Source organism: Pelodiscus sinensis, chromosome 9, assembly GCF_052426305.1.
Source record: "Pelodiscus sinensis isolate ZL-2025 chromosome 9, ASM5242630v1, whole genome shotgun sequence".
NCBI classification, from domain to species: domain Eukaryota; kingdom Metazoa; phylum Chordata; order Testudines; family Trionychidae; genus Pelodiscus; species Pelodiscus sinensis.
This window is the reverse complement of record NC_143060.1, coordinates 11,732,043-12,856,954: the sequence shown is the minus strand read 5'-3', so window position 1 is coordinate 12,856,954 and position 1,124,912 is coordinate 11,732,043. Positions and strand designations below refer to the sequence as shown.

The 1,124,912-nt window shown below is 44.5% G+C and overlaps 15 protein-coding genes, 4 long non-coding RNA genes and 1 pseudogene across 35 annotated transcripts; 10 read left to right on the top strand and 10 right to left on the bottom strand.

The window, feature by feature from the left end:
• Positions 1 to 54,269: 54,269 nt before the first annotated feature.
• LOC102444407 (uncharacterized) lies at positions 54,270 to 60,539 on the bottom strand. Its single transcript, XM_075937123.2, has 3 exons — positions 60,189 to 60,539; positions 57,833 to 57,938; positions 54,270 to 55,568 (listed from the first exon to the last, which is right to left on the bottom strand). The coding sequence occupies exons 1-3, from the start codon at positions 60,531 to 60,533 to the stop codon at positions 54,811 to 54,813; spliced, it is 1,209 nt and encodes a 402-aa protein (XP_075793238.2). The 5' UTR covers positions 60,534 to 60,539; the 3' UTR covers positions 54,270 to 54,810.
• An 8,493-nt stretch (positions 60,540 to 69,032) lies between these two features.
• DMRTB1 (DMRT like family B with proline rich C-terminal 1) lies at positions 69,033 to 86,628 on the bottom strand. 2 transcript variants are annotated; one of them, XM_025189863.3, is made up of 5 exons: positions 85,686 to 86,628; positions 83,306 to 83,538; positions 76,741 to 76,879; positions 73,485 to 73,530; positions 69,033 to 70,575 (listed from the first exon to the last, which is right to left on the bottom strand). In XM_025189863.3, exons 1-4 carry the CDS (start codon positions 86,107 to 86,109, stop codon positions 73,505 to 73,507), a joined length of 822 nt encoding a protein of 273 aa, XP_025045648.3. In that variant the 5' UTR covers positions 86,110 to 86,628; the 3' UTR covers positions 69,033 to 70,575; positions 73,485 to 73,504. The 2 variants fall into 2 exon arrangements, with proteins under 2 accessions (XP_025045648.3, XP_025045647.3); XM_025189862.3 differs by lacking the exon at positions 73,485 to 73,530 and having other exon boundaries at positions 85,686 to 86,627.
• An 18,001-nt stretch (positions 86,629 to 104,629) lies between these two features.
• On the top strand, positions 104,630 to 106,625 carry LOC112547504 (solute carrier family 25 member 3 pseudogene; annotated as a pseudogene).
• A 26,189-nt stretch (positions 106,626 to 132,814) lies between these two features.
• LOC142830545 (uncharacterized) lies at positions 132,815 to 134,820 on the bottom strand. The gene is made up of 4 exons (XR_012905861.2): positions 134,684 to 134,820; positions 134,099 to 134,152; positions 133,152 to 133,219; positions 132,815 to 132,949 (listed from the first exon to the last, which is right to left on the bottom strand). It is a non-coding gene; the product is annotated as an uncharacterized LOC142830545 (long non-coding RNA).
• Positions 134,821 to 225,120: 90,300 nt separating this feature from the next.
• On the top strand, positions 225,121 to 525,358 carry LRP8 (LDL receptor related protein 8). Of its 2 annotated transcripts, XM_075936002.2 has the most exons (19): positions 225,121 to 225,797; positions 226,733 to 226,852; positions 389,444 to 389,566; positions 440,923 to 441,051; positions 466,825 to 467,193; positions 477,579 to 477,701; positions 478,081 to 478,203; positions 482,533 to 482,652; positions 482,782 to 482,907; positions 486,868 to 487,039; positions 493,275 to 493,502; positions 494,191 to 494,309; positions 496,736 to 496,875; positions 503,127 to 503,268; positions 504,432 to 504,584; positions 506,347 to 506,586; positions 520,196 to 520,264; positions 520,468 to 520,640; positions 521,836 to 525,358. In XM_075936002.2, the coding sequence occupies exons 1-19, from the start codon at positions 225,728 to 225,730 to the stop codon at positions 521,872 to 521,874; spliced, it is 2,778 nt and encodes a 925-aa protein (XP_075792117.2). In that variant the 5' UTR covers positions 225,121 to 225,727; the 3' UTR covers positions 521,875 to 525,358. The 2 variants fall into 2 exon arrangements, with proteins under 2 accessions (XP_075792117.2, XP_089636553.1); XM_089780427.1 differs by lacking the exon at positions 478,081 to 478,203.
• Positions 525,359 to 532,324: 6,966 nt separating this feature from the next.
• On the bottom strand, positions 532,325 to 690,812 carry LOC102458989 (nardilysin-like). 7 transcript variants are annotated; one of them, XM_075935997.2, is made up of 32 exons: positions 689,078 to 690,812; positions 667,238 to 667,526; positions 666,370 to 666,451; positions 662,414 to 662,567; positions 659,269 to 659,342; positions 656,013 to 656,108; positions 652,330 to 652,452; positions 649,011 to 649,068; positions 639,177 to 639,250; positions 637,402 to 637,471; positions 627,754 to 627,831; positions 627,116 to 627,236; positions 626,970 to 627,028; positions 616,309 to 616,363; positions 607,535 to 607,639; positions 606,756 to 606,879; positions 604,001 to 604,087; positions 600,796 to 600,915; positions 593,436 to 593,487; positions 591,413 to 591,563; positions 586,925 to 587,052; positions 569,248 to 569,410; positions 567,067 to 567,098; positions 566,580 to 566,718; positions 565,627 to 565,674; positions 562,526 to 562,578; positions 556,476 to 556,559; positions 548,736 to 548,826; positions 547,147 to 547,263; positions 543,808 to 543,897; positions 541,741 to 541,783; positions 533,478 to 533,689 (listed from the first exon to the last, which is right to left on the bottom strand). In XM_075935997.2, the coding sequence occupies exons 1-32, from the start codon at positions 689,275 to 689,277 to the stop codon at positions 533,628 to 533,630; spliced, it is 3,222 nt and encodes a 1,073-aa protein (XP_075792112.2). In that variant the 5' UTR covers positions 689,278 to 690,812; the 3' UTR covers positions 533,478 to 533,627. The 7 variants fall into 7 exon arrangements, 4 of the variants coding, with proteins under 4 accessions (XP_075792112.2, XP_089636552.1, XP_075792115.2 ...); XM_075935996.2 differs by lacking the exon at positions 533,478 to 533,689 and having other exon boundaries at positions 541,045 to 541,783; positions 689,078 to 690,805; XR_012905859.2 differs by lacking the exons at positions 547,147 to 547,263; positions 548,736 to 548,826 and having other exon boundaries at positions 533,595 to 533,689; positions 689,078 to 690,810.
• LOC112546327 (uncharacterized) lies at positions 682,235 to 684,105 on the top strand. Its single transcript, XR_003090004.2, has 3 exons — positions 682,235 to 682,491; positions 683,060 to 683,164; positions 684,014 to 684,105. It is a non-coding gene; the product is annotated as an uncharacterized LOC112546327 (long non-coding RNA).
• Positions 690,813 to 691,101: 289 nt separating the features above from the next.
• MAGOH (mago homolog, exon junction complex subunit) lies at positions 691,102 to 699,301 on the top strand. Its single transcript, XM_075935995.2, has 5 exons — positions 691,102 to 691,288; positions 694,912 to 694,970; positions 695,873 to 695,983; positions 696,628 to 696,710; positions 699,059 to 699,301. Exons 1-5 carry the CDS (start codon positions 691,162 to 691,164, stop codon positions 699,156 to 699,158), a joined length of 480 nt encoding a protein of 159 aa, XP_075792110.1. The 5' UTR covers positions 691,102 to 691,161; the 3' UTR covers positions 699,159 to 699,301.
• A 2,374-nt stretch (positions 699,302 to 701,675) lies between these two features.
• LOC142830544 (uncharacterized) lies at positions 701,676 to 704,061 on the bottom strand. Its single transcript, XR_012905855.2, has 3 exons — positions 703,964 to 704,061; positions 702,517 to 702,616; positions 701,676 to 701,807 (listed from the first exon to the last, which is right to left on the bottom strand). It is a non-coding gene; the product is annotated as an uncharacterized LOC142830544 (long non-coding RNA).
• Positions 704,062 to 709,352: 5,291 nt separating this feature from the next.
• Positions 709,353 to 733,036, top strand: CZIB (CXXC motif containing zinc binding protein). Of its 4 annotated transcripts, none has more exons than XM_075935993.2 (8): positions 709,353 to 709,557; positions 709,645 to 709,728; positions 712,711 to 712,767; positions 713,971 to 714,052; positions 720,576 to 720,607; positions 722,271 to 722,348; positions 731,093 to 731,158; positions 732,901 to 733,036. In XM_075935993.2, the coding sequence occupies exons 1-8, from the start codon at positions 709,552 to 709,554 to the stop codon at positions 732,964 to 732,966; spliced, it is 471 nt and encodes a 156-aa protein (XP_075792108.1). In that variant the 5' UTR covers positions 709,353 to 709,551; the 3' UTR covers positions 732,967 to 733,036. The 4 variants fall into 4 exon arrangements, with proteins under 4 accessions (XP_075792108.1, XP_025042080.1, XP_006126439.1 ...); XM_006126377.5 differs by lacking the exon at positions 732,901 to 733,036 and adding an exon at positions 732,110 to 732,356 and having other exon boundaries at positions 709,368 to 709,557; XM_075935994.2 differs by lacking the exon at positions 732,901 to 733,036 and adding an exon at positions 732,110 to 732,356 and having other exon boundaries at positions 709,368 to 709,561.
• Positions 733,037 to 734,966: 1,930 nt separating this feature from the next.
• Positions 734,967 to 744,107, bottom strand: CPT2 (carnitine palmitoyltransferase 2). 2 transcript variants are annotated; one of them, XM_075935990.2, is made up of 5 exons: positions 743,843 to 744,107; positions 741,816 to 741,896; positions 741,580 to 741,686; positions 737,333 to 738,637; positions 734,967 to 735,966 (listed from the first exon to the last, which is right to left on the bottom strand). In XM_075935990.2, the coding sequence occupies exons 1-5, from the start codon at positions 744,010 to 744,012 to the stop codon at positions 735,635 to 735,637; spliced, it is 1,995 nt and encodes a 664-aa protein (XP_075792105.2). In that variant the 5' UTR covers positions 744,013 to 744,107; the 3' UTR covers positions 734,967 to 735,634. The 2 variants fall into 2 exon arrangements, with proteins under 2 accessions (XP_075792105.2, XP_075792106.2); XM_075935991.2 differs by lacking the exon at positions 741,580 to 741,686 and having other exon boundaries at positions 743,843 to 743,981.
• Positions 744,108 to 746,076: 1,969 nt separating this feature from the next.
• On the top strand, positions 746,077 to 851,393 carry SLC1A7 (solute carrier family 1 member 7). 2 transcript variants are annotated; one of them, XM_006126383.5, is made up of 11 exons: positions 746,077 to 749,076; positions 750,257 to 750,336; positions 785,241 to 785,456; positions 799,989 to 800,031; positions 805,134 to 805,353; positions 813,747 to 813,846; positions 818,047 to 818,280; positions 829,334 to 829,528; positions 835,778 to 835,912; positions 841,491 to 841,590; positions 850,007 to 851,393. In XM_006126383.5, exons 1-11 carry the CDS (start codon positions 748,936 to 748,938, stop codon positions 850,241 to 850,243), a joined length of 1,701 nt encoding a protein of 566 aa, XP_006126445.1. In that variant the 5' UTR covers positions 746,077 to 748,935; the 3' UTR covers positions 850,244 to 851,393. The 2 variants fall into 2 exon arrangements, with proteins under 2 accessions (XP_006126445.1, XP_089636550.1); XM_089780424.1 differs by lacking the exon at positions 746,077 to 749,076 and having other exon boundaries at positions 749,112 to 750,336.
• An 8,575-nt stretch (positions 851,394 to 859,968) lies between these two features.
• Positions 859,969 to 906,483, bottom strand: PODN (podocan). 2 transcript variants are annotated; one of them, XM_025186297.3, is made up of 11 exons: positions 906,336 to 906,483; positions 900,713 to 900,975; positions 899,447 to 899,540; positions 897,988 to 898,052; positions 886,073 to 886,182; positions 884,641 to 884,797; positions 882,588 to 882,703; positions 879,686 to 880,343; positions 874,968 to 875,116; positions 865,627 to 865,823; positions 859,969 to 863,976 (listed from the first exon to the last, which is right to left on the bottom strand). In XM_025186297.3, exons 1-10 carry the CDS (start codon positions 906,436 to 906,438, stop codon positions 865,655 to 865,657), a joined length of 1,884 nt encoding a protein of 627 aa, XP_025042082.1. In that variant the 5' UTR covers positions 906,439 to 906,483; the 3' UTR covers positions 859,969 to 863,976; positions 865,627 to 865,654. The 2 variants fall into 2 exon arrangements, with proteins under 2 accessions (XP_025042082.1, XP_075792104.1); XM_075935989.2 differs by lacking the exon at positions 906,336 to 906,483 and adding an exon at positions 905,324 to 905,637.
• A 9,096-nt stretch (positions 906,484 to 915,579) lies between these two features.
• Positions 915,580 to 921,299, top strand: LOC142830542 (uncharacterized). The gene is made up of 2 exons (XM_089780422.1): positions 915,580 to 920,764; positions 920,985 to 921,299. The coding sequence occupies exons 1-2, from the start codon at positions 920,294 to 920,296 to the stop codon at positions 921,183 to 921,185; spliced, it is 672 nt and encodes a 223-aa protein (XP_089636548.1). The 5' UTR covers positions 915,580 to 920,293; the 3' UTR covers positions 921,186 to 921,299.
• A 3,855-nt stretch (positions 921,300 to 925,154) lies between these two features.
• SCP2 (sterol carrier protein 2) lies at positions 925,155 to 982,532 on the bottom strand. The gene is made up of 16 exons (XM_006126385.4): positions 982,387 to 982,532; positions 976,465 to 976,522; positions 973,556 to 973,627; positions 971,484 to 971,615; positions 969,705 to 969,769; positions 962,834 to 962,960; positions 958,268 to 958,331; positions 957,919 to 958,005; positions 957,166 to 957,316; positions 955,392 to 955,539; positions 946,398 to 946,505; positions 940,722 to 940,875; positions 938,735 to 938,828; positions 933,922 to 934,051; positions 927,921 to 928,000; positions 925,155 to 926,028 (listed from the first exon to the last, which is right to left on the bottom strand). The coding sequence occupies exons 1-16, from the start codon at positions 982,435 to 982,437 to the stop codon at positions 925,933 to 925,935; spliced, it is 1,617 nt and encodes a 538-aa protein (XP_006126447.3). The 5' UTR covers positions 982,438 to 982,532; the 3' UTR covers positions 925,155 to 925,932.
• A 3,536-nt stretch (positions 982,533 to 986,068) lies between these two features.
• ECHDC2 (enoyl-CoA hydratase domain containing 2) lies at positions 986,069 to 1,001,346 on the top strand. Of its 2 annotated transcripts, XM_075935987.2 has the most exons (11): positions 986,256 to 986,396; positions 987,837 to 987,996; positions 989,170 to 989,237; positions 990,703 to 990,790; positions 991,442 to 991,528; positions 993,524 to 993,616; positions 996,536 to 996,592; positions 997,014 to 997,201; positions 999,142 to 999,192; positions 999,503 to 999,550; positions 1,001,174 to 1,001,346. In XM_075935987.2, exons 3-11 carry the CDS (start codon positions 989,187 to 989,189, stop codon positions 1,001,249 to 1,001,251), a joined length of 741 nt encoding a protein of 246 aa, XP_075792102.1. In that variant the 5' UTR covers positions 986,256 to 986,396; positions 987,837 to 987,996; positions 989,170 to 989,186; the 3' UTR covers positions 1,001,252 to 1,001,346. The 2 variants fall into 2 exon arrangements, with proteins under 2 accessions (XP_006126451.3, XP_075792102.1); XM_006126389.5 differs by lacking the exon at positions 987,837 to 987,996 and having other exon boundaries at positions 986,069 to 986,396.
• A 1,906-nt stretch (positions 1,001,347 to 1,003,252) lies between these two features.
• Positions 1,003,253 to 1,033,179, bottom strand: LOC102461896 (protein zyg-11 homolog B). Its single transcript, XM_075935984.2, has 14 exons — positions 1,032,999 to 1,033,179; positions 1,031,909 to 1,032,074; positions 1,019,449 to 1,020,203; positions 1,017,872 to 1,018,012; positions 1,016,801 to 1,016,977; positions 1,009,768 to 1,009,832; positions 1,009,177 to 1,009,276; positions 1,009,032 to 1,009,085; positions 1,008,649 to 1,008,810; positions 1,008,521 to 1,008,568; positions 1,007,737 to 1,007,934; positions 1,007,579 to 1,007,640; positions 1,006,679 to 1,006,776; positions 1,003,253 to 1,004,302 (listed from the first exon to the last, which is right to left on the bottom strand). Exons 1-14 carry the CDS (start codon positions 1,033,071 to 1,033,073, stop codon positions 1,004,112 to 1,004,114), a joined length of 2,292 nt encoding a protein of 763 aa, XP_075792099.1. The 5' UTR covers positions 1,033,074 to 1,033,179; the 3' UTR covers positions 1,003,253 to 1,004,111.
• A 69-nt stretch (positions 1,033,180 to 1,033,248) lies between these two features.
• On the top strand, positions 1,033,249 to 1,035,345 carry LOC112546328 (uncharacterized). Its single transcript, XR_003090005.3, has 2 exons — positions 1,033,249 to 1,033,583; positions 1,034,939 to 1,035,345. It is a non-coding gene; the product is annotated as an uncharacterized LOC112546328 (long non-coding RNA).
• A 6,472-nt stretch (positions 1,035,346 to 1,041,817) lies between these two features.
• Positions 1,041,818 to 1,091,310, bottom strand: ZYG11B (zyg-11 family member B, cell cycle regulator). Of its 2 annotated transcripts, XM_075935985.2 has the most exons (14): positions 1,091,153 to 1,091,310; positions 1,075,269 to 1,075,434; positions 1,071,184 to 1,071,938; positions 1,063,337 to 1,063,477; positions 1,061,328 to 1,061,504; positions 1,057,906 to 1,057,970; positions 1,056,453 to 1,056,552; positions 1,056,306 to 1,056,356; positions 1,051,685 to 1,051,846; positions 1,051,287 to 1,051,334; positions 1,050,843 to 1,051,040; positions 1,050,695 to 1,050,747; positions 1,049,694 to 1,049,791; positions 1,041,818 to 1,042,544 (listed from the first exon to the last, which is right to left on the bottom strand). In XM_075935985.2, the coding sequence occupies exons 1-14, from the start codon at positions 1,091,153 to 1,091,155 to the stop codon at positions 1,042,354 to 1,042,356; spliced, it is 2,208 nt and encodes a 735-aa protein (XP_075792100.1). In that variant the 5' UTR covers positions 1,091,156 to 1,091,310; the 3' UTR covers positions 1,041,818 to 1,042,353. The 2 variants fall into 2 exon arrangements, with proteins under 2 accessions (XP_075792100.1, XP_075792101.1); XM_075935986.2 differs by lacking the exon at positions 1,051,287 to 1,051,334.
• Positions 1,091,311 to 1,098,355: 7,045 nt separating this feature from the next.
• On the top strand, positions 1,098,356 to 1,102,814 carry COA7 (cytochrome c oxidase assembly factor 7). The gene is made up of 3 exons (XM_006126391.4): positions 1,098,356 to 1,098,565; positions 1,099,378 to 1,099,518; positions 1,100,469 to 1,102,814. The coding sequence occupies exons 1-3, from the start codon at positions 1,098,460 to 1,098,462 to the stop codon at positions 1,100,912 to 1,100,914; spliced, it is 693 nt and encodes a 230-aa protein (XP_006126453.2). The 5' UTR covers positions 1,098,356 to 1,098,459; the 3' UTR covers positions 1,100,915 to 1,102,814.
• Positions 1,102,815 to 1,124,912: the final 22,098 nt, after the last annotated feature.

The following is a 1,124,912-nucleotide window of genomic DNA, read 5'->3' as shown; positions in this document are numbered from 1 at the left end:
ACACAACATTGCCTGTGAGAGCCGTGCACTCCCTCTGCATCCAGTCAAAGCGCTGCTACGATTCAGTCCGCGCAGTGCAGTTAGCAATACCACCCTATCCCGGGAGACCATCTTGGTTCCAATCTTGCAGCCCACTGGAACGGAGGGCTACTCAGGCAGGCCACTCACTAGCACAGATGGCCCATTGCTGTCATAGACAGATAAAATCCTGCTCTTTTTACAGTGGTGGGGGTACTCCAGATTTACACTGGTAAGAATGAAAGCAGAAGTTGGCCTTAGTGGGAAATGTTGAAGGAAGGCAAGAAGTAAGAGTACAATCCAATTAAGTGCATTTGAAGACTTTTGCCTTCTCAAATATGCAGATTCCGGCAGAATATAAATTAGGGGTGGAAAATAATTTTCATGGGTGTGGTGGGGGCCCTTAATGAATTTTGGTACATGGTAACAGGCTGGCTCTAGGTGGCCTCAGGCGAATTGATGGGGCTGGAGGCTATAGTGTGTGTGTGTGTGTGTGTGTGTGTGTGTGTGTGTGTGTGTGTGTGTGTGTGTGTGTGTGTGTGTGAAAGAAACTGTGAGAGACACTTTGTGATACAGATTAAGTGTGTGTGGCACAGACTGGGAGAGTGTGTGTACTGGCTGCTGCTGGGTAAGTTTCTGAAAGAAGCCACGCTCTGTCTCTTTAAGACAGGGAAAGCTGTCCTGCTCCGTGTTCTCCAACTTCACCTGCTATGCAGAGATATGGGGGAGAAGTGAGTGTGTGAGAGAGCAAGCACGAGCATTGAAATTTTAAACAGCCTCTTTAAACAGCCTCTTTAAACAGGCTCTCTTCAAAGTCACTTGCCAGCCAGGCTTCAGAGTGAAGCAGTTCCACCATGTCTCTCCCTCTCCCCAATCCCTGCTCAGTAGACATGGGTACAGAGGCAGGGGAAACCCTGATTTCAGCTCTCTCCTCTCCCCTCCCCGCTGCAAGAGAATCCTGTGAGCAGCTCTGCTGCAGGATGGAGCAAGGTGGGGAAAGGGGCAGCTGAACACACTGCCGCTGCCGCCTGTAAGTATGCACCTCTGCCCATCAGCTGAGTGGGCTGGAGAGAAATGCTTGGCAGGCTGGATCTGCCTACCCCGGTATAAATATTAGGATTCTAGAATGGGTGTAGGCAAGGATAATATGGGACCAAGGTCAGAGGCAGCGAAGATGCAACAGTGGCCGTGAACCTTCAAGATGTTTCGTCCACAGGGATCCTACTTGTGGTGCACAAATGCTCCATGTTTGCCAGATCAGAATGTTTGACCAGCAGTATCAAACACTTGGACCTGTACCTTACATGCCACCTCCCCTCCCCATTTCATCCACAGGCATTTCAGGCACACCATCTCCAGCCACCTCTCAGTTCCCTGGTTAATTCAGATCCCATCAGAACTGGATTCTGCTAGAGTGAGTATGAAGGGCGCATCATGGGATTCACATGGACAAAACATCTTGAAGAACCACAGTTTATCTAAGGTAACTATTCTTTCATCTTCAAGTCTTCATCCATGGGCTTCCCACTTAGGGTGACTAGCTAGCAGCTTCCAGATTATTCGGGTGAAGCTCTGAGAAGTCCTCCAGCTAGATAAATGAAGTTGCAGAACTGCTTTGCCAAATCCAGCATCTCACCTAGTTGCCACATCCAGGGCCTAGTGATTGGTAACGTGCACCACAGATAAGGGGGTTGAATGCCTGAATGTCTCTGTCCTGTCTAAATGATGAAGGTCTCTGAGGAATTAAAGACAAGGTTGATGATCTGGGCTAAATTAAAGTCAGACGCCACCTTAAGAAAGTTAAGATGGCTTCTTGGCAGCATCTTATTTCTGTGGAGGACGAAAAGAGAGCGTGTGCTTCAGGCCTCGTCCTCACTAGAAGCACTTCATCGGTATGGCTGCACCACTGCAGTCACACTGCTAGAGTGCATCTGGTGAAGACACACTGTGCCCACAGGGGAGAGCACCCCCATTAGCATAAATCCACTTCTGCAAGAGGTGGTAGCTACCACTGGTGGTAACTATTGGAGGGTGGCTTATTCACACCAGGGAGTGACACAAGTCATATCAAAATATGTGAAGTGTAAACCTGGCCACAGTTAATGAAGAAGTCTGTCACTTGATGGGTTGGGTTTGAATATGGAGGAGAAATAGCCATTAGGGGAGTGGTACTCAGACCTCAATGATTCAGGAGACATCAACATTTGCCGAAAGAGCCACAGCAGAGTGAATCGTGATTTCATTTATCAGAGGGGTAGCCGTGTTAGTCTGAATCTGCAAAAGCGGCGAGGAGTCCTGTGGCACCTTATAGACTAACTGAAGTGTAGGAGCATGCTGAGCTACAGTTCATCTTCAAGTTTGACACAATCAACTCTGGATTAAACAAAGACTGTGAATGGCTCGCTAACTACAAAAGCATCTTCTCCTCTCTTGGAATTCACACCTCCAGATCAGCTACTAGAAGTGGGCCTCATCCTCCTTGATTGGATCCACCTTGTCATCTCCAGCCTGATTCTGGCCTGCATATTTATACCTGCCTCTGGAAATTTCCACTACATGCATCTGACGAAGTGGGTCTTTGCCCACGAAAGCTTATGCTCCAACACTTCAGTTAGTCTATAACAGGGGTCTCCAAACTACGGCCCGCGGGCCAGATGCGGCCCGCGAGGCCCTCTCATCCGGCCCGTGGAGACCTTTTTGTCTGGCCCCGCCTTCCGCATGCCGGTGTGACGAGGCGACCCCCGCCCGTCCCTGGGGCGCCGCCGAACGGGCCCTTCTTGCCGCGGGGGGGCCCTGTCAGGGGTGTGCGGCGTGTACTCACGCCGCGCCGGGGCAGGAGAAGCGGGCCGCTCCGCTGACAAGCGGCCGCGCGGCGGCAAACGGCGCAGGGGGCGGGGGTTAGCACGGGCGGCGTTCCCCCGCCCAGACTGACAGGGCAGCCGGCCAATCAGGGGGCAGGATGGGCGGTGGTGGTAACGCCCGCCCGGCGACGTGCGGGGGAATGTGAACCCCGGCGGGAACTTTAAAAAGGTGACCCCTTCCGCCCGGGGGGGGGGAAGGAGTGAGCGGTGGCAAGCAGGAGGGGAGGACAGCATGCAGAGGAAGGGGAGAGCAGGGGGAAAAGCCCCCCCCCCCCCCCTTCTCAGGAGTCCAGACCCGACGGCCACCCAGACGGCAGGACCAGCCCCGGCGGGAGGGGTGGGCGTCTGGATATACGACCGTCAGCCTGACGGACGAATCAAAGGTGACTGCCCCACGGTGGGGGGAGGTAGCGGGTCACACGAGGAGGGAAAGGAAGCAGCCCAGGGCAGAACTCGTTAGAGTTGGCGGGCTGACGAGTTACGGCAGGAGCCCCGTCAGCCGGACCGGAGCCAGCTGGTTCCGTGTCCTTAGGGCCCTGGGCTGGGGCCCGTGAGTGAGGGTGGGCCCGGGCCCCCCTTTCCCTCCCCTTCAGCACTGGAGGGAGTGCATGGTCAGAGTACCGGCCGCGCTGCGACAGAGGGCGCAATAGGCAACTGAAATTCCCCGTCGTGAAAGCGGCCCCTGAACTGCTGTTTGATAGTTAATGCGGCCCTCGGGCTGAAAAGTTTGGAGACCCCTGGTCTATAAGGTGCCACAGGACTCCTCGCCGTGATTTCATTTGTTATATATTGTATTCTCAAATGTGAACAGTATGATCGAGAAATTACTCAGCTTCTATATGTAATTTTCACAGCAAAATGATCAAACATTTTATCAGCTCCAATTGATTAATAATATAATACAAACATCTTGATTGGTTAATAACTGGTTAATAATTAAATCGCACAGTGATTTAATACCGTGTACTGCAAAGAGCAGCCAGAGACATTAAGGAGCCCCTTGCAGCTCATGAGCCAGAGTCTGAGTATCAATGTGGAGCCAACAAATAATTAGAGGGAAAGAATTTAAAGAAACAAAGCCAAGAGGGTAGAAAATGTCCCTTTGTTAATTTTACAACATTCACTCAATCCATAATTCTAACACACACGTGATAAAAGGGCACTGGTGGGATAGTGGGTGGACACTGCTGTGCGCCACTGTGTTCCTGCAGGCAGTATGAGGGAACGGAGAGGTGGTCAGGGGCACCATGACCTTGAGTGGAGAAGACACGTGGGCATACAAGGCTCAGGCTTGGCCCCTGTACGTGCTGACGCTGAGCTCAAGCCTATGATGAGCCATCACAAGTGGGATCCACACAGCCAGTGAGCCACTAAGAGCTGCTCATGTCCAGCCCATCTCCCCCACACAACCGTGGCACATAGTTGAAAATAGTCACTCAATGTAAAACAGGCCGATGACTAGTTCTGAGGCTGGGTTCCCCGCTCTCCCCCAGGATTCTTCAAGAGGGCTGGCTCCGCTCCACTGGCTCCTGCAGCATGGTCAGGGTGGTCTGGCTTGGAACCGCCTTCCTCACATATGTACCAGCAGAGATCTTGCAGAGCTGGGCTGCCAGCACGGACATCAGCCAGCATGTCTGGCTTCCCTGGCTGTTTATTAGGCCGCAGGGCCCCAACTGCCTGGAACAATGGAGGGAGGGAGCATGCACCATAAACTAATTAAGCCCCAGCTGTGGAGAAAGCTGGAGAAGAAAAGGAATCTGATGGTTGGTTCCCACGGAAGTGGGCACATTCTAGGCAAAATATCAGGCACCTGACTGCAGCAAATCAAAGTGACAGTAAAAAAAAATGCTGAATTTGGTGGCATTTTGGAAAAGTAGCATATTTTGGAGCTGCATAATCAGCACCCACAAGGCACTCATTTAGATGAATGGAGCAATTCATAGGCATGCATCCCTATACAGGTTTATATTCCCTTCATATTGCTGAGGTTTCCACTGCAGTCAGAAGGTTAAATAACCATCAGGCACATTTAAAAGAAAAAAAAAAAAAAAGCAGCACAGGGCCAGGGCCAGGAATGAATTCTGCAGCCACATTACTTTGGAATATACATGAGCAACCTAGTCCCCAAGGAAGTAGATGGGTACAATGAAACCAAGAGGTTTCAGTCACCGTGGCCACTTGATGTATGGCATGTTCAGTGGCTCCAGAATACAAGCATGGTGCAAAAAAAAAAAAAGTTTCTGGCCTTCCTGGTGGTGAAGACAGTGTTCCCAGTGTGTTCTGCATGTAAAGAAATGGCATCCCACATCTGCAATCAGCCTAACAATAGCTCTGAGGAGCATATATGCCACCCTATTGAGCTCAGTGTAACATTGCAATGGCCCATTGCTGAGACTTTCAGAAAATCCGCATTAACTATGTCATTGCTGAGCAGTTGAACAGCCGGAGCAACAAGGAGGGAGGGGCGCATACTTCAGGGAGGACAGAATTGGAAGGCACTGCAGGGAAAGAGCTACAAAGTAAGGAAACAGCCGTGAGGAAGGAACAGGGAAAGGTGACAGGTGAATGAAGTGCAGCAAAGGCCAACAATAACTGTGCTCCTAAAGGGGCGCAAAGTGGCTTTCCAAGAGCTGCTAAACGGGACGTCTTACGGGTGTAAAAGAGAACAGGCAACCTGGTGCAAAATGCTGTAGGAGCTGCCCTCCTATCTTGTGTACCAGCCCCGACCAGCAACACTGCCTGGTACAGCAGGCCTTGGGGACGAGCCGCAGCCACCAAGTATTCAACACGTGCTAGCAGCTGCCTCGCATTGTGCCATACGCCAGTTCTCGAAGCTCTATAGTTTCACATCTTTGTACAGTTGGGGAAACTGAATCCGCTTTGTGAGCCCATTCACAGTGTAGTGGTGTACACATCACATTAGTTATCTGTTCCGTAGTATTAGGCTATCCGTTCCACCCTTTTGTAAACTGACAGACAGCTAAGCACATCTGTACTTTATCATAAAGGCCATTAAGTAGTGCATTGACAATTTCCTTGATTATCTGACAATCACTGGAGAACATGACACTGGTTTGGCTAAGAGGACGGGCCTCATAATTGAGGCTGGACCACATTCCTGTGAAATAAAACCTACCCAACACCATGTCCCAAGATTTGTCTGCACTGTATTATTTTTAAAAGCTAAGAGCGCCTCATTCTAGGCAGGTGCTGCCACCGTTGTGAGCACCGCTAGACTATTGAGAGGCAGGGCTAAGGATTATACAGACAGTTGCTATTCCTACAGGCCCAGTTGGTTTGTATCGCATGCATTGTGGGCTGCAAAGTGCACTGTAAACATCCACCATGCCACTTTGCAGGCCTTGCCACTTACAGATCACTATGCAGTGGTTCACACCGCGAGAATTGACGGGCTCAGATGCCTGCCATTAATGTAAATGCAATTGTGATCCCTCTGATGCCCTTTAGAAGCCTGTTTCTGTACTACAGTGCATACAGAGTCATTGCTTGCATCACAGTGGCCATTCACTCAAGGAGACAGTAATATTTAATAAGTAGTTAAATAATAGCAGTGGTAGATAATAAATAGTTACATTATGTATATGCACAAAGGAAAGGATTCAAATAGTACTATGGTGAATGCAAGCTCTCAGCCTGGTGTGTGCTAAAAGAAATGCTCAATCTGCACCTCACTGCATAGACCCACATTAAAACCCTACCTCCTATGTACACCAGGCTCCATACATGGCATAGTATTTGATCAGGCTTTCTGAGCCATGCCCATCCAGGATAACACCAGTGCACAAAAGGCTTCTCCTACAGCATGGAATTCTTGGAGGTAGCTCCAAAAGCAGAGCTCTCACTAAGCTGCTGTCCAATCTTCCCAATTACATTTCTTATGGGTGTATTTCCCTGCATCCGTCTAGTGAATCTCAGGGCAGAAATAGCTAGGTATGATGGCAGAATACGTTTTTCAGCCAGGACACGGACGTTCACTGCACTTCCTCAAGCTATGAATGGTCTAAGATGATCTGGCACATACCATGGGGAAACATAATGAGTTTAAAAACTCTAAATATGCAGACGATCTAACAGTCTAACCTCTGTCCCACTATTTCAGATCTAATAACTTCTCTATGGCCAAACCACACAGTTTGCAGAACTTTTTGTATGTTTATAATCTTTACTGGCCTGGTGCCTGTAACTAAGTTCCCCCCTCTGCCTTCCAGGCCACAATCATGAACACAGCTGGCTTACATCCCATGCTACATATGCCAACATAAAAGCAACGTCCAAGAGATGGAGCTCATAGCAGGAGGTGCTAGATTTTTAAAGACGGCAGTGATATTCTCAGTCTACTGTTCTTGTCCGCAAACAATAGCCTCCTGGTTTAGCCCAATGAGAATAATGGTATTTTATATGCCATACTGAGCACTTTACCCAGTACTAGTGTACCCCAAACTTCCTGGGTGTGGTGCTCTGGCCTATATCATGGCACCCAGACCACTTACAGACTCATGAGTGTGCTACGGCCTTAAGTAATTGACTTGTAACTCATGCAACCATGCTTAAGCATTTAGCTCAAAAGCCCCAGGTTCAATCATTCCTACCAACAATTGGGTCAATTTTACAAGTGGGTACCTATCTGGTATATCATCTCTGCTACAGTCAATATGTCACCCACACACCTCTTGGGTGTGATGGTCTGGCCTCTCTAGTGGCACTGGGACCACTTATAGAGTAATGAGTCTTCTATTATCTTAGCTAATACTCACATGGATTTTTAGTTCATGCAACAGAGCAGGGGTGGGGAAGCTTTTTTGCATTAGGAGTCATAGACCCACACACAAATGAGAAGAAAAAAAAACCCTCACAGATGTGGCCTCCAACTGAAAAGCAGGCGGGGGGAAAGAAACCCTCACCTCACTTGTGCTCCAGCTCCATAGGTGAGAGGGAGCACCAAGGTTCGGGGCTGGATTAAGACTTCAGGGGCCCGGAACTAGTAAATTTTTGTGAGCACCTATAGGCTCTGGGGTGGGACCAAAGTGAGGAGTTCAGAGTGTGGGAGAGGGCTGCGGGGGAGTGGGCTGGCAGTGAGGGTGTAGGGGCTGGGCAGGAAATAGGGTGTAGGAGCAGGCTGGGGTGCAGCATCTGGGTAGGAGGTAGGGTGCAAGAGCAAGGTGCGTGTGGGGATGTGGGGGTCTGTACAAAAGGTAAGTGACAGGAGTGGTCTGAGAGTGGGGGTGCTGGGGCTGATAGCACGGGGGCAATAGGTGTGGGGTCTGGGTGGGCGGGTGCAGGAAGAAGCAGGGGTTGGGGGAATGGAGGCTGGGCAGGAGGTAGGATGCAGGAGCAGGCTGTAAGGTCTGTGTGGGAAGTAGAGTGCAAGGACAGGCTGAGGGTGGAGGTACAGAGTCGGATAGAGGGAGTGGGAGAGGATGGGGTGTAGGTGCATAGTCTTTGAGGGAAGTAAGGTGCAGGAGCTGTGTAGGGTCTGAGCAGGAGGGATGGTGCAGAAGGGAGCAGAGGATTGGGGTGCCCACCTGGCATAGCTCCCAGGGAGCATAGATGGCTCTGCACTGGCAGGCACCACCCCCTCCTGCTCCTATTGGCCTCAATTCCTGGGGCCTGCAAGTGAGTGCAGCAATAGAACTTCCCTGCAAATAGCTCCAGCCAGGGAGAAGGGGGAACAGCGACACAGGAGGGTGCACTGCTGCAGCAGGGGAGCCACAGGCAGGATCAAGGCAAACAGTGGGGCTCATACTGCCACTGGGCTGTAGCTGAAGCTCTTTTCTCAATGTCACTGTTCAGATGTAGGCCATCCCTGCCGTAGAGGCTCATGCACTCAACTGCAGCAGCCCCAGCTTCAATCCTGCCCACCAATGACGATGGGCTGTTGATGTTACACTAACACAAATAAAGATCCCGTTCCAGTCAGTGAGACTTGTTTCTGCAGGGGAATGTCCACCACACAGAAGACCTAAAGTGGCTGAGTTGGCCAATTAGCTACATGGGCTGCACCTGGAAGAGCAGCCAGGGAGCAAAGACCAATTAGGGATGAAGTTCAGCTGTCCAGGAACAGGAGGGGGCCCGTGTAAACCCCAGTAGCTGAGAATACAAGTGGGCTATAGACAGGCAAGAGTAAGACTGTGTAGCCTTTGACTGCTAGGCTAGTCTCCAATGTGGAGGGCAGGCCTGGCTTTCCCTAACAGGCACTAGAGAAGAGGCCCTGTTAAGGGGAAGTGGGTCCTGAGAAACTGATGTGTGTTATTTTCCTGGACAGGGAAAACCTCTGTGAGTGGGCCAGAGTTCCAACCCACAAAATGAGAGCGTGAGACATCGTGTATTTGCAGGACGGGCCATCAGCTTGGCAGAGCTAATCCCCAGACGCAGCTAGAAGAAGGTGCACCAATGGTGAGTAGAGTGTCCAGAGACAGGACCATAGATTCAATTAATAGCCAAGTGACCAGTCCCTACATCTTTAGTCCTATCTGTGAACAAGACCAGCAGTGGCTGCTTGCATGCTATCTCCAGAGTTCATCCTCTGAAAAACATAATTGCACTGTAACCAAATGCTATATAATCTCTGAACCAGCACCAAACTAGGATTAAGAAGTGATGAGACCAGCTAGCTGTTGTCTGGTCATCTTGGGTATGATCCTTGAAACCGTATGCCTGGATATCATTGTGTTAAATTATTTTCATGCCTAGATAACTATTAGGAATAAGGTCAAGGAATAGATTCTGTTGTCTCAGAGAGGTAGGTAGCTGTGTTCCAAAATATATATTATCCTGCGCGTTTATGGGCACAATCCACTTCTCATCTCTGAAAGCTCATGATCTCACTCTCCACACACACACACACACACACACACTCTCTCTCTCTCTTTGTTAATCTCTAAAGTGTCACAGGATCACTTGTTTTTTAAGAACTAGTCTGTTTGCCCGAACATAAAACAAACTAACTAACATGATTATCTGTCAATAAACATAGCAATTCAAGTTAAGTCAGCCAGGCTCTTTCTTATGCCCCTCATGTCATGGGGGTCTAGACCCAGATCCATGAAAATATTTAAGCACCTAATTCCCATTTATTCCAATGGGATTTAGGCACATAAATACATCTGAGGCACCAGGCCTTGGCATCACCCTAGAACACTGTGAACATACATACAGTGAAGCTCTGTTCTCAGTTTCACTCTTCAAATGTAGGCCATGCAGTACAAAACCGTACCCATTGGCTATCTAGTACACATCGTGTGCAGTAACACTTTAGGGCCAACATTTTGGAAAATGCTTAGGGGCAGATTTTTCAAACATAGGTAGGCCCTCATGAAAGTCCCTTTTGGGCACATGAGCAAATGAATCATCTTTCATTGGAATCAGTGCATCTCTCTCCATCTTTAGGCCGCTAAGTACCTTTGCAAGTATAGCCGTAGGTGATTTTGAGTCTCCAAATTCAGATCCCTCAAAGGGACCTGATCTTCCCATGCTAGGAAGCTGGTGCTTCATTAAAATCAGATCTCTTTAAGGTGATCTGTTGGCACCCATATTGAGGAACCCACAATCAATAGTCGCTTTTTAGGATCCTGACCTTAATGTATAAAGGAGTTGAGTCAGGCCCCACATGCACAGGGATTCTGTCATTCACCCCCAAAACATGAACAAGCAGGGGACCATATGCAATGTCTTTACCCACCACCCTCTTTCCCCAGAGCTCCTATAAAAGAAGCTTTAATGAGCAGCCAAGGCTGCTGGTGAGGCACCATAGGGCTCCCATATCAAGAAAAAAGTTTGTGGGTTTGGTTAAGGCTCATCATTTCTCAAGAACTGTATCCCAGGACAATGGCCATCCTAGGGCAGAAAAGCACAAGAATAGTGCTGATACAGGGCTAAGAACCAGTGTCATCACCCCATTCCTAATGTTGACTATCAATTGAACTGTCAAGCCATATCAGATCACCTCCCTCCCCCACCTCTCATTAATGTAGATTTATTGATTTCAAGGCCAGAATGGATCATTGTGATCACCTAGTCTGATCTCCTGTGTGATACGTGACATAGACCTTCCCCCAAATAATTCCTACTGCAGATCCAACCTTGATTTACACATGGTCAGTGGTGGAGAATCCATCCTCATGACCCTTGGTGAATAAGTCCAAGGGTTAATTACATTAAAAATGTACACCCGATCTCCATTCTGAATTTGTTTAGCTTCAACTTCAAGCCATTGGATCATATTTTACTTTTCTCTGCTAGATGGAAGAGCCGGTTTGTTGTTCAATGCAAAACGTGCATACCCAACACACACAATCTCACAGCAACTAGTTAGCCAATGAGGGGGACCCTACTAGTGACTATTGATTGGTGGTGCCTCAATATGGGTGCCAACTGATCATCTTAAAGAGCTGTGATTTTAATGAAGCTGCAGGAAGTGGAACAACCTGCTGGTGGGCCTGACCCTTGCTGCCAGCACCAGGTCCTCCAATAATCCTGTAGGATCCCCCAAAGCATTGGGCCCAAGGTGGCTGCCCCAAACCATCCTACAGACAGAACAGCTCTGGTGGAATACATCTGACTAGTGAAACTGCGACTTGAGCTTGACCTGTTGAGGGACGAAAGCCACTGGGATTGCCTCTTTGCTTTAGAAGAAGAAGCTTCCCATTTGCAAATTAACTGTTTGGGTAAGACGCTCAGACCTGTCTGCAGCACATGGTAACTATGGGTCACTGTGTCTCCTCACCATTCTCCATTAGCTATTCATCAAATCACTTCTTTTAAATGACCTATGAACCCTCCAAACTGTACACTGAGCTAATACATGCACCCTTGTTCGGTGTCACTGTCAACATTTTCTTCCCCTCCACCCCACTGCTCTACACTTGCATGTCGTATCTGATCATTGTTGAAATTGTAAGCTGTTCGGAATAGGAACTGCCTTAGGCTAGGTTTGTACAGAACAATGGCACCCCTGCGTTCTATAAATGTCAAACGTCGTATTACGTAGATGTTTACCAAGCGAACCAGAGCTAAATCTTAGATGAGAAATTGGTGAGACAAAATGCAAGGGATGAATGGATGGTTGTCTGTCTTTGCCAGTGTTTTGACATCTGCTTCAAAGCAGCAGGAACCTGCTTTATTGCTGGACTATTACTGACGAGAGACATAACTGAGAGGTGCTCTGGAGCATTCAGTCCAGAATGATGAATACAGGTAGATCTGGCACTGTTATTAATGCCTACCTGCTGGCATAATGGAAGAAAGAGGAAGCAAAGCAACCAATAGTTTAAATACAAGCAGTCACCTAAATGGCAAGAGACGTGGAGTCAACAGCCACATAGAACGATGTACTCATACGGAAACCAGGATAAAAACTTGAAGTCAAAATCAATAGAGACAAACCAGATCGAATTGATGGCAAGAGAGTAGTCAATGTCTCGGGCTACGTCTACACTGGCACTCTTTTCTGGAAATGCTTAAAACGGAACAGTTTTCCGTTATAAGTATTTCCGGAAAAAGCGCGTCTACATTGGCAGGATGCTTTTCCGGAATAGCACTTTTTCCGGAAAAGCGTCCGTGCCAATGTAGACACGCTTTTCCACAAAAAAGCCCCGATCGTCATTTTTGTGATCAGGGCTTTTTTGCGGAAAACTCTACTGTGCTGTCTACACTGGCCCCTTTCCAGAATACTTTTCCAGAAAAAGGACTTTTGCCCGAACGGGAGCAGCATAGTATTTCCGGAAAAGCGGCTGATTTCTTACAGTAGATCGTCAGTGCTTTTCCGGAAATTCAAGGGGCCAGTGTAGGCAGCTGGCAAGTTATTCCGGAAAAGCGGCTGATTTTCCGGAATAAGTGGCCATTGTAGACACAGCCTCAGTGTGCTGAAATATCTGGGTTTTCTTTTGCTATATTATTACATCACAATGAAGCAAGTGTGTAAACTCAACCCCCTGTTTGAGGTAAAATGCTCACAAGTTCTACAGCTTTCGAAATAAGAGCACAAGAGGATCTAAGAGTACTATATACAAAGTCTAACAAAGCTTTATTACTGGCAGAGACAAAGAACAAGGCAATTGGTATTACCTAATGACAGAGAGATTGAAGAGGGAAAACACTGCCAATTTTGGAATGATGGCTTATAAAAGCAGCTTGTTCTAATTTTTTGGGAGGGGGGGGGGAAGATTCCTTTTTAAAAGGATAGCTCTGTCAAAAATACAACTTGAGTGTAGCTAAACATATTTTAACAATTATTCAAGAAGTATATCACAACTATCAGCTTATGCAAAACCACACAATGATTCACGAAGGTCTGGAGTATTTAGGCTTAGCAGCTGTAGTGATTACTTAATTTAAGAATCTGTGTGATTCAGGTTTCCTGTAAGCTGAAGTAATAGATTCAAAGCAATACCCCAACTCCCTAGTTTGTGATGGTGTGGTTTGGGAGGTTATCCATAAGTGAATAACTAGGCAATAAAACAACATAGTTTCTTGTGTGCCTCATTATTCTCCTTTATCATATTTAAATAGTGAAGTGTCTAATATATGTCTTTTCCTAGAAACACTTACCACTTGGCAGATTTCTTTTGGTGGTACTGTAACCACTAACTACAAGTCTATAATGAGTGGAATTAGACTTTTTAACAGAAAACTATTACTCTGTGGAATTAAAGTGTAACGCGTGGTTTTGTAGACCCATCATGTTTTCAACCCAAGCACTACAATTTAAATAAATAAATATTTAAGGAGCAATGGTTTGGCCTCTAAAATTAAAACCTCAGTCGCTATCTTTATTTAGCGGTCTGTAAAATATACATTAGGAATGGGCCAAGACATGGCATTCACATCTAGATTACTTTGAGGATAGGAAATTAAATTCAGGTTTGAAGCTTAACCATCTTGAATGGTACAAATCATATGAGACCTACAGTTCTTGTGAAATTTCCACTGTCTTGGGCTGCATCCAAATCAGAACCATTAAATAGGTCCATTCCAATTTTTTTTATCTGAGCCAGATTTTTGTTGTGCAAAGCCAATTTTCACCTCATTTGTTAACTGTGGTAAGCCCTCTTAACAAATCGTGGAGATGCCCTTGCAAATTCAGATAAATGTGAAACTTTGCAAATGTATAGGTATATCACAGAATTCCAAACCAACAACTGTTTGTCATCATTGTAATGATGCAACATTACACAGTAGTTCAGGAGATCAATCAGGTATGACGTAGAAGGTATGAATGAAGAACTACATCACAAAAGTTATCAATATCATAGCCTTAAAATATATATTTAATAAATACAACTTCTAGATTTAGCTGTTGCCAATGGAATAGTATATCATTTCTCAGAGTCCTTATAACCATTTCAGCCATATGAGATTCAGTCCACTTCCTGCTGCCCAACAGGTCCAACAATCTCCATCCAAACTCTCCCAGATACAATCAGCTGCAGAATGAGACTTGAAATGGCATGCAGTTTTAGGGAAGAGAGCATGAAGGGGAGGCTCCAAGAATTCATGGCATTATAGCAATCCAGAAGAGAGCCATAGTCCAAAAATGTGTACAGAAGGAATCTTCAGCTACACACATGATGGAGACATTGGAGAAACCACTGAGCGGTTTAACCTCCATGTCTGATTCTAGCTTCTTTCATATTCCTCTTGAAGGTCCTCCCTTTCCCATTTACTGTCACATGTCTCCTGGGCTTCTTCAGTAATCTCTCTCTCAGTTTTAGCTCCTCAAACCAAAACATTCTGGAGATATCCTTCGAGCTCATATCCTGTCTGACTCTGGAAACATTCCCCTGCTTTATAGCTTCTCAGAAAGGAATAATAACTAACCCAGTTTCCGAGAATACACTTTGTATTCTGTACAATAACTTTAAGGTAACTTCCAAAAATAACCAGGAACTACAGCATGGGTTAAAGAGAATTTACACATTTTCAAGATATTAATAATGGTTGATGGCAGCTCTACAAGCAACATCATGGAAAAAAAGAACTATGACTAAGTTATTCTTAAAATGATGACTAACTACATGGAAATAATTAACCATCAATCTAGTATAAAATTTCATTGTTACTGTCTTAATAAAATCCATACAAGTAAAAATCAGATATAAAATGTTAACATTTCTATTAATAATTAAAAGAATTAGAGCAAGAAAAGAACACCCAGAGAGCCATCAGCTGTATTCCATTTAATTTCAGTGTTAGGAAAAAGCTATGGGCCAAATTCACCCCTTGTGTAAACTCTTCTGAAGTCAGTGGTATTATACCACAGATTACAATTTAAACACACAGGGCTAGCTTAAAGATGCCAAAACAGGGTGCAAACATTGTGGAATCATTCTGAAGTCAAAGGGCTCTAGTTTTCAGAAGAGACCTGCAGATTTCCCCTTACATGGGACCCTTAGATGGTAGCACAACTGTGCTTCATGGTCTGTCCAATTACTCAAGGCTGCAAAATTAGTCAAACCAAAGACAGACATTTTTCTTTAAATATATATCTAAAAAGCAGAAATCATTGGGGTAATTGGAGCCCTGATACAAGTGAGATTTCTGTCTGCTTTGCTTTGAGATTAACAGTGTGATGGGACCCCAGCCCTCCTCCATGCTTTATGAAATGGACTTGTGAACATAAATAAGCATAACTGAAAGATGCTTTGGACAAATTGCCTCATGTAACCTATTCGTCTTAATGTCTTAATCTGCTGGATCCGTTTATCTCATTTGGTGTATTTCTCATTTTTGTGTATAAAATTAGACATATGGGTTGTGTCTAGACTGGCAAGTTAACTTGCCGGCTGTCTACACTGGCTGCTTGAATTTCTGCAAGAACACTGACGATCTCATGTAAGATTGTCAGTGTTCTTGCAGAAATACTATGCCGCTCCTGTTCGGACAGAAGCCCTCTTGAGCAAATGCTTTTGCGCAAAAGGGCCAGTGTAGACAGCTCAGATTTGTTTTGCGCAAAAAAACCCCGATTACAAAAATGGCGATCGGGGCTTTATTGCAGAAAAGAGCATCTAGATTGGCACGGACTCTTTTCCGCAAAAAGTGCTTTTGCGGAAAAGCGTCTGTGCCAATCTAGATGCTCTTTTCCGCAAATGCTTTTAACGGAAAAACTTTTCCATTAAAAGCATTTGCGGAAAATCATGCCAGTCTAGACGTAGCCATGGAGTATGGAATGCTTTATGGTTTTAAATGTGTAGATGAAAGCCATCAAGGGTGATTCCGCTGCTGGGAGGCCTTAATGTCTGGGTAATCCTATGCAAACAGCCTTTTCTTCTAAAGTCTTAGTGGTTGATAGGGACTGGTCAGGTGACTTCCCATGCAAAAAGGGAATCTTCAAAAATAATAGGGAAGTAGGAGTGTTTTGTCTTTGGCTGGTACACCCTAGGGAAGGAACCAAAGACCCCAGGGAGAGAAACAGCTCTGGGTTGGAAGGCTTAGCTGGAAAAGGAACAGTTTTAGGGTGAGTTTGTAATAAGTTTGTCTACTACCCATTGTAAAAGTATTTTTATACTGGATGGCAAGTCAGGAAAAAATAGAACAATTCTTCTGTGCCTTGCTAGATTTTTAGCTGACGCAAATAGCTCTCCTTCAACAACTCACCCTGCCCACAGCCAGCCCACTCAAGCTGATCAACATAGCACTTCTGGCTTTCTGCAATTTAGAAATTCCTTCCTTGTTTACTGGAAAATGGCTCTTAATTTTCTAAATGTTTGTAAGTTTCCGGTTGTCAGAATTAACTGGCAAGCAGACTGAGGGCACAGCACCTAGGAAAACTCGCATCTTATAAAACACCCATCTTGTATACACACTCAGTACCCCTTTACATCCGAGGCATGGTACTAATCTATTTCTGGCCAGTTGTATATCTGAGAGCACTAGTGGAGAACTCTTCACTTGGGAGGTTTCCTTGGCACTGGAATTAGTGTAGTTGTCTACCACAGACAATTGCTTATAAGGAGGCTTGTGCAGGTATTAACTGAACTACTGTTCACAAGAAATGGGAAGAAACAGGGTATGGACTGGCTGAAAAAGCAATAAGGGCATGTCTTCGCTATGGAGAAAATCAGTCCTCCGGAGGTCATTCGTCTAGCGTTCATTTTAGTGGGTCTAGTATAGACCCCCCCAAATTGAATGCTGAGAGTTAGTGTAGACCAGGCCTGAGAGAGTTAAGCTTCAGAGTCTACTATGAGATCCTGCAGAGTTTACTGGAATCATTACGCCTGAGTAATCTCAGAAGAGCATCTCTCATTGCCTGGCAGGAGGATTTCTTCTCCCCATTCACTACTGCGTTTATTCTATGCTACTCAGTGGAAGCAAAGGACTCAGAGATTTGTCCTGTAAGTGCCTGCTAAAGCAAGATTAGTTTCTACTGGTACAAGAGCAGATTCCCCATGAACCCTAGACTCCAAAGTGACATCTTCAAATTCTGAAAACTTTAGGGCCAGATATGAAAGCTAGTGGAACCTAGAAGGATTTTCTGAAGTACCTAGATGTCTAACTCCCTTTGATTTCAGTAGGAGCAAGGTTTCCAGGTACCTCTGCAAATCCCAGAGGTGTCTATCTGCATCTTACATGCTTTTTAAAAGCTGGCCCTTATTGCATAATGCTCTTTCTTTCCTAGCTCTTTAGGAGATGAGCCACACTTTTTGCTAGAAATTCTCTATGGAACACAAATCTGTTAAAATTATAAACATAACACTAGTTGGGAACAGACATTGGAAACTGCCAAGAAGTGCATATATAGAAAACAGTGACTCTAGTCACTCACTCAAGATACCCGATATAGTTGGCAGAGGTGCAAAACTAAACAAATGCAGGTTTACATTTTACTATTTAAAGAATAAAATATTCAACATGAGTTACGTTAACACCTGTCAAGATTTTGGTACATGCTCAAATCCACATTCTAATTTTACTGCTAAGTAATCCCAAATTTGGCAGCTACTAGGTAAAGCAAAACACCCAAATGAAACATCTGAAGTAAATTGTAGAATTCTGGAAGAGCCATTTCGGGTGTATGAATGGAGGTCATATGTATAAATGATTAGAAGCTTAAGGAAATACAAATCTTCTGCTTTTCTAAATTGAAAACATACCCATTTCAGTTATATTCCCATAACAATTACTGGATATGTTCGCCCCATAAAAGTTTTTGATAGAATGTTCAATAACTTCTTGGAATAATGTTCTTATGTTAGCACAATTTAGAGAGAGAGCAAAGTACTTAATTTAGTAAATTACAGCCATGTTTATTATATGAAACTACGACCATTAGATTCCCCTGAATTGTCCTGTACCACTCCAGTAAAGTAGTAGTAAAGATCACAGCACACTAAAATTATGATAAATAAAAGACCCCTTCCCTTATCTTACAGGTTCCCTCAGTTCAGCATGCAGAGGCCAGTTGCACGCTCACTATAGTTTATTTGTTACTTAATTTTTTTAGAAACAAATTGGTTGCTTGAGAAACATTTAATTTTTAACTCCCTAATCTTGAATTGGACTATGAAGCTGGTAATTTTCTCTCAGTGAGTCCTGCTACAGCGAGCAAGCTATAGGACCAGCTGCTTACCAGTCTTGGGGAATCAGAGAACAGAAACTGACAGCACAGGCTTCACTAGCAAGCTGGAGAAAGACCTCCTAGCCAGAAGTCTTCACTTTATTAAGCTCTCCTTTCAACACACTATGATTCCTTTTCAAAACCAAAGGGCCAAGAACTTTGAATTTAACTAACTCCACAGCCACCAGTTCTCATACTGTGCACTCTGCCATATACCCCCCTTTGTTTCCTAGGAAGCCTGTGGAGGATACGGCAGAAATTACTGCAGGGGAACGATTTCTAAGCTAAGGATTAATGGGAGGTCTCATTCCTTGTGGGGAATGTGTTGCTGAGAGCTGTTATGTTATTACTGAAGACATGTCCTGTCTGGAAAGGACATCGCAACATGCAGCCTTGTGTGCCTGTACATGCTTTGCAGGCAGTGGCACAGTGACAAGAACTGCAAGTCTGCCATTGCAATGCTGCAGTTTGATCTCGAAAACAATGGATAGTTTTGAAAGTTTACAGTGCACAAAAACCCTTCTGCAATCAGTTTTATACAAAAGCCTGAGGTTAATTAAATCAATCTTGCCAATTCCAAATTTTTTTTGTAAAGGAATTGGGTTTGTTTAGTTTAGAAAAGAGAAGATTGAGGGGGGACAGGATAGCAGTTTTCAGATATCTAAAAGGGTGTCATAAGGAGGAGGGAGAAAACTTGTTCATCTAGGCCTCTGGGGATAGAACAAGAAGCAATGGGCTTAAACTGCAGCAAGGGAGGTTTAGGTTGGACATTAGGAAAAAGTTCCTAACTGTCAGGGTGGTCAATCACTGGAATAAATTGCCCAGGGAGGTTGTGGAATCCACATCTGTGGAGATATTTAAGAGTAGGTTAGATAAATGTCTATCAGGGATGGTCTAGACAGTATTTGGTCCTGCCATGAGGGCAGGAGACTGGACTCGATGACCTCTCGAGGTCCCTTCCAGTCCTAGTATTCTATGATTCTATGAATCATCCCCAAAAAATCAGATGATGTTGGTGAAAAATCATAAGATTTTTAAAAGATTAGATTAGATATTTAGTCCAACTTCTCATTTGAATTCCCTCTCCTTTCACCAGGATATGGGGATAACTGCAATGTTGGCATTCCCAACTCTTAAAGATTTATCATGAAAACAACAAGCAGTCCTGTGGCACCTTAGGATGTGTCTACACAGCAGGGCTTAATGTGAAATAAGCTACGTACATTGAGCTACGTCAATTACATAGCTTATTTTGAAATAGAGCACTCTAACTCCGACTTCCCTTACCCCTTGTACAATGAGGGTTACAGCTGTCAGAGTAAGAAGTCCTCCAGCTTGACAGTATTTTGACATCTGTGTAGATGCGGACTAAGTTATTTTGAAATAATGCTAGTTATTTTGAAATAATGTTGCTGTGTAGTCGTACCTCTAGAGACTAGCCAAAGTATATAGAATCATGAGCTTTCATGAGTAAAACCCACATTGGTGTCATAGGGTGGGTCTACACTGCCCCCTTAGCTTGAAATTTGCTATGCAAATTGCGTAACTTATTTTGAGTGTATTTCAAAATAGCTTATTTTGTAACTTGGCACTGTCTACACAGCATCAAATTTCAAATAACTCGCTATTCTAAAATGCCCCTTAACCCTCATGGAATGAAGGTTACCAGATGTCAGAATAAATTGCTCATTATTTCAAAATCTATTTTGAAATAACAGGCTGCTTCAATAGGAAAGGAATAGCTATTTCAAAATACTTCTGGTATCCCAAAATAGCTCCACAGTGTAGACATACCCATATACTGTGCTAACACTGGAACAATCTTCCCTGGGCCACTTAAAATGGTGTTGGACCCAGACTACACCAACAGTGGAGTTCAAAGCAGATGCACTGCACTGGGAAGTCTGGCCCAGTGTGTGAATTTTATGACAATGTATTTTCTGTTAAGAGCTGCTGAATGCAGTTAGTTCTGTGGCCAAGTGTATAAGCCGTTTTTTAATTTTATGTCTTCAAATGCCAAAGTGCACCAGGGATTTATAGTGAGAAATGTCTTTTTCAAAGAATTAGGATCAATTTTTGGCAATCACTGGTGCTCTTACTGAAAGCACTGCTACTCATGTGAGCTAAGTTTTCCATTGTCAAATAACTGGATTTGAGGCAGTCGAGCCAAGTGATAATATCATCCCAGAGGAGCAAACTTTAGGGCATTCCCAATCATAGGAATTATTTGTGTTGCAGTAGTATTTAAAGGTACCCATCAGGAATCCTTTGTGGCCTTTTAATGAAAAGACAGGCCCTATTCCCTTCTTCAGATGAAGGGACCTTTAATAACTCCATTCATCTGAAGAAGTGGGCTGTGCCCCCGAAAGCTCATGATACCATCTACATGTTTTCTTAGTCTTTAAGGTGCTGCTAGACTATTTGTTGTTTTTAACATTTTTCTAATCATAGAAGATTAGGGTTGGAAGAACCCTTAGGAGGTCATTTACTCCAACCCCCTGTTCAATGCAGGACCAACCCCAACTAAATCATTCCAAAAGCTTCAGAGGGGTAGCCGTGTTAGTCTGTAAATGGGAAAAACTTAAACAACGAATAGTTTAGCAGCACCTTAGAGACTAACAAAACATGTAGATGGTATCATGAGCTTTTGTGGGCATAACCCGCTTCTTCAGATGAAACTGATAAATCGTTCCAGCCAGGGCTTCGTCAAGGCTTCCCTTATAAACTTTTCAGGATGGAGAGTCCATCATCTCAGTAGACAACCCGTTCCAGTGTCCTAATATCCAAACTAGACCTCCTTCACTGCAAGTTGAGACCATTCCTTCTTGTTCTGCCATCTGCTGCCACTGAGAACAGCCTGGCTCCATCCTCTCTGGAACCCTCCTCCCACTCAGTAGTTAAAGGCTGTTAAATCCCCCCTTATTCTCCTCTTCTGCTAACTACATAAGCCCAGTTCCCTCAGCCTCTGCTCATAAATCATGTGCCCCAGTCCTCTAATCATTTTTGTTGCCCTCTGCTGGACTCTCTCCAATTTGTCCACGCCCTTTCTGTCACTGGGGCCCCAAAACTGAACGCAATCTATTCCACCTGGGATTTGCTGTCACACAGGGAGTTCCTTTCCTGGACCTGAAGCAGAGATCTGTATGCCTCAAAATCTCTCTCCCCAACAGATGTTGGTCCAATAAAAGATATGTCAACAGTATTGATTGCTTACAGATTTACTTTCTGCATTTCATCTTCATTGGCTACGTGATTCTACTGTTTGTGATCTAGACAGCTGAAAGAGAGGAAAAAAGTGTTTGCATCCAAAAACTTCTTTTCTTATTGTAAAATTCCATCATATATCAAGAATGTACTATGAGATTCGTGTATATACTGATACTACACTAACTATTTCAATTTTGCAAGAATATATCCACCAATCTTGTCTTTTACTTTCACCTCACCCAGAATCACCATTTTCAATAATTCAATAGATTTATTTATTCTTGGTTCTGGACTTCCAACACTCTGGTCATCTGAAGAAGCGGGCTGTGCCCATGAAAGCTCATGATACATCTACATGTTTCCTTAGTCTTCAAAGTGCTACCAGACCATTTGTTGTTTTTTAAGTTTTTTCAATAGATACTGGGAGAATTTTTAAGCTTCACATTTTCCACAAGAGGGAGCTCTGGTTCTGGAATAAAAGTTCTTTCTAAGCAGGCTGAGCAGCTGTCTTCCTATTAATATTTGCAAAAACATTACAGCTGTACTCTATACAAACCTATTAGTTATGCATGCTTTGGTTTGTTATCTACAACAATACAGGGATGACTGACTTGCTGATGATCAGAAAATGTGACTTTTGTCATAACCTTTCCCAGATGTTTGCAGGGTAGTTTGATGTCTATAACAGTTCTGGGGACAATCCTAAGTGTCAAACATTAGTTCTCAAGAAAAAAAACATAATGTTACTACCAAGAATCCATTACGTATGAGTCAAGAGAAAAGGAAAATATCAAGAAATTTGACCAGTGAGAACAAGGACAATAACAAATATAAGTGATTAATGTTTTGCTGACGTGAAGATGTCCAAAAAGATGCCAAAAAAAGTAATCATTACGCTCCTTCCTTATTTAAGCTTTCTCTAATGGCCTCGCATTTAAATCTTGCAATAGCCTCATGGGACCATAGGCTACAAACATCATCAGGCCTTTAAATATTTTAGATGAAGGGTCAAAAAAGCATCTGTGTCATGGAAGTTAAAATATTTGAGGTCTTACTGGAAAGACTGTCACAGTGACTCAGAAAATGGATCTGAAAGTGCTCTGTGTTTTGTACTTTTTGTGGTGATTCAAATTGCTGTAATGCAAAAGTCTTTGAGTGCCAATGTGAGCAATTACTGAGGGTTCAATGCCAACCCTTTATATGGGTGTAGCACTAAACCAGGGGTTCCTATCCTGGGGTACGCGTACCCACAAGGGGTACAAGAAGCTTGTCAAGGGATTACGGGGAACATTTGGTAAGTAACTAGATTATCCTAATTGAAATATTCCAAAAGTAGCAGTGTTAGTGAAAAAAGTTGTGGATTCTAGAGTCTAGAATTTATTTCTTTTCATATTGAATAGGGGGTACGGGAAGGTTTACTAAAAGTCAAGGAGGTACGGGGACTGAAAAAGGTTGGGAACTCCTGCACTAAACAGATAAACTAAAAGTCAGTCACAAAGCACAACTTCTGAGCATCAAACAGGAGCTGCTTATAGAAGACTTTGGAGAGGAAATTGATGAGTGGGAGGGTGCTTTCTTTCTAGTTCAGTCATTCTCAAAATTTTGGCCCATAGCCCATCCTGTTCAACTCATACCTTTCTGCAGATCATCAGCCAACCACCTATGATGATAAAATGGGTGCAGGAGGGGGTGGGAGTGTGGCATGTGGCTGAAGTTTGGGTGCAGGATTAGGGATGTAAGTGAATACTCAAGTAGTCAACTACCCGATAAGCCTAGGTTTATTGAGTAACCAAGCTGACTACTTGACTACTCGTATTTTCCCCTCCCTACTTGCTGCCTCTGATACAGCAATGCCGCCTGTCCCCCACTGCCCCACTGCCTCTGTTCATGGCCAGCCCGGGCTGCTGCAGACAGGGGCTGCTTCGTGGCAGTAGCCCATGCCTGTGGGGGATCCCATCAGTCCTTGTCCATGGTGGCCTAGGCTGGTCATGAACACAGACTGCTCCAGCAGCAGCCCCTTTCTGCGGGAGGTCCCAGCTCCCCACAGGGAGCCCCCACAGACAGGGGCTGCTGGACCTGGACTGAGAGAGCGTGGATCAGTCCTGGCTCACACCAGGTCCGGGACCACTGCAGCTCTGCATTTTAAATGTAGTAAGAGCAACTACCTTTAAAATGCAGAGCCACAGCAGGGGTAGCGCCTGAACCTGGCACAACCCGGACTAAGCTTGGCATTCTCAGTCCAACCTCATGCTAGGTCCAGGACCTACCCCTGCTGCAGCTCTGCAGTTTAAATGCAGTAGTGCCCGGCTCCTACTACATTTAAACTTATTGACTAATCATGTAGTTGAAACAAAGTGTATCAACTACACAATTAGCCAATTACCCGCCTCTTAACATCTGTGGTGCAGGCGCAGGTTGAGGGTGGGAGGGTATGGGCAGGAGGTTGGGTGCATGAGCAGGGTGGGGGTGGAGGATCTGGAGAGAAGGGAGAGTGTAAGAGCAGGCTAAGGATATGAGGTCTGGGTAGGAGGCCAAGTGCAGGAGCAGGCTGAGGGTGTGGGTTCTGGGAGGAAGGGTGAAGGTGTGGGGTGACGGTACGAGGACTTTGCATCCCTAGGCATACAAGATATACGCAGCTGCGTAGGGCATCTGAAAATTTGGGACATCAAAGTTTCAGGTGCCCTATGCAGCTGCATGTACTTGTGTACCTAAGTATGGCCCTATCAGCTCAGCTGCAGCTGATTTGGGTTCCTCTCTGCCCCCTCTGTCCACCTGCTGTCTCCCATGGGTAGTAGCAGGGCTGCTCTCTCCCTGCTCCTTTCCCCTTCCAAACATGCTCCTCTCAGCCAGCAGCTAGCCACTAGTGAGGGAGAGGAACTCTTTGCCTCTGCAGCTCCACTCCTGCCCCAGGGCAAGTCCTCAAGCACAGGCAGAATCCACTTTGGTGGTGGTGGGGGGGGGGGGGGGGAGAATCCCTGAGCCCCAAGCTCCCAGCCCCCAGGAGAAGCCGTGCTGGGGTGGAGGGAAGCCCTGAATCCCATGCCCCTGGCAGTAGCTGTGTGGGGTCAGGGAAGGAAACACCAGGTCACTGGCATGAGCTACACAGGACGGAAGCCTCAGCCCCAACACAAGCCACAGTGAGGGATGGGGTTCATTTTTGGTATATGAACAGGTTACTGGTTACTCGGTAAGCATCACCTGGGTAAACATTGCCAGGGGATGCTTACTGGGTATCAGTTAACTGGTACCCAGGAGCAACCCCCTGCCCACAGCTCACCATGAGTGGAGGGCTACTTCAGCCCCATGGGGGTTGGGGGTGGGGGCGGGGAGCAGGAGCCAGCAGCCCCAGAAGCTGAGGTCTGCTCCAGCCAGGCTGGAGTGATCCCCCCTGGGATCCCACTTAATAGGTTTACTGATTAACAGGGATTTTCTATCCCTAGTCCATTTGCATAGGGCCCCATAAAGTGTAAGTAAAGCCCAGTCTCCTGGTAGCATCAGAGTGCTAGGAGCTGACATGACAGGAGGATGCCAATTCAGTGCACAACAAATAATGCTGGTCCTACAAAATGTTTTAAAATGCATATTACTCAGTCAACTACAGAGACTATATTTAATTTTAAACATTTTTGGAAATATTAGCAATATATAAAATCTTTCTATCCATTATATGATAGAACTTCTACCAGTCCTACTAACCTTATTTTATTATTTCCAGAATCATTCTATTTACCACTGCACAATTATGTGTGTTAAGAAAACCATATTTTATCATGACTGTGCTAATAATTAGTGCAGTCAGTACATTTGCAGTGCATGAATATCTCTGAAATGTTTATACTGAAAACTATCAAATACCATAGTTAACATAAATATGCTTCAGTATGTTATGTCAGCGATAGATCAGCTTTAAAGACCAGCCAAAGTAACTTTTTCATTTTTCTCCTACAAAATTACTCCCTTGTTTCCTTCCTAAGATTCATATTCAGCAATGAACAGATTCCAGTTGTTACAATTTGCGTTAATTTTCTGTTAAAAGTATTTCTGCAAAATCATGCCAGTCTATATGCAGCCATGGTACTATTTGGCATCCAGGAGGTGGGCGGGCAATATGCAGCCATGGTGTAAATGTGATTGTGTGTACTTCTCACAAAAGCTGAATTTGGCCAAGTGGGCTCAATCAGCCAATTAGGCTGCAAAGTGGGGAGATTGAGGCTGGGTGGAGGGTGCTAATTAAAAGGAAGTTCACCTGTGAGGGAACTGGTGCAACTTCTATAAAGCCAGGAGTGAAGCTGGTGGGTGGGTGTGTTTGGTATGTGATCTAGGACTGGAACACAGAATAAGTGGTAGGCCTGGGTTACCCTAGCAACTAGTGAAGATGGGTAGTGCTACAGGCAGTGCTATAAAGACTGCTGGAGTAACATACTCGGTACAGCAAGCGTGAAGACTGTGTGATGCTTCTTGTGAAGAGATTTTGAAAGTCCTTCTCTTCCACTCTGTCCTCCCAGGGGAACCTGCTGAGTGACCTGGTTGGTGGGCTGAGTCTTAAAGAGGAAGCTGCAGTTCCTGGAGCAAAAGAGGGGCTGAACAATAAGAAATAGAGCACCCACATCCCCCCCCCCCCCAAAGGTGTTGGCCTGGCCGAATTAATCTCCAAAACAACTAAAAGATGGCGCTATCCTGTGGTGAGTAGAGCACCCTGTCTCACCAACCCACACAAGTGTTTTACGCCTTATATTTTAATCCAGTCACAGAGAATAATAGTTATATGACAGTACCCATAGATTTGAAACAGAGTCATTCAGCAATGTTAAATAGCATGTTCTCAGCAAGCATTATGCCAGACTGGAGCAGTTGGTATTTTTTACAAATGGCACTGCTATGGTACCTAGAAAACTCTGCCCCATAGTGCTAGGGGGTGAAACAAACATACAGATTTTGTCTTAAAGGCATATTACTGTGACTGACTTCTTGTGAAACCTGCATTAGTAAAAAGTCCTTAAATTGTACTCTTATATACCAAAGAAAATTCAGACTTTGGCTCTCTAGATGCATTTTAAATTATATCCTGTTTTGAAGAACAATAGGAAATGGATCACAATGTCATTACAAAAATACCTCAGATGAGTCAGCATTTGGCCTTCACTTCCTTCAAGGAGGACTCACTGAATAGCAGGCACCTGGGGCATTCTTGCCTTCAGTCAGCACTTGCCCAAAGCTGTAGGGTGGACAACCTGTCTTCCCTACTCTGTCACCCATTTAGCTGCATTCTTCAGCTCCTCCCTCAAAGCCTGACATCTTTCATAGGAGGGGACAGTCACCTAAATCCACTTTAACTCATTACTGTGTTGTCCAGTATGGAGTTCGTATACACTGTTGCTGATGGATATGAGAGCAAATTTTGGCCCAGAATGGTTTTGTGAAGGTACCTAATTCAAGGTACATGGTCCCTTTTTAGTGCCCCTAGATTTGTTCACTGTCACAACATTCGATAGGTAAGCAAGGATACACATTTTAAAAATATACATGTTGCATTACCTCTCCAAAAGATTACATGATGTCATTTTGTAAATAACTTTTATCCACTGAATATTTACTAGTCTTACTATGCTATTGTGTAGCGCTTACTGCTTTCCAACAAATGCTGACATTAGAGCTGTCATACAATTTTAAAAATGGAGATTATATCACACTGAACAATAATAAAATGTCACTTTTTTTACACTTTCAAATACATTGATTTCAATTGCAACACAATAAGTGTACAGTGTTCGCTTACGTATTTGACTAAAGGACCCAAGCAACATAGGTAAATCCTCAACTCAAGTAATTTCTGTTTCTTTTCATTTTGAGTCTTTGCTTTGGACTGGGGTTGGAGGATGAGGGTTTCAGTGTTCAGGCTGGCCCAGGGAGAAAGGACAGCCTTAGCCCTCTTCCCTCAGAAGTTAGGGGCCATAAGAGAAGTGTCTGTCTATGGCAACTACCGAGGACACAGCCAGAGGAGGGGTGCATGTCCCCTGGCTGAGGGACAGAGATACAGAAACAAATCCCCTCAAACATATAGTAGATAGCTATCTCAATCTCTACCCCCTGCTGCCTTAATTGGGTTATAGCTGTCCTGGTTCCCATCTCTGGCCCCTTGCTGCCTACCCCCATGGTCGTTATACAATATAACTTGTCCTTTCTACCAGAGCCCTCCCTTTTTAATTAATCAGAAATAATCCCATTCCTGGCACATCCTATTATCCTGGCACAACCAAACCCTACTTTGCTTCAAGTTAGGATAAGATACAAAATTTGGTGGTCCTAGCTCATAGCATTTAGGAGGAGTTTTCAAACAAATGGACAAACTCTCTTATATATAGTAGTCTACATGTATTTCCACTGTAAAAAAAAAAAAAAAAAAAAAAAACCAACAACAAAAAACTTCCAATTCACCCAGTGAAAGTATTGTAGTGCAGTTGCCTTATCATGAAAATTGAACTTACAGATGGCTGTGAATACTTAGACCATCTTACATTTTGAAAGAATTGCCTTGAAGAAATCATGGAGGGCCCTTCACTTAAGACAGTTAAAACTAGACTGAACAAAACACTTTATGGCTCTAGTATCCAAAACAAACAGGAATGTCTTAGCTATTTACCATAGTATTTTCAAATTGTTTTAGTTGCGTGAATGAGTGAAATATATAGAAAGCATATTTAGATTAGGTGTCTCAGTAATAAAGCACCATCTGTAACACATTTTCTTGTCAATATGAAATTATGTTGACAGTTTATTATTTCCACAAGAGGGAGCTCCAGTTTTGGAATCTAGGTAGAATTTTGCTTCAATGAGGTTGCTTGAACAATTGAACAAGTTGTTTGGGGAAAAACCTATGTCCAAAATGAAGAATCAATCATTCTGAAATTGTTTCTAAAGTCTCATGTTTCTCCATTATGAGAAGTCAGATTAAGGAAAAACTTGATAGTGCTTTAGAATACTGAGGGGTAACTGTTCATATTTCTTTAGCTTCCTATAAAATATATATGCTATTTTATTTTAGATGTATTGGCACTCTAACAGAGCACATCTGGGGCAGTGCCCACCTCTTCCTTGCAGGGAATGGGGGTTGAGATGGGCTAAGTGGAGGGGTTGGACTATATACCTACATGTATCCTCCTCAAAAAATAACTGGGAAACTGGGCTGTCAATTTTTTTTCTATATCGATTTGTTGTGAAAAAGTGTTGCAGCAGTAAGCAGCCAGAGAGAAAAAATATAAAGCAGCATGTAAAAAAACTTCTGGGAGGAAATACTGGTTACATACTCATACCTAATTGCTTTAAATCAGAATGTGCTGTATTATATTAAAATTACCATTTGCACTCAAGAAAATGAATCTAGATACGCTACTTAAAACAAAATAAACACACAACCAAAATCAAGTATACTCCTTTTCTCTAGCACGTGCTTAATGAGCCAATGTGAGAGTGCTCCACATCTCGCAGAATTAAGTCCTATAACATCTATCAAACTATGAGCTAGTAAATGACACAAATTGGGCCAGATATTAGCTCCTAGTTGTTTGCTTGTTTTGGTAAAAATAAACTGAACAAAATGTTTGGAACTCAGTGAGCCCCATCCCACAACCCAAACTCTTCATCCCCAGCTTTACCCCCCAAACCATGGCCTAGTACAGTGAAAATGAGCAGCAGAAAGAAGATGGAGTGAGCAGGCCAAGGGTATTCAGTTTTCTGGAATCAGAAATTTGGCAACACAAGCTATTCTCTGCTCTGCCTTCAGAGGTGTGTGACCAGAGAGCAGTGGCTGCTGGCTGGGCACCCAGATCTGAGGATACTGCCATTTGCCAGCAGCAGTGCAGAAGTAAGTGTGACAATTCCATACCATGCCACCCTTAATTCTGCATAATGTTTGACCTCTGTGCTGGGAGAAGTGACTCTGGGGGACTAAGGCAAATTTTGGGATGAGTATAGTGTCTTCAAGCCCCCCTAGTACCAGTTCTAAGGTCACCCATCCACTCTCCTTTGGCATGCCTAACAAACTTAAACAGTCACATAAAAAATTACATGGCAGTCTAACAGTACTATTCAAAACAATCCACTACAAGCAAAACAGACAAACTATCTCCAACAGTTCATTTCCTTTTTCAAATATAAATGTAGATTGTATATAACATCTTTCATCTCAAACTATACCATCACCAATTCTCTACAAAGGTTAGTTCTTGCTTCTTTCAAATGCCCTCCTTGAACCTCAGGAAGGGAATCTGACCCTACACCTTATACTACATCTTACACATCCCTACAAATTTTTTTTAAGTATTAATCCCATTTTAAATATAAGGAAAGCAAGGCCAGAGAAGGTTTTGCTGGATGTGACAGAGGGAAACAGTATAACATCTGAATTGGAACTCAGAAGTCCATAGTTCTTTTCTAACCAATATAACTTAAACATGAATTAGTAACAGCAACATATTTGATGTCAGCCTAGTAGTCGCTGCTGAGCACTTAAGTATTAATGACTTTAAGAAGAGAAAGAAGAAAAGTGCTTAGATTTCCAGAGAAGTTCCACAAATTTAAGCAAAAATAAAAACTTTCTGCTTTAAAAAAAAACAGGATTTAAAACAAACTACTTGATATTAGATTTTGGTTTAAAGTTGCTAAAGTATTATTAGTAAGAATGCTAAATTAAAAGGCAACATTGACGGTGTCCTTTTAACTTCTCACTACTTGGCCAACTAATAATAATAGACAGACATTTCTGGGTCAGCCTATGCTTCAAAAATGAAGCAAATAAGTCATAAAAATGAGGAGAAAAGTATCTGGGTGTTAGAACTACATAATTAACTTTGATAATCCCCATAATAGCTTCTTAAGCAAAATCAGATAAAAATATTTAGTCTGACCAGGGACTCAGAAATGTCAAACTGAAATGTATAGGAACACATTGAGTCTTTCAACACCAAAGAGCAATATGAGCTAAGATCCTCTAGGTAGAGTTTCCATGTATGCTGGCAAGACTTAACTTGAGTGAAAATATAGTCAAGGGTTTCATGTCTTGTTGTTTTAACTGAAGTTGTGTTGCACAGTCACATTTTTACTGAACACTAACTACTGTATAAAGCGGTCAATACCTAGACATGTGTTGCTCATGCTTGTTAAATATCTACAACTAAATAATAAGACCCAGTCGGGCAAAATCTGGCTAACATTGCTAGTTTCAAGGAGAATAACTATATGCAGAATTTCACTATTAGCTTTGTTTGTCTCAAGTATCTAGCTCCAAGGGTATCCATTATTAAAATATGGAAGAGATATGGCCCTATAGAAGAGAAATAAACTATACTGGAAGGGGAGATGGCCCAAAGAGAAGGGAAAACGTTGAGAAGAGCTACTCTAAACAGGATCTTCTCTTCATAGACTGTAAACAGCTGGAGGGAAAGCTTCAAACCAACCCTGGTTATGATATCTGCTCCAGAAAAATGTGTGAATCTCAAAAGTAGTAATGGGGGAAAAAAGACGATTGGAATCGATAACTTTGTCTTCTGAGAATATTGTGCTCATTAACAGGATAGATCCTAAGCAATGCTAACAACAAAATCCATACTGTGAATTCACATCAAGGAAGATGCTATTGAAAAGTGGTCATTCAAAGAGACACTGATATACTGAACCACTCGATCATGCTTCTTGGGAGGAGAGAGAACCGAGAGCAGCCAGCTATACAGCCTAGCTCTGTGATCTGGTTCTCTCATGAGTCAAGCATTATTAGGTGTGGCCAGTATTTGTGTGGAAAACATCCTTACGCAAAGCAAACCCAGGAACTCATTACAGAATACAGGAGACCCGTCTCTCTGTCAGTACTGAACTGATGACTACTTTGGTACTAGGGGAAACTGAGCTAATGGATGGTCCATTTTTAGGTAAGAAATGTAACCAAACACCTTACCACTCAGTAATAAAAGATTAATTCCTGGTGCTTTTAGAAAATGGATGTTAATCCAGGGGTTTGGCCAATTTACATATAACATTTTTCTTACTTAAAAGCTCTCCTGACAGCTTTAATGGGAGTGATTTCTTATTCATCCTCCCATAGATTGTTGTGTCTGGATAAAAAGGGAAAATGCATTGAAAGGTAGGTATTTTTACAGTATTTTACAAAAACAAAGAAGGATCAAGAATGAATTAGTAGAATCTTCAGAGAAGAGATGGAAGACTTAAGAAATATATTTATAATGGGAAGGTGTCAGAACAAACTTCATACTTGAAATGGCTAACAAACTATGCTGTGGATGCTGGCTGTAGTGGCCCTGTTTCCAAAAGATTTTTGGTAATAGGCACAGGGTATAAAGCAATCAATCTCTAAGCGCTATAACTACTCATCTCAAGGGCTGAGATGTGTCTATCAAAACACCTTATTTTAAAAACCAATCTCAATGGAGGAGTCACAAAAGGCTGAAACATGCAACCAAGTATCAGCATGGCACAAAGGAGTCTTGGCAACTATTTCTTTCCTCAGGCTGTGATTCCTTTTGTTTCAGCTACCATAGGATCACCTCTATATCCAGATGATCCTCATTGGGCCAATTTGTGTTAGTGATGCAAAAACAGCTCCTAAGTATTACTTTTTTGAGCCATCTACCACTCTTTCACCCCTTCAAGAAACTGAAGTGAAAAGCAAAATTCAGGACAATGTAGCACTTTAAAGACTAACAAGATGGTTTATTAGATGATGAGGTGAAAACACATTTGAAAAGTTAAAGAGGTTTCCAGTACAGGCTGCCTTGCATGATTCATATCCATGATCTCATCCAAGCCCCTATTCCCTTCCTTATTTCCTTTCTTTTAATGTTTTTAAACAGCTATGTTATAGTGCATTAACTAGAGATGTAAAGAAAAGTGAATAAACACAAAGATCTGTGTTTAGGGATTTGGGGGGGTATGCAAACCAGCAATCTTTGTAAAATGTAAATAGGTGGAAAAATTCCTATTTGACACTATATTCAACACCCTAAGTAAAAGCTTCAGTTCTGTAGCGTATCCTCTGTACATCTGACTTCAGGATCAGCATGCAGAATTAAGTTTGATGTGTTATTTTCTGTCAAGGCCATGCTTCAGTTGGCAGCAAACCACTGGCCTGCCGGAGCAATCCTGTCAATCTCTCATATCTCCTCAGCTTTCTTCTCAGCTGTAGGTCCTCCTCAGTAGACAAACTGGAGGTAATTTGTTTCATTTTAATTGCCCCTCTTCTCTACCGCAGATTACCTACTCTTGTTGGAGCCATGGTACTGACATGATTGAAGAAGGTAGTGAAATAAAGCCCTTTTGTCAAGGCTCACTGGTTTCTTGTTGTGAAGTCTGCCTGCACAAGGCAGTTGATGGAAAATACTTCACCTTCTGTTCCCTGTTCAGGTTATTCAACCTGTTCCTAGCTTCCTCCCCCACTCTACACTTAATATATATATACAAGGCGTTCAAACTCTACTACTTGTTGCATTAGAACATTCCTGTGAAAGTTATACATAGTCTTTTATCATTGAACAGTAAAAGGCTTAGCTTTCCAAGACAGGAGGGGTTACAGGAGATGGAGGGGAAATGGTGGAAATTTTCCAAAGGTTTTGCTAATGCATTCAAAAGCATTTGCATTTGCATCTGAGGTGTTTGTGGTAACACGCATACCTTATTTAAGAAATGTAATTAAAAGCATCTGGTCTTTCATAAAAATTAGTTTCTTCTATGGAAAATGAAATTTTCTGTATGATATGGGTGTAAACAAAGTTCCATATTGTCTGAACTCTTCATTCACTATAATTCACTCTGTCAGATCAAGTTTAAATACTACTTGGGGTGTGGGGAAAGCATAGGGATATACTTATGATATCTTAAAGACAGCTTTTATTACAATTAAGCAATAATTAAGCGGGTTGGGCTAGTGAATATGACATAATGAATGGTGCCCTTAGCATTATATGCTTTTGTTGTAAGATATAGAGAATTAAATCTCTGATTCAGCAAACCATTGAAGCATACACGTAATTGTAAGCACATGTGTTGTCTCATTGAGCTTCAGTGGTCCATGTAAGCCATCCAATAGGGTTACCCCCAATAAGTCATGGACCTGTGATTGATTTCAAAAGGAATCCTGCTCTGACATGCCTGAATCTTTGACATGAGTGGTTATAGCTCCTATAGACTGATTGTCCAAAGCTGAAAACACAGTCCTTCAACAGCCGGAAGATGGAAAGGTGAGTGGGGATGTCAATGCCCTAACCATGGGTCATGATTTCCTAGCATTCCTATCTAGGACTACCTACTAAGATCCAAATAAGAGCGCTGCTTCTTTGTCCTTCTGTCCATCATCCTTCTGGATCTCTCTGTGGCATTTTCCAATACAACCTTGCCTCAGTTCTGTGAGGAATAGCAATAAGAAAACAACATGTTCCATTCACTTTTGACTGGCCAAAAGGACATGCCCTTTTTTAATCAGTTGCAGACCTGATCACTGGATCTATGAATTCTAGTCTTGATGACCACAATGCACTGTGCATGGGAATGAAACTGGAGACACTAACAGAACTCCAACAAGTACAGAATGTTCATGAACACCTCATCAGCCCATTGTTCCAGTCACTCTATGGGTTACCAGTCAAATATTGAACCATGTTTAATATCTTTGTCTTGATATTCAGAGCTTTGTTGGGCTAAGCCTTCACTATCTATCTGAGAGACTACCTTCACCTTCCTGCCTATTGCTGATATGATCCTCGGAGACAAAGGTACCCTCAAAGGCAAGGGTGACTACTGAGACTAGGAGGGTTTTGTGTTTGTTTTTGTTTTGTTTTTTTTTCTTGGCTAAGGCTATGACTGGAAAGGAGTTCCATAGTCAAAATGAAAGATGACCACAACATTGACCACCTTCAGGACAAAATGTAAGTGCTGCCTCTTTTATATAGCATTCAGAGCTGTGTAGGGATATTTCAGAGGAGTGTTCCTGGAATGGGGAGAAAAGTTGTAAGAGAATTTTATAGGATACTAGCACATTTACCTGGCATTGCTTGGGACCTTAAATCAAGTTTGTGCACTTTTCCCTCACTCCCTGATAGTGACACGGGGACAGCAAGCAAATCTCTCCATACGAATCTGGGGGTTGTGGGAGCTTCAGCACGCTCCCCCCTCCTGCCCTCTCTAAAGGTTGCCTGGGGGGGCTGGGAGGCTTGGGACTGGGGCAGTCCTGGACAGTGTGCCTCCTGCCAGCCTCTTTTATCTGCTTGGTAATTGTCTTTCTTCTGTATAGTTTTATGAGAGGCAATCCCATTCCAGGCACATCCCATTTTCCTGGCACAACCAAACCCTTATGGTGATTTATCTTATAAGAGGAAGTCATATACTGAATTTGGTGGTCCTAGCTCTTACTGTTTAGGAGGCATTTTTCCTGGCACAACCAAACCCTTATGGTGATTTATCTTATAAGAGGAAGTCATATACTGAATTTGGTGGTCCTAGCTCTTACTGTTTAGGAGGCATTTTTGATCAAACTAACTCTCTAAACTATATATAGATTCTCTTCTTCAAGTTTCTGGAAAAGAAAGAACTTGGATGTATATAGACCACACATGAGGATTTCTATAGTTCTGTAAGGCTATAGAACACAATATAGATATATAGTTATATTAACTAGACAGGCTTTGATTGTTGTATATCTCTCATTAGAACTTTAGTATTAAATGTCTCACTACTTATATGGTCTTTTCAATGTGTAAGAAGGGCAGTTTACATTAGGGAATATTTAATTACGATGTTTTGATTGGGATATATTACCTCTCAGCTGCACCCCTCTCCCCAAATAATAGACTAATCTCTTTTTAAATGAAAACTCAGTAAGAATTCCATAAAGCAATAGGGAAAACTTATCCTTGGTATAACTGTCTTTGAGGTTATAAAAGGGATGAGTTTGAATGCTTGTAATAAGAGCAGATTTTTTAAAATGTAACAATGGAATATGAATGTTTTGATAGAAACAATAAGTGAAAACTATTTGAAGTGGACATGAAATAAACAGATTTTTAATTGCCCATAGGACTTGTTCTGTGGCTTCCAAAATTGTTTTATGCAAATAGACTTATTAGGCTTCAATGGAAATACTTGTCAATTAACTGAGTAGAGATGATAAAATCAAGACCTCTATCTTTATAACTGTATTTCTAAAGTTATGGACAAATTTTTGGAGACCAAACTTCATAGGAGCTATCGCTGGGTGTTTTAGTATGAAGACTTGTTGAATTACGCAGCAATGAAGAAAGCTTTAACAAGATCATGAAATGGGCTGAAAGGAAGTTTGAAAATTTTAATCTTTGTTATAAAATCTACCCACCATCACACAGATTAAGTTTAGTTATCAGAAGCCTCTTTCTGAAAGGAAGCTGGAGTTATGATGGCACAAGAAAAATAATTCTGCTGTCTCTGTAGATCAGTCGTTTACAAGACACAGAAAAGTCATTTTTAGTTTTTCAATCAAAGCATTTTTAAGGGTTTAGTTTAGGCTAGTGTTTATAGGAGTTTCTCGAATATTGCACAAGATAACTTTACAGACTAACCTATCCTACAGCACAAATGGGCTCTTCGCTCAATAAGCTGCGTAAGCACAATGCATTAAGAAGAGATTGCATGTCATATATTTCTGCTCCCCAGTGCAAAACATTGTTTTTATATTTTACTGCAATTGAAACAATTACATCTTCCTAAGGCAAAAAATTACAATACGTTTAACCAGGGACAATAGGTTCTGTTCTGTGTCCCATGATGTTGTAGCAGAGAGTAAATAGACCAGAAGTAAGTGGAGAGGGAGAGGGGATGCAAGGCAGAAAATTGTGAATGGAGCTGGAATCTAATCTTACATTTACAAGATTAAAGATTACTTGACATGAGTATGCAGGACCACTGAATTGATTGCCGTACTAGACAGAGACATAGTGGGCCTACGAGGTAGGCCACCACCTGGGAGTCCATAGAGCCAGCAGGAGACCTGAGTTCAGTCTCTGACATGCTGTGTAACCTTGCTCAAGTCCCTTCCACCCTTTTTTGCCTTGTCTGTTTAACTTGTAAGCTCTTTAAGGCAGGGATTGTTTTCATGGTGCCTGCATACAATGCCTAGTATAATGGTATCCTTTTAGCACCTTCAGGCACCAGCCATAATACTGTTACCTATTTGTATTAGCAACTATTAATATTAGTAACTCACTGCTTGGTCTGCCGGAGGACAAATCCTGCCCACCGCACACAGCTTAGTTAAAACTCAGCCAGTGCTGCCTCCTGTTGTGGCTCATTCCACAGGAGAGGACAAAGAAGACTTAAAGCAGAAAGGGCATTTAAGTAGTCTGCTGCCATTTGCCACAGCTGATGGAAATGCTGCGGGTGTGAGAACTGATTTGTCTTGCCACTTTTCACATGGCCAGTCTCTATTTTGTGATGCCTAGGGATAAATGTTCAAAAGCAGCTACATGATGGAGGAGTCTCAGTGCCTAGCCACCAACACTACAACCAGATACCTAATAGCTATTAGGGTGCCTACGTACAAAATTTAGATCCTCAGAATTCCCGCTCAGCTGCCACCCAACCCATAGATGCCTAAATTTCCTGGGTGCCTATGTTCAACCTCAGTCTGTAGCCCCACCAGGATCCTCAAATGAGGGATTCCCCTGTCTGAGCCCCACAGGTGAAATAATCTGGTAGGTGTTTCCAAGGCACCTCACCCACACACATCAGAACCAGGGAGGAGAAAGTTAGATCCTTCCCAGTCGGTCAGTGGTCAGAACACTCACATGGCATGGCAGAGATGTGTGCGCAAGTCCAGACTCCAAGTAAGGCAGAGAGGTCTCTGTCTCTGGGTCACTGAGCTAGAGGGCATGAGGGGACCCACAGCACCAGTTCCTCCTTGACTATGCTTAATGTGGTTTTAGCCACAGGTAATCATGCTCTGACACTGCCCACTAGATCAGGCCTTGCAGGCAAGGGAAGCAGATGATTCATAGCTCCTACTTTGAGGATCTCCCTCGGTCTTCGGTGTTGAACAGTTTGATGCCGTCAGGCCATAAATAGCTTTGTGGATGCCCTTTGTGGATTTAGCCTATAGTATCTGTATCAGCCTATTATACTGCAGAGCATAGTATTTCAGCTGTATGGCTTAGTCTAATAGAATTAATAGTTTCATCAGAGCAGGGAGTGGACTCTTGTTTAGTGCAATGTGGCTCCAGTCTCAAAACACAAATGTAGACTGTAGGTTCTTTAGTAATACAAATGAAGAATAATTCCAATATATGATTTTCGTAATCCAATATTGCAAACTCCTACTTTCATTAATGTACAAGGACCATTTATATGACTAATAGTCTACACTTCAATATTAAATGAGACCTTGATATATACATGCATACCTTCTGATTGGGCTAGAAATTGATTGAAGTCTATATATAGTGTGTATTCAAATACAGAATCAAATTAAATTGCTCCACGGTAACAGTAAAAGGATGTGAAATTTAAAACTCTGTTTTCAAAGCGAAATAGCACTTATGAATTAACACTGAAACTTCATTATGGTGAAACATCCTGTTCTTTAGATTCCCTTACTGTACAATAACAGAGGAATACTGACTTCCATTTTCTACACATTACTTTGGTTAAAAAACAAATGCACCAAAGTTCACTTTTAATCTCTAAAATTAATAAAGTTATGGATTAAGATCAAAAGTTGTTTCAATGATCAATATAAAGTATAGTAAAACTATTAATCTTTATGTTACTATAGAGAAAATCCCTTAATGTGCACTATTTATGTTTTTTAAAACATTTTTTTTTCTGCAGCCAATTCTTAAGCTTAGTACAAACTGACAGAACGTCACAGGCTTAAATGCTCAGCAACATGTTGTTAGGAACACACGGTATTAAAAAGGTGATGTGGTTTTCTTCATTCAAATTCCACCTTGGGGCCTACATACTCACAAAGTAAATATATTTTTGTTTAATAAAAAAAAGTTTTGCAAAGACTATCCTACCCCAAAGATATCCATACCCCTTAACCAGATAACTTTACTGCCGTCACCCTACCCTTCCTTCACCATCTCTCCTTTATATCCCATCCAAAATCAGACTGTAAATTCTTTGGCTCAGGTATTCTTTTTTTTTTATTTTTTTATTTTTTTTTTAAACCAAGACTAAATGGATTCACCCCTCCTGGAAACCCTGGCTTGCAGGCCCTCTGAAGTAGGCAGCATACCCTATATCCCACAATACCTCCATCCAGTGTTTCTTTATATCTATGCTTCAGGTACATAACATACTATATATTACATGGAACTGCCTTCCTGCTCCATGGCTCAGACTTGTATGCAGCTTGCTTGCTTCTCTGAGCAACCTAGCTGGATAGCTAATTGGTTCATCAGGCACCCTATAACTGTCAGTGAGAAATTGAAGAGAGTCCAGAGAAGAACAACAAAAATTATTAGAAGTCTAGAAAATACGACCAGTGAGGGAAGACTGAATGAACTGAGTGTGTTAGGAAAAGAGACAATGGAGAGGAGACATGATAGCAGTTTTCAAGGACCTAAAGGGGTATTACAAGGAGGAAGGAGAAACATCGTTCTCTTTGACCTCTGATAGGACAAGAAGCAATTGGTTTAAATTGCAGCAAGGGAAGTTTAGGTGGGACATTAGGAAAAACTTCCTAATTGTCAGGGTGGTTGAACACTGGAATAAGTTGCCTAGAGAGGTTATGGAATCTCCATCATTGGAGATATGTAAGGGTGTGTCTAGACTATAGGGTTTTGTCAACAAAAGTTCACTTTTGTCGACAAAACTATACCTGCATCTACACTACCGCTGAGTTCTTTCGACATAACGTCGACAACACTCAGCAGTTTTGTCGACGCTGGTAAACCTCATTTTACGAGGCATAACACCTTCTGTCGACAGAAAGCATTATTGCATCTAGGGTTGTGTCTAGACTACAAGGTTTTGTCGACAAAGCAAGCTGCTTTGTTGACAGAACTGAATGTAGTTTAGACGCTCTTTGTCAACAGAAGCTTTGTCGACAGTATCTGTCGACAAAAATTCTGTTGACAAAAGCCTGTAGTCTAGACGTACCCTAAGAGTAGGTTAGATAAACATCTTTCAGGGATGATCCAGATGGCGCTTGATCCTGTTGTGAGGGCGGGGGAATGGACTTGATGATTTCTCGAGATCCCTTCCAGTTCTGATTCTATGATCCTTTCTGAACCCTTTCCAAACCCAAATTGCTTAGAACCCTCCTACTCTAAATACACTCAGTGCCCTGAAAGTGCTAGGCAAGCAGGGAACTGCCTTCCAAAGGACTCAATTTATAGCTACGAATAGCACCCTGGCACAAATACATATGACATCCATGCTTTTGACCATTGAATGGTAATGCATAACTTCACTCTTTCAAACACCCAACCCTGTTCTTATTGATTTGAGCAAGAACAGGATTGGGCCCCACAACTGTGATTTACCCTTTCCAAAGCAAATGTGTATGATTCCGTAATTGAACTGGAGGAGTTTCAACAAAGACATTTAATTGATTTGTAAAAATAAAGCAAAAGCTTCAGAAATCAGAGTTAGTGAAGCTGTTCTGTTTCCAAATAGTGCCATTGTTAAGGGCTAAAAAGAAATAAGAAGGAAATTGGGGAAGACCCTAAAAATTCTGAAAAATGGGTGGGATTGTGCAATCTTATCCCATATTGTTGATCATCTCATCCATAAGGATAAATGATCACCAACATGAGTCAACATTGCGCTATGTAATCCTAAATTCCAAACAGCGCACATGAGTTTGTCTGGAGTATTTTCTGTTTAAGAATTTAGAGTTGTCATTCTGAAGTCTAGTGGCAGTTTCTGGGCAAAAATAAACATTTTCCCAAGCTGTTTGTGTATCATGTAAATTATGTCATGAGGATGAACAGGGATCATCCAGTATTCCCAATAATAATAATAATAATAAATTGCAGCATGGCTGCTTAAGGAGTATGAAGTGTAATTCACACTGCACTGATTTACGGCATACAGGCAGTCCCCGGGTTACGTACAAGATAGGGACTGTAGGTTTGTTCTTAAGTTGAATCTGTATGTAAGTCGGAACTGGCGTCCAGATTCGGCCGCTGCTGAAACTGATCAGTTTCAACAGCGGCTGAATCTGGACGCCAGTTCTGACTTACATACAGATTCAACTTAAGAACCCCAGGCATCCCCAAGTCAGCCGCTGCTGAAACTGATCAGCGGCTGATTCCAGGAAGCCCGGGGCAGGGGCTTCCTGTAGTCAGCCACTGGTCAGTTTCAGCAGCGGCTGACTTGGGGACGCCTGGGGCAGAGCAACCAACCGGCAGTGCCCCAGCTGCTGTACCACAGGCATCCGAAGCAAAGCCGCGGACCACGGGGGGCAGCGGGACGCGTCTGGGCTGTCCGCTGCCCGCGTGTTCCACTGCTTTGCTCCCCATCCCCCTGGTCTGCAGACCAGGGGGATGGGGAGCGAAGCAGAGCAAAGCCGCGGAGCACGCGGGCAGCGGACAGTCCAGACGCGTCTGGGCTGTCCGCTGCCCGCGTGCTCCGCCGCTTTGCTTCCTCTCCCTGGTCAGCTGGAGACCAGGGAGACGGCCCCGTTCGTAACTGCGGATCCGACATAAGTCAGATCCGCGTAACTCGGGGACTGCCTGTAGTAACAAAAAAGCGAGAGTGTGCTGTCATTTTAGAAGTAGCAGTAGATTTGCCCCGTCAAAGGGCAATCATTTAAAAATTACACCATCACATTAGATTCAGTTCACTTCACATTCTAGTTTGTTCTAAAAACCTCCTAAAGTCAAATCTCTCCCTAAGCTTTTTTTTTTTTTAGCCTGAGTGATGAATAAAGCAGGTCAGCTCATAAAGCCATCCACTCATTATCTCAAGTAAATATTATTTCAGTCAATACCCTCTCTGAAATAGACAGCTTTTTTATATCAGAGCTGGCTTCAACTACTACATGCTTTTAACAAAGTTAAATCCTGTCCTTAAGAGGGCTTAGCAAAGTAATGTATGTCAAAGTCCTCCTATCACAATGCACATTTCTACTATATTTAGAGAATTAACAATGAAAGCCCTCTTCAGTCTTCCGAATGGGATTTTGGGACATTTAACAAGCGTTGACTCAGGACTGACACTTCAAGAACTGTCAAATGCCAGAAATGTTGACATTGCATGATAAATTAGATATTCTTTAATATACTATGTCACTCCATTCAGTTTTCTAATTGGCACCTGAAATCTGAACCAAAGTATACAAGTTTAACTGGCTCCTCTTTTTGTCCTTACTATGATGTGGCTTCTCAGTTTTTCATAAATATTTATTCAACAGTGCAATAGATTAGTTCCCCCCCAATAAAAATACCTTTTACATTTTTAATCTTTTTTTTGTTTTTTTTCTTTGCTTTCTGGGTAGCAATGAACAGCCAGTTTAAACGATAATTGATTAAAAGCTATGTTACTTTATTGTCTAGCCAATTAACAAACACACGGGCATGTATTGTACATTCAGATTGTCTTACTCTTCAAAATCTGCTAGCCTCACTGAAACTATTGAAATTCTAGAGCTTATTAGAAATACTATATTCAGTACAAAGATTTTCAAAGACCTTTTTCATGGGAAAATATTGCTTTGGAGAGGTGGAATTTCAAGGTTCTAATTACTACCTTATTTTAACTCTGAAGAGCAGATGCACAATTAGCAAAACTTCTTGCAGAAATGTATTTTGATCATGATTCTGATCCATCACTACATTGATTTCAATGGAGTTGGTCCGGATTGTGTTCTTATCTAAACCAGTTTCATTCAGTGCTGTTTCTGTTTTGAACTTTACAACTAAATTGCAGCAGTGAAAGAAAGGTGGCTTTTTCATTTATTAATGCATAACTTTTGTAGCAAAAAGTGTGGTTTATTGAAAACTTATAATGATCAGCTATTACTTTAAGAGTAAGGGATTTCCTGGTGCTTCTTCTAGGCTAGGGGGTTCTCTAGGCACGGGAAGCACATGATGTGTATCTACCTCAGGAATCCGTCTCCAAAGAGCCAGCTTATAGTAAGATGGATTGAGTTGTGCCTCTGTTCTTTGGGGAGGTCAATAAGCATGTGTACAAGGGGGATCCAGTGGGTATAGTGTCCTTAGATTTCCAGAAAGCCTTTAACAAGGTCCCTTATCAAAAGTTCTTAAGTAAAATGAGCTGTCATGAGATAAGAAGGAAGAACATAAGAATGGCCATACTGGATCAGACCAAAGGTACATCTCACCCAGTATCCTGTCTTCCAACAGTGGCCAATGACAGATACCCCAGAGGGAGTGAAGAGAACAGATAATCATCACGTGATCCCTCTCCTGTCATCCATTTCCAGCCTCTGATAAACAGAAGCTAGGGTCCCTATTTCTACCCATCCTGGCTAATAGCCATTGATGGACCTAACCTCCACGAATTTATGTAGTTCTTTCCTGAACCCTGTTAAATTCCTAGTCTTCACAATATCCTCTGGCAAGGAGTTCCACAGGCTGACACTGCACTGCGTGAAGAAAAACTTCCTTTTGTTTGTTTTAAATCTGCTACCTATTAATTTCATTTGGTGGCCCCCTAGCTCTTATACTACAAGAACAAATACATAATTTTTCTTTACTAACTTTTTCCACATCAGTCAAGATTTTTTAGACCCCTCTGTCATATCCCTCCCCCCCCCTTAGTCTCCTCTTTTTCTAAGCTGAAAAAGTCCCAGTCTCTTTAATCTCTCTTCATATGGGACCCATTCCAAACCTCTAATCATTTTTGTTGCCCTTTTCTGAATCTTTTCCAATGCCAGTATAGCCTTTTTGTGATAAGGCGACCACATCTGTATGCAGTATTCAAAATGTGGGCATATCATGGTTTTATACAAAGGCAACAAGAACTTCTTTGTCTTACTCTCTATTCCTTTTTTAATAATTCCTAACATTCTATTTGCTTTTTTGTCTGCCACTGCACATTGAGGCTACGTCTACACTACAAGGTTTTTGTGCAAAAACAGTTGTTTTCGTGCAAGAACCCTCAGAGCGTCCCTGCCTCAAGAGTGCTTTTGTGCACGTAAATAGAAAGTAAAACGGCAGAATAGAGGGCTTTTTGTGGTGTAGGTAAAACTCCTTCTACAAGGCATAATTCCTTTTTGCACTACAGTTGTTGCGCAAAAAGGCATGTGTGGATGCTCCACAGGGGTTTCTTGCACAAATAGAGCCTATCAGAAAAAGCACAGATGCTCTGATGGCTATTCTATGAATGACCATCAGAGCTTTCTTGCACAAGAGTGTCCATGTGATGCTTTTTGAGGTGTCGATGCACTTTTGCACAAGAAGTTTTTGCTCAATAACTCTTCCTCAAAAGACTTCTTGCACAAAAACCCTGTAGTGTAGACATAGCCTGAGTGGATGTTTTCAGAGAACTATCCACAATCACTCCAAGATCTCCCTCTTGAGTAGTCTTGATTCTTTCTTGAGAAGGTCCTCTCATGGACTGATAACTAGATCCAACTTGTGCTTAAGTGACATACATGTAAAGCACGAGTACACGGAATGAGAGGGGTTTGCTGATTGCACAAGATATTGACTGTCAGAGCCATGCACTTCCTCTGCAGTCAATCAACGTGTTGCTAACTTTCAATTAGCATACCCTGCAAATTCTAGGTATGCAAGGTGCAATTAGCAAAACTACCCTATCCTGGCAGACCATTTTGGTTATGACAATCTTGTGGCCCATTAAGATGGAAAGCTACTCATGAGCACCACTCGCTAGCCTAGGTTGCCCATCACTGGATTATACCAATGTGAAAGGAGAATCAGGCCCTGTTGTTTCAAAACAGTTTTCAAGCAAACACTAGATATATCCTGCAAAATAAAATTGCATTACTTGCTTTACTTGTACATATAAAAGTCACTTAATTTTAAAGAGAAGCACTTACACCACAGTTATTTTTCTCCAAGGCTGATTGGAATCATTGTGGGAATTTTTTAACCTAATTAGGTGTGAAAAATTATGCCAAATTAGTGAAACCTGTAGTATCCAAGCTCTTAGCACAGGAACAGTTTGGGAGAATTTCTTAACCATGTCTTTAATTTATAAAGAACAAAACTGTTTTAGTTTCACTTTCTGAATTGAAGTTTTGTTCCATAACCCTAACTAAAATATAATGGGTATGATTTTTTTAAAAAATCAATATTTACCCAGACCTACCACCCCATAGGACCAGACATGCTGTATGCTTGGGCACTGACAAAATGGAAAACAATTATTTATCTTTTATAAGCATAACCTAGACTAATATATTGCAACTCCTAGATAGATTTAGCAACAGAAATAAAAGGGATCAGTAGTTTCAATTTCTTTGGTCTTATTGATTTGATTTACAACTATAATACTGCCTAACCATTATTTTCTGTGTGCATGCATGCTAATTTCCTCAAGTTCTTCTCATGAAAAGGTATGACATGAGAAGTAATGTTACCTAGAAGTTAGAGCTGGGTTTGGGCATGAGTTCTATTCACAGCTCAGTCATTGACTCATTGTATAGTCTTAAATGCATTACTTAACCATTCTTTTTTCAGATTATTTGTCTATACAGCTAGTGTGATAATGTTCATTTTACCTATCGAGTAGAAACTGTAAAGTATTTTGAGATCCACAAATAATATTTTGCACATTATTGCAACTTTCATCCTTTTTATTCAGATAGATCATGCAATTTTCTTCAAGGATATAAATGAACAAATTCACCAGTTTTTCATGTATACAAATAAATACTCCCTCAATTCATTTTCACTTTACTAAAGCTAACATTTAAACTTTCAAACTTTGACTATCGTCTAATTTCATTATTTTTTATCATAATAACTTGGGCTTCTGGGTAATTGGAACAATTAGGGTGATTAATTGCACATTTGCAATAAAAACAGAAGACTAGGAGGGTTGCATTACAGGCTAAATATTTTCAGAAAGCTCTATCAGCTGGTAGACATAACAAATGTGATCAGCCCAGTTTGCAATATGAAGCTGAGCGAGTTGGTGCTAACGGGTTTGCTCTGAAACTTAAATCTCCTTAAAAGACGCCAAAGTGTTTAAAAAAATAAATGAAGTCCAAGTGCATGGGGAGAAAAGAAATATTGACATGTGGGGCTACTATACTTCTAACATAAAGAAACATTGTTTTCCCGTTAGCCATTTTTTATTGTCTAAATAAAAAGTACAAAGCGTGCAAGAAACCACACGATAAGGCAAAGTACATAAGAGAAGGTCACTAGCTTTAGCTTGAAGTAATCATGCTGGAAGGAAAATCAATAAAGCACCAGTAGGATTCTCACCAATAGTTACATATTTCTTAGTGGCACCAAATAGTCAAATTCACCTGCATGTCCCAATAATCCAAGCCCAGGAGTGCAATTTGAGCAGCATGATTTAACATCAGGTCTATAGCCCCCTCTAAGGGTGCCCTAACCACTGAATTACAGGGTTATTCTCGCTTGGGTGCTCTCTGACCCAATCATACTTTCACTATTTATCTATAGTAGAACAAATTCAGGAAACCTCATATCAAGATATCCCATATCTCAGGGTATGTCTACACTACCCTCCTATTTCGAAATAGGAGGGTAATGTAGGCATACCGCAATTGCAAATGAAGCCCGGGATTTGAATTTCCCGGGCTTCATTTGCTTAAGCGGGGCGCCGCCATTTTTAAATCCCTGCTCGTTCGAACCCCGTGCCGCGCGGCTACACGCGGCACGAACTAGGTAGTTCGAACTAGGTTTCCTAGTTCGAACTACCGTTACTCCTCATTCCACGAGGAGTAACGGTAGTTCGAACTAGGAAGCCTAGTTCGAACTACCTAGTTCGTGCCGCGTGTAGCCGCGCGGCACGGGGTTCGAACGAGCGGGGATTTAAAAATGGGGGCACCCCGCTTATGCAAATGAAGCCCGGGAAATTCAAATCCCGGGCTTCATTTGCAATTGCGGTATGCCTACATTACCCTCCTATTTCGAAATAGGAGGGTAGTGTAGACATACCCTCCGTGATTACAGCTTGCCTATGAAGGTGGGAGTCCCTGTGTAAATTTTTTCTCCCTTTAGCAGAGGGCAGGGAAACGAACACAGGTCTCCAACATCCCAGGTGACTGCTTTCATTCCTGGGACACATGTTAGAAGGGAGGAGAAGTTACAGCTATTCCTTTAGCTGTTTTTGCGGGGAGCAAGGCAGGTGCCTAACTCATTACCAGTGCTGCTGTAGCACTGTATTAAAGACACTTCTGTGTCTACATTGGCATGATTTTGCACAAAAGCTTGCTGTCTGTCTAGACTGGTGGGGAGTTCTTGCGCAAGAACACTGACGTTCCAATGTGTGAAATCAGCGCTTCTTGCGCAAGAGCTATGATGCTCCCACTCAGGAATAAGCCCTCTTGTGCAACTGCTCTTGAATTTCTTGTGCAAGAAAGCCCAATGGTTAAAATGGCCATCGGAGCTTTCTTGCACAAGAGCACTGGCACAGATGCTCTTGCCGAAAAGCACATCTTTTGCGCAAAGGCACATGCCAGTGTAGATGCTCTCTTGTACAAATACTCCAACGCAAAAACTCTTGCGTTAAAGAGTATTTGTGCAAAATCTTGCCAATGTAGACATATCCTTCTATGCCCACAGAAGAGTCCCATTGGCACAGTTAATCCACCTCAGTGGTGGTAGCTATGTCAATAGGAGAAGCTCCCCCAGAGTATGACTACACATCACGCTTCTTTCAAAATAAGCTATTTTGGAAGAAATACTTTGTTATTTTGAAATACCACATCTACACTATAAGGAAACCTCAAAATTAGTCCGAGGTAGGCTTCCCTAATGTGGAGGTGCTACCTCGATTTACAGCCTCAGGAGGCACTGGGGATCAATTAGTTAGAATGGCCCTGGGGAGGTGGTATTTTGAAATAGCAGCAGTGAAGTGTCCACACTACTGTTATTCCGAAATAGCTATTTCAGAATAGGTGTTATTCCTCATGGAATGAGGTTTACAGAAGTCAGACTAAGCTATCCATTTTTTTGAAATTATTTCAAAATAATTAAATTGCTGTGTAGACACTTGCATTATTACTTCAAAACAGTGGCGGTTATTTCGAAATAACTGTGCTACGTAGTCACATCCCCACTGGCCAAGAGCTATTTAGGTGAGGGGTTAGGTTGGTATAACTACATTGTTCAAGAGTGAAAAATCCACGTGCCCTGAGCAATGAGTTTTAGCATAGACCTGCCTTAAGGGTTGCAGCACCTATGTCAGTCTGTGCAAGGACATCCCAAGACTAGCTGCCAGCAACTGGTGCCCTAGGCGAACCATGCAATTGGCACTCCCACCTCCAAACCCCTCAGTGATATTGTGCCTCCATTTGGTGCCCCATTTAACTTGGCGCCCTAGGCAACCGCCTAGTTTGCCTATATGGATGGGCCGCCCCTGAGTCTGTGGATTTCTTGCTAGGAATTTAAAACAGTAGAGGCAATCACTTCAGCCATGACCTGCTATATCCCTTATTCTAGACCTAGGAGAGCCCTGGCTAAGGGAAAAGTGTAGGAGACACAGTGTAGTATGTTCAAGGATCTGCAGCCAGGGCAGAGGGGAGAAAAGCTAGAAGATGCAAGTATCTTTGGGGAGAACAATCCCTTTGCTAGTTGTAGACTCAGATTGTTTTGAAACACAGCAATAAAGCCTTTTAAAAAGAAGAAATGTTCTTATAGGCTGACTAAAAAAATCATGCTAAGTTTGGCTACTATAGGAGACTGGACAGCTAGGCTACCAAAACTAATGTCTGACAAAGGCCTTGAACCACTTGTCACTTTTGTGTGTGTGTGTTTTCTCCAAGATGTGAACTAAAAGGTTAGTCCAGGAAAATGCAGAGTGCACCAGGAACTTGGGTGCAATTGGACATTTCAATAAGGCTTTATTCTTTGAGCATTTTTAGACTGAATTTTCTATATAGTATAACAAAATCCATATGTGGAAGGTACAAGTTTGACAGGCAGTAGTGTTTGGTGGATTAAGATTTTTTATTTATTTATTTTTTATGGCTATGAGATCTGAGCTGTGGTCTTTATTCTTCTGTTGATTTGCTCTATGCTTTCTGGTAACTCATTTAATCATTCCCTGCTTCAGTTTCTTCCATCTCAAAAATTTGGAATAGAAGCCATTTCATCTTATAGGAATGTTGCAAATGCTAATCTAGGTAATATTTGAATGTAATGAACTAAATTCCATTGTTTATGGTCCTGTAATTTGCATACCAATGAGTATGAAACTGATAGTGGCTTACCACTAAAACTGGTTCAAAAGCCCAGGGCAAAACCTCCTGTTGATTATGATGTCATAACTTGCACACTAAATGGGCTCATGCAAAAGATTTTCAAAGCTCTGCAGAGTACAAAGAGGGATGTGGAATGTGACAATATGAGAGCTGTAAAGTCAAACTGAATTACTTTCTGGACCATTATACATAGCTATTATTCCAAAACAGTGACCTCTTTTCATTTGCAGACCCCTACAAAATTTTGAGTGAAGATGTGGACCCCTTTTGAAATCATAGACCTAGTCTGTAAACCTCAGTGGTTTTCACCTTATGTTCCATTGACCTCTGTTCCAAAACAATAATTTACTGCACAAGTGGCTGCTACATTATTTTTGATGTATGTAGTAGCACCACACCCTCAGCAGAAATCTCATTCTTTGTACACAATAACATTACTGGTTTTTAGACTTTGATTCAGCAAAACATTTAAGCATACACATAATCTCATTCAAGTTAATTGGGACTGCTCATGTACCTCTGAGTTAAGGACTTGATTAACTGATTTGCTGGACTGAGGTCTCTGGTGATTTCTAAGCACACCTGTGCCATCTGCAAAGGGCAGGAGTGCATGAATTCCTTGTCAAAAAGAAAGGTTTAAAAAATAGTTCACTGCATATTTATAAATGCCTTTTCCCGTTTGATATATTGTTGTATGTAAAATACTGCCATTGTATGGATCTGTCCTAGCAAGGTATCTCTGTTTTTAGCAGCTCTACTGTCAGTTACTACATTCCACAGATATTCTCTCCTGCCTACATAGCATGTTATATGCATTAACATAGTTAATTCTTGTCATGGACTTCTACAGATCCATGATTACTGCAAAGCATATGGACCTTATCAATTGTGCTCTTAGTCTTCATCAAATTACTCATAGGCTGCGTCTAGATTGGCATGGTTTTCTGGAAATGCTTTTAACGGAAAAGTTTTCCGTTAAAAGCATTTTTGGAAAAGAGCGTCTAGATTGGCACGGACACTTTTGTGCAAAAGCACTTTTTGCGGAAAAGCGTCCGTGGCCAATCTAGATGCGCTTTTGCGCAAAAAAGCCCCGATCGCCATTTTCGTGATTGGGGCTTTTTTGCACAAAACAAATCTCAGCTGTTTACACTGGCCCTTTTGCGCAAAAGTAAAAGGGACTTTTGCCCGAACGGGAGCAGCATAGTATTTACGCAAAAAGCACTGATTTCTTACAGTAGGAAGTCAGTGCTTTTGCGGAAATTCAAGCGGCCAGTGTAGACAGCTGGCAAGTTTTTCCGGAAAAGCAGCTGATTTTCCAGAAAAACTGGCCAGTCTAGACACAGCCATACTGTGCTGATCTGTGTTCCCTGTAAACTGGGCTTGTGTGGCTGCTCAGGAGAGATTCAAATGCGGTCCAGATGATTAGCAGAAAACCCACAGCTAGGTTTGTGTTTCTACTGCTGGTGCACACATGCACATGCCTTGGTGCACAGCAAAAGCAAAAAAACAAAACAAAATCCCTCTCTTTCTCTCTTATATGGCCCACACTGACTGCATAAGCAAGGAAGAGATGAATTGTGAAAGGTTTTGTGCACCATTTCTATAATGGGGGACTTTGTATCAAAATATAAGCATGAAGGTTGTGGGTCACAAGAACAGTGTTTTATTGTCAGCCTGAAGCTGACACATTGATATTTTGTTCTATTTCTTTTAAGCTGATTAGCTTAGTTCAATGAGGTTTGAAAATTTGGCAAATCACTCCTGAGCTTGTAATCAACTTAAACTTTTAATGGATGAATACTTCAGTTTAAAAAAACCCTGAATGTATATCAACCAGAATGAACATAAAGCAACTTCTAAAACAGGCATCTATAGATCCCAGTCTATATTAAGTAATTGAATAATGAATCTGAGAATGGTGAGCTACAGTTTGTGATCATTAACTGAGAAAATGTCTGCTCCAAGTGAGAATTTTGTAAGATGAGGGCTTGAAAATTTACCCTTTATTCTTAATTTTACTCCAGTATTTTAGATGGATCATTCATGGTAAAGATCAGGACTTACTATTTCTTTATTGGGGAAAAAACATATTTATAAGGATACTGACAGTGGCATAACTATGAAAAGTTGTGAATACTTATTGGACACTGTTAATCTAAACTGTGCGTGTTAGGGAGCAGGGACTGTCCCTTAGTATACTTGCACGCTGCCCACTGCTATGCAGCCTGGATCCTGATCTGAGCCTCTTGACACTGACGTAATACAAATTATAATAAATGAGTACAAGGTCCAGACTGTATAATACTGTGGAGTCAAAAACGTATCTATCTGAAAACAAATGGAATTACCTTCAAATGCAGATCTGCTGAATGACATTACTAAGCCCTGGCGTGGCCTAACTTGTGGCCTAACTTTGAATTTCTTTTGGATTCACAATATTTCAGTGTATGCTGCTACTCACAGTAACTTTCTCCACTGCATTAGATCAGTGATTTTCACACTACTGGTCACAACCCAGTACTGGGTCTCAGCATGTCAGGCACTGGGTTCCTTGCTGCAGGGTGATCAGATGACCAGTGGGGGTGCGAAGACAGGCTACCAGAAACCCCCCCTGAGTTCTGTTAGCCATCCTGCTGAAAAAAGATATCCTTCTGATCTTTGAGTGAGATCTTGACAAAATAAACCTCTTAATGTTGCTGCTTTACTCAGGGTCTGGTTGCTTTTCAAATATGAGATTTCTTATTACATTTGTGGAGGCCTGTTCTAGAGAACCCTTGTTCTTGACACAATTAATCCACCACTGTATCGCAAAATGGGGTATAGAATTTGAGAAGGTCATGCCAGGGGTTTGCACAGAGGCCAGTGCCATCAGAATCCCCACTGAGCTTTTCCGTTTGGCTAGACTACCAGCCCTAGTCTACACTAGGGCTAGTCTAGATTGCATCCCTTTTTCGTAAAAGTGATGCAAATTAGACGTATCACAATTGTTAATGAAGCAGGGATTTAAATCTCCCCCGCTTCATTAGCATAAAAATGGCAGACGCTTTTTTTCGGCACGGAGCTTTGCCGGGAAAAAGCGCCAGTCTAGACGCGGATCTTTCGGAAAATAAAGCCTTTTCCGAAAGATCCCTTATCCCTCTTAAAACAAGGGATAAAAGATCTTTCGGAAAAGGCTTTATTTTCCGAAAGATCCGCGTCTAGACTGGCGCTTTTTTCCGGCAAAGCTCTGTGCCGAAAAAAGCGGCAGCCATTTTTATGCTAATGAAGCGGGGGAGATTTAAATCCCCGCTTCATTAGCAATTGCGATACGTCTAATTTGCATCCCTTTTACGAAAAAGGGATGCAAATTAGACGTAGGCTAGGGCTTTATAACCCCCAAAAGGTCAAATTTATAAGCATAGCATCCACTACCAAGCCCGTTATTTCAAAATACTAGGCCACAGAATTCTAACTCTGTACTTCTGCTTTTCATCAGGAATAATGCTAATTCCAAAATAGTTATTTTTTAAATAATAGTAGTGTGGATGCTCTGGTGCTGCTATCTCAAACTAATTACTCCCTAGTGCTTCCTGGGGCTCTAAGTCTGAGGTAGTGTGTCCACATTAATGGAACCTGCCTCAGATCAATTTTGAGGCTTCCCCTTAGCATGGACTAGGGATATCAGTGTGCAGTCAACTATATGATTAACCGCTAAACCTGGGCTTATTGGTTAATCTTCTCGACTACATGCATTCCCTCTCCCCTTGCTGCCTCTGTATCAGAGGCAGTGGGGTGGGGGGGGAGGGAGCTGGTGCTGGGGGGAGCCAGCTTAAAAATATATTCTCCCCCCCCCCAGCACTGGCTCCGCAGTGCTGCCTGCCTCTCACCCCCAAACCCGCACTGCTGCCTCTATCAGAGCATCCCACAGAGCAGCCTCTGTCTGCGGCGAGCCTGTCCCCCACCCCAGACTAGCTCGCCCTGCCACTCTGCGCTGCAGCTTCTGATTCAGAGGCAGCAGCACGGGATGGCAAGGGGCTCCCAGGGAGTGGGGCCGAAGCACACTGGCTGCCAGTCCCTAGGGGCGGGGACTCTCGAATAGCTGTGTAACCACAAAGATTTCATGCAGTTACATGACTACTCAATTACACTGCTCCCCCTCCTCCTGTCCTTTGGGCTTGCTTAGTAGAGTGAAGAGCAGATAGACTCCATTTTCTCTTTGTGGGTTAGGGAGAGGATTCCTTGGTGTCCAGACAAGCTTCACGCAGACACAGGGCAAGGAGAGCAGAGAAGAGGGGGAAATTCAGCCCTAAAGTTCTCATCAACACTAATACAATTTATTTTTATAGTTTAATTTAAAATTCATGTAAAACCTCACAGTCCTCGTGGCCCTTGTCTTTACTAGGAAAGACATGTCTGATTTATCACCAGCAGTGCAGCTCCCATGATTGGGGAGCAGGGGAACAATCAATTGTTATAGCATAGATGCACCTGACTGCATAGAACACAAAAGTCAATACGAGGGCAAGCTTCCCCCTCAAACTACCCTGTAAAGCCTCAAGTTTTCTTGTGTGATATACTGTAATCTCATTCCATGAACATGGAATGCTTGGATTCCCTACCCTGAAACTCCCTTTGGATACCAGTTTATATCATGCATTTTGTAAAGCAGAGCTCTTTATTACCTGCTAGCGAAAAGATCGAAATGATCAATGGAATTGTAGGATCCTATGTGAGGTTTGAGTAGGAATCTTTGAAGTGACTGGCAATTCTTTTTCTCCCCCCAAGGGCACATCAGCATACTCCCTCCAATTCTGGATCATATTCTGCCTATGAATATCTACTAGGCTGCTAATTAGGATTTTAGGGGTTTCCTCTGTATGCATACCAGGGTGTGAACCAGAGTCTGTCTTCTACAGTCTGATTTGACTGTACATATTAAATATCTGTATTACATTATTTTGTTTGCTTGACTATTCTATTAAATATACTGAAAAGAGAGCTAGTGCTGAGCTATTTTTGTAGGCATTTCAGGACTTTATTCAGTGGTCATTTAAGCTCACTAAAGGCAATGGGAGCCTTTTCAAGGCTTCAAGGGACTTTGGACCAGGCTTCATTGAAATTAGTCCTGGCTTATACTAATATGACAACTGAGGCCCTAATACATTGAACATTGGTGTAAAAATGTGCCCTGGTATATTGCATCAACAAACTAAGCCTTCATATCTGCTAAGCCCATTTTATTCAAACTGGTTTTCCATTTCCATAGAGTGACCCTCTTATCACTTTATTTAGTATGCAAACACATCCATTTATACATTGTCTTGCAAATTAATACATGCATTAAGTAATTAAAAAAAGTCAAAAATCACCTACTACCCACACATGTATTCAGTTTATTATAAATCTACAGTAGTTCTATTTTGTTAATACTTTAAAATAAAGAAATTTAAACTACAACTTTTATAGTCAAACATACATTAGAATAAGTCTCTTGAAATATTACAGAGTACTTGCAGTCAGCACTTTGAAAGTACAGAAAAAACACAGTATCTTCAACATGGAGAATGATTTTGTTACCCACATAAATATTCCTTATTCTCATAAGAAGTCCCATTTGGGGTCATGAACTCACTCGCACTAAAGACTGGCTGTTTTGCATTGATTTCATTGGGAGTTGGATAATCAAGTCAATGGGCCTACTCACATGAGAGAGAGTTACAGAATCAGACACACAGTTGATACATGGAGTCCGTTAAGATGTAATCACTGAATTCTAAAGGAGTAGAACTAGGCCCTAAATGCCTTTAGACTTTTAACAAGGATTCCACTGAAAATGACAATCTCTTATTTTTAACTTTCATTTCTGAACAGCATTCTTGGGATATTCTAGATAAGTGTCTGAGGTTTTCCTTTGCCACAGAACACTTATTTTTCACGTGTTGACTCACATGGTGCTTTTGTAGTAAGGAAGGATCATTTTGTAAGAGAAAACCTTCTGAGCCAAACTTCTGGTTGTGGTCGTATTCAAAATATTCTTTAACTTTTTCAAAACTTGCTTGTGTTTTTGTTGCCTTTGATCTCAAATCTCTCTGAAAGGAGCCAAGTTCTTTGGCTAAAATATTGGCCTGAGCCAGCTCCTTACACACTTGAACATATTTCTCTGCATCCTTAGTAAAGGTATATTTATATTTCTGTAAAAGGCTGCTTTTGATTTCACCTGATGTAAAAGTTACATTTGGTAGGAAAAAATCTCTAGTCTGATAAAGCATAGTGCTTGCATGTATCAAAGGAAACCAAAGATTTATCAAATTGTGATTAAAATATGTTGAGTCACAAAGCTGGCTGTGTCCAGTGCTAAATGGATTTGTTTCTGTGCCTGGTAAACAATCTTCATTTGATCTTTGTAAGCTTTGAGCTACAGCTAATTCCTTTAGTTCTCTCTGTCTAAGTTCCCTTTCCAGCATTATGCATTCCAGCTCTTTATCTGCAAATGTTCTTCGTTTCCTCATTCGCTCACTCAAGTTAGAAAAGTGGAGTTGGCTTTCCTGTGGAGGCTTATAACCTAGGAAAACAAATGAAAGGCTTCATTTAGTATTTTTATCATTATCATTGATTATTTGTATTTTCCTGTAGTGACTAGAGGTCCTAACTAAGATCAAGGTCCCTTTGTGCTGGATGCTGTGCAAACACGTAGTAGCAGACATCTCTGCCTTGAGGAGTTTACAGTGAACTAGACAAGTCAGACAAAGGATGAGAGGGAAAATGCAGAGAAGGAAAGTAGCTTGCCCAGGCACCTAACTTCAAGTCCAGAGGTTTGTCTGCTATACCATGCTGCCCATAGACTGATAACTTACCTTATTGGTATTATATTATTTCAGTGCCTCCTAGAAATATTTGTTGATAGGTTTTATTTTAAGAAATGTCATTTTATAATTTGACATCATTCTTATGTGGATCATGTAAGGGATAACCTGTCTAACCCTCTGAATAGCCTGGACTATCTAACAAAGATCAAAATTGGAAAGTAGAAGGCCATATTTTTGATCATTAGCAGTCATGATCCTTGTGCTATATATGCAAACAGGATACTATGAAGTCTAGAATTATGTTTAAGTGGAATTACACCTTTGCATTGTTAAAATTTAAATAACTACTCAGAGCTATAAAATGTACAAAACGCTTTACAAACATATGGCCTGAGCATTCTCACTCAAGCCAACGCAGGTAACATAGCTTCTTTGCCTGTGGCCCTACTACATCTATCATTGATGATACCTTAGGAACATAGGAACTGTGATAAAGGATCAGATCAGTGCTATGTATAATATGGTATCCTGTCTAGTACAATGCTCAGGCCAGCTGCTTCAGAAGACAGTTAAAGAATAATATGCCTAAAAAAGAAAATTTCTTCCCAAGTAAAAGATAAAATAATGGATCTTACAATTTAGAAATAAATCTCACAAAAATCCATTTCCATTCAAATCAAAATTATTTACTTTTTATTAAATCAAAACCTCATTGTTTTGAGCTGACAAACTCCATTCCCCCCCAAGTTTTGTCATTTCAATTCAAATATTTCAGGTGTCTTCCCTTTTTTGTTTTAATTTGGTGAAATTTGAATGGACACGCTATTACAAATCAGAGTTTAAATAAAGCATTTCTATTTTTCAAAGTAAAACGTCTAGATGAAACATTGGTTAAAAAAAAAAAGTCTCAATTTGATAGTTTTAGGTCCTGAACTTCCCCCCTTTCCCTTCCCTCATTTCTGTGGGGAAAAAAAATTGATTTTCACCTAGCTGTATTCCTAATCCTCATTCAATTTACATACTGTAAAACCAGAAGGGGTCATTATGATATTCTAATCTGATTTGCATAACAGAGGCCATAGAATTTCACCTAATAATAGTTCCTTCATCCAGCTCAAGTACAATGTGATTGAACTAGGGCATTTCTTTTTAGAGAAACATTCAGTCTTGTTTTAAACATTTCAAATGACTGGGATTCCATGACCAGCAGCGGATTTAGGGCAGGGCAAGCGGGGCGACTGCCCCGGGCCCCGCGCTTCCCGAGGCTCCGCGCATGCGCCGTGTCAAAGGAGGGGCCCCGCAAAATTTCGCTGCCCGGGGCCCCGCGGTGCTGCCCTGGGCCCCCCGGCACTCTCATCCACCCCTGTCCATGACACCCCCTAGTACAGGTAGAACCTCTGTGGTCCAGCACCCTTGGGACCTGCCTGGTCACAAACCACACTCCGGCTGCTAGCCCCGGGGCACTGACCCCTTCCCTCCCCAGAAGTGCTGGGGCTCTGCTGCCAGGCCCCGGGGCTCTGGGGTTCCATTCCCCAAGGATGCTCAGGCTCTCTTCTGCCCCATCATGGCTCTGCTCCTAGCCATTGACCCTCCCACTACTGGCCCCCAGTGCACAGAGGCTCCACTTTTGGCCCTGGGGCACAGAGCCTCTGCTACGCATCCCACCAGGCTCCGCTGTTCCCTTGTCCCACAACACTCCTGACTCCAGCCTGCTGGTTGTTGCCAAACTATGGAAGCCTTGATTAGGGAGCTTCAACCTGTAGTTCTAACGGTTAATCACCCATGCTGTCAAAAACTTGCATTTTTGTCTTCCTCTACACACACATGCACCAATTTGAACTGCAGATATTGGAAGGATTGTGCTGATGTGTATATGTTTAAAAAAATCCCAAATCAGCAACATGTTTAATTACATGTCTAACTTTAAACACAAGACTAGTCCTGTGGAATTCGATAGGACTACTCAGATGCTCCATATGAGGCATGAGTATCTTGTCAAATTGAGGCCACGTCTCCTTACCTGCCAGTATGCTTTTGGCCAAGATGCTAGTATTCTTGGGGTAGTGTTGATAGTTTAATCTGCAACTGACTGATAGAAGAGAATGTTCAGCTTCATCTTTCTTAACCTGTGCAGAGTCATGGAAAGAAGAAAATAAGATAAACCATGCATCCATTTTAGGCCATGTCTATATTATGGGCACCACAGGGACACCATTAAAGTTATACTGCACCTCCTAGTGCAGACACAGGCTACAGCAATGGAAGGGTTTTTTCCCCCATGGCTGTAGGAACTTCACAATCACTAGTGATTGTAGATAGGCTGCGGGAAACATTTTTCCATCAGCCTCACTGCATCTATACACAGGTTTGGTTGGGATAGTTAATTCAGTCAGCAGTGTGGATTTTTCACACAGCCAGGTTGAACTAAGGATTCTGCCAATAAAAAGCAAACTTGTTACTGCACCATGATTTCATCCAACAGGTTATTGTGATATTCGGAATAAACTACCTTTCCTTTTCACATAGAATAGCAGGTTTTTTAGGAAAACCCTTGTCAGGCTGACCTATTGGAACTTCCCTCAGTCATTTTAATACTAGGACAATTAAGAGGAACTGAGACTTCAAGCCTCAAGTGTTGGGGCTGCAGTCTAATTCTACAGAAATAATGCACTAACAGTAGTAGTATTTGTGTATACACATAGCGGCATTAAAGATCTTGATCCTACAGGTTATACTGAATGCTGAGATAAGGTGGGTGTTATCTTTTATTGGACCAGCTTCTGGTGGTAAGAGAGCCAAGCTCTCAAGTTTTACCAAGAGTTCCACTTTCTTGCAACCTAACGTAAAGCAATTACATTATCAGAAGTAAATAAGATGTTTAAGAACAAAAGCCTAAGGGACTGATAATTATACTTACGTCCTCTGTAAAGCTCTTTGTGATCTACAGATGAGAAGTGCTTGAACAGCAAAATATTTTATAAGAAAGTAAGGTTCTGACAACCATCTTTGGGTACCAAAGTATGGGGCTATATTAACTGTGCTGTGCAACCAGTGAAGTTGGGGAATGTTTAGCACTTGAAAACCTGGCTACTTATTTAAGTAACTAAATATGGCTTTATGGTCAGAGCCTTAGTCCTGATTTAGATGCTGAGCATTTATTGGGTTTTAAAATTTACATGAATATTTTTAACAAATATGATCAATGTGAATAACCTCTCCCATCATTCTAGCATGCCCTAAAACAAGGAGGGAACAGAGACAGCAGCGCCACTAATTATACACTGCTAGCTCTTGTCTAGTGCAGTAGTTCCCAACCTTTTGAATCATATGGACCCCTTTTCAATCTATTAAAATTTCATGGACCCCCCCAAATTATCCATTTTTGCTAGCCCAACTAAACCCTTCCCACCACTCTAATAACTTTTGAACTGTTAGAGCAGGGTGACATTCAAAATAAGAGGGGGGGGAGATAAAGAGCGACTGACACATTTATAAGCTGACTATAGTACAGCCACAGCTTGTCAGCTTCAGCATGGGCTGAGGGACAGGCAGACTGCAGAGCACAGAGCTTCTCAGGTCCTATTGGCTGCTACTTGCCTACTCTGCTTCCTCTGCTCCTGTCCCATCTGTCCCCTGCCAATTCACAGAGTGAAGGGGCTCTTGTGGTCAAACGGAGCTCTGGAGCAAACATCTCAAGGGTGGAATTTTGAGAGGGTAGGGAACAAAAGGGAAATTTTGGGAGCATGGGGGGACAGCAGCCATGCTGCTAGGATGCAGCTCGCTTTTGATCCTGTTCCCCAATGCTAAGGGAGAGAGGGGAAAGTGCTTGCATCCCATGCATGCCTCTCACACACCAGACAAGTGTGAGAAGCATGCACGGGATGCAAGCACTTTCCCCATGCTCCCTTAGGTTCCAGAAAACAGGATCAAATGCAAGCCACATCCTGGTGCACAGGGCTGTTGCCCCCCTGCCTTGTGCTTGGGGGGCAGGAGAGGGTGCAGGAGAAGAAAAGAAAAGTAAGGGTCAGGCTCACCATGGTGTTCCTGATCCTTACTTTTAAAAACTTTTTGTGGACCCCCTTGCAGTGCCCAGGGGCTCTGCGGACCGCAGGTTGGTAAACACTGCTCTAGGGCTCTTCATCCACAGAAGCACTTTACAAGGGGGTGGAGGCACAACTGTTACCCCCGTTTTACAGCTGGGGAAACTGAGGCACGCCCAAGAGAAGGGGCCAAAGCCAGGAAGAGAACCCAGCTTCCCCGAGTCTCTTAATGGAGCCGCTCCTGTAAGATTTATTCTCAGCAGACAGCAGGAGATGCTCCCTCCACCGCTCTCGGGCTCTGCCCCGCCCCCCCTTTGCAGCCCGCCCGGCGCTCACCTGGCCGGCGCGCTGCTGCCTCCGCAGCGCCACCTGCGCGGCCGTCACGCGCTGCCGCTCCAGCACCAGCAGGCAGGCGGCGCAGGCGCAGTCCCGCCACCGGCACAGCCGCTTGTGGCCCTTGAGCCCGGACACCACGCCGTGGTTCCTGCAGCGCGCGCACTTGGGCACCCGGCACGAGCGCCGCGCGCGGGAGGGCTCGGGCCGGCAGTCGCCCGGCCCCTCCTGCAGCTCCCCGCCCGCCATCCAGCTCCCCGCGGCGGCGCGCGCCCGGCCCGGCTCAGGCGCTGGCTTCAGCGGGCAGCGGCTGCTCCGCGGGCTCCCGTCGCCTGCGGCTCCTGCCATGCTCGCCGCTCCGTGCAGCCTTTAAAGACCGGCCGGGCCCGCGCTGGCCTTGACGTCAGCTGCACCCCCCGCTCCCTCCCCTTACAGCAAACAAGGGGCAGGCGGCACCAGTGCTCCCTGGGGCCCGGGAGCATTCAGCTCGGCCCCGCTTGGCTCACACCTGCATCCCTTCCCTGCCTCAGCCAGACGGGCTGGGCGAGCGCTCCAACTTGGACCCACTTCTGCACGGCAGCCAGACAAGCTAGGGACCCACCCTCCGCTCTGCTTCGGGTCTGGGAAGCGGGCAGTGCTGAATGCACGCTTGGAAAAAGCAAAAGTAGTTCGCACACATTTGGAGGGACCGGTCAAGGCGAGGTGGCCCATTTCCCGTCTTCTGGTCCTAGGGAGCAAAGGAAGAGGGATGGGGGAGCAGCTGTAAGGGAGGATTGCTCGTGGGTAACTGACTGTTGTAATAGAGGGGTAGCCTGTTAGTCTGAATCTGCAAAAGCGACGAGGACTCCTGTGGCACCTTATAGACTAACTGAAGTGTTGGAGCATAAGCTTTCATAGGCAAAGACCCACTTGTCAGATGCATGTAGTAGGTACCTGCCTCTGGAAATTTCCACTACATGCATCTGACGAAGTGGGTCTTTGCCCACGAAAGCTTATGCTCCTACACTTCAGTTAGTCTATAAGGTGCCACAGGACTCCTCGTCGCTTTGACTGTTGTAACAAGCCATATTTCCAGTGGTTCTATTGGGACCATGATTTAGAGAAAAGTTTTATTTAAACTCCCCGGCTCATCTTTTTAAAGTTTTGTGCCGGTTGCCTTTGAGAGTGAGGACTGATTGATCTGATAGAGAGGGATGGTTGTGGGAAAAGTCTTCACTCACAGGTGGCGATGTGTTTTTGTTGCGTTTCATTGTCTGTTCTAGCAGCTCCAGGGGTCAGTTTAGTCCTACTCTGCAAGAGGATAAGTTTTTAATGCTGTCTTCCAAAACCTAGGAATCCTCTCCGGGTGTTCGCTGCACAGACTTCCTACAGCCTCCATACAGTTTTTTTTAACCCTTGCTTGCCTGCTGTTACAGAATAAATCGGCAGTATTGGATGGAGTAGAATAGGCTGATTTGTTCCTTTCTTGTTTCTTTTCAAGAATGATCTATTTGTATAGTTTTATAGAAAATGGCATTGGAGAGTAATAGTGAACTCCCTACTGAATTAAAAACCTACAAGTTCAGAACAGTGTTTGAGGAGGAGGGAGGGCTTAAATCCAAAGAAAGTTAGCTACTTGGACAAAGCAGGAACATTCTAACCAACTTTTCCCCCCTTCTCTGACAAATATCTCCCTCATCTGAACACCTAAAAGAAAAATCTGTCTTAGAGCCCCGTTGACAGTCTGAAATGCAGTACATTCTGTGATGCCTACCAAGTTTGTGGAATCAAAGACATTTTGAGATTGCTCCAGCTGTGTATCTGAGTACAGATCTACACCACAGAGACAAAACAATTTAAGCTACACAAATTGAGTTATGTTAGTAGTGTAACTCAAATCGACATAGCTTAGAATCTACTTTACTGCAGGGTCCACACCATGCTGGGTCAACAGGAGAAACTCTTCTGTCCACTCCCCTTACTCTTCTCTTTCTGATGAATACTGGAGAGCAATCAGCCCTGGATTTATCAGATCTATATTAGACACTGCTGCTACGATCGCTGCCCTGCCATTTCTCTGATCCGTGCGGACCCTGCGGTAAGCAGAGCTAAGCCATGTTGATTTGAGTTACGCTACTAATGTAACACAAATTGTCTTGTTTAGAACAGCTTGGCCTCCTAGTGTAGACTTGCCCTTTGTCTTATGTCTGCAGTACTGAAGAGGAGATCTGCTTAGCTCAAAAGCTTGTCTCTTGTTTACCAACAGAAATTGGTTCTCTAAAGGATACCAGGGGGCAGTGCCTCCTGCTTGCTACGCTCACCAACCCTCCCTCTCTGTGGGCAGGCAGCCCCAGCTTCTCTCCCCTTCTCCCTCACCCCCCCGGCACGGAGGGCCAGGCCTTCCCTGGTGTGGCAGCCCTGGCCTTCCCCGGCTCTCTCCCCCACTCCCAGGAGGGTTGGGCCGGGCCAAGGCTTTGAGGATGTGTATGAGGGGGCTGGGGTGCAGGGTGAGGGTGCGGCTCCCATCTCTCCAGGCAGGGGCAGATGATCGTTTTGCAGGGCCCCAAGCAGCATAATTCTGCGGGGGCCCCCCTTTGCCACGGCACATGCGCAGTGACACCATGCGCATGCGCAGCTGCGCCACGGCGCATGCACGAGGCTTTCTGAAGCGCGGGGCCCGGGGCGGCCGCCCCGTTCGCCCTGCCCTATATCCGCCCCTGTCTCCAGGATCACCAGAGAGGGGAGACCTCAGAGAGGGGGAGGCTCCCTGGAGAGTAGGGCAGGGGAGAGGCCATGTGGCTCCCAGGGCCCCACAGCTTGCAGCTTCAGGCCTCCACCCTGAGCACAGGGGAAGGGAGAGGCTGCGCTGCTTTGGCCCCACCACTCCCAGAGCATCAGGGGGGAGGAGAAAGGCCTTGTGGCTTCACACACACACCATGCTCCAGGGCCCCCCATTGGCCCAGCATGACAGCAGAGCAGTGGGGAAAGGTGAGGGCAGGGGAAGAGGGAGGCAGGTGTGATACAGAGTGAGGTGACGACATCACTTTGTCATTCTGCAGGAAAAGGTTTTTTTTAGTAGATAGAGAGATTCTCTCACCCACCTTGTCATCTGGGAATTAGATCTTTTTCATTCCTCAGGCATGTTTCAACTGGCCAGGCCTAGCTGCACATACATTTTGACAACTTACATTTTGCTGGGTGTGAGAGAGGTGTGATATGAGCACAGAAGTGGGAGCCAGTTGCCCAGATTCTAAGCCCAGGTGTGACATGGTTTCCATTTGTGATGTGCAAATCATTTAATCTTCATATTTTTCTATCAGCAAATGGAGGTGGTGTGTTTTTCATCTTGGCACTGTCAGAATTAACTAGTAATTTTGAGTGCCTCCATTTTTTAGGGTTCCAATTTGAAACACTGTTTGAAGGAATCTGATTTTCAGAGGGTGGGTGCTCACCATTTTCTGTTTTATGGAGTGCTAACATTTCAGTCTGGATTTGCCCAGCTGTCTAATTACACAGAGGCTGCAGGCCAGCTCAGGACTGGGAATACATGAGGCTGGTTTAAAGCTGCCAGAGTGTCCCATCTCCATTCCCTGAACTCTGAGCTGCACCTCTTAGTAGACAAAGAAGAGTTATTTGCACCAATGTATATTAAACAGGTATAACTAGGAGCAGTGGGATAGAAGTAAGACAAGAAAAAATAGCTTGAGTATAACAGAAAAAAGATCTTGACTATGAGTTTATGGTAGGGAGTACAGGCAGTCCCCGGGTTACGTACAAGATAGGGACTGTAGGTTTGTTCTTAAGTTGAATTTGTATGTAAGTCGGAACTGGTACATATTGTAGGGGAAACTCTAGCCAAACATTTTTTTTAGTTTTGGATAGCATAGGGAAAGGTTAACTCCCCTCTAATGTTTGTTTTGCTGTCTGTTCCCCTGTTCAGAAGATTTCACATCTATTTCTGTCCCTGTGACAAACTCAGGACTAAAGGAGTAACTCATCAAAAACCAAACAGCTCTGCACCATGCTTTGAGCTAATAGCTTTATTTTCACACACCACCCAGGGTTCTAGGAGGAGGGTCCTTTTTTTGCTAACACAATGAGGCCAGCACTTTGTTTGTTTTGGTGGAGTCTTTGTTCGCCCAGGGAGCCCAGCATGTATAGGGGGAGGAGGGGCGGAGGGGCTGCTTTTGTCTGCTGTTCGGCAGCCTGTTGCTCAGGGGAGGGGGCAGCCTGTTGCTGGCAGGGGGGGAGGGAGGAGGCGTGCAGGATGCGAGGCCGCGGGGGGGGGGGGCAGCGGGCGTGGGGAGGCACTTTTCCTCTGCCCGGCAGCTCTGCGGGATCCCTGTCCCTGTGGCCAGCTGCTGCAGGCAGAGGCCAGTTGGAGCCGGCCGAAGAGGAGGAGGAGGTGGATTCTAGGACCCAGGTGAGCGAGCCCCGGGGACGCTGCTGCGCTCCGGGAGCCCGGCATGTATAGAGGGGAGGAGGGACAGAGAGGCTGCTTTTGTCTGTTCGGCAGCCTGTTGCTCAGGGGAGGGGGCAGCCTGTTGCTGGCAGAGGGGGGTGGGGGGGGAAGCGGGCGTGGGGGTGGCACTTTTCCTCTGCCCGGCAGCTCTGCGGGACCCCAGTCGGAGCCGGCCCGAGGAGAAGGAGGATCCTAGGACCCAGGTGAGCGAGCCCCGGGAATGCTGCTGCGCATGTGCGGGAGTTGCCTCACCCCGTTCGTATCTAGGGATCCGACGTAAGTCGGATCCACGTAAGTCGGGGACTGCCTGTATAGTTTTCTGAATTCCAACAAATGTGTTGGCAGTGCCAACATTTGGGATTTTTAAAACAATGCAGAACATAACACTACAAAATTTACTGCAGGAAACAAAGCTGAACTGGCAAGCAGATGGATTGGGTGTCCAATAAATCGGTCTTTTCCATCTCTAACTTTTATGACACTGCTGCATTATGACTTATGACTTCCCCCAAAATTAAACAAAATTGCCCTTGTTGCTCATTCTCTTACCCACTATGCTGTCTTTTACTAACATATCTGCTTTCAAGAACAGGCTGTGCCAAATGTTGCAATTTATTTACATCAGTGATTCTCAAACTTTTTGGCCCATGGCCCACTCTGCTTAATGTAGACCTTTCCATGGGCCATGAGCCAAGCACCCATGATGACAAAATGGGTGAGGAGAGGGTGGGGATGCGGGGTCTGGCTGATAAGTTGGGAGGAGGCTGAAGGTGGGAGAATCTGCCTGGGTCTAGGAGCAGGGTGGGGGTGGGTGGTCTGGGAAGGAGGGAGAGTGCAGGAGAGGGCTGAGGATGCAGAGTCTGGGTCAGAGGGAGGGTGCAGGAGCAGGCTGAGGGTGGGGTGGGGTCTGGGAGGAAGGGTGAAGGAACAGGGTGAGAGTGTGGAGACTGGGGGTGGGAGAGGAATGGGGGGTGCTTACCTGACTCTCTGCCTCCTGCCACTCCCAGGCACCGCTCCCTGCTGTTCCCGTTGGCCATGATTCCTGCCAATGGGAGCAGTGGGGAAGGCCTTGAGGCCAGCAGTGCCTTTCCCCCAGCTGAGGGGAGGGAGAGCAGCAGTGTGGTGGAGGTGCTTCCTTCCCACACAAGCTGGGTCTAGCCTGCGAGGGGGAAGCATGCGGCTGGAGTGTCACCGCAGTCTCTTTGCTGCAAGGGGGATAAGTCCTGAGCCCATGGCTCATCTGCGGACCACAGTTTGAGAACCACTGATTTACATACAAATCCACATAGCCCGTACGTCCAATCTTCATTATTAGGGTGCTAGCAACATACTAGTGGTTTCTTCAAAGAAACCTGTTAAAACATCTATAAAATAATGACTTACTGATACAAAAATATGTCAAAAGGTGCCTATTGAGTTGAACTCCGCCTACAGGCCAGTAAATGACAGCTTTGAATATTTTGCAGTGCTGCGGACATTTATGGTAAGCTCAAGCCTCAAACACCCACCCCTGGAATGTTCCTTAATCTATTGTTTATGAACATGAACTTCCCTCGTCTGGCAACATCTGTGGTCTGGCATCCCAAGGGTGTTCCCAAGGAAAAGGGGGGGGGCACGCTCAGCAACCCCTCACCCACTCTCTGAGAGTTTCCAAAGCACTACAAAGAACTCATCTGCAGCATTCAAGCTCGGGGAGGAGTGGAGTTGGGGGGGAGAGGACTCTTGGAAAGAAGCATAGCCCGTGGTTGGCGGGGGGAACTGAGAGCACAGCCCAATAGCAGCAGGACTTGGTGCACTTCTGCAGGGCTACACTCTTGGCCCCCATCTGTGGGGTTCTGCAGTCCTGTCCCCCCCGGCCTCTTCCCCAAGCAACCCTCACCCTTCCCAGTCCCTGCTAGGTTAATGCTAGCCCGTCTGCTGCTGCTAATGGCAGGGTCCACTCTGGCATTGACCTCCCCTGGTCTGGCAATAAGTGTAACTGGAATAAGTCCAGAGTTAGACTATCCAAGCATATTTAGTTCCATTGGGGTATCTAAGATAAAAGATGGCATGATTCCCCATTTGGTAAATTTTCAAAACAAGAACCTTAGTGTTTTCTCCCATGGTGCCCTTCAAGCCCCATACATATGTGTAAAACTACCTCCCTATCCTCCTTCAAAACTCTGCTATGTTACTCTGGTACCCGAACTAGTTAAATTAAAACTATAGTTTTATAGTTTGGGTATGTCATATTGCAGTCACCCCCTGGCTGTGTCTAGACTGGCAAGTTTTTCCGCAAAAGCACCTGCTTTTGCAGAAAAACTTGGCAGCTGTCTACACTGGCCGCTTGAATTTCCGCAAGAACACTGACTTCCTACTGTCTGAAATCAGTGCTTCTTGTGAAAATACTATGCTGCTCCCGTTCGGGCAAAAGTTCTTTTGCGCAAAGCTTTTGTGCAAAAGGGCCAGTATAGACAGCTCAGATTTGTTTTGCGCAAAAAAGCCCCGATCGCGAAAATGGCGATCGGGGCTTTTTTGTGCAAAAGCGCGTCTAGATTGGCATGGACGCTTTTCTGCAAAAAGTGCTTTTGCGGAAAAGCGTCCGTGCCAATCTAGATGCTCTTTTCCGCAAATGCTTTTAACGGAAACTTTGAGTTCAATGGAAATAGCACTCTGCTAACTGCCAGAAGAATTTACCGCATTTTATTGGAAAAAACATATCTACAATACACTTGACTCTTTCCAACTGTGACCATTTCTATGGACTTTCTTCCCCAGCCTCCTCTCTGGGGATGAGGTCATTGTGAGTTTGGCGAGGAACCATTCTAAGCAGTCCAGCCTGCATAGCTGTGACCTGGAATGAGCTACAGCAGATACTGTGGGGGGGAAATTAATAGAAATTTTTCTGTTCTTGGACTATCCAGAGGAAGCACTAATCAAAAGCTTCCCAAATCATGGTCAGCACTCATTTGCTGTTGGTCTACAGAAAGCTGGCTGGTTACACAGCTGACTTAGCTACTTCTTCCCATATGCTAAATTTCCATTAGAAAAAATTGAGCTTAGGGCCTGATTCAAAGTCTACTGAAATCAAATTAATGATTCAAGCTGACCTCAATGTGTTACAGATCAAGGAATAAGTTTTTTTTTCCTTCCAAGGCTTGCGTTTCAAAGGCCAGGATGGAGCCCTTATGAAAACACTGTGCTGCAATTAAGGCAAGAATTTGCCCATATTAAAGCCTCATTATACCTGTTCTATAGTAACCACAGGACGGGAGTAGGGTAAAGAATTCATTCTATAAATCTCCAGTGACAGTGCTTTGCAGTCACTGAAAATGTGTGCTGAAGTTCACTTTCCTTTGGTGTTTTAAAGAGTGAAATACAAATATTTTTTGTTATAATAATGCTTAAAATGTTATTCTACACAGTCTGTTGCTATTTTGTCACTTCCTTAATATGGCCTTTAATATAAAATCTAACAGATGACCTTGCTTTATGGATGTTGTTGGCAATTCTAATCAGATGGCCTGATTTTCAAAAGGGTTCAGTTCCCATGTAAATCCTTAAAAGTGCAGATTTTCAGAAGTCCTTAGCATGCAACAAGCAGTTCCTATTGTTTTTCATAAGAGATTCTGAATATTCAGATCTTTGAAAAGCTGTCCAATATTGTGCATTATGGGAAGTTGTTCACTATAGAAAAATAAGGGTATGTGTATACTGCATGGCTATTTTGGGATACTGGAAGTATCACAAAATAGCTGCCCCACATGTACACAAGCCGCCAGAAGAATTTACCCCATTTTCAAAATATTTTTTAAAATAATGTTATTTCAAAATATTTTTTAAAATAATGGGCGCGCTATTTCACCATCCTGGTAAACCTCGATGCATGAGGGATAAACGATGGCTCATAATAGTGCATTATTTTGAAATTTGGCACTGTGTAGATATGCCAAATTTCAAAATAAGCTATTTTGAAATAGATTTGAGATAAGATACACAATTTTCTTATTTCAAATTTAGGGTGCTGTGTAAGACTCACCCTAAGTGTTTACCTTTTCCTCTTGGCAGTTCAAAATAATGTTGTCTCCATTTGTAGTTCCCCAAACACTTTCCACCAGTGCTAAAAACTATTTGAACTGTTAGTTTACTGTATTTTTTAAAGTGAAGTGATTTTTGCAGTTGAATTTAGTTTTAATAAAAATCACATTTAGCAAAAGATTAACATACATGCCAAACAGAAGAAATAGAGGAATGTTTATCTAGCTTTCTTAATTTTCACTTCTGTAATAGCATGCAGAAACTGCAAAACCACATTTTCTAGCCTAAATAATATTCTAGGCTCATTTGTAATATAGAATTGTTCTGTGGAATCTTTGAAAGTTGCCTACAAGAACTATTTATAAATTAACAAGCTTCAAAACTTCAGTACAAACATTTTAATGCATCTTGTTTAATTTTGCAAAAACAATTCCAACACTAACAACTGATCTACTAACAAACCGCATTAATCTTAAAGTACAGAAAGAGGAATGCTCCATTCATTATTATTCAAACGTTATTGTCCATAGATGACGATATGTTCTGGTTTAGCTGATTATTATTAAATTGGCATTTTTGCCCTAGTTACTTTACAGCCAGCTGGCTAGCTAATCTCTCTACATTTTATGTAATTCACCATACAACTCCAACCCAATTATGTTGGACAGTCCACTCACACTCTTTAGAAATCAAATTTGGTGACCAGCTTCACTTTATGAGCTCCCAACATAGCATGTTTCCTTGGAACCGATGTGTAGAGTGTCCTGGGCACACAAAACCCTGGAGATTGAGCTACCTGATGTAACTACATGCCTTAGTGCTCACAATTTAAAGTGTAGGTGCCCTGTAAAGGCAGCAGGGCCCGGAGTTCATCTGGAAGGTGATGAGGGAGCACTGGATGCCAGTATAGAAGATCAGACCCTCCCAAAAACCTCTTCCACTGCCTCACTGGCAGGTGCCCCAAACCCATCACCCTTCTTACTTCTAAAGCCCACCTGAATGCCAGTGTATCAAGCCCCAACTCTGTTACATGTGTATGAGCTGCCAAAACCTTCCTTCCCCTTCCCCGTCACCCAATTTTCAGGTGTTTGAATCTCATCGCTTAACTGTTCCAAAATACTCAGAACCGGCTATTCCTGATAGCAAAAACGCCTACAAACAATATACTTTGTAACTATGCCTTAAACGTAAAAGAGCTAGATCAGTCTTTATGCTCAGCCTCCAACCATGGGCTGTCACCTGTGGTCTAGTCTCCACTAGAAGAGCTATAGCAGTACACCTGTGGCACATCTGGTAGAGACAGTCTACTGTCTGCAGAGAACTCTCCCATTAGTATAATAAAACCACCCCTCTGAGTGGCAGTAGCTAGGCTGGTAGGAGAAAAGTACTATCCACACCAGTGCTTATATAGGTGTAATTTACATTACTCAGGGTAGTGATACACACCCCTGAGTGACATATATAATCTATTGTGCAGACAAGCCTCAAAAGAAGCTTAGGCTCTGGAGTCATAATTCCTCCACTCATCTCCACTTGCTGCAGAATGGAGTAATTTACAGTAGCCCTGCAAAAGCTCTGCCAGATGGTACAGTGGAGCCGGTGGAGCAATGTCAGCCCTGGGGCTGTACAATGGAAGGGAGTCAAAACTATTTTTTATAGTAGCCCTAATGCAACTGTGAAGTGGGGTAGGAGGCTTACTCCCCTCTTCTGCCCTGCATGGTTGCATTAAGGCTAGTGTCAATCCAGCCCTAAATTAACTAATTATATTCTCTCTGAGAGAGCGCTGCATGTTCTGCATCTATTCCCTCCCTAATACACGTAAATACATTTAATGTTTAGAACATGTGGCATGGTCTCCACTGGCTTCTTCCTGAGGAGATGGCTGGCTGCATTCACAAATCACCCCAGAATTCAGTCTATTGGCAGCGGTAGCTAAAACACAAAAGCAGAATACAACACTGCAGCTTTTTTTTTTTTTTAAATTGCACTTAAATTTACATTGCCTCCAATAGAATTCATAACATTTTCAGCTGTGAATGCTCAATACAAAATGACTTGAGTTAATCCAAACCAGTTTTTTCCCCTCAAACAAGTAAAAGGCATTTGAGACCATGAGAACAATGTCAGTCCAGCTTCATATTTCAAACATCAGCTGAATCAGTTTTGTTGCAATATCTAAAGAAGTGCAGCAAGACTGTTTTAAAATGGAAAAGGGCATGATTTACCCTCTCGGCAGATATTTTGGGATTTAAGGTCACATTACACTAGGATTGTAATGCACGCTATTTTACAACCTTAACGACAGTGAGCCTTATCACATGCCCACTGTAATATACTTGTTCCAATTCTGAAGGTGCAAAAAGCCTTAAATGAATAAACAGGTCATAAAACTGAGGAAATAAGCAGGAGACCTCAGAACTTAATTCATAATGTTACTTGCTAGTTTGTATTTAAAGCTTCCTCCTTCTCCTACAATTCTTTCTTGGGTTACGACTACACTGGAGAGCTTATAGCAGCACAGCTATAAACTCCCTAATGTAGCTGCTCCAACCCCGCTGAGCAGCTCTCTTGCCAACACAGCATGATTCTTTAAACAAAAAAACCCCCAATAAAACCTGCTGATAGCTTCTGCCCGCTGATACTGCTTAGCACAAACATGAGTGGCTGAACTGGGAAAGCTAGGAAGAGTTACAGCGTAGTATCTGTTATGTCAAAAGTATTACTGTGATGATTAAATTTTATAACAACTTGGTATATATTACTAGCAATGTTAGGAAGCCTGTAATTCGTGACTTGTGTAGTAGACAAAAATTTTGTCGGTTACACAATTAACCACTGCGGCTCTGCACTGAAAGGAGCCGGCAGGCAGGCACGCTGGCTCAGTCCCAGCTTGAGGTACTCACACTGCAGCTCTACATTTAGGCTACGTCTACACTGGCACCCTTTTCCGGAAATGCTGAAAACAGAACAGTTTTCCGTTATAAGTATTTCCGGAAAAAGTGCGTCTACATTGGCAGGATGCTTTTCCGGAAAAGCACTTTTTCTGGAAAAGCATCCGTGTCCAATGTAGACACGCTTTTCCGGAAAAAAAGCCCCGATCGTCATTTTCGCGATCGGGGCTTTTTTGCTGAAAAGACTACTGTGCTGTCTATACTGGCCCTTTTCCGGAACAGTTTTTCCGGAAAAGGACTTTTGCCCAAACGGGAACAGCATAGTTTTTCCGGAAAAACACTGATAATTTTACAGTAGATCGTCATTGCTTTTCCGGAAAAGCAAGAGGCCAGTGTAGACAGCTGGCAAGTTATTCCGGAAAAGCAGCTGATTTTCCGGAATAAGTGGCCCAGTGTAGACACAGCCTTAAAGTATCTCCCAAAATATGCAGTAGAGGTAGCTCCTGGGACCTGGTATGAGCCGGAACTGAGCCAGCCTGACTGCGTGCCATCTCCCAATAACTTCAGAGCCCTGGGCATGGGGGTAGGTTGCATGTAGCCAGTAGTATTAACCAATAAGCATCTGCTTACCAGCTACTCGTTTAAGCAGTGACACTACACATCCCTATCTATTATGAGTCACTATTATAAAACCTGACTGAGAATTAATACAGACCTTGGTCATTTTAGCTGCAAGGCCTGTGGTTGATTCAAGACTCTTTCCAGGAACTGTTACTAGCTTAGGAGAAGCCTTTTCTGCTGTTTGTAGCTGCCTTTTGTCTCAGAATTGCCATCACTCCAAAGGCTCAGTGGGTGGCATAGTTTTTCTTGCAATACTTTTCTATATCGATTTTTCTCTTCATTACTTTGCTAAAGACTACACAAAGAGCCCTGTCACCATGACTGCCCCAATTTGACCTGAATCCAGTAGATCTCTTTGGACAAATGATCTAGCAAAGTTACGTTTGAATTTGATGGGATTTCTAGGGGTATGTCTAGACTGCATCCCTCTGTCGGCAGAGGGATGCAGATTAGGCAGGTTGACATTGCAAATGAGGCAGGTATTTAAATATCCCACGCTTGATTTGCATAAAAATGGCCACTACGTTTTGCCAACTCAGCACTTTGTTGGCAAAAAGCGGCAGTCTGGGGGGGATCTGTCGAGAAAGAAAACCTTTTTTGACAGATCCTGTAAACCTCCTTGCAGGAGGCATAAAGGATCTGTCGAGAAGGGCTTTCTTTCTTGACAGATCCCCCTCTAGACTGCTGCTTTTTGCCGACAAAGTGCTGAGTCGGCAAAATGCGGCGGCCATTTTATGCCAATTATGTATGGGATATTTAAATCCCTGCCTCATTTGCAATGTCGACCTGCCTAATCTGCATCCCTCTGCTGGTAGAGGGATGCCATCTAGACATACCCTAGGAGTCTGTTTGCACTGATTTTCAGTGGGTTTGTTTCCTCACTATTTATTAGTCTTTTACTAGATATGAAACGGGAACAAAATGCATCTTGAAAAATGGATTCCAATGCAACTAGTTTCACTGTAGCTCCTCTCATTACTTCTGTACTTTCTGCTGAAATGCTATTTTGTAACCTCTTAGATAAATAATAGCTCACTGAGTCGCAGCTGATATTCCTACTCCCCCCTGAAGCTGAAGTACAATATGGCTGAGTCAGTTTTCCCCCTCTGTGGGCATGTCTACACTAAGGAGAAGATGGACCCTCTGGAGGTTGATCGTCTAGCATTCAATTTAGCGGGTCTAATGTAGACATGTAAATCAAATGCTGAGGGCGAGGAGTAAGGGAAGCCAACAGAAGTGTGTGCTCCCATCAGTCTCCTGCTGTGTGGACACTGCCACAGCTCAGTTTAAGGTAAGCTGACTCCACTGCGGATAGCTGGAGCTACGTACCTTAAATCGACCCTGCTGGTCTATTGTAGACCAGGCCTCCCTGACCCTGAAAGAAAAAAAATATATACAAAAAGTTGTAAATCAGGTCACTGGCCCTGTAAGATTGATACTGGTAAGTCCTGCACTTAGAATCAAATTCTGCCATCAGGTAAATGTCGGTGTGTCTCATTGAGTTCAATGTGAGCTCCAGGCTGAATTCTGAATGCAGAATTTCTAACCATTTAGGCTGGCTTCTAACTAGCAATGGACCAGCAGTAGAAACTGAACTCTGATTCTTCATTAGAACTCCCAGTCCAGCCTTAGTATCCTGGAACTCTAGGAAAGTTTGATTCAAGAGCTGACCTTTACAGCTTAGACTACTCCTGAAAGCCCTGGTCTATCTTAGGGTATGTCTACACTACTACCCTAGTTCAAACTAGGGTGGTAATGTAGGCAACCGGAGTTGCAAATGAAGTCCGGGATTTGAATTTCCCGGGCTTCATTTGTATGTTGCTGGGCGCCGCCATTTTTAAATGTCCGCTAGTTCGGACTCCATGCCCGCGGCTACACGCAGCACGAACTAGGTAGTTCGGATTAGGCTTCCTATTCCGAACTACCTGTACTCCTCATGGAACTACCTAGTTCGTGCTGCATGTAGCCGCGGGCACAGAGTCCGAACTAGCGGACATTTAAAAATGGCGGCGCCCGGCAACATACAAATGAAGCCCGGGAAATTCAAATCCCGGGCTTCATTTGCAACTCCGGTTGCCTACCTTACCACCCTAGTTCGAACTAGGGTGGTAGTGTAGACATACCCTCAGGGATTTATTTCAAAATAACTCCCCTTGTTTTGAAATAACAAGCAGAGCATCCACACTATCAAGCCCATTATTTCAAAATAAGGGGCTATTTCAAAATAATAATGTCTGCTTTTCTTGGGGGATAAGCTTATTTCAAAATAGTTATTTTATGATCAGAGGGGTAGCCGTGTTAGTCTGAATCTGCATCTGAGGAAGTGGGTCTTTGCCCACCAAAGCTTATGCTCCTACACTTCAGTTAGTCTATAAGGTGCCACAGGACTCCTCGCCGCTTTTATTTTATGAGTTATTTCAAAATAATTTCCTAGTGTAGACATGCCCAAAATAGCCTGCACCAGAATGTCTAATCCAACAAATACCACAGTAGCAAAGAGGTGTGGCTTTCCTCAGAGGTGGACCACGCCCTGAATGCTGCAGGCAGGGGGTTGGGACAGAAAGAGGAAGTATAAAAGGCCTGCTCAGATGGTCAGTTGAGGGAGAGCTGCTCAGAGAGACAGATGTGTTCTCTCTGCTTCTGGAGCAGGACACTGAGGAGAAAGGTGGCTGCCTTCAGGGCCTGCATGAGCTTCTAGAGAGCTCTGCTACTCTTGACGCTGAGAAGCTGCGCCATTATCCTTGGTGGCATATCCCAGGTAGACTGACTAAGAACCCTGGATGCTCTGAGGGGGAGAGTATGAAGTAGCCCAGGGAAACCAGGGACTGGTCTGGTTGGGAGCAGGCTGGATACAAGGTCAGCATGTTACAGGCAGATCTCCATTGAGCCAGTGGCAAACCACTCTGCCACTGTTAAGCCCTGGGTAGGGACTTTTAGAGTTGCTTGTGGCCACATCTCGCCTGCTATTTGATCCCCAGGGTGGCTATACTCCTTGTTCTTAGGCCAAGAGGCCTCTGCTCCTCAGTCCCCCCTTCCTGAGCCTCACAAACTGGCCTGGAGCTTCAGTTCTGCCTGATTGCAGGCCAGAGCCTTGACTGTTTGCTATCCTGCCCTGCTTAAAGACCAGGGACCATTCAGAACTGCTAGCAGCTCCCCCCTTTCTGCTTCATGTAGAGGCATAGCCTCCCTCAGAAGTATACTCTACCTTACAGTCACCTAACCCAGGAAAATTTGAATCCAAACCTTGCTCCCTGGGCCCATCTCTGTCTCAAATGAAATAAATGTGATAATTACAGTATTGTCAGCTATCCCACATACTATAACTTGCCACAATCAGAATTATTTGATTAAATGAAGAAGCAGCACTCTTCTGTTTACTCCCCACTCCTACTCCAGACAGACTGGACTTTTATCGCTTGGCGGATATGTCTAGACTACATCCCTTTATCAAAAAAATTTGATATCTCGAAAGTGCAAATGAAGCCGGGATTTAAATATCCTGCACTTTATTTGCATAATGGCAGCCGCCACTTTTTTTCGAAATGGGGCTTTTTGAAAAAACCCGGCAGTTTAGATGCAGTTTCAACAGAAATGCCCCGTTTCGAAAGATCCTGTACTCAAAAAATGAGTACAGGATCTTTCTGTTGAAAATGCCCGGTCTAAACTGCTGGGTTTTTTTTCCAAAAAGCCCCGTTTTGAAAAAAAGCAGCGGCAACCATTATGCAAATGAAGTGCAGGATATTTAAATCCCGGCTTCATTTGCACTTTTGATATGTCTAATTTACATCCCTTTATCGAAAAACGGGTGTAGTATAGACATACCCTAGTAGGTGTCAGAGAGGGCTATCAAGTGTAAATGTCTGTCACAGGAAAATGGCCTTTAGTCAGATTCTTATTTTTCCCTAATAAGGCAAGTATAGAAATATAGAAGTACACACAGATATTCTGAACAAGAGGTTGGCATAACCCAGGCATTGCATTCTGTTGGTACTGGTGGTTGATTCTTTGAGCAGTTCTGCCCCCTTGTGGCCGCACATGGCAGTAGTTGAATGGAAAGTTTGTCAGAAACAAAAAAGTTATTAGACATATCTGCCATGCCTCAAATGTGAGACATGCAGCATGTGACAGACCCAAGCTGAGGAGGCTAAAAATTATCCAGGCAGAAAATTTTATATTGCTGTGGGACAATAGCCCTTTGGTGTTCACAGCTTTCTCTGACCTGTTTCTGAAGAAATGATTCTTTATTACTGATGTACATAATTTTCAACTACAAAAATGAGAGGCCATTATATTTATGTGGAATCTATGCAATTTGGGATGAAAATTAGGGCCATGTGAGAAGTTTTATTACAGATCAGAGTCAATCTGCTGTCCTTCCAGGCACATACATTCTGATGATTTCAGTGAGCCATGATATGGTCAGCAAGAGAGAATTTACCAACCAAAGTGAAAATAATATTGTTGAAAGCTTTTGTTGTATTTTACATGCCAATGCACAGCACACATCATATACTATACCATATAAAACAGCTCCTGAAATCTCATAAACTTCTTACATGAGATTGCTCACCTTGCACTTACTTACCAGAGGCTTCCTTGGGTGTTTCAGTCAGAAGTGGCAGGGGTGGCGGAATGTAGTGAATCCCTGGCAGGAAGCCAGAGGGTATAAACTGAGGAAGTGGAGGATGGTAGTAACCTTGGAAATCTCCACCAGCATCTTGCATCTGCACAAACACATAGAGCAAAGCATCTTCAGTCCAGATGCTATCTCAGCATCCTTATCAAACCACCACCCTCACTTCCAAATCAAGTGAAGTGAAAATCAGTGGCATTACATAGGCTGTATTAAAATGAAAGGCCATAATTTACTTTACTGGTTGTAGCATGTTAGATTTTTGATTGGCAAAATCCTGCTACGGGGGAAATCACAAAATTTGTACTCAGGCAAAACTTCATAGAAGTCAATGAGAGTTCAGCCTGCCAATCTAGCAATTGAATGTCAGTGTCTGAAATAAAGACTTAATGATTTGGCCTAAACACAGCTGCAGCAGAACACAACAAACACAGGAAGAACTTGTTTGTTACTGAGACGCACTGAATTAAAATATATTGGAATCCATATTTCCAGACATTATTAACCTTGGATCCGCCAGTGCAGCCAGATCCATAAGTATTTGCAATTCACATAAAGTCCTGCAAGTGGATTAAAAATGGCTCCTTCTCACGAGCAGTGATGAACAGCTTTTTCATGAGGCTTTGTGTGACTCAGATGATATTATGGATCCTTAATTTAAAAACAGCAGCTGTTGGTGACTTATTTCCTGGTTTTGTATTATGGCTCTTTAATGCCAAATGAGTTGTATGAAACTTTATGAAAAGTCAGTCACTACTGTGCACATGCAGCAGACACTTTTAATGTGCGGCTCAGTTGTTTTAAGTCCTCAAAAAAGCATCTGTTAGCAATAGCTGGAGCCTAGCACAATAACACCGGGAAGTAGATATTTTATATGCGTGCCTAATTGTATTCAAGAGAGATGAGTTGGATCTAATATTTTTGATTGGACCACTGTCTGTTGACTGAAGAGACTGAGGCCTGGCCTACACTAAAAAATTGTCAGTTTCACTCTGTGGTCAGGGGTGTGAAAAATCCCCCCCACTATAGGTTTAATTAAGATGACCTACATCCATGGCTAAACAGGTTAAAGTTAATGGAAAAATTCTTTTGTCAACCTAGCTACCACCTCTCAGGGAGATGGATTAGCTACACTGATAGATTACCTACCCTTCCTTTTGGTGTAGACCACTGATTCTTAAAAAGCAGTTTTGAGGAATGCCACCAACGACTGGGTTTCAGCTGCCTCAAGCTGAAGCCACTGCATCTCCTGGCCTTCGGCTTCAGCCTGGGGCTGCAGGGCTCAGACTTGAGGAGAGATTGCCACTGCCACTCCCGATTCCTCTCCGTGCACACCCAGCTTGTCAGTGTTGCGGTAGCGCACAACCAAAAAGTATATGTCTTTGTAGAAGACAGATATTTCCCCTGTCATCAGAAGGGTTTGCCTCACAACCACTAGCTCCGGGAACAAGCAGCAGCTAAAGGAAATATACCACTTCACTGCCCTGCTATATAAGCACTTCAGGGAACATGGCCATGGATGGACCCCTTTGGGGGAAGAGTAGCCTAGTGGCCCCACCCCTTCTGCACAAGGTCCTGTCCCCTGCAGTTGGTGCCTTGAGTGCCCCTTACACACACAGCCAGAGAAGTCCCTGGCCTGCCAGAACCAAAAGCTGCCCCTTCCCTCCCACCACCAGAGGAGCCCTGGGCTTGGCCAAGTGGGCCAATCAACAATCTGAATCCAGTGCCAGGGCTACCCCACCATGCAGGTCAGGGCAGCAGCTGTAGCCAGAAAAGGCAGAGCCCTCTCTGGCCTATTACACCTCCCACCTGTGTGCAGGGACAAATGGAAGGCAGAAATCTGGAGGTGCCTTTCTATGCATTGCCTCTGGTTAAGGATCTGCAAGTGTTTCTATAAAAGTCCGAGGTCCCTGGCTTAAAAAAAAAAAAAAAGGTTGTGAGCACTGTCATAGGCAGTGTCTACCCTGAAAACGCTATAGCAGTGCAGCTGTGCTGTTGTAGCATTTTAAGTGTAGACAAGCCCTCTAAGGACAAACTTTGGAGCTACAGAGCTCTTCTTCAGGTCTGGGAAAGGTAATCAGAGTGTTACAACTAAACACAAGATGGAACTGATTGTTAAGCATAGTTAACACCTTTTGCAAGGGAAGATTTAAAAGTAGGCCATTAACTCTGCAGTAACAGGACAATGGAGAGTTAGTAAAGTTACAGTAAGGAGACATAACACCAGTATCCCCCGGTTCCTAGGCTATGTCTACAATACCACGTATGTCATCAAAATTTGTTGTTGCCACCCACCCCACACCGAGCAACATAAATTATGCCAGCATAAATGGTAGTGTGACTAGTGCTATGTTTGCTGGGAGATTGTCTCTGAATGCCAGCGCTACCGCTGCGCATTGGCAGTGGTTTAATTATGCCAAGGGGAGACCTCTCTCCCGTTGGCACAGAGCGACTACCAGGGTCACCACTTCAGATTTTGGGGGGGACGACTTTAATCATGATTCTAGAGAGGCTACTTAGGTACCTGGAAACTTTAGTTTTATGACAGATAGTTTAGCAGTTAGCTGACAGCAGCCCTGTATCTAATTCCTATATGAAAGTGAGACAAATATTAGACTCACTCAGCTCTAATAACATGTTCTGACATCTTGTGGCAAGTTGCTTGGGGGACACTATTTAGGTTTAGAATTTTAATATATGTTCTTACTTTTTTACTAACTCTGTGAAAAGGGAAAGGCCCTATCAGAACTCTTGGGCTCTGTCTCCGCTCTGGGAGGGGTCTAATGGGTTACAGCAGGAAGCAGATACATCTGGTTCATGTAAGAATATCCGAATGGCCATACTGGGTCAGACCAAAGGTCCATCTAGCCCAGTATCTTATCTTCTGACAGTAGACAATGCCAGGTGCTTCGGAGGAAATGAACACAAACAGGCAATCAGAGTGATTCATCCTGTCACCCGTTCCCAGGGCCATTCTAATTTATTCCTCCCCAGTGCCTCCTGGGGCTCTAAATTGAAATAGCGCATCTACATTAGGGAAGCCTGCCTCAGACTAGTTTTGAGGCTTCCCTGCAGTATAGCTGTGCTATTTTGAAATAAGCTATTTCAGAATAACTATTCTGGAATAGCTTCTTCCAAAATAAACGTGCAGTGTAGACGTAGCCGACTCTTTTCCAAACTGAAAAATCCAAGTATTTTGAATTGCCCTTCATATGGAATGTGTTCAGTGCCACTGATCATTTCTGTTGCCTTTCTCTGAACCTTTTCCGAACCAATATTTTTTTTTTTGAGATGGGGTGATCAAATCTGCACACAGTACTCAATAGTAGAGTAGATGGCAGGGCAGGATGGAGTACGCTGCTGGGTTGTTCCAGCTCCCACTGCCGTGGTAAGTGCGAGGGCCTAGCCGAGCGACCCCTGCTGCTGCCCTGTGCAAGGCCCTTGGATAATCCTTTGGGTCCCTCCCATTCATAGGAGAGTTGAGACGGCCACCACAGGGTACCTCCAAAGCACAGGGTCTGGGATGCAGCCCCGAAACATCCTATGGATGGGACAGCTCTGACCATAGATTTATATAGAGGCAATATAATACAGGCAGTCCCCGGGTTACGTACAAGATAGGGACTGTAGGTTTGTTCTTAAGTTGAATTTGTATGTAAGTCGGAACTGGTACATATTGTAGGGGAAACTCTAGCCAAACATTTTTTTTAGTTTTGGATAGCATAGGGAAAGGTTAACTCCCCTCTAATGTTTGTTTTGCTGTCTGTTCCCCTGTTCAGAAGATTTCACATCTATTTCTGTCCCTGTGACAAACTCAGGACTAAAGGAGTAACTCATCAAATACCAAACAGCTCTGCACCATGCTTTGAGCTAATAGCTTTATTTCCACACACCACCCAGGGTTCTAGGAGGAGGGTCCTTTTTTTGCTAACACAATGAGGCCAGCACTTTGTTTGTTTTGGTGGAGTCTTTGTTTGCCCAGGGAGCGCAGCATGTATAGGGGGAGGAGGGGTGGAGAGGCTGCTTTTGTCTGCTGTTCGGCAGCCTGTTGCTCAGGGGAGGGGGCAGCCTGTTGCTGGCAGGGGGGTAGGAGGGAGGCGTGCAGGATGCGAGGCCGCGGGGGGGGGGGGCGGGGGGGGAGGCACTTTTCCTCTGCCCGGCAGCTCTGCGGGACCCCAGTCGGAGCCGGCCCGAGGAGGAGGAGGATCCTAGGACCCAGGTGAGCGAGCCCCGGGAATGCTGCTGCGCATGTGCGGGAGTTGCCTCACCCCGTTCGTATCTAGGGTTCCGACGTAAGTCGGATCCACGTAAGTCGGGGACTGCCTGTATTTTCTGTCTTATTATCTATCCCTTGCCTAATGGGTTCCAATATTCTGTTAGGTTTTTTTGATTGTCACTAGATAAGGAGCAGATATTTTTAGACAACTATAAACAATGACTCCAAGATCTCTTTATTGATGGGTTCAGCTAATTTAGAACCCATTCTTTTGTATGTATGTTTGGGATTATATTTTGCTGTGTGCATTACTTTGCATGTATCAACATTGAATTTTCTCTGTCATTATGTGGCGCAGTCACTCAATTTTGAGTCAGCTGACACAGACCAGCATCAAAAACTAACTTCCTTCCATTTCCGTTTGAAGTTTTCTGCAGGTTTTTTTTTTAACCTGACCTCTATACCCATCTTCCAGACCAGCAGAGGGAAGAGCAGGAGGGCTCACTATTTAGCATCACATTTCCTTCTGCTGCATCATAACTACTCTTTGAAGAATTTGGTGGTGGAATAAAATAAAAATGAAGGAGAGCCAAGGAGAGCTCCTTCCGCTCAGAAAAGGTATAATAATAATAATACAGAGAAATACTGAAGTACAGGTTTTTTATCATATGCTGGTATTTGTGGAAAGCTATTGACAATAATAGTTATCTCTTTTGTAAAGCATTTAGGGTATGTCTACACTAGCCACCCTAGTTTGAACTAGGGTGTCTAATGTAGTCATTCGAACTTGCAAATGAAGCTCGGGATTAAAATATCCCGGGCTTCATTTGCAAGTTTGAATGACTACATTAGCCACTCTCGTTCGAACTAGGGTGGCTAGTGTAGACATACCCTCAAAGCTCTACTAATGAAAAGCACCATATAAGAACCTTCTCACCACTGTTGGAGATGAGTCACATCCACTCTGATTTAGTATGCACTGATGTCACATCCCCATTTTTGTGTTACTGTACTTTTTTTTTTCTTTTTTCTTCAGCATCTGAGCAAGTGAGTTATATCTCACAAAAGCTTATGCCTTAATGCCTCAATAAATTCTTTAAATTGCGGCCAGATACACCTGGGAGTTTTTGCTGAAACAGACTAAAACAGCTACTCCTCTGAAACTGGTTTAAATATATTATTACTATTATTCTTACCTTTGTGATTAACAAAACATAGACTATTTTAGATAGGTGGGAAATCCATGTACTTTTCACCATTTCTGCTGCTGATTTAGCAATTCTCTCATTTTGAACAACCTAAATAGATTAGGTTGCTTCACTTTTCATGTTTCCTGTCAGTGCCACTTTCTGATTTCCATGCACTAGCATACTGCTATACAACTAACTTGAGAACATGCAGAGGGACAGTTTATTTAAATCCAAACAAAACATTGCTTTAACCAATTTTTTTAAAAACTTCCCAACCCATTTCTGTTAATGGTGAAATTGTTTTTTTCAAACAAAAAAACAACCAAAAAGACATCTCTGTAGTAGCTTGAATTGCAGGGTTTTGGCATCATTACCCAAGATACCATACATGTGGCGATAGTAAGGAATGTTCAAGCCCTGTCTGGTGATGGGACAGAAGAGAAATTATTCTTGCTGTTCCTGTTCTGATGTTGCTAGAGGCTAAGACACAGGCTAAGGCAGCCATTGAGCTCCCCGGAATTGTGCCTGATCTTGTCATAGCCTCATGGGTCTTGCAACAGATGGGTATCATTGTAGTATGTCCTTCTCCCACATTGGATTTGCCCCCTCCCCATTCTGTGCCCCAGTCTGGTTCTTTCCTGAGCCAGAACTTCCACGGTGCAGCCAGCTGTCATGGAAGGTCTGGGGATGGGGGGAGGGTAATGGGAAGCTCTGCTATACTAAGGGGATTTCACTGGGGACTTCAGGAGACAGTTTATGATACCTATGCTGACACAATCTGGCCATATTTTAGTGGTTAACTTTCCCTGAGAATCCCTATTCTTCAAGGCCTCTGCACACAGAACTGTCACCAAAGACAACAAGAGCTGTGAGCAGAGAGGGCTTGCGGTATCAGGCCCACAACTCCGAAGCCTTTTGATTTTTCTAGGTTCAGGTCAGACCTTCAAACTTATTATTCGTTCATGTTTTGATCATCTTACGTATCACGATGCCGTTGAAGTCATTCCTATCCATGCTAACTTTTCATGGCTACCCTGATAGCAAGATTGCATCCTACAGTACAAAGAGCAATGTATGCAGCCACAATTAAAAAACAAAGCCAACTACTTACTGACAGAGGAGTGGCACTCCCTGGTCCGTGGCTGCTAGGAACATGCCTGAAACCTCTCTGAAGGGGCATCCCTGGAGACACTGGTGTTCCTCTGCAGCTTGGCTGATTGATGGCAAAGCCCATGGGAAATGCGTGGTATGGGTACATACCAGAATACCCAGGATACAGTTTTGGAGGTTCTCTCTCCAGGTATTCTGGGCTGACAACACATTCTTGAGGCAAAGCAGAATGGGCTAGGAAACAGTGGGTAAAGAAAAATAAAAACAAACAAGCAAAAATATCATTGCAACCAGCTTGAAGGTTAATAGAAAGAGTCATGGTTCCATATTCTGTCCTCAGTTGTGTAAATTAAGGCAGAATCTGGCCCTTTGGGTTTATATTCAGTTCTTATTCAATTATTTTTTAATTGAAACATTAGGATTGAGGAGGAAAGGAGGGTGCTGTAAAGATGGGTTAATACAATTTTGGGAGAGCAAATATGATTCAAATTTATGCTGACAACTTGGTTCAGGATGCACAAAAAACTTCTGATTGCAGGATCTTTAATGCTTCTGTTGCAATCAAAAGTATGACAAACGGCTTGATTTCTAGTTTCCTGTGGTAGCAGCTTGACTTACAGATGAAGTGAAATTTAATACTGAAATCACTGAGAGGACATAAAAAGCTCTGTACCCTGTGACAGCTGGCATTTCTAGAGTTGTTTGCAGTATTTTTGTTGTGTTGGTCCCAAAATAAGAGAGACAAGGCAGGTGAGGAAGTATCTTTTATTGAACAACTTCTGTTGGTAGAAGGGACAAGTTTTGAGCTTCACAGAGTTCTTCCTCCGGTCACCTGTAGAGCTGTGATACACAAAGCTCCATCAACAGAAGTTAGTCCAATAAAAGATATTGACCTCAACCACCTGGTCTCTCTCATTTTTACAGTTCATTTTCAAAGAACCACTGTATTTTGCTATTAAAAAAGAATCGTGTTCACAAAGTGATCTTCCAAAGTAGTGTAGTTCCCACCATGTATGACTAGACTATATCTGTATCAAGGTCTCATCCATTCAAATCACTCCTAAAAACACTTCCGCTGTCAGGCCCATAAGCATAAAAATTAAATAACTGTTGGTAGACGAGGCTGTGCTGGAGCTATCTAAAGTGACTCCTTCCTCTCCATCTCTCAGATCATCTGGCCTGTATGTTCTAGAGCAGTGTTTCTCAAACTTTTTTTTTTATAAAGTACCCCCTTTAAAAAAAAAATTATAAGTACCCCCAGTACCTACTGTTTTCAGACACACACATTTTTTTTTCTACCATTGCAACACATTTGTTTAAACAACTTAATCGTAGTCGGGCGGGTGATGAAATTTTTGGGTGTAAAAAGTACAAAAATAATAAAGTGCTGTAAAACTTAAAACAAGAATTTTCTCCAAATTTCAGTTGTGTTGACGAACCCCCAGACTTCTCTCGAGTATCCGTAAGGGTACTTATACCACTGGTTGAGAAACACTGAGCTAGAGTGCTGGTTCTCCTGAGGCCAAATATAATGGCTACTGTGGTCAGTGGGAGTCTATAAATAATAAAAATGGATTAGACAAGGCACACCCAAGACTCTACGGTAGAGAACACTATCAGAAGTAATGGCCTAAATAACCATATGCATTTTCCATTTCTACATTCTATTTTCCATTCTTAAATACACAAAATTTTACACCAACTGGTTCTCGACAAATCTAGTCTGTGAAACATCAGTCCAATACAGGAGGTGTCCTCTTTATTTATGTTGCCACTATAAAATGCCTTCTCTAGACCACTCCAGCAGAAATCCCCCTATTAATCTGCATTTTCTGTTGTTCTGTGGGGTTTTTTCCTTTGTTTTTGCATGAGGGCATGTCTGTAAATTTAAAAATAATAGCACAGCTCAGAAGAAAGAGCTCAAGGTATTGTATTGAAATATCAAGATTCTGTTCCTGTCACTGATTCATTTCCCTCTTAAACAAGGACTAGTTGCATGAATCCATCTTTGCAACAAGGAAACAAGCTGAGAAGGTGCTGAGGGCAGTTCCTGTAGCTACAAAGTCCATAGGCACAACTTGGAAACTTTGCAAAACCAAAAATAAATGCAGCATTGCATTCCACACACACCCACCTGGAAACAGTGGAGTGAGAGCAACTCCAGCAATTCTGGGAAACAGTTTACCTGGGACCTAGCAGTTTCTGAGGCACTAGATCGGCCTGGAAGATGAATGAACAGACACCAACCAAACAATACCCACTAATAGATGGACAGACACTGAATGATGAACACAGATGGACAGAGAGACACAGAGATAGAAGTTAATCATCTTGAGTGAAGGCCTATAGGCCAGGCACCCCAATGCTGAGCTGGTCCCTACCAAAGTCCCCAAAGGGCGGGGAGCTGGAAGCAGGTACTGGCCTGCGGGTCCTGGTTCTGCTGCTGCTGCTGGCTACCGGGGTGGTTTTGGCTCCTTCACACCTGCCCCCGTGGCTGCTGTGGTCCGAGGCGCTGGGGCCAGCTGCAGGAACCTTCCGACCTTTACCATGAACCGGGGTGCAGGGCACAGGTGGTGACTTCTCCCTGGGTGGGGCATCTGGTTCCTGCCCCTGCATTGCCTTCTGAGCTGCCATGATCTTCTGGCGCTCTGTAATGAGTGCACACTTGTCGCAGGGGCAGAGCTTCCAGCGGCAGTGGCCTGTGTGGCCCTTCACCGGCACCACAAAGCCATGGTTCCGGCAGCGGGAGCACTTGGGGGTGCGCAGAGCAGTCTTCTCAGCCATCCCTGCTGCCTCCGCTTCCATGGCACTCCCAGCCAGGCACACACGTAAAGCACCCTGTGTACCCAGAATTTGAAGAAGCTCAGCTTAGAAGCAGGGCGGGGCAAAGCCGGGGTGTGCCCACCACCACTGGCGACAATGTAGCAACTAAGCCTGCTCAGCCTTTTGCAAGAGGAGAGGATGAGCTATGCTCCCTGGCACACTGCAGCAAAGTAGCTTTGTAAAGAAGACCTAGAGGGCCAAGTTTGCAAAAACATGCCCTCTGATTCTGCACAAGCAACCATTTGTGGGCACATCCCTGGGGCTTTCATGTGTAAGTTACAGAGTAACACACCTGATTTACATAGGCAAAGGCAGTGATTGCAAAAGGATATTTTACGCCCTCTAGAAGCGGAATCTGCTTGGGACCCTTTTAGGGTTGTCAGTTTTGGTAGGACATATTCCTGGACATGACATCACATGACACAGTCTTTAATTAAAAATCAATCTTTGTTCTAGTGTGCTCACGAATTAATGCTGGAGGCTGGGCAACCTGGCTCCTTTCTGCCTTTCATTAAAATCTTCCCTTTTTGGTACCACAGTTACCATCATATCTTGCATGCATCTTATTATACTGGAATTATTTCCGTTCCATTTTTTTTTTTCAAACTAACATGTATTTTTCTTGAACAGGAGGGGAGAGCCTCACTCCTTCAGTAGACAAACTTCTGATCACCATTCTGGTTTTTTACAATGTTCATCCAGTGTACCACGAGGGGAAAAAGCACACTCAGGGTATGTCTGCACTACACCCTAGTTTGAACTAGGGTGGTTAATGTAGTCAATCAAAGTTGCAAATGAAGCCCGGGATTTAAATATCCCGGGCTTCATTTGCATCTTGCCGGGCGCCGCCATTTTTAAATCCCCGGTAGTTCGGACTCCGTGCCCGCGGCTACACGCGGCACGGAGTAGGTAGTTCGAATTAGGCTTTCGAACGAGGTGTAATGGTAGTTCGAATTAGAAAGCCTAATTCGAACTACCTATTCCGTGCCGCGTGTAGCCGCGGGCACGGAGTCCGAACTACTGGGGATTTAAAAATGGCGGCGCCTGGCAAGATGCAAATGAAGCCCGGGATATTTAAATCCCAGGCTTCATTTGCAACTTCGATTGCCTACATTAACCACCCCAGTTCGAACTAGGATGGTAGTGTAGACATACCCTGAGTTCCTCCAATCATATATCTCCCTTTGCCACATCTTTACTAACTGTAAACATACATGCAGGGCCGGCCCACAACATTTTGGCACCTGAGGCGGGGAGCTCAAATGACACCCCCATGTCTCCTCGCTTTGGCCAAAACTTTGAAAGGTCTCGATTCTGCCTTGTTCCTCTTCTACTCCTCTCATGGTACTGCAGATGGAATACATATGCACCAGCAGCAGACACAATTTTCTACACTCTGTGTCCTAGTGGAGCCCCCCGCCCCCCACAATCTGGCACCTGAAGCGGCCACCTCAGTTTGCCTCATGGTAAGGCCAGTCCTGCATACATGGGTTTAAAATTAAAAATGTAATAATGCTCCTGTTTCATTATTGCTTGTAAAACTACCTGTGTTTTTATTCCACTAGGCTAGTACTTACAAAACTATAACTCTTATACAATAGCCCCTTTTCAGGGCAAACCTGAACAGTGGAAGGAAGCATACAGCAGGTCTTTCTCACATGAAAGGAGTTAAGTTTGTGACCGTGTGATCAATCAGGGTGTGTCCAGACTACAGAGTTTTTTTCAGAAAAAATGGCCTTTTTTTGAAAAAAACGTATCCTGAGTCTAGACTGCTGCCATGTTCTTGCGAAAGTAAATTGAAAGAATGCAGCAGTTTTTTAGATCACGGAAAACCTTGTTTCACGAGGCATAATGCCTTTTTTTTTAAAGTGCTCCTTTGAAAAAAAGATGCTATGTAATGCAAACTGTGCTTTTTTGAAAGAGAGCATCCAGACTGCATGGGTGCTCTCTTTTGAAAAAGAAGCTTGCTTTTTCAAAAGTACTGGGTGTAGTCTAGACACTCTTTTTTGAAAGAGGCTTTTTCAAAAGTATCTTTTGAAAAAGGCTTGCAGTCTAGATGTAGCCTCTGTGGCCTCAGTCCTTCATTTACTCATCAGCTTCAGGAGGAATTCGCAGGATGAAGGAGGTATTACTGCTGCTTTCTGACAGTTGCAACAGAATATGTTTCACAGTGCAGTTCAAGGTTACATAGATCCTTCCTTGCAGCACTGGCTTGCACCTTCCACCTCCTATGGGTGGAAATTGTAACAAAAACTGTTGACTTTTAAACTAGTCTCCTGCCAGATACTGAGGATGGCATGTTCAAAAGCTCCTAAGTGATTTTCAAGTGTGAGCCCTGTTGAGCCCGAGTGGGGCTTCTGACTTAGCATAGGGAAAATTTTCAAGAGTGCTCAAGTCCTCTTGACATTTATGCAAGTTTGGTGTCTAACTTGCTTAGGGTCTAGTGGGATTTTCCAAAGTGCTGATCTGAACCAATAGATGCCCATCTAGCTTTGAAAATCTGTCCTCAAAGAGTATGCCTACACTGCAATCAAACAGAGGGTTGCCGGGGTATCCGGTTTTCGACTGGAACACCAGCTTGAAAAGGGACCCTCGTGGCACCACTGACCAGGCCATTTAAAGTATGGTTGGCCACCTGCAGCAAGGCAGGTAGCATGCCTGCCCAACTCCTCATAGCTCCTGAGAAGTGCCGGCATCTCCCTCTGGCTCCTAGGCAGAGGGAAGACATAGGGGGCTCCCTCCATCCCGTGCATCAGCTCTGTAGCTCCCACTGGTTGGGAACCATGGCAAATAGAAGCTGAGACGGCAGCACCTGCAGGCAGGGGCAGTGTATGAGCCACCTGGCCACACTTCCTCCTAGGAGCCTGAGAGAGATGACACCAATTCCAGGAGCCACCTGAGATGAACACCGACCTGAGCCTTCTCTCTGAACCCTCTCCCTACCAGAGCCTGCGGCCCCTCCTGCACAGAGCACGCTCCCACACTCTGAACCTCTCAGCACCACACTGCAGTCCAGCTCAAAATCTTCATTTCTTGCCTCACCCCAGAGTATGCACACGCCCTTTTTGCACCCCAACCTCCTGTCCTGTCCTGGTGAAAGTGAGTGAGGGTGGGAGAGAGGGAGGGAGAGTAGACGGGAGTGAGCAGGGGGCAGAGCCTCAGAGAAGGGGAAGGCAGGGCCAGGTCCTCAGACAAGGAATGAGGCAAAGCTGTTTGGTACTCTGCAAATAAAACACCCACATCTTGCCCACATCAGTTGACTGGGGCTCACAGGGCTCAGGCTTTGGAGTTATGAAAGTAGACTGCAGAGTAGATATTCGGGCTTGGGCTGGAGCTAAGGGTCTGGGACCCCACGAGATGAAAGGGGCTCAGAGCCAGGCTCCTACCAGAGATCAGATGTCTACACTGCAACTGTATAGCCCTGAAACCCAAACCCCACAAATGGATGTCAGCTGATACAGACCTCAGGGCTACATCTACACTGGCCCCTTTTCCGGAAGGGGCATGTTCATTTCAGCGATCGTAATAGGGAAATCCGCGGGGGATTTAAATATCCCCCGCGGCATTTAAATAAAAATGTCCACTGCTTTTTTCCGGCTTTTAGAAAAGCCGGAAAAGAGCGTCTACACTGGCCCCGATCCTCCGGAAAAAGCGCCCTTTTCTGGAGGATCTTATTCCTACTTTGAAGTATTTAAATGCCGCGGGGGATATTTAAATCCCCCGCGGATTTCCCTATTACGATCACTGAAATTAACATGCCCCTTCTGGAAAAGGGGCCAGTGTAGACGTAGCCCAGGTGTCTTACTGCAGTGCAGGAATATCCAGAGTCACTGAGGGTACATCTACATTGCAGCAATAAGCCGTAGGTTAATAGAACTTGAGTTAGCAGACCCTGGATTTGTTAAACAAGGGTTTGAGTGTCTACATTCATTTGTAACCCCAAGTTAGGGATTCCTGAGCCCTCGGATCCAACCTGGGGCTGCAGTACCTACACTGATTATGAGGGCCCAAGTCCAACTATCCGTATGCCGTACTTCCTAGCACCTCCCCAAACTGTGACCACTCTAGCCCTTTGTTCATGGTCTGTGAGGGGAAATGTGATAGTCCAAAGCATAAAGAAAGTTGGCGTGTGGGTCTGTTGGTGGACTCCAAGGCTTTGTCTACACTGCAGGGTTCTGTGCAAGAAGCCTTTTGTGGAAGAGAGCTTCCGCAAAAACTTCTTGCGCAAAAGCGTGTCCAGATCTCAAAGCGCATTGCAAAAGCGATGTGCATTTGTGTAGGAGTGTCTACACTGCATGGTCACAGAATGGCCATCAGAGCACCTGTGCTTTTGCCAATAGGAGTTTCTTGTGCAAAAACCCCTCTGAAGTGTCCACACCTGCCTTTTTGCGCAAGAGCTGTAGCGCAAAAAGGAGTTATTTCTCGTGGGGAGAGGAATAATTCTACCAGCAAAAGCCCTCTGTTCTGCTGATTTACTTGTGTAAAAATACACTTGAGGTGTGGATGCTCCACCGGTTTTTGCGCCAAAACCAGCTCTTTTGTGCAAAAACCTTTCAGTGTAGACATAGCCCAAAAGCACAAATTCAGATAATTGTGCAGATAATTATTTTCAGGATAGATTGAAAGCAACATCAATACTGCAAAGCAATAGGGCTTGAACTAGCTTGACTCAGGCTTAGACCCTCCACACCTGAGAAGTCCTGTGACCCTGAGTCCAAGTCTTGGGTTGTCATGATTAGTGTTAAGACAGAAAAGGGGTTAGGCTTGAACCCAAGTTCAAACCCTGGGCTTATATAGCAGGGTAGATATATCCTTATGCATTTTTGGAAAATTTACCGTTAGGTCCCAGTTGAGGAACATATGGCTGAAGCATATGGTTAATTTGACTTAGGTAGAACTTAAGCACATGCACAAATGCTGTGCTGAAGTACTGCTTTTCTGAACCAGGGCCTTAGAAAGACGGAGGATATTTCTGTAATTATTCTTAACATTAATTCTACACTATGGCAATTTTTGGTAGATTCCATAGCATCTGTCTCAGTGCTGGCATCCTATGTTGTGTACATATGCATATTAACCTGTAATATATATATAAGGCTTGACAAACAGCGGAGAAAACTGCTCTCAAGAGCCGCATTGCGCATGCGCACGCCACCAGTAAACGGGGCGTGCAGCTGAAATCTACTCATCACGGGCGAGTAGATTCTATAGTTTGTCAAGCCCTGTGTGTGTGTGAGTGTATATATATATATATATATAGGGCTCCACAATTAATGTAATTTACTCGCCCATAGTGAGTAGATTACAAGCCAGCACAGCCGCACAGTGCGGTCAGTGCATGCGCAGCGTGCCGAACCGCACGGCTGGTGAGTGGGGCTCACCGCAGCTTAGCGAGCCCTGTATATATATATATATATATATATATATATATATGTATCTTGCCTTAGATACATAATACATCCAATTCCACTGAAATACTGAAAAAGTAGAGGGTATTGGTAGGTTATGTACATTTGCTATGGTAAATATTATCTTTCAGTCACATCATATTAATATTAAGATATTTAATCAAGCAGATTTATTTATTTCTCTTATCCCTCAAGACAAGCTGTGGACATTAATAGTTTCTACATAAATAAAACCAGATTTTTGAAAGCTTTGAACATTTTTCATCTAAGTTTAGAGGAATGATTATACATTGCATATCATTTGTTTCAAACATAATGAGACTCTGTAAAGAGGTGAGTTTTTATTTCCCTTGTGAGATGAATATTCACTTCTACATACAATTTGAGGAATCCTACTATTCCCAATTTTATATATATTAGATACCCTATCACACGTCATTAATAAAACTACCTGGCAGAGAAGTCACAGACACAATTTGTCACAAATCTTCTGACTATGGTGCAGAATTCTATGCAAATAAGGTGAGCTGGATTTGGTATAAAGTTTATTATATGTTTGTAAGAAAAACAGTGAAGCACAATTAAAAAAAAGAACTGGTTTTTCAATTTACTGCAATTTGAGGAGTAAAATATATAGGATCTATAGCATACAGTAGCTACAGGTAGCATTTTGTAATAAAATAGTTTGCAAGAATTATTATTTTGCCAAAATAAACAGAAAGCAATCTAGAGGTTTCATGATATTGAGATCAATAGCAATAAAATATCTGTATTTCCCTCAGACTTCTGTACTGTGGCTACAATATAAAGCATGATTTTGGTACACAGATAATTCTGTATAGAGATTTATGGGCAAAACAAAGAACAAAAACAATGCTCTTTCCAAAAGAAAGGAACAAATCTGGAAGTTGGTTGTTATCAAATTAAATGGCAAAAATTGTGGGGGAGGGGGGTTGCCCTCTCTGAATTTCTTACAAATATTATATGATGTATGTGGTTTTGTTTTGTTTTTTGGGGGGGGCGGGGGGCAAACTGTTGTTCTTAGCTTTGGGATTTTTGAATTCTGCAGCACTTCTCAGAGCTTTAGTAATGTTATAGCAAGCTACATAAACGTTTGTAGCACCTTCTTTCCTTAAAACTGGTTCAATAATATGTGACAGGGAAGGTTAAAAAGACTGTTAAAAGGGAAAAGGGGCAGCTGAGACAGGGCAGCTGAAAACTAATTAAGGGCCAGGTGAGCTGAATTAGGCTTCCACAGGGCCTCTTTAAAAGCCTTTCCTAGGGCAGATAGAGCAGCAGCAGCTGCAGCTGCATGGAGAGGTGTAAATAATCCAGTGATAAGGTGACTCAGAGATGCCCCACAGGAGGAACCTGCTAACGGCTGCTGGGGGTGGGGCTCGAGCAGGGACTGTTGAAGAGGGCTTCCTACTCAGCTGTGACTGGTCCAGAGCTTCAGCCCCATACACGAATCTTTATCCTGGGGGCCAGGAAGGCCCAGGGCTAAAAACTCTGCAAGTGAAGGTCCTGCTGCAGCCCTGGAAGGGTGAGAGAGTGGACAGAACAGGGGTCAGGGTCCCAGGAGGGGGACTGACACAGTCATGAATATTACAAACATGCAAAAACTCAGGTGAAAGCACAACTCTTGGTTCTCTACTGAAAATATTAGCAGACCTGTTTTGCTATAAATCAGCCCATTTTTCTGTCCATGCCAGGTAAGGAGATTTTCTTCATCTTCTTTGGTATGGCAAGAGAGGTGATTAGCAATATTCAAATAACCCAATACAGCTCAGTGAGCCAATGAGTAGCTTCAGAAGTGGTATGTTGTAACTCTGACATGATGCCAGCAATCAGTCAAAGCAGGCACTGATTTACAATGTGTTCCAGTTTGCAACTGGTACACAGAGTCACATTGTGTCTCATCTTTCAAAAGTGGAAGAAATGACAGCATCTGGCTTGTGATGTTCTGAAAAGATTCAGTGCAGATAATTATTTTCAGGATAGATTGAAGCTTGAAAGGTATTTTTTCTGTGTTGGGTTGGTTGTTTTGGTGGCATCATTAGTAATCGGGTGTTTCTTTGGAACATTAGAATTACCCTAGCTTTCCATTGTGCTTCAGGATTGAATTAAGGTGCTTTCAGAGCATTTGTCTGATCCTAAAAAGGCTTGTGATATTTCACATCTTTGGAAATCCTAATTTATTGGTAAATTTAGGTTGGCCATTGTTTGATTGTACTCATGTTTCTGTGTCTGTTCCTCCAGATTTTGGGTGGGTGTATGTGTGCCAGTGTGGGCAATCATTGACTGGGTGCTGATTATAATTTTCCAGTTATAATTTCCATTCTAGTATTGAGCTGCATGTCTAGAGAATTGGTTTGTGAGCTGCATACACAACTGCTGTGCACTATGTAGTGGCCGAGAATACCATTGCTCGAATCACTGTTCAAAGTGTGTGCACATATGTACTTCGTCTTATTCCTATGAGGTTCCAATGTGGCAGGTCACTGTTTATATCATTTCATGTAAAGGTCATCTGGAAAATACACCAGTCTGGTTTCTGCCCAAAGTCACACAGATATTTCAGATAAGGCTCATTTTGGATTAATTGATTGCAAAAGGTGATATTAGGCGGTTCTTTGGCAGCTCTATTGTTTAGCTGAAAGGCTATTACCAAAATCCTTGACTTTACCGAGGGTCAGTTGAGAGGATAGTAGTGATGGCGGTGAAGTCTTTGCGTATCTCTCACTATTCAACAACTACATTAGTAACTTACCTGATGGAATTTTGCATACATTAATATATGCAATATCACTTGCATATATTAATGTATGTAAAATTCCATCAGGTAAGTCACTAGTGTAGATGTTGAATAGTGAGGCAGACAATGTGGATACTTGAGGTATACAATCACTAGGATACATTGTTCTCCCCTTTACTCGAGATCTTGGAGTCATTGTGGATAGTTCTCTGAAAACATCCACTCAGTGTGCAGCGGCAATCAAGAAAGCAAATAGAATGTTAAGAATCATTAAAAAGGGATAGAAAATATCTTAATGTCTCTATATAAAACCATGGTATGCCCACATCTTGAATACTGCGTATAGTAGTGGTCGCCTCATCTAAAAAAGATATATTGGAATTGGAAAAGGTTCAGAAAATGTTTGGGGGTTTGAAACAGGTCCCATATGAAGAGAGATTAAAAAGAATTGGACTTCTCAGCTTAGAAAAGAGGAGACTAAGGGGGGATATGATAGAGGTCTATAAAATCATGACTGATGTGGAAAAAGTGAATAAGGAAAAGTTATTCACTTATTCCCGCAGTATAAGAACTAGGGGTCACCAAATGAAATTAACAGGCAGCAAGTTTAAAACAAACAAAAGGAAGTTTTTCTTCACTCAGTGCACAGTCAACCTGTGGAACTTCTTGCCAGAGGGTGTGGTGAAGGCTAGGACTTTAACAGGTTTCAAAAAAGAGCTAGATAGATTAATGGAAGTTAGGTCTGTCAATGACTATTAGCCAGGATGGGTAGGAATGCTGTCCCTAACCTCTGTTTCTCTGGAGGTGGGTAAGGAGAGGGATCATGTGAATATTACCTGTTGTGTTCCCTCCCTCTGGGGCATCTGGTATTGGTCACTGTTGGCAGACAGGATACTGAGCTGGATGGGCCTTTGGGCTGACCCAGTATGGCTGTTCTTATGTGTGGACAGAAGCTATAGTGCCTTCTTGGCACTATTAATAAAATAAGTCATCTGTCATGGAATCCCTAGTCTCAAGTTCCCAAGAACTTGATTGTTCAGTTACTATTTGACTGCACTGAAGGTTCTCCTTTCATAAGTGAAGTGGTATGAAATAGAGGGTGAGGGAGCAGAACATTTTAGAAGAGGAAAATATGATTATGCCAAGCAATAAGGCATTTTCAGCACAATATCGTTTAATCAAATTTTCATCAAATAGATATGTGCCACTAAATCAACTACTCATTTGAGTCACAATATTCAGGTTAACTGTGTGACTTCTTTGGTGGTTATCAGTACTCCCAATTCCTAAAGGAACTGATCAGATCTATGGGGTATTTTTCCAGCTGTTAACTACAGGCAGTCCTCGGGTTACGTACAAGATAGGGACTGTGGGTTTGTTCTTAAGTTGAATCTGTATGTAAGTTGGAACTGGCGTCAGCCGCTGCTGAAACGGATCAGTTTCAACCGCGGCTGAATCTGGACGCCAGTTCTGACTTACATACAGATTCAACTTAAGAAACCCAGGCGTCCCCAAGTCAGCTGCTGCTGAAACTGATCAGCGGCTGATTCCAGGAAGCCTGGGGCAGAGCAACTCTGCCTCGGGCTTCCTGTAGTCAGCCGCTGGTCAGTTTCAGCAGCGGCTGAATCGGGGACGCCTGGGGCAGAGCAGCTGTGGTGCTGCTGGGTTGCTCCAGTAGCGCGGCTCCTCGCTACAGGAGCAACCCAGCAGCACCCCAGCTGCTCTGCCCCAGGCGTCCTGATTCAGCCGCTGCTGGTCAGACGCCTGGGGCAGAGCAGCTGGGGTGCTGCTGGGTTGGTCCGGAGCGGCGTTGCGGGACCAACCCAGCAGCCCCCAGCTGCTCTACCCCAGGGGTAGGCAAGAAAAGCCTGGTCTGCTGGGGGGGGGGGGCACTAGCTGCACCCCCACCCCCCAGCAGACCAGGGAGACGGGGGTGGCGGGACCGCCCAAGTCCTCCACGGCTTTGCTCCATCTCCCTGGTCTGCTGACCTGGGAGACGCAGAGCAAAGCCGCAGAGCACGCGGGCAGCGGGACAGTCCAGGCGCGCCGCGGCTGTCCCACTGCCTGGGCTGTCCTGCTGCGGGCGTGCTCCAAGACTTTGCTTCCCGTCTCCCTGCAGACCAGGGAGACGGGGAGCAGCTTTTCTCCCCCGGAGGACGGGGGCGGCGGACCGCGGCGCATCTGGGCGTCCCGCCGCTCCCGTCCTCTGGGGCGAGAAAAGCCCCATTTGTAACTGCGGATCCAACATAAGTCGGATCTGCGTAACTCGGGGACTGCCTGTACATCCATACATTATCTCCCTTTTATGTTTTTACTGTCTACATTTGATACTGTTCAATTCACCACAAACACTATAGCATTGTATCAGAATAAATGCTAACATTACCATGACATTTACAATGAGTTCTGCTTTTATGGTTACATTAACTACTTCTCTACTCCAGATCTGTTGTCGTCTTTGCAACGTAAAATCTCAGTTGGTTTCTCTGATATATTCTTATGGATATCTAGCCATCAACTCAGCATAGCTAAAACTGAGCTCTTAATCTTTCTGCCAAACTCTCTCTGCTACCTCCTTTCTTGATCACTTTGGACAACACCACCATCCTGCCTGTCACTCAGGCATATAACCTGGGCATCAACTTTGATTCTGACCTTTCTAGGTCTCCACATCCAGGCTGTGTCTAAAACTTTGTTCTTTCTGCATTACATCTGAGATACTGTACTGCCTTTCCTGTCCATTTACACAGTGAAACCCTCTTCTCCAGGCTCTTGTCAATTCACATCACAATTATTGCAATAACCTTCTCTCTGGCCTTGACAAACGCAGTCTTGCTCCATTGACAGCCATTCAGAATCCTGCTACGAAGACCATTTTCCTAGCCCGTGGCTTTGACCATGTCACCTCTGTTTGCATCGCTCCACTGGCACCCCTTTCTCTAGCACAGGGCAAGAGCCTCTGTGGGTGAATTTGGCCTGCCAAGCTGGTTGATCTGACTTTTCACCACCCTGCTGCTCCCCCACCTCCAAGCCAACTGAGACCTGGGGATAGAGTTGCCAGGTGTCTGGTTTTTTTGGCTTTTCGTCTGGTTTTAAAAAAAACCTTGTATTTTCTGTTTTTCCTCAGATGGAAGGCGGCATCTGTGAAGGTGGGGGGGGGGGGGAGCGAGCAAGGAGTGTGGTAATTTAAAAGTACAGCAGCAACTTTTTTTTTTTTTTTTTTTTTTTTTGCTCAACCAATTTTTCTCTGCCTGTTCAGGATTTTGTGAAGGTATCTGGCAACCCTACCTGGGGACAGGGGGAGCACACGAAGTCTCCTTTCCCTGCCAGGGGTACATGGCACCAGAGGAAGCCGCCAACTGTTCTGAACAGCTGGCAGTTTACTCTAAGCACTGCACGCCTCTTGCAGGATAGGGGCACAGAGTGAGAGACTTTGCACTGATTGGCCTGGGGTGAGGGAGCACGCAAGGTCTCCTCACCTCGCCATAGGCATACAGCACCTAGAATGAACTGCCAGCTGTTTAAAACAGCTGGTGATTCTCTCTAGATGCCAGATGGCAAAGACTTCACTCACTCTCCCACCCCAGTCAGGGTCTGGGGGCAGGTCAGTATGGGAAGTGTCCTGGCCTTGCCCTGACCAAGGTGGCCTGGGGCCACTTCAGAAATTTGTGAAGTGGCCCCCTTTCAAAAATTACTTGCCCCTGCTCTTGCACATCAAACATAAACTACAGTCTTCACTTTCAGCCTTTTACAACCTATCTGGTACTCATCACCTCTCCATCATGACTGAGATCTCAGCTGCTGCCTCCAATTGGCCAATCATGCCATCTCCCTGGGTCTCTTGTTAAATTTTCAGAAAAGTAGCTTTGTGTTTGTTTTTTTTTTCCCCTGTTGTCCTTTGTGCTTTGGAAACACTCTCTGTAAACGTCTAAAAAGCTACCTCATTATTGTTTTTCAGATCTCTCCTTAACACTCTCCGTTTCCATAATGCCTACATACACATGACCATAGTCAGGCTGCTGGTGTGCTGAGATCAGTGCCTACCATGCTCACCAATGCTATCTCCTTGTTACCTTGTACCCGTCTTTCTCTATTTTAAGCTTTTTGGGGAAGGGTCCATCTTTTTGTGGAGCTTCTAGCACAGTGGGATCCTGGCCCATAATAGGGCTTATAAGCATCATGATAATACAAATAAATCAAACAGTATCTCTGCTCATTAGGGCTTTAGAGCATCTTCACGGTAAAGAATCTTACAGGTTCCTTGAGTGTGTGACCCAAATACCTACTGTTCATGCTACACCCCTTAATTAGGAAAAAGATACAAGAGAGAAACAATTCTGGGCCAGTTTCTCAGGGTGTATAGACTGGCATAACTCTATTGCCATACCTGGAGTTACTCTAATTTACACCAGCTGAGAGCCTTGCTCATGCATTGTAAAGACCACTTAGCAAGACACTGACATAAAGCGAAATTGCAAGTTTGGGGTGCATCACACTCTTAACTTCACACTACACACAGCAGTGACATCTGCTCAAAGCCATGCTCATTTGGATGGGTCAGAAATTTGGTGAGATTAAGGCCTGATTCTGAAACAGTGCCTGACAATCATTCTTCTGTCCTCAAAATAAACACACTTTTAATCCACAGTCCTCATTCACCTTCCTCTCAGCAATAGTTCTTGTCAACTTACATTAGATAAGAATAACACAAAATAAAATTTAAATACCTCTAAGCACCACAAAGGCACTTTATGCAGAAACAACAGCACTGGCAGCATTAAGCAGGCTGGACATCTAGATGTGTCTGCGCTTAGCACCTTCTAGGGAAATGGTCATATCACCTTGTCAGTAAGCAGCTAACAATGATTACTGATGGGTCAGTGGGTAGGCAGCTGAAAGACCACTATGAATGTCAATGTGTTTGAAGACAGGATTCCAAGCTGGGAAACTACTGTATGTCTAGTACTTCTGTACATAAGAATGGCTATCCTGGATCAGACAAATGGTGCATCTAGCCCGGTATCCGATTCTGACAGTGACCAATGCAAGGACCGCTGAGAATTAACGGAACAGGCAATCATCAAATGATTTGTTCTCTGTCCTCCACTTCCAGCTTCTGGCAAACCAAGGCTAGGGACACTCAGGCTGCATCTAGATTGGCATGATTTTCCGGAAATGCTTTTAACAGAAAAGTTTTCCGTTAAAAGCATTCTCGGAACAGAGCGTCTACATTGGCATGGATGCTTTTCCACAAAAGCACTTTTTGTGGAAAAGTGTCTGTGCCAATCTAGATGCGCTTTTCCGCAAAAAAGCCCCAATCGCCATTTTCGCGATCGGGGCTTTTTTGCGGAAAACAAATCTGAGCTGCCTACACCGGCCCTCTTGGCAAAAGCTTTGCACAAAAGAGACTTTTGCCTGAACGGGAGCAGAATAGTACTTCCGCAAGAAGCACTGATTTCTTACAGTAGGAAGTCTGTGCTTTTGCAGAAATTCAAGCGGCCAGTGTAGACAGCTGGCAAGTTTTTCCGGCAAAGCGGCTGATTTTCTGGAAAAACTGGCCAGTCTAGACACAGCCTCAGCGTATGGGGTTACATCCTACCCATCCTGGCAAATAGCCATTGATGGACCTATTCTCCATGAATTTACATAGTTCTTTTTTAACACACTTATGGCTTGTATGTTGGTATGTGATTATCTAGGAAGGAGCATGGCGGAAAGGAATCTAGGGGTCATAGTGGACCACAAGTTGAATATGAGTCAACAGTGTGATGCTGTTGCAAAAAAAGCAAATATGATTCTAGTTTGTATCAACAGGTGTGTTGTAAGCAAAACTCGTGAAGTCATTCTGCCGCTCTACTCTGCACTAGTTAGGCCTCAGCTGGAGTACTGTGTCCAGTTCTGGGCGCCACATTTCAAGAAAGATGTGGAGAAATTGGAAAGGGTACAGAGAAGAGCGACAAGAATGATTAAAGGTCTAGAGAACATGACCTATGAAGCCAGGCTTCATGAACTGGGCTTGTTTAGTTTGGAAAAAAGAAGATTAAGGGAGGACATGATAGCGGTTTTCAAATATCTAAAAGGGTGTCACAAGGAGGAAGGAGAAAATTTGTTCCTCTTGGTTTCTGAGGACAGGACAAGGAGTAATGGGCTTAAAGTGCAGCAGGGGAGGGTTAGATTGGACATTAGGAAAAAATTCCTAACTGTCAGGGTGGTCAAATATTGGAATAAATTGCCAAGGGAGGTGGTGGAATCTCCCTCTCTGGAGATATTTAAGAACAGGTTAGATAGACATCTGTCAGGGATGGTGTAGGTGGAGCTTGGTCCTGCCTTGAGGGCGGGGGGCTGGACTCGATGACCTCTTGAGGTCCCTTCCATTCCTATTATTCTATGATTCTATCTCTCCATCTCAGACGAATCTGTTCTGAAAATATCTGAAATAGCTAATACAGGAACTAGCCCCGATACCCCATTTCTGCAGAGCAGGGAAGAGGGGGAAAAACAACAGAGCAGAGAACTTTCACTGTTTTAAAGAGACAGAGCGTGGCTTCTCTCAGAATCTTACCCAACACAGCGCAGGCTCTGGCTATGTCTACACTGGTGGCTTCTTGTGCAAGAACAACTGTTCTTGCGCAAAAACTTGCCAGGTGTCTACATTGCACATGCGATCTTGCGCAAGTAAATTTACAGTACAGTGTCAGAAAACAGCGCTTCTTCTGGAAGAGTTATTCCTCTGCCCACGAGGATTAAGCCCTCTTGTGCAAGAGGGCAGTGTAGACAGGCAACATGAATTTCTTGCGCAAGAAACCCCTGTGGTTAAAATGGCCATCAGAGCTTTCTTGCACAAGAGAGCGTCCACACTGCTATAGACACTCTTGCGCAAAAGCACATGCCAGTATAGACGCACTCTTTTGCACAAGAATTCTTCTGTAAAACAGTTCTTGTGCAAGAAGCTGCCAGTGTAGACGTAGCCTGTGTCACTGTCATACACACCCAGTCTGTGCCCCCCCCACACACATTCACACACACTCTTGTCTATTTACCACACACACTACATCTAGGGATGTAAAATCCCATTTAATTGGTTAACCTCTTAAAGGTATTGTTTAACTGTTGAATTGATTAAAGTCTGGGTAGAGGGGCCACTCTAATTGGGCTGGGCTGGAGAGGCCCTCCTGCCACAGGCAGCTCCAGCCAGGCTGGAGCAACCCCTGCCTATGGCGTGCCCGGGCCTGCCATGGACCGTAGCTCCTTTCAGAGAAAGGTGCTACGCAGTGTAAGGGCCTCAGAATCAGGCCTTGGATGATTATTATTGTCTTAGAATCTGCTACAAAAAGTGGCTTTGAAACACAGAAGTTTAGTTTGACCATCTCAAAAAAATAAATACAAAAGATAGAAAAGCATGTCAGACTCACCCCCAGGAGCTATGGGTCCCAGCTGTCACAAAAGGTTACCTGTGGCTGCAGGACTGTGCTGTTAGAGAGCTTGATCTACACAGCACTGACTCCTCCAGGAAATCTCCTCTCTAGCTTTCTCCCCTCAGCAATGGAGCTGTCTCTCAGGGCAACCAATAAAACCACCAGCCCCTCTAGCTATGTAACCACTCTCTCCAGCAGCAGGAAGAAATGAAAGGGCAGCAAGCTGCCTAGCAGCAGTGCTCAGACTCTTCACATACCTCATACAGTTAAGTCACAAATGTAACCTATCTGTGTGAAAGGCTTGAATACTCATGCTCTATTTCCTCTCTATTTATATTCATTTTAAAAATCAGGACATGAATTACAAGGTCAGTAGTGATCAAGTTATTGTCTCCTGCTGGATGTTTGGCCATTTGTGGGTAATGGTCACCATTCAGTTTCTGGTGAACATCTGCCTACCTCACAAAAGAAACCAACGAAAACCCTTACCAGTTAGTTCTAATTTACATCTGCAGAAAGAACAAGAAACCAGTGGTTATAAGGAGTACATGATTTCAGTCCAGGAGTGATGCTTCCAGGGCAGGCATGAGACATTCTAACTCTACCCCAGTTCTCTTTGCATACGCAAACTGCCTGTAAAGTCAGGTGAAGTTATGGGTATATAAGGAATTCAAGATCAAGGCCATAAATAAAAAGCGCAGCAGAGAAGGTTACATTGAAGATAGTGTATTCTAAGATCTTGGCAGGTAGTGTCTCTTGTTCTGTGTTTGTACAGCACCTAGCACAATGGGTGCTTGATCATCTGGCCCTGCTGTAAAACAAATTAAAAACAAAAGCAATAAATATTGACTGCTGCTTAATATTAAGGGTCTGAATTGTTCTCAAAGTAAAGCAAAATCAAAGCTTATTCAGCAGGTCAGTTCTTTAGCTGCACCAGAGCTCAGAACCGAAAGATATGGGGAGCACAAGTGATCCAAGATAGTTCTGTGCTCCTTTGATCCTTGGGACCAGTTCTGCACCTTGTAAAGCTTAGGGCAGGTTCAGAACTGCTCTGCATTACACCTGGCTGCAAATTACAGTCAGGAACTGCTCAAATGCATCCATTAAATCCAGCCATCATGCCGTCCCTCTGCCATAGCTCTGACGTGCCCCACCCATTCCAGGGTAGCGAGAGGGTAGAGTAGAGTCAGTTACAGTAGTCTTATACAATTGTGGGTGGGGAGTTCCTCTAAACTATGGGAACCCTGACTGTTTTGAATTGCCACAGCTGTATTACCAAGAGCTGGGATCTGGCACTGTATCTTTATCCACCTGTTAGCAGCGGAGCACAATGCTCTGGAGAGTTTCTCTGTATATATTCATCCTTTTTATTAAAAAAAAAAAATTTAAGATGAAAATTTAATTAAAAGGTAGAAATGTTGTTGAATGAATTTCCATTGCATCTATACAGCTCATGATACTGTGGGCATATCTAGACTACACTAGACTTTCGAAAGAGGAAAAGTCTTTAAAAATTATGAGGCTTACATGGCTTGTCGACAAACGGGAGGGTTTGCCGACAAAACCGCATCTTAATTACTTTCACTTTCGAAAGTGAGCTCGAAAGAAGATATATGCAAATTCCTGTGGAATCTGCATATATCCTCTTTTGAAAGTCTAATGTAGTCTAGATACACCCTGACTAATCAAGGTGAAGTGAGGCTTTTCTGCTCATTCAGATGTACCAAAATTACAAATACAGTAACTCAGATGAGTTTTTGTATTTGATGGATGTTGTAAAATACACATGTAAAAGGCACAATATGCTGCATGGTAAACTATGGCCAAGAGATATAGTTGTCACAGTGATTGTTAAAAAATGGCTGTGATTGAAGACAGCTTGTGATTGATCGTGTAGTCCTGGTGAGGCCTATCATTCTGTAGGCTTGGGAGTCCACATCAGGATGGATTGCTACATATTGGGACATGCTGATTCCATGGGCGTAGATACCAGGATCTCAAATGGACCTGGCAGCTGGGAACTGTCTCACAGGCTACATCTACACTGCAGCGCTATTTCAGGATATCAGAGGTATCCCAAAATAGCTATCCCATGTCTTAACAGTAAGCCCATTATTTTGAAATATAACGGGCTCGCTATTCCAACTGTCCCTGTAAACCTCATTCCACCATGAGTAAGGAACGCTTCAGAATAGTGGGTTATTTTGAAATTTGGCGCTATGTAGACAGTGCCAAATTACAAAATTAGCTATTTTGAAATTGATTCTAAATAAGCTACACAATTTGCATAGCTCAAAATGTGTAGCTTATTTCAAGCTACGGGTGCAGTGTAGATGCAACCACATAGTGATACTGGGTTCCACAGTGTTATGGCTAGAACCCCAGAAATTTGCAGATTTTTTAAAATGGAGAACAATCGTTTGCATATTTGCAGGATATTCATCACTTTATTTCCATAAAAATCCCCCACCCTCACTCTGCCAACCACTTCTGCCTGCGCCTCCCCTTCCATTTTCCTTGCTGGGCCTGTGCCATTTGCCATTTCGATGACACCGACAGGCTCTCCTTCCCCCCACTCAACTCTCCCCCGCCTGCAGCTTCTGTCTAGCTCCCCGCATCTGCCCTCAGGCGTCCTTGTGTACTTCACATCTCCCCTGCCACACTGTGATGCAGGACCCCAGCTGGAGCATTAGTCCTCCACCCACCCCCTGCACCATAGAGAGATGGCCAGAGTGGCTGCTGACACAGTGTCTCTCCAGCACGCTGGCGCTCTACTCATGCTTGTGGCAGCTGGGCTGGGCTCCACTCTAGGCGGAGTCTCTATGGTTAGAATCCTGTGGTCTCCAAAGGGCACTGGCAGTTGGAAGGTGGCCATGGCAACAGACCCAGAGGAGACGGCAGCAGGGCCTCTCCCTATCCTAGAGATGGACCAGCCCTCGGGGGGCCCGATGGGGAGCAGGCCCCCGAGCAGCTGGGAGATGGGCAATGGCCTGGCATCCCCTCCTCAGCTTCCAGCCCGGCTGCAGGCAGCCGCCTCACTCACACACTGCGGCCTGGGCAGGAGCGACAGCAGCGCCGCCCTCCCTCCCTGCAGCAGCCCTGAGCAGGTGGCTCTAGGGGCCCCAGGGAGGAGCGACAGCAGCACTGCCCTTCGTCCCGAGCGCCGGTTCCGGCTGTGGGCGGCCGCCCTGCCTTGTTTATGGCAGGAGGAGGAATACAGCTGCGAGCATGGGTCTGCGAAGTACCTGGCCTTGTGCGGCCTCGGTGGGGTGGTGAGCTGCGGCCTGACCCACACGGCTGTGGTGCCTCTGGACCTGGTAAAGTGCCGCATGCAGGCAGACCCCAGTCGCTACCGGGGCCTGATGCAGGCTTTTAATCTCACCCTCCAAGAGGAGGGGGTGCGTGGGTTGGCCAAGGGATGGGCCCCCACCTGTGTGGGCTATTCTCTGCAGGGCCTCTGCAAGTTTGGCTTATATGAGGTCTTCAAGCTGCGTTATGCTGACATGTTGGGACCTGAACGAGCCTACCTGTGGCGGACCAGCCTCTACCTGGCTGCCTCAGCCAGTGCCGAGTTCTTCGCTGACATTGCTCTGTCCCCCATGGAGGCGGCCAAGGTGCGAATCCAGACACAGCCAGGCTACGCGAATACATTACGGGTGGCTCTCCCCAAGATGTATGTTGAGGAGGGGGTGTGGGCCTTCTACAAGGGAGTGGGTCCGCTCTGGATGCGCCAGATCCCCTATACCATGATGAAGTTTGCCTGTTTTGAGCGCACCTTAGAGGCCCTCTATGCCTATGTGGTGCCCAAGCCACGCAGTGAGTGCTCCATGCCCGAGCAGCTTGGCGTCACCTTTGTTGCTGGCTATATAGCTGGTATCTTTTGTGCTATAGTTTCCCACCCAGCTGACTCTGTGGTGTCTGTGCTCAACAAGCAAAGGGGCAGCGGCGCTATGGAAGTCCTCAAGAATCTGGGCTTCGTAGGTGTGTGGAAAGGCCTCTTTCCCCGCATCATCATGATTGGCACCCTCACAGCCCTGCAGTGGTTCATTTATGACTCAGTCAAGGTCTATTTCAGGCTCCCAAGACCACCACCACCAGAGATGCCTGCATCACTGAAAGAAGGGTTTTTAAGTAGATTCAGCTCATAGATGCTGCATTGTACTGTTTCATTCATGGCTCTGTGGATCTGTTTCAGGCTTCTGTACCCATTCCCATCTCAAAAAGCTACCTCTCCAGAGAGAGACTGAGTGGAGTGGTTAACCTTTTCCCACAACTTCCAGTTTCACAATTTCTTCACTGCATTCATTCTGTCAATTTCAGGTTCCAACCATCATTTTAGATGCCCTAATCTCTGGACTTTTGGATTTACATTTGACAGCTGTGTTAAAGGTCTGTTTTTGCAAACTTCAGTTTGTCAGCATGTGGCTCTTAATGCCTGTGTTTATTTTGTTTTCCATGGATAGTAACTCTGAAAATTTAAATGCAACAGTCATATTCCCTATTATAGACAAAATGTACATGTTTTTAGATTGATGTTTATTTTGCACTCGTATTTAGTGAAACCAAAACATTAAAAATGGCTATGAATACTATACATAAGTTAATATGTTCAGAATATAATAATTTACACCATACTCAGACTAAAGGGTTTATCCACATTGTTTATTGGAATTCCATATTTGCAGTTTTGTTTACAGAGTATTATATTTTAAAGGTTAGGATATTGAGGACAGTTATTTATGTGTGTTTGATATAAAACTTCTGAGATGTTAGAAGTATTTGTTAATAGTCAATTAAACAAAGGTGTCCTGCTCCCAAATTAGATAAATCTGGGCAAAAAATAGTTAATCCTTATTATCCCTTATTTACATACTTTATGTTGAATAAATAATTTGGAATAGAAGAATAAGTATAATATGCCCTAATTTGGTGCCATTTCTATCTGTGGCAAACACCTTCCTTTATTTAAGCACAGATCGAATTGATGTGTGCTGTGGAGTTTTTTTGATAAAAGGGATATGGGCATGATGTAACTTAAATGAGATATGGCCTGCAAGTTATTCAGCTATGCATGAATGCCAAACAAAGTACATCTGAACATAATTTTCCCTGGAATGTTGTTTATTAAATGTTTACAAATGTTATGTGGAAATTTAAAGAGTTAACAAAGCAAATAAAAATGCATTTTGTCCTGTGGGAAATCATTATTTATAAAAGTGTTTGTCACTGTGAAAATATAGAATCTCTATGGAATGCTGCTGTTATAGTAAGACAATAAGTAACTGTAGTACACTAGTCACGTGCAGTGGGCATTTACAATTGATTGAAAGGAAAACTAAGAAAATTCTGCAACACTTCTACATAAATGTAAAACTATACTGTTCTGGCCTAATCCAAAGCCCAGTGAAATTAGCTGAAAGATTCTGATCAACTTCCCTGGGCTTTGGATCAGTTTTCTGTGGAATTAAAATAGCCACAAGTCATAGCCAAGAAATGTGTGACCAGAAATGTACATAACTTCTACCCTTTTGAAATGCTTGCATTGTATATACATTAAATGGCCCACAACAAGCTGCTGTTCTACATCTTGCATTCACTGACATGCAAAAAAGGTTAAAATTGCAACATATATATTATGTGCCACCTTTCAGGTAAACTGTTGTAAAGAATAAACAATGACAAATATACCTTCTAATTTGAATACATATAATTTTGGAAGCACAGAGAAAGGTACATTAACTCCCATTTATATTTGAAACTGAAAAAGTATGAGTTTTACAATGATACTAAGCTTCATTAAACTTTATTGACATCTTAGCAATTATATTGAAATGAGCAGTTGTTTAAGAAGCCCTGTAATTGATGGACTAAACACTAATATCCCAGTCCCATGGAGCTGTGATGTAAGTACTCATTTAAAAGTAGTGAGAACTCTACCCTCATCAAATATGTAAGCAGCTATCGCTTTCCTTTCATCTTGTTCCTCTCAACATTGCTGCTATTATAATCTTTCCAAATATGGTATTAAAGCAAAAAAGGGAAAAGAAGGTGCATCTGATTTGTCGTCAGTGGGTCCTGTAATAGCATAATAAATTTTGGAATTCTTGAGTGTCATTTGCATCCTGTTACTGACCTTGGAGGCCAGCTATGTGCCAAATGATTTCAATCTTCTGTATAGTAATTCACTTTTAAATGACATAGCATCTATAATTAAGCAGTAATTCAAGCAAAACTGTACATCTTGGAGCCTAGTTCCTTATCCTGCACCACGTGTAGTCATTTACACCAGTGCAAGCTGGGTGAAGAATGGGTGTAAAATGCACCAGATCAGAATGGTAGTAATTTAAACCCACTTTGCATTGTCATTAATTGCACAAGGTAAAAGGCAATGATCTAGTCCAGAGTACTAGATGCATTTGGATACCACCTACTATTTGTACTGCTGCCAGCTGTTATGTGTATGACTGAAGGGAGTAACTGAAGTGAAAATAATCTAGCTGCCCAAGGCTACGTCTACACTGCAGTACTATTTTGGGATACCAGAGGTATCCCAAAATAGCTATTCCGTGTCTTTTGAGCACACCCATTATTTCAAAATATAACGGGCGCACTATTCTGATGTCTCTGTAAACCTTAATCCACGAGGAGTAAGGAACGTTTTGGAATAGTGATTTATTTTTAAATAAGTGCTGTGTAGACAGCGCCAAATTTCAAAATAAGCGATTTCAAAATGGACTCATAAGTGATGCAATTTGCATAGCGCAAATTGCATAGCTTATTTCGAGCTATGGGTGCAGTGTAGACGCATCCCAAGTAATTATTCATTTTTCTAGGCAGGTTTGTACAACCTGCAATGAAACTTATGCTGCTATGGCTTCACACTTCCAGTGCTCAAGCTGGCTAGGTTAATGTTAGCCCACATGTCTAATCTTAACTGCCATCGCATCTTATATCTAAACTACATTCATATCCTACTTACTGCCACTGTTCTCATTTTATTGTGTGAGGCGTGGCCACCTTCACTTTAATATATGAGCTCATTACATTACATGAGCACTCGTCTATACATTTCCTGGTTGCAGAAAATTCCACAAAGTCTCAATGCCAGAAACCATGACAACAAATTCTTACTCTTCCCTCCTGTGCAGATATTTTGGTAACTTGCTAGAAGGATTTATTGCCCCCCTTGCTGGGCCATCTGTCCAAATAGAAGATGCATTACCACATACATACTGCACAATCTGCAATTCTTCCACAACAAAACATAATTAACAACTGGAGAGAGTAATTATAAAGGCAAGAAGATATGTTCTCAATTGATCTGAATGAGGCTGCTTATGTGAGCAGCATGGGTAGGATTTTGTTTGTTCATTTCTCCACACTTCAAAACAATCAATAACAAAAAAAATCTATTTCTGCTAGAATTGGTTTTTAATATCACTCCAATATCTTGAGAAAAGTGGAGAAACTTTAGTATAAAGTACATACAAGTCATATTTTGTAGTAAAATATACTTTAAGGAATTATTATCTTGTAAAAAGGAAGAGAAAACTCACCTGGAAGTTTCAAGTTATTGAAATCAATAGCAATAAAGGCTGTCCTTCCTTTTGGCTTTTGTACAGTTTACAATGCTGTTGGCAAAAGAAGTCAACAAAGCAAGAGCTGTTTTTCTCTGACATTCCTTCTAACAGTTTAAGGTGTGACTATATTGTTAGCATGTAAATTGTTCTTTTACGATTTTGAATTATGATCAACATTTTCTTACAAACGCCTGCAACTAATTCTTGGTGCTATGTTACAATGCAATGCAGTTGTGGTGAGTATTTGCGAGATTTTGCATCCACCTTTTACAAAATGCTTGCATTCTGGTCATGAAATTTCAGTTGTTAACATCCTAAAACACAAGTGAAAAGTGCTAGCCCTTGCAAAAATCTTGTTCTATACCTATGCTCATCAGTGGTCTTGATTTTATAGAAACAAAACCCTCTTTCATTAATATCAATCAAAAATAAATATTTTATTATCTCTAAATACGAGCAGATTAAATCTGATGTTAAACCTGTCTTTAGAATTTGTAGTTATACGTAGGATGTCTATTCTAACATTGTCAGAAAATCAGCAACTCTATAATTGGTACTTTATTATTAGCTGTTCTCTGTATTCATTATATATTATTATACATGTTTCAGATCTAAAATACCTGAAGCAATAGATAGCACATGGCTGCCCAAAATGAAATTTTGAAGTGGGTTCTCCCTCCTATGCATATTTTGAAGTAATTCCCCCACTACCTAATACAAATCGCCTCCCCACCAGCTTCCTGCCACACAGCCAAAATGGTTATTCCCGTCTGGACTGTTTGATTTCCTATTGGACTGATTTCCTGTTTATATATAACATGCAAGGCCTTGCTATTTGCTGCACATATACTGAAAGCAAAGTAGTAATGAAAGCAAAGTAATATATCTTTGCAGTCTGGACAGGCAATCTTGAACTAAGTGGAAATGGATCAACTACCTCAAACAAAACTTAACAATGAAGTTGATAGCAGCACACCACTGACAGCACCCAAGCATTGAAGAAAAGGAAACCACAGTAACTGAGCTGGTCAATAATTAAAATATAGGGCCTGATTCTTATTTTATTTGCACCTGTTTTGCAATGTATCATTCTATTGGGCAAGATTCTGCCATGTTTTACACCAATGTAAGTCCAGAACAGTTCCACTGGACTTCCTGAAGTTACACTGATGTAAATCCAGTGTAACTGAGAGCAGAATCCATCCTACTAGAACTGTACTAGATATGCATCTTCCATGCATATATTTTTCCATTGAATAACTGATAGAAGCATAACTGCAGTCCCCATAAAATGGAAAGACAAGGTAATAGAAGAGCACAACTCTCAAACTTGGGTGTCTAAAACTAGTCATTTAACTCCATATTTAGATACCAAAATGACCTGATTTTAAAAGTGCTGTAGATCAAGCACTGTAGGGCTGTGTCTACATTGGCACGATCATGCGCCAAAGCAGCTGCTTTTGCGCAAAAACATGCTGCCTGTCTACACTGGTGTGGCGTTCTTGCGGAAGAACACTGATGTTCTAATGTATGAAATCAGTGCTGCTTGTGCAAGAACTATGATGCTCCCACTCGGGTATAAGCCCTCTCGTGCAACTGTTCTTGCGCGAGAGGCCAGTGTGGACAGGCAACATGAATTTCTTGCGCAAGAAAGCCCGATGGTTAAAATGGTCATCGGAGCTTTCTTGCGCAAGAGAGCGTCTACACTGGTATGGATGCTCTTGTGCAAAAGCACATCTCTTGCGCAAAGGCACATACCAGTGTAGACGCGCTCTTGCGCAAATACTTTAACACAAGAACTCTTGCGTTAAAGAGTATTTGCACAAGATCATGCCAATGTTGACATAGCCTAGGTGTTTTCTGGAAACCAGGCCTAAATTTAGGTACCTAAATATGTTTTTAGAGGCCTAAAGCTAGTTGCAAAAAAACCCCTACATGAACAGTTGATTCTTTCACATCTTAAAAACCTTTGTCACTTCCTTGTGCTGCCGCTCTTTCTCCTGGGCTGGCTGCGTGTGCATTGCAGTGCAGTGGATGGGAGTCCTAATCCCCTACAGTCTGGGTGGGGAACCTCAGGCCTGGGGGCTGGCTTGCCTGGATCGGGCCCCCCTAGGCTCAGTGCTCCCCCCAGCATTGGGGAGCCTGCACTGGCACTCCAGTCCCCCTGCTGTCCCACCATGGGGCTGGAGTACACAAAATCTACTAGCCTGGGCTCCCCTAGGCTCTGGTGTGTGAGGAGAATGTGAGGAGTGTCTTTCTACTTCTCAGGCAGGGGCCACGTCAGTGACGGTGTGTTTTGTTTTTCTGCTTCACACTTGTGTATAGCCCCTGATTCATTTTTCTGTGGGTCAGCAGCCCCCAATCCTAAAGTTTCCCCACCTCTGCTCTTCAGCCACCACTGTTGTGGTCTTTACCTCCATTTTCCTGTGCTTCTGTTTACATGAAAACTGAGAGCTTGGATTAATCCATATTTTTTTAAGATCAGAGAGCCATTGCAGAAACCACTGCCTTCTGCTTGCTCTGACCTTGCAGTCCAGGGCCCTGCCTTAGTTCCAGCAGGCAGGGTAAGTCTTCTGACCCCTACAGTCACCATCTACATCCGTTCAGCAGCTGCTCGCGTGCTGCCTGTGTAACCCACCCACCTTCAGGTTGCGGTGTATTGTCCCATCTAGTAGCATTGAGACCACTCACAGAGAGAACAGTCTGCTCTGTAGCCTTAGCTTATAGCTAGCTGGCTTTTAGCTCATGTGAGAGAGGGTTATGGTCTAAGTTCCAGAGGTCCCAGATTCAGTTCTGCCCTCAGATGACCAGTGTCTGTTTGCATTTCACCTTCTCTCAGGCCTCACAGAAGAGCAAATGAGGAACTGTAAGGTGAGGAGAGAGCCCTTCTCCCCCGCAACAACCCTTAACACCCCAGCCACCCTCCAGGTACTTCTGCAGCTTTCCTGGAGAATAGGCCTCTGTGTCTCCCCTACCACCTGCTTCCAGTGAATGTGTAGTGTGAGAAGGCGGAAAGCTCCTGCTTCCCTCTCACTCCCAGTACTCTGCAGGGGTTTGTGCCTCCCTACTGTGCCCCTTTCTTTGCCCCCGAGGGGGACAACCAGTGAACCCCCCCCCTTGTGAGGGGGGGTCACTGTTTATGCTGCACACGTTGCTGCTGCTTAAGGGGAACTGTGAGGTATGCAGGCACTGCCTTAACCAAGAGGCATGGTCCTTGCGTGGCAGGGGATTGGGGGAAGAGTTGGGATTTGTTTGGGGGGGACACTAAAATATTGGGGGAGCACTGAATTGATTGAGGGAGGGAAGCACATCATGGATAGCCTGGGGAAGGGGAGAATAATTGAATTGCGGATGGGGCTGTATGGAGGAGTATTTAACCCTGACAGTGCAGCAGCCACGAAGGAGTTAATAGAACACTTAGCTCCCCAGATGTGACTATATGGATGATCAGCAACATCTGAAAGCCCCTGCTGCTCCTAGAAAGAGGAGGGAGGGAGGAGCAGAGCCACTCTCAGTGAACCTTCCAGAAAAAAGGAACTTGAAGAGAGACCTGGCTAGATGGAAGAGGTGCAGATAGGAAGGGGCTCTGTGCTGCTGTGGAGCTGGAAGGGACTCTATAAACGTGAAGGTGGAAAGCAGCCCAGGAAAGCACAGTGAGTCTATAGGAGCGGACCCTAGCTGTTTAATATGGTGTCTCTGGCCTGGAATCCAGAGGAGAGGGCGGGTCTGGGTTCCCCTACTGAGCTCCTCCTTTCCTCAGGAAGGGCAGGTTTAAAAACCCCCACACAATCCCAGACACAAATCAGGACAAGAACTAGCACTGAAGAGTGGACAGAGAAATTAGATTTCTACTTTCCAGGACTCTGTATGACCTCAGAAGGGGTGGAACTACAAGTGACCAGGCCAGAGTGCTGAGTTGTGAAAAGGTGCAAAGTCTGTTAGGGACTGGAGTGGTGAGTCACAGCCTGGTTCATCTACTCACCCTCCCTGAGGCAGGGATCTTTTTGGTATCTTTTGCCCCACTTAAAGATTTGGAAGTTGTGGATACCATATCAGCCCCACTGAAAATACGGTAGCGGGGGCACTAGCCCCAGTAGTCCCAATGGGAAGCTGCCTAATCTGTGGGAAATAGCCATGCCCCCATGGATGTGCAGAGCCAGATTCTCCGGAGCAGCAGCCCACAAGTTTGTTCCAGATGACAATGCCCTTCTGTGCGCTAATAACTGTTTGCTGTGTTTGGTTTGGCAGCTAGAGTTTTACTCCTTTCTGTAGCTACTTCTTTGCAGGCCACCTTTTTCATTGTCCATTGATATGCCTTGCAAAACTTCACTATCATTATGGCAAAGTGAAACAAGAGTATTTTCAGTAGTGTAGTGCTAACACCGCTCTTTTAGAATTTCAAATCAACCTAGTTACCTGACATTGCATCATCTAGCAAGGTTGTGTTTAAGTCTAATTTCTTTATCTCTGCTTTTGTGCTTTTTTTCTCTCACACTTGGTGGCAGTAAATGATGGTAACATCCGAAAAGATTACGGATTAAGTAGCTGTTTCCTGTGCAGAGGCAGAGCTGTAGCAAAATTCAATAAAAAAAGAGCCCACACCGGTGAAGCTGTGTGGCTGATGCTTCTGTTCTTAGTGAGTTGTAAAATCAGTTCTTAATGTTTTGAAATGCATGATACTCATTAAAGAAAAGCATTAATAAAACAATTAAATGTACAATAAACGCAGGAAATGACCTCAAAAGCACTATGGCTCTTAACAGAATGAAGATCTGCATTCAGTTCCCAATGAGGAGGGGTGACAGGTGTGTGTGCATTCATGCATGCCTTATTATTTTCATTGTGGTATGCTAGAAGTGTGAAGCAGTTGTATATATTAGGCATTGTAGCTACACTGGCATTACTGTACCCAGGCAAGAAGCTTGTATCAACATACTACCCAGGTGTAAAAAGTGACTTATCTCAGTGTGTTAAAACAGAGCTAAATTACACTGGGGCAAGTTACTTTTTACCCTTAATGCAGACATGCTGCAGTGTATGTGTACACTAGATTTATGATCCAGTTTTAACTTGAGTTACTGACCGTTAATTCAAGTTAATAGGCACAATTGTAAATGCTAGTCTAGGCACTCAAAGGTTTGTGGTTTATCCTATGGTTCCGTTTATGATTGAAAGTGATTACTATTGATGTCATGGAGATACTGCCTATGAGACTTATATTTGGGATTAGTAGAAAGTTACCAGTTATGGACTTGCTCTAAAGTCCATTGAGGTCCGTGAGAGTTCATGTGAAATATTCTGGATGGCAAAGGCTTTCCAAAGAATAAACAGTGCACAAGTCATGATTCTTTGGTTCTAACAAGTTCTTTCACTCTTGTGTCAGTAGGTGGCACTCAGAGGTAAATAATTCTAGTTCTGGATCACTGTAATCAGTTGTACAGCTCTTTAGAGATGTTATGAATTAGAATAATAAATTGTATCCTTAAATAATCACTAGGGACTTATGTGCTTTATATTTAAAAACCATATTCCATAGGCATAAATGCTACATATAGTACTTAGTCCACCCCGTATGTATGTTCTGGTCAGTACATTTTTCTACTGTTTTAAATAACCTAAATGCTGTTGCTTTCACCACTTCCTTGGAGAAGCTATTAAACAACTTATTACATGTCACTATCAGAAAGCTGTTCCTAATAGTTTCCCCTTTCTTAATTTAATAAAACTCCTAGTTCTTATACTTTGTCCCACCATAAATGATTCCTCTCCATCCTTATTATTTCTGCCGTTAAGATGTTTGTACATTATCATGCCTGACCTTAATCCTCTTTTCCAGACCAAAGTATACAATATAGTTAGGTTTTAAATTTTTCTTCATAATTCAGTTCCTTCAGCATTATGCTTTTTGTTACTTTTCAGATTATGCCTTCCACTTCTTGTTTGCTATTATCCCAATTAACATATTTTAACCCATTATTTAAAATTTGGGAAGGAGGGAATACTGAGTTTGATAGAGGCAGAGGTTGGAATAAAAGCCATGTAACTCCAAAATTAGCACCAATAACTTTCCTCTGGGGGGTGTGGGTGTGTCTGGGGAATTGCAGCCTATCATGCAGAGGGTTTACAATGTCTCACATGACTGAATAGTCTAGTTCAAGACTTGCATGATCTTTGGCAGTTATTGCAAATGTATGCGTCTTGGTTAGGTTATGCACATCCAGTCTTAATGTAAGCTGCCAAAAAGAAGACTGATGGTAATGAATTTTTGTCTTCTGATAAGCTCACATAATGGTTCGCCATGACCATAGACAAGATGTCCAAGGAAGAATAAGTGTTTTTTGAAGTCACGAATAAAGTGGTAAATGTGGGAATAACAACTTGTTTTGGAAAATTATGTAGTTGAGCCTCAATTTACACAGGTGGTTTCGGGGGGCACAGTTTCAGTTATGCAGTCAATAAATTGCTACCCTTTATTTTTTCATTTGGCGGGTATTCACTGTCACACTGCAGTGTGGTCACCAAGATGTGCAGATGAGTGGTATAGCCATGACTGAACACTTGGGTGGGCCATGACTTTGAGTAGGTAGGTAATGAAGGAGGCAGGGGAGACAGAAGGGCTGGGGTACGAGGGATCAGGGCCACATCCCCTCATCCTCTTCAGCTGGCCTTGTGGGGATTAAGTTGGACAATTGGACCAGGGACCTTGCTGACCCAAGGAGCAGGGTCAGGGCATGGGGGCTCACCCAGAGCTCCAGCTGGAGAGTGGGGTGGGTGGGCAGAGCGGGGCAAGTGCTAGAGCTGGAGCAGAGCTGGGGGTGGAGGGTGGGCCTGGATGCTGAGTGGGTGGGCTTTGGTGTGAAGTTCATGTACTGCATGTCGGGGAGAGGGGTAGAACGGGTGATAGTCCAGTTGTTGGGCTTTCTTCTGCAGCTTGAATGCCGCCTCCAACCTCATCACTGTCTGTGTCTTTGTTGCTTGACTGAATCAGATCTTCCTCATTGAGCTCGGAGGTGTGGGCCTCCAGCAGCGCCTCTGTCTCAGTTGCCTGAAGATCATCAAATCCCTCTCCTCCAATACAATGACCCAGCTCTATAATTTCCTCTACCTCACCCGCATTGATGGTGAATCTTGCCAAGTATTGATGGTGAAACGTTCTATTTCTTCCAGAGCTTTTTTTTCTCTATAGATATTAAAAATTATCCTGTGGGGAGACAGATCGACATCATCATGTCACTCTGTCACCCTACCCCTCAGCCTAAACAGAGTACCCAGAAGGGGAAGAGGCAGCAACAGCTCATGGTTCTCCTGCCCCCCCCCTCGGGGCACCTTGGGCCCCCTGGTTCCCCTGAAGGAGGGCCAGGGGGCGGCTCCTTGCTGCACTGGGGGCCCTGACACTCCAGGACCCAGTGGGGAGCCACAGCCTCCAGCTGCTCATGCCAAGCACACTGGGGCCGCCACCTGCCTGGAACTCTAGCCTGGAACCCTGCCATCCCCTCACCCCACCGGTGTGGAGAGAAGAAAGCCCTGAGGCGCTCTCCCCTCCCCTCAGCAGCATGCGTGTGTCTCTGCAAGCCACCTCCGGTGTGGCGCCTCAGGGTTTTCTCTGCTCCCCCACAGGAAGCCGGCGCTGGCATTCTAGTCTTGCAGGGCTGGGAGGGTTCTAGGCTGGGGGAGAATGGTGGGGGATGAGAGGTTAGGGAAGGGCACGCGGGGAGAAGGCTGTGGCTAGCTTGGCGGGGGGGGGGGGACACGATTCCTGGGCTGCTGCCGGGGGTGGGGTGGGGGGAGCAGAGGCCAGAGATGGTGCAGTCCTCCCCTCTTCCCCCTATCCCCAGCAGCTGGATCTGGTGTGGCCCCTGCCTCTCCCCTACCTGGCGACCAGGGGGAGAGCTGTGCTTGCTTACCCCCAAAGACAAAGTGGTTGGCAAGGAGCAAGATGTTGGACGAGGGGGTTCTCTGCGACTGTGGGGCCTATTTCCATTCCTCCCTGGTTTCACGAATCCGGGCAGAGTTCCTCTGGGCGGCGTCCACTGGCTCCTTCGATAGCTTTGAGGAGCAGTGGGTGCTGTCCAGGGTTCTCTGCTCGGTGTCCCCATCCGGTTCCCTAGCTATAAACCTTTAGCCCGCACTCCTTGATCCTTTTTTCATTATTTGTCCCATGGAATTAGTTGAACTTGGGTCCAGTGTCCCTCCCGTAAGGCTGGGGAGGGGCTCTTAGAACGTGTTGCCCGCCCACATTCCCATAGTTTTCAAATAGACCCCCCCCTACACTGGAACATTGGAATAGCAGAATAGATGTAGTCTTGGAGCAAGCAAGGGGCGCTGCCCCCTAGTGTATTTTAATACGATCTGTTATGGTGTAATTTTTCCAGCACTGGGTCACTATTAAATCATTATCCATAGCATCTAGGATGCAGTGAAAGGTGTGACAAGTGTAATCAAGTTTAACAGTTGCAATAACCCATTGATCGAGGGGCTGGAAGAGTGATGTGGTGTTTGGCGTTAGAAAAACCATGTCCACACAGGAATGTGCAGCCTGGAGCAAGATCAAAGATCAGTAAGACCTTAAATGCCATGTTCTTTGATACCAGCTAGCATTCCACTTCATGCACAAGACAACTAAGAAATCGGTCCATAAAAAGCATTGAAGTGACCCATGCATGCCCACTAAGATTTCCAAAATATGTTAGCTGATATTTATATTTGCCTCTGAGCGCATGGGGATTCTGGGCTGGGTAAAGGGGCATTGGCTTTATCATAAAATCCCCTGTTGCATTTCTGCAGATGAGAAAGGATCAGTTGGTCTTTCACAGCCTTGAAACCTGGAGCAGATTTCTCATCTTTTGAAAGAAAGATTCTCTTTGGCATCTGTTTCCAAAATAAGCCAGTTCTATCTGTGTTAAAAACTTGCTCTGCTTTGTAACCTTTCTCCTCAATACGTATGGCCAGCTCACGTGGAAACCCTGGAAACCCTGCTGTTGCTTCATGGTCTGCAGATGCAAATTCACCAACCAGTTTAACATAATGCAGCCCATATCTTCTTTTGAACTTCTCAAACATGGGCAGTAGGTGAATGCCCAGCTGCGAAATGCAAGGCCCAGCCCTACCCCTTCTACCTAAGGCCCCTCTCCCACTCCTCCTTCCACTACCACCCCCCCCCCCCCATGGAGCCAAGCCCACAGAGCATCCCCAGATCCCTAAACCTCCTCCCTCCCAGTGGCTGCTGTGGCCCCAGCCTTCAGCATGATCAGTCGTGGGAAGGCAATCCCTTCTCTTGCTACTTTACTCTCTGCCCACATTCTCAAACCAACCCTTGCTGGCTATAAAAGTAGATTCCTTGCCTATGCTGCTCTCATTTCCTTCCCAGCTCTGAAGCTGTTGCAGCATCCTGTTGTAAGTGACGGTACAATCTCTTTGCTTTTTCTCCATTCACTGACCTGTCCAGTGGAACTCTCTCCTGTATTTAGTCCTTGACACACATGGACTTTCAGTATCTTTTCCATCTCTTGCATTGCTGTATCACAAGACCAGAACGATGCTTTAGTACCTTTGGTGCACTTGCCACAACATATGCTCTGATTTTTGCCTCTTGTCTCTTCAGCATACACGTTTGAGTCATTAAGGCCAGAAACCTTAGCCACCCTTAGCGAGCCTATCCAACCTTTCCACTTTTTGTACTAAAGTCGACAGTTCTTTCTGCCTCTTCACACAATGTATCACTTCTTGAGCCATTTTCTTTCACTCTCCTCTTTGAGCACATGGCGGAGGCCTACGGACAATAACTAACTTTTAATGGCAATCAGAAAATGTGAAGTTGGGAGGAAGTGACCAGCTGATTCGAGACACATCTGCACCAGTGCCACGCCTGAGTGGGCCGCATCTCATCAAGTAGCATCCAGGCTCATTCTCTCCCAGCTTGGTTCCACTCTGCTTGCTCCATGCTCCAGCCCGGCAGCGGGTCGAGGGTGCTCTTTGCTCCACCCACCTGCCTGCTCAGGGAGTAGGTCAGGGGCTCCCCTCGCTCCCCCCACTGCAGCTGGGGGCTGGAGTTGTGGCACAGAAGCATGTTCCCCAAGCTGGAGCACTGGGTGGGGGAGTGGGACAGGCACCCACACCCAGACCCCGCTCCCTGGCCATGTGCCTGGATTCAAGAGCAATGCACAATCTGGCCAGGAGGCCCTTCGCTATGCCAGCTAGACGGGGTGAAGGGAGGCAGTCCCAATCCCTGCCTCCATGCTGCCCAGACTTCCCCGATGAGTACTCTTGAGTTTGCCGTTTATAACATCAGTGTTATCATTGTGCCACATTCATCCTCAGGATCACTAAAGATTAGCAGCGACCATACAAAAGACTTGCATACAATGTTCCTTTTGGTATCATTAGCTATGAACCCACCCAATGGACTTGCCAGGGTATGTTAGTCAATGGTAAAACTCCCACTGGCTTCTCTCAAAATAAATTAATCCTCTGAAAAGCAGGTTGTCTGCCAGCAGTCCTCCAATGTGATTTGATTTGGAAACAGCCTTTCTCCATGTAACCGATCTCCAGGATCTCCTTAACTCTGACATGGATAGCAGAAACTCAAATGGGAATTGTAACTCGCTGTTCATGCTGCAGACATCCCTTGTTACAGCAGCACAGCATCATCACAAAAACTTGCTGCTCCTGGTACCCTGAAAGAGCGATGGGTCTGCTGGAAATAATGCAAAACATACTTGGGTTTTCTTTCATTTAAAAGGGGGTTAAAGTAGTAATAGTAACCTCAGCGCAGAGTCTTGGCTGGGGACAGAGTGACTGTCTGGAGCTAATGGTCCTCAGCTTTGCCTTCAACCAGACACTCTCCCAGTTGGTTGTCAGGCCCCAGAAAGTACTCTAGGTCTTGATTGCTGTTCCTCAGTCATCAAGGGTAGCATCTGAAACTCAGGCAAGATCTGAACTATGGGCTTTTCATTTAAAATACTAATTTAATAGCTGGACTACCCATCTGTCCAAGTCCTATGGTCTTTTGTTTAAAGAAGGAAAATGGATACATACAACTGATGAAGTTTGCACAGAGTAATTAATGATGCTTGGTAGGAAAGCCTCATGATATTCTGTCGGAAAAAAACCTGATTCATAGGCTAGTACCTAGAAATGAATTTATCTACTGAGCTGCCCATAATTGCCTCTACAATTAGAGAAAATTAATTCCACAGACAGTGACTTGGAGCCTGTTCTTGGTGGGGATAGAAGAGGGAAGAGTAAAATATTGTCTCTGTAAGGTGTTTCCTTGCATACTTGTGAGCTGATTAACTGCCTAGAATAAAGCAGTTGGAAGAGATTGATGTAAAAAAGTTTCACAACAAGGGAGGGAGGGAGGGAATCCAGTGGATAGATCAGGGATCGGTGACTTATCCTATCACTCCTGGCAAAACACCTGAGCAGTACATATTTATTATTATAACCTACAGTTATAGAGCCCTAAAAATCCATGGTCCATTTTGGTCATTTTCATGGTCAGTTCTGTAGGTATGTCAGGCAGGAAGCCTGCCTGAGTTCCACTGGGCTGCTGGCCAGGAGCCACCCAGGTAAGTGCCTCCCGGCCACAGCCTGCCTCTGGCACCCCACCCCCTGCTGTATGCCAACTCTGCCTCAGGTCACCATGCCCTCCTGCCCCAGATCACCACTCGTCCTCTTCACCCTCCTCCCACTCCGTCCCGGCTCAAAACTCCCTCTCAGATTCTCAACCCCCTCCTACACCCTTCTCCCAGGTCAGAATCCTCTCCTGCATCCATACTCCATCCCAGGTCCGTCACCCCTATTCCATGCCCCTGATTGCAAGCACTTCCTTCACCCAAACTCCCTCTCAGATCAAACACCTTCTCCTGTACCCCAGTCTCTTACCTCAAGCTCTCTTCTGCACCCAAGCTCCATCACAGACCCAGCACCCCTTCCATGTGGTTTAGACAGCATGCTAGAGTGGCCTTTCCCCACCCCTAGTTTAGATAGCATGCTAGAGTCTCAGCTGGTGGAAATCAGCATAACTCTAATGACTTCACATGAAGACATGGCCTGGGAGTGCATCCCTTTCAGCCCAGTGCCAGGCAAGGAAGTGCTCGCCCAACTCCATTGCTCAAAAACGGGAGAAGGAATGACTAGCCTTCTTCTGGGACCGTGGGGCTCTGTCAACAGATGCTGTTCTGAGAAGGAAGAGAAAGTTAACCGAGGGTATGTCTACACTTGCCCCCTAGTCTGGACCAGGGAGGCAAATGAAGCATACTGAAGTTGCTAATGAAGCACGGGATTTAAATATCCCGTGCTTGATTAGTATATTCACGGCCGATCGCCATTTTAAAATGCCAGTCACCCGATTTAACTTGCTGTGTGTAGATGCGATAGTCTGATCCAAAACCCTTCCCTTGAATTAACTGTTATTCCTCATGCAACAGTTAAGTTGAGGGAAGGGTTTTGAATCGGGCTACCGCGTCTACACACGGCAAGTTAAATCGGGCAACTGGCATTTTAAAATGGCTACCAGCCGTGAATATGCTAATCAAGCATGGGATATTTAAATCCCGTGCTTCATTAGCAACTTCGGTATGCTTCATTTGCCTCCCTAGTCTGAACTAGGGGGCAAGTGTAGACATACATTCTCTTATTGAACCAATTTCAAATACTCTTTCTGGGTATTATCTGCCTTACTTGCAAAATAATGATGAATGCTATATAGGGCAGCTGCCCCAGTTATGAATCTCCATTCCATTTGCAGGTGCAAAGAACTGAGTGCATTTTTGCAATTGTTCTGGCAAAAGAATTTTTGCCCAGATCTAGTTTGCTCCAGTAATGATTAAAAAACATTTTGTCAATAGCTTTGTTCCTTCAGGGCCCTGATAACACATAGAAGGACAAAGTCAGACAGACTCTGGGGCTACAAATCATTAATACGAAATCCATGATTAAGTAAACACCTCCTCGAATTGGCTCCCTAGGTAGGAATCTGGTTGTAAAGGCTGATTTGCTTATATTCATAATCTGAAAAATGTCACTCAAGCTGTGTCTGACTGCATGATATTTCACTTCACATGTACCAAAGTCCAATTAAGCATTTTGCATGCAGCTATGCTATAGATGATGAATAATCCATACAAAATGCTTGATGCAGTACTCAAATAAAAAAAGGCTTGTGTACTGTATATTCCTTTTGAAGAATCCAGCTGGATGATTTACAGGACTTCCCTAAACTGCAGCTCTACAAAGAAGAGAGTACAGCAATTGTAAATCTGGGTGGCAGAATTGCAGAAAAGACACTAAAAATGTGGTGTCTGGTTTAATTTTGTGGCATGTCAGTCACAGTGAACTTACTGCTTAGTGGGTTTCTACCTGAGGTGGAAGTGGTTGAATACTTTTATTTAAAAGCACTTGCTTGAGCAAACGTGCCGGAAAATTCAGAGGAGTAGCCATGTTCGTCTATAACTTAAACTGCAAATAGTCTCGCAGGTGCTGCAGAACTAACAAAAAATGTAGATGGTATCATGAGCTTTCATGGGCACGACCCACTTCTTCAGATGAAGAATGGAGTTAAGGATTCCAGGGTCCAAAAAAAAATCCCTCTGAAGGCTTCAATATCTGAGATATAGGTGAGAGGATTATTCTAAGAGGGGTGGGTGAGATTCTGTGGCCTGCACTGTGCAGGGGGGTCAGACTAAGGTCAGAAGGGACCATTATGATCATCTAAAGTCTATGAAGTGATAGAGAATACAACCAACCCCAAGGTCTGAATATGAGAATGGAGGCTCTGACACACTATTCATTTCATGGTTTAGTAGATATCTCCTAGGAAGCTTTGCGGCCAATCCCAAACCCTGCTGCATTTCTAGTGTTACCCCAAACACTCCCTTCAAGGGGGAGGGGGGCAACACCTCTCACCCAATAATGTGAAGAAAACTCATGGTTCATAATCCTAGCAACATATAATCTTAGCCCCAACCTTCCTATAAGATGACAAGAAATTGTGTTACTTTTAAGGATCCAGATTCCCGTTATGTATAAAATTCATTCCTTCTTTTTCTCTAGGGAAACCAGCCATGTGGGTCTTGCATGCAGACCATTCTACTTCTATCAGCATGCTTTTCCTTCCAGTATTGTAAGGCAACGATCGCTGCTGACATTAGCTCGACTATCCATCGAATATTCCACCATCAGTCCAACTGGGCTATATCTCTGTACTTTTAAGATTAAAAAAGAATGAGTGAGGAAAACCCTATGTTTGTCAAGAGAAGGCCCTTTCTTGCCAAGTATTTCAGAATATCTCACTTGTGAGATCTGTTGGCTTGAATTCTTCTGTGGAAGTCTGTATATTAGATCCATGGTTCTTGTTGACTTGACTTTATATATGGTGGGAGACACTGGGGGAAAACCAGGAAGATGAAATAATTCATATATGCTATGAAATGAGAGAACAGACATTCCCCCCTTTCCCCAGAACAACTTAAAAAATCCTAGAACTGCAAGGGACCTCGAGAGATCAAGTCCAGTCCCCTGCCCTCATGGCAGGACTAAGCACTGTCTAGATCATCCCTGACAGGTGTCTGTCTAACCTGTTCTTAAATATTTCCAGTGATGGAGAATCCGCAAGCCCCCCCCCCCCCCCCCCCCAGCAATTTATTCCAGGTTTAACAACCCTGATAGTTAGGAAGTTTTTCCTAATCCAGCCTAAACCTCCCATGCTGCAATTTAAGCCCATTGCTTCTTATCCTATCCTCAGAACCCAAAGAAAACAATTTTTCTCCCTTCTTCATGTAACACCCTTTTAGATACTTGAAAACCGCTATCATGTCCCCTCTCAGTCTTCTCTTTTCTAAACCGAACAAGCCCAATTCTTTCAGTCTTCCCTCATAGCTCATGTTTTCTAGACCTTTAATAATTTTTGTTGCTCTTCTCTGGACCTTCTCCGATTTCTCCACATCTTTCTTGAAATGCGGTGCCCAGAACTAGACACAATACTCCAATTGAGGCCTAATCAGCACAGAGTAGAGCGGACGAATGACTTCTTGTGTCTTACTCGCAACACTCCTACTAATGCATCCCAGAATCATATTTGTTTTTTTTGCAGCAGCATCGTATTGATTCATATTTAACTTGTGCACTATAACCCCTAAATCCTCTTTCAGTAGTACTCCTTCCTAGACAATCTCTTCCCATTTGATCTGAGGAAGTGAATCTGGCTCATGGAAGCTCATCACCTAATAAACCATCTTGTTAGACTTTAAAGTGCTACATAGTCCTGTTTTTTGTTTCAGCTACACCAGACTGACTCGGCTACGTTTCTATCACTATTCTTCCCATTCTCTGTATGTGAAATGGATTGTTCCTTCCTAAGTGGAATACCTTGCATTTCTCCTTATTAAACTTCATCCTCTTTACCTCAGTTCATTTCTCTAGTTTGTCCAGATCATTTTGAATTATGACCCTATCCTCCAAAGCACTGGTCATCCCTCCCAGCTTGATTTCATCTGCAAACTTAATTGCATTCTCTATGCTATCACTTAAATCATTGATGAAGATATTGAACAGAACTGGTCCCAAAACACTCCTGCAGAACCCCACTTGTTATGCCCTTCCAGCATGATTGTGAACCGTTAATAATTACTCTCTGAGATTGGTTATCCAGCCAGTTATGCACCCACCTTATAGTAACCCCATGTAGGTTGCATTTCGCTAGTTTGATAAGAAGATCATGTGAGAACGTGTCAAATGCCTTACTAAAGTCTAGGTATACCACATCCACCACTTCTCCTTTATCCACAAGGCTTGATATCCCATCCAAGTAAGCTATCAGATTGTTTTAACATGATTTGCTCTTTACAAATCCATGCTGGTGGTTGCCTATCATCTCATTATCTTCCAGATGGATTCCTTAATTGCTCCATTGCCTTCCCAGTGTATGACGTGTAGAAGAGTGCAGCAACAGTGTGCTCACTTATGCAAGCTTTTATCTTCTGCTGCTGCCAATTGACTCCAGTCCTGTACGGTGTAAGCAGTTGCAGATTCACAACTCTGTCAGCATCCACTTCATATGGTGCTGTGGAGCAGAGGACCACACAGAATGGAACAGGTGTCAGAACTGCAAATTGAGCCTCAAGGAAAAGGCAGATCACCCTCATCCAAGAAAAGGATGTTAGGGGAGTCATGGTACTGAGTAGAAAAGTACAGATTGCAGTGCCTTGATCAACCTGGTTGTCAAGGAAATGCCTGCAAACCTTGCTAGGTGATCATTGGTCTTTGCCTCCCTCTAGTGGTTGGCTCCGATATGTGGCTTGTGAATCTGCTATTGCTTAAACAGGAGATTTAAGGACCGATTTTTAAAAGGGCATTTAAGTGCCTAAAATTCTGGTAAACACTTAATGGAATTTAGTGGAATAAAGCAAGTTAGGTGCCAAACTCCCACTGAAATCAGTCAAGCCTATCTTGCTTAGGTGTGTATTTAAAAATTCCACTAGATGTTTAGCTGCCTCCTTCGGTGCGTAAATGCCTGTGAGAATAGGACTAACAAGATGGTTTATTAGATGATGAGCTTTCGTGGGCCAGACCCACTTCATCAGATCAAATAGTGTCTTCCACTATTTGATCTGAGGAAGTGGGTCTGGCCCACGAAAGCTCATCATCTAATAAACCATCTTGTTAGTCTTTAAAGTGCTACATAGTCCTGTATTTTGTTTCAGCTACACCAGACTAACACGGCTACATTTCTATCACTGTGAGAATAGGGTCTTTGGTCCTTTAGCTTAAGTGATAGAGGCTCTTGCTTAGGCCAGCTTAGAACTTGCAGTGCTTAAGCAAGATCACTTATACCAAGCTCATAAATGTAGTCATCAGGTGTACTTATATGGGGTGAGAATCACCACTGCTGATTTGGGCCAAGAAGCCTAAAACCAGCCTAAGTAACCACATAAATTCAGTTCATGGCTACTCTGTCACCAAAGCAGCACAAAGTAGCCTTTGTATTAGTGAATCTGGCCCATAAACTTGGCGTGCGTGTGTGTGTGCAAGCAGATGGATATTATTAGGTTAGCTGATGCTCTCCTGTGTGATTCTGAGGGAGAAAATCTCTCCCTGAGAGGTGGCCTTCAGCAAGTTTCCTATGGTTTATTCCAGTTGCCATCCCACAGAAATGGAAGAAAGCAATTCAGCTGCCAGCCCCACAGACCCCTGAAGAGTCTTTTGGAGACGCTAGTTCCAGAGTCCCCTGCCTTCCTTCCTTTTGGTCTCCTGACTCCCTGGCAGCAGAGGTCCATAGGAGTTCCTGCACTGACAGCTGCCTAGAATCCATTTCTATTCATTCAGGTGTTTCTTTTGTTCTAGAAAGTCAACATTTTCATCTGGACTGTACCTTCAATACAGCTATTGTTTGTTTTACTCTGAAACACAGGCTGTGGCCCTCTGATACTGACATGCTTCAGAGGGGTAGCCAAGTTAGTCCGTAACTGGAAAAACTTAAACAACAAATAGTCTTGCAGCACCTGTTTTGTTAGTCTCTAAGGGTATGTCTAAAATACAGAGTTTTGTTGGAAAAACGGCTGTTTTTCCGACAACCTGAGTTATGTCCACAGTGCAATTGCGCTCTTCCAAAAGTAAATAGAAAGAACAGAGGGGTTTTTCTAGCATTGGTGATCCTCTTTCTATGAGGAAGAAGCCTTTTTCCAAACGAGCTCTTTATCGGAGGCAGCAGCGCAGGATGGTGGAGGCAGGCAGCTCCATGGGATCTGGTGCTTTTGGGGAGCTGGCTTAAAAGCCAACTCCTCATGAGCACCAGCTCCACCTCCCTGACTCTTGCCACGTCTGATACAGAGACAGCAAAAGCAGGGGAGTGCATGTACTTGATACGATTAACCAATAAGGCCAAGCTTATTGGTTAATCATGTAGTCCTCTACACATTGACATCCCTAACTCATACACCAGCACAAGGTTGTCATGGGGTAGTGTGCCTGCTGTCAAGTCTCTAGGGCTCTTTAAATCACGACCCAGGCCCGCACTTATAGCACTTCAGCCACTGTCCTAAACCCACAGCCCCCTCACTAGGGCAGTGCAGCCTAGAAGCCACATACATTTGGATTGTAAATTCTTCCAGGTAGGGCCTACCTCTTATAATATGTATGTATGCTATGGGCTCTGATCTCAACGGAGGCCTCTAAAAGTTCTGTAGTAATAACTAGGGATGTGAAAGGTTAACCGATTAACCAGTTAACTGCCAAGCATCACCCTAAATGGGTAATGCTTACTAGTTCTGGTTAACTGGTAACAAGTGAGGGCTGGGGCAGCTACTTGCCTTCCGTGGGAAGGGGGCTCCTCCAGCCCCACAGGGGGCCTGCAGTGGACAAGGGTTGTTCTGGCATCTGCAGGGAGCCCAGGCGCCCCTCAGGCGGCGGCTGTTCCAGTGAGGGTTGGGAGAGGGATCCAGCGGCAGCCCCAGTTCCCATGTGGGGGCTGGGAGCCAGCAGAGTCAGTCCCAGCCTCAGCATGGGGCTGAGGGCGGAAACCCCACAGACTGAGGGCTGCTCTACCCAGGCTGGAGCGGTCCCCAGCCTGGGATCCCACTTAAGTTAGTTAAATGTTAGGTCAACCCAACATTTAACTAGTTAACTAATTAACCAGGATTTTACATCCCCAGTGATAAGAGCCCTACGCATATACAATATTTGTATCTGTGTCTGCATCCACAACCACAAAAGTGAGCTGCAGATATCCACATCAGCAGATATGGATATAAAGTGGATATCTGCACATTTCAGGGCAGATGCAGATACCCGCAGATATAAAGTGAATATCTGCAGATTTGCAGAGCTGTAATAACAGTGGCCAGCTTATTTTAGCATCTATGCGAAAGTATGGCTTCAATCCCAAGGCAAAAGCTGTAGTAGGTACTTTTTCACTTTTATAATTCCAATTGGAGACAAATAGAAACAAGGGTTTGCTTTATGTTTGACAGAAACTTTGATATTCGTGGCTCACGTAAGGAGCAAGTTTAACAGCAGAAAGTATCCTCAGTCATAGGTGTATGGTAACCATGTGCACATTGCCTATGCTCACTCAGCAGCTAGAACCTGCATCAGAATTCAGCTGCCAGGACAACAGGAAGGGGTTACTTTCATTAAGGCTGACTTCAGTTCTCTGTTTAACTCGTGCCATTTCATTGCTCGGCTTCAGGTTTTTATTGTCAGTGGTGTTCAGGCTCTCCAGGAGTGTGTTATCTAGTGGTCATCTTAATTAACATCAGGTTGGCAACTAAGGCCAAATTTGCAAGTGTGATTGCAACATGTTGCCTTCAAAATCCCTTATTAGCTTGCAGAGGCCAGCTGATTCAAGCAAATATAGGACTATTGAATTTCTGTATTAATGTGCACATGCATTTCTAGAATGATCAGTTTCTTTCATTTATGAAATTTTGATCGCTAGTACTGAACTGAAGATTTTGAATATAAATTAGAAGGCACCTAAATCTACCCAACTTTAGTGATGTGAAAACTAAATGAATTTCCTATTTTTAAAATACTATTTGTCTGCCATTTTAAAAATGAAAGTCTGTTCCCAGTTAGTCCTTCATGCTACCTAATGCCTTTCAGGGGCTATAAAAACACAATTAAAATAACCATTTTAAGTCTAAAAAGTAATTGCCTGTTCTCAGACAAGCATTTTAAAATGAAAATGAAGCTTGTAAAGCTTCAGCATGGTTGAGATGCAGCAAATGGGACATAAAAGTTCCTATCTAAGCAGTTATTCTCCCTTATCTGCACGGGGGGTGAACTACTATAGCAGGTAGATTGTTTGGACTGACCAGATAGATACAGATACAGACACAAATGGAGATGGAGTCTGCAAACTCCCAAGCAGGGGTTGGAAGGAAAAGATTCAGTTCTCCCTCCCTGAGAAGGGAATTCCATAGGTGCGTGTCCCAACCACGGGGTTTGCCAGGGTGGGTCGGATGAACCAGTTACAGTGAACACCGGTTGGCCCCAGCATGCTGCTAGCATGTTGGCAGGGGATAGCCTTGCTGGGCTCCAGGGCAAGGTAGTTAGGGGTGACTGCACTCCCAGAAGGGGAAGAGCCTTAGTAAGAAAATGCTGCAGTAGCTGGCCCCCAGCACTGCCCCCACAGCTCTCAGTGCTTCCTGGAATGTGCTGCATGGTGCCCCTGCCTCCCCAGGCAGCCCTACCCCTCAGAACTGCCCGGAGGGTGCCCCACAGTGCTCCAGGGGCGATTTGAAGGGTCAGGGGCTCCAGTCACTGCTGCTGTAGTATCAGTGGTGGCAACTGGGAGCCCCAGGGCAGTTGTCCTCTTTGCTCCTGTCCCCCACACCCTCAGCCCGCCTGCATGTTTTTCTCCAAGATCCTAGATATCGGGAATGAGTAGCCAGATCCACTGTTCTTGGAAGGGGAGGTCAGAAATGACTGAGATGCTAGTTGGAAAAGAGATTTCAAAGCCATCCTGTTTGACAAAGTCCATGGAGGAGCCAGGCTGAGGAACACCTGAAAGAGCTTAGTTCAAGCTCCTCTTGCCTGTGACATGTTTGTGGTTGGCTGTTTGGTGATTTTCTGAAAAGCCTGGCTACACCAGTCAACTAAATTTCTTCAGGAGCCTGAAGTATGTCCTCCAGGTGACTGTGGCTCATCTTACCTATCATTCGTGTTATATAAAGGATCCAATACTTAGTGTCAATTGGCATGGATTCACTGAGATCAGTGATGAAACATGAAGATACCTCAGCAGAACTACTGCCCTGAAATACATATACTTCTATCAACTAGAGTGTTAAAATAACTAAGTCAGAATAATCTTAAAATTGAGAAACCCCATCAGATGGCAAAGGAAGATACTGCATTTTCTAAAGGGGGAAAAAAGCTTTGCTACTTCATAGAAATGCTATATTAAAACCACTCCACTTTCTCTTTCCTCACATCTGAGAAGAAATGAGAGCTCTTATCAAAGAGCTGTAAAACATCAAACCTTGCATTAGTTTCCTTTTCCCAGTAACTGAAACAGCTTCCATCTGCCCCAGAAATCATAAACATGAGGGATCTGTGGTTTCTATATATGTGAGGAAATCTATAGTGTGCCTATATACATATATACTAGGCCAAAGCATATTACTTTGTCAACATTACAGCCCTTCATATTTGTAACTACAGACTTAGGTTTTTGCATAATTTGACTTTGGAGGAAAAGGCTTTCTGCTAGCAGAATACCAGTGCTTATCTAGAGAGATCCCAATTTCACCTCCTTTTTAAGAGCTGTTTATTTGAACAGCAAATCTGTTATGACATGATTTGGTGTTTATTCATATTCAGTAGTTAACTGTATTTTTGCCAATACAATAAAATGCCTGCACAGCATATTAATACAGTGCACATTCAAATCTCCTTGACTTAAATATTAATATGTATAGATATCTCTCCATCCTAAAATATCCTATGTTTAACAAATAAAATGGCAATGTTTTTTTTTCCCTAGAAGAAAAGCAGCATGCAGTGGATAATACAATAAACAATAGAAAAGCATGTCAAAAGTTCAGAATCACTTGGCAATACCAATTTAGAAGACAGTAGCTTATCTGTTCTGCACTATATCAACCCACTCCTGAAACAACATTTCCATGGGATGTATCTGTAGACTGCATCCTGCAATCTTTATAGTAGCACTGTATTTACAATATACATTATAAATATGGTGATATTACCCTTTTGGTGCTATTAGCAGTTTCCAAACCACTCCTGGCCTCGAGCTTAAATGGGCTATATGGACCATTGGTCTGGTCTGAACCTGTCTGGCTGTTCTTATTCTGAACATTGTAGGCCAGGATTATCAAATATGCCTAGGGAATTTGGGTGCCCAATTTGAGACCGCTTAAAGGGACCTGATTATCACAGTTTTGAGCACCTAAAATAGCTGAAGTTGAGGCCTAAATATTGAGGCATCCAAAATAACTAGGGATGTTAAGAAGCATGCAGTTCAGTAATTGTGTAGCTGACAAAAATGTTGTCAGTTACACGATTAACTGATAAGCGGCACTGCATTTAAAGGAGCTTGAGAATTGGCAGGCAGGCACTCTGGCTCAGTCCCACTTTGTGTCAGGTCTGGCAGCAACCCCTGCTGCAGCTCTGCATTTAAATCCTTTAGGGGTAGCTGTGAAGTGTTGCAAGTTTCCGCAGGGCTACTGCCACTCACGTCTCTTCCACTGTCAGAGCGGGTCGCATTCTAGTATTCTTGCGCTTCAAGGAAGGGAAAAACAATTTGCAAACTTCCATGAAAGTGGCGTTTCGCATGTGACAGTTTTGCAGCCCCTGCTGATTGTCCCATAGCTGCATCACTGTGCATCTCTCAAAGCTGTCTCATGGCACCTGAACCGGCTTTCTGCTGTGTCCAGAGGATCGAATGCCAGAGGATCGAATGCCAGAGGCATCTGCCAGTCACTCAGCTCGGGTACTTCACAGAAAAATATGTTCATGGCCTCTCGAGATTCTTCTTCATTCCAGCAAACTGTGGATACACTCTGGATAACTCCAGCATAAGGTACACCATGGTTAATATGATTGCCATAACATTTTGCTGCTGAATCAGTTCCACAATGGGTTCCATGCTTACCCTGCTATGGTGTCTGCATGGATAACAAGCAGGGGAAAAGAGCATGAAAAAGCTGTTGTTGCTTTCAAGCAGGAGGGGAAGGAGGAGACAAGTGCATTATGGGATGCTCACAACATTTACCCAGAACCACCCACTGCAGTTTGGTCCCAGCGTGCACTAGTAGCATAACCCAGAATGCCACGGTGCAGCAGAAACTGTGGGATAGCTACCCACAATGCATCACTCTCTCAAAGTCGACGGTAGCCACCCTACTGGGGATGCACTACTTAGAACAGGGTGAGGAATCTATGGCCTGGGGACCAGATGTGGCCCCCGGCTTGCCTGAATCTGGCCCCCAAGGGTTGGGGCTTCCCCCAGCACTGGGGACCCTGCACTGGCACTCTAGCCTCCCCGCCATCTCACTGTGCGGCTGAAGCACACAAAATCTACTAGCCTGGGCCCCCCTAAGCTTTGGTGTGCAAAGGGAATGTGGGGGAGTCTCTTTCTCCTTCTCAATAAGGGGTCATGTCAGTGAGGGTTGGGTTTTTCTTTTTTGCTTCTCACTTGTGTGTGACCCTCGACCGATTTTGTTGGTGGGTCTGCAGCCCCTGATCCAAAAAGGGTTCCCCACCCTGACTTAGAACTACGTTGAATTCTTGCGCACAGTGGGGACATGCACCTTTGAACAAAATTCACCTCTCTTTAAAGAGCCTGGTGTAAGATCTATGTATCAGTTACTGCTTATTTAGGACTTAAGACAATGTAACTGGTGCACAGACTTTGGACTGGCCCTTGGAAGAGATGTGAATTTCACTCAGTATGCTTGTGTATCTCTGTGATTATTATCTTTGAGGATAACAAATATAAGGATTATAAACAGATAGGCTATTTGAAAAACAAAGACTGGGAGACTCTTGTAGTGGAAAAACATCTGTCCTTGCACTAGAAATGTTAGGTGCTTTATTTTAATAATACAGCTTTCATTATCTACTAAACATATCCTTTATTCTCTCTCTGTGTAGTCAGCAAAGCAGCTTCATCATTCAGGGTTTCTTTTAAGCATACCTCTGCTGTTGATGAGAATGTGTAATGTATACTATATCACCATCATTACAAATTAATTAGTTGGCAATTGTGAGCCTGATGCTGCACTCCTTGCAGTCCCAGCTTTCAGTGAGGTTGCTGGGGGCGCATGTAGATGTGGGCCGGTCAGGTAGGGTAGGAGAAGGAATGCTCCAACAAGCAGGAAAACTGAGCAGAAGATCAACCAACCTGGCTTTACTCCTTTGAAGGAAGGAAAGGGCAGACCAAAATAGAGTTGTTGGAGGCAGCTTCGTTTCCTAATGTTCAGACAAAGCAAAGTTCCATTTTTGTCCAAAAAACCTTGCTACTTGGATAAAAATCTAAATACTAGTCTCTCAGTAGTAAGGATGTTAAATATCGACTAACGGACTATTCGATTAGTCGATAGGGCACTTTCGCCTGTGAAGTGTAGCAACAACCCTAGGATTGTTGCTACACTTCAAAGGCAAAAGTGCCCCGTGGAGTCCGGAGCCTGGCCTCAGGCATCAAGCAGTGCTGCTGCTTTGAATTACCCTCTCCTCTTCCCCCTCTTGCTGCCTCTTTGTGATAGAGGCAGCAGCGGGGAGGTGGGGGAGGGGGGGAGTGGCAGGGAGCGACTAGTCCACTAGCCTGTTGACTGTCCAATAAGCATTTGCTTATCAGATAGTCAACTAGTCCTTCACATCCCTAGTCAGTACACGAACCCTAGTGTTTTGATATTATATTCACCTAGAGTAGCGATCACTCCTATGCACATGTCCAACTCAAGACCTGTGTACCTTTTAAATTTCAGTTGGGAAACCTTATTTCTTTATTTCTGTAAAACTCCCACCGACTGATTTTATTTGGGGAATATTTTTTCTGCATGGACAGTGGTAAAAATTCCAAACTACTCTAGAACAGAAAAAGGTGAGAGGATAGACTCCCATTGTTGGAATGATATTTTATAAAACTGCTCGATACATTTTCATATTCAGATGACTCCCACTGAAACAATAAATGAAAACAGAAGGTGTGTGGGGGCGGGGGGGAGGGAAGGGGAATAAGTAGGTAGATCTGTATAGTAACATTTTGGCTTCCGATTCCTTAAGTTATGCTTGCTAAAAGATTACCTACTGTTTTACATTTATTGTTCTATTGCATCCTATTTCTCTTACCTCTGCTGAAAACACATTTCATGTGTTGAATGCATGAAATCCTTAGTAGAAACCCTTTGATAAAATAAAGCAGTAAGTGTGTTATATAAACATGAAAGCTGCTTCTAGGAGGACCCTTAAACATATTTCCTCATCATAACAAATGTTTACAAATAATAGTTTTTTCAGGTCACTGATGTTTACTGTGTCATTCAGAACAAGCCAGGAAGGAGAACATCTGGCCGAGAGGAGTTGCTTAACAGGATGGGGACAGAATGGGCCTAGCCTGTCAAACACAACAAAGACACCTGTTCAGTAGGGCCATCCTTAGGTATACACAGCATATGCCACTGCACAGGACACCTGAAAATTTGGAGCATTATTCTCCACACTGGCTGCAGCTGAATCCTCTCTTCTGGGCCCCCCCATGCTGGCCCAGCAGGCTTCTCCCCATCCCCTCCCTCACTTGCTTCTCAGCTGGCCAGCTGAGGGCTCCAGTCTTCTGCTCTGCCACCCCAACCCCAGGGAGCCCAGAATGGTTTGGCCAGATGGTCACTTGTGGCCTGGCCCACTGCAGCCTGGAGTAGAGTCCCCCTTGCATCCTACCTGTGCCACTCAGTCTCCGGTGGGGACTAGGCTGGGGCCAGAACAAGATGAGAAAAATTTCCATGTGAGTCAGCATGGTGAGGAGAGCCAAGCTGGGGGGAGGAGAAGGAGACTTAAAGTGACAGTGTGCTCACTGTCTCTCTCTCACACAGACTCGCACTCATACCTACATACACTGTCACTCATGAGTCACAATCACAACTCCCTCCCTCAGAAATCTTGTCATACACAAACTCTCACATGCTCCCTAACACACATGCTGTCTCAGTCTCCCAACATAGTCTCTCACACGCACACTCTGTCACATTCACTTGTGCACACACACTTGTATTCTCTCAAGTTGGGAACCTAAAAACTGAGGCATCCAAAAGCAGTAGTAACTTCTGAAAGTCAGGTCACGTGCGTTTGCTCTGGTATTTTCAGTACTATTGGCCAATTTCCTCTTTATTTTTTCTGTTTAGTTTGGGCCATTGATATAAGAGATGATTAAATCCTTCATGAGGGGCAGAATAGACAATACTGTAAAAGTAGTTGCTCTGCTTTCATGAACAGCTTTGAAGAGCTCAACCTGTTTTAGTCTCTTGGGTATTTGTGGGACAGGAGGGGAAATAAAACAAAAGAGCAAAATCTAATTGGTATCCTTCAGTCTAGAGACTATTTGCCATTTATAGTCTCTCCTCCATCAAAATTCTGGCCATGGCGATTGTTAATGAAACTGCATGTAATTCACACGTCTAAATAAAGAATCGTCTTTTGTTGATGCAGATTTATGCAAAGCCATACACTTCTGTATAAAAGTTCTTCATCTCTAAGGCAGATTAAAAAATGGTGTTTTACTTCCTGTTGTAATATGCATTTCCTCATCCTTTTCTCCCTATACAGGGAAAACTTGACATGTTTTGTTAGTCTTCAAGGTGCTGCTAGACTAGTCACTGTTTTTCTCATTCATCCTACAACTTCTGGAGCACATCTTCATATGGTGTTAAAGTAGATTTCATTGATAATTTTATGGGAGAGCCTTTGTATGCACCACACAACAGACATGCTTTTAAGTGTGGCCCATACAGATGTCTAAGTTGTGTAAAATGGGATTTGTCATCTGTGTGGTCATGAATGGGTCATCCATGAGAGGCTACATATTTGAAAAGAGAGCAAAAGCTTTACCTTACCAATTAAAGACAAGTATCTTGCATAGCATACTGTATAAAACAAGAACAGTAGCATTTTACCTGCCCTTTACTGGCAGTGTTGATATAGGCCTGGGTTTCTCAGACTTCATTTTACTGCGATCCCCTCTGTTAAGAAGAGTTACTACCTGTCCCCAGGAGGGGAGGCCAAAGCCTGAGCTCATCTGAGTCCCACTACCCCGGAGGCAGAGGGAGGGGAACCAAAGTTTGAGTCCCACTAACCTGGCGGGAAGGAGACAAAGTCTGAGCCTCCCTGCTGCAAGTAGGGGGACCAAGTCAGAGCCCAAGGCAAGGAGCCTGTAGCCTGAAACCCAAAACCTAAGCCCAGCATCCCAGGACTAAAGCTGAAGCCTGACTCCTGGATAGTGGGGCTTGGACCCTACCTGGGCCTCAGCAAATCTAATACCAGCCCTGGCAGCCCCAATTAAAATGGGCCATGACCCACTTTGGGGTCCCAGGCCACAGTTTAAGAGCCACTGAGCTAAGCCATCTTCACAAGGTGGCAAAAATTTTGCACATAAAGAAAACCATCTAAACAGGTGAATGGCAGCTGATTTGAGGCCTAGTTTGACCTCTTTATCATTTTTTTGGAGCAAAATATTTCATACTTTTATCCCTGGAATGCAGTTGAGGGCATTTGCAGTGTCTTTATTTGCCCTTTTGTTGGAAAGAACGCCATAGCAATAAGGAAAGAGGAAGGTCATCTGGGGCACAGAGAGTAGCTGGGTAACAATGTGATGGGCACCTTACAAATACCAGAGAGAGACTGATGCATTGTTATAGACAGATGGCTGATGAGCATGCTGTTCATTTTCTACACCTTGCTTTATTGGCATCACAAATTGCACCATTAGCAGAAATTACAATGTGAACCTTTGCTGTGCTGAACTCTGTATGCTAGATGGTCTATCTCCATTCACTCAGGAGGGAAAGAAAACCCACAATCTAGGTTATTTCTTGTTTAGTTTATTTTTTCTTTGTAGAATATGCAAATTACAGGCTCTTGAAGCATATACATGAATTATAAAACAATGATTAAAACATAATTAATACAGTATCCGCTCAAAATATAACCTTCCAAACAACCACAAAAAAATGTTCATGTTATACAAAGCTAATGTGATTGCTTCAACAATGTTCTTCCAGAAACAGGAGAGGCAAGTCATAAAAGGAACCATTCACTGTTACTCCATTTACTTGAGCCCAATTTGTCCTGGAAATCCATCATCATGGATTTCCACATCTACCACATCTACTAAATGTGAGCAAATATGAGCTATGATATTTACTGTTTGACTGTAAAGAAAGTACTTTGCCTCTGAATCAGGAAAAAGGGAGGTAGACCTATCGGTACAGAACAGGGCTGTGAATTAGGAGTTCTGAGCTCAAGTTTGAGCCACTTCCTATGGGAGTATGCTTGACCTTTGAGAAAATGCTGCCAAGTTGTAATGCCTGTGCAGACTGGCATTTTTAGCATCTTTGAAAATAAGGCCATGGGTATTTGAGGGAGTCCAAGCCACCACTTGGAAATGAAGGATCTTCTAATAGTGTTGTGTCTAGAAGGTATACTGTTCTTTCCTCTTATCCTCTGGAGGAATAACACAAACTTTAGAATGCTCACTGTCACGTTTTCTGAAGTCAGTCGTGACTGTGTGCCTACCTAACATCAGACTATCACATAGGGAAAACACCCCAAATTGGTGGTAAGCTCTTTAATTAGATGTCACCAACTCAGTGACAAATGTGATCTCCCAAAACACTACAATAGTCTTATAAAGGCGTCACAGGCAGTCCCCTAAGACACTCCAGTCTATCTTACCATCCCAGCAAATTGCACTTTGTGATAATTGGTCACTTATACCAAAATTCACAAAATATTCTGGTTACATCCAGTCCCAAGAGACCAGTCACTCATCAAGGTCAATTTCTATCCTAGATCTCATGCCAAAGACAACGCTGATGATAGCCAATTCTGTAGTAAACTAACTAAAGGTTTATTAGCAAAGAAAAAGAATGAGAATTATTTAGAGGTTAGAGCAGGTAAAAATATGTATACTGAGTCATAGCCTGTAATTTCAAAAGGTTGCAGACATGTAGTAATCTGCCAGTTTCCCAAAAGTGTTTTAGCACTACTCAGAATAACACTGGATATTTCTGTCATCTTGTTCAGTTACTCTGCCCTATTAGAATCCAAACAGTACAGCAATGAAGGTTTTTTTTCCCCTTGTGTCCATACCTACAGCTTCTTCTCACAGAAGAACAAGTTGACAGTTTGGCTACCCACATCAACTTCTTCTTTGATGGAGAGAGAGGAATGCATTTTGAGACTCTGGGTATGTCTAGACTATATGCCTCTGTCACCAGAGGCATGTAGATTAGGCTACCCGGCATAGGCAAAGAAGCAGGGATTTAAATAATCCCCGCTTCATTCAAATAAACATGGCCGTCGCGCTGTGCCGATGATCAGCTGATCTGGCACAGCACGGTTGTCTAGATGCGGATCAGTCGGCTGGGGAAGCCTTTGCCGACCGATCCATTATGCCTCGTGAAACGAGGCTTACAGGATCGGGTTGGCAAAGGCTTCCCCAGCCGACTGATCCGCATCTAGACAACCGTGCTGTGCCAGATCAGCTGATCATCGGCACAGCGCGACGGCCATGTTTATTTGAATGAAGCGGGGATTATTTAAATCCCCGCTTCTTTGCCTATACCGGGTAGCCTAATCTACATGCCTCTATCGCCAGAGGCATATAGTCTAGACATACCCTTTGGGTATGTCTACACTACCACCCTAGTTTGAACTAGGGTGGTAATGTAGGCAACCGGAGTTGCAAATGAAGCCCGGGATTTGAATTTCCCGGGCTTCATTTGCATGTTGCCGGGCGCCGCCATTTTTAAATGTCCGCTAGTTCGGACTCCGTGCCCGCTGCTACACGCAGCACGAACTAGGTAGTTCGGACTAGGTTTCCTATTCCGAACTACCTGTACTCCTCGTGGAACGAGGATCATCACATACTACGACCACTTCCTTTCGAAATGCACAGGAATTAGCCCCTTTCTGTAATTATCCTTCATTTTCATGACACAATACTTCTTTCAGTTTGAGTCGCTTAGATATAGGGTATATGCAACGTAAATGTTTGCTACTATGTTCTAACAGGATGGAGATAAATGAAAACTATACCTGCAGAACCATTGGTCTGCCATGAGAATTCCTCCTACCCCATATTTTCCTGCTTTACACTCCTATCTTTAAGTTGCACATCTTGGTCACTATGTTCCCTTCTTTTCCTGGGTTTGGGTATGCTACCTGTACTATTCTGTCTGTTTGCCTGCTTGAAGAATGGGAGATGGGGGAGGATAACAACAGAGCTGTCTAATATAAGATAGTAACAGAATATTATGGCTTATATAATAGACCTGAAATTGCTCTTTAATTCAAACAATTCTCATACTGACTATATGCAAATACGTATTGAGCCCAGTTCATAGGTACCCATGGTAACCAACCTTTATGGAAAAATACAAATTTCCAGGTGTCAGATAAGACCTGACTTTCAGCTGAGGAAATTTAAAACATAGATTTTATATAAAAAATGTTGGCATTAATGAAGTGGCTTTAGCTTCCAGGTCTATAGTATTGTTGATTACCTAAGGAGCATTTACGAGGGGAGGACACTTTTAGAACCAATGAATAAACAAATATATTTGAATATTTATCTTCCACAGGTGAGGTGCAGCATGACTCTGAACACTAAAAGCCTGCTAGAGAAACCAAAACCTAACCATAAGAGCTTTACAGGAATCTGTGATGTACAATGCTGCCTGTGCTTATGCAATGATTACATCCATGTAGCCATACAGATGGACTGCACTCTGATTATGAATTTCCTAGAGTTGCAGTATTGTCCTCAATGTAATGGGCAAAGATACTGCTATTTGTACTTGATCTTTCCATTCTGATTTAGAAAAGTTTGTGATGGAACAAAACGGGGCTAAAATATGAGTTATACTGGGATGGAGGGAGAGGGCAACAGGAACATCACACAGGCATGGCAGAACACTGAGTATTTTCTTATTTCATGTACTTGTACCCTTCACAATGCAGTTGCGGTCTAGAGACACAGGCAGTGCCGAGTGGCAGATTACAGCAGCAGTACATAGGAATGGCTAAGAGATGGAGTGCTGAGTTGGCAGGTCAGCACTGTACATTCAGCATTCATTCATAGCCTGGCACAGACTGCTACTGCAGCACAGACATACCCACTACAAGGACTTACTTTTTAAAATTAGAAAATGAAAAGTTATTCCAACCCTAAAGACTCTCTTACAGTCCATCACTGGAATGTGAGGGGCTATGTAATGTTTAGTGCTATGCCACTGACCTTAGTGGAATTATACCAGGAATACCTTGGATTAAAAAGTTTTAAAAAGTATATAAATTCCAAACTAACTCCAGCAGCCAACATTGCAGCAGTTAAATTTGTAAACAAATGCAGTGCCCTGGGTGTAACTCTCTGGCTATGTCTACACTAGGTTGTTTTTTTTTTGCAGAAGAGGCAATGCTAATGAAGCTCTCGTTAGCATTTTCTCACTTCATTTGCATAATCTCTTCCCATGCTTTTTGAGCAAGAGGTTTTTGTGCAAACACTAGCAGTGTAGACGGAACTGTTTTGCGCAAAAAAACCCTTTTGCACAAGATCTGTATACCTCCTTTTTTGAGGCATAAGGATCTTGAGCAAAAGGGTTTTTTGCGCAAAATGGATCCATCTACACTGCTAGTTTTTGCGCAAAAACCTCTTGTGCAAAAAGCATTGGAAGAGATTATGCAAATGAAGTGCAAGAAAATGCTAATGAGCACTTCATTTGCATTGCCTCTTTCTCAAAAAAGCCCCCAAACAAACCTAGTGTAGACATAGCCCCAGTGTTTATCTAGCCCTTCAGCTTTACTCTCACTGCAGCCAAAGACAGTGACTGAGAGAGGTTCTCACCTCCAATTCTGTGTCTCCTTCCGCCTCTCCTGTGCCAAAGCACAAAGTGGTAGAAGGTTAAACCCTTAGGATTCCCCTCCATGGACAGAGATCTCTGACCAAACCAGACCTGAGAAGTGCTCTCTGGAAATGCAGGAATCTGTGGAAGGGAAGAGCACTTGCTGAGGGCTAGAAGGAAAGTATGGGGCTGAATGCTGTGTTGTACTGAAACACTTATCCAAGCCCTGCAGGCGATTCATACAAACAATAATACGCCTTCAAGCTGCATTCAGTCTGTCATTCCTGTATGACTTCCTGGGTTATCCCAGGGCGTCTGCTGTTCAGGTTCCTCAGCAGTGTGATTCTATTGGGGAGCTTGAAGGCAGGGGATCATGGAATTAGTGATCTCCCAACATCTGAGTATATCTCAAGCTGTCCATGGGGTCTTCTCTTTCCATTGTCTAAAGATAATGATATATACAAATTATCACATGGCTATGACCTGCATATACAGGCAGTCCCCGAGTTACGCGGATCCGACTTATGTCGGATCCGCAGTTACAAACGGGGATTTTCTCGCCCCGGACAACGGGAGCGGCGGGATGCCTGGTCCCGCCGCCCGCGTCCTCCGGGGCAAGAGAAGCTGCTCTGCGTCTCCCTGGTCTGCTGGGGAGGGGGGGTGAGGAGCCAGATCAGCACCGTGGTCCCGCCCGGGTCCTCCGCCGCTTTGCTCAGCGTCTCCCTGGTCTGCTGGGGGGGGGGACGCAGCTAGTGCGCCCCCCCCCCCCCCCAGCAGACCAGGGAGACGTGGAGCAAAGCCCCGGGGCTGTGGTAGAGCAGCTGGGGCGCTGCCGGTTGGTCCCTCAGCACCGCTCCTCGGCGCTACTGGACCAACCCAGCAGCACCCCAGCTGCTCTGCCCCAGGCGACCCCAAGTCAGCCGCTGCTGAAACTGACCAGCGGCTGTCTACAGGAAGCCCCTGCCCCGGGCTTCCTGGAATCAGCCGCTGATCAGTTTCAGCAGCGGCTGAATCTGGATGCCAGTTCCGACTTACATACAGATTCAACTTAAGAACAAACCTACAGTCCCTATCTTGTATGTAACCCGGGGACTGCCTGTATATGATTGATTGATTGATAGCCAGACAGAGCAGTCTGCCCTGTGGATGCACAGAGGTCCTGAACCACCAGTCCCTCTGACACACTTGTTTGCTCTTGGAAAGCTCTGATTTTTTCGTGTTGTGATGTTATTTAGTTTTACTATTTTAATCAGAGAGCAGCTGGTGGACAGACAGTAAAGGGAAATTTTTATTTTAATAATCGATTCTGTGTTCATAAATACCTTCTGCTAGCATTGCCTGTAAGGTTCCCATAGACGGTTAAAAAGGAATGATGTAATTTAGTGGTAAAAGTGGTAGAGAGGTGATTCTCTTGTCAGACAAACATACTATTGATTAGACTTGTTTAGAAGTTGTAGAATTACTCTGTTGTCATCATGCAGAATGTAAATGTTCTGTTTACTCCAGTCTGTTACTAACATTCCATAATCAGCCAGTGATTGAATTCATGCTTGTAAGAAATGTCATCCCATAGGCAGCAATATGTAACATTTAAATGCAATGTGCTTTTTGTCTTTATCTCCTCCCACACACAAATATTTTTTGGCTAAAATATATTAACTAGATGTGTGACACGAGATAATTTCCATTTCACCAAAACTGTAGATCTCCTAATCTACATGACAAGCTCACAGAAGAAATTCAGATAATTGTTGTATAGCTTTAGCCTAATATGCCTTTAAAGGTTGAAGTCCAATACAAATGAATCTCTAGTGGAAAGGCCAAATTTGGGATTCCTATAATGAATGAAATGTGTCCAGTACATAATTTCCAGAGTGTAGCGCTGCAAGAACATGGAAGTTAATTGTGTGACTAGGTATGTGGCCTGTTATTACCTAAAATTAATTTTTATTATTTGAATTAACTTGTGGCCTAGGGAACTCCTGATATCAGGAGCCTATTGTGCTGTAGCTAGGACATCTACAGACACATGAACACGTGTATTTTTGCTTGGAACAATGACTGTTGAAGAGAGGGGTTTTTTTTCCTCCTAGTCTTTCCCAGGAAGCACTGAAAGATGAACAGCAAAGGGCGTGAAGGCTGTAGAATCCCAACAAAATGGCTCACGTAGGTCACATGACTGAAAATATAACCCAAATCATTTGTTCACTATAAGTCTCCCTATGTCTTCATTTTAAAATACATACCCCCTAGCTATCTGACAGCTGAATGCTTTCAATTGTTCTTCAGAAACATTCTTCTCTGGAAACGGGTGATATTTGTGCTATTTGGTTAAGTTCTTTTTTGCTTGTTCCATCCCTAGAGAGACCACATTGTCTGTCTTAGCGTGTAAATAGGGAGTTATGAACCTTATGCAATGGTCAAAGTTATAGGGGACATACATATTTAATATTAGTGCTGCATTTTCTCTCTCATAAATAGGTCACTTGTCTTACTTGTTGCTTCTTGAAATAAGTTAGACAGGAAAACAAAGGATAAATGATTAGGAGTAATCCTCCTCTCCGGAAACAGGTAGAAGGAGGGAAGGTTCATGTATGGCAGCAGTAAAGTGAAAGAAAGAAAACTGTTTAAAAAATAAAAAGAAAAATGGAGAGATGTTAAACAGGTATATATGAAGGTACAATAGCCATAGACTCTTTTTCATGGCTTTGTGGATTTAACATGCATTGCAGGATTGTCTCCTAGTTGATTTCAATATTTGTGTTGAGATAAGAGGTTTTTTTTTTCCTGTATAGACTACTGCAGCATTCTAAAGCCTAAGGCAGGAAGGTGTCTATTTAAATATGTCAGAAGCCTGCCTCAGACAACGCTACGCAAAATGCCCCTGTCCATTTATGTCAGTGTGACCCATGCAGAAACACAATTCTGTGTGAAGTACTTGTTTGATGTTTTTAAAAGGCATTTTTCAATTAAAAGGAATTGCTCTAACATGCACAACCCAATCTTTTACTTGTTACTTGTAATTCAGACGAAATGCATATTGTCTTCAATTGGAGTTTTGCCTGTGTAAAGACAGTTGGATCAGGCCCATAAACATGCTTCAAATCCAAGTGAAAATACAACTTAAGAAATGGTAAAACATTAAAAAGACATCACACATCCTTCTCCCTCTTTCCCTCACGCATAGCCAGATTCACCTCATGTGTAATTCTATACTCTTCACTGGAGTTGCAAGAGGAATACATTTAATTCACATTCTCTTAATTAGCTAGACCTTTCACATATGTCTTACACTTCTAGTTTACTTGTATGCATAGAGAAAGGTTGTGCCTTTTGTGGGGGGAGGAGGAAGGGCAATAAACCTGACATTCATTTCCTAAGTGAGCTGTTACAGGCATTGTGACACTTGCAGTTAGAATATTCTGTCATTAAGGGCTGGCTAGGATTCTGACAACTAGGGATGACTAATACTTTAGAGGGTCATCTCCAGTAATTATAGCAATTTTCATAGAATAACATCCTCTCCTGAAAAGTGCATCTGTAATTTGTTTTTACCTCACTAATGAGGTACTTGTTTTCCTAAGAGTGGTTGATTAAAAATGCATTCCAAGATAGAGATCCAAAATATTACAGTTCAGTGTGTATTTTTTTCATATTTTTGAGCCTTTAAGCCTTTTGTGTCTTAAACATGTCTGTACTACATGAATAACATCACAATAAGGGAATAATTTTCTGTCACTTTCCAAAAACTAGCATATATATCATCATTACAGAGCCATCTAACTTCATAGTACTGCAGTCATCAGATAACTTTCATGTTGCATTATTTACGGTGAACTTACTTTATTTTGCCTATTTCTTTCCAGCTACATCTATAAAGATTTTAGGCACATTATCCTTTTCTTTCTTATATTCAAGTTGTTTTTTTCTCCTTAAGGCCTTCACTTTGTTTCGTATAATATCTGAGAATAAAATTTATCTACATCATGACATAAGTTGTGTACATTGATGTAGTTGAATGAGGCTTATACTATATTCATAATTTTTCTTATAAAATGGTCTTCTGTTGGAAAATCCTGATTTATCCAAAACACAATATTTTGCACAAAAGTGTAATTTTTGACAAAAAATTGAGGGGTTTTTTTGCAAGGGGAGAACAGAATGGTGCATTCCGAGAAGGTCAAAGTATTCTGTTTCAGCTTTTTTAGAATGGAATATTTCAGTTTTCCATTACAAAGTGACTTTTAATTTATTCTCTTAAAAATGGTATTATTGAGTACAGGCAGTCCCTGAGTTACGCGGATCCGACTTACGTCGGATCCGCAGTTAGGAATGGGGCTTTTCTCGCCCCGGAGGACGGGAGCGGCGGGATGCCCAGATGCGCCACAGTCCGTCGCCCCCATCCTCCAGGGCGAGAAAAGCTGCTCCCCATCTCCCTGGTCTGCAGGGAGACGGGGAGCAAAGCCTTGGAGCTTTGCTCCCCGTCTCCTGACCAGCAGACCAGGGAGATGGGGAGCAAAGCCTCGGAGCATGCCCACAGTGGGACAGCCGCAGCGCGCCTGGAATGTCCCGCTGCCCGCGTGCTCTGCGGCTTTGCTCCGCGTCTCCCAGGTCTGCCGACCAGGGAGATGGAGCAAAGCCGTGGAGGACTTGGGCGGTCCCGCCACCCCCTCTCCCTGGTCTGCTGGGGGGAGGTGCAGCTAGTGCCCCCCCCAGCAGACCAGGCTTTTCTTGCCTACCCCTGGGGTAGAGCAGCTGGGGGCTGCCGGGTTGGTCCCGCAGCGCCGCTCCGGACCAACCTGGCAGCGCCCCAGCTGCTCTGCCCCAGGCGTCCCCAAGTCAGCCGCTGCTGAAACTGACCAGCGGCTGACTACAGGAAGCCTGAGGCAGAGTTGCTCTGCCCCAGGCTTCCTGGAATCAGCCGCTGATCAGTTTCAGCAGCGGCTGACTTGGGGACGCCTTGGTTTCTTAAGTTGAATCTGTATGTAAGTCAGAACTGGCGTCCAGATTCAGCCGCGGTTGAAACTGATCAGTTTCAGCAGCGGCTGACGCCAGTTCTGACTTACATACAGATTCAACTTAAGAACAAACCTACAGTCCCTATCTTGTACGTAACCCGGGGACTGCCTGTATAACAAAGGCTAACGTCATAGTCTGGCTCCAATTCAGATGAAGTCCAGCAGTCGGTGTGTTTCATATTCTACCTCCATTAGTATAGGATAAGATGTTTCTGTATTGGGTCCGAAATACAGTTCTTTTTTGTTAATGTCAACAAGGTAAATCTTACTTAATTGTTTAAAAAATATAGAGCAAGTGTTTAAGTGGCCTGGTGGTTAACATGCTAGTCGGGCTTTAGTGACCGGAAGCGGGGAAAGGACAATATGGAATAGATCACTTGATGATTGCCTGTTTTGTTTACTTCCTCTGAAGTTCCTGGCCCTGTTGGATAACAAGATACTGAGCTACATCAAACTTTGGTCTGACCCAATATGGCCATTTTTCTTATGTTGCAGGACAAGTTATTTAGCCTTTTTCTGCTTTAGTTCTGTGTCTGTAGAACAAACTGCCTACCTTACAGGGATTTTATAAAGATAAATACATAAAAGATTGTGAATCACTGAAATTTTTTGATAAGGGGGTCCCTATTCTCCAGGCTTATGAAGTTGACCTTTTCAAGAGTCCCTGTGGTGGGATTGAATTGGAAACCAAAAAATGGAGGAGGTATTGCGGATCCATGTTGCAACCTGTTCTGCAGATGGTGTTTTGTTTGTATCTTGTCGCGTTGACAACTGAATCCAAATCTAGTTTTCAGAATGTAACCAGGAATGTAATCTTAATTTGGATTATAGATTTAAAATTACACAGGTGCTAGATTTAAAAGTAGCATAAAGAACATGTACATGCTAGGGATGTGAAAGTGAAGCTGTGTACACGGTTCAGGGTTACACACAGGCTCCTGCTGTGCGCAGGGAGCCATCTTAAAAGCTGACTCCCCGTGAGCACAGGCTCCTATAGAGCTGCCTCCCCCCCCCTCAGCTTATAATCATGTAACCACTGACATTTTTAGCAGTTACATGTTTATTTGATGAAACACCTTTTAACATCCCTAGTACGTGCAGAGCTACCCCATCCATAGGACGGTTTGTGGTAGTCACCTCAGGCCCTGCACTTTTAGTGGCCCCACAGCAGCTGTCCCAACCATCCTATGGAAGGAACCCACAGGAGGGCAGCGCGTTGGGGCATAGTGGAGCAGGCTGCCTGGCCGCTCTAGCTCCCACCGCTGCGGTGAGTGCAGGAGGGTGACCTCTGTTGTTGCTGTGTCAGGCCCCCTGTAATCTTCAGGCTGTATTGCTCGAGGAAGGGGCCAGGGTTTGAGGAAGGAGTGTAGCAGGGTACGGCCTGTGTGTGTGTGTGTGTGTGTGTGTGTGTGTGTGTGTGGGGTGGGGGGGTTCCCCCAGGTCCTATGCCTGAGGTACTGGGGAGGGGTTGTCCCAGGCCCCACAATCCTCTCCAGACAGCCCTGAGTATGTGAACCATAAATGGTAATTATTACATGCAGTGCTAGCTATAAAGCCTAAAATGTCAAATATGTTTCAGAAAGAGACAGACAAGCATTTCGTAGAAAACAATATAACTGAGCTCTGAGGAGGCAAAATAGGTTTATTGACTTAAACTAGCTTCCAAGTCTCTCTTCATCCCCAAATATTATACTGGTTACAGTTGGTTGGTTGATGACATTATTTAGCACATACTACTTGCTAATTTTTGCTGTTATTTGGCAAATAAATTGTTTGATGAATAAATATTGTCAATCCATTCTAATCATTTTTCTTTGCAAGCAAAGCTTGTATATCAATAACAAAGGGTGTCTCTCTGCTTCCGCCTCCTGGAGGCACAACCTGATCTGTCAGTCAAGGCAGGTTGAAAGTGGCAACTCCCATCAGGATTTCCTTCTCTACCCTTCAGTTCATTCTGCCTACAACAGACAAAGAAAGGCACTAGCAGAGCTCCATTCATTCAACCACAAAACAACATACATTTCTTAACCAATTTGAGCTACCCTATTTAGTTATGTAGGAGCCAGAGGGATTTAACAGGGTGTAACCATTTTGTCTCATTGAATCCAAGAAAATGGCCGTTCTCAAAACGGCTCATTGACTCAAAATGGGTGACCAACATGTGGGAGCTCTCTTCAGCATGGGTTCTCTCAAGCTGGAGTGCACAAACAGGAAGCAGGGATTGCAACCACCTGGCTAAGTGAGGGAGGGTCCTGAACAGAAGGGAGGAAGATTGTGTATGGAAAATATTCTGAATCACTGTTCTATGAACTTAGAGAGTCAAAATATCTGTTGACTGTGAAGGCTTCTTTTGTTCCCCTCCTAAACATAGTCTTACAGAGTATCTGTAAATTTCAAAGAACTTAGTTATGAGTCATCTCAGGTGGGGTTTCACTTTTTACCCAGTGACCATAGGACATGGAAGTCACTTATTTTCTGCCCCAAAATAAAGAGTATACTCCTTATCCTAGTTCTCAGAGGGCCAATACAGATTCTGACTTCAATTTAATCCTTCACAAAGGAAATTTCTAAGGTGCCAGTTTAAAGTAAAACAATCACAGAACTCATTTTCATCCTGTAGTTGTTCAGAAATGCCAGGGTTCTAAAAAGGACAAGAAAAGCCCCCAGAACTGCAGCCTTAGTTTGATTTATAATAATGATAACAAATGATAATGAAACCTCATGATAGTACTGATAAGAGCTAACTAATATAAATCAGACTAAATCTGTATCCTGCTTTCTCCTCATTTTGAGTAAACACCTGTCCAGACTCTTCTGCCTAAAAAGATTTACACTAGAAATAATGGCTGGATGATACAGCAATTCAGTTTGATTTTACTTGAATCTTCGAAGTCTGGCATCCCTTTCCTCAAATCTGGTATATGAAATTCCAATAGAAATATGTTTTTAAAGTTGCTGCTTCCAGTATCTTGTCTCCTAGTCCTATATGACTTGGAAGTGGAGTGGAAGCAGAAAGCCGCTATGTTATGTTGCTTATTCTATTGTCCTCATCACCATAGTCTCTGAGCATCTTCTAGTGATACATTAACCAATGTGACTAAAATCTGTCACACATGGTTTGCTCTCTCTCTCTCATCTTCCTTTGGGAGAATTGTCTGTGCAGTGTAGTGTTTTGGCTTAAATATGGCTGCTACCTAGCCTCTGTTTCTCTGGAAGTGGGTGACGGGAGGGATCACGTGAGTATTACCTGTTGTGTTCCGTCCCTGTGAGGCATCTGGTATTGTCCACTATCAGCAGACAGGATACTGGGCTAGATGGACCTTTGGTCTGACCCAGTATGGTCGTTCTTATGTTCTTCCCTTCTGTCTGACCAGGGAGAGTTCGGATAATTCCGAAAGGTGGTTAGTATTCTTAGAACTCTAGCCTTGGCATGAAGCTGTGATGGTAAGACTGAGGCGTTGCCTACACTTGAAACTTTAAAGTACAGCTATTGTGGCAGCAGTTTAATGCGGCAGTGTGGTCATAGGAGAGAGCTCTCTTAGTGCCCTAGGTAAACCATCTTACGAGGGTCATAGCTTACTGCGTAGCCTGGTTTACACTGATGCTTTACAGTGCGGTAACTTGCAGCACTTGGGTGGAGGGTGTTTTTTCACACACTAAGCCAGAAAGTTGCAGCACAGTAAAATGGCAGTGCAGACTTGGCTTGAGTAAGAAAATAAGCTCTCATGCCTCTAACGATGCAGAAGAATGCCTTGGATAGGACGTTGGGAACAGGCTATCTTTTTATATTAAAAAGAAAATTAATTTAGAATTTTTAATAATAAAAAGTTTGGATTCATTCAACAGTTATCTGCAGCTCAGAAGAGCAATTCAGTTATAATAAAACCTCCCATTGTACTTGGTCAGCATAAGAAACATTAGTTAGCAAGCTATTTAAAACTCCTATAATTAAGGAGGAAACTGGACTAGATTTCAGTTTGGGGAATTACTTCTTCATATCTCAGTCCAGTAGGAAATCAAAACTGTACAAAGATACTAATTCCAGGATGAAATATATTTGGCCTGGGGCCACCTTGCCAGCACCTTTACTACAAAGCAGCTGCAGACTTTAACAGCAGGCTGGCTGCAAATTGTTATGCTGTCTGAGCAGGGAGGAGAAAGCTTTGCTGACCCCGACCCCTAGCAAAGTCCTCTAGCTCCCATTGGCCAGTTTCCGGCCAATAGGAACTGAGAAAATTTGCTGAAGGCAGGGGCAGTGAATGAATCCTCCTTACTCCCTCCCTTCCTGTGCTGGAACAGAGGCATGTGGAGCAGCTGCCCCAGCATACAGGCAGGGAGCCTGCAGAGCTGCTGGCTGGGAGCCACCTAGGTAAGCGTCTCCCAGCCAGAGCTAGCCTCTGGCACCCCACCCCCAGGCCACCATCCAAACCCTTTGTATACCCTCTTCCCACCTCCTCCAGGTCACAACTCCCTCCCAGACCCTGTACCCCTTCCCCAGGTCAGAATCCTCTTCTGCACCCAAAACCTCTCCTGGACCCTTCACCCCTCAAACTCCTGCCTCACAGATCATAACCCCCTCCTTCACCCAAACTCCCTTTAAGAGCCCACATTCCCTCCTGCATCCTCGTCCTCTATCCCAAGCTCCCGTCTATACCCTATCCACCATCTCAGACCCCACGCCTCTTCCACAGAAGTGCGGCCCTTGGCCACTTACCAAAATCTTGGAGTGACCCCCCCCATTAAAAATTACTGCCCACCTCTGGTATATTTAGCCCCTATCGCAGTGCAAAGCCCCTGAGTTATATAATCCATTTTATTAATTATTTGTTATGATATATTTATTTTATATTTATTTTAGTTTTCTTTGTCATTTGCAATATGTGGACATTACATTCATGGTCTTGTCTGCTGGTAGCTAACTTATCAGCTGAAAATTCTTTGCTACAATGACAGAATATAAACAAGGAGAGCATGGCCTGGTGGATAATCTCACTGAAGGTAGGGACATTTTAGTTGTCACTAGTTACCTTAAAGTTTCTGTTTTACTTTGTGAGACATGACTGATTAAATTTTCACTTAATTGTTCTTCTAAATATTACAATACAAGTATTGTGCCTGTTCAAAGGCATCTTAACATACAACAAACAAAAGCTTGCTCCTTTACTCATTGAGTCAATAGGAGCTTTGTCAATTTTTTTGTGGGAGCAGGGGCAAGCCCTAAGACTTGGTGCTGAATGCCCAAATCTGCGAGGTGCTGAATGCTCTCATCTGCTAGGATTGGACTCTGATTCTTAAAACAGGTCATCCAGTTTGGAAGATCCCACTAAATCAAAACACGTAAACTGATCATCTGCAGGTATGAACTGACATATCTCCATTGACTTCAGTGAAGCTTTGCTGATTTATACAGCTGGAGATCTGTACCATCATCTGTGGAAGGTACAGGGAATGGAAGAATGTGGGTTTGAAAAGGTCATGCAGTTGGGGGTGGGGTGGCTAAAATTAGGAATTCAGGGGTCATTGGTTTCACTCAAGCTCCTGTGGGTAGATATAGCAGTCATGCTTAAACTTTTATCTACAGATTTCAGAAGAATCGTATTTTTTCTTTTAACGAGGGCTTTAGTTTGATTTAAAGTTTTTTTCTAAAAGTTTAATAGTCTGGATAAATAAATTAGGAGTGAAGAGTGGTACATTATTTATTGGAACAGGATTTATCAGTTCTGTGCAGTCATGGAGTCACATTGCTTCTGAGATTCTGCCTCTCCTTTCGTAGCCAATTAGTTTCATTTGTAGTTCAGAGGATTTATGGAACGTGCTTGGTGCACTCAGGGAAGATATAATTATTCAATTTTATTAACAAGTACATAGTTCTTCCCTTTGCTTGATAAGCTCAAGAGGGTTGCTTACCTGTAAAAGTCTCATAGCAGCCAATAACAAATGAAACAATAGCCTTTTTGTAGTGTTTTTAAAGCAGATTTTCTATCTGATGAATAATTGCTATTTTCTGTCCATCAGAATCTTAGCTGTGAGAGGTATTAGGAAATGGCTCATTGTAATAAAATGGAAAGATGGCAGAGGTTTAGTAAGATTCAGTGACATTGACCTCTTCTTCCTGTGTCTTCCTGAATTCATTTATTTCTTACTGCTTGTATGTTGTACTTTTGGGTTGTTGTTATCATAAATTATAGCCAGGTTAATTAACACTGGAGAAGAGAGGCCCATAGAATTCCTGCAGACTCACCAGAGATACTTCATCTAGCTTTTCCTACCTATTGTGCTCAAACCTTTTCAATGCTGTGGGCCAGATGCTAGTGTTGCAGCACCTCTGTGGACCACATGCAGAAATATAATTCCAGTTTACAGAATCAACTACTATTTTTTAAGATATAGCCATTAAGGAATGAATGGGGCTTAGAAGCAAGAAAATAAAAAGGTGCTATCTCATCTCTTACTTGAATGTCAATGATATATTAATTCAGGGGCATACCCAGACATTTTTAAATGCTACCCGTGCCCTCCCCATCAAAGGAGATTCTGGAAGGAGCCTCATTACAGTCTTTAGGTATGTTTGGGCTCTTTGGTTTGTGCAGTAGTAAAGATTCTCACTCTTCCCGGACTTGCAGAATGGGGTTTGATCATAGGGGAGGCAGGATACAAGGTTAGGAGGCCCTGATGCAACCCCCCGCCTCCTACCACTCCCACTCCGTGGGTGTTGTGAGGCCACAGAAACCCAGCAGCAGCTGCCTCCCCACCTGGCCATGCCTTAGACTGCACTGTGAGCAGCCCTGTAGCTGGGGCTCCACTGCCCACACAGGAGATAAAATGGACTGGAACACTCACATCCTCTTCCAGCAGGGGAGAGCCTGCCAGGACCCTAGTGCTAGAGGGTGGGACTGGAGGCATTAGTGCTTCCCTGAGCTTCGTGTTCCAGGTGGGCTAGTGGCAGGGAGGGGAACTGTAGATATGGTTCCAAAACAGTAATTGAAAGGGGACCTTGGCAGCTCTGGTCAGCAACACCAACCAGTCATTAAAATATCCAGTTGGTGGTGCAGCCTGGGCCCAAGAGGGGCAAGGCAGGCTCCCTATCTGCCCTGACTTGATGAAGGTCCCTATGGCCTCTAGGCACAAGGAGGTACCACATGCTGCCCTTGTCTCCAGTGTCAGCTCTGCAGCTCCCATTGGCCATGAACTGCAACCAGTGGGAGCTGTGGAGGCAGCACCTGCAGGTTCAAGGGCAACATGCAGAGCCTCCTTGGCCACCCATGTGCCATGGGACTACAGGGACAACTACTTCTTGGAAGCTGCAGTAAGCATGGCTAGGACCCCAAGCCCTCTGCCCCAGCCTGGAATCCCCTCCCACACCCAAATTCCCTCCCTGAGCCCACACCTCAACACACACCACAGCCCCCTACCCTACGCCAGAACCCCCTCCTACGTCCCAAACCCCTCCTTCTGGGCCCCAACCCTGAGCCCACAACCTCAGCTAGACCCCCCCGCCCCAACCCTTTCCTGCACACCTGCCCCAGCCCAGTAAAAGTGAGTGAGAGTAGGGTAGAGTGAGTAATGGAGTTAAGGAGAATGGAGAGTACAGGGTGGAGGGTCTTGGGGGGCAGACCAGGGATGTTCAGTTTTGTGCAATTAGAAAGTTGGCAACCCTAACTGTAGATCATATGTTGGGTTGAGATTATGGATAGAATTTTTTCCCCCTCATTTAAAAATGAAAAATTATGAGGGTATTTCTTAAGCAGCACCACCATACTTTGGAGCAAGGAAATGAAAATTTGGTAGGGTGTTTTCCTGTATGTCAGAGTTGTGGCTTTTGCTTTTCCTCTGGGAAAACTGCCCAGGTTTGGCAAAGTGAGCAGGCTTAGATTCTGACACCTTAGTTCTCCAAAGAGTCCATCTATACTGAGCATGGTCCCCACTCAAGGGTACAGGAACTGAGCTGGACCTCCCATGCAATTGCTGCTCCCAGCTGCTATGGGCCTTTGTGTCACTACACACGTGAACAGAGTTAAAGATGCTCTTGTGCTCTATAAGTTCATGGGTTGATGGTGCCCAGGAAGCCTGGAGGAGAAAGCAGCCTGACTAGTGTAGAGGGAGAGGGGCTGAGAACCACTAGGACAGTGGGTCTCAAACTTTTTGGCCCACAGCCCACCCTCCTCAATGCAGACCTTTCCTTGGACCACCAGCCAACCACCCATAATGACAAAATGAGTGCAGGAATGGGTGGGAGTGTGGGGTCTGGCTGGGAGGTTGGGTGCAGGAGTAGGCTGAGGGTGGGAAAGTCTGGCTGGGAGGATGGGTGCAGGAGCAGTGTGGGGATGAAGGGTGTGAGAAGAAAAGAGGGTGCAAGAACAGGCTGAGGGTGTAGGGTCTGGATGGGAGGAGAATGGGGGGTTCTTACCTGGCTCTGTACCTCTTGCCTGGCTCCCTGCTGCTCCCATTGACCATGATTCCAGCCAATGGGAACAGTAGGGAAAGCCTCCAAGCAAGTGGTTTCCTGTGCTGCTGTTCCCCTAGGCATGGGGAGGGGAAGCAGAAGCGCACAGAGATCCTTTCTTCTCCCATAAGCTGGATCCAGCCCACGAGGCTCTCCACCTTCAGGAAGCCGGTGCTGGTGCTCCAACCTTGCAGGGGGACAAAGGGCTGGAGCGCAATTGCTGGCTCCCCTCTGCAGAGGGGGAGCAAGCCCTGAGACTGTAGCCCATCTGCAGGACAGTCACAGCCTAGAAGGAAGTGGAGAGGGTAGATTTGGAGCCAAGAGGATTTGGCTCCGGGCTGGCGAAGCCAGAGGAGAGAGAAAGGGGGCCTAGGTGGGTGCAGCCGGGGGAGGGAGAAAGGGCCTAGGTTGGCACAGGAGGAGGCAGAGGTGTGGGGGAGGGAAAAGGGGCCCTGGCTGGTGCGCCGCAGCCCAGCCCTCCCTGGTGGCGGTGGGCAAGAGTGTGGGGCGTGGTGAGGCCTGGAAGCAGCCCCCCTTCCACCACCACCCCGGAGGCCAGGGGGAGAGAGCCAGGGTGGTGCGACCCTGGCAGCTGAAGGGGGGTGAGAGGCAGGGGCTGCCTGGGGGTGGGAGGGAGCGGGGGGGCAGAGGCCAGGGCTTACTTGACTGCTGGCCCTCCCTTGCAGCTAGGGGGAGAGCCAGGCCTGCCTACCCCCACAGACGGGGACTAGCAAGTGTAGCGAGCCCCCTAGTGTTCTTTTAACATAGTTTTTCTATGCAATGTTGATATTTTCCAACGTTTGAGTGACAAGCCCATGAGAATGAGAAATATCAAACATTCTGTAAATATCAGTCCTGATCTTCACAAGGTATAAATAGATGTGATGGAGTTTAAGACAGTGGAATTATTTTATCCTGTCCCTGCTGGGGTCCGTCCATCCCTTAAATTCTTTCCAAACATTTTGCTTAATGTTCCTGAATGTAACATGGCTTTCTTGCACTTTAAGTTCTGAGAATGCCTTTCATTTTTCCAACGAATATATTAGTTTCTTGTTGTGCCTCCAGTCAGCCAGACTTGGAGATTAGCCACAAGCAGAGATGTAAATTTTCCCTGTTAATATTCATGCTGTACCATTAAAGACATCAATTTAAAAAATCAGTTGGTGAATGTAATATTTTATTAATACCTCAATTTCAGGGGTGACTTTTAATTTAAACCATAGTGCAGACAGAGTCAGGGTAAGCTTCCGCAGATAGCTCTGTCAATGCGCCTCATCTCCACCCGCACCTCATCAGCTAGTCATCTCCTTAGTGAAATCTGAATGAGGTGCTGGGTTTGTTCCTGGGACACTTGGGGTGCATCTATACAGCAGGGCTTACGTCAAAATAAGATACGCAAATTGAGCTATGTTAATTGTGTACCTTATTTCAAAATAGCTTATTTTGAAATTGGGAGAGTCTACACAGCACTTATTTCAAAATAGAGTACTCTTCCTCCAAATTCCCTTACTCCTCGTACAATGAGGGTTACAGGAGTCGGAGTAAGAAGTCTTCCAGCAAGACAGTATTTTAACATTATTTCAAAATAACTGCCTGCTGTGTAGACGTGGACTAAGTTATTTCGAAATAATACTACAGTAAACTTCCGATAATCCGGCACCTTTAGGACCCAGGGGGTGCCGGATTATCAGATATGCCGGACTATCAAAAGGGGGGGCTATGAAGGGTGTGGGGTGGGAGGGGATGCCACCCCAGACCTCTCATAGCCCCCCCCTTACAATAGTCCGGCTCTGCCCCAGGCGTCCCTGATTCAGCAGCTGCTGGTCAGTTTCAGCAGCGGCTGAATCCCGACGCCTGGGGCAAAGCAGCTGGGGTGCTGCCGGGTTGGTCCCGTAGCGCCGCCCCTCGGCGCTGTGGGACCAACCCGGCAGGACCCCAGCTGCTCTGCCCCAGGGGTCCCCAAGTCAGCCACTGATTCCAGGAAGCCCGGGGCAGAGCAGCTGGGGTCCTGCCGGGTTGGTCCCGCAGCGCCGTCCTTTGCCCGAGGGGCAACGCTACGAGACCAACCCAGCAGCACCCCAGCTGCTCTGCTCCTGGCTTCCCCGATTCAGCTGCTGGTCAGTTTCAGCAGCAGCTGAATGGGGAAAGCCTGTCCGGCTGCCCCAGCATTTCCGGGTTCCTGATGGTGCCGGACCATCAGGAGTCCCGGAGCATTGGATGCCGGACTAATGGAGTTTTACTGTAATTGCTTTGAAGTAATGTTGCTGTGTAGACGTACCCTGGATGGAAAGCAAATATATTTTCACTTGAATCAGAATCTGTCTTTCTTCTTTTACTTAAAGTAGCATCACTAAACCATCAAACACCAACAGTTTGAACCAACAAGAACATATAGCTTGAGTAACTGGGGATGGGTTATGCTTGGCCAGGCTTGGATGCATGAGAGAGTAGGTAAGACAAAGGAGTCTTTCATGGTTGTCCACAGCACTGTCATGCATAAGGCCAGCATGAGGTCTGTTCTGGACTTCAGTGGGACTGGTGGGGTGCATAGTCATTGTGCCTGGCCCTTTTGCAGGGATGCATTCCACACTCTAATGTTGAGGACTGTTTCAGGGTTGGCACCTGTGCTACCTTTCCCAAGATCATAGAATCATAGAATACTAGGACTGGAAGGGATCTCGAGAGGTCATTGAGTCCAGTCCCCTGCCCTGGACCAAATACTGTCTAGACCATCCCTGATAGACATTTATCTAACCTATTCTTAAATATCTCCACAGATGGGGATTCCACAACCTCCCTGGGCAATTGATTCCAGTGTTTGACCACCCTGACAGTTAGGAACTTTTTCCTAATGTCCAACCTAAACCTCCCTTGCTGCAGTTTAAGCCCATTGCTTCTTGTTCTATCCTCAGAGGCCAAGATGAACAAGTTTTCTCCCTCCTCCTTATAACGCCCTTTTAGATACCTGAAAACTGTTATCATGTCCCCCGTCAATCTTCTCTTTTCTAAACTAAACAAACCCAATTCTTTCAGCCTTTTCTCATAGGTCATGTTCTCTAGACATTTAATCATTCTTGTTGCTCTTCTCTGAACCATCTCCAATTTCTCCACATCTTTCTTGAAATGCGGTGCCCAGAACTGGGCACAATACTCCAACAGGCCTAACCAGCACAGAGTAGAGCGGAAGAATGACTTCTCGGCTATGTCTAGACTGCAGGCTTCTTTCGAAAGAGGCTCTTTCGAAAGCATCTTTCGAAAGAGCCTCTTTCGAAAGAGAGCGTCTAGACTGCACGGAGAAATTTCGAAAAAGCGGCTTGCTTTTTCGAAAGAAAGCATCCAGTGAGTCTGGATGCTGTCTTTTGAAGAAGCCCTATTTACATTGAAGAACGCCTTCTTTCGAAAGAGGAACTTTCGAAAGAAGGCGTTCTTCCTCGTGAAATGAGGTTTACTGCCATCGAAAGAAAAGCCGCGTTCTTTCGAATTAATTTCGAAAGAACGCGGCTTGAGTCTGGACGCAGGGGAAGTTTTTTCGAAAAAAGGCTACTTTTTTCGAAAAAAACCCTGAGTCTGGACACAGCCCTCGTGTCTTGCTCACAACACACCTGTTAATGCATCCCAGAATCATGTTTGCTTTTTTTGTAACAGCATCACACTGCTGACTCATATTCAGCTTGTGGTCCACTATAACCCCTAGATCCCTTTCTGCCGTACTCCTTCCTAGACAGTCACTTCCCATTCTGTATGTGTGAAGTTGATTGTTCCTTCCTAAGTGGAGCACTTTGCATTTGTCTTTATTAAACTTCATCCTGTTTACCTCAGACCATTTCTCCAATTTGTCCAGATCATTTTGAATTATGATCCGATCCTCCAGAGCAGTCGCAACCCCTCCCAGCTTGGTATCATCTGCAAACTTAATAAGCGTACTTTCTATGCCAATATCTAAATCGTTGATGAAGATATTGAAAAGAGCTGGTCCCAAAACAGACCCCTGTGGAACCCCACTTGTTATATCTTTCCAGCAGGATAGTGAACCGTTAATAACTACTCTCTGAGTATGGTTATCCAGCCAGTTATGCATCCATCTTATAGTAGCCCCATCTAAGTTGTATTTGCCTAGTTTATTGATAAGAATATCATGCGAGACCGTATCAAGCGCCTTACTAAAGTCTAAGTATACCACATCTACCGCTTCTCCCTTATCCACAAGACTCTTTATCCTATCAAAGAAAGCTATCAGATTGGTTGAAAAGGAGTGAGGTCATCCCATGCTCCTCAGCACATGGTGCCCAACAGAAAGGGAGTGTATTCTGGATCTATTAAAAACCATGTTCCTCCTCCACCATCCCCAAAGCATTTTGGTACAGTCAGCAAGAATTCCACTGAAGGTTCTCCCTGCTTCATTACTTGTTCCCTTACCCCATGTGGGTAAGCACACAAGTGTAGGCTGCATCTTAAAGTCTCAGTCTGGTCCTTAATACTTATTTACATGATATATTTGGATTTTTCAATATTGGTTAATGATTCCTGTAGACAGGACTGACTCGAAAGCAAATGTCGCACCAGGTGAGGGGTGTATTTCGTGCCCCCCTCCATTTGTTAAACTTTTAAATATCTAACTTTCATTACGTTTGTAGCCAATTTCACAACTTGGATGCATGATTTATCCCTGTCATATAATTAGATACATTTGTATGCTAGAGTTGTTAATTTTTTAGTTTTATTTCCACTGTGTACAGGTTGAACCTCTCTTCTCCAACACTCTCAGGGCCCCACCAGAGCCAAACCACAGAATTTGCCAAACCACAGGAGGTCAATATTGTCTTGCAGCATTGCCAGCACTTCCACTGCTTACTGGGCTCTTAGAAGACATTTAGAGGTAAATTAGAGCTAATAACAGCAAAGAATACTGAGAGCCAGGACTGGTGGCTGAAAACATACTTATAGGACTGTGGGAAACTTGGCCACATCCATAATAAGTGGACATCCGGTTAACTAAAATCATGCCAGACCAGAGAGTGCCAGACTAGAGAGGTTCAACCTGTATAAGCAAATATGGAATACCTGAAACACGTACTTCAAAGTCTATTTTCTCTTTTGTTGCTAATAACAAAAACAAGCCCCTCCCCCCTCAAGTTCAGTGCTTCCCAAGCCTGACACCCCAGGCAGGCACTAGGGTGACATGCCTCTAAATCCAGTCCTCCTTATAAAAGTGCACCTAGCCGGGACACTGCTGTGAAGACTGAAGCTTTCTACCTAGAAATAACAGGCTTGAACAACTTAGCTTTGTTTACAGGTATAATTTAATTTGATGGGTAATTTAGCTGCCCAACATTAGAGAAATATTTACAAATATTCTCCACCCTGAACCAGAGGCGCCAACTCTGTGGGTGGTCCAGGGCTGGAGCACCCACATCAGCACCTCTTCCTCCCTGCAGTGCCTCCTTCTCATTGGTGGGTCCTGCTGATCAGCATCTCCTCCTTCCAGTGCCTACTGCCTGCCATGCATCAGCTGTTTCACCACATAAGGAGATGCTGGGGAGGAGAGGAGCGAGGGTGCAGTGTGGTCAGTGCAGGAGTGGAAAGAGGCAGGATGGGGTTCAGCAGAGTTGGGAAAGAAGCAGGGTGGATGTGGGGCTTTGGGGGGGAAGAGTGGAGTGGGGGATGCCTGGATGGAGCTGGAGAGGAGTACGCATATTCCTGACAGATTAGAAACTTGGTGCCTCTCCACGTGGGTTTGGATTGCTCCCGAGGAAAACTTTGAATCTTTACATGGGATGGTAGATCACTCTTACACCTTTTCATCTTTCCCCATCTCCTTATGTCTTCGTCCACTAATGAATCATGCTGCAAATCTGAATTCCTAAAAGATGTACATTAAACCCATCTACAGGAACAGAGAGGCAGTGTGGGAGGTCAAGAAGCTGTGAGGCTGAATTGGATGGATTTGACAGGTCTGTTCTATGTTTCTGCATTATGGCTTTGGTTTTTCTTCAGGAAAGAAACAAATGGTGCTTGTGTGTAGGCTAGGAAAATAAAGCTGAAGTAACTGCATCAGCAGAGATGTGGTCTGGGTAGAGGGGATTGTAATAAATGCCTCTGTGTCAGCATTCAATGATGTGTAAAACATGGCTAGAGACTGAGAAATACGTTTTTTTCTTGATTAACCACCAGGTCCTCTGTATTCCTCATCCTGCCCCCACCTTTCTGTCATGACAGACAGCTTTTTATGTTAGGGGAGAATGTACAGCCAAACATCTGTGACATCATAGAGTGTAGTTAGGGACTTTATCTGGGCTGGTGCTAACTCTCCTTGGTGATTAAACATGCTCTGGCTTTTATTCACTTGCTGTAACTCTGAGTGCACAGCAAAAAGAGGCGAATTTAAAATTCTGTGCACTAGAAGATGATATTGAAAGATCCAAAACAGAAAGTCTGTCGCTAATTGTATTTTTACATGTGGGATGCTGTGTGAGAAATGGTGATTGCTATAAACTAACGCAAATAGAGAGGCATTTCATTATCAGTTAATAAAAGCACCATCTAGTTTTGCTAACTTAATTTCTACTATATATCATGCAGACAACCAAAACTCAGCCCAATGTTGCTATGGTTTTTTGGTTTTTAAAGCAAGAATTATTTTCTTTTTGAAAAGCCCTATTACTATACTTATTGTTTGATTCATGGCTCCAATTTTTATTAATAAAAAGTGACATTTATTTCAAACTATATTTAGGCCTATCACCAGATTAATCATGTGGCTTGTATCTTGTATCATGTGGCTTGGCCTTATCTGCTAATACAGTACGATCAGCCTGCCGAAGGGGAAAAGATGCCTGCTTTAATAATAAGCTGGATTGATCACATCTATTCTGTGCTGTATAATGGGGAGCGTGTGTGTGTGTGTGTGTGTGTGTGTGTGTGTGTGTGTGTGGAGTATATCCATACTACAGTGTTTTTCAGAGCAGTTTTATTTGTATCACAGTAATTCCTATAGCCCCCAACTGAGACTGGGATGCCACTTGCAGGCTGCTGTACAAACACAGGAAAAGATAGTCTGTGTCCTAAAGAGCTTACAGTCTAAACAGGCAAGACAAAGGAAATGGCCCTATTTTACAAATGGGGAGCTGATGCACAGATTTGGCCTCTGTCCTACCAAGACTTAAGCACACACATAACTTTACACTGAAACTGACTGGACTACTTATGTATCCAGTCCTTGGGCTTAGGGAGGTTGGGGATAAGGAATTAGAAACTCGTTGTATTTCTCTCTTCCCACAGTGGCTGTTGTGAGGTTACCTCCCTTGCAAAGTAGCAGCTCCACTCTCACTCTTCCCTAGCTAGCTGTGCCCTCTGAGCACAGATCTAGAGATGGGAGAGGCAAAGTAGATGTCACTGGGGAGAAACAGCTCCAGAGCAGGAGCCAGAGCCAAGGACAAGACTTGAAAGAACTTGGTATGGAGGTGAAGGGCCAGGAGGAAGCCCCTAAGGGACATGGAGGGCAGAGGGAGATGGAGAAGAGGCTGTGAAAGGACTGGTGCAGAAAGAGCTCATGCCTTGAAGGAACCTTGGACAGAAGAGTGGTGTAGGTGCTGTGGACTGACAGCAGAAGAGGGAGGAGTCCCTGGGGGCAGGAAGGAAAAGGATGGAGGAAGGAGAATAGTGAGTGTCTGTTGCTCAGCTCCCAACCCCCCTGTGGAAGGAGTCTAGGGCTTAGCAAGAGACTTAAGGAAGAAAGGGAGAGGGGACACAAAGAGCAAAAGGTGAGATGCCAAGTTTGGGAGAAGAAACCCTGAAGAAGGGGGTAAGTCTATAGGCCTAGGTGAGTGGCAGCAATCCATTCCAGTTCAAAAGCCCCATGGTCCATTTGATGCTGCCAGCAGAAGCGGACACAGTTTTCGTTCACTAGTGTCCAAAGCAAGAACTGGGAGTAATTCTGAATTATTTTCCCTGTGTAAGGAAAGTCTGGAGAATTGCATGTAAAGTGGCCCACAGAAACTCCATGATAGTTCTATGTTACATAGCTATAGGGGCTATAGCTTTGGGAGGGGGCTTCACTTCAATTAGTAGCCAAGCATTACGTGTTATACTGCTGCCTAGGGATGCCCCATTCTCAGCTGACAGCTCCTTTAAAAAGAGAGAAGAGAGGAGGAGGTTTACCGAAAGCAAAGATAATGGAAAGGGAATAGGCTGGGATTCTTCTTCTTCGGTGATGTCCCCGTGGGTGCTTCACTTGACGTGTCGGGCTCATCCTGGCGCCGCAGGTCAGAGTCGTCGTCAGTGGTGGTCCAGCCAGACTGCACATGCATGGGGTGTGTGCTGCTCACGCTGATTGTTAGCTTGCGCTGAGTCCGGCTTCCTGCCAGTTCCTCCTTACCGTTCAACGGTCGCAGGCAGAGCAACTCCCTTCTCCTCAACTGTTAAAACAAGATTTCTGTATCTCTGTAAATAGTTAGTCAGTCAGCCATTAGTAATTAGGTATTTAGTTAGTTACAGTTCTCTGAATATTTCCCCGTTTAAAAAAAAAAACACCCCGCTTTTCTTCAGTTTCAAAATGCCGGCTTCCTCCAGCTTCAAGAAATGCTCTGAGTGCCATGACGCCATGCCGGCGTCTGATGGATACTCACTTTGTGTCAAATGCCTGGGCGAGAAGCATGTACCACGCAAGTGCCCACATTGCCAAAACTGGCTGGCAGAGCCAGACGGGACCACGAGATGTGGCTGAAGCTGCTTCTCTACACCAGCATGCTTCAGCCGCAGGACGGGCATTCACAACAAATTAACCCGGGGATCCTGAAAGCCTCGACCGTGTCATCTAAGAGTAGGGACCAGAAATTGTCCGGGCACCATCATCAGGGACAGTGGCATGCAAAGAGCTGCAGTATTTCCGAGCCCAGCCCCACCTCTAGCAGGGGGGTGGATCGGGCAACGATGGGGCCTCCAAGATCTGAATCAGCACCGGTGCCAATTGTCTGGCATCTTCACGCACCCGCAGTAACGGGTACTTCAGCCCAAGTGGTCCCGACATTGGCATTAGCAGCAGCGGCACCGAATCTCCCAATGTCAGCTCCAAGTGCCTCCATGCTGGCTGCTGCGGCACCGCTTCAGACCATGCTGGCTCCATCTGCCTCCGTGCCGGCTACTGTGGCACCGTCGATCCCGGCACCGGAGACTACGGCACCCGTTACCTCGGGGCCAGCTACTATGGTGCTATGGTTTCTATTTTATGTATGTATGTTAGTATTCTATGTATGTAGTCGTACTTTCAAGGCCAAAAGGCGTGAAAATAAATTACTACTACTACATTTTAATTGTTTCTTATTTAAGAAAAAATAAAACATTTTTGTGGGCCTTAAAAGTTTCGTGGGCACAAGGTACTTATGCCTTCGTGGGTCCCTTCCACCATAATAATATCAATATTAAAAATTATTTTTATATAACTTTCAATACTTAAACTTTTTTTTTCTGTTTTAGGCAAAATTTAATAGATTTTTGTGGGCTCTAAAAGTTTCATTTTTTTCTGATGTGAGAAAATTAAAACTTTTTTTTACCCTAAAAGTTCATTTTTTTTCTTCTGATTTTAAAAGAAATTAAAACATTTTCGTGGGCCCCTAAAAGTATCGTGGGCCCTAGGCACTTTGCCTTCTGTGCCTAATGGATAAGTCAGCCCTGATTGGGGCATAGTGGAGCAGGCTGCCTGGCCGCTCTAGCTCCCACAGCTACGGTGAGTGCAGGAGGTTGACCTCTGTTGCTGCTGCTGTCAGGCCCCCTGTAATTTCCAGGCTGTGTTGCTCAAGGAAGTGGCCAGGGTTTGAGGAAGGAGTGTAGCAGGGTGCGGCTTGTGGAGAGGGGTCTTCCCCCAGGTCCTATGCCTGGGGTACTGGGGAGGGGTTGTCCCAGGCCCCACAATCCTCTCCAGACAGTCCTGAGTATGTGAACCATAAGCGGTATTATTACATGCAGTGCTAGCTATAAAGCCTAAAATGTCCAATGTGTTTCAGAAAGAGACAGACAAGCATTTTGAAGAAAACAATATAACTGAGCACTAAGGAGGCAAAATAGGTTTATTGACTTAAACTAGCTTCCAAGCCTCTCTTCATTCCCAAATATTATACTGGTTACAGTTGGTTGGTTGATGACATTATTTAGCACATACTACTTGCTAATTTTTGCTGTTGTTTGGCAAATCAATTGTTTGATGAATAAATATTGTCAATCCATTCTAATGTTAATCATTTTTCTTTGCCGCCTCCAAGGCTTTGCTCGGGGTGTCCCTGGTCTGCTGGGGACTCCTCCCAGCAGACCAGGGACACCCCGAGCAGACCGACAACACCACCACGGTGTACTACATCAACTGACAAGAAGGGGCCCAATCAAGGTTCCTGTGTGCAGAAGCCACGAAGCTATGGAATTGGTATATCAACCACAAGATCATTCTCATAGCAACATACCTACCTGGCTAAGATAATTCCATTGCAGATGCCTTGAGCAGACACCTGTTTCCTCAACATGAGTGGGAACTCAATCACGAAGTGGTCCTTTCCATATTCCAATGCTGGGGGCACCCTAGTATAGACTTGTTTGCCACACATCACAACACCAAATGTCCCAGATACTGTTCTAGGGCTGGTCTGGGCCCCAAATCTCTGGGGGATGCATTCCTGTTCAGCTGGGCTCACCACCATCTTCTCTATGCTTTCCCTCCTATTCCACTTCTCTTGAGAGTTCTGGAGAAGATGATCGATGACAGGGCCACAGTGATACTAATAGCTCCCTTCTGGCCCAGACAGACCTGGCTCCCTCTTCTTCTGCAAATATCTCGTCGACCACCATATCCGTTACCCAAACGACCGGATCTGCTTATGCAGCCGGGGATGTTCATGCCACAACCACAAATCGACCGTATGCACCTCATGACATGGCTCCTACTTGGTTTCATAGCACAGAGGCACTTTGTTCACAAGAGGTGAAACATATAATAATTCATAAGGCGTGACTCCACACAAAAGACTTACCTTCATAAGTGGCATCGGTTCCATTCCTGGTGTAGCCAACAGGTTTGATGCGATGTCCACCCCACTCCACTGCATTCTGGACTATGCCCTCCATCTGCACTGCTCTAAACTGGGTCTTTCATCTATTAAAGTCCATCTTTCGGAGATTTCCACATTCAAACAATCAATTGAAGGTTTTTCAATTATGTCTCACCCGATGACTAAACGTTTCCTGAAGGGATTAATGAATTTACACCCTCCGCACAGAAAACCTCCTACGCTGTGGGATCTTGAGTTTGTTTTGGACACTCTCACAAATCCTACCCTTCAAGTCTCTAGCCACATGTGACATTCAGACCCTCACCGTGAAGGTGATATTCCTTCTAGCCATAACGTCGGCCAGACGAGTTGGAGAATTGGCAGTTCTTTCAGCCGATCCTCCACACATGCTCTTCACCAACCAAGGGTTAATTCTACGCTCGCACCCAAAATTTCTACCGAAGGTGAAGTCAGAATTTCATATCAATGAACCTATAATATTCTCGATTTTTTTTTTTTAACCCCAAACCACATGCAACGACTCACGAAGCCTGTCTACATACCTTAGACGTCCGCAGGGCACTTGCCTTTTATCTGGATAGGACTCGCCCCTTTCGACGATTCCAGCGGCTCTTCCTGTGCTCTGACAGAAGATCCAAGGGCCAACCGTTGTCTTCTCAGCAGATATCTAAAATAATTGTGAAATGTATCACCACTTACTATACTTTACGGAATAAGTCCATATCAACGTCTATTACGGCTCATTCCACTAGAGCAGTGGTCCCCAACCTTTGAGGTTGTCGGGCGCCAGGGGGCGTGGCCGTTCGCCCACCGGGCGCCAGGGGGCAGGGACACTTGCGCGCCCGGGGGCAGCCCCCCCCATAGCTGCATGCCCGGGGGCAGCCCCCCCATAGCTGAATGCCCGGGGCCGGGGCCCCCCCATAGCCACGCACCCGGGGCCGCCGCTCCCCCCCCGCAAGCACCGTGCGCCCGGGGCCGGGTCGGCGCTTCCCCCCCGCAAGCGCCGAGCGCCCTGGGCCGGCGCTCCCCCTCACAGCAAGTGCCGCGCGCCCGGGGCCGACGCTCCCCGCAAGCGCCGCGCCATGTGCCCGGGGCCAGGCCAGTCCCGAGCACCTGGCGGGCGCATGCAAATGGCCCCGCGGGCACCATGGCGCCCGCGGGCACCGTGTTGGGGACCACGGCACTAGAGCAACATCCACTTCTCTAGCTTTTCTCAAAGAAGTCTCAATCCAAGATATTCGCCATACGGCGATATGGTCTTTGGACATGACTTTTGCTGAACACTATGCCATCAATACAATTGCTCGAGAATCAGCACTGCCTCTGCGGTGTTGTCCACAACAAACAGATCTTAACTCCGATCCCCGCTCCGTAGATGAGGCTATTGCTCTGTACTCACCTCAAGTGGAGCACCCACAGGGACATCACCGAAGAAGTATAGGAAGTTACTCACCTTGTGCAGTAACGATGTTTCTTCGAGGTGTATGTCCCCATGGGTGCTTCACAACCCGCCCTCCTCCCCTTTTCGGAGTTTCTCCTTAAGTTTTTCAGGAGTGATCCGGTTCGGAGGAACTGGCGGGAAGCTGGACTTAGTGCAAGCTAGCAATCAGCACGAGCAACACGCGCCCCACGCATGCGTGGTCCGGTTGGACCACGGGTGACGACTCTCCGACCTGTGGCACCGGGATGAGCCCGACACCTCAAGTGGAGCACCCATGGGGACATACACCTCGAAGAAACATCGTTACTGCACAGGTGAGTAACTTCCTCTTACTTTTATATTATCTTATTCCTCCAAACCTTTTGGCCAGACCAGTGTACTCTGTCTTCCGAGGGAGTGGATTAGTTCTTTTCCAGTTCAAAGGCTGTTGTAGGTACAGCACAACCCCAGCGGGAGGGAGACAGGCTGCATGAGCAAACCCTGTTGTGGAGTTCAGGTGGCAGAGACTTCATTTGGACAAATTCTCTTCACTCTATGACATTGTAACCCTGGGGATGCAGCTCTTTGGTGGTAGTTGTGGCTGTGAGCAGGAAACCAATATTTCTTCTGATTACACCGATCTATTGCAGAGCCAGGAGGAAGATCTGAAAAATTAGAAGATACTTGAAGCATTTTTCGGTTTTGAGGCATTTTGCCACATGCATTTGAGAAAAAACAACTATTTGATGTGCAGAAAGCACACTGCTTCCTTACTGTGTCCAGTAACTGCTGTTGCCCTATGTGACGGGGTGGACAGGCCCCGCACTGATGGATGGGGGTAGCCCAGACCCAGTTGGTGGAGAAAGCCCCGCCCCTCCGACCCTGCTGGGCATGCTCTCAGCAGAGGCCGGTATAAAAGCAGAGGGAGCCCTGCAGTCAGAGACACTGCAGGGTGAGGGAGGGGGCCAGGCCAGGCCAGTGTTTCTGCAGCAGCTGGGACCAGAGTCGCCGCCCGTGCCTGATCCTGACACCAAGAAAGCAGCCGCCGACCCAGGGCGGCAGGAGCGCGCCCACAACCCCGGCAGGTACTGCCTCGGAGGCGAAGGGGCCCGGGGGGAACCAGGGCGCGGTAGGAAGCAGCCCAGGGCAAAGGATACAAAGTTTAGCTCGGCGTGTATCGGCCGGATTCCCCGCCAAGCTGGCAGGAGCCATAGGCCCTGCCTAAAGGGCCCTGGGCTGGGATCCGGTGGAGAGGGAGGGCCCGGGTCCCCCTACCACCCATTCCCCCTGTCCTGGATAATCAAATCCTGGGCCAGGAGAGGCTTCTCGGAGCGGCTAGGACTCTAGTACCGTATATACCCTGATAGAGGGACCTGTACTTTTGTGTTGGGACTTTGGGTACCGTATATACTCTAATAGAGGGACCTGGACTTTTAGAACTTTGGGTACTGTATAGACCCGGAGAGAGGGGCCCAGACTGGGACACGGGCCAGTAGAAGGGGGCCACAACCCCCGTCAGGGGCGTACCCCTTGACACCTTATCTTGCATATTGTGGGTGCTGCTATGAAATAAAGAATTAATAATCATAATAACTGCATCATTGCATTTAATGCTCTTATGCAGTGTTGCTGTAGCCATGTCCGTCACAGGGTATTAAAGAGACAAAGTGGATGCAGTCATTTTTTTTTTTTTTTTTTTTTTTTAACTGGGCCAACAGAAGTCAGTCCAGTAAAAGACATTCCCTCACCCATCTTGTCTCGTAAACTTTTTGGAGTACGTTCAAAACGAGTTTGTACTCTATTGTATTTTTTTTATTGCTATAACCCCACCACTATGATTTTATCCTTTACTGGTGAACTCTTTAATGATGGGCTCTGCCAATTACTGCTAGTCAATTGGAATCTATAACATGTCAATCTGTACCCAATATTTTCAGCATTAGAGGAGTTGCCTGATGATTGCAACAGAAATGTGGAATTGTACATTCATCAGCAGTTATCTGCTTAAGAAGGCAGCTGTCCTGTGCAACTCAGCTACTATTTTATTGAGATCACTTGCATGGCTAGAGTAAATACCATTGATAAGCTAATCACCGATTAGAGCATTGAGGCAACTGGCCCTGCCCCAATGTCAATATAGTAGATATAAGCATAGGATTGTTGTACAGCTGTTGGAGAATAACAGCAAGTAGTAATGAGGAGCCCACCTCAACATGGACATGTAGAATTTTCCTATAGAAATAATGTTGGAAATGTATTAAGGTGCAGTTCTATATCGTGCATAGTGCATGGCCCCTGGTGTGCAGGAAACAGGTGTGTGCAGGTGTGAATTTTAATTAGTTTTATTTATTTATTTATTTATTTATTTATTTATGTGGGGTTACCATTATATTCCCCTGCAAGTTTTGTGCTGTGATATCTTCTATCTGATGATGACAATTGGAGTTGGAGAAAGTGAAGCCTGGGAACCTTACAATGTTTTTTTAATATTAATTGCAAATTGATGAAAATAAATTGAAGCTAATTTACTGATTGCTAAGAGAATCCGTTCCAATTAAACCATATAAATTATTTTTACCAGCTGCTTCTAAATTATTGTTTTCACATTAGCACTATGATTAATGACTTCACAAACATTTAAAGAAGAAGGTATCATTTAATAAGCATATCCACAAACCATAGAGGATTCAGCAACTGGGTAAATAAGCATATCTGCAAATCTTGAGGATCTGCAGCCCAGTTTTTAACTTTGTGCTGATTTCTTCCTCTTCACTGATGCTTTAAAAAGACACTGTACAACGTTATCTGGATAAATGTGCTGTATAAACAGTTGGCATTTTAACTTACCTTGCTTATTTTGGAACGGGTTCTGTTGTCAGCTACAACAGTGTCAATGTGGAGTAATCTCACTAAAATTAATGGAGTTACTCCAGAATTGCATCAATGCAACCGAAGAGCAGAATCTAGCCTGTTTTGCTGATGTAAATCCTGAATAATCCCACTGTATTCAATCAATAGAGTGACAAGCAAAAGGCATACTCCAAATTAACAGCAGTATGAGCTCAGAATGTGTGGCCTTACTTCTTAATTGTTTCTCATTTTAGACACAAGCAAACTGGGAGCGCCAATAAATTGTAAATAAAGTCACTATTGCATGCGTCTCCATTTCTGATAAGTATTGTAATTTTGTGGTCAAACAATTGATACCAAACCCAAATAATTTAAAGCTTCTTACATATTTGGAGCCAGTTCTCACTGACTATGGTGGAACGAGCACCACCTTAGAAATGAATTGAGCTAATGGAATTAGTTAGGGAACCAGTTCTTATCCTTTAGTTATACCTGTGTCTCTTGTACTGGATCTCTGTTAAGATATTGAACTCAGTGTGTGGCATTGGGAGGTTGCCGTAAGGTAGATGTATTCAGATGTGAGTGTGTGTGTATTCAGGCTTGCCGAGATTAAAGCGAGAGACCCATGTCTACATAGGTTATACTTAAAAACATACTCCTATGAATATTCTGTTAATGAAGTGCTGACATTTTATACTCCTACTTCCTAATGCAATGCTTAACCTGTGTAACTCCTTGCCAGAGAAGTCAATCTGTTTGTCAGAAGCTGTAAACAGGCAACAAGGGAGGAATCACTTGATGATTCCCTGTTCTGTTTATTTCCTTTGGGGGCACTTGGCATTGGCCACTGTCAGAAGACAGAATACTGGGCTTAATGGACCTTTTGTCTGACTCCAGTATGGCCATTCTTATGTTCTTATGCTTATTATGAAAAAGAAAAGATTAGGGTGTTATGTTTATAAGAAGCGCACAGGATTTTTTTAGGGGGAAAAGGCAATATGCCGTGTTTATTGCAAATATAATGGAAAAGCAGTTAGCATATGCTTACATAAATAGAGACAGACAGACAGACACAAAGACACACACACACACACTTTGTTTTATTAATTGAAGTTATATTTACCAGTTTATTGTTTGAGTTGATTGTGGGCGGAGAAGCGGGGCTTTATTAGTCTGAACCTATGCATTATTCTAGGCAAGGTGTTCCTGCTTTTAAGGCAAAATATTTGTATACAGTTGTTTTAGAGCAGTGTTTCTCAAAGTGGTCTGTGAAACAACTCTGAGAAATTTAACTGGCCGCGCCGGTTTGTTTCTCTACTGGCGCCATGGCCCCAGAGCCTTGCAGCTCCTATTGGCTCCATTTTGCTATTTGCAGCCAAGGCCCACGCTGCCTTCCCCTAAGCTGCAAATGGCAAAACAGAGCCAATAGGAGCTGCTCCAAGGCTGCAGCGCTGGCAAATAAACTGACGCAGCCAGTTGACAGGTTTCTCAAAGTGGTTTTGCGGACCACTTTGAGAAATACTATTTTAGAACAATATACTGAGAAGCAACTTGGGCTTGTGGTTGTAGTTTAACATACATATTTTTAATTTAATAACATATACAGCACATTTTTATTCAACAGATACCGGACAGTATTAAGACAGTTAACAATGGGTGAAACATAATAAACAATATGCTTTTAGATGTTGGAAACCAGCTAGTAAAAATAGTATGGCTACAAGGGTACTAGGGGGGAATTATCTCATAATGGGGGTTTTCTGGCAAAGTATCTCTCTTTGATTGGAGATAAGCTTTTGCCAGCTGTGGAACACCCAGCCTTAAAAAGTCACTGATGTATTAAAGCTGCATAAAGATGGCACTGCCTGCTTTGCAGGAAGCACTGTAATCATGCTCCCAGCTGCCTAGAAATGAACAATGAAGATTTATAGGTGCATGTAATAAACTCATAATGGAGCATATACATAGGAAGGGCCACGTTTGGACCAGGTGGAAACTGGAGCAACTTTGCTGAAGTCAATGAAGTTGCAGGTGCTACAGTCAGATCTGAATTTCACCTTCAAAGGGAAAAGAGACTGTCTGGATCCCTGCAGAGCACACAGTATAACCCTGAGGTCTCAGAGGCACATCTCAAATGTGCTTCAGAACTAATAACATCACCACAGTGTCCTGCTAGTGTGCCTCAGTCTAGACCTAGAGGGACTGGAACTTCAATGGGTGAGCAAGAAGTTATTCTGTAGGCCTATTCAATCTGTGGACTCTCTGAAGTTTCTGCCAATATGTGTGGCAATTAATACCATCTAGGATGGTGCTGGTTTTTACTGATGTGACATTTATCTAATGGAGGCAGGCCTGAAAACACCAAATTGACAGTATGTAACCTACCAAGTGGCAGTCATGAACAGGGCTGGCTCTAGGTTTTTGCCACCCCAAGCAAAAAAATTTTTGTCTGCTCCTGCCCCCCTTTTTTGTCCGGGGAGGTTGCGCACGCAAATGCAGCTTGCACGGCTAGCTTGGGGTGCGCATGCAAATGCAGCTTGTGCGGCTTCCTGGAGGGTGGGGAGAGCGCTTTGGGGGGAGGAGTAACGGTAGTTCGAATTAGGAGCTTTAATTCGAACTACCTAGCCCGTGCCGCATGTAGCCTCGGGCAAGTAGTTCGAACTACCGGGCATTTAAAAATGGTGGAGCCCGGGAACATGCAAATGAAGCCCGGGATATTTAAATCCCGGGCTTCATTTGCAAGTTCGAATGACTACATTAGCCACCCTAGTTTGAACTAGAGTGGCAGTGTAGACATACCCTTGTAGTTCTAGCCTTCACAGCCTCCTGTGGCAAGGAGTGCCATGGACGGGGGTTTGTTTAGAGAGCCAGTCAGGAGATGGGGATCCAGGAGGGAGGCAGGCTGTGGGGGGTAGAAGAGGAGACGGAGTCCCAGCAGGGTTGCAGTAGACCAGGAGGTAGGGTGCGGGGTTGTTGGGCAGAGGCTGAGCCGGGGGAGGAGAAGAGTGGAGGGAGGAAGTGGGGGAGGGGGTCACGGGACAGTGGGCAGGGTCACACAGGTGGGAAAGGGGGACAGCCAGGCAAGGGGGGTTCACAGGCAGGGGAATTATGGGGGAGAGAACACAGGCGGGGAGGTGGCCGGGTGGGTGGGGTATATAGGCAGGGGGCCACGGGCGGGAGGCGGGGGAGGAGCAGTTGCGAGGGGGCTCATGGGAGGGGGGGTGACTGTCCAGGGGGGCACATGGGCGGGAGGGTGCCGCACTCGAAGGTGAAGAAGAGGCCGCTGGGCTCAGCGTCACCAGCAGCAGCCGCGGCCGCCCCATGCCACCCTCCAGGAAGTGCCCCAGCAGGGGCCGTGCCTCAGGGCTGCCCGTGCAGAGCTCTCAGTGCCCCAGGGCCAGGCGCAGGCTCCGAGCAGCCGGGCGCAGGGCTCCCAGCTTGAGGGGGGCCTCCGCGGGGTTCCCCACCTGCTCCTCCTGCCAGAATGCCGCCCCTGAAAATGTGCTGCCCCAAGCATAAGCTTCCTTTGCTGGTGCCTAGAGCTGTCCCTGGTCATGAAAATAGCTCCTTATGGTCTCTAATGACTTGAACTTGACATGGGTTTTGGGATTTTTTTCTTAAGTGCAGCATTTCATAAGGCTGAGAGACAAAATGAGTCCCATATCTCAAGCAATATTATTGCTCTTTTTTTATAACCTATGCTTCACTGCACGCTGAATTACTCAACTGGAGGAAACACCTTCATTGAACATCCATGGATGAGGGAGTTGCATTTGACAGTCAATCTTCCAAATGTCCTGTTTTCTTTAGGATGGTTTATTATTAATAGATCCATTACAAAGATAGTGTCTATTTTCAATTACCTGCGTGTAAAAATCATTCAATTTCACCATAGCACTAGTCATAACTAGTTTGTAGAAGACCTTTTGCTTGCTCATTTCTGTAATGCATTTGTTGTCATTTACTGTTAAACAAATGTTCAACTATTCAGATTATCTCAATACATTCTGTAGTCTGATGACAAACACTGTCAGTTCTACAAATCTTGAAACAAATGATTTTCCTGGGAAAACCAATGCAAAGGCAACAATAACAATGAAAAAAAAGGCATTTAAAAATCCTCTGGTTAAAATGTTGGGGCAATTAAAATGAGCCTGCATTAAAAAGCCTATAGGCCAAATCGTGTTCATGTTGAGTTTTTTTGCCTGTAGCTTCAAGATGTGAACATAAGTGTAGGTTATAAGGGATAAGTTTCTCAGCAGGTGAGAATACAGGCCACTGTGTTGGCTGTGACAGTCAAAGTATAATCAGTAGTTCAAATAGTCATATTGCAAAACTATCCTCCCTTTGGAACCTTCTCCATTTTCATTGTGCTTTGGATAGACTATTTCTGTGAAACTAGCAGCAAGACGAAGAGTGTAAATTCTAACCAGAGAGGTTGGCTGATTTTACTCTATAACTCCTTTGTGTGTGTTGCTGTAAGCATAGAAGAAAATTTCCAGTGACACAAATTATGTTGGTAAGATGCATAAATTATTTTAGTGGGTCATTTTAACAGGAGTGGTCTTGTTTTAATGCCTTGTTAAACATTGTGAAGTGATTAATGCTGATTCTGTGTTTTGAACCTTACTATAAACAGTCACTTGTTATGAACATGTTCTTCCAAGGTTCCATGTATTAAAGCACCTCTTCATGAACTGAAGCCATTTGTAGGTCCAGCTCTCCCCTCCCCCCCAAATAACTGTAGGGGTTGTCCAGCTCACCTGTGTTATGATAGTCTCTGCATGGGAAATAATGGAAATGGAATACACAAATGCTTCATTGAAGCTAATGTGAATATGCATTGGTAGCCACTTCTAGCAGAAAGAAAAAAAACTGCTTTCATGTTTACTTGTAAGAATTCTATCATGTTAAACCCATACTAATGCTCAAAATCTTGGGATTTAGATAAGCTTTTCCCATATATGTTTCTTATCTCCTGTGGGTGCTGCTAATAATTGACTTTTTCACTTGCTGTATCACTCAAGACTACATCAGACTTTTGGGTGACATATGAAAGTGGACAACATAAATTTATACATATGGGTTGTAGCTTATGACCCAATTTCCAATGAGCAGATTCAGTCTGTGAGATAGAGAGGATGCAACTTTGGATACACCTCTGCAAAAAAAAATTCACATGGAAGTTTATGAAACAAAAATGGAACCCCAGTGTTCACATATATAAAAACTAATACCAATTTACCCATATAATAATGATGAGATTTTAACCAGCGTGTTTAAGACAGGGCTAGGTTTACATAAATAGTTTGCAAGGATTGGGGCTTAAACTATTCCACACCTTGATGAGAGTGAGACAGGGTTGGAAGTAGAAAGGGCATCGCTTTTTGAAAACCTCTATTCTCATTCTCAAGCTAGAGGCTTGATGTTACTGAGACAGCTCACATTCTTATGTTTAAGGCGGTACTTTAGCGCTTTGGTAGGCCAGGACCGTAGCCATGGAAAGTTTTGGATCCATGTTCCTTTTTTTAAAATTTATTTATTTTTATTTTAGCTGAACCACAAAGTTTAAGGTAGTTCAGGTAAATGCTTCTGGGTTTTGGCCTATTCCTAAAACCTTAGCTGGTTGAAAACAGAGATGAGGCAGATCCAGTATTCATATTACCAAAGTTTTTCGAAGCTCAGGTAAGTTTGGATCAATAGTACCAATTTTGGCTCAGCTCTAGTTTTAATTCATCAAAATCCTTTAGAATGTGGCCTTCCACTATATATAATAATGCAGGGAAATGTTCCTATGAATCTGTGTTCAATACTAAAAATGATAATACCGGGAGCAGAAATATAAGCTGATTTGATTAACTCTATTTCCTTCATTCCTGCTGTAATTGCTTTCCCAACCTTCTTCATTGCTTAGAGTACTTCTTAACCTTGTGCTTCAATGCTCATTCTGCATGTCCTGAGGGTTGCTGATGCATGGTGAGTCCTGTATATGTGGCTGCTTTCTTGCAGAGATGCTGGTTAAACTTTCCTCAGTGCAGTAAGAGGATGTCTTTTCTGCAGTTAGTGTTTCATCTTTGTCTGATATTGGTTGAGAAGATGTGCCTTTCTCACACTTGTGTTCTTATTATAATTGTATGCCAATATGGCTCAGCAGGTGGCATGCTTACCTCTGTGCTTGATGGTTTGTTTGTTTGTTTTTTCTTTCCTGTTCACTGCTGACGATGCAGTCTGGTACCAGGGCAGTGATGGGCAACCAAGACTAATGAATGGGAACTTTGCCAGTGGTAGGTAACCTGCAGCCCATGGCCCACTGGGGTTCCACCTGCGGCCTGCGCACTTCCTGTCTGCTGCCCACCCCTATGTGCCTCTCACACACTGGAGCCTGCACCTCATATTCTTCTCCCTCCCTCCCAGCACTTTCAGAGCACCATGAATCTGCTGATTCATGCTCCATCTCCACTTCTCCCCCTCCCTTCCAGAGCTTGAACAGCCTTGATTCATGTAATTCAAGCTCTGGGAGGAAGGAGGGGGAGCTGGAAGTGTGGGCTCCAGAGGCGGGTGGAGGAAGGGAGCAGAAAGGGGGTACATGGGCAAAAGTGGAACCCAGTGGGCTGTAGGTTGCCCCCCACTGTACCAGAAGATGATGCATTGTTAAAAGTGCTCCCATGACATGTTCAGCAATAGTCTCTGTGGACTGATAGTGGTGACTGCAGATGGAAGTTTAAAAATCCTCCCCTCTCACACCCCCAAAAAAGACATTGCCCCCGCATTGTGATCAACATGCCTGTTGTCTGTAAAACCAGTTCTGATTTCCAGTGTAACACAGAGGCAGAGAGGTACAAAGATGAAAGCTGTGTAAAGCAGGGCTGATGGTGCATTGATTGGTTTGCTAAACTGAATAGCTCCAGCAACCAACAGCCCCTTATAGCCATGGCTGGAGATCAGTAGGGCTTAGGGAGAGTGCTGTCATGGCCCCTTCCATTGGTAATGGTTGGAGGAGAAGCGAGGCGAAGGAGTCAGTATGCTAATTTTCTGCCACAGGATGATCCCTGTTCTGCTTATTACAGACTGTAGGTGGCAAAGTGACCACCCTACAAAGACAAATCTGATCCTTAGTCTATACCTTGGAACTATAAAAAATACTTGAAGTTCTGAGGTTTATTCACATTTGACCTTTTTTGGCTTTAATGTTCTGTAGATGGATGTCTCAGAAAAAGTTAATGAAGTGTTTTAATGCGTTGTTCCAAAGTTCATAAACTATGTTCCAGGTTGGGACCTGGGGATGGCAGGTAGAGCAATGTTCCATCTAATCTTTGCCATCCTTGTGCAAAATAAATTTTGCTACATGCACTGTGGCATGTGCAACTGTGTACCACCAGAAGAAACAAAAACCTAGCTGTGGGCGCTCCGCTAATCAGCTAGACAGCATTTGAATCTCTCCTGTTCAGATACACAAGCACACAGCTTACAAGGAACACCAGTCTGGAGTTAATAGATATGGGAGATAAACCTTCTTTCTCTGGTTGACCAGCCAGGTTCTGCCTCTTGGAGCTGCAGGACAAAATAAGACTCGTTATCATGCCAAATCTATATATTTGAGGAATCATAGGAAACAAAAAATCAGAAAACAACAAATTCCTCTTTCTTGTTCAGTTACTCTACCTGTGGTCCGTTTAATCTCTTAGGTCCACTTCAGAACTTTCACTCACTTGTAAATTGAAGCCTTTTAAATATTTTTCTACTATATTTGTACTGGTTTTGTCTGTTTTATTCTCTTGGGTAGCTTTTTTGGGGACAACTGATACTAAATAATCTAATCTGTCCTAACTCTTTCATGAATTTCCATATTTGTAATAGTAAAAACACTCAAATAGCATATAATGATTTTTGCAATACCTGTACCATTTTCTGGGAATCTTTAGTCCATCCTTCTCAAACTCTCAGGCAGTGACATCTTGTTTGCTTCTTTTTTCTACTCAGCTCATTTATGCTCAAATTGTTCCTTGCTGTCAGCTTGCCTGTTTGTCTCTTCCTTTTCTCCTGGTTGCTTTTGCTATATTTTTGCCTGCAACTGATCTCTGAGATGCCATCATTTTTCCTTAAGCCATATTTGCACTGAGCACACACGTTTAAATATGGATGAGCCTGGATGGATTCCTCTTTGTCTTTTGCCTTACACAATTATACGCTTGTCATAAACACTTCCAAGAGGATTGTCATGTTGAAATATTTAAGGTGTTTAATCTAAGCACACTGATATAAATTGGATGGCTCCTTAATGCATCTCTGTTGCTTTTCTGTGTCCTCTTTCCTTACTAAGAATTAGCAACGAGTAGTCCTGTGGTACCTTAGGGTGTGTCTAGACTACAGGGTTTTGTCGACAAAAGTGGACTTTTGTCGGCAAAACTATACCTGCGTCCACACTGCCTTTGAGTTATGTCGACATAACGTCGACAAAACTCAGCAGTTTTGTCGACGTATGTAAACCTCATTCTACGAGGAATAACGCCTTTTGTCGACAGAGTTCTGTCGATAGAAGGCATTATTGCATCTACACTATCCTTTGCGTCCACATTGTTATGTCGACAAAGCGGCTTGCTTTGTCAACAGAACTGGATGTAGTCTAGACGCTCTGTCGACATAAATTTTGTCAACAGATTCTGCCAACAAAACTTATGTCGATGTAAGCCTGTAGTCTAGACATACCCTTAGAGAATAACAAATATATAGAGAATCATGATCTTTTGTGGGTAAAACCCATTTCATCCGATGACTTGGAGCGGAAATAACAGAACCCAATATATATATATATATATATATATATATATATATATATATATGTAATATCAAAAGAAGTACCTATCAATTGTAGGACCTGTGTTAATTAGGTTAAGTGGGCTGGACGTGTTCATTCATAGCTCGTGATGTGAAAATGCAGATGTTAAGGCAGGAGAAACTGGTTTTGTGAGTTAGCAGATTCTCATTGGCTGTGTCTAGACTGGCCAGTTTTTCCGGAAAATCAGCCGCTTTTCTGGAAAAACTTGCCAGCTGACTACACTGGCCGCTTGAATTTCCACAAAAGCACTGACTTCGTACTGTAAGAAATCAGTGCTTTTTGCGGAAATACTATGCTGCTCCCATTCGGGCAAAAGTCCCTTTTGCGCAAAACTTTTGTGCAAAAGGGCCAGTGTAGACAGCTGAGATTTGTTTTCTGCAAAAAAGCCCCAATCGCAAAAATGGCGATTGGGGCTTTTTTGCGGAAAAGCGCATCTTGATTGGCACGGACGCTTTTCCGCCAAAAGTGCTTTTGCGGAAAATCGTCTGTGCCAATCTAGATGCTCTTTTCCGAAAATGCTTTTAACGGAAAACTTTTCCGTTAAAAGCATTTCCGGAAAATCATGCCAGTCTAGACGTAGCTATTGAGAAAAAGAACAGCAAATAGTGATACAAATCTTACCAGTTTGTATTCTTTTGCATTTACAAGACTCATCTATTGCCACTTATTGGAAAGAATCAGTCAGCAAAAAGAAAAATGTACTAGTGGTGTATTTTCCATAATTGTTTAGATAGAAGAAATAGTATAGGAGAAAGCAGCCTTTCAAATCTATTGATCAAAGTGATTTAAGCCAAAATTACATAATAGCTGGCACTTGAATTATATCTAGCATTAGGAAAAAGTACTAAAAAGTATTCTTCATATAGTAGCTGGCAAAACTAATAGTCTGAAAAGTGTCAAATTCTTTGACTTCAATTCTGAACATAGTAAGCTCCTGCTTTATGTGTTAAGTTCAAAGACTTTAAAGACAGTCAGGTTCTGCCCCAGTGTACTTTCTATTCCCTGGGATAGCTTGCCATATCTAATTAATATTTTGTCATCTGACACTGTGTGTAATTCCCCTGTGCTGTCTTCCATATGAAACGTTTCAATCTATTTTGCTCTTTGTACCATGTGTTGCATGACTGGATCTAGCCAGTAGAATAAAGAAGCTGCCTCTGTAATATGAGGTGGGCATTCCTGCTGCTTACTATGCTGCTTTGAAGCGGAAACCTCATGGAAAGGCTTAAAACCCCAAAGCACAAGGAGACGAGAGACAAACCGCTACACTGACGTGTGTGGTTACAGCTATCTTCTGCTATAAGCTCCCAGGGCAGGCACTATGTTTTCCATGTCTCCTCTGTGCTGAGCACGTTGTTGATACTTTAATAAGCAATAGTAAAATAATAATTGTGACTAATAAAAGTATAATCATTGTGTATGCTCATTTAAAAAGCAGTTGTTATACAAATGCTTCAGGAGAAACAATGGGGGGGGCATTAAGAAGTTTGGAGGTTCACGTGAGTACTCTATAATCAAGTAGCTTATCAGAATCTTTTGAGTTGGCAGAATTGGGCCAGAAATCTCTCAATAACAAGCTTTCTTGAAAGCACCTCTGGATATCCTGCTTCCTGTTATGTTGAAGAGCGATCTGTCTTGCTTCATTTTAGCAATTCTGCTTCTCAGTAAAATGCAGAAATGTAGACAGATACAAAAACAGGTTAACCAGAATTATTGGGCTGGGGATTTTTGAACCTCAAACAAGGGGGCTACGTCTAGACTGGCCCCTTCTCCGGAAGAGGCATGCAAAGCAGGCAAGTCAGGATAGGGAAATCCGCGGGGGATTTAAATATCCCCCGTGGGATTTAAATAAACATGGCCGCCGCTTTTTTTCCGGCTTGGGGAAAAGCCGGAAAAGAGCGTCTAGACTGGCGCGATCCTCCAGAATAAAGCCCTTTTCCGGAGGATCTCTTATTCCTCCTTGCAAGTAGGAATAAGCGATCCTCCGGAATAAAGCCCTTTTCCGGAGGATCTCTTATTCCTCCGGAAAAGGGCTTTATTCCGGAGGATCGCGCCAGTCTAGACGCTCTTTTCCGGCTTTTCCCCAAGCTGGAAAAAAAGCGGCGGCCATGTTTATTTAAATCCCGTGGGGGATATTTAAATCCCCCGCGGATTTCCCTATTCTGATTTGCCTGCTTTGCATGCCTCTTCCGGAGAAGGGGCCAGTCTAGATGTAGCCGGGTTGTTTTAAACTTTTTTGTGAAGATTAGTTGGAAAGAAACCTGGGAGTAAGATCTTACTTTATTTCTCTACTAGTTTGTCCAATCTGTTTAACTGTGACAACCCACTGGCAAATCAAAAAGTTGGTGTGCACTGATAGTGATTTTGGGGGGGGATACAGGGGGCCATGTAGTGATGCCTTGAAACAGCCTGATTTTTTTCAGAAAGTTCTGAGTACCCGTCCCCTGAAAATCAGGTCTCTTTAAAGTGTCCCAAATTAGGCACCTAAAATTACTGCTCAATTTTGGAAAAGTGCCTTCATTACCTGGGTTAATTAGTTAATAATTCCTAGAATCAATGAGTACTTTTTATGTAAAGACACATGGAAATAACCGTCGTGTCTCGCTTTCTCCTAACTATCTCTAATATGCTAATCACAAGGGTATTAGCCTTATGTCTTTGGCATAATTGATTTTTAGGGTCAGTTTTCCTATTACAGTTAACAGAAAGGTATTGGATTCTAGCTGCGAATGGTCAGCAGAAAATTACTCTAGTGGAGGGGAGCTCTCGGCTGCTGTAGATGGCTGCCGTGCCAGCTACTCCCTCCTATCTCTGACATAACAGGGGGCATAGAAAGGAAAGGTATATGGCAGAGCTCTATTCTGCTACACTGAGCCTCCTTTGGTGCTCCTTATCTCTCCTAGGTGCTTGTACGATCCATGCTACCATTGTATCTGAGCACCTCACAGTTTTTAATATATTTAACCTCACATTTCTATTATCTCCATTTTAAAGATCAGTATTGAGGTGAAGAGAAACAGTGACTTGCCTGGAATGTTTGTGATGTAGGAAGGAACTGAACCGAGGCTAGTCATCTAACCCTGAACCCCAGGCAAGGGACAAGCTAGAGCAGTGGTCACCAACCAGTCGATCGGGATCTACCGGTAGATCTTGGAGCCTCTGACAGGTGATCCTGACTGATTTGGCTGGGAGGCTATCAAGTGTCTGCACTTCAGCTGCCCCTCCACCCACTGTCCTGTTGCTACTGCCTCAGAGCCACCCCTTGGGAACCTCCTACTTGTTGTGCAGAGTGGAGGAGGCAGGGGGGTGTTGATGTCACTCTTTCCCTCTCACCTATACCCCATCTTCACTGAGTAAGGAGGGTGGGGCCTCGGAGAAGGGGCGGGGAAAGGGTATTTGGGTTTGAGGTACAGGAGTGTACTGGCAATCAAAATAGGCCTGGGAAATGGGTTGATAATGGCTCTCCCCATGACGTCACCCCTGCGTATCCCTCAAGCTCCGCCCCCTGCATCATGTCTGGCAGGCGGTGCGTCGGGCTCTGCGTGCCGCTTACAGCACGGATGTGGAGCCGCTCCGAGTGAGGGGCAACGGGGTGTGGACACGACAGCCTACCGGACGACAGCCCACCAGGAAATTCCCGGTATCCCATCGAGCCAGTCCACTCCTCTTGAGGTAGATCCTGGACTGACTTAAATTCAAAAAGTGTGCATTTTCTTTGGACCAAAGAGCAAACACCTTAAGAACTGAAATCTTGGAACTTACTGTTTTGTGCTAAACATCAAATGGGCCTATTTGGAACACTGTATTTCAGGAGAGTCCCACAAACTGTGGCAGTATCGGTCTATGGACTCAAATATGGTAGCAAAATAAAGAGACTTCCATAAAAGTAGCACTAGCAATTTTTTAACTTTAAATAAGGCCACAATTGTATATGCCTATTGAGCCATATGATTTAATTAACACTAACAGAGGAAGATACAGTGGTGTGAAAAGGAGGAAGATAGGGATTTCATCCCTTTGGAGTAATAAAACCCTTGATCGCATATTCCTCTCTGCCTCAAACAAGGACAAATCTTCTAACTGACAAATAAAACCTTGAGAGAGTTCAGAGATGTCCACTGAAATTAGTAAGAGTACTTGGATTTGTGTTTGTGATTGAGGTGGGGGAGAGATTTTATCTTTCTTGTCCCAAAAATACCTTGTTTCAGATAAAGTATAAAAGCAGAGAAACTTGTTTGCTTGACTCATTTTCTGATAAGGAAAGCCAGATCGGCAATAAATTCTAGCCTGAACTTGAATCAAAAGAATGTTTGAATGAAAAGCTTCTCTGAAAAGACAAGCATGAGGGCAGCATTTATCACAGTTTCTTTACATCCCAAAGCTGCTTCTGCTTGTAGGACAAAAGACAAGAAATGGGAAGGAATCATGCTATTTGACTGAACCTACAGGTTCAAATGACAGTCTCCAGTGCCAGAATGGGCTTGAAATTTATTTGAAACCATGTATGTTTAGACAGCTACACTACAAATAAAGGTCTGTCCTGTCCATTGAACTGGAGATGATCCACAGTGAGACTGGGACACTGATTGGATCATTCTGTGGTTTCTTGCCAAGATGAGCACTGCTCCTTCTAAGCACCACAGTATTTGGATTATGTTATAACCTCAATAATGACATATCCAGGCCTGATAGGCCTGTTATACTGGCTAAAATTAGGAGCACACACCCCTCCCCCACCCGCAGATACTGGGCACCAAAAAATAAAGTGAGAGATAAAAGGATGGAAAATTAAGACCTTCAAACAAAAGAGACAGACAACCTCATTTTTGCCAGTGAACAGGTTCCAAATGGATGATTGACGTAAAGGTGTTGGTTATTGTCTCTAGCCTTCTTTCAGGGCTGCCTTATGGACTGTACAGAACAGATTTTTCTTGTTCTCACTGAGGTGTTAAAGAAAAGAAAACGAGACTGGTGACCTAGTGAAACACCATCAACTCATGTGTCATTTCAACTGCAAGAACAGTGGTCGTCTCTGAATTCTGAAAAGGCTTTCCATATATGCAGCCATTGTTGCTTGGCAAAGAGAGGCGAATTGACTGTTTAAGCTCACAGTTTAAATACATCTCGAGCTGGACCAAGTGAATCAGCTTCCTTTCTTTTATGCTTCGAACTCTGGACCTTTACTAAATGTGAATAAAAAGAACAGGATACCAAGGAAAAAAGTACAGTGTGCTGAGTGACCATTAATGTGATAAGTAATTATGGGCAATAGCAACAAAATAATGTCAAAGGACCAGTTTCATTCCTGATTTGACTCCATTGGATACAGATGAGTTACACCACAGGTAAATTTGGCCCAGAATCATTAAGATAGGGAAAAGGAGTAATTTTTGTTTTTAAAGTACAGCTGGTTTGTGGTCAAAAGTAATGCTATACAGGCAGTCCCCGGGTTACGTACAAGATAGGGACTGTAGGTTTGTTCTTAAGTTGAATCTGTATGTAAATCGGAACTGGTGTCCAGATTCAGCCACTGCTGAAACTGACCGCCAGTTCTGACTTACATACAGAATCAACTTAAGAACCCCAAGTCAGCTGCTGCTGAAACTGATCAGCAGCTGATTCCAGGAAGCCCGAGGCTGTAGTCAGCGCTGGTTGGTTTCAGCAGCGGCTAAATCAGGATGCCTGGGGCAGAGCAGCTGGGGTGCTGCTGGGTTGCTCCAGTAGCGCCGCTCCTCGGCGCTACTGGAGCAACCCAGCAGCACCCCAGCTGCTCTGCCCGAGGCGTCCTGATTCAGCCGCTGCTGAAACTGTCCAGCAGCGGCTGAATCAGGACCAGAGCAGCTGGGGTGCTGCTGGGTTGGTCCAGTAGCGCCCAGAGCGGCGCTGCGGGACCAACCGGCAGCGCCCCAGCTGCTCTGCCACAGGCATCCAGAGAAAAGCCTAGTCTGCTGGGGCGGGGGGCGTACTAACTGCGCCTCCCCACCCCAGCAGACCAGGAAGACGCGGGCGGCGGACCGAGACGCACCGCGGTCCCGCCGCCTGGGTCCTCTGCGGCTTTGCTCCCCGTCTCCCTGGTCTGCTGGAGACCAGCAGACCAGGGAGACGGGGAGCAAAGCCGCGGAGGACGCCGGCAGCGGGACAGCCGCGGGGCGTCTGGGCTGTTCTGCTGCCGGCTTTCCCCGCGGCTTTGCAAAGCCTCGGGGAAGCTGGCAGCAATTCAGCCCAGGCGCGCCTGGGCTGCCTCGCTGCCTGAGCCCCCCCCCCCGCCCTCCAGCTCCATTCCGCGCTCCAGCTCCATCTCTACAAATTACCACCGACGCATCCCTCGTGGGCTGGGGTGCTCACATGCTACAACATCAGGTCCAAGGTCTATGGTCTTACCAAGAAGCCCTACTCCACATAAACTTTCTGGAGCTCAGAGCAGTTTTCAATGCATGCCGTCACTTTGTTCATCACATCCAAGGCGCCTCAGTACAGATTCTTACGGACAACATCTGCACCGTATACTATATCAGTCGCCAGGGCGGAGCCAGATCCAGAACCCTGTGTGCAGAATCAATACGCCTTTGGAACTGGGCAATTCGCCATGGCATCATGCTCAAAGCTGCTTACCTACCGGGCAAGAGCAATACCATTGCGGACACACTGAGCAGATCTTTCCACTCCCAACACGAATGGGAGCTCCTTGATGAGGTGGTCCGTGGCCTCTTCCAATTATGGGGCCTCCTGCAAGTGGACCTCTTTGCCACTCGAGACAACAAGAAATACCATTCTTACTGCTCGAGGGCTGGCATAGGCAGCGGATCGATAGGAGATGCCTTTCTGCTTCATTGGGGGAAGTACCGTCTTCTATACACCTTTCCTCTAATTCCCCTCATTCCTCGGGTGATAGAGAAGATACTGGCGGACGCAGCAACAGTAATCATGGTCGCTCCCTTTTGGCCCCGTCAGGCTTGGCTGCCACAACTTATGCACATGTCGAGCTCTCAGCCGCTCCAGCTCCCGCAGCGGCCCAACCTCCTCTCCCAGCAGCACGGCACCCTTCTCCACCCCACTGTCAACTTGCTGCACCTAACAGCATGGCTCCTGACTGGCTCCAAGGACCAGAATTAACCTGTTCCCAAGCAGTCAGAGAAGTCCTCATACAAAGCAGGCGCCAATCCACCAGGAGATCCTACCTCTACAAGTGGCGGCGCTTCCACACGTGGTGCCACTCACAGGACACGGACCCTCAAAGTGCACCTATACAATCAATCCTGGACTATATGCTCTACTTACGCTCACAGAGCTTGGCGATAACTTCACTTAAGGTTCATCTGGCTGCAATCTCAGCTTTCCATTCTCCCGTAGACGGATCTTCTGTCTTTGCACATCCACTAGCGAAGAGGTTCATGAAGAGAATTACCAACCTTTACCCAACATACAGGCCCACTCCTGAGCCCTGGGACCTTGCCTTGGTGTTGGACACTCTTACTCGGCCACCATTTGAACCGCTGGCAACTTGTGACATGCAGACTCTCACCACTAAGGTCGCCTTTCTCCTGGCAATCACGTCGGCCCGCCGCGTTTCTGAACTTGCAGCACTTTCCGCCGATCCTCCGTATACGTTATTCACCCAACAGAGGGTCACATTGCGCTGTCACCCAGCCTTCTTGCCAAAAGTCAATTCACCATTCCACGTCAACGAGCCCATGGTTTTTCCCATTTTCTTTCCAAAACCACACGCTAACCTCGAGGAGGCACGCTGGCACACACTAGACATCAGGAGAGCGCTCGCATTCTACTTGGACAGAACGCGCTCTTTTCGAAAGTCCTCACGCCTACTACTATCCCTGGCAACACACTCTAAGGGCCAGCAGATCTCCTCGCAATGTATCTCCTCACATATTGTGAATTGCATCACTCGCTGTTACACCATCCACGGCAGACCCCTGCCCTGTAGACCGAAAGCACACTCGACTAGGAGCATGTCCACTTCCATTGCATTCCTGAAGAACGTTCCCCTGCGGGACATATGCCGTGCGGCTACTTGGTCGTCTTTGTCCACGTTTGCTAGGCATTATGCCCTGGATCGCTTGAGGGCTACACACATAGCAGTCGCTCAAGCAGTTCTCTCTTCTGTGCACAGATAATTCCGAAGCACGACGTCTCTGTTTGGGCTACTGCTTCCTACTCACCTTCAGTGGAGCACCCACGGGGACATCGCTCGAAGAAGAAGAAACTGTTACTCACCTTGTGCAGTAACATCTGTTCTTCGAGATGTGTCCCCCCGTGGGTGCTCCATGACCCGCCCTCCTCCCTGCTTCGGAACTCTTACGTTTGTATCTTACAGATGTTCCGGCTAGGAGGAACTGGCGCGTCAGACCACTCAACGCAGAAAAGAGCGCGAACGGTGCGAGGCACTTCTGTGCATGTGCGGTCCTCCGGAGGGGGCTACTGCTGGCAAAAACTCTCCGTTTGCGGCGCCGGGATGAGCCCAACACCTTCAGTGGAGCACCCACGGGGACACACATCTCGAAGAACAGATGTTACTGCACAAGGTGAGTAACAGTTTCTTCCCATAGGTGTTAATTCCAATGGGCAAAACATAAGGCCAGTGCTGTTTGTGAGGAGAAATTATTCCCATTTTATCAATAACTTTCCTGCATCAGTGTAGCTAAGTGACTTGCCCAAAGGCACAGCGGCTTAGTTTCTATTTCCAGATCTGTACTATGTTAAATTATTCCTAGCTGCTTGTTTTAACCTCTGGAAACACACTTTGTTGTGCTCCAGATTTCTGCTTAGATATGTAGTATGTTATGGAAAGCCTGAGAGAACAGAAAACTGACCTACCCCAGAGGTGGGTAAGGTGATTTCCTGGGTGTATGGGAGCAAAATTGCGATTTGTTTAGTTTTAATTAATTGCTTGTTAGGCTTCCAATGGCTCTGGTGGGATTGTGCTGTTTAGTGGTGATGTATAAATTGAGTAAAGCCATTTAGAATTAAAGTTCCTCTGCAAACCTGTAAATTGCTACTACTGTAAAATATAACTTCTTACCATTGGGGGAGGGTTATTCTGTTATAACTCCAGTACAGATACTCCTGATTTTACACCAGTGCAAACTGGAGTGAAAATAACTTAAATGTGTTACTTGGGGGCACTCAGGGCAGAAGGTTGTGGGGGCTGCAATACAACAGTACCTGTACGAAATTTAAGTGTAGAGTGGAGTGGGGGGGGGGGACTCAGGGCAGAGAGTTGGAGTGGAGGGGTGCAGGAGTCAGCGCAGGGGTGTATGAAGGGCTCAGGGCAGGGGGTTGGGCTTTGAGGGGTGCAGGAGTCAAGGCAGAGGGCTAGGGTGAGGGGAAAAGTGGATGGCTTTTTAGTTTCTCTTCTAAATATTCCCATAGCACAAAATGTTAGCTTCCTAGAGATCCTCTGATCTACTTACTTTATGCTCTAGTAAAAGAGCTTCATTTTTAACAGAATAATTTTTTTATTGTTAGCCTCTAGACTTTGTATTACACATTACTGGAAAAATACAATGAAACTTCCTACGGAATTGTGTTGTTATAAAATATGGAATGTTCTTGTAATGGAAAAGTTTTCACACCAAATATATATACAGGAGAATTGCCAAATTAAAGGTAGATATTAGGAATTTGGTCCCCCTTTTTAGTGGATGGCTCCCCAGCCTGGAAGCCAGAATCTTTAGCTATGGTCTTTGACTATTAACCTGATCCTTGATATGTAATAAGTAATTCACAGTGTAATATGTTAAAGTTTTATTGAAACTTTGCCTTAATAAAATTGAGGGAGAGGAAAAAGTTCCGATAACAGTGACCATGGTTTGCCACCAGTAGCAGTCTTCAATCAGTGGAGGGTGGATTTTTTGTTTGGTTTTTGTTTTGTTTGGAGTGGTGCTTGTTTCCCACTCCTTAGCATCCCCGAGTGAGTCATTTTTCTATAGTGTTTCTTTGTTAATCTGGCTGTGATATCTCCTGCTAAATTCATGAACAACACATTGCAATTTTTTGCATGATTGATAATTGTGCTTACTTCATTCATAACCACAATTAAAATCTCTGCATCATATTTCCTGAGTGATTTTCTCTTATAATCACTTTTCATACAGCAGATAAAGAATCACATTGGATTCTCTTCATGAGTTTAACTAGCATCTTTTAATACATTTTGTTCCCAATTCAATCCTATTAAAATTATAACTTCAAGCACATTTGCTATTTTACAAAACATCACTGGCAAAGGGAGCAGGCGATTTATGGCCCCCCTTTAAGATTTCAGCAATGTCAGAGTTTCAATGTTGTTCTTTTTCTCTTGCCTTCTGTTTCAAAACCACTTCCATTTTGCAATTTATCAATAGCCGTGGAATTGAGATGTAATGGATGTTCTGCTCTGGATTGTTTTTACATTATTACAGCTTAATGTTTCATGTTGTAGTTTCACCCTTCCATCCTTCCCCTTTTTTTCTTGAATAGCATCACTGTAAATAAGTTTTATAACCTTCTGTTATGTATGAATCTGGACAAAGCTTTGGCAATAAAGGCTATACTGTCTTCTCTTTAGGGAGATATGCAAGCAAACTGTAGTGGTTATTATTACAACTAACAAAAAAGATTCTAGCTTTAAATGGCTTTGTTAGAATAGTGGATACTTTATGACTCCATTAGATAATTCTTTTGACAGTCATATTCCTTTTACCACTCATATTAAAATCGTTTCTTCCTTATTAATATGTTCCTGGAAGTTATGTCCCCTGTAGTCATATATAGCACTGAATTTGTGCATTTGTTTTTGCATTGCTAAAGCCAAATTAGATAAACATTGACTTAAGCTGATTTGGGGGGTTTAATTCCATTGAATATGTTATCAAAAACATAAAAGAATAGATAGTAATTAAGCAATATGAGCAACTGATTAATGCTTGACAAAGCTGCATACTCGGTATGTCTCATTACTACTGCTTTCAAACAAAGGAAAGTGACAGCCATTCTATGCTTCATTTACTAGAGTGAAAAAACAAAACTTGTTTAACAAGAAAGCCGTCAGCATGGTCATCTCACTGCTAACATCTTGATACAAACCCCGTGGGAGCCTAACATTGATCTGCCTCTCATTATTATACTAACCTCTCATTAAAGTGTTAGGGAAATCACTGACCATTTTGTGTTAGTGTTGCTCATTTTTAGCTAAACGAATTAATGATAATACTTTGGGCCTCTGCAGGGCTTCTCATCTAGGATTTTAAAACACTAACGGTGTGGCTATACAGCACAGTTATTTTGAAATAACTAACGTTATTTCACAGCAGTTCCGTTATTTCAAAATAAATTCGAACTAACGGACAGCTTATTCCGACTTCTATAAATCTCATTCTACGAGGAATAATGCCTATTCCAAAATAACGAGAAGTCCTGTGGCACCTTATAGACTAACAGATATATTGGAGCATAAGCTTTTGTGGGGAAAGATCCTCTTCATCAGATGCATGTAGTGGAAATTCCAGAGGAGGTATAAAATAGCTGTTTGGGAATATCTGTAGTGTAGATACGCCACTGCTGCTATTTCGAAATAGCTCCTCCCTAGGGCCATTCAGAACTAATTACAGTAAAACTCCAGTTGTTCGGCATCCAGTGGTCCAGCACTCACGATAGTCCGGCACCAATTGGAACCCGGAAGTGCTCTGGCCAGCCGGACAATTGGAGCTGCTCAGCCCCCGGATTCCCCAAGTCCGACGCTGCTCAGTTTCAGCAGCGGCAGACTTGGGAAGGCCGTGGGGCAGAACAGCTGGGGTGTTGCCGGGTTGGTCCTGCAGCACTGCCCCTCATCTGAGCGGCGCTGTGGGACCTACCCGGCAGCACCCCAGCTGTTCTGCCCTACGGCTTCCCCAAGTCTGCTGCTGCTGAAACTGACAAGTGGCAGACTTGGGGAAGCCGTGGGGCAGAGCACCCCGGGTGCCCTGCCCCCGGCTTTCCCAAGTCCATCGCTCATCAGTTTCAGCAGCGGTGGACTTGGGGAAGCTCTGCCCTCGGCTTCCCCAAGTCCACCGCTGGTCAATTCCAGCAGCAGCAGACTTGGGGAAGCTGGAAGCAGAGCAGCTAGAGTGCTGCCCACGCTGCGCTGTTCCCCGCCGACACTCTTCCCCCCCCCCCCCTCCGGACCCTTCATAGCCCCCCTTCCGGTATTCTGGCATATCCAATAATCCGGCACATGGGTTCCAAAGGTGCCGGATTATCGGAAGTTTACTGTACTCCCCAGTGCCTCCTGGGGTTCTAAATCAACGTAGCATGTCCACGTTAGGGAAGCCTGTCTCAGACTAATTTTGAGGTTTCTCTATAGTGTAGACGTGCTATTTTGAAAATAAGCTATTTCAGTGTATTTCTTCCAGAATAACTTATTTCAAAATAAGTGTGCAGTGTAGACGTACCCTAAATGTTAGAAAGATTGGCTGTGCTGTAGTGGATTGAGTTTGGGGATGAAAGTACAGGAACAATGGAATTCCTATCCCAGTTTTACAACAGGCAAGTCTGAACTTTGCTGTTTTACCAATATGATGATAATATTGACTTGTCTCCATAGGTCTGTTAGTATACTTGGACAGTATTTTGAAGAATGTACCATATAAGAATATACTATTAATGAAGCCTCATTTAAGTGAAATGTTACTATTTAAATCCCCATATATAGTTGGTAAGCTATCCCTACTTTATTATCCCCACTTTATGGATAAGTAAACTGAGCCACAGAAAAGTTAAATGACATACCCAAGACTACACAGAAGATCAGTTGCAGATATGGGAACAGAATCTGGGAGTCCTGATTCCATGCCCTACTGCTGTAACCAAGTGCAGAATTTGTAATAAAAGAGGTGTCAGGGCTCAAGCAATTTCTTTTCATTTGTCAAGGCTTTTTCCCCACTCTGGCACGATGAATGCAGGAGTGAGGGCCTGTGACGGGGCACTCGCGCCCTGCACTGAGAGCGCGCCGGGAGGCGCCGGGCGGTGTGACGGGGCACTCACGCCCCGCACTGAGAGCGCGCCGGAAGGCGCCGGGCGGACACACCGGGGGGTGGAGAACACGGCCCAGCCCGCCGCGGCGGGCTGCAGGAACGCGCCGGCAGCCGGCGCAGGGAGCGTCGGGAGGCAGAAGGCGCCGACCAGCAGGGCCCAAGAGGGAGGAGCCGGGGAGGCGCAGGGGGATGACGTCACGGGGGAAGGGTGGCTGGGAGGCATCGCAGGGGAAGTGACGCGGAGGGGGAACGGAGCCGGCGGGGGATTTAAACCCGGGGCTGGCACGGTGCAGGGGGGCGCGGTGGACGGAGCGGGGCGAGGAGAGAAGGAGGGAGAGGTGAGGGAAGAGAGGTCAAGGGAAGCGGGCCGGGAGGCCTGGTGGAGTAGGAAGCGGCCCAGGGCGGGGTCGTGGAGCCTGTGAGCGGGTGCGTTTTGGGGCGTTCCCCCATCCGCTAGGGAGGGACCGCGGGTCCCTGCCTTTAGGGCCCTGGGCCGGGGTTCGGAGAGGGGGCGGGCCTGAACCCCCCTACTCCGCTGACCGCCCGATCCGGCTCGGGTGTAAGCGCGAACGGGCGTAATAAAAGGGCCACCGGCCTTGATGGTGACTGCTCAGGCTTAACTCTCTGTGATAGGATTAGTTCATAATGGACTCTGAGGGACGAACTTGTTTACAGGGCCCCACAAAAGCAACCCCAAAACCTTATCTTTCCAGGCTTTGGTATAAAGCTTCCCCCCCAAAATCTTAAAAACCTAGATTTTGGGGATAAAAATCTGCTGCCACCACTCAAGTAATGGTAAAAAAAAAAACCAGGGAAGAGATCACCTGGGAAATCTCAGCCCTAAAGTAAAACCAGGACACACAAATTAAGCAGGTTAATAAAAAAGAAATAACTTTTATTATTACCACAATACTCCTGTTACAAGCATAATGACTAGATGGAAAATTCACCAATTAATAAACTCATGGGGAATTCCACCATGGGCCAAAACTTAGGTGCAAAAGAGAGGAAAACCCATTTCTAAATGCATAGACATCAGATTCCCATTCCCAAACCATAAAACAATAACACCTAACAGATTTATCTAAACTTTGCCCTATTTACAGATAGTGAAGAGTCTTTTCTTGAAAAGAGAGACATGTCTGTCTCCCTCAGTATCTGGAGAGAAACTGCTCAGGGACAGTATCAGGGTATGTCTACACTAGCCACCTGAGTTCGAACTAGGGTGGCTAATGTAGTCATTCGAACTTGCAAATGAAGCCCGGGATTAAAATATCCCGGGCTTTATTTGCATGTTCCTGAGCGCCGCCATTTTTAAATGCTCGGTAGTTCGGACTCCCTGCCCGCGGCACGGGCTAGGTAGTTTGAACTAAAGCCCTTAATTCGGATTACCGTTACTCCTCATTGCAGGAGTCAGAGTAAGAAGTCCTCCAGCTTGACAGTATTTCGACATTATTTCGAAATAACTGCCTTCTGTGTAGACACGGACTAAGTTATTTCAAAATAACGTTGCTGTGTAGACGTACCCTTAGTTTACCAAACTTCATTTTAAAGAAAGTAAAATATTAATTTATGTCCAAAAAAAGTTTCAACATTGTCTTTACTGATGGCAGAAGTGGGGAACCTTTTTTGGGTTGGGGCCACTGATCCACAGAAAAAACAGTCAGGGGCCACACAAATGTTAGAAGCAAAAAAAAGTCACCTCAGTCCCCTTGCACTCCAGTTCCATGGGGGGGAAGAGGACAGCAAAGACTGAGGTGCAGGGTACAGGCCTGATTAACTCTTCTGGGGTCCTGGGGTTAGTAGTTTTTGTGAGCCCCCTTAGGCTCTGGGGTGGAGCCAAAAATGAGGGGTGGGATAGATGAGGGTGCAGGAGAGGATAAGGGAGGAGGTCTGGGTGGATGGTAGGGTGCTGGAGTGGGCTGAGGGTGTGGGGTCTGGCCAGAAGGGAGGGTGCAGGAATAGGCTGCAGGGAGGAAGGCTGTGACGGACATGCGGGTGTGGGATATGAGCATGCTAACCTGGCTCCACGCCCCACGCTGCTCCCATTGGCAGTGATTCCAGGTGCTAACCTGGCCCCACGTTGCTCCCATTGACAGTGATTCCAGGTGCTAACCTGGCTCCACGCTGCTCCCATTGGCAGCGATTCCAGGTGCTAGCCTGGCTCCACGCCCCACGCTGCTCCCATTGGCAGCGATTCCAGGTGCTATCCTGGCTCCACGCCCCACGCTGCTCCCATTGACAGTGATTCCAGCCAATGGGAGCAGCAGGGAAAGCCTCAAGGAAATAGCTCACCTGGCTGTCATTCCTGCAGGGCAGGGGAAATAGCAGCGCAGAGCCCTGTTGAGCCAGATCCAGCCCACGAAGCTTGGGGTTTTCCCTCCCCCTGTGGCAGGAAGCTGGCACTCCAAACTTGTGGAGGTTCTAGGATACAGCACCCACAGAACCAAACCACAGAAATGATCAAATCCCCAAATAAATCTCTCTCTCTCTCTCAGTAAAAGTTTCACATCAAGAAAGCTCATGAGGATGCTCTCCCTCTTTATTATTGGAAGAGAGAGATGTCCCTCCCCCGTGAGGTAACAAATATTTACTCTGGGTCTGATCGTAAAAAAGTATTAAGTACCAACAGTAGGATTTAAGTGGTTGCAAGTGAAGACAGACAGATCAAAGTAAGGCCTTGTTTCCGCTGGCACGTTCTTGTTGGATGTTAGGTGAAATGATTCCTGTATCAGTTATGGGACTGGGACTCTATGGGATGACAGGCACTATAGAAGTTACAAGCATTCCTACTAAATCACCCACAGAAACGGTCTAAGGGTATGTCTACACTACCCTCCTAATTCGAACTAGGAGGGTAATGTAGGCAACCGCACTTGCAAATGAAGCCCGGGATTTGAATTTCCCGGGCTTCATCTGCATGAAGCCGGCCGGCACCATTTTTAAATGCCGGCAGTTCGAACGCTGTGACGCGTGGCTACACGTGGCACGGAGTAGCTAGTTCGGATTAGGTTTCCTAATCCGAACTAGCTACTCCGTGCAGCATGTAGCCGCGCGGCACGGGGTTCGACCTGCCGGCATTTAAAAATGGCGCCGGCCGGCTTCATGCAGATGAAGCCCGGGAAATTCAAATCCCGGGCTTCATTTGCAAGTGCGGTATGCCTACATTACCCTCCTAGTTCGAATTAGGAGGGTAGTGTAGACATACCCTCAGGGATTGAAGGAGCACACAGAAGTATAGACTCCTGGGTAATATTCCATTTTTTTTAAATAGGGAAAATTATCCATATGTCCAAAAATATCCAGGAAAGTAAACAGTTGTTTGAAAAGTGATTCTTCAGTTACTTTGTCAATGCTCCTGATTGTGTTGAATTATTGGCCCCAAATCCCATCATAAAGGTGGCTGCATTTCAGTAGTGGGCAAGAGTTTCTGCCATTCGCCCTTTCCCCCATTTACCTGGTAATGAGTCCACAGATCCGTCATTCCTGGCTTCTATTGCCCAGTGTCTGCCAGAGACAATAAGGGCAACAGGGATTTCTAATTCCCTGCCTCCAGTCAACCACTTGGAATAGTAGCTTCTCTCTTGCACCTCCGGGACTATGACTTATAAAAGGCCCCCTTTTCTCCCTGGCAATTTAGAGAGGAGCAGGCAGGAGGCTGGTGGGGAAATAGGTAAAAATGGTTGAATGGCTAGGGGACCTGACTGAATTTTTGTCATAACACTGATACCACTAAACACTCAACAGTAAAAAATCAGGTACCGGATCCCAATAAATCATAAGATTAGCTTTACAAATCATAAAAACAATACATAGTCCTGCAGCACCTTAGAGACTATGTATAGGTGCCACAGGACTATGTGTTGTTTTAAAAGTTACAGACTAACGCTGCTACCTCCTGAGACTTAAAAAAACATGATATTTTAAAATATGGTACATTTGGGATTCTTCATCTTGTCTTCTGACTTTTGAACCTTTAGGTGACATTCAGATCACATTTTCCAGTCTTTCTCTGATCCATGAGAGCTAATAATTTAAATTTATTTTAAGGAAAACTCAGATTCTCATGACTCCAAAGGTCTGCAGCTAATTTACATACATTGCAAGCTGTTTCATGTGGCTGGAATGAATCTGCAGGTGTAAGGATCTGCTTATGTGGATCATTTTGAAGGATTGTACAAGCAAAATACACAAATGCAAAAGTAAAAATTATTGTAAAAGTACAACAAAAGTCAAAGTCTAGGTATCTTTTAGAATAAGGCAAAGGTGTTCAGTGAAAAAGTATTTAAAAATATAAAATTGACAACATTTTGAAAATAATTATTAAAAACCAAATTAATGATAACACAAACACAAAAGGCAGGTTAAACATAAAACAGAAGAGAAAGATAAAATATAGAGAAAAAGTATATTTCTGGGATGTGGGTTAAATGTAGTTTTTTTAAAAAAAAGCTATATGTTTGAGAGGAATAATGGTCCAATGTTAGGGTCTTTGCCTACCACCCAGAAGCTCCAGTTCAAATCCTTGTTCTGCCCTATATTTGCTGCATGATGTCAAGTATGTCACTCAGGCCACTTCTACATTACACACTACCTTGAGCGATGCAGTTACTGTGACCTAACCCCCATTGTAAACAGTGTTATGTTGAAGGCTGTAGCTTTGTTGATGGGAAAATGTCACTCAGAAGAGGATTAACTTTACCAATAGGAGACGCTCTTCTGTAAACTTAATAATGTCTTCACTGAAGTGCAACAGCCGATGCAGCTGCTTTAAGTGTAGATCTGCCCTTATTCTCTGTGTCTCAAATCCCCTATCACAAAGGTGTTAATACTTCCTTATTTTATAGGGAAGACACTACATAGGAACTAGATACTATCACTTTCACTGTGTTATAAACCTGTTCCTTTTTTGTTTGCTTGCTTTTATTTCTGAGAGTGTCATTATGGGATTGTCTTCTACTGAGTTTGAACACTATACTGGAGACTTGAGCTCATTACTACATTTAAAGGAAAGCTGATGAATCACACTAGTTGAGAAAGTTAACTTGAACAATTTGGCTAAAATCAAAACAACATTCACAGCATACAATTAAAACAGAAGTTAATTTTCCCTCCCAATTTCCCCTTGCTCTAGTTAACATTGTCCATGTTCTCTATTAGGATGCATCCACAGAGCAGGGCTTAACTCAAAATAAGCTACGCAAATTGAGCTATGTCAATTGCATAGCTTATTTTGAAATTGGGAGCATCTACACAGCATTTATTTTGAAATAGAGCACTCTTCCTGCGACTTCTCTTATTCCTGTTACAATGTGGGTTACAGGAGTCAGAGCAAGAAGCCCTCCAGCTTGACAGTATTTCAACATTACTTTGAAATAACTTCCCGCCGTGTAGACATGGATTAAGTTATTTCTAAATAATGTTTCTGAGTAGATGTACCTGAATCATAGAATCATAGAACTGGAAGAGACCTCAGAAGGTCATCAAGTCCAGCCCCCTGCTCTAGGCAGGACCAATTCCAACTAAATCAACCCGGCCAGGGCTTTGTCAAGCCGAGACTTTAACACCTGCAAAGTGTTAACAAAATTATTAACTTCTGCAAAGTGCTTCAGGGTATGTCTACACTATAAGATAAGGTCTAATTAAGATACGCAACTTCAGCTACGTTAATTGCGTAGTACCTTAACTTGACTTTTGGTGCTGTGCACATTGCAGGAAGTCAAAGGGAGTCCTTGTGGAAGCAGGACTACCGGCGTCTACCAGAGTGCCCCTCTCAGTTTGAATTAGTGTCTTCACTAGATCTATTAATTCAAACCCTGGAAGATCGACAGCAGCAGCTTCCATCTTCTCTGTAGTGTAGATGTACCCTCTCAGGCTACAGCTAGACGATGGGGGTTTTGCAGGATACATTTGGCATCCCTCTAAAACCCCGCCGCGTCCAAGGAACGCTTTTGCTCTCACTTTTTTTCACGTTGGAGCAAACATGCTCTTTCAGGGAGCCCTGTATACCTTGTTTCACAAGGCATAAGGGCATCGCTGAAAGAGGAGGCTTTTGCACCATTTGGCCACGTCTAGCTGGGGCCAAATGGTGGAAGAGCCTCTTCCGCAGCTAGGGTTGCCAGATGGTTTAACAAAAAATAATGAAATGCCCCTTCTCCCCCCCCAAAAAAACAGGAAAAAAATCTGTTGAGGAAAAAAAAGGCGCTGTGCATTTAAATGGCCCAACACTCCTCACACCCCCACCCCCACCAGATGCGGCAGTGGAAAATTGTCCCCACTGGGCTTCTGTCCAAGGGAAACAAGAAATACCGGATATTTCACATGTCCGGTATTTTCTGTGTTTTTTTCTTTTACCAGACAGAGGACCGAAATAACAGTCTGGGCAAAAACTGGACACCTAGCAACCCTACACAAATGTCCATACCTACATACATCATACATTCAGTAGGATCACACCCTCTGTACAGCTACTACCCACACAGATTTTCTTTCACATTATTAATATAGTACTTCTGATTTTTTAAAATGTCATTTACTTCTTCAGAAACCAAAAATCAATGCAGATTATTTAACTTTACAGAGATAGAACAGTATTGAATATAGCAAGAGGAATATAAGACAGGGGACAGACTCTCTCTCTATAGGTACAGCAAAGAGAGATCCCACAATTAATTTCTCTGCTGAAATGTATTAGCTCACTGAGAAAAGATACAGATCATCCTCACCTCTGAAAGGAAGGCCAGGACGTGAGCTAATACTCAGCTCAATGCTTAATTAACCAGGGAAAATATCAATAGAGGTGCATCTTGAATGGCACAGATAATATGGAAATACAGTTTCTAATTTAATACAATAAAGTCCCCAGACATGGCCACCCCATATAAATGATAGCTAGGTCATTATTAAGTGGAAAGGATGATAAAGCAGAGAAAGTAAAGATAGTGAGCAATGCTGGCTTATAGCTAACTAGAGATACAATTAGTCATTTGTGCTTTGGAATAACCACTTCTCTCCGGGTTCCGTTGAATACCAGAAATTAAACCATTATACTGGAAAGGTTCACTGGTCACTCCAATCTTTGAATCATAAACCCATGTGAGAAAACATGTCTCTAAAAACAGTCGTTCTAATGAGATACCCAGGACCATACCACAGTGTGGCCTGAGAAATCCTCTGTAGATTAGACACATCATTTTCAAAGATGCAGCAAAGCATGTCTGCATAACCACAGATAGAAAAGAACCCCCAGATCTCATATGATATCTTCAGTGAAGCATAAAATAAATGAGAGCTCGTTGCTGTGTAGTTTTTGTTTAACCCTTTGCTGCTGGTCCTTTACTACTCAATTGCTGCTGTTGACATTGACACCTTGGATTTATGTGTTATCTTCACATTAATGGAATGTTTGGAATTACGCTATTTAGAACATCCGTGGTACAACAGGTGTATTCTGCTGGAGCATACCTGGAACCATCCAATAGCAAGTGTGTTCTGCCTGCAGCACCATGGCGAGTTCTGTTTGTACCTCTTTGGAATGTTTGGCAGCACAATAAGGGGTTGCGTCTACACAGCAGCGTTATTTCGGAATTACAGCTATTATTCTGAAATAACAATGAGAGAGTCTACACAGCAATTCCATTATTTTGAAATACTTTCAGAATAAGACAGCTTATTCCGACTTCTGTAAACCTCATTCCATGAGGAAAAATGCCTATTTCGGAATAGCAGTAGTGTGGACACTTCTGCTGCTGCTATTTTGAAATAGCTCCTCCCCAGGGCCATTGAAAGTAATTACTCCCCAGTGCCTCCTGGGGCTCTAAATCAAGATAGCACGTCCACATTAGGAAAGCCTGCCTCAGACTAATTTTGAGGCTTCCCTGTAGTGTAGACGTGCTATTTTGAAATAAGCTATTTCGGAGTATTTCTTCCAGAACAGCTTATTTCAGCGTGCAGTGTAGATGTACCTTAAGGCTGTGTCTAGATTGGCCAGTTTTTCCGGAAAATCAGCCGCTTTTCTGGAAAAACTTGCCAGCTGTCTACACTGGCCGCTTGAATTTCCGCAAAAGCACTGACTTCCTACTGTAAGAAATCAGTGCTTTTTGCGGAAATACTATACTGCTTCCATTCGGGCAAAAGTCCCTTTTGCGCAAAACTTTTGCACAAAAGGGCCAGTGTAGACAGCTGAGATTCGTTTTGCGCAAAAAAGCCCCGATTGCGAAAATGGCGATCGGGGCTTTTTTGTGCAAAAGCGCGTCTAGATTGGCCACGGACGCTTTTCCGGAAAAAGTGCTTTTGCAGAAAAGCATCCTTGCCAATCTAGATGCTCTTTTACAAAAATGCTTTTAACGGAAAACTTTTCCGTTAAAAGCATTTCCGGAAAATCATGCCAATCTAGATGTAGCCTAAGTGTGCTCTGTCTGGAAGCATTACACTTCCAACAGCAATTAATCGATTATGCCAGTATCCACCTGTCCATAAACCACTGCATATCAACTGCAGCACACTTCAAATTGAGATACAAATCTTGGCATTATATGCAAATATATCTTAAATGCCTTGAGTAGAGCTTTACTCCCATAAACTATGTAAAATTACCCACAGAGTACGTGTGAAGGAAGTTATTTCAAAGTGAACCCTTTCTAGTTTATTGATGTCTATTGGACCTTCCTGACTGTGGATACTGCAGTCCTGGGGGAGATTCTTATAGGAAAATCTGAAGTGTAAGCCCTCTTCAGTCCTCATGCAGTATAACGAGTCTACTATAATAGTGGGGTCTTCTCTCACTTTTTTCAGAACAATAGCTCTGAGATGTCTGTGGTAACTCTCTTTCAGCATACTATATCAGATATTGAACAAATGCATTTCATAACAGTTTCAGCACTTTTCAGCTTTTTATTCACTTCAAGCCTTCTGCATTTAACCTACTTACTGGCATGCTTACTAAGATAACCAGATAACTGGTGCCCGGCCTGGCCTGAGCAGTCCCCAGCCATGCTGCGGTGGGCTCTGCCTGGTCTGGCTAGAGCAGCCCTCAATGTGGCGGGCACAGCCTGGCCAGAGCAGCCCCCCTGCCTGCGTCATACTGCGGGCAGGGGACTGCTCCAGCCCGGCAAGGCCCATTGAGCCATCCCCCACCTGCGGCAAAATGTTTAGTGGACCTTGCCCAGCCTGGCCGGAGCAGACCCCACCCATGTTGTGACTAGGGTTGCCAGATGGTTGAAACAAAAATACTGAACCCCCCCCCCAAAAAAAGCCACTGAGAAATAATTTTGTTGAAGGAAATAAAGGGGGGGGGGAGCAAAAAAAAAAAAGACTCCAAGAACCTGGGGCTGGGGGGAGGCAAGTTGTTTCTCACTTTAAATCTCTGTGGTAGTCAGAGGGATAGAGTCTCTGCTAGGGGTTACCAGGTAGTCATTTAAAAAAAAAAACGGACACGCTTCATGGGCGGGGAAGGAGGACCAACAGCTAACGGGGGGGCAACGGGGCTGGGCGGGAGAGATGGGGGGCCAACGGGAATCAGGGCTGGTCATGAGGGGGGAGGGGTCAGACAGAACAGGGCTGGCTGTGGGATATCGGAGGAGGGAGGAGGGGGGCGGGGCTGGCCGGGGGATGGGGGGGGGGGAGCGGGAAGCACAGCTGGAAGGGACTGAGGGCCGTGACGCTGGCCAGGAGGAAGGGGGGGTGGGAAGCAGAGCTGGCAGGGGGGGGGGGCAGCAGTGCTGGCCGGGGGAGATCAGGAAGAGGAACGGGCCAGCGGGAAGCAGAGCTGGGGGGGGGGGGGGAGTCAGGGGCTGCGGGGCTGGCTGGGAGGAAGGGGGAGTGGGAAGCAGAGCTGGCGGGGAGAGAGGGGTGCAGCAGTGCTGGCCGGGGGAGATCAGGAAGAGGAACAGGTCGGCAGGAAGCAAAGCTGGGGGGCGGTGCAGGGGCCTGGCCGGGGAAGATCAGAGGGGAAGTGGGGGAGAACTGGCTGGCCGGGAGCGGGAGGGAGAGCAAATTGACCGGCGGAGAGCGGGACTGACCTGGGCACTTGCTGTCTGTCCCGCGCAGGCTCCTGGCGATGCATGAGCGAGGAGGCGGCTTCCCCTCCTCCTCACACTCAACCAACTGAGGGCTTCCGGCGGCAATCGCAGTCCCGCCTCCCAGCTGGGACTTCCAGCCGCTCCCCCAGCCCACACCAGGCTTCTGTCTGGTGCGCAGCCGGAAAAATCAGAAAATACCAGACATTTTACATGTCTGGTATTTTCTGATTTTTTTTACCAGACAGAGCACGCAAATACCGGACTGTCTGGTACAATACCGGACACCTGTCAATCCTAGGTGTGTGAGGCTCAGCCGGAGAAGCCTGGGAGCAGAAGGCCCAGCTAAGCTGGAACAGCTCCTCCTCCCCCACCCCAGTCACTGATTAAACATAACACTTAACCAGTTAACTTTTAAACCATAATTTTACATCCATAGCCCCAACTCTGGCTTAGAACAGTGGCTGTGGCTCTCAGTCTTTCTAAATCACTTTGAGGAGGCTCATCTGTCTTGTATGCCCCCAAGTTTCACCTCACTTAAAAACAACTAGCTTACAAAATCAGACCAGAAATACAAAAGTGACACTATTACTGAAAAATTGTTAATTCTCTCATTTTTATCATATAATTTTCAAACAAATCAACTGGAATACAAATATTTACCATAATTCAGAATATAGTATAAAGAGCAATATAACAAATCATTGTATGAAATTTGAGGTTTTACTGACTTCACTGGTGCTTTTTATATAACCTGTTGTAAAACCAGGCAAATATCTAAATGACTCTATGTATCTCCTCAAAGACCTCTGCTTACAATGCCCCCTTTTTTATTTTTGAAAAACCCTCATGCCCCCAAATGGTAGCAAAACAGAAAAAAAAAGAACTGACCGGGGCAGCAAAACTTGATGGGGGAGAGGAGGAGGCTGGGTTGCCTTGTGCCCCCCCTGGAATTTCTTCACGCCCCGCAGTTTGGGAACACATGGTTTAGAGAATCTGATTTTAGGGCTGAGAGGCTAGAACAGTCTCTGTATCCAATTAATCCTTGACCTGTCTTTGGAGCCTTCCTACAATGTTAATGTAAATTGTAGTGATTGTGGTTTCTACCATGTGGACCCCTGCCTACAGATATTGGGGCTGAGAATACAGTGTCATACCACACAAGTCTACCAAGCAACCCTCAGATTATAACTTTTGGTTTCAATTGATCTGGGCTGGATTTATGGCAGCAATTTAGATTTTAAATGCTCTTTATTCTGTTATTGCATCTCTGAGCCATCCAGTCTTCCTAGCAACAGCTTTCTTCAGGCAAGTCCAAACAATAAAAATACAGTTGTATAATAAAGGGAAATCTTCTGGATTGCAAGATAGAGTGAAAAAAATAAAGTTTGCCAACTAGACAGTGACAAAACTGATAAGAAAAGAAATGTGACTTCTGTTGTTGGATACTCTCTAAGGGTATGTCTACACTACAAAGTTAATTCAAACTAACAGCCGTTAGTTCGAATTAACTTTAATAGGCGCTACACAGGCAAACCACTAGTTCGAACTTAATTCGAACTAGCGGAGCGCTTAATTCGAACTAGGTAAACCTAATTCTATGAGGACTAACGCCTAGTTCGAATTAAGTAGTTCGAATTAAGGGCTGTGTAGCCAGTTAATTCGAACTAGTGGGAGGCTAGCCCTCCCCAGCTTGCCCTGCTGGCCTCTCTGGGCACCACCAGGGAAACTTGTCTGCCCCCCTCCTGGCCCCAGAGCCCTTAAAGGGGCACGGTCTGGCTACGGTGCCCGTGCCAGGTGCAAGCCTGCCAGCACCCAGCCAGCAGACCCTGCACCTGGCACGGCACGAGCCAGCCACCCGCTGCCACCCAGCCCTCCGCCTCTTCCCGGGACCAGGCTGGCGGCTCCCAAGAGCCTGCCCGGGGCCACAAGAGGCGGGCACCCGCCTGGTGTAGTGCGGACATCGTGGACCTCATCCACGACCTCCGCACTAGGCACAGGAAAGAGGCCGTCTAGGACAGGATAGCTGCCACCCTGGCCACCCAGGAGCAGGTGTGCATGAAAATCAAGGTGGTCCAGTGAGACCCCCAACCCTGAGCCCTGAGCTTAGAACATAAAAACATAAGAACGGCCGTACTGGGTCAGACCAAAGGTCCATCTAGCCCAGTAGCCTGTCTGCCAACAGCGGCCAACACCAGGTACGCCGGAGGGGATGGACCAAAGACAATGACCAAGCCATTTGTCTCGTGCCATCCATCTCCAGCCTTCCACAAACAGAGGCCACGGACACCATTTCTATCCCCTGGCTAATACCACTCCATGGACCCAACCTCCATGACTTTATCTAACTTCTCTTTAAACTCTGTTATAGTTCTAGCCTTCACAGCCTCCTGCAGCAAGGAGTTCCACAGATTGACTATTTGCTTTGTGAAGAAGAACTTTCTGTTATTAGTTTGAAGCCTGCTACCCATTCATTTCATTTGGTGTCCTCTAGTCCTTCTATTATGGGAACTAATGAAGAACTTTTCTTTATGCACCCTCTCCACACCACTCATGCTTTTATAGACCTCTATCATATCCCCCCTCGGTTTACTCTTTTCTAAGCTGAAAAATCCCAGTCTCTTTAGCCTCTCTTCATATGGGACCTGTTCCAAACCCCTGATCATGTTAGTTGCCCTTTTCTGAACCTTTTCCAAGGCCAAAACATCTTTTCTGGGGTAAGGAGACAACATCTGTACACAGTACTGAAGATATGGCGTACCATAGTTTGATACTGCCCCTCCTCCTTCTTCCCCTGGCTTCCCCCTTCCAGCTCCCTCCTCCCAGGTTTCCCCTTCCCCTCTACCAACCTCTCTCTTCCCCTCTCCCACCTCCTTTTCCCAGTCTCCCCAGAGGTTAATCCCCCCCCCCCCAGTTTTGTTAAATAAAGAGAGTTTCTATTTTTGAACACACGTGTCCTTTATTTTGTACATCAGAAATGGGGGCTAGGGAGGGGTAAGTGGAAGGAGGTGAGGGAGGAATGGGGTACGAGCCCCCGATGGGGAGGACTGGGCTGGCTCTGTGGGCTTCTTGGGGTGGAAGCTCTCCTGCAGCCCCCCGATTGACACACCCCCCCGGATGGCAGCCTGCGGCAAGTGCAGCCAAGATGATGGCCGAGTGCTGTGATGTGCCGAGTGTGGGCATTCAGGGCACTCCAAGTCAGGACTGCTTTGCTGTCCCTCATCGAGTTAGACAAGCAAGCGGGGAACCCTGAGAACTGTCTGTCCAGGAAGGGGGTCGGTTCCCTTTAAGCACAGCCCTCAGCTAGCCTGAGACAGCAGCTCCATGCTCTAACTCCTAATCTGATGCCCTGCCGGCACTGCTTCCGGCCATCCTTAACCTCGGTTCAGGGTCCACTCAATGTGGACATGCTAGTTCGAATTAGCAAAATGCTAATTCGAACTAGTTTTTAGGTCTAGATGCACTAGTTCGAATTAGCTTAGTTCGAATTAACTAATTCGAATTAAGTTAGTTCGATTTAGTGCTGTAGTGTAGACATACCCTAAGAAGTTCAGAAGGTTTAACACAAATGTATTTGGCTGAGTCTTTTTAATAACAGCCCTAAAAGACATCATCAGATAACTTTGATTTGTGAATCAGCTAAACCACAACAAAGACTCTAGTCTTTTCATGCATTGGTCTTAGGTCACTTTTTTGTTAATTAGCAAATGGCTATTATGACATAGAATATGCCTTTGTCATAATAGCTAGGACCCAGTTCAAGAGGGTTGATCCTATAAGTTTTTGTGCAGTCTGCAAGACTGATCATGCACAGCAGTGAGAGGTTGCAATTGATTTCAGTAGGCACAAAATCAAGCCCAAGTTTCTTATATTCCAGCACAAATGTAAGCAGAGGTGGCGAGGACATACAGACAGTCCCCGGGTTTCGTACAAGATAGGGACTGTAGGTTTGTTCTTAAGTTGAATTTGTATGTAAGTCGGAACTGGCGTCCAGATTCAGCCTCTGTTGAAACTGACCAGCGGCTGACTACAGGAAGCCCGAGGCAGAGCTGGGAACACCTGGGGTAGAGCAGCTGGGGTGCTGCCGGCGAGAAAAGCCTGATCTGCTGTGGGGCGGGGGGGGGGGGGGAGGAGCGCACTAGCTGCGCCCTCCCCCCCAGCAGACCAGGGAGACGCGCCGGTCCCGCCGCCCGCGTCCTCCGCGGCTTTGCTCCGCGTCTCCCTGGCCTGCTAGGGGCCCCCCCCCAGCAGACCAGGGAGACACGGAGCGGCTTTTCTCGCCGCGGAGGACGCGGGTAGCAGGACTGCCCGCGTCCTCCGCGGCGAGAAAAGCCTGGTCTGCTGGGGGGGGCGCACTAGCTGCGCCCCCCCCCCCCAGTAGACCAGGGAGACGCGGAGCAGCTTTTCTCACCACGGAGGACGCGGGTGGCGGGACCGTGGCGTGTCTGGGCGGTCCTGCCGCCCCCGTCCTCCGCGGCGAGAAAAGCCCCGTTCGTATGTAGGGATCCAACATAAGTCGGATCCACGTAACTCGGGGACTGCCTGTATATGAGACTGAGAGCAAGATGCAGTCCCCAGCATTAAGCAGAAACCTTCTGTTCAGGTTCTTACCCTGCTCCCTTCATCACAGAATCAGAGGCCCTAACTCCTGTTGAAGTCAAGTAGTTAAAAAATCTGTCCCTTAGTGCCTCAAGCTCTTTGCATTTCTACTCTCGCCATCCCTTTCTTTGAAAGTTTCAGGTTTGCACTGATAACTCTTGAGTTTGAAGTGTCTTGGCTTCTCAAAAACGGGAGCCCTTTCTGCTCCACCAAAGCTTCTGTATCTTTACATCACTCCTCCCGGCAAGTTACTTTGTCTTACAGCAGGGCTACGCAACAAGCAACCTGCGGGCGACATGCGTGCGGTTTGGGTTTAAGCAGGGCTCAACATGTGACCCGCGAGTGGGAGCCAAAACAAAAAAGTAGTCGATATAATGGTCTTCTGTTGATATGCGTTTTAATAGTTAAATTCCTGGACTGTCATTGTTCATTAAATGTGCTGTCATGGGTGGAAATCAGGAAAATATTGCATTTTATTAATATCAGCAGAATTAAATGGGGCCTGCGTGTTGTGTAGTCTTGCCTTAATCTTTGTATTCATGCCCAACAGTGTGAAAGAAGCTATTTGCATATATTTGTATATACGTTTGCATGTATATTCAACCACACTTAAGTTGCAGCCCTCAGCATGTGCGTTTCATTGTGACTCCCAGGGCTTCCAAAGTTGAGTAGCGTTGCCTTACAGGGATATTGTTTTGATGGGTGTTTTTTTCCTGTTTTCAAATCAGATTGCCCCTAGCAAACACTAGCTAGGAACAGGTACAAAGTCTTGATGCCTCCCAACAACAGTCCTTAGATATTTGTTCAGAAAGGGAATTGGCTGGTGTTCCTGAGCCAGACATAAGGTTTCCCATGTACAGTTTTGCAACACATGCACTTGAGAAGAAAGAGAATGAATAATACAAGCTTGGTTGGAATCTTTCCATTCCCAAAGCTTGGGACACTCAAGAACTTCCTTTGACTCACAGAGTTAGCTCAGAGAACTGACAGAGTGTCTGTATACCCAGCTGTGCTTTATCTGTAATGGTGATTAACTTTTATCTGTGCTTACAGGTCTCTGTTTCACTTGCATAGTGATCCTAAACGTTCATTTTAAAAACCCTTCACCATTCACCTGATGTTTTACTTCCCTTCCTATGTTCGCATTTGTGGCTGTATTTGCTTTCTGTGATGCTTTATTACTTATTTTTATTGTTCTATGTTTGTGCACTATTAATCAAATTAAGAGTTGACGTCCCAGAGAAACTGTATAAGCCTGAGTGCATGCCTTTTTCTCTCCTTTTTCTCTCCTTTCTGTGTAAGTAAATACTGTATTAATATTTGCAAGGAAAGCATGACTGTTTCCAGTGGATTCATAGACTGCTTTAGCATACTAAAGCTGAGCTGTATGGGGGATATATGCATTTTGGTGTGTTTACTAGCTTGAGTTGTTAGGATGGTAAAATATATGTAGTCCCAGGATGTTAATTTTCTTTTTATTTGTTATTAAATAAACATCCTAAGTATTGCTCCTTGTTAATTATCCCTTGTTTTAAAAAGTTTGTCTTCCATACCTACGAACTATTTAAAATATATATTTATATCATAGACACGAGAACTGGAGGGGACCCCGAGAGGTCATCGAGTCCCTGTAGGCTGTATGATTTTGCTGTAAATCACAAGCAATCACTTCAATTTTCTATTGAGAAGTGTATGTATTTTATAGAGTAACAGTTCTGACGAGACCTATCCTATTGTCCTCGCTATAACACTGAAATCAGTTAAGGTCCTGCTTCAAAAATGTACTTGCCTGAGCAGTTTAAAGAACTCATTTGTCACTTTCTTTATTAAAAAATGTAGAATGTTAGCATCATCTCATCATAAAAAAATATACATAGCAAGGTTGGCATCATATGTAGGGTTTTTGTTTGTGTTGGTGGTACACATAAGAAAATTCAAGCCACCCAAGGATGGAAAGTGTTAGAGGGAACACTACTGTGCTTATTACTATAGTATTCGCATTTCACAGTTGTGTTTCAGAAACCCTAAGCTACTATTAAACACAGTTTCTGGTGGAAACGTATGGCCAGCATCAGTCAATGTACTGTTATTTCGCAAATGACGCTGTACAATCTTGAGATACAATGCTGCCAAGCTATCATCTCTGCCATGCAGTGCATTGCTCTGTGGATTTCACAGTCCTAGCGATGGCAACATCACCTTACTTTTCTCCTTCTGAGCTGAACTAATTGGTGAATCCTAAGTATAACGGTAGAATACAACAAAATGGCTGATATTTTAGAATTAAGTACATGAACTTCTAACACAGAGCACCACTTCCAAGAGCAAAAATTAAAGTGAGTGATATTAGGTGTAGAGGTGATAGGGCATTTCTCCCTTATATATTTCTGTATAGCTTAATTTAACGGCCTACAATTATGAGAGTGCCTAGGGCCTACAAAGAGCTTAATCCGGCCTTGGGAAACACCACTGAAACAATCTATTCCAATATTCATTCTAAGGTGGTATGTGCTATTCAGCTTCCTGGGTTCATCAGTAATCTCCTTGGACTTCTGAGGAAGCTGAGTAACACATATGGCCTCCTCAGCTGCCCCGGAATCTACATGGGCATAGCAAAAACATTTGGGGAGGGGGGCAGGGTTCCTCAAGGTGCCTTGGGTCTGAGGAGGGAAGCACTGCTGCACTCATCTCAGAGCTCCTCCAGGTACATGGGGAAGGACTTCAGCCTGCCAGGGTTTCCTCCAGGCAGCAGAGAGGGATGGCTGGGGATTCTCTGGGTGGGGAGAATCTTGCAGCTCCAGCTGTGGGCAGACAGGAAGGAGCCAGGCTCTAACCTCCCCAAATAGGGACTCTAGCTACTGCCTTTGCTTTGGAGATACTAAAGTACAATTATTTGTGGTTCAAGAAGCCTTAATATTTTTTGATGTATCTCCTAATTTGACGGATGGGGAAAGTAAGGCAGGCAAATTTTTACTTGCGCCAAAGAAGAGGGTTAGAGTGAGAACAGACTAATCAAGCTTTTGTGCCTGCTTGGCCTGTGCTTAAGGTTGCCAGATGGTTTCAACAAAAATACCAGACACACTTGACATTACATCACAATCTACATTACATCTTATTTAGAAAATACCGGACATTTCTATTTTCTCATTGATATTGTCTCAATTTGTTTCCCGAACAGAAAGCTCAAATACCGGACTGTCCAGTTCAAAACCGGACACCTGGCTCAGAGCACTAGACTCCCTGTGTCCCAACTGTGTTTATTCAACATGAAGCCTTTCAATAGCAATAAGCTCTGACCACAATTCAATGACAGACTTTACTTTCCAACCCTTTCCAAATGTTCTATATGGGCTTAATCACATATGCAGATGACTGTGCTCAGCAAAATGGGTGTAAATATCTGTCAAGGCAGTTCTTTTAGACACCTGCATCTCTGTATTTGAATCATTTTGTTCTACCTCAATCATGTGCTCCCAGCCACTTAGGGGAGTGCTGCCTTTCCCTCGGAGCTGCTTTGCAGCTGGATGAATTCCCAAAATGTCTAAGGGGAATTATGGGTCTTTATCTTACATCAAGAACATGACCACAATTACTATTTTTAGTTTTATAAGGGTGCCAACTTTACTATTTTTTTAAATAATGAGATGATGCAAACATCCTACCTTTCTTTATTAAAAAAAAAAGTGACAGAGTTCTTTAAACTACTCAGACAAGTAAACTTTTGCAGCAAGACCCTCAACGTTATAGTGAGGATGATAGTACAGGTCTCTTGTCAGAATTGTCACTCTGTAAAACAGATAAACTTATCAATAGAAAATGTGAGTGATTATTGCTTGTGATTTATAGCAAAATCATGCAGTGCTTTTTAATTTTAAGGCTGATTTGCAAAATCCCGCAGAAATCATCTTAAAAACTTGATCTAATCCAAATCAATGAAATGCAATCGCATGCTTCAAGAGAAAGCAGATTGCCCTTCGCTCTCTTCAGGATTTCTACTTGCTAAGGAAAGGTATTGTTGCTTTCCTATTCCAGCATTTACTGATTTGAGATATTTACGTGATTTCAGGTTACTTCATTTTTTTTAAGTAATACAGCGATGGATTACTACTGTAATAGGGTCACATTTCACTAGCAGATGTGTGTGTTCATGTATCTGGACATTTCTTGTATAATTAAACAGTGGTAGCATTTAAATCAGCCCTGGGATATCCTATAGGGCCAGATTGTGTAAACCTCATCTTGAGTAGTGATTGTTCATGCTATGAGTTGCATATTAAAGGTCTTCTAAGACAAGTGTGTTCTTCACAAAGTGAGTAAGAGTTGCATGATGTAGCCCACTGTTAGGAAATTTTATAATGCTATAAAATCATTAGGGACTCTTTGAGGGCTGTTGCCTGGTTTACAGGAACTAAACATGCACCTGAGGGCAAAAAAAGATTAGGTGCGGCTTATTCCCTATTGTTCATTTGCCAAATAACAAGTGCTCCAAGGTAGTCAGGGGAGTTCTGCAGCCTTCCAGAGAGTACTGACGTGCCTATTGCACGGCAGAGCTATAAATCAGAATCTGCATGATCTGTAGGCAGCAGCTTTAACATCCCTTTGGCAGAGCCTGTGGGAACAGCAGAGCTATATCTGTCTCACCTGGAACTTACTCTTTTCTCATCTGTTGTATCAAATTACGATCATACTGCCAGTCTTGAGAGAATTGCCTTCCACTGTTCAAAAATCTACACAAGTGTCAAGGATCGTGGGCCTTCTGAGTTACAGCCTTAACAAAAATACATGCCAACCTTTTGTTAAGTTAAAAGCGTGCATGCACACACACACACATAACCTTTGGTGGAATATTTTGGGGGTCTTTGCAGTCCCCACTAGTTTCTAAGGGCCTCTTCATTGAGCCAGGAATGGCGTCTAGTGCAGAGAAGAGTTGACCATGACTGCAGCTGTCAAGCAACTTGTGGAATTAATTTCTAATGTCAGCCTCAAAAAGCACTAAACAAATAATCAAGTGTTTAAATGTAGCTGGTTGAGGTTGCAGTCTACCTCTGTTAGAAACACCTAGAAACTTGGGTCCGTTTTCTTTTTCTTCCCCTCCTTCTCTGTACTCCCAGTCAGGGCCTAGTATAGATTTTTCTACCCTGATAAATTTGCAAGAGACTAATAGTCATATTAGACCCAAGAAGAACATGAATAGCAGCTATTTTGCACAGCTGTTAAAAAATAGAATATGATCCTACATGAAATTCAACACACACAATTTCAGACAGGAGACCAGTCCTTTTACTGCTTTACCAAATTTCTGATTTTGGCTGCTTGATTTTTGTGCTTTTGAGAGCACAAAAAGGGGGGATGGGAGAAGACAGCATTGATTGCTACAAGATTTTTTTCTTCTGTGCTCATACTTGTCACTTAAACAGCCTTGAAAAATAAAATGTGGCAAACGATTAATCTAATAAAGCAGCATCCACTCACTTTGGATTATTTTGGGGAATAAAAATAGCTGAGGCACAGGAGTTTGAAACTTTGTCTTCTGCACTTGCCAGACTGGATCTTTTCCAAAAGGGAATTTTTGATGGATGTGATTGTCTCTCTGGACCAATACAGAAGCTGTTCCCAGGCCTCTCTTCAAAGCGGAGATTAGGAATAGAATGAAATGTGTGGGGCTGGCACTAATCAAAGGGGATATGACAGACGCTTTCAAGTACCTAAAAGGGTGTTACAAAGAGGATAGAGGAAAATTTGTTCTCCGTAACCTCTTATGATAGGACAAGAAGCAATGGGCTTAAATTGCAGCAAGGGAGGTTTAGGTTGGACATTAGGAAACACTTCCTAACTGTCTGGCTCAGTGGTCCCCGACGTGATGTCTGCGGGTGCTGTTGCCTGGTATTTGTGCGCCCGCCTAGTGACCAGGGCTGGCCCGAGCCATTCTTGTGCCCCGGGCGCCTGGCGCATGTGCAGCCCTTGCCCCTGAGAACCCGGCAGCCCCAAAAGGTTGGGGACCACTAGTCTGGGTGGTTAAGCACTGGAATAAATTCCACAACCTCCTGAGGCAATCTCAATAATTGGGGATACTTAAGAGCAGATTAGATGAATATCTATGAAGAATGATCTAGAACAGTGATGTGCAACCTTTTTTCAACCTCGACCCCCATATTTTATTGTACTCCTTTTGCAGTGTGGTCCTTAGATCTGGCTGGCTGGGGCTTATGCCCACCACTTTAGCAACCCCTCCCCAGGAAGACATCTGGATCCAGGGGTTGCACACCACTGACCTAGAACAGTGTTTCTCAAAATGGTCCACAGATCCACCCTGAGAAACCTGCTAACTGGCCACTCCGGGTTGTTTATTTACAGACTCCACAGCCATAGAGATTTGTGGCTCCCATTGGCTCCGATTCAACATTTGCAGTCAAGGGGAGTCATGGGAAGCAGCATGGGCCAGACCATTGTTTCCCGTGGCTCCCTTTGTTGTAAATGATGAACCAAAGCCAATAGGAACCGCAAGACTCCATGGCTGCAGAGCTGGTAAATAAACTAACTGGAGCAGTCTGTTAGCAGGTTACTCGGTATACGTCTATACAGCAGTGTTACTTCGGAATAACTGAGGCTATTCCGAATTAACATAGTGCATGTCTACACTACAAGCCTTTATTTCAAAATAATGTTGAGCTGGAGGACTTCTTACTCTAGCTCCTGTAACACTCATTTCACAAGGAGTAAGGGAAGTCGAAGGAAGAGTGTTCTTCCTTTAGCTTCCTGCTGTGCAGATAGTGCAAAAAGCTGAATTAAGCTGTTCTGACTTAAGCTACGCGGTTGGTGTAGCTGAAGTTGCATAGCTTAATTGGAGTGTTGCCCTGTTGTGTAGATGTACATTTAGGACTGGACTTGACGACCTCTCGAGGTTCCTTCCAGTGTGGATGGAGGGAGTGGAGGTAAGTGCTTACCAGTGGCACCCCCAGCTCCTAAGCAGGGGGGTCTCCAAGCATTGCTGGCTACAAGTACCACCCTGAATCTCCCATTGGTTTCAGGGTCACTCAGGGTGGGGGCAGTGTACAGAGATTTCACCATCACCACCACCATGCTGACTGGTCACATGTCTATCTAGTTTCCTGCCAAATGCTCAAAAGAGCCCTCAGGGGAAGAAGGAGGAGGGCACACAAGATGGAGTCCAGGTTGTTGTTGGGAGATTCCAAGATGGTGAACCTATCTTGTTAAGCACTAGTCTCCCCCCGCCCCCATACAGACACACTTTGAAGTGGATTCTTCTGAAAAAATTGATGTTTATTCAAACTGTGAGGTAGGTGATAGAGGCTCCATGTTTTCTCTCCTTACCTGTGTTTGCTAAACATTTTATCTGTCTCCTGCCATTTCCTCTTCCTGCTGTGTGGAGGGCCGTGTTTACTACTTGTGTGTAAATTGAGGTAATCAGTCATTCCTTTGTTTAAGGTACACCTGTTCAACAACTTTTACTTAGGCAGAGTTGTGTAGTTTTGGACATGTGCTAATCACATCATACAGGAGGGTTTAGTAACTTTACATATCTTGTTACAGCAGGCCTGGGCAGATACCAGCCTGCAGGCCAGGACTGCCACAGGTGCCTGTGCCTCTGCAGGTAGGGGCAATTGCAGCTCCCATTGGCCTTGGATCACCATTCCTGGCCAATGGGAGCTACAGGAAATGGTGTCTTGGTCTATGCCACTTTCCACTGCTCCCATTGACTGGGAATGGCGATCCCCCACCTTGAGTGACCCTTAAGTCAAGTGGGAGCTTCAGGGTGGTACTTATAGGCAGCAATGTACGGAGACACCCCCCCCCCCCGCCTAGGAGTTTCTGCCAGAGGGGTTGCCCCAGGTAAGCATTGACCTCCATTCCTTCAATCCACAATGGATGTTACAAAATATGCCTTGTAAGGTATCATTTGAAAACTAGTGATGTTCTTATCAATGATACCATGGCCAACGGGAGCTTTAATCACCTATACCTGCAGAGGAGCAGGTAAATATAGTGGCAGTGGCTTGCCAGGGGCTAATTCATGTCAACCACCACCATTTTATTGCCCTCCCCTTTGTTACATGCATTTCACCAGGATATCATTGATGAGAAAATTACTAGTTTTCAAACGATAGCTTATAAGGCATGTTTTGTGCAAAGATTATTACAGTGGTGCTCACAGTCTGATCTGGGGTGCTGTTGTCCACAATGGGGAAATTTGTCAGCAAACATAATGCAATTTTGAGTGAGCTTTGATGGTTAGGAATCTAGGTGGCTATGTGAAACTGCGTGTTCATGGCAGTTACAGCTGCCTAAGACACTATGCCAAAATCGGTCCAGTCCTTTCAGGACTTTTATAGTAGCAGAATAAATGAAAGAATAAGACCCAGAAGAGAATTTACGGTCCCTGATTATCAAATGATTAACAAAAGGCCTAAACTCTTGTTATGTTTCTCTGTTACGTGGCAGGATGAAGAAAGGAGATGAGTTCTGTACTGACTTAAGTCTGTGCATTCACTGACTTCAAAGTGTGCATAAATCAGTGCAGAAGTCACTAGAATTCTTCAAAAGAAGAAATTTTAAAGGCAATTTAAAACCCAACAGCCAAAAAGGGATCCCATCAGAAATCAAAACTAAACTTCCTTCTCTTCCCTCACATGACTTCTATAACATACAACCAAACTGTGATCTCAGGTACCTTAGTTTAAATCTGGAGTAACTCCAATGATTGAAAGAGAACTACTCTAGATTTACACCAGAGTACTTGAAATTACAATCTAGCCCAGGCTACTCAATTTTGGAAGCTATGGAGTCCACAATGTTACTTGCAACAGATGCTGAGGGCCACAACTTAAGTGTGGTTGCATATACATGCAAATATATATACACAAATAGCTTCTTTCACACTGATTGGCATGAATACACAGATTAAGGCAAGACTACACAACATGCAGGCCCTATTGAAGTCAGTTCTGCTGATATTAATAAAATGCAATATTAACCTGATTTCCACCCATGACAGCATTTTTAATGAACAATGACAGTCCAGGAATGTAATTACTAAAATGCATATCAACAGAAGACCGTTCTATTGACTTGCTGTTGTGGAGGGTGTTCCCAGTGGAAGCCATGTTCAAAGGATCCCACCCACAGCTGCGTTTTGAGTCCCGTGTATACCCAAACCACACCATGGGCCGCAAACAAACGGGCCACGTATTAAGTAGCCCTGACCTAGCCCAATAGACCAGTTATCAGCCCTCGGTAGCTCTATTATTTGCTCACTTGAACTTTTAAATTGGGCCATTTTGTCTTCTCTTTATTTGTTTCAGGGGCATGGTTCAGAAACTGTGAAAATTGGTTAAGGAGCTGTGTTTCTATCTGTGTGAGATGGCAGGTTGGTTTAACGTACTCAACTCCAGTTATGCAAAATGCGTAGTTGGAGTCGGCTTATTTTAAGCCGAGCTGTGGCGGCATCCACATAGCAGGAGGCCGACGAGCATATGCTTTCATCAGCTTCCCTTTCTCCTCGGAGAACAAGGAGCAGTGGACAGCAGTGGGGGCTGCCCTCAGTGTTTGATTTAGCTGGTCTAATATAGACCTCCAAAGGGTCGATCTTCTTGCAAGTGTAGACATGACCCTCCTTTTGAAGTCCTGGTTTAGAATGTTGTTCTCCTTGTATTCCCAGTGCACAAACGGTAGTATACACTTGAGAGGCATGTGGGGGAGAAGGGTGGGACTATGGAACAATTGCACACCTCATGAAGACTCCTGTCCATCACTATGCACGAGGCTTATCTAAAAACATTGGTGAAAAGTCTGAGGGGTAACTCATGTTATTTTGAAATAACAGAGCGCGTGTCTACACAGCAAACCCGTTCTTTTGAAATAAATAACGGGCTTCTTACTCTGACTTCTATAACCCTCATTTAACTTGGAGTAAGGGAAGTTGAAGGGAGAGTGTTTTCCTTCAACTTCCTGCTGTGTAGCCAGCACCAAAAGTTGAGTTAAGGTACTTCAACTTCAGCCACACAATTAACGTAGCTGACATTGCATATCTTAATTCAACCTTATCCCGTAGTGTGGACGTACCCTTAGAGACTAACAGATGTATTAGGGCAGGGGTTCCCAAACTTTTTGTCACGGGGACCAGTAAATCCATTCACAAACTTTTGAGGACCAGTAACGTATATTTGCATCAGAGCCGGACGGAGGCATGGGCGAGCCGGGCAGCTGCCCAGGGCACCAACCTATGGGGGGTGCCTAATGGCAACTTTAAGGAGCGCGCGGCATCCCTTACAGCTGCCATCAGGCGCCGTGCGCCCAGCTCCCGCAGCACCGGCCCACCCGCATCCCTGCAGCGCCGGCCAGCAATGCTCTTTCCCCCACGGCCGTGGGGCCCTACTTGGACCGGCGCGCATGCCAGCAGTGACAGCTGGGCCGGACTAGGCCGCGCACCCCAGGGGCGGGCACCGGGTTGCGCGCCAATGGCCATAGCTAGGCCGCGCATGCGCCGTGTACCCCAGGGGTGGGCCTGCGCATCCTAGGGGGCGGGCCTGCGCATGCTCCGTGCGCCCGGGGGCAGAGCCGTGCACCTGGGGGCGGTGCCGCATGCTCGTACCCGGGGCGCCAGAATGCCTCGGGCCGGCCCTCATTTGCATATTCATTAATCAAATGATGAATATTCAAATAAGTTGTTTCTGGTCCTCCCAAAGCCCCCAGTGCCAGCTTAGCAAAGCTTTTGATAGGGTCACCCACAATATTCTTGCCAGCAAGTTAAGGAATATGGATTGGACAAATGGAGTGTAAGACAGAAAGCTGGTGAGACCAGGGTTTCCCAAACTTTTTACTTTAGTTGGAACCATTTTTTTTCAATACTGTTTTTTGCAGCCCAAAAATATAAACACATAAAAAACAAACTGAGAAAATACCAGACATATAACATGTCTGATATTTTCTCGTTAGGTAAGTTGTATTATTACTAGATGTATCAGTGTGTAGTTTCGAACTGCCTGGCTGGTTAATGTGCTCAGGCTGCATGAGTGTGTCTACCAGCCAGACAGTTCGCAGCTACCTGAGGGGGTGGGAATGGGGGGCCACAATAGAATCCCCAGGCTGGACTCACTCGTGATTTGCGGGGGGGGGGGGGGAGTGCAGGAGAAAAGGAAGGCAGTGCCCTGAGATCTGCATATGGCTGGGTCAGTCCTACTCCCCCCGCTGCGCCTCTGGCCAGCCCCACTTCCCCCAAGCCCCTCTTGGACTGCCAGTTCTCCCCCGCTTCTCCTCCCAATCTCCCTGGGCCAGCCCCGCTGCTAGCGTCCAGCCCTGCTTCTGGCGGCCGCTTCTCCCCCCCCCCCCACCATCTTCCCCGGCCAGCTCCCTGCCCCCGACCTCGTGCCCCCCAGCAGCCCTGCTTCTGCTGACCCCCCAATCTCTCCCGGCCAGCCCCGATGCCCCAGGCAAGTCCTGAGGGCTTGGCGGACCCGGCGCCACACGAGCACTCCGGGAGCCCAGAACACCCCAGCAACCACACTGAGGCCCAGTATTTTTTTTTCTGCGGCCCGATACTGGGCTGCAGCCCATAGTTTGGGAAACGCTGTATTAGGGCATAAGCTTTCATGGGTAAAATCCACTTCGTCAGATGAATTGGAGTGAATTGGATAGCTTTCTTTAATAGGATAACGAGTCTTGTGGATAAGGGAGAAGCGGTGGATGTGGTATATCTAGACTTTAGTAAGGTGTTTGATACGGTCTCGCATGATATTCTTATCAATAAACTAGGTAGATACAACTTAGATGGGGCTACTATAAGGTGGGTGCATAACTGGCTGGATAACCGTTCTCAGACAGTAGTTATTAATGGTTCACAATCCTGCTGGAAAGGTATAACAAGTGGGGCTCCACAGGGGTCTGTTTTGGGACCGTCTCTGTTCAATATCTTCATCAACGATTTAGATATTGGTATAGAAAGTACGTTTATTAAGTTTGCAGAAGATACCAAGCTGGGAGGGGTTGCGACTAATCTGCAGGATAGGGTCACAATTCAAAATGACCTGAACAAATTGGAGAAATGGTCTGAGGTAAATAGAATGAAGTTTAATAAAGACAAATGCAAAGTGCTCCACTTAGGAAGGAACAATCAGTTTCATACATACAGAATAGGAAGCGACTGTCTGGGAAGGAGTATGGCAGAAAGGGATCTAGGGGTCATAGTGGACCATAAGCTGAATATGAGTCAGCAGTGTGACGCTGTTTTAAAGAAAGCAAACATGATTCTGGGATGCATTAACAGGTGTGTTGTGAGCAAGACACGAGAAGTCATTCTTCCGCTCTACTCTGCGCTGGTTAGGCCTCAATTGGAGTATTGTGTCCAGTTCTGGGCACTGCATTCCAAGAAAGATGTTGCTCTTCTCTGGACCCTCTCCAATTTCTCCATAAGAATGATTAAAGGTCTAGAGAACATGACCTATGAAGGAAGGCTGAAGGAATTGGGTTTGTTTACTTTAGAAAAGAGAAGATTAAGGGGGGACATGATAGTAGTTTTCAGGTATCTAAAAGGATGTCATAAGGAGGAGGGAGAAAACTTGTTCATCTTGGCCTCTGGGATAGAACAAGAAGCAATGGGCTTAAACTGCAGCAAGAGAGGTTTAGGTTGGACATTAGGAAAAAGTTCCTGTCAGGGTAGTCAAACACTGGAATAAATTGCCTAGGGAGGTTGTGGAATCTCCATCTGTGGAGATATTTAAGAGTAGGTTAGATAAATGTCTATCAGGGATGGTCTAGACAGTATTTGGTCCTGCCATGAGGGCAGGGGACTGGACTCGATGAGCTCTCGAGGTTCCTTCCAGTCCTAGTTTTGTATGATTCTATGAAAGTTACAGAGGCAGGGGTGTGTGTGTGTGTGTGTGTGTGTGTGTGTGTGTGTGTATATATATAATATTTTGTGTTTATGAGGTGAGGCTAATCAAGTCAGGGTAGAAGTGGCTCATTCACAGCATTTGGTGTGGAGATATGAATATCAAGAGGGGAAATTGCCTTTTAGTACATTAACCAGTTAAGATCCTTATTCAATCCTATATTGATTGTATTGACTCCTCATTGTTTTTTTTCCCCCCCTAAACATTTAGGGGAGGAGTGATTTATTTTTTTACTTCCTCCCAAGCTCAGTGGATCTTTACATAGAAAGACAGGTGTGGGATAGGGAGAGATGTTGAGTGCCACACAGGTACTGTTCCCCTTCTCAGTGTTCCTCCATGCCCTTCTAGGGGGTTAGAGGGAGGGAAGTGAGAAGCAACACTGATCACTTGGTGCATCCAGGTCACTTTTTCCACTGAGGCTGCTGCTCTCCTGTCCTCCCCTTATTCAGCCCAGGCAGAGAAAGTGATCTGGATGCAGGAAGCCTTGATAACAATCCTCTGTTCCCCCTTCACTGCTCCCTAGGATGTGCAGAAGAGCAGCATTTGGGGGGCGGGGAGCGAGCAGCAATGCCAGTTGCTCTGTACATTCTGGTCAGTTTCCCTGGGGTGTGTGTCAGGGGTTAGGGACAAAAAGAGCAGGTGCTAGGGGGTTCCAAAAGGGGTATCGGGGTTGGGGCAAAGGAAGCACAATGCAGGAGTGAGAGGTGCAGGAGGGGGATGCAAAGAGGCACAGTGCAGTGGTTTGGGGCAAAATGGGGGTGGAGGAGCCTGGGGCACCCACAGGGTATTGGGGGTCATCCTGCTCATGGGAAGTTGGAGCTTCAAAACAGACATTCACCCAGGGCACCATTTTCCTTGTGTGTGGGAACCCACGACTGAAGACCAGGAGCTGGGTGTACTGGCAGAGTTGTGTTCTAATGCCTAATGCCACACAAAGGTGTTTCCACAATGTCAGGCTTGATCCTTTTAAATTAATCTCTCGCTTTCAAAAATGCTAAATTTGCTCACAGATTTTTAGCAAGGAAAAAAAAAACCCTGCAAAATAAAAAGGTGTGAAGTAAAACTTGTTTGCATGCAGGGGTGAGGTGTTACATGTAGTATTTCTAAAAATGACGTCTTTAGACATGTTACTCTGGGAAGCATCCATCACTTACTGACTACTTATGTGATATGACAAAATGCCAAAGGTGCTGATGCATCAAGCCCACAACATGATGTAACAGGCAGGAGATTTGAGTGGACATGATTTTCTGAAAACTGTATTTAATGGAATGATAACTGAGAGTGTGCATGCACACACACAAATCTGTAGCTGCTACACATGAAGATAATGGGGTTGGCTTTTTGCTTTTGAAATATTTGTGGTAGAATTTCTTCGCTTTGAAGAGACAATGTTTCTGAACTCCTGAAACCAGTGGATATTTCTTCACAACAGCATTGGGCTAGATTCTCATCCTGTTGACATTGGGATTATCTCAACTGAAGTACGCGATCAGAATGCCCATTGATTTAAATGGTATTATTTGCAGAGCAAGATACTAATCAAAGTAAAGAAGTGTCACAGAATCAAACCTAAAATATGTGACATGAGAATAGGGCTTTGTATCTCCTATTATAAAATACTCACTTTGTTAAAGTTATGAAAGTATTCTTTAAAATTAATTTGATTTCTCCTCTTTGAGAAGAATTATTCATTTCTTACAAAGCACACTTTTTGGGTATGCATCAATTTTTTGGTGGTTTCACAACTGACAGTGACGAGAGGCCAGGTACTAACATGCTACCTTGGACAACATTATTGAAGAGAAGCTAATAAACCACATGAGGAAGCAGGAGGAACAGCTTTCCAAATTTACTTTAAGAACCATCCCTTTTTTAAAAAGGTAGCAGTTTTATCAAACATCTGTCAGAGTTTATCTTTCCTTATTGAGGGAATGTGAATTAAACTGTACGTAGGTTTGTGTGCCATTCAGAACTAAGTCTGTGACTTTCCCTAAAAGCAAGACTATATTTAAAGTTTCCTGACTGTATCAATATTACAAGAATCATTCCACATACCTATTCTAAAGTCTCATTTTGGGGCTGTTTTCTCATGATTTTTTTCCAGATGCTTAGAGCCTTCAAGGAGTCAGTGGAGATGAGAGAACTCACACCTCACAGAATTGGGCTCGATTGCTCTGATCCTGCAGAAATTTATACATATGCATAAGTCCTTGCAGAACTCAGGACTATATGAATAATCCATGAGGAAATGGAACAGATACCCTGATTGAGTAACTTACACACAAATATAAAATCAGCATCAATGCTTTTACTCTATCCCTTTTCTTGTGCCTAAAGCACTTCAGGAACATAAGAGCAATAAGTGGCCTAACATGCTGCATCTGCTGTTCTGCAGCACCTGGGTGTTATCAGCACAGAAGGCTCAACTCCACTACACTGGGGATCAACACTTCAGCAATTGATCCACCAGCCGTTGATTTATTGCATCTGATTATGCGCAATAAATTGATCTCTGAGCACTCTCCCGTCAATGGTGGTACTCCACCAGGATGAGAAGCGTAGCTGGCATTGGCAGCTCCCGCCAACCTTACCATGCACAAGAGGCCACGGTAAATACATTGACTTCAAATACTTCTATTTGTGTAGTTGAGGTGATGTAGACTAGATCAGTGGCCGGGGCTAGTGTAAACTAGGCCAGTAGCACTAACATAACTTGAAAGCTGCCACTTAATTCTTTAGTAGTTAAAGAATAAAGTGGTAGCTTGCAAGTGACTTTATCAGTTTACAAATAATGTTAATTAACAAATTGATTTACCTATGTTGTTAACACACCCAGCAGATCAGTCAAAGTAAAACCATTTTTTAAAATTCCAATGTACTTATCACTAACTGTGCTTAGTTTACTTTTTGCATTTCTTTCAGCTTTTATTGTTTCAACTTTGTAACATGGCAGAAAGTGGGCTGGCCCATTGGCAGTATTCCTCAGTGGGTCTGAAGCCCCAAGCTCCATAAGGCACCTCGTGTGAGGCTAAAGCAGTGAGCCCCTGCAGGTATGCCCCGGCTCTTGGATTTCTGAAAATTGTCATGCAGCTCAGAGGGTCAGCAAGTTTGGCTACCTCTCTGATACAGGCACTCCTGAATGAGAGGAATGAAGTGAGGGGACAGGTTAATTTGAAGATATAGAGGAAAATATGGTGAGCAGTATAGGGTTCTCAAGGAAGACGGGAGCCTCAGGTTTTAGTGAATTGATTTTATTAAACGATTGGAACATTGAATGCAGCTGGATTTTGTTTCTCACTTAGGGTATGTCTAGACTCCATGCCTCTGCCGACAGAGGCATGTAAAATAGGCTACCCGATATAGTCAATGAAGCGGGGATTTAAATATCCCCGTCTTCATTAAAATAAAAATGGCCACTGCGCTGTGCTGGCTCAGCTGATCATCGGCACTGCGTGTGAATCAAGATGCGGATCGGTCGACAAGGGAAGCCTTTGTTGACTGCTCCCTTATGCCTCGTGAAACACCAAACTGGTTCCCGATGGAGCAGTAGCTGTGTGGCGTAGTGAGCTTTCACAGTGCAATGGTGACCCACTTGTGGAGAGGGAGGGATATTGGATGTGGGTGTCCTGTTGCTAGAGGGCAGGAGTGAACCACTCACAGAGCTCCAGGAAGGTGTCCTTTTGCATGCGGAAGTTCTGGAGCCGCTGCTGGTTGTCCCACTGCTCCATGACAATCTGGTCCCACCAATCAGAACTGGTGTCCCATTGCCAGAAGCAGCAGTGCGTAGGCTCAATGTGCAGAGGAGGGTGGGTGGGGTGGAGCTGCATGAGCAGCACCTGGAGAGGTGAGGAGGTGCCCTGCAATGAGCTGGGGGTCCTGTTCCTGCAGGGCCATGAGGCCAGCCTGCAGTAACTGCAGAAGGTGCGGCATGAGGTCCAAGAGCCGGCGACTGCTTTGAGACAGGTCCAGCTTCATGGCTGGAGTACTGAGGTGTCCATAAGGGCAACCAGAACAAGCAGTGAGAAGGCTCTTCTGTCCCTTGAGGAGGTAGGCAAAGGTGAAGAGCCTGAGACACGACTGTATGTGTGTGTGTGGCGGGGGGGGGGGGGGGAAGGCAGGTGGTGGTCCCTTTAAGAAGAAGCCTCAGGAAGTGAGTGCTGTCCTGATGCCCTGCCTCAAGTGCTTCTGGGGGGCTTTAAATGCACTTCAGGCTCCAATGTGCATGGACGCTGTGTTTCGAAATAGCTCATTGCTATTTCGATGGGCATTTGTAGTGTGGACGTGCTATTTCGAAATAAAAGATTTTGGAGTTTAGATTCTAAAATAGCTTATTTCGAAATAAGTGTGCAGTGTAGACATAGTCTTAGAGACTAACACACAAATATATATAGAATCATGAGTTTTCATGGGCAAAACCCACTTCTTCAGAGGAGTTGGAAGCCTAGTTCTTCTTGCAATTGCACTTCTTGTGAGATACTTTCGGTGTCCATGAGGTGGCATTATGGCCCAGGTAGCCTCTATGACTAGGGCCTGCCAAGGAGTGGCACAGGCAATGCCAATGCAAACTGCTGGGGTAGAGGATTAACTGTTGACAACATGTTTTTTTCTCTTTTAAAGGAAGCTGTTTTAGAAAAATTGTGTTTAAAAACAAATGTCAAATCTATCAGCATATCTGGACCTGTTTCTTTTCTCACTTATGCTCTTTCTCTACCCTTGTGGGTCCATTGCCTTCACTGGTGTTACCTCTTATGTACACTACTTTGAGATGGAGAGGAATTAGATCAGATTTGTAAAACTATTGTAAATCTGTATTTTGACATTTTTTTTTAAGATAAATTTGACCTGATGGATTTATTATATTAGTTCAAAACAAATGAGGTGTCTTTTATAGTCTGTCACATCAATCCTGCCAACACAAATGTGCACTATATTTGCATTCTAAAAATTAAGAAATATTTCTTGAATAACTATTAATACATTGTAATCTGTCACTGAAGTAATTCAACAATTAGCTATTTTCTTCTTCATGTTATCCAAACACATTAGTCACACCATTGACTATTAGCTTGCAAATTTTCTGTTTAAAGAAGCAAATGCATATTTAATTATGAACCCAGTTTGAAAGCAGTGGAATATTTGCCTGAGTGAAAAATGGCCTCATTTAAGGATTAAAAAAAGAGGTCTGAAATGGGAAATCTTACTATTACCCAAAAAATGTCATTGGCAATAAAAGTACAGAAATGGCCTTAACTCTAGTAGTCTGAATAGCACTGCAATGCTAATTTAACAGAATCGAATATTTTATTATTACCATAGAGCCCAAGGCTGTGATCAGTATCACAGGCCTCTCTGCACAAACAGAGATGTAGATATGTTCCCTGCACCATAGGATTTATAAACTTGTTTTCATTTGTTCAACAAAACTGTATTGGTATGTGTAATGACACAGATTACCTCTCCATAAGAAAGATTACCACCTATGGAATGTTTTAATGTTTCTTGTATTTATGACTTGACTATATAAAGAACAGGTTATATGGGTATGATCGTAATGAAATCTCTATCAGAAAGCTGAAACAATGTGTGACTGTTTTCCTAATGGCATTAAAGCAGCACAGGTGTTTTGTTTCATTTACTTAATTAAGATCATGGGCCAGCTCTTTTGTGTGAATCAGCATACCTATAGATTTAAACCAACTGCAGATATGGCCCTATATTATAGAAGTGTGTTGTTTGCATTAATGTATTATAAGAACATATGTTCTTATGTAAAATTAGGGCAGAATTTGATCCCTTCTGTGTAGCTTTTAAACGGAAGACACTGGACAACATTTTTATTTCATTAATGCCCATGATAAAATAAGTGTAACACCACTGACTTCAATGGGGGTCACTCCATATTTGTTTTTTATTTATGTGCCAGGAACAAAGACCTACTATCTTTCCTCTGAGCTAGGTGATAGTTATTGTATTTATTTTATTGATTATTATTTATTCAAAAGGTAATCGAATGATAAGGCACAGCTGGCTCCCAGGTATATTGGTGCACGTCTGGTCAGTGGGGCTCTAAGGTGGAAATGAGAACAGAGTTTGGCCTTACACCTCTGTTCTGTTCCCGGGTCTGAGAATAATCTGTTTTTTCTGATGCAGCATTTCAGTTTGCAATCTGCTTGTTGCTTAATATTTCATGTATTAATGTTACAAGAAAGGAAACTGAGGCCTAGTCCAGTGAAAGCAAAGATGATGTGCTGATGATTTTGAGCTTGAGATTGGCTTTGCCCCTCTGCCAGCCTGAGCAATATAAATGTAGTTCTAACGTTATCTGAGGTGTGTTACCTGACCCCCTATGCCAGCACGGCTCAGCGTTGCCTTTGCTTTTCCATGCTCGGGCTCAGGCTAGCAAAGCAAAACCATCCACCCTTCACAAGACGGGATGGGGGTAGGAAGCAGCAGTCCCTTGGTGGCAGCGTTGCCCCAGCTCTTTCTTTCAGTATTGCCCATCCCCACGTGGCATCTTGTCTGCCTCAGTGCACGGATTGGGCATGCACAGGTCTGGAGAGCAGAGCCCGCCCAGTGAGCAGCGTCACCGGCTCCAATGCCTGCACGCTGGAGGAAGCAGGGCAGCAGCGGGCAGTAAACACTCGGCTAGCGAGGCAGTAAGCTCGGCTGCATGCAATCGGCACCGCCGGCCGGCATTACCCCGCGGAAGGAGCGCGCGCAATGTGCCGCCCAGGACTAACCCGGCTGCTGCTCTTCCATCTCCTGCTGGCCAAGCTGCACATGGGCAAAGGTGGGTCCCGGAATCGCCGTGTGCTCGGTGCGCGCGCGTGTGCTGGGGTAACAGCAGCATCCCTGGGATGTGAGCAAGTGCAAGCCCTGAGTGTGCCTGGCTCCCCCCTCCCGCCGCACTTTTCACTACTGGTTGCGTGCGGGGTGCCTGGCCGTGCTGCACCGGGTGCGTGCAGCGAATGAATGGGAAGCCAGTTTGCAGCGGCTCCCTTAACTTTCAGCAGAGAGCTGCTGGGAGGCGGCGGGCGATGACACCTGAATGGACGGGCTGGCCCCAATTGCGAGCCGCTAGTGACAGGGATTCATCTCCGAAGGGAAGATGTATCTGGTCCCCCCCCGGAAACCACACCTAGCGCCCTAGCTGCAAAGGAGCCGGTCCCCTTCGCAACTTCTGTGCGGGGTCAGTTTCCATTGTGTGGGGAAGGAGAAGATGGAAAGCAAGCGAGCGCGGGAGAAGCCGGCCACGGTGCGATCCCCCTTTTGCACTGACAATGAGCACCCGCTAGGTCGTTGGACAAACGTAGTTTTATTTTTGCATTTGCTTGGCCTTCTCTCCCGTCCTCCTTTTGCCGTTCAAACAATGCCGGCTTATTTCCGGCAGGGAGTCAATTAGCTGCACACTGCATCTTTCCAAAGCGGGGCTCTGCTGAGCCGGGGAGAGGGGGGATGATTTTAACCTACTCCAGGGAGACGTGCTTTGTGTCCTCCTGTTGTTAAATCCTTGCCCGCCTCCCCTCTCCCGTGCACAGCAGCCGCCTCCCCCCAATGCAGCATCCCTCCGGGGAAGCGCTGTGTGAGCGCAAGGTGCGAGATGCCATTAGGCGAGTGCGGCCTGAAGCCCCGAGGATGGGCGGGATGCGGCCTTGCCCATGCACCGGGGGGCACGGCTGGGGGGTCGCGCTCCGGCACGCACGGCGCTGTCTCTGCCCCCCGCAGGCGCGGCGAAGGAGTGCGAGGAGAACCAGTTCCAGTGCCGGAACGAGCGGTGCATCCCTGCCATCTGGAAATGCGACGAGGATGACGACTGCTCGGACAACAGCGACGAGGCGGATTGCCGTGAGTCCCCGGCCCCCCCCTCCCCTCCGTCCGCCGGGCTGTGGGTGGCTCCGCTCCGCGGGGGGCGACGCGTGGTGCCCGGGCGAGCTGCAGGCAGCGCGTGTCTGCCGGGGCCGCCCACCCTGGCGCTCGCCCAGTCCTTCGCCTTGTGGCGCTGGCAATGCGGGCTCTGCACCCGGCGTGCGTGTGTGCAAAGCAGCCCTGCCGGAGGGCTGGCCCCCGGGGACTGCCCTGCTACCGGCGGGACGTCTCCTGGCCCTTTGCCGCTCGCCTCCGCTGGCGTTTTCCCTTGCGCTAATCACAGCACCAGCTGCTGCTGCTGCTCAGCCAGAGGCTTATCCCTCGTGCAGGAAGGGGTGGATTTAGCTTTGATCCTAGGTGAGAGCAGCACAGCGCGCGTGTGCGCTGGGGGAGAATTAAAGGGCTCAGTCCATAGCCCCTCGGTAACAGTAGCAGGGCCTGCGTTGTCCTGTTGCAAAACCCGACTCGGAGGGAAACGATTGCAAATCGTGTGGTTCCATCCTGTGCGTTTTTGAATGAAGCTGTGGTTTCTGCCGGCCTCCTCTCGGATTGGCTGCGGGGGAACACCAGATAGGTCATATGGCACAAGCCGCCAATAAGGAAGTCTAGCAGAAGACTGCCAGTAAGTACACCCCCCCCCCCCCCCAGTCATCCTTCCAGCTCCTAGAAGATGGGCCTTTCTGACCTTGTGTAGGTAGGGGATTGGCTGTGAAGGGCTGCTGGAGAACTGCTCTGACAGGCTAAATTCACAGAGGCAAAGCCGGGTGGTTATTGCATATTCTAGTTCCGGTGGTGATTCATTGGGAAAGATTATAAGTGATTATAGAAGCAGAGAGTTATATGATGCAAAGTTTCCTCCTCCATTCATTAAAAACAGCAACTTTTTTATGGTTCTGTTATTTCCTCATACTGCATATCCTTGTTGTGACAAATCCTTTGTATGTGGGGGGGAAAACACTAAGGAGAGAATTGTTCAAGCTATTTCCTGTTTTTTTTTTTTTAATAAGTTGCTCATAGGTAGCAGCTTGAAAGGATACTTGCATTTAAGTATGTATATATAAGTATTACTGAAAATTACAGTGAATTAGCTAGTATGCATGTGCACATCTGTTTACTGTTGAATAGAATCAGAACTACTCAGTGTCATCAGTCCTATGTTGCTAACAGAATATAATAGTGTAAGAGGAAGAAGAGGGGGTTTCTCATTCATTTGGAGCAGGCAGGCTTGGAATTCTACTTCCTCTGCTCCTGTGAAGTCTAAGGCCAGTTCTACACTGGCAGGGAAAATTGATGCAAGATATGCAACTTGGGCAACATGAATTGAGTAGCTGGAGTCGACGTATCTTGAGCTGATTTTTCTGGCGTGGACCCAAGGTGGGAGGTCGATGGGAGAAACGTTTTTGTCAACTTCCCATACTCCTCGTGACAGCAAGGAGTAATGCTGCTGACGGGGGTGGCCTCAGTTTGATTTAGCAGGTCTTTATAAGACCTGCTAATTTGAACTCCAGAGAATCAATTGCCAGAGCATTGATCCTCCAGCAAGTGGAGCTGTGGCTTCAACTGGCCTTGCGTTTTGACATATTGACAACCTCAAGTCCTAGACTGGAGTGGCCAAGCCATTTAACAAAGAGAGCCAAAACAGCATCGGAAAAAATGTGAAGAGCCACACCAGAATTGTCGAGCCCCCCCCCCCCCCGCAAAAGCCCCCCAGAAAAGAATTGTTGAGCCTAAAAAAACAATTTTTTTAAAAAGGAGGCTGCCCCTTTAAGACAGCTGCCATCTTGGACACCATTTTTAAAACCCTGCAGCTCCGATGTGGTAAGCAGAGGGTTCCAGGAGGGAGCCGGTGGGGGCCATTGGGGTGGGGGGGGTGTGCGCAGGAGCGGCTTCATGAGCTGCACTTGTGGGAGGCAAGAGCTGTATGCGGCTCGTGAGCCATGGGTTGGCCATGGCTGTCCTAGACAGTTGCCCATTTGTTATGGTATCAGTACACATGCTTGTTCCTTACTTGTGTGTTTGCCATGTAAGTTTGGTGGGTAGCAGCACTTCTCTCAACCTAAGTATACTGGAAACATCCACAAAAGCAAAGAAACATGGAATTAAGTCTATTGTATCTACAAGAGGCAAAACAGCACTGCAGGTTTTTCTATGGCAGCTGACCTGAAATAGCAAAGGCATGCTTTGAGAATTATATACCGTATAGGATAAGAGTCATTGAATGCACACACACTTTATTGTAATTCACCAAAAGAGCTCTGGAGACTTCATAACCAGAAGCACATAACATGAGCAGCTGATGAATGACAGCGATCTAGTGAATAAGCTACAGTCATGCAGTTTTCACTCTTTCTTGCTATTCACAATCTCACCGTTTTTAATCAATTTAACATTTACAAAGTCAAATCCTACTGTCCTTTCTTAGGCAAAAATTCCACTGAATGAAATGGGAGTCCTGTTTGTATAAAGGTTGTGTGGTTGTGGCCTGAATGGATTCCTAATGTCATTATTCTTTTATTCCAACTCTCAATGAATACAGTAGTTCTTTACCCTCTGAGTAGTCCCGTTCGAATCAGCGAGACTTCTTAAATAGTAAGAATGAGTGAGGCTCAGCACCTCTCTACTTCCCAGGCCATGAAATACAGTATCAGGGAAAAAAAAAACCCAAGGAATGGAAAACATTTTTTGACGGAGGTCTGGTTTAGTTGTATTGTGACATGTCAGAATACTCAGATATGTAATTGTGTTTTTTAAAGTCTCAGATGGGTAGGCATGTTAGTAACTAAAAAAACTTCAACATCAACAGGTGCTACAGGACCATTGTTGGTTTTTAGAGTTTTAAAAACTCTACAAGATGAATTAAGTGTTTTATGGGCATGTGACTGGGATGCTGTTTGCTGGTAAATGTTAACAAAAGGGTCCTTGGAACATATATAAGGAATTATACTGCAGCATGTAAGACTGGCATATAAACATGAAATAGATGGGTGTAATATAGAAATTTCCCATATGGACTGATCACTTAATTAAAGTGCAGATTTTGCAGTGGACTTCGTTCAAGAGGCCTCAAGAGCCACTATTTAAATTACTTTTTTTCACGCAATTCTTTTGCTAGCTTGTATTTACTTACTGCTGAACAGTCTTTTTTTCTGAAATGTTAAAAGGAAAATATATGTAGACTTATAATATAAAATAGAGGTATACGCATGCTATTACATTTTAAGGCATGGGTGGGGAACCTCAGGCCTGGGGGTTGGATGTTGCCCCTGGCTTGGCCCCCAAGGTTCAGCATGGGGGAATCCAGGCTGGCACTTCACCCCCCTGCCACCCACCTGTGGGGCTGGAGCTCACAAAACTTATTAGCCTAGGCCCCCTTAGGCTCTGGTGTGTGAGGGGTATGTAGGACTTGTCTTTCTCCTTATCAGTCAGGGGCTTCTCATTTGTGTGTGGTCCATGGCTGATTTTTCTGTGGGTCAGTGGCCCCCAAACCTAAAAAGGTTCTCCACCCCTGTTTTAAGGGATATAGTGAGGATGGCCTGTAAGTCCAAGGTACGTTCCAAAGAACTTACTTGTATTGAAACAGTTTAAAGTGGGGAATTTTTTTCTCTGCAGCTGACTTCCATTTGTGCAAATTGGGTGTGGGAGGATGTGGGTGGGTGTTTTTGTTTTGGTGGGTGGTTTTTTGCACGATTTAAGATTGGGGAATGGGAGAACTTGTATCAGTCCCTACAAACGTCCGCAACTTTAGTGCAGAACAGATGTATACTGGGGCGACTTATAGCGGGGATGCCCTGTACATAATATATGTACACAGAGTATATTCCATGTGCTTTTGTTTCTAGATTAACACATTTCTTGTGTTGCTACTGAAAATACAATAAAATATTAAAAACAGAAGTTTGAAACTACACATTCCAAGAATTTGAATATTCTGCAGTTAACTACTAAAGCAGTGATGGATTGGAAAAAGAGAATGCATATAGCTCTGTAGTAGCAAATGCTGAGACAGACCATTCCATTCTCAGTCCCTATAGTCACTTTGTTCAGAACTTTCTCAGAAATAGGTGATATGCATTTGTTAATGGCTTTCTCTACTGTATTTATCTCCACTTCTAGGAAAAAAGGATAACTATTGTGGCTAGTATGTAAATTATCAACTTGCAAAATAAACTGATACTTGTGGTTGTTGCCATTGAAATGCTCTGTTACAAAAAGTTTCAGTATATTTTAATAGTTCTATGAGAAGATGACAGTTTACTCTCTGCTTGTGGGAAAACAGGGAGTTGACGGAGTGGCAGTACACAGTGTGCATCTTGTTAGAAGCCTTCTTTGTACACAGACTTACGCTGTTCCTGTTTTTTTGCTGCTTTACTCCCTGGTGAATGAACTGTTGACTTTTCCAAGGAATTTGAGATTCCAAAGGAAGAGTCTGAGCACCTTGCCTCATGGAGGTTTTCGCTCTGGGTTTGTTTTCTTTCCACTGAATTCCATCCATCTTGATTGGCAGTAGTGTGTCTGAAAGCATCCTTGTATTCACACCCCACATAGTACAGTAATAATCTTTGTACAAAATAGGCCTTGTGAGGTATCTCATGGAAATTCATACTTTGCTAGTCGATAATATCATGGTGAAAATGTATGTAGCAACGTTATAAAGTGTTCACAACCCTGTGGGCACGGTGGGATGGCTCCTGAAAGCAGTAACAGTGTCTATACTAGTGATGGGCAACCAAGAATCGGGAGTGGGCTGTGTGAGGTAGCCCTTCTTCACCTCAGTGAGCTGCAGCAGCCTGCAGCTCATGGGGGGGTTCCTCCTGCGGCTCTGTGGCCCCGCCTTATTTTCCCCCACATGTGGTACTGGAGTCCCACACTTCCTACTCCTCCTCCCTCCCAGCACTTTTGGAGCACCACGAATCCACTGATTTGCACTCTGTCCCCACTTCTCCCCTACTGTTTGCAACTGTTCAAGGTCTGGGAAAGAGGGAGACCTTGAACTGCTAGTCTATACTGACACCGGGTCGACCTGTTTACCTTTACACTATAGATGTGGCATTATTAAGCAGCTGTAGTAGGGTATTTATTTTGGCAAGAACGAAATTATAGTGTAGAGACTTTCCTAGTTTGGTTTACGTAAGCTGCCTTGTTTTGTCCTAACTCTGTGGCATAGACCAGACAGGTACAAGCACCTTTGGGCCTCTGGAAGAGATCCTGACTAAAGCATGGTCAGTCATCATCTTGCTAGTAGATTGGAGGTTAAATAGTCAATCTTAAACAAAGCCTTGAACCAGCATTTGCCAGATTAAGACTTAGATGTGTTTTTGCTTTTATTTGCTTGTGTAGGTTTTGATCTTGATCGCTCTGTGACCAGTTCCAGGGAGGCTAACAGGTTACTTAGTTAGGGCCAAACAGCAAAGAATGGGGCAGCCATTCTTCAAAGCTGGTGGCTATTCCAATATTAAGATTCACCAAGCCAGCACAAAACAGTCTTTCTATAGGGTACGTCTACACTGTGTGACTATTTTGGCATACCAGAGGTATCCCAAAATAGCTACCCCACATCTTAATAAGTCACCTATTATTTCAAAATATTTTCTAAAATGATAGGCATGCTATTTTGGCATCCCTGTAACCTTCATTCCATGGGGAGCTAAGGGATGTCTCAAAATAGTGTTTTGAAATTTGGTGCTGTGTAGATTCACCAAATTGCAAAATAAGCTATTTCAAAATAGAATCTAAATAAGATGCACACCCACCCACCGCCGGTGTGCGACATACACTCCCTGTATTCCCTTCTTGTTTTCAGTCAGGGATATGGGGTGTTTTTTGCTTCTTACTTGTGTGCAGCTCCTGAATGATTTCTCTGGGTCAGCGGCCCCCAACCCCCTCAAAATTCCCCACCCCTGCTGTATAGCAGACCAGCACACACATTCCACCTAAGTCAAAATGAGATAAGGATCAATGAATATCTTTATTTCATACACAAAAATTCTATCAATCCTAAGGCTAGATTATCTCCCAGGTCAATTTTACTCCAAATATGTGCTTATAGCCAATTCTTAAACTAATATTTAATTAAAACAGAGTAAATATTGGTTGAAAGAGCTGTATTATAGTAGTCATGAATACAGTTTGGAGATCAGATTTCATAGTATAGTTGATGAGCTTTAGAGTTGCACATAACTCTGACTGATGTAAGAACGATCAGTTCAATGTCCATTTTAGGTACAGGCAGTCCCCGAGTTACACGGATCCGACTTATGTCGGATCCGCAGTTACGAACGGGGCTTTTCTCACCCAGGAGGATGGGAGCGGCGGGACACCCAGATGCGCCGTGGTCCCGCCGCCCGCGTCCTCCGTGGCAAGAAAAGCTGCTCCGCATCTCCCTGGTCTGCTGGGGGGGAGCCCCCCACCCAGCAGACCAGGGAGACGTGGAGCAAAGCCACGGAGCACGCAGGCAGCGGGACAGCCCAGACGCGCCGCGGCTGTCCCACTGCCGGCGTCCTCCGAGGCTTTGCTCCCCGTCTCCCTGGTCTGCTGCGGGGAGCCCCACACCCATAGTTTACTATGTTCCCATTTAGTGGTCACTTAGCTAATCATTGACAAGACTGCAAATGCCAATGCTGAAGAGGAATTGGGACGAGAGTTTATTGGGAGTAATGAGAACAGAGCTGCCTCTTCTCAAGTTATGGAATCTCTGCAGTGCTAACGAGTCAAAAGTTAGTGAAAAAGGATTGGTTGGTAAAGTCAGCAGATATATGCAGGTGGGTAAGTAGGAAAATAGCTTCTTTTGCTGAGTTGCTTTTTTGATCATAACTGCAATTCAATGATAGGTGATGACTGGAGCTCCCCATTAGGCTGCAGTGTGTCACCGAGGAACCTGTGCAGTTTCTGGTGTGTCTACAGAATTTACTACAGCCACTCGGCGACTTAGGAACACACTGATTTACGACCATCCGAACTTACGACCAACCTCCCATTAACCCCATTATAATATTTTTGAGTTGAGAACCATGTGTCAAATTTTTCAAACAGCGTGGGCAGCACGTTTAAGGGTATTTCCGATTTAATACCAAATCGAGTTACGACCAGATGTTTGGAACTTAACCCTTTCGTAAGTCGGGGACTTACCAACCCTAGAACCTACATGAGGCATAATAAACAAAAAACTTCCCCTGCCAAACCTACAACTGAGTGTCTGGTAGCAGTGGCTATGCCAGAAGAGGCAGAACATCCTCAGGTCTATTATACCTGCTGCCCATTACTTTAAGAATTAAAAAATAGAAGCTAAAAGTCAGGGGAAATATTTCTTATCATGCCCATGTGCTTTCATTAGACTGGAACTAATTTCCCAAGAGAAAAGTCATAAAAGTTCCATTGAATAGGAGATTTGAAAAATTAAGTCTTTCGCTGTGGATTAAGAATACCAAGGAGTCTGGTAAAGGGTTATAGAGCTACACAAATCCCTCTCAGATTGCTAGTGATGGCCTGTATGAAATGAGCTTTTTGGTCTCAATCTAGTTCCGGTCCAGTTGGACATACATACACTTCACAAAACCCACCGGTAGTAAAGGCAACAATTAGAAGCCTCGGCAATGAGAACAGTGGCCAAATGGGCAGTGGACCAAACCGTCCTTTTTTCCCTGCAGTAGGTCATCCGGGGATAGAGGACATCTGCTTTGCAGGTAAATTGCTTTTCTCCTTTAACACAATACCTAATCCTGTTTGAAAAGACAGAATAAAGGGCTAAAAATGGTACCATAAGGACTCCATTATGGTAGAGTTAGTGGAAGCAAGGTTAAAAATAGGGATGTGAATGGCATCATAATTAAGGGTGATGCCTACCAGGTAATGGTTAACCGTTATCCAGAAGCAGCCCCCTTCCTGTGGCCCACCACAGGCAGAGGGCTGCTCTAGCACCGTGGGACTGCTGATTCCCAGCCTGTCCCCCCCCCGCTGCCTCTCCCTGCGAGGCTGCTGACTCACAGCCTGCAAACCCAGGTGGGGTAGGAGCCAGCAGTCCTCCACTCTCCCCTCCGCTGCTGCTTCTGGTCCTGCATAAGGCTAGAAGCACCTGGGTTGGATCAGTCTCTGCCTGCTGTGCAGGGACACTCCCCACCCCCCAAAGGTGGTGGGGGTGGGTTCCTAAGTGGATTAGGGGATACAGCACTTGTCTGAGAAGAGCAGAGTTGTGCGTTGGAATCTCCATCCTGCTCCTGGGAGTGGCAGGATAGCCAACAGGGGCTGCCCCAGAGATGGAGTTGGCTTCTTCACTTGGAAGGCAGGATAAGGGACTTGCTGAATTAAGGGAGGTGAAGTGGGATCTCCAGTGAACTGGAGGACAGGGCATCCGTTTCTGGAGCACAAAGTGGTGGGCTCCACTGGGTAGGGGCCACTCCAGCCTACCTGCCCCAGTTAAACTTTACATTTTACCGGTTAACTAATTAAATGGGATTTTACATCCCCAGTTAAAAATATGGGGAAAATATGGTTTGATAGAAATGCAGCCATGAGAATAAAGAGGATCAGTAGCTGTGGGAAGTAGTACAGGAAGATGCAGATATCCAGGGTGTTAGAAGCTTTCCTGAAGTCACGGAGAATGTGGAATGATTGAATTCTGATAAGATAGAATTTTGTTTTTGTAATTGTGGAGACAGTTGTTAGCTACTTTTTCTAAATTATTTTTGGTTAAATTTGCAGATCATTGTAGAGGCTTGAAAAAGTCTGAGAAATATTGATTCCTTGGTCTATTTCTAATGGAGCAAAGAACCCAGGTGGCTCATTTTGTTGGCTTCCTTTTTTGATCTTTAGTCTCAATAGTAATGATGGCAGCGATGCATACTGCTCTAGGAACAGGCAAACCTGCAGAAGCAGTGAGGCTTGTGCACCGCTGAGTGAAATTAATCTGTGGTGTGACTCTGGAGGCTTGTTAAAAGTTATTCTAAGGATAAAATTGTCCTAAGTGTTTTCTACCGCCCTCTTTCTTCTTTGTATTTTTGCTAATTTCTTGGTGATGGATTTTGAAAAACGTATAGTTCTCTTGTGTTTTAGACCTACCCTGCTTTTAGTCCCTAGGATCTTTGTTTCACTTCCTGATTTTAAATTTTTGAAACACAAAGCTCAGATATATTTGCTGCTGTTGTCATAGGTAGAGCCCTGCATAGATAAAAAATTTGTAATCTGTATCTGTAAAAATGTGTCGCAGATATTTGCATTGACATCTGCCGACACAAAGCTGGTATCTGCAAATTTGCAGGGTTCTAGATACAAAATGTGTGTCCACATCCATATCTGCAAAAATGAGCTGCAGATATCCACAGATAGAAAGTGAATGTCTGAAGAACTGCAGGGCTCTAGTCATAGGGAGAGACCAGCTTTGAGAGGCTAGTAGGGAAAATTGGAAGTGGGAGAGGTAGATGGATTTTGGTATTTAAGGGGGCATGGTTGAGTTGAGAAGTTTGCTATGTGGAGGGAGGTTCAGAAGCATTGGCAGTGGGGATAGAGGAATGGGACATTAGTTATTGAGGGGATACTAGTTTGGTTTGATCTTTCCCAGCTCCCTGTACCATGGATTTCACTTTCTGGCCTTGCTGATACCTCTGTTGCTTCCCACACTTCTTACATCTCCTTGGAATTTTTAAAGATGAACTTGAAGGCCATAGTGTCCATGCTGAGCTGCATCCCATCTTGTATGAGGTTTTTGATTCCTATATATTTTTTTTTTTAAGCCCCCAGAAAAATGTTTGGATTCTGATTAAGTTTTGGAGTTTTGTTTTATTGTGCTGTTGCAGAGTCCCTAGTCTAAAGCATTCTGTTAATGCCTGTATAATTTGAGGATGTAAAGGGGTGATCAGTTACCTGGTAAGCATTGCCTTACTGGCATATTTACTGGGGTAACTGGTTAACCAGTGCCTGGCTGGCCAGAGCAGCCCCCTATTGTGTAGTGCGATGGGCCCTGCCTAATCCGACCAGGCTCACCACACTGTGTGCAGGGGCTGCTCTAGCAGCCCTTTGCCCGCAGCACGACACAGCGAGACAGTTAACTGGTTAAACATATAGTTTAACCGGTTAACATTTTCAGTGGTATCTTGCATCCCTAATGTAATTCTCATCTAGCCCAAACATCTGGTTCTAGCCAAAGGGAAGTTGCATACTTTTATGCTACATAATTAGGAAGTGTTAGAAATGCTGAGCCTAATTTTTCTAAAATGCCTTTTCCAGTTAAAATCATTATTATTTGGATTACTGCCGTGTGTAAGGGGGTGGGGGTGGATGAGTCTTTTGATGTAATTAATGCAAATTTTTCTGCTCTGTGAAAATTCTTGCTGAAATACAAAAGATAACTTGTAAAGTCTAATTAATGTGTTGCAATAATTCTGTGAACAACTTCTAAAATAACCTTCGTTTCAAGTAATGTCAGGAGTTGGGCTTTAAATAAAGGGCAACCAAGAAATTTAGAATGGGGGCTCAAGTTCCATTTAAATTCGACCTTAGTAAAGAGACGATGTGGTGTAGTGAGCAGACCTGCTCTCTCTTACCTTTTACATTTGCTGCAGACTGAAGGCAAACCTTCATATCTCTTCAGAGGTTCGACTGAAGAGTCATGATGGCAGTGCATGAATGAAGATTGAATGTGATTTGCTATATATTGAAATGACTAGCACCTCTACAGTGCTCTTAAGTGAGTTGAGTGATTAGCTTTACTCTTTTTATACAGAAAACTGGTACAGGGCTGGTCAGTGGTGTCCAGTAAATCAGTGGTAGAACCAGGAGCAGAACTCAGCTGCTCTAAACTCCAGCTGTCCATTTCACTTGAGCATGCTGTTTGCCCAGAGGCACCTGTGTGACCAATGACAAAATTGTATTCTCTGTTCCAGATTTCTTGGTTTTGTAGTTCTGAGTCAGAACCTGACAGTTTGTCTGACCCTGCAGAGTTAATGCAAGGAGTAGTAATAGTAGAGTTCTAGACTCTGCTAGAGAGTGGGGTTTAGAATAACATTGAGGGCCATTAGCTGTGGCTTATCTAATTAGATGTGGTTTTTTTTTCCCTGAGATGTCAGTATTATTTTAATACAGGTTGGACTTCCCTGGTCTGGCATCCTCGGGACCTGACTGGTCCTGGACAAAGGGGATTTGCAGCACTGGTACATGTTCTTTGGCACACACTTCTCCAGGCGCTATGTCTTAGTTGATGCTTCTAGATCTGAAGTGGAAGCTGGCAGTGCAGTTCTTTCCTCAATCTTAGCCTTGATTCTGAAGCTCTCCCTTTCTTAGAGGGATACTGCTTCGGAGTCACCTGAAGTGAAGCATCCATACAGATGCTACTCAGTGAAGAAAGAGGGTTCCTTACAGTAACTGTGGTTCTTTGATATGCATGTCTCTGCGTGCTGTGCTTCCTGGCCTCCTTCCCCTTAGTTTCAGAATTTCCATCTGAGACTTGACAATAGAGAAAGGCCCATGCAACCTGATGCACTAGTCTTGATGCGGGGAAATGCGTGCATGCATGAGTCAAAGGGATACTGCTCATGAAATCTCTGATGAAAGGTGAGTAGGGCACACAAACTCCTGAAGAGAGGGACCCAAAGAGGGATGCTTCTCGAAGAGCAGCAGTTACTGCACAGGGTGAGAAACTATTTTTTGGCCAGCAAAAAACTTGACAGTAGCTAAATGCTGGAGAAATTTTATCTCATTGTATACAGGCAGTCCTCGAGTTACGCGGATCCGACTTATGTCGGATCCGCAGTTACGAACGGGGCCATCTCCCTGGTCTCCAGCAGACCAGGGAGAAGAAGCAAAGCGGCAGAACACGCGGGCAGCGGATAGCCCAGACGCATCTGGGCTGTCCGCTGCCCACGTGTTCTGCCGCTTTGCTCCCCGTCCCCCTGGTCTGCAGACCAGGGAGACGGGGAGCAAAGCCGCGGAGCCCGAGGGCAGCAGGACAGCCACGGCGCGTCTGGGCTGTCCCGCTGCCCCCGTGCCCCGCGGCTTTGCTCCGGACGCCTGTGGTACAGCAGCTTGGGCGCTGCCGGTTGGTCCCGTAGCGCCGCTCTGGGCACTACTGGACCAACCCGGCAGCACCCCAGCTGCTCTGCCCCAGGCATCCTGATTCAGCCACTGCTGATCAGTTTCAGCAGCGGCTGAATCTGGACGCCACTTCCGACTTACATACAGATTCAACTTAAGAACAAACCTACAGTCCCTATCTTGTACGTAACCCGGGGACTGCCTTCATCTTATTTCTCTCTCCTCGTTTCATCCCTGCGTTCATGGACAAGTTTCTCTGATGGCTAATTAGCAAACAGAGGCTGCAGAACAAACTCAGTCAGATTTTGGTTCAAGCTGGTGTATTGAAATTGCATGTTTTACTTACAGGCATTACGGAGGTGAACATAGCTCTGTTACAATGGTGTAACAACTGAATTTGTTCTCATTTCTATAAAATATATGCTATGTATATCACAGAATAATAGAACTGGAAAGATCCTTGAGAGGTCATCTAATCCAGTTCTCTGCACAAGGAGCCAGTTAATGTTGGTCCCTGTGGCTGAATAAGGATTAGGAAACTGCATTGCCAGGCACCAAAAGCAATGCATTTTTCTGGTTTTTCTTCTTTGAAGGAACTCAGGTTGTGGCATGATACTTCAAAAAGTAGGGATTTAGAGCCAGGAGAAAATTTCCCAACTGTCAGGGTGGTTAAACACTGGAATAAATTTCTTCGGGAGGTTGTGGAATCTCCATCACTTGAGATATTTAAGAGCAGGTTAGAAGGACATCTGTCAGGGATGATCTATGGTGCTTGGTCCTGCCGTGAGGGCGGGGGACTGGATTTGATGATCTCTCAAGATCCCTTCTAGTTCTAGTATTCTGTGATTCTATGAAGTCCACAAGCCTGCTATATAAATACAGAAGGTCCTCCCACGGAATAGATAGTGTAGTATATTTTCTCTTCATGATTGAATGCTTCATGGAACAAAAGACACCTGTGTGAGAAACATTGGGCTGTTTGTAGGACTGCACCATGCACTTCTCTGACTTGCTGGAATCTTTTTCTTTCAAGCACTCCTGTATAAGTTAGGCATGTCAATGGTTAACCAGCAAGCATCACCCGATTGGGTGGTGATTACTGGTTACCAGTTAACCAGTGACCCAGCTAGGCTGGAGCAATGCCCAAGCCTGGCTGGAGCAGCCTGTCCTGTTTGAGCAGTTAACTGGTTAAATATAATGTTTAGCCAGTTAACTGATTAAACAGGATTTTATATCCCTGGTATAAATTTGGCCAGTAGTGTTCACACCTCCACTTTCCAGCTAGAACTGCCTGCTTTCCAGTATTAATGCAGAAAGCCTTTATCAACACTCTCTTACCCTAGCATTGAAAGAGACTGTGCAAAGCCTGGATGAGAGCACCAAGTGCTTTTTTCCCCTAGCTGATTACGTACAAGATTACATGAATGCTTGCTGACCTTTTTTTGTAAGTACCTGTGGAAAGGCCTGATGGCTCATGCACAAGCTGCACACTTTGGGTTTCTGGGAGCTGCTAATTTCACTGTGCACGTTCAGTTCATTGCTTTGTTTTTAAATTTTGGGAATGAACTCCCAACCCAGCTCTGCCCCTAATGTGCATTTACTGCTAGAATTAGGAATGGGTAGGAAAACAAAAGCATTAACTTTATCCTGCCATCTGCTATGCAGGTAACTAAGGTTGCTAAATTTCTATTTGCAAAAAATAGAACACCCTTGTCCTGCCCCTTCCCTTCCCAAGGCACCAGCTCTTCTCAGAGGCCCCACCCACTTCATTCCCCCTCCCTCCATTGCTCACTTTTCCCCCACCCTTGCTTATACATTTTCACCAGTCTGGGGCAGGAGATAGGGGTGCAGGCTTTGGGCAGCCGAGCTGGAGGTTGAGGCGTGGGAGGGGGTGTGGGCTTCAGGCTGGGAGTGCAGGCTCTGGAGTGGGGCCAGAAATGAGGGGTTCAGGGTGCGGGAGGGAGCTCCGGGCTAGGGCAGGGGTTGAGGTGAGGGAGGGAGTGAGGGCTAGGGAATGGGGACAGAATTGAGAGTTCAGGGCAGGAGGGGGACTCTGGTCTTGGACCAAGGACTAGGGTGCAGGGGGGAATGAGGGTTCTGGTGGGAGGTGAGGACTCTGGCTGGGGGTGTGGGCTCTGGGGTCAGGCCAGGGATGAGGGATTTGGGGTACAAGAGGGGGCTCAGGGAAGGAGCAGGGAGTTAGGGTGTGGGCTCTTGGGAGGATGCTCAGGGATTGGGGCATGTGAGGAGGTGCTGACTCCAGGTCAGGCGCCTCCTGGGAAGCAGTGACCTGTCCCTGTGGCTCTCAGGTGCCGGGGCAGTGGGAGACTCCGCAGCTCCCACTGGCCGGTCCAGGAACCATGACAGAGATGGAGCTGATGCTCAGGTGCAGCACATGGACTGCACCTAGTAGCCTCAGGGAAATGTGTCTGCTTCCTGGGACGTGCCTGAGGTGAGTGCCGCCTGAAGCTCACCCTCCAAACCCCCTCCCATATCCTAGCCTGCCCACGGCTAACTGGACTTTTAACAGCCTGGTCTGCACCCTTTTTGACCTGGTGTTCTGGTTGAAAACTGGATGCCTGGCAACCCTAACTGGGCCCCTAAAAACCACAGTTAGGCTGTTATATAAGTGGCCTGATTTTTTTTTTTTAATTAAGTGTCCTGAGAAATTAGTTGGAGCTGCAGAGTACTCAGCACATTTAAAACTTAGGTAATTTATTCAGGAAACTGTAGAAGGGGTTCAAGGCCTAACTTCAGACATCCATTTTTGAAAACTGACACCAACTGCTGGATTTGGCTTGACCAAGTCACTTCCGCCTCTCTGTGTCTCAGTTTTGTACAGTGGGGGTAATAATTTCTTAATTATTGTAAAGTGTTTTGCAGCCTATGTGTGAAAAGCACTCTACAAGAATTAGGTGGTATTGGTATTTTCTTATAACTGGAGAACAACCAAAAAAAAAAATCAACAAATTAGTACTCGGCCCAGACAAGTGGTTTTCAGGATTAGAGGAAGGCGCTTCAGAAGCCACTGAGAACATTGAATTCAACCCAGATTGTGTCCCAGAGGGAAGTTTTGTGGCATCAATTAACTTAAAGGTGATCCAGACTGCTATCCCGTGGTGAGTAATTGGCAGTTTGCCACGTACACAAGAAGAATGAACCAAAATAGGAACCACAAGAGACACAGAGAATGATGTGCTGATGAAATACATAGGGGTTCTTGGATGCCAGTTTTAAATGGGTTAGAAACAGGACTGGCAAGTAATTTCTCAGTGACGCTTGTAAAAATAATACCCACTTAGAAATACTGTAACTATGCTACAGCACTGGATGCTAGTCAGTGCTATAGCACTACTGTAAGTTACAGTATTTGGGGCCATCACTGTAGAACATGGGGGTTTGTTTTATTGTAAATGAAGAATCTGTAAAGTAGAAGGGCCAGTGTCAGCTGAACCTATGCAAAACCTTGTAGAATCCCAAGCCAGTTCCTCAAATCCAAACAACCCTGGTTTTGGCGATACTCCCATCCAAATGTAATGGCTTGGGTTTATTTCTACTGCAGATAGGAAACCCAATAGACTGGTGGAACTACTGCTGCACTAGCACTATGTGATCCCAGAGACTCTGGCACAACCACTCAGGATGGTAGGTGCAGTGATGGCAGGCACCCTGGGTTCAGATTTTCGAGCCTTGCAGCTGAGCATGGAGAATGCTTGGAGGCCATGGAAGCTGAGACTGAACATCCGTGGTTCTGCTGAGTATCAAAAGCAGAGTGTGAAGATGGTTGGTTGTGGTTGGAATACTGTAGCTGCTTATGTAACTCTTGATTTAGGGCTGAACCTAAATCATGCTGGAATGAATAGGAATCTTTCCATTTACTTAAATAGGAGCTGGATCAAACCCATAGCTGATAGACATATGTCTGTTACATTTTTGAAAAGGGTTTGAATCAGCTTTCTGTCTCAGGTGCTAATATTTCACATGGTTTTATCATCTGTGCAATCAGGGATAATTAGGTTTGTAAAGCAGATGTTCTGGAAACCTGCACTGCAACATGACTCGATGTTTCTGGCTGCAGAGATGTACTCTTGGGGGCATTTTTTTTTTTTTTTTTTAATGTAAGAGAATTGCAAATTTCCACACACATAGATTCCCTCTAGGAACATAAAAAAGGAGCTTAAGATCCCATCGATAAAACCAGACTTTAATCAGTAAGCGTCTGCTGCGCTTCTCAGGAGCAACAGTATTGCCTCAAGAGTTTGTTAAGCTGTTTAGTGCTAAGATTTTGTTTTCCTGTGTGTTTTAGTGTCATTCACATTTCAGGTGATGGTAGGGGGGGTAATGAAGGCTGAAATTTTCACTCCATTCTCCTAAAACAAAATAGAAATTTTTGCATCTCAAGCCCTCAAGGAAAGTAGGAATTATGCCACTGTTGATGTGCATTCTATAGTGCGCTCATACACTTCATGCTGGAGAAAGAAATGGAGGTGGTGTATGGTGTTTTTTTTTTTTAAATAGTCACACTGGGCCATAAATAAGGCAATGTTGATGTAGTTCTAGAGTGACTTATTTCTGTTTTGTACACATGGAATATTCTCAAAAGCTTTTTTTAGTTTTTAGAATTTGGAACTCACTTCCCCATTCTGCCACATACATATACCTGTGCTGTTTCTGTTTGTGTTTATACTGTTAAGTGGCTGTATCCTTTCAACACTATCAAATGGAAGAGCCATTGAAATTGAAAAAAAATTAAATCCAGCTCTTTTTGCTAAGCAAATATACCATGATACCACGTTAAATACTGTGAGCAAAAATCCTTGCTATGGTCCGCTTTAAGTGCATTATCACTTCAGAGACAAGAAGGATGGAAATAGTTGGTCCTCAGTCCAGTATACCTACCTATTTAATTAGACCCCAAGGTTAAAGGCTTCCTTTAAAGCCAGCTTTTACTTTGTTAATCCTTCCAGCGTTAGCTAACTATAATATAGTTTGTTTTTTACAACATCCAAGAGCAATACTGTGGCAAGCAAAAACTGCTTCAAGTGAGGAACCAGAGATGACAGTATTTATAAAAATGACTTTTAAAACTTTATAGGAGCATATATGGAATGAAATATTTTCAAAGTAAATTTAATTCCGGTCCAAAGTTTCCATTTCTGATTGAGTCTCAGCTTTATTGAACTATGGTTCAATCCTATAAACTGATCTATTAAAGTCAATGGGAGATTAAAAACATTCATTATCAAGATCTAGTAATCACAAATTTAGTAGCCACTTCTGTTGCACAGAAATATGGGTGTTTGCTCCAAAGTTAAACAGGAGCCTGTTTAGTTAAAGTAAGTCATTGTCTTATTTTAAGACTGAATGTTTTTAAAGACTGCCAAAGAACCTTGTTGATTTGTATATATGCTGTGTAGATGATGATAATCTGGTGATCAGAGACTATATTAAAAAAAACTCGTAGTATCTTTGTTCAGCAAATTAATATTTTTATGGGCAGGTATATAGAGAAATCTCAGAAGAATTAGGTCACATGCACAATTAATGCTGTTCTTACTAGATTGGCTAGATTTTTAAGAAATAACACTCTGATTTTTATGGAATCCTCCTTAAGGTCCTGTGAAAACACTTTTCTTATGCATTCTTCTTTCTATGGGGTTCTCTTTATCAGGGAATTCAACTCCTCTGACAATTTTAATGTACATCTCATTCTTGACGGAGCCAAGTTTATGTATCACTTGTTGATTATCTTTAAACACTCTAGTAATTATTGTATCCTGGCATAATATTGCAGAATCCATATAGGTAATTTTTCCTTCAACCTCAGTTACTTTTGTAGATTTATAAAACTGCTTCATTCCTCCCCTTTTTGATTATTTTAAGTTCTTTTTATAATCATCTAGCATCTAAACTGAGGTGTGTGAGAGAAACCACGGATTGGACAGGAGATCTTTGTGGCTGGTCCATTTGCAGGTTCTGCTGCCTTACAGGGCTTCAAAATTTGCCATTTAGTTCTTCGACTCCTTTACTCTCCAGTTCCATTAAGTTGTTGAGGTGCTTGGTAGACAGCCTGTGAGTGAGTTGTAATTCCCTTTCTCTGCCTTGATGACTGTTAGTGTGCAGACGAAGATATGGGTTTTATCGGTGCAGTGTTCCTTAGTGGTAGGAATAACTTTCAATTCACGGTGAGATGCTTTTATATGTTCACTACCTTCTGGGCAGTTTATTTTCTCCTTTAGTCTAGAGGCAGAAAAACCTTTGTAAAGCGGGAAGCTTAGCTACTGACCAGCACCAGGAGCTGAACCTGAAATCTGTTGGAGTCAGAGGTCTCCAAGGTTAATACATCAGCTTTCGGGGGCATTGGGATGTTTCTAGACATAGAATCATTAATCTTCAGAGCAGGCAAGACCTTGATTTAACTTCTGAGCCCAATATAATCTCTGTTGTTGTGTTGATACATTATTGGTAAGAAGTCCAGTTTAATCCCAAAACAGAATTTATTTTGTGTCTGTCAACCCTGAGGCATGAGATCTGTCCACGAGAGCACCTTCCCTCTTATCTCATGACTGCTTTCTTTGCTTAAGAATCTTTGATGAAAGACCTTGTGAAAGGCTTTCTGACAGTCCAGGTACACGCTATCAACTGGATTACCTTTGCCCACATGTATTTATGATCTCCCTGAAAGAATTCTCTCAGATTGGAGAGGCATGATTTCCTTTTACAAAAGCTGTGTTAATCTTTTTCTCAACATCTGTTCATCTGGGCATCTGATAATTTTGTTCTGTTACTACATTTTTCAGTCAATTTGCCTGGACTGAAGTGAGGTTTACCTACCTGTAATTACTAGGATTGGCTTTTTAAAAACTGGTGTTACATTAGCCGCCTGCCTGTCATCTAGTACAGAGACTGATTTAAGCAATAGGTTACCTACCACAGATAATAGTTGTGCAATTTCATATATGAGTTTCTTTGGGACTCTTGTGTGAATATTGTCTAGTCCAGGTGATTTACTACTGTTATATGTATCAATTTGTTCCACAACCTCTGAAACTGACACCTCAGTCTGGGACAGTTTCTCAGATTTGTCACCTAAAAAGAATGGCCCAGGTGTATAGACTGTAGTGAAGACTGTGACTCAAATAATTAATTTAGCTTCTCCACAACAGCCTCGTCTTCCTTGAGTACCTTCTTCAGCACCTAGATTGTTCAGTGGCCCCGCACAAGTTTTTGGCAGGCTTCTTGTGTACTTAAAAAACCCTGGTTTTGTGTCCTTTGTCGGTAGCTTTTCAAAATCTTTTTTGTCTTGCCTAGTTATACTCTTTCATTTGACTTGCCAGAATTTTTTGAACCCCATTAGAGGTTTGGCCATCACAACATCAGGAAGCAACAAGTTTCACAGGCTGACTGTGTGTTGTGTGAAGAAGTCCTTCCTTTTATTTGTTTTTAAACCTACTGCCTATTAATGTCATTGGGTGACCACTAGTTCCTGTGTTATATGAAGGGGTAAATAACATTTCTTAGTCACTTTCTCCACACCAGTCAAGATTTTATGGACCTCTATTATATCTCCCCTTAGTCATCTCTTTTCCAAAACTGAAGAGTCCCAGTCTTTTTAATCTCTTCTCATATGGAAGTTGTTCCATCTCCTTGATCATTTTTGTTGCCCTTCTCTGCATGTTTTTCAATTCCAATATATCTTTGAGATGGGGCAACCAGATCTGCGTGCAATGTTCAAGATACAGGCATATCGTGGATTTACAGATGCACATACAGAGGATGAATGAAGAGGATCTGGTGAAGACCGCATGATAGGAGAGGGAAACTTGAGGAATTGGTGGATTGCATCGAAGATAAGTAGGTGGACCTCAGTATTGCCTCAGACTGAAGATGGCAGATGCTTGCATGACAACCTGAACCTAGATGGTAAGATAAGGGAAAGAAGAAGGGGGCTCAGTAACCATGATCAAGCTGGATTACTGTGTTGGATCAGTCGCAACTCAAGAAATTACAATGCATCTGTTAACTCAAAGGAAAAATCAACTAGTTTTTGTGGCGCTCCATCAGTATCATTGAGGTAGCTTTGTGTACATAGGTAGTGGCTCTAACTATGGATGTTGAGGCGAATAATTGGCTATTCGTGTAGTTGTTAAAATTTGCATCAACTACACGATTAGTCGATAAAGGAAGGCACTTGGTACTGGCTTGCGCCGGGTCCAGGAGCTACCCTTGCTGCAGCTTAAATGTAGTAGGAGCCGGGCACCTAGGCAGCCTTGCTCCTACTACATTTAAACTTCAGAGCTGCTACGGGGGTAGATCCCGGACCGAGCATGAGTTGGGACTGAATAAGCTCAGCTCAGCCCTGAATGGTGCCGGATGCGGGAGCTACCCCTGCTTCAGCTCTGCATTTTAAATGTAGTGAGGGGCGGCTCCCCCTAGCACGGGCTCCTGCTCTCTCCTCGCCCCTCTTTCCCCCGCTGCCTCTGATACAAAGGCTGCAAGGTGGAGAGGGATGTAAGTAGTCGACTCAACTACCCCATAAGCCTGGGCAATGGGCTTAAATTGCAGCAAGGGAGGTTTAGGTTGGACATTAGGAAAAACTTCCTAACTGTCAGGGTGGTTAAACGCTGGAATAAATTGCCTAGGGAGGTTCTGGACTCTCCATCACTGGAGATATTGAAGAGCAGGTTAGACAGACACCTGTCAGAGATTATCTAGATGGTGATTGGTCCAGGGGACTGGACTGGATGACTGCTCAAGGTACCTTCCAGTTCAGGTGTTCTATGATTCTACTTGACTACTTGCTTACATCCCTAGCTCTAAGGGAGAAAGAAAATGGATGATGAGTCATTACTGTATAAATGATTCCTTTTTCATGTGCCTATTGACTTTTAGGGTGTGTCTAAACTACATGCCTCCGTCGACGGAGATATGTAGATTAGACAGATTGGCAGAGGGAAATGAAGCCACGATTTAAATAATCGCGGCTTCATTTAAATTTAAATGGCTGCCCCGCTCTGCCGATCAGCTGTTTGTCGGCAGAGCGGGTCAGTCTAGACGTTCCACTGTCGACAGAAAACCCTTTTGTTGATCGCCCCGGTAAACCTCATCCAACGAGGCATAACGGGGCGGTCGACAAAAGGGTTTTCTGTCGACAGGGGAACATCTAGACTGACCTGCTCTGCCGACAAACAGCTAATCGGCAGACCGGGGCAGCCATTTAAATTTAAATGAAGCCGCGATTATTTAAATCGCGGCTTCATTTTTCTCTGCCGATCTGTCTAATCTACATGCCTCCATCGACGGAGGCATGTAGTTTAGACACACCCTTAGAAACTACGACGAGCTGAATTTGAACAGTAAATCCAAGACAGTAGTCCCCAAACTTTTTACCTGAAGCCCTCCCTTACCCTTTGTTCCCACTCCCCAGAGCTGGGGACAGAAGTGGGGCCACCATGCTGGGAGGGGAGCATGTAAACTGGGGGAGAGACAAGCCTGGGGCTATACCTGGGATTAGAGTGAAGCTGAAGCCCTGGGTGGCACACTCCCTGCTTCACATGGGACTGATCCGAGCCCTTGCTGTGCTCCCTTGAATGACTAAGCTTCTAGTAATTATATGATGAACTCTGCGATGTGGCCTAGAAGATACAGCATTTTGCTTGGAATTGAGAGCTTGTTTCTGTTCCTAGATTCCTTTATTGACTCTATGGCTTTGGTTTAGTTACTTAACCTCTGTGTGCCTCTTTGTCTAATACGGGAATAATAATAGTGTTTTCCAACCTTGGTAAAGCCCTTTTGAGATGGGTGGATGAAAATTGCTATATAAGAATTAAGTATTTTACTACATTGTTTCATAACAGTACAGAACACTCTGTAAGATGATTTACATGAAAACAGTTAGTCAGCTGCCAAGATGATGCAGGGAGCTATCTTTCGATATAGCAGCATATAGTCCAAGTTGAGCCCAGTCTTCACACAGTGTTATCATGCTACTGAGTGACCTTTACACTCTGTTTATGGCATATAGCTCTGCCCTTCAGCTCTGCCAGTGCTGTGAAGTTATAGCTGGCTCCTCTATCTTAACGTAGACCTGAACCTCTTCTATCACTTCAGTCATTTTCAGCATTCCTATCTTTTTTGAAAATAGTAATTTTCACTGCCAAGTAATTTTGCATCTGCAGGATATTTGTATTAACAGTGCAGCTGAAGGCTTCATCTAACATACCTTCAGTCTGAAACTAGATTAAACAGTGACCTGCAAGTCCTGTGATGTTCTGTTGTCTTTTAAATTCTCCACTATAATAACAAATTCTTTATCCATCTATCTCGTGGTGCTCTGTTTTAAAGCGTTCTGTGGGTGTTCACTAATTAAGTCTCCCTCCGTCCCTACAGGGTTTTTTTTAAAAAAAGTGATCTTTTTTCAAAAAAACTTCCCCTGCGTCTAGACTGCAGCTGTGTTCTTTCGAAAATAAGTTGAAAGAACGCGGCAGTTTTTTTCGATTGTGGTAAACCTCATTTTAAGAGGAATAAAGCCTTTTTTCGAAAATATTCTTTTGAAAAAAGGCGCTATAGAATGCAAACTGCTTTTTCGAAAGAGTGTCTAGACTCTTTTGAAAAAGTGGCTAGATTTTTTTTTTTTTGAAAAATCTGCTTGTAGTCTAGACTCTCGCTTTCAAAAGAGGCTTTTTCGAAAGAGGCTTATAGTCTAGACGTAGCCTGAGATGTATGTGTATAAATGTTGTTATCCTCATTTTATAAATAGGAAAATTTAGGCAGAGCGTTTTTTAAGCCAACATTTTCAAAAGAGGGCAGCAATATATGCAGAATCTCTAGCCCACAGGTGCTCCAACAATAGATCTAGAGGAAACTCCTGGTTCTCCATCTGCAATAGTCCTCATGATCTTGTGGCTTAGAAGCATCTGAAGTAGGCAATGTAATAAACCAAAAAAAGAACAGATGTGAATAGGTCTAGTATACCATTGTCATTATGTACCTGATCCAAGAAGCTGTAATACTGTTTGTGGTGTAGGTGAAACAATCTATAAACCCTTCTGTACGGGTAGTGCACCGAATGCAATTAGAACATAAGACTGGCCATCGTAGTATTCAAGATGTGGGTGTATCATGGATTTATACAGAGGCAATAAAATATCCTCTGTCTTATTCTCTATTCTTTTTTAAAAATGATTCCTAACATCCTGTTTGCTTTTTGACTGCTGCAGCACACTGAGTGAATGTTTTCAGAGAACTATCCACAATGACTCCAAGTTCTCTCGCTTGAATGTAATAGCTAATTTAGTCCCCATCATATTATATGTATAGTTGGGGGGAGGGGGAGGGGGAGGAGGATGTACAGTTGCATGCATTGTAGTCACACCATCCTCAGTGTAAGTTTCAACTATGAAGTTCTCTAGCATAGATACATCCTTGGTATCTGAAGTATGAGTTGTACTGGTTTCTGTTGTTATAACCTTCCAGGAGTGAGCCAGCACTTTGACAAGTCAAAATTTAGGGCAACTTCAGCTGACTTTAGTAGGCTGCTAATCACTTACCGTAACCATCCTAAAGACAACAACAGTTTTACATTTATAGCCAAATCTCTATTTGTAGCCCTCTTCTCCCACTATGATTTTGAATGTTTTGATTTTTGGTGTTGAGTTTGAAGGTTAATGGGAAGACGGTTTGTTAGTAGGAAAAGGACCACGAATGTCACTGAGGAAATGCAGTGACCCTTCCCTGTGATTCTCCACCTACCCAGAGAGACATGCACAGACAGACACTCATCAATACTACTAGCTCCATTCTGACCTGTCCCCAAACACCTTTTTTTAAAATATTTGCATGTGAACATACACATCTCATTGTTTGAATTAAAAGATCACATGCCTTAAATATTTTTCTAAGGCAGAAAAAAAACTGCCAAAGAAATTGCTCAGAGCATTTGATATGGAGATCCTTGTGGAATCCCTGGAAAACCCTGAGGGGACCTTAAAACTTGTTTGGAATGGTATTTGTCTTGGAGTTGAGATTCCAAATGGTGACAGTTACAAATAAGTGAATAGATTTAAAACCCTCGCTTTGCCTTTCTTCTCATCCACCCTTCTGTTTCTCCCAAAACACAGTTGGTCATGTTAGAAAGGATAATAGGAGTCTGGCTTAGAAGACCTTGATTCCATTCCTGGCTTTGGCTTGGATTTCCTGAATAAATGTCCTAGCCTCTCTGTTCTTTTTCCTCATCTGTAATCTCTGGATAAAAGACCCCAAACAAGATCTTGGCACCTTTGTGCTGGGCCCTGTACAAACACATAGTTAAGTCCCTGAACAGTTTATAATCTAAATAGACAAAGACAGATGAAAGGTGAGCGGAAAAATAGAGGCACAGAGAAGTGAAGTGACTTGCCCAACATCATACAGTTGGAAAGTGGTTAGCAAAGGAACAGAACTTCAGACTTCAAATCACAACTCAAAACTTTATCCACTAGACATCATATCGGATCTTCTAGATGCTGCTGTGTCTCCTTGAATTCCTTCGGATGCTGAAGTACGTGGGAAAATGTTTTTGTGCTGTTTCAAGTCTGATAGCTGGAAAAGCTTATTCTCATAGCATATGCAGTCCAGCATTGTGTGAAGATCAGAGTTTTTCTGTTCTCAACATTTTTTGACCTTCACCCATCACCTATGGGAGCTGTAGGAGAGGCAGTTAGCGCAACAACAGCACCAAAAAAGAGAAATGTCCACAGTATAATTTAATAGTTTTGCAGGGCAGTTGGAATAAATAACCAAAGAACATGGAGCAGAATCACTGATCAGTTTAGTACAGTGATTTCAGACTCTTCTGAGGCCAACTGCAATAACAACTGTATGTGGGTACATTGGGACGTTCATTTTGATTCCTTAAGCCACAGCGGCTGTCTGCTTTTGTTAACACACTTCCCCATTATCCTGTAATCCCATCAGACATTTGAATTCGTCCTGCTTTCTCTCCTAGGTGATGGGAGTGCGGAGAGGTTTATTGTTTCAGAGACAAAGTTGTGGCTTGTGAAAGCAACTTTTCTCCCTGATTTGATGGAAAAAGGCACAAAGCCAAGAATAACATGCTGTGCTGTTTATTGCTTGAATTATTTGTAGCTGTGTCTGTCACAGAGATGCCAAGGTGTTTCATCTTTACTTCATCCAAAATGTCTGACTTGGAGTGATATACAGTTCTGGCCCAGGCAGGGAGGTTTGAGCTAGTGAAGTTTTCCTTAGCATCTTGCTGCTTCTGCGACTTTATATTTTTTTTCAGTCCCAAAAGAAAAAGCCTATTGTGAAGCTGTGCAATAACGTTTTGTTTTCAGTGGACAGTGCAGATAATTAAAATAGTTACTTGTGCTTGGATTCTGTGCAGACTTTCTAACAGCACTTCTTGTATTTGGATGAATGGTTTTAAATAGACTAGAAAGAACTGTATGGAAGAAAAATCAAAAGCAAAACATCTGTTCCACTTTTAATCATTTAGTAACATTGATTTTAAAATGTGAAAATAAACTATATTAATATTTTGGGATTGAATTTATCCTCGTTAATTCTCTGTAAAATGTATGTAGCTGCCTTCATAAAAATCAGAGACAGCAAAGGCCTGTTAGTTCACCAACTGCATCTCCCTGGGACTGGGACCCAGTGCAGAATTGACAGGCAATCCTGTTAAAATTGACATACACAGGATCAGACCTGTGGCCCATATGCTCCTATAGTCTGTCTCTGACAGAGCCCTATACTTGTTGCATCAGAGGAAGGTGCAAGAAACCAAATAGTGGAGTTTGGGAACTGAGGGGAAGTTGCTTCCTAACCTTCGTCCAATAGTGGTTGGTTTAGGTCCTGAAGCTGGAGGAATTGCATCCCATTATCCTATCTAATGTAACTGTTCTTATAATACAGATAAGGATTTAACTCTGTTTGGAAGCCGTCAATGATGTCTTGTGGCAGTGAGTTCCCAGGTAAATGGTTCACTGTATAAACAGTGATTTCTTTGATCAATTTTAAATTTGCTGCCTTTCAATTTCATGGACTGCCTATTTCTTATTGTCTCATGAGGGTAACTAGGAGCTCCTGACTTTATTTTCTTCGTGCTCTATAGGATTTTGTAAATCTCTGTCATGTCCCTTTGTATTCATCTCCTCTCTAAATTAAACAGTTTTAGGTACATTTATTGTAGTGGGAGAAAGCTTGAACTGCTGCTATCCATGCTATACCTAGTCTGTGAACTTCACTCTTGAGAATTCTTAATCTGACATGAACAATGTGCTCACTTAAATAATGTTTTTTGAGTTTGAAAGAAAATTGATCTAACCTTTTAATATAATTTTTAATACTTTTTATTGCTCTATATGCAGATTACATTTTTTTTTAAAAATAGGCAGCTAATGAAATGAGTGACTCTTCTTGACTCAATATGTTTATTTGTATTTCTGATCATTGAGAAAATGTGTTAATTAGCAATATGTTATCTTTCAAGTTGAAACTGGTTCTTCTAAAGGCAATGGGAGAGGGATCGCTCAGTGGTTTGAGCATTGGCCTTCCTAAGGCCAGGGCTGTAAATTCAATCCTTGAGGGGGCCATTTTGGAATCTGGGGCAAATCTGTCAGGGATGGTAGTTGGTCCTGCTGCGAGGGCAGGGGACTGGACTCAATGATCTCTTCTGGACTCAAGTTCTCTTCCAGCTCTATGAGACAGGTGTATCTCAATATATAAAGTGAAATCTACTAGGGATGTTAAAATGAATTTATTTTGTTAAATGTATTAACCACTGAATTTTACACATTACATGTTTACTCACAGGAAGTGGTACTTGTGGGGAGCCGGTTTTTAAGCCGGCTTCTTGCACGTACTGGCTCCTATAGAGGAGCATTCTCCTCCCCCTGCACTGCTGCCTCTGATGCAGCCAGTTTAAAAGCTGGCACCCTGCTATATCAGCTCTTGTGGAGCCACATGCCTTCCCCCTCCCATGCTGCTGCCTCTGAAACAGAGGCAGCAGCACAGGGGGAGGACCCTGCATGTAGGTTAACTGAGAAGCCCAGGTTCATCGGTTAACCATTTACATGTGTATACTCTCACATCCCTAAAATCTACCCTTTGACAAAGCAGTATTAGATAAATATGGTTCCATAATTACTATTGCCCTCATTCCTTCGTTTCATTTGTAGTTAGCATGAGCAAAAATAATAATAAAGACTTGTCTACAAAAGAACAAGACTCAAGGTGTGAAATGGGTTGTTTCCACAAATAAATTGCAGATTCTAGATTTTCAGAAATTTATGAAAGAAGCCAAAAATGTTTCATAACCAAGAGTGTTCTTTAAAAACAATAACATTATCACCTTTTCATTATTTCTGACACACAATCATTTTTCCCCATTTTTTTCCCCAGACACTTAAAAAATTTCAGGTGCAAATCCTGGTCTTAGAGGTGTAGAGCCAGTCTCCCTTTGGTTTCAGTAGAAACTGCACATGTCTGTTTGATTCTTAGTGCCAAATATGCTAAAATTGGTACAGGCAGTCCCCGGGTTACGTACAAGATAGGGACTGTAGGTTTGTTCTTAAGTTGAATCTGTATGTAAGTCGGAACTGGCGTCCAGATTCAGCCGCTGCTGAAACTGACCAGCGGCTGACTACAGGAAGCCCGAGGCAGAGTTGCTCTGCCCCAAGCTTCCTGGAATCAGCCGCTGATCAGTTTCAACAGCTGCTGAATCTGGACGCCTGGGACAGAGCAGTTGGGGTGCTGCCGGGTAGGTCCAGTAGCGCCGAGAGCGGTGCTGCGGGACCAACTGGTAGCGCCCCAGCTGCTCTACCACAGGCGCCCCGAGAAAAGCCTGGTCTGCTGGGGGGGGTAGGTTAGCTGCGCCCTCCCCCTCCAGCAGACCAGGGAGTCGCGGGCGGCGGGACCGAGACTTGCCCTGGTCCCGCCGTCCGGGTCCTCCGCGTCTCCCTGGTCTGCTGGGGGGCCCCCCCAGCAGACCAGGGAGACGCGGAACAAAGCCGCGGAGGACGCGGGTGGGGGGACCTCCCAGACGCGCCGTGGAGCAGCTTTTCTTGCCCCGGAGGACGCGGGCGGCAGGACTGCGGCGCATCTGAGCGGTCCCGCCGCCCGCGTCCTCCGGGGCGAGAAAAGCCCCGTTTGTAATTACGGATCCGACATTAGTCGGATCCGCGTAACCCGGGGACTGCCTGTACTTCATCTGTCTCTGTTAGTTATGTATGGGGCAGTGGGTGAGTAGGGTTTGGGGGGAGGCAAGCACTCAGCCATGCTCCTACCTGAGGCCCTTCTCCCTCCTCCCCCCACCGGAGGGACAAGCCTCCAGCCCTCCCCCCATCCCGGGTTCACAGGAAAGGTAGGCGGTGCATGGCCTCCGCCTCAGCAGGCTGAGGTTCAGGAGCAGCCTGGGAACAGTGATGAAACAGCAGGAGCTCTGGTGGGGCAGAGTGTGGGCAAGATCATGCCTGGTAGTTTGGGAAGGCATTGGCTTTCCTTGCCTCTTACACCCATCTCCCGTGTAGTAGTTATGCCATTGCAAAGAGGTAGTTACAGTTCCATAGATCTACACGTGCACACATACCTAGTTGCCACATTTGCATTCTGAGTGATTGTGCACATAGTTACTACCCCCATATGTCTACTCATTTCCACTTAGTTGCATATTGTGCAGGTTTGCTTTAGGTGACTGTTGTTAGAAAATTTGTCCCTTGCTTAAGATCCACAATATAAAAGGGACTGAAAAATTGAAATGCCCATTTTAGCTGGTGCAACCAATTACTGATACTTCCAGACAGCAAAATGACAACCGCAGTGGGTCTGGGGTGATTGCTGCATAGACGTTAATCAAGAGAGACACAGACTGCTTCCTGAATTATTAAAAGAGCAATAACATTACTGCAGCCTTGATATGCCCTGATAAACCACATTTAAGAAAACAGATACTGCCTGTCCTAGCCTGGCAAAGTTCTGTTATCTGGTACAGTGGACTCAGACAGAGTGGTCTCATCTCATTACCTTTCAACAGTGGGAGCATATCTTCAGCTTTGACTTTCTGAGGCTGTTTCAGAGGTGGTGGTGCACTGCCTTCCCGCTTTGTTTATTCTAAAAGAAGAAAAGACAGAAAGTGAAGCATGCAGTCACATTTCTGTAACTAGAGGCAAATGGCTAGTAAAAAAAATAGAGACTTATTCGTTGTGGGCCAGGTCCTTCAGGGCAGGGCCTTGGGGATGAGGTTTGGGGGCAGGAGGCTGGGGTTCGGGTATGTGTTCTCTCCTCTTCCCAGCAGACCCTCCTTCCCTCCCGCCACTCTCTCAGGCGAGCGCCTGTTCTCTCCCTCCCAGGCCAGACCCCTTCATCTTACCTGGGGCCTATTCTCTCTTCCTGGCCCCTGCCCATGGCCTGTTTTCTCCCCACCACAAGTCATCCTCCAGCCCACCCGGGGTCTGTTCTCTTCCTCCCCAAGCCACCCTCCTCAGCTTGCTTAGGGCCTGTTCTCTTCCCATCCTGCAGTGCTGTAGCCAAGGACTGTGAGGGAGAAAAAGAGTTTGGGGCTGGGGGTTACTTACTGGTGTGCTGTGAGGCAAGAGGGTGGATCCCCAGCCCTGCTGACCCCTCCTTTGGTGGTGCGGCTGCCCCCAGTGGCCAGTCTCCTGTTGTGTCCCTCGGAACACACAGCAGCCCCTCACTTTGCATGTTATGGAAAACTGTCCTTTTCCTGGGTCTCCTGGCACAACCAAACCCTGACCTTGCTTTAAGGTAGGAAGAGAGGAAGCTTCCTACCAGATTTGGTGACCCTACTCTTACACTTTAGGAGGAGTTCATGAACAGACTCATAGACAGGCCAACCCACTCTGAAAATGTATATAGAGAGATTGCTCTCCCCCCTGAACAGACTGGTTATAATTGGTCAGTGCTGCTGATGCCTGAGAAGAAAGCGCTAGTGTTTCTCATCAGGGCTGTCCCAAAAGGAGCGTGGGGCCCAGGACATAGGCTCTGAGTTTCTTCTGCCGGGGGTATTCCCCTACGGCCCTGCCCAGGCCCTGTTCCTGCTTCACCCTTGCTCTCCCCCTGCCCTGCCTCTTCCCTATTGAATTCACCCAGCCCCTGAGCCCTCTGTGGCCTCCCTCCACTCCCTTGCCTCCCAGTGCCTCCTGAGGCCACAAAACAGCTGATCTGTGGCAGGCAGTAGGTGCTGGGAGGGAGAGGTTCTGGTGAGGTGTGCCGGTAGCTGCTCTAGGCCCAATGAACAGGGACCCCATAGCACGGAGCCTGGGACCATAGCCCCACTTTGCCAAACCCTAGGGATGGCTCTATTTCTCACCAGCATGTGCAAGAGCTGCAACAAAATCATCCACCATTATTTTCAGGCATATTTGTTTGCCTGATAAACTAGGCAAATAATTTCTCAATATCAGAGTATGGCTGAGACTGCTTCTCTCTGTCAAATTGTAGACCAGGCAGTGCTGGAAGCATTTTGTCTCTTGAAACCAGATGCAAAATTAAAAGCTTCTCAAAGAACCAGCCTATCCACACAGCACGTAGAAAACTCATTCAACTGTACTGTCTACTGGGATAATATAAGCCTCTGAGTTGCTTTTAGAGATAGAAGTGTGTCGTAGTTCATGGATCTGGACTGAAGGTTTTTAAAATTATTCCCAAAGTTGTAGAAGGTGTTTGGATTCTGGGTTTTAACTCAGGCCTAGTTTTATTTTATAGGCAAAGGAGAGAGGATTTGTGAAACTAAACAAAAAGGAGGTTTTTTTCCTTACTATTTCTGGAATAGGAAAGGTATTTCACTCTTAAGTACATATCTTAGAGCAAATGTTCAGTAATAAAATAAAAATTTTGCCTGTGAACCTGTCCATCTGGGTGGACAGTAAAAGTTATGCTATTTTTCAACACTCTAGCTCACCATTCTGTATCATGATGAGCTGATGTATAGTTTGGTCTTTTGTTCCCTGCAAAGCTTAGGCTCTGCTATGTCGGTCAAACAAAGGGTCCAGTCCTAAGTAATTTGCACAAAAATTCCTCCCTTTTGATATCAGACAGACGGTTGAGTGAATAAATTATATAGGAGGTAAGGGTGAAGCAATAGGCTTAAATTGCAGCAAGGGAAGTTTAGTTTGGACATTAGAAAAAACTTCCTGTGAGGGTGGTTAAACACTGGAGTAAATTGCCGAGGGAGGCTGTGGAATCTCCAACACTGGAGATATTTAAGAGCAGGTTAGACGGATATCCGGGATGATCTAGCTGTTACTTGGTTCTGCCATGGGGGCAGGAGACTGGACTTGATGGCCTCTCGAGGTCCCTTCCAGTTCTAGTATTCTGTGATTGGTGGAGGCTAGGTCTCTGGGAAGTGGCCCAGGGAACTATGGAATGGTGACACGTGATTGCTATTCTTATGGTGCTGGGCTGAGACCCAGAATAGTGGGTGGGCCTGGATCCCTTCACCCTTCTCTCCCCCTCCCTCAAAAAAGGTCACTGGGGAAATGGCTTGCAAGTGGACAGTGATAGACTACAAGGGGATCTGAACTATTCAGAGACATAGCTGGAGATCTAGGGCAAGAACAGACCGGAGTGGGTGAAGAGTCTCCAGGGAGGGAGCCCTAGGGGCACAGTTTCTACTAGGCCAGGAGCACTTAAGCTTTAAAGACTTCGTTGGATTAGTACTCCAGAAGGAATCTGTTTGAGTTGTTTCATACAGACTGTGTGTGTGTCTTGGCCAGAGAGCGAAGTCACTAGAAATCTCATAGAAATTATGAGAAGAGGTCCCTGTAGGCTCAAATGGGGGCACCCAAACAAGGGGGCACTTGCAAAAGATGGGTGCCGCCAGCCCCTTTCCCCCCCGCACAGTAAAGAGAAAACAGCATTTTAGAAACCATCTATAGTTAATTATTCCAGAAAGTCAAATCCTCCTGCAGAACTCATTCCATTGTAAGAACTGAGGAATATTTTATACTAGCAGAAATACTCGGCGTCGCCCAGGGAAAATATAGTAAAAGATGAGATGAATGAACTACGTCAATTACATTGACATAGCATATTTTATTGGAAATACTTTTCTCTTATATATTACTTCAAGAAATTAACATAGTGATGTACTTACAAAACGACAAATCCCATAGGGTCTCTTTTCTCAATCCCCACAAATCAGGAAGGCCTGTCTTCCATTGAAGACTCTATGCAAACCAATGCCTGCAGCCTCCTTGCCAGAAGCCCTGAGAAATGGAGGGGATGTCTCCTGGGCTCTACAGCAGCAGCAAATCACTGCTCCCCATGTAGCCGCTCCCTGATTGCCTTCAGTGCACACTCCATGGGGCAACCTGAATGGACTTCCTAGTGGCAGCTGGACCGGTTGCATTGATCAGACAAAGAGAAACACCTTCAAACCAGGTGCAATTAGTGATATCTAGATGATCAGAACATGCAGCACCTGAACCTACCTGCTCTAATGAGAATAGGCTGTGCTGAGTGTACCTTGTCCTCCTCAAGCTCCACGGTGCTCAAAACCTAGTCCTCCTACCCACTTCCTCTCTGTGCTGTGAGTTGAATCCTGCAAAGTGCATGTTGCCCATGGCACTTGCTGATAATGCGCACAGCCCTTCCAGGAGAACGCACACAGCCCAGAGGAGGGTGAGTGGTGGGATGGCTCGTTTGGGAGGGAAGCAACTTTAATTTCCAGAAGGGGTTCAGTCGGAGCCCGGCTGCATGAAGATGTCGAGAGGCTGTGATAGCTGGAGATTTCTCCCAGCCACCATTAGCAAGGCTAGACCCCAGCCAGCATCAGCCACAATTGAGTCTGTCCTGGAGACCTGCTGGTGCCCTAGTATAGGGGAGGTTGCTGATTCTCTGCCCCAGTGCAGCCTCTCCCCCATGGGCTTCCCTTGATTGTGTGGCAGGTGCCCACATGCTTTATCCTCTAGGATCTCATACTTGCCGTTTGTGACACGCTTAACATAAGAGTCCAGCAAATGCCTATGATCAGGCGCTACTAAAAGCTAATTATCACTGGGCCCAATTGGGGCTCTGGGGGAAACAATTTCAAGATATAACCAATCCAGTGATTTAAGTTGGGAAATCAGGAGTATCCATGCAAAATGCTATGTTTCTAGCTCTTACTGTTTCGGAGATCTTTCAGAATTATCAGTGGGCCCATTTGGGGCACTGGGGAAACCGGGGGAACCGATTTCGAGATATAGCCAATCCTACTGATTTCCTAACAGAAAATCACTGTACCCATGCAAAATTTGGTGTTTCTAGCTCTTGCCATTTCAGAGATCTTTCGGGACAAACAAACAAACTAACTAACTTTCCGAAATATTTATAAGATTAGTTGGTTAACTTTTTTTCTTTAGGAAATATATTCGGCACATTTAAACTTAATCCAGGGAGTAACTGCCTACTATCCCTTGTGTTTCATTGCTTTAGCTGAAATAGTGGTTTAGAGTCAGTCCACTACACAAAAGATTTACCGCCCAACTGAGTTTTAATTGACCCTTTTGTTATTATAATGATGGGAATAATGTTCTGGTAAATCTTTTTTCCAGTTGCTGGTTTTGGTAATAAAATCAGGCTTGAACTGAAAAAGGAGAGAGAAACTCAGCCTTCATGGAAATCAGCTGCCTTTCCATTCTAAAGATTACAAGCTCCTCTTTTAACCTCTGACAACGTTCCCTAAATTGTGTTTCCTGCCTTTTCTTCATTCCATTGGCTCTGTGCCTTGGAGGGAAGATGGCTTTTTAATGTAGCCACCAAAATTTACCAACTCGGACTCTCAATCCAATTAGTATGGTAGATTAGTTCTTGACTCTTTCTCTAACTACAGCACTTGTGAATCAAGTGTTTGTTTTTCACTGAAGACTTTGCTAGAATCAAAAGGTTTCTTTTTTCTTATGATTTGACTCTAGCTTGTTTTCATTGTTAACGTGGCTCTGAAATATTATAATAATTCTGCTTATACTCACAGCTAGAAATACCTGCTATAATGCTTCTGTAAGATAATGTTTATTATAAAGTTTTTCATGAAGGCAGAAAGAGCTCACGTTTTAGAGCCATAAACAGGGCTGAAAATGGAACAATGTGATCTGTAGGGTTGGGCACGGTCTACAAAAGTTTGTTGTTTTTTTTAGCTTGAATGTGAATATTTTAATGAAAGCTTAGGTATCCTATTTGCCAGTAGGGCAAAGTGAGAAAAAGGGTTTAATTTACCTTGGTTGTAGACTGTCACAATTTTTACAGAAAGTAATTAAATGTGTGCTCTTGTTGTGAAGGGATATTGTACTCTTCATTTCAGAAACACCATACTGTAAACCTTTTTTCAACCATGACCCCCATATTTTATTGTACTTGTGTTGCGACCCCCAAGGTAACTTGTATCTGGGTGGCTGGGCTTTGCTTATATCTGGGTGGCTGGGGCTGGGCCCGGCCTTTGGAGGCCCCATGGCACTTATATCTGGGTGGACCCCCGGGAAGACATCAGCAGCTCCCTTGGGGGTCGCGACCCATGGGTTGAGCACCACTGCTGTAAAGGACTCAAATTGATGCCCTCCTCCCAGTTTATGTAATTGAGATGGATGGCGAAAGAAAAATTTAGTTGGAAATTGTCAAAATAGTGAATTTGTTTGGGGTTTATTGGGATTCCAAAGGAGCTTCTCTACTCTGTGTCCACTGCTTCCCCTACATAGGGAAAGACCAGTGTCATTAATTTCACAATGTTGGTCCTTGAAGGAGATCATTTTTTGCATTTTTCTGATATGAACTAGCTAGCATTTGGTCAGTAATGACCACAACCCCCACTAAAGTCTACTAAAAGATTCCCATTAATTTTCAGGCCCCAAGATTTTTGTTGACTTGCATTGAAGAGAAAAACTGATTTCAATGAAAGATGTCCTCTTAATAGGCATGAAGACTCATGTTTTCTAAATATGAACAGTGAAACACATTCTTCTACCATATCATCCCATATGTGTATCTCTGCACAGACTGTAGGGAGGAGCCTGATCTCTGAGTCCCAGCTGACCTTGTGTAGGACCTAGGTGAGGAGAAAACAGACTTTGAAGTACCCTGATGCTGAAATTGGCTGGGGCCCAACCCATACCCCAGCTCTGTAATTGATGCAACTATTGGGCTACTTTAAATTATGCCAGCTGGAGAAGTCCCCCAGGGACTGCTCTTATGGCTAGAAAGCACCCTGGTGATCCGTGGTGCCACTCTTCATGCTTCAGTCACATCCTTGGCTTGCCCCCTCTCATCCCTGACTTACCCACAATGCCTCAGGGAATCCCTGACTGTCTTCTCAGGGTGACTCTTTGTACCATTTTAGTGATATAAAAAGAATTGAGCTGGGACTCGGAACTGGCCCTAAGGACATAAATTTGGTTCTGTCTCCATGGCTAATTCTAATCTTAACTGTTGAGGCGTGCCAAGACTGGTGAGATGTGAGAGTCATGTAAGATGTGAGAAATGCTTTATCTGCATAGATATTTTAAACTATGACTGCAGGTTTCCTGTGCAATAGATTGAACGTGATAGCAGCCCAGAACTCTTACTCGAGAACATCCAGAACAGGGTGCAGTGACTTGTCTGTGGGAATTTGTGGCCTGATTTAGATCTTGGGATAGGTCCACAGTGTGATTTTAAAAAATCCAACTCTGCAGCACTGAGTCTCAGAGCCTGGGTCAGCTGATGTGGGTCTAAAAATAGCAGTTCACACATTCTGTCTCATTCTGGAGTTCCGTTCTGAGACCTTCCTCCGTCATAGGTGTTTTAGAGCTTGGGCTTTAGCCTGAACTTGAATGTCTGTACCGCAGTTTTATAGCCCTGCAGCTTGAGCCTGTGCAAACAAGCCTGTCAGCTGATCCAGTCCAGCTACAGCCCTGTGAGTGTCTGCAGTGTAGACATACACACAGAGTCCCAGAAATAATGGGGTCGTCAAAGGTTATGAATGCAGCATTTAGTCCAGTAGAGGTTGAATGCACATTCCTGGCATAGGGATTGGATATATCTTTTGATTGGCCAGTTTTCCTAACCTGCACTCACAATTGTAATATGGACTGGGAGATTATTAAAAGGCACAATATGTGGTCCAAGAGAGATGCATACAGACAAATCTACCACACTCAAACTATGGAAAAGTATTTATTGCCTGGGTGTAAAAATGTTTCAATGTACAGGATATTTTCTGGAGATGGGGTATCTCTTTAGCACAGTAAAACTTGTGTTAACTTGTGTAAAACTTGGGGATTAGTGTGTTCCGGTTATCTAAAAATTCCAATTATCTGAGGTTCCCCATCAACCGAGGAAAAACCAATGGACAATAATAGTAAAACTTAAGTTTTTAATATTGGGTAGTTTTGTAGTGAGAGTCAGTTGGTCTCACATTTCTGTTTTGAGTTAAAGATGATTAGTAGTACTTAAATAAAAAATTAAGCCAATTATGGTAAACCAAGCCAGGCCTGTGTGTCTGAAGATGTGACAGTATTGTGGCTGGGATCAATGCCGGTTAACAACGTTTTCTGGTTAACAGAGTGCCGGATATCAAAGGCTTCACTGTATGTAGTTAAGTTTAAATATATAATGTAAGTAATACAACAAATGTATAGACCCCCATGAAGGAAAAGAAAAGAAAGTTCCAAAGACTCCATGAAGGAAAAAAAAAGAAAGCTCCAAAGACCTCTTTCTTTGTGCAAGCTTAATTATTGGCAAAATTTCTGGGGAACTGTTAAACTATTAAAAATGAGGTAGTGGAAAACCAAACAAAATACTTAGAATTGCTATCATCATCAAAATACTTTCAGCTAAGGATCTCAAGGCATTTTACAGACCGTTAATTAAGCCTTATATCACCCACATGAGGTAGGTAAGTATTATCCACTTTTGACAGGTGGGTTGTTAAATAGATATTCTCAAATGGATATTAAGACGGTACCTATCACTTCGCTTTGAATATGTGCTTCACTTTGTTTTTAAAACTGACTTTCACACTATTATAGATGGCTGTCCCTGGGTAGTTATTTTTGTGACTAGATACGTGCAGCCTGTATTCTCTGTAATGCCTATAATTTGTGAAGTATAAATTGCAATGCTATGAAGTCATACAAAAAACTACTGTATATTTCATGCTGCTTTGAGTTTTTCTTTTAAAGCATATGTTATTTTATGCTTTTCCCTCACCTCTTAAGTTTTTTATGCATATTTACCAGATTAACTGAAGCTTGAAATATTTTGGGTGGTACTGCTTTAAAATCAAGGAAGGAGACTCTCCTCCCCCTATTCCTACCTCTCATACCTTTCTTTCAGCTTGTAAGCAGCATTACTGAAAACCTCAAAGCAGATAGTGTGTTCTTCCTCACTGATTTACTTATGTTATGCATTCTTTTTGGTCTTGCCATCTCATAAATATGACTTGAAATCTCTCTGCTAGGACTTGGAATCCCCCCATGGTAACAGAACTGGTCTCAAAGACTAAAAATTTAAGGGAAGAAAATGCATAAAAAACCTTACAGAGCCATCTTTTTTTATAATAAAAAAAGTGTCTCTTTTTTGAAAATGAAGAAGATCTTCACTTTTATTGTAATGGGATCTTTGTTTTCCAGAGAAAAATATTTATTCCCTCTTTTTTCATGCTAAAAAATATCTAATCAGTTTGCTTTCCCTTTCTTTTCTCTGATTTTTTTTTCCCTTGTGGACAGTTACTTCAGTGGCTCTGGCTTTCATTGCTCAGTCTAGTATTTCTTCCATTCTTTAAAAAGGTGTCAAGCAAGGTGTGAATTGACTACAGGTTATACCTCTCACCTTGCCAGACCACCAATGTTCCTGGACCACAGAGCCCAGGTATAGGGAGGTTGGGCTGTGGGGCAGGAGTGGCTGGGGGGGGGGGGCGAGAGAGAAAAAGAGAGACAGACAGACACAGAGACCTGGCCCCTGCAGCTTGACAGTAGCAAGGGACCAGCAGCATCCGCAGAGCTTCGGCCCTGGCCACAACCATGGAGCTTCAGCTCGGGCAGCCACATCTGGGCTGGCAGCAGTATGGCCTGGCTGGTGTCCCAGCTGGGGGCAGCAGGGCAAAGACAGGCCATGTTGGGAAGGACCTCCCCTGGTCCTGCAAATCTTCTTGTTCAGGATCAATCAGGTCCTGAGGGTGCTGGCTGAGGGAACTACAACCTGAAATTCCTTGGGGTGGTGATGGAAGCTGAAAGTGAACTATATTAGGTGACTGTCTTGAGACAAATGTCTTTGAAAATGTTTGCCTTGTGGCTAATACCGATTTAAGTTAATCAGTTGTGGCATTATAGACTAGTTGCCAGCATTTAAGCCCCCCATTTAACTCCTGCTCAGGTGCTTAAAATATCAGTGGCAGGTGGTACACTAAGGCTCTCAACATTGAAGCAATAGCAACAACAGGAAGATTTGCTAAAATTTCCTGGTTTAGACACTGCCATGAAGCCTGTGTACTAGTGCCTTTTCGAGTTCTAAAGTCTTGAAGCAACAGTCCCAGGTGAATAATTGTGTTTTAATATATTTAGCAAAGGTCAGTGCCTCCCCCACCCCTGAACAGAAGAGACAAATTGGTTCCTTATTTGGGAAGTGATTACGCATCTGGAACCAGAGAACAGATTGTTTGGATATGTTTGTAGATTTCCATGGGTCTTTCTACAAATAAATTAGTAAAAACAACAAGGAGTCCTGTGGCACCTTTAAAAACTAACAGATTTATTTGGGGATATGCTTTTGTGAGCTGGAACCCACTTCACCAGATGTAATCAGTATGCATCTAATTAAGTGGGTTTCCGCCCATGAAAGCTTATATCCAAATAAATGTCTTAGTTATTAAGGTGCCAGATGAGTCTTCATTGTGTTTGCTGAAACATACTAACATGGCTACCCCTCTGAAGTGTTTTCCATCGCACTCAGACTTGTATACTGTGGGGTATAAACAGTCAGTGCATTTCACAGAAAGAGCATGCAATCATATGAAAACATCTAGCAAAGGTTCTGAAGATGCATCACAAAGCTGCTGCTTTTATGATTTATGTCTGATTCTGGGGTTTTTAACTGCTGCCTGTGGTGATGTTGATGGACTAAATCACATTTTACAGCCCCATATGTCTTATTTTGGGGTTGGAGTTGAGCTTTGGATGCTATGGAATCCAAATTTAAAGGAACACCTTGTAAATGAGAGAGAGACTCTGCTACAGTTCCCAGCTTTTGTTCAGCAATTCCTATCCCGTCTAGACTTCGCTTTCTTCAGTTCTGACAGCTGCATCCACTAGTTCTTTATTTTGGTTAGTTTTAACTGGAGAGTGTGCAAGCGGGAGACTTGTATGTACTTGTGTGTGGGGGAGAGAGAGATTGAAATCACAGTTCGTGGAGAGGACAGATTATTAATAAAACAGAAAAGTGAAAAAAAAACCAAGATGCATGCAGCAGGTTCCTGGTGAAGACGGAGAAGCGATGAATACAGCAAATCCCTCTCATGTTCTGCTCATGGGCTTCCTTTTCTGGTCTGTGGGAAAGATAGGTATAAATTGGGAGGAAGGGCTTTTCCTCTCAGAGTGGTCCTGGGAAAGGGGAATTGGAATGGATTGCCCTAAATTGTAATCCTGCCAAATGTTCTGTGACTTTTCCTGATTGAATTGGTGATTGATTTGCAGTTTGATGATGGAATCAGGACTTTTAAGAAGTGCGGTGTGGTTTGTAAGAGAGAAGAGGAGGAAGAGAGCGTGGGGGTGTGTGCACACATGTTGTGGGAAGAAGTCAAGGTTAGTAGAAGTAGCCGTGGGAAATGGGGTAGGAGAAATTGTAAAACTGTTCCAAATAATCCCCATTAATAAAAGGCACTAGTATATTAATTTATGTTAAGAGTTTTTAGTATACAAATGTGCTGTATATTTTCTACAGTAACAGCAGTGTAATTTCAGGATCATATAAAAGCATTCTGATGATCTCATTAGGATCAGGAATGTTTTTCACTGTTTATTTAACAAGGCATACTTTGCAGCAGGAGATTTTCTTACTAAAAACTATTTCTACCCCCTTTGGTCTCAGTATGTTTGATGATGAGTATTTCTTCTTTTAGCTAACACGTCAGTCTGGAACACACTGTATAAATAACAATGTCAATCATTAATGTAGTAGAATAATCAGTTGTTGGCTTACCTGAGAAATCCAGTCTGAATGGGATAGTGCAGGGATTAACAAGGATCCCAGGATCTCAAGGCACTATATTGATTAACTGAACTCCTGTTATTTTCTTATTAGAAATGGGGATACTGAGGCACGGGAAGGTTAAGTCACTTGTTCACGTTCACATCCCAAGAGAATAGCATGGCTGGAGACATAATGCAGACCAACTTCCTCCCAATCTCCATTGATCTAGTGAGTGGGGCCAAAAGCCTCTCTTGGATGAAATTAGAGCATTGCTTTGTAGATCCTATGCTTTCCTCCGTATTCACAAAAAGGGCAGCTCGAGTGCAAAGTTCTGTGAACAGCATTTATTCCAGAGTTGTGCTTGGACTGCCCTTTATTTACAAAGCCATTATTTGAATTCTGGTCTCACCTACGATATGACGGGCACTATACATTGACACAGGGAGATGTGCTCATGCTCTAAAGAGTCCTCAGTTGCAATAATAAGTGGATTAAGTATGCATTCATTTTTTAGTAGGTTTAAAATTATAGTAAATTGTGGTCCATTTCACAAACATTCTTTGTATGTTCAGAAGCATTATTTGTCATTCTGAAGCTTTCTTTTGCTCCATCCAGGTAATGGTTTTTGGCTGCAGAAACATGCCAATCCCTTTACTGCATGAAACTAAGACCTTTAGGTCTTAACAATAGATCTCATTACTAAGCATCAGATTTGGCTGCATAAAGTATCCTTTTTGTTGGTTCCCATCCCATTATTAGAAGGTTGCCTTTTAGGGACTAACTTCATCATATAGAATCAATAGTCTTGCATTGGAATGCTGCCAGATTCCAGTTGGTTTATATTTCAGTGGCTTCCTGAAGACAGAGCTGGCTAATAACCAGGTTACGTGGGAATCACAAGTGTGGTGATTTCCAGAAAGTGTGTGTTAAAATATTTCTAATTGCTTCCCTAAAACCTTTTGAGTCTGGATGTTTGGCTCAACTTGTTGTGGATCAAAAACTGGTGGGAAAGTCGTGGGGAGTCTGGCTTACTGCCATTCGCTGTTGTGTAAATCTCCTTCAACCTTCTTGAACAGGAGCTGTGTGTGTTCTGTTCTAACAGTGGACCGTTCTTTCCAAAACAGGCTGAGATAGAAATGGAGTAGACGGCTGCCACCTAGGGCCCAAATTTCAGAGGCGGCACAACGATCCTGTGAAAACGTCCTCTTCAAGAAGTCATAAAACCCAAAGATCCCACACTCGGGAAGCTTGTCCTCAGAGTGCAGGATGCACAAGGAGGCTGCTGGCTAGGAAGACAGTTTTCCCTGTCCCGATGAGGGGAAAGGGAAGATAGACAAGGCAAGTGAGGTAGAGAAAAGAGATGGTGGAAGGGAAAAAGATGGGGAGGACAACGTTTTTTGTTTGCTGAACAATGGTGAACTAAACTTTTTTTTTTTAACCTCATTCATTAGTGTATGCAAGGTTGCCCTGCTTCCAAGTGGTTTTACAGAGGTTATAGGTTACTGCATGGAGTCGTAACTATGACTGATGGCTTGTGGTAAAGGTTGGATACTTGGTGTATTTTGATCCTAGTAGGTGGACCTCAGAACCAGTATCATCATTATTTCAAAAGGGATAAAGTGTAGCTGGTGGTGACTATCAAGGTGGATATTGTCAGTGTGATTCCATTAGAAGTCCTGTGCAAATGGATTCCCAAAGCAGTGCAGAGTTTTGGGTCCATTTATTTCCTGCTGACATGTTCTCCATGGTGTTTATACAAACCAGATGATCCCTCATTTCTCCACACTCTGTCTGCCTTCCCAGCAGTTGAAGTCCAATGTCACGGATGCAGATAGTTGGATGAGTGTAGACACTACTTTTGATTGACACATTGTTTTGGGGAAATCAAGCCCTGTAATGTTAACATTATAAATTAATATTTAGTGTTGGAAGGTCAAGTTAAGCCTGGCCTTTGCCTTTGTGTGCATTTCTGGAGACCAGACTGCTGAATTTAAGAATTGCCTGTTGGAGAAGATATAATACGCTGGTGCAGTTGAGTTCATGATAGTGTGCTAATACTGGGGGTTTGGTACTACGTTGAATTGGAAGTTTACTTGACTTGCTGATTCCCTTGCTTTTCACTGTTGGTGGTTGTTGTGAAGAAGTGTACTCAGACAACCTTAATTCTGAAGTAACAATGTTTTTGTGCAGAGATACATATAAGGGATGAGTGGGTTTTACTGTTATTAGGGATCTCTCAAGTCCCATTAGTGAATTGACAAGCAGTAACTGTAAAACGTCAGGATGTGGAGGAATAGCAGCTGCCAGCCACTGAGTTTCCATCATTCCATTTCATGGCATGTAGTAAGGCTGAAGAGATCCGTTGTCTCTCTAAGGCTGAGTTTTTTGAGGAGCCTGGGGTCCTGGTGCAGTCTCAAGTGGGGGCAGTGCAAGAGGTTTAAATCAATCCCTTTCACAGGGTTGGTGAATCTTACTTGTAGGTGCATTGGGCAACCCGCAGGTTTGGGGAGGCTGCTCCCAGCCGTCTCTGCCCCTCCCAGCTGAGGCCCCACCCTGCCTGTCGGATCCCAGAGTTCCCCCCACTCTCCGTGGTTTACAGCTTTCCCCCAGTGTGCTGGGTAGTCCTAGCCCATGAGCACGGGACAGCCAGTGCATGATCCCTTCAGTCCCCAAGTGGTGGGTGATCCGTATGGAAACTCCAAACCTAGCGCCCTTGTCCATGGTGGGCCCTGTCAGGCTGACGGAGCCCCCTGCCTGCAGTAGGGCAGGAAGCTGTTCCAGTCGCCACTGGTTAACTGGAACCGATGATGTTTAGGGTTAACCAGTTAAATGTTGATATCCCATGTCAAAACCACTTCATCAGATGCATGGCCATAGGGTCGACCTAGCCTTACTCCCTCTACACAACAAGATAACTGGTCTCAGCTAAGTGCCGCCATGCTTTTCTTTAAAGCTGGTTTTTTCAGCAATGAAGGTGAATGCCACATGATGTGAGGTCTGTGGGCCCCAGCAGCAGCTCTCTGTATATCCCCAGAGAGTGAACTTGAGGTTTTATACCTGTTTACTTAAGCTGAGCCAACCTACCAGATTTCCTTGTGATGTTAAAGAGCAGCACGAAGAGACGGAGGGCCCAGCTGAGAGAAGAGTTCAGGAAATGTCTTGATTTCAGTGTGCAGAGTCTGTCAGATTGGATTCTTGACAGATGGAGAGAATGGAAGTAGGCTTGTGTCAGGAGAGTCATTGCAGCCAGCAAGAAATTAGAGGGGACAGACCTAGCAAGAAGAGAAGCTGAAGGAATAGTGCTGGGGGCAGTGTGAGGAGAGCACTTTGCTTTTGATCTCCACATTACAGAAGTGGCAATACTTCACGTAAACACCTCAGGTTTGAATACGCTGCACTCCATTCTTGCTATGAGGGGGACATGCATGTCCACTGTTACAAAGAGCTGTTAGGTTGAGAACACCCTCATGATAATGACGCTTGGCATTTGGAAGCCAAACCACTGTCTATAATACAGAGAGAGTGAGGTGAGTTCAAGGTGATTCACAGGGCATTGTTTTGTGGTTGGAAGATACTCTGGATATCATATAAATGTTGACCTGGGCTTTGCCCACACTAGGAATGTAAGTCAGAGTAGTTACGTTCTTAGGGGTGTGAAAACCCCACACTTGCTGATAGAGGCAGTTATACCGACCTAACATCTGGAATAGATAGCACTAGGTTGCCAGAAAGTTTCTGTCTTCCTACCTACTGCCACTCAGGGACGATTAACTATGCCAATGAGAGAGAAACGCTACAGTGATGCAGCTACAGTGGCACATCTGTGGCACTGCAGCATTTTAGGTTATGGCAAGGGCTCTCTTCAAAGCCTAATGCAGTAAACTGCAGCCATCTTTGAGGGCTGGAACAGGAACTTTAAAAACAATTCCTGAGAGCATTGAAAGAGCAGCTGGAAGCTGAGAGGAAGCTGTTTGCTGCTGGATTGACTCAAATATTCCTTGACAAGGTGGAAGAAGTAATATCTTCTATTGGCCTTGGAAAGGTATACATGCACAAAAGCTCTGTGTAGTTTGGAAGTTTCTCTTTCACCAGCAGAATGTGTGTAACAATACGGACACATGAAAAATTCTCCCAGGAGTAGAGAGTTACAGAAATGCCTATGAAAACCCAGTTCCTATTTCCCTGCCTTCCTTCCCATTCCGGAGCTGACTTATGGCCCCTTCCAGCCACTATATACAAGCACCCTTTCGAACCCAATAATTATGTAGCCCCCCCCCCCTCACTCCTCCTGCCTGCAGAGCCCAGCTATGGATCGCCCCTTGCTCAGACACCTGCCCCTTTTTGCCTCCACAGAGCCCAGGGATCCAGAGGGAGAAACAGCCTGACAGTCAGTCCTAAGCTTGCCCAAAGTTTCCTACACACCGTGGTCACCTTGGCTAAGGGCGTGCAGGAATCCTCTACTCCCTCTCCCTTCCCCGCATCAGTGCTGTGCTCTGTCAAGTACAGTGGTCCCTAGTGGCAGCTAGAAGCACTGCAGCCCATTTCGGGGAGGGGGGGGAGGAGAGGAAATAGTGTGGGCGCAATGTTTATTTCTGCAAAATTCTGCATTGTGCAGGGGCACAGAATTCCCCCAGGAGTAGTAGCAGGGACTAATGAGGGATAGCTTTTACATTTAACAGTGCTGTATTGCCCTGAAATTGTTCCTCTTGGGCTAAAAATAAAAAAAATACAGAGCTAGGATCTCGTGTGGAGGGAGTTTGGAATCTATGCACATCTTCTGTGAATATGAGATCTGCATTGTGTATTCCAATGAGAAACAGATCCCAATTCAGGGCACACTTTGGAGGGGCATAGGAAGGGGAAATTGAATGGTACCAGGTCTCTCTTGCCTGTGGTGATAACACACAGCCTTTCACCACCCTCCCCCCTTTGGTTTGTTGAGTCATGGACAAAGATTATGTGGACCCTGCACCATTCTATAGCTTGTACTGTTTGTGTGGGTTGATTATGTTGTAAACTAGCCACCTCGCTGAGGAGAGGCTCACCACTCATGAGCGAGAAGTAGGTTCTTTCCAAGGTAATGAGACCTGCATCCAGGTTGGATGTGTTTTTTAGTCACTTCCCTCCTGTCAGCTCTTCCCTCCCCGAGAGATCCCTTGTTTGTAGCATTGTCCATTTCATCCCCAGCTGACCATTTGGATTTTCACTGAAAGGATTTTTATGTTGGCACTGGGAAGAAGGGGTATGACTGGTGTTAGTAGATGTCCCTGTTGGCTCAAGGATTTTGATATGGTAATGAAAACAAAATTAGTAAATTGTCAGATGTACAGGCTGTAGTCTTTGTTCCATGGCTACACTTGCCTAGCACATCTTTAAATGTGGCTCATAGACACCACAGTAATGCAAATAGTAGAAAATAATAATAATAAATATGAAGTATGAGCCGAAGAATTTTTCCATCCAACGACATGCAGTGTTTGTGTCTGTGCAGTGTTCAGCAATCAGTGACGACCACTGCCAGTGTGCATCTGTACCATGGATTTTTTACTTCGCTTTAAAGGAAATGGTGAAGAAAAACAGAAAGCAAGGAAGAAAATACTACATAATTCCCACTTCTCCACTGGCAAGCATGTCACCTGTGAAATTTGTGGGATCAAACCTGACAGGTTTCAACAAAAATTGATTCTATATTTCATGGATTAGAAATGTATAAGTGTGACGGACTATTATTACAGTATAGGTTATTTGGAGAATCCTTTTGCTCAGGAAACTTCTGAAGGATGAAAACAAAACACAGTATTGTACTGACAGAAGAGAAAAGGCTGCAACAGAAAAATAGTGCCAGAGGTTACTGAGAATAAAGAACCCCCCTGAGTTCATTCCCTTGGTTTCATTCTGCTGGTTTCCTGAGTGTGCTGTAAACAGAGGTTCTGCTTGTTGTAAACAAGCACATATTTTTATTGCTGGTTAGATTTCTTAGCATAGACTTGAGTATACAAAGAGACATTTTCATTCTCCAGAGATGTAGTCTTATATATTACCCAAATAAGCTACAGTATGTGTTACCCAGGAAAAGGGGCTGCTGGGTGAATGAATAGCCTCTGGTTCTCTGCTCGTGAAGCTGTTGCCTTTGCCTGTAGTCCGTGGCTTACCTTAGGTTAAGTCTCTGCTAGGAAGGTTTGGTGACAGAAGTGCTGTTGACACGCAAAAGTCACCAAAAGTGAAAACCGGTCAAATCAGTTTTCTGCCTCCGGTTGTCAACATTTCATGGCCACATTGCTAGCATGCTGTCAACAGATAAAAGCAAAACATTGTAGGTAAGCATCCCTCAGTGCAGTGTTGTGGGAAGGCAGAGCTGATCCCTGCGCTTCTTGGGATTCCCTCGTAGCTCTGTGAGCTCTCTGTACGGAGGAATGTCAAAGCAGCACAGCAATCTCTCCAGCCCTCCCCCTGGAGCAGCCTGCTGTGGTGTTCCTAGCAGGGCAGAACCGACACATTCCAATGATTTGTTCTTTGTTTCCCAAACAGAGCAGCTCACTCAGCTGTCAGATACTACCTGGAGCTTTGAAAGGGGAAGGATTCATGCCTAGAGGGGAGAGAGAGCACACAACACTGATCACAGCCATCCTGTCAGGCATTGTGGGATACTGTTGGGTGCTAGTTCTTGCGACAAAACAGAGTCCACACTGGCTCTTTGTCAACAATAAAGGGAAAGGAGAAGACAAAAGTCGATCGTAGGGGTGGAAGGTTTTTTTTCCCCTCACCAAAACTGGGTATGTTTCCAAACAAAAGTTGCGTTGCAGTGTAAACACTCTCGCTGTTTTGTTGATACAAGGTCATTTTTGTAGACAAGGCCAGTATAGACCAGGCCTGTCTTACTACATGGCTGTGCTTAACATGAAGAGCTATAGGAAACCTTTTGCCTCTCAGGAAGGTCATGGATTGGTATTTGTCAGTTGCTTCGTCAGCAGTGAATCTCAGTCTTCCAGTTGCCATTTCATTTGCATTGGATAGCACTACAGGTGAACCTCTAAGATCTGGGACTCTGTGGTCCGGCAACATCCGTGGTCTGGCAGAACCTTGGATATTACTGGACCAGAGAGCCCCAGGTGGCTATGTTCAGGGGCTGGGCGTGGAGTGGGGAGCACATTCCCCCGCCAGCGGGGGCTGGCAGTACAGCCCTGGCTGGGACTGGCATAGCAGGGAGCATAGCCCGACTCAGGCTAGAGGCAGCAGGGCCAACACCTGGGAGTGCAGCCTGGGCCAGTGGTGAGAGCACAGCCCCATGGTATAGTGGGCCCAGCAAGGCAAGAGCACTCCCTAGCCCGTGGCGTGGCACAATGGGCCTGGCTGGGCGGGAGCAGCTCCAGCCTGACTTGGCCGCTGATCAACTGGTGACGTCCCTATTATAAATACATTGTCGGTATGCATCCTGGGATTTTTCATACCTGATTTCTCATTGCCTACAGAACAGTGTTGGGAAGGCAAAAGTGTGACTAGATGTCTCTTTCCTTCCCCTTTATTCTTTCCCTCTTTTCTGCTCTCTTTTTATATCCAGATACAGTTTTCGGTGTCATACAGTTAACATTGTCATGTTACATTGGTGGAAGTGCCTGTGATGTTTTCACATGACAGAATGGTGCCATAGCTTTCCGTCTCTCTGACATAGTCCGTGTTACAATGCAGCAACTCCAGAACAGGAAAATTGCAAGTCTGAATTCTGCATTACTCCATCAGTTCAGTCAGTTATGCTAGATATAAGGAAAGGTAGAAAGAAAACTGTTTAGCCCTCTCACCAAGATAATTGCATCATGTTCTAGCTGACGTGGTAGTGAAAATGGTCTAGTTTAATTTTCCATGAAAGAGCACATAAAGGAGGTCATGATTACTCCTCTCAGGAGATGATGAATAGGATAATGTCTGAGAGGTTTTTTCTCTTCTTCTTATGCGTTTACAAGAGTGACTGCTAATAAGTCTTCTGAAGTTTTTTATTTTCTCTTATCGCACCCTTCTGTACAGCTAATTCAGCTGTCTGTTGAAGAGACCTGTGCATTCATTGATTGGATTTGCATTTAGGTTTTTGCAAGGTATCTTTCTGAATTAAATAGACAGGAGTATGACAGTGATGGTCTCCTTGCAGTAAAGTTAAAGTTAAACCATTTGATTTGGGAAAGACTCTAGTGCTTATCTGTCATCATGCCCATGAGCTTGGTATCTCAACATACATCCCCCCACCTTTATTCTGGAGGAGTTGTCGTTACCCCTAAACCATGTTAGAGGAATAGATGTCAAATCTAGCCTCTGAGACAGCAAAGAGGGTTATACAACCGTCTTTGGTGCATTGTTTTTCTGAACAATTTTTATAAAGTTTTGTGCCCCTGACATTCAACCTATGTTTTCCTGCTGTGGCTAGATTGACATTAAGTGAGAGAGAACCATGACTCTGCATCAGATTCTCCCAGCAGCCAGATCTACACTACAAACTTATATGGGTACTAGCGAGGGCCATTAGATATAGTGTAACCAAAATCTTATCGGTTACATGACTATTCGATATTCCCTGGGGGTGGGGCTGGCAGCCAGTGTGCTCCTGGCCCCACTCCCGAGGAGCCCCCTGCCTCCCTGCGCTGCTGCCTCTGTATCAGGCAGGCAGGAGCTGTTCTGTGAGTGAAGCCTGTTTAAAAACCAGTTGCCTACACAGACCAGCTGCCAGTTGCCCCTTGTTGCTGCCACCGATACAGAGGCAGCAGCACAAGGTGGCGGCAACCCCCGTCTGAGCTCCCCGTGGACAGAGGCTGCTGGAGGGGGGAGGGAATGGGGATACCTGCCCTTAGATGTTTACTGACGCACAAGTCTTTTTCATGGAGGATAGGGTCATAATTCAAAATGATCTGGACAAATTGGAGAAATGTCTGAGGTAAACAGGATGAAGTTTAATAAAGACAAATGCAAAGTACTCTACTTGGGAAGGAACAATCAGTTTTACACATACAGAATGGGAAGCGACTGTCTGAGAAGGAGTACGGCAGAAAGGGATCTAGGGGTTATAGTGGACACCAAGCTGAATATGAGTCAGCAGAGTGATGCTGTTGCAAAAAAGGCAAACATGATTCTGTGATGCACTAACAGGTGTGTTGTGAGCAAGACACAAGAAGTCATTCTTCCGCTCTACTCTGCGCTGGTTAGGCCTCAGTTGGAGTATTGTGTCCAGTTCTGGGCACCGCATTTCAAGAAAGATGTGGAGAAATTGGAGAGGATCCAGAGAAGAGCAACAAGAATGATTAAAGGTCTAGAGAACATGACCAATGAGGGAAGGCTGAAAGAATTGGGTTTGTTTAGTTTAGAAAAGAGAAGATTGAGGGGGGACATGATAGCAGTTTTCAGGTATCTAAAAGGGCGTTATAAGGAGGAGGGAGAAAACTTGTTCATCTTGGCCTCTGAGGATAGAACAAGAAGCAATGGGCTTAAACTGCAGCAAGAGAGGTTTAGGTTGGACATTAAGAAAAAGTTCCTAACTGTCAGGGTAGTCAAACACTGGAATAAATTGCCCAGGGAGGTTGTGGAATCTCCAGCTATGGAGATATTTAAGAGTAGGTTAGATAAATGTCTATCAGGAATGGTCTAGACAGTGCTTGGTTCTGCCATGAGGGAAGGGGACTGGACTCAGTGACCTCTCGAGGTCCCTTCCAGTCCTAGTATTCTATGATTCTATGCAGTTTAGCTCTCTTGGGGCTTTACCCACTCCATATGGTCCTGACATTTCCCCTGTTTAAGAATCCTTCTTTTCCTGCTTCTCACTCCATAGTATGGTCTGATAGCCAAGAGAGGACCTATTGTCTCCCAGAATGCATTGATGTAGCTAATTGACTGGGAGGTGTGGAGTAGGAATAAAGGATGTGCTCCTAAGCAATGCAGTCTCCCATTCTTCTCTAGTGACGGAGACTGGTGGTACTTTCGGTTCTTCCAGACGCAGCTGTCCTGAGGATGTTTGAGAGTCAGAGACCAACCTAGAAATCCCCGCATCTCTCCGTGACAGTATGTGCTTTTTGCCAAACCATCATAAATGTTCACCTAAAGTCCATGGTCATCCTGTGTTCTTCACTGAGGCGAGCACCATAGTATGTTAATACTAGGTGCTGAATTTACAAAGGGCATCCCTGCTGCATGGTTATAGCATTTTCTCCAACCATGAGTGTTTCTTGCACGTCGGTTGCTACAGAGAGGTTGCCTGTACAATACTAAAGCATCTTTGTCAGTAAAACTCACATGCCATCTGTTAGATGGGCTGAATACTCATTCGGGAACCTTTCCTTAAAATATCAGCAAGTATTAGCGCTGAATGTGAGGCCTTCTTGTACAGACCCTTTTCAGAGAGCTGAAGAGGCTCAGGAATTCTCAGATACAGTAAAGCTGATAAATCTGTTCCTCTTACCTGCACTTTGGAAGCCGGAGGCAGTGGGGGAGCCATCGGCTTTTGTCTCCTCCATGCCAGAAGTGAAGTCTTGGTACCAACTAGACAGAACAGGGAGATTTTGTATAGTTTTTGTTTCTTACATACCTTTTCAAGTTGGTCCCCTGTCTGGATTTAAAAGTCTGTCAAATCCATGCAAGCCTACAGTCTACTACTGTACATGGCTTGAAAAATGCCTGTGTTGATGCTGAAGAAAAATGCCTGTGTAGATGCTGAAGTACAAGCCCAAGGTACTGGGTTTAGCAAGCAAGGGCATCTCAAAAAGTAGTTGTCCTGCAGGTTTTCAGTAGAATAACGTAAATATTCCTCTCACTCCCACTCCAGTGAAAGTGAGGGTCTCTTCACAAATTGACTGTATTCTGAATGTTGATTTGTCAGGCATCTCCAACTGCTCAGTTCATATTTCACACCCATCCAGCTTTCCTATGCCTGTAGCCTATGCTACACAATGTGTCTTTGCTCATGCTATGAGTTGGGGAAAGCTCCATCGGTTGGCTTTGTGAGAAACAGGATGTCAAGGGTGCCCAGAGTTTGCCCAGCTGAGGGTTTATTTTCCCCAGGAGTTATTTTGGTGTAAGACCTCATGTGAACACTTTCTGTAATAATAGTGCCTTTCTCCAGTTTTGCTTAAATTGTTTAGGAAGTGGATCACTTTGGAAGTGGATTAACAAAATCAGAAAAGGGCACTCTGTTACTCTGGAATCAGAGCATTCACACATGGTTTCTACTGAAATTATTATTCTTCAATAGCTATCTTGGTAAGTTTCCAAGCATAAACAAGCTAACCTGTGTGCCTTGGTTAGCACTTGTCCAGAAACAAAAATCAGACAAATAACTACCATTGTCTTTAATGTGGAAGTGTAGCTTGAGGAGGACAGAACTGCAGCTCCCAGCATGCACTACAACCAGACTACTTGATCAAGGTGGTGTGCAGTCTTCCCTGGACACGGTTCTGTATAGAGATGGAGTTGCTGGTCAGCCACATTGCAGAGCTCCATGACGTTTGGCCACTTATGTGGTATAAAAATTTTAGGATGAATACAGCTCTCCCTAGTCTCTGCCGCCAGTTGGTTTAGTCTCCCTGTTCAATTTGCTTACCTCTTGAGTGCACTTGCTTGTGTAAATCTGCTCAGGCGTTTAAGTCTGGAAAAGCAAACAAACAGATGAATGAACAGACGGCATTGTTGGCTCTGGAGCTTTCCGGTGTTTCCTTCCTGAGATAGGGATATAAACAACTAGTCAACTACCCGATATGCCTAGGCTTATCACTACTCAACTAGTCGCTTCTTCCCTCCCACCCCCACTGCCTCTGTATCAGAGGCACCAAAGTGGGGGGGAGCAGGAGCTGGTGCTGCTGGGGAGGGGAGCTGTCTTAAAAACTGTTTCCCCCAGTACCATCTTTAGGGGGGCAGGGGAGGCAGAGGGGCATTGCGGGAAACAGTGTGAGTGGAGACCGAAGGGGACAACTTGATTAGTTGATAAGGGGGCGGCTCCTGTACTGGAGCTGCCTTCTGCTTTTGAAATGTACAAGAACCACAGGCAGTTCTTGTACATTTCAAAGGCAGAGGCACAGCAGGATAGCAAGCACCCCACCCCCCCCCATCAACTCATTGAGTACAGAAGGCTCCCGAATTGTGACGTGATTGGTCCCTGGGGAGCTGCCGCAAGTCGAGGGTGTTGTAACTTGAACCTTCATTTAAGATAGGCGCTGTGCGCCATTGTACATATGGGCTGAGGACCTAAGTCAGGGTTTTCGGCCCCTTCTGCACTTACAACCATTTTTGTAAGTGAAGGGGGTCGGAACTCGAGTGGCTGCAAGTCTGGGGCCTCCTGTAGTCAATGGAAATTCCATCAACTACTCAATTAGCTGATAAATTTAACATCCCTATCCTGAGAGTGGCCCTTACCGAACATATTATGCTGTCTTTTCTCCTTTCCAAAGAAGGGGTTTGTTATGCAATGTAAAGAAGGGTCTTGTGCTGCTATAGAAGGGTCATTTCGAAGCTAGAAGTGTATTCATTTCAGTGCTGTAATGCTATGTTCGTCTTTGGCTTTCTTCAGTCTTCGTTGCCTTAATATCATGGGCAGGATGGCTGATTGTAGGAGACACACAGACCTACTGACAGGAGCTGCTTGGCTGGGTTAGAATACAGAGGAATGGAGCACTGAGAGTATGGTTAATATACAAGTGCCTCTGAATGTCAGTGATAACCTTTGCTGACTGAAAGGGCTCTGCTGTATAAAATAGCCAGTCTGCCTGCAGTTTGGGAAAATGGCCCAATAAGTGGTGTTAATCAAATTTTCGTATAGCAGGACTATTACTCTGTTAGGTGTTAACTTTAAAGGATGGTGATGTTGTTTTATTGCATGATGTGGCTTAGTTTGATCCACAAAATCTTTATTGTTCCATTTAACTGTATATAGTTTTGTCCTTTTTTAACCCTAATTTTGTTTGTCTACAGTGGCATCAGATTTCTTTTGGATGCTCTGTTCCATGCATTGAACATGAATTCTTTGAATAATTCCCTTTCCCAGTGGCTCAGTGATGGATTATTTGAAGTGAGCCCCGTAATAATCTGATATTGTCTTTATTCATACACTTGGCAATATTGTTCTCATACATGCATGCTGTGTGCTTTGCTGCATATACCTTTATTTTCTTCAGTTTCATTCTAAGTCCCTAAATAAAATTTAAATAGATTAGGTAGATCAAACAAATTTCTTACCAAATTCAGTTCAGATTTTGAGGATGAAGTTATCGTGGATAACTGTGTATTTAAATTTTTCCTGGCATATCAGTTGGGCATAATAATCTCCTTTCCTTTCTGAAACTATTGCGCAGTGTTGTTGGTGCTGCTATAAGAAGGAATTCTGCCCTCCTTCCCCCCAGCCTCATGAGAAAAGGATTAGCCTGAAATGCGTCAAAACCTTTTTTTTTTTTTTTTTTTTAAATACCACCACCTATTGTAAGGACAGTCTGAGTTATGTTTGTTATTGAAAAACTAGGTTGTTATTACAATGTCATTGTTATTCCTGTCACTCCTGTGTTTGACACCAGCATTATATAATTCAAGACAGAATTACAGACTGTGAGACTCAATTCTGTCATTTGAAAACATAGTATAGGGAACAACTTGCACTAGCTGTGAGGTGGGGAACATGACCAAACAGGTCCTTACATATATAATGCCTTTGATCTAATATGAAATATCCTTTCCTGGGGGTGGGGGTGGAATGTAATAGCCCTTTATCCATGGAATGGATCATTATTCCCACTCCAGATCATTGCCATTGGTTCACAGTTGAGAATCATGCAGATGGCAATGACGGTAGTCTATAAGGAATTCGTTTAGCTTGCAGGGAGAAGGGGAGTCCGTTTAAGGTGTGAGCCTGAGAGGGTTTTATACTTCGAAGATATTCCTCTACCTGCACTTCATTATGTTCAGTGTCATTTGCTCAAGATATGTCTGCACTTCAAATTGGAGGTGTATCCAGATTGAGATAAACATGCTTGCCCGGATTAAGCTAGCACAATCAAAATAGTGTGTATCTGTGGCAGAAGGAGAAGCTAGTTGCCCTTAGTAGATACCTGTTCAAGGGAAGAGAAACACTCAGGGCAGCTAGCCTCTCCCATTGACCATAGCGCCATGGCTACGCACTATTTGCATCGTGGTGGTTGGTTGGGTCTGCCAGCTGGAATTTATACCTCCAGCCCAAATTTTAGATGTATTCTCAGGCTGAGCTGGGGATTGGTTCTGGGGCTAATGTTGGTGCTGGCTAAATGAGGGTCAAAATTTGACTCTTCTGCCTGGGGATTCATCGTGAGAGCAGTAGGTCAGTGTCCGTAGTGGAAGTGCCCCAATGGCAACCTCTCCTCATACCCCCATGAGACAAACTTAAGTTATCTTTGGAAGCAAGGCCAGTGAGAGTCTGGATAAAGATGAAGGACAGTTTCATTGTGTACATCAGAGATGGGCATCATGAAAGTGGTAGAGGGCCCTTTGGCAGGGCAGGGGGTGTGAGCCTGGGGCAGAGGGGAGGTCAGAGCCCCCATGAGCATTTTGTAGAGTGAGCCTGCTCCTCAGCAATGTAACCTGTCCTGTTGGCTCTCCCCAGTGTCTCATGATGCTCATGTCGACATACGAGTGGAGTCCATCCCCTATCCCACCCCACTGTCTGGCCCTCGTGCCGCCAGATCACCCACCCTGAGCTGTAGCGAGCAAATAAAATGGTTTGGCCAGTCACCAGTTGCTCATACCTGGAGTACATAAAGTTGTATACTCCAGGTCTCCATAGATCTGACAATACATTTCCAAGCTTTCTGTGCCTCGTGGCTTCCATAGGCTCTAACAGGAGAAGCTGTTCTCGATTGGATCTTGGAAAACAACTTTTTGTTGATACATGTTCTTGCATCAGAGAGGCCAAATTCGCCCCTGTTGTAATCTCCATTGGAAATCAGTGGCTCAATGTTTAGTGATGTGACTCTGATTTCATTTTTATTATGCGCTATTAGGCTTCAGATTAAAAGGCCCGTTCTAAGCAAACCCGTAGATGTTCTTTCTTGATTTAGAGTAGAGATTTTTAAAAGCAGGGTTTTTAGAAACACTTGTCCTGCAGTCCTTTGTTCATTGCCTGCATTACTTGTAGTGAAGATTTTGCAGCAGTGAGTTTTTTCCAAGGCATCCTCCTTCCAGTTCACAATGCAGTCTCTGAGGGTGCTGTTAAGCTCAGTCCTAGATCAGAAGCTGTCTGCTCAGCTGTTCTGGCTGTTTTTCACCTAGCTCTCTTCCCTCCTCCCCCCATTAGTAAACAGATGTTCACATTGGAGAAGCCTTGTCCTCCATGTCCTCAAGCCTCTCTTATTAGCAATTGCATCTTTTCCTGCATGGTTTGGTCATACCTGGCCCCATCGCTCCTCCCCTGTTGTCATTTACTGTTTTGATTCCAGCTACTGATTGCACACAGCACACCTGATATCCCAGGCCCCCAGGAGGTCCTTTTTCCATTTTCATGGGGAATTGTATATGCTTATGATAATGAGGGTCTGATAGCTCTGGCTAAAACCAAACCTAGAATAGGCAGGATCTGGCCTTTCTCAGGTAGGGTTGCCAGATCCCTGTCATGTTCAGGATTTTTTGTGAAGGTAACAAAGTTGGTTAGCCCCCCACCCCCAACAGAAAACGGCGGGGGGGGGGTAGAGCGGGGGGGTGTTTGTGTGTGTGATCAAATTCGTTGGGGGGGGGGGAAGAGACTAAACTTGAAGAGGGGGGAAAAAAGGACGCTGCACCTTTAAATTCTCCTGCTGCCTTTACTGCTGCCAGATGCAGCAGGGGAAAAATGTCTCCCTTGGTATTTATGTATTTTATTACTGGACAGAAAACACAATTCTTCGAGTGGTTGCTCATGTCCATTTGAAGTAGGTGTGCGCACCGCATGCTTCGCGTCTTCCGGAGTGTTTTCCCTAGCGGTACCCGTAGCGCCGGCAGGGCGCCCCCTGGAGTGGCGCCGCCATGGCGGGGCATAAGTACCCCTGTTGGCGCTGCCCCACCTCAGTTCCTTCTTACTGCCGTGACGGTCGTTGGAGTGTCTCTATCTCTCTTAGTCTCTTAGTTAGTTAATGGTTCCCGTTCTCACATTTGGCTGTAAATAGTTCTTGTAGTTAGGTAGTTAGGTTCTTTGTTTTGTTCCTTCCCACTTGGGGGTAAGGAATGCCAGGGCCGCAAGGCTTCAAGACGTGCGCTGACTGCGGGAAGTTTATGCCCAGGGGTGACCCACACAACAGTTGCCTTAAGTGTTTGGGTGAGGCTCATCTGGCAATTGCCTGTAAGATCTGTAAGTCCTTTAATCCCCGCATGAGAAAAGAAAGGGTTTCCCGCCTGAAGCTTCTCCTCATGGAGACAGCGCTTCAACTGGTGCCGCCGGAGCAACCTATGGTGCGCAGCGCACCGGCTTCCACGCAGGAGGCTCCACGCTGGCACCGTGTGTCGGTGTCGAGGTCTCGGCACCGGTCTCACTCTCCTTCATCCAAGAGGGCGAAGAAGTCCCGTGGAAGGTCCCCTTCAAAGAAGTCAACTTCGATCAGGCACCGTGGCGCGGGCTCACCAGTGCACACATCTCCTGCAGCGCACCGCTGGCGCCGATGAGGCCTCGATAGTCCTGGTCGCCTACCTTCACACCGCCCATACACACCGGACATGTTTGAAGCGGCGCAGGACCTTATTAGCCTCACGACCTCCCCTCCATCGTCAGTTGACTTGGAAGGGTCGAGGTCACCCTCGTCAGAGGCTCAGCTAGCTACGACTTCGCCACCGCATGGCCCAGGTCGGCATGCTAAGGCGGCTTACGCGTCGGGACCACCCCATGTGGGGTCAGTACCGATCGCTACTACGGCACCCTTTTCGACCCGGAGTCGTCAGTCTCAGGTAGCTTCGAGCCATGCTCGAACTTCGCTGCACCTGAGCTCCCTGCCAGCCCCCGCCTGGTGGTACCGGTGCCGTATCTTCGTAGCCGTGTGGCGTCCACTCAGGCACCTCTCTCCTCCATGGCGGGCACCCAAGAGCCGGCATCCGTCTCCGTGCCTTCACCGGCATCGATGCAGTGGTCTCTTCCGGCACCGGGCCTGGGTACCCCGGTGCCGTAACCGCCAGCCACAACTCAACCGGCACTGGGTCTGAGCACCCCGGTGCCGCAGCTGCTGGCGTCTCAACCGGCCTGGGCACCCCGGTGCTGCAGCTGGCTACCTCGCATCCAGTACCGCAACTGGGTTCAGCAGCTTTCTCGGCACCGGGTCTGGATCCCTCGGTGCTGCAACTGTCAACAAGCCTTCCGGCACCGGGCATGGGTCCCCCAGTGCTGCAGATCGCCCGGCCCCGCCGTACTCATGCGGGCAAGCCTGAATCCATGGCTAAGCTTGCCCCGCATTCCTCCTCGGCTCCACCCTGGCCGGAGTCCGATTACTCGTCAGACTCAGACGCCACCTCTATCCGATCGGGGTCCTCGGGAGCATCCTCGGCCCACAGGTTCAGGTCCAGACACCGGTGGGACCACACTCAGCAAATGTGGCCCCCGCATCCGCAGTGGCCTTTTTGGACCCCTGGGCCTACCATCAGTGGCAAGGTCAGCTGCCCCCCTCTCTGGGGTTGGAGGCTTCAGGGCACCGTTCCCAACCGTCGGCGTGCCTGTCCCGGGCCCCTCCCTCCCCACTTCGGGTGCTGCAACCCGATCCAGCGGCGCAGGCATCGGCACCGGAGGCGGACCCATCGGGGGCACAAGTTGCCCAACTGGCACCGCAGTTGACGATAACCGCTCCTGTGCCAATTCAAGAATCGTCGTCGTCGTCGTCGTCTCCGGACGAGGCACTAGCAGACCTGGCACCAAGTCTGCCTTCCATGGATGCCCGTACGCACCAAGATCTGCTGCGGTACATGGCCTCCAACCTGGCCGTTCTGGTGGAACCTGTCATTGAGGACACGGATCCAGTGGTGGACATCCTCACGGACACGCCTACACAGTTGGCCTTACCGCTCAACAAAACGGTGTCCAAAATTACTAATGCCCTGTGGCAAACGCCGGCGACCTTGACCCCAACCTTAAAAGGGGTTGAGAGGCTTTATTACGTCCCGCACTCAGGGCATGAATACCTGTATTCACAGCCCATACCGGGGTCCTTGGTCGTGCAGGCTGCGGCCCAAAAGGAAAGGCTCCCTCAGCCCGGTCCTTCTCCAAAGGCAAGAGAGCCTAAGTGGCTGGATTTGGTGGGCTGTAAGGTTTACTCCACAGGGGCACTACAACTCCGCATCGCTAATCAGCAGGCAATGCTAAGTCGGTATGCTTTTAATACCTGGCCGGTCGTCAAAAAGTTCAGAGACAGACTCCCAGCGGAGGACCATCAGGAGTTCGCGGCCATTGCCTCGGAGGGTAAAGTCATTGCACGAACCGCTCTCCAGGCGTCATTGGACACTGTTGATTCGGCAGCCCGCTCTATGGCGACTGGTGTCGTTATGCGTCGCGGGGCATGGCTCCACGTCTCGGGAATTCCCCCGGATGTGCAACATACGATCCAGGACTTGCCCTTCAAAGGCAAAACTCTGTTCTCGGAACACACTGACTCTAGGCTCCATACCCTAAAGGACACAAGGTCCACCTTAAAGTCCTTGGGCATCCACGCGCCGGACCCGCAGCGTCGGCAGCTGCCCTATAGGCAGCAGGGGAGAGCGCAGCCCCAGGTCCCCCGTGGGGATTACTGAAGGCGCCGCTCCCGAGCCTCCGGTGGAGATTCTGGGGCGGCTGCGCACCCCCAGGGGGCTAGGGGTCGATGTCGTCACCCCAGGACGGATACCCAGCTGGGAGGTCCCCACGGTCCTTCCCATCAGGGCAAGTCCCAATTTTGACGCCCTTTTCGAGAGTCCCGTACCAGTCTCCCGTCCTGGGCCCCCGTTTGGGGCCAGGCTGTCCCTTTTTGCCCATGCATGGGCTCTAATCACATCGGATGCCTGGGTTCTGAACATAGTAAATGGAGGCTATACTATCCCATTCCTGGGCCCACCGCCCTCAAACCCTCCTTCTCTGTCCTTAGTAAGAGACACCCCTCACGAACACATCCTGTGCCAGGAGGTGTCTGCGCTCCTCGAAAGAGGGGCAATAGAGGAGGTTCCTCCGCATCTGCGAGGAAGGGGATTCTACTCCCGTTATTTTGTTGTCCCCAAACCGAAGGCAGGAGTCCGTCCCATCTTGGACCTCTGAAATTTAAACAAGGCGGTCATAAAACACAGGTTCAGAATGGTGACTTTGGCCTCGGTCATCCCAGTGCTACAGTTAGGAGACTGGTACTCGACTCTCGACCTCAAGGATGCGTACTTCCACGTGGCGATCAGGCCCAGCCACAGGAGGTTCCTCAGGTTTATGGTGGGCCAATACCATTTTCAGTTTACAGTGCTCCCCTTTGGTTTATGTACAGCACCAAGGGTGTTCACAAAATGTATGGCGGCGGTTGCCGCATTTCTCCGCAAACAAGGGGTGCACGTGTTCCCGTTCCTCGATGATTGGCTGATCCGAGGTCGCTCATACAAGCAGGTAGAAGCTCATGTGGCACTCACAAGAGCCCTCTTCCTAAAGCTAGGGCTCATGATAAACAACGAAAAGTCATCCCTGACCCCCTCCCAGCAGATAGAATTCGTGGGAGCCCTCCTCGACGCAAGGGTGGCAAGAGCGTTCTTGCCCAAGAGCAGGTTCCTCTCCATAGTGGAGCTGATTTCAGGGTTAATCCGGTCCCCTCAGGTCTGCTCCAGGCTCCTGGGCCATATGGCGGCATGCATGTACGTGGTGTGCCATGCTAGAATGAGAATGAGACCCCTGCAGGCGTGGTTGGCGAAGGCCTTCAGCCAATCCAGGGGTCTTTGGGACTCGATAATCACAGTGCCCCCAGAAATTCTGGACTACCTCCTATGGTGGACCCAGGAAACTGTGGTACACAGTGGGATTCCTTTCAATGCCCCTCCCTCCTCCCTTATGCTGGTCACCGATGCATCCGACCTGGGCTGGGGAGCACACCTAGGGCGGCACAGGACTCAAGACCTCTGGTCCCCCTCCGAACGAACCCTGCACATAAACGTCCGGGAATTGTGGGCAGTGAGGAGAGCCTGCGAAGCCTTCCTGCCAAGGCTCTCTCACCACTTGATCCTGGTTCGTATGGACAACACAGCAGCGGTATTTTATCTCAACAAGCAGGGTTGGGCACTGTCACCTGCGACTCTGGCACCTGTGTGTGAGGCACGATATCACGCCACAGGCAGAATACCTCCCGGGGTGCAACAACCTGCTAGCAGACATGCTGAGAAGATCCTTTGGAGCCCACGAGTGGTCGCTCAAGGACTCTGTTCTGCGTCAGGTTTTCCGCAGGTGGGGTTATCCCCTCCTAGACCTGTTCGCCTCGGCACACAATGCCAAGTGCCGGAACTACTGTTCCTTGCTGGGGCTGGGGAAATATTCCCTGGGGGATGCCCTGATGGCTGTGTGGCCAGAGGGCATTCTCTATGCTTTTCCCCCGTTCCCCCTAATTTCCAGGGTGTTGACCAGAGCGAGGACATTTTGGTCCATGATCATTCTCATAGCCCCCAGGTGGCCCAGGCAATTCTGGTTCCCCATCCTAGTGGACATGCTTACCCAAGACCCAGTAGCACTCCCTCCAGTCCGGGACCTGCTAACTCAGCCTTGGGACGAGGGGATCATGGTTCACCCGGATCTCAGGTCTCTCTACCTAACGGCCTGGTTTATTCGTGGTTGAACCAACCTGAAAGGGAATGTTCCCAGGAGGTTCAGATGGTGCTCCTCAGTAGCAAGAAACCCTCTACTAGACGGTCGTACGCTGCCAAGTGGCGGCGCTTCTCGTCTTGGGCGTCCTGGAGAGGAGTACACCCGCCCTCGGCTCCTATTCCGGCTATCCTCGACTATCTTTTCCAGCTTCGGTCTAGTGGCCTGTCCTTTTCCTCTATCAAAGTCCACGTGGCATCTCTCTCCGCCTTCCATGCTGGTAGGACAGGAGTTTCCCTCTTTTCTAACCCGGTGGTTAAAAGGTTTCTTACTGGTTTAGAAAAATTGTATCCCTCGGTGAGGGCCCCGCTTCCCGCCTGGACCTCAGTGTGGTCCTCCGCAGGCTTATGTTACCCCCCTTTGAACCACTGGCCACGTGTTCACTGAAGCACCTCTCGTTGAAGGTTGCTTTCATCGTGGCCATTACATCGGCTCAAAGGGTTTCGGAGTTAAGGGCGCTAACTGTCTACCCGCCCTATCTTGTTTTTTCACATAGCAACGTAAGGCTCCGGCCTCATCCAGCCTTCCTCCCAAAGGTGGTGTCACCGTTCCACCTGTCCCAGGAGATTTATCTCCCGAGTTTTTTCCCAAAACCTCACGCCTCCCCTAAGGAGCGGGTGCTTCACTCCCTGGACGCTAAGTGGGTGCTGGCATTCTACATTGAGAGAACCAAGCCGTTCCGCAAATCCCAACAATTGTTTGTTGCGTTTGGGGAAAGGGTGAAAGGCTCGCCTATATCAACATAAAGGCTATCAAGATGGGTGATGCAATGTATCACAGAATGTTATCAACTGGCTGGTAAAACCCCACCCAGGGTGAAGGCACACTCTACCAGGGCTCAGGCGTCCTCGGTAGCTTTTGGTGCTCAGGTACCAATCACGGAAATTTGCAGGGCGGCCGCATGGTCTTCCCTTCACACGTTTACGGTGCACTATGCGCTAGCACAGCAGGCCAGGGAGGATGCAGGGGTGGGCTCTGCAGTCCTCGAATCTGTAATGTAAATATGTTCTGTTGTCATTGTTATTAATATGTGCCTTATCCGTGTTGGATTGTTTGAATAAATCCGTTCATTGTTCACCTCTCTTCATGACTCTGGTGGTATGACTGCTCTGACTCCTCCTCCGTGGGGTTAGCTTGGTAGTCACCTACTTCGAATGGACATGAGCAACCACTCGAAGAAGAAAAGAACGGTTACTTACCTGTAACTGTTGTTCTTCGAGATGTGTTGCTCATGTCCATTCGACTCCCACCCTACCTCCTCTTCGTCGGAGTATCCGGCAAGAAGGAACTGAGGTGGGGCAGCGCCGGCAGGGGTACTTATGCCCCGCCATGGCGGCGCCACTCCAGGGGGCGCCCTGCCGGCGCTACGGGTACCGCTAGGGAAAATGCTCTAGAAGACGCGGTGCATGCGGTGCGCACACCTACTTCGAATAGACATGAGCAACACATCTCGAAGAACAACAGTTACAGGTAAGTAACCGTTCTTTTACCGGACAGTCCGGGCAAAAACCGGACACCTGGCAACCCTACTCTCAACCATGTTTTCCAGAGCACCTTGCTCCCAGACCAGTCTAATCTCAGGCTTTGTACTGAGCTTTGCCAGTGCACTTACTCCTGGAGGAATTCTGCGCCACTGCCTAATGCAGAGTTTGCACAGCATTTCCTTTTTCCCTTGCAGAAATGGGCTGCAGAGCTGCTGGCCACCATTAGGGCCCGCTGGACCCAGCAGGGCCCTGGCAGACAAATAGAAGACACTGCAGGGAGTTGGAGGAAGGAACATGAAGCTGCAGTTCCTGGCATGCCGTGAAGGAAGGAATTGGCATGCAGGAAGCTCCCTATAAGCCTAAAACCTAGCATCGGGCTATTTTTCCCTCTGGGTCCCTGGGCTCTGGGAGTTGAGTGTGCAGGTGCCTGGGCTGGGAGGAAGCGTTGTAATTAAAATACTGCACAGGATCGTTTTCAGGGGGATAAGGCAAAATGTTACATTTATCGTTTATATATTTAAAAAAATCAGTCAACACTGTATCGTGCATATGATATACTGCACTCATGCACTCATACATACACACAAACACTCCGTTTTGTTGTTACCAACTAGTTGCTCCTCTTAACTTTACTGGCCAGGCGAGTTAGGTGGGGGAGGGGTGGAGCCGGGCTTCTGCTGATCCAGGATGATGCTCCATTGTTGACAAGACGAAAACCTGGGGTACCTGCAAGACACCTTACATTCCCTCTCATGCAAATCTACCTGTCATCTTTTGAAATTCTATGCATTCTAGCTGTGTTACTTAATCAGTTGTGGAGCCTTCTTCGGAGTGTTCTCCTCAATGCTGCCACATTCATCTTCAAAGACGGTTTTTGAATTTGCTTCCAAAGAGGGGGCTTGCTTCTGACTCCCAAGTCAGTCAATATGTCTGATTTTTCTCAGTGGGGTCCACTTGGCAGGTCTTCTTGTCCTTGGATCTGGTCCTATTTCCTTGTCCAACTGTTGCAGCTGTTTGGAGGTGCTTTCCCTTCCACGCCTTACTCATTCACATCTCATTCATTCAACAGGGCAATCGATTTAAAGGGGAGAGATCTTATTCTGCTCCTAGCAAAAAGAAATTTTTCTTTCACTTAACTATTCTTAGGGGCTATAACATTATACCAAGGCTTAATACAAAGTTTCTTCAATATAAAAAGACTTAATACAAATTATGAAAGGACTTAATACAAATTACATGAAAATGAAAGTTACGTATGGAAAAACTTAATACCAGGTTATATGAAAATGATACAAAGTCATATGAAAATGATTAATAGAGATTTATAGACAAAAGGAGCCCACAACTGGGCTCTATGGAGAGAAGTTATGAGTGTCCTGTCCTCTGGCTGGATTCTGAGGTGGAAGGGGTAGGGTTTTTGTAGGGGTTTCTTCATCTATCCTGGAGAATTTTTGTGTGCCTATATTGTTACAGACACAGTTGCTGACATTTTGAAATACATTACCAAAATAATTGAATCTGGTGTGATTATATAATTATTTTGACAAAATAGGCAAAATTTTTGAATTATTTTAAAATATTGTGTATAGGGTGTTTGTTGGTTTTTGGTGCAGAATTCCCCCAGCACTATGTACTGCAGATTTGGCCTGGAACACTTAGGCTGGTCTAATCATGAATCCCCACACACCTTTGCTAGTGTAATGTTGCAACACTCCCAAGTTATTCTCTCCTGGGCTCCAATAGAGTTATAGTAAAGCACTTCATTTTTTACTTGAAAAGAATTGCCTATTGTAGCCCTAGCTTGTGCACACAGCTCTGGTAATGAACCTTAGTCTGAGCTGAAACTCCTCTTGACATTTCAATCTTAAGATCTCTCTTGAGAAGAGTCTGCTTATTGTTTGGACGGGAGGTGTATACCTTTGGTTTTTCATAGACGAAAGTGAAAGGTGAAAATGCTATAAAGACTGTTTGGCTCATTGCATTTGTGGCCTGCCTCAAATTTGAACTGGGGTCTGTAGAAGTAAAAGGCTAGTTTGTTATTCAGCTGTGCCAGTCAGCACCCGTCCCTCTATTTATTTCTGCTGCAGTGAACTACAGTAACAACTGTATGCACCTCCAAGGGAAGCAGGGGATTTCAGATCTCTGAGATCAGTCCTTGTTATAATCAGGCAGGGAAGATACAAAGCTGATTCCTAGGAGTTCTTCTGAAAGGGATTACTGCGCCTTGTAAAAACAAGCTATTTTACTTATTACAATTCAGAAATCAATTAACTGGCTAATTAAAGCAATTTCTCATTACGTAATTGAATTCTGGTTCATTGCTATTTCCACACTGCAAGGCAGCCCCACAGAGTGGAGCCATTTTTTGTTGTGTTGCTTATTGTAACAGGCAGAAGGAAAATGTCATTCATTTGAATCTGGAATGTCTTCACTTTCAAAGCTAGGACTGTGTTTTACAGGAATTGGGACAGAGGAACAGCAAAGGGTTGGTCTTGTGAACGCAGAGGAGAGTGAATGCCATTGGGCTCCCCTGCCTGTCCCATGCTTCTTCCCCCTTTTTTTCCTTGTAATCGGACATAGCTGTTATCAATACAAATATTTTCAATATTTAAAAATTCTCCCATTCTCAGTCAGTCAGTTCCTTCCATCAGCAGAAAGTAATCTACATCTAGGAAGGTTTCTACTCTAGCTAAAAATGTGAGCCAGAATCCTACAGCATGAGATGTAATTACCCATTTGATAACCAACAGGTATCTAGGTATGGGGTTACTTGAAATGGTACCAGTGGTCATGAGCTAATTGGGGGAGGATGGTGTTGTGCTTCAGGGTGCTGTTCTAGAACTCCAGAAGATCTCTGTTCAGTTCTAGCCTGTACCACAGACTTTCTCTGTGACTTTGCACAGGCTAGGCCATATCTATACTACCGCTCATGTCGGAAAAACTTAATGTTGCTCAGGAGTGTGAAAAAACCAGTGTTGCACAGCTGTCCCCGACATATTTGCTGTCAGTTGTTGGGGGTGGTTTAATTAAGTGGACTGCAGAGAGCTCTCCCATTGGCACAGAGTGGATACGTAAGAGATTGGCAAAGCCGCACTGACACAGCTGTGCTGTGGTAAGCTCGCTAGTGTAGAAATAGCCTTAGATGCGGTGACTCAGTTTTTTTATTTGTACAAGAGCTGTGTGACAGGGAGTATCAATCCCTCGCTGAAGCTGAGGGAGTTGCTTTGGCCCAGATGGCTGAGGGCTTCACCCCCATATCCCTGCCGGGCATGCTCCAGCTGCAGGCTGGCTGTAAAGGCTTCTGGAGTAGCTCAGTCACAGCTGACTACTGAAGGAGAAGGAGGCGCTGGACCAAGCCGCAGCATCCAGGCCGAGAGGTGCTACCGGAGAAGCCGCTGGGCCATATTACCCTGATTAGAAGGACTGTAGTATTGCTTGAGGCTGCTGGGCTGTAATAACCCGTTTAGAGGGACTTCTGTATTGACTGAGGCTGTGGGGCCATTCTGTACCTACTCTCGGTGGCTAAGTCACGTAATCAAAGAGAATAAGTTCAAGGGGCCTCTAAGGGCTGTCACACCTTGACGAGCTATAATATGTCATTACCTTGCAGGGGTGTTTGAGGATAAGAACGGCCAGACTGGGTCAGAACAAAGGTCCATCTAGCCCAGTATCCTGTCTTTCAACAGTGGCCAATGCCAGGTGCCCTGGAGGGAATGAAGAGAAAAGGCAATCATCAAGTGATTTTCATCCACTCCCAAACGTTAGCAAACAGAGATTAGGGATACCATAGTCTAATCCAGGGATCTGCAACCTTTTCAAACCAAAGAGCCAAACTATATCAAAATTCAACAAAGAGTCTTAGAAGAATGCCCATTTGCATGACTGAAAATACACAACTTAATATTATTGATAATTGGCATCATGATTAATGATAGCACAAATAAAACATTGTACTCACAGACTTTATTTAATGGGACTTCTGCTGCTGCATCTTTTTGTACTGTTCTTTGAAGTGTACATCATAACTAATCAAATCCAGCTTCATGTACACATTCAGGCTGTCTTCTGTCAATCTTATGGCAGGGGACTAGTGATGTGAGGGTGAAGGAGTCTGGTTTGGGGCGTATGAGGGGCTCAGAGCAGGAGATTGAGGTGTATGATGGACTCAGAGCATGAGGTTGGGGTGTGTGAAGGGTGCAGGAGTGTTATGGCAGGATACTGGGGATGTGGGGGTGCAGGAGTTTGGGGATGTGCGAGTATGAGGGGCTCATATTGGGGGATTGAGGTATATGATGGGCTCAGGATTGGTGTGGCTGGGGTGTAGGAATGTTATGATTCTGTGGCCAGATGGGGGCTGGGCCCCAACTGGGGACTTGTTGGCCAGGCTTCATTTTTAAATAAAGTAAAATATTATGTCCAGTGCAAAAGATTTCAACATTACCTTTATTTGTGGCAGTGGTGAGGAACCTTTTTTGGGTCAGAGGCCACTGACCCACAGAAAAATCAGCTGAGGACCACACAAGCAAGAAGCAAAAAAAAACCCTACAAACCAACCCTCACTGATATGACCCCCAACGGAAACATCTTACTCCCCTGGTGCTCCAGCCCCATAGTGGGAGGAGGACTGAAGTAAATCTGGCCTGATGCCTTGAACTAGGACTGGTCCTGCCTAGGGCAGGGGGCTAGACTTGATGACCTCCTGAGGTCTCTTCCAGCTCTATGATTCTATGATACTCTTCTGGGGTTCCAGAATTAGTGGATTTTGTCGTCCCCTCTCCCCCCCCCCCCCCCCGGCTCTGGGTTGGGGCCAAAAATGAGGCATTAAGTGTGCGGGACAGGGCTGCCAGTGAATGGGATGGAGATGGGAGTACAGGATCTGGGCAGGAAGTAGGGCAGGCTGCCTGGCCAGGAGGCACAGGAGATTTTGGACTGGGGGCAACAGGGGATTTTTGGACAGGGGGCAGGCTGACTGGCCCAGGGGCTGGAGGCAAGGAATGTCTGGCAAGGGGGATTTTGGCTAGGGGGCAGAGGGCAAGCAGTGTCTGGCCAGGAGGCAGCGGGAATTTTGGGCATGGGCAGGCTGACTGGCCAGGGGGCTGGAGATAAGGTGTGTCTGACTGAGGCAGAGGGCAGGGATTTTGGGCAGGGGGTGTCTGGCCTGGAGGCAGGGGGAATTTTGGGCAGAGGCGATTTTGGCCTAGGGACTGGGGGGATATTGGCTGGGGAAAGGCTGACTGGCCAGGGTGCTGGGGGCAAGGGGTGTCTGGCTGAGGGTAGAGGGCAGGAGGAATTTTGACTAGGCTGTCTGGCTGAGAGGAGTGGGGGGGGGGGGGTGCAGGAGGTGAGGGGCACTTACTTGTTTTCCCAATGTCCATTCTTTGTGTTTATAAATATTTAATTTTATCTGCCATTTTGTTGTCCAGTCTCCCAGTTTTGTGAGACCCTTTTTGTAACTCTTCATACTCTGCTTGGGACTTGGATAACATTGAATCCTGTGCAAATTTTTCTCTGTGGTTACCCCTTTCTCCAGATCATTTATGAAGATGTTAAATAGGACTGGTCCCACTACAGACCCCACTATTTACCTCTCTCCATTCTGAAAACTGGCCAGTTGTTCTTACCCTTTGTGTTCTATGGTTTAACCAGTTATTGGTCTATTAGCGATTTAAAATCTAGAGATGTAAAATCCTAGTTAATCAGTTAACCGTTAATCAGTTAACCGACTAAGCAGGATCCAGGCTGGGGACCGTTTAGCCTGGCTGGAGCAGCCCCCAGCCTGTGGGGCTTCATTCCCCAGTACCATGCTGGGGCTGGTTCTGCTGGCTCCCAGCCTCCACCCGAGCAATGTAGCCCCTGTCTGCAGCAGGCCCGGGCTCCCCGTGGAAAGAGGTTGCTACAGATGCTGGAGTAGCTCCTGCCTGCAAGGCACTTGGACCCGCAGCAGGCAGAGAGCTACTCCAGCCCCCACTGTTACTTGTTAACCACAACTGGTAAGGATTAGGGAGATGTTTACTAGTTAACCAGTTAACTTTTCACATCCCTACTAAAATCCCGGTTAATTAGTTAACCAGTTAAACGTTATGCAGTGGGTGGAGGGCTGCTCCAGATCTCCTCTTTTCCACAGGGAGAAAGTATCACCCGTGGTTAAGCGGATGCCTGTAGGTCCCACATTGCTTCTTTTACTTTGTTGTTTAACATTAATATAGAAATTTGAGAGATTATTATAAATTTCCATGCAGTTTGCAGGGATTTCACTTTTGGTATTCTACCTTTTAATTTCTGTTTAAATAAGCTCCTCAGTTTTGTGTAGTTCTCCTTCCTACAGTGAAATGCTACGGTGTAGGGCTGCTGTGGTGTTTTCCCCAGTAGAGGTATTTTAAATTTTATTATATTAGGGTCACTATTACCAAACAGTCCAGCTATATTCACCTCTTAGATCTGCTCCTTTGCTCCACTTAGGACTAAATCAAGAACTGCCTCTCCTCTTGTGGTTTCATGTATGTTTGTGAGATGCTTATACGCTGTGATGATAGGGGCTGCAACATAAAGTAATATTAGAAAGTGGTGTAAGCACCAGTGAGCACAGAATATTTTTTAGAAAAATAATCAAAACCAGTACTGGAAATAGCACCAGACAGTGTACTCTGGGGAGAGTCCAGCACAGATAATAATAAGTCCTCTGTAGAAATAGGTCTTTCAGATCTTGAATTTCCATGACACTGCTATTTTGTTTGGACTGCTGTGGTTGGAACCTGGGGTACATCTAGACTACATGCCTCTGTTGCCAGAGGCATGTAGATTAGGCTACCAGGCATAGGAAAATGAAGCGGCGATTTAAATAATCGCCGCTTCATTTAAATTTACATGGCTGCCGTGCTGAGCCGACAAACAGCTGATCAGCTGTTTGTCGGCTCAGCGCGGTAGTCTGGATGCGTGGGTGTCGACATCAAAGGCATTTGTCGACCACCCAGGTATACCTCATCCCAGGAGGCATACCTGGATGGTCGACAAATGCCTTTGATGTCGACACCCGCGTGTCCAGACTACCACGCTGAGCCGACAAACAGCTGATCAGCTGTTTGTCGGCTCAGCATGGCAGCCATGTAAATTTAAATGAAGCGGCGATTATTTAAATCGCAGCTTCATTTTCCTATGCCTGGTAGCCTAATCTACATGCCTCTGGCGACAGAGGCATGTAGTCTAGACGTACCCCTAGAGAGCTGGTTAGGAGAATAGAGCCAAGGTGCAAGCCTGCTAACTAGGGTAAAAATGCCGTATCATCATATATTACATATCACCTTCTGAGATCATCACTCCTGCCCAGTTACGCTCAATAACGCTCCTTGAGGAGAACCATCAAGCTCTGCTTGCTCCTGGGTGTCCCTGATTTAGTAAATAAATGATACTCCTTGCAGAGTATCGGGGGGGGTAGCTGTGTTAGCCTGTATCTGCAAACACAAGGAGTCCTGTGGCACCTTAAAGACTAACAGATTTATTTGGACATAAGCTTTTGTGGGCAAAAACCCATTTTGTCAGATGCATGGTAGGGATGTGACAGTGTAAACATGTACATGGTTAACCGATGAGCCTAGGCTCATCAGTTAACCTTCACCGTTACATGCGCTGCACCCCATCCCCTCCCCGCAGCTTTTAAGCAGGCTGCCCATGAGCACAGGCTCCTGTAAATACAGACACAGCAGTGCAGGTTGAGGGGGGGAGGCTGAGTGTAACCGTGACCCAGTCTCATTGGTTATCCATTTACACTCTCACATCCCTAGTCTAGACGGGAACTTGTAGCACAACAACATTGCACGAAGTACTGTCAGGTCAAAATGTGTTCCAAACAGTGCGTGTTCACTCTCTATTTAGAAAGTACTTTAATCCCCTGGCTTTAACAATGCCCAGCACTTCTGATACAGTTTGATTATGGAATCATAAATAAACAATTGGTATAGCTCATGGAACTTCAAAGAAACCTGCACGATCATAAAAGGTTCTATCTTGTTAAATAAATAATGTTGATAAATTTAAAGGACTTGATTTTTTTTTTCTTCTGTCTGTTGATCAAAGCTTTTTTCTCCAAGCATAGCCTCCAGTCTCCTCTACACATTCCCTGCTGATCCTGAACAAATGTCATTGCTGGTGGGTTTATTTTCCATCTGAGGTGCAACAGATTTTCTATGTAATTCTGCAGAAAATGTTGCCCAGAGTCGTTGGATATTTGCCCCTTTTTTATGCCACTGAATTGTGAAGCAGTTTTTGAGAACAAAGAGCTTTCTTTCCAAATTTTCCTAATTAACACTGACATATCTCCTAATTTCCCTGGTAATAATAGTTACCCTTGGTTCCATTGGATGTTGAGTTCCCATCCTTTACACAACTATCAGTCTGTCCTGAATGCTGCCACAAAGTCCAATCCTATATTAGTTCCATCTGCTGGTTTCTCCTTGCCATTTGAGACAAATTTATTTGCTTGTTTAGGTGGGGACCAAGGCAAGGCAGCCTGGCTCCTGTTCAGCTATCTGCTATCATCTCTTTCTGATGTGCCCAGAGTTCCTTTTGTTCAGCTAAGCTGCAAAATTAACTTTTGGTGTTTTGTTCCTATTCTTGTTTGAAAGGCTTCTTCCATGCTGCCTCTTGTATCTAGACCTCTGTCTGAATTGGTCCACTGTATCCCCACTCTCTCCTCCATCAAATACTTCCTTAAAACACATCTTCAAGCTCACCTCTGCCCTTAACTTGCCTGATTAGAAAGGAAAATACATTGTCTGTCCTGAGGGTCCTGTAAGGCCCTGCAGGCCTAGAACCCAGATCTACGGAGCTAGATGGCAGCTGCTATCAGCTTGTGCTCCACTTCATTTGACCCTTGTGGACACGATCCATGGTAAAGTCCACCTCGAGGGGTTAATAGACGTCAGTCTCCTGGCTCCTGATTTGCGCCCTAATAATGTTGCCTTACATTTTTTTCCATCCACTGGTGGAATAAACTTTGTTACAGGCACCGAAACATATGTGGATGTGCACCACCACATGCTGCTGAATGTAAGTGGCTGTGGGCGCTCTGCTAATCAGCAGGACAGGACCTGAACCTCTCCAGGGAGGCTGCCCAAGCGCTCAGCTTACAGGGAACACTGCTCACTACTCTTTTTAAATTCCGGGGGCATTCTAGGGCATATCCAGGAAATAGTGCAAATCTCCTGTAGCTGCCACTACCATTTCTGCTCCTTGCTTCTGAATTCCTGGCTCTGACCTCGGCTTGATTTGCACTTGGCCTCCTGACTCAGACCTTGAAACCTGATTCAGATTCTGACCCTTGGTATATTGACCCTGGCCTGGAACCTGACTACGAACTCCTCTGCTACTCCCAGTCTCAGGTTTGGCCCTGCTCTGACCCTTGGTATTGACTGCCCTTGTTGAGATCCTGACAGGGAGCCATATTATGGGATGGAATTTCTTGCCCATCCAGCTCAGTTGTATTCGCAAATGTCAGGAGGGTTTTCAAGAGATGTGGATGCAAAAGTGCTCTTCTGAAGGCATCTGAGTCAGCAACGTGGAAGCATATGCCGTAGACAACTTCATGCCAGACCACAGGACGAGCTTAACTTTTATTGGTTCAACTCCATTACTTTTTCATTGTTACTCTCTCCTCTTCTTCATACAGAAATATCTGTGTTATCCAACCCCGTACCAACTGGCAGACTTTATAAACTGACATTTCTAATCTTCATAGAAATTTCAGTGTGTAGTCCAAGTGGCATGGGGCTGGCAGATTCCATACCTGGCTCTGCATGGCTCGACATGTCCCTGCTGTTCCTAGGTGGAGGAATGGCCACGAGGGGTATGGAGTATGGGACTGAGGTTTGAGGAGTGTGAGGGGGTGCGTAGCACGGGCTCTGGAAGGGACTTTAGGTGCAGGAGAGGGATCGGGGCTGGAGACTGGGGTGCAGAAGGACTTTTGGGATGCTGGTTCTGGGGCATGCTCAGCTTGGCAGCTTCCTGCAAGTGGTGACCTGTCCCTGATGTTTCTGGCAGAGGTGAGGCTAGGTGGTCTGTGCCCTCCCTGCACCTGCAGGTGCTGTTCCCACAGTTCCCCTTGGCTGTGGTTGCCAGCCAGTGGGAGGTGTGGAGCCAATGTTCAGGTCAGGGCAGTGCCCTCCAAAACCTCTCCTACGCCTCAATTGCCTGCCCCAAACCCACTCGTACACCCAAACTCCTCCCAGAACCCACCCCCCTGCATCTCCTCCCACACTCCAACCCCCTGCGTGGAGTCCCTTTCACAACCAGATACTCTCCCTCTTAGTTAACCCGAATGTGGCATCTCACATTCCCCCAGAATACCAGATAAAAAACGCTTTTACTGTATGGTGTCTATTTCAATGGCAGGCTCTTCACAGAAAGATGTAAAGATTAGGTATTTTGTCCCGAAATATCTGACACGCTGGCTCTATGCTATATATTGTTTTGTTCTAGGTGTTTCTCAGAAGACACAAAAATCACACTCCAAAATAACTTCATATATAAAACACATGACTAGTCATAAATAATCTTGGTATGTAAATCCAATCTGATAAACTGTATTTAATGATAACTGCTCCTATATCCCCCTGGTCATACCATCTTTATCCACCAGCGACACTGTGTTTACTTTTAGAAAAATCTCCTTTCTTTTCTGTCCTACAATGCAGCTTTGTTGAGATGGAAGAAAGTGAGAGAGATGGAAGGGCTAGAGGCAGAGAAAGAACTGAAGCAAAACGGGGCCAGCTGAGTACCAGTGGAACCATTTAAACATTGACACATCGAAAGCTGGAAAATTGTGGAGTGACCTGAAAATTGTATAATGTGCAGTATTCCCATGGCCCCGATTGTAAGATCTAGACAAGGTCTGAGATGAGTTTTATTCATGGCTGTATGAATTACAAGCCTATCGCCAGTTTAGTAAGAAAAGCTCTGATTTTTTTTCGAAGCGATGTTTGCATTCTCAGTGGTTGAATATTGAAGTTTGAGACCTAGTGGTATGGCTGTAGCCCATCAAAAGGAGAGCTACAGTTTTCTGAGCAAGACTCCGGCTCCCAGGGAACAAAGACTAAGGGATGTGGGGGAAGTTATGTATCTGTTAGTTCCTGGCAGTTGCATTTACAATAAATCCTGTCACTGAAGTCAACCACGTAATGTGTTGCAACTAGGGATATTAGCATGTAGTTGTTCACATGATTAATCCTAATGACTACACACACCTCCCCCTTGCTACCTGTATCAGAGGTCGCAAGGTGGGGGGAGGCGGGAGCTGATGTCTATGGGGAGCTGACTCCTGTGGAGCTGCCTGCCTTCCCCAGCTGAGCAGTGGGGAGGGGGAGCCCACTGAAAAGCTGGCTCCCCAGAAGCGCCAGCTTCCACGGAGCTGCCTGCTCCGCTTTGCACTGCTGCCTCTGATAGAGAGGCAGAAGTGGGGCGGGGAAGGGAGCAGGATGCTCCCTGCATGCAATATCTCCAGCCGAGCCACCTGCCCTTCCCCCCGCACTGCTGCCTCCCACAAAGGCAGCAACATGGGTGGCAGGGACAGGTGGGAGTTGGTATGTATGGGAAGCTGGCTCCTGTGGAGCTGCCTACTCCTCCCGCTGCCTTCCATAGAGGCAGCAGCATGGTGGGGCAGGAGGGAGCTGGCTTAATAGCTGGCTCCCTACAAACACTGGTTCCTCCAGAGCTTCCTGCTCCCTGCACTGCTGCCTTTTTATCAGTCAGTGGGAGGGTTGGGGGGCAGGTGGGAGTCAAGCATCGGCTTCCGCCTGCCCCCCCTCCCCGCGTGTAAACACGTAACCACTAAAAAAAAATCTAGCAGTTACACGTTTACACAAATAAAATGCAGGACTATGTAGCACTTTAAAGACTAACAAGTCTTGTTAGTCTTTAAAGTGCTACATAGTCCTGCATTTTGCTTCAGCTACACCAGACTAACACGGCTACATTTCTATTACTAGTTTACACAAATACACGTTCGTTAACCTCTCTGGTTGCAGCTGCATTACTTTTCCATTGTTACTCTCTCCTGCCTTTGTACAATAAAATCTGTTAACCCCCCCTCCCCTCCCCCCGAACCAACCGGGAAACTCTATAAACTGATGTTTTTAATTTTCATAGAAAGTCCGGTTTATTGTTTATATGATGCAGGGCCAGTAGACTGTAGCCCGCTGCCCTAAGTGTAGAACAAAAATGACCCAAACGTGCAAGGTGCTGTGCACTGTGTGGGAGGGAGTGTGTCTCTACTCCAGTTAAGTCAGCAGGAGTTTGCCTGAGTAAGAACAGTGTAGCAGCTGGATGTGGAGGTGGGGGTTTGGCCCAAAGAATTTAATAAGTATTTACTTATTATTGGGCACATTTATGACAAATATATGTAGTCTAAAATAATCTTCCAAGGAAAAGGATGTTGCATACAGGGCTGCTGCTTCTCCTTGTTTCCCATGCCTTCCTTTATGAAAGCTCTTGCATGAATCCAACACTTATTCTCACTGTGGCATAAAAAGACGAGTTTGAAAATCAATTATCTGCCAGATTAGAAGCTTCAAAGGATGTCTCCGGTCATGTTGGTTGCAATCTGCTCCGTTTTACAATTTAGTGCTCATGAAAGAGGCCAGATTGACATTGGTGGAAACGTGTAAGCGCACGGTGTCTGTGAAATTACTACAGCCCAGAAGCAGCAATGCAAGCGTCTTCTACCCTCCCCGACAGTCTGCCTAAAGTCCTGCTAAGGGGTGAGAGCATAGTTCAGTTTCCGTAATCCACTCAGTCCTTGTCGTCTTTGCTCAGGTTGCCAGCAGGGATGCCAATGAATGTTAATCATGATGTGGACACTTCTCTATTGGATGCTGGACTCATACCAGCAACTTATTTCACGTAGGACCCCAAATGGTAATATGCATTGCTGTTTTATTTCATGTTCTTTCCTTCGTGATTTCTCTCTGTGATTTCTGATAAACAGATTTTTAAAAAATCAAAAAGACCAAATGTAAATGATTCAAAAAGCCAGAAGGTAAATATGGAAACAATTTTCTGATAAAATTTGTGATGGGAAGGGTTTAGACAGACTGTGGAGGAAAAATTGAAAATTTCCCACAATTAAATTAATAGATGGATTTTATTTAATTTTTAGAAGGAACCATGGAACGTCTCATTGTGCTATAAATAGTTAAGACTTGGTGCAGGGGTGGTCAGTAAAAAAAATTACAGCCCACAGGGTTAATTCCTGGTGGACCGCCACTGTTATATTTACCTGCACCTCTGCAGGTATTGGAGGATCACAGCTCTGGTTGGTCGTGAATTGCTGTTAGTTGCCAATGTGAATGGCGATTCGCGGCCAACTAGAGCTGTGATCCTCTGATACCTGTGGAGGTGCAGGTAAATATAACGGTGGCGGCCCACCAGGAATTAACCCTGTGGACTGTATCCATCCCACGGGCTGGAATTTGCCTACCCCGACTTAGTGGGTAGTTTAAACTACATGCATCCTACAGAGCCCTATACAGTGCCACAGTTCCTATTGGTTCTTACAGACTTTCACATGCAGAGAAGAACCCCTTCAAAGTAGAGATGTTAAATTGTGATTAATCTGCTAAGCAAGTAGTCGACGGAATTTCCACTGAGCACTCGATTAGTCAGTGGGGGGAGGGGCGCTCGCTACCCCCTCTGCGTTTCTGCAGTTTAAATGTTGCATGCCTGGCTCGTACTACATTTGAAACCACAGAGCTGCAGCAGGGTTAGCTCCCTGGGGTGGCATGAACTGGGACTAAGCAGACCTGGCTTGCGCCAGCATCAGGAGCTAACCCCGTTGGGCCTCTGCCTACCCTACCCCCCAAATACTGGCTCCTGCTCCCCCCCTCTTGCTGCCTTTCATATAGAGGAAGCAAGGGGGGTAGGGAATGTGGGTGGTCGACTATTAGTCTACTCTTTTACATCCCTGCTACAAAGACTGCAAATAGATTACAACAGCATCCAGTACTGACTTTTCCATACGTTATTCCCTGGCTTTTTTAATAAACAGAGCTCTTAATAAACAGAGCTCAGCGCAGTTGTAGAATCATAGAAGGGTAGGTCATTTAGTGCAGTCCCCTGCTCTCAAGGAAGGACTAAGTAAGAGACCATTCCTGACAGATGTTTGTCTAACAGTCCAGTGGTTCTCAACCTGTGGCCTGTGGGCTGCTTGCATGTTAGTCAGTGCACAGCTGCGACCCAGGGTCTTATAGGTAATCCAGGAAACCCCCAGATGCAACCGCCCAAGTTGTGACACCTGCCCCCCCACACACTTAAAACCATTTTTGTAAGTGCGGAAGGGGCCGAAACCCCCCAACTTATGTCCTCAGCCCGCATTTATGACAGTACACAATGCCTATTGTAAATGAGGGTTCGAGTTACGATGCCCCCAACTTGCGATGCTTCCCCAGGAACTAATCGTGTCGCAAGTCAGGCGTTGCCTGTATTGGATACGGCCCACAGTGATAAAACCTACCTCTGTCATTATTGATGTGCCAAACAGCAGATTGGAGGTTGAACGAAATTAAAACAGACTTGGCCAATTCTGAATTTGAACACTGATGTGATCGTGCTCCCTGCGGCTTCACAGAGCACACTAATACCCTGGTCCAGTCAAGCACTTAAGCCTGTGTTTGACTAAGCATAGTAGTACTCCAGATGAAGTCATCTGAACTAGTCGTGCTTAAAATGAAGTGCTTTGTTGTGTTATGGCCCATGGGCATGATTTTGATCATGCTTACAACTTGCTTAAATCCAGGAGCATTTTGTTTGCCAGTTTTTTATCCCCATTGTATTTTTTGTTGATTCATGTGCTTTGATCTTTCTATTTCTATTACATTTCACTTCAATAGCGTGGTTTTTTTAAAGTTTGTAGTGGCTTGCTGCTATAAAATGCCATCTGTCAGCTTGGCTGAAGTCACTAATTTCTGAGTTAAGGTAGTTTTTAGTAAATCACAGTGCATATGCTTTGAATTGGGAAACTTAAACATCTTAGTACTGCTGGTTAATATTATTTTCTTTTTATAAATTATTAGCTGGGTGGCTTTTTCAGTGACAATTACTGTGTGGTTTATGAGTAATTATGCAGATGGCTAATTATCTAGTTAACGAGGTTTAATGTTAATGCATTACATTTCAAAAGTTGAGAAATGACTATTGGTGTATCTGCCACTCCCACTACTGTTAAAGCAACAGGAATAAAGAGGGAAAGGCGAATGGACAGCAGCAGTGTGTCTTATAGATAGACTACATATTCTCTCTTATTTACAGCCTCCTCACCTAAAACCCCCCTTGTAGTTTCAGTTAAAACTTGCAAGTCAGATTCTGCCCTTTGTTACATCGGTGTTCCTCTGCACTGACTTAATTGAAGTTATTATGGATTTATGTCAGTGTCACTGAGCTTAGAATCTAGCCCGCTGTGCTTTTGTTAAGCCATTGCCCCCTCCCACTGAAAGATGGCTAGTGTTTCAGTGGCTGGCGATCCTATGTAGCTTGGGAAAGGAAGGTGGCATACATTTAAGTTCCATTAGAATCCCATAACCTAAGACCTACTTGTGTCTACCTTCTTAACTTCTAAATTCCCTTGTGTCTACAGTTAGTGACTTTCCTGATATCAGCCCAAACAATAAGACTTGCTGGTGGAGTCATATGAATACCTCGTCTCGGGGAGTTGTCCTGGGCCCTGTCTTGCATCTTTCTACCCCTGTTCCTCTTGCTCCACATGCCCTACTTCAGGTCTTGGGAGAAATTTCCATGCAGCTCAGCTCTGCAATCTTCTGTTACTTAAAAGTATTTTCCTTCTGGGTCCTGTTTGTTTAGAAGTGATTATTGGAGATTATTTGTACAACTGGTTGACGCTAAAATGTCTGTGTACTAAATAAACTAAACTTTTACATCCTGTGCATTGACTAAAACATTTAGGTAACCAACGTGCTCTTCCTCCTGTTTACGTGAGTGGTTGTATTTGAAGGGGATGAAGGGGAATATAGCAAGCATTTTGATGGGCAACAGCTAGGTAGAAAGCATACAGCCATACAATAACAATCCTGAAGGTGTGTGAAAGGGAACTTTATGTTAGCTAGCACCACAACCAGCTAGTCTTGATACTGTGTATAAAGGATGCTTCAGGACAGCTCTAAGCTAACACTGTGAGTTTTTCTGTGTGGCTTTCATTCAGTGACATCTATGCAAGGAAAGGTTTGTTGCTATAGTAGCTATACCTGTCTAGCTATATCAACAAACTTTCCTAGTGTAGATACTGAGAAAAGAGTTCTTTTGCTAGTATAGTTTGTACTGACTCCCTGAGTGAAATAAGCTGTACTTGCAAAAGCACTCATACTGGTATAAATTAGGGATGTAAAATCTTGCTTAATTAGTTAACTGGTTAGACTTTAAGTGAGTGTGAGGCTGCTCCAGCCCTCACTGGTGACTTATAACCAGTATAACCAGTGGTTAACTGCTTAACCATTAACATCTCTAATATACATGTTTTATATTCGGGCTTTTTCTAGTTTAGAAATATAAAAACCACACACCCCTAACCTATGCTGGTGGAAGTTTCTAGCTTAGACATGATATTACACTAACATTTGTTTGCTGGGCAAACACACTGAAAGAAATATTGCATCCTAGGGAGAAATTGTGTGCCTCCTCTGGAAACAAGAGCAGTTTTAAAGGTTGGATGAAGGCTTCTTGGGAGCAATATGCATATAAAGAAAAGTCAGGCATTGGCTTCCTGATTTACAGGAGAGGAGAAATGTTCTTAGCATCAGTGAAATACACAACTGTCTCAGGGGACCAAGACCAGGCAGTTTGTATTTCTCAGCTCAAGTAAAATGAATACAAATATAATATTAATGATCTTTACCCCCCCCCCCCCCTCCCCCCCAATATGACAGTAATGCATTTCCCCCAGGAGAATCTGTGTGGTTTAAATAGAATAGTGGGCATTCAGCTTAGTCATGGTGTATTAGGACTTCTGGCAAAGTACATTGTGTTAAGTTTTAAATTCCAATAATTCAGTAAGTTCATGTCAGAAGATACTCTAGTATAGTCTATAGCAGGCTCAGATATTATCTAGTTTTGCTGATTAAGGATGTATAGATGCTGTTTGACTGTAGATAAGCCTTCTAATAATTTTCCTTAGCAGTTATTATTCTTTAGACTCTCTCTAAATGGGGGAAAACTTTTTTTTTTTTTCATGCATATTATTTTGTATTTGGCTGACTTGTGGATCCTCTTCCTCCCCATTTGGATATTGTCACTTAGGGTTTGATGTAATTAGATATTTACTCTAAATCTGGACTGTATTCTGAAAAAGAGTTCATTTTAATTAATTGTAATTAATTGCCCCTTCTTAAACTGGATCTTGGGTCATAGCAGTCGATTTGTTGTAGATGGACTGCATAGATAAAACAATCACCCTGTGCTGCAAAGAACTTAATTAATTTAAGAGTTTGAGATAAGCAGAAAGGTAGTATTTAGGTGTTATGGATTGTATTGAGTGAATAAAGCACTACAAGCATTTGATAGGGAGATAAATTGCCTGTTTAGAAATGATAGTGACCTGGGCTTGGATTAAATGTACTGTAGTTAATATTTCTCCATCATGGATATTTACAGATTTTTTTATTTTTATGCAATTGTTCTTTCACATCTAATAGAACAGATCTTGTACATCCTAGTGAGAAAAGGATGGTGGGAGTGAAACCATAATGAAAGTAGCTTGATTCATATTCACAGGCACTTCGTTGCTGTCACAATAGGAAGAGGAACAGTTTACCTTGCCTCTGACTCTTTTTACATCTCTCACAAATTTTTTAACAAAACAACGTTTCTCTGAACACCTTGTTGTGGAGTTTGGATGGTTGGATGTAGGGGCTCTCTTCCACAGCTTGGGTGATGCTGATTGCACTGCTTGGCATCGTTAATAATACCTAGGCCTGATGGTGGGGGCGGAGCAGGAGCGACAAACAGGGTAACTGCCTACATGGTCGGTGCTCACCTGCAAATACTATCTCCAGCAGTTTCCCCTCCCCGAAGAAAGGTTGGCCCAGGCTAAGGGGGCTCCAAATGGCAGCCGCTAAAGTCCCTTTCGTAATCCGGCCCTGCCTGCAATATTCTGCTTTCTGTTGTACCAGGCAGTAGGCAGATTTTACTAGCTGCATGTCAAGAGTTGGTCAAGAGGCTGAAGTGTGGATGAAGCTGGGGGGATTCAAATAGTCCATCGAGAGACCAAGAGAGCCAAATATCCTTAACTTCAGCTAGTTATTGCTTCTGACAGGGTGCGAAACATCCTCACTGCTCTGAGAGTAGACGGGCTACATGATGGGGTGCCTGGAGCTCCCCCCAGCAAATACATTAACGTTATGCTAAACGGCAACTCCAGGCAACAGACTTGCTCCCTGGTGGTCGTGGAAGTAAGTGCCTGCTGCAAAGCTTCAAGCGTGTCTGACTAGCACTTAGCATTACAAGTCACCTCTCAAGCTGTGTGTTTTGGAAGGGCTGCTGTCATGTCCCATCTGTCACACCACCCTCTGGCGCATTCCGTGCTAGTCCCTGATTTTTCCATCTTCGCACTCCTCTTCCTTGGACGAGGCTGGTAAGGAGGATAGAAGGAACCACTTGCATCTCCTCCTGTCTCAGGAGCCAAGCAAGGATGCTATGAATGTACATGCCCTGCTCATGCATTTCGCTCCTGTTAGCCCATTCTCCCTGTTCTGCTTTCAACTCCCCATTGGCCCCATTTCACTCTGCCTTTTAAGGCCAGTGCCAGTCCTCAGATCCTTTTAGTGGGCCAGAAAGCACCCCCCCGTCTAGCAGGGCTCGGGATGGGGTGGGGGTCTCCACTCTTCCCCCCCACCCATGTATCTCCCAGCCCTGCCTGCTGGCCTACATTCTTCCCCCTTCCGTGCCTTTAACCTCCCCAGGGGAGTCCCCACCATCCTCACCAGCAGTGCAGTGGGGCTAGAGTGGCTTCTGGATGCTAGGCCTGCCCCACTGCCAGCATGTCCCTGTGGCCCAGGAGAGATGTGTGCGGAGCCGTCCCATCCATGGGATAATTCCCCCACAGGTGAAGCAGAGCGAGCAGGCTGGTCTGGGAGATGGCGGCAGAGCCAGCAGGCTGCTGTGTTGCGGCGCTTCTCTGCTACTCCCCTTGCTATGGTGAGTGCGAGGGGCCTGAACCTTGCTGCAGCAGGTGCCAGTTCCCCTGGCAGTCCCTGAGGCTGCCTCCCTCTGGGGAGGGAGGTTGCGGGAAGGAGAGCAATCGAGGTAGAGGTAGGAGCAGGAAGAGGCAGGATGGGGGCAGAGCAGGGGCTGGGATTGGGGCAAGGGTACGGATGCACACACTTCCAGGCTGTAGAGACTCACATGCAAATAGCTGTGTGCAGACCGGATTGTGGAACAGCTCGTGCTGTAGATGGCCTGTGGGCCAGGAGTTTGAGATCTCTGCTTTTAGAGTGTGTAACCTCTCTCTTAGGGTATGTCTACACTACCCCGCTAGTTCGAACTAGCGGGGTAATGTATGCATACCGCACTTGCTAATGAAGCCCAGGATTTGAATTTCCCGGGCTTCATTAGCATAAGCGGGGAGCCGCCATTTTTAAATCCCCGCTGCTTCGAACCCCGTGCAGCGCGGCTACACGGGGCTCGAACTAGGTAGTTCGGACTAGGTTCCTATTCCGAACTACCGTTACTCCTCGTGAAATGAGGTGTACCGGTAGTTCGGAATAGGCACCCTAGTCCGAACTACCTAGTTCGAGCCCCGTGTAGCCGCGCTGCACGGGGTTCGAAGCAGCGGGGATTTAAAAATGGCAGCTCCCTGCTTATGCTAATGAAGCCCGGGAAATTCAAATCCCGGGCTTCATTAGCAAGTGCGGTATGCATACATTACCCCGCTAGTTCGAACTAGCGGGGTAGTGTAGACATACCCTTAGAAATAAGTAATCTCTTGGAAGATCTCACCTTGCAGGGCAATTGCCCCATCTTCCTCTTTTGCTTTCCAGTGTATGGTGAGACAGTTTAGTTAGACATCTGTTTTGCCTGTTCTGACTGTGTATGATTTTAAGGATAGATGGCTAGCAGGCTGTGAGCAGAAATTACTACACAGCTGGCCTTCCAGCAGCCAGCACACAGGCTGGGAGGCTTCATCGCTCTCTGAAACAGCATCAGCCTTTCACCTCATCTTGCAACTTTTCCATTCTCTCCTTTGTGTGAGAGCACAATGGTATGTAAGTTAATATGGGAGTTTGCTAATATAGAGGGACTCAGATCTTTGTACTGTGTATATTTGTTTATATTGCTGCTATTCTACTGTGTGTATATATAACTGTTTAAAAAAACCAGGGTGGGCCGATTTTAAATCAAGATGCTTTTAAATCATTGATTTAAATCAGCAAGAAAAAAATCATTGATTTAAATCAAGTTTCCCACTGATACTACTTATGTTAAACAATGGTGCAAATCTGATCACTAAAACATGTTAACTTACAACTCAGTACAACATTTTACATCTAAGAGGGTAAACTTTGTGTAAAGTTTTTAGATACCTTGATTTGTATTAATTTAGGAAATAGTACATAATATTCATTACCTGTGTCAAGCTGCAAGTGTGGCAGAAGTATATTAGGATTAGTAAGGACTAAATCACACACACAAACACAATAGCACTTACATTTTATTAAACTAAATCTTCAATTTTACATTAATGTTTCACATTTGCAATTGCAGCAGGCTCCTGAGTTGCCAGCTAATGACAGTCTTTCAACTTTTTTTAAAAAAAATTCAAATTGTATTACTTTTAACAAGCTAGTCCTCAGAACACTAACTGTATGGTATGTTTAAAACTTGTACAATTTGCTCTCATCTTCCCCACTCCCTCTGTCATTTTGATTCGTGGAATGAAACAGAAATGAGTTTCCCTGCATTTTCAACTCCGAGTAGAATTCTTATCTCTGAGTGAATAATACTGAATGATGAAAATACTCTCTCTGTGACTACAGAGGAAGCTGCTGCTGTGAAAAGTTGGCTTAGCAAGTGAAGGAACTCTGTTTCAAGGTGCTTGGCTAATGATTTCCACCAATTCAAGGGAGCGATATTGTTCAAAACATCATAAGTAAACATGTACTGATTAAATGGTTTTGCTCCAGCCTTGAAATTTATTGTGACTGGCATAACTGACGAGTGATTTTGAGATGCCCATGCCATGGTATCCTCATCTTCAGAAGTTAGATATCTACCTTTATATATGGGGTTAAGAATGCTCACAAGAAAATGAGGTGGCATTAGTGTTTGATCCTTTTGCTTCTTTATTGCCTGTAGTTTTTAATTTTCTGGTGAGATATTTCTTTTGTCAATGTCTCTTGAAGTGCCTTCCAAATTCAACAACATCGGCAATGCAGCAGCAATTTCTCTAAAAGTTTGTTTAAGGCTATGGATATTAGGTTTTCAGTATACTGAGTATATCTCTACATTCCTCTTTAATGGTCAATACTTGGAATGACATACTTCCATCTATTTAATCATGGTTTTCTTCACAAAGTTTTATGAGAATAGGCAAATTTTTAATAAATTGTTCAAGACAGACAACCACAGAATTCCGTCGAACGTTTTCAGGGAGAAAGAATTAGTTTGGGTCCTCCTGCTCTCTTCAGTGAAGCTGAAGCACAATGAATGTCACAGAAGTATTTTGCGATCTTGAATAATCTTTTATTTTATTTGTGGAGAAGAGGTACTTAAGTCTTTGTTTAAAAGATTCATTAAATGGACACTGAAGCCATATGTTAAGGAACATCCTTCCATTACTACTTCTAAGTATTTTCTCATCTTTGCCATGTTTGCAGTATTGTCTATGACAAAACTACATGTGCCAGTTGAATTTTTGTTCAAAGTTTATTATAGCTTTCACTGCCACTTCTTTTAAATATTCTGTTGTGTGGTCATTTCCCGATGTATCTGTTGCTTCTGAAAAATGCACAACCCCATCTTCTGTTGTCCCCTCAGTATTTCTTGAACACTGTTCAAGTTCTTTCTCATACACTGTCTCCAGCAACCTTCTACTATTATCTGCTCTACCAGATAGAATATAGCCTCATCATAAGGTGTCAACCGTGCCAATGAAAGTGTTTGTTGTTAACAATGCAAAAAGGAGAATTTGTGGCATAAATGAACCCTGCATTCTTTTCATCAATGGTGTATTGTTGGTATGTGCTAGTCCTTACTACAAACCCATCCATGGTGGTGGCTTTACTGGATGATTGAAGTCTTTTGCTTGCTGCTGATACTTTCTTGTATGAAATATGTTTAGTTGCAGCTAGGGTTACCAGGTAGACCCACCCTCCCCCCAAATAATGGACACACTTGATCGTGGGCAGGAGGGGGAGGGACCGGCCGGGAGGGGGTGGGGCTGGCTGGGAGGAAGGGGGGCGGGAGGTGGGGCGGAGGGGGGGTCAGGGCATGGGGCTGGCCAGGAGGAAGGGGGGGGAGGGAAGCAGAGCTGAGGGGGGGGGGATCGGGGCCTGGGGGGGCTGGATGGGAGATGGGGGGGTTGGAGCAAGGGAGGGGTGGGAAACAGAGCTGGCGGGGGTGCAGTCACTGGCCGCAGCCGGAGTCCAACAGGCTGTGCCCCTGGCAGGCACTGCCTCTAGTTGCTAGAAGCCGCGCGGTGGCGGGTGGAGTGGCTGAGAGCCACTCCTCCTGCCAGGCTTCTGCACGCAACCAGAGGCTCCCAGCTGGGAGGCAGGGCCACGATTGGTGCTGGGAGCCTCAGTTTGTGTGCAGAAGCCGGGCGGGAGGGGTGGTGGCTGGGAGTCCTACCCCCCCTGGCTTTTGCACGTGATCACAGGGCTCCCAGCATCAATCATGGCCCCGCCTCCCAATCACTCCCCCGCCCCCGCCAGGCTTCTGTCCCGTGCACAGCCAGAAATTCAAAAAATACCAGACATTGCACATTTCTGGTATTTTCTGAATTTTTCTACCGGACAGAGGGCGCAAAAACTGGACTGTCTGGTAGAAAACCGGACACCTGGCAAACCTAGCTTGCAGCACTGCTGCTAAAGGTACCAATGGATGACTCTGAAGTTGTTGCAGATACAGTCTAAATCTCATACTTAAAAGGGATCCTAAAACAAAATTCGTGCCAGTCCTTCTCAGTCCCCTGGTAATCTCCATGTCTGCATCCTTTGGGGAGGACAGGGTGCAAGGGCACTGGAGAGGGTGGAGGGGCAAATTTTAGGGACGGGAACAGACATGCCCCTTCCAGGCTGGATTGCAAAAATGCTCTGGACATAGATGGCCCGCTCCTTCAGTAAGCTATAGAAAAAAAGTGACAATAAACATTTAGCTCTTTTGGTATACATGGTAACACAGTCAAACCAGAGAGCTGCAATAGAGTGGGAAAAGGCAGCCCTAGAAGGGTAAAAAGCCAGCTCCCCTGTTAATTAGAAGTAGTTACAGCAGGTGAAGCAAGAGCAGCTTGTCTCTGGCAGATTGGGATCAGCTGGGACAGAGCTATTTTGACCCAGTTAGGGGCAGCTGATTCAATGTCAGGCCTGCCTGAGACCCTTTAAAGCAGGGATGTGGAACCTCAGCCCTGGGGGCCAGATGTGGCCCTCCGCTTGCCTGGATCTGACCCCCAAAGCTCAGGGCCCCCCACCCTAGCATTGGGGAGCCAGTGCAGGTGCTCCAGCCCCCCCAGTGCGCCCCGGGGGCTTCAGCACACAAACTCTACTAGGCTGCCCTCCCCACCCCACCCCACCCACCGCTCTGATGTGCAAGGGGAATGTGGAGTGTCTTCCCCCACAGTCAGGGGCTCCAGTGAAGGTTTTTTTTTTCTTTTTTCCCTGCTTCTCACTTGTGTGCGGCCCCTGCCTGACTTGTCTGTGGGGCAGTGGCCCCGACCCAAAAAAGGTTCCCCATCCCTGTTTTAAAGCCTCCCTTCTGAGGTGGAGGGGGAAGGGGAAACAGATAGACAGGAATCTAAGAGACAGCAGGGGAACGAGGAGCTCCAGAAGGAGAGGCTGGGCTTCCTACCCCTGGCAAAGACTGCAAGCTCAGTCCCCTACTAAGAGAGAGGCTGACTGCTCAGACATGGCAGAACGGGGGGGGGGGAAGAGGGGGGTGTTTTATCCGAGGCCCTTCCCACCAAGGGGAGAAATGCAGATGCTGGCTGGGGAAGAGGGGCCCTTGCCACAGTATTCAAAAGTAGAATGATTCCCCCAGGATCAGTGCGTACAGTCTCTCTCTCGGCTAATCGAGAGTTGTATACGTGCTAATGTTCCCCTCCCCCCTGCTTTTTGTGCTCTAAGAACGAATAAGACAACATTTCTAATTTTGTCCAGAGATCCCAAAGCGCTTGACACATTGTTTACCAAAAGCAATATATGTGGCTTTCATTTCCTGTCACTGGAATGAGGCAAAGGATATTGTATCCAGTTGAAATCCCAGTTGGGTAGCTGGGAGATAGCAGAGAATGCCCACGTGTAAATGGGTGAATATGTGCATTCATGTGATAACAAAATATCTAAACTTCAGCTACGAGATAATGAATCATTTCCACGGGTTTTGTTAGCAATTCAATTTTCTGGACTAGAGAATTGACTGTAAAAATGTAGGGGGTCACTCACTTATTCATTATACATGATTCTAAAGTATGTCTCTGCAGGTTCTAAATTCCTATTATTCTGCAACTTGTACCTTCATAACCATAACAATCGACACATTGTGAAACTCATTAGTTATGAACCCTGTGATGCTAGCTTGATTTGTTTGGAAATATGTAACAATATAAGGGGCATTAACGTGACACATGCTGGAAGTCAGGATGTCTGTTTCACCTGAGAATTTGAAACAAAATGTTTCTGGTGCTCTGACCAGGAAAGTTTGTTATTTGTGGAAGTTGGAAACCATCAGCCTGCCATTGTGAGAAACAGATTTACCCATAATACTTCTTGTGAGATCTAGTACTGGAAACCCCCTATTGCCTTTGTATATGTGTTTTGTTCTGCAAAGAGCCAGATTACATCATATTTGTATGCACTGTCTAGGTTTATCAGTACTATACTTTCCAACAAACAACTCTTTACTAGGGTTGTTAAATATCGGTTAATTGAATAGTTGCGTAACCTAACGAATTTTTACCGATTAGTCAATATTCTATAGTCCCTGGGGGGAGGGCTGGCAGCTAGTGCACTCTCGTTCCACTCCCAGGGAGCCCCCTGCCATTCCATGCTGCTGCTTGTTTAAAAAAACCGCTCCCCTCGCAGACTGGCTGCCTGTTGCCCTGTGCTGCTGCCTCTGATAGAGGCAGCAGCACGGGGTGGCAGCAGCCTTGTCTGGGGGTGGGTCTGAGCTCCCAGACCTGGTGCAAGCTGGAACTGAGCTAGGTTGCCTGCCTGCCTGCCTGCCTAGGTCCTAATAGGGATGTTAAAGACTAGTCAATATCTCCTCACCCCCACCCCGCCTTTGCTGCCTCTATAGGAGAAAGCCCCAGTAGGGGCTTTTGTACATTTCAAAGGAGGAATGTGTAAGTGCCCATCAATTAACCAAATGTTAACAGCCTTAGCACCTAATACACTTTAAATGCAGAGCTGCATTGGCGGTAGGTCTTGGACCCAGCGTGAGCCAGAACCGAGCCAGGCTGCTGGCTACCCTGCTAAAAAATGTAGTGGCAAGGTGGGGGAGGGAAATGTGTGTAAACTATAACATTAACCTATAAGCTTTTGCTTATTGGTTAATCGACTATACTATTATATCCCTACTCTTTACCTGTGTTTTCTACTCTGTCTGTCCCATTTTGGGCACCTTTGCTGCAACAAAATCGTCTGCCACACAAAAAGCCTCCTAAAGATAATGGTGTTATGGACAGTGTAAGTTTTTGGTCAGTATATAAAAACAGTCTGTATTGTACAAATCCTTCCATACCTCACTTCTGTCTTTTGAAATGAAAGCACTTTTGCTGAGGTTCAGAAAGTAGGGCTGAGACCTCAGTTGTAGTCCCTAACCAGCCATTGGGGCAAGGAAGGATGTAATAGCATATGGTACCTTTTTCATTTTAACCCTTGTTTTCCCCATGGTTTTGGCAGAACGTTAAGTGAAAGGTGGGTCTCCTTATAGTTTGCTATGGCCTTGATGTTAAGGCTGTTTTGTAATATTAACCATACACAGAGAATGCGATACATTCTGAGACCTGGAGATAAATTATCCACATACTACATGCTGGACACGTTTCCTGTTTTGCTCAGTGTAACCCACATGTCTTCTGCTTATAATGTACTGTTCCTTCTAGTGGCACTGAGATCACTTTTGGAGAGACAGATGAGTCTGCAGTCTCATGTCCTAGAGGTTCATGCTATAAGCTCCACAGATCCAAGGTTTGATTCTGCCAGCAGAAGCACATTTAATTTTGTACTTCTTCTTCTTTTTTTTTTTTTTAATGGAGAATAAACCGAATGCTTGACTTATGGGGCAGGGGCTAACTTTCCACCTACCAGATGAGGATAGCTGGTATTTAAAATGCAGAATTTCATTTCCGATTTTTTTTAAATTGGTTGATAATGAAGGACCCCATGTACAAGAGGGAAGGAGAGGGAGCTCCCCTTCTCCACCATCTCATGAGTGAAACTCATTTGGCTGAATTCTGGTTCAGAAGTCCTCCAGAGTTTGTTAAATCCCAGAGGTGTTTATATGGAGGTGTGGATTTGTGAGGCTGCTCTGAAATTTAACAGAAAGTTGACATGCAGAAGTAAAAATGCAAAATACATAAATATCCCTGTAGCCAAGTATGAACCTATTAGCTAAATTCCATGTGTATTGTTGTGTATCTCTACTACACAGCTCTTAGGGTATGTCTAGACTGCATCCCTTTGTCGGCAGAGGGATGCAGGTTAGGCAGGTCGACATTGCAAATGAGGCAGGGATTTAAATATCCCATGCCTAATTTGCATAAAAATGGCTGCCATGTTTTGCCGACTCAGCACTTTGTCAACAAAAGGTGGCTGTTTAGAGGGGGATCTGTCGAGAAAGAAAGCCTTTTTTGACAGATCCTGTAAACCTCCTTGCAGGAGGCATAAGAGATCTGTTGAAAAAGGCTTTTTCTCGACAGATCCCCCTCTAGACCTCCACCTTTTGCTGACAAAGTGCTGAGTCGGCAAAATATGGCGGCCATTTTTATGCAAATTAGTCATGGGATATTTAAATCCCTGCCTCATTTGCAATGTCGACCTGCCTAATCTGCATCCCTCTGCCGACAGAGGGATGCAGTCTAGACATACCCTTAGTGACAAAAGTCAGGCAAGGTAAACGTTGTTTTGAGGGCATTTTTATGGATAAAAAAAGTCGCCCAGCAGCGGAATTTGCTTGGTCAGTGGGAGAGTGCTCCTGCTGACAAAACACTGATTATACTAGCCAAGGCAAAGTTTTTGTCCTTCAGGGGGAGGGGGTGTGTAAGCACCTCTGAATTTCCAGTGTAGACAAAGTCTAAGTTTGGCAGAGAAAGGGAGCAGAAGACTGGGAATGGGTGGGAGGGAGAAATGGATCAGCGGAATCATGGAAAAATTAATGTGCTAGAGTTACTATAGGCAGACTTAAAGGTGTGCTCTGTGCCTCCATTGACAATACAAAGGACTTGTATTAACACATTACAAACCCTGATGTCCTGTGTAATGACCCCCCCCCATCCCTGCCATGGCGGCAATAACACAATGTAGCCAGCAGATCAGTTCCATGAAAAAGATAATGCAGCAGATGTGTAGGCAAGTCCAAGGAAAGAGCGGCATTGTAAGGTACATACTGGATTAATACATTGCTGGGAGTACAGGATATTAGTCTATTAAAGATAATAGAAGCTCTTCATGAAAAAAGAGCATAGACTCAGCCATAAAACATTGATTTCCCCATTTAAAGTCTGTTTCTTCATTGGCTCCCCTAAGTGCATTATGCCCATGAACTATGTAGGTGATGAAATTTACTAATGCTGTGTGCAGAGAAGAGAGCCGATTTTTAACAGGAAACTGAATACAGACATTGTCCTACAAAATCAACTGCAAGTGCTTTAAGCCGAAGCTGGTGAGCCCCTACCTCTTAGATTGTTGCTTGCTATCCCATTGTCACAGCAACTTTCTTATTTAATGTCCTAAAAACTTATTTAAAAGGAAATGGTACAAGGGATTGTTTACTGCTGTCTTCCTGCCTCCCATCAGGACCTCCTAATCCAGTTCACATGCTCTGCTCATAGCTCACGCTTTCATATGGATGTGAGATGTAGAGGGTGTTTTTTCTGCCATAGATGAGCTGAGATTTAACCTAAAATGAGGTAAAATGGTGTCGGCAGAAGAGCCCAGCCTTCCATTACAGCACTCCTGCTGCTAGCTGGGAATGCTAACTAGTGGCACTAGAAATTGAGAACCTAATTCTCTTTTCGCTTGCCCTGGCATAATAGCTTTGGCTTCATTGCGGTAACTTCTGACATACACCAGTGTAAGCGAGAACAGTCAGGCCACAAGAAAGCGAATGAAGCGAAAACTAGAGCAGTGGAAAGAAAGCGATAGATAGTTTGCCGATTATATTTGAACTTGTTACATTAGTGACAGCATCCTTTGGAGTAGTCAGTATTCATGATCATTCCCCCAGAGCCCTGAATTGCATCTGGGCAGGGGAGGTCTGGGGCTTTTATTGTGCTGCCCAGTTAAGGAGCTGAATGAAAAATATGCTGTGTAATGATGTGGGACAAATTCAGTGGTTCTTAGCTGCTTTCAGAGCCTGCCATTTGTCTTCTGTAGCTGTAACTAACTTTGGTGGCAGGCAGTAATTACAAGACCAAAATAAAAACCTGGCTAGTGAATTGAGATGAGATGACCAAGGAGGGCAGGATCAGAGCATACCATTCCTTTTGTCATGGTAAATAAATTTCCAGTAGAGTCTGTTCTAGTGATTTGCTTTAAGTAGAGGGGTGTGGTTTGGGTTCCCAGGCACAGGACTGGGAGCCAGAACTGCTGCATTCTCATGCCGCCTCTGTTGCTAACCCCTCCTGTAACCTGAGGCAAAGACCTTCATATTTTTAAATTGTCTTTTATCTTTGGTATCTCAAGACCTGGGTGCCCAATCTGGATATTGAGAGTTGCTGAGCACTTGTCACTCCTGTTAACTTCAGCTGGAGTTGTGGAGTTTGTAAAACATTTTCAAATGAGAAATGCAGTCAATATACGTTTTCATTGTTAATGTTAATATTATTGTTTTAGAGGAAGGATGATCTTGTGGTTATGGCACTGGATTGGTTTTAGGAGATTTTGGTTCAGTTCACAGATTTTTTTTATTTACTTTGGGCAAGGCATTTAATTTATCTGTGCCTCAGATCCCCATTTTTTTAATGAGGGTAGTAACCCCCTGTGTTTGGTATCTGTCAGGTCTGTTTAGGGTCTGATCCAAATCCCATTGAAGAGAGTGAAAAGATTGCCTTTGACTTCAGGGGGCTTTGAATCGCACCTTGGTTCATAAGTTCTTTGGGGTATAGACAGCCTCCTAATAGTGTTTTCTATAGTGCCCTGCACAATGTAATTTAGAATCTGTAGATACCACTGTAACAGATAGTAAATAACAATTGTAAACTTGTAAATAATCACAGCTCCTGGGTGAGGAGGATCAGACCGACCAATATTTGTGAACCCATTCTCCTTTTTTAATTCTGCAAGGCCCTGCAAATTCTAAAAGAGAATGCAGAATGGGAGAGATGTTTTGACCTCCACTGTGCCCAATTGCCCATAGCTGTGTTTTGTAATCACACACTTTAAAATGTGTTTTGTAAATCAGGGAAAGGGAAGGAGAAAGAGTGGCAAACTGGATTAGACAGAGAAAAGACACCATCTGCATAAGACCACTGTACCATTTAAGCCAAATAGTAATCGTGTTTAGTGAGTAGTATATTGTTCAGTTGTGCTCTATATGTTAACGTGCACAAATTAAATACATATCAGACAGCACACGGGACCATCACCTCAGTTGCTAAATGCACCTTTTTTTTTAAAAGGGCAGCTTTTCTTGAGCAGTACAAATTTAAAATCAGTAAATAGAGATCAGTCAATTAAACATCATAGGGCTCGATCTTCAGTCAGTGTAAATCTGAGCTGAGGATCTGTCTAATTTTGGAAATCTGGCTTTCTGTAATCCACAAATGTTTGCTCCAGTACCTTTGCTCAAGTAACTAGATGAAAGAATCAGTCCATGTAACTGTACCTTGAAATTGGAATGGAAAATGCCTTGTGAGGTGCTAACCAATATCGTTTTAAGGAGTCTCAACTAATTACAAGTTCCCTTGCACAGCTAGGAAAATGAAGCTATATTTCAAGGAGATGAGAAAACATGGCAAACTGTAAGCAGTAAAGTAGTTTCATTCCAATCAGAGAGAAATATGGGAATGTCTGGTTTATCTTACAGGAAGGCTGACGTGCATCCACCTATCTCTCTGACCCTGTAGTGACAGGGGAGGTGTAGTCTTTGGGAAGAAGGGGGAGGTGAAGGCAGGTAGCTTTTCCAACATGTTTCTCTCTCAAGCCAGTGCTACACTGGAAAGACATTAAAAAGCTGTTGACACCTATGTGAGGCTGATTGGCATCTATTAAAAGCCCATCTTAGTGGGAGAAATTACCAATTTCATCCCGATTCGATGCTGAGGATGGTCTCCAAACCAGTTTGCCATGAGGATTGATCTGCTTTATCTTGACTTCTGGCCCAGTCCACCTCGCAGCAGAAAATAACCAACTTTATCCCAATCTGAGGCCAGCCCACCTTAAGGCAGGAGATGACCAAATTCATAAAATGGTGGTTCTGCATCTTTAGCTTCCAGACAATAACTTAGCATTACAAGCAGTACATCGGCTGAGCGTTTGACATCGTACAGGAGAAGGAGCCTTGGTTTACTGCTTCAGGATTGCCTGCTTGAGCAGCACCAGTGATCTAGAAAGAAGCAAATATGTAATTTATGATTTAAAATAACATAATCTTGCCCCTCTTATGGACAGCTTTTGTCTTTATCTTTTTAAATGTGACAGTTTACAAGCTATCATCCCTCCAGCCTGTGATCTTTCACTGGTGAGAAAAAGCCCTGTGGGATTTTTTAAATATAAATTAGATCGCTGTCCACCGTGACATCCTAAAGCTGCTTTGATCCAGTTTTCTACAAAGATAGTGAGGTTACCTTCCCTTGTGGGCAGAACAAGGAGACAGACAGTATGTGCCTTGATCTAATTTTCCATCACTTCACCCTTGTTTTGCAAGGCCATATTTTGTGTTGTGTTTTGAAAGCCAGACAAAGTACAGGCGATCTTAGTGACTGTGTTGTGTTTTAAAAGCCTGTGCTACATACTGACCCTTTAGCTTCATTCCACTGACTGTTCAGGTCTTCTATATTAAGTACAGTAAACTTCGGATAATCCAGCACCTTTAGGGCCCAGGGGGTGCCGCATTATCAGATATGCCAGAGTACCGGAAAGGGGGCTATGAGGGGTCAGGGATGGAGGTGGGGGGGTCGGCGGGGAACTGCGCAGCATGGGAGAGGGCAGCGCTGCGGGACCAACCCGGCAGCACTCCAGCTGCTCTGCCCCCGGCTTCCTCAAGTCAGCCACTGATCAGTTTCAGCAGCGGCGGACTTGGGGAAGCCAGGGGCAGAGCAGCTCCAATTGTCCGGCTGGCCGGAGCACTTCCGGGTTCCAGTTGGTGCTGGACTATCAGGAGTGCCGGACCACTGGATGCCAGACAATTGGAGTTTTACTGTAGTTGGGAAAGCCACAGCTGATTCTGGGGTTTTACTGTAGTTGGGAAAGCCACAGCTGATCCTGGTGTTTTGTGTGATCTAACCATTTTTTCATTCGGTGGCATAGGCTATTGCTATTCCATTGACCGGTTATAGACCAGACTAGCCATTATCTTTAGCCATGGTTACCAGTTTAAAACCCCAGTCTTGAAAGGGCAGAAATGCTGGCAGCTAAATCAAATAATCCAGCCAGAAGAAAAACTCGAGAGTATCAATAAAATGGCTGCTTGTCACTACAGAGAGGACGGGGATTATGAAAACCAAGTCTGAGCATTGTGTTACACTTAGAAACCTGGGATGCTTAAAAGTCTTGGTATGTTAAACATCAATCCTGATAAAATATAGATCAGGATGCCTCAGAACAATCCCCCACATAAACACATGCACCTGGCCATTCTGTTCATCCCATTGGAGACAATCCTCTAGTGCACAGGGCCTCTGGTATGCCTGACTAATGCTCCTTTAAACCTTTTTGAACTCCTCACACCTGAGAATCATTTTACATGAGGTTAGTGTTTACATACCATAGTATTTAGGTTCTTCTTTTTTATTTGAAAATGCTATTAACTAGAGCATTAAATGTTGGCCTCCAGCAGCAGCCCTCCATATGTTTACAACAAATGTTTTTTCTCCGTAGATAAAATGAGTGTGAGAGCATGCATATAATGGGGCTGTTCCCATTCTCCCCATGGGTTGAAATGCAGGCACTTGAGAATGCCTATCAGTTTGAGGAATTCAGACGGAAACAGATTGTAAGCTTTCCAATGTACCTTTTCACTCATAGCAATGACATGGCTGAGAGAAAGAGGGCAGATTTTTTTTCTTCCTGGTGATGCATGAAGATTGACCTATCCCCTGTGGCAGGAAACAAGGAATCGTCTTCATTCCAAGTGAGCTGAGACTTTTCATAAGGAAGGCAGACTGGAATTTAAAACTGCTTTTCCAGTTGGATTGACTAGACCCTCCCTATCATTTCCTCCGTCCCCTGAATACTCATTCACCCACTCACTCACAAACAGAAATTCTGCTGATTTCATAATTTTAGTCAACTACTTCTTGCCCTTCTGTTTTGGCTTCTGGGGATGGAGAAAACGTAAGTTTTCCCTGTTCTCAAGTATTTCTCGTTACCACCAGTGTACCTCAGTGTTGATTTGCTATTAACTCACTGAAATGCTTGCAATTGGAGATGAGTTGTAGTGTTTACAGAACTGGAGGAGGGATACCCTGCATTGTACATTTTAATCTGCCAGGTAGTCACAGACATCTAATAATGTATGGCAGAGCGTTTTAAAGGGGCAGTGCCCCATAGCTGAGCCTGGGATGGCGTTGAAAGGGGCAGTGCCATGGAGCCCAGGTTCCACTGGGGACTCCCCAGCTAACCCTTTGAACGCCATCCTAGGCTCAGCTATGGGGCGCTGCCCCTTTGAAATGCTGAGGCGGCATTTTAAAGGGGCAGCACCACACAGCTGAGCTGGGAATCAGCTGTGTGGCGGCTGCCCCTTTAAGATGTAGCTGTGGGGTTTGGAAACTCTGCTATGCAAAAGAAAAATGCTTTTAAACGATCTTAATTTAAATGAAATAAGCCCAATAATAGGGTCCTTACCTTGTCAAATCTTTTTTTTAAACTTTCCCTTTATTTTTTAAAAACAACTTTTAAAAGCTACGAGTAATCCTCTGGCACCGTAGAGACTAACTATTTATTTATTTATTTATTTATTTATTTATAGAGACAGACAGACAGGAGCTTTGGTGGGCAAAACCCACTTCTTCAGATGTGATAACCTTGAGATGCAAATCAAGATCATTTCATCTTAAGAAGTGGGTTACCCACAAATGCTCATGACACTATATATTTGTGAGTCTCAGATGCCACAGGACTACTTGTTTTTAAAGTTACAGATTAACATGGCTACCCCTCTGACACCTTTATTTTTTAGTTGTTTACATTTAACATAGGTTTGTACTAAATTTGCTTCTCTCTCTCTTTTTGTCTTTGCTTGTTGCTTGATCGTGCATTTCTTGTTCCAAATTAGGCGTATGATTGACTGGTCAGTTCATAACACTGGTGTTCATAATACTGAGGTTCTCCTATATAAGAAAATTATACAACTTAAATATTGGGAAAATATTTTTTTCTGAATGTGCTCTGAAATATAGCCGAAAAATGTAAATTTTCATAAAAAGCAATAATAATTCAAACTGAGGCAGAGACCGTCATGGAAAATTTAAGCCTAAACAGTTGCACGTCTGGACTACCCTCAGCTTCCAAAAGAAGATATGCAAATTTGGCCAAATTTGCATATCTTCTTTCAATCGCTTTTTCAGAGGAGGTTTTTTTTTGGGGGGAAAAAGAAAGCAGTCTAGATGGGGGTTGAAAGAACCTTGTAAACCTTGTTTTTTGAGGAATAAAGGTTCTTTCAAAGAAGGGGTGTTTGCGTGAAACCCCCCATCTAGACTGCCTTTTTTTTTTTGAGGGGGGAGACTTCCTTCAAAAAAGAGTTCAGAAGAAGATATGAAATTTGTGCTGAATTTGCATATCTTATTTCGGAAGCCAAAAGTAGTCTAGTTGTGCCCTTAGTTTGGGAAAGTTATAAGCTACTGGAAACAGGTCTTGTAATGGAAAACATTAGGCAGCCTGAATCCTAGTGATCACCAGCTTCATTTATAATAAATATGTGGAATACATAAAGGTATGGTGTAGCATTAAGGTTTTATCAGTGTGAATTTGGGTTGGCTACATTGGACACTGGTGAATTTATGCAGGTTATTCCCAACAAGTGCTGCTAAAACATTTATTTATACAGAATCCCACCATCAAGTTTCTGCACATTTCTGCATATGTTGCAGAGAAATTACCTCAGAGTTCCACATGCAGATTGATGACAGGACATAGCCTATAGGTGATAAAGCCCCCAAACGTAGCTACTTAAATGTATTTGTGTACAAACTGTACATGCAGGGACTTTAAGCAACTGCAAGTAGTTCTGTCTAAATTTTCATAAAGCCCAGAATACTTTCATATTTCCCAGTTTCCACTAAACAACGTAATACGGTCTCTGGTCTTTAATGAGCATTGGTCCTGAGCAATATGATCAGATTGTTGAGCCAAGGAAGAGCTATATTCTGTAAGGATCATTGTCGTAGGAAATTTTGCTACATATCTGGTGTACAAATAAACCTTCCTGGATAATTCAGGGTGCAGGCAATAGCAGTAGTGCAGTAGGCAGTACTGATTGCCCTGGAGATGTGAGGCACTGAAAACTACAGCGTTTTCTTCATGGCATCTGAGATTCAAACTGTGCCTGCATGAAACAGCAGTGACCTGGCTTGGTTCTTGGAAGAAGAAAGCTGAATGATTAATCAAAGTAACCATCAAGTCTGATATGAAATATGTATCTCCTCTCGTCCGAAGCCGTGTTGTGAAGGGATTAAAAGAGCTGCATTTGAAAAAAGACGTTTGATTTCCTCACCTTTCTCATTTTTCTTTCTCTCTTCTTTTGTGCTAACTTACTCTCCTTGATCTCTTACCCAGTGGCCTGTTTGATGTCACTTGCAGATAGATGGAGGACTGTATTATTTATGTACAGTGGACTTAATCCTTTCCCCACTGGAATCAGTGGCAAAATCTTACTATTAATGGGGCAGGAATAAATCTTAAATATGGAATCCTGAATTTATCCTTAGGAAATTAGGTTTTTTTTCAGATGAATCTTGATCTAAAACTTAATTTCTGTTTTTTCACTAAGGCTACATCTATACTGCAAGACTCTTGCGGAAGAGCAAATGCAAAAAATGAGGAAGAACGGCTCTTGCACAAAAGGGAGTTTTTGTGCAAAAAGGCGCCATCTACACAGCGCTTTTTTGTGCAAAAACCTCTTGCACAAAAGGGAAAGGAAGAGGAAATGCAAATGAGTGCTGCATATGCAAATGAGCACTCTATTTGCATTTGCTCTTCCGCAAGAGGCTTGCAGTATAGACGTAGCCTAATTGTCTGAGAGATGCACCATCTCCTGATGATGATATAACATAAGAATGGCCATATTGGGTCAGACCAAAGGTCCATCCAGCCCAGTATCCTGTCTGCTGACAGTGGCCAATGCCAGGTGTCCCAGAGGGAGTGAGCCAAACAGGTAATGATCAAGCGATCTCTCTCCTGCCATGCATCTCCACCCTCTGACAAAACTGCTTCCTCATCCTCTTCAGCATCTTCACTATTTGCCACTGTACCATTGGGGCTAGATTCTGCCCTATTATACTCATGCATATTATCTGTATTTGGCTTTAATCTAAACCTTTCCTGGATTGTCCCATCTCATACTATACAGGCAGTCCCCGAGTTACGCGGATCCGACTTATGTCGGATCCGCAGTTATGAACGGGGCCCTTCCTCTCCTTGGTCTCCAGCAGACCAGGGAGAGGAAGCAAAGCGGCGGAACACGCGGCCAGCTGACAGCCCAGACGCGTCTGGGCTGTCAGCTGGCCGCATGCTCCGCTCTGCTCCCCCTTCCCCTGGTCTGCAGACCAGGGGGAGGGGGAGCAGAGCAGAGCAGAGCAAAGCGGCGGCCGCGTGTCAGCTGGCCGCGTGTTCCGCCGCTCTGCTCTGCTCTGCTCTGCTCTGCTCTGCTCTGCTCTGCTCCCCCTCCCCCTGGTCTGCAGACCAGGGGGAGGGGGAGCAGAGCGGAGCACGCGGCCAGCTGACAGCCGGCTATCAGCTGGCCGCGTGTTCCGCCGCTCTGCTCTGCTCTGCTCCCCCTCCCCCTGGTCTGCAGACCAAGGGGACGGGGAGCAAAGCAGAGCAAAGCCACGGAGCCCGAGGGCAGCAGGATAGCCATGGCGCGTCTGGGCTGTCCCGCTGCCCCGGTGCTCCGCGGCTTTGCTCCGGACGCCTGTGATACAGCAGCTGGGGCGCTGCTGGTTGGTCCCGTAGCGCCGCTCTGGGCGCCACTGGACCAACCCAGCAGCACCCCAGCTGCTCTGCCCCAGGTGTCCCCAAGTCAGCAGCTGCTGAAAATGACCAGTGGCTGACTCCAGGAAGCCCCTGCCCCGGGCTTCCTGGAATCAGCCGCTGATCAGTTTCAGCAGCAGCTGACTTGGGGATGCCTGGGGTTCTTAAGTTGAATCTGTATGTAAGTCAGAACTGGCATCCAGATTCAGCCACTGTTGAAACTGATCAGTTTCAGCAGCGGCTGAATCTGGACGCCAGTTCCGACTTACATACAGATTCAACTTAAGAACAAACCTACAGTCCCTATCTTGTACATAACCCGGGGACTGCCTGTACATTTTGCTGCTGCCTTGTTTTTTAAACATCCAGAGAACACTCTGTGATGCTATTTGTTTTAAAGGGTATCTATTGAATTGAAATATAATGTTCACTTCTTAAAGGATATTTGTCCTAACTTAGTCTGGTATATAATGCTTATTATATGCAGTGCACTTGCTAAGTTGGCAACCTTCCTAATTCCCTGTGGGAGGCTTCTGGTCTTCTCTGGGATATTTGTGATTCCTGCCAAGTTCAGTTTGACTTCTGATGTGTGGCCTGTCTGCCTCTAAGGATTTTATAAAATCTGAGTGGTACTGATGTGCACGTGATGTTTTAAGCCAAGGTACCATACACATGATTAACGTGTGATGATTTTAGAAAAGATTTTACTATTCATTTTCCCTACTCTTTCCTAGGTGTTTCATAAGCATTTTGCTTAGACAGTACATTTCCTGATAAGTCCAGTTATATCAAACGTTTGTATAGTAAGTCTATGCCAAATAATTGGAGGCATTCCTATCTCGTGGCAATTTTCTAAATAGTTCGATACCCACCATATTATTATATTTCCGGATTTTAGGGTTTATGAAGCAGTGTTCTGCAATTGCTTTAGAGCTTATTTTCATAATAATAGCCATTCTCAGTAGCTATATTCTTTTATTTTAATTTAATGACTCTAATAATGCTCTTAAAAATTTAATAACACTGTGTTGGCAACATTAAAAGTGAATTAGCATCTGTTATTCATTGCACTTTTGCCCCTCTTACCCCAATGCAGGGCTGCTTTTGTCCTGAATCAATGCACAGTGCATGTATAAAGGTAGTGTACTTGGAACTGGAATTGTTTATTGAACATTGTACTTGGGCTCAATCTACACAGGCACTTTACAGCACTGTAACTTCTGGCTTAGGGGTGTAAAAAACATCCCCCTCCCCTTCCCAAGCACATCAAGTTACAGCGCTGTAAAGCACCAGTGTGAACCAGGTCACAGTGCTCCCAGAGCTGTTAGCTCCCCCTCTTGTGGACATGGGTTACACTTTAGTTTACACAGATTGCTGGGAAACCTCTCTGCCAGCATTCCTGCTGTGGCCACACATTCAGTTTAAAGCACTGCTGCAGCTGCATTTTAAATTTTTAAGTGTAGACAAAATCTTGACAGTGGGTGGATTTAAGTAGGTGGTACAGCTGGCACCGATTTGATGCTGTGCAACGATGGCTCTTTATTTAGCAGAGCAGGTCTCTGCTATTTGTCATCTAAGTGGGAAGGTAAATAGGATTCGGAAAGGCCAGCATTCAAGAGAAAAGCAGTAGAAGGAATTTGAGGGCAGTGCTGCTTCTAGGCTCAGCTCAGCTGGTGCCTTCTGTGTCTTGTGATCAAACTAGTTTGCAGCACTAAAACAGGAGGTGAGGAAGGTGGCTTCTTGTGAAGATAGAGGTTTAGCAACACAGGAAACTGTTCTAGAAGGCTCTGCTCCTTGTCTGGGAGCGTTCTGCTCAGCACCATTCTGTACAGCACCCGTCTTTTTAAAGCCACACAAGGTGTGTTCAGCAGTTAGATTCTGCTTAAGTCAGTGAATGCCTAAATCCTTGTGCAAGGCTTTGAAAATGCATTGCCCCATTTGCACAAGACATAGGGTTGCCAGATGGTTTAACCAAAAATACTGAACACCCCTCCCACGAATAAATAAATAAACAAACACCGGGGAAAGACTTCTGTTAAGGAAAAAAAAAGGGGGGGAGCCCAAAGTTGTTAAGCCCAAAAAAAAAAAAAGCATGGACCCTTTAAGAAATGCTTTTGAGTTTTTGGCCCTAACAGGCTGCTGGTGACTGTCCGCCATCTTGTCTCCCTCCTCCAGGCAGGACAGCTCACCTGCGGAACCCGGTAAGCACACAGAATTTTCGCCTCCTACCTGGGAAAAAATCAGAAAATACCAGACATTTTAGGACAAATTTTCTGAATTTTTTACAAGACAGGAGGAGAAAATACCGTACACCTGTCAACCCTGACAAGTTCATTAAAATATGCCAGTCCCTGAATTCACAGGCACTATGGAAGTGCTTGGGTGCTGTGGTGCCATACACAAACTTCAGTATTTCATTGCAGTGCTAATGAGCTTCTTTTTGTAACTAGTGACATGCTCATGTGTGGCTGTACTGTTCCCTGTCCTCTGCAGAAAGGATGACCATATCCCACCCCATCTTCTGAATGTGGATTCCCTGAGAGTCCTGTCAGTCGCATGCTTTAGGGTTGCGTATACTGGCATTTGTCTTAAATTCTGCTACTATTTCTGTGCCCCGGTCCAGCTCCATGGGTGGCAGCAACAATGAGATCGCCAGTATAGACCGACTCCTGGAGTTTTACCACTGAAGCATTTGGGTCTGCTCAGAGAACTGACCAGAGTAGACAAGACCTAAAAGCGGGCTAGATTGTTGTTCGCTCTATACACCTGTGCAAGAAAGTAAGGGTGGGTAAGGTGCTCTCACTATTGAGATCTGGGCAGAAAAAGCAGGCTTTGCGAGGTGCTGCTCCCTCCTGATTTTGCACAGGTGGATCAGTCCGAAACCTGCCCTGCCCAGAGGTGCTAGTCACCATAGCTGTTCTGGGTGATGTATTCTGGGTCAATCATAAGCTTGAGCAGTTTACTTCATCCCCAGAGCAGAAGTCAGTCAGTCAGAGGCAAATTGTGCCAAATTGTACCTTTGTTTCCCTAGCTGCTCTTGGAGCAGTCCAAGTTCAAAAGTCCTTCCACTCTAGTGATTATAACCACAGCATTAATTGATTTACTGTAACGGTTCCTCAATCCTGTTGTTTGTTTTCACCATTTAAAATGGAAAGATTGCAAGTTGTTTGGTGCAGCACGGCTCTGGTCAAGACTTCTCTGACAGTAGAAATTCATAATGCTAATACACTCTTCAACATGGCTGTCAAGCACAGTTCTACCAAATGCATGATCAACAACTGTTTTCAAACTTGGTGGTTGCTAGCTTTTCATCACACAACTTCCCTGCCTAGTGTAGATGGAATTTTTTTTTTAAAAAAAGACTAACTTGTCCCCACTGCATCATACAATTTTTCACACACCCCCCCCCCCCCCGCCACCCCCAGGTATTTTGCTGATGTTGTCGGGAGCAGGTAAAGGATTGTGTAGAACTATTTGCTCTTGTTTAGGTGAATTGATTTGTTAATGTGACTTGAGGGGGAAAGAAGTAAAATTGTGTTTAAGCCACAGAAGTCAGATCTGGATTTGAAAAAAACCATTGTTTGACTTTTCTATGGTGTTTGGCTCATTTAAAATCCTGATCCTGAAACTCAGACTTCGGTACGACCGCTTAAGTTAAATGTATTTTTTACATAGCTGTGACGTCTCCACTTTCAACTAGCTTGGATTACTTGTGCTGAGGATTTCTGCTTCACTGTAGAATGTTGGCTTGCGTTTTACTCCCTTGTTTTAAGTTTGATAATCACATTTTTCAAGTAAATGGTTCTATATAAGTTAGCGTGTGAAAAGATTACAGCTCTGAAAGAACAATCATTTTTAATTTGGATATTCACCAGAGAATATTACCACTGGGTTCAGGTAGTCACTCAGCATGAATTACAGCCTGCTCAAGTATACCAAAAGCTGGTATAAATCTGAGCTGTTCATATGGGGACTGAAAAAGTCAGGTGGAAGGATGATGGGATTCTGGGAACTCAATAAAAACATTTGACCTATAAGAACAGTCTTTTTTTGTCCCAGTGACACACAGCAGTAGGAATAAAAAAAAAAGTAAATATTTTGAGGTTACTTTTTAATGTTGTAATGGAGACTGGAGTTAATTTCTGTTTGGATATTTTGAAGTTTAAATGGATATTTCTTCTCCTTTGCCCTTCCAAAAACAATGAAACGATACCTGTCAACCCTAAAATAGTGCTGGAAGCTTGACTATGTAAATATAAGAATTTGAGATCACTGAAGCTCTACAGTTTCATGACAGTCCATCTAAGGTGGGGCAAGGAACCTTTTTTGGGCTGGGGACCGCTGACCCACAGAAAAATCAGTCGGGGGTTGCACATAAGTGAGAAGCTGGCCAGGCTGCTTGCAATATTACAGCAAGATCCCAGAAGGTAATTTCTATAAAACCTTTATTTTATTTCTGTATACATTTTTAGTATGTTATAACCATATCATTTTACCAATCACTGTTTCCACTCACATTTTTCATTAACCTCTCTTCTGCACACTCATTGCATAACTATTTTGAATGCCTTTATATTTAAAAAAAATTAGGGTCCACGTTTATAAAAACGGACCCCTCCGCCCCATAGAAATTACTGCGTACAGGCCTGAGCATAGAACCCTTGTATCCCCATTTTGTTATTCTGTGTACGCTGTAAGCCTTCCTCAGAAGGTTTCTCTGTAGATGCTTCCTTACTAGGGTTACCCATCTTTTTATTGTAGTAACAATGAAAAACAGCTGCCAGGCTTCAATTAGCTGATCAACAATACACTGCCATTGGCCCCATTGCTACTGAAATTGTGCTACTGAAATTGTGACTTCTCAATGACGTTAGGCCTACAATCATTCAAGTGAGGAAACTCAGACATGTCTTATTTCTACAGGGAAGGAATAAAAAAGATTTCTGGGAAGGGCAGTGCTCACCACAACTGTCTTGAATGCCACCCACTTGATCCTCCTTTGGCTCTTTGGGTGCAGGAAAGCGGGGGTGGGAAGAGGTAAGGCTTTGGGAAATAGGGTGGAGTGAGGTCCGGGCCTGGTGCTGTGCTGGGGTGGGGGCATTTGAGGGGCAGTGAAAAATTTTAAATTAAAATGGGGGTTCTAGGATTGCTAAAGTTTGAGAACTGTTGCCATAAGACAAACATATTGCCTCTTCCTACTCTCTCTTTGGCCACTCCCTTGGAAGACCCAAGAAGAAACCATCTTATTTGTTCTCCACGTCTCCAATTTACTGCATTTCTCAGAGTGGTTATTGGGCTAATCATGTAGTCATTACTATTTGTATAGGCTACACAGTTAGTTGATTAAGGGAGCTGCTCTGCAGAGCTGCAGCGGAGGTAGCTCCCAGAGCCAGCATGAGCCAGGACTAAGCAGTCCCAGCTGGTGCTGGCTCTGGACTCCGCAGCTCTGCATTTTATATGTAGTAAGAGGCACCCAGCTCTTACTATATTTAAAATGCAGAGGTGCAGCAGTCCTGGAGCCAGTGCCAGCTGGGACACAGAACTCCTGGCTGGCATGGGCTCCGGGAGCCACCTGTGCTGCAGCTCTGAATATTAAATGTAGTAAGAGCCTGGCATTAAAATGCATTTAAATCTACTTACTGCATTTAAAATGCAGCGCTGCAGTGGTCCCGGACTGGTGCGAGCCAGGATTGCTCCATCCCGGCTCATGCTGGATCCAGCAGTCCCTGTCCGTTGGGGGGCCCAGCTCTGTGCTGGAGCCCCCGCAGACAGGGGCTGCTGCCAGAGAAGTGTCTGCCTTTGGCGAGCCTTGGCCTACCAGGGACAGAGGCTGCTTTGCAGCAGCCACCCCTACCCCTCAGAGAGGGAAGGGGTAGGCAGCACTGTGGAGATGTGCTGGGAAGAATCAGCTTTTAAGCCTGCTTCACCCAGCACCAGCTCCTCCACCTCATACAGAGGCAGCAAGGTGTAGGGAGTGGGGGTGGGGGGACAAGCAAGTACAGTGAACCCTCGCTACTTCGCGGTTCGACTATCGCGGATTCACGACTTCGCGGACTTTTTCATTACATTATGTATATACGTGAATCCGCGATGGTCGAACCGCGAAGTAGCGGTTACCAAAACTTTAAAAAGCCTCCGGGGAAGCCGGCGGGGGGGCATCCCAGGCGCGCCTGGGCTGCTCCCCCGCCGGAGCCCCTCCGCGGCTTTCAAAGCCTCCGGGGAAGCCGGCGGGGGGGCATCCCAGGCGCGCCTGGGCTGCTCCCCCGCCGGAGCCCCTCCGCGGCTTTCAAAGCCTCGGGGGAAGCCGGCGGGGGGGCATCCCAGGCGCGCCTGGGCTGCTCCCCCGCCGGAGCCCCTCCGCGGCTTTCAAAGCCTCCGGGGAAGCCGGCGGGGGGGCATCCCAGGCGCGCCTGGGCTGCTCCCCCGCCGGAGCCCCTCCGCGGCTTTCAAAGCCTCGGGGGAAGCCGGCGGGGGGGCATCCCAGGCGCGCCTGGGCTGCTCCCCCGCCGGAGCCCCTCCGCGGCTTTCAAAGCCTCCGGGGAAGCCGGCGGGGGGGCATCCCAGGCGCGCCTGGGCTGCTCCCCCGCCGGAGCCCCTCCGCGGCTTTCAAAGCCTCGGGGGAAGCCGGCGGGGGGGCATCCCAGGCGCGCCTGGGATGCCCCCCCCGCCGGCTTCCCCCGAGGCTTTGAAAGCCGCGGAGGGGCTCCGGCGGGGGAGCAGCCCAGGCGCGCCTGGGATGCCCCCCCGCCGGCTTCCCCCGAGGCTTTGAAAGCCGCGGAGGGGCTCCGGCGGGGGAGCAGCCCAGGCGCGCCTGGGATGCCCCCCCCCCGCCGGCTTCCCCCGAGGCTTTGAAAGCCGCGGAGGGGCTCCGGCGGGGGAGCAGCCCAGGCGCGCCTGGGATGCCCCCCCCCCCCCCCCCCCCCGCCGGCTTCCCCCGAGGCTTTGAGGATCCTACTTCTACTTCGCGGATTTTCATCTATCGCGGTAGGGTTTGGAACCTATCTACCGCGATAAACGAGGGTTCACTGTAGTCAAGTACTCCACTTGTGCTTATCAGGTAGTCGAGTAGTTGACTATTCACTTACACCCCTATTTCTCAGTGCTCTTGGTTGCCTGTAGATTAAAATTAGAAGTTCAGTGTCTTCTCGACGACCAAAGTTGTAGAGTTTCTGTGATTCTCGTTTACAATGCATGGCGTGGGGAAGGATATTATTATACATCCTAAATTTAGAGACTCTTGGTACCCACGTAAAGAAATCTTGTTTCAAAATACCTTGATATTTGTCATCTAAGCAGTACAAAGATATGTCTGTGGGCGACCATAGTGTTCGTGGATTTTAAGAGGACTCTTGGACAGCCCTTTGTCCTGTCTCATTAGTCATTCCTTTGACTTGCTTTTTCTGTCTTTAGAACAGAATTTATTTTCTCCAGTTGGCAGATAAAAAGGTTGCTCTAGCTGAATCACAAGCAAATGTACAAGTAAGAGATCATCTGATTCTTAACTGGGGTTTTCATTTTGTTTAAATACTTGAGGGGAATATTGTTCTTTTTTGAGAGAATTTGGTGGTGCAGTAATTCCATTGTTTATTACCTTACAAACAGTGTGCGCTTTTTCCTCTGACTGTCATTTTGTAGTTGTTTTAGCCTAGAAGTTTTTAGTTCCACAACAGATTTCTTGGCAAGTGATTTTTAAGTGTACAAAATCTTCCATTTGTATTCATCTCTTGGTGCATTAATATTCAGAGGACATAAGAAAGACTTTCGGAATTTTAAATAATGAAACACATCAAGGAAGAGATATCTGTATCTTGTTTGGCTCAGCAGTGTTCTTGTGAAGCAGTGTGCTTGTGAATTCTGTTTTCTACTGTCAAAACAAGAAAGAGGTATTGATTGACAATTAATCATTTTGAGGAGAGGAATATGTTCTGTATTTGGAACCATCTTGACAAGGATATGTGTTGGAAAGAGTTTGATATCTTGTGTATTTCTACAAAGCAGGTCACTGAGGGATTTTCAGAAAGCTTTATTGTTGAAGTAGTTGTCTGCTAGGGTTGTGAATAGATGGTAGGTGTGGGTTTTTTTGTTTTTTTTTTAGTGGGTTGAGGAAAGAGGAGCACAAGTTGTTATGAATAAATCTTCAGTGAGATTGTCCCCCAGAAACATAGCCAAAAATATGGTCTGTGTGATATATATGAATACAAAAATAAAAGCATAATGAGACTTACAAGAGGTTCCTTGAACCGCTTAGAGTGCGACTCATTTCATTCCTGGGTCTGTCTGTAGCTTTTGGAAATTTTTCAAACACTTATGTTTGCAAGTCTCACAGGAAAGTTTAATCCTTTAGTTAACTGAAATGACGTTACTCCATAATTTTATGTGACGTATGCAAATCCCTAGCTTAGTAGAAATGTACAGGAGGGCAGGCAGACAGGCATGCTGGCTGGCTCTCTGGGAATTAGGGCTTGGTAACCGAGTAATAGTAATACAATTTCTTCTCATACTTTTTCACCCTCTCCAGTAGGATATTTTCAGAGACCTTTGTGCTAGAATTTCTACCTAGTCTTCCTCTAGACATTTTCTTTTCACCAAGGGTGTGTCTCAGCTACAGAGTTTTTTCAGAAAAACAGCTGTTTTTCCAAAAAAACAAACAAACAAAAAAAACCCTTAAATTATGTCCACACTGCAATCATGGTTTTTTGAAAAAAAAATTGAAAGAACATAGGGGTTTTTCTGGCATTGGTAATCCTCTTTCTATGAGAAAGAAGCCTTTTTCTGAAAGAGCTCTTTCAGAAAAAGCCATGTGTGGATGGGGAAGAAGAGGGAGTTCTTGGGGAAGAAGAGGGAGTTCTTTCGGAAGAAGAGGAAATCAGAAAAAGCACAGGTGCCCTGGTGGCCACTCCGTCCATTGTAATCACAGTTTAAATTTAAGATAGCATCCATTCAGTGTGGACGCTATCTTTCGAAAAAGCAGATCGCTTTTTTGACGCACTATGGCAATGTGGATGCACTTTTTCTGGTCGTGAGTTGAATCATACAAGCTGGAGTGTACACTGGTCCCTTAGAGACAGCAGACGTGGTATTTCTGAGTGTTCAGTGGATAAGGGGCTGGATGCTACAGGGGGATATTTCAAAGGGGTACGGGGACTTGGGTGCACTTACTGTGAACCTGCGAGATAAAGTAAGGGCTGGCGATATTAATTTGTTAATCAGTAAGCCTCAGCCTTAACTGGTGAGGCTTTCCAGTTCCAGTTAACCAGTGGGGGCTGGAGCAGCCCCGTCCACCTCTCTGGAGCAGCCTTGTCAGTTTAAATAAAATTTGACTCGAGGCATGAGAGAGAGTAGCTTCTAGGGTGTATTTTTTTTTATGGGCTTACCACCAGTTGATTGAACCCAGAGGTAATATGGCATCTGACTGTTCGGTTCAGTTGGATCCCTGCCAAAAAGACGTATTTGATTATGGTAATTTAAGCTACACTGAAATACACATTTTTATTTTGATTATTTTGAATTTTTTATAGATGTAAGCTTGGTTGTGTGTTAAAATATTTATCAGTGTTGCTTTTGCTTTGTTCCAGTGTTTCTTTACAGAGTTATGCAATTGCTGCTAGCAATTAATTTCAGTTAAAATTAAATCTAATTAAAAGACACTAAGAGGGCCATTTGTTTCATTGCCCTTGACCCTCTCCTGAGAGTGTTTATATCACACTTTTGTGAGTGAATCCTGCTGACTGGGAACATAAGAGTACACTACTCCTTTATCATGTCGGGTCAGGTTAATCATGCCATTCTAAACATATGTGGGGAAAAAATGGTGTGTGTGTGTGTGTGTGTGTGTGTGTGTGTAAGACTTGGCTATTACTTATAAATCACACTTTACATACATTAATTACTGATTTGTCAGAGGTATATATTTTTGCTACAAATAAATTTGTTTTTGATTATGCTGTGTAATAAGTACTAGATCTTTACAAGGCATTAATATGTTTGAGACCACATATATTTATTTATTTTTAGTACTTATGTAGGTAATAAAGATATTACTTTTGTGTACTGTTTTTAAAAACTATAATATCTATTCACTCTAGAAGTATAATCAATTGCAGTAGTGTGAAGGTGCATGTCACAATCATCCCTGGATGAATGCACGTTTCTTCTTACCTGCTGTATTTTATTTGCTGTCATTTGGTTTTGTGTCTTCTTCAAAAGTGGACTCTCAAGTGCTTGTTCTTTCTGAACTTTAGATGTTCATTTTTGGGCCAAAAAGCCTTTGTAACACTGCTAGGACTTACCTCTTCAGGATGGCGGGGGTGCAGAGAACCGCTTTATTTGACTTCAGATTTAGAGTGTTTTAATTTATGAAGAAAGCTTGTTGGCAACCAGGCAAACTGAAAAATAGAAAGCAGTTTTAATCAGTTTTTTAAAGTAGTTTTGTGCATCCAAATGGGCATATTTTTAATTACTTACTGTTGCTTATGGCAACCTCATTTTATACCACTGCACTAACTAATGAAAAAGCAACAAGACTGCTTAGTAATAGCTTTTAGCAGTTTTTGTGCTCTGGGAGGAAATAATATTTCGAAATCTTTGGGGTGCAGCTTAGAAGGATGTTTAACATAAACAACACTTGCATCTTTCAGGCTATTTTAGTCTTTCTGTAACTTCATAGAACATAAACTCTGCAGAGTGAGGAATTCTGTGGAAATAAGTAAGATTTTAGATTTGAGAGGGTCCTTTAAAATATTTTAATGTATGTAAAAGAACATACTTTTTTCACCTCTGAATTGCCTGTATGGAGATTACACAGTGAGGACAGGCCAATTCCTATAATTCCGTGGAAAAATGAGGAACGTTATCTTTCCACTGCATCTGTATTATGGTGGTAAGTTCTCTCTGTATCACGCACTGGCTCCATGTAAGTAGCTAAACCACATCAAAATAAGAAATTATGTTGCTACTGCCGGCTCATTGCCTCCCAAGCCCTGGACAGTTGGGGAAAAAGTTCATGTATTTGAAATCTCTTCTTTTGGTGCTGAAGTTTCCTGATTCAGACTTTACTGACAACTCCTAATGGGAATAGTTACATTTAGAACAGTGATACCCAGACCTCAGTGGTTCAGGATACCAATTAGCAATCAACATTACACAAAAGAGCCACCAGCACCATCCCTAGGAGTGTGTAGGGCCCCCGGGACAACCCTGACCTTCCGCCCCAGGCCACACCACCTCCTACCCTTCCCCTAAGCCTGGCCCCTGCTCCTCCTCTACCCACTTCTTCCTGCCCCTGCTCCCACCCCCATTGCATCTTTCCCCCAGTCCCTCTCTTCTGAGCAGTGCGACTGGGGGATTGCTGGGTAGAGGGCCTGGCACTGGTAGCAGAGGTTGGACACCACCCACACTCATCACATTGGTGGGAAGTGGAGCGACCCAGCTGGGATACAGCAGAGCAGGCTGGAGTGTCCCATGGCTCTTACTGCCGCTGCTCTGAGTGCAGGGCTGGACCTGGCCACTGCTGCCGGCACCAGCTCCCATCATCTCCCCCTCCGATAATCCCCCAGATTGCTCTGGGACCTGTAGGCACCCCCAGATTGCAAGGCTCCGGGGTGCCCCAAACTGTCCAGTGGACAGGACCAGCTCTGAGAGCACAGTAGTGTGAATTCACGAATTTAATTTACATAGTACTATATATTCATATTTAAACAGTCTCATCGGGGAAATATTTAGTGTGTGTGTGTGTGTGTGTGTGTGTGTGTGTGTGTGTGTGTGTGTGTGTGTAAAAAAAAAAAAAAAAAGAAAACGTTCACAGCAAAATGACTGAGCAAATATTATTTTTATCAACTACAGCTAATTGGTTAATAGCATAGAAAAAACAGCCTGGTTGGCTAATAACTTAGGAAGGCTAATAATTAAATCACATAGTGTTTTAATATCATGTGCTGCAAAGAGCCATAGGAGATACTTTAAAGAGACACAGCTTCTGAGCTTTAGTCTGCATGTCATTGATTTAGAATCTAGAGAGGGAGCGATGAAATGACATATGGGAATACCTTCATTTCCTAGTAGTGCTGAGATTAATGTAGAAGGGATATATGATTAAAATAAAATAAAACAACACTTTCAAAGCAGCGTCAGTTTCTATGGATCATCACACAGTGTGTAGGCTAACCTCAGCTGTTTTGCAGTTTGTGTCCTCTTGTATCAAGGTTGAGTTTGGCCCAATTTGTGCACAAATTCTGTTTGACATTTTCTGCCAGTAACAAGCCAGCCCTAAATCAGGACAGGGCAGCAAATTAATAGCTTTGACTTGTAGTCAGGCACTGCAGTCCTAAGTCTATATTCTGGGGCCCTCTATTGTAGTGGCTCAGCAAACAGTTAATGGCTGAAGCAGAGCCATAGAGCAGTTCAGGGGGAATCAGCTTTCCAGCAGGATAGACATCAAAATTGTTGTCCTAGCTTGTGCGGGGTGACTGACCAATGCAGGACCTTTGGCCTGAAGGCTGCCAACCCCAGGGATGGGGTGGAAGATGGACAGTCAATAATGTAGCTGAACCCTAGTTGGCTTTCCTGGGCTCCTTCCTATGCTGCTAGTCAGGAGATACCTGGATTCCGGGGTTGTCGTTCGTCTTGCTGGGGAAAATTGCTAGTGGCAGCCCCAACAGCCTGGCTGCTCCAGTAGTCTCTGGTGCTGTAGCATCCTCCAGGAGCAGGGGGGAGATGTCTTACTCCTATCACAGCTCTGCCCAACTGGGATGGGAGAGCCTGCCTTTTATATTTCCAGTTCTTGTTACACACTTTTGCTGCCAGCACTGGCAACCGCAAGTGTCCAAGTTCTGCCCACCAGGGGGTGGTCGCGGCTCTTTCAGGCTACATCTACAGTGCACTATAGTTCGAAATAAGATACGCAATTTGAGCTATGCAAATTGCATATCTTATTTTGATTTTATTTCAAAATAGCTTACCTTGTAATTTGGTGCCAAATTTAAAAATAACCCACTTTTCCAAAATGTACCTTACTTCTCATGGAATGAGGCTTACAGGGACGTCGGACTAGCGAGCCCGAAATAATGGGCTTGCTGTTAAGACATGGGATAGCTATTTCAGACTTCCACAGTTGAGGATCTAGTCCAATATGGTATACTCCTGATATAAAAACTAATCCTGTGACCTTTTTATCATAATTCCAGGATTATATATATTCATGAAACAGTTAATGTCAGATCAGGCAACTGCATAAAAACAAAACTCTCCATCTAATATGGAGAAGTAAAGTTTACTAAGGTATTTTTGTGCCAAGGCTAGACTGCCAGATTACAATCAGCTCTAACAGGCATCTCTAGAAGCTGTACAAGTCTTTACCTACAGCCAAGTGGCACTCTGAAAGGTATGAAATGATTTCTTATCTTTTGAAGATATCAAAGAAGTAGCTTCCAGTCTGGTTGTTGCAACTGAATGCTTCACTGATCTGTAGAAGCAAAGGGCAGTCACATCAGCAGCCATAGGAAATGGCTTTAGAAAACTGATTTTTTGATCCATACTCCTTAATGACTGCCACAAGGAATAATCAATAAATCCAGACTCCCATGTGCAGCAGATACTCATAAATGACTGGTTCCATTCTGCTGTATTCTACGGGTAGAATTCACTTTGTTAGAGAGAGTAGCTTTTGGAAACAGTGAAATCTTTCAAAACCATAGAAATATTTGGTGTGTGTGTGTGTGTGTGTGTGTGTGTGTGTATGTATCATGTGAGGGATCCATTTTGCCTAAATTTTTAGCATGGGGGCAGTGGGTGAAGCCCCCTTCGGAGAGGCTAGCCCCTGGCTCTGCCTGCCTCCTCCCCATCCCCTGTGGCCAGAGCCTCAAGAATCCCCCTGTCCCTTCTCCCCCACCCACAGGATCTCCAAGGCTATGTCTAGACTGCAAGCCTCTTTCAAAAGAGGCTCTTTCGAAAGAGAGCGTCTAGACTGCACGCGGAACTTTCGAAAGAGCAAGCTGCTTTTTCGAAAGAAAGCACCCAGTGAGTCTGGATGCTCTCTTTCGAAGAAGCCCTATTTACATTCAAGAACGCCTTCTTTCGAAAGAAGCACTTTCGAAAGAAGGCGTTCTTCCTTGTGAAATGAGGTTTACCGCCGTCGAAAGAAAAGCCGCGTTCTTTCGATTTAATTTCGAAAGAACGCAGCTGCAGTCTAGACGCAGGTGAAGTTTTTTCGGAAAAAGGCTACTTTTCCCGAAAAAACCCCTGAGTCTGGACACAGCCCAAGTGTCCCCTCCCGGACGGAGAAGTCCTAAGCTACCTGGAGGCCCAAGTGCCCACCCCCAGGCTGAAGAAATCCTGGGTTGGCTGAAGCCCCAAGACCTTCTCCTATCTGCCTGGAAAGAGTCATGGGCTGGTCACAGCTGGGCCTCCTCTCCCCAGACCCAAGCAGCCCTGGGAAAAAGTGTCCCTTTGAAGATGCTTTTGTTATGCACAATAAAGCAAAATCTTTGCCACTACACCCCACAACTGGGGATCCCACAGCCCACGATCTTGGGTGATTTGGGTTGAGGATCAGTCAGACCTCTTGCTAAAGGCTAAATCAACTTGTGTATTACTTGGGAGACAACATTTTGTGAAAAGATTCCTGGCAGGCTGCCCACGTGCAGCGTCCTGTCGATAATGGCCATTGATTCAGTGATGCGTTAACTCCTCAATGAAAAGTCCTCTTGATGTATTTCTGTCTTTCTTTGCCAGGTTCTTTCATTCACATTCTTACAAGTCAATTACTGTGGTGCAGGAGATGCAGAAGATTTAGAAACTCATTGATCTATTGTTGTGCAGCGTGCCGATATCTATGTATGTAGCAACAGTGACTGGGCAGTGTTATGATTTATTTATTTGTTTCCAATAGCATCTACAATGTTCTGGACACTCTCAACAGTTATGTGCTGCCTCTTCACTGTCCAAGAGAAGACACAGGGTCTTTGCCCTAAAGACCTTACACCATGTAACATGGACAGTTGGAAATTGACCTCAAGTTGATTTTTTGTTTAATGTACTAATTACAGACCAATGTATCAGTTCCATGATGTCAATTCTATTCTTAAAACAAAGAAAGAACAGTGGAGAGTGCAGAACATTGAGCTGTAGATGCATTATCAACGGGTTGAATTGAGTCCAAAAGGTGTCTGTTATTTTTTGGTTTACCTGATTATACTATGTGAAATGCTTCTGTGGCTTACTGTTTCTGCTATGTAGTAAGCTACATCATATTAAAAGGCCATCAGAAGGACTGGCTGTGTTAAGGGCTTACAAATAGGATCTGGAGTGTTTTACCTCTGCTGTTGGTCACGTTCATACAACCTCTGTAGTGATTTGTAATAATGATTTGTGTTGGGACTCTGTGGGTATGTCTACACAGCAGGGCAAAAGTCAGATTAAGATGTGCAACTTCAGCTATGTCCATTGCATAGCTGAAGTCGAAAGAGCTTAATTCAGCTTTTGACGGTGTCAACACAAGAGGAAGTCAAAGGAAGAACATTTTTCCTTCAACTTTCCTTACTCCTTGTGAAATGAAGGTTACAGAAGTCGGAGTAGGAAATCCTCCATGTTGACATTATTTTGAAATAATGACTTGCTGTGTAGACACATTTTGTTATTTCAGAATAACGTCAGTTATTCCAAAATAACACTGCTGTGTAGACGTACTCTGAAATTTGCACCTGGGTCAGCAGTCTCATCATCAATGCTAAGGACACAGGACATTTTCAAAATCATCGAAGTGACTTAAGAGCTTAAATCTTATTGAAGTTGGTGGGATTTAGGCTTTTAATTCTCTTGGGTGCTTTTGAAACTTTTACTCACTATTTCTTACTCCTTGATATTGTCTTTGCAGGACAATGTTGGTGCAGCTGCCCATGTCAGACCTGCTCACTGGTTAAACAGATAACTCTTTATCTTCCAGAGCTGTCTGATCAGCAGTGTTCACTGGCACAAAATTAATTTACTCACAGTGGGACTTCTAAAAAGCAGCTCTGCTTAGACTACTCTTGAACTCACAGTTCCCGTTTTAATTTTGATGCCCTAGAAATAATCTGTGTGTCCAGAATAATCAGTTTTAAGTTCAAAAACTTTTATTTTCGTAAAAGCTGTTATTGTCTCTCCCAGTGTTCTTGCAGTCTTTGAAATGTCAAGGCCTATGGGAAATAACAAGCCAGAAGCAGTAATCACACATCTAAATAGTTCTTCTTGTGTCAGATTTTTGAGCACTTACTGAATTATTTTCATGCTCTGAATCTACAAATTATTCTCTCCTTTTGTGAGCTCCAACTTTGTCAAAATATATTTTTGGTACTCTTAAATATCCTTCCTTGCAGCCCTTCTGTGGAAGGCATACTACTTTGGTGAGTATGTGCACATGAGCACAGCCTCCCCCTCTCCCCCGCTTTTTTTTGTCTGTCCAAGCTGATAACTGTCAAATAACTTAAATACTGACTCCATTAAATAAAAGATGAAAACTTAGCTCAAACTGTCACATCACATTTAATATCTCTATAGAATATATATATTAAAGACAACATAAGTTAGTAAAACAATACATCTTCTCAATCCTATAGTCGGCTGCATTCAGACCTGCTCTAGCTGCATCAGTTGGCTTAGTAATAATGTTCTGTCGCCTTTTGGCTAAGATGAAGGGTTGTAACAACATAATATCTGGCACATCCTCTGTTTGAGGAACTCTGTTCTCCACTTACAGGAGAATGTTCTCCGTGATTTAGTAGGTCCTTTCCATTTATTACTACCATGCCATGATCCCAAATCACTATTAATTTTGCTATCACCACTCTGCTCAAGGCTTTTAGGCACTGCCCTACTTTGGGAAAGAATTCATCCCAGAGCTATGCAGCATGTGGGGGAGTTAACCTTCCCCATATCCCTTCACTGGGGAGGTGCAGTATACTCCCTCTGTGCATGCACTCCCTGGTGTGCATGTGGGGAGCAGTCACTGAACTCCTTATGGGAATGGAAAGACCCCAGATTGCTTTGCAAGGGATCTGCTCTCACCTTTGCCTCTTTTTGGGAACCCCACAGCAGCCTGATCCTGAATTTTGAGCAAAGTTGAAAGAAAACGGGTGCAGGCCAGTGCGGCGCACCAGTAAGAAAGGGCATGTCTACACAGCAGGGCTTAACTTGAAATAAGCAATGCAAATTGAGCGACGTCAATTGCGTAGCTTATTTCAATATTGAGAGCGTCTACGTAGCATTTATTTAGAAATAGAGCACTCTTCCTCCGACTTCTCATACAATGAGGGTTACAGGAGTCGCAGTAAGAAGTCCTCCAGCTTGACAGTATTTCTACATTATTTCAGAATAACTGCCTGCTGTGTAGACGTGGACTAAGCTATTTAGAAATAACGCTAGTTATTGTTGCTGTGTAGACGTACCCAAAGTGTGTAGCTGGGGGTGGGGTACTGATCCAGCCCGTTTACCCTGTCCTTCCATCCAGAATTGAGATTGGGAGCAAAATTTGACTTTGGTGGAGTTTCTTTGGGTTAGCGGTGGTGTGCCTGAAAGCAGAAATTTTTTTTTCATGTGTAGTTTCTCTAGGAAAACTAACCTGGTTATAACAATCTAGAGGACCAGAGAGGAGAGAGAAATTAGTGAAGACTAAACTGAAAAAAAGAGGAGCTGACCTGAAAAGGGGAAATTCTACCTGTTCCTCTCTGCACATTGTATTTTAAAATATCAAGTAAGGAATTAAAAACCAACCCCATAACCATTGTATCCTGTGTGTGATGGACCAGCACTCATACAGCCAATATGACCCATAAGCTGATTAATACTGGTAGCATTTCAGGGGTTATTTTAAAGTGTCCTTGAATATTTTTGATGCACATTTTCTACAAAAAGTACCGTATTTTCCGGCATATAAGACAACTTTTGATGTTAAAAAACATCCCCCAAAAATCGGGGGTCATCTTATACACCGGGTATACAGCTTTGCGGCTTTACAAAGCCTCGGGGGAAGCCGGCGGTGGGGCAGCCCAGGCGCGCCGGGGCTGTCCCGCTGCCAGGGCATCCTCAGAGGCTTTGCTCCCGGTGTCCCTGGTCTGCTGGAGACGGTCCCCAGCAGACCAGAGGCACCGGGAGCAAAGCCGAAGCGGCAGCAGGGTGCCGCGCTTCTGAGGCTTTGCTCTGGCAAAGCCTCAGAGGCGCGGGACCCCGCCGCTGCTGCGGCTTTGCTCCCGGTGCCTCTGGTCTGCTGGGGACCGTCTCCAGCAGACCAGGGACACCGGGAGCAAAGCCGGGAGGCGGAGGGGCGCTGGGGTATAAGACGAAACCCTATCTTTTAACTAAAATATTAGGGGGTCGTCTTATACGCCCAGTAGCCTTATACACCGGAAAATACGGTATGTATAACTGGATTTCAAAAAGCCTCCACTTTCAGGCATCTTTCCTTTCTACCTGATTTCCAGAAAAATATTATAGGACTGAGGCCTCTCCTTTCATGTATGACTTCCTGAGAGGTTTCCACAGACAGTCATGCAAGCAAGTACTGACATCAGATGCGGAGAGCCCAGCAGAAAGGAACACAAGGGGCAAGACATCTGAGAGTTGGTGTTCTATAAAAAAGCAGAAGGGCAACCATGAAGGCTGGATACACAAATGTTAAGGAGGTCTAAAAGATGCTTCAGGCAACATGACATGTACATGTAGTAAAGCCTTTAGGACCAAAGTCTTCCATTAAACGCCATGAATGTCTGTTCCATATGTGCATACAAAGACAAAATTTGGCACTTGGTCTATAAATTGCATGAAACTAGGATGTACGTTGACTCTAGAACAGCTGAAGTGCTTCAGAAATTTGCTTCTCTGCCTCAAGAAAGGGATATGAGATTATCACAAATGACTCCGAGACCTAAGTAAACTGAGCACAATGACCCCAAATGTAATCAAAATCGCAGCTAAAGCCAGTCATTAAAACCCCATTACGTCCCAGGACTTCCTGGATCAGTGACTCTGCAGATCACGGTGCTTGCACATTTATGCTGAAAGACAGCAAGGGGGTAAACACTGCTGGTACAGACAGTGTAGTGTTTCTGGTATCAAACAGCAGCACTCAGAGATTTCTGTCCTCATTCTGGGTTTTTTGGGGTTTTTTCATTATTTTCTGTGGCATTTGCATAAGGCAGGAGGAGTTAGAGGAAGGAAGATGATAGTTTAGCATGGAGAAAAATATGAACAAAATTGACTTACAAAAGAAGCTGGTTTAACACTGTTTATTTCAGAAATATATATACAGCCTGTGGCACACATGTTACTTCTCCATCTTTAGCCAGTAGCAGATATATATATAAGGCCTTAGATGACACACAAGTGTACTGAAGAAGTAATTTGCTTTTGTGAACATGCACGCATACCTGCCTATGTCTGTTCTGCCTCTCTTAATGACAACATGTAAAAAACAAGCATCTGACTACTTACAATCATTAAAGATGTTCACCAAGGTTTTCAATGCTTACTATGATTTTGTGTCTCAGTTTTGGGAGCACATCTAAGGCCACCTGAAAAGGGCCTGATTGGAACATGCTAAGCACCCACATTTTGAAAATCAAGCCTCTGTCTGGTGCTTCATTTTGGGTACCCAAAATAGGGATGCCCGACATTTTGTAAAAAGTGAAGGCCATAATATCAACACACTGGCCAAAATCCAGTTAACTAAATGTTACTTTCTTATAACTCCCCTGATGATATTAGGAGATTGCCTTCCCTTCCTGGTCTCCGCTGTTGTGTTGTGGTGTTGCACAATGTTAAATAGCTGCTGTAGGTAAGGAGATTTTTACATGACTATTTATTAACTATGTGCCAGTTACTTCACGGCAAATAAATGTTATTTCTTCCCTATGGAGCTAGGTAGCCTGTGAATCACTCTGAGAATCTTTTCCCAATCAACTTTTATGAGGGAAAAAGAATCAAACTTTTCATAGCTTCCTTATGAAATTTCCAGGAAATAATTTCTTTGGAGGTCAGGGTTTGCTCTCCCTTCACATGCAGTAGAATGACAAAATCCATGTAGGTCTGTCTGCACAGAAATTTGGTTTCTATCCATCCTTCCCTAGGTTGCTAGACACCGTTCCATGAGTCATGTTGCCGTGAACCCTCGAAGCTTGCTGAAGTTGCAGGAACCAACCTCAGAGCTGGGAGCAAGGGATTCACAAGTGCAGATGGGCACTTGCTAAGTTTTGATTTTCTAAATTTGCTAATGATGCAATTTGGACTTGAATGCCAGCAGCGCTAGGCAGGTTGACTGGGGTGCAAGAGAAAGGTGAAGGAGGAATTCAGTGGCTGATGGATTCATGAACAGTTTAAAAAAAAAAAGTTTGTGTTTGGTGTAAATTTTTACTACTTAATTTTTTTTGTCTCAGTGATGACAAGAAAAACAGGGCCCAGTAGCCTCCTCTCTCCCCCCCCCCCCCCCCCCCGCAGAAGTCTGATGGCCTAGATGTGTTTATAATGAGGGAGGAGAATGTTTAACATTTATTTATTTATTTATTTTTAATGAAGTTAGCATTAAGGATCAGGTCCCTATTGTGTTAGGTGATGTACTGGCAAGTAACAAAGACAGTCTGTCACAAAGAGATGATTAAGTCAGACAGGACACAACAGGTGGATGAGACAAATACGGCACGATTGGGTGGATGAGGTAACAATGAAACAGAATTTAGAATATAAAGCAGAAGTCTCATCACTTGTCTAACCAAGGCCAGATGGGAGTGATTTGAAGGCATCTTGCCAGAGGAAAGTTTCATTGATGGCTTGAAATAGAATAATGTGGAACCTTTATGAAATGTGATGGGTGTTTTTTCCCACGCATAAGGAGAAAATACAGAGGACATATGAGCTTTCAAAGTCCAAAGGAGGCTGCTGGTTTTGTTCAAAACCTGGAACATCTTGGGGCTTTCTCCTTCTTTTGATGAAGTCGTGGGTGCAGAATCAGGCTTGCCTCTAAATTCAACTTTCCTGTCTTTTTTTGAGGCCTGTGCTTACTATGCTGTATTACGCTATGTGAAATTTCTCCTCCATGGTGTCCTTATTACATAATATCAGTCAAAATGTGCTGAAGGGAAATGGAATTGCATTACGTGTCTGTGGTTGGTGCAGAAACCTACTCTAATTGTTTAAATTAAATTTAATACATTTTTGGTTAAATTATCCAGTAGGTTTTAAAAATAACACCTCATGCATTACATTGCAAGCAAAACTATAGCATAAACTCACTGCGTAAGCAAAAAAAATTGCAAAATATTCCAACCATTTAATAAATTTAGGAGAATAATTTCCAGAAACCTAAAGCATACAAAGCACCTCAGGAATGGCTTTGAAATAAATAATAAATGGCATGAAACATTATTAAGAGAATATATTTTCCTTGCATCAGAGCTGTGCACTCAATAGGTTCTCATTACATTGTCAGAGAACTGGTGTAAGGGAGTGTTGCTCTACTGACTGCAGTGGAGGTCTATGCTCACAACCGATCTGAATTTTGGTCCATTACGTTTCCATAAAGTTACCTGGCATCTTGCTTCTCAGTTAAGGTCACCTTTCTTGCTCAGCTGGTTATCTGACAGCCGTGGGGTAGCCAAATGGATAAATGAAAACCAAAAATGTGTCAAGTGCTTTAATACGCTTTTCAGGTTCTGCTGTCTTTAGATGGGCACTGTGAATATTATCTCAAATTATACTGAACCCATGCGTCAGTAACTCAGCTGGGCTCTGGGGCACTCCACAGCATTACAGACGGGAGAAATCCTCCTTCTCTGGCCTTAGAGCTGACAATGAAGTTGTAGCCTCTTTAGTTGTCCTTTTGTAGCACTAAGAGAAGACTAGAGGACCTCTAGGATACCAGACTCACTGTCATCTGATTCATTGTGCTAGACTGCATCAGGTGTGCTGGGGGAATAAACTCTTGCACCGGCACCTTGCCCCACCCCCACACAGTAACAGTGTTCCCTGTACATCAGAGGTGGGGAACCTAAAGCTTGGGGCCAGATCTGGCTCCTGGTTTGCCTGGATCTGGCCCCTGCAACTCGGGCCCTCCCTCCAGCATTTGGGAGCCTGCACTGGTGCTCTTGCCTCCCTGTGGTCCTACCGTGGGGCTGGAGCACATAAAATCTACTAGCCTGGACCTCCCCTCCCGGTGTTGGCATGCAAGGGGAATGTGGGAAGGGTCTTTCTCCTTCTCAGTTGGGGACCACATCAGTTGAGTGTTTGGGGTTTTTTTGCTTCTCAATTGTGTGCAGTTTCTGATTGATTTTTCTGTGGGTCAGCAGCCCCCGACCGAAAAAAATTTCCCCACACCTGCTTAAGCTGTGTGCTTGGGCAGCGACTCAGGAGAGATTCTGGTGCTGCCCGCCTGATTAGAAGAGCGTCCATGGAGGCCAGCATGTGTTTCTACTGGTGGTGCACATCTGTACATGCTGTGGTGCAAATAAAATTTATTTCACACATGGATGGAAAAAAATGAGAGGGAACATTATATAGCAGAACTGCTTTAGTTATGCTGTGATGTGGCAGAACCGGGTGGGGGGGAATTTGTGGGCCATTATGGATAGAAGTGTTTTCAGTCATTTATCTTTAAATACTGCAATACAATATTTTTCTTTATTTTCATTTTTAGTTTATTTTGCTTTAAAGATCTTCTTGCAGTATTGTGCTCCTTGTGCTTGAACTCACTATGTTAATTCTGAGGAGATCAACTTTTGTAGAAATATGTGACAAATAAAACCTAGCTACACAAGTTATGAGATCCAGTAAGTGAAGCTGACTATAATCAAGGTGAAATTGACCAGCTTGATTTACTTGTCCAAGCTGAGTGAAATGCATGTAGTTAATATGTAGAATTAATGGTGAAATTAAATAAGAATTTAAAAATTTCTTGCATAATCCAATTTGTTGTCAGTTACAATGCCAAAGGTTTTTTAAAGCTAGGTTTTATGTGAACTGTGCCACTTAAAATGCAAAATGGTATGAATTTTGCTAATTAAATAGTGTTAATTTGTTACTGCATATGTATATTATTGCGTAATGCTGTCTGCTGGCTGAATTAACATCGTATCTTCATTTGAGTGTTTAGTGTTGGTGGTTGGTAATCATAACATTATTCTAAGTTTAATTAAAATTATGTGCCTAGAGCTTTGAGTATGGGTATTTTTTAGTTTTTGTTTAACTCTAAATATTAAGGATATTAAAAAAAGAGATAAGGACCTGATTCTCAACATGTAAAATCAGTACAGTACTCCTGATTTCAGTGACAGTCACTGATTTGCACCAGCTGAGTATCTGGCTCACCATATTAACACATTTAGAAAATGCACTTGTCCAAAAATACGGCAGTGTATTTCCTTGAAGCACCAGCAATAGTGCTCCACAAATGCTCAGTACTGCTGGGGTACGCTCAGTCCATCATGCCGAATCACTCAAATGGCAAGTGACAAGCCATATACCCAGTAAACATTATCTTATATAGACTGAAATTTTATAACAGGTGCAGCTCTGTTGGGGAAGTAGAAATATGCAGAGAGGATCTTGGAAAACCCTTCATACAGACTAATTTCAAATTCAGAAATGTCTCCTGTTGCTAGGATGCGCTTCTCCTTACATGCAATAGGACTTGCAGCAAATATCTGAGTAAAGAGAAAAATTATAATGTCAAAATCCAGAGTAATAGCATAAACTTTGCTGCTTGTGTAGAGGGCCAGTAGAATGTGGTGGCAACACTGAAATCCAGGTGATACATCTTGTTTGCTGTGGGGTTAGGGTTGCCTGTATTTTCGCCTCCTGTCCGGTGGTAAAAAAAAAAAAAATATTCAGAGAATACCGGACACCTGAGATGTCTGGTATTCTCTGAATTTTTCCCTGGCCAGGAGGCGAAAATGCCAGGCACCTGGCAACCCTACAAATACCCAGTGCCCGCCTCCCTCCCTCCCCCCGGACCCTCCTTGGCCCCCAACACTCCCAGCCCCCCGACCCCAGCCCCCATGCTTACCTGGTTCCCCAAGGCTGCCAGCACAAAATGGCTGCCAGCCAAAAGACCAAGGGGAAGCAATGCTTAGTGCTCTGCTGCTCCCCTGTTCCTATCCCTGCACTCACTCTTAAGGGGGACATGCTGTTTTATTTCAATTTTTTTCTTTTTGGCTTAAGTCCTTGGAGTCCTATTTTTTATTTTATTGTATTTTATTTTATTTTATTTTGCTCAACAACTTTGGTCTCCTCCTTCCCCCCCTCCCCCCATTTTCCCCTTCAACAGAATTGTTTCCTGTTTTTTTGTTTTTTCTGCCGGGGGGAGGGGGGTGTTCGGTATTTTTATTTCAACCATCTGGCAACCCTATGTGGGGCCCAACTCTCATCTTGCTCCAAAAGCTTTGACCCAAGAGAAATCAGGTGGACTAACTGGCTGTATTCATGGCTACACAACATAAAATAGCTTTCACATAGATGCAAGAGAACCAACTTAAGGAGTAAGAGACCGATCATGCATCCAGTGAAGTCAACAGAAAAACCACTGATGCTAGTGATCAAGATTGGCCCCTACTTGTGAAAGATAAATGATAGTGTGAGAAGAAGGGTAAATACTCTTAAGTAAAAGCCAACAGGGACTAATCAATGGCCATCTGATACCTGTACTTTTGCTCTTTGTTAAATTTGTAAGGCTGGCGTGCTGGGTCACCTCATTATTTTTCAGACACACTATGCTTTTCAGACAATGCAGGTTTCCTGTATATGTTAACATCATTTCTCCAGGAACCCTTCTTGTTGTGCTGTTTTTCCTCTTTTTGTGTGTGTGAAGTTGAGTTTAATATTTTTATGTATATAAAATAAACCTCTCACTGGATAAACACGTCCATCAAACAAAATCAGTGTGTCAGCTTTTCTAAAGAAAAATAAACATAACCCCTTCTCACATCTAAGAGCTGCAGTAGCACTAGCCATAATAATTAGCACTTTTCATCTTCAAAGCACTGTACACATTTTAAACAATGAACCCTCCCAGCTGCATGCTGAACTAAATAGTATCTCAGTTTCAAAAGTAGGAAACTGAAGCAGAGAGGTTAAATAACTTGTTCAGGATGTCCGGATGAGAGCCAGATTAGAGCCCAGAAATTCCTGGCTTCCTGAATTTCCCAAAATCTAAAACACAATAGTTCAAATTGATTGAAGATAATGGAGTTTCACTAGGAATAAATTTCTCCAAACTTTTCCATGTGCTGAGACCCTGGATCATTTAGCACATTATACCCGTTATCATTCAGGGGGGATGAAACCCCTGAACCGACAGCTGTGACGGTCACAGAAGACCCCTTGGGGGTGCTTCCCGGAGTGCTGACAAAGCTACTGGTGCTTGCCTTCTTGCTCTTTGGGGCTTCACCACCACCCTGTCCTGATGGTCTCCCCCAGCCAAGCCACAGAGCTGAGATCAACATCCCCCGTCCTCCCCGCCCCCCAGCAGCAATAGACAGTGAAACACTTCAGGTCTGAGGAGAATGCAGTTTGGGGCTCAGCTTCCAAGGAAACGACTCTCCAGATGGGATCAGAACCCCAAATGAATTATTTAGGTAAGCCCCCTTTAACAATGAAAGGGGAAATGTGTACACTGACTGCTCCCCCACGTAACAGTCATTTACACTGGGCTTGATAGTACATACAAATAATTGTATGAAGTACAAGCGGTAGGATTTTAGTGGTTGCAAGTGAAAAGAGGCAGCGTAAAATAGATTACAAATTTTAAATAACCAAAAAAAAAAAGCATAGCTAATTCTAACATACACTCGAACTTATTACAAACTCACCCTAAAATAGTTCTTATTCCAGCTAAAACAGGGAAGTCCCCTTTTCCCTGGGGACCTTAGTTATCCTCCTGGGTGTGCCATGCCAGCCAAAGACAAAGGGACAGCTGGCTTCCTATTGTTTTATAGAGTGGGAATTCTGTTTCTACATTCCACCCTTACGTGGACATGTGACTTTCTAAGACCAACCACTGCTTGGACTCTAGCTGGCTTCAAGATTAAAATAGATGGGCTTATGAAGGGGATGGTTTGAGATAACATGATCTTGGTATCTAATTGACCATTCATTATCAGTGGTAAATAGGTCAATAGAGGGATGATAGGAGTTACTATAGAGAATTTTCTGGGTGTCTGGCTGGTGAGTCTTGCCCACATGCTCAGAGTTTAGCTGATCGCCATATTTGGGGTTGGGAAGGAATTTTCCTTCAGGGTAGATTGGCAGCGGCCCTGGAGGCTTTTCCGCCTTCCTTTGTAGCATGGGGTACAGATCACAGCTGGAGGATTCTCTGCATCTTGGGGTCTTCAAAGTATTTGAAGGCTTCAATATCTGAGATATAGGTGAGAGGATTATTCTAGGAGGGGTGGTTGAGATTCTGTGGCCTGCACTGTGCAGGGGGTCAGACTAGATGATCATAATGGTCCCTTCTGACCTTAAAGTCTATGAGTCTGAGACTCAAAGGACAAAAGAGGCTGTTTCCCTCAATGTCTGGGTGATCACCTGTAAACACCCTTGATGGCTTGCATTTGAACTTTTAAAACCATAAACCATTCCACACTCTTATGTTGGTGTATGTATCAGTGTAGCTAACTTTACACATAAGAGTGATACATACACCAACATAAGATATACAGACCCAGCGGATTATGACATTAAGATGGGTAGGTTACATGAAGTAATTTGTCCCAAGCATCTTTGAGTTATGAATATTTGTGTCCATAAGTCCATTTCATAAAGCATAGGTGAGGGTCTGTGATGGGGCGCCATTGCCCTGCACTTGGGGGGACCACGACTGGGGACTCCAGGGGGAAGCGCCCTGAATGAACACCAGCCGGGCACCTTGCGGCAAAACAGCGCCCGCCGGAGAGTCCAGAACGGCCAGGACTGAGGACGGTACCAGTCGTCAGAACACCGGAGACGTGCAAGTGGGGGCGCAGCCGGATGACGTCATTCGCCGCGCCGGCGAGGAGTATGCTGGTCGCGGCATGGTGACGGACCCTGCAGAGGCAGCGGGGAGCTCAAAAGGGACCGCACCAGTCAGAGGGGAGGAGGAATGGGGTAGCAGAGGTGGACAAGGGGGAGGAGGTGGTGAGTTGCTCCAGGGGGGATGGCCCTCAGAGATGGGAGGGAGAAGGAAGTAACCCAGGTAGGGCCGTGGAACTTGTGAGAAGGTGGTTTAGGGTTTGTGACCCCATCTGCTGGGTAGGGACGAAAGTTTCCTATCCTTAGGGCCCTAGGTTGGGACTCGGGAGAGAGGGCGGGCCCGAGTTCCCCTTCCCCCTCCCGGGGCGCGAATCGCCTGTGATAAGTCTTGTCTCGACGAAGACGTCAATAATATGTAGTAACATATGGGATGATTGTAAACCGATGGGAATGGTGTTTGCACAATAAATGGTATCCAGGTCGAACCCCCAGTCCCGCAAATTAGTTTGGGCCGTGGGGAAGTGGGGGGGCGTAATCTGTGACAGGGTCCCTCCCAACAGCTTTCTGCATATTGGCTCCATCTGTGCCATTCACCTTGTGACCTGAGACTGACTGTGCAACTTTTGCCCTGATAGATGCAGAATTTATTTTATATATTTTAACCTCAGCTGTGCATTGCCATGTATAATATTGTGGAAATCTTTCAATGCTCTTATGCATGACTGTCCATTAACTAGGAGGGGGATTTCTGGCTCTTACTGGTGATAATGTGCAGTATAAAGTTTAAGGACCTGATCCTATAAACTCTTGCATGTGTGAGTAGCCTTTATTTACTTGAGAATAGTGGGAATAAATTAAAGTTTTATAGTACTGGAACCAGATTCTCCGCTCTTCTTGCCTGGAGTGGGGAAGTAAAGGTTGCTTTATGTTACCAGGAACAAATTATCAATTGTAATTCCACACAAGTAGCGTTGATTTTCTGTAGCTATACTAGAGTTTATAATGAACAGTCACAATTAGTAGAACATTAATTTCTGAATATCAGTTATGTACACTAAATATACCTATGTATTTGCAGTAAATAGATCTGTTCCTTGCAGCAGTAGTAGCATTGGCATGTGTGTCCGCTTATCCTATATCCTGGGTTTTCCACATATCCAAGATTGTGGGAGCAAGTAAACTAATCTCAAAGTGGAGAAAAAATAAATTTGGTATTGTTTGGTTAACTGGGGAAAAGCTTTCTGGGAAGAGAAAGATTGGGGGGAGGGGTGTAGAAAACAAATACACATTTGAAGCCCTTTAGCGCTTTGGAGAAAACCCATATGGATTCATTGGGGCAGCATAGTCGAGTAGGAGCAGCACAGTGGCTCTATTAGGTTTCCAAATATTGGGCAGTGGTCAGGAGTGCTATTTAAATGGATTATTGTTATTCCAGGTGCAGTAAATAAGTCACATTGTTCTATCACTGGTTGTTTTGAGGATTCCATCTTTAAGGATGTCACAAGGCACAGATCTCCCTGTAGTAGAAGGGAGACAATAAAAAAGCTGATATACTAGTAAAGATATGTAAACATGAAATTTAAGTCTAAAGTACGGTGCAGTTACCTGCTTAAAATGAAACTATTTCTCCTGATTGTATTATCAAATTCAAAAACCTGTCACGTTGATCTCTACTAGTCAACTCTGTATAAACAAGGCACAAAAGAAACACATTATTGAAAGAAGCAATACATTAAGCGGATGTGAATGTAAGGAATAGGGTGAAAGGGTGGCACTAGCAGAGTAATTCAAACAAAGGCAAGTCAGAAGGCCAAGCCATTGCGTGATAGCTTCTGATTGTATGAGCTTAGTGAAGGAGAAAGGACTCCCCCTTCTTCACTGTTAGGCAAATTTCCTTTATTGATTTAAGGGCAAAGTTCTCTACAGTCTAAAATGGATTCAGCAAGTTGGCCAAAATGCTGCATATGTTCCAAATCCAGTGTCAGTTTTTACAATGCAGTCTATTGATGTGAAAGGAGAGTGAGACCCTTAATGGTTTATGCTGAGATGCAACCCATATGCTCCAATATATACAAATCAGAAATGGCATTGGGACCCAGAGTCCAGGTTCCACCCAAGCCTGAATGTCTACATTGCTGTATTTAGCCCTGTATCATGAGCATGAGTCATTTTGCCCCGGGCTCTAAAACTTGTTGCTGTGGGTTGTCTTTCGTATTGTAGAATACCTACTGAGTTCTTACTAGGGATGTAAAAAATGAGTACAGATATTAACTGTGTAACCAATAAAAATTCTGTTGGTTACATGGTTAACTCTTCCCAGGCTCCTGGCCTCGTGGGGCTGCCGGTACTGCAATCTTGAGCACCATCTGGTATTAAGAGACTCACATTTATTTCTTAGGGTATGTCTAAACTACATAGCACTGTCGACGGAGCCATGTAGATTAGGCTGATTGGCAGAGAGAAATGAAGCCGCGATTTAAATAATCGCAGCTTCATTTAAATTTAAAGGGCTGCCGCGCTCTGCTGACCAGCTGATGATCAGCTGTTTGCCGACAGATCGGGGCAGTCGACGCGCTGTGGTCGACAAGGAAGCCTTTGTCAACCGGTGCAGGTAAACCTGGTTTCGCGAGGCATACCTGTGCCAGTCGACAGAGGCTTCCTTGTCTACCACAGCATGTCCAGACTGCTCCGATCTGCCGACAAACAGCTGATCATCAGCTGGTTGGCAGAGCGCAGCAGCCATTTAAATTTAAATGAAGCCGCGATTATTTAAATCGCGGCTTCATTTCCCTTTGCCGATCAGCCTAATCTCCATGGCTCCATCGACGGAGCCATGTAGGTTAGACACACCCTTACTGATGTGATTACTATTACCCCAAAAATATTCTCACTGGAGACCACCCAGGGTTATACTAGTATGAGTTTTTGAGGAATTAGCACTCCGCTATTTGTCCTACAAGGTTAAACCAAAGATGATAGAGCTGCCACTAAAGGTATAAATTAAAGAAGTTACAGAACTCTCTCTCACACACACCTCCATTCATTCACACAAATTCATTCCTGCCCTCAGGTACACACACTTGCACAGGCATATGGGTTGCAGAAGGAGCCAAGGCATGTAGATACTGGAGGGTCTGTCTGCTCATCATGGCTGGGGAAGCTGATCATGAGGAGAGACACTGGCTGTAGAGAGGAGTTTCTCAGGAGCAGGGGAAAAAAGAGAGTCTCTCGTGCTCCCTCTCTTTATATAGTGTCTGAATGGCTCCTGTGACTCATTCATCTCATCATCAGGGAGCATGCCCAGACTTCCCTTTATCCAGCGAAAGTAGCAGTCTGTGATGACTCATCACCATGTGCTGCATTCATCCCAGTCTTCTTCAAACACAAACACTCACAGGCAGGGGAGAATGCAGTTTAGACAAAGTTACAAGCCAGGTAGCTGAGAGTTACAAAGATTACAAATAGTAATAAATATGTAGCCGTGTTAGTCTGGTCTAGCTGAAACAAAAAACAGGACAATGTAGCACTTTAAAGACTAACAAGATGGTTTATTAGGTGATGAGCTTTTGTGGGCCGGACCCACTTCCTCAGATCAAAATGTGGAAGAAAACTGGCACAACCATATATACCAAAGGATACAATCAAAAGAATGAACACACATGAAAAGGACAGATCAAATTTCAGAACAGAAGGGGGATGAGGGGGGGAGGTAAATGTCTGTGAGCTAATGATATTAAAGGTGATAATTGGGGAAGCTATCTTTGTAATGGGTAAGGTAATTTTGACAAAGATCACAATGAGTTGCATTTTAAAACCTTAGACCTTATAGTTTAGTGTAGTTTCAGAAAATGCATGTGTATAAATCAAGTAAGCGCAGGCAGAGGCTTTTTTATGCAATATTATATACGTTGTCCTTTGTTCCTTGCTGTACAATTTGTAAACCAATACACATCAATATGATCACCATACATGGTGGACAAGCACTCCCTCTTTTCCGTGTTTTCCTTGTAATGTATGCAGATTCAGAAAAAAGGGTTTTTAAAAAGATATGGTAGGAGTGCTAAACACCATCTTTTACGTATCCCCTTATTCCGTGTATCACTGTAGTCGTTGACTAGTAAGAACAATAATTCCTTGGCATGCTACTGCTGTGCCACTCTCAGTGGAAGGCCCCTAGAGTAAGATGGTGTTTCCTGAAAAGCTTTAATAACATCAACACACTCATAGTTAAAATTCTTTTTGTAATTTACTTGAAGTGCAAAATACAGATGTTGAGAAAATAGCTAAATGATCTGTAGAAATCTCGGGGTGCTGAGATCGCACACCATTAAAACATGGCTTATTCATATTGATGGTAAGATCTTCAGGGCAGGAACTGTCTCTGAGTTTGTGTTTGGCCAGCATGATGAAGCCTTGATCTTGTTAGTATTTCTGGGAGCTACTTTAATGCAAATAGGTTGTGGTATGTGTATGTGTATGTAGAAGCTAAGGGAGCATCACCTTTGGAGCATCAGGGGATGCAGCTGCTTGAAACAGGAGATTTCACCTCAGGAGAGAGCAACTTTTGTAACCAGCAGGGTCACTATATGAATCCCCTCATAGAGGCTGTAATGTACACTTTCCTGTTCATCTGGCTCACCCTGCTTTGGACATGGCTACAGGCCTTTATGTGGAGAAGAGGTTGTGGGCAGATTTGTACCATTGTACCACAAGGTTTCTCTCTGCCTTGTGGTGGACTTGAAACCTGGGTTCAACCAGTGGAATCTCTGGACTGAATTGAGACCTATATCTGTATAGACAAGGCAGGTCTTCTGAATTCTGACAACCTCCCTGCTGCAAGACGCTCCTTTTCCATCTTAATATTGGTGAGCTTACTGTAACCAGAGAAAAGGAGAGAGCGGTTTTGTTAGTTTCTCTTTCCTTTTCATTTTTCAAGTTATCCAAAATGTTTATTATTTAATAAAAGATGTGTATAATTTCCTGTTATGTTCCCTTCCTCTGGGGCATCTGGCATTGGCCACTGTCGGCAGACAGGATACTGGGCTGGATGGACCTTTGGTCTGATTCGGTATGGCAGTTCTTATGTAGGCTGTGAAATTCCATCATAGAGTATCATAAAGGGAAACTATTATAAACCTAGACTTTATCCAGACAGCCAATTCAGAACATGCATAATTGATACTTTGGGGTAGTAAATATTACAGTAAGACTGCATAGTAAGGGTCTACATGAAAAATAAGACCTAGACCATAGGAACATTGTGGGCATAAAATAAGAATAATAAACCCATCATAAACATTCACTGTTAAGAACTAATTTATAGGAAGTAGAAGACCATATTAATTTTTTTGAAGCTGGTAATATTATAGTTGTATATACTGCATCTTTCCGTATTTGCAAATTAAATCAACCATATTTGTCATCCATTTTTGTTAAGTATAGAAAAATCCTTTCAATTTTGACTATTATTTTGAAATTTAGTTTTCTAAGATTTTGGTTTTTTATTAAGGTAATTTGTCCCAGAACTGCAAACTGTCGCAGAACTGCAAGTAGAATTAATTGGGGATGCAGCTCCACCAACAGTTTTTCCATTACTCTGCTGCCATTTAAAAACTGCTTATCTGGCTTCAAAAAGCCGCTTACTTCCTTGTCTATGGTCATTATTGATGGTTTAAATGTGTTCTTGAGAAGACAGAATGGAAAGATGGTTTTAAAACGAAGCAGCTGGTCTTATGTCAGCTTTCAATAAAGCTTTACCCACCATCTGGGTTTTTTTTTCATTTCATGTCTCAATCCAAACAGCTACAACGTTGCCGACAGATTCTGCTCTCAGTTTATATCAGTAGAAATGCAGCGTGACACCACTGAAGCCAATGCAGTTATTTCAGACTTACACCACTGTAAGTGATGTCAGCATTTTGTCCTGATTGAATTTGATTGACTGGGTTTACAAAAGGTCACATGATATGAAATAATTTTTGGCAGCGGTCACCAAGCAAGCGGTGCATTAGCCAACTTGTCAGTGCTTCCAGGCCTGCTGTTTGGTCTCCAGTTGGCTCAGGCACAATCTCATGGCATACATTTGGTTTTGTGAAATAAAGCCCATGTCTGCTACAGAGCAGTGATTTAATAGGCTGTCAATACAAGAGAGAGGAAAGGACTTTGTGTTTTCAGCATAATTATAATGAAACCTGCCTATAAAGTGTATCGCTACACCTAAAAGGTATCTACACCCACAGCTAGCCCCCAGGGTGTAGACTGCAGGGCTGTTTAGTTGCAGTGTAGACATCTGTGCTTGGGCTGGAGTGCAGGTGCTACAACCACATGAGGTGGGAGGGTTGTGGAACTCAGGCTACAGCCGGAGTTGGAATGTCTACACTAGGGATCTTAAGTATCAGTTAATTAACTAATCGAGTAGTTAATGGAATTTGCATTGACTACTTGATTAGTCAGGTGGGAGGAGGCGACACTCCTACTATGGCTCTGCACTTTAAATGCATGTTAGGACCTGTTGAGGGACCATCTGGTTGACATGTAAGAGGTCTGAGCTAGGGATGTAAAGCCTATTTAATTAGTTAACCGGTTAAACATTAAGTTTAACCAGTTAACTGATTGAATGGGGGTGGGTGGGGCTGGAGCGCCCCTTTCTCCCACCTGCTGTGGCTGCACTGGAGTGCCCTCCCTCCTGCTGTAGGCAGGGGCTGCTCCAGCCCAGTTGCTTCTGGCCCCACATGGGGCTGCTGGATCCCAGCCCAAGCAGGGCCAGTTAGGTGGCATATTGTCATCACTAGTCTGAGCATCCCTCCTTCCCCAGGTGGTCACTTCACTTACCACCGCTTGCCTGAACAGATCCATTGCAGGGCTTGATTGTTCAGAGGGCTTTTCACTGTTCCCCTACCCCATACGCTGAGCTTTTGCTACGGTGACCATGTGATTCTTGTAGATTGAAAATCCCATGTTGCTGAGAAACTTTGGCAAGTCAAATACGTCATGGGGATGGGGAATGACATCACTGTAAGAAGGCTCCATTATAAAGCAGTCTACCTGCAGATCTGTACGCTCATAAACACTGTAGAAAGCCATTTTGACCTCTTTTGCACACAGGGATGATCAGTTTATTCTCATTTTAACCATTAGTTCTGTACCAGCTCTAAGTAATTTAAAACTTGCCTGTCAGGGCCATTATGTGGATTGCATTGTATGATGAGCTCTAACTGGTCCAGCAGCAAAGTGAAATACTAATTATGAACTATGTACATATCTGATGTAAATGGAAGCAATTAGAGGTGGAATATAATAGAGGAGATGTGCAAAATGAAGCTATTTTTCTTTTTTTGGCTAGGAAAAGAATAGCGACACTTTTATTCACTGCTAAATTATAACAGATCTTTTTGCTCGACAGAGTACTGCGAAGTTTGTGTCTTTAAAGGGTTTTATTGGGTGTAAACGGTATATAAACTCTGGCATCCCTCCCCTCTTCTAATAATTCCCTTATTAGGCCATCAAGAGAGAGAACACATGCTGGAGTCAAGGTGGCTAAATCATTAAATTACCTACTTCTGCTGTACATATGGGATTCATCTAGTCATCAGAGCTAAAGTAGCTATTAATTTCTTCTTCAGAGGCCCAGGACTGTTAAGTATCTGAGCAGAACTTGCATCTTACCCTTACCTAGAAAGTAAAGCTCTTTTGGGTCAAGGAGGAAGGTCTTGGGGAAGCTAATGTCCCAGTGATCATCTCAGGCATTCCTGGCCTTTGTTCATTGATTCTTATGAATTGAGTGCTGGGGTAAGAAGTGAGTTTGGCAGTCTTGTAGAATAAAATTCCATCTTTATCCATAAAACGGGTGATGCTGCGCTAACCTCTGTGCAAGCTTCCCCCCTTCCGATGTGCCTCCATTATGATTACCTTTGAGAGGGTAAATCAGGTGAAAAAGATATTTTAGAAGTGAGATTAGTTCCACTTTCATGCCCGGTCAGTTTTGGGGCACAGCTAGAAAGATGTGTCAGTTATTGCCACATTTGGAGGCTTTTGGTTTTGGGTACCTGTGCACTGAGAACAGGATTATGACTACAAACTCAGTTCTCAATCAGCCACTGCATCTGTGTCAGATCATACGTATTGTTGTCAGAAGCTGACCTTGGCTGAATTTGAACTGGTGGTCTAGGGGAGGAAGACTTGAAATCTCTTCCCCTCTTAAATTTTTTGTCATTATCTGTGACACCTGTGGAGCTGAAATCGAAGTTCTGTTCTAGTTCTCTCACACAAATCTCATTGTTTTTTTCCTCCTTTTGAAGGAAGTATTTGAAGAAAAAAACAGGTGTAAAAAGAAAATTAAAATGTCCGCTACTAATTAATGATGCTGGGCCTGAACTTTCCAATGCCCAGGACAAAACCATTAGTACAAAATTATTTCTAACCCTGCCAGATCTCCAAAGTAATTTGCAGCCCTTGACTTCTCTGGCTTTCCGTGGGATTTTTTTTTTTTATATTTTGCTCTGCTGTTTCTGTGAATGTGTGTGCTTTGAAATTGAGGGCAAATGAAGTAAACAATATCACACTGATTCTCAGCATATTTGTATTCATTATGTAGTGGGGTTCTTGGAGAACTTTTTATACACTCTTCCCCACCTCCTTTCCCTTTCCTTTCAGACTGATGGTTTTTAATTGACTTCTGAATCTTGCCTTCTCAGTCTGCAAAAAACCTTTTCTACATTTACATATCAGTTGCATTGAATTTGGTCATATTTATGCAACTAGGTTTTACCATTTTGAAGGTTCAGCCACCAACACTTGTGGCTCATACTCTGGGTTGACTCTGCCATGGCAGATGCTGTACGACAAGATGCACTGACCTGCAAATGAGATACAAAACTGAGATGCTTTCTATTTATCTGTGGTGTCTGGTTCACACTCTCCCATGGTGCTTCAATAAAGAGAAGAGAGTAACAAATAATTCAAAGCCAATTGTCTCTTCCCCCCCCTTAATAAAACAGTTTGTAGTCTCCAAGGCAGTCTGTCATTAACCGTTGAATAATTGTGGTACTGTACTGCCAGCAAGTAATTCTTTGTTTGCTAAGTGCCCTGGAAAAGCATATTTTCTTTTATTTCACCATTCTTCCTCACCCCCCAGTAGTTAGAGATTAGTATGTGCCTTGAAACATGGTTATATTCCTTCCAATACTCTTGTTTGTTCTTGCAATATTTACTGTTATTACTCTGGAAATTCATATAAATGCTCAGTCTGTTTTGATTCCTGCTAAGACCTTGGCCTCGATGATATCTTCTGGCATTGAGTACCACATTTTAATGACCCCCATGAAAAAGTATTTTCTTTTGTCAGTTTTCAATGTCCCCTTTCAATGCCATCGAATGCCCTGAGTTCATGTATGTTCACTGGAGCCATTTCAGCAGTACAGCACGTCTATTGTTCTCATGCAGTAGTTTCTCTAACGCTCCCCTGGGTCGGATGGGCTCCAGAACAACTTTGGGGAAGGATGCGGGTACTTTACTGAACAGCCCGGCAGCGATCGCAGAGCTCTGAGGGGCATCATGGACTCTAGATCCACATCTGGTTTTGGATTTGGAACAGTCCAAGGTTCTGGGGTTTCACTTTAGACCCAGCCTCGTTTTAGTTTGCTTTTTCAATGCTGCTAAAGTAAATGAGACCAGGAAGCTCTTTGACAGGGTAAGACCCACAGGCAGAATATAGTGCTGGGATTAAAACTTGTTTTGGGGAGGAGGCTGGTGGGGGGGAGCAAGGCCAGGGAAATCTTTTTAACTAAGTCACAGAGTGAGAATTTGTACATTTCCATTTGGTTGTCAGCTCCGTGCAAAGATGAAATACAATAAAAATCAGTGGCCACTGGCAGAGTTTGGACATCCTGTCACCTCTGGGGATTGGTTCAGCATCTTGAATTCATGCATTCTGAGTGCAGTCAGTATCATTAAAGTCTAGCCACAGGTTAGTGCTGCAACACAAATGTTTCTTTGCAAACCCGTATGGAGGTAGTCAATGTTAGATCCTGCCAAATACATGCATGATCACCTGGGAAATGAGTCTTTTGAATTTATCCTATCAAAATAGCACACGCTTTAAAAAACTGCATTTGCGCCATGAGATGTTGGTGGTTCACATAGAATAGACCTTACGTTTGAGCCACCAGAGGTTTTGTAACACCAGATTCTGCCTGATCAGGTCAGGAAAGCCGAAATACAGCCTACTCCGCGTATTTCCAGCTGGTAGTGAAGGCGAACGTGTAGATGGGTGGATGGCACTGTCCCTGTCGTCCCTACCTCTTGAATGGTGACGTTATTGCATCCTCTCCTGCCTCTTGATATTTTGGGCTTCTTCCTCCTGCCCCATTTAATGGTCTTTTCTCAGCCCCATTTCTTCTGAATAGGAGTGAATTGCTACCTTTTGAGGAGGTAAGAACAGAGGGGAAAGTGGGCCAGTGTTGGCCAATGCTGCACACTGGAAATAACTGGCTACTGGTACCATCCTGCACATGGCTGACTTTCTGCTCCACTTCCCTCCCCCAGTTGGTAGCCCTGCCAGTATTCACTGCCCCCTTTGCCCAGGGCAAAAGGGACAGTGACGTTAAAGTGCTGCCATGGAAGTGTTGCTGGACCTTACTGGCAGGGCTGTCAACAGGGGAGCAAAAGGGGCAGCTGCCCTGGTCGCCAGGCCTTGGGGTGTGAGTGTGTGTGAGAGAGACAGTTTAGCTTTGGGTTCCCCAGAAGGGGCAGGGCCTAAGGCAGAAAGAACAGGGCTAGAGGCAGCCAGCCCTCAGCAGTGTCTGGAATGCACAATTCCTCCCTCAGAGCTGCCTGGACCATGCCTTGTGGGGCTCCAGCAGCAATTTAAAGGGCCAGCCCCTCCTGAGGACCCAGAGCCACCTTGCCCTTACTCCCCACGAAGGATGCCAGGCCCTCTGCAGGGTGCTCCAGTAAGTCCTGACATCCACTTTCACCCTTAGGTAGGATTCAGAGATTGTCCTCTCTATGACAGACTATATTTCCACTGACCTGTTTGACAGGGGCACTCCCAAGGTAGCACTCAGAGATGTGTTACTGCTGCTGTTCTAGCTGGCCAGCTCTTCCTGATTCATAGCAAGCGTGACAGTGGCTAAAGGAGCACATAATGTTCCCAATCAGCTGACCGCCTGTGGTACTGCTTTAAAATCCATTAAAAACTGATTTTGAGTCTCTCTGAAGTTGGGAGCTTCTGGAACGAATATTGATATATAGCATCAAAGGTTTTCTATTGGCTAAATGTATCAGATCTTTGCAGTCTCATTTGTTTAATTTACATACCTCAGAAACCTGATCATGTGTGTTACATGCTGAACAAGGTGTGTTTTTATCATAGAACTGGGAGGAACCTTGAGAGGTTATCAAGTCCAGTCCCATGGACCCATGGCAGGACTAAGCACCATTTAACCAACCCTGATGTGTGTTTGTCTAATCTGCTCTTAAAAGTCTCCAACGATGAAAATTCCACAACCTCCCTGGGAAATTTATTCTAGTGCTTAATCACCCTTATAGTTAGTAAGTTCTTCCTAATGTCCCACTGGAACCACCCTTGCTACAATTAAAGCCTATTGTGTCTTTTCCTATGCTTATAACACAAGGAGAATATTTTCCTCCCTCCTTCTTATAGAATCATAGAACAATAGAACAGGAAGGAACCTCGAAAGGTCATCAAGTGAAGGCTCCTGCTCTCATGGCAGGACCAAGCACCATCTAGATCATCCCTGACAGGTGTTTGTCTAATATACTGTAGGGTAAACTGAGGCAGCCCATGGTATTTTGCTAAGAACCCCTACTCAACCCTAAATTTTGAGGCAGGGGTGTGAACAATACAGCACAGGCCGTTAATGTGACCCTGGTCACCTTGGCAACCACATTCCAAGAGGGCCTCACTTAGATAAGACACCGGCTGGTACCAAAACAAACTTTGTTAAGGTTAACAAGTGTGATTTGTGCTCACATTCTTCCTTTAATCCTAAATAATGGGCCTGGGACCCAAGGACTATGCCAACACGAGGCGGTATCATCCCGCAGTAGACGCATCATAATTTCAATAGAAAAACTTGCCATTAAAATGTCTGTCTTGTTTATGTTGGCTTATTTAGCTTGGTAGGAATAATTACGTGTATTAGAGATAAGGTGTTTAATTGGCGATGGGCGGAGATGCTATATAATCTTTCCTAGGTTATTGGCTTATGTGCTCATTTCGTCTTGCTGCTAGAACCTATCAAATTGCTTCTCCTCCGTTCATCTGCCGCCTACATAATCTATTGCAATGTTTTGATTAACCAGTGTTCACCAGGTTAACCCCTGGTTGTCACTCTACCAGCGCTGAGTATGTAATAAATCCTCAGCTTTGTTTTCACCTGCATCCAGAGTGTCCAGAATTATTCCCTACACATGCTCTTAAAAATGTCCAGTGATGGAGATTCCACAACCACCCTGTAACAACATTTTAGTTACTTGAAAGCTGTTATCATGTCCCCCTGTCAGTCTTCCTTTTCCAGACTAAAGAAACCCAATTCTTTCCATCTTCCTCATAGGTCGTGTTTCTCAGTCCCTTTAACCATTTTTGTTGTTCTTCTCTGGATTTTTTTCCCTATTGAGCCACAGATTTCCTGAAATTTAGCACCCAAAACTAGACACAATACTCCAGGTAAGGCCTAATCACCACAGAGTAAAGGGGAAGAATTACTTCTAGTGACTTGTGTACAAAAGTCCTGCTAATACATCCCAGGATGATGTGGGGAGTGTTTTCTGCAACAGTGTTACACTGTTGACTCATTTAGCTTGTGGTCCATTATGACCCCTAGATTCCTTTCCACAGTACTCCTTTCAAGGCAGTCATTTCCCATATTATATATGTGTAATTTTTGTCAACTACACGATTAACGAATTAAGCTCTTCTTAACATCCCTATCTTATAGTAGCTCCATCTAAGTTGTGTTGCCCTGGCATGTTAAGCAGAAGATCATGTGGGACTATATCAGAAGCCTTACTAACATACCACATCTAGGGTGTGTCTAGACTACAGGGTTTTGTCGACAAAAGTGGACTTTTGTTGACAGAACTATACCTGCGTCTACACTGCCACTGAGTTCTGTCGACATAACGTTGACAGAACTCAGCAGTTTTGTTGATGGCGGTAAACCTCATTCTGTGAAGAATAACGCCTTTTGTCAACAGAGTTCTGTCGACAGAAGGCACTATTGTATCTACACTGGCCTTTGAGTCTACACTGTCATGCCGACAAAGCGCCTTGCTTTGTTGACAGAATTGGATGTAGTCTAGACGCTCTTTGTCAACAGAAGCTTTGTCAACAGTATCTGTCGACAAAAGCCTGTAGTCTAGACGTACCCCTACTGTTTCCCTCCATCTACAAGGCCAGTTACCCTGTCAAAGAAAGCTATCAGGTTGATTTGATGCAATTTTTTCTTGACAAATCCATGCTATTACTTATTACCTTATCTTCTAGATGTTTGCAAATTGATTTATGAATGCACTGTGGTTGTTTACACCCACATATACAAAGACAATGACTAGTTTTACTGAATATGAAATAAACCCCTCTGAGTTTTAACCTACCATTCCCAGTGAGGAGAGGAAAAGCCAAACACCATGAGCAGATATCCCCTTGTCTTGCATGGAATGGTCAACATCTGACTACTGTAAATGCATATTTGAGCCGAGTACATATCGTGATATCTTCTCTGAGGCTATGTGTGGTTGAATTCAGGTTGTCAGATGGCCACTTCACCTGGCTGACGTATTAATAGATGCTTTGATGCAGTGCTACGTTAGTCTGGCAAACCTTATCAAAAGGGAAGGCTCTGCTGTTGGCTCCTTACAAAAATTTAGCTGTTTGTGCTTGATGCTCTTTTAATCCATAGGGCCTTTTGAAACCAAACATGAGATGATGCAGTTGAAGGTTTATTATGCTTCCAGTTCTTTAAATACTTAAAACAGGATAAAAAATTTGTTCTCATGCCTCAAGAAAAAATATCAAATGTTCTGTCTTAATATTTATTAATGAAAATAAGAAATAAATGGAGCATTTTCATTACTCCTGTATGCTTTTCTGCTCCTTTACAATCGCCTCACATTATCTTTCCTAGTTTGATCACCTTTCCCAAGTTTTCCTGCTATTCTCAGCTGGTTACAGTGACTTGAACAGATGATGGGGAATTAGGATTCTTGATTTCTGTTACTGGCGCTGCCACTTTCCTGCTGTGTGAACTTGGGCAAATCAAAAGGGCTTGATAGTAAAATATGCTGTGCAGCTATAGCTCTCTCTGAAGCCTGTAGGAGCTGCAGGTGAAGCCCAAATTGTCTCAGATTAGAGGTCAGAATTGAAGGTACCTAACATTAGAAGCCTTCCCTGAAAATTTGACTTAATTTCTATGAGGTCCCCTTCCCATCCCCTCTCTTTCTCTGCTATTTATTTGTACCCTGGACCTCTTAACTCCATTCATCTGAAGAAGAGGGTTGTGCCCACAAAAGCTTATGATACCATCTACATTTTTTGTGAGTTTCTCAGATGCTGCGGGACTCTTTGTTGTTCTTTAAGTTTTTTCAGTTACAGATGAATACTGCTACCGCTCTGAAACTTCTATGAAGTCCGTTTTCCCATTGTTTCAAAAGAGAGTATTCTGGGTAAAACATTGAGATGCTCAAATGAAAGGTACTTTGCCAGGGTAAAGTATTACTATTATTGGAATTGAATACAAAGCACAATCGTTTTTCCACTCTCAAATTCTGATTTTCATCTCTAAGCCCTAATATCTCTTCAGATTCCTAGTACTGTTGCCTAGATTCCTGGGGTTATATTTGCTGAAGCTATTTGCTGAGTTGCCTTATTTTTTCAATCCAGTAACATAACTGCCGCTATTCTTGAATCCTTTTGCAGGATATTCCATGAATCCAGGGCATTTATTTAATACCCTAGATGACTACCTAAGCCGGAGCTTTAAAATTGCTTTGCTCACAGAGACACCAAAGGCAAAGGAAAATGTGTTCTTTCTCCCTTTTTGGCAGGAGGCAGAAATAAAATAATTAAAAAATGTAGCTGTGTTCCTTTTTATTTCCAAATATCCCGCAACATACAGGGTTGTCTGGCTTTCTTGTGTGCAGAGTTTTTGCCCCAGCATCAGGATTTGTTTGCTGTTTATATCCAGAACAAGGAGAAGAAGAAGAAAAAGTGATGTTTCCTAGGGAGTGAGAACTCCAGACTTGGCAGTCATGAATTACAAAGTTCTTTTTGTGTGTGTGTATGTATGTGTATGTGTCTCCTCCTCTTCTTGCTCTGTTTTGTTGCCATTGCCAGTAACATTTTTCCTGACTATGGTACCATTGACTCCTGTGATAGTTTAATAGTTGCTGCTGTTAACTCAGTTGTCATTTAAATTGTTGTCATTTAAATTTGCATGCAGAGGTAGTAAGCTTAGGAGCTTACTGTGGCACCCCAAAGGTAATTTGTATTCTAATGGCTGGAGTTGTCTTGGTAACACTTAGGTGACTGGAAATCATTTGTGGAGGGGAAATTTTGTTCTAGTAGGCTTGCTAATCCTCATGCTCATTGTAACAGGCCATACAAGGTTTGGTAACTACGGACCTTTTCAACTTGACCTGGAAGCCTCTACTCTTAGTGTGGTCTTGCTCATTCAGCTTTACTGTCTTTACAACTAATCCAAGATATTTTAGAGGGTTTAGGTGTTGTTAAAATCCAGTACTACTGTTACCTAATAGATTGAGTTAAGACAGAAGTCAGACCCCAGATACTTAACTTTTTTCCCAATGTGAATAAAAAGGATTTTGGAGGTTTTAAACGTTACTTTCATCATGCTGTCATAGTTAATTCCCACATTTACTGGTGGAGAATACGGCTTTTCTGCTAATTCCATTACCTACAAGTACAAATAGGATCCATGAATTCCTGTCATGTTCTGTTCATTTCAGTATCCAGAACTCTAGGCACTGTTCACTCAGTAATTTCTAAAATACATGCAACTTTTTTTTTCATTTGGTTAACGTCCATAAGAAATTCTGCCACCCCAAAAATAAAGTTTACTTTCTTCTGTCCTCTTAATAACCACTAAGAGGTGGTGCATCTCCAGCACCACAGACAAGATCCTTCAACCTTCAGCCCACTTATGCCCTAGTTAACTCATCCTGTTAGGAAAAGCTTGTAGGAATGCATAAGCATGTCTGTCCATCTGTTCCTTAAGCTTTGACAACAGGTGCAGCAATATGAGCCTTTTCCGAACACAAATGGGTACTTGGGGAGGTCTTGAAGATGCTGGTTTTCTTCTGAAATTGATTTTGCTTTGCTTATACTACTTTTGAATCCTACAGATTATTAATATACATGGGACGAGCGGTCATTGAATTACAATATTTGCAACTCATTATTGTCGGTTCATAAAGTAGCAGACTCAAATGATAACTGCTATTTTTCATCCTTTGGAAAATTGAAATATAGCCTGAAAAATGGGAGGGTTTCAAAGGAAAATTGTTAAGCATGTGGTTAAGTAATTTCCCAATATTATATGTGTGTTTTGTTCGTTTTTAGATTGCATATTTATCTTTTTGTGCACTTTTTAAAGTGTTTATTTTTGCCCTTATTGACTTCATTACTTCCAGAGTGTAGCTTCTGGTTCTGGCATAGATTTTAAAGAGGGTTGGTTTTGGAAAAAATAATCCCAACTATATATACAATATGATGGGGACTAATTTGGGTACAATTACTCAAGAGAAAGATCTTGGAGTGATTGTGGATAGTTCTCTGAAAACATCCACTCAATGTGCAGCGGCAGTCAAAAAAGCAAATAGAATGTTAGGAGTCATTAAAAAAGGGATAGAAAATAAGACAGAAAATATCTTATTGCCTCTATATAAAACCATGGTATGGCCACATCTTGAATATTGCATACAGATGTGGTCACCTCATGTCAAAAAAGATATATTGCCATTGGAAAAGGTTCAGAAAAGGGCAACAAAAATAATTAGGGGTTTGGAATGGATCCCATATGAAGAGAGACTAAAAAGACTTGGACTTTTACGCTTAGAAAAGAGGAGACTAAGTGGGCATATGATAGAGGTCTATAAAACCATGACTAATATGGAAAAAGTGAATATAGGAAATGTATTTACTTATTCCCACAATAAAAGGGTCACCAAATGAATCATAGAATCATAGAGCTGGAAGAGACCTCAGGAGGTCATCCAGTCCAGCCCCCTGACCAAGGCAGGACCAATCCCAACTAAATCAACCCAGCCAGGGTTTTGTCAATGGTGTCCCTAGCCTCTGTTTCTCTGGAGGTAGGTGACATGGTAAGGCTCATGTGAGGATTACCTTTTGTGTTCCCTCCCTCTGGGGCATCTGGTATTGGCCACTGTCGGCAGACAGGATACTGGGCTAGATGGACCTTTGGCCTGACCCAGTATGGCTGTTATGTGTTTTATACAGGATCAGCACTTGCATCCCAGTCACTGGAACTGAGGTCCATTTTTTATATCTAAAAGAAAATGGATCTTTGTAAAGAATATTGGTATTGTCTGCCTAACTGCAGAAATCCTATTTTTTTGTTTCAGAGAGGTAGCTGTGTTAGTCTGTTTCAGCAAAAACAAGGAATCCGGTGGCAATTTAAAGACTAACAAATTTATTAGGGTATTAAGCTTTGATGAGTGACAACTCACTTCCTCAGATGTGGAAGGGAGGGACAAAGGGATACAGAGATGGGAGTGACACATCAGTGACTTTTAGCTTGTTTCCTCTAACACTTGTTCATAAAATCATTCCTTACGTCAGGTCTGACTAGGACCTTTTAAGCTAAAGAAGGAGCTAGCTGATTTTGAGTTCAGCATAGATCCAACAAATCTGGTGAATTGCTGTAGGAGCAAAATACATGTTTCATTTGCCTCCATGAGCTTGTGCTTAATGAAGTTGCTATGATAATCTTCTGTGGCAGTGGTAAGGGAAGTATAATACATTTTTACCCTTCTGTTTCCTCTGTAGGTTATGGTAAGAGCCAGTTACACAGTCCAAATGCTTCTGTACATGATGACTTAGGAATATCTTAACAAGCTAGTTAAAATCTTAATATGCAGTTAGTGCCATGTGTTCTTCTGAGAGATTCTGACCTAAGTTTTGAGTGAATTGCTCTGTTTTTGGCTTGGACTGAACAGGATGACTTTCATCTTTGCAAGAGTGAACTTATAGAAGTTATCACAAATATAACTGGAGAAGTAGTTTGCGCCCACGAAAGCTCATCATATCATCTACATGTTTTGTTAGTCTTGAAGGTGCTATTAGTCTACTAGTCCTGTTACAGACTAACTCGGCTACTCCCTGAAGTTTTAATAACTCCTCTTTGTCAGCTTTGGTCATGAAGAAAACCAAATTGTCTACATTTATCTAATGAGCATTTCAAAGAGAGCTTTGGAGTAAAGTTTTTAACCAGAGTTTTTTGATTGGATATAAGTGCCCATATATGAATACTCCGAAACTTCTGAGGGTGCAAAATGTTTCCAAATTCAGTTTTGAATTTTGTGGGCCCATCTTTAATATCAGCTTAGAAATTTTAAAAATCACTGCTGTGTCATTTTAGTTCTTCAACAGAGCAAGTGCTGGTATAGCATCACCAAGGAGGACCAGCACCAAATGACCAACCCAGGGAAGAGGACATTGCTAATAAGTCATCCCAGAGCAATTTTCATGGACACTGACATCAACAGTCCTCTTAAAACATTTGTGGCAATAGATTTCATGTGGAGAACTGCAGTCTTTTATTACAGGTCACTGTGCAGCTGATCTTATGGTGAGGATACCTGTTACTGCATGGTAATTAGTGGTAGTGCACTAGCTTGTTCTTATAATTGATCATGGTACTCACATTGTGGCGGCATTTGAATGAGAGACTGGATGGGGTCTGATCATCAACTGATGTAGATTGAAGTTATCAGGTTCATTTTTAAATTCAACTACACTTTTGGCCATCGCCACATCCTATGGCAATGACAATGTGTTCCCCAAAAAAGGAAAACTCGTCTTAGGCTTTGGAAGTGGCTCAAAATTACAAGGGTTCCACAGCTGGAGGAGACTCTCTTGTACGGACATTGCATTTAGTGATGAGGTAAAGATTTTAGACAAGGATGGTCAGCGAGCCTTTGGCAAGGAATGCAAGAAAAAATACAACCCCCCCCAATTATAGCCATTGGGAAGTTTGTATGTATTGGTGTTGGGTGTATTATACTTTATCTTCTGTACATTTTGATGAGGGGCATGTTAAGAAGTGCAAGGTTCTTAATAATTTCATCCTCCTTGTCTTCTCTCCCATGTTTCCTTCCCCTCCCCATAAATCCCATAAGAGAAACCATGTACATCCTAGATACCTTTGGAAATAAGTTCAAAGATGCAGCAGACTTCGTTAGGCTTGTCAGTCATATCGTCTCAGCCATGTTTTAAAACACTTTCTGCAATGTCAGGGGAATTGCTGATGAGTTGAAGTGCTTAATAATGAAGTAAAGATTCCCCCTCCCTCATCCCATGGGAGAAAGATCTTTTTGCAATTGATGTTGTGAGGTGGGGGCAATTATTTGTTCAATATACTGAATAAGAATTCCCCCCTTTGATTTTTCTTTTGGCTTGTTAACATCTCATGGTTGGATGAGCTGTTGGCATGAATGGTCGAGACATGTTGTTCTGTAATTCTTGGCCCCAAAGATGGGTTGATCTATCTAAGCCAGAGTGTAAGGAAAGTGTATTCAGCAGCATCTACCTAAATAAAAGAGGAGGGCTATTTGTATTGCAAGGCACCTGCAAATTTTTCTTTGTCTTGGGGTTTTACCCCCCTCTATTCCTCCAACTCCTGCAGCAGAAACACCATTCCTTTATTCTTCCTTCTCATTTCCATTCTTCCTGTCATTCTTCCAGCAGATTATATCGTTATATGCACAGGTTAGTTATATATTGTATTGTGGGAACGACTGTGTGGGGGGGAAGGAAAGTATAGAATTTCCAGGACTGGGTGGAAGTGCAAGAATGTGGATTGTAGCTAGAATCAACTTTTATGTAATTTACATAAATTCCATAAACTGCATCCCCATGGTTTCAGCCCTGTAGAAGCTGTAAATAATGTATTTTAATTAATGGGTTGCTGGGAGCTGTAATGAAAATCAGACTGGGTCAGGTACTACAAATCTCCGCAACTTTCATAATTGGCACTTACATATGGTTTGATTAACTGTTTGTTGCTTCTTTACCCTAATTGTGTCAATAATAGGGCTAAGTCTTCTCACCATACTCAGACAAATAGCCTTATTGAAATCAGTAGTACTAATCAGGTGAGTAAAATGAGCAACATTTATCTGACAGTAGAATTCTGCATCCACGTAATCCTGTTTATATATATGATAGACAGAGAGCAGCTAGACCTCCAGTTAACCACTTACCCGGTAAACATCATCTGGTAAAAATGATGCTTACTGGGTAACCAATTAACTGTGGGTAACCATTTAACTTTACATCCCTAGCTAAAACCAAACTAGAGAAGCTGGAAATGCTAATTAAACCTTTTTGGAAAATCCTAAATGATTCCCCCATTTCTTCCATAGTTAGAAACTCCTTGTAATGCTTCTGAGATGCTAACAGATGTTGTGAACAGAGATGTTAAATTTAGATTAATTGGCTAATCGAATAGTTGATGCAATTTCCCCCAGGGTCCATGTGATGTTGGCGCTTTGAAGCACACCCTCCACTTCCCCCACCTTTGCTGTCTCTTTCTGATAGAGTCAGCAAGGGGGTGAAGCAACTAATCGACTAGTGTATCAACTGTCCAATAAGCATTTGCTTATCGGAGAGTCGACTAGTCATTCACATCCCTAGTAGTGAGTTTTGAGTCCTGTTCTCCTCCCCTTCCCCAAATAAGGCAGCTGAATCTCAGTTGTTAATTCTTGTTCTTCTTTAATATGTTTTTAAAAATTTATACTGTGTTCATTGGAAGGGAAGGAAAGTGCAAACAACATGTTCAGTTTTAATCAACTGGGTCATATTTTTAAAGTTTCGTACATTGCAGTCAAAATTGCAATAAAGAAAAAACATACAGGACAACTCAGTAGTCGTGTTTTGTTATTTCCCATGCTGCTCAGCTGCAAAGCAGGGTTATGAAAGTATATTACTATGGTACTTGAGAACCTAGACTAGTGTCACATATCCCAAATGATTACCCACAGGGAATTTGGTAACAAAAAGCCAATAATATTTTTTCAATTATTTCAGACTGCAAGCTCTTCTACTGTCCAATCTGCTCAGGGCTTAAAGACAGCAAAGATCATTTCCCACTGAAAGAATCCAGTCTGTCTGTGTAGATTGTAAATCATGGATCTCAGTCAGAAAATTTTCCTTATCTCATCATGTTATTGTTGTGAATAATGAGATTTATATTCATTTCCTGCTTGGTTTTCAAATTTCATATTTAATTTGCAATTTTTATATTATGGTCTTTTTTAAATTATCCCAAGCAATTTGTCGTCTAATTTTTTTCTTTACCCAATTTTTTGCATGCTAAATTTACACATACAAATTCAAGTTCCATGTTAAAGTTACCATTTGCCCAGGCATGCAAACTGAACACACTAGGATAAATGTACTAGTCCAGATCCTCGTCTCTTGTAAATTGGCATAACTCTATTGATGTGTGTGTGTGTGTGTGCGTCTGTTGTAGGAGCTGACCTGCACTATGAGAAGTATATTGGTTTTCATTTCCAGTGATTTGAATTATTATTTTTCGGTGGGGAGTTGCTTTAGTGCTCCTGGATTTACTGCCTCCTACTCAGGCTTCAATTTGAGAAAACGTGAAATGAAACTCAGCTGAAATTGCCACATTTTGCTTTGGTTTGAAAAAATCCTTCCCTATAACTAGTAAGGAAGCTGGGGAACTGTCTTAAATTTGACTGAAGCTCTTCCCTGGTTCGTTTGAATTATGTATGAATCATTGCCCAATGAGGGCCAAGTTCAGGGGTTGTAATAAAACCTAAAATGGCGTAACACTGATGTGTCTTTGGAGTCTTTTATGGAAATGTTCGCACAGTTCAAGTTACAGGTAGCTGGTTAGGCAGAAGTTGATAATCTAAAGATTAATGCAGTGCTTTTAGAAAAACTCCTTGAATAGGACTGGGGAATAGAAGGTTACAATGAGCCCATAAGCTCAAGATGGTTTGAAAATCTTAAGAAGGTTAAAAGCCAGTTCAGAACATGTCAGCAGGGTGATCCTAGGGACTTTACTAGAGGTTAAAAGGTTTCACTACTAGATGACTACTTGTTATTAAAATGAGTTTGATGGCATAGAAGTTCAGATATAGCAGGATAAGAAGGATGTACTTGGTTAGAGTTGCTGCCTTTAATTTTGTGTCACATGATTAAACTCATGCACTGAAAAGTTGTTCTAATATTGAATCAATGCAACACCAGTATGCTACTCTGACACAGCATCACCACATTGGATCAGTGCTGTAACATAGTGATGCAATCACATGAGCCGATTAAGCTACTCGGACACTTAGCTATTTTGGGACTGTCCCGCCAGCTAGAGTTACAGGACTTGGCACCATCCTGCTGAAATAAGAATGCTCTCATAGTAATCATAACAGGTGGGACCCCTAAAAAGTGATTTTTTTTTTTTAGATTTTTAGATTTCTTCCTTTCTTTCTCTCTGTATGCATAACAAAAGAAACTGCATTTCCATAAATCCTTTCTCTAGTCCCGTTTCAGTTCAAGCTCCGAGAACAATAAGACAAATTTTGTCTTCAGGTGCTGCTGTGCAACCCCACAGATTTTATTGATACTGCTTTGAGAAGGTGGAAGCTGAAACTGTTCAGTGGACTTAATTGAACTCTGTAATTTCCTAAAGCAAGTACCCTACGGTATATTTGTTCTGGGGAAGCCTGACTTCCTGCCTCATAGGGTTAATTGTTTTCCCTATGTTTACAGTATGCTAGCTGCCCTTTAAGAACCACTAGGTTGTTAGAAGTTTCGCCAAAAGGGATTTAGAGCAGCATCAGCTGCAACTAGAGAGTGTGTGATGATTGTGATTGTTCCAAATTAGAGGATTCTTTGAAGCTTTTAAGTTTTCTCATGTTATGTTCTTGTTTCTGTCAGGGAGCATTACAGTGCTGTGACCATACTGTCAAGTGGGAGCGCTCAATGCTTCCTTGAGCTATGTAACTCTGACTTTAAACTGACTGAAACTTACGTAAATAAAACCTAGCATAAAGACATCCACATCCAATTTGACAAACAGATCACTAGAGCCAACATTTTGCTTTGGCTTGAGTGGCATTTACTAAGGGTAAATGTGGTCTCTGCTATACAGTCTTCAGAAATAGCGGAATGGAAGATGTCAAGGATTCAAGGGCATTTTCAAAAACTTTTTACCGGGATTGTGAAATAATTTCAGTATTTTTGTCAACAAAGATCATGTGGCTCATATAACCGCATTTTACCATGTTAAAAAACAACCAGAGAAACAAAGCTGCAGTTGTATCAGCAAAGGTCAGGATAGTGTGAGAGGATTTGCAGTGGTGACTTTAGTGAAACAAATTATCTGTGAATAAAATGATTAGGGAGAATGAATCAGGTAATTCAGGGAGGTGACACACTGCAACAGCAGGAATTTACAGAAACATTTTTTTCACTTTTGATGGCAAGAACTGATAGCAATTTTTTCTGTTGAGGACATTTGATTTTGTGGGCCCGTCAAGCTGGGATGGGACTCGTGAGGCACAATACTGGGATGCGTCACAGATTTCCGAAGTTTTTATGTGAGTAACTTAGGCTGCGTCTACACTGCAGTACTATTTTGGGATATTGCAGTATCCTGAAATAGCTATCCTGTGTCTTAACAGCAAGCCTGTTATTTCGGGCTCGCTATTCAGACCTCCCTGCAATCCTCATTTCATGAGGAGTAAGATACATTTGGAAAACCGGGTTATTTTGAAATTTGGCATTGTGTAGACAGTGCCAAATTACAAAATAAGCTATTTCAAAACAAGATTCACAATTTGCGTAGCTTAAATTGTGTATCTTTTTTCAACCTATGGAGCAGTGTAGATGTACCCTTACTGTCTCTGTGTAGAAATCCCTGTCTGTAAAATGGGGCAAATAATGTTTCCTTTCTCCTGTCTGTTGTCTGGCTTGGCTCTTTGGACTGTAGGCCGTTTGTGGCTGCAACAGTCTTTCACAGAGTGTTTTGTACATTGCCTAGCTAGCACAATGGACCAAAATCTCAGATGGAGCATCTAGGTGCTCTTGTAATAACAAGTTTTACTAACTCTGAGAGCCCATCAATGTATTTGTCAGCTGCTAGCCTTCTCTCCCAGTAATCTAGATTGGAGAATCTGCACCTTTCAAAGTGATAGTCAACTACGATAGCCAGAAAGATGAGCGACAGTCACTTTCCCACTTACCAGCTCATCACAACAAAATGAGTATGATCAATAGCGTTCAGTCCCTTCCCATCCAAAGTGAGAATGTTTTCAGGCTATTGTTTTTAGAAGAGAGTATAAAACAAAAAATTCACACCACTGATACTTTGTGCTATGTAAATTTATGTACCCCCATAAAGAGTGACATAAATTACCTCCCTTGGAAAACTGTCACAGAATCCCTTTTTAATGGGCCTTAAATGATGAGTGGGGAGCTGGTTGGGGGGGGGAGGGGTGTCTGAGAGTATCCGTGAAGCCCCAAGAAAAAACAGCAGGGGAAGGCTTTTTGGGATAATTCTGGCCTGGTAGTACCTTTCTAGGGCAAAGCCTCTTACGGAGCATAGAGGGTAGCAGGACAGGCACTGTTTACATCTGTAGAATTCCTTAGATATGAAAGAATCCACTTGTTCTGCTGGAGAGAGTAGAGGCAAGACAGTCTGGACTTCTGGTTGTGGCAAAATAGCCTAGCATCTTGGTAGCACCACAGCTGAGACCGTGTCTGCCATATAAGATAATTTCATGTGATTATGCTGCATGCCTTCTTTCAGAGGGACCTCTTCTAGAGTATACTTCAGTCTATGGTACATTCAGTCTTTGACCTCTCTGCTGAGACTTCCAACAAAAGACAAATATTGCCAGTGCAGATGGTGATGCAGACACCTATCCATTAAGATTGAAATCATGAACTCGTTTTGCACATTACCACAAAACAATCTGCCCTTAATGTCTTTAAATAAGGTGCCCCTGTCTCTCTTCCAGATAAATGGCTAATCATAAACATATACGTCTGGGAACAAAAATATGTAGGCCATGCTTACAAGATGAGGGGACTCTATGCAGGCAAGCAGTGACTGCAAAAAGATTTGGGGCTCATCGTGGTGGATAATCAGATGAACCTGAGCGCCCCAATATGATGCTGTGGCCAAAAGAGCTAATATGACCCTGGAATGCATAAACAGGGGACTTTCAACTAGGAGCAGAGAAGTTGTTTTACCTCTGTATTTGTCGCTGATGTGACCCCTGAAGGAATTCTGTGTCTTGGTCTGGCGCTTGCAATTTAAGAAGGACGTTGATACATTGGAGAGGGTTCAGAGAAGAAGGGTAGAAAACATACATTATAATTAAGGTCACAATTCATGGGTAATTTTAGTAAAAGTCATGGATAGGTCATGGGCAATAAACAAAAAGTCATGGCCCCATGACCTTTCCATGGCTTATACTGTATAAATACCCCTGATTAAACCTGCTCTGGGTATGAGTGAATGCAGGGTGCTCTCTGGCAGACACTGCTTTTCAGTGGGCTCTGGTGCACCACCGCTGCTGCTCTGGGGAGGCAGCTCATCCCTGCTGTGGTTTGGGGGAGAGGGTAGTTCAGGGTGTGCTGCCGCTCCAGGATCTCTGCTCTGGGACAGCGCCCAGGGTCAGTTGTCTGGAGTTGCTTGAACAGCAGCTGATGCAATTGATCCTAGCTTAGGTGATTTGCGGTTGCACTCGGGGTGTTCTGCCCCCCTGTATCCTGCCCAAAACTTAATTGCTAAATGGAATCCTGTCCTTATGCCCTCTCCCTGTTCCTCTACACGTGGCCTGCAGCCCGTTTGTTTGCGGCCCCTGGTGCAGTTTGGGTTTACACGGGGCTCAACACATGGCCCACGGGTGGGATTCTTTGAACATGGCCTCCACTGGGAACACACTCCACAACGAGGAGGTGTCTCCCAGGCGGGGTGAACACTGAAAGATGCAAGTGGATGGGCTGGCTGGAACAGACAGGTACAAGGTGTCGGCGTTTCTAGCTCCCAGGGAGGAAGTGCTGGGAGCGCTGGGGCATTGTGTGAAAGAAGCTATTTGCATATATTTGCATATATATTTGCATGTATATGCAACCACACTTAGGTTGTGGCCCTCAGCATGTGCTGTGAGTATCATTGTGGCCCCCAGGGCTTCCAAAGTTGAAGTAGCCCTGCTCTAGGAGGTCCTCCCTGCACCCCCTCCCTCCCCTCCAGATATTGGCTGCTTGGGTGTCCCTAAGGTCAGCCACACTGGCTGCTGCAAAAGTCACCAAGGTCCCAGAAAGTCACAGACTCCATGACTTCCGTGACTTCTAAGAGAGACTCTCACAGCCTCACTTATAATGATAGACTCAAGGAGCTCAATCTCTTTAGCATAACACAGAGGAGATTAAGGGACGACTTGATTAGTCTATAAAACCTACGTGGGGAACAAATATTGAATAATAGGCTCTTCAGTCTGGCAGAGCAAGCTATCACATGATCCAACAGCTGGAAACTGAAGTGAGACAAATTCAGACTGGAAATAAGGCATACATTTTTAATGGTGAGGGCAGTTAACCACTGAAACAATTTACAGAGGGTCATGGTGGGTTCTCCATCACTGACAATTTTTAAACGAGGATGGGATGTTTGTCTAAAAGATCTGCTCTACAAATAATTTAGAGGAAATTCTGTATCCTTTGTTATACAGGAGGTTAGACTGAGATCAGTGTGTTCCCTTCTGGCCTTAGAATCTATGACTATAAAAGAATTTTAAATAAAGTATTTAAATGCATTTTAATTTAAAATGTACAGAATTTAATATCTTTAATACTGGGATACATCTCCTGTGACATCTCTTTTCTCCTATACATTTTATTTGACCAGGAAGGCTAATTTAGAATCAGTAGCTACATTTTTATGTCTGATTTGATACAATAAGCACTTCAAGCAGTCCTGCAACCTTCAGGCATACTCCTGCTAATCTGGCATTCATTGTTTTACGTGCCTAGCTCAGTGAGTCCATGGGAGAAGTTGCTTTTAAAATGCCTGTCACGTGAGGTACCAAAGGACATATGATCTCTGTTGGATTTCCAGCTACGTGAGATTATCTGACTAATCTCACCTTTATAAGTGCACCTGCCTGCTGAGACCTTGGTGGTAAAACTCTGCCAAATTTAGAGCACTGGTTAAATATTCCCTTTCATTACTTCAAGGTGTCTTTGGCTGTCTGAAAATTGGAAGAGCTTGACAGTAGATGTCCACTGGGATTTCCTGACATTTCAACTGTTCTGCTTTTATCTGGTGCCATTATGTAGCTAACACAACAATGAATCTGTCCGTGAGATTTCCTGTGGAAAGGATTTTCCCAGTAAGAGTGGCCTGTAGTAGGGATGTTAAAAATCATTTAATATGGTAACCATGTAGCTGCTAAAATTTTAGCAATTACATGGTTATATGTGCAGTGGGTTTTATACTGCAGTGAAGCCTTCCTGGGAGCAGGGCTGCCAGCTCTTGTCTGCCAGGCTCCCAGGGAAGGAGGAGTCTTCGCTGCTCTGCCATAGTGAAGCCGCTCCTCGGGAGCTGGCTGGGTTTAACCGATACCATTAACTGATAAACATCAACTTATCGGTTAAACTGTTCATTGGTTAAACTTTAACATCCCTATTCTGCAAAGAGTAGAATTCCCAGCATGCAGGATGTTTGTGTGAAACCAGTGGCAGTCATGCTTGGATCAAGATGGAACACTGTGGCTATGTCTACACTGTCGGGTTCTTGCGCTGGAAATATGCAAATGAGGCTACGGGGGGAATATCGCTGACCCTCATTTGCATATCTAATGAGCCGCCATTTTTGCGGAAGAGGCTCTTGCACCACAAAAAGCGTCTATGCTGCCCCTTCTTGCGCAAGAAAAACCCTCTTGTGCAATGCCGCTATGCTGATTATTTTGAGGAATAACGGCATTGCACAAGAGAGTTTTTCTTGTGCAAGAAGGGACAGTGTAGACAGATCCTTCTGGTGCAAGAGCCTCTTCCGCAAAATGGCGGCTCATTAGATATGCAAATGAGGCTCAGCGATATTCCACGCTTAGCCTCATTTGCATATTTCTGGCGCAAGAACCCTCCAGTGTAGACATAGCCTGTGTGTTGGAACTTGTATTTATCTGCCACAAGTCTCTAATAAAGGTGAGGTTCACTGCTATATAGTCCATATTGTGGTTTCTCTTTACAAAAGTAGTACCACTGTATTATACAACAGAACTTCAAAATAGTCCTGTAACAGTAAAACATCGGATACGATTTTCAAAGGACTTTAAGGAAGTTAGACACCTTTTGAATGTCAATAGTATTCAAGCATTTTTTAAAATTTAATTTGGAGGGGTAGTTAGGAGGCTTTCTGTGACATGTGGAATCAGGAGCCAGGTACTGTTATAAACTCAAACCATCTGTTAGCTCTCAAGCACAGATGATAAAATGTCTCCCAAAAGTTGTATGAGGATCCAAACACTTATTCATCAGGGATATTTAGCTCATTGTGGATACTGGCTCACTTGGGTTGTTTAAGGGTTGCAAAGTAAATTGGCATGAAATGTTGTAGTCTGGTAGTATGGATGACAAGCCACTGGTCTGTTTTGAAGTTAACGTGTCCATCCATCTAGTCGTCTCCTCAAAGGTGAAATACAATTATTTTATCAATTAAACTATTGAGCTCTTACGTGGTGCCTCTAGTCTTGTCACTTTTTTTCTGGTAAACCAGTGATCCAGGTTTTCGTTGAGTTTTCCAGCACAAAGTGAAACCTTGTTTTATTACTTTTATTTTGGGGAAGAGGAGAAGGGGGAATTTCTTTCCATACCAGATCATGCTGGGTTATATCCTTTTACTGCTGTAGAAAGATCAGATCAAAATGTTTCAGAGCATCTTTATTTTATTTTATTTTATTTTATTTTATTTTATTTTATTTTATTTTATTTTAGCGCCACTAAAATCAATACCCACTAAGAGTGAAATTCTGTTTTTAATTACAGTGTGTTACACCTTTACAATGAAATGAGATTGCACTGCTTTGAGGACTTGATTCTGTACCATTGAAATTGTACCATTGAAATTAGGGATGTAAAAAATAGTAACTGTGGTGTAATCACATTTCTATTGGTTACACAGTTAAATGTGTTACCTGGAGATAGGGAGGGAAGGATGCCAGAGGATTCCCTGGGTTCCCAGTTACCTGCCTTGTTGTTCCTCCTGGGCTCGCAGCCGTGCAAGCTGCTGGTTCCTGGCCCCATAGATTCCCAGCTGCCCACTCCTGCACTGCAGGGCTGCTAGCTTTCTGTCACCTGGAACTGCTGGGTCCCAGCCCCTGGCCCCACAAGGCTGCGGGCTCTGCTGGCTCCTGGCTGCTGGCTCCCAGCCCGGCACTCCCTAACAGAGTTGCAGAGTTTAACTGTTAACAGCAACTGAACCAGTGAAACACTTACATCCCTAATTGACACTGTACCATTGAAATCAGTGAAGTTTTGCTGTTCAGTTCAGTGAGAGTAGGAGCAGAGTCTGCCCGAGAGCAGTATCTGACACATTATAAGGAAAAAAACAAGAATATTCATGAATCGTAATACATCTGAAACATACAAATCTGGGAGTCTAGACAAAATAATTTAATTCAAGGGTTATATGTTTATTGTTATTGTCACATCAAATTGTATTCGCTTCAGAAGTCCCAGAAATTACTTTTCTAACTATTGCCCCTGCTAAGACGACTTGGGATTTGAAATTAACTCATGCTCTTTCTACCTTTTGTGCTTCTTCACCAGTAATAAACATTCTTGACCTGAAACTTTACTGACAATATTGTGCCAGTAAATGATGATTATGAAAGAAAAGGAACCAGCTGTTGTTATCCTTTGGTTGGATTGGTGCAGTACTGTTAGCAGTAACACACAATGAAAATATTGTATAGTAGTGTAGCACTTAAGGGTACGTCTAGACTACATGCCTCTGTCGCCAGAGGCATGTAGATTAGGCTACCAGACATAGGAAAATGAAGCGGCAATTTAAATAATCGCTGCTTCATTTAAATTTACATGGCTGCCGCGGGGTGTCGACATCAAAGGTATTTGTCGACCACCCAGGTAAACCTCATCCCAGGAGGCATACCTGGGTGGTCGACAAATACCTTTGATGTCGACACCCAAGCGTCCAGACTATCGCGCTGAGCCGAGAAACAGCTGATCAGCTGTTTGTCGGCTCAGCGCGGCAGCCATGTAAATTTAAATGAAGCGGCGATTATTTAAATCGCCGCTTCATTTTCCTATGTCTGGTAGCCTAATCTACATGCCTCTTGCGACAGAGGCATGTAGTCTAGACGTACCCTTAGTTTTGTAGCCTGCAAATAAGGGCATGGTTGTGCTGCAAAGTTGTTGCTCGAGGATGTTTCTGTCCCTCAGAAATAGGAAGATTTGGGCCAGGATTTCACCCTTTCTAGTTCTCCCATTGACTTCAATTGGAGAAGATTTGACCCCCATCATCTTTTTGTGAGTTTACTATATAGACATCACAGATTAGATCATAGTCCATCTCCCTGCTCCAATGCAAGGTTGTTCCTTAGAATTTATATTTTATTATTTTCTCCAGTCTAATTCTAGATATACCAAGTGTTGGCCTTGCCATTTGTTCCCAGAAAAGACTATTCACCGCCTAGCATGTTGTCAGCAAGATTTTCCTGATAATCAGACTAAACTTTCTGTTATAATTTCAGCTCGTGACTTCTAATCATATTCCCTAATTCCACTCTGTAGAATTCCTCTCTGTCCTTGAAGTTTGCAGCCGTTAAATATTTCTAAACTGTTAAGTCTCCTTATAGCTTTTGCTTATCCAGGTTATATACAGTATATTAATTGTTTCTTAATCTCATCCAGGCAGAGTAGGAGCACTACTAAAAACGGGGTTAATAAAAGGGCATGTGGGGGTACGTTGGAAAGTAATAACAAGGCACTCGGTTCTCCGAATCAGTGATATGCATTATTGCCAACATACAGAGTTATTTCAGAATGGGGACCCTGCAGTTCTGCAGCATTATCTGGGACAAATGCTATATTTTTTTACAATCTAGGATAAGGGACATAAATTACAGAGAGAGAAGAAAAAAAAAAACAGTTCAGCCAAATAAGGGGCAGTGCTAGGATGAGACAAATTAGATAAAAATCCATTTTACTTTGATTTTTTTCTGCTGTAATTTCTTGCTTTAAGGTTAAAACTTTGTTCTCCATCACATGCATCTGACGAAGTGGGTCTTTGCCCACAAAAGCTTATGCTCCTACACTTCAGTTAGTCTATAAGGTGCCACAGGACTCCTCGTCGCTTTTGCAGATTCAGACTAACACGGCTACCCCTCTGATACTGTTCTCCATCAGACATTCTTCAGGGGAAAAGAGAAATAAAAACTGCTCCTTTAAATTGACTCTCACAGGGGAAAGGTGTCTGAACTTGTGATTATCCCTCTTGAGTGCTGAGTCACTGTGACAGCTTCACTTGTATTATTTTCTACACTGTAGTATATATGCCATCTCTATAAACCTAGAAGCAAAGAAAGGTAAAGCATGTACTAAAGGCAAATCAAGCAGAAGTTAAAAGAACTGTAGTCTCTCTCTTGTATCATTTACTGTATATCTCTAGGGGAGAGAGCCTAAGTCATAAGAGTTGGATTCAGTAGCTTTCTCATTTCTGGTTCTATCTGTAAAATTACATCATGCAGAATGGAAGAGGAGGAGGGAAATTGTGACGTAGGTTTTCAGCTACTGCTGCTTCATCGAGTAGCATCTCTGTGGGTGCTTCACTTCACGTACAAATTCCCCTCTTGAATCCTTGATTGGAAATTGTCAGGAGTGTCTGTATGACCTGTGCATTCATCCTGTGCCCCCCTCGGGCCTTATACCATAGCTCTGTAGGGTGTGCGGATGCCCTACAGAGTTCTTTCTCAACAGCCTTTGCCTGAGATGGTGCCCTAGAGTGCCTGCCTTGAGTGTGCCTTGGCTTTTCCAATATTCCTCTAGTAATTAAGATTGTTTATATATTTAGATAAGTAGCGAAAGGGTTGTTTTATTCCCCTTTTTCTCTTTGGGGAGACTTCTCCCCTCCCCGCCCCGGACAGATCATGTCTGGCTTGTCAGGTTTCAAATGTGGCGTCTCCTGCCAAGGATGTGGAGATGACCATTCTAATTTTATGGAAATCCCATCTCTCTCAAAAGTGTAATGAAGAGCGCAGAGGGGAGAGATGTCTCTGATAGGGCCTCAATACCATACAAGCAAGAAGGGCAAGCATAAACACTTGGGACCAGCTCCGTCAAGTTCAGCTCAGCCATCAGTACCCATACATGTGGTAGTCTTGTCACGGAGCAAAGAAAAGTGCCAGATGCCAGCAGTATCTACTTCAGTACCCCCATTTTTGGAAGTACCGTTGGCTCTGGTGACCATAGCCTCAGCTACCACGTCAGTACTGATCCCCTTTTCAGTACCACAGTAGTTCAGTTATACTAAGGAGCCCTCAGTAATTGATGAACTGAAGGCCTCACTCCTCACAGGTAGGGAGTGTGTCTCTCAGAACTTACACCCTAAATTCTAGACATGTTGTCCAGTTTGCAGAACTCTTTATTGCTTTCTGTGAGTGTTCCTCTATTAGATAAAATGGAGAAGGGTGCAGGAGACTTCCAGTCAGTCTCTTCTGTTTTGGTTCAGGAGTCTCCCACATATCTCCTCAGAAACTCATTTACTGAAAGTTACGGGGGAGATGCTCGTTATCAAGGGTGGTCATCGAGTCCAGTCCCCTGCTAAAAGCAGGGCCAATACCAACTAAATCCAAAAATTGCCCTTTTCCTACTGATTTATCTAGTACTAGCTATACTGAATGCCTTTTTGTTTGGATGTGCCAGAGGGCTGTTGCATGCAACTTTTTTTTTTTTGCGGAAAGGAAATTTACACACAAGGAACATGTTAATACCTTCCAGATACCAGCCTGTGATTGTCAATAATGTATTTCTTCTCCGTTTTATGAATCCTAATAATATATTAACTGTACTGCTTAAGAACGGTGTCAAGGGAACAAAGAATCATTGGCACTATCTGATGTGAGCAGGTTTGTGTTGTTGAAGGGAATGCATATCCCTTTGCCATCTCTATTGATAAACTGTTAAACTTTATCTCATGTCTCAGAGATACAGATAGCTGATCAGCATTTTGTTTTCAGTGGGGGAATTGGTGTTACATTGCAAGCTGGATAGATAATTGTGTCACTGTCTATACCACTGTGGAATAGGACAGAGGGAGATGCACCTCTGTTCTTTCTTAGAAAGTCAACACAACATTTTGAAAAGAAACTAAACAAAAATATAAAATACCTTGTGTGTTCAGTGTTGTATAAAAGTAAAATCTGATATTTGTATTCCGAGTGAAAGCGTGATAGTTTTCTTTACAGTGTGTCTGACTTTTATCTAATAAGAAATACTACAAACTCCACCTAGAGTTTTCCATGGAAAGCTGAGAAATGCCTAAACTTTGCTCAAGTGCGTGCCACTTGGGAACCTAGTCAAAAGCAGGTTAAATCTGTCCTTTCTTTGACATGGAGATGGAGCCTGCAGACTGAGCAAAATCCCAGCATGCAGTGCTTCAGCTTGATCTGAGAATCTTTTCTCTAGGGTGCTGGCACAGTACACATGTACTGAGAGGAGTGAAAGACCACCTTGCAGAACTTTACAGGCTGCATTGGACTTGTGGGTCATGCTCTGTCCCTCAGTTTTAACGTATCCAGTACTGATGACTATATGGTATATGTAGTGGCCTACATTGTGTAACAGGACTTGTGGTTTGGGTGGTAAAGGTTTTTATTACCTAATCTGAGTCCTTTCCAGAGAACCTTTTGAAAATCAGACTCCTTTCAGGTGTCTTAGGTTTGGTTCCCAAAATTGCTAGTTTTGTTTTGTTTTTTAAATCTTGACCTATATGTTGTTTTACATTAATATCCACTATCTGTGATTTCATGAGATGACAGGAAATGCATATCATACATCTGATCCATATCTAGTTTATTTGTACCAAGGGCCTTTTCAAACCAAAGAGCCAAACTACATTAAAATTCTACTCAGAACAAGTGGTCAACAAAGAGCTGTATGAACACTCTCATTTGCATGACTGAAAATATACAACTTAATATTATTGATCATTGACATGATGAATAATAATAGCATAAATGAAACATTGTACTCACAGACTTCATTTAGTGGGACTTCTGCTGCTGCATCTTTTTGCACATTTCTTTGACGTTTACATCATGACTGGTCAAATTCAAGTTCATACACACATTCAAGCTACATGAGTAATTATGCTTTTTTTAAATTTTGATTTTTTTTTCATTTTAATTTAAAAAGTTGCATGTATTTTGGGAATGACAAAAGAGCCATATTTAGTTCTATACTGGTTGCAGACCCCTGCCATATAGAGAGCACGTCTGGATAGATTACACGTATGTTTGATGATCTTCACGATAAGTGTGGTCTGTTTTATGAAACACAAAATAGCTTACTAGATCTAAGCCTCACAAACCTCGCCAATACCTCGCAGTGTTGTGCCCCCATTTTGGTGTGTGTGGGATTAGTCATGGAGTTTTTCACCTCTCAGTCCCCTGTTCTAAAACGTTGTTGCAGTAGTGACTGAAAGCAGCCAGAAGTCATGGTTAAAGAATTTTTCAGTCCAGTTCCCAGGAGAGCTGCCTCAAAAGCCTCCCTCACCAATGTCATTAACTGGCATCCTTGCTGGGGGGTGGTGTTACTTCTTTTACTGTTTGCAAAGTGCGTTACTTTGGGATTTTGACTGGTCTGCGCATTTCATCATTTTCATTTCTCCCTTATGGTTAAATTTAACTCTTTGAAGAGTGAATTCTAAACTGCCTAACCTGTTATGGCTGGAGTAATGATCCCTGTGGTAACTGCTGCTCCTAGAAGTGGCTGGCATGTCTCTGCAGCCCTAAGAAAGGCAGAGCAGGGCATCTCAATAGGCTGTCCTTGCCTGCAGGCACCACTCCTTCAGTGCCCATTGATCAGTAATGGGGAACTGTGGCCAGTAGGAGCTGTGGGCTCAGTGCCTGTAGAAGAGGGACAGCACATGGTGCCATGGAGCCATGGCTATTCATGCCAGCTGCTTTCCAGAGTGGTGCAGAGCCAGGGCAAGAGTAAACCTGCCTTAACCTCACTGCTCCTGCACCCGGAAGCTGTCTCAGTCAATGGTGCCCAGCCAGAACCTTCATCCTGAACCCCTGTCCCAGCCCTGAACCTCCTCCTACACCCAACCTCCTGCCCCAGATTTGAGTCCCCCTGTACCCAAACTCCTTCCCAGAGCTTGCACCCGGAAACCCCTCCTGGACCCCAATCTGCCACTCTGAGCTAAGCCCAGAGCCCCTCCAACACTCCAAACCCCTTGGCTCAAGACCAGAGCCTGTACCCCAACCCCCTACCTCAGCCTGGTGAAAGTGAGTGAGGATGGGAAAAGGGGGATAGAGTGAGCAGGGTGAGGCCTCGGAGAAGGGGGGGGTAAGGAAGCAGGAAAACGGTATTTGCGTTTGAGGCAGTTCTTCCATTGCACTTAAATTGAAAAAGTGATCTTGTGGTTCAAGAGGTTGGAGACCCCTGACTTAGATTACTTCGATTTCCACTATATGCCTCTGATGAAGTGATTTCACCCACGAAAGCTTATGCCCAAATAAATCTGTTAGTTTTTAAGGTACCACAGGACTCCTTGTTGTTTTTACTTACACTGTAATACACTTAAAAGCAGTATATCATCAAGTGATTATAATAAAAGCTAGCTAGCTATGCTGGCATCAGTGAGGTATCCCCACTTTGACTCATTTTAGCTAGAACTAAATGAAGATAGAAATGGGTGAGTCTCTTTTAAACACAGTTACAACTGGGAGCATAGGATTTTCAGAGTCCAAAGCATCCTTTGATACCAGCTTGTTTCTTTGTCTTTGAGAATGTGAAATGCCAGTGTAGAATGTGAAATTACTTTTCCTTGTGTGGATGACAAGTATGGTGCTCCCTTCAGTGCGTGCTGCTGATCTGAATTATGTTGTTTTTGTTTCCTCCTGGCAGCGAAGAAAATCTGTGCAGAGTCAGACTTCACCTGCAACAATGGCCACTGCATCCCAGCCAGGTGGAAGTGTGATGGTGAAGAGGAATGCCCTGATGGGTCTGATGAATCAGAAGTGACATGCAGTGAGTACTGTAGAGGAGTAATGTGTTCTGCAAAGGCAGAAATAGTGTGGAATGGCAAGGAAGCCTGTCCTCCTGAAATTGCAGAATGGTCCCAATTGAATTCAGAGTTCCCGCATTGAATCAATTAGAGATGGAAGAGTTCTGTTAGCTCAGTCAGTCCTAAGGTTCCCAACAGCATTCCCTCTAAGCTATGCACCTGCACGGCCACACAAGTCAGTCACATGCTGCACACTTGTTTAGTAGAGTCGCACACAAGCAGCAACCTGTGTTCAGGTTCCCTTCTCTCTGCTGCCTCACTGCTCCTGTCCTCTACCTTGGAGCCCCTAGCCAGCTGCTCCTGGGACCCTCCTGCTTGCTCTGCAAAGCAGGGGAGGGGAGTGCTGCTGTCAGGGTGTTCCCTCTCCATGTAACCAATCTCTGCAAAGCAAAGGAGAGACACGGCTTGGGAGTTAAACAGAGCTTCTGGTGGCTGCTGTGGTCGGAACGAGCCTTCAAACTGGTGAGTGCTTCTGTGCTTAGAGAGTCAGTGCATGACCTTTTGTGTACTTCCCAGCAGCCAGTACACACACGCTGTGTCTCTTGTGTACTAAATGCTCTTTGTGTGTGTCTCTCTCTGTCTCTCGTACACATGTTCTCTCTTTCTCTCATATTCTCATAGACTCATAGACTTTAAGGTCAGAAGGGACCATTATGATCATCTAGTCTGACCCCCTGCACAGTGCAGGCCACAGAATCTCACCCATCCCTCTTAGAATAATCCTCTCACCTATGTCTCAGATATTGAAGCCTTCCAATACTTTGAAGGCCCCAACATGCAGAGAGTCCTTCAGCTGTGATCTGTGCCCAATGCTACAGAGGAAGGCGAAAAACCTCCAGGGCCTCTGCCAATCTACCCTGGAGGAAAATTCCTTCCTGACCCCAAATATGGCGATCAGCTAAACCCTGAGCATGTGGGCAAGACTCACCAGTCTTGCACATTGTCCCTCTCTTTTCTACACGCTCTCACATACACAGACACGCTTTCACACACAGGCACACCGACATGCTCTCTCTCTCTCTCTCTCTCTCTCTCTCTCTTCCCTCCCCCCCTTCTCCTGACATACTCAACTCGGAACACGTACTTGTGTGGTTGGTACTTAGAACTTCCTGCAATGCATTTATATTCTCTGTCATTTTATTTTTTTTGATTGGTCTTTAAATTTCATAATTTTAGTTCTCTCTTAGGCTTACATTTAATTCTTAGAGTAGTGAGTTCTAAAATGTGTAACCTGTCCTGGCTGGAGAAATTCTACCTGTGGTAACTTTTAAAAAATATATATTGTATCTAGTTTTTTTTCTTTCTATTGGTGGCTCTCATCCACTCTTTGCCCTGACATTGGTGCACATAAGTTCATTCATGCAAGGATGGAAAAAATTAGAGAGAACATTGGTTCCTAGCCTTTCAAGTAACTGTAACAGCGTATTAGACTAAGTAGTAGGCTGCACCATCCAGTGACTGTCTCAGTTATGGAAATGGGGTGAAAAGCAGTGTTAGCTCTGTTGCAAATTAGAATTCATAAAACTAGGTAGGTCATGGTTAGTAATGGTGCACTAGAGATTGGCACTGAATCTTATCAGGAAAGAGAAGCAATCTAGAGTACAGTGTGCAAAGAGCTTGGAGTATTAGCGTTGACACAAATACCAAGAGCCATTGCTCTAATGATTAGATTCCACGATTTCTTGCAGAACCCCTGAAGATGGTCTGTGGCCACAGAACCCTGGTTGGGAAACACAGCTCTAATCCCTTTCCCAAAGGGTGTAGCATTATTCCCTGTTGTATTCAATATCCGGTGATTTTGCATTGTTGGTCATTTGGAGTCTGAACAGAACTGATTGTAATCAGTGTACTTTAAATCAGACCCTTTGAAAATTCACATTAACTTTGCATTGGATGATGATCTTCTGAAATGCATCATCATGCTGCAGTGCTTTTCTCTTGTGTTGCAGTGCCACAACTCTGTAACAGTTCTGTGAGATGGCATTGTGTCAGTGATACTTGTCTTGGAGTATGAATGACAAAATGTGAGCATTGTATCAAAAGAAGGATTAGCTATGGGCAAAAACTGAAGCAGAAAGCCAGCATGCCAAGTGCTCCTTTCAGGGTAGCATCTTTAATAAATGTACCAGTTTAGTAAAAGGCAGGACATACCTGGTCTTTCTGTGATGCATTTCACCTTGTTCCTTTCACTCTTTTTTGAAAAGGTTCATCCACTTTCCATTGGTCTGGAACACTGAAGCGTTATTAAACGTTGACTGATGCTGAGCAGAAGAGATACCAGGGAAACTGGAATTGAGTCATTTTCTGGCACATGAATGTGCATGTGTTCTTGTGTTCATGTTGCGCTTGGAGGACCAGAGTAAACTAATGTAAACCACACATTGAATTTCAAGTCATGTACAACTGTAGTCCCACAGGTCAGCAGCAGTGACTGGAAAAGTACTTTATCTGACTTCACCAGCATGCAGCACAAGAAGACTATACAATTAACCATATTTTTTAAATGTTTAAGCCTGATAGCCAATTCTACATTGCTACCTAATTAAGAAAGATAAATGTGTTTCTCTCTCATAAGAAATGAGTGGAGGTTGTTGGTTTTTTTCCAAGCAATAGACTGAGTACTGAAATTACCTCAACAATGGCATTAACACATTTATATACTATATGTATTTTGGTCTCTCTGTCCCTCCAGCCCCCTTTTTAGTCAAAAGCTGTTATCTTAATGCTGCATCCACTATCTGATCGCCATGGGGTGTGGGTTGAATAATGAAGCAGTTCCATTCCCAGTAGTCTCTCTCTGTAAATCTCCCGGCAGAGGCAGTAGAACGGGCAGTGTTGAGAGCATGCAGTTCATCATAAGGTCCGCAAGTGCTTCTTTTGACCTACATCTTCCACTCTACATGTATGCATGCACTTCCTCTAAGAAGACTGGCCCTCAAGCTGTGTACGAGGCTTGAATTGTGCAGGTACCTGAGTGCCAGTCTTGTTAGCCATTTTATGAATGTGACTATGCTGTCCCAAGAGGTGAGCTTTTGCTGAAAACCTAACACGATGCTGAAGTCTGTGTTATTTTCAGGTCAGGTGGTGCATGGGGGAATCTGTGCCCTTGAAATATCTTTCATTTGTAATAGTGAGAGTAGGAAGGCTGTGATGGACCGGGCCGTGTCTGGGCACTGCTGAGGGCGTCTGCTCAGGGCGAATTGCTCAAATTCGGGGCTCCTTACAGCCCCCAGACTGGCGACCTTTCCAAACAGGCCACAAACCAGTCCCACAGAGCGCTTCAGCAGCCTGCCTGAAGCCTCACGAGCAAAATCCCTCCGACACCCCAGCAATATCTGTGCCCTAGATGGCCCCGGGCCTCATATACCGGTGGGGGGTCTTAGAACCCAATCCCACCTACCCCGAACAAGTTCTGTCCAGTTCCAAGAAACCAGCCACAGATCCCTGGTCAATTTACCCTCTGGATCTTACCCACAAATCACGCTGAGCCAATCCTTTAGCATCTAACATCTAAAGGTTTATTATTACAATAAAGAAAAGTAGGAGAGTAAGGTTGTTAAAGGATAGTACATTACATGCATCGAATCTCCCAGTTCTCGATGCAGGCTCTACAGAGATGTTATAGCTGCTGGCTCAAAAGTCCTTGTTGCGCATCCTAGGATCAGGACAGGTCCACAGTTCTTCCTGGCTCTTCGATCCCTGCATTGCTGCCTCTGGGATGAAGTGCTGAGCTGCGTACCAAGATGGAGTCGACCCCATGGACTCTTTATACATCCTTCCTCGTCTCTTCTTGGCTGCAGCAGGTCACCTGGCCAGCGGCCTATCCCTGTGTTCCTTGCTGGCAGCCCTCAGGTGTCATCCCTCATTCTTTAGGTGTGTCCTTGACCCATTGAGTGCCCTTGTCCCACAGGGCCTCACTAATTAGCATGTCCATAGGCTGGGCTCTGACCAATGCTCAACCACATGCAGGGAAATATTCAGTATCCATACAAAGTATATGCTTATAATTTCACACACAGGCATTATACAATCACATGACTAGCGTACATAGGATTATCAGACAGTAAGCTCCTATTCAACACCTCACATGGCCCCCTTTTATACCATTTTTGGGGCCAACACCCCCACCTGTGGGTGCAACAGTGATCTGGCTGCTTCCCTCAAAATCCAGTAACGTGAGAAAGGCGCATGGACTGTGTCACCTCAGGCAAACTGAGAAACCCTTTGGCGGGAGAAAAAAATGTTGCTGTTAGATGATGAGCCTGAGCGGGAATTCAGGAGCTCCCAGATGAGCATGTAGTTCTCTCTTCATGTTTGTAAGTAAGACCATTTCCAACCCGTATCAAGCAGCCTGGCGGAGAGGACTGATGGGAAGCCTCTCCTTTTTGGGTACGTCTAGACTACATGCCTCTGTCGCTAGAGGCATGTAGATTAGGCTCCCAGACATAGGAAAATGAAGCGGCGATTTAAATAATCGCCGCTTCATTTAAATTTACATGGCTGCCGCGCTGAGCCGACAAACAGCTGATCAGCTGTTTCTCAGCTCAGCACGATAGTCTGGACACGCGGGTGGCGACATCAAAGGTATTTGTCGACCACCCAGGTATGCTTCCTGGGATGAGGTTTACCTGGGTGGTCGACAAATACCTTTGATGTCGCCAACCGCGCATCCAGACTATTGTGCTGAGCCATGTAAGTTTAAATGAAGCAGCGATTATTTAAATCGCTGCTTCATTTTCCTATGTCTGGTAGCCTAATCTACATGCCTCTGGCGACAGAGGCATGTAGTCTAGACGTACCCTTTGTTTAGATAACATGCTGTCATAATCCCACCAGAGAAGAATGTCCTCCTGGTCGGAATGCTCACTCCCCTGCAGAACCAATAAGCCCTGAAGAACTGAAGACGTTGCATTTCACGGTTGTCGTCTGCTGCACAGCTTGGCCACTTGCTACTTCACAGGGGCACTACGTCCTCCTGCTTCATAAGTACAGGCCCTGACCACTTAAACTAAAGGAGAAGCACTTTTAGCTGTTAGCAGAACTGGGTCTGCCCCAGCGGGGACTCTTGTACATTTCAAAGGTGGAATGCCCCTGCTACGCCCCTGCCCCCTCCCACAGAGCTGGAACTGATGGGAGCCAGCTTTTAAGTCAGCTCCCCCAGCACCCCCTTCTCTTCTCCCCCACTTCCCCTTGCTGCCTCTTTCTGATAGAGGCAGCAAGGGGGGGCGGGGACTGACTAGTCGAGTAGTGTGTCCACTATATCCAATAACCTTTTGCTAGTTGCAAAAGACTAGTCACTTACATCTGTAGTTTTAGCCAGATGAATTCAGTTTTGTATAGTGAGTATGACGACTCTTGTATCAATGTATGGACACATGGAGGCCTACTGATAAGGGGAAGGCAAAGGGGGCAGTTGCCCTTGGGCCCAGCAAGTCATGTCCTTCCCACCATTCAGGCACTTCCCACCATGCCGTGCGCTCTGGGAAGCACTAAGAGGTTGTGGGGAGGCAGCGCTGTGGGATTGTAGGAAACTTGGCCACACCCATGATAAGTGGACATCTGGCTAATTAAAATCATCCCAAACCACTGTTGATGCTAGACCAGAGTGTGCCAGATTAGAGAGGTTCAATCTGTATATGGTTAATAATTTGTTTCCTCTCATTCAGTTTTTTTCAGCCTTCAGGAAACCTTGTTTCTTTATTTTTCTACTAACTGATCAATTTGTGGATCTGTTGTAAGCTGGATCCTGCCCTTTCTTACGTCAATGGTAAAACTTCCATTGACTTAAATTGTAATAGTGTGATCCCCTAAATCAAGAGAGATGTGCAGATTGAACTTCAGTACTGTTCCGGCAACATTTGTGGTCCAATGTGATTCTAGTCAGCCAGATGTCCATTTAGCATAGGATAGGAGTGGCCAAGTTTGCCACGGTCTTCTAAAGTTTGTTTACAGCCACCAGCTCTGACTCTGTTCTGTGCTGTTCTTTAGCTCCAGTTTACCCTTTAATGTCTTCTAAGAGCCCAGTAAACAGTGGAAGTTAGAAATGATGTGAGACAGCATGGACCACCTGTAGTTTGACAAATTCTGTGGTTCGGCACCCGTCAGGTCCCGAGGGTGCCAGACAAGAGAGATTCAACCTGTTCTATCTCCCAAGGCCATACTTAGGAATTTTTACAGTCAGCTAAGAGGCAGGACTCTCTGGCAGGATCAAAAAATTGTATTAAATGAGGTTAATTTTTTTTTTAATTCAGACTTATGAGGTAGTGCTTATTTTTCAAAATATACTTTACAAATGAGACATCACGGAGAGATGGGTGAGACTGACCATATTGAACTGCTGCTGCTGGAAAGGAAGCCTTGATACACACACACACAAAGAATTGGACCTGTGTTGCTAGGAGAGTGTGAAATCAGCTAATTGTAGACATCTGCTTTGGGATGCTAGCTGCCAGGATCATTTTTCTTGTGATTCTGATCAGACTGAGCTTGTGTGGGTTTTGGAGGTGGCCCTGTTTCAGCATTCAGCTTTGTAGTTCATTGAAATTCAGTGCCTTGTAAAGATGCCATTATGCAAACGTAAATAAACAAAACATTTTGGTTTTAGTGTTATTTTCAGATAAATATCAGAGTACAACCAACAGTATTCCCTTCCTGTCTTAGAAAGCAGCATTGCGGTGTCTCCTTGACTACAGACTGGAAATTCTCTAAATCTCCATTTACTGCTATAGTTCAGCAAGCCGAAGGTGCTCTGAAATAATCATACATTTGATTTTTATGTTGCCACTTTGCTGTACTCTACTATATTTCACCAACAACATCATTAAAAATCTGACAGATAGGAAAAGTGGGAAGCCCTTAGGGATTAGTTAATCCACCACCTACTATTCAAACCTATCAGCAGCTATTTTGAGATGCAAGGTGAGCTGTCTGCATCCTAGTAATATCAAGTGTGTGAGAAATAACCGCTCACTGCAGCACTGCTCAACAGTTCCATACTGACAGAGAAGAGCATCACAACCAGGTGAAACTACAGGTTTTCCTTGGCACTTTATGAATCTCTTTTAAGCTTGTGAAACTTGGTGTGATGACTGGCCATATTGAAATGATTGGAGATATAATTTAACGGTGGGAACATTTATAGTTACATGTAGCAGCACACAACAATAGTGTGTGTCATTCCTGCACAATCCAAAATTACCTGGTTTTCCCATTTTCATTGAGCTTTGGAAAGTGTTACATGCAGAATGAATGTGGGCTCTATTTGACATGTGTGGTGGACTCAGAAAAGGGGGAGTGGATGTCCTTGTCCTTTATAAGTTAATTTCCTTGAATTTCTAGGAAGCCAGTGTTAAGCAGCTTACTCTTTACTATTTTCCATCAAGGTTCTTGAAGCTAAGGAGCAGGTCGGAGGTTTTCTTACTGAGCTAGCTGTGACTCCCAGCAGAATTACAGCTTTATTCACCTGATATTGTTTCATTCTAGTAACTGAACTGTCTACTTTCTCATAACATTTGAAAAGGGAAATTTTAAATACTCTCTGAAGTATTTTGGTTATTTAATCAGAGAGTGAATTATATAAAAAAAGGCTCCAGAGAAAATAAAAATTGCTCACCAATGGTAATAATGCTGATGGAAACATAAACTAAACGGATAGAAAAAGCAAGTGAAAATCTGAGCTAGCAAACGCTAGCCTCAGGAAACTGTATGTGTATAATGAGATCAAGGAATTCAGGCAGCATAAATTTAGCACTGACTGTTTTTTCTTCATTGGACACGTGACACTTTCCCAGTGAATAGCAAAAAATTATTATACAGAAAAGTATAAGGGGGAGTGTTGGGGGATGGAAAGAGGAGGAGAAATCTAATATATTACACATTATAGACTCAGAGCAACACTATAATAAGGATAGGTTTAATCAGCAGCCCTCATGCAAATTGATCTTTAAATGGAAATATAACCTGCAGCCAAACTCTGAATTTGGATCTCAGACGCCACCACCAGAAAGTCAGACAGTTCTCGATCTCTTTTATTTCTAAATGGCTGTTCGAGACATGTATATAAACATGACAGTTTTATTTTTAATACAATCTATTCTGTAGTCCTAAAGAACCTAGCTTGCTGCTGGTGTTACACTTTTTATATATTATAATTGCACGTGCAATGGCTGCTGGGCCACAAAGCCCTGGGCTCCTGGGGCTGCCATTGGGGATCCCCTGATTAAATATGGGGCGCTGCAGTACCTCCAACATCTCTAGCTCTCCAGTTAAACGTTTGACCGTGTAACTGATAGCATTTTAATTGGTTACATGGTTATCGTTTTTACACCTTAAACACATCCCTGCCTTCTACACATCTGCTGCTGACTCATATATATTGTCCCCAAATAAATTATTTTTATGTTTTTCCTGTTTGATACTGCATGACTGACTTGGTTCAGGGGCATTATTGTGGGTTTCTGGAAAGCAAGTTGTTAGACTTTCTTCCCTTGTGAGACTCTAGTTCTGGAGGGGAATGATGGGATATCTCATTTACGGCATTACACATGTACTGGGTCATTGAACTTTGAGGAGGAAAGAAAAATAGGACAAATCAGAGACTCAGTATCAAGTTCTGAGACCTGGGGCTGTGCTGCAGTCAGAGATTTCCTTTATCTTTACAATAGTAGCAATTAACAGAACAATTCTGTGATGTTGGGTGTTTTTGGATAGGGTAGGATAAATTCTTTGAGGACCCTTCTAATTTATGAGTAGTGATGCTGATGGCTGAATATCCCACAAGAAATTCAAGGAATGACAGATTAGATGATTGAATATCAGATGCACAGGAGCCTGTTTTTACAATGGAAAAAACAAACTCCTTGCTTTCACTGCACCAAACAGCACTTACTTACATAAGATACAACACCTCGGATAATAGATATCCAGCAGAACAATAGGGAACATGGAGCTATGGTGAAGATCCAGACCAGATTCTCCATTTCATCTATAAGGCAGACTGGCTAGAAAATATAGGAATTGAATTATGAAAATTTCCAATTACAGTTATCATTGCTGGTATGGCAATGTAAAAGGCAGAAAGAACAGAAAGAACACCGCCTGATTTTCAGATACTGCAGAGCTAATAGACCAGTCATTTCTGGACTTGTTTGCCATGTTTGTTGTAGCCGTGTTGGTCCCAAGATATTGGAGAGACGCGGTGAGGCAGTGTCTTTTATCAGACTAATTTGAAAGCTTCTTTTTTTTCACCAACAGAAGTTGTTTCCATAAAAGGTATTACTGTAAATACCTCTCTAGTGTCCTAGCTTGTCAGCTTGATGAAATCAAAATGGAAGTCACTAAGACAGAATAAAGATGGAACACCACTAGGGGTTTTTTGTAGTCTCTTTTCTAATTATCACTATATTATCTCTGAGATACTATATTATCTCTGAGAGAGTTTTTATATTGGTCACAAACATCTGTCAGCATGTTACCAGTTCCATAGTATAATTAGGAATGATTCCAATTTTAAATCTTGATATTTTAGCTCTGTGCTTACCCTTTCTAGACTACAAAAGCGGCGAGGAGTCCTGTGGCACCTTATACACTAACTGAAGTGTTGGAGCATAAGCTTTCGTGGGAAAAGACCCACTTCATCAGATGCATGAAGTGGGTCTTTGCCCACGAAAGCTTATGCTCCAACACTTCGGTTAGTCTAAGGTGCCACAGGACTCCTCGCCGCTTTTGCAGATTCAGACTAACACGGCTACCCCTCTGATACTGTCTAGACTACTGTCCCCTTTCAAAAGTTTGATTTGTCTTCTCTATCCCAAGTTTCACTCCATTTAAAAACTGCTGTCTTACAAAATCATTAATAGCCCTGCAAAAGTGTCACAGCACACTGTGACTGAAAAGTTGCCTGCTTTCTCATTTTTGCCAGATACTTATAAAACAAATCAAATTGGAATAAAAATATTGTGGTTATTTTTCAGCGTGATACTTGAGCGATCTTGCATCTCCTGTCCAGGGGCATGCATACCTCTTGCACAAGCTAGGTACAGCTGCCAGTGACTCTGGGGCCCACATCAGTAGGTGGGGCTGAGGGCAGTACAGCCGTGCTGGAAGAGTTGCTTGCACAGGCCTCTGGCTCCTACTGCCACATTTTTCACTGTGCTTCCCGGTAGAGACCTTCAATTCTGTGGATGTCTGATTTATATCTGTGGGTGTACAGGCAGTCCCCGGGTTACATACAAGATAGGGACTATAGATTTGTTCTTAAGTTGAATTTGTATGTAAGTCGGAACTGGCTCCAGATTCAGCCGCTGCTGCTGAAACTGACCAGGGGCTGACTACAGGAAGCTGGAGGCAGAATTGCTCTGCCCCCAGCTTCCTGGAATCAGCCACTGATCAGTTTCAACAGCGGCTGAATCTCGAGCCTGGGACAGAACAGCTGGGCTGCCAGGTAGGTCTCTGCAGGACCAACCCGGCAGCACCCCAGCTGCTCTACCCCAGGGTCCACAACAAAGGCCTGGTCTTCTGGGGGGGGGGGGGGCGCACTAGCTGCGCCCCCCCCCCCCCCCAGCAAAGCCTCAGAGGCACGGGACCCTGCCGCCGCTGCGGCTTTGCTCCGGTGTCCCTCGTCTGCTGGAGACGGTCCCCAGCAGACCAGAGGCACCGGGAGCAAAGCCGCAGCGGCGGCGGGGTGCCGCACCTCTGAGGCTTTGCTCTGGCAAAGCATCAGAGGCGCGGGACCCCGCCGCCACTGCGGCTTTGCTCCCGGTGCCTCTGGTCTGCTGGGGACCGTCTCCAGCAGACCAGGGACACCAGGAGCAAAGCCGCAGCGGCGGTGGAGTCCCACGTCTCCCCGGCTTTGCCAGAGCAAAGCCTCAGAGGCGCGGGACCCCTCCGCCTCCCCGGCTTTGCTCCAGGTGTCCCTGGTCTGCTGGAGACGGTCCCCAGCAGACCAGGGGCACCCGGAGCAACTTTTCTTGCCCCGGAGGTCGAGGTGGCGGGACCGCTGCGCTCTGGGCGGTCCCGCTGCCTGCGAGCTCCGGGGCAAGAGAGCCCCATTCGTAAGTCGGATCCACGTAACTCAGGGACTGCCTGTACATTTTGTATCCACACAGAGCTCTCCTCATGCCTCTACTTAAGGCACAAGACCCTCCCTTTTAATTAAGTGGAATTTAGTGAAACCATTTCAAGCGAGTTCTTCTCTCTCTGTAGTAGCAAACCTTCTGTGAGAGTGACTTCTGGACAGTCCATCTCTGGACCGTTGCTTAATATGTCTCTTCTTCAGTGTTATCTGGATTCAGTGTTTCATTCACCTAGAGATGTTAATTACACGTATGAATTAATTTTGCAGGTTTGATAATTATTAGGGATCATTTTGTCACTAATAAAAGTCCTCAAATAATAAACAGAGAAATAAAGAAATACTTTGTAGGAAGATTGTAACAGTTTTACAATAACATTTTCAGAGGTTTTAGGGCAACACAAAGACTATAGGAACTCCCCTCAAATGTTTTTGCTGCTCTTATTTGTGAACCACATTTTATTCAACAGTGAAATAGCTTTTCAATTCTGAATCCCATGAGTCTGTGTCTCAAATCTGCTCTGTACATTTGTTAGTCAAATATAATGAAGATACTGGCATTTAAATGATTGCCTTCTTGCTCTGATGCCATCTTAAATTCATAAACAAGGATGACAATAAAAGATTTTGATGCTATCTTATATCTGTGATTTAATTCTACATCAGTTTCAGTTGGCAAGAGGAAGAAAGGGAAGCTGGAGGGTTAAGCATGTGAAGGTTTTGTATCTACAGTTATTTTATAGCCCAGAAAAACTGAAACAGTAAAAACTGAAGAAGCTTAAGGATAAAGAGTTTTGATTTTGTCTGTTAGGCATTGTTCTCTCTATTCACTTACTTTTTGCTTTTTGGAATTCAGAATAATTTATTTTTTACTGCGGTTGACAAAATCATGGTAGATTAACAGTGTAAACAATCAGCTTATTCATTTTACCATTTTTTAGAACAGCCGTGAAATATTGTAAAGGTTCAAAATTTAGCATTTGTAAAAACAGAAGGTGGGGAATTTGGTATCACACAGCTGATTTAATATGAATAGGGATAATTTCTGGAAATCAAAAGCAAAGTACAGTTTGAATATTCTCTGACTGTTACAGAACCAAACACAATAGTGTTCTGCCAGTGCATGATAGCCAGTAAGTGAAACTGCCTGGTTTCATTCCACTGACCCAGTTGGAAGTTATGTCTTTAATGTTCTTTTAGTTTTAATTATCCAGGTGTTGTTAATATCATGAAAGTTGTGGAACTACATGACCTCTGATTCTTAGTTTTAAGTTCTTGCTCACATTAAACTTCCACTGGTGTTCTGATTTAGTAAGTATTTCAGAATTTTCCTCTAGAATTGTGGTTATGATTAGGGCTAATATGGTACATCATTTCTGTATTCATTGTTAGACACTTTATGCAACTAGAATCTTATACCAATGATTCTTCTTTTTCTGAAAATGCGCTCAGTCCAGCTCTGCTCTTGGGTGTAAATATTTTCTTCACTGACAACCCAATATGTACATCCGAGGGCAGAATTTGTCTCCTTGTTCTGTACATTTGTGGGTTGTAGTGGACTTTTCATAGCTACAGAATGTCTTAACCAGTATCCTTGTTTAGTAGTGGTTAATGGGCTTATTTCTAGGGTCATGGTATTTAATGTCTATGAACACAAAGAATTTAAAAAGTCTCAGAGGGGTAGCCATGTTAGTCTGTAACTTTAAAAACAAGAAGTCGTGTGGCACCTTAGAGACTAATGTATATATAGCATCTGGAACCTTCGTGGGCAAAACCCACATCTGATTAAGTTGGTTTTGTCCATGAAATCTCATGGTACTATATATATTTTTGTTAATATCTAAGGATATGTCTCCAATATCCCAGAAAAGCTCTGTTGCATACAAGGAATGTGTCTGCTTTTCTAAAAAAATTTCAGAAAAGCAGACATATTTTTTCGGCATCCCTGTAAACCTTGTTCTACGAGGAAGAAGGGATGTTCTGAAAGAGGCTTTTTTCCGACATATGGCCCAGTGTAGACGAGCCAAATGTCGGAAAAGCCTCATTCGGAAGAAAAGCAGAAAAAGATATGCAAATTGCAGTTTGCAATTTGTGTATCTTATGCCGACTTTTCTTTGTAGTCTAGACACAGCCTAAGGTGCTACAGCACTACTTATTGTTTTTACAGAGGATTTAGTTCACCCACTTCATTTAAGGAGCTTCAGGGGGTGGCCAAGTTAGTCTGTTACAGAAAAAAACAGCAAGTAAATGGTCTGGCAGCACTTTATAGACTTCATTTAAGTCAGACTTCAAATACATGTGGGAGTTTGCATTCTTAAACATGGTCACATACCCCCACACATATACCTGTACTCGCTGTTCCTTTTTTAGGAGGTACAACTGATACTTTCTGATTTACCAGTACATGTTGCAAATGTTCGTCCCAAAAGGTAAGAATAAGTAGCTCCTTTGCTTGTATCCTAAGATGCAGGTGAATTTCAGCATCTTGAAACAGTTTAATCTTGTTTAAAATCAGTGATTTCACCCTTAATATGTTGAGTTGCAGGTTTGCAGTACAGGCAGTCCCCGAGTTACGCGGATCCGACTTATGTCGGATCCGCAGTTACGAACGGGGTTTTTCTCGCCCCGGAGGACGGGAGTGGCAGGACGCCCAGATGCGCCGCGGTCCCGCCACCTGCGTCCTCCGGGGCGAGAAAAGCTGCTCCGCGTCTCCCTGGTCTGCTGGGGGGAAACCCCCCCCAGCAGACCAGGGAGACGCTGAGCAAGGCCGCGGAGCACGCGGGCAGAGGGACAGCCCAGACGTGCCGTGGCTGTCCCGCTGCCGGCGTCCTCCGAGGCTTTGCTCCCCGTCTCCCTGGTCTGCTGGTCTGCTGGAGACCAGCAGACCAGGGAGACGCAGAGCAAAGCCGCAGAGGACCCGGGTGGCAGGACTTCGGTGCGTCTCGGTCCGCCTCCCACGTCTCCCTGGTCTGCTGGGGGGGGGGGAGCGCAGCTAGTGCTCCCCCCCCCCCCAGCAGACTAGGCTTTTCTCCGGACACCTGTGGTAGAGCAGCTGGGGCGCTGCCGGTTGGTTCCGTAGCGCCTCTCTGGGCACTACGGGACCAACCCGGCAGCACCCCAGCTGCTCTGCCCCAGGCGTCCTGATTCAGCCGCTGCTGGTCAGTTTCAGCAGCGGTTGAATCAGGATGCCTGGGGCAGAGCAGCTGGGGTGCTGCTGGGTTGCTCCAGTAGCAACGCTACTGGAGCAACCCAGCAGCACCCCAGCTGCTCTGCCCCAGGTGTCCCCAAATCAGCCACTGCTGAAACTGACCAGCACTGACTACAGGAAGCCCGAGGCAGAATTGCTCTGCCTCCGGCTTCCTGTAGTCAGCCGCTGGTCAGTTTCAACAGCGGCTGAATCTGGATGCCAGTTCCGACTTACATACAGATTCAATTTAAGAACAAACCTACAGTCCCTATCTTGTACGTAACCCGGGGACTACCTGTAATCCGGACTATAGCTTACAGTAATGTGATTCGTTAAGGTTGACTATATTGGATGAACTTTTGAAGAATTATGTGTAGGTGGAAAAGTGTGTTCTGCCTATCCATAGGATTGCGTGCTGCTGCTGTTGTGTGACATCATAAATAGGTTCTGTTTATTTTAACACGGCAGCTATAAGACATAAAAATTTACTATTCCAACTTGAAAATCTAAAATTAGTATTTTTTGGAAAAGATTAAACTTATTTTTCCAGATGGACTTTAATAGAAGCAGAACTATTCAGATTGTCTTTTTCCTTTTGCACATGTAAATGAATACAGGATATTCTGATTTTTATAAATGATCTATTCTTTGCTTGCCTTCTGATGCCTACTCATTTTTGCATTAAGCTGTCCCTGTCATCCAGATTCTCCTGTCCTTGCTGCCTCATGCTGGCAGGTAATTTTCTTACAGCCCACAAAAAAATCTTGATTCTCTCTATATTTTTTGTTAGTCTCTAAGGTGCCATAGGACTATTCGTTGTTTTTAAAGTTACAGACTAACACGGCTACCTCTCTGAGACTTCTTACAACTTACTTTAACATCTCATCTGTGCTGACACGTCTCTATAGATCAGCCCCCCTTTTGTATGGCAGTGCAGTGTCATCATTGGATATGAACCAAAATCTTGATGTAACATTTCAATTGTTTGCCTGAGAGGTGAAGGTGCGATCAGCAACGACATAGCGTGGCTTCCTTTGTCTTGTGGTATACGGTAGAGATGTACAATACGTAGTGCTATATTGCACTCCTATTCAGACTACCAAAAAAAAAAAAGCAAACCTTGTCCAAATGCTATTGCAATGGCAAATACCAAGGGACCTATATTACTTTATAACATGCTTAGGTGAAGTTTTTCTTTTTAAAAAATGCGGTATTTCAATAAACATCAGGTGGCTAGCAAAGCACTTTAAGAAGGACTGTTACCAGCTAGTAAAAGCCATGTTACCCTAAACTCCAGATAGCTGTTTCCTGAGTCCTGCATAATTTGTATAATTTTGATCATTCAGTCTGCCAGGTTTCATTTATTTGCTCATCTGTGGGGATCTTTGGTGGCTTCAGTTTCCTATTGATGAGAAGTGTTTTTCAGCCTTTATCTTTTTTACAGGTGGCTTTCTCCATAGTAGTGCTTGACTCTTTTATCCTCTGTATAATTTTGTTCCCCTGGCGTTGTGTGGATTGCGTCCATTTTTGATTGGAATTGTAATCTTAGAGAATGAGAGAGAGAAAATGTGTCTAGACAAAAAGAAAATGAAAGAGCAGCTGCTAATACAGTAGCTCAGAGAAGCCAGAGTACACACTAGACTCTTAGCCACTCTTGGGAGATTTCTGGAGAGAACAATATTTTCATTCATATCAACAGTGGGCTTTATGAGGATAACAATGTGCCATTACCAAAGAGTTTCTGCTTTTTAACATGTAGGATAAAGAATTGCTTCTTGATACAACCAAGAAAGAAAAGAATTCCACCATCCAGCCTGCCAAAATCATCCACTTTAGGTTGATTTCATTTACACACTCTGATGTCATTTACACTGGGGGGGCATTGGAGCCATGGCAGTGAAGTCATTAGGCCAGATTTCCCCATGTATTGGTGATACTGGGTGCCCTTTTAGTGGCATAGATCTAGTGTTTTGTCTTCAGTACGCTTGTGACTATTGGCATAGCAGAGGTGACTGAAGGAAAGAGGATATGGTTGGATTTTTTTCCCAACACTCTGCTGAACCTGGGCCACTATATTGGTCCCTTTTGGGCCATTGACAGATAGCATTGTCAGGGCTGATCCCTCTCTGGCACTTTGAGAGCAGAAGGTGAGGGCCCACAAGAGACCTTGGAAAAAAAATCCCTTGCGTCTACGGCAGTGGTCCCCAACCATTAGAGGTCGCTGGGTGCCAGGGGGCGTGGCCGTTCGCCCGCCGGGCGCCAGAGGGTGGGGACACTTGTGCGCCCAGGGACGGGGACCCCTCCAAGGGCCGTGCGTCCGGAGCCGGCGCCCCCCCCACCCCAAGCACCGTGCGCCCGGAGCGCAGGCGGCCAATTCGCCCTGGGGCCGGCACCCCCCCCCCCAAGTGTCGTGTGCCTGGGGCCGGAGCCCCCTCCAAGCGCCACGCGCCCAGAGCGTGGGTGGCCAATCCGCAGCACTCCCGGGGCCGGCTCAGGCACCATGTATGTGCCACGTGCCCGGGGCCAGGCCAGCCCCGAGCACTTGGTGGGCGCACATAAATGCCCCTGCGGGCGCCATGGCACCCGCGTGCACAGTGTTGGGGACCACTGCTCTACAGGCTCTGCTTACAAAAACTCCCCAGAGTCACAGATTCACTGATTTTGGTGGGCAGCTGCCACCATCAAGTGATTTATCCCTAAAAACGGGGGAACACTTGAATTCTCCCCCCAGGTGTACCCAAGCTCTTTTACCACGAGAGAACTTGAAAAACCAGAGAAGAGAGAAACAAACTCTAGTCTCTGCTAGCCAACCTCTAGTCTGAGGCATGCAGACAGACACAGACAGGCCTGCTGTTACCTTCCAGGTCACAAGAATCAATTCATCATCTTAAAAAAAGTGACTTTTATTACAAAACAAAAGATATACCTGATAAAGCATACTTGATTGTGAGGTGTTGCAGAGCAACTAAGAAAATGAAATTAAAACACAGAGAAAATCTGGGAACAATTCTTAGAATGGGAAAGCGGAAGCATAGATTCTCACAGAGCAGTTCAGACCAAATAACAAAATAAAGAAAAATACCCTGATCACTAGATTAACTTTTTTCCTTTTATTTACTCACTATCCCTTATTGGTTCAGTCCACTTCCATGCCCCGAATTCCTTGGAGGCATGGTAGTTCTGCCTGGGTTAAATCATTGTGTGTGTCTCAACTCCTGGTTTAACGCTCCCACATAAAGAAAGCAAGCAAGGTATCTTATACAATTCATATTTCAGCACCATGCCCCCATTGGTTCTTCTGGCTTCCTGTCAACACCCTTGCTAGCCATTTGAGTTTAACCCTTTAGTCACCGGGTGCTGGCCAGCACGCCTCCTATCCATCACAAGCATAATGCATGTATAACAGTATTTATGATGGTAGTATCCAAAGGTCTCAATCAGTATTTACGCCCCTTTGTATGATCCACTATATGATGTAATTTAGAGCAACCCTCAGGCTTCTGCGACGAGGAGTCCTGTGGCACCTTATAGACTAACTGAAGTGTAGGAGCATAAGCTTTCGTGGGCAAAGACCCACTTCGTCAGATGCATGCATCTGACGAAGTGGGTCTTTGCCCACGAAAGCTTATGCTCCTACACTTCAGTTAGTCTATAAGGTGCCACAGGACTCCTCGTCGCTTTTGCAGATTCAGACTAACACGGCTACCCCTCTGATACTTGACCTCAGGCTTCTGTAATTTATACCTAGAGATTGGATTGGCATGCAGCTATCCCAAAACTTCCTTTGGAACCATACCCTTAAGTTGCAATATGTGCTTCTCAGCTTAGCTGAGGACCTGGGCCTGTTTGTTCAGAGAAGTTACGCTACTTCTACATCTACATAACTAAAACTACAGTCTGGCCTAGAATCTCTCCTATATGCAGTAACCTGGTACTGTGGAACTCTCAAACCATTATTTCCCCTGCTTCACACCCACTCTGTAGATCCACTATCCACAAGCTTAATAATATCATTTGAATTCAGTCTTTCCAGAGAGAGCTTTGGAAAGTAACTCTGTTTATTGATTGCATTTTCACTAAATGCAAAAAGTGATGTTTCAGCTTTTGACATGTGATTGGTGTCACTGTGGAAACCGAAGACTAATCAAAGAGGCTACCACAGCTGAAAATAATTTGTGGATGTAGGAATGAAGAGTGTGAGCTATTGATAAAGCCGTTTCTGATCCTCTAGACTTATTATTCTACAGTGAGCTTTTATGTAGCTCTGGGAGGGGAAAAAAAAAGCAAAGGACAAGTAACAATAGACTTTTTTTTTGGCTGATAGTGAAATAAATTAATATCTGAGAAAAAAGAATGTGATCTTTGGATAAAGAATTATTTGAACCTCTAGATATTTCCAAGGTGTAGACAGCTTGTACAAATAGCTCATACAAAAGAAATCCCAGGAATAATAAGTAATTTGTATTGGTGCCCTCTATCTAGATTCCACAATGTATTCATTTATTAGAAATAATGTAGTGGAAAATTACAATAGTACAATCTAAAAATTGTTTGCATAATTAAAGTCCCATTTTATTTCCATAATTATAATCTGCCTATCTGATGAAAAACTGTTAGTGATCCATTATGTTTCAAATCAGTCAGTAACACAAGTAAACTGTATTGAAGAGTTTAAAGGAACATCACCAACCTTAAAAAACATATTAAAAAAACCCACTTTTTTCATTTAGTTTTTCTACAGCTCATCCTTCTAATTTGCACGTCCGTCAGAAAACCACATAGCACTTTGCAAGCCCTAATTAACCTCAGTGCTGTATCTGAAAATGCTCTTGGCCAATCCTATGGCAAAAGGCTTTGGCCAGAAATGGAAAGAACGTGCTTTCAACAAAATGGAATGGTGTGGCATCGACGTCTGTTCGTGGAGGGACAGATGAGGACAAGCCGGGCAAAGATGACTCTATCTGAGCACTGACCAGTGTGCTGTGTGCTAAATTAGTAAAGCTACATACTGTAGTAGAGTTAAAAATCTAGTGCCTTAGTCTTGCAACTGCCTCTACATGGTTCGATCCTCACACCTGTGTGGAGCCTAAGTAAAGCCCGTGGCATTCTGCGCAAGGTCTCACAGATATGTCTGCTCTCCGGCACAGGATTTATTATCTGAGTGACTATAGATGTGTGCGTTTGCAGGATTGGGCTATAAATTAGATCTGATGCAAAAAGTGAGGAAAGTAAATAAGCAAAATGGGGGAAAGTAGGATAGGACAAAGGTTATTGTAAACAGATCACAGGGTTCCTCATCTAAGGCCAAGAAACTGTATTGTTTAATTTTTTTTTATTATTCTTATACATGATTTGGCAAAAGTGGATATATAGGGTTGGTTTGAATGAGAAGATAGCATGGTGAAAAGGTTTAGAGAGGCTGCTCCGGACATATGGGCAGCATGAGGGAAAGCAGAGGGAAAGAAATGGAAGGGATATTGAAGCTGCTTGAGTGATGAAGGTGGCCATTGAAAATGGAGGCATTTTGAGGTTCCAGGGTCACACAGGAGACCTGCAGCAGGCACAGAACAGAAAATCAAGAAATCTGAGCTGACTTCCAAGCCCTGCCAGTGCCACCGATGTGCTGGGTGACCTCAATCGTGCTGAGATTGCCAAGTGGAAGACCAGTTTGTGTTATTTTTGGTGCAGAGATCTACTAGGAGCTGGGCTGAGTATCATTTTGTTTAGCGAGGCCACTGAACTTCCAGTCAGGTAATTGTGTCACTACTAAATGAACGTAGTGTGGCCCGGACGGTCCAGTATTTGTGGCTTCTGTCCAGTAAAAAAAACCCCAAAAAACAGAAAATAGTGGCTATAAAAAATGTCCAGTATTCTCTGTTTTTCTCAACTGAAGGCCTCTTGGGACATTCTTCCCCTGTCGCGTCTGGTAGGGGTGGGCAGTGTGGGATTTAAAGGCGCCATGACTTTTTTGGGTGTGGTTTTTTGGGTTTTTTGGCTCAACAACTTTGGTCGTCTCCCCCCGCCACCTGCGCTATGTTCGGTATTTGTGAAACTATCTGACAACCCTAAACAGACTGGATGTGGGGCCAAAGGGTTCACGTTAGCACATTTTAATCCTGTTAGGGCACTAGGTAATGTATCTTCACAACACCCCTATACAGTAGGTAAGTTTCATTATCCCTGTTTTACAGATGGGGAAATTGAAGCAGAGAGTAAAAATCATATTTTCAAAAGTACACAAGCAAAAGGTACTCTCACAGATTTTCAGAAGCAACAGGTGGCTATTTCGTGGCTATATGCCTTAATTTTTGGACAACCAGTTTGAAACACAGTGGGTCCCATTAAGGTGACTCAGATTGAGCGCCCCAAAGCTGAGGTTTCCAAAATGAGCAGTTACTTCTGAAAATCTGTCCACGTGCTGGATGGGGACCGGCTTGTGTGTAAATTTTTCTGCCTTGAGTGTGTACTTTGTTGTACAAAGACTTGTAAAAAATTGGGTCCAAACAGCTTGCTCAAAATCACAGATGGCATCCATGTCAGAGCCAGCATTTGGACTCAGCAGTTCTTGACTCAGTGTTGTATGCACTGTAGGGTACTCACTGGACCATACCTTTCCATATGCAGTTTCAGTAATATGGAGTTTGTTGTGCCTTAGAAATTGTTGGTATTGTGATATTTGTGATCGACTTTTTTGGCCTGACTTTTAACAAGTGATGAATACCCATGGTTAGTATTAAGTACAGGCAGTCCCCGAGTTACGCGGATCCGACTTACGTCAGATCCGCACTTATGAACAGGGCTTTCTCTCCCCGGAGCTCACAGGCAGCGGGACCGCCCAGAGCGCAGCGGTCCCGCCCCCTCGACCTCCAGGGCGAGAAAAGCTGCTCCCGGTGTCCCTGGTCTGCTGGAGACGGTCCCCAGCAGACCAGAGGCACCGCGAGCAAACCAGCAGCGCCTGCAGAGTCCCGCGCCTCTCAGGCTTTACCAGAGCAAAGCCTCAGAGGCGCGGCACCACGCCGCCGCTGCCGCTTTGCTCCCGGTGTCTCTGATCTGCTGGGGACCGTCTCCAGCAGACCAGGGACACCTGGAGCAAAGCCGGGGAGGCGGAGGGGTCCCGCGCCTCTGAGGCTTTGCCAGAGCAAAGCCTCAGAGGCGCGGCACCCCGCCACCGCTGCGGCTTTGCTCCCCGTGTCCCTGGTCTGCTGGGGGGGGGGGGCGCAGCTAGTGCCCCCCCCCCCCAGCAGACCAGGGAAATGTGGAGCAAAGCCCCGGGCCTGTGGTAGAGCAGGTGGTGCGCTGCTGGTTGGTCCCGCAGCACCGCTCCTTGGCGCTACTGGACCAACCCGGTAGCACCCCAGCTGCTCTGCCCCAGGAGTCCTGATTCAGCCGCTGCTGATCAGTTTCAGCAGCGGCTGAATCAGGACACCTGGGGCAGAGCAGCTGGGGTGCTGCTGGGTTGGTCCAGTAGCGCCGTGGTCCCTGGTCTGCTGGGGGGGGGGGGCGCAGCTAGTGCCCCCCCCCCCCCAGCAGACCAGGGAAATGTGGAGCAAAGCCCCGGGCCTGTGGTAGAGCAGGTGGTGCGCTGCTGGTTGGTCCCGCAGCACCGCTCCTTGGCGCTACTGGACCAACCCGGTAGCACCCCAGCTGCTCTGCCCCAGGAGTCCTGATTCAGCCGCTGCTGAAACTGATCAGCAAAGCCGCAGCGGCGGGGTCCCGCACCTCTGAGGCTTTGCTCTGGCAAAGCCTCAGAGGCGCGGGACCCCTCCGCCTCCCCGGCTTTGCTCCAGGTGTCCCTGGTCTGCTGGAGACGGTCCCCAGCAGATCAGAGACACCGGGAGCAAAGCGGCAGCGGCGGCGTGGTGCCACGCCTCTGAGGCTTTGCTCTGGTAAAGCCTGAGAGGCGCGGGACTCTGCTGCCGCTGCTGGTTTGCTCGCGGTGCCTCTGGTCTGCTGGGGACCGTCTCCAGCAGACCAGGGACACCGGGAGCAGCTTTTCTCGCCCTGGAGGTCGAGGGGGCGGGACCGCTGCGCTCTGGACCAACCCAGCAGCACCCCAGCTGCTCTGCCCCAGGCGTCCCCAAGTCAGCCGCTGCTGAAACTGACCAGTGGCTGACTACAGGAAGCCCCTGCCCCGGGGCTTCCTGGAATCAGCCGCTGATCAGTTTCAGCAGCAGCTGACTTGGGGATGCCTGGGATTCTTAAGTTGAATCTGTATGTAAGTTAGAACTGGCGTCCAGATTCAGCCGCTGTTGAAACTGATCAATTTCAGCAGCGGCTGAATCTGGACGCCAGTTCCGACTTACATACAGATTCAACTTAAGAACAAACCTACAGTCCCTATCTTGTACGTAACCCGGGGACTGCTTGTAACTGGCAGTTAGGTTTGTTCGGATCCTTTGAAAATCAGCCTAGTAGAGTATAAAGTAGTATTATATTGTGAAATTGTCCTAACGCCTGTTAATGTTTTATGGCTCAGTGACAGATTTTCTGTTATTTTACTCTCCATAACTGAAGTTTTATATCTTGGTTGTAAAAGTTGAGGAGAAAATGTTTTAGCTTATAAATACAAGGAACACAGAAAAACAGAATTTTTCTTGTTTCTCATATATCAAAACTCGTTGAATTACCAGATTATCCTAGTTTAATCAGTACACCTGGTTTGCTTTAATATAATATTTGTAAAAGGGCAGTTTCACAGAAAATGTATTAAAAGTAGAATTCGGGGACTCTTAGATTTTCACTGGAATAGGCACAGAGTTTAGCCTTTATGTTCAGCATGCTACGTTTTGTTAATTAAATACATTACTTTGTGCTGGGTATCCAGTGTGAAGATTTGCACTAGAAGGGAGTGTGTGGAGTTTTGTTTTATGGTATGTCTGATGGTGATGCTTCTTGGGAGGCACAGAACTGAGAGTCATCTTGTTGCCTCCTTCTTCCAGAATGTGTGCGTCATCCGGAGGTCAGCTCCCGCGGATGTCATCAGCACACTCCTCTGGCCCACACCAACCCTATGACAATAGATGTACCCCAGCCCTCAAGTCCCTCTGTGGTGTTCAGCCTCCAGTCACTGGATACCCACAAAAGTTCCAGAGCTTTCTTTCCCAAAGGAACGGTGTACTATGTTTGCCAGTTTTATCTTAGAAGACCATTGTGCCTGTATCTCACACAGCACTTGAGTTCCATTATAGTAAAGCAAAAGGAAAAAATAGAGATTCTACTATTAACAAGTGTGAATGATGGAAACAAATGGTTACATACAAAATAAAAAGTCAGCTAGGCCTGCACTTATGAGTAGTTACCATTCCTAGATAATATAGTAGATTCTTACCCCAAAGTTCAGTTCCTTGCAGCTTTGCCAGCCCCAAGGAGGAGGGAGCCAGTCTTAGCTGACCTACTCTGGCTGGTCAACATCTCTCAGAATGTCTTTCTCCACCTTAAACAAAAGACAGGACTATGCAGCACTTTAAAGACTAACAAGATGGTTTGTTAGTCTTTAAAATGCTGCATAGTCCTGTCTTTTGTTTCAGCAAGACCAGACTAACACGGCTACATCTCTCTTACTTTTCTCTACCTTGTGATAGACTGAATCAGTGTCTTGGTCCTAGTCACAGACAAGACACCCCCCCTTGCTGTTAAATGATTTTAATGTTTATAAGCTTCAGAGGGATAATTGAGTTAGTCTGTATAGGATAAACTTAAAAAACAACAAATGGTTTGGTAGCACTTTATAGGCTAACAAAACATGTAGATGGTATCGTGAGCTTTCGTGGGAACAGCCCACTTCTTCAGATGACCAGAGTTTTACTGTTTATAGTTTAGCTTTCCATGGTTTTCCACTGACTTTTCTGGGCTGGTGCAGAGGTGGACAATTGAACAATACATGACATAATCAGCTAGCCAGAGAGAGGTGACAACTCCCTCCTGTTTAACTGGGCCAGCATCAAGACACAAGATTCTCGGGTGACTCACTTTCCCTCTAAGGAAGGCCAAGTCTACACTGGTGGGTCACAGCGCTGTAACTTTCTGGTCCAAAGTTGTGACAGCTCCCCTTCTCCCCCACACAGCCAGCTGACACGCTGTAAAGTGCCAGTGGAACAGCTCTCTCCCAGTACTTCTGAGATGGCCATAATGTCAGTTTAAAACGCTGCTGCTATGCTTTAAACTGTTGTGTTAATAAAGCCTTAGACTCTAAAGGCATAATGTTCAACGTAGTTACATTATTCTTTAAACAGAGTAAGCCATACACCTCTCCCTCTGGCATGTATATCATTTCAAGTTATACGCTTTCAGTAGAGACCTCACATGCTACCCTTTATGGATAAATACCATGAATGCCATGTCTTACGTTTAGTGAGTTTGTCCTATCTAAGACAGAGGTTGCTTGTAAATAACAGTGAAACCTTTATCATTTGGCACCAGTGGGCCTCTTGAGTCACATTGATGCGTCTGCTTTGATCTTGAATTAAGCTCATGCTGTTCATAGATACTTTAAATGGAGTCTGCAATGATTTTATGGTGATTTTTCTAACACATGGTGTTGAAATTGATTCCCCTTATGTTGATTTGTAATAAGAAATTATTATACAATTTAAAACTATTGTAAAAAGTCATTGGTTTCAGGAAACAGCAGACTGTGAGGAGAACTGTTTTAGCAGTGTAGATGTGTGTCTGTTTTCATTTGAACCTGCTTTACTCAGACACATCAGTTTGTGTGGGTTTTTAAATATTGAGGAAGGCTCAGTGTGGAATGTTCCAAGTGGTTATTGCGAGAGGTAACAGAATGAAGTTAAGGAAAGGTTGGTCTAGTAATTAGGGAAAATATCCTCTCCATAATATCTACTAGATCAGTGTTTCTCAGCCAGTGGTATGAGTACACGTAGGGGTGCTCGAGAAAAGTCTGGGGGGTACATCAAGACAACTGAAATTTGGAGAAAAATGAATTTTTATTTTAAGTTTTACAGCGTTTTATTATTTTTGTACTTTTTACACCCAAAAATTTTATCGCCCGCCCGGCTATGATTAAGTTGTTGAAACAAATTTGTTACAATGGTAGAAAAAAAAATTGTGTGTCTGAAAACTGTAGTAGGTACTGAGGGTACTTATAATATTTTTGTTTTAAAAGAGGATACTTTATAAAAAAAAAAAAGGTTGAGAAACACTGTACTAGGTGGTGGAGTCGTCTCTCAGTTGTGGAAACTCCAGTGTCTGGCCAATTTTTAGGACATTGGAATAGGGTGAATTATTTGACCTAGTAAGTATTTTCCATAACTTAATTTCTGTGATTCCACCAAGTATGTACAACTAGAGGATTATTAGCACAGATGCTTCCCCGAAACAGTGGCATTGCATGATCAGGCCCTGTGCTAGGAGGAGCAGTTGCGAGAGGAGAATCTGGTGTTCAGGTTCCCAAGTGAGCATTCAACAATTGAGCAAAATCAGGAAGCTTGTGATTTGAGGCCAGCTATGGTGGTTTGGGGGCTAAATCACAATTTGATATGTACTTCCTGTTCAGTCAGAGTTTCTCATTTAGTTTCCATGTGGTTGACGTGGGAGGAGTTTTCTCTCCTATTGGTGTGTAAAGCTGGAAATTGTCATGTGGGATATCTCCCAAAAGAATGAATATATGCTGTCTGCCTGTCAAATATTATGAGAACTAGGGCTGCAGGCTTCAGCTTTTGATACGTGGTCTCTCCCACGGTGCCAAAGGAGGAGTTTGAACTAGCAAACATGCTGACTTACTTTCTCTGTACAGTAATTACTTACATTCTTCCCCAGAGATCCTCAGAATTCTAAATTAGCAGCTTAGGAGCTAGGATGAAAAAGTGAGCGTTAAATGAGAGAGAGATAAAGAATACATACAGCATAGGCCAGATTTTGCCCTAATTTATATTCATGCAACTCTTGATTTCAGGTAGGTGCACACTGCATCTGCATGTAACTCCAGGCAGAATTTGATCCCAGCTACTGTCATATACGGTATTTAGATTTTTAACCCTCCTCCTGGCAGTTTTGCATAATCAGAAGCAGAGATACACCTCCCCTATTTATTCAGCAGGTATCTTGTTATATAGGTTTATGTAGTAGATCTAGAACCAATCAAATGTTCTGCTCTTAAAGAAAGAATAGAGTAGCAAGCTGAAGCCAGTGGAAGCACAAAGTATGTGTCCCGCAGTTTGCGCACACAGTTTGCATTTGGCTTTCCACATGGTGTAGTGGTCCCAGAATAAGTGGATCAAGTACTATTGCAGTCTGAATGCTGGGATACACCATAGATTGGTATTACAATTGTTACAGACTCAGGATGTTGCCTCCTTTAGAATGATGACTTTGATTACGATAAGCTGCTTTGGGAATGTAATACATTTACAGAGGATACAAAAACAGTTACTTCTACCAACTGCCCAAGTCAGTCTGGATACTGGGGCAGCAGCACCTGTTTTCTTCCAACAGCCAGAAATGAATGATCGGACTCAGCTCAACCTTTGGCATTAGTTGCAGTCAAGAGAAGACCAGATTAAGACACGCTGAGGCCCTAAACCCTCAACTATGTCAAGTTTAAGAGGTCCCATAGCATTAACAAAAAAGTGTGTTTTTCTAACAGAAAGGACAATGAAAATAGAAATAGTAAAGTTTGCATATATACCAGTACATTGGCAAGGGTGCAACTAAAGACTAGTAAAATGTTTTGTACTTAAAGGCCCTAAACCGTAGCTTGCTTAGTTTGTGCACAAATCTGGCACTAGGGAGCTTGTAAAGGGACCCATCAAAATACCTGATTTTATGCTTCAACACTACCAGTCCCAGGCAATAAAGGCAAGGCAGACAAAAACATGTGTCAGGCATGCTCTGCTTCTCCAGCAAGGAGACTAGCAAATTGATGTTTTTTGGGAGGAAGATAGAACAGGTATTTTGATGGGGCCCTTTACAAGTGGTTTTGGGGTTCCCACCTCTTTCATTGTAACTAGATCTTTCTGAACAGCAAGGGTAAAATGATGGAGGGGGACAGGCACGTGTACCTCAGACGTTCTCAGCAATTCTTTGGGATTAGAAAATGTGATAGTAGTTGTGAATCAGACTAGGGATGTTAGATAGCGTATAACTGAATATTCGTGTATCCGCAACAAATTTTAGCAATTACATGACTATTTGATAGTCCTTGGAGGTGGAGCCGACAGCCAGTGCGCTGCCAGCCCCACTCCCGGGGAACGCCCTGTCACCCCATGCTGCTGTCTCTGTATTAGAGGCAACAACACAGGGTGGCAGGTGGGAGCTGGTTTAAAAACCAGCTTTCCATGCAGACTGACTCCTGCCTGCCACCCCGTGCTCCTGCTGCCCTGAGGCAGCAGGATGGGGTGTCCACTGCGGGAGGGAGGGGTGAGCTCTCCATGGAGAGAGGCTGCTTTGCAGAGCAGCATCTGTTCGTGGCAGGCCCGCCTGTCCCCCTCGCCCTCCATGCTGCTGCTGCCTCTCTATCAGACGCAGCAGCACGGGAGTGGGAGGAGGGCACCAGCTCCCGCCTTCTGCCCCTTGCTGCCTCTGATACAGAAGCAGCGGGACTTTGAGAGAATGTGTGTAGTTGATAGGATTAGCCGATAAGTCTAGATTTTTCATTTAATTGTGTAGTTATCCACATGCTGACATCCCTAAATCAGACTGCTTGCAGTTTTACATCTCAAGAAGAGAAATCGCATATGACCTACATGAGAAATGAGGGTGATCTTTTCAGTGAAAAATCATACATTGCTTAATTAAACAAATTGCAGTAATTTCTAATCTAGATCAGAGTCCTTCTGCCAGAGATCACATTTCTAGATATTTTAGCTAGGTTGTATACCTTAGAATAAAGGCATCATCTTTTTATTAAGCATGTCAAGAAAAAGACTTGGTATAACCAGTTCTTGGGAATCAATGCGCCGCATTGCATAACAATCCCCTGGCTTCTGTTACCACACTACATGGGTCAGATTCTGACAGATAAACAAGAATTTATCACTGAATAAATAAAGCTGATGGTTTTCTATGTGCAAGTAATCAAAGTCTAATTTAATTTACTGTGTACAAATGGAATGTAGTTTTAACCAAACATGCACACGTGTATATATATAGTGCTTTTAAAAAGGCAAGTTTCTTAAAGATGACAACCATTATAATCAAAATTAAATGGGACAATATATATGTATTCTACTAGCAATGATACAGCTCCAATAGTAGACAAGAATGATAAAATTATAAATCATGATACAGCAAAGGCAGAAGTATATAATAAATATTTCTCTTTTGTATTCAGAAATACACAGGATGATGCATGATCTTGCAGTAGTAGTGAAATATCTTATATTCCATCAGTAAGGAATTGCTAGGGAGAATATTAAAGAACTACTATTAAACATTTTTAAATTGGCATGGCTGGATAACTTGCACCCAATTAGTATTAAAAGAATTAGTCAACTAGCTCTCTGAATCTTTTATGTTGATTTTAAACACATTTCGGAACACTGGGGAAGAACTGAAAAAATTTATGTCATGACAGTATTTAAAAAGATTAAACAGGACAGTGTAAGAAAAGATAAGCTGGTTAGTATGACATCAAGCCTGGACAAAATCATAGAAAAACTAAATGGAACACAGCCAGCAAAGAATTAAATGATGGTAGCATAATCACATGATTTTATGGACACTAGCTTTTTATCAGTCAAACTTGTTTTTAATGAGATCACAAGATTGGTTGATAAAAGATAACTGTGTTGACATAATATCGTTAAGCTTCTGTAAAGCATTGGACAGAATACATTGGCAATATGATAAAAATGTTAGTAGTATACAAAAAGAAGGCAGCACCTTTTAAAACTAGTTAATTGTTGCTGGGGACAAGTCAATAAGGTGATAAAGTGAAGTCATTTGAGTCATTGACACAAAAGCAAGGTTGTAAATCTAGGAACAGAGAATGTAAGTTGTTGTTATAGACACCAGTCCTGTATCCGGTAAAGCAGTCACTCTGAAAAGAATTTAAGTAATTTGGCAGATAACTGAGTGCACAGGAAATCCAAAAGACTTGATGCAGATGAGAGGGCAGGGCGTTCTCAGCCCACGAGTAGTCTCTTAAAGAGGAGGTGGTGCACCATCTCTTCCGCAGGTGGGGAACTCCCCTCCTTGATCTGTTCACTTCACAGATCCACAGGAAGTGTGCCCAGTTCTGCTAGTATCTGAGCCTGTGCCCCGGGTTGGTGAGGGATGCCCTGCTGATGCGGTGGCCCCCGTGCCTTCTTTATGCCTTCCCCCACTTCCCCCTCATAAACTAGGTTCTCCTGAGGGTGCAGAGGAACAGGGCATCAATGATCCTAGAGGCAGTGTGGCTTATGCCAGACTTCCTGAGACTCAGGAGCTGGATCAGGGTCACCTGTGCCACCTGAATCTGCAGTCCCTCCACCTCACGTCCTGGGAGATACATGGTTGAGGGGTGGGGCGCTTTTCTGTTCCGACGTGGTCAGGTAGGTACTGATGGAAAGTAGGAAGCCCTCTACCAGGGCGACCTATCAGGCCAAATGGGGGAGATTCTCAACTTGGGTCTCTCAGACGGGGGTGGATCCCCTACAAGCTCCCATCCCTCTGATCGTGGACTGAGTCCTTCACCTCAGGCAGCAGGGGCTGTCCAGCTCCTCGTGAGAGTATACCTTGCCACAGTTGCGGACTGTCACCCGGGGGAAGGGGAAGGATCTGTATTGACCCACGCTATAGTTAAGTGTTTCCTGAAGGGCTTGGACAGACTCTACCCCCAGGTCAGACAGCCTATTCCCCAATGGGACCTAAATTTGGTGCTCCAAGGTCTCATGTGATCGACCCCCTTCCCCCCCTCCCCCCCGTTTGAGCCTATAGCCACGGGCTCCCTCTCCCATCTCTTGTGGAAGGTGGCCTTCCTTGTGACTTATTACCTCAGCCAGAAGGGCATCTGAGCTGAGGGCCCTCACATCCCACCAGAGCCAAGGCATCCTCCACGGCCTTCCTAGCGCAGCTCCCCATCATAGACATCTGTAGGGCAGGGCTATCTGCTTATCCGTTTATACTTTCACTAACCACTATGTGACTATGCAGCAGGCTAGAGACAATGCAGCTATAGCCAGGGCTGTCTTGCAATCCATTTCCTCCTAGGTCCCGACCCCTCCTTCGTGGACCCAGGTTGGGAATCACTGAGGTGGAATGGACATGAGCCAGCACTCACCAAAGAAAAAATGGTTCCTTACCTCGTAACTGTTGTTCTTCGCCATGTGTTGCTCATGTCCACTCTGAATCCCACCCATCTCCTCTTCGTTATGGACCACAGTTATGAGGTAAGTAACCTCAGACATAACCAGGGCTGTTCTTAGGCATATGCAGCATACAGATATGTAGGGGCACCCAAAAATGTGGGGCACTGAATTTTCCGGTGCCCCTACATAGCTGCACGTCCTGTGTATGCCTAAGGGACTCCGCTCAGCCAGTGACAGGACTGCCTTCTCACTTCTCCTTCCTCCTTTTACTGCTCCCCACCACCACCACACACACGCCTTCGCCAGCAACAGGGCTGCTTTCTTCCTACCTCTCCCCCTTCCCGCTTTTTTCAGCTGGCTGGCTGGCCCAGGGCTTCCTTCTCCTTACGTCCTAGCTGGCTTCTAGCTGAGAGCTCCTCCCAGGGATGGGGACAGAGAGCCTGTGGCTCTGCTCCCGCCCCACCTCCTTCCCCCAGAGGCTTGTACCACTTGGTGGTGGGAGAAGCGGATGCTTGGCAGCAGGCCTGAGGATTTCTGGCTGCCGTGCATCACAGACAGCTGGGCTCCCCCGTGGCACGGCCCTTGCCTCCTCCCTGTGCTCTCGGGCCTCTGCCAGACCTGGGGCAGCGCTGGCGGGAGGATGCTGTGCATGCAGCTTTCCTCGTCCCCATATGTCAGCCCAGCCCTGCCATTTTTTTTCCCCTGGAGGAGACACAATTCCTTCTATCCCATTGCCCCACCAGCGACCCTGGGGGAAACTGGACCTCCCCCAGTTCATCCTGCTCACCCACCAGTGCCCCTTGTCTAGGGAGGGATGTGGATCAGATCCAGTTCAGTCTGGGCAGGGATGTGGGTCTGGTATGGTTTGGTCTGGGGAGGGATGTGGTTCTGATCCAATTTGGATGGTTGGCCTGGTCTTTTGAGGGCACAGCTGGTCCGGATCCTTGTTTCTGTGCCTCTGCCTGGGGGGAAGGACTAGCAAGACTAGTCTGAAAAATGACACCGTAAATAAAATGTATTAAAGTTTCTCCTTTTTTTTAAACAATTTTTTTATAAATTTCCCCTCTTGGGTGCAAAAATGTGATCCAAGCCCTAGTAGTTCACATGAGATATGTGAAGGATGAGATAGTGGGATGGTTCCCCTATAGTGGATGCACAGGCTCCCTGAATCCAGGTCATTTTCCTCCCCTGGGCTGTGGTGTGAGAGTTCAGGAGCTGCTGCTCTCGTGCCCTCTCCTTATGCAGCCCAGGTGAAGAAAGTGACTTGGCTACAGGGAGTCCTGATGTTGCTCCTTGCTTTCACGCCCCCTTCCCCCCCCAGCACCCTAGAGGTGGGCAGGGCAAAGAAGCAGCAGTCGTGAGGGGAGCAGCACCATGCCAGCTGCTTTGTGCATCCAGGTGAGTTCCCCACGTGGGTGTAGGAGGCGGGTGGAGGGGTTAGGAGTGAAGGGATTAGGGGTGCAGGAGGGGAAGCAGGCCTGTGTGTGTGCTGACAGTCCCCTGTCCCTGTTCCCATGCTGGTCCAAGTCGGGTATCAATGGTGCCAGCCCTGCAAAAATCATCTGGTAGCAGGTAGGTGGAGGTGGGTTGAGGAGCCACTCTGGGCCAGGAGAAGGGACCCCGGCCATAAATCATGGTGCTCCCCTGACCTGGCCTCACTCTCTCCACATGACTATGGGGGGCCTGCTCTGGCCAGTAGCCATGGGGTGGGCAGGCTGGCATGAAGCAATCTGGCCCCTGCGCAGGTTTTGTACAGGAGCTGTGCACTCTTGACACACGGGGTCAGTGGGGCACCAGTTTAGTATTCCTGTCCCATAAATCGTAAGGATGGCCCTGGAGGTAACACAGGGATATTTCATCAGATAATGGCCCCTTGCGGCCTGAAACGCTATTCAGTTTTCAACTAATGTAAATTGACTTTGTTGAAGAATTTGGTCTCGTATATTCCGAGATGCTCCAATCTGCCATGGGTTCTGCCATTTAGGAATTACTGCACCTGGAACTTCGTTAGCCACAGATGGTCTGAGCAGCTTCCAATCACTTTTACTAGCCAAGAAGTAGCTCCCACTTTATTCCTTTCCTACACTCAGCCCCAGAAGGCACAAAAGAGAGGCAACCAAACCCTGTGTGTGAACCTCCTATTTACTTGGAAATATTTTTCTCCTAGTTTTAGCTGAGCTGCCACCTGGCTTGAATCATGTGATTAACCCCCTAGAAAGGGAAAGAAAATGTTTTCTCTCTGGGAGAAGTGGAGATGAAATGATGCAGCAATTCAGAGCAAGACTACAAATGGTTTCCTGCTTTTCACACCCAATCTGCACCTTATTCACTCACCCACACAAAACACTTGGAAAGGAATTCCCAATGCTGAAAAAGAGCTATCTGTTAAGGGAAAACATTCTGAGTGTTGGAGAGGGGGAGGAGTGGATCTCTGGTCTTCCCCTTGCTGGCTCTCTAGGATCCTCAAACAAGACACAGCAGGGCAAGAAACCCCATCTCTGGTATGCAGTTCCTGCAGATCTCTCCTTTTACTATATCATTCCCCTCACCCTTGCTGCTGCCGCCCAGAAAAAAGCCGGAGGGGGAGAGCAGAATGAAAAATAAGCAAACCTCCTAAGAGTGTTTCTGCCCTGCAAGTGAATGTGATTTCCAGCTCTGATGGACATAGACATGCTAGGTTTGAATATGCTCGTGTGAGCTAAAAATTGCAGTGTAGCTGAAGCAGTGGCATCAGCTAGATGTGTGAGCACTTACCTAGAGTTCAGGCAGATTATTACTTGGGCTACTAGCCCATGGAACTGCCGTGGCTACACCAGAGTTCCCTGTGTAAGCTGAGCTCTCGGGTGGCCATCCAGGAGAGATTCAAATGCTGCTCCGCTATTAAGAGTGCCTGTCGCACCCACAGCTGGCAACATGTGTTTCTACTTGTGGTGCACATCAGCACATGCTTGATGTGCATAACAAAAATTATTCTGCACATGGATGGGAAAAAAATTAGAGGGAACATTAGGCTACACCTGCGTTTCTCCAACAGTGGGTCCCAACCCCCTGGGGGGTTGCAGCAACTTAGAGGGGGGGGTGCGAGCAACTTAGGAGAGGGGAGTCACAATATCACAAAGGCTGAGATCCCCAGAGCTACACTGTTCTTTTTAGCATGCTACCTTAATCAAGGTTGGTGTATGTGTACATTTCTTCAACATGGGAATTTACACCTGGAGCTAGAGTGTGGCCATATATTTAGATGCCATTACAGGGATGAAATACATGATCAGGCTGATTCTGCCACCCCTGCTCACATTGAGCAATTGTTTACCCTGAGAACAATCCCATTTATTTTAATTAAAGTGCTCGCACAGTTAGGTATTATTCAGTGTGAGTAGGAGTGGCGTAATTGGACCTCATGTAACTTAAGGTATTATTATACAGTTTGAGTCCATGCAAAAGCCAGTAGTTACAAGAGACTAAATTTCAGCTGAAGGAAAGTGTAGTTGACAGGATTCTCTGTCACCACCTACCGGAAATAGGCAGCATTGCATTTCAAGGCTAGACTGTCAGGAAAACTAACAGCAAAGACAGTTCACAGTTAAAGGTAAGTTCCACTGTTTGAACAAACTCCATGTCTTTTCTTTTGATCAAAAGAAGTTTGAAAGGTACAGCCTGGATTCTTTAAAGTATCTAATTATAGTTTTATATTTAGAAGTGGCTAAGAATATATTATTAATTATAAAGAAATTTTAAAGCAAAAAAGCTGTTTAATCTGTGTCCTTGGTGAACAGCAGAACTATTATACTGATGGAAGGTTATGCAATTAACAACATAAATATTCATTATGAGTTCAACTGATACTAACTTCCTTATCTTTAGATAATACTGGACATCCAGTAACTTACCAGTTGGCTTTAAAGTCGTGAGAGCAGGAGACAGTGGCTGCCATGGGGAAATTTATATAATGCAGCTTTTGTACCTATTGCCTGCTAATTTATATGCAGCATTTTAAGTTTTAGTTTACTGGCCAGAGTATCCCTTCTGCCACATCAATGGAAGTCAGTGAAGTTTCATGGGAAACAGAAGGACCCTCTGTGTTTAGCGGTTCATGTGTTACATGGTTATTATATGGCCCCATCAATCCCCAAGTCACTCATTATGAGTACCATTTGAATTTTCTTTGCATCCTGTGTACGAGGCTCATCTCAACCCACAAGCCTTCATTTATTAAATTAGCTAGCTAATTCCATCCCTACTCTGACACACATACATTTCAGTCTTTTAGCTCAAAAACATATTCTCTCTGTGTACTTAACCTGCACTAAGGACTGCCTCACAGAAGCAACCCTCTCTGTCTTATTGATTATTTGTAAGTATCTCTAACTTTTCCAGTATGCTTTAATCCATGCTTTAGTTCAAGAGCTACCTCAGGCAACTGAGTTTTGTTAATTCCTTTTGATAGTCCCGTAAGACAGGTTTAAAATCCTCAAGTAAAGTTAAGGGTCTATTTAATTGATCTAAAGCAAGAAAATCGAGACTTAACTCTGCCAGAATGTGACGTAAATTGCTCTCCTTCTGGCATTATCCTTTTGGGTCCAACACAATAAGGATGGAACAGTAATCTGACATATATATTATGTAGAATTCTTTAGGGTGGGGATGAAGAAGTCCGTGGACACAAATATCCTTCTCTCTCAGATGTACTCAGTAAAAACAATTCCTTCTTTTCCATTTCAAAGACTCCTAGTGTACACAAAGTCCCTTTCAAGTAACTGAGAACTCTGTCCGGATCCCAAAAACATGCCATGTAATTATCTGTGAGGACAGAGTCTGAGGGTGCTCCTGCTGGAGCAAGAGCCAATCACCCTGAAGGGTTATTTACCACAGTATTTAGTGGTGAGAGACTGGACTGGAGAGAGAAATGGGTGACTTTATATGAAGACCCCGGGTTACTTTACATAAAGTTTACTCCCCTATAGCATTGCAGCGCCAAGATTGACAAGATTCTCCCTCGGGAGCCCCAGAAATTGTGGCGCAAGTCCACAGCTCAGACTCAGTTCAACTGGTTAAAATTAAGTGATTAGTTTGATATGTACCCTTCAAAGGGAAGCAAAAAAAAAAAGTGAGTTCTCCAGTTCAATGTTTAATAATATATGGCTCTTTTAGCTCCAAAAAGCATCTTAAACATTAGCAAGAAGGAAACACTTCCCAATACCTCTGTGAAGTAGGCATGATCCCTGTTTTACAGGTGGAGAAACTGAGGCATAGTTACAGGATTTTCATTTGGGCACAAAGGGTGTCAGTGGTAGAGCTGAGATGAGAACTCAGAATTCTTTGAGCGCTTGCTCGTGTCCATTTCATGGTAGGTGTTTGTGGGCTGTGCACACCATTGCTGGAGATTTTTCCCTCAGTGTTGTCCATCAGGCCGGCTCTACTGCCCCATGGAGCCATGCACTGATATATGGGACGCTGTTGGCCACGCACCCTCTCACTTCTGTCTTACCTCCCAGGAGGGTTCTTGGAATGACCCCTCTTGCTCTGGGCAGGCTTTTGTCCCAGTGTTTTTTTTTTTTGGCTCTAACTTCATTCTTCATGATCATAGTTCAGTGTATATCGTTTTTGTAAATAGTGTTATTTTACATAGTGAAAATAGATAGGCACCAGACCACTGGAAGCTACTTTCTTTCCCAGTCTCTCCAACTCTAGTGGGACACCTGTCAACTCTAGTGGCAGGAAGCAGGAGTGAACAAGGAACCATGAGTTGTCTTCTCGGCACCAAGTCTCTGGGCATCCCTGATCCCATGTCCTGATCATCTCTGCCCCACCTTTGGTCCTCAGAATTCGACTTGAATTGGGAGGCTTGCTCCAAGGCACAGGGTAGACATAGGTTAAGTCTGCTAGGAATTGCCTAGTCCTTGAAGATCTTGGGAGAGGAGGCTCATGCTGGACAGGAAAATTGTCGATCAAACATAATTTACAATTTTTAGCAATTAACTCTTTCTAGATTGAATTTATCAGACACTGACTGTAAACTACTGCCTATTTGTCTGTGAGAGAGTGAGTGAGTCTGTCTGTTCGTCTTTTCAAGAACTCCTTCTAAGTGGGAAGAGCGAGGTCTACCAAATTTGGCATGCAGCATCCTCTTCTTATAACCCAAAGGAAGGTTATGGTTTGGTTGTGCAGTGGCTGAGGGGCAGGAGGAGTCTGAAGCTCCCCTTCCCCCCAATTCATATGGGGACTCACGCAAAAAGGTAAGAACTAGAACCACCAAATTTGGTATGCAGTTTCCTTTGATTCAAAAATGAATTAAGGACCTGAGCCATATTGGGAAATCCTCTAGTTCAGCTATCGTTGAATGAAAAGGCTCTGAAGCTCCCAGTGAGTGGTGTCTGTAAATTAAAAACAAATCAAATATGTTTGATGCAATAAAAAAATTAATGCATCTCTTGGCCAAACCATGTGTGTAGAATTCCATCCTAGTGTGGATTCAAACTGCTGAGTTACAAACTTCTGAAATTGCAAGGGATTTAAAAGTGGAATATTATTGATTTATTGCATGCCGTCATCTGTAGTAGTTTGGCAAACTACAGCCTCTAGAAAAAAAAATTGGTCCTAATAAAGGTACAGTATATTTAAACCAGACCATGTGAGTAAAACAAAGGGTTTCACAGTGTTACTACCGATCTTGGTAACTTTATTGCAGTCCGACTAGGGGTTCCGAGATACTTGATCTGTTTGCTTGTTACGAAAAATAACTGATTAGACGCTTCAGATAAAATAGTCTGTGGTGGATTTAGAAGATAGGAGCCAAGAGCTTGGGAGGCGCCATCATTGACCTGGGGGCAGAGGGAGCGCGCAAAGTTTCCCCTGCCCTGCCCCCACTCTGCAAGGAGTATGTGGCGCTTAGAAGTGCTGCATGCTCCTGGCAGGGTGGAGGAAACTTTTCTTTTCCCCCTACCCCCAGACCCTAATTAACCTGGGGGTGGGGGACTGGCAGGGCCTCCGTGGGCCGGATCTGGTCCGCAGAGGCCCTTTTGCCCACCCCCTGCTCTAAATCCTGGGGAAGTGCAGGGATTTTACTGGATTTGAATATTGGAAGTGGCTGACCTGAATGTTCATAGTAGGCTTCTCAAGATATTAGCAAATGGAGAGGATCTCTGTTGGAATTATGGATCTGCATCGTAGGATGGCCTCAGTTTTGATTCAGTGTTTGGGCTAAGAATGTAGGACCAGTTCATGTTTTTTCTGATCTTATGGGCACGTCTAGACTACCCTCAGCTTCCGAAAGAAGATATGCAAATTAGGCACGAATTTGCATATCTTCTTCAGATCCCTTTTTCGGAAGAGGTTTAAAAAAAAGCAGTCTAGATGGGTTTTTGCGCAAACCCCCCCTTTTTCAAAAGAACCCTTATTCCTCAAAAAATGAGGTTTATGGGGTTCTTTGGAAAAAGGAGGTTTTTGCGCGAAAACCCCTGTCTAGACTGCTTTCCTCCCCTCCCCCCCAAAAAAAACCTCTTCTGAAAAAGGGATTGGAAGAAGATATGCAAATTCACACCTAATTTTCATGTCTTGTTTTGGAAACTGAGGGTAGTCTAGACGTGGCCTATATGTCCACTGACTGTTCATTTGAAAATGCCAGGTGTACTGGATGGAGTAGCAGTTTTCCTCTTTACAGCCATCATTAAGAAGGAAGATTGATGGCAGTTTTGTGCAGAGCAGTGTGCTAAATCAGTGACTACCAAGCTGGTTCTAAAAATAAAGAGTTTAAAGAATATTGATAGAGAAATAAAGGGTATGCTTGGCAAGTCCTTTCAACCAAAGCCATTTCATTTTTGAGCCTCACTGTTGCCTTATTAGTGAAATTCATAGTAGAAAAACCTCTCACTCATAAAAGGGAATGTTTAGTAGCTATCCCATTAGAAGTCTAAACAGAAATAATGGTATGAGCTATTATTTTTCTGTTTTACAGTAAAAGCTGTTTTATCAGCATGTTTAGGGAATGGGTGATGCCTTTCAGGGAAAAATGCCTGTTAACAAATTGAGAGTGAGTTTGGGTGTGTGGAGGGGTGCAGGGCTAGCAAGTGTGGTACAGGAAAGGGTGAAGAGCATGGGCTTTTGGAGGGAATTACATGGCCATGGGATAAGAGGGAAGGTCCTTTCTTGGATTGAGAACTGGTTAAAAGACAGGAAACAAAGAGTAGGAATAAATGGTAAATTTTCAGATTGGAGAGGGGTAACTAGTGGTGTCCCCCAAGGGTCAGTCCTGGGACCAATCCTTTTCAACTTCTTCATAAATGATCTGGAGAAAGGGGTAAGCAGTGAGGTAGTAAAGTTTGCGGATGATACCAAACTGTTTAGGATAGTCAAGACAGAAGCAGACTGTGAGGGACTCCAAGAAGATCTCGCCAAACTCAGTGATTGGGCAGCAAAATGGCAAATGAAATTTAATGTGGATAAGTGTAAAGTAATGCACATTTGAAAAAATAACCCCACCTATACGTACAGTATGATGGGGGCTAATTTGGCTACGACAAATCAGGAAAGGGATCTTGGAGTTATCGTGGACAGTTCTCTGAAAACTTCCACGCAGTGTGCAGCGGCAGTCAAAAAGGCAAATAGGATGCTAGGAATTACTAGGAAAGGGATAGAAAATAAGACCCAGAATATCTTACTGCCCCTGTATAAAACTATGGTACGCCCACATCTTGAATACTGTGTACAGATGTGGTCTCCTCACCTCAAAAAATATATTTTGGCCTTGGAAAGAGTTCAGAAAAGGGCAACTAAAATGATTAGGGGTTTGGAACGGGTCCCATATGAGGAGAGGTTAAAGCGACTGGGACTTTTCAGTTTAGAAAAGAGGAGACTGAGGGGGATATGATAGAGGTCTATAAAATCATGAGTGGTGTGGAGAGGGCCGATAAAGAAAAGTTATTTATTAGTTCCCTAAATAGAAGAACTAGAGGACACCAAATGAAATTAATGGGTAGCAGGTTTAAAACTAATAAAAGAAAGTTCTTCTTCACACAGCGTGTGGTCAACCTGTGGAACTCCTTGCCAGAGGAGGCTGTGAAGGCTAGGACTATAATAGAATTTAAAGAGAAGTCTAATTTCATGGAGGTTAGGTCCATAAAAGGCTATTAGCCAGGGGATAAAATGGTGTCCTTGGCCTCTGTTTGTCAGAGGCTGGAGAGAGATGGCAGGAGACAAATCGCTTGATCATTGTCTTCGGTCCACCCTCTCTGGGGCACCTGGTGCTGGCCACTGTCGGTAGACAGGATACTGGGCTAGAAGGACCTTTGGTCTGACCCAGTACGGCCGTTCTTATGTTCTTATGAATTTGGATGTGGGAGTGGAATCTGGGTGCTGGATCCGGGGAGCACTCACCATAGGTGGCTCCCTACAAGTGCCAACCTGTCCCAGCTGCGCCTAGGTGGAGGCATAGCAGGCAATTGTGCACTGCGCCAGCTCAAGTGCTGGTCTGCAGCTCCCATTGGCCAGCAAGTGTGGCCAATAGGACCTGTGGGGGGTGGCACTTGTCGGCAGAGCCTGCTGTACCTCCACATGGGAGCAGCCTAGGGAGATAACCACTTTCAGGGAGCCACCCAAAGTGCATGTGAGAGGGTTTATGCCTTCACCCTCCTGTTTCCCTGGTCTTCACGTGAACAGAGAACAGCAGTACCCAAAGTCTGGAGATGCAAAAAATTCAATGTTTATTGGGGTTAGCTTTCAGAAAGCATGAATCCAGTTTCCCTTTTCCTTGTTTCCCTTGGTACCAACTTACTTCCTCTTGGGTTTACTTCCACATTTATATAGTAATATTCTCAGCTATATCGTAACCAATCATTTTACTGAAATTTAAGTAACCAATCCTAACATATTGTAATGCTATTATCTAACCCATTCTATCCTACCATCTTAATAGGTATACACTCAGCAAAAATCAATTATATAGTGGACAGAGACAATCAAAGAACCAGAGACCATATTAATAAATAACAGACAAGTGGGGACCATAATGACAAAACAATAAAGAAATGAGGCTTTCACAACCCCAATTATTGATAAGTGGATACTTGCTGGAGGGAAAGCTATCAACCTACATTTTCTTTAAATCTTCTAGGCTCTTTCCTTTATCTGAGCCAATGGACTGAATCTCCTTCATGGATGGTGTGTGAATGGCTGGTTTGGGGAGGCAAACTCCATCCCCGCTTCTTCTGCCCAAGGTCATGCCCCTTCCATTGCCCACTAGAGCTGAGCCCCCATTGTGGACACTGGCCTCTGCCCTGCGTCCCCCTCATTGACTACTCTGGAGGCTGGGTAATCCCAGCTCCTCTGGCCCCCAGGTGCCTGGCACTGATGTGGCCCAAGCCCCAGCTCCTCTCTGGCTCTCTGGAGCAGCCTTACAGTCTTGGCCTCCTAGAGCGGCAGGGCAGCAATGAGGGCCGAACTCCACTTTGGTCCCCAGAGCACTGTGCATTCGTGACGCAGCCCTAGCCTTCCTGGCCGACTGGAGCACCTTTTGGCTGTACAGACACATGGCTGGAACACCTATCGGATGAACAGCCGCACGCCCCCAGCCTTCCTGGCATGCTGGAGCATCGGTGGAGCCACCCCTGTCTTTTTGGGAAGCCAATGCCCTAAATTGCCTTCGTTCGGTGTGACAGGTTTGGGGCATGTGAGGAGGTAACCGTACATTTCCCACCTTATGGTTGCCCCTGTTGCTTGGCCAAAGGCCTTAACTTAAGAACAAGGCCTCAGACGATATACAGATGGATTGTGATTTTGATTCTTTGTTTTTGTACCTCTATAACTAGGTAAGTGGTAAAAATACCTAAATTCTTAATAGGCCTGAATATATCCTACCAATGAGCATCCCTCGGATCTGGCATCCTGAGCCGCCTCCCACATCCAAACTCCCAGCACCTGTGCCCCGCACCCGCTCTTACACTCCATCCCTCAGCCACGCACTCTGAACCCCTCATGGTATTTTCTCTGTGTAGAAGGAGCAGGGACATGTTGCTACCTCCAAGGAGCCACACACAATCAAGCACGCAGCCTGCTGGCCCCGCAGCAGCTGGACTATAAACTGGACTTTGTATGGCAATTAAAAATGCTGGTTTATAGAGCTTTCCAGTTGGTACAGGGCTGGATAATCCAGCTATTATTGTATTTATTTGTCCAGGGCATTCATAGTTTTTATACCTTGAACTGAAAGCCTGTTCTGTAAGCTCTGCTTGAGCTGTTTCTCGTTGCTTAGTTAATTTATACAACTTTGTATTTTTTACTTTGTGTTTTTCGTGCTTACTCTGCATTTATCAGCACAAAGACTAAGGACACAGGCAGGGAGGATCCAGGCCCAAAGCTTCTTCACCAGCAGAGCTAAAAAGACGTAAATATTGCAAAGGAATGTGCAGGACTTACGTGTAGAGAATCTAGGTTTGTGTTAATCAGTGGCAGGGATTTAATTTTTTTCAAATGTAATTGAAATACTTGGGGTAAAAACAAGATTTAAGGGTGTTTTTATCTAACAGAATGAGAGGGAGTAGTGTAGTGAAGCAGAAGGGAGGTGGCAGAAAAGAGCAACAACATTCTTCTCTGAAGATAAGCCCTGACGGGGAAGCACTGCATGTTGCTGTTAAAGGGATCTGTACAGTCAAGGGTCACAAGATCTACAATGTGGTACACAGAAGGAGCGTCCATTTCTGTAGTGCCTTTCGTCCAAGAATGTCAGAGTTCTTCACATGCATTTCACAGAATCATAGAACACTAGAACTGGAAGGGACTTTGAGAGGTCATCGAGTCCAGTCCCCTGTCCTCACAGCAGGACCAGCAACATCTAGAGCTATTCAACGTTGGAAGTCCCGGTGGCCACAATGATACAGCACATGCCAAGGGCCACAACTTAAGTGTGGTTGCATATACGTGCACATATATATGCAAATATATGCAAATAGCTTCTTTCACACTGAGGGGCATGAGTACAAAGATTAAGGCAAGACTATACAACAGGCAGGCCCCATTTAAGTCAGTTCTGCTGATATAATAAAATGCAATATTTACCTGATTTCCACCCATATGACAGCACTTGTAATGAGCAATGACTGTCCAGGAATTTAACTACTAAAAGGTATTTTAATGGAAGAAAATTATATTGACTACTTTTTTTTTTGGCTACCACCCGTGGGCCATATGTTGAGCCCCTTGTAAACCCAAAGGCTACGTCTAGACTACATCCCTTTTTTGTAAAAGGGATGTAAATTAGACGTATCGCAATTGCTAATGAAGCGGGGATTTAAATCTCCCCCACTTCATTAGCATAAAAATGGCTGCAGCTTTTTTTCCGCATGGAGCTTTATTGGAAAAAGCGCCAGTCTAGACGCTGATCTTGCGGAAAATAAAGCCTTTTCCGAAAGATCCCTTATCCCTCTATGCTCTTTGCATTTGTCCTTATTAAACTTCATCTGGTTTACCTCAGACCATTTCTCCAGTTTGTCTAAATCATTTTGAATTATGACCCTGTCTTCCAAAGCAGTTGCAACTCCTCCCAGCTTGGTATCATCTGCAAATTTAATAAGCATATTCTCTATGCCAATATCTGAATTGTTGATGAAGATATTGAACAGAACCGGTCCCAAAACAGACTCCCGTGGAACCCCACTTGTTCTGCCATTCCAGCATTTAATGAAGGAAGCTTCGTAACTCTTCTACAAGGCAGATATTGTGTCATCTTAGAGATCATAGAATCATAGAACTAGAAGAGACCTCAGAAGGTCATCAAGTCCAGCCCCCTGCTCTAGGCAGAACCAATCCCAACTAAATAAACCCAGCCAGGGCTTTGTCAAGCCAAGACTTAAACATCTCTAGGGAATGGAGACTCCACTACTTCCCTAGGTAACACATTCCAGCGCTTCACCACTCTCCTAGTGAAATAGTTTTTTCTAATATCCAACCTGGACCTCTCCCACCACAACTTGAGACCATTGCTCCTTGAGATGGAGGGGGCAGTACTGAAGCACAAAAAGTTAAGACCTGATCTGCATTTGAGAGTTATGACAACCTTGCGTTTTCCTGTGTTGATCTAACCTAACTGAACATCTATACTCAAATATAGTTGCCAGTGATGTAACTCACCCATTATGCCGACTTAACTCCACCTCTGACTAGCCAAAAGTAACTGCCCGCGTCTACATGCAGCAGTGAAACGGGATTCCAAATTAAAGCCCTAAATCGAATTAGCTGTTAAACCTCATTCCAGGAGGAATAACAGCTAATTCGATTTAGGGCTTTAATTCAGAATCCCGTTTCACTGCTGCGTGTAGACGCGGGCAGTTACTTCGGGCTAGTCAATTTCTAAAATAGCAACGGGCCGGGCACATGCTAATGAAGCGCGGGATATTTAAATTCCGCGCTTCATTTGCAATTTCAGTCGCTCTCATTAGCCTCCCTAGATCGAACTAGGGGGCTAGTGTAGACATACCCTTAGGTTGACTAAATTTTGTAGTATAGACTTGCCTACGTGACAGGCCCAGATTATTTCTCATGGGGTAGCAGATCTAGGATAGGAACCCAGCTGCCTTGACACTCTCTCAGTTTGAATGCAGGGTACAGTGAGACATGGACCCTTAATGAGCAGCAGGCAAGTGTGAGGTATGTTTACATCTCAGCCTTCCACGAGCTAAGTGTTTGTGTAGTTCCAGGGTGTCTAACCAGTTCTGAAGCAGTGAACTAGCCGCACTCAACCGGCCAAATAGCCACATGTGGCTAGCATGTTGGACAGCACAGATGTAGATACACTTTTACAAATGCTCTGTCTTTTAAGAGGGGAAGGAAATAGCCAGATTTTGCAACAGAGCTTAGCACCCCTGTATTGAACTGTGTTAAAAATCTGGTCACAAGTATCAGTGGGAACTATTGGAGGCTGAACATAAAAGCAAGCAAACAAACAAACAATCTGGCTCCAGTTGTGGGTACAGAGCACTGCAAATCTGTCCCTGAGCCCTTTTGAAATTCTGCCCTATGAGTCTTTTTAGTCTGTGACCGAACTTATCTTGCCTGTTTACGTGGTGCTCAAATCAGTTTATGTAATAAATATTAAAGCTGCTGGCAGGACTCCCCACAAATCATTTTCATCATCAAACCCAACAATAAGTAGCTTTGTAATGCCCCGTTCTTCATTGTGAAGCATTCTGACCCCTCCTTTATAAAAGCCCAGGCCAGAGTGACTCTGCAGAGTCGCTATTTTGGTAATTAGGATTAATCCTGGGATTTTGAATTCCTGGTTATAGTTTACTCTGATCTCAGAGACGATAATTAGCAGTGTGTTAATCTGTCTAAAAGCAATGTACATTCTGTCCGCTCTAAGCATGTAGAGCCCTTGGTATAGTGAGCTCATTTTAATCATCTCATCTCTAACTGAGGAAAGGAGTGGGATGCGAATTAGAGGCATCAAGCCCATGCAGCCTAAGCGAGAGCAGTTTCTGTTATGAATACCCAGAATACATTTGGAAAGGTCTGTACTGTTCGTTGCAACAGAATTAAATCCACATCGATCCTGTTCTATTCCCTAGGGAACTTCTGAAAACAAGTCACTATCAAACAAATCAAACTGTAGAAGCTAATATTTTATCAGGCTTATCAAATGTTATCCTATTAACATTCTCCCACGTACGTATAATGTGAATATAGATACAGTGTATATACCAAATTCTGCCCCTGAATGTTGAGTTCCAGTGACACCAGTGGAAGCTGAGAGGTCATACAGAATTTTTCACATCTGCATAGCAGTGTTATTTTGGAATAATTGACATTACTTTCGAAACAACATAGTGTGCGGCTACACAATAAGCCCATTATTTTGAAATAACGTTGAGCGGGAGGACTTCTTACTCCAACTCCTGTAACCCTCATTTCATGAGGGGTAAGGGAAATTGAAGGCAGAGTGTTCTTCCTTCGACTTCCTGCTGTGTAGACAGAACCAAAAGCCAAGTTAAGCTGCTTTGACTTCAGCTACGCAATTAATATAGCTGAAGTTGCGTAGCTTAATTTGATGTTAGCCCTGCTGTGTAGACATATCCTGGGTAAACAGGGAATAGAATCCAGCTCTGCTAATTCCCAAATCTCTGTTCCAGGTTCTGCATGGAGGGGAAATGCATAAGGAAAGGAGATGTGAAAAGAAACTAGAACAATGTAACTATGCAAAATAGCACCCCATGTAATTCAGAAAGGAACAAATTTGGACCTGACTTAGACTTCATGCAGTGCTTTCAGCGAAAATTAAAGTAAAAGTTAACTATGAATTCAGAACATGTATGCAGATATATGAATAATGAATATGACAGTCACATGCATGTTGTTTAATTATAAATCTCCAGAAGTCAGGCGCATATCCTAACTTAAACTAGAATTCCATTTAACCACGTTAAACAGTTTTCTTTCTGCAATAATATTTGCTTTGAGTAGAAGTATAGAGGGCATGATCCTGCCTTCAGTGAATTCAAAGGGAGTGTCTCCTGGCAAGAAAATGTGCCCAACATGGTCTTGGTGTGGGGAGGAATACCTAACATTTAGGAAAGAAGATGCCAGGACACTCCCTGCAGAAGAAACTCATATCTTCTTTGAAAGTAAGGGCCATTACCATTGATGAGGATTTTCTTATTTCAGGCTTCAAAGATCTAAAAGCTGCACTGGAAATTGAGGCGAAACAATTGACTTGACAGGACAGAAATAATAATCAAAATGAAACCGTCTACCTGGCATTCTCTCCTGTGCTAATAAAAACTTTCTGAAAGAAAGAAGAGGAAAAAGGTCTTGGGGATTCTTAAAACAGAGATACTGAGAAAACTGCCCCTTCATTAAAATGGTTCATTTCCACAAAGGATGCCTTTCTCATAGATGCTGTTTGCTGATGAAAAGTCTTGTAGGTTTCCCACCAGTAGAAGTTGCTTAATTACATTTTATGCATGCTCTTAGAGTACCTGTATGGTGAGAACCTGACAAATGGTCTTCTGAAAGCAAATCAATTCTGTTCTCTTGGGCTTTTTTGAATATACATGATGTCCGGAGCCTGAAAAGCTCAGCAGTAGCACAAGAGGAAGCCAAACAGTAGGGCGCCAGTTAGGCTCTATGGTTCTGTGAAAGACTTTGTAGCCTCATGTAAAGAAAAAAAAGAATGTGTCATTGGCTGCAGAGAGTAAATGGAACCTTCTTGTCTCCTTTGCTCTTGTCTCCTTATAAATAAAGCATTGTTGTCCATCCTTGGCATTTGCAGTTCATTGTGATAAATTGGTCTTGATGTGTCTGACATTTTAACCAAGTTGTTTAATGGTCTATTTCTGAAAAGGCAGACCTTGCTTTCGTTTACATCTACACAGAGTATCCAGCTTTGACGGTCACTGTCACGTACGCCATTAACCATTTCCTTCCCAGGTGTATGAAGACCAGAGAAGAAGAGAAGGTACTAAACGTTTTGGTCACATAAGTCCAAAGCATACTAAATTCTGTAAGCAAGATAGGAGACACTCCTGCCAATAAATAAACCAAGCACGATTTGCGGCTGTTACGGGGAGACCGTTTCATGGCTCGTGCAGCATGTTAAATCCTATTGCATTTTAATTGTCTTGGTATCTCTAAGAAGCAGCTTGTAGAAATATTTTGGGTATTTCTCCAGTACGCTCACTTTGATTTTCTTCAGTTTCTCTCTCTCATATCTCATTTTTGTGCTGAGTACTTGACTTAAGTGCAAAGATCACTTAGTCACAGTAGCCACTGGGGCCTAGCTCAGTGCAAACAGTTGATGATCTGCGACAAGTGACAGCTTTTGTCCCTGTACCCTGCAAATTCATCTGGTCTGATTTACTTTTTGTTAATGTCTCTAATTACTCTGTCAATGAGATAATTAACCTCATTCTACTACTCTCTGTGTATAGAATTCTCCTGTCCCTCTCTTCCCCATTCTTCCTAGTCCCCTAGGCTGTTTGGCTGATTTAGACAGATGGCTAGAGTAGTGCCCACTATTAAATTGTGAATGCTGCATAGCCTTCCTGCTGGTCAATGATTTCATTATATTACAATGTCAGTTGTCATTATATATTCTGTTCCTCAAAACCAGATGTGCTAGGGAATATTTCCCACTCCCTTCACCTTCATGCCAAGCCTCGCTTCAGATCTTCTCTTCCTGTGTGTGACACACATACAGGAGATTGTATTTGAAAACATCAGTTTGAAACAAAATGTTGAAACGGCTTAAGTATTTTGACATTTTCAATCTGCACAGGTTTTTTCAACTGAAATTGCTGAGTTCTATCCAAACTCATGAATAGTCTCAGTGCCCCCAACAATGTTAGCTTTTTTCTTTCTGTCTTCTGAAACTTCCCCACTGCTCCAAGATTTATTAAAAATCAATATTAACGATCTAGCAGTCTCCTGTGCCAGTTCTTTTAAAATTTTATTCTAGCCCTGCTGATTTAAAAATGACTAACTTTAGTAGCTTCTGTTTAACATCCTCCAGAGACATTAGTTGACATGGAAAGAGGGTTATCATCACCACGTGTCCCTGTACCATCTACTTTTTCCCAAATACACAACATGAATATTTAACACTTTTTTTTTCTTTTCTGCATTTTTATTAATAATTCTGCTATTTCTATCTAGTAATGAACCAATACCATTGTCAGGATTTTTTTTCCTAATATAGTTTTTTTTTTTTTAAATCTCCTTAACTCTATTGGTCACAGAGTTCTACTAGTGTCTCTTTGCTTCCCTTATCAATTTTCTATAGTTCCTAACTTCTAATTTATACACATTATAGTAAAGTTCCCCTTCCTTCCATTTCCTATATATTATTATTATTTTATTTATTATTTTATAACTATCTTCTCTTCCTCTCTAAACCAAGTTGTTTTTTTAATTAGCACATCCTTCTTCCTGAATTGTGGGGTTGTAACTTTTTGGGAATGTAGTAAGATGTTCTTAAATGGTTCCCAATTATCATTCACATTTTTCTGATTAAATACTTTCTCCCAGGTGATCTGGCTAACTATTACTTTTCAGCTTTGTGAAACTGGCCCTGTTAAAGCATCAAGTAGATGTGTCACAAATCTGGTCTTCAGATGAAGAAGTGGGTTGTGCCCATGAAGGCTCATGATACCATCTATATTTTTTAAGTATCAGAATCTGCAAAAGCAAGAGGAGTCCTGTGGCACCTTATAGACTAACAGATTTATTGGAGCATAAGCTTTTGTGGGCAAAGACCCACATCTGACAACGTGGGTCTTTGCCCACGAAAGCTTATTCTCAAATAAATCTGTTAGTCTATAAGGTGTCACAGGACTCCTCGTCCTCATTTTTTGTTAGTCACTAATGTGCTGCGGGACTATTTGCTGTTTTTAAGTTTTTTCAGTTACAAACTATCATGGCTACCCCTCTGAATCTTTTGTCTATATCTGTTAGGACTAACTTTAATATAGAATTCCCTCTTGCTGGCTGCAGCACTTTTTTGAGTTACTTATTTTTCTGAAGGAAAACATCATTTCTGGAGTTTTCAGAAATCTGTTTTGAAGGGGATATTAGATTTCCAGTCGAAATTGGCAACCAGTGAAGGCTGCTGACTCCTATTTGTGTTTTATTATTTTTGCAGCTCAGTAAGATGTTCTCTGTTAATGAGTGCTCCCCATGGCTTATCATTTGCCTGTCAGAATGGGATTATTTGAACCCTTGAAACAAACTGGAAAAGGGCTGCAAGGCACAGCCGTACAGTTCTGATGGTTCTCACATGGTGAACACATTGAGTTAATAATGTCATGGCTAGCAATGTATGGAAAGAGACTGTAGTAATGGTAATCTTGTTCCATGGTGCAAGTGGATTGCTGCAGGGGATGCATTCCTGTACAGTATTGCTCAGTTGAGTGGTGACCTGATTTCAAGAGGTGTTGTCTTGCTGACTTTCGTGGAATTAACTGAAGATCAAGCTAATGGTGTACTATGAAACTGGGGGCAGAGGGAAAGGCAGATTGTCTTCTTCTGAAGTATCAGATATGGACAATTGTCAAAGGCAGGATTCTGAACTTGCCTCGATACACTAGGGATCTGATCTGGTTTGACAAATATTTTGTTTCTAACAGAATACCTAGTAATGTTGGGAGAAATCATTCATATTTTATTAGTCTTTCCAAGATTAGCTGATAGTTTTATTAATAACAATTTTTAAAAAAAAAAAAAACCCTAAATTTGGTATTTTGTGACCACTGCATAATCTACAAGGAATATAATTTAAACAACATGCAGTGAGAAAATAGAACTAGGTTCTGTCCCAGTGCTTTCTTCTCCCAGACTTACAAAGCAGCAGTTACATATCTTATTAGCTGGCTGGCACGAGTGAGTGAGTGCTGGTTTTGCATGATTTATTGGTCTCCCAGAGCTCACAGAAGTAGAGGTTTCTACAGATAGCAAGCTCACCCATGGGAGAGAGGGATGGGGGAGAGGGGAGGCAAAGTGGGCAGTTGCCCTGGAGTCTGGTGATTCAAAGGGGCCTGAGGCTTTGGCAGCAGTAGTGTCTGGTGCCCCGGGCCCTTTAAATCGGCAATGGGGCGGCACACCCCAGGCTGGCTGTCCCTGGCTCCACCCTAGGTGCCACCTCTTCCAGGAGTATGGAGCCACCCGTTCTCCCCCACCATGCCCAGAGACCCATGGAGGCTGAGTGTGCCTCTGACAGCAAGTCAGGGAACTAAGAAGATAGAGAAAATAAATCTGCCATTAGCCTTTATGATTGAGACTTCCTTCCAGGTAGTTGGTTGGCACTTCTAGGGTGATTAGAGGTGATTCTGAGGTTTGGCTCTTAAAGTTGGCTGTGAAATCAGTTGGGGGATACTGCTATCCACAGTCTCCCAGCCAGCACAAGGTGTAAGTGCTTGCACAAGGCTTATGCGAAGCATGTTTTTCTTCTGTGTTGAGACTCTTCCCTTCATAATTAAAACCTCATCCTGTCACACACAGTCTTATCAGCATTAGTACAAATGGAGAAATCCAGCTGAAAACAACATTTTCTAAAAATAGAAATTGAAATGATCAGTGCGTGACTGTCTAATTAGATGAACATTCCAGAGTACTTAATTATATGGTTTAAACTACAAAACGCTATGGGATTGTGTAGAAAAGTTACATTAAAAATAGATGTACAGGTATATATCAGAAATAACTCCACTGGCATCCAGGGAGTTTCAGCAGTGAAAAACTAGTATAAATGAGAGAAGAATGGGAACTACGGTGCATCGGTGCATTTTCTTTTATATACTAGAGCTTCTGTTTCTGCAAGTCTCTCTTTCCCCTAAGCTTCTTTGTGGCCCAGTGCCTTTTACCGTGGTGCTTTCTAATTTTCAGCCAATTGTAGTTGTACGTGTGCAAAATCTGTAAGTTTGTGATTATCCTGTCTGCTTATCTTTCTTGCCTTATAGGAAATTGCTCTTGCTTCATGAACTTCAGAAATTGCTGAGTAGCAGCCCAGAAAAACAAAATCCAACAATAAAAAATGTACTACATAATTAGCTGCTACTAGAGCAATTAATGATAAAAATGTGTCAAATTATTTTTGAATATTTAAATAAAAATCAGTTCTGAAGTTCTTTTATTGTGATATAGCTGTGTTTGAGTTTCAGTATTTTAAACACGCCCAATTCCCATCGATATCAATGGACTCTCCCACTTACAGGGATTTTATCTGGATATCAGTTTCAGAATTTGTGTGCTTTAAATTTAATAAAACCAAGATCTCTTTAATGTTTACTCTTGCTTTCATATGTTCATTTATTTTCCTTTCTTTTATTGTATTTTTTTAAGCCAAACAAGTGTGTTCAGCGGAAAAAATTAGCTGTGGAAACTCAAGCAACAAATGTATCCCATCATCCTGGAGATGTGATGGAGAGAAAGACTGTGAAAGTGGAGTTGATGAAGCTGGTTGCACTGCTGGTGAGTAATAATAATACCTACTATCTACACAGCAGCTTTCTTCCAGAAAGCTCCAAATGTGATTTATAGAAGGGAAGGGATGAGTTTTTCACCAACAAACTCCAGTCACTCTAAATTGCTATTAAACAGATTTTAGGAAGAAAAACAAAGGTTAATGTCACCAGTTGAAACTATTTGAGGACTGCAGAGTAGATTTTGTGTACAATTAAGTATTCTTTTGTCACTCTACTAGAATGGAATTAGAGCTACAAGAACACAGCTTGAATTTAGTTAAGATATATTGGCTAGCATGCTTACTCATGCAAAACATGCTGTAGGGACTTAAACGGGCAACAGACTGGTTTTGTACGTCTTCCTGAAGCCTAACTTCGCATTTGGCTATATTGAATCACATTTTGTGTGACAGGGCTGAGGTTACCAAGCAATTCAGCTCACTCTGTACGACTGCCCTGTTGTCATTATTTACCACTACACCAATCTTTGTGTCATGTGGAAATGTTATCAGCAATGGTTTATTAATTTTGTTGAATCGCATCAGGCCCAAAACCAGTCCTTGTGGGGCACCTCTAGTAATACCCTATCCAAAGATGATTCCTCTTAAATGACTTTTTTGTGTTCTCTTAGTTAGTCAGTTCTTAATCCATTTATCATTTTTTCTGTTGATATTGTGTAGTGCACATTTCTAATCAGAGCTTTGTGGGGTATTAAGTAAAACCTTACAAAACCCTAAGTATAAGACATCTAGATAGTTACATTTTTCAACTAAACTTGTAATCTCATTGAAGAATGAAATAAGGTTTGTTTGATGAGACTTATTTTCCATAAAACCACATTGACTGGAATTAATTAATTATATTCCTATCTTTTAATTCTTTTCAATTGAATTGTGTATCATCTTTCCCATTATTTTCCTGGGACTGATGTAAGTCTTAACTGGCCTCTAGTTACTGGGGTCATCCTCCTTGCCCTTTTTGAATGTTGGCACATTAGTATACTTTCAATCTTCTCGTATTTCCCCTATGTACCAAGATTTGTTAAAAATTAATACTAGCAGGCTGAAGATCTTAGCCTACCTCGGGTGCAAGTTATATAGGCGTGCTTTTTAAAAAATATGTACCTAGGAAATGTTACCTACCATCCTCTTGAGGTACTTATAGTCTAGAAATTACTTCCATTGTTGTATGCAATGTTCTTGTAGCTGTGCCCGTCCCTGGATATTAGAGACAGGGTGGATAAAGTAGTATCTTTTATTTGGCCACCTTTGTTAGTGAAAGAAAGAAGCTATCCGGCTTACATAGAGCTCTTATTCAGGTCAGACTGAAGTTGGTCCAATAAAAGATATTACCTCACCCACATGTCTCTCTGGAAAGTCCTTCATCCTACTTAAATGGTAAAAGTACCTCACCTTGCTGCTTTCTAAATAGAGAGCAGAAGACAATAGTTACAATACATCTAGATAATATCACAAAACCATCTCAGATTTTGCTATCTCATTAATAAGCTATCCAGACTTCTTTAACAATATGCTCTTTTACCAGTGAACATTTTGCAATAGATTGTTTACCTCCTCCTCTCTCAAAGGTATCTGATTCCATGCAAACACCTTTCCATTTAATATTGCAGTAAGCCTAAGGATTCTCCAATGTGGTTGACAAAAACCAGCCTGGAAGTCTGCAGAATTTATTTTTAATAGCCAACCCAGGCTGGGAAGGAATAGCATTTACACTGTAATCTCTCTGGGATAGAACTCTAGCTAATGGTCTGACTTGTGAGGTGCATAGCACACATCTGAGGGTCGTACAAATAATGATAATTAATAATGGAAGGTAAGGCCATGAAGAGATCTTATTCAGAATGCTCCATGCAATGGGTAAAGTTTGAAAACCATTGCAAGAAATAATGTGTCTGTAGCAAGGTCGACATCCACCTCTAGCAAGCACCTCCTTTCTCTGATCGATATAGCCTATAATCAGCCCAATGGTTAGTTGTGTTTGTTTTTCTTTCATTCTTACAACAGGGTGACACCTCTCTTACCCCTTCCACCTGGCTGATGGGGGTCTCGGTGAGTCTTCAGTGATTCAGCTCTCCAGTGAAGCTGCACCTTTCAGGGTATACAGTCCAAGTTCTTATCATGGCCCTGGTTTGTGGCCATAGGTCCAAAGCTTTTCCCAGGTGCACTTTCTTGTTCACCCCAGCCGGGGCTCATCTCAGTACCTGCAGCTGGTGGCATTTCAACAGGCCTCCCTGGCCTCAGTCTTAAGTCAGATCAGTGGGGTCCATCTTGGTACCCTCATTGGTCCTGGGCTTCAGCCTGCCCACACCGACCTTCCACTGGCCTGCTGCTCCCCTGCCATCCAGGCACTCTGTTTTCAGAAGTCTTCCCTGGGTTTCAATCCTGCCTGCAGTGGGTGCGCTATAGTGAGCTGTCCATAGAACTGCTGCTCTTTCAGCTAGTCAGTTACCAGGGCTTCACTCCTGGAGCGCCACACAGCAACTGAACTTCTCTGCTCTGCTGCTTGTCTTATAGAGAGACCTTCTAGTCTCTCATTGCTGCTTCATCAGCCCCTCTAATTGATTGTTCTTCTGCAGCCACCGTAGGCTGCCTGGAGGACTTCTCTCTGCTCTTATTCTGGGATAGGGTGACTCAGGGTCATGAGACCTTCAGCAGTGGGCCTCTAGACGTAATCCACCCTGCCGAAGTTCCAGATGCTCAGCCATTATAAATCGGAATAGTTCCTTGAGTTCAACAGAGCTATGACACGGAGTCTGAGGATCTGGCCTAAACTGTTCACCAGCTACCAAAGCCAAAGGAAAAAGCTTTTGTCTACTCTGAATGAAATATGTCCCCTAATTTTGGTATTGTGGGTGTAGTAATTTTCCCCAGGTCAAACATTTATTGCTTTACAATTCAAAACAAAAAAAATATTATCAGCACAGTAAGTGGGAAATAAAAAAAATTACCCAAAGGAGTTTTCTTTAGCCACTAATTACGTGTGGGGAGGGGAATGCAGTATTTAATGGTTGCTGATAATTCTATGAACTGTTGAGTACATTGACCCATATGATATGGTCCATTGAAAGATTTTTGGATAGTTACGTATACGCCATTTTTTCTTCAATTATTCTCAGTTCTTTTAAATATTCTCAACCTCCAGTGTGGTGAGATCGACAAATAAAATACTATGGGACATTTAGAAGGACAAATTCAGATCTCATTTTTAGTGTGGCAACCATACTGAGTTCAACAGTAGAACTGGCTTTATGTGTTGGGAGCATGCACCTTACAGCATAAAATAAATTGTTCTCTGTGTTCCTTACTGAAATTCCTTTTGCCCTCTCACATGCAGTTCAACCCAGGACGTGTTGTAGAAGAAAATAAGCACATTGTTCATGGTGAATTTCCATTTCGTATTTTAGTGGATTTTATTCATAAACTAAACATACAGGAACGAGCTATTAAGTGAATGAATTTTGCCCAGCTGAATTAAGCCCTTGCGCTGGGCTTATTAGGCAACTGCACAGTTGAACCTTGGTAACACTGCCCCTTAGTTCAGACTTAGGAGGTGTTAATAACAGAGTACAACAGTGGGGATGCTAAGGGCACAAACTTAAAAGGTTCCAGGGTCACACTAATGTGCACTATTCAAACTCCTTTAGTCTGAATTGCATGGCAGTACAAAGGTGCCCTTAGATTAGGAGCCTATATCGCATTGACTTTCAATGAGACTTCAGCTTCAAAGTGCCTGCCTCACTTTTGAAAATGTGACTTAGGTTTTTTTACCCATTGTTTATATTACTCAAAATAAATTTCCATAAAAATACATATTATATGCATTTTTCTATTGAGTTGAAAAGAAAATTGGATAAGAGGATGTTTCAGCTCTCCATCAGAATTACTAGTTTCTTAAAAAGGTGATTTTTTTAAAGTGCTGAATTAATGATCTTAAAATAATTTAAGAGCTAAAATCTGCAACTCTCATTTTAGTTCAGGATGAGCAATAATGTTTGGTGGGGGGCCACTCCAAGATTTTGGTAAGTGGTCAAGGGCCGCATTTTTCTGTGGAGGGGGTACAGGCTCTAGGTTGGAGGTTGGGCGCAGAAGGGTGCATAGGGTAAGGGACTGTGGTGCAGGAGATGGCGTGGGGTCTGAGAGGGTGTTTGGGTGGAGGAGAGGATTGTGACCTGGGCTAGGGGATTGGGTTGTAGGGTTAGGGAGGGAGTGTGGGTGCAGGAGAGGATTCTGACCTGGGGGAGGGGTATAGGGAGGGAGTTGTCACCTGGGGCAGGAGGTGCAGAGGGTTTGGATGATGATCTGGGGAAGGGAATTGGGGTGCAGGAGGTGTTGGGGTACCAGAGTCAGGCGCTGGCTGGGAGGAGTTTACCTACGTGTCTCCTGGTCAGCAGGCTGCAGCACCCCAAGGCAGGCTGGGCTCCCTGCCCATTTCAGCCCCCGCCCTCTTGAAAATACAGGCTGCCCCTCCACATGGCTCCCAGCTTGGCATGGGGGAAGAGGCTTGTGCTGCCCCAGTCTCGCAAGCCAATCTCTCAGCTCCAATTGGCTGGCTGTTTCCAGCCAATAGGAGCTGAGAGATTGGCTGAGGTCCGTTCTTATTGGCCGGTTGTTTCTGGTCAATAGGAGCTGAGGATTAGGCTGCTGGGGGCAGGGAGATTGAATGACGCCTTCCCCTCCCTGCAGAGCAGAGAGCTTCAGGGACTGTGTTTTAAACCGCAGCAGCTGCGTGTGCCTGAGAGTCCTAGCAATATGGTCCATAGCCCTGGATCTGGTGGCTTGGTGGGCCAGATCCAGACCCTCGACCGTATTTTGTCCAGCCCAGTTTTAGTTGCTCTGCTTACATAAACAAAGATCGCAGTGTTGAGTACACGTTTAATAGAAAGCTGTTTTAAATTGCTTGCAGTTAATTTAATTTTTAATGCTCAGAAGTAACCCCTGAAAATGTAATACACTGTGTTCTAAGTATCAGTTGATTTCAAGATAATTACGCTATTAATATGGATTTTAGAAAGGTCCAAGAATTTCCTTTCTAGGCATTTCAGTTGCTGTATCTTTTGTTATCTTCATCTTGTTCCATGGAAATTACTCTTGAGGACAGATTTTATCATCTTCTGAAGCTAATAAGTAGCCTGTGTGAAACAAATTAGTGGCTTTTGACCAGTTCTTTGTGGACATGTGCAGGGACATGTCCGGGGGCAGGGGGGAGGCCATGGGAGGCTACTGGCCATGACCCCCGCCAGCCCAAGTAAGGGCTGAGATAATCTCCTTCCACTCCAGGGCCACCCCAGGGCCTACCTCTCTGCTTCTAGGTGAGTGCAAGGACTGAGCTGAGGCACATTTGTAGAAAAGTATTTCCACTGTGTTGCCTTTCCTGTGCATTAAACAAATAAAAGGTTTTCAATCTCAAAGCCTGTCAGTCCAGCACTTTTCACCTGAATTAAATTAACTTAAAAAAAAAAAAGCAGACATGAGTGGAAAGTACTGTTGTGCTATGAAGAAGGTACTTTAGATGTGGTTGTTTATCAAATTAAGGGTTTTTTTTCCTCACAGACAAATACGTTGTCTTTGCTGTTAAACACTGAGTGCTTATGGAGGATTGATAGCAATCCTCTCTTATCCAAATCTGATAAACCTCCCTAAGTTTATCTACAGATATTCTGTTAACATTCCAGTTTTTTCTCTCTTTAGAATCTTTCTTTATCCCTTTTCTCTTACCTCTGCAGTATGATTCATCCTGATTTTTTTTAAAGTATATTTCGAAGTCAAAACTCCTTTTCTATGGTGACTTTTTTGTTCTTGTTTAAATGAAGCTTCATCCACAGTTGTCAGCTGCAGCCTCTCAAAGCATAACTCCCTGTCACACCAAAAGCTTCTCTTTTCTCAGAGCCAGAAAACATGTCAAAATATAAATATAACATAGCTCTCTGTAGAAATGTTTGGATGGAAAGTTTTGTTGTGCTTGCAGTAATTTCCATGTTGAGAGCTTGCATGTGCCATAAACATGCTGAAGGTGACTGGGGATAGATAGCAATTGAAATGTCCAACCTCCTAGTGCAGTGGTCCCCAACCTTTTGGGGCTCCCGGGCGCCTGGGGGTGGGGCCACTCATGTGCCGGGCGCCCGGAGGCGGGGCTGCACACGCGCCCGGGGATGGGGCCACCCATACGTCACGCGCCTGGGGTCGGAACAGCCCATGTGCTGCATGCCCGGGGCTGGCGCCGCTCCTGTGCCGTGCGCCCAGGAGCTGGCAGCACCTATGCGCCAGCCCCGGTCACTCGGCGGGCGCCCAGAAATGGCCCAGCGGCGCCATGGTGCCCGCGGGCACCGCGTTGAGGACCACTGTCCTAGCGGTTTCTAAATTCAAATTAATATCATTCTTATTCTGAGCTAATGTGACACTTTAAACACATTAGAACTGGAGCCATTCCTGTTTTTTGGCTTTTAGGATTATAAAAGACCTTCTGAAGAGCTTTTGCTGAATGTAGAATTTATGAATTTATGAACTTCAGCCTATACTACTCCTATTATATGACTGTCCAGAGCCAGTTGATTTATACTGGTAGCTAGAGGCTCAAGACAGGATCAGGTGTAACTTCAGACAGATATGAGCCAGGTTCTTCTGGTGGAAAAAATTGATGCAAGATACACAACACCACGTATGTGAATTGTGTAGCTGGAGTCGACGTACCTTGCATCGATTTTCTGGGGTGGCCCCACAGTAAGAGGTGAACAGAAGAAACACTCTCATTGACTTTCCTTAGTCTTCACAACAGTCAGGTGTACCCTGATCAGTAGAGCCCTCACCATTCGATTTAGCGGAACTTTACCAGACCTGCTGAATTGAACCCCGGAAGATCGATCACTGGAGTATTGATTCTCTGGTAAGTGTAGACAAGGCCATGGAGTTAGGGTTGTACAGATGCAAAGCAGGAGGCCCAAGCCCTCTCCCAGTGAGCTCACAACCGAAGGCAGAAAATCAGAGTGAGAAAAACAAAGAAGAGGACGGAGCTGGGGAAAAGGACCAGGGAAACCAGGAGGCAAATTAGTGGCTTTTGATCACAGAGAGTAAGAAGTCCCCCCCCCCACACATGACTATAGGCATTATCAAGGCTCAGCTGAGCAGCCTCAGCGAGAAGAGTGAAGTCCAGAACTCAGAGGCAACCACAAACAATATAGCAGCAAAACACAGGGTTTGGTCCATAAAGGTTACAAGTTTTCTAGACGAGATTTTTTTAGATGCTTGTTCTACAGTCAGCTCATGGACACATCCCCAGTGCATTGTTATCTCACATAACTGGAGAACAAACTGACACGTTACATGCTCCTCTTTCGCCTTCAGTCATGCATAAAAGACTGTTACAGAACTGTTGTCAAGCTGTAAGGCTTTCAAGACTAGATCCACAAAGAAAACTTAAAATCAGCACTTCAGTGCCTAATGTTTGGGCACCCTGCCACCTGATGGAAACCACAGCTCTGAATTAGGTACCCAGGCTCTGTATACAATACAGTGGGGAGTTAGGCCCCTGAAAAAAGGATTCACAAAAGCCAGCAAGATGAGTAGGGAACCACCTAAGCTAGTTAATAAGAGATGCTGGGGAGAGGGGTGGGAAGAGGAGCTAAGTCCCATCACGCTAAGGGAGATAGGTTCCTAATGGGGGGGCTGTTCTTCTCTCAGGATTCAAAGCCATGAAATCTCACCTTAAATTAGGGCTGACCTGGCTTTGTGCTCTTCTTACAAATCACGGAGGAGGTGGTGATGGTATCTGCCAGGGGACTGTCCTGCTATAGACAGTACTATGCTGAGTAGTAATCTAGGGTTTTGCCATGTGTATGTAACGTAAGTCTGTGGAAAATTTGCAGTGTGGGCCATGCCATCCACCACAGGCTATGGCAGCCCATCCATTCTTCTTAAATAGCATCAAGTGTGATCAGAAGTAAATGTCAACAGGGCTCGTGCACAGGAGAGCCTTGCTGCATGGAAGCTGCCCATGTAAATTGCTTGTATCCTCTGCTTTGGACTAGGAATGTAAAATCCTGTTTAATTAGTTAACCCATTAAACGGGGGCAAGGAGGGAGGGACCTGTGAAAGCTCGTTACTGCTCCTCTCTCCCCTCCCCTTTTGCATCTCTGGTTTCACCAGCAACTCAAACTGGAACCAGTGCTTATACTCTGGGCTGAAATTGTGACCAGCTGACGTGCAGGGGTGCAAAGGGGCAGGAAGACTTCTTGTTCTTTGCTCCTTCCTCTCTCAACCAGTCACAATCTATCAGGTTCTGCCAGTGTCACCAAGTCATTACTACCGTATTAAGACATTTTCCAGTAATTTAACCAAGGCACAGCCATCTGTGGTCCAGGAGAATCTGTGCACTTCCTGATACATCCTCTCGTTGTTCTATTCGATTGGTTGTCCGAGGAAACATTTTTATCAGACAGACATGGAAAGAACCAGGGGCTGTCACAGGAACCTCTTACATGAACAGTCGCTTGTTTAAACTGAAAACGTCTTTTACTAAAACTAAAAGGAGATTAAATTGAAGGAGGTCTCCCTGTGTCACAGCACCTGGAATAGCAGGATGGGTTACAACATATCCTCTCCCACTCCCATATTTATCTTTGTGTCTGTGTGTCCCAATTCTTCCCCCATCCTCAATCTTACATGCAGATTTTTTTCCCCAAACGGGACTCCTGTATTTGCCTTTTCATTGTTTCTATAAATGTCACGACCAAGTAGCAGTAACAACACTGTATTTCTATAGTGTCTTTTTAACCTGAAAGTTACTCACTAAGTAATTCAAACCCTCAAGGCCATGAGCATCAGTCCTGCTGATGTCTGGTCACTACTTGCTTCCAGTGCATCTGCTTGCTCTGCACTCTGCGAGATCGGCTCATCACATTCTTACGTTCCTGGCCTCCTGTTCCCACAAGTGACTCCTGGCCAAATTCTCTGTAAGTGCAAATGGACAAAACTCCCTTGAGGTCAGTCAAGTTGTGGCCGTTTATACCAGCAGACAACTGCTTTTTCTTCTTCAAGTGATGGTCCCTGCTGTATTACCCCGAGGGATACATATGTGCACCATCCGCCCAGAGCTGGAGAATAAGTAGTAGCGCTTGCTGGTCTGAGCAAGTCCCTTGTCTTCCAAATTCCTCTTTGACCCTGTTCACCTGATCACTTCATTTTCCTCCTTGAAGTCTTACTCCTGTTAAAATCAATGGAAAGATTCCTATTGAAATAATTAAGTGTTGCATCAGGGACTAACCTTTAAGTTTTTGACCTTTTCCCCAGCATTCAGTCTTTCATTCCTCAGACTATAAGGGTATATCTATGTTGCACTCCTCTTCCAAGGGAGGAATGCAAATGCAGACACCTGAAATTGCAAATAAAGCGCGGATTTGAATTTCCCGTGCTTCGTTCGCATAATTGCGGACTGCCGCTTTTCTGGAATACCGTCTTTCGAGACAACAAACGCAGTCCCCGCAGGGTTATTTTGAGAGAAAACCCTTCCTTTGAAATAATCCGGAGTACGGGAAATTCGAATCCACGCTTCATTTGCAATTTCAGGTGTCTGCATTTGCATTCCTCCCTCGGAAGAGGAGTGCAATGTAGACATACCCTAACATAATAAATAAAAAGACTTCTCCGCATGTATGCGTAGCCATAAGCAAGGCTGTGGGTCTGTCAGGGATGTTACAGATTTTGTGACTTTCCATGACCTTTATGGCTTCTGAACTGACTGGTGCAGCTGACCCCCAGTGGCTGGAACAGCTCAGACAGCACTGGGGCCCACCACACCAGCTGCTGCTGAGGCTGTCCAGGCACTCCACCTCTGAGCTGCAGTTGTGGTCCTGAGCCAGCCTCTCACCTCTCCCTGAGCTGCAGTGCCCTGGAAACCCCCTCCTGAGCATCCCAGAATAGCAGTGGCAGCCCAGGTCACCCCAGAGTACCTAAGATGCAGTCAGGGGTATTTATAATAGAAGTCATGGATAGGTCATCCACCGTGAACTTTTGTTTGCTGTCTATTGCTTGTACTCTTAACACCCCTGACTAAATCTTAGCCTCCATCTGTAGCTTCCTAGCCCCCTTGTTTAGTTTCCATAGTGTATATCATTTATACTTTGTGTCTCTCAGCCAGGGCCTTATATTTTGCACTTGCCAGCAAAGCACCTTGCACACCTGTGGTTCAACATATGTAGTGATACCTCTCACAAATCCCTCTTGCTCCCTTCCCCAGCAATTTGGAACCATAACTGCCCCATAGGCATAGAACGGCTAGATAACTTGTGAGACCACAGGACCTAGGAAGTGTGATATGCAACTGAAAAGTGACTCCTGCCTGCCAGTTTGGTGTGTGTTCATTACAGAACTGTTTTATCCTCGCTCAGCAGCCTGATGAACAAGCAACACCCTAGAGTAGGTGGAAGTACCACCTAATGGCAAGGAGGGATTTCCACTCTGTGCATCCTCTTCGCCCTGGAACAAGCTATATATAATAAAAATAACAATGGCCTAATGAAAAGCTCAAGGGACACATCACGCCAATGTCACTGAATGTTCTAAAATGTAGCCTGGTTTCCCAGCTGAAGGGGCGTTTTCAGTGCAGCCTGCAGACATTTGGCCATATGGATACTGTAGGTGCCATATCCCTGCTCATTGTGTTGAGAACTTCCCCTTTAGTTTTAATGTAGATCCAACTCAGTCTTCCGCTAGCCTAATAAATACATTCTTTTTCATCATGGCATGACTCGACGGGGCTCAGTTTAAATCAATACATGTTGGTAACTGTCAATTTCAGCTGACACTGAAATCAATGAAAAAAAATCCATCAGTATCAGTCAGTGCAGGTACAGCCTCCCTCTGCACTTTGTGCCTGTAGGGATCAGCTAATCCCAGGCTAGTGATCTCTGTCTTGCCAGGACTGCAGTGTTCCCTGCATGGTGCACCTGCAGGGATCCGGTATCATCAGCACGGCAGAGAGCCCTGTAGAGCTCTGCTGTAACACAAAAGCCAGGAGCATGGGGGGTATCCATGAGTAGGAACTATTTGCTAGTGGGGTGTCCTCCCCTGCAGATACCGTACTCATTGAAATAAAAAAAAATTGCAAAAATGAAGAATTCCACCAAGCCTTGTTATTGCTATGAATTCTGTGCTTTGCCTTCATTAACTTGCGAGGTACACTGCTTGCTGTTCAGTCATATGCCATTCAGAAGAAATCAAACACACAGGACCAAATTATGCTCTGAATTACCCCATGGCTTTTAGTAGGATTGTACTGGTGCAAATGGAAAATAAGTATTTGCCCAGTGTCTCCATTCTTAATCATTTCCAAAGTTTGATTACAAAAAATGTATTTATTGCAAAAATCTTGCTGTTGTGAGTAAATAGCTTTATGTTGGGTGCACTTGTATTGGTAGAAGTATCTAAAATTCTCCCCAAGAATTGAAAGAAAATGACAGTAGGTTTAACAAATGAAAGTCCTTCATGAATAAGATTAGGTAGGAAAGGAATGATATCCTCTGGGTTTCACATGATGTTTAATTACTGGACAGCTGGAGGGATTAATCCTTGTGCATTATGCCTGGGCAATCCAGAATTTAAACATCATGTGCAGCTTTGACTTTATTACTGCTTAAAGTATTAGATCTCCTTCAAAAGCAGTAGAAATTACAGGAAAATCCTCATTGTTCTTTAGAAAATATCTCATTCCAAATTTATTTGTCTTCAGCTATAGCATAACAAGAAAGCAAAAAAATTAACCTGGTGTTAGATATAATTGTATCCGTGCAGTAAAAATGAGGATATTTTCCAGGTGAATGTATCACTCTCTCTCAAATTCCTGGCCTGCAGGCAATCCCCAGCTGGAGCAATTGCACAATCTCACCCAGGAGTTCCAGGGCAGGTGTGTGTCTGTTACTTTTCCCCAACCTCTGGCACTGCCCTACCCTCTCCCTCTACTGCCCCCTATCCCCGAGGCTGTAGCTTCAGGGATAAGCTGGGGGGGGAGGTGGGCTGGTGCTATGTGGCAGCAGTGGTTGGGCTCCCCCGCATTTCCCGTAGCAAAACAGAGCACAGCGGAGTGAGTGCATCCACTTGAGTGCGCTCTGCTTCCCTGCAACTCCTGCTGCTGTTGGGAGCGTGGGGACCCAACCACTGCTGCCCCCCTCCAGGCCAGGCCTCCTCAGAAGTCTCTGTAGCCATGTCCTCTGTGGATGGAGTGCCCTGAGAGGGCGGGACAATGGTGGGAAGGCACAGGGCTTGGAGAACAGTAATGGGTAGCCCCTCCCTCCTGGCCCTCTGGGGGTATGTCTACACTACCACCCTAGTTCGAACTAGGGTGGTAATGTAGGCAACCGGAGTTGCAAATGAAGCCCGGGATTTGATTTTCCTGGGCTTCATTTGCATACAGTCGGGCGCCGCCATTTTTAAATGTCCGCTAGTGCGGACTCCGTGCCGCGCAGCTACACGCGGCACGGACTAGGCAGTCCGTGAAACAAGGAGTAACGGTAGTTCGGACTAGGAAGCCTAGTCCAAACTGCCTAGTCCGTGCCGCGTGTAGCCGCACGGCACGGAGTCCGCACTAGCGGACATTTAAAAATGGCGGCGCCCGGCTTTATGCAAATGAAGCCCATGAAATTCAAATCCCGGGCTTCATTTGCAACTCCGGTTGCCTACATTACCACCCTACTTCGAACTAGGGTGGTAGTGTAGACATACCCGGGGATACCCAGGCCAGATTTCACAACTGCTCCGACTGGGGATGGCCCTCGGGTAAAGAGTTTGAGACCCGTGGTCTATCATAATTAAATGTAAAACCCTACATTAATGCAATGTTAAGGTAGAGATTTTAATTTTGTGTGTCAAGAAACACACTTGGGGCCAGAGTGTTAACTGTGCCAGATCTTTTTCCTGATGCTGGAGGCAGCTTGGGTGTAATGTATCATTCCAGAGCTGAGGATCTTTGATGCAGAGTAATGTCCTGACTACACTCCAAACAAGCAGAAGGTAATTTCTCAAATCTGACCCTCAGTGTTCCCATAGCAGCCTTAAACTTTTCTTCCTTGTGTGCATGCATTCCCAATAGAGGCTTTCACTCTAGAATCATTTAATGTATCTGTATGTTCAGTAAATGAAATATTCCTCAAAGGGTACAGAAGAAGATGAAGTTTAAAGGAGAAAGGTTGAGTGATTAATGTTTTTACAGTTTTATGGAAGCTGCATCTTTTACAAAGTGTGGTTCTTGTTGGTATTCTATTGTTGCATTTGCGGAAAAAATACAATTTTGCCCAGCACTATGTGCGACTGTTATGAAATACATTGTTTTAATGCAAAGGAATAGAATTAAGATGATTAGGGGACAGAGTTCAGATTGCTGTCAGATATTTGTATAATTAAATATAAATGTTAGCATCCATTAATATATATTTTGTATCATTTAAACTTATACAGTGGATATAGTCTGAAACCATAGATGCATAAAACATCCTCTTGAGTGCTAGAGAAAGATCCTGACCTGCTGCTGAACTGGGAGACATTGCCTCTGCCTCTTCTACACTACTGCAACAGAGGGTTGAATATAGCCCCAGAGCTGACTCCCTGTATTCTCCCCCAGTGACTCATGAATGCGAAAGTCCAATATCCAGACACATATTTGTGTCATTCCGTAACTACCAGCCATGTTGCGCATCATGTACCTAGAAGACTTTTCGAGTGAGAGCAGGTCCAGAACTCAGTGCATTTTAATCCTCAAACAAAGCTCTCTGCTACTTAAACTAGAAGAGAATTTACTTTAGGTGTAGAAGCGATAGGTCTTATGTAATGCTAAGCCACATTTCAGCAGATTGACCATTCCTGCCTTTTATGGGTGGGGGGAATATATAGTTTGCTCCCTCTAGCAAGCTGTAAGAGTTGAGCACATGTTGCAAACATTATTTCAAAACCAAGTATCTTCAAACATAACAGCCCTTTTCCAAGACCGTGGCCAGGCAGTCTGAAGCTTTAAAAGAAAGTTCTTCTGAAAATTCGCCAAGCACGAAAACATCTGAAAATTTTCATCATGTCTGAAAAATGCTTTTTTTTTTTTTTTTTTTTTTTTTTTTAAACCCTCGGACAACTAAATTTAGTTAAATGGATTTTGCTGTGTTTTCCAAAAAAAATTCACCTCTGGGCAAAAGTACAGCTGGCAAGGTTTAGTCCAAAATTAGGGTTTTTTAAATAAAGTTTTAAGCCATGATTGCACTTACGAATGTAAAATTAATGTGTCATCTCACCAATAGTGCTGTTAACATGAACCAAAAATACACTTAGGATTGGCACCTCTCTAATGACTGATAACCTGACCTCTGAGGGCCTGCCACTCTCCTCCAAGGCCCGTACTTTGCCACACCTCTTCCTCTCAACAATATAAGCACATTAGCTTGTGTTGGCTGAGCAAAGATTCCTTTTAGATGCATGCAGCAGTGGTGGTGGGGATGCTACATGAACACAGGCCAAATTTTCAAAGGGACCAAATCTTGGCCTTTATTGGCAATTCTGGTAGTACAGGTTGAAACTCTAAAATCTGGTACGTTTTGGACCAGCAACGTCTGCGGTCCAGTAGGATCAGAGGTAATGCTGGACCAGAAAGCCCAGCTGGGAGTGGGGGAAGCCAGGGTCAGAAGTATAGCCCCAGCCAGTGGCGCTGGTGCCAGAAGCCAGTAGCGCAGCCCCAGCTGGCAGTGGGGCACGCAGTCCCAGCCAGGGCTGGCGGCAGCAGAGATAGTGAGTGGAGGAGGGCTAGAGTTAGGATTAACCGATAAATCTGGATTTATCGGTTAATCATTTTAAAAACTATATGCTAACATTCCTAGCACATATTTAGCAAAAGACAAATCAGGAGAGAGCTAAAATTATACAATTATATAATTTTAGCTTTCTCCTGATTTGTCTTTTGCTCCAGAGGAGTTAATGATATAGTGTGCTAAATACTGTGGATATGCAGCTCTAACGCTGCAGCGAACCACAGTAGAAATAAATATCTCCGCTTGTGAAGAATTCTCTTCAAGCAGATTAAATTAGTGGAAGTAGAGATTTTTATGGGGCAGTGACCTCACTGCTTGTAATGTGAGCACAGCTTTGTACCTCATTATTCAGCCAAGTTAGACCTTGGGAGCCTGCGTTTCCCTCAGTTGTCATAGCTACAAGATTATCTGACTGAAGTCAGACTTTTCCTTTTTGGATGTTTTTTTTTCTTACCTTTTCTGCCCATTGATTCAGAAACACATCTCTGGGGGGGAACAGTATTGTTTTTCTCCTCTCTGCCTTTCATAAACAGTCCTATGGGGGCATCCAATCAACAAATTGGCTTTTGCCTAAAAATTGAAAAATAAAATCTGTTTTTTCCCCCAGATGACTTTGAGATATATGAGAGTAGCTAGCCAGTGACTGACATTTTGTTATTTAAAATACATTTTAAAAATAAAATAAATTATAAATACATTTTGGTATTTAAAAACTACAAGAGACTATGGTGTGTTTATTGTTGGCAATCATTTTGTTTATAGATGTCCAGCAAAGAAATATGCTGTAAACATACGATTAATCTCTTATGTAAAACAGTGGGACAAATTCTTATAAATCTATAGTGACTCAGTTGATTTAGTGGAATTACTCTTGTTGTACATGACTTTAAATGAGAACCAGTTATGATCCAAATGTGGTTCTTATGGTCCTGATGGTTGATTTATCCTTGTGCTTAGGAATTTGAAGGTAGGAAGAGACAAAGATGCACTGCACTACTGACTTCTTGGTCTGAATTTCTTTTCTTTTTTTTTCCTAATCACAAAAGAAATGGAATTTACAATCTCTCTAGGATTACAGCAGATCTAGCTATAATCTGATAACTTTAATTTGATTAATCTAAAGCTTTTGAGACTGAAGAGTTCCTTTCCTGAGTTAAGAGTCGGAAATCAGAAGCAGCATCTTTCTAAAGGGGAGAAATGGAAATTCAAACTAATGTTGTTAGATACTACTTGACTTATTTCATATTGGCACATACTGTATAATCAGTGAGAACCTCTGCACAGTGAACTGAAGGTACGACATTCATAGGGCTTCCTTTTTCTGGCAAAGTATCTCTGATTTAAATTCCCCAATGGCAAAGTTAGCCTCCAAGCATGCAAAAGCACCTGTGCAGACAATCCGCACAGCTAAAGAGAATCCCATGCACTTCACTAAGACTATGCACAAGCATAATGTTCCTTTTGTGGATCCAAGTACAGCATCATGGCTTTATTGTAATACTTTTGTTTTGTAAATGAAGGAAACAGTTGTATAATAGGTATGGAATTCGTATCTTAATATGATGGCAACTGTTAGTTTGGTGGATATTCTCGTATGCTTTTTAGTGATTTTTCCAAATTGGTATAATTTGTAAAATTGCCATTTTAACAAACAAGTCATGTCTGGAGGAATGCTAGTGGGTATATCTCATCCAATTAATAATTCTAAGAATAAAAAAAAAATCCAAACACTTCCACGCATATATTTCTAGTAAAATTACCATCTAGTACAGAACATCTAAAAGTTGTTTCAATAGATTGTTATAATAAGAATATAAAAAGAGTAAAGATGGGTCTGTAGGTATCTCTACAATTTGAATATCAAACTACATAATGTAAACCCGACGCATCCTAATGCCTTTTACACTTTACACTAGAATCACTCTTATTTTGATGTGGTGTTCAGTTATTTAACCAGGAAATGTGTACTGTTTCAGTATTAAGGTGCTTTGTAACAACATAACAGAACTAGAAGATTTATGTGGCATTGCTTGGGCCTTCAATAAGTTTTGTTTTTCTTCATTTACATCATTGCTTTGGGGTGAGGTTGAGGATGAGGGGTTCAGTATGCAAGCTGCCCCGGGGAGAGAGGACAACCCAGCCCTTTCTCACTGCAGCAGATTGGAGCCAGGTGAGAAGCACCTGTCCATGGCTGCAGAGAAAACAGCCAGGGGAGGAGTGCATGCCCCCCAGCTGGGGAGTCAGACACACAAACAGAAAAATGCTCTGAAATATATAGTAGATAGCTGTCCCTTTCTCCATTCCTGCCCCCTGCTGGCACTGTGGGGTTATAACTGTCCTGGTCCCCATCTCTGGCCCCCTGCTATCCCCCCTTGGTCGTTCCAGAGTATAACTCCCTCCTTCTAGACTGCTCCCTGTCCATTTTATAAGAAACAATCAAATTCTAGGCACATCCTCATTTTTTTGGCACAACTGTGCTTTTATGATAGGAGGAAGCTGCATATCAAATTTGGTGGTCCTGGCTCTTACCATTTAGGAGCAAAGTCTCAGAGGGGTAGCCATGTTAGTCTGTAATTTTAAAAATGAGTAGTCCTGAGCACATTAGAGACTAACAAATATATCATGAGCTTTCATGGGTAAAACCAATTTTATCAGATGAGTAGGAATGGAAATTACAGAATCCAGAGTATATATAACAGCAAAAGCAGTTTCCTCAATTGTAGGACAGTGTTAATTATGCTAATTGAGTTAGGCTGGATGTGCCCTGTTCATAGGTTTTTATGTGTAAATGTGAGTTTCAAAGGCAGGGGAAATTGTCGTTGAAGTGCATTAACCAGTTAACATCTTTATTCAAGCCCAAGCTAATAGTGTCAAATTTGTAAGTGAATTCCAGTTCAGCAGTTTCCCTCTGTAATTGGGTGATAGAATTTCTTTCTAGAAGACTGGCTACTTTTCAATCTATTATCAAATGTCCAGATAGGTTAAAATGTTCCCCTACAGGTTTATGTGTGTTAGTACCATTCCTGATATCTGATTTGTGTCCATTTATCCTTAGTCACAGAGACTGTCCAGTTTGGCCAATATACATGGCAGAGAGACATTGCTGGCACTTGATGGCATACATCACATTAGAGGATGTGCAGTTGTATGAGCCCCTGATGTTGTAGTTTATGCGATTAGATCCTGTGATGGTGTCGCTCGTATAGATGTGTGGACGGAGTTGGCAATTTGTTGTAGGAGTAGGTTCATGGGTGAGTGTTTCTTTAATGAACCAAAGAAGACCTTTTATATATTCAGGGCTCGCCAAACCGCGGCAAGCCCCGCTCGCCAGCTGCGCTGTCCGGCCATCTGTGCATGCGCAGATCGCCCGAACCTGGCTCTTCCGGGTTGTAATCTACTCGTGAGTAGATTACATAGTTTGTCGAGCCCTGTGTGTGTGTGTGTGTGTGTGTGTGTGTGTGTGTGTATATATATATATGTATGTATGTATGTATAAGGTCCTCTTTGGTTCATTAAAGTGCTATGCAAAATCATACAGCTACAAATACTGCTGAATAAAGCATGTATATTAATTGTATTGCCAATCAAATAAAACCAATTTGAGTTAATACATGAGTTTGTGAAAGCTTACGTTAGATCAGTTACACATTTTTGCACCAACAATTATATATCAACCATAACTTTGGAGTCTGGTCACACTGTTATAATTACTCCAATGCGGCTTCAGAAACTGGAAAAATAGATTGTTTGTGTTTGAGGGGAGCAGTGTTGCAAAGGAAGCAGACAAATGCAAATATTAATTTGTGAGATTATTTGAAATGGTTTCCCAGGTTCCATAGCTACATTAGTGCTTTGACTGGGATAAGGAATTACCATTTCTTCTGCACTCCTCCTCTGCATGGGCTTCTCCATATCAATCACCATAGCAACAGCCACTAATAGTGGTGAGACTGCAACTCAGTTGCATTATTCCCTCTATGGAAGGCCTGTCTTTTATTCAGAGGAATTCACTTCAAGGTCATCGTTATTTACCTCCCTCTCTGTCGCAGGCCTCCCTAGCGGGCAGCCTTCTGAGGGAAAATTGCCCCCGAGAGCATGAATCTTGCTCTGCACCGTGGCACCTGACACATGGCCTCAGTGTCTGAAAATTTATACTGTCGCAGTTGGCACGGTAACCACCTCTGCCCCCTTTGTGGCTTCCCTGAGGGCATCCAGTTTACATCTCAGGCCTTCAGCTGTCACCTTCCTTGAGGCAGAGTCCCACAATAGTCTGTCTCTAGAGTGGGGATTTCGGCTGCATATCATCCTGCAATTCAGTATGACTATCTCAGCAGATCTGACTTTCGTTCAGCACCTATATCCCTGTTCTCTGAGGGTCAGTGTCAGGGTTAACCAGTGACCGGCCAGCATTCATATCTTATGTTCATGCTTAAGAGGTAATGCCTGTCTGCTACCTAGGACACTGGTAGGCTTCAGAGTATGCCACGTCCTCTCAAGGCCTGTCCTTTTCTTCACCGTCTCATATCAGTTATTGGATTGTGGAAGTGACCACTCCTCCTATTTTAGGGTGGCCATTTTATTCAGTTTTCCATTTTTTATCAGGGTATCTTTTACCAGATCAGACCAGTCTACATCTTTTCCCCCACAGAGAGGGTTCTGTAACTACCACTTAGAGCTAGAATGAAATCCCTACTCCGTGCAGACACAGCTCCCATTTCTAAAGTTGTACTGTAGTCTTTGGGTATTCAATGTGCTCCTGCTACCTGTCACATATATCCTAGATATTTGAGCTATGTAACAGGTATCCCTAGACAAAGTTTTTTCTTCAGAGAATGTGAAGGCTAAAAATAAATATCTGCCAAATTACCACAGTGTTACTAGTTAACCTGGAAATGGAATATGTGACCAACTTGTTCTTGAGGAACTGAGTTGAAAGATTACAGATTCTGTGTCTGCATTCGTTGGGTGTAGAGGTTACATCAGAATATTTGGGCTGATGTTGTTTATAAACTTCACTATTGTAGTCATACATGGACTGAGATTCTAAACGCCAGCAGATCTTTGGGAAAATCCAAAAAGCTGTCCTGACACTGTTCAAATGAGGAAAAATCTGTAGCAAATATCTCCTGAAACAAACATCTGCTGGAAATCATCTGGCTAACATTTCTTAAATCAAACAAACAGGAAATTTCAAGCCCAACCATTTTTTTTAGATCACACGTTAGAAACAAAAGGAAGAATCCAAAGTAGAAGTAAATAAATCCATGTATTCATGCCTGAATATTGATGATGCATTAGAGTGGCTTGTTTCTTCAGGGCTGAAAGGCCTGAGGCTGGCCCACCATGAGGGCTGAGGGTTAGAGGTCTGAGATCCAGCCAGTAGGGATTGGGACTGATGGCTTTGAGTGGAGCAGACTAGGACAGAGGAAGACTTCTGTGTGGCAAGAGCATCAGGGCTAAGTATAAACTTTTGTGTTATGAGTGTGGACTTTATTTTAGGACCTTGAAGATTCTGGTACCATTTCTGTTGTTAAACCAGCCCTGGTTGAGGGTAATGTCTGCCACGAGAGACTGTGTGGAGTTCTTAAAGGGCTCACAAGAGCGGGCTAGCAGGGATGGCATGCTTGCAAGGCAACTGGTGGCCATGAAGGGGGAGAAAGGATGCAGCAGAACCCCCTCCAGGTGACATCATAGCAGAATTTCCTAAGGCCGTCTCACTCCACTCCAACTTTGAGCTCTCAGCACCCAACCTTCCAGGGATCTGCTGCATGCCATTAAACCCATCACCGTGCTGGTTATCCCTTCAGTGGTTACCTTTGGCATTACTTCCATCATAACTTTCTCAAGGTTATTTCAATCTCTACATCTAATGTGACCCAGGGATGTTAACAGGTAACCAATTAAATGGTTACCTGGGAGCAGCCGCCTTGCCTGCGGAACCAGCTGTGGTTGGAGGGCTGCTCCAGCCCCAACAGGCCCCCTGTGCAGAGTTGCTAGCCCCATGGTGGGCCTGGCCCAGCCCCTCCCCTTCTCAGGTTGCAAGAGCGCAGGGGATGCAGAGCATGCAGTGGAGCCTCCCCGGAGTAGGGCTTGCTTAAGCTTTATACTTAATAAATCATAAGTATATGATCACTAGGATTTGTAGCAGTTACACGGTTATGTTTTTAAACAACTTTTTACATCCCTAGTATAGGCACAGAGAGAATGCAAGGAGGCACCTTCCCTCTATTTCAGCCCAGTGCAACAGCAAGCCACAGCATGGCTATAGAGTGCAGGCTTTTCTTCTTTCTAGCACTCTTCATAAAATCTAGCTCTAGGGAAGTGGGATGGGCGGGGCAGGATAGTGTGAATTAAGAATATTAAGTATCGAGTAATCTACTGGTTGAGTAGTCGATGGAATTTCCATTGACTACTCGATGAGTCGATAGGCACTTCCGCATGCCTCCTTTGAAATGTACAAGAGTCCCCATTGGGGCTCTTGTACATTTCAAAGGAGGAATGCGGAACACTGCGTGCAGCCCTGGGCCAGTGTGAAGTCTCACTGACTCCAGGTTGCATGCGGGCATGCCAGCTTTGAAATGTACTAGAGTCCCCAGAGGGAGCTCTTGTGCATTTGAGAGCCACAGCGCCCGCATGGACTCCCCAGCTGACCTTGGCTTCCACACGGCATTTCCCCAAAACCTGGGATCAGCTGGGGGCTCTGAGCGGTTTGAAATGCTGTGCTGGAACCTGGAATCATCTGGGGAGTCCCCAGCTGACCCTGGGCTCTATGCAGTGCTGCTGCTTTGAAATGCCATGGCGGCGTTTCAAAGAGGCAGCACTGCACGGAGCTCGGTATAGGCTCTGTGCGGCACTGCCACTTTGAAGTATCCTCTTCTTCCCCCCTTTGCTGCCTCTCACAGAGGCAGCAAGGCGGGAGGGAATCGACTTGTCGACTAATCCTTAATGTCGTTAGTGTGAATATGAAACCATAGCTCCCTTTCCCTAGCCAATGGAGCCAGATGTGTCTAGCAGGGGGAATAATCTTTCTATGGTGTTGCCACTACAGTGTCGTCATATGCTGCCCAGGCAGAATTCTGGCTGAGGCCTGTGTAAATGAGTCAGTGGTACCAATCCAGTCCATAGTAGCCTGATGACCACATCACATGAACTGCCATTGTAATTAAAAAGCTTCAGAGGAGCAGCCGCGTTAGTCTGTAACTGGAAAAAACTTTAAAAACAACCAATAGTCTAGCAGCACCTACTGTAATTGTTGCTTCTTAGCTATTCTGCCCAGAGTAAAGGACAGCTGTTGCCACTGGAGCTTTGTCTGCACAAGCACAGTTTGTGCCCATTGTCAGCACTGAGGCAGCTACACATGCTTCTGGGCAAGTATTAAAAATGAGACACATGAGTGGAGTGGTAGATGCCTGCTGCCCATGCTGTTCTTGTTCAATGGACAGAGGACTTCGCTCTCTAGTACTGTCCTATTCAGCATCTTGCATCAGATCTGAATTCACGTTTTAAAAACAAAACACAATAATCATACGCTTGCAAATTAATAGCTAGGAAATCAGAAGCTTCACTGCAGAAGTCCTCAGAAGGGACATGAAAGCAAAATTGCTTTTATTCTTCTCTGGCTGAGATTTTTCTACACATTATTTATTTTGGTGGGATTTGTGTGTATAGGGGAGGAGGAGCGTCTATATTAATGTGCATTGTCTGTAGATGACTGACCCCCATTTTCCATGGATACATGTTGCCATCCCTAATTTGCACACTTGGCAAATTTCAAAAGGGAGAGAGACCTGCAACACACACAAACATAAGAAGATGCAGAGGTGGGGTAATGAAAACAAGGAAGAAAGATGTGTTCATTACAGTCCAGGGAAGGAAATTATTTCACAGCTGTAGTGTGTAAATTGCTGCAACCCTGCCAAAATATTAGGGATCAAGAGCTTATGCAAACTTTGCTTATTTTTTCTGAGAGAGCTTTTCTAACATTTATTTTGATGTATTTCCTCAGCTCAGCCTTGATCTGTTAATGTTATCTGCATGTATTCACTGCAGCTCTCATGTTTATCATTCCTCTTCAGTCAGATCAGTAAGGCTATAGCTGTGTTACCTCAAATTAATACTCCAAAGTGCCTAACATGACCCATTTGAAACTGCTGCTGGATTACAGAGATGAAGACGGATCAGTAAGATTGATAGGGCATTTTGTTTGCAGTTATATAAGTGCCTGCCAGTTACTCAAAGTAGCTAAATAAGCACAATTAGAACTTTGTCAAAAGGCAGGTACAGTGTAAATGTTTGTGAGTGGAAGACAGACATACAAGTAGAGACTGAGCCTCTACTGAGCCTTTTCTTTTAATGAACTCTGACTCTGCCATGCAAGTAATTTTAGAAGCAGTTCCTAGTGTTTAGACATCTCTCCGCCTGAGTGTCCTAACAAATCAGGTAACTAGATGACCAAATGCTGTAATTTTTAGCTGCACTTAATAGCAGCTATAAAATTGCACCCATGGAATTGAAAGTGAAATTGAGATTCCTTTACAAATCTGCTTCATTACATCCATAGAAGAGCTAATGGTTTGTGCTCAAGGTTATGTTCCTTTGACTGTTTTTGGTATCTGAATAATTTTCTTATTGGTAAGACATCCCTGCCCCTTTCAGCCACCAACCCCTAACAAGCAAGAATTAGCTATGCTTGGTAGCTCTAGTAATTTGTAATTCTAGCTCACTAGTAATTTGATGCTGTGGGATTTAAAAACAGAAGCATAGAATTTGCCACACTGAATAAAAAAACCCTGATACATCAAATTCTGTCTCCATTGGTGCCCAGTGTGAGATGCTACCAAGAATGGAAAACATCTCTCCTCTCTCAAATGGGCTTGTCCTTTTGGCACTTAGGTGGCGGGAGCCAAAATAATGCTCAGATATGTAGAAAGAACTTGAGTTTGCCGGGACTGACCCAGGGAGGGAAGAAGGACTCTTTAAGGCATATCAGAGTAGATTCATTAGATAAAACACAAGCACTTCCACAAGCTAGAAAATTCAGCTGTGCTCTCTGCCCATAACAGTCTGGTAAATTCAGGAGTTAGGTAGTTTATACACTAAAAATTCTATTGCAAGCAGTCTGAGCTTATGTTGCCAGGTGAAAACAACAGACTATTTCTGTTTAATACAGTCAGGGTATGTCTACACGTAGAGCTGGAGGCGAGTCCCAGCTCACGTAGATATACTACTGCTTGTCAAGCTAACGTGCTAAGAAATATGTAGCTGTCCTAGTGTGAGCCACAGCGTGGCATAGCTGTGCTGAGTGTGTATCCACACAGTTCAGGCAGTGCACTAGCTTGATGAGAGCTAGGATGCGTGTCTGTATCAGCTGGGAATCACACCTTACCTCATAGTGTAGATGTGACCTTTAGATAATTCTCTCTGCACTCTTTTGCCATGCCCTCAAAGCATGGGTATATAGCCCTGTGTAGTAGAGTCTGTTGTCTTTTGGATGCACTTCCCATGCTGTGCCTTCAGCAGTGTGGTTTATCACAGGAGCTATGCAGAAGTGGCAATAAGTACTTTTGCTATTGAAGACAAAAATCTCCAGAGTGCAATTAAAAGAAGGAGTTTTCAAGACAGATTATTTCATTTAATCTAATTTATAAAAAACATAATTTTCCATTGGATCTTTGAAGCTGTTGAAACTGATTTTTTTTAACAACTGAATAAATTAAAAGTACCAATTAGAAGTTTTTATAGGGAATTCTTCCCAGGGGCTGTTTTTCTTTTTGTTGCAGTAAAAGTGACCATTGTTGGACATTTGAAAGTTTAATTTGAGCAAACTGCCCTGGCTCTGTGATAAATCAGGCATGCAAAGGAAGAAATCTGTTTTCCTTCATAGCTCAGAAAAGTCTCATTTGTATGTAAATGCTGAATGGTGACTTCCAAGGAAAATAGTCAGTACCTTGTGTGGAGAGACTTATCAGCATGATTCAGCAGCTAATCCCTGCACAACTCACTGAATATTTACCCTGTGTATCCCACTTAATATGTCCAAAACAAGACACACTGTGAAATTCTGAAATCTGCTTAGTGTGGGGTTGTGGTGGGGGGTGAATTTGGTGTACATGAAAGTCAGGAAGTGAGAGCAATGACTTGAGCTCAGTCTAGTGCCATGAAGAGCTCTTCATAGAATCCTAGGATTGGAAGGGACCTGAGCAAGTCATCGAGTCTAACCCCCTGCCCAAAGCAAGACCAACCCCAATTAAATCATCCCAGCCAGGGCTTTGTCAAGCCGGGACTTAGAATTTTCATCCCTAGAGGTTTTTACCACCTCCCTAGGGAACCCATTCCAGTATTTCACCACCCTCCTAGTGAAATAGTTTTTCATAATATCTAGCCTAGACCTCTCCCACTGCAACTTGAGACCATTGCTCCTTATTCTGTCATCTGTCACCACAAAGAACAGCCTCTCTCCATCCAATTTGGAGCTTCCTTTTAGGAAGTTGAAGGCTGCTATCAAATCTCTCCTCACTCTTCTCTTCTGCAGACTAAATAAGCCCTTTCCTGCATCCAAACTCCACCCTGCACCCCAGTCCCTGCCCTGACACTCCAACTCAGTCCCAGGCCCCACACCTCTTCCATAGAAAAGCGCTGCCTGGGACCACATACCGAAATTCTTGGGGAGGCTTCCCTGCAAAATTATTGCCCACCTCTGCTTCAAACTGTTCCGCTTCTGGGTTCCATACACAGTTGTGTTAATGATCCTTCATGCTAGTCTACTGCAACTCTGCTATTTTGGCCCTGGCTGGACTTCATATGCACCTCACTAGTGACTCTCCATCTGTTCCTGGTCTGGACACCACATAGCTTAGCTGATGCCCTTCCTTCCTAGCCTGCTGCAGTGTTGGGCTTATCCAAAGCAGAGTCTGTGTGCGCTGGGGTTGTGACAAGGATGGGGACTAAGTTGAAGGTCTCCCAACTCATCTGTTTGTTTTTACCCCAAAGTCTGTTCTTCCAGTGAGTTCCAGTGCAGTAACAAGACCTGCATCGCCATGATCTTCGTGTGTGACGGCGATAATGACTGTGGCGATGGCAGTGACGAGAGGAAGTGCTCGCCACTCACCTGCAACCCTAACGAGTTCCAGTGCAACAACAGCATGTGCATCCCCGAGCCCTGGGTCTGTGACAACCAGCCCGACTGTGAAGACCAGTCAGACGAATCGATAGAGAAATGTGGCTACAAAGTCAAGCCTCCAGTGCTGAACACCTGTGCGGCCCACGAATTCAGGTGCGGCAATGGGGAGTGCATTCACTTGAACTGGAAGTGCGATGGTGACGAGGACTGCAAAGACAAGTCAGACGAGCAGGATTGCCGTAAGTACCCTTCAGGGGCTAAGCAGGGTGAGGAGATGGGGGGTGTCGGGTGGGTAAAGATTTCCCTGCAGGAGAAAACATTTTCAGGATGCCACTAAAAGCCACGTTTTCAGCCAAGATTGCTAATGACCTGTTTGCTGCAGCAAATTCATGCCTTCAAACTGGGTATTTGTGTCTGCAGACTGTGTATCTAAGGGTCCAATTACCAAAATAACCTGCACGGACAAGTCTGAGTGCAGGAGACTCTGGCTGCAAATAACGGTGCAGTCAGTGCGAAGTCAGAGGCTGATATGAGGCTCAGAGAGTTAAACAGCAGCTCCTGCAGTGAGTTAAATGTAAGCCTCTCTGATAGCGGTGAAGAGGAGAGTGCCAGCTTTCCAGGTGGCAATATCCTTCACAGAGTCGCAAACCCTCTCACAGGCAGGGCGGCTGTACCCTGCCCCTTGTTCAGTGCTAGGCCTGCATGATACAAACTGACCCATAACTTCTTAGCATTTAGGTTGGGGGGGATTAATTATTGTAGAAGAATATTACAGGACTGCAAAGCAGATGAAAAACGTAGGGTGGGGAAGATTCATAAATTCCAAGACTGCAAAGGACATTGTGATTGTCTAGTCTCTCCTCCTGGGGTTGTGTAGTAATTTTTGCTCTCAGAAAGGGGTTGCGGAGCAATGAAGTTTGAGAATCTCTGCTCTAGCTTCAACTTCCAGTAATTAGATTGTGTGATACCTTTTCCTGCTAGGCTGAAGAGCCCATTATCATATATTTATGTTACATGTAGGCACCTATAGACTGTGATCAATTTACCCCTTGCCCAACCTCTTTGGTTGTGGAGTGGTTTGTGGAGGAGTAGCAAGTGACTGAAGATATCTGTTTCAGTTGTAAATCAGAGCTAGCGAGTGGGAACAGGTTTGAAAACCACTAGATCACCTCAGGAGGTCACAGGTTAGAAACATCTATGTTAAAGCAAAAAAACAGTTTTCTGCCTGTGAATCCAGACTACATTGAACAAGACAATCAATAAAGGGATCTCTGAAGAAGCCAGCTCTAAATGCACTTTGTGCTCTAAAATGTAAGCCCTTTTGGTAGAAGAGTGTGGCTTGTTAAAGACACACAGAGCTAATAAATAATGGATTTATTTTCAGTTAGCTTTGTGTATTTCACATATTTTGCTGTGAATTTTTTATCCATTTGCAGACACTAAAATGTTCAAACTGGTCACTTACCTAGAGAGACCAAGAGGGAAATGGAGCAAACGTTTAGTTGAAATATTCATAATGACAATTCTGAGATGAAATGAAATGTATATGCAGCTACCTGCATACATACAGCCCTGCTGAAAGGTGGGCAGCTCTGGGGAGGAGGGCCACAGCCAACGGTGAGGACTGAACGTTTTAGTTAAGGAGCAATAGTGTTATTATCCAAAAAGACATTGCACCCAGCATGGCAGAAAAATTCAGCCTGTGAAGCTAGTAGGACAGTCCCAGCTTGAAAAGAGTCTGTACGAGAAGGCAGCTAGGTTTTCTGTTAAGCAGAGCAAATGCGGTAGCTCCTTTAACAGGAAAAGAAGGAAGTGGAAGCCCCGGGCACCACTAGCTGTATTTCAGGATGGGAGGGGGAAATGCAGAATCACCTCTGAGCTGCTCTTCAGAGTAAGGAGAGGAGAACAAGGCGTGGGTGGCCGGGGCAGGAGAAAGAGATGGTGTACAGAAAATCAAAGGGAGTGTGGGCAGCAACAAAATAGCCGTTCGAGATGGGCTCAGGAATATCTACTCCTAGCACTGCACAGTGCAGATTTTGCAGAAATTAATGTTGTGTGTGCAGAATTTCTTTGCCCCTGCCCGTGGGTTACAATGCTGCCAGCCGCCACTAGGGGCCATTGGCACAACAGAGCCCAGCTCACACCTAGAAGACAGGGAGAGAGAGTTTGAGGGCTCCGGGCAGTTTCAGCTCTCAGCATGCCCTGAGGGAAGGAGCGCCTGTGCAGGAAACTCTGCATCCTGGGACCGAACATCAGGCTGTTTCTCCCTCTGCATCCCTGGGTTCTGGGAGGGGAGGATGGCAGGTGGCTAGGCTCTGGGAGACAGGAGGGGCGGGTATCTGGGCCATTGCGGGGCTCTGGAGAGAGAGGGGTTGTGGGTGTTTGACTCTTTTGTCTGGGCTCTTGGGAGGGGGAAGGATGTAGAGAAACAAGAACTGGGTTTTTGCAGGGTTTTTTAATCTCCCAGCCCCTGGAGGAATGTGTGTGCGTGTCTGTACTGCTTAGGGATGTGGACAACTAGTCAACAATTTAACAAATAAGCATTTGCTTATCAGGTAGTTGACACACTACTCGACTAGTCTATCAGAAAGAGGCAGGAAGAGGGAGGAGAGAGGAGAGGTTGCTTCAAAGCGGCAGCGCCACATGGAGCTGCTGCTTTGAAATGCCGCATGCAGCACAGGGTCAGCTGAGAACTCCCCAACTGACCCTGGGCTCCGTGCAGTGCTGCTCCATGTGGGCCCCCTGCGGTATTTCAAAGCGGCAGCACCGCATGGGACTGGGGCTGATGCGTCAGTTTAAAGGCAGAGGTGCCCTTATCGACTAATCTAATAGTCGATTCAAAATGCTCACATTCCTGAAGGGTGTATGAGCACTTGAAAGAACAGTGAGTTTCCAGAATAAAAACTTTTGAGAAGCCTAGTTGGCCATTTGAGTATATGCTATTTACTGAATTCACTTTCACCAAGGACATTTTGACCTGTCACTGTACAAAGAAAGCATGACCTGGGGTAGGTCAGAAAGGTCTGTCACACCCCACAAACTGTCCTAGTGTATGTGGTAGCTGTGTTGCTGTCGCTTCGATTTTTAAAGCAAGTGCTTTTCTTTTTACTCCCAGGTAATTATTCCTCAGTATTTTCAGCAACACTGATACCCAGGGGCAGGTTACAGTATCTCAGGTATAAACTCCCCGTTGGTTAAGTGGGATTTTCTTAGTGTACATTTGATTCTGATACCCTCTGTGCACAATTATTATTTGTAGCACGTAGGAGCTCTAGTCATGGACTAGGACCCCACTGTGCGAGGTGATGTACAGACACCGAACAAAATGACAGACTGTGCCTCAAAGAACTTACAGTTTAAGTAAGTGAACTGAGAACCTTAAAGTACATTTGCTGGACTGGCATTGGCTTCTGAAGTTGGATTATTTACAGACAAGCTTCAATCCAGTATAGGTAAAATGGAGCTCCCTTCCCTCTTTTTCCACATGAAAGGGGCCTAGTTGAAGCAAATGAAGTCCTGCTACTGTAAAACCAGCGTGAATAACAGTATAATTGATCCTGTATGTAGCGGGAGAGGGGACCTTTAATGCGGAGGAGAGAGGATATGTGGCTCTTTGTTTTTAATTGATTATTCCTAGACTAACCATAAAAACCCAAATAGTGACAGTAGATGGTGTATGTTCCAAAGCACACGTCTAAAATAGGACAGACCATCTATTATACAGCTTTAAAAGTGACATTGGAGAACTAAACTGTTTGGTGATACCCTTCTGAACAAACAATTCCGGGGAAATAAATCAGATACTCAGCTACTGTAAATCACTTCAGGGGAGCTAACCTGATTTATCACCTATTGGGGATCTGGCCCAGACAACTGAGGTCTTCTCTAAACTTTCTAAGTCCTTTTTTAATTAAAGACAGAGGAAGTTATAAATACATGATGTGGCACCCATCGCCTGGTGTTCTGATATACAGTAGGTATTTTAAAAATACCATAGATTTATCTGATTAGATTAAGTTAAGGACTGAAGATATTAATGTTACATCTTTTCCTCACATGCAGCTAATGGGTTTTTTTGTATTATACATATTAGTAGGGCATTGACAACTTACAAAAAAAACTGTCTTGAGGCCAGCATCAGTCACTTATTGTCATGTTCATTTTGAATGAATGGAAGAGTAGGTTACTCATTGAGGGTGACAACTAGTGAAAATGTTTTGGTAGAAGGAGATAAATAAAATAGAATGGAAATAGAAACTTGTCTGTGACAGGTGCTTGTTCCTGAATACATATATCTGAAATGTATTTTTCTAATATTAACTATAGTTTAGATGTATCATCCTCACGATCCAGACCTGTTTATCTTAAATGTTCTCCTTTAAAATTCAGGTTGTACACACAGAAAGGAAGTACTGGACAGTGCTTAGAATCAGGGCTCTTGAGAGCTAATCCTGACACTGCAACAGTTTTTTGTGTTGCTTCCAACTTTCCAGGTCTCAGTCCCCCCCATCCATAAAATAGGGTTTATCTTGAGGCTTAGTTAATGTCTGAAAAGTGCTTTAAGAAGCACATGAAAATTGCCATAAAACTGTAAAGCGACTTATTTTTAAAAGGTAATAAATGCCTCCGATGGAAATTGTTTGGTGCAAACGCCCCTGTGCGTCACTCGGGTAATTGGCAAGATGAATACCAGCTTTGAGCCTGGAATGTGCATGTTTAATTTGAGCTGCTTGTCTTTTTGTCCAGAATTTGCAAATGTAAAGCGTAGTTGTGTTATGTGTAGCAGTTAATTTAACAGGTTCTTGCTTTGTTTCTATTTTGTGGAACTGAAGAGGAGCAATAAAAGTGCTGAGATTCCCATTGATTTAACCCTCCAAAATATCACCCCACTTTTCTGAACAGCTGGTGCGTATAAACAAAGCTCTGCATGTTGAGAAGCTCTGCAAAAACACAGCCCCCCCTCTCTAACACGGGGTTTCCTGTTGTAGTGGGAATGCCTCTGTTGTATTCATGCAGCCAGTCCCAATTTCTTTATAAAAAGGCACCTGGCCATTCTTCCACCACCTCGCAAACCCCTAGCAAACTCCCTACCAGAATAGCCTTTGCTACGTCATTGCAGATGTAATACTGTTGTGGTTATATGAACTTTGTAAAGTTACATTTTTTAAATAGCTCCCTTTGTTACACTTTTGGTGATTAAAAGTGGAAGAATTTTTTAAAAAATGAAATGTTCTTGTCACCTGTGATAGTTTTAGGGGACTACCTGGTCCTTGGAAACCAAAGAATAAATCTAACTCAGCTGCTCAGTCCACTTTCACAGATACTCAGGGAACAAGCAGTAAGCTGACTGCTCGAGAGACAGTTGGAGATATGTTTAGAGCCGTGGCTCCCAAACTTTTTGAGCATACGGACCCCTTTTCAATCTATTAAAATGTTATGGACCCCCCAAACAATATAGCTGTGTATGCAGCATGCATGTCCCTTAGCCTATGCTGCTTCCTGAGCCGTGGGAAGTAACATGGGCTGAAAGATGTGCTGGCAATAAGAGGTTCCGTACACTTATTTTAATTTCTATTTTAAACTTTCTGTGGACCCCCTACAGTACCAGAGGTTGGGAATCACTGGTTTATAGGAACTGTGTTGAACCCCAGGTTGGGGAGTTTTCTGGTTCTTTATTTGCTTATGTCAACTTCCTTGGCTTTTGTGTTCGCAAACGTTAAGCACTATTGTCAGAAGTGTTGGATGCCAAATGTAAGGCTCTCAGTGGCTGTATTTTGGAAGTGCTAAGAACCTGCAGTTCCCATTGGGTCAGTTGGGATACAAGTGATCAGCACCTCTGAAAACCAAACATTTCAAACATCTGCTTCATTATCCTCATTACTGTACTTTGCTAACTTAAAATGTTGTGGGTTATTTTTCATACTAAGTCTTTGTACCATCTTGCATCTGTATTCATGCATTTTGCTGCCTATTCAGCATGGATAAAGACTCTAAACTAGCGTGTTTACAGTTTCCCCCTCAAATTCTCATGCAGATGTACAATATTAGGTTTGGGTTTCCTACAAATATATTTCATTAAAAACTGAGAACATTTCTCTGTATCATAGAATCATAGGACTGTAAGGGTCCTCACGTGGTCATCTACTCCATTTCCTGCACTCATGGCAGGACTAAGTATTAAGTCGTAGTAGTAAGTTTGTTTAACTTTTTAAAATAAACCTAAACTTAGGATTCTTGTTACTGTTACTAATATTACTACTCAGAATAAATACATATATTCAAGGTAGATGGAGACTTTTGCCTTGAGGATCCCAAATTACTTGATGAACTGCAGGTCCTTAGTTGAACTGAGTGGCAAAAATTGTACTAACTTGAGTAAGTGTAGGATTGGGTTGGGCAATTGCTTTATTGCTGAGTTCCACCTACAATGAAGAATATGGAACTGATGGATCCAGTAGGTCCGCCAGATGTTGCTTTTGAAGTCTCCCATCTACTTAATTGTCTCACTATTAGCTTCGGGAATTTGATCTTGATAAAGTTCTAGCTGCTAGGATACCATTTGTTGCATGGGAAAGTTGTTTTTCCCCTTGGTGTTTTTTGCAAAGATTTATGTTCGTGTATTTATGGGGTGCATTTGACCAGGCTATCCTGGCAGTAGGGTGCTGCTGGTGGTGGTACCACCTCACAGCCTATATTTTGTCATAGTGTATTTATTATAAATCCTGGATTTCCCCACTTCTCCAGAGCTGCTGCAGCTGTCATTGTACAAAAGGTCATGCCTCAATTCTGTGCGTGCTAGAATTCAGTCAAGTGAAATCATCCTCCGTCTGTATTGTGCATCCTATATGGTGCTGTGCCTTTGCTTGCACTTTATGATACTTGCTGCTAGATCATTTAATGTCTCTTGGCCCTTTTGGGGGCTATCTAAAAGCCATAATTTCTCTATTTAGAGACAGTTTATGAAATTGTCAAGGAAAATTCTACCAGGCAGCTCTGGATTACATGAATTAACATCAGCTCTGACCTCCTACAGCTATTCAGAGGCAATGATTTTCTGTCATTTAGGGCCAGACTTTAGCCCCCAGAGAAGAAACACAACAGTAAAGACTTTCAAATCATTTGCTACTTTAATAGAATTTTGAGGAAACATTTGGAAGATGGGCTCCTCAGAACTGGAGGCGGGGGAGATAACATACCAGGGAGCTGTAGGTCTCCTTCGCAATCAAACTGGCCCCTACCCTTGAGCACCTATAGAGCTTTTGTACTCATTTTCAGTATAAATTAGAGTCCCAGATATGGAGGCCAGGAAGACACTGCTTCAGGTAAAAGCTCTGGACTAGAATTAAAAGGAGGATATAGGTGTCTACCTCACCTTTAGGTGCCCACGTTCAACATGTAGGTGCCACTGGCATTCACAAAACACCGCTCAGCTGCTGCCCAATCCTGTAGGTGCCTGAAGTCCCCGGGGCACCTACATTTCTGCCAGGGGAACGTGAGCACTGGCACTGAAGTCCTAACACCACCAAGCAGCTTGGTGTCCCAGCTCACACCCAGCGCTGGGGGGAATTTCTAACTAGTCATTCCCCCATCTGCCTTGTCTGCAGGGCCTCATCAAGAGAGGCCTAACTCACACAGAGAAGACAGTGGAGCCGCTCACCCTTTATGCACGACAATCCAGCAGTTAGTTGCACTTACCTGGCATGGGGGCGGCCCAGGGTCACGTCCCTACCTTGCCTGATTAGGAGCAGGGACATGAACCCTGGTTTCCTGTATTGCTGGTGAATGCCAGAACCCCCAGTCTTTTGAGCATAAGGAGGCCACCACCATTTTCTCCACCTCCACTTGGGTTCTTTGCAGGAAAGGACTGGTTTGGCTTCAGGCCGAACTCCAGGAAAGGGTTCACAGTGAATCCTGAGTGGATGGAGCTGCCTCCCTTTGGTGAAGAGTTAGGCACTTAACTCCCTTTGAGGGGAAGGGCTTAACCTTCCCCCGCCTCCCTTTCCTTCGCCTTTCCTACTAGCTAGTTTGGGCAGCTCAGTGTGGTGGTTTCTGTGAACCCTTTCCTCAGGCACCTGTGTGGGGAGCCTGGGCACCTAACACAGGGCTGTGAATGCCACTAGGCAGTGGACTGCTTCAGAGTTAGGCATTGCAAGACTGAGTGATGTAAGGCCTAAAGCCCCCTTGTGACTCTAGCCCTTTGTCACTGTGAGGTTTCTTAATGTTTTTGTCATAAAGACCTGTTTTGAGTCAGTAATAACCTGACCAGGAAAGTGAGCTTCAGGCTTGACTCATGCTCTGTCAGCCAGCATGTTTTCAAACTCTCACCTAGACCCCCCCAGCCCAGCTCCCAGCTGAGCTCTTGTAGCTCCCTTTGGTCTTCAGTGTGACTTCTGAATATGCAGCATCTCTGACATTCATACCTCCAGTCTTAGCCTGGTCCCTGGTGTAACAGCCTTGACATTAGTGGAGTTACACCAAGGATAAATTTGGCCCGGGACCTCAGGTTGGACTTGTTTCAAAGGTATTTTGTTAAAAAATCTTGTTTTATCTAAAATCAGTAGAAAGCTAAGGAGAGGTAGCCAGAGCCAGTGCTCAGTTCTCCCTGCCTTTATCTCTTTCCCATTGGGGTGCGACAGCGCACCTCATGTGGGCTAAAGCTGAAAACCAATCAAACTTCTGTGAGCATAGAATTTGGCTGCCCATTTGCTTAACGTTGTTTCTGACAGGAAGCCCTGTTGTCTGCATTGATTGGCTTTGGGCTGCTATTCAAGGTATATGGCTGGCTCGGGCCTGCCTTGGCGACTCACTTAGAATCATAGAACCATAGAGCTGGAAGAGACCTCAGAAGGTCATCAAGTCCAGCCCCCTGCTCTAGGCAGGACCAACCCCAAATAAATCAACCCGGCCAGGGCTTTGTCAAGCCGAGACTTAAACACCTCTAGGGATGGAGACTCCACTACTTCCCTAGGTAACTCATTCCAGTGCTTCACCACCCTCCTAGTGAAATAATTTTTCCTAATATCCAACCTAGACCTCTCCCACCACAACTTGAGACCATTGCTCCTTGTTCTGCCACCTGTCACTACTGAGAACAGCCTCTCTCCATCCTCTTTGGAACCTCCCTTCACTTCACTCCTTGTGCTTTGCCTTGGCCCATAAGATTAACTGGAGTACCTCAACAAACTGCCATGTTCAAACACCGAAGGGCTAAAGGCAGGACATTCTCAGTGAAGAGCTTTCTCCCGCTCTTGGTCTGACAGAACCCAAGTTTGTTAACCATTTGTGACCATTCTCCTCCCCCCATGCTTTATGAAAATTGGTTTGTGTATATAGATGTGCATAACTCAGCGATGCTTTGAAAAAAATACGTCATGTAACCTATCAGTTTTAACGTTACAATATCCTGGATCGGTGTATCCTATTTTGGTGCATGTATCATTCTTGTATGTGAAGTTAGAAATATGTACTGTGCATCTGTTCATGGTTTTAAATGTGCTAATGATAGCCATTACTTGTTCAACTCAGCATCTTGTAAACAGCCTTGTTTATCCTGTAAGTCTAAACTGTGGTTGGTCTTAGGAACACGTGACCATACCACTTGGTACTGTCATCCATCTTGAACCTGGTATTTTTCCACATAAAGAGGATGTAAATGTAAAACAAAAGATTCCCACCTAAGGGGAGAATCCATTTAAGCAATGGGAAGCTATCAGCCCCTTTGTCTTCGGCTGGCCTGGGAAACGGCTGGGCACACCCTAAAAGAATACAAAGAAGGCTGGAAACCCAAATCAGAGTGAAAGAATTTGTCTCTGATTTGAAGATTATGCCTGAAATAAGAACAGCTCTTTATGATATGAATCCACATGAAATAAGTTTCTTAGTGAATTAGAACTAGCTCTAGGTTTCCAGTTCATTTTAATTTAGTAACTAACTTTGATCTGTTTTCACTTGCAGCCACTTAAAATCCCACTGTCTGTACTTAATAAAAACACTTTGGTTTACTATCAGGCCCAGTGTAAATAATTCTGTAAATAATGGGGGAGCAACCATTATACATAGCTCTCTTTCATTGAAGGGGGCTTTTACCTGATAAGTCTTCCTCTAAAACTTTTACACAGAGAAAACGGCTTTGTGTAGGTGGGGGTTGGTCCCATTTGGGAGTTAGTTTCCCAGGTGCTGAGCCCTGGAATTGCATCCTCCCAGAGCTGAAGTGGTTCAGTGTTTGCATTTCTCTTTAAGAGGGTGGTAACCCCAACTCTGAGCCGTGCCTTGTCTCAGGGAGCCCAGCGGGACTGGCCCAGAAGTACAGGGTGGTGGAGAGCTCGAGAAAGCAAGAAGGCAGGAATCACTAGCATGATCAGCACACCAGGGAATTTCTGTGACTGCACTCCATCCCATGGTTAAAGCCTCCTGCACAAAGAGACACTGAGCTTCTGTCGAGTCCTTTAATAGATGCAGTCAACTCTGCATATAATTCATGTTTTAAATTGGGTACAGGAGCCCAGGGTGCATGTTAGGTAGAGATTAATAAGCCAAACGAAGAGTCTCGCATGTGGTTAAAGACTCTTGTATGAAGCCATTTAAAATCTATGCTGGTTAACAGTTGGATGGTGTCATTTTAAAGCATTAGTGACCTGCCGCCCTGATGAGTTCCAGTGTGGGGATGGGACCTGTATCCACGGCACAAAGCAGTGCAACAAGGTACACGACTGCCCGGACAACAGCGATGAAGCAGGTTGCATTAATGGTATGTATAGCCAATGCCTATTCTCTTCAGTGTAAGGTACCGCAACAACTCCAGCTCTGTCAGAGCATCGTAGGCCTGGAGATACAAAAGGCCTCTATTAGCCTATTAGTTCGCCTTATCCATCTCCCTTGGAAGATGCAGGGTTGTTCCTTATAGAGCATTTTAAATTATTCCAGTAGTGGGGCTTTCTAAGGAGCCTTTTCCAAAGTCCTAAGAGACCTCACTCTTGGGGAAAAAAATCGTCCATGATGATCAATCTAAATATTCTTTTGCTTAACATCATTTCATTACTGCTAATCTTATCCTCTTGAAGCTTGATGTTCAGTCTTCATTATCATAATCTAACTTAGTTGCTTTCCTCTCTTGCCCAACACGACAGAGTCCACATGTGCAAGCCCCAGGAAATTTCAGTGTAGAAGTGGAGAGTGCATTGATGGAGTCAAAGTATGTGATTCACATAGAGACTGCAGGGACTGGTCTGACGAGCCTCTGAAAGAATGTGGTACAGTACATACCTCTTTCCATTTATGCTGCTGTGTTAACCTCTTCTCTCTCTGGTGCTCACAATTAGTAGAATTACAACATGTGGCTGCTGAGGCCATTCCTAGCTGCTCTCTTGCACACACATACCCTCTCTCTGTCTCTCTCTGCACACACATACCCATTGCACGGATGTAAATGGAAGCAGCATTGGGCTCTCTGGCTGTTTTAGTCTCTTGGGCTTGCGCAGATATACCTGCAGGCTTTTCAGAGGCTCCACTCTACTGCATCGGGAAGTGCAGTTTATCTTCATGGAGGGATGTGTATTCTGAGCACAAGAGTCAAGAACTAAATTCGCACCTTCCTGACACTAGATAATTAATGGCATGTGGGTTAATTAGCCTTTGTAAAATGCTTCACAGATGGAAAGTGCTTTTTAAGTAGTTATCAGATAGGTGAGGCCTATTGGTGTTGTTCATTTCAAGTGTCTGCATGTTATAGAGGTTTTCTTTAGGGATTTAAGAGCGTGGCTTCCAATGAGCCTGATAAAAATTCCCCCTGTTTAAAATTACATTGGATTCAGAGTTAGTGAAAATTACAGAAGCCATAAAAGCACATTCCTGATGAGTAAAGCCTTGCAGTTCTGTGGCCATCCACTTTATATCCACAGGTATCTGCATATGCAGATGTCAGTGTGGATACCTGCATCTCATTTTTGCAGATACAACTGTGGGTGTGGATACAAATTTTGTATACAAGCAGGGCTTTACTGACAAGCACCTATTAGCTGCCTCTAAATTATTAGAAGGCAAAAAGAATCCAAACTGCACAACCAAAGAGCAGTTCTGTTCTTTCTGGAGGACTTCTTGGTGCAGGCAAGTGAGGGGTTATTGAGCCTTTCACCCGTCCTTTTAGGAGAATACTGCCATCAGCAGCATTAGTTTGGAGTACTACGCCATAGGGATGTTAAGAGGCAGGTAATTTGCTAATGTAGTCAATAGAATTATCAAACCGGGTCCAGGACCGACCTCCACTGTGGCTCTGCATTTTAATTGTGGGCGCTGCAGTGCGCTTTGGTCCTGGACCTGGCACAAACCGGGACTGAGCCGAGATGCCTGCCTGCCCGGCCCCTACTACATTTTAAATGCAGAGCCGCAGCGGAGGTAGGCGTGTGTAGTCGATAGGATTAATCGATAAGCTTTTGCTTATCAGTTAACCAACTAATTGACTACACTATTACGTCCCTACTACACAGACCCAGGCAATGCAAAGACTGGGATTGTGGCTGGTTCACATACAAAGGGCTTACGGGATAGACTCCTTGCACTCTTCCCTTTCAGCCTTGCACACCTGCATGGAACCAGCAATAATCTGCCTTCAAAAACTGTTAGTCCAAAGAGGCTAATTCAGAAAGTGTAACAGTGAAAAACTATTTTATTTATAGGAAGACTTTTTTTCTTTCAAATGTTGATTCTGAAATAGAGAAACTTGACCCAGAACAAGGTCTGAAGTTCTACTGCTGACTTTTATACTTTTCCCCTGAGCTGACAAGGGGTAGCAATGCCACTTTTGCTGCCTGTTACTCCATATCAGCTCAAACAGAGAGACTGGAGACATTTATAAGGGAATCTCACAGAGGCACCTCCTCCATCCCAGCGAAATACTGATGCATTACATTTTTCACCCACACATGACTTAACACAGAGGAGTCTATGTGAGTGTACACTTGGGACCCAGCGATTTACCATTGCTGTTGTCTTCTGTTCTTGCTGATTCTTGGCTTTTCTCCACACTAATATACATCTCTGTATGTTTTTCTGAGTGAATGCTGCAGATGTTCTGATTGTAAAGATCTCCCATCCACGTATTGGCCTAGTTCAGCTTCGCAGAACTGATCACATCATGGCACAGTGTGGTGTGGTGTGGTGCAGAATCTGTAGCTATATGACCTTGCTAGCCTGCTGTGCTCCCATACTGGTTATGCGTTGTTGTCTAAAATAGAAAAGCATGATCCGAAATCCCTCCAAAGGAATTTAATTGGTTCTTTGTTGTTACAGAGTAACAAAGTTTAGGTAAAGTTAAAGGGCAACATGCAGGTAATCGTAATAGGGAGTCAGGTGATACAGGTTGTATTGCCATCGCCACTCGCTGCATGACTTAGAGCAAGTAACTTAAACACTGCCTGCCTCAGTTTCCCCATCTGTAAAACAGGGAGTAAGTGTATTTAGCAACCACTCCATAGCACTTTGATATCCTGCCAAACAATGCAGAGTTTTAGTAATCATCTTATTTAAATTGTGAGGTGGTTATGTGGGTCTAGTTTGGGTAGTTGGTTGCAGAGTAGAATAGTGGGTTACTGAGCAGAGTAGTGTCTTCTCCTGGCCTGCTTCAAGGTCCATGTTAAGAGCTGCAGTGAGAGAATCAGAGCTTGAGTAATGCTTTTATATCCATGCTACAAAATCCTTGTTTAAGTTACAATAACCTGTGGCATTTTTAAGTCTGCATGTGCACATCTAATAGGCTAGAGGCCAATATAAGGAGAGTAAAAGGAAATATCCATTTAATATCAAAGAACAGCTACGGCACACAACACGACTCTGTGGACAGCTACTCAGAGCCTAGTGGTCTTGCTGTTATGAATAATGTGCTTATTTCTTAGTTAGGAAAGCAGAAGCATGCTACAGCTGAGATGCATTGTCTTCTGGTGCAATGTTTTCCTAGCCTGTTAATTAGCTCGTTGTTTATATTTTCTTCTCGTTGTTTAATAGCTGTGCTGTGCTGCTACACAATGGTATCCAAAGAAGCAAGGAGTAAAGATAAATAAATAAATAAATCTGCCTGAATATTACATTAACGTTTCTAGCTGTGTGTCCCAATGAACCAGTATGCCCCAGAACTCCCACATCCCCTGCATCAGCGATCCTAGACAGAGGAAGGATAATTCTCTTCACCTTGTATAGGTTAATTGGAACAAAAAGGAAGATGTTATTTCTGGCAAGAAAAGAACCTTCCTTAACCTCTTTATAGTTACAAGGGTGCAGTTATTCTTCTCTTTTCATTTCAGCTCTTGCAAAAGGGAGAAAAACAGAGGGCAACATTTGATGAGAAAGCATTTTGATAGTAGATATGATTATCTCTGTTCCGACCAAGGATGTTAAAATGGGTGTAATTTGCTAACCGTGTACCTGCTGAAAATTTCAACGTTTACACGGAGGCAGCAGTTGCCTCCCCGGGCACCAGTGCATGCTGGGAGCTGGCTTTAAAAGCTGGTTCCCAGCATGCATCCACTCCCGCCTGCCACCCCAGGACCCGGCTGCTGCCCCATGCTGCTGTCTCTGATACAGAAGCAGCAGTGCGGGACCTGGGGGTGGGAGATAGCGGCTGCTCCCCAGGAGCTGGTGTGTGTTTGGAGCCAGCTTTTAAGCTGGCTCCCTGTGTATACTGGCTCCTGCCTGCCACCCCGCACTGCTACCTGTGTATCTGAGGCAGCAGTATGGGGAGACAGGCAGCTCCCCGGGAGCCAGTGCATGCCAAGAGCTGGGTTTTAAGCTGGCTCCAGGCAAGTACCAGCTCCTGCCTGATGCCCCTCTTCTGGGAGCCAGACCAGGAGCCACGTGTAACTCTTTGGGTAACCGATAAGCTCATGCACATTGGTTAGCAGTTTAAATGGCTACACTCTTATATCCCTAGTATAGACTGTACATATAGACTGTACATATGAGTTAGATTGGCTGACAGCTGTCAGACTGTCAGTGTACGGACTGAACATCTGTATTGGTGGGAATATCTCCAAAGGACTGTACCTTGGTATATGCTGAAGCTCTCTAAGCATAGATTTCCCCTAAGTATTAGCTGGGAATGACTAAAACCATATAGACTCTCCCCAGTTAGCTGGGACACTTGGGTCAGTTGACTCTCTCAGAATGGATTATTACAGCTCAAGAAAACAGTTTGGTATATGCCACCATGGTAAAGAGAGGAGGAAGTCAAATGGGGATAATTCCCAGATGCCTTGACAGTTAATGCATGGAAGCAAAAGACTCATGACTGGATGGGAGCTGGGGACCGAAGAATTTTGTACAATATCCCCAGTGCCTCTGATTTGCATAGTCATTTTGGGCTTCTGGTGTCTAGTCAAAGGGGCTTTAAAATGTCAGTTTGGAGTGACACAGGGAAAGATAATATTTTGGTGGGTGTTTCCTATTTGTGAAGTCACTAATGTGCTGGCTTCCAACCACCAGCAGCTGGTAGCTACTGAAACATTTCTGGGTACCTCTGCCCATTTTAATATGCTCAGCCTTTGGATTAAAAACCCTCCTTTATACTAAATAATCTGTATGCCTCTTTTTAGACCAAAACGAATGCTCGATCAACAATGGTGGGTGCTCACACATATGCAAAGACTTGAAGATCGGTTATGAATGCGAATGCCCTCCCGGATACAAGCTTCTGGATAAAAAAACGTGTGGAGGTAATTTACATGCAAACAGCAGTCTCTTGTGTTTCACTGTACAGAGACGTAATTATAGTCACTACAGCATTGCTCCATCACAGATGGTTTGATTTCAAGTTATTGATGGGTTTCAAACGCTCCTTTCAGACATAGATGAATGTGAGAATCCAGACGCTTGTAGCCAGAGATGCATTAATTACAAGGGGGACTACAAATGTGAATGCTACGAGGGATACGAGATGGACACCCTCTCCAAGAACTGCAAAGCCGTAGGTAAGGCAACCCCAGCAAGCACTCAAACCCAGCTGACCCAGCAGTGTGAGCGTTATAAAGAAACATGGGTGTGTAAGCCAAGGGTTCAGGAAAAGGAGACAAAAGGAAAATGAAAAGCCAAATGGCAGTCGCTTCAAACCACACAGAACTGCTACAGTGATAGCAGATGTGTCTCGAGGCAACCGCTCCGCTCATCATACAGATCAGAATATTTTAACAGTGTGTGCAGCTCGAGATTACAGTCACCAGTTGGCTGTTTGAAGCTGAGACTAAAAAGGAAAGTCTCTTGACAGGTGTTAAAAACAGTGCAGCGAAAATTAAGTAATAATAAGAAAAAAGCAACACAATTAGAAATAGGTGGGTTAGCCAGCAGACCCATCCCCCACCTCTCTCCAAACTCTGAAACGAATCAAAAAAACCAGAGCAGCAGCTCACGTGCTCTAGAAGAAACAAACGTCTCAGCTCCGTGCAAAAGAAAATATGCTAATGTCAAGAAGCTGGAAAGTTGTATCTGAAAAGGTGTAGGATCAGCCACATTAAATCTCATTTCGTGGAAGGGATTGGCTTTCAGGGGAGTGATTTCCCGGGGGGAGCTGGCTCCGTGAAGTTGCCCTGGAAATTCCAGATAAGTTTTCTTCTTATACTAATATACTGCATATAAAAAGTCCTTAAAGTCAGTACATCCAACAGACCTTATGTACAGGCCGGGACCCTTCCTTCTGCTGTATGGCTATGTCTAGACTGCAAGCCTCTTTCGAAAGAGGCTCTTTCGAAAGCATCTTTCGAAAGAGCCTCTTTCGAAAGAGAGCGTCTAGACTGCACGGAGAAATTTCGAAAAAGCGGCTTGCTTTTTCGAAAGAAAGCATCCAGTGAGTCTGGATGCTCTCTTTCGAAGAAGCCCTATTTACATTGAAGAACGCCTTCTTTCGAAAGAGGAACTTTCGAAAGAAGGCGTTCTTCCTCGTAAATTGAGGTTTACCGCCATCGAAAGAAAAGCCGCGTTCTTTCGAATTAATTTCGAAAGAATGCGGCTTGAGTCTGGACGCAGGGGAAGTTTTTTCGGGAAAAGGCTACTTTTCCCGAAAAAAACCCTGAGTCTGGACACAGCCTATGGGGGCAGCTGGAGTTGTCGGGTCTGGGTTGTTCTCAGACCCACCTTTTGCTCCTGGTCAGAAATTCCTGCTTTTCAGGGTCTCTGCGAGGCAGCTTTAAAGCCAGAGTGCCTGGTGGGAGAGCCCTATCAGGCTTGGGGTTGGATTGAGGAAGCTCATATTTTTAGAACTCCAAAAAAACCTTTTTTTCAGCTTTCTCCTATATAGCTCCTTTTCCCAATCCTAGTGTTCTCTATCCCATCCATCCTCCAAGGCGCAGGGTGGCTTTGTCTCCAAGTAGGAGGTGGGTACCCACCCTACAAAAATTCCAGTAAACTCAGTTTTTCCTTAAATAGTTTCTTCTCAGTTCAAGTCTTTTGGGAAGTGACCTCACATCATTTAAAATGGGAAACATTGGGCTAAATTGTGCAGTCCTTACTGAAGCAAAGCTCTCTCTTGAGGCCTTATGATTAATTTGAGGTGTGGAATGCACTTGTCACTAATAACAGGCTTGTTCTTTGGGAACCGCCTAGTGATTAATTATGATGACAATTGGTGAGACACACAGAGAGACTGTGAGTTTTAATAACTTTGTGATCGATAGAAACAAAATCACAGAACTAGAAAAACAAGAGCAATAGCAGACCCTTCATCAGGTAATACTCAGGAATTTGCGGGGCTATGAATTATTTGCAGGCTCCCTGCTCCACTCTTTGGAAGTGGTGACATGTTCCTCCGTTAGCTTCTACCTCTGTGTACTGTCCCTGCCCCAGGCACTGGCTCTGCAGCTCCCATTGGCTGGGAACTGCAGCCAATGGGAGCTGCGGGTGCAGTGCCTGTGGGTGGAGGCAGTGCATGGAGCCAGAAGATGAGAGAGGCACATTTTGCTGCTTCCAGGGAGCCCCCAAGGTAAGCGCTGCCCAGAGCTTTACTTCTTTCCGCACCCATGCCCCCTCCCACACCCAGACTCCTGCAGTTTCTGGGGAAGGGTAGGTGCAGTGACCCAAGACTGCTCCAGAAACAACTGATGGACCTGGCCCAGGATCTGCCCAAGCTGCTCAGGGGGCTGTCATGTCAGTTGCTTCAGAAGTCACTGAGATCCCGAAAAGCCATAGAATCTGGGATTTCCATGAGAAACTCGCAGCTTTAAGCACCATCAACCTCAAGTGAAATACTCACCTTCAGGCTCTCTGAAAAGCCCATTTTAAAATGATCTTTAAATTTTGCTCACTCCTACTTGCATTACAGGCAGTCCCCGGGTTACATGGATCCGACTTACATCAGATCCCTACTTACAAACGGGGTGAGGCAACCCCGCACTAGCTGCTTCCCCCCAGCAGACCAGGGAGACGCGGAGCGGCTTTTCTCAGCAGACACCTCAGCTTGAGAATAAAGGACTGAAGGAAGTGAGGTGTGGGAGAATAAAACTGAGCTCTGGAGAAATGTTTGGCTAGAGTTTCCCCTACAATATGTACCAGTTCCGACTTACATACAAATTCAATTTAAGAACAAACCTACAGTCCCTATCTTGTACGTAACCCGGGGACTGCCTGTATAGCTTTTGTTTAGTTTGCTCTAATATAGCAAGCATCTTCACTTTTGTACCTGATCCCCTGAGCTGAGGTCATGGGCCAAAGATCAACACACTGAAAATGTGCAGAATTTTGCACTACTCCTGTCGCATTTGAGGAACACAGATGGCACATATCTCCAGAGCTTACTCTTTTCAAGCAGTGCTCACCCCTCCATACCACAACCACAGTCACTGCATTTGACATGAGTTTCCGGGACGCGAGGCTTCATGCCTGCAAAGGGCAGAAACCAGCTGAGTAACTCCAAGATAGTGACAGATAATCAAGGCTATTGAGTGGCCCTCCTTCATCTCAGTGGGCCACAAGATTATCAGAACCAAAAGACGGTCTCCTGAAATAGGGTGGTTTTGCTAACTACGCTTGCATACCTAGACTTTGCGGGCTGTGCTTATTGGTCTGTTGCAGCACTTTGATTGGATGCCAAGGAGGCACACGGCTCTCTCAGGCAGCTTTGTGTGCAGTTGCACACACCTCACTTCATGTGCCTTGGTTTTACACGTGTGTCACTTTAGTAATACCTGTAGGAATTTCCACCGCAGGTGGAAACCAGCGGAATCTGGCTTCCCTGCATGTGGGCAGCAATAAACAATGTCTCGTGGGCTGCACATAAAACCCCCATGGGCTGCATGTGGCCACGGGCCCAGGTTGCTCATCCCTGCTCCAAGAGCTCTGCTGGAGCACACTCAAGGGTGTTCCCTACCCCTCGTGTTAGGAGGCGCCACACATGCAGTCTGCAGTACCCCGCTCTGGTGGCCAGGCACAGTCCCGTCTGCTTGGGCACGGTAATGTCCTGTGCACTGTGTACTCAGGCAACGCCACCCCAAGGAGCCTTCTGCCTGCCCCCTGCACGCAAGCTGGGGAGAGATGTCTGTGCCTATTCACCTCCAGCCCCCTCGCTCATCCAGGCATGAGCATCCAGAATCTGACCTACACCTCCCAGCTGCAAATCCATAGTGGAGTGTGAAGAAACCCCTCAGTGTTTCTCTTCTGACTTCTTAGCTAGTGGGGCGGAACAAAAGCAAAGGTGGCTGCTGCTCAGACTCTTCACGTTCTCTTGGAACAGCTGCCCCCCAGGAACCAGTGACATTTCTTCTGGTACATGGTAAAACTCCCTTGGAGGCTAGAACTGCAAATAATTAGGCAGCACGATTGCATTGGCTTCAGTGAGATCACTCTGTGTCCCGCCATGCACAGTGAGCGCGGGACGTGGCACTTAGATGTCTGCTGTCGAGTCAGCTGGTGAAATTACAGCCAGGCCTGTTTGTTTTCTGTGACAGGCAAGAGTCCATATCTGATCTTCACCAACCGCCATGAGGTACGTAAGATAGATCTGGTGAAAAAGGACTACTCTCGGCTCATCCCCATGCTGAAGAATGTGGTGGCTTTGGATGTGGAGGTGGCAACAAACAGAATATACTGGTGTGATTTGTTCTACAGAAAGATCTACAGGTAATGGGCCAGGGCAGGTGTGAGGTCCGGTATAGTATGGTTCATAGTATGGTTCCTTTTATACTAGTAATAGTAATGATGCTCTGTAAGGATGCACCCATTCTATTGAACGCTGGCATAGTGAGTAACATCTGTCCATAGGACCACAGAGTGTCTCTTTTTATTTACTACTCATCTGAGGAAGTGGGTTTTACCCACCAAAGCTCATAAGCCTAAATATTTGTTAGTCTCTAAGACCAGGTCTACACTAAAGGGGAAAGTCGACTTACGATGCGCAACTCCATCAACGTTAGTTACATAACTGGAGTCAGAGGATTTTAAATCGCATTTTGACGCTGTCCACACAAGCGGGGGGGTCAGTGGGAGCACACGCTCCTGTCAACTTCCCTTTCTTCTTGTAGGAACAGGACTACTGACGCCGATGGGAGTTCCCTCTCAGTTCAAATTAGCAGGTCTTGGCTAAACTCACGGCAGGATGGACCTCACTGGTCCAGCACCCTCAGGACCTGAGTGGTCCCAGATGAGGGAATTTGCCGGACCAGGGAAGGATCCCTGCCACCAGCCCCCTCAGCCTGCTGCCCCTCCCCGCTACCAGCTCCTTCGGCCCCATTGCCAGACGGGCAATACAGGTGCCTTGGCCCTGTTGCTGTAGCTGCTGCTCCAGCTGCACTGCCAGCATGGCAGCACACAGCTCTGGCCCCGCCGCTGGCCGGCATGCAGCCCTCATTGGGCTGCTGACCTGCCACAGCTTCAGTGGGTGTGGCCACGGCTCTGGCTCTGCTGCCACGGTCATAGACGGGCTTTCACTGCTGCAGCCTTACTGCCTACCAGGCTGCTGTCCCCACTGCTGGCCAGCACCCAGCCCCTCTTGGGCTACTGCAGCACAACCCCGCTGATGGGCTGGCACGCACAGGCTGCGTGGCCCCCAGCTGGGTTGCCGGGCTGCCTCTGCCCCACTACCCTGGCCCTGCTCCTGCTTCCAAGCTGCCTCTGCCCCACTACCATGGCCCTGCTCCCGCTTCCAGGCTGCTGAAGCCCTTGCCCCGCTACCACCAGCCTTGCCGTGTGTAGGGATCTCTGCAGCTGGCCCTCCTGCCCCGAGGCACTCTCATTCAGCAACATTCATGGTCCTGCTGGTAATTCGAACCCCGGAAGATCGACTGCGGCAGCGTCAATCTGCTCCATAGTGTAGACAAGCCCTAAGGTACCACGGGACTACACGCTATTTTTAAACACCGCTAACCCCTCTGGGTCTTTTTATTTGGTTACACATGATGGCCCAGGTGTTCAGTGGACCTACCAAAATGCATAGGCACATGACCTGCATGTGCAATACCTGATCTGGGATGACAAGGACAATTTTTGTGATTCTAGCAGACAGCTGCCGAAGCTGCTCCATTGTGTATGAAATGTTTAACCAGTAACCGGACTGTGTAGTTGAGTGATTAGGACACTTCCTGGCAGACCCAGGTTCCAGACCCTGCTCCAGTGAATATTTCAAGTGTTTCTCCCAGAGTTAGGTGCTTGGGCCTGCAGGAGAGGGTTTACAGCTGTGCTGTGAGCAGAGGGAGGCCTGAAGTTAGGCAGGTAACTCTGTTTACAGGGCAGGGCTTAGGCCACGCCCCTTTTCCACAGTATTTTCTATGGCTGGTTTAGACAGCTCCCCACTCAGCTGGCTGGTTTTTGTGAATCCCATTCAAAGGTGCCTGACTCTCCTTGTACATTGTATGTGGAGCCTGAGTGGGCGCCTACCTTGAGGTTGTGAATTCCCCCAAGCAGCCAGGCACCGAAAAGCCAGGTGCTGCAACTTTCAGCATTGCAACGCTTATGTCTCCACTGTGAATACTGCCCCAAGGGACCTGCCCAACCTTGCACTGGATGTTTGTGGCAGATCCACAAAGTCATGTCTCCTAGACTCTGGTCCAGTGCCTTAAGCTAGGCCCTGTTTTCTTCCACTCTCTCCCCCTCCCGAGGTATTTCTGCACCTGACCCCATTGTATATAACAGGCACCTGCCAAAACCATGAGTCTGCATGTCACTGGAATACAGCATCCAGATTCGTTTGCTAGTAGTGTGTTTAATCAAAAAGTGCAGCTGCATTTAATTTATGCACCCAACCTCCCTCTGGTGCACTCTGATTTGCATTGGTATTGTACCCTATTGCAGCATCTGTAGTGATTTGTGCTGGTTTTCAGCTAATGATCAGAGGGGGGTTTACTAGGTTCAGTAAGTAGCAGAGCTACAGGGAGTCTATAGGCTGCAGTAGCTCAGATTCCAGTGGTAGGGAAATTTGCCCAAGCTGTGATGAGGTAATGTAGTGGCGAGCCAAGTGTGTAAGTAGCCCTGTGAGCACTCTAGGGCAGTGAAAATAGGAAGTTTATTGGAATGGACGCTGGCGGCTTTCACTCTGGAAGTCTGACTGTCTAGAAAACGTGTAGCTGGGATGGGTTAGGGTTACACTTTCATACACAGAAAATTACTTAACACACACTGCTACTTCTGAAGCACACTGGCAGTGAATACCTCCAAAGTTTAGGTCCTCAGATCAGTGCTTATGCCCTTCCCCTGGCTACATCAAGGGTTTGTTCTCTGTCTAAGCAGCAGGACGTTTGTCTCTTTTACTTCTGTTCGTGTTAGCTTCTCCACCAGCCTTAGATCTTCTTCACAATGAGCTTTTGTGTCCTAATCACCTATTAGCTGTTGTCACTACTTTAAACAGAAAAGTTATCTGCACTGATATTTAATATGGCTCATGCAAGAGACGGTGGTGAACTCTACAGTTCCCCACAGAATGTGGCAGTGATCCATAATTAATCCGAGATACAATAAATGAGTGGGATAGTAAATAATTATGGGCCAGAGGGCAGTGTCCTGAAGAGGCTCCCGCAGTGTAAGAGTGATGTGGGTCCGAGCCAGAGTGTGACGTGAGGACACAGAAAGACAGCCACCAGAGGGAGGCGCCTTGCTTCCAAGCTAATTCCCAGTGGTACCGGCAGGAGGCACCGTGGTGGTGAGTGTCTGCCGCATGACAGGACGCTACAACATGTTTCAGAAGATCAGGGCAAACAGGAGCCACACACACAGGAGTCTTGGTTCATCCAGAGAGCATACTTGCCATAAAGGCACCCACTGGCTGTTCCATGCCCTGCCAAGATGTCTTTGCGGAACGTGTGGCATGAGGAATGGTTTGCAGCCAGCATCAGGGACCACTCTCATCACTTCCCCCACTGTGTGTGTACCCAGCTTTGATTTGCCAGGCTGCTTAGCGGTCCCTTCTGGACTGATTTTGAAGAGGCCAGGGTCAGTGTGCAGCCAGCCGTCACATGTAGGGTCAATGAAAGGCTCTGCCGCATGGCTGTGCCCAGAGACAGATGCATCACTGCTACCTGCCCTCTGACCAGATTTGATGGTGGTGTGATTTCACGTCACTGCTGCAAACTGGCTTGGCTTGTTCTGCATCCAATAAGAAAAGGACTGGCAAGAGAGACTCTTTCTAACTCATACTCACTGAGCACATGATTTCCACTTCATTGCCTCTTCCCTTTTCTTATACCCTGATTTCCTTGTCTTTCCCTGATTTTTCTCTTGGGGAAGAGATGTCCCACAGTCACTTGCTGCACAAGGCAGGTTTCTGCTTAAAACAGTTTAATTCACTTGTCTCTCTGGGGTTTCAGGAGTCTCTTTAGAAGGTTTAGTTCTTCTAAAGTATTAGTGTCTCTGAATGCTGCACTTCAGGTGTGCATGTGCCTCTGAAGTGCTTGATGAAAGATTTTCTGTTAGCAGTGTGCATTCAGCCTGTGCATGCGCTCTGTGCAGCCATGTGCTGCTCTCCCAGGAAGTAGGGCTGCATGGGCAAACTGCCCCAAAGTCCTTCTTTACCACCTCCTCTTGAGATGGAGATCTAGCATATCTGCATGTGCATGCCTCGGCGTGTTTTGCAGTTGTTCTATAGTTACGTTAGTGTTTCTCATTAGTTCTGGTTGAGGTTAGGATAATTAGTTAATCATGAGAGATTTGGGGGATTTTCCTTCTCCATTTTTCCTCCTCTTTTTCTGAGGAGCTTATTTGGCCTGGCTGGGCATGGCAGGTTTCAAATGCTGCCTCTCTTATTGGAAGGTTGTCTCAGTCAGCAGTGGCCACTCTAAATGGATCCATGGCTTGAAAGAGTCCATTTCTCCCAAAAGTGTAACTCCTTTACCTGCCTGTCAAATTCAGAGCATGGAAAAATCAGGAGACCAAATTGAAGCCTCTGGTGATGGAGAAGTCCCTTCAACCCGCTTCTGAGTCAGGTCAGAAAACTCCCATATATCTGTCTTTAGACAGATATTATATCCCTCTGACCTTGGCTGAGGTCTCTCCTAGGAAGGTGAAGACTTTTGAGGTCTGAAGTCTGAAGGAAGACTCAGAAGAAGAGAAACTCGGTCTCCCATCACAAGGAGCTGCATCCCAAAAGGCCCCGATCTCCCACTAAGTATGCCTCAATCTCTTGACTCAGTACTGAGGAGGCAAAAAACTCTTAGGGTACTAGCAGGGCTGAGAGGTCCCAGAACACTTCAGAGAAGGATGGGTCCAGCATGCCCCTGGAACCATCTTTATAGTATTCACCTGGCTGAGGCAAGCTTAGTGTCCTTACCTGCCTCGCCTGTGTGTTCCCAGTGTGTTCAAGCCATCTCTCATCTCCCAGGGTGTCGGTCCTGTGTGTGACCCCAATCACAGACCCCCTCAGCACCCATTTTCAGACTTGGAAGTGGATTAGTGACCCAGCAAGTCTCCCTTCTTTGTTCTCTAGAGGCCCCTTGAAACTTATCTCTTGCGTCAGCTGATTAGGATCCTCCTCATCCCTCTCTGCCCAGAGACTCCTACTCCGGTTTTCCCACATTAGAGTCACAGTGATCACGTGGGTAGGGGATCCCACCTGCCTGTCTGATTCGTTGCCTCGGGACCTCACAGAGTTAGGGACAAATGTTTGGAAGCAGGCTAGGCACAACTCAACATCTGCTGAGCCCAGGACGGCAGTCTCAGAGGGGCACTATTTGGAGTTGGTGGTTTTTAGTCTACCCAGGAATATGTAAAAGGTGCAGAGGAGCCAGCAGAGAGGCATCGCAGCAAAGGTGCTGGATGTATTCCGCCGTCCGGGGAAAGCAGGGGCTAATACGGGAGAACAGCGCTGCCCCAAAGGAGTAGTAAAAGCAATGAGAAGGCAGGATCTCTGAAACTGCTCTCTGCACAAGGCAGAGAATCTGGCCGTAAGCAGGAGTAGAATGGGCACGGCCAGAGTGGCGGCACCAAAACACCGCTCTGCCTCTATGAGCTGCAAGAGTGAGCAAAGCAGCCCGGCTGTCAAGAGCTAAGGGAGACATTGGAGTGCAGAAAATGTCAACTCGTACCAGGAGCCTTTCATTCGGCAGTCTCCTAAAGCATTTTCTGAACCATGCACATGTGGATATGTTTGCTCACTGCTGCAGTGTAGCCACATTTAGCAGCGTGCTTTCACTCTCATTCTCAACAGTTTGGGACAGGATGTTAGAATACTGTTTCCTGTTGTAACTGTGGGGGCTGATTGTAGGCAGCTGGGGGTGCTCTACTAATCAGGTGGGCAGGACCTTAATCTTTTTTGGGTGGCCACTCAAGCGTACGGCTTACATAGAACACCGGTTGCCACTGATATTAATGTACCCTGGCAGAATTGACTAATAGGTCAATTGACTAACAGTGTCTAACCCTCTCCCCCAGCTCTCATAACTGAGTCCTTTTGCTAAGCTGCTTGTTGATGGAAAACACATGGGCCCTAACTCAGCATCACACGAGTGTGTGTTTATCTTTTAGCATGTGCTAAAGTTCATCCCTCTTCATCAGTTCATGTAAGCATGCTCTTAACTTTTAGCATGTGCTTAAGGCCTGTTAAAGTCACATGCTTAAAGGCCTTCCTGTCAGACACAAAGTGTGCACAGAGCTTTAAAACAAACTGAAGTGCTCACAATCCACATGGCTATGACAGAAGAAGGGGGTAACCATAAGTAAAAGGGAGGGGAGAGAATATGAAAGATGAAAGGTTACAACAGTGAGGAAGTCTGAGATCATTCTGTGTTGGTGTCCTATGTCAGTAGGTTGCTCAGAGTTCATCTCTTTGGAAATCATTTCCTCCTTCATGTAAGGCTGCAGCTTTTCCACCTGCATGTCTGTACTGGCCCTTATTGCATGTGAATGGCTTCAGTGATGATTCCTGTCTTTGCAGTGCCTACATAGACAAAGCCAGTGACACTGCCGAGCAGGTGATTTTGATAGACAGTCAGCTGAACTCCCCCGAAGGCCTGGCAATGGACTGGGTTCACAAGAACATCTACTGGACAGATTCAGGAAACAAGACCATCTCTGTGGCTACCGCTGATGGAAGCAGGAGAACGACACTCTTCAGCACTGACCTAAGTGAGCCCAGGGCCATAGCAGTGGATCCAACCCGGGGGTAGGTGTGAAGATGGAGTTCTGCATCATGCTTTCAAGCTGGCACATTCCAGTCTTGCTTTCACTCCTCACATGTTCTCAGCCTCTGGCCCCCGTCCTGCTAATACGTACAAATCTACTTAACATTAAGCATGTGAATAATTCCATTTAACTCAGGGGGACTGCTGACATGCTGAAAGTTAAAACACATGTGTAAATCTTTGCAGCATCAAGTTCTCGGGACATAATTTACAAGCAGCTTTGAAATTATGTCTCAAATTCTTTTGCACTGTTTGTGTCAACTGGGGATGTGCTGGTCCAGTTTAAACCAGGGTGTGATTTGTGTGAAAAATGGAGGTAATTTGTCGCATGTTAGCTGAAAGAGCATGTTTTTAGTGCTGGACGTAGGCCAAAGAGCCAGCAGAAATCCCAAGAGCTATTTCACATGCACAAAAAAATGTTTTTAAGCCCTGGTATAATATAGTGCTGCAGTACAGTACGCTGTAGGTTAGAACATATAGTAGGAACCCATCGGCTCCATTGCAGAGATGTTAAAATGGATTAGAATAGCAAAGGCCTAACACGTGCAAAAGAGTACCCCACTTCTGGATTTACAACACCCTACTCAAAGTGTACACAGGTATCTTGGAATAGGGGCACCTCTGCATTTAGGATGAGTTAGTGACTTGTCCTTTCTGTGGCTCTTCCAGGTACATGTACTGGTCTGACTGGGGAGACAAAGCAAAAATTGAAAAATCTGGCCTGAACGGTATGGATCGGCGAGTGCTGGTTACAGACAATATCGAGTGGCCTAATGGCATCACCCTTGGTAAGTCGCTGGCTCAGTGATAGCTCAAATCATTGAAAATCCAGGCTGCTTTGTTGTAATGAGCATCAAGCGCGCGAGCAACAGTCCCCTCTAATACAGAGGCTCATGGTGTAGCGTGATGTCTGGTTTCACTGAGTCAGGTTATCAGTGAGTTGCGTCTCCTGCCCTTCCTATCCTCCTTTAATTGAACTGTTGACCCACATTTTATCTTGTTCCTTGTAAGGCGCAGTCCTGGCAACGCTCACTGACTAGCTGACAGCTTGTGACGATAAGTAGTGTAATCACAGTAGCAAGCCCTGTGCTAGTCACTGAAAGCCGACAGGATCCCAAGCTTAGATGGCTGGTCTTCGGTGAGGGAGGTGACTGACTCCTCGTTTATAAAAGTGCCATATAATTGTGCTGTGATGCTTAAGGGCTTACATGGGACTGTAAGATACAGCCATGCACTGGAGATGGGGCAGAGCTGTACCCATCCATGGGAATCCCATGGAAACAGAATTCCTTATGGAGCTTCCTGGCATGAAAGGGGAATGTCTGACTGCTACCAGCACACTGCCCCTGCCTACCAGTCCAGGTGGTGGTACAGGGACAGCGCCATGTCCTTCCTCTGTCTCTGGTGTCTTGCATCCTGGTGGCACAAGGAGGGACTGAAATTGTGCTCTGCTTCTGCACAAGGAGAGGAAGCTTCTTGTGAACTTGCAGAGCAGTTGGCAGTCTGGCCATAAACGAATCAGTAATACATTGGATCAACACTGTGCTTAGCCCTGGTCAGTATTGCAATCGAGAATTCTGACATGAACGTGATGGAAAATACGAACCACTAGACCAGTGGTTCTCCAGCTGCAGTCCATGGACCAGTAGTGGTCCACAGCCACTTTGCAGGTGGGCTGTGGCTCAAGGCTGGAGGGTGGACACCAGCACCCACTTCCTGTGGCGGGGGGAGAAAGCCCGGAGCATTGCTGTGGGATCTGGCTTGCAGGGGAAGCAAGTGGCTCTGTGCACTGCTGTTCCCCCTCCCCCCAGCTGGGGGAACAGCAACGCACAGATGCACTGCCTGGAGACTTCCCCCACTGCTCCCATTGGCCGGAATCATGGCCTCAGTCACACCCTCACTCCCTCCTTCACCCTACTTCTCCCACCCAGGTCCCTCATCCGCTCCTGCACCCCAATCCCTATCCCACTCCCTGGCAGCCCCCTTCTGCACACTGAGCCCCTCATTTTTGGCCTCATCCCAGAGCCTAGGGGGCTCAGAAAAATCCACTAACCCCTTGAACCCCAAAAGAGCAAATCTGGCTTGTGGGAAGCCCTGGGGCAGTGGGCTCTGGGGTGTGGCCAGAAGTGAGGAGATCAGGGTGCAGGAGGATGCTCCAGCCTAGGGTCAAGGGGTTCTGAGGGCCTGTGATATGGGATTGGGATGTATGGGGGGGCAATAGCTTTAGCTGAGGAGACAGGCTCTGGGGTTGGGTTGAGGATGAGGGGCGTGGGGTACAGGAGAGTGCTCTGGGCTGGGATGGAAGGGTTTGGGGAGCAGGATCAGGGCTCAGACGGGGTTGGAGCGCCATGGGCAGGGTGAAGCTCCAGCTAGGGGTGCAGACTCTGGGGTGGGGATAAGGAGTTTGGGGTGCAGGAAGCTGTGCCTGACTGGGATTGAAGGGAAGGAGGGTGATCAGGGAAGGGAGTTGGAATGCAGGAAGTCTTGGATGCAGGGCTGGCACTCACCTTAAGTGGCTCCTGCAAGCAGTGGTCCATCCCCTCTCTGGCTCTTATACAGAGGCAGGGTCGCATGGCTCTGCGCACTGCCCCTTCTCCAGGCACCACCTCTGCAGCTCCCACAGGCCATGGTTCTCGACCAATGGGAGCTGCAGAGCTGGCACTTGGGGCGGGGGCAGCATGAAGACCCTGCTTCCAGGACCCACACAGAGCTGTTGCGTGCTTGGAGCAAGGCAAGGCTTCAGCCCTGCTCAATGGCAAGAGTCTGAGGGCCAAATTAAAAAGTGTGATGGGCCAGGTGCGGCCTGTGGGCCATAGTTTGCCCACCCCGGTGTAGCTTCATCTTCACTAACGTGCCAGAGTGGCCACTCCAGCACTGTATGTGAAGATGAGCCCAGAGTTGAGGCGCATTGCTGAGGTGGAGCTGGGAAGCCAGCAAGGACCCTGGCCTGCTCTGTTTGATCAGAGAGGGGACTGCTTCACTATCCGGGCAGCCAATCTAGCATCTCTTACACACACAGAACAGCGTATTAGTTATGTGCGCCTGGTTCAGTGTCTCTGGGCAGAGACCAAAGTTACAACCACAATAATAAATCAAAAGGGCTCAGCAGCCCCAGGACAAGTAGATGCTTCCAACAGGAAAAATACTGAGTAATAGCAAAAAGTGCTGTTGTTGCATGGACAGTAATTCTGCCTCATCATGTTTCCTGTCTCAGACTTGCTGAATCAGCGTCTCTACTGGGTAGACTCCAAGCTGCACTTACTGTCAAGCATTGACTTCAACGGCAGCAATAGGAAAGTTCTCATCTCTTCTGCTGATGACCTGAGCCATCCTTTTGGACTAGCAGTGTTTGAGGTAAGAGAGAGGGATGGGTGCAGAGCTGGCTGGGGAGTACAGGACCCCATGGGATCTCTTTTTACACCCCTTTGGATTGAAAGTTGTGCCTCTGTACATGGCACAGAAAGTTCATGGGATGTGTCAGCAGCTGGAAAAAGCCTCTAGTCCAGTGTGAGTTCAGCAAGGAGTCTCCCTTCACCACCAGTTGTCGTCAGCCAAATGCTGGTACGTAATGCGTTACTTTCGCAGAGCACCCTGCCTAACCTGGTGCCGCCTGCATAACTGAAGTGGGATAATGACGTAATTTGGTTGGTCATGTTAACTGCTTGTGTAATAGCCAAATCACAGGCAGTTTGCTATGACTGTATAAGCCTTTCACCAACAGCCTGATCCTGCTGAGTGAGCATCTCCTGTGAGATAAAACTGTGAGAGCTTCACAGGAGGTGCTTAAGTACCCTGTTAGGATCAAGCTCTTTGGACACTGGCCATCTTCTCACCGGGGTGTACGTCAGGGAATTATGTGCCACATTCCCAATGGCTTTGAATTTCACCCTGCAGTTTTCTCTGCACTCTTCTAACAGTCCATCCCCCCTGTGAGTTCAGTGCTTTGCCTATTCCCAGGCCCATGCAGCATGTGCTCCTTCCTCAGCCAGGCAGGCTGCTAATTGTTTGCACAGTCTTGTATGTTACTGCTTGACAGTCTGCAACACGCATCAGTGCACCCAGGTAGAAATTTGCACAAATCCTGTGGGAGCTGGCAGTGGTGTTAGAGGGGAAGAATTGAGAATGCCAGTCTACTTGTCCAATGGCAGGATGTGACCTTAGGGAACGTGTCATTTACTTACCCAATTTAAACAAATCTAGATGTTTCTCTTTCAAGCTGAGTTGGCCCTACTCTGGTACACAGTCCTGTCAGATGAAGGATTCAAACTCATCACAAAATTAAGAGCTTCAGCTGCAAGCATGTACTATGCTGGTGTGCTTATTGTCATGCATAACCATGGCGATTTTAATGGGACTGTGCTTTGAATTAAGCACTACATCAGCAGTATTTGCAGAATCCCTTCTACATTGTTTGTTAACTAAGAATATGTGATATACCCCCTTCCTTCATTTGAATCTTTTCTCAAGATATAAGACAATCTCTTCTGAATAAACTCCTAAGAACCCATCCTCCCCTTACAGCAGGGGTGTCCAAACTTTTTTCAAAGAGGGCCAGATTTGATGAAGTAAACATGCGTGAGGGCCGACCATTTTGCCTGACATTCTTTGAACCATTAAAATTAAATGCAAATTAACTATTTTATGCAAAGTTTATTGCAAACGGCAAACGACATAACACCAACTATACATGTTGTGTCCAAATATATTTATAACTGATTTAGACCAACTGACATTAACTGAGATTTTACAATGTATTCATCTCAATTGAAAAAAAAACTTGCCTACACTAATGTGAAGGGTGAAACTGAGATCTGGACTGCAGTACATAGGCTAGGTCTGGTTCAAAGGCAGTGGTTTTGATGCGCAAAATGTCACGCAGGTGAGAGTCACTTAGTCTTGTCCTCACGCGGTTCTTGTTACAGTTCATAGCAGAGAATGTCTTCTCACACATATATGTTGAGCCAAACAAGCTCAGCATTTTCTTAGCCAATGTTCGAATCTCTTGAAACCGGCTCTTATCCAGTTGGCGGTAAAAGTTCACAAGAGAGAGCTGTTGGTGACGACTGCGTAACTCGCTGTCACAATGCAGCTCAATGAGCTCGAGCTGCAGCTGATCTGGAGCATCATCGGGGTCAACAGAGAATGGAGAGGAGAAAAGGCTGATCTCCTTTTCAATAGCTGCAAAGTCCTGAAAGCGCCGTTTAAACTCCCCAGCCAGAGATGCAATGTCTGCTGCATACCTGCTCGTTTGCGCACTGATATTGTCCTGTGGAAAACTGTTCATTATTTCCTGCAACGCTGAAAAATGTATGGTATTGGGCTGTGTTTGTGACAACTGCCTTATGAAAAGTTGCAGCTTTGTCCCAAAGGGTTTGAGGTGTAAATAAAGCTGGTTCACCGCTGCATCTTTCCCCTGAAGACTCGTGTTCAGTACATTCAGATGCTTTGTTATGTCAACTAGAAACCCCAAATCAGCCAGCCAAATAGGATCAGATAGTTCTCGCATTGGTTGTCCCTTTGTTTCCAAGAATTCTCCGATTTCCTTTCTGAGAGAGTAGAAACGCTGCAGTGCAGACCCCCGACTGAGCCATCTTACATCGTTGTGATATAAAACATCTTCGTATTCAGCCTGGATGTCCAGTAGAAACTGTTTAAACTGGCGGTGGCACAGGGCTTTAGAGCGAATAAAATTAATAGTCTTTAGCACCGGTTTCATAACATGATCATATTTGAGATGTTTAGCACAGAGAACTTGCTGATGAATGATACAATGGAGTTTAATAGCTTTGCCTCCTTCTTCGATCACCTTGTTACAGATTAGGGTTGATAATCCACTTCGTTCACCAACCATGGCAGGTGCCCCATCAGTAATAATCCCAGTAACTTTGTTCCAAGGCAGTTTCATGTCATCTATGGCGGAACTAACAGAAACAAATAAATCTTTTCCTCTTGTTTGGTCCGTAAGGCTCTGGAGGTCAAGTAGCTCTTCAGTCACATTCATTTCATCGTCCACCCCTCTCATAAAAATCAGCAACTGAGCTGTGTCAGATAGGTCCGTGCTTTCATCACAGGCTATTGAAAAGAAGTCAAAATCCACTCCTTTGGATGTCAACTGTCTCTTAATATCTGATGAAATCTCCTCAATTCTCCGTGCTACAGTGTTACGAGCCAGGCAAATGTTGGCAAACTCTTGCTTCTTCTCGGGACAGATATTCTCAACCATTTTCATAACGCATTCTTTGATAAAGTCACCCTCAGCAAAAGATTTGCAATTTTTAGCAATTAACGTTGCCACCTCATAGCTCGCCCTTGTGGCATTTTCATTTGACTCACGGGCTCTTATGAAAAATTTCTGTTGTGACATTAAAACAGCTTCAAGTTGCTTCAACTTTTCACTGTGGTCGTGCCCTGTAAGCTTATCGTATGTGCTATGTCTCGACTGGTAGTGTCTCTTGACATTAAATTCCTTATAAACAGCCACAGTCTCTTGGCATATCAGACAAACACAGTGATTCTCTATTTCAGTGAAGAAATATTCCACTTTCCACCTGTCCTGGAAGCGGCGGCCCTCACTGTCAACTTTCCTTCTCTTATTTACAGTCTCCATTTTTTAAAATTGACCAGAAGGGGAAGGGATCATGTGAGCGCAGTGCCAGAGGTTTAATACACTGCCCAAGTAATACACTGCACTAATACACTGCCCAACAAGAATTCTCTTGCCTTTGTGGCTGTTTGTGGCGAAGTCTCTAATGATGAGCTCCACGTGCCTGAGCCCGCCAGGAAGCTGACAGTGTGCAGGGCCAATCGCAGATACTGAGCTTGAGCAGCTGCGGAGTCCGTCCCTGATCTCAGCAGCTGCGGAGTCCGTCCCTGATCTCAGCAGCTGCGGAGTCCGTCCCTGCACTCTCAGCCCCAAGGTAGAGGGCTTGCAGGGTCAGAGGCGGGTGGAGAGCGCAGGGCACGCTGGCCTCACGGCGGCCCGGGGGCAGGGCGAACCCGTAGCCAAGCGGGGGAGCAGGGCTGTGGACGTGCCCTACATGGTGGACTTTAGGACCGCAGCGGCCGCCATGGACGGCGGCAGAGCGGCCGGAAGCGGCGTCAGTCAGAGGAGTGCCGGGGAGCCAGGAGAGGGGGAGGAAGCGGGGGCTGTCCCTGCACTCTCAGCCCCAAAGCGGAGTGCAGGGGCAGGGTTTGGGACCGTGGCAGCGGCGGCGGCGGCGGCGGCGGCCCGAAGCGGCGCGCTGAGCGCGCCAGTTAGAAAAAGCACCGGGGAGCCGGGAGAAGCGGGGGGCCGTATTAAATCCGACCGCGGGCCGCATTTGGCCCGCGGGCCGGACTTTGGACATGCCTGCCTTACAGCTATGTATTTCATCTTATTAAAAAATGCCGCAATTGTTACTTTTTCACGTATCAGCCAGGTCACCTTTCTACAACTAAATCCATCTCAATAGTCTTCAGTTCTTCTTTGAGTTATTGCTCATGTCTGAGGCAGGTTTCGCCAAGGGCCACCGGGGAAAGCATGATGCCCCTGGCTGAGCTGTCAACGGTGGCCTCATCGGCCGCTTCTTAGGTCACCTCTCAGAGCCACGACCAGGGGAAGGCGGCCTGAAAAGGTCATTCTCCTCTTCCCCAGATAAGGCTCTGGGGGGTCCAGTATCATCAATGCTCTCTATGGACTCATGGTCACACCAGAACTTCTTTAGATGTCTGGCCCAGAGTTTGGGGGTGCAGGCGGAGCGGGTGTCGGAGGACTCGGATCCGACTGTTGATATCTTTAACCCCTACCAGAGTGGCCTTGCCCTTGAACAAAATGGTGACTAACATCACTTAGACCCTCTGGCAGATCCCGGCCTCCATCCCACCAACGGATTAAAAAGGTGGAGAGCTGCTAATTTGTGCCACAGGAGGGCAATAAATATTTATTTTCTCATCCTCCCCCACGGTCTTTGGTGGTACAGGCGGTTAATCAGCTGGGCCTAACCCCCCAAAACAGGAAGGCAAACAAGATGGACCTCCTGTGTAGGAAGACCTACACCTCTGAAGGTCTGCAGTGCTGCATAGTGAACCAACTGGTTCTTCTCAGCCGCTATGCTTATAGCACCTGGGCTGCCATGGACAAGTTCATGGTGCTTGTCCCTCAAGACTCCGGCTCTGAGTTCAGGTCCCTCTCAGAGGAGAGAAGGGTGGTTTCTAGAGTGGCCCTGCAAACAGTTTGGACTCGGCAGACGCTGCAGCCCATACTATGGCCACGGGCTTGGTGCTTCTTTGTAGTTTGTGAGTACAGGTGTCTAGGGTTCCCCACAAACTCCAGACCACAATCCAGGACCTGTCTTTTGAGGGTCCAGGTCTTTTTCTCAGAGCAGACTGACCACCTTCTGCATTGTCTGGACATGAGCAATCACTTGAAGAAAAAATGGTTACTTACCTTTCATAACTGTTGTTCCTTGAGATGTGTTGCTCATGTCCATTCCAAATCCCATCTGCCGCCCTTTCATCAGGGTAGTCCAGTAAGAAGGAACTGAGGGGGTGGAGGGCCAGCAGGGGTATACATTAGCTGATACAGAGGTACCACTCCAAGGGGCTACCCTGCTTGCCCAACGGGTACTGCTAAGGGAAAAACTTTCCAACCATGCATGCATGTAGCGTGCACATAACTACATGGAATGGACATGAGCAACGCATCTTGAAGAACACAGTTATGAAAGGTAAGCAACCGTGTTTTCTCACATACCTACTGTGTCCTGTTATTTTGTGGTATTTTGGTCTCTCTCACTCTGTATTAATCATTACAAAGTGCCCCTTGCTTCTCAAGATACTATTGCAGAAGGAGACAAAAATTGGGAAATGAGTCTTTTGAATACTCTCTCTTTAGTGTTTATCAATTGTGGCAGTGTTAGATTCTTTAAAAATAGAAGTGGTTTTGCCAAGTCACATCTTTGGAAAGGGAAGGAAGATCATCATTCATTTGCACTTTCACCAGGGATCATTAAGATTTGTAACAAATTCCTTCAACTCCTATTCAAAATCCATGGCCACTGGGAGGTACAGAAATAGAAAAACTCTTCTTTCACTAAACATAAAGGCACGACCACTCTGTATCCAGGTCTGCTCCCACACAGCCCCACAAGTACTCTAAGGAATGAAGCACATTTGGACCTTTAAACGCTGTTCTCCAGATCTGTGACCATTCACTGACACTGAGATGCTTGCATCTTTGTGTTGCAAAGTCAAAGGTGGGCAAGCCAGCATCATGGTGTGATGGTGGCAGCACCACAAAATGACAAGATTATCTCAGACTCAGAGGCTGTCTCTAGATTGTTTAGTGTGCTGTTCTGCAACGTGCTGAATGCCACTGTCTCCAGCTGGTGTCAGGACAGCCCAGGAACACACTGCAAAATTACCAAATGAGCCTGGCTTGACTTGGAAGTTGTGGCATACTCTGCCCAGAGCATCTGCTTATTTTGCATGCATTTAACATGCATCTGATTAATGTGCAAAGCTCTGATGTAGGAAACCTTGCCCCAAATAGCCACCAGCAAACCGGAATGAAACACCTGATGGTGTTTGCATTTACTCAAATCAAAATGCCTGTGTGTTTTCTTCAGGATAAGGTGTTTTGGACTGACCTGGAGAATGAGGCAATCTTCAGTGCGAACAGATTGAATGGCCTGGATATCTCCATTTTAGCAGAGAATCTCAATAACCCTCATGATATTGTGGTCTTTCATGAGCTAAAGCAGCCAAAAGGTAAGGCATGCATTTGTGCACCCATAGTCCAATACTAGTCATTCATTTGGGCTGGTAAATAAAATGCCTCCCAGTTGTCATCAAGGAGGTCTAGTCTTAGAGTGATCAGCACAGCCTATTCACCTGTTGCTCATTTTAGGTGACAGTTTTTGGCAGTATCATGTAGAATTGGGAAGAACTGTTAACAGTAACTTGATAAGTTTTGGTAGTGGGAAGAAAGGGGCTGGGAGATAGCTTTGAGATTGTGGGTTTTATGAGACAACAGCTATGAAATGGCACCTTCTTACTCAGTAGCTATGCATCCCTTTTGTATTCTGGGCAATCATTTTTCTCAGTGAGTCTATCTATTTACTGGTGTTATCACCAAAGAGGCTGCACAAATAAGAGAGTAGCTGGATGCTTTCCTGGTTGTCTCAGCTGTAGAATGGTTAACAAAATTCTAGCTGAAGAGTTTTTATTACTAATGGTGATCAACTAACTTGACATTCAGATCCCAGATTTACTGTGTGGAGCCAGCAGGTAGAAAAAACATGTAATTGTAAATTGAGAACATTTGATCTATAGTGCTGGGCAGTAAACAGGAAACCCCACTAGACAATTTTAAGCTTTCATCTGATGATTTGTGCTTTAAAACCACCTGTGAAGTAAAAGTTATTAAGCAGCCAACTAAAATGAGGCAGAGGGTGAAGTGGAATTTTTATAATATGTCCAGTATGAGATTAGGGCCTGATGTTCAGAAATGCTGAATAGCTCTAGCTCTGTATTAGAAGTGTGAATCCTCAGCTTCACTGAAAAGCAAGATTTTAAGTATCTTGAGTTGGATGGCCAAAATTAGAAGACACTTTGGAAACAGTGGCTTAAGTGACTTATTCAAAGTCAGTGGAATAACAGAAAATGGAACCTAGTCCTGACTCCCTAGCCCCTGCTGTAACCGTCTAAAATGAAGCAAAACTGTTGCATATAGTTAGTAGAAGAAAGTGGGAGTGCTCAATGGTTAAGCCATTGCTACTTTTCTGCATACAAATGGATGAGCTCTAGAAGGTGGAAAACACCTAGGGGTTTTGAGTGTTTGAATAGAATCTTATTCGGGATGGGGGAGGGATCTCTTTAGTAAAGAGCAAAGTTTGAAACAATAAGCTTGTTTTTCTCCCTATCTTGAATAGCCCCAGATTCCTGTGAGCTCAGCTCCCAACCTAATGGAGGCTGTGAATACTTATGTCTTCCCGCACCCCAAATCTCTATCCATTCCCCCAAGTATACGTGTGCCTGTCCTGACAACATGTGGCTGGGCCCTGATATGAAGAAATGCTACAAAGGTAAAAGCAACCACCTTAATGCAGGGACCTTTCTCGTGGCCTGGTGTTGCTTGGCACAGGCTCCTCAAGCCGCACCCATTGTACCCTAGCCTCCCACAAAACCAACTTATGTCATCAGTGCAGTTTTGCTTTCTGACAACATTGCATGAACCATTAGCTACTATAGTCTATATATTTGGGACCTTTTACACATAGCTTTTTGGTGGTCTAAAGGTTATTAAGAATTTGTTTATTTGCAAAGAGTAATCAGGAAAGTTGAATGCACGAAGGGGAACCAAATCTCCTTGATCTGAGTGGAAAGACTCCCATTGAGTTCAGTGGGCTTCAGATCAGGTGCTAAATATGTGAGAGCTTTGAAATCATGGTGGGGAAGTTGGACAATAAAAACATTCATTAACACCATCCCATGCGGCATGGCGGGTGCATGTTGTAGAACTAGTGTCTTTTTCTTTCCGTTATAAATATACTAGAAGACTTACCCAGTGTTGCCCAGGTCCTTCTGGAGTCAGAGCAGTACCTTGGGGATGGGGATGGGGATGGGGATGGGGATGGGGGGGGAGCAGTGCAGGAGGCTGGGGTCAGGAGGTGAGAGTGAGAGTTGAGGGGTGAAGAGGGGTGAAGAGGAGCTCAGGGCAGGGGGATCCAATCCACCAGGGTCCTTTCCTCTCTTGCACATGTCTCTTCAAGGGTTTAGGATAAGAGGGGCTACCTACCTGGTATGCTGGCAGGCAAGATGGTGGAGCCTTGGCCCTGCTACCTACTCCCTTGGTGGCATGACTGACCCCCGAATGGACACACTCCTCTGCAGGCTCACTGCCCCCAGTGGCCACTCTGTTTTGCGTCCCACTGAACAGCCCCTCTCTTTCCATGTTATGGAAAACAGTCCCTTTTCTGGCACTTCTGGTTGTCCTGGCACAAACAAACACTGACTTTGCTTTAAGTTAGCAGAAGAGGAAGCTGCCTACCAAATGTGGTGGTTTGAGCTCTTACCGTTTAAGAAGAGTTCTTTAACAAATGGACTTGCAGACAAATGCACAAATCTCTAACCCCCCCCCCCCCCCCCGGCCACTTTCACTTTTGCAGCCAGAGATTGTGAGAGCATGATGATGTCATTCTGTCACCCAGAAGGAAAAACTTTTTAAATATATAGTGAGATGTAAAGCTCAGGAAAATACTAGGCCACATTTATCTTTAGTAAACTCTAGTCTTTTCATTGGAGTTACTAGAGGTGAATTTTACCTAATATTTCCATGTGGTGCAAGTTCTGAATTTTGGGGGCCCACAACCAAAAAGTGTGATAAAGACCTGGAATTTCTTTGTCCGTTTCCATCCACATCATGTCATAAATATTAATGAATAAACAGCATTACACCACCATGAACTTTGTAAATTATGTTATTCTTATCTTGCACGTATCCCAAAATAGCTACCCAGCATCTTTTAAACTCACCTGTTATTTCAAAATATTTTTCGAAATAGCGGGCACGCTATTTAGGCATCCCTGTAGCCCTCATTCGATGAGAGTTAAGGGATGTCTCAAAATAGCACATTATTTCAAGTTTAGGGTGCTGTGTACACGCATCCTTAGAGACTAAACAGAGGTATAGCAAGGTAATGGGGCACATACCAAATCAGAAATATAAACTGGAATCCTTTTCTAACCATTATCAAATCTGGAAAGGAATGCTGCCTAGCACCGTGCATACTTGTTTTACCAGATTTCAGAGTTGTTTTGTTTTAACTATATGGGGTTGCTTTTCAGATCTTCCAGCTGCCTCAACAACTGAACCAGTTTCAACTCCAGTATCCACCATCACCAGTACTGTCATTTCCACCATCATCGCAGCTACAACTAGCAACACCAGCAATGCCAGTAGAGAGAGCACAGGAGCTGTATCACAGTTTTCCATCACAACCCCAGGTGTTGGCTTACCCATGACCACATCCAGCCTAATACGCCCAAAGATAATGACAACTGGAAACAGCAATTTGTCCCAGCACTGTAAGAGATTCAGGTTCCTACTACTTTCTTTCTGCCAGGTGTACAGGTATCACAAAGATCTATGGGCTAATAGGAAAGCCGACAGGCTAAAAGTGCTGTATGCATGTCAAACACAGTCATACATATATGAGCAGAAAAAAAATCAGATTTTTCATCTCAACTCCTTCATGATGATGGTAGAAATGTGATCAAGTTTCTCAGAATTCTTTGGCTGCAAGTTGTAGTATCCAATTCACTGTGATTCAGACTAACATTCTCAGCATGTAAAGTTCTAGTTTCTTAAAAAAAGTTGCATTTCTTTTGCTCAGCACAAAGCTCTGAAAGTTTATATAGACTTGCTCTGAAATAGCTCTGACAAAGTTTTACATTAAAATGAGCTTCAGGGGATAGCCAAGGTAGTCTGTTACAGAAAAAAAACAGCAAATGGTCTGGTAGCACTTTACAGACTAACAAAACATGTAGATCAGGGGTTCCCAAACTTTTTGACACGGGGACCATGTAAATCCATTCACAAACTTTTGGAGGACCGGCAACGTTCATTTGCATATTTGCATATTCATTAATCAAATGATGAATATTCAAATAAGTTGTTTCTGGTCCTCCCAAAGCCCCCTGTGCCAGCTTTAGCAAAGCTTTTGATAGGGTCACCCACAATATTCTTGCCAGCAAGTTAAGGAATATGGATTGGATAAATGGACTGTAAGACAAAAAGCTGGTGAGACCAGGGTTTCCCAAACTTTTTACTTTAGTTGGAACCGTTTTTTTTAAATACTGTTTTTTGTAGCCCAAAAATATAAACACATAAAAAACAAACTGAGAAAATACCAGACATATAACATGTCTGGTATTTTCTCATTAGGTAAGTTTTATTATTACTAGATGTATCAGTTTGTAGTTTCAACTGCCTGGCTGGTAAATGTGCTCAGGCTGCATGAGTGTGTCTTCCAGCCAGACAGTTCGCAACTACTCAAGGGTGTGGGTGGGTGGGGGGACAATAGAATCCCCGGGCCGGACTAACTCGTGCTTTGTGCTTTGCAATTTGTGGAGGGGGAGAGGATGAAGGGGGGCAGCACCCCGAGATCTACATATGGCTGGGTCAGTGCCGCTCCCCACAGGAAAATTGATTCCCTCCTTCGCCCCCTATCCCCCGCTCCACCTCTGGCCAGCCCCACTTCCGCCAACTCCCTCCCGGGCAGCCAGTTCTCCCCCGCTTCTCCTCCCAATCTCTCTTGGCCAGCCCCGTTGCCCACGTCCAGCCCTTCTTCCGGCGGCCGCTTCTTCCCCCCACCTCCATCTTCCCTGGACAGCTCTCTGTCCTCAACCTTGCGCCCCCCAGCAGCCCTGCTTCCACCAGCCCCCCAATCTCTCTAGCCCACCCCGATTCCCCCATCCAGTGCTGCTTCCGGTGGCCGGCTCTCCCCTCCTCCTCCTCTCCCACCTCCCCTAGCTAGTACTCTGGTAGGAGCCGGAATATCTGGCTGCAGACTCCGCCCAGGCCAGCAGAGGACTTGGGGGACCCGGCGCCACACGGGCACTCCAGGAGCACAGAACACCCCAGCAACCACTCTGAGGCCCGGTAGTTTTTTCCTGCAGCCCGGTACCAGGCCACGGCCCATAGTTCGGGAAACACTGATGTAGATGGTATCATGAGCTTTCGTGGGCACAGCCCACTTCTTCAGATGACCATCATCTGAAGAAGTGGGCTGTGGCCACAAAAGCTCATGATACCATCTACATGTTTTGAGAGTCTGTAAAGTGCTACCAGACCATTTGTTGATCTCAGTGGATTGGTGTCCACATCACAAACAGTATCCCCAGCAGAGGGCACTAACTGGCTTCCTTAGTTTCAGAGGGGTAGCCAAGTTAGTCTGTAACTGGAAAAACTTTAAAAACCACAAATAGTCTAGTAGCACCTTAGGGTATGTCTACACTACTCCCCTAGTTCAAACTAGGGGGATAATGTAGTCATTCGGAGTTGCAAATAAAGCCCGGGATTTGAATTTCCCGGGCTTCATTTGCATGATGCCGGCCGGCGCCATTTTTAAATGCCGGGTAGTTCTGACCCCGTGCCGCGCAGCTACACACGGCATGGACTAGCTAGTTCGGATTAGGCTTCCTATTCCGAACTAGCTGTATGTGGAACGAGGTGAGCAATGGAGGGAAGCTGAACTGCCTTTCTATAACCTTCCTATTCTATGGGGAGAAAGAGTTCCGCCTCCAACGTAACTCCTTTCACTGGTACATGATCCCCTTAAAACAATAATGTAGAAGATCTGTTTTTTCAGAACCCTGCACAAAGCCAGAGCCATGGTTTCCATTGCATCTGAAAGGCAGGTGCAGAAATTAATCATGCAGCCCCATTCCCATCTGTAAAACAGGACCCAGGCTACTTGCTGCAAAGCACTGTGCAGTACTCTTTGGAAAACAGAGTCAATCTCCCAAATTCATTCTCATCATTGTTGCCTACGTACAACTTCTTCCAAACCCCAAGTGAAAATAATTAGGTTCAGTGTTTATTAAAATATTGCTAACAAGGTACCATAATTGTCCTATCTCATTAACTGGTAAATAGCTATTTAATAGAGTTACCTGCCAATGGGATTAATTTAAAAGGATAAACATTTTATATTATTTTCCATGCATTGTGTGTCAGTACACATTGTGTGTCTAATTATTCCTGATTTGTCAGCCTAAAGACCCTGTATTTCTGAGTTCAGTGATAATCCCATTAAGATTGCAAAACACACATTTTGTAGCATAAGACATTCACATTTTTGGAGTGTTGATGTAAGGCATTCGGTTGCATTTTGAGGCAACCCTCCAGGCTCAAATTTGCTTTTGTACATGGAATGCTTTGGTGTAGTCACAGCCACAGATGAGGCTTGTTCAGCTCTATTATATGGATAACTTGGAACCATAAGAACGGCCATACTGGGTCAGACCAAAGGTCCATCCAGCCCAGTACCCTGTCTGTTGACAGTGGCCAATGCCAGGTGCCCCTGAGGGAGTGAATCAAACAGGTACTGGTCAAGTGATCTCTCTTCTGCCATCTATCACCACCCTCTGACAAACAGAAGCTGGAGACACCATTCCTTACCCATACTGGCTAATAGACATTAAGCACCTAACTTCCATGAATTTATCTAGTTCTCTTTTAAACCCTGTTATAGTCCTAGCCTTCACAACCTCTTCAGGCAAGGAGTTCCATAGATTAACTATGTGCTGTGTGAAGAACTACTTCCTTTTATTTGTTTTAAACCTGCTGCCCACTAGTTTCATTTGGTGGCCCCTCGTTCTTGTATTATGGGAACAAGTAAATAACTTTTCCTTATTCACTTTCTCCACACCACTCATGATTTTATATAGCTCTATCCTATCCCCCCTTAGTCTCCTCTTTTCCAAGCTGAAAAGTCCCAGTCTCTTTAATCTCTCCTCTTATGGGACCCGTTCCGAACCCCTAATCATTTTAGTTGCCCTTCTCTGAACCTTTTCTCTTTTCTCTTATCTTTTTTGAGATGAGGAGACCACATCTGCATGCAGTATTCCAGATGTGGGCATACCATGGATTTATATAAGGGCAATAAGATATTCTCCATCTTATTCTCTATCCCTTTTTAACATTCCTAACATCCTGTTTGCTTTTTTGACTGCCGCTGCACACTGTATGGACGTCTTCAGAGAACTATCCACGATGACTGCAAGATCTCTTTCCTGATTAGTTGTAGCTAAATTAGCTCCCATCCTATTATATGTATACTTGGGGTTATTTTTTCCCTTGTGCATTACTTTACATTTATCCACATTAAATTTCATTTGCCATTTTGTTGCCCAGTCACTTAGTTTGGTGCAATCTTTTTGAAGTTCTTTACAGTCTGCTTTGGTCTTAACTATCTTGAGCAGTTTAGTATCATCTGCAAACTTTGCCACCTCACTGTTCACCCCTTTCTGCAAATCATTTATGAATATGTTGAATAGGATTGGTCCTAGGACTGATCCCTTTGGGAACACCACTATTTATCCCTCCCCATTCTGAAAATTTACCATTTAGTCCTATCCTTTGTTTCCTGTCTTTTAGCCAGTTCTCAGTCTGTAAAAGGGTCGTCCCTCTTATCCCATGACAACTTCATTTATGTAAGAGCCTTTGGTGAGGGACCTTGTCAAAGGCTTTCTGGACATCTAAGTACACTATATCTACTGTATCCCGCTTGCCCTCATGTTTGTTGACCACTTCAAAGAATTCTAATAGATTAGTAAGACATGATTTCCCTTTACAGAAACCATGGTGACTTTTGCCCCAAAATTATGTTCTTCTGTGGGTCTGAAAATTTTATTCTTTACTATTGTTTCAACTAATTTGCCCGGTACTGACATTAGACTTACCGGGTGTCTGTAATTGCTGGGATCGCCCCTAGAGTCCTTTTTAAATATTGGTGTTACATTAGCTATCTTCTAGTCTAGCTGATTTAAAGGACAAGTTACAAACCACAGTTAATAGTTCCACAATTTCACACTTGATTTCTTTCAGAACTCTTGGGTAAATTCCATCTGGTCCTGGTGACTTGTTACTGTTAAGTTTATCAATTAATTCCAAAACCTCCTCTAATAATACTTCAATCTGTGACAAGTCCTCAGCTTTGTTACCTACAAAGGACGAATCAGGTTTGGGAATCTCCCTAACATCCTCAGCCATGAAGACCGAAGCAAAGAATTCATTTAGTTTCTCTGCAATGACTTTATCGTCTTTAAGTGCTCCTTTTGTATCTTGATCGTCCAGGGGCCCCACTGGTTGTTTAGCAGGCTTCCTACTTCTGATGTACTTAAAAAACATTTCGTTATTACGTTTTGAGTTTTTGGCTAGTTGTTCTTCAAACTCCTCTTTGGCTTTTCTTTTTACATTTTTACACTTAATTTGGCAGTGTTTATGCTCCTTTCTATTTACCTCACTAGGATTTGACTTCCACTTTTAAAAAGATGTCTTGTTATCTCTCACTGCTTCTTTTACATGGTTGTTAAGCCACGGTGGCTCTCTTTTAGTTCTTCTACTATGTTTTTTAATTTGGGGTATACATTTAATTTGGGGCTATACATTTAAGTTGGGCCTCTATTAAAAGATCTTCTCCTAATAGAGCACTAGCTCAGTGACTATGTTGCTACCCGAAGAAGCTGTGCTTCACAAGATGAAGGGACATCTACTCTTCTTGGTAAAGACGGAGAATTTTCATTATAGTCCAGATTTTTACAAGCTTTTTGTGCCCACACTTTAAGAACATCAGCCCAGTGATCCAGCTAGCTCAGTATACTATCTTCAGAAAGTGGCTGGTGCCACGTGCTTCACAGGGAATGAACAGAACATGGCAATCTGCCTTCAGGGCCATTATATCTCCCACACAATAAGTGGATGTGATGGTAACTGGAAAGAAGATCTTCACTAACAGGTGCGATAGTGAGCAAGAGGCAAGAGGTTCAAAGGGGGGCCTACTTAGGGCACGCAACACTAATCCAACGTCCCACAGAGGCATGGGTTGTGTGATGTCCAGATAAAGGAGGAGAAGTCCTTTTAGGAATCTTTTGTTTGTTGGGTGTGTAAAAATGGACCAGCCCTCTATTTTGTGGTGGAAAGCAATGATTGCTGCTAGGGTGTACTCTGATAGAACTCACTGAGAACGACAATTGTCTGAGGTTAAGGAGATAGTCTACGATGAATGGCATGCATACCAATATTGGGTCCTGCCCCTTTGCGGTATACTATGTTGAAAAACTCTTCCACTTGTAAGTACTGTATATGACACGTGGGTGGAAGGCTTACGGCTGTGAATGAGGATTGTTTGTACATACTCAGAAAACTCTAGTTCTGATTGTGAGAGCCACGGGGGAGCCATGCAGTTAGATGCAACTTGTGTAGATCTGGATAGGTCTGTCATATCTGACCAGAGTGATGAGGTTGCGATGGAGAGGAAGTGTGACTGGAGTGTGGCCTGACATCCTGAGCAGGAAAGGATACCACAGTTGTCTCGGCCAGGCGGAGGGCTATCAATATGATTCTGGCCTCGTCTGCTCTGATCTTCTGAATGACCTTAACAAGAAGCTGTACTGGGGGAAAGGTGCAGCAAAGTTTGTCCTTCCATGGAACAAAGAAGGCGGCCCTGAGTGATGTTCACCCTAAGTCTACTCTGGTGCAAAATTGTTTGCATTTGGTGTTGTAGGGTGTTGCAAATAGGTTGATTGTGGGTTGACCCCATCTATAGAACAGTAGGCACAGGAGAGAGTCATTGAGCACCCACTTGTGGTACTGGGGAAAGCAACTGCTGAGGGTGTCTGCCATCATGTTGTTGATGCCTGTTATGTGTCCTGCTGAGAGATGAATTTTGTACATGATACAAAAGTTCCACAATTTTATGGTCTCAATGCAGAGGGATCAAGACCTGGCTCTCTCTTGCCAGTTGGTGTAGAAGACACAAGCCATGTTGTCTGTAAGGACTCATCTGTGTTTGCAGCAATTGCAGGCAAGAAGTGTTGGCACGCACTGCTCACAGCGCAGAGTTCTAACAGGTATATTTGTAAGGAGAGCTCCTAAGGAGACCACACACCAGGAATTCTCAGCTCACACAGTTGAACTCCCTATCCCAAGAATGACGCATCTGTAGTAAATGTCCATGAAGGGGGCTGAGGTACAAAGGAAACACCCATACACAGATTGGATTGCTTGGTACACCAGAGGAGTGATGTCTTGACCTCGTCAGGAAAGATAAGTGAGAAAGTCATGGTGCTTGAGAGGCTTGAACACCATGAAGAATCAAATTTGCAGGCAGCGCATATGGAGTCAGGCATGCGATACCATAAAGGTAGTAGCCGTCATATGACCAACTAGCTGTAGGCGCTCCATGGCCGTGGTGCAAAGAGAGTAGTAAGGTGTGGTAATTAACATTTGGATAGTGAGGAATGTATCTTGAGGTAGATAGGCACATGGTGTCCTGGATTCTAGATGGGCACCAATAAATTGTATGATTTGGGAGGGGCAGATTGACGATTTCTCCGAGTTTATCAAGAGGCCAGACTTCTGCAAACACTGTATCATTGTTGTAGTCATGCATACTGCCTCGGTCTGTGATCTGGCTTTAAGAAGGCAGTCATCAAGATGTGGGAATATAATTATTCTCATGGTGTGCAGTTGGGCTGTGACTACTGCCAGTGCCTTGGAAAGACCCAAGGTGCCATAAACAGGCTGAACAGTAGGACTCTGTATTGAAAATGGTCCAGGCCTATTGTAAATCTTAGGACTCTCCTGTGAGTGGGATGGATTAGGACATGGAAGTAAGTGTCCTGGAGGTTAAGGGCTAAAAACCCTTTGTTGCAATGCTGGGATTATGGTGGAGAGAGTGACTGTGCAAAAATGTTGTGACTTGACAAATTTGTGTAGTCTGCGCAGATCAAGGATAGGTCTCCAGACTCCTGATTTCTTTTGAGTTGGAAAGTATCAGGTGTAGAACCCTTTTCCTTTGTGTTGCAGTGGGACCAGTTCTATGGCTCCCAGATCCAGCAGATGGAGCACTTCTTATTGAAGCTGCGTCTTGTGGGAAGGGTCCCTGAAGTGGGATGGGGAGAGAGGATAGGTGGATGGTTTGGAGAGGAAAAGGATAGTATAACCAGAGAGAATGTTATCAAGCACCCATCTGTCTGAGGAGATAGTGGCCCATTGGTGATATGGGCATCGGCGGTTTTGAACGTGCACCGTCATGACTGGCATTGAACTTCTGGGGGGTTTTCCAGGCGCTCGGCCAAGGCCTCAAACCTGTTTGTTGGCAGACGGTGGTTGTGGCACTGAGCCTGAAGGTTGCTTGTGTCTTTGAGGGCAGGTTCTATTTCTGGTCTACTTATTGTCTGACCATTGATGAATGTTGGAGGGGTACCGTGACTAGTGGTATTGCCAGCATCTGTTGGCAGGTGTGTGGATGCCTGTGGTGCGGAGAGTGGTGTGCGGTCCTTCATAATATTGATCACTTCATTAGTTCCATTGGTGAATAGTTTATCGCCATCAAAGGGCAGATCCTCCCCTGTAGCCTGCATCTCATGAGCGACCATGACTGGGGAAGATCAGGAGGTCTGATGCATAACTATCACAGTTGCAGTTGTTCTGGCAGCAGTGTCTACGGTATCTAGAGCAGCTTAGAGAGCAGTTCAGGAGATTATCTGCCCCTCTGCCACAATAGCCCTAAATTGTGGTCTGTTTGTCTCTGAGATATCATCCACGAAGTCCATTAGTTGGAATACAGGCAGTCCCCGACATACGCGGATCCGACTTACGTCGGATCCGCACTTACAAACGGGGCTTTCTCACCCCGGAGGTCGAGGTAGCGGATTGCTACCTGCGAGCTCCGGGGCGAGAAAGCCCCGTTCGTAAGCTGCTCCGGTGCCCCTGGTCTGCTGCTGCCGCTTCAGTCCGGGTGCCTGTGGTCTGCTTGGGACCGTCCCCAGCAGACCACAGGCACCGGGACTAAAGCTGCAGCCACGGCGGGGTCCCGCGCCTCTGAGACTTTGCCAGAGCAAAGCCTCAGAGGCGCGGCACCCCGCTGCCGCTGCGGCTCTGCTCCCCGTGTTCCTGGTCTGCTGGGGTGGGGGGGGTGCAGCTAGTGTGCCCCCCCCCCAGCAGACCAGGCTTTTGTTTTGGACCCTGGGGCAGAGCAGCTGGGGCGCTGCCGATTGGTCCTGCAGCGCCGCTCTGGGCACTACTGGACCAACCCGGCAGCACCCCAGCTGCTCTGCCCCAGGTCCTGATTCAGCCGCTGCTGGTCAGTTTCAGCAGCGGCTGAATCAGGACGCCTGGGGCAGAGCAGATGGGGTGCTGCTGGGTTGGTCCAGTAGCACCGAGGAGCGGCGCTACTGGAGCAACCCAGCAGCACCCCAGCTGCTCTGCCCCAGGCGTCCCCAAGTCAGCCACTGCTGAAACTGACCAGCGCTGACTACAGGAAGCCCGAGGCAGAGTTGCTCTGCCCCGGGCTTCCTGGAATCAGCTGCTGATCAGTTTCAGCAGCAGCTGACTTGGGGACGCCTGGGGTTCTTAAGTTGATTCTGTATGTAAGTCAGAACTGGCGGTCAGTTTCAGCAGCGGCTGAATCTGGATGCCAGTTCCGACTTACATACAGATTCAACTTAAGAACAAACCTACAGTCCCTATCTTGTACGTAACCCGGGGACTGCCTGTAGTTCTTAAAATCATATTTGGCTAATAGAGCTGAGTAGTTTAAAACCCTGAACAGAAGCATTGAGGAGGTGTATGCTTTGCGGCAAAAGAGGTCAAGCCTCTTGCTGTCCTTATCAGATGGCATAGTGCAGAAGTGTTGCTGCTTTGCAGATGATATGTGGCTTCCACTGCAAAGGAGTTTGGTGTGGCATGGGTAAAGCAGAATTCTGAACCCTTCGCAGGTACATAGTACTTTTTGCCATCTCTCTTGCATGTTGGTGCTAGAGAAGCGGGAGTTTGACGTATCTTATTGGCAGGGTCCAAAATAGCTAGATTGATTGGAAGAGCTATTTTGGCTGATGGTGATGCCTGGAGGATATCTGTGAGCTCATGCTGAAGCTCAGATACTTCCTTCATAGCAATTTTAAGCTCCACTGCTATGCACTTGAAAAGCTCATGAAAGTGCACAAAATCATCCTCTGCGGAAGGCAGCGGGGGCAGTACAGCCTCATCTGGTGAACATGAGGAATTGGTTGGAGGTGAGACATCAGGAGAGGATTCCTCTGGGACCTGAGATTGGTGCACAGATGAAGTTGTGCATAGTGTGTAGAAACTGTCCTGCATGTAAGGGCTAGGCTGTGTGCTATAATTCCTTCTGTAGGAGCTCCATGGGTTCCAATATGGTCATTGGGCTGGATGTGGTGTGGTATGGGGGGGCATCCAAGGATGTCCATAGCAGGGGGGAACTTGTGATCATAGCGTGACTTGTAAAATGCAGCAGAGGACTGCAGTGCAGGGAGAAGGAGGCTTGCATGCCCTCATCGTCACTGGAAAAGCATGACAGTGCTGGTGATAAAACCTGCAACGGTGTGAGCATGGGCAAGACATTGGTGTCAAAGAGCAGCAACTGAGGAGCTGATGTTACAGCCAGGTCTGCATGCTGCATATATGGCACTGGTGCTGCAAGGGTTGGTGCCATCGTCTCCAGAGTTGGCAAGTATGGTGCCAATGGAGTGTTTGGTGCAGAAGGCAGGGAGCATTTATAAGTTGGTGGCACAAGGTATGATCAGCGCTAACATCTTGGTCAGTGCCTTCAAGTTAATGGGTGCTGTCGGCCTCATGAGTATCATCGACTTCGTCGGTGCCTGTTGCAGTGCCAATGTTGGTACCTTTGTGGTCACTGGTGCTGAGATCTTTGACAGTGCCAATTTGGCTCGAGGCCTAGACCCTTTGGGATTGGTATGGGAGTTGGCAGCTGGTGCCATAGTGCCTGAGGTACCAAGGCATCATAGGTGCTGATGTATGAAAACCTCTGTGCTGTTGGTCTTGTGGGGAACTGTTTCTTAGCAGAAAGGTCTCTGTGAGACACTGAGGAACTCCTCTTTTTTTGGCACCTACTTGCCATGAGGAGAACCTGGGAGTGATCATACTGCCCTAGTTTTTGATCCCAGGTCAGAAGCAGGGTGGAGATTCTTTTCCAAATTAATCATTGTCAGAGGAAGATATCTATCTGTCCCTGAGAGCTCTGGCCCTAGCCTTGCACGGTGAGGGCAGTCCTGAGGTGAGTGATCTTTACCAAAGCATCTGATGCATCGAGGCTGTCCATCAGAAACTGGCATCACCTCTCTGCAGGAAATTCAGCACTTGAAACATGGAGAACCAGGCATTGTGATAAAAGAAAAAGGGTTTTGTTTTGTTTTTAAACTAACTAACTTACTAAGACTAACAACAACTGTCTAACAAAACTAGCTAACAAACACTATCAAGATGTTGAAAACGTCTGGAGAATGCAGAGCTCCATCTCAGGCCAGGGATAGTTGAGAAGGAACTGGAGGGCTTGGGTTGCACATGTGTGGTTCCAACCAGCACGGGTTGTGCTGTCGGCACTGCACACGCATGGCCTGTGCAGGGACTGCTTCAAAATCTCCAATCCAGGCACCGGGACAGCGCTGAGACCAGACATGAAGTATCCACAGAGACATCTTTTGAAGAAGAATTGAGAGTTATGTGAAAAAGTACTTTCTTATGTGTGTTTTAAACCCGCTCCCTATTAATTTCACTGGGATTCTTAGTTACACTTTATTCCCTTTTTCCACAGCATTCATGATTTTATTGACCTCTGTCATATTCCCCTTCATTGTCTCTTGTCTAAGATGAGTGGACCTAGTCTTTTTAATTTATCCTCATATGGAAGCTGTTTAATATCCATAATAATTTTTGTTATCCTTCTCTATACTTTTTCCAATTCTAATATATCTTTTTGAGATGGGGTGACCAGAACTGCATGCACAATTCATGGTCTGAATATACCTGGTGGACAGGTAAATAGACAAGTGCACAAAGAGATGTGAGAAACAGTGCCATGAGACATACACAGGGAGAACCAGTTTTGACCCATTGGACCATTACTGTGAGATTTTCAATACCTAGTAACAGCTGTAGGTGGCACCCTATCCCTACGACTAGTACCTCATACTAACAAACAGGCAGTAGGTAATGCAAAGTGCTGTATTTTGTAGAATTGGGTAGGATTGGAGGCAGGGATGTAAAAATTTGCTTTAAAATGTTAACCATGTAACCATTAAGAATCATAGCAGATAAGTTACACGTTCTGTGGGCTCTAATACTGCAGAGCCCACAGCGAAGCCTCCCCAAGAGCAAGGCCAGCAAAGGCTACTGCCAGCCCCGCTCCCAGGAAGGCTTCACTGCTGGCTCTGGAGTGGGGCTGGCAGCCCCTGCCGGCCCCACTCCCAGGGAGCCAGCATAAAGCCTGAAGTGGGGGCCTGGCTGGGCCTGCCATGAACAGAGGCTGCTCTAGCGAGCCCTGCATTGCTGGAACAGCCCCCTGGCTGGGGCAGGCCGGGAACTGCTCTAGTGTCTACCAGTGAGGCTTACCAGTTAACTATTTATATCCCTTGTTGGGGGGTAGTTCTCCATGCTGGTCCTTCTTAGCCTGTAAGGCTGATCAGAGACACCTCTTCTCCCCCGCTCTGAACATATGTTTTTCTTTATCAGCTTTTCTTAAAGCTAGCCCCACAGTCTCTACAGTCCCAGGACAGCAGAAGCCTGTGTCTGCTTCAGAGGCATTACATTCAGCCCTATAATGGAGAGGAAGTACCTGGTTTCACTTAATAATGGAGCTAATTAAAGGGTATTATGAACAGGCTTAGAAGGGAGTTGGTCACACATCATGTTGTGCTGTTCTGTGGCCATATTCAACTGGCAGTTGTGCCCTGCTGTAAAGCTTTGTCACTGTACCTGGTATGTCCAGTTCTTCCTAACGGGTGAGCACCTTGGCAACTCGAGCCCTCGTTTTGCTTATTTTGGAATTTCCTTTCCTTTGAGATCTCATTGTTTGTGTCCTACTTTAACAGTTGACATCTGCACTTAGCAAGGTAACAAGCCCCACATTTCAATGTTGTTTATTATTTCAGAGTGAATCTGTGTGGATAGAGAATGAGACGGAGAATACCTTATTGCCCTTATATAAATCCATGGTACGCCCACATCTGGAATACTGCAAACAGATGTGGTCGTCTCATCTCAAAAAAGATATACTGGCATTAGAAAAAGTTCAGAGAAGAGCAACTAAAATGATTAGGGATTTTGAACATGTCCCATATGAGGAGAGATTAAAGAGAATAGGATTTTTCAGCTTGGAAAAGAGGAGACTAAGGCGGGATATGACAGAGCTATATAAAATCATGAGTGGTGTGGAGAAAGTGAATAAGGAAAAGTTATTTACTTGTTCCCATAATATAAGAACTAGGGGCCAGCAAATGAAACTAATGGAGAGCAGGTTTAAAACAAACAAAAAAAGTTTTCCTTCACACAGTGCATAGTCAATCTGTGGAACTCCTTGCCTGAAGAGGTTATGAAGGCTAGGACTATAACAGGGTTTAAAAGAGAACTAGATAAATTCATGGAGGTTAAGTCCATAAATGGCTATTAGCCAGGATGGGTAAGGAATGGTGTCCCCAGCCTCTGTTTGTTAGAGGGTGGAGATGGATGGCAGGAGAGAGATCGCTTGATCAGTACCTGTTCAGTTCATTCTCTCTGGGACATCTGGTATTGGCTGCTGTCGGCAGACAGGGTACTGAGCTTGATGGACCTTTGGTCTGACCCAGTATGGCCGTTCTTATATGTGGCTCTTACAGCCTTAGAGCAGGGTGAAAGATAAGAAAGAATTCAGAAAGGAAGATGTCATGCTGCTGGCTCAGGATCATCAATTAGTTATTTAGGATTAGGTGTCTTGTTTAAAGATGATTAATTATCAAATATAAGTACACAATAGCTATGATTTATAGACCATAGACCTTTAAATTTAAACATAATTTAAAACCTAGCTTTTTAAAATGTCTTTAGCTCTCATAATCACAGCCCATCTTTAGGTCAGTTTGATTAATCTTAACTATTCTTTTATGGTTACAGATGCCAATGATGAACAAGGTTTTGGATCAACTGTTACAGCAGCTATTATCGGAATTGTAGTTCCTTTTGGTAAGCAGGTTTGATTTAAGCTTAGATTGAGACTACCCTGACAACTTTTTGTAAAAAACATTTCTGGGGCACAGAGAACTATTGCTATACTATACTGCATGTCTGCCCACAGGAAGAAAGGTATAGGAGCAGATGTCCATATGGGAACATGTTTGCCTTCCCCAAATAGCCAGATGACAGTTTTTTCTCCTCCTTCTCTTCAGTGGTCATTGGTTTGCTGTGTATGGGAGGGTACCTCATCTGGAGGAACTGGAAACGAAAGAACACTAAAAGCATGAATTTTGATAACCCTGTGTACAGAAAGACAACAGAAGAGGAGGATGAAGATGAAATCCATATTGCAAGAACTGCACAAATTGGGCATGTCTACCCAGCAGTAAGTATCTCTGAGCTAGTTACCACAGGAAAAGTCTTTTCTTAAGAAAGTTTGGCTACATAATTATCTCAGCTGATCATGAGGTTGGTTGCAGTTATGTGGCATCAGACAGTAAGTACATTCAAATAAGGAGTTTGTAAGATTTTTGCCTGTGAAATTGCTCTTAGACTTGTACGTGGATCATATTGCTATATCTTTGGAACATATATGAGGTTAGATCAACTGTCCATTTAGTCAGGTACAGTCTCTGATGGCATTGCGCGCTTAAATCCCTTCAAGGCATCCCACTGAGAGAGAAATGCACGTCTCGTCGGTACTTCTGACAGGTCCCTCATTGTAATGATAAATACTAAACATGAAAGAAAAATGAACAGGCTGTCCTACACATGAGTTTTTCCAAAAATAGGGGCAATGAGTATTCCTAAATGTTAGGCTGTAACCTGGTGGGCAGGTTTTTCTCCTGATGCAGCTTGCAGTCATTCTTATGTCTTGCTGTTTTCCATCCACTGCCTTTTCCTACCAACAAGTCCACAGTGTTTTTCTACTTATATAATCAGAGGTAAATCACTAAAAAGTGAAATGCCCCACAGTGAATAAATGAGGAGTCAAAGAAAGCTGCCTTAGCAAGATGAGGCATAAAGATGGGATGGAGGAGTAATGCTTTTCTACTCTGCTCTAACTGAACATAATGAGTCTGATCTAGCTGATCTTAATGGGACTTACTGATAAAGACACCATAACCCATTCAGAATGGCTTCTTCAAGGTAGCATCCCTTCCAGAAACAAGTGGCTTGAATGAAGTATAGCAACAGTAACTGGAGTTAGGAATGGGAGGACAAAGAGAAGGGAGTGAATATGGGAGTAAAACCTCTGTAGGTATGAGGAAGGGCACTATCTCAGTATCACAGAATGAGTAATAACAGCAGTGCTTACACTCCTGTCATACCTCTCATCCAAAGATTTTAATGAGCATCACAGACATCAGTGAACGTGGCCTACCACTACATCTTTAGTGCAAGGAAACTGCTTATCCCCACTTTGCGGTTGGGCTATTAAATGCATGACATTAACTAATAAATACTACTCAATGTAGGAGTTACTCCATTGAATTCATAATGAGTAAGGTATCAAGTCTAAAGAGATCAAATGATTCTTTGTTACTCAGGCATTTACCAGTGTTTTCTTTGTTCCACAGCGTGTAGCATTGAGCCTGGAAGATGATGGGTTACCATGAGGACCAAGTTGCCACTATAGTCCCATACCTGATGGAATAATATGCACTGAGCAGATTCACTTTGGATCATGGAACTCCCCTTCCTTTTCTTCCCTCAATGAATTTATGTTGCAGAAGGGTAACTACAAAGTTATAATGAACTGCAAACATCCAAAGGATGTGAGAGTTTTGTATGTATAATCTTTTATACACATTTTAACTTGTTGCACTACCCATATGTGATAGTGAAGAGGCTACTGCTGAGCTACTAACTCAGTATACATAATTAGCTGGGTTCAATGGCTACGCATCATTTTTAAACTATATTTATAGAGGTTTTGTAAATAGGTTGAACTTGCTTTGTGGCTCTCCATCAACATAAGTAAAAAAAATCTATACAAGCAGTTTAGAATATTTATTAATAAAATTGAGATATAAGATTTGTTCTGTAAATATATTAGAGGGGTGAGAGTATTTATTTTTTGTATGTTTGGCTTGCTGTGCATATATCTATCTAGACTAGATAGATATATAGACATAAATATATATATATACATATATATATATATGCACATACATATAAGTATATTTTAAACTATTAGCCCAAGTCTATGGGAATTAGGGGGATTGAATTCTTAAGGAATGTTTATGGAAAAATTGCTTTGAACTCTAAAGCCACTGGAGTAAGAAACAGCTGTACAACAGAACAGTCAGTGGTTCTGTAAAATTAATGAAGCACTCCCATAATGAACTTTTTCTGTCAAAATATGTTGTGGTTTACGTTGCATTTCAAGCCCAGATGAATGTCCTGGCCCAGGAGTTAAGCGCTAACATACTTGATTTCCTTTAAAAAAAAAAAAAAAAGTCACACCATAAATGTCCTCATACACTATGGGTACGTCTACACTAACCCCCTAGTTCGAACTAGGGAGGCTAATGAGGGCGATCAAAATTGCTAATGAAGCACGGGATGTAAATATCCCACGCTTCATTAGCATATTCCTGGCTGGTCGCCAGCTGGAAACTGACTAGCCCGAAGTAACTGACCGCGTGGCAGAAAAACGGAATTCCAAGATAGACCCCTTACTTCGAATTAACTGTTAAACTTCTTTCCACGAGGTTTAACAGTTAATTCGAACTAAGGGGCTAGTTTGAACTAGGGGGCTAGTGTAGACGTACCCTAAGTGAGGAGAAGTTACTGCATCTCACACATAAGAAACTCCTATAGGTTTCAACATGACTTTATACCATATCAAAAATTTATCTCTATGGGGGTGTTTGATACCTAAACCTGTCTTTTTTTTTGGGGGGGGGTCCCATGAGAATCTTGTTTAGTACTCATAAAAGTGATGATTTACTGGTAGTTCTATATCATCCTTCTGAAGCTAGCTCATTGTAAAATCTTTCCTTTATCCTTTTATGGCTGTACTGCTACCAATCATTAACACTGCTGAAATGAATGAAGTGTTAGGAAACAAAATACCAGTTTGACCTGGAATATACAGCTCTGGGTAGGATGGCTAAAAAGGCCATTGGGGAAAAAAAATACCCCAAACCACCTTATACAGCAGTGATCCCCAAACTGAGGGAGTGTGGCAAAACCCACACCAGGTCCTACAGGGACTACGGAGGGAACATCACCCAGACCCACTCTGCCCCCAGCTTCACACCTGGCCCCAACTCCCAACTGCACTAATGGGAGGTGCAGACCAATTGCGGGGAGGAGAGACAAAAGTTTGGGGACCAATTCCCTAGAAGGCCTTTCACTCACCTGATCCTAAAGCTGAGCAACTATGAGAACAGTCCTCAATAACCTTTCCAATTCCAATATTCTTTCCAATGGGAACAGTGGTGGGTGTGGCAGACATTACTGTCTCTGGCAGAATCTTGTGACAGCTGTGAAACTAATGTGTCACTATTTCTATAGCATTAGGAAGTATCAAGGAAATCTTAAATTCTACTGGGCCACAGAATCAATTCTTCAGCAGAAGCAGCCCTTTCTTCTAAACTCAGTCTGGCTCATGGTGCACCAATATCCCGCAGACATGATAAGGAACATATGGTAGGGAACATGGTAAGCAGTTCCTATCCCAAATATCTGGTAGAGGGCACTGAGTGATGCAAAGCATCACTGTTCATTGTGGAAATCATTACCTTCATTACAATCCTGCACTACTTCTTGCTCCTGGGAACAAAATTCATAGTTTCTCACATGGCATAGGAGCACTCATCTTATGTGAATCAGATGCCAAAGCCCAAGTGGTTTATCTACTTTGCGCAGTCTTCTGAAGTCACTATCCCATATATGCACCTGTGTAACATACAGCATAAATTTCCAGGGATATCTTTTTTCAATATCCATATGCTCCAACTCCAGCAGTGAATAAAGGATCCAGTTCTGTTTGTTAGATACAAAGCACTCACTGTTCCAAGGGCCTTATTCAAAAATCTATTAGAATCAATGGAAGACCTTTTTCACTGGCTTTAAATTAGGCCTCACTGACTTTAGTGGGAGAGGAGGGGGTTCAACCTCTGACAAGGAGTATTCAATACCTCTGTGGTTTTGGTCCTAAATCCAACACTGTACAATAGGTTGTAGAGTAACCTGTGTTGCTTTTATATGTGAATTGAAGTTTGTGAAAGATCCAAACACTATCTGAAGATGCCTGTATGATGGGGAGGGGAGAGGGAATCACAGTTTAATGTGGGATTAAAGTGTTGGTACATGAATTAAGTCTAGGAAGACAATACTACAGTATGCATTATGGAAACACTATGGACCCCAAACTTTTTGTACAAAAGGTCTATGAAGTTTAAGTTGTCCTTAACCTTCAATTCTAAAAATCTAAAGGAGGTGGCTTGATTACTTAAAGATCATTTAGGGAGGTGGAGAAATGTGATTCTCAGATTTCCAATTATTATTTTAAACCACAAAGCTCTTCTACTAGAAGTCCATGCACTATGTGTATGAAGGAAAGAACAAAAACTTGAGCTGTATGTGTGGTAACACTAACAGCAAACTGTACATATGGTTGAAGGCTCTACATTTTGATACTTTTTTAAAAAAAAATAAAAAACTGTACAAGTCGTGTGTATAATCAGCAATTTTTTCAAACCATTTTAAATGACGATGTCTGGTGCTGGTTTCAAACTTTACAGCTTTCTAACTAATCAAATGAAGTCAGCCACCAAATTCGGTTTTTTTTTTTACATACATTATTTTAAACGACAGGTGGAATTGTTAGGACACTGTTTAATACTGTAACCGGTTCTGATCTCTGTCTTGTCATAATGAATTTCTGTTGAAATGAGTTCTTGCTTGGTGCCTTTTGTGTTTCAGTTTTCATTGTATGGACAAAAGAACTGAGGGGGGAGGAGGGAATTTGTTCTGTATATCATTTGCTGTACTTACATAAAAAGGAGTACTGAAAACCAAATGAATACATTTGTAAAAAAAGTGCACTGTTTCTATAGAACAATTAAATTTTTTATCTGAGTTTTCTGATGTGTTCTGTTCTGTTATAGCACATCAATGCTTTTTTTCCACAGACTACATTTAAGGGATCCACAAAGGTTTTCGTTGCCATAGAACAGTAGATTTCAACCTGTCATCTGTGGACCCCTGGGGATCCATAGACAAGATTTTGAAAGAGATGTGTCTACACACGCGCACGTGCTGCTCTACATTCTAGTCTCTTTATGGTCCCTATCAGTCTACATTTAACATCCTGCAGTTTTTCCAATCTAGAACTTTGCAGCCTCAATCCTAGATGCTACCTAACTTCTATGTACAAATGAAGGGATACTCAATGGACAATTCTGAAGTCCCCTTCCTGCACTCATACGGTTTTACCAAATTACACAGAAAATGCCACCTGTTTTAGTTATGCTTGCATTACATAAAGTTTTATATAGGTGACAGAACTAAAATGCGTCTGATTTGAGGTCAATATAACCATGACAGCCTGCTGCAAACAAATATATTAGGGTTTACCATTACAAATGCTACATTTTGTCTCTGTCCTGTAAATCTGTGATGTTTTTGGGAGGCATATGGTGCATTTGCTTGCCATACTGCATAAGCGTTTGTTATTTAAGCTAAGCCATTTAAAGAGTGCCCAGATAGTCCTGTGATGGATATTTTGTTACACTCATCACTTTATTAACAATAGCTTTTCACAAACCCAAAACAAAATTAGAGCTGGTTGTCCCGATGGGTGCTCCACCTTAGATGTTTTCAGCACCACTGCGCTGTAGTCGGAGATTTAAGACAGGAGTGCCGTCAGTTGGCTGCACACACAGATAGCCGGCATGCGCCACTCATAACGGCTACTGCACGTATACAGCCAACCAACCCCTCAGTTCCTACTCTGCCCAGAAATAGAGGTGTTCCAGAACAGATGATGGAAGGATGGGTGGTGGAGCACCCACAGAGACAACCATCTCAAAGAACCTCAGTTACTGCACAAGGTGAGTAACTCTCTCTTCCTCAAGAAGTGTCCCTGTCGGTGCTCTTGCCTGGTGGAGGGAGGTCCTGTAAGTCTGTATGGACCATGGACAATGCAGTATGTCTGAACCTTGTAGTCATAGCTTAATATGGTGTAATGTAAATGTATGAGCCGAAGCCCACGTAGTGGCTCTGCAAATTTCTCTGATAGGTACATTTTTGAGAAATGCAATGGAAGCTGCCATTGCTCTAGTAGAATGTGTCCTTATGCCTGCTAGGGGGTCATGGTTAAGTAGAGTATGAGAGGCGGATACAATCCATTACCCATTTGGATAATCTTTGTTTGAAGATGGGTGTATCCTGTGATCTCTCTGAAACAGTTATAAAGAGACTGGTAGCCTTCCTTAATGTTTTCTCCTTTGTAAGTAGAAGGCTAACACCCTGCTGATGTCCAGTGTGTGAAGCATGGTTTCCTTGTTGTCAGAGCAAGGCTTGGGGAAGAAGACCGGTACGTATACGGACCTGTTGTAGTGAAACAAGGTAGGTATCTTGGAAGGAATTTAGGGTGTGGGCAGAGGATGACCTTGTCCTTGTGGAATATGGTATAAGGATGATAGTTATCAGGGCTCCCAGTTTACCCACTCTGCGTGCCGAAGTAATGGCTACTAAGAATGCCACTTTTATGGATAAATGTAACAAGGTGCATGTGGCCAGGGGAAGGGCTTCCCCATTAGTGCTCTTAGTATGAAGTTTAGGTTCCATGCTGAAATTGGAGTCGTGGTCAGAGGGGGTACGTGTTTTGTAGCACCCTTACAAAGTGTTTAATTGTGAGATGTGCAAATATAGAGAATTGATTAATTGTGGAGTACAGTGCTGTAATCACAGTGAGATGCACTCTTAGGGTATGTCTTCACTACAGCGTTATTTCGAAATATCTTAATCTTATTTTGAAATAGTTAATTCAAAATAAGTTATTTCAAAATAATGCGTCTACACACAAAATGCATTTTGAAATAGCGCGTCCACACTGAGTGGACACTGAATTGCATTTAACGCTGGCCAGAACCAGGTCCAGCAGAGCATCAGGTCAGGAGTTACTTTGTGTGGCTGCTGCCTGAGGCTATCTGAGGCCTGTGCTTAAAGGGAAACCCTCCCCTCCCCCCCCAGACAATCGGTTCTCAGCTTTCTCTGCTTGCTTGCCTACCTCGATGAGGGACAGCAAAGCATTTTATCTCTGCATGCTCTGGTTGCCCTCACTCGGGACACCACAACACTCTGCAACATGGAGCCAGAGCTGCCCTGGGCACTCTGGTGTTTCTCGTGGACACGTTGCTGCGAGCCTGGCTGCACTTGCTGCAGACTGCCATCTGGGAGGTCCATCGGGGAGCTGTCAGTATCCAGGAGGCCCTGCGGGAGAACTTCCATCTTGAGGTGCACTAAGAGCCTCCCTAGTCTGCCCCACTGGGACCTTCTGCCTCATTCCTCCCTCACATCCTTCCACTTACCCCTCCCTAACCCCCCAATTCGAACTACCTACTCTGTGCTGTGTGTAGCCACGGGCACAGAGTTCGGACTAAGGGACATTTAAAAATGGCGGTGCCCGGGAAGATGCAAATGAAGCCCGGGATATTTATATCCCAGGCTTCATTTGCAACTTCGAATGCCTATATTATCCTCCCTAGTTCGAACTAGGGGGCTAGTGTAGACATACCCTGAGTTAGGAGCAGTGACTGCTGGCTCTGGGCTGGCAGGCTTGGAGCTGGCACAGGCACTGTGGCCAGAGTCAACCCCTTTAAGGGCTCTGGGGGTAGGGGAGGGAGAGGAGTGTTCTTAGTTGAGGCCGGAGTGGCCACCAAGGCACCCTGGGAAGGCTGGAGGCCCCCTATTTCGATATAAGTGTCTACACATTACTTATTTCGAAATAGCTATTTCAAATTGGGTGTTTTTCCTTGTGGAATGAGGTTTACCAAATTCGAAATAAGCGCTCTGCTATTTCGAATTCATTTCAAAATAGCGGTTTGGCTGTGTAGATGCTAGGAAAGTTATTTTGAAATAACGGCTGTTATTTTGAAATAACTTTGCTGTGTAGACATACCTTTATAGAGCTGAGGGAGAGCCCTGACTGCTTGAGAGATAACAGATATTGTAAAATTTCCGGAAGACCTGCTATCAAAGGCGAGAAATTATATGACTCTCACCAGAAAAGGAATCTGTGCCAATTATGAATGTATATCTTGTAGATGGCCTCTGAGAATTTAAGAGGATCTCTTGTATGACATCCAAACACCTTGATTCAAGAGGAGTCAGCCAGTGATGAGCCATGCTTGTAGGTGAAGGTTCTGGATATTGGGACTCAGTGTCAGCCCCAGTGCCATTTGTGGCATGGGCTTGACTGACTGAGCCGACCTTTTGCTCAGCACCGCTGGTGCCACATGCTTGGCTTGAGCCTGTGTGAAATGCTTGGTCTGCGGAGGCAGTGCTAACCACTTACTCTGCACTGAAGGTGCAGTTGGTGGAAGTATTGCGCTCAGTGCTGCTGCTGAGCACTGGTCTGTCGGTACCCTGGATGATTTTTTTGGAGCTGACCAAGTTGACTTCAGCTTGAAATGTGCTGAGGTCTTAGAGCTAGATTGTGTTTGGTCTTTTGCCCCTCAGGTAGTCTCGGTGCTGGACGTACCCAGAACCTTGATATCTGGTGCCTTTGTGTGCCGCCGGTGCCGAGGTTGATTTCTTCAAATGTGAGCACTTTTTCTCAGGAGACTCGCCCCTAGTGGATGAATGAAAGCGCTTTTTGCCTTGATCAGCCATATTATCTGAGGGTCTCACCCCTGAAAGATCTGACTTCTCAAAGCTTGCAATGGATGAAGTTCTCTAGTCTTTCTGGTTCTCACAGTCAATTTCTTGTACTGAGGGCACTTGTCTGTTGAGTGACCCAGCCCTTGCCACCGCACACCCTGAGAGTGGCTGTCGGATATGGGTATCGACAATCTACATGTCAGACACTGCTTAAAGCCTGGTGAACCAGGCATGTCCCTAGACCACATTAAAAAAGAAAAACGGTTCTCGAACTATTTAAGAACTCTCTTTTAAAACAATTGTAACACTAACTATTTAACTGTAAGCACTAAATAACTAATTATTGAACTAGTTATCCTATAAATTTGAATATTTTCCAAAAAGTGTGCAGGGCAACTGCAGGTTCTAACTATGGCCAATGGTGGCAGAGAAGGAACTGAGGGGTCAGGTGGCTGTGCACGTGCAGTAACCATTACGAGTGATGCATGCTGGCCTCCCACATGTGCAGCCAACTGAGGGTAGCGCTGTCTTAAATCTCTAGACGAAAACATCTTAGGTGAAGAATCAAACTTCAAAAATAACTGTTACACTATCTGGCAATCTTGGATCATATCTTATGATTTTCCACATTACATGCCTAGTCTGGAGCAAAATCTGTAATAATCACTGCTATTCGTGAATTCTAAAAGCATTACTTCTCTGCCAAGTTCGACTAATACATGACAGATTCAATCGGGAGGAAAAAATCCCACAAATAGTGCAAGGTTAAAGTCAATAATGCACAAAAACTAGGGATAATCAAAGATTTTTCCATATACATTTGTAACAGAAAATTAGGTTTTGACTAAACAATTTTTTTCCACTAATGGTATCTGCACTCCATGGAAATTTTTATTTTTATTAAAACACAGGATGCCCGGAAATTGATATTTTGGTTTTGAATTTTTTTTAAATTGAATGTTTTCACTGAGAGAAGAAGCCTTGTTCAACTAGCTCTTAACTAGAATCATAGAATTAGAAGGGTACATGAGAGGTCATCAAGTGCAGTCCCCTGCCCTAATGGTAGGACCAAGCACTATCTAGATCATCCCCGATAGATGTCTATCTAACCTTATCTTAAATATCACCAGATAGAGATTCCACAACCTCCCTAGGCAATTTATTCCAGTGTTTAACCACCCTGACAGTTAGGAACTTTTTCCTAGAGTCCAACCTAATCTCCCTTGCTGCAATGTAAACCTGTTGCTTCTTATCCTAATGTTCCAGTTCTAGGAATCCATGAGCTACCCAGAGGCTAACCTAAGTGTTAGTGTCTAGTCTACAGGAGCACTGTCAGAGACTGTCGGCATGCAGCAGAACCAAATCTCTCCAACGGGGCTTGAATGATCTCACATATGCTGGAGAGATGTTAGAACCACGTGCTGACAGAGAACTGGGGGTGGTAATTTACAGTTTTAGATAGAAATGGTGCCATAAAAAAAATTCCAGTTTTTCCTTACCAGTATTTTGGATCTGTTTCTTGTTCAGCTTTCCAGCTAAAGTGGTTTGGATCCATTTACATAGGGTACATCTACACGTCAAGTAAGATGCTATACTTCCCAGCTTGAGGAAACATATTCACTCTGATCTGTTCTGATCAACTGAGTGAGCTAAAGTCACAGAAGGGAGGGACCAGGCATGCAAAGTCCATGGCTAGAGTTTGACAGAATCATACTTGGGGTTGCTGTGGCCACACTAGCCTGTAAGTTCTATCAGAACTTGTGCAGATATGTTTCCTCAAGATGGAAATTACAGCCTCAGTGTAGTTAGTTTAAAAAAAAAGGGCAAATGAGTGTTGAAATAGATGTTGTGTTTATTAGGAGAAATTGCTCAATACCCTACAAACCCCATCTGAAGAGTCACACTTTTCTTTGAGGGCAAGCCTCTTTCCCTGTGCCATGAACCAACATCACAGCTCCTTCAGCCATAGTAAAGCTAAATGTGGAATTAACATAGGACGTCCCATCACTCCACTGACCTGGAGAAGACACAAGCAGCATAACTTTACCAAGAGCAGTCAGGCACAAAACACATGATAAGATGTACACAGGTTTGCTGTGTACAGATTTGGTCCCCACCTCCCTATAAAAAGAATAAATATCATAGTAGTGGATGAGATACATACAGTTGTGGATTAGGAGTTTGTGGGGTCTTGGACCACAGCAAGAAAGGGACCCCTCCTGCCACCATCTCTCCCCCGCCAGGGAAATGGGGTCTTATGTCCTATATGGACTCCCCAAATCCTATCACTAATTCAGACTTTGACTCTAGCTGAGGCACTCAATCAGGGCTGAATTACCCAATAGGCAGACTAAGTACGTGCTTAGGGCACCAGCAAAGAGATTTTACAGTACAGTATTGTTTTTATTTTGAATTACATATGGGGGAGCACCATAATCTTTTCAGTGCTTAGGGCCTCTACAGGTCTTGATCCAGCTCTGCACTCAGTAGCTACAGAGATGTGGGCAGGATTTGTCTCTAATTAATTAGGAAACTTTGTTTCATTGTAAAGAGAGACTCCAATCATTGGGCCAGATGTCATAAGACCTGGCTTTAAGTCTTTTCTCTACAGTTACCTTTGTTTTTTGGGGAGAAGTTTATCTGCTTGATTTTTACATGAAGTGGCCATTAAACACCAATGGCTAAATGTCAAATGATGATAAATTAACATCAGGTCAGGATTCCGATTCCATTTCCAGAGGGGTTTTTTGTGAAAAGTTTGCAAAACAAATCAAGTAAATGTGGGAGGGCAGCAGATTAATGTAACAAACAAGCCAACAATATGTAATATTAATAGTGTGGTAACAAATTAATTTTAAGTACCAAAATTTATTAAAGGACATTTTTATTCACTAAAAATATACAATATTGGTAATCTTACTTTTAAAGAAACATTGTCAAGTAGGGTTCATCTTTGATAAACCAGTTATTTTTATATTGAAATATTGAAATATTTTTAGAAAAACTAGTTACTATCAAAACTAACAACCTAACCTGAAAACACAAAATCATCTCTAAGAAAGTTTACACAAAACAACAAAATGGCAGAGTGGTAAATAATGAAAAAAACAGGTCACTGATACAGAGCAATCTGGCTTACTTTGTAAAATGGGTGCAAACAAACTATGCACTGTAATACAGCTAAATGTAAACCTATGTATCTAGGAACAATGAATGTCGGTCATACTTACACAATGGAGGACTTTATCCTAGCAAGCAATGACTCTGACAAACATCAAGGTGTTCTGGTTTTTATCGGCTCCAAGTATGGTACCGTAGCCAAATAGGCTCCAGATGCATAACAAGGGGAATCCTGAGTAGCAGAGAGGTTATTTTACCTCTGTATTTGGGAATGGTGCAACCACTGCCAGAATACTGTCTCCAATTCTGGTGTCCAGAGTTCAAGAAAATGGTGATTAAATTGCAAATGGTTCAAAGCAGAGTCATGAGAATGATTAAGGGTTAGAAAACATACCTTATAGTGTGCGTGCCAACAAGAGGTGCAAATGGCCATACCTGTGAACACTCAGGTAAATAAAACCTCTGGCAGCTCTCCCAGCATTAACCTTGGAAAAACCCATTAGACCTGCAGGCTGCTTATTGCCCACTCCTGGATAGGGAGAATGTGCCTCCATGGCCATCAATTGTTGCAAACTTCTCATTACAGGGTAAAGTTTATCCTGTGCAGAGACTTGCACAAAATCCTACTTGAGAACTTAAGTGTTGCATATGTCTTATGAGGGGTTCTCTGCAAGAGGGGTGAATTTCACCCAAAATAATTAGTCTCCCTGTTTCTCTTCCAAACTGTCTTTGAGAGTTCAAAGACAATTCAACTACAGTGAACCCTCGTTTATCGCGGTAGATAGGTTCCAAACCCGACCGCGATAGTTGAAAATCCGCGAAGTAGGGACATGTATATTTAACATGTATACAGCGAGCCCTCGCTACTTCGCGGTTCGACTATCGCGGATTCACGTATATACATAATGTAATGAAAAAAGTCCGCGAAGTCGTGAATCCGCGATGGTCGAACCGCGAAGTAGCGAGGGCTCACTGTATTAACTCTAAAGAGTGCAAAAAACAACAACACAGGAGTCAATGGTGATAATTAGAAAGCAACTAAAGGAGCAATTAGATCAACAAAAAATATGGAAACCTCTGCTGTAGACTATAAAATGTCAATTAAAAGTTGTACATCAAGACCCCAACTCTACAATCCACATAGACCTTTGCACTGCCTGTTTTTGCAATGTTCTACCTTAGGGACACACACGCCTGGTGTTCACCTGCCTTGGGCTGGTGGGAGTTAAGTAACAAACGAAGAGATTGGCAGTATGAAGAAGTTACTCACTTTTGTGCAGTAATGATGGTTCTTCGAGATGTGTGTCCCCGTGGGTGCTCCACTGTTGGTGTTGGGCTGGCACCGCAGCTCAGAGTTTTGATGAGCAGTCATCAGCCAGACCGCACATGTGTGGCTTGCGCCTCAGGCTGTTCACGCCTCTTGGTCTCTTGCGTGGTCCAGCTCCCGCCAGTTCCTCAAGTCCGCCCCGGTATCTGGAAGATATAATAGAGAATCTGAAGTGGGGAGGAGGGTGGGCAGTGCAGCACCCACCAGGGCACACATCTCGAAGAACCACCATTACTGCACGAAGGTGAGTAACTTCCTCTTCTTCTTTGAGTAGTGTCCCCATGGGTGCTCCACTGTTGGTGAATATGTAGCAAGACTAATAGAAGGTGGATCTTGGATTCATGGTCTGAATATGGTAGATAGGACTGTGGAGGCCACAGCTGTATCTTGTGCCTGAGAGTGCAAAATTGCATAATGTCTCATGAAAGTATCGTTGGTGGACCGTGTCGCCACCTGAAAATACCTTTACGGGGAACCCCATGTAGAAATGTTGTTGATGTTGCCATAGCCCTGGTAGAATGTGCTCTTGGGATCTGAGGCAGAGGTTGTTTCTTAGAGTATAACACTGCTTAATGCATGCTACCACGAGGTTGGAAATCCTCTGTGATGATAGGGGTTTCCCTTTTGTACGCTCAGAAATTGAGACAAATAAACGAACCAATTTACGAAAGGGTTTGGTTCTGTCTATGTAAAATGCTAACGCTCTGCGCACATCGAGGAGATGAGACTTAGCCTCGGCTGTCATTTGGTGCGGTTTTGGGTAGAAGATGGGAAGCATGATTGGTTCATTAAGGTGAAAATCAGAATATATTTTGGGAATGAAGGATGGGTGAGGACGTAGAACATGCCTGTCTTTACTGAAGATGGTGTATGGTGGAGTCGCCATTAGGGCTGCCAACTTGCTTACGCTGCGGGCAGAAGTGATTGCTAATAGAAAAATCACCTTCAGTGACATCATATGCAAAGAACAGTTAGCGAAAGGTTCAAAGGGGGCGTGGATTAAAGTGTTCAACACCATTTCCAAGTTCCACAAAGGCAGTGGTCGTCTGTGTAGTGGGTATAGGTTAGCAAGACCCTGTAAGAACCTCCTTGTAGTGGGGTGCGCAAAGACCTTTTATAGATTGATGAAAGACAGTAATGGCAGCCAAGTGCACCTTTACTGATGTGAAGGCAAGGCTGGAGTCTGTAAGAGATAAAGTGTAGTCCAGAATATTTTCCAAGGATGCTGAAGTTGGTTCTAGATTATAATCAGAACACCAATGTCAGAATCTACACCATTTGTGCAGGTAAGTGACTCGGGTAGATTGGTTTCTGCTGTTTAAGAGAACCTCCTTTACGCACTGTGAACATAGTAATTCTCCTTGGCGGAACCAAGAAGGAACCATGCTGTCAGTTTCAGGATGTGTGGCCGAGGGGAAAGTAGGGTTCCTGACCTCTGAGTCAGAAGATAGTGATGTAGAGTAAAATGGTAGGGAGGTCGAGGAGACATTCAATAGAGGTAGGGAAACTATGCCTGTCATGGCCAGAATGGTGCTATGAGTATTACCGTGGCTCTGTCCTTGCGGATCTTCTCCAGGACTCTGAAGTTGAGAAGAATGGGAGGAAATATGTATAGAAGAGGTCCCCTCCAGGATCAGAGAAAGGCATCTCCCAGGGATCCATGTCCGATGCCTGCTCTGGAGCAGTACTGATGACATTTCCTGTTTCTGCTTGAGGCAAAAAGGTCTATTCCTCTCTATTTGGAGGAGGAGATACCCGCCTGTGCACTTGTCCTTTTTGATGGGAGTAAACCGTGGCAATTCAGTGTTGTAGGCATCAAAAGTGTAGGTGTGCACGAGTGACTACATATGTTGTAGCGGCCATATGACCCATTAGCTGAAGGCATGTGAGAATAGGGACCGTAGGACTCAGGGTGATAGTGGTAATAAGGTCTTGGATGGCTTGGAACCTCTGGGAGGGTAAGTAGGCTCTTTCTGCCACAGCGTCCAATTGGGCACCTATAAACTATATTTTGTGTGGGTGTCAAAGTCGACTTCTGTATATTGAGTAACAGGCCTAGAAGCTCAAATACCTTTTTTGTTGTAGAAATCATGCAAAGTGTTTCCTTTTCCAATGTGCCTTTGACAAGGTAATCATCCAGGTAAGGAAATACAATGAAGTGGTGTCTGTGTGGGTATGCTGCCACAACAGCCAGGGTCTTTGAGAAGACTCTGGGTGCAGAAGACCAAACGGAAGCACTCAATACTGGTAATGCTCTAGTCCCACTGTAAAACGAAGGAAGCACCTGTGTGTTGGGTGAATCATTGTGTAGAAATATGTCTTGCAGGTTGAGGGCCACAAACCAGTCTCCTTTGTCTAATGCCAGAATTATAGTCATCAGAGTAACCATTTTTAATCTTTGCTTGCGAAGATAATGGTTCAATCTGCGTAAGTCTAAGATAGGCCTCCATCCTCCTGTCTTTTTGGGGGTGAGGAAGTATTGTGAGTAAAATCATCTGCCCCAAAAATCTCTGGGGATGGTCTCTATTGCCCTGAGGTTGAGGAGGGATTGAACCTCTTGTCTGAGAAGGCTCTCATGAGAGGGGTCCCTGAAAAGGGATAGGGAAGTTGGGGAAGTTGGAGGTAGTTTGGTAAAGGGGACGGTATACCCTGCGGTGATTATCTTGATGACCCATCAGTCCGAGGTGATGGCCTTCCAGTGCTGTTGAAAGGGTTTCAGGCGGTGATGGAAGAGTGGACCGACGTGTGATGACTAGTGAGAGATGGGAAGATTTTGCTGGACCTCGACCAACAAGTCAAACCTGCTGCTTTCCATTCTGACTATTGGTGGTGCAGTTGTTCTGTTGATGCTTCCATTGTGGTTTCTGTCTGGTTTTGGGCTGGTCAAAGCCTGGTTGGTGGTATTTTTGGTACGGGAAGGATTGTTTTTTTAGTATGGGGGTGTAGCGTTTGCAATGATAGGGAGGTGTGTACATTCCTAATGTCTGTAAAGTTGTCCTTGAGTCCTTACTGGAATGCCCTTGAGTCCTTGACATCATCAGTCTTTTCAGCAAAAAGCTTTAATTTGTCAAAGGGAAGTTCCTCTACCTTTGACTGTAACTCCCTAGGAACTCCGGCAGATTGTAGCCATGATGTCCTTCTCATTACCACAGATGTAGCCATGGCTCTAGCTGCTCTTTCGGCCACGTCCAGAGCTATCTGTAGTGATATCCTAGAAGAAGTGGAGCCCTCTTGGACAATCGACTTTAGTATTGGACTCTCTGCATCTGGCAGATGTTCCATGAGGGCGGATAATTTTGAATAATTGTCAAAATTGAGATTAGACAAAAGTGCTGCATTAGCTATTCTGAGAAGGAGTGTGGCGGAGGAATAGAGTTTCCTACCAAAGAGGTCCATGCACTTGTTGTCCCTGTCATTGCTGGTTTTATGTTGAGGAAGCTTAGATCGGTGCTGAGCGGCATCGACAGCCAACAAGTTGGGTTGTGGTTGTACACATAGGAAGTCAGCCCCTTTCTGGGGGGACAAAGTACCTCTTTTCAGCCCTCTTATTAGTGGGGGGGGGGCACGGAAGCAGGAGTCTGCCATATGTTGTCCGCCGACTCCATAAAAGCCTCATCTATTGGTATAGCAATTTTGCCCCTTTGGGAGGGCTGCAAATTTTTAAGGAGCCTGTGTTATTTTTGTGGCACCTCTGATAACTGAACGTCCTGTGTTGCAGCGACTCTCTTGAATAAGTCCTGGAATTGCCTGAGATCGTCAGGTGGAGACTGGTCCCCAGGTACGACAACCTCATCAGGAGATGATGAGGACTGACCCGTTGGAGAGACATCAGGTGGCTGTTCATCTATTTCTGAGAGGTGTGTCTCTTCTGGTTCTGAATACTGAGTTGTGGACTGGGGTCCTGGGGATGCAGGTGGTAATTGTTGAGCATAGTCCTGTTTAGGGGAAGCTGAAGATACTCAAGATCTGGGATAGTTTCAGCTTTGCATGTAGTGATCCCTTTGTTGATGATGGCTTTGAACAGAGTCGTGCCGAATAAAGTCAGCGGTGAACTGGGCTGTATCGACTGTATGGGGAAGAGTGTCTAGAAGAGACCGTATCTATAGTATACTCGTTTGTGTCTGTAGGGTGAAGGTGCAGGGGAGTATGATGCATACACCCAATATGGTGAAGGGGAAAGGTCATATCTAGACATGTATCTGCCATGTTGATACGCCCTCTCTCTATCTTCTCTGGTCAAGTATGGTGAGTGCGGTGGAGAAGATGGTGCTGGAGAGAAAGATAAAGGCTCCGTGATTAATTGTGCCTTAGGGTCAGACTTGTGAGATGCTTTCTTTAGGATTGGAGGTGTTGAAGGGCTGTATGGAGGTGACAAATGACCCGTTGATCTTGTGGGGGATGAAAGCAGCACCGAGCTCTCCTGTGCCGATGGTGACCATGCCGAGTCTGACCGTGCGGATGCAGCTGGTGCCAATGTGGTCAGTGCTGGGTGTGCTGACGCCACTGATGCCAGTGGCAATGTGACCCTCAGTGCGCTGGGCACGATTGCAGACAGTGCCTGGTCGGCTGGTGCCGAGGAAGTCGGTGCCAATGTTGGTGCCAGTAGGTGCTTCGGCTTCGGCACCGACGGTGATGGCACCAATGTGTTTGGTGCAGTCACCGGCAGCCAAGCAATGGACAGTTACGGCAGTTGATGACACCAAAATAGGTTTTTTGCCGTGATTTTGGCTCTGAAGCCGATTTTTACCTCGGCAAAGTAGTGCCAGAGATGTCTGGTTATACTCACTCTATGCGAAGATAGGGACCGAGCTGGAGATGGCCATTTTCAGGCTGGGACAGCCAGTGGTGATGCAGCTCTCCTTTTCTGTGATGAAGGAGACTGCCGGATTGAGGCTGGCTTCAACATTTCTGCTGGTTGTAAGGCTTTGTCAAATAATATCATTTTAAGCCTCATCCCCCTATCCCGTCATGCCCTCACAGTGAGTTTGGCACAATGGGCGCACTTCTGCTGGGTATGCGCCTCACCAAGGCATTTGATGCACTCTGCGTGGCTGTCTGAGGCTGGCATGACGTCTTTACAAGTGACGCACTTCTTAAAACTCAGAGAGCCAGGCATTCTTACTACTAAGTCTAACTCTAACTAGGAATACAAGAAAATATATTTTTTTAATGAACTGCTAACTAACTATTAAGTAACTAACTAACAAAGAAACTGTGCCTAAGACACTAAATTAACTTTTTCTAACTCCTGACAGGAATCTGTGAGGAGGTCAAGCTCGTTCCATCTGTGACCATGGGTGGCAAAGAGAACTGGTGGGAGCCAGACCGCGAGAGAGATCAAAAGGCACAAACGGCCTGAGGCACAAGCCACACATGCGTGATCTGGTTGATGACTGTTCATCAAAATGCTGAGCTGCAGCACCGGAATAAGCCCGACATCAACAGTGGAGCACCTATGGGGACACTACTCAAAGAAGAACCTCCTATTTGTATTGCTGCTGCAGTGCACAGGAGCCCCAATCAGAATCAGGGCCCTCCTCTACTAGCTGCTCATACAGTAGGCATGCATAATTGAACAGTTGCTTTTAGTACAGAAATTATGTTTGAATGTAGTCTCTGGCCAGCCACTTAAATATGAAAAAGAATTATTAAAAAGTCCCATTCATTTCTCCAGAAGGAAGGGGAAGGTGACTGAAAGATTAAGATTTTGGATTACATGTTGGTGGCAGCATCCGCCAGGATAAATCAAGAGGCTACAGCCTAAGGTATATTCTGAAACCTGGTTCTTAATGGAGTAATAGCTAGCTTAAGTATCATGTAAGAATTGGAGAATGTTGAAATTTGATTTGAAACAAAAACATTTAAAATGGCTTAATGCATCAACTCACACTCACTCTACACAGCAGTGAAAGAGCATTCTCTTTATGTGCTACACAGAGCCAACTATTTAGAAAGGCCTCCTTAAATTTGTAGGTAAGCAACATAATCTGAAAATACTGTAACTTTTAAAAGCTATTTACACAACAATATTTATACTGAGTTAGAAGATAGGTTAATTGGTAATTTGACAAGACAAATGGTGATGTTTACCCAGTTACATTGCTGGATCCTGCATGGATCAGGGAAAGGAGGAAGTTAAAATGTTTTCCCTAACTCCATGTTGGAGCAATACTTCAGCATCCTTGTCTAAGGACCACAGGTTTATGTGGAGCTACATTTATAACTTCTCTATACTGAATGGAAGGAACACCTTTAGGGATGAGTGGACAGTCTATTTTATACGACTCATCCTGTCTCTGGCCTTCCTGAAAATACCTAAGAGACAATTAGTGCCAGCTAAGGGAAAAATCCCTGAACCTATACATTCTTCTCAGAAAAACCAGAGCTCTCTTCAAACTCTTGGTATTTGCAGGTTTAATTCGGGTCTAAACACTGCTGTACCTGATTTCATCTGTGAGTTCAGTACTTTTGCTAAGAAGATGAACAGCAGGAGAAAGGTTAAGGTATACAGGCAGTCCCCGGGTTACATGGATCCGACTTACATCGGATCCCTACTTACAAACGGGGTGAGGCAACCCTGCACTAGCTGCTTCCCTCCAGCAAACCAGGGAGATGCGAAGCTAGAGCCCCCCTCCCCCCAGCAGACCAGGGAGACGCGGAGCGGCTTTTCTCAGCAGACACCTCAGCTTGAGAATAAAGGACTGAGGGAAGTGAGGTGTGGGAGAATAAAACTGAGCTCTGGAGAAATGTTTGGCTAGAGTTTCCCCTACAATATGTACCAGTTCCGACTTACATACAAATTCAACTTAAGAACAAACCTACAGGCCCTATCTTGTACGTAACCCAGGGACTGCCTGTATATGTAAAAGTGACTAGTTTTGATGGTATGAGTTTCTGACCATAAAAATGCTAGGTGGAGTGTGAATATTGTTGTAGTCAACTATACTGTGACACAATTGGATGACAATCTGCATTAGAGCTAACATTCACAGTCTATTAGCTGTTAGCAATGACTGTCCTATGTCCCATGCCTTTAACAGCCTGACCTCCTGAATTGTCTGAACATTACTTCTGCATCATTAATTTGTCATATTTGCTGTTATTAGTCTCATTTTGCTAATCCCACAGATGGCATGAAATCAGATAAGTAATTCTATCACTACTAAACTAGAAAATAAAGCTGTAACCAGGATTTAAATATTTAGGGCCTATTTCTTTGCTGCCTTGCACTGTTGCACACTGTGTAGTCATCCCTATGCAAAGTGGATGTAATATTCTACCATTCTTATCTGTAGGATGTTACTCCTGCTTTGCAATCCCATTGCACGGGTAAAAGTTACCTCATAAGATGCCATTACAGTCCCTTTATGTTGCTCTTGTAGAATAATGAAGGCCAAAATGCCTCAAGGTTTTTCCTTCAGCAGCACAAATGGTCTTATGCTGCCCTCCTGTGTAGTCACTTGTGCAAGGGTATGTTGGGAGCATGGCTAGTGAAGGAGTGGATGGTAGTAATTTTGGGCTGTGAGGCGGGTCCACTGGCTAAAAACTATCTGAAGACAAGTTTTAAGTATAGAGATATGTTGATTGGCACAGTATTTCTTTAAGGCTCATTAAGAGAGGACTGCTGAACATCTGAAACAGCTGTAATGTCTTTAAGGCTCGTACAAGTACCTATTCATAATAGGTATGTCTAAAATATAAAATGTGTCTAAATATAAAATGTTAGTTTACATAATACGTTGGACTGAACACAAAAAGAACACAATTAAAAACATGGGAGGAAAATTACTTGAAGTTTGTTCAGAATGGGGAGAGGAGTTATACTTTCCATTAACAACTGTTAAAAATAAAATTTGTTTCAGATTTCTGAGGAGTGGAAGAGAGCACAGTGGATGTACAGTGCTACAAATCTTCATTAAAATAAGAGAAGGACTCATTTATTCCTGCTGACAATACAACTTCATTTAGTGAGGCTAAATTACTCAGTTTTCTCAATATGAAAATGACTTAACAACATTTAAGTACAGGGGAAAACAACCAATTTATTTTAATATCTTGTGGTAAGGAAGGATGTTAAGCATTAATGTGAAATTTCTAATGTCCCTGATGTATGCAGTATTCTTCATATAGGAGGAAGGAGGTAAGAATGTAAGCTGAGCTATTTCACTAAGTGAGGACGGCTGAACATCTGAAAAACCTGTAATGTCTGAGTCATCTTCTTGTACACCAAAGCCAACTACCTGAAAATTCAAAGAGCAGAGAGTTACCAAGAAGACAGTAAAAGTTTGGATGCTTAAGATCTAGACTAAGAGTGAGTCGTTTTAGGTATGTTTTAGTGAAACATTTAAGTTTTAATTTGTATTAATGGACTTTTAATAACTATAGCAATGGAGATCAAATTAAGAGTGTATATATATATATATACTGTAATGAGAGGTATCCAGGGGTGAAAGGAACTTAAATTTCTTATAGGTACTGTCCTATCATGACCCACCCCTCCTTGGGGAGGACCTCAGGACAGAGGGAGGGTTTTGCGATACAACAGTACCAATAAGAAATTTAAATATGAGGTGGAGTGTGGGGGGCTCGGGGCAGAGGTTTGGGTTATGGGTCAGTGCAGGCTTCAGGCTTCAGGCTGGGGATGTGGAGAGATGTAGGAGTCAGGGTTGGGCTGTATGGGGGGCTCAAGGCAGGGGGTTGTAGTGAATTGAGGGAGGGAGAGTGTGTGGTGGGCCCTGGGGCTGGACCAGGATGGGACCAGGTGCAGCAGTCTGGCAGCTGTGGCTGGATGCTGGGTCGATTCTGCCTCCCTAGCTATCCCCGACACAATAGGAACAGGTCCAAGGGCAGGCCACTGTGCCAAATGGGGGCTGCCGCCAACTCCTCTCCTGGAATCCCAGACTGTCAGGCCTTCCCCAGGATCTGGGCCAAGGCTGGTCTTCTGCAGCTGTGGCCAGACAGAGGCCACTTCTGCCTCCCCCCATAGCAGAAGCGAAGCTAGGGCCGGGCCACCTCTGCAGGAGCAGGGTCGCTGCCAGCCTCTCCCATAGCTGATGGGAGGGCTAGACAATGGGACCTTCCCCAAGGCTAGGGTTGGGCTGCTGCAGTCACATTCCCTCTGGCTGGACAAGGGCCCATGCCGCTCCACGGACTCCCATGCATGACAGAAGCGAGGCTGGGGCTGGGCCACCACAGGCAGTATTGGTCACGGCAACCCTGGCTGGACAAGGGCTGATGCCACCCGCTGCACCCCATGCCCCCGGCCAGACAGGAACTGATGCTGCCCCCCACAGGGCCAGGCTGGGCACTGGGGCCAGATGGGGAATGCCACCACCCTCTCTCAATTGCACACACTCCCAGCCAGCCCTTTTAAGTTGTTTGTTTCCCTCCTCTGGCTGCTGCTATTGCAGCAGAGCAGAGTGCCCCAGCCAGCTCTTGCTGGAGCACAGCCAGCTCTTACTGGAGCAGCAATCCAGGGTGCCCCCCTTTACTTTTACCTCTGGATATGAGTGCAGCACATGTAGGCCAGGTCTACTAGACCCAGTAGCTCAGCTTAAGGTATGTAAATCCAGCTACTTGTAATATGTAGCTGGAGTCGGCTTACCTTAAGTCAAGCTAGGCAGTATCTCCATGGCAGGTGGCCAGCAGGAGCAAACACTCCTATTGGCTTCCCTTAGTCCTAGAAAGAGGAGGCGTACCAGCCACTGGCGGGAGCCACCCTCTGAGTTTGATTTAGTGAGTCTTAACTAGACTCACTAAATCTAACTCCAGAAGATCAATTGTGGCAGCAGCATAGACTTATCTGAGCTAACTTTGATCTAACTAGCTCAAATAACAAGAGCAGTGAAGCCACAGCAGCATGGGATAGCCCCTGAAATAGATTTCTAGGATGGATGTTCACAGCTTGTCCTACCAGGGCTTCACTGTTATGCTAGCTTGAGAATTAAACTAACTCTAGTATGTCTGACCTTGCTACAGTCACACCTTTGATTCCAGGGCAGGCATACCCACAGGCTTTGACTTATTCCTCATACTAGGAACACTTTTAAGATTAATTTCTCTCCTCCAATATGGGATTCAAAGCAATAACAAGAGTTTAGATATCAGTAACTATAGGAAATGTTATTTTCAATTCTATCATATAAATATTTTTTAAAAGGCGAAGGTTGTTCATTCTGCGAGGTCCTAAAAATTAGTATGGATGTTACCATTTCTGGTATGAAGCAATCTCATTTAACATCTTGATTATTCCAAATATACTCACATGTATACTGAGTGCTTTCCTTTCTTTGCCTCTATGAGCTTGGAACCAGTCAATTAGCTCTGATTTAGTCAGTGATTTTAGTGCTTCAACCTAAAATACACAAGAGTACACATTCCAAACTTCCAAATATCACACAGATATTCTAATTCCCAAAAGCTGAACAATAGTTTGAACCGATTAGTCTTCTGCCCTTGTTCTCCAATTCCATCCCAGAAAGAGAAGTTACTCACTCTGTGCAGTAACAATGTTCTTCGAGATGTGTGCACCCGTGGGTGCTCCACTGTTGGTGTCAGGCTCATCCCAGCACCACAGATCTGAGATTTTTTACAGCAGTGTCTAGTCAAGCTGTTCATGCACGGGAGGAGCACAGTGTTCCTACCTTTGAAGTTAGCACCAACTCCTCTCTGTTTCTTCTTTGACGCCCTCCTGGCAAGTTGTTAGTGCTCAAAGAAGTGGGGAAGAAGGTGGGTATGGAGCACCCTATGGGGGGACACATCTTGAAGAATCATTGTTACTGCACAAAGTGAATAACTTCTCTTTCTTCTTCAAATGATGTCCCCATGGGTGCTCTACTGTTAGTGACTGTGTAGCAGTGCCCAGTTAGATGGTAGGTGGGCTTCGTCTAGTTGTTGCAGGCCGTGGAGAGGATTGCGGTAGCTACTGCAGTATCCATTGTCGAACATGGTGGAATCACGTAGTGTTTCATGAACGTGTGATTAGATGACCATGTGGCTGCTCGACGTATTTCTTGGAGTGATGCTCCCCTGAGGAAGGCTGTTGATGTTGCCATTACTCTGGTGGAATGAGTTTTGGGAGTCATTGGTAGTGCTCTATTCTGCAGTGAGTAGCAGGTGGTAATACAGGATGTTATCAATTTTGATATGTGCTGGGAAGAAAGTGGTTGTCCCTTGGACCTTTCAGCTGTAGATCTGAGTAGTCTCTATGGGTATTTCTACACTTGCCCCCTAGTTCGAACTTGTGCAATGAGGAGTAACAGTTAATTCGAGGGAAGGGTTTTGGATTGGACTACCGCGTCTACAAGTGGCGAGTTAATTCAGGCTACTGGCTTTTTAGAATGGCGACCAGCCGCGAATATGCTAATCAAGCACGGGATATTTAAATATCCCGCACTTCATTAGCAACTTCGGTATGCTTCATTTGCCGCCCTAGTTCGAACAAGGGGGCAAATGTAGACATACCCTATGATAGCCGAAAAGACTGCATCCTAGGTAGAAGGCAAGGGCCCTTCTCACATCCAGCGTGTGTAATATGGCTTCGTCCCTGGAGAGATGCAGTTTCGGGTAGAAAGTGGGAACTATGGGTTCATTGATACGAAATTTAGAACAAACTATGGGTAGGAAGGAGGGGTGGAGTTGCAGAATAAGTTTATGTTTGTGAAAGGTCATGTATGGAGGTTAAGACATGAAAGCCGCGAGTTCACTAGCCCTCCTTGCAGATGTGATTGCCAAAAGGAACAGCATTTTCATGGTGAAAAAGGTAAGTGATGAAGTTGCCATTGGCTTGAAGGGTGGTTTTGTAAGCGAGTGGAGAACCAGCTCTAAATCCCAGGAGGCAGGTACAGGTGAAGGTTCTGTAGACCCTTTCAAAACCTCTTAGAGATAGGGTACGCAAATATAGAGAATCCAACTATACGGGGGTGAAAGGCAGTGATCGTGGCCAGGTAAACTCGGGAGTGATGAAAGAGATACATGTTGTTAAAACAAAAGGAAAAAATATGTAGTACTTGAAAGACTAACAAGATAGTTTATTAGGTGATGAGCTTTCGTGGGGCAGACCCACTTCTTCAGATCATATTCTGAAAGTGAATTGGCATGACCATATATAACAAAGGAATACAATGAAGAAAGTAACACATTATAAACTAACAAATCAGATATTAGAACAGAAGGTTGGGGGTAAGGGGCAAGGAAGAGAGAAGGAAGAAGGAAATAGCTTAATGAAAGTCAATAAGTGGCTAATCTGGAGTTACTACGACTATCAATAGGGGTACGTCTAAACTACATGGCTCCGTCGATGGAGCCATGTAGATTTGTTTTTTTGGCAAAGGTAAATGAAGCCGTGATTTAAATGATCATTTACATTTACATGGCTTCATTTACATTTACATGGCTTCCACGCTGAGCCGACAAACAGCTGATCAGCTGTTTGTCCGCTCAGCGCGCTAGTCTGGACGCTCCCCTGCCGACATCAAAGCCCTTTGTTGGCAACCCCGGTAAACCCCGGAACGAGGTGTACCGGTAGTTCGGATTAGAAAGCCTAATCCGAACTACCTACTCCGTGCCGCGTGTAGCCGCGGGCACGGAGTCCGAACTATCGGGGCTTTAAAAATGGCGGCGCCCGGTAAGATGCAAATGAAGCCCGGCATATTTAAATCCCGGGCTTCATTTGCAACCTCGGTTGCCTACATTAACCACCCTAGTTCGAACTAGGGTGGTAGTGTAGACATATCCTCTTACGCAGCCTGACTGGACACTGCTGTAAAAATCTCTGATCCGTGGTGCCAGGACGAGACCGACACCAACAGTAGAACACCCACAGGGACATGACTCAAAGAAGAACCTATAGTGACAGCAAAATGTAAGCACCGAAAATAAGAGTTAATGACAGAAACACTTGCTGTTGCTTATGAAGTGGAATTGCAACAAGATTCTATGAATTTTGAAAATATGGTTTGAGTTATAACTACAGGTTGAACTTCTTTAGTTCAGCATCCTTGGGACCTGACCAGTGCCGAACCAGAGAATTTGCCGAACCATCGAAGGTCAATACTATCTAGCAGCATTACCAACATTTTCACTGCTTACTGGGCTCTTAAAGACATTTAAGGGTAAATTTGAGCTAAATAACAGCACAGAACACTGAGAGACACTAGGACTGTTAAACAAACTTTGTGGGACTGTGGGAAACTTGGCCACACCCATGAAAAGTGGACATCCAGCTAACTAAAATCATGCCAGACCACGAATGTTGCCAGACCAGAGAATGCCGGACTAGAGTGTTCAACCTGTACTATTCATCTTGACACATTTAAGACACAATTCATTCAAACTTTGAAGAACTGATTCCACCCTCTAGGGCTCAATATTAATCCCTAATACTGGGTTACTATAAACTAGTGCCAAAGTGTTCACAAGATGTTACACCTTTCATTCAAGAAGCAATATTCACTATTGGTATAACCCTGGCCCTAGTAAAGTCAATGAGAGTCAGCCATTAACTTTAATTGAGCCAAAACTTCATTCTGTATTTCATATATAAGTATCTAGGGAGACACAGTAAGACAATAACATTGGCTGAGTTTTAAGTTTCATTCGCTACCTCATGGGCAAGTCTGTCAAAAAGATACTGCTGAGTCATTACTTCATTCCAGTTTCTATCCACCTCTTCTCCAAGATAGGAATCTGCACATTCTTTAATATGTATTAGAGCACTGACCTGTGAAAACACACTGATTATTCATTACTCTTACATGTAAGCCCCCCAAACTGGGAAAAGGGAGGGGTTCTGCATCAAAAGTTTCAACTAGCTCAGGCTAGGGTTGCCAGGTGTCCGGTATTGACACATACCGTCTGGTATTTTCACCTCCTGTCTGGTTCAAAAAAATTCAGAAAATACCAGACACCTAAAATGTCCGGTATTATCTGTTTTTTTTCCCTGTCAGGAGGCGAAAATACCGGACACCTGGTAACCCTATTACACACTCAGCAACTGGGCCCAGGCCCTCCTGCTTACTTAGTTCCACACGGAAGCTCCCTTCCGGATCGACCAAGAAAACAAGATGGCTGCCAGCAAAAAATCTAAAGACTGAGCAAGGGGAAGCAATGCCTTCCCTGAGTCTTAGTGCTCAACCTCTTCTCTTCCTATCCCTATTCTGACTCTGCACGCAATTAAAGGAGCCATGCTGTTTAATTTTATTTCATTTATTTATTTATTTATTGTTGCTTAATAACTCATAAACTCATAGACTTTAAGGTCAGAAGGGACCATTATGATCATCTAGTCTGACCCCCTGAACAATGCAGGCCACAGAATCTCACCCACCCCCTCTTAGAATAACCTCTCACCTATATCTCAGATATTGAAGCCTTCAAATACTTTGAAGACCCCAAGATGCAGAGAATCCTCCAGCTGTGATCTGTACCCCATGCTACAGAGGAAGGCGAAAAACCTCCAGGGCCTCTGCCAATCTACCCTGGAGGAAAATTCCTTCCCGACCCCAAATATGGCGATCAGCTAAACCCTGAGCATGTGGGCAAGACTCACCAGCCAGACACCCAGAAAGTTCTCTATAGTAACTCCTATCATAACTCTATCATATCAATAACTGTTAGGGTCCTTTTTTTTTTTTTGGCTCAACAACTTTGGTCCCCTTCCTCCCTTTTTCCCCCCCAACAGAATTTTTTCCCCAGTGTTTTTTTTGGGCGGGGCGGGGGGGGTCGGTATTTTTGTTGAAACCATCTGGCAACCCTAACTCAGGCTGATGTGTATTGTATGATACACAGCAAAGGTTGAATTTGTGTTGATTGCAAATGTCAGCCACTAAAGCTGGGATATTCATTCTGAGCACTGAATTACTAATAGTCCTAGAGCCCAAGGTCTGCATGTGTCCCCTGAGTTCAGCTCGAGTCTTCAAGAAAAAGAAGAGTCCCATCCCAGGAGGGGAAGACTACAATACCAAAAAAGGAAAAAAAAATCCAAGTGATCTGTACTGAGTTCAGTGCCCATTTAAAAAAATGCTACTGTGCACTGCAGCCAACGCTAGGAAGCATGACCAAGGAGTAAATCCAGCATGAGTATCTGATCACTTCCACTTTCTCACTCTCCAAAGAGGTTGTATGTTCTGTTTTAATATCAGAAAGAGCAGAACCAGTCTTATGAGGCTGTGTTTAGGAGTTTTTCACTTTTACCTGAGTCCTGAATGCTTTTTCAGTTAAAACCCTCATTTTTCCCTCAAAGTACAAAAGAAATTCTTCTATTTTCTTGTCAACTAATTCAGAGCTGAAAGGAATAAGGAAAATGTTAGAAACCATATGAGTAACATTGGTAGCACTTCATAAATAAGTGGGGAAAAAAGGAAGTTACTCACGTTGGCGCAGTAACAATGGTTCTTCGAGATGTGTGTCCCCATGGGTGCTCTACTGTTGGTGTCGGGTCGTCCCGGCACCGCAGATCAGTTTTCATGAGCAATGGTCAGCCAGACGGACATGAGCGGCATGCGCCTTGTGCTGTTCGCACCTTTCGATCTCTCGCACAGTCCAGCTCCCACCAGTTCCTCGAGTCTGCCCCAGTATCTGTGAGATATAATAAGAGCTCCGAGGCGGGGAGGAGGGTGGATAGTGGAGCATCCATGGGAACACACATCTCAAAGATCCGTTGTTACTGAACTAATGTGAATAACTTCCTCTTCTTCTTCGAGTAGTGTCCCCATGGGTGCTCCGCTGTTGGTGACTGTGTATACTCCTTATACCCGAGTATAAGGAAGGCGGATAACAGAGTCACTGCTTATTCACAGTCGAGAGTACTGCAGATGCTACCATAGTGTCAGTAGATAACTGATGAGACATTCCATAATGTTTCATGAAGGTATCATTGATGGAACATGTGGCCGTTCGACAAATGTCTTTAAGAGGAATTCCATGCAGGAAGGCCGCAGAGGTTGCTACAGCTCTTGTAGAATGAGCTCTAAGTGTCTCTGGCAGTGGTTTATTCCATATAGCATAACACTTTTTAATGCAAATATCAATCGTCGTGATGAGAGGGGTTGGCCTCTGCAGCGTTCCACTACTGAAATTAGTAGGCAGTCTATTTTGCGAAAGGTTCAAGTTCTCTCTAAATAGAAGTGATCTATGCAAGTCTAGTCAATGAAGCAGGGCCTCACGACCTCTCGTATGTGGCTTGGGGTAGAAAGATGGAAGTACGATTCGCTCGTTAATGTGGAAATCTGAGCAAAGGTTTGGGATGAAGAATGGGTCTGGACACAGCATGACTTTGTCCTTGCAGAAGATGGTGTATGGTGGCACTGCCATTAGGGCTGCTATTTCTCCAACTCGGGCGGAGGTGATGACTAGCAGAAATGTAACTCTGAGTATCATCACTGAGAGTGGAACTGTTGCTATTGGCTGGAAGAGGGTATGGGTTAGAGTGTTGAGAACCAGCTCTAAGTTCAGTGCAGGTGGTGGTAGCCTATGTAAAGGATATAGATTGAAGAGGCCTTTAAGGAATCTCCTGGTGGTAGGGTGTGCAAATACCGAAGAACCATTAACTTAGCCGTGGAAACAAAAGGAAAAACTATGTAGCACTTAAAGACTAACAAGATGGTTTAATAGATGAGCTTTCGTGGGCCAGACACACTTCCTCAGATCATATTCTGAAAGAGAATTGTCATGACCATATATACCAAAGGAATACAATGAAGTAAGTGAACACGTTATTAAATGGACAAATCAGATTTAGAACAGAAGGTGGGGCAAGAGAGAGGGAGGGAGAGAATAGCTGTTTATAAGTCAATGAGTGGCTAATCAGGGGTGATAAGTGGGGATGCTGTCTTTGTAATGTGTCAGGTAATTAGCATCTTTGGTAAGGCCCATTTGTAAAGTGTCAAATTTAAGCATGAATGAAAGTTCTGAAGTTTTTCTCTGTAATCTGGTGTTAAGGTCTCTTTGAAGTAAGATGCATGTAGTAAAGTCATTAAGACTATATCCAGGTAAGTTGAAATGCAAACTGACAGGTTTTTCCTTGTAAAGATGTCTGATTTGTGGTCATTAATTTTTTGGCGAAATGTCTGAGAAGTCTGTCCAATATACATAGCAGAAGGATACTGTTGACACATGACGGCATAAATTATATTTCTGGACAAACAGGAATGTGAGTCCTTGATCATATAATAGATATGGTTAGGTCCAGTGATGGTGTCACCAAAGTAAATATGTGGACAAAGTTGGCAACGGGGTTTGTTGCAAGGGAAAGTTCCAGGGTTGGTATTAATGTGGTATGTCCTGTGGTTGTTGGTAAGAATCTTCCTGAGGTTAGGTGGTTGTCTGTAGGATGTACTTTCAAAGACGCTAGGGCTAACCCTGTTTCTTTTAATTGTAGGATGAAGTCTAAAATTACATGTAAAGACACCATACATGGATCCAGTCTTTCAGCAGTGCACCAAGATAGGAATCTGTGCCACTTTTGAACGTAAGTAGATCGAGTGGATTGCTTCCTACTATGCAATAAGACATTTCTCACTTTGTCTGAACAGTGGAGTTCACCTTCTTGGAACAAACAATGAGCCAGGCTATCAACCATAGCATATAGGGTTGAGGATTAGTTAGAGTCTCATTGTTCTGGATAAGGAGATCAGGATACATGGAAAGGTGAAAAGGTGGTTGAGGAGACAGCTGATACAGATAGGGGAACTACGATTGTTATGCCCAGAATGGGGCTATGAAAATCACTGTTGTACCATCTCTGTAGATTTTCTCGAGAACTCTTGGAATGAGTGCTATTGGAGGACAGGCGTAGAAGAGGGGGCCCCTCCAATGGAAGAGAAGAGCATTCCCTAGAAATCCATGACCTATGCCGGCCTTGGAACAATATTGCTGGCATTTTGTATTCTTGTATGAGGTGAAAAGGTCTATGTGTGGATAACCCCAGCAATTGAAAATAGGCAGGAGGATATACCGATGAAGCTCCCATTCGTGGTCTGGGGTAAAAATGTCTGCCGAGCTAGTCCGCTAACACGTTGTTGACCCCGGTAAGTAGGAAGCTGTCAGGGTAATCACACTGCGAATGCACCAGTTCCATAGTTGAATCGCCTTGGCTCACAGGGAGCGAGAACAGGCACCCCCCACTTGTTGATTTATATAATACATTGTGAAGACAATATTGGTAAGTAGCCTTCCTGTGGTACCTCGGATATAAGGCAGAAAATGCATGCATTCGTTTGCAACTGCCCTGAGTTCCAATAAACTGCTATGCAAAGTAGACTCCTTAGTCGTCCACAGACCTTGAATGGACACATCTCCCATATGAACTTCCCATCCCATGAGGGAGTCATTGGTAGTAATCTGTGTGGTAGGTTGATCCCAATGGAATGGGACTCCTGCAAGTAAGTTGTTTTGCTCAGTCCACCACTTCAAAGACGCTATAACGTCAGTAGATAGGGACTCTTTCCTGTGTACATCCCGCTTCCGGTGGGTGTAAATGAAGGCAAGCCAGAGTGGAAGGCAGCGAAAATTAAGCCTCGCATGAGCAACCGCATAAGTTGTAGCTGCCATATGACCCATGAGCTGAAGACAGATAAGTATTGATGCTCTGGGGCTGTTTGTGAGAGTAAATATGAGGTCTTGGATTGCTCAGAATCATTGCAGTGGTAGGTACACTCTTGCTATGGTGGAGTCTAGATGGGCTCCAATGAACTCGAAGGTTTTTGTAGGCCCAAGAGGTAAAACATCTGTCTGCTTATGGATATCATATGGAGAGTGTCCACATCTGTTGGCCCTTTTATTAGACAGTTGTCTAGGCAGGGAAAAATCATAATCTGTTGCTGATGTAGATATGCTGCTACAACAGCAAGTGTCTTTGAAAATACTCTGGGCACCAATGACAGGCCGAAAGGTAGGACACGGTACTGATAATGCTCCGATCCAACCACAAAGCATAGAAATCGTTTGTGCACTGGATGTATGGTAATATGAAAGTAGGCGTCTTGTAGGTCAAGGGCCATGAACCAGTCCCCCTGTTCTAATGCTGGGATAACGGATGCTAGGGTCACCAACTTGAATCGTTGCTTCAATAGGTATTGGTTCAAACTGAAAAGGTCTAGAATAGGTCTCCACTCTTTTTCGCTGTGAGAAAGTAGTGGGAATAGAAGCCCCTGCTCTTGAACTCTTCTGGCACCTTCTCTACTGCTCTGATGTCTAAGAGGTGGAGGACCTCCTTTTTGAGTAGATCCTTGAGAGAAGATTCCCTGAAGAGGGACGGGGATGGTGTGGAGGTGTGGGGTAGTGTTATGAAGGGTATGGTGTAGCCTGATGGCATAATCTCTAGGATCCAGTGATCTGATGTGATGGCAGCCCAGCGGTGGTAAAATTGTCTCAGCTGATGATGGAAGATTGCAGTAGATTGATCGTAGTGACCCAGCAAGGGGCGGTCTTGCAAATCCTCGACCTGGAAGTCAAACCTGCTGTTTGCTTTACTGCTGGCTTGGGTTACGGTTATTCTGAGATCGTCACTTCTGCGGTCATTTCCTCGGTCTGGGTTGATCAAAATCCCGTTGTTGGTATCTAGGGTATGAAAAGTCTCGGTGCCATTGGTATGGTACATATCGTCTATGTCAGTATTGTGGAGTGTACATACCTAAGGTATGAAACAAAAAACAGGACTATGTAGCACTATAAAGACTAACAAGATGGTTTATTAGGTGATGAGCTTTCGAGGGCCAGACCCACTTCCTCAGATCAAATAGTGGAAGAAAATTGTCACAACCATATATACCAAAGGATACAATTAAAAAAAATGAACACATATGAAAAGGACAAATCAAATTTCAGAACAGAAGGGGGATGGAGGAGGGAGGTAAATGTCTGTGAGCTAATGATATTAGAGGTGATAATTGGGGAAGCTATCTTTGTAATGGGTAAGATAATTAGAGTCTTTGTTCAAACCTAAGTGTAAAGTGTCGAATTTGAGCATGAATGACAGTTCAGAGCATTCTCTTTCAAGTGTATTCTTAAAAGGCCTTTGAAGCAGGATGCAGGTAATCAAGTCGTTGAGACAATGTCCTTTCTGGTTGAAATGGCAAAAAAACGTTTTTTCTTTGTGATTCTGTCTAATATCTGTTTTGTGAGTACTGATCCTTTGGCGAAGTGTTTGAGACGTTTGTCCAATGTACATAGCAGACGGACACTTTCAGCACATGATAGCATAAATTATATTTCTGGATGCGCAAGAATATGTGTTCTTGATCTTATAACTCACTTGGTTAGGTCCAATAATGGTATCAGCAGAGTGAATATGTGGACAAAGCTGGCAACAGGGTTTGTTGCAAGGGAAGGTACCAGGGTTGGTATTAGTGTGGTATGTCCTGTGGTTGTTGGTAAGAATCATCTTGAGGTTAGGTGGTTGTCTATAGGAGACTATGGGTCTGTCTCCCAGAGCCTCTTGGAGTTTAGTATCTTGCTCTAGTATAGGCTGTAGTTTATTGATAATGTGTTGGACTGGTTTAAGTTGGGGGCTGTAGGTGATGACAAGTGATGTTCTATTGTTGGTTTTCTTGGGTCTGTCTTGAAGTAGATGGTTTCTAGATATTCATCTGGCTTTCAATTTGCTTTTTTATTTCTCCGGGTGGGTAGTTGAGGTTTATAAATGCTTGGTAGAGATCCTGAAGTTTCTGGTCTCTGTCAGTGGGATTAGAGCAGATGCGGTTGTATCAAAGGGCTTGGCTATAGATGATGGATCGTATGGTGTGTTCTGGATGGGAGCTGGAAGCATGCAGGTAACTGTATGAGTCAGTGGGTTTTCTGTAGAGAGTGGTGTCTAATTTTCCATTGCTGATTTGTACTGTGGTGTCCAGGAAATGGATCTCTCGTGTAGAGTGGTCCAGGCTGAGATTGATGGTGGGGTGTAGGTTGTTCTCTAATATCATTAGCTCACAGACATTTTCCTCACCCCCCCCCCATTCTCCTTCTGTTCTGAAATTTGATTTGTCCTTTTCATATGTGTTCATTTTTTTAAATTGTATCCTTTGGTATATATGGTTGTGACAATTTTCTTCCACTATTTGATCTGAGGAAGTGGGTCTGGCCCACGAAAGCTCATCACCTAATAAACCATCTTGTTAGTCTTTATAGTGCTACATAGTCCTGTTTTTTGTTTCAGCTACACCAGACTAACACGGCTACATTTCTACCAAAGTATGAAGGTTTTCTTGAATCCTTACTGGAATGTCAGACCTCATCTGTCTTCCCTGAAAATAGTTTTTCCTTATCAAAAGGGAGGTCTTCCATTTTTCTCTGCAATTCATGAGGAACTGCAGCAGTCTGAAGCCAGGAAGCCCTTCTCATGACCACGGAAGTTGCCGTGGCCCAGGCTATTGTGTCAGCTATATCCAAGGATATCTGGTAAAGCAGATACCCCACGTGAATGACCGATTTCAGTATAGGTCTTTTTGAGTCTGGTAAATGCTCAATAAGGGTATTTCTACACTAGCCCCCTAATTCGAACTAGGGAGGCTAATGTAGGCATTCGAGGTTGCAAATGAAGCCCGGGATTTAAATATCCCGGGCTTTATTTGCATCTTCCCGTCCGGGCGCCATTTTTAAATCCCCTTAGTCAGAACTAACTACCCGTGGCTACACGTGGCAGTCAAACATTAACTCGAACTAAGTCCTTAGTTCGAGTTAACTGTTATACCTCATTTCACGAGAGATCAGACCGCACGAGAGATCAAAAGGAACGAACTGTGTGAGGCATATGCTGTGCAAGCGCAGTCCAGCTAATCACTACTCATAAAAAGTCTGATCTGTGGTGTCATGTAAGCCCCGGGCAAGAGAACAAGAGGAGGAACTGAGGTAGATCAATGCTTCAGGCCTCCACAATGGCAAATAATCAATTAAATGAAATATACCCACATTACTTCTGGGGAAAACCTGCACATCCATAGATATGCAGCATTAATCTGTCCCACATAATTGCATTTTTATTTTCTTTTCTGCATAAAATACATTCTGGCTAAGAATTACTGCAGTTTTGTATTTTGTCTACCAAAGGCCACTGTTGCATCAGACCAGCCAATTGCATGAACACAGACAGCTGTTCTGGTACCACAGTGGCCTCTGGTGGGCAAAAGGCCAAACTGCAGAACTTCTTGGTCAGGGTGTATTTTATGCAGGGGAAAAAAAAAATCTATGTATGCCCATTTTTACAGAAGTCTCATATGAGTAGGAATTCATCATAGCACAAAAGATCCAGGTTAGGACAAAGTGGGTCATACAGGGCTGCTGGGGAGTCACTGACTGGGGTTCAGAATGGCTAATAGGGGCAACAGATTGGAGCATGGCCTGAGGAATTAGTGGGGTGACAGGGTTGAGCCAGGGTCTAAATGGGTGTTTGGGTGCAAGGCCACATAGGAACAGAAAAGGGGGCTGCAGAGCTATATGGGGATGTGGGGACAGGGACAAATGTGCCTGACTCAATAGTAAGAGCTTGAGTCAGTCACAGTCTGTGAGTGGAGGCTTCCCAATTCCCTAACAATCCCTCTCCCCAAAAAACCTCCCACCCACATCAACACCTTCCAGGTTCACTCCTAGGATCCTTCCCTCTCTCTCAGCTCCTCCATTATCCCTGATTCTGCCAAGCATTTGCACTGCTTCTATATTGTAATTAAAATGAAATTATTCAAAGTTCTGTATTAATATGCCTAGCAAGGAATCTATTTGTAAAAAATATATATCTTGCCAAAATCTTTTTTGGTCTGTATTGTTACAGACATGCTTGCTGAGAGATATTTTGAAATAATTTACAAAAGAATTGAAACTGAAATGTTTATATTGTGTTATTTTAACAAAACATTTAGAATTTTGAAGAATTTTCAAATTTTATGTGAAGAAATTTTAATTTTTTGGTACAGAATTCCACCAGGACTATCAGATGAAACTTACTTGTTCTTGGTTGCTTGTGTAGTTACAGTCACAGAGAACCCAAGAATCCCAGATGTATTTCTACATGTAGGGTACACATGGTAGCTTAAATAAAAAGAGAAAAAAAACTTCAAAAACACAAGTGCTTTTATATTTACCATCCACAACTATTTAACTAGAATACTGCCAATATATAGATCTAAGGGTACGTCTACACAGTGGCGCTATTTCAGGGTAATCCTGAAATAGCATTCTGCGCTGTTTACACAAGAAGCCCGTTATTTTAAAATATTTTGAAATAATGGGCTTCTTATTTTGGCTTCCTGTAAACTTTGTTGCACAAGATTAAGGAAGATGCTGGAATAGCACTTTATTTCAAAATTTAGTGCTGTGTATATAGTGCCAAATTTCGAAATAAGTTTTCATACTCAGTGAACAGTCAGCCTGTGGAACTCCTTGCTAGAGGATGTGGTGAAGGCTAGAACTTTAACAGGGTTCAAAAAAGAGCTAGACAGATTCATGGAGGTTAGGTCCATCAACAGCTATTAGCCAGGATAGGTAGGAATGGTGTCCCTAGCCTCTGTTTTTCTGGAGATGGGTGACAGGGGAGGGATCACGTGAGGATGCCCTCTGGGGCATCTGGTATTGACCACTGTCAGCAGACAGGATACTGGGCTAGATGCACCTTTGGTCTGACCCAATATGGCCATTCTTATGTTCTTAAGCTATTTGGAAATAAGCTACGCAATTTGCATTGCTCAAATTGCGTAATTATTTGCTACTGTGTAGACTTACTCTAACTGTTTAGCAATGACACAGCTATCAACTCAAAATTCCCTCTGAAATAACAAATGTCAAATCTCTTGCATCAAGTAATCTTGGCATTTTTTGTTTAGCAAATCCTCTTTGAGGTTTGTAAGATGCTTAGCAGATAGGCTTAGGTGAATACTCGTGTGCTGAGAAATCCCGCAATCCACATCTCTGAAATTACAAAAACACCTATAGTATAGGCTAGGATTTTTCATATAAGTCAGGGACAGGTCACAGGCAATAAACAAATATTTATCAAAGCCTGTGATCTCTCCCTTCCCCAAGTTTTACTAATACCCAAAGGGGGGAGGGGAGGAGTGTGACAGTCAAGCACTACTGGGAGGCTGACCTTCAGCAGCTGCTGCTCTAGCTCTGCTGCTGCTCCTGAAGCCCCAGGAGGGCTGATCAAACTCAGGCTAGTGCTTCAGCCCTGAGGATCATTGCTTTGGCAGTCAGTCCATTGGTCAGCTGCTCAGATAGCCCTAGGGCCAACTGCCAGCCACTGTTCCAGTGGCCTGAGGACTAACCACCAGCAAAGCCCAGTCAGAGTAAAAGATCAGTGGTAGCACTGACCATATCTTGTGTTTCCTGGAAGGATATGCCTTTTATAAGACAGTCGTCCAGGTATGGGAATATTATGACTCCCTGATGATGTGGGTATGCCATAACAATGGCTGGAGTCTTGGAAAACACCCTGGCTACATCTACACTGGTATGATTTTCAGGAAATGCTTAAAACGGAACAGTTTTCCGTTATAAGTATTTCCAGAAAAAGAGCATCTACATTGGCAGGTTGCCATTTTCGCGATCGGGGCTTTTTTCCGGAAAAGACTACTGTGCTGTCTACCCTGGCCCTTTTCCAGAACAGTTTTCCGGAAAAAGGACTTTTGCCCAAGCGGTAGCAGCATAGTTTTTCCGGAAAAGCAGCTGATTTCTTACAGTAGATCGTCAGTGCTTTTCTGGAAATTCAAGGGGCCAGTGTAGACAGCTCGCAGCTTATTCCGGAAAAGTGGCTGATTTTCCGGAATAAGTGGCCCAGTGTAGACACAGCCCCTAGGAGCTGTTGAAAGACCAAAAGAGAGAACTCAGTATTGGCAGTGGTGGTTCCCCAGTGCAAATCATAGAAAGTGTCTATGGGCAGGATGGATCATTAAGTGGAAATATGCATCTTGAAGTTCGAATTAGGGGGCTAGTGTAGAAATAGCCATTGGTACTGGCTCTAGTGCACCTATTTGCAAAAGGTGGAGGACCTGTTGGAGGAGGGCTCGTGAGAGGGGTCCCTGAAGATGGATGGGGAAGGGGCATGGGGAGGGGAATAGAAGTGAAGGGGATGGAATAGCCCACTTTGGTGAGCTCTAGCATCCATCTGTCTGTTCTTATTTGTGCCCATTGATGTAGAAAGGGCCAGAGGCAATGGCTGAACTGTAGCTGCCCAGTTGATGGTATAACAATAGGGGGGTTGTCTTTCTGGCTCTTGACCAAACCCTCAAATTAACTGTTTTGATGTGGAGGGTTGGGCTGTCAAGGGTTGTTGCTGGTGCTGAGGGCTCCACCGTAGGAGTCTGTTTCTGTCAGAAGTTGTATCTCATCTGTGGTCGGTATGGTTCTCTTGATCTTTCTTTGGTATTATACCTTGTCCTTTTGTTGGGGGCATGTACATGCCCAGTGTTCAGAGGGTTGTGTGAGTCCTTCATTGAGTGCAGAACTTCATCTGTTTTAGCCACGAATAAAGAGGTTTTGTCAAAGGGAACATCTTTGACTTTCTACTGGAGGTCTCTGGGTAACCTGAACACTTGGAGCCATGATGCCCTGACTCAGGCTGCTGTATCAGCCATATCCACAGCAGATTGTAACGCCATTGTGGATATGATGTGGCCCTCATTCATCACATTGAGCAGTATCTACCTCTTGTACTCCAGGAGGATTTGTACTACCTCTTGGAGTTTCGAGTAGTTGGAATGGTCGTAATCTGCCAAAATGGCAGTATAGTTCTGAGGATTAAGGTCACAGAGGTATAGACCTTATGCCCCATAATATCCAATCGTTTGTGGTCCTTGTCCAGGGGAGTCAACCTCTTATTGGGTTGTTTTGACCTGTGTCTAATCGAATCCACCACTAAGGAATTATGGGGAGGGGGTGTGAAAAGAAAGTCCATATTCTTGGGCGTTACAAAGTATTTGCATTCAGCCCTTTTATTGGTAGTAGTAATGGATGCTGGAGTTTGCCAGATGTTGTCAACAGGGTCCATAATAGCTTCGTCCATCAGGAGGGTGATGCGGGAGGATGTAGGAGGTTGTAAGTGTGCGCAAGAGTTGGTACTGTTTTTTCTGTACCTCTTGCAAGTCCCGCTCTTGTGCCAGTGGTAGCCTCTTGATGAGCTCCTGGAATTGTTTGGAGTCATCAGGTGGAGGGAGAGTAGTAGGAATGATGGCCTCATCTGGTGAGGAAAAGGAGTTGTGTAGAGGGAATCTATCTTCCCCTTCTGATAAAGAGTCTTCCAAATCTGATTGGTCACGCTCGGAAGAATTTGGTGTTGTGGCTGATGGTGTACGTTGAGGTGACTGAGGAGGTCTTTTTGATGTTGTTGAAGGAGCGGTGTGATGGCTCCTATGAGAGGGGGAGGCCTCCAGGAATACCACAGTCCAGGCTGGGGGGGGGGGGTAGAAAAGGCCAATGTTGCGAGTACCAAGGCAGAAGTGGAGGCGGGTGAAAGTAACTCAAGGGACAGGACTCCCAAAGTGGGTACCATTAATTTGGGCTAGAATGTTGCGATGAAAACCAGCTATGCAGCTCAGTGCCAGCCTCACTGGGCGAGATCAATGGGACCAGTGACCTCGGGGAATGGATGGACTGCACCGAGGAGAACAGGGATGATGGTGCCGAGGGGCCGTGGACTAAGGCTGGCATGTGGACTAAGGCTGGCTGGACTAATGACTGTACTTGGAGCCATTGGTGTTATCAAGGATGGTGCCTTGGGAAGGGGTATTTCAGTGTGGTATCTCTTCAATGCTGCTTCCAGTGCCGCCTCCAGTGCTTTCTTTGGCACCGATTTATGTTTGATGGGTGCTGAAGGTTCTGACAGTGCAGTGGGTGCCGCCAGTGCCACCGGTTTTAGTCTGGGCTAAACGGAATGAGGTGGAATGGTAGTTCAAATTAGAAAGCCTAATTCGAACTACCTACTCCGTGCCACGTGTAGCCGCGGGCACGGAGTCCAAACTACCGGGGATTTAAAAATGGCGGCGCCCGACAAGATGCAAATGAAGCCCGAGATATTTAAATCCCGGGCTTCATTTGCAACTTCGGTTGACTACATTAACCACCCTAGTTCGAACTAGGGTGGTAGTGTAGACATACCCTTAGAGAATAAGACCTTGCTGATGACAATTATTTTTTCTGATGAATAAAACTCGACCAGTTTAGCGTACTCTAACCCTAACCCTTGTCATTTTTATATGTCATCAAAGAAACGGCTGGTTTTGGCTTTAGTACATTAGACTGTATTTTTAGCCATACTGTGCTAGGACAGTGGTCTCCAACCTTTTTACACCCAAGATCACTTTTTAAATGACAGAACAAGCCAAGATCTATCACCTCATCCTTCCCTCAAGACCCCACCCCTTCCTTGAAGGCCCTGCCCTGCCCTCTCTAGTCTCTTCCTTTCCATCACTTGCTATCCCTAACCCTTATACTGCTGCTTTTTTTTTAAAATTCTTCTGTAGGAAGAGGTTTTTCCAACATTTGGCCTGTCTAGACTGGACCAAATGTCAGAAAAACCCCTTCTTTTGGAAGCCCCCTTATTCCTTGTGGAAAAAGGAATATAGGGGTTACCGAAAGAGCATGTTTGCTCTTCCACTAAAAAAAGCGGAAGAACAACCACATCCCTGGATGCAGAAGAGTTCTTCTGGGATATCTCTGGAACTCTGAAAAACTCCTGCAGTCTAGCTGTATCCTCGCTGGGTTGAGACAGGATGTGTAGGCTCTGGGGTGGGAATGAGAGATTTGGATGTGGGAAGGGGTGAGAGGTGCAAGCTCTGGGAGGAAATCTGGATGCAGGAAGAGGTGGAGAAGGGGACGCTGGTTTGGGAAGGGGGCTCCAGGCCGGGCAGTGTTGGGGTCAGATGGAGGGTTGGAGTACTAAGCAAGCCACGGGTTTGTGGATGTGAGGGTGCAGGAATTTGAGCTGGGGTATGTGAAGGGCGCAAGGCAAGGGGTTCCAGTGTTTGATAGGCTCAGAGCTAGGGTCTGGGGGAAAGGGGGTGCAGGAGTGTTATGATGCTGTGGCCAGATGGGGGCTTGGCCCCAATTGGGGGTTTGTTGGCCAGGCTTCATTTTTAAATAAAATACTATGTCAAACACGAAAAGTTTCTGCATTGTCTTTATTTATGAGAAAGGCGGGGAACCTGTTTTGAGTCAGGGGTCACTGACCCAAAGAAAAGTCAGTTGGGGCCACACATGTGAGATGCAAAAAAATAACTCCTCCAAACCCCCCCAAGCCTCACTAATGTGGCCCCAACTGTGCTGGTGGGAGCAGGGGACATGGTACTGGGGAAGGGTGCTAATGAGTGCTGGGGCATTAGACAGGGTGCCATTGGGGGCAGGGTTCTGAGGCAGGGGACAGGGTTCTATGGCTGGGGGTAGGGGAGAGGGAACAGGGTGCCGGGAGGGCAGGGGACAGGGTTCTGCAGCAGGGGACAGGGTACCAGTGGGGACAGAGTCCCCTGCACCCACCTTCTCCCGCCCCCCGCAGAGGAGGGAAGCCCTATCGCACGCCTCCTACACGGCCGGCACACGCCTCCCACGGAGCAGGGAAGCCCCTGGCGTGCGCACCCTCCGGGACCAACTCCCCCCTCCCACGGAGCAGGGAAGCCCGTGCACACCTCTGGGAACTCCCCTGATAACCTTCCGGCACACCACAGACCTGGGGCAAGAAAGCAGCCAGCGCATTTCCGGAACCCCTGGAAGTGACGAGCAGCTCAGGATTTTCATCCACCCAACGGGAAGCTGCCACTACCTTCATTGTCACTTGAGGTAGGTAGTGGAGCTTCTTGGAGGTGGAAGGATATAGGGGGCCCGGAATGCCTCACGATCGACTGGCTGAGGCCTCGCGATCGACCAGCCGATCATGATCAATGGGTTGGTGACCACAGTGCTAGGAGTTAGTTATCATGCAGTAAGGAGTTTCCATAGTAATAAAGTACTCAAGACTCATCATATATGATAAAGCATTTAAAAACAGCTGTACCCAAATGCAGTGAACTCACCCAAGGGTTTGCTTGGTTCGCAGGAAGTTGAAGCAAGGCTCCTCCATGTGCATCTGAATACAGCATGAGTTCAGTTAAAAGGCATTCTTATTTACAGCAACAGATACCCCACCATGGCTAATTTCGCTCAGATTCAGTACAGAAGCATGATCAAAACAAGAAACAATGGCAAGACACTAACCCTCAATGAATCCTCTCACCCTAGAAAGGAATTAGCATCTAGTAAAACTATAACCGTGTAACAAGATTACAAGATATCCTGATATTCAGGAATTTTTATAGGAATAAAATTTACTTAATTAAGTTCTTGAGTGAAACAGCTTGTTGGAGTTTTCTTGGCATTATTCTTCAAACACCTTCTTCACACACAGAGAAAATAAAAGGCTAATTTGAATAGGTCACATTGATCATTAAGATCTGTAGTCTCATCTTGATGTCAGCCATTGTTTTCATGGCAGGCAGTGTCACGTATAAGAGAAAAACAATGAGGAGTCCTCTGGCACCTTAGGGTATGTCTACACTTGCACCCTCTTTCAAGAGAGGGATGCAGATTAAGACATTCGAAATTGCAAATGAAGCTAGGATTTAAATATCCCACACTTCATTTGCATATTCGCGTTATGACACTATTTCGAAATAGCAGCCCCTGTTAAGACGCCATTATTTCTAGAGAAAACCCTTCTCTTGAAATAACCCTTATTCCTCATACAATGAGGATTACCGGTTAAGGGTTATTTCAAGAGAAAGGTTTTCTCTCGAAGTAACCGCATCTTAACAGCGTCTGTTATTTCAAAATAGAGCTATTTCAACATAGGACCATAACGCAAGTATGCAAATGAAACACGGGATATTTAAATCCCGGCTTCATTTTCAATTTCAAATGTCTTCATTTGCATCCCTCTCTCGAAAGAAGGTGCAAGTGAGGACTTAAGGAACTAAGGACTTAGTTCAAGTTAACGTTTGACTGCCCCGTGTAGCCGCGGGCAGTTAGTTCGGACTAGGGGAATTAAAAAATTTCGCCCGGATGGGAAGATGCAAATAAAGCCCAGGATATTTAAATCACGGGCTTCTTTTGCAACTTTGAATGCCTACATTAGCCTTACTAGTTCGAACTAGGCGGCTAGAGTAGACATACCCTTAGGGTATGTCTACACTATAAAGTTAGTTCGAACTAACGGACGTTAGTTTGAACTAACTTTCATAGGCGCTACACTAGCGCTCCGTTCGAATTTAATTCGAACTAACGGAGCGCTTAGTTCGAACTAGGTAATCCTCATTCCACGAGGATTAAGCCTAGTTCAAACTTACTAGTTCGAATTAAGGGCTGTGTAGACCCTTAATTCGAACTAGTGGGAGGCTAGCCCTCCCCAGGTTTCCCTGGTGGCCACTCTGGCCAACACCAGGGAAACTCGTCTGCCCCCCTCCCGGCCCCGGACCCCTTAAAGGGGCATGGGCTGGCTACGGTGCCCGTGCCAGGTGCAAGCCTGCCAGCACCCAGCCAGCAGACCCTGCACCTGGCACGGATCGAGCCACCCACCCGATGCCCCCCAGCCCTCCCCCTCTTCCCGGGACCAGGCTGGCGGTTCCCGGGACCGCAAGAGGCAGGCACCCGTCTGGTCTAGTGCGGACATCGTGGACCTCGTCCACGATCTCCACACTAGGCACAGGAACGTGGCCAGCTAGGGCAGGAGAGCTGCCAGCCTAGCCACCCAGGAGCAGGTGTGCATGAAAATCAAGGTGGTCCACTGAGACCCCTGACCCTGAGCCCTGAGCTTACAATGGCCGTCCTGGGTCAGACCAAAGGTCCATCTAGCCCAGTAGCCTGTCTGCTGACAGCGGCCAACACTAGGGACCCTGGAGAGGATGGACCGAAGACAGTGACCAAGCCATTTGTCTCATGCCATCCCTCTCCAGCCTTCCACAAACCTTGGGCAGGGACATCACTCCTACCCCCTGGCTAATACCACTCCATGGACCCAACCTCCATGACTTGATCTCACTTCCCTTTAAACTCTGTTCTAGTTCTAGCCTTCACAGCCTCCTGCAGCAAGGAGTTCCACAGGTTGACTCTGTGCTTTGTGAAGAACAACTTTCTGTTACTAGTTTGAAGCCTGTTACCCATTCCTTTCCTTTGGTGTCCTCTAGTCCTTCTTTATGGGAACTAATGAAGAACTTTTCTGTATGCACCCTCTCCACCCCACTCATGCTTTTAGAGACCTCTATCCTGTCCCCCCTCTGTCTACTCTTTTCTAAGCTGAGAGGCCCCAGTCTCTTTAGCCTCTCTTCATATGGGACCTGTTCCCAACCCCTGATCATTTTAGTTGCCCTCCCCTCTCCCAGCCTCTCTCTTTCCCTCTCCCACCTCCTTTTCCCAGTCTCCCCCAGTTTTGTTCAATAAAGACAGATTCCATTTTTGAACACAATTGTCCTTTATTTTGTACATCAAGAAAAGGGGCTAGGGAAGGGTAAGTGGAAGGAGGTGAGGGAGGAATGGGGTACACGCCCCCGATGGGGAGGACTGGGCTGGCTCTGCGGGCTTCTGGGGGTGGAACCTCTCCTGCAGCCCCCCGATTGCCCCCTCTCCCCAGATGGCAGCCTGCGGCAAGTGCAGCCGGTCTGATGGCCGAGTGCTGTGATGTGCCCAGTGTGGGTACTCTGGGCACTCCAAGCCAGGACTGCTTTGCAAGCGAGGCACCCCTGAGAACTGTCTGTCCGGGGTGGGGGTCGGGACCCTTTAAGCACAGCCCTCGGCTAGCCTGAGACAGCATCTCCACGCTCTACGTCCTCCTCTGATGCCCTGCCGGCACTGCTTCCGGCCATCCTTAAGCCTGGTTCAGGGTCCACTTAATGTGGACATGCTAGTTCGAATTAGCAAAATGCTAATTTGAACTAGTTTTTTAGTCTAGATCCGTTAGTTCGAATTAGCTTAGTTCGAATTAACTAATTCGAACTAAATTAGTTCGAATTAACGTTGTAGTGTAGACGTACCCTTAGAGACTAACAGTTTTATTAGAGCATAAGCCATGTATAGGACACGTACTCTTTCTACAGGCACACATTAGTTAACACTTAAATGTTGTTAGGAAAGGAAAAAAACTTACCACAAGTAGCTCCATAAGGGTGTATTCTCTTAAACTTCTAGCCCCAGACTAAAAGAACAAAAACATTAACTGAAAACAGTTTAGGGGTTGCTCATGGAGCTAAGAATTATGGTCCAAGTCACTAAAGGGGCCCTTTTAAGACAAAGGCTGAGAACCACTCAGAGTATGTTTTACTATTAAGTACACTGCAATTTGCAATAAAAAAGCAATTTGAGACTTTCTGGCCTCTAATGTGTCTTCAAAATAGCCTTATGAATGGAAGATAAAGGGACCAGAAAGGGTGAAAACACAATCTTGAGGTAATCGAAGAACAGGAGGCATCAACAGACACAATCTGGGGGGAGAAAAGATGAGGAAAGAAGGCAATATCAAGATGGAAGTGGATGGAATGCCTGCATAAGGCATAGTAGATCTATAACATTCACACAAAAAATAATACAGGCTATAATGTTATTGAAGAGGTTTTACCAACTTGTTCATGTGTTTATGGGATCACTAAAATTCAAGATATGTTCTTAATATCAGTGTTTCTCAACCAGTGGTATGAGTACCCTTATGCGTACTTGAGAGAAGTCTGGAAGATACATCAACACAACTGAAATTTGGAGAAAACGGATTTTTTTTTAAAGTTTTATAGCGCTGCTTTATTTTTGTACTTTTTACACCTAAAAATTTAATCACCCACCCGGCTACGATTAAGTTGTTTAAACAAATGTGCTGCAATGGTAGAAAATGTTTGTGTGTGTCTGGGGGGGTACTTATATTTTTTTAAAAAATAGGGTACTTATTCTTTTTTTTTTAAAGGGGTACTTTATAAAAAACACCTGAGAAACACTGCTTAATATAGTAATTTAGAATTGTGCAGTCTGGATCAGGAAAGCCATCTGCATAACAAGTAGCAGCAATCACTATGAGGAGAATAAATGAGCTTACTCAAATGCTAAATACATTACCTGATAATAGACTGTCACTTCAGAGTTGGCATCACCTCTGTTAAGGCTTTTCACCTTGCAGAGTAGGTGTGTGTTTGGCAGATCTACCACCCGAAACTGAACAGGACATGGGTGTGGCAAGGGACTGAACTGCAGTTTTCTGAAGGAGTCCAAACAGGAAATGGTCAAACACTTGCCATTTCTTAACCAAACCAAAGAACCATAATTTTCATAATCTAGATGTCTCAATTTTCAAAATAGCCTCAATCCCCTCTCCCTCCTACAACAAAACTAAAATCACATTCTACTTGAACCACTATCAGATGTGAACACCAAAACCAGAACATTTTCAGATAATAAATAGTGACAATACAGTTACTACATTTCTTTTGAAAAACAGGAGATTCAAATTGTGCTTCCAACATTCTTTCCAATCCACAAAAGAAAAGAAAATGATAACCAATATCTTTGTGAAACGTAAAAGAACCAAAAAAAAAAAGATACTCACAAAATAATATAATTCAGAAAATCCTTTGATTCCTAGGAGATAAAACATAAACATAGTTTTATTTAGAAGAAAGGGATTAATAGGCCTTTAAGCAACAGACCCAATACATTCTATATCTATCCAGAAATGGGCCAGCAATCACTGAACTGTCCAGTTCCCCATAGCCTTGGCACACAGTACAGCATTTCAGCAAGATGTTAGTCCAGAACCAAGTCTCTCCCTTCCCTTACAAAGTGACAGCATGGTCTCTTCTATTATGCTGTAGGAAGAAACAGACACCTCCAAACCAGTCTCTTGAAAGGCCAATGTGGAAGCCAAAAAAGAAGACAGGAAATGAGAAAAATGGCTTACAATCTGCTCAGATTCATGTGCAAAAGGAATAAGTTGGAAAGAAGCAGCTTGGCTGGGGCAGTGCCAGCAAACAAGAGGGGAAAAGCAGAGCTTATGGTGAGTGCTGCAGGACCTCATTGTGCAACTTGCAGGGCATCCAGGGTCTTGAAATTCATTTAATTCAAACTACAGCACCTAATGCAAAACATTATCTCAACGACTCCATAATGTCCGCAGCTAAACCACAATTTCTCCTAATAGCCCATGTCCATAAATGCCAATGTTTGTCATTATAAGAATCCCTTTCCCACCACCACCAATATAATGGTGGATTTCCCAAAGGGCTTGGCAATCCAAGGACAAATGTTACCAATAAAGGAAAAATTGATTAACACAAAGTGAAGACAGCAAGTGGGTTCATGCCCCATACTCGCTGCCCACACGAGGTTTGTGACACTGCATCAATGGATCCAAACCCTGTTATGTCCATGTTTAAGAAAACCAGTTAGAATACGTCAGACCTATGCCTGGATCTAGCAGTTCTCAGGAAAAGCCCCCACTGACTTCAATAGGAATTTCCTGTGATTAAATATAACGGAATTGGTCCGTAGTGAGGTTTAACATGATTTGACCTGGCTACATAGTCTGTATTTACAATGGCAGTTTAGAGAAGTTTCCCCCAGTTGTACCAGCACCGCAGGAGCTCCACTGGTAACAAATACAGGTTGAACCTCTCTAAACTGGGACTCTCTGATCTAGACCATAGGGCCAAGTGTCCAGCTAGGGCCAGTGGCAGTGGGACCAGCAGCCTGGACAGGGCCGACAGCTGGAAATCTGGTTGAGGTGGGCAGCCTGAGGAGGGATGATGGCAGCAGGGCAGGCGGCCAGGAGCCAGACTGTGGCAGGCAGCCCTAGCCTGGCTGGCAGCAGTGGGCCTGGCAGCTCACCTGGGGCCGGCAGCAGCGGGGATTGCAGCCTGGCCAGGGCTGGAAGTGGAGCCGGTCCGGGATAGGAATGTAAAATCCTGTTTAATTGGTTAACCAGTTAAATGTGATGTTTAACTGACTAAGTAATTAAAAAAGGGATGGAGGTGAGTACGGGAGGGTGCTCCATCCCAGCTGGGCTGGAGTATCCCACCCATCTGCCATGGATGGGCTGAAGTGGCTCCTCTGCCTCAGGCTGGGGCTGCTCCAGAAGTGACATGCATTCCCAGGCCAGCTGCAGACAGGGGCTGCTCCAGCAGGGCTGGAGGGCCTGTGTCCTTGGCAGGCCCTATGGGACTGGAATGCCCAGTGCTGGCAGGGAGCTGCTCCAGCCCCAACTGGTTAACCAGAATTGGTAAGCCGCACCCATTAAAGGGTGAGGCTTACCAGTTAACTGACTAACCTTTCACATCCCTAATCTGGGAGGAGGGGACCATAGCTCGGGCTGTGGAGGGGGCTATGGCAGCTGGGGCTGGATTTGCCTTCCCCTGCTCTGGCAAACTCACTCATTCAGGAATGGTCAGGTCCCCAGGGTGCCAGATTAGGAAGGTTCAACATCTACTGAGAGCACAAGTGTGAACAAACTTTGGCTTTTTTTACCACCACAGAGTTTAAAAATTGCTAAACAACATGGTGAAAAAAATCAGTAGTGGCCAGTCTACATTCTATGTCCCATGGTGTTAAAAGGGAGAGAGAATTGCACTGGTTTAATATATCTCTAAAGCTGCTAGTACAATCATGGTTAGAGGCTGGCAAAATAGTGTTATAAATAGAATCTGTGGCAATTTTGTTTGAACAACTTCTAAAAATGGTGGTTTAAGGAAAGGCTAAAGAGAGTTCAGGTTTAGCTGCTGAAGGTAATACTCACTCTGCTTGTGAAGTTTCCTTGCACTAGCCCTTCCACATATAGTTGTGATTTGAAGCTTTTAACAAATGATGATAGAGACTCAGAGTAAAGGCCCTTCATTAATCTCCTATATCTGTCTATCATGGACCACTTGCCATACTCCAGAATTAAAGAACGCACATCTCTGTAACAAATAACAAAAAAGAATACTTAAATTGTCAAATTCAGAATATGTTGTCCAACAGGGACTTTGTAGGGATAACATATTAATGTATTAAAAATGTGATTCCCCCAAATGGAAGTGACTCCCCATAATTTGTTCCCCACAACTTAAAGTGTTTAGATTTATTAGGATTCTTATTATTATTATTATTATTTGTTAAGATTGTTAAATGTTTAGATTTATGATTATTATTGCCCCTTTAGAATATAATATATTAGGTCATGTAACTTAGAACTGTTAAAAATATAATCCTAACTGTTAAGAATATAATCCTATGTAGCCAGAAACAGCTCTCCCCCCCCCCCCCCCCTGTGCTCCAGGGCATGCGCAAGCTTGTGCAAGGGGCTGCTTGAAATTGACATTGCAGAGATACATTGTAACAATGCATTGTCAAGCCACTAACTCTGCTATGGGAGCCAAGCCCTGTAATTGTCTAAGGGCATTGTTAACTTTACTTAGCAGTCAGAGAATGTTTTAAGCAATACCACCCAGAAACTTTCTGTAACTACAACTTTTATTATTATACAAAATACTGTATGAATGTATGAGAGAGTGCTTGGATGATGAATGAATGGCTCTGAGAGGTGCCAGCCTGAGAATACAGCAACAAAGGGCTGAAGAAGGCGTCAGGTGCCAGTGCAACCAAAAGGTGTCAAGTGGAGAAACTGGAGGTCCACCCGATGAGATCACTGATGAGCACCTGGCAGCCACCCTGGAGACATCAGCATGATACAGCAATTTCCATAGACTGGCATAGGAAGAAATTCCTATAAGAACTGGACTAAAAAACTATGGAATCAGAGTCCAAGGTTCTGCTGCCAGCCCACCAGGAGCTTCAGATGCGCATCTGATCAGGACTTCGCTCCCCACTACCATCACTTGTGTACAGAGTACCTGGCCAGTATTCTGTCACAAGCAACTTCCAGGCTGGTAACTATACACAGAACTTGAATGAATGGATGTATGAATGAATGGTTATATATATATATAATATACATACAAGTGTATAAGGGTTAAGTAGTGTTAGGAATAAGTAGTTAAACAACGTTATTTGCTTCTATCTTTTCTTTGTTTTTATTATTATCTTTACAATAAATGTGGCTTTTTGCCTTATCCCCCTCATAAAATCCTGCTTGCTTTTATTTGGTACAACATTTTGGTGGAGAATGCGAAAGGGGGAATATTGGTAAAGTGCCTCAGGTATTGTGGACATTGGTGTGCACACAGCTGACTCTACAGAGAGCAGTTCTATTTTTTTTTCTTTTTCTCTCTTTTTTTTTTTTTTTTGGTTAACCAAAGCCTGCTGACCTCCAGAGGGTAGAGGCTTCACAAAAGAGCTCATAATAAAGAGAAGCTACGGTTATTTATTGAAATAATCTAGGCTGTGTAACTAGAAGCTACAATTATTGAAATAATTTAGGCTGTAAATAGAAGCTACGATTATTCATTGAAATAATCTAGGCTGTGTAACTTGAAGCTACGATTATTCATTGGAATAATCTAGGCTGTATAACTAGAAGCTACAATTATTGAAATAATTTAGGCTGTAAATAGAAGCTACGACTATTGAAATAATCTAGGCTGTATAACTAGAAGCTACAATTATTAAAATAATTTAGGCTGTAAAAAGAAGCTACGATTATTAATTAATAGTCTAGGCTGTGTCACTCGCTGCAAGGGTTCAGGGGTGATAAAGGAAACTACACAAGTATTAAAGATGTTTAAGAAAAGTCCAGGGAAAGCAGTCTCAGAGGGAGGAATAGAGTTTGAAGGAGCTCAAACCTCACCTTTTATAAAGAAATAACACCCTTTAAACAAATCCTTCAGAGATATGGGCACAGTCCTTGGACAAGCCCTCGAAAATGTTTGTAATGTTTTGGACCTAGAGGATAGATTGGCACAGTATATCCTCATGTACAAACCTTCTAATGCTGCCAAAGAAGATGCAGCAGCAATTTGGCTATTATGGGAGGCATGTAATAACAGTTACCTCCACTTAGCTACCTGCAAAGAAGAAAAAAAAATATCTCTCTGCAGGAAAAGCTAAACCCAAAAGAAAAAGGGAAAAGAAAACACAGATTCAGTTTGGCTCCTATAAAACCTGTAATGAGGTGTTCCTCAAATTAACTAATTATAAAAATTCAAATAGGAAACTGCAAAATGTAAAAGCCTCTGCTGCAAAAGCAAAAAGGTGGAAATGTCTGTCCCTCAGTACCCAGACACAGCTAAATTCCCTTAAGGATGGGTACTGAAAGTTAAAGTAGCACTCTCAAAGTTTTCAGGAATATGCTTTAAGAAAAAGAAAAAGGACCAGGAGGTGTGGGGTTTAGTGAACAAGGCCACCCTCCTTGCTAAACTGGTAATGGGACAAAGCCTGTGTCCATGGAAAAGGGCCATTCAACAACAAAAAACAGGATCAGGCCCAGACAAGCAGGCAGGCAAAAGATAGATTGAAGGCTTTGTGGTAAAACTGGGAAAAAGCAGTAAGTACAGGCACTGAAAATCTAAATTCTTAAAACAATACTTACAAGAAGTAATATCTGAAGCAAGGCCAGTTTTCATTTTAAGAAATAAGAAAGTGTTTTAAGAAAAAAAAAACACAGAAAAGTTAACTCTACAGAGTCTGGAGGAAATTGAGCAGTTGTGAAAATGCTAAAATGTTATAGGAAAAGAATTCTTGGTTTCTTTGCAGCCATTCTGAAGGAAAAAGGGGCCCTTTTCCAAAAGAGTGTCTGTAAATAATCCAGGCAAATTTAACTAAAAAAAACTTCAAGAGGGTTCTATTGGGAACTTACGTACCCCCAAATGAATAAAAGTGAATGTAATCTTTGTACAGGTATGTAAAAATAGTGTTAGAAATATTCAGAGAATATATGCATGTATCTGTGTGTAAATACAGTGTAAATAGTAGGTAAGGTTTTTAAGATCCAGAACTCCTGTTTTGTAGGTTAGTAAACTGTTTTGTATGCTTAAAACAAATTGGTTTGTTTTGTTTTTAGTAAAGCCATTTCATACCAAGTTGTTTAATAGAAGTATAGGAAAACTCAGTAAGCATAAAAGAAATAGTTACACCCGATGCAAAAATTAATATGGCTAAATAACATCATAAACAAAGAATGCACATTTTCCTGTAACATGCAATGTATTTTGTAGAAGGAGGTAAAAACTGGAAACAAATCAAAATCCTGTGAAGGCTCCAGGAGCCACAACAGGTTGTAATTTCCTTTTCAGGTTGCTGTGTGAGAAAGCAGAACTTAAAGTAAAAACTCAAAACTGTAAATCTCTGGCAAAAGTTATTGTGTCCCTTTTTAAGACAAAGCTACAAACAGCTTTTAATCTAAAAGCAAGCCAGAAAGTGTCTGTGGTGCAAATGCCCTAGCTGGCAGCACAAAAAAAAAAAAAAAAAAAAAAAAAAAAAAAAAAAAAAGTTTGCAGGTAAATAAATAGTTTGATTAGCAAACTACCTGAGACCAGAACAAAAAGGGGTCTGCATATGGAAAAATTTCAAGATGGTTTTAAACACACTGGTCTCAAAGCTAAGTTGTCTAAATAAAAGGCATGCTATCACAGGATACTTAAACACCTATTGGTAAGATCCACAGGGCTACTTGTTATTTAATGCTAATGTTCATAATTAACCCTGTAATATGTACATGATTTTCTTTTTTTTTTTTTAAAAAGAAAAACCTTTAAAATGTTAAAATAATCATTGGAAACACATCTCACACTTAAAACCCTCCCAGCATTATAGTAATAATGCTTCTTGGCTACTCTCTATTCATAACCCTAACACAGCAGAAACTTACTAACTTAGTCTGCTGTATAAGAGAAAAACTAAAGTACACCTCCTAAATTTAATAATTACACAGTGGGGTAATTCACCCACAAGAAGGGGTAAAAACCATTGAAACCTGTTTTGCTACAAAACAAAAATATTTAACTATAGGAGTAATTGTAAGCAAAGAGACATGAAAGCATATTTGTAAAATAAAAAGAGAAAGTATGTAAATAATAATGCCACCCCCAAAGGGGTAGAAGTATGTTCTTGTTTTGTCTTTCAGAAAATCAGGACAAGCTGGTACCAGCTAAATACCCTACAACACCATGGATGTATTGTTGCAACAAAGATTGTTTTATGTTTTGTGTTTGTCTCATGTCTGTCTGTCTGTCTAACTAACTAGTATACTGTGTTAAAAATAATCTGCCCTAGGCAGGAAAGGTTCAATAAGCATTAAACATGTTAACTGCATTTAGAAAAACCCAGTGTAAATGGCTGTGGAGAGATCTCAGAGGGACTGATAGTTGTTTCAGAAGAGGCAGAATCAGCCAGGGAATTGGAGCAGTCTGGCAACCAAGTGACTGGGTATAACCAGCTTGCTGGGAAGTCAGTGTATTTGGGACAGGAGTGTTCCCAGGGGAGGCACACCCAGCCAGGCCTTTTGTCTTTGAAAGAGGGAGCTTTGCATTTAAAACAACAGGGCAATGGGGCAAGACCTATGTGGCCAAAGAAGGCTGCAGACTTTTCAACCTAAAAACCCAAAATTGTCAGCGTACACTTGGGATGAATTTGTTCCTGCTACTTATGCTAACTTTCATAACCACTGTACTGCAGTTACTAAGAATGTAACAATGTTCAATGTGCAGGATTTTGTACCAAAACCCTGGAAATGGTTAAAAAAATGTACCCAAGAGCACATTGTATGTTCAAAAGCCTTGTAACACTGGTATTTTACTGTTAGTACTTGTAATTAGTGTTGAAGCTTCTCACCTGAGAAAGGGGAATTCCAAAATTGGTGTGTGATGTGAAAAGGGAAACTGAGGCACACCACCAATTTTGTTTTCAGGGCTAAATGCAAAGATGCCTACACTATGTGGGATAAGAGCACATACATTCATGCACTGTTAATTGGGTTTCAAACTGTTGCCCAAGCTGCCCTGGATAAAATCACTATTTTCTCTCGCTCTGGGCAAGTCACCTAACCTGGATAAAAAAAAGAACATTTGTTACATTACAATCAAACACATGTTGCCTCACGATACCTTCTCTTAAACAGATTAAATACAAAGTGACACTACGAGTATACCAGATATCGTAGTGTCAAAAGGGGGAGTATGTAGGGATAACATATTAATGTATTAAAAATGTGATTCCCCCAAATGGAAGTGACTCCCCATAATTTGTTCCCCACAACTTAAAGTGTTTAGATTTATTAGGATTCTTATTATTATTATTATTATTTGTTAAGATTGTTAAATGTTTAGATTTATGATTATTATTGCCCCTTTAGAATATAATATATTAGGTCATGTAACTTAGAACTGTTAAAAATATAATCCTAACTGTTAAGAATATAATCCTATGTAGCCAGAAACAGCTCTCCCCCCCCCCCCCCCCTGTGCTCCAGGGCATGCGCAAGCTTGTGCAAGGGGCTGCTTGAAATTGACATTGCAGAGATACATTGTAACAATGCATTGTCAAGCCACTAACTCTGCTATGGGAGCCAAGCCCTGTAATTGTCTAAGGGCATTGTTAACTTTACTTAGCAGTCAGAGAATGTTTTAAGCAATACCACCCAGAAACTTTCTGTAACTACAACTTTTATTATTATACAAAATACTGTATGAATGTATGAGAGAGTGCTTGGATGATGAATGAATGGCTCTGAGAGGTGCCAGCCTGAGAATACAGCAACAAAGGGCTGAAGAAGGCGTCAGGTGCCAGTGCAACCAAAAGGTGTCAAGTGGAGAAACTGGAGGTCCACCCGATGAGATCACTGATGAGCACCTGGCAGCCACCCTGGAGACATCAGCATGATACAGCAATTTCCATAGACTGGCATAGGAAGAAATTCCTATAAGAACTGGACTAAAAAACTATGGAATCAGAGTCCAAGGTTCTGCTGCCAGCCCACCAGGAGCTTCAGATGCGCATCTGATCAGGACTTCGCTCCCCACTACCATCACTTGTGTACAGAGTACCTGGCCAGTATTCTGTCACAAGCAACTTCCAGGCTGGTAACTATACACAGAACTTGAATGAATGGATGTATGAATGAATGGTTATATATATATATAATATACATACAAGTGTATAAGGGTTAAGTAGTGTTAGGAATAAGTAGTTAAACAACGTTATTTGCTTCTATCTTTTCTTTGTTTTTATTATTATCTTTACAATAAATGTGGCTTTTTGCCTTATCCCCCTCATAAAATCCTGCTTGCTTTTATTTGGTACAACAACTTCAAATACTGAACTTTTATCAAAGCTCTCTGACAAGCACAATTTCAGCTAATCTTAACCAGAATTACTAAAGTACGGGTTAATCTGCCCTGAATCCGTCCTGCAGATGTCCTACCTCTGCTCCAAAATGTCTGTGATAATCTGGGATCGATGGAACAAGTGAAGTTACTCACCTTCGGTGCAGTAACTGTCGATCTTCGAGATGGTGTCCCCATGGGTGCTCCACTATGGGGTGCTGGGCTTGCCCCAGTGCCGCAGACGGAAGCTTGTGATGGGCAGTGTTCGGCCGGACCGCGCATGTGCTTTTGCACTCTTTTCTGTCTCGCGCAGTCCGGCCCCCCGCCAGTTCCTTGAGACCGCCTCAGAGTCCGGAAGAGACAAGAGCAGAGAGAGAGAAGACTCCGAAGTGGGGAGGAGGGTGGGTAGTGGAGCACCCGCGGGGACACCACCTCGAAGAACGACAGTTACTGCACCGAAGGTGAGTAATTTCGCTTTCTTCTTTGGGGATGTCCCCGCAGGTGCTCCATTATGGGTGACTGCATAGCAGTAATCGCCAGAATGGAAGGAGGGCAAGGAGTCCCTATTTATCTGCTGTGGAGAGCACCGCCGTCACCACTGCCCCATCTGAACGAGTGTTTAGAGAAACAGAATAGCGTTTGGCGAAGGTCTCATGTGAGGACCAGGTCGCCGTCCTGCAGATGTCCTTCAGAGATATCCCTCTATGAAATGCTATAGATGTGGCAGGGCTCTAGTGGAGTGGGTGCGTGATTGGGATGGAAGGGATAAGCCTTTCGCTGCATACGATTGCATTATGCATGAGGTTACAAGATTGGAAATCCTCTGGGAAGATAGGCGTTGACCCTTTGACCTGTGTGCCAGGGAGACGAATAAGTGGTCCGTACGCCTGAAAGGTTTAGTGCAAGCTATGTAGAATGCTAAGGTCCTGCGGGTGTCCAAGGAGTGTAGGGCCGCTTCTCGTGGTGAGGCATGGGGCTTCGGGAAAAAGGTTGGCAGGATCACTGGTTCGTTGACATGGAAATGGGAGACAATTTTGGGTATGAATCTTGGGTGTAGTCTCAAGACTACTCCATCCTTACGGAAAAATGTATATAGTGTCGTGGCTATCATGGCGGAAAGCTCGCTCACTCTGCATGCCGATGTTATGGCAAGCAGGAAAATGGTTTTCAAAGTGAGGAAATGCAAGGATACAGTCGCCAGAGGCTCAAACAGCGGCCTCATTAGGGAGTCGAGGATTACATCCAGGCTCTACACCGGTGGGACTGGGTCGTGCGGTGGGGCCATGTTGGTAAGGCCCTTGAGAAATCTCTTAGTAGTAGGATGGGTGAAGACAGAAAGGCCATCTATCTATTTGTTCTTTAGGTGCAACGCGTAGTCCAGGACGGAGGGGATCGACGGACATGTCGGATCGTGGTGGTTCGAGGTACATCAGGAGGAGAATCTGCGCCACTTGTGAAGGTAAGTTTTTCTCGTGATTTGTTGTCTACTGTGTACTAGGACGTGCTGGACTGGAACAGAGCAGAGGGATTCGAATGGAGTCAGGCAGTTAGGAATCATGGTGTTAGGTTCAGCATTTGTATCTGGGGGTGTTTCAGTTGTCCTTGGTCTTGTGTGAGGAGATTGTGGAGAGGCGGAAGGCGGATCGGTGTCCGCACGGAGAGACGGTGGAGGAAGGGAAACCAGTGCTGGCGAGGCCAGCCCGGGGCTATGAGGATTAGCGTTGCCCTGTCCGCCTTCAGCTTCTGAAGGACTTTGGGGATCAGAGGTATGGGGAGGAATGCATAGAGGAGGGGTCCGCGCCAAGTTATAAGGAAGGCATCCCCCAGGGATGCGCGGCCTACGCCTGCCCTGGTGCAGTACTTGCGGCATTTTGTATTGGCGGGAGTTGCAAAGAGGTCCACTTGGGGAGTACCCCAATGTTGGAAGATCTCGCGTAGGACGCCATCGTGCATTTCCCATTTGTGCTTCACATGGAAGTGTCTGCTCAGGAAATCTGCCGTCACATTTGTGGTGCCAGGTAAGTAGGATGCCGTAGGTGTTGTTCCGTGGCGAATGCACCAGTTCCAAAAGTGGATGGCTTCCATGCATAGGGAACGGGAGCAAGCGCTGCCTTGGAGATTCAAGTTATACACGGCTGTGATGCTGTCCGTGAGAATCCTCACTGTGGTGTTTCAAATGTAGATGAGGAAGGATTTGCATGCATTGAAAATGGCGTGTAGCTCTAGAAGATTTATGTGTAGCTGTGCTTCTTGTGGGGACCATTGGCCTTGGACTAAGAGGGAGCCCATGTGAGCCCCCCAGCCTAGTACGGAGGCATCCGTTGTGATTTGGTGGAGTGGCTCCTGCTGATGGAAAGGTATACCTGACAGTAGGTTTGTGTGGCTGGTCCACCATAGGAGTGACTGGAGAACGCCAGGTAGCGGCGTTACCAGCCTGTGGAGATCGTATCTGGTGTGGTCGTATACGAGAGTCAGCCAGTACTGAAGGGTGCGGAGATGTAGTCTGGCGTTTTTCACCATGTATGTTGTGGCGGCCATATGACCCATCAGTCTGAGGCATGTGATGAGTGGAACGGTAGGGCTGACGGTGATGGTGCGAATGAGGTCTTGGATGGCTTGAAATCTCTGTAAGGGTAGGAACGCTGTGCTGGCAACTGAGTCCAGGCAGGCCCCAATGAACTCGATGTTCTGAGTGGGGTGCAAAACGGACTTTTGCTTGTTGAGGAGGAGTCTGAGCGATTGAAAGACTTGCCTCGTGAGGTGAACCATCTGGGAGACCTTGTGTGCAGAAGGGCCCTGGAGTAGGCAATCATCCAGGTAAGGGAAGATGAGTACCCCTTGGCGTCGGAGAAAGGCCGTGACCACGGATAGAACCTTTGAAAACACCCTGGGGGCTGACGATAGCCCGAAGGGGAGGACCTTGTATTGAAAGTGGTCCTTTGCCAGGACGAAGTGCAAGAACCTCCTGTGAGCTGGATGGATAGGAACGTGGAAATAGGCGTCCTGGTGGTCGAGGGCGGCAAACCAGTCCTGTGGATCTAACGCAGGGATTATGGCACTAAAGTTGTCATTTTGAATCACTGTTTCTTGAGATATTTGTTCAAATGGCGGAGATCTAGGATGGGGCGCCAACCTCCAGACCTCTTCTGGGTGAGGAAATAATGTGAGTAAAAGCCCCTGTTCCTGAAATCCTTTGGGACTGGCTCTATGGCACCCAGAGAGAGAAGGCGGTCACCTTCTAGTCAGAGGAGGGTCTCGTGAGAGGGGTCCCTGAAGAGGGACGGGGTGGGAGGGGTGGTTGGTGGGATGGCTATGAAAGGGATAGGGTAACCAGATTGAACAATCTCGAGGACCCATCCGTCCGTAGTGATTTTTGCCCATTAATGTAGAAAGGGCCTCAGACGGTGGTGAAAGAGCTGGGTCGTACGATTCGTGATGCTGCCCGTGACTGTCTGCTCGCCCCCGACCAACGCATCAAACCTGTTGCTTGTTCTTGGGAGGCATGTTCGTCCTGCCATTTGGGTTTCGGCATCGCTGAGGCCTCTGGCAAGAGCATTGGTTGTCGAAGGGCCTCTGTTGCTGGTGGTGTTGCTGCCACTGATATCTGATGTAGGAGTAGTCATAGCTGCGCTGGTATGGTGAGTACCGGCGTCTCTTAAAGGGGGGAGTGTACATCCCCAGAGTTTGCAAGGTTGTCGAAGGGTAAGTCTTCGACTTTGGCCTGTAGTTCCTTCGGAACTCCCGCCGCTTGAAGGAAAGAAGCTCTGTGCATAACAATGGCAGTAGCAGTGGAGCAAGCAGCGGGGTCAGCAACATCCATAGCTACTTGGAGGGATGTTCTCGCTGATGTGTAGCCCTCTTGGATTACTGACCTCAAGATCAATTTCTTAAAATCAGGGAGATGATCCATGAGGGGGGTGAGGCATGAAAACGTATCAAAGGTGTGATTGGAGAGATGCTCCAAGTAATTGGTAATTCTGAGGAATAGCGTTGCTGAAGTGTAGACATTCCTGACCAGGAGGTCAAGTCTCTTTACGTCCTTATCGGAGCTCTGTTGTTTGAGGTGTGGGGCTCTAGCCCTCTGTTGAGCTGCGTCAACTACTAGGGAGTTAGGTTGTGGATGGGAAAAGAGGAATTCCATGCCTTTCGGTGGTACAAAATATTTCTTGTTGGTCGGAAGAGCCGATGCTGGAGCATGCCACACTTCATCAGCCACTTCCAGGATGCCCTCGTCAAGAGGAATGGCCAGGCGTGACCTATGCTGAAAAGCTTGTGCTGCTTGTCCTTGAGTTCCTGCAGCAGAATCTCTTGTGTGATAGCTACTCGCTTAAACAACTCTTGGAACTGACGGAGGTCATCTGGTGAAGAGCTGTCACCTGGTGTGACTGCCTCATCTGGCGGGGACAAGTCTGGGATGGAAGTCCCTGGTAGGAGGTCCCCGGAGGCAGTGTAATCCGTGTCTGATGGAGGATGAGGTGGTGACGCTGAATGATGTGGAGGGGTAAGGGGAGCTGGAGTTGGAGAGTGTCTGCGTGATATATAATCATAGGCAGAACGTGATCGATAAGAGTAGCCGCTGTGGGAGTCCCAAGAGTGGCGGTCATTGCAATAATATCTGTCATGTCATGGTGAGCGGTCGTCGTGATAGTTGGAATGGGAGTAATATCGGTAATGGTATGGAGCGCAGGGCGAACAGGAGCGGATGTCTGATGCCCTGGAAGAAGCAGGAGACGCAGAGAGCTGCCCGTAGTGGTGTCTGTGGTGGGAAGGTGCAGCAGCCAGGAATGGTGAAGGCAGCCTGGAGGAGGCATGGGGGGACCCATGCCAATGAGTACAGCGGCGTGGAGAACGAGGCACATGGGAAGGTGAGGACGGTACCGTCGAGAAAAGGCAGGAGCGAGAACAGGTCCGGCACAGGGAGATCAGAGGAGCAGGACTCAGAGCCCCTGATCTGCCAGCGTGTGCAGAAGAGGCAGCCGGCGCGGTGCTAATCGGCGCTGGGGGGGGGTCAAAGGCAGCAGCCGGCGCTGTGCAGGCAGGGCGGCGGATCAGCGCTGCATAGTCCGGCACCGCACGGAGGCTTGGGAGCGGTGCGGGTACTGGTGCCATGATGTTCAGCTCCGGGTCTGATATTGGAGCCGGCTCAGCGGTGCAAGGGAGGCAGAGGCAGCGGCGGAGGCAATGCTTCCTGGGGAGCCTGCATATACAGAGGCTCCCGCGGTCGCTTCGGCTTTGAAGCCGCTGAGACAGGGGGACCTGACTTAGCTGTGCCAGAAGTCCCCGGTCTTTCAGGCTGGCTTTCCCTGGTGTTCAGGGCAGCTGGTAGGGATCTCGTGGGAGAGATCCTGGGCTTTTTCTGAAGCCCTGTAGTCTGGGAGGAAGCCCAGCGCTTGTGGGGCTGCTGGTCAGAGTCGGTTTGTTGCGGCTCCAGGGCTTTATCAAAGAGGAGCATTCGCAAGCGCCTCTCTCTATCCTTTCTAGCCCTGGAGGTGAGTCTGGTACAGTAGGTACACTTCTGGGGGACATGAGATTCCCCCAGACAACGGATGCACTCCGAGTAGCCCTTGGAGGCTGGCATTGCCTCCCGGCAAGAGCCGCATTTCTTGAAGCTAGTAGCTGACATTTTGCAGGTTGCCCTGAGGCAGTTCTTGTTTGCAGTCGTGGAGAGACATTTAGTTGTCTGAGTAATTAGTAGTTTTATCTCTAAAGTAATGGTAATATAGTGATAATGTGTCTGTTGACTTTATCTCTGTCATGGCTCCTTCCCCACTCTGGCATGATAAATGCAGAAGTGGGGGCCAGCAAGTGTACCCCAAAGCCTTATCTACCAGGCTTTGGTATAAAACTTACCCCAAAATCTTAAAAACCTAGATCTTGGGAATAAACTTCCGCTGCCACCACCCAAATGTTGCTAAAGAAACCAGGGGAAAGATCATTTGGGAAATCTCACCCCTAAAATAAAAATCAGGGCACACTATTAACCAATGCCAGGTTAATAAAAAGAAAGGAAAGAACTTTTATTATTTCAACAATATTCCTGTTGTAAGCATAATGACTAGATAGGAAGGTAACAAAATATACTCATGGAGAAACTCCATGGGCCTAGAACTTAGTTACAAAGAAAAGCCAAAACATCTTTTAAACTGTGCCAGATCTCAGATCCCATACCCAATCCTTAAAACAATAAAACCTAACGAAACTACCTAAACTTTACCCTACTTACAGGAAATGAAGAATGGTGTCTTGGAGAGAGAGAGACATGCTTGTCCCTCTCTGTAGCTGCAGAGAACTCCCCCAGAGAGACAAAAGGACAAAGGAAAAAACACAAATTCCTTTGTCCCAGGTTGAAAGTCCCACCTACATTCCTACTGGTCACTCCAACTGGCTAGGTGTAATTAACCCCTTAATCCCCAGGCTGCTGGCTAACCCTCATAATCATGATAATCTCTTCCTTTTTTTTTTAAAGGAACGCAACCATATACAAGGAGCGGACGGGAGAACAGCTGAGAGGCGGGAGGTAAGAACAGTATGTGGTCTCTATTCTTATTCCCGTGTTTTGTTTTGTTTTGTTTTTTCTAAAGAAATGAGGAAAAACACAAAGGAAAGAGGAATAGAGGTGTATGTTCAAGGAGGAACTAGAAGGAATCTAGTTCAGTGAGTGAAATGAGGAGCGCGGTTCCAAGCGTCTGCAGCCTGAGGCAGTCTCGAGGAACTGGTGGGGTGCCGGACCGCGCGAGACAGAAAAGAGCGCGAAAGTCACAAGCCCGCAGCACATGTGCGGTCTGGCCGAACACTGCTCATCACAAGCTTCCGTCTGCGGCGCCGGGGCAATCCCAGCCCCCCATAGTGGAGCACCCGCGGGGACATCTCCGAAGAACAACTGTTTTGGAATGTCCCTGGGGGAGCACTTACATCCTAGTTCTCAGGATAATTACTTTACACTGATAATAATTGTATACTGCTTCTGAATTTTGTAAGGGACATCACAGGGATGGGAAACCTACAACCTGTGAGCCGGATCCAGCCCCTGGCATGCTTTGATCAGGACTGTGCCTAGAGCCAGATTAAGAAAGGGGGTTTAGTGGCTGTAGTCCAGGGCCCCAGTCTAAGAGGGGGGCTTTTGCCTGAGGCCCTGGGCTGCAGCCACTAAAGCCCCTGTGTTCCAGGCTGCACTTGCTGGGTGGCTCTGGATTCTGCTGTTCCTTTCACACACGCACACCCTGTCCCAGGCTTGAGCCACATTGCTGCGAGCACCGGAGGAAGCTGCATCCTTCATGCTGCCCTTGATGGCAGGTACTGCACCCCGCAGCTCCCACTGGTTGGGAATCGCAGCCAATAGAGGTTGCTGGGGCCGGTGACTGCAGGCAAGCACAGGGCTGGAAAGAGCCATCTCCCCTTCCCCCTGCAGCAAACAGGAACTGCCCCAAATAAACACCCTGCACCCCCAATATCTTGCCTCAGCCTTGAGCCCCCTCCCGCACCCTAACTCCCAATTAGACCCCACATCCCATTCCCCAGCACTGAGGTTCTCTTGCACCCTAACTCCCTCCCAGACCCCAAACTACAACCCTAAGCCCGCTCCTGCATCCAAACTCCTGGCCTGAGCCCATTCCCCTTGCCTCAACCTGAAGCCCCCTCCTGCACCCCAAACACTTCATCCTCAGCTCCAGCCCAGAGCCCCATCAGAGACATTATGCCCTCCTGCCTCAACCTGCAGCTCCTCCCGCACACTGTCTGAACTAGGGATGTTAAAACAGTTACAGTAAAACTCCATTGGTCCAGCATCCAATGCTCCAGCACGCCTGATGGTCCAGCACCATTGGAAACCCGGAAGTGCTCCGGGCAGCCGGACAATTGGAGCTGCTCTGCACCAGGCTTCCCCGATTCAGCTGCTGCTGAAACTGACCAGCAGCTGATTCTGGTCAGCCACTGGTCAGTTTCAGCAGCGGCTGAATCGGGGATGCCTGGGGCAGAGCCGGACTCCCCACCCCAGGCCCCTCATAGCCCCCTCTTCCGATAGTCTGGCATATTTGATAATCCGGCACCCCCTGGGTCCTAAAAGTGCCGGATTATCGGAAGTTTACTGTAATAAGTTAAACAAGAGTGCTTAACTGGTTAGCCATTTTGTTTCAAATCCTGCCACCTAGCCCCTCTGCCAGTCCATCTGTGGGCGGGGCTGCTCCGGCCCAGCGCAGCTGCCTATCACCAGAGTTCACTGACAAATTTCCATTAGCTGGTAAGCAAGCCAGTAAGCCTCATGCTTTTCCGTATGCTTACTGGTTAACCATTTAACATCCCTAGTCTGAATCCCTAAGTTTTGGCCCCACCCCGAAGCCCAAGGTAGCCCAACAAAATCTAATAGCCCCAAGCCCCCAAAGTGAATCTGGCCCTGCCTATAGTGAGCTCAGGGCCGGATTAAGGGGTGGGGGCTAGCTGGGCATCTGCCCGGGGTGCCATCCTATGTGGGGGGGACGTCGGATTGAAGTGGTAAGGGGCGCCACGCACCCGCTGTCCAGGGCACAACTATGGCTCAGTCCAGCACTGTGAGCGAGCTTCAGGGCTTCCATGCACATTGGGGCAAGCCAACACTGCACTCCATTCCTGCAGGAAGTCTCCAATGAGGTGTCTTCCTCTTCCCTCACCTCCTTTTTTTTTTTTTTTTTTTTTTTTTGCTTCTGATGTGTGTGACCCCTGACTAATTTTTCTGTGGGTCAGTGCAATTGAAAAAAGGTTCCTCAACCCTGTTTTTCTCTTCTAGGCCACTTACTTAACTCTGTAGACCTCTCTTTATTTCAGATTGCTAGTGTTTTAACACATTGTTATTCAGCCAACTATAGGAACTCCACAAAGTGAGATGACACCAAAAGAAGAATTACAGAATAGCACAGGCTGTATAAACAACAGAGGAGGATGTTAATAAAAAATTTGAAATCATTAGTCTACAGATTTGAAAAGAGAACAAGGCAAAAGGTTAATCATAAAGTCCAGCCAATAAGAGCTGAAACCAGCCCTTCCTCCCAACGTCTCCCAGCAATAATAAGCCTGGAGGAAAAAGAAGTGAACTCAAACATGCGCTTCCAGTGTGATAGTGTGGCTATGAAGGCTACTAATGGGATTCTTGGATCTCTACAGAGCAGAACAGCTTCTAAGGGTATATCTAGATTGCACTCTAAAATCTGTCAGTACTGATGCTTGGGAAGGTACAGAACACTTCCTAGATGGAAGTTCTGTCTCACCCGGTACCAAAAGTTTTCACTATGCCACTCTTTTAGAGATAGTATAGTAATTGTGCTTCTTTAATATTGCCTAAGAGCCTAATTGCTCCTGCTTCTAGGGTGATATGTAACCTGTGATGCCAAGCAGAACTGGGGGGGAGGGAAGGCACTTCTAGGTACCATGCTTCAGAGCTGCCGGTGCCATATTAAGCTTCTTTTTCTGTCCATGCTGACAGTGGTGGCAACTCTAGGGAACCCCTCTTGCTGACAATTTCTCCATGCCAAGGTGGCAGCTCTGGGGAAACCAATTTCAACCAATTTGCCTGGTACTGATGTCCGGCTAACCAGCCTGTAATTGCCAGGATATCCCCTGGAGAGCCTTTTAAAAAATTGGTGTCACATTAGCTATCTTCCAGTCATGTGGTTCAGAAGCTAATTTAAATAATAGGTTACAGACTAAAGTTCGTAATTCTGCATTTTCACATATGAGCTTCTTCAGAACTCTGGGGTGAATACCATCTGGTTTCAATGACCTACTACCATTTATTTTATCAATCTGTTCCAAATCCTCCTCTTAATTTGGAATAGTTCCTTAGATTTGTCACCAAAAAAGAATGGCTCAGGTTTGGGAATTTCCCTCATATTCTCAGCTGAGAAAACTGATGCAAAAAGTCATTCAGTTTCTCCACAATGGTCTTACTGTCCTTGAATGTTCCTTTAGCACTTAAAACATTACTATTAATTTTTAAGTCTTTGGGCATTTGCACTTCAAATTCTTTTTTGGCCTAATTGTACGATTTGTGAGAATTTATGCTCCTTTATATTCTCCTCTATAAGATTTAACTTAACCGGACCAAAGAGGTTCAACTGAATAGTTGATTAACTTTGTGAATAAGTTCTTATCGGTTATTCAACTATTCTATAGTCCCCAGGGGTGGGGCCAGCAGCCAGTGCACTCTGGCCCTACTCCTAAGGAGCCTCCTGCCACTCTGCGCTGCTGCCTCCGTATCTGAGGCACCAGCACGGGATTCCAGGCAGGTGATGGTCCATATGGGGAACCAATTTAAAAACCAGCTCCCCTTATGGACTGGCTGCCTATCACCCTGCGCTGCTGCCTCTGATACTCTACCAATACTTTATCAACTTCCATGCTTACTTCCTTAGTAGAGATAGAGAATCCTCCCTCCCCTGGTTAATAGGATCCTTTCTTAAGAAACGTCTATTTCTGAACCATATGCTCCTCTACACCTGCCAGCTTTCCTGCAGCTCTTAGTTTAAAACTCCTTCACAATATTTTGTTTGCTAGCAACCTGGTTCCATTTTGGTTTAAGTGGAGTCCATTCTTTCTGTATAAGCTCCTAATTTCCCAAAATGTTCCCCAGTTCCTAATAATCTTCAAAGCTTGCTCCTACACAATTATGGTATATCAAAGATTTTATCTGTTGCAGCTTACAAAATGGTATTGATGTTCATAAAACTTCAATTGTAAGAATTGTTTTTCCTCCTGCCAGTTAGTCAGTTCCATTTTTTTATATAACACCCATATGCAAATAAAATATATTTACAAAACTCTTCACCCAAACTCTCAATGTGCCACTGAAAAATCTGTGAAATTGTTCACATATCCCTTCAGACCCAATAACATACTCTCTACCATGGGTGCAAAATAATTACTTTGTAATCTGTGCAATATACATACAGCGTTATTTACATACGTAAATATCCACCTTTGCTTTGGCATTTAATTAGTAGCATCAAACACTTATTACAAAGCAGAAGTAGGTAACAATTTATGTATTATGCTTCAAGTACTTAAATATTATGCTGGGATTCATTTTATTCATGAGACAGTGCAAAATACTGCACAGCAATTTCTGATTGGAAGAAAGGAAATATCTGCAGCTCCTACAATGTGCTACAGTGACAATATGGTTAAAGCAGAAAATATTTCTACTCCATCCTAGGACCAGTCTATCAAATTAGCCTTCTTACAGATACTCACTCGGCCAGCATCTCATGCTTGATCAGAATATTAAAGTAAGTCTTTTTTAGCTGCTCTGTTATCATCTCAAAAACTGCTGAAGTAAAACTGAAGTCAGACAAGTGGTCAATGATGAGCTGAAATAGCAGCTGGAAAGAAAATAAAATATTATTTTCGGAACCATTTTTACCAAATAGAATATTTTTTGCCAAAGAGGTCTAATTTGAATTTTATATTATATAAAAAGGAAGTTCATTTAATAATCCATGGGCCAACAAGAACTGCATAGTATATATCTATAAAACATTCTAATAAGGTCTTGAATAAATAAATTAATTAGTTAAGAGTAAGCTACCAATTGCCAGGACATCCATGCATTAGCATTTAGCTCAAGAAAGCAATTTGTTAAATCTGAATGGATATCTTTAAAGTTAAAGGAAATTAACTATTTCTTATATAGCAATTTTTAATCATGTAAAATGCATTAACAGTTTGTTTTATTGCAATGTTACACAATTAATTGGATCTCCTAGTATCAAACTCTCTCACACGGCACAAATATTTTGACTGCTATGTTTGTAATTTACATGAATTAATGCAGTATTACCAGCTTCAAGAAACCAAAAATCACGAGACAAATACAAAAATCATGAGATTGGCCTTAAAAAATTACATTGTGATTTTTTAGGTCCATCTTTTGGTTTTTGAACTCCCCCAGACGTGTGCTCATGGGCACATGCATAACATGTATTTTCCCTTCAAGGCCTTTTCCACTCAGCTTATCTAGAACACCATACGCAGTTCTGGGAGAACGCTTATCCAGGTCTCTGGGATGACACCAGATTTCATAACTCAAGTTCCTTTATTTGGTGTAAAGTAAAGCTAGACTCAAGCATACAGGGGGATAGAGAGCATACCTATCGTCCAAAGTTACACAGAAAACCTCTTTCTTTATATACATGCACACATTACATTGAATTACACATTTTAGGACTGATTTGGTACCTTGCAGGAACCAATTCCTGTGCATTATGATCTGTAATGAATTCTCCACACTAAACCTAATCTTTACCTCATCTCCACGTTTCCCAATTTATTTGGTTCCTGTCTTGTTTGCTTTCTAACCTCATTACTTATTTAGTGCAAATTCTGTTTTCAATCTAATGATCTGTTTACCTTCCTAATTTTATCTTTTAAGAAATAAAGCCTCCATTCACGTATTAATTATTCGTGACATACCCTACCTCAGTAACAGTGATTGTGTGAGTATGTAAAAGATATGTAAGGGTATGTCTAGACTGTATCCCTCTGTCGGCAGAGGGATGCAGATTAGGCAGGTCGACATTGCAAATGAGGCAGGGATTTAAATATCCCGTGCCTAATTTGCATAAAAATGGCCGTTGCATTTTGCCGACTCAGCACTTGTTAGGAAAAAGCGGCAGTCTAGAGGGGGATCTGTCGAGAAAGAAAGCCTTTTTCGACAGATCCTGTAAACTTCCTTGCAGGAGGCATAAGGGATCTATCGAAAAAGTTTTTCTTTCTCGACAGATCCCCCTCTAGACTGCCGCTTTTTCCTGACAAAGTGCTGAGTCAGCAAAATGTGGTGGCCATTTTTATGCAAATTAGGCACGGAATATTTAAATCCCTGCCTTATTTGCAATGTCAACCTGCCTAATCTGCATCCCTCTGCCGACAGAGGAATGCAGTCTAGACATACCCTAAGAGAGAGAATTAGTGCTGCCCACTCTCACAAATGTATAGGATGGTGCTTTTGGCTCTTGCTTCAGGAGCTCTCACCCCATATCTGCCTGTCCTCTGCCCAACAATTAATTCTTTCCCCAACTTCCCATTAGTTCTGTCCCCACCAAGTTCAGCCACTATATCAGTCCCCTACCTCCTCAGTTCAGCCTCCAAAACTCATTGCCCTACTACCATCCTGCAGCCTCACCTCTGCTTCTCCTGAGAGTTTGGCCATCCTCTCCCAGGCCTCAACGGGATAAGGGGGAGGTTGGCTACAGCAAAGTTCCCTCTTCCCTAGCACTAAACTGGGGTAAGCTCCAGGGTTCTTTACCTCCCTTCTCTCCTCCTAGGCAGGGTGTAGTGAGGAGGAGACATGAGGAGCACAGACATTGTCCTATCCATTTTTCTCACAGAAGAGGAGCAAAGGGAGAAGCCAGAGCTGCTGGGATCTTTGCTCCCTCCTCCTCCTCATTCCCATGAGAAAGGCGGGCAGAAGGGAAGAGATTCTGTCAGCTTTTGACAGGCTGAACTTCATGAGGGGGCTGAACTTCATGAGGGGACTGGAGGTCATCATGAGACAAACTCCTGCACCTTCTGAAATCCCATCATTCTCTCTCTCTCATGGGAACTGCCACTACTGTTAACATTACCAAGAAAATAATTTGCTCAGTATGTAAGGGTCCTGTCATCAGCGGTTACATTTGCAATTCATCTTCTATATCACCAGCTGGTGGAATTCAGCCCATGCTAAAAATTCTTCATGTGAATAAGGAACCCTGTTATACTGACCAAATCAGTAACAGTCACAAGCACCAGCAGGTGCCACAGAAGAGCAGTTGAGAACACAGCTGCTGACAATAGTAGTTGTACTCAGCCAAGCAGTGGCAGCAGCAGCCAGCAACTGATACATCCATCAATCTGCCCGGCATTGCCTCTTCCTCACAAGCCAATGCATCCCCATGCTCCTCCCTTATTTGCCTACCTTCCATGACCAAGATCTTCTCCCTCTCCTGACGGTAGCTCACTCTTTTTGCTCTCTTGCATTGTGTGTTTTCTGCTTCCAACTCCACTTTCACATGACATGGGATATCTATGGCTCCCCATAGATTACTCTCACCATTTGACTTGGGGAAAATTGGGGGAAATTTCCATCTTGTCCACCTCTGTCTGGAGGGGCTATGAAGAAGCCACAGCTGCGTGAGGAGCGCATAAGCTGTGTTCCTACTGCAGTCCTAGTGGAGTCACCCCTTATAATTCTCTCCCAAAAATCTTCATGGCCTCCAGATCTTATCATTGGGCACATACATACCCAAAAGATATTACAGGTTGAAGCTCTCTAGTCAGGCACTCTCTGGTCAGGCAACATCCATGGTCAGACATGATTTTAGATAGCCAGATATCCACTTATCATACTTGTAGCCAAGTTTCCCGTGATCCTATAAAGTTTCTTGACAGCTACCAAGTCCTGGCTCTCAATATTCTGTGCTGTTATTTAGTCCTAATTTACCCCTGTCTCCTAAGAGCCTGGTAAGCAGTGGAAGTATTGGTACGGCTGCTAGACAATACTAACCTCTCATAGTCTGGCAAATTCTCTGGTTTGGCACCAGTCAGGTCCCAAGGGTGCCCAACTACAGAGGTTAAACCTGTAATATTTATCCAAACATCACACAAAGACAAGGTCAATGTTTATAAAAAGCTATTAAAACTTAAATTATAATTGAGGCTGTTTATAGTTCCACGTACCCTTACTTTGAAGAGAAGAAAATTTAAAGTGAAAGTTCTTCACGTACATATTTAGCTATTTGAAAAATACAAAGTATATTAGTCTGGATGAATTCTTCAATTTTTGCATTTGGCCGCACAGTAAAATTGCAGAATTCACCTAGGATTAAGTATATATCTGTTCAATAAGACTTCTAAGACTTTACATGTTATCTTTTAAACAAACAACCATTCATCTTTTTGAAGAAAGGTGAATGTGTTGGTGCACACAAGCACATACACGAAAGAAGGCAGAAGTTTAATATCTACATAATATTTTCTGCTTTTTGGTCCTGGTATACAAATATTAAACCACAATATTAAACCTTTCAAAATGACAACTTTCCTCATAAAACGTTTAAAAGACACCTGCCTCCTTATTGTGTACACTTGCTTAGCTGCCTTCTCCTGTCTCAAGTTCCGTATATCAGAATACAAAGATGGCAACTTCCTGATTCATTGTTATTTTGCTATTACATGACAAAGATATCCTAATCACTCCATGCAATTAAAGAATACACTTTTTAAAGACTTTGGTTAAGATAAGATAAAGTATGTCAGATCTTGTTACTTTAAGAATCTTTTAATTGGATATAATGCTTGGAAGCACCAAAGAGACTAGTTCTTTCTCCATTCCAGTCTACTTATCAGTCATGCCACAAAGTCTCCCTGCTAATCTGCAAATCTACACTCACTGATTCTGCTGGTTCCTGAGTGACCCTGCAGGAAGCCCATGAGTTACCTGTATTCAAAATTATTATCAATAGTTGTAAAACCATTAACAGATTAATTGAAATTAAAATACCAATATTTCAAGTCTTTGCGTGGTTTAGAAAATGACATTCAGCAAAAGAACTTAAAAAACAATCAATAGTCCTGCAGCACCTTACAGACTAACAAAAATGTAGATGGTATCGTGAGTTTTCATGGCCAAAAGACCCCTCTGAGACTATTCAGCAAAAGGCTAATTGATCTGTAATAAGGAGGACATACAGAAATAGTACTTACAGGTAGTTTATGATTGAATCCATTCACTCGAATGACCAAACCATGCTCTCCAGATACCAGTTTATATTGCAACTGAGCAACATCAGCTTCATATGCTGGTTCAGCAAGGGTGTGGGAAAGGATATTTACAAAAGTCTCAAAAAGCACAACACTATATGAATGAAGAAGATTGGAGTGGGAAATGACAAGGGAGAGTAAAAAGAAACAGATTTAAAGTCAATAGGGGTTTGAGAGTACACAAATAAAAAATTGTCCAATAAGCTATTTCACTAGGCAGCTAAAACTATCTAAAATTTAAGAATTTAAACCCCACTACAAAAACATTTGTTTTTCTACACAGATTTTTCCCCTGAACAAAGCAAAAACCTGAAAAATTAGGTTCTGTATTTCTCTTTATTCAGCAAGCAAAAAACTAATTAGTAGGTTTTTGGGGATTAAATTTAAAATCTTTTTGGCTCAAAAGAGAAACTTACTCAAATTACAAAGTATTTCAGGGCAGTATAAAAATCAGCCCAACTATTGCAGGATATGTGGGTTAAAATCTAAGTGTTAAAAATAATGGAGTTTTTTAGGCAACATGTTCGCTTTCAGTAAAATGTGTTGAATATTGGAATGTTAATATAGAAAAAAAGTTACTTACCTCTTGTAATTGTTGTTCTTCGAGATGTGTTGCTCATGTCCATTCCACTTAGGTGTGCGCACACTACATGCAAGGATGTCAGAGCATTTTTCCCCCCGGTAACCATTGGGCCGGCCAGGGAGCCCCCTGGAGTGGCACCACTATGTCAGCACACATATACCCCTGCTGGCCCTCCACCCCCCTTGATTCCTTTTTATCATCCATGACAGTAGCTGAAGCATCTTGATGTCTTGTGAGTCTACCCTCAGCCTAGTGTATATAGTTGCCTTTAGTGTTTTACAGTTTACTGTTCTTTGTAATAGTTGTAATTAGCAGTTAGTTTTCAGCGGGTTTCCAGCTTATCTCTCCCCTCCTGGGGAGGGTATACTTGGACCACAGGGATTCAAGCCTTGCTCCAAGGGCTTGAAGCCCATGCCCTGCAGCAACCCCCACAACTCATGTTTAAAATGTTGGGGGAGGGCCAAACAGTTGTAAAATCTGCAGGCGCTTCAAGCAGAGAGCAAAGTGGAAGTGAGATTCCTGACTAAAGCTGATCCTTATGGAGTCTGCGCTTCAGCCACTGGCACCAGACTCCACACCAATGGTACATAGCACACCCAACGGGGGCCACTGGGTGAAAAAAGCTCTGACATCCATGCACACGACATGCACATACCTAAGTGAAATGGACATGAGCAAGCACTCAAAGAAGAATTATGTGTTAATGCTATTTGTGCAAAGGAATTTGGGAGATTCCGTTTTAGTTAGCATTGGAAGTGATATAATGAATTAATATGTACAGAATCCTAGAATCCAGAGGAGAACAAAAAACATAACACATTTAGAAAGCATGAGCTACAAGGAAACATTGAAAGAATTGGGTATGTTTAGTTCAGAAAAGAAAAAGATGAAGAGGACATGATAACAGATTTCAAATATGTAAAAGGTTGTTGTTACAAAGATGATGGTGACCAATTGTCTTCCATGTCCACTGAGGGTAGAACAAGAAGCAATCATTTTAGTTTTCAGCAAAGAAGGTTTAGTCTGTATATTTGGAAAAGCATTGTACTAATAAGAATAATTAAGTCCTGGAATAAATTAGCAAGAGAGAGGTTGTGAAATCCACATCATTGTAGGTTGTATAGATTAGACAAATGCCTGCCAGGGATAATGTAAGTATACTTAATCTCACCTCAGCACAGGGACTGGACAAGGTGACCTTTTGAGATCCCTTCCAGTCCTACATTTCTGTGATTACTATGATCTTGAGGTTTGTTTTGTCAAAGAAAGGTCTATCGTTTGGGAGTTTTTTCACCTGCAGAGGAATTTTAACTACTAATACTATGCTACAATTATAGTTGTATCATGTTCTATAAGACAGATAAGTGAAAGGTAAATCTTTACCTCTTTGCAGACTGCTGTATCAGTGGGGAGATCAGATGGAAACGTACGTAAGCTGAAATTTGAAAAAGGCTGAAATGAGCAACCTGATGAAACAATAGCAATTTCGGATATGTACAGGTTGGACCTCCCTGATCCAGCACTCTTGGGACCTGAGTGGTCCCAAACCACAGAGTTTGACAGACCAGGGGACATCAAGGCTCCTTTCTGGTCTGTGAGCATCTCTGAAGCCTGGGCTTCCCTCCCCGCTGTTGGCCCCATGCTGGGGCTCTCAAGGTCAGCTTCCTCAGCTGGGATTCTCCCTAGACACTGCTAGTCCCTCTCTGCTGGTATTCCCAACTGGGCTGGGGCTCTCGGCCGGGAATTCCCTCTGGTTGCCATTGGCCCCTCTCCCACCACGGATCCTCCCCTGGCTGCTGCTGGCCCTGCTTCCACCAGGGTTTCTGTCTGAAGATTCCCTGCACCCACCAGTGGTTCAGTTACTGCCTGGGTTCCTGGTCGGGGCCAGGGATTCCTTTCGGTTGCCACAGGGGCTCCCCAGCCTGGGGCACCCTAGGGTTGGACTCCCCACCCACCATAGGACCAAACCCTGAATGCCCAGCTGGGGCTACCTAGCTCCCACAGGACTCCCAGCTGGCTCATGCTCCTGGCCTCCAGGACTCTCTTGTCCGGCAACATCCATGGCCTTCCTTCTGGACCACAGATGTTGCCGGACCAGAGTTCCAGATTTGGGAGGTTCAACCTGTAAACATTTTTTCTCCTAACCATTCCTTATCTCAAAACAATTAATTTTCCATGAAATATATACTGAAGAGGGATGGTGAAGGGATTGGGAGAAGGGTGTGGAGAAGAATTGGAGGGCATAATTCTGCAAGATCATGTCCAGGATCCAGCAGTCTGATGTTATGGCAGATCAAGCCAGGAGGCCAAGGGAGGGGCGGTTGCCAAACAAAGGAGAAACTGGGTTTGTGGGAAAGTCCAGTATTTTTCAGGCAGGTGCACCCTCAAAATGATTTCTTGGCTCCTTGCTTGGAGTGGGTCAAGCCTGACTGAGCCAAGGGAGCTGGTTGACACTGATTCTGCCACAAGGGAGTTGGGCGGTGTATGGGTGCACAGATATTGTCCTTGACAGGCACAAAGTACTTCCTCTCTGCCCATTTGGAGATCAGTGGTATGGACAGGAGGGTCTACCAGAGCACCTTATCGATCTTGACTTTCTCATCATGCCGGGGTAGGGCCAGTCTTGCAGGTATCCCCTGGCCCAGCACCCCAAAGAGGGAGTCAGACATCTTTTGGACTTCTCCACCTGGAGATCCAAACATTTCCGCCACCCTCTTGAGGAAATCTTGGTGGGCCTTAATGTCACCAGACGGGACCACTGGAGGGTGAGCCACTATAGCATCATTAGGTGATGAAAAAGATGAGGCTTGGATCACTTGGCCCTCTTTCAGGGATGCAAGTTGGTCCCCTACTCCAGTGATTCCCAACCTTTTTGATAACAGGGACCAGCAAACCCATTCACAAATTTTTGGTGGACCAGTAACATTTTAATTGCATATTTGCATATTCATTATGCAAATTGTGAGTATGCAAATACAACATTACTGGTCCACCAAAAGCTCATCCCACAAAGCCCCAGTGCCAGCCCTAACCCCTAGAGCCACCCTACCCCTTCACTACCCCCCAGCACCAGCCACTGACCTCAGAGTCCCCTGCACCCAACCCCCCCAGTGCCAGCCTCAAGCCCTCAGAGGCCCCCAGTGCCAGCCCCCCGCCTTAGAGCTCTTAGAGCTCACAACCACCAGACACCCCAGTACCAGCCTCCTGTTTCCAGAGCCCCACTGCACCCAAGCTCCCCAGAACCTCCCACGGTGTCAGCCCCCAATATTAGTCCCATCCCCAGAGGCCCCCAGTGCTAGCCCTGCCCCCATAGATTCCCCACTACTAGCTCAACCTCCAGATCCCCCCAGCACTAGCCCCACTCCTAGAACCCCTATGCCTGCCCTACACCCCTCATCTAACTCTGTGCTGCTGCCTACATCGTGGCAGCTTTGGGGGCTGGGGCTGGTACACTGCCCTGTGCCTGCCTTCCTGCTGCAGCTGGTGTGAGAAGCATGTCCTTCCCCGCCTCTCATCCAACCAGCACCAGGAAGGGGCAGGCTCTCCTCCAGTTGCAGAAGAGCACTTCCCTGCACTGCAGGAGGGCCATGCAGCACAGAATCTCTTCCCAGCCATGGAAGAGTGCTTCCCTGCATGGCAGGAGGGCCACTTGGAGCTGGTCTTCAAGGCCCTCCCACTGCACACGGAAGCGAACTTTCGCAGCCGGAAGGAGACCCTGCCCCTGCCCAGCACTTGTTGGCTGAGAGGTGGGGCAGGACACACCTCTCCCAACAGCCCCAACCCCCAGAGCCACCATAGCCCAACATGAGAAGGAGGTGGGCAGCCCTTGGTGAAGAAATAACAGGTTAAGAACTATTTAGAAAAGCTAGACATACAAATCTATGGGTCCGGATTTAATGCATCCGAGGGTACTGAGGGAGCTGGCAAATGTCATTGCGGAGCCTTTGACCATTATCTTTGAAAAGTCGTGAAGATTGGGAGAGATCCTGGATGACTGGAAAAAGGCAAATGTAATGCCCATCTTTTAAAAAAGGGAAGGACAATCCAGGGAACTACAGACCAGTCAGCCTTACTTCTGTCCCTGGAAAAATCATGGAGGGGATCCTCAAGGAATCCATTTTGATGCACTTGGAAGAGGGGAAAGTGATCAGGAATAATCAACATGGATTCACCAAGGACAAGTCCTGCCTGACAAATCTGATTAGCTTCTATGATAAGGTAACTGGCTCTGCGGATATGGGGAAGTCGGTGGATGTGATATACCTTGACGTTAGCAAAGCCGTAGATACAGTCTCACACAAAAGTCTTGACAGCAAGTTAAGGAAGTATGGCTTGGATAAATGAATTGTAAAATGGATAGAAATCTGGCTAGACTGTCGGGACCAAAGGGGCAGTATTTAACTGCTCAATGTCAGGTTGGCGGTCGCGTCCTTAAATGGGAGGTCCTTGATGTTCAATTGAACCTCCCTGGGGAACTCCGACAGTGGCAGCCATGCCACACTCGTCTTATCACTACTGCAGATGCCATGGACCTGGCTGCTCTATCCACTGCATCTAATGCTGCCTGTAATGCTGTTTGTGAATATCAATGAACCTTCCCCCACATTTGATTCGAACTGTTCTCTTATGTCCTGGTATGTACTGAATAAAAGAATTTAATTATTTGAATGTCTGGTGTAAGTGTTTGGCTAGCAGAGCTACATAATTTGTGATTCTCAGTTGGAGGGAGGTTGATGAATAGCGTTCTTCCCCAAAGCATCCATCCTTTTAGTCTCTTTGTCAATATTTGGTGTTCTGGGGTACTGGTGTTGCTTCCCCCTTCGGTTGGCCGCTTAGACTACCAATGAATTCGGGGAAGGGTGGGAGAAGAATTTGACCCCGTAGTGCTATGTAGTACTTCTTATCCAGTTTCTTTGAGGTTCGAAGCACTGATGCCAGAATCCTTCATATAGACTTAGCCGGATCCATAAGAGCTTCGTTCATCGGCAGAGCCAGCTTGGTACATTGAGGTAGGCTGAGTTTGCTCATGAGTTTATGCTTGTTTTGTATTACATCAGAGAGCCTTATTTCAAGCATGTCCTCTACCCTCCGGAACAGGTCTTGGAACCTTCTAAAGTCGTCCCCTCTGATTGGTGACACAGGAAGACTGTGTTCCTAAAATACAAAGTATTGAGAGGAATATGTGAAGCCTGCGTTGCCTCCTCCATAGAGGACTCGCTGTCATGATCAATCATGTCAGTCAACTCGTTTCTGTGCGTTTCATGTCAGCCGACTGTGCCCTGGGTACCTGAAAGGTTTGTTGAAATTGCATTTGTTGGCTTCTGTAGGGCGCCCCCAGGTCCCAATAGGGCCACTGTGGGGGAAGCAGTGGAAGTATCCATTGTGCCACCTGCCACTTCTGTAGTTGCTGCTGTTGTAGTGCAGCATATTGAGGAACTCTGTGCTGACCCTTTATGTGCTCCTCCTCCTCATCACTAAAAGAAGAAGTTACTTACCTTGTGTAGTAACGATGGTTCTTCAAGATGTGCCCCATGGATGCTCCACTCTAGGTGTCAGGTCCATCCTGGCACCACTGATCGGGAGATTTCATAGCGATATCGGGCCGGACCGCGCATGCTCCCTGCACTGCTGGTCATTCGCGCCCTTTCTAACGTGCGTGGTTCGGCCCACCTCGCCTCCTTTATGTACCTCGGTACCAGAAATGGTGGAAGCATTGCTGTGTAATTCATTGCAGCTGAGCTCATCTTGCCATCAGCACTGAGCATTTGTTAGAGCTTGGCGTTCTACTGCTCTGCACCTTGCTTGTTTATTACCAGTACCGTCTTCTCCGCCGGTACCAAGTTACTGTGAGGAGAGACCGAAGCCTGGTCAGCGGATCTGTGCTTCATTTTGGGATCACGGCTCTTCTTTGAGCTGGATCCCTCATCCTGCTTTTGACAGCCCTTCTCAGGGCAAGCATTGTCAGCCTCGTTGTTGAGAGTTCTTTTGTTACTCTGAGGCTGAGGCTCAGTGGGGGACCTGGAGCGTTTCTCCGGGTCATGCTCCCCTGTGAGGGCGTGCTCCTCCTGCCCTCCTCCTTTAAAGGATTATCTCTGGGGATGGGCGAGTGAGGTTGTGGCTCAGCCATGGTGTTGAGGTCTGTATATAGAAGTCTTCTCTGCAGATCTCTCGCCTTCTTAGAACTTGGGGTGAGCTTCTGGCAGTGTGTGCTGTGTCTGACCAGGTGGTCCTGCCCTAGGCAGCACAGACACTGCTCGTGTCCATCTGCCACTAAGATAGAGATCCCGCATCCTTTGCACCTTTTAAAGCCCAGTGGTGTGGGCAACACAGGGTTTGCCTGTCTGTGTTGCCCTTTGGGGAGCGGGACTCGACGGTAGCACCCACGCACCGCTCCACTTGTTCTTCTTCCTGTGTTGTCTTCTTTTGTCTTTTTTTCTCTTATGGATAATGTTGATTAAGGGAGACTGAGGGAACCGCTGCCAGCGCATATGCAACTGTAATTCCGAGTGACTGCACAATAGTGCAGCATGCACCGGTGGCTGGGGGACTGCTAGCAAGAATCTCTGGGCCATGTGAACAGCAGCACTGACATACCTAAGTGGAACACTCGAAGAAGAAACTGAGGAGACCCATGCAGTATGCACAACTAACAGACGAAACAGCGCATGACAGCGACTATGCATGTATTGCATGGGAAGGCACTGCTAGGCTAAAAATCTCCAATCGCCAGGGCAATGATACACCAACACCTGACTGGAGTACCCACAGGGACACCACTCAAAGGAGAAGGGTTAGGTTCCCTTGTAGCAGGGAATATATTATAAAGTCCTTATAAGAATCAAGAAACCATAGCATGTGAGAAGAACAGGCCTTCCCTTAACACATTGGTGGTATGCTGATACAGATGAGAAGTGGGCTCTCAAAGAAGACGCAGAATCCATGAGACTTGAGATGGAGCACACAGTCTAGAACAATGGTGGGCAACTTGCAGTCTATGGGCCACATGCACTCCATCTGGGTAATCTGATTGTGGGCTGCAAGACATTTTGCTGATGTTGACCATCAGCAGTAACGCCCCCCGCCGCCCTCCTCCTCTCCCACCCCGCAGCTCCCTGTTCTCTGTTCCCAGTCAAGAGGAGCTGTGGAAAGCATCACCTGCAGGCAAAGGATCCTCATGGATGTGCTGGCTGCCACTTCCCACAGCTCCCATTCGTTGGGAACACAAAAGTGCAGCCACTGAGAGCTATGGGAGGCAGTGCCTGCAGATGATCAATGTCAGCCAAATGCTTCTCAGAGCACAATCAGATTACCCTTTATAATTACCCTTACACATTGGTTTCTCTTATGAAATACAGAGCTATTGATGGAGAACCTAGAGACTGTCACTTTGCTCCTGAGCATATCATCAACTCTGCTACTCGAAGGAAGAAAAGGAAAACTGTGGTAAGGACCACTGAAGGTTTTTGTTTTTCTAGTTCTGTGGTCTCCTTCGATTAGCTGGTTTGGGATGATATTAGCACCTCCTTTGCAAGTGGTAAGTCTAAAAAGTTGTTGATGAATCATGTCTTTGCAACTGTAAAGGCTGATCATGGGATTAATGCCTCTCAGAAGAACCAGAGGACTTGGGAATGCCAAAGGATCTAGCTTTGGCTCTGGTGGGTATTATATTCTCAAGCACTTTCAATAGTGTTCTTACTAAAGAAGCCCTGGACTTCTGTAATCTGACCTGAGCCGCAGCGAGAACTAGCGCTAAGACGTGGAGAAATAGAAGGAATTCTATGAGTGAAACTCCTTAAAACACTATGCCAACCTGCTTGGGACCATGGCCTCTAATGCTGAAAGCTGTGAGTGCTGCTCTGATGATGCTGATACTGAAAACTCCTTTATCAGAGTGCCATGTGGTTAGGAATCATAGTGCTTCTTCTTTCTTTTATGTATAAAAGAAGGCAAGTCTTTAGAAACAACCTCCAAGGACAAGAAGTCAGTGCCTAGACCTGATGGGATGGGTCAGTACCACAGTAGATGTCGCTGACCCTTTAGTGGGGTTTACAATAGAAGCAGGTGTCAATCAAGGTGTGCAATAAAGGCAGTCAGAGGCACCATAGCTGGCTTAAGCACATAAGTTTTAGTACATGGTGGCAGCTCCCCAGCCCAGACTTGTGGTGAAAAGATCTGTCACTAAAGCATTTTATTGAGGAAGGTGCTAACACAGGCAGCGGTGAAAGTAACTCAAAATTTTGTACAGGTACTGTTCTATTGCAACCTGAGTCTCTGCAAGCTCTTTAAATAGCTCCCTGCTGGCATTTGCCACTGCTCAGCCAGCTCTTGCCAGAGCTGTGTACCAGGGAACATCTGCTTGTTGGGTGCCAGAGATTGGTAGCCAGAGCACAGAAGTAGTTCCCTTCTGTTCTTTGCAGTGGTGAAGAAGGAATGGGACAGTTGGGGGTGCACTTTTCCTTATAATAAGGACTTGCATACTTCCCAATAAATATGGCATGCAAAAACGATTCTACATGCTCACCATAAAAAGTTAAACACTTACAAAAGGGGCTTATAACTGAAATGCCAACCAGAACTTAACAATAGTGCTGCTTTGTGCTACTTGATTTTTGGAAAAAAAGAGGAGCTACAAGTCCTAATTCTGAACAATTTGCCAGTACTATATAGGTGCTAGTTAGTACAATGACATAGGAAAAGCTTTGTTTTGCTCATTTTGTTTAATATACCATCTAACAGGTGTTACCTTTAGGGATTTTGAATTTATTGTCCTTCTTATACCACACACAGCCATGCTGTGTATTCAGAATTTTGACTGGGTGCTTCATATCAGGACAATCAGATGCCTTCAGAGTGAAGTCAGTAGCTAATATGGAAACAGAATATGTGGGTTACTAAATTTCAAATCCATAACCATTGGCACAAGTGTGAAACGTTTAAAACTGTAAGCAAACTGTTCTACACTTTTCTGTGTCACCAGAATGTATTTAATGGCACACTGCCTTCTGGAACTAAAGGTCATGAATTTAGATTCTGTAGCAGATATTTGGCTCATCTCCAGTGCCAAGCCTGAAGTGAAGAACAGATAGGATATTAAGATAAATTCTTCATTCTCTTTACTTTTGATGACATATCCAGTTGCTACGTTAGAGCTTGTGTTATTTTTCCCAAAAGTACAGGAATAATCTAACAACATGGCCTCTTTTAGTAAGCCATGTTCTAAAGCACTGGTTCCCAAGCTCTTTTATACTGCAGACCGACAAACTCATTCAAAAGCCAATGGCGGCCAGCACTGAAATATTTGCATATTCTTTGTGGTAATTAATATATTTGCAGTTTTGTATAATCATTATAGTAATTTTAGCCCATGGTATATCAGGCAAATAAAAGAAGGGGGGAACATGATGATTAAGAAGAATTTGAAAAACTGCTGCACACACACATTTTAAAAGCCCAATAAAATAGTAGCTAATATTTGTTAAGTATTCTCCAGTCCAAACCTTTTGCTTCAATTGCACCAGAATTAAAGAGGCAGTACTAACAGGTCTGAAAGCGCTGAGACATCCTGCACATTCATATTTTCTTATTCACCTAATAATGCATAATAATAATAATGTGTGTACCTGCTGGCTGGGAGCAGATGGAGGCCAGAGGAGGCTCCTGCCGAGTGGGGAGGGAGGAGAATGGGGTCGCAGGAGCATTCGCCCTTCATCCAGCGTTTGGCCCCATCTCCAAGGGAAGCTGCTCTCCATATGGCATTTGGCGCCACCAGCCGGGGCAGCCACTTAGCACATGGCGCTTGGCCCCGTTGGTTGGGGAAACCTCTCAGCATGCAGCATTTGGTCCAGCCAGCCGGAGCAGCCGCTTTCCACCCGGCGCTTTCCACCCAGGACAGCCACTTTCCACCTGGCACTTGGCCCCACTGGCCGAGCCGCATAGCAACTGCCCGAGCTGAAACTGGGGTGACAGTAAGGCTGCCCCAGCAGGGTCAGCCTCACTGTGGTCCCAGCTCCAGTCACAACACACCCAGCTACCAGCCACCCCACTCACTCTGTTGCTGTGTGTGGAAGTACGCAGGAAGGGAATTCTCTGAGAACGCCAAGGGGCAGAACTAAATAAAAGCTGGGGGCATGGCGCGGCAATGTGCTGTAGCCCATCAGACAGGGGTTCACAGCCTACTTTTGGTCCACAGACTGGTGCTGGGCCTGCAACTGCTAGCTGCCAGGCCACGATGGCTCTGGGGTACACTGCCCAGCACCTCCCCTCCCGCCACAGCTGTTGGAAGAAGTGTGTCCTGCCCTGCCTCTAAGCCAACCAGCACTGGGCATGAGCAGGGTCTCCTCCCAGACACAGAAGCAGGGGTGGATATAGGGCAGGGCGAACGGGGCGGCCGCCCTGGGCCCTGCGCTTCAAAAAGCCCTGCGCATGCGCCATGGCGCCGCTGCGCATGCGCATGCGCATGGCGTCACTGCACATGTGCCGTGGCAAAGGGGGGGCCCCGCAAAACTGTCATCTGCCCCTGCACGGAAGTATAGTTCACTATGCAGCAGGAAGGCCATGTGGAGCCTGGCACGGCAGGCTTAGAGCAGCCATGACCCAGGCAGCAGTGCTCAGCTAGTGGCTGGGAGGCAGCACAGGGCTAGGTAAGAGGGGCAAGGCAGGCACAGGGTCTTGAAGGATGGGACTAGTTCTGAAGGAGCTCTGGGGATAGGGGGCTGCAAGAGGTGGGTGGTGGCTCTGGGGGCTATGCTAATACTGGAGGGCTCTGGAGGCAAGGATAATACTGGGGAGCTCTAAGGGTGGGGGCTGATACTTGAGGACACTGGGACATCTGGGGTGAGGAGCTGGCATTGGGGAACTCTGTGGACAGGGATAGTAGTGGGGTGCGCTATGGGGGCAGGGCTAGCACTGGGGGGCTCTGGGGACGGGGTTAATATTGGGAACTGGGGGCTAGCATGAGAGGATATAAGGGGGGGTTGGGTACAGTGGGGCTCTGGAAACAGGAGGCTGGCACTCAGGTGTCTGGTGATGAGGGGCTCTGTGGGGCAGGAGGCTGGCACTGAGGCATTTGGCACTGGGGGTCTCTGAGGGGATTTGGGTGCAGGGGTATCTGGGATCAGTGGTTGGCATAGGGAGGGTTGTGGAGGAGTGGAGGGGCTCTAGGGGTTAGGGCTGGCAATGGGGAGCTTATGGGGCTGGGGTGCTAGCTTATATCCATTTGTTCTTGTGTCCACATTGGTATTAAGCTTAAATAATTCCTCTAATATATTTAAAGAGTGCAATCATATCCCCCCTCAGCCTTTTTTTGGTTAAGGTAAACAAGCCAAGCTCCTTGAGTCTCCTTTCATAAGACAGGTTTTCCATTCCTCATATCATCCTAGTGGCCTTTCTTTGTACCTGTTCCAGTTTGAATTCATCCTTCTTAAACATGGGAGACCAGAACTGCACACAGTATTCCAACTGGGGTCTCACCAATGCCTTGTATAATGGCACTAACACCTCCTTATCCTTACTGGAAATACCTTGCCTAATACATCCCAAGACCGGATTAGCCTTTTTCATGGCCATGTCACAATGGCGGCTCATAGTCATCCTATAATCAACCAGGACTCCGAGGGTCCTTCTCCTCCTCCGTCACTTCCAACTGATGGAATCACTGGCTTGTAAGGTCTATAGCTTTATGCAAGCTACTCCTGAGTGAATCACAACTGCTCTGTTTGGCTCCATGGTCCATGCATTAAGAATATCTTTAAACAGACATTCTCAGATCAAAATTTAAACTTATTAAAAGTATGCTTCCACATTTTCTCTGCATTCCAAAAGGAACAGTCTAAAATCACACATTCATTTAAAAGAAAAAGATCATTTCCCAGAACCTCCGATTCAGAAACTGAGCAAACCGGGAAAGAGCAACATGACAGAGTCCAACCAAATACTAGTGTCTCACTCACCTATATATTTGTTTTCTTCAGGTAAATGCAAGTCCTTATTTAATGGAAAGTCATTGGCCCATAAATCACTCCAATATTTGTCAATATCTGTGAAAAATATGAAATTAGTCTCTTAATAGTAGATAGGTTTAAATAAGGCAGTAGGTATCACATCAATACCTTGTTGCTAGAACTACAATACTTCCTTCTGATGCTTCTGCCCATGTGTCTATTTACAGAATGCTTGGAGCTCCTTTCGTGATACCATTTGTCTCACTTTCACCCTTTGTTCTTAAGACCCTTCTTAAAATTCACTTCAGGTGAACTTAAAAACAATAGTCATGGTTAAATGTAACTCAGAACCATGTGCATTAGTACTGGAAAATACCACATTATCATCTTATCTTGACCTCCAATACATGCTTTTTCATCACCATTCATTATTTAGTTGGGATGGGAAGAAAACTCACTATGATCCCTCTTTCTCCTTCATCAGAAAGGCTCTTCCCTTAAAGCCAGGTGGACTGGACCCAGCTAATGCTAAAAAGGAGAGACTTGCCAATACAGAAAGCACCCAAACCATTACTGACTCATAAGCCAAGATCAAAGCTGGAACTTCATCTTTCCATCCCCATTCCAAGAGCATCATTTCAGATTTTTTTTGGGGGGGGGGGGGCGGATGATCTGTGCATGCCATGATGTGGGGGAGGAGAGTGTGTGAGAGCATGGGGGGCAGATGAGGGCAGCAGCTTCAGCAGTATTGCTGAGCATGCCCAGTACAAGCCAAGCAGCAAATGAGGGGAACCAATTCCATTTGCCCTTCCCCACCCCCACCCCCCATACATATCACCTCTTTGTAGGGTTACTAAGGCATTGGAAAATTCTAGGCTATTTCAGTAGATAACTTAGGAATTAGCTGACAGGACCCCTGTGTCTAATTCCTTTATACAAGAAAAAATTTAAATAAATATTAGACCTGCTCAGCTCTAATATTAACATGTTCTGATATCTTATAGAAAGTCACTTAAGGGACACTGATTTGCCTTACAATTTTAATATACAGTCTTACTTTCTTACTAACTGGAGAGAGTGAGAGAGAGGGAGAGACTAATTGAACTCTGGACTTTCTCTCAGCTCTGAAAGGGGAGTTACAGCAGGGGGCAGATACATTTGGGCTCCATATAAAATCAGAATGGCCATACTGGGTCAGATCAATGGTTCAACTAGCCCAGTATCCTGTCTTCCAACAGTTTTAAATCTGCTGTCTATAAATGTAATTTAACTCTTGTGTTATGTTAGTGGAGGAGTAAATAACATTTCCTTATGCTATATTTCCACACCATTCATGACTTTCTGATCTCTTACATATCCCCCCTTCCTTTGTCATTTCTTTTCAAAGCTGAAAAGTCCCAGTCAATCTCTCTTTGTATGGAAACTGTTCCACCTTACCCTAATAATTTCTGTTGCCTTCTCTGTACCTTTTCCAAATCCAACCTATCTTTTTTTAAATGAGGGTGACAAGTTATGCGTACAATGTTCAAGATGTGGGCACACCATGACTTTATATAGAGGCAGTTTTAGACTGCCACTACACATTGAGCAGATGTTTCCATGGAATTATCCACAATGATTCCAAGATCTTTTTCTGGAATGACAACAGATTTAGATCCCATCATTTTTGTGTGTATAGTTGAGAATATATTTTTTCACGTGCATTAATTTGCATTTCTGAACACTGAATTCCATCTGTCTTTTTGTTGCCCAATCACCCCATTTTGTGAGATCCCTTGGTAACTTTTTGCAGTCAGCTTTGGCCTTTGCTATTTTGAGTAATTTTGTAGTACCTGCAAATTTTGTCATCTCACTATTTACCCCTTTTTCAAGAACATTGAAAAGTTTAACAACACTGGTCCAAACGCAGATTCCAGCAGCACAATGATCATTCCTACTCCTTCCCCTACCCCTCAGCTTTTAAGTTCCTGCCAATGTTTTCATGATGATCTAACAATCCCTTAATTACTTGACTGCCCAGCCTTTTGCTATTCTTAATCACCCTGCCTCCCTCTTTTTATAACAAACTCCCTACCCCAAAGGCAAAGCTGCAAGCAGCTCAAACTCTATTGCAGTTAAGAGCTGCCTTTGGAGCCAAAGCATGCAGCTTTAATCAGACCCCAAGTATGAAACCCAAGGGTTCAAACTCAGGAGGGGGGCTACTGTCCCCCAACTTCCCCCTAAATGGCATCCATTCCTATGTAGTTGCACACTAGGGATGTAAGCAAGTAGTATAGGCTTATCAGTTAGTCAAGTCAACTACTCACAGCAAGGGGAGGGAAGCAGGAACTGGTGCTGGGGGGAGCCATCTTAAAAGCCAGTTCCCACTAGCACTGTCTCCGCGGTACCACCTCCCTGCTCCCCAGGGGGAGAGGCAGGGAAGGCTGCCACAAAGTAGCCTCAATCTGCGGTCGGCCCAGGCTTGCCGTGGGCAGAGGCTGCTCTGACAGCAGCCCCTGTCCACAGGGGGTCCCAGCTTCTTTCTGCCTGGCTCCTACTGCCTTTTAAATTGCAGAGCTGTAGTGGGGTTTGGTCCCAGACCTGGTGCGAGCCGGGATTGAGCTGGGCTGCCTTCCCCTATTGACTAATTGAGTAGTCGATAAAAATTCTATTGACTACTCGATTAGTAAATTATCCTTTTAACATCCCCACTGCACACATCACTATTACCATTTGAATAGTCTCAATGAGCATTTAAAAAAATAACTTCAGAAGGCCAATTTACCTTCCGCATTGTACTCTGTCCCAAACCATCGCTCCTTGAAATAATATGTTCTCTCACTGGCAGCAGACAACAGAACTAGGTTTGCTCTCAGAGGGCAGAGCTGGTTGAGGACATCAGCAATGATCTACAGAAATAAAGGAATAACTCACTACAAAGGCAACTTTGGCTACTTCTGTCCAACTGTATTTTTAAATTATTCCAATAGTTCAGAAAATGAGGATAAACTCCTAAACAAAGCAATTTGTCCTCTACACCCAAAAGCTACGTCTATATTGTGCATTGCTGCGTAATAAGATATGCAAATGAGGCATGGTGATGAATATTGGTGCAACTCATTTGCATACCTAATGAGGTGCCATTTTTGCAGAAGGGGCTTTTGCGCAAGAAGGAGCTGTCTACACTGCTCATTTTTGCACCAAAAAACCCTTTTGCGCAGGAGTCGTTCTGCCTGAAAACAAGCAGCTGAACAGCTCCTGCGCAAGAGGGTTTTTTTTGCGCAAGAAGGATCCGTGTAGACAGCTCCTTCTTGCGCAAAAGCCTCTGCTGCAAAATGGCAGCTCATTAGGTATGCAAATGAGGTGCGGCAATATTCATCACCGCACCTCATTTGCATATCTTCTTGCACAACAATGCACAGTGTAGACATAGCCAAAAAGTTTAGAAGTGATCCAATTAATCTAGAAAACATGATTCAATATGCCAAAATTCTGTGCTGTAAATCCTCAATAAATAACTTCTGCAGCTCAAATATACACACTGAGAGTAACAGTACTACTTACTTCAGGCTTGTATTCAAGCAGGAGATGTTCGCCTGTCAAAAAGTCCTCCTTACAAAAGACATGCATGTTCTCACAAAGACTTTCAACATTATCAATTGGATCAGCCTGCAAAATGAGTACAACTGTGTTTTACACATCAGATAAAATTGAACATTTTTTTGATGCATAGAGCTTGTGTACTGCACTGCTGAATTTGGTTTTGTTACTGAGTCTAAATGCAATTCATAAACAATTCTTTCCTGACTGACTTTAAGCACACACATTTCTCCTCAGCCATGCAATATTAAAGGGGAAACATCCTTAAGCAGAAACAATTACCTACTTAATGATAACTCCAGAGAAAGCATAAGGACAGATCATAAAGAGAATAACTATTTTAGCCTCACTAGAATTATGGTCTTGCCTACACCAAGCAAAAAAGCATTGCAAGACACCATTGCTTGGAATATGCATTTGCCTCACATTTACAAGTAGCAGCTATCTATGTTGTTAGTGGACTTTTGGATTGCTTTATTAAAGGTGCCAGTTGTACCAGAAGGTGGTGATAACTGGGACAAGGTTTATCGCTCACATGTGACTAATGCAATGATGTCTGTAATAGCTTTTTACTAGTGAAGAAGCGAAGCCAGAAGATATTAGAGAGAGAGAGAGTGAGTGTGTGTGTGTGTGTGTAAGTGGCGGGATTGGGGCTTTTTCCCCCCAACATGGAAAGGGAGGGGGAGAAAGAGAGAAGGGACACAATCCTCACACTCACCACTGGGGGCAGGGAGTGTGGACAGGATACTGCAGAGCGAGCACTGAGGACAGCCACACCAGCATGAGACTGACCAGCTAGGGATGGGGCTCTACATGTTGCTGGCCAGGCTACCTTCTACCAGTAAGATTCCCCTCCCCACTTCCACAGCTACAGGGCCCGGGCATTACTCCCCCACCCTGTTACGGGAGGGGGAGGGGAGAAGGGCGGAGGAAACTTCACATGCTTCACCCGATCCCAGGACAATCAGGGCTTGGGGGCGGGATAACACGAAGTCTCCTCCCACTCTGCAAGGAGCGTGCGGTGCTTCTAAGTGCTATGTGCTCCTAGCAGGCCACAGGAAACTTAGTGCGCTTCCTCCGCCCAGGCCCTAATTGGCCTGGGGGTGGGGGACTGGCAGGGCCTCCATGGGCTGGCTCAACCTGCTTGGTGGGCTGGATCTGGCCTGCGGAGGCCCTTTTGCCCCCCCCCCCCTCCGATCTAGACAGTGCTTGGTCCAGCTGACAGGGCAGGGGACTGGACTCGATGACCTCTCGAGGTCCCTTCCAGTTCTAGGATTCTATGAATCCCCACACCATCTTAAGGACAAGCAAGACAGTCAACTAGTTCATGCAATCTGTGTCCTATCAACAGCTCCCTCACATATGTCCTTCTCCTGTGATGTGCTGAGAACATTTGTTTCTAAAATTTGAGGGAACTGAGTGCATTATGTCCCCCCTGCATGAAGACCGTCCCTGGGATTCAGTTTCTCTCCTCCTCTCTTGCGGAGGAAGGCTCTGGCCTGAATGGAATTAAGGATTGCTCCAATGAACTCTGTGCATTGCACTGGGATTAAGATCTACTTTTTCTCATTTATTAACAGCCCCAATTTGTAACAGGTGAACCAAAACAGATTGAGATGCTGATGTGCCTAACCCTGGGACCAACCTTTTATTAGCCAGTTATTGAGGGATAGGTAAATGTGAATACCCCAGCACCTCAGAAAAACAGTCACTTGTGCTATAAATGCTTTTGACAAGACACCAAACGGCAATGTAATAAACTGGAAATAGTGCTGGCCCAGCATAAAACAAAGGAAACACCTGTGTCCTGAGAAATATGGAAATATGCATCCTTCAAGTTGATGGCAGCGTTCCAGTCTCCCAGCCGCAGGGAGGAGATGATGGAGTCCAGGGAGACCATGCAAAACTTCAACTTCTTGAGACAATGCATGTCCCAAATGGGTCTGAGGTCCCCTTTTGCTTTTCAGATTATGAAGCTGTAGGAGTTGAATCCTTATCCTTTTATGTCTCGAGAGACCTCCTCCAGGCACAGGAAGTTTTTTACCTCTTGGATAAGGAATTGCTCATGAGAAAGATCCTTGAAGAGGGATAGGGAAAAGAGGTGAGAGGGAGGATAGGCCACAAACTTCAGGTGTAACCTGAGGATATTACTCTGAGCACCCAACCAGCAACTGAAATCAGCAAAGACCAGGCTGACAGGAAGGGGTTGAGTTGGTCGAGGAAAGAATAAGAGGGTGAATCCTGGGAAGTGACTGAGGCATCATCCTCGAGGGCACCTTCAGAGTACTGCTTCTGGCCTCCCTGGTTCCTGAAAGGACCAGGCTGAGCAGACAAATGGGAAGATGATCGCTATTGCCATTTAGACTCTTGTCTCTATCCTTTCTCTTATAGGTGCCAAGCCGGAGAGTCCTCCAGCACCTGAACTGTGGAGGTGGAAGGCAGAAAAAGGTCCAAGGAGTGAAGGGTAGCATGGAATCTGAAATCCATGACCTCAGAAAACAGCCTTGCCCCCTCAAACAGGAGATCCTGGACAGAGGCCTGCATATCCTTGGATAACCCAGAGGACTGCAACCAGGAGCTGAACCTCAAGGGCACTATGCAGGCAACCATCCTGGTGGCTGAGTTAGTAGCTTCCCAGGTCATTTGAAGGGCTGCCCCTTGCCAACACTGTGCCTTCATCCACTAAAGCATTGAATTCCTGGGCTCAGTCTTGTGAGAGGGCCTCCATGAATTTGTCAAGGGAGTCCCACAGGTTAAAATTATACCTGCCTAACAGGGCCTGGTAGTTAGACACCCAAAACTGCAGGCTGGGCATTAAATAAATCATTCAGCAAATAAATCTGGTCTTTTGTTTTTTTGGCATGCCACTGACTTGTCCCTGCTTGTCCCTTTCTTTAACAGCAGACGTGACCAGTGAAATCACTGGAAGATGTGTGTTCAGGTATTTGTACCCTTCTGCATAGACATAATACTTTCTTAAGAGCAGGCTGAATTGAAGAGGGAGCCTGGGTGTATGAGTAGCATGATGTAGAGGAGGTTCTTCATCGAATAGTGTCCCCAAGGGTGCTCCACTCGAGGTGTTGGGCTTGTCCTGGTGCCGCAAATGGAGAATCTTCCTTAGCATTAGCCCTGCCAGCCTGCGCATGCGCTCCTGCTGTCTCGCGCCATTATAGCTGAGCGTGGGCCGGCTTGTCAGTTTCCTTCAACCATCTGCGGCCGCAGACGGACTTTAGATATGCTCCCCCTCCTGTCAGAGGAGAAAGGGAGATTAGTGTTAGAAAGTTACTTGTTCTTCTTAGGTTGTTAGTGGTAGAGTAGTTGTTCTTAGTAGTATAGTTCCACTTGTTTAAAAACAACAACAACAACAACGTTTTTCCTTGAGTTGTTCAGCATGTCTAAACAAGGAATTATGCCGGGATCACCAGGTTTTAAGAGGTGTACTCAGTGCCAGGATGCCATGCCAGCATCAGACGGGCACTCACAGTGCATTAAATATCTCAGGGATGGACATGTCCCTCTCAAGTGTGTTCATTGCACGAAACTGACTGTGTGCGCCAGGCACGACCGAAAGCTGAGGCTGAGGGTCCTATTGTTTAATAAAGCCCTCCAGATATCCGACATGCCTGAGCCACTCTCCGCTGCTTCAGGGGCGCATGAGACTCATCCATCTCCTACAGAGACTCCCCACAGAACTTTCAAACCTCTGGTGACAGACTGGTAACCTCTGGCATTCTACCGAGTCTGGTGACAGATTGGTAACCTCTGGTGTTCTACCGAGGCATCCGACAGAGAAAACGGGCAAGAGCCGTTGCTCTTCTGCTCCTACCCTAGCCCGTACCAAGGACCCGATACTGGCTTCTGCAAAAGGGTCCAGGGCTGAGTTGGCACCGGCAACGGCTCCAACGGCCGGTTTGAAGCCGGCAGTGGCTGCCCCGGCACCAGCTTTCTCGGCGCATGCGCAAATGAGCTCAGCTGTACCGGCACCCACAACAGTGGTGCCAGCAGCTTTATCTCCGCTCTCTTCGATGCTGGACACTCCGGCACTGGCGCCGCAGGAAGGCACCATCAATATGCAGCCCTCAGCACCGGCATTGCCTACCTTGGTCCCGCAACCCGCTGATCCAGCGTCACCGGCTCTTCAATCAAACTGTGGTCAGGCTATGCAGACTGCTTCACTGCCTGCTAGCCCACTGCAAACAGCACCGTCTTCTCCTCTGAAATGCTTGGTGCTGTCCAAGGCACAATGCAAGTCGGGAAGGGTTCAGACACCATCTCTCACCCCAGACCGCGCAGTGTTTTCTCTTGCACCTTTATCATCTGCTTCAGCCTACTTGGACAGACATCACCATGCTCAGTGTTATGCCTTGACCAGGGACTGCCGTTACAGGTTGCCTCATCACTCGCTTCGACAGTGTTATCGAGCGCATTACTCTAGATCTCCCTCTCACTACTCCATGAGATCTATTTCACCATGGTCTTCAAGACCCTCATGATATTCACGTCGGTATGGAACACCAAGGCGCTATTCTCCAAGATATTCACCAGGGTCATACTGTCGCAGTAGGTACTATGATCATTATTACTGATTCTCCTGACAGCCATTCATCTTTGCCTCCAGATGACACAGTCTTCCCCGGAGATTTGTCTCCAACAGAAGACCATAAACAGTTTCAAGAACTTTTTAAGAGGGTTGCTCAATCTCAGAGCATTCAGACTATGGATGTTCAGCAAAAACACCATCCATTACTTAAGAACTTGCAACATTCTCAAAAATCAAAATTGGCACTCCCCTTTGACAGCGCCATTTTGGAAATTGCCAACGATATCTGGCAGACTCCAGCTACTTCCTTGCCGACCAATAAGCGATCTGATAAGAAATACTTTATAAACCAGAAGGTCATGGAGTTCTTGTTTACTCACGCTCTCCCAATTCCCTTGTCATGGACGCTGCATAACAAAGGTCCAAAACAGCACAGACTAAAAATACCGTAAATGACAAGGAGGCCAAACGCCTAGACATTTTAGGCAGAAAAGTGTACTCTTCCACCACTTCAGCTTTGAGAACGTGCAGTTACGCGGCTCCCCTAGCAAATCATGATTTCGACAATTATTCAAAATTAATTCCTCTTTTTGAACATCTATCAGACTCGAAACATCAAATTCTAAAGGCGGTAATACAGGAGGACTACACAACAGCCCGAACAGCATTGCAGATCGCTCTGGACACGGCCGACGCATCGGCTCAAGCCACAGCAACTGCTGTAGTCATGCGTCAGGCATCCTATTTGCATCAAGCTGCTACCCTGAAAGATTTACTGAATAAGGTAGAGGACTTACCCTTCGATCGCCAGTCACTCTTCGCTCAATCCACCAATCAGGTGTTCCACTCAGGCAAAGACTCCTGTACGACGTTGAGAATGCTGGGGATGTATACGCCTTCGTATAAGCGCAAGAGATATACGCCCTATAACAAGCAAAGACCTTTCTCTTACGCGTCATTCCGTGCCAAACCATACAAGCAGCAGAGGCCAAGACAGCGCCAACAGAAACAAAGACAGCAGTCTAGAAAGGTGCCTGGCCATCAGCAGGGGCGGCAGCAAGTTTGACGTGTCGGTCGAGGGACTGCGCATCACCCCTTTGACGGAGGCTCTACACAATCCTCAAGCTTTAGTCTATCATCGGTTGAGACCTTATCAATACCATTGGTCTCTGATTTCCACCGATCGTTGGGTCAACGACATAGTCACTTCAGGATATGCCATTCCTTTCAATTCAATCCCTCTCCCCCCCGTTCGCCACCCTCCTCGTCCCTTTTCAGGGACCCTTCTCACGAGACTCTTCTACAGCAAGAGGTTTCTCGTCTACTTACAATAGGGGCAATGGAGAGGGTACCCGTTCAGTTCCGGGGGAGAGGTTTTTACTCTCGGTACTTCCTCACCCAGAAGAAGTCAGGGAGTTGGAGACCTATCCTGGACCTGTGTCAACTCAACCATAACTTGCGGAAACAGAAATTCAAGATGGTTACATTGGCCTCTATCATCCCGGCTCTTGACAAAGGGGACTGGTTCGTGTCCCTCGACTTGCAGGATGCCTATTTTCATATAACGATCCATCCGGCCCACAGGCGCTTCCTTCATTTTGTAGTGGGCACAGAACATTACCAATATTGGGTGTTACCCTTCAGCCTCTCAGCAGCTCCACAAGTGTTCTCCAACACCCTAGCAGTGGTGGCTGCTTACCTTCAACGTCTCAATATCACGATCTTCCCATATCTTGATAACTGCCTATTAAAGGCCCTACCCTCGACGAGGCTACCCGGGCAGTTGCCACTACCATGATGGTATTCAAGGATTTCGGTCTCATAATCAACTTCGACAAGTCGTCCCTGATGCTGAGTCACGACCTAGAATTTATCGGCACGAGGCTCGATGCACTGAGCGCAAGAGTATACTTACCCACAGCGAGATTCTAGTTGATTCGGGATTTGGTTCAGACTGTGTCAACTGCTCCCAAATCCTGCATACTTACTTGCCTACAGCTGCTCGGGCACATGGCTGCCACCACATATGTGGTGTCACACGCAAGACTCCACCTGCGCAGCCTCTAGAACTGGATTTTCACTGTTTACACACCGGGTGTACACAGCACGAACAGAACAGTGTCTATTCCCAAGCACGTCAGGACTTCGCTAACATGGTGGGACAGTTCCAAAAATCTGCTAGTAGGGGTCCCCTTTCACGGGCAGAAGCCCTCAATGCAGATCACAATGGATGCGTCCTTGATTGGTTGGGGTGCCCATCTGCAAGAGCATCGAGTTCAGGGGCTCTGGACTCCCCAGGAATCCCTTCAGCACATACATTTCCTCGAGTTCCGAGCGGTATTCAACGCCTGCAAGAACTTCCTCCACATGATCCAAGGTCTTACGGTTCGCATTTTCACCGACAATATATGCACGGTGTACTATATCAACAGGCAAGGTGGCGCGCGCTCATGCCCCCTTTGCACAGAGGCTATACGACTGTGGAACTGGGCAATTGGGCATGGTATAACCCTTACCGCATCATATCTTCCCAGCAAGGACAATGTCATCACCGATGCTCTCAGCAGACACTTCCTTCCCCAACACGAGTGGGAGTTAAACAACAAAGTTGTTCACGATCTTTTCTATCGCTGGGGTTCCTGCGTATAGACCTCTTTGCCACCCGTCACAACAGAAAGTGCCATTGTTACTGTTTGCAAGTGGGCGTTGGCATAAATTCCTTGGGAGGTGCTTTTCTACTCGACTGGAGTCGTCACCAATTTCTCTACACTTTTCCTTCTTTTCCTCTCATTCTGAGGGCGTTAGAGAAGATAGCACTGGAGGGCGCGACAGTGATTTTCATAGTACCCTTTTGGCCTCGACAGACTTGGCTGACGCAATTGTTCAGAATGTCGGTTGCTCAGCCACGATGACTACTGATGCTGTCCCACTTGCTGTCTCAACAGCATGGTACGATGGTGCATCCGGACATCGATCGGATGCACCTCCCGGCGTGGCTCCTAACTAGCTCCAAGCTCCAGAAATGACCTGCACTCAGGCAGTGAGACATTTGCTGATAAATAGCAGGCGCCAGACCACTCGCAAGACCTACCTCTACAAATGGTATCAGTTCCAATCTTGGTGTGCGGTGAGGAATCTTGACCCTCTCTCCTTACCAGTACAGCAGATCCTGGATTACATGCTCCACCTAAAGATGGGGGCGTTGGCAATTGCTTCACTGAAAGTTCACCTGGCAGCAATCTTGGCCTTCCGTCTTCCCGTCAGCGGACCCACCACTGGTTTATCTGGAGACAATGAGAATGACTGCACTGCCTAGGATGGAGATGGGGGAAAAATCTCTGTCTGCGGCCAACCTGGGCTGCCATAGACAGACTGCTTTGAGGCAGAAATCCCTGTCTTTTGGGGGCTCCCAGCGGGGAACCGGGACCCTCCACAGGCAGGGGATGCTTCGTGGGATGTGGAGCAGTCTCTGCCTGTGGCCTAGGCCCATCGCAGGCAGCGGCTGCTTTGCAGCAGCCTCCTCTGTGCCTCACCCCTGTGCTGCTGCCTTTGATAACCCTCCCAGCATCGGCTCCTGCTCCCCACCTGATACAGAGGCAGCAGGGAGGGATGCAAGTAGCCGATTAGATTAACCAATAAGACTAGTCAACTACTCACTTATATCCCTACTCCTTCTTTCTCATCATGTAAGACTATAGTTTTAAAGACTCATGCGGTTAGAACCACGTAACTCTCACTGACTATGGCAAATTACATAGCAAAAGCCCCAATTATCATTCAAAAAACTAAGGCTTAACATATATATACAGGCAGTCCCCGGGTTACGTACAAGATAGGGACTGTAGGTTTGTTCTTAAGTTAAATTTGTATGTAAGTCGGAACTGGTACATATTGTAGGGGAAACTCTAGCCAAACATTTCTCCAGAGCTCAGTTCTATTCTCCCACACCTCACTTCCCTCAGTCCTTTATTCTCAAGCTGAGGTGTCTTCTGAGAAAAGCCGCTCCGCGTCTCCCTGGTCTGCTGGGGGTGAGGGGGGAGGGGCGCTAGCTTCGCGTCTCCCTGGTCTGCTGTGGGGGAAGCAGCTAGTGCGGGGTTGCCTCACCCCGTTTGTAAGTAGGGATCCGATGTAAGTCGGATCCATGTAACCTGGGGACTGCCTGTAATCCCTAAAAAAAATTCTAAGATTAAATTAGTACCTGATCCTGGAAATAAAATTCATTAGCTTCAATCTTTTGAATTTCTTCCCAAATTCTGTGGATGGAAAAAAATATATACCCATTATCATGGCAAATGTATTAACTGATTACAAATTTATTAAGTGATCACACACTAGTTCTAACAAATCACACACTATTTCTAACAAAATATGAGTCTAAAAATGTAAACCAGTTTGTCAGCAGTAATAATAATTTTTACATCTATATGACCTGGATAGTATGGTGACTGTGCACAAAATATACACATACACAGTTCTGGGAATCACAAGCATTTAACACTTGCCAATCAATCCTCATTACTCTTATAAATTTTCATCCCTATGTTCAGATGGAGAAACTGAATCAGAAATAATCAGTGGCAGAAAAAAGAAAATGGAAGAGCTAGCAACAAAACTGAAAACTCCTGCTCCCAGTTCCATAATCTAAACACCACACTACACTTAACTGCTTGACCTCACTATTTGGGAAAGATGTAGCATGCAAGGGAGTTCCTTCAAACATGGAGTTTTCTGCTTGGTGGTTTGTTTGTTTGTTTTGGGGGGGGAGATTGTTTTTGTTTTTTGGGTCTTCCTTTGAGGGCCTGTCTATACAGGAAAATTTTATCAGCTGTACTTTTATACATTGACATAATCTCATGGGTGGCTACCAAAGTTCCCTCTAAGATTTTCCATCCTTGGAGGGTTGAAATTTCTTATATGCAACACCAATATTGAGGTAGTGTGTGAATGTGCACCCACTAGTGCAAACAAAAAAAGTAAATATAAACATTTTAAATAGTTCATAGGTGTGGAAGAAAATATATTAAAACAAGGGATAATTAACCAGGAATAATCTTTAAGATTATTGAATATGAAACAAAATGAAAATGAAGAACCTATGAAAGCGCATGTTACTATTTATATATCTCTGTGAGTCTAAAGTGCTTCAAGACCATTGTTGTTTTTTTAAGTTTTTTTAGTTACAGACTAACACAGCTACTCCTCTGAGAAGGAGGTTGGCATACGGGCAGTACTGTCACAAAAAAAGCACTGGGTACATGTATCATTATCCTTTCTAACAGACAGGTGCATATTTCAAAGATCTTGCAAATAAAACTGCATCCTACAAAACAGCTAGCATTATACCTAGTACTTGCTGCTTCTGACTCTTAAGAGCCAGAACTCTATCAGATAGCAAAGATCTGGCCTTAATGCAATACAGTTTGCCACGTATTCATTAGTAACACAGGATTTTAAAAAATCATTTAGATCAGAGTTTTAGATATCTGCAACACACACAGAAAATTCTGTTAGAAGAATCTTTTTCTTTCTTACTTTCATTAACACAAGGACGAGATATCACTTTTGATGGGAGAGGGGGCACTCCAAGAATCTGGTAAGTGATCGAGGACTGAACTCTTCTATTATATTAATAGAGGAGGTGCAGGGGTCTGGGATGGAGGTCGGTTGCAGAAGGGAGGTTGGGGTAAGCGATTGGGATGTGAGATATGGGAGGAAGTTTGGGTGGATCATGACCTAGGGCAACAGACTGGGGTGAGGAGAGGGTTCAGGGCCTGGGAGGGAGTTGTGACTTGGGCAGAGGCGCAGGAGGGGTTGCACGCATTTGGGCTGTGACCAGGGATAGCTAATTGGGGTACAAGATCTGAGAGGGGGCTGTGACCTGAGGAGGGGTTTACGGGAGGGGATTCAGTATCTAGGAAGATGTATAAGGGTTGAAGCAGGGGTGCAGAAGCCTTGGGTTACATGGGGTAGAAGGGAAGAAGAGGGGCAGAGGATTGAGGGAGAAAGGGAGGGGCTGGGATGCCAGAGCCAGCAGGTCCTTGGCCAGAGTCCCTGCCTTCCAGCCCCAGTATGTGCTCAGGGGAACTGCAGGAGCCTTGTTTATTGCTCTAAACTGAATGCTGTGAGCCCGGGGGATGAGAGAGAAAGGGCACTTCACATGTTGCCTGTCCTGTAAACAGGAAACTGCTGTTGTTTGAAATCATCCAATGTGAGCTTCTGGAGGTGGGGGCAGCATGAGAATCCTCTCTCCCCTCCCTTCAGGCTCTCAGCCTGGCTTTCTAGAGCACCAGGTGTGTGCAGAGCAGGCAGGGAGCCTGCTGAGGCTCTCGCGGACAGATCCAGCCCCCAGATCATCTTTTGCTGAGCTCTAGAGTAGGGACTGGAGCTAGCCTCTCCATTTAAAGTAGGCAGCAGCAGCAGCTGCTCCTCCGAGAGAGTGAGTCCCTGCCTCCCACTTCCCCAGCCAATCTCAGCAGGGAGCTCTGAACCTCCGCATAGGGCTCAGAAAAGGGCTGTGTGCCCACACAGGCACAAAGCTTACAGGGAACCTTGGTGGCCACTCTTATTCTAGAACAAAGTTTGGCTTTTTTTCTTCTTAGTTTAAACTCTTTCCAAGGAACTTAAAAATAAACAGAAAAAAGTCTTAATCCAGAATAAGAGTATCCACACAAGGGGTTACACCATCATCACATGGACTACACTACAAAGGTGAGGTCAATGTAAGTCCCCTTACATTCTTACTTGTTCAGATTTGTCTCCTATCAATGTAAGTGACACATTACAGAGAAGCAGTAACATCTCCTCCCTGAATGGCAATGAGCCATGGTCAACATACTGTGGGTGACATATTCCAGCATGAACTAATAGTCTCCCAACAGCTGTCCCACAATGTTCAATAGAAGAAGTTACTCCCCTTCGTGATGTCTGGGTGATCGGTAACAACACAGAGATCGCCTGTGGGAACAGTACCGGTAGTGATAATAAGACTATCTGGAATGGTAATAATGCTGCTCAGACAGTGACGGTGAAGACCGTCTCGGGATCCTCACACTCCTATATTGGCTGTATCATAATGATCGTGGAGACGCGTTGGAGAGTGCAAATAGCTTAGCGATCATGATGACAAAAGGGAGTACCGTCCCCCATATCCTACTTCATGTCTATGTATTGCCAAGTGGTATGGAGGAGAAGACCTCTCCCTGGGAGAGTATGAGTGTGCTGAAGCATGTTCATGGTACACACTCAGCACCGGCAAACTCCGCGGAGGAGATAAGGATGGTGCTGTTTAAAAAGTGGGTGAAGGAGAAGCAGAGAAACAGTTGTTGTCAGACTCTGCCATTGCTTTTCTCGGTGCCACTCCCGGCTCAGAACAGCTCGGTGTGGACAAGACAGAGACCTCATATTGAACACCAAGAAGAAAGGAGAAATGTAGTGAGGGGTTCAGCTATGTCTGTGGTGTCCAACATGCTAGCAACTAGCGAGATGTGGCTATTTGGCCGGTTGAGTGTGGCTAGTTCACGATAGCAATAGCCACTATAGTGGCTACCGCTTCAGAACTGGTTTGACACCACTGCTATAAGCCAGGATCTTTTTAAGAATTCACTACTGTATAGCCAGTCCCACCAGCTGTGCACCACCGAGCCGAATCCAGGTAAAGGAATATTTCGTAAGTGTCTGCATTCATTCTCCCTTAAAATGGTTAAATATGAAGATGGCAGCCCGCCCAATCCTAAGTTAGCAGAACACTGGTGTCTAAGATATCTACATTTTAGTGTTTTATTCACATGAGAGGAAGTAGAGGTACAAGAAAGAAATAAGAGCTAGAAGCTGCTTTTTGTTCCTCTGCAGGATTCAACAATTGGGAGGAGGACATGCAGAGCAATTTGTTTATATACTTAAGGATATCCTTTGTACGCTCATGAGAGATCTTGATGGCATTTTCATGAATGTACTCTGCAATCCTCTCCCAAAGGCTTCTAAACATGGCTGCCTTACTACTTCCTCTATGGTAGGATACATTCCTACAACATTCTGTGATGACTTTGGCAGGCCTCATTGCTGTTGTAGCCCTTCTAACAGGTAACACCAGCAGTAAAAGAGTCCTGGCCTCACGTGCCTTTATAATTCAATAAAGAGCTCAATTTCAGCAGGTCCAAATACCTCCCATTACACTGGTCTACAATTTTTAGAAGTCGTCTGCTTCAGAGATAAAATGTGCTATTTATTATGTATTTTGATGTGCTGAATTCAAATATGACAATTAAAACAATTGATTGGTTACTGTTTCCAAGATATTTAAGTTTTTACATTTTACGTCTATGTATATTGTGTAGATAGTAGAGTTTTAATCATAAATTGTAAACCTAGGTCTTTTCATGTGTTTATGGTTGCTTTACATGATAATATTTCACCTGTCCTGTTTATGTAACACTTTAAAAATCAGCAAAAGGGTTATATAAATAAAATTTATTATGAAACAAAAGGCAAAAAACTATTATGTACATAGTTTAGTCCTATTCAGTGTCTACTCGGCGCTTCTTGGCTTGTCTCTTGTATTCATTAAATGGAGCATCTCTTGTCACTGTCCAGCAATAGTCTGCAAGCATTGATGGGCTCCATTTGCCCTGATAGCGTTTCTCCATTGTTGCAATGTCCTGGTGAAATTGCTCACGTGCTCGTCGCTCACTGCTCCGCAGTTCGGTGGAAAAAAATCTAGATGAGAGTGCAAAAAATGTATCTCTAGTGACATGTTGCAACCAAGGCTTTTGTATGCCTTGAGGAGGTTTTCCACCAACAACCTGTAGTTGTCTGCCTTGTTGTTTCCGAGAAAATTTATTGCCACTAACTGGAAGGCTTTCCATGCCATCTTTTCCTTGCCACGCCGTGCATGGTCAAATGCGTCATCTCGAAGAAGTTCACGAATCTGAGGACCAACAAAGACACCTTCCTTTATCTTAGCTTCACTTAACCTTGGAAATTTTCCACTTAGATACTTGAAAGCTGCTTGTGTTTTGTCCATGGCCTTGACAAAGTTCTTCATCAGACCCAGCTTGATGTGTAAGGGTGGTAACAAAATCTTCCTTGATTCAACAAGTGGTGGATGCTGAACACTTTTCCTCCCAGGCTCCAATGACTGTCGGAGTGGCTAATCTATCTTGACGGAGTGGGAATCTCTTGCACGACTATCCTATTCGCAGAGAAAACAGCAGTACTTTGTGTATCCAGTCTGAAGACCAAGCAAGAGGGCAAGAATCTTCAAATTGCCACAAAGCTGCCACTGATGTTGGTCATAGTTTATGCACTTCAAAAGTTGTTGCATGTTGTCATAGGTTTCCTTCATATGGACTGCATGACCCACTGGAATTGATGGCAAAACATTGCCATTATGCAGCAAAACATCCATGACTTCTAGGAATAACATGATGCAATTCATATCATGTATGACGCAATACCATCTTCAGATTGCATCATTCGTACTATCCAAACCCAGTCATAGATTTATTCATAGATCCAGTCAAAGATGTATTTTAGTCATTTCTGGTTTAAACTGAGATCCCTTCCCTTTATTACTCACTTATCCTCTGCCATTCGCAAGTCAGTCAAGGGTCATATATACTGACTCAATAGCATATCTTGAAAACTAGAGCCAATCAACAATTTTAAGCATCATTTTCGTTCTCAGTGACCCAGAATTAGTAAAGTTTGACTACATTTATTTCAGAAGCATTTTGGCTGTAGAGCAGTGTTATTCTACATGGCAAGATAAGCCATACCTGTACCCCTACTAATCCATCCTTGGGGTAGGAAAGAAATACAAAGCTTCACATACACCTACCTGTGAAAGCCACAGCCAGTATATGTTTGGCAAAAACGGATTAAAATATAGACAACTGTTTCCTGCTATTCTGATTTTAAAGTTCTGCTCCATTAATTTATTCCGAGTTTGCACTGTATTGGTTTTAACTGCACATTAATATTTTGCCCCATTTTGGGTATGCAACCATTCATAGGATAATTTGGGATGGCCACTCCAAGTCTAACACTTTAGGTGGTTCCATGACAGATGTCCCCACCATTCTGTGACTGGGAAGATACCCCATATTGATGTTAACATCCAAGGTCCAGGGAAGCCTGGGATGAGCAGCAGAGTTCGGGTCCCTGTGCACTCACTGTAGTGGTGAGAGCGACAGGAAGCAGAGTGACCCAGCAGCCTGCTCCACTTCACCATACATCTCTCAACCAGATTGCTCTACTTCACAGCAGTGGTGGGAAGCTGGGCGCCCAGGGCTGGCCTTAGGCTGATTCAACTGATTCCCCCGAATTGGGCCCCACGCCTAAAGGGGCCCTGTGCGAACCCAGAAGTGTGTAGGGCGCCATGGGTGCAAGTTAATATTCAGAGCCAAGGGTCCTGCTCCAGCAATATTTGGAGCTGGGTCTCTCCACCGGCTCTGCCTGGAGTGGTCCCCAGCCCCCACTTGCCGGTCCCCCCACGCGTTCTCCCCCCAATCCCAGAGCATCCCCATCCCGTCCCTGCCGTGCGCGGCTCTTGGTGCGGCTCCACCTCGCCGGCTGCTGCAGCCTCCACGGCTTTCCCATGAGCGGAGATATGCCCGGGCGTGACGTGACGTCATAAACCGGGACTTTAAAAGTCTCGGCGCCGCATTGTGGGGCGTGGCCTGGCTCCAGGTTCTGAGTCCGGGGCCTGAGCGCAGACTCCAGCCCCGCAAAGTGGAAGGCAGAAGGTAGGGGTAGAGGAAGGGGAAAACTAGGGGGCGGGGGTGGGAGAGGAAGGGGCTTGTGCAGAGGGGGGAGGGGCAGGAAAGGAAGGGGCTTGTGCAGAGGGGGAGGGAGGAGAGGAAGGGGCTTGTGTGGAGGGGTAGAGGAAGGGGAGTTTGTGGGGAGGGAGAGAGACAAATGCCAGGGGGCCAAGTGCAGACAATGAGGAAAAGGGCAGGAGGGGAGGTGTCAGTGGGAGGAAGGACAGGGTGATGCTGGGAGAGGAGAGGGTAAGGGCATTGGGAGTTAGAGGGAGGAAGGAGGAGGTGCTGGGTGAAGGCTTGAAAGAAGAGGTGGGCAAGAGAAAGGTGGGGATGGAGCAAGTCATGTGTGAGGGCACAGGGGCAGGAGGGGAACGGGGGCAGAGAGTGGTGAGGGGGTGGGCATCACGGAAAAAGAGGGCAAAGGGGGCAGGGGCAGTGAGGGAAAGGGGAGGCACCAGGAGGGTGCAGGGCTAAGGGAAGATGCAGGTGCCAGGGGATTCTGGGGTGAAGCAGAAGGGCAGACACCTGCAAGGGAGGGACCAGCACCAGAAGAGAGAGGCAGGGCAGGTGTGTAGAGGGAGGTGTTAGAAGAGGGGATGAGGAGGGGTAGCTCACATGATCAGAATGGGGCTACTGGAGGAGTGGGCACAGTGGGGAGAGAAGGGCTGGTGGAGGGGAGCAGATCGCAGGAAGACTGAGGGCAGTGAGAAGGGCAGGAGTCAGGACAGCAGAGGAGGGTGAGGAGTTGGGGGACAGCAGGCACCAGGGGAGCTGATGGAGCAAGGGGAGGAGACATGGCAGCAGAGAGAAAAGGTAAAGGTTTATAAAATATTTATTAATAACTTGAATGGCACATCCAAACAAGCCACATGAACTCAGTACAGGTGCACAACACAAAATCCATTCTGCTCATGGGAGGAAACTCTTAGGCTATGTCTACACTGGCGGCTTCTTGCGCAAGACCATCTTGTGCAAGGGTTCTTGTGCAAGAAGTCTTGCACAAGAACATGTCCACACTGCCATGTGCGAGCTGTGCTTTTGCACAAGAGCATCCATGGCAGTGTGGACGCTCTCTTGAGTAAGAAGGCTCCAATGGCCATTTTAGCCATAGGGGTTTCTTGCGCAAGAAATCCCTGCCAAGCATCCACACTGCCCTCTTGCGCAAGAGAGCTTACAGCTGTTAGAAAAGAGCGTAGCTCTTGCGCAAGACACCCTCTCTTACCATGCCATACTGTAAATTTCCTTGCTCAAGAACAGGTGGGCAGTGTGGCTGCTCTGTGGGTTCTTGCGCAAGAACGCCTATACTTGCGCAAGAAGCCACGAGTGTAGACATAGCCTTAGAGGGAACACTTCCCCCAGCCTCTCTGCCCCCGAGTTAATGTCACACACACTGGGTTAATGCAATTGCAGGATAGTTACATGAGGGGGGTTTGGTGGGGGCCAGACTAATCCTTGTTGGTAGAAGGATGGTGGGAAAAGCCCTTCTAGAGGGGTGACATGACACCTTTTACTTCTGGTCATGTGTCCATCTTGCCCCAAGCGTGTTGCCTCCAGAGGCCTGGTTAACGGGAGTCAGGGGATGTGGCTAATGGGGGTTGGGGCACGGCTAATGTGGGTCAGGGGATGTGGCATGGTTAATGGGGTCAGGGGTGTGGCTAATTGAGGTTGGGGGCATGGTTAACGGGAGTCATGGTTAACAGGGTGTGGCTAATGCACCAAAAATTATGCAAATCTGCTACCCCTGCTGGCCCCGGAGGAGTGCATCGGCTGCCTGTGCCACAGAAGGTGTGCATTTAGTGCAGGGTTTTCCTGTGCTGCGGAAGGGTGTGTGTGTGTTGGGAAATGGGTGGTGGAGTGGAGCAGGCTGATGGGTCACTCTGCTTCCCACAGTTCCTGCTGCTATGATAAGTGTGGTAGCCCAACCCCCTCCTGCTAGTCTGTACCAGCCACGCCCCTTCAGTAATCCCACAGGTCACATCGCTCAGGGTAGGAGACTTGGGGGAAGTGTGCAATGTATGTGAGAGAGGGTGGAGCAAAGACAAGGCTTGGAGGGAAGAGTGGACTGGGGGCAGAGCAGGGGCAGGAAGAGACGATGGGGATGGAGCAAAGGTGGGACTTGAGGGAAGGTGTGAAGTGGGGACAGGGTGGGAACGAAGCAGGGGCAAGAAGAGGCAGGGTGAGGCCTGGGGCAGAGGAGGGGGTTGCCCTGGGCTCTGCACACACATAGGATATGTCTACACTAGCCCCCTAGTTCGAACTAGGGAGGCTAATGTAGGCATTCGAAGTTGCAAATGAAGCCAGGGATTTAAATATCCTGGGCTTTATTTGCATCTTCCCATCTGGGCACCATTTTTAATTCCCCATAGTTCGAACTAACTGCCCACGGCTAAATGTGGCAGTCAAATGTTAATTCGATCTAAGTCCTTAGTTTGAGTTAACTGTAACACCTAGTTCAAACTAGGGGGCTAGTGTAGACATACCCCTAGGGACAGCCCTGTGGATATGCAATAAATCTTTGTATCTTGAAAATTAATTCTTCTTTACTACTTCATAACACATATGCATACATAGCACTATTCAAAGAACAGTTCTAATTGTCATAGAAGAGCACAGAACTCATTGGTTCAGTTAAAAACAGTGCAATACTATAAATGTATAGTAAACACCACATAATTAATGGGTTCGTTAAAAGTGTGATATTCATAAATGCACACCAAGCATTCCACAATTCCTAACACACCAAAAATGTCAAGGCTCAGTAGAGCACATTAAGTCAGTGCCGGATCGAGCCATTCTTGCGCCCTAGGCAGCGGGCGCGCAGCACATGCGCGGCTCCGCCCCGGGTGTGCGGTGCATGCACGGCTAACCACACCCCCCAAGTGCGCAGTGCGCAGATGGAACCCCTTACAGCTGTAATCAGGTGCCATGCAGCCCCCGCCCCCGGGCTGTAAGGGGCGCCATGCGCCCAAGGTGCCCTATAGGTTGGTGCCCCAGGCAGCTGCCCGGCTAGCCCCCCCTGCCCTTAATTTGGCCCTGCATTAAGTGGCTGACCATTCAAGTGCTCTTTCAAGGCCTCCCACACCTACATACTTCTGCTACACTGAGCTTTTCTAATGGTTCTGGTGTCTGTTTAATCAGAGTCAGCTGACAGCACTTCTACCTCCACTCCAGTGACAAGTTTTCACCTACTACCTCCCAAATATTATCCAGGACAGAGCAGACAGTAATAACCATTGGGATATTTTTCTCACTGAGATCTAATTTAGTGAGTAAATGCTTCCACTTGAATCTGCCAAAAGCACACTCAACTGCCATTTATACCTGCTGAGCCAGAAGTTAAATCTTTCCTTGAAGCTGTCATGTAGGCCTCTGTACAGTTTAATGAGCCAAGACCACTATTGACATTTCAACACTGTCCGGGGGAAAAACATCCCTGCTTACACCTTCCTGAATAAGCCTGTGTTCTTAAAAGTGCAAGTGTCATGCACCTTCCATGGCCAGCCCACATGATAGCAGTGAAACATCCCTGCTGATTCACTTATGTTTGCATAACCATAGGAAAGTAGCCTTTCCATCAGAGCCTACGAGTACCTTTCCCAAATCTGAAGAAGAGCTCTATCTGGCTCAAAAGCTTGTCTCAACTGCAGAACTTGATCCAATAACAAATATTACTTCACCCATCTTTTCTCTCTAATTGCCTGCAGCTACAGTGATACTGCATATATTTAGCACTTATATTACATAAGACACATGAAAATGGAGTACAATAACAATAGTTAATGCTGTGTTGTTTTGTTAAACCTGTTGTTACTTTCTTTGCAACATGTGATTCATAGATTCATTCATGGATGTGATGGTAGTTGGTGATCCCCACTAGGTGACAGTTACCATTTCGCTTCTGTTTGTCATACTTCCTTTTTATGGTGACCTACAATTAATTGTTCCATTCTTTTTAACAATCTCATTTTCCACTATTTTCTCACTGCAGCTGATCTAATATTTGCTTATCAGAAAAAGAAAAATAGTATAATGTATAAAAAGATGGAAAAGAGGGAAAAGCTGAAAGATACATTTGATAACTTGATTCAAACCAAATTACCTTTTATCTGGCCCTCTTTTCTGTAACATTTTCAGATACTGGAATACAACATGCGCAACCTGAAGACAAAAACACAAACTGATGACCTCCCTTTAACTTTTGGACATAGCACAAAGAAAAAAATCCAGGCTTCAGTGGAATTTTACCTCATAGAAGTGCTCATAACCTTCTTCAGTCAAAGTCACAGAAATGTTGAATATAGAATAGGTAGAGTTCTGTTCAAATCCTGCCTCACCATTTCCGCCATATAGTGCAAAAGCCCAAAACCTATTGAAGATATTACCCACTATTACTTACTCCAGTTAAAAATCTTCTTAAAGTTTAATTATAATCACAGCATCATTGTTCAATTTTATTCCAGATCTGCCTAAGGGTGGCTACCTTAAGGAATTTAAAAGTTAATTCAAAACAAAAATCCAGAATATAGCTTCTATAAGTACACAAACACTGAAATTCAAAAATGCAGGGCATACACCTTTTTGGATTTATTCAGTATGAATAAAAATATTTTTTTAAATACAAGTTTTTAGTGAAAGTGCTTCCAGTGTTGTGCTGGAGAATCTCTTGTAGTTGAATTTCTTGTATTTAGTACTAAAGGCACTACCAAGTACATTTTCTGAATATTTTACCTTACTTAAGTCACGTGACTACTGCAAGTTTTAAAGAATTTGTCTCAAGCTTTGTAGATTACAATTTTCAATTTTTATTTAGTGAAATATTTCCATTTTCACCCTTTATTTCAATGCATACAATGTTAAAGTCTCACATTTAAAGAAATACATACTTTTTCCGAAGAAAGGAAAGAATACTGCCTTTGCCTTCATGTCCTACCAACCAGGAGATATAGTGAAGTGGTTTCACCCTAAAAACAGTTTATACAAATGTAAAACTCCAAGCAGTAAAACCCTAAGGTAGATTAATAATTAATAAAACAAAATACAGATATTCAGATAACATCTTTCATCCAAAGATTCCAAATCACTAGAAAAGGCAGTTACATATTCACTCTGCACTTCAACTATCTCTGAAGTGTCACCTTTAAAGAGTAATGCTATGAAAAAAAATGTCCTTTTGAAAATACGAAGGAAGTTAGACAGGTAGAATACTCAGGTGAAAGTAAGTGGGTGTGCCTTGGTGTGCAGCTCCAGCACCAGCTGGATGAGCTGCACCAAAAGCCATCAGGGAGCTCTTTAAAGAGCTGGCAGGGACACAGGTTGCAATAAGACAGTACTTGTAAGAAATTTTAAGTTACTTTCACCGCTGAGAATACTATTACTGATCTAAAAGTTAGCCAGGCTGCTGAACTTAAAACCTATTCTTTGGCTGAAAATGTTACAATATTATAATGAACACAAATGGTGATGATCTTTGTTTTACAGTAGAATCTGAACATATAGTAGAATTATGAACACCAGCATTCCAAACTGACCAGTCACCCTTACTTGGAGCCAGAAGTATACAGTCAGGCTATGGATGTAAAATCCCCTTTAATTAGTTAATCAGTTAAATGTTAAGTTTAACCAGATAACTGATTAAACGAGGATGAGCTGGAGCAGCCCCTCTGCCCACCATAGCCAGGCTGAAGTTCCCCACCACTACAATGGGCAGGGGCTGCTCCAACCCAGCTGCTTCAAGTGGTAGCCCCATGTGGGGCCAGCAGAGCCACTGCTACTTCCAAAGCTGCTTCTGCATGGGGTTGCCATTTCTAGCCCCATGCGTGAGCCCATGCAGCTGGCCACAGGCAGTGGGCTGCTCCCCAGGTACCAATTAATCCAGGGTTACTCAACACGTGGCCCATGGGCTGCATGCGGCCCACCACCTGTTTGTTTGTGGCCCACAGAACAGTTTGGGTTTACGCAGGGCTCAACATGCGGTCTGCGGGTGGGAGCCAAAACAAAAAACTAGTCAATATAATGGTCTTCTGTTGATTTGTGTTTTAGTAGTTATATTTCTGGATTGTCATTGCTCATTAAAAGTGCTGTCATATGAGTAGAAATCGGGTAAATACTGCATTTTATTAATATCAGCAGAACTGACTTAAATGGGGCTGCGTGTTGTGTAGTCTTGCCTTAAACTTTGTATTCATGCCCGTCAGTGTGAAAGAAGCTATTTGCATATATTTGCATATATATTTGCATGTATATGCAACCACATTTAAGTGGCAGCTCTGGGTATGTGCTATATCATTGTGGTCCCCAGGGCTTCCAAAGTTGAGTATCCCTGAGTTAATCACGACCCAATAAGCATTGCTCGTTAAGGGTGACGCTTCCTGGACAACCAGTTAACCAGTTACCTGTTAACAACCCCTAAATCAAGCAACAGCAGTGACTGAAGGGAAAAAAAGCAAAATATAGTACAGTACTACTACTGTAAATTATTAAAAAATAAAGGGGAAAAGTTTCCAAAGCTTGTGCTTGCAGCGTAGGCACACCTGATTGGAATGGATGTGAACAACACACCTCGAAGAACTGTCTTTTCTTATATGTGCACCCTACCTTGGCATTTTCAGTGCGGGCTACCCTAGGCATGTTGGGTCACATAAAGTTAATAGTTAACAGTTTTAGGAATATCAGACATAGTATCTTTCTAATGGTGCTCTTAATTTTACAGCTAGAACTTGCGGTTTACAGCATCTTGCGCTGGGGAGAGATGAGACTGCTTTAAATAGGTTTTTTTTGCTGCTGCATTCTTTTTAAGGCTTGCTATTTGTACTACTTTATGCAATTGACTGTTCAATTATTAATTTTTTTGATATAATACTTATAAATCCTTGTTTTATTTTTTATATTGCTGGGATAATAAGTGAGAAGGTATGTAATAATCTGGCTTCTTCAGAGTTAAACTGCAAACTTGTTGAATGTAATACCTGTTTTTAATATATTTGCAGCCATATTATTTTTGTCTGTTATCCAATCAACTCTTATAACAAACTGGGCCTGGTCTGTCTTTGGACAGTAGACCTTTGAAGAAACCTAGTAGCCCATGAAGTCGTGTTGGTTGTTGTGATGACGTAGTCAGGGTTCCCCTGTTCCTGCACCCCCTGTTCCTATACATAGCAACAAGAACAGATGTGGTGTTCACGTCCATTCTAAAACCCACCAGATGGTCAGCTGTGGAGCCCCCTGAAGTGGTGCTGCTATAGCAGCCTTATATACCACTGCTGACTTGACCCTCCTTCAGTTTCTTCTTGTTGGCAACTCCAACAGAGATGAAGGAAGGTGGGTTTTAGAATGGACGTGAACACCACATCTCGAGAAAAAGAAAGTTACTCACTGTGTGCAGTTACAAGGGTTCTTTAAGATGCGTGTTCCCATGGGTGTTCCACTCTGAGGGTGTGTCTATACTACATGGCTCTGTCGACGGAGCCATGTAGATGAGTTTACTCGGCAAAGGGAAATGAAGCGGCGATTTAAATAATCGCCACTTCATTTACATCAAAATGGCCGCCACGCTGTGCCAATCAGCTGATTGCCGGCACAGCGTGGCAGTCTACATGGGGATCTGCTGACCCCAGAACCCTTTGTTGTCAGATCCTGTAAGCCTCGTTTCACGAGACATAAAGGATCTGATGACAAAGGGTTCTGGAGTCGGCAGATCCCCTTCTAGACTGCCACGCTGTGCCGACAATCAGCTGATCGGCACAGCGCGGTGGCCATTTTGATGTAAATGAAGCGACGATTATTTAAATCGCCGCTTCATTTCCCTTTGCCGAGTAAACTCATTTACATGGCTCTGTCGACGAATCCATGTAGTCTAGTCACACCCTGAGTGCTGGTGCGTCCTCGTGCTGGCAACTGGAGACTTTTCTAGCAGTGCCTTGTCACGCCGCATGAGTGCAGTAGTGTCTCTTTGTGTTGTTAGTGTCCATTAGGCACACGCACAGTGCAGCACCTTCATTCCTTCTCTACCTTGGTTCTAGCCCCAGAAGAGACTCCAAAATAGTGGAAGAAAGGACGGTAGTGAAGCAGCCATCGGGGGACACATCTCAAAGAATCCCCATTACTGCACAGGGTGAGTAACACTTTTCTTCTTCGAGTGATGTCCCTGTGGGTGCTCCACTCTGGCTGACTACAGAGCAGTGTTCATATCATGGAGGCGGGTTTGAAGCTCTGCCCCTGAAATTGTGGACAGCACCTCCTATCCCACTAATGTTGCTGGAGCGATAGCAGAAGTAAGTGCATAGTGTTTCACAAAGATGTGGTCGGATGACCAAGTTGCTGCCCTGCAAATGTCCTCTAGAGGTATGTCGTTAAGAAAAGCTGTTGTGGGTGCCACCACTCTGGTGGAGAAAGCTGTTATGATAATTGGTGGTTGTTTGTTGTGGATGGTATACCAAGTGTGAATGCAAGACAAGATCCATTTCAATATTCATTGAGAGGAGACGGCTTCATTTTCGGAACTTTCCACCAACAATAAGAAGGGTCTTGTTGACTTCCCCCAGGGTCTTGTTCCATCGAGGTAAAAGTCAAGCACTTGTCAGACATCTAAGGTGTGCAACGCTGCCTGCGATGGATCGGTGTGCTGCTTGGGACAGAATGCAGGCAAGTGTATGGGTTCATATGGAAAGGAGTTGGAACCTTGGAGAGGAATTTAAGAAGGCGTTCTTTGTCTATAGAGAATATTATGCTCAGTGGGTCAGCCATTAATGCCTCTATCTCACCCATTCTCCTGCTGGAAGTTATGCCGACTAGAAAGATGTAGCCAGGAACAGGTTGCTAATGGTTCAAAAGCAGATTTAGTTAAGCTGTTCAGGATGTAATTCAGGTTCCATATAAGCATCTGTGGGCATACCAACAGGAAAGTGTTCTGCAGGCCCATAAGGAAACAACTCAGAATTTTGAGGCATTAACATACTATCGTAGTTGACATTGTGCATGCCACGATTCTAAGGGCTGTGAGGGCCTCAAATCTGTGTCTGGGTAATGTTGCCATGGCTGATGTAGAATCAAGGAAAACGCCTATAAACTCAAGAGTTTGTGTTGGCTGGAGCATGGGTTTTTAATAGCTGATGTGGAATCCGAGGTTGAATAGGGGAGAAATGGTTGTGTTGACCATGTTCTGAACTTCCTGGAACAACGTACCCTTTATAAGGCAGTCGTCCAGGTAAGAGAATATTATTACTCCCAGACAGTGGAGATGTGCAGTTACTACAGCCGGAGTTTTTGAGAAAACTGGGTGCTGTCAAGAGGCCAAATGGGAGAACACAGTACTGATAATGTTGGTTGCCCTCTATGAAACATAAAAAGTGTCTGTGTGCAGGATGGATTAGTATGTGGAAATACGCATCCTGAAGATTGAGGGCTGAGAGCCAATCTCCGTGATCCAATGCAGGTATAATTGTTGCTAACAGCACCATCTTGAACCTGTCATGAATCATGGGTAGTATGAATGGTTAGTATGAGTGTATGAGTGAATCCATAGCAAGTGAGCTGAAGAGAGTCTATGCAGAGGTACAGGCAAGAGTGCCAGAGGAATATGGACTCGTTTGGTCCAGGCAAGAGCCCCAGAGAATTATGGACTTGTTTGGACCAGGCAAAAACCCTGGAGGATTATGGACTTGTTTACAACTTTAAGAAAGAGAACTGTGTGAGAAAAAAGAACTGTGTATGCATGCGGAGGCAGCGTTCCCAGCATTGCCAGATAAGAAAAAGTAACAAGGGAAGAATCTAACCAAGGACAGACCATTGTTTCTCACTCATGGTGAGACAAGCGGTACAAAAACTGGATATTTCTGAATTAGTCATGGACACACCAGTAAGTATCACTAATGGACATCACCCCACCTGAACAGTGTGTAACCAGTGGACAGCATCTCACCGGACTGGCCCCTGCTGAGGGGATATATACCACACCATTTTGCCCCACAAGTTGGAGTCCATCAATTCGGCATATTGGGATGATGTGCACATCGGACTTCTGCCTCAACCAAATTAACCAACATTACCTGGGGTCTGGCCAGCCCCAGGGTGTGTGTGTGTGTGTGTGTGTGTGTGTGTTCAATTGAATTAAGAATTAGGCTGCTAAATTGGGTTAAGGTTTAGATGTATACAGGCAGTCCCCGGGTTACATGGATCCGACTTACATCGGATCCCTACTTACAAACGGGGTGAGGCAACCCCACACTAGCTGCTTCCCCCCAGCAGACCAGGGAGACACAAAGCTAGAGCCTCCCCCCCCCCCCAGCAGACCAGGGAGACGCGGAACGGCTTTTCTCAGCAGACACCTCAGCTTGAGAATAAAGGATTGAGGGAAGTGAGGTGTGGGAGAATAAAACTGAGCTCTGGAGAAATGTTTGGCTAGAGTTTCCCCTACAATATGTACCAGTTCCGACTTACATACAAATTCAACTTAAGAACAAACCTACAGTCCGTATCTTGTACGTAAACCGGGGACTGCCTGTATAGTTAATTATTACATTTAAATATTACTTTTAATGCTTGTGATACCTTTTAATATCTTTTAATGTTGTTTTAATTGCTTAGTACTAAATATACATACAGTGCTTTTAAAATTGCTCCTGAATTGCCTGCAATAAAACTTGTTAAAGATATGTTTAAGATACTGTGAAAGATTCTTTTGTTCTGTGAATGCTGAACCAAATGGGTAGTGTGATACAGCTTGATCAACCAGATCACAGCGCCCCCTTGTGACAAACCTCCTGTATGTTGTGCACTTGTTGAGTTTCCTGAAGTTTAAAATGGGCCTCTATCTGCCTGTTTTCTTCTGTGTTAGGAAGTACTTTGAGTAGAACCTTTTCCCCTCAAAAGCCAATGGTACCAGTCTATGGCTTCTATTTGCAGGAGGTGTTGAACTTCCTGCTGGAGTAGGATCTTGTGAGAGGGGTCCTGAAGAGGGAGGAGTGGGAGAAGGGATGGGGAGGGGGCATGGAAATGAAGGAAATGGAGTAGCCTACTTTGGTGATCTCTAGTACCCAGCGTTCTGATGTTATCTCTGTCCATTGGTGTAGAAAGGGTAGAAGCTGGTGGGTAAACTGTAGATGGGAAGATGATGGTGTCAAAGAAGTGAGGATTTCTCTCTGGCCCTTGACCAAACCTTCAAATTTGTTGTCTGAAAGATGAAGTTTGGGTCATAGCAGACTGTTGCTGATGCTGAGGTTTGCATCTCTGAGGTCTGTGTTTCTGTCTAAAGTCGCACCTGGGTGGCTGTCTGTACAGATCTTTGGGTCTTGGATAGTTGTTGTACTTAAGTCCCTTGTTAGGAGGTGTGCACATGCCTAAGGTTCTTAAAGTTGTCCAGGAATCTTTCATGGAGTAAATACACACACATCTCTTTTAGCCGCAAACGGATTATTTTTGTCAAATGAAAGGTCTTTCACTTTCTGCTGCAGCTCTTTTGGGATTCCCAATGCTTGGAGCTATGAGTTTCTGTGCATAGAATCACAGAACACTAGGAATGGAAGGGACCTCGAAAGGTCATCGAGTCCAGTCCCCTGTCCTCATGGCAGGACTATTTAGACCATCCCTGATAGATGTCTATCTAACCTGCTCTTAAATATCTCCAGAGATATCAACTTCATGACAATGTCAGCATCAGTAGTGCGAGCTGCTGTGTCCGCCACATCCATAGCCAACTGTAAAGCAGTGCAGGCAATGGTATGACCCTCCTGGGTAACTGCTGTGGAGCTGCAGTCTTATCTGCTCAGAGAGGAACTGAGAGCTCCTGAAGTTTGGAGTAGTTAGAGCAGTCATAGTCAACCAGTATTACAGAGTACTTTGCAACCCTGAGTTGTAAAGTCACTGACAAGTAAACTTTTCTACCCAGGATATCTAAGCACTTATGGTCTTTATCCTGGGGAGTAGATTAGGGATGTAAAATCCTATTTAACTAGTTAATTGGTTAAACTTTATGATTAATCGGTTAACCCATTAAAGGAGGAGGCAGGTGGGGGAGGGCCGTAGTCAGGCTGGAGCAGCCCCCTACCACAGGCCATGACTACTCTAGCCCAGCCTGAGCAGCCCCTGCCTGCAACAGGACAGAGCTGCAACAGGACAGAGCTGGTTAATCTTACACATCCCTAGAGTAGACCTCATATTGGGGTGCTGCTCCTTCTGCTGGACTAATTCCACAACTAGACAATTAGATGGTGGATGAGAAAATAAAAAGTCTATATCTTTGGCTGGAACAAAGTATTTTCGATCATTCCTTTTACTGCCGGAAGTGACAGATGCTGGTGTATGCCAGATATTATTGGCAGGGTACACGATGACCTCATCCACAGGAAGAGCAATAAGCCTGGACGAGGTAGCAGGTTGGAGAGTATGCAACCGTTTATACTGCTTCTTTTGAACCTCCTGTAAATCCAGTTCCTGTGCTGAAGCCATCCTCTTCAACAATTCTTGGAACTGTTTGGTGTGATGCATTGCAATTTTGTAATAGTTTGATATCAATATTATAAATGGTTACTCATTAAATACAGCATTGCACTATTATATTCCAAAAATTAAAGATCACAAAATGATAAAGCCGCCGCGGAGCAGATAAATGATGTCTTTGCATCAGTCTTCATGGCTGAGGATGTTGGGGAGATTCCCAACCTGCACCATCCTTTGTGGGAGATGAATCTGAGGAACTGTTCTGGATTGAAGTGTCATTAGACGAGGTTTTGGAACAAATAGAAAAACTTAACGTGAATAAATCACCGGGACCGGATGGCATTCACCCAAGGGTTCTAAAAGAGCTCAAATGGGAAACTGCAGAACTGTTAACGGTGGTTTGTAATCTATCCCTTAAATCGGCTTCCGTACCTACTGACTGGAAGGTAGCTAACATGATACCAATATTTAAAAAGGGCTCTAGAGGTGATCCCGGCAATTACAGATTGGTAAGTCTAACATCAGAACCGGGCAAATTAGTTGAAACAATAGTTAAGAATAAAATTGTTAGGAACGTAGAAGAACATAATTTGTTGGGCAAAAGTCATCATGGTTTCTGTAAAGGGGAAATCATGTCTTACTAATCTATTAGAGTTCCTTGAAGGGGTTAACAAACATGCGGACAAGGGGGATCCAGTAGATATAGTATACTTAGATTTTCAGTAAGCCTTTGACAAAGTCCCTCACCAAATCCTCTTGTGTAAACTACATTTTCATGGGATAAGAGTGAAGGTACTTTCATGGACTGAGAACTGGTTAAAAAACAGGAAACAAAGGGTAGGAATAAATGGTAAATTTTCAGAATGGAGAGGGGTAACTAGTGGTGTCCCCCGAGAGTCAATCCTAGGATCAATCCTATTCAACTTATTCATAAATGATCTAGAGAAAGGGGCAAGCAGTAAGGTAATAAAGTTTGCGGATGATACTAAACTGTTTAAGATAGTCAAGACAGAAGCAGACTGTGAAGAACTTCAAAAAGATCTCACAAAACTGAGTGATTGGGCAACAAAACGGCAAATGAAGTTTAATGTAGATAAGTGTAAAGTAATGCACGTCAGAAAAAATAACCCCAACTATACATATAATATGATGGGGGCTAATTTGGCTACGACAAATCAGGAAAGAGATCTTGGAGTTATCGTGGATAGTTCTCTGAAAACATCCACACAGTGTGCTGCAGTGGTAAAAAAGGCAAATAGAATGTTAGGAATTATTAAGAAGGAGACAGAAAATAAGTCACAGAATATCTTACTGCCCCTGTATAAAACTATGGTACGCCCACATCTTGAGTATTGTGTACAGATGTGGTCTCCTCACCTCAAAAAAGTTATTTTGGCCTTGGAAAGGGTTCAGAAAAGGGTAACTAAAATGATCAGGGGTTTGGAACAGGTCCCATATGAGGAGAGGCTAAAGCGACTGGGACTTTTCAGTTTGGAAAAGAGGAGACTGAGGGGGGATATGACAGAGGTATATAAAATCATGAGTGATGTGGAGAGGGTGAATAAAGAAAAGTTATTCATTAGTTCTCATAATATAAGGACTAGAGGACACCAAATGAAATTAATGGATAGCAGGTTTAAAACTAATAAGTGAAAGTTCTTCTTTACATAGCACATAGTCAACCTGTGGAACTCCTTGCCAGAGGAGGCTGTGAAGGCTAGAACTATAACAGAGTTTAAAGAGAAGCTAGATAAATTCATGGAGGTTAGGTCCATAAAAGGCTATTAGCCAGGGGGTAGGAATGGTGTCCCTGGCCTCTGTTTGTCAGAGGCTGGAGACAGATGGCACGAGACAAATCGCTTGATCACTGTCTTCGGTCCACCCCCTCTGGGGCACCTGATGCTGGCCACTGTCGGCAGACAGACTACTGGGCTAGATGGACCTTTGGTCTGACCCAGAATGGCCGTTCTTATGTTTTCATTTAATGGAATAAGCCTTTCTTGATTAATTTAAAACAAATGAAAATCTTAGTTGTTTGATTCTTTATATATATTTGTCTATACTCAGTGTGATATGAAAAAAATGTAGTGTCATCTTACCTGTAATGTCTTTCCTGTGGTGGCAGTCCCCAAGCAATGCTCAGTGAATGAATATTTGTAATAGGAACAACTGAACAGGAAGAAATTTATAAATTATCACCCAAATACATGATTATTCATGTCTCTTTAATCCGAAGAAATAGCAATGGGCAAAAGATTTTACTTCCAGTACAAAGGATGGGGTAGAGTCACAGAACTACATATATTCATAGAATCATAGAATCATAGGACTGGAAGGGACCTCGAGAGGTCATCGAGTCCAGCCCCCCGCCCTCAAGGCAGGACCACGCTCGGTCTATACCATCCCTGACAGATGTCTATCTAACCTGTTCTTAAATATCTCCAGAGAGGGAGATTCCACCACCTCCCTTGGCAATTTATTCCAATATTTGACCACCCTGACAGTTAGGAATTTTTTCCTAATGTCCAATCTAAACCTCCCCTGCTGCACTTTAAGCCCATTACTCCTTGTCCTGTCCTCAGAAACCAAGAGGAACAAATTTTCTCCTTCCTCCTTGTGACACCCTTTTAGATATTTGAAAACCGCTATCATGTCCCCCCTTAATCTTCTTTTTTCCAAACTAAACAAGCCCAGTTCATGAAGCCTGGCTTCATAGGTCATGTTCTCTAAACCTTTAATCATTCTTGTCGCTCTTCTCTGTACCCTTTCCAATTTCTCCACATCTTTCTTGAAATGTGGCGCCCAGAACTGGACACAGTACTCCAGCTGAGGCCTAACTAGTGCAGAGTAGAGCGGCAGAATGACTTCACGAGTTTTACTTACAACACACCTGTTGATACAACCTAGAATCATATTTGCTTTTTTTGCAACAGCATCACACTGTTGACTCATATTCAACTTGTGGTCCACTATGACCCCTAGATCCCTTTCCGCCATGCTCCTTCCTAGACAGTCGCTTCCCATCTTGTATGTATGGAACTGATTGTTCCTTCCTAAGTGGAGCACTTTGCATTTCTCTTTATTAAACCTCATCCTGTTTACCTCTGACCATTTCTCTAACTTGCTAAGGTCATTTTGAATTATGTCCCTATCCTCCAAAGAAGTCGCAACCCCACCCAGTTTGGTATCATCTGCAAACTTAATAAGCGTACTCTCTATCCCAATATCTACATCATTGATGAAGATATTGAATAGTACGGGTCCCAAAACAGACCCTTGAGGAACTCCACTTGTTATCCCTTTCCAGCAGGATTTAGAACCGTTAACAACCACTCTCTGACTACGGTTATCCAGCCAATTATGCACCCACCTTATCGTGGCCCTATCTAAGTTATATTTGCCTAGTTTATCAATAAGAATATCATGCGAGACCGTATCAAATGCCTTACTAAAGTCTAGGTATATGACATCCACCGCTTCTCCCTTATCCACAAGGCTCGTTATCTTATCAAAGAAAGCTATCAGATTAGTTTGGCATGACTTGTTCTTCACAAACCCATGCTGGCTATTCCCTATCACTTTATTACTTTCCAAGTGTTTGCATATGATTTCCTTAATTACCTGCTCCATTATCTTCCCTGGGACAGACGTTAAACTGACCGGTCTATAATTTCCTGGGTTGTTCTTATTCCCCTTTTTATAGAAGGGCACAATATTTGCCCTTTTCCAGTCTTCTGGAATCTCCCCTGTCTGCCATATTAATTCAATGATGGTAAATCAACCATTTTAAAACTCAAAGAAATAATTTACACAGTGGTATATTCAATACCCATTCAGAACACTTATCAACAAAGAAGATACCAAGTTCACTTACCTTTGTAAAGCCTGTAAAATTCCGGTGTGTCAAATGGTTGTGTCAGATGATCAAATTTTGGTTTAGGTAAACCACTTCAAAAACAAAACAAAATTATAGCATGGTGTTTACTATTTGTGATACAGGTCCACAAAGAGAAGAACATAAATTGTTCTGTACCCATAGTTCTGAAGTGATAATCTGAGTTTCCTAAGGAACCAGAATATTTCTTTTTTGATGTTACAGTGGACTAGGGCTCATCACAAGATCCACCCCATATTATTAAAAGAAAACTTAATAGCCACTATTTCCCTGATAATTTCCTAAAACACACACACACACACACACACACACACACACACACACACACACACACACACACACACACACACACATACTCTAGTTATGGGCATAATATCTATTCCTACAGTTCCCTCCACTTGTGGCATTGAATCTCTTGACAATAACATGACACAGAAGTCTGGAGCAAGTGTGTGGGTAACATCACGCAAAGATTCTTACAACTTGCCTCTTTGGAAAGACCTCAATTAATCGCCTTTGCAAATCATCATGTACAAAATGCATTAATACCACATTTCTCAAACTGTGGGTCCCGACCCCCCAGGGGGTCATGAGCAACTTAGAGAGGGGTCCCAGTATCACAAAGTTTGAGAACCCCTGCATTAACAGAATAAAATGCTTTCTATATGTCTGCCTGTGAAGAGAACAAAATAGCTGTGCATCTGTAGCACATTAGCATATCTCCTGCACAACACCAATAAACTGTAGAAGACAAAACGTGTTATATAATAGAAGGAAAAGTAAACACAAGGTAGTTTATTTTTAAATAAATGGAAGTGGAATTATAGGCAATCTGATGTCATTGTGTGGCCACAAGATGACCCAATACATGAGTGATGTACGGCTTCTTAATGTTTGTGCTGAAATAAACTAGATGAGGAAGTATTTGGCTTGTATCACAATACTTAGCCCTTTTACAGTTAATATGGAACATTCTATTTCCTAGTCAGTTAGCCTAAAGCAGTGGTCAGCAACCAGTAGATCCTGATCTACTGGTAGATCTTGGAACCTCTGACAGGTGATCATGATTGGTTTGACCAAGAGACTATCAAGTGCAGGCACTTCAGCTGCCCCTCCCCCTACTGCTGCACATCGCCTGGCATTTGCCTTGGAGCTGCCTCCCTCCATCCCCAGGAGCCACTTGCTTGCTGTACAGGGCAGGGGAGGGGAGGGAGAAGAGGAGTACTGATGTCAAGGTGCCCCCTATCCCACCCTGTATCCTATCGCCACAGAGCAGAGAGGGGGAACAACAGGGCTTGGGATGGAGGAAGTTTGCGGGCTGCTTTTGAGAGTGGTGCAGGGCCAGAGCAGCGGTGAGCCTGCCTTAGCCCCACTGAACCACCACCCAAGAGCAGCCTGAGTTAAGCAGTGCCCAGTTGGAGCCCACATCCAGAAACTTTACCCCAGTCATGAACCCCCTCTTGTATCCCAAACCACTGCCCTAGCCTTGACCACCCCTGCATCCAAACACCCTTCCAGAGCCTGCACCTAGAACTGCCTCCTACATCCCAACTGCCTGCCCCAAGCTCAGCTCAGAGCCCCTCACATACTCCAAATCCCTTATTCCAAGACCACAGCCTGCATCCCAACCCTCTGCCTTAGACTGGTGAAAGTGAGGGAAGATGGGGGGGAGGAGGGAGGAAGGATGGAGTGAGCAGGGGCTAAGCGTCGGAAAAGGGGCACAAAGGAGGCAGGGCCAGGGTATTGGGGTTTGAGGTAGATTTTGGATTGCACTTCGATTCCAAAAGTGATCCTGTGCTTAAAAAGGTAGGAGACCACTGGCCTAAAGCATTACCCTCATTCTGGGATCAAAGTATTAATGCACTTCATTGACTTCCCAAAGAGAAAATAGAACAGATGGTAATATATAAAAGTAGCAGCAAGATCAAAATCCTATATGGGGCAAGTGAAGACTCAGAATGAAGCTGATAAGAATCAGTAAAACACACACAGGCCACACACACCCACACTGATGAGAACCTTGTAGGCTGTGAAAGAATCAGGGTTTTTCACCCTCTTGTTTCTAAGGAAAATGTCAACATAACACAATTCTGCTTACTTATCCATCTTTAAATAAACAATCTTGTAAGCAGTGATGTGCAGTTTCAGGATGTGCCTGTTAGTCAATCACTTGATGTTAAATTTAGGCAAACTGGCTAATTCAAAGTCTGCCTTTGAAGTTAAGCCAGAGTCCCCAGCTGGCCCTGGGCTGCACATGGCATTTCAAAGTGGCAGTGCCCCGTGGAACCTGGGGTCAGCTGGGGACTCCCCCACTGATCCCGGGCTCTGTGCAATGCTGCCGCTTTGAAATGCCCCATGCAGCCCAAAAGCGAAGGGAAGTAAGGGTGGGCAGTTGCCCTCAGGCACCACGCTGGGGGGGGGTGCCGGGCTGGGGTGGAACCGGAGCGCATGCTGCTCTTGACCACCTGATGCTTTGAACCAAGACTCGGGAGCTGCCAACTAAGTGCTGCTGCTGGCTCTCTACATACTGTGAGCTGAAGCAGCCAGCTGGGTGGGAAGAGCAGTGGTTTTAAAGGTACGTTCCTCCGGTGCCTGGCTCTCGGGGCGGGGGAAGGATTTGATTGGGGAAGTGCTCCCCCCAGCACTGGGGATGCCTTGCTGTGGGGGAGAAGGGGTGAGTGCATGGGGGGGCTGGCTTGGGGGCGGGGTGAGGTGAGTGTATTGGGATGGGGAGCACTGTGGGGGGGGCTGGCTCAGGGGAAGGGATGAGTGCATTGGGATGGGGGTTCTTGGGGGGCTAGCTCTGGGGCAGAGATGGTTGTGTTGTACTTAAAAGTACTGTATGGGATCTTTTTTGGGGAAAAGGCAAAATGCCACATTTATTGGTAATACACAAATATAGCAGTCAACATTTATATTTATACTTGTACAGGCAGTCCCCGGGTTACGTACAAGATAGGGACTGTAGGTTTGTTCTTAAGTTGAATCTGTATGTAAGTCGGAACTGGCGTCCAGATTCAGCCGCTGCTGAAACTGATCAGTTTCAACAGCGTCTGAATCTGGACGCCAGTTCTGACTTACATACAGATTCAACTTAAGAACCCCAGGCATCCCCAAGTCAGCTGCTGCTGAAACTGATCAGCGGCTGATTCCAGGAAGCCCGGGGCAGAGGCTTCCTGTAGTCAGCCACTGGTCAGTTTCAGCAGCAGCTGACTTGGGGATGCCTGGGGCAGAGCAGCTGGGGTACTGCTGGGTTGGTCCAGTAGCGCCGCTGCTCCTCGGCGCTACTGGACCAACCCAGCAGCACCCAAGCTGCTCTGCCCCAGGCGTCCTGATTCAGCCGCTGCTGAAACTGACCAGCAGTGGCTGAATCAGGACGCCTGGGGCAGAGCAGCTGGGGTGCTGCCGGGTTGGTCCAGTAGCGCCCAGAGCGGCGCTACGGGACGAACCGGTAGCACCCCAGCTGCTGTATCACAGGCGTCCGGAGCAAAGCCGCGGAGCACGGGGGCAGCGGGACAGCCCAGACGCGCCGTGGCTGTCCTGCTGCCCTCGGGCTCCGTGGCTTTGCTCTGCTTTGCTCCCCGTCCCCCTGGTCTGCAGACCAGGGGGACGGGGAGCAAAGCGGCAGAACACGCGGGCAGCGTCTGGGCTGTCCACTGCCCGCGTGTTCCGCCGCTTTGCTTCTTCTCCCTGGTCGGCTGGAGACCAGGGAGAGGGAGGGCCCCGTTCGTAACTGCAGATCCGACATAAGTCGGATCCGCGTAACTCGGGGACTGCCTGTACTTCTATTGGCCAGTTGTAATTATTTGTTATTTTAGATTATGTTTTAGGTATATTTTATAATATTTTTTCAGGTTTTGTTTTAATATAATACAATAATGTTATGTATAAAATTATTTGCTCATATAAAATGATTTTTAATTTAAATATAAATTTAAGGTACTTTAAAAAATTATATGATACATAACTTGTTTTGTTGAAATAAAAACAAGTATAAACCATGGTCAATCAAATAGAACAGGCTTTTGTGAAAATTTAAGATACTTTGTAAGTCTGAGATTTTGCATAAACTTATAATTATTTGTGCAATTGGAAACAATTTACATATATTTATTGATATACAATTAATATACTTTTTTATTTTATTTGGGAATAAATAAATAAAAACCAAAACATTAACATAATATTCCCCTCCTTTCCCCCAGAGTTAGGCACTTCCATACCCCCATTCTAATCCAATCCCTCTCTGCTCCCCCAGAGCAACACCCGCTCTAACTTATTGCTTCAAGTGCTTTCAAAAAACTGAGGGCGATTCTCACGTTGTGTGTTACTTTGATTTAAAAATATTTCCAGCTTACTCTAAACATCATCAAAGTAGTTCTATTATAATCTACTAACTGATCTACTAATTGATCCAAAGATCTGTGGCTATTAGTAGTTTTTGTGATTTTTTTTCTTATGTTCTTTTTTTGCTGACTTAGAAATAATAACAGATCCACAGTAACAAATGATTTGGGGGGAGGGGCGCAAATTTGGCCTTTGCCCCTGGTCACAAAACACCCTTGCTACGCCTCTGCCAGGCTCCATGTGGTGCTACCACTTTGAAGCACCCCTTTCTCTCCCCCCCACCTCCTCCGCCTTGATGCCTCTTTCTGATAGAGGCAGCAAGGGGGAGGGAAGTGATTAATTGACTAGAGTGTCAACTAGCCAATAAGCATTTACGATTGGATAGTTCACTAGCCGACTAGTCGTTCACATCCCTAATTAAGATTTTGTCATGACAGATCATAGGCAATAAGCAAAAAGTCACAGAATCTGTGACTTTCCCCCACCACGGTAGTGGCTGGGAACTGTGGGGTCTTCCCACTGCACCCTGTGTGAGGGAGTTGCTTGTCACTGGAACCCCATGAGGATCCCTAAGAAGGCTGCCGCCTGTCACTGGAACCTGCAAGGAATCTTGTGGACACTGTCATGGAACCCTGCCAGGCCTTGCAGGCTGTCAGCACTAGTCCCTTAACCACAAGGCCTGATGCAGTAAATGTCAAGCAGGTCTCTGGAATTCAAGGATTCTGTAACATAAACATAGCCTTAAGTGTAATATTACAAAATACTAGCTATGAGAAAGGGGAATAGCAAGAGTAATTTCTGGTCAAAAACAGAAAAATGTTTAATATTTCTATCTATATTTTAGAGCGTGTCTGTCTGTGAGTTCGTTTGTTCAAGAACTCCTCCTAAACAGTAAGAGGTAGGGCCACCAAATTTGATATGCAACTTGCTCTTCTCCTAACTTAAAGCAAGGTCAGGATTTGGTAGTGCCAGAAGAACCGGATGCCTCAGAAAAGGGACAGTTCTCCATAACATGCAAAGTGGGGGGCTGCTGTTCTGAGGGGCACGATATGAGAGTGGACAGTGGGGGCATCAAGCACAGGGAAGAGCTATCCTGCAGAGTCACTACTGGGGGTAGGCATATTACCAAAGAAGTGGCCAGAATGGCTGAGGCGCCATCATTTTGTTTGCCAACAGATCAGGTGAGGGCCCCCTTACCTGAAAGATAGCCCCCAAAACTCCCATCCCCCCAGGAGAGCTGTGGGGGGAGGGAAGAGGAGAGGAAAAGGGCCCCACTGCCTTGGACCAGGGAGAAGGGATAGAGGCTGCCTCCCTACCCTGGGCCACAGGTGGGAGGCAAGAGAAGGAGAGAGAGCCCCTAATCCAGGCTGGGCAAGGCCAGGAGCCTCTGCTGGGCCCCTGGCAACAATCTGGTCAGTGGGGTGTGCAGTTCCTGCTACCGGTCCTCCAAAAGCTTGTGAATGGATTTACTGGTCCCCGTGTCAAAAAGTTTGGGAACCCCTGTCCTAGTATAATTATCAGGGCTCGACAAATAGTGTAATATACTTGCCCGTAGCAAGTAGATTACACCCCGGAAGAGCCAGCATGGAGCGATCTGCGCATGCGCAGAACCATGCGGCTGGCGAGCAGGGCTCGCTGCCACTCGGCGAGCCGTGATAATTATATTTTGAATAAAGTGAGCAAATCTTAGGAGCCCAACAATTATAAAACACCACAAAATTGGGGTTGACTCCCCATCTTAGACAGCACACTTCGGTGGATAATATTGCACTGAATTAGGTTAAAAACCCCACATTTAAAAATCCGTTGAAGCCATGTTAAACATCAGGTGAGAGCCTGACATCAGGTGAGAGCCATCATGTTTCCCACACACAGAGGGCAAAGGTAGCGGGTTGCGAGGAGCAGCCGCACGCTCCTCGCTCGGCCTCTGCAGCCTGGGGATCACACAGCAGCCTGTGCATGTGAGAGCACGTGGAGCACCAGTCTAGGGCACACAGCCCCAGAAAGCTGCACTGGAGGATGCTTGTGCTATTGGCCACAGGATGCTTGGAAAGGCCTCCCATGCTCCTGACGCCAGGGTGGGACACTCTCCCACCTCAAGCTAGCACTAGAAGGAAGCTGGGGACATGGAGACACACACACATACTCGGCAGTGCCGCACACAGCACATAAGCATGCCTGCACTCTCAGGGCAGCATCCAATCCTGGGGATAGCGAGGTGAGGCACAGGAGCGTGTCGCTCATACACACCTCCCTCCAACACCCTGCCCCACTCTCCCCCAGTGGTCAAGGATTAAGGATGTTAAGGACTAGTCAACTAGTTGATTCCCCCTCCCCCGCCCCCGCTGCCTCTATTAGATAGAGGCAGCAAAGGGGGGGGAAGGGGATACTTCAAAGGAGCAGTCCCACGCAGCTGACCCCAGACTCCATGCTGTGCTGCGGCTTTGAAATACACAAGAGCCCCCGCTGGGGACTCTTGTACATTTAAAAGCTGGTATACCATGTGTAGCCCAGAGTCAGTGGGACTTCACGCTGGCCCAGCTGGGGCTCTTGTACATTCAAAGGAGGAATGTGGAAGTGCCTATCAACTACTTGACTAATCAATTAACCGATAATTAACATCCTTAGCAGTGATACATGTTCTCTCCCTGCGAGATGCTGCCACTGACAGACTCAGCGCGTGCATGGCACAGAGGGAAGTCCAGCCACCCCAAGGCCCCCCTCCTGCCCACAGGATCCCAGTCTGGCCAGCACCTTCACATACCTGCTTGTCCCCGGGATGTGGGGGTAGTGAGGCTCCCCCCATAGACATGTGGGCCCTTGCAGGAAAGAGCCCATTAGCTAGACCACACATGGCCTTGCTCACCTTTGTCCCAAATGACGTCTTTCGGTCTCATCTCAGAGATGTGGCCTCCCAACCTCAAGGGAGCTGCCGAAGCAAAAGACCCATGGACAAGTTCCAGTGGGCACACCTCATGGAACTCCGATCCCTGGAGCAGATCCTAGACCAGAGACTTCAGGAAGACATTCAGCTGCAGCGAGACACCTGGCAGGAGATGCTAGACCAGGGCCACACCACGTGAACAACAGTTCAATCCCTGGTTGCCAGAATGCTGCCTGCTCCTGTTCCTGCCCTGATCCTGCTCCTCCCGCTTCTCCCCAATTCCTACCCCCCATGGCCGCCAAGGCCTCCACACCTGTGGCAGTGGGATCACCAGACCCAGGCACCACTCCCTGCATCAGCCTTAAGACTCTCCTCCCCCTCTCCTCTCACCCCACCCTGATTCTTTCCCCAGTCCCTCCCATTACTTTGACCCCAAATAAAAAAAGCAAACAGTTTATTTTTTCAAAAACAAAAAGTGTGGTTTATTGTCTCAGCAGGGAAGAAAGGGAAGGGAGGAGTGTGGGAGGGAAGGCACAGAGGGGCAATGCACAGGCCCCTAGTGGGGAGGCCCATGGGAGAGTGTAACTGGGGTCCTTGTGAGAAACTCTCCCTTCAGGCATCCTGGATGCCCACAGCCTCGATGGGCCTGCTGGATGGTCAGCCTCTGTCATCCATCCAGGGAGGAACGCCTTCCGCTTTCTCTCATAAATACTGGAAAGAACACAGCACATAGCCACCATGTGTGGGATGTTCTGATACCCAATGTCCAGGCGAGTGAGGAGGTACTGGAACCTCACCTTCAGATGCCTGCCACCATCATGCAGGCTCTGCTGAGCCTGCCACTGAAGCGTTCAAGGGGGCTAGTGTAGGGCTTTATTAGGCAGGGCAGCAAAGGGTAGGCTAAGTCCCCCAACATGCATATCGGCATGTCCACATCCCTGACCCTGATGGTGTGGTCAGGGAAAAAAGTGCTGGTGTGCAGCTTCTGAAACACATTGGAGTTGGAGAAGACACCGGAATCATGTGCCTTCCCTGACCACCCAACGTAGATTTCAGTGAACTGGCTCCAGTGGTCCATGAGAGCTTGCAGGCCCATCGAGAAGTACCCTTCCGGTTGGTGTAGACAGATGCCCAGTGATCGAGGGCCTGGATGAGGATACGGGTGCCATCAATAATCTCCCCTCCCCCACAGTTGGGGAAGCCCATGTTGGCAAAGCCGGTGACAATGGTTTCCAATTGCCCAGGTTGTGCAGCAGAATGGTGTTGATGACCCACACCACCTGTAGAAGGAGACAAACAAAGAAACAGAGAATCACAGGGTTACAGGAGCCCTCGGGAGGTCCCCGAGCCCCTCTCCACAGCAGGAGTAACCTTCCCCCCCACACACACTTATCCCATCCCCTGGCAGGGCTTTGTGAGGGTGGTACTGAAAAACCTTCCAGGGAGGGTGCTTCCACCAACCTTCCCCCCTTCCCTTGGGAACCCCATTTCAGCACTTTACCCCCCTCCTGGGACAATAGCCCGAGAGCGCCATACCTGCACAGTTCTGACGACTGATCTCCCCACACCAAACTGGCTCCCTATGGATCAGTAGCTGTCTGGAGTGGCAAGCTTCCACAGGGTGATGGCGACCCACTTCTGAAGGGGGATGGAGGATCACATGTGAGTGCCCTGTCACCTGAGGGCAGAGGTGAGCTACTCACACAGCTCCAGAAAGGTGTCCTTCCTCATCCGGAAATTCTGAAGCCACTGCTGGTTGCCCCACCGCTCCATGACGAGCTGGTCCCACCAGCTGCAACTGGTGTCCAGACGCCAGAAGCAGCAGCGCATGGTGTGCAGGAGAGGACAGATGGACTCCAGCAGCATGAACTGAGCCCACAGACAGATGATGAGGATATCCAAGATAAGTAGGGGGGTTGGGTTCCTTCAGGACCTGGGAGGCAACCTGCAGAAACTGCTGCATGAAGTGTACCACAAGCTGCAATAGCCATTGACTGCCCAGAGGCAGCTCTGGATCCATAGCTGGAGTGCTGAGATGTCCAGCAGGGGAACGACAGTAGGCAAAGGAATGGATTTGCTGTCCCTCAATCAGATAGGCAAAAGAGAAGAGCTTGAGACACTGCTGTAGAGGGGGATCCCTTTAAGCACGAGCCTCAGCTAGCCTCAGGCAGCAGCCACAGAAAGTGAGTGCTGTCCTGATGCCCTGTCTGAACTGGTTCCAGTTGGCCTTAAATGCGACAGCCATCCAGTCAGTGTGGATGCTCTATTTCAAAATAGCTAAGTGATATTTCAATGAGCATTTGGTGTGTAGGTGCACTGTTTCAGAATAAGCTATTTCAGAGTATTTCTTCCAAAATAGCTTATTCTGAAATAATCATGCAGTGTAGACGTAGCCTCAGTTTATATTTTACACTAATTATCTTTTACACAAACTCATAACATGTAGTACACCTTAAATACAGACTACAATTCTCCACCCAACAAAGGAGGCGTCAGCAAAGATATAGCAGACATCAGTAAGCTTCTAGCATCAAGCCCAATATCACACAGCAGACTCCTTTTCTATCAGTAAAGTATCTTACTTATTTGGAATCTGTGAAAAGATTTCCTTCACCCACTTCTCCAAAGTGTCCAAAGATTCTAGTAAGGAAAGAAAAAAGAAAGGTAGAAATATAGGTCAGTGTAATGCATAAAGCCAGGTTTTCAGGAAAATAAAGGCAGTTTGAAAATCTTCTGACATTAATGCAAATTAGCTTGGAGACCTAGAATAAACAGTGCAAGTCAGTATTCAGTAATGCAATAGCTGCAGAGGGTAATCTTAAAAGCCGGTTTGACTGATTTCCCCAGTTTTACCAGATCCCATAGATCTTGGGTTTGGATTATGTTTTGATAAAAGTATCTACTACAACTGCAACTGAGAGATTGGGTGGCATCCATGGCTTTATGATTTATTAGATCCTTATAGTGTAGCAGGTCTGTTCAACCTTCCCCAAGCAGAGTATAAATAATGCAATGATTTCTGAAAGAGATACAGTTGTGTCCCTGAGAAGCATACAGTGCCTACTATATTCAAATCCTACTGCAATATTTGTACAAAAATGCCTTGTGACGTATAACATAAAAACTAGTAACATGCAGGTATGAATATCATTGTAAAATGCACAGGAAGGGAAAGAAAATATTTGGATACAGACTGGCTAACCTAATGAGGAGGGCTTTAAATTAGGTTCGATGGAGGCAGGTGACTAAAGCCCACAGGAAAGTGAAAAACATGGAGACTTAGAAGATGGATTAGAAATGGGAGGGAGCATGAGCTGGAATAGCAGAGAGAAAGAAGGGACAAGGCAGAACTGAGGGGCAAAATCAAATCAGTATCTTAGTTGTCTGTATACAAAGTCAAGAAGAAGTTACTTACGTTGACAGTAACAATGGGTCTTTGAGATGCGTTTCCTTGGGGGTACTACACAGTAGGTGTCGGTGCATCCCCACATCAATCAATCAATCAGAAAATGTGCCTAGCAGAATGTAGATGAACCACACATATGCAGTAGCTCCCTCACATGCTCATTTTCCATTAACTGTGTGTGCAGTGTGATTCCTCCCTCCATTCCTTCTCTATATTGGAATCCTGATTACTGGCTCCAAAGTAGAGGAGAGGAGAGTGGGTAGCGGAACACCCATGTGGGAACACATATCAAAGAACCTTCATAACTGTCAAGGTAAGTAACCACCTATTCGAGTGATGTCCCTGTGAGTGCTCTACATTAGGGATGTGTCTAGACTACATGGCTGTGTCTAGACTGGCCAGTTTTTCCCGGAAAATCAGCCACTTTTCCAGAAAAACTTGCCAGCTGTATACACTGGCCGCTTGAATTTGCGCAAAAGCACTGACTTCCTACTGTAAGAAATCAGTGCTTCTTGTGGAAATATTATTCTGCTCCCGTTCAGGCAAAGCTTTTGCGCAAAAGGGCCAGTGTAGACAGCTCAGATTTGTTTTCCACAAAAAAGCCCCGATCGTGAAAATGGCGATTGGGGCTTTTTTGAGGAAAAGCGTGTCTAGATTGGCACGGATGCTTTTTGGCAAAAAGTGCTTTTGCGGAAAAGCATCTGTGCCAATCTAGACGCACTGTTCCGAAAATGGTTTTAACGGAAAACTTTTCCGTTAAAAGCATTTCCAGAAAATCATGCCAATCTAGACACAGCCCATGGCTCTGTCGACAGAGCCATGTAGATGAGTGTACTCGGCAAAGGGAAACGAAGCGGCAATTTAAATAATCGCTGCTTCATTTACATCAAAATAGCCGTCGCGCTGTGCCGATCAGCTGATTGTCGGCACAGAGTGGTAGTCTAGACGGGGATCAGCCAACCCCAGATCCCTTTGTTCTCAGATCCTGTAAGTCTTGTTTCACGTGGCGAGTAATTACATCCCGGAAGAGCCGGCATGGAGCGATCTGCACAGGCGCAGAGCACAGAACCGCGCGGCTGGCAAGCGGGGCTTGCCACCGCTCGGCGGGGCTCGCCACCGCTCCTGGCCCCACTCCCAGGGAGCCCCCTGCTAACCTAACCTATCTCTGTATCAGAGGCAGCAGCTCAGGGTGGCAGGAGGAGCCTGTCCATGAGGGGAGCTGGTTTAAAAATTGACTCCGCACGTAGATCAGCTCCCACCTGCTGCCCCACACTGCTGCCTCCATAATCCTGCCTGGCTCCACCCAAGCACCAGCTCCTGCTTGTTGACACCCCTCACGGGCCCTCCTCCCCCTGCTGCCTCTGTGGGAGTCAACTCGGCAGAGCCAGGATGAGCAGAGAGCAAACTTAAAAGCTGGTTCCCTGTGCATTTTTGCTCCCACCTGCCCCCATGCCCTACTGCATTGCTGCCTCTGAAAGAGAGGCAGCAGCACATGGGGGCAGGCAGCTCTGCAGGAGCCAATATGCATGGGAAGCCGTCTTGAAAGCTGGCTTCCTGCATGTACCAGCTCCTGCCTGCCACCTCACTCTCCATGTTGCTGCCTCTCTATCAGAGACAGCAACGTGAGGGTAAGGAGGCATGTGGCTCTGTGGAATCCGGTGCACATGGGGAACCAGCTTTTAAGCACTGGCTCTTGCCAGTCCCCTGCAATGCTGCCTCTGGGGGAGGTAGCGGGGGGAGGGGCAGGGAACTTCATGGAAACTGGCATGTGGCGAGCCATTTTAAAAATCATCTCCCAAAGGGCACCAGGTTCCATCCCCCCTTACTGCCTCTGATACAGAGGCAGCAAGGAGAGCAGGGCTGCATGTAGTCATTTGGATTAATCAATAATGTAATTGTTTAAAAATCTATAAGTTATCATCCCTATAATAAAATATTTTGAAATTAGTGTATGGACTGCAAAAAGAGCTGAGACAGTCCTACTGGGATTCAAATTTGCATTTCAGGTTAAATTCTTAGATCTCAATCAGAACTCCCAGGGAATTTAAATTGAAAAAAGCTAAGCACTAACCTTTTCTATCGGTTTATAAACTAGGGATGTGAAAAAGTAACTCTGTAAATGGTTAACCGATGAGTCTGGGCTCATCAGTTAACATTCCCGGTTACACACAGGATCCCTGTATGCACAGGGAGCTGACTAAAAAGCCAGCTCCCAGTGCATTCTGCTGTATCAGAGGCAGCAGCGCAGGGTGGCAGGCGGCAGCTGGTTCGCATGGGAAGCCAGGTGTGCACACCAGCTCCCAATGAGCCAACTACCATGGTTATACAGTTACTTAAGTACACGCATTTAAACATCCTTATTATAAACCAAAACACATAACTATAGCAGAATCATTACCTAGTGAGCAGCAAGGTGCAAGTTCTGAGCTGAACAGAAAGTCCTCTATTTTAAAGCAGCCTGTAAAAATTGGTATTTAAGCAACAAATGATGTTACCTCTAGACTGGACAATTAAATTCATATAGTGAGCAGAGTAGTAGCGCTGCCAAAACTCCCTCAGTCTGATGTAGATATCAATATTACTCTTTTTAGGCTCATGCTTTAGTGTCTCTGCATTACCTGTAAATGTTAAAAAAGTAGTTATTCGGCTTCACATCACTTGTGCTTTTCTAATCACAAGATCTAGTCATAGAATCTAATCTTGGATTCCTTATACACAAGAATTTCACGGTTCTGGATGTGCAACAAATGACGATGGAGCACAAAGCGTTTAGGCCATGAATACAAGAAAAAATACAGAGGTGAAATGCATACGTATGAAGAAGAGTTATAACTACTATTAATACTATGATTAAACTGCCAACAATTTCAAAGCTTAAGAGACAGCAATTTTAAAAATTTCTCTTCTCTGAATTTTTTTTATCTCCTATTGTTACACAGAACTTTTAAGAATACTATAACAAAAATTAGAGATAATATATTTTTCTATATTTAGCAGTTAATTTTGTGCACCATTCACCTATGGAACTCTTTACGGGTATGTCTACACTACAAAGTTAGTTCGAACTAACGGACGTTAGTTCGAACTAACTTTAATAGGTGCTACACTAGCGCTCCGCTAGTTCGAATTTGAATCGAACTAGCGGAGCGCTTAGTTCGAACTAGGTAAACCTCATTTTACGAGGACTAACGCCTAGTTCGAACTAGCTAGTTCGAACTAAGGGCTGTGTAGCCCTTTAGTTCGAACTAGTGGGAGGCTAGCCCTCCCCAGGTTTCCCTGGTGGCCACTCTGGCCAACACCAGGGAAACTCTATGCCCCCCTCCCGGCCCCAGACCCCTTAAAGGGGCACGGGCTGGCTACGGTGCCCGTGCCAGGTGCAAGCCTGCCAGCACCCAGCTAGCAGACCGTGCACCTGGCACGGCACAGAGCCACCCACCCGATGCCCCCAAGCCCACCCCCTCTTGCCGGGACCAGGCTGGCGGCTCCCGGGAGCTTGCCCTGGACCGCAAGAGGCGGGCACCTTCCTGGGCTAGTGCGGACATCGTGGACCTCGTCCACGATCTCCGCACTAGGCACAGGAAAGTGGCCGTCTAGGGCAGGAGAGCTGCCAGCCTGGCCACCCAGGACCAGGTGTGCATGAAAATCAAGGGGGTCCACTGAGACCCCCGACACTGAGCCCTGAGCTTACAATGGCCGTACTGGGTCAGACCAAAGGTCCATCTAGCCCAGTAGCCTGTCTGCCAACAGCGGCCAACCCTAGGGACCCTGGAGGGGATGGACCGAAGACAATGACCAAGCCATTTGTCTCGTGCCATCCCTCTCCAGCCTTCCACAAACTTTGGGCAGGGACACCACTCCTACCCTCTGGCTAATAGGACTCCATGGACCCAACCTCCATCACTTTATCTCACTTCCCTTTAAACTCTGTTCTAGTTGTAGCCTTCACAGCCTCCTGCAGCAAGGAGTTCCGCAGGTTAACTATTTGCTTTGTCAAGAACAACTTTCTCTTACTAGTTTCAAGCCTGCTACCCATTCCTTTCCTTTGGTGTCCTCTAGTCCTTCTTTATGGGAACTCAGGAAGAACTTTTCTGAATGCACCCTCTCCACCCAACCCCTGCTTTTAGAGACCTCTATCCTGTCCCCACTCCGTCTCCTCTTTTCTAAGCTGAACAGTCCCAGTCTCTGTAGCCTTTCTTCATCTGGGACCTGTTCCCAACCCCTGATCATGTTAGTTGCCCTCCCCTCTCCCAGCCTTTCTCTTCCCCTCTCCCACCTCCTTTTCCCAGTCTCCCCCAGTTTTTTTTCAATTAAGACAGAGTCAATGTTGGAAGAAACGTTATCTTTATTTTGTACATCAATAAGAAGGGGGGCTAAGGAAGGGTAAGTGGAAGGAGGTGAGGGAGGAATGGGGTACGAGCCCCCGATGGGGAGGACTGGGCTGGCTCTGCGGGCTTCTGGGGGTGGAAGCTCTCCTGCAGCCCCCCAATTACTCCCTCTCCCCAGATGGCAGCCTGCGGCAAGTGCAGCCGGGCTGATGGCCGAGTGGTGTGATGTGCCCAGTGTGGGCACTCAGGGAACTCCAAGCCAGAACTTCTTTGCAAGCGGGGCACCCCTTAGAACTGTGTGTCTGGGGTGGGGGTCGGGACCCTTTAAGCGCAGCCCTCGGCTAGCCTGAGACAGCATCTCCATGCTCTAAGTCCTCCTCTTATGCCCTGCCGGCACTGCTTCCGGCCATCCTTAAGCCCTGTTCAGAGTCCACTCAATGTGGACTTGCTAGTTCGAACTAGCAAAACGCTAGTTCGAACTAGTTTTTAGTTCTAGATGCGTTAGTTCGAACTAGCTTAGTTCGAATTAACTAATTCGAACTAAGTTAGTTCGAACTAGCGCTGTAGTGTAGACATACCCTACCAGAGGATATTATGAAGGCCATGACTGTAACAGGGATCAAAAAAGAATCAGATAAATTCATGGAAGATGATTCCATCAATGGCTAAAACCCAGGATGGTCAGGGATGGTCTCCTTAGCCTGTTTGTCAAAAGCTGGGAATGAGCGACAGAGAATGGATAACTTTTAGGGTGTTTCTACACTGCACCCTAAACTCGAAATAGATTATTTTGAAATTTGGCACATCTACACAGCACCAGATTTCAAAATAACGTGCTATTTCGAGCCGCCCCTTATCCCTCATGCAACAAGGTTTACTAGGATGGCGAAATAATGCACCCATTATTTCGAAAAAATATTTCGAAATAACAGGCGGCTTGTGTAGACACAGGGTAGCTATTTTGGGATACCTCCAGTATACCGAAATAGCCTTGCAATGTAAACATACCCTTAATGATTAACTGTTTTCTTCATTCTGTCTGGGACATCTGGCCTGGCCACTTTGTCAGAGGACAGGATACTGAGCTAGATGGTCCTTTGGTTTGACTCAGTATGGTCATTCTTATGTTCACAGACCCTGGTACAGTATAGCTAATTTCACCCTGATTGTTTAAGTCTTTCATAACATAGAAAAGAAAAACATGCTTGCAGGAAAATGTTGTTATAGCATGTAATAATTGGAAATCCATAAAAAGTGTCAAAAGAGATTCAGGACTAGTTATAGCACCTAAAACTAGTCTTTTTTTTTTACAAATGACTAGACTTCAAGTTGACAGGATCTAAGGCTGGTTCTACTTGTAATTAAATGCACAATACCACACATTGGGTTTGGTTCTACCGGGACTGTACGGGGTGAAAGAAGGAAAATAAATTCTCCCTTCAACTCACTCATACTCACAAGGCTGAACACTGGCCGTGAAGCTGTCACTCACCTGCTATTGTAGCTCTGAGGCCGAATCAACCGTTTTCAAAAAATCTTCCTTGTGAGCCCACGAGTACTTTGTCTTTTACATCCAAGATGCATATATTATTTTTCCACAATTTATAATGGAAAAGATAGGAGGCTATGTGAACCACAGCAGCCCTAAATAATATTAGCAGTACACTAATAATAAGTTGTTATGAATGGGCATAAGGCAAATAGCAAAGCTGAAGTTGAAAATATATTCCGTTCATGTAGCATCAGAATTTGATGAAATACTAAAGAATCTCACATTGTTAAGACACCACTTTAACAAATATGTGTCATATAGAAAAACCGATAGAGTTTTAGAATGTTAGAGCAAGACTCACCCCAGAAAAACTTCTTCATTGGATGTCCAGGTTTGGCAAGGCTCCCAAGCAGCAGTTCCCTCCTGTTTGCATCAGAGGGCCTTGCTAGTTGATATTCTGTTAGTTTTAGAGCACTGTATTAAATCACTGGGCAATGTTCCAATGTAAACAACATCCATGTTCAACAGGGCCAAACATAATACATAGAACAGCATGGGAAATGTTTTTTGCCAGATGCACAAAGTAGCTGTGAAAGTGGCAACACCACTAGCTGCCAATGCTCAGAAAGGAAAGAAAAAGAGCAGAGGGAAAAGAAAAAAAATCCTCAGTCCATGGCTGAGAAACAGAATATGGGGAGGGTGACACGGACCTGTGCTTTAGATCTCCATGTTTTGGGGTTAGCTCAGGCTGGTCCAAGCACCCTTTCAAACATAATCATGTGGAGCCTCATTTCATAGTCCTTCCCAGTCCTGGCAGTGAGGCTCCTGCAATGGTCACATTTTTGGGTGGCATGTGCCTCCCCCAAACATCTTATGCAAGAATCATGTCCATCTGATGCTTGCATGGGTTCCTTATATTGTGAGCACTTTAAAAAACCCTGAGGGCTGGGCATGGTCAGGTCTTATTAAGGCTTGGGTGCCTCGTTTTGTCTTCTTTACTTTTTTTTTTTTTTTGAGAGAGAGAGAGAGAAACCCCATTGAGGGAGTGAAGCATGTTCTTTCTCTTTGCAGTTTTTTTCTTTGAAATTGATTGATCAATTAAGGGCAAGAGCCCATAAGGAAAAGCATTAAGTGTGAAGAAACAATTCCTGAGAGAGATGAGAACTCCATCTGCAAGGAGGGTGGTTGAAGAGGAACTGAAGGGAGTGTCAGGATGCCACGCAAGACACCAAGTGTAAGTGGTACAAGTTGGCTCCTGTGGAGTGCAGCCCAACTGTCAACTGCTACAAAAAGCTCAGAACTGCGGCACCAGGGATCACCCATCACCAACAGTGGAGCACCCACGGGGACATCATCCGAAGAAGAAAAGGTGGTTATTTACCTGTATTGTAATTGTTGTTCTTTAAAATATGAGTGCAAACATGTATTTCACAAAGGCAGGTGTATGGCCAGTGCACAAATGCCAGAGAATTTTGTCTCAGAACCCAGAGGGGCTGTGCTTATGCCTTGTATCTCTAATTCTCCCTTAGTTTTTTAAGAGCAGCACTATCCTTCAGATTGAACGTCAAAAATAAGGAGACTGTTACAGAAACGGCAAAGGATGGATCAGGAAATACATGTCTACACCCACATCTCAAGGAACAACAGTTGCAATAAAGGCAAGTGACTGTCTTTTCTTCAAGTGCCTACAGACATGTATTCCATTCAGGTGACTCACAAGCAGAACTCATAGGAGGACAGTCTCAGAGTCTACTTTAAAAAATGACTGCAGGACAGGCTTCCCAAAGTTTGCATCTGACCTAGATGCCATGGCAATCTAATAGTGCCTGGTAAGAGCATTTACAGAAGACCAGGCAACATCCCTGCAAATGTCAAATACTGACATATCACTGAGAAATGCTACTGATATTACTTGGGCTTTCCTCAAATGAGCTTGCAACTGCTGTGAAGGTACGACCTGAGCTATTGCATAGGCTGATGTAGTGTAAGAAGTTATACAATTTGAAATCACTCCCACAAAGGCAGCCTGACACTCCATATGATCTACATAAGAGATAAACAGATGAGATGATTAGCAACGTTCATTCTTATTTTTTATGTCTGTGTGTGGAATGACTTTCATTATGTGCACAAATATGCAGGTGATGTATCACATAATAAAATTATTCTGCAAATGGACAATGTGTGATCAGAGTAGCGCCAAAGCACTGAAATGCAGGAGGGGGCTCGGGGCTGGGGCAGATGGTTGTGAAGGAAGTTGAGGGCTCTGAATAGGGGTGCAGGATCTCGGGTGGATTTGGGAATGAGGTGTTCGGAGTGCAGGCTACCCCAGAAAGAGAGGACTACCCTCAGCCCTCTCTCACTGCAGCAGCCTGAGGAAGGGAGAAAGTGCCTCTCCACAATCAGGAAGAGGTTGCTGTTCCTTAGCCAGGGCAAATCTGGGTTCAGAACTATGGCCAGGGAAGTGGCACACTTATCTGGACCCAAGACTGAGCTGCTACGGATGGTGGAGGAGCCCTTCCCCAGCTACAGAGCAGTCATGGTTGGAGGAGGACACTGATTTACACTGAAGATATAATAGTGTAGTCGATTAACCGATAAGCAAATACTTATTCCCGTCCCCCGCCAGTAAATTTTTTATCAGGCTGGTCAGCAGCCTGGCTCACTCCAAGTCTGGAATCTACCCCTGCTGCTACTCGGCATTTAAAGTGTATTAGGAGCCAGGTTGGTAGGAAACCCGGCTCAGTTCCAGCTCGCTCCGGGTCCAAGAGCTCAGACCCCACCAGGACAGGGGCTGCTGCCACCCCATCCTGCTGCCTCTGTTTAAAAGACAGCAGCTCAGGGCAACAGACTCATTGCTCTGGAGGCATGTACCTTATCCACTGTGCCACTGGAGGAGCCACCAATCTCCCTATATTTTGGGCCCCCTCTTATCTGTCCTACATCCTAGGGGGGCCAGGTACATCCATCGCCAAGCTCTTGTTGGGTGACCCCATGTTGGATAGAGGGGCTTGAATGCTCCAGATGATCTGCAAGGGGATCTGGTTTTTAAACTGGCTCCCCTCGCAGACCAGCTCCCTCCTGGCACCCTGTGCTGCTGCCTCTGATAGAGGCAGCAGCATGGAGTGGCAGGGGACTCCTCGGGAGTGGAGCCAGAGCATGCTGGCTGCTGGACCCACCCTCGGGGACTATAGAATAGTTGAGTGACCATTTAAAATTCATGAGGTTAATTGACTATTCAATTAACTGATATTTAACATCCCTAATTCACACTCTAACAATTCTCCTTCAAATATACTATTTTCACAAGATTAGTCCTCCTATCCATGTTAATACCAACATTTGCTCTGCACTGAGCGGTGAAGACAACACAACTTGACTCTCACTCACATAAATGTATATATTTCATTATGCTCAAGGAATCAATAAAGTCCCATTAATGTAACTTTTAGCCTCTAGTTAAATTTTACTTTTTAACTGAAGTTAAATAAAGGATATATTAGATATTACGCATGAGACAGCACGAAATACCTGAGAATCTTGTCAAGAATTTCAATACAGTCAATGCTGTAGAGCTAAAAAAAAAAAAAGTTTTATGACAAAAATGTTACTCTTACCACTATCAACAGCTTCAACTTCACGATCAATAGCATCCCTGATCATTAGTGGGTGAATGAAGAATTGTGCCCACCTAAAACAAAGAGACAAAAAGGTAAATCTTCCCTATTGTTTGATGAATGACTATACAGATTGGTTTTTTTAATAAACAAAAACTGACTTTGTGACAAACTACAATGTTTACTTTTTTAAGATTAAGGACTTCTATTAGCTTAAACAATGATATAGTTCTGGGCTCTTTTACCATTAGTTCTTAAAGCATGTGAACTAACATGAACAAGCCCAATTATTTAATACTTTTAGAAAGACAAAGGGCAAGGTCACTGATCTTTTGTGCAGAAGCGAGCTAGTAGAATATGGTACCAAAGGAAGCAGAATCTGCCTTCAGCACATAAGACTCATTAGACCAGATATGACCATAAGTGGTCCATCTATTCTAGACAATTGTGCCTCTCTCAAACTGGCCAATACCAGATGCTTCAGAGGAAGATGGAAAAATCCCTATAATAAACAATTAATGAATAACCCTGACCACTGGCAAAGTTTCTTCCTAACCTTGAGCAGCTAATATTTGACTTATGCCTTAAAGCCAAGCCCATCAGATGTTACATCCATTACAATTTTCTTATATATGTAGATAATACTATTAACAATTATCTTTTTCTTCTCACTCATAAAGATATGGATGATGGATATGGCAGGATAATGCGTTATATGGAACACTGGCACACTACTGGGGAGTCTATGTGGGGGGTGGAGTTGTAATTACATTTTGGATATATCCATGTGGTTGCCAGGTAATCTGACCTTGGATCTTCCCACACTGGTACTTTCTGACCTTAGAATTTCTGAAAATTTTACTACGTTTTTGACTCAACAACCCCTTCTGACAGAGTTCCACAGGTTGATCATGCAAAAAAGCATCAATTTTAAATGCACTGCCTTCAATTTCATTAACTGTACCCATGTTCTTATATGAATAATTATGAATGGGTGTGCCTGTTTTCCTCCCACAAACCATTCATTATTTTATAGACATGCATCATCATGTCATCTCTGCTTTGTCCCCTCTGAACTAGCCCCAACTTTTTCAGTCTCTTTTCAAACCCAAGTCTTGTCATATGCAACCCACCTTTAAGATCCTTCAAAATAGCCAAAGCTGGTCTGATTCTCACCTTTGGAGAGACGAATTCTGCCCTCAAATACTTTACACAAGGCTGTTATAAAAACAGCACTCCCATTGTGTGTACACTCTAGTTTCAGAATTTAGTTCAATCACTATATTAATAATGGCTTTGATAAAATGCCTATTTGCAGTACAACCTTCTTTCCCTCAGCTGATTTGGTCAGTACCAAAAATATTTAAATTACTCTCCCCATTAGAAAATTGTTTAATTTTGTATGACAGAAGCAAAGGTTTATTTTCTTGACATATCCTATGATATGATGTGAGTTAATTAATGGCACTGAACATATTTTTTAAAATAGAGCTGTGAATCAAATGGTACTACACAGCCATATAAGAATCAATACTTTAAAAAACAGAGATTGTTCATAAATATTAAACCATCTAAGGAGGAACATATTTAAAAGGAACAGGCCAATAAAAGATCCTCCTTTAAGTAGCTGGATAAATTGAATGAACTAGCAATTTCAACACTATGAGAATTTATGAAAGTCCAAAAATATAACCTAAAAGTAATTTGGGATAAATGCATATTGAAATTTATCCTTCTTCCAAAGTAGGTGCATAAATTATATCACTCCTAAAAAAAATACACTATTGAGGTATTACTTCTCCCTTAAAACACAGAGAGCGAGCTAGGGAAAAGTCACAATTCCCTTCCATAATTATTCTGACCTTACACCCAAGAAAATCTGGGACAGTCCCAAATTTCAATCTCTTGTCCCAGTAACCCGTAAAACACTGAAAATATCCTAGAAATGACATCACAGATAGAAGTGGCTGCACGCTGCTATTTCCCCTCCCCGTCTCTTCCGGGGGAACACAGATATGCAGGGACCTTCTTACAGATTTTTCCCGCTGCTCTGGAACCCGGCCAGTAAGAACAGCGGGAGGCAGTGCCTGACCTCTGGCCCACTGCTGCTCTCGTGGGCAGGTCGTTCTCTTGGGAGCCACTCCGCTAAAGAAGCAGCAAGTAAGTGGCCTCCTCCCCTTCACGGCCTCCTCCACGAAACCCCGCTGCCGTTTAAACTCAGTAAGAGCCACACTGGTCTTCTTAGATTTAAAAGGCAGAGCTAGTGCTCTGCACAAACCGGGCTCAGATGATTTCAAGTGCGGCTCTGCCTTTTAAATCTAAGACCACCCATGTGGCTCTTATTAAGTTTAAAATGCAGAGCAGCAGCACAGAGGGAGCCTGGTCCAGCTGCCGCTCTGCCCTTTAAACTTACTAAGAGCCACACAGGTCTTAGATATAAAAGGCAGAGCAGTGCTTGAAATCAGTTGAGCCCTGTTTGTGCAGGGCGCTGACTCTGCCTTTTAAATTAAAAGCTATGCAGCTTCTTAGAGTTAAAGGGCAGAGCCAACACTGCACAAACAGGGATCAGCTGATTTCAAGCTCAGCTGGTGCCGTCCCGTGCGGCTCTGCCTTTTAAATCTAAGACGACCCACTTGGCTCTTACTAGGTTAAAAGGACAGAACAGCAGCCAGACTGGGAATCAGCTGATTCCCAGCTCCAGCTCCCTCTGTGCTACTTCTCTGCATTTTAAACCTAGTAAGAGCCATGTGGGTGGTTTTAGATTTGAAGGGCAGAGCTACACTTGAAATCAGCTGATTCTGGTTTGTGCAGAGCACTGGCTCTGCCCTTTAAATCTAAGAAGCGTGTGACTCTCAACTTAAAAGGCAGAGGCAGCACTCTGCACAAACCCTTCCAGTGGCAGGTGGGCATGGCTAAAGGGGATCAGGGGCGTGGCTAATGTGTCCCTATTTTTGGTTCAGAAAATATGGTCACTGTATCTATAATGAACTCTGTTGTAAAAAGGGGACCTATGGAAGTTTGCAAGAGCAGGGTAGCTTTAATCAGGCCAAGAAAAGCCAATGCAAATATGTGCAGTTTCCTCAGGCAAACACGTGCTAATCTGCTTTAAATGAACAAATGCTTTATTTGGTGTCATCAAGGTTACCTATCAAGTGCTTCTTTGAAGTATTTCTGCTGGATATCAAAATAGAAAACTGTCCGTTCACAGTCAGTGGAAGCATTGTCAGTGCCCCCATGTTTCTTCAGGAATTGATCAAATCCATTCTCATCTGGATACTTCAAACTGCCCATAAATACCACTGAAACATAATCCATCAAAATTAAGATACAGACACAGTGATGATTTCAGAAAGGCACAGCGACATATAAATACCATGACTATCCATTGCCTTGCACCTTGTGTAGGCATTTACACAAAGCAACAGTGCATTGCCATTTGATTTTATAACATTTTATGGGTGTAAATTACTACACAAGATTACTACACTTACTTCTCAGTGTACTGTACCTCAGTTTGTGGCTAAAAGATACATTAGATGGGCTCTGTATGTATATAACTTTCAAGATCACTTTTTTAGCCACTTCTTAATTTTTTCTCATCTTAATTTTAGCATTTTATTCATTTAAAATATTTTATTAGATTATAATAAATGTAGGTATTTACATAAATTGCCACAATTATAATCAGGGTTTATTTTTAAAATAAAAAATAATTTAATTTACATTACAATTACATTTAAAAGTATGTTTTTTATTTTTTCATTATCAACTTTTATATTTAAAACTTGCTTTGATGCCTTCAAATTAGCCTTCCTCACATCTATTTAAAATGTTGCCACTAGAATCACATCCCTAGGACTAGTGTACAGAGATCATTGCTTGTCATGCTGACCAAAATTACTTCAAAGCTCAGCATTCCCCAGTGATTTATAACTACCGTATTTTCCGGCGTATAAGGCGACTGGGCATATAAGACGACCCCCTAATTTTCTAGTTAAAAGATAGGTTTTCATCTTATACTCGCCGTATAAGACTACCCCCCCTTAAGAGGCCAACCGGCAGTGCCCCGGCGCCCCTCCGCCTCCCCGGCTTTGCTCCTGGTGTCCCTGGTCTGCTGGAGACGGTCCCCAGCAGACCAGGGGCACCGGGAGCAAAGCCGCAGCCATGGCGGGGTCCCGCGCCTCTGAGGCTTTGCCAGAGCAAAGCCTCAGAGGCGGGGGACCCGTCCGCCTCCCCGGTTTTGCTCCCGGTGTCCCTGGTCTGCTGGAGACAGTCCCCAGCAGACCAGGGGCACCGGGAGCAAAGCCTCTGAGGATGCCGGCAGCGGGACAGCTGTGGCGTGTCTGGGCTGCCCCGCTGCCGGCTTCCCCCAAGGCTTTGCAAAGCCGCGGAGGGGCTCGGGCAGCGGGGCAGCCCAGGCGCGCCTGGGCTGCCCCGCTGCCCGAGCCCCTCCGCGGCTTTGCTCCGCGTCTTCCTGGTCTGCAGACCAGGGAGACACGGAGCAGCTTTTCTCGCCCCGGAGTACACGGGCGGCGGGACCGCGAGGTCCCACAGTCTGTGTCCTCCGGGGCGAGAAAAGCCCCGTTCGTACCTGCAAGTCGGGGACTGCCTGTATACCCGCCGTATAAGACGACCCCCGATTTTTGGGGGATGTTTTTTAGCATAAAAAGTCGTCTTATACGCCGGAAAATACAGTACCTGATGTTGACAGTCTGACTCTTAGGCTGTAAATCCTCTAGGGCAGGGACCTTAAATATCATCCATACATTCACTTTTCAATTATATGAATCTTGACAAATTACTAGCTTTTTGGAGATATCCTACATATTACTCTTTAAAGATATGTAACAGGGTCTGAATCACTGCTTCCAATGCAGCCAGCTGGAAGGGGAAAGGAATCCTGGGTATAGTTATACTCACTCAGTTGTTTAGCCCTGTACGGCATTCAACTGTTATGTAAATACAGTTCATGCTGGAATGGGAAAGAAATCCTGGTTGTGCTTATGTAAATACAGTTCAGACAGTGTTATAGGCTTGATGGATAGTCAATTGTTAGAATCATATTTTACCTAATGTAAGAAATTTGGCTGTTGTGGGGTCACAAACCATGTTAACCCTAAATGTAGGAACTGTAAAGTATGACCACCAATGCTTGCAGGAGAGACACTGTTACTGTAAAGCATCTCAGATGGACTAGTCTTTCCTTCTAGACTCAAGTGGATTGGATTGGGGGGGGGGAGCAGAGCTCTGAACCAGCAGGCTATATGCCCTCCAGGCATGAGCTGTAAAACTAGTTCAACCTGTTTCTCTTCCTCCCCCTCCCCCAATCCGTTCTAAGGAGTTTAGTTTCTGCTGGCCTGAGCTGCGGGTCAAGAGCTGAAATCACCGAAAAGCTGGAATCACAGAGTTGAAATCACTAGGTTTGGCATAGCTCCAAACTCATCGCCAGCAAGGCAGATGGCAGGAGCAAGCAGCCAGCAGGCAACCAGCAGGAGTGGCAGCAGGCGGCTAGCAGAGCAGCTGGCAGGAGCAAGCAGACAGTCAGCAGGAGTGGCAGCAGGCGACCAGCAGGGTGGCTAGCAGGAACAAGCGGCTGGCAGGCAGCTGAAAGGAGCAGCTGACAGGAGCAGCAGCAAGTGGTCAGTGGAGTGGGTGAGATACCTCCTATCCCCACCCCGCAAAGGTGGGGGGGGTGAGCTCTGAAAATCACCTCTGAGTTCTGGTCTGCCCTGACCAAGGGCAGCAACTGTCAGGGTATGTCTACACTACCACCCTAGTTCGAACTAGGGTGGTTAATGTAGGCAACTGAAGTTGCAAATGAAGCCCGGGATTTAAATATCCCAGGATTCATTTGCATCTTGCCGGGCGCTGCCATTTTTAAATCTCCGGTAGTTCGGACTCCGTGCCCGCGTCTATACGCGGCACAGAGTAGGTAGTTCGAATTAGGCTTTCTAATTCGAACTACCGTTACTCCTCGTGGAACGAGGTGTACCGGTGGTTCGAATTAGAAAGCCTAATTCGAACTACCTACTCCGTGCCGTGTGTAGCCGCGGGTATGGAGTCCGAACTACCGGGGATTTAAAAATGGTGGTGCCCGGCAAGATGCAAATGAAGCCTGGGATATTTAAATCCCGGGCTTCATTTGCAACTTCGGTTGCCTACATTAACCACCCTAGTTCGAACTAGGGTGGTAGTGTAGACATACCCTCAGTGACATACAGAGAATAATTGGGCGTGTGAATGGGACACTTACATTGGTGGACTTGTGAGCCTGAGAGACAAAGGACATTGCTCAATCCACTTGAGCTGGCACGTTGACTCATAGTTTGGTTATGAACTCTGTGTTTTCCCAAGTTAATGACACGTTACTTTTCTCCCTCTTTTTTTAAAAGTTTCTTTTCTACACTCAGACTTTGTGCTTGCGAGTGGGGAAGCATTGCCTCTCAGAGGCACCCAGGGTGTATGTGAATTTTCCAGGCTACTGGGTGGGACCTCGAGTCAGTTCAGTGTGGGATGGATGAAAAGGAACCCCTAGATATTGAACCCAGCCCTGACTGCTGCCAGCGCTACCTGGCAGAAGGGTTACAGATAAATATCCTACAAGGCACATTTAGCTTCGTGAATTTGTCGGGGTCTGAAGTAGGAGTTATTTGCAAGAACAGAGGACCATTTCCCTGGAAGTTTCTGTGTCACAATCACACATTCTTCCAGTTTCTACCACATTAAGCATTTGGACCTCACCTTTAAGGCCTCCATCATTAGTTCTACCCTATATTTCAATTTGTTTTTATTGTGAAGTTTACACGCCCCCTTGACCTTACCTGTGATGTCAACCCAATCACTCACTTGCCCATTTTTCCCAAATTCACCTCCTTGCATTCTTCCTGCAAATCCTTATATTTGAGAATTATTTCCCATTGTCATTCATGACTCCCCCCACTTTAGCCTGTAACATCCCTCCTTAAAATTTTCTGAGGTGGTACCCAAATATTACACTCATCTGCATTCTGCTTCTAGAATATTGTTTGTAAATCAATAAATCCAAAATAATGTCATTACATTTTCCACTTTAGAAAGAATGAATTATAAGCTGATACATACTGTGCTCCAGAAAGTGTGCCAACCCAGGGAGATCCTCGGGGTCACAGAAACTCCCAATAGCAATACAAAGGGCAGCTGCAGACTGCAAACACAACAGACACTGAGGAGTCACTTATAAAAAAAAGCTGTAGTTATTATTATAGTAAACTTCCAATAATCCGGCAACTTTAGGACCCAGGGGTGCCGGATTATCAGATATGCCGGACTATCGGAAGGGGGGGCTATGAGGGGTCTGGGGTGGAGTGGGGGGGGATGCTCCCCTCGGCACTGCGAGACCAACCCGGCAGCACCCCAGCTGCTCTGCCCCAGACTTCCCCAAGTCAGCCGCTGTTGAAACTGACCAGTGGCTGACTCCGGGAAGCCCGGAGTAGAGCAGCTGGGGTGCTCTGCCCCGGGCTTTCCGGAGTCAGCCACTGGTCAGTTTCAGTAGCAGCTGAATCGGGGAAGCCGGGGGCAGAACAGCTCCAATTATCCGGCTGCCCAGAGCACTTCCGGGTTCCAGACGGTGCCGGACCATTGGATGCCGGACCACTGGAGTTTTACTGTATCTAGTAGGCAAGAACACACCAGTTCTAAGATCTCACAGAGCTACTTTATACCCAAAACAAAGAGAAGAAGAATGAAATAGGTGAGGATGTTTCACTCTGCTGCAAATAATAGTTGAGTACATAATTAATGGCAATATAGGCTCGATCGTAAACAAAGAGAGGTAGATATTCTGATACCAGAAATTGAGGCCGCATAAGTAACTAGATGGATAGGACATTCAAGGACTAGCCTATTTGTCAGATCACAATATTTAAGAGCTTAGGACCACAATAGTAGTTTTCTGCTCAACAAGCTTTCATTCTGTAGTGTTGGCACATACCAGCTTCTCTGTACCATTTAAATTCTTTGCTTCTTCCTTTCCTGCTAGTTCTTCCATTTCCATATCATCAGAATTAGTGGGTTCTTCCTCATCATCTCCATCATTCTCATCTTCCTCATACTTCTTCTTGTCCTCTTCCATCTCGGTTCCTGAGTCATCATCTTCAGCAGTTTCAATCTCATTCTCATCATTATACTCCCCTTCCGAAGATTCCTCAGAAGGACCACCATCCATGTAATTTGCATCCGAAATCAGTAGTGCACACAAGCCGTTTTGCAATCTGAGATACCTGTGAAATCAACTATATTAATATTTTAAATCTTCAATTGTCTACATAATGACACTCCTCGATAGGCACTTCTGCATTCCTCCTTTGAAATGTACAAGAGCCCCGCTGGGGTTCTTGTACATTTCAAAGGAGGAATGAGGAACTCCACGTGCAGCCTGGGGCCACCGGAAAGTCCCACTGACTCCGGACTGCACATGGGCGTGCCTGCTTTGAAATGCACAAGAGTCCCCGCCTTGGTGTTTCAAAGAGGCAGCATTGTGGAGCCTGGGGATACACCTGGCTCCTGCATTAGGAAGGTAGGATAAGGGGCCCTAGCTCAGCTGTGCAGCACTGCTGCTTTAAAGTACCCCTTCTTCCTCACCCTCCTTTGCTGCTTCTATCTGATAGAGGCAACGGGGGGAAGGTGGAGGCAGAGGGAAATCGACTAATTGACTGACTATCTGATAAGCAATTGCTTATCGGATAGTCGCCTTAGTCCTTAACATCCTTAATCTCATGTTCTTTGTTCTCTCTCACATCCTGTTCTTCGGGAAGAAATCTGTATGCATGCAAATGTTTTTAGTAGGGTGTTTTAAATTACATTACACACACACACATACACACATCCTCATTCATACAAACAGTATGTATTTATAAGAAGTCAAGGTCAAAGAAGTACAAAATGCACATAGTTGAGAAAGTGCTGAAGCTTGTGATGGTTCTTAATTCCTGTGAGAGTTAATTATACAGTCTCAAAGCAGCCTGAGCAACATCTGTGTCTTGCACAGATACGTTTTTCCCTTATTGTAGAAAGATTGTGCCAGAGGAGCAAAGTTGTTGACCATCATGTCTATCTTGGAGTTTTAGGCAATATTTTAGATATCCTTGGCCCAAGCCATTAAGCATCTTGATAAGAAAAGACCAAGATCTTGAACTTGACTTGGCATTTCATAGGAAGCCAGCATAGTGAGTCAAGGACAGATTTGATGTGTTTTGTGATAAGTCTATTTCACTAAGGAGAATCATTCTAAGCACAGAAAACTTCATGTCCAGGTATACAGCATTGCTTTAATCTAGAAGAGAGGTTACAAAGGCATGTATGAGGCCAGATCATTGGCCAACAGTATAGGTCAAAATCTCCTTGCCACTGGAGATAGCAGACAGCATTATTTAGAGGTAGTTATATGAGCTCTTAGATCCAACTAATAATCTAAGATTACTCTTAAACTACAGACTGAATTGATCAATTGTGGGTGTGTGTCTTTAAATAAAGAGCTTAACTTTTCAGAATATTTTCCTCTGCCCACAGGCATAAAGAGAAATTACTCACCTTGTGTAGTAACAACAGTTCTTTGAGATGTGTGTTCCCGGGGATATTTCACTGTGGTTGTGTCTACACTGGGCCACTTATTCCGGAAAAGCAGCCGCTTTTCCGGAATAAGCTGCGAGCTGTCTACACTGGCCCCTTGAATTTCCGGAAAAGCACTGACGATCTACTGCAAGAAATCAGCTGCTTTTCTGGAAAAACTATGCTGCTCCCGCTCGGGCAAAAGTCCTTTTTCCGGAAAACTGTTCTGGAAAAGGGCCAGTGTAGACAGCACAGTAGTCTTTTCGGCAAAAAAGCCCCGATCGCAAAAATGACGATCGGGGCTTTTTTCCGGAAAAGCGCGTCTACATTGACCACGGACACTTTTCCGGAAAAAGGGCTTTTCTGGAAAAGCATCCTGCCAATGTAGACACTCTTTTTCCGGAAATACTTATAACGGAAAACTGTTCCGTTTTAAGCATTTCTGGAAAAAGGTGCCAGTGTAGACGTAGCCTGTATGTGTTAGATCGCCCCAGCACCACAGATAGGAGTTTTCTGCAACAGTAGCCAGTTGGGCCGGTCATGCACATGAGGTGCCTCGTACCATTTGCGCCTCGTGCTTCACACGCAGCCCGACCCCTCTTCAGTTCCTTGTGTATGCCCAAGTATCTGAAAAAGAGCAAACAAGGAGAACACCTCTGAAGACAGAGGGGAGGAGAATGAGTAGTGGAGCTCCTACAGGGACACACATCTTGAAGAACTGTCGTTACAGCACAAGGTAAATAACTTCCCTTCCTTCTCCGAGTGATGTCCTCATGGGTGCTCCACTGTAGGTGACTTCATAGCAGTTATCAGTTATGATAAGGATGGCGGGATTTGGAGTCACCCGTTGTTGACAATGGATAGCACTGCATCGGCTACTGAAACATCATTGGAAAGATGCTGGAGAATAGTGTAATGTTTCATAAAAGTATGGCCTGATGACCATCTTCCAGTATGGCAAATGTCCCAAAGTGAAACCCTTATAGGAAGGCTGTGAAGATGGAAACTGCCATAGTGGAATGCGACGTAGGCAGGGTAGGAAGTATCTTGTCACATAAAGCGTAGCACTGTATACAGGAGACAATGATGCTGGATATGCATTGCGAAAAAAGTGCCCTGTCTTTGCATTGCTCCAGCCCAACACAAATAATTGTTGAGAAGAGTGCAAGGCCCTACTACGGTCAATGTAGAACGCAAGAGCCCTCCAAACATCCAAAGTATGTAGGAAATGCTCTCGTGCAGATGAGTGCAGCTTTGGAAAAAAGTCTGTGGAATAACTGGCTCATTAATATGAAAGTCCGAGGACATCTTTGGTAAAAGGGATGACCATATAAGAAGGTACTGCTGTAAAGGCTGCGAGGTCAGTAAGCCTGCAGGTAGACGTTACTGTTAGCAGAAAAATTACCTTGGTGGTCATGAGAGATAACAGGCAGGTCACCAAAGGCTAAAATGAAGATCGAGTTAATGTATCCAATACCAACTCCAGGTTCCATTAAGGTGATAGAGGTCTGTGTGATGGAATAAAGTTCTGGAGGACCTTTAGAAAACACCTGGTAATAGGGTGGGCAAATACAAAATGTCCCTCCACCAGGGGGTGAAATATGGTGATAGCAGCAAGGTGAATCTGAAGAGAAGGGAGGTAAAATTAGATTGTTTCAGATCCAGGATGTAGTCCAGGATTATGTGAAGTGGGGCTGTGTATGGGTCGGAATGTCTTTGTTCGCACCATGTGGAGAATCTCGTCCACTTGCGGAGGTAAACAGGGCGGATGGTAGTGCACCTACTGTGCAGGAAGACTCATTTCACTCTGTCAGAGCAGCACCCTGAAACCAGCAAGGAGCCAAGCTGTTAAATGTAGGGCCTGAGGATGGGTATGCAGTACGGTCTGCCTGTCCTGGGTCAGTAGATCTGGACAGTATGGGAGGAGATAGGAGGATTGAAGAGACATTTGAGAGAGATAGGGAAACCACGTCTTCCTGGGATAGGTGGGGGCTATCAGAATTACTCGAGCGTGGTCCCTCCTGATCTTCTGGAGGACTCTGGGGATGAGCGGGATTGGAGGGAAGGTATAGTGGAAGTGGGCTTTCCAAATATCAGGAAAGCGTCACCTAGGGATTCCCATCCCAAACCCACTCTGGAACAAGAAGATGGATATATGGTGGTGTTGTAGGAGGTGAATAGGTCAATTTGAGGAAACACACATTTTTTAAATGTGGGTCTGAGAACTCGGCGATCATGGTCTATGGTGAAATGTCTGTTCAAAGTGTCTGCCGCCGTTTTGTTGATTCCGGGCAGGTATGAAGCAGTCAATGTTATGTTGTTGGTTATGCATCAATTCCAGATGCACACTGCTTCCGTGCACAATGAACGGGATCAGGCACCACCGTGACAGTTGATGTAATACCTTGTCATTATGTTGTCTATCAATATTCTGACCGTGTGATTGGCGATACGTGCTCAAAAGTGTTTGCAAGCATTGGAGACTGACCGAAGCTCCAGGGGTACGTCTACACTACAACGTTAATTCGAACTAACTTAGTTCGAATTAGTTAATTCGAACTAAGCTAATTCGAACTAACGCGTCTAGAACTAAAAACTAGTTCGAATTAGCGTTTTGCTAATTCGAATTAGCGTTTTGCTAATTCGAATTAGCGTTTTGCTAATTCGAACTAGCAAGTCCACATTGAGTGGACTCTGAACAGGGCTTAAGGATGGCCGGAAGCAGTGCTGGCAGGGCATCAGAGGAGGACTTAGAGCGTGGAGATGCTGTCTCAGGCTAGCCGAGGGCTGCACTTAAAGGGTCCCAACCCCCACCCCGGACAGACAGTTCTAAGGGGTGCCCCGCTTGCAAAGAAGTTCTGGCTTGGAGTGCCCGGAGTACCCACACTGGGCACATTACACCACTCGGCCATCAGCCCGGCTGCACTTGCCGCAGACTGCCATCTGGGGAGAGAGGGCAATCGGGGGGCTGCAGGAGAGCTTCCACCCCCAGAAGCCCACAGAGCCAGCCCAGTCCTCCCCATCGGGGGCTCGTACCCCATTCCTCCCTCACCTCCTTCCACTTACCCTTCCCTAGCCCCCCTTCTTATTGATGTACAAAATAAAGATAACGTTTCTTCCAACATTGACTCTGTCTTTATTGAACAAAACTGGGGGAGACTGGGAAAAGGAGGTGGGAGAGGGGAAGAGAGAGGCTGGGAGAGGGGAGGGCAACTAACATGATCAGGGGTTGGGAACAGGTCCCAGATGAAGAGAGGCTACAGAGACTGGGACTGTTCAGCTTAGAAAAGAGGAGACGGAGGGGGGACAGGATAGAGGTCTCTAAAAGCAGGGGTTGGGTGGAGAGGGTGCATTCAGAAAAGTTCTTCCTGAGTTCCCATAAAGAAGGACTAGAGGACACCAAAGGAAAGGAATGGGTAGCAGGCTTGAAACTAGTAAGAGAAAGTTGTTCTTGACAAAGCAAATAGTTAACCTGCGGAACTCCTTGCTGCAGGAGGCTGTGAAGGCTACAACTAGAACAGAGTTGAAAGGGAAGTGAGATCAAGTCATGGAGGTTGGGTCCATGGAGTAGTCTTAGCCAGGGGGTAGGTGTGGTGTCCCTGCCCAAAGTTTGTGGAAGGCTGGAGAGGGATGGCACGAGACAAATGGCTTGGTCACTGTCTTCGGTCCATCCCCTCCAGGGTCCCTAGGGTTTGCCGCTGTCGGCAGACAGGCTACTGGGCTAGATGGACCTTTGGTCTGACCCAGGACGGCCATTGTAAGCTCAGGGCTCAGGGTCGGGGGTCTCAGTGGACCCCCTTGATTTTCATGCACACCTGCTCCTGGGTGGCCAGGCTGGCAGCTCTCCTGCCCTAGACGGCCACTTTCCTGTGCCTAGTGCGGAGATCGTGGATGAGGTCCACGATGTCTGCACTAGACCAGGCAGGTGCCTGCCTCTTGCGGTCCAGGGCAAGCTCCCGGGAGCCGCCAGTCTGGTCCCGGGAAGAGGGGGTGGGCTGGGGGACATCGGGTGGGTGGCTCGAGCCATGCCAGGTGCAGGGTCTGCTGGCTGGGTGCTGGCAGGCTTGCACCTGGCACGGGCACCGTAGCCAGCCCGTGCCCCTTTAAGAGGTCCGGGGCCGGGAAGGGGGCATAGAGTTTCCCTGGTGTTGGCCAGAGTGGCCACCAGGGAAAGCTGGGGAGGGCTAGCCTCCCACTAGTTCGAATTAAGGGGCTACACACCCCTTAATTCGAACTAGCTAGTTCGAACTAGGCTTAATCCTCGTAAAATGAGGTTTACCTAGTTCGAACTAAGCGCTCCGCTAGTTCGATTCAAATTCGAACTAGCGGAGCGCTAGTGTAGCGCCTATTAAAGTTAGTTCGAACTAACGTCCGTTAGTTCGAACTAACTTTGTAGTCTAGACATACCCCAGGAGATTTATGTGTAAAATTGTTTCATGATCGAACAATCGACCCTGAGTAAAAAGACTTTATAAATGTGCTTCCCAATTGGCCATGGACATGTCGGTTGTGATCTTTGCTGACAGTTGATCACACTGAAAAGGCACACCTGCTAATAGATTGACTGGGGTGGTCTACCACTTGAAAAAGGTTAGGGCAATGGGGGGAAGGAAGACGTACTTGTGGACTTGATATTTTGAGGGGAAGTTGACAGAGGTCAGCCAATGCTGGAGGCAGCGAAGGTGTAAACAGGCATGTTGAATCACATACGTAGTGGTGGCAATATTGCCCATCAGCTGTAAGCATGTGAGAACTGTTACTGAAGGACTGGTGGTAAGTATTTTGATGAGATCTTGTATTGTCTGGAATCTCTGAGTTTGCAGATAGGCACGAGCCATGAGAGAATCGAGTCATGCGCCAGTGAATCCTAGCGACTGTCGGCTGAAAAGTGGACTTTTGGTTGTTGGTAAAGAGATGTAGGGATCAGAATAGGCTTCTTATGGTATATATTATATGGAGAGTATCCTCCCAAGATGCCCTTTTTATGAGGTTGTTGTCAAGACAAGGGAAAATTATGACACCTTGTTGACGTAGGAAGGCGGACACTACTGCCAGAATCTTGGAAAATACCCTGGGGGCCGAGGAGAGGCCGAACGGTAATACTCGGTACTGGAAATGTTCCAATGCTAAAGTAAAACACAGGAACCATCTGTGGGATAGGTGGATCATTACATGAAAATAGGCATCTTGCAGTTCGAGGGCTGCAAAACAGTCTTCCTTATCTAACGCTGGAAATATAGACGTGAAGGAAATATAGACGTGAACTATCTTGAACCACTGCTTTCATAGATGTTTGTTGAGGTTCTGTAAATCTAGAATGGGTCTCCACCCTCCCATGCACTTCTCCATAAAGAAATAGTTGGAGTAGAACCCGTTGCCTTTTAACTGATCAGGCACTCTCTATTGCTCTTATGGCAAAGAATCAATGAACCTCCTGCTTTAGAAGTTCTTTGTGAGAGGGGTCCCTGAAGAGGGACAGGGAAGGAGAAGTGAATGGGATGGAGTAGCCAGATGTCACTATTTCCAAGACCCAGTGGTCTGCTTTGATGGCAACACAACGATGCTAGAATGGGCACAGATGATGGTGAAAGACAGCGAGATGTTCTTGAAGATGGATATGGGAGAGATTGTGCAGGCCCATGACCAATATTTCAAACCTGCTGCTTGCTGGAGTGGGAAGTAGAGGAGTAACAGTTTTGCTGTCACTTCCTCTGTACTTGTGATCTAGGTTGGGATTGATCAAAGGGCCTCTGATTTCTTAAGTATGCAAAATCTCGGTGTCATTGCTAAGGCATGTACTTCCAGCGTCAATATGGTAGGGTGTACATTCCTAGAGTTCGAAGTGGGGGTCAAGAGTCCTTACCTGTATGAAGAACCTAATCCGTTCTTGCAGTGAATAATTTCTCCCTATCAAAGGGGAGGTCCTCAACCTTTCCTTGAAGCTCCTTAGATACACCTACAGATTGAAGCCAGGACACTCAGAATGATAGAGGTTGTGGTAGATCTTGCTGCAGTGTCTGAAACATATAAGGCCATTTGCAGAACTGTGTGAGACGTCGTGTATTCCTCCTGCACTACTGATTTCAAAACTGGTCTCTTCTTGTCGAGTAAATGCTCCTTCAACTCCGTTTGTCTGGAATAATTATCAAAGTCATGAGCTTCAGGGGATAGCTGAATTAGTCTATTAGGGTATGTCTAGACTCCATGCCTCTGCCGACAGAGGCATGTAAAATAGGCTACTCGACATAGTCAGTGAAGCAGGGATTTAAATATCCCCAGCTTCATTAAAATAAAAATGGCCGCTGTGTTGTGCCGGCTCAGCTGATTGTCAGCACAGCGCGTGAGTCAAGACGCGGATCGGTCAACAAGGGAAGCCTTTGTCGACCGCTCCTGTAAACCTCGTTTCACAAGGCATAAGGGAGCAGTCTCATATTGGTCGCCAGACTCCTGACTTTTTCTGAGTGAGGAAATAGTGGGAGTAAAATCCCTTGCCCTTGAATTCATTCAGGACCAGTTCTATTGCCCCTAGAGAGAGTAGGTGGTTGACTTCTAAGTGTAGAAGGGCCTCGTGAGAGGGGTCCCTGAAAAGGGACGGAGTTGGACGGTTGGTAGGAGGGATGGAAGTGAAAGGAATGGCGTAGCCTGTTTGAACAATTTCCATTACCTGTCTGTCGTAATTTCAGCCCATCGGTGGAAAAAGGGCTTCAGGCGTTGATGGAAATTTGGGTAAACTGGTCTCTGATGCTGCTCGGAACTGTTTGCGTGCCCCCGACCAAGGCATCAAACTTGTTGCTTGTTGTTAGATGCGATCTGGGTTCGGATATTCCCGTGGCGTCGTCGTTGAAGCCTCTGGCATGAGCATTGATTGTCGAAGCTCCTTTGCTGCTGCTGTTGTTGCCACTGGTGTTGAAAGTATGGATAATCGTACCTCCGTTGGTATGGTGTGTACTGACGTCTTCTAAATGGGGGGGTATACATCCCCAACATTCGCAGAGTTGTGCGGAGTCCTTTGAGGAGTGCAGGACAGTGTCAGTCTTTTCGGCGAATAACTTGTCCCTGTCAAAGGGTAAATCCTCGACCTTGCTTTGTAACTCCTTAGGAATTGCTTGGAGGTAGGACGCTCTCCACATAACCACTGTGGTGGCTGTAGAATGAGCCGCCATGTCCGCCACACATAGCTATTTGGAGAGACGTTCTAGTTGACGTGTAGCCCTCCTGAACCACCGATTTCAAAAGGGGCTTTTTAGAGTCTGGCAAATGGTCCATCAACGGAGTTAAACGTGAGAATGTATCGAAGATATGGTTGGAGAGATGTGCTGTGTAATTGGCAATTCTGAGCATTAATGTTGCCAATGTGTAGGCTTTTCTGCCCAGAAGATCCAACCTCTTCATCTCTCTATCAGAGCCCAGGAGTTTAAATTGTGGGGCCTTAAACCTCTGTTGGGCCGCATCCACCACCAGAGAGCTGGGCTGGGGGTGGGTGAAGAGGAATTCCATCCCTTTTGGCGGAACGAAGTATTTCCTGTCAGCTTTTTTGTTAGTTGGGAGGCGGATGCCGGCGTGTGCCATATTTCTTTGGCAATCTCTAGGATTGCTTCGTCTAGAGGAATAGCTTCAACCTATGCTGCAGTTGAAGGTTTTTGAACAGCCAATGTTGTTTGTCCTTAACTTCCTCCAACGGTATCTCCTGCGTGATAGCTACTCATTTAAAAAGCTCTTGGAACTAACGAAGGTCGTCTGATGGAGAGACTTCACCCGGGATGACTGCTTTGTCAGGTGGAGAGGAGTCTGCTGGAGAGACTTCCAGTGGCTGGTCATTGAGATGTGTCTGTTCCGGTTCCGATGGAAGCTGAGGCGGCGATGTAGTTTGCCCCGTAGGAGTCAGGGGAGCGGGAGTTGGTGAATGCCTGGAAGAACCATAATTGTAGCTGGATCACGTGAGGAAATGAGATCTGTAATGGTAGGAGTATCTGCTACAAGAATCGCGGGAGTAATCGTCGTCCCAGCGGTACAATCTATCCAACGGTGAACGTCTTCCTTGATAGTATGAGTATGCGCTGCCAGTGATGGATGCGGAGAGAGTGAGGAGAACGAGAGCAGTTGTAAGATGCTCTGGAGGAAGCAAGAAAGATGGAGTGATGTCTGTGATGGCATCTTTCATGGGAAGGATATGAGGCCAGGAATGGAGACAGCAATCTGCTTGGTGAATCTGAAGATCTGCGACAGCTACCGCAGTAGGATGGAGAACGCAGTGTGGGAGGGGAAGGGGACGGTGACAGCAAGAAAACAAGGGGGCGAGAACGGCTTCGACTTGGTGGTGTCATGGGGGTTGGACTTGCGGTACAGGCTGTGGACGAGTACCGTGCCGTGCTCCCCGGTGTCGTCTTTCCAGGTGCTGTTGGCTCCGGAACCTTCATTATCGGTGCTGTATTCTTAGACGGTGTTTGCCCCAGTGCCATGTGGTATGGTGCCACAACAGCTATCGGTGCCGTTACCGGTGCCAACAAAGCTCTTGGCGCCGTCTCAATCATCGGTGCCGGCGGCTTGGTTGCAGGCAGAACCAATGCAACCCTCGGTGCCGTGGACGGTGCCAGCTCTCCAGTTCTTTTTGATTTCAGCACCGCTGACAGCTAAGGGTGCGGTTTCGCTGTGCCAGATGTGCTGGGCTTGTCCCCATGGCTGACGCTGCTGTGAGAGGCGGCAGGTAGAGACCTCGTAGGAGAGAGTCTCGATTTCTTAGGTGAGGCTGCTATGGGGTGATGAAGCCCTATGCTTTGGGGGCTGTTCATCAGCAGCAGAGGGAGGGTGCTGCGGTTGCAAAGCCTTGTCAAAAAGGAGCATGTGCAGATGCGTTTCTCTGTCCCTCCTTGCCCTTACCATGAGTTTGGTGCAATGGGGGCACTTTTGGGGGACATGGGACTCCCCTAAGCACCTTATGCAGGAGGAGTGGCTGTCCGAGGCCGGCTGTTGCATTTTTTAAAGCCTGGTGATGACGGCATACTGAGTGCCTTTTGTGGGCGGTTTTAGTTTGCTCTGCTTGTGAAGTTCTTTCTGCTCGCACTTTTCCTCTTATTGCTATTATTACTATTATTAGTAGTATTTTTTTAACGTCTAGAAATAGTTAAACTATATACACTGGACTATAGAAGAAGGATGGGGTACAAAGAAAGCCTACTATAAGGATTATAACTAAACAACTTTTTTTTTTTTAGATTAATGAAGGGGAATGAACGCGGTAAGGAAGAAGGTAAGGGTATATATACAAGTATAACTGCAGAGCAGATAGTCTCACAACAAGGTTGCTATGTGAAGAGCGCAGTTCCATCCATCTGCAGCCTGAGGCGGTCAAGAGGAACTGGTGGGAGGCTGGACCGCATGTCAGAGAATACAGCGCGAACGCCGCGAGTCACTGCGGTTCATGCACGATCCGGCCGACTACTGCTTCCAGAATAATCTCTGTTCTGCGGTGCCGGGGCAAGCCCAGCACCCACAGTGGAGCACCCGTGGGGACATCCTCAAAGAAGAACATAAGGAAAACTGCTTATTAGGAGAAAATAATATGAATGAGGATAGGGATGTTAAGAGGAGGTATTTAACTAATCAAGTAGTCAACAGAGTTTTTATTGACTACTCGATTAGTCAATAGACAGCCCAGCTCAGTCCTAGCTCACGTTGGGTGTGGGACCAAATCCCACTGTGGCTCTGCAATTTAAACGGTAGTAGGAAGCAGGTAGCCCGCCCTCTGGCCCCTACTGCATTTTAAATTATAGAGCAGAAGCAGGGTTTGGTCCCGGACTTGCACATGCCAGGACTAAGCCGGGTTGCCCGCCCACCCGGCTCCTACTACATTTTAAATGCAGAGCCCTCTGCCGCTGATAGAGAGGCAGTGGAGGTAAAGGGAATGCAAGTAGTGAACTCAACTACCTGATAAACCTAGTCTGTATTGGACCCACGGGCTGAGTCTTGCCTGCCCAATCTAGACCATCCTGACAGATGCTTGTCTAATCTGCTCTTTAAAATCTCCAATTACAGAGATTTCACAACCTTTCTAGACCATTTATTGCGGTGCTTAACCACCCTAACAGTTAGGAAGTTTTTCTTAATATCCAATCTAAACCTCCCTTGCTGCAATTTAAGCCCATTGCTTCTTGAACTATCATCAGAGGTCAAGAACAATTTTTCTCCCTCCTACTTGTAACACCCTGTTGGCTATTTGAAAACTGCTATCATGTTCCCTCTGACTTTTCTCTTTTCCAAATTAAACAAACCCAATTCTTTCAAAAGCTTCAGAGTAGTAGTCGAATTAGTCTGTAACAGGAAAATCTTAAAAAACAACAAATAGTCTGGTAGCACTTTAAAGACTAACAAAATATGTAGATGGTATCATGAGCGTTCGTAGGCACAGGCCACTTCTTCAGATGACCAGAGTGTTAGATGTCCAGACCCAAAATAAATGAGTGAAAAGGCGGGGGAAGAAGGAATGTGCAGTGCTGTCATCAGGGATGGAGTTCCTGATGGCCTGTAATCCATCTTCATGTGGAATGTTGGTGTAAAGGGCTTCTACATCCATAGTGGTCAGGATGGTATTTTCAGGAAGTTTACTGATGTTTTTAAGTTTCCTCAGGAAGTCAGTAGTATCACAGAAGTAGCTCAGAGTGCTGGTAGCATAGGGTCTGAGGAGGGAGTGTATATAGCCAGATAATCCTGTTGTGAGTGTGCCAATGCTTGAGATGATGGGTCATCTGGGATTTCCAGGTTTGTGTATCTTGGGTAGCAGATAACTATCTAGTTTTTAGGTGCTAATAGACTATATGTTGTTTTCCAGTTTTTCCAGTTATATACATTCTCAGCTTTTTCTTTGATACTTATCTACCCTCTGCCACTTTCTGTTGTCCACCTGCCCCCTTCTTCCCTCATTTATTTTGGTTCTGGACATCCAACGCTCCGGTTATCTGAAGAAGTGGGTTATGCCCACAAAAGCTCATGATACCTTACATATTTTGTTAGTCTTTAAAGTTCTACCAGACTATTTGTTGTTTTTTAAGTTTTTCCAACTCTTTCATCTTGCCTCATAGGTCATGTTTTCTAGACCTTTAATCATTTTTGTTGCTCTTCTCTGGAACTACCCCAGTTTGTCCACATCTTTTCTGAAGTTGTGGCACACAGAATTGGACACTATACTCTACAACAGGGGCTGCTGGACCTGGTATGAGCTAGGACAAAGCAAGTCCTGGCTCGTGCCAGTCCAAGGTCACTGCGGCTCTGCATTTTTAAATGTAGTAAGACTCACTAGGCTCAGTCCCACTCAGTCCCAACTTGCGCTGGGTCCTGTACCTACTATGCTACAGCTCTGCCTTTTCAATGTGGTAAGAGGCACCTGGCTCTTACTACATTTAAAAGGAAAAGACACAGAAGTCCCAGGGCAGGCAGGAGCCGGGACTGCTCAGTCTCAGCTCATGCTGGCTCCAGGAGCAACCCCTGCTGTGGCTCTGCAGAACGCCTTCCCTCGTTGACTAATTGTGCAGTCAATACAAACTAGCCAAATACCCACTCCTTAACATCCTTAGTTGAGTGAGGCTTTAAAAAGCACTTTAATAGTCAGCAATAGTAGCACTCTGTACTGGAATGTTCTGTGGACCTGAAGCTTTGGGTGCTGTTGGGAAATGTGTAGTGCTTTCTGCATATTTACACACATTATGTTTTACTGAAGCTATGAATTATCGGGTGCTTCTTGTACATTTTTAAATACCACCATGGGGTATTTTCCAGAATCTCTTGAATTCTGTGGTGCTGTACATTTACAAGTACTGTGTGCTTTGAATACTGATATGCATTCTGAAATGTATTGCGAACTAATCAGAAATCATTTAAAAATAAGAAAACTGAGTAGCAAAAAGAGTGCAGAAAAGCAATGTGCAAAAAACCAGCAAGCACTGCAATATAAATTTGGAACTGAACTTTTAGAATCGGAAAGACAGCAAACATTTGTGCACTGAAATGGACAGAAATTCCATCCCTAGTACAACACATATACTGGACCTATGTTGACATGTTAAGTTGTGGTTTTACTTGCAGTCCGCAGCATGGAATCGTAAGGGGTAGGATATGGCCCATGATGCCACACAATATATTGTGGAGCGTTAGGACTGCAAAATTTTCATCGACTATTCGATTAGTCAATAGGGCGCCTCCGCCTTTGAAGTGTAGCAGCAGCCCTGGGAATGTTGCTACACTTCACAGGCAAAAGCACTGTGGGGAGCACAGCGTTTCAAAGCAGCAGCGCCATGTATAGCTTAGGGTCACCTGGGGAGTCCCCCGCTGACCTTGAGCTCCATGCTACGCTGCCACTTTGAAATGCCGGAGGGAGCCCAGTGTCAGGCTGAATGCAGCATTTCAAAGCGCCAGCACTACATGGAGCCTGGAGTCAGCTGAGGATTCCCCCACTGACCCTGGGTTCCATGTGGTGCTGCTGCTTTGAAATGCTGCAAGGAGCCTCGCGTCAGGTTCCTTGCAGCATTTCATAGCAGCAGCACCATGTGGAGCCCAGGATTAGCTGGGGACTCCCCTGCTGACTCTGGGCTCCACACAGTGCTGCCGCTATGAAATGACGCATTCAGGTTGGGGACTCCCCAGCTGGCCCTGGGCTGCATGCAATGTTTCAAAGTGGCAGCATCGCATGGAGCCTGAAGTCTCTGTTGCCTCTTTCTGATGGAGGCAGCGGGGGGGGGGGCAAGGAGCGGAGTGACTATTTGACTAGCCTGTCGACTATCCGATAAGCATTTGCATGTGCATTTGCTTATCAGATAGTCAACCAGTCGTTCACATCCCTAATCTGCTACTTTTAAGTTTGCTGCCTGAAATGATCCATTATGTTCTAGTGTATCTCCATTTCCTCTTCCGGTTGGGAATCCTAGCCTTCCCTGTCTGCTTTTTTATTCTCTACATTACACCATGGCTACATCTACACTGCGCATTGTTGCACAAGAAGATATACAATACATCACCGCGCCTCATTTGCATACCTAACGAGCCGCCATTTTTGCAGAAGTGGCTTTTGCGCAAGGAGGAGCTGTCTACACTGCTCCTTCTTGCGCAAAAATACCCTCTTGCGCAGGAGCCGTTCTGCCGCTTATTTTCAGGAAGAATGGCTCCTGCGCAAGAGGGGTTTTTGGAGCAAGAAGGAGCAGTGTAAATAGCTCCTTCTTGCGCAAAAGCCCCTTCCGGAACAATGGTGGCTCATTAGATATGCAAATGAGGCATGGTGATATTCATCGCTGTGCTTCATTTGCATATCTTCTTGTGCAACAATGCGCAGTGTAGACGTAGCCCATGTGTCATGCTGGTTATCCAGGATTTTTGTTCGTGATCCAAAGCAGCAATGGTTTACAATATCTTACTGAGTAATCCTCCTCAAGATCAGATGTTCCACAGGTGTGCAGAGGACATCCCTCAAAGTCATAATGGCAGCTGCTTATGAAGAGACAGATGTATCATCGGATTTATAGTCACAACAGAAAGGGAATAAGAAGTTTCAAATTCCCATCCATTATTCCCATAAAAACTTTCAATAAGATTTGCTTATTGACACTGCAGCTTTGAAGTGTCTCTGCGCTGGACCACTCTTCAGCCCCAGCCACAGTGAGTATGGGCCTGCTGGGATCTGGGGAGGAATTTTTGTTGCATGAAACAATCACATTTCAGCCTCTATTCCATTGTACACATATAGAGCAATGGCACTGAATAGTGGCACTGGTGGTTTTAACACAAATCTAACTCCTGAGGTACTACTATTGCTACTAGCATCCTGAAGTCACCTAGGTCAATATGGTACTAGCCTGCTTAGTGGAATGCTGCCAATTGAACTCATCACAGCAATGTGTCAGAAAGTCTCTTCTGCAGAAGAAGAAATAAGGTAGATATCCCAGAAACCTTCAGGAGAGAATTGCAGAGTATCTCCAAGAAAGTTTAATTGAGATCCCCCAGTAGAATACAAGGAACATCCTTCCATACATAAACAAAATGTTATGCATTGCCCTCTCCATATCTGATCCAGCAGTGGAATGAAAAGCAGATACCACCTCTCTATTTATTGTACTTCCATATCTTCATGTATGAGTAAAACAACTAAAAGTTTATTGGTAAAAGATATTTACCAATATCTTGTTAACACACACATCTCCTTTATCTTTCTCTTCCATGTTCACAGCTGTGGTCTACATCTCAGGCACCTCCAAGATATCCTCAGACATTTGCAGAGTGCTGGTACGATTTTTGTCAAATATGGCACACAAGTCAAATATGGCAAGAGCAGGTAGGCAGCTCCCCAATAGATTGATAATTGCCTTCTCTTGTTTTATATCATGCCATCTGCAGTTTCTTCATTTTCCTGCAGCACTATTACTGATCCCCTTCGCAATCTGCTCATGGATGTCCACATTTCTGCTGCAGGTCCATGGCTGTGCTTGCATAGCCTCTTCACTCTATAGGTCCAGGAGATCCAATATCTTTTCTATACTCCAGACAAGAGCATGTCTGGTGCGTGGAGCCAATCTGGCCAGCTGACTAATTACAAGTGGACAGGAGTACTGGCCAGCACCCAGGAACTAAGGGGTTAAACTCAAGGGTTGCTAGCAAGGGTGTTGGCAGGGAGCCAGAAGAACCAATGGGGATAGAGTGCTGAAACATGAAGGCTACATCTACATTGGCAAGATTTTGTGCAAAAACTTGCTGCCTGTCTACACTGGCGGGGAGTTCTTGTGCAAGAACACCGACATTCTAATGTGTGAAATCAGTGCTTCTTGTGCAAGAACTATGATGCTCCCGCTCAGGAATAAGCCCTCTTGCGCAACTGTTCTTGCTCAAGAGGCCAGTGTAGACAGGCAACATGAATTTCTTGCACAAGAAAGCCCGATGGCTAAAATGGCCATCGGAGCTTTTTTGAGCAAGAGAGCATCTACACTGGCACTGATGCTTTTGCACAAAAGCACATGCCAGTGTAGACGCTCTCTTACGCAAATACTTTAATGCAAGAACTCTTGCATTAAAAGTATTTGCACAAGATCATGTCAATATAGACATAGCCGAATTGTGTAAGATACTTGTCTGTTTTGTGTGGGAGAGTTAAACCAGGGGTTCAAGACACAAAACGATTTAAACCCAGACAGGATTGCCATGCCTGCAAAGGATCTGGGGCAAGGAAGTGGACTGAACCCGGAAGGGATCATGCGTAAATAAAGGAAAAGTGTATGTATTCATGATCAGAGTATTTTTCTTTATTTTTGTGGTTTGATTTGAACTGCTCTGTGTGAATCTATGCCTCCCCCATCCACTATCTAAGAGTTGTTCCCAGATATTTTCTGTTTTACTTTTGTACTTACTTTGTTTACTCTGCAACACCTAGCAATCAAGTATGCTTTATCACGTATATCTCGTTTTGCTAATAAAAATCACTTTTTAAGGTGATTCTTGTGTCCTGGAAAGTAACAGACAAGAGGTCTGTCTGTGTGTGTCTGCCTGCCTAGATTGAGCAGCCAGCTACCAGAGACTGCAGCTTGTTTTTCTCTCTTAATTTTTCAAGCTCTTTTGGAGCAAGAGAGTTTGGGGTATCCCATGGGAAGGAATTCAAGTGTTTCCTCCTGTTTTTTCAGGGTTAAATCTCTTGATAGTGGCAGCTTTTGTTTATTTCTCAGAGCCAGTGTATCTGTGACCCGGGGGAAGGGAGGTTGTAAGCAGAGCCTAAGGCAAGTCTTTGAGGGCCCCAACTTCTGCACTCAGAGTGCCAGAATGTGGAACAGACCTGACAACACATAACAAGGGAAGGAAGAGTTCCTAGGCATATTCACTCAGGTAAACAATCAGACAAAGGTATTTCAAAAATACATAAGACTTCAAAGGATAACTTTCAGTCTCCTTGACACCTGAGACTGTTGTAACAAATGGGATAGCTGCTGGAAGATTGTTAGGGTCAATATATATCATGCAGTAGCTATGTGCACACTCATGATCAAGTAGGTGATTTTACTGTATTGCAATAATGAGGTGCTTATGTCTGCCAGAGACAAATCTAAGTGCAGACTCATGCACAAAAAGCTTGACAAAAGACATCTTTGTAGTAAAGTCTTAGTTGGGATTGGTCCTGCCTAGAGCAGGGGGCTGGACTTGATGACCTTCTGAGGTCTCTTCCAGCTCTATGGTTCTATGATTAATGATAAGTATTGTTTAATTCACAAATTGAATAGCTGATGCATTTTTGCATCGACTATCCAATTAGTTGGTAGGATGGCACTACCCCTTTGAAATGCTGCCTGGCTTTTCAAACAAGCATTGTTGCACAGCTGATTCCAGGCTCCATGTGGCACTGCCAATCTGAGGCATTTCAAAGGGGCAGCGCTGCACAGAACTAGCTCTGATGCTTTATAGTACCCTCCTTCCTTCCTTTGTTGCCTCTATTTGATAGATCAGACTCCTTTTTGCCATAAGTTAGTTTTAGCTAAGTAGTGTGAAGACACAAACTTTTCTTGATTTTGTTTTCTGTCAAATGCATTGTTCTGCAACAGCTAGAAAAGTCTCCAAAAATTATTTTATGCCAATTACCGAGGATCAAAATTTCAAGTTAAAAACAACTTGACTTAACAAGGTTCATGATTTGTGCTTCAGGACTATGAGAAAAAGCATTAAGGGAGGGGAGGGAAAGCAAGGAGAAATCAGGCAGTGTTGAAGGGGTGCTCTTCCAGGAAGGACTGCTTGGCAGAGATGGAGTTCACCTTTCCAGGAGTGGGAAGGCCTTGTTTGGACACAGACTGGCTAACCTTGTGAGGAGGGCTTTAAACTAGGTTCGACGGGGACAGGTGAGCAAAGCCCACAGGTAAGTGCTGAATGTGCGGGACTGGGAGATGGGTTGGAAATGGGGGGGACTACGGCCTATAATGGCAAGGAGAAAGGAGGGTCAGGGCACAACAGGGAGGCAAGATCAAATCAGTATCTTAGATGCCTATATACAAATGCGAGAAGTATGGGTAATAAGCAGGAAGAACTGGAATTGCTAACAAATAAATATAACTATGATATCATTGGTATTACAGAAACCTGGTGGGATGGGACGCACGATTGGAATGTTGGTATGGAAGGGTACGGCTTGCTCAGGAAGGACAGACAGGGAAAAAAGGGAGGAGGGGTTGCCTTGTATATTAAAAATGTACACACTTGGACTGAAGTGGAGATGAACGTAGGAGATAGCTGTGTAGAGAGTCTCTGGGTTAAGCTAAAAGAGGTAAAAAATTAGGGTGATTTCATGCTAGGAGTCTACTACAGGCCACCTAGCCAGGTGGAAGAGGTGGATGAGGCCTTTTTTAAACAATTAACAAAACTATCCAAAGCCCAAGATTTGGTGGTGATGGGGGACTTCAACTATCCAGACATATGTTGGGAAACTAACACAGCGGGGCACAGGCTATCCAATAAGTTTCTGGTCTGCATTGGAGACAACTTTCTGTTTCAGAAGGTTGAAAAAGCTACCAGAGGAGAAGCTGTTCTGGATTTGATTTTAACAAATAGGGAGGAACTAGTTGAGAACTTGAAAGTGGAAGACAGTGTGGGGGACAGTGATCATGAAATAATAGAGTTCATGATCTTAAGGAAAGGTAGAAGGGAGACCAGCACAATTGAGGTAATGGATTTCAGGAAGGCAGATTTTGATAAGCTCAGAGAACTTGTAGGTAAGGTCCCATGGGAAGCAAGACTGAAGGGAAAAACAACTGAGGAGAGTTGGAAGTATTTCAAAGGGACGTTGTTAAGGGCCCAAAAGCAAACAATTCTGCTGTGTAGGAAAGATAGAAAATATGGCAAAAGACCAGCTTGGCTTAACAAGGAGATCTTGCATGATCTCAAAATAAAAAAGGAGTCATATAAAAAATGGAAACTAGGACAAATAACAAAGGATGAATATAGGCAAGCAACACGGGAATGCAGGGGCAAGATTAGAAAGGCAAAGGCACAAAATGAGATCAAACTAGCTACAGGCATAAAGGGAAACAAGAAGACCTTTTATAAATACATTAGAAGCAAGAGGAAGACCAAGGACAGGGTAGGCCCACTGCTCAGTGAGGAGGGAGAAGCAGTAACAGGAAACTTGGAAATGGCGGAGATGCTCAATGACATATTTGTTTCGGTCTTCACCGAGAAGTCTGGAGGTGTGCCTAACGTAGTGAATACAAGCAGAGAGAGGGTAAGTTTAGAAGATAGGATACACAAAGAACAAGTTAAAAATCACTTAGGAAAGTTAGATGTCAGCAAGTCACCAGGTCCTAATGAACTGCATCCCAGGATACTCAAGGAGCTGATAGAGGAGGTATCTGAGCCTTTAGCTATGATCTTTGAAAAATCATGGAAGACAGGGTAGATTCCAGAAGACTGGAAAAGGACAAATATTGTGCCCATCTATAAAAAGGGGAATAAGAACAACCCAGGAAACTACAGACCGGTCAGTTTAACGTCTGTCCCAAGGAAGATAATGGAGCAGGTAATTAAGGAAATCATATGCAAACACTTGGAAGGTAATAAAGTGATAGGGAATAGCCAGAATGGGTTTGTGAAGAACAAGTCATGCCAAACTAATCTGATAGCTTTCTTTGATAGGATAACGAGCCTTGTGGATAAGGGAGAAGCGGTGGATGTCATATACCTAGACTTTAGTAAGGCATTTGATACAGTCTTGCATGATATTCTTATTGATAAACTAGGCAAATATAACTTAGATAGGGCCACGATAAGGTGGGTGCATAATTGGCTGGATAACCGTAGTCAGAGAGTGGTTGTTAACGGTGCTAAATCCTGCTGGAAAGGGATAACAAGTGGAGTTCAACAAAGGTCTGTTTTGGGACCCGTACTGTTCAATATCTTCATCAATGATGTAGATTTTGGGATAGAGAGTACACTTATTAAGTTTGCAGATGATACCAAACTGGGTGGGGTTGCAACTTCTTTGGAGGATAGGGACATAATTCAAAATGACCTTAGCAAGTTAGAGAAATGGTCAGAGGTAAACAGGATGAAGTTTAATAAAGAGAAATGCAAACTGCTCCACTTAGGAAGGAACAATCAGTTCCATACATACAAGATGGGAAGCGACTGTCTAGGAAGGAGCATGGCGGAAAGGGATCTAGGGGTCATAGTGGACCACAAGTTGAATATGAGTCAACAGTGTGATGCTGTTGCAAAAAAAGCAAATATGATTCTAGGTTGTATCAATAGGTGTGTTGTAAGCAAAACTCGTGAAGTCATTCTGCCGCTCTACTCTGCACTAGTTAGGCCTCAGCTGGAGTACTGTGTCCAGTTCTGGGCGCCACGTTTCAAGAAAGATGTGGAGAAATTGGAAAGGGTACAGAGAAGAGCGACAAGAATGATTAAAGGTCTAGAGAACATGACCTATGAAGCCAGGCTTCATGAACTGGGCTTGTTTAGTTTGGAAAAAAGAAGATTAAGGGGGGGACATGATAGCAGTTTTCAAATATCTAAAAGGGTGTCACAAGGAGGAAGGAGAAAATTTGTTCCTCTTGGTTTCTGAGGACAGGACAAGGAGTAATGGGCTTAAAGTGCAGCAGGGGAGGTTTAGATTGGACATTAGGAAAAAATTCCTAACTGTCAGGGTGGTCAAATATTGGAATAAATTGCCAAGGGAGGTGGTGGAATCTCCCTCTCTGGAGATATTTAAGAACAGGTTAGATAGACATCTGTCAGGGATGGTGTAGACGGAGCTTGATCCTGCCTTGAGGGCGGGGGGCTGGACTCGATGACCTCTCAAGGTCCCTTCCAGTCCTATGATTCTATGAAGGTTTACATTTAAAATTTTAAATTCTTTCAAATGAATCCTGCCAGATAGCACTGCTCTGCTTTCTTAACTGCCAGGGGAAAAGTAATACTAATTGAGAGAAGGGCCTTCACTTCCACAGAGAAATAAAGCACCATCAGTGTGACCAGGCTGCATTTGTAAATGCTTTGCACAACCCTTGAGCTCACTTGTTGCTGTTGTTATGGAAGCAACCAGAGGTGTGACTGTGTGTGTGTGTGTGTCGGGGGGGAATCCAGTTTGCTTCTACACCGCATGGAAAGCGCCTGGCTCCTCTCTACACCATCCCTGTGTTTCTTGGGGGATCCCTCCTTCCCACTGAGTCCCCTCCCATCCCGCGGTGCTGGGGGGTCCCCTTTAAGTGTGGGCGCTCTCCCTCACCTGTACTGCTTGGGGTCACTGGGAGACTTGACAATGGCAGGGTCCCCCTGGCGGGGGTTAGCCCTGCGGCTCCTTCCTTGTTGCTCAGACGCCTCCTGGGGCAGTCGAGCTGAAGCACCTCGGCCGCCCGCTGCGACTGGCTGCGCCGCGGCCAGCTCCGGGCAGCTGCAGCTAGCCAAAGGCTTACTCTTGCCGGACATGGCGACGGCTCAGCTCCCGTTACCGGCTCGCTGCGGCTGACTGGGGCCCGGCTTACCGAGGAAACTGAGCTCGCGCTCGCCCTACCCACCCCGCCGCCTCCCTAGTGCTCCCCGCGAGACGGCACCAGCCAGGCTTGGCGCATCCGAAAACGGCCGTTCGCCCCCACGCGGCCGGTTGAACTAACGGTCATAAACAGCTCAGCTACTTCCCCAACCAATCAGCTACGGGGTGACGTATATTATCTCCCCTTATGACGGTTCCATCATTTTAACGAGGTAGGGGAAGGGAGCAAACCATGGTAACCATGGGGGGAGGAACACACGAAATGACGGAAGAGCTGGAATAGGGATGAAATTTAGGGTCTCAGCAGCCCCTGCCCATGCTTCAGAGTTACCACTGTTCCACCGCTCCCCCATCCTGCGCTGGACTCTTCCACGTGCGATGGTGGAGGCGGTGCTTGTCGCCATTTTTTTCTCCCATTGGTTCAAGGAGCTGTCATTCACTTCCCGCGCAACAGGTTAGTTGTCGCGGGTTACCATGCGTGGAAGATACCAAGATTCTGAATGCTGGGAGGGGTGGAGCGTTCCACGTGGGACATCTAGAGACTGGGGGCGGGTAGACTCAGTTCAGTGAAACGTAACTCGCCAGAGTTCGAGAGACAGGTGGGCATGTGATGTGGGTACCATTTGCCTACAGGTTAGGGCAGGGATATGGCCCGTCGGCTGCATGTGGCCCATGACCTGTTTATTAGCGGCCCCAGTGCAGTTTGGGTTTATGCAGGGCTCGACATATGGCCTTTGCGTGGGAGCCATAACAAAACAGTAGTCAATATAATGGTCTTCTGTTGATATGCCTTTTAGTAGTTAAATTCTCTGACTGTCATTGCTCATTAAAAGTGCTGTCATATGGGTGAAAATTAGGTAAATATTTCATTTTATTAATATCAGCAGAACTGACTTAAACGGGGCCTGCGTGTTGTAGTCTTGCCTTAATCTTTGTATTCATGCCCATCAGTGTGAAAGAAGCTATTTGCATATATATTTGCACATATATGCAACCACACTTAAGTTGCAGCCCTCATCATGTGCTTCATCATTGTGGCCCCCAGGGCTTCCAAAGTTGAGTAGCCCTGGTTAAGTACAGAGGAGTCTACCCAGAAGGTGCGATCAGTACACAGCCAGGCAGCAGCATAATGTCAAAGGATATAAATGTTGTGGCTTTGCAGAGAAAGATTTGGGATGCAGGATAACCTAAGGAGTGTTTCCTTAATACAACTGAAGTTAAATCACTTTGCAGAATTCCTTCCCAAGCAGAAGTAATCCTTCCTTACATCGCATGGAAAAGCTCTCTCAAGGAGAATGACTGCTTGACAACTTTTTCCATTACAGCACATTATATCAGATAGAAAGGAGCTGCCATGTCTAGGCACTGGGATGCCTGGGTTTTTAAGACCCTAGGAAGCCCGTGCTGAGATGTACTATTCTGTGACAGGGGAAATAAAAAAGCTCTTGTGCCCCCCCTCATTTCTTCAAACACAGCAGATAGTTTATCTCACGGGGTGGGGGAGGTTGTTACTTCATGCCTCTGTGCTGGGGCTGTGCCCCTGTCACACTTTGGCTTTATCCCAGCTCCAACCCCTCCGCCCCGCCCCATCCCTTCTTTTGGCCCCAGCTGCCTGACCCCCCAGCCCAGCCCCTCGACTTGTCCCTTTCAGCGCCTCTAAGAGGCACCGGCAAAACCTGATTCCTAGCGAGAGCAGCGGCTTCCGTATCTGTTACTGAGCATGCGCAGCGAGGCCGCAAAGGCTCCGGCGCGACGTCATTACCCCGCGCCCGCCCGGTTGTTGTGCTACAGTCTGGTCTCCCACTCCAGGCGCGCGGTGCATGCCGGTCTCTCGGCGGGTCAGAGCGGAGTCGGTGGCCATGGCGAGCGATTTCTACCTGCGCTACTACGTGGGGCACAAGGGGAAGTTCGGCCACGAGTTCCTGGAGTTCGAGTTCCGGCCGGACGGTGAGGCCTGGGCCCGCGGGGGCGGGGGGAGAAGCGCACCGCGGGGGCGGCACGTGGCTGCGCGGCGCGCAGGGGCCGCCCCACCGGGCACGCGGGGGGAGGTTGAGCTGCCCCTTGTGCCCTGGCTGGAAGCAGCTGTAGCCGCGGTTGGAGTTCCCCTTCCCCTGCCGCTCCGCGGAAGCGCCGCGCGCACTTGGGGAGACTGTCCGGGGCCCCGAACCGGGCAATGCCTGAAGTGCTGGCTGCAAGCAGGCGAAGGCGGCGCTGGGCTGGGGTTTGGATCTGGTCTCAGTTCCCGGCACGGCCACAGAATCCTCACGTGTGGCTTTGAGCGAGCCACCTAATCATCCTCCCGTGTCGCCCTTCCCCGTCAGTGACATGGAGCTAATGCTGCCCTTTCCCTGCCCTTTGGGGGTTTTTTTAAAGGGAAAGTAATGGGTGGAGCCCAAAGGCCCATGCTTCTTCGTGGCTGCGCTCCTGCCCCATCTGCCTGAGCCCCTTCCCCCAGCCAAGATGGTGCAGAGTCATGGACCCTCCACCTGCTAGGGTTGGAGGTACCAAGAGCAACCCCCAGTTGGTGTCCCTACCCTGCAGCCTCTTCCCCCATGCATCACATACAGGTGGAGGGTTCATAGGTCCCCAGAGCTTCCCCGGGAAGCTCCTGCTCCAGCCAGGTGATGGGCCTCAGAGCTGCAGCCTAGCCATAATAAGAGCCAGATCTTACAAAGCTATCCTTGTGCAGGGGCTCCAAGACAGGAACACAGGCCCAAGGGCTGCTCTTGGCATCCCCACCCCGGACAAGTGGTCCTCAGCTGCCCAGGCTTCCCAGTTGGCCCAGAACCCTTGGCGTGGGGTGGAAGGCATTTGGCATATCACTGATGGAGAGAAATGGGCAGGACAGGCTTAGCCACTTTCAAAAAGTGGGAGGCTCCTGTCATTCTGGTGCTGATTAGTGATTGTTAATGTATATACTGTGTCCAGGAAGTTCTATACCAGTCATGATTGAACTCTATTATAATACAAAATAATAAGATACATTTTAATAATTAAAAGTTCTATTTTCACTTGATGGTATCCCTTAAAATAATTGGTAAAACGTTATGACTAAATATTGTCAGTGTTTGTCGTAATTATATTAACCTACTTCAATAATCTGTTTTGTTATTAGCTAATTCAGAAGTTATAATTAAATGTTGCTAGTGCTGTTAATTGCCCTATGTCCCAGAATAACTGTAACACAAGCCATTTAAACTTTGAAGTAGGAATAAGAGATACTCCGGAATAGGGCTTTCTTCCGGAGGATCGGGCCAGTCTAGACGCTTTTTTCCGGCTTTTCTCCAAGCCGGAAAAAAAGCGGCGGACATCTTTATTTAAATCCCGCGGGGGATATTTAAATCCCCTGCGGATTTCCCTATTCCCACTTTCAAAATTAGCATGCCCCTTCCGAAGAAGGGGCCAGTGTAGACGTAGCCAATGTGCAATACACAGATGTAATTGATTTCTCTTATTGGGCTCTGCTACCACAGGAGGTTCTAAATTGCACATAATCTGAATCAGCTGAGGCAGCTCCACCTAGCCAGGTAAAGGCAGCTTTAAATATAGATGGGTTCTTGCAGAACTCTACGGCTGCGTCTAGACTGGCAAGTTTTTCCGCAAAAGCAGGTGTCCGCTTGAATTTCTGCAAGAACACTGATGATCTCATGTAAGATTGTCAGTGTTCTTGTGGAAATACTATGCTGCTCCTGTTCAGGCAAAAGCCCTCTTGCGCAAATGCTTTTGCACAAGAGGGCCAGTGTAGACAACTCGGTATTGTTTTGTGCAAAAAAGCCCCAATCCCGAAAATGGCGATCAGGGCTTTCTTGCGCAAAACCATGTCTAGATTGGCACGGACACTTTTCCATAAAAAGTGCTTTTGCGGAAAAGCGTCCGTGCTAATCTAGACGGTTTTTTCCCCCAATGCTTTTAACGGAAAAACTTTTCCGTTAAAAGCATTTGTGAAAAATCATGCCAGTCTAAATGTAGCCTACCAGAATAGGCTGCTGGGGGTACTAGGGATGCAAAAGGTTAAATGGTAAGCAGTACCCTTAACAGATGATGCTTAATGATTCTGGTTAACCTTTGTGGGCTGAAGCAGGTACCTATCTGCTCCAGCCCCGCGGGGTCCACCATAGGCAGGGGCTGATGCCTGTCCGCAGCAGGCCGGGCGTGTCACAGGCAGAGGCTGCTCCATCCTGGGTGTGGCGGGGAGATCCTCAGCTTAATTGGTTTGCCGGTTAAACATGAAATAAACTTCTGGTTTAACCAGTTAATCAATTATATGGGATTTTACATCCTCAGAGGATACCTGGGAAGATGTAGATTCAGGATAGTTTGACTATATCCTTTTCCTGGCCAGCACTTCCTCTTTGTTGATGACCGCTCTCCCTCTCAGGAGAGAAGAGGTTATGGGATTCTTAGCTGTAGCACTCCTATAGATATGTATTTGGTTAACAGCTACCTATTGAATGGGTCTGTCTGCATGAATCCTAGAATAAACTGATTCCCTTTGTTGAAAATTTTCAGGAATAAATGATGATGGCATACATCAGGGTAATCAATAGGCAAACGGCAGACCAAATCCAGACTGCTGGACTCTTTTGAACATACCCACAAATCTTTGTATTTACTTATTGTAATTATTGTTATTTTCTCTGGAGTCTGGACCTTGACTATACTGTTACCAAGAAATTTGGACCTTAATGAAAAATAGTCTACCCCAGCCAACATTCCCTCTAATTTTTCCCATCCATATGCAGAATAAATGTTATATGTGTTGAGGCGTGTGCAGATGTGCACCATCCATAGAAACACGTGCTGTCAGCTGTGGGTGCTCTGCTAATCAGCTAGGCAGCATTTGAATCTCTCCTGGATGGCTGCCCAAATACTGAGCTTACAGGGAACACTGACCCCAGCCTACATGTATATAGCAGCTTTCCTACACAGGATCCAAAATTACTTACATGTAATTTGGAATCAAAATACAGTACCCTCTAAGATGGGGAGGATGGCAGCCACACCAATAATGATTATTTGCCCAAATAAGGACAAAGGACACAAAATAGAAATTTTAGACAAAAGGCATTACAGGAAACCCTTATGCAACAATTCAATTGATATATTTTTTAGCTGTTAATTAGGAAGTATTAGCGGTCTTACGTAATCATTACCAGGGCTCGCCGAGCCACGGCGTGTGGTGTTCTGCACATGCGCAGATCGTTCTGCACATGCGCAGATCGCCCGACCCCGGCTCTTCCAGGTTGTAATCTACTCACCACGGGCGAGTAGATTACATAGATTGTCAAGCCCTGATCGTTACCATACAAGTACCAAAATACAACATTTGCCATGGTATAATAGTACCTCAATTTGCAGAGGTATTGTCCAATTTAAGCACTGGAAAGATAAAGGGCTGAATCACTTATTTAAAGCACACTAACAGCAGGTCTCTCTTCCTGTTATATGGCTTCCCACACAAACGTACACATTTGTATAATTTTATTACATCTTACAATCATTAAATATTGAGAATTGCAGTACTCTGACTATTCTAATTTTGAATCTAATATTCATCGTTATTTTAACAGGAAAACTGAGATATGCCAACAACAGCAATTACAAAAATGATGTAATGATCAGAAAAGAGGTATGGTATTTGAGTATTTTAGTAAACATATCTTTGAATACTCTGCAAATAAAGCTGAACCAAATAAATGGTTTTTGTGAATCTATAGAATAGGCTTTTAACACTTAAAATGAGCAGTTCTTTTAAGATGCTTTTTAGTTATAATTACTTGGGCTGTTGCGGCATTTCAAAGGGGCAGCACCAAATGGAACCCGGGGTGAGCTCAGTGTAGCGCTGCTTTGAAACTCTGAGGTGGCGTTTCAAAGGGGCAGTGCTGCACAGCTGAGCTGGATCACCTGTGTGGTGCTGCCGCTTTGAAGTACCCTCGTCTTCCACCCTCACCTCCACCCTCACCCCCGATAGAAGCAGCAAGGGCAAGGAAATTGACTAGTCATTAACATCCTTATAATACACTCATTAGATTCCATTGCTATACACCGAGCATTTTATCATTCATGCTGGGTCCATCCTAGATACAACAAAGAAAAATCTACTTCATAAATAGATTAGACATAACTTTTCTACAACTAGTTTTTGGAATGGAATAATAGCCTTCTTCTGCAAATCCTTACATCCATTCATAAGTATGAAGTATTCAGTATTCCAACTGATTTCATGTTCAAGGGCTGTTTAACTGAATAAGGGTTTTCAGGGTTAGGCTTTATGGCCATATATATATTTGTAAAGGAGGAAATGTCAAGGCAGCTCTCAAACTATTTCTGGGAGTTGACAGTTCATTTTGTTTGTGTATGTGCATTAAGTATACTCATAAGAGCTTTCTGAATTTTGTGAGCATATGTTCTTGTTTAAAAATTGAGGGGCATGAAATACTTTAAAAATGTCTTCTAATGTTTGGAAGTTGACATGTACTTTCTTATGCTTATGCATCTGCTCGTTGGTATGCGTTTAACTGTTGTTCGTAGGCCTATGTACACAAAAGTGTGATGGAAGAACTTAAGAGAATAATTGATGACAGTGAAATCACAAAAGAAGATGATGCCTTATGGCCTCCACCTGACAGAGTTGGTCGGCAGGTTAGTGTTTAGTGGCTTTCCACCTGCATTATTAACATAATTTTAATTTGGATTTGGGTGATGCTTACCGGTAACTGGTTAATTGTTGGCCTGGCCAAAGCAGAACTGGACCTCACCTTCTACTTTCCCATAGCAGAGCACTGTGGGCCCAGTCTGAGCAACTACACAGTGCAGCGAGGCACTGCTCCATGGTTAACCAGTTAAACATAGTATTTAACAACTTTTTAAACAACAATTTACATCCCTACTTGAATCTTACTTTTAGCAGATCTGTAAATATGTGAAACTTAAAACTGAGTAGTAGAGCAGTTTACTCTCAAATTTTGAGTGCCTGCGTGTTTGTCAGTTATGATAAGATTTGTTTTTAAATGTAAGACCATTTTATCCTGCTGCTTAAACTGATCCTATGAATTAGGGATGTGGACAGATGATGCTTATTGGGTACTGGTTAACTGGTGCCCAAGAGCAGCCCCCTGGGGCTGGAAGTCTCCTTCCAGCGGGTATGCTTAGTTGGTTTACTAGTTAAACATTAGGTTAACGAACGTTTCACTGGTTAACTAATCAATCGGGATTTTACATCCCTACTATGAACTAGTATAATATCCAAGCAGTTCTGCTATTTGACTTTTTTTTTAATGTTCTAGGAGCTTGAAATTGTAATCGGTGATGAACACATCTCTTTTACCACATCAAAAATCGGATCACTTATTGATGTAAATCAATCCAAGTACGTAGTCTGTATAGAATAATTCCAGTTTTGCCAAAATGGTACCATTAATCGGGAATCTACTGTATCTACAATCACTTATCAATCTACATTTGGAGCATAATCATTATCATTCAAAAATGGCTATTGTCTCCAACTGCTTCTTTTGGATGATCCTCTGTTAATTATTATACTGAAGAATCTCATTCTTTTGTAATGTAGCAAAATTACCTGTAAAGTAATTTGCACCCCACATCAATTAATTATAAATTGTCTGTGTATACAACTCCCCAAACATATTAAGATTCCAAAAAAAAAATTGTAAACTTATAGTGAAATCCTCATTCAATTAAGTTTATGGGAAAATTCCCATTTACTTCAATGGTAACCATAGTTCATCCCTAAGCTAAACTGAAAAGATTCTGTAATACTTGTTCCTAAAAGTCTTAATGACAATATTAAACTAATGCATCAAATAAAAAGGCTGTACATCTTAAAAGTGAAGTAGTGAATATGAGCCAAACTTACAGTATATGGCTTTCAGGCTGAGGGATTGTCTCCACTGGCTGGAGCAATTGATCTACTGGGGGTTGATTTTAGCACAGGGGTAGGCAAAAGGCATCTAGTGAGTCGGATCTGGCCTGTAGCCACCCGGTCCGTATGCTTACTACACAGAAGCTACACCTATTTTAAACAGCAGGCTGGCTGCTAATTGCTATGCAGTCTGGGCAGGGAAGAGAAAGCTTTGTGCACTGTCCCTGCCCCAAGGCAAAATCCCTCAGCTCCCATTGGCCAGTTTCTGGCCAATAGGTGCTGAGAAATGTTGCTGAAGGCAAGGGCAGTGAATGAAGCCTCATCACACCCTCCCTGTGCTGGAGCAGGGCCATTTGGAGCATCCAGCCCAGTGTACAAGCAGGGAGCTTATCTCAGGTTCCTGCAGAGCTGCTGGCTGGGAGCCCCGTAGGTAAGCGCCTCCTAGCAATAGCCTGCCTCTGGCAGCCTACCCTTTCTTTCCCCTCAACTACTGGCCTCAGGCCACCACCCAAACCCTATGTATCCCCTCACCACCTCCTCCAGGTCACAACTCCCTCCCAAACCATGCACCCCCCTCCTATACCACTCCCCCAGGCCAGAATCCTTTCCTGCAAACATATCCTTTCCTGACTCTGCACCCCATTCTCCTTCCCCACATCACCACCCAAACCCTCTGCAACCCCTTTCCCCCCCTTCTCCCAGGTCACAACTTCCTCCCAAACCCTTCACCCCCTCCTACACTCCTTCCCCATGACAGAATCCTCCCCATAACCACTCCTGGACCCTGCACCCCAAGGTCCTGCCCCAAACCATAACCCCCTCATTCACCCAAACTCTCTGACCCCACAGTCCCTCCTGCACCCCAGTCCTCTATCCCAAACTCCCTTCTACACCCCACCCGCTGTCACAGAAGTGCGGTCCTTGACAATGTACCAAAATCTTAGTACCCCTTCATTAAAAATTATTGCCCACCCCTGTTTTAGCAGGTCTCAGATAGGGATGTAAAAGGTTAACTAATTAAATGGTTAACCTATAAGCATCAGCTTATCTAGATGTTTCCGTTATGATTACACACTGGCTCCATCCCCAGAGAGCTGGCTTTGCTATGAGCTCTGCAGTATAAAGCTCACATATAAGTTTTATATTGCAGAGCCCACAGCACATGTAACCACTAGGATTTTTAGCAATTACCTGGTTACATTTTTAAACAACTTTTTACATCCCTAGTCTAGAGGAGACCACTAAATTGATCATCAATCTCTCTCCCATCAACGGCGGTACACCACCAGAACAAGGAGAGTAAGGGGAGTTGATGGGAGAGTTTCTCCTGCCTACCCAGTTCAGTATTTATCCTGCAGTAAATAGATTTAAACTGCATCAACTTGAGTTACACAATTTGAGTTACTTTAGTTGTGTAGCTTAGAACAACTTTTCCCTGTACTGTAGGCCTGACCATAGCTTATAACTAGAGACCTGCATGGATACAAAATTTTGTATCTGCGAAAGTCAGCTGCAGGTGCAGACACTTTTGGATATCCATAAATTTGCAGGATTCTAGATACAAAATTTGTATCCCCATCCATATCTGTAAAAATGAGCTGTGACTATCCACAGCCGCGGGTGTGTATACCATGGATATGAAGTGGATATCCACGGATTTGCAAGACTACTTAGAACTATCAATTTATCACAGTAAAAATTTGTACCAGCCAAAACTATGGTGTTTTAAGACAGCCACTCATGAAAAATCTTGGCACTGGGGATTTTTTTATCGGTTTAGTTTTAGGAACTGCTCTTAAAAACTTGCAACTTAATGTTTGTTTTTTGTACTTTAGGGATCCGGAAGGGCTACGAGTGTTTTACTATCTGGTCCAAGACCTTAAATGTCTAGTCTTCAGTCTCATTGGATTACATTTCAAGATTAAGCCAATTTAAATTGTATAATTTTGAATTAGTATTGTAATGCTGAGGGGTGGGACACTTTCATTCTTTATCTTTTCTTGGATAGAACTTATGTATGTTAGAAATTTTTTTTACAAGCTGTCAGTGAAAGTCTTTAATAAAAATGGTGAAACCTGTATATTTTTAATTTAAAGGTTGTCCATGTAATCAAAATCTCAATCTTTTAACACTGCTTTCTTTCATTACTGTATAGCCAATATGAGTGGCTTTGAGTTCCTGTAGATCAGTGGTCTCTAACTATTTTAAGCACAAGATCACTTTTTGAATTTCTGGCTAAGTCTACACTATATAGGGTTGGTTTTTTTGGAAAAAGCTACACAAATTGAGCTCCAATTTGCAGGGCTTTTACCGATTTGCTTTTTCGGAAAAGCCTCCTCTTTCAAAGGAGCCCTCATTCCTCGTAGAACGAGGTATACAGGGCTCCCCGAGAGAGCATGTCTGCTCTTCCACAAAAATAACCCCGAAGAGCAAACATGTTCCTTGGACACAGCAGAGTTTTTTCCAGGATACCAGAAGTATCCCAGAAAACCCCCACAGTGTAGGGATACCTGGGATACCACTCCCCAAATGGGATCAAAACCCCCAATGAATTACCTGGGTAAGCTCCCTTTAGCAATGAAAGGGAAAATGTACACGCTGGTTGCCCCTCCAGGTAAGAATATTTACACTGGGTTTGATAGAAAATAAGTGATTTTATTAAGTACAAGCAGCAGGATTTAAGTGAGAACAAGCAGAACAAAGTACATTACAAATCAAAAGAAACAAATACATTAGGCTATGTCTACACTTGCGGCTTCTTGCACAAGTATGGCCGTTCTTGCACAAGAATCCACAGCACGTCCACACTGCCCGCCTGCTCTTGCGCAAGAAGATTTATAGTACGGCGTGGTAAGAGAGGGCTTCTTGTGCAAGAGCTACGCTCTTTTTTTAACAGGTATAAGCCCTCTTGCACAGTGTGGATGCTCAGCAGGGTTTTCTTGCGCAAGAAAGCCCTATGGCTAAAATGGCCATCAGAGCTTTCTTGCGCAAGAGAGCGTCCACGCTGCCATGGGTGCTCTTGCGCAAAAGCACAGCTCGTACATGGCAGTGTGGACGTTTTCTTGCACAAGAACCCTTGCGCAAGATGCCGCCAGTGTAGACATAGCCTCAGTGTAGAATTAGCTGAAACCCAGTACAAACTTTTCAAACTCACCCTAAAACCTCTTTTCCAGCTGCTCCTCCAAACCAGGGCTGTCTCCCCACCTTGGGCTCTTCGGCTCCTTCCTTCAGCTGCAGCCCAGCCAAAAGACCCAGGCTCCTGTTTTCTTTTTTAAAGAATTGAGGCCATTCCCTACCAACCACTGCTCAGACTTAAAGACAAAAGAGATTGTTTAACAATTGCTCCTCAAGTCATTGAGGATAACACCCCTCATTCACACATTTAAAACCCACAAAGTTTTCCCCACTGGATATGTCTAATTTTACCCACAAAAATTATATGTACATCAAAGTAAGATAAACAGAACCAGTGGATCATGACATGAAGATTGATGGGTTACATGAAATAATTTGCTCAAAGCACCTTTGAGTCATGTATATTCATGTCCATGAGTCCATTTCCTAAAGCATGGGGAGGGGAGGCCCATCACAATGCCCACTGTTTTAACACCAGAAAACATTATTAGATCATCTACTCTGATCCTTCCCCTACACATCACATGTCTCATGTATGGTGCAGTAGTGAGTTTTGAAACAGAGTACTCCAGAGAGAGAGAGAGCTGATCTTCACTGGAAGTTATCAAGAGATGGAGATACCACAACTCCCTTGGTAATTTGGAGATTCCCTCCCGTGAAGCCACATGGGCAGACCCATTGATGGGGAAGGGAAAAGGAGGCAGTTGCCCTAGGGCCTGGTGATTCATAAGGGTCTGGGTCACCCAGCCACTGCTACAGCAGCAGCCAGGACCCTTTAAATCACCGCTGGAGTGCCACTCCACATGCCTCGGGCAGGGAGAGGCACTGCCATTTGGGCAGCACTGAGTACTGGCTGCTCTGATCCCTCCCCTTCCACGTGAGGCCCTGTTCCTTCTGAGACCCCCTACCTTGCCCATGGGCCTGTGGAAGCTGTTGACCCCCTTGCACATGGGTCTATGAAATTGCCTCTGCCCTGCAGCCTCTTTTATTTGCCCACTGTCATGAACATTCTGTGAGGTTACTGCCACCCAACCTTCTTTGACCAATAAGCTGAGCCTGGAGGAAGGACTTACTCCCTAGCTGCTCCAGGGTGACAATGGACCCGAGGCCAGGCACAAATCTGGCTGGAGCATGCTCCCCTAGAAGGCCTACGCTCACCACTGAACCAGAAAAGAAGATTGTGGTTCTCAAACTTATCTCATTCCCTTCTCTGATTCTGCCTCACCTCCCCAACAGGAATATTCCTAACCCAGAGCCCTTGCAGTTGCAGATCCTGCATCGTGTCAGAACTAGTCTGCCTACGTCCAAAGTCAGGAAGCTGTAGTCAGAGGTCACTTACCAGAGGTCACATTTAGGGAGAGCAACGGTGAATCAAAGCAGGGCTGTGCAGTATCTTATGGCACTGGCTCTCTCCTGGGACATTTTGGACCTCATCCAGAAGCTGATGTGCTGTGGGGGAAGGAGGCTAGTCAGGGTCAATGGGCAGGTGCACATGCTGTGCAAGTGAGCCGCTCGCCATCCCCAGAAGGCTGAGGCTTTGTGCTCAGGGTGAAATATCTGACTCAGGGACCCCTGAACTTTAGAAGAGGATTGTTGCACCCAAAACAAAGTGTGTACCATGCAGATGACAACTTGCAACTGTCTTTCTAGCTTGGACTAATGTTCACTGTTGAGGCAAACCCCTCCCCACTCTAAAGTCCTTGTTGGGATGAAGAGAGCAACTGTGAGGACACTCTCCCCCCATCCCTGTCCCCCCCCCCCCCATTCCCCCAACATGTCAGACTCTATATAAGAGAGGGGTTAATACTTTGGACAGCCTCCTACTTCTCTAGGAAAGAGACAGTGACTCTTCTCTGCGAGCCACCTTCTGGATCTCGTGTGGATGGGATGAGGCTGTCACTCTCCAAGCCAGTTTGGGACCCTATAGATAGTGCCCATCTGAACCAGAGTGAGCTCTGGCTTGAAGTCCCAGCTCCTTCCTCTGTCCCTTGTCGGAGGAAGGGCCCAATGTTGATTGCACTGACTGCCCTAACCAAGAATGGCCCCAAGGGATCCCAGTGAGCAGGACAGACTGGAAAACAGATGTTCTAGTCTCTCCTTCCCAGGCCTCTCCAGTGTCAAGGTAAAATTGTCTCCCACTCCTCCTCAATGAGCTCACCTCCAAGATGTATTAGAGCATTTTTTCTATCTGGGGAATCTGCCAGAAGTTTCTCCAGAACAGCATCCAGCAGGTTTGCCAAGACCTTGTGCAGAGCCTACTAACAAAGGGAAAGGAACAGGTCAGAGGCTAAACCTGCTACTGGGCAGTAAGAAGTGCGAAGCTCTGGTGAGACCCCCTGTCAGGGCCGTTCCCCAGTCTGGCACTCCGAGTGCAGAAGGTGAGGGCCTGCAAGAGACCTTAACAAAACCCCTTGCCTCTACAGGCTCTGCTTACAAAAACTCCCCAGAGTCACAGATTCACTGACTTTAGGGGGTAGCTGCCACCATTGATTTATCCCTAAAAACAGGGAGGAACACTTGAATTCTCCTCTCAGGCGTACCCAAGCTCTTTTACCACGAGAGCACTTAAAAAACAAGAGGAAAAAAAACTGCAGTCTATGGTAGCTGACCTCTTTATCTGAGGCATGCAAACACAGACAGACCTTCTGTTACCTTCCAGAACACAAGAATCAAATCACCTTAAAAAAGTGATTTTTATTACAAAACAAAAGCTATATTTGATAAAGTACACTTAATTGCTAGGTGTTACAGAGCAACTAAGGAAAACAAATTTAAACACAGAGAAAATCTCTATGAACAATTCCTAGATGGTGAATGAGGGAGGGGAGGCATAGATTCACACAGAACAGTTCAAGCCAAATCACAAATATAAAGAAAAATAACCTTTTCCCTATTTTTTTTTATTCACAATTCCTTCTAGGTTAAGTGCACTTCTATGCCCCTAATTCCTTGAAGGCATGGTAATTCTGTCTGGGTTTTAATCATTCTGTGTCTCTCAACTCATGGTTTAACTCTCCCACACAAAGAAAACAGGCATGGTATCATATACAATTCATATTTCAGCATTCTATCCCCATGGGTTCTTTTGGCTCGCTGCCAACACCCTTGCTAGCTACCTGAGTTTAACCCCTTAGTCATGGGGTGCTGGCCAGCACGCCTCCTATCCATCACACCCCCCAAACACATACGCTGGCATCTTTCACTCACATCCTACTGTAGGTTTTGTCCCTGACCATGTATTGTTTCTCTAAACCAGGGGTCTCCAACCTGTTTAAGCACGAAATCGCTTTTTGACTTTAAGTGCAATCAGAGATCTACCTGAAACCCAAATACCCTAGCCCCGCCTCCTTTGTGCCCCTTCTCTGAGACCCTGCCCCTGCTCACCCTGCTGGGGCAGCGGGTTGGGGTGCAAGCTCTGGTCTTGGGCTAAGGAATTTGGAGTATGAGAGGGGCTCTGAGCTGAGCTTGGGGCAGGCAGGTGGGAATGCTAGGTGCAGGCTCTGAGAGGCATTTGGATGCAGCCGTGCTCGGGGCTAGGGGTGCAGGAGGGAATTCATGACTTGGGTAGAGGTTTGGGATGTAGGTGCCAGCTGGGCAGTGCTTACCTCAGGTGGCGGTGCAGTGGGGCTACGGCCCTGCACCACTCTCAAAAGCAGCCAGCAAACTCCCTCCATCCCAAGCCCTGCTGTGTCCCCTCTCTGCTCTGTGGAGACATGATAGAGTGGGAAAGGGGGCACCTTGACATCAGTGCCCCTCCTCTGCACAGCAAGCAGGAGGCTCCCAGGGATGGCGGGGGAGGCAGCTCCAAGGCAAAGGGCAGGAGCTGCGCAGCAGTGGAGAGGGAGGCAGCTGAAGTGCTGCATTTGATAGCTTCTTGGCCAAACCAATCAGGATCACCTGTCAGAGGCTCCAAGCTCTACCAGTAGATCCCAATCAACTGGTTGGTGACCACTGTTCTAGACATTTTACCAAATTTCGGAATGCCTTGGTGCTCAACACCTTGAAACAACCTCTTCTCCTCAAAGTGCTTTAATGCCTATTATCTTACCCACGCTCACTTCAGCTAGGCTTACAGAAGTGTCTCTCTTCCCATCGGACAGACTGGGATCCTGAGGCAAGCCTGCAGGCTAGGGATGTTAAATTTAGTTTAATCAACGAATTGACTAGTCAATGTATTTTCCGTCGACTAGTCGATAAGTGGAGGAGCTGCAGTGGGGTAAGCTCCTGGCTCCAGGAGCTAACCCTGCTGCAGCTCTTCCTTTTAAATGTATTAAGAGCCAACAGGCTCTTAATACATTTTCAAGGCTGGAACGCAGCAGGAGGAACCTGGTGTAAGCTGGCCAACTGATTCTGGCGCAAAATTCCCCTGCTGTGCACCATCCTTAAATGTAAAAAGGCTGATTCCCAGCTTGCATCAGGTCTCCCCTACTGCACTTCTGATTTTTAACTGTAGTAAGAGCCGGTAGGCTGTTAATACATTTAAAAAGCAGAGGCGCAGCATCTGGACTGGGCGTGAGCTGGGAATCAGCTAATTCCCAGCTCTCGCCCAGTCCACGCTACCTCCCTGCCTCCCCTGCCCCCCATGGAGATGGTGCTGGTGGGAACCAGCTTTTAACCCAGCTCCTCACAGAGACAGCAGAGGAGCGGGGAGAAGCGACTAGTCAAGGGACAGGTTGACTATCCAATAAGCTTTTGAGTATCTGATAGTCACTTACAGCCCTACTGCAGGCAAGTATAGGGCAGCACAGCCCACACTGAGTTACCTGCTTCTACATCACCATCAAAGAGGAGCTGCCTCAGGTAAGCACCCACACCTCAAACCCCTGCCCCAGCCCTGAGCCTCCTCCTGCTCCCTAACTTCTCCCCAGACCTGATGCTCCAACGCCTGGCCCTGAGCTCTCTCCTGAACCCTAAGTCCGTAACTCCCTCCTAGATCTTACACCCTACCCCTGATCCCCAGACCACTTCAACATCCTAACTCCTGCCCAGACCCCACCCTCCACCCTCAACGTCCTGTCCTGAGCCTACTTCTGCACTCCAAACACCTTGGCCCCAGCCCGGAGGGCTCTCGTGCACCCAAAATGCCTCATCCCCATCCAACTCCAAAGCCTGCACCCCCAGTTGGGGGCCCCTACCTCATCCTGCACTCGTCCTCCTGCCTCAACCCATAACTCCCTCCCACACTCTGAAGCCCTCATTTTTGGCCCTAACCTGGATCTTAGGGGGACCCACAAAAGCTAATAGCCCAGGGCTATCAGAAGAGTTAATCCAGCCCTGCACATACTGTTAAATTGGCTCACAGAAGACAAAGAGCAGATGCTGATTAAGAAACTAGGTAAGAAGCTTCAGTCTAGAATTTGGCCAGCACCAAGTGGCTCAGGCTGCATATGTACCAAGCTCAGTTACTCTACAAGTATGTCTGTCTTGTAACTAAATTTCTCCTGGGGTGGGGGGAGGATTACAAAAGAGGCTTCTCCTCACACTCACATTCATGAACTTGAATTCTCTTTTAATCCTCAAGGAGAGACCTCTAAAGGAGATTCCCTGCATCAAAGCCACCGTGGTTTCTGAGAGTATCCCTGCCCAGCAGCCTCTCTGACCTGCCCCTTCTCATGAACTCTTTGTGAAGTCACCACCTCACAGCTGCCTTCGACCAATAAGCTGAGGTGCTGCAAAAGCCCTTGTGATGTCACGACCGCATCCATCCCTGCCTTAAGGGCAATGTCCTATTCCTGAACAACCCCTTTGGATGTTTGAGCTGCTTCTCCTGTGTCCACTTACTCGGTGTTAGCTATGGGGATCAAGCAGGCTACACATACAAACATTAGAGGCTGCTCAATGTGCCAGCATAAATTTGCAGACTTTAAGGCAGTGGTCTATAACCTTTTTAAGCACAAGATCTATTTTTAAAGGGCAACCCAGGATATACCTCAAACCCACACACACCCTTACCCTACCTTCTTTCCCGCTCCATCTCAGATGCCCCTCCCTGCTCATACCATCCTCCCTCCCTTCCTCATTCTCACTTTTGCCAGGCTATGGCTGTGGGTTGGGGTTCAGGCTATGGTCTTGGGCCAAGGGGTTTGAAGTGTGGGAGTGCTCTGAGCTGAGTATGGGGCAGTGGGTTCAGATACACAAGGGGGGTCAGGGTGCAGACTCTAAGAGGGAGTTTGAGTGTGGGGAGAGGGGAGCTTAGGTAAAGCACAGAGGTTTAGTGTATAGGAAGGGTTCAAGTCTGGGGCAGAGGTTTAGGACACAGGCTCTGGCACAGTTTAGACAGCACCCAGGCAGTGGCACAGTGAAGAAAAGGAACACCCCTGACCTAGACCAGTGCCACTCCTAAAAGCATGTTGACAAGAATCTGACGAAGTGGGTCTTTGCCCACGAAAGCTGATGCTCCAATAAATCTGTTAGTCTATACGGTGCCACAGTATGTCTCATTGTTTGTACCCCTAAAAGCGTGTCCTGCACCAGTTTCACGCACTGGCCCCTGTCCACAGATACTACCACCCCAACTCCCATTGCCTGCGGTTTCCCACTCCTGGTCCATGAGAGCTGCAGGTGCGTTGTCTGCAGCCAAGGGTAGTATGTTGAAACCCTCTGCATCACCTACCTCAGGGAACACAGCAACATGCTGGCCACTACCGGGAGTGGCGCAGGGGTAGGGAAGTGAGGAGCTAACTTAGCCATGCTGCACCACCAGACTTTTAGCAGCCAATCTTCAGTTTGGCCGCAAGAGTCTCCTGGAGATCAAACCCAATTCCAGGAGGCTCTCTACTGGCGTTCCCTCTTTTTCCATCCATGTGTTGTAATTAATTTTATTATGTATTTGGTTATTGAGATAACGTGCCGATGTTCACTACCAGTAGAAACTAAAAACAGCAAACTGCAGCCAATGGGAGCCACAAGGCTCTGTGGCTGCAGAGCCAATAAATAAACAAACCAGAGTGGCCAGTTAGCAGGTTTCTCAGAGTGGATCTGTGGAATATATATACATTTAAATTGCCACAGTAATAATTACTCCAGTCATGACAGGTTAAGCATTTGAGAATTCACTACTCAAATAATTAAATTGAAGCATAAGAGAGAGATAAAATTTATGAAATGTACAGTCCAGTCAAAAATCTGAAATAACATACTTTGAAAGAAGTAGTAACAAGTATGTGTTGGGTCAGGAGAAGAGAGACAGGGATGAACATTGCTTCTTTAAATATGGTAAGCACATTCAGACATAGAAGCAGCTGTCAGCAAACACTCTTCAGTCCGAGCCTTGTCACACCCCCTCTGCTCTGTGGCGATAAAAGTGGGGAGGAGCGGGACACTCTGGTATCATCCCTTTCTCTACCCAGGAAGCAGGATGCTATGGGAAGGGGTATGTCTCCAAGGCAGAGGGCAGGAGGAGCAAAGCAGAGGGAGGAGGGGCATCTGAAGTGCCAGCCTCCTGGCCAAACCAGCCAAGATCACTCTCAGAGGCTCAGGATCGACCGTAGATCCCAATCTACTGCATGATGATCTCTGCTGTAGATCAGTTCAATATCTAGTTTTATGGAAAAATTATTTAACTGTCCTATCCATACAGCAGAGCAAATTAAGATTCCCAGAATTAAACTGGTCAGACCTCTCATGATAAGTTTGTGTCTCAGTCTTTAAGTGCATGCTTTGAACATCAGTTAACAATAATCAGATAAGAACAAAAGCTCTAGTTCTGTGCTGGCTTTGTTTTAGTTGTCTCAATGATGGACACACTATCAAAACTGACACTACCTCTACTCTTTCCTGATAGCTGTTCTTAAACCTCTGGAAATGTTAAAAGATTGTTTTTTATGTGAAGGATTGCTGATTGATTCTTAAATATGGAAAAAGAGTTTTCTATGTCCATGTGCCATAACTGCAGCATTAACTTGCTAAATGTTGGGCCCTAGAAAATAGGGCCTAGTGCTAAGGCAGACCAAAAAGAAGCTAACAAAGGTTTCTGGGTAGGCCCTGAGCAGAACTGGAGACATGGTTCGAGCGAAGGCGCACCCTACATACTTGCTTGGGTTGCAAAGGTACGATAAGTGAAAAATTGCATTCTTGTACCTGCTGTGAGTGGAACAGCTTGTTTTGAGAACTGATAAACTAACTCTCTGTTTCTGTTCTCCCTCACTGATCTTAACTCCCTGTTTCTGCCCTCCGTTTATTCCTAACTCCTTGTTGTCTGGTACCTGTCTTCTGGGCTGATAAGAAAGTTGCTGATGCATTATGAATTGCTTAAGGCCACGATGTATAATTGTCTAGGTATGCATGAGCACTACAAGCTTCCAACTAGTTAAGGGGGGGGGGTGTGTGTTTGGACAAATGTTTTATGACGCGACGGAACTGTCTATATAAACCTACTTGTTACTGAAATCGGGGCTGGTTCTCTTTGGAGATGGGCCGCTCTCTATTGTTCTGTGCACTCTTCAATAAACAGCTTGTAATTGGACTTTGCTGGTGTTGCCTGTCTCTTTGCGGCCAGACAAGGAACCGAAGCCGTCTGGGTTCGAGTCCCCGACATAAGGATGTAGTAATTGTGAACTTTGCCCATGCAAACAGCATATTTCAGGCAAATTTACATGTGGAGAATATAACTGTTTGTTGTTAAGTATTTTAGGTTGAAAAGATTCCCTTGCTTGAGCATCATCTTCGAGAAAAAGGCGCCAATTGGGAAACTTCGGCCTCCAGAATTCAACCCAACCCCAAGTCCGAACACTGTTTCAAACGATCTCTTAGAGGCAAGGGGCTTTTGGAATGTAGCCACAGAGCTCATTATTCAGTTCCCTGTCCCAAACCCATGAGCCCCTCTGCTGCCTCACGGAATCTTGGAACGGGACTCTAGGGATTTGGCGGCCATCTTGATTGAGGCTTCATTCCTATGGAAAGTAACAGATGGCGGCCATCTTGACTAAGGGCGGGTGCAGCTTCAGTCACGGGATTTAGGCCACTCCTATGGAAGGGCAAAAATCCACCGGAACGCTAAAACACCACGAGCCGTTGAACGCCCTCCCCTCCCCCAATCATCGCGAGAGTTGGTAGCCGGCCAGTAGCGGGAGTAGGTGAATCTGTGACGAAGCCGCGGGGGGCGGCGCTGGTCCCGCCCCTCCCATGCCTGAGGGAGGAGCCGCGGGACTGGGCGCAGCTGCTGAGCGTGGCTATAGCGTAGCAGGCCTGCAGCATGGGGGTAGGTGAGTGGGGGGCGCGGCGCTGGCGGCGCCTGGGGTCGGGGGCTGCAGCGCGCTGACTCCATCCGCCTCCCTTTGCCTTGCAGAAGATCGGGCTGCAGCTGAAAGCGACGCTGGAGAATGTTACCAACCTCAGGCCGGTGGGGGAAGACTTTCGCTGGTACTTGAAGGTACGGCGTACCCTGCTAGCAAGGGGGGGGGGGGGGGCACAGTGCTAGGCAAGGGTGAACCAGCCCTTTTGCCCGATGCAAGCCTGTAGGGCGCACCAGAAAAGAAAGGACCAAATACCGCGCCGTCAAAGCGGCATCACACGAAGAGCAAAAAAAGTAGGGACTCTCCCCCTGGAGCGGTCTTCTCGTCTGAGCCCCCGCCGCTGATGAAACGTTAGATCCGCTTCCCCAAATTATCACGGGAGAGCGAGGGAGGACCCTTCTCAGCCTGGCCTTTCCGTGATTCTCAGTTGCGTGGGTTTGCACCCGAAGCTTTTTTTTTTTTTTTCTCTCTCTCTCTCTGCTATTTTCCAACCCCCTGGACAATTGCACGAAGTATTGGTAGCTAATGGAAGTCTGCAGTGTGGACCAGTGTCGAATGGTTCCTACGTGACCAGTTGTCATGGCACTTCATTGCCATCTCAGTTTTATTTTTGGCAGTATCTAGTTGATTATATGGTGTTAGCGGTATCATGGCACATTTCAAGCATGTTCACTGTGTCATCAGTGGTTCCCAACCTGTGAGCCGTGGACCTCTGGTGGTCTGTGACGGTACTTCAGGATGTCTGTGGAAAGTCTAAAAGTAAGGATGGGGCCGATCCTTTTTTTTATATGCGTTTTTTTCCCTCCCCCTGTGATGGAGGTCCTTGAAATGTTAATAGATTAAAAAGAGGTTCATCTGCTCAAAAAGGTTGGGAACCACTGATCTAAATAAAAGTAAGGATTTGATTTAATCCTCAAGTTGTGTCAAGATTTGTTTGTTTAATGTAAGCACTTTCTGGAAGTTGAGTGACTGTCATATGTATGTTGCTGACAGATAACCCCCCAACCTGAAATGAATTCTTTCCAGTAACCATGCCACACAGCCACATCATAAGCATCCAGAAACCCAGCCCTGAAACCAAACACAGTGCCTACTTTGCCCACATATCTATACTAGCAAATTCGTCAATGGAGCCAAAAACATAAGGTACCAAATCAAAAAGTCATTTGACTGCATATCCAATAATTTGATCTATGCCAGCAATGCCCCACTGCTATATATATTGGACAAACTGGACAGTCTCTGTGGGAAAGAATCAATGGACACATCAGATATATGTAAAGCAAACATACAGAAACCTATTGGGGAACACTTTAATCTTCCTAATCACTGTTTAAAAGATCTTCAAGTGACTGTCTTATCACAAGCCAGTTCTATTAGCCAGATACACAGAGAAACATTGGAATTAGAGGTAATGGGCAAGTTCAATTCAAATGCTAATGGACTCAATCATGATGAAGGATGGTTGGGGCACTACCAGCTTAACAGCCGATGAAGGTGCAAACAGCTCTATGTGTGGACTCCTATGTCAAGAAGGATACTATCAATTGACTTTGATTCTTATCAGCTTCGTTTTAACTACCCAATCTTCAGATACTTACTGATTCCCTCTACCTCCCTGTCTCTGCGCCCCCCCTGTCTCCCATTTATTGTGGGTCTGCACATCCTAAACTCAAAACTCTGGTCATCTGAAGAAGTGGGCTGTGCCCACGAAAGCTCATAATACCATCTACATGTTTTGTTAGTCTATAAAGTGCTACCAGACCATTTGTTGTCGTATATATGTTTACATTAAAGATCAGTTATGGTGAATACAATCATGGACATTCCTCTATCCAAATAATATTCATCATTCTCTCTTGTTCTTATGACTTCAATTTCATTTTTAAGTTTTAATTGGCGGAAGACTAGCTTGGTTGACAAACTGGTGGGATGTACCGTATATTCCGGCGTACAAGACGACCTCTGATGTTAAAAAAACATCCCCCAAAAATCGGGGGTCGTCTTGTACGCCAGATGCCCCGCCGCCGGAGCCCCTCCGCGGCTTTGAAAGCCTCGGGGGAAGCCGGCGGCGGGGCATCCCAGGCGCGCATGGGCTGCGCCCCCGCCGGAGCCCCTCCGCGGCTTTCAAAGCCTCGGGGGAAGCCGGCGGCGGGGCATCCCAGGCGCGCATGGGCTGCCCCCCCGCCGGAGCCCCTCCGCGGCTTTGAAAGCCTCGGGGGAAGCCGGCGGCGGGGCATCCCAGGCGCGCATGGGCTGCCCCCCCGCCGGAGCCCCTCCGAGGCTTTCAAAGCCTCGGGGGAAGCCGGCGGCGGGGCATCCCAGGCGCGCATGGGCTGCCCCCCCGCCGGAGCCCCTCCGAGGCTTTCAAAGCCGCGGAGGGGCTCCGGCGGGGGGGCAGCCCATGCGCGCCTGGGATGCCCCGCCGCCGGCTTCCCCCGAGGCTTTCAAAGCCGCGGAGGGGCTCCGGCGGGGGCGCATCCCATGCGCGCCTGGGATGCCCCGCCGCCGGCTTCCCCCGAGGCTTTCAAAGCCGCGGAGGGGCTCCGGCGGGGGCGCATCCCATGCGCGCCTGGGATGCGCCCCCGCCGGAGCCCCTCCGCGGCTTTCAAAGCCGCGGAGGGGCTCCGGCGGGGGGGCAGCCCAGGCGCTCCTGGCGGCTTTGCTCCCGGTGCCTCTGGTCTGCTGGGGACCATCTCCAGCAGACCAGGGACACCGGGAGCAAAGGAGGCGGAGGGGCGCTGGGGTATAAGATGAAACCCTATCTTTTAATTAAAAAGATAGGGGGTCGTCTTATACACCCAGTCGCCCTATACGCCGGAAAATACGGTATTATTCCCAGCTTTATTTATTGGCTCCTGCATGTAATCTGTTTCCTTTCTCAGGAAAATTCCCTGAAAAGATCCTCAAGTTGTGTACATTGTTATAGCTCAGTAAAAAAAACTAAGGGAGCTATGAAAAACGACCCCAGTTTAGGTTCTGGACCCTGATTCTTCAGGGCAGCTGTCCTACGACCTTTCAACACAAAAGGGGTTTAGAGTTAAGTCTAAGAATGGCTAGAACTGTTTTATTGAGCAACTTACTAACAACTTTATTCTCTGTATGTTTTTCTTTTCCAGATGAAATGTGGGAACTGCAGTGAGATTTCTGAAAAATGGCAATATCTGCGATTAATGGTAAATTGCTGAACAGTAAAATGTTAGTTTAAAAACAAACTAAAAAATCCAGTGCATACTATGTAAAATTGAATTTGATGGAAATGGGGAATATGCTACCTTAAATGCTGCATAAAGCAGCTTTTTAATAGGGATGTGAAGGGTTGACTTGGCATCACGTTTTAGGGATATCCAGCACACTGTGGGTGGGAGCCTGCTCCAGCCTGTAGTATTTTAAATTGCTTTTTAACAGTATTTAATTGCTGACTAAACAACATTTTACATCCCTACCTTTTAATAATAATCTTTATTTGGGGGTACTGTCAGACTTGATGTTCACAAGTATTTTGAGATTCTTGAATGAAATGTGCTGTAGGAATGGTTGGTTTTGGTGGTTGTTATTTTAAGTCTTTCTTAAAAAGCTTCCCCTCATCAAATCTACTTTCTTGGTTGAGGAAACTTACTGGCTTTAAAGTGCCCTTGCAGTTGCATTTTACCAGTAGAGCATTTCCTTTTTGCTAATGATAAAGCAGGTTTCCTGGAAGCTTAGATAACCTGATGGGGGAAAAGGAGTAATGATAATAAATTAACTTATGCAAGGTAGTGGTGTTGTTTTATAGCATTTCTGTCATGCACATCACTGTATCTGACTGCCTTCTCATATTTACTATTTCAAATAGAGAATTGTTATCCCCATTTTTTACAGATAGGGAAACCGAAGCAGACAGGTGAAGTGATTTGCCGAAAGTAATACAGGAAGTCTGTGGTCTAATTTGGAATTGGAACCTCAGACTCTCATCCTGAACCACAACTCCATTCTTCTGTTCTTTCAGGTCCCAGTTCTGCAACCTGTTACATGTAGGCACAACAGTGTGCAGTATTAGTGCTCTAATCAGTAGTACTTGCAGGCTGGTTGAAGGTTAAATACATTCTATTCTTTCCATAGAATATTTATCTGTATTGTCAAGACACATTCTATATGTAATTTATTATTTACAATTTAGTATGTAATGTATAGTATTTCTTTAACCATAGCATTGTGAATTATAAATATTCCTTCTCTTGGGGAGGAGGGGGACCATTAACAACATACATATATATAATCACGTTAGTTTGCCATTGTCCTTTAAAAAACACTTTTGTCACTACACTGGTTTTTGATTGCTCAATTAGAACACAAAAAAAGTTGACAAAAAGTGATGGCTCTATTTGTAATTTTTTTAGGACAGTGCTCCTCTTAAGGGAGGCAGAGGGAGTGCCACTATGGTGCAGAAATGCAAGCTGTGTTCCAGAGAGAATTCCATTGGTAGGCTTTTTCACGTGATTTAAGGAATGCTATCAACTTGATTTTTTTTAAACTAATTTATAAAAGCATTTTAAGTGAGCATCTATTAAATAGAATGTCCTAACTTTCTGTTATAAGTTGCTTTTTAGCCATGTTTATTGGGGTTTACTTTCCCCTACTTGCTGATGCTTGTCTTAAAAAACACACACACACACACACACACACACACACACACACACACACACACACACACACACACACACACACAATATGTTTGTCTTCATGTTTGTGCAAGTTATTTTTAAGAAAAGGATAAAAACACACATGGCCAAGAAGTTTCTGGATAACTTCTGTACTTTCTAGATTTTTTTTTCCGTTATCAAACTTTGTTATTAATGTAGGGATTCACAGTGCACAGAAGACTGATGGTCTAGCTAGTCAGTATCTAACCAGTGTTGGATAGTTCTTAAGGAAAGCTCCCCTCCCCTAATATCCATAAATAAGTAGTGTCTTATGGGAAGGAATTTTTTTTCCTGTTCTGTAGCTGGTGATCGTCTCCAATAGGGGTTCTCAAAATTTAATTTATACTATGACTCCCTTCTGAAAGCAAAAGTTACTTCATGATCCCAGGTCAGGGAACTGAAGCTTGAGTCGGCCCAACCTCCGCTGCCTCAGGTGAGGAGACTGAAGTCTGAGCCCCACTATGCTGGACAGCGGGGCCCAAGCTAAAGCTCAAGGGCTTCAGCCCTAGGCAGGTTGCCTGTAACCTGAGTCTTGCTGCCCAGGGCTAAAGCCTTTGGGATTTTGCTTTTGCCCTGAGCAGTGGGACTCTGGCTTGAGCCTTGAACCCCAACTAGTCTAAGCCAGCCGTGGTGACCCCATTCAAAGGTGACCTACAGTTTAAAAGCCACTCATCTACACCCTAGCATGAATTTCCATTTATCTTTTTAAAGCCCTTTTTGCTTTTCAATTTCATTGTGTGACCTCTCGCCTTTACCATATGGTAGAAGGATAAAAAGGAGCACCTGATTCATCCTTCATTGTATTTTGTGCCCTTAGCATTCCCAACAAAAATAGACCCCTTGTCTCTTCATCACCTATCTTTTTTTACAAAATAAGGACTAATTCTGAAAACCTTATACTTACACAGGTACACTTATTGACTTCAATGAAACTACTTTTAGGAGTAAGGGTTTCGGGAGTGGATCCCAAAAATCCCTGTCTGGTACTGGTTGAACCTCTCTGGTCCAGCAATATCTGTGGTCTGGCAGGACCACAGATGTTGCTAGACCAGAGAGCCCCAGCCACAGAGGTTGAGAGCAGCTAGAAGCAGAGCCGGTCTGGTCGACAGCAGCACCCAGGGCCAGTGACGGGGGGCAGGAAACCCTGGGAGCAGCTCCTGTTGCCCCACACACAGAGCCAGGTGCAGGAAGCAGAGTCCTGGGAGCGGGCTAGGGGCAGCAGAGCCAGGCAGAAGCGTTGGAAGAGGTCAGACCTCCATGTTGTCCCCGGCAAACTCCCTTGGGTCTGGCCTACCTTGGTCCAGCAACGTCCCTTGTTCAGGACCACTCCAGTCACGAGGGTGCCAGACCAGGGAGATTCAACTTGCATTTGGAAAACTAATAGTATCCACACAAGTGTCTGTGTTAAGTGTTCACTTTCCTCTCAGGATATTAGAAACTTAGTTTCATGCAAGGAGCTGCAAGCTGTCTGAATTGGTACTTAGGACGTTTCTACAAAGTTCTGTCCACCCCAAGTTAGATTTTTTTCTCTAAATTGAGTTGTGACATTGTAAAGGTATGTCTATGTAAAAGTTTACTGCAGAAACATGCAGGAAAAGAAAATTGATATTTAAAATGTTTGCTATGTAGCCAGTTCCTATGGAATAAATACAACAGTAATAAGCTAGTTAAAAATACTGGAAGGTATTTACAAGTTCTGTACTGCCCTATACAGTGACTAACTCCTACAAATGTAGATGTGGGCAGAGGCATAGCAAGGGTGTTATGCGCCCGAGGGCAAAGGAAAAATTTGCGTTGTCGTCGTCGTCGTCCCCCCGTCCCACCCACCATGTGGCAGGGCTCTGAACCTTCTGTACCGCTAAGCCTGACCTGGGGAGGAGGGGAACCTGTACTGCATCTTCCCCTTCCCCCTCCAGTTTGGGGCCAGACTCCCGCATGCACTAACCTGCCAGCAGAGATGGAGGAGGGTCAGGCTAGGAGCAGAGAGGCAGGGAGGAGGCTCTAGCTGCTGGTGGCAGGCGGAGTAGGAGCAGGCGAGCTGAGGGATGATGGGAAGCAGAATGGGATTAAATTGCCTCTCCCTAGCCTGGTGCCCAGGGGCAACTGACCCCTCTGGCCCCACTACGCCACTGCTCCCCCCTCCTGTAGATCTGTCATCTTATGCATGTGCTGAGAGAGCCCTCCCATGCAATTAGTGTCTGTGGCACCTGCTTCTGTGGGAAGTCTCAATGCTGCCACATTCTCCTCCAAAGACGGGGATTCCCAAAGCAAGCCCTTGCTGCTGACCTCCAAGGCGTCCACAGGTCCAGTCTCCTTTCAATGGGCCCACTTCCCAGGGCTCATTGGTCTTGGATCTGGCTTCCCTCCCCTCTCAACTACCCAGAGGTACTTGCCTTCCACCTTATCCATTCCCACCTCATTCACCCCACAGGGACAGTCTCTACCTCACTTGTTTAGGGACTATTCTACCAAGATGTATTACAAAGTTTCCATGTAAAAGGACTCAATACAAAGCTAAAAACTAAAGTGAGAGAATGATTAATACAGAAACGTGTCTACATCTGCTGCAGGGAGACACCTGTGCCTGCCTCCACCCCTCTCCTCCAGAGACTACATTCCCATTGCAAAGCAGCGGAGGGAAAGGAAAGAGGCTGAGGCCCATTCAATGGGACTGAAGCAGCCATGAGCAAGCCACACCCAGGAGCCGTTCCCCTGTCCATTGCTGGTGCTGTGTTGCTTCAGGCACGCTGAAATGCCGTCACCTCTGGGGTGGGCTGGACAGCTGTTTAGCACCTGCACAAGGGGTTTCATGCAGGGAGCAGTGTGAACTGCCTTCCTGCAGAGCCCCCATCAGAACCACTGTGTCCCTCCTGGCTTAGGAAAAGAATAAACAGGAGGGCTGTGTCTACATTGGCATGATTTTGCAGCAAAAACATGCTGCCTGTCTTCACTGGCGGGGAGTTCTTTCGCAAGAACACTGACGTTCTAATGTGTGAAATCAGTGCTTCTTGCGCAAGAACTATGATGCTCCCGCTCAGGAATAAGCCCTCTAGCGCAACAGTTCTTGCGCAAGAGGCCAGTGTAGACAGGCAACATGAATTTCTTGCACAAGAGAGCCCGATGGCTAAAATGGCCATCGGAGCTTTCTTGTGCAAGAGAGCGTCTACACTGGCATGGATGCTTTTGTGCAAAAGTAGATCTCTTGTGCAAAAGCACATGCCAGTGTAGACGCTCTCTTGCGCAAATACTTTAACGCAAAAACACTTGCATTAAAAGTATTTGTGTAAAATCTTGCCAATGTAGATGTAGCCAAGGAGTGGAAATTAACCCACCCAGTCTCACATCCCCTAGGCAGGGAATGAGCCACCCACATTAGGCCCCAGCTGGAGTATCATGTCCAGTTCTGGGCACCACATTTCAGTTAAGGTGTGGAGAAACTGGAGAAAGTCCGGAGGAGAGCAACACAAATGATGAAAGGTCTAGAGAACATGAGCTTTGAGGCAAGACTGAAGGAATTGGCCTTGTTTAGCTTGGAAAAGAGAAGACCGAAAAGGGACATGAGAGCAGCTTTCAAGTATCTAAAAGAGTGTCATAAGGAGTAGGAAGAAAAATTGTTCTCCTTGGCCTCTGAGGATAGGACGAGAAGCAATGGGCTTAAATTGCAGCAAGGGAGGTTTAGGTTGGACATTAGGAAAAACTTCCTGCCTGTCGGGGGGGTTGATCACCAGAATAAATTGCCTAGGGAGGCTGTGGAATCTCCAGCACTGGAGATATTTAAGAGCAGGTTAGACAGACACCTGTCAGGGATGAACTAGGGCTACTCAACTTTGGAAGCCCTGGGAACCACACTGATACTCACAGAACATGCTGAGGGCCTCAACTTAGGTATGGTTGCATATACAAGCAAATAGATTCTCTCACACTGACAGGCATGAATACAAAGATTAAGGCAGGACTGTACCACACGTAGGCCCTATTTAAGTCAGTTCTACTGACATTAATAAAATGCAACATTTACCTGATTTCCACTCATGTGACAGCACTTTTCGCAGGCAATGACAGTCCAAGAATTTAACTACTAAAACACATCTCAACAGAAGACCATTACATTGACTACTTTTTAGTTTTGGCTCCCATCCCAGCTGCATGTTGATCTCCACATAAACCCAAACCTCACCGTGGGCTGCAAACAAACTGGCCGTGGGCAGCATGAGGCCAATGGGCTATGTGTTAAGTAGCCCTGGGTGCTTGGTCCTGCCGTAAGGGCAGGGGACTGGACTTTATAACCTCTCGAGGCCTATTCCAGCTCTAGTGTTCTGTAATTCTGCATGGGGTTAGATAGGGGCTGGTGCCCCTTAGAAGGGACAGGTCTCCACAGCCCATCCATACCTCCGTGAGCCAGCCTGTGCCCCCTGCCCTGGAACTGAACCGGAGCCAGCGCCCCCTAGAGAGGCCTTGTAGCCTCTTGTGCACCAGTGGGATTTTGGTGCCATGCACCTCCCTCAAGTGGATCCCTTGAATTGGGGGTCAGGTCAGGCCCTGTTGTCTCCCACACTGTGAGGTCCCAGGGGCCGTGCCCTGTAGTGCCTCTCGGCAGGTGTTGCGGTGCAAGGGGAGTGAATTGGCTAGGTCTGAAGCATTCCCCCCACAGGGCTCAGCGAGCCTGGGGGTGCAGCTGAGCAGATGGGAGAATCGGGGGCAGGGAACAGCTGCTGGGTATCAGTCTCTGCCCCTTGCTGCCGTTAGTTGGGCTGCACCACAGGCCGGTGGGCAGCTCTAGGACTGTCTCCTTTGAGCAGGGGTGGCTGGGTCGCAGCACAAACTAGCCAGGGCCTGATTGCTGAAGACCCCCCATCCCGCAATTGTTCCCCACATTAGCCAGATTACAGCAAGCCGGGTTATGCCAGCCTGTGCTGCAGTCACGACGTCTTCGCTACCTGTGTAGACAGCCCCTGAACCACTGGAAACTGAGCTTCTAGTCCAGCCTGGTCTGTGACCTCAGGCATGTCTCAGCCACCATTGTGCCTCAGTTTCCCCAACTGTAAAATGGGAACAACTCTGGCCTCCTTGGGAAAGCTCTCTGAGTGCTACCAATGGGCGGAGCAAGGGCTGGCGAGGATTAGCCTTGCCTTGGTCACATGGGCTTGGTACAATTCCAGCAGGCGGAAGGTGCTGTCAGTTGCTCCATATGAAATCAAGTGAGGTGGTCCAGTGACAAGCAGTTGAGTAGCTGAAAGTCAGTGGGCAGGGAACCGGGTGCCAGGCCCCAGATCACAGGCAAATTCAGCGTATGGGGAAGAGGGCCCCTCCCCCCCCATGCCTCAGCTCCCAGCACTTGCGGGAGGAGTTCACAAATGACAAAGCTCTCCTCGCTTCCCCACGTGTTGTCTCTTGCCTTGGCTGGGCACTGCTCTGGGGCGGGCCCAGCTCTTCTAGCCCAGAATCACAGAAGTGCCCAAAAAGTGGGGTTGGGAGGCACAAGCACCCAGACCTGTGATCCCCCACCCTGCTGTTCTTGCCCCAAGTCCCCACACACACACTGTCCCGTTTTCCCCCAAAATGCTCCTGAGCTACCTCTTCCTCCCAAGACCCACCCCCTACTTGTGCTCTCCGCCTGTCTTTGCCTGCCCTTACATGCCTCTGGCCCCCCACCCCCTGCTCCATGCCCCCTGTCCATGGCCTGCCTGACCAGGGGCTGCTGCTGGAGACTGGCAGGTTTTCTACCAGCTGATACCAGAGCCAGGCACTCCCACAACCAAATCCCCCTCTGTCAGAGCAAAGCAACCCCAGCCCCCCCCCCCCCCCACCAAATCCCCCTTCCTCAGAGCCAAGCAACCCAGTGCCACCCAACCAAATCCCCTTCCATCGGAGCCAAGCACTGGAGGAATCAGTCGGGTAAGTTTGGGGGACAGACACAAATAACGGAGTTCTGTGCGCTCAATCATGTAAGTAATTTGCACTCAAACCTCCCATTGACTTTAGGAGATCTATATGAGCAACAATTATATGGTTGGAGCCTTAAAGTCATATTACAAGAGTATTTATGCATTTTCTTCCTTGGGAGGCAAACAAAGCAGGAAATGAAATTTTTGGTAACACTGGGGAAAAATGGGGTTTTAGATTTTGATGGCCTAAACAGAAATGGTGGCTGTTTTTGGGCAGGGGGGAGGGGGACGACAGTTTTGGGCTGGGAGTTTGTTTTTGGTTTTGTTTTTTTATTCAGTGATTGAAGCAACAGCTCTTGAGTTTGTGTTGAGGACTGGTAAATTTGAAGTTTTATTATTCTACCTTCTCCTCCTCAGATATTTTAAGAGACACAATCAAGCCTTATAATGTAAGTTTTTCTTTGTGCTATTACAGATGTATGTGAAATAAGCATTAGAAATGTGATGTTTATTACTAGAAAACTTACCTAGCATTGCTCAGGTCCTTCAGGGCAGGGGACTGGCATTCGTGAGGGAGGGGGAGGTGCAGAAGTCAGGAAAAGGGGCTGAGAGGTGTGGGGGAAGTTTGGGGAAGTGAAGGTGTTCAGGGCAGGAGGCCTAGGGGGCAGCTGGCAGAACAGTGTTGTAGCTTACCCTCCCCCCCAGGCACCACCAGGGAGGGGGCCAGGGATTCACTGCCCAGCACCAGCTGCCAGCTCCATGGGGGGGGGGGGATGCAGCTTCAGTGTTCAGGCCTGGCTACCAGCTGCTCCAGGGGAGGGGTTGGAACCAGGGCTCCATTGCCTGGTCCCAGCCTCCAACTTTGGCGTGGGGAATGGGGTGCCCCCCCCCACAGTCCAGCACTGTGACTGAAGACTGGGTGGAGAGTTTGAGTAAGAGGGTCACTTACCTGGGTCAGTGGCCAGCAACGTGGAGAGCCCTGGCCACTCTTCCTGGTGTGGCCACCCGCCTGTAGTCACTTTGCAGTATAACTGTCCTTCCTATCAACACCCACCCCCCTTCTTCTTTTTGTCTTATGGGAGACAATCACATTCCAGGCACATCCCATTTTCCTGGCACAACCAAACCCTGATCTTGCACAAATTCTGTGTGCTTGTGGGGGAAGGAAGGCTTCCCATTATTTGCTATTATATTTCTCCCAAAAGTACAGGGGAAAAATACCCAGGAATCTCCTGATAGTAATACACCACAGTTGGGCTACGTCTACACTGGCCCCTTTTCCGGAAGGGGCATGTTAATTTCATCTATCGTAGTAGGGAAATCCGCGGGGGATTTAAATATCCCCCGCGGCATTTAAATAAAAATGTCCGCCGCTTTTTTCCGGCTTTTAAAAAAGCCGGAAAAGAGCGTCTACACTGGCCCCGATCCTCCGGAAAAAGTGCCCTTTTCCGGAGGCTCTTATTCCTACTTTGAAGCTCTTATTCCTTTGAAGTAGGAATAAGAGCCTCCGGAAAAGGGCGCTTTTTCCGGAGGATCGGGGCCAGTGTAGACGCTCTTTTCCGGCTTTTTTAAAAGCCGGAAAAAAGCGGCGGACATTTTTATTTAAATGCCGCGGGGGATATTTAAATCCCCCGCGGATTTCCCTACTACGATAGATGAAATTAACATGCCCCTTCCGGAAAAGGGGCCAGTGTAGACGAGCCCTTGGGGTGCTGTATGCTACAAAAGTAAGCTGTGCATTTGGGAAGTTTATTTTTAATAATGTGGGCAGTGACAGTCAATTAATACCTTGCTTTGCTCCTGATTCAGACTCACACATCAAATCCATCTGTTAAATATTTCACAGACAACATCAGGCACTGAACTGATCATATTTTAAGCATATGTAGTAGTTTTACCTTGGTCTCAAAGAACCTACCTTTGAACAGCTCGGAGACTTGCCCAGAGCAGTCTCTAAGTTTAAGAAATTCTGATTAGTTATCATCCATTTGTAATCATCCAGAGTTTGGTCATGCTGCTTCTAAACATTTTACTACATTTTATATTTATACTAACAGATGCTAATTCCCTTTCATTAGCAAAATACTAAATGCTATTCTGACTTGTTCCTAGGCTGAAGACAGTGAGAAGTTTAAGACAATCGTGGAGTTTGAGTGCCGGGGTCTTGAGCCAGTTGACTTTCAACCACAGGTGAGTTCTTATTAACAGTTTATTTTGACAGTCCTTTGGTATTTTTCTGCTAAACTCTACACTGAAGTAGCACACTCTCTTTTTGAGAATTGCACTGCTCGTTTTGGAGTGCACTGTGATTCTCCAATAATTGTCTCTCTCTGCAGTTATCTGTCTTACCTCTCCCTTTTCACCTAATTTAAGTCCCTCCTGAAGTACTTTGTAAGTTCTGAGCATGGAAGACTTGAATTCTTTGGAGGATCTTTAGGGTAGGGCAGCAAGAGGAGGCAAGGGGTCCTAAAGCTCACATTTTGGATTGCCTAATTAGGGTCACTGATGAGAAGAGATCTTTGTGGGTTTCTGTACAAGTTATAGAGAGTTGTCTAACCTGACTTTGGATGCTGTTTAGCCATCTCTACAAATGTAGACATGTAGTCTCAACAAAATGAGACTGAAAGGCAGAGCAAGACTTGGTGAAGGCATCAATAGTCTCTTTTGGAACACACAGCTGGAAGCATCAAGTTAAAGAGTCTCACTGAGCTATAAACCGAGATAGCTAAGGGTACGTCTAGACTACCGCGTTTTGTCGACGGAAGTTTTGTCGACAGATACTGTCGACAAAACTTCCGTCGACAAAGAGCGTCCAGACACATTGAGTTCTGTCGACAAAGCAAGCTGCTTTGTCGACAGAACTCCGTAGTCTGGACGCAACGTTACAGGCAATAATACCTTCTGTCGACAGAGTTCTGTCGACAGAAGGTGTTATGCCTCGTAAAATGAGGTATACCAGCGTCGACAAAACTGCTGAGTTCTGTCGACGTTATGTCGACAGAACTCAGCGGTAGTGTAGACGCTGGTATAGTTTTGTCAACAAAAGTCCACTTTTGTCGACAAAACTAGGTAGTCTAGACACACCCTAAGAGAGTTTCCAAGGGGATAGCTATGGACTCTGCTTGGAGGTTGAGTTTTGGTGAGTGGTCTGTCTGGCTAATTGTTCTCTGTATACAAGCTGCATAGATCATTCAGTAGCCCCTGAGTAAGCAGCTGGAATCAGTCTGTTTGGTGAGGTAGTGTGGTTCTGATCTTTGGAGTATTGATCAGCCCTGAATGGTTTAATGCTCCCTGATTGTGAGGGGCTGAGCTAAGCAGAGAGATTTGTGTAATAATCACTGGATAGCAATATTGAGAACCACAAACTAAAGCAACTGACAGAGTTGCAGAGGGAGCTGGGGAAACTTTCCCTCCAGGTTCAGCTCTGTGCCATTTCAAGACAGCCAGTGATATAACAGTGGTGCCGACCTGCAACTGATATGCCATGTTTGCTTTCCTGTCTGAAGCCAGAAGGGACTTAATCATGCACAAAGTGCAAGCTGATGGCTATACTGGAAGAAAAGACTCTTGAACTGGAAGGGCAAGTGGAATGGCTAGTGATAATTCGAGAAGCTGAAGAATTCTTAGAGATTTGGGAAATATGAGTACCCAAGGTTCAAGGAAGAAAGGAATGAACCACCAAAGAATTGGAGAAAGAACTTAGAAAAGCTCATAAGAGACAAAAAGTGTAGCCAGAATATAGCCTGTTCAATGTAATGTGCTTCAATGTACCTTGCCGGTAACAGAAAACAATGGCCCAGAGTTGTGGGTAAAGATGTTACAAGCTAACTGTGGTGTTAACGTTAAAGCAGGAACAGACCAGAAGGGTCCTCGTGATTCACTGTGGTTACCCTTTTACCCTTAGGATTGCTCTCTTCTTTAATTTAAAAATGTAAGAATGTGTTTTGTATTATGGAAGAATTTGTAATAGTAGTTACAAAATATTCTAAGAGTAAAGTACTATATTTGTTTTTACAAAAGCAACTATGTAATTTTTGTTGGTGTGAGTGAAGAAAATGAGTGTTTGAGAAGAGATTAGTCTGAAGGCCAGCACAGCATCCAGATGATCAGAGGAGGGGCCAGAGACTCAAACACCAAGCAATTTTCATATTTACCCATTGAATTTGATGACAGGGATGGGGGACAGATTGACAACCTGAAATTAGAAGCAAGCATTCCTAATACATCCCATCTAAATCAGGGTGGAGCAACACCCAGAAAAATTGTCAGCAAAACAACAATGAAAACGATCTCCAGATAAACATATGCTACAAGGTGACTGATTACAACATGATGCAGCAAAATCCATAGTTTTGCATAAGAAGGAATTTCTATAAAAGATTCAGTTTCTTGCATCGTTCTTTGGTTCTGTCTCGCCAATATCTGGAGTATTGGTCAAGATCGATAAAGCCCAACTCTTCTCTTGCCTTCAGTCTAACTGGCCACTAGGTTGTTGCATGCAACACACTGAACTCCTCATCCCCCACACCACTCCAAGAGCAATGATTTAAATGAAACTTGTACATTTTCATTTTATTTTCCAAGAAATAAAAATTGAGTTGACGACCTGAGCAACACCAGGTAAATCTTCTTGTATAGAAATACTTGGTCTTTTAAAAGGGTTAATTTTATAAAGCTGTAAAAAGAATTGTAAGCCACGCTGGCTGGAAGGAACAACTTAATCAGAAAAATGTGAACGATTATTGAGAATTGTGTAGGAACACTTTTTTACTAGATGGTCCCCAAAAAAACCACAATACCACAATCGAAGGAAGGCTGACATACTGTTTAAAATGGACCTGGTTTACAAGGGAAGTAAAAGCAACAGTAGAAAAATAAAATTTAATAAATAGAAGAAACAGGAAGTTGATAGTTACTAATATAAATCACGAGCTAGGAATTGTAGACAATTGTCCTTTACTAGATGGAAATGATAGAATAATCAGTAATAATGTAAAAAAGACAGACGTGTTCAATAAACATTTCTGTTCTGTATTTGGAGAAAAACAGATGATGTAATATCATATAATAACTCCTTTTCCTTTCTAGTAGTATCTCAGGTGGGTGTGAAATAATAGCTACTAAAGATACACTTTTTAAAGCAGCAGGTCCACATAATGTGACTCAAAAGAGATTTAAAAGAGCAGGTTAGGACTTGTGGAACTGTTAATGTTGATTTCCTCAGTGTTCCAAGACTTACTGAGAGATCCAAAAGCCTGGAAGAAAGCTTAATGTTGTACCAATGTTTATAAAGGGTAAATGGAATAATCTGAGTAATTGGAGGCCTGTCAATCTGACATGGATAAGCTAAGAGAGCAGTTGATAAAGGATTCAATTAATAAAGACTAAAAGGAGGGTAATACAATGAATGGCAATTAACACGAGTTTATAGAAAATAGATTGTCAAACTCTCTTGTTTTTAAAATGAGATTACAAATTTGGTTGATAATGGTACTAGTGTTGATGCACTATACTTAGACTCCTGTAAGGCATTTCACTTGGTACCTCCACACATTTTGAGAACTAGAAGAACAGAAAAGTAATTTGGTACATATTAAACTATTAGGTCTCACAATGTAACTGTAAATGAGGAATCATGATTGAGTGGGTGTTTCTAGTGGAGTACCATAGAGATTGGTTCCTGGCCATGTGCTACTTAACATTTTTCAGTGACCTGGAAAAAAACAAAATCACCACTGATAAAGTTTGCAGCTGACCAAAAAAAAGGGGGGGGGGAGGTAAATAATTAAAAAGACAGATCACTAATACAGAGTGAATCTAGATCACTTTGTAAACTGAGCACAGGCAAACAATATGCCTTTTAATATGGCTGAATATTGTATATCTAAGAACAAAGAAGGTGGGCCATATTTGCAGGATAGGGAACTATCCTAGAAAGCAGTAATTCTGGAACAGATTTGGGGATCACAAGTTTTGGTCCAAAGGTTTAATGAATTATTTGAATGCATAAAAGAGGAATCTCAAATAGATGTAAGGAGGTTACTTTACTGCTATTTTTGGTACTAATGCAAGAACTGCTGGAATATATTGTCCATAGTTCAAGAAGGATGGCGGTAAATTGAAGTGGGTTCAGAAAAGAGCCACTGGAACAAAGGATTGTGAAACATGTTTTATATTTACAGACTCTAAGAGCTCAATTTATTTAACTTAACCTTTGCTTTAAGATAAACTTAAACAACAAATGGTCTGGTAGCATTTTATAGACTAACAAAACATGTAAACTACATGTTTTATTAGTCTATAAAGTGCTACCAGACCATTAGTTGCTTTTTAAGTTTATCCTGTACAGACTAACTTGGCTACCTCCTGAAGCTTCCTTTGCTTTTAGGAGTGACTTGATCTATTTTATAGCTACTTCTATGGGGAATCAATACAGGCAGTCCCCGGGTTATGCGGATCCGACTTATGTCGGATCCGTACTTACGAACGGGGCTTTTCTCGCCCCGGAGGATGCGGGCGGCGGAGGACGCGGGCGGCGGGATCGCCCAGACTCACCGCAGTCCCACCGCCCGGGTCCTCCGCGGCTTTGCTCCGCGTCTCCCTGGTCTCTTGGGGGACCCCCCCGCAGACCAGGGAGACGCGGAGCAAAGCTGCAGAGGACGCGGGCGGCGGGATCGCCCAGACGCGCCGTGGTCCCACCGCCTGGGTCCTCCGCGGCTTTGCTCCGCGTCTCCCTGGTCTGCTGGGGGACCCCCCCCAGCAGACCAGGGAGACGCGGAGCAAAGCCGCAGGGGACGAAGGCAGCGGGATCGCCCAGACGCGCCACGGTCCCACCGCCCGGGTCCTCCGCAGCTTTGCTCCGAGTCTCCCTGGTTTGCTGGGGGGCCCCCCCAGCAGACCAGGGAGACACGGAGCAAAGCCGTGGAGGAGCCGGGTGGCGGGACCGCGGCGTGTCTCGGTCCCGCCGCCCGCGTTTCCCTGGTCTGCTGGGGGGGGGGGGGGAGGCGCAGCTAGTGCGCCTCCCCTCCCCCTTCAGCAGACCAGGCTTTTCTCGCGGACACCTGGGACAGAGCAGCTGGGGCACTGCCGGTTGGTCCCGCAGCGCCGCTCCTCGGCACTACTGGACCAACCCGGCAGCACCCCAGCTGCTCTGCCCCAGGTATCCTGATTCAGCCGCTGCTGGTCAGTTTCAGCAGCAGCTGAATCTGGACACCTGGGGCAGAGCAGCTGGGGTGCTGCCGGGTTGGTCTCCGCAGCGCCGACGTGTGGCGCTGCGGGGACCTACCCGGCAGCGCCCCAGCTGCTCTGTCCCAGGCGTCCAGATTCAGCTGCTGTTGAAAATGATCAGCGGCTGATTCCAGGAAGCCCGGGGCAGAGAAACTCTGCCTCAGGCTTCCTGTAGTCAGCCGCTGGTCAGTTTCAGCAGTGGCTGAATCTGGACGCCAGTTCTGACTTACGTACAAATTCAACTTAAGAACAAACCAACTTAAGAACAAACCTACAACTTAAGAACAACTTAAGAACAAACTTAAGAACAAACCTACGTCCCCTATCTTGTACGTAACCCGGGGACTGCCTGTATTTGATAATTAGCTCTTCAATCTAACAGAGAAGGTATAACACAATTCCAAGGCTGGAAGTTTGTTAAATAAATTTAGAGTGGATATAAACTGTAAATTTAAGTTATGATAATTAACCATTGGAATAATTTATAAAGAGCAGTGGTGGATTTTTCCATCATCAATCACTTTAAAATAACAATTAGTATTGTTTTCTACCATACATGCTCTTGGAATTATTTTGGTGAAATTTGATAGCCTGTGTTATACAGGAGGTCAAGGTCTCTTCAGGCCTTGGAGTCTACAGTTCTCTTCCTGCTGTCAGCTGTTGATTTGCATATGTCTGGTCATGGTCTACGTAAGCTAACTCCTTGCTATATTTAAGCTATTATTCCAGTAGGATTAGGAGTAAGTTACGTAGACTAACAAATAAAAACCTGTGCTTTATCCCTCCTATAGACTGCTGTGACATTTTAAATTGTATTATTGTTCTAGCTCATTTTCTAATACGAAGGAAAGGAAATGTCAAGTATCGATAAAGCTTTCCTGTTTCTGTGCAAAACTAAGCATATATAAAGTGGAGTACTTCGGTGTGTGTTGTAACTAGTATATTTTCCTCTAGAAGCCCACTTGTCAAGGACACAAACTAAATAGTGGCTTTACAGCCAGAACAAGTAATGTGTGTGTATATATAATAAAATGTGACATGCCTGTGAGTGTGTACAATGCATGTTTGCATGGCCCTCAGCTGTCAATCTCATTTCAATAATACCAAGAGGGGAGGTTATAAAAACTCTTAACCCAACAGTCTCAAAGTTAAGTCTTAAGCAGTGTGCATAAAAGATAGCTTTGACTAAGTATTTCATTACATGTTATGATGCCTCAATAAATAAATCTAGAGTCTTACCCTCATTCTTTATGAATCCATCAGTTTTTTACATTCATCTCTCTCATATACAGCTGAAGTCAGCCTGGCTTCTCCAGATCAAGTTCGAGTTCTGTCATAAATAGCAATCCAATAAAATACGTCCTAAATCTCTAAAAATCTTTTTAATATAATTAAAATTGAGCTGAAGTTAATGAGAACTATTTCTGTTGATATGTTTCCCAATAAAATCAAAATTCTCACTGGGGAAATTACCCTTTAGATTCCTTTATGGGAGGTGGGGGGACTTTCCCCTTGGAATATCCTAAGGATGTTAAATATCTCTGGAGATATTTAAGAGTAGGTTAGATAAATGTCTATCAGGGATGGTCTAGACAGTATTTGGTCCTGCCATGAGGGCAGGGGACTGGACTCGATGACCTCTTGAGGTCCCTTCCAGTCCTAGTATTCTAGAATTTGTGCAAGATCTTACTTTCAAGTAGGAATAAGAGATCCTCCGGAAAAGGACTTATTTTCCAGAGAATCACGTCTAGACTGGCGCATTTCTACAGCTTATCCCCAAGCCAGAAAAAAGCGGCAGTCATGTAAATGCAAATGCTGCGGGGGATATTTAAATCCCCCGCGGATTTGCAATTGCGATGTGTCTCATTAGCATCCCATTTCCGGAAAGGGATGCCAATGTAAACACAGCCTATAGGTGTAAGCAGAATAACTGCATGCTGAAAGCTATATTGGCAAGTTGGGTGATAAGAATTCCTGTTTCGTTAATTAGGTATGTTCTAAGCTTCAGCTATCGTTACTCCTTAGCCAGTCAGCAGGGGGCAGACAAGCTATTTCATTACTCAGCTCCATTTAGCAGAGATTAGAGTATCAACTTTAAGCCACAAAAAAGAAAAATACAAGCCCTGCTGGTATTACAGCAACCTGTCACATGGTTTAATGTTCTGTAGATCTTTTTGTTAAATGTGTACTGAGTGACACTGGCTCTGTATCCCCCTCTTCCATTCTTTGCTGCAATTCTGTAGTGTGGCTGGTGGAGATGCAAATCTATTGCTTTCTTCCCCCACTCACATTGACTTGGATTCTGATCACGTAAAAGCTGCATACAGTGTTGGATCTAAATGCACCACTCACATTGACATTTGTGTATTGTGGGATGTGTATGACTACATTTTTAATCTTCACAAACCCCAAAACATTTTAAAGTTTGTGGCCAGAAAGCGCATTCCTTGTTTAATCAAACTTCTCAGAAGCTAGTGGGGCTTTATGTCTACAAAGAATCCAAGGCAGGTCCAGTATGCATTCATTTGCAAAACCAGGAAATAGTTCCTTGTATACACAGCAAAGAATCCAAGTAGTTCACAAGAAAGATTCTTAGACTGTCCATTCTTTAATTTGTGTCTTTGTTCTTAAATGCTTGAGGAATTTGATTGACCAATATAACAGTAATCTGCAATATTAAATATTTTTTAACCCAAGTGTAAACCCTAATATGTGAGCATGTTCTGTACCATCTTTAGAAATTCATTCATTGCTTTGGGTGCTGGATCCCAGAGAGGCAGCCACCTTGGTTGACCTCTTTATTCCTCAGTAATCCCTTTAGTGTCATTGTTTGGGGAGGGGAGGACGGTAAGATTGGATGAGTGTGGCACTGCCTCTGCTCATGTGTGCACCGGTGGAAACTTCAGTGTAGTTCTCTCAGGTCAGTTTTTGTTAGAAAAGGATGGTTACGTAGACAAAGAACAGTGCAGCTCACTCTGAAATTGTGTTGCTTGTGTGGAGTCTAATCTGGTTACAATTAAAATCTGGTTGATTCTCCTTGTGGTTGTTTGTTTCACTCCTCTGTAGTTAAAATTAACTTCGGGGTGGTGATAGCTACAATCAGTTGGTCCCTTTGCCAGAGATGTCTGGGTTCTCATTCTGTTTAAATCAAAACAGAAAATTTGTCTTTTTTCCTCTCTTGCTTTCCATTCTTAGCTTGCTGTGAAACTGGAGTACACTGTCAAATGCCTTGCAATATCTTGACTATTTTAATCTAATGCATTCACTGCTAACAGACATATGAGATACATTTAAGTCTGTGATACCATAGGGATTCTTTGGGAGGAAAAAAAGTTAGACAATTTTCAGGGAAAACTGAGGTTTCCTTGCTTTACTATATTACTTGCATAATTTTAAGTTCCTATAGCTATAGGCTAAAATGAAATTCTACATCCCTTGTCTTTTGGACTCAAACATATAAAAATAAAACTTGGGCATTTCAATTACATGAACAGTCAGGCTTAAACCCTCCATGTTTATTAAACTGAGGGTCATACCCTATATTGAAACCATAGGTCAGATAATTTGGCCATTCTTTATACCCACTTGTAAGAAAGCAAGCTCCAGTAATGATGAATACTTGTACTGTATAATCCTGTTTTAGCTATTTTAAACATATTTAAAACTTATGGACTCATACCTAAGTGTACTTTAATTCTGGTTTGTAGGCTGGGTTTGCTGCTGAAGGTGCAGAGTCTGGCACACCTTTTAATGAAATAAACTTGCTGGAAAAGGTACATCTTTTTTCCTCAGTTTACCTGTCCCCAGAAGTGTAAAAGGATGGTCTTAAGTCCCAGTTCCTTATTCCATTCAAAAGTAACGTAAGTGGAGGAAACAATCTTGAAACATGAATGTTAGGTTTTAGACACTTCCAAATAGTACCCTGAGGATGCTTCTTTGGAAGTGTCTAATCATGGACATCTTCAATATTTTGAATAGGCAAAGTATCATTGTAGCTTACTCTTGAAAAAATACTAGGGGAACCCTCTCCCTCTCCCCCACAACCATGGAGAAGGTGACCAACTGGGAAATCTGTAATGGAGTCACTGGTGGTCTTTTGATCTGGGACTGTTGGGGCAAGTCATGAGAAATTTTCCAGGTGCTGAATACTGCTTGTAAGCTTAGAGGGAGACTCTTTGGGCTTGCATACATATACTTGGAAGCACAGCAGGCTGGAGCATGAACCACAGCACGGTAGCCAGCCATGCAGAGCCTGCTACTGCCCACTAAAAAATCCATAGTGCATTTTGATCTGCTGCTTTAAACAGCAAAATGTCTCCCTGCAATCAAGCCCACAGATGCTCTAAATATTCATTGGCCATGAGCAGGAATCTCAAATTCAGTTCCTCTTGTTGGTATTCCACATGACAGGAAGATCTGCTTGTCTGACTGACCAGATGGGGTATTGTAAATAATCCTTTCACGCACCATGATTGCAGACTTGTCTGTTAGCTACAGTCTTCAGACACATAAAATCTGATTCCTTAAGCTAAAACTACTAAGAAGATTGTAGCTAATTTAATTTGTTTAGTGTTCACTTTTGTTTGACATAGAATTAGACAGGTTAAGGACATAAACTCTTCCTTCAGAAAATACAGAACCCAAATTTGGAATAGATAGTATTTGTGATTTTAAATACTACCCCTTTCTGTTAAGATAATGTTGTAACATTTTAATTCTTACAGGACTGGAATGACTATGATGAAAAAATAAAGGAGTCTGTTGGAATCTATGAAGTTACCCATAAGTTTCTAAAATGCTGAAACTGGCTTTAATAAAATCTTGACACTTTGGCCAAGCAGTGGGCTGTAGCCATTACAGAAGTTCCTCTGGAGTGACTTCCTGCATGGCTATCCTTCAACCATCAAACATAATTATCAACTGAGTTGTACTTGCTGTCTCAAGACTGACTAATAAAGTCATTTTTCAGCAGTCTGGTTGTGTGCAAGACGTTCACTCGAATGAACTCATTACAGCCAAACCTAATATGGGAATGCTTTGCTGTGTTACTTGACTAACACACTGGCCCTTTGGAGACTGAGACCTAACAACATAAATAGTCACTTCTCTATGGATTAAAAGCACCATCAGGTGTTTTATCAATGATAAATCCTTCCATTATTTGAATCTTGATCATCGTCCTGGGCACATAGGTAACTGCAACTGTTAGGGCTTGAAGCCAGAAGTACATCTATGCAGTAGTTTTCTGCTAGTTCAAAAAATCTGCTCTTACCTTGTAAGAAATAACCATTTTCTCCTAACTGACTTGCATTAAGTGACACATTACAGTTAATGTTTGAGTTTAATTTTTGCATGTTTACATTTATAACTATCTTTTGATAACCAAATGATCATTATACAGATACCAATTTTTACCCCAAGCAGAAGGCAAATATTTCCCCCCTTAAAACTTTAGAATTTAATTAATACCTTCTTCCACTCCTAAAATGCCTGCATCTTTTCTTGTCTCTTCTAGAAGGCTTTCCCCCAGACCTACACCTCACCTGCTCCAGGAAATCATCATTCACCAACAGCGAAGTAAATGCAGCACATAACGTAACGTCCTGGCTTCTAGCAGCAGCCTGCATGCAAATAAAAAGCCCTGCTATGTATCAATAGACATGTGTTTTTTAGAAGTATAAGGATGTTTTCTCCCTGGTTCTTGTGATAGATTCTATATGTAAGAAATTGCCTCTTGTGTTTACTACTTGCACTAACACTTTTTGATACAGAAAAGAACTGGCGGGCTCGATATTACACAGAAAAACCTGAAAGCAACTAAACTTTGTGGTACTATTAATTTTATCAGTGACAGTCTAGCATCATGCATTTAGAATATTCTATCGTCCCACATTTTGGAACTGTACACACAGCAATAGACAAAACCCATCAGTTTCACTTTTTGTGCTATTTTGAACAGATGGCAGCTGAGATAGAAACAACTGGGCTGCGTCTAGACTGGCAATGTTTACCGCAAAAGCAGCCGCTTTTGTGCAAAAACTTGCCAGCTGTCTACACTGGACGCTTGATTTTGTGAAAAAGCACTGACGTTCTACTGTCCGAAATCAGTGCTTCTTGCGCAAATGCTTTCATGTCTCATTCGAGCAAAAGCCCTTTTCCGGAAATGTTTTTGCGCAAGAGGGCCAGTGTAGACAACTAAAAACTGTTTTGCGCAAAAAAGCCCTGATGGCAAAAATGGCGATCGAGGATTTCTTGCACAAAACCGTGTCTAGATGGGCACAGACGCTTTTCCGCAAAAACTTTTCTGTTAAAAGCATTTGCGGAAAATCATGCCAGTCTAGATTTAGCCTTGCTCTTTAGCAGGGAAGAATTCAAATAGGCAATGCAAAGGTAGGGGATAGGATTGAGGCAGAGACACTGTTCCTTTAAGAGCAGCCACAAACTTTTTTTTGAGCTGGGGAAGAGGGAGAACAGACAGTGGAGGTGTCTTTAATACATACAGGAAAGTCCCAGTTATCCAACCTAAACGGCACCGACAGGTGGTCAGATTACTGAATATGTCAGATGATAGGGACTCTACTGTAGAGCAGCATCAGCTGCTCCAAGAGAGCAACGGGGCAGCTGATGCCACTCCTGCCGGGGATGAAGCGCCCACAGCAGGAGCAGCATCAGCAGCTCCCGGGCACAGGGCGGGAGAATGGCCCTGCTCGCTGCCCCGTTGCTCTCTTGGAGCAGCTGATGCTGCTCCTGCTGGCACTGCTTCATCGCCAGCAGGAGCAGCATCAGTTGCTCCAAGAGAGCGAGGGGGCAGCAAGCAGGGCCGTTCTCCTGGCCCACTTGACCCTGCAGCTCCCGGGGACAAAGTCCCCTGGAGCTGCGGGGTCGGATAAAGCGGAGTGTCGGATTGCTGAGTGACGGATAATCCAGACTCCACTGTATGCTGAAGCTAATGTAGGAAGAGAGCCCCAAGGCAAGGGTGATTGACAGTACTGTAAAGAACTTCTGCTCTCCAGATGTGCCCCTTCCTTTCACAAGATGGGATTCTTACATCTTTGTAGGAGCTCTGCTGCAATGGGCATCGCATCAGATCCTTGGCAGCAATTAGTGAGACTCTAGAGTTACAAGTTCTTGAATAAAGCTAGCAGATACTACTGTTCTTTAGGCAATTCTACTGTGGCTGCTGGAAAGCTCCACCACCTTCTTTCACTTTGAGCCCAATGCCTTTATCTCACACCTGCAAACTCTTAAGACACTTGCCTTGGGAAATAGACTGAAAGGTTCCAGCAGATACTTGTGTGCCATGCAAGAAATCTGGAGCATTCATGTGAGGTAGGAAATAGTCATTAAGGAAAGTACCTGGTGGTAATTCCTTCTCCCCACAGGAGGAGAGAGATTTAGGAAAGAAAAGCAGCACCTGCCTATAGAAACAATGATAAATGATTTTTCAATATGATTATAGGGCAGAAAGATAAACTTAATTTGTAAAGCATCAACTATTCCTAATAAGTGTATGCTTATTTTAAAAGTGTAAATTCTTCACACCAGCAACTCTCAAATCCCTAATGCTGAGATACTACTAAAGCATTTCTGCAACCATGTCATAGGTAAATTTATTTAAACATCATTTTCCAACCAGTTTCTTAGCAGTTTAACACATGATTACAGTTGCCAGTAGTGTGTAAGTCACATTTTCAGGTTTTCTTTTAAACTTGTCATTACATTAGAATGCTTCAACAGAAAATGAAGTTTGTTTGACAATTATTCAAATTTAACAAAAATAATGAGAGATCTAGTAAGTGAGCATATCACATATGCAGGATTTACAATTTGTCATTTTTGTGTTTAGTTTTAAATACAGTTGTAGATGTTAGTGTTCAAATGTAGTTTCTCATGTCCACTGTAAACATGAACACTTGTGCAATATTAATTTTTTTATTAGAAATCAATATTTAATGCCTGATATTTTAAGAACACATTGTAATATATTACTTAAAAGTTTATACCAGAATTAAGTATTTTTGAATATCACATGCCTGCCCTTAACTTCTTTATAGTGGCTAAGATTTTTAAAAGATGCCTCGCCTGAACATTCAGTTCATGCTGGGCACTTAACTCTTGAAAATCCCAGCCAAAACACTTAGTGAATTAGCACTAACAACTTTCTCCCATCTTCAGCCACACATGATCAGAAGTGATGTTGATCCAAACATTTTATAGTATGCATTAAAAGTGTCCCAGACCTGCTGTGTCTAACCGTCGATGTGTTTGCCTTCTAAAACATGAAAAATATCCTCCAGAGATTTATGAACACACTGAATGAATTCATGCACATTCCTGGCTGGATAAGATGAGACAATGCAGCCAATCCAATCATCGTGCACTCCATAGCCTACACCAAAGCCATCCAGCACCACAGGAGCAAATCCTCCTATATTCACAGCAGGGCTACTCAACGTGCTTGTGGACAGAATGTTGTGATTAAGCTGAGCATAGGCTTGGTCCTGGTAGAGGTCAGGTAACGGGATACCTTTTGAAGTTGCCAAATAACGCAAACTAAACAAATGCCGGTCAAATCCTTGACCTGTTAAAATAAGAACATAAAATGGCTGTGATGGATCAGACCAATGGTTCATTTAGGCCAGTGTCCTGTGTGCCAACAGTGGCCAATCCCAGGCACTTCCAAAAGAATGAACACAACAAGGCAAGTATCAGGTAAGTGATCCATCGCTTGTCATCCAGTCCCTGCCTCTAGCAATCATAACATTAGGGACACCCAGAACTCGGGTTTGTGTTCCTAGTCATCTTGGTTAAATAACCAATGATGGACCCATCACACAAACTTACTTACTTTATTTTTTTAATCCAGTTATACTTTTGGCTTTCACAACATCCCAGGAAATGAGTTTCACAGGCTGACTGTGTGTTGCATGAAGTAGTACTTTATAACTTTTGTTTTTAAACGTGCTGCTGTTAATTCCATGGATTTTAACAATAGTTGAGAAATTAAATGGAGATGATCAAAATATGAGGTTTGAAAAAAGGAATAAATATTTTCATATTATTTTCAAATAGAGTCTGATGTAGTGTGTTTTAAATAACAGGAATTATAGAGGAAAAGACTATTGAACCACTACTAAAGAGATTATAATAAAAAGAAGGCCACTGATAGATACGTAATCAGAAAAGGACCTGTAAACTACATTTTTTACTAAAAATCTAGAATTTAGTAAGCTCTGATTCTGACATTTTAATATGCAATAGGGCCAGGTTAGACAGAACCACAGAAGATTGTACAGAAGCCTGAGAACCACCTGCAGGCAGATACACAAAGTAATTCAAAATCCTGCTTTGTGTGTTGCACTCTCCAAGGCATTAGCCAGTTGCTTCAGATAGCTGCCACATACGGGCCAGCATAAGGATGTTAAAATGCAGTTAATTTACATGTTAACTAGTCCACGGATCAGCTCTGGCGTTTCAAAGGGGCAGCTACCATGGAGCCCGGGGTCAGCTGGGGACTCCCAGTTGACCCCGGGTTCCCTGCAGCATTTTCCCAGAACCTGAGATCAGCTGGGGAGTCCCAGGATGTGAGCAGTGTGCAGTGGCTGCCTTGGGGTTTCAAAGTGGCAGTGCCACTGTGCAGTGCTGCCACTTTGAAGTACCCCTCCCACCCACTTTGCTGCCTCTATCTCATAGAGGCAGCAGGGGGTGGGGGCAAATAAGGGTCTCAAAGACATTCCCTGCTTAAGAAATATATCACAAGAACAATATGTTTTTTAAACTGGAAACCACAGCTGCTATTTAGCATTCTACAATTTTTGAATGAAGGTAGTACCTCCAGCAAGATTTAATTACACTTAGTGAGACATCTGTAAAAGTTTAGCATTAATGAGCTGCTAGGACTCATTTTATGAAGAAATGTTGAATGCTTTATCACTATTCACACTTACCCATAGCAGCTTCTTTGGTCAACTGTCCGTGGTACTTTGAGCACTCAGCAATCATTTGCTGAAGTTCCTCTGTGCTGTGTTTGGAAGGCTGCCTGATGAAAGCTTCTGCGCACTTCTTTGTATAGATGGAGGTAGGACGGATGGTCTCTGTGCGACCGTGTTTGAAAGCTGCGGTGCTGCAAGACTCATATGTAGCTACAGTCTGGCCATATTGCCGGAAGAAAGCCATCTGGAAAGAAAGCTGAGCCACTGCATCAGGACTTACCTTCTTCTCCTTTAAAAATTCCTTGCCTCCTTTCTTAAACTGCATAACATCAAGAGTCAATGTTTCCATAGTGGCATCAAAGTTTTGTTTGGCTTTGATAATTCCTGCTTTTAAGGCATCATTCAACTTAAAGTTGAGTTTCTGCACAGCGCTGGAAGAATCAACTGCTGCAGGCTGAGATTGTGGGGTAACTGCTGGATTCTGGGTGCTGTCTTTAAACACTTCATTCTGGAATCTTAACACAGCCACACCATCTCCCCAGGAATGTTCAAAATGAATGGCCGCATTGCCATCTTTGGTTAGAATAAGGTTAAAGGATTTGTCATACCAGCGGTTAACACCATCTCCATGCAACATGTTGTGGGACAAGTGCACAAGGTCTTTAATGGGGAAGTCATCTAAACATAGACAGAAGACAGCAGAATCCACTTTTTGGAGGACTTCCTCATTGCCATTAGAGAGTAGCTTCTGTCTCAGTAGTGCCCAAATGTCTCTGTTTTCACTGGGCAAATATGCAAGAGGGAAAGCTGGGGCTGGACTACTGTCACTAAGTATGTATTTCAGGTGGGCTTGTATTTCAGAAGGCTTCACTATATTCCCATCTCTATCAAGGACATCAAATATGTAAAAATTCCCATTTCTGAGCACCAGCAAGTGCTTTGCTTTTTCATTTGTGAAAAGCTCATCTCGATTGAGCTTAGGCAATCGTGTGGAATTGAAAAGCCTGAAGTATTGAGACATATCTAAGGGGTATGCATTGACCATGTAAGCACCAAACCACGAGAGAGATGAAGGCACAAATCGAATGAGTCTCTTGAAGGTTTGAGTGTCACTTTTGTCTGGATTGAGGTGAAAAACCTCTGGCTCCAGATAGCCAGCCCGGAGGGTTTTCAGGAAACGTATGGCAGAAACAGTCATGTTAGTTGCGCGTGTGAGCTGATCATTATATTCAACTTTTGGGTCAGGGTTGAAACACATAAATGGGTTAAAATTCAAAACAACAGAGTCACGTGAACTTAGATACATATCAAACCAGGGACCTAAAAATGGAGAGTTGAGAAACAGATTAATACAGGTACAGTTGGTTAACTGTGAAAGCCCTGTTTACAACCACCTATATTATATATCAAACTAATTCGGGAGAGAGCTCCAACATCTGTATTTAATTACAATCCATGGGCAGGAGTACACTAGGGCAACATCAGAAATGGTCCTTCTATTGATGTCAGTGGGAACTTTGCACAAAGATCTAGAGTGCAGCATGGCTTTTATGTTGCATCATTCACTGGGAAAACATCCTTATTTTTGTCCCATTTCCCTTCCTTTCTCATCCTTCTTTCTCTTTTTTTTCACTTACTTCTGCCTGTCTCTTCAGTTCTTCCCTTCTGCATTCCTTTCCTGCAGCAATTTGTAATTCCCACTGAGGATTCAAATAACCCACACATTTTCAGCTCTAATTGAAGCCTATATCTCCATAGGTGAAAGACTAGCTAGTATCCATGTAAGGTTTTATAACCCACTCCTCACCATGGCTTAAGCCTTTTTACTAATTCTTGCTCCTCATAATAATAATTTTGTTACACTTATGGAAACAAAAAAATAAAGAGGACTTGAATGTCAGGGGAAAAGAGGGCCAGCTACAGCTTCTGCAAGAATTTAAAAAGACACAATCCATTTAAATAATAATAATGATCAAGAAAACCAATTAACAGTAATCTGCCACATTTCCCCTCCACATTATAACTGGGCATGGCAGTTATGAGTGTAAGGCCTAGTTTACACTAAATCCCCCTCAGCCCTGTCAATCTAAGCTACTCAAGTTCAACTACATGAATAGCATCGTTGAAGTCGGTGTTCTTACTGTGGAATCTTCCATATAGGAAGGTCAGCAGCTGATGCTCTCCCATTAACTCCACCTATTCTTTTTGTCCTGGTGGAATACTGGAGTCAACAGGAGAGTGCTTAGAGGCTGATTTATTGCTTCAAAGCAGACACGATAAATCCACCATCAGTGGATCTCTCACTGCAGCATCAATTCATTCACTGTGTAGTGGAGACAAGCCTTAAGTCATTCCTATCAAAATGTTGGTCAAGCTGTCCTATGTGAGAAATTGGTGGTTCTCAGTGCAATCCAAATACATACTATCAAAACTGGCACCCTTACTGGTAGTCTTAAGGATTGAACCCAAAGTCAGAACAATATGGGGAGAAGATTACACTACTGTAGCTTGTGCTGTACTGGATATATTATCAGACTCCATTGCTGTCTACCCAACGTCTTCCACAAACACTAAAATAATTTACATTTGAAAGCCATTGGAAGTAACATGAATAAATACATACATAAATTCACTAACCTAAAAGCTATGCTTTCTCTTGCTTTTCTTTCCCTCTCTCTCTCTGTTTCATCTCCTTCATTTTGTCTTATGTGCTTTCTCTCCTTTTCTTTATTCTGGTCTTCCTCTCTGAGTCTTTCCTTTTCTTGTTCTTTAAAAGAATAATGCTCTGCATTTTTTAAGGCTCTTTATACCTCCCATCAGTCAGTCACCTTTTCCAACTTTACTGAGAATTCAGATTCATGATTGTAACTACACATGGGATAGTTTTCTTATAGAGCTTACTAGCTGAAGAAGCATGAAAAAGTATAAACACTGGAATATACTTTTATTAATATTTGTAATTACTATTTTTTTAAAACAGTACATTATGTTTTCACTACAGTCTCTCTCAACCTCCTATAGAAGCATGACTTTTTTTCTTTAACAAGGGAAAGAACATTCAGGACACAAGAGCTTCCTACATAGATAGCAACATGTTCTACTCTTGAACAATATGCCACACCTGAGGATATTTTGGTACAGTGATCCCACATCATCCTTCACCAATTCCATTAGCACGTAGGCACTACAGCAGGGGTAGGGAAGATATGGACCACGGGCTGGATCTGGCCCACCAAGCTGTTTGATTCAGCCCGGGGCCTGCCCTGCCACCCCACCACCTCCAGGTCAATCCAGACCTGCGGGCGGAGGCGTGTGCAAAGTCATTCGCTGTCTTAAGTTGATGGCTCCCTCTCTCTGCCGGGGTGCACATCGCCTAGAGGGAGCCACCAACTGTTTTGAACAGCAAATGACTTTGTGCACTTCCCTGTCCCAAGGTCCTGATTGGTCTGGGGACAGGGAAGCGCATGAAATCTCCTCCTCCCTGCCAGGGGCACGAAAGACTTTGAATGCTCCCCCACCTTCAGGCTCTGATTGGCCTGAGGGTGGGGGGTTGCACAAAGTCTCCCCCCACCCCACCAGGTGCGTGCAGCACCTACTTGGCACCACCCCTTCCCACCTGAAGCCCCCGCCCCTTCCACCTGAGGCCATGCCTCTTCCAGAGGGCGGAACCAACCTGTGACTGCCTCTCAAAATTCATGAAGTGTCCTCCCTGCAAAAATTATTGCCCACCACGGCATTACAGCATACGCAGTGTTCTATCAGAGTGGACCTCAATACTCAGCAAATGTTCTTTTCACCAGCGTGTTCTGATTATATGGACAGACAAATCTTTTGTCGCATTAATAAACTGTATATTAAAAGTACAGTGTCTGGCATATCTCGCCTCCATCTGATTTTGATAGCACCATTGTTCTTCCTGTGCTACACTTTTCTTTTCATATTATATTTTGCTAGTGTGCTGGCAGTTACTTTTTTCCAAATGAAAATGTGTTTTTGGAAACCTTGTTGCGGTTGAGATTTCTGCTAGGTGACAATGGGAGAGCCTAAGTATATTAATGTTTTGTGAAGTGCCTTCTTTTTTCTCCACCTGAGACAGTTTGTAATTAGCTCAGACATTGTCAAAGGGAGTTTTCATATCTTATTTCTGAGTGTAAACCATAATGAGCTTAAATATTAATCTCTTATTCATAGCATTATGAATTATCATCAAACAAGTCTATTCCAAATGAATCTCTTCTTTATCCCACTATAAACCTTCCTACCTGAGATGTAACTAGTATGTTTGTTCTGCTTGTCTTGAGCAACCAGCTGCTCATGCAATTCTCTTCCAGCTCCATGTTCAAAACCGTGGCCAAGTTCTTTAGTTTTCCTAAAACAATCAATCAGACAGTCAAAATGCTGTCTCCAGGCATTTTTTTAAAAGATGAATCTTCTAATATGTTGTAGTGGAAGATCTGTTGTACATGGAAGCATCGTTTGGTTTTCTGTGCATCCATACCTGAATTGATCATCATCTAAGAGAGGCTTCTGGGCATTCAGATACCTTCTAATAGTATCTTCTAGTTTGGGAATTGGCAACCTGAAGGAGAGATTTAAAAAGGCAAATTAAAATGTTCTTGTTAAAACTTTGATAGTAAAGATGCTTAAAATACCATTGTGTTTGTAAGTTAATTGACTGCTCTATAATTACGCATGACAGAAAAACAGGAACTTGTTTTACAAGTAACCAACCCATAGATCCTTCTCCATAATTTTATACACTGCTAGGCATGAAATATTTTGATTCCTTGTGAAATTTCTAACCAGTTTCTTTGCAACACTCAGTGGAACCAAAATATGAAATCCATTTTCACCTTGTTCCAGTGCAAACCATTTTACCTCTTAGGGGCTAGGTCTACACTGCTCTCTAAATTTGAAATAAGATACACAATTTGTGCTACATAAATTGCGTAGCTTATTTTGAGTTTATTTCAAAATAGGCTATTTTGAAATTTGGTGCAGTCTGCATAGCACCAAATTTCATAAAAATGTGCTATTTCGAGACATCCCTTAACCTTCGTGGAATGAGGGTTTCCAGGACGCCAAAATAGCACACCCATTATTTCAAAAAATATTTTGAAATAACAGGTGGCTTGTTAAGACATAGGGTAACTATCCTGGAATAACTTTGATAGTAGACATACCCTTAATGAGATTCTTTTTAACTTTCAGGTGTGACAGAACTATATTCCCTTGATAACACATTATGATTTTTGTGTTTACAGCCATATTTCTATTAAAAAAAACCCACTTCTTTTTCTTCTCTTGCTCTGTGAAAGAGCTCCACAAACAAGTGGGGAAATGAAGTACGGTATAATGAAACAACATAGCTGATTATACAGGAAATGTTGTCCAATGTACAAAGTAAACAAATGGGGGGAGAAGGAAATTTGTTTTCTCTAATATCTTTCCTTTGTAATACTGTGTATTAAACAATGGTAGGTAAGAGATAGAGGTTATAATTAAAATATAATTTTTAAGATGTCAGTTTAAACTTGAATATTAGTAGCAAAGAGCAAAGTCAGTTCCCTGTTAGCACTGACCTTTCACGTACATCCTATACTGTAGCCCATCCCAAAGACAGTATCTTGTACCTTGTTACACGCACTTTCAGCACCTGCCTTGCCTCATTCATTAGCTACATTAAGGGTGTAGCTAGCAATCTGCAACCAATACATATTGACTGGTCTAAGACTGTTGATTCCATCTGCTGTGTACTTGTAGTCTCTCAAATTAGACATGAGCCAACAGAAGTGTGCTACTAAGGCTTCACCATAAACCATAAACCTGTTGTTCAGAATAAGAAAGTTGTCCCCAGCAATTAAGCTGTGTATTTAGTCATAGGGCTGTCCGCTTTGCATTGGAGAAGGATGCTGTTGTTTTAACAGGGTGCATTTCCTCTCTGATGTGGGAGAATGCTGCTGTGCATAGCAATGAGCTTTTAAAGCCCTCAGCCATCATTTCTGAAATGCAGAGATGCAGGACTCCCTTACCAGGGGAAAGGGACTGTCCTAGACAGGAGAAGGAGAAAATGGGTGTCAGATACGGCAATCACCAGAGAAAGAGGCTCCCTTAGCTGGGCAGAGGAAAGGAGATGGGCCTTTCCTTGGCAGAGGGAAATGCAGGTGGAGGAGTAGCAGAGAGGATCGAGTTCCTTGAGGCTCAGTTCTTAAGGATGCCTAGGACTCCCTTACCTGCTATGGGGGGCTCAGAAGGTGTAGTGTCCCAGAGTAGAGTGGCTTAAGGGAGGGCAGGGGTCCCAAACTGGGAGTGGAACAGGAATCCTGCGGTGATGGGGGGACTCAGAGGAAGGACCCAGTTTGGTTGGGAGGCTCGGAGGAAGATGGGGGGGGGTCTGTGGGTAGGGGGAGCAGGGTCTGTCATGCAAGGATCCCTGGGAGCCGAAAGGGAGACCAGCGGCTCTGCCATGGGGCGGGAGGCTCCGAACGGGGCTTCGGGCTGCAGGGAGTCCCGGGGGGGCCTTACCGGGGCAGGCTCTTCTGATAGTGCATGGTGGGCACGACGCTGCGCTGCAGGTACTGGGAGGAGTCGGCGCTGCCGTAGCCCCGCCGCAGCCCAGGGGCCGCCGCGGCGCCCAGAGCCTGTGCCCGCCGCAGGCCGGCGGCAGGGGAGAGCAGCAGCCGGCGGGTCGCCATGTTTGCCGAGCCCAGCCTCCCTCGCTGACTCCGCCCGCTGCCCTGCCCGCCCTGACGCGGGGCGGACTCTGCCTCCCGGCGCCGCTGAGCCCGTCAGAGCTCCGGCTCCCGCCTGTGGCTGGACCTCCACCCAGCCTGGCCCTTCCAGCCTTCCCCCGGCCTCCAGCCCCGCGCCGCCCCCGGGGGTTCCCTGGCTTGTGCCCCCCGTGTGCGCAGCGAGGGCTCGCTGGTCGGAGAAGTATGGAGTAGCTGAGGGGCGGTAATTAAACTAGGAAAGCTCTTGATACACACACGTGTTACTCAGGCTGTGTCCAGACTCCATGCCTCCGTCGACGGAGGCATGTAGATTAGCCAGATCGGAAGAGGGAAATGAAGCCGCGATTAAAATAATCGCGGCTTCATTTAAATTTAAATGGCTGCCCCGATCTGCCGATCAGCTGTTTGTCGGCAGATCGGGAGAGTCTGGACGCGATGCCCCGACAAAGAAGCCTTTCTTCATCGACACAGGTAAGCCTCGTGAAACCAGGTTTACCTGTGTCGATGAAGAAAGGCTTCTTTGTCGGGGCATCGCGTCCAGACTCTCCCGATCTGCCGACAAACAGCTGATCGGCAGATCGGGGCAGCCATTTAAATTTAAATGAAGCCGCGATTATTTTAATCGCGCCTTCATTTCCCTCTTCCGATCTGGCTAATCTACATGCCTCCGTCGACGGAGGCATGGAGTCTGGACACAGCCACACAGAGAAACACGTACACACAGAGAGACGTACACACACACGTGTGACACAGAGACACGTACACACACACATACACACGTGTGACACACAGACACGTACACACACACACATACACACGTGTGACACAGACACGTACACACACGACAGACACATACACACATATGTTACACACAGAGAGACACGTACACACACACGTTACACACAGAGAGACACGTACACACATACGTGTTACACACAGAGACACAAGTACGTACGTACACACACACACACGTGTGACAGAGAGACACGTACACACACGTGTTACACACAGAGAGACACCTACACACACTCACCTGTTAAGCTGGTGCCACAGGACTAGTTGTTTGTAAGGTGAGGGTAACTTTCAATATCCCGCTAATTATGTTTACAAGCCTTAGGGGCAGTGCTGACTGTGTACCTTTTCTCTAAAAGCAAAAGCCATCCTGGATCGGTACTCAAGCCAAGCAATAACCATGGGACCTCAAGCCAGGGTTTGGCAAGCGTGTGTGCAGTGGCTTTCAAGGTAGTTTTGAAGATGTCAGAGCAAAGGGATACATGAGGGGAGCTACAGACTACTTTGTAACAACCACAATACTTTGCACTCGCGGGGGCCTTCCAGCGGAGGATGTCAGAGTGCAGTACAAGCAAATTTACACTCTGCCTCTCCTACTTAGAGAAGTAGATGGGGGAAATGAGGCACTGCATCAGTAAGTCACTTGCACAAAGTCATACGAATCAGTAGCAGAACAGAAAATAAAGACTTATTCCCACTTATGTGCTTTAATATAGAGCACACTGAAGTAAAATATGTTTGACAGGAAATATTGTAACTGGACACATCGGGTATTAGGTGCAATCGTCAATAGATAAGGGTGTGACCAAGAAGATCTACTAAGGGGTCGTTTCCATCTCTAACACCTTTGATGCTAAAATTACAGCAGCAAATCTCACTCAGAGGCTATGTCTACATTGGCATGATCTTGCGCAAATACTCTTTAATGCAAGAGTTCTTGCATTAAAGTATTTGCGCAAGAGAGCGTCTACACTGGCATGTGCCTTTGCGCAAGAGATGTGCTTTTGTGCAAGAGCATCCGTGCCAGTGTAGGCGCTCTCTTGCGCAAGAAAGCTCTGATGGCCATTTTAGCCATCGGGCTTTCTTGTGCAAGAAATTCATGTTGCCTGTCTACACTGGCCTCTTGTGCAAGAACAGTTGTGCAAGAGGGCTTATTCCTGAGTGGGAGCATCATAGTTCTTTCACAAGACGCACTGATTTCACACATTAGAACATCAGTGTTCTTGTGCAAGTTCTCGCAGCCAGTGTAGACAGGCAGCAAGTTTTTGCACAAAAGTGGCTGCTTTGGCACAAGAACGCACCAATGTAGACACAGCCAGACAGATGAGTGAAGTATTAATTCAGATGCAAGCATCCCACAGCAAATTAAAAATCCACAAATAGTGAAGATTCTTTATTTCCAAAAAAAAATCTCTTTTCTAATATGTTTAATATTCCACTTATTGTCAGTTCATCCCACCTCTTCCTACTCCTACTCCTGTTTCCTACTCCTGTTTCAGCCCAGGACACAATATCCACTATTACACTGATTTCTGAGTACTATCTCAAGTCACGTAAATATTTCAAGGAATTAGTCATTGTGCACTTCAGTAATAGTTTTATTAATTAAATTACCAAGCTGAAAATACCTTGGCGAATATGCCACTTTCTCAACTTATATAACAAAAACCTCCAAAATGTTTTTAAAATGTTCAGAGAATGAAACTATAAGTAAAGAAGCACTTTTGACGTGAAATTTTAGGTTTTTTTTAAAAGGTTTAACTTAACAGTAGTTTCAAGGACTATTCTTGCCATTTAGTTCCCCTTACAGCTTTTTGTGGTTTTAAACTACTTTTTACAATATATTCTTAAAATTTTCTCTCCCTTGTTGCTCTGTGAAAGACCCACAGGAACAAAAGGGAAAACTGATTAATTGATTATACAGAGGGATGAGAAGTTTGGGGGTGAGCAAGCAGGCTGTCCCAGAGTCAAGGCAGGGCAACAGTGAGGAGGACACCTCAGCCCTCTCCCCACTGGCAGCAGTGAGCTCCTGGGGAGGGACCCTTCTCTGTTTGCCTTCTCCCACAAAATGACATTCACCCAAGCCCCCCCAGACTATTGCCCAGGAGATCCAGCCAGGATAAGGCCTCCCCCCTAGAGTTGGATGCTGCTGGATGTGGCTATCATGCACCTCCTCTTCTCCTCCCTCCTCAGCCATAGTAGTTGCCCCAGCTTTCCCCTGGTACCACACCCTTGTAGTTGGCTGTGGCAATGCATGCAGAGCTGTGGGGGAGCTGCTTATTGCTCAGGGTAGGCAGGGACATTTGGGGGAGGTGCACAGAGGTGGTAGGTGGGACTGGGGGAAGCTCAGGGGAAGCATGGGGGGGCCAGGGAAGATACAAGGCCCTTAACATTGGTGGAGCCAGGCTCCTGGGCTTGGAATATTCCTGGAGCCCAAGCACCACAGGCCCACGTAATTCACTGCCCTTGGTGAAATGCCACTGCTAAAGTGTGTGTCACATCCTACTCTAGTTGCTGGCTCTCCTACTGCTATTGATTGCACTGTTACACTGATTGTACATTGCTCAAGTAAAAACTGTATGTGCTGTGGACATTTGATAGGAGTAATTTGATAGGAGCCTACCATGTTTCAATTCTGCTGTAATCCATGTGAGGACCAGTATGATTCCATATAGTAGCATTTTGGGGGAAGAGAGTTGCTTTTTTAAAAACACAAGAAATTACATGTTAGAAAGTTCTATGTTAAAAGAATGTTAAAGTTGCAATGTCAAGTACCCAAAAGTTAGGTTACTCCAGAATTAAAATTGCCTGTGCAACCTTAATTTGGCCCTCTTGTGTATATGCTTTGTGATACAGTTTTTAAATTACATGATCACATACTTTTTCTTTCTGGACTCTTGTCTCATTCAGTGCACAAGATGGAGGAGTGCAGCTCACTGCTGATTACTATATTTATACTTTATTGTTATTTTATATTATTTATTTTTAGTCCATATTTCTTTTTGGTCTCATCATTCAGTGTGTGGCCTCATGCCATATTTACCATCCAAACGGTGTGCTGTATACATAATTATTAATTTCCTCATAGTTCTTTCTACAAATCTCATATATAGTGTGCTCAGCTATAGTGCTAAATATAATCTTATAAATCCTCCAAATGCACTGTACAGTGTTATAGATTGTTTCTAGAAACCTTCCAGAATGCTAGGGTTATGATTCAGACTATACTAACAATATTGTAATCCACAATGTAGTGGATGGTTATGATAGTATAAGACATTCATTATACAACTTAAGAAATCTATGTTTAAATTGAATGAATGGGATGGTCAGAAATACCAGAGGAAAGGATAGATTCATAAAGGTTAGTCTGATAATCCTCTGACAGTAAATTGGCCCCTGGTCTAATTAAGACAGTAGAAGGGAGAAAAGTGAAATCATTCCACTCTCAAGATGAAAAATATCAAGTACTGTAACCAAAACTTTTAAGTTTTTATCCAGTAATACTGGTTTGATAATGCAGTTTATAATTGTACTTATCCAGCCTTTTGCTAACCACATTTACTAACAGTAAAAACCAGACCTGCTTTAGATAATGAAGTTCAATGTCACCTGGCCTGCCGTGTTGTGATAGTCTGGTTCAAAGTGTTACTTGCCCTGCCCATTAGTATGTGTACTGTATGACAAACATAATTTCTGTCCCATTTAAATGCATAACTTTCACTATCATGCTTCAAGGGGAGAGGAATGCACAAAATATTCTTTTCATTCACGTGGGCCTCACTCTGTGTTGACTCACTCTTGTTTTAGAAATACTACTACATTCTGTTCTAGTTTTCCAGAGCTCCTTAATCTTCTTCCAGGTTCTTAATGATGTAGTCAATAATAGGATTGTTGGTATTAATTTGGAACAATAATGCCAGCAGCATGCTTGATGGCTATTGGCAGAGGGTGACCTTGCAGGTCAGCTAAGCAGTTCTGCAAGCGCTTTGATCTGATCTATACAGAGCGGGAGCTGTCTATTCTAACAAAGGAAACTAGTAAGGTCTCTCTCCATGGGATGCTGATTCTTCTCCAAAGAGCACTGAGGACAGCATGGCAGTGGCTTTTGATGCAATGTTGGCTCGGGTCAAGGATGTTTGTAAAAGAAATGGTTTGCTCATTCTGTCAGTATTGTCTGTCATAGTGGGATGTCTTCTTGGATTCTTCCTCAGGACCAGGCGTCTTTCTCAGCAGGTCAGTAATAAATGAGTGTGGCACTGGGCAGAAAATGTCAGTTAGGTAATAAAATAGTGGGAAAAAATAACCTACGGCACTTGAAGGATGAGTATTTCAATGAATTTGTTAGTGTGATAGTAATTTGATAGGAGCCTCCCACGTTTTCTTTGGGTCTTTCTATAGATTTTATATACAGTCTATGTTGAACAAACTGTCATTTTGACACGGCAAGTCTCCTTAAGAAGCACTTTATAACATTACAAGTATGCATAAAAGTGAATGAATTACAGCATTGTAGGCTATGGAAATGGTAACAGTGTAGCATGTTAACAATGTCAGAATACATGCTATCTGAATTTGTAGCAGAACATGTAATGTAAACACAAAGACATTTTTTATGCTTAACATATCCAGAGAAACAGGTATTTATTTCACACTGAATATATTTTATAGGAACCGAATTAGAATGTCCCATTTACAAAAGACCAAGAATACGGGATTTCTATTGAAACACACCTCTACTAATCTGAATGTTTAACCAAAAAAAAAAATAGAATATTACTATTTTATACAAGTTATGCTACTTAAAAATATGTGATCTTTAAACCAGTTTTGTCGTCATCTGCTGCTAGTCCAAGTTGAAAAACTTCTATATCCAAAAAGTAGCTTCATGCACATAGAATGAAATGAGCAAAATGTGGCATAAAGAGATTATGCAGTGAAGCCTATTAATAAAGGCCTAAAACGGGTCTATTTATTTATTTATTGAGTGCTTTGGTATGCAGATGGCACAATGAAATTACATTAATATGGAGGAACTATTGAGGGGGATGGAGATTTTACTGATCATTAGGACAGGTGTCTGTGACTAACGAATTCTCGCTAGCACCTATTTTATTGTACTGTTATGGCAGAATTATTTTTGTCTGTTCATTTTCTTTTAGATTCACAATATTTCAAAGTGTCCAAGTAAAACAAAGTTTATTTTATTTTCTCCTAAACAACACATAGTCCTAGTTATTTTAAAAAATCCCTGATTTCTTCCATCTATACCACTTGAAATGATATGCACTACTTGCAAGTAATATAAACTGTACAATTTTATCACATCAGCCTTACCAGCAGCTGTAACATGCCTTGTCAAGAAAGACAATCTTACACATCAAAACCATAAACACATCTCTCCATATATTTGTAGGAAATTAGTTATTTCCAATTCCCCGGGGAGTTATTGATGCGGATGCTGAAAATGTTGATTCTACCACTGGTTGTCTCAAGGTAAGTGAGCGTGACAATTTTCTCAAAATAGATCTAGTGTCCTAAATGAGGCAATACAACCACTTTTTAATTGTAACTAAGTTGTGTGAGAGAAAAGACTATTGTAGACACCTCTATAGTGCATTAATATTCGTGATAGATTATGAACATGGTTAGAAAAGAGATGACTAGCTGTAGAGGGTTCTGAATGAACAGCAACATTCCACCTGAATAACTCATTCACGGAAATATTTGCTTACAAACTAGGTTTAGAAATAAATTTATATTTCTTTTCACTTTTAAATAATTATTTTTATTGAAACTAAACAGAATATAGTATGAATCAGCTTCCATACCATAAACTAAATCTAATCAATTGAAAGAATATAACTTGCAAGTAAAAGAAAATACCACAATTAATTTACAGTTCTTTGCCATATTTTGAGAGAGTGAGACCTGCTGTAGTATGGTGAATACTGAAAGAAAGTATGTGGGCACTAAACTAGTAAATGTTTTGTATTGACTTCAGCTGGAGTTGTGAGTGCTTTAATGCTTGACACAAGCTTTGTGGAGACTACATTACATGCTTGAAATATTACTTCTGTCTCTTTCTAAAAGTTTATGAAATACTATTATGTGATGTCTGATGACCTGGGCGCATGGTGGTGTTTATTCCAGGTCACTTTTAAAGTCACTCAAATAAAAATGACATTATTGGAGACCTTCTGTTTATCCAGTGAAAGAAGGTATCAAATCTCAACAACAGTATTTGCCAAACCTTGCTCTGTCAGAGAAATGACAAATATAATAAGGAAGAATTGGATTCCAAAATGAAAACAAAAATTTCCATTAGAATGTGCATTCGTTTTCACACAGGAGACTAGGGCAAAGTTAGTATTCATTTGTCTCTTAGTTTGGATGCATGTTAGCAGAACAGTATTATGTAAGCTCAAATAGGTTTTACCTCCAAAGCATTCCTAATTAGTAAAGACAAATGTGAAAAAACATGCATGGTATGGAAAACAGCATGGTCGATGAACTTGCAGTTTAATTTCTCTCTTATGGAAACAATATCAAGAACAATTCACTGTATTTTATAAAGTGCCTTTCATGGACATGGGCAAGCTTGGCAAATTTAATTTTGATGGATAATATTGATGTTTATTTTTAAGCATCTTTTTCTATATTAAGTTTTCACAGTTATGGGACGTTATGTGAGGGATGTCAGACATTATGGGTCAGACATTAATTATTTAATGAGCATAGGCATGGAGATTAAAAAAATAAAGCTCTGTTACCGTTAAAAATCCAAATTGTCACCAACACGTCAAAATATACACAATAAATATTGTTACACGAAGTTTTAATAAGTTGTCAAACGGTATTTTAGTTAATTTGCCCATTTGTAAATTTAGATTATTATCAATGTATTTTTGTTGTCATTTCGTGGGTGTTTGGCATAAAATAAATGGGTATAATAGTAGGTCACACTGGTGGAGAAGTGGCACGGTATGTCAGTGGTTCTCAACCAAAGGTATGAGTACCTTGTGGCGTATACACAGGCCTTCTGGGGGTACATCAGCTCCTCTAGATATTTGCCTAGTTTTATAACAGGCTATGTAAAAAGCATTAGTGAACTCCATACAAAATAAAATTTCATGCCATGACATCTTAATACTGCTTTGTATACTATACATTCAAATGTAACTATAATATTTATATTCAAATTAATTTATTTTAGAATGATACAGTAAATATAAGAAAGCAAGTAATTTGTCAGTAAGAGTGTGTTAGGATACTTTTTGTGTTTTTATGTCTGATTTTGTAAGCAAGTGGTATTTAAGTGAGATAAAATTTCAGGGTGTGCAAAACAGTAGTCTGGAAAGTTGGAGAGCTACTGCTGTATATAAAAGAAAGCACAGTCAAATACAATACAAATCTTCAATTAATCAAACAATCCCATTAGAATCTCCATGGATAGAAATTCCATGGTTGACTAAGATTATATCAGTTATGGATGTAAAATTCCATTTAATCCCATGTACAGTAATTGGTTAAACATTATGGAGCAGCCCCCCTGCCGAGGTAGGGCTGGAGTATCCCTCTCCCCCACCACCGGGGCACCTAGACTCCTGACGCCAGAGCAACCCCAGCCTGCAGGATGCCTGGAATCCCCGTGGACAGAGGCTGCTCTGCCGGGGCAGCCCCTGCCTGCAGGGCACCGGGGCCCTGTATGCGGTGGGCCTCTTGTGGGGCCCAGCCCCCACTGGTTAACGGTTAACTGGAACTGGTAAGCATAATGGTGCTTACTGGTTAACCTTTCACATTCCTAATATCAGTAGATAGTGTGACCATATTTCCCTATGCTGAACACAGGACACCTGGTAAAATTGCTCCTATTCAAGCAAGTTCAATGGTGATCAATCAGAACTATGCAGTGCAAATGTTCACAGGGAGAGGTGACACACAAACATCCTATACACCTCTCTCACACGGGGGTGGAGATGCGTGACCGACCTGACCCAAGCCTCTCCACCTAGTGTTCTCCATCCTCCATGCCTGGTTGGGCCCTCAGGATGGACCAACCTCACCTGGTACACAGCACTGCGTCTTCTCTAGGCAACATGTGGGGAGCATGCAAGATCACAGGCCTCTCTCCCCAGATTTCAGCTGGGGCTCAGGCCAGAATGTGGTGTGGCAAGCAGCAGTCTTTTGACATGGAGGGAAGCGATGGGAACTGCTTCTAGCTGAAGGGCGGATGAGGTAGGGGTAGGGATGACCTGTCCCATGTATTTCCCAAGGTCATTTCTTCTCTCTCATCTCCCACTCCCTTATGGCTAAAAGCAGCTTGTCCTTTCCTGCTCCCAAAATGTTGAAAGGCAGCTAACACCTCCAAGCTGCTGCTGGCCACCAACATAACCCCACTGTCTTCTGTCCCCTGGCTACCGCATGGGCAGGAAGGGGTTAAGGAACCAGGCTGCAGAGGCTTCAGCAAACCCTGCCAGAGAGGTAGCTCAGAAGAGGAGGGTGCCTAGGGAACAGAGAAGCCCTACTCTCCCTGTGGGGCAGGACCTAGGGCGGGGAGCAGCATGTAAAGAGGGTTCTAAGCAGGCTGCCTGGGGACCTTGCAGAGACAGGGCACAAACAGGTTGGAAATAGAGATTCCGTGGAAATGCCGCACGGAGCCCGGAGTCAGCTAGGGAGTCCCCAGCTTACCCAAGGCTCCATGCAGCGCTGCCACTTTGAAATGCTGCCATGGCATTTCAAAGCAGCAGCACCGCACGAAGCCCATACCTCCTCTTCTCCCCCCCACTTTGCTGCCTCTATCTGATAGAGGCAGAAGGGGAGAGGGGAGGAGCAACTAGTCGACTCAAGTATCCGATAAACATTTGCTTATCAAATAGTCGACTACTCCTTAACATCCTTAGTTTATATGTTAAATTACAATTCATAAGTAGTTACGAAAACCAGGAATACAGCACTGCCTTCTGATCTTACCCCTAATTAAAGTCAATAGGAGTTTTTCCGTTAACTTCAATGAGAGCAGGAGCAGCTCAATTAACATGTGAACATAACATTACCTTAAAAGCAAGCAGAAGAAAGGAGGGAGGGAAAGACTGAGAGAGACACAGTCTAACAATTTTGATATTTTGTTTCAAAGTCCACAGTTTATCGAGAAGGAGTGAGGTAGGAGGTGGAATGCTTAGAGGCACTGGTAATTGAGCTACAGAGCCTTTCACCTCTGGATCATTAATTTAAATCCAGCCAATGTCAAAGTGACCAAAAGTTTTTACTATCCAGTGCCTGGTGAGTAGCTAATATAATAAGAGTTGGTGATCTCTATATAATGGGTAGGTCCCCACTTCTATTGGCACCCTTTGTTGAGAATCACATCAAAGAGGCTGTCTTGAAAAGACATGGAGAACAAACTTGCACCTTGCACCTTTAGGTACATCAAGATAGTGGGGCTATTTCGGGATAATGGAGGTATCCTGAAATAGCTACCCCACATCTTTTAAATATGCCCATTATTTCAAAATATTTTTCAAAATAACGGGCACGTTTAAAAGATGCGGGGTTGCTATTTCAAGATACCTCCAGTATTTTTTTAAATAACGGGTGCGCTATTTCAGCATTCCTGTAACCCTTGTTCCACGAGGGGTAAGGGATGTGCCAAAATAGCACTTTATTTCAAAATTTAGCACTGTGTAGATGTGCCAAATTTCAAAATAAGCTATTTTGAAATACAGTCAAAATAAGATATGCAATTTGCATAGTGCAAATTGCATATCTTATCTCAAGTTTAGGGTGCTGGGTAGACGCACACGTAGAGGTGATCCCTCAGGTCTGAACTGTAACACATTGGTGGGACAGTGTGGAGAAACTAGAACTAATAATGCCCATGCAGAAATAACTATTCTGAGGTTAAAGAGGAAATCACTGTCTTCAGTTGTAATTTTAAGCCAGGACTTCTCATGAGCATGAACTTTTGCACACAAAGTAACTTTTAAAAGGAAGGGGTGGAGCTTGGAGAAGGCAGAATTAACAGAACTATGCAAAGTTCAAAAATAAGTAAGCGAATCCTGATGCATAGAAAATAAGCTAAACGATGTGTCTGTTTTTAGCAAAGTCTACTCAGGATCCTTCAGTCTCACTCATTTTTTCTAAACAATAAAAACATACAAGGGAAAACAATGCTATACAATTTCCGGAATGTTAGAAAAGAGACTTACACCAGAAGATATGGAGAAAATGTTACTTGATCTTTAAAATCATTAAGTTACGATTAAGTTAAAATATTTCACAATCTGTATTAGACCTCAAAAGTCTAAATAAATTGAAATCGCAAAACAGTCATATATGAAGGCACAAATAATGAGAAACTCATTTCCTGAGAATGCCTGGAACCAAGATCATTTGGGGTTAAAAATCTTATAAATAATGTACAGTAGTATTACTAAACAAAATTCTCCTTTGCCAGTTAGACTGTGGGCCTAATCTGGCTGTCACTGAAATTGTCATGGAGCACGATTAAGTGTTATATGTTTTAGGAGATATGGGTCAGCTGAAGTTTATTAGTCACAAAGAACGTTATCATATAGGTGTGAAAGAATTAGCAATTTGTTCTTGAAATAGTAATGAAATGACCCAGGATCAGACATTACACTCTGATGAATGTTGCTGTAGTTGTCTACTGTGTGTAGATACATTGTGTGCACATATATCCATAGGACACTGAATTTAAAACCCTTTTCTTTTCTTGCAGAGGAGAAGGAATGGGAATATTAAGTTACATGGGCAGAGGGGATTGTAACAGACAACTGATTTGAGCCAGCTCTTTCAATAATCCCAAGCCTAGACTGTTCTGGCTCTTTACACTAGAGATGTGAAAGGTTAACCTATTTACCGGTGGGGGCTGGAGCAGCTCCCGCCTGCTGTGGTCAGGGGGCTGCTCCAGCCCTGTGGGGGGACCCACTGCAGATAGGGGCTGCTCCAGTCCTCCAAAGCAACCCTTGTTTGCAATGGCCTGGACGCTTCACAGGCGGCGGATGCTCCAGCCGAGTTGGAGCAGCCCCTGCCTGTGGAGGGGGTCAACTCCAGCCTGGCCACAGCAGGCGAGGGGGACTGGACTGAAGTGGTCTCCCACTGCTCTCTTTGATTGGTTACCAGTTAAACACAATGTTTAACCAGTTAACCAATTAAATGGAATTTTATATCCCTGCTTTACACCACTCTACCAGGTCGATTCACCTACTGAATGTGGGCCACAGGGGATCTTCGTAGCAGAGGCTCCATCTCCTTTACTCAATTCTTATTCATTGACTTCTGTTCTTTGGGCCAGAGATCGTCTCTTACTTTGTGTCTGAAAAGTCACTAGCATAATGGGGTTTGATCTTGATTGAGATTTTTGGGTACTATCACAATGCAATTAATAATTATTAATAATAGTACAAAATATATTTACTCTTTAAATGCAAAGTATTGCAGCAAAAATCTCGGGGCCAGACGGATTCAAATGAGCATGTACATACCCTTGACTGAGATGAATGGGAAAAGTGAATGCTTATGAGCCCTCTGGCACGTTGAAGAAATGGGGGCCCAGATCAGCTATGCTAATTTACACTAGCCGAGTATCTGATCCAGAGTGTTTAAATTTACCAAGAAACTATTACTGTGTAAATTAGTCCCTTGACCTGTTTAGTTCTGTAGTACACTACTTAGCCCAGCAGAGGTCTCTATTCTAGAAGGCTATGTAAATAATCGAATTGCTAGGCTAGACAACATGAGTGGACACTGATTCAGATGTATTGAAAACACATTTCAATGAGATATTCTAGGGTATTTTTAATACTATGTCTACCGAGAAGATAAGAAAAGGTCTCATCTCGCTGTATTTAAATATGAGATGTATTTTAAATCCTTTAACTTGTGTGTCTCCCCCATAGCTAATGAATGCATAGTTTGGAGGGAGAGAGACAGACAAAATTTTCAGTCTGTCTCATTAATAACTGAAATTTTAATCAGGACATATTTACAGCAGATGCCTGTGTGTCCGACTGTGTGCCTGTGGGGACCTTAAATACTGCCGTTATAAATGAGTGAAACAGATATTCAGGACTGCTTAACAGCATCATCTCTTATTAGTTAACACTGATGCAAAAATTCTTGCCAAGCATTTGCTGTGGATACTGTGGAAGTGATGATAGTCAAATTTGTGCACTGAGACCACATGCAATTCATATAGCAACATTGCATGCTGAATAACAGACACTGATATATGCTGAAAGATCACAGTTCTCTTACATTCTGTGGTTGAGAGATGCTATTAGACAGTGTAAACTAGACGTTTAAAAGTGTTTGCCCATCACTGCATAATTTTAAGGTGATTTAATTACTTTGATCCATCTTTTTATATCCCATCCTAGTCTAGTCTCTTATTTTCACAAGGTCATGGTATGTCTCCCACTGCTTTTTGCATTTACTTGTTTGAAAACAAATAAACCTGATAATGGAAATAATGCTATTACTATGTTCTAGCCATAGGACATACATCAGGGTGGGGAACCTTTTTTAGGTCGGAGGATGCTGACCCACAGAAAAACCAGTCAGGGGCTGCACACAAGTGAGAAGCATTGATGTGTTCCCCAACTGAGAAGGAAAAAGACACTTCCCACATTCCCTTTGCACACCAGAGCCTAAGGGTCCTAGACTAGTAGATTTTGTGTGGTCCAGCTCCGCTGTGGGTGGCAGAGGGACTGGAGCGCCAAAGCAGGTTCCCCAAAGCTGGGTGGAAGCCCTGAACCTCAGAGGCCAGATCCAGCAAGCCAGGGGCCATATCTGGCCCCCAGGCCTTAGGTTCCCCACCCCGCATTATACACGAGGGCTACGTCTAGACAGGCATGATTTTCCGCAAATGCTTTTAACGGAAAAGTTTTCCATTAAAAGCATTTGCAGAAAAGAGCGTCTAGATTGGCAGGGACGCTTTTCCGGAAAAGCACTTTTTGCGGAAAAGCGTCTGTGTCAATCTAGACGCGCTTTTCCGCAAAAAAGCCCCGATCGCCATTTTTACGGTCGGGGCTTTTTTGCGCAAAACAAATCTGAGCTGTCTACACCAGCCCTTTTGCTCAAAAGCTTTGCACAAAAGGACTTTTGCCCGAACGGGAGCAGCACAGTATTTCCCCACGAAGCACTGATTTCAGACAGTAGGAAGTCAGTGTTCTTGCGGAAATTCAAGCGGCTAGTGTAGACAGCTGGCAAGTTTTTCCACAAAAGCAGCTGCTTTTGCAGAAAAACTTGCCAGTCTAGATGCAGCCTATGAGCCAAATTTTCCTCTCATATTACCAGTTTTATTCTGAGGTAACTCCATTGGACCAGAACTCTAGATGCTGCGAATCAGCATAGATCCATTGCCTTAAAATAGAGCTATCGTGATTTATATTACCTGAGGTTCTGTCCTATTCAATTCAATTAATTTAATCCAGAATTACACCAGTGTAGGTAACAGCAGAATTGGGCCTTTTCAATCCAACTCTCTCCCTGCTTGATTGTAGAAATTTGTAATGCAGTCACAAATACAAACTCCGGTTCTCCAAATGTTTATATATGCATATGCAGACCCACCAAGTTAAAAGAAAAAGGAGGAAGGATAGTCCAGTGGTTAGGGCACAAACATGGGAGAGTAAGGGTTACTATCCTGCTCTGCCACAGACTTCTTGTGTGACCTTGAGCAAATCATTTAGCCTTCTAAGTACGTTTACACAGACCTTGGGACTATGTCTACACCACAAGTTTTCTCGGCAAAAAATATGATAATGAGGGACTCATTTGCATGAGTCGTGATCTCATTTGCATATTTTCTGCCGATCCGTTTTTGCACTAGGGATTTTTGAGCTAAAACAAGCAGTGTGGACATTTCCTTTTTGCACAAAAACCCCTTTTTCCGCAAGATCCTTATGTCCCAGAAAAGGAGGTAAACTGATCTTGCGGAAAAAGGGGGTTTTGCACAAAAAGAAAACATCCAAATTGCTTGTTTTGGAGCAAAATCCCCTAGCGCAAAAATGGATCGGAAGAAAATGTGCAAATAAGATCGTGACTCATGCAAATGAGTCCCTCATTAGCATATTTTTTTTGCCGAGAAAACCTGTAGTATAGACATAGTCCCACGGTCTGTGTAAACATACTTAGAAAGGCTAAATGATTGTAAGAAAGGCTGAGTGTAGACATAGCCTGGCAGTGAACTTCCCAGCCTGGGCCAATAGATTTGGGCTAGTGGGGTTCACACTAATGCTTTAAAAATAGCTGTGCAGACAGAACTCTGAGGTTGTAGCTTGGGCTGGAACTTATGCTCTGAAGCCCATCAAGCCCAAGACACAACTTCAAAACCTTTGGGTTTTTTTTTCCAGCATTAGCACATACCCTGCCAGCCCAAATCCTTTGACCTAGGTTGTAAGGCTTATTTCTGGGTGCATAGACATTTCTTCTGTGCCTCAGTCCTTATCTATGGATGCATCTACACTACACCCTTAACTCAAAATAAGATACACAAATTGCATATCTTATTTTGATTCTATTTTGAAATAGGTTATTTTGAAATTTGGTGCATCTACACAGCACTAAATTTCGAAATAAAGCACTATTTTGAGACATCCCTTAACCCTTGTGGAACAAGGGTTACCGGGATGCAGAAATAGCACACCCATTATTTCACAAACTATTTTGAAATAACGGGTAGCTTGTTAAGATGCAGGGTAGCTATTTCGGAATACCTCTGTTATCCCGAAATAGCCATGCAATGTAGATGTACCCATGTATATGATTGGAATAACAGTTCTTCCCTATTTCACAGTGGGGTTTTGAGGGTAAATAAAGATTTCAAAGTGCCTTGAGATATACTGTTGAAAAAGGCTATATAATCTCTGCTATTATTATAATTAGTGGGTAAGTATTGACAGGATAGATATCTAAATGGTCAAAAATCTGAAACTTGCTTTAACTTGCACATATGATCCTGCCATAGATATGTTCCCTTTTAGAAAGAGTCCACCCATTTTGTTTCATCTTGAAGTTAATTGTAATTCCTTATTAGTTTCATGTCAGTTTGCTATGCACTTGAGATAAAACTGTATGTTCTTTAGTTTACTCTTTTTCCATGTACAGAATCTTTAACAAACAATTTTCTCTCCATTTTTATTCAGGCTCTCAAAAGCTGGATCTGTGCTAAATTAATGTTGTTAAGATGATCACTGCTCCTAGTACCTTGTACTTGACACAAGTCTATAGTAATGTAAAATATATTTATTTCTGGGTTCCTTTGGGATAGTAATAAGTCTGCCTTTTTTATGGCTGATCCAAATTCTAGAGATGGCTAAATATAGAACAATCTTTCTGTACATGGATTGTTATCCATAATGTTATCAGTTTTGATAATCCTTTATCCTTCTGCTCAGATTCCCCACTGGGTCATCCCCATTCATGCTATTAAAGCTTGCTATTTAATTAGGAAACTATTCCATTAGGGCACTGCTCTAGGTGTTTTCCTGTATAAGATTTTTCCAAGCTTTCCTGCCTGGACATTTGCTTTTTCATATTCTGTTAATTCATGAGTCTTGCCCCTTTTTCCTTTTTGTTGTTGCAGCACCACTGTGATATATTCAGTCTTCTTTCCCAAGATCTGTATATTTTATTTGCAGACTTGCTGCTTCTGCATATTCTTATAGATAATTTAATAATGCTTACAGCTTCTTTGAGAATTTGGGGTTTGGTTTAAAATGTATTTGGGAGCCAAATTTCAACTTATGTCAATGTTTTCCCACAATGTTTTGCTTTCTGTCAGTTGATGTTGTGTCACTTAGGCTATGTCTAGACCGCATTGCTTTTCTGCGATATCAGAGGCATCCTGGAAAAGCTCTGCCACGTCCAACGAATGCGTCCATTTTTGGGGAACAATTTCTGAAAAAGCATACGCCTTCTCATTGTATGAGGAAGAAAGGATGTGTCAAAAGAGGAGTGATAGAAATATAGCCGTGTTAGTCTGGGGTAGCTGAAGCAAAATGCAGGACAATGTAGCACTTTAAAGACTAACAAGATGGTTTATTAGATGATGAGCTTTCGTGGGCCAGACCCACATATTCCTGCGCATCCAGAAATATAATCTATGCTATCATGTGCTGAAAGTGTCCGTCTGCTATGTACATTGGACAAACATCTCAGACACTTCGCCAAAGGATTAATGCCCACAAAACAGATATCAGACAAGATCACAAAGAGAAAACAGTTTCTTGCCATTTTAACCAGAAAGGACACTCTCTCAATGACTTAACCACCTGCATTCTGCTACAAAGACCTTTTACATCTGCACTTGAAAGGGAATCCTCTGAATTGTCATTCATGTTAAAATTCGACACTTTCCAAAAAGGACTTAACAAACATTTGAACTATCTCACCCATTACCAAGATAGTTTCTCCAATTATCACCTCTAATACCATTAACTCACAAACATCCCACTCTCCCTACCTCTAATATCATCAATTCACAGACATTTACCTTCCTTCCTCCCCCCCCCCCCCGCATCCCCCTCCTGTTCTGCAATGTGATTTGTCCTTTTCATATTTGTTCATTTTTTTTAATTGTATCCTTTGGTATATATAGTTGTGACTACTTTCTTCCACTATTTGATCTGAGGAAGTGGGTCTGGCCCATGAAAGCTCATCATCTAATAAACCATCTTGTTAGTCTTTAAAGTGCTACATTGTCCTGCATTTTGCTTCAAAAGAGGAGGTTTTTCCGAAATTTGGTCCCATCCAAATGGGTCAAATTTTGGAAAAGCCTCTTTCAAAAGAAAAGCAGAAAAACCCCCGCAAATTGCAGTTCGCAATTTGTGTACGTTTTTCTGACTTTTCTTTGTAGTGTAGCTCTAGCCTTTCAGGTCTGGTGCATTTACAGTTTGCTATGGAGGCAAAATTGCATCTGTAGACTTAGAAGCAACTATTGAAAATCAATCCTGAAGAATCTGTGGTGTTCTCCCAGGAGTTTTCCTAGATGATTTTGGATACAATTTCCCTCCATTACTCTGACCAGAAGGGGCACCCCACACTGTACACTGAGATGATTTCTAACTTCCATTTCTTCACAAGGTATCTTCACAAGGTGATGTTTGTTTCAGATTTTATGAGAAGCTTTGAGAGCCTGTGAAATGGCAGGTACATATAATGCCAGACTTCCAAAAACCTGAGCTGGATTTTCAAAAGTGCCTACCGCCCACAACCCGGGCCAGATTTTCAATGAAGCTTAACAGCTAGCAGCTAACAAAGTGGATACTGAGTCTTTTCTGAAAATATGGCCAAATTGTAGGTACTAACATACATGACAATTGTGTCCATAAATATTTTTTTTAATGATCTGGGCAGGGAAGATATTATCTCAGATCAGGCCAGTACCAATGGCTATGAAAGAGGAGTTTTGTTCTCAAAGTGTAAGACAGTCGGTAGACTGGGAATAGATGATCTTTCTAGGCTGGATCATTGTAGTCATGAAATGAGGAGGAGAACTAGTGTCCAAGCGATCTTCCGCAACATGGTTGATTTTGTTGACCTCTGTGTAACATGGTTGGTTCCCTGGCACAAGGCAGCATTTAGTGTTGCATATTTACATTTAACTTTACTGTGCTGTTAATTTTTGAAGAAGGGAGAAAAATATTTAACAGCCAATATCTGTTCCTCTCTGTTTGGGATACATGGTCACAGCTGGAGTGTGAGTGAAAATAGCTTCATGATACTGTTTGGTTTGGGTATGTTATGGGGGAAATCTGTGCAAATAGTCATCTTATGAAACAAGGAGACTTGTATTTTTAAACAGGCTTGCACTGCTTCTGTGGGGGATATTGGTTGCTGGTTTCTCAGCAAAAGGCTTTAGGACCTGATAACAATATTATTCTGAGCAGGAGCCTTAGAGAGCCATAAGCTGCATTTCTGTAGCTGCTTTCAAACCCCCATTAGGTAATGCAGTACTAAAATGATTGCATTTTGATACCCTGCCCCCATGCACCTAATTTAACGCCAGCTTTTATGTGGCTAACAGCTGTGTGATTGGTCTGTATGAAATGAGGTCTAGAGAGGACAATTTACTTTATAAAGACAAAAAATGAATCCAACAGAAACCAGCATTTTCTGTTTGTGTTTGTATTTGTTTTTCTCCTAATAATGTGAATTTATCAAGACAATAGAGACTGATCTCCTGGCTCTCAAAGCAGATTAGCAGCACACACAGATCTGACCTCATTGTCATTCATGTAAAACTAGGATTAGCTGATGCAATGCTGCTGCATTCAGATTCCCACTAGCTTCTTGGTTAAATTTAATCATAAATATATAAGAAACAAAATATTTTGTTCTCCAAAGAATTGTATTTCTATCCTGGACAGATATTTTAGTGACCTAAATCAGACATACACATTTCTACCAGTACAAAGTGTAAACAGGTGACCTATATTAATTGTATCTATCATGCCCATCATTGATGCATAAATTATAATGAGTAGAAATATAATGCAGTCCAATTAGGACTATATTCTCAGTCCTTCCCTATAATATGGCAATTACAAAGGAAATATGTGCCAATTTTTATCTGCTTTCTTGATTGAGGAAATAGTTTCTTCAAAGAAGCAAATCTTGAGAGTGAGAGACAGAGTGAAAATCAAAACTGGTCCTGAATAAAAGCAAAAATAAATGGTTTTGCAAAGGTAAAATGAACTGGTCAGAGAGCAAATAACGTGGTTTGACTTTACTGATTTACACTATCCACATATCCAATATCTGGTAGAAGTTAAATTAAATGACAGTGAAAGCTGTATAAGAGATCACCCACACTAACACTCCTTTTGTTAGAGATGTAGCCGTGTTAGTCTGGTGTAGCTGAAACAAAATACAGGACTATGTAGCACTTTAAAGACTAACAAGATGGTTTATTAGATGATGAGCTTTCGTGGGCCAGACCCACTTCCTCAGATCAAATAATGGAAGAAAATAGTCACAACCATATATACCAAAGGATACAATTTAAAAAAAACACACATGAAAAGGACAAATCACATTACAGAACAGAAGGGGGATGGGGGGGGGAGGAAGGTGAATGCCAGTGAGTTAATGATATTAGAGGTGGGGAAGGGGAAATGTCTGTGAGTTAATAGTATTAGAGGTGATAATTGGGGAAGCTATCTTTGTAATGTGTAAGATAGCTGGGGTCTTTGTTAAGTCCAGTGCGGAGAGTGTCGAATTTTAGCATGAATGCCAGTTCTTGAAAGGGAATCCTCTGAACTGGCATTCATGCTAAAATTCGTCACTCTCCGCACTGGACTTAACAAAGACCCCAGCTATCTTACACATTACAAAGATAGCTTCCCCAATTATCACCTCTAATACTATTAACTCACAGACATTTCCCCTTCCCCACCTCTAATATCATTAACTCACTGGCATTCACCTTCCTCCCCACATCCCCCTTCTGTTCTGTAATGTGATTTGTCCTTTTCATGTGTGTTTTTTTTTAAATTGTATCCTTTGGTATATATGGTTGTGACTATTTTCTTCCATTATTTGATCTGAGGAAGTGGGTCTGGCCCACGAAAGCTCATCATCTAATAAACCATCTTGTTAGTCTTTAAAGTGCTACATAGTCCTGTATTTTGTTTCAACTCCTTTTGTTAGTAATAGAAATGTAGCCATGTTAGTCTGGTGTAGCTGAAACAAAAAACAGGACTATGTATCACTTTAAAGACTAACAAGATGGTTTATTAGGTGATGAGCTTTCATGGCCCAGACCCACTTCGTCAGATCAAATAGTGGAAGAAAATTGGCACGACCATATATACCAAAGGATTGTCCTTTTCATATGTGTTCACTCCTTTTGTTTTGAGAGATTGTCCCAGGGTATTGCCAAAAAAATAGAGGACACTTCTGAAGTCCGTATGTGGTAAGCCCTCAGTTTGTCAGTCACTCAAATGACTGTTTAGATAGGTTTCGCTATATTAGTGACAGTATCATTAGCTGACTTTATTTAGGCATATAATGTCATTCGGCTAGATCCTTGGGCATACTATGTCCCCGCTTCCCTTTTCTGTGGCAGAAAGGAGATGTAAAGCCATCTTAGCCAGTTACCCATGAGTTCTTCCAACATAGAGATAATTCCTACCCTAAGTGGTATAGAAGGGGCATACCCTAAGTGGTATACCATAGCACATTCCTACCCTAAGTGGTATACCATAGCACATCAGTGGGCAATAACTGGCCTTTGAACCAGATGTGGTTCACCAGGATTAACCCCTGGCAGGCCACTGATATTTTATTTACCTGCGCCTTTGCAGGTTCAGCCACTTGAAGCTCCTGTGCAGAGTGAGACACTGTTTCCCACAGTTCCCATTGGCTGAGAACAGCAGTCCACAGCCAAAAGAACTTTCAAGCAACCATACCTGTAGAGACACAGATAAATAAATTGTTGGCAGCCCACCACGAGCTAACCCTGGCAAGCTGCGTCTGGCTTGTTGCCCATTCCTGCCATAGCATCAGCCATCCAAGCTCTCTCTGCAGGGAGGTCTGGGGAAAAGAGGCCTGGCCAGAGCACTGCTACTCTCCAGTGATCTCCGGCTGTTGTAATGGCCTGTTGTAGTTTGGGAAGCCAAGTGCAATTTAGAGCAGCCACAAGACTGCTCTAAATATCACCAGCCCATGATTGGGTATGATAAAGAGGGACAAAAACAGCTTCTTCATCCTGTGTCCTTTCCAGTGTTACTTAGGGTAAGTCTAGACTACATGGCTCCGTTGACGGAGCCATGTAGGTGAGTTTACTAGACATAGGAAAATGAAGCGGCGATTTAAATAATCACTGCTTCATTTAAATCAAAATGGCTTCCGTGCTGTGCTGATCAGCTGTTTGGCGGCACAGCGCAGTAGTCTGGACGCACCACAGTCGACAAGGCAAGCCTTTGTCGACTGCTCTGGTAAGCCTCATTTCACGAGGCATACGGCATAGTTCTTTCAAAAGTTTTTATTGCAAATTTGTGTTAATATATTACAGTCTGTGAAGAGAGGCAAGAGTAGATATGAGTAAGGAAGACCAAATCTGTTATACAAGATGCACCAATTGTCTGAGACATGCCTCCCTCAAAGTGCAGTACAGAAGTCATGTGGAGAGAGCACTTAGGCATGGGGAGAGCAAAGGTTCTTCTTAAATGCACATAAGACGTATGGCTGCCTATGTGCTGCTCCGCACCTCAGAATAACTGAAGCATACAGCACTCTGGCCCTTGCACCTGCCCTGGCCTACCTGTGTGCTGGTGGCTGCAAGTGGGGATGGCATAGGGCTGCGTACACCAGCCCTGAGCTGTTCCTGTGCTATGGGACTTCTTCATGCGATAGTTCAGATCCCTTTGGGCTCATTCAATTTTATCCTATTTTCTCCTGGCCTAGCTGTAATAAAAGAGCAAGGATGGTAGTAAAACATGTCAAGAGTTATGCCTGTTGTAATCTCTAAATTGGACTAACCCAATGGAAATTACATGGGAAATGTCAGGATCCAATAATCACAATAAGTATGGAAAGAGCCAAAGTGGTTATAAATTGGGTATAAGTGATTTGTAGATCTGACAGAATTTTTCTGTAGCTTTCAAACACCTTCTAACACCTGAACACAGCGTTTTAAACATTAAGCAGCAGTGACGTGAGGTTGGAGCAGTTGTATTTCTTCTGTTTTCTCAGGATAAAAGCATCTGCGAATCCTAAACAGTTGAATGATTTTTTTCTTTTGTTCAACTATAATTCAAACTGACTGTGTTTTAAACTTTGTTTATTCTTTTCTTAATCTAAGGACACTTGGAAGAACTGGCAAGCCAGAAAATTAAAGATTTTTAAATGTTTTTTTTCCCATAAATCCAAAATCTAATTCACGTCATTTCATTTGCATCCCGAGTTATGATTTTGGGGAAAAGTTTCTTTATTAGAGCAATTCAAGTCAATGTAACAGCTTGCATTCTATGAAGGCAGCTAATACTACAGTTTCTCAGATCCTTTTATCTCTCTGTGATCAAAGTCTGTTCCTTCCTGCTTTCCTGGGGCTATTTGGGTGGCCTAGGGCCCTGGACAACTTGGAGGAGAAGCAGCAATGTAAACGTTTCCTGGCTCATAACCTCAATGCAACATGAAACATACATTGTCCTGCTCATGGCAAAGAGAATTTGGCCATAGGAGCAAGAGAGGGCCCATAGGGCTAGAAGGATAGAACTATTAGATAGTATCAGCTTTCAGTGGAAACATGTCTATACTACAGGGATCTATTGGAAAAAGGTACTCAAATTGTGCTCCGCAATTTTTCTGATAGTTTTTTCGAAACTGGCTTTTCTGAAATTTGGCCCGTCTGCACTGGGCCAAATTTTGGAAAAGCCTACTCTTTTGGAAGAGCCCTTCTTCCTCATGGGAGAAGGAAGACAGGGCTTCTGAAAGAGTACGTCTGCTCTTCCACACAAAAAAGCAGAAGTGCAGACGCATTCCCTGGACACAGCAGAGTTTTTCTGGGATACCTCTATCCCGGAAAAACCCCGTAGTCTAGATATAGCCCCAGATGATCCAGCAGCACTGTCTAGATTCAGGTAGAATGAATGGAGGAAGAAGGAAGGACATTTTTGAGGTTGGAGAGATTTTTAGCTGGAAAAAATTTTCTCCCCCTCCTTTTAACTCCCATTCCCTGTATTATTTCTAAAGTCTACAGTGCCATCCCAACCTAATGGAGAAGGTCGAAGATCCTGGCCTGAAGGACCCAAGTGTTTGTTTATTCTGTTTTCTTATGGTAACTCTAAATCCAGTTCAGTGCTGCATGGTATTTTTTTTTTTAATTAAATTTTCCTGCATCCTTTTGGAGACCTCCTGGACTGGTTCCCAGCGTACTGTAATGCTCAAGGAGAACAGAATGCATAGGGTTGATTCAAGGTGGGGGGACCTTTTTTGGGGTAGGAGCCACTGACCCACAGAAAAATCAGTCGGGGCCGCACACAAGTGAGGAGCCAAAAAACCTCCAAATCCTCACCGATGTGGCCCCTGACTGAGAAGGAGAAAGACACTTCCCACATTTCGCTCACACACCAGAGCCTAGTGGGACCCAGACTAGGATACCCAGATAGCTGCAGTGGCACAGGAGCCAAGCAAACAGAGCTGTAAACAGGGGAGTTTGAGTGGGAGTTCTGTTGGAGGGGCAGTGTGCTGGGAGAGAAGCTGAGCCCTGATTAGGGGGCAGGGCTTCACTGATTAGGGGTCCTATAAAGGTAGCCTTCTAGTCAGGCAGTGGCACAGATAACTGCAGCGGCACAGGAGCCAAGCAAACAGAGCTGTAAACAGGGGAGTTTGAGTGGGAGTTTGTAAGGGGAGTTTGGATATTGGAACTTGTTTGGAGTTTGTTTTTGCTGTGGAGGGGGTGTTTTGGTTTGTTTTTGTGTTCACCGGACTAATAGGATTTTGGTGAGAAAGTAGATAAAACATAGAGGCATTAGTGGCCATGGCCCAAGTAGTAGAGAATACAAGGAGGATGATTGGATGTGGTAGCTGCGGTATGTACATGATTCTGGAGGGGGTACCTGAAAGGAGTTTTGTTTGCATGAAGTGCCGCCTGATAGAGCTGATGGAAGAAAAGATCCGAGGACTGGAGATGCAGGTGGAAACTCTGGTCGAGTTTAGAAGGGGGTTTGAGCAGATGATGGGGCAAAGGCATGACGTGGCTAAAGGGGAAAGCTTAGATATGCAGATGGAAGCAGGATCAAGGGCCTCAGAGGGGGGACTGCTGGGCGAAGAAAATGGACAGTGGAAGCATGTGACTCAGAGGACCAGGCAGAGGAAAAGATGGGTCAGTGAAGGAAAAATAGAGCTCAAGAACAGGTCTGTGGAGCTGGAGAATGAAGAAGGGGTACAGCAGGTAGATAATGAAGATGGAAGGGTAAGGAAGAAGAGAAGAGTGGCTTGTCCCATAGATAAAGGGGAAGACTTAATGGAGACAACACCAATAATGAGCATTAGGATTACAAGGGAAAATGGGAATGGTAAGGACTTGCAGCCCAGAGGAAGCTAGAGATAGACCAGAGAATTTCACTGTCACTAGGAAAAGGCAGGTCTATGTGATTGGGGACTTCTTATTGAGAAGAATAGATAGGCCTGTAACCAGAGCTGATCCAGAGAATAGAAGGGTGTGCTGTCTGCCAGGTGCTAAGATACGAGATGTGGAACTGAGGTTGAAGAGAATTATTAAGGGAGCAGGAAGGAATCCATTGATCATCCTTCATGTAGGAACAAATGATACGGCTAGATTCTTGCTGGAACGAATTAAGGGAGACTATGCTAGGCTGGGGAGGATGCTCAAGGAAATTGAGTCTCAGGTGATCTTTAGTGGAATTCTGCCTGTTCCTAGAGAAGGGCAACAAAGATGTGACAGAATTATGATGATCAATGGATGGCTTAGGCAGTGGTGCTATAAGGAGGGCTTTGGGATGTATGGTCACTGGGAGGCATTTATGGACAGAGGACTGTTCTCTAGAGATGGACTTCACCTAAGTAGGGAGGGAAATAGACTTCTAGGATGGAGGCTGGCTCAACTTATTAAGAGAGCTTTAAACTAGGAATTTGGGGGAGATGGTTGGGAGATGCCAAGGTAATCTCTACGCCAGATTTTAACACTGAGAGGGAGGAAAACGAAGTAAGAAAGGATATAGCTGGGGGTAGGAGAATGAACATGAGGAAGGGTGGGGTGGATACTAGTCTAATAGGTCATATTGGAGGTATAACATCTGTGCCAAATTGGGTAAAGAATGTGAATGAGGCCAAACAGCAAAAATTAAGATGTTTGTACACCAATGCGAGGAGCCTAGGTAACAAAAAGGAGGAACTAGAGCTATTGGTCCAGGAAGTGAAACCAGATATTATAGGAATAACAGAAACATGGTGGAATACTAGGCATGACTGGAGTACAGGTATTGAAGGGTATGTGCTGTTTAGGAAAGACAGAAATAAGGGTAAAGGTGGTGGAGTCGCATTGTATATCAAAGATGAGGTAGATTGTAAAGAAATAAAAAGTGATGGAATGGAGAAGACAGAGTCCGTTTGGGCAAAAATCACATTGGGGAAGAAAACTATCAGATCCTCCCCTGGGATAGTGCTTGGGGTGTGTTATAGACCACCAGGACCCAATTTGGATATGGATAGAGACCTCTTTAATGTTTTTAATGAAGTAAATACTCATGGAAACTGTAATCATGGGAGATTTCAACTTTCCAGATATAGACTGGAGAACAAGTGTTAGTAATATTAATAGGGCTCAGATTTTCCTAGATGTGATAGCTGATGAATTCCTTCATCAAGTAGTTGCTGAACCAACAAGGGGGGATGCTATTTTAGATTTGGTTTTGGTGAGTAGCGAGGACCTCATAGATGAAATGGTTGTAGGAAACAACCTTGGCTCGAGTGATCATGAGCTAATTCAGTTTAAATTAAATGGAAGGATAAACAAAAATAAATCTGAGACTAGGGTTTTTTATTTCAAAAGGGGTAACTTTAGTAAATTAAGGAAATTCGTTAGGGAAGTTGATTGGACTAAAGAAATTATGGATCTTAAAGTGGAGGAGGCCTGGAATTATTTTAAGTTAAAGTTGCAGAAGCTGTCAGAAGCCTGTATCCCTAGAAAAGGGAAAAAAATTATAGGCAGGTGTGTTAGACCAAGGTGGATGAGCAAGCATCTCAGAAAGGTGATTAAGAAAAAGCAGAAAGCATATAAGGAGTGGAAAATGGGAGGGATCAGTAAAGAAAGCTACCTTATTGAGGTTAGAGCATGTAAGGATAAAGTGAGAAAGGCTAAAAGTCAGGTAGAGTTGGACCTTGCAAAGGGAATTAAAAACAATAGTAAAAGATTTTATAGCCATATAAATAGGAAAAAAACAAAAAAAGAAGTAGGACCACTAATTACTAAGGATGGAGTGGAGGTTAAGGATAATCTAGGAATGGCCCAATATTTGAACAAATACTTTGCTTCAGTCTTTAATGAGGCTAATGAAGATCTTAGGGATAATGGTAAGTTAACAAATGGGACTGAGGATAAGGAGGTAGGGTACGTCTACACTACAGCGCTAGTTCGAACTAACTTAGTTCGAATTAGTTAATTCGAACTAAGCTAATTCGAACTAACACGTCTAGAACTAAAAACTAGTTCGAATTAGCGTTTTGCTAATTCGAACTAGCAAGTCCACATTGAGTGGACTCTGAACAGGGCTTAAGGATGGCCGGAAGCAGTGCCGGCAGGGCATAAGAGGAGGACTTAGAGCATGGAGATGCTGTCTCAGGCTAGCCGAGGGCTGCGCTTAAAGGGTCCCGACCCCCACCCCGGACACACAGTTCTAAGGGGTGCCCCGCTTGCAAAGAAGTTCTGGCTTGGAGTGCCCGGACTACCCACACTGGGCACATCACACCACTTGGCCATCAGCCCGGCTGCACTTGCCGCAGGCTGCCATCTGGGGAGAGGGGACAATTGGGGGGCTGCAGGAGAGCTTCCACCCCCAGAAGCCCGCAGAGCCAGCCCAGTCGTCCCCATCAGGGGCTCGTGCCCCATTCCTCCCTCACCTCCTTCCACTTACCCTTCCCTAGCCCCCCTTCTTATTGATGTACAAAATAAAGATAACGTTTCTTCCAACATTGACTCTGTCTTTATTGAACAAAACTGGGGGAGACTGGGAAAAGGAGGTGGGAGAGGGGAAGAGAAAGGCTGGGAGAGGGGAGGGCAACTAACATGATCAGGGGTTGGGAACAGGTCCCAGATGAAGAAAGGCTACAGAGACTGGGACTGTTCAGCTTAGAAAAGAGGAGACGGAGGGGGGACAGGATAGAGGTCTCTAAAAGCAGGTGTTGGGTGGAGAGGGTGCATTCAGAAAAGTTCTTCCTGAGTTCCCATAAAGAAGGACTAGAGGACACCAAAGGAAAGGAATGGGTAGCAGGCTTGAAACTAGTAAGAGAAAGTTGTTCTTGACAAAGCAAATAGTTAACCTGCGGAACTCCTTGCTGCAGGAGGCTGTGAAGGCTAGAACTAGAACAGAGTTTAAAGAGAAATGAGATAAAGTCATGGAGGTTGGGTCCATGGAGTGCTATTACCCAGAGGGTAGGAATGGTGTCCCTGGCCTCTGTTTGTGGAAGGCTGGAGATGGATGGCACTAGACAAATGGCTTGGTCATTGTCTTCGGTCCATCCCCTCCAGGGTTCCTAGTGTTGGCCACTGTCGGCAGACAGGCTACTGGGCTAGATGGACCTTTGGTCTGACCCAGTACGGCCATTCTAAGATCAGGGCTCAGGGTTGGGGGTCTCAGTGGACCACCTTGCTTTTCATGCAAACCTGCTCCTGGGTGGCCAGGCTGGCAGCTATCCTGCCCTAGATGGCCACTTTCCTGTGCCTAGTGCGGAGGTCGTGGATGAGGTCCACGATGTCTGCACTAGACCAGGCGGGCGCCCGCCTCTTGCGGACCTGGGCAGGCTCCCGGGAGCCGCCAGCCTGGTCCCGGGAAGAGACGGAGGGCTGGGTGGCAGCGGGTGGCCGGCTCGAGCCATGCCAGGTGCAGGGTCTGCTGGCTGGGTGCTGGCAGGCTTGCACCTGGCACGGGCACCGTAACCAGCCCATGTCCCTTTAAGGGCTCCGGGGCCGGGAGGGGGGCAGAAGAGTTTCCCTGGTGTTGGCCAGAGTGGCCACCAGGGAAAGCTGGGGAGGGCTAGCCTCCCACTAGTTCGAATTAAGTAGCTACACAGCCCTTAATTCGAACTAGTTAATTCGAACTAGGCGTTAGTCCTTGCAGAATGAGGTTTACCTAGTTTGAATTAAGCGCCCTGCTAGTTCGAATTAAGTTCGAACTAGCGGTTTGCATGTGTAGCACCTATCAAAGTTAATTTGAACTAACGTCTGTTAGTTCGATTTAACTTTGTAGTGTAGACATACCCTCTGATTGTAAGCTCCATGGAGCACGGACTGTCTTTTTGTTCTGTTTTTGTATAGTACCTAGCACAATGGGATCTTAGTTGAAGATTACAACTCATAGGTGGTACCGTAATACAAATAAATTATAATTATTTTAAGTCCACTGACATGCAAGCAAGTTTAGAATCTAGCACACTCATTTTGTTGCATTGTAGGTTAGCATTTCATTTAGCTGAACAGTGCCTGTATACTTGTCTCAGATGACAAATTGGTCTCCTGGCTGAAAGTTTTTACTTTTCCATGATCCTGCTGCTGCTCTGCAGTATAAGCATTTCCTTCCCCTTCAGTGTGTTAGAGCAGCCCTATGGCTGCTCTAAGGGTACGTCTACACTACAATGTTAGTTCGAACTAACGGACGTTAGTTCGAACTAACATTCATAGCCGCTACACTAGCGCTCCGCTAGTTCGAATTTGAATCGAACTAGCGGAGCGCTTAGTTCGAACTAGGAAAACCTCATTTTACGAGGATTAAGCCTAGTTCGAACTAGCTAGTTCGAATTAAGGGGTGTGTAGCCCCTTAATTCGAACTAGTGGGAGGCTAGCCCTCCCCAGGTTTCCCTGGTGGCCACTCTGGCCAACACCAGGGAAACTCTATGCCCCCCTCCCAGCCCCGGACCCCTTAAAGGGGCACGGGCTGGCTACGGTGCCTGTGCCAGGTGCAAGCCTGCCAGCACCCAGCCAGCAGACCCTGCACCTGGCACGGCACAGAGCCACCCACCCGATGCCCCCCAGCCCACCCCCTCTTGCCGGGACCAGGCTGGTGGCTCCCGGGAGCTTGCCCTGGACCGCAAGAGGCGGGCACCTTCCTGGGCTAGTGCGGACATCGTGGACCTCGTCCACGATCTCCGCACTAGGCACAGGAAAGTGGCCGTCTAGGGCAGGAGAGCTGCCAGCCTGTCCACCCAGGACCAGGTGTGCATGAAAATCAAGGGGGTCCACTGAGACCCCCGACACTGAGCCCTGAGCTTACAATGGCCGTCCTGGGTCAGACCAAAGGTCCATCTAGCCCAGTAGCCTGTCTGCCAACAGCGGCCAACCCTAGGGACCCTGGAGGGGATGGACCGAAGACAATGACCAAGCCATTTGTCTCGTGCCATCCCTCTCCAGCCTTCCACAAACTTTGGGCAGGGACACCACTCCTACCCTCTGGCTAATAGGACTCCATGGACCCAACCTCCATCACTTTATCTCACTTCCCTTTAAACTCTGTTCTAGTTCTAGCCTTCACAGCCTCCTGCAGCAAGGAGTTCCACAGGTTAACTATTTGCTTTGTCAAGAACAACAACTTTCTCTTACTAGTTTCAAGCCTGCTACCCAGTCCTTTCCTTTGGTGTCCTCTAGTCCTTCTTTATGGGAACTCAGGAAGAACTTTTCTGAATGCACCCTCTCCACCCAACCCCTGCTTTTAGAGACCTCTATCCTGTCCCCCCTCCGTCTCCTCTTTTCTAAGCTGAACAGTCCCAGTCTCTGTAGCCTTTCTTCATCTGGGACCTGTTCCCAACCCCTGATCATGTTAGTTGCCCTCCCCTCTCCCAGCCTTTCTCTTCCCCTCTCCCACCTCCTTTTCCCAGTCTCCCCCAGTTTTTTTTCAATTAAGACAGAGTCAATGTTGGAAGAAACGTTATCTTTATTTTGTACATCAATAAGAAGGGGGGCTAAGGAAGGGTAAGTGGAAGGAGGTGAGGGAGGAATGGGGTACGAGCCCCCGATGGGGAGGACTGGGCTGGCTCTGCGGGCTTCTGGGGGTGGAAGCTCTCCTGCAGCCCCCCAATTACTCCCTCTCCCCAGATGGCAGCCTGCGGCAAGTGCAGCCGGGCTGATGGCCGAGTGGTGTGATGTGCCCAGTGTGGGCACTCAGGTCACTCCAAGCCAGAACTTCTTTGCAAGCGGGGCACCCCTTAGAACTGTGTGTCCTGGGTGGGGGTCGGGACCCTTTAAGCGCAGCCCTCGGCTAGCCTGAGACAGCATCTCCATGCTCTAAGTCCTCCTTTTATGCCCTGCCGGCACTGCTTCCGGCCATCCTTAAGCCCTGTTCAGAGTCCACTCAATGTGGACTTGCTAGTTCGAACTAGCAAAACGCTAGTTCGAACTAGTTTTTAGTTCTAGACGCGTTAGTTCGAACTAGCTTAGTTCGAATTAACTAATTCGAACTAAGTTAGTTCGAACTAGCGCTGTAGTGTAGACGTACCCTAACTTACAATAACTGTAATAACCACAGAAGCTAGAAGCCCAGTCAAAGATCAGAATGTTGCAGGGACTTTTCTTTGATGCCCTCCTACCGATAATCACACCCTTTTCTGCCACAGAGGTTGGGTGAGTGATAGGGCTAGAGACATAAGATCCTATGCCACAAACGGACCATCGTTATGCTGCAGTGATTTCCCTTGGGTTCCCAAGCTGGCATTATGGTCAGAAAATACGGGGCAAATGAATTTTTTCAGTATAAATATTCTGGTCTTTCATTTGCTACACTATGAAATTCCGCCTTCAAGCTGCTTAGTACCATCTTTATCGTCACTGTGAAGTAATGCAGGACTGGCAGTTAAAAGACTTGGGCTCTGTTCCCAGTATTGTTGCAAACTTCCAGCATGCAAACAAGTCTCCTAATGTCTCTTTGCCTTGGTTTCCCTGTGTGTTAAATGGGGATAATAATGCTTCGCTATTTCACCTGTGGCTAAATTCTTTAATGTTTGTAAAGTACTTTCAGATGGCAGGATTCTACAGAAATGAAAATTGTTGTTATAATGTTGAGGCTTTCAAAGATTGACCTTGACAAAAAAGGTAAACAGAAGCATGACTAATAAATCAAGAAGCATTAGAGAGCCCTGCACTGCACTTCCATGTTAAATAGTAATGTAATCATCTCAAATGTACTTGTTTGAAGGGCTTCCCAACCTCCTAGGGAGATCATGTTTAGGAATGGCTTTTCCACAGCAAGCAATTACAAAATGAGAATATGACTCAGTGTGGGAGAATGAAAGAAAAAAACAACAACCCAGGAGTCTAGTAATGACTGTTGGTGGTTAATACTTGACCATTACTTCTTGACAGGATTAATGTCTTTCTAATCACACTAATCCCTTTTGATAACGTTATCCACAATCCATCCATTTCAAAGCAATATCCAGATGGCTTCTGGTGGAGGGGAAGAGACATGTGTTTTTGATGTTGATGCAAGTAAAAAAGGAATGCGGTTTTTTAAACAGGAAGCTATGTAGAAACAAATAGAACATCTACAGAAGACTGGAATGGTTCTGACTTCACTAAACGTTTCCCAAACAATCATCTGATGTGTATCGACTGCCAATAGGGCCTCAAAAATGTTGCTGTGGAGTGATCATTTATTTGCCACGGGAGGGAGAGAAAGCCTCCAGCCTCGCTGTGTGGGGAAGAAGCGCTCCCACTCCCAGGCTGGGAGAACAGCAGCGTGTGAGCATGCTGTTTGGAGCCTCTCCCTGTGCTCCCATTGGCCAGATTCCAGCTAATGGGAGCAGTGGGAGGCCAAGCCCAGGGCCCGAAGACAAGTAAGTGCCCCCACTCCCTCATGCTCAGACCCTGCACCCCCCAGCCCCTCACTAAACCCCACACCAAAACTCCACTTCCAACCCGCTCCTGCCCCCAGACCACTCCTGCCCCCTACCTCCCAGCCAGACCTCGCACCCTCAGCCCCTCCTGCACCGCACCTCCTGTCCAGACCCTGCACTCCCATCCATATCCCACTCTCTGGCAGCCCTGTTCCACACACTGAACCCCTCATTTTTGGTCCCAGCCCGGGTCCAAGGGGGCCCACAAAATCCACTAACCCTGGAACCCCAGAAGAGCTAATCTGGCCTGAGGAACCTCAGTCCTCTTCCTCCCCCATCCCCTAGAGTTGGAGCACCAGAGAAGTGTGGTGTTTCCGTTAAGGACCACATCACTGAGGGTTGGGAAGTTCTGGAGGGGCTTTTTTGCCTTCTCACTTGTGTGGTCCCCAACTGATTTTTCTGTGGGTCAGTGGCCCCCGACCCCTGCCATTATAAAGACAATGTTGAAACCTTTTTGTGTTGAACATCATATTTTACTTTATTTAAAAATGAAGCCTGGTCAACAAGCCCCCAGTTGAATCCCAGCCCACCTCTGGCCACAGCATCCAGTCTCTGACCCTGATCCTAGGGCAGGCACCGTGGTCCAGTCCCCATCTGGCTGCAAAAAGGGGTAGTAGCAGGGCCGGCCCGAGCCATTTTGGCACCTCAGGCCCCAGGCGCCTCCGGGCGCACGACGCATGCGCGGCCCCGCCTCCAGGCACACGACACACGATGGCGCGCGGCCCAGGGCCACCCGGGGTGGGCTGCACCTGGCCGTGCAGGGCCCCCACCCCAGGCTGCCGCTGCAGCCCACCAGGAGCCGGGCAGCCCCCGTAGGTTGGCGCCCTGGGCAGCTCCCCGGCTAGTCCACCCCTTAGTCTGGCCCTGGGTAGTAGTGCCCTCCCTTCCCTGCTCCGGCACAGATAGGAGGAGAGGCCTCGATCCAGCTACGGTGGACGGAGTGGGGTTGGCGAGCGTAGTGAACAGGGGGTGCAGCCTCTTAGTATTCTTGGAGATAATACTCAAGGTTTGCTTAAAATATGTCATTCCCCATCTCATCTACAACCTTCACACAGGTAATTTCTACCCCTTTCTTTTTTAACTTGGGCATTATATGAAATTAGCTGTATGTGGTCATGACTGAATAGGGTTTGCTGTTTTCAGATTTTCACCCCTCTACTTGTTACCCCTGTTGTGCTTCCATAGTTAATTACTTTTGAGGACGATCTCATCACTACTTTATCTGGTGGCAGGATAATCTTATTACAGATGATGATCTTGTTAATGAACATCCCCAAGATAGGACAATCTCATTATTAGCCCCCTCCAGGATTTATCACCTATGAGCCAACTTTTGACTGGATCCTAATTGCACACCATATACTCCTGTGTAACACTCTTGCCCTCAAATCAATGAAAGGCATATAAAGCAGTAGAGCTGAACTTGTTTTGTGAATAACCAAGTACATTTTAGCTTTGTGCACAGAATGCCCTCTCCATCAGCCCCCTAGAGACTGAAATCCCCTGTTGATCTTTAAAACAATAAGCATCCATGAAAACTTCATCATACTGTCCAAGCAATGTGTGGTTAAATTTGTATTAGAATATTTCTAGATGTCAGAATATGGTTTGTATTATATTCTATAGTGAAATGATTAAGGAAAGCACACACATTTTGCATTTTCATACTCTTCAGTATCTAGGTCTTTGGTGTAAGTCACATAGGGGAAGAACACTGCATTTCTATAAACTGATTTGGATTAGTCCAACCACCTTTTACTCTTGGGTTAGGTTCTTTTCAATGATGATTCTGTTGCTCTGGGTTTAGGATGTATTAAAGGAATCTCTTTGTCTTAGGGCTATCTAGTGTGCTAGGTTTAGAAACAGTTACGTGTTTTTATTATTTGTGCAGTGCTGGCTGGATGTTGAAGCATCTTCCCAGGCCCTGCTGTCAGCTTTCAGGGGGGTTTTTTAGGCCTTGTCTAAACAAGGAACTTGTGTTAATTTAACTAAATTGCATAACCCGTTTGTGCGAACACTCTTATTTCTCTTTGAGTGCTTTCTATCAATGTGGTTTACATTGTTAAGGAATGAACTCAGCTGATTCAGGGAAAAGCAGTACAATTTTTTCATATACACAAGACTTTAGGATGACAGCAAAGAATGGTATTCAATGCTGGCCGAAGCGATAAGAGCTGCAGGAAGACTATCTGCAGTCTCGGTGGTGGGGGCTTATTTTCACTGAAGGGCAACTTTCTGATTTGCAGAAGTGATAACTGCCTCAAAAGAAGCCACATGCAGTCATCCTTTGCTAGAAGTTTGTGGACACTCCACTATGCTTCATAAGAGAGAAATGTGTTTGAAAAGGGAACTAATGGTTAAGGCACAGGACTAGAAATTGCAAGACCCAGGCTTTTTTCTAGGCTACGCCACACACTTAACTGTGACCTTCAATACAATACTTAGGATCTGCTTATTTCCCCCTTATTTGTGCTGGGCCTGCTTCTCCATTGAATAGTACCTTGTGGAGTAATTTACCTCTGCGAAAAGTTTACTTTACTATCATTCTGAACTGGTTGCATTTGCACTCACTATGGACAGGTATAGTGGACTGCAAAAGGTACAAGGTGGAGAATAAGGCCTATTAAGTAGTACTTTACCCCACAAGTCATTCCAATGTGAGTTATGGTATCAGAACTGGGCCCTTACCTTTTAAGTGTCTGGCTGCCTGTCTGTACAATTAAGATGATAATAAAGGGATATTTTGAGGATTTATTCATTAATACTTTAAATGGAGTTGGGATTATCAGACAAAAGATGTTCTACACACATGTAAAATTGCTTTATCATAACAAAGGCTACATCGAGACTACATAATGCTGCGTCTAAGGAATGTGTCTACTTTTTCAGAAAAAATTCTGAAAAAGCAAACATGTTCTTTTGCCATCCCTGTAAACTTCATTTTATGAGGAAGAAGGGATGGCTCAAAAGAGCAGGTTTTTCCCAAATTTGGCGCCGTATAGACGTGCCAAATTTCAGAAAAGCCTTTTTTCAAAAGAAAAGCAGGAAAAGATATGCAAATTGCGGTTCACAATTGCGTATCTTTTTCTGACTTTTCTTTGTAGTCTAGATGTAGCCAAAGAGAAATTTATTCCTGGACTTCTGTGGATAATATGTCAGAGCCAAATTTGAGAGGTGCTGAGCTGTCCTAACTACCGTTTATTTCAGTGGTGAACTGCAAGTGCCCAGTATTTCTGAAGATCTCATTTTATACAAGCTACAATGGATAGACAGAACGTGGGAGAATTTAAAAAGGAATTGCAACCTTCTTACATAGAATTTCTTTCCTTGATGGTTCAAAGCTGGAAACATAGTATTAGTTTAGTGTGTGGAATGTAATTAATTTTCATAACAGAAGGTTTAGTTGGCAAGCAGAGTGTAAATCAAAAGCCAAAACACAGCTGCTGACTGAGGCTTTGTCTACACTGCAGGGTTTTTGCGCAAGAAGCTTTTTGCGAAAGAGATCTTCTGCAAAAACTTCTTGCGCAAAAGCGCACCACACCTCAAAAGCGCACTGCAAAAGCGATGTGCTTTTGCGCAAGAGAGCGTCCAGACTGCATGGACACTTTTGTGCAAGAAAGTTCTGATAGCCATTCACAGAATGGCCATTAGAGCACCTGTGCTTTTTCTGATAGGCTCTTTTTGCGCAAGAAACCCCTGCTGAGCATTCACACACACACCTTTTTGCGCAAGAACTCTTGAGCAAAAAGGAGTTTTTCCTCGTAGAAAGAGGTATACCTACACCGCAAAAAGCCCTCTGTTCTGCCGTTTTACTGTAAATTTCCTTGCGCAAAAACGTGTTTGAGGTGTGGCTGCTCCGCGGGTTTTTGTGCAAAAACCCTGTAGTGTAGACATAGGCTTAGAAATAAAATATATTGAGCTGGCTATCTGTGTTGTTACTATGAAGTCAAAACAACTTGTTTCCAGAAACACTCTGACCGTCTAATATATGGTTTCCTTCCAAATACTTGATCATCTTGTGCTTTGATCTCTTTTTTTATTCTGTTGAATTCAATCTTTAACAAATCTGTTAAAATATTAACGGGTAATTTACAATAATTTAAACATTAGCAGGTATTCGTAGTCTAATGTAAAAGCATCCATTTCTCTCATCTGTGCTCTAACAATTTCAAAGTATGATCAACAGCACTGGTCTTCTTCTAATTTTTGCAAACCATAAAAAGCAAAAGTATCAGAAACCAGTTATTAAAGGTAGCACACACACAGAGATAGCACCAATTTGTACCGCCCTCAAATTCATTTTAAAAATCTATTTCTGCTGAAAGGCATGTAAAAAAACAGTATACGGTGGCATAGGTGATGGGCATTTCGAGAAATCTATTATAGAATCATAGAGCTGGAAGAGACCTCAGGAAGTCATCAAGTCCAGCCCCCTGCTCTAGGCAGGACCAATCCCAACTAAATCAACCCGGCCAGGGCTTTGTCAAGCCGAGACTTAAACTCTTCTAGGGATGGAGATTCCACCACCTCCCTAGGTCACCCATTCTAGTGCTTCACCACCCTCCTAGTGAAATAGATTTTCCTAATATCCAACCTAGACCTCCCCCACTGTAACTTGAGACCATTGCTCCTCGTTCTGCCATCCGTCACTATTGAGAACAGCCTTTCTCCATCCTCTTTGGAACCTCTCATCAGGAAGTTGAAGGCTGCTTCAAATCCCCCCTCACTCTTCGCTTCTGCAGACTAAACAAACCCAAATCCTTCAGTCTTTCCTCATAGGTCGTACGCTCCAGCCCCCTAATCATTTTGGTCGCCCTCTGCTGGACCCTCTCCAATGCATCCACATCCTTTCTATAGTGGGGGAGGGGGGGCGCAGAACTGGACACAATGCTCCAGATGTGGCCTCACCAGAGCCGAATAAAGGGGAATAATCACTTCTCTGGATCTGCTGGTAATGCTTCTCCTAATGCACCCTAATATGCCATTAGTCTTCTTGGCTACAAGGGCACACTGTTGACTCATATCCAGCTTCTCATCCACTGTAACCCCCAGGTCCTTTTCTGCTGTACTGCTACTTAGACATTCAGTCCCCAGCCTGTAACCATACTTGGGATTCTTCCATCCAAAGTGCAGGACTCTGCACTTGTCCTTATTGAACCTCATCAGATTTCTTTTGGCCCAGTTCTCTAATCTATCCAGGTCATTCTGGACCCTATAACTGCCCTCCAGCATATCTACCTCTCCCCCTAGCTTAGTGTCATCTGTGAACTTGCTGATGATGCAATCCATCCCCTCATCCAGGTCATTAATAAAGATGTTGAACAAAACCAGTCCAAGAACTGATCCTTTCTCCCCATACAAGCTCAGAACCCAAGCCTGTGCCCTGACTCCTGCACCCCACATACCCACAGCCTCCTGCACTGAGCCCCTCCTTAATGACCCAAGCAACACCTGGTAAATTTGTTAGTCTACTATAAAGATTAAGCTGCTTCCCAGGTTGTCACCCACCTCTACTTCCCCTACTAGTTTAACAGATTTGTATTTATGTGATACAAAACTAAAAAAAGATAAATGTGCAGAAATATAAAAATATAGATTCATATAAAATAGAAATGTTCATTCCTCCTCTATTCTTTGTATGCCACTTGTCTTCTTCAGTTTAAGCTCTTTATGGCAAGCACCATGCCTTCTTCATTATTTGTTTTACAATAGCACCTTCAGGCACAAAAGATGTGTCCATGTCAGCAACCAAGTCATAGGCAGTCTGGCCTAGTGTTTGGAGCAAGAATCCTGCCTACTAGTTAAGAGCCAAATCCAGCAGGAATGGGTCCAGGAGAGAGGCCCAGGGTTGTGGTCAGGTATCAAGAAACCAAAACCTAAGCCAAAGGGTTAATTTGAACTACAGTCAAAAAATAATGGGGGCAAAGCAGCAGGGGAGAGTCAGAGTCAGAAAAAAAGATTCAGCCAAAAGTGTAACTGGAGTAGGAAGGCAGAGCCAAAGGTGTCAACCAGGAGTTAGAAGTCAGGAAGAAGCTGGGGACTGGAGCAGGAGCAGGAGCAGGTATAAGCAAGTGCAGTTGTAGGGTAGGAATGCGTTCAGCAGCTACTTGACCTCTAGCCTCAGCCTGCTGACTCCTTCAGCAATCAGGTGGCCCAGTCAATCATCCAACATCTATCAGGGCTGGTTCTGCTCATTAGATTGTTAGGAGACTGGCTCTGCACAGGCCAGGCCACTGACAGGATCTCCCACTTCAAGGGTGTCACCTACAATTTCCGGGGTACTTTAAATGGACATCATGTATGAGTTCTTGAACACTGACGTGCAGAGCGAGGGGGTTGCTGCAGGTCGGGGCCAGCCCCCAGAACCTTGCCCCCTTTCTCCCCGTACAAGCTCAGAACCCAAGCCTGCGCCCTGACTCCTGCACCCCACATATCCACAGCCTCCTGCACTGAGCCCCTCCTTAATGACCCAAGGAACACCTGGTAAATTTGTTAGTCTACTATAAAGATTAAGCTGCACTTCAGCTCTAGACAACTTCACCAAACAGTGTATAAGGTCAAAGAGCTCTCATTCAGGATCTCCTGTAAATAGCAGATGTCTGCTAATAAATACGTTATTTGTGATGAAGAATTTGACAAGCAACTCTCCACTGTGCTAACAGAGCTGCATGAAATGGTTACACTAAAACTTGAGACACTATATTGTGCTGCACCTTTTTTGTTGTTGTGTTGTATATTGAAAAGACATTAGAAATTAATTTTAAAATTAAACATTAGCCAAAGCCAAGTGAAACATTGGTGTTTTCAGATTTATTAAATCATAACACAGCTTGGGATCACATAAATCTTCATTATATTGGGCCTAATTCAAAGCAGTCTGGAGCAAATTTACAGCCAGATGGTGGTCTGTTATGATCCTGTACAGGGGAATTTTGGTGCAGTAAATCACAGTGATGTGTGTGTTAATGGAGCGGGGTTGAAGAGCCTCTGTCCCCTCTCCCACATAAATGGATGGGAAGTGGATGGGCAAAGTGGGTATGGGCATAGTCTTGGCTTCGCTCCCCATTGCGTAGGGCAGTGCAGCTACACCAGAGCAACGCCCCAGGCAGAGGGCAGGTGCAATGTTTGACCCCATCACTAGAGCAGGATGAAACTGGGAAGCAGAATGAGTCACAAGCTGCTTCCCGGTCTGTTCATGGGGAAGCACGACGAGCTTTATGCTTTTTGGTCAAATCCGGTCACAATCACAGGCCTCAGTTGCACATCTGATTACTGCATTTGCTTCTGCAAATAGTCATTGCACACACAAATAGCTGGTTACACACACAACTGATCATTTTTGTCTATAACTATCCAAATTGCATGCGCGCACCAAGGAAATTCATGTTCCCGTTAGGTGCCGATTACATTCACTTTTTCCATAGGCAGTTTTGAAAATTGGTCCCTTGAGATTCATGGAGCAGTTAACATTTACTTATTGTTCTTGTACCAACATATATATGAAGCATTGAGGCTAAGAATAAGGTGGCACATTATTGGAATGAGTAAACAGAATATATCCTGTTAGTTTATTTTTTTTACCAATAAAGTAAAAAACAGTTGTGGTCAGTTTATTCACTCAGCAACAGTAATTTAAGCATGTTATTAATAGCTGTAAATTAAGTAGGTATGAGTACTAACCATAAGTTAACAGTCTCCAGAGCTGACCAGAGATTTTGCTGGGTCCCTGGAAGGTGTGGGGTCTTTGGCTCTGAGGTCCCTGGAAGGCGTGTGGCCTCAGTAGAAGGGGCAGAGCTGGGAACTAGCCTCCCCCAGCCAGCCTTTCAGTGTTGCTGGAGCCATAGGGTGCAGAGTTTAGAAGGCCCAGGGTTCTAGCTGCTACTGAGGTATGAATTTGCCGAGGTTTAATGAATTTGAAGGTGAATCACCCAAATGTGAATGCAGTATCAGTTATAGCAAAACAATAGAACAATGTAATACTAGCCAAAGGGCTGAGGGGAATGAGAGTAGATTTTTCAAACATACTGAGGGGGGAAAACGGGAAGAAGAAAGCATGTCTGTTAATCAATGAGGAAAGGAATGAAATTCATGGTGAACCAGGAACAGCCGAGGGGGGGTTGGAAAGTGAGCCCGCCCTGCATTCACACTGCAGCAGCTCCTGTTTCCTTGATCCAGCTCATTGGCCTTTGTGTGCCAGCAGGGTCATCCCCACTATGATGGCCCAGCCCATCCTTTTCCTGGCCCAGACCCCACTGGATCACCAGTTCCACGCTGGGCTGTGGTGATCCAAAAGTTGGTTGGGCAACAGCCCAGGTGGCAGCCGCAGCTCCGCTGCCTATGGCTGGGGTTAGGGTCAATATTTCAATAAAAAAGAGTATGTCTGCATAAATTAATAGTCTAAGTACTCAAAGAAGTCATAGGTATCCTCCAATCTTGCCCTCACCAGTAGCAGTGATTTGAGTTCCCGGAGACCGAAACAAATGTAACCCACGTTATCCCAGTGTGGCTCTATCCCGCTAGAGGGTAGACTATGCATGGTGTTCTGTGAAACTGCTACTTCTTTCAAGGGACTAGGATCTGCTTTTATTAGCTTGGGCAGTACAGCATTACAGTACATGCATTTCAAAAAGAGTTCCCAGGTTCTGGGGACTGACTCTACAATATATGGATCTAAAAGCTCCTTCCAGAAGCATCATTACTTAGACAATCATAGTGGAACAGATAAATTAGAATAATTAAGAAATGAGATTTTATGTTTCACTAATTGTATGCAAAAATACTGTATTTTTTTGTGTTTGTTTTTTCTACAGCTTAATGTCTGGGTTAGCAGCCTTGGATGCCAAAACTTCAAGTCGATTAGGTATCATAACCATCACTTACTATCTGTGGACAACATTTGTGGCTGTGGTTGTGGGAATAATTATGGTCTCCATTATCCATCCTGGTGGAGCAGCCCAGAAGGAGAACACTGAAGAAAGTGGAAAGCCAATTATGAGCTCTGCAGATGCACTGCTAGACTTAATTCGGTAACTACATTCATTCTTACATCTTTCTAAAAGTAACACATTGCATGTTACATAACTAGGGCTCTACCAAATTCACAACCATGAAAAAATGCATCACAGACCATGAAGTCTGGTCTTCTATATGCTTTTACCGTATACTGTACAGATTTCATGGGGGAGATTAGCATTTAGTCCTGACCCAAAAAGGGATTGTGGGGCACCCACAAGGTTATTTTAATGGGTTCATAATATTGCCACCCTTACTTTTGTGCTCCCTTTAGAGTTGGGTGGCCAGAGAGTAGCAGCTGTTGGCCAGGCACCCAGCTCTGAAGACAGTTCCCCGCTAGCAGCAGTGCAGAAGGGTGGCAATACTATACCATGCCTCCCTTCTGCACTTATGCCTGCAGAGCTGTGTGGCTGGATAGTGTACAGAGGTCAGGGTGGCAATACCATACCATGCCATCTTTACTTCTGTGCTGCTGCTGACAGTGGCCCTGTCTTCAGAGCTGAGATCCCTGCCAGCAGCTGCCATGCTCCAGCTGCCCAGCTCTGAAGGCAGTACTGCTGCCAAAAGCATCACCGACAGAAGGATAGCAGTACTGCAACCCCCCCAAGCCCAACAGGTGCTATGAAGAAGGTAGGATTTTTCTCTTCCCTAGCTGTCTGGGAGTTGCTGCTCTGTTTTAGGGACATAATGCTCTCTGGTGTGCAAAAGGCAGAACTGCAACAACTTTCCAGCAAAAGCTTTTGTTTTTTTAAGCAAAAAATTTAAAATATGCATGGTTCATTAATCATGCACTTGCACATTGGTGCAGAATTCTACCAGGAATGCTCACAGACTGCACAGGCCCACTGCCCAAATTCCCTGGATCCTGCTCCCAGCTTTAAATGCAGTAGAAAGACACAAATTACACCCCATTGAGGCTATATCTAGACTACAGGATTTTTCCGACAAAAAACGACTGTTTTTCCGACAAAACTGGAGTTACATCCACACTTCTATGAGGAAGAAGCCTTTTTGTGAATGAGCTCTTTCGCAAAAAGGCATGTGTGGATGGGGCAGAGGTAGTTTTTATCGGAAGAAGAGAGAAGAGGAAAAAGCACAGGTGCCTTAGTAGCCATTCTGTCTATAGCAATCACTGCTTACATGTGAGATAGTGTCCAGGCAGTCTAGACACTATCTTTCAAAAAAGCACACCGCTTTTTCGATGCACTTTTGCAGTATGGACACTGTCTTTCGCAAGAAGTTTTTTCAGAAGATCTCATCCGAAGAAAGCTTCTTGCGCAAGAAGCCTGTAGTCTAGATGTAGCCTGAGTCTGGTTTACTTATAAACTGAACACAATGATGCCATATATTTTTCAGGAATGGATCAGACTATAAATAACAGTCAAAGCCTGAAGTCTGCACACAAGCATTTGAGTTTTATTCACACAAGATCTTGGAGGAAGTGAAATTTAAGATTGCACTTGCAAGTATTTATACCAGAATACAGTCTGTTGTTCATGGAATGAGATATGGCTTGACCCAGAAGGGGGACAGGATCTCACATGTTTTTCACAACATCCATGGCACAAGGCAATTGAGCTAGCCAGATGAACCTGTTCACATCGTTGGTTTCTCAGATGGCAGTCACACAATTATTTTATGGAAATGTAATGAGATGTAATTGAGTTTAACCTCTGCATCCAGAGGTTAATAAGAGAACGATCTTTTTAAAAGCTGTTTATTATTCAAAACTCTCTGCTTTATGTGCATCCACCACAAATAAAATCCCCCTTACTGAAAGAAAGACTATTAATAAAACAACAGCATGTTTCCTGTTTGCTACACACTACAAGTGAAATTCTGGCCCTATTAAAGACAATGACAAAACTCCTGAATATCTATGAGGAAGTCTGGATTAAATGTAACAGTGTATCTGTTGGTTTGAGCTAGAAGAGTTGATCCTGTAGCTCAAAGACAAATTGATTCCTCTCATAACTGGAGATAATCTTTATAGTCCCTGATTGGCTTCTTGTCTCGATTCATTAATTTCCTCTCAACTTATCAATTGTATGCATGCACAGTAATTCATGCAGGAAGCACCTGGCATCCTGCGAATGAACAATGTTACATAACTAAGGTTTTGGCTAGGACTTGTTATGTATTTTAATACGTTTTAAGAGCACACTTGAAAGTGTCATGTTGATTGCAATGGGATGTGAAGTCATAGAGCCCATCAACTCATTTCATGAACTGTAGCTCACTGACCAGATGTCCATATGGCAATTTTTTATCCTTTCTGGATAACTGTAAACATCACCATCATGCCTGTCATTCAGACCTTTCACCTGATCTGTAGGTCCCCACATCCAACCTAAATCTAAGTCTTACTGTTTCTTTCGATATAACATCTCTAAAATACAGACTTTCCTATCCACCCACACAGCTAACTCTCATTCGTGCTCTCATCCCGACTGTGGCAATATTATGTTCTCTATTCCTGACAAAGCCAGACATTTTTCACATCCATTCAGATGCAGCAAAGATCATTTTCCTAGCCTCTTACTTTAACCACATCCCACTATCTTTGCATCACTCCACTGGCTCACCTTCCTCTGTAACAGAAAACATAAGGATAGAATTGTAGCCATGTTAGTCTGGTGTAGCTGAAACAAAATACAGGACTATGTAGCACTTTAAAGACTAACAAGATGGTTTATTAGGTGATGAGCTTTCGTGGGCCAGACCCACTTCCTCAGATCAAATAGTGGAAGAAAATAAGCTGGAAAACATAAGCTACTTCCCTTCCCTTTATCATTTCTAATCTACTATAAAGAGGTCAACTCCCACTTCCAATTGGCCATGGGGTCAGGCTTTATTTCACAGCATTTATCACACACCTTTCCATTTTCAAACAAGCATCTTCATGCTGTCTCTCAAGCTCTCGCTCATGCTTGGGAAGAGCACCCTGTAAGCATCTGCAAAGCTACCTCATTAGCCTCTTTCAAATCCCTCCTTTGCCTTGATGACTACATAAATATGACAATGGTTGGGCCATTGGTATGCTGAGATGACTCTTCCTATTATCCTGGACACTCAGGGTGCATCTACATTGCACCATTATTTTGAGATAACTAGCGTTATTTAGAAATAACAATGCAAGTGTCTACACAGCCATTTAGTTATTTCAAAATAATTTTGAAATAACAGACAGCTTATTCCGAAATCTGTAAACCTCTTTCTATGAGGAATAATGCCTATTCTGAAATAGCTATTTTGAAATAAGGCACGGGTAGGTAGACAGTCCACTGCTTCTATTTTGAAATAACCCCTCACCAGGGCCATTCTAAGTTATTCCTCCCCAGTGCCTCCTGGAGCACTAAATTGAGATAGCATGTCTACATTAGGGAAGCCTGCCTTCGACTAATTTTGAGGCTTCCCTGCAGTGTAGACGTGCTATTCTGAAAAAAGCTATTTCAGAATAACTATTCTGGAATAGTTTATTTTGAAATTAGCGTGCAGTGTAGACGTATCCCCGCTGTTTCCTTGTACTCTCTTCTTGGAGCATATGTATCCATATATTGTCTTTTGTCTTTCACTTGAATTGTAAGCACTTTGGGGAAGGACTGTTGTTTTGTTCTGTTGGTACAGCCCCTTTCACAATGGGGTACTGGTCCATGAATAGGGAGGGCTCCTAGGAATTACAGTAATACACTTAATAATTTAATTTGAGTCAGTGGCCTGGAGGCGAAAAGCTCTTGATGCCATTATCTGTTTGAGACCTGGTTCCATACTAAATCATTCCCCACTAAATCATTTTTCGGGCTCTTTCATTTCAGATATTAGAAATCTGAAATGTAGCCACCACAACTTTGTAAAAATGTAAGATAATTAAAAACAAAACACAAGATGCGAATAAAAAGGAAATGTAAGATCTATATCTAGAATGTATGATTGTGAGGCAAGGGATTATATACATGATGATAAATTAACTACAAATTATAAAAGCCAGATGAGAATACAAATAGTAATCTCATCATGTAAATGTAAACATTTTAGAATTATTGGACAGAGATTGCAAAATTGTCCCCAACTAATCCCATGGCTTACTTCTGGTTTTATACTACATTATAACTATGTATACTAGATCTTTAAATGTTACCTGAACAGTAGAATTATTTTGTGCTACAAACTGGATACTAATAAAATGTTTCTCTCTCACAAGGCTAGGCATGCTCACATAACATCTTTACAGCCTCTCAGTAAAAACAAACCTTAGCTATCTCCTGAAAGTTCATATCTTCCCTTTAGTACCACTAAAGATTAGATTTGTTCAGTTTTGTCCTCTGTCAGTGAAAACCTACCTCTGTCATTCTTCATCACTTTATTAGCTCAGTAAAGAAAGAACATCAAACATCTAATATTAATTAGGCATTCAGAAGAGTAATGAGACAAGAGAGTTAGAATCTGTCAAAGTTCTTTAGCATCAATTACAGGGCATGAAGCTTTCTGATGACCAGGTCTAAATATAGCATGCTTTAAATTATTTATATACTTTCAAAGAAAATGCTATGTAAGTTTAACTCCTTTGCCAGGAGAATGTGACAGGTAGGAAAGTCTGAGTTCAATGGCTGCAGTGGTTTTCTGCGATCTTGTCTTCCTGTGTGAATTGTATGGGTGGTGGCACCCAGAGTGCAGTTGGGAGAGAGCTGCGAAGTCCAGAAAGGTTTTGCAATTAAAACTGAAGGAAAGATGTGTGGAACATGTACTGAAGCAATATAGCCACTGCGATTTCTTGGAATTTCCTCTGGCACAGGAATCTGGAATGTTCAAAGAAAGAGCAAAACTAATAGGAGAGGTACAGAGAGAACAGACTTGAATGTGAGATCCAGAGAACTATCACTCCGTCTATATTTTAAAAGGCAGAGAAGGGAAATCCCTAGATCTGAAATAGTAGCTGTGTTTTTTCTTACAGAGCCAAAAATGGAAGATGCCTGTTTTCTGGGTTAGATGCAGTACAAGGTGGCAAAAGTCACACAAGAATAGTTTTTCCCATGTGATTTTAAGATAACTCACAACAATTTGATACCTGAACCCTAGTGCTACTTTGGCCTTAAACCTAATCACTTAAACCTAACCTATCCTTACTCAAACACTGAGTCTCTAGCCATCAAGAAAAAAACCATGGGGCAATCTAGTCCATCCTCAGGCCAATGCAGGAGCTCTTCCTGATATAGCTCACCCTCTTTCATTTCCAATGTAGAGTCGCTGGGGGCCAACTGAAACAAGTGACTCATGAGACAAATGCAAGTCTGTAAACTATATGGGAGATGCCAAGCAAGGCTGGTATTTTCGTTTAGGTCTGCGCTACAGACTTTTGCCAGCATAGCTATGTCGGTCAGGGGTGTAATGAGCTATAATTTGTGACAAACTGCAGTGTAGGCAAAAGCTCTTAGTGTCTTATACTAGCAAAACCTGTGCTTTTTCTTGTACAGCTTATTTACTCGGGAGGCTAGAATACACTATGAAGGCAAAAGCACAGCTGTGCCAATGTAAATAGTTTCCATAGTAAGAATAAAAACGAATAGTCTAGTAGCACCTTAAAGACTAACAAAACAAGCATGTTTTCTTAGTCTTTAAGGTGCTACTAGATTATTCGTTGTTTTTAAATTTTTCCAGTTACAACTTGGCTACCCCCTGAAGCTTTTGAACATACTAAGAATGCTTTGTCACTAGTAAACTGGTATAGCTTTACTCACAAAGCACTCCACTGTAGACCTGGCCTGTCTTTTTTATATAGTTTTATTGCAAGTTTCAAACGTGTACATACTAATACCCTATTGTCTTGAATGTTTCTGATGCAAACTCTGAATGGCATCTGGGAATATGTTTTGGTTTTTTCATACTTGAACTGCAAGGCTGGTCAAAACTACAGGGGAAGGTTGATTTAAGATACACAACTCCAGCTATGTTAAATACGTAGCTGGAATCGACGCATCTTAAGTTGTGTTTTTGCACCATGCACACAGTGGGAGGTCGACAGAAGCAAATGCTCCCATCAGCTTCCCTTACACCTTGTAAGGAGCAGGACTACCGGCACTGATGGGAGCACCCTCTCAGTTCAAATGAGCAGGTCTTCACTAGATCTGCTAATTCAAATCCCGGAAGATTGACTGTGGCAGCGTCAATCTTCCACGTAGCGTAGACATGGCTTAAGCTTTTTGGGGCAGGGACTAACTTTATATACTGTCTAACTAAGGGATTTATATGGCCCCAATACAATAGTATTTCAACATCTCAGTCTTTAATGGAGGTGTTCTCCCAACACCCCTATGAGGTGGTGGAGGTACAGGCAGTCCCCGACTTACGCATGGGGCTTTTCTTGCCCCGGAGGACACGGACTGCAGGACCTCGTGGTCCCGCCGCCCGTGTACTCCGGGGCGAGAAAAGCTGCTCCGCGTCTCCCTGGTCTGCAGACCAGAAAGACGCGGAGGGGCTCGGGCAGCCGGGCAGCCCAGACGCGCCTGGGCTGTCCCACTGCCGGCTTCCCCCTCTGTGGGCGTGCTCCAAGGCTCCAAGACCAGGGCGTGCTCCAAGACCTTGGGCGTGCTCCAAGACCAGCAGACCAGCGTGGCGCGCCTGGACTGTCCCACTGCCCACGTGCTCTTCGGCTTTGCTCCACGTCTCCCAGGTCAGCAGACCAGGGAGACGGAGCAAAGCCGTGGAGGACTTGGGCGTCCCACCACCCCCGTCTCCCTGGTCTGCTGTGGGGGGGATGCAGCTAGACCCCAGCAGACCAGGCTTTTCTTGCCTACCCCTGGGGTAGAGCAGCTGGGGGCTGCCGGGTTGGTCCTGCAGCACCGCTCTGGACCAACCCGGCAGCACCCCAGCTGCTCTGCCCCAGGAGTCCTGATTCAGCCACTGCTGGTCAGTTTCAGCAGCAGCTGAATCAGGACGCCACAAGAGCAGCAGCACCACAGCCCCAGCTGCCACCATGTGGCCTGCTGTGGCCACAGCTTCAGTCCTGGGGAAGGGCAGAAGTTGGGGTTAGAGCCATGTGATGGCTGCCCAGCTGCTCCTGGAGTAGGGCTGCGTGGTGGGCAGCTATCCCGTGTGCCGGGGCTGGAGCTGGGGTTGGCTCTAGCCCCAGCATGCATGGCAGCCGACCACCATGTGGCCCTCACCCTAGGAGCAGCCAGGCAGCCACTACGCAGCCCTGGCCCCCCTCTCCCACCAAGCCCACCTCCACCAGCAGCAACCTACCTTCCACGGGCAAGGAAGGTGAGTGCATTGCTCTACTGAGGAGGTGGGTGGGATTGAATTTCTTTGTGCACTCCCGCACAGGCACACACCTGAGAGGGAACTTAGCTAGGGAGGTTGTAGTACCTCCATCACTGGAGATATTTAAGAGCAGGTTCGACAGGGATGATCTAGAGGGTGCTTGGTCCTGCCTTAACAGTGGGGAACTGGACTTGATGACCTCTCAAAGTCCCTTCCAGTTCTAGTGTCCTATGATTCTCTTGAACCAGGCACAAACATTGCCTGGTGTAAAGGAACTTATTTACTAAATAGCATTGTCATGCCAGGGCCCTGATGAAAATGAGCTGTGCCTCTCATGAAGCTATCCTAGTGAGCTGTCACTTAGCTTAGTCTCTTTTCCCACTCAGCTAGCACTTTTATGGATTTTCCTGAATAAGCACTTTGGGAAGGAGGGGAAATAGCTTTCTCTCAAAAATGGTTTTCGGTCAGAAACCATCGTCCTCCTGTCATCTTCCTTATCCCTGAATTTAGCTTTTGCTGAGATTAGGATTAGGAAATTCACTCCTCCCAGTCCCAGAACAGAACATGACAGTCTCACCCTAATTAAAGAAAAAAGGGTCACATTTCAGGGCAGGGCATTTCCACAAACGTGCATTCTGCTCTGATCTAGCAAGCGAAACATGATTGGATTCATTAGGCTGAGTCCCAATTAGTGATTTTTATTTTCTATTCGTGTTTTATCACAATAACGAGGATTTTATGAATTCTGGTCCTTTTTGTTGAAGGTGGGAGTGGAGGGGTGGTGATATTATCTAATAGGATTGGACAATAGAGATGATCACTGACGCGTGTCTATCAACCTTCCACGGACACTGAAATTATTGATTTATTTTATCAGGGGAAGCCAAATTATGCCCTCATTTTCACTAATATAAATCTACAGTGAAACCATTGACACCAGTGAAGTTATTCTGATTTTTAATGATATGACGTAGCAAAGGATTTGGCCTGCTGTGAGGAAATCACAGCATGGTAGGAAGTCAGTGGAGTTATTTCAAGTTAGTGATAGAAAAATATGGGAGGTGTCATTCGATTCGTAATAACCTTCAGAATTTTACTGGAGTCACTCTCTGTGGGATAGTGAGGGAGGAGGGTTGGGGGTGGGGGCAGGATGTGCTTCCCCATCAGCCGTGCGCTCCAGATCCTCCGGTTGATGGAAATGTTGATACTACAAAGTCATTGGAAATGGGTTGAACTGGGTGTCACTCCAAAGCCCTTTCTCCCACAAACACAATGGTACTGACTATGGCACACCTAGAACAGTTATGTAAATTATTTCCATCAACAATAACGCCACTGAGGTTATGGAAAAGATTTCTTATATACAGGCAGTCCCCGGGTTACGTACAAGATAGGGACTGTAGGTTTGTTCTTAAGTTGAATTCGTATGTAAGTCGGAACTGGTACATATTGTAGGGGAAACTCTATCCAAACATTTCTCCAGAGCTCAGTTTTATTCTCCCACACCTCACAGTCCTTTATTCTCAAGCTGAGGTGTCTGCTGAGAAAAGCCGCTCCGCGTCTCCCTGGTCTGCTGAGGGGACGCTAGCTTCGCATCTCCCTGGTCTGCTGGGGGAAAGCAGCTAGTGCGGGGTTGCCTCACCCCGTTTGTAAGTAGGGATCCGATGTAAGTCGGATCCATGTAACCCGGGGACTGCCTGTATATGAAAAAAAGCCACATTACTTTAAGCTTCTGGTATTATCATTTTTACATCCCACTTGTGGTCCATGGAGCCAAGAGTTATGCTAGGCGATTTAGAAATAATTTAAGCATGGAGATGGCAATAAGTCACTCAGGGCAGTAGTTATTTCTTAAGTTCTGACAATGTGTTTAATTCTACTTGTAACACTGAAAGATAACACTCAAACGCCCTGCTTTGAGGACGTTACAGTCTGATGCCCCAGATCCACATGGGCAGGCCTTTATGCCCGTGCAATGTTTCACTGAGGTCAATGAAGCCTGAAGGGGTGCAAGTATACATGGATCGGACAGCAGTGTTGGGGCCATAAAGATAGGCAAAGCTCACATTGAGCGACGGCGAGGTTGGGATATCTTTTAACTTTAAATTTTGTAGTATTTTGAGTTAAATAAAAGTGCTTGGGCACTGAACTATGCTAAACCCTCTGCAGCTGTAAACATTCTTTGAGGGGGAATTTTAGCTTCATTCATGAGACTATGGGCCCTGAGGAAGCCATGTGGTAAGGAAGATATGTAGAGTCTCATGCCCCCTGCAGATACCACAGGCAGATGTTAGAACACTCACACAGATGTAGAGGATTAAAGCCCCTGGAAGTTGCATGGTGAAAAAATTCAAACCCTCCTTCCCCAATTAAAAGACTCCAAGGAGACTAAAGAAGCAGAAACCTGCCCACATTTGAGAAAATTTAATGTACAGTAGTAGAACATGTCCTTAAGGCCACAGTTTGTCTGGAGTTTCTTTGGAGACCTGATCCTGCCAACAAATACTTTCATTCATCTTCCCTGACCATATGTCACAGTGGTATACTCTTTAGCATTATTCCTTATTAATCCATGAGATTTACCTTTTGTGAATGGTGCGTTTGATTTTTTTTTAATTACGAAAACTGAACTTTTGGCTAATACTGGATTTTTCCAAGCCAAGGAAAGCAGCTTAAAAAAAAAGCCAAAGCTCTGGCAAACACATTCAGGTCAACTCCCTTGCACTAGATCATTTGGATGGCTTTAGCAAGGCTAGTCTCAAAGAATACTCAGAACAGATAACAATATATTATATAAAATTGAAAGAATTCCAGACTACAGCATTATGAGAACCAGTTGTAATTCCTGCAGGATAAAGAATGATAAAGAAATAAAATGCTATAATCCTCCATGAATTTGGCTAACATTTAATCTAGCTACTAATTATGATATTTCCTTTCTCCAGCAGCCTCAATTTAATCTTAATGCTATTAATTAGGGCTGCAGGATTGAGGCAAGAGACAGAAAGGCACTAGACATCCAATTCACATTACTGAAAGGTACAGCCTATATGTATGGTTCATATTCTGAGAATATTCTTAATGAGAATTGATCATTTCAGATTAATTCTCCATCACACAGCACATTATAAGTTTATCACAGCAAAAATACTTCCCACTTCTATGGCACTTTTCATTAAATCATCTCAAATTACAAAACAAACATGAATTAACATTCAAATATCTGACAAAGTGGGTCTTTGCCCATGAAAGCTTATACTCCAATAAATCTGTTAGGGTATGTCTACACTACCCCGCTAGTTCGAACTAGCGGGGTAATGTAGGCATACCGCACTTGCAAATGAAGTCCGGGATTTGAATTTCCCGGGCTTCATTTGCATAAGCGGGGAGCCGCCATTTTTAAAACCCCGCTGGTTCGAACCCCGTGCAGCACGGCTACACGGGGCACGAACTAGGTAGTTCGAACTAGGCTTCCTAGTTGGAACTACCGTTACTCCTCATTTCACAAGGAGTAACAGTAATTCGAACTAGGAAACCTAGTTCGAACTACCTAATTCGTGCCCCGTGTAGCCGCGCTGCACGGGGTTCGAACCAGCAGGGTTTTAAAAATGGCGGCTCCCCGCTTATGCAAATGAAGCCCAGGAAATTCAAATCCCGGGCTTCATTTGCAAGTGCGGTATGCCTACATTACCCCGCTAGTTCGAACTAGCGGGGTAGTGTAGACATACCCTCAGTCTCTAAGGTGTTAGTCTCATAGGACTCCTCATCGCTTTTGCATGAATTAACATTGACTGTCCTTAACATTCTGAGGGTATATCTACCTCCGGCACTAGTCTGTGTCTTTTAAACAAACTCCTTCCTGGTCATTCTGTCTCTTTTCTATATGGTTTTATGAGAAGCAATTCCTTTTCAGGCACATCCCATTTTTCTGTCACAGTCAAACCTTGATCTTGCTTTGTTATGATAAGAGGAAGCTGTATACCAAATTTTACCATTTAGGAGCAGTTCTTGAACAAACAGACACACAGCCAGACAAACTCTCTCAAATATATAGCAGACGAGAGCCAACTGTGTGACACTGTTGAAAAACAAGAAGCAGCAAGCATCGTTCTGTGATGTGTTAGCAGGAGTGTTGTAAATAGAGTTGCCAGCCCTTCAGGATTGTCTTGGAGTCTCCTGGAATTGGCATCAATTTCCGGGCAACTACTGAAAGCACTCCTGGAGATTTTAACAGGCTACTTTAAGAAAATGAGATTACATCATGTGGGGCTTTCCCGAGGGGGACAGAGGGCCTGGGACAACCACTCTAGTGCCCAGGGGACACGGCAGCCTCCAGCTGCAGGCCCCACTCCTGCTCCACCCTGCCTCTACACCAACTATTCTTCCAAGCCCTGCCCTGTTCCATCCCTGCCCACCCCCTTGCAGAAGCCCCCACCCCAAGCAGCACAAGTCAGGAGATTGCCCGGAGCCATGTTCACACAGCACAGAGTCAACCTGTGGAACTCCTCGCCAGAGGAGGCTGTGAAGGCTAGGACTATAACAGAGTTTAAAGAGAAGCTAGATAATTTCATGAAGGTTAGGTCCGTAAAAGGCTATTAGCCAGGGGATAGAAATGGTGTCCCTGGCCTCTGTTTGTGAGAGGCTGGAGAAAGATGGCAGGAGACAAATCGCTTGATCATTGTCTTCAGTCCACCCCCTCTGGGGCACCTGGTATTGGCCACTGTTGGCAGACAGGATACTGGGCTAGATGGACCTTTGGTCTGACCCAGTACGGCCGTTCTTATGTTCTTGCATGGAGTGGCAGCAGGGGGCAGCTTCTCCTCCCACACTCATTGCAGTGGTAGGAGCCCGAGCAACCCAGTAGACTGCTTGGCTCCATCTTGCCACCCTCTGCTGTACTATGGCAGAGGAGCAGGCTGCTGGGTCACGCTAGCTACTGTAGCTGTAGTGAGTGTTGGGGGCAACACCTGCTGCTGCCCCATGTCAGGCCCCTCCCCAGGTAAGCCCCCAGGACGGTTGAGGCGGCTGCCACAAAACATGGGGCCTGAGGCACCCACTACAAACCCTTCTATGGACGGGACAGCTCTGGCGTCAGGTTGGAGAAAACATCTCCCAGAACAGCTTAGTCAGCCTTGGCAACAAACAGAAGTAATTCTTTCATTCTACTCCACATTAATTATGACTAAACTGAAGTATTGTATCACATGTCAGGAAAGATGGGGACAAACTGGTGAAAGTCCCGAGAAGAGCAACAAAAATTAATAAAGGTCTAGAAAACAACCTATGAGGGAAGACTAAAATAACTGTGTTGGTTTAGTCTTGAGAAGGCTGAGAGGGGATGTGATAACAGTTTTCAAGTACATAAAAGGTTATTACAAAGAGGAGGGAGAAAAATTATTCTCCTTAACCTCTCAGGATAGAACAAGAAGCAATGGGCTTAAACTGCAGCGAGGATGGTTGGACATTAGAAAAAACTTCCTGTCAGGATGGTTAAGCAGCAGAATAAATTGCTGAGGTAGACTATTGAATTTATATTATTGGAGATTTCTAAGAGCAAGTTAGACAAACATTGCCAGGGATGGTTTAGATCGGAGGAGGGCAAACTATGGCCCGTGGGCCACATCTCATCTGTTGGACCCTTCAGTCCATCTCCCAAGCTCCTGCCACAGAGCAGAATATGGAGAGCCTTGCCAAGAGAAGCCAGCTCAACTCCCCTCTGCTGTACTCTGCAGCAAAGCAAAAGCAGCAAGCATTAGTGGCAGCCCCCAGCCCTTCTCCTTCTGTCCCACTTCTGGTGCTCTGGGTGGCATAACTCCAGCTAGTGCCACCAGCTCTGGTGCTCCAGGAAGTGTAGTCAGGGGGCGGGGAGGAGGAAAGGTTGGCGAGGGCATGGAGGCCAGACCACGCCTGCCTGTTTGGGGATGCACAGCCTACCCCAGCGAGAATGACCAGATCACAACAATAAAATATTAGGACACATGGGGGGGGGGGGCTGCTGTCCATGCCCACACTCACTCAGGCTCCACCCCAGCCCTACCCTCATTCTGCCCCAGATCTTGCCCCTTCCCTATCCACTCTGCCACACGTCTCCTCTCACTCCCTACGTGACACAGCTGTACTGAGTCTCTCCTAAGTCTCCCACCTGCCACTTAACTCCTTACTCCCCTGCCAGGTGTCTCCCACCCACAGTGAAACCCTCCACCTGCCTACTGAGATTGCTCTTGGCTTGCCTCCTCAGTCCCCTGCCAGGTCCCTCCCACCTACTGCTGGCTCGCCGCTCACCTCCTCACATCTCTTCCCACTGCTAGCTTGCTGCTCACCTCCTCACACCATCAGCCTTGTCACTTGCCTTCTCATCCCTCCCCCTACTCATTGCTGGCTTGCTTCTCACCTCCTTGCCCCCCCTCACCCGCTCATCTCCTCCCCTCTACCACTCACCACTCGCTTGCCTCCTCTCCCCCCACTCACTCACCTCTTCCTTCACCACCACCCACCACTTGCTCGCCTCCTCACCCATCTGCGCCAACCAGTCACCTCTTCATCCCCCACCTGGTGTTCATGTTGCTACTTGCCTCCTCATCCCCTCTGTTTGTTATTGACTTCCACACCTAAAGATCAGGACAAATGATGTCCCTATCAAAGATTGGTCCGGACACAAGACAAAGGGTTAAAAGTCCCAATTTTATTGGGACAGCTGGTCACCTTATCCCCATCCTTCCATACCTGGCCCTTCATACAATTTCACTAACCAATGTAGCCCTCAGGCCAAGGAATTTGCCCACCCCTGGTCTAGTTAATACTTTTGCCAAGAATGCAGGGGACTGGACTAGATGACTTCTTGGGATTCCATACAGTTCTACTATTCTTTAATTATTCCCAGCTAGCAGACAAGGAACTGAACCAGAAAGAATCTGAGCGAGTTGCCTCAGGTTATACAAGGCAGAGTCAGGAACTGAATCCAGATCTCTTGAATCCCTCATCAGGTGTTCAGAATTATATCCTTAAACCTCTGTTTTCAACTTAGTGGACTTGGGTCTCCACTGTTATGCCTTCTATAGCCACTTATACCATGCAAAGCAAGTAGGAAATTTTTAAATGCACAATCTTAGTATTCAGCTTTAGCCTTAAATGCCAGGATCTACACAGACATAGTTTTTCAAAATAAATACTAGAGTCTTCGCTACCTTCTGGGCACTCATTTTGCAAGGAATAAGGCAGTGGACCCTAAGGCCCAACAAGGGTAACTAAATAGCCTCTTGACAATGATACTTTTATGTATTTCTTTCCAGGAATATGTTTCCAGCCAATCTTGTTGAAGCCACATTCAAACAGGTAAGTGTCTGCTTTGATGTTCAGGGAAGCCACCTTCATATAATGCATGCAATGAACAATTTGAAGCAAAAATTGAGATACAGTACTGCATATTGGTTCAGTACCTAAAGTGGCATCTAATGCAAATCCCTTTGAAGTCAAAGAGAGTTTTTCCCATGGGTAGCAGGTAAAGAGGCAAGGGAAGGTGTTGCCTTCCCTGGATCTTAGCGCCCAACCTCTTTCCTCTTCCTATCCCAGCAGGGCCACACAGCAGGTGGTTGCAGTCTGGTGAGTCTTCCTCCAGAGGGGATCTGCTAACTTAAAAGTGAAAAAGCCTTCCAGTTCGCCAGACCTTCCAGCACAACACTGAAACTGTTAAAGAGCCATTCAAGTGGTAGTGAAGCCATTTAACAGGCATTTGCCAACCCCAAGTATATATTGTCAGTTTCTGAATTTACTGACTAAAACAGTTGTGATTACTGAATATGTCTACAGGATCTTAGTTTAAAATTTGCTTTTAAATATTCCATTAGTTTATTACTAAAATCCCTGGACAATGGAGTTGCGAAATTGTGCCGGGGGGTGGGAGCAATGTACGACTCCTTCCCTTCCCCCCCAGCACATGGCACATACAAACACACATGGCTCCTGGAGCCAGCCACTTTGAGCAGTGTGCAGAGATGTGGCAGGCAGGAAACCTGCCTGAAGCTCCTGCTGTGCCACAGGATGGTGGAGGGTTTGATGGATGGTGGATCTGGCAGTTTGGCGGGCTGGAGGCAGCCTGTGGGCCTTATTGTACCCACCCCTGTTCTATAACATGGATCTTAGTTTAACATTTTTAAAAAAAACATTTCATTAGTCTGTTGCTGAAGATTATAACATCACAGCTCTAAAAAAATTCTTGCATCCATTTTTAAATGCACAATCTTAGTATTCAGCTTTAGCCTTAAATGCCAGGATCTACACAGACATATAGTTTTTCAGAATAAATCCTTCAAAATACACGTGCTAAATTTAATTACTATAGTACAAAAATCTTGCTTCCAAAGTCTTCCTGTCCTTTCTGTCATCCCTGTTATCTTTTTCCCTTTACCTCCTGTTGAAGAGAGCCCTTAAAAAGAAAATACCCCTTTTCCACCAGATAGCTGGACAAATGAGTTTCCCTTTCTTTACTTCTATGTAATGAACTCATTTTAAAAGAACCCTACACCAAAATATAAAAATCTTTGTTATGCATAAAATCTTTGAAAACATATTTATAAAATTGGTGAAATTTCATAAACATGTTTGTTGTTATTGAAATCACACAAAGTAAATTAATGTGTCCAGGGCCCCCAATGGGCTGGAGGACTGAGAAAGAAGGCAGCTGCCCTAGGGTCCAGTGACTTAAAAGGGCCTGGGGCTCTAGGCTGCTACTATGGCAACAGCGGTAGCCGAAGCCCTGGGCCCTTTAAATTGTCCCCTAACCTTGCCCCTTCTGGGGGGAGGCCCAAGCCAAGACATGCCCCATTGCCCAGGGCCAGTGAAGTCTGTCGCGAGCCCTGAGTGTTCTCTATTTCTAAAAGCAATAAACGTTGCTATGAACACACTAAACCTCGGTGACTGATTAATTTAAAATACTATCTTTTTTTCAGTGAGTTAAATATGTAGTAATCTGGAACGATTACTTTATGAGGGCTTAAGAGTACATTTACAATACAAAATCAGCTTAGAAATACTGATGAAGAAAACCTAAAACACAGAAGAGCTGCATCATGTATTCCATAATATTTAATGTTATATTCAGCAGGACAGCTGACTAGCCCTTCTTACAAAGTTTTCACAAATAAACTGACAAACGTCAGGGTATATTAAAAAAAACCCCCACCTGTGACTGACATTTTTTATTCCCAAGTTTAGTGCTGTTAATTAGGTACCGTCTGAGTATCCAGTATTTGCCATCAGGCTTGCAGTGGAAAATGTGCTCCATTTTCTTTAGAAAGAAATTGCGGAAGAGAAGTTTTTTCAAATGTCATTTGCTTCATTTGTGTCCTGGGATTTGGATGGAAGGGGATGAGCAGGAAGGGGGAGGGAAGAGTGAACCAAGACCGTGGGGAGGGGGAGGGACCTTGGCAGAATAGGAGCAAGACCTGGGACTGAGCAGAAGTGGAGTACAGGCCAGGCCGCAGGCTGGAGCATTAACCTCCCCAAGTGGCAGCTTCCCCCGCTGCCCACGGTTTTTCCACTGACTTTAGTGGGCTTTGTATTAGGCCCATAATAACTTTGTTACATAAGAGTCTAATCAGAATCGTTCATCTATTTTAATAATCAGTTGCTTTTAAGTCAGAGAAGGCAGCAGCTGGAAGGATGACCAATTTTGCCAGTGAATGAGTCGGAGTGAGAGTCCGGCGTGAGTTTAATATGTGGGCAGTTGTTTAGCAATGGATACTTCGTGTTTTTTAATTTTTTAGTAATGTTTCCATGCAGTACAATACAATAGATAGGCACAATATAAATCAAACAGCACTTGATCCTGAGAGATGCTGTACCTTTAATAGTTGTTGCAAGCGCTCTGCACTGCTGAGGTTCAGGCTTTAAATAATTAATATCTAACAAGCACTAAGTATGATCTCTGGACAGGTGTAGATTGAACTGTCAGTGTATGTACATCACAATCATAGAGCCTGGAGCATTCACAAGTGCCTATATGGCATATAGCGACGATGCACATACAAATATGTTGCTTTGAATCTATCATATGTTCTGCACCAGGTAATAATGCAGTGTTGACATGGTACTAGCAGGCTGGAATGGTGATGGGGCCCTGTGTTTGCTTCTGATGGTACTTGTAACAAAAATGTTAGAGGGCCACAGTCCTTCTGCTGTTACAGCTGATATTGGTAAAATCCTCAACAGCAGCTACATCACTTAGTACAGAAAGCCCATGATTTATGCTCTTACTTATGGGAACACCTTGAAAAGTGTGTGTGTTCATGAGTTGGGTCAAAAAATAGTGTCCTGCCATCCTATAAATCAGAGCTGCTCTTGCTGTTTTGATATTTAGTCATTTTGGTGAGAAAGAGTTTGAAATAGTTTGTATTAGCCCTTTCCACCAAATGGATGTCACCTTAATTTTCCAAATCTCTGGAACGTGGACTTTTGATAATCCTTAAGCCTCTATGAAAATTATTTGAGACCTGCCCAATATATTGGATGTAAGAATATGGAGGGCAGGAGGAGAGTGAAATAGTGCACAATTCCTTATTTGCTGATTAATTAGACAGGTTTAGGCCAGATCCTGAGTTCTGGCAGAGTTCACTGCACCTCAGGAAATGGAGTGCACAGGAACCTCTAAGTCACCTTTGAACCTCCTAGAACGGGGGTGGGCAGTAATTTTTTATGAGGGGGCAACTCTAAGAATTTGGAAAGTGGAGAAGAGCCGCACTCTTCTATATTAATGGAGGAGGTGCGCAGTCTGGGATTGAGGTTGGCTGCAGAAAGGCGCTTGCAGCAAGGGATTGGGGTGCAGGAGAGGGTGTGGGGTCTGGGAGGGAGTTTGGGTGAAGGAAGCAGTTGTGACCTGGATTAGGGGAGTAGGAGGCAGGGGTTTAGGTTGTGACCTTGGGCAAGAGGGGGTTGTGACCTGAGGAAGGGGTCTGGGGTGCAAGAGGAAGGCCAAGGGTTTGAGTTGTGGCATGAGCGGGGGATTGGGGTGCAGCATCTGGGAGTGGATCTAGAGGCAGTAGGGGACAAGTGGTTTGGGTTATGTGGGGGTAGGGAGCAAAGCCTGGGGTGCCAGAGACAGGCTCTGGTTGGGAGACTTACTTGCTTGACTCCTGGCCAGCAGCCTTCTCAAGCCGACTTCTTGCGTGCCCCTCCCCCACACTGGCTGCAGTGGCCACATGGTTTTTGAACAGTTACTAGCCCTAGGAGAGGGGGCGATGGTGCTTCACAAGTGGCCTGCTGACAATAGGCAGCTCCCATTGGCTGGAAACCAGCCAATGGGATTGTGCTGAGAGCGGGAGCAGTGTATGAAAGCCTCTTCTTCCTCCCCCAGGCTCACAGCTGTCCAAACAGAATCCCGCAACAGCTGCTTTTCTCAGCCGTGTGCAGGGGGCAGGCAGGGATTCTGCCTGAGGCTCCCCGCTGCATCCCTGCACTGGATCCTGCCTGCACAGGGTATTTTGCCCAGGCCTGTCCTAGAACCTAGGCATGACAAGGGATTCCTCGGAATCATCAGGGCATGGGGATCCCCTGCTCTGTCCCATTTTCTTGAGCACACCAGGGACCAGGAAGGAAAGGAGCCCTGGTGGCAACTCTGTGCTACCAGACAACAGAGATTGCTAAAATACTAATCTAATGCTGACTCTTAAGACACAAACCTGCCAATCTGAAGGACTGTGTCATTCTCTAAGAGCTCTCCGAGAGGGCTGCAAACATGACTTCTGCAACTGAACAACGTTGCTGATCCTGGCCCTCACTGAATAGCATTAGGGAAGGAAAGACGACTTTACATAAGTCAACCATATGGCAATAGAGTCACTCTTCTATTTCACCACTGAAATGCAATCATCTGGCAGGTGGGAGGTATTTGAGAGCACATGGTGATGTTACACAAAAGGAAGTGAAGAAGGATGATGTATCCAATTAAAGCAATGTCGGAATTTAGGTAGGCAGAACCTAATTCTCCAAACTGGAGTTTGGCCAGGACATCTTATCTAAAAGTTCTGAGCAGGTTAGGTAAGAGGAGTGCTTGTGTTTAATGCCCTTTCAAATGGGATATACTGCATGGAATCCTTGCCTTTGGTGAGACAAAGGAACATCACTGGACTAGTGTTATTCCTAGTTACACACGAGGAGAGGGAATATAGAGGAATGCCAAATGTCACCCTAACAGGGATCAATAGGCCTGCTTGGGAGGGTCCCTGATTTTGTCAGATTTTTACAAAAAAAGGAACAAAGTTGTTTTTCCATAGCTGGGGAGGAGGGGAAGCTGTTTCTCTTTCTTCCACGCATGCCCCGCCCCTCTTTGATAGATAGCCATTCTCCTTTCACCAGGCAATTTGAAGCACATTCAAGCAATCTTGCAACTCATTAGCACTTTAGTCCCTGATGACCCACTATAATATTCTGTGTTCTTTCAGTATCGTACCAAGAGCATTCCTATCATCAAATCCAACAAGGCAGCTTCTGAAAGTGCCACTCGTCGGATCATAATATACGGGGTCCAGGATGAGAATGGATCTAATGTCCAGAATTTTGCTCTGGATATCACTCCCCCTCCAGAAGTGATTTACAAATCTGAGCCAGGCACCAGTGATGGCATGAATGTGCTGGGGATTGTGATATTCTCTGCTACTATGGGTATGTTTTAAACACGTTGCAGCGGGTCATGTTTGAATTGATCGGTGTGTTGTTGTTTTCTGGGTTCATTTCAGAGGGTCAGGGTGGGAGAAGAGTTCTTTTTTAGTATTCCTGATGTAATTATTTCCCATTGATCCTTCTATAAATGTCATGTCAGAAAAGGTATGTCCTAGTGATGATCCTTTGGGGATGAATCCTCTGGGGATTAATCTTGTTCATAATCCTTGATGACATTTTCTTTTCATGCTTCTCATTGTTTCTATGCATGCTGCTTTCCCCCCTTTTCCTATTAATTTCACTAAGCCTTTGCCTGTTCATTGTGTGCTTCCATTTGTAGGCTACAGAACTTCACTTAGGAGCCTTTTGCATTAGGGTAGTGAGGAACAACAGTAATGTATGCTGTATAGTTTTCATTTCTAAGGTTTGTACTTTTGGGGCTAAGTAGCCCTGTGGTTAGAACTAGGGAGTGCTATGCAATGTACCATAATGAACTGAACCATACCCCAACTCTTATAAGTCTGTATCTACAAGGGCTAATAGTAGGGATGTAAAACTTCGATTAATTGACTAATCGAATAGTTGATGCAATTTGCATCAACTATTCAAATAGTTGATAAGGATGCCTCCGCCTTTGAAGTGTAGCAACAGTCCTGGGGCTGTTGCTATACTTCAAAGGCAAAAGCGCTGCATGGAGCACGGGGTTAGCGGGGGACTGAAGCTATCCCCCGCTGGCCCTGTGCTCCCTGTGGCGTTTCAAAGCAGCACACCGCAGAGAAGCCAAGGTCAACAAGGGAGTCCCCAGCTGATCCTGGGCTCCCTGCAGCACTGCCACTTTGAAATGTTGCAGGGAGCCTGGCGTCAGGCTCCACATGATGTTTCAAAGCGGCAGCGACACATGGAGCCCGGGGTCAGTGGGGAAGTCCTCAGCTAACTCTGGGCTCCACACGGTGCTGCCACTTTGAAACTCCATGTGCAGCCCAGGGACAGCTGGGGACTCCCCCACTGACCCCTGGCTCCATGCAGCGCTGCCACTTTGAAGCACCCCCGTTCCCCTACCCCCGCTGTCTCTTTCTGATAGAGGCAGCAAGGGTGGGGGGAAGTGACTAGTCAATTAGCATGTCAACTATCCAATACACATTTGCTTATCGGATTGTCGACTAGTTGTTCACATCTCTAGCTATTAGTTCTTTGCATAAATAACTCCTCCTGAGTAGGAAAGACAGACAGAGAAAGCATTTTGTGCTTGGACTATGAAGAGAGGAGGGACTACAAAGGGATTCCTTCTCTTACCTTGGAGGGTCACCTATCAGAATGAATTCACATTTGTCCCAGTGCTGCATACTATGGCTGTCCAGAACTTCATGGATAGAACTCAGACCCCATCTCTTTTAAAAGCACAGGCATCTACCACTTGATTTTTGTAAGGAAGTAGTTTTTAAGTGACACCTGGGATATGCAAGACCAATCAGACTCCTCAAAGGGACACAGTAGTCTAGAAAGATTGAGAGTCACTGTCTTAAAGGCCTCACTGTTCAAACAGACACACCAAGGGCTGGTTTCAAGACACGTTAATCAACAGTAACCTCACCAGCTTACTGTCCTCTCATTTGCAAATACACAAGCACCTGTCTGCAGCCATTAATAACTCTAAATGGTCATTTCTGAGCAGTTTTTATTCTCTGATTTATAATATGATTTCCAGTTCACCAAAGTTTGGGTTAGACTCTCACCTCCCATCCGTCACACACAAACCAACAGGGCCACATTCACCCAGCTGGGTGCCATAGAAGACTACTTTGATGAAGCCCTGAATCAGTAAATTTTAAGTGCCTTTGTCATACCCATTCTCTGATTTTGGGGCAGAGTTGGCTACAATCAGAGACAGCCTTGAAACTGAGAAGAGACCTGCATGTGGCTTTCTTCCTGTGCTAAGATTGCTGAGCCACCAGCTTCCAGAAAAAGGAAAAACAGGTTTCTGTTACTAAGAGACAATGAGACTGATTCTCAATTATACTAAAGCCCCTTTATGCCACTGTGGCAGTATAAGAAGGCTGTAAAGTTGGTGTAATTATAATCTATGGCCATGTTAAAGCTCCTTTCCTAGAGTGGTGTAAGGCAGGGGTCAGCAACTTTTCAAACCAAAGAGCCAAACTACATCAAAATTCAGAACAAGTGGTCAACACAGAGCCACATAAGAATGGTCATTTGCATGACTGAAAATATACAACTTAATGTTATTGATAATTGACATAATGACTAATAATAGCATAAATAAAACATTGTACTCACAGACTTTATTTAATGGGACATCTGCTGCTGCATCTTTTCACACAGTTCTTTAAAGTTTACATGATAACTGGTCAAATCCAGCTTCATGCACGCATTCAGACTGTCTTCTGTCAATCTTATGGCAGGGGTTTGGGGATGTGGGGATGCAGGAGTCAGGTTTGGGGTGTAGGAGGGGCTCGGGGCAGGTGGTCCAGGTGTATGATGGGCTCATGGCATGGCATGGGGGTGTGCAGGAGAGTTGACGCTGTGGCCAGATGGGGGTTCAGCCCCAACTAGGGGCTTGTTGGCCAGGCTTCCTTCATTTTTAAATAAAGTAAAATATGATGCCCAACCCAAAAGATTTCAACATTGTCTTTATTTATAGCAGGGGTGGGGAACCTTTTTTTATGTTGGGGGCTACTGAGTTTGGGTGAAGGAGGCAGTTGTGACCTGAGACACAGGATTTGGGGTGCAGGGGTTCGGACTGTGACCTAGGGCAGGAGGGGATTGTGATCTGGGTTTGGCTTATGTGGGGTGGTGGGGCAGAGGGCTGGGGGGGAGGATCTTGCCAGGATACTTACCAGTGAGACTCCAGACCAGCAGCTCAGCACGTTTCTCAGGAACTGAGCCTGCCCTGCACACCCTGCGCCTCCACATAGGCTGCAGGGCCATGTGCTCTGTGAATAAGAGCCTTAGGGGAGGGGGGATTAGTGCTTTGCATGCTGCAAAGCCTCTGGCACCCCAACCCTTTGTTCCCCCTACCCCACATAACCCAAAGCCCCTGCCCTCTCCTGCCCCCATATCCCCTCCCAGATCTTGGACCGCAATCCCCTTCCCAGGCCCCAACACTCTCCGGCCCGAGGTCGCAGCCCAAACCCCTTCACCTCCTCCTGCACCCTCGTCTCCTTCCTCAGGTCACAACCCCCTCTAGCCCAAGGTCACAACCCAAACCCCTGCATCTTAGTCCCCTAACCCAGGTCACAACTGCCTCCTTCACCCAAACTCCCTCCTAGACCCCACACCCTCTCCTGCACCCCAATCTCTTGCTGCAAGCTCCCTTCTGCACTCAACCTCCATCCCAGACTGCGCACCTCCTCCATTAATATGGAAGAGTGCAGCCCTTGACCACTTTCCAAATTCTTGGAGTGGCCCCCCCCATCAAAATTATTGCCCACCCCTGTCCTAGACGCATAATACATAAGTCTTAAGTAGCAGCATCTTCTGTTTCCAGAGTCACCAATCTGACATGGTCTAAAAAAGAACCGTTAATGCACATATATAATTCTTCTCCTGTCCTTCCATCATAATCATAGGTTTATAAAGCGATGAGCACATGATATGACTGGCCTGAAGCTCTTAAGAACTTCCAAGGTGCATGGTTATTCCTGGAGTTGACAGACCAACAGAGGTTTGTGCTTCCCTGAGATCACATGCCTGGGTCATAAGAATAGCCCCACTTCTGCATATTGACTTTTGACCTCCAAACTTATGTTCAGAGGCAATTTCAACTTGTCAGGCTGACCAACCCTTTTCTGCACCTGCAGCAATGTGTTCAGCAAAATCAACATGCATTTTTATGTCCTAGTTGAGTATTTTGAGCTATGTGCACCATATCTGCAGACAGATAGATATTGGTGAGCAGTTCTGATGCAATTAGGATAGCTAAGTTCAAGCATGGTGGCTTAATGCTGCTGGGCTGGTTCACCATTTTGAATTTGCAAACTTCCTAGGTCTGTTGTTCTGAGTGTTAACTTTGCCTTTTTTTTCTCCTCTATGTGCACTCTGAGGGTGTGTCTAGACTACATGCCTCCTTCGACGGAGGCATGTAGATTAGCCAGATCGGAAGAGGGAAATGAAGCCGCGATTAAAATAATCGCGGCTTCATTTAAATTTAAATGGCTGCCCCGATCTGCCGATCAGCTGTTTGTCGGCAGATCGGGGCAGTCTGGACGCGACGCGCCGACAAAGAAGCCTTTCTTGATCAGCACAGGTATACCTCGTGAAACCAGGTTTACCTGTGCCGATCAAGAAAGGCTTCTTTGTCGGCGCGTCGCGTCCAGACTGCCCCGATCTGCCGACAAACAGCTGATCGGCAGAGCGGGGCAGCCATTTAAATTTAAATGAAGCCGCGATTATTTTAATCGCGGCTTCATTTCCCTCTGCCGATCTGGCTAATCTACATGCCTCTGTCAACGGAGGCATGTAGTTTAGATGTACCCTGAAGGAGAAAGTGAGATCTAATGTCACCCCAAATAGACAGGATACCAGCATCGGACAAATGATACCCCATTCCAGATGATGTCACGTTGTTTATTGGTCTCCTGATTCCAAAGTTGGAAGAGACTGGCTTGCATTTTGGTGAGGTTGGCATGTAATTGATTATTATGGAAGCAGACTGAGAGCCAGGGCCAATGTTAGCACGAGGCAAGCTCCTTGGTTTGGGCAGTGATGCATGGGATAGATAGCACAGTTAAAACTTGAGCTGAGATGGATTGGTTGATCATTTGAATAGATGCGGAAAAGTATTAGTGAGAGTACACTTCCTTTTGGTGGGCTGTTTTTCTTTTGCTGCCATTGGCTCTGCTTCCCACACAGTTCAATGTAAAACATCAGTTCTCTGGAAGGGGTTGTATCAGTCGTGTGATCATTCATCATGTTGTATTCTTGAGTAAGGAGCCTTCAGTGATTCACTGTGTCGTATGCTGCTGAGAGGTCGACCAACATGGTACTTGTTACCATGCCCTTTTCAAAGCTCTCTGATGCATTGAGTGATATTCAGCACTTGACCTGTGCATGACTTGCCTGGGCGGAATCCAGCTTTCTTGTAAGTGCTTTTCAATGAGTGGTGATAGGATGAGTACAGTTCGTACAGTTTGTAGAAGTGATATAGGCCTGAGGCTCTTTGGTACCATCCATCCCTGGCTTCAGGAATGTCACAACATGTGCTCATCACCAAAATTACAACTGTGAAATAATTGGATTACCTGCCTAAGTTCCCTCTGGTACTGTAACTATGCCATGAGAATTTGACATAACCACCAGTCATCCTTTGCCTTGGTAGAACTGATCAACCGGCCTATGGCAAGATGTGAACGTTTATCTAAAATCCTGTTGATAGCTAACATGGTTATAAGTTTGCCCAGTGGCCTACTGGCTATGCTTTGCATGCCTACTCGGAGACAAAGGTTCTGCTCCTAGCCTCCTGATCCATGAATCTGCAGCAATTGGAAGCACTATGGAGATAGCATACTCAGTTCTAGGGAATAGAGAAATAGTCTGTATGGCTCAAAAACATATGCAACCCCTTTAATCTCACGAACACCAGTAGTGAAGAGACTCCGGTCTAGTAATCCTTAGCAGGCCTTATGATTGGTGGATATGACATGATGCTTTGAGAGTTGAGTGTAAGTCAGTGAAAATTCGGGGATCTCAGATTTCCAGCAAGGATGCAGGTGGCATTCCACAAATGTGCTACTGATTGATAGGCTGAAATTTTCACCCCTCTTGCTAATTCAAACAACGCAGAAAATAAGTAAAATCGAAGGTGCTTGTGGAACCTTATCTGCTGCACAAATTCCCTGCCAAACACAGCATCATAAACACAGATAAAGGGGTTCTTTTTCTTAGGATCTCTATGTGAAAATCATCACTTTATTTTCATAAAAAAACCTGGACAGGCCTAAAGGAGGGGGTAAAATTCACTTCCCTCTGACTCAAATTGTGGCCCAGTGAGAAACTTACTGCAGTTAGATAACAAAGGGTTCTATGAAATTTGTGGACTGATAAAACTGAACATTCTAAATAGATAAGAGATCTCAAAGTGCATTATGATAAGCCTCCGAGATTGTACCATAGTTCAATGTAAGTAGCTACGTACTAATAAAACTAAACCATGGGACATTGCGAGAAAGCAAAAGACTGCAAATTTAAAACAAATAAAAGGAATTATTTTTCACACGATGGATAATTGCCCTGTGGAACTCAATGGCCCAAGATATCTCTTAAGCAAGCATTTAGCAGGATTAAACATGTATATTTGTACTGCTAACAAATACATCTGGACTTACATTCATAATAATAAAACCTTAAAATACGAAAAAAGTGCTCTGAGGTGATGTAATCTTATTTAAAGATAAAACAATCTTAAAAAGGTCTGGAAAGGGATATAAATCTTCATGCTTCAAGGCATATTTCAAACCCTAACTGAAGGGAGTCCAGAAGAAACCTTCCTGTGCACAATTATCCTGTTACTGTGTATTGCAAGGTTTCTTCACCTTTCTCTGAAGCTTCTGGTATCCAGCCGTGGTCAGAAACAGGATAGTGTATTAGAAGTACTGTACTACATTTTTCTCCTAGATAGAATCAGAACTGCTCAGCTGTGTATCAACCCCTGTGCTGCTAATTTTTCTTTCTGTCTACACATACCACTGGTTGAAAAACACTTCTTTAAGGGTATGTCTACAAAGCAACATTATTTCAAAATAACTAGAGTTATTTCAAAATAACTTAGTCTGCATCTACACAGCAGGCAGTTATTTCGAAATAATGTTGAAATACTGTCAAGCTGGAGGACTTCTTACCCCAACTCCTGTAACCTTTATTGTACAAGGAGTAAGGGATGTCGGAGGAAGAGTGCTCTATTTCGAAATAAGTGCTGTGCAGATGCTCCCAATTTCGAAATAAGCTATGCAATTAATGTAGCTCAATTTGCATAGCTTATTTTGAGTTAAGCCCGGCTGTTTAGACGCAGCCTAAGAGACCAGTGAGTTATATACTCGTCATTCAGCAGGCTCCAATCTTGCCTGCTATCTCTCCTGTTGCCAGCACTTGCCATAGACTCAGATGTGAAAGAGTAAGAAAATCAGTTATTCCTGTAATATAAGAAGGGATCCATTTCCCCTCTTCAGCATGCTACTAAGTTAGAAATTGAAAACTCTTGTAAAGCTACCATGGCTTAATAAAGTCAACCGGTCTTAAAATACTGAATTGGTCATTAAGACTCTGTCACCTTAAATGAGCAACATGGTAAATGAAATATAATGTGGTTTTGTAAACAAAAATTTACAACTAGGTGACTGTTAACTGGCATATAAACCCACCTCCTGCATGCACTATTATTGTGAAACTGTTGGGTCTGACAGCTAAGTGGCTCACTCCCCCACATCAGGAGGGGATTGCTTTAATTTGGGGCCTTGGCCTGCAAACGCAGATGTGTGCTCCAAGTGACAGAGCGTGGGCCCTCAGTCAAAGCGAACACACTGTCCAGCCAGAATAAGTGTGAGAGTGAACCCCACTCAGCTTCATTTTCTTGTGCAATCCTCTTCAAACATACACTGATTTGGTGGGCTGTTTGTTTCTAAAATGCTTCCTTACTTGATTAACATGATGCATTACAGTTCTCACAGGGAATCGCTTCAGCAAATTAGTTAAACAGAAACATGACTGATATGTTTATTATTAGTTATACGTTATTAAAAGTCAGCACTATACAGCAAAGCTTTAGTTACATAACTTTTCTTGGAACGAGCTTCCCTTCTGCTACAACTGTTTGCTGATTAGCCTTGTGCAGCAGTTTGACCCTTTCTTGTATTCAAGTGCATTTGCTTGATTCTGCTAAGTATGCTAAACCAGGGTGGCAAGAAAGACAGTTGTGCGAGTGGCTTTTATCTTATCCACTAGAAACTGGACTGAAACCATATTCATTTCACACCATTGAGATAATGGCTTTTGGTCACTGCCAATCTCAGCTGGGTTTGAATAGGTGAGCCAAAAGAAAAAGGCTCCTATCCTAAAACTCTCTCTCTCTTTCCCTTTCTCTCTGGATGCCCTCTAGTGGATGGTGCACAGAAGGAGAGGGATTTACTAGTGAGAACTCAAAGACTTCTTTAGCTTGAAAGTGGTAGAAGTCCTTGTTTGTGAAACTGAGGAACCAAGGGTTGTCCCCCCACTCCCTGTAAGTGTTATAGCTCTGTTCTACAGTACTGAGATTTGTTGGACTATGCCACTATCAATTATCTAACCCATCTACCATGTCCCACTTAGCTCATTTTGAACTGCAGTAGAGAGGGAGTGTGTTGGGGATTTTCAAAAGTAAATGAGAATTAAAACAGTATGTTTGATTGCAGGTTTAATGTTGGGCAGAATGGGTAACAGTGGAGTTCCCTTGGTCAGTTTTTGCCAGTGTTTAAATGAATCTGTCATGAAGATAGTGGCAATTTCTGTGTGGTAAGTAGCTGCTTTATCAAGAACAAAAACATTACTTTTAAAAAGTTGAAGTATATTTCAACAGAAAAAAAATGCTCTGAGGTGATGTAATCTTATTTCCAGGCAAATTCATGAGGGACAACAACCTCAGCTTTGTATAGGGTTAGTACTCGACGGAAGTTATGCAAATATTCCAGGCCAGATGTTGGTCCCTGGCTCTGTCCCCTTTGCACCACTCAAACGGCATAAAGAACACAGAGAGCTGCCTCACACAGATCCCAGGGATTTCCCTAAGAAAGAGGAATTCCCGGGTACCGTAAAACAGTATATTTGGGTCTATGTCATTGATTCCAGGTGCAGACAGCATGGTCAGGGGTGTGGCCAGGAATATGAAGGGACAGAATCACAGTGCATGCCCCTTTGGCAATCCCCAGCAGCAAAGTAGGCCCTAAGGGATCACTCTAGCCAACATAAATTAGGCCAGTTCTACACTTGGGGAGAAAGTCGACCTAAGATACGCAACTCCAGCTACATGAACAGCGGAGCTGGAATCAATGCACCTTAGGTCGAATTTCCGTCACCTCCTCACTGAGGAAGGTTGATGGGAGAAACTCTCCCGTTGACTTCCTTTACACCCCGTGATCCAGTGGAATACCAGAGTTGATGGGAACACCATCAGCAGTTGATTTAGCGGGTCCTCATTAGACCCTCTAAATTGATTCCTTGGAGTTCAATCTTTGCAGTGTTGATCTCCTAGTAAATGGAGACAAGCCTCAGAATGGCCATAAGTTAAACTGGGGGCTAGTTTGACCCCAGATCAGGAGAATGGAAAAATAGCTTAGATCTGGTCTAACAAAAGTTAGTCCATTAGAATTAAGACTTAGAAGAGCCAGGCACACATCCACACTCATGTCTGTCTCCTAGGGTACGTCTACACTACATGGCTCCGTCGACGGAGCCATGTAGATTTGTTTATTGGGCAAAGGGAAATGAAGCGGCGATTTAAATAATCGCCACTTAATTTAAATTTACATGGCTGCCGCACTGAGCTGACAAACAGCTCATCAGCTGTTTGTCGGCTCAGCGCAGCAGCCATGTAAATTTAAATGAAGCGGCGATTATTTAAATCGACGCTTCATTTCCCTTTGCCTACAACCCTAATCTACTTGGCTCCATCGATGGAGCCATGTAGTCTAGACACAGCCCTATAGAAATAACACTCAGTTCTTACAAAATGGCTATTTTCCATTCTGGAGCAGTGCAAATCCACTACGGGCATAGTTATATCAACACAATAGAAGTATGGATGTAGTCTGGCACAGAAATAGCTGTTCTGGTAAAAACTCATTCCACTACAATCCCAACTACGTTCCTCCCTGTCTGGTATACTTTTTGACCAGGGGTCACAGTGGCTGGAAGCTCACTTGTCTTTAAATGGCTAGTGCATGTGTCACAGCTGCAGTTGTGGTGTTACAAGCAAGTACAATAGAAGAATGGCCCAACTTCATTCCCAATCCCAGGTCCCATGCTGGGCACAACTCTGAGGATGAGTCTACACTGCACCCGGAGATCGAAATAAGCTATGCAATTTGAGCTACGCAAATTGCATAGTTTATTTCAAGTTAATTTCAAAATAGCTTATTTCAAAATTTGGTGCTGTCCACCCAGCACTTATTTTGAAATAAATCACTATTCCAAAACATCCCTCACTCCTCGTGGAACGAGGTTTACAGAGACATCGGAATAGCGAGCCTGTTATATTTCGAAATAATGGGTGTGCTCAAAAGATGTGGAATAGCTATTTAGAGTATCCAGAAATAGCATGGCAGTGTAGACGTAACCCAACAGACCTAACGATCTGGTTCTCTGTTTTATGCAGTTTATCCCATAGATGAGCAGATCTGAAGTTAGATTACTAGAAATATCCATTACTCTGAAGATCCTGAAGAACATGCAAAACTGTAAAAAGTTTCAGCTCTTAGAACTTTTCAAATCCTTCCACTGTTTAACAAAAGCATTCTAATACGGGCGGGAAAGGAAGGGGCCACTCCCCACTGGATATTCTCTGAAAAGCCATCAAAATACATCTAATAATAGCCTTTGGCTCGATGAAATAAAACTTTGGGTATGTCTACCCTACAATTAAAAACCCACAGCTGGTCCTTGCCAGCTTCAGGATACACGGCTGTTTAATTGCGGTGTAGACATTCAGGCTACAGACCAAGCTTGGGGACTCTCCCACTTCTCAGGGTCCTAGCTCCCAGGCTCCAAGCCAAGCCTGAATGTCTATACTGAAATGAAACAGCCCCGTAGCTCAATCTCTGTAAGCCTGAGTCAGCTGGCGTAGGACAGCTGCAGATGTTTAATTGCAGTATAGACATACCCTTATATTTGCAATTTGGCTCTTGCGTCTCCCATAGTCAATGGGGCCCAGGCCCAGGAGCCCTAACCATGTAGGGTGCCCCCTTGATCCAACTTGCTTTGCCCACACAGCAATCCTGCTAGGGAGTAGGGTCGAGGTGTGGGGGCTTGCGCCAGGCGGGCAGAGGAAGCCACTGTGCCCTGAGCTCATTCTCCGGCAAGAGCGTTGGAGCGGGAGAAATGCAGGTGGAAGTGTGGGGAGGCCCCTCCAACTGCTTTGGCCCAAGGCCCCACAAAAGCTCAGTTCACCTCTGCCATCGCTTTATCCCTAAAATGCTGCTCTCAAATTCTGGGATGCTATTAAAATTAAATGGGAAGATTTTTAAAGTAGAGTTCCCCCTTTACGTCTATGTCCCTAATTTAAGAATGCCTCATAAGCCCTTGTGAACATTCTTAGTAATGAGTAAATACTGCTACTATATAAAATACATTGTAGTTGTATAGCACCTCCCATCTGAGGGTCTCAAAGTGCTTTATACACGTTAATTAAGCCTCATAAGTCACAACGCTAGAATCACAGGACTGGAAGAGGTCATCTAGTCCAGTCCCCTGCACTACTGGGAGTAGGAAAGTATCCCTGCAGCAGCAACAGGTGGTAGTGCCCACCTTGTAACTTTTAGCTCAGAGATTAGAGCACTCTCAGGGAATGGGGGAGACCCAGATTCAGTTTCCCCCTTTCGGCTAGAGGAGCAGTAGAATTTGAACTGGGGTCTCCCACCTCTCTCTGACCCCACGACTCTTCCATTGTGGATAAATACTTAAATAGTCATAAGGAGAGAGAGAAGGACTCCGTAGTCAGGGCACCCACCTGCAAGATGGGATACTTCAGTCCACTCCTCCTGCTCCAGTCACTGTTTCCTTATTTATCCACACTGGAACATCTTCAACAAGAGACCCTGTGTGCAACTTCCCCCCACCCCCACCATCAGTATATCCCATAGCTCAGTGGTTGGAGCAGCCCCCTGAGAGGGCATAGACCTCTGTTCAAATCCAGGGAGAGAAGAATGGAACTGGGTCTCTCATATCACAGGTGAATTAATTACCCCCAAGGCTCAAAGTTACAATGTGCCACCTTTTCCTGTTGGATTCCAAATGGAACCCTGTTTGGCAAGCAGCCTCTGACCATGCCTTCTGGATCAGTTCCTGTATACATCTCACATGTCTGAGTGCCTAGTTTGTGAATCACTCTGAGGCTTAGGCAGGAGAGAGGTGTTCAATCAGACTCAAGAGTGAGGCAGTAGTGCCTATGCCCAGAGGCAGAAAAATAGGTATCTAGGGAACTTGTACCTTGAAAACTTAGGCGCTAGATGAATTTAGGCACCTATAAGTTTGAGTGATAGTTTTGTGGGTCATAGTAGATCAAAACTGGAACTTAGGCACCTAAACTTGAGACTTAGGCACCTACATACCTTTGTGGATCTAGCCTTAAATATTATAGTGATAGGAATCTTAAAATGCATACATTGAGGGAGAGATTAGACATATAGTGCTTTAATTAGCAAATTTTATTTAAGTGTGCTCTGTGTGTCCTACTGGCCAGTAAGTAGAAAATGGTATTACTGCTAATTACTTGATATAAAAGCATTTTCCCAGAACTTGTTAATGGAAAAGGAATAAGATTCCAATCCTGTAAGGTACTCCTGTGAAATTCTGACTAAATTCTATTTTTTAAACACTGTAAGGTTGAGTCTTAAGTCTGTACTGAAATGAAAGTACAGGAACTTATCATCTCACTAGTGTACATTGTTTGATGGAAGTGATCTGTCGCATAGTGATAAATCTCCCTCCCTCTTCATTTAGGTATTTCCCTTTTGGAATAGTGTTTCTTATTGCTGGCAAGATCTTGGAAATGGATGACCCTACAGCTATTGGGAAGAAGCTGGGCTTTTATGCCATTACTGTGGTTTGTGGTCTGGTGGTTCATGGACTGTTCATTCTGCCAATGATGTACTTCTTTATCACCAAGAAGAATCCCATTGTTTTCATCAGAGGGATTCTTCAAGCCTTGCTAATTGCTCTGGCCACATCATCCAGGTATTAAGCACTGATATTACTAAATACCTTTGAAGTCCTAATTAGTGTTGGCTGAAACTTGGAAGTTCAGGCTCACATTAAATGTTAATATTTCAAGATCTGATTTCAGTCTGATTCTGAGTTAAATTGTTGCTATATGATGGGTGACAGTTGTAAAGCAGTCAAGAATCATGTCAGTTTCACTCATCCAATGTTTAAGGCTTCCAGAATCTCTGGTCTAATGTGCTAATTACTACCAATATTAGAAGCATCATTATCCCCATTTTGCTGATGAGTAAACAGACACACAGAGGTTAAGTGACCTGCCCAGAATCATATGGAGGGTTTATTCCAGAACGGAGAACAGAATCTAGGAACTTGGATTGTCTCCTACTCTACCTAACCTACGCTACATTAATGTTCCTGAAATCCTAATGATTCCAATTAAATCCATAAAAATTAAGGGACTGTTGGCATTTCTATTATAAATTCCATTTTATAGGATGTTTATAAAATTCAATAGATTGCTCCTAACTGAAATATTGTACAGTGTATTTATAAAGTGAAATCAGGAGCAAATTGTCTTTTGAGTGGCTTTATCCATTCTAATGATGTTTTAAAGTTTAAGGCTATTTTTAAAAGAAAACGATACATAAAAGTTTGTAGCTTGAGATGGATTTGCATTCCCCACATGATGATCATCTTAGAGTCATAAATATTAATTTTGAAAAAAACTTTTCAGGCTCCCTCTTCCCTGATCCACTAAGATTTCCTCCAGTCATGGTTCTGAAAATCTCTAATGCTGCTGACTCAGTATCCTCACTGGTCCATTTATTCCCTTTATTTAATTCCCTTTTCATATCAATTACATTTTCCCCTTGTTAGGACTTGTGTCTCTCATAATTTTAGTTTTCTGAGCACTAGAAAAAAGTATCCCTTTTTCTTCTATGTTGTACTGTAGAAATAGAATAGTATTTTTCTCCAGGTTAGAATCCCGTATTTACCAAGTGTGGTTTTAATAGTGCTTTGTAAAATAGCCTAGTTACTTCCTTTGTCATATAATAGATTCTCTTCCTTCACATTTTTGAGTTCATTTCCCATGTAATATTCCCCTGATCTTTTCTGCATTATTGCTTTCAAAACAGCTATTTCCTCTTTTGATTGAAGCAGGTCATTAATTCTTCCTTCATGTATTATCTTTGGTTTTTCATATCATCTATCTGCTTATATCTCTGATCCCGTCAGATCATTCTGCAAGTATGAGCTACCTTCTCTGTAGTTTAGTCTCTCAGGCTACATCTAGATAGCGGTGCTATTTCAGGATACTGGAAGTATCCTAAAATAGCTATGATGCATCTTAAAACACGCCCATTATTTCAAAATAGATTTCTAAATAACAAGCGCACTATTCCAGTGTCCCTGTAACCTTCATTCCACGAGGATTAAGGGACTTGTCGGAATAGCGCTTTATTTCAAAATTAGATCGAAATAAGATACACAATTTGCGTAGCTCAAATTATTTTGAACTAAGGGTGCAGTGTAGATGCACCCTCAGAGTACGCCTACATGGTAGTGTTATTTCGAAATAACTGACATTATTCCAAAATAACATAATCTGCGTCTACACTGCAAGCAGTTATTTTGACATAATATCTAAATAAGAGGGAACTGGAGGACTTCTTACTCCAACTCCTATAACCCTCATTTTACAAGGAGTAAGGAAAGTTGGAGGAAGAGTGTCTCTCTCGGACTTCCTGCTGTGTAGACAGCGCCAAAAGCCGAAAAAAGCTATTTTGACTTAAGCTACATAATAATTGACATGTCTCAAGTTGCGTAGCTTATTTTGGCTTTAGCCCTGCTGTGTAGACATACCCAAGGGCTGTGTCTACACTGGCATGAATTTCCGGAACTGCTTAAAACTGAATACTATTCCGTTTTCAGTTTTTCCGGAAATGGAGCATCTACATTGGCAGGCTGCTTTTCCAGAAAAGCCCTTTTTCCAGAAAAGCGTCTGTGGCCAATGTAGACGCGCTTTTCCAGAAAAGAGCCCCGATCGCCATTTTCACGATCGGGGCTTTTTTCCGGAAAAGACTACTGGGCTGTCTACACTGGGCCTTTTCCGGAACAGTGTTCCAGAATAAAGACTTATGCCTGAGCGGGAGCAGAATAGTTTTTCCGGAATAGCGGCTGATTTTGTACAGTAGAGCGTCGTTGCTTTTCCGGAAATTCAAGGGCCAGTGTAGACAGCTCGCAGCTTATTCCGGAAAAGCGGCTGATTTTCTGGAATAAGTGGCCCAGTGTAGACACAGCCTAAGTGTATGGGTTGGTCATGGTATCATGAGTTTTCCAAAGTTTCTTTTCTAAAATGCAACAAAATCATAAGACATAAATATGTGACAAAAGTTAGGCCTGATTTGTGTTGATCAAACTGTTGACCCAAATTTCTAAATTATGTTTACACAGCCTTTCTTGATAGCCTGCAGTGCCAGTATGGACAAAAGCAGCAAATTGTGAACATTCTTAAATGACCCTGTGCATAGATTTGTATGCTGCATGTGCAATTGCCCGTTTGTACCAACAGATCCATTTAGAGTTCTTTTAAAAAAAACGTTATTTGGTGCTTTTTCTCTTAAATGGTAGTATCTTATGATGAAATAGTTGAACTTTTCACCTTGGCTATAGTGAGAAGTACAGATACTGCCTATAACTGAGTTGTGGCCAAAAGAGCATGCACAAATAATTAGTTTTGGCCAGCAAAACTGCTTCTCCTGACACTCATCACGTCTGCATCTGATTAAGTAATACTTGCCACAAAGGCAACATATTAATATTAATAATACAACCATCGGATTATCGGAGCATTTCAGAACAAAACAAAAGGTTGGCCTACTAATGTGTCTCTCACATATGTTTCTGCATCAGTGCATGCCTACATCTAATGATAGACAGAACACTGACAATCAGTGTTCTTGTATTAAAGCCAGCCACCATGTGTGAAAGATTTCTTTAGTACAGATCATAATTATGGAAAGACATACTACGCACTAAAAGTGAGACAAACCACTCTTGGGAGGTTTCCCAGTTCATGTCAAGGGCCAATTATCTGTTTTCTTTGGCTATTATTATTAGTTATTGTAGCAACACTTAGGAATCCAACCCAAAGATAGAGGCCACACTGTACAAGAACCTAGTACAGACTGTAAATTTGTTGGGATGGAGACTGAGTGTCAGACAGAATATGCTAGGTAGTCAGGATTGACAAATGAGGTGGGAGAGTGCAGATGAGAAGGATTGTTTTAAACAGAGATTGTACTGGATAAAGCCATAGCTAAAAAGCAAATTATTCTTGATCTGGCTCCTTATCAGTGCATCTACACTGCACCTGTAGATCAAAATAAGATACTCAATTTGAGCTATACAAATTGTGTATTTTATTTCGATCTAATTTCGAAATAGCTTCTTTCGAAATTTGGCACTGTCTATCCACACCAAATTTCAAAATAAACTGCTATTCCGAAACGTCCTTTAACCCTCGTGGTTATAGGGATGTTAGAATAGTGAGCCCGTTACTTCAAAATCTATTTAGAATTAACAGGCTGATTTTAAAGATGCGGAATCTGGTATCCCGAAATACCGCCGCAGTCTAGACGTACCCTATTTGTAGCTACACTAACACAGAATATGACAAAGCTTAGTGAGTCTCCAGAGGATAATTCATCTTTTTAATGAATTTAGTGTTGGTGCAAGATGATGGAATGATCGCTCAGGAATATAAATACATCTGGCTAAACACAGATTGGGTATAACACAACTGTTCCAGCACAAGCCTACATACACCAATTCCTTAATGTGCCTTATCTTTGTTTTCCAGGGATCCTTTCTGAGGGTCATTCCCCAAAGCTAATTTAGTTCTTGGTACCTCTGCAAAGCTGCCATTAAGGGTGCCAATTTGTGCAGATGGTGCTGGTAGTATAGGGATGCACACTCCTGTCTACTACAGGAACGGGACGTCACCAACCAGCCTTCTGTTGGCAATGACGACACTGACTTAAGCGTAACTGGAACCAATAACCTGTCTGTAAGTGAAAGGTTCTCCATCCTACAAGTCCCCCTGTGCTGCCCTGTCTTATCACTTTAGATGCCAATGATATGCTGGCATTTGCATGGAAATGTCAAACAGAGAGGGCACAATTCTGACTTATTTGCACATATATATTGGCGAGGGCAAAAGTTTCTTTTACCCTTCTCCTCCAAACAGTGTACCCATGCAGGACCATAGCAGAACATGTTCTTGTTCCCTTAAGTACTTGGCAATGGGTCCCAACTCACACACCAATAGGGTTCTATATCCCCAAGAGGGTATGGCCAGCTAGTTTGGATGGTGATCCCAGGCTCTTAGGACAATGGACATGGCTTGGCTTTGGTGACAGTCACTAAGGGAACTACAGGCTGCTCCTTTTTTGGAGCAGCAATAAGGTGTGGTCCAAAATACGCTGTAGGGTGCCCCTCCCAGTCATTATACCTTATATAGTCCGCTTGGCTCTGGAAACATCTGTTACCATTCCTCCCTCTCATAGTGTGAAGGACAGAATTTGGCTAACAAAATTCCCCTTGGTTTGATTATAATTTCCCTAGGATATGTGGAGGTTTTTTCCTCCATGGTCATCTTTCTACATCATCAGTGAATCAAAGGCAGCATCTTTTCAATAGTGCATCCCATCTAAAGAAGCAGTTCTCTTTTCAAAATAGTGGTAGTGCTGCTATTTTGAAATAACTACTCCCCAGTGCTTCCTGGGGCTCTAAGTTGAGGTAGCGCACTCACATTAATGAAGCCTGCCTTGGGTGTGGACATGCTATTTTGATTTTCAAAAGCTTCAGAGCGGTAGCCAAGTTAGTCTATAATAGGAAAAATTTAAAAAACAACCTTAAAGACTAAAAAAACCCAACAAATAGTCTAGTAGCACCTTAAAGACTAACAAAACATGTAGATGGTATCACAAGCTTTCGTGGGCGTAACCCACTTCTTCAGATGACAGGAGTATTAGAAGTCCAGATCCAAGAATAAATAAGGGGAGGGGAGAGGAGAAGGAAAAAAGAGAGAGAAAAAAAAGAAAAAGGAGGGGAGAAAAAAAGAGAGACAGTGAGTAGATGGTTCAAATAGTTACAAGAGGCTGATAAGAACAATTATTACCTCCATTGCTGGGTTGGTTGGTTAAGTTCTTAGGATGTAGAAGATAATGTGCGAGCCAGCCAATATCCTGGTTCATACCATTTGCATAAGAATTAAACTAGTGAATGAAGTTAAGTTCCAACCCTTCTCTGTGTATTTGGCTTGTGGAATTGGCCTGAAACAAAACGGTGATTTGGCGATCCGTTAATGAGTGTCCAGGCAGATTAAAGTGTTCTCCAATAGGTTTTTTTGTGTATTGCCTTTTCAGATATCTGATTTGTGTCCATTAATTCTTTCCCTTAGAGACTGTCCAGTTTGGCCAATATACATTGCAGTGGGGCATTGCTGGCATTTGATGGCATAGATCCCATTAGTGAATGTGCAGTTAAATGAGCCCCTGCTTTGGTGGCTGATGTGGTTGTATCCAGTGATGAAATTGCTGGTGTAGCTGTGTGGGCAGAGTTGACACTGGGCCTAATTGCAGGGGTGGATTCCTCGATGATTATGGTGGAGGTGTGTTGTGTGGTTGCTGGAAAGAATTTGTTTGAGGTTAGGGGGTTGTCTGTAGGCGAGAATTGGCCTTTCCCCCCCAAGGCCTCTGACAGTGAGAGGGGTCACTCCTGTCATCTGAAGAAGTGGGCTGTGCCCTCAAAAGCTCATGATACCATCTACATGTTTTGTTAGTCTTTAAGGTGTTACTAGACTAATTGTTGTTTTTTACGTTTTTTTATTTCGATTTTATTATTTCAGGAGTTATTATTTTAAATTTAGTTATTTCAAAATAATTTTCTAGTGTTGACATGCCCTTAGAGACTAACAAATATATTAGGTCATGAGCTTTCATTGATAAAATCCACTTCATCAGATTAGCTGAAGTAGAAATTACAGAAACGTTGGTATATATAACAGCAAAAGTTATATATCAATTGTAGGACCAGTGTTAATGAAGATAATTAAGTCAGGTTGAATGTGTCCCATTCCTAGCATTTGATGTGAAAATGCAAATATCAAAAGTGGGGAAAATTGCCTTTGTAATGCATTAACCAGTTAATACAGGGGTGGCCAACCTGTTAGAGACAAAGAGTCAAAAAAGTGGTGGATAGAGTGCCAAGAGCCATGTACCCGGCAGGAAGGGCGACGAGTTGTTGAGGAAAAAAGCTGCGCCGGGGAAAATAGGTATTGGTACACCGTCCCAGGGCATACCATCACAAAAAAAGAACTGGGACGGGGTGAGAGGTGCAAGCTCTAAGAGGGAATTTGGGTGCAGAAGGAAGTAGAGAAGGGGATGTTGGCTCAGGGAAAGGGCTCCAGGCTGGGGAGTTTTGGGCTCTGGTGTAGGGTTGGGGTGCTGAGCAAGCCGCAGGCTTGTGGCTGTGAGGTTGCAGGAGTTTGGGCTGGGGTGCATGAGGAGCTCAGGGCAGGGAGGCTGGGAGTATGATGGGCTCAGGACACAGATTTGCAGTGTGTTAACGGTGCAGGAGTGTTGTGGCAGAAGGACTGGGGACGTGGGGGTGCAGGAGTTTGGGGATGCGAGAGGCTCAGGACAGGGGGTTCCAGTGTGTGATAGGCTCAGGTTTGGGGCCGGAGGGGGTGCAGGAGTGTTATGATGCTGCAGCCAGATGGGGGCTTGGCCCCAGTTGGGGGCTTGTTGGCCCAGCTTCATTTTTAAATAAAATATTATGTCAAACTCAAAATGTTTCAGCAATGTCTTTATTTATGAGAGGGGTGGGGAATCTGTTTTGAGTCAGGGGTCACTGATCCACAGAAAAGTCAGTCGGGGCTACACAAGTGAGATGGAAAAAAACAACCCCTCCAAAAACCCCCAAGCCTCACTAATGTGGCCCCAACTGTGCTGGTGGGGGAAGGGGACAGGGTGCTGGTGGGTGCTGGGGCAGGGTACTTATAGGGCGGGGGGGGGGAGGTGTCTGGCCAGGAGGAGAGAACAGGGACAACTGGACCAGTACCTGGGGATTCCGGGTCTCAGGAAGCATGCTGGCTGCTCTTCTCCTCCCCTTCCCCAGGCACTCCCCTGCTCTAACCCAATCCCCCTCCCCTTCCCCAGAGCTGGGCACACCCCCCCAACCCAATCCCCCACACCTTTCCCAGAGCCAGGCACACACTCCCGACCCAATTCCCTTTCCCTCTCCTTCCCCAGAGCCAGACAGCTCTCCTCCCCACTCTAACCAAATTCTCCTCCCCCCCCAACCTTATGCCTGGGTCCTGGAGCTTCCAGTGGCGCTGCCGCCACAGCACGCGGAGCCCTCGCCAGTGCGGCCAGCCTGCACGTGCAGGATATGACGCAGTGCGCGGGGGGCCGTGAGCGGAGAGCGTGAGAGCAGTTGACCTGAGCAATTCCGGGTTCCATCCCAGTTCTGTAAGGAGCCGCATGTGGCTCGCGAGCCACAGGTTGGCCACTGTTGAGTTAATGTCTTTATTCAAACCCAAGTTGATAGTGTGGCACTTGTAAATGAACTCCAGTTCAGGTGCCTCCCTCTGTAACTGGGTGATAAAATTCCTTTGTAGAAGGATGGCTACTTTTAAATCCATTATTGAATGTCCAGGGAAGTTAAAATGTTCCCCTAAACGTTCATGTGTATTACCATTTCTGATATCTCATTCGTGTCCATTTATCCTTTGTCGCAGAGACTGTTGGGTTTGGCCAATAACTGTTTTAAAAGCATATTTAGCTATTTAAGAATGGTGCTTTAGATTTGGTCTAAAGGCATGACTCAAGTGTTAAAATCTAACAGGTTCCTCAGCATGTGATATTAGATTCCAAAAGCTGCTTTCACTAATACTCAATTAGACCAGGTCTACACTAAAGTTAGGTAAACCGAGCTACCACATTGAGAGGGTGTGAAAAATATTAGCCTTGAATTTCATTCAAAACTGCAAAATTTAGGACAGACTTTCAGAGATTAGTGATTCTTTTGATTAAACTTGGACCAATTTTCAAGGGAACCTAGTACAGTCCTGGTTGAAACTATGCAAAATTCAGTAGCTTCATAAATATCAGTGGCTTCATAACACATTGGACTGAAATATAGGCCCTAAAATTAAAATTGTGGGTTTTGCTGAATTTTGCTCTAATTTTCAGATTTGTTTGAGCCTGATGTTGAAAGTAAAGTTTAAGGTTATAAAATAAGAAAAGGTTCACATAGACCTCTCATCAACTAAAACTTAAGTTTTATTCTGCTCTCCTGGGTGGGTTGCTGTTTGTCTGAACATACAGATTCCCAAAATACCAGTATATTCTAACTGCAAGATAACATGTGGCTTTTACCTCATCTTTAGTTGGACTTTTTTTTATTATTTTTCAAGTGTCATCTGGCAAGTAGTCTGTGTAAGGTGAGAAAGAGTCATGAAGGGTTGTTATTAACATGTTGTGCCCTCTGGATGCATTCAACTTATAATTAATGTAAAAACTCTGAAAAAAGAACAAATGTTCCCCTTCCTCTCCATACAAGGAAACACAAGGATTCATTGTACAAGAAGTTAAGTTGCAAGAGATGATGCTTTTAGTAAAAGGGTTGGATGTCACTGCAGTAGGTCAAGAGAGCAATAATACTGTATTTAAAATTCATTGTTCATTATTAATGGGAGCTACTGTATGTCTATATTTTAATTGTCAAAATTTATAAGATGCTGGTTTCTGTTTCATGTTTATATTCCAGTAACACCTACAGGCTAACCAGGGCAGGGCCCCATTGTGCTAGCTAAGCGCTATACAAGTATATTGCAAGGACCTTGGCTTGTCTTTTTGATTGATCTTATAATCAGAGACAAGATATAATGGATGGACGAGATGAACAAGGAGGATGGGGTAATGGGCAAGGCAGAGGAGAAGCGAGTACAAAAACAGGGTGTGTGCAATTCTTGGCCAATCAGGACCTATAATTTCAAAATACCACTGACCTAGCCATTCTCAGGTTTGTGATTTCTAAGCAGCTATCCAGGTCACGATGCATCAAAATGTGTTACAGTTATATAGCTGCTTAGTGATAGGTATGAAATGAATCAATGGTCTCTGATTCAGTGGTCTATACTTAAACTGCTACAGCAGCTGCACCTCTGTAGCACTTGAGAGTAGACTCTGCGTATCCTGACAGGAGGGGTTCTGCCATTGGTGTTAGTAATCCACCTTGCTAAGAGGCAGCAACTGTGCTGATGGAAGAATTCTTCCAATGACCTAGTGCTGCAGATCTACACACCTGAGAGTTGTGGCTATGCTCGTGCAAGTTCCCAGTATAGGCCAACCCTTAATCTTGTCCTTAGTGCACCCGAATGTCTGTCCCAGTTGGCTTGTTTGCAGTGTCAGCAGAGAGGCTAAGGAATGAGCAGGCACAGACACTCAACTGTACTTTCACTGATCCGCAGAGGTGATCCCACCAGTTCATGGTTGAGGAACCTTGCACTTTGTTGTATCTTATCTGTGGATAAACAGAGGAGTTCATCCCGCCGGGCTATTTATCCTTCACCATCACCAGCACTAAATACTCTTGGCAGGGTGGAGTGGGGTTTTAGAGAGTTCAGCTGAAGGAACAAGGAGCTATTTGGTTATAAAATAATCCTCTTTACTGTACAGCCATTATGAATTGTTGCCTAAATTGGTATTTTATTTTTGGTTTGGTGTCAATACTCAGCAATCACTGGCACAATTTTAAGGGCACACACTGCCCTCAGTCTGGGATCAAAACTCCTATTATTGCTAGGAGCTGTGGCCCTTAACTTTGATAAGTGGAGGGGCAGGGCAAGGAGAGGAATTCTGTGAAGACACAGGTCATACTTGCATTTTAATAAAACTGCACTATTTGCTGTATGCTTGAAGGGTGAGATATTGGCCTCAGATACTTCTTCTATCCCTAGTGGAACCTAAAAGAGATTCTTGCCTTTCCTTGGTTTACATCCTACCCTGCTTCAGAGCTTATCATCCCTGCCATCAGCTATCTGTCCAAGGAAGACTGGTTGGAATTTCCTTACAAACGTATCAAGAGTGCCCCTTAATTTTATGGAGGCATCACAATGGAGCTTCATGAGACACTTTCTTTCCTTGATTGACCCTTTGGTGACCAAACATACAATATGTAAGATCTCCAGCCTTTGCTTTCTACCTTTCATAGATGATCAGAGCAGAGGAGATGGCTGTGACAATCTAGTCAGACCTCCTGCCTAACACAGGCCATGGAACTTTCTGCATTAATTGCTGTTTGAACTAGAGCATACCTTTTGGAAAAACGTCCTGTATTGATGTAAAAACGTGTAGATCAGGAGCTGAACGATTTGTCTTTTGCATAACAGTGCAAAGCAGAATTTGCATACACATGCTCAAGTACTGTGTGCTCATAACGGACCTGCTCCTGCTGTCACAGAAGCCAATGACAAAACTCTTGTTACTTCACTGAAGCCAGACTGGGCCCGATACATATGAGACACACAGACTTGCCAACGGGGGGGAGCACTGGGGTCCCACGATTCAAAAAAAGCCCAGGGCTCTTAACCACCGCTGCTGCTTCTGCAGGCATGGTGGCAGCTGGCATCCCAGGCCCTGTATATCATTGCTGCAGCACTGCACAGTGTGCTATGGGAAGGTTTCAGGGCTGACTGAGTATGGGGGAGCCAGCATGGCACACTCCAGGCGGTGCAGAGGGCTGGCTACTCCTGCCCCACCCTTTCCGCCCAAGGCCTCACCCCTTTCAGGAGCAATGAGCCAGGGCCCCCCACTTTGCAAAGGGGCCTGGAAAGTCTGTCAGCCCCTCTGCAGACATAGAAGTGAAAATAGGAAATAGTACTTGGATGGAACAGCACTGAATATGATCTATATGCAGGGGAGTTGGCTGCTTTTAACATTATTCCCTAAAGGTAAAATAGCTTTCAACATGTGTTTGTTTTTTGGATGTTTTGCAGCTCAGCCACACTGCCTATAACTTTCAAGTGCTTGCTGGAGAATAACCATGTTGACAGAAGGATTGCCAGATTTGTGCTGCCTGTTGGGGCCACGATCAATATGGACGGGACTGCCCTATATGAAGCAGTAGCAGCAATCTTTATTGCTCAAGTAAACAATTATGAGTTGGATTTTGGACAGATAATTACTATCAGGTATAAACAAAAACCCAGCAATCTTTCCATTTGACTCATTAAATCTGTGACGTTCTCTCATTTCTGTATCAAGGACTTTACTGCATCCTCTCTGTCAGTTCAAAGCTTCCTATAAGATTATGGCCTGTGCGGAGGGAAATCTTACTAGCACTCTTAATGTAAATGTGAACGTAGAAACATAATGCATTTCGATTTACTAAATTGGTTTTTTTCCATCTTCCGCTTTTAGGCCAGTTGTAGCTTGTTCACTTGGAATTACTACATTGTTGCCCTCAGTGTTTAATATTCTCCCCTCGAATTTTGTAAAAAAATTGAACCCCCCCCCCAAATACTCGTGCTGTGGGTGTGGGGGAGGGATGTACGTCTAGCACATAGGACAGGGAGTATATTAAGAATGCACCAGCCCTCTCCCTTCACTAACAACTTCCAATATTGTAAACTTCAAAGCTCCTAAGCAACACGCTCTGGCTCTTTACATCACAGGAGAGCCAGAGCAACACATAGATGCTCTAAAAGTACCACAGCAGACCAGGGGAGGATTCACCAAGTGCAGGTAGGGAAGGCTACCTCCCAAGGCCTCAATAAAACAGAGGCATCTTCATCACAACCAAAGGCTGGAGGGACACATCAGGAATCGAGCATGGCAGAATTCCAACTGTATGGTCCATAGGGCAGCCCTATGAAGGCTGCTGTAACTTATACCCCAAGGCTACCTTCAGCCACCAGAAAAGCCCAGGATGCAAACACCACAAAGGTGGCTTAAAGCAGGGATGTAAAACCTTGTTTTATTGGTAAACCTATGGTTTAGCCTGCTCACTGATTAAATGGGAGTGAGTGGGAGGTGAAGGGTGGGGGGCATTGCAGCCCAAATTGCCCCCCCCCCACTTTGCCCACCACGGGGCTGGAGTGGCCCCTGCCTACAGGGAGCCTGAACCTGCTGCTGGCAAACACTGCTCTGGATGCTGAAGCAGCCCCTGCATGTGGGGCACCTGGGTCTGCCACAGACAGGGGGCTGCATTTAGACTGGCATGATTTTCCGGAAATGCTTTTAATGGAAAAGTTTACTGTTAAAGGCATTTTTGGAACAGAGTGTCTAGATTGGCAGGACGCTTTTCCGCAAAAGCACTTTTTGCGGAAAAGCATCCGTGGCCAATCTAGACGCGCTTTTCCGCAAAAAAGCCCCGATTGCCATTTTCACGATCGGGGCTTTTTTGCGGAAAACAAATCTGAGCTGTCTACACTGGCCCTCTTGTGCAAAAGCTTTGAGCAAAAGGGACTTTTGCCTGAACGGGAGCAGCATAGTATTTCCGCAAGAAGCACTGATTTCTTACAGTAGGAAGTCAGTGCTTTTGCAGAAATTCAAGCAGCCAGTGTAGCCAGCTGGCAAGTTTTTCCAGAAAAGCAGCTGATTTTCCGGAAAAACTGGCCAGTCTAGACACAGCTGGGATGTTCCAGACTATTGGAATAGCCCGTGTCCATGACACAGGGCCAGAGCAGCCCCTTGCCCGTGGCAGGTGGGGAGCTGCTCCAGCCCCCACCGGTTAACTGGTTACCCAATTAAATATTCATATCGCTAGTTTAAAGCCATCCTAATTTCTTCACCTCCCGGGCTGTAAATTCTGTGCTGAGCCAGAGGTGCACCACTATGTTTCACTCCAGGTATTTCCTATATGTGTTTTATTTAAAAGAAAACTCTTTCCTTTCTTTCACATTGGGGTTTTGTCATCCTTTAGGTAAAACTGGCATCCTTAATTATCCTTTCCTGCTGAAAGAAGGAGATCAAACAGTCAGGAATTGTTGCTTGGTGGGAAGGCTACTTGAGACAAGAAATACAACAAGGAAAGAAATAGCATATGCTTTGTGTAGTTTTCCTCTAAATCATTATGTAACTCAGTTTTAAAAATGGCTTCTGCTGCTGATTGTAGAAGAAACTTTAATAACAAGCAAATTCTCACTGGCTCAAGAGCACTAACTATAGATTATATATTTGAAATATCTTTTACTTGAAAATAGTGTAACTGATCCTAATGGGAAAAAAATTCCAACCATTTAACTACTGCCAGAATAATTTCACTGCCTGCCAAAGAATACCTCCAGGAGTGAAACCAGCAGGTTTCCAGCAGGGAACAAATGATTAGAAAAACATTCATTTAGGCTATGTCTACACAGCAGTGTTATGTCTGAATAAACGATGTTATTCCAAAATAACACAGTCCATATCTACACTACAAGCAGTTATTTCGACATAATATCCAAATAATGTCAAGCTGGAAGACTTCTTATTCTGACTTCCGTAACCCTCATTGTACAAGGAGTAAGGGAAGTCAGAGGAAGAATGCACTAATTAGGACTTCCTGCTGTATAGACAGTGCCCCACAATTGATGTAGCTCAAGTTGCGTAGCTTATTTTGACTTTAGCCCTGCTGGGTAGACATGGCCATAATGTGTAAGGTCTGACCACATTATAGATCAACCTACATACCTACCTACCTACCTACCATCTATTCTCTGAGCTCATCACTATCATATCTGAGCATTTTTACACTGTTGTGACCTGCATATCTTCAGTTCTAACATGTAAAAGACCTGAATGACAACAGCAAGAGAGTTTTTGCAATTAGCCCCTTCCTACAAATGGGGTCTGCTTATGAATTAATGGGAAAGTTTGGCTGAACTAGACAAAGAAATCAATCTGGTCCATATGAGCTGTTGCTTTCTCTCCCTGTACTAAAAGAGAGAATGATTATGTATTGGGAATATATAGGGTAGGTCTACACAACTAGGAGAGACAGTTCTCACCACAGAAATCTATACGTGCGCTAGCTCTGCTCAAGCTAGCATGCACTAAAAATAGCAGTGTGGCTGCAGTGTCATGGGAGTGGTGTGACCTAGTCACTTGGGCACAATCCCAACCAACCCCTGGTTCTGGGTACATAAGAACGGCCGTACTGGGTCAGACCAAAGGTCCATCTAGCCCAGTATCTTGTGTGATCCCTCTCCTGTCACTCATTTACAGACAAACAGAGGCTAGGGATACCATTCCTACCCATCCTCGCTAATAGTCATTGATGGACCTAACCTCCATGAATCTATCTGATTCTTTTTTGAACCCTGTTAAAGTCCTAGCCTTCACTACATCCTCTGGCAAGGAGTTCCACAGGTTGACTATGCGCTGAGTGAAAAAAACTTCCTTTTGTTTGTTTTGAACCTGGTGCCTATTAATTTCATTTGGTGACCCCTAGTTTTTATACTGTGGGAATAAGTAAATAACTTTTCCTTATTTACTTTTTCCACACCAGTCATGATTTTATACATCTCTGTCACATTCACACACCTCCCAGTCTCCTCTTTTCTAAGCTGAAAAGTCCAAGTCTTTTTAATCTTTCTTCATATCGGACCTGTTCCAAACCCCTAATCATTTTTGTTGCCCTTTTCTGAATCTTTTCCAATGCCAGGATATCTTTCTTGAGATGAGGCTGTCACATCTGTACATAGTATTCAAGATGTGGGCGTACCATGTGGGCATACATAAATGGATAACTAGCAAAAGCTGCCTCCTGTAGTGCCGAGGCCACATTACTGTTTAGCACACCAGCTCCTGCAGAACTAGCACATGTACATCTACCCAAGCTGGGAATCACACTTCCCAGCTGCTGTGTAGACATGATGTGGGAGGAAAGAGACATAGGAAGATTAAAAAACAAATCAAAAGGGGGAGGGGATAAATCAATGGTAGCATGGAAGGAAATAGAAGGAAAAAACATAGTTAACAATGATAAGCCTCACACCAAAAGCTAAACTTGAATTCCACCACTGAATCGACACATCATCCATCTGTGATGGGAGACAAACCCTCTCTAGGTACACTTAGATGCTCCTCCTCAGAGAGATTTGAAATCTGGATTGAAACCAGAACATTCCCGAATTTCAGAATGTTTTGGTTTGATTTTTTTAAAACTCCGTCTATTCTGAAGAAAGCGTTGAGCTGCAATCCTGGATAAAGATCTGGGTCTAAGATTGCAGGGGCTTGTTGAGGTCCATTCTGTAGAAGTGAAAGAACTAAATACACTCTCCTATCCTTTTCATGTAATCTTGCCAACAAACACCTATATTTGGGGTCATTATTCAGTGGCTGAATTTGTGAAGTTGGCCTGAAAAATAGCATGAGCAAAACCAGAATTCCATGATCTTACTAATTTAAGGCCCTATTCTTGCTCCCAGTAAAGTGGGAATTTTACCACTGATTTAATGGTAGCGGAAGCAAGTCTACATCTTAGGTGGCAATCCAGTCACAGAGGGTCTATTCTGAAATAGTTTGGTGTTCTGATCAGCTGTCCAGAGAACCTTTCGTGTTCACTACTGAATTTCATTTCACTTTCATACACTGAAATTGCATTCCCTTCTGTTTAGGCCCACCATCATGGCATCCAAATGCCATACAAGCTTTAATTAAAAAAATAGCTTATAAATCTCCATTGTTACTCTGCCTCTGCCCACATAAGGAATTTATGTATGTATTGTGGGAAAGCTAAGATTCCTAGGTTCTTTTTATTATTGTGCCATTGATTCATTTTGTGAGTTTGAATAAGTCAAGTAATATCTCTGTACCTCAATCTCCTCATTGGAAAATAGGCATAATAATAGTTTGAGGCTCAGTTAACTAATGTTTTCAAAAAATTTCAAAATCATGGGATGACAGGTACTGTGTAAGCACAAATGGTAATTATTATTTCCTTTATTAAGATACTTCTTTACGGTTTCTATGTTCTGTCTTTTTTGGTAGCTGGCCTAGCTCTCTTCCTCCTGTGTATCTCTTTTCAAGAACATATCCAATCATTTATGCTCCTGGAAAAGGGCATCAATTTCCCAAAACAGCACTAATTAAATATAATAAATATGTAATAGGGAGCTTAAGCACATATGGAAACTAATATGTATTTCAAAGATAGTCTAGAATCCTGATCTGAGACACACATACACCAAACATGGGGCAGTGGAGCTCAAAATGGCACCCTCAATCCGAAAACACCTAAGCTTGTTTCAACTAGACCTTGATCCAAACACTCATCCTCAGTCCCATGTCTTATTTGAAGTCAGACAGGTGGTTCAATACTCAGAGTCAAATAAAAATGAAGTTTTCAGTCCATTCATTCACTCTATGCATTTCAATAGAGCCTTGAGTCCCTAGCCAAGGATGGAGACTGGCACCCTTTGTGCTAAATACTTACAAAGACGTAGTGAGGAGCAGTCCTTGTTCTGAGGAGCTTACAGATTAAACAGATGAGACAGCAATGGGTAGGAGACAGGAAATATTATCATCCCTGTTTTACAGATGAGGAACTGCAACATATATAAATTAAGTGACTTGACCAAGGTGACACAGGAAGCCTATGGCAGAGACAAGTTAAATCCAAGTATCTTGAAATCCAGCTTAGTTCTTAATCAAAAAAATATCATCACTTTTCCAGTAGATGGCATTTCAGTCTGCCAGGTTCCACTGCCATCTTCCGGTTTGGCTGAAAAATATGAGAGTCAAACAGGAGTAGTGATTGGTTTGTATTTTTCAGACACACAGGAGGAGAATGAAATCATTTGTGCTTGCTTTTTTCATACTTAGACACAAATAAATGAAACCAGAATCTAGGATGGGATCCTTATACCTGCTCCAGCTCTATATACAGGCTAGACGGACTAGGGCAGCACAAAAGGACTGGCTGGGGAAGGTTCCCTTGGTGTAGGAACTACAGACAATATCCATTACGTTCATTCAAAGGACCTCCTTGCAAGCCTTGACATGGGGATTACACCGAGGCTGGGTGCGGATCAACAGCAAGTACAAAATATGCAGAACCAAGGAGATTCTGGAGACAGGTGACATCAGTGAGAGAGCCTCTCCCCCCCCACACAACTGTCTAAATGATGTTAAGGGCTACAAAGCAGCTATAATCAGGAGGGTGCAGAAGTAGCTTAAAGCCACCTCAGCTGCCCTCCCTTCCCTTAGGTCAGACGTTCTATGCTGTGACCAAGATGCAGCAGAGAATCTTACTGCTGGAGCTTTACCCTTTTGGCCATGGCGCTTAAAGAATAAAATGTAGCCATGTGCAGCTAATGTAATCAGGTCAGTGACTCCTGTTGTAATGGTTTATATGTGAGTAATTCTGGTCCATAAAAAGTCATGTTATTACTTTGTCTTATTTCCTGCCATGTGGTGTGGCTGTTGCATCTGATTGTTCCTCTTCTTGTTTAAAGTATCACAGCGACAGCTGCCAGCATAGGTGCGGCAGGGATCCCACAAGCTGGCCTTGTGACTATGGTCATTGTTCTGACTTCAGTTGGGCTGCCTACAGATGACATCACTTTAATTATTGCAGTTGACTGGGCACTGTAAGTAACTTAGTGTCTGAACCTTCCTTCCATCTGCAAATCAAGTTGTTTTTCTGTACTCTGCATATCAATCCATTGATGCTTTACAGGGCTTTACAGCTGTCACTTTTGCTGCATACCATAATCACTGGGAACTTCACAGAGTCAGCAGGGGCGGAATTTGGAAAAGCACCCAAGCTAAAGGAGACTCTTCATTTGCAGTAGAGAGTCTATGGCCAGAGCTAACTGAATTAATAACAAATAATTTATTTTGACTGTCATCTCTTTGTGAATTGTCCATGAATAGATTTCAACTTTCATATCCCTTCATTATTCAAAACTGTTTAAGCCTTTGATATCTAGTTATGAGCAGTTCAGTTCTCAGCTCTGATCATGCACAAGCCAGGTCTACAGAGTGTTCAGTATTTTTTCAATTAACTCAGCTGTTCATGTTCAGACATGATAACACTCTGCAGTGTAAATGAGGCCATAGTCGAGCAATTCTGATTATGTCCAGTAGATATAACAATAGCAGGGTTTCTTTCCTTCTAAGTAAATCCTACAATTTAACATTTCTTTAGCATTCTTCTTAATACAATAAAGAGCCATTGCACAAGATGGTACAAAACTGCAACTACAAGTTCATTGTATTTTATTTAAGCCACGGAATGTACCTTATGAATAAACTTAAAAAACAACAAATGGTCTGGTAGCACTTTAAAGACTAACAAAGCATGCAGATGGTATCATGAGCTTTCGTGGGCACAGCCCAGTTCTTCAGATGACCCAGCACTCCGGTCATCTGAAGAAGTGGGCTGTGCCCACGAAAGCTCATGATACCATCTACATGTTTTGTTAGTCTATAAAGTGCTACCAGACCATTTGTTGTTTTTTAAGTTATCCTGTACAGACTAACTTGGCTACGCCTCTGTACCTTATGAAGTACTTGTGCCCCATTTTTGTTTTTGTATGAGGCTTACACAGCCTGAAGATTTAGTATTTTTTAAAGGTTTTTTTTTTTTTTTTTTTTTTTTTTTTACTTTGAAAAATAACAGGAATGCTAAGTCTGGCCTTTCTTGATTTTGCTGGAGAAAACAAAGTTCACAAAAACAAGGTGTTTAAACACTCTGACTAAAAAACTCTTCCTCTCTCAGTGGCTCAGCTCTGACTCACTATTTATAAAGTCACTATTTCTCTAGTCATCAGAGTTGTATTTCTAGATGTATCTATCCCTCTTAACCTTACCTTACTGCTTTTGACTCTGATTGGATGAAGAGCTTCACAAGTCAAAGTAAAATGCAAAAACATAGGTGCTGATATAGTCTTACAAGGTTGGGTTTTTTTAAATTAAAGATCTGACTCTTGGAAAGACACGCTGGATTATTAGCTTTGCGCTGTGCCAAGAGCAGTGGTTCTCAAAGTGTGGTTCATGGACCGTCTTGAAGGTAGTCCGTGGGCTTGGGGCTCATCCCCCTCCTGCAGCAAGGAGACTGCTCTGGTGCTCCAGTCCTGTGGCCCTCCTCTGTGGGGTTGGAGCACCAGCACTGGCTTCCTGCTGCAGAATCACGACCAATTGGAGCAGCAGGGGGTAGTGCCTGGGAGCATCAGGAGGCATGAAGCCAGGTACCGTATTTTAGTGAATATAACCCGCAGGTTATATTCGTTTTTACAAACCCTGCACCCCCTGCGGGGTATACTCGGGTGCGGGATATACACAATTTTTTTTACTCGCCTGGCCTTCAGCCTTCGGGCGGGGGAGCACTCATCTCCTGATTCCTGCACAGGGGCGCTCCCCCCGCCCCTTCCTGCGGCTGCGCAGGAACCGGGAGATGAGCGCTCCCCTGCCCGGAGGCTAGATGCTGCACAGCCGCAGGAAGCGGCAGAGGAGCGCTCATCTACCAGTTCCTGTGCAGCCACAGGAAGGGGCAGGGGGAGCGCTCCTTCGGAGGAACTGGGGGACGAGTGCTTCCCCACCCAGAGGCTGGCGGCTGCGCAGACACAGGAAGCAGCGGGGGAGCGCTCTCATTTCCCCTCCTGGAGGTTGTGCAGCCGCGCGGGACCCAGGGGAATGAGTGCTCCCCCACCCAGAGGTTGTGCGGCAACCAGGCGGGGTGAGCATTCCCCCATCTGGAGGGTGGCTAATTCCCCCCCACGACCTGTAGAAGCTCCCTCCTCCCCCGCACAGTTTGAAAAAAAGTCTTGTATACCCTGCAGGTTATACTCATGCGTGGGGTATACAAGATTTTTTTTACTCAAACTGCAAAAACTGCGGGATATATTCGGGTGCGGGGTATATTCACTGAAATACGGCAAGTGCCTCCATGCCCAGACCCCATACCTCTATCCCGCTCACTCACACCCCTCCCGCAGAGACCCCACAGCCCACCTACACCCACCCTCAGCCCATTTCTGTACCCATTTTGTCATGACGGGTGGTTGGCTAATGGTCCGTGGAAAGGTTTGCGTTGAGAGATGTGGACTGCAGGCCAAAAAGTTTGAGAACCACTGATCTAGGTCCAGATTTTCAAGTGTGGTACACATGCAATTTTCATGTATAGTTACTGTAATTGTATATGTAATTTGGATAACTGGATGCAGGTGTATTTAATTAGGCATGCAACTACAGTTGCAAATTAGGCTTGCAAGTTAAGCATGCATAAAACTGTGCTTAAAGTATATGAAAAGTCTGGCCCATAAAATCACTGTGTTCTGTATGCTTTGAAATCTGAGGCAGTTGATATTGGACTTTCATTCACTTTTATAAGCCAAATGTCTGGATGTTTCTGAATCTCAGTTTTATGATCTAGATTTATAAATTAAGTTACCAGTATGATAAAGATTTCAATATACTTCACATTTAAAAGGATACTGTTAGTCTGAAATACATGCAGTGTAGCTGTAGTCATGTTGGTTCCAGGATATGAGAGACAAAAATCATAGAATCATAGAATAATAGGACTGGAAGGGACCTTGAGAGGTCATCGAGTCCAGCCCCCCACCTTCAAGGCAGGACCAAGCTCCGTCTACACCATCCCTGACAGATGTCTATCTAGCCTGTTCTTAAATATCTCCAGAGAGGGAGATTCCACCACCTCCCTTGGCAATTTATTCCAATATTTGACCACCCTGACAGTTAGGAATTTTTTCCTAATGTCCAATCTAAACCTCCCTTGCTGCACTTTAAGCCCATTACTCCTTGTCCTGTCCTCAGAAACCAAGAGGAACAAATTTTCTCCTTCCTCCTTGTGACACCCTTTTAGATATTTGAAAACCGCTATCATGTCCCCCCCTTAATCTTCTTTTTTCCAAACTAAACAAGCCCAGTTCACGAAGCCTGGCTTCATAGGTCATGTTCTCTAAACCTTTAATCATTCTTGTCTCTCTTCTCTGTACCCTTTCCAATTTCTCCACATCTTTCTTGAAATGTGGCGCCCAGAACTGGACACAGTACTCCAGCTGAGGCCTAACTAGTGCAGAGTAGAGCGGCAGAATGACTTCACGAGTTTTGCTTACAACACACCTGTTGATACAACCTAGAATCATATTTGCTTTTTTTGCAACAGCATCACACTGTTGACTCATATGGGAGAAGTCTCTGTGGAATGTATCCAGTGTTTCCTGGCCATGGGTCCAGATCATAAAGATGTCATCGCCAAGAAACACTGGATACATTCCACAGAGACTTTAGCAACTTACACCCCACCATCAATCTCAGCCTGGACCACTCTACACGAGAGATCCAGTTCCTGGACACCACAGTACAAATCACCAATGGCAAATTAGACACCACTCTCTACAGAAAACCCACTCCTACAGTTACCTACATGCCTCCAGCTCCCATCCAGAACACAGCATACGATCCATCATCTATAGCCAAGCCCTTACATACAATCACATCTGCTCTAATCCCACTGACAGAGACCAGAAACTTCAGGATCTGTACCAAGCATTTATAAACCTCAATTTCCACCCAGAGAAATAAAAAAACAAATTGAAAGAGCCAAACGAATACCCAGAAACCATCTACTTCAAGACAGACCCAGGAAAACCAACAATAGAACACCACTTGTCATCACCTATTGCCCCCAACTTAAACCTGTCCAACACATTATCAATAAACTACAACCTATACTGGAACAGGATACTACACTCTGAGAGGCTCTGGGAGACAGACCCATAGTCTCCTATAGACAACCACCTAACCTCAAGATGATTCTTACCAACAATCACAGGACACATCACACTAATACCAACCCTGTAATTTTCCCTTGCAACATACCCCGGTGCTAGCTTTATCCACATATTTACTCTGCTGACACCATTATTGGACCTAACCATGCCAGTTACAAGATCAAGAACACATATTCCTGTTCATCCAGAAATATAATTTATGCCATCATGTGCCTAAAGTGTCCATCTGCTATGTACATTGGACAAACGTCTCAGATACTTAGCCAAAGAATCAATGCACACAAAACAGACATAAGACTCTCTCACAGAGAGAAAGTTGTTGCCTGCCATTTCAGCCAGACTGATCATTCACTTAATGACCTTAAAACACGCATATTGCTTCAAAGAGACTTTAACTCCAGACTTCAAGGAGAAGCTTCAGAATTGTCATTCATGCTTAAGTTTGACACTTTATGTATGGGTTTAAACAAAGACTCTAATTATCTCACCCATTACAAAGATAGCTTCCCCAATTATCACCCCTAATTACCTCACAGAAACTTACCTTCCCCCCTCACCTCCACTCTGTTCTAAAATTTGATTTGTCAATTTCACATGCGTTCACTTTTTTTGATTGTATCACTTTGGTATATATGGTTGTGCTGATTTTCTTCCACATATTGATCTGAGGAAATGGGTCTGGCCTACGAAAGCTCATCACCTAATAAACCATCTTGTTAGTCTTTAAAGTGCTACATAGTCCTGTTTTTTGTTTCAGGGGGAAACAGACTGTTTAACTGACTAAACAGGGAGAACACTGAAATTGGTCCCAGGATATGAGTATAGTGAACTCTACTATACACAAGATGTTGTCAATTGCACAAAGTCAAACTGAAAATATTCTCTTTTGTTTCTTTCAGTTGTAGTCTTAAGTGTTACTTGTAACAAGAGCAGGGAAGGTGTTTTCAGAAAGGAGTGTGAGATAAGTCAACCCCTTCTTTTTAATTTGGTATTTCCAGAAAAGCATTGTTATTTGGGTAGGTTGTTCTGGAAGACATAAAGAGACAGACTGCAGACTACTACACACAGTGATCTCCTTATCCAGCATTCTGGTTGCTATGATTCTTCATTTATCAAGGGTCTACCAGATATTGATTGTCCTCAACTCTCTTGAATTGAGGAACTTGACATTTTTCAGGATAAGTCCCCCAAAACAGACTATATTCTGAGTTTGTAATGTCTAAATATTCAAATACAATACTATGAATAGATGCAAATAGTTCACAGGTTATGGAGAAAGCAGCATTGCTTATACTTGAGTTGATTTGTCTAAATATTTTAAAGTGTTTAATCAGTTTGTACCTGTTGCAGGTATAACTATTTCCAAGACAGAGCACCTGTCACTTAACACCACTGTTTTGTTTGTCAGAGACAGATTTAGAACAATGATCAACGTCTTAGGAGATGCTCTAGCTGCTGGAATCATGGCTCATGTCTGCAGAAAAGAGTTCACCAAGGATGGTGATGAGGTAAGAACAAGACAAAATGAGTCAGTATGGAGTGATGAACCCCTTGTCACGATAAAATATTTTAAACATCAACTTCTCACATTCATCTATTCTGGATTAGCTGTAATGTGAATAGAAAGAACAAAATTAGTTATGGATGAAAATTCAAAAGTAGATAACATTTGTGGACTAGTGAAAAGGATTTACCCTCCTTGTAGGAAAATAAAGAACATACATTATGGAGTTTAAACAATTGATAACTAACTGCCTTTTAATGAGAGATGATATTTTAAGCTTTGGGGGTGGGAAAAGTCCATGTGCCACATGTAGGACCCTCAAAAATACATATACAAAAATTAAATGAGGTCTGGGTGTAACTAGAATTCTACAAAATCAATTTTTTCATTACATTTTATCCATGAAATTTCTCTTTTCATATCGGGTGAGTTCACAACTCATGTTCTGCATTCTTGTGAAGGTCAGGGACAGTGCTTTTTAAAAATATCAGATCATGTAAAAAGCCAGTCATGCGGAAAAAGCCATGCTTGTGAAATAATGAGCAGAAGCAGGATGGCAATCATCTTTGAAAGTGTGCAGGAAGACTGTGTTCATGATCACAGTGAATATTGTAACAGCGCAAAACACCCACTCCTAAAAGCATCTTCCTCCACCACTGTGAAAATGTCACTCTCCTCCAAAGTACCTCCACTAGTGTCTTCTGTATCACACAGAGCAGAAGCCCTGCTTACATCTCTGCTTTTCTTTCCTCTTGCTTCTTCTCATTTTTCCTGTATTCCACACCTTGCTTCTTTCTCCCGTTCTTCTCTTGGGGTATGTCTAGACTACATGCCTTTTTTGACAGAGGCTTTTTTGAAAGTATCTTTCGAAAAAGCCTCTGTCGAAAAAGAGCATCTAGATTGCATTATGTGGATCGAAAAATCCACTGCCGGACGCTCTTTTGAAAAAAAAAGGCACCCGGAAGTGCTTTTGGCAGGGCATGGGGACAGGAGCTGCTGCCTACCCTTTGCAGAGACGTGTGCATAAAGGGATCCCCCTGGACAGCCGTTGCTCTGCTCCTGCTTCTGGCTTGCCTACCTCCTAGAGGGAAAGCAAAGCTGCCTCAGTGCTTGCTCTGGTTGCCCTGGTTCCTCGGACACCACAGCCGTTTATTTTCAGGGTTTTTTTCTGCTTTTCACTGTGTTTTTGGCCATGGAGCCTGAGCTGTCCCTGGGCAGGCGATGGCCCCGCACTGTGATGATGGAAGTTCTGCTGCATCTTCATGAGACCATCACCATGTTTGAGGCAGAGCTGGATTCAGAGCCCAGCTTTGAGCCCCTCACTCGGGCTGCAGCCCCCACTGCCTTGCCCCCGAACTTATTCATGCAGAGGCGAGTTTGGAGGCTGGACACCAGTTCAGACTGGTGGGACCGGCTTGTTATGGAGCAGTGGGACGAGGCTTGGCGCCGAAACTTCCATATGTGGAAGTCCACCTTCCAGGAGCTGTGTGCCTGGCTCGCCCCTGCCTTACCGTGCCAGGACACCCACTTGCAGCCTGCCATCCCCCTGGAGAAGCGGGTCGCTATTGCCCTCTGGAAGCTGGGCTCCCTGATAGCTACCGCTCCGTGGGACACCAGTTTGGCCTGGGGAGGTCAACTGTTGGGGCCTTGATGGAGGTAAGTCACTCTCTGAGGACAGTCCATGGGGGGGGGGCAGATAAGGGGTATGGTCAGGATCGGGCAGAGGGAATGGGGGATGCGGGTGGCAGTGGAAGAAGTCCTCCTGGCCTTACCCAGCCATGGTGTGTGTGGGGGAGGGTGGCAGGTTGCCTGAGGGGGGGAAGCTCTTGGGGTCTGGGAAGGGAGGGGGTGGGGAAACACCTCATCAGCTCACACAACTCCTCTAATGTCCTATTACATGTGTTTCTATTTGTCCCTTTCAGCTGTTGGTGACGGCCATCCATTCAGAGCTGTTTCAAAGGACTGTCTGCCTTGGAGACCTGGATACCATCATGGCCGGATTTGCAGGGCTAGGATTTCCCAACTGCGGTGGAGCACTTGACAGGACACACATCCCTATCCGTGCATCACCCCATTGAGCAGCCCAGTATATTAACAGAAAGGGCTAGTGTTCTATGGTGCTGCAGGCCCTGGTCAACCACCCAGGACAATTCACAGATATTTGTGTCGGGTGGTCAGGCCGGGCACACAATGCCCGCATCTTCTGGAACTCATACCTGGACCGCAGGCAGGGACATTGTTTCCGGAGTGCAACTTTGCAGTCGGGGGTGTACAGCTGCCTATGTGCATCATGGCCGGCGCAGCGTACCCCCTTATGCCCTGGCTCATGAAGCCGTTCACGGGACTCCTGGATGCGAGCAGGGAACTGTTTAACTCCAGCCTGAATCGGGCTCGCTTCCAGGTAGAGTGTGCCTTTGGCCGTCTGAAGGGCAGATTTAGATGCCTGCTCACTCGGCTGGACATGGGGGAATGTGGCAGCCCCGAAGTGGTTGCTGCCTGTTGTGTGCTGCACAACCTGGTGGAGAGGAAAGGGGAGGCCTTCCTCCCAGGGTGGGAGACACGGGCTGATGTGGAGGGGAGGCAGTTTGAGCAATTGCCATCCGCCAAGCCCACCAGTTGGGATTGCGCATTCGGGAAGCTCTGAGGGAGAGATTCTCCCAAGGAGCCCACTGAGTTTCCCCAGGGCCTTCCAAATGTGGGTTTGCCCCATACCCCCAGTGCCTTCCCCCCAAAAACCCCTCCCTGCCCCACGTTGTACACATTCACAGAAAACAGAGGCGGGTGTTCTTGACGGAATAGGTGTACAGTTTATTGCACTGTTGATTGTTCCAAAACCTATACAACTGTTTTGTAAATAAAAATAAACTTTTGGTTAACAAAATAAAGTGCTTCCCTTACTGACTCTCACAGGTGGGAAGGGGGATGTAAACCTGGAAGGGAGGCTTAGGGCTGAGGGTGCTGCCGGGATGAAGAGCCCCTGCCACCTTGGCTGCGGGGATGTGCTCGGAGACGACCATGCATGTGGGCTGGGACAGTAGGGGGCTGGGCAGGAGGTGGGGCCACACCTGGGTCTGGGATGGCAGGTGACGAGGGTGGGGGCAGGCTGAGCAGGAGGAGCAGGAACAGGCACAGGACCAGGGAAGGCCATCGCCTCCCGGATAGCAGTGCAAATTGTAGTGCGCTGCTGGACAAACTCGTCCAGCAAGCGACTGCACCACTGCCTGCATCTTCTGTGTAAATATGTCCTGCATCCCTTGCAGGACCGAGCTGTGCTGGCGCACCACGTCCAAATACGTGCGCCAGTGCCAACGAGTTCCCTGCAGCCAGCTGGGTAGTGAGACAGGTGTGGCGCTCTCCTCCTGGACAGCTGGTGCCTCGCACCCATGCGGGTGCTGGGCTAGGATGGCCCTCCCTGTGCTCGGCCATGTGTAGGGCCCCCCCAGGCTGTGATCAGCATGACACATCACAGTCTGCATCATCCACGTTGCTCCCCCTCCCCTGCCCTGTGTGTGTTGGACCCTCACAGCACTCACCTGATGTTCCCTCCCCGGTGTCCCAAGTTGTCTGGGAGGCCTCCTGCATCTGGGTGTCCGTCTCCAGGGTGCGGGTCACTGAGCTCCTGGTGTCCTCCTCCTCCTGAGCTGCTGGTCCTTTGGGGTGTCATCCCGGAGCTGCAGCCGCTGCTGCACAGGGGTCTCCATCCCAGACTCCACAGGGGTTCCCCTGCCCCCAGGATCCGGTCCAGGTCGTCATAATGGGCACAATAGTGTGCTGCTTCCCCAGAGCGGGAGCTGCGCTCAAGGGCCCTAACATACCCCTGCTGCAGCTCCTTCACCTTTGCTCTGAACTAGTCTAGTGTGCGGAGGGGGGGGGGGGGGATTCTGGCATAAATGTCCACATTCCTCCTCCTGGACTGCGGGGCCTGAAGAGACTCCTCCTCAGACCAGAGCTCCAAGAGGGCTCTGAGCTCGGGCCCAGACCAGGAGGGTGCCCGGCGTTTGGTGTCCCTGGAAGGGCCGGGGGGCTTGTCCCTGGGACATGGCTCTGAGTGGCCCTACCAGGAAGAGCTGAGCAGTCAGGGTCCTGGTTGGAGCTGCCTTGCTGCCACAATGCTACTCCTGGGTGTCTGTGCCTTTTAAAGATGGCTACAGGCAGGAACAATAGAGGTGAAAGGTCTGGCAGGAGTGTCCACCAGGGCTTCTTCCTGGAGGCCTTTATTTTCGAAAAAAAAACCTTCCCTGCGTCGACGCATACCTTTTTCCAGCAGATCTCTGTCGAAAATAGCGTTATTCCTCGTAAAACGAGGTTTATCATCGTCGACAAAACCGCCACGTTCTTTCGATTTACTGTCGACAGAACGCAGTGGTAGTGTAAACACGGGTGAGTTTTTTTTTTAAAAAAAAGCCGACTTTTGTCGAAAAAACGGTGTAGTCTAGACACACCCTTGATGTTTTCTTCCATGCCTCTCTTTCTACATCAAACTCCCACTACTGGTGCAAAAGGTTACCTCTTTTGATTCGTATTTCTTTCTAAAACTCGTTTCTTCCACCAGCCCTACTGCTGCTGGTCCATCTAAGTGTTAGTCCCCAATCACTTCTGTTAATTGGAGTCCCCCAATAAACTTCCTCTGCTCCGCCAAGATACCCTCTAACTGAGTGGTTCTCTCTCACTCTCCCTGAGTTAGGAGCTTCAGGGGGTAGCTGAGTTTGTCTGTTACAGAAAAAAGTCTATCCACTGACTTTGATCTTTTTCTACTCAGGTTTAGCACCCTTTCTCCTGATACTTTATGCATAGACGTAGGGGGGTGGGCGACAGAACATCTTTCTCCCCCCCCTCCCTTCTCCTATTTATTTTGAGTTTCTTTATCCTCTAATCATAACTCCGGTCATCTGAAGAAGTGGGCTGCACTCACGAAAGCTCATGATACCATCTACATGTTTTGTTAATCTATAAAGTGCTACCAGACCCTGAGTTAGGAGTGTGTCGTTTTCTAGGTCTGCATAGCACTGAACTTGTGCAGAGCTTAACTAAATAACAATAATAAGAATAGGAAATTAAGTTCCCAATCTTTATGGTGAATCCAATTGTCACTACTTTATATGGTGTGCTCAGAACAGCCAAACTTTCATGTTTTGTTAGGCAGAGTCTGATCTTCAGGAGGTGCCGAGCACCTCTGCCAGCAGGGATGTAAAAAGTCTTGTAAAAATGTAACTGTGTAACTGCTAAAAATCCTAGCGGTTACATGCACTGCAGGCTCTGCAGTGTCACTTTTAAAAGCTACACTGCAGAGAGATCAGCAAAGCCCCCCCTCTACTCCCTAGGAGCACAGCTGGCAGGGGCTGCTGGCCCTGCTCCCAACGAGGCTTCGCTGCAGCATAAAAGTTATTAAAAAAGTTAACTTTTACACGGCAGAGCCCACGGCAAAGCCAACTCCCCAGAAGCGGGTGTGTAACCATAATGGAAACTGTTTAAACAGCTACACTTTTACATCCCTACCTCCCGCTGATCACAGGATGGAGCCCTTAGAATCCTGACTAAACTAGAAGCTTTTTTAAAGCATACAGGCCAACAGAAAAATATTTAATCTATCGTAAGGTCAGAAATGAACACTGTGATTATCTAGTCTGACTGTCTGCATAATACAGGCCTCCTGACATTTTATTACTGTATTTTAAACTATTATTTTCCTGTGGGGGAAGATTCTTAACTCTGTCCTGGAGCATAGTGTTTCATTCAAAAATACAACCCAACTCCCTAAAGGATTGTAAACTTGTTTGCAGGAAGATTTATTTTCTACTTGGCACTCAATAGCCACCTTAAAACATACCATTAATCGTCTTTATGTTTTGGCTGCACATTTAGTATAGTTAGTCATATATACCTAAAGGGTCGATTGACTCAGCTACAAGCCCACCTCTTTCCTCTGCCAGTATTTGCATATTGTTCCCCCCCCCCCAATCAGACCTTCTTGGTTTCTATTTTAAGGATATTTCAACACATTACTTGTGAAATCAAATCAAAATCCTCTTTTGCTTTGTAACACACAGAGGCAAACACGTCTGTTAGCTCAGAAGTTTAGACTAGATGGTAGGTTGGTGGTGAGGAGATGTCAAAGTGTAGATAGATCTATTCAGTCTAGTTACTTTGTTCAGTCTGATGACTTGGCTCAGCAATATCCTCTACACCAGGGGTGTGTCTAGACTACATGCCTCCGTCGACGGAGGCATGTAGATTAGCCAGATCGGCAGAGGGAAATGAAGCTGCGATTAAAATAATCGCGGCTTCATTTGAATTTAAATGGCTGCCCCGCTCTGCCGATCAGCTGTTTGTCGGCAGATCGGGGCAGTCTGGACGCGACGCGCCGACAAAGAAGCCTTTCTTGATCGGCACAGGTAAACCTGGTTTCACGAGGCATACCTGTGCCGATCAAGAAAGGCTTCTTTGTCGGCACGGCACGTCCAGACTGCCCCGATCTGCCGACAAACAGCTGATCGGCAGAGCGGGGCAGCCATTTAAATTTAAATGAAGCCGCGATTATTTTAATCGCGGCTTCATTTCCCTCTGCCGATCTGGCTAATCTACATGCCTCTGTCGACGGAGGCATGTAGTTTAGACGTACCCTAGGGGTCTCCAGCCTTTTTAAGCAGGAGATCACTTTTTTGAATTTAAATGCAATCCAAGACCCCAAACCCAAATACCCTTGCCCTGCCTCCTTTGCGCCCCTTCTCCAAGGCCCCCGCCCGTGCTCACTCCATCCTCCCTCACTTTCACCAGGCAGGGGCAGCGGGTTGGGGTGCAGGCTCTGATTTTGGATTAAGGGATTTGTAGTGCAAGAGGGGCTCTGAGCTGAGACTGGGGCGGGCAGTTGGGGTGTCAGAGGGGGTTCTAGGTCCAGGCTCTGGGAAGGTGTTTGGATGGAGGGGTGCTTGGAGCTGGAGCAGGGGCTTAGGGTGCAGGATGGGGTTCATGACTGGGGTATTGTTTTGGGATGTGGGCACCAGCTGGGCCCTGCTTACCTCAGGTGGCTCCTGGGGGGTGGTGCAGTGGGGCTAAGGCAGTCTCACCTCTGCACTGGACCTGCACCGCTCTCAAAAGCAGCCAGTAAACTCCATCACAAATCCTGCTGTGTCCCCCACTCTGCTCTGTGGAGATAGGATACAAGGTGGAGGGGGGCACCTTGACATCAGTGCCCCTCCTCTCCCTCCTCTGCCCCGCACAGGAAGCAGAAACTCCTGGAGGACAGCTCCAAGACAAAGGACAGGAAATGAGCAACAGTCGGGGGCAGGAGGGAAGGGGGAGGAGCTGAAGTGCTGGTTTTTATAACCTCTTGGCCAAACCAGTTAGGATCACCTGTCAGAGGCTCCAAGATCAACTAGTAGATCAACCACTGATAGACCACTGATCTACACTACTTCAGAGAAAGAAAAAAACCTCACATCATCAGTAGCCAATAAAAGAGGAGCCCCATGATCATGCAGTATTGCACATGACTCCCTCTGGCCCAGAAGTATTAGAATTTGTAGCCCCTGTAACTCGGTTGTCTAACAGTGCAAGAGGGGGTTCCTACTCATCTCTTTAAAGTGTCTTACCAAATTATCCTTACTGTCAAATCCTATTACAATGAACACTGATTGCAGGTTGATAATCTGTTTCATAGGGTTTCCCTTTTTTCTTCCTTGCATTTGTTTTATGTTTAAGTTTCTTAGCTGTCTCTTGTTCATGCACAAAGGAATGGAGAGCCAGATTTAAAAAAATATTTAGATATCTAGAAATGCAGGTAGCACTTTTGAAAATCCCACTAGGCATCTTTAGGTGCCTAAATACCTTTAAAAATCAGTCCTAGGATGAATATAAATAGACACTTATTGATCCCATTTCTAAACAAGGGGACAAACACTGCCTGGAAGAATGGTTGAACTTCCAGTGATCAGACAGTTCTGCTGATGACTAAGGGCCAGATTTACAGAAGTGCCTAAAGGCGAAAAAAACAACAAATGGTCTGGTAGTACTTTATAGACTAACGAAACATATAGATGGTATCATGAGCTTTCGTGGGCACAGCCCACTTCTTCAGATATCCAGAAGTGGGCTGTGCCCATGAAAGGTCATGATACCATCTAACATGTTTCGTTAGTCTGTTATAGAAAAACAACAACAAATGGTCTGGTAGCACTTTATAGACTAACTCGGCTACCTCCTGAAGCTCCTAAAAGTGAAGGTAGGCAACAAGAGGGATTGGGGGAAAGTACCTATACAAGTTAGGCACCTAACTCCCATTGACTTTCACTGAGAATTAGGTGTCCAGCCTGCATGGGCACTTTTTGCCAATCCCACAAGGTGCCTCTCTGGATCATTAGGGTGGGATCCATTACCTGTATTTCACTGTGATAACATGCAGCATCTTGCTGTTTCCCACACAGGTACCATTGATCTGTGAAACTAAACCCATCAGCATTCATCAAATTATGGCCTACCAGAGAAATGGCTGTGTGAAGAACATGAGTGAGTCTCATGGCCCAGAAACAGTGAAAGAGTTTCAGCACCATATACCTATACAAGTGGAGCAAGAACTAAACACAGCCGAGAACCACACAAAGAAATCAATCAGTAAAGACCACTGCACTATTGAAATCAATGAACTGGAAACAAATGTGTAATTGCTACCTATGATGGTATCTTATCAGATACCTAGTGGCTTGGTACCCAATCACTACCTCACAGCTGGAAGGAGGACTCTGTCTCGAATAGAAAAAAAATGTGGCATTATGGTCAGCATGCTTGTACTGGAGCTAGGAGACCAGCTGTGATCAGAAAAGACACAAGACTTGAAAGAGATAGAGGACTGTGTTGGGGGGATGATTTTAATACTCAGAAATTAACCAATGGACAACTTTGGTTCTCTCTGGGCAAACTGATTTGGTTACTGTATAGTATCCAACACTCTTTTGTTGCTTTTCTCATTTTAACCCCTTCTATTTCTGACAAAAGCCTTTTTTCGCATCTTACTGATTACAAACTTGATATTTATATAGGTGTATTGCGACCAGAAACTGATTCACAAAGCATACTGAAAGTGTACTAATTTTGTCTTCATTTCTCCTCTTTAAGTGTAAACTCTTTGTTTAGTTTTAGAATAGCACTAAGAAATTTGCACTGATTTAAAGAGGCAATTTTTATAATTAATAATGCTACAAACTGAAAGCAAAACAAAATATTTATCTTTTCAGGAAAGACATATTCTATTATACACACTACAAAGACAGACATCAAACTGCAATGTATTGTACAAAGATGTCTAGATTCCTCCACAGGAAAATTTGCCTTTTAAGTGCCAGATTCACACAGAGTTTTTTTTAAATCTCTCTCTGTTGTAGAATTAGTACAATATACCTGCAGTGGCAGAACCTTGCAAGCCCACTGGTGCTAAAGAGTGTTCACTGTTCTCTCCTTTTGTTTATAGACTGTTCTAATGTGTATATGTGTGTAAACTCAGTGCTCAATGTTCTTGATGAATATGCTTCATTCCAAGGGCAGACTAAACGCAGACTGGAATCCAATGCAGATGAGTAATATTTGGGTTTTTGTAGGGAGTTTGCTGTGGAAACTGGCTTTTTATTTTTCATTATATTATGAGTTGGACTATACTGTTGTCTCTTTTTTCAGCCATCTACTGAATCGTCAGTTATAATAAAATCTGCTGGGTGTGTTAACAGTGTTTGCAATGAAGAACATTTTTAAATAAACCTGACATTGTGAAAATAGGCTATCTGTGCACTGCTAGAATGAATGTATTATTATTTCTCTATTCAAAGCGAGGGGCTAAGGATTGGTGGAAGCATATAAAACCAGGTAGGTACAAAGATCTCAAACTATAATATTTCCTGTCAAATACCTGGGTTTTTTTTAATTGTTATGCCTACCATATCAGTTCCTGAAAATCCATAGCTGGTGCTGTAAAATAATGCTGAACATTAAGGTGTCTTCCATGGGAAGATTCCAACTGAATGTAAGTAGTTTTTTCAGAGAGGGCAGTTTCTATAGCACTTGCCATTCTAGAGCATGCACATGGAGAGAGTGGGCAAGCAAGAGAATGGGGCCCTCCAATAATCGATGGAGGCACAGAACTCCACAAATAATTAGAGAGTAGTTGCAAATATTAGTTGTAAAAGCAAACAGTTCCTGGACAAGTCCTAAAATAGAACTGAATCACCCAAACTCATCAGAGAATGCTTATGCATAATGAATACATATGCAAAAATCAGGATCAAAATTGAGGAATGGTTCACCAAACTACCATCTTGCTTCGTGTGTAGTCATTTATATTAGGGGTTTTAAATATCGACTCATTGAGCAATCAAATAGTTGATGCATTTTGCATCTACTATTTGATTAGTTAATAGGGCTGTTGCTATACTTCAAAGGCAAAAGCGCCAGGCTCCCCGTGGGGTTTCAAAGCAGTAGCGCAGCACAGAGCCAGGGGCCAGTAGGGGGAGTCTCCAGCTGGTCCCGGGCAGCATGTGGCATTTCAAAGCGGCACCATGTTGAACCCAGAGTCTGGCTCCAGGCTCCAAGCGGCGCTTCTTTGAAGTACCTCCTCCTTCTCTCCTCCTTGCTGCCTCTTTCTGATAGAGGCAGCAAGGGGGGGGGGGAGGAATAAGAGACTAGTCAACTAGCCCTTCACATCCCTAATTTATATCTGTGCAAGTGGCTGTAAAATCTTATTGTTCTGAACTGGAAGCTTTTTACCCCTCGTTTGTACATGTGAAAATGCCTGCCAAAGGGGCAATCTGTGTTTGTACTGAATAGTTCAGTCATATGGTACTTACTTCTTGGATAAATCTGCCCACACACCTTGATTCCAAAGTGCACTGGACAGCCAGCTAAAAATGCCATCAGTGTCCCAATCAGCAAAGCTTCATGTTCGTTTTTGGCTAATCTACACAGTGTATTAGTGCATGAGACACCCTAGTATGCACTAGAATTTATACTCCAGTCCAGCTGGTTTGTACTAATTGGCCCTTGTGAATGTTGCCATTTCAAACTTCAAATTAAGTGCACTAGGGGACTTTTAGTGCACACCAGCAGGTTCCACGCAGAGTAGACTTTACAACCCCAGCTAGTATCCACTGACACACCACGTCGACAGATACTTAGTCAAATAGTAAGAGCTACAAAGGACTGCAAACCCCACTGGCAGCCTGAGTCTTCTTTCCTTATCAATCATCTAGGTATCTACAGGACACTGTTCACCATAATATGTAGATGTAGTCTCTCGCCTTGTCATGTAAGGATGGCTCTTGGACTAGGATGTCTAGACTGGCATGATTTTCTGCAAATGCTTTTAACGGAAAAGTTTTTCTGTTAAAAGCATTTGCGGAAAAGAGCATCTAGATTGGCATGGACGCTTTTCCACAAAATCACTTTTTGCGGAAATGCATCCGTGCCAATCTAGACGCACTTTTGTGCAAAAAAGCCCCAATCGCCATTTTTGCGATTGGGGCTTTTTTGCGCAAAACAAATCTGTGCTGTCTACACTGGCCCTTTTGCGCAAAAGCTTTTGCCCGAACGGGAGCAGCATAGCATTTCTGCAAGAAGCACTGATTTCAGACAGTAGGAAGTCAGTGCTCTTGTGGAAATTCAAGCGGCCAGTGTAGATATCTGGCAAGTTTTTCCGCAAAAGCAGCTGCTTTTGCGGAAAAACTTGCCAGTCTAAACACAGCCAAGGGAAATCAAGGATGATCTGTGCACGCATTATCCCAGGGTCAGTTTAAGAAGTTGATAAAAATGGTCCATGTACTTAAACATACAATAGTAGACTTCTGCATAAGAAGATTTTTTTATTTTTTCATCTCCCGCATATAATTTTTTCCTTCTTCCCCTGCCCTCCTCCTTCCCTTATTTATTTTTGGTTCTGGACATCCAACATTCCAGTCATCTGAAGAAGTGGTCTGTGCCCACGAAAGCTCATGATACATCTACATGTTTTGTTAGTCTTTAAAGTGCTACTAGACTATTTGTTGTTTTTTAAGTTTTTCCTGTTATGGACTAACTCGGCTACCCCTCTGAAGCTTTATTTATTTTGTTAGGAGTTTTATAAAAACTGTTAATCCATAAGCTGTGAGTTGCAGTGATGAAACTTCTTTCTCCACTTAGGAGTTTGTCATCTGTATTGTGTGCTCTGTACTTGGCACAGTTCCCAGGACCCAAAAGACTTCCTTGTAGAAGAGAAACATAGGAAGGGAGTTCCCGGAGGTGCAGTTATCATCCTGGGTTTGGTGGTAGGTGGTCTGAAGGTACTTGTCCACTCTTGACATTCACTGACTGTTAGCATCCCAGAAGATCCCTAATGACACCAGCATCTCTGAGATACTTTTGTGCAGTCTTTCCAAAGTCATTGTCCTTTCTCACCTCACACCACAGTTGTAACAGAATATGACTGTCTTCTGACCAGCAAGCATCATGGTTGATGTAGGTCTTCTTAATGTTGGACATCGTTAACTAAGGATGTTAAAATTAGATTAATCAACTAATCGAATAGTTGATGGCTTTAACATCGACTATTCAATTCGCTGATAAGAGCGCTTTCACTTTGAAATATAACAAGAGTCCACCCAGCTGTTGCCATATTTCAAAGGCAGAAGTGCCATGCGGCGTTCAACCTTTGAAATATACAAGAACCCCATGAAACATCACATGGAGCCTGGGACCAACGGAGAACTCAGAGTCCCCCACTGGCCCCAGGCTTCATGCGACACTTCTGCTTTGAAATGTACAAAAGCCCCAGTGGGGATGCTGCCGCTGCGCCCCTGCCTCCTCCCACAGAGCTAGAGTTTGGGGGACCGAGCTTTTAAGCCAGCTCCCCTCAGCACCTACGTCTCTTTTCCCCCCACCTTGCTGCCTCTTTCTGATAGAGGCAGTAAGGAGAGGGAAAGTGACTAGTCGACTAGTCGCTTACATCCCTATTGTTAACATGCACTGTGGTTAATTGTGTTTACAGTTGAGCAGTCCACTTGGATACGAATGGTTAAATGCCAAGCATTTGTATTTGAATCAGGAAGCTGCTTTCAGTTTCTGGGAATTGAGGGGGGAAGTTTGGGGATAGAAGGGACAGGACACAGGCCAAGGAGACTGGAGAGTCTGCCAATGCTATTCTCAAACATGAACCTCCAAACCTGAGTTTCAGCTGCATCCAGGCTGCAAAATGAAAGGGCTTGGACCCACGCCACAGAAGGATATGGGCTTTGGTCATACCCCCGAGCTATGCTGCAGACCCACCACCTGAGACGTTCCTAGTGCAGCAGAAAGCTTTGCGTGTTGATAGTGAGGGGAGAAGGGAAGTTGAGGGACTGGGATGGTTTACTATGGAGAACAGATATATCCTTGGAGGTGTTCCCACAATAGCAACCATAATACCTTCCTGTACTTAGCATATAAGGTACCATCTTATAATGGTGGAGTGGCAAACAGAGGTTTTTAAGAGATACCAACAATGCGCATCAATATTAATATCCCATGTTTTGCAATGTTTGTTATCAGTGGATAGGAACAGAGGTGCAATGAGGCTCATAAGGATTTCCATATCACATTTGTAGATATGGATCTATCCGTGTTTTCGGGAATGTTTTTCTGACTAGCTATAATAGAGAAGCTGCTGATTAGATAAGATTAAAATATACATTTTTATCGGTTAATATGGCTCTCATGTATGCTCCAAGTGAGAACAAACAAGTGACTCTATATGCTCAAAATATTATATATATTCAGTCCATCCACTAATTACAACAGTCTACATGGAATATATTCTATTACATATGGGAAGAAACTTTAAAGTATTTGAAGTTGCCTCATTCCACTGGAAAATTAAGTTTTTAAAACAGATCCAAGGAGAGAGCAAGAGAGAGAGAGAGATTAATTGCAGAAAATGGCATAGGAAATTAAATCAATTAAGAAAGCGGAGTTACGTCCTGCAATTTATTATCAGGGACACATTGGCCCATGTCCTCAGCTTCATGTTGTTTTATCTGCATCACTCCTGTGGCACAAAGCAGCCTTAAAGGCACCTTAAACATTCCTTCAAGGAATTCCCCAGTACTATGGGGGGTTGCCAGACCTGCGGTAGGGATGTAAGAGAGTGGTCGATTAACCAATTAACTAATAAGCAAAAGCTTATCGGTTAATGCTCTAGACTACTCCAGGACTGGACAAAATACAACCTGGGGGCTGGATCCAGCTGAGGGATGACCCTGCTGGGATCCTCAAGCACACAGCTGCCCCAGTTTATGTGCAGGAGACATGGTTGGGGAAAAAGGTGTCTGGCAATGGCACATCTGTATCCCACTCATCTCTGGCTCCTAAAGCAGCCCTTGAGGGTTACCACCAGCCAGCATAGAAAAAGAAACCCTGAAGAGGCTTTAATCTACCCTGGGGAAAAGGCCAGTGCAGAACTAGCCCCAGAATTTGGGAGTTGCAAAGGTGACAAACTCACCTGTGCCCAGTACAACTTTTCTGGGCTGGAGGCTATGGCTAATGGATATGTTGGGCAGCCTTTTTTTCCCCCTCAAGTAAGACTGCGTGAAATATAATTTATGGAACTACATACAGTGGCCACATTCTTAGCTTCTGTAAATGAAGCAACTTCAGTGACGTCAAAATCTGGCCTACCTTAAGAAAAAAAAAAAACTCCTAACATCCGATGAAACTTTAAATCCAGTAAGATTTCCTTGTACACAACATCAGCAATTAAGATGCATTTACAAAGTAAACTAAATTCATAGTACACTGTGTTGCAGGACTTTCTCTGTTAACCTTATTTCCAACAGCGATGTTAACATTAGCGCTGCCTTCTTAACAACTGCAGGATTGCTTTGCAACACTCTTGGGATATGCAGGAAGTTTAGTCTTTTAGCCAGACACATAACCATGAACTGACCTATCTCTTTTATATCCTTGCTATAAAAAGAAGATAATGCTCACAGAAAGTGGTTGATGTGCAAAGCAGAGTGAGTGACCTTGGAAGCTGGAAAGGCTAGGCTGCCTTTGATCCTGCAGAGAATTCCTGGGGCATGTTTTACATCCACAAAGCAATCTTGAGTTAAAATCTTAATGGAAATGAGGCATAGTTAATTTTAACCTTGCTGTTAACCCCAAGTCAAGGTTAACCTTTGGGGTTGACCTCCACTAGCTACAGCAAGGTAAAAAATACAGAGTCTTGTCTCCATTAGGACTGTACATACTGAGTTAAGTGATGGACTGATTTGCCTTAGGCTCCTAAACCCAGGAAAGAGTTCACAGCGAAAAACTAAGCAGAGACTTCACCTTAGCCTAGTGGCGTTCAACTTGCAGCCTGTGGGCCCCAATTAGGGTTCCATTTGTAGCCCATGGTCCTCTCTACCTGCTTTCACCACGCCTCTTGTGCACTGGGGCTCCTGCAGCTGTTCAGGCTCTTGGAGGGAGGGGGAAGTGCAGGGATGGAGTGCAAATCAGCAAATTCCTCCAAAGTGCTGGGAGGAAGGGAAAGGAGTAGGTAAGTGCAGGCCTCCAATAGGTCGCAGGCTGCACATCACTTTCAGTCTTGCAGCCCACTGAGAAAAAGAAGGGCCATTCATGCTAGGGATGTGAAAGACTAGTCGACTATAGGATAAGCAAAAGCTTATTGGATAGTCGATACACTCGTCAACTAGTTGTTCTCTCCCTCCTTCCCCTTGCTGCATTTATCAGAAAGAGGCAGCACGGGGAAGGAGAGAGGAGGGAAAGTTTCCGAGGCAGTACTGCGTGGAGCCAGAGTCAGCTGGGGACTCCCTCACTGACCCTGGCTCCATGCGGTGCTGCCGCTTTGAAACACCGCAGGGAGCCCCACGATTTGCTGTTGCTTCCATTTGATAAGCAGATTCCTTCTTTTGATATGCTACCTCTGATTTCCATTGCATGCATTTGACAAAGTAGTTTTTACCCAGAAAATCTAATGCCCAAATAAATCCGTTAGTCTTATTGCCTCTTTAAGGATACTGTGTTTCATCTTCCTCAAGGTATTGAGTACTGCAGCCATTGTCTGTTTTAAAACCAGCCCCCTTCCACCACATTAGGGGACTTTTCAGATAGGGAATAAATGTTTGTGGGCTTGCCCACACACACATACCATGAAAGGGGGCCAGAATTTGACCCATCACATAAAACTTAGTTTAACTAAGCATTGGCCTTGTACTTTCCCATTAAGTACATTACATCTTTAGCATTTTTTCCCCAGAGAAGTATACTTTAATAAGATGGAAAAAGCCAGGGAAGCAGAATTGAAATGTTTTATGTTCCCTGATCTCTCACATTGCATCTACCGCAAGCACTGTAAGCATTAGAAGAGAAAGCAAAAACAAAACAAAATGTACACTGAAATGTTTCATTATGATTTCACTGGTTCTAGCAGTTTTATTGGTTTGTAATACTAAGCTATTAAAAACATGTGGGAATTAGACAGAACCAAGCCAAACTACACATTTTGAATCTTGATCTACCAATCTTCTGTTCCATTTAAACATGTTGAGTGTTTTTAATCTTTGGTAGCTTTATTTCTTAAAAACACAGTTAAATTCAACTTGCAGAGATATGCAGTTTGCATTTTATTAAAATGGACCTTGCCTCACACTCAGCTTTTTATAAAGGAATTCCTGTATCTACATGAAATTACTCATGACGTAGCTAATAAACTGAATGAAGCACACGATCTTATTAGTGGAGAAAGGGCCTATAGGAAAAGCGAACAGCCAAATCCTAACTATCCCAAAACTTGTAGCAGGGGATTGGATAAGAACATCACATCAAAACATAAGAATGGGCCATACTGGGTCAGATCAAAGGTCCATCTAGCCCATTATCCTCTCTTCCAAGAGTGGCCAATGACAGGTGCCCCAGAGGGAATGAACAGAGCAGGTAACCATCAAGCGATCCATCCCATCACCCATTCCCAGCTTGTAACAAACCGAGGCTGGGGACACCATTCCTGCCCATCCTGGCTGATAGCCACTGATGGACCTATGCTCCATGAATTTACTTGGCTCTTTTACGAGCCCTGTTATACTCAAGATCCAGTACTGTGGTTGTGCCACTGGGGGGGAGGAGTAGGGCTGCTGGCTCCCAGCCTGCACGAGCCTGCCTACTCCCAGCCCATGTGAGCCCGTGCAGGCTGGGACCTCCCATTTCACATACACCCTCTCCTCACTGCTGCTTCCGCCCTCCCCCCCATGCAAGCCTGCCCAGCTGCTTCTACCTCCCCCTCCCCATGCAAGCCTGCCCAGCTGCTTCTATCTCCCCCTCCCCATGCAAGCCTGCCCAGCTGCTTCTATCTCCCCCTCCCCATGCAAGCCTGCCCTGCTGCTTCTACATCCCCCTCCCCATGCAAGCCTGCCGACTCCCAGCACATAGAGCTGGAGTAGCTCCTGACCAAGACATGTGGGCTGCTCCAGCTAAGCTGAAGCAGGGAGTGGGGCAGGCCATAGCAGCCTGGAATGACCATGCCCCCCACATCCCCATTTAATCAATTAGCCAATTAAACTTAACATTAACTATTTAAACAGATTTTTATATCCCTCCTTCAGGGTATATCTTTACTCAGGTGATCAATACATGGGTCTGAGTTGGGTGCAAATAGGAAGACCTACCCACAGGTTTTTAAAACGAAGGTTGCCAGGTTGACAGTATAATATGCTACCACACTCCAAGTAACTCAAGCAGGAGACTCATATTAGTGCTTTCACTTGTGGTCAAGACAACCTCAAATTCACTCATTTACTGATCCAAAGCAACATCCTTAATATTAACAGACTTATTGGAGCATAAGTTTTCGTGGGCAAAGACCCATTTCGTCAGATGCATGCTCCAATAAATCTATTAGTCTATAAGGTGCCACAGGACTTCTCATTGTTCTTGCAGATTCAGACTAACACGGCTACCCCTCTGATACTTGTCATCTTTAATATTGCCTCAGTCTCACAGTACAAATAGATTGTTATTTCCGTGGAAAAAAAGTCATGTATTATATAAAGCCATTTGAGAACCTTAGCATATGTTTTAAAATTATTTAGGATGTGGACATTTTAGACATAGCACGGCTCCTTTTTGCACAAAAAACCCCTGTTGTGCAAGAGCCGTTCTTCCTTATTTTTTCTGGAAGACCAGCTCTTGCGCAAGAGGGGAGATTTGCGCAAAAAGGAGCCATCTACACAGCTCCTTTTTGCACAAAAGCCTCTTGCGCAATAATGGCTAATTAATTATGCAAATGAAGCACAGCGATATTCCACTCTGCGCTTTATTTGCATAAGTTTTTCTGGAGGAAGGCTACAGTGTAGACGTAGCCCTGGTGTCTAGCTTATGCCAGCTTGATCGTCAAACTAGCTGATCCCCTACCTATTTCAGCTTCAGGTACAGGTGTAGTAGGACCTCACTCAACATCCTCTGTAGAAACTGTTCTACTTTGTATAAAAAACTTAAATATTCCTGAGGCCAGCAAGCAAGAGCATGAGGAGGACTTTATAGGCCAGTTGTTGAGGAACCCATGTGGGATGTTGGAGACTCAAATTCAAGTCCTACTCCGATGAATAAGTATTTTATATAAAACTTTCTCCCTCCCGCAAAGCACAAAGCACGAGTTAGTCCGGCCCGGGGATTCTATTGTCCCCCCCCACACACACACCCCTCGAGTAGTTGCGAACTGTCTGGCTGGTAGACACACTCATGGAGCCTGAGCACATTTACCAGCCAGGCAGTTCGAAACTACAAACTGATACATCTAGTAATAATACAACTTACCTAATGAGAAAATACCAGACATGTTATATGTCTGGTATTTTCTCAGTTTGTTTTTTATGTGTTTATATTTTTGGGCTGCAAAAAACAGTACGGAAAAAAAAAAGGGTTCCAGCTAAAGTAAAATGTTTGGGAAACCCTGGTCTAACCAGCTTTCTGTCTGTCTTACACTCCATTTATCCAATCCATATTCCTTAACTTGCTGGCAAGAAATATTGTGGGTGACCATATCAAAATCTTTGCTAAAGCTGGCACTGGGGGCTTTTGAGAGGACCAGAAACAATTTATTTGAATATTCATCATTTGATTAAAGAATATGCAAATATTCAAATGAATGTTACCGGTCCTCCAAAAGTTTGTGAATGGATTTACTGGTCCGTGTGTCAAAAAGTTTGGGAACCCCTGTGACATAGGCACCTAATTCCGAGAGAGGGTTTGTAGCAGTGGATCCCAAGCAGAGGATGGTGCCTCCCATTATATATGTAACTTCTTTTGTTGTGCAGGTCTTGGGCCCCACCCCTCTCCTCAGCATTTCTCATTGCCTAGTTTAGGCACTGCAATGTCTAAGGCCCCTTTGTGGATCTAGCCCTAGAAACTTGTGGAGTAGGTAGCACAATGAATCCCAACTGCAGTTGTAACCTAGAAATACTTCTGCATTTTAAAAAAACAGACTAGACAAAAACTATAGAAAAATATACTGTAAGGATCAATACTGCCCTACTTGGATTAGGGCTGGCTGGCCCAACAGGACATTTCCTTCTCAACCTATTATATGTGAAGGGTGATATGTGAAAGAGACACATACTTGTTTGTTTTAAATCTTGCAATAAACCACTATCCTTGTTCCTCTTAAATATTTTCAGCTTCAGGAAGAATCAGAATCCCTCAGGTTTCAGTTTGAAGACCAGTGATACAGCCTGAATCTTGCTGGTGAGGATTTACCAATGGGATAATTAGGTAGATTAGAGGTTTTTGGCTAATATCTATGAGAATGTTCTTAAAAATCCACAAAAAGTGGTAACAGTGCAGACTTCCCTTGCTCTGAAATGGAGGGGTAATTCCAGTTGTTTCAATGTCCATTCAATCTTTTGCCTTTCAGGTATTTACACTGACTGGATGCCACTGTAAGAACTTCAATAGGTAGTTAGAGAGATTTCTATATAGGGCTGACTGCAATATAAACACTGGACCAAAGTCCAGTAACTCATTTCACCTAAGTTAGAGCAAGCTCAGATGCTAACTTTCACTTGCTACTCCCATGGCATCAACTAGGGAGCAGAATGGGGATTGGTAATAGAATAGGAAACCTAAAAGTAAAGTCATTTCTTTTAGTTGGTGGGGCTGTAATATTGGAGTTTCATTCCACAACTGTACTGTAATAGACAATTGGGCCTAGAGGGGTTCAAAACCTGTCAAGGCTAGCACACTGTTATGAAATACAAGAAACATTTTAGGGAGGGATTTTTAAAAGCACCTGACTCCCTTAAGCACTTTCCAGAATCTCACTTTAAACAATACTTATTTTAACACTGCTTTAATTTTTTAAAGATTCTTAACTACAGCACTTGATTTTTTTGGTATTTATACAGTATCTCCTAAAAGAATTTTCTATAATGGTTGATGTGCTGGTCATACTACAAACAATTACACATTTGTGATACCATGAAGCTGGCCTTATGCTGTGTAATTTTATTTGCATCTTTTTTGTATGAATCCAATCCCATTAAAAGCATATGTGCAGTTGTGTCAATGCAGAATTCTGTCCAAGTTCAGAAAAATCTTATTTTTCTTTTTTTTCGGGCATGTGTATTGTCTTCATAATATGGAAAATGGGTTTTAAGAAAAAAATTAAACGGAGGCCTTTATACAGCCATGCATGCTTAGTGTGTGTTGAAATACAGGCTCAGTCATGCTGCTAGGACAGATGTTCCAGATCATGCTTTCTCTTGTTGCTCTGCTTACACCTTCACATGGTACCGTCTCTGGTTTCATGGGATCTCTGATGTCTATATGTTACTTCAGAAAGACTATCAGTTTATTTGTTTTGTGGGGTGACAGTTTGAGTAAGCTGCAAAGATGAGTGATTCATATACAGCTCTAAGTGGAAATTATTTCAGAAATTGGAGGGTTTTTTTTTCCCTCCAACCGCATACTTGAAGCTCATGTTTATATTTCTTTATCATATTTAACGTTGGGGTTTTGGTTTTCTTTGTTCTGGAAGTAATCTTTGCTTTTTTTTTCTTCCATCACTTATGGCCATGTTGAATTGTCCCCACTGAGAACTGGCAAAGGCCTTGGAATAACTCATATGCAAGAGAAATCAAAAGGGAGAATGTATAACTAGTCCTTCCCCCACAGAACAAACAGCTGGTGTAGAAACAAGCCAACAAAAGCTTCAAAAAAAATCCTAGGAGTACAGTATGCAAAACAACACGTGCTCAACCACAAACCCTCACTGAATCAACAACTTTCTTGCACTGATTAGATAGCTCAAATGCAGAACATTATAAACAGAATAGAAACTCACAGCCCTCGTGCTTTGATTCTTATTTTTTGTCTGTTCCATGATTTCAGTAGGAACTGGGGGAACTTGAGATCTTACAAGAAGGGTCTTAAAAGTGAAAGCAGCTTTAAGGGCCCAGTCTTGAATTGTGATAGAAGACCCCTCCCCAATTGTTTTAATGGCATCTTAGAGTCTGCTTATACAAAGTGCTGAGTACCCATGATCATCATTGGCTTTGATGGTCACAGGATCAGACCTTTATGTATGTATGTATGATATACAATATGCATCTAGTTGAGAATGCGTGCTATTCTGCAGCTCCTAAATTTTATTTGGCCCACTCACCTAGTCACTATTCAGGGACATTTGGACAATTACCTCATGGATAAAAAGCAGCAGGACAGAAACTCTGACAAGGACTATAATGCAGAAATGCATTTCTTTTATATATGTACAAGAGTTGTTCATCTGTTTTTAAAACTTTTCTACTATGGGCATATGCTGCAGGCTTTAGTAGTAGATATAAGTTATTATGGGATCCAGCCTTAATTTGCTTGTCTTATCCAAATATACATATTGTACTAACAGAGGAATGGATGAATCCAGTTGGGTTATTCTTATTATTGCTTGGTGATCAAGATGCCTCATATACTGCTCCACAAATTAAGATACTGTAAGTACCCCTCCCTTTTGATCAACTATCAACCTGTTCAGGGTGAAAGGAAAAAATACAATGTATATACGGTCCACTTAAAATGGAGGACAAAAACAGCATCTGAAGGCATGTGTTCAAAACAGTCCCATATTGTTATTAGAGATGGAAATGGTAGGGGAAGAGACACAGAAGAAACAAAAGCCAGCTTTTGTGAGTTCTAGAGTAATTCCTTATGATCCAGAGTCTTATATAAGATGAACTGGAAGCTTCGGACTGCATTCAGGGTCTCTCCTGATGAAGGCATTAGAACAGGCTATCTTCATCAAGCCTTGCCCAGTGCCGCAACAAATAGTTGGGTGTAATTCACTGCACATTTTGCTAAGTGCTCTCAATATATCTCTATATAGATACAGGAATATATGTCATTTCCATATGTTTTCCTGCAAAACAGAATATAAGGAAGGCAAAAATCAGAGTTACATAACTTTGGAGCTTGTGATTCAAAACACAGTAAGTTTAGTGCATGCTGAGAGAAGTCAGATGTCACAGTCCAAAGCAGGGGTGTACTTCTTATTAGAAGGTTAAATGTACCCTGAGTTATTAAATGTAAACTGTTTTCCTAGAACAGGGGTGGGGAACCTTTTTTGAGTCAGAGGCTGCTGACCCCAAAACAAGTACATTTTGTGTGCTCCACCCCCGTGAGGGGATAACAGTGGGAAGGGGGCCTGGAGTACCAGCACAGGTTCCCCATTGCTAGGGGAGGGGGAGCCCCGAGCCTCAGGGGCCAGATCCAGGCAAGCCAGGGCTACAGGTTCCCCATCCCTGTCCTAGAAGATTAGTCCATTATTTCTCTTGTACTTTTATGGTTAGCATAGGCATAGCTTTCCTAGTAGCTCCTCCCCTGTTCCAACCCTGATATCTTAAGTAATCCCCAGTACTGAACTGTGTCATATTTTAAGAAGAAAACATTTACTAGGGCGGAGATCACATCTATTTCACATATAACAAAATCCAAAACAACTTGGCTGTGTCTAGACTGGCCAGTTTTTCTGGAAAATCAGCTGCTTTTCCAGAAAAACTTGCCAGCTGTCTACACTGGCCGCTTGAATTTCCGCAAAAGCACTGACTTCCTACTGTAAGAAATCAGTGCTTCTTGCGGAAATACTATGCTGCTCCCGTTCAGGCAAAAGTCCCTTTTGCTCAAAGCTTTTGCACAAAAGGGCCAGTGTAGACAGCTCAGATTTGTTTTCCGCAAAAAAGCCCCGATCGCGAAAATGTCGATTTTCTGTTCCGAAAATGCTTTTAATGGAAAACTTTTCCATTAAAAGCATTTCCGGAAAATCATGCCAGTCTAAACACAGCCCTTGGGTCTCCAGTGCCAAAAGGCTAGTATGCATCCTGACCTCCACAACCTCCTATCTATAAAAGTCTTTTTTGAAGAGTAGAGCACTGCATAGCAAACAAAACAACATAAGCATGGCCATACTGGTCACCATCTAGTCCCGTATCCCATCTTCTGACAGGCACCACTGCCAGATGCTTCAGTGGGAATGAACAGACCAGGGCAATAATCAAGTGACCCATCACCTGCTGGCCAATCCCAACTTTTGGCAGTCAGAGGTGTAGGGAGACCTAGAACTTGGGTTTGCATCCTTGACCATTAATATCCAGCTACCCAAGTGGATCAAAGAACCACAGTAGTATCAATGTGGGTTACAGTGGATCTGGAGACTTAGAGGTCATCCCTCCAGGCCATAACTGCAACATATCATGGGGGTAAATTGGAAAGGCAAGTAAGTGCTGCTGCTGCGAATGCTGCAGCTGGTGTGTGGCTAATGAGAGGCTGCTAGGGTCTGTCTAGTACTCTTGATAAACACCAGAGTCACAATGATTTTTTTAGAGAATTTTTCCAACCGGTTTTGACTCTGCCATCTCTGTCCCATAATATTTTAGGGTGGCTTTTTGAGTCCAGTACTCCAATTCTTAACTATGATGAGTAATATAACTTACTTCAATTGCACTACTCTTGTGAATCAAGATTATTTATGTAAGGATTTCAGAATTGGAGTATGCATAGGATTGTTACCTACCACATAATGTACTTGCATCTGTTCATAGTTAGCTTGAGTCTTCCTCTTCTTCGTCCTCCTCCTCCTCCTCTTCTGAATTATTCCTGTTCTTTGACGTGTCACTAAATTCAAAGTTCCCTTCAATATCCAACACCTGTAAATGCTTTAGGCTTTGGAATGTACTTTCCTTCACTGCTCCAACCGCTATCTTATTATACCTTCAAAACAAAAGTGTGACCACTGGGTTTAAAATAACTGTTCTCTGCTGTGTGCTACCGTCTCATTTTGAACTTTGCCTTTATATTACAATATATTAATTCTGTAGATGCTAAAGTACAGTACCCTTTTACCAACACTGGAGTGTTTGAAGATTAGAAGGTAGCCTGGGTACAAACTTGCCATAACTTCAGCCTTGCACACAATAGCACTGCAAGAAGTACTGTACTAGCCTAAAAAAGCAGCACTGTTCAAAATGCTAATGCTAACTGGCTTTGGATGACACAGGGATTCAACTGAATTGACTGTTAGAGAAATGATTGTTCCAGATTTCACTTATTACCCTGCCCCTAACCTCCATAGCTGACACAGTAAAGAAAAATCACAGTATTGGAAAGCCTTCCCTACGTATTACCACTGCACTCAGTACTTTCCTTACTAAATGGAAATGGTACCAGCTACATGATCTAGGTTTCAAAGTATTGTGTGTTTGCAGTTGTGGTGGTGTTATGTTGGTCTCAGAATATGAAAGAGACAAGGTAGGTGAGGTAATTTCAACATTTTTTATTCCAGGGACCAGCTTGCTGCCTTCATACATTCTCTAAGGCACCAGTCCACAGATCAATCTTTGAGAAGCACTGCAGTAGGAAACCACACAAAATGAAATGCGCCATTATAGCTTAGAAGGCAGTGGGGTGTGTTACAGATAATTGTAATGAGCCATAAAACCAGTGTCTGAGAGTCCATGCCTTTTAGCATCTAGCAGTCATGAAATGAAGTTCCCATGCTTACATTTGAAGATATGCAGAGGCAAAATCCCCACAGACCAGGACACACAATTTTGAAATGGCACCAGACCCTTCCAGAATAGCAGATACAAAACCTGCAGAAATGTATTCACTACTACAATGATCAAAATACCCCACAACCTACCTATCAAGATTAGATATGCTTAGCACAACATGTTAATGTGTATTATCCAGTGCATCAGATGCACCAACATCAACTATGTGGATGTAACCAGACAATCTCAAATGGCCTCATGCAGAAAAATGAAAATGGACAAAAACACCATGTCACCCAAACAAAGCAATCACTTCCTATTTGATCTCTCAGTACTTGTCCGCCACAGGAAACCTGCACAACACTTTCAAAAGATAAATCTGGCAACTTAAATTTATAATTCTGCTGACCATGAAATACCATGGACTCAGACACTAGATTTATAGCTCATTATAACAATTTGTAACAGACCACTTCCTAACTCTTAAATACCCAATTGATTTTAAGTGATCTTCTATAGGGTGAATAAACCCTTTGTGTGTGAATAATTGGGTGAATAAACCCAATCTGTCCCAACTTAAATTTAGCTCAGTCATTCTGGTTTTCTTCCCCAGACCTTAAAAAGAGCTCTGTGAAGCTTGAAGGCTCATACTTTCAACTGACAGAAGTTGGTCCAATAAAAGATGCATAGTAAGCAATGTAATCGCTCTCAAAAGTATAGTGTGCTTGTCTGTGAGACTTAGGGACTCCTCTTAATAAGGGGGAAAATCTAAACCTAACTAGTGGGTTAAAGGCTCCTTCCAGAAACAAAAGTGCAACAATTCTTCACGTGCCATTTTTGTTTAAAAAGTGTAAACACGCTAATATGTATTTTAAAACTTCTTCTGTTTTTTTGCATGGCCCCTCACTCTTGAACATGCTTATTGTTGTATTTTCTTAAATATTCCCAGAAGCACAAGCAATTGTTTTTATAATGAAATGACGACTAGCCGCTTCTTGTTGTGAATACATCATATGCTGAGAAGGCCTCCTACTAAATAAATACTATGGCAGGACACTTTTGCATATTTGTTTCATATATACACTTTTTTTATAAATCTGGTTTCTGAATCTCATCCAAGTTCTCACTAAATTCTCAAAAGCTTGAACAGCTGGATTCAAAGGCACCAGGCTTTAATTTGATTTGCTTGGAATGCAATAATTTATTGAGGAAGGAATGATTCAAATCCATAAGTTACAAAGATTTGAGCAGTTTAATTGCATATAAAGAAGATCAGACCAAATAAAGCTTACTTGTTGTGCACATCCCAAGCTTTTCAACACATTACTGCAGGGATAAAATATCAAATTAATAAAATATTCCGTACTCTCCAGGGGTTTATAATCCTGTCTAAGCAGTATTGCTAACATTATTCTGTTAGAATAATAAAAGACATATATTTACTGAGCCAAAAACTGATTTAACTTGCATTGGATTAAATCCCAGGTAGCCCCATTTAAGTTAGTTCACAACAACAGTTTCGATTCACACTCAGATAATGGCAGAATACGCTTATAAAGTTTGCAGATAATACCGAGATGGAAGGAGTTGCAAGTGCTTTGGAAGATAGGATCATAATTGAAAATGATCTGGACAAACTGGAGAAATGGTCTGAGGTAAATAGGATGAAGTTCAATAAGGAGAAATGTAAATTACTCCACTTCGGGAGGAACAATCAGTTTCACACATACAAAACAGGAAGAGACTGTCTAGGAAGGAGTACTGCAGAAAGGGGTCTAGGGTTCACATAGTGGACCACAAGCTGCATATGAGTCAGTGTGACACTGTTGCAAAAAAAGTAAACATAATTCTGGTATGCATTAACATGAGTGTTATGAGCAAGACATGAGAAGTCATTCTTCCCTTCTACTCTGCACTGATTAGGCCTCAACTAGAATATTGCGTTCTGTTCTGATCACCACATTTCAGGAAAATTGGAGAAGGTCCAGAGAAAAGCAACAAAAATGGAAACATGACCTATGAGGGAAGACTGAAAGAAGTGGGTTTGTTTAGTGTGAAAGAGAGAAGACTGTGAGGGGATATGACTGTAGCTTTTACCTAAAAATGTGTTAACAAGTAGGAGGGAAAAAAATATTTTCCTTAATCTCTGATGATAGGACAAGAAGTGGTGGGCTTAATTTGCAGCAAGCGAGATTTAGGCTAGATATTAGGAAAAACTTCCTAACTGTCAGGCAGGTTAAGCACTGGAATAAATTGCCTTGGAATTCCACCATTGGAGATATTTAAGAGCAAGTTAGACAGACCTCTCTCAGGGATGCTCTAGATGGTCCTTGGTCCTGCCGTGAGGACAGAGGACTGGACTTGTGACTTCTTGAGATCCCTTGCAGTTCTAGCATTCTATGATTCAATAGATGAGATGAGTATGTTGCCCATTACACATACCAAGTATATAAACTTGATATTAAGCTATTCATCTGGTTGAGTTCCTAGTTTAATGCTATTTAATCTAAATTGCATGCTGAATAGTCAGCAATTTCTAAAGGTCTGCAGTGGTTTACAAAGGATACATCTAGACTGCACTCTAAAATCGAAATAAGATACGCAATTTGCACTATGCAAATTGCGTATCTTATTTTGATTTTATTTAGAAATAGGCTATTTTGAAATTTGGCATGTCTACATGGTGCCAATTTTAAAATAAAGCACTATTTTGAGACATCCCTTATTCCTAGTGGAATGAGGTTTACAGGGATGCCACAATAGTGCATCCGTTATTTTGAAAATTATTTTGAAATAGCGGACACGTTCCTTAGACACAGGGTAGCTATTTTGGGATACCTCCGAAAGGGTGGAAGTATAAAAAAATCTCTGTCAGTGCTATGGAAAATTGAGGCATTTTGGTTTGTAGGCCTTTAAGCCCTGGAGTTTTGAATTTGAAGAGCTCAGACAACACGTACCAGACCTGTCTTAAAATTACTCACTGAAAAGTTTATAGAAGTGAGTGAATTTGGCCCAAGTTTTTGATTTGCAGCTAAAAATGTTAGTTTTGCTTTTTGTCCTTAAAGTTTCACTCAGATTGACTGACTGTCCTTAAGTAACTTGAAATTCTGAATAACAGGCCATGAACTAGTATGAAACTTTGAATTTCTAGCCCTACATTTCAGGTCACTTTTCTGCAGGCAAATTTTACTCAGTGCAGGTCAGTGGCTGTAGGGGATGTTTCTGCATGTCCTTTACACATGAGTGTGATCTAGGCCACTTATACTTCCTGATCTGTATAAAGGGGCCATAACAAACTTGAGAATATAGCCCTACGTTTACACACAAAGTGCACAAAAGGCCATCCTGGGCAGTGGATGAACCTGGCTCTGTAGCCTGTGGTCCTACCCATACTCCACTCTGGCTCTGCCAAGGCCCTGTCCCTCTCGGCCCAGACCCCAGTCCCTCCCCACTGTGTCTCTCTTCTCTTCTCTTCCCTCCCCCTCTCTGCCCACTCCTTCCAGCCAAATACCTGAATCCAAATGTAACAAATGACTTTAAAAAAAACCCACTCTTCCAAAATTTCTTTCTAAAGAAAACTGAGCATGTTTTCCACTGCATGTCAGATTGTGAAGACTGAACATGCCAAAGGTACCTAATTAAAAGCATTCAATTTCTGAATAAAAAATGTCAGTCACTGGTTTTTGATGTACCCTGAAGTTTGTCAGAAATTTATTTGCAAAAACTTTGTGAAAAGGGTAAATCAGCTGTCCTGTGGAATATAACTTTAAAAACAATTCTTCTCTGTTTCACATTTTCTTAATCAATATTTCTAAGATGATTTTATATTTTAAAAATACTCTTAACCCTCATAGCAATCATTCCAGATTACCACATATATTTAACACATGGAAACAAAGACATTAATTTAAAAAAATCACTCAGACCAGTTTAGTGTGTTCATAAAGTTCATTGCTTCTAGAAAAAGGGAACACTGATTTATTTTGTGCAATCTCCATAACAATAGACATGTTTATGAAATTTCACCATATGTTTATGTTTAAAATATGCTTCCAAAGATTTTAGCCATAAGAAAGGATTTTATATCTTATTAAGGTACTAATTCTAGTGAGGATACTCATTTGTCCAGCTCTTTGGAAGAAAAGGGATTTTGTCCCTGTAAGGGGTTTCTTCAACGGGGGTGGGGGTGGGGAGCGATAGGAGAAAGATTACAGTAGGGTTGGACAGAAAGTACAGGAAGACTTTGGAAGCAAGTTTCTGTACTATAGTAATTAAAATTAAAATGTGGATTTTAGTTACATTCTTCAAAAGACCACCATTATCTAAAAAATTGTTTGAAAATCTGAGCATTTAAGGCTAAAGCGGAATACTCAGATTGTGCAATCTAAAAAAATCTATGCAAGGATGTGATTTTATAATCTTCAGCAACAAACCAATGAAATATTTAAAGCAAATTTTAAATAAAGATTCTGTATATATATATTACAATATCGCAAAACTTTTTGTCAGTAAATTCAGAAACAGACAGTATATACCTTCAGGTTTACACATGCTGTTAAATCTTGGTTACCACTTAATAGTTCTTTCACAGGCTCAATGTTATGCTAATAGGTCTAGCAAGGTAGGCCTGCTGTGGGAGCCTGCAGGAATGATCAGAAAAAGGATGCAAAAAGGGGAGAGGTTGAACATTAAGATCCAGGGAAGGCAACGTCTCCATTTGCCTCATACCCACTGCCTGTGATGGCCATGTTGAATAGATTTTCTGATTGTTACCATTGGTAACAGAGATCTCCTGTCAGCAAGCATGGCATGCTGAGTTTGGGGGTCCCCTCCACTCTGTAGCAAGGATGATGACTTATAGATATGAGAAATTGGAGAGTCATGGTGGCTGAGGAATCAGAAGTGAAAGTAATATAATTTCTTACAGGTATTTTCATATTGCAACCGCTCCCCCAGGGCAGGTCCTCAGAGCAAGAGTCTGAAGGGGGTTCAACAGTACAGGCAGACCCCGACTTATGCGGATCCGATTTATGTCGGATCCGCAGTTACGAACGGGGCTGCCCCAGAGTACACGGACTGCGGGACCTCGCGGTTCTGCCGCCCGTGTACTCTGGGGCTTTCTCTGCGTCTCCCTGGTCTGCAGACCAGGAAGACGCAGAGCAAAGCCGTGGAGGGGCTCGGGCAGCCCAGGGGTGCCTGGGCTGCCCGACCCCCTCCCCCGCCTCCCCGTCTGCGGCTTTGCAAAGCCGCAGGGAAGCCGGCAGCGGAGCAGTCCAGGCGCGCCTGGGCTGCCTCGCTGCCCGGGCCCCCCCGCAGCTTTGCAAAGCCGCGGAGGGGCTCGGGCAGCGAGGCAGCCCAGGCGCGCCTGGACTGCTCTGCTGCCGGCTTCCCTGCGGCTTTGCAAAGCCGCGGGGGGGCTCGGGCAGCGAGGCAGCCCAGGCGCGCCTAGACTGCTCCGCTGCCAGCTTCCCTGCGGCTTTGCAAAGCTGCGGGGGGGCTCGGGCAGCGAGGCAGCCCAGGCGTGCCTAGACTGCTCCGCTGCCAGCTTCCCTGCGGCTTTGCAAAGCTGCGGGGGGGCTCGGGCAGCGAGGCAGCCCAGGCGCGCCTGGACTGCTCCGCTGCCGGCTTCCCTGCCGCTTTGCAAAGCCGCGGGGGAAGCCGGCAGCGGGACAGCCCAGACGCCCCGCGGCTGTCCCGCTGCCGGCGTCCTCAGAGGCTTTGCTCCCCGTCTCCCTGGTCTGCTGGTGTCCAGCAGACCAGGGAGACGGGGAGCAAAGCCGCGGAGGACGAAGGCGGCGGGACCGCGGTGCGTCTCGGTCCGCCGCCCGTGTCTTCCTGGTCTGCTGGGGTGGGGGGGGCACAGCTAGTACGCCCCCCCCCCCCAGCAGACTAGGCTTTTCTCCGGACGCCTGTGGCAGAGCAGCTGGGGCGCTGCTGGTTGGTCCCGCAGCGCCGCTCTGGGCGCTACTGGTCCAACCCAGCAGCACCCCAGCTGCTCTGGTCCTGATTCAGCCGCTGCTGGTCAGTTTCAGCAGCGGCTGAATCAGGACGCCTGGGGCAGAGCAGATGGGGTGCTGCTGGGTTGGTCCAGTAGTGCCGAGGAGCGGTGCTACTGGAGCAACCCAGCAGCACTCCAGCTGCTCTGCCCCAGGCGTCCTGATTTAGCCGCTGCTGAAACTGACCAGCGCTGACTACAGGAAGCCCGAGGCAGAGTTGCTCTGCCCCGGGCTTCCTGGAATCAGCTGCTGATCAGTTTCAGCAGCAGCTGACTTGGGGACGCTTGGGGTTCTTAAGTTGATTCTGTATGTAAGTCAGAACTGGCGGTCAGTTTCAGCAGCGGCTGAATCTGGATGCCAGTTCCGACTTACATACAGATTCAACTTAAGAACAAACCTACAGTCCCTATCTTGTACGTAACCCAGGGACTGCCTGTACTGTAAGACATGTAAGTGTGGGATAGAGTATGGGGGGCTCATTGCAGGGGGTTGAGGAGTATTGAAGGGGCTCAGGGCAGTGACTGCGGTTGGGGGTGCACAGGAGGCAGGGTTGGGTGTGAGAAAGGGTTGAGAGCAGAGGGTTGGTGTGTGGAGGGTGGTGGCGGGGTGGCTAACCTCCCCCCCTCCCGATTTGTACCAGGACTCTGTTTGCTGTTCCCCTTTCTGTCACAGGGAGCCTAAATGGCACCCTAGGGGAGTGGGAAGCTCAGGGCTAGAACAGTCCCAGATCAGTGTGTGTGTGTGTGGGGGGGGGGTGTCATCCCCAGTCCCAAAGCAGTAGAGGAGTGCTCCCAGCTGGTTCTTTTCACCTGCCTGCTGCTTAGCGCAGCTCCCTAATGGAGAGCCCTGAGAGCCAGGCTGGGAGCATACTGTCTCCTGCAGCCAGCTGGCTCCTTTTTTGCCACAGCAGTGCATGAACCTGCCTTACTTTCACCTCCAGGCAAGGTGATACCATTTACTGGAGATGACAAACTTTACAGAGAGACCAACTTTCAAACTACACAGAGCGCTCCCTCAGGTCTGGGCTGAAGAAGAGCTCTGCGTAAGCTCAAAAGCTTGTCTCTCTCACCAACAGAAGTTAGTTCAGTAAAAGCTATTAAAACCCTAATAATCTGGGACCAACACAGCAACACCACCATATATTCAAATTCAGATTATTTTTTTCTTTAATTTGAAAATGCTCCTAAAAAAGATCTGCAGGGCACATTCATTGTTTATTGAAAATCAATTATAACACATCAGGAGTAGAATGATCAGTCTGTAGTACTACAGAGATCAGTTGTCAAAGGGTCAGCCACTCACAAGATGTCTCATAATGGCCAGAAGTGCCTCTGCAAAAGCCTGTCACAATCTCTCCTTCAACTGGGGCCCCTTTAAAAGTCCACATGGTCCAGCTCTTCAAAACATTCCCCCTATGGGGTTCAATTCACTAAGTGCTACACAAGGTCATTCAAAATAGAATTCAGACCCACAAAGTCACCATCCCAGTTTCAGTTGGGCTCAGCTCCCACCCCCTCCCACTGAAGATCTGTCCTCTCTTTGTTTATTTTACTCCAATGCTAAGATAGTAAAAGGGGTCTTTGTGACTATGGGTCTCTGTCTTCCTACTCTCCCAGCAGTTTATGCTTGGAGTACAGCCTCCTTCATAGTCCTTCCCCAATAGTATTTTCCCTTTGCTCACACAGAGCCCTGCATTAGCTTTTGTAATCCCACAGTGTCTGCAGGAATTTGCCAGCCCCCCATAGCTGTCTTGCTCTTTAAGAGGCCAAAGTGTATTCCCTTAAATTCAACTTGGTAGCAAGGTCCAATGGACCCTGCTTCTTCTTGGGGGGCCAAGTCACCCTATGATACCTGTAATCATATAAGCATTGTAAACATCATATCATAGACTCTTCCCCCCAAAACTACTAATGCAACACATACATTGTGCAAAGCTAAAATTATGCATGCCCCCAATCACTCACAAGCTTTTATTTGCTATACAGTACTATAGAAATTCAGGACTGAAGATCAGTGGTAAGGCTGGCTGAGTTAAAATTAGACCTACCAACTTTGAGTTCCCGGGCACAAGACAAGTACATATATTGATATCCTACAGTCTCTCAAATCTGTCTGCCTGACCCATTCTTATAAACACTGACACTGAAGGATGCAGCACTCAAAGCAGAGTGAACATATGAGGTACACACACACGAGGACCTCTCATTGCATATAAACCCAGTTACACCTTGGATTACTGTACGATCATGTCCACTGGAGAAACTAGGATTTTAAATGCTCCTGCCCCCAAAAAACCCCAAGCAGCTACAAAGCACAAAAAAGCAGAACATCCTGGGTTTAGACTCAAAAGTAGAAAATGCCCTTACCTGAGGAAAATTCCCTTTATGTTGGGTGTGGATTCAAAGGCATTCTCAGATACCATGGTGATCTTGTTGTTCTGGAGATACAGATATTCTAGAGATGCTGGCAGGTCTGATGGAATAGAAACCAGCTGATTCCCACCCATATCTAATAACTGAAAGGAAGAGTCATACAGCCAGGAGTTAACTGAAGAGATGAGCATAGACATTAGCAGCACCAGCCATATTTCATTACTGATGACTCAGATTGTGATGTGTGAATCTCAAAAGTATGGGTATTGATAGCCATCACCATAAGTAACCATCCAGAAGTCAGGGACATGTGAAAAACTTAATCAGACCCAATAATCCGGGATATCTGAGTAAGAAATCACCAGGAAGAAGGGGACAATGAATGAATGTGTAAAATAGAGTATATCTACATTGTGGAGCTATTTCGGGATACCGGAAGTATCCCGAAATAGCTATTCCGCATCTATTGAAGTACAGTAGTCCGTTATTTTGAAATAAGGGGTGACTTATTCCAACATCCTGGTAACCCTTGTTCCATTTCGGAATAGCGAGTTATTTTGAATTTTGTCACTGTGTGGACAGTACCAACTTACAAAGTAAGCTATTTTGAAATACACTCGAAGCTATGCAATTTGCTTAGAGCAAAGTGGGAAGCTTATTTCGAGCTAAGGGTGCTGTGAAGATGTACCCTAACTGAGCAGCCAATGATGTAGGGAGTCCGGCCCTCTCACAGTGCTATTTAATCCAGCAATGTCAGATCAGAGATCATGCTGCTTTGTTTAAGGGCACCTACATTTCTCTATCTCTATTCTCAAGTGTTATTCTGGGCTTATTTGTAAATGAATGAAAAACAGACTGGGTTTCAATTATGCATAGAACTCCTTGGATTAAACACTTCATTGATTAAAGTTACTTTTCAAATGGCAAGAAATGTTTCTGATTCATACCAATGTGTGTAATTATCTAGGGCCTGGTTCCACAAGCCTTACTCACATATATAGTCTTATAGAAACAAACGGACGTTAGTTCGAATTAACGTTGATAGGCGCTACACTAGCGCTCCGCTAGTTCGAACTTAATTCGAACTAGCGGAGCGCTTAGTTCGAACTAGGTAAACCTCATTCTACGAGGACTAAGCCTAGTTCGAACTTACTAGTTCGAATTAAGGGGTGTGTAGCCCCTTAATTCGAACTAGTGGGAGGCTAGCCCTCCCCAGCTTTCCCTGGTGGCCACTCTGGCCAACACCAGGGAAACTCTATTGCTCCCCTCCCGGCCCTGGACCCCTTAAAGGGGCACGGGCTGGCTACGATGCCCGTGCCAGGTGCAAGCCTGCCAGCACCCAGCTAGCAGACCCTGCACCTGGCATGGCTCGAGCCATCCACCCAATGCTCCCGAGCCCTCCCCCTCTTCCCGGGACCAGGCTGGCGGCTCCCGGGAGCTTGCCCGGGACCGCAAGAGGCAGGCACCCGCCTGGTCTAGTGCGGACATCGTGGACCTCGTCCACGACCTCCGCACTAGGCACAGGAAAGTGGCCGTCTAGGGCAGGAGAGCTGCCAGCCTGGCCACCCAGGAGCAGGTGTGCATGAAAATCAAGGTGGTCCACTGAGACCCCTGACCCTGAGCTTACAATGGCCGTACTGGGTCAGACCAAAGGTCCATCTAGCCCAGTAGCCTGTCTGCCGACAGCGGCCAACCCTAGGGACTCTGGAGGGGATGGACCGAAGACAGTGACCAAGCCATTTGTCTCGTGCCATCCCTCTCCAGCCTTCCACAAACAGGGACACCACTCCTACCCCCTGGCTAATACCACTCCATGGACCCAACCTCCATGACTTTATCTCACTTCTCTTTAAACTCTGTTCTAGTTCTAGCCTTCACAGCCTCCTGCAGCAAGGAGTTCCACAGGTTGATTCTTTGCTTTGTGAAGAACAACTTTCTGTTACTAGTTTGAAGCCTGCTACACATTCCTTTCCTTTGGTGTCCTCTAGTACTTCTATTATGAGAACTAATGAAGAACTTTTCTTGATGCACCCTCTCCACTCCACTCATGCTTTTATAGACCTCTATCCTATCCCCCCTCAGTCTCCTCTTTTCTAAACTGAAAAGTCCCAGTCTCTTTAGCCTCTCTTCTATGGGACCTCTTTCAAACTTCTGATCATTTTAGTTGCCCTCCCCTCTCCCACCCTCTCTCTTCCCCTCTCCCACCTCCTTTTCCCAGTCTCCCCGAGTTTTGTTCAATAAAGAGAGATTCTATTTTTGACCACACGTTTTCTTTATTTTGTACATCGGGAAGGGGGGCTAGGGAAGGGTAAGTGGAAGGAGGTGAGGAAGGAATGGGGCACGAGCCCCCGAAGGGGAGGACTGGGCTGGCTCTGCGGGCTTCTGGGGGTGGAAGCTCTCCTGCAGCCCCCAATTGCTCCCTCTCCCCAGATGGCAGCCTGCGGCAAGTGCAGCCGGTCTGATGGCCGAGTGCTGTGGTGTGCCCAGTGTGGGCACTCAGGGCACTCCAATACAGGACTGCTTTGCAAGTGGGGCACCCCTGAGAACTGTCTGTCCGGGATGGGGGTCGGGTCCCTTTAAGCACAGCCCTCGGCTAGCCTGAGGCAGCAGCTCCATGCTCTAAGTCCTCATCTGATGCCCTGCCGGCACTGCTTCCGGCCATCCTTAACCCTGGTTCAGGGTCCACTTAATGTGGACATGCTAGTTCGAATTAGCAAAATGCTAATTCAAACTAGTTTTTTAGTTTGGATGCGTTAGTTCGAATTAGCGCTGTAGTGTAGACATACCCTAAGATACATTTGTGTGACACCAATTGCCATAATATCTGGCCACTGCTCGGAGTTACATTACTGCAGATCTGGAATTCCAGAAACTTCAGTGCACTCATTCTACATTTAGGTCCCAATCTTGCAAATATTTATGCAAATACTTAACTTTGTGCATGCAATTAGTTTCATTGACTTCAGTGGGAACAGTCACATGTGCAAAGTAAATTATGTGGGTAAGTATTTGCAGGATTGGGGTCTTAACTCAGCTGTAATTTGTCAAACTTACCACAATTGGACTACTCATGTAAACACTGTAGAGTCAACCCATAAATGAAGTATAAATTATTGTATGTTGTAAGAGAAGTAACTGAGTAAGTAATGAAGCCATTCAAAAATGCACTCTGCCACATGCAACCCAAGGCAGTTCCCTTAGAGGCTACTTGAAGGAAAAAAATGGGCCTGTCATTTTTCTTGAACAGAGTTTACAATGTAGTAGGGCACAGCTGGACTCCAAGGGCTCTGCATTGCTCTAATTTGATACTAATTTCAGTGTGTGACAGTGACATGAAACCAGTGCTATGCAGTAGTGAATCAGACCCTTAGATAACAGAAGCTTATGTCGTCTTAATAATTAAAGCTTCCAAGACCTTAAGAGCATTTGGTTTTATTTGAAAACAGATGGGTTAGGATGGATAAATATCTTAAGTATTACAGTGAAACAATCCCACCATCTGCAATCTTCATCAGTAACATCATTCTTTTAAACTAAGTTTCATCTTTGAACTAACTGGCTTTGAATAAAAACACAGCGAGACAGACTTCAGTTTACCTCCCTTCATTAAAAGCACCAGGTTGACAAGCAAATAAAAAAGGCATGGTAAAACCATGGGCCAGCACCTCACCTAATATAAACTTTGACTTCTATAATGAGCACCTTTAGTACCCTGCACACCACAGTGTAGTACTGACAGACACCCTCCCCACCATCTGGGGGTGGAGTCAAACCTGGGACCTATGGAGCTTAACTACCTTAGGTCTGGTGCACCATATTCTCCAGAGACTTCAAAAACAGAAGTAACACGAGATAAACTTCTGCACAATCAAAATTCTTGGCACGTCTGAAGCACTTATGCTGGTAACCAGCATCACATATGCTCTGCATCTCTTAACCCAGAGGTGCTTTCAGATACAGATCCATCCTTGTGGTGCACTAATGTAGTAGATGGTTGCCATATGACAAGGACATTCCCTTTTAATGCAGGGAATGGGCTATTGCCTAAAAGGAAATGCAGGCAAATAAGCCTTCTGCTACTGGCAAAACTGCAAAATAATTTTGCACAGCACAAACGTGATTTGTTCCTGCCTGCCTTACATTTCTACTCAACTTTCCCTGACAACCAAACAACAGGCACTTGATTGAATCCAAACCTCCTAATCATTATCCAGGTGTCTTACCCAGCTGAGCTGTTAAATCCTACAGCTTGGCTTGGCTGACTGAAAGCAGCTATGGATGTTTTGTGCATTAACAATTTGTTTTGTTTTTGCATTCCCTGCCTCCTAGTATCCCTCCCTTCGGAGCCCTATTCAATAAAGCTAATTTAAACCCCTGGCGGGGGGAGGGGAGTATTTGTATGGCAGCATCTAGAGTTTTAGCTGAATGACTCATTAATATCCAGCTGAAAACAGAACACAGCTTCAAGGTCCAGGACGAAAGAAATACTTATGTTTCCTCGGGTAACAGTACAATGGGAGCTGTTTTAGGAAGACAACTCTGCCAGAAGTCTCAGAGAATGGCCGCTTTTTACACTCTCCTGCACTGTACACGCAGGCTTGGAAAAAAAGGACCTATCTGAATCTACCATTAGTGCTCCCTGAATTGGGACACACAACTAGGGAAGGGACATCCATGTTCCCAGCACAAATAAAGTAAGATGATGTTTCTACCTGGAGACTGCTGAGTTCCTTCCATGCTCCTCTGTAAATGGAATTGACTTTCAATTTATTATTGCTTAGGTATAGCTCCTGAAGCTTTGTCATCCCTGCCAGGGCTCTTCTTGGAATGGTGCTTATGTCATTCTCTTTCAGTTTCAGGATCTGCAGATTCTTTGGAAAGCCGAAAGGCATCGTATGGAGGTTGTTCCCTGAAAGATCCAAGGCCTTTAGCAGTCGCAGCTTGCGGAAGGCTTCCCGATGAATACGAGAACTTGTGATCTTATTGTAGCTCAGGTTGAGCTCCTCCAGTAAGTAAGTGGTAGCAAAGTCATTCCTGTTAATCTCAGAGATCTGGTTGTGAAGAATCATAAGTGTCTTCACTCGCCGAGGCAGCCCACTGGGAATCCTTTCCAGCATATTGTTGTACAAATGGACAGTGTGTAGCTTCTTGAGGCCCTGGAAGGCTAGCGGGTGGATTCCTCGGGCTTTTAACTTGTTATTATGAAGTAGAAGATACTCAAGGTTCCTAATTTGGATCAAAACATCCCTGCCAATCATCTTAATTGCATTCTTCTCCAGGTGAAGAAGAACAATGTTTCTAGGTAAGCCACTTGGGATTTGTGAAAGGTTATTGCTGGACAAATCCAGATATTCAAGGCTGGATAGTTTCCTTGGAAAAGCAGGAAAGAAAACATTCTTCATTTACATGCTGCCAAGTGAAATAATAATCTGTTTTCCTGGGGAACTTGCCATCTTTTTAACAGACTTTCTCCCCTCATAATGGCCACCCTGATACTTCCCTTTCAATCTTTGGCTACATCTACAGTACAGCCCAAATCTATGTAGTAAGATCAGTCCACTGGCAATCAATTTAGTGGGTCTAGGGAAGATCTGCCAAATTGACCACAGATCATTCTACCCGGATGAGAACAGCAAGGGAAGTCTATGGAGGAGCTTCCCCTTTCAATCCCCCGCAATGTAGAACCCACAGTAACTCAGCTTAAGTTACGTTGACTCCAGCAAAGTTATTCACATTGCTGGAGTTGCACACCTTAAGTTGACTTTCTGAGGTAGGGTAGCTGTAGCCTTTGATGTTTCCCTAGTAGGACAGCAGAACATGTACTTCCTTCACTGGCCATTAGGGAAAATCCAGGCCCATCAAGCACTAGCTACACTTGCATAATCATTTGGCCCTTGTCAATTGCGAGGGAGATGATATCTGCTTTTCAACCTGAGATTTCTCTTTAACACTACGTACAAAATACTGCAGCCAAATGGTCAAACTTTATGCCAGTAGTTTTCAAACTTTTTTCCTGGTGACCCAGTTGAAAAAAATAGTTGATTCCTAAGACCAATGGAGCTGGGGATAAAGGCTTTGGGTGTACACATGAGGGTTGAGGGCTGGGGGCAGGAGTGATGGCTGTGAGGTGGGGTTGGGGATGATGGGTTCATGGTGTAGGAAGGTCTCTGAGCTGGGGTAGGGATTGGAGTGTAGAACAGGGTCAAAGATGAAGGCTATGAAATGGAATGGTGGATGAGGGATTTAGAGTGCAGGAGACTTTGGGTTTGGGACGGGTTCAGGACTGGGGCACAGGCTTACCTCCCATAACTTTTTGACAGCAGCTTCCTCCTGTCTTGGCACCACGGACCACACTGTGCCCCTTAAGCAGCCAGCAACAGGTCCAAGCTCCTAGGTAGAGGCATGCAAGCAGCTACACATGGCTCTCACCTACAGGCACTGACCCACCCCACCTTCCATTGGCTGGTTTCCAGTCAATGGGAGTGTGGAACCGGTGTTCAGGGCAGAGGCAGCATGGGGACCCCTGTGGCCTTGGTGCCTAGGAGCCAGACCTGCTGCTGGCTACTTCTGGAGCATGGCATGATGTCAGAACAGGTAGGGATTTGACCAATGGTTTTCCAAGTGTGCGTTGTGACCCAACCTTAGCTGGCCACTAGGGTCCCTGGTGCTAAGTAAGGCAACTAAGGGTACATCTAGACTACATGCCTCTGGCGACAGAGGCATGTAGATTACACTACCCAGAATAGGAAAATGAAGCAGCGATTTAAATAATCGCCACTTCATTTAAATTTAAATGGCTGCTGCGCTGAGCTGATCAGCTGTTTGTCGGCTCAGCGCGGTAGTCTGGATGCTCTGCGGTCGACATCAAAGGCATTTGTCGACCTCCCAGGTATGCCTCATCCCAAATGGCAGTGGGGAAAAATAAAGGTTGTTGCCATTTTCCTTTCTTTGCGGTCTGAGTTTTATAGAGTTATGGACAGGACAGGTAATGTGGGCCGGAACCTCAGGTATAGCCAGTCAAGTACTCCACACAAGTAGGGGGGCAAAGGTAACTTTCTGATACACTGATATCAAGAGCCTCCGTTTACCCTAGGACAGCATAGACAAGCCAAAAAAGGGCTATTTTCAATTGCACCAGCTTGTAAAAAACCCATAAGTGCTATTTAGTTTCTGGGAATCATCAAAGCACAGCATTGTCCAGCTTTGCATCTACACTGGGGCAGACCCATGCCAGGATAAGCCTTAACTGCACAATTAGGGTAGCTTTCAAGTCTGTTTTGCATTTTGAGAGCAGCACACCAGAGAATCAGTGGGGCTAAGGATCTAGCCTTAATATCCAGAGAAACAGGAGCAGAGTCCTAAGCGAAACTCTAAGATACCAGGGAGTGCGGATTATTGGTGATTGTTGTTTATGGATGCTGTATGAGACAAGTTAAAAATGTTTGCATTTGTGTGGCAGCAGCTGAATCTAGGCCTTCTCATACAGACCCAGTATATAACATAAAATGGCACAAATAATATAAAATACAGTTGAAACCTCATACCCTGTGGTACATGAAAAGAAAAAACAGCCAAATATCAACTCCAGGCATTAGGTAAAGAGCAGAATCTCACCAGAAAGTTTCATTGTCCATCCCTTCATTAGTCAAGTAGTTGTTCTGCAAATACAGCTCTCGAAGGCCTGTGAGTTCGTTGAAGGCTCCTTTGGGAATCTTCTCCAGCTTATTGTTCTATAGCCAAAGAAAGCACATTATCAGGCATATGAATCTAGAGAACAGTCAGGCACAACTCTGAGCAGCCAGCATCATAGGTTTCATGTCTGTGGGCATAAGAAGCAAATTAAAGCTCTTTTCCACTCATTCTTCTGGCATAATTCCCCAAAGAGTTTTGACTGAGGACTGAGTAAGAGAATTGTAGGATTTGGCCCCTTAACAGGGCCCTATTTACCATACAGGTTCCTATTCCCTTCACCAAGCAATCTATGCACCTATCAGACAACCCTGGGCAAAGAATCTATACTCAGCAAACCAGATTTCACTGTGCAGTGGACCAACCAATCCTAACAATATTCCTTAACTGCCAAAAAGCACAGTTCCTGGGAGTTAGCCACTCAGAAGCCACTTTAAGGGGACAAGGTGGCTTTCTGGAATCTAACAGGCAGCAAAAGATAAACCCTTTTTGTTGCCTTGAGCCAACATAAGAACTGCTGTGTTCATTGGTGCATTCCATTTATAAGCACTAATTATAAGTGGGCCCCACACTTTTAGGATATGTGAGTCATAATGTTGATGTTGGCAGACACAAGACGATTCAAGTCTTTAAAGAATGCATTGGAGGCTGTGCCAGCTTCATGTCTCAACATCTCAATCAAGGGGCCTACACTGGGGTCAAAGTGAGCAGAGGGAAGAAAGTGACAATGTGACTGTGTTGCATCAAAACTAGCCCTGCCCCTCCCTTTTATCTGCTCGCAGCTTCCCCTTAATTTATTGTTGCTCTGCCGTTGGCTGGTCAACAATGGGATCATGTGTCTTACCAGTAGATAATGCTTTTTGGGAACAAAGCTCACATTTCCCTCTCCAGTCCTCCGCTTCCCCCACAAGGCCTAAGACTGTCCAGCACTTGACAAACTCTGAGTCCTGACTACAATGGGTCTGAGCACCCACTTAAAGTTCCACTAAAGTCAACTAGTGTAGAGCACATTCAGTATCTTGCAGGAGGAGTCCAGCAATTGACAAGATCAGGTCCTTTGTTTCTTTGGAGACCCTAGTTCCCAAAAAAAGTTGCATGAGAGTCTATGGTGAAACCTCCAAAGAAAAGAAAGCAGAGCAGGCAAGAAAAGACTTCATAGCTTTGGGAGATGATGGTTGGCGACAGGCATTGTTTACCTCCCAGGGATGGTCAGCACTAAGCATAACTGGACCCAGAATTATCCACTATAGCATCTCCTCCTATGGTGAGAGCCCTAGTGTAGATGGGCAACAGGAGATTTTAATCAAGATTAGATGACACAGAGGTAATACCAGAGCCCAGCTACACTACAACTTCTGCCTCTGCCAGGGGAGCTTTAGCAGTGGAAAAATATTGGTCCAAATTTTCCAGTCAGTAGAGACCAAAAGCCATTGCTACTTGAAGGCAATACAACCTATGTGAAAAAAATCTGCTGAGCAAAGACAATACCTAGTGGATAAGTGACTAGGTCAGAAAAAAACTCCATCACAAATGGCAGGCTCAGCTAGAAGGGACAAAGACCGAATGACAAAACTTATTTGCCCCCTCATCCCTCCATGTGTTTACTCCACATGAGGACAGCATGACCAAATATGCACTCTCTCCAAGGACTGCCCGATGTTTGACTACATTCAGGATTGGGAAATGCAAGGCTGCCAGCCAACCACTAGAAATAAATGCCCTTGGAAAGATTAAAAAGAAAGGAATTTAGATCTAGGCAAACAACATGCTGCTCTGCAAAACAGCCATCACTTCTCATGCCAGCAAACTCGTACATACAGGGGATATTGACTATTCTCAGGTGTGATTTTCATTCAGCCCAAACCTGGCAGGCACAGTTTAACAATGGACCTGGTTCTGCAGTTTAAATCTCACACAGACACACACACACAGCATCACAACCCAGATGTAAGAGAATACACAAACTTGGTTCCATTACCTTTAAGTGTAGTTTATATAGTGCTGGAGGCAGATTCTTTGGAACATATTTCAGGAAATTGCTGGACATGATCAATATCTCCACGTTATCAGAGCCATTGAACATATTATCAGGTAATCCAGCATCTGAGAGTTTATTGTTATGGAGATACACGGATCTACCCGAAAGAAAGAAACTGAATTAGGTGGTATGGTCTGCTTTCCTCTCTTACCCAGTGCAGCCTTCTGAAATCTATACCTCAGTCTACCATCTTCTTCCTTTTCTTAAGATACATATGTTCATTTTTAATGTATCACTTATACTGCCAAATATAAAAACATATGTGCCAAACCAAATCACTGGCCCCAAACATTCTCTGAAATCCAAACCTGGAACTGGATCTGTGTTTTATGAATGACCCCATCTTTAACAGGTTGAGACAAAGCCTGGGTTCCATATATGGCAAAACTTACATATGTTTGAAATCTGGATCTGAATTTAGCAGTTTGAGCCCAGCTCTGTGATTGGCCACAAGGCAAAGAGAATCTATGAAAGTGATGGACAACCCTCAGAAAGTTTAGAGTTTGGATTTGGTTCAGAGATGTAAACCAAAATTTGGGTGCCATCCTATCCCTAAAGAGCCCGCCACAAAAGGCTGAACTATTGATGGGGGTTGGTAAATATAGTTGAATCCAATACTGTTGCATCATTAGCAACAGCATTATAGTCTCAGCTTCATTACAACCTTTCAGTGAAAGAATAAAGTTGGAGTAGGGGATATTTGACCTGTTAGTCATTGAGTCGATTAATCAGGGCTGCTCCATGCCACTCATGAAACAGATAAACACAAACATGATTTAGAAGATGCGCTTATTAAAAATGGTGTATGTATGTTTGTGTGAGGTCCAGCAAAAACCACTAAAATGCATTCCTCTAGAGTGGTTTTGGTCCCCTAGGTAAAATAAACAATAAATAAAAGTTATCTGCAAGTCAAAAACAGTTTTGGTAAACAATCAAAATAAACAGTTCTTCCCATTAATCCACTTGCACTAAACAGTGAGAGTGTGTGTCTACACAGCAGTGCTAATTTGAAATAACTGCCGTTTATTTCAAAATCTGTAAACCTCATTGCACGCGGAATAATGTCTCTTTCGAAATAGCAGTAGGGTGGACACTCCACTGCTGCTATTTTGAAATAGCTCCTCCTCAGGGACATTGAAAGTAATTACTCCCCCTCCCCCCCCCAGTGCTTCCTGGGGCTCTAAATCGAGGTAGCACATCCACATTAGGGGAGTCTGCCTCAGAATAATTTTGAGGCTTCCCTGTATTGTGGACATGCTACTTTGAAATAAGTTATTTAAAAAAAATTCAAAATAGCTTATTTCAAAATAAGCATGCTGTGTAGGCGTTCCCTGATCGAACATACTCCTCCTTTCACTTCTCAGTGCCTTACCTCAGATTTGGCTTCTGTCCAAACGTGAGCCCATAAATCTTTGTGAGATAATTGGCTGCAAAATCTGCACTGATCAAGGTATTTGGTAGAAATTTCGGAGCCAGAGTTAACTGAAAAACAAATATGGGTGGGGGGGGGAGGTGTCAGATGTAATGAATGCTTTAGCCATCAGTATTGGATTAGCAGCAGAATATCTGCAGGCTATTTACATTGAAGAGGCAACAGTAAATAACAGAGTCCAAGTGGTCTGTCTTCATTAAATCTCTAGAAGACAGTACTAGACTTTTCCTTCAAAATGTCTGGATGGGTTTTGTTTTGATTGGAAGAGATTTTTCTTTTGGTGGAAGAACTCAAGGTTTAAAGGAGTTAACACATTTCATGTTCTGGTTATAATTCCTGTGAAATAACATAAGACCATAAGAACGGCCATACTGGGTCAGAGCAAAGGTCCATCTAGCCCAGTAGCCTGTCTGCCGACAGTGGCCAGCACCAGGTGCCCTAGAGAGGGTGGACCGAAGACAATGATCAAGCGATTTGTCTCCTGCCATCCTTCTCCAGTCTCTGACAAACAGAGGCCAGGGACACCATTTCTGTCCCCTGGCTAATAGCCTTTTATGGACCTAACCTCCCTGAAATCATCTAGCTTCTCTTTAAACTCTGTTATAGTCCTAGCCTTAACAGCCTCCTCTGGCAAGGAGTTCCACAGGTTGACCTCACGCTGTGTGAAGAAGAACTTTCTTTTATTATTTTTAAACCTGCTACCCGTTAATTTCATTTGGTGTCCTCTAATTCTTCTATTATGCGAACTAATAAATAACTTTTCTTTATCTACCCTCTCCACACCACTCATGATTTTATATACCTCTATCACAGGGGTTCCCAAACTTTTTGACACACCGACCAGTAAATCCATTCACGAACTTTTGGAGGACTGGTAATGTTCATTTGAATATTTGCATATTCATTAATCAAATGATGAATATTCAAATAAGTTGTTTCTGGTCCTCCCAAAACCCCCAGTGCCAGCTTTAGCAAAGCTTTTGATAGGGTCACCCACAATATTCTTGCCAGCAAGTTAAGGAATATGGATTGGATAAGTGGACTGTAAGACAGACAGAAAGCTGGTTAGACCAGGGTTTCCCAAACTTTTTACTTTAGTTGGAACCCTTTTTTTTCAATACTGCTTTTTGCAGCCCAAAAATATAAACACATAAAAAACAAACTGAGAAAATACCAGACATATAACATGTCTGGTATTTTCTCATTAGGTAAGTTTTATTATTACTAGATGTATCAGTTTGTAGTTTCGAACTGCCTGGCTGGTAAATGTGCTCAGGCTGCATGAGTGTGTCTACCAGCCAGACAGTTCGCAACTACTCAAGGGGGCGTGTGTGTGGCGGGGGACAATAGAATCCCAGGGACGGTCTAACTCATGCTTTGTGCTTTGCGGGAGGGAGGGGGTAACGGGGCAGCATCCCAAGATCTACATATGGCCGGGTCAGTCCCACTCCCCGCAGGCTGATTCATTCCTCTCCGCTGCGCCTCTGGCCAGCCCCACTTCCCCCAACCCCCTCCTAGGCAGCCAGGTCCCCCCCGCTTCTCCTCCCAATCTCCCTTGGCCAGCCCTGCTGCCCGCATCCAGCCTTCCTTCCGGCGGCTGCTTCTCCCCCCGCCACCGCCATCTTCCCCAGCCAGCTCCCTGCCCCCAACCTCGCACCCCCCAGCAGCCCTGCTTCTACTGGCCCACCAATCTCCTCAGCCTGCCCCGATTCCCCCGTCCAGTGCTGTTTCCGGTGGCCAGTTCTCCCCTCCTCCTCACCCCAGAATCCCTTGGCACCTGCACCTTCCCTTAGCCCTGCACCCTCCTGGTGCCTCCCCCTTCCCTTACTGCACCTGTCCCAACTTTGCCCTCTCTTTCCCTGATACCCACCCCTCAGCACTCTGCCCCATCCCCTTCTGCCCCTCTGTGCCGTCACACATGATTTGCTCCATCCCCACCTCTATCATGCCCACCCCTTCTTTCAAGCCTTCTCCCAGCACCTCCTCCTCCAGCCCCCAATGCCCTTCTCCTCTCCTCTCCTCTCCCAGCATCACCCTGTCCCCCCTCCCACTGACACCTCCCCTCCTACCCTTTCCCTCATTGCCTGCAGTTGGCCCCCGGCATTTGTCTCTCTCTCCTGCACCCTGTCCCTTGGTGCCTTCCCCTCCCAAGCCCCTTCTCCTTCCACTCCCCCCCCCCGCACAAGCCCGCTGCTGCCTCCTCACCTCCACCCAAGCCTGTTCCCTACCTTCTGCCTTCCACATTGTGGGGCCAGAGGCCACAGGAGCCAGCGTGGCCCCGCCACGTGCCTCAGAAGACTTAAAATCCTGGGCCATGACGTCACGTCACGCCTGGGCATCCTCCCCGCCCACGTGCAACGCCGCACATGGGCAGCAGCAGGAGGTGAGGAGGAGCCACGCACGGCGGGGACGCTCTGGGGGCGGGGTGGGAGGACACGTGGTGGGGGGGAGCGGGGGGGCCGCTCCAGGAGGAGCCGGGGGAAAGACCCAGCTCCACATATCGGTGGAGCAGGGCACCCAGCTCTGTAACTCGCCGGCATTTCCGGGTTCAGGGGCGTGGGGCCCGAATCGGCCTAAGGCCGGCCCTGCCGGCAGCCACCAGGCATGCTGAGGCCCGGTATTTTTTTCCCCGCGTCCCGGTACCCGGCTGCGGCCCATAGTTTGGGAAACGCTGCTCTATCATATCCCCTCTCAGTCTCCTCTTTTCTAAACTGAAAAGTCCCAGTTGCTTTTACCTCTCTTCATATGGGACCCGTTCCAAACCCCTAATCATTTTAGTTGCCCTTTTCTGAACCCTTTCCAAGGCCAAAATATCTTTTTTGAGGTGAGAAGACCACATCTGTACACAGTATTCAAGATGTGGGCATACCATAGTTTTATACAGGGGCAGTAAGATAGAAAATAAGACACAGACTATCTCTTTCTTAATATTTCCTAGTATTCTATTTGCCTTTTTGACCGCCGCTGCACACTGTGTGGAAGTTTTCAGAGAACTATCCACGATAACTCCAAGATCTCTTTCTTGATTTGTCATAGCCAAATTAGCCCCCATCATACTGTACGTATAGTTGGGGTTATTTTTCCCAATGTGCATATAATAAGCCAAAATAAAAATAGGCACTATATTGCCCTCTTTGCTAGAGTCTCATGTGACAGTAACTCATGTGGTAGTTGCTCCACACTTTACTTCCCAAGTCTGATGCATGTTTGATGATCTAACAGGATGCTGGTTACTGGGAGGGGAGGGGTGTTAAAACAATATAGCAGAATAGAATATCATCACAAAAGCAAATACCTTGGCTACGTCTACACTGGCCCCTTTTCCAGAAGGGACATGTTAATTTCAGAAGCCGTAATAGGGAAATCCGCGGGGGATTTAAATATCCCCCGCGGCATTTAAATAAAAATGTCCGCCGCTTTTTTCAGGCTTTTAAAAAAGCCGGAAAAGAGCGTCTACACTGGCCCCAATCCTCTGGAAAAAGCGCTCTTTTCCGGAGGATCTTATTCCTACTTTTTCCGGAGGATCGGGGCCAGTGTAGACGCTCTTTTCCGACTTTTTTAAAAGCCGGAAAAAAGCGGCGGACATTTTTATTTAAATGCCGCGGGGGATATTTAAATCCCCCGCGGATTTCCCTATTACGGCTTCTGAAATTAACATGCCCCTTCCGGAAAAGGGGCCAGTGTAGACGTAGCCGATGTGTATTAACAGTTACATCTTATTTGTTAAACACAGAGTGTATTGGAAACAAAACACAGTGTTCTTGTCCCAAAGAGTTTATAATCCAAATAAGACAGACCAGGGCTTGCTTCTCTTCTTGGCCCAGTGCTATTCAATATCTTTATCAATTATCTGGAAAAAAAACGTTGCTGGTAAAGTTGGCAGATAACAAAAATTGGTGGAATAGTAAAAGATTAGGACAGGTCAGTTCTACTTAGGGATGTTAAATATTGGTTGAGTAGTCAATTAACCTCATGAATTCTTATCGGTTAGTCGACTAATTTATAGTCCCCGGGGCAGCACCTGTCCTGAGGGGAGGGGTCTGAGCTCCCGGACCTGGCGTGAGCTGGAACTGAGCTGGGCTGCCTGCCCACCTGGCTCCTAATACACTTTAAATGCAGAGCCACAGTGGGGGTAGGTCCAGAACTCAGTGCAAGCTGGGACTGAGATAGGCTGCTGGCCAGCCTGCTAAAAAATTTACTGGCAAGGGATGGTGGGGGGAAATGTACGTAGTTTAGAGCATTAACCTATAAGCTTTTGCTTATCGGTTAATTAACTACACTATTGCATCCCTACTTCTACTGAGCCATCTAGATCATGTAGTAAGATGATTTGACTGAATAATAGCTGAAATCAAGGTCCTACATCTAGGAACCAAGAATACAGGTCACACTTTTAAGGATGGAGGTCTGTATTTTGAAAAGCAGCAACTAAAAAAAAACATTAGGATTCAAGATAACAGAATGACTTAAGACATGAGCATGAGGAGCAGTGATGTGGCTAAAAGAACAAACGTAATCTTTGGGCGTATAAACAGGGGAATATTTAATAAAAATAGGACAATGTTTTCAGTACTGTATGCATCATTAGTGAGATAATTATTGGAATACTGCACCAGTTCATTTTTAAAAAGGATGTTGACAAATTGGAAAGGGTCCAGGAAAGAGCTGATTTGAATGATTTGAGGTCTAGATAACCTGCGTTACAAGGAAAGACCAAAGAAGCTCAATCTATTTGAATTTATCCAAGAGAAAGCTAAGAGGTGACTTAATCACTCTCTGCAAGTACCTCTATGGCAGCACCCATCCCTAGGAGAGTGCGGGGCCCAGGATGACTTCGCCTCTGCCCCAGGTCCTTCCACTGCACCCCATCCCTTTCTCGAAGCCTCCGCCTCTATTTTGCCCCTACCTATTACCCCAGGTTACTGCTCCCTCCTCTCTTGAGCAAAACTGGTACCTGGTAACACCACTGCTGGCCTATGCACCGCCCAGGTCCAGCATCCCTCTGACACAGAGTAGAGAAGAGCCAGTAGCACTGCTGCTAGCTCCCGTGCCATCCAGGTCCCATGCCCCCCTAAAGTGCAAGGTCTCCCAAAGTGTGGGGATAAGAACAACCACCCGGAACCATCCTATGGCTGGGACAGGTCTTCTGTATAATGAAAAGACTTCTGATAGTAGTGGGCTCTTTAATCTAGCTGGCAAAGGTATAACAGGATACAGTGGGTGGAAGCTGAAAGTTAGACAAACTCAAATTAGGTGCAAATTGAAGTTGAGGTTATTAACCTAGGAGTGTGATAGATTCTCTGTTGCCTGAAGTCTTTAATCAAGACTGGAGGTCTTTCTAAAAAGATCTGTTCTGGCGCATACAGCCAGAAAGTGTGGACTAGATACAGATGTCACTTGGTGAAATTCTATGACCTGCATTATACAGCAGGTCAGACTACCTGACTATTCGCTCTCTGCTGGTCTTAAATACTTTGAATCTATAAATCTTCCTCTCACATAGACTGCACACCAGTGTAACTACAGTGGTCCTACTCCTGATTTACACAGATGTATAAAGCCAGGCCTATAGAGCAGGCAAGACACAATGGCTATGTCTAGACTGCAAGCCTCTTTCGAAAGAGAGCGTCTAGACTGCACGTTGAACTTTCGAAAAAGCGGCTTGCTTTTTCGAAAGAAAGCATCCAGTGAGTCTGGATGCTCTCTTTCGAAGAAGCCCTATTTACATTGAAGAACGCCTTCTTTCGAAAGAGGAACTTTCGAAAGAAGGCATTCTTCCTCGTGAAATGAGGTTTACCGCCATCGAAAGAAAAGCCGCGTTCTTTCGATTTAATTTCGAAAGAACGCGGCTTGAGTCTGGACGCAGGGGAAGTTTTTTCGGAAAAAGGCTACTTTTCCGAAAAAACCCCTGAGTCTGGACACAGCCAATGAGACTCCACATGAAGGAATGTCAGTCATTCTTTTTTAAGTTATTACTCAAATTATTATTAAATAGTTCATGAGGGAGTTAGGGGAAAACAGTGATTTTAATGGGGAATTGCTTGGCCTAACTTCTTAAATTAACGAATGGTTGAAGAGTACTCCAGGTTCTCTTTCCACACTTGGCAGAGTAATATTCTATCACCTTGTAGTTCCCTAGACTTTTATTTTTAAACTGAAAAATAAGTTTGTATCATTGATTTGCCTCTTTCTTGACAGTAATTTCCTCCTTAGGCTGCCTAAAAATGCCTCATGGACACAAATTAAGCAAAAAGAGCCCTTTCCCCTACTCAGCAAGTCCCGTGAAGCTCTCTCAGCATCAGAAATAATGGGTAGAAATTAAAGGCACTTTACACCAGTTACCAGCACTGACACCACCTCACCTTTAGCTTTCAATGTACTCACTTATAATCTCGTGGGAGTGGGTTAATGCTAATAAGCCTGGTCTAGCAGTTCTGGAAATGTGTCATAAGACAGAAATCAGGCACAGGAAATAATTCATACATGCAAGTAATCACTCCTATGCAGGTTTCCTGTCTGCATACATTGCACTTGGGTCAAAGTCGGTATACGCACAGAAGCCATGGACAGCCGTGTGAGGCACTCAGGGAAACAAGAGGACCACTGAATAGAACATGAAAGGAAATAGAGAGAAGGTGTTTCTTCCCTCCCTCCCTCTCTCTCTCTCTCAAAGAAAAAAAAGGGGTTCCAGCTGCTCAGAGCCTTGTCTTAACATTTCTTCCTTTTCCAGAACCAGCTTGTATCAACTGTCTGGCACTGGATGGATGCTGTCAGCCAGTCAGATTTCAAAGTGAAGGGGACATGCTCAGATTTAGAGAGAAAAGCAAGAAGCCCTCTCAATCTGTTTCACAGATAGGCAGGAGGGGCAGAAGGAAAGAGTACAATACGTATTGTCCCACTATTAGAATTTTCGTTAACTGGCTTTTATAACTGGATGAACTGTTTTGTGTGTGGGTCAGCAAGAATCAGCAGATAGTGGAATAGCACCAGGCTCTTTGTGCATGTGTCCAGGTACTGCATTGCACAGTAAGGTTGATATCACATTTACCTTCTTATCACCCTTCGCTCTCCCTTCCATCCTCTTGGTATGAGGCAGACATGAGAAAAACATGGCTGCTCTCAAAAGCCTACAAACAAGTGGCTCTGATGTTAGGCATCCACCTCAGATGGTTAGAAGCCTGTTGAAACACATCTCTGAAGGGAAATCTCATTCCCTTACTAGAAATGGAAATGTGGCCAGCTGAGGGGGTATTGCCGTCTTTTCTCTTACCTGCCATAGAGGCCTGACAAATGTTTAATCCAAGTATGTGTTTTGTGTTCCAGGTATTGGCAACTAGGGGGGAAAAAACCACCACACTCACTCCGGGGGCCTCAATTGTCCAACAATAGCACGTTTGTCTTGAGAGCTATTTGCAGTATCTGCTCCTGCAGAGAATGATCAATTTCCCAAACCTTTGCTGCTTCTAATGCAGCACACAAGATAGATGGTGTGCTGAATGTACTATTCTAGGGTAATCTCTACAGTATTGAATGGTGGTTATCATTGGTTGGCTCTTTGGAGAATTTATGCTAGGTTTTTTATAGCTGTTAAAAGAATTCAAGTAGATTTAGAACTCTCCCATCATAATTGTCTCTAACAGCAATTTAGTGACTTCAGCCAATCAGATTTTCTTTGCAGCCTTATTGCTGCCATCACTCATATCCCATTACTTCCCTCTGTTGCTAACAGGTAGACTAACCAATTAAAGTGCTGCCATAAAAGCTACCTTTAAGTTTTAGATCCAATTTTCTACTTGCCTGTTACAGACCCTAACAAAAATGAAAAAGCCTTGGTTCCAGGGAATCCCATATCACTATGGGAATATTGAGAAATCTAAACCCTCCCTCACGCAAAGGGCTGATAATGATCAAAGTAATCAATAAGGTAGCTCAGTGTCCTGTCCTACATTTCAGCAGGTGAGGTTTTTGTTAAAAATCACACATGTTGTGGGTCTCCATAGGCTATGTGATCAAAGCTTATTGTGGGGGTTCTTAGGGAATATAAATAAGAAATGGTAAGTTATTTACTTGTAGGTGTATCATTCACTATAAATACTGCAGGGTTATGTGTTAGCCTAGTTATGATCATCAAAAATGCCATCCAGCCAATTTACCAGTCTGAAGTAATCAAAACTGCCACTAACTTAAAACAATATCAAGACAAGCTTCCTTCCATAAAATGAAAGAAGCAAACTACCAGCAAACCCCTGCTCTCCTCCAAACACCAGGGTTGCCAGAGCTTTAGACCTTCCCATGTAGCATGGATGCAAGCCAATCTGGTTTGTCTTGGTTCATGATTTCTCAAGACACATTATTTTTGTGGGCCCACAACTTCTCACTGTAAGGACTTCTGACAATTTGCTGATGTGTGCATTTTTATCTTGGATGCTTGTCTTTCTGCAGCCATGTCAGGAAGAGCTAAACACTTTGTTTTGTCACACAGGGAAAAGCTGGACTGCAAAGTTCTGGAACATTAGTCACAGCCTGGCTTGTTCTTCTCTTTTATGAACCTACTTTCTGCCAAGCCCATTACATGGAAATGTGGTTTTAAAAAGATGTAGCTGTACTAAGGAGCAAATTCTGAGCTCAGTCACGCCAGGGGAAATCCACAAAGTTATTATGGATTTGTCCTGGCAGGACTTAGATCAGAATCTGGCCACTTGGGTAGAACGTAAAGGTCAAAGGAGCACAAACATTTTTTTTAAAAGTGTGGTTAAGTACACATAGAATTGAATTTTTCTGTCTCTGGAAGGGGCTCCCTGCTTGCACAGTTGAGCTTTGCCCTTTCCCCGCTGACCTGTATCTGGTACTTTAAGCAATTCTTTTTTGTGGGGCATCATATTTCCTTCCATAACAAGCAATAGCGGGAGTTCATTAAAAATGATTTCACTGCAAAACCAAGCAGGAATAAAGGGAATCAAAGAGGGTATTTCTGTCCCTGTTGAGACAATATAACTTTTTCATCAAGGCCTGGGATATCTGTCATGACCCCTATGGGTCATCAGCATGAAACTGAGGACCTTAACCACTGGAACTGTGCGCTCCAACCATTTGAGCTGAAGAAGTAACTTGATTAGCTGTAGCAACAGTAGGCACTTAGTCTCAAACACTAGAGTGGGGCAACATAGCACATAAAATGGTAGGGGAGGAGGTTACACTTCCATCATATCCTAAAACCTCAGTCACACTAGGTACTCTCTCACATCCACTTCCACTCATTCCACAGTTCTCCTAATCCCTAGAGCCCACATCTGGTGGGGACTTGTCCGTGCTGTGCATGTATAGCGCCTTTAGACAGGATGGAAATGGGATCCATGGAGAATGTTGTGGCATTTTCAGTTCTTGACTGTTCATTAAGAGACCCAGACCCCAAAGTGTTAGGACCTGTTTTTTCAATGAGGCTTAACCGGACCTTTTCTAATGTGTGTGTAGCTTTGTATACCAGCACTCATAGTTTTCGTGCACTGAGTGCAGGTGAAAAAGTCCATCAACTAGGTCCTGATCACTGAAAGCATATTGGAAGGGACTTCAAGAGGTCACTTAGTTCAACCCCATGCACCATGGCAGAGTCAAGGATAGCTGGACTATAACTGAATGGTGCTTATCTAACCTGTTCTTTAAAAACTCCAATAATGGGGATTCCACACCTGCCCTTTGAAGTATATTCCATACTGAACTATCCCTATAGTTAGAAAGTTTTTTTCTAATATTGAACTTAAATTTCCTGCACTGCAGATTAAGCCCATTATTGCTTGTCCCACATTTAGTGGACAAGGAAATGAAGGGCTGTTACAAAGGGGACCTTCGTCAATTAATATATTTGAAGGCTTTTTTTCAGGGCCTCTCCCTTAGTCTCCTTTTCCCAAGACTGAACAGTTCTAGTTTTTTTAACCTTTGCTCATAGGTTGGGTTTTCCAAATCTTTTATCATTTTTGTTGCTCTCCTCTGGACACTCTCCAATTTATCCACACCTTTTTTTTAAGCTGCCACCCAAGATTGCACACAGTACTCCTGCTGAGACCTCATCAGTGCAAAGTAGAATGTGTCTTGCATCAGTCTTACATCAGTATCATAGGGTATGTCTACACTACCACCCTAGTTCGAACTAGGGTGGTTAATGTAGGCAACAGAAGTTGCAAATGAAGCCCGGGATTTGAATTTCCCGGGCTTCATTTGCATATTGCCGGGCGCCGCCATTTTTAAATGTCCACTAGTTCGGACTCCATGCCCACGGCTACACGCGGCACGGACTAGGTAGTTTGGATTAGGCTTCCTATTCTGAACTACTGGTACACCTCGTGATACAGGTCAGCGTGGAATGAGGTTTACCGGTAGTTCGGAATAGGAAGCCTAATCCGAACTACCTAGTCCGTGCCGCGTGTAGCCACGGGCATGGAGTCCGAACTAGAGGACATTTAAAAATGGCGGCGCCCGGCAATATGCAAATGAAGCCCGGGAAATTCAAATCCCGGGCTTCATTTGCAACTTCGGTTGCCTACATTAACCATCCTAGTTCGAACTAGGGTGGTAGTGTAGACATACCCATATAGAGCTACTGCATAGCCAGTTATTCCCCATTTTATATTTGCGCATTTGATTTTCTCTTCTAAATGAGGTGTAATACGTTGCACTTGTCATTACTGTAACATCATCTTGAAGTGAGTGAGCGTCTTTTTATTGACTTAGTGGACTGTGCATCAGGTTGCCCATGAGTGCAGGTTCTGTTTATGTGGTCAGACACCACATGGTCAGAGGAGCTTGTGCATGAAAACTCTTTGAGGTTTAACTGTTAATTCGAAATAAGGGGTTTATGTCGGAATCACGCTTCTCTGCCGCGTGTAGACGCGGGCAGTTATTCCGAACTAGTCAGTTTCCAAAATGGTGACCGCTTGAGAACATGCTAATGAAGCACAGGATATTTAAATCCCGCGCTTCATTTGCAATTTCGGTCACCGTCATTAGCCTCCCTAGTTCGAACTAGGGGGCTAGTATAGATGTACCCTGGCTTGTTTACACATGGGGTAATAAACTTAAGTCCTCTGCACGGAGGCCATAGTGCACCGGATGGTGCTAAACTCTGTGCACAGGTGACAGCTGTATTTTGAATTATTAATTTCTACCTCTCTTATCTGTTGTTACACTCTTAAAATGAATATCTTCAAACAGCATCTTAAGATCAACTCCATAAATAATCCTTTTGTGCTAACAGTTTGGGTATGTCTACACTACCCCGCTAGTTCGAACTAGGGGGGTAATGTATGCATACCGAACTTGCTAATGAAGCCCGGGATTTGAATTTCCCGGGCTTCTTTAGCATAAAGCCGGCGCCGCCATTTTTAAAAGCCGGCTAGTGCGAACCCCGTGCCGCGCGGCGGCACGGGCTAGATAGTTCAAACTACGTAGCCATTCCGAACTATCTGTACTCCTCGTTCCACATAGTTCGGAATGGCTACATAGTTTGAACTATCTAGCCCGTGCCGCGTGTAGCCGCGCGGCATGGGGTTCGCACTAGCCGGCTTTTAAAAATGGCGGCGCCGGCTTTATGCTAATGAAGCCTGGGAAATTCAAATCCCGGGCTTCATTAGCAAGTTCGGTATGCATACATTACCCCGCTAGTTCAAACTAGCGGGGTAGTGTAGACATACCCTTTGGCAGTGTGATGGAAGTTTTAATTGCAGCTTGCCTCTGGTGAGCCCAGATTGGAATAGCACACCTCAGCACAACATTACGGGCATGGAGAACAAACATATTTTTAAATTGTTTAACTTAATGAATAACTCCTGAACGCATCCCCAAAAAACACTGTCCCCTCTTACCTTATTGTTTGCAAGATACAGGTAATTCAGATTCTCCAGCTGTTCAAATGCCTCCTCTGGAAGCCCTTCAAATGACAGGAATGATTTACAGTCAGCACCCTTTGTGAATGAGAATGCTAGAGGGGCTTTTTTGTCTCCCAAGGGATATCTATAATACAAGTTTTAAATATTTTTCAGAAACAACGTGACTCATGCTTTCGGTTGTTTCAAATTCATAAAAAGCGTTAGCTGAACAAAGTACATGTCTGACCTGTAGTAATGAGTGTGATGATCAGAACACATAAAACAGTGTATCAGAGTTAAGGTCACTTGCTATGGGACATATATTACTAACTGCAAGAGGATCCATGCTGCCTGGGAAGAATGGATTGAAACCAAATGTGGATTTTCTTCTCTCCCCCACACTGCTAAATCTTTAGAGGGTTGGGATTTTTGGGGGGGTTAATTTATTTTTATGAACGTGTAAAAAATTCTTCTCCATAAGGATATAGTATAAATCAAGGCATATTTGAAACTGGGGCTCAAGGATGTATCCACTGCAATTAATGGAAGAAATTTCATTAGTAACTGAACAGGGAATCAGACCAGGTCCTGAGTGTATTAAATAAAATTTTCTTTTTGCTGTGCATTATTGATGTACAATGACTCTGTGCTTCCAATGAAGCCCTCTGAAATAGGAGGCTGCTCCTATTATCCATGGGAGTTGTAGGGCACACGTCACAGAGAGGGTCACACCTGAGTGTAACAGCAGTACCATTTCTTTATCACACACCTTCCCCTCCTTGATGATCATGTTGCTCTTCCCAGCCTCTCTTTTCTTCCCCTCTCAAAATATGTCCTTATCCTTGGTAACTAAATGGGAATAGTCTATAGTGAGTGCTTGACTTACCCAGCAAAACTTGCCTGAAGCAATCAAAGTGGGTTGACAGAAAGGATGGGAGTTGTGTTATTTTTAATGCATATGGTTTGGTTCCAAAGGTTTTGTGTAATTCAGACATCAAATTAATTGAATTAAACTGAAGGAGTGAATTAAGAAGCAGGCTCTGTCATAGGGATTTATTCAGCGTGCAGACATTTATTCAGCATGCAGACATTTATAGATCCAATTTGGATTGCACTCATGTGTTCTAGAGCCCCTGGCGGGCATTTCCTGGACATGTATGTGCTATGCCACAGTACAAAACACTGATGCCATGTCTCTCCCTTTGGTACACGGAGGACTGCATTTTTATGCACTGAGCAGTATTTTTTTAGATGATGAAGTGCCTCCACGTTTTGTAACCTGGCCAAAGGAATGACGCTGGTTAGCCAACCATTCCAATAACATATGCACATTTGAGCACACACAACATTCCTCATGCCTTCCATCTGTGACCACTGACTGGTTTGTTGCATAAACTCATGTTATAGTGCTCATCAGTGGCTCTTTATACTCTGATGCTTGTCTTCTCCAACTTACCTTTCGAAGTAAGCCTGTTGTTCTGTAAATTGAGTGTTTCTAGTCTGTAGAGACGAGCAAGCTCTTCTGGAAAGATTTCTTCTATCTGGTTATTCTAAGGAAAGGAGTATAGGAACCATCAGCATCAGAGAAGGATCCTAGAACTGAATTTTTGGAAAGTTTGGATCTGGATCTGATTGTCAAAATAGACAATAAAAGGCCAAACGCAGTTCCCAAATCTGACAAACCCAAATTAGCAGAGTTTAGAAACCTGCATAGCCAAGTTCTGCAGCTTGGGACTCTCTCCTCCACCCCCCAGAAATATCTAGATCCTGTACTTCATGAAGAACAGGTTCTAGTAATTCCTATAATTCTTTCAGCCAGAGAGGCAAACTAAGAGTGTTAGCATGTAATTGAATATTTGTGTAACCACTAAAATTTAATGCAGTTACATGACTATTCAATAGTCCCCAGAGGTGGGACGGCAGCCAGTTCACTTCCACCCCATTCCCAGGGAGCCCCCTGGGTGGCAGCAGCTCCTGTCCACAAGGGATGCATGGTGCTGGGGGTAGGGATCCTATGTATGATATTTCAATTAATAATTGATACCAGTGAACTTCTTAGCAGCTGCTGAGTTATACCAGGGAAGAATTAAGCCCACATTTTCCAAAAGGAGAGCAGAATTAAGAATTGTTATACACTGAAGATGCTTATTTGGGGAAACATTTTCCTCTGAGCCACAAAAAGTCTCCTCTCTCATCATTTGCTTTCCATACACAACCAGGTCTCTGGGGAATGACTAATACCAGACAAAGTTCTCCCAAAGTCTGGAATGAAAAAAAAAACAAAAGAAGCAAATATACATTCAATGCAATTAATATTTGCTGCTGACCAAATATCTTACCTCAGAGCTAGAGGGTGAAAGAAGAAAAGGAAAGGAGACCAAGGGAGAATCAAAGAGCCAGAGATGCAAAGTTTTTGGAGCTAGGGGGTAGGGAATCTTTTGGGGACTAGGCAGTGGACTGCCAGAGCACAGTGTGGCCCCAACACAATCATCAGGGCTGCTCTAACTTGTGCTCCCCACTGTCTTAGCCCTCGTGGGCCTTATGGCAGTGAGAAATAGCTGAGTAGGGGTGCCCTCCCACACCTCTTCTCTACTCTTGGCCAGTCCCAGAACGTCCCAGTTCTGAGTCAGATGGACAGGCTCACACCATTCATAGGAGACATGAGACAACATTGAATTGTGCCTGCTGTTTTGGTGAACAATCCTGTTGTGTTTTATTGTACCTGCAAGGAAAGGTGGTTTGTTGACTCCGGTAAATCTATGGGAAATTCTTTCAGATCAATCCCTCCACAATCCACAACTCCTTCCTGGGTGCAGGTGCAGTCTCTAGGGCAGTCTGGAGCCAGGAAATCAGGGTCTGGAGTCTGTAACTTGGATGAATTTTCCAGAAAGTCATTGTCTTCATCATCGTGACCATGGATCATGTTGTAGCTAAATACTAAAAGCCACAGCACCAGCAGGGATCTGCTGCTTGGAAGCATGTCCACTGAAACCAAACAAACATCATGGTAAGATGGGGGTTAGTATTTCTGCAGGTTAAGTAATATTTTGTTTTAAAGCTTAATGCAAACTAAGTGGAAGATAAAAAACCCAATGTGGGGTTGACTGCCACGTAGCAGGCAAGTTAAACAGTTAAAAATGACACCAAATAGCTGTATGGATCTAATTGCCATGCGGGTAACCAAACTAACTTCTCAGCGTCAGTGTTGTCAACCTCACAGAGTCAAAAACCCTGAGTCAGCCTCCCAACAATGAAGCGATTGGCAAAAAATCATTAGATTTTTTTGAAATAAAGTTTATATTGTGCTTTTCTCCTTTTCACTCCTAAATTGGTTAAGGTGATTTTGGCTCCCATATCAGGAGCTTTCACCCCAACATCTGCTTGTCCCCCAGCAACTAATTCTGCCCACTAATTCTCCAGCCTCTTCTGCTTCTTCTCCAGCTCTTGGGCTCTTCCACCTCCTTCACTCAGGCCTGGCAAGGGTCTGAAGCAGGATTCCCTTTCTCCCTTTCTAGGCTGGGGCTGAGAGTACTTCTAGGAGTTTTTCACTTCACATTATCCCTTCCCAGTCTGGGACAGAAGGAAAAAACCAGTCCCTTTGCTCACAGGAAGGGAAAAAGGGACCAGAACTGCCCCAAACACTTGCTACTTCCTTCTTTCCACCCCCAAATTCAGAAAGGTGTTAGACAGCGAGGAAGAGAGGTAGCGAGAGCTCATCCTGCTTCTTGCAGCAGCCCTGATTTGCTGTCCTTCTCCAGAAACCAGGAAAGCAGCCAATCAGAGGGGGTTTCCCCCCACCTGGTAAAGCTAAAATTCATAAAGGGCTGGAGTTTCTCACATCACCACCAGACTGACTCCAGGCCCAGTTGAAACAGGGAAATTTGGCAGGACTGCAACATATTTCAGTTCGCCAGCCCAGCTGCGCAAACCCTCCACCTGTCTGTATTTTGGCCAGGTGGCACTACGACAATTCACATTTAATGTATTTCTAATAATGGTTTGTCACAGAGTCTATTAGACTTGCCTATTAAAACACACTGATGTACCTGGGTAAAGTAAAAGCGACGAGGAGTCCTGTGGCACCTTATAGACTAACTGAAGTGTAGGAGCATAAGCTTTCGTGGGCAAAGACCCACTTCGTCAGATGCATGGGAACATGGGAACATGCATCTGACGAAGTGGGACTTTGCCCACGAAAGCTTATGCTCCTACACTTCAGTTAGTCTATAAGGTGCCACAGGACTCCTCGTCGCTTTTGCAGATTCAGACTAACACGGCTACCCCTCTGATACTGGGTAAAGTAAGAATTCTTCAGCAAGTGCATAAAAGAGGCTAAAGAACCAGGGGTGCAGAATGGGGCTATTAAGAATGCCATCTAAAGAGGAAGCTATGTGCAGTCCACAACAAGGCATTATATTGGGCCTACAAAATATATTCTTGAACACCACCTGCTGAACTTCATATTTACACATAACATAGCAATCTCACCTACAGAGCAGTGGCACTTGTGATTCAACAGAAAACTCTTCACAGATACTGACCCACTGTCCCCTCCTATTTGTGATCACATAGAATTCCTGACTGTAGTAGTTGCTCATGTGGAACATTAGGAAAATATTTCATCTGTCCAGCTATGGAACATACGAACGGCCAAACTGGGTCAGACCAAAGGTCCATCTAGCCTGGTGTCCTGTTTTCCAACATTGGCCAATGCCACGTGCTCCAGATGTGGGCATGCCATGGATTTATATAGCGGCAGTATGCTTTTTCTGTCTTATTCGCTATCCCTTTCTTAATGCTTCCCAACATTCTCTTTGCTTTTTTGATTGTTGCTGCACATTGAGTGAAGGTTTTCAGAGAACTATTCACAATGACTCCAAGATCTCTTTCTTGAGTGGTACCAGCTAATTTAAACCCTATTGTTTTCTTGGTATCTCTATATGACCCATATAACAAGAGCATCAGAGTACCTTATGGTCTTAATTGCATTTATCTTTACTGTGCCCCAATTAACTAGGGCACTGATATTAGCATCAGAGTGGGAATTAAAACACAAAAGCCTGTCTATAATAAAGGGGAAAGTCGACTTAAGATACATAACCCCAGCTACATTAATTACGTAGCTGGAGTCAACTTATCTTAAATTGTGTTTCCATGCTGTCCACACAGCGGGAGGTCGATGGAAGCAAACGCTCCTGACAACTTCCTTTACTCTTCATGAGGAGCAGGACTACTGGCATCAGTGGGGCTGCCCTCTCAGTTTGAATTAGTGGGTCTTCACTAGAAGCATCAATCTTCCGCATATTGTAGAGAAGCCCAGAGAGACTTGCATAAGGTTACAGAGGCGTTTGTGGCAAAGCTGGACTTGAGCCTTGTGCTCCCCAGCCACAGGATAACACCCTACCCCCTGGCCCATCTTTACTCTCTATATATGTACTTTCAGATTATTTTAAGCAATTTAGAAGCTGGAAACAAAGAGAGTCAAGACCATGTGACTGGGCAGTACCATGCAGACCAGTATGAAACTCTGCATTGTCCCAACTTAACCCAAGAGTGGATACCCCATGCCCTAGTAGCTGCAGGCATAGCAGAATCAGCTGAACTAGGTCTGGCTACTGAAGTAAGTTAGTCCCTTTCTTTGACTGAGAAACACCACCAGGTCCTTGGGGAGATTTATATATGAGATTATGCAATGTTATTTTTATGTAACTGTTGATCATAATGTTCCACAAAGTTTTGCATATGGAAATTCTCATCCCTGCACAGTACCCTGGTTAATGTAAACAAGGTGTGCTGGAAAACAGTGACTCATGCTGTCAGGATGACCCTACACTGGATCTGTTTATATGCATTGAACAGTAACAAAATCTGAGCTACTGAAGTAAGATATGGCTTGGATTTTCTATTGATTTTGGACAGCAACATTAATCTGAACCTTAGAGCCTTGGCTATTATTCAACTTCTATTTTTCTGGCTGCAGGTTAGAATAATTCCTGTGAATGTCTCTTTTTAGAAAGCTTTAGGCACGTCAGAAGTAACTAGGCCAGATTTCTGTTGCCAGCTATATTCATGTAAATCTAAATCAAATTCATGGATTTGAACAGAGCTACTCTAGATGTCCATTTGTATAAGATAAAAAATGCAGTGCGTTGTGTCTGCTCCCAGTGAGGCAGGTAGAACTCTAGAGTATTTAGTACCAGACCTGACCTCAAAAACTTGACCCAGCTAATTGGTTTACTGCAATCCATCTTTGTTACCTCATCTTTACTGATGTCTTCTGAAAGTACTGAAAAGCTAGAAAACTACATTTGCTGATTTAATTATATATTGATTTGTTCTTCCAGTTGATGACAAAAAAGACAACATTAAAATATCTTAAACCACAGCCAGAGGCAGCCCTGGTGTAACTACATTGAAGTCAATGCAGTTTACACCAGTTTACACCAGAGCTATCATTGAACTTACTATATTGGGATTAAAAAAGAGTGCTTGCTGACATGTTCACAGAGACAGCAGTTGACTAACGTGAGGTGTGTGTGTGAAATCAGGTATCCATCTTCTAATATGCAAGAGGATGTCTCACACTGCTGCCATCAGTATATGCTTTTCTGCTGCAATGCCGATGAAGTAACAGTTGCTATGGTGACACAGAGTGACACTTTGTGTAAGAAACATCTGCTTGCTTCCAGAGTTCTGGACGTAAAAATGGGCAGGGATTTTAATTTCTCTTAGTTCATAGAAAACATAGAGATATTAACCTTGTTAAATTCACTAAGAGCATAATTCAAAACCCATTAGTTTACTAAGGGCCTGATCCAAAGTCCACTGAAGTCAATGAAGACTTCAGTAAACTTTGGATCAGGCCCTGTACCTCAGAACAAAATTGCAGTTGTATTGGCAGTCAATGCAGGGTTTCTTCTGGGGTGGCTGCACCTTCTGATTTCACTGCGCACTGTCCCATATAGAACCAAATTTATTCCATTTCATTTCAGCTACCATCATCCACTGCAGTACCAACAGCAATGTTTCAGCAGTCTCAAGCAGCCAGTGAAGTTGCAGGAGTACAGTACAGCAAGAAAGATCTGAATAAACAGCATAAGCATGTTATCTATATTTACCATAATGTCTATAGTTCTCCATGCTCAGCCTTACAAGATAGTCTCAATTAAAAAAAAATCCACATGATTTTCATTTGGTTTTAGGATCAGTAGGTCACGTGTATTTGTTATTTGCATTAAAAATGTCTGTTTTAAAGGCTGTAGCTAAAAGACAGGCTTCTTCAATGCTCTTAGTGTATCAAGCTGTTACAAAATAAAGTGCTAAAACAACTCACCGTTGTTGACAGAGATCAAATGAATGGAGAAAAGCGTTTCTCTTGCCCCCATAGGCTCCCCTTAGTTCATGCCATGTCAGTTACACACACTGAGCTCAGAAAGATATTTTCCCTTTCCCAAATCAGATCCTTTCCAGATGTGAGCAACAAAACTAGAGAGAGAAATAGGCAACCGTCTCCCAAAGAGAATTTCCTGTCCTTTCCAGTGAAATTGGAGAGGAATTTTCCAAAGTTACCATATGGGAAAATGTGAGCAGAGATAAGGGGGGAAGCAGCTGTAGTCTGAACATAAAGACTTGGACAAGAAACAACTTCTAGTCTCTCTCAGCACGCTTTGCGAAACCAGCCGGAGATGCCAAAAAGAGGAGCAATTTAAAGTGCTGGAATTGATGGAAGAAAGCAGATGCTGTACATGCTGAATATTTCACTGCATGATTTATTTTTTATTTATTTAAATATTTTTACCCTGCCTTTCTATTTAAAATATTCAAGGCGGTAAATATTCATGATGTTTACATTGTCAATGCAACTTTATTTGTTTGTTTAAGCCATTGCTGGGGCTGGCTGAAACTAACAAATTCTTCCCATCCTTTTCTCTCTAGCTAACCTTGGTTTTCACCCCATCAGATTTTTAGGGACTAGAGAAAGCCTGCAAAATCCCAGATACCTCCAGCTATCATTCCAGAATCTGGGACAAACAAAAATCCTTCCTTTTACTCCAGTCCATCTTCTTCACCTCCACTCTCCACATTTCACTTACCCCCTCCTTCTACCCCCCCAAACAATCAGTTTTGTTCAGGATTACTGCATTTCCTGTCCACTCTCCCCTTTTCAGGGGGAGATGAGCTGCTCTTCATAACATGATTAGCTTTGAGTGCAGTAGCACCTCCAAGCAATATGATGACTTTTTTTTTCTTTGCACACTGGGAGTGGGTTATTCCAGTAAGAGGTGGCACACTGTAAAAAAAACACAATCTGTTGCAGAAATGGCCTGAGGTGCCTTTTACTGTACCTGTGAGAAACCTGCAGACTAGCTCTCCCTGCCCGGAAAAAGACTTTGCTGGTTCTTGCTGTGCTCCTAAAAAGATGCTTCCCTTCAGACTCCAGCTGAGCATTTAATTAACAACAGTTCAGTTGTTTTGTGCCCCTCTTCTTCCAGACTTGTATCACCAGCTGGAACTGATCCACCCTGGACCATGAGCAGGTTCCCAAAAGTCAGGGTAAGTTTTTATTTGAAAAAAAACATTGGCTGCTGTGTTTTAAAGTGATTCAGAGATCTAGGATTTATTCTGCACTCCCCACCCTCCTCCTCTATAGTCCCCATTCTTAACCCCAGACCACACACAACAAAAGCGGCACAAAACAACAATCTGTTTTCAGGGAGTGCTGTTTTTCTCTTAGTAACATGTGCCTCTGAAAATCAGGTTACAAAGAGAGGAGAAGCAGGAGGCTGCTGGCAGCTCAATTCGTTAATTATTTTAGAAAAAACATGTGAGAGGGGACAGGACTTGCTCCCTCTTGGAAATGGTATTTTTCCTGAGGCTTGTGCTTTGTTTTAAATTAATCGTGATTCAAGATTCTGTTGCTTTCTGCACTTGCTTATCCTCTTCTACTAAACCCCAGATGTGCTCCTCCCTGTGTGCTTAGCCCCCAGTGCCTCTGCATTTCCGTTACGAGAACCTGCTAAGCCCTCCTTCAAACCAGTCTTTTGCTCATGCCAAGTCTGAGTTTGCTATTAATCCAAACTGAAGGGCATGACTCCCGTGTACTTTATACTTACATAACTACTATTATATGATTGTAGCCATCAGTTTGATCAGATTCCCTGAGCAGACATAAAAAGGAAGTGGTGTCTGTCCTCAGTGCACTCTCAAGCTAAGCCTAAGGAACATGCACACACACTATTTCCAGCCAAATTAATTTAGTGAAATGCCCCACCTCTAAGAGTGCCATCCTGTTGATAACATCAGCAGTTAACATGTGCAAAAAGTGGTATTTTTAGCCAGAAAAGCTTAAGTACCAACATTTAAATTGTGATACAAACCTTTCACTGGGTAACTGGGATCTGCAGAAATAGGTCCTTAAGGTGTCTGTTTTTGACAGAAGGTCTAGTTTTTTAAAGGAAAGCTGCTGTATATCACATTGTAACAGAACGCCACGGTGTTTCTGTAAAGTGCCTAGCACATAAGAGAGGTACATGGAGTGAGATCCCCACCTCTGCATTGATTCTTAATACCAAGTTAAGAGGCCTGACCAATGAAAAGGGTTCTGAATACCAGCAGGTGTGGACTCTCTCTATACAGGTGACATGAAAGGACCCTGTTGGAAGCTCTGGCAACAGAGTGCACATTGGGCCAACCCAGATCACTGATGCTATGGCACACAAGGTAACTCTTGGAGGCTGCCAAAATTTAGACACGTGCTCAGAGCTGTGTAATTTAGGCCAGGACCTCTCCAATCTCTGGAGCAGGAAGGCCCAAAAATGGCTTCACAGCCATCATAGCCCTCCTCCCTCACCTGCACCTCTTAGAGGCTCAGCACATAATCTCACGGGTTGGAGAGGAGCACTATAAAGATTATAAGAGGAGTTAGTGACAGACATGAGGAAAGATGCCTGGGGGAGGACGACAAAGGATACAAGCAATGGGATAACGTGGCAGCTCATTTTAGATGTGCACATTTTGATAATTCAGTTACAAGTGATTATGCATCATGGGATTATTGACTCACTCGCGGGCAGCATGGAAGAAGCGAGTCATAGAGGGATTATTTAGATTAAGTTGACTTTAATAGAGTCGAAAACACTGCAAACAGTGGCTTACCTTTGCTTTCTCTTATCCTTTATCTCCATCCTACTCAATTTGTGCTTGTTACAAAAATGTTCATACTCCTGGACAGAATCCATCAGTGCAAACTGAAGTCAAGACAAACCTTTTATTTAAAAAAAAAAATCATTTATCTGGTAACTTGCCACACATTTATTCTTAAGGACTGAAAACTTTGGTATCCAGTGTGATTCGATACAGAGGCAGGTGATCAAATACAAGATATAATCTATAGGGCCTAATCTGAAAACAACTGGTTTCTTTCCACTTATCTTAGTGACTTGAGTTCAGATCCCTAACTTTTTAGAGAAAGCGAAGTTACTCACCTTGTTGCAGTAACTGTTGTTCTTCGAGATGTGTCCCCGTGGGTGCTCTACTGTTGGTGCTGGGCTTGCCCCGGCGCCGCAGGACGGAGATTTTTCACAGGACGGAGTAGTTCGGCTGAACCGCACATGCGTGGGGAGCGTCTCGCGGCGTTTGCGCCCTTTTGCGCTGCTTGTTCTGGTCTGAGCCAGTATCCTCGTACCCGCCTCAGTATCTGGAAAATAAAGGGACACAGACTCCGAAGCGGGGAGGTGGGTGGATAGTAGAGCACCCACCAAGGTAAGTAACTTAGCTTTCTTCTTCTAGTGATGTCCCCATGGGTGCTCCACTGTAGGTGTCTGCAAAGCAGTATCCCACGCCCCCATATATTGATGGTAGGTGAGATTCAGAGCCTCTATCAATTGGCAGATGAAAGGACAGCAGCTGTTACGGATTTATCCGGCAGCCATCTATGGTGTACAGCGTAATGTTCTACAAAGGTGCAATAGGACGCCCACATGGCTGACCTACAGATGTCTGCAAGGGAACACCTCTTAGAAAGACAGTGGAGGTTGAAATGGCTCTAATGGAGTGCACCTTAGGGCACTTGAGGAGCGGTATTCCCCAAACAGAGTAGCAATGGGTTATTCAGGACACAATTAAGTTAGCTACTCTTTGAGAAGAAATGGGTTCACCCTTGGAGGAATCTGCCAGGGAGAGTAGAAATCTGTCTGTCTTTCTAAAGGGCTTAGTACGGTCTATATAAAAGGCTAGAGCTCTATGTACATCTAGAGCTGTGGTCACCAACCCGTCGATCACGATCAACTGGTCAATCGGGAGGGCTCAACCAGTCGATCGTGAGGCATCCAGGCCCCCCCAATTATCCCAACCCCTAGGAAGCCCCACTACCTACCTCCGAAAATGTAGTGCCGGCTTCCCGCGGGATGGAAGGAAGTCCAGCAGCTGCACGCCACTTCCAGAGTTTCTGGAAGTGCGCTGCCTGCTCCCCTCCCTCAGGTCTGTGGCATGCCAGGAGGAGGTAGGAGTTCCGGAAGAAGACGCGTGCTTGGGCTTCCGGGGGGAGGAGTGAGAGGGGAGGGGAGGCGTGCACTGGGGCTCACCTCCTCTGCGGGGGAGGAGGTAGAAGTCCGGAGGGGAAGTGCGCGCCGGGGAGGAGGGAGGAGTCCCGGGGGGAAGCGTGCGCAGGGGCTCCCCTCCTCTGCGGGGGAGAGGGGAGGAGTTCCGGGGGAAAGCGCACACTATGGCTTCCCTCCTGGGGGGGGGGGGGAGAGGGGAAGGGAGGTGCACACCGGGGATCCCCTCCTCTGTGGGGGAGGAGGTAGGAGTCCTGGGGGGAAGCGCGCACCGGGAAGGGGGGAGGAGTCCCGGTGGGAAGCATATGCCGGAGCTTTCCTCCTTTGCAGGGGAGGGGGGGAGGAGTCCCAGGAGGAGGCTCTTGCCTTCCCCACCCCCCCAGGGGAGGGAAGCTCTGGCGTGTGCCAAGGATTCCCTGCCCCAGCCAACACCCTGCCCCCTGTTCCCACTGGCACTCTGCTCCCACTGGCATCCTGGCCCCTGCTTCCACTGACACCCTGTCCTCTGTCCCAGCACCCACTAGCACCCGTCCCCAGTACCATGTCCCCTGCTCCCACCAGCACAGTTGGGGCCACATTAGTGAGGCTTTGGAGGAGTTGTTGTTGTTGTTGTTGTTTTGCTTTTGTATCTCACTTGTGTGGCCCCAACTGACTTTTCAGTGACCCCTGAATCAAAGCAGGTTATCATAAATAAAAACAATGCTGAAACTTTTTGTGTTTGACATATTTTATTTAAAAATAAAGCCTGGCCAACAAACCCCATCTGTCCGCAGCATCATAACACTCCTGCATCCCTCCCGCCCCCCCCCCCGCCGACCCATTTGAGCCTATCATACACTGGAACCCCCTGTCCTAAGCCTCTCACATCCCCAAACTCCTGTACCCCCACATCCTCAGTCTTTTGCCACCACACTCCTACACCATCCACACACTGTAAATCTGTGTCCTGAGCCCATTATACTCCTAACCTCCCTGACCTGAGGCCCTCCCATCCCCCAACCCAAACTCCTGCACCCTCATATCCACAAGCCTGTGGCTTGCTTAGTACCCCAACCCTCCACCTGACCCCAACACTCCCCAGCCTGGAGCACCCTCCCTGAGCCAGCGTCCCCTCTTCCACCTCCTCTTGCATCCAGATTCCCTCCCAGAGCTTGCACCTCTCACTCCTTCCCACACCCAAACTCCTCATTCACACCCCAGAGCCCACACATCCTGTCTCAAGCCAGTGAGGGTACAGCTAGACTGCAGGAGATGCATCTGTTCTTCCACTTTTTTAGCAGAAGAGCAAACATGCTCTTTCGGTAACCCCTATATTCCTCTTTCCATGAGGAATAAGGGGGCTTCCAAAAGAAGGGTTTTTTCTGACATTTGGTCCAGTCTAGACAGGCCAAATGTTGGAAAAACCTCTTCCTACAGAAGAATTGGGGGGAAAAAGCAGCAGTATAAGGGTTGGGGATAGCAAGTGATGGAGAGGAGGAGAATAGAGAGGGCAGGATGGGGCTTCATGGAAGGGGCGGGGCTTCAAGGAAGGGGTGGAGTGGTAGATTTTGGCTTGCTCTGTCATTTAAAAAGTGATATTGGGTGTAAAAAGGTTGGAGACCACTGGTCTAGAGTGTGGAGAGCCACTTCCTTAGGAGAAGGATTGGGCTTAGGGTAGTATGCAGGCAATATGATGGGCTCGTTGACGTGGAAATCAGAACAGACCTTAGGCATGAAGGCTGGGTGATGTCTGAGGACAACACAATCCCTCTGGAAGATGGTGTACGGAGGTACTGCCATCAGCACGGATAGCTCACTGACTCTGCGCGCAAAGGTGATTGTGAGTAGAAACACCAGTTTCTGGGTTAGAAGCTGAAGAGGTACTGTAGCTAATGGTTCAAATGGTGGGGCCATGAGGGTTCGTAGTACTAGGTCCAAGTCCCATAGTGGAGGAGGTGTGCACAGGGAAGGGTTCAAATTTGTTAGACCCTTGATGAACCTCTTTGTTAGGGGATGTGCAAATATCGAAAACCCCTCTATAGGCTGTCGGAAAGCCGCTCTTGCCACGAGATGCTAAGGCTTTAAGTGATGCTAAGGCTAACCCTCTCTGTTTCAGGTCCATTATATAGTCCAGAATGGTATGGTTAGGAGCTGTGAATGGATTCGTGTAGTGGTTTGAGCACCAGGTGGTGAACCTTGTCCATTTCGCCAGGTATGTATTTCTTGTATTGTATCGCCTACTGTGTATGAGGACGTTTTTAACATTCTCAGAGCATACGGCTTCAGTAGTGCTCAGCCAGCTAGGTACCACACTGTGAGGTGCTGCATGTGAAGTTGCAGGTGGAGAAAGTGGCGGGGTCCTGGGTGAGAAGTCTCAGAAATAGTGGTAGGTGGTAAGATGGGCAGTGGGATAGTTGTAGTAGTAGAGGGAACCAGTGCTGCCTCAGCCATGCCAGAACTACCAGTATTATTGTGGCGTGGTCTGTCTTGATTTTCTGAAGCACTCTTGGGATGAGTGGTATGGGGGGAAAAGCATACATTAAGGGACCGCTCCAGCTGATGAGGAATGCGTCCCTGAGGGAGTGGCAACCGAGACCTGCCCTGGAACAGTAGCGGCAACACTCCTTGTTGTTGTAGGTCGCGAATAGGTTGACCAGAGGCGTGCCCCATCGGTACAAGAGGGAGTGTAGGATTCCTTGGTGAAGCTCCCATTCGTGATCTGGTGTGAAGTTCCTGCTGAGGGAATCCGCTGTTATGTTGTTGATGCCAGGTAAGTATGATGCCACAAGAGTGATGCTGTTGGTGATGCACCAGTTCCAGAGTTGGACCACCTCTGCACATAGAGATCGTAATTGTGCTCCGCCCTGGCGATTGATATAGTACATTGTGGCTATATTGTCTGTCAGAATCTTTACCATGGAGTTGCTTATATGGTCGTGAAAATGCTTGCAAGCATTGGCAACAGCCCTGAGCTCCAGGAGATTTATATGGAGCAAAGTCTCTTGGGGTGTCCAGCGGCCCTGTACCGAGGCCCCACTCATATGCGCACCTCAGCCGAGAAGGGAGGCATCTGTCAAAATCTGGTACCATGGTAGCAGTTGGTGGAAGGGCACTCCTGACAGCAAATGCTGGTCCACCAATGCAGGGAGGTAATGACGTTGGGTGGTATGGTCACAATCCTGTCTGTGTACATCGGGGGTGATATGAGTGTGCACGGTAGCTAGCCAGTGTTGGAGGGTGCAAAAGTGCAGTCTGGCATGTGTGACCACAAAGGTAGTTGCGGCCATATGGCCAATGAGTTTGAGAGGTAAGAGTACCTGAATTCTGTGGTTGGCTCGGCAGGTATCTATTAGTAGCTGTATTGAATGAAACCTGGCCACCTAGGTGACTGAAGTGGCGGTGGCGACGAGGGTTCTGGAGAGAAGCTTGGGGAAGGGGAGCATGTAGATGGGCTCTGCTCATGGGGTGTCTTGGTTGTAGCCTTCCTAAGCTGCGACCATCGCAGTGCTGATGTTGGTGCTGGCTCCTCTATCTAAGGAGGCGGCGTTGTTGGTGCCGGTGCCACTTGCGGTGTTGATAGCATCAGTGCTGCACAGGCAGACTGGTTTTCCGGGCGGCTCAGTGCCAGAGTTGGTGCTGAGTGAGGCTTGCCGGGAGCTGGTGCCGCCTGTGGAGTCAGTGCCAACGTGCTACGAGTAGAGCTTGTTGGTGCCACAGGCGTTGGTGCCAATGACTGGCGAGCAGTCGTCACTGTGGAAGTGGATTTTACTAATCTGGACGTTGCCATTACAGTCATGCGCACCACAGACAGATCTGAAGTGCCCGGTTTATTGCCAAATTCAATATGCCGTGCGAAGTAGCAGGCAGAGAGCGGGTCGGAGATGGCTTGCTCTATCTTGGTTGGGCGACAGTTGAAAAGGAGGCCCTTCGCTTTTGTGACTTTCGTGGTGGCCGCGGGGGGAGGCAGATCCTTGAGGCTGAAGAGCCTTGTTGAACAGGATCATCCTGAGTCTCATCTTCCTGTCACGCCGAGCTCTGGCTGTAAGCTTAGAGCAGTGAGGGCATTTTTGTGGAACATGGCCTTCACCTAAGCAACGAATGCAGGAGGAGTGGCCGTCCTAGGCAGGCATGGCCTCGTGGCAGGTCTCACATTTCTTGAATCCTGGTGAGCCAGGCACTGTTGTAGCTTTAACTAACTTTTTTTTTTAAACCGGGAGAAGAGTAACGAGTAGGGTAAACTGGGAAGTCAGCGGAAACTTAATAAGTAAAGGAAGGTAAGCACTTATGGTAACTATTTTAAACTGTAAGTCTTTAACTTAAAATGTTCTCTTTTTAAAAAAAAAACAGAAAATGAACGGAAGGAGAAAAGGTAACTATAAAATGGATTTAAAAAGAAACAAGCTTGAATTCCTCACGAACAAGAAAGGATCCGAGGAGATCAGTTTCCTCCGTCTGCAGCCTGAGGCGGTTAAGAGGAACTGGCTCAGACCGGACTGAGCAGCACGAAAGAGTGTGAAGGCCACGAGACACTCTCTGTGCATGCACAGTCCAGCCAGACTACTACTGCAAAAAATCTCTGTCCTGTGGTGCCAGGGCAAGCCCAGCACCTAGAATGGAGCACCCACGGGGACATCACTCAAAGAAGAACACATATTTGTTTATATTTCCTAACAATAAAACTGTGTGGCTTAACTGACCAGTTACACCGCCTGATTAATTTGATGTAGTATTGGCAACATATCTGTAGCTATATAAAAATAAGTACCATCTCTTTGTTTGTGACCCCACAGGCCATATTCTGTCATGTGTTTTTAACTGGCAGAGAGGGTTACTCACCCTTTGCAGTAACAGAGGTTCTTCGAAATGGTTGTCCCTGTGAGTGCTCCACCACCCACCCTTCCTCTCCTCTCCTTTGGTGCATCATCATGCATCCCTAATCGTGCCCCCATGAACTCTAGCATCTGGGTTGGCTGGAGTTGACATTTTGAGAGGTTTATCTGGAGGCCCAGGGATTGAAAGAGTTCCATGGTGGTATTGACTGGTTTTTGTGTTTCTTGAAGGGAGTCGGCCCTTATAAGGCAGTTGTCCACATAAGGGAAGATGAATACTCCCTGCCTGCGCAGATGAGCTGCAACTACTGTCAGTACCTTGGAGAATACCCTTTGGTGCAGTGGAGAGGCCGAAGGGGAGTACCATGTACTGGAAGTGGTGTCCACCCGCGGTAAATCTGAAATATTTCCTGTGTGTGGGGTGGATAGACATATGGAAATATGCATCTTAGAGGTCGAGAGTTGCCAACCAGTCATCTTTGTTGAGGGACAGAATGATGGTGGAGAGGGTAACCATACAGAAGCATTGGGAAAGGACATGCCTGCTGAAGCCTCTGAGATCTAAGATTGGCCTCCATCTACCGGACTTCTTTTCCATGAGGAAATATCGGGAATAAAAGCCAGTGTTGCGGTACTGGTGGGGAACATGTTCCACTGCTTTGACGGAGAGCAGGTGGTCAATTTTTTGGCATAGATAGACTTGTGAGATGGGTCTCTGAAGAGGGACAGGGTAGGTGGTTGGGGTTTGGGGATGGCTTGAGGCAATGCTGCGGCGGCGGCCCGATGCCACATCACGCCGTGCCCCACCCCTGCCCACAGTGGCCACCAGCCTTACAACTGCTGCTCGCAAGCCGCTTTTTCCCTGGTCCGGCTTTCCCCCACTTTCGGAGAAGCAGCTGGGGGTATGCGGGTCTCCGCGGACCCATCACACCTTGTCTGGACTTTCCTTTGGGAAGCCAGAAGTCTCCTCATCACTATCACGGCTGCTAGAGAATGAGTGTCAGTGTCAGTGGAGTCAAGGGCAGCCTCTAGGGCTATCCTGGCTATTAGGGAGCCCTTATCTGTGTTGGCTTTAAACTGCTCCCTTTTCTGTTCTGGAAGATACTGAATAAAAGCGGGTATCTGTTCAAAGATGTGATGTGTATATTTTGCCAGCATATCCGTGTCATTTGAGATGCGTAGTTGGAGGGAGATAAAGGAGTAGGCTTTTCTACCCTTTTCTTACCAGGGGGACTGGATTTCCACTCCTTACCAGGGGTACTGGATTTTACTAAGGTATGTTTGGCCCTCTGGTTGGCAGCATCAGCTACAAGGGAGTTGGCAGGAGAGTGTGTAAAGAGAAACTCTGCACCCTGCAAGAAGACACAATATTTTCTATTTGCTTTTTTACTCACTGCAGATATTTGCGGGTGTTTGCCACAGTCATTTAGAGGGATCCAGGAGGGCAGGGCCCATGGGTGGCGCTAATTTAACTGCTGATGTAGTGTGTAAGAGGCTGGTGAGTTTATGTTGGGTGTCAGGCTGCGTCATTTATGAAATTTCTAACACATCAGCCACCCTTCTAAAGAGGTCCTGGAAAGCCCTGGAATCACTGCCTGCTGTGGGAGGCGGTGGCATGAGGGCATCCTCTGGTGGGGAGGACAACTGAGTTGGTGAGTGAGATGAATCGTTTGAGTCATTGTTGCTGAAAGAGTGATCAAAGTCAGTGTGATCCCCAGACACATCTAGGGAGGTCACAGATGTGGGTCTCGAGTAAACCTAACCTGCATGATGGTACAGTTGCTGCTGCTGGTGTGTTCTGAAAGATGCACACGAGTCCCAGTAGGGTCAAGTGGGAGGCACAGGCATAAGAGATGATAGCCATTGGTTGGGGTGCCACTGAGGCATCATCGGTTGTGGCTGAGGCATCTTCCTCCTAGGAGAGGAATACTCGGGTGAGACGGCGTTTGAGAGAGACACGGTTTCCTCCTCGCTAGATAAAGGAGGTGCAGCAGCTGTTATAGTTGCTGGAGAGAACCTGGCTAGTGCCGGGGAGGCGTCAGTACCAAAAAGCGGGGTTGTGCATACTGCGGTAACTTTTAGTTGGTCTACAGATGTAAAAGAACAAGTTTGAGGCATAGGTGGCAGGAGGTTCTGTGCCTGTGTGCCTTTTGATTTGCCAGGTATTGGGGAAGGCGCACATGCTGATGGTGTTGAGAGTGGGGCTTTGGTGAAACCACTATTTTTATCAATAGCGGAATGTGGGATCAGTGCAGCCAGTGATACTGGGGTTGTCCTCAGTTTTGTGCTGCAAGAGGCTTAGGCTTGCTAGCCTGTTTTGGAATTGTAGCCAGGTCCTGAGATCCTTGGGGCACAGTGGGTGATCACAGCCCTGGCAAGCTCTTGTCCAGAGACCCCATAAGGGACGGAACTGGCTTGGATTTGTGGGATTGCCCTTTCTTGGGTGAAGGAGTTTCCCTGTTAGCATCTCCATGTATCCTCTTAGGCTACGTCTAGACTTCATCCCTCTGCCGACAGGGATGCAAATCAAGCACTTCAGAAGTGCAGATGAGCCTGGGATTTAAATATCCTGGGCTTCATTTGCATACTCACGCTCAGGCGCTGTGCTGATAACGCACCCTTTCAAAAGTGAAAGTAAAGTGTAGCTGTGGCTCTGCCGACAGCGGGGAGGTTTTTCGGCAGATCCTGTACTCCTCATAGTACTCTTGTAACCACAGGTACATGCTCCTGATAGTATAACAAAAAATATCCATACATCTGTCCAATCCTATCCCGCTTCAAACTTCTATGTTTTCCTTCCTATGTGGCCATAGGGACAACCCTCTCTGACAACCTATAAAACTGTAGACGCTTGAAGCTGAAAACTCCCTAAATAGCCCAGACCGGTTGTTCATGTGCATTCAGTCAGCAATGGAGAGCACTCTAGCAAATGTACTCGATTTCGGCTCATTTGGGTGAGGCATTCTCAAAAATGTTGTGATCCTGAATGTATGTCCTAAATTTTCAAAAGTGATTAGTGACTTTAAGTGTCCAAATTGAGATACTTTAAAGTAGCTTAATTTTTAGAAAGTGCTAAGCCTCTACACTCTAAAAATCATCTCCCTTTTAAGTGTCTCAAGTTGGGCACCCAAAATCACTGATTTTAAGCAGTCAGATCTATGGTTTTAGGTGGAAACTATCAAAACTACATGGTGCATCACCCAGACTTCAGATATGGCAGAACAGGTAGGTTCAAACCCAAAATATGGGACAAAAAATCAGGGGCTATGAACCCAGAGTGAAAGAATATAACAAATTCTTGCAAGCCAAATCTGCTGAGTTAATCATACCTTTGCTCATCAGCTCAGCCTCAGAGACATGGATTTCATTTTCTACATGTACTGAAATGAGTTTTGAACATTTTTAATACAAAATTTCAATTTAATACACAACTAGAAGATTTACCGGGTGTTGCCCAGGTCCTTCAGGGCAGGGGGCAAGAGGTATGGGGTGGTGGTGCAGGAGTCAGGGCAAAGCCTTGGAGATGGGGAGAGGCAAGGCAGGAGGAGAGAGGAATGGGGATGCAGGAGTCAGGGTGGGAGGTGGCAGGTGAGGAGAGACTAAGGGCACAGGGCTGGGGATGTGGGGGGGTGTATGCGCAAGAGTGAGGTTTGGGGGGTGAAGAGGAGCTCAGAGCAGGGGGTCTCTCACTCCCTTACCCTGCAGCTGGCAGGGGCTTTCTGTTCCCCGCTCCTCTCCCCCGGCTAGGAGGGGCCTTTTGTACCTGCCAGTGCTGCGACCAAGGGCTGGGAGAGAAAGGGTTTGGGGCAGGGGGGCTACTTACCCATTCTGGTGGAAGGCAAGAGGGCAAGTCCCAGCTCTTGCTCGCCACTCTCTTGGTCGTACGGCTGCCCCCCGGGGTCAAATCTGCAGCATAGCTCACCCCTGTGCTCACTACCCCCAATGGCCACTGTCGGTATCGGGTCCCTCCTTTCTGTGCCCTCTTTGTTTCTATGTTATGGAACACAGTCCCATTCCCAGCACTTTCCATTTACCTGGCACAACCAAACCCTGACCTTAAGTTAGGCTAAGAGGAAGCTGCAGACCAAATTTGGTGGTTCTAGTTCTTACCATTTAGGAGGAGTTCTTGAACAGACTCATGGACAAACAGATGCACATTTCTAAAATATATTGATAGATGATCAACAACTTAATTTCAGCTGATAAAAATACTGACATGTTTCAAAAAGAAAGATTATTCACTGACACCCACAAACAAAGGGGACGCTTTATAAAGTTTAACTTCTGAAGCTGAATTTTGGTTCCTACGAGCTGGGAACCTGAAATTATTAAGCCTACTGCCTGAAAGAGAAGTGTTTGTTTTTAAGGTCCTTGATACGAAGAGCTATGGTGGCAAACACAGAATCTTTTTGTATGCACAGGCTCTTAAAGAAGTGACAAAGGCTTTGGTAATGAACTGTTTATATAATACAACATCTGAGACATACATGGAGAGTCTGGAAATGAAAGACACATGCAAACCAAGTTTAGGTTACCTCACAGAAGGGCTTTGCCCCCTTTTTCCATCACCAGTGAATAAAGCAAGTGATTTTTGGGCACAAGCAAAGCTGAAATCACAAACAAATTCGGCGTTATGAAGGAAGTTAATTCAACCACACATGAGCAGGGAACTTAGTGATTTTCACTTCTCACTGACATTTGAATAGTTTCTTTTCTATTAAGATAATATGGGGTAAACATTCCATGTGATCAGAATTGTGTGGCTATAACAGGTGAGAACATTGCACAATGGGAGAAACCTGATAGTGGATGCCTGTTTCTAATTTAGTACACAAAAACACCATTGTGAGAGAATGAAGATTGGTGTACATACAACACATCTAACTCAAAACCAAGGAAACAAACACAATATATCTTTTGATCCTCAGACCAAAGGCACACACATCACCACTAGAATGACTTTAATGACAAAGCCAGCACTGCACAACTTTAACTCTGCCCCTGCAAGGATGCCAGCTTGTCAATACTGCCTCCCCAAGATCTCTACCAACATTAAGAGACAAGCTTACACCAGCATTCACTTCTATATGCTCTGTTCTTGAAAAGCACTCATTCATGTGTGGGGAAGAAATTAACTGATTTTCTTGAAATTGTTCAGAAAATTCAAACTATACTCAGATTATATGCCAAAAATTTGGGGCAGATGCACTGTTTTTCATACAAAACAAGTGTGATCTCCCATTTTAATTGTAAAACTGAACACAGACTTAACTATGACTGTACAGTGATGCTAGCATATGATGTGCTGCTAAGAACTCAGCCTGGTCTACTTCATTTCTCCAAGCCTGAGGACATTTAGAAGTCCAATACAAGAGACATTAAAGAAATGTGCATCTTGTATGCATCACATGCAGTAGCATAATAATGGAGAAAGAATGATTTTCCTCCTTTAACATGAGTTATGATAAGGACGTAGAGACAGACGGTATGTCTAGAGTACAGGCTTACGTTGACAAAACGTCGACATAGAGCGTCCAGACTACCTCGCTTTGTTGACATAAGAGCATCCAGACTGCGGGACGCTCTGTGGACAGGAGGAGGCACCTGGAAGTGCTTCTGAAAGGTCACAGGGGCAGCCATAAAGCCCAGGCACTGCTTGCTGCATGGTCTCTGCAGAGACGCACACTTAAAGGGATACTCCTGGACAGCCTTGCCTCTGCTCCTGCTTCTAGCTTGCCAACCTTTACAGGGAAAGCAAAGCTGCTGCAGTCTTCCTGGCTCTGGTTGCCTTGCTTTGTCGGACACCACAGCTGTATATTATCTGGTTTGTCTGTTTTTGTTTGCTTCTGTGTTTGTTTGTTTGCTTGGGTTTTGACTTTTTTGTTTGTATTTTTGTTCTTGTGTTTGTTTCTTTTGTGTGTTATTTTGGCTTTTTTGGACATGGAGCCTGAGCTGCCTCTGGGCAGGCAATGGCCCCACACCGTGCTGCTGGAAGCTCTGCCTCATGCTCAGGAGAGAATGATGACCTTGGCAGCAGAGTTGGATCCTGAGCTCAGCTTTGAGCCCCTCACTCAGGCTGCAACCCTGCTGCCCTTGCCCCCCAACTTTTTCCTGGAGAGGCGGGTTTGGATGCTGGACACCAGTTTGGACTGGTGGGACTGGCTAGTGCTGCAGCAGTGGGATGACGATCAGTGGCTCAGAAACTTCCGGATGCGGAAGGCCACATTCCAGGAGCTCTGTACCTGGCTCGCCACTGCCCTGCAACACCAGGACACCCACTTGCAGCCCACCATCCCCCTGGAGAAGTGCGTCGCCATTGCGCTGTGGAAGCTGGCCACCCCCAACAACTACCGCTCCGTGGGGCATCAGTTTGGAGTGGGGAAGTCTACCATTGGGTCCGTCTTGATGGAGGTAAGTCACTCTCAGGGGACAGTCCGGGAGGGCAGTCAGGACTAGGCACAGGGAATTGGGGATGGGGTGGCAGAGGTAGCAGCACTCTCAGCCTCACCCTGCCATGGTGCAGGGGGTGGGGAAGGGATTGTCGGGGGGGGGGGGCTTTTGGGGCCTGGGGGGAAAGTGGGAGCACTTCTAATGTCCTGTTCTCTGTGTTTCTATTTGTCCCATTCTGCAGGTGGTGACGGCCATCAAAGCGGAGCTGCTCCACAGGACCGTCCACCTCGGAGACCTGCAGACCATCCTGGCCAGATTTGCAGGCCTGGGGTTCCCAAACTGCGGTGGAGCACTGGACGGGACCCACATCCCCATCCGCGCCCCGCCCCATCGAGCAGCACAATACATCAATAGGAAGGGCTATTGGTGCTGCAGGTCTTAGTCGACCATAGGGGACAGTTCACTGATGTGTGTGTCGAGTGGTCAGGCCGGGCACACAACGCCTGTGTGTTCAGGAACTCCTACCTGTACTGCAGGCTGCAGCATTCTTCCCAGAGAGGAACTTGGCAGTCAGGGATGTGCAGATGCCTATGTGCATCGTGGCCGATGTGGCGTACCCCTTTATGCCCTGGCTCATGAAGCCCTACGCTGGCCACCTGGATGTGAGCAGGGAACTGTTCAACTCCCACCTCAATAGGGCTCGCTTCCAGGTGGAGTGCGCCGTTTGAAAGGCAGGTTTAGGTGCCTGCTAGGAACACAACATCCCTGATGTGGTTGCAGCATGCTATGTGCTGCACAACCTTGTAGAGAGGAAAGGGGAGGCCTTCCTCCCTGCGTGAAGGACACAGACGGAGATAGAGGGGGGAGAGTTTGGGCAGCCCCAGACAGCTGCCACCTGGCAAGCCCACCAGCTGGGCCTACCCATTCGGGAAGCCCTGAGGGAGCAATGGGAGTGCCCCATGCCCCTGGTGCCTTCCTCCCTGCAACTCCTCCCAGCCCCACATTCACCCATTCTACTCAGTCCCCACTCACTGAGAATGGAGACAGGTGATGCTGAAAACTCTTTTACGCTTTATTTAACTGTTGGTTTTTGAACAAATGAAAATAAATAACTCTTTGCTTCAGAGAAAAATAATGTCTGTCTTAGGGTGTGTCTAGACTACCTAGTTTTGTTGACAAAAGTGGACTTTTGTCGACAAAACTATACCAGCGTCTACACTACCGCTGAGTTCTGTCAACATAATGTCGACAGAACTCAGCAGTTTTGTCGACGCTGATATACCTCATTTTACGAGGCATAACACCTTCTGTGGACAGAACTCTGTCGACAGAAGGTGTTATTGCCTGTAACATTGCGTCCAGACTACGGAGTTCTGTCGACAAAGCAGCTTGCTTTGTCGACAGAACTCAATGTGTCTGGACGCTCTTTGTCGACGGAAGTTTTGTCGACAGTATCTGTCGACAAAACTTCCGTCGACAAAACGCGGTAGTCTAGACGTACCCTTAGAAAATAAACTGCTTTGAAAAAAAAAGTGCGTTCCTCAGTTTGTGTCACTTGTGGGAAGGGGGAATGTGAACTTGGAAGGGGGGAGAGAGGCTCAGGGCTGAGGGGGCTGCCTGGAGGCAGAGCTCCTGGTGGTTTGGCTCTGGAGGCCTTGTCGCACCTGGCTGCATGTGCGGGATGCCACAGAAGGGGGCTGGGCAGGAGGTGGGGCTGGGGCTTGGTAACTCCCAGGATTTCAAAGTGGAGTTTTGCTTAAGTTTATGCAGCAATATAGCCTGCATTAAATACTTTATATGCAGCTCCTATAGATCAAGAGCAAATATTATGCAGAGGATAGAGGCCTATATAAGAAAACTGAAGCAAAATCTAATCTTTCACTGAAAAGGAGTGTAAAAAATGTTGGCATTTGCTGAGTACCAAAATGTAAAAGCACTAAAAGGCGTTGAGCCCATGGTTGATGATGATGATGAAAACATAAAAGGGAATTTTGTAGAACAGGAACAGTCGCTTAGTCTTAAGAATATGTGCACAACTAAAAGATTTAATGCAATACATTGCTTTCTCTGATTACAGTTCCAGTTTTTGCTAATTTGGAATATTTTCAAGTAAGGACTGTTATAGGACAGTTGAGATACTGTCTGCAGATGGAACCATGCCTGTCAAATATCTCAAAATGAATATGAACATGCTGACTGGATATATTTTGATCAGTAAACTTTTTTTTTAATCTTTAAATTAGTAAAAGTGGGCAGTTATTTGAATAAAAGCTAATTCACACCCTACTGGATACTGGATAATTTCTGAAGGGCAGTTACTCATTTGGATTTTGCCAAGAAATTCCTGAGTAGTTCCAAAAAGTAGGAACCTGTCAGGTCATAATATTCAAAAAATGAAGGTAAAGAAACTATTGCTTCTGGCTTTCACTGCTGGCCTCTTGCCATATGCTGCCACAATGGCTGACTAAAGGTCAAAGGGCAGGACAACAGCAATTTGCAATATCTGATATGCAGCATCTACAGGTATAACCAAGTGATACTAGCCAGTCAACAAGATTGTTGACATTCAATAGCTGAGCTAACAAACCCAGCTAATCATTTCAACCACGTACCAGAAAACCACAATGAGTATCAACCTTTTTGGTTTTGTATTCTTTTCTAATTTTTTATTAGTAGAGGGTAACCTGCATCTTAACAAGCTTGTACTTCGATTTTTGGTCTTGTTTTTTCACTCCAGCAGATGGCTGGTAATGGACATGTGGATAGACTTAAAAGAATTTGAGAATATGTTCATGAGATATTTCCTTAAACATCTAAAACTGCCCCAGATTAGCACTGCTATCTAAAAGATCACATGTATTGTAGAGGTTCAGGGTCATATGCTTGAATCTTGAAACTTATTTTAATCTAAATGTTTTGTTGGAATTGTAAGTATACTAAGCCATAATATCTTGAATTGTATTGGAATCTTTCACACAACTGTTTTAGAGGAGACAGGGAAGACGGTTGCCTTATCATCATCATCATCATCATCAACAACCATGGGCTCAACGCCCGTTGGTGTCCAATAGTTCCCTCACTATTTTCTTTCATCTTTCCCTGTCCAGTGCGGAGTGGCTTAGTTTCTGTAGACTAGCTCCTCACCAATCTATTACATCATCTACCCATTCTCTGCGGGGTCTGCTTCTCCTATTCGGATGATCCATTCTGCCAAATACCAGGGTCTTAACTTTTCACTGATCGTTCATTCTGCAGATATGCCCGAATAACTATAACTTTCGTTGTATAACCTTCTGCAGTAGGCTCTCCTTCGACTGTATCTTCCTATATAAATTCCTCGTTGGTGACCTTCTGCATCCATCCTATTCTCAGGATCTTTCAATAACAACTCCTCTTGAACACCAATATCCTTCTCTTCAAATCTTTCATTATCACCGATGTCTCACATCTGTACAACATGCTGCTAAATACACACATTTTCAAGACACTCAGCTTCATTCCTAAGCTAATTGCTTTACTTTTCCAGATATTATCCATCGCCTTCAAACTCACTCTTGCTTTTGCTATTCTAGTTGTTATTTCCTTCTTACACTCTAGATCATACGTCATGTTGCTCCCCAAATATGTGAACTTCTCTATGTTCTCTAGTTCGATCCCATCTACACTGATTTTCCTATTTCCTTATCTCCAAATGCCATTGTCTTCATTTTATCGATATTCATAATCGGTCCATATCGCTTCCCTTCCTCATTTAGTACCTGCACCGTTCTCGCTAGCTTCTCTTCATCTTCCTTGATGATAACTATATCATCTGCAAACCTTGAGTTGTTAATTCCCATCCCATGCACTGATATCCCTTCTACCTCTTCCTTGCTCTTGTCCATCGCTCTCTGCAGGTGCGTGATGTTGCCTACCTATCTATAATTAGGGCAGGGACTGTCACATTTGGCATCAGAGAGCTTCAGCTTGGGAGTGATTTAATCTTCCCTGTTGCAATGACAAATATATCAGCTGGCATTGAGATTGACAATGTCCTGTTATTTGGGGGCTGACAGAGACTGTCTTCCAAATTACTAGGTAATTTTTAAAAGAATTATAGGTTTATGTAGTATGGTTTAATCAATCTGATATTAATATTAATTTGAAGATTTGATGTTCTTTTTTAATTTGATATGTATTTTATGCTTTCTGATTGTTGGCTAAATTAAACAAATATATAAAATCAGTACATTATTTGAGAAGTTTCTTCCCCAGACACTGGGTTTTTAGGACTACAAAGAATTCTCCAGGAGATGATAGATTGCTCTGTCATGCACTTGGTTGTGGTCCACAGAAAAATTGTCCTTATAATCCTCACAGTATGCACCATGAAAACCAATCTGTATAAAAAATTTGACAAAAAAAGTCACACTGAAGAGGAAAACATATTTAATTTTCTATTAAACATTTGAAAGAATACATTATTTCCCCAAAACCAAATATGAAGAAATAAGAATATTTTACAGTATTAGGTAAGAACTCAAAGATAATTACCAATTATAGGAAAATTTTATAAACAAGTATTTAAGCAAAGAATATTTTAATGTTATTTGATTTTCCTCTCAATCTTATTTCAAAGTGATAAGACATTACAATTAATGCTGTGAATTTCAAAGCAAATTTTGGTCTGACCACTAATTCTGAAAGTTTTATTTACTTAGAGGTATTTTTTTAATTTCCCAAAGTTGTAGTATGGGAAATACTTTAAAAGCAGATTCTAAGTTTAAGAAGAGTTATGTAGCTATAGATATCCCTCCCTCTGATGAAATCATTTTAACTTAAGAAGCAATTTGTTGAAGTTCAATGACAGCAAAGTGACCTTTCTTATTAAAAATATGTGAGGCTTTTAAAAATAATTTCAGACTAATTAACACCAAATTTTGTTTACATAATTCCTTGCATTATACAGTTTATACTCATTATTAGTGCCTCAGTTTAGCCTAAAGTTACAATTACTCCATTCACTTTGCACTATGGAATTCAGGAAGACCATACTGAAATCTCAATTAGTTCTCTACTAATTTTAGGAAAGATGGATTTCATTACCTACATTTAGAAAAACCTGTATTCCTGTTACTTTCGGTGCCTGGTTCCACTCTAGATTTTGACAAATATATTAAGTCTTGTTTGTGAAGTACAGTCACATGAATTCAAAGTTTAGCTTTGCCTGGCTGGAGCTGTAGATTCTGAAGCTTCATAGCCATGCCCATGTTCCCAGAAATCTTCAGTTTACCTTGAAAGAAAGCCTGCAAAGATGAAAATGAAGAATGTTATTTTCCCCTTTGGTATTGACGCTTCTAATCTTTGCAGGTGATGCTGTCTTGTGGTGATTTTACCACTTCATCCAAAGTTTATGCCTAATATTCTGAGGCATTCAAATAGTATGGCAATACAGAATATAAAAAAAACTTTGTAGCATGGGTTGTAATTTCTTTACAGACCAAACACATTACCTCTGCAACATTTTCACAGTTAAAAGAATCAAGAAAAAAAAGTCATATGCCTGCTTCTCTACAACAATTATCCATGGCAAACTACTGCATTTTAGACTCTTTACATATTATACCTTTTACATACTGAATCCAAGATGGGATTCCTTCTTCCTTTCCTCCTTCATTTCTTCCTCAAATTCTCAATGATGCTTGTATTGTCTATATCACCCTATAAACAACACTACTTTCTTCTTCCCTTGTGCACCCCACTGTCCTCCACATAAAGACATTAATTTCCACCTTTCCTGCAGCCTTCAGACTCCAAGTTTCCCCTCTTAGCTTACCTGGTTAATTCACTCAGTATAATGTATAGCTTTTCTAAACACTCTTTTTTAGGTTAATAGTCTTCTTTGCCTTTATTTCAAAAATGAAAGTTTTATCTATCGCAAAGGCTGGTTAATAAAAATTAGAGAAACTCAAGAGTCAACCTCTTTCTGAATGACCATCCTCTCACATTATTCTCAATGGGACAGAGCACAGCTGCCACAATCAAACTGGCCACTGTCACCACTTGTTTCCAATAAGTGAAACCCCTTATGCTGTCAGAAGCCAGAGAGAAACACTATGGGAAACAATCTCTTCTAAAAATGACCATCTGAGAACAGCCCAGGCCTTCAGTCCCATTCAGAATAATGGAAGACGAACAGCCATTTTGAAAGAGATCAGTTATACGTGAAATTCTATGTAGAAAAGCAAAATTCTTCATTGTCATACTAAAGGAGAAACTTCCACTTACGAAGAACTGGGGGGTGAAGGAGACCATTAATTCTAAAATTGCCTTTATAAATAGCCTACACATAGGATTACAATGAGTTTTTAAGTATCAGAACAGTGTAAAACATCTGTGTTATTCCAATATTAAGATTATTCAGGACAAAGATGAGATTCAACATCAAGTGCTAAATTACTCAATGACTCATTTTAAAGTAATAAAATTAGCTTGTAAACTAAATATATATTTACTTGTAAAGTCTCACAAAAAGCGAGTGCTGAATTTTGGTGAGAATATGCTTTATTTTTCATATACAACCAACTGGTTGAATCTCTGGTTCAAGTGCAAAAATGCTCAATTCATCCTTATCTATGGAACTGTGAGCAGGAACTTCATAAATTTCTAAATGCCCCAGTGATGCTCACTTAAAAACAGCAGGAATTTAATAAACAGAGTTTAAAAAATGAGGGAGTTAACATTTTAAAAAGCAAGGTAAGGCTTTACCTACAGAATCTTAGAAGAACTGTGGTGCAGTCACTGCCTTGTTTTGAACTGTTCAGTACTTAGGTGTTTTGTGACTAGTGTACTTCTTGCTATTCATTTCTTCACCATGTAGTCTTGTTATAATAAGGCTGAATAATGAAGCAATTCTAAACAGGAAATGCATTCATTGCACTTACAGACTGTCAGGCAAACATTCTGCCAAATAAACTGGAAATACATTAGCATAAAAATTTGTATTTGCTATCTTTTAGCTCTAGCAGGTGTTGAAAAATACTCTTGCATAAAAAAAAATATTGATCACTTAGCCAAAAGAATCTAGAAAAAATGAAAGGCTCTGCCTCAGTTAAATAGCCAGTAAAATAAATTAAAAACAAAACAAAACAAAACAAAACATATATTCATCTTTTCATTTAATTTTCATTTTACTTACTGTCTGTGGATTTATTTTGCCAGTCATTAAAGCCAACAAGTCAGAATCAGCCATTGTAATGATACAGTCAGCTTTCTTATCTGTAACATGTAACAGAGACAGAGTTCAACTGTTCAGCTTCAAGTTGAGAGAAATGGCAAGTTGAGAGAAATGGCAAGTTGAGTTACATTAAAGTTCCTGAGAATGCAAACTAGTGGAATTATATTAAAAGAAGTCATGGTCTAGAGTGTCACATGTTGTTTATTGACATAGCTCTGCAGAAGGTGGAAGGAACAGATAAAATACAAGCAAGCCTCATCAGCAGGTAATGACATAATCACTAACAAATATTTCAGAGCGGTAGCCGTGTTAGTTTGTAACTGGAAAAAAAAACTTAAACAATGAATAGTCCTGCAGCACCTTAGAGACTTAACAAAAAATGTAGATGGTATCATGAGCTTTTGTGGGTACAACCCGTGTTGTACTATTTGCTGTTTAAGTTTTAACAAATATTTGTCAGATTAGGTGAAAGCGATCATGAAATCACAGAATTCATGATTCTAAGGAATGGTAGAAGGGAGAACAGCAAAATAGAGACAATGGATTTCAGAAAGGCAGATTTTAGTAAACTCAGAGAGCTGGTAGGTAAGATCCCATGGGAAACAAGAGTAAGAGGAAAAACAACTGAAGAGAGTTGGCAGCCTTTCAAAGGGACATTATTAAAGGCCCAAAACCAAACTATTCCACTCCATAGGAAAGACAGGAAGTATGGCAGGAGACCACCTTGGATCAACTGGGAGATACTATATGATCTAAACATTAAAAAAAAAAGTTGTATAAGAAGTGGAAACTAGGTCAAATTACAAAGGATGAATATAAGCAAACAACACAGGTATGCAGGGGCAAGATTAGAAAGGCAAAGGAACAAAATGACCTAAATCTAGCTAGAGGAATAAAAGGTAACAAGAAGATGTTCTACAAGTATATTAGGAGCAAGAGGAAGATCAAGGACAGGGTAGGCTCACTGATCAGTGAAGAGGAAGAAACAATAACAGGAAACTTGGAAATGGCAGAGGTGCTTAATGACTTCTTTGTTTCAGTTTTTGTCAAGAAGATGTATGTTAGGCATCCCGTCACCATAGTGAATGCTAGTGGAAATGAGGTAGGTTTAGAAGTTAAAATAAAAGAAAAAAATAAAAATTACTTAGAAAACTTAGATGTCTACAAGTCACCAGGCCCTGAAATCCTAAAATATTCAAGGAGCTAATACAGGAGGTATCTGAGCCTTTAGTTGTCATCTTTAAAAAAAATCATGAAAGTTGGGAGAGATTCCAGAAGACTGGAAAAGGGCAAATATAGCGTCCATCTATAAAAAGGGAAATAAGAACAACCCACAAAACAACAGACCAGTCAGTTTAACTTCTGTGCCAGGGAAGATAATGGAGCAAGTAATTAAGAAATCCATTTGCAAACATCTGGAAGATAATAAGGTGATAGGTAACACCCAGCATGGATTTGTAATGAACAAATCATGTCAAACCAATCTGATAGCTTTCTTTGATAGGATATTAAGTCTTGTGGATAAGGGAGAAGCAGTGGACGTGGTATACCTAGACTTTAGTAAGCATTTGACATGGTCTTGCATAACCTTCTTATCAATAAACTAAGGAAATGCAACTAGATGGGGCTACTATAAGGTGGGTGCATAACTGGCTGGCTACTCATTCTCAGAGAGTAGTTAACAGTTCACAGTTATCAACTGTTAATATATAAATTCAACTCATGCTGGAATGGGAAAGAAAATCCTGGGTGTGCTTACGTAAATACAGTTTCACCAGTGCTATAGGCCTGATGGATGGTCAATTGTTAGAATGGAGTTTTGCCTACTGTAACTAATTTGGCTGTTGTGGGGTAACAAACCATGTTAACCCTAAATGTAAGAATTGTAAAATATGACTACCAGTGCTTGCAGAAGAGAGACTGCCATTGTAAAGAGTCTCGAATGGATAAGCCTTTCCCTTACAGACTCAAGAGGATTGGCTTGGGGAGGGAGGAGTTTGAACCAGCAGGCTATATGACCTCCAGGTGTGAGCTGTAAGACTGGTTCAATCTGTCTCTCTTCCCTCCCCACTCCGTTCTAAGGATAGAACGAAAACAGACTCCATAAGAGGTCTCTTTATTATTTTAAATATTATTCCAATGGAAGCTGGAATCTTTTGGCCAGCCTACGTGGTGGGCCAAGAACTGAAATCACTGAGAAACTGACATCACAAAGAGCTGAAATCACTAGGTTTGGCCCAGGACCAGACCCATCATGGAAGCAGCAGCAGGTGGTCAGCAGGGTGGCTGGCAGGAGCAGAGAGCCAGTGGGGCAGGTGGCAGGAGCAGGTGGCCAGCTGGCAGGAGAGGCTGGCAGGAGCAAGTGGCCAGTGGGGCGGCCGGTGAGAGCTGCAGCGAGTGGCCAATGGAATGGATAAGACGCCACCTATTCCCACCCAACCCCCAAGGGTGGGAGGTGAGCTCTGAAAATCACCTCTGAGCTCTGGTCTGCCCTGACCAAGGGCAGCAACTGTGAGTGGGGTACAGAGAAATGTTGGACATGTGAATGGGACACTTACATTGCTGGACTTGTGAACCTGAGAGGCAAAGGACATTGCTCAATTCTCTTGAGCTAGGACATTTACTTGTGGGTTGATTATGAACTCTGTGGTGTTCTCCCAAGTTAATGCCACATTACTTCTCTTCCTCTTTCATTAAAACTTTCTTTTCTACACACAGACTCTGTGCTTGCGAGTGGGGAAGCACGGTAACTCAGAAGCACCCGTGTGTGTGTGTGTGTGGGTTTCCCAGGCTACTGGGTAGGGGATCGAGCCAGGTCTATGCGGGTTGGATGAAAAGGAACCCCCTCGATATTGAACCCAGCCCTGGCTGCTGCCGACACTACTTGGCAGAACGGTTACACAAGTATCTAAAAGAGTGTTACAAAGAGGAGGGAGAAAAAATGATCTCCTTGGCCTCTGAGGATAGGACAAGAATCAATGGGCTTAAATTGCAGCGAGGGAAGGCTAGGTTGGACATTAGGGAAAGCTTCCTAAATGTCAGGGTGGTTAAACACTGGAATAAATTGCCTAGGAAGGTTGTGGAAACTCCACCACTGGAAATATTTAAGAGCAGGTTAGACAGACACCTGTCATGGATGATCTAGACAGTGCTTGGTCCTGCCGTGGGGGCAGGAGACTGAACTTAATGACCTCTTGAGGTCCCTTCAAGTTCTATGATTACCTCTTCTGTTCATTCCCTTTGGGGCACCTGGCATTGGCCACTATCAGAAGACAGGACACTGGGATAGGACAGTGGGACCTTTGGTCTGACCCAGAATGGCTGTTCTTACATTGTTATTAAGAAAGCCTGTTACATAAAGATCAGCGAGAATCCCAGGCAGGTCTTTACAATATAGCCTATGTAGTCATTCTGTACTTAAATATTAAACCATTTGCTATAAAAGTGGGTTCATTAATAAACGGCACTGGGATTAGATGCATTGGGGTATGACAATATGATTTAAAATCTCTCTCTAGACTGCTGGTTCAAATCAAACCCAGATCACTGACAACTGGAAGTTGTTAATATGCGAGGACTATATGAGGCCTGTAAAATGAGACTGTGATCACAGTACAGTTCCAAAAGAATTACAGTCCACAGCAATAATCTACCACAATATTTAATCTCAACTGAGATTGAAGGAGAGATCCTCAAATACATTCCAGCCCCTTTATGCTGAGAAAAGCATCAGACTGTATAAATCCTGCTTGTTGGTGGAAGATTTCCCTATTGCTGGCACTGCAGAAAAACAAATATAAAATTGTCTTATGACAACCTCTTCACAAGACCTACTGCAAGGAATGTACCAAGCATGGAAGGTAAACATCAGAGGTGAGGCCTTGGGGCCACTACAGCCTGCAGAACAGTTCAGGAACAGAAGGGATCAGGGGCCACTTAAAGCCTCTCCTGATTTGTGAGTTTTGTGTTTATACCTCTGAAGATATGTTTATACTGAAATCAAAGACCCGCTGCTTGCTCAGGCCAGCTGACTTGGACTCAGAGGGCTTGGGCTGTGGGGCAATAAAATTGCAAGGACAGATGTTTGGGCTCTGGCTGGAACCAGTCTTTGAGATGCTGCAAGGGAGAAGGGTCCCAGGCTCTGGCCAGAGAATCTGTAATTTTATAGCCCTGCAGCTCAAGCTCTAGTCAACTGACTTGAGACTGCCAATTTGAGCCAGCTGTGGCAGTGCAATAGGTCTTTTACCATAGTGTCAATGTACAGTTAGAAATGGAGCACAAAACATCACCTTTAATGGGCATGAGCTTATCTACACCACATGGTGTCTCCTCCAGAACCAGCTTGATGCTTATTTGCAGGGAAGGGAAATGTCATTTCCTGTTCTGCTCCTGGAACTGCATAGGAAATTTTAATACTTGTGAAAGGTGCTGAAAACTAAGAAGTATTATTTCATATTATGTTTGGAAAAATTGTACTTAATTACCTATCCATTAGGGAAACAGATCCTTATGTGATTACTGAAATGTTAACCCCAGGAGTTAGATTCATGTTTTCTCACCCTTTTGATTTTTATTATGAACTTAATCTCACAATAGAAATAAAAACTTGAACTTGGATTAGATGTCTGTTTAATCTTGAGACAGTTCCTGGAGATATGTATCACTATACAAACTCCAAGTTCAGGCATTTCCTGCCCAGAGCTTTTCAAGGAGGCGCATGTGTTATGTTTTCCTTAGTACATTTCTTAACAAAAAGCTCATAGCCGCAGCTGCTGAATTAGTGCAACCCCAAGAGAGTAAGATCTCCTTCACCATAAGCCAACTAAAAATGTTATCTATTTCATCTGTCTCTATAACCACAATGAGTTTTCATTTACTTTCTTGATTGGATTTTAATTAAAACAAAAGATAGGCCAGTATCTACACAGAGCACTGTTACTTAATAAAACACATTCATAACAGAACGAATAATGACTGAAAACATCTTATCCTTAGACTAACAATAACTTACTTATTGCTGGTACTGCAGAAAAACAATTATAAAACTGTCCTATAAGAACCTCAGTTGCAGATTTATGTCCAAGGGCAAAGTTACAAAAGACATGAACCATCCAATTCTCTGAAGTACATTTAATGAATAAGTTTTAGGGGTTTTTGTTTTTTACTTTACAGCAGTTTAAAGAAGAATATAAAATCTTTTCCACTTTTTCTAAAATAGCACAATTATCCCCACCAAGTTTTGTATTCTTACTCATGCAGCTAATATTAATTTCTCTTGCTTCCCTGTTGATTTAAAATGGGGGTTTGAAGTTAACATGGTTTTGTCAGCTGGCAAAGTAGGCCAATTTTATCCCATTTAAAAAAAGGGGAGAGAGGGTTTTTTTGGGGGGAAGGGAAGGAAAAAAAGAAAATTCTTCACTGGTGACTTTGGACCTGTCAATATCACTAGCAACTAATGACAGTTCCAAGTGAAAACATGGGTAATCACTGGATGTAGCAATTCTGGACATGGGCCATGCATGCTCCCATTTGCAGCTGCAATTATGGCTGCCCTCCAAATTTCAAGAACAATCTTCTATCTGTCCATTCAGGCATTTCTACGATATCCACTGGTGTAGTAGCTACCTTTTTTTTTTTAATTCTGGCATTGGTCCTTCCAAGAGTTGTATGTCAGCTATAGTCTATTCAAATATTGTATATCTAACTGAGAAGCCTTAAAAAGGGTCATAGGAAACATGAGGTCAGGAGGAGAAGAGGAATGGAACTTAATCTTAGCTATATACAATGAGGATTAAAACAGCTTCATTTGTCAATGATGAAGTCAGGATTTTAAAAATAATGTAGTGCGTATTAATTAAAGAAGTTCATTTTTTGTATTTATCCTTCAAGGACCTGATGATTCCCTTTCAATCTAATGGTACAGATTATACCAAAAACATAATAGAGAAATAACAGCACTGACCTGAATTAGTATCTACAGAGCCTTTACCATTTTTCACATCTACTATCCAAGTTGCTTCTTTACCACCAGGACCATCTTTTACTTTGAAGGCAAAGATGCCACCAATTTTCTTGACAAAATGTTCTCCTTCCTGTAAAGATTATGCACAAGTTACATTTGGCTTTGGCACAATTAAAATAATTTGTTTTAACAGATGTTTACATTAAGTAGTAATAGGTGATTCTTTCAATCTGTGTATTATTAAGGATCTATTCAATTCATTATTCTAAGTTTAGTTATACACACACAAATTTGAAGCTATGTAAAATACATACTCTTTGGAAGTTGAATAGCTGTTAATGTTGAGATGAATGGTAATACATAATTGCTTTAATTAACCAATTATTCTCCATTTTTTGGAGTCACTACCTCCGAACATTCTAAGTCTACTAAAACAGAAAGAATAAATAATTCCAAAGTCTTAAATAACTGCTTTCTAGGCTTCTGCCATTTAAAAATACGCTTGAAAGCAAAGATGCAAATGTATTATTACATATTTAAATATTACATATTATTAAATATCAGCAGATTATTAATATCTGCTTTAAAATTACAGGCTGCCCTATTATATTTTTTGCTGTAGGCTTGGAAAAGGGTCATGTGAACTTTCCTTTCATTATTATTAAGACAGCAAGCAGCAAACACCATATGAAAGGTGAGCATTATTAATGGTAACTAGGTGCACTCGATATACAAAGATCAACAACAGAAAAAAAGGCACATCAAAGACTACATAAAATAATGCATAAATGCAACACATTAACAAAGTCTGAATGAGACATACAAAAAACTGAACAAATGGATAAAGAGAACAAAGTGAAATGTATCAAACAGGTAAGATCCTTTATCTAAACAAAAGCAATCAATATGACCCTTAAGGATAAAAATGGACAATATTTCCATGTATGACAGATTCTAAATGACAAGAATTAGTTATGGAAAAATGTATCAAATAACTACGACAGGCTCGAAAAACCTCAGCTAGAGCTCAATCAGGGAAGCCAACCAATAATGTATGAAGAAATTAAGGCAGTATTAAAACTCTTCTGAATAGAAAAGCAGTAGGATGTGATGAAATACCAGCTGAAGTGTTTAAAAACATAGAAGAGGAAGGGTTGGAAGCCCTGGCAGAGCATGATGGATTTTACAATTTCAATTTGTATCCAAATCCCAAAAACAGAACAACACTATGGATTGTAAAGGCTAGAGAACAATCAGCCTATTATCCTATGCCTCTAAAATCTTTTTGTGAGTTGTTAAGGACCACATACAAGGAAAGACTGATCAGGAATAAAACGAACAACAGTATGGAATCAAACATGGATAGAGCATTATAAACAGCATTATGAGCTTGAAGCTCATCTTAGAACAATAGAAATGGGAAAACAGCATACTTGTGTTTCACTGACTTCCAAAAAGTCTGAGAACCACTACAAATGTCCCAATATAATTAAGATCTGTAGCAACTGATGGGTGCAAATAAAGCAATTACTATACACTAGAATAGGGATGTAAACAAATAGTCAAGTACTCAACTACTCGCTCCCTACCCCTGACTTCATCATCATCATCAACCAATGCCTGTTGGTGTCTAATGCCTCCCTCACTATTTCCTTCCATTTTTCCCTGATAATCTGATAAAATTAGTTAAGATTATATATAAATATGGCAAAGAATATGGCCTAGAGCTGAATGTGGACAAGACAAAAATAATGAGCGTATCAAAATCCAGGGAAAACATACAAGATTCCAATGAACAACACAGCTGAATAGCAAGTGAGAAATTATTGCTACTTAGGAACATCATTATAGAAGATGGAAGATCGAATACTGAAATCAGCACCAGAACAAATAGAGCAAAAGACATTCTGGAAGAATAAACATTGGATGAGAAAGGACATGAATCTGAAGGCTAAATTCCAACTCTTAACAACTTCTATTTGGTCAGGCTTAAATCATAACTGTGAATTACAGACATTCAAACAATTAATAACAAAAAATTATAAAAAAAATTAAGCCTTCAAATTATGGTATTAAAGAACAATTCAGAAAATATCAATAAATCATGTAAACAACTAAAATGTACTAGCAATGATTGGCACTCAACAAAAGTTATAGATTTTATTACACAAAAGTTTGATTTCAGGGCAGGTTAAATATTGGTTAACTGAAGAGACAACTAACCTCATGAATTCTTATCGGTTACTCGACTATTCTATCGTCCCTGGAAGTGGGGCTGGCAGCCAGTGCACTCTGGTTTCACTCCTGAGGAGCCCCCTGCCACTCCACGCTGCTGCCTCTTTGAGGATTAGCTGCCTTTCGCCCTGCACTGCTGCCTCTGATAAGTGGCACTTTAAATGCAGAGCCGCGGGGGAAAAGGGGGGAAAATGTGTGTAGTCTATAGCATTAACCGACAGCTTTTCCTTATCAGTTAATCAACCACACTATTACATCCCTATTTCCGGGCACATTTTAAGTGGTTCAGTGTATGATGCATGTTTACAGGCACTGGAAGGAAAAGTTGATAGAACATGAGGCAGAAAAAGATCTTGGAGAGATGATGTAGTATTTTGGGTGGTTCAGAAGGATGATTCATCCACAAAGTGATTAGCAGAGGACCATACAGGATGGGCTACTATGTTGCAAATCACCAGTAATGCAGAGGCAAGATTAGAACCATGAGATATTAGCTCTTGCCAGCAATTGGGAGCATTTAAAAAAAAAAAAGAAAAAAAAGAAAGATGAGTTTTATATTCTTAGAGTAACCAAATGGCTTTTGTAACTCACTTCACACCTTCTGTGTACCAAAAGCCTAACCTAGCAAAGTCACATCAGTTTCAAACCTTACCACTACAGCCGGTCCCCGAGTTGCGAATGGTCGACTTACGACCGTTTGCAGTTACAACCAAAAGTGTCGTAAATGGCGGACCCCGAGTTACGAACGTGATCCGCGCTTACGAACAGCGCGGTCGTGCGATCCGCGCTTACGAACAAACCGAGTTACGACCAATTCTTGGTCCATAACCGGTTCGTAAGTCAGAGACAGACTGTAATGAAGAGAACTGGATTATTTATACATTTAAAGTTAAGCACGTGGCCAAGTGCTTTGACAGATTAGGCCACGGTGCTCATCACCTTACAGGATCGAGCAGATAATGAAAAGCTCCTCTCCCAGCAATCTGTCAGAAGTACAAGGAGGATTGTTGAAATGTTGTAGCAGCAACCTCTTGCATCCCCAAAATCCTCTGTAGAGGTGGCAGGAGTCCTCCATACAAATTAGTACTGATGCGATTTCCACCCTGCACACAAAGCCTTTTACTGGTGTGGTTATTGTCAGTTTCTGGGTAACTGCACCTGCATTACCCCTCTGTAGTCCACTCCAGGAATACTGCCCAGTAAGGTCTCAGATCTCTAGCAGTCACCTGCGTTGGGTCAAGGTTCCTAATCCCACTCCCTTCTGCATGGGGGTTTTAAGGCTGCTCAGCCCTGTGTTATACACTGTAATATCTTTCTGTCTGAAGTCTCGCATGTGTATCTGTACGACAATGACAGTGTTTTTACCAGTGACCACATAGCTCTTTCTTCAGCAGAGAATATTTATTTTAGGACCCAAAAACCCCCACGTAAAGGACAATAAACATTCTTACATGAATGGTAAAACTTCACCAGAAGTCACTCATTAGTATTACGGGGCCCTAATAAGTCAAAGTCTTTCTAACCTTTCCACAAGGGTTGGTGCTCCCTTGCACAGAAGGATCTGTCCATTTGCTGGATGAGTAAGAAGGATCTGTATCAGTTCAGCTTTTTATACCAAATAGTCTCTGGAAACCCCAGTGTGAATGAGCATATGCAAACATCCCAGGAGGTTGTGCTTTGGAATTGTTTACACATCCCAGGTTACTACCTCCTCTCTGTGCGCGCACATACGCACGCGCACACCCCCACCCCCAGTTTTTAGTTCCAGGAAGAGCTGTGATTACTCACCCCTGAGAGCAGAACACAATCATACACAGTCCATCCATAAATTTAGTACAATGGTCCCAAAAATACTGCATAGGATTGTAATGTCTGTCACAGTTACTACCTACACAGTCTCCCCCTCTCCAAATTCACACACAGACATGAACACTCTACTGTAAACAGCAACCAATTCTCTCCCTCTACACCAGCAATAGGCAACCAAGGCTAGGTGAGTGGGCTGCATGAGTAGCCCTCCTTCATCTCAATGGTCCACAAGATTGCAATCGGGCACATGCACTAACCATGACCCCCAAAATAAGATTAAATATGTTGCACTAGATCTTCCTTCTTTATCGAGCCTTTTCAACACAAATTATTCTATTATTAGAGGCAAATTAAATTTCCAGTAAAAGTAACAAAGCAGCAAAGGGAATGCATGTCTCTCACAATGTTGTGTGCAATCAGCATGCACCTCGCATGTGCCCTTGCTTTAAATGTGTGTCACTCCTCATTCTTCTATTTGAGTAAACCCAAAGGAAATTCAGCTCAACTCCAGTAAAATAAGAATCTAATAGTAGCCTGGACATTCCGATTAAACCCTATAATTCATCATTAACTTACTGCTCGGTGGCGAGGTGGTCCTAGGGATACAAAATTCACATTTGTTCAGAGGACAATAGTACACAAAGATGTATGCAATGAGGGACTTGAGTTTAAAAAGCTAGATGTCCAACCTCATCTCTGAATCCAAACTATAATAAATGAAATGTTAAGTCTCCCATTTTAAAGAATCTTTAGAAAAAATATGATTTACCTCTTCAAGTTTCTTTTCAATCTCTTTGAAGACAAGATGGGCTTTAAATCCATCAATAGGTGCATTGGTGGGGCTAGCCTGGATGCGCTGGTTGCTGAAACGAAAGAAAATAACTCATTGAAATCACATAGGCTGTCCATGCAAAGTAAACTCAACTTAGCTTGCCTCAAATGAAAGTAGCCACACTAGACAGTAGGGATGTAGCTCATGCTTATCGGTTACTGTACTAGTTACCCGCTGGGCCTCTGACCCCGCTCCCGGGGACCCAGATGCCAGCTTGCAGCGCTGGCTCTGTATCAGTGTTAGCAGTGTGGGACAGCAGCCAACTCCCCAGGAGCGGGACTGCAAATGGGAGCTGGTGCATGCCAGGATCTGACTTAAAAGTCGGCTCCTGGGGAGCTGGCTGCCACCCCGTGCTGCAGGCTCTGCAGTATAAAGCTTATACAGCTGAGCCCACAATGCAGCTAGCTCCCTAGGAGCGGGGCCGGCAGCTGGGAGCCAGCTCCTGGCGTGCACTGGCTGCTGGCCCTGCTCCTGGAGAGCCTGCATAGGCTGCAATGTGCAACCATGTAACTGCTAAACTATTTAGCTATGGGAAAGTATAAAATTTATAAAAAAAACTTCTAAAAAGCCACTTAAATATGTGTATTATACAATGGGGGAACTCTCTGCAACCCCTATTTGGTAATTAGCTCAGCAGTGAAAACCTGATGACAATTATAATTACTATAGAAGATATTTTATTCATACAGATTTACAATTTTTAATCTTACTCAATTTTTGGCCTCAATAATCTTGTGAGAGAGTCCCTACATTAATTACATATTTTTTAAAGAAAAATCATTTTCTTTATTGTGTTTTAATGTTTATAATTCCCCATATCCTTTCATTATGGACCAGAAAAATCTGAAAACTCAACTAGACTTCCATATACCTTTCACTAATTTATATACCTGAAGCGTATCTTCTCTAACTCTTGCCCATCTGAATTAAGAAATTCTAGAATCCTATAATCTCTCTTTGTATGGAAACTCCTTCATATGTCTAAAAACTCTGATGTAAAAGCATGTATATATACACTTGTTCCTAAACTAGTGTTATTTTATGCATACAATAACCTTTTTAAACAAGTGCTATTGCAAAAATATTTTTACAAGCAGACCCAAATTCCTATGTAAATATTACACATCTGTCATCACCGAAGTCATCAAATAGCCACATCATAATGGGGATTATTAAATTCTTTTCAGTAAACAAACTTTTGATAAGTAGTAACAAATTTTACACTGTACAGAATTGGAAACAGGAAACAATGGAAAAACTCCATTAAATAAGAATGATGCTTGATAGTCTAAAAAAACAAAATCCCACTCACACATTCTCCGTGAAACTGAAATTTTTCTACTATTAAAAATAACTGCTCCTGAACAGAAAAGATAAGAAGCTACTTTCTTTTATTTTGTATTTCTTACCCAGTTTACAATTATTATATTTTTAAACAAATAAAAACAAATTTGGCAGAAGTCTATGGCTACTGACCAGAGTCAGGAACTGTCAGTGACCTTGCATATAGCATTTTGAACAGAGACAGTTATTTATGAGAATACAATTAAGGAGGGGGAAAAAGCAGCCACCCTGACAAACACCAAAACCACAATGGAAGTTTAAACAGACTTCAGAAAAAATAGCTGCATATAAATGTTGAGAAAAAGAATTCTGCATTAATGGACTGCATTTTTCCCTACTATGAGGGAACAAACATAATCCAAGCAGTTTATTTAATAAGGTCCTGAAAAAACTGTACTGTACGTGCAAAAAAGCCAATTACATGCACATTTTCTTTTCAGCACTACAAAACTAGATCTACCACATTATTTAAAATTATGTCCTGCTTTATACTCTCAGAAAATCTGTCTTCTGAAGTATAACAAAACCTTTTCTCTGATTACACTTACACATTTATATAAACACATAGATAAAAGCTTACCGTGCAGATTCAGGAAAACCCATTCTGTATAAAGTTACAACTACAGCACCACCAAGGCCTATGTTATGTTGCAGAGCAACCTTTGCACCAGGAACTTGTCTCTTCCCAGCTTCCCCTCTTAGCTGCCAGCAGAGTTCAGCACACTGAGCCAGACCTAAAAAATCAAACACAGAGAAGGCAGATCTTAAAAAACTTCAGCTATTTCAATAGCAACAAATAATGTTGTATATCATGCTACCACTTTAGCAAACTAAAATGTAAAGAACTTTAGTAAACAAAGCCCTAAGAAAGGAGCCTATCTGAAGGTTTGGTTTGTTTGATTTTAAACTGATGCTTAAAAAGTGAGGTATTATTTTTCAGTGGACCGATTTCTGTTGGTGACATTTTCAAGGTATCATGAGCTTTCGTGGGTGCAACCCACTTCTTCAGATGAATGGCCATTCATCAACTAGGCAATATTTCATTCCACAAGACTCTCTCTATGCCTTTTAGTACAGGGTGAACTTCTCTAGTCAAACACTTTCTGGTTTGGCAATATCCAGCGTGATCCAGCATGATTTTAGTTAGCCGGAAGTCCACATACTATGGGTGCATCCAACTTTCCCATGATCCCATAAAGTTTGTTTACAGCCACCAGTCATGGCTCTCAGTGTTCTGTGCTGTTATTTAGCTCTAATTAACCCATACATATCTTCTAAGAGCCCAATAAGCAGTGGACATGTTGGTAATACTGCTAGACAAAATTGACCTCCTGTGGTTTTGCAAATTCTCTGGTTCAGCACAGGTCAGGTCCCAAGGGTGTTGGACTAGAGAGGTTCAACTGGTCTACAGCTATGTCTACACAGCAGCATTATTTCAGAATAATTAACATAGTCCACATCTACATACAAGCAGTTATTTCGACATAATATCGAAATAAAGTTGAGCTGGAGGATAGCTTACTCCGACTCCTGTAACCCTCACTGTATGAAGAGTAAGGGAAGCTGGGGGAAGAGTTCTCTATCTCAAAATTGCTGCGTAGACAGCTCCAAAAGTCAAAATAAGCTATTTCAACTTAAGCAATGCAATTAGCGTAGCTCAAGTTGTGTAGCTTATTTCAAGTTTAGACCTGCTGTGAAGATGTGCCCTAAGTGTGATTTTACAAGTAAATTCCCAAGCTGTTTGCTATGATGGATGTTGTGAGGACATAAAGTTAACCCTTATGGCTTATTTAAGTAGTTAACTAGGTTTAGAATCTTATCACACAAGTATACAATATAGAAAGCTACAGTCAGAGAAATCTATAGTTGCCAGTTGCCACTGCGTGTCATTTTCTTATTTTAATATTACATTTGGAACATCATGGTCACACATCATAATGATGATGCCATAAATTTATTCTCTAGTTTACTTCAGCATAAAGTCAGCTTTCCCAATTCTATAGTTGTTTTCAAAGGGGCTTACTCCAAAATTAAGCGCACTCTAAGCAGTCAGTCTTAGATTTTTTGGTAATTTGGAATCAGATCTGCATCAAAATGACAGTGGGAATGGGGAAGATGAGAGCTAGTTGTAGACATTTTAAGGACATTTAGTTTTCTGAGGAGTTGTCAGAGTTAATAAAATTTGAATATTGAAAAAAAGTTTAAGAACAGCTATGAGCTATCACAGGGGTGGGCAATAATTTTAGAAGGGGGCCACTTCACAAATTTCAGAAGTGGTGGGGCTGACCTGGAAGGGGCGGGGCTGAGAACTACCCTGCTGGGTACAGTGACCTTATTTTCTGAACCAGCTGCTGCTAGTAAGAACAGTTTAATTAAAATTATGAAACAGTAAAAATGTTTAATCTTTCTCTTGTTAGTTTATCAAACTTCATTTTAAATAAAGCAAAATATGTCCAACACAAAAGGTTTCAATGTTTTCTTTATTTATGTTGGGGTAGGGAATCCTTTTTGGGTTAGGGCTCATTGATCCACAAAAGATTCAGTTGGGGGCCACACAAGTGAGAAGCAAAAAAACTTCCAAAATTCCCAACGCTCACTGATGTGGCCCCAACTGAGATACCTCATTCGTCTGGTGCCCTAGCCTCATGGGGTGAGGGGAAAGGAAGGGGGAAACTGAGTTTCAGGGCTTCCCAGAGACCAGATTTACTTTTCTGGGGTTCTAGAGTAAGTGGATTTTATGGACCTCCTTAGACTCTGGGGAAGGGACAAAAATGAGGGATAAAGTGCACAAGACAGGGCTACCAGTAAGTAGTACCAGTAAGGATGGGGTGCAGGATACGAGGATGCAGAAGCAGGCTGGGAGTAGGGTGTCTGGCCAGGTGGAGGGAGCGGGAACAATGGAGGGTGCAGTGTGTGGCCAGGAGAGAGGGTGCAAGAACAAGGGAAGATGTCAGAGCAAGCTGATGGTGCCAGGTCTTGGGGGGAGGGAAATGATGAGATGGGGTCGGGAAGGTCTGGCTTTGAGGGGGAACCTTACCTTGCTTCATGCCCCCTTGCAGCAATAGCTGCAATCACACAGTCCCAACCTCCCTGGAGGGAGGCTCCGCTGCTACAGTCATGCAGTCCTGGAGGCCGGAAACATGGCTGCCACGGCCACACACTCAAGGGGCTGGCCCCAAGGAATCGCAGCCACAGGCCACCCTGGAGGCTGGAGGCACTACTGCTGCTGCAGTCACATGGCTTGGGGCTGGCCCCAGAGGCCAGAGGCGCCACAGGACTCCCCAGAGCCATGCATCCCCAGGCCGCGCCAGAAGCTGGAGGTGCACAGCCTGGGCCTGACTCTGGAGGTGCCATGACCGCGCCCAGGCAACCCAGGACTGAACAGGAGGCACGGTACCGCGGCCCAGGGCTGGCCCTGGAGGTGCCATTACTGCAGCCAAGAAGCCCGGGGCTGGCCCCAGAGGTGCTGTGGTAGCAGCGCCTCCAGCCTCCTGGGCCAGCCCCAGCCGCCTGGCCACGGTAGCGGCACCTCCAGGACTGGCCCTGTTGAGGAGCCTCAGCCCCAGTGCTGCCTCATCTTCAGAGACTGTCCAGGAGGAAGAAGGGTGGGGCTGAGCTCTTTCCCTCGGGGCACATGCCACTTGAGGGGCAGGGGCAGGGCCAGGATCCAGCCCGCTGTGAGGCTTTTGCCCACCCCTGAGCTTGCAACTTAGGAAGCTGCTGCAATTGCAAATATGAAACATTTATGTAACATTTAAAATTTAGTTTAATAAAATGTAAGTGCTATTGTGTTTGTGTGAGTTAGTTCTTACCATTCCTAATGTACAGCTGCTGCCTCTGCAGCTTGACACAGGTAATGAATATTATGTATTATTTCTTAAATTAATAAAAAAAATCAAGTTATCTAAAAATATTAAAAAAGAATACTCTCATAGATGACGTAAAATGCTGTTCTGAGTTGTAAATTAACATGTTTTAATTATCAGATTTGCACCATTGTTTGAAAAAATATGTGAAGTATCAGTGGGAAACTTGATTTAAACGAGAGGGATAGCTGCGGTTGCCAGGTGTCTGGTATTCACCCAGACAGTCCGGTATTTTCACCTCCTGTCCGGTAAAAAAAATTCAGAGAATACTGGACATCTAAAATGTCTGGTATTTTCTGACTTTTTCCCCGGCCAGGAGGCGAAAATGCTGGGCACCTGGCAACCCTACACTCAGCGCTCGGCCTCTCTCTCTCTCTCCACGCCCACTCTCCCCCGGTTCCCAACACCCCCAGCCTACCGACCCCAGCTCCACGCTTACCTGGTTACGCAAGGCTGCCGGCTGCTTCCCCTGGGTCTTAGTGCTCAGCCGCTCCCCTGTTCCTATCCCTACTCTCATTCTTAAAGGGGACATGCTGTTTTATTTTATTTTTTTCCTTAATAAATCTTGGAGTCCTTTTTTTTTTCCCCCTCAACAACTTTGGTCTCCCCCCCCCCCTTTTTTTCTCCTTCAACAGAATTTTTTCCCTGTGGTTTTTTTTGGGGGTGGGTGGGGAGGGTGTTCAGTATTTTTGTTTCAACCATCTGGCAACCCTAGGGATAGCAGTGTTAGTCTGTAACTAAATAAAAAAACAACAACAAATACTTCTGCAGTGCCTTAGAGATTAACAAAAAAAATGTAGGTGATATCATGAGCTTCTGTGAGCACAACCGACTTCTTCAGATTAATAGAGTAAGGGGTCAAGGTACAAAAACTTTTTTTTTCTTTGTACCCTGGACCCCTTACTCCAGGGGTGAGAAATAATTTTTGATGAGGGGCCACTCCAAGATTTTGGAAAGTGGTTGAGGACCACACTCTTCCATGATATTAATGGAGATGCAGGGTCTGGAATGGAGGTTGGGTGCAGAAGGGAGTTTGGGGTAAGGGACTGTGGTGCAGGAGGGAGACTGGAGTCTGGGAGGGAGTTGGGATGAAGCAGCAGTTGTGACCTAGGGCAGAGGACTGGAGTGCAGGGGTTTGGGATGTGACCTAGGGTAGGAGGGGATTGTGATCTGGGGCAGGAAACGGGGGTACCAGATCTTAGAAGAGGTATTGGTGTAAGAGGGGGACAGAGGGTTTGGGTATGTTGAGTGGGGGGGGGGGGGGGCAGAGATTGGGGCAGGAAACGGCTGGGGTGCCAGAGTAGACTGTGGCCAAGAGACTTACTTTTCAGCTGCCAAACTAGCCCGCCTGCCGAGTTTAAAATGTTTCCCAGCCAGCCTGCCTGGCCATGTGCTTCATGAATAACTAAGCTCAGGAGAGGGGACATGATTCTTCTTAGCTGTCTGTTATTTTAACAAGCAGCTCACATTGGCTGGTTTCTGCCAGAAACTGGCCAACGGGAATGCACTGGGGATGGAGCGGCTCCTAAAACTTCTCCCCTCCCCTCCAGTTTCAAAACAGAAATGAAGCCTTGCAGCCACGTTTCTACATGGCGTGCGGAGCTGCAGGGCAAGCTGGGGAGCTTGCCTGGGGCTCCCCGCTGCCTCTGTGGGCCGGATCCGGTGGCTTGGCAGGCTGGATGCGGCCCGCTGGCCGTATCTTGCCCAGGCCTGCCTTACTTCATTCAACTGAAGAAGTGGGTTGTGCCCTGGAAAGCTCATACCACTTACATTTTTTGTTAGTTTCTAAGGGTACATCTACACTGCACAGCCATTTCAAAATACAGGAGGTCTCCCAAAATAACTACCCCGCGTCTACACAAGGTGCCCATTATTTTGAAATATTTTTTGAAATAACTGGCATGTTATTTTGCCATCCTAGTAAAACTTGTTGCATGAGGGATAAAGGATGGGTTGAAATAGCTCATTATTTTGAAATTTGGCGCTGTGTAGACACGCCAAATTTCAAAATAAGCTATTTCAAAATACATTCGAAATAAGATATACAATAAGATACACAGTGTGCCGGACCATCAGGAGTGCCGGACCATCAGAGTTTTACTGTATTTGCATGTATATGCAACCACACTTAAGTTGCGGTCCTCAGCATATGCTATGAGTATCATTGTGGCCCCCAGAGCTTCCAAAGTTTAGTAGCCCTGCATTAGGTAATGCAGAAGATAATATTCACCTCAACTACTTTGAATCCATTGGTCTGAATGGGCAACTGGAGTCAGACTCTGTGTATAAAATAAAGCTGTAACATTGCTGTAACATTTTAAAACAAATAGCTTGATTTCCACATGCAGATCTCAAAATCATTAGAAATTTAAAATCTATATTTGTCTTACCTGTGGCACCCAATGGGTGTCCTTTTGAAATCAAACCACCACTAGGATTTATCACCCATTTTCCACCGTAAGTATTGTCTCCTCTATCAATCAGTTCCCCAGCTTTTCCTATAAATTATTGTTTGACAAAGGGAAAATAGTTGTAAAAAGCCACTTTAGGTATATTTCTAAACCTTACTGTTACTTCTTCATATTAATGCATATATTCTGAGTCAGCCAAAACCATAAAATTGTAACACAAAAAACTGACGGTAAAATTATAATTAGAAGATCTCATGTACCTAAAAAGCATCAGTCAGATATACTGGTTTTCCACTGGAAATCACAACTTACAATAATATTAATGAAATACAAGGTGGGTGACGTAGTATCTTTTATTGGATCAATTTCTGTTAGTGAAAGAGATATCCCTGGGAGAATTCTGCACCACTGTGCACTGAAGAATTTTACTGAAATTAATATTGGGTACCCAGAATTCTCCCACCCCACCTCCCCAGAAATGGGTTGAAGAAATGTTGGCTGCCATTGTACTGCTGGACCCTGCAGAACCTAGCTCACAAATAGAAGACATGACCGGGCAGAGAGGAGGACAGTGCTCAAGCTCCAACCTGGGGGGAGGAGGGAATGCAGAGCTAGAGTGCCAGTGCAGGCTCCCCATTGTGGGTCCCTAGCACATCTTGAAGGAAGGAGGTGGTAGTGCACAAGAAACTGTGCAAGTCTGGGTGCCAGCCATAGGTACCAACTCTGTGGGAGCTCTGGAGCTGGAGCACCCACGGAAAAAAAAAATCAGTGGTACTTTGCATCCACTTGCAGCCAGCTCTCCCTTTCTCTCCCAGAACTTCTCATCTGCTCGTGGCCTTGCTGATCAACTCCTTCCTCTCCCTCTCAGTGCTTACTGCCTGCCTCAATCAGCTGTTTTGCCACATGCAGGAGGCTCTGGAGGGGAGAGGGGAAGAGCAGAGGTGGGGTATGCTCAGATGAGGGGCAAATAGAGGTGGGGCGGGGGTGAATAACAGGCAGGGAGGACAGGGACTTGAGAGAAGGGGTGGAGGTCTAGGATGGAGCAGTACCAGGAAGGAGTCTGGTAGCCTGGGACAGAGCATCAGGCTATTTCTCCCTCTGAATCCCTGGTGTGATTTGTAAGTGTTTATGGTGGGGAAGGAGAGGCCACAGCTAGCCTCTGGGGAGGAGGCCATGTGAGTGACTGGGCCAGGGAGGGCCCCACAGCTGGGATCTGGGAGGGAGAGGGAGTATGAGTGTATGGCTGGTAGAGGGCAAAGTATATGGCTGGGAGAAAGGGGGTGCAAGTGTCTGATCCTCTGGCTGGGTTCTGGCAGAAGCAGGAACTGGGTTGTTACAGAGTGTTCTTTATAACTCTACTACTGAGAGAATTTTTGTGTGTATCTGTATTGCTATAGACATACTTGCTGACAGGTATTTTGAAATAAATTACCAAAATAACTGAAACTGGCATGATTATACAGTGTTAGTTTAATAAATACAATTCTCAGAATTTTAAAAAACTGTGAGCAGAATTTTTCAATTTGTTGGTGCAGAATTCCTCCAAGAGTAAAGAGTCAAGCATTTGAGCTATAAAATCTCAAGAAGAGGTCTGTATAGCTTCTTTTTTACCTACAGAAGTTTATTCAGTAAAAGATATTACCTCCTCCAATGTTTTTCTCCTATCCTGGAATCAACATGTCTATAATCCTGAAAACAATATTAATAGCACGGATTGGCATGCTGCAGATTCAGTACTTTTAAACACATTCTTTCATGCTTAACAATTTCAGTATTCAACAAACAGAAATCACATTAAGTATCAGATTTTGATTCATAGGGGCGACTAATCTTGTTTATTTGGATTAAACGATTTTCCCAATAAAGATCTTGCAGGGTCAAGAAGTTAAAGAGACATTCTCATGACATTGACTAAAAAGTGAAATTAATTAGAACACAAAATATACTACTGAGTTATAAGTTAATTACTGGCCAAATGGGAGTAACAGGAGCAGTGTGCTATATTTTCTAGCTCCACCAAGACACATGTAGAACAAAGAGTGGGTGCTTCTTTTTACTAATGAGTGTACATATCTAATAAAATGGAAAAGTTACTGCAACCATTGTTTCTGCTACTGGTGCCACAGAGACCCAGCAAATAATAATGTGGTATACAGGAAGAGATCAGAGAAAGGGAAGGGATAGTAAGAAGAAAAGGGGAGTGAAAGAGATCTTCTTAAAGATTTGTTCAGTTAAAAATCTTGAGACTAAATTCTTGAAGGCCTTTCCTTTGAATCCCCAATCTCAGCTTGTGTTCATTAAGAAGATTATATCTTATATTTATCTCACCTAGTGGTAAGTAAATAAAAGCATGCTTTTTTCAGAAAATTTATTCAATTTTTAATTCAAGTTTAGAAAAACCAATAATGTATTTAAAAGCAAAATTTACTAAAACTTATTAAAATCTGAAATGTAATAGTTCAAAATATATTGAACATAAGAACAGCCGTATTGGGTAAGACCAAAAGTCCATCAAGCCAGTATCATGTCTTCCAACAGTGGCCAACGCCCGATATTGTCCAATCACAGCTTCTGGCAGTCAGAGATTTAGGGACACCTAGAGCATGGGGTCATGTCCCTGAATATCTTGTCTTACAGTGATGGAAATATCCTCCATGAACTTGTCTCTTTTTGTTTGTTTGTTTAACAGTTACACTTCTTGCCTTCACAAAATCCCCAGGCAATAAGTTCCACAGGTTGATTGTGTGTTGCATTAAGAAGTACTTCCTCACACTTATTTTAAAGCTGTTGCCGATTAATTTCATTGGGTGACCCCTGATTTTGTCGTCACACTGTCTGGAGTAGCTCAAGGCTGAGTGCCAAACTCAAGATTGTCAAAAAGCAGAGCAGAAATGCAAACTAGTTATATTTTCTATAATTAGATTTCAGCAACCCAGTAACAAGTGTGAACTCATAAAACACTGTTAGGCTACGTCTACACCAGGAATACCTATTTCTGCATCTTTTGAGCGCTCCCATTATTTTGAAATATAATGGGCTCACTATTCCAATGTCCCATGGAGTAAGACATTTCAGAATAGTGATTTATTTCAAAATAAGTGCTGTGTAGACAGTGCCAAAATTCGAAATAAGTTATTTCAAAATTGACTCATAATAAGCTACTCAATTTGCATAGCTCAACTGCATAGCTTATTTCGAGCTATGGGTGCAGTGTAGATGCATCTTAGCAGTCTTACTTAAAACAGTAACAGTCTTACTTTTATTCTACAGGCCTCTTTCGTCAGATCCCACTAAGGAATACACTAAGAAACTGCACCATCTGCTCAGGACACTCCCTACACAAGCACAGGAACAAATCAACACACCCTTAAAGCCCCGACCAGGGTTGTTCTATCTATTACCCAAGATCCACAAACCTGGAAATCCCGGACGCCCCATCATCTCGGGCATTGGCACTCTCGCTGAAAGACTGTCTGGCTATGTAGACTCTCTACTCAGACCCTACGCCACCAGCATTCCCAGTTACCTCCGTGACACTACGGATTTCCTGAGAAAATTACAATGCATTGGTGATCTTCCAGAAAACACCATCCTAGCCACCATGGATGTAGAGGCTCTCTACACAAACATCCCACATGTAGATGGAGTACAAGCTGTCAGGAACAGTATCCCTGATGATGCCACAGCACAACTGGTGGCTGAACTCTGAATTTATCCTCACACACAATATTTCAGATTTGGTGACAATATATACCTCCAGACCAGTGGCACTGCTATGGGCACCCGCATGGCCCCACAATACGCCAACATTTTTATGGCTGACCTGAAACAACGCTTCCTCAGCTCTTGTCCACTTACGCCCCTTCTCTACCTAGGCTACATCGATGACATCTTCATTATCTGGACCCATGGGAAGGAGACTCTGGAAGAATTTCACCACGATTTCAACAGCTTCCACCCCACCATCAACCTCAGCATGGACCAGTCTACACGGGAGGTCCATTTCCTGGACACCACGGTGCAAATAAGTGACGGTCATATCAATACCACCCTATACCAAAAACCTGCCGACTGCTATGCTTACCTGCAGGCCTCCAGCTTCCATCCCGGACACATCATATGATCCATTGTTTACAGCCAAGCACTGAGGTACAACCGCATATGCTCCAACCCCTCAGACAGAGACCTACACCTACAAGATCTTCAACAAGCATTCTGTAAACTACGATACTAACAGGAGAAAGTGAGGAGACAGATTGACAGAGCCAGATGTGTACCCAGAAGCCTCCTGCTACGGGACAAGCCCAAGAAAGAAACCAACAGAACACCACTGGCCATCACCTACAGTCCTCAGCTAAAACCTCTCCAACTCATCATTAGTGATCTACAAGCCATCCTGGACAATGATCCCTTGCTTTCACAGGGCTTGGGAGGCAGGCCAGTCCTTGCCCACAGACAACCCGCCAACCTGAAGCATATTCTCACCAGCAACTACACACCTGTAGCCAGACATGAACCCCCATTTTAACATCCATCTTTGTCTGCTTGAAAGCATGCAGGGCACACAGAGCAGTAAAAACAGCATGATCTTTGAAAACCTTGGAGCAGAAGGTTTAGATATGCTGGCTCAGTGACCATGGACAACTGTAAGCAGAGATAAGAGGGTGATCAAACTAATCGCTGACCAAGAGGCTGCACAGAAGTGCCCTTGACTTAACCCATATTGATACGAACACACAGCTGTCCGCGGGGGGAGGAATCTCCCGCCCAACAAAGAACATCCGGCACTCCTAATTTAACTATCTTCCTCTCTTACAAGTGTAAATTAATTTGAAACTTGCTTGTAAGAACTGGCGCCACAAAACGGACCAGTACAATTTGGTCTCTTAAGATAAGAAAGAGAATACGGGCCCCCAGGGGTATAAAGATGGGTCCAGTAGCACACTTACTCTGAGCGTCAATCTACCACCTATCTGCTGGTCGGGTTTGGTGTTTGATCTCCTGAGGTTCCAGAGGGGACGCCCACCTCGTATTCGTCTTTCTGAGGAATTGAGGGACCGACCCTAGCCTGACACGCTGTAGTCAAGAGGCACAGAAGGGGGTAAAAATTGTATCTGGATGTGGTCCTTTGTTTAAGAATATATATACGTAGTGTTAGAGCTCTTTAAAGATTAAACTGTCACTTGGTACCATTATTTCTATTTTCTATCTTTACCTTTTTCCTGTAACCATTTTTAAGATCTATATATTTGCTAGCATTTAAGAAATAGAGCAATAGCCATTGTAACCAAAGAATTATTATTCTTTAATAAACCTGTAAGGGTATGTCTACACTACCACCCTAGTTCGAACTAGGGTGGTAATGTAGGCAACCGGAGTTGCAAATGAAGCCCGGGATTTGAATTTCCCGGGCTTCATTTGCATAAAGCCGGGCGCTGCCATTTTTAAATGTCTGCTAGTGTGGACGCCGTGCTGCACGGCTACACGTGGCACGGACTAGGTAGTTCAGACTAGGCTTCCTACACACTGCACGGAGTCCGCATTAGCGGACATTTAAAAATGGCAGCGCCCGGCTTTATGCAAATGAAGCCCGGGAAATTCAAATCCCAGGCTTCATTTGCAACTCCGGTTGCCTACATTACCACCCTAGTTCGAACTAGGGTGGTAGTGTAGACATACCCTAACTGTTTAAGCTTTAACCTGACTCCTTCAGTTGCTGTAACAGAACCATTTAAAAGAACTTCAGCCGGTCATAAGGGACAGGTATAGGAAGAGCTTGGGCGTTTGGATCTGTGTCACTCCCAGGTGACAGGTCCATTGGGGCACTTCTCAGCCTTCCCTAGGCTGCCCGCTGCGAAGGAACCCTGTGTTCTAGCAGCTAAAATCTGAGGTATAATAAGCTCTTCCTATAAGCAGGGACGTCTGTTGGCCTGCTGGCTACCCTCTGCAATGGGACCCTGGTCCTAGCAGTAAAGACACGGACGTTAAACCTTTTCTCGGAAACACACACAAACACACACACACACACACTGCCCTGACCGTCGGCTGACAACACCGCACCATAATAACTCTAACTCAGGAACCAATCCATGCAACAAACCTCGGTGCCAACTCTGCCCACATACATACACCAGCAACACCATCACAGGACCTAACCAGATCAGCCATACTGTCACTGGTTCATTCTCCTGCACATCTACTAACGTAATATATGCCATCATGTGCCAACAATGCCCCACTGCTATATACATCGGCCAAACTGGACAGTCCCTACGTAAAAGAATCAATTGACACAAATCAGATATTAGGAATGGCAACATACAAAAACCTGTAGGGGAACACTTCAATCTCCCTGGACACACAATTGTAGATCTAAAGGTAGCCAATCTGCAGCAAAAAAACTTCAGGACCAGACTTCAAAGAGAAACTGCTGAGTTCATCTTTAAGTTTGACACAATCAACTCTGGATTAAACAAAGACTATGAATGGTTTGCTAACTACAAAGGCAGCTTCTCCTCTCTTGGAATACACACCTGCAGATCAGCTACTAGAAGTGGGCCTCATCCTCCCTGATTGGATCCACCTCGTCATCTCCAGCCTGATTCTGGCCTGCATATTTATACCTGCCTCTGGAAATTTACACTACATGCATCTGATGAAGTGGGTCTTTGCCCACGAAAGCTTATGCTCTAACACTTCAGTTAGTCTATACGGTGCCACAGGACTCCTCGCCAGTGTTACTTTGCAGTCACCAGCAGTCCCCTTTAGCAGTCCAGTCCCTCTTACCATCCAGGCAAGTTGGACCATGTGATAGATGGTTACTTTACACCAAAAATCACAACAATATTCAAGATTAATCCCAGTATCAAAGGACCAGTCACTTAACCCTAAGTCAGTGGTCTCCAACCTTTTTATCCCCAAAATCACTTTCTGAATTTAAGGGCAATCAAAGATCTATCCTGCCCCTTCTCTGAGGTCCTGCTGCTTCCCCAAAGCTCCACCCCACTCACTCCACTCCTCCCTTCTCTCCCACTGGGCTGAGATACAGGGTTGGAGTGCAGGATGCTGACTCTGCTGGGATTCCAGATTTAGGCAGGGGTTCAGAGTGCGGGGGGGGGGGGGAAATGAAGACTCTGGAGGGGGGTTAGGGCTAGGGTTTGAGGTGCAGAATGAGTATGAGTACTCTTTCTGGGAGGGGGCTTAGGGCACAGTAGGAGGTATGGGATGCTGGCTCCGTAAGGGGGCTCAGGGCTTAGAGTGCAGGACAGGGTTTAGAGTGCTGGCTGCATGAGAGACCTGGGGGTTGGAGTGCTGCTTCCCGTTGGGCAGCATTTACTGCAAGTGGCTCCCAGTCAGCAGTGCAGCACAAGACTGAAGCAGACCCTCTGCCTGCCCCAGTTTCACATCACTCCCAGAAAGGGCCAGCGGTAGAGAAAGGGTGGCACGTGGCTCCATGTGCTGCCTCTCTATGCCAGCACTGCCCTCTCAACTCCCACTGCAGTTTCGTATTCACGTTACTCTTCCAGTGCTTACAGGAAAGAGCAATGTGCAGAGACACCTGCCTTCACTCCAACCTTCTCAGTTGTGAAGCCACACTATGAACGGGTCAGTGGCATGGGCGTGGGGCATACAGGGGGCCTGCCAATTGTAAATGACTGGTTGGTCTCCCAGTTGATCGCAACTGACCACTTGTTGACCACCACCTTAGGGCAATTGCATTCAGGTCGCAGACCAAGGACAACATTCCTAGGCAATCCTACAACAAGCAAACTAAAGATTTATTAACTATGGAAAGAAATTAGAGTCATTTACAATATAGATTCTCTCCATTCTAGAAACCCATGGTTTATTCCTACCCTTTGTTTCCTGTCTTTTAACCAGTTATTGACCCAATGAGAGAATCTTGCTCATCTTCTGCCATGATTGCTAACTTTGCTTAAAAGCCTTTGTATGAGACCTTTTCTAATGACTTTCTGGGTGCATTGTATTAGGAATCAAGAAAAAAAGATCATATCTGAGACTGAGTCCCTCCTTTATTCTCTGTGAATACTTCTGAAACAATTTATCAGTAAAATTATCTTTAAATTTCAAATAAACCCACATATATTTGCTGTATTCAATGCTTCTTGTTCAATTTCCTTAAGTAAAAAAAACCACCACAACACAAATGTTAAGGGCTTACCTTACATTCAAAATGTTAATGCATAGCTAGTAAATTTATAGAAAACTAAGATGTTAGAATAGGAAACACCTCAGGTGATTTCTAATTTTGTAGACACAAAATCTTCCAATTCAATTCACCTCCTTAGTATTGGTAAAGTTTGCTGAAACTATAAATGTTTACTAACTGCATCAGGGAATTAAATTAAGTGAGAAAGAAAAATTGAAAACTGTGCTTACTCACACTAGCCAGAAAATTAGTTCATAGCAATCTAACATTGCCACTGGAAACATCAGGGAAACACCAATGGTGTTTGCTTTGTTGCGAAATTGCAAGATTAACTGGTCACAGCAGACGCTGGAAGAAAGTAAAGCAAAACCTTGGAGAAATGAATAAAGTCTAGGAACAGGGAAGAACAGCATGAGGAGCTAAAACAAGGGGGACTGGAAGCTGAGACAAATAAAAGGAAGGAAAGTATGTCAGCTCACAGCCCCCCCCTCCTATACTTCCTTTAAAAAGAACTCTCTCTCTTCAACTTGCTAACCACATGTTTTTTGCACCATGTATCTGTGATGCATTAATTTGCCTTTTGATATTCATTTAGGCTACCACACAGAGTCATTTGCCAATTAAAATGTTTATGTATAATATTTTGCTTTTGTTCACCCATATGTAGTTGTAGAATAATGCTCTGACCATATAGGATAGGTTCTTACAAATGCTATTACTGCTTTAGTGCAACACACAAAGTTACAAGACATGTTTAATTTTATCCATTTTAAGAAAGTAAAATAATTCATTAATGTTATTACCTTCAGGACAAAGTCCTAGAGCTTCATACGTAATGAGCTCATTAGATGAGAAACAATCATGGAGTTCAATCACATCCACATCTGCAGGTTTCAGACCAGCTTTGGAAAAACATCTTTTCGCAGCTTCTTTACTCATATCATAACCAACCTACAATAACAAATCGTGAGTTACACAGCTCAAGACTTTTGACTATGCTCATCTGCTACTTGTGACCTGAATGTTTGCTACAAGTGACCTGACCACCTACAAGTGATAGCAATTTAGTCAAACATTAATGTGTCTCATACTGCAGTCTTAGATTTCCATCATGTGGCACTTCATTATAGGAAAATTCTAAGTGATGGCTCCTCTTTAGTCTTCCTCCACTCCTTCTCCCCACAAGTGAGCCAAAATTATTTAATCATTAAGGGTATGTGCTAATATAATTGGGTGCAATTCCACAGATATCAGAAAAATTGCAAATGCTTATGCTATTTGAATGTTTGGCCTCAAATCTCTATTTAACTAGTAGCCTATGCCTCTGTTGCCACCCATCTTGACCTTAATGCTAATATTTAATATTTTTAATCTGATTTTCTGGAATGTTTTCATTTGCTTTGGGCTGAATTTGGCCCTCAATTACCCCTATGCTACCCCACTGACGTCAATGAGGTTGAATACTATGTGATAGTTTTCACCATCTGAGAATTTATCACATCTTCATTGACCTATGCAACAAAGAGCATAATTTGGTCCACAATTACTACAGACAAACCCATACTAGAACAGAGATGCAAATAACCCCAATTTTTTGAGAAAACTTGACTCCGGATCCAAACATTGCAGTCTAAACCTACCTCTGGGTTTAGGTTAATCAAACTAGCAATTATACTTATAAGTGACATAATTACACACACTGGCTGGTTACATGCTTTTCAGGCATATAATCCTTCTGGAGAAGAGAAGGAAAACTAGATCATGAGTTCAAGTCACCGATTATTCAATGATTGTTGCATCTGTCTCGCAATTTTTATGTTCTCTCCTTAATTTGGTGTCTTAAACAATTTGATTTAGAGAGGTAGCCGTGTTAGTCTATATCTGCAAAAAACAAATAGGAATCCTGTGACATCTTTAAGACTAACAGATATATTTGGGCACAAGCTTTAAATGGAAGTCACAGAAGATCCCTGCCTTTGTGATTTCCATTCCATGCACCTGACAAAGTGGTTTTGACCCATGAAAGCTTATGGCTGTATATATCTATTAGTCTTTAAGGTGTCACAGGACTCCTCAGTGTTTAAACAATTAGAAAAAGTGCAGTGTAACAGTAAACTTTTTCTCCTGTGGAATCTTAAAGACTATCAAATTTATCAGGGTATAAGCTTTTGTGTGCTGCAGCTCACTCTTCACGCATCTGACAAAGTGAGTTATAGCCCACAAAAGCTTATGCTCTAACAAAATTGTTAAGTCTTTAAGGTGCCACTGGACTCATTTTTGCTGAAACAGACTAACACAGCTACCGGTAACTCTCTGAAAGTAAACTGCTTACATTTAATAACTATCCATACAGATATACATATATAAAAATTGTTTTTTTACCATTACTGCAGGGTTGTATCTTTTTTCCTAGAAGATTTTTTTGAAGTGTACAGCACATAGTTTAGGTTTTACTTCATAGTGAAATACAATGCATGTGTTATGTGGATATTTTAATCATGGAAAAATCTGTAATAGTATTAAGATCAATATGCATGAGAAGTGGAGAGCAGGAGAAAAGCAAAATGTGAAACCTACCGCCTTAATACAACTATTCTCTTCAAAAGTACTTGAAAGATCAGTGACCATCTCTTGGGCTACGATTTCCACCGCTTTTGACATCAAACCATGTTTTCTTACAAATTCTTCATTAGCTAAAAGCACAGCTGCAGCTCCATCAGATGTTGGGCTAATTGAAAGTAAAAAATTTATTCACTGCATGCCATTAACAATGGTTTTCTAGACAAAGAACACTATTAGTGGCAGGAGTCATTGATGTGAAACCAAATGTATATCCATAAATTATTCCAAAGAGGTTTACTGACATCAACTTTCCATCAAAAAGTTGGCTGAACTCTTCTAGCAAAATCTTTTAGTGAAACAGATTTCTTCAATTAAAATAGCATATTGCTCAAATTTCTATTAGAAACAGTGCTGACTTTGGAAAATGTCTTTCATGGCTGGATAGGAAAGACATCAGTGAGGGAAAAAGCTTGTTAAACAGCAGAAAAAATGCACTGATATGCAGGGTCTGAGAAATATATTAAAACAGAAAAGTGAGAGAGAATTTTGCCTAGCAAGTTATAGCTTAAGGATTTGCAAAGTAGAATGAATTTTTATTTATTTATTCAAATTTAAATTTTTAAAATGCATCTAATTACTCCAAAGAGATATGGAACAGTATTTGAAAAAGTTTACAGCTTATAATTCTATCAGAAATTAAATTTTGTTTTTATGATATAAAGTATTTCAAACATTTATTTCTATACAGTATCAAAGTCCTATTCTTACCAACACTGTAAAACAGTCAGAAAATCATAAACTTTGCGAGACTGCAACACTTGATCTAAACTGTACTTCTTCTGGAACTGGGAAAATCTAGGAAAAACACATATCTTATTTTAGCACCACCTCAGGAAAAAAACATATTAATCATAGATACATTCACTGTATTACTTTCAGACTGTAATTTTACAAAGTGTAAGACACTAAACAGAGAATTTATATTGGAGTATTATTCTCAGAGTACGTAATGGAAGGGGTCATGTCTATCTTATACTTTTTTAAAGTTGTACATCACATGATTTCTTTCAAATTTTCTTGCTATATTTTCATTACCAAAGCACAGTATTGCACTCACGGGTTGTTAGCTGAATGGCTATGATTCTTCCATGCAATTTTTGCAAAGTGTTCTTGTTTTGTTCCTGAAAGAAAAATATTAAGCTATATTAAGAGTCTCTAATATTTTCTTACAGACTTATTAACAACTGCTAGGGGTGCTTTATTCAGTTCAAATTCTTACGACACTAGCTTTAAAGTCTCTGTTGTAACAGATACATTATATTAATAATTCTTTGCAATGAAACTAGGCTTGGGTTCGTAAATATTTCAATTATTAGATGGCTAAATTCCACTTGATAAAATGCCCAATCTGTTGGAGTAAGGGCTTTATATATTTGTATTTTAGGTTTAATAATGTAGTAATATAAGGTAATATATTTAATATTTTATTAATTAAGTCCTCTAGTTAAATATACATTTCTTTTAAAGTTTAGTAAGTAAAGAGATAGGATTTTGGTATTGTGTCTATGTTAATGAGATTAGATCACTGAAGGCCCGAGCCTTCGATGTGAATTGTTTTGATTTTGCTTTTGCTTAATATAAAACAGTACTGTTTACCTTGAAGGTTTCTGTGAAAAACTGTTTGTGTGAATGAGAAATGTATCATCATAAAGATAAAGGCGTGAAGGCCACCATTAGAGCCAAATTGCCTAGAAAGGAGGGGACAATGCGGGTGAAGACAGACTGTGAAAGACATACTGCGAAGAGACATATCAGCGTCAGAACCATCAGTGCGTACCCATGGTCAAGGATTGGCAGAACTGACGACTCTAAAGGGTGGGCACCCCTGAAAACAACTGATTAAATCCAGGACAGGATGACTGTCTCTGATATATTTGGAATGGTAACATCAAAAGATAACACTAACACAGACTGGAACAGTAAAATCCATAGAGGAAAGGATTATAAAAGCAGGGTGCTTTTCCATGGAACTTTGGGTTCATCTTGCCACCAACTCCAGGAGAAGACTGGATCGCGACCAACAAAGGCCCTGCTCCCACTCTGTGATAGATCTGGCTGGCCACTAGATTGAGCCAGACTCTGGACTGGTAACTATAACATCATCTGGCAGGACTGTGTGTATGGTGTGTGTTTGTGTGAGTGACTGAAAAGCATATGCTACTGTTGTATTCTCAATAAATGTGGCGTGCTGCCTTTTCTCCTATAAAAGATCTCGCGTGCTTTGTTTAAACATAACAAATCTAACAGGTAAACAAAAATACAAAAGAGGCTAACAGTAATCAATTTTAGCAATTTGAATAGAGATACATTCGTAGATTACTATTTGACCACTGCACAGTAATTTAATTATTGAAATATGTGCCTTTTAAATTATTTCCATAAATCAGTCAAATAAATTTTTAATACCAGATGTCAATAATTAGATTGTCAGGAATATGTGCTGCCAAATAAGAGACTTAAGTTTTAGAAACAATTATTGGACTGTTATTCCTTTGGTTGGTGAAAGCAGAAGGAATTGCAATGGTAGTACTCTAGGAATGTAACCTGAGATATAACTACTGCACAAGCTGTGGTAAAACAATTAAGATTGCTACACACATCTATACCACGCGCAAAACAAGAAGAGCTAAGAAGTTATATATTAATCTTCCTTACAGTACATATCCTATATAGACACAAACTATACTGCTACCACAAATACTGTACAGCACAGAGCAGGAATGGGGAACCAGCGGCCCCCGGCCTGCCTGGGTACAGCTCCAGAAGCTTGGGGCTCCCCCCTCCAGCATTGAGGAGCCTGTGCTGGTGTGACGTAGTGGGGGTACCTGGCTGGTTTCTATGCTGCTGGCTCTGGGGTAACCCCCACTGGCTGCCGTGGGTATCACGACCCAGCAAAACAGGATGAGTCACTATGCAAACCAGTATGGTCAGACACCCCCCATGGAGAGGAACAAAGGAAGGTGGAATGCTGCCCTGGCTGGGGGGCAGGGCTGGAAGAGAGTTAGTTGCTGGCTGGAAGCATGGAGGAGACAGCCTAGGGAAAGGGGCTGGAGTTTAGGGGCCCAGTCTCCCCCATCTCAAGGGGGCCTGAGGCAGCCTAGCCCAGCTCTGTGACCAGATTACATCTGTGCTGTGCTATAACCTGGAGAGGCAATAAACTTCCTCTATTCCACTGGCTGGGGCAGTCTGTTTGTGCCATTTCGGGGTGCAGGAGACGTGGGACCCCCAACGCGCCGCCACAGCTGGTACTCCAACCCCTCTGCTATCCCACCGTGGGGCTGGAGCACATAAAATCTACTTGCCTTGGGGTCAGTGGCCTCCAACCCAAAAAAGCGACGAGGAGTCCTGTGGCACCTTATAGACTAACTGAAGTGTAGGAGCAAGTGGCAAAGACCCACTTCGTCAGATGCATTTCCAGAGGCAGGTATAAATATGCAGGCCAGGATCGGGCTGGAGATGACGAGGTGGATCCAATTAAGGAGGATGAGGCCCACTTCTAGCAGCTGATCTGGAGGTGTGAATTCCAAGAGAGCAGAAGCTGCTTTTGTAGTTAGGGAGCCATTCACAGTATTTGTTTAATCCAGAGTTGATTGTGTCAAACTTAAAGATGAACTTTAGCTCAGCAGTTTCTCTTTGAAGTCTGGTCCTGAAGTTTTTTTGCTACAGGATGGCTACTTTTAGATCTGCAATTGTGTGTCCAGGAAGATTGAAGCGTTCCCCTACAGGTTTTTGTATGTTGCCATTCCTAATATCAGATTTGTGTCCATTGATTCTTTTACGTAGGGACTGTCCAGTTTGGCCGATGTATATAGCAGTGGGGCATTGTTGGCACATGATGGCAAAAGAATAGTCTATAAGGTGCCACAGGACTCCTCGTCGCTTTTGCAGATTCAGACTAACACGGCTACCCCTCTGATACTCAACCCAAAAAAGGTTCTCCACCGCTGGCCAGTGTTCCCTCTAACATTTTCTATTCTTGGGCCGTTGAAATTTCTTATGTGCAATACCAATATTGAGGTAGTGTGTGAACGTGCACCACCAATACAAACCAAACACACACACACACACACACACACACACACACACACACAGAAATATAATTTTAAGCAGTCGGTATGTGTGAAAGAAAATATATTAAAACAAGACTCCCCTCCCCCGGGACAGCCACCACCAGCTTGGTGATGGATGGACCAGGCACCCTTGGGACAAAAGAAGGATAAGGGGGGCCCAGAATGTAGGGCAGTTGGGGAGCTTCCCCTCCCCCAGTGGTGCAGTGCATAAGATACCTGCCTCCGGAGCCAGATGTCGAGGGCTCCAGTCCCCTCCCTCCCCCAGGACAACCACCACCAGCTTGATGATGGATGGACTAGACACCCTTGGAACAAAGGTGTCTAGTTGTTGTAAGGTACCCTCAATGGCTATAAAGGTACAGTACAAAAGGTAAGGAATAAGCCTTCTTCCTCTCGAGGAATAGTAGAAGCCCCAGAACAAATTAACATGTGGCTTCAAGGTTTGTAGACAGATGCATGTTTCAAAGAGCTTGCAAAAAAAGATTTCATCCTACAAAACTATCATCACACCTAGTACTCGCTACTTCTGATTCATACGTACCAGAACTCTACCACATAGCAAAAATCTGGCCTTAATGCAATAAAATTTACTATGTATTAATTAGTAACACAGGATTTCGAAAAAATCATTAAGTTCTGAGTTTTAGATATCTACAACACTCCAAAAAATCTGTTAAAATAATATTTTTCTTTCTTATCTTAAGCCATTAACACCTATGCAAACTTTGTCTGAAATGTGATAAAGCAAATGTCCTTTTGGCACACAAATCCCCAATGAAGCCTGCTCTCCCCCTCCTCCCTCAAACCAAACCAGCCAGAGAGGACTGCAGAAAGTGAGTTAGGATACCCCAAACAAACTGCCCCCTGCCTCTACCTCACTGTACTGATGCCACCACCCACTCAACCTCTTTTTCCCTCACCAACCCCAGGCAGTCAGTCCTTTATCTCCCCCTTCTCAGCCCAGGAGGTATTGAAGAGACCGCTGGGTTTCTGCCTCTGTCTCTCTCTCTCTCTCTCCTTGGGCAGATGGGACTCTCCAATCTCCCCTCCCCGCTGACTTCCCCCCAACCCAATTAATTAATTACTCACTGACTCCTTCCCCTGGCCACTTATTCTCTACTTATCTCGCCTGCTTAGTTGCTCTGGGAGCTCTTCAGCACATGGCAGCTCCATTTAGTTGCTGCTTACAGACACCCCGCTCCCGCCAGTTAGCTGAGCTCCCTGCCTGTATGGGAGCTTTGAACCTCTGAGCAGAGCTCAGAAAATAGCTGTGCGGTCACACAGCTGCTCAGCCTAGAGGGAACTTAGACCCTGGCATAGAGTATATACCACAAGCTTAAGTCTACCCCATTAATCTACTTTATGAAAATATCCCTTGATCGAGATACCCCTTTCCCAACACTATTAGTTGTGGATGTTGGTTACGGCAAGGTACTATTCCTGGTGAAAAGAAAGTCATGGAATAACTATGTAGAAGTATATCCCAAACAAATGTTCCATTTGTCTTCTTTTTAATACATTATTCTGCATTTCCCCACAAGTTTGAACATTACCATATTTCTCCATATGTTCTTTTCCAGCATTTCCAAACAACTGTGGTGCTACTGGAGCCGCTGATAAGCCATATTTGTTTATCATCACTTCTATGTGTTTGTCTATTGGATTTGTCCTGTTCATGAACTAAAAATAAAAATAATTGTAAATTAAGCAGCCAGCACGTTTAAAGCAAATTATCCTTTTCCTTTATAAACTACAGCATTCCTGTAAAAACATAATGGACTTTGAGAAAAAGAGAATCTCTCTTGCAAACAGTTCAAGTGGACAGCACTCTGGTGCCTGAGTAGAATTTTTTGAAATTTCAATAACCTGCCTACTTTCAAGAAAGCACAGATAAGAAGTAGACAGTCAGAAACATAACAAAACTAATGTTTCAGGTCTGTGGGTAATGAGTTGCACAGATGAGACTGTACTTATGTTGCAGTCCTTGTTTTCCAGAAATAATTTGATATTTTAAATTTTATTCCCAGAAGGAAAAACGAAATTTCATATTATTTCAATAACATTATCACGTGGAAGGAGACTGAATTTAAACATTATTGGAAAGCAGAGATTATATATGGCATCAGGAACCACGCTTATGCAAGCAGACTCATGTTGACATCTTTCCTACCACCTTATTTGATTACAGTTCTACTTTTAAAGTAACATACATTTCCAAAAGTAGAAGTATGTAAAATAACTGAAAAACAATTGTGTTATAGGGAGGTGGTGAAGGAAAAGGACTTATGGAAACCCTCAGTTTACTGGATTCAGCATGGGATTAGAAACCAGAAGATTTGGCTTCTCTCCTCCCATGCCACTAATTTGCTGTGCAATTTTAGGCAAGTCACTTTAATCACTCTGTACCCTCACTTTTACCATTTATAATTTTCTGCACCTCCTCTCAGTTTTGTCTTTAATACAGATTATGTCAGCTTTTCTCAACCTTTTTGATAACAAGGACTGGCTTGCTGCCTTCTTGAACTGTATCAGAGAAATCTCAGAGACTGGTGCCAGTCCACAATCACTGTCCACTGGCACCAATCCACAGTTACTGAGAAATACTGGTATAAATTAATGGTTCTAAACAAGGGGTACATGTAACTCTGGTGATAAGCAGAGTTCTTCCGGGGGTCCATCGAGTCATCTAGATATTTGCCTAGTTTTACAACTGGCTATATAAAAAGCATAAGTGAAGTCAGTACAAACTAAAATTTCATACAGACATGTACTTGTTTATACTGCTCAAGATACATTTCAGTGTATAGTAAGTATAAGATTTAAACACCAATGGACTTATTTTATAATTATATGGTAAAAGTGAGAAAGTAAATAATTTCTCAGTAATCGTGTGCTTTGACTCTAATATTTTTTGTCTGATTTTACAAGCAAGTAGTTTTTAAGTGAAGTGAAACTTGGGTGTGCAAAAGACAACTCAGGAGTCATGGAAGTGATATAGTAGTCTGAAAAAATTGACAGTCACCGGTTTAGGTCATATTCTGCAGGTATTAGGAACTACTGAACATTACTTTTCTGGTAGATTTATCGATATTGGAAGACTAATCTCTTATTGGTGGATACAAGATTTACACATTGTACATTTATATTCCCACAATAAATGGTCCTGAAATATACCTTTACTTACATTTCCATCAAAAAAGACAGTTGCCTGTTTCCATAACTAACGTTCTTCAAGATGTGTTGCTCGTGTCTATTCAACATAGTGTGTGTGCTCGCCACATGCACATGTGCTGTAAGTTTTTCCCTCAGCAGTACCCATAGGGGACAAAGGTCAGCGCCCCTGGAGGGGCATGCACATGGCATGCTATGTAGGACACCCCCAAGGCCCTCCCTCCTCTGTTCCTTCTTGCCAGAGCTCTGACAGAACCATAGAATACTAGGACTGGAAGGGACCTCGAGAGGTCATCAACATAAGAACATAAGAATGGCCGTACTGGGTCAGACCAAAGGTCCATCTAGCCCAGTATCCTGTCTACCGACAGTGGCCAGCACCAGGTGCCCCAGAGAGGGTGGACTGAAGACAATGATCAAGCGATCTGTCTCCTGCCATCCCTCTCCAGCCTCTGACAAACAGAGGCCAAGGACACCATTTTATCCCCTGGCTAATAGCCTTTTATAGACCTAACCTCCATGAATTTATCCAGCTTCAAGTCCAGTCCCCTGCCTCCATGGCAGGACCAAATACTGTTTAGACCATCCCTGATAGACATTTATCTAACCTACTCTTAAATATCTCCAGAGATGGAGATTCCACAACCTCCCTAGGCAATTTATTCCAGTGTTTGACTACCCTGACAGTTAGGAACTTTTTCCTAATGTCCAACCTAAACCTCCCTTGCTGCACTTTAAGCCCATTGCTTCTTGTTCTATCCTCAGAGGCCAAGATGAACAAGTTTTCTCCCTCCTCCTTATGACACTCTTTTAGATATCTGAAAACTGCTATCATGTCCCCCCCTCAATCTTCTCTTTTCTAAACTAAACAAACTCAATTCCTTCAGTCTTCCCTCATAGGTCATGTTCTCTAGACATTTAATCATTCTTGTTGCTCTTCTCTGGACCCTCTCCAATTACTCCACATCTTTCTTGAAATGCGATGCCCAGAACTGGACACAATACTCCAATTGAGGTCTAACCAGCGCAGAGTAGAGTGGAAGAATGACTTCTCGTGTCTTGCTCACAACACACCTGTTAATGCATCCCAGAATCATCTTTGCTTTCTTTGCAACAGCATCACACTACTGACTCATATTCAGCTTGTGGTCCACTATAACTCCTAGATCCCTTTCTGCCATACTCCTTCCCAGACAGTCGCTTCCCATTCTGTATGTATGAAACTGTTTGTTCCTTCCTAAATGGAGCACTTTGCATTTGTCTTTATTAAACTTCATCCTATTAACCTCAGACCATTTCTCCAATTTGTCCAGGTCATTTTGAATTATGACCCTATCCTCCAGATTAGTCGCAACCCCTCCCAGCTTGGTATCATCTGCAAACTTAATAAGCATACTTTCTATACCAATATCTAAATCGTTGATGAAGATATTGAACAGAGCTGGTCCCAAAACAGACCCCTGCGGAACCCCACTTGTTATGCCTTTCCAGCAGGATTGTGAACCATTAATAACTACTCTCTAAGTACGGTTATCCAGCCAGTTATGCACCCACCTTATAGTAGCCCCATCTAAGTTGTATTTATCTAGTTTATTGATAAGAATATCATGCAAGACCGTATCAAACGCCTTACTAAAGTCTAGGTATACCACATCCGCCACTTCTCCCTTATCCACAAGACTCGTTATCCTATTAAAGAAAGCTATCAGATTGGTTTGACATGATTTGTTCTTTACAAATCCATGCTGGCTGTTCCCTATCACCTTGCCACATTCCAAGTGTTTACAGATGATTTCCTTAATTACTTGCTCCATTATCTTCCCTGGCACAGAAGTTAAACTAACTGGTCTATAGTTTCCTAGGTTGTTCTTATTTCCCTTTTTATAAATGGGCACTATATTTGCCCTTTTTCAGTCGTCTGGAATCTCTCCTGTCTCCCATGATTTTCCAAAGATGATAGCTAGAGGCTCAGATACTTCCTCTATCAGCTCCTTGAGTATTCTAAGATGCATTTCATCAGGCCCTGGAGACTTGCAGGCATCTAACTTTTCTAAGTGATTTTTGACTTGTTCTTTTTTTATTTTATCTTCTAAACCTCCCCCCTTCCCACTAGCATTCACTATGTTAGGCATTCCTACAGACTTCTCGGTGAAGAGCGAAACAAAGAAGTCATTGAGCATCTCTGCCATTTCCAAGTTTCCTGTTACTGTTTCTCTCTCCTCACTGGCCAGTGGGCCTACCCTCTCCTTGGTCTTCCTCTTGCTTCTAATGTATTTATAAAAAGTCTTCTTGTTTCCCTTTATTCCCGTAGCTAGTTTGAGCTCATTCTGTGCCTTTGCCTTTCTAATCTTGCCCCTGCATTACTGTGCTGTTTGCCTATATTCATCCTTTGTAATTTGTCCTACTTTCCATTTTTTATATGACTCCTTTTTTATTTTTAGATCATGCAAGATCTCGTGGTTAAGCCAAAGCGGTCTTTTGCCATATTTTCTATCTTTCCGACACATCGGAATAGCTTGCTTTTGGGCCCTTAACAATGTCCCTTTGAAAAACTGCCAACTCTCCTCAGTTGTTTTTCCCCTCAGTCTTGATTCCCATGAGACCTTACCTATCAGCTCTCTGAGCTTACCAAAATCCTCCTTCCTGAAATCCATTGTCTCTATTTTGCTGTTCTCCCTTCTACCCTTCCTTAGAATTGTGAACTCTTATGATTTCATGATCACTTTCACCCAAGCACCTTCCACTTTCAAATTCTCAACCAGTTCCTCCCTATTTGTTAGGATCAAATCTAGAACAGCTTCCCCTCGGTAGCTTTTTCAAACTTCTGAAATAAAAAGTTGTCTCCAATGCAGTCCAAGAACTTATTGGACAGTCTGTGCCCTGCAGTGTTATTTTCCCAACATTTATCTGGATAAGAAGGGAATGAATGTGAGAAGTTGAATGGACATGAGCAACATGTCTTGAAGAGCAGCAGTTACGGAAACAGGTAACTGTCTTTTCTTCAGTGCTTGCTCATGTCCATTTAACATAGGTGACTGCAAGCAGCAGTCAGGTAGGAGTTTCAAGGACATGCAGATTGCGGCACTGATCTACCAAATGCCTTTTGAAAAAAGATGCTATTGAATGCGAACTGTGCTTTTTCGAAAGACAGCATTTAGACTCTTTCGAAAAAGCGGCTCGTAGTCTAGACACTCTCTTTCGAAAGAAGCTTTTTCAAAATATTCTTTCGAAAAAGCCTCTTTCGAAAAAGGTTCGTAGTCTAGTCGTACCCCAGATGTGACACTTCCGGAGATATGTGATTCTCCCAGACAATGGAGGCAGTAAGCACATTAGTTGCTAACTGGTATAGGTCCGCAGTACAGGCCTTAAAGCCAAAGGAGCAGGGCATACTCTGTCCCCGGGCTATGTTCCTACAGGGGACTAATGAATTGTTAAACTGAACTATTTGCTAAACTATTTATAATTGAATAACGGGAGTAATTCCTGCTGCAGCTAAGCTGGAGCAATGAGTTCAAAGCACCTCCACTGGTGGCCAGAAGGAAGTGAGGAGGGAGGGGCCCAGGGTGCCCTATATACCACGCCATGTGCACTGAGCATGGTTCCCTATGGGTACTGCTGAAGGAAACCTTCTGGCACTGGTGCATGCGGCGAGCATACACCCCTATGCTGAATGGACATAAGCAAGCACATGAAGAAAAACAGTTATTTACTTTTTTAAGCGAACTGTCTGATATCTTGCAGCACCTGATAGACTAACAGATGTACAGTAAAACTCCGATGGTCCGGCATCTGATGGCCCCGCACTCCTCTGGTCCAACACCATCAGGAACCCGGAAGTGCTCCAGGCAGCCAGACCATTGGAGCTGCTTTGCCCCCAGCTTCCCCGATTCAGCCGCTGCTAAAACTGACCAGCGGCTGAATCGGGGAAGCCAGGGGCAGAGCAGCTGGAGTGCTGCCGGGTAGGTCCCGTAGCGCTGCCCCTCGGGGCTGCGGGACCAACCCGGCAGCACCCCAGCTGTCCCCGATTCAGCCGGTGCTGAAACTGACCAGCGGCTGACTCCAGGAAACCAGAGGCAGAGCTGCTCTGCCCTGGCTTCCTGGAATCAGCCGCTGGTCAGTTTCAGCAGCAGCTGACTTGGGTACACCTGGGACAGAGCAGCTGGAGTGCTGCCGGGTTGGTCCCCACAGCGCCGAGGTCCGGCGCTGTGGGACCAACCCGGCAGCCACCCAGCTGCTCTGCCCCAGGCGTCCTGATTCAGCCGCTGCTGAAACTGACCAGCAGCTGACTCCAGGAAGTCCGGGACAGAGAAGCTCTGCCTCGGGCTTCCTGGAGTCAGCTGCTGATCAGTATCAGCAGTGGCTGACTTGGGGACACCTGGGGCAGAGCAGCTGGGGTGCTGCTGGGTTGGTCCAGTAGCGCCAAGAAGTGGTGCTGCGGGACCAACCCAGCAGCACCCCAGCTGCTTTGCCCCAGGCGTCCTCAAGAGCAGCTGGGGTGCTTCCGGGTTGGTCTTACTGCGCCAAGGGTCGGCGCTACCGGACCAACCTGGCAGCACTCCAGCTGCTCTGCCCCAGGCGTCAACTGACCAGCAGCGGCTGAATCAGGGACACCTGGGGCAGAGCCAGACTATCGGAAGGGGGGGTCTATAAGGGGCCTGGGGTGGCATCCCCCCCACCACACCCCAGACTCCTCATAGCCCCCCTTCCGATAATCTGGCATCCCCTGGGTCCTAAAGGTGCCGGATTATCGGAAGTTTACTGTAGTTGAGCATAAGCTTTCGTGGGCAAAGACCTACTTCGTCAGATGCATGTAATGGAAATTTCCAGAGGCAGGTATAAATATGCAGGCAAGAATCATGCTAGAGATAATGAGGTAAATTCAATCAGGGAGGATGAGGCCCTCTTCTAGCTAGAAGTGGGCCTCATCCTCCCTGATTGAATTTACCTCATTATCTCTAGCCTGATTCTTGCCTGCATATTTATACCTGCCTCTGGAAATTTCCACTACATGCATCTGACGAAGTGGGTCTTTGCCCACGAAAGATTATGCTCCAATACATCTGTTAGTCTATAAGGTGCTACAGGACTCCTTGTCGCTTTTGCAGATCTAGACTAACATGGCTACCCCTCTGATACTTGTCAGATATCTTTAAACTACTATATGTACATGGGAATTTGGAATTATTTTATACATTTTAAACATTTATATTCCTAGATTACATTAAAAGGTACAAATACTTTAAAGACACTTACTTCAGGTTTAAGGGATCCCCTTTCCATCTTTTCAAAGCCAAGAGCCAAAGCACAATTTGCCAAACCTTAAAAATAAAGTTTTCATTATTTGAAATAAGACTAAATGTCTAAATTAAATTATGTACTATAAACATGAATTTTGCTAAAACAAGACAAAAAAATGGCACATTTTCCTTCCTCTTTCTTCACTTCTGAATTTGAGTCAAGTTTGAATGAAAATGGTGTTGAGATTACACAAATAATTGATGTGAAGTAAGAATTAAAACCATATCATTCTTCTAATGCTGAAAGATGAATTTCTTAAAATTGAAGTGGGAACACTTGGCAATCACAAATACTGAAATACAATTAATTACAGGAACTCACAGTTAATATTTTTAATTATAGAAATAACAGGAATATCATGTGTCCTCCTCATCCCATTTTCTGTACTATGAAACTCCCTGAAGAATTACAGAAATGGAGTGTAAACTCCCTCACTCTTCAGTTGAAAAGCAGTATATATAAAATCATTCACAAAGAATTTTCCCTAAAGTGTTAGTCAAGAGTTTGAGTTATTAAACAATCTGACTAAAACTCCATTCTGCTCTCATTGGTTCAAGGTTTCAGTCTCTCATGATGTCATAAACCCACTAGTTTCAGTTCTCCAAAAAGTCCTTTCAATAAAACTGAAAATCAAAACCTGATATTCTAGTACCAAAAAACACAAGGAAAAAAAAAAAACTTGAAAAATATAATTTTACACCAAAAAACATAAAAAGGCTTTCCTTTCCAAGATCACCTTTCAACTAAGAGAATATTCAGTGTAGTATTACTTATAGTGTAAGATTGAAGTATATTTCAAAATGTAGAAGCTATTTCATATTTAGCTAGAAGCCATTCTGTATAACAAAAAGCCATTTCAGTTTCTTGTGTCTGCACGAGGGAGTGAACTGGCCTTCACCGAGGTGGGGAGAGACCAGAGGGATGCGCTGTTGGAATGTGTTAATGAACTATTTTGAGCTGAAGCTCGAACTCCCTTTTAACCTGTTTCTTTCTATGCTGATAATAATTCCTCTTTGAAGTTCGCTTTGGTTTCTTGCCCTGACGTCAGACTTGTTTGGTTAAGGGTATAAAAGACTAGGATTGATTGTATTAGCCAGCCTTACTGGACCCGGCTTTGCTGGGACCACGTTTGGCTCACTTTGCTTTTATTGGCCAATAAAACTGTCTGTTTAGCCGCGTAAACTGAGTGAGGCGTTTGCTTCGACAAAAAGATGGTTAATAAAATAAAATAAAGAGCTGCAACAGATAAAGACAAAGAAAAACTACTTTAAAAGAAACAAGCACACATCTTCTCACTGTTCTGTTAGTAAGTGGGGTGGGGGAGGGAATAAGAAAGAAAGGTCTTGGAGGAAAGAAAGCAGCAAGGATAAACTGCTTCAAATTGTTTTTCCTAATGCTAGCAAGTTAACAAAAGAATTATAAAGAGAGCCAGCAATCAAGATTCTTTGTCATATCCGAACATCCTACTCTGACACAGAGTATGACAAAGTTGATCAGTCCAGACACTACCAATCACCCTTCCCAATCTGGGGAGGCAGGCAGAGAACTTAAGTAGCTGTGCCTATGGAAAATGAACAAATGTAATTTATGAAATTCTCTTTTATTATTATTTCCTTTTATCTGCATTCATCTCAGAGAGATTCATGAAATTAATTAATATGTCTGTATTATTATTTATTATTATTACACACACACTACATCACTGCTAATTAATTCTAAGCAAACAAAGCTTACCTCCTTGGATCACTTGCTGAGCCACGAACAAAGCAGTGGATCCAGTAGAACAGTTGTTGTTTACATTAATGATAGGAATGCCAGTTAATCCCAAACTGTGATAGATAGCCCGCTGACCACATGTTGAGTCACCTTTGTACAAAAATGAAGCATTTAAACGAAAGTGGGGAGCAGTCTTATAGCAGCAAAAATTCTGACAACATATGTGTAATGCTATACTTTGATTTTAGAAGAGACAATTCTAAAATCTTTGAACGGCACAATTTTCCAATTCAACTGGTAGCAACAGATAAGCTAAGGGGTCATCTAGATTACGCTGAAGTTCCACGGGAATTTGCATATCTTCTTCAGATCTCACTTTCGAAAGCAGAGCTTTCTAAAGTGAAAGTAGATGGGACACGGGCCGTTTTCGGCAACCCCCCCTTTTTCAAAAAGTTGCGTAAACCTCATTTTTTGAGGAAGAGCGGCTTTTTGAAAAAGTGTGGAGCTTGCCCAAAAAACTGCATCCCAACTACATTCCCAGCTGACCCTGGGCTCCATGAGGCATTGCTGCTTTGAAACACCATGGTGAGCTTGGGGCCAGTGGAAGGACTGCTTGAGTCCCCTTCTGGCCCCCATGCTCCCCTCAGCACTTTCACCTTTGAAGTTGTTACACTTAAAAGTTGGTAGTGCTCTTATCGACTAATCGAACAGTTGATGCAAATTGCATCGATTATTCAATTACCCAATTAATCCAAATTTAACACCACTACACCAGTCGCTATTGCCTGATTGTACAAATAACAGTCTCCAGTAAAGTGCCTGTTCCAGATACATACACTTGTGACACTAGGGGAGTTTGCTTTCTCACCATACGAAAAGCATCATGAGGAGTTAAGAGTCAACCTGAGCTATTGGACTCCATTTCCTCTAAATATCCCAGCTGATTTTCTTTTACTAATATTATCTGGTCAATCACAAACACCACTTGTTGAAAGCAGATGGTTAAAGTGGTGTTCCAAGATAAAATCTGTAACTGTGTGTCCAGGGAGGTTTCAGCACTCCTTCACTCATTTTTGTAAAGTTATCATTTATTATGTCTGATTTGTGTCCATTTTTTTTTGCATAGACAGAGTCCAGTATGTCCAATATACATGGCAGAGGGGCATTGTTGACACATGATGGCTGAGCTGAATTCACATGCAAGTTTGATATTTGCCCTTCCTGGTCAAATTTATTTTTAAAAATGCTTTGCCATGTTGACTGGCTTCTTAGTGGTAGTGTTACTGCTAAAAGTAATTCTCAGAATTTTAACTTGCACACTGAACTTCCTTATTTTACCAACTCTTTTCCATAATGTACATGAAGGAGGACTAAGTAATAATTAATCTTTTTTCTATAGATAACTCAGGATGAGTTGGGCAAATGTGCTCTGAAAAAAGAAAATGTATAAATGTATCTTTAAGTACTGCGAAGAAAAAGAAAAGATAAGGAAGAAATAGCAGACATGTCTCCTTATGACTTAATGTCTAAGAAAGTGATGTTCTAGCCTTGCAGGCAAGGATATCATAACTTCTCAACCTCCAGAGGTGGAGCAAGCAGCAAAAGTATACTGTCATTTACACTACTGCAATGAATGACATTTCCATAACAATTAAGAATATATGTGTTATACACATTTCATATAAAGTGCTGAAGAAGATCAAACACAAAGGATAACTCTGGAGGACCTGATCCTGATACTTGCACATGTACCAAGCTTCCTTGAAATCTAAGCCTACCAATTATTAAAATAACTGGACACTTTAAAGGTCACTAAGGTTGAAATCTGTGCTCATTAAAAGTATGAGGCCCTAATCTTGCAAAGATGTATATAAGTGCACCGTTTAAGCACCTATACACTGTGTGTTAAGGTGGGTCCAAGAATGGGGAGGGAGGGGTGGATGTTAATCCTCCCAAAGGCTTTGTACAGTGCATGTGTAATACTATTAATTAAATTTCATTCTCACTGACCAGATTCCTCATATGCATAAAATAAAGTTAAGCAAGTGGGTGTTAGCAAACTCACACCCTAAGCTGGTAACATAACTTACCGTAAACATAGCCCACACAAGCTTGTTCCACTGCTGAGTAAGGAATACCTGAATCAGCCAACGCCTTCTGACCTAGAGAGAGATTTTTTAAAAAAATCCAGCAGTCAAAACTTTAATATTTTTTGAGAAAATGATCCATACAAAACTTATAAGGAGGCAATAACAGAAATTAAATCAATGGAGATTGCCTATCTCCTAGAACTGGAAGGGACCTTGAAAGGTCATCAAGTCCAGTCCCCAGCCGGACCAATTACCATCCCTGACAAATTTTTGCCCCAAATCCTTAAATGGCCTCTGCAAGGATTGAACTCACAACCCCGGGTTTAGCAGGCCAATGCTCAAACCACTGAGCTATCCCTCCCCCCTAAGGGCAAATACATTATTCATTCTCACAGGGACAGACAAATATTCTTACAGTTTTCTCCAGTCTAGAGGACCACATATAACTTAGGCTTTTATGTAGAGGATGAAAAGCTAATGAAATTTAATTATTCATCCCTCTGAATAAAAAGCTACATTATGCAATGCATCTATGTAATTGTAAACAAATACAAAATAGTATTACACGTGCACTACAGAAACAAATTTCAAGGCCCATTGTATCTGAAAGAGTAAACAATGCATTTATGGGTATGTCTACATTTCATTCCTCGAGAGAAAGAGGAATGCAAATGCAGATACCTGAAATCGCAAATGAAGCGGGGCTTTAAATATCCCGCGCTTCATTTGCACAATTGTGTTATGGTGCTATTTCAAAATAATCCTTACGGGTTATTTCGAGGGAAGGGTTTTCTCTCAAAATAGCGCTATTTTGAAATAGCTCCATAATGCGATTATGCAAATGAAGCGTGGGATATTTAAATCCCCGCTTCAGTTGCGACTTCGGGTGTCTGTATTTGCATTCCTCTCTCGGAAGAGGAATGAAGTGTAGGCATACCCTAACTGATTGTTCCTTTCTAAGTGGTGTACTTTGCATTTGTCCTTATTGTTGAACTGAAATATTTTAACATAGTGCATAATTGACCCGTGGAACTCACTGCCACGAAATATTGGATCCAAGAACATAGGATTCAAAAATTAATTAGCTGTTAGATATCCCACGCTTCATTTGCATAATCGCGTTATGGCGCTATTTCGAAATAGCGCTATTTTCGAGAAAAAACGGGGTTATTTCGAGATAAAACCCATCCCTCGAAATAATCCTCACTCCTCATTTGCAATTTCGGGTGTCTGCATTTGCCTTCCTTTCCCGGAAGAGTAATGAAGTGTAGACATACCCTTACATACGTACAAAATGTGAAATAACAGCCTAGGATGGAATCCTATGGAAAGGAATCTGGGTGGGGGTGGAGGGGGAGTAGTCACAGTATGTTAATAGTGTGATACTGGCAAAAAAGAAGACATAACTCTGTGGGAGGCAGCAGCACACGGGGCAGAGAACCAGTCAACTCGATGGCAGCCAGTACGCTCAGTGAGCCAGCTTGAAAGCCAGCTCCCCGTGTATACTGGCTCCCTCCCCCCACAATGCTGCCTCTGTGGGAGGCAGACGACACTGTGGGAGCCGGCACATGCAGAGAGGCAACTTAAAAGCTGGCTTCCTATGTACACTGGTTCCCACTCCCCCCACTGCTACCTCTGATACAGAGACAACAGCACGCAGGGGAAGGAAGGGGGGACTGCGTATAACTGTGAGGATTAACCAGTGAGCCCAGGCTCATCTGTTAACCGTGTACAGTAATTACTCATTTAACATGTGCCCTCTTAACATGTTTTCGCAATAGCATGATTTTTTTTTTTTAGGGAATGTTTTTCAAATAACACAACCGGCCCCAAAATAACATGAAAATAATCAAGTGGCAGACTACTTCGTGCGACGGTATGAGTTGGTGAAAATAGTGGTAATAAGCATGAGCGGATGAATACACGTGGTCACAGTGCTCCTCTGCTCACTTACGTGTTTATCTTTGTGTTTTAACAAACCGCGGCGACCTGTGTTGCTAGATATCTTGTGTCGCTAGATATCTAATGTTGATGTTGACAACCCAGCACCAACAGAAAATTGACTTTGTCACCACCACCTGAAATGCAACCCTTACCTTTTCCATTATTTTTAATGGGATAATTGACCCCACATAGCACATTTTCGCTTAGCACGAACATTTTCAGAAACGCATCTATAGTGTTAAATGAGGAATTACTGTGCCTGGGTACACCTTCAATGGAGTATTGTAAGCAGGAATGTTGTAAGAAATAAAAAAGATTTTTTTTTCTCCATCCTACTTGTAACAACTTTTTAGGTACTTTAAAACTGCTATGTCCCTTCTCAGTCTTCTCATTTCCAGATAAAGAAACCCAATTGTTTCAATTTTTCCTAATAGGCCATGTTTTCTAGATCTTTATCCATTCTTGTTGCTCTACTTTGGGCTTTTTCCAATTTGTCTACATCTTTCCTGAAATGTGGCATCCGGAACACAATACACCAGTTGAGGCCTAATCAGCTCAGAGTAGAACAGAAGAATTACTTCCCTTTAACCTCTGATGATAGGACAAGAAGCAAGGGCTTTAATTGAAGACAGGGAGGTTTAAGTTGGACATTTGGTTAATCGCTGGAATAAACTGCTTAGGGAGGTTGTGGAATCTCCATCATTAGACATTTTTAATAGCACTTTTTTAGACAAACACTTGTCAGGAGTGGTCTAGATGCTGCTTTGTCCTGCCATGAGTGCAAGGGAGTGGATATGACGACGTCTTGAGGTTCCTTCCAGTCCTATAATTCTATGAAATTTCAGTTTTAAATTTTCTGTCTTGAATGTTCCTTGGCTATTTCCGTTCTTGTACATTTTACCCTCTCTCTTAATACATTTCAGAAAAAAATATTAAAACTAGAAGTCATGTTGGCCATTAATTACCTGCCTCCTTAGCCATATCAGGGTAATCCCAATCTTCCCGTACACCAGGCTTTTCAAACTGGCAAGAAGGAAAACAACATTTAAACTTAATACAGATATTTTGCTAAAATTACTACATTCATGTATCATTGAGTAAATTATATTTTTACATCTGAACACTCAGGGTAAAATCCCTTTTGCAGATGGCCCATGCAAAGCCATTGTTCCACAGAGACTACACAGCATAGCACAGTTCCCCCCAAAGAGTGGGGCATGCTCCTTATGGGGGGGGCAGTGGAACATTTGGAGAAAAATGCAGTAGAGCTCAGACCAGCCTCCAAAGGGGGAGGGAGGCAGGGAGAGAGTCCTATGCTTCCAGCCCTACTTTCCCCCCCAATCCTGTTCAGTCTTCAGTCCTGCTCTGTCTCCAGACCTGGACCAGCCTCCTCCCCAAGTGTACTAGGGCTGTTAGCGATCAGGTAATATAATGGTCGACTAACCACATGAATTCTTAGTGGTTAGTCAAGTATTCTATAGTGACTGGGGCTGGCAGCCAATGCAGTCGTTCCCTGGGAGTGGGGCCAACCCTGCCATCCCACACTGTTGCCTCTGTATCAGAGGCATCAGCATGGGGTAGCAGGTAGCAGCCAGTCTGTAAGGGGAGCCAATTTAAAAACCAGCTCATCACACAATCTGGCTGCCTGCCGCCCCATGCTGCTGCCTCTGATACAGAAGCAGCAGCGCAGGGTGGCAACAGCCCCTGAATACAGGAGGTCCAAACTGTCTGCAGACAGAGGCTGCTGAGGGGAGCTCGAGAGGCAGCAAGGAGGGGGAAATGTGAGTAGTCAACTAGATTAACTGATAAGAATAGACTTATCAGTTAGTTGACTAGTCAACTACTAGCTTACATCCCTAGCATACTGGCTCCCACCTGCCCCCCAGGCCACCTTGCAGGCAGAGATTGCTTGGCGTCCGGGTTGGCACAGCCCCTGCCTACTGGCCTAGGCTGCACACAGTATTTCAAAGTGGCAGCACCACATGGAGTCCAGGATCTACCACTTTGAAATGCTGTGTGCAGCCGGAGGCCAGCTGGGGACTCCCCTGCTCCCCCTGGATTCAATGAGGCACTGCCTCTTTGAAACACCTTGGGGACCACGGGACCAGCACGGGACTGCTTGAGTCCCCTGCTGGTCCCATGATCCCCACAGCACTTTCTCCTCTGAAGTGCAGCAACAGTTCTGGGGCTGTTGCTACACTTTAAAGGTAGAGGCATCCTTATCAACTAATCAAATACCCAATTAATCCAAATTTAACATCCCTCTTCTGGGCCAGGGCAAGTTTATTGTAAATTAGAAATATACATTAAATTAGCAGCTAAATAATTAAATATAGTAAATGATACCTCTAAGATAAACTGGAATTAAAATTGAGATATTTGAAATGTTAATAATAAGCAACCAGGATTTAATACAGTCCTTCACTGCCAAACTGTCCTCAAGAATGACTTTTCAACAGACTGCAAACTTGTCTAATGCTAGAGAACTAGATACAATTTATGCTTTTATATTACCTATTTAAAATATGTTCTTGAATTAGTTTAATAGAAATAATAGTTAAATAGGAATTCATGCGTGTCTTTCCATAAAAGAGGGCTAGCTAAACTGTAAACAGTCCATGAGTAAGTTTCAAGAACGGTTGTTAAAATAAGTAATAGGCTAGGGGAAGAGAACTTATGTATGGTTTATGAATTCTGGTTAATATTATGAAATTATAAGAATATAATAATGGCCACTATTGGTTCAGACCAATTGTCTACCTACCCCAGGTATCCTGTCTTTCAACAGTGGCTGGTATCAGACTCTTCAGAGGAATGAAAGAACAGGGCAATTATCAAGTGATCCATTGCATTGTCCAGTACCAGTTTCTGGCAGTCAGCGGTTTAACATTGAAAGCATGAGGTTGCCACCGGGAATATTTAGGCCATTGATGGATCTAGTCACCATGAATGTTTCAATTATTTTTTGAACCCTGTTATACTTTTGACCTTCACAATATCCTCTGGCAAAAAGTTCTACAAGTTGACTCCTGGATCACCGTAAGAGTCTTACCTTGGAGTCACAAATAGTTCTCTTAGCCTTTCTAGTCTATCTTGCCACCCATGCAAGCTGGTCTTTGTAATAAATGGTCAATTACACTTCTCCCAATCACAAAATATTTAGGTCGCTTCTAGTCCCATGAAACCACTCACCCCACATCAATCCTAGATCTCACATCATTATAACATTTAGTAAATGAAAAAACAACAAATATGTGGCATTTTAGAGACTAAGGTATAGTCTCATGAGCTAATGGCTGATGCTTACCAGGTAATGGTTAATCATCATCTGGGAGCATTCCCCTACCTGCGGCCCACCGGGGCTGAAAAACTGCTCCAGCCCTGTGGGGCTATTGGCTCCCAGATTACAAGGACAAGGAGTCGGTAGCCATGCTGCAGCAAAAACAGCAATGAGGGGTGGCCGGGACAGCAGCCCTCCCCCCTCACTGCTTCGGGCCCTGTGCAAAGCTGACAACTCTCAAACCAGGCTTGCCATGGACAGAGACTGCTCAAAGGGATGCCGGCGCAGCTCCTGTCCATGGGGAGCTCGGCAGGGGCTGGTGACACCCCGCGCTGCTGCCTCTGATAGAAAGGCAGCAGTGCAGGCTGGCAGGGGGCTCCAGGGGAGTGGGCCAGGAGTGCACTGATTTCCAGCACCACCCCCAGGACTTGTAACCACTAAAATTTGATGCAGTTACATGATTATTTAATTTATCCCTAATAATCCTAGTGACCATATTTACCAAAGTAAAATTGGGACCGCGCACAGGGACAGTTTAAATTGCCTAGCCTCGCTGCTTACCCGATACTAACATATACCCCCGCACGTAGCTGTGCGGAGCCACCTGACTGCCTGAGTCTTGCGCTGCCTTAGGCTTACTGCTCATGCCCCACGCTGCCAGGGACCACAACTATCTGCGTGAGCCTCATCACTCAGCTGCTCATGTCACCACTGGCCTCCCCAAACATTCATCCACACCCCCTTCTTGGAAAAACTAGGCATTTGTTTCATTTGGTCCTGTCAATTGATCAGAGCAACTGGCAAGAGCAAACAGAACAAATGCTCAGTTTTTCAAAAAATGTCAGGACGTGTTCTAGCAAAAATGAGACATATGGCCACACTACACCTACGGAGGGCTGGGAGTAGCCTGCTAAAGCAGAGATGATTCTGAGACAGGAGAAGAGTTTAGAAACTGCACAGCTCAAAGATGGAGGGAAACTTTTGTGTTTCTTTTTGAATTTTAAGTTAATAAGCCATAGGTTAGGGAGGGATGTAGTTATTACACTTGTTTGGTTTATTTATGGAACCATGAAAATACGCAGATAGCCGCTTTATATCCACATCCATGGATGTGGATGCAGATATCTGTGGCTCTTTTTGCAGATACATATTTTGTATCTGCACATGGCTCTATTTAGACAAAAAAGGGAACAGAGGTGAAGTGCCACGTGCGAACGTGCCCAAGGACAATGAGGGTGTGCCAGGAATGAGGCCACTTGTTGACATTCCCCAAGCACAAAGAGACAAGTGTTGATAGCAGGACTCCAAATCTGGAGAAACACAAAGGAAATTTTGGGCAGGAGGAAGGAAAATGATGAGCTGGCCAAGGTCTGAGGAAGCCCATGGAAGTGGGAGGAGAGAAGGCTCCAAATTCCATAGTTCAAGTCATGCTCTGCAACAGAAAGACTTGGGGGTCTGCACATAACTTTAACCTCAGTCCAAAGAACACTCTTTTGACTGATGAAGAAACAGACAGAGATATGCATGTTGGATTTATTATTTTTGTGTAGATCCATTTGTGTCCATGCTATTAAAAAGTACTGTAATAAAATGGTAGAATCTTGTGCAAAGTATGTAAATGTTTGCGTGCTATATCTTATTACATGCTGTCTTGAACAGGTAAATCAGAAGGTACTCAGCTTTGGCTTGAGTTCTGGGAGAGAGTGAATTTAAGCAACAGCAGGAGGATATAGGACACTGGCTTCAAGAACTGGGCAAGTAGTTGTGTGCTCTTAACTCTCAGGAGGAGGTTCCAGAAGATCTTCACCCCCAAGAACATGCCCAGGAGCCCTAAGGCAGGAACAGTGCCTGGGCCCCAGTCAGACTTGGGAGGCTTAAAACAGATGGAATCCAGCAGTGGTCTACAATGGGAATCTAGATCTGCCATGGATGAGATGTAGGCCAACTTAACCGGACAGTGGAAGGGGATGCAATGGCAGCTCTGCCCCTCACCACCAGTCACAGTCTACTTCTTGGTGACTGCAAAAGCATCCTCTAGCAACACCCTCTTGACCACAGAAGCCCCCCAACCATGTCACCCTGGAAGGTTGCTCATGGTCAGCAGTGCCAAGATCAGGCTTAGGGAAGACAGCAGCAAGATGGACTAACTTGTATTTTAGTGCCCTGGCTGCCCCTGGACTCCCCTCCCTCCCTATCATTCCAGCACTGTCTCCCTTGGCTCCCACATCCTTCCCCATCTTCCCATTGTGCTGCTACAATCTCCCCAGCCCAACCCCTCCTCCCTAGTCTCAGTGCTGCCTTCCCCACTCCTCCCCATCACAGCAGATTACCTCCTCCTCCAATGGGTACTGTCTCATCTACGCTGAGACATTACAGCAGTGCCATTTTAGGGGTTTAAATCTAGACAAAAATCCAAGTCTATGGAAAAATGGAGCAGTGAAATTAATTTTTTCCCCCAATGGCCTCATAGGTTTCACATTCAAATACGCAAGACACAGAAAAAACTTCACTCTCTCACTACTATTAAGTTCCACACGGATACAGTGCCACAGACAAAAACTTATCTAGAAAAGATATATTTTACTAGACATTTAAACTAACAAGTTTTAAAGCACTTTTTCCAAAAATGCATTGGGTAGTCTTTTCCTGGGAACTAGCCACTTGTAAATGGATCTGTAACAAGGGCAGGTGACACCATTTCAGTTATCCACTGACCTAAGAAAGTCTTCTGATTTGTCAAATCCAGAAAAATACACTTCTCTCCTAACTCAAAAAAAGAAGCATGGCCTTGTCTCCAGGTCTGGAGGGAGGGTGAAAAAACTATTAACCAGTCTCAGAGGGGTAGCAGGGTTAGTCTGTATGTGCAAAAACAAGGAGCCCTGTGGCACCTCAGAGACTAAGATTTATTGAGTCGATGGGGCAGAGAGGGGGGCTGGTTGGCTTGCACATAATCCCTCAAAAATCTGTTAGTCTCTAAGGTGCCACAGGACTCTTTGTTTTTACCCATTCCTCAGGACAGTTCGGAGGCTGGAGGAAGAAGAGTCCTGCCTAAAACCATTCTGGGGAGACAGGTGCGAGGTTACGCATGACCAGGTACAGGGAGCTGTGTGTCACCCCCACAGCTAGCGGGTGTGGGTCACTGCCCCACATGTGGCACTTACAGCCAGTGACAAGGAGGAGTTCTACAGCCTAAGCTGAGAGCCAGCTGGCTTTATAGCCGGAGCCATTGAACTTCTATCTACACTAAAGGTCCCAGGTTCGTCTCCACCTGGTGGTGGTTTCACCCCCATTAAGTCTCATCGGAGCTTTCGGAAATGGGCAACTGGGACCTAGATCATTGGGATGTGGCTTCCTCCCCCGCACCGAGCGTCTCGACTCCCCACACTTGCTATGTGCGAACCCAGCCCAGACACTAGGGTGAGGGGCAGCACTTTCAGCCCCCGGGGGCGGGGGCGCTTAGGGGACCACTGCGAGGCGGGAGAAAGGGCTGCGCCCCTCAGGGAAAGGCGCTGGGGGGACGCCGCAGCTGCGCTGCCCAGGCTGACCCTCCCCTCAGAGAAGGGGGCAGAGACCTGGGGGTGGGGGCGGCCCCCGGCGCCCCGAGTACCTTGGTCATCCCGACTCCCACCACAAAGACTCTCCTGCCGCGCTGGGCCATGCTGAGACCGCGAAGCCGCCCCTGGGCGAAGCGGAGCCGAGCGCCAGCAGGGAGGGGAGGGGGGGGGTCGCGCAGCCCCACCTCTCGCAGGCAGACTGGCAAAGCCAAAGGTCAATGGAGAAAAGGGGGTGGGGTTGCTTCGCTCGCGCACGCCTCCTGCCTCTCCCCCCCCCCTTCTTAAAGGGGCAGCGCCCTGGGAATAAACCGCTGCAGCCGCTTGTCCCTTTACAGAAGGGAGGCGGACGGGAGGAGGCGAGGGTTCAACTGTCAGTGTCACTGGGGGAAAAGGCCAGTCGGAGTCGCAGGGCGGGGGCGGCCACGGAGCCTGGGGGGGGGGGCTCTACAGGGGTCGCTCCCGCCCAGCCCGATAGAGGAGGAGGGGGAGGGGATAACGGGCGGCCGCCGCTCTCCGGCCGCCTCGCCCCTTTCCCGCGCTAACCCGCAAGACTGAGCGCGCGCCGCCTGAGGCGCGTTAACCGCCGGCCGTGGCGCGTGCCGCTCCCCTCCCCCCAACACACACAGGAGCAGGAGCCGGGCCTTGGACTGTGAACTCTTTGGGCCTTGGACTGTGAACTCTTTGGGGGGGGGGGGGAGCCTGCGGCTTTCAGCTCCGGGGCCCTGCGGGGGAGATGTGCTGCGAGCGGGCAAAGTGCGGGGAGAGCAGGACTGGGCTTGTCACTGGACAACGCGTGTAGCTGGCGAGCCGGGCCTGAGGGGCCTGGCGACGGGTTTATTAGGGAAGAGGAACTTTCTCTCCCCTGGGGCGGAAGGGTCTGTTCCAGTGTTGTCTTCAAGGCCTCGTTGTCAGGTGTGTAAAAGCAGGCTCTTTGCTGGACAGGCCTCGTGCAGTAGCCTCCCTAGCTGCCGGTCACCTCCCCCTGGACAGAAAAGCGATGAGGGGAAATCAGGAACCACAACTGATACGTAAATGACACCTTGGCTGTGCGGTGCTTTGCCAGGCAAAAAGAGAAAAGCAGGAAAATCGCCTCACGCCACGTTCCGTCACGTATCCAGGAGCGGCCTGAGGCCGGCTGCGGCAGCTGGCGCCCTAGGCAGAGGAACTACCAGCGACCCCGCCAGCACGGCCGTCAATGGCTGTGACGTCATCACGGGACACCCCAGTGCCCCGTGACGTCATCACCGGGCACCCGGTCCAACAGCGCCTTAGGAAGCTGCCTAGTTTGCCTATGGTCACGGGTCGCCCCTACGTGTATCGGACAGAGTTTCCCCGCCAATCACGAAAAAGAGCACAAACGCACTCTATAAATCAGTCACGCCGCCCTTACCAAATTGAGGACTCCCGAACAAGGACTGAAAGGCAGAATATGAGCCGGGTCCAAGGACTGATCATCCAAAGCCCCCCGCCCGCTCACCGAACCAAACAAATTTCCCGTAGAGCGCAACGTATACCTAACATGTTATTGCTGTTGTGCTTTGTGTGTTTGTTAAATGTAAATATTCTTATCTAAATTTATTTAGAGGTATTGTTAAGTAGTAGTGTTAAATAGTCTTAGATAAATTATTAGCCTTGTGAGTAGCACTAACATAAATATGACAATTGATAATCCCTGGACCTTTGTTAACAACTATTAGGATTTAGAAAGAGCCAGGGAATCCTTTTTTACTGTGTTGCATTTTGCCTATTGTTCATGCTAATAGTTATTTGGAGCCCACGTATGTAAGAAATTGATAAAATAATAAGTTATAACTGGAAGCACTTCAATAAAGGTTTAAAACAATATCCAGTTAAAGCTTGTCTGTTTCTTCACCTCCCTGAGACCTGCCACATTCTTAAACCGACCAACTTCTATGTTGAACAACAAAGTCCAAGTCAAGTCTCAAGTCACTACAGTTCAAGTCTCAAGTCAAGTTTCGAGTCCCTAAAGTCACTTTTGAGTCAAGTCCCAAATCGAGTCTCAAGTCTTAATTTAAAAAATTTCAAGTCACTTTTGTACAGGCCATCAATATCTGCATTTTCAGATGATTTTTTCACCAAGTCGATATAACATAATTAGCAAGTCTCAAGTCAAGTCTCAAGTCAAGTGTTTCTGTTAGTAGTGCACATTACAAAATATATTCTGTGCATGGACGGAAAAAATTAGAGGGAACATGGGTCAATGGGAGGCATAGAGTAATCAAAATGGGAATATTGTGATAGTTAGCCACCCAGGAAACAGAAAGGAGGTGCGCTTAAGAGTGCTACAGAGATGCTCAGCATCTTTCGAAATAACGGGCTCACTAGTCTGACGTTCCTGTAAGCCTCGTTCCATGAGGATTCAGGGATGTTTTGGAACAGCGTTTTATTTCTAAATTTGGCGCTGTGTAGCCAAATAAGCTATTTTTAAATTATTTAGAAATAAGGTACACAATTTACATAGGTATGCAATTTGAGCTATTTCAAGCTAAGGGTGCAGTGTAGATGCACCCCTATGGACTTAAGTAGTTGCTATCACTATAGTTTCTGAGCACCTCATAAACACTAATCAATCTGTACAAGACCTCGGTGAAATAGGAAAGTTTTGTTCCCATGTTGCAGACAGGTAACTAGCACAAAAAGATTAAGGCTGAGGTCACTTGGGAGTTAGCTTCCTAAATACTGTTAAGGATCTGGACCTAAGTGACTTGCCAAAGGTATTTTGGAAAGTGTGGTAGAACGAAGAAACAAAGTCACAATTCTTGTGCTACAGTCTTCAAAACCATTTTTTTCTGCTCATATATCTCTGTCCCCCTGAACTAGAATATATTTAAGTGTTTCTCTCTTGTCCGCCTCATTTTTCCATTTCAGAAACTACATTTTTTTAAATTAGAATTTATTTGTATCCCATGGCTGGAGAACAGGCCCCATTCTCCCATGAATATAACATTTCCCCCCTATTGATTTGATACTAGCTATACCGTGTCTATTTTCTGTCACAGTAAATACAATATTTTGGGATCACATTATTGTAACAAATTATTACTTTATATATAGCTCTTTTTCAGATAAATCATTCAGGTTTTTGTTTCTCATGTCAGCTAATTGCTCCTTCCACCAAAAATAATAGACTAAAATGTTTTTATGAAAATGTATAGATACAGTGAGGGTTTTCCTTCTGGATTTATTTCCATATCCTTTCTTAAAAAATTAATTGATTCTGATCCCAAATCAGCTATTTGTTCCTTAATGACATTAGTTAATTAGTCCTTTTTTAACCCTACAAATGCTTAAAATTAAAAGCCATAGTTTTGGCAACTGACTTTCATATAACCTGAGACACAAGGGCTGTGTCTAGACTGGCAAGTTTTTCCGCAAAAGCAAGTGCTTTTGTGGGAAAGCGTCCGTGCCAATCTAGACGCTCTTTTCCGCAAATGCTTTTAACGGAAAACTTTTCCGTTAAAAGCATTTGCGTAAAATCATGCCAGTCTAGACGTAGCCGAGGTGGGTGAGCTGTATCAGTCTTTGTTGGTGAAAGAAAAGCTTTTGAGCTATATAGAGTGAGTAGGAGTGTGTGGGAGAGGGGCCGGGGGGGCAGTGCGTGTTCCTGTGTGCGTAAAAAACCTGTCAACTCTACTCGCAGTCGGTCAGTATTTTCTGCCATTTCTGATGGTAGCTTCCCACCGTCATTTAACTTAATCAGCAACCTTTTCCTAGCCCCTTTTCTCTCAATAGAACAGTGGGGTCTTGCCCCCTCCCAGTGGCGTTCTTGCAGGAGTGTCGCGGGTCCTATTCTCCTCTTCCCTTTATGCCAGTGGGTGGCGCAACTGAGCTTCTCCCTAAACTTGGACGTCAGGAAGCGCAGGAGGAAGCAGCCGCCGTTGTCGCCTTGAAACAAACAGCACAATGCTTCGGCTGGGGAGAGCCGCAGCTGGGTGCAGGGCGCTCGCCGCGCCGCACCCCCAATGGGTCAGCGGTCACAGCAAGAGATCCTCGGGCGGGGAGAAGGAGGTCCTGGTCAATGTTCACGGAGGAGAAAGCAGCGGTGAGTCCAGACCCGCCCCTCCAGATCCCTGGGAGGTTTGAGAGTAAAATCTTGGAAGGGTAACTTCTTCCCCTGGAGACGAAGCTCAGCTTCTTCCTTTCTCCCTACACTACTCAAGTCTTGACCCATAAAATGATTCCCATTTTCCGAGCCACACACAGTAACTCTGTACAGTTCCCCCACCCCGAAATCGCAGGTGGCAAATGTGCGGACTGTGAAACTAGCGCTATCCTGGAGGGAAGTTGCAGCAATCCAGAAACAGATAAAATCCCTGCCCACAATGCAAACCACACGGTCCAGTTTAACGGGCTAATAATCATGTGCCCAATTATGATCCGACCCTGCCGGGTCTGTTTAGGCAGGAGTAAACAGTACAATAGGCAGATTATAACAACAATCAGGCCAGCTGGTGACTTGGGCCCTAATGCACTTTGGGCCTATCCACACAGTATGTATGGGCCAAATGGGCAGCTTGTTCTGTAACAAAGCAGAATCAGAATATGGTACCAGAACTATTGTGAAACTACGGATGTATTTTTTTATAGATAGATAAATAACAGATTGAGCAAAAGACAACTTCCTGCTACTCCTTGAAAAGCAACCATGTAGGAGGATCTGCTGACAACTGGGCAACTGCTGACCCTGTGTGTTGAAAGGACATTGTATATCAATTGTCATCTTGAACAGTGCTTAAATGATGGATTTTGCAAGACTTTAGTATAATTCAGGAAGTTGGCTAAAACACTGTTCAGATACAGCTACTCTACTGGAATGATTTATGTTCTACACATGTGTTGTACTAATGTCTTTTAATAGGTTCCCATGATAGGTTATTTTTTCCACGGTGCAGATGGAAATTTACTGATTTGTGCTTGGGCTGAAACACCTTCCTAGGTGATTGCAAATTTCATAAAGTTCTCTATAATCTTTTTGTCCTATGTGGTGTTTTACACTTGGTCCACAGGTGGCTGACAGGTACAACTACAAAAACCAAATACAAATGTGCATTAGGAACAAATCTGTGGAGGAAGCATGAAATAAACTTGAATATAAATCATCTGTTCTCTAAATTCACAGGTTTTTTTTTTCTGATGTCAGTAATGTATTATAATAAAGGTCAGGACCATAGGGTTGGAGAAGGGTGGCAGATCAATGTAAGGAACATGGAAGATTTCCACAGAACCAGCTTTCAAAGAAGTTAATTTGTTCTGGAATTTGCACAACAGGTTCTCTAGCTGCTTCTGCAATATTTTGTTTTTGTATAGTTGTCAATAGTGCTAGCTTATGCCAGCTGTTGCACATGTCTTTGTTGTTACTAGTTGACTTCTGGCCCATGATGATATCACAACAGCCAGACAGTCATAAAGCTGAATGTAAAAATCTTTTAGCAAGGTAGAAAATACTAACCATGTAGATTTTGTTGTGCATTTTCATGTACAGAAACAACAGGATCGTGGAAGTGGACAGAACTCGAAAAATTGGGAGTAAGAGTCTAATCAGGAAAAGGAGAATTGTACACATTCACTGCTGTCAGTTGCTGAGAGACAGGAGATACGGGTTTCATTTCTTGCACTGCTAAAAGTTTCCTGTGTAACCTTGGGCAAGTCACTTCACTTCTCTGCCTTGCTTTTTTTCTAGTGTAAAATAGGAATAATTATACTTCACAATATCCTATGATAATAGGAGACCTAGTCCTTGCCTGACATGATGAGAGGAAATAATTTCCATCCTCACAGAATGAGTGGGGTATTGGAAATGAAAGTCTTGTCTCTGCTTTGCACCAGTGAGAACTTTGGAAATGGCTTTTCTACAGCACATCACTTTTGAGGCTTGTTTTCTTTCAAGAACTGCATGATACAGGGAGAAATTACGTTAATATTCTACAAAGTGTTATTGTTCTTTTTCCCCTGTATTTTGAGAATCTTGAGCAATGCAAAGCTCCTGATTCTTAAAATAGTGATTACACAAAAGGTTTAGTTGTGAATAGGTATGCATTTTCCAGATAGCTCTGGACAGTAAACTGTAACTGATAATGTCTTTATTTCAAAATAATGGGCTTGGTAGTGTGGATGCTCCACTTGTTATTTTAAAATAAGGAGAGTTATTTTGAAATAACTCCTTTGTGTAGACCAGGGCTTAGAGACTAACCAAAAATATAGACAGACAGTATCATGAGCTTTCGTGGGCACAATCCACTTCTTCAGATGACAAATAATCCCTGATATTTGTCATCTGAAGAAGTGGGTTGTGCCCACGAAAGCTCATGATACTGTCTATATATTTTTTGGTTAGTCTCTAAGGTGATATTGTCCAGTTTGTGCTGTTCTTCTCCTGTAAGCAGTAGGTATGGGAAGACTATTTTTTTCATTAAGGAAAATACCTGAAAAGCAAATTCAAGCAGGAAGACAATATAGGGAAAGCAGAACACATGTAAAATGGAACTGTTATATAGATCCATTCTGTTCTTAGGATAAAAAATTTAAGGAACATCTGTAACTGCCACGTTGAATCAGAGGTCCACTTTTAAGTTAAAGGATTATTTATTTACATAATGTAACAGTGCAGTATAATATAACTTCACAATGATTCTGTAGTGCTGAATTTCACAATTGTGGTGTGGTATTGTTCCATTTAAAACTCACTCATTTAAGCAGCCTACTTTATTTTAAACAATCTTTAAATAAAGTCTTGAGAGAAAAGCTGTTGTTCCCGGAAGACTGGTCTTTGCAAATGTAAATTGTATCTTTAAACAACTTGTCTCTTTTTACTAAAGGAATTGCTGAAATCCTGATGAACAGAGCCCATGCTAGAAATTCACTGGGAAAAATACTTGTTAATGAAGTAAGTATAGCTGTTTCTCTATCTTTAGACTGTAAACATTATTTAGAATTGTGATCAGTATCTAAATGTATCCCGTAGAAGTAAAATGGCCATATTAATTGCACAAAAGAAAACAAGCACCCATTTTCTTTGCGTTTTGGCCTTTATGTTTTTAATAGATAAGACTTTACACTTACTAATTCTCACTACTCTAAAGAAGCTGGAAAATAGATTTTAGTTTACAGATGGGGACACGGTTACATTTTTGTTGGAAGTGCCTTCCAGAGCTGTAATGTCTGCTTTTCCCCTTCTCTTGGGGCACTAGTCGTCTCCTGTTTCCAGCCTTCATTCCCATTTATCAGAGGAAAAACTTAGAGCATGTTGTGATACCAGCTAGGGAAAATGAACTCACCCCAAAGCAACTCTTCATGAGAGTCCACTGTTTGTGGCCTAACAACATGATGGTCTAAGACTATTGCTGTGAGGTATCACGTGAGATAGGGATATCAATGTGTAGTCGACTACATGATTAACCAATAAAATTGGGCTTATTGGTTAATACTATTAACTACATGCATTTCTCCTCTTGCTGCCTCTGTATCAGCTGCCTCTGTATCAGAGGCAGCAAGAGCGGAGGGAGGCAGGAGTTGGTGCCGTCCCCCCACACTGCTGCATCTATTAGATGCAGCAGTGCAGAGGGAGGGGCAGGGAAGGCTGCAGAGGAGCAACTTCCGTCTGTGGATCCACAGCAGCAGCCCCTGTCCGTGGGGGGGCCGTGTTTCAAGCTCCTCGCAGACGGAGGCTGTTGCCACAGAGCAGCCTATGTCCACAGAGAGCATGGACCCCCCTGCAGCCAGGGACTGCTGCTATCTCTTCATCAGAGGTGGCAACAGCATGGGGCGGCAAGCTGGAGTCAATCTGCATGGGGATCAATCTGCCAGCTTCCGCCTGCGACTCCGTACTGCTGCCTCTGATAGAGAGGCAGCAGCACAGGGTGGCAGGGGACTCCCCAGGAGTGGGGCCAGAGTGCACTGTTGGAGGCCCCGCCCCTGGGGACTATCAAATAGTTATGTAACCAATAGTATTTTGTCAGATTACATGACTATTCAATTACATGCTATCTAACATCCCCAGTTCGAGATCTAAGTCTGAGATTAGAGCTATGTCCTTTGCTGCCAGTAGTGGCTGAGAATAGGCAGAAGGCAGCTTAGCCCCTGGGGAAAGGAGCCTTTGGTCATAAGCAACCTCTCTGGTTGAATAGGAGACTGAGAAGAGGGGAATCCTGAATTTCAGGAGAGGCTTGTAGAAACCATCTGAGGAGCAAAACCATCTTGAGGCTAGCTTTCTAAGAGATCTGTATGCCCACAGAGATAAAGGAAATGAAACATCAAAATATAGGAGTCTTCAGACATTTAAACATGCATACCACTATATATGCTTGACACATTCTGTTTTTCCTCTCTTCTCCTCTTGGTTAAACTATTAGCTATTCAGAGCTCTAGAAAGTGTCCGTTGTGATGAAAGGATCCGTGTGGTAGTGTTGAAAAGTGAAGTAAAAGGCGTGTTTTGTGCAGGTATGTAACAAATGTTCGGGGACTTGGTATTAAAAATAGATACCTTCAAATTATGTTGTACTGATTAGACTATACTGAGTGATAGCTGTAAAGACAAACTTAAGAAAACCAATTTAATTTTGTGAGATAACAAGGAACAAACTATTCCTGGACAATGGGAGCTGCAGGAAACAGAGTCAGTCTGTGCTGTTTCCCACCAGTCCCATTGGCCAGGAACAGTGATCAGTGGCCAATGGGAGCTGTGATGGCCAGTACCTGTGGCCGTTCAAGTAAATATAGCGATGGCTTGCCAGGGGCTAACCATGGTGAACCGCCGCTGTGTTTTTGCCCACCTCTGAGTTAGACCCATATTCTGCTTGCAGCAGGGCCCCTACCCTGTAATTTTGAGGTACAACCTCATTGATAGGAATTGATGCTGCTCTATGAATTGTTTAACAAATAGCAACTGAGCAGAGCACTCCACAACCATTCTTAAATCCTGCATACTGAATTCTAGGGATGCACCTAAGCTCCGGAAGTGCAGAGAGTTGGCATACCAAGTTTGCTTTTAAATTTGACTCTCCTGTATAGCCAGGTCAAGCACTGCTGCTCAACTGCTTATGTTACCTTTCTTCTTAATCACTGAATTATTTGTTTTCCTCTCAATTTTAGGTGCTGACTTAAAGGAGCGTGCACAAATGAATGATGTGGAAGTTGGACACTTTGTTCACAGGCTGAGAAGTTTAATGGATGAAATTGGTAAATGATCAATTATAAACCATTTCTCTATACATATGGAGGTCAAGTCTGTAGTGCTTAGGGACATTTTTTCAGGACCCTTACCTTAAAAGGGTAAAACTTGACAATGCAAGAGATGGTTCTTCAGGCATGATCCGAGACTGCAAAATGTTCCATCAAGGGAACTAAGGACCATCACAAATCTTCTAAGGACCACCTTCTGCTTCAAGTGCGAGGTGCATTTTTGGACCTAACTTCTCTAAGTTGCTCTTTAAGAAATGAGAGCAACAAATAACACTCTTAAAAAATCTCTACTTTATTGCATCCACAATTCTCCACTGCCATAGGAGAAGAATGAATGGTACATGACACGTGTTACTCCTGTCACTTAATGTGTCATATTGACAGGTGGTCAGATACTACAGAGTTGGGTGTGATATAAGAGCCTATATAGTAAAGGATCTCAGATAATTGAGTCAATTTCTTAGTAGGACTAGTCTCTCAAGATTTTTCCTCTTTTTAGGCAAGAACTGTGGATTTGCATAATCAATTATCTTTTTGTATTTGTTAATTGTCCTGTTGTCCCTGGAGGGAGATATTTTAGCTAGATATTTAATACACAAATGAATCTGACTAGACTATCAAAGTAACTCTAATAAGAAGATTAATATTAAACAAAGAATGTGCACCCAAATGAGACTTTAGTGTTACAAAGCACCAAATGATGTTTGATGCAGTGTCGGTTAGCATTTAGAGCAAGGAACCTCAAGAGAATACTCCTGGATTATGTTCCCAACTTTGTTGTTCACTCAGGGAGTGTCTACAGAGCAACATTATTTCAAAATAACTAGCATTATTTCAAAATAACTTAGTCAGTGTCTACACAGCAGTCAGTTATTTTGAAATAATGTTGAAATACTGTCAAGGAGTCAGACTTCTTACTCTGACTCCTGTAACCCTCATTGTACGAGAAGTAAGGGAAGTTGGAGGAAGAATGGTCTATTTCGAAATAAGCGCTGTGTAGATGCTTCCAATTTTGAAATAAGCTGCGCAATTGCCATAGCTCAATTTGCATAGCTTATTTCGAGTTAAGCCCTGCTGTGTAGCTACACCCTGTGTGATTTTTTTGTTTGTTTGTTTGTTTGTTTTTTCTGTGCAGGAGATACTTAATCACTAGTTGCTTTGAATTTCCCCAATTTTAACATGGGAGAGACTTACCTAGTTCACATATGTGTTGGGAGGCTTAACTAATGTGCAGAAATATATTAAATGTAGTATATAATATTCAGTTGAATTTGACAGGAGTGGGAACTGATCATTTGTAGCCATAGAACCTTGAATATGGAGAGTGCTTCAGTAAGTAGAATCTGTTAACTGTAACAATTGGATGTTCACATTTAATGTATCTCCATTTCAAGGAGGCAGAGTTTTAGTTTGAAAAAATAAACTTTGTTTTATATTTAATTGCTTTATAACATGGAATTATTTTTAAAGAGAAGGAAGGAAGGAAGGAAGGAAGAGCAGTTTTTTACCATTTGAAGACCGTTTCCTTGTACAGTAGACTTCCGATAATCCGGAACCTATGGGACCTAGGTGGTGCCGGATTATCAGATATGCCAGACTATCAGGAGGTACTATAAGATGGTTATATATATACTGTATACATTATATACTGTATATAAAGTGTTCTTAACCCTTTTTATTGTACATACTGTATACAGTATACTGTAATGTTTTAGTTTTTTTAAGCCTTTTTTAGCCTTTTTGCTCAGTTCAGCTGCTGCCGCTGTTACCTCGTGACTCATTTTTTGCCGAAGCTCACTCACTAGGCTCTTGCCATTTTGATGCCGGACTATCAGGAGTGCCGGACTATTGGAGTTTTACTGTACCTTTTAACTTACTGAAATCATTGTAGCATCATACCAAACTTTAAATATTTGTAATTTAGTTACATGAAACATTCACTGAAAAACCACATATGCGATTATACTTTCAATTCTGTTTTTTCTTTAATAGCTGCACTGCCTATGCCCACAATAGCTGCAATAGAAGGCTATGCATTGGGTGGGGGATTGGAATTGGCTTTAGCATGCGATCTTCGAATAGCAGGTAGGTGCACTGCCAAATATGATATTTAATGTAATTATTGGTTTTAGTTAAATAATATTTGAAAATAAGTGAAAGGCTGTTTAATTCCCTTAGGGTATGTCTACACAGCAAAGTTATTTCGAAATAACAGGCGTTATTTCTAAATAACTTTACTAGCGTCTACATAGCCAAACCGCTATTTCGAAATTAATTCAAAATAGCAGAGCACTTATTTAGAATTTGGTAAACCTCATTCTACGAGGAATTATGCCAAATTCGAAATAGCTATTTTGAAATAAGTGCTGTGTAGACACATATCAAAATACGGGGCCTCCAGCCTTCCCAGGATGCCCTGGTGGCCATTCCAGCCTCAACCAAGAACACTCCTCTCCCTCCCTCCCTGGAGCCTTTAAAGGGGTAGACTCTGGCCACAGTGCCTGTGCCAGATCCAGGCCTGCCAGCCCAGAGCCAGCAGTCATTGCCCCGATCCAATGGCCCCAAAACATGAGCCAGCAAGCTACTGGCAGCCAGCCCTCCACTGCTCCCCAGGAGCAGTCTGCCAGCTCCCAGGAGCCTGCCAGGGCCCGGAGAAGGCGGGCACCTTCCTGGTCCAGGGCAGAGATCACGGACCTTATTCAGGTTTGGGGGGGATGCCCCCAATGTCCATGATCTCCACACTAGATGAAGGAACATGACTGTCTATGGCAGGATAGCTGCCAGCCTGGCCACCAAAGGCCACATGCGAACCCAAGAGCAGGTTCACATGAAAATCAAGTTGGTCCAGCGAGACCCGCAACCCTGAGCTTCTCCTCCCCCTTCTTCCCCTTGCTTCCCTCTTCCAGCTCCCTCCTCCCAGGTTTCTCCCTCCCCTCTCCCACCCTCTCTCACCTCCTTTCCCCAGTCTCACCAGAGTTTCATTACCATCCCCCCCCAGTTTTGTTAAATACAGAGAGTTTGGGTTCATGAGAATACGTGTATTTTATTTTACATCAGGAAGGGGGGGGTAGGGAGGAGTAAGTGGAAGGACGTGAGGGAGGAATGAGGCACAAGCCACCAATGGAGCAGGGAGGCTCTTAGTGCTCCTCAGGGTGGAAGCTCTCCCTCAGGGCCTCCTGGGTACTGACAGCCCCCCGATGGACCTCCCGGATTGCAGCCTTCAACAAGTGCAGCCAGGCTCGCAGCAATGCGTCCACGAGAAGCACCAGAGTGCCACGGGCAGCTCTGACTCCATGTTGCAGAGTGCTGTGGTGTCCCGAGTGAGGGCAATCAGAGCACGCAGAGACACAAATGCTTTGTTGTCCTTCAGCGAGGTAGACAAGCAAGCAGGGAAACCTGAGAACTGGCTGTCCAGGGAGGAAGGAGGGGGCCTTTAAGCACAGACCTCAGGTAACCTCAGGCAGCAGCCCCACACAGTAAGTCCTGACCTGGTGCCCTGCCGGAACTGGTTCTGGCCAGCCTTAAATGCAATTCAGAGTCCACTCAGTGTGGATGTACTATTTTGAAATAGCAAAATGCTATTTCGAAATGCATTTTGTGTCTAGATGCATTATTTCAAAATAAGTTATTTCGAATTAACTATTTTGAAATAACACTGTAGTGTAGACATACCCTTACTGAATAGCTAAGACAGGAACTTGTGTAATGTAGGAAATGAATAGACAATTAAATGTCACCAACATTTTAGGCATTTGAGAAAGCTGCATGTCTTTTATAGTAAAAGGGAAAACATTAGATGAGGTATCAATATGAGCAACACTAACATTCTTTTTGAAGGATTTAATTTCCTGTTAGAGGTAAGGGTATATGGTTAATCTCCACTAATAGCAGGCTTGAGTGACTGATCAAACCTGGGTTGGCAGTGAGGTCCCCGTATGTTGATGGGAGAGAATACACCCTTTATAACAGCAATCGGCAACCAAAACTAGTGAGTGGGCTGAGTGAATATCCATCCGTTGACTCAGTGGTTCGCATGACCAGTGTTAGGCAATCTGCAGCCCGCGCATCCCTTGTCTGTTCCCACCTCTTATGCACTGGAACCCCACACTTACCTGCTCCTCTCTTTCCCTCCCAGAACTTTTGGGCTATGTCTTTACTGCAACACTATTTTGGGATACCGGAGTATCCCAAAATAACTCCTGCGTCTTCACAGCAAGCCCGTTATTTCAGGCTTGCTATTCCGACATCTTTGTAAACCTTATTCTACGAGGAGTAAGGAACATTTCCTGTCAGCTCTTATTATGTTTAAAAGGCAGAGCCACAGTAGGGTTAGCTCCTGGGAGAGGGTGATAATCCTGCTGCAGCTCCCCAGCATAACGACTAATCAATGGAAATTCCATCAATTAGTTGATTACATTTAACATCCCTAGTGTGAAGTTTTTTAAAAGTTAGCAAAATCCTTCAATTTCTACCTCCTTTCTGAGTCTTCCTATCACACCCTTAATTCCCTTTTTCCTGGAAAAAAAGAGCCACATTTCCTGGAAGGAGTCAGTTACACAGGACATTTCAATCCAGGCTCATCTCCACCTAACTTGTAGCTGGGGTTAGCTGACTACAGTACCCATCTTTTCTGGCTACCTGAAGTTAATGTAGTAACCTGGCCCATCCGATTCCTGAAATCAAGCAAGATGGTAGTTTGGTAACTTAATGCTGCTTCCAAAGATAAATTTTCTGATTGTACAACAGACACCCAAATGTTCATCTTAAACAACTGATGTCTTTATAAATTCAGTAAAAACTAGCATGTAAGGATTATCTTCAATTGAGAATGGAGAGTCTAACTGCAGGATGCCCAGAATGAATGAAAGCTAGAGATCCACTTTGCACAGAGATAACTTTCCAGTAGGTGCTCAGGTGTTAATTTTTATGTAAAGGTCTTAGCGTAATGTTAATAGCTTCCTTCTTGTGTGAGAAAGTCACTTTTAAAACATTTCTTAAAAATAGCTTCATCAGCTGTAATGGGCCTGATTGAGACCACCAGAGGACTTCTTCCTGGTGCAGGTAATATAAGCTTAGTTAAATCTTCTAATATTTTAACAGCGACACGTGACTTTTACTATAGGGCACTTAATGCTTCCTTTTTATATAAAAGGATGTTCATCATCTAGTAATTAAGAGCAAGGAGCTGGGAGTCAGAATTCCAGTTTTAGTCTGAGCTCTACTGACTTCCTGTGATCTTATGCAGATTATTTCAACCTTTCATTTTCTCATTTATACCATGTGTGAATACTTGTTCACTCAACGAAGGTGCTGTGGCTTAAAGTGAAAAATGTTGAGCTCCTCAGATGACAGGGGCTATAGTGCCTGGTCCTGCAATTTCCAGAATACCTTGGTGTTTTCCACAATTTTAAACAGGTAAATATACATTTGAGTGCTTTAGATATGTTTCTCAGATAACCATAATGTGGTATATTGTCTTAAGGTGGAACCCAACGTCTGCCCCGCTGTATTGGAATAGGTCTTGCTAAGGAACTCATTTTCACTGGCAGACAGATTGATGGACAAGAAGCACTCTCAATAGGATTAGTAAACCACACAGTGCTACAGAACGATGGAGGAGATGCAGCTTACCAGAAAGCATTAATCTTAGCTAAAGAAATTCTTCCTCGGGTCAGTATTGTTTATTTGGCTTATGCATTTCATGTATAGGAGGCATTTTGGCTAGCTTCTTACTTCTCTTCATGAAATATTACAATCTTGAGATTTATTTTTCTTAAAGCACATTCAACCCAATCTCTGTCTGCATCATTTGCAGCAAATTGAATCTGCTATGTGCATAGCTAACTGGTTGGCTTGTGGGCACAATTAGACCTCTAGATGTTTCACTTACACCAGCAAAAAGGAGGCAAGCTTTGAAAAATTAGACCTTTGAAATTCAGTGTGAAAATCATTTTTGTTTTCTATTCATGAATGGGATCTGAATAACTCCACCAAAACATCTTCATCTTCTCCCATGCCATAACATTGGCAGTGGTTTCCAACTTTTTTATGCTGAGGATCGGCAAACCCATTGACAAACTTTTGGTGGATCGGTAACATTTTATTTTCATATTCATTATGCAAATAATGAATATGCAAATTGTTACCAGTCCACCAAAAGCTCCAGCCCCCAAAGCCAGTCCTAACCCCTAGAGCCCCTCCACTCCTCTACTACCCCCAGCGCCAGCCACTGACCCAAATTCTCTGTACCCAGCCCCCCATCCCAAATGCCTCAGTGCCAGTCCCCAGCACCAGATCCCCCAGTGCCAGGCTCCTGTTTCCAGAACCCTTCCCAGTCCCAATGCCCAATATTAGCCCTATCCCTAGAGCACCCCGAAAGCCAGCCCCTACCCCATAACCTCCCACTACTAGCCCCACTCCCAGAGCCTCCCAATGCCAGCTCCCCATCCTGGATGCCTCAGTGTCAGCTTCCAACCTCTTAAGAGCCCCACAGTCCCTCAGGCACTAGCCCCACCACCGTCACCTAGCCCTATTCTGCCCACCAGCTGAACACCGCTGCCTGGGTTGCTGCTGCTTTAAGACTGCTGTGCTGAGCTCCATGCGGTCCTCCCACTGCACAGCAAAGTGCTCTTCTGTGTTTGGGAAGAAACCCCGCCCCTGCCCAGCGCTGGTTGGCTGAGAGTCAGTGCAGAACACACCTCTCCCAACAGCCACAGCGGGAACAGTGTATCCCAACCCTGGCCCCCAGAGCTGGCCCGGCCCGCTGGCATTAGGACACAACAGTGTTCTTCTGTCCATCATATAAGCATGACCATCATTCACTGTTAGGAATAACACTACAGTTGGACTGCTCTCCCTAAAGTGGTGGCACTGTACACATCCAGCTTTAAAAGTGTTAAAAATTAGTTGTTTGTTTTGCTTTTGCAGTGGCACTTAGCACTGTAGTTTCAGTGCACAATGTAAGTGCTCAGCACCTCTGGAAATCAGGCCAAGTAGTTAGAAAATAATGCGTATTTAGAGACCCAAGTCTGAAAATTGTGGCTCGAATACATAAAAGTACATTGTATTAGGAACTGTAGACAGTATTAGCTTTCCTGGAAATTACTGAAGACAAGAGACTATCTTTGGAAACATCTGAATCGATAACTGATTTTTCAGTTTGCTGACAATTCCAAAAACAAAACAACCAACTCCCAGAAATTGCTTTGCGTTAAACTGAAAATTACTTTTCAGAATTTCCAAACACATTATCAAAACTACACTTCATAATTTAAAATGGCTTAAAGGTAGAGATCGAAACAGTTTTGAAATAATTAAAATGAAAACTTATTTTTTAATTTTTGTGGAGGAAAGAGCAAGGGGGTCCTTTGTTGAAAAAAGACAAATGTGAATTCTAAGAAGTCTTCTTGTTGCCAAATCTACACTGCTTTTGCTGGAAACAGCGCAGAAAATATTTTGCCCTGCTCTATTTGGAAGAAAGAATAATTTTAGGGATGTTATACAGGAAGTCCGACTAGATCACAATGGACCCTTCAGCTGTTAGAAGTTATGAGCTACAGCACTTTATTGTACACAGAAGTGACTTCAGTTATCTTTTTTTTTTTTTAAAGGCTCCCATTGCTGTGAAAATGAGTAAACTGGCAATAAACAGAGGGATAGAGGTAATTTTTTTCCAAGAAAATGTTTATGAAATGTTCAGTAAAACAAAACATTTAAGAGACACTCATAAAACTGCAGTAAAAATGTTTAGAACAGTCATGGAGGCAGTCCTGTAAATGAGATCCTAATCCCTGTTTTCAGTAAGGGATCATCCTTGTAAGACTGGCTCTGGAGTCTTGAACAAAAGTTTGGCAGAGCAAGAGTGACTCCACATTAGTTATAAATATTGTAACAGTAATGCTAGATGATTAAATGGTAAAGTGCATTGCAGTTTGAATAATGTGCACTTCAGAGATTGCTTCTTTCCTTCAGGTGGATATTGCATCAGGGATGGCTATTGAGGGAATGTGTTACACACAGGTATGTTATCTTAAATTCTTAAATCACAGCCATACATTTCTTAAATACTGTAACAGCCTCACAGTATATGTATGGCTAATACTCACACAAGCATTTGAAAATTCACTGAAGTTTCTTAGGGCTTGTCTATATTGTAGACAAGACACAAGAAGTCATTTTTCTGCTCTACTCTGCACTGATTAGGCCACAATTGGAGTATTGTGTCCAGTTCTGGGCACCACATTTCAAGGAAGATGTGGAGAAATTGAAGACAGTCCAGAGAAGAGCAACAAAAATTATTAAAGTTCTAGAAAACATGCCCTATGAGGGAAGACTGAAAGAACTGGGCTTATTTAGTTTGGAAAGGAGAAGACTGAGAGGGAACCTAACAGTTTGAGTATCTAAAAAGGTGTTATAAGGAGGAGGGAGAAAAATTGTTTTCCTTGGCCTCTGAGGATAGGACAAGAAGCACAAGGGGCTTAAATTACAGCAAGGGAGGTTTGGGTTGGACATTAGGAAAAACTTCCTGACAGAGTGGTTAAACACTGGAATAAATTGTCATGGGGTGGGAGGGTGGAATCTCCATCACTGGAAATATTTAAGAGACTACTCGCTTCCCCTCCCTCCCTCTTGCTGCCTCTGTATGAGAGGCGGGGAGAACAGGAACTGGTGCTGGGGGAGCTGGTTTAAAAGCCAGCCCCCGCCTCCCCCAGCACCTTTTCTGCAGTACTGCCTGTCCTCTCCACCCTGCTATGGCAGACCAAGGCTCATGATGGGCCAAAGCTGCTCCAGCAGCAGCCCCTGCCCATGGCCAGCCCTGGCTGCCACGAACAGGGACTGCTGGACTCAGCATGACTAAGGACCAAGCAGTCCCAGCTCTTGCTAGTCCAGGACGCTCCATTTCTGCATTTTAAATGTAGTAAGAGCTCAGTGGCTCTTACTACACTTAAAATGCAGAGCTGCAGTGTGGGTGGTTCCTGGAGCCGGCACAAGCCAGGACTGCTCAGTCCCAGCTCCCAGAGCTACCCTGCTGTGGCTCTGTAGAGCAGCCTTATTGACTAATTGCGTAGTCGATACAAATTGTATCAGCTAGATGATTAGCCAGATAACTGTAGTTTAACATCCTTACCTCATACAGAACTTGATCCATCAAAACTAACTTTGATCTTATATTGGGTGTTTTACCAGTTTTAACCATATGTACCCACCTACAGAGTTTCTAGATTGCACCTTTGCACTGTAGTGATTATGGGGCTGATTGAGTTGGACACTAGATTCCTGTTGCATTGTGTGTATCAGAAACCTTTCTGGTTAGGTTGAAAACAATATTTCAGGAGCATGCATATTTTCTTTATATCCTCAAAAGGAATAATTGTGGGCTTATGAATCCCACTATACATAACGGAGGCTTATTCCCTTAAATTGTCCATTGGACTGCATCAGGTACTCACTTGCTACACTCTGTACTGTAAGTTATTTAACCTTTACATTTTTTTCTTTGTAAAATGTGGCAGATGACCTACTTACCTCTGAGATGTAGATTTAATATCCCTAAAAGCTTTTACTTCTAAATACACTGACAGTGATTTTTAACTCAGCATTAACTGCCTAACTTTACAAAAGAAACTTTTTTTTTAAATGCAGAATATTCCTACAAGAGACCGCCAAGAAGGGATGGCTGCCTTCAGAGAGAAACGCCTACCCCAGTTTATAGGGGAATAGCCCTCCAAGGGTTTCCTTATTTCAGGGCATGATTCTTTAGGAAATAAAATGGAGGAACACAAATGTATTGAAATTATTAAATTCTACAAGCTTAATTCTTGCTATGGACACGGCTATATTCCACAGGAGACTGGAGAGCAGATTGCTTTGCCAGGCCCCTGGGAAAGTGTGTGTGTGTGTGAGCCTGATCCATGCTGCTGTAAGGGGTGGGGCCCTTGGGCACCAGGGGTGGGGCTGGGGCAGCCAGCCCTGAGTGCCACCCAGACCGTGGTGCGCGCGTGCGCGCACACACACACACACACACACACACCCCAGCCCTCAGACGCCCGAAGCATGTCTCACAGTGCTCCAGCAGTGATTTAAAGGACCTAAAGCTCTGGCCGCCACCACTTCCATAATAGCAGATGTGGCAAGCAGGAGCTCCAGGCCCTTTTGAATCATCAGGCCTCAAAGCAATGCCCTCTTTGTCCCCATCCCCTGTCAGTGGTCTGGAGACAGTTTTAGAAGGATAATTAAGGTGTTGAACAGTTTCATAAACTCAAAAATCAAGACATTTTAGACTGATAAAGCTATGAATTGACTGAAGTCATAATGGAGATTGGGATTATACGCTAAACTGGTCAGGAGAGACAAAACCGTTTGCTATTGTCCCAAATCCAAAACATGTTCACCATGAATGAAAGACCAGTACAGTGGTCCACCCAAAAAGATTTAGTCTGTTCATTTTAAGTGGGCACTATACGTGATTGTAACTGCAACAGAGAAGCCAAATCATTAAATAAGTTTAATGCCTGAACTAGCCTCATACCTAGTACATGTAAGTGTCCACACCTGAAGGGAAAGCATATACTGCGGCTGGCCATGGGATCTGGCCTAAGTTAATTTCTGGCAGCGTTACACCCAGAACTCTTCATTACCAATTTTTGGAATGCAAAGTTATTTTATATTTTCTGTGTATTTTATGTAAACCACAAAACTCTGTGTAGTTTGCTGTGATGTACTTGGTGCTGGCAAGAACCAGTAACTTGCTATATATTACAACCAGAAGTTTCCATGTAAAAAAAATTTTTTTTTAAAGAGACAGAAAAGTGTTAGTGAAAATATTTTCTATTTAAAGAAATATCAAGTTGGCAGGGGTAGTACCTAAAACTACTTTACTCAGTTTGAGGTTGCCAGCTAGAAATGCAGTGAATGTCCATGTCACTAAATTCAAGGATTATGAAGCAAGAACTAGAATACATAGTTAATAGGCGGGAGCTAGCTACAAGGCTGGGATGGGAAGGGACACTTCTCAGACTGGTAGTTCCCTAGTTCCTATAGTAGCTTCTAGGAGCAGAGCTAGACCTGCTATTTTAAAAACTGTGCTCAGAATTAAAGAACCTTTTGATTAAATCAGTTTAAAGAATGCCTTGCACTATTAATGATACGCTACTTCCATTTCTAACAATCTTAAAGTGACAGTTCTCACTATTTATGCTTCAGGTGAGTCATAAATTTTATAAAATTTACTTAACTATCTTGGATAAAGATAAATATGCAAAACACCCAGTATTACCATATACGTGTGATTAATTTTTACTATACTCTGATATGAATTTAAAAAGGGGGGTAGGAGGTGAGTTGAGATGAAGGGAAACCATGCTGGAATTTCCAAATACTCAGACAGTGCACAGCACCCTCATCTTTCCAGAATGTTGACACTTATGGAAGACTGAAACAACAGAAATCTGAATTCATGGCATCACTTACTTAAACAATTACACTTTAATCAAGAGACTTGCATGTTGCACAAGCTCCATTTGTTTCAATAGAACTCCAATTTCCATACATGTGTAAAGTGTTATTCTTAGACCTGCTTTTTATGTGTTATGAAAACTTTAAAAAGTCTTTGGAAGACTCCTATTATAATTTAGAATTTACAATTTAATAGCAATGAGATTTACATACAATGTTAGTGATATTTTGGACTGTAATTCGTTGCACAAAATAATCAGATTCTACCCTCCCATGAACTGGAAAATCAGCAGTAAAATGTGTGCACTGCTAAAGACAGAATTTGGAAATGCTAAAACAAGTGTTAGTCTGCCTGTTAGTGGAGCAAATATATTGAATATTATGGAACAAGTAATCTCAGGTATTTTTTTTTTAACCAGTGAATTTCATGTTTGGTTTGTTCTTGTTTAGTAGGGATGGGATGTGAAGAGGCTTTCTACTCACTCCTGATTAATTTTTCAAGCTTCTCCTGCCTATTCCTATTGTATACCTCAAGTGTCATTTCAACCATTGTTGATGCAGCATGTAAAGAATAGGATAGTGGTCCAGTATTGGCAAGACTAGAAAAGGGACACAGTTTACAAGTGGTTTTGAAGACTCAGTTTGGGATGGCCTTTCAACAGGTGCAAATCTGGTCAGACTGAGAAGTGAGCACAAAGACTTGAGTGTAGAAATGCTGACTTGCAAGCACATAGTGTTATGTTCATGTCCTACACAACGAATCACTTGGGAGCAACTTCCAAACAGTAACTGAAATGGTGAAGAGCCAGATTATTAAAAGTGTTTAAGGCACCTGAAGATGTAGATAAGCATCTAGTGGGATTTTCAGAAGAATCTATATACCTATCTACATCTTAGGCATCTAAATATTTTTTGAAAAAAATCTATCCCAAAGCCTCATGTCCTGCCTCAGAAGTCAAGTCACAAATAAACCATTCTTAGAGGTCTCTTGCTGTACAAGCCCTCAATGCAAGCAGCAGTAATCTTATAGGAATGACCTTCTCAAGCACTGATCAGTAGTACCAGATCTTCCCAATACAGTTTGTGAAGAATTATAATAAAGGAAAAATTGAAGTTCTATCAGGAGCTATCCATTTGATTTGGTTTGTGGCTTCTTTAAAAATTTAGGTCTCCCATAGTACATCATGTGTGTCTCTACAGTGTCTAGTATCGCACTGTTGATTTGCAGGACATCTGGATCTGTCTGATTGCTTTCTTTGATGTCATATAAGTGCTGCAATCCACCTTCTTCAATTAACATACTACAGTACCTGGCAGCTGAAAGTGAAAGAGAATATTTTTATTGGGGACTTGGCTAAGAATGCCAAAATGATAATTTACATTAGAAGAAAAAGAAATCAAGTGTTAACTAACCCAGTTATGCTGCCTCTTAGTTCAGCCAATATTTAGACTACATAATTATAGATGCAGTTATATTGTCATGCACAATAGTCAATAGGATTTTAGATAGTACTCAGCATTAGACTGATAGTTCCAATTTATGACGATGTCAATGAGAGCAGAAAAAGGCTAATACCTAGTGCTTTTGGAAATACCATACGTACAGTAATAAAACTGTTAAGTAATAAAACAGATACAGTTAAATGAACTGGAACAGAATTCTGAATCAAACTAAAAACTAAGTTGTAAAAAGGCTGCTAATTAAGTCATTGACTTTAGCGCACACATAAGCAGATGGCTGACTCCATACTATTACTTTTTAAAGCTACTCTGCAATCATGATAGCATGATGTTGCCACAGAGTCTACCTCCTATATTCTAAGAGTAAGTATCCTGATATCATCCCACTTTAAGATAAAAACTTGGTTGTATATACCAAAATATTGTTAATAATTTCCAAACACTTTGGATATCAAAATGAACACATCCCAAATAATTTTGTTAACTGCTCCTTATGCAGAAATATTCCTTATAAAAATTGCAATTCAATATGATGCTAAGGAGGCTACCTTAATAAATGTTCAAGGGCAGAACAGCAAAGTTCCAAAAGCAATCCGATGAATATAAATGACACATGCACTAACCCTCACATATATATACACATACACAAACATGAGAAAACCAAGCAAGCAGCAATGAGACTCGGGTAAAATAATATCTGTGAACTCTACGGGATTGATTTTCAATTTAAAGAGAATACATTGTTTGCAGAATTGCATTATTTACTCATGAAGATTTATATGAAAGGGAAATTCATCCTGACAGGACATTTTATTTACTACCCTATAATCCCCAAACAGATCAATTTAAAAACTAAGATACTATCTCTCAGCTTGCTACAATGTTTTAATTTATTCAATGTGTGAGACTATTGTTTACAATCTAAAATAAACCCTGTTTAAGTAAGAATTCACAGGTATAGCAAAGAATGAAGAGTTAAAGTTTCAGAGGGGTAGCCGTGTTAGTCTGAATCTGCAAAAGCAGTGAGGAGTCCTGTGGCACCTTATAGACTAACTGAAGTGTTGGAGCATAAGCTTTCGTGGGCAAAGACCCACTTTATCAGTTGCATGTAGTGGAAATTTCCATAGGCAGGTATAATTATGCAGGCCAGAATCAGGCTAGAGATGACGAGGTGGATCCGATCAGGGATGATGAGGCCCACTTCTAGTAGCTGATCTGGAGGTGTGAATACCAAGAGAGGAGAAGCTGCTTTTGTAGTTAGCTAGCCAACAGAAACACCACTTGCCATCACCTACAGTCCTCAGCTAAAACCTCTCCAACGCATCATTAGTGACCTACAACCCATCCTGGACAATGAGCTTTCACTTTCACAGGCCTTGGGAGGCAGACCAGTCCTCGCCCACAGACAACCCGCCAAGCTGAAGCATATTCTCACCACCAACTATACACCGCACCATAATAACTCTAACTCAGGAACCAATCCATGCAACAAACCTCAGTGACAACTCTGCGCATATATATACACACTAGCACTCTATCACAGGACCTAACCAGATCAGCCATAATGTCACTGGTTCATTCTCCTGCACATCTACTAACGTAATATATGCCATCATGTGCCAACAATGCCCCTCTGCTATATACACCGGCCAAACTGGACAGTCCCTACGTAAAAGAATAAATGGACACAAATCAGATATTAGGAATGGTAACATACAAAAACCTGTAGGGGAACACTTCAATCTCCCTGGACACAATTGCAGATCTAAAGGTAGCCATCCTGCAGCAAAAAAACTTCAGGACCAGACTTCAAAGAGAAACTGCTGAGCTACAGTTCATCTTCAAGTTTGACACAATCAACTCAGGATTAAACAAAGACTGTGAATGACTAGCTAACTACAAAAATAGCTTCTCTCTTGGTATTCACACCTCCAGATCAGCTACTAGAAGTGGGCCTCATCCTCTCTATTTGGATCCACCTCGTCATCTCTAGCCTGATTCTGGCCTCCATATTTATACCTGCCTCTGGAAATTTCCACTACATGCATCTGATGAGGTGGGTCTTTACCCACGAAAGCTTATGCTCCAACACTTCGGTTAGTCTATAAGGTGCCACAGGATTCCTCACCGCTTGAGTTAAAGTTTGATGTATTTATCCAACAGACTTAAGGGTGAACATGAGAACCATCCAATTTCATATTAAAAGATTAAACTGTAAAGTTGAATACATACGAGTTTTGCAGCAGACATGCTGTATGGCCCACACTGCCCACAGCTGAACTCCAGGTATCGTGAAGCAATCAAGTAATAGATAGAAAGGACTGAAGGATCTATGTGTTAAAAAGAAATATATTCGGTAACGTCATGGTTATACCAGATACCTTTATTTCACAGTAACTATGGTGCCACTGCACATTAAGCTTTAGGTATTCTCATACACATTTTTGGATTTAATATTAAACACTCAAGAAATACTCAAGAGTAGCAGTCAAAAAAAGTATCAATGGGCTAGGAAATACTATACTACTGAAGATATTGTAAAACCATTATGGAAGTCAATGGTACACCTTCCTATGGGATATGGCTTCCAATTCTAGTCACATTATAAGAGCATCAATAATTAGTTTCTTATTAAACTATCTTCTGGAATATATGGAGGGTGGGTGAGGCCTCAGATGACAGGAAAAGGGCAAACATATCTTTAAAAGGGGGAACAAAGAGAATCCAGAGAATTCTAGAACAGCCTAACTTTTATCACCTGGAAAGTTACTGGAACTAATTATTAAAAACCATTGATTTGTAAGCCTCTACAGGTAAGAAATAATTGTCAACATGAATTTGACAAGAAAAAAAATTGTGCAAAATAAACCTAATTTTCCTCTTTGACATGATTATTGATGTATTGGAGGGGGAGGGGAGAAAGCAGACATTATAAAATCAAAATGACACAATCCCATGTGACACACTTAAAGGCACACTAAAGGAAATGTGATCTAAATGTGGTCACAGTTGCAAAAAAGCTACTATTTTGGAATGCATTATTGTCAGATATTCTGGAATGCATTAACAGATTTGTTGTGTAGACTTAGACATTTTATTCATATTTTCAAGACATTATTCTGAGTTCCTTACCTGTAGGCAAGCAATGCTACCATCTTACATTTTGGTGTTGGCCACTTCAAAATGGTTGAATGCTGTAAAGATACAAAATTAAGTACTAAAATATTTACAATAAACAGCACAAATATTGCATCAGAATAAAACTAGAGTATCAGTTTTAGCCAGCATACCAGTTGTTCAATAAGAGATTTTCTCTGTATTTGACTCAGTGTCCAGGCCTGCTCGCCTCTAGATAGTAAATGAGCAATAATCCCAGCTGAAAAGAAACTGACTTCTATCTCAGCACTACACAGTAATTCACTGAGACAGTCTATGAAGTCCTTCCACATTAGTTTATACTGAAGCTCTCTCACTTCTGCTACATTGTTCTGTAAAACAGAATAGGCAAAGAAAATGTAAATAGCATATACAACATTCACAAGCATTATAATAAATAAATTAGGGTGATTTCTTCTAATGGATCATAGTCCTTATACTTCCCATTTTCTATAACAACACAGTTCTCAGAATGCTTCAATATTTAAAAATCAAATTGAAGTAAAAGAATAAAGCCCAAACCCCTGACCTACAGTACATATTTTGCTATATTGCCTAATTTTCAGTCCAAGCCACAATTCAACAAGAGTTTTCCCACCAAGCTCAGCAGTAGCAGAGAACTGGACCTTAGGTACTTGTACTCATTTGATTGCTCCCCTAATCCTCTGCTGAAGTACTGAAGGAAATGTGTTGACTGCTGAATGGTTATTCCTATTTTAATCCATATGCTGTAAACTGGTTTTCAGAAAATCACCAGTGTCATGCAAACATGATACTCAGAAACAGTGCATAAGCATACAAGCTGATACATTTAAATGTAAGTGAAATTATTCTCTCCAGGCATTTCTTAACTAAAAGTAGAAAAAGCAATAGAAAAGAAACATTCATTTTTAAAACAGAACTTGATTCTGATCTTACCAGAAGGCCAAGAACTTTATGCTGTATAGATGAATCAGATGGAAAACACTGTCAAGACAAACAAAAATAATCATTAAACAGAGTTTCAATGTGTGCTAGCAATCTATCACCAACAGGCATATTCTCACCTCTAAAACTCTCATGAAGAGTTCTAGCCCTTGGTTGTCAATGAAGTGTCTGCATGTGGTAGGGGATTCATCAGTGAGATTCCAAAGTGCACTGAGTGTAAACATGAAAGTAGTATCTACTTCATTTAGATTTGTTTTCTGTTCAACTATTTCAAGAAGTTCCTGTTAAGGAAAAACAAACTATAAGGGTCTAGATATCAGCTTTGATTCTAGTTGCAGACATTAGCAGTAATTCATATCTGTATTATGAAAGCTTCCAAAGACCTACAGCTCCATCCTGCTCTTTGCTGTACAAATGTGTGTTGCTCAGCATAGAGTCATTTCTCACTTCATGTTTGTTTAATACCTTGTGGTAAAGAATGTCACAAAGATGTGCAACTCACCCCCACAACGACATAGAGCTCTGCACTAAGTTGAGCTGTTTGCTCAGATGAAAGCTGCAAGAAAATAAGGTTAGATGAGTATGTTAAATATCTGTTGGAAATTAAGAAACAGAAATTTGAACATTTCCAAAATTAAATGATTTACCTTCAAAGCTAGAATAGAGCTGATATTCACTGCCATCCTTTGCATATTTTGATTTTCATGGTTAGACAGCCACTGCATTACAAGTTTGGCAGCTTCAAACCTAGATTATGACAGCAAAGTGTAAGTTACACAAAACTTATATTTCACCTTTCAACTCAGATTCTAGGATGTGATATACAAGGAAACTTCTCATCCCTCCCAGAGATGCACATGTCCAGGCAGTTAGAAACCTTGAAAACTTGGCCCTGCTGAGGTCAACAAGAATTTTGGTAACTCAACTCTAATTGGGTCAAGATTTTACTGCCAGTCTGATCTCCCACCAGCTTTGCATTAACATCATCAGCTCCAGTGACTTGTATTAATAACACCATCAGCTCCAATTTATGAATTTGAAAGCAAGACCGGAATCAGGCTCTGGAAAGCAAACCTGTTTTCTTAACGACAGTTCAGAAATCTCGTTAATTGAGGACCCCCAAAAGAAAGTTTAAGGGGAAAATTACGATTTACAAAAATAAAGAGAATCAAGTTTGTGTTCCAAACACTTCACATGATGCTCGACATACTATTTCAATTTCCTGAGTTGTCACTTACCTGTTAAATGGAACATCTTGAAGGATCCTGACACTAGATAGTAAAAGAAGGCAATTCTTCTGCAGCTGTTTGTGAGGAGAGAAAAGATTTTATGAAATTACAGAAGCCTTGTTTTATTTTATTATAAATTTTCCAGTCGATATTATCAGATCATCTGTACAAATAATGCAATCTCCCCTAGAATGTATGATATTAAGGAGTCCAGTTTTGTTCCTTTATTTTATAATATAGGGAAGTTTTGAGAGTGGGGAATATGCTAAACTGTATCTGGCTGTGAAATTTCTTTTAAATCATAAACAAAAGTTTAAGAATTGGACCTCTTTGTAAAATTTCAGTCCAGGTCCCCACTTATCAGCCTAAACCTCTCCTCAAGGGTCAGTATCAGCTCTATTAATTCAGTGTCACAAGAAAAGCGGACAGTTCTCATCCTACGAGATTACAGTTGGCTGCAACCCTTTTTTCGAGCTAAAAGATTTATTTTAACAGCCTTTGCTATCAGCACAGATTAGATTCAAGAAAAGCACATGAATACTGCTGCCACAAACTATTCCTTAGCATGTGCTCTCTCATAAGATTACAAAAGGGCCATATGGGTCAGACCTAGTATCCTATCTTCTGACAGTAGCCTATGCCAGCAGATTCAAAGGACTGGACAGACAGAACAATTGAATGATCTATCTCCTTTCATCCAGTTCCAGCTTCTGGCAGGCAGAGACTTAGGGACACCCAGAGCATGAGATTGTATAACTCTGACCATCTTGACTAATAGCCAGTGATGGACCCATCCTCCATGAATTTATCTAATTCTTTTTAATCCAACCAGACTTTTGGGTTTCACAATGTCCCCCATCAATGAGTTCCATGGTAAACTATGCGTTAGGTGAGGAAACTTCCTTTTGTTTGTTCTAAACCCCCTGCCTATTAATTTCATTGAGTAGCCACTGGTTCTTGGATTTTGTGCAGGGATAAATAACACTTTCTTATTCAAACCATTTATACACCTCTACCTTATCCCATCTTAGTCATCTCATCTCCAAGGTGAATTGTCTGGCTTCTAAATCTCTCCTCATATAGAAGCTGTTTCATACATGTTATCATTTTTGTTGCCCTTTTCTGCACCTTTTCCACATCAAATATATATTTTTTGGGATGGGAGAACCAGAATTGCACACAGTATTTAAGATATTAAGTTTATTAGCTTATTATATATAATGGCATTATGATATTTACTCTTACTCGCTATCCCTTTTCGAATGGTTCCTACTATTGCTAGCTTTAATGACTTACGAGAACATAGAGTAGGTGGGAAAACTCAAGCCACCACAAATTCAGTTGCCCACACAGACAGCACCACCCATCAGCTCTCCATGTGGAGTTTCAAGTATAGAAACTTGAATTTCTTATCTCTGTTGCATTTTGGAACAGAAATGAAAAAACTCAAATTGGTGTGGAGCAAGTAATGACTGAATTTGTGCCAGACCAATTTCCCTTGCTTGCTTCTAATAATTCTCTTTATATTATACCAATACAGGCAGTCCCCGGGTTACATCTATCCAACTTACATCGGATCCCTAGTTACAAACGGGGTAGGGGGGCGCAGCTAGTGCGGAGTGCCTCCCCCACTGTCGCAAGCATTTCCCCCCAGCAGGTCAGGGAGATGCGGAGCTAGCGCTCCCCCCCCCTCCCCCCAGCAGACTAGGGAGATGTGGAGCGGCTTTTCTCGCCGTGGAGGACACGGGTTTGCTGGGGGGAACAAGACACCAGCCAAAAGGGGGCACCCCAGAGCAGAAAAATTAATTTCCTAGGGAACAGCAGGAGCAGCAGGCAGTGAGACCCACTGTGTTACAGTCCCCACCTTGGGAGCAACAGCTCTTTCCCTCTTCAGCACTAGAGCTGCAAGTATCTTGTTAGCGTCACGTGAAATTAACAAGTTTCTTCCAGCCTGGCAGAGGTGAAGCTGAAAAATTACCCAGTGGTGTGGGTGGGCAAGAATGGGGAGGAGGGGATAAGCCCCAACCTCACACCCTGGCTGGAGCGGAGCAGGGTAAGCCCCAAGGGGATGGGTCTGGTTGCAAAGTGGGTGAGTGGACAATGAGGACCCACCTGTGGCTAAACTCCTGTTCCCAACACAGAATTTTTCTTTAAAATTAATCCTGTGGATAAATTCACACACACACTTCACAGGAAGGGATTTCCATTTTCTGCTCAGCAGAATACAACAACAGCTTGGATTGCATCAATATTTCACTGTGCTCTCCAATGACTATTGATTACACTTAATACCCATTTCACTGAACCATCTGTAGCAAATTCTATTTAGAACAGTAATATGCACTGAATACACTTTTTTTAGTTATAAAAAACAAAGATTCTGACTATTAAATGAATAACTGGGATCTTTCAGGTACCCCAAAAGGAAGATTTGGATATAGCATGAAACACTGAAACTTATGATCAATTTTTAATTAAAATATCAACCAAAAAAACCTTCATATCAAAACAGTATGTGTTTTTCTTAGAATAAGGAAGTTGTATGAGAATCAGGGTCTTTTCCACCTAACTCCAGCTCCCCGTCCCCCCCCAAAATATGTACCAGTTCCGACTTACATACAAATTCAACTTAAGAACAAACCTACAGTCCCTATCTTGTACGTAACCCGGGGACTGCCTGTACTGAAAATGAACCCGCGGCCTCATGACAGCAAAAATACACAAAGTCTCTTTAAACAGCAAGAGATGACTACATTGTATATAGGACAGCTAGCCTGAAAGATAACTTCAAATAATTAGTCAGATATTTGCAGTACAGTCCTTAAAATGCCTTCATTGCTTCAGTAAGTCCCTAGGATGCCACTGTCTCAGTGAGAACTGAGATTTTTAATTATACTTCATATGGGAAGCAAACTCTGATGGGGCTCTACATTTGACTACATAGGAAAAATCAGATTTTCACACACAATGGCAGTAGAGTTTCTTCTTGTTGTTTCTTCTTTTTTTCTTTCTTTCTTTAAATTTAGGAGCAATTTTATGGCACTACCACTTTCATCAATTTACAAATATTGGTTCAGAATAACAGAACATGCCTTGTAACACATCGCCTGGTATTCATAAATAAAAATGACAGTTGTCTATATACTTCAGTTTACTTGTTATCTATTGATTCTTCAGTATAATTACGTGTACAGGCAGTCCCCGAGTTACGCGGATCCGACTTATGTCGGTTCCGCAGTTACGAACGGGAATTTTCTCGCCCCGGATGATGGGACCGGCGGGACGCCCGGTCCCGCGGCCCGCGTCCTCCAGGGCGAGAAAAGCTGCTCTGCGTCTCCCTGGGCGCTGATCTGGAAGCGCCGCAGTCCCGCCCGGGTCCTCCGCCGCTTTGCTCAGCGTCTCCCTGGTCTGCTGGGGGGGGGGAACGCAGCTAGTGCGGCCCCCCCCCAGCAAACCAGGGAGACGTGGAGCAAAGCCCCGGGCCTGTGGTAGAGCAGGTGGGGCGCTGCCGGTTGGTCCCACAGCACCGCTCCTTGGCACTATTGGACCAACCCGGCAGCACCCCAGCTGCTCTGCCCCAGGCGTCCCCAAGTCAGCCGCTGCTGACACTGACCAGTGGCTGACTACAGGAAGCCCCTGCCCTGGGCTTCCTGGAATCAGCCGCTGATCAGTTTCAGCAGCAGCTGACTTGGGGATGCCTGGGATTCTTAAGTTGAATCTGTATGTAAGTCGGAACTGCCGTCCAGATTCAGCCGCTGTTGAAACTGATCAGTTTCAGCAGCGGCTGAATCTGGACACCAGTTCCGACTTACATACAGATTCAACTTAAGAACAAACCTACAGTCCCTATCTTGTCTGTAACCTGGGGACTGCCTGTACTCATTATACTATATTAAGGGACATATAAGAAGCCTAATCATAAAAACCAAAGCTGAAACATGACAAAGCTAGATTAACACTGCAGAGGAATCTTAACATTAAAATGAATTGCATACATAATGTATAAATAGTAAAACAAAAAGGAGAATTGTTAAGCTACAAGGGTATGTCTACACTACAAAGTTAATTCGAACTAACAGATGTTAGTTCGAATTAACTTTGATAGGCGCTACACATACAAACCGCTAGTTCGAACTTAATTCGAACTAGCGGAGCGCTTAATTCGAACTAGGTAAACCTCATTCCACGAGGACTAACGCCTAGTTCAAATTAACTAGTTCTAATTAAGGACTGTGTAGCCAGCTGTGTAATTCGAACTAGTGGGAGGCTAGCCCTTCCCAGCTTTCCCTGGTGGCCACTCTGGGCACCACCAGGGAAACTCTACTGCCTCCCTCCCGGCCCCAGAGCCCTTAAAGGGGCACGGTCTGGCTACGGTGCTTGTGCCAGGTGCAAGCCTGCCAGCACCCAGCCAGCAGACCCTGCACCTGGCACGGCATGAGCCAGCCACCCGCTGCCACCCAGTCCTCCACCTCTTCCCGGGACCAGGCTGGCAGCTCCCAGGAGCCTGCCCAGGGCCGCAAAAGGCAGGCGTCCGCCTGGTAGTGCGGACATCGTGGACCTCATCCACGACCTCTGGACTAGGCACAGGAAAGTAGCCATCTAAGGCAGGATAGCTGCCAGCCTGGCCACCCAGGAGCAGGGTTCCATGAAAATCAGGGTGGTCCAGTGAGACCCCCGACCCTGAGCCCTGAGCTTAGAATGGCCGTACTGGGTCAGACCAAAGGTCCATCTAGCCCAGTAGCCTGTCTGCCAAAAGCGGCCAACACTAGGTACCCTGGAGAGGATGGACCAAAGACAATGACCATGCCATTTGTCTCGTGCCATCCATCTCCAGCCTTCCACAAACAGAGGCCAGGGACACCATTTCTACCCCCTGGCTAATAGCACTCCATGGACCCAACCTCCATGAATTGATCTCACTTCTCTTTAAACTCTGTTCTAGTTCTAGCCTTCACAGCCTCCTGCAGAGTTCCACAGGTTGAGTCTTTGCTTTGTGAAGAAGAACTTTCTGTTATTAGTTTGAAGCCTGCTATCCATTCATTTCATTTGGTGTCCTCTAGTCCTTGTATTATGGGAACTAATGAAGAACTTTTCTGTATGCACCTTCTCCACACCACTCATGCTTTTATAGACCTCTATCATATCCCCCCTCCGTCTCCTCGTTTCTAAGCTGAAAAGTCCCAGTCACTTTAGCCTCTCTTCATACGGGACCTATTCAAAACCCCTCATCATTTTAGTTGCCCTCCCCTCTCCCACCCTCTCTTTTCCCCTCTCCCACCTCCTTTTCCCAGTCTCCCCAAGTTTTGTTCAATAAAGAGAGTTTCTATTTTTGAACACACGTGTCCTTTATTTTGTACATCAGGAAGGGGGGCTAGGGAGGGGTAAGTGGAAGGAGGTGAGGGAGGAATGGGGTACGAGCCCCTGATTGGGAGGACTGGGGTGGCTCTGCAGGCTCCTCAGGGTGGAAGCTCTCCTGCAGCCCCCCGATTGCTCCCCTCCCCCGGATGGCAGCCTGCGGCAACTGCAGCCGGGCTGATGGCTGAGTGCTGTGATGTGCCAAGTGTGGGCACTCAGGGCACTCCAAGCCAGGACTGCTTTGCAAGCGGGGAACCCCTGAGAACTGTCTGTCCGGGGTAGGGGGGTCGGGTCCCTTTAAGCACAGCCCTCGGCTAGCCTGAGACAGCAGCTCCACGCTCTAAGTCCTAATCTGATGCCCTGCCGGCACTGCTTCCGGCCATCCTTAACCTCGGTTCAGGGTCCACTCAGTGTGGACATGCTAGTTCGAATTAGCAAAATGCTAATTCGAACTAGTTTTTAGGTCTAGATGCACTAGTTTGAATTAGCTTAGTTCGAATTAACTAATTCGAATTAAGTTAGTTCGAATTAGTGCTGTAGTGTAGACATACCCCAAGAGAGTAGAGAGCATCACTCACCAACCTTAGTGTGGGTCTTTATTGATGCAAAACAGGAGAGAGAGAATAGGGGACACCCACAGACTGTACTGTTAGGACAAAGCCTTGTTTTCCTGTTCTGGGCTCCAAAGTAAATTGCCTGACTAAGATAACAGCCCAGCTGCAACACAAGACCTTGAGCTTTACATAAGAACGGCCAGACTGGGTCAGACCAAAGGTCCATCCAGCCCAGTATCCTGTCTGCTGACAGTGGCCAATGCCAGGTGCCCCAGAGGGAGTGAATCAAACAGGTAATGGTCAAGCGATCTCTCTCCTGCCAGCCATCTCCAACCTCTGACAAACAGAGGCTGGGGACACCATTCCTTCCCATACTGGCTAATAGCCATTTATGGACTTAACCTCCATGAATTTATGTCTAGTTCTCTTTTAAACCCTGTTATAGTCCTAGCCTTCACAGCCTCCTCAGGCAAGGAGTTCCACAGATTGACTATGCGCGATCTGAAGAAGAACTTCCTTTTGTTTGTTTTAAACCTGCTGCCCATTAATTTCATTTGGTGGCCCCTAGTTCTTATATTATAGGAAATAATTTTTGTTGAAACTTTGTTTCAAATCTTTGTTGAAACTTTTGCTGAGTTTATTAACCCCCTCCTGGATTCCCACAGATTTAAAGAAGCTGTTTTGTTAAAACTTGTTGTCTCTGCTCTGTCTTTCCTTATTTCACCCCCCTTACCCTGGCCCCCTATCCATGTGAAAAGATCCGTTCCTTCTTTAAGAACCACCAATAAGCTAGTTGTAGCTAGTATAATGGTATGTATGATGTATGTAACTGATATATTAGACTTGTACTGCTGCTAATTCTCTGGAAGCTGCTGTTGAGCCCTCCACAATGCATTGCTAATAAAACTGCTTAGTATTATCTGTGTGGCTGAATTCTTGGGAAAAGAATTCCTTGGTTAACAGTTCAAAACAGGCCTTTTCTTCAGTTCATAGTATTTTATTTGATATGAACAAAGCATCAGTACATCAATACTGATGAAGCCTTGACAGAGCAGAAACATACTTGTTCTATCTTTATATTACAGTCCTCTTTATTAGAAGTGAATTAAAATTGTGCTCCATGCCCCTTTTACCTGTTGCTGATCAGGAAAGTTTTCCACAGCCTTGAGTAGTAAATGGATCACATCGGACAGCAGACGAACAGGCATACCAGCTGCTAGACCCTGTCTAGTTAAGTTAAGAGAACATGCACTAGCAGTTAGCTGAACTGCCAAGTCCAAGGGGTGATTTCTCATGCCAATAATCACAAGCTGAAATATAAAAGTTATGTTCATATTATAAAATCATATTTCTTGTTTTCTAAGACAGTCACAATAATACAGTGTACAAGTTATGATGCTCTTCTCATTATGACTAATGAATCTTTTAAATGTTTATTAACCAAAAGTAACAAGTTTACCCTGCGGTGCACCCTCTTAGCAGCACAGTATGATTGTATTATCCACAGTAGCTAAAAGCACAGTGGCAGGGAGGGGAAGATGGAGCTGATATTATTGTTACCAGAGGAACACCCTTGGGGAAGAGGCAGAATATATAACTGCACCGGATGGCATCTGACTGCCTAAAGCCAATAGAGAATGAGTACCGGGGATGGCAAGAAGACAGTCCTTTACTGCTTCTCCAGGAAATCTAAGAGATGGTTAGGAATGTCTCCTGTCAATCTTTGATTAACCACAAAAGTGCACCAGATGTAAACCTAGTCAGTGCCACCTATAACTTTCACAGCTAGCAGGCTAGACAAGTCAACATGTTCTACCTAGAACTGACTGCAAAATCTACAGCCAGTTCCATCATGCTGCAACCCTAAATGAAGGAAGCAAAGAAAATGACTCCCCATTTAAATCCAAATCCATTTAAGGATACTGGTCCTAATTTCTAAAGTTCTGAAAGGGACGGTATGAATTCACTCCAAATCCACCTCTTTGTTAACTGCTGTGACAGTTATGGTCAACAGGAACAGAGTTTATAGCACCTGGACTACTTCTGCAAGTATACTTCTGAAATGAACCCTCAGCATACTAGCTAACTCAAGTGAAAGGAGAAACATTTGGGATGCACACCTGAAAAATTACAGATTTTTATACACACATACCTAGATACAACAAATATGTTGATATTTAATCTCACCAACAATTCTGGTTTACCTTTAAGATTTCAGGCTTAGTTATTCTCATAAAACATGTCTGGGTGAAGAGACGAAAGAAAGCCTCTTTCACAAAGTATGACCGTTCACTGTAACGCTTCAGAGCTTCAGAAATCTGAATCTCATTTGCTCCTCCTGATACCTGAGGGCACAACACAGTTAATACACTGAAATCTAATTGTCAAAGGCAACGTGAAATTTTCCAAATTGGATCTTTCAAAATTGTGCAAATAAATTTGACTTATCATTTTGAAGGGTTTTAGATATCACAATGAGCAAGCTGTCAACTAGCTACAACTCATGTGTAATTAAGAATATAGGTAGAAAATTCTCTAGTTAAATTCTTTGCATTGTGATTGCATGTCCTGTTCAAAGATTTTAAACCTGAGCTCTGCCCAGAACCAGTGAAATAGTTCAGATTCAACACAGCAGTTTGTTCATGCTCCATATAAGTGATAAATGCATTTATGCAAGACCCCTAAACAAAACTGATCCCACTTCAACTCAATTGTCTGTCTCAATTCAATTTTTTGCTCATTTATCATTCTGGTGGTAGAACAGAACTGGACAAACACTAGTAATGTTAGTCCACAGCAGGGGTGGGCCACAATTTTTGGCTGGGGGCCACAATTTTTGAAGTGGCCCTGGGCTACCCCAGAAAGGGCGGGGCCTAAACTTGAAGGGGCGGGGTCAGAATGTGGGCGGGGGAGCCCATTTCCCCCCTTCCCACTAAGCACCCATGCCCCTGGAAGAGCAGGAAGAGCCTTTGCACGCTCCTCCACCCCCAGGCCAATCAGGGCTTAGGGGTTGGGGGAGCGCGCAAAGCTTCCTCTCGCCCTACCACTCACCCCCCAGGAGCACACGGCACTTCCGCACTCCTGGCAGGGCGGGAGGAGGCTTCGGATGCTCTCCCTACCCCCAGGCCAATCAGGGCCTTCACCCTATCCCCACCCTGTGCAAGCGTACAGTACTTTGAAGTGCCACATGCTCCTCACAGGCCGGAGGGAGGGCGGAGGAAACTTCACGCAGCTTCCCTGCCCCTAGGCCAATCAGGGCTTGTGGGCGGGGCAGCGCGTGATGTCTCCTCCCACCCTGCAAAGTGCTGAGTGCTCTTCAAAGCGCTGAGTGCTCCTGGCAGGGCAGGAAGAAGCTTTGCACGCTCCCTTGCCTCCAGGCCATAGTTGGCCTGGGGGCGGGGGAACGGTAAGACCTCCGCGGGCCGGATCAACCCGCTTGGCGCCCACCCCTGGTCTACAGCTTCTTGTCTTCTTCACTAAATTAATTTTTTCCCACCTCCAACATTCATCAAACTCAACTGTTAACCGCACAAACTGTTCTGACCTTTTTTTTTTTTTTTTTTTTTTTAAAAAGGGAACAAGATTAGTCACAGAAAAGTAGGAAAAAGAAGAGCGAAATAACGTATCTTTGCTCCTCCTACTACTGAACTCAGTCTTTGCCCCACTAGTATTAGGATTCAGAGTTCCTTGCTCTCCTTCCTATGTTCAACACTGTAGATCATGCTTCCTTTTGTGTGCAAAGGTGTAAATTTTTTTTTTTTTTTTTTTTTTTAACTCAAACCTTTAAGTTTCCTTCTCCTGAAAGGAATTCAGAGTAACCAGCATCAGTAGCAAGTAGTCCCACAAACTGCATTGCAGGTCGCTGTTTGACAAATGCTTCTACAGCTTCATCAGTTATGTATTTACTGCCAGAAATGTCCAAAGACAGTAGGTGAGGTAGGATGTCTTTCTGCTTTAATAAAGAGACTGGTATGTCAGATGTAAATTGCTGATCATCCGAAATATCAAGGTGGTTCAAATACTTTAGTTCTCTTATGACATCCAAGACTTGGGGCGTTGTCATCGTTAAACACTTCAAATAGTGCATAGAGAGAGACTTAAGCCGATCCTTGCAAGTGAGAAGCGGTGTTATGTCCGTGACAGAGGTGTTAGATATATCCAAACTTTCCAGCCTTGGAAGTGAAGCAATCTCCACTAAGTCCTCATTGTGGAAGCGAACATTGGTAATGCTCAAAGCACGAAGACCAGACAATCGACTGAAGCACCTTTCATAGGGATTTGTCAGGGAGAGTCTTAAGGAGTCCAGTACGAGGCACTGAAGATTTTGCTGGATCCACTTATTGCTACCAAGTCCGCTTACAATATCCGCAATAGAAATGTCTGCATTCATCCCTGTAGCATCAAGTTCTACTAGCTTATGATGGCAGAATGCTTTTTTGAACGATAATGCAGATATTTTTGCTTTCCGGATGCAAGCTTGTTTCAAGCGCATTTGGTTACCACGGAAAATGCCCACAGTTCCATCATTCAGCAGCTCTATTGGGAAACAGCAATAAGGTTGTTAGAACAGCCAGCAACTTAATGGAACAACAGGAAGTGCTCCTATTTCATCACTCAAGTTCAGTTACACACTTAAGCCAGGAGGCACACTCATACAGGAGGAAATTGTAAGGATTATTCTTACAGGCTACGGATAACAATCTATGAGCAGTTAACTGAGAAGAAGAAAAATGGAAGAAACTGAGAATGTAACACAATTCTGGAATCATACACATACAATCCTCAATTTAAAATTATGCAGCAAGTGCCTGTCATTCCTGCCAGGACACTAGTGAGAAGTGACCCAGCTTACCCTAAATCAGGGGTCTCCAAACTTTTCTGCTCGAGGGCCGCATTAACTATCAAACAGCAGTTCGGGGGCCGACTACACACTTGAGGTCCAAATAAAAAACAATCAAAACATGGATGTTGTTTTTAATTATTTATTTAATATTATTTTATTCAGTTATTATTTAATAACACATTGATACACTACACATGAACACCTGTATTAGTGTGAATGGTGAAATTGTTTCCTGGATGCCAAAATAGCAGACATTTCTGGCTTTAGAAATCACTGTTTGAAATTGGGGGTGGTGCTTGTCCTAGTCCTGCAGGAGGGGCTCCAGAACGGGGAAACTGCTGAGAACTCATTTCCACCTGCGCAATGTGATGAAAATTGTAAGCAACATAATCCTGGCAATATGTTCAGCCTAAGACACTCACACTTGAAGAGATGTGATCGCTCTCCTATCATGCAGGGAATGAGGTGACAATTTGTAACATAGCCCCATGGAACAAGGGGCATGCATTTTAATGGGAAAAGCTGGTTTGAAAGCAGACACGTTATCACTTGGTAAAGGAAGTTGGAAAGCAGTGCCCAACGCTCCCACAGACTGATACCCGGCAGGATATCAGGATGAGAGAGACCAGACGTGGAAGGGAGAGGGATGTTTCTTCAGGGTGCACTGCGGGGACCAGGGCAGCGCGCTAGGCACGGCACAGCGTCACCCAGAGGCTGTGCCACAGCAACCAGACCGCCTCCTGCAATGGGCACCAGCTCCTCAGCCCCGCCCCCGGAGAAGTAGCCCCTCGCTCCTAGCCCCTGAGAAACCACCGTCGGGTTTCCTCCCCTCCGTCCAGCCTCCCGCGATCCTCTGCCGCCGGGTCTGATCCGGAGCCCGCCTTTGAGACCCCCCCTTTTTCGCCCGCCCGGCCAAGCGGCACGCGGAGCCGTCCCTGACCTGGGCTACCTGCTGTCCCGTGCGCGCGCTGGGGCCTCGCGCAGCCGCCTGCGAATCTGTTTCTCCCGCTGACACCAATGCTCGGACTCAAGCTCTCTCCTTCCACCGCCGCAGCCACCCTCCGCCTGATTGGCTCCGGTTGGTGCACGCGGAAGAAGGCAGGGCCAGATAAAAAGGTCTCCACGGGCCGGATGAGAGGGCCTCGCGGGCCGCATTCGGCCCGCGGGCCGTAGTTTGGAGACCCCTGCCCTAAATGATAAGCTTCAGTTGCCAGCTATGCACCCTGCAGGCAGAATCTTTCTGCACTAGGTTTTAGAAAGATATTTCCTCATGTTCTGAATCCTCAAATAGGCTTATGGCCGTAAACTAAAAGTGTTGTAGCCTTCCTCACCATAAATGTACTTACTACATTCTGAACATGTATGTGGCAAGGAATACACTCTTTTACATTGGACTGGGGTGAAAGTAACATAAGTTTCTTACAGGTACTGTCCTATTGCACTCCCCTGGGGGAACTCAAGTAGGGATGTAAATGACTAGTTGACTACCCAATAAACATAGGCTTTTCGGGTAGATGAGTCACTACTCGACTAGTCCCTTACTCTCCTTTTGCTGCCTCTGTATCAGCTGGGAGGGGGGGAAGCAGAGCCAGTGCTAGGGGGAGCCAGCTTAAAAGCTGATTCCCCTCAGCCCGTCCCTGCAGCAGGTGAGAGGGTGTAGCAGAGGCCGCAGAGGTGCAGTGGGAAATGGCATGAGCAGGGACTGAACCTACGAGGCTCTTGCTACATTTCAAAGGCAGAGGCAGCGCAGCAGGAACCCAGGGCAAGCAGGGATTCAAGCAGTCCCCGCTCGCCCCCGTTTCCTCACTATGTTCTATAATGTTCTGTTTTCAATAAGTACTTGTGAGTAAAAGCATACTATAACTTGAAGTACAAACTCTGATGTTCTATTTTCATGTTAAAATGGTAGATTTATACATCCTGTTTTTCCTGCTTGTTAGAGAGTAACAGAACTGTAACAATTCCTTCCCGCTTAGCGGTCACAACTGTGTACCTGCGAGAAGAGCAAGAGAAGGAGATAAAAATAAGTTCATGGTCCTTTAGCTATCCCTAAAACTGAAGGATCCACTGATGGTTGCCTTTTCAATCACACCTTTCCAAGAGTTTCTTCATAAACACACATATATAGATTTTCTGTCCTATACACAGGGCTCGACAAATAATGCAATCTACTCGCCTGTGGCGACCTGGAAGAGTCGGGTTCGGGCGATCTGCCCAATGTAGTCAGGACTATGTTAAAAAATGTGAGAATTATGTATGGTACATATTTTCACAAGATCATTTTAAAATGACCAGCCAGCATTTAAATCCACAAACCTCAATTATTTGGGAAGGAGTGGGAAAGTTGTGTTAAAATAAGTTTAGGCTGTTCCCTAAATTAGGAAGTATAGTATAACATTTAAACATTTGTTGAAATGCATTTCTTATTTCAGCTATGGTGTGCATTTTATCCCTGATGTTAACCAATGAAACATCAAGAAAAAACCCAACCAGCAAGCAGAAGCAAAGATATGACAGATTCCTCAGGTTTTGTCTAGAAAAGATGAGGTTGGAATTTTTAATTAAGGATTTGTTGTATCAATTCTAGAGGTTGAACCTCTCTAATCAGACACTCTCTGGTCTGGCAACATTTGTGGTCCGGCATGATTTTAGCTAGCCAGAAGTCCACTTATCCCGAGTGCAGCCAAGCTTCTTGCAGTCTCATAAAGTTTGTTTACAGCTACCAGTCCCGGCCCACAAAGTTCTGTGCTGTTATTTAACTTGAATTTACCGCTAAATGTCTTCTAAGAGTCCAGTAAACAGTGAAAGTGTTGGCAAGTCTGCTAGACAATATTGATCTTCTGTGGTTCAGCAATTTCTCTTGTTCAGCGCTGGTCAGGTTCCGAGGGTGACGGACTAGAGAGGTTCAACCTATACTTGATTAGTGTATAAAAGGTAAACACCAGGAGGTTTTGTGCACGTCTTTTCCCTAGTGCTTTGCTCAATCTAGCTTTAGTTGTCCCAAGTGAAGGGTCTTCCAGCACTGACTGTAAGAGAGAATTCCACATCCTATGTTTTCCTTTTCTTAATTTCATCCTATGGCTTCTAAGGGTGCATCTACACAGCACCGTAACTTGAAATAAGAATAGCAAGCCTGAAATAACGGGCTTGCTGTGAAGACGTGGGATTAAGGATGTTAAATATTGTTTAACTGAGTAGTCAATTCATCTCATGAATTCTTATCAGTTACTCTACTATTCCATAGTCCCTGGGGGTTGCGCTGGCAGCCAGTGTGCTCCGGCCCCACTCCAAAGGAGCCCCCTGCCACTCCACACTGCTGCCTCTGTATCAGAAGCAGCAGTGCGGGGTGCCAAGCAGGAGCTGGTCTGCAAGGGGAGCCAGTTTTAAATCCAGTTCCCCTCGCAAACCGGCTGCCTGTCCACCTGGCTCCTAATACACTTTCAGTGCAGAGCTGCAACGGGGTAGGTCCCAGACCTGGCATGAGCCAGGACCGAGCCAGGCTGCTGGCCAGCCTGCTAAAAAATTTACTGTTGGGGAAAAGGAGGGGGAAATGCGCGTAGTCTACAGCATTAACCTATAAGATTTGCTTATCGGTTCCTCGACAACACTATTAAATCCCTTCGTGGGATAGCTATTTTGGGATATTCCAGTATCTCGAAATAGCACTGCAGTGTAGACATACTCTAAATGTTTAGTATCAGAAACCTATTATTAGAAGAACCTGGTCACTGTATGAAGGTTATTAAAACATACAAAAAACCTCTCAAAATACTTCATTGTTCTATCTTTTGTAACATATTTGTCTTTCCTAAAATCCAAACCAAAAATAACTTAATAGTCAAACCAAAAATAACTTAACAGTCAAAAGTCCATCTCAGCCAGCAGGCTGACACACCAAAACAACAATGGCAAGAATGAACACTAATGTACATTACACTTTTGTATGATCCTAAATAAGTCCCTTCCACCCTTGCTAGCTGCTCTCTCTAGATGTATATTGTGACAGTCTGGGAGATATGTTTGTGTCCATTTGTACGTTCCATTTTGTTTTGTGAATCCCATTTTGATTATAACCTCCATCTTGGGTTAAGACATCCAGATGACACTGAAAACCATTTAAATCCTACCAAAGACAGTCTATTCTGAGCACTGTGTGATAATGCTGGGGGATGGGATACCTCCTACAAAGCTAACAATAACCGAGTAATTCAGAGCCATCTACAATGGACGATTATACTAATAGAAGAATAGGCTTCCTGCCCCTACAGATTTTCAAAGTCAATGAGTTGGATGCGAAAACCTGACTGAGTAGAGGGCCAAAATCCCCTGCTCAAAGCACATAGCTGGAAGAATTAGAGCTAGCCAGCATGACCACTTGGCAATACAGGAAATACTACCGCTCATTGTTTTTAAGGTTACAGACTACTCTCAGACTTTTTATTTAAGGATAGGGATGTCAATGTGTAGACTACACAATTAACCGATAAACCTGGGCTTATCGGTCAATCCTGTCAACTACACACATTTCCCCCACATTGCTGCCACTATATCAGAGGCAGCAAGGGGAAGTGGGGAAGGAGCTGGTGCCCATGGGGAGCTGGCTTTTATGCCAGCTCCACAGACTTGCCTGCCCTCCGCTGCAGCCTCCTATACAGGCAGCGAGAGAGGAGGGCAGGAAGGAACCAGTGCTCAGGGGAACTGGCTTAAACTTTTTAACCATCCTTGGTCTCTCCCCTCAACCTTCCCTAACTGGGAGCTCCTCTATCCCTGGGCTGGGCCACCCCACTCTGGCCCCAGGCCCACACGGAGGGCACCAGTAGAAGGCCTGCATGTCCCATTGTCCACCCCTGGGTCAAACTCAGGCGATGCCAGGTAAGTCTTCTAGTAAGCTAATATTTTTAAATTAGTTGCCACCCTTCTCTCATTTCTGAGGAGAGCAGAGGAGGCATGATAATAAAAATCTTCTAACATCTTCATTGGAAGGGACCATACATGAGGGGCATTTATTGTTGCTTTTCAAATTTAAATAATTCAAATTTAAGAAAAGCAAAAGAGAAAATGCAATAGTAGAAAAAAGGATGCAATCAATACAAAGGAGATAACTGCTGAGGCAAGGTAAAAGACTAGAGAGTTACTCACACTGTGCTGTAACAGGGGTTCTTCAAGATGTGTGTACCTGTGGGTGCTCCACTCTGGATGCTGGTACATCCTCGTGCCAGCAACCAGAAATTTTTCTAGCAGTGCTGTGCTGTGCATTCACTGTGGAACCTCCTCGTGCCATTGGTGTCCATTAGGGGTGTAGCTCCCTCCATTCCTTCTCTACCCTGGCTACAAACCCAGAAGAGGCTCCAAAGCAGGAGAAGGAGGGAGGGTACTAGAGCACCCACGGGAACACACATCTGGAAGAATTCCTGGTACTGCACAGGGTCTCTCTTTTCTTCTTCTAATGATGTCTCTGTGGGTGCTCCACTTTGGGTGGCTACAAAACAGTAGTCATGTCGCAGAGACAGGTTTGGAGCCCTGCCAGAGCAGTTGAGGATAGCACCCACCGATTGTCCAGCCACAATGGATGAAGCGATTGCAGAGGTTAGATATAATGTTTTTGAAAGTGTGGTCAGATGACCAACTAGCTGCCTTGCAAATGTCTTCTGAAAGGCACATTTTTGAGGAAGGCTGTTGTAGAGGCAACTGCTTTGGTAGAATGAGCAGTGACGGCATCTGGTGGCTGCTTGATGTAGCACGTGCGGATGCAAAATGAGATCCATTTGGATATTCTTTGTGAGGAGACGGCTTGACTCTGGGCCGTTCAGCGAATGATGAGAATCTGGTTGATTTTTTCCATAGTCTTGTCCGATCCAGGTAGAAAGCGGGTGCTATTCGAACATGCCACTTGAGATGGATCAGCATGTAGTTTGGGAAAAGATAATGTAACTATATGGGTTTGTTAGTATGGAAAGGAGATAGGACCTTTGGTAGGAATTTGGCGTGCGGTTGAAGGGTTACCCTGTCCTTGGTAAATACCATGTACGGCGGGTCTGCCATTAGTGCCACTAACTCCCCGACTTCCCTGTTACCAGAAAGGCTATTTTTAAGGAGAGGGGTAGCCAAGAGCAAGTTGCTAAAGGCTCAAAGGACGATTTTAGTTAAACTTTTGAGGATGTGATTCAGGTCCCAGATGGGAACTGGAGGCTGCACTGATGGGAAAGTATTCTGGAGACCCATAAGGATGTGGTTTAGTAAGAGGGTGTGAAAAGAATGCAGTGCCATTGTTGGTTCTATGGAAGGCTGCTTTTGCTGCTGCATGAACTTTAATAGTGCTGAATGAGAGGTCAGTTTCTTTTAGTTCCAGAAGGTAGCCTAATATGATGGGGATGGGTGTGGTGGCGTGGGATGGTTCCATTTGATCCAAACAGAGAACCTTGTCCACTTGTACAGGTAAGTTTTCCTCATGGATTCTCTTCTATGTTAATTAGTATCCGTTTTACTCTGAGCAGGTATTTTTGGCATTTTGGAGCCACAAAGGAGCTACGCCTAGAGGTGGAGTTTGTGTGGATCACGATTTAGAACCCTGCTGTGATCTTGAGTGAGAAGACTGTGATGCAGGGGAAAAAGGTGAGGCTCCGCTATTGCTAATCTATGCAGGTTAGGGAACCAAGTTTGCCTTGAGCATGCTGGTGCAACCAAGACCATATGAGCACGTTCTTGTCAGATTTTCGTTATAATTCTGAGTGTTAAGAGAATCGGTGGGAACACGTATAGGAGGATTACATCCCATTTCATGGAGAAAGTGTCTCCTAAAGACCTCTTTCCCAGGGCTGCTCTGGAGCAGAATTGATGGCGTTTTCGGTTGGCTCTGGTTGCAAATAGATCTATGTCCAGCTGCCCCCATTTGAGGAATACCTCCTTGAGGGCTCAAAAGTCTATCTCCCATTCATGATGGTTGGGGAAGATGCAGGTGAGGGTGTCTGCCATCACACTGAGTACCCCTGGGAGGTAGGTAGCTATAGGGGTGATGTGGTGTGTAACAGACCAGTTCTATAGTCTCAGTGCTTCTATACACAGGGAAGTAGACTGGGCCCCACCCCGCTGGTTGATATAGTACAGTGGTTCCCAAACATTTTGGCATCACGCTCCCTTTTTGATTTTTGAGAAACCCTTACACGCACACCCCAAAAAATAGCAGCAAAACTTGTTGGGGGGGGGGGCGTGAAGGGAGAGCGAGAGGAGAGAGAGAGAGAGAAAAAAAAAAGAAGGAACTGACCAGGGCCGAAAAACAGTCATGGCCCCCTTTAATTCCTGAGACCAGTGTAAAAAAGGTGCCAGGACTCCAGGGGAAAAGTGGTTGACCTAAATAAATAAACTCGCTGAGCTGTGCGAGTTCTGGAGGATGCTGGAGCCAGGAAAAACAGAAAATACTTGACATTTCACATGATATTTTCTGAGTATTTTTACCGGACGGACCAGGCTCTTTCTTGGAGGGAGGACTGACCGGCGGGGGAGAGAGCAGGGGCAGTCCTGAGTCTCCTTGTGCTCCCCCCGCCCCCCGGAATTTCTTCACGCCCCTATTTGGGAGCCTATGATATAGTACATGCATATGGTATTGTCTGTCATGACAGTGATTTTCTTGTGAGCTATGTACTATAGGAAGTGACAGCATGCATAACGGACTGCCCTGAGTTCTAACAGGCTGATGTTGACTGTTTGTTTGCTGAACGACCATTTGCCTTGTACAGTATGGGGTTCCACATGGGCCCCCCATCCCATAAGGGACATAGCTGTTGTGATGGTAACCATGGATACCCCCATAGTATGTTTGTTGGGTCTGTCCAACAGTTCAGAGAGATGAGGATGCTGTGGTAGAACAGTCAGTTTTGGAGAGGGGATATAGAGTGTAGCTAGCCAAGCTTGGAGGTCTGGCCAATCGCACCACAAAAGTGGTTGCAGCCATGTGACCCAGGATTTTGAGGCATTGGTGCACTGTTGTCGTTGAGGTTGCGCATGCCGCAGGTATGAGGTTCTGGAGGGCCCCAAATCTGTGCTTAGGCAGCATTGCCTTGGCTGATATGGTATTGATTCATGTTCCTATGAACTCCAGAGTTTGAGTGGGTTAAAGTGTAGATTTTTCGTAGTTTATGAGAAAACCAAGTTTGAGTAGGAGGCTGATGATCCTATTGGCCCTGGTTAGTGTTTCTTGAAACGATAAGCCCTTTATTAGGCAGTCATCGATGTATGGGAATATTATCACTCCCTGACAGCATAGGTGTGCTGTAACAACAGCCAGAGTCTTGGAGAAAACCCTAGGGATTGTCAAAAGGCCAAATGGGAGAATGTGATATTGGCAGTGTTGGTCTCCCACCGTAAAGCGTAGGAAACATCTGTGAGCAGGATGTATCATTACGTGGAAGTATGGCTCTCGACCTTCAGGACACAATCTCCCTGATCCACGGCTGGAATAACTGTTGCTAATGTCACCATCTTAAACCTTCTGTATGTTACGTTATGTTACATACTTGTTGAGCCTCCTTAGATCTAAAATGGGCCTTCATCCGCCAGTTTTCTTTTGAGTTAGGAATTATGTTGAATAGAATCCCCTCTCTTGAAAAGCTGTTGGCACTAGCTCTATCACTCCTATATGCAGAAGGTGTTGGACCTCCTGTTTGAGGAGGATGTCGTGAGAGGGGTCCCTGAAGAGGGATGGGGAGGGGAGATGAGTAGGGAGATAGAGATGAAGGGGATGGACTCGCCCACTTTGATGAGCTCTAGTACTGTCTGTCTGATGTTATTTGTGCCCATTGGTGTAAAAAGGGGCAGAGGCAGTGACTGAACTGTAGCTGCCCAGTTAGTGAAGTGCCCATAGCAGGGTTGTGTGTCTGTCTTCCAACCAAACCTTCAAATTTGTTGTTTAGATGAAGAAGGCTGAATTGCTGTTGGTGCTGAGGTCATCACCGCTGCGTCTGTGTTTTTGTCTAACATCATAACAAGGTTGCTGTCTCTACTGCTTCGTAGGTCTCAGATAGGTGTTGTATCGGATTCTCTTATTAGGTGGTGTATACATGCCAAGAGTTCTTAGCATTGTATGAGAGTCCTTCACAGAGTGTAAGACTTCATATGTTTTTGCAGCAAAAAGGTTAGTTTTATCGAATGGGAAGTCTTCGACTTTGTGTTGTTGTTCCCTAGGTACACCAGATGCCTGGAGCCACAAAGCCCTATGCATGATGATGGCGGTTGCACTGGTACACACTGTAGTGTTGGCCACGTCCATAGCGGATTGTAATGCAGTGCGTTAGATGGTGTGCCCCTCCTTCATAATACTAAGGAGCATTTGTCTTTTGTGCTCCGGCAGGGACTAGAGGAGCTCTTATAGCTTGCAGTAGTTCGTATACTCATAGTCGGCAAGCATGGCAGTATAGTTAGCTGCCCTTAATAGTAGGATCGCCAACGAGTATATCTTTCTGCCCATGATGTCAAGCCTCATGTGCTCTTTGTTTTGGGGAGCAGATCTCATGCTTGGTTGTGTGGCCTTGTGTATGGCTGAATCGACCACCAGGTAGTTAGGTGGTGGGTGTGGAAAAAGAAAGTCTGTGCCATTAGGTATGCTGAAGTATTTACGGTCAGCCCTCTTGTGGGTGGGCGTAATCAATGCTGGGGACTGCCAGATATAATCAGCAGGATCCATGATGGCCTCATCCATTGGAAGCGCGATTCTTGAAGACGTCAGAGGTTGCAGTGTACTCAAAAATCAATACTGTTTTACTTGTACCTCTTGCAGGTTGCATTTCTGTGTTAGGGCCACCCTCTTGAAGAGTTCTTGGAATTGTTCTGAATCATCGGATGGTGGTGGAGTTAGGTCTCTGGGTGCAGGCTGAGGAGATTGTGGTGGTCTCTTGGATGGTGTGGAAGGAACAGTGTGGTAGCCCCTGTGAGAAGACCAGATATCTCAGGGATGCCACTGGCCAGAGTAAGGAGATGGTAGGTAAGGCCAATTATGTGAGTACCAGGGAGGTGGTGGTGGTGGATGCAATGGTTTGGAGGAGTGGGACTACCAAGGAGTGTGTCGCTGAGTACAGCTGGAATGTTGAGAAGAAATACTACTATGCGGAATGCTTCCAGCCTCACTTAGTGAAATAGATGGTACTGGTGAATGAACAGAATCCGATGCTGATGGAGATGGCGGTGCTGATGAAGCGCAGGCTAGCGTTGGTTTACAATCCTGTGCATGGTCAAGTGATGGTGCCAAGGCTGAATGTGTCATGGTCAGTGCCGCTGATAGCATCGATATGGTGCCTTTGGAGGCAGCATCTCAGTGCTCGGTTTCTTAAGTGCTTCATGCAGTGCTGCCTCCTTGTGTTGCTTTCGCCATGTATTTGTGGTGTTTAGCCAGCACCGTGGATTCAGCCAGTGCGGCTGATGTTTTCTGCCTGGGCTCCAAATGAGCTCTCTTCTGCAGCACTAAGTGTTTAGGCAGTGCCATGCCAGAAGCCAGGGCTTATCGCCAATGCTCACTCTAGCAGAGCTTAGTGCTGGCGGTTGCAAGTTTGCAGGGGAAACCCGGGTTCTGGCTTTTGATTTGTCAGATGAGGTAGAGGGACAATCTTTGACTAATTTCTTGCCTCTGGGGGAGCGAGTCGGCATGCAGTGGCTGAAGCTATTTTTCATATAAAGTAGGTCTTCAAGCTTATTGGCGCAGTTGTGTAGTGCTCTAGTAGTGAGACTTGAGCAGTGTGCACACTTCTCCATCAACTGGGCCTCCCCAGCCACCTTATGTAGGAGGCATGCCTTTCAGAGACAGGCACAGCCTGCCGGCAAGAATCACAGCGTTTGAAGCCTGGAGAGCCAAGAATGGGGAAAAACAGGGTGACGAACACTGAAGAACCACTGCTGTTGGGTTTTTTTGAGGAAAAAGGGGGTTTTTTTGGGGGGGGGAGGTTAAGAGAAGTAAAAACTTGGAATTAAGGAGAAAACTGAGGAGAATTAACAAATGTTATTGGTTTTTTAGGTGAGGAAAGGGTAAGTCAACAAAGCTCCATCTGCCACCAAGGACAGCAGAGAAGGAACAGAGTGCCGTGTGGCACGTGTGCCTAACAGACACCAATGGCACAAGGAGGATCCATGGCACATGAACGGCATGGCAGGGCACTGCTAGAAAAATCTCTGGTCACTGGTGCAGGGATGCACCAGCACCCAGAGCAGAGCACTCATGGGGACATCACTCGATAAATTAACTTTCTGAAAGTGGTAACAATCAGATTTCCAGATTAAATGTGAGGTGGAAAGCAAAGTTTGAGGTGGTATTAGTCAAATATTTCAAATATTAAAATACAACTCAAATGACTAAGGTGCCCAACATCCAGCTTTTCCACCAGATCAACAGTTGTTGATCCCAAGATATTTGTCTTACCATGAAATGCCATAGTCTGCAGCAACCGATCAGCTACTTCTTGAGGAAGTCTTTCTGATTCTTTCAAGCACAATGTTCCATCTTGCCTCTCAGTACAGAACTTCTCTAAGTCAGCAGTGAGCGCTTTCAAACAGATGTCCAGTAGAGAGTACGGAGATGCCTCAGCCTGTCATAAGCAAAAAAAAAACAAACTTGCACACATGAAGACAACAATCAAATTACAGCCAACAAAAATACTTTCACAACGATTAATACAGGTTAAAGCAAAGCATTCTAGCCCCACTACCAATATATAGCTCAACAGATATCACAATGGGGGAGCATTACAGAGATGGAGACAGCAACCTGTTGTGGTAGACTTCAAGAAACCAACCCAACAAGCCCTTCACGCCTTGACATCAATAGAATTTTTATGAAAAGATTCTGCAGGCTCAAACTCCGCACTGCCAATTTTCTTGCTGCATAGCCACGAAAGCATCCAGTCAGAAGTTCTTTTGTTCGTGGATGCTGCTCCAGATAAGTTGTCATATGGAAATGCATTTTAATACAAGCCAGACATCCTCATTCCACCCTTATTTCCAATGCATTGGTAACGTGGCTTTGTTTGATACCAGCATGAAACTTGCAAGCATCGGGATGTAAAGCAGGGATGGAGAACCTTTGGCCTGGGGGCTGGATCCGTCCGCCAGCTTGCCTGGATCTAGCCCCCAAAGCTCAGGGCTCTCTCTCCTGCAGCACTGGGGAGCGACACCCCAGAGCTTGTGGGGGGGAGACGCAAAATCTAACAGCACAGCCCCCCACTTCCAGGCTCTGGTGCGCTAGGGTGTGTGGACAGTGTCTTTCAGCTTCTCAACCGGGGGCCATGTGAGTTGCTTTCTTGTGCCGCCCCCTACCCCAAAATGTCCCCCCCCCCCATGTAAAGGGCCCGTTACCAAGACCACACCTGTCACGAATCAAACACACCCACTATTTTGGAAAAGCAAAATCCCCCCCCCCCAACAGTGGTGCCCAAAGCCTGTTGCAAGGCTCCAGCCACCCCCGGGCAGGGGCACCCCGCGGAGCACGGGCAGCGCCCCCCGAGGCTGCGCACCTGGACAGCGGGGCAGTCGCTGCAGATGGGCGGCGGCGCCCGCTGCCGGTTCTGGACGTGCAGGAACCGCACCATGGCGGGCTCCGGCCTGGGGAGCGGAGCGACTCCCCCTCCCCGCCGCCGCCGCCGCCGCCGCCGCCGCGCCGGTCGCTGCCTTGCCGGGCGCGCGGAGCCACCCGCCTCCCTACCGAGAAAGCCCCGCCACGGCGCAGGCGCCGCCCACTCGCTTCCGGGCCCGGCGGAACGAGCTCGGGCCAGGCCGCACGAGCGAGCTCAGAGCGATGGATGCCTCGCGCCGCCTGGGAAGGGGCCGGGCGCGTGGGGTGGCCTCGAGCCCCAGCGCGCTTGGGCCGGGCTGCAGCCCCGCCCCCTGGGGGTGGATCAGGCCCCGCCCATCGACCCCCCCCCGCCAACGGCTCCAGCTCGAGGCAGGCAGACAGCCAAGCCTCTCAGCGGCCCGCGTCTCCCGCCGGCACGTCCACTCCGCAGCCACCAGACACCCACGTGCCCTGAAATAGCCGGTTCCTGCGGGCCTGCCCCTCCCCCGCAGGGCTGCCGGGCGTCCGGTGTGGGGCCCTCTGTCCGGTAAGAAAAGTCCAGAGAATTCCGGACACGCGCCCTACCCGCTCTCACCTGGATTTCCGGCGGGGGCGGGGAGCCCTGGGGGAGGAGGAGAAGCCCAGTCCCGGCTCCTGAGCGCCTGGCGGAGCCGGACTCACTCGCCCCTCTCCGGACCGTGCGCGGGACTGACAGGCCCCCTGATCTGCACGTGCCCGGGTCAGTCCCCCCCCCTTCCCCCTCCTGCCCCGACCCTTCCTGCCAGCTGGTTCTCCTCCTGCCCCCATCTCTCCCGGCCAGCCGTGCTGCCCCCTCCTGCCTCCTGTCCCCCATTGCCCGTGGCCAGCTGTGCTGGCCCCCACCACCCTATAAATCTACCTGGTAACCCTCTTCCCACGTCCCTGTAAACCTCAGCCTGCAAGGAGTAAGGGACATTTTTGGAATATCACTTTATTTAAAAAATGTCGAAATAGCATCAAAATAAGATGCATCATTTGCTTAGCACAAATTGCGTATTTTATTTGGAGTTACGGTGCAGTGTAGCCATACCCCCTGTGATTTCTAGTTTTACATACATTAAGGAGCCCAGGCGTAGCTTGTGTAAGTTGGGATAAGGTTTTCACTCTGGCCCAGAATGATGAGGTGATGCTGGAGCAGGAGTGAGATAGGTATACAGACTGCCATTCTGAGTAGGAAGGGGTACCATGGTTCTCTTGGCCAGACGGGTTATTAAGATTAATCTAGTTCCATCTGACCGAGCCTTTTGAATTATTCTGGCAAGTAGGGGTGCCAGATGGTCTCCCAAAAATACCGAACACACGGGCTAAAAGTGTGTTGAGCAAAAAGAAAAAAAACCGAACACACATCCTGTGTGGCTACTACCAAGAGCCACCAAGCTGGGAACGGAGAGGGAAACAGCAGAGCCTGCGACCCAAAGCAGAGAGGCAGACCCCGAGGCAACTCAATGACGGGGGGTGGGCGTGACCAGGGGTAAGAAGGTGACTCCCTCATAGCCAGGTCTTTGGGTGTCCCAGTGGGAAGAAAAAACGGTTACTTACCTCGTAACTGTGATTTTTCAAGATGTATTGCTTATGTCCATTCCAATTAGGTGTGTGTGTGCAGCATGTACATGTCATCGGAAGTTTTTCCCTCAGCAGTACCCATAGGGCCAGCAGGGAGCCCCCCTGGAGTGGCGCCAGTATATCAGCCCATATATACCCTGCTGGCCCCCTCACCGATTCAGTTCCTTCTTGCTGGAACACTCCAGAGAGAGGGCAGCGGGTGGGTATTTGGAATGGAGATGAGCAACACATCTGAAAGAATCATAGTTATGATGTAAGTAACTGTTCTTTCTTCTTCGAGTGATTGTGCATTCCAATTAGGTGACTCCAAAGTAGAACCTATGGAGGAGGACCGGATGTTAAAGCTATAGAGGAATGGAGGACCGCCCTGCCCAGGACCGCGTCTTCCCTGGCTTGATGTGTTAGCGTATAGTGATTGGTGAAGGTATGGACAGAGGACCACGTCACGGCTCTGCAGATGTCCAGAATGGACCTGTGCCATGAAAGCGGTGGAGGCTGCCACTGCTCTCGTGGAGTGCGCTCTAAGGGGTGGAGCCGATATGCCTGCTAGGGCATAGCACTCCCTGATACAAGCAGTTATGCAGGAGGAGATCCACTGGGAGGACATGGGTTGGCCCCTCACCCGTTCAGCAATGGCCACAATGAGTTGCAGTGACTTCCTGAATGGTTTTGTCCTGTCTAAATAAAAGGCTAATGCCCTGCACACATCTAGAGTGTGTAAAGCCTGTTCTTTCCCGGACGCGTGCGGCTTGGGATAAAAGACCGGCAGGAAAATATCCTGGGAGGTGTGGAAAGAAGACACCACCTTAGGCAGAAAATCTGCTTGGGGGAGGAGCCTAACCTTATCTTTGAAAAGGTTTGTGTAGGGAGGATCCGAGTAAGTGCCCTGAGTTTGGATACCCACCTGGCAGATGTGAGTGCTACTAGGAGAGACACCTTATAAGACAGATATACTGTATAAACATTCAGTTGGAGATGTGTAGATGCCAATGTTTTAAAAACCATTTAAAGCAAAAATGAAAAACTGTTTCTTTTGTTCTCACTGTTCCATTCCTAAAAATTGAGACTTACATTAATATGGTAATACATCAAATAGGATATGGAAAGAAGGCAGGGGAAAAGTACTTGATATGGATTAAGAAATAGATACCTACAAACACTATTGCATAGCAACTACATGAGCCATACTATAGAGCCCACAAAGGTATGTTGTTAAAAAACAGCTCCCTGTGCATACCGCCCTGTACTGCTGCCTCTGATACAGACCTCCCCATGGACAGGGGCTGCTGCTGGACCAGACTCTCTGTCCGCAGTGGGCCCAAGCTTGCTATAGAAAGAGGCTGCTTTTTCCCTCCCTGCAGCAGTCTCTGTCCATGGGGCACTTCACAGAGCAGGGCTGCTGCCACCCCATGCTGATGCCTGTATATCAGAGGCGGCGGCGGCACGGGGCGGCGGGCAGCTGGTCTGCACAGTGAGATGTTTTTTAAACTGGCTCCCATTGTAGACTGGCTTCCCGCCTGGCACTCCATGCTACTGCCTCTGATACAGAGGCAGCAGTGTGGGGTGGCAGGGGGCTCCCTGGAAGTGGGACAGGATTGTACTAACTGCCAGCCCCGCCCCCGTGGACTATCATATAGTCGAGTAACATAAGAATTAATGTGGTTACATGACTATTCAATTACCTGATATCTAACATCCCTTAAAGACTACATTGTCTACATCTTTTTCATAACCAAAGGAGATCAAGATCATGATCCCTTTGCATCAAAGTAATAAAGCTCTAACCCACCATTGACCTTTTTGCAACACCTCAGCGGGCATTGGATAGGCATCACTAGGGGATGCCTTCCTCATACTGTGACTGGCTGTGCTACACCCTCCCTCCTGATACCATTACTCGCCAGTAGGGTTACCAGGTGTCCAGTATTCTACCGGACAGTCCAGTTTTTGCACCCTCTGGTAAAAAAAATTCAGAAAATACATGTGCAATGTCCGGTTTTTTCTGTTTTTTCCGGCTGGGTGCCGGATGGAAGTCTGGCAGGGGGTTGGCTGGGAGGCAGGGCCGCAATCAGCGCTGGGAGCCTGTTGTAGAGTGCAAAAGCCTAGCGGGGGCGGGGAAGTCCCAACCACTTCCCCTGCCAGGCTTCTGCATGCAAACAGAGGCTCCCAGGGCCGATCATGACCCCGCCTCCCAGCTGGAAGCCTGTGGTTGCATACAGAAGCCGGGCAGGGGGAGTGGCTAGGAGTCCCAGACACTCCCCCGCTCCCACCAGGCTTCTGCACACAACCAGAGGGAGTCCCAGGCTGGGAGATGGGGCCATGAGCGCTGGGAGCCTCTGGTTGCATGCAGAAGCCGGGCAGGGACAGGGGTAGTGGCTGGGAAGCGGTGCGCAATCGGCTCTGGGAACCCTCAGCTGATTGCATCTGAGGAGTGATGCCTTGGGGAGGAGGAGAAGCCCTGTCCCTGCTCTTGGGCGCTGGTCAAATGCGTTGTGGCACCGTAGTCCAGGAGAGAAGCCCGCAGGTGCTTTGTAGTTGCATTTAGGAGCCTTCCATGGGCTCTCAGCCAAAACTGACTGGGGTGGAATTTCTGCTTCTTTGAGTGATTGCTCATGTGCATTCCAATTAGGTGTGTGCACACAGTGTGCACGTGTCGTCAGAAGTTTTTCCGTCAGAAGTACTGTTAGGGCCAGCAAAGACCTTCCCCCAGAGTGGCACCGGTATATCGGCCCATATATACCCCTGCTGGCCCCCTCACCCACTCTGTTCCTTCTTACCGCCATGACGGTTGTTGGAACAACCTTCAGGGCTTCTAGCAATAGTTGTCTTCAGTATTGTTCTCTGTCTCTTCAGTTAGCTTAAGTACCTGCAGTTAAGTTAAAGGCTTCTTTGTTGTTTTCGTTGCTGTTCCCCGCCACGGCAACTCCTGCAAAAAGTGCCACAAGCACTGCAAGCCTGCAAGATCTGCAAGGCGTTCAAGCCGCAAATGAAACACGCGCATGTCCCTCCCGCTGCTCCCAGACCTGATTACCCAGGACTTGGGCAGGCTCCGCCACCTGGACCTGCACTCGCTGCATTTGACAGCATGGAAGCTCCGTGGCTAATGGCCGCGGAACTTCAGTGCTCAGAATGGGTCCAGGAAGTCCTACTGCGTAGCAGGAAGCCCTCCATTAGGACCACACACCTAGCTAAGTGGAAACGGTTCTGTAGCTGGGCTGCGCAGAAGGGGGTACACCCAAGGTGAGTTGCAATCCCCTTGACCCTGGATTACCTGTTAGACCTCAGGCTCCAGGACCTCTCTTCCTCCTCCATCAAGGTTCACTTGGTGGCCATGTTGGCCTTCCACTGGGGGGGGGAAGGAGGGAAAACTCTGTTTGCTAACCCAATGGTCAACAGGTTTCTGAAAGGGGTAGACAGACTCTACCCACACATCCGCCAGCCCGTCCCCTAGTGGGACCTAAATCTGGTCCTTTCCAAACTTATGGGACCCCTGTTCGAACCTTTAGCAACGTGTTCCCTTCTACTGTATACTTAATTGTTCATAAGTAAACATGGAAAGAGCATTGACAGAGATTTTTACTTGTCTAGAGATTTTCAAACTTTTCTTGCCACCCAGTTGAAGAAAGTTGTTGATGCTCATGACCCAACATAATTTTATCTTTTGACAAGATGCTCTGTGGAGGCAGCAAGAATGAGGGATCTTATGTGGTACAGAATGGTGCTCAATTGTGGGGAAGAGGGGGAATTCAGGGTGGGGGTAGGTGCTCATGGCTGGGCATGGGCTCACTCTCCAGAGGCTCCTGGTCAGCGGTAGAGTAGGGTGATAAGACAGGCTTCCTGTTTCTCGTGGCACCGCAGATCATGCTGTGCTCCAGAAGTGGCCAGCAGCAGGTCTGGCTCCTAGGTGGATCCAGTTTTTCATGCTGCTCTTGCCTGCAGGCACAGACCCTCCTACTAGCTCCCATTGGCTGGGAATTGGCCAATGAGAATATGGAGCCAGTGCCTGGGGTGGGAGCAGTGCATGACGGCCCATGGTCTCCATGCCTTGGAACCAGACCAGCTACTGGCTGCTTCTGGGATGCAGCGTGGTCTGTAATGCCATGACAAGCAGGAAGCCTGTCTTAGCCACTCTTACACTAGTCACAGGGTCACCTACACTAAGGTGACCCAGTAACTAACATTGTCTGACCCACTGCTGGGTCACAACCCCCAGTTTGAAAACTACTGGTCTAGAAGCATTTCCCAGAAGAATCAAATTTAGTAAAATAAGAAAAAAAATTACAAAAGCTCTACAAAAAGCAAGAGAAACATTAGGTAAAATTCTCCCTACAGAAAGAAATGGATCAGGTAGCCCATTTCTGGTGTAGTCCAATGATCAGACAGTGATTATTACTCTGTTAATGAAAACACACACTTGCCTCACGTTGTAAGCTTGTAATACCCTTTTTTTCCATTTTAAGATAGCCATGCTGTCAAAGAAAATAAGTGTTTTACTACATTCATAAATAGTGGCAGCTTGTACATAATTTTACTAGTAATACACTTCCAAAAGGATGAACAGTCTATTCTGTACAGACTTGTTTAGGAAGGCTCAAATGCAGCCTCTCTCATTCCTGTCAAACAGCATGAAACATATTCAGTATTATAAAAGAAAAAATGTACACAAACATTTATTTAAGCAAAGCCTGTAGTTAACATACAACATTAATATACCAAAAAAAAAAAAAAAGCACTAGGAATTTGTGGCAATCCATATGCAATACACCCCACTTATCTGGACCCTGTGAGGAAATAGTGTTTTGTGTCTGCATAATAGTTGTGTCTGCATAATAGAAAGTATTTTAAAAACTCAACCATTACATTTACTGAACAATTTGCCACATATCACAGAACTATGCTGCTATATCACAGTTTAAACAGAAGAAAGGCAGATGATATTTGATACTTTTCATGTAGTTTAAGAAAAAACCCTCTTTTATGTTTAAAAGGTTGTGCTACATATAGGGAAATTTATGGTTTCTTGGTACATCTTAAGGGCCAATTGCTCTGTCATTTTGTCCATTTGCATTGGCAAGTAGGTTATATCATCAGATTTTGCGAATACATTCTGAAAAATAATCACCTTTGTTCATAATTTGAATTTAACACAATTTTCCACAAATCAATTCAGATGTAACTGTCATCTAAGCTGCTGATCTCTATGATCTGCTTTGTTTTTGTTTGTCATTTAAGTCAGATTGTGCTATATGTCAACAATATATTTGCTTTGGTAAAAGATGCCAAAAACTGAACTGGTTACAAAGCCCTTCTGTTATTTGCCAGGAAGCTGAGTGGTTTCCCACCATTTAAATATTAATGATAATTAGGGATGTGAAAAATGTTAAAAAACAAAAACAAACCCTGTGTACCCTATGGAAATTCCATCGGTTACAAGGTTAAATGGGCTCTGCGGGCTCCCAGCTGCCACTGCTGCAGGCTGCTGGCCCTTCAGGCCCCAAGGCTGGACCTGCTGCAGGCTCTGGGCTGCTGCAGGCTACTGGCCCATTGGGTCCTATGGCTGGACCCATGGTCCTCACAGCCCCGCAGCTGGCCCTGCGGGATCCAGGCTCCTGACCCCATCATCAGCCCTCAGGCTCCAAGCTGCCCACTTACACTCCCTAGCAGAGTTTAAATGGTAACAGGAACCTATAAGCATCAGCTTACCTGTTAAAACTCTTACATCCTATTGACAACCATTTTTCATGGCCTTTCATCTGATAATTTAAGAATGTTTAAGGAGGAATGAATGGCATCATATAAATACACAAGAGTTAAATGTTCATCATTCATTCAATAAATATTAAAGAAAGTTTTCCTATAGTACTCAATACTGAATAAGGACAGATCTTACACTAGTCCCACAGAAACAGTTTTCAGGTTTAGGGAAATTTAATCTAAAAAATTACAATAATTGATAAGCATTACCCAGGTAACATTTTGAAATCTCAGTACCAAGGGATACAAACTTTCCATAAACTCTGATATTGGCAGAAGTCATACTTCTCTAGTTTGAAAGGTAAAATTAGCTGTCTACAAAACATAATTCTTCAGAACTTTTTAAAAAAATAAATACCATAATTTTTCATTTCTGACACTTCACTTTTTTGGATCAAGGAAACTACATACATCCAGATGTATGTGCGGGAATGAAGCTACCCAGAGGATACCTTGAGTACAAAAGTATTATATGGTGTAGTAACGGTAACATTACTAAAGCAAACAGTCCATTAATGTTTTTAACTCACAAAGTGTAATGAAACTGTTCCAGATTGTAGGAGATGTGCTAACTCTATTACAGTGGTATTAAGTAAAGTGGTGTTGTGAAAGCCAGGTAAACAGTATAGCTACTTTCTCTTAAGGAACTGAAACTAAAATGCCAATAAAAGTTTAATAGTAGAATCTTGTTCCATTGTTTGTCAGGGAGAAGCAAAGACAGTCATTTGACAATACAAGGAGAATTAGTAAACACTCTGAAATAAAGAGAATTTGAACTCGTGTTGTAGCTTGCTTCCATCACTTGTATTTAATCAAGCAGCAGTATGCTGTGGAATCTCCATTTCATCCAACACAGCTTTTGAACTCATAAGTAGCACAGGAAGAAAAACGTTTTTACCACTGACAACTTCATGCAAAATTTCACACTCCGCACAATAATGCAATTTACAAAGGACCTTATATATAATTTGCATGATATTTTTTACTGTAATGCATTGGAAATACAAGTCACTGCACAATACTGACAAAATATGTACAAGAAATGGCAAATAAATCAATCTGTTATAAGATGATCAAATATCCCGGTTCTTCCATCAGGATGTGCAGCTCCATGTGATGAGAAGGGCTAACCTACTTCAACTAACACTTTGAGCTCTGATGGAGAGCTCCCTCCTTCTCCTGCCACTTTTCCTACACTCCCTTAAAATTAAGTTTTGAAACAAACTCAGTTTATCCTCTTCATATTTCAAGCTTTTCCCTGTCCCCCACTCCCACCTGTATCTCTACTGTTTTCCTCCACAGCAGCCAATTCAGTGTTTCCTGTTTGCACCAAAAGTACTGCTGATCCTAACCTTGCTGAAGGTAAGCCAACAGCTGGAAAAGGCGACACCTAGTGCTGGAGAGAGAAAGAACAAAACTGTCAGATCCCAAGACAAGGAGGGTTTTTATTTAAAAAAGTGTGCTAATGGAAAGCCCATAAATAATGGGACAGTCTAGTTACTTTAGTTATAAGTGGTATTTTTAATGTGTGCATGCATGAATATGTGTGTAAAGCTGTGATTGTGAGATTCACCACTCTTGCAGACAGTTCGATCCAAACATTGAGTTGGTAAACAGTTCTACATTCAGCAACAACAAGGATGAAACCAGCTTTCTGTCCCACAAATCAAGTCACAAAACAAAATATTCCTAGAGGTTTGGTTTTGGATGAGCCTTCCAAACTATTCAAGTCCCATCTTGCTGTAGTCATCAGTAATCCTATAGGTATGACTTAGATCAAGCAGTGATCATAGATCCCCGAAATTGACATTAAAGTAGACATTTGCCCAAGAATTCCCACAAGTGGTATCCGATACAGTTGTTAGCAAATAACTTCACTGGAGACCACTGTAGTACAAGTAACTCCAACTACACATGTGATAAAGGATTATTACAGAGAGGATAGTTTACACACTTATTTTTCAGTTTGATTTGGCTTGTGGTTGTTTTTTACACGGAGGTGGTCTCCCATGACGTACAATATGTTTTTCTAAGCTATCTAAAATGGCAATTGCAATTCTCTGAACATCTGGATCAGTTTGGCCATTTTCCTTGATGTTGTACAAGTGCTGCAATCCGCCTTCTTCAATTAACATGCTGCAATATCTGGCAGCTGAAATGAGATCAAGAAAAAAAAAGTTAACTGAAGAGAAGAAAACCAGTTATGAAATACACTCAAGTGTTGGAGTAAACTCTGATCTATTATTCCAGTCAACATTTAGGATATTTTTAAAAGCGCCTACAAATTTGCATCATTACCCAGTAAAATTTTATAAAGGAAAAAAAGGCGCTTCTGATTAAGATCTTTGACTAGATCCTCATATCATCTGGGTTCAATTCCCAGCTCTGCACTGACTTCCTATGACACCCTATAAAATGTGGATAATACTTTTTTCCTCTCTCTCTCTCTCTCTCTCTCTCTCTCTCACACACACACACTTGTGTTGTAAAGATAACACTTATGTTTTTGGCACTCACATGCCCATGAGATCTTAGTACCTGAATAGACAACCTGCATTATTGACTTTAAAAGGTAAGCAACACTTTAACGATACAGGACTTCAACACTCAGGAGCACTGATCAGATCTGGAATCACTTGTATAATGCAAAAATGCACCATTTAAACCAGAATATAACTCAGCTTAAGAATCTGAGTTTTCATTTTTGGAAAATTCAGTGTCTTGGGCTTGTAAATAAATCTTTCAAATCATGAGCCTAAAGTCATTTAATGGAGTGACAGCTGTCTATAAATATATGTCAACAAGTCTGGCCACAAATAACAGCTCCAAGAAGTCTGAACTATCCCCATTCACCTCAGAGGGGGTGCCACTGAGCTTAAACATTTAAGTACGGACATTAACTATTTCACTGCTGATCAAATGTATCAAAACAAAGTCAATATACTTAGTTGTCAATTTTGGATGTTGTGTGGGATACTGGGGTATGGTACAGAGGGACAGCTAGTCTTATCAAGGGTTGTCAATTGGGGGAGAGGGAGAGCTAAGGGAGAACACCTCCCAAGCAGGAATTTAAGCCTCACTACTCCCAATTTTAAAGTAGGGATGTTAAGTATGGGTTAATTAACTAATCGAGTAGCCAATGGGGTGGGGGTGGGGAAGGGACTCCTGCTGAGGATCTTACTCTGAGTGGGTTCTTACTCCATTTAAAGTGCAGAGCCACGGCGGTTCCAGACCAGTGGGGCCAAACAAAAAGAAACTAGGCTAAACAATAAAGGAGCAGCTGGATAAACCAGGTAGGGCAGGGTGCAAACTCAATAGCCAGTCCTGTCCATGTTCCCTTTGCCTCACAAGCTCCACGGAGCGACACACCCTGGGAAAAATCACTGTTGAGAGAGCCAGGCAGAGAAGAAAGGTTCGAGTTCCCCAGGGCTGGGGCATCTCTTCGCCTCCTTTGCCACCCTGCGCCCTTCCCTCCCTTCGCCTCTCCCTGTGATTACAACTCCAACGTCACCGATCGACCAGGACGTGAGGTGTGGGAGTGGTGTGAGAGATCCTGACCCACCGGACTCACAAATCTGTCACTCCTGGCTCGTTCACTGCTTTTAAGTTTTGAATTGCAATCTACTGCTGTGCAAACTTTGCTGTGAGCGAGCCCTGGCTGGGGAGGGAGAAAGGAAGCAAGCAAACAGTTGGGGGGAGGTCAGCTTGTTCCCGATGCCCCAATGTGGGCAAACAAACCAACCCAAACAGATGTGGTTAGCCAGGTGCAGAGTCAACAATTTAAAAATTATAGCAAGTGTGAAAAACTGAAGGAAACGCTTTGCTTGCCAGGCTGAGAGGCAAGATGGGGCATTCATTCTGAGGGTGTGGGGGATACCTAGGGACAGCCAGGCGTGGTTTCTAATTCAGTTTGCTCTAATTTGCAGCGTGTGTACATGCGTGCATGCTTAAAATGTATCAACTCTGGGAAACTGAAGTTGGGGCCACTTCAGAGAACATCTACCTCTCCCCTTCAGGCACCACTGGAGCAAGGGTGATCTGGGAGTGTCGCAGCTGGCAGAAAACTCAGACACCATTTCCATTAGAAAATGCCAAACACTGCTCCTGTTCAATGCAGCCTTTAATAAATCTACGTGGTGCATGGGGGCAGCAGAGGCAGGAGGAAAGTGTCCTCCAAGAGCAGCCAGACACCTTTCCCCCTGCTTTGAGTCAAGAGCTAAGTAGCATCCCCAGCCAGAGCCACAAAATAAGGACTGTGACCTCCCAGCATGAAGCCAAAAAGAGAGCTCAGGCAAGGTAAGGGCTGGGGAGCTGGCATACAGCCCTTCTCTGGGAGTTAGCCAGGTGCTAGAGAAGGAGAGGGAAGAAAGGAATCAGAGGTGGAGATGACAGGCAAGTGAATGCCTGGAACGAAGCACTCCTGAGTGCTTAGCCAGGGCGCAGAGTCTAAAGTTGCCTTGTGCGGCTTCCTTCATACTGCGTGTGGCTAGTCTGGGGCAGGGGTAGCACAGGGCCGGTAAGTCTCCTCACTATGTGATTTATATTGAGTTTGCACTTATTTCACAGCACCCCCTCTCCCTACCCCAGCCATGCTGCCTGAACCTGGAGAATAAACATCCTCTGCTTAGATCCACTAATTTCCAACTGCATAGCACCCACATTTTAAACTGCAGAGCCACAGCAGTCCCAGACTCGCCTGAGCCCAGACTGAACTGGGCTTGCTCAGTCCCAGTGTAATCCACTGGGCAGATTTGAACCTAGGCCCTCTGAAGCTTAGTATAGGAGCCTCTACAGCTTGAGCTATAAAGCCAGCCAGCACTCAGCCCGTGCTGTAGAGGTCTCCTGTTCTTATCTGTTGCTCTGATCTAGCTGCCACTGCATGGGACAGTGAAACACTAGGGCTATGTCTACACTGGCGGCTTCTTGCGCAAAAAAAATCTTGCGCAAGGGTTCTTGTGCAAGAACTCTTGCGCAAGAAAACATCCACACTGCCATGAGGGAGATGTGCTTTTGTGCAAGAGCATCCATGGCAGTGTGGACACTCTCTTGCGCAAGACAGCTCTGTGGCCATTTTAGCCATAGGGCTTTCTTGAGCAAGAAATCCCTGCCGAGTGTCCACACTGCCCTCTTGCGCAAGAGGACTTACACCTGTTAAAAAGAGCGTAGCTCTTGCACAAGAAGCCCTCCCTTACCACGCCATACTATCAATTTTCTTGCGCAAGAGCAGGCAGGCAGTGTGGACGCTCTGCAGATTATTGTGCAAGAATGGTCGTACTTGTGCAAGAAGCTGCGAGTGTAGACATAGCCTAGGTGTGTGGGTTACAGCAGCTCGTGCCAGGTCCAGGAGACCCTGTCTGCAACAGGGTCTGCTGCTGAAGCACCCTCCTCTATCCCCCACCCCCTTCAGGGGGTAGGAGAGGCGGAACCACGGATATGGTGCTGGGGAGGAAATCAGCTTCTAAGTTGGCTCCCCTTTGCACCGGCTCCTCTGTTTCCCCTAAGGCAGCAAGGGCGGGGGTGGAGGGGAGTAGTCAACTCAACTACCCCATAAGCTTAGGCTTAACAGGTAGTCAGCTCCATAAGCTTAGGCTTATCAGGTAGTCAGCTAGTCGACTGCTCACTTGCACCCCTATTTTAAAGTTCTCTGTCCCTGCCTAAAGAGGGAGTTCATGAGGAAATAAATGCATCCCCTCTCCAATACCAAGAGACTTAACCACCTCCTGGATATCAATAACCAAAAACTCCCATGCTTTACCAAGTGAACCTTTATGCTTAAGGGCACAGGAAATTTCTAAATAATGAGTTAAGAAGATTCTTCTAAAGCTATCTGTGACATGGTACGGTCACAGACGACCCTCGGGGGTGCCTCCCAGGGTGCTGACATGGCCACTGCCACTCGCCTTCCTGCTCTCTGGGGCTCCTCACCGCCTGGTCCTGCTGGGCCAGCTCCGCTGGTTTCCCCCAACTGAGGTCCCTGCCCCCCACCAAGAAGCAATACAGACACTGAACCGCTTCAGGTCCGAGGAGAGTGCAGTTTAGGGCCCAGCCTCCTGAGAGAGCACTCCCCAGATGGGATCAAACGCCAAAGAATTAGGTAAGCCCCCTTTAGCAATGAAAGGGGGAATGTGCACACTGGTTGCCCCCAGGTAACAATTTACACTGAGTTTGATAGAAATTAAAAATGATTTTAAGGGGAAGCAGTAGGATTTAAGTAGTAATAAGAGAACAGGCAGAGCAAAGTAAGTTACAAATCGAAACAAAAACGCTTGGCTAATTCTACACTAAAACCTCAGTACAAACTCTTCAAACTCACTCTAAAACCTCTTTTCCAGCTGCCACTCTCAACCAGGGCTGTCTTCCCCACCCTAGGGTCTCAGTCTCCTTCCTTCAGGTTCAGCCCAGCGAAAAGACCAAGGCCTCTGCTTTCCTATTCTTTTTGTTAAAGAACTGAGGCCCCTCCCCACCAACCACTGCTCAGACTGAAGGACAAAAGAGATAGTTTAACAGTTGAGGGCAACACCTTCCATGTCTCTCATTTACACATTTGAAACCCACCAAGTATTTCCCACTCCATGTGTCTAATTTTACACCCAAAAATGATATACATCAAAGAAAGATAAACAGAACCAGCAGATCATGACATGAAGATTGATGGGTTACATGAAATAATTCACTCAAAACACCTTTGAGTTATGTATATTCATGTCCATAAGTCCATTTCATAAAGCATGGGGAGAGGGTGTCCCATTACACTATCTATCATGGGATTTCCTCACACCTTCCTCTGAGTGCATCTGATGTGTTGGAGACAACATACAAGACAGGTGGACTACGGGTTTGATCCTGTATGGTAATTCCGACATTTGTTACCTAGCTATCAATTTCTCCAGCTTTCTCTATGCTGACAATTTCTATTGGGCCTTTAATCATTGTCAATTCAAATATTTGCAGAAGTGATTTTGGCCCTGATAGCAGCAGGCACAAAGCCATTGCTGTCAATAACATTACATCCAGAGACTGAAAGTAACTCATTCCTCCCAGAGATCAAAGGAGCTATATGCATACACTATGGAGAGTACTGAAGGCACATGCACCTAAATCATGTGAGAAATAGACACAGTGAGCATTCAGAACATAACAGCAGCATATTAGGTCAGACCAAAGGTCCATTTAGCTCAGTATTCAGACTTCTGACAGCGACTAATGCAAATCCCCCAGAGGAAATGAACAGACCAAGTGATCTATCCCCTGTCACCCATTCCGAGCTCCGAGGCTAGGGACATCATCCCTGCGCATCCAAGCTAATAGGGGCTGATGGACCTATCCCCAATGAATTTACTCTAGCAGGGAGTTCTACAGATTGCCTGCTGTTTTTTTAACAAAATACTTCCTTTTGTCTTTTTGAAATTGATGTTTATTAATTTCATTTGATGACGCCTAGTTCTTGTGTTATGGGAGAGAGTAAACAATTTTTCCTTATCTACTTTCTCTGCACCAGTCATAATTTTATAGGCCTCTAAACAAATAACACCTTAGCGGTCTCTTTTCCAAGCTGAAAAGACCCAGTCTTATTAATCTCTTCTCATGTGGCAGCTGTTCCATATCACTAATCATTTTGTTGCCCTTTTCTGAACCTTTTCTAATTCCCAGGGCTCGAAAAATAGTGTAATCTACTCGCTCGTGGCAAGTAGATTACACCCTGGAAGAGCCGGCGCGAAGCGATCTGTGCATGCGCAGAACGATCTGCACATGCGCAGAGCACAGAACTGCGCGGCTGGTGAGCCGGGCTCGCCGCCGCTCAGCAAGCCCTGCTAATTCCAATACATCTTTTTGAGATGAGGCGACCACATCTGTACATAGTATTCAAGATGTGGGTGCACCATGGATTTATATAGAGACAATATGATATTTTCTGTATTATTATGTATTCCTTTCTTTCAAGTAGTGAGCTTGTTCTGTGAGTCTGCATTTAGCTACGCTAAGGGAATACTTTTTGCTGATAGCACCTTTCATCAGATCTCTGGTCTACACTGTGAGCTTAGGTTGACATATTCAGCATTAGGTTGAATTTGTAATATGTGTTTACACAGCTGAGTCCCTCCCATTGACCTAAAGAGCTTTTGAAATCAACTCCTGTACTCCACCTGAACAAGTGGAGTAAAGCCAGAGTCAACATTCACCCTCTGAAGTGATGATCCAGAGTGCTCTTGTGAGCACTTCAAACTCCAGTGCTCTTCAGCCAGGCCAGCAGGAAAAGCCCTGGGGGACTTCTGAATGAACACATATGCCCAAAGGCACACACACACTCCAGGAGGGAACCTTTAAGAGAGCCACTCTATCTGATTGCTAGGGGGACGGGGAGAATGGAAGGGGAAGAGTTCATGCAGGCAGAGCTCTGAACCAACAAAATTAATGCTGATATCTAAGCCAAAATTGCACAGGGCATAGTGGAAAAGAGCTACATAAGGGACATATAACAATGCCATCTGAAAGAGAGAGGCTTAGACAACTGTACTACAGGACAAGGCTAGTGAACAGATGCTCTTTTTCTAAGTCACAAACATGGGAGGATGATGACAGGCACCCATAACCACCCACAACAATGTTTGCATCCCTTGAGGCACTGGGATACTAGCCCAGAATTACAAACTGCTACAGGGACTGTGGGACAGCGACCTACAGTGCATCAACTCTGGAGTCAATGCAACCCCCTGGCAGTGAGGATGTGCTCTGACTATAGCTACCTAGCGGGGACATACAAAAAAAAAAAAAATCACATTTGCTAAATCGGATGCTCAAAGTTGAATTAAATAAAATCATCATCATTTTGTAGTGTAGACATACCCTGAGCTTAAGAAACCCACTTCGTGTTACCCAGCAAGCCAGTGTAAAAATGGAAATCAATCAAAATACAGGATGGCACCAATACCTTAGGAAATTACTGCTTACTATACTCTCTGCTCTTCTTTAAATAGAATGAGAACTTACGTTGTCCATCACTTTGTATTATATATTTATTGGTGAAAATTCTGAACAAAAAGTTATTTCTAGAAAGCCCAATGAAATATGGTTAACATGCATCTGTTGTGACCTAATGTGCATATCAAAAATAAAATCCATTTAGATAGAAAAATGTAGCTAAAAGGAGTTTCTGCCCCTATTTTAAGCAAAACCTTAACATGTCTTTCCCCATCAGAGTTAAGGATGAAGACCATGAGATCTTCCTGGACTCTTTTAGCTATTCTGGTAGACTTGATGTAAGAAGGTAGTAATTTAAATGTATTTATATCTTAGTACGTACGGTTTTTGCTGCAGACATGCTGCATGGCCCACACTGCCCACAGCTGAACTCCAGGCGTCATGAAGCAGCCAAGAAGGGGGAAAAACGGGTTGAAAGACCTACAGATTAAAAACAAATAGATTCTCAGCAATTCATTTGAATACTGGATGCCATTACTACCGAGACCATACCTTAACTACATATTTAGTTAACAGTCTAGATAAGAAAGACAGTGGTGATATGTTAGAGTTTTGGATGTAGTAATTGACGTTTCTTCCCAGTTTACAAATGTTATTTACCAGTCAGTCACTACACTAAGCCGCAGTATCTGGTGCCTCACATTACTTAAAGGCAAAAGTACCTGGCCAGTGTTAAAGAGATCATACAAAATGGTCTAATGATCCAATCCAGCCTTAAAACCAGTGAATTTATGGCATACAACATCACACTACATTACTATAGCTCAATACCTAATATATTGTTTAGTTTCTTCATATGTTCCTCTGAACATTCACCCAAAAGAGTAGGGCCGGCCCAAGCCATTTTGGCACCCCAGGCCCTGGGCGGGCGGCACCGCCCCGGGCACACGGTGCATGTGCGGGCCCACCCCCAGGGCGCATGGGTCTGCCCCCAGGCACATGGCGGATGCGCGAGCTTGCCCCCCCATGCAGGGCCCCATGGCGGGAAGAGCACTGAGGGGGTTAACGCGGCCCCCCGCTCCGGGCGGCTAATGCCCGGCTTGCCCACCCCTTAGTCCAGCCCTGCTAAAGAGGTAAATAGGGCTATACTCTAGGAGACGAGCACTATATCCAGCTCTGAAAGGAGACCCACACTAACTCATTTCTCCTATCACCCCTAGCCACCTAATAGAGGTTTCAGATGGGAAGCATGGTTTTATTCATAGGGATAATGTTTAGCAGGCAACCTGCAACGTTTCAGGCACAGACCCATAATTTTTAGAGCAACTTAAAGGGTGTTGGGGAGTTAGTATTTTCCAAATTATAAATCAAGGCAATAGTTACCTGTAGGCAACCATCTCACATTCTGGAGTTGGCCAATTCAAAATGGCTGAGTGCTACAAGATAGAAAATCAAATGCTGTAATATTTAATGCTAGTTACAGACAATTAACATTGATATAAACAGAGAATATTTTTAGCCATTTCTGTACCAGTTGTTCAAGAAGAGATGTCCTCTGAGTGCGACTCAATGTCCAGGCCTGCTCTCCTCGAGATATCAAGTGAGCAATAATCCCAGCTGCAAAGTAACTGACTTCTACCTCAACACTGTGCAACAGTTTACTGATGTGGTCTATGAAGTCTTTCCACATTAACTCAGAATGTAGCTCTTTCACCTCCGCTATGTTGTTCTATAGGAAAACAGAATTAAAAAAAAATATTTTAAAAAATGAAGTATTAATGAGTGTCTAACTGCTTTGGGAACACAGGCAACGTAATTTAAAAAGCATAATATCAAACACAGAGCTCAAACAGCCCAGTATACAAGGTTAAGAAAACAACAGTGTACCATTTAAGCCAATTTTCAAATAGCAATTAAATATGGAGACAATTAAGAACAATTTCTGTGAAATTTTTAATTTTTCTAGTCTTCTTACCAGAAGGCCAAGAACTTTCTGTTGGATAGATGATTCAGATGGGAATGACTGCAAAGTGAAATTTCAATATGTAAGTCACAAAGTAATGGTTTGTTAATGCTGAAACTTTAGAATCAAGGAATGCAATCCACCTCCTTATTTTTATTTATATGGAGCTATACTTCTCATAGAACTGGAAGGGATGGCCTTGAAAAACCATCAAGTCCAGTCCCTTACACCCTTCTGGCAGGATGACTGTACCATCCCTGGCAGATTTACACCAGATCCCTAAATGGCCCCCCTCAAGGATTGAACTCACAACCCTAGGTTTAGCAGGCCTATGCACAAACCACTGAGCTATCCCTCCCTTCATCTCTGATTAGAATGGAAATTTATATATAGCAAACCATAGTCCTCACCTCTAACACTCTCATGAAGAGTTCTAGCCCTTGATTTTCAATAAAGTGCCTACACGTGGTTGGAGATTCATCAGTGAGATTCCAAAGTGCACTAAGTGTAAACTTGAGTGTAGTATCCACTAGATTCTGATTTGTTTTCTGCTTAACTATTTGTAGAAGTTGCTGAAAAAGAAAGAATAAAAACTATTTGAAGTTGTGTGTTTTAGTCCTAGATCGTCATCTTTGTTTATACAAGGCAAGACTGGGAAAATGAGTAATGACATCTTGGATTAGAATGGAAATTTATGTACGCAGCAATTAACACGTTCTTAAAAACCTTTAATGATGGAGATTCCACAACTTTCTTAGGTAATTTTTTCCATTGCTCAACTATCCTTACATGTAGGAAGCTTTTCCTAATGTCTAGCCTAAATTTCCTTTGCTGCAACTTCAGCACATTGGTTTTTGTCCAGTCATCATTGGGTAAGGAGAACAATTTATCACCCTTCTCTTTTAATAACCTTTTATATACTTGAAGACTTATGTCCCCCTCCGGTCTTTTCTTTTCCAGACTAAACAAACGCGCTTTTCCCCAATCTTTCTTTGAGAGTCATGTTTTCTAGACCTTTAATTATGTTTATATTCTCTCTCAAATTTGTCCAGATGTTTCCTAAAGTGCAGTGCCTAGAACTGGACACAATAGGCAAGATGGGGCCATCGCAGTGCTGAGTAGAGTGGAAGAATTCCTTTCATGTCTTGTTTACAATACTTCTCTGCTAATACAGGTGGTGCCTCCCCAAACTGGAATTCTCTTCTCTGGCAACATCCATGGTTTAGCATGACCACAGATGTTCCTGAGTCAGAACCTGGTAGCCTAGTGGCAGAAGGGCAATCCAGGAGAGGCCCAGCTGAAACAGCGGGACGGGGCAGAGGCTGGGAGTGGCAGCAGCCCCTGGCAGCCTGTAGCATTGGGACTGGAGCTAGCAGCAGCTCCTGGCACTGGAGCCAGGTCAAGGCAGCTCCTGACAGTGCAGAACCAGGCTGGAAACAGCTTATGGTAGCATGGGGCTGGGGCCAGAGCCCTGGGCAGCCCAGGGAAGCAGGGCCAAAGCCTGTGGGCTGCCGCAGGACAGGAGTCCAAGCCCGTAGAACCCCATGGCGGTAGGATCAGGGCTGGAGCTGGTGGCAGCCCCAGCAGCCCACAGCAGCATGGGGCCAGAGACTGCGGGCTGCCACAGGGCAGGAGCCGAAGCCCACAGCAGCCCATGGCAGCAGAATTATGATCGGGGCTGGCGGCAGTCCCAGCAGCCCACAGCAGCATGGGGCCAGAGCCCGTGGGGCTGGGACAGGAGCCTGAGCCCTTGGCAGACCCCGAATGCCAGATCAGGGCCAGAGTCAGCCCCTGGTAGCTAGCAGTAGGATGGGGCTGGAGTCTGGCAGGCAGTCCAGCCAGGGCAGCAGCAGTGAGGCCAGCAACCCAGCCGGCAGCCCGACTGGGGCTGTAGGTAGTGGGGATCCACAGAGCTGGCAGAGTCAGCAGCTGGAGGATGTGGCAAGGAAGCTTCTCTGGTCCAGCAAATTTCCTGGTTTGGACCCGTAAGGTCCTAAGGGTATCAGATCAGAGAGGTCCAACCCATATATTCCAGAATGTTCGCTTGTATTGTAACACGACTGTATTGTTGATTCACTATAACCTCCACATTGATCCTTTTCTACAATACTCTGTCCTATGCAGTTATTTACCATTTTGTATTTATGTACCTTCATTAGAACAGTACTTTGGATTTATCCTTATTTAAATTATCCTAATATTTCAGACCATTTTTCCAATTTGCCAAGATCATTTTGAATTATAATCACATCCTCCAAGATGCCTGCAACCCCCTTTCAGGCTGATACCATCCACAAACGTTGTGAGGGTGATTTCTGTGCCATTCAGGACTGTTCCCTGCAGGACCCCACTCAATACGCCCTTCCAGCTTGACTGTGGACCATTAATAATTACTCTGTGCATTCACCTTATAGTAGGTTCACCTAGGATGTATTTTCCTAGTTTGATTATGAGACAGTATTAAAAAAAAAAAAAAAAAATCACACGAGTTGAAATTCAGATCTACTGCTTCACCCCTCACATACCAATTCACAAGGCTTGCTACTTTATCATAGTTGCATGTTAGGTTGATTGGACATGATTTCCTCTTCACAAATCTATACTGATTGGTTGGACCTCCCTGGTCCAGTACACCCTTGGGACCTGATTGGTCCCAAACAAGGGAGTTTGCCGGACTAGGAGAGGTCAATTCTGGCCCCCCTGGGCTCTCCTCAGGTCCATCAGCAGACCAGGCTGGGCCCTCCATCTGGCTCCTCTCCTCTATGCCCCTAGCCAAGTTGCACTGCCGGGTCCGGCCTCGGCCACCAAGCAGGCTCTGCGCCCCTGGCCAGGCTGTGCTGCTGGGTCCGAACCTGGCCCCCAGGCAAGCTCTGCGCCCCCAGCCCTAGCCTCTGTGCTGCTGGGTCCAACCCTGGCCAGCTGGCGGGCTCCATGCTGCCAGCGTCCTGTCCCCAGGCTGGCTCAAGCTGCCAGCCCTCGCACCAGGGTCTGGGCTTCTCCCCAACATGGGGCTCTCTGGTCCTGCATCATCCAGATGTTGTTGGACCAGAGAGTGCTGGACCACAGAGATTCAACCTGTACCGAAAATAAGCTGCCTGATCTAGAATAGGGATGTTAGGAAGCGGGTAATTTGCCAATCCTGTGGTCAATGCAACTTTTATCAACTCCACGATTAGTGAGTAAGGGAGGGCAGTTAGAGCATTCTGTCCTGGTTCGGGCCGGGTCCCAGCTTCATTTCCCTGCTGCAAAGCTGCAACATTAGGGACAGGGAAGCCAGTGAGAGAGTGCACTGGCTCAATCCCTGGTCCTGCAGGATCACAGCATGACCCCCCTTCTGTGGCTCTGCAACATTAAGGGATCGGGGAGCTGGTACAGGAGCTCACTGGCTCAGTGTGTTGGACCCATACACTGCAAATGTTGCAGACCAGAGCCCTGCAAAAAAAAGCCAAGCTTTCCTTGGTTTCACTGCATTTCACAAAGATTTAAAAAAAAAAAAAAAAAAAAAAATCACAGTAGGCTCACTAGCTAACCCCTGGCCCACCTGGGAAATAGAGCACTTTAATGCATTGCTATAGAGTTTGCCTTTCCCCCTTGAAAGACCTTGTAATGTAAATAAGGTCCTGCAAAAACTAACCCTAGTCTCTGAAGTAGTCTCTGAAGTAGAGAGGTAGCTGTGTTAGTCTGATCTTGCTAAAACAAAAGGAAAAACTACGTAGCACTTTAAAGACTAACAAGATGGTTTAATAGGCGATGAGCTTTCGTGGGCCAGACAAACTTCCTCAGATCATATTCTGAAAGGGAATTGAAATGACCATATATACCAAAGGAATACAAAGAAAAAAGTGAAGACATTTTTAAACTGACAAATCAGATTTAGAATAGAAGGTGGGGCGAGGAAGAGGGAGGGAGGGAATAGCTGTTTATAAGTCAATGAATGGCTAATCAGGGGTGATAAGTGGAGAAGTTGTATTTATAATGTGTAAGGTAATTAGCATCTTTGTTAAGGCCTGTTCATAAAGTGTAAAATTTAAGAACGAATTAAAGTTCTGAAGTTTCTTTCTGTAATCTGGTGTTGAAGGAAAAAATGTAGGAAAAATTGCCAAAATATTCTATTACACAGTTTTAAAAAGAGAACACATAAAAATTCCATATTAAACTAAAGTTGGTAAGGGGAAATATTAAATATTAATTTAAGACTATTTCTGGGTGTTTAATTACTAGTAGCCACTACTTTTAGCAACTTGAGTCAAATACATTGGACCAAGATTCTGACTTTTTTGGTTCTGCAATGAACTCCACTAAGCCATCTAATTTATTCTGAAGAGAATTAAGATTTATCACTGTTCAACAGCTATCATTTGAACATCTGTCCTGCACAGACATTAAGGTAATATAGTTTAGTATACTGGCTGAAGCGCAACGTTAGAGTTGTGTTCTGCATCACAGTCTTTCTAGAAATCGAGAGACACATTTCTGAAATATGTATTTCCGCTATCCTGAAGTTGAGGCCACCAGACTTCAGCTGAAACTAGGTCCCAGGAATAATTACTTCTGATAGCTCGTGCTTGGTTTCAGTTTGATTTCAAAATCCAGTAAAAATGTGTTTAACTTTTTTAAAAGATGTGAGATGCCTAATTTAGCCTGTGTGTATTGTCGCAGCCAGTTGATGCCACAGTGGCCCTATCTATTGTAGCTGTGTGCCAAGGTAAACATGTCCAGGGGAGCTTGTTTTCAAGGTAAGGTTCAATACAAATTTACAAAAAGTTTTGATGGAAAACTGACATATACTGTAGTCATTTAATCCTAACACAATCAAATTATTTACTTTGGTTTCTATTTAACTCATTAACATGGTGAGTGCTCTCCTGACAGTCTGGGGTTCCAATTTTTCCTGGTAGCTGTACTGACAGAAGGTAAAATTAACTACGTATTTTTAGTTGAATAGACTACACCTAACTGTAACCAATTTCAAATTATTTAAAATAGGAGATCCAGGGTAGCAATTTGTAAGAGCCACAATATTGGACTTACCCTAACTATGAAGAGTTCTGCACCAAGTTGAGCTGTTTGCTCAGTTGAAAGCTATAAACAAAAATATTAGATGAATATCAGAGAAATCACTAGGACTGTGGAAATTATATTTCACCACTACTACATTTATAAGATTTTTTTTTTTACCTTTGCAGCTAGAATGGAGATTATAGCCACTGCCATCCTCTGCATATTTTGATCTTCATGGTTACACAGCCATTGCATAACAAGCTTGGCTGCTTCAAATCTGAAAGTTAACAGTTTTTATTTTCAGAACAGAAGTTATGTTAAGTTATAAAAGGAAATATATGCCCCAGTCAGTAGATATTGGAAATACTGTGCTTTGTCCCATGCAGATGAATATGAACAGTGGAATTAAGAGTAGGCAAACCTACTTTCAGGCCCATGCAATGAGTGAAATCTAAAGAGCAACCCTCAGAAAAGTTTCAACATTGGTTCTTACAACTGCCTTTATGTAAGCTAAAGAAAACCACCAATAAATCTATCTACTGAAAACCTAAAGAGCTTACAGTCTGCTTGTCTGCTACAGAAAATATAAAATCTTCAGTTAGGCCAAACTCACAGGGATTACTCAGATTTCAGGATCTGCTCCCTGAGGCCTTGTCTGAACTTACTTGGAAAGTGAAATTAAGATATGCAACTCCAGCTATGTTAATTATCTAGCTGGAGTCGACAATTTTCACAATGGTAGCTGTGTTAGCCTGTAACTTTGAAAACAAGTAGTTCTGTAGCACCTTAGAAGCTACTTCATTTTATATATATATATATATATCACACACTTATTTGTTGGTCTCTAAGGTGCTACAATACTACTTGTTATACCTTAACTCAACCTTTGGCACTGTTGACTTCCCTTACTCCTTGCAAATCGAGGAGTACTAACATCCACGGAGGTATGTTCATTGTTTGATTTAGCAAGTCTTTACTAAACCCACTAAACAGAACTTCAGAAGATCGACTTCTGCAGCCTCATGCTTCCCATTAATGAAGACATGGCCCCAAGGTCTCTCTTACTAGAGATTTAATATTAAAGTACAAGGTCTTTTTTTCTTGAGAGAGAGATGGCTTATCTAAAACCAGAAATAACCTCTCACTTTCTCTGCCTTATAGCTTCTGACCTAGGCATGTTGGATTTAAACCCTCAAAAGCCTTCTAATATAATTGCTCAATAAAGAGACCACTGCCAAATGACAAAACTCACTTCCACAATTCCAGAGAGTCAGCAAACTGGAAATTAAATTCTGATCTCTGTTACACCAATTTACAGCTTGAATAATTTATCTTAATTCAATTGCCGTTTAGACAAGAATTTTTTCAGACCTACAATCCATATAAATTTTGAATTATGGGCCCCAAAAATTCTCATTTCCAAAGTGAGTTACTATGGGATCGGAGAGCAGAAACGAACCTTACAAATCAATATCAGGTATCCGAAATGACAATACAGAATTCTGTATTTCCTGAAACTAGCCCAACAATTAGCATATTTCAAAGAAATGCTACTACCCAGAAAATTAAATAAAGATGACAACTGATATATTGCTCTACATTCTATTTTAATTAACAGGATGACATTTACCTGTTAAATGGAACATCCTGAAGGATCCTGTCACTGCATAGTGAAAGAAGACAATTCTTCTGAAGCTATATGAGATTTAAAAAAAAAAAAAGTTCAGCAAAAGAATACAAACATTTCAAAGTGCTTCCTTGTTACACAAAAAATGTACATGTTTGGTGAATCCTGTACTATGCAGAAAATGGTTATCCTTTTAAACAAGGAGAAATGTCAAATTCTTCTGGAATAAAGCCACAAGACTTTTACGTAACAATAACATCCTCTTCACTACCAAATATACCATATAATTATTGGGAAGTCAAGTTTCTCATGGTCTTTTTACTCAGTACAAACTATAAAGGTTTTTTTGGGGTGACAGTGGTGTCAAGTTGTACAATGTCAGTTTCTTATTGTGAATTAAGGTTTCTGCAAATGACTATTAATAATTGACCTTCAAATGGGTAAGGTTAACAACTTAAGAAGTAGATAGACATGGCCACAGAGATATATTGGCTGTACCATAGTTTTGTACCTAAAACATTTCTTCTTCTTACAATTAAACTCTATGTTCCAATGAAGTGGGAGAAAGCGTTCAAATAAAATAAAATAATCTGTAACTTTCTTTAAAGCTATATCCCAAAATACAGAGCACTCTAGACCAATTAGCCTACCATAATTAATGAGATCTGCAAATTGTTCACAATCTCTGAAATCCAGACGATAAAAATGGTTATTTATTGTCAGAGGAAAATACTAGAAAATCTTTGGAAGAGGACAAAAAAATGGATTTATCAATATTGTCTAGACTAGTGATACTCAGTGGTTTGGGTCAAATTAGCGATCAAGTGTGCCAGTGTGAATAACTGTAAATAATATATAATCAACTAAATATTATTCTCTCAGCAAATGAGTTAATAATTTAGTGCAAGCTGATATTCTAATTCATTAACATAGTAAAAGCATCCTGATAGTTTATTAATGAAATCAGAGTTCTTTAAGAGCCTGTGCTGCAAAGAGACACAAGAGATATATTAAAGAGCCAGTTGCGACTCACAAGCTATAGTCTGACTGTAGGCCAAAGGCGAAAAGGAAACACTGTACCAGATATTAAAAACAGGAGGGGGGGGGGCGGTTAAACCATCTGGCAACCCTACGTGAGACTCTCCCAAAACATACTGCTGAGACTGGCAGCCTCCTTCATTATATCAGGCATATACTAACTTTCGGGAAAAGGTAGGCATTCATTCCTCACAATCTGTAGAATGGGATACAACTCCCACATCTTTAACCTAGCTTAACCTCTTTGAAACAAGGCACAAGCAAATCCTAAGAGGTCTGCTACTACTTTGCTGCTCATCATCCAAAATGAGTTTTGTAATGAAGGACTATACAAAAAGTTTCTACATTCCTCTTTGGAGGGAAGCTTTCCTCCAATACGTTATATTACACATGCTTTACTAAGCAATAACCCACAGGCATCATTGTAGGGAGAAATGGTACTGGTATATCCAAAATCTTCCACCAGAAACTTCAGGGCTGTTTTTGTTAAGGACAACATAATCAGTTCTGGACTTTTACTTAACTCAATCCTGCCTGAAAAATACTGATGTTAGATATCATGTATTTTAGTAATCAGAGGCAGCAGCGCAGGATGGCAGGCGTAGCCGGTCTCCGAGGGGAGCTGGTTTTAAAGTTGGCTCCCTGCACAAACTGGCTCCTGCTTGCTAGCCTGTGCTGCTCCCTCTGATATAGAAGCAGTAGCACAGAGCAGATGCAGCAGCCCCTGTCTACTGGATCCTGAGCTCCCCACGACCAGAGGTTGCTCTGGCATCCCACAGGCTCCCCCCCCTACACTGCTGCCTCTGGAGCTCATAAGGAGCCAGCTTTTAAATCAATTGCCCCCAAGCACCAGCTCCTGGCTCCCCCCACCGCCTCTATGGCAGGCAGTAAGGAGGGGGCAGGGAGGCGGTTCTGTCCCTGCCAGCTCCCCATGTGTACTGGCTCCCACCTGCACCCCCATGCTGCTGCCTCTGATACAGAGGCAGCAGCACAGAGTGTGTCTGTGTGGGAGAGCGGGGACAGGCAACTCTTCATGAGCCGATATGTGTGAGGAGCCAGCTCCCTGTGTTTACCAGCTCCCGTCTCTCCCATTCAACCTCCACTGGAATGAGCATGGATGGGGAGCGGTCTTAAAAGCCAGCTCCCCATGGGCACCAGCTCCTGCCTCCACCTTGCTGCCTCTGATATAGAGGCAGCAAGGGTGTTTGTGTACGTGTAGTTGTTTGGATTAATTGAGAAAGCCCAGGCTTATCAGTTAATCGTTTAAATGACTATATGCTAACATCCCTACTGGATAATAGTATCATGGTGATCACAACTGGACCATAGTTGTCAGATAGCTAAATGGTGATATATCTCCTGTTTGTCCTTTCTGTTCTGGTTCTGTTTTCTGCTGTGTGAAGAAATGTTTAGCACAGTTACTGAGTTTTGTGCATACAATAGTCAACAGAGATGTCAATAGATACTATTCTTTTATTTGCCTCTTCTTGTCCTACTTCATTTATTAGTCTGAGTCAAGTAAAATAAAGTCTTTAAAAAAAAAGCGCCATGCTAGAGGAACATTGCTTCTACATACTGCGCTCTTAGGGTACATCTACACTACAAGGTTTTTTGCTCAAAACGGCCATTTTTTGCACAAAAACCGGCGGAGTGTCCACACCACAAGTGCGTTTTTGTGCCAAAAAAAAAAAAAAAAAAAAAAAAGACAGAACAAAGGGCTTTTGCCAGCAGAGTTATTCTTCTCCCCACGAGGAATAACTCCTTTTTGCACTACAGCTCTTGCAGCATACACAAAGCCTTACAAGGCAGAGAGTTCAACAAGGCAGTGATCCAGGAATGCAGAAGTCAAGGACAGAAAAATCACCAGACATTCTTTGCCCATGTTTGGGTCAGTGAGAAAGTGCATCTATTAGTACCTGTGAAGTGGAAATCTCATTGTGCAGCGATGCAGTTCATAGCAATAGTACAGTCACTGTGAGTTAAATATCAAACTGCACCTCTACAAGTCTTGTCCCTGTATCATTATATTAAGGTACTGCAGTCTAAGAGGAAAAGTGTCACAAGGAACCACCTTTCAAGTCACTATATATGAGGTGTGCATACTGTACATAGATATTTGGGTACATCTGTTTAAGGCCATCACTGAGATGGAGTCAAACCTTGCTTCATCTCTATTAAGTTTATATAGTTTTGCAACATCTACGGGTATGGTTAAATTGCCAGAAAGTTTACAAGAGAAATGAGGCTCTATTTATATTGCAGTCAGTCAATACTTTATAGCATTAAAGTGTTTTCAAAGAAGAAACATCACAGCACTTGGGCTATCTATTATTAAACCTCCTGTTATGAAGAAAAATTCACAGTAAAACGAAACCGAATATTTTTACCTGTTGATGGTTGGGAAAATGTTCCATCGCCTTAAGAAGTAAGTGAGTGACATCAGCCAGTAGTCTAACAGGCATGCCTGCTGCTAAATCTTGCTTGGTTAAGTTAAACACACATGCGCTTGCTGCTAACTGCACTGGCAAGTTCAGAGGGTGATTTCGCATTCCAATAACCACAAGCTGAAAGGAAAAAAAAATTCACATTATGCATAAATCCACATACTGAAGAGCAATCCTGGATCACTTGGCACCAGAAGATGTGATTTGGTGCACCACCATTCCTCCCTACCTCTCACTCAATTCAGCAACCCAATGACTGACATTTCAGTTTCCAGAAAGAGCTTTTATATTTTTGCTCAGTCATTTTAAGCAGATAACTTACATTACCCAGAGCGCTTTACACCAGTTGCATCAATCTCGCAACAGAGATGTTGCATGTTTTGCAACAGATGGAGGCAGTTCTTATAACCCAGGCTGCTGCAGTCACCACACAGAACAGAAACACACTTCCAGAATTTATCCATCTTATACCCACTACTGAAACATAGGAAAGATACAGTACTGTCCTGTTGGTAGGTAATCACTGCATGCTTAGCACTACTACAGAAAGAAAGTTGCCAGTTTAACAGCACCTTATAGCTATCCCTTTCAGATTGTTTCTGGCTTTTTAAATTTGTCAAATACCTTATACACATGGAAAGAGAAGAGCAATCGTTGCTGGTTCTTGAATACCCAATCTCTTTGACATTGACACTAACATACTCAAGCAGCAATATCTCCCAGTAAACACAGTCAAGCTATAACAATCACATATATAATAATCATATAGAATAAAGTTTTCTTAGAGTCATTTGTTTAACTTGAAAGATGTTGATCAATGATCTTTTCTATTAGAATACTCAACCTCTCTGATATTTCTTTCCATTGGAAGGATAAAGATTGAGCTGAACTACTTCTGGGTTCTCCAATGATAAAAAGCTAGTGATCTAAGGATAGGCTGTTAGTCTAAAATGGGAAAGGCAATACTTTTTGATGAGGGGCCAGTCCAAGAGCCACACTTTATTATGGATGAGGTGTTGGGTCTGGGACAGAGGTTAGGTACAGAAGAGAACTTGGGGTAGGGAATGAGGGTGCAGGAGAGGGTGGAAGTCTGAGAGACAGTGTGGGTGAAGGAGGGGAGGCTGTAACCTGGGGCAGGGTCCGGAAAAGGGTATGCGTGCAGGAGAGGATTCTGGACTGCGGGAGGGATGTAGGAATGGATGCAGGGTCTGGGAGGGAGTTGGGTGTGCCAGAGACAGGCTCTGTGTCCTTACCTAAGCAGAGGCCAGCAGCACTCTCAAGCAGGATTCCCTACCTGCCAGCAGCCCCCAGCTGATTGTTCCATGTGGCTTTCTGAACTGTTGGGGTAAAAGAGGGGAACTGGACAATAGAAGCTGAGAGAATTTTCAGGGGGTGGGGGGGGAGGGGCCGTGGCAGTTCACAACACCTCAACCCCTCCTCCACACTGAGCAGCTAGCCACTTTGAGCAGCATTGCTCCATGCCACAGGAGTGAGCAGGCTGGATTAAAAGGTTTGGTGGGCCTATCCCTGGTCTAAATTCCTACAGGTAACTCAATAGCCTATCTTTAAGCAATACTTGTTCAATATTTAGCATGTCATGATGCAATATTAGAATAATCTCCTAAGCCATGTTTACAAGTATTTATTATAAAATTAATTCAAACTGCTGCAGGATTAGTTTGCTACCTCATTTCACAGGAAAATCAATCATTTTGCATTTTCCACAGCACTATCACATAAATCACTTTCACTTGGAACATTTAAAAAAAAAAAGGCTTAATGATTTCTACTAAACCTCTTATGCAATATCAAGCAACTAAATTTGCAGAAGAAAGCTACATAACAGACCTTAGAATTCACAGTACTGTATATTATAAGCTTTCCAGGTGTTCATCTGAAGTTAAATTTACAGAAGAAAGAAAGAATTTCTCATCAGCAGTATACTGTCTTACCTTTAAAATTTCAGGTTTTGTTTTTTCCATAATGTGTGTAAGGCTAAATAGATGAAAGAGTGCTTCCCTCACAAAGAATGCCCGCTCACTGTACCGTTTCAGTGCTTCAGAAATTTGAGTTTCATTTGCTTCTCCAGACACCTGGGAACAGAAAAGTTTATTTCAATTTTTTTAAAGCTGTTATTGCTTTATTTCAGAATTTGATTTTTCTTAATTATGTAAAACTATTTTTCCAAAGCTGGAGGCATTTTATCCAAATCTCTGCGCTTTTAATATTTCATCTACCTAATACATTGTCTATGCAGCCCAGAGCTAGACATTTTAACATTCCTCACGTAAGATATACATTGTACACAATAAACAGGGCCCTACCACATTTACAGTCCATTTTGGTCAATTTCATGATCATAGGATTTTAAAAATCATAAATTTCATTATTTCAGATATTTAAATCTGAAATTTCACAATGTTGTCACTGTAGGAGTCCTGACCAAACTCTGAAGGTAACTGCATGGAAGTAAGTGTGGCAAGGTATGGTATTGGTGCCCTTACTTCTGCACTACTGCTAGAGGGGCACTGCTTTCAGAGCAGAGCACCTGGCCAGCAGACACTGCTGTCTAGCCCAGTGTTTCTCAACCAGTGATATGAGTACCCTTAGGGGTACTCAAGAGAAATTTGGGGGGTACATCAACAACTGAAATTTAGAGAAAACTGAATTTTGGTTTTAAGTTTTACAGAGCTTTATTATTTTTGTACTTTTTACACCCAAAAATTTCATCGCCCGCCCAGCTACGATTAAGTTGTTTAAACAAATGTGTTGCAATGGTAGAAAACAAAATTGTGTGTGTCTGAGAACTGTAGATACTGGGGGTACTTATTGTTTTTTTTGAAAAAAGGATACTTTATTTAAAAAAAAAAAAGTTGAGAAACACTGCTCTAGCCATCCAGCTCTGAAGATAGTGCAGAAGTAAGGGTGGCAGTATCACCCTACAATCTACAGAGGGATGGACGAGGAGCTGCCCTAACCCCCCGGGCATGAGGGTGGGGGATCTGCTCTCTGCCCAGCCCTCCAGTTAACCACTTACCCCATAAGCATATCAGTAAGACATGTGCTTACCAGGTAACTGGTTAACCTTTTACATCCCTACTATAAATCAAAACTCGGCTTCAATCCAGTCTTTGACCTGAGCTCCCTGTAACCAACAGGCAGGAAGAGTGTTGCTCCATAACCAATTAAATGTTGCTGGTGTCAATATTTTGCCTCATAAGCAAGTATCACATGATCTACCACCAGATGGGTACACACTGCTGCTGAAGCCAATAAATGTGATGCAATTTTTTTAGCTGCAAGTGGTGCTTTTTTCAGCCTCACCAAGGAGAGAAAGCTTCACCCTTTTCTGCAGGTTACTAATTAGCTCGATTAATAGAGTTCTGGGAAACTACCAATGAGAAATATCTTAGATCCTATATTCACTTACAAATATATACAAGAAAAAAAATAGACATTCTTAAAGCCTAGACTTCAGCTCAACTTGCTAACTCATCTGAAAAAAAAAAAATCACAATTGCCTGCACTAGAATTCACTTTTAATTAATTAACTTAAGCATCAGAACAAACTGCTGTAGGGGGTTGTGTAACCTTTGTCACAAAGAGGTTTTTAAGAACAGGTTAGACAAGCACCTGTCAGCAATGATTTAATTACAGGCAGTCCCCAGGTTACGTACAAGATAGGGACTGTAGGTTTGTTCTTAAGTTGAATTTGTATGCAAGTCGGAACTGGTACATATTGTACCCCAGGTGTCCCCGATTCAGCCGCTGCTGAAACTGACCAGCGGCTGACTACAGGAAGCCCGAGGCAGAGCTGCTTTGCCCTGGGGTTCCTGGAACCAGCCGCTGATCAGTTTCAGCAGCAGCTGACTTGGGGACACCTGGGGTAGAGCAGCTGTGGTGCTGCCAGGTTGGTCCCCGCAGCGCCGAGGTGCGGCGCTGCGGGGACCAACCCGGCAGCGCCCCAGCTGCTCTGTCCCCGGCGTCCAGATTCAGCCGCTGTTGAAAGTGACCAGCAGCGGCTGAATCAGACACGCCTGGGGCAGAGCAGCTGGAGTGCTGCTGGGTTGGTCTGGTAGCTCCGACCCTTGGTGCGGAGGGACCAACCCAGCAGCCCCCAGCTGCTCTACCCCAGGCGTCCTGATTCAGCCGCTGCTGAAACTGACCAGCAGTGAGAAAAGCCTGGTCTGCTGGGGGGGGGGGGGGGGGGGGGGAGGAAAACGCACTAGCTGCGCCCCGCCCCCCCCCAGCAGACCAGGCTTTTCTCACCGCGGAGGACAAGGCCGCCGGGACCGCAGCGCGTCCCGGCGGTCCCGCCGCCCGCGTCCTCCGCAGCGAGAAAAGCCGCTCCGCGTCTCCCTGGTCTGCCCAGGGGCCCCCCAGCAGACCAGGGAGATGCGGAGCGGCTTTTCTCGCCGCGGAGGACGCGGGCGGCAGGACCGCCGGGGCGCGTCTTGGCAGTCTGCTGGGGGGGGGGGGCAGTGCAGCTAGTGCGGGGTTCCCTCACCCCGTTTGTAAGTAGGGATCCGACATAAGTCGGATCCACGTAACCCGGGGACTGTCTGTATTACTTAGCCCTGCCTCAAGAGCTGGGAATTGGACTAGATTACCTATTGAGGTGCCTTTCAGTCCAACATTTCTAGGAGTTCATAAAACTTGGGTTAAGAATTTGGGGGGGGGGGAGGGAGAGGAGGGCTAGGCAGTCAAGAAAATAATTTAGGCTTTGAATTGTTTTACTTACTGGGGGTCAGAGCGCTGGCTCAGTCATACACCAAGAAAGTTAATTCACCTCAGGATATTTGTTTTTCTCCTTTACAAACTGCCCAGAGACTGCATTTGATGTGGTTTATATAAAATAGTTTACAGTCAATCATTAATCCAGTGTTCTATACCTCATATTGTTTGGGGCAAACAAATCTCTCAGATCTTGCTGCCAGACCAGGAAATCTTTCATATAACGGTGTTCTAAGAGATGCTGTTGCCATGTTTTTTACTTACCCTACTGATAAAATACTGAATAGATCATCACTAGACAATGTTGCATTTTGCATGTTTAAAAAAACAACAAAAAAAAAAAAACACACCACACCACACCCACACACCAACCACTATTTGGAATTCTTATGTCCAGCTTCACATCTGTCTCAGACGCTACATTACCTACAGTTATTGGTTTATCTTAAGATACTTCATAAAGAAGTTTTGCTGGACTGTTATACAATTGTTCTAATCTCACTGTAAATTACTGTGGGTGCCTACTGTTTATTCTTACATGGTTTCAATACAAAAAACAGCTGCTCACACTTATTAGCTGACATTTCAATATAACTGAATTTAGATCTAAAAACCATTATGGAGCTGGTACAACATAATCTTGAGAAACCTAAATTATACAAAAACATGTTATGACGAAAAAGCCTTTATTATAGATTATTTGGTTCTGGTATTATTCCCTACAAAAAGCATTCAATACCCACATGGGAATGTCCTTTTGAGTTAAGGAGAGACTAAATAAAGTCACTTACCAGGTACAGAAACCCTATAGTCAGGGGTTATTTCAAAGCACACATACATATTAACAGCATGATAGATCATCTTAACAGAGAGGCTATAGAAAACACGATGTGCAAATGAGGAACACAAATTATCGCCTCTCCTAGACTTAAGTTTTGTCAACAAAACTTGGTAGTGTAGATCAGTGGTTCCCAACTTTTTTATGCTAGGGACTAGCAAACCCATTCACAAACCTTTGGCAGACCTGTTGCACACTATTTACATATTCATTATAAAAATAATGAATATGCAAGCAATGTTACCTGACCACCTAGCCCCAACCCAGCCCCTTGCTCCCCAGTGCCTAACACCCTGACCCTCCACCCCTACACCCCATGCCCTTTGACCCTTTAACCTCAGACACCTATAGCCCATGCCAACACCCTCTTGCCCTGTGACCCCACTTCGCCCTCAATCAGCATCCCTTTGCGCCCCCCTCCACAACACTCCCAAGAGCGAGGCTGCGCCCCTAGGGAGCGTGGCTGTTACTGCCACGTGGAAAGGGGAAGCAGCTGTTGGCAGCCTGTGTGCACGCTCCCTCCCCAATCGCGTCTTGCACACCACCCATGGGTAGGGGGCAGGGAGCGCGGAACTCCTGCCAGACCACCATTACCAAGGGGGGGGAGAAGAAAGGGAGGTGCTGCCTCTTCCGGCTGCCACCTCAGACCCACTGCCGGCAAAAGCAACCGCATGGTTAGAGCGCCGAGCCCCAGCTGGCTGCCGTTACTGAGGGAGGGAGTGAGGCACCTCCTCCTGATACCGCCTCAGCACTGCTCCCCGGCAAAAGTGTCTGCACGAATAGGGAGAGCGGCCGTTGGTGGCGTGTATGCTCCCTCCTCCTACGTGTCGCCTCCTTCCCCCAGTGTGGAGGAGGGAGGAAGGAGTCTTCTTCTCCACTTTCTCCTGCCGTGACTCAGTCACCATGGCTGCCGGAGCTGAGCCACCATGAACAGCTGGCCTGCCGTGAACAGCTGACTTGAGCTTCAGCAGCCGCAGCAGCCTGCAGGTCGTGGCCCAGCAGCTGGGAACCGCTGGTGTAGACATGCCCTATGTCAACACCCAAATGTCAACAAAACAAAAATCGCTTTATAGGAGTATTAAACGTATCGAGAAGTTTGAGAACAAGGCAGACGATGTCTTATCCAGAAAATATGGGGCAGAGGTGAAGCTCACATCAAGGCCTGCATCCAAAACACACAAGGAGTGTGTAACAACTGGAGAACAGGAATATGAACCCTGAATGTCACACTCCTCCATGTCAGAACACCCATTTTTTACATTAATACCATGCACATAATACTTATTAATGTAGCTCATACATTACACCTAACATAGGTCTATCCAGTCTTGAAGCCAATTGTGATCTTCCTAAAAGGCAGCTGGGTTATTCATAATGTTGCCTGTCAAATGATTGCCAGAGGACTGTCTAAATAATGGTTCAAGAAATAAGCGGGCAGTGAAGTTTGTCACTTCATCACTATTCTGGGCTTATCATCATCAACATGCTGACTGATTCATAATGTGAAAAGAACAGCATGCCTGTGAGATTTATTAAAACAAGGAATTTGGGGACAAATTCTTCCTTACTCTCACAACAGTCATTCCCATTCTTGGTGGCAATGAAAAACAAAACCACCAGTCCTTTGGTCAATGATGTCCTCTATGTCACTAAAACTAGCAAGATACCTATCCGCCTCTGCCAGCAATACACATAGGAGTATGATTAGACATAACACGGATTTTGGAAAAACTGGAGGATTGTTCTTTAGTGATGGGCAACACCTCCTGACCACCACGATTTTCTGATATTACTAAAGGATTTGCTCTCTTCAACAGAATAAATCAATGCATATAAGCAAATCTAAATCATGCCATATTCCAAGCCCTGCTCAATCTCCTCTCAAGTCTGCTCTTGCTCAGCTTTATATCCCTTGTGCTTCACCATGGTTCTATGACATTAAAGACTCATGCACGGTCAGAGATAATTGTTTCAGAAATCACTTCGCACATCTCTCTTCACTTCCTAGGTCCTACTGCGGTGAATACAGGAGGGTTCCATACACGCTCCAGGTAAGATGGAATGGAGAAAGATATTCTAAGTCCGTGGTCACCAACAGGTCAATCGCGATCTACTGGTCGATCATGAGGCCTCGACCAGTCGCTCGCGAGGCATCCTGTCCGCCCCGCTCCCATTTCCCTCCCACCCCCCAGAAGCCTCACTACTTCCCTCAAGAGAAAACGGAGGTAGTGTCAGCTTCAGAAGTCCTGCAGCTTAGCGCCACTTCCAGCAATTCCAGAAGTGTGCTAGCTGCTCTGCCGGGTGTATTGTGGGAGGGAACATTGGCTCCCTGCACCGCACAGAAGGGGTGAGTCAGCCCCGCAGGAGGCGTGCAGGGGGTTTCCCAGCACGTGCGGGGGGGTTGGCCCCGGGACAAGCGCACGCAAGGCTTCCCTGCACCAGAGGGGGAGGGGGTTGGTCCTGGGGCAGACACGCGCTGGTTTCCCTGGGGGGGGGGGGGGGAAGGGGAAAGAGAATCCTGGAAGGAGGCAGATGCAGGGGACTCTCTGCCTCCACTGGCACCCCACTCCCCAGCCCCCACTCCACAGCCACGGAACGCTGTCCCCACTCCCCTATCCCTAGCCACAGAACTCTGTCCCCAGCTACAGAACTCTGTCCCTATTCCCGTCCCCACTCCCCGAACTCTGTCCCCACTCCCATCCCCACTCCCGAACTCCGTCCCCACTGGCACCCTGTCCCCAGCTGCAGAAACCTGTCCCCACTGGCACTCTGTCCCCTGCTGCAGAAACCTGTCCTCTGCCCTCCCAGCATCCTGTTCCCTCTCCTCTGCCCCCAGCCGCAGAACTCTGTCCCCCCAAAATGTATAATTATAAATGCTTCATTTTAGATTTAAATAGCATGAATAAAAAACAGACCATTTATTTCATAACTATAAACACGTGATTTTAATTGTATGTATCGCATAATTTAAAAATAAACTGTTTATCAGAGTTTGTAAGTAAGGGCTGGGGATAGCAAGTGTTGGACAGGAGAAGAATAGAGAGGGTGGGGCTTCAAGGAAGGGGCCTGTTCTGAGATTTAAAAAGTGATCTTGGGTGTAAAAAGGTTGGAGACCACTGTTCTAAGAGTAGAGTGGTGGATCTATACTCCCGAAGGACTCCCGGCCCAACTATCAGGAAGCATGAAGGATCCAGTCTGTGAGAGGAGCCAGTTTAGAAAACAACTCCCTACACAGATTGGCTGCCTGTTGCCCCATGCCACTGCCTCTGATAGAGAGGCAAAAGCACAGGGTGGCAACAGCCTGTCTGCAGGGGGTCCAACCTCTACAGGGACAGAGGCTGCTCCACATCCCACGGAGCACCTCTGTCCAAGGGAAGCTCAGGCCCGTCACAGACAGAGGCTGCTTTACGGCAGCCTCCCCTGCCCTGCCCGTGCTGTTGTCTCTGATAGAGGCAGCAGTGTGGAGGGGAGCAGGGGCAGGTGGCAATTGCACCGTCCACCCCCAGCTGGCTCTTTAAGGAGGCAGCGCGGCCGGGGGTTGGATGGGGGTGAGGGGTAGGCGTAGGCAGGTCCACGGAGCTGATACACACAGGGAGCTGGCTTGAAAGTGGTTCCCTGCACGTATTGGCTCCAGTCTGCCCCCTCACCCTCCACCCTGTTGCCTATCTAACCTCGGCTTATTGGTTAATCCTGTAAACTACACAGATTTCCCTTCCTCTCCCCTTCCGATGTTGCCCATCAGAGGCAGCAGTGCGAGGGGCACCAACTCCCGCTCCCCACCCCTTTTCGCCTCTGATATAGAGAAAACAGGGGGAGGGGAGGAAATGCATGTAGTCAACAGGATTAGCCAATAAGCCTAGGATTATCAGTTAATTGTGTAGCTGTCTACATGATGACATCCCTACTTTATGCTACAGGTCATGCCTAGGAAACAGTTTATTATACCAATAAATTGTTTCAGACTATCCAGTGCTAAAGTCCTGTTTCCCTAGGTTTGAGATCTCAAAGCAGCACTTCAACATTCACAGACAGATATGGAAAAAAACAAAAACTTCCATTAAATAGGACCCAAATTTTGGCACAGAACAGTTACATAAAGGCCTAAGCTAGTTATTATCAATTGCCATTAACAAAAATACTATGATGGGAGATGGACCTATAATTTCATTTTGAAAGAGTCACACATTTGCTGTAATCCCAAATAGACTTAAAATTAAAAAGTCAAACCTTTAAGTTTCCTTCTCCTGTAAGGAACTCTGAGTAACCAGCATCAGTAGCAAGTAGTCCCACAAACTGCATTGTTGGTCGTTGTTGAATAAATGCTTCTACAGCTTCATCTGTAACATGCTTTCTTCCAGAAATGTCCAAAGACAAAAGGTTAGGTAAGATATCTTTCTGTTCCAGTAAACGAAGTGCTATATCTGATGTGAATTGTTTATCATCTGAAATATCAAGATGATTCAGATATTTTAGTTCTCTTAGGACATCCAAAATTTGTGTTGTTGTCATTTTCAAGCATTTCAGGTGGTGCATTGTCAAAGACTTAAGTTGATCCTTGCAGGTGAGGAGCGCAGTTATGTCCGTGACAGAGGTATTGGATATATCTAGACTTTCTAATCTTGGAAGTGATGCAACATCTGCTAAATCTTCATTGTAGAACAGAACATTGGTAATGCTCAAAGCACGAAGACCAGACAACTGATTGAAACACCTTTCGTATGGGTCCTCCAAGGAAAGAGTTAATGAGTTCAGCACAAGACATTGAAGGTTTTGTTGGATCCATTTATTGCTGCCAAGTCCACTTATGATGTCTGTGATTGTAATATCTGCATTCACCCCTGTAGCATCAAGTTCTACCAGTTTGTGATGGCAAAATGCTTTCCGGAAAGCCACTGCAGAGATTTTTGCTTTGCGGATACAAGCTCGTTTCAATCGCATCTGGTTGCCTCGGAAGATGCCCACAGTTCCATCGTTTAGAAGCCCTGTTAGAAAACAGCAATAAGTTTATGTTAAAAATACAGATTTTATTTTTTTTAAACCTAAAGAAGAAAAAATGACAACCGTTAACAAGAATAACTGGTTCATAACGACACTGACTGCAAACAATGTAGTTAAAATTAGGGAGTCTACCAAATTCACAGAGGTGAAAAATCATATCATGGACCACTAAATCTAATCTCCCCCATGAAGTCTGGTCTCTCGCTGCCCAGCTCTTACAGCGCTGCTGCAGCACAGAAGTGGCATGATATTGCCATCCTTACACTTATTTCTTCGTTGCTGCTAGCAGGCAGCATTGCCTTTGAAGCTAGGCACCTAGCCAGCAACCACTGTTCTCCGCTTGGTCTTCAGACTTGGCTGGTAGCCGTGGAGAAATAAGGGCAGCATATTATTGTCACCCTTACTTCTGTGCTACAGATTGTGGTGGGCTGCCATCAGAGCTGAGTGCCTGGGAGCAACTACCACACTCCTGGCACCCAGCTTCAGGAAACATTGCCACCACCAGCACTGCAAAAGTAAGAGTGGCAATATTCCAACTCCAATAAGATTAAGACCCCCTTTTGAGCCTGGGTCCATAGTTTGAGAAACTGGAGAAGTCACATGTTTTTACCCAGGTTGATCACAGCATAAACAGCAAATTTTGCTGCTGCGTTAATATGTAATTTTGTCATGATTTAAGTAAATCCCTAGTTAGCATGCAGCATACACAAAACCTAATCTGCTTCATATAAGACTGAAAAGTTAAATTGATAATTAACTCATTAAAAAAAACTTTATATTTGAGATGGATATTTAAACTAAAACCTGCATTTATACAGACCTACCACAAACTTATGAGAAACCGGTTAGAAATTTGACAAAAATTAAATTGGGGGGGAAAAAACCAATACATTTGGCTGCGGTTCCCCTCACCCTCTCTCTCTTCGCTGGTCTATATTAGAGGCCTGGAGTCGAATGTTAAAAATTGAAAACCTTCTCTAACCATATAAACAAAATAAAAATACAAAACAAAAAATCCCAGAACCATTACTTTTGTAAGTGGGACCCATATACTAAACAAAGCTAATGAAGCTCTTTTATACAACCTTCATACTCAGAATGCAACAGTTGTTCAGAAAGAGATTCAATTTAAAAAAAAAAAAAAAAAGACAGCTAGATAGCATTTAACAGCTTTTCAGGAAAGGAAAGAAGAATGCAGGGTGCAGAAGAGAGGGAAAGAAATTAGGTAGCATATAAAGTGTAACACAGGAGAAGACAAAAAAAGAGACAGACAATCCAGTTTTGGATTGCATAAGATGACATCAGAAGGCCAGTCTTCTGCAACATGATGGCGAGACCATAACCAAAATATCACGTTTGCTTCAAGAGCCCTTATTACCTGAAATATATTGTCAAATTGGAAGGAGTTCAGATATTTCTTATTTATATAATTCCAGAAACATGCTTACTGCTTTTAAATGCAGCTTTCAGGAAGGAGAGCCTCAGTTCCACTCCAGGGGTATGTCTAGACTACATGGCTCTGTCGACAGAGCCATGTAAACTAGACATACCCCAGGAGTAAATAAAGCTCAAAGCTCCTGACCAGAACAGTTTACAATTTATAACACGAAGAGGAGGGAAAAGAGCAGCTACAAAAAGGAATATTGTTGAATGGTGATTTTAAACATTCTTTGTTAATGCTAGAATGTAGATTTTTAAAATTTCTTCTTGTGTTATGTTTAATGGCTATGATTTCCATCATTAACTAGCAGTTAGTTCTTCTACAAGGGTGGGGACAGGCACTAGGCTTTACAGAAATTTTATAAGAGGTGTATTTTAGGAATAAAATGGAAGCATGCTGGACCAAGCAACAGAAAAGCAGTAATTAAGCAATTAAGCGGCTAGCACAGGGGTGGGGAACCTTTTTTGGGTCGGGGGTGGCACACAAGTGAGAAGCAAAGAAAAAACAAAACCTAATTGATTGAGAAGGACACTCTCCACATTCCCCTTGCACGCCAGATCTTAGGGGGCTCAAGCTAGGAGATTGTGTGCTCCAGCCCCGTGGGGGATGGCAAGGAGGTGGAGCACCAGTGCAAGCTCCCCAATGCTGTGAGAAGCCCTGAGCCCCAAGGGCTGGATCCAGATAAGGCAGGGGCCACATGCAGCCCCAGGACCTGAGGTTCCCCATCCCTGAGCTAGAGGGACTTATACAGAGGAAAGATTAAGTGAACCTTCTGCTTATTTGCTAAACTGTTTGCTTCACTGTTCTCACATACTATCAAGTTCTTTCTGCCCTGTTTATCTGCTTCATCCACCTATTACTTTCATGTCTGCCAGGGAGCTGGTGAGTACTTTGGAGCCAAGGCTATCTTCTTTGCTATTTTCTTTCATAGTGCCTAGCACAATACACCTGCAATCCTTAGTAGGTACTAATCTAATATAAATAACTGAAGTCTAGGGTCAGGATAACGGTCTACAAATATCATAAGGGGGTATATATTAAGACTGGATGGGAATTATTTAGGACAGTCCTTTGGTTAACATTACCCTGGAATTAGATGTAATTAAGAAAAAAAATCTCTCACTCTCAAATAAGAAATTCAGAAAAAAAAAATCAAAGTAATTTCTAGAACACTCCAATGTTACAACCTGTGCAGTACACTCTTTAAAATATGTTTTGTAGTGTTTTACCCAGTCAAATATCTGCAAACATAAGTTTTCCACTACTACTTTATGAGACTATACAATATACATACAGTTCTCCCATGCAAGCAGCTGTTTGTTTGTTTTTTACAGAAGGTCTAAAAAATTCCAAGTTAATGCCAAGTGCAAATCAGAAATGGGGTGGCCACCCTCCTCAAAAAACAGATTTTAGGGAAGGCATGTGTTAAGCCTGCATTTAATATATTGTTATAAAAAGAAAATAATAGTTTGAGAGCTTTTTGTAGTATATTCCCCAGTATGGTTTCGTCTTTTCAGCAAGGAAATACATTTTATGCACACTGTTTATTGTGCAACATGAAATAAATGAAGGTGTTAAAGCCAGATGACTTTATATGTAATTATGCAGATGCAGGATGGAGCACACAAGACAGATTTCAGTTTATTCCATGAAAGATACTACTGACATCTCCAAAAAGAAATGGACATTTTATCCAGAGGGCAGCTATTGAACCCTTCACTAGAAGCTGTGACAAAACCAAGAGATTCATTAAGAGAATGAGGAAGAGAGCTCATATGGCTCCAGTGCCAGATTCTACTAGATTATCAGGGGCTGCAACATCATATTCTAGTGAAAACCCTACAATGGCTGCTTTCGGAAATAAAGCTGTTACCATGAAATGCCATAGTCTGCAGCAGTCGATCAGCTACTTCTTGTGGAAATATTCCAGGCTCCTGCAAACATAGTGTTCCATCTTGCCTTTCTGTACAAAACTTCTCTAGGTGAGCAGTCAGAAAATTCAAGCAGATATCAAGTAAAGTATATGGAGATGCCTCCTCCTGTCATAAACAAAACACAACCAAATTAATGAGACAGTAGCGTTAAATCTGAAATACTGACCATGAATGATCAAACCCATTTATAAACATAGTATTTTGTACAATTTTTTACATAGTAAGTTTGTACATAGTATTTTAGCACAATTCTCATCACTAGAGGAAAGGGTAACATTACAAAATCTGAGGGGAACCCTATTACTAGGCATTCAATTTTAACTATTAAACTTCTCACTTTCCATCTGAAGAACAGCCTTTTAAATGTAATACATACATTTAATTACTGATTAATGACAATTACTAATCCTACAGTAATTTAATGGAATATACTGCATTATTTTGATGATGATGTTTCCATTCCTCCATTACAAACAAACAAACAAACAAACGAAACACAGGATTTTTAAAACCTATTAAAGAAACACTGAGCTCCCACCATGAACTCTCTGGTACAGAAACTTTGCTTTTGTTGGATACTGATAAATCATCTGCTAAAGCACAAAGCCAAAGTGCTGATTAGTTTATAATAGGGTGGATACAAATTGTTGTTTTTTTAAACAGGATAGATTTTTCTTTTTATAAATAAACCTATTTAAATTAAAATTTTGAAATAACTAATGTTAATGCCTATACATCATGCAACCTTAAAATCATTTAGATAAATAACAAAAATAATGCACTGGAATAATTAGTTCTTTTCAAATTTTTAATCAGTGTTGCTTTTGTAACAAACTCAGAAGAAAAATATCTTTAACTGTGAAAGTCAACTCAAATGTTATAAAATGTGTGTCACAATTTCATGCACTTCATTTAATAGCTATAATTTTTTGACCTTTGATAGAGCAAACATTGACATTTCACAAACGCAAGCACTTTCAATTTCTGTTTCAAAAGCTTTCGTTATTATACAAATGCTTTCATTACTATACAAAAACTTTTGCCTTCATCACTTTTAGCTTAGCAGCAGACCCAGAGGGAATATTAGTTTGAACAACCTCATCATTCAAAGTTAAGAAACTACTTGGCATCTGAGAAAGCTTATTATGGTTTTCCTTCTCCAATCTATAAATAAAAAACAGGTGGGAGACAAGGAGATCTACTAATTCTAAAATTTTGAAGATTAGGTGCCAAAATATCTTTGAAACATCTGATTTAAAAATGCAGATAAGTCACTAATTATAGTTAATTTTTCCTATGTTTAATAAATCATTTATTCTAAAAGAAAAATATATTGACAAACGTATTTCTTATATAACCGGCATCTTTAAGGCCGTTACATATAACTTAATAAAAATAATTAAAATATTTTTGTTCATTTTTAGTTGAATCCCAACTACCATCCAAATGCCTCTTGACACAAAGAGTAGAAAATTATCTGTTAAATAAGAAGTGCATCATTAACCATTTCCTAATGTGGTAAAAATTAAGAATTTGTACAACATATGTGGAGCGACATATATTTATATGCATTAAAGCAGTTAGTGTGTCCTCCTGATTAGCAAAAATATATTCAAAATGTAGAGTTAAGGCTATATTTAGATATGAGTCAACATGTTTAAATGGTTACACCAACCAATGAGAATAACATTGTCTTTACAAAAATAACTAAAAAGTATGCATGCAAAACAAGATTAAAATAAGTTTTAAATCAAGGTTTCTCAATGCTTATTTAAAATCAATCCATGCTGCTTCAAGCTTCCTAGAAATGAAGCGGTGAAATTTTAAAATAGCCTTCAAAGTAAGGAGCAGCATTCTATTACAGTTGAACCTCTTTAATCCAGCCACCCGGGAAAATAGGATATGCTGATTAAAAATTTTATCAGACTAGGGAGGGCTCTGTGGTATCTTGGCAAGAGGAGGGTGGGGGTGGGACCCTTACCTAGTGTCCCATTCTCCAGGGCACACATGGACAGAGTTGGCAACTGGGTTTGTTGCAGGGAGTGATTCCTGGGTTAGTGTTTCTGTTGTGGGGTTTGCGGTTGGTATATGTTTTAGGTTAGGGGTCTGTCTGTAACACTAACCCCGCAACCAAACCCTGCAATAAAGTCCATTGCCAACTTTGTCCTCCCATCTACCCAAGTAACACCATCATAGGACCTTACCGCATCAGCCATTACCATCAAAGGCTCGTTCACTTGTACATCTATTAATGTAATACATGCCATCATGTGCAAGCAATGCCCCTCAACCATGTACAGTGGACAAACTGAACCATTTCTATACAACAGACTAAATGGACACAAATTAGACATCAAGAATGGTAACACACAAAAAAAATCTTAAACAATGAATAGTCTAGCAGCACACCTTAAAGACTAACAAAACATGTAGATAAAACAAAAGGAAAAACTATGTAGCACTTTAAAGACTAACATAGTGCTACATAGTTTTTCCTTTTGTTTTAGCAAGATCAGACTAACACGGCTACCTCTCTATTACAGCCAGTCCCCGAGTTATGGGCCAAACACTAGGCTGTAACTCAAAGTGTTCGTAACTCGGATCCCACTGAGTTACATGGCGACCGTGCTGTTCGTAAGCGTGGATCGCTTTCGTAACTCGGGGACCGCATTTACAACCGCTTTGGTCGTAAGTGCGGCTGGTCATAAGTGGAGGCGGTCGTAAGTCGGAGACTGGCTGTACTATTAAACATGTAGATGGTATCATGAGTTTTCGTGGGCAAAACCCACTTCTTCAGATGTAAGTTCACGATACCATCTACATGTTTTGTTAGCCTTTAAGGTGCTAGTAGACTATTTGTTGTTTTTTAAGTTTTTCCTGTTACAGACCAACTCGGTTACCCCTCTGAACATGCAAGGCACTGCATTCAGCCATATGGAGTAGAAATCTTATCAACTACACAAAGAAACTTGCACAGATCCAAATAGACATTATCTTCCTTTCCAAGTGCAAATAGATGAACATCATACCTAAGGGACTAAGGATGAAAACCCCACTGCAATCTACGTATCCCACAGACTACAGCCAGAAATGATGCCACACTCTCGCTAAGAAACTCAGAAACCACCTTATCAGCATTCTATACAATAAGCAGAAGAAAATCAAGGAGGAGCTGTCAATACTAGAAACTGTCATAAAAAGTGGTAATCTGAAGAAGTGGGTTTTGCCCACGAAAGTTCATGATACTATCTGCATGTTTTGTTAGTCTTTAAGGTGCTACTAGACAATTTGTTGTTTTTTTAAGTTTTTCCTGTTACAGATTAACTTGGCTACCCCCTGAAGCTTCATTACAATAAATAACTGTCCCCTTCAAGTTGTCTCACCTTCGTATCCACAGCCACCCTGAATGAATAGCTCTGGTGTAACACTCCCATCTCTGTATCCCTTCCACCAGTGTTCCCTCTAAGCTACACAGCAGCACAGGTGATTAATCAGCCCTGCCCAGTCAGCACTGAGCCATTAGCCACTGACTGGAGGGGGCTGATTAAATCACCTGTGAAGCTGTGATGCCCAGAAGGCTTAAAGGGAACATTGCCTACCACCTGTTTCTTTTTTTCTTTCACTTCATGCATCTGATGAAGTAAGTTGCAATTCACAAAAGTTTATGCCATAATAAAACTGTTAGTCTTGAAGGTGTCACCACACTCCTTGTCGCTTTTGCTGAAACAGCCTAACAAGGCCACCTCTGTGAAACCTGTCAAGATTAAAACACACTAAAGAAGAGCTGTTCTTTAACTGTGAAAGTCAGCTCTCACAGTTGGTGATGTTTTTCTTCTGAGTTTGTATGTATTTACAAAATCAACACTGATTAAAAATGTGAAAACTCATTATTCCAGCTCATTATTCCAAAGATGGGATCAAAAATGAAACTTTTTATACTCTTCTCGCAAACAGACAACATATTTTACCTTGTGTATTACCATGATACTAATTTAACTCTAAATTCCTTTTTTAAATCCAAAAGGAAACAGGAAACTTGGAAATGGCAGAGATGCTTAATGACTTCTTTGTTTCGGTCTTCACCGAGAAGGCTGAAGGAATACCTAACATAGTGAATGCTTGTGGGAAGGGGGGAGGTTTAGAAGATAAAATAAAAAGAACAAGTTAAAAATCACCTAGAAAAGTTAGATGCCTGCAAGTCACCAGAGCTTGATAAAATGCATCCTAGAATTCTCAAAGAGATGATAGAGGAGGTATCTGAGCCTCTAGCTATCATCTTTGGAAAATCATGGGAGACAGGAGAGATTCCAGAAGACTGGAAAAGGGCAAATATAGAGCCCATTTATAAAAAGGGAAAGAACAACAACCCAGGAAACTACAGACCAGTTAGTTTAACTTCTGTGCCAGGGAAGATAATGGAGCAAGTAATTAAGGAAATCATCTGTAACCACTGGGAATGTGGCAAGGTGATAGGGAACAGCCAGCATGGATTTGTAAAGAACAAATCATGTCAAACCAATCTGATAGCTTTCTGTGATAGGATAACGAGTCTTGTGGATAAGGGAGACGCAGTGGATGTGGTATACCTAGACTTTTGTAAGGTGTTTGATACAGTCTCGCATGATATTCTTATCAATAAGCTAGGCAAATACAACTTAGATGGTACTACTATAAGGTGGGTGCATAACTGGCTAGATAACTGTACTCAGAGAGTAGTTATTAATGGTTCACAATCCTGCTGGAAAGGTATAACAAGTGGGGTTCCACAGGGGTCTCTTTTGGGACCGGCTCTGTTCAATATCTTCATCAATGATTTAGATATTGGCATAGAAAGTACGCTTATTAAGTTTGCAGATGATACCAAGCTGGAAGGGGTTGCGACTGTTCTGGAGGATAGGGCCATAATTCAAAATGATCTGAGCAAATTGGAGAAATGGTCTGAGGTAAACAGGATGAAGTGTAATAAAGACAAATGCAAAGTGCTCCACTTAGGAAGGAACAATCAGTTTCACACATACAGAATGGGAAGCGACTGTCTAGGAAGGAGTATGGCAGAAAGGGATCTAGGGGTTATAGTGGACCACAAGCTGAATATGAGTCAGCATATGTGATGCTGTTGCAAAAAAAGTTCTAGGATGCATTAACAGGTGTGTTGTGAGCAAGACACGAGAAGTCATTCTTCCGCTCTACTCTGCGCTGGTTAGGCCTCAGAGTACTGCGTCCAGTTTTGGGCACCGCATTTCAAGAAAGATGTGGAGAAATTGGAGAGGGTCCAGAGAAGAGCAACAAGAATGATTAAAGGTCTAGAGAACATGATCTATGAAGGAAGGCTGAAAGAACTGGGTTTGTTTAGTTTAGAAAAGAGAAGACTGAGGGGGGACATGATAGCGGTTTTCAGATATCTAAAAGGGTGTCATAAGGAGGAGGGAGACAACTTGTTCATCTTGGCCTCCGAGGATAGAACAAGAAGCAATGGGCTTAAACTGCAGCAAGGGAGGTTTAGGTTGGACATTAGGAAAAAGTTCCTAACTGTCAGGGTGGTTAAACACTGGAATAAGTTGCCTTGGGAGGTTGTGAAATCCCCATCTCTGGAGATATTTAAGAGTAGGTTAGATAAATGTCTATCAGGGATGGTCTAGACAGTATTTGGTCCTGCCAAGGGGCAAGGGACTGGACTCGATGACCTCTCGAGGTCCCTTCCAGTCCTAGTATTCTATGATTCTATGAAAAGCCAAATGGTATTTATATAATTGTGACAAAGATGCCTAAAACGCCTAAATAATAAGCAATTTATACTACATCCAAACAGTAGCAAATATTTATAAGCATTTGTTCAAGATATTTACAAAACAGGCTAAACCTGGGGGCTTAGACCTATATCGGTTTGCTTCAACATAATCATGTTCGTTAACTCTTTAAGAGTTTACTGACATCATTGCCCACTTATTGACTTCAGCTAAAAACCAATTTCAGACAGTTCAACCTTATTTCTGGTCTTAATCCAGATAAGATTTACAACCTCCTTTATTTCTAAGAACTTTGCTCTCCTCCTTGCTGAACAACAGATTTTGCATTGCACTTGGCTTCTCAGAGGCTTTAATGCTGGTATATGGTTAGGAAGGGTCATGGTAATTCATTTTTAGACAGATTCTTTGTCTTATTTTTTCAAGGCTGCTAGTCAAGGCCTTTCTTTACAAAAGACACACTCTCTCTATCAGACTAATCCTAGTTCTTTGATATTTATCCTATACATATTGACACGTGTATAACATATGCTTGGGTATGCCAGACACAAAAATGGCAAAACAGGGAATAATCATGAGAAACCTCTAAATTTCTCTCAATATGTCATTTAATCTTCTAATATAGTTTTTCTGTTCAGTTTTCTAGTTTGATTAGTAACTTCCCGGCCTCAGTTTCCCTATCTGTAAAAGGAAGGCAATTCTCACTGGGCTCACAGAGGCTTTATAGTGCTTAGTGTTTACAAAAATACTCTGAAGTATTGTTATTGCACTATATTGTTAATTAACTAATTTTCTTACATTTGTTGGACATTACCAGTACATTCTGGCCACACATTAAGGGGGTGGTGGAAATAAGGTTGTAATTGCCGCTTTTGCTTCTTTACGATGTATAGAGAATGCCTGAAAGTCCTCTGAACAGAATTTTATCTAACAATTTAAAAGTCATTTCTCTCTAAAAATGTAGGGGGAATTGTCTCTTTATCCTAAAATTACTTAACACAACACATTGAAGAGCTATAGGATGACTACATCTTCTTAATCAAGAATCTGAATCCTTGTTCAAAAGCATATGAAATGTACTCCCATTTAATAAAAGATATGCTTTACCCACATCAACTTTACTGCTTGTAATTTGCTGCTTCAACACCTGACAGAGGCAAAACATCGGTGATATTAATTATTTTTTGCACCTTTCCATTCTTTTTGCCAGAAAAACTAAAGTACAGGTTGAACCTTTCTAGCCTGGGACTCTCTGGTCCAGCAACATCCATGGTCCAGCATGGTAAGGGACTGTGGGAGAAAAAAATCAAATAACTCCAATTGTGCTAAGGGGGGGGGCTGTGGAGGAAATCAAAACTCTCTAAAAGAAAACTGCTGTAAGGGTTAAAAGTTTTCCAGGCCTCTCTCCCTGTAACAGAGAGAAATCTCTAATCAAGACCCTTACAATGCCTCCTATCTCAAGTTCATGGAGACTCCTAGTCTGACACAAATTGCCATGTAAACTCTTATCTTTGTCACAGTTTGCCTTGTACTCCTCACTCAGGTTATCATGTGCCTTTGTACTGTAAAACTTACTTCTAGCACTTCTGGTGTGAACAGAAACGTCTCAGAGTACTTCTGCTGAGACTTTGATATGTTAAAGAAAACAATCAACAACTAAACTGTCTGAACATACTGTATAAAGGATCCCTGAAACTCTCTCTCAGGGCTGCTGCTGCTGCTCTCACTCTTGTAGCGGTCAGCCTGCATGCATGCATAATAAAGTTTTCCTTCTAGATTTCTCTCCTGCCTCACTGCTTTAACCTCCAGCCTTGGACCCTTCTGGGGACTCTGTACCCCAGGGGAGTGAGATTTCCCCAACAGGACTTTAAGTGCTCCAGGGCTGGAGCACTCCCAGGAAAAAACATAGCACAATTTTCATGGATGTTGCCAGACCAGAGAGCTGGGCCAGCAGCTGAGAGCAGAGCCTTGAGGCCAGCGGCCCGAGTCCAGCATTGACCTTTCCCAGTACAACAAACTCCCTGGCTCAGGATCAGTCAGGTCCCCAGGCTGCCGGACCAGTACTTTTTGGCTACGTCTACATTGTGCTCTCTTGTGCAAGAACATATGCAAATGAGCAATGAATATCACCGTGCCTCATTTGCATACTTAATGGACCACCATTTTTGCACAAGGGGCTTTTGTGCAAGAAGGAGCAGTCTACACTGCTCCTTCTTGCGCAAAGCCCTCTCTTGTGCAAGAGCCAGTCTGCCTGAAAATAAGCGGCAGAACGACTCTTGTGCAACAGGGGTTTTTTGCACAAGAAGGAGCAGTGTAGACTCATTTGCATATGTTCTTGCACAAGAGAGTGCAATGTAGACGTAGCCTTTGTGTATCACTGATTCCAATGATGTTATTATGCTTTGCTAACGGACTAGTATTTGAAATGAACCGGGAAGACAGGAATGCAGATTAAAAAATTGTCTTTGTGATCAGAGATGAGGCCAGGCCAATGCCTTAGATCAGGGTGGGGAATCTAAGTCCCAGGGGCTGGGTGCAGCCTCCAACTTGTCTGGATCCATGCCACGTGAGGCTCAGGTGGGGAGCGGCGAGGCCTTTGCAGATCAGATCAACCCACTTGGAGGGCTGGATCTGGCCCGCACAGGCCCTTTTGCCCACCCCTGAGTTAGAACCTCAATAAGCATTAGGGAAAAAAATATTTTTCCTGAAATTCTCTATCATTACAAAATGACAATGGGGACATATCCTAATAAGTATTTTATCAGAGCCAAAAGCATTTCTAGTTTGATAATGTACTGTCCTTTTCCTTAAAGGGACATGGACATGTTCAAGTTCAAGATTTTATGCTAACAAAAAACAGAGTCCTTACCTGTGTTTAAGAACACATGAAGTCAGAAATGAAATAATTTACAAAATTGTACTTCCCTATTTAGGCCGCTAAGTTTTTGCATCTCATTCGACTTGAAAAACTGAAATGAGCTACCCTTTTATTTTTAATTCATTTCACTTTCCAGCTCTGATGCATTAAACACAGTGCTGCCATGTTCAAGTTGCAAAAACACTGCCTAGATCTGTTTAAATCTTAACAAAAGCCATTTTATATAGAAATATTTCCACTGAATGTGTGATTAGACTTCTATGTAACAGCCTAAATTATCTATTTAAACTACAGTACTTGACAGAGTCCCTTTAATTCTAGTACTTTTCCATCCTGTCGGTGTCATATATATAAAAACCACAAGGCAGGCAAGCAAAGAAATAAATGACCTCAAAGTCTTTTGTGGTGTACCTCTGACAGACTGACATATTTATTACCCAAGATACAGAACAGTATTATACTGATGCAGAGTGACTAGTTTGTCTTATAAAGTTTTCTTTTGCATTATAAAAGATTTGTTTAAAAACAGTGACTATTTTAATAGATGTTTTATTAAGCATGAATAACTATGAAAACTACAAAGAAATTAATTAGTAGTACACACTATGTTAATAAAATAAATATATATATTTTAACATGTAATAGCAACCTAATGCATATGGCACCCTGAAGCATAATGCCTCCTTCAATACAAATTCCTCTGATCTTTTGCCTTATATGAAGTTTCAATATTTAGCAACAGTACAGTTTATGAAGAGGCACTTCACATTCTTGAACTACAGAATCCTAAATCCAGCAAGTCTAGTTTAGTTTAAAATTAATTCTGAGGATTACTTTACCATGTTTTCTTGAATTTCTTCTGAAACAGCAGTATGTGAACCACAATCACATATGCTTATTTTTTATATACTAAATGAACAAGTATATCAGGCTACAGCTGCCATATAGGATTCAACTGCAGCAGAAAATCAAGCTTCACTACCTTCAATAATGACAGCAAGTGCATCTGCTCCTTTGCAAGATCTCATACCCATTTAAAAATAAAATCTTCTGCACAAATAATAAGTAACATTTGCTTAATTAGCTTTTCTTTGATGAATCAGTGAAGATTTTTCCAGAATACTGATAGAGGCTTATCTTTTCATTAAGCTCTGAGAAACGTATACAGGCAGTCCCCGACTTACGCGGATCCAACTTATGTCGGATCCACACTTACGAACGGCGCTTTCTCGCCCCGGAGCTCACGGCAGCGGTCAGCCACCTGGAACTCCGGGGCGAGAAAAGCTGCTCCCGGTGCCCCTGGTCTGCTGGGGACCGTCTCCAGCAGACCAGGGGCATCAGGAGCAAAGCCACAGCCCCGGCGGGTTTGTTCGCAGTGCCCCTGGTCTGCTGGAGACGGTCCCCAGCAGACCAGGGGCACCGCGAGCAAACCCACAGCCGCGGCGGGGTCCCGCGCTTCTGAGGCTTTGCGGGCTTCTGGGACCCCGCCGCGGCTGCGGATTTGTTCCCGGTGCCCCTGGTCTGCTGGGGACCGTCTTCAGCAGACCAGGGGCACCGGGAGCAAAGCGGGTCCCGCGCCAGAGCAAAGCCTCAGAGGCGAGGCACCCCGCCGCTGCGGCTTTGCTCCCCGTGTCCCTGGTCTGCTGGGGGGCGGGGGCGCAGCTAGTGTGCCCCCCCCAGCAGACCAGGCTTTTGTTGTGGACCCTGGAGCAGAGCAGCTGGGGCACTGCCGGTTGGTCCCGCAGCGCCGCTCTGGGCACTACTGGACCAACCCGGCAGCACCCCAGCTGCTCTGCCCCAGGCGTCCTGATTCAGCCGCTGCTGGTCAGTTTCAGCAGCGGCTGAATCAGGACGCCTGGGGCAGAGCAGCTGGGGTGCTGCTGGGTTGGTCCAGTAGCGCCGAGGAGCGGCGCTACTGGACCAACCCAGCAGCACCCCAGCTGCTCTGCCCCAGGCGTCCCCAAGTCAGCCGTTGCTGAAACTGACCAGCACTGACTACAGGAAGCCCGAGGCACAGTTGCTCTGCCCCGGGCTTCCTGGAATCAGCGGCTGATCAGTTTCAGCAGCAGCTGACTTGGGGTTCTTAAGTTGAATCTGTATGTAAGTCAGAACTGGCAGTCAGTTTCAGCAGCGGCTGAATCTGGATGCCAGTTCCGACTTACATACAGATTCAACTTAAGAACAAACCTACAGTCCCTATCTTGTACGTAACCCGGGGACTGCCTGTATCAAATTTAACAGCAAAACTTGTTTGCTCAGACCACAAATGCCCTATGACTGATGTTTCTTTTTGGTATCCATTACAGAAGGGAATATGTTCCACGTCATCTGTTATAAACATAAATAGCACAGTGCTTTTAAAATAGAAGATAGCAACTGCTAACTTTCTCATATAGCAGAACCACCTGCATTCAGTACTTTTGAACCATGCACACAGATTTACTAAAAATCAAGTACAGCTTGAACCTCTCTAGTCGGGCACCCTCAGGACCTGACCAGTGCCAAACCAGAGAATTTGCTGGATCATTGGAGGTCAATATTGTCTAGCAGCATTACCAGCACTTCGAAGACATTTAGGGGTAAATTAGAGCTAAATAACACCAGGAGTGGTGGCTGTAAACAAGCTTTATGGGACCACGAGAAACTGTACTACTTTGCCGTGGTTTGGCAAATTCTCTGGTTCGACATTGGTCAGGTCCCAAGGGTACTGGACTAGATAGGTTCAACCTGTAAGGTAACTTATTCCAACACAGAGCAGAACAAACTATACCAGTAAAACTGCAGGTTTTTTTGCCAATAAACCTGCACATACATTAGGGGCTTCTACCAACACAGCTATAGCAATCAGATGCCATACCTCTTCACACCACTGACCAACAACTGTTGGTAGATGACATGGCGTTAGTTTACACTGGTGTAACTTCCTTTGCAGACAAGACCTTAGATTTAGGGTCTGCTGTTGCAGACAACAAAACTAGCTCAAACAAGCATTAAGGTTGCGATGCAAACCAAGAAATTAAAAAAAATGATATTGCAGTAAAACAGATTATAAAGAAAGAAAAGACTAATAGGATCATCCAGTCAGATTTCCAGCAGAATAGCGTAACTCTTTAGGAATAATTTGTATTGTAGAAACAAAGGCTATGTCTACACTGCAGGCTTCTTGCGCAAAAACTGGTTTGCACAAGAGTTCTTGCGCAAAAGATCTTGTGCAAGAGCACATCCACACTGCCATGTGCTTTTGCACAAGAGATGTGGTTTTGTGCAAGAGCGTCCGTGGCAGTGTGGATGCTTTCTTGCGCAAGAAAGCTCTGATGGCCATTTTAGCCATAGGAGTTTCTTGCGCAAGAAACGCCTGTTGCCCATCCACATTTCCTTCTTGCACAAGAGGAAGAGAGAGGAGAGGAATAACTCTTGAGCAAGAAGCCCTCTGTTCCAACGCTTTACTGTAAATTTACTTGAGCCAGAACGCATGTGCAGTGTAGATGCTGCACAAATTTTTGCGCAAGAATGGCAAAAATTATTAAAAGGGCCTCTGACTTTTACTGGGAGGATTCTTTGTGCTGCAATCTAGCCCTATCAACTACAACTCCCATGAGCCCTTGGGAAAAAGCGAGAACGGTGCTTCTTCCAGGCTATGCAGACAGAATTATGCTAGGCTCCATTTTTGGAGAGAGGATCCAGGCTGCTGGTGGGGAACCTTTTCCAGTCCAGGAGCTATTGTGTTGCAGCTAGAACCTGTTACTGACCCTGTTACTGCTGGGGCTTGGATCTAGCAGGCTGCTTTGGGGACTCCTGTTGATTGTCTCTGGAGGGGAGAGATCCTGGCTGTGCCTGTGGGTGGGAAGATCTTACATAAACCTACACAAGAGGTGACTGTGAGTAACTGGGCTGTTTGGAAAAGTGCTGCCTGGGACGGAGCACAAAAGGCAAACGGACTCTGGGTGCAATGACAGCCAGAGTGATCTGCCCAGGGAACCAGAGCTGCTGGCATTTGGTGGAACCTGCTCCAGTGGCAGAGGGATTTTGCAGTTGGCTGCTCAGCTTGGACTAATACAGAGAACCTGCAAAGGGCTCTCTCCATTCCAGCTGCAAACCTTCAAGCGTGCCCTCGCAAGCAAGTGTCTGGGACCCTGAATCCAGAGGAGTGCACACTCTGGGATGGAATAAATGGTGGCAGTGCAAATGCCAGATGGATAAGTTTCCTTTCTTTCTATGTACTTTTTAACTGATTTTGTTCACTTTCAATCTGTAAAATCCAGTTTCTTTAAGTTCTTAAGTAGAGGTGTGTTAATTCTAATTTAATCAGTTAGATATATCTTATTTATAATTGGTGTCTTTGAGTTAGTTCCAGGTTATTGTTGGAATAATTTTATTCCTGGAGGCTCCCAATGCACACCATAAGTGTGTACAGGGCCAGCCAGGTATATTCTTTGGGATCAAGGTACTGCAGCAAGGGGATGGATAGGGAATCCCCAATTAAACAATATCACCACTGGGGTACTCAGGATCTCCCTTCATGTTAAAAACCATCAGGCACCCAGGCACATACATGTGTGACTTGCTCCCAAGTAACCCACAGGAAAAAGGGAGACTACAAAAGTATATCCAATCCCCCATCTGTTAAGATGGAGCAGCAGCTTTTATTTCCCCATGTCAGTTTTTCACACTGTGCATGTTGAAGCCTTATTAAATATAAAAAGTAAAATGTACCTTTTGGGGTTTTGTTTTTAAAAGGCAGCCATTTCCACCTGTGGGTGATTCATAACTCTTTTCAAAGAGACAAGTTAACAAAATGCATTTCTTTCCAACTATATCTCCCACTGTAATTCTTTAGTAGTGACAGAAAGAATACGCCTCATTCCACTGTGAACTATCTGTAAAGCACTAATTATTATTATTAGCTTAGCTGTTGCTACACTACAAAAGCTTTATAAAGCTTATAGTAGCAGTTGCCAGTTATTTTTGTAAACCTCTTATTGCCCCTGTAACTGACTGATAGATAGGAACCTTCTACACACCCTAACATACAACTGCTCTTATGTCCCTTACCCACTTGAGTTGTATTTTCATTTTCTGTTCATATTCACTTTCCTATCATAACCTCTTTTTAATGTTGGGTATAGTGTAGTTGCTTTCTGTTTTAGTTCTTCCTTTGTTCCAACCTCACCTAAATGCTACATGTTGCAGCTGTGATGGGCTGGGTAGCTCAATAAGACCTGACCTGAATGCCCCAAATGGAAAGAGGTGAAGCATGGAAAGTTGAGATCCCTGCATAATCCTGCAACTCTGTAAAAGTGAGCTGCTGTCCTTACTGAAAAACCAAGGAGCCAGGTGTCCCTTAAATTAGCTAGGAAATACTCAATTTATCTACATCCTTTTGCAGTGAGGAAAGTCTGAAGTAATACAGCTTCTCCTTCACCCCTTCCACTACTTGTCTTTCACTTGTCTTTCAATCAGTTCCATACATACAAGATGGGAAGCGACTGTCTAGGAAGGAGCATGGCAGAAAGGGATCTAGGGGTCATAGTGGACCACAAGTTGAATATGAGTCAACAGTGTGATGCTGTTGCAAAAAAAGCAAATATGATTCTAGGTTGTATCAACAGGTGTGTTGTAAGCAAAACTCGTGAAGTCATTCTGCCGCTCTACTCTGCACTAGTTAGGCCTCAGCTGGAGTACTGTGTCCAGTTCTGGGCGCCACATTTCAAGAAAGATGTGGAGAAATTGGAAAGGGTACAGAGAAGAGCGACAAGAATGATTAAAGGTCTAGAGAACATGACCTATGAAGCCAGGCTTCATGAACTGGGCTTGTTTAGTTTGGGAAAAAGAAGATTAAGGGGGGACATGATAGCGGTTTTCAAATATCTAAAAGGGTGTCACAAGGAGGAAGGAGAAAATTTGTTCCTCTTGGTTTCTGAGGACAGGACAAGGAGTAATGAGCTTAAAGTGCAGCAGGGGAGGTTTAGATTGGACATTAGGAAAAAATTCCTAACTGTCAGGGTGGTCAAATATTGGAATAAATTGCCAAGGGAGGTGGTGGAATCTCCCTCTCTGGAGATATTTAAGAACAGGTTAGATAGACATCTGTCAGGGATGGTGTAGGTGGAGCTTGGTCCTGCCTTGAGGGCGGGGGGCTGGACTCGATGACCTCTTGAGGTCCCTTCCAGTCCTATTATTCTATGATTCTATGATACACATACAGAATAGTGATAGAAATGTAGCCGTGTTACACTACACATACAGTAATAGCCCACCAGAGGGGAAAAAAGTGTCTAGCGAGTCAAATTCCTGCAATTTGCTCTTGTTCACTCTTTTCAGATGACAAAGATCAATTTCTTATTCACCGGTATTTGTATTTTCAAAAGCACCAGCTTAGAACCAACCAAACACACGGCAGTGTGTCTGGGAGCCTAGGTATACAGACTGGCACTTAAGACAAGCGTAAAAACAACAATGCAGCCATTCCCACTTGATCTGATACTATTCCTCTCAGTGAGGTGGATAGATATCAAAGTACATCTACACAACAGTTAAACAATCACCGGTGGCCTGGGCGTGTAGAACTCAAAATGCGGGGCTGTGGATGTTTAGGCTCAGACTAGAGCCCAAGCTTTAGGATCCCACAAGGGGGAAAGACTCCCAGAGCCCAGGCCCCAGCCCAAGCACTACCAGAGCCCAACCCCAGCTCTTTTTTTATTCCAGCATCAACACACTCTCAGAGGCCAAGCCAGCATCACAGAGCGAGCCAAAGTCAGTGGCGACTGAAGGGTATCGAGATGCAGTCAAACAAGGGTGTCTGGCCCATGTCCGCGGACCTAGGATCACTGGGCTCAAGCTGAGGGGGTCCTGCGCTGGGACTGGTGAATCTTTTGGGCAGCCTTGGCACGAGTCCCCCGCGCTCCCGCAGGAGGCCGGCCGGCTGTCCACGCACAGGTGCGGGACCCACGCGAGTTGAAAGTCCAGTGCAACCCCGGGACAGGGGGGAAGCGGGGCCAGGGACCCGCCTGGGGCGGCGCTGCGGGGAAGCTCACTCGCCCGCCGCCCCCAGGGCGTGTCCCGCTCCCCCGGAGCCGCAGCGACCCCCCTGCCCGGCTGCCATCACACCCTGCTGGGTGGCCCCGCCGGCCATTTACCTCAGCGGTGCCTGGGGGGGGGGGAGGCGGCCCGGGCCGCTCACCCCAAGGGGGGGGGGACTCACCATCTCGGCGCTGGGTCCCCAGGCTCCGTCACCCAGCAGCGAGCCGGGGCACAGGGCCGCCCCATCGACCTGGAAGTGAATCCGCCTCAGCCGGCGAGGGGCGGCTAGGCCTGGCTCCCGCCTCCCTTAAAGGAGCCGCGCTCCTCCGGCCCCCGGCTGCTCCTGCCGCCCTCGGGGCCCGGGTCTTTTGAAAACTCAGCCCCCGGCGTCCAAAACAGCTGGGCAGGCTGGCCCCGCCACGCGGAATAAGTCCGTGGCGCCGGGCACATCGTGGCTCAGCCTTCCCTGCCAGCTGACCCTTGTCCCTGTTTCCCCGGGGGGAGGGGGGGGGATTTATTCACCTTTACAATCGTATTTCATTTGACTAACCTCTGTGGAATCTCTGGTGGGCGGGGGCAGCAGTTTGCGAATATTTTGGGGGTGCCCAGAACCCCCCCCCCCCAGCTCCCTTCCCTCACGCCTAAGACTCTGGGAGGGAGTTTGGATGCTGCCTGCAGGGTTTGGGCGGGTGCAGGAGGGGGTGAAGGCTCCGGGAGGGAGTTGGGGTGTGGGAGAAGTGAAGGGTCAGGCTCTGGGAGGGAGTTGGGGTGTGGGAGACCACCTGTGCAGCTTCCCATTGGCAGCAGGGGCGCTCCGGGAGGGAGCGGTGTGTGGCCTTTTTAAGGGCTAAGATCACGCCAGTTGTCCTTTGCTATACGGAATGGCTGTATCTAGACTGGCAAGTTTTTCCGCAAAAGCAGAAAAACCCCGTTGCCAGCTTTGTCCATATATTCACTCTGCTGATACCATTATTGGACCTAACCAAGTGAGTTATAAGATCAAGAACACATATTCCTGCGCATCCAGAAATATAATTTATGCTATCATGTGCCGAAAGTGTCCGTCTGCTATGTACATTGGACAAACGTCTCAGACACTTCGCCAAAGGATCAATGCCCACAAAACAGATATTAGACAGGATCACAAAGAAAAAACAGTTTCTTGCCATTTCAACCAGAAAGGACATTGTCTCAACGACTTAATCACCTGCATCCTGCTTCAAAGACATTTTAAATCTGCACTTGAAAGGGAATCCTCTGAACTGTCATTCATGCTAAAATTTGACACTTTCCTCTTTTGTTCTGATATTTGATTTGTCCTTTTCATATGTGTTCATTTTTTTAAATTGTATCCTTTGGTATACAAGCAGTTCCCGACTTACGCGGATCCGACTTATGTCGGATCCGCAGTTACGAACGGGGCTGCCCTGGAGTACACGGGCGGCGGGACCTCGTGGTCCTGCCGCCCGTCTACTCCGAGTGAGAAAAGCTGCTCCGCGTCTCCCTGATCTACAGACCAGGAAGACCCGGAGCAAAGCCGCTGCCCGAGGCCCCCCCCCCCCGGGGCTTTGCAAAGCCGCGGGGGGGCTCGGGCAGCGAGGCAGCCCAGGCCGCCTGGGCTGCTCCGCTGCCGGCTTCCCCGAGGCTTTGCAAAGCCGCAGGGAAAGCCGGCAGTGGGACAGCCCAGACACCCCGCGGCTGTCCCGCTGCCGGTGTCCTCAGAGGCTTTGCTCCCTGTCTCCCTGGTCTGCTGGTCTCCAGCAGACCAGGGAGACTGGGTGCAAAGCCGCGGAGGACCCAGGCGGCGGGACCGCGGTGCGTCTCGGTCCGCCGCCCGCGTCTTCCTGGTCTGCTGGGGTGGGGGGGGGGCGCAGCTAGTACGCCCCCCCCCCCAGCAGACTAGGCTTTTCTCCGGACGCCTGTGGCAGAGCAGCTGGGGCGCTGCCGGTTGGTCCTGCAGCGCCGCTCTGGGCGCTACTGGACCAACCCAGCAGCACCCCAGCTGCTCTGGTCCTGATTCAGCCGCTGCTGGTCAGTTTCAGCAGAGGCTAAATCAGGACGCCTGGGGCAGAGCAGATGGGGTGCTGCTGGGTTGGTCCAGTAGCGCCGAGGAGCGGCGCTACTGGAGTAACCCAGCAGCACCCGAGCTGCTCTGCTCCAGGCGTCCTGATTTAGCCGCTGCTGAAACTGACCAGAGCTGACTACAGGAAGCCCGAGGCAGAGTTGCTCTGCCCCGGGCTTCCTGGAATCAGCTGCTGATCAGTTTCAGCAGCAGCTGACTTGGGGACGCTTGGAGTTCTTAAGTTGATTCTGTATGTAAGTCAGAACTGGCGGTCAGTTTCAGCAGCGGCTGAATCTGGACGCCAGTTCCGACTTACATACAGATTCAACTTAAGAACAAACCTACAGTCCCTATCTTGTACGTAACCCGGGGACTGCCTGTATATGGTTGTGACTATTTTCTTCCACTATTTGATCTGAGGAAGTGGGTCTGGCCCACGAAAGCTCATCATCTAATAAACCATCTTGTTAGTCTTTAAAGTGCTACATAGTCCTGTATTTTGCTCCAAGTAAAGATGGCATAACAGGATGCAGAATCTCCCTATTCCATCAGGTTCCACCCCATGGGCTTGTCAGTGACTTGTCACTGGCTCAGTGGGGACCCTACCAAAATACGCTGATTTAACTTTCAATTCTATAACAGTATTAACTTAGGGTATGTCTACACAGTAGTTTTACCTCGAAATAAACTATGCAATAAACTGCCCTGGCCTTGAGAATCCTCTCCTGCACCCTAAATCCCTAACTCCTTCCTAGACCTCACATCTCAACTCTGAGCCCCAGCCTTGATTCCACTTCAGCACCCTAACTCCCATCCAGACTCTTCATCCTATCCCAACTTCCTGTCTTGAGTCTCCTCTTACTCCAGACCCCTTGGCCCCTGCCTGGAGGCCCCTCCTACATCCCAAATGGTCTGCACCCCCTTGCAAATTTACCCTGTCGTCAACCCACAGCCTCTTCTTGTACTCTGAACCCCTCATTTTGGCCCCTCCATGGAGATTAGGGAGCCCCTCAAATCCGATAGCCCCGGGAACCCAGAAAAGTTAATTCAGGCCTTCACATACTGTTAAAATGTTTCATCACAGACAAGAGGAGACACTTATTAAGAAACTAAATGCTTCAGCCTGAGGTAAGTAGTTGCTTCTCTTAATTATTTTAAAATAATATGAATAAAAATAGAGTATTTCAGCTATGACTCACCAGAACCCCAATTATTATATCTAATAGGATTCAGATAATCACAAATGTGGATAATCCAGAGCGTGGGAAAGTGAGGGGCTGCAGCGCCACCTAGTGGCTATAGGAGAAATTGCCTGCTTCTAGACCTGGGTGCGTTGGCTGGTTGTTCATTTAACCTGGAAAGCTCCATAGTGCAATATTGGAAAAAATTAGGTTCTACTGCTCTACATCATAATCTGGGGAGCAGCAAAGCAGTCCCCACTGGCACAGGTTCTCCTGTGCCTCTTCCTTTGAAATGTACAAGAGCCACAGGTGGCTCTTATACATTCCAAAGGGAGAGGAGCATCAGTGGGAGCAGCAGGAGCAAAACTGTTTCAATCCCCATTCACGCCATTTCCCCATTACCTCCTGTCTCTCTTACCCCCCATATAGATAGTGCTGGGGAGGGGAACTGGCTGAGAGAGGCAGCAAACGGGGGGAAGCGACTAGTCAAGTTCCTACTCCACTATTCCACTAGTAGTTGACTAGTCGACTAGTTGCTTACATCCCCAGATGGAACACACAAAATCTACTAACCTGTGCCCCATTAGGCTCTGGTGTGCAAGGAAAATGTGAGGAGTGTCTTTCTCTTTCTCAGTCGGGGCGCCCGACTGATTTTTCGGTGCGTCAGCAGCTCCTGATCCAAAAAATATTCCCCCCGCCAGTTTACGACATGCACTTATTGCATGAGACTCATTCTATGGTGGAGTTTTAATTAATGTCTTCCATTGAGAAGATATACCTTGGAAAAATTACATTCCTCCATTTCCTTTCCTTTCCTGGATGCATTGATTCTCAAACAAGACAAACAACTTCAGAAAATGGATAAGTAAACTGTGTTGGTATATAAAATGTATAGCAGCTACTGTATCCTCCCATGTCATTCATCCACCAATTGATTACACTGAGAATTGTGTGCATCTGCTCATAATGTTTCAGAAAGTATATCACCCCACTGCCGCCTTAATTAAATTATCTGGCATTTGAGTCTCTAGCTTAACAAAGCTCTTTCAACTGAGGGTGATGTCCTCATTTGGGACAGGTTAAGCACAATCCTGCTTTCCTATATTCCTACAATAATTACAACTGAATTTCACTACCCCTGCATTCAATACTAAAGATTTATAACACAACTCTGCACTCTATCTACTGAATATCCCAGCAGATCAGGAGCAAACTGTATTTACATAAATACACCTAAAGCCTCAGCAAAATTACCTATAAACCTTTCATGAGAACATCATGGCCCTGATGCTCCTGGCAAAGTCATTTACATCAGTGTGAAGTGAATACAACGTAGGAGTACAAAGCTGCCATTTGGTTTTGGTAACATTTTACACCAATTTGACTCTGGTTGAAATGACTGTGCAAGGTATAGAGGTAATGAAGGATCCTATCATGTCTTCTTAAAACAGGGGTGGGGAACCTAAGGCCCGAGGGCTGGATGTGGACCCCAGTTTGCCTGATCCAGCCCCCAAGGCTCAAAGCTCCAGACCCCCCAGCAATGGGAGCCCATGCTGACACTCTAGCCCCTACACTGTCCCCATCCTGGGGCACACAAAATCTACTAGCCTGAGCCCCCAAAGGCTCTAGTGTACCAGGGGAAGGTGGAGAATATCTTTCTTCTCAGTCAGGGACCATGTCAGTGAGGGTTTGTTTTTTCTTTTTTGCTTCTCACTTGTGTGTGGCCCCTGACTGATTTTTCTGTGGATCAGTGGCCCCGACCCAAAAAAGATTTCCCACCCCGTCTTAGAAGTTTGTCAATAAAGACCATAATAACACTGCTGGAAAAAAACAAGCCTCATGTGTTCAGAAAAGGAGGAGAGACCCAGTGATGAAACAGGACACCTGGAATCTACTACTGACTGACACCAACTGATTCTATAACGCTGGACATTTAACCTGTCAAAGAATACCTACAAGGGATGTTAAAAGGCATTTATTTTTGTAAACATGTAACCATTGAAATTTTCAGGGGTTACATGTTTACAAACGGGGAGGGGAAGGCAGGAGCCAGTGCTTGTAGGGATCCAGCTTTTAAGCTGGCTCCCCACACTGACTCCTGTTTCCACTCCCCCACTGCTGCCTCTGTATCAGAAGCAGCAGTGTGGGGGTAGGGAGGAAGGTGTCTCTGTTGGAGCTAGTATGTGTTGGGAGCCAGCTTAAAAGCTGGTTCCCCATGTGCACCAGCTTCCACCCCATCCCTGCACAGCATGGGGGAGAGGAACAGTCTGTCAGTGTCTATACTGGGCCACTTATTCCGGAAAATCAGCCGCTTTTCCGGAATAAGCTGCGAGCTGTCTACACTGGCCCCTTGAATTTCCGGAAAAGCACTGACGATCTACTGAAGAAATCAGCTGCTTTTCCAGAAAAACTATGCTGCTCCCGCTCAGGCAAAAGTCCTTTTTCTGGAAAACTGTTCCGGAAAAGGGCCAGTGTAGACAGCACAGTAGTGTTTTCCGCAAAAAAGCCCCGATCGCGAAAATGACGATTGGGGCTTTTTTGCGGAAAAGCATCCTGCCAATGTAGACGCGCTTTTTCCGGAAATACTTATAACGGAAAACTGTTCCATTTTAAGCATTTTCGGAAATTCATGCCAGTGTAGACGTAGCCCCAGTCTGTAACTGTGAGGGTTAACCGATGAGCCCAGGCTTATCAGTTAACCATGTGCATGAGTACACGTTCACATCCCTAGTGGGAGGGTCATGTGGCTGGTGGCCACCCAGCTCCTCTCTCACCATTCACTTCTGGAGGTGAAAGAGTGGTAGGAGAAAATCCAAATGGGGGCAGAGGTTAAATGGGAGAATGTGCAGGAGCAACTGTTTTTTTCCTGGAGCCCCGTAAATCTTGGCCCTTGTCAACAAAGAAGTCAGGAGTGAAGATACTGTGCAATCATCATTATATAAACTGATGGTGTGCCCTCCCCTGGAAAGTCATCCTATTGGTCCAGTCATCCTCTTGCAAAATGGACATAACAGGAATGGAAGCAGTGCAGCAATGTTTGTGGAAAATGACTAAAGGCCTGGACGGGCTTCCAGATTAAAGGAGAAACTGAAAAGGTTGGGCACTGTTATAGAGGACGCAAATGATAGGAACGCAATGAATAGAATTATACTAAATAGTGAGTGTTATAGAGAAAATAAATACTAAAGAGTTCCTGTTGGCATTTCACACAATGCATAACACACTACAAGAATAATGGGACAACCAATGAAACTGTCAGGCAACAAATTTGGAAAGAAAATGCCTTTTTGCAAAAATGGGGTGAGGAAAGAGAGTCATTGCTAATCATGATAATTACAGGATCATGTAACTTGGCTGCACCAGGAAAATGACCTATAGCCAAAAATGTCATCTATAGTCATGAGTCATGACTGCTATACCTAAAATCACCTATAACCTAAAGATGTATAGCTAGTAGCAACACATGGGGTGTTTGGATAATTTTCCTAGTGCAGATCTGGTCCCTTATTCTGTTGGGATTGTCATGTTGAAGCAGCTCAGAGCAAACACAGCATCTCTTTAAAATATATTTCATCCAAAGAAGCAAAAGTAGAAAGGGAAAGTAACAGAAGATTAAAAAGTACAATAAGCCCTTCTGTTTTTCAATGGAAGCATCCCACGTTAGCATTATGACCAGTTTTTTAATTCTTATTTAACATTCAAAAAGTGTTTGGGTAACTTTGGGCACAAAATATTGTGCTTATAATTAAATATCTGCGTAGGTGTGATTTGGTATCATCAATTCAATGGCTCTGGGCAAAGAGCACCAACAGGCCAAAATAATACCCTATGGTATGGAGCCAACTTAGCGAGGGTAGCAATATAATGGTCCAAGGCGGCTGGAGAAGGGGTGGGATGGGAACAAAAGGCTCAGAGAAAGAGTAAAAGTGAGCAGCCCAAAGGAGACTCGCCTAAAGCCCCGCGCTAGTGGCTCGGCCCCACACCCTGGGGGCTGCCCCGCGGGCTGTAGCTGGCGCGGGTGGCTGTCTGGGAGCAGCCACTCCGCCCGCAGCTCCCACGTTCCTTCCTCGCCCGCCCAGCTTCCGCAAAAGGGGCGGACGCCGCGCATCGATTCCTCGGCGCTCTGCTGCGCCCACTGGCGCCTCTTCCCTTCCGGGTGCGGGCGGGCGGGCGCTGCAGGGCACGTGCACGGCTCGCGACCTGGTCACCTTGCCGCGCGGCGGCCCCCTCCCCCTTCCCAGGGCGATGGCCGGGCTGGTCAACCTGGAGGATGAGGAGGAGGTGAAGGGCTACCTGGAGAACCTGGGCATCGAGTACAGCTACCAGTGCCACAAGGAGCGCGAGCCGGACGGTGCGCGGACAAGCCGGCCGGAGCTGCGGGCACCTGGGGTTGGGGGTTGGGGGGGGGGCATGGAGAGTTGCCAATTCTCCCGACTGGACGGACCGGCTGCCGTTCGCGGCAATGGTATCGGGTCTGTCCGGTCGGGAGAGTTGGCAACCCTTGTCCCTGGCCTCAGCGATGCTTCCAAGGTCACTGCCCCCCAGGTGCCTTTCAGGCCAGCCCTGCTTGCTCAAAGAGGGGTGTGTGCAGGCCTGGGTGTGTGAGCCTAGCAGCCCTGCACACACACACTGGGGGGGATCTGCCTGGGAAACTGGGGTCAGGGCCATTTGGGCGCTCACCTCAAAGCTGCCAGTGGGTTTGTATGACAGAAAACGGGCAAGTCAGAGAGGGTAGGAGAGAGACCGATAATTGTCTCCTGTTCTTGGGGGGTGGGGAAGCACCCAAATGGCCTAGCATGAGCCTACTCTGTAAACTCTTCAAACTGATTCATTACTGTATAATTTGTTTACTTCTTCATTGTATCTCTGTGTTATATAATGGTAATGGCCAGGGCTCCCCGAGCAGCAGCCTGCCCAAACCCGGCTCTTACGGGATGTAATCTACTCGCTACTCGCTACGGGCGAGTAGATTACATAGAATGGCAATGGCAGTTTGCTTTCAGAATATGGTCTGAATAAGTGGGCCTGCCCCAGGAAAGCTCATCACCTAATAAACCATCTTGTTAGTCTTTAAAGTGCTACATGACTGCTTTATTTTGTTTGCAGAGATCAGACTAACACAGCTACCTCTCTGTTACTCTTCAATCCCTGTCTTCCTCACAGGTTGCCATCGACTAGCTGATTATCTGGAGGGGGTGAAGAAGGACTTTGAAGGAGCTGCTAAGGTGCTAAAAGAAAACTGTGAAAAGAATGAGCATTGTGAGAGTTGCTATAAACTTGGAGTTTACTATGCAACTGGGAAAGGTAAGAAACAGCCATTGCTCCAGTTCCTCTTTTCGTCCTGTTGGAAGAAAGGGCAGTGTTCTTGTAGGCTAGTACTTTTTTTGTGACAAGGTGCTTTGGAATTTCTTGATATTTTATTATGAGTTAATACTTCGATACCAGGAGGCGCAGATTTCTTGTCATTCTCATTGCTGTTCATCATCCATGTAGGTTTTTTTTCCTACTAGTATTGCTAAAGTGACATGCATATAAAGCAAGGTCATGTGATGTGAGGTGCATATTGATTGCGCACCGCATTGACTGAGAGAACCAAGCGCTTCCTTTGCATCCAATCAAAGCGCTGCTAAGGTTCAGTGGGTACACCCTCCAAATGCTAGGTACGCAAATACAGTTAGCAAAACAACCCAGCTGGGAGACAGTTTTGGTTACAACAACCTTGCAGCCCACAGAGATGGAGGGCTACTCATGCGGCCCACTCGCTAGCCTAGGTTGCCCTTTGCTGTATTATAGCATTCCTGTATTGTGGTCAAATTTTTTGTCTTGCATCAAAAACCTAGGTTTAGTCTTCTTTTTACCCAAAACCTGTTTTGTTTAAATTGCGATCTCTTTGGATAAATAAGGTTTGGCAATATATGGAAAGTATAAATTTGGTTACTTTTTTGTATTGTAAACATAGTTATACTAGCAATGTGTTGGTCATTTCGTTCATGGAACAAGTATAAACTGTACCCCCAGTAGAGGTTGTTAGCTGACATAGCTAGATTGGCAAATCTTGTTTAATGTAGACTCTCTTGATTCTCTGCTGAAGTTTAGTCCACTTTTACAACTGTTTTAGGATTAGTAATAGATAGTTTTATTCTTCCAAAAAAGTATTGAAAAAGCTGTGAAAGAAAAGTCTTCTCACTATCTCACAATCAGAATATGTTCTTTATATAAACTTGCATTTGATTGTTTTTTTTTTTTCCTTGCAGGTGGACTCCCCCAAGATTTGAAAGCTGCCTACAACTGCTTTCTGAAATCTTGTGAAAAAGGTGGGAAGAAATCAATAAATGCTTGCCACAATGTTGGACTGTTAGCACACGATGGGCAAATAAATGATGACAAACCTGACCCAGTCCTCGCCCGGGACTATTACACTAAAGCATGTGATGGCAATTTTGTCCCTAGTTGCTTCAATCTTAGTGTGATATATCTTCAAGGAGCACCTGGGATACCAAAGGACATGAACTTGGCTTTGAAGTACTCTTTGAAAGCGTGTGACATGGGTCATGCGTGGGCATGTGCCAATGCCAGTCGAATGTACAAACTTGGAGATGGAATTGATAAGAATGATGCCAAGGCAGAGGCTTTAAAAAACAGGGCAAAAGAGCTACATAACGAACAGAAAGCTGCTAAAGCCTTAACGTTTGGGGAGTGAACCCAATCATTCACAGACTTCTAGGTCTGCTACTAAAAGTTTATGCATCATTCAAAAGTGCAAACAAACAAAAAACCCATACCTGTTGCACTCTTAAAATCATCTGTGTGTACATGTTTTCATGTGCAAGTTTTTGTTTTGGGGACGCACCTGATGTGTGTACAACTTCTGGGCACTATTATTTGACCAGTTTTTCAGACAAACATTTAGGGGCAAATTTTAAATTAAAGGAGCAGCTTTATGCCCTGAGTTTCATGGAGTCGATCTTCCACACCCACACAAAAATGTATGTACATAATTACTGGGACCCTACAGGATGTTGTATAACAGAATTTTTATGTACTCTAGAGACTTGTTTTTTGAAAGACAATCACTCTCAAGTTTAGGTTTTCAATGGACGTGCTCCCTCTGTTGATGCTGAAATATACTAATGATCAAAGGTGGTAGTTATTTTGTCTTATAAATATTGTTTCTTTTGTTGCATTTCTCTGTTTACCAAGATTACAAAAAGGTTATAACTTAGCTGGCATGGTGATGAGCAGTGTTCCCTCTAATTTTTCCCCACACATCTGTGGAATACATTTTGTTACGTGGACCAATATGGAGGTGACGTGTGACATGTCACCTCCATATAGGTGCTCATAACAAAATTCATGTGGGAGAGGTGAGGCTGAGGAGTTCAGAGTGTGGGAGGGGGCTCAGGTCTGGGCAGAAAATTGTAGTGCAGGAGTATGAGGGCTCTGGCGTGGGGTGCAGCCTCTGGGCTTGGTTGGAGGGGTGAGGGCTCTGCGGTAGGGCTGAGGATGAGGGGTTTAGGGGGCAGGTTGTCCCAGGGTTATACTGGAGAGAGGACTCTCCTCACCTTTCTCTCCCTGCAGCAGCACCTGGGCTAGATCTGCAGGATAGGCACCTCTCCCACAGTGGGGCTGAGCTGGGACTGGAGGAGAGGAACATTTCCTCCAGCTATGGCAGGTCCAGGCCAGGAAGGTCCCTTGAGCACCTTTTTGACACTAAAAAGGGTGCTGCATAACTGCATGGTCACATAGCTTATGGGGAACTCAGTTGCATATACATGAATCTGAATTTCTTGAAAGTCAAGTAAACTGTATCTAGAACAGATACTTCTGAATACCATTAAGTAGCTTTTGTGTAAATTGTTTTTAGTCTGTTACAAATTGGTTCAATGTTTTACTGAAAAATTCAATTGTTATATAATTTGAGTAATTTTAAAAGTAGGTGTGGGCTCAAATCAAGAAATCCTTAATCAAAACTTGAATATCATTCATTGGGCATTTTTGACCAAGCAAAGAACTTCAAGATATGACATTGTTTTAAATATAAACAACAAAACTATAGTAATCTAGGGTGGAATGTTTCTCTATCTTACCACTAAGGCGGTGCTTGTGTTCTGAAAGCCACATAGTGCTTTCTTCATTTGAATTTAAGAAAAGAGGCATCACCATAATAGTGCAGTGTATGGCAGAGCTACATTTCATTTTCATTTCCCTTAAATGGTACGGATTTCAAAACTGAGTGCTGTCCTCTTTCATGTATATTTTATTGCAAAGTAATTTCTGCACTGAAGCTGTTTTGAATTACCTGCCTTTCCACATGCATCTTCCTATGTCAAGGGTTTAATTAAGGATTTGATCCTATGGTCCTTGTTCTCTTCCTTGTTTACTTGACTTGAGGGACTTGGCTACACAAGGAAGCAAGACGCTCATGGTCATTAGTCTCCTCTTCTGCCTAATTTCATGCATTTGCCATCACCTTCATCCTAGTGGCTTTCTTTTACTTGTGTTTTCCTGAATTTCTTATTTTTCATGTAAAGTTTCCATAATCTATACAGTGAATTTGCCCTGTATGAAGACAATATAAATGGTTTTTTTCCAAGTCAAAACGAAGTGGGACAAATATTTTCTTTGGGGATCTTGGGCTCAGAAATGGGGTACATAGCCTCTTCCCACTGAAACTAACATTACATTCTATTTTACTCTTAAAACAAAATGAGGGCATAAAAACAAGCCAAGAGGGAAGAACACATCCTCTGTTGCTGTATGCCCTGCTAGCAAGAACAGAATGAGAATGCAACTAAGGATCCCACTAGCTTTTTATATTATCTGTCAGCTGGGTCTAGTATATGTGGGTATGCTAATTGGCTGGACACAGCCTCAGAGTGATTGTGCTACTGCACTGTAAACACAGGTTTCAGGAACTCAGGACAGATGCGTCTCAGTTGGAAGCCTTTCCTGTATTTTTTAACAGAGACTTTCCATTTGCAATTGACAATGGGCTGTTTGTCCTTTGATAGGTATAGTCACCACAGGAGGTAAGGTTATTACCCCCATGGGCAAGTTTGCTCTATACAACAGAGAGATTGCAGCATAAAACTACATTGTCATAAATGACAAGCAGTAGCCCATTAGGGCTGCGTCTAGACTGGCAAGTTTTTCCGGAAAAGCGTCCATGCCAATCTAGACGCTCTTTTTTGCAAAAGCTTTTAACAGAAAACTTTTCCGTTAAAAGCATTTGCGGAGAATCATGCCAGTCTAGATGTAGCCTAGGAGTTTTGTTGTACAAATCAGAATTTCTACCTTTCTGGCTTGCTTCAGAATTCTTTTATTGTCACTGCCATTATAACACCTTAAACTTGAGCAGGGTTAATTAGTGCCCCGGTACATTTTTTAAGCTGTTAAGATTTAGAATATGCTTGATGATGAATAAAACACAGACTCTACGAGGGATGTGAATGGTTAACCACTAAGTCAGGACCTGGTGCAAGTGGGGACTGCTTCAGTCCCCGCTCACACCGTTTCTCTGCTGCGCCTCTGCCTCTCCTGTCCCCTCCATCCTGCAGAGATGGTGCAGGAGGGGGGGTGGGGGGGACTGGCTTTTAAGCTGGCTCCCCCTAGCACCAACTCCCGCTGTCTCACTTGCTGCCTCTGATACAAGGAGTGGGGTGAGTGACTAGCTTGACTACCCAATAAGCGCCTATGGTTATCGTGTGGTCGCCTACATCCCTATTTCTCATGAATGCACAAAGAACAGTAATCCTGTAGGGTAGAAAACAGCAGCAACTATTAGCAATAGATTCCTGCTTTTCTGTCAACTTCTGAATCAGGACTTTTTTATTATCACAGATTTAAGGGAAAGTAGACATGGCTCATTTAATTTTTTGAGTATAATAAAGCAAAATATATCTATTTACCATGTCTCATTTATTTTGCTGATTCAGAGGCTTAAGATTTGGTTAAAGATACTGAATCAAATTCATCCCTGGAGTAAATTTCATGGATGTAAATAGAGAAACCCCAAAAATTATAAGCATCTGCAATTAAGTCTTGAGATAACTCACTGTTATGAATTATCTGGAGAATTTGATTACAACAGTTTGTCACCAGGCACATTGAGCTTTTAAGTGAATGGCCCATATCACAAACTTCTTTCATGGGGGATATTTAATGCAGGAATAAAAACCACACAGGTGAATGAAGATATAGGTAAAATGTGCATGTTGTGGCCTACAGATGGCAGTGCAAGTTAAAATTCATATTTACATTAAGGAAATGTTATGTCTCATTGTCCAGTTTCCAGCAATTTGCAATGTTCATCAAAATGAAATTGATTTCTGTGTTACTGTAATTAGTATTTAGGGTCAGAGCAAATAAAAAGTCCTCTTTCAGGATAAGCAGAGCAAAAGCTTTATGGCCAGATTCTTCACTGGCTTGCACTTTGTATATTCATTTACAAATGGACAAAGTAGACGGTGTCAGAGTGCAGTGATTTGGTAATATTTTACTTCCACATTGTACAGGAGTAAGTGACTATATGAGGTGCAAGGCAGTGGAGAATCAATCCAAACAAAATGTTGGTCCTGATCACCACCTTCACTTGTATGATATTTTTATTTATCCATTAAATACTGAACCTACCTCACTGACACGCACTTCTAGCAAAATCAGAAATTATACAAGCTGAACTTCTTTAATCTGGCATCCTTGGGATCTGACCAGTGCTGAACCAGATAATTTGCCGAACTATGGGAGGTCAATATTGTCTAGCAGCATTACCAACACTTCCACTGCCTCCTGGGCTCTTAGAAGATGTTTAGGGGCAAATTAGAGCTAAATAACAGCACAGAACACAGAGTCAGGACTGGAGATTGAACAAACTTTATAGGAATGCAGTAAACTTGGTCACAGCCATGATAAGTGGACATCCAGCCGGACCAGAGTGTGCTGGACTGGAAAGGTTCAACCTGTAATAGTTACTCCCCAAGGCATACAGGCAACTGAAACAAATGAACATCAGTATGCAATTTATATGGAACATCACTGGGATAACATCAGAACGGTTCAGTCCATTTTTCATTTCAGCAGCACATAGGTCTTATACATAGTAGCTATGTCTACACTGGCAGCTTCTTGCACAAGAACAGTTTTGCAGAAGAGTTCTTGTGCAAAAAGTCTTCCACAAGAGCACCTCTGCACTGGCATGTGCTTTTGCACAAGAGATGTGCTTCTGCGCAAGAGCATCCATGGCAGTGTGGATGATCTTTTGCGCAAGAAAGCGCTGATGGCCATTTTAACCATAGGAGCTTCTTGCGCAAGTAATGCACATTGCCTGTCTACACTGCCCTCTTGTGGAAGAGCTCTTGTGCAAGAAGGCTTATTCCTCATGGGGAGAGGAATAACTCTTCCAGAAGAAGCCCTGTTTTACAACACTATACTGTAAATTTATTTGTGCAAGAACACGCGTGCAGTGTAGACAGCAGGCAAGTTTTTGCACAAGAATGACTGTTCTTGCGCAAGAAGCTGCCAGTGTAGACATAGCCAGTGTGTCCATAAGACTCAAACATCAACCTAGTTTTTGCATAGTAAACTTAAAAAAACCCCCAAATAGTCTGGTAGCACTTTAAAGACTAATAAAACATGTAGATGGGATCATGAGCTTTTGTGTGCCCATCTGAAGAAGTGGGCTGTGCCTACAAAAGCTCATGATCCTATCTACATATTTTGTTAGTCTTTAAAGTGCTACCAGACTATTAAGTTTATCCTGTACAGACTAACTCAGCTACCCCCTGAAGCTAGTTTTTACAAGCAGAAATCTGCTTAATGGATTTCAAGATTATATATTTAGTGTCCTATATGCGTACAAAATTTGTATGCCGATACCCATGGATATAAAGTGGATATCTGCAGATTTGCAAGGCTCTTAACTTACAACACCCATATTTTGATAACAGATGTACTTATTATACAGCTGCATAGCTAATTTCTGCCTCTCCTTTTTATCCTACATTAGAAAGACATAATTTAGCATTTCTGGGACAGAAACATCCCAAAAGCCATTAATATTTTGTACAGGTAAAGGAACTGACATATCCAGAGCACCATCCATAGACATGTGGAAGAATTAATATGTTTTTCAGGTTCAGTGGGTTGGATGATTATGACAGAATACTAGATATAGCATCCTGATCCCTGACTTTACTGCAGCACAGAAAAGGTTACAGGCTCAGATGACAGCAATTAAACACTTTCAAATGGGAGATTATGAGCACTCGAGTAGTAATTATAGGCTATGTCTACACTGCAGGCTTTTTGCACAAGAATGGCTGTTCTTGTGCAAAAACTTGTGGAGCATTGTGAGCATATTTGGGGGGTGCGATCGCCCCCGGCTGGCCAGCAGAGGGGTTCGGTGGACCCCAACGCCAAACTTTGTGACGCTGGTTGCTGGGCCAGGCCCCAGGCTAGCGTCATCGGGTGCGATCACTCCACTCCAATGAGTCCGGGGAATCTGCAAACCCTGCAACCATCCCCTTCACCAGGGCTTTCCTGTTCCGTGACGTTCGGTAGGTTCGCTCTCGTGGGGCCGGGGTGGTACTGGCTTCAGAGGTGGTGTGAGGGGAGGGGCATCCGGGCCCACCCTCTCCTCCGGGTCCCAGCCCGGGGCCCTAAGTGCAGGGGTCTACTAGCCCCCTGCTCGGCAAACATGGGATGCGCTCCCTCAACACGTCTGCCTATGGACACCAAAAGGGACCTGCCCTGGGCTGCTTCCTCCCCTCCACGGGCCTCGGGACCCTGTCCAAAAGATCCCCGGGGCCTACCATGGTTCTGATGTCCGGCTCGGTGGACGTCCCTGCTCGGTGTAGGATCTCGGGTCCGGAGGCGGGAGGTACCCGTGGTGGTCTGGAGCCTTCGGGAGGCAGTGTCTGCCCGCCGGCCACCCTTGGGGATGGCGCTGACCCAACTACGGCCCAGGGCTTTCCTGGGGCTGGCCTTGGGAGGCTGCCCCCTCCCTTGCTGCCGGCGGGCCCTTTTGAAACGGCCCACCGATCGTGACATGCCTGCGGGGCCCCGCCCCTCCCTGGACGCGGCGGACTTGCCCGCCTGTCAATCAGGACATCCGCCTCTGGCGGACGCACGCAGGGGGCGGGGCCAGCCACCGCTCAGCTGCGCAGACGTGGGGGGAGGCCCTGCTGTCACCACCTGTTCCCGGTCCGGCCATAAGGACTGGGCACCTCCGCCGGGGCCGCGGCTTCCTCTGGCCCCTCGGCGCGGCTTACCGTGCGGGCCGCAAGCAGCCCGTCACAAGCATCTACACTGCACGCGTGTTCTTGCACAAGAATTATTCCTCTCCCCACGAGGAATAAGTCCTCTTGCGCAAGAAGGCAGTGTGGACAGGCAAGAGGAGTTTCTTGCACAAGAAGCACCAATGGCTAAAATGGCCACCAGAGCTTTCTTGTGAAAGAGAGCATCCACACCGCCATGGACACTCTTGCGCAAAAGCACATGGCAGTGTGGACGCACTCTTGTGCAAGACCTTTTGTGCAAGAACTTGTGCGCAAAACAGTTCTTGCGCAAGAAGCCTGCAGTGTAGACGTAGCCATAGGGTAGTGATACAATTGGCAATAATTGGGAGTATGTAAGTTAGGGATGTAAAATACTGTTTAATCAGTTAACCACTATGTTTAACAGGTTAACCACTTAAACGGGGACGGCACAGTGAGCTGCTCCAGCCCTGCTGGGCTGCTGGTTAACCATAACTGTTAAGCATCACCTGGTAAGCAACTTTACCCAAGAACATAAGGGTGATGCTTACCGATTCACCATTTACACCCCTAATGTAAGTGGGAGGGGCTTTAAGGGTAACCTGTATGAAGGAGAACTGTGGAAAGCAACTGCTGCAATAGACCTGTGTCTTTTTGACTGTAAAAGAACTTTTCATATCCTCTGCTACTTGTTTCCCACCCCCTTCTATTTTTTCCTCCTCTCCCCCCATCCCTTCTCCCCTATTTATTTTGGGTCTGCACTTCCTAAACTCATAACTCTGGTCATCTGAAGAAGTGGCTGTGCCCACGAAAGCTCATGATACCATCTACATGTTTTGTTAGTCTACCAGACTGTGATGGGGTGAGGCAACCCTGCACTGAACCTACAGGGCACAGCCAGGGTTACCTGGCTGCAGAGGCCCCTCCCCCACAGCCCTACTGAGGCTGCAGCTGGGCTATAAAAGCCTGGGGAAGGGCTCAGTCTGGAGAGACAGCTGGAGGAGAAGGACTGGGGCAGGGAGCTCCCACTCAGCTGTTGCCGGGGATGCCAGGAGAGGCTGAAAGGGATGCGGAGGCGAGTTGGGGGCAACCCCGGGACTACCTACTGAGGGGATTCCGGCACGGAGCTTGCAGCCAGCTGGGCAGGTACAGGGGAAGGCACCCCCAGGGACTGGGTAGGAAGTGGCCCAGGGCAGGAGCGGGAGCTGCCTCTCCTGCCCAGAGAACCTCGGTGCATTTTGGCCGGACTGCCCCACCGAGGGAGTGACCCGTTACCCGGTTGCTCACAGGGCCCTGGGCTGGGACCCGGTGGAGTAGGGTGGGCCCGGATCCCCCTACCTGGGGGTGTGCCCCGCTATAACCCCTGAACTGCATTGTGACTGCGCTGTGGACTCAGGCCAGAGGGCCTAGGCCTTGCTTAAAGGGTCAGCTATAAACTGTATTGTAGCGGTGTTGGGGACTCAGGTGGGAGGGGCCCGCCACAGACCATTTGTTATTTTTTAAGTTTATCCTGTACAGACTAACTCGGGTACCCCCTGAAGCTATAGAATAAAAGGTGCCGATGGTGAAGAGAAGACAGCCTGGGGTGCTTATGATTGTGACAGGATGGAAAAAGGCAAGGTTGTTGATGGAACACCCTGTGAGAATAAATAAAATAATCCATTTAAAATCTTGACCCAACTTACTGGAATTTTCTTCTCTTTTTAAACTAGTTCATCTTAGCGGGCAGCCAATGTTCTTTTGTGATACAGCAATATACTTCAAAGGAAGAACTGATCAAGACTAATTAATGAGATAAGCATATACATAAAGCCTTACCTGGCTGTAAATGATGAAAGTGCTTGGAAGCATTTCCCCCTCTCCAGCAGCTGTGACAGGATTATTAATGAAGTACTATTGAACTGAAGTGTAAAACTCTTTGGCACAGGTTTGTTGTAAATGGCTCCTGGATTCATTTCAGACAAAATATGTTCTTGGGTAAAGCTGCACTAACTACTGCACCTATTTAAAGAGACAACTGTTGTGCTGAGGATATTCTAGTCTCTAGCTGCATCACGATGGGTGGTAGTAGGGGAGAATCTTGAAATTAAGAATGAAACATCCCCAATGAAGGTACACAAGACATGAGGCTATACATAGTATTATTTTGAAGGTGCAGCACAAATCCACATAGGTGATGGGAAATGTCCTAGGCAGAAGCTCTCCAATGGGGCAGCAAGAGACACAGTTTAGGCCAGGTCTGCACTAAGAAGGAAGTTCAAATCAAGATACGCAATTCCAGCTACATTAATTATGTAACCGGAGTCATTGTACCTTGATTCGTATTTCCTCTCCATCCCTGCAGCAGGATGTCTGTGGAAGCAAATCTCCCATCATTTTCCCTTACTCAGCACAGGAGCAGGAGTACTGGCCACTGACAGGTGTGCCCTCTGAGTTTGATTTAATGGGTCTAAATCAAACTCTGGAAGATGGATCCCCTGGAGTGAAGACATGGCCTCAATGCCTTAATCAGTGTTTGAAGACTGAGTCTCTATATTGTCACATGACAGAAGGGGATTTTCCATAGAGAGAATGCCACCTTCTGGTCTTGGGGAGGCTAGCTCCCATCAAAACCAGGTGACAAATCAGACTGTGGAAGTGTTATTTGTATAGCAGAAGTACTGCAGATTCAACCAGGCCCCTCTTGTGCTCAGCAATGTACAAACGCATTCACAGATGGTCATTTTGCCAGAGAACTCACAAACTAAGATTTTCAAGTTTCTAAATGACTGAAAGTGCCTCATTCATTTTTTAAAAAGGGGACTTAGGACCTTGTGTCCAATTCTTACAGGGATGTAGGTTACCAAGTCATTTTGAGACTGTTATCCTTAGATGAAATATAGCAGCTGAAAAAAAGGAAGTAAGGGTATGTCTACACTACAACATTAATTCGAATTAGCTTAGTTTGAATTAGTTAATTCGAACGAAGGGATCCAGACTAAAAAACTAGTTCGAATTAGCGTTTTGCTAATTCGAACTAGCATGTCCACATTAAGTGGACCCTGAACCAGGGTTAAGGATGGCCGGAAGCAGTGCCGGCAGGGCATCAGAGAAGAACTTAGAGCGTGGAGATGCTTTCTCAGGCTAGCTGAGGGCTGTGCTTAAAGGATCCTGACCCCCACCCCGGACAGACAGTTCTCAGGGGTGCCCTGCTTGCAAAGCAGTCCTGCCTTGGATTGCCCAGACTACCCACACTGGGCACATCACACCACTCGGCCATCAGCCCGGCTGCACTTGCCACAGGCTGCCGTCTGGGGAGAGGGGGCAATTGGGGGGCTGCAGGAGAGCTTCCACCCCCAGAAGCCCGCAGAGCCAGCCCAGTCCTCCCCATCGGGGGCTCGTGCCCCATTCCTCCCTCACCTCCTTCCACTTACCCTTCCCTAGCCCCTCTTCTTGATGTACAAAATAAAGATAACGTGTCTTTCAAAATGGAATCTGTCTTTATTGAACAAAACTGGGGGAGACTGGGAAAAGGAGGTGGGAGAGGAGAAGAGAGAGGCTGGGAGAGGGGAGGGTAACTAAAATGATCAGGGGTTGGGAACAGGTCCCATTTGAAGAGAGGCTAAAGAGACTGGGACTTTTCAGCTTAGAAAAGAGGAGACAGAGGGGGGACAGGATAGAGGTCTCTAAAAGCAGGAATGGGGTGGAGAGGGTGCATACAGAAAAGTTCTTCATTAGTTCCCATAAAGAAGGACTAGAGGACACCAAAGGAAAGGAATGGGTAGCAGGCTTCAAACTAGTAACAGAAAGTTGTTCTTCACAAAGCAAAGAGTCAACCTGTGGAACTCCTTGCTGCAGGAGGCTGTGAAGGCTAGAAATAGAACAGAGTTTAAAGGGAAGTGAGATCAAGTCATGGAGGCTGGGTCCATGGAGTGGTATTAGCCAGGGGGTAGGAGTGGTGTCCCTGCCCAAGGCTTGTGGAAGACTGGAGAGGGATGGCACGAGACAAATGGCTTGGCCACTGTCTTTGGTCCATCCCGTCCAGGGTCCCTAGGGTTGGCCGCTGTCGGCAGACAGGCTACTGGGCTAGATGGACCTTTGGTGTGACCCAGGACGGCCATTGTAAGCTCAGGGCTCAGGGTCGGGGGGTCTCACTGGACCCCCTTGATTCTCTTGCACACCTGCTCCTGGGTGGCCAGGCTGGCAGCTCTCCTGCCCTAGCCGGCCACTTTTCTGTGCCTAGTGCAGAGATCGTGGACGAGGTGCATGATGTCTGCACTAGCCCAGGCGGGTGCCCACCTCTTGCGGTCCCGGGCAAGCTCCCGGGAGCTGCCAGCCTGGTCCCGGGAAGAGGGGGAGGGCTGGGGGGCATCGGGTAGGTGGCTCGATCCGTGCCAGGTGCAGGGTCTGCTGGCTGGGTGCTGGCAGGCTTGCACCTGGCACGGGCACCGTAGCCAGCCCGTGCCCCTTTAAGGGGTCCAGGGCCAGGAGGAGGGCAGAAGAGTTTCCCTGGTGTTGGCCAGAGTGGCCACCAGGGAAACCTGGGGAGGGCTAGCCTCCCACTAGTTCGAATTAAGGGGCTACAGGCCCCTTAATTCGAACTAGCTAGTTCGAACTAGGCTTAATCCTCGTAAAATGAGGTTTTCCTAGTTTGAACTAAGCGCTCCGTTAGTTCAAATTAAATTCGAACTAACGGAGTGCTAGTGTAGCGCCTATGAAAGTTAGTTCGAACTAACTTTGTAGTGTAGACATACCCTTACAGAGCCTGTATCCCGAACCTCCTCCTGAACCCCAACTCCCTGCCCCAAGCTCAGCTCAGAGCCCCTCTCACATTCCAAATCCCTTAGCCTAAGACCAGAGCCTGCGCCCCAACCCTCTGCCCCTGCCTGATGAAAGGGAGGGAGAATGGAGGAGGGAGGACAGAGTGAACAGGGGAGGGCCTTGCAGAAGGGGTACAAAGGAGACAGGGCAGGGGTACTTGGGTTTGAGGTAGATCCAGGACTGAATTTAAATTCAAAAAGTGATCTTCTGCTTAAAAAGGCTGGAGACCCCTGCACTACATGCTACACGTAGATCACTTGTTCCAGTGGCCTAAACTCTTCTAAAGGCTGGTCCTTTAGGCGATGTCCACACCACATGCTTATTTCAAAAGAAGCTATTTTGGAAAACAGAGTTCCGCTAGAGCTTATTTTGAAATAGCACGTCCCCACTACAAATGCCCCTCAAAAGAGTGCTGAGCTATTTCGAAATAGAGCTTCTGATTGAGTTTCAAACAAGGACACCTGTGAGACTCTCACCTGGGCCTTCCCACAAGGGGCCTCTGCAGGACTCCTTTCTGCCTTTCCTGCCCCACCCCTTCCTCCTCCTGCCCTGTTGATAAAATAAACCAGACTTTTTGTTTTGAACCAAGCAACTCTATTTTTTGTTTAGTTGGGGTAAATGTAACTGAGGAGGGGCTGGGGAAAGACTGGGGGGGGGGGAGAAGGGAGAAGAAGGGGGAGGAGAAGCTCAGGCATGGGGATGGGACTAGTGCCTGCCTTGGTGGTCCTACCACCTCATGTGTGGGGCCCTCAGCAGCTACGGGAGAGTTTGGGGGAGAAGCTGAAGGAGTGGGAGCTGGGGCAGGAGCAGGATGTGGACAAGGGCACTGAAAGCTGTGCACATGGTCTGGCCCCACTGCAGCAGCTCCTACCGGGTGCTGCGGCACAGCTCCAAGTCAGTCGGCAGCCTGCAGTCCAGGGAGCGCTGGAGAGCATTCAGGCAATGTGCTCCCGCTGCAGGTCTTCATAGGGTGACCTTCACCTGTTGGCCACACGAGATCGGGAGGCTGGCACGGCAGATGTGGCTTGTGCCCCACTCACAGCTGGTGCAGCTGTGAAGAAAAGCGAGAAGGGCAGTCATCCCTGGAGACACCGTCCTAAGCCCACCCTTCATCTCTGAGCTGACACCGAAAGGTCAGACGAAGACGATGTGTTTTGAGCAAGGCCATCTGTGACCTAGACAATGGGCCCTTACCTGCAGGGGCACAGATGTCCCAGGGAGGAGCCTTGCTGCCTCTTCACCTTGGGAACAAGCAGGCATGGAAGCAGGGAAGGTGCCAGCCAGGCTGTGAGCCTGCGGGTGGAAGCGGGGGGTGACAGGAAAGCTCATTTTCCCTCCTTGCTGTGCACACGCCAGGTCTGGCACTAGCAGTGCCCCACTGGGAGAGAACTTATACATGCCTGCTGGAGGAGGTGGGAGAAGGGTGTTGCGATGGTGGGGGGGGGGGCGTGGATGGCAAATGCTGCTTGCTGGGGAGGGTGCTGCTGGAGTCTCCTCCAGTTCCTCCCCCTCCTGGCAGGCTCCTATGGCAGGGGACCAGTGTCCTCTGCCTTGCCACACTGGCCCGGGAGTGTATGCTTCCCCAAGAGTGCTTGCATGCCTATGTGCCATGTGCAGGGCACTGCTGTGTGTGTGTCTGCGACCCCATCCCTAGGGGTGGCTTGTGGTGGGAAGGTGTCCCACCACGGAGTCGGGGGTAAGGCAGGCCTCTGTGAGCAGGAGCGCAAGGCTCCTGAGCGGCTACCTCATTGCGGCTGAGTGCTCTAGACTAATGCTCCATGTGCTCCCACATGCACAGGCTGTTGTGTGATCTCGAGAAGGCTGGGCGAGGAGTACGCAGCCCCTTGCCACCCACCACCTCCCCCCACGTGTGTCCAGGGAAAGTAACAACTCACCTGCTGGTCCTTCACCGGCCTCATCGGAGCCCTTCTGGGGCTCTGACATTCTGGGAGGGGGGTACCGGCTCCAGGGACAGGATGAGGTCCTGGCTGCTGGGCATGGTGTTTGTGCTGGCCACCTTCTCCTCGTCCTTCTTCTCTTTCTCAGCTATGCCTTCTCGGAGGCTGACAACAGAGTGTGGGTCCAGGCTGGAGTCAATGACAAGGGGAGGGGAAACGACCTGCCCTCCTCCCAAGATGCCATCCAGCTGGGTGAAGAAGTGGCAGGTTTGGGGTGCTACTCCCAATAGGGAACGTCTTTCCCTGGCCTTGCCATAGGCCAGTTGGAGTTCTTTAATTTTCATTCGTACCTGGTGCAGAATGTGGCTGTGCCCCCTCTGGACCAGGCTGTCAGCTATCCAGCCACAGACATCTGCATTTCGCTGTCTGGTGCAGAGATCCTGGATGTTGACATGTTCCTTCCGGATCTCAATGAGATCCAGGATCTCCGTATCAGTCCACGAGGGGGCCCTCCTCTTTCGCCCCCCGAAGGAGTGCAGCACCAAAAGCAGTCAGGGTTCTGCTATGTGGCACAGTGAGAGCTAGGCCTCTTTTAATTAATGGAGATTGCCTATCTCCTAGAGCTGGAAGGGACCTTGAAAGATCATCGAGTCCAGTCCCCTGCCTTCACAGCAGGACCAAGTACCATCCCTGACAAATTTTTGCCCCAAATGGCCTCCACAAGGATTGAACTAACAACCCTGGGTTTAGCAGGCCAATGCTCAAACCACTGAGCTATCCCTCCCCCACTTTTGTGCCACAAGCCCTTTCCCTTGTGGCTGCAGCTTTACAGTTCCCCTCCTCCTGCAGCCCTTACAGTTCTGATGAGTATGGACAGAGTGGCCACCAGCACACCTGTGGGAAGACCTGGAGGCCACTTTATTTTGAAATAACACAGCTGCTCCATTTACACACACCTTATTTTGAAATAGGTGTTTTTCCTCATACAAGGAGGGTTACAGAATGCAGAATAAGAACCCCATTATTTTGAAATTATTTCAAAATAACACTGCTGTGTAGACATGCCCTTACGCACTCTTGCCATGCCAGTGTGGGAACTTGTGTTTGTAGGTTTATTTAAATGAGCTACATATACCTGGTTAAGTTCCCACATTCCTGTTCCCTGGATCCTCGATGGATCAGGTAATCGGAACATTTGGTTATCTTGGTATTGAAGAAATTGATTTCTTTTCAGCTCTCCTGTCACTAGAAACTTTTATAAGATACTTTGCACTTCTGCAGTGTCTTCCCTTCAAGGATCTTGAAGTGAGTTACCTAAGTTGTGACGCTCCCCTGAAAAAATAGATATGTTCATTATATAAATGCGGAAACTAAGGTTGAGAAATTGAGTTACTCATTCAAGGTCATACAACATACCAAGGTTGACCTTGCAGATTTCATAAGAGCATCAGAATGAATGGTTTACTCTACAAAGCCAAGAAGTCGTGCCACTGAAATGTTTATGAAAGGCACAGAATAACTTACATTTCAACAAGTTGCATGTACAGAGTACGTTTTATTCACTGTCGAAGTACTTTCCTGTAATAAAAAGTAAAAACTTTCTGCAGCATAATTATATCACAATGATCCAAAATTACACTGCAGTGTATTTAGCTATGTAGCTTTTATTCTTTCCCACTCTCCCCCAAGAATATTTTATCTTTAAATCTCTAAGGACAGCAGTTTGCTAAGACAGGGAGCTATTCTGTGTTCAGTTCACTACTATCTGCAGAGACACAGTCTCTCATGGGATCTTTGCTTAGGTTTTTTCTTGTTTTGTTGCTGTGTTCATCTAAAACAAAGCATCTTTCAGACTAATTTAGTTGCTGTTTTTGCCCTGAAAATACATAAACACCAATTACTTCCAGATCATAAGTAGTGAATACCATGTTAAGTTGGTATGTCTGCAAAATAAACATAACATGCATAGTTTTAGGTTCTTAACATTAAATGACCATGAAATAAATAATAGGTTTTGTGGAAGGTAGATGGCAACCACGTATTGAAAAATACAGCAGCTAGATGAGGGAGACCAGATAGCAAGGTTGAAAAATGTGGACACTTTCGGGAGAGAAGAGAGTGCTGGTGGTATTGTTTCCTACACAAGACAAGCCGCTAATATTCAGAGACTCTGGTCACCCTAAGCTGGATCACCCATTTCTTACAACAACAAGAATGGGCGGGGGGGGGGGGGGAGAGGAAGGGAAGAGGGAGATCACCAGCTCTACAAGTCTGAATCTTGGACTCTCTCTGCAAAAGCTAGACAGTCACTGCCCAGTAACAAAACAGATGCACATCCCAAGGGGATGGAGGGTCTCAAACATAGGTGGTAGGTGAACTCTAACTTTGGGGAGACAAGCCTGTTGGCTCCACTCTTTCACCGAAGGCCCTGCCCCAGCATGCTGGCACCCCAAAGCCTCCCACCCCATCAAAAGAAAGGCCCCCCCCAGATCAGAAGAGCCCCAGCCTGCCCACCTGAGCCACATCGGGCCAAGCTGCGAGGCCCCATCCACTCCGCACCAGTCCGATCTGCTCCCTTAGCTCCAGTGCCACCCCGAGCACCAAGCTGAGCCTAGCGACACCAGCTGCCCAAGCTGCCTCCCATCTCCCTAGGCACCAGCCTGGTCCCAGCACTCCCAGAGTCAGGCTGGACTGAGCGCTGGGCTGAGCTGGCAGTCTCCCCAAGCACCAGGTCCTCCTGCCCTCCCACACACAGGCTCAGCTGGTGGCCCCAGCAGCAGTCCACTAGCTCTCCGCATCACTCTTCACTCCCCTGTCTGTAAGAGGAGGGACGTGGTGAGCTGCAGGGACCTATTGGGGTGGAAGCGGTGGTGGAGTTCTTGGAAGGGGAGCACCATGGCCCCAGCTGCTGGGGACAGGTTGTTAGCAGTGCCAAGGAAGGCAATGCCCTCCCTGGCCTATTATACCCATTGCCTATGGTCCTAAACCTGCCCATGGTCCAAGACTGAATCGCTGAAGGTTTAAACTAACACAGGTGAAACGCTAGTGAATATGACAAGAAACTGCCATATAAACTACAGGGGAAAATGGGATCCCTGCAATGATCAATTTGATTGCTTTATAAACATTCTCTCCTATTCTAAAAATATCCCAATGCATGTATCAAATTAATGTCCTTGGAATAGATAGCTTGTGTTATATTTCTACGTTTGTTTTCAGTATTATTGTATTGTATAAATATGGACTTACTCTAGCCCGGTGGTCCCCAATGCGGTGCCCACGGGTGCCATGGCGCCCACCGGGGCATTTATATGCGCTCCTCTAGTGACCAGGGCTGGCCCGAGCCATTCTTGCGTCCCAGACCCCGGCGCATACACAGCCCCCACCCCGGGCGCATGGTGCATGCGTGGTGCGGCCCCCGGGCACTCGGCAGCCCCAAAAGGTTGGGGACTACTGCTCTAGCCAGTAGGTCAATTTATACAGTAGCTAAGCAACACAAAGGCAGAAGTATACTGCCTTAAATGCTTGTGAAGGTACGAAAAGCAACATACCCAGATGTATTAGCTACAATAGAACAATAATTACATATTTTTTAGCTGTTAATATTTCTTTCCACAGTGGTTCTGAGATACATTTGCAAACAAGGGTCTTGATCATGGATCCAAGCAAATCTCTCATTGACTTCAGTGGGACTTTTGCCTGAGGCAGACCTGCTGAATTGGATCCAAGATCCTTTCATTTTGCTATTTTGTAGGCTTCCACAAACATGATGGAACTTTAATGAGATCACACCCTAACTAAGAGCACAGTCAAGGAAGCGCCACTTTTCAGAATCAAGAAACAAAGCCTTGCCCCCCAGGAAAGACCGAGATAATTTCCTTTGTTAGAAGGCAGATCAGCCTTGTGTAGTTGTCCACTTCAGAGGCAGCATAACAATAAGGGAAAGAAATTACATCCATCAGTAAGCAAAGACACCTTTAGCTCAATGGGACACAGCCAACAATATTGCACGGAGGTGAAATACAAGCTCTGCCCTTGGCTTGCTTTCCTTGGAAGGCTCTATGTACAGACGCAGCAGTGTTTTCTTGGGGAAATGGTGGTTAAGATAAGGCTAGTAAAAGCTCCTTGTGATGTTTAAGAATGAAAGAGCAATGCTTATTTCTCTGATTCTGTAATTACTCACTGAGCTGAAACCAATATGGCATTAGACTAGAAAACAGATTTAACGGTAAGATAAAGAGTTGAGCCCTTCACCATAGCTCTGGGGAATTTTCTTTCCAAAAGTTCCTTGTGCTCTGTGAAGCGTGGAACACTTCTCATCTACTTGGTCACGTTACTGAGAGTGACTCAGATACATTTGTGGTGATGGGGAGTTATGATGTTCTTTCTCTGCCTGGACTATTGAATTATAAAGATACCAATACAGTTGTTATTTCTTGTTGTAAATTGCTGAAGGAAGCACAGCATGCTGCACTGCTCAGCCTGTGAATGTGATGAAAAAGCAAAATAACTCTCCTCACATTTTAACCACACAGTGGTCCACATTCTGTTTTCAGCTATGGCCTGGTGATTTCCTAACAGTGAAAGGGTTTGCATGGGTTTCAAAGGAGGTCTATGGTAGAGCTTTGAGAGAAATATGAGCAAACTGTATCTGAAGGCTGGGGGGGTCTGAAAGGATGGGTATCTGGATAACAGAAACCAGAAGAAATTATGTAGCCGGGTGGGGTACATGTTCTACCCACCTAACTCTTTATTCATCCACCAGTTTATCTAGTCTGAGTAAGTTACGCACAGTGAATTATATTTACACGCTTTTAAACTGCTGCAGCGCCTAAACATACTGTAGCGCAATGAGAATCGGGCCTTATGTCTTCATGTAATTTTTACATAACCAAGCACAATGAGGGTCCAATCCTGACTGGAGCCTCTGAGCACTGCAATATAAATAATATGCACCTTGGAAATGTTCCACTTCCCATGGCAAAGACTAAATCTTACTTTCTTGTATGGCTTCTAGCCTTTACTCTATAAAATTCCCACTGAAATCAATGGTTTTGATCAAGTAAAGACTGCAAGACCAGGCTCTCCGGTAGAAGCAATAATGTTACTAAATCTTTGAGGACACATTCCTGTGGGACATTCCATCCCCACCCCCAACTAGGTCGTCTTCACTTAACTCTTTCACTTGTGCTTTGTATGGGTGTAATGGGGTGCACTCACCTCTCACAAATGCCCCTTTAATCCAGGGTTTGTGCCTGCACTCTCTCACCAACAATTGTGGTGAGTCTTTAGTAACACAGCCCTCTGGCCAACTCTCACACAGTCTGTATGTGAGACAAAAATAAATTAATCCCCTTTTGGGATATAAGTCCAACTGGGCCTATATCTCTCTTTCTGCAGCCCTATCTCTGGGCTTACTCCTCATTCAATCTGATCTGCTCCCCTGGTCTGAACTGCCTCCCTGGGATCTCTTGAATTGTCCCTGCTTTTTCAAGCAGTCCCAGGCCTAGTGTAGTGCTTAATCCTGCACATCTCCTCCTTGGAGAATCTTCACCTCTCTGATCCCAGCTCTGCAACTAGGTCACTAAAAGTTCAGTTCCCCTTTTGGAGTGTATCAAAATCCAGGCCACTTTCCTGGTTTGGGTGTTTTGGTTTTTTTTGGAGGGGGGGGGGGGGACAACCCAGCCCCACCCCCTACTCCGGGTTCAGCCCAGGGACCCTATAGATAACAACTTTCCACCATATCCCTTTACATAAGCTACATCACTGCTACTATTCCCTGGGTCACTTCCCCATGGCTCCAGAACATTCTTCACTTTTACCTCAGGGCCTTGTCCTGGTTGCATTCTAGTAACCAATTCAGAGATCCTCCATGGTTCCCTAGGCTCTGCCACCAGCACCCTCTCTGAGGGCTTATATCTCTCTCAGCCTGCCAATCACACCATTCAATCTCTTGCAGCTGTCTTTATATTAGCCTGCCAGGCCCTGATTGGCCCTTTTATTATTGGCTGTGTTCCACACAGCCACTCTAGGCAGCTTAGAGGATCTTGTTACTGCCTTTTTGTGGAGCAGGGTATGGCAGGATCATAATGTTTCCAGCAGGGGGCCTTTGAACCTAGTCCACCCCATCACAATGGGTGATAAATGTTCTAATTGTTTTTAAAACATGATGACATTTACACACGATGCATTTGCCCGTAATACCATGTGCAGACCCTCAAGCACCAAAGCTCCACACCAATTTATAAAATAATCTAAATGCGAAGCCCCTTGGTGGTTGAGAACACTTATACTTTAAGAAACACACGCTTGCCAAATGTAAAGCCCACAGTCACTTAGTAACTGCTACTAGATTTGAACAAAGCTTCACATCTGAGGTTTTTACATTGTGATTCTCTTCTGTTATTCCACTGGATACCCTAGAAACAAGGTTAGAATTTTTTGCAAAGAAAAAGCCTTATTTTTTCTCAGAACACCCTCAAAATGCAAAGAAGCGTGGACTCAAAATTCTGATTCAGCCCATGTTTATTTAGGGTTGCCAGGTGTCCAGTTTTGAACCGAAGAGTCCGGCATTTGAGGGTTCTGTCCAGAAAACAAATTGAGAAAATACTGGACATATAAAACTATTTTCTAATTAGGTAAGTTTTATTATTATTAGGAATATCACTACGTAGTTGCGTACTGCCTGGCTGGTAGACACGCTCATGCTGCATGAGTCACACTGTGAGAATGTGTCTACCAGCCAGACAGTATGCAACTATGGGAGGAGGCCGGGGGGGGGGGGGGGGCGGGGCAGGAGGGAATCCCTGGGGCCAGACTTGTTTGTGCTTTGCTGGGACCATGAGCGGGACGGGCAGCACCCCGGGATCTGCATGTGCCCGGGTCAGTCCCACTCCTTGCCAGACGATTTTCTCCTCCCCCCCCCCCCCCGCATCCTCTCCCACCAGCCCTGCTTCCCGCTGGTCGGTCCACTGCCCCCGATCTCCCCTGGCCTGCCCTGCTACCCTTGACCCTCCCCCCTGCCAGCCCTGCTTCCCGCCGGCCAGTTCCCCCCCCCCTCCCGGCCAGCCCCGCTCCCCTTCCAGCTGGTCTCCCCACCATCTGAGATCAAGTGTGTCTGGAATTTTTTAAAGCCATCTGGTAACCCTACTATTTATTTCATATGAATGCTTGAGACCTCAGTGATATAAACAAACACTCATTATTTCAAACAGAAAAAAGAATCATGTAAAACAAATAGAGTTTGGGGAGTACTGAGCCCCTGTATGTGGTGAGTGTGTTTGGAACAGGTGGTTCTTATTTCCCTTATGAAGAAGTATATAGAGAGACATTATTTATATAGAATGAGTTCTGAAAAGGAGCTAGAATATCCATGCATCTGAATACATTTGTGCTAATATACTTCTGGAGAAAAGCGATAAAAAGCCCACAGCCCCAGATCTTCAAAGGTATTTAATCACCTATTGCCTATTTAAATCAATGGGAGTTGGGCACCTAAATGCCTTTGAGGGTTGGGGCCTTAGTGATTTGTAATTCATTTTTTTGTGATATGGGACGGAGGCAGCTGGCCTGTAACTAGTGTGTAAATGTAAAAATCCCAATGTGTTCATTTTATAAGCTGGATTTGAGAGTGTAGTAACCTGTTGGTTAATAATCAGCCCTAATGGATGTATTATAACCTGCTCTCTCATCTCTCTCCTCCCCACAACACTCAAAGAGGACTTCTACTTTATGACAGTCATTTATGACCTGCCACTGACTCAGTAATGCATGGTTACCCATACAGATACTGTCTAATGTGGTACCCAATTGTGCTTTCACTGAATTGGAGAACATATGAACACCAAAATGGAAACCTACATAAGTAGCTGGCGACTCCCAGACAAGTGTGACTGTAAGACAGTTTCAAGCATCTTCTGTCTCTAGAATGCAAGTGCTAAACGTGAGTTCGTCATCCACCTCAACGGAAAACAACTGAAACAAGAGGCAACATCAGCCTACCTGGGTGTCATACTGGACCACTCTTTGACTTTGCATGACCACCTGAAAAAGACTGCTGCCAAAATCAGGCCTGAAATAATCTAATCAGTACGTTAGCTAGTTCGATATAGGGCACAAGTGCACCAACACTTTGCACATACACTCTGATGCTGTGCTATTCCTCGGTGGAATACTGTTTCAGTTCGTGGTGTTATTTGCCTAAATTGGCTGACATTGAATTGAACTTGACCATGCATATCATCACAGGTGCCCTGCACCCCTATTCCATGGCTACCAGTTTTGAGTCACATAGCCTCTCCATACATCAGTCACAAAGAACCTATAGCCAGACTGGTGGAAAAGCTGCATGCCAATCCAGCCAGCATGGGCACTGGCTGTACATGGGCACTTTCAGTCACTACAGAGCACAAGTTTGGTCAAAGTGTCCACTGTGGTCTGAATTGCCAGACTTGAATCTATCAACAGGAACCGTATGGTGCAATGAGTAGTTAGCTGATGGCATTTGGATTGGCTTCCTTGCTGCTGATCTCATTATTTAACCATCTGCATTTGACCACATCACCTTTGGATGTGAACAGGTTCCAAAGTGGCCAAGGCCAAACTCTATACATAGGACCTACACACAATGACCCACTTTGCCACTGTGGCTTCTGCCAGTCAATGGCACGTGTTGTCGATGGGTGTCAGCTGACTAGGTTTCATGATGGCCTCAGGGCCTGCCGTCGTGCTGATGAGGCTTGGACTTGACAGCACTGCAAATGTTAGAAGAAGAATGTCAATGAGGTGCGATTTTTTTTCATCTCAGCAAAGAGACATCGTCAGATGATGCAGGGTAGGGAAGGCATGAAGCAAGCTTGCAGTTCCATCAGCCAAATGGGTTTGAGACCAGTGTCTTGGCAGAGAAAGGTGGTATGAGTATGGGATCCGGAAATGGCTGTGAGGACATGATCCCACAGCATCTACAGCTCTGGAGTTTGCAGTAGAGAGGCTCACTTCATTGCTGGCTGGTTCAGACAAGGCTTGTTGTGTTTATTTTGTTGATAAAGAAAAAAACTAGTCCTGTTACTATTACAGATTCCCAGAAAAATGATAAATAATCATTCAGATGAGGCAGTCAGGATAACCCCCCTCCTAGAATTTAGGCCACTACGCAAAGGTGTGAATCTCCTCTCAAGCAATGGATTTATCAACCTCAGGGTTGACCCCTCTGTGCTTCTCTGCACCAGCTTTGCTGTTTGTTATTAAACTGCCAATAAAGATTGTTCATATTAATTTAGTCTCTTTGGCCTTTGACATCTTAACATTCCTGGAGATTGAAATCCTCTGTTTATACACAGAGCAGGGATAGAACAGAGACAGCAGAAATATAAACCCTTATACAGAAAGAAGGCAGGTAACTGCTTTTGCTGTTATATATACCCTGAATTCTGTAATTTCCACTCCAACTCATCTGATTAAGTGGGTTTCACCCACCAAAGCTCATGATCTACTATATTTCTTAGTCTCTAAGATGCCACAGGACTGTATTGTTTTTAAAGTTACAGACTAATACAGCTAGCCCTCTGAGACTATGTCTACACTACATTGCTCTTGCGGAAAAAGCAACGCAAATTGCGAATCACAATTTGTGTAGCTTTTTCCGTTTCTTTTCTTGGAAGAGGCTTTTCTGACATTTGGCCTGTCTACACAGGGCCAAATGTTGGAAAAAACCCTTTTTTCAGAACATCCCTTCTTCCTCATAAAACGAGGTTTACAGGGATGCTGAAAAAGCACGTCTGCTCCTCTGAAAAAAATTTCGGAAAAGCATTCCCTGGATGCGGTAGTGTAGACATAGCCTGAGACTGAAAGAAGACATTATTATTTTTTCTGGTTACTCCACTTTTAAATGGGCCTCTTTAGCAGGAACAGATGTAAAGCAGTTGTCATGTAAGATGCAGTTCAGATGCAGGATAGTGGAGTCACTATGCAGTCTGACTTTTTTTTCTCTTATTTCAAATGAAAAAAAAAATCTAGACTAAAAGATACAATAGACCAGCCAAATTGGGTCAGGCCAATGGTCCATTTAGTCCATTATTCTGTCTCTGACACTGGCCAGTACCCAAACTTTAGGGGAAGTGTACAGAGCAGCACAGCTGGAGTGATCCATTCCTGTCTTCCCCTTCTGGCAGTCAGAGGTTTAAGGTCAGCCTGAACATGAGATTTAGGTATTTGGGACAACAAAATGTACCCTACCCTGCCCCCAATGGAGTTCAACCTTAATCTGGACACACCATGTCTACAAGGTAAAAAATAATTTACTCTCCGTGGCCAAAGACATGAAGGATCCCAGCAACGCTGAGTAAATCTCCTAGAAGCCTATAAGTGTCTACATGAGGAACAGAATATTGATAATTGTTGGCTCTTCAACCAGACTGACAAAAGTTAGACATGTCCCAATGGTTGGAAGTTGAAACTAGACAAATGTAGACTAGAAATAAGGGGCAAATTGCCTTCTCCTTGGAGGTTGCAGTTGTTTCAGTGCACTGAAGCAGCAGCAGCAACAGGATCTGCTCCCTCCCACTTTCCCACTCTCGCCTCCACCCTGCTGCCCTCACACAGCCCCAGGCTCTTGGGCAGGATGAGGCTCCACCTGAGCTGCATGGTGCTGAGCACCGCATCACAGTTTCTCTTCCCAGTCTCAAAGATGCTCCCACCCACCCCTGACTCACCTCCACGGGCGGATTGCAAGGCAGGCAGTGGGAAATGC

Bases quoted from the DNA above. Each gene is read 5' to 3' on its own strand.
- CPT2 (XM_075935990.2), bottom strand. From the start codon at position 744,012: ATGGCGACCCGCCGGCTGCTGCTCTCCCCTGCCGCCGGCCTGCGGCGG. The intron at 738,638-741,579 runs GTAGGAAGGTTT...CTCCATTTTTAG, and splicing joins ACATACTAGTTACATCTCAG to GTCCCTGGTTTGATATGTAT. The intron at 735,967-737,332 runs GTAAGTGTGAAT...TTATTTTAACAG, and splicing joins GACCAAAGAAGCTGCTATGG to GTCAAGGATTTGACCGGCAT.
- SLC1A7 (XM_006126383.5), top strand. From the start codon at position 748,936: ATGGCAGTGGCTTTTGATGCAATGTTGGCTCGGGTCAAGGATGTTTGT. The intron at 749,077-750,256 runs GTCAGTAATAAA...ATATATTTGTAG, and splicing joins CCAGGCGTCTTTCTCAGCAG to GAAATTAGTTATTTCCAATT. The intron at 841,591-850,006 runs GTAAGAACAAGA...TTTCCCACACAG, and splicing joins TCACCAAGGATGGTGATGAG to GTACCATTGATCTGTGAAAC.
- LOC142830542 (XM_089780422.1), top strand. From the start codon at position 920,294: ATGGAGCCTGAGCTGCCTCTGGGCAGGCAATGGCCCCACACCGTGCTG. The intron at 920,765-920,984 runs GTAAGTCACTCT...CCCATTCTGCAG, and splicing joins TTGGGTCCGTCTTGATGGAG to GTGGTGACGGCCATCAAAGC.
- LOC102458989 (XM_075935996.2), bottom strand. From the start codon at position 689,277: ATGTCCGGCAAGAGTAAGCCTTTGGCTAGCTGCAGCTGCCCGGAGCTG. The intron at 591,564-593,435 runs GTAAAGATTTAC...TCATTCATATAG, and splicing joins ATACAGCAGTCTGCAAAGAG to TGTTGTGCTTTTTGAGACTT. The intron at 547,264-548,735 runs GTAAAAGTGAAA...GTGTTTTCACAG, and splicing joins AAAAAGCATTCAGGACTCAG to GTCAGTGCTCTAATACATAT.
- ECHDC2 (XM_006126389.5), top strand. From the start codon at position 986,258: ATGCTTCGGCTGGGGAGAGCCGCAGCTGGGTGCAGGGCGCTCGCCGCG. The intron at 997,202-999,141 runs GTCAGTATTGTT...TTTTTTTTAAAG, and splicing joins CTAAAGAAATTCTTCCTCGG to GCTCCCATTGCTGTGAAAAT. The intron at 999,551-1,001,173 runs GTATGTTATCTT...TTTTAAATGCAG, and splicing joins AGGGAATGTGTTACACACAG to AATATTCCTACAAGAGACCG.
- CZIB (XM_006126377.5), top strand. The intron at 709,729-712,710 runs GTACGGCGTACC...TTTCTTTTCCAG, and splicing joins ACTTTCGCTGGTACTTGAAG to ATGAAATGTGGGAACTGCAG. The intron at 731,159-732,109 runs GTACATCTTTTT...TAATTCTTACAG, and splicing joins AAATAAACTTGCTGGAAAAG to GACTGGAATGACTATGATGA.
- MAGOH (XM_075935995.2), top strand. From the start codon at position 691,162: ATGCCGGTCTCTCGGCGGGTCAGAGCGGAGTCGGTGGCCATGGCGAGC. The intron at 695,984-696,627 runs GTTAGTGTTTAG...TTAATGTTCTAG, and splicing joins CTGACAGAGTTGGTCGGCAG to GAGCTTGAAATTGTAATCGG. The intron at 696,711-699,058 runs GTACGTAGTCTG...TTTGTACTTTAG, and splicing joins ATTGATGTAAATCAATCCAA to GGATCCGGAAGGGCTACGAG.
- DMRTB1 (XM_025189862.3), bottom strand. From the start codon at position 86,109: ATGGAAGCGGAGGCAGCAGGGATGGCTGAGAAGACTGCTCTGCGCACC. The intron at 83,539-85,685 runs GTAGGGACCAGC...ACTGTTTCCTAG, and splicing joins CCCGCCCTTTGGGGACTTTG to CCCATTCTGCTTTGCCTCAA. The intron at 70,576-76,740 runs GTAAGTAAGTGC...TTTGTGTTTTAG, and splicing joins AACACCCAAGGAAGCCTCTG to CTACCGCTGCCAATAGACTG.
- LOC102461896 (XM_075935984.2), bottom strand. From the start codon at position 1,033,073: ATGGTGCGGTTCCTGCACGTCCAGAACCGGCAGCGGGCGCCGCCGCCC. The intron at 1,018,013-1,019,448 runs GTTTGAGTTAAA...TTGTGCCCTCAG, and splicing joins CAGGAGAAGGAAACTTAAAG to GTATCAGGAGGAGCAAATGA. The intron at 1,004,303-1,006,678 runs GTATGTATTCAA...TTTCACTTTCAG, and splicing joins GCATGTCTGCTGCAAAACTC to CTGCCAGGTACTGTAGTATG.
- LRP8 (XM_075936002.2), top strand. From the start codon at position 225,728: ATGTGCCGCCCAGGACTAACCCGGCTGCTGCTCTTCCATCTCCTGCTG. The intron at 225,798-226,732 runs GTGGGTCCCGGA...TGCCCCCCGCAG, and splicing joins CAAGCTGCACATGGGCAAAG to GCGCGGCGAAGGAGTGCGAG. The intron at 520,641-521,835 runs GTAAGTATCTCT...TTTGTTCCACAG, and splicing joins TTGGGCATGTCTACCCAGCA to CGTGTAGCATTGAGCCTGGA.
- ZYG11B (XM_075935985.2), bottom strand. The intron at 1,056,357-1,056,452 runs GTAAAAAAAAAA...TTTTGTTTATAG, and splicing joins TCTCCATTCTAGCTGCAAAG to CTTTCAACTGAGCAAACAGC. The intron at 1,051,847-1,056,305 runs GTAAGTCCAATA...TTTCTTTTTCAG, and splicing joins CAGAACTCTTCATAGTTAGG to CAACTTCTACAAATAGTTAA.
- SCP2 (XM_006126385.4), bottom strand. From the start codon at position 982,437: ATGGCCCAGCGCGGCAGGAGAGTCTTTGTGGTGGGAGTCGGGATGACC. The intron at 971,616-973,555 runs GTAAGTTATGTT...TTTTGTACAAAG, and splicing joins TTGTGTGGGCTATGTTTACG to GTGACTCAACATGTGGTCAG. The intron at 969,770-971,483 runs GTAAGCTTTGTT...TTTATTTTTAAG, and splicing joins TCAGCAAGTGATCCAAGGAG to GTTTGGCAAATTGTGCTTTG.
- COA7 (XM_006126391.4), top strand. From the start codon at position 1,098,460: ATGGCCGGGCTGGTCAACCTGGAGGATGAGGAGGAGGTGAAGGGCTAC. The intron at 1,098,566-1,099,377 runs GTGCGCGGACAA...TCTTCCTCACAG, and splicing joins CAAGGAGCGCGAGCCGGACG to GTTGCCATCGACTAGCTGAT. The intron at 1,099,519-1,100,468 runs GTAAGAAACAGC...TTTTCCTTGCAG, and splicing joins TTACTATGCAACTGGGAAAG to GTGGACTCCCCCAAGATTTG.
- LOC102444407 (XM_075937123.2), bottom strand. From the start codon at position 60,533: ATGGCAGGAGCCGCAGGCGACGGGAGCCCGCGGAGCAGCCGCTGCCCG. The intron at 57,939-60,188 runs GTGAGCGCCGGG...GACTCTGCACAG, and splicing joins GGCAGCAGCGCGCCGGCCAG to GTTAAGAAAGATGAAGCTGA. The intron at 55,569-57,832 runs GTAAGGAGACGT...TTGTTTTCCTAG, and splicing joins GGCCAAAAGCATACTGGCAG to GTTATAAGCCTCCACAGGAA.
- PODN (XM_025186297.3), bottom strand. From the start codon at position 906,438: ATGCTCAGCTGGAGTCTGAAGGGAAGCATCTTTTTAGGAGCACAGCAA. The intron at 898,053-899,446 runs GTAAGTTGGAGA...TGTCATTTGAAG, and splicing joins CAACAGGCTTACTTCGAAAG to GGCTTCCAGAGGAGGCATTT. The intron at 875,117-879,685 runs GTAGAAACATCA...TCTTCCTTTCAG, and splicing joins AGGAACTCAGCAGTCTCCAG to TTATTAGATATGGGTGGGAA.